Raw genomic sequence first — 1,094,376 nt, 5'->3', positions numbered from 1 at the left:
ATGTGCAGAAGAACAGTCTAGAGATCACCGGCATTTTGTTCGCATGGTTAAAAAGCACAGAGTGTTAGTGCTTCAAAGAGCTGCCAGTAGATATACCTTGCACATAAGAAACTGAGTTTCAGTGCAAAAGAAGAGGGATCTGAGTCCCGCAGCCCCCCAAAGGCACCTCTTCGGATGGCCTCCCGTAAGGCCCCGCCTCCTGAAGTTCTGCTGGCTCTATTAACATCTAAACTTTTACAATACAATATTTTCTGCACATTGTTAAATTTTTATCCATATGCCAAATAATAAAGATAGTATTACATTTACTTCAAAACGTTTTCATTTTCCATCACATTGAGGTCTTTAATTCACATGAAATTGATTTTTATATTCTATAAGGTAATGAGTCAATATCTTTTCTCCATATGGAGAACTTGAGTTGTTTTTTTTTTTTCATCATTTATTGAAGTCCATCTTTAACTCATTCATTGATCAATAAATGTGACCTCAATTATATGTCAGAGATCTTGGGACTTCCTGTTTTGTCCCTATACTGATATCTCAATTAACACGTCGGTAATAAGCCTTAAATATCTCATGCTTTGTTCTTCAAAATTGAATTGGAATTGTCCATTTGTTTTGATACTCACATGCATTTTGGAATTGGCTTATATAGAGCGCTATGAAGCATTCTTAATATTTAAAAAAACGTATTAAATTTATAATTTGTAGGACATTGTCCTTGGAAGATTGTTGAGTCAGCTTACCCATAAATGTGGAACAGAGACTGTTAATGTCTTTTTCCATGGCAGTCTTATACATGGCTATGAACTGTATTTGTATTTCTTCCCTCTGCACTTCATATTTTAATGCCTAGCCCTTAATATAATGGCCCCTGGAGGTAGAAAATTTGGAAGGTAATTTGGTCATGAGGGTGGAACCTTCATCCATGGGACCTACTCCTCTTTTTCTTCCTTTCTCATGATCTTATTTGGATGAGTGGTTCGCTTTATTTATTTACTTTTATTTTTATTTGTTTGCTTGTATATCTGTGCACCACAGGTGTGCAGTGCCTGGGGAGGCCAAAAGAGGGAGTCTGATCCCCTAGACAGGAGTTAGAACAGTTGTGAAGCTGCCATGTAGATGCTGGGAGTCAAATCGGGGAGTCAAATTAGTGCTCTTGACTGCTGAACCATCATCACCCCAGCCTCTGGGACTAGTACTCTTAGAATCAGGGATGCCCTAAGAATTATGTTTCTGGCAATGAAAGGTTACAATAAGATCAGCCCTCTAAACCAGCGAGAGGCCCATTTGCAGACATCCACTGTGTCTGTGCCCTGAATGGACTTCCCAGACTGTAGTACCATGGAAAATAAACGTGTGTCCTCTAAGCTGAGTGGCCTTTTGGTGCCTTGCTGGCAGCCTGGGCTGCTAGGATGCACACATGTGTCAGAAACAGTTCATGCCTTTCCACATCTGCTCTCTGTTTCTTGCCACATTCCCTCTGCTCTGGAAGGTCGTTCCACGTGCTCTTTCCTAGGGCTCCTACCTCCTGGTCTTGTTCAGCCCTTAGGAGGCTGCAGCAGCAGACTGGCCGGAACGGCTCCTACAGCCAAGGTTGCCTAACCTGGGTGCTGCTGCTTCTCTCAAAGAGGTTTGATGTTCTTTCACTCTGAGTTCCTGCCTTCACCCACTCTTTTGGACAAGAGATTATAACTTTTTAAAAAATATGGAATAAAGAATACAAGTCTGAGTATTGGACATTAAGGATTATTTAAGGGGTAGTCCTGGAGAAAATCCCAAGTGGGGCTATTTTATTTTTATTTTATTTTATTTTATTTTATTTTATTTTATTTTATTTTATTTTATTTTAGTGCTGATGGCATGCAGGCATCAGAAGCAAGAAAGACTGCAACAGCCTTTTAAGCAATTATAACTATGAAATTACTGTGCATAAGTGATGTGCCTTGCTCTATGCTGGGTGGGTTACTTCAGTCCTTTTATGAGACAGATTTTATTACAATTGTTTGCTTGTCTGGTGTGTGTGTGTGTGTTGTTTTTTGACACTGGCTGGGAACTCATATAGATGTACTCACAGAGATCCATCTGCCTGCCTCTGCCTCCTGAAGGATGTAATCAAAGATATATGCCTCCATGCCCAACCAAGATAGGTTTTGTTACCCAGATTTATTTCATAGCTAAGGTTAAAGATACTTTCTTAAGGTTGCAGAGATAGTTTGTAAGGAAGAACCAGAACTTTAATTCAGGTCCCCCTGATTCCAGAGCCCCGTTCTGTTCATTTCCTTGATGTTCTGCATACACGTTACCGTTCAACTAGTGCTTGGAGAACTGTGTCCTCTTAAGCTACAGTCTCAGTTAAGTGATAAAGATGACTTTTCAGAGGCTTTATCTGACTGGGTGACCTTGAGAGTTTAAGGAATAACGTAGGGAAGAAACCAAGGTGGCAGTGGGGAAGGCTTTGTAGTGAAAGGTTGGGGACAGATATAGTATTAATTGCTACAAAAGTCAGGTTTCGTTTTTCCACAGACTTTTTGTGTCACACAGAGCCTGACTTCTCATTGTGAGAAAACGCTCGGCTTGTCCTCTCTGAGGAGTTCCATCATCCTCATGAGATGAAAGAGCTGGACAGTGAGCCTCTGGGGACAGGGCAGCTTGTATTCCACTCACAGAGCCTGGCAAGCTTCCAGCTCCTCACTGTGATCTGGGCTCTACTCCCTCTGTCTTGCCGAGGGGCTTGTTTATCCTCATTAACATTAATACAGCAACTGTCTTCCAGGTCACCTTGCTCCCGCAAACAGGAAAAGATATTTATGTTGCCATCCTCCTGGCTTTTCTTCCTAATAGCTCTCCTACCTAATACGTAAGTACAGGCAGGTGCCATTTAACAGAACACTTGCAAGGAGGTGAGGGGAACAATCAGCTTTCACCTTGAAACATAACTCTCAGAAGAGAAATCATCGCTATCACAGCAAACCGGGAGCGTTTGTCTGCTGAAATGTGAAATGTAGGCGGCAGTGAATGTTCACCGCGAGCAGGTGACGGGCCAGGTAACTAGGAACTGTTTTCCTTCCTGTCCTAGATGAGCAGAGAGCAAGGAAAACTCAGGTCAACGGGCCTCACACTTAGGCACTGTCTTAAGTCGAAGACCCCTCCCCAAAGAAAGGCTCGGAACCCCAAAGAAAGACTCGGACCCCCCAAAGAAAGACTCGGACCCCCCAAAGAAAGACTTGGACCCCCTAAAGAAAGGAGCTCAGGTTTGTTGCCAAATCTCACTGCTTTCTTCTTTTCACTGAATTTTTAACTTCCTTTAATTCATAGATGTTTTACACCTTTAAAAAAAATCTTAGGCCAGGCGGTGGTGGCGCACACCTGTAATCCCAGCACTCGGGAGGCAGAGGCAGGTGGATCTCTGTGAGTTTGAGGCCAGCCTGGTCCACAGAGCTAGTCCAGGACAGGCTCCAAAGCTACAGAGAAACCCTGTCTTGAAAAAACAAACAAACAAACAAACAAACAAACAAACAAACAAACAAAAATCTTTCCTAACATCTTTTAAACAATTATTGGATCATAGGGTACAAAAATGTTATTCAAACAGTCAGGGAAAGTAAATATAAAAAGTAGGGCTGAAAAGACTGTAATACTAGACTTTAAGGGAAAAAAAAGCCACGTCACAGTCATCTAATAACAACAGATAGACTGCAAGTTGTATTTATGACACACTCGTATTAGTTACAGGAATGATGATTATAGGTTAAAGCTCTTGAGAACTGAAATAAATGAGAAGTCATAGAAGATTGCTAAGTATAGAACAAATATGACTTGAGTTTTGGAAATTAGGTTAGAAATTTAAAAACAGAGTGATCCCAGGTGGTGGCGGCCGGGGCGGCGGCGGTGGCGGCGGCGAGGGCAGGGGCGCACGCCTTTAATCCCAGCACTTGGGAGGCAGAGGCAGGAGGATCTCTGTGAGTTTGAGGCCGGCCTGGTCTACAGAGTGAGTTCCAGGAAAGGCGCAAAGCTACACAGAGAAACCCTGTCTTGAAAAAACAAAACAAAACAACAACAACAACAAACACAAACAAACAAAAACAGAGTGATATGCTTACTGTTTTGTTTCATTTTAGCCAACTATCCGACAGAAACAGCTTAGGGATGGAGGGCTTTCCTCCTCAGAGGACTGCAGTCCATGATGGCTGCAGAAAGAGTCCAAAGGTATGGCAGGCCTCATACATTGTTTTCCTGGCACATCTGGAAGTAGAGAGGGCAGGCTGGACTCAGGGAACCAGTAAGGCCGGCTCCTATGACCTACCTCTGCCAGCCAGTTCCATCCCCTGAAGGCTCCATACACTTCAAAATAGCTCTCCAAGCTCGGAAACTGAGTGCTCATAAATGGGCTTGTTGGGGGCATCTTAGTTTACATGATAACAATTAGCTTGCTGTGGTATGGCTGACAGAAAGTGACACTCTGAGGGACGGCTCTGCTTGCTCATTTCCATCTCTGTAGTCAGATGGCATGGTCCAATACCGCACTTAAAGGACATATCTGATTTAATTGACATGAGAGAGGATTTTTAAGATTCAGAAGCCTACGATAAAAACAAGGTGAAAGACAGTCAGGATGAATTTGGATGTTTTATGTTCTTGACAACACATAGAATGAATGTGTGCTGTTTTAAGTGTAGCCGAAAATTGCTCATACTTCATTTCTTAACCCAATTAGAGATTTCCACAAAGAAATGAAAAATTAGATACTTTGTACTCTATTTTGGTTTTGTAATATAAGTATTTCTTTCTTTCTTTCTTTTTTGTTCTTTCTTTTGAGACAGGGTCTCATATGCAGCCCTGGATACCCTGAAACACTATGTACATCAGGCTGTCTTTGAACTCATAGAGATCCGGCCGCCTCTGCCTCCTGAGTGCTGAGTGCTGAGATTAAAGGCATATCACCATGGCTGGCTTATAATTATTTCTTTCTAAGGAAGGTAGACTATCAAGTTTAGAGGAATTTTTTTTTTAAGAAAAAAAAAGAAGAAGAAAACTTGAAAGTTAATTCCATCTTATGAAAAGGGGGCTGGAGAGATGGCTCAGTAGTTAAGATTACATCCTACTCTTGCAGAGGACATGGATTGGATTTCCAGCATTCACGTCAGGTGGTTTCTTCCTACCTGTAACTGCAGTTCCAGAGAGATCCAACACCTCTGGCCTTTGAGGGCATCTGTACACACACACACACACACACACACACACACACACACACACACAGATGCACACAGACATAACTAAAAACAAAATAAATTTTACAAGGAAGCTATCAGTTGGTAAAATTTGCTTGTAAAGTTATTTAAATTAGTTAAATTGATTAAGGTTATTTAATTAATTTAACAATAAGTTGTTACAAGGTCTGGTCTAAGTAAACTTTGGTAGTACATTTTCCCTTAAAAGTCAATGGGTTCAACTAAAATGTTTGTGTCTTGACAATAAAATTTTGAATTATGATAATAGATCCCACAAAATTAGCATAAAATGGTGAGGAAAGTGGGTTTACACTTTATAATATTCTGTATTGACCTCATCTGATCTGATTGGAAAGCTTGGTAAGGCAAAGCTGAAATAGATCTCTAGTCCAGGATGGACTAGAATAATATATCTAATTTGTTTAGCAGGTCATTACCCACCTGAAAATAAAAACATATCAGATATACAGTGCCGCAATGAAAACAAATGGCTGTATTATTCCAAGCTCAATACCACGAAAATACTCCCATTTATACATTTATGTCCCCTTTTGCAGACATTGGAGCCGTTAGCATCTCATAAATCCTGGCTGATTACATGTCAAAAGAAAAGGTTAATGATAATTTTAATATGCCTCCCCTTTCTAGCTAATGAATCAACAGCACACCTGGAGAAGGCCAGAGGTGTGGAGCAGAAGGGATGCACTGAGGACTCTAGCTTCAGCAGGGGTGAATTTCTCACACGATGACCCTGCTCCATGGTGAACGCGGCGGCCTTGAGAGGAAAGGCATTGCTTGGCCTTCGGCTAGGTTCCTGATCCACTGCATCAGCTTCTGGGTTGTGTAGTGAGCCAATATGCACGAGACAACTCTGCGGCCTTCAAAGAGCTTACATCCCCGAGGTAAGGAATTTCTCTCTCTGGATGTGCTGCTCCTGTGTTTCTAGAAGACGTTTCTGGCACATGACCCTTCAGCGGCTGTCAAAGCAGCCCCCTGCTTCTTAACTGCTTCAATTACTGATCCCAGGGGCCCATCTTGCCGAAAAAAACCAAAAACCAAAAAACAAACAAACAAAAAAAACAACTTTTTTTTTCTTAAAAAAAGACTATTTCTAAGTACTATAAGATTTTGTCAATATATGATAATAAACCTCTATGCAATAAACATATAGAAAAGCCTTTAGTACAACGAGCTAATTTCAAGTTAGAATTTGAAAGATATAATGTTTCTTCATTGGTGGTCCCTAAATCAACAGACTGTTTTGCTGTCAAAACTAGCAGCACTGGGCTGACTCAGTGGATAACAGTGCTTGCGGCACACCACTGGCAACCTGAGTTCAATCCCTGAAACCACATAGAAGTGGAAGGAGAGAACCAACTCCTCAAAGTTATTCTCTGACCTTCACAAACATGCCATGGTAGGTTCACTAATTCTGCCAACCATATTCTCTATTAAGCTATGCTACTGTAGAAACATCGACCTATTGTTCATGTTCTTATTGGCTACATTGAAAAGATTATAACATCATTTCCCAGCTCTTCAATGCACTGTGCATTTTGCACTATTCTGACATGCACGGTATGCATCAACTCTCAAATATGAACTCTATCTCTGTGTCTCACTCCAGAAAATTTTGTTTATAACGGGGAGAATCCCGCACATCTTTGGGGGGTGGGGGAGTTTTAGTTTTACCTGTTTGGCATTACACAATGCACAGCAAACAGCAGGAAGGCAGTACATGACACCACAGTGGGGTTAATGTCTCCTGAGATTGAAAGAACCTAAGAGACAGCCAGTCTACTGCCTAGTTCTTTGTAAGACAACTTCTCGTGTAAGATAGCTTGGCTGTGCAGTGTCCTGACACACGTTCTCACTGCCCTTCCTAATAATTGCCTAAAACAAGCTTGGAATTCTTCATTCTGCAGAGCACAGTTAATCTCAAAGATAGGTTAGACCACCTTGCGCTGGAGACAAAGGCAGCCAGAGCGAGAGTCTGATATAGATCACTGTCAATTCTGATTTTCTCTTCCCAGAAATTTTTTCCTCTACCATGAAACATTATACATTCACATTGTCCACAGAACCTAGAGATGGAGAGCCAGGACAGACAGGAAAATCCAGCTCAAGTGACCCACTAGTCTCTTCATAAAGTTTCACAAGAGCATACTTCACCAAGACAACAAGCATCTCCCAGGTCCAGTGTGACCCGAAGTAAACTGATAGCCATGTCACGGACAGAGCACAAGGACCCTGATGAGAACCACACTGTCATTGTCACTTAAGCATACTTCATTAAAGCAACCACAAGACGTTGATGCTGTTTGGACGTCACTGACTATAGAAAATCGGTGTTCTTTAATTTTAGAGTGTTTAAGGTTTTTAGAGAAGCCTTTGGGGAGGTCAAGGGGACAACAAATGGTGACTCCCCCAACAGAAGCCCCCTCACACCCTCATGGAAGTCTCCAGGCTCGTGGGCTCTGGAACTTTGAGAAAATACATCTCTACTATTCGAAGCGACAGTATTTGTGGTCATTTATTCCAGTAACTCAAAGAAACAACTACAATGTGTTACATAAATACAGTAAGACAGCAAAAATATTTCCGCTATAATCTCAACTATATGAAAAACATGTGGAAAATTTTCAAAGAAATTTATTATGTTGGTAATGACTGCCTACAGGTGATAAGATTCTAACAACCTTACTTGCTTACTTCTCAGTTCTGTAGTATCTAACTTTTTTAGGATGAGTATGATCTTTTCTTTTAAGATTTATTTACTTATTACATATACAGTGTTCTGTTTGCATGTGTCCCTGCAGGCCAGAAGAGAGAGCCAGATCTAATTACAGATGGTTGTGAGCCACCATGTGGGTGCTGGGAACTGAACTCAGGACCTCTGGAAGAACAGCCAGTGCTCTTAACCTCTGAGCCATCTCTCCAGCCCCCTAAGTATGATCTTTACATTAAATGTATCCTTTGAGTATGGAAAGCATATGGGTTAGTATGGTAACTATTGTACAGATTACGACTAAAAATGGAAGCAATCTAATTATGTAATCTTTGATAGTGTTTAATTTTTTTTCTGATGGAGTTAATCTGCTATAATCATGACTATAGGGTCACAATGAAAGAACAGCCTTAGGACAATGAAGAGACGAGACAGTTGGGCACTGGGACCAGACTGACTCCATGTAAAAGGACCTGCTTCTTACTAGCTATACATCTTGATAATCCCATTGCTTTTCATTGGAGATGTAATATAACTGATTGAAAGGCTATTTGAGGAGCAAGAGAATAGTACTGCGGCTGGGTATTGGTGGCGCACACCCGTAATCCCAGCACTAGGGAGGCATGAGCCAGGCGGATCTCTGTGAGTTCGAGGCCAGCCTGGTCCACAGAGCTAGTCCAGGACAGGCTCCAAAGCTACAGAGAAACCCTGTCTCGGAAAAAAAAGAAAAAAGAAAAAAGAAAAAAAAAAAGAAAGAAAGAATAGTACTGCATTTTCACATAGGCTAAGGTCAACTGGTTTTCAACTTTAAGGAACTCTGGCGTTGGCCTGTGAAGTGATTGGTGGCATTCGGCTGCTCTTACACAGGTGCTGCTGTCTCTGCCCATACACTTGGTTGTCTTACGAACTGAATCACCTGCATCGTGATGCTACATAATTTGAATTGAATTTCCATTTATAATCCTTTTGAAATTCCTTTGTGATTCAGCACAGAAACAGAAGTTCCAGGTGTAGGTGTAGAGAAACTCAGAAGGAGAGCAGAAGAGCTTCATTGTAACCACTGATGAAAACCGTATTGGTGGGCTGGGCTGCAGAGATGGCTCGCTGGGTCAGAGTCCTTGCTGCTCTTGAGGAACAGCAAGTGTGGTTCCCAGCACTCACACTGGACAGCTTACTTACTACCTATAACTGCATTTTCCAGAGATCTGACTCGATCTTAAGGTTTCCAAGGGCACCTGCACTACACACACACACATACACACACACACACACACACACACACAATTAAAAATTAAAATGTAAAATCCCACCAAGACTGCAGTTGCATATAGTCATGTAGAGCTACCCCAGATAGGATGCCAATTACACTGGGTGACTGGGAATGCCTGTCATTCACCAGCCAGCGCAAAGGAACCTGAAATGCCTTGGAAGAGTGAAAGACTTTCCTAAGTAATGACAGGCTGCTGTGACCAAGTCGTGCTTTGTGAAGAGACATCATTAAGGTGTCAATCACCAACGCGTCATAAATTTCCTGTTGACGTTAGGTAGAAGTCGCTCAGCTTCCAGAGACACGTGACTCAACCCGAAAACAAAACAAAAGCCGCACAGAGTTTCTGTGGCTTGGGTTACACTTGGTGGGCAGGTTTTAGGGTTTTACTTTTTCATTAACGCTATGTAATACTATGCCTTAGAGTAAATAGCACCTTCGTTCCAATGAAAGATGATTTGAAGAATTTCTAAGACTATGCCCTGTGAACTGAAAGTCAGAAGTAAAAAAGGTTATAATGCTGGGCATGGTGGTGCGCACATTTAATCTCAACACTCAGGAGCCTGAGGCAGGTAGATCTCTGAGTCCCAGGCCAGCTGGGGCTAAAGTTAAAATGTATAAAAAGATAAATGATAAGGTGATGTTTTAACTCATGTAGTTTATTATTATAGTGTATGTATGTGTGTAAGTCTGAGGACAACTTTTTGGGAGCTCTCACCTACTGTGGTCTCTGAGAATCGAACTCAGGATGTTAAGTTTGCGAGGTGAACACTTTTTTCTGCTGAGCCATCTCACCAACCCAGTTCAATATGTTGTTATGTGTTTAAATTATTATGGAAATTTGTATTTTTCTATAGTCAAAATTCTTATATTGGAGAACATGTATTTTCCAAAAAAAACGAAAAGGAAGAAAGCATGTATTTCATGAAAATGATTTTTAAAAATCCAGTTTAAGAGATACATGCTTAAAACGTAAGTCTCTCTCTTAGACCCCACTTTGGGTTTCCTAGAAATAAATATTGACTTTTTTTAAAAAACCATAACCTTCTATGATTTCTCTGTGTATAAATAATCACAAGTTATCATACATACTTTATTCTTTCCTTCTTCCAAGTATTACTCTAGTGCTATAAACTTGAATGTTGCTCCAAAGCCCATACAGCTCTAAATTATTCTTGACATCCACATAGAATTCAGAGTAGGAAAAAGACACCATTAAGCATTAGATAGGAAGGATTTAAAGCAGGAAACCAGGTACTCACAAAACGATTGGATGGAGTCAAGGAACAGAAGACAAGGATCTGCCTGGTGGTGTGGATTTCAAGGACAAACACTGTAACACAGAGGTCAGAAAACTGCTGCTGTTCCCACAGGTGCCTGGCTTCTGCTGTGCCTGGTGACTAGACACTGACACCGAATGCTCCTCCTGGGCTACGAGGAAGCTGATAACTAGACAGTGGAATGCCAAGTCCATGTGCAAGCACCAGTGAGCCATCAGCTCACCATGAAAGAGGCTTCGATGAATTTCCAGTCCCTGGTGGAAGCAAGCTCTCATCCAGAACCCTAGATGTAAGCCATTTCATCCCATGGGCAAGAACACAGTAAGGTAGAAATGGGTACTGTGTGGTAATTCACCATAAACACACACTGTTGTGTTCACAACATAAACCAGTTGTGAATTTATTAACTGGTTCTCAGTTGTAGGGCAGCGTGTGTATGATATGAAGGCCTATTGCAGAATTTTATTATTACAATATGCCCTTCAGTGTCCATGAGAGAATAACCCATTCTAGGAATTGACATTATAAATTGTCTGTAAAACTTTACATAAGTAGCCAGGTGGTGGTGCACGCCTTTAATCCCAGCGCTCGGGAGGCAGAGGCAGGTGGATCTCAGTGAGTTCCAGGCCAGGCTCGTCTACAAAGGGAGTTCCCGGATAGCTAGGGCTACACAAAGAAACCCTGTCTTGAAAAAAACTAAAGAGAGAGAGAGAGAGAGAGAGAGAGAGAGAGAGAGAGAGAGAGAAAGGGAGGAAGAAAGAAAAAAAAAAACTTTACATAAGTAACAAAACTCATCCCACCCCTGGATGAAACACAAATTGGCACTAGTAGTGCATACATGCCCCAGTGGATATATTTAAAAGCCATTAAAATGTCAATCACGAACATTTTCATCATACAGAAGTGTTCCACGCCCCCACTTAATTTCTTATCTCTGTGATATCTACAAATGCTTGAGAAACGCTTCATTTTTCTGTCTTAAAACTTAAATTAGTAGCAGGTTCACAGTTTTATGCTCGCTGTCCAAATGCCCAGCTCTTTGTGGTGTCATTGTTTAACCCTGCCTTAAGGACATAACAAGAAGGGGTGTGGCCAACAGTGCAGAGCAAAATTAACTGGGGCAACAAGAACCAAACGGATGAGCTCATGGAGGAGCAGCATTCTTACAAGCCTGAGCGGGAGTAACAATGATTAGCATTCTCAGAGTGCTTGCCAGAGGCCAGACATTTAATTCTCTGGTCTCCAGTTCACTCTGGGATGGAGCAGAGACCATTCTGACCCTCTGAGAAGCAATCCTCAAAAGGCAGGAACTTATCAAGGTCACGGGCTTGTGTTTAGTAAGTGCCACAGAGCTAGGTCTCTCCGATCTTGTCTTTTTCTTTTGTGAAATAGGGTCTTTTCTGGGCTGGCCTTGAACTTACTCTATACCCAAGAAGGGCTTGAACTTGCAATCTCTCTGCCTTAATCTCCCCAGTAGGTAGGATCGATCACAGGCCTACACACACCAGGTCCACCTCAGGAGGTTGGATCTGATTTTCAACTATCTATTGCTGAGGCCGCCTTTGACATGCCCCTAGAATGCGAATTTGCTCTGTCACCACTAAGCTGGATTCATAGCATCTGAGATGAGGGAGCTCTGTATCTGGAAGAATCAAACAAGATAGTAACTCAACCCCAGTGAACAAGGATGTTCTAAAGCCACAGACTCCTCTATGTGTCCGTGTTTGTAGATGCAAACAAGCAACCACTGAGAAAGCAAGGCATAGTGCTTGTACACTCATTCAGTCAACTGGCCAATGCTTTACTCATTGACTTGAACTCTGTGGAGACTAAGAAAGTAAATTACAGTCTGCCTGATGCCCCAAAGGAAATTTCAATCCCTTGGATACAATAAACATAAACCAATCATTTGAAAAACAACTGTAAGAGTGTATGATAGCACACTATCTTTGTAGCGTTCCTCGTGAATTTTAAAAGTTGTTCAGTTCAACCACAGCTGTAACTCTATGACTTTATATATGTGGGTCATGTTATAGGAAAAAAATTTTATAAAGGGGCACTGACCTACTATGTCAAGATTATAGAACTATCCTAACTACCAATTTATCATGATGGCCCCATTCAATCTTCAACTCCACATAAGTTAACTTGCTCTAATTTCTACTAAAGACAACAATTTCATAAAAAAACACTCCAGTATAAAGTTCCCTTTACTGAAAAAAATAATAAGAAGAAGAAGCCTCTGCCACACATGATAGAAGCTCCTCTATGGCTAATACATGTGGGGTTGGGAGCAGGGGGAGATGTATGACTTAGTCTTGGCTAAGTAAATGTCCCTATGTGAGTGAGGGTCAGCGATAGCCTAAGCTGTTACCTCATGGTAGCCAATGTTTATAAAGATAAGGTCCTGGTTGGGTGTCAAGTCCAGTGGCAGCAGCAGCAAATGGTTACTGTGATGTCACTGGGACTATGGATTTGCCCATTGGTCCTATCGTCTGTTGGGTAGTTCCTGTCTGTTTTCTAAGCCTGGATTCCAACTGCCCTTCTAGCTCACTGTGCTACCAATAACCTAGCAATCATCTGTGGTGTATGTTCATCTAAATTAGCCACACTCGATGGCTTTCTTTAGATGCTAAGAGTCTCCAGGACTAGAAGCCTTGGGGAACTTTGAGGGCTCTGGGGCAGAGGTATCTGTAGTGGGTAACAGTAGCATCCCAAACCATTCTGGAGTTGCTGCTATGAGCAAGGGACAAGAGGCCCCCATGATGGCTCTACATGGGTCTTTGACTTCATCTGTTATAAAGTGTTATGAGGAGGTATAAGAACACCAAAGGCCAAGAGGACCAGAGTGAAACAATGTCTTCTGCATGTGACAGGTCCACTGCATTCATGAACTCACAGCTGTTGTTGGCTGAACAAAGTTTGCATAAGATCAAGCCAGTCAATGTTCTAGTATGAGCCCTGACTCCAAGTAAAGGGGCTATTGACAATTGGTGGCTTGGGGGGTAAGTAGAGATATTTTTTAATGGTATGGCCTCTGGTAGGTTGACATACTATCATGGATGGTCTCATTCCTAGAAGTATATGGCCAGCATAAATTGGCCTTATGCTATTATTAAAAACAAAACAAAACAAAACAGAAAAGTAAGATGGAAGGGCTGGGGAGGTAGGGATGAATTAGCTTTCCTGATCCTGAAATATAGTTCAGAAGAAAAAATAATTTCTATATTGCTTTGTGAATTTAGTCTTATATACTTGTATTTATGAAGTTACAATAACTTCAACCATCAGTAAACATGTTCTTTTAAAATATTTTCATGCTATGTGTATGGTTGGTTTACCTGCATATAGTCTGTGAACCACGTGTATTCATGGTGCCAAAGGAGTCAGAAGAGGACATTAAATCTTCTTGAACTGAAATTACAGATACCTATGAGTCACCACATGGTGCTGGGAATCAAACCCGAGTCCTCTGAAAGAGTAGGAAATGCTCCTAACCATGAGCCATCTCTCCAGTTCAAATAAATGTACTTTTAAATGCCATCCATAGATTGTTTTTATTCTTCTATTTTTTTTTCTATTTTTTCTTTGTTTTTTAAAATTTTGTTATTTTGTTTGTTTGTGTGTTTGTTTGTTTTTGAGATAGGATCTCTCTATGTAGCCTTGGCTATCCTCACTATGTAGACCAGGCTGGCCATGAACTCAGACATCTGCCTGCCTCTGCCTTCCGAGTGCTGGGATTAAAGGCATACACCACCACTGTCTGGCTTATTGTTCCATTTCTTAATACTGAATTTTGGATATATATAATTTTATGATGATCTTATGAGTCATATTTCTTCTAAGAAAGAATCAATAGCATGTGTGTGTATGCATATATATGTGGAGATGGGAGAAAGAGATTTACAAAATGGGCTTTTTAATTGCAGAGTAGCCTGGTGGGCTGGAGGCCAGAGGAGAGCTGCAGTTCAAGTCCACAGGCAGCCTGAGGGCAGAGTTCCTTCTCCTTCTAGGTAAAGTTGGTCTTTTTGATTTTCAGTTAATAATTAGGTAAGGGTAAAACCTTTGTTCAAGGTCTGACTATTTTTATGCTAATATCATAATTTTAAAAATACCTAGGATACTACTTGACCGTGTATCTGACTTACCTGAGCCACCACAAAGGTCTTGCATGGCGTCACGTGTTAAAGAGAGTCCTGTGGCTAGACCACTGTAGGAAAGGAAAGCCAACGTAGCTTGAGTGGCCGGGGGAGGCTTCTTGAGAATCCTGGGGCTTCTGCTGCAACTATGGAAAGGTACCATGGAGACAGTGAATGGCAAACATCAGAAAGTTGACAGTGACAGGAAGTTTCTTCGGTCTTTCTTGATCTATTGTTCTCAGTAACTGGCTGCTTACCCTCCCACCCCGTGAGCCTATATGAAGCCTAATCACGTTAGATGAATTTAGCTGCAGTAAAAGTATTTTATAACAGCAACAACAACAAAAAGTCTTTTATAACAGAGAGCTATGAAACCGAGTAACTGCAGCTGGTATTGTTTCCTATTAGACTCTCTCTGGTAAGAGCAGGACACTGAATTGGGCAGTGTGTCAAGTGTATTGTCTAATATACCAGACACAACTTCAATAGGTGGTGTTTCAACCCCTGCTCTGTAGAAGAGGGAAAGTCAGAAAAGTTAAATCACTCACTCCAAGTTCTCAGCTGATTAGCCAGGAAGCCAGGCATGAAATACACACCTGATTAATGATTTTAACTTCCAGACTTGACATAAAACATAAAAAGATAAAAAACAAACAAACAAACAAAAACCCAAACCAAACAAAAACAAAACCCAAAAACTCTAAGATAAGAAAAATTGCTAATGCTTTAAAGTATCTTAGTTTAAATCCTCCCTAAGCCCGCCAAAAGCAATCCAGAGACAAGGTTTTTCATATAGTTAAGCTCTTCTGAGAGCAGATCCTGGGAACTTCAGTGGGACTGGGAGGCTGTACAAAAGGATTTGCTAATAAAGAGTGAATTAGTGAATTCATTACTGTGGAGTTCAGGTGTCTGGGGTCTTTGTTAGTGATTGTGTAGAACACACCTCAGAACTGACCTGCCAGGAGCCAGGCAGCCCTGTACTTACTTACCAATGTCTGCTGACTGTTGTTTTTTTAAAGATGCTTACATACTGGAACTTCCGGCTTGCAACACACTTGGCCTGAGAAGGAGATATGGGTGCTTCAGGAAGGAAGTCCTTGGTATGTTTGGGAATCATCCAGTCAAGTTACAGGTGCCCTACCAGTGGGCTCCATGAGGTATGGATGGGCATTGACAGACTCGGTTATGAGAACTGAATTCATTCAAAGCAACAATTACAATCTGTATTAGATTAGGATAATTTATTTCTATTAAATAAAGGAGTTTCTGTGAAATTGTGCCATAGAATAGGTTTTAGTCTTTAAATTCCCAGTCTGAGGAATGGTGGGAATATTAACAAAACAAACTGAAATACCCAATCCCTAACACACTAGAATCAATTATAGATTATTGTATTAAATGACATCCTTAGTGAGGCCAACCCAGCATCTTCTGGAGAGCCACCAACCCTTGTCAAAGAGTCTCTTCTGTTCACTGCTGTTCCTCACGCTGAGAACAGCCTGTGTATGACATGAATGACATCCCTGCAAATCTGAAAGGCTACAGCTCCACTCGAAAACACTTCCTTGTCCTTTTGCAGTGTCCCGGTGACTTTCTGAAATAAATTCTGAAAGTATTCTTGTGACCTAATTCACACACACACACACACACACACACACACACACACACACACACACGCCAAACACATTTTGCAAATGTGGTTAAAAAAAACCATCTGTTCAGCTCTTTTTCATGATGTAGCATTGAATACACAGAGACTCCATTTTATTTACAGGGGACCCCATTTTATTTTGAAAGGTAGCAAGCTGTATTTCAGAAATGGCATAACCTGATGTAGTGGACTGCCAAATTGCAATTTCCCCAAGGGAATGAGCGCAGGGTTATTTTAAGATGGCATACTTCTCCCCTTATTGTGGGACTCTAGTTTTCAATGGATTTAAATCCTGGTTTCTAGTAAATGTTTTCCACACACTCTTGGTAGCCAAGGAAGGAGCGGGCTAAGTCCATTCCTTTTAATTTTTGAATGCCATGTGTGATGAGTTTCTAAGTGGTGAGTTCTATAGAGGATTAAGGATTGCCAATTGAAGAGTAAAGCATTTGTTATGGAGCAAATGAGAAATTCATTACAGAATTCTTAGAACCATCTTCCAGAAATATGGAGAGATTCAGAAAAGAGGATATTGAGTGGAAGGGGGACAGGAGAGAGATGCCAGTTCATTATAATGGAGTTGACCTGAGGGTGCTCCTGGAGAGACTCAATTAAATTCATATCCTAGGCTAAAAGATCCTTTAGATTTTTAGCTTTGAGTTTATTTCCTATAAATACCCCAGCCACCAAGTTTATTTAGTAGAGGCTGTAGTTATTACCTCATAAAAGGAAAGCACCCCCATTTATCTCCTTAAGGAAAGAACTTGGTATTAAATCAGAGGTGAGACTTACAGGACTGAAACCCCCAGTGTGAAAAGTTGGAAACTGTGCCTGGGGAGAAAGTGCACATTCATGCTACAGAATCATCTTTAACTGTCCAATGCAATCTCCATGTGGTTTGGGTGTGATTTTTTATTCCATAGGTAGTTGTCAGGACAGCATTTTCTTGAAGTCTGTGGAAGTGCCTCTGAAGACAATGAGCATGAGCAACACACTGGGGACACAAAGTGAAGACCACATGAGCATGAGTAACACACTGGGGACACAAAGTGAAGACAATGAGCATGAGCAACACACTGGGGACACAAGGTGAAGAGCACATGAACATGAGCAACACACTGGGGACACAAGGTGAAGAGCACATGAACATGAGCAACACACTGGGGACACAAAGTGAAGACAATGAGCATGAGCAACACACTGGGGACACAAGGTGAAGAGCACATGAACATGAGCAACACACTGGGGACACAAGGTGAAGAGCACATGAACATGAGCAACACACTGGGGACACAAAGTGAAGACAATGAGCATGAGTAACACACTGGGGACACAAAGTGAAGACCACATGAGCATGAGTAACACACTGGGACACAAAGTGAAGACAATGAGCATGAGTAACACACTGGGGACACAAAGTGAAGAGCACGTTCTTTTTTTTTCAGAGTCAAAGCTGCAGTTCCCATTTAATGTTTAGAATTTGAAACCCCTAGACGGACGCTTCTTTGGGAGCTTACAGATTCTAATTGCAAGTTAGTTATTTCAAAACCCAATCTAAAATGGCCAGACTTTGGTTTTCCTTATCTTCTGTTGTGTCAGGGACCAAACCTGGGACTTTGCACGTGCTGAGCAAGTCCCCAAGTACTGATTGACATTCCCACCTGTCTTAGGTTTCTACTGTTGTCATGAAACGCCACAATGCAAAGCAGCTTGGAGAAGACAAGAGTTTATTTCATCTCTGCCCATTACTAAGGGAACCTAGGGCAGACACTCAGGTCAGAAACATGGGGAGGGGATTGGGGGGAACAGAAGCAGAAGCCGTGAAGAGTGCTGCTTGCTGGCTTGCTCCTCGTGACTTGCTCAGCCCATTTTCTTCTCCTTATACTACAATTTGAACATATTCTTTTTCCTCTCTCAATGCCTCCCAGATCCTTCCCATCACCCAACTTCATATTCTTTCTCTGTCTCCCAAAAACAAAAATCAAAATAAACAACAAACAAAAATCCATTAAGATTAAAAAAATAACAAAAGAAAACATAGAAACATAGACTCTATTTGTGTTGGCCAACTACTTCTGTCATGGGGCCTTCCCTAGAATGTGAGTAATATACCCCTAGAATGTGAGTGATATACCCAGTGACGATCCCTTGGAGAAAAATAAGTGTTCCTATCTCCACACATACCAATTGCAAATAGCTTCTTTGTTAGGTGTGGGACGTTGTGTGCTCTTCTCCGTCTCTGTCCTCAGATTTTGTCTGGTCTGAATTTGTGAAGGTCTTGAGCATGTCATCAACAGTCTCTGTAAGTTCATGTTTGTATCAGCCCTGTTGTGTCTGGGAGATGTTGTTTCCTTAGAGTCCCTCACCGCCTTTGGTCCTGGCAATCTTTCTACCTCCTCCTCTGCAGAGATAGAGTTTGGCCTTGAGTTTGATAAAGGAATCCCATTTAGGACTGAGTTCTCTGAAGTGTCTCACTCTCTGTATATTGTCCTATAGTAGACCTCTGTGTTAAATACCACCAACTGTAAGAAGAAACTTCTCTGATGGGGGTTGAGCAATGTTCTGATCTATGGGTATAGCCATATGTCATTAGGAGTAATTTTAATTGCTATATTCCTTTAGCAGAGTAATAGTAGTCATTTTCCTCTAGGGCCACTGACTTGTATAGTCTTAGGTTCTTGGCCACTTTCAGAGTGTCAGGTATGAGTTCTGTGCTGTGGAGTGAGTCTTAACTTCAACAATAACACCAAGGTGGTTGGGGTTATTCCTATAACTTCTGTGCCACTAATGCACCAGCAAATCACATAGGCAGATCACTGTTGTAGATCACAGGGTTTATGGTTGGGTGATACTGATTACTTTTCTTCTCTTCTGCTAGCAGGCAGAGGACCTTCCAGCACCATGAATGCTGGTCAGTAGGGTAGAGCTTCTGGTTGCATACCAGTTTTTAGCCTGTTTTCTTATACTATCTATGACCATGGATCCAGGGACAGTACCACTCCCCAGCAGGCTGGGCCTACCCACATCAATTTTTAATCAAGAATGTGCTCCATGTGCTTGTTTACAAGCTAATCTGGTAGGGGCATTTCCTCAGCTGAGGTTCTCTCTTCCTACATAACTCTTGCCTGTGTCAAGTTGACAAAAAACTAACCAGGACATTATCTTAACACTGTCAGAATTTGTACCTCAGGAATGTGAGTTTTCTTTTGAGAATTTCTATTATTTTCCTCCTTTTGTCTATTTCCAGATTTCAGCCGCAACTTTTTTTTTTTTCCCTGAGCTGAGGACCAAATGCAGGGCCTTGCATTTGCTAGGCAAGTGCTCTACCACTGAGCTAAATCCCCAACCCAGCTGCAACGTTTTAATAATCAGCTTGAGGTAGGCAGTGGAAACACAGAATGAGTCCTTCCCCTCCTTTGCAGCTGCCATCACCAGTCTCTTCACTGGACTTTAAACTTTTTAACTAAATAAATAAATCGTAATAAACTATTTTTTGTGCTGGGATAGACCCAAACACCTTGAACATGCCTAGCACATGTTCTACCACTGAGCTACACTTCTTGCTTCCTGTAGGATTATTTTACAATTGTCTATATTTCCAGAGAAATCTAAATATTTGAGATAAAAATGAAAAAAAAGTAATTAAAACGTCAGTAGAAAGAATAAAATGTGATTATTCTTAAAGCTTGATATAAAGACATTAAATCCTGAGGTGTTAAAGCAGCATGTAACAGGACGTAGTGGCACACGTTTTTAATCCCAGTCCTTAACAGGCAGAGGCTGAGGCAGGCAGATCTCTATGAATTCTAGAGCAGCCAGGCTACACAGTAAAAGTGGAATCTATGTCATTCATTTTTGTTGTTAAAAAGCCAAACCATGCGGCATAGGCTCAGGCAGTAGCTCCTTTTCCGGCTTCGCATCAGGGTCTGGTGAAGGAGCTGTCAGTAGGCGCCATGTCAGGCTGCGAAGGTGGCAAAAAGAAGCCCCTGAAACAGCCCAAGAAGCAGGCCAAGGAGATGGATGAGGAAGATAAGGCTTTCAAGCAGAAACAGAAAGAGGAGCAGAAGAAACTCGAGGAGCTAAAAGCCAAGGCCGCGGGCAAGGGACCCCTGGCCACAGGTGGAATTAAGAAATCTGGCAAAAAGTACGCTGTTCCTCATATTTGAAATGATGGTGACCCTCTTCCATTCCTATTTAAACATCTGGATTCCCTGCCATAACATCTTTGCCACCTACAGCTAGAATGAAGTGTTACCCTGGAGCCTGTTAAACATCTGGATTCCCTACTATAACATCTTTGCCACCTACAGCTAGAATGAAGTGTTATCCTGGAGCCTGTTGTACATTGTGATAAACTTTTGTAAAAAAAAAAAAAATTATAATAATAAATAATACAATGGCTCATTGTCTCTAGTGTTCAGCAATTCCTACCTCAGCTGTGAGTTTAAAGTAAACTCAGTCCGAAATCCTACCAAAGCTGTTTCATCTTTGTTGTACTCTGAATTCTGTATCACCTTGAATTAATTAAACCAACTCATTAAAAGGCTATCATTCTTTAAAAAGAAAAAAAAAAAAAAAGCCAAACCATAACTGCTCTGGAGTGGGCAAGAATCAGAACAACATTTCTTATCACACCATCATATGAGTATTAATGGAAAAGTATGTTCAGTATGTAGACTGTAAGTATATTTCAGTTTCATTGTGCTGTATTTCATAAATGCCAGCACAGAGACACTTTACAGTCTCAATTATGAACACTTATTTATAAATAACAAAATGATTACATGTTGCCTTAGTTAGGGTTCCTATTGCTCTGAAGATACACTGTGACCATGGCAATTCTTATAAAGGAAAACACTTTATTGAGGTGGCAGTGTACAGTTTCAGAGGTTCAGTCCATTATCATCATGGCAGGGAACATGGTGGTGTGCAGGTAGACATGATGCTGGAGAAGAAGCTGCTACATTTTGATATGTAGGCAACAGGAAGTAGTCTGTGACACTGGGAGTATCTTGAGCATAGGAGATCTCAAAGGCCACCCCATAGTGACATACTTCTTTCAACAAGGCCATATCTGCTCCAACAAAGCCACACTTCCTAATAGTGCCACTCCCTTTGTGGGCCATTTTCTTTCAAACACTGCATTCCACTCTCTGGCCCCCAAAGGCTTGTAGCCATATCATAATGCAAAAATGCATTCAGTCCAAAGTCCCTTATGTCTTTTCTGAGACACATGACAATCTTTTAACTGTAATCCTCTATAAAATTAAAATGAAAAAGCAGATCACATACTTCCAACATATAATGGCACAGGATATACATTACCATTCTAAAACATAGGGAAGGGAACACAGTAAGTAAATAATGGACCAAAGCAAGACCAAAAACCAGCTGGGAAAAACTCTAAACTCTGCATCTTATTGTCTGATGTCAAAGCTCTCTTCAGATCTCCAACTCTGTTCAGCTTTGTTGACCACAACACACTTCTTTTTTCTTGGGCTGGTTCCACTCCCAAGGATACCTCTCCTCAGCTGGTATTCCACAACTCTGGCATCTCTAACATCTTGGGGTCTCCAAGGCAATCCAGGCTTCAACTTCATAGCCTCACACAATGGCCTCTCACAGCCTCCATACAGGGACATCCCTGACATATGCCTGGCCTTGGTGGCTTTCCTTAAGCATGAAGGCAAATTCCATAACTTGTTTCTTCTATCAAAGGGAGACAAAGCCGACCACAGTGACAGTGGAGAGGTAGTGGGTTCTCTGCTTGGTGTGGTTTAATAATGCCACGGATTGGGCACCAGATGTAACATTTACCTAAATTGTGTTAGCATTACTAAAAAACTTGGGAATCAGAAATTGAGATTAAAAATCTGATAAATCCAAGGAACAGTGGAGGGGTGATTGGCTGACCCCACTCTCCATGTTCTCCAATCCCAAAGCCCTGGAAATCCCCCTCAGCCCCTCCTTCTCTCTCTCTGTCCCTCTCTATCTGACTTCCTCAGTCCTCCAACATATCTATGGCTAATCCCAATCAGCCAATCACTACTCCATCCTTTATTCAAGATGGCTTTATTGGCACCACTGAGGGGCAGTGAGAACAATTTTCCTGTAACAGCTTGCTGGGGCTGGAACATGGCCCCCTCATGCAAATACATCTTCACCAACTTTCTGTTTTGGGGTGTCACTTTCAATACCTCTAAGCTTGGCAGTCCTGGAACTGGATCTGGAGACCAGGCTGGGCTCAGACTCAGAGATCTGCCACTGTTTGCACCATCACACCCATCTCTAAGCTTTTCTTTCATTCCTTTTCACAAACTGGAAACTTGGCTGGGTGGACTCTTGCCCTGAGGTCACCACTCCCTTTATTCCATGTCTTAAACTGATTATGTCTTAATCTGTTTATCTCCTTGAACACAGGACTTAGCTCTGTTCCACTTCCTGATGCTCCATTTCTCAATCTGTACATTTTGTATTTTTATTTGCTCAGCTTGATCCTTTTCATTATAAATCTTCATCAGAGTTAACACTAATAACCACATGACAGAGTCTATACTAGGCTGTCTTGAGATTTTTCTTTGCCAGTGGAATTAATCCAATACTCTTCACTTTAGCGCCAGGCAGACTCTTTGGACAAGGGCAAAAGCAGCCACATTCTTCACCAAAATATCACAAGAACAATCTTTAAGCAACATACTGAAATTCTTCTCCTCTGAAACATCTTGAGCTAGCCCCTGACCACTGTCTTTCATGCTCCTACTAGTATGACCTATAAAGTATTCCACTGCTTTCCTGTTCCCAAGGTCCAAAGTCCAAATTCCTCCAAACAATAACATGGTCAGGCCTAACACAGCAATACCATGGTACCAACTTCTGTCTTAGTTAGGGTTTCTATTGCTGTGAAGAGACACCATGATCATGGCAACTCTTATAAAGGAAAACATTTCACTGGGGTGGCAGCTTACAGTTTCAGAAGTTTAGTCCATTATCATCATGGCAGGGAGCAGTGGCAGTGTGCAGACAGACATAGTATTGGAGACAGAGCTGCTACATGTTGATATGCAGGCAACAGGAAGTAGACTGTGACACTGGGTGGTGTCTTGACACACTTCCTCCAAGAAGGCCAAACCTACTCCAACAAGCCTTACCTCCTAAAAGTGCTGTGGTGATATTTTATTTGTGTCAAAATGTGGTGATACTTTATTTGTGCTTTAATAAATAAAACTTGCTTGGAGAGCAGAAGAAAAAAATAGCCATTTATAAGTAAACAAAGAAGTCAGGCAATAGTAGCACACGCCTTTAATCCTATCACTTGGCAGACAGGGATCTGTCTGGATCTCTGTGAGTTCAAGGCCACACTGGGAACAGAGCCAGGTGTGGTGGCACATGCCTTAAATTCCAACACTGGTTAACCATGGAGGTCTGGAGGTCTATACAGACAGACAGGAATTGACAGAGCTGGGCAGGAAGAGGAAGTAATGTAACTGAATGGAGAGAGCAAATCAGATGGCAGAACAGCAAGGCATATAGGCGTGGGTAGACAGGAAGTATCTCGCATTTGGAAGCTGCAGAGTTGGTGAGGTAAGGTTAGCTGTGGCTGTTCCTATTCCTGTGATCTCTCTCAGGCTTTAACCCCTATATCTGGCTCCATGTTTTTTATTTAAGAAGACCATTTAGACATTCCTCTACAAAGTGCCACTCCCCTTATGGGCCATTTTCTTTAAACCACCACACATGTCTACCTGCATTTGTTACTTTTCATGTTACTGTGACCAATACCTGACAGGAAGCGTGATAGGGGAGGAAGGATTTATTTTGGCTCAGGGTTCCATAGCTGGGGTCCTCATGGCAGGGAAGTGTCCCGAAGAAGGTGGGGCAGCAGGAGTGTGAGGCTGCTTGCCCATATCTTGGAGGACCAGGAAGCAGACACAGGACAGGAAACCTCTTGTGGATGTTAACCTCAAAGCCCTTCCTTATCCATCCATTTCCTTCAGTGGGACTATATCTCATGACTGTTTCACAACCTTCTCAAACAGCATTATTGAAGTAGAATAGGGTTTTAAAAAAAAAGACCAATTAATAGATGCTGATTTATTGATTTATTTCGAGACTTACTTCAAGTACTGCTTGGACTGTCTATTTGCCAAGCACGACTTCACTTACTACCTGGAACAGAATGACCTGGAGAAATAGGTGGAACAATGGATTCTTGCCTTAACAACCTGCTGACTGCCACATAAATCTTGCTTGCCTGCCTGCCCCACCTTGTAGTTTTAGAGTATAAACTGGAGAATGCAGACTGGACCTGGAACTGAGGCCTTCCAGGAGCTGTCCTGACTCCGTTCTATCAGTGACATCTCCTCTCTTCCACTCTGCCTTAGTTAGGTTTTCTATTGCTGTGACCAAATCCATGACCAAAAAGCAAGTTAGGTAGGACAGGGTTTATTTGGCTGCTCACATTGAAGGAAGTCAGGGCAAGAACTCAAACAGGGGAGAAGGCAGGAGCTGATGCAGAGGTCATGAAGGGGTGCTGCTTACTGGCTTGCTCACCATGGTTTGCTCAGCCTACTTTCTTACAGAACCCAGAATCACCAGTCCAGGGATGGCCCCACCCACAGTGGGCTGGACCCTCCCCCACTGATCACTAATTGAGAAAATGCCTTACAGCTGAATCTCAAGGAGGCATTTCCTCAGCTGAGGCTCCTTCCTCTGATGACTCTAGCTTGTGTCAAGTTGACACAAAACTAGCCAGTCCACACTCTCACTGGTGTGGGTCGGTGCTTCTTCCAGAATGATTCCCTCAATATTTCGGGAGCACCCCCTTTCCCTGCTCAACAAGATCCCCCTCACCAAGACTCCAGTGAGTCTGGAGGAACCGATGCTCCTGGGCCTCTCAGCCCACTGGGGGGGGGTGCCTGGAACCCAGGAGGCCTGTGCTCCTGCTGGAATTCTGGGGTTCCCTTCCAGTGGCCAAGGGGACTGTGAGACTCAGGACTGGAGCCTCCAAGTAGAAGAAGATGAGATTTAGCTAGATATCCAGACTAGGTAAGGACCCCTGGGGAAGAGCCGGTGAGCTTGGTCCCCAGACAGGCAATTGCATTTGAAGCCTCATTGGGTTACGGAGGTGCTATTGCTCTCCAAGGAAAAGCCTCCAAGGGACACTGAGGCACTGGTACTGGTCTCCAGAGAAATAGACTAGGAATTTAAAATGCAAATATGTAACTTCTGAGTGAGTGGTGAATGAGTGTGTGAATTCGTGCAATGGTCCCATGGTTCTGGGGATACAGGATCTGATAGGGTCCAACTCTCTGAGGGCTTTTCACCTGAATGAGCATTCAGTTTCAATAACAGGAGGTGACAGAGCATGGCGTTATGCTTGTGGCCCTAAGGTAAGACATCCTAGATGTTTGTGAGGCTGCCAGCCAGCCAGGCCATCTGCTTGAGGGAGAAGTGGTCTTCTCCACTCCACCCTACACACCACACAGCGTTAGGCACATATAAACTCTCCCAGCTCCTGATTAGGGAACTCTTCTCCTCATGGGGTCTGCACAGTCCTGATGTGCGTCCCCACATAGTCTGGTCAAGACTGTTAAGCCTGAAGACAACAAAGAAGTATACTCATTAGTGTCCTAGAGAATAAAATTTTGCCCATGATTTAGCCCTTGACAGGCTCCAATTGCCAGCACCACACTGTATGCCCAGGCAGTCACAGGACCTGATGCTGTCGTTTCAAAGGCATCTGCCCTGGGCAGTGCTCACCAGCCTCCACAGGTGGCCAGCTCACTAGACTCATTGGTTACATTCCAGGAATGAGCCCATTCCAGTGTGTCCACTAAGGGACATGCCAGGACCTCCCCTCATCCAAGAAGATGACAGAAATATTATTCAGCCATATACACACACGAAGAGGAGGGAAAACCCATTCATGATTGTGGATAAATTATAAACGAGATTTTTCTACTCATGGGTGGTCTTAAACGACAAGACCCAATTTAGGTATGCAACCTTTCACTGACAGGAACAGAAGCCTGCAACAGAGGGAATAGCTCATGTCAAGAGACTCAAAACAAAAATACGTCGAGAGAGAGAGAGAGAGAGAGAGAGAGAGAGAGAGAGAGAGCGAGCTTTCCTTAGAGGACAAAGAAATTAAGTAGAAGCCAAATCCTCCAGCTCCTAGAAGCTGTCTGGGCTGCTGACTGTGGTGGCAATACACTGCCAGATTCGCACAAAGAGTCAAGGTCAAGTAAGTTGGGCAAACCAACTGGCAGACCAGACAGCCAAATGGGTGCCCTTTGTGAAGACACAGTCCTGCAGCCCCCTCCATTACCCTCCAGAAGGTATGTTTACACTCAGGTGCTCTAAGATCTCTCCTCATATAAGCCAGGACAGGGAGAGACAAAGGGACAGACAGAGACAGAGAAAGGGGCTTCAGAAAATCAGGAGGACTGGCTGATTACTACATATAGGAAAATAATAAATTCAGAGATGACAGTTCCCAGTCTAGTCCAACAAGCTCATGAAGCAACCCATCTAGAAAAACTGCCCATCTAGAAAAACTGCCCTGTAAGAATTGTTGCAAGGATATTTTGGCAGTTCTGAAGCTGCCAACACTGACCCAACAAGCTAGCACAGCATGTCTACAATGTGCTCAGAACAATCCCAGGGAGGGACCGGAGGTTCCCACACTGACAGAAAAAGAAGGGTCCTACCCATCCAAACATCTAGAAGTGGACTTTCCTGACATTCAACCCAGCAAAGGGTACCAATATTTGCTGTCTATGCTGTGAGCTCTTCAGTGTAGGCGGAAGCTTCTCTACCTGCACAGAAGATTAGCGTTAACGTTGCACACAGAGTACCACCCCCCATAATCAGGCTGAGTTGTGAGAGTGAACAGAACCTTTATAACACTGGCCAAGCACTGCCAAGAAATGGCCTCCCTTGGCCAGAAAGTCTGCCTTTGTACTGTTTAGGGTGCACTGCACACACTGTACATGCAGTGACTCTCCTTTTAAGGTCACGCTGGGCTGCCCACCTCCATTGCCCCCCCCCAAAGACTCAGGACTTCCAAGAGTACGGACAGACCTGCCTCCCTCTAGCAGTTCTTGAAAGACTTGCCTGACACTGCACAAAAGAGACTGCTCAATCCTCACCACTCCCTCAGCTCTTAAAGGTGCAGGTGTCGCCAGAAGTTGTAGCATACACTGCGCCCACACCAAGGCTGCTGTGGATCCAGTAGGAGTCAACCATGAGAGTCCCAGACCCAGGCTAGCCTCTGAAACTGACCATCTCAAAAATGCCTCAGAATGGGAACAATGGCTCAGCTCCTACTCTGCCTCCCGATGTCCTCCCCAAGCGCATGGATGCCCACTGGAGCTAGTTCCTGTCACGTAAATTAGTCTGGAGAGCAACCTTGTCCCAGGGCCACTCCATTTCCTGGACACCCATCTCTATAGCAAACTGCTCCCCAGAGGGGTTCTGCCTTATCTCCATCCTTCTTGAGACTAGGCCAGCTCATCCCTTGGATCCCATCAGGGTGTACTAGAACCACCCACAGAGGACAGCAAACTGTCATTCTTCTTGGAGATGGCCCAAGCTAGTGACAGCCGATGGGAAGAAAGAGGTCAGAGGGCAAAAGAATGATTGTGGGGAAACCTATTGGTCTTGCCTTAAATACCGGTCTATAAGGACTTCACCACAAAAGGGGCCTAGAAGGGAGCTGCCCCAGAGGAACAAGGAGTTTAGGCCATAATAGGTCTTAAAGGAGAAAATGTGGGAAGAATAATGGGGAACTGAAAAATCCTTCATGGGAAGAAGCCATGACCTTGTGATGGGCTGGTCTGGCATAGGGACAAGAGACCCCCAGTGACCCCACAGTTACTACACTGGAATAACTGCACCAGTTGGCAGAGTTAACACCCCCAAGCCCTTGGGCCCCAGCACAGGACACAGGTAAACAAGACAAAGCCATCCAGCTGGATGATCCTGATGATCCCCTTCTAGAAAATGCTGGTTTTAGTAAATGCCAGTCACAAGCTCCTGAACCCAGGTCAGGACTGCGGGGTCTGCTTACCTGCAAGCTGGGTTACTTATGCTGGAGTAGGAATGAATAACCAACACAAAAGGGGAATGTTTAACTGGACCACCTAGGTGTTCAGGTCACAGGCAATGTACAGAAAATTAAAGCCAGGCAGTGGTAGCACACATCTTTAATCCCAGCACTCGGGAGGCAGAGGCAGTATGAGGCCAGGATGACCTTGAATTCTCTGTAGTCATCCTGGTCTACAGAAAGAGTTCCAGGACAGCCAGGGCTATACAGAGAGAGACCCTGTCTCGGAAAGTTTTTTTAAAAGGGCTGTACACAGAGAAAGCTTGTCTCAAAAAAACAAATAAAATAAATAAATAAATAATAAAAATAAATAAAAGGGCTATACCAGACTAGTTAAAAGAGCAGTAGCTGCTAATGGGGCATACTTTACCTGCTTCAGCAGACAGCCGCACACTGGTATTCTTGAGCCCCAAGGTAGATGTGCTCCCAGAAAGTGAGGTCCAGCAATGCTTACATCCCTTAGAGTCAAGAAATAATAATTTCTTCTATAAAGATTTTCAAATGAGGAAAAAAAAAACATCTTTCGTTATTCATGAAGCTTTTAGATCAGGATTGATGGAGGCGATGTGGAAATAAAAGAGAGCAGACAGGCATTTCTAGAAGCAGAATTGTTCTTTAATCAGAACAAATGAAGGCCGCAGTCTCTCTGCAGAAATGAAACTGTGAACATGGCATGGAGGGGCTTGGGGCTTCATGGGATGGAGAAGGGGGAACTTTGGGGATGGAAGAGTCCATGTGCAGGTCAGTTCCGCTGCAGTCTGGAGATGGCAGATGCCAGTGGGTTTGGTGCATGGAGGTCCTTATCAGAGACTCACAACGGGTCATCAGTCAATGTTCCTGTTTGAGTTTCTCAGGACTCCTGCGGCTTTTGGGCAAGTAACCCTTCAGCCACAATCTACCATCTCTGCTACTCCTCCTTTCTCTGTCTAGATCCAGGCTTCCATCTGATGATGCACACTCACTGGTGGGAGTGGGAGGGTTAGAGTTGCTAGAGATGGGTCAGGTGCCTGTCTCTTCCTGTGGCTAACCCGGCTCCCTCACAGCATGGCCTTGTGAGAACAGTCAGGTTGTCAGCTAGAAGACCCTAGGTGTTTTCTTTTTCTTTTCTTTCTTTCTTTTTTTTTTTATTGTCTAGCTCTGGAAGCATGCAACTTCATCCGGTACGTGTTATGAGTGAAAAGTGGAGCTGCACAGGCAGTCAGTCAGGAGTATGGTTTGTGGTTACGTGGATGAGGTGCATCTTTAAAGATAAGACACAACATTCTCCAGGGGCAATAAGGACTGTAAGGACTCTCAGGGAAGATATTTCATGGCCAAGATGGTGAACTACAAATAAGCTTTTGAAGATGGAGCTGGAGCCACCCCTAATGGAAGAAGAAGGCATTCCCGGCGAAATGAACATATCTTCTTGGTACCATCTAGAGGTGCAGGAACGGGCTTGTTTCCCTTGATGATTAAAGAATTTAAAGGCAGAAAAGCTGGCAAGTCGAGCAAAACCGAAGTTTATTCAAAGAGAAGAATGCTTTTGTTAGTGATTAAAAGACAAAACCGAAGGGTGGGCAAGCTGTAAATCTCAGCTGCTGCCTAACGGTGAAGAACTGAAAGGCGGGAAAAGCTATGCTGTTTTAGTTAAATCAGCATGGATGTCGGTCAGCTGTATGACAAGCGGCAGGGCAGGAAAGGAAGCTTCATAAAAAAGGGAAGAAAACTCTAAGTAACCCCGAAAAAGCCCATGTCAGCCCTGGCCATCATCAGAGAGAAAGACACAAACAGGAAGAAAGAAAGCAGGCTGGAGAGGTAGCTCAGTGGTTAACATCAAGTCCTGCTCTTCCAGAGGACCAGAGTTTGGGCACTAATACCCACAAAGGTTAACTAACAACCCCAGCTCTGGGTCTAGGAGGACATGGCACACCTCTGGCCTCCACAGGTACCTGAATGCACGGGAACGTCCCTCCCTCCCATATATACATAATTAAGAACAAAATTTAGGACCTGGAGAAATGAATCATGGGTTAAGAGCACTGGCTGCTCTTCCAGATAACATGGATTTAATTCTTAGCACTCACATGAAAGCTCATAATTACTTATACCTCTGGTCCCCAGGACCTAACATCCTCTTCTGGCTTCCTCAGGCAGGCAAAATACAGGCAGACAGAATACCCATTCAGATTTTTCTTTTTTAAGAAGAAGAAGAAAGACATAATTATGTCTTTCTGAGATAGGACTCAAAACAAAACAAAACAAAACAGGCAGACCTAGCTGAACCTCATGGAGGCACTTTGGGATGGTGCCACGGAGCAGGAATTCTGGGAAGGAAAGGTATATTATCTCATTAAAGGAATAATTACCCCACCTGTCTCTCTAGCATGACTAAAGGTAAACCGACCTTCTTAAGGGTGGCCCCCTGTTTGTAAGAGGTGGTCCCCTAGCCAGGTTATTGACCAGCCCCATTGGATTAAATTGTTTAAATGTTGGCTAGCTTTGAATGCTAGGCCTTCATCCAGGCCAGAGATTTAATCTTTTCGACCAGAGGAATTAATTCTTGGTTAGCAGGGCTTTAGTGTTGCTGTATCATTCTCAAGAGGATCTGGGTTTCAATCCTATTTCCTCTATTTATTGGGTTGAAACTGCATGACTTTCAACACACTCAAAACTTCTAGAAGGGCTCATACTGTATTACAGTGAAAGGAAGGAGATACAAAGGATCAAGCAACTTAAGATGGTGCAGGCCTTCATTTCGGGGTGGGATGGATCCTGCACAGTGAACTGGGTCTCTCCAAGAATCAGAGCCAGCCATCAGCTTACAAGATGGGGTAGTTACAGGGGGAAAGGGGATGAGAAAAAATGTTTCCCATATTTGTCATTGTTACAGGTAACTAAAGAGTGTGTGGGTAAAAAAGGAAGCCTTGAGTGAGTGAAGTCTTGAGCAAAGGTATATTTTAACATGGCCACCGCCTGTTGAAGCCTCAGAGACTAATTAGCCCATGGTAAATCGGCAAAGCCATTGCCTAGATGGGTAGGGCTCAAGAGAATTGGCAGTGCTTTCCTTGGGAGTCTGAGTGTTTGGGGACGATTGATCAGTGTTTGCAAAGACTAATGACTGGGGCTTCCTCCTCTGGCATGTCGACAGCCTGAGATTACTCACCTACAGAGACCTAACACCAAGACTGGCTAACACCCTCTCCTGTGCTGTACCTAATCAACAGGCTGAGGTTACCGATAGCTGAGCCCAGCCCAGCTTTACTGTGTGTGGGGTGTAGGGTGCGGGGTGTGTGTGTGTGTGTGTGTGTGTGTGTGTGTGTGTGTGTGTGTGTGTGGTGTGGTGTGTGTGGTGTGGGGTGCATGTGTGTGTGTGTGTGTGTCCTTTCTTCATTCCCTTGTACATCCCTAGTCGGGGTTCCAGAAGCTATGCACAGAGAGTTAAAGAATGGTAGGCAATCAATAAACATCTTTCCAGGACCACTGCCTGAGGTCCACCACTGTATCACTGATGAACTGTCATCAGCCAGAATGGAGAAGTCTACAGAATGGTGTGGCTCTAACAGAAAGGAGCTATTATTGTTAATACTCGTAAAAGGATGACATTTCAAGCTGTGTAAAAATGGGACCAGGAGTGAGTACAGACATTGTCAGGGGTCAAAATGGATTTGTTCCTCTGAGTGCAATGCATTCTGTCCCAGTGACCTTAAGATTTGTTCTTCAATATGTGGGTGTGGGTAAGGTTTTTTTTCAATCTATTTATTATGTGTACAGTACAGAACACCAGATCTCATTACAGATGGTTGTGAGCCACCACGTGGTTGCTGGGAATTGAACTCAGGACCTCTGGAAGAGCAGCCAGTGCTCTTAACCTCTGAGCCATCTTGCCAGCCCATTTTTTTTTTTTTAATCTTTTATTTTCATTGCTTTACCTACTACAGTGGCTTAAGGAGAGGGTTTGGGTGTCCAGTAAACAAGAGATGAGCCTTTGATGGTTAAACCTGATTGTTGACTTGATTCACTGAGGAAAATACTCAGGAGATTAGTAAAACAAGAATGTAGATGGGTGAGTGTGCTTCCAGAGAGGGTAGGCTGGGGAGGGGATCATTCCTGAATGTGGGTGGCACCATCTATAGGTGAGGTGAGGAGCTGAGTGGTGGTGGTGGGGGATGGGAATGTAGGGGTTGTCCACATAGGATGAAGGTAAAAAGAAGAGCCTGTTAGCATAGGCATTCCCTTTCTGTACATGAGGAAGCCAGGCAAATATCACGACAGGCTCCAAATAATTCAGTTAAGAATTAGGCCTCAGTTCCTACTTCTTGAAACTGGGCAGGCCATTTCTGAAGAAACCACAGACAAAGGATAATCAATCTTTAATGCCCTTGACAGCAGCTCAAATTATACTAGGCCTGAGCCAGGCCCCCCACAGCAGCTCAAGGTAATAACCAAATCAGGACAGAGCCTGGGCCTGGTCCAGGCCTGCCCCCAAAAGGAAAAGCTATATCCTTAACCAGCCCCTGCCAGCCCTAGCCAATTAGGAATGTACTAACATAATCGCCACTCTCCTAAGCCAATCTTAGATAAAATGACCTAACTGCCCTAGGAGCTCCCCTCAGCTGTGCTTAAAAGGAGCCTGCACGTCCCTCTTGGGGTGGTCGCCATTTTGTACAGGTGAACAACATGCTGGTGTAATAAATGCTCTTGCTGATTGCATGTGTGGGTGGTGGTCTTTTGTGGAACTTCTCCAGGACCCTATGATGGGAATTGCTGTGCTCCCTCATGGCCTCCCTACCAAGATGGGCTGAAAGAAACTACTGAAGGTCTGAAGTGGAGCACATCTTTTGCTTCAATTATTCATGTCAGGTCTTTTGTTACAAAGACTAGAAAAGCTAACTCCATGTTTTATTTTGAGATTATAATGTAAATACATTTCTCCTCTGCCTTTTCTCCCTCCAAACCCTCCCATATATCCCTCCCTGCTCTCCATCAAATTCATGGCCTCCTTTTACATTAATTCTAACTGCACATTTTGACAGGTTTTAAGTCTATAAGGGTAGAAGGTAAAATCCAGTCCTATCACTCTGTTATTGCCCAAGTATTTCAATGTTATTTAAAAATATTTTTTTTAAAAACCCATGTATTTATTTAATAAAGCAATGTGCAAGCACTTTACTATCACTTCCTTGGAGACCTCTCTTTTCCCTTCCTTTCATCCTCTTCATCTCCCCTTCCATTCCCTCCTTCTTTCTTTCTGTAGTACTAGGCATTGACCTCAGGCCTCATAAGAACTAGACAAGTACTCTATCACTGAGCTACACTACCAACCTCAGGAGTATTTAATAGAGTAACCACGTCAGTACAGACGTCTGCTGTCCTTAATTCTACAGTGCTCGTCTCCGTAGACCAGTCTCAACATGGACAGTCAGACAGTTTCCACTCTGAGAGGATTTAAAGTTTGTCTTACTACGAAGCTCACAATACCCACCCCCCCAACCACCCCCCACCCCCCCACCCCGCACTGCAATGCTGACTCTCTTAGCATCCTAACAGCTAAATGCGATGGCTAATTTCATGTGTCAGTTTGGCTGAGCCAGGGGATGCCCAGGCAGCTGTTAACATTTCTGAGTGTGTCTGGGACAGTGTTTCTGGAAGAGATTAATATTTGAATCTGTGGATTAAATAAAGAAAATTGTCTTTCCCGGTGTGGATGGGCATCATCCAAGCCAAGCCAGGATAAAGAAAAGGATGGAAGAAGGCAGAAATCTCTCTCTGGCTGAACGTGTGACCTGAGACATTAATCTTCTTATGCTTTCTGCCCTGCTGCTTCTCAAATCTTCAGATGCTCACTGGAATATACAGTGTGTGTGTGTGTGTGTGTGTGTGTGTGTGTGTGTGTGTGTGTGTGTGTGTACACATATACATACACTTTTTTCACACTCATACCTTCACAGAGCAGGACATACCTACTGTCTGCCTACACACATACATCCCAATGCTTATAACTCTCCCATTGGGTCTGTTTCTCTGGAAAATTCTAACTCATACACCAAGAGTATATTCCCGTATGTTCCTTTCTGTTCATTGGTGGCTCTATCTGCCATGACTATACTACAGCTAGTCCAATTATCAAGTAAAAATTGGGTGTAGGTATGTGGGAAAGTAGATAGCTAAGACAGTCAGACAGACAGATACAGATATCAATTTTTTTTAAAAAAATGAAGCTGATAAAAGGGACTCAGGAATACAGGAGTGGACTTTAGTTGCTAGAGTGCTTGCCTAGCATTTGTGAAACTCTGGTTCAATACTCAGCAGGGCGCTACATATATGTCAGCCTAGCCAGGCAGTGGTGGTGCACGCCTTTAATCCCAGCACTTGGGAGGCAGAGGCAGGAGGATCTCTGTGAGTTGGAGGCCAGCCTGGTCTACAGAGCGAGATCCAGGAAAGGTGCAAAGCTACACAGAGAAACTCTGTCTCGAAAAACAAAAACAAACAAGCTAAGGGGGGTGAAGGCGAAGGGAGGAGGTTCTGGAGTTCAAGGTCATCTATGGCCACATAATGAGTTTGAGGACAGTCTTAGGTACATAGACTCTGTCGAGAGAGAGAGAGAGAGAGAGAGAGAGAGAGAGAGAGAGAGAGAGAGAGAAGAGAAGAGAGAAGAGAGAAGAGAGAAGAGAGAATATGAATAAAAAATATACATAGCTAGACTACACCAAACAAACTGTAGTGTAGTGTTCTGAGGACTGAGGTGACCACACCCACAACCAGACAGAGAAGAATGTAGTATTATGTATAGTGAAAAGCCACTGAACACGGTCTGCATTTTTTTTCCTAATGCAAATTTTAATTTTAATTGATTTAAATAGTCACTTTCAGCTAGCAGCTACTGTATCAGCATGCTATTCCAATTTCTAATTCAGGCCCCTTTCTGATCTCCTGACTTTATGACTTTTGATGACCCTCTACCCTTCCCTTTTGCTAAGAGCAGCTTACAGATTTGCTACTCTTAAATTGCTACTCAGAACCTGGAATTGGGTTCTCCAGACAAATTGCTTTGTTTCCACATTGCTGATTATATTTCCTTCGCTGCCAACCAAACATGGCCGAGACCCACTGTTCCCCAGCATGGTCCCCTCTCTACCACTGTGCACTTCGGTTTCTGCTTCTCTCTCTGATCCTGGCACCTTGTCTAGTCCTTGTCCTCCTGGGCCACGACAGTCCTGTCCCTCAATCTTCAATGATTGTAGCCTTTCTGCCGGGCCTGTGAGTTAATCATTAGTAAAGCCCTTCTGACTCAAACATTGTTCGTTAGGATCTTGAGCTTCTGTCCTTCTGCCTGTGGGGGACAGTGGAACACATCTCACAAGTTGCTTCTATTGCTACTGCTACACACATGGCCAGACTCAAAGGTTATAAAGAATTTTTGTTGTTTGACATGAGGACTTTGGGGACAAGCAAGCTGCCTGTCGCACCTCCAGTCATGGGAGGAGACTGGCATTGAGGATCACGTGAGCACTGTTCACATCACCTCTTTTCTCTCAAGAGAGTACCTCACTAGTGCCTACCTCTATTAAAACATGTAATTGAACACAGAAATAATGGAGATTGAATTATACTGTTTTCCAGGACTGCAGGCACACTGAAAACTGGCACTTTTGGGATAAAAATGGACAAGTATTGCCTTATTGCCTTCTATATCTTGAGTATGTATTATTGTTATTGGAGTTCATTTGTAATTTTATACATGCACATTTCTCTCCAGCTGATTATAAATTTCCTAAGCATGACATAAAACAATGTTTTAGTGAAAGAGTATATGAGGGAAGTTATAGTGGGTCGTTAAGGCTATAGAGAGAAACCTAAATACAGCTGAGCAGGTCATAAAAGAAGCCTTAAAGTGAGCAGTTAGATAGTTTAGAGTCCTGACCATTGATATTAAGAGGTAGAAGGTTTCATGTGAGTTGAGATTGTAGTTGCTAAAGTCTTTCATGAATTTTCCCAAACTCCATAGATAGGAATACCTTTTAAGGAAGAGATATTTTTGTGTGAGTTTTAGGTTTTGTTTGTGTTTTATTATTATTATTTTTTTACTAAAGTGCCAACATCAACTGCTGTCTTGTAATACAATCTATCTTTCATTTACATCAGGATGACAATAAAATTAAAAATATTCAAGTTTTAAAGTGACTATTTAACTTTAAACATAGCCATATCCATGAACAGGAATACTAGCTATAAGTGGCTAACAAATGCTACACAGAACACACTCAACTTCTTTAACAAAAATGTGAATTGATGTCACATCACACAGAGCATCAGTGAAAAGTTAGGAGGGTGATACTTGGTGCTGGGTAAAGCCTACTGAGAGAGCCCTCATTTGTCATTGAGAATTAATTGATGAATCCATGCTCAGAATAAGCTTGACAACAGATGAAAAAACACAAACACATCCATATCCTTTGACCCAGGATTTCCCTCTACAATTATCTTGGGAAGTAGCCAGGGTGATGGATAAAGATTTATGAGCAAAGGCTGTCATAAGAGCAAAAATGAATAAAGTATTTTATCAGAATAATTTTAGCTGCAAGTACTGAGAACCTTGACACATCTGTCTTGCAGAGAACCGGTTTAGTTCATATAACAGGAAGCACAGGGGAGGAGGTGGGCTTCAGGGGTGGGATCCAGTGATCCGTCAAACATCATCAAAGGACTGCTCCATGCAGCTGCTGCTTCTAGAACAGTCAAGAAGTGGAAAGGTGATACATCCCAAGTTCACCATATCTAGAGGAAAGAGAGACCATCTCTTAGGTTCCTGTCTTAGACATGAGAGAGCTTCACTCAGATCTTCCTTTCGTGTCTTCTGATGGTCACATGTCATTTCTGAACCAGTCACCAGGGAAGAGAACTGTGATACTGTTAGACAGTCAAGTCCACTTGTGGGGCCCCCAGTGTCCTCCTTTCTCTTTGAGACTCATGATTCCACCACGGCTACTCGTATGGAGGAAGAGGACACTGCTGAACAAAATCACAATTCTTTTTGGAAAATAGGACAACAAAATGTGTGAGTTTGGAGGATTTCAGATAGAGATTTGGAAAACTAGATTATGGAGGATGTGTGTTCTGCTGGATGGTTATTATACATGTGTTCAAAGAGTGTTTAACATAGGGAAGTATTCAGAGTGTAGAAAATGCTACCTTAGTCTGTTTAAGGCTGCCACAGCAAAATGTCACAGGGTGGTGGGTTGAATGGATGAAGTTGATTTTGTTTTTGGGAAGCTGGGAAATCTAAGGTCAAGGGCTATTTTATTTAGTTCCTGGTGAGGCTGTCTTTGGAGCTTATGATGACGGTCCTCTCATAGCACTTTCAATGGGACAGAGAGACAGAGCTTGGTAGCCCTTTCTTAGAAGTACACTAATTCCATGATGAGCCCCCCCCCCCTCTGGTCTCCTGTAAACCTGATTACCTCCCCAAGGCCCATCTCTACATAGCATCATATTGAGTGGTAGCGCTTCAGCATATACATTTGCAGGGCTGAGAAAGTCAGGGACAAACGGACATCCAGTCCATTAACAAATGTTAAAAAAAAAAAAAACCAGAATAGAAAACTAAAGTGCTTTCCTATTATGTATAACCTACATATGTGTTAGTACACATATATCAAGAGAGGTACCAAGAAGAGGTGATAAGTGTTAACTATATACGTCTATGTCATTGGATGAGTTATGATTTTTATTCTTTACTTTCTATATTCTTCGTGTGCACATACATTTAAATATAAGTTATAAAAATCACATTCCCTTTAAGATAAATGGTAGCTCTATAATCAATTCTCCATTTCTAATTACTCACTGCATGGTCCATATTTAGAGCTGGGAGTACAAAACAAAATATGCTGCCTTATTTAGTCAAGTAGTCTCTCTCATTTGTGTATGAGTTGTTTTGAGTTAGGGGGTCTCATCTATCTCAGGATGACCTTTAACCCCTGATCTTTCTGCCTCTACCTCTGGAGTACTGGGATTGTAAATGTGTGCCATGTCGCCCAAGCCACCATGCTCAGCCAAGAAGACTTTAATGCAGCCGGGCAGTGGTGGCGCACACCTTTAACCCCAGCATTCGGGAGGCAGAGCCAGGCAGATCTCTATGAGTTTGAGGCCAGCCTGGTCTACAGAGCGCGATCCAGGACAAGCACCAAAACTACACAGAGAAACCCTGTCTCAAAAAAACAAAACACACACACACACACACACACACACACACACACACACACACACACAAGAGAGAGAGAGAGAGAGAGAGAGAGAGAGAGAGAGAGAGAGAGAGAGACTTTAGCACTACCTTTTGAACAGTTTTACACAGCAGTCAGTTGAATAGCTGGTGTTGGACTTTGTAAAGATGCAGCCGCCTTTGACACTAAGGGCCAGTGATACCTGTGATAAGCTTTTTTGAGTCGATGGTGGTAATACTGTTGGGATTTAGGGATATCTCTTTCTAAGAATATTGTTTGAGGATGTGCTGGGATGAATACTCCTTAACAAGGCTGTATTCAATGCTGCTGACTGCCACACTAACTTATTTGTGTAAGTGACACTCAGTCTCAGGTTGGAATGGACTCCTTCAGTTCTGTTGCCCATGTTCTAAAGAATATTAGAAGAGTTGGATAAGAAAAAAAAATCCGGGCTGGAGAGATGGCTTAGAGGTTAAAAGCACCCACTGCTCTTCCAGAGGTCCTGAGTTCAATTCCCAGCAGCCACATGGTGGCTCACAACCATCTGTAATGAGATCTGGCACCCTGTTCTGTATACATAATGAATAAATAAATTAAAAAAAAAAATCCAAGGGCCAGAGAAGAGGGCTTTTGGGATATCCTCTCTAATAGATAGGTAGGGTGACCAATTATCCCAGTTTGCCTGGAACTAAGAATTAAAGTAAACACGTTGGATGCTTTTGAAGAGCTTAAAATCAGAGGCCCCCAGGGGAGCTGGGGTGGGTGGGTCTCCTCAGTTGCAGTTCCCAAAGAACAAGATCTGGAACCACTGAAGCATGACTCAGAGGCCTGAAAACTACCCAACTGTTTTTTGTTTTCTTGGAGAACATCTCCTGGAGCATCCATGCTGTTTCTGCTGGGGAAAGGAATTGTTTCCCTCTTTTCAGCCAGTAGTCAAGAAGCAGAGGGCTGGGTGGGGAGCTGCATCAGGAAAGCCTTAGGAGGTGAAGAGACAGAAAAACCCAGAAGGGAGGGACTTCTTTTGTAGTCTAGAGGTATCTCCTGCAGAACCATTGCCACTGGAGAAAAAAAAAAATTAAACAACAACAACAAAAAAAAAACTAAAAAGGATTTGACCCTTTCACAGTCTAAATTTTTGTTCATCTTTATCCCTACTTTCTGTTTTAAAGAACCATTGTCATGACAACACCATGAATTGAGGTGCAACCTCCTTAGTGTTTGTTGGTCTTGCTATCTTATTTTAAACTGTGAGAGTTTCTTTCAAAAGTCTTGGTATTTTATCTCCCAGTCTCTTTAGAAATCACTGTATGGCTTTAGAGCGCCCATTTCTGATTTGAATACTGAAGCCACAGTCAACAAGAAAAGTTCTCTAAGAATTTTATCATATGCCTCACGTCTCAGGCGTAAAGATTACATGTGGAATTATACTATGTCTTTTCAGGAGTGCAACAACTGTATTCTGTAGGGTTCTTTTTTTAAATACACTGTTTCTATCCTTTTTCACTGGCTATGATTATCAAAAAGGTCAAGAAAAAAATTAAAACACGAAAATCCTCATATAGCTAATGATAAAACACAATCAGAAGTGTTTAAGAATCCAGAGGCTAAACAGCATATTTTAAAAATAAGACATTAATGCAGTTTCCGATCCTGAGTGTTCCTGAGAAAAATGTGTATTTAATATTTGAATTTTAGGTTCCAGTTCAGATAAACATATTGAATACCTTACAACCTACACTGAATAGACAGCCCAACTCAGACCCCAAAGCTTATGGGCTAATGAGATGTGTCTTTTATTTCCTTAATTAGCATGTGAATGCCGACCTCAGTATCTTAATGCTTTTGTGCTTGCTGAATGAATCGGTTATTCTTTAGTAGTTATTGCAGAGAATATACTTGAGAAGTTAGCTGGTATTATTTTTTCTTCTCCTTTCTTGCATTCCTTTTCTTCCATTTAGGCTACATTTTGGTTTGGTCAGAGGAAGAATGTGCCAGAAAGAAAACTATCTGAGATATTTAGGCTGACTAGTTCATAGGCCGCCTAGGAATGAATCACTACATCTTAAATATGGCATTGGAATAGCCAAGGGCCACGCTGGGACAGCTGAGGGTACAGCTGCTGTTCTGAGGGACCATCCTCTGGGCACCTGCAACTGCAGCTGCCTGAACTCCATGAGGCAGTCAGGGACTGGAATGGGTCCTAGAGTCAGGAAGAAAACTCACCCAAAAGACTACATTCTAGTTTTCTGAAAGTCAAGCCAAATGGGGACTGATATGGGCCAGTCTCAGCTCGACAAACTTCGAACGCGTTCCTCGTCATCACAGGCTTTCATTGCCTTCTAAGTAATTTCACCCCAAAGTTTGTAATTCTAATGTTTACATGACTTTTTCAAACCTCCACAACTCAGGAATGTCATTCTTAAGAACTGGGGAGACCTCCCTTTGAGGTGAATTTCTAGGACATCAGGGATCTCCTGTCTTAGCCTCTGTGGAAAGTAGGGACCGACTTGGTAAGTGACTTCCCCACCAACATCCTCCAGTATTTTCTCTACCAGTTCTCTGTCTTTTGTTCCAGTGGAGTTGGGTTCCAACTGTGCCTTCCTGCTCTACTGAGTCTCTCTCTCCATTGCAACAGTCTGGTGCTTTGGGTGTGAAGCGGCCTCCCCAGGACTCATACATTGAATTTTGGTTCCTGATGCAGAGTGGGTCCTTGAGGGACAACTGGATAATTTGGGGTTCACTGATTGACTTCACTGAGGACTTCACAGCTGCCTGGGCTATTAGGAGACGGGGCCTTGCTGGAGGAAGCAGTCACTGGAGACCATCTTGAGAGGACGTGTTCTGTCCCTTTCTGGACCTTTCTTTGTGTGCTGTCCACTTGGCATCACCTGCTCCTTGGCTTTAGAATCTCCTACAGATTTATCACAGAAACAGGAGGCCAAGCAGACCACTGACTGCAGTCCTTGGAACTCTGAGCTGTGATGCATCTTCCCTACTCTAAGTGGCTTCTTTGGGGATTTTGTCACACTGATGGAAAGCTGACTGAAGGGTCTTGAGTACAGTTTTCTTTGCTGGTTGAAATAGTCTAGTACAATCTACTTCCCCATGGGGCTCAAAAAAAAAATTCCATATAAAATGAAACATCTTTTATTTACCTCACAGCTCAGTCTGCAGCCTGAATTTGAACTTTTAAAGATAGAACTTTTCTGCTCTGAAGGTTGCTCCTGGAATCCCAGATATTCCACACGTCACAGTCAAGTTAAAAAAGAAACTATCTCCTTATAAGCCATTTTCCTTTATAAAGTAATCTTTCTTGTACTACTTATTATTATAGATGGCTACTGGGTTTTATCTCAAATTGGTCATGTGCTTTTCTTCTGTGACGTAAGCATTGGATCTGTACACCCATGTACCAGTTAGTTTCTGCCTGTTCGGAGTTACTAGGGAAGAGGGAAGCTCAGTTGAGAAGTTGCCTCCTGTGGGTATTTTCTTAATTGCTAATCGATGTAGGGGTGCCTAGTGCACTTGGAGTCAGTGCCGTGCTTAGGTGGGTGGGCCTGGGCTGTATAGGAAAAGTAGCCCAGCAAGCCAGTAAGCATCCTCCTCCTCCAAGGTCTCTGCCTCAAGTTCCCACCTTGGCACCCCTTGATAATGGATTGCAACCTGTAAGCCAAAGAATCCTCTCCTCCCCAAGCTGCTTTTAGTCAGTGTTTTATTACAGAAACCAAACTAGAACCGACTAGCATAGATCCTAACTCTAGACTGTCATTTGGTCTTTATTGGGAGAGAAACATTCTTCCATTAAAAGGCCAAATGTCAAACATTTAGTCCGTAAGTAAAAAGAGGGAAAGTCCTTAGTCGGGCGATGGTGGCACAAGCCTTTAATCCCAGCACTCGGGAGGCAGAGGCAGGTGGATCTCTGTGAGTTCGAGGCCAGCCTGGTTTCCAAAGTGAGTTTCAGGAAAGGCGCAAGGATACACAGAGAAACCCTGTCTCGACACCACCACCCCCCCAAAAAAAGGGAAAGTTCCAACTTTCAGACATCATTATTAGTATCTGCTTTTTTTTTTTTTCAGGGCCTCACTATGGAGTCCTGGATGACCTGGATGACCTGGAACTCTCTAGGAGGTGGAACAAGCTGGCTTTGAACTCAGAGATATCTGTCTGTCGCTGCTTCTCTAGTGCTGGGACTGAAGCAATACCATGCCGAAGCTTATTATTACCTATAGATTGAGGAGATATAGAACTTTCTCTTTCAATTTTAAATAACAAAAGGAGGAGGGGAAGGAGAAGGAGGAAGTGGAGGAGGAGGAGGGGAAGGAAGAGGAGGAGGAAGAGAAGGAGGAGGAAGAGAAGGAGAAAGAGGAAGAGGAGGAAAAGGAGAAGGAAGAGGAGGAGGAGGAAGAGAAGGAGGAAGAGGAGGAGGGAGAGCAGGAGGAGGAGGAGGAGCAGGAGGACGAGAAGGAGAAGGAGGAGGAGGAGGGGAAGGAGGAGGAAGAGGAGAAGGGGAAGAAGAACAAGAAGAAGGCGCCAAGCAAAAGAAAATAGCCCAAACTGTGAAGGCTTTGAATTCTACACACTAAGAATGGTAACCGTGCTGTTTACTGATGCTGCTGTAGACACTTAGCACAACCTAGTTCCGGGGGTCAGAAGGTGCTAGGCCGACCTGGGTAACCTACTATCTCTTCCTATTTTAGTCTAGAGTTTATCCTGTCATATAAAAATTAATATATTCATAGGAGTAGCAGGAGGCTGGGGTGGGGTAGTAGTGACAGCTATAGGGGCCCCAATACTGGGGATCACAGGTGGGCTTGCACCATTTTAGAGGAAAATGGACATATTTACTTCAAAAATAGTTTAACATTGTAGCTTAGAACTTAGTTATTCTATTACCTAGAAAACTCTTAACAGACCACAGCTACTTTTTTCCTGGAGTAGGATTTTGTGTTTTAGTAATGCAGGTGTCTTACTTGAGGTCTTTGGGTATGCAGAAAGATAGGAGAGATGCCTGTCACTCAAGAAGTTCAATGTGAGGACCATGTCCTTCCATCTGAGAGGCCAAGAAATGATGAATGAACCCAGCAGGAATTTGTGGGCACGGAGTGGACTTGTGGCGTGAACAGGATCAGAAAGAAGTGTGCCAAGAGGCCTTGATCTGAGATTTGGATTATGTGGACTAGGGAACCTGAGAAATGAAGAGTCAAGAGACAAGGCAGAGAAAATCTAGAAAGCTCTTCTCAGGGAGTGACAAGTAAGTGCACAACAGCACCAAGGCCTCTAGAAGTCCTTGACTGTCCAGTGTCTTTGCAATACATAACAGATAAGATAAAGCTGAGATACGTACACATTTGACGGATACAACCACACTACCTAGAATCCACCCCATAATTTCCTTCGGATATCGAAAAGTCATGTGTAGATTCTCCTTAAGTACATGGTGTATGTACATGTATTTTATTTTTCGAGTTCTTTCTTAAATAGGAGAAACCAACAAACAAAACCTCATGTGAAAACTCAGGTAGACACTTGATAAACCCAAACCAGAAAAGTCTTTGAAACACGGGATATTTTGAGTGTCTTCTGTTTCTTCTCAAAGACCCAATGATTCCGCGGAAACTAGAAATCGCGCATTCTACTCTCTGGTTCCTTCCAGCAGACTGAGGACCAGTTGTAGCGAGGAACAAGCCTGAACTGGTGATCTCAGTTTGAAAACCCGTAGGTCACAGTAAAAGAAACATATCGGTTTGGGTTCTCCTTGTTTCAGAGCAGCTGAAGCAGCTGCGCCTTCTAGCGTCCGCAGCGGATACTGCAAGGCCATTTCGGCTGTCTGCTTCAGCTCCTTCCTCAACTTTGGTACTTGAAGTCCAAAGTCATTCACAACATGTCACACACCCACAGAGCCCTCCAGGTGTGAGTAAAGCAATTAATCTCATTTTGGTGATAAACGTGCCTATTGGAGGCTCATTTTCTCTCTTAGTTATACAAGAAAAAATAATTAGGCTCATATTTTAAAAACTTTACATATTATAGAAAAAGTGGTCCCTAAAATATTGTGAAGAAGGTAGCTATCCATCATTTTCTAATAAAGGCACATGACTCAACTCATAATGATAAATTAGGGAAGCTGCCTGCCTGACCTTCATTAACCATCTGCTACTTAGGATACTGATTTTTAAAGAGCTATATTTTATACCATCGGAGCCATTTTGGCATTTCAAAACACATTGGTTTGATCTATTTCTCCTACTTCTTTGAGGAAACAAGTTGAAGCCTCTGAGGGTGAGTTTGTTTGTCTGTTTGTTCCTTTCATTCTTTTATGTCTTGCCAGAACGCACCTCACCTTGAAGAGAACTCCTTAGCAAGAGTATCAATGCCTGTGCTGCGGACTGCCTTTAGCAGGATATGCTTTTCTCCGGATGCTCAAATAGTGCATACTTTTGAACATGCTGACAGCATTCTGGACCAGTCTTCCTTACACTTTTGCCTCTGATTGGCTGTCAGGTTATTTAAATCCCTTTCTCCTTGATTGGATCATGGCTCATCAACTGTAGCACACAGCTAAAAGAGGAGAGGTATAGAAGAGATGTTAGTCGCTTTGAGTTTATTTCATGGACAAAACCAAATGGATGGTTTATTTTAGTGAGAGAGACCAAGGAAGGAAGAGGAAGCAACAATTAGGATTATATGCCTCCAGCAATCATTTTCTGGGTCTTTAAATGCAAACAGCTGATCTTATTTGATTAAAATTAAGGGCTGTTTGGAAATAAAATGGAAACAGCTGGAGATATTGTCGCTGGTATACAGAGAGAGGATTTGGTTAATACTAACATCTATGTGTGATTGAACCCTGTGACTCACAAATCTCCTGCATTTAATGTCGCCACCAGAGAGAACACATTCGTCAGCAAAGTCACCTTGGAGCGCTCAAAAACTCAGGCCATCTTGGGGCTTTGACAGTCTCAAGAATTTTAGAATTGGAGCGCTGGGTATGTTCTCAGTAGCAAGGGCAACTTGGCTCCCCAAGGCCCAGACAACTACCTTCCAATGATATCATTGTTCTTACAAATTCTCCTTTCTCACATTGCCTGAATCCCTCTTCAGTGAGAACTTCATTTGCCTCATGGATATCAAAGCCTCATGGGGATTCCAGAAACCTCTAGGATGTTAAAGTGATCATTTACAAGTGTGTGTGTGTGTGTGTGTGTGTGTGTGTGTGTGTGTGTGTGTAACTAGGTGGATTAATATAACAAGTTTTTATGGTAAGAAGGGATTTTATACATTTTTAAAAAGTCATGACCTGATGGAAAATTCAGTAGCAATTCATTGTTTTTTTCTTTCAGTTACAGGAATTGAATCCAAGGCTTTGCCCATGTTACACATATATTCTAAGTATTGTGGGAAATGTCAAATATGAGTCTTTTGCATCAAATACTATAAAACTTGTGTTTGGGGCAAGTAATTCAAATCTTTCTTTCAGCCCCCACATCTTGCAGGATTTTGATGTGGATGTTTTAAACCCCACCCCCCAAGTAGACAAAGATCTATTGCTGTATTCAGCCTGGGGCAGCGACCCCTTGCCTCTTCTTTCATTTCCTGTGTACCAATTCTTCTCAGACTAGCCAAACAAATTGAGGCTATGAGGCCAGACGCTGGCCAATGGGGAAGAGACATAGTCACTACCTGAGCCAGGATAAAAACCAACTCTGTGTGCTCGCTCTGGTGAGCACACCCTCTAGGTCAAGAGTAAGTTTGCATTGTCCAGACACTGCAGTTGGGGTGCTCTCTTTCTTTGCAACACAAAGTCATTTCTAACACCCCTGAGCTACACGCTAACCGTAGTCATGCCTATTATTACATAAAAATCATCTGAAGTAGCTTGTACATTCAGACAGTTCTTGGCTAGGTTGCATTGACATCCTTATCACTCACACTTCCACAGTAACTCTGCTGGCTGTGGTGCCTACCTCTGCATTTGAGGAACCCACTGAGAACTTGAAGTACTCTATTCTATAAAGTCCCAGGCACTCTGAGGTCAGCAACCAACAGTCTTTATAAGAGCTTTGTAACAGAGAGCACCACAAAAACACATCGCTCCTGTGCTTTTCCTAGTTTCTGAGTGGACCCCACCCAAACTCAGAGAGTGTGTGTGAGAAAGTGGGGGCTATGAAAAAAGTCAACAATGTTCCCCCGGAGCTGCAGATCTCCAGGGTGATGGCCCCTGTGTGAAGGCAAACTTAGGGGCTTCTGGTAGGGGAAGCTGCCTCGTTGAGGTTATCCTACACAACAACCTTTTCCAGATTTTCACAAGATAACACTAGTTATTTACTTTTCATTGACATATGGAAACTGACAGGATGCAGACAATTTTTACTTGAGGTCCCCATGTGTTAGGGGTGAAAAGGTAGTTGGGGTCATCTTGAAGGCTATGGTACCCCTATGTAGCTGGTGCCTGCACTGGGGTGAATTCTAACAGTGAGCTAGAGATTCTTCAGTGGGACTCCTCTGTGCCCCCTCTCCACACAGTCCCACCACTACCTTAGGAGGGGTGGACATAAAGGATCTGAGGAGAGGAGTGAGGACACCCTGAGGGGATCTCTGGCCTTTTCTGTCCCAGCCTCAGAAGTGACACACTGTCAGGGCCATTTTGTTGGTTGAGGTTGGCACAAAGATCTACTCAGTGCACGAGAGTATCAGTTGTCCATATCCTTTTGTGCACTGTAACTCAATTGGTTGAATAAAATGCTGATTGGCCAGTAGCCAGGCAGGAAGTATAGGCAGGGCAACCAAGCTAAGAATGCTGGGAAGAGGAAGTGTGGAGTCAGGAGTCACTAGCCAGATGCATAGAATGCCGTATTGAGAAAAGGTACCAAGCCATGTGGCTAAACATAGACAAGAACTATGGGTTGATTTAAGTGTAAGAGCTAGTTTGTAATAAGCCTGGGCTGCTGGCTGAGCATTTATAATTTTTAAAAAAATCTACTGAGGTTTAAGGAGAGGAGAGGGAGTATGGAAGGAGAATTTGTGGACATTTTCCCACCCACCATAAAACATTACTCATCTCTCATTGGGTTATCTTTTGTCCTTGTGATGTATTTAGAATGGCAAGGTTGCCATTGTTAGCTAGAGACTTCTCTGTCTCCTGCTCTTTCTTGTGGTTCCACTATTCCTAACCCTGATGATTCTTCCCTGCCTCACCACTTCAGGTTGCGTTCTCTTTCCCTCTGCTTACCCTTTGCAGTTCTGTGTGTCTGCATCCATGGAGAAATCACACTATCTCTACCCTGGCCAGGCTGCCAGGGGCCCTGGTCCTAGTCTGGGTAAAACTCGGCTCTGGTTTTCTGGAAGTAAGATTGGGGAAGTGTTAGGGACCTCAAGGTTTGAAAAGAGGTGGGTCAAAGTATACATTTGGAGATGACACTCTGTCAGCTGTTCTCTTGGACTTTCTGTTCTTTAAGTGATAGAAGGACAACTGTGCCTCTTATCTTGCTTTTGGAAGTGCTTGTGTGGTTCCCTTACAGAGTACTGACTACACTACTGTCCCATGTGGGCTACCACCAAGAAAACGAGCAGCTTCAAGAGCTAGGTATCATTGATGGAGATGATGCTTTGTGGCAGGTGCTTAGAGGCTAGATGTCTAAAGCTCCTACCACGTGATGGTTCTGGCCTGTCCCATGACACTGCTGTTTTGTTTGTTTGATTGATTTTGAGGCAGGGTTGCTATGCAGCCCAGGCTGGCCTCAATCTCATGATTTCCCTGCCTGAGCTTTCCAAGTTTTAGGATTCTATGTACACGCCATCATATCCAAGTAGTATGTTTTTTGGTTTTCTTCAGTTTATTTCTGTGTGTGTGTGTGTGTGTGTGTGTGTGTGTGTGTGTGTGTGTGTGTACATGTACCTGAGCAGGCCAGAAGATGGTGTCAGATCTCCTGGAACTGGAGCTATACATGGTTGTGAGCTGCCTGACGTGGGTGCCAGGGACTAAATTCCAGTCCTCTAGAAGAGCAGCAAGCACTCTTAACCACTGCAAAATCTCTTCAGCCCCACTTTTCTAACAAGGTGTCCCCTAAGTGCTGACCTACCCACTTACCGAATAAGTGGAGCCACAAACCCGTTTAACTGCGTGTTGCTTAGTAAGGTGCTGGCCATGCTGGTTGTGATCCAGGATCAGTTTATAGAGCAAATTCTTCCTGGCATTTTTCCACTGAGTTATTAGAAAAATTAGCAATTCCCCAAATCTAGAAGGTATGATTCATTTTAAATTTTTAATATTATCTTAATGAAGTTCTTGCTCCAGATAGAGCTTATTCATTACCAATAATTCAGTGAACTCTTTCATTTGGCTTCCATAGGAAAAACATCAGGAAAGTGATTGTAATAATAAAGTTCCATCCAGGATGAATCTCTCCACCTTTTTACTAGTTAACATATTAAAAAAAATAAATAAATTTCAACGCCAGCCTGAACTGGTTCTCAGATTTGCATGTGATACTGTGTGGTTAATAGTCGGGTCCCATATGTACACAGCATCAGCAGTTGAACATGGCACCCTGGGAAATCTGCTATAATTTTAAGCCATGTGCGCAGTCACATATGTCCATAAAATAAGCTCACCAGAATGGAGATGGGGACAGAGCAGCATCAAAATGGAGTATAAATTCTTTATTGCTGTCACTTGGAATGCCACCTTTTATTTGACTCCAATTATCTTTATCAGGATGATGGATGATGGCCCCCGAAATGGTGACCGGATCCCCAAGAGCAATCTCATTTGCACACTTTCTTAACATTCTTGTCAGTGTCCTTTGGTCACAGCCAAGCAATCTTCTTGGGTTCCTTTAAGAAAAACCTTCATGACCAAGCCGTCTGTGAGATGTACCAGGTAACGTGTAATGAAAAAAAAAAAAAAAAAAAAAAGGTAAAACACACAAATCCATGTAATAAGAGCAGGTGAACAGTTTATGTGCCACATGGACCCTCTTGTTGGACATAGAAAAAGGCATGCTCTACTGTTCAGGGTCTTGCATAGTCCATAACTTCTTTTTAAACTTATACATAAAACATCCCCAGAGTTTGTTAAAAGACAGAAAAAAATGGAATTAACTCTAACACTTTCCATGATTTTCTAAAAGTCAATGCAGTTACTACTGATGAATTCCAAGATGAGGCCGTGTAAATCATAGCCTGCCTTCTTAAACATTCCTAGAGGTAAGTATCAGATCTTAAGTGAACATGCATTCTTCAAAGGGAGTATGGAGAAATACTCATATGGGTCTCAGCATTCACATGGTGGCCTCTATCCTCATGCCAGACCTTAGCTGACCTCTTCCTCTCCCTGCTCCCCTCTCACAGGGAGGTTAACCTTCCCAAGTGCTGGAATTCCGGGCAGCAGCCGCCACATCTACTGTTAGAAGAGTCATTAACACACAAAAGCTAAGAGGAATCAGGTTCTTCAACCTCTTTTCAAATTCAGCAGGTGGTGTGTGTGTGTGTGTGTGTGTGTGTGTGTGGTATATGTATGTGGGGGGGGTATGTATGTGTGTAAGTGGTGTGTGTGTATGTGTGTGTATATGTGGTATATGTATGTGTATGTGGGGTGTGTGTGTGTGTAGGTGGTGTGTGTGTGTGTATGTGGTATGTGTGTGTATGTGGTGTATGTGTATATGGTGTGTGTATATGTAGTGTGTATGTGATGTGTGTGTGTAGCTAGTATGTGTGTATATGTGTAGGTGGTGTGTGTGTATATGGAGTGAGTATGTAAGTGGTGTGTGTGTATGTGTGTGTGTGTGTGTGTGTGTGTGTATGGAATGTGTGAGTATGTAGTATGCATGTGAGTAGGTGGTGTGTGTATATGTGTATGTGGTATATGTATGTGAGTGTGTGTGTAGGTGGTGTATCTGTATGTTAGTGTGTGTGTGTGTGTACAGGTGGTGTATATGTACATGTATATGTGCTGTGTTAGTCGTGGTAGTGGAGTGTGAAGGCTAGTCTTCACTGTCAGTTTGTCTAGGTTTGGCTTCACCTAGAAGACCACCTACCTCTAGGCATGTCCCTGATGGCTGTTTCAGAGAAGTTTAACTGAGGAGGAGGGCCACTCTGGATATGGGCGGCACCTGCCTGTGGGCTAGAGCTCTGAACAGAATAAAAGACAAATAAAACACACTAAGCAGAGCAACTGCATTTTTCTCTCTCTCCTGATGTGGATGCAATGTGACCAGTCACCTCATGTTTCCACTTCTGTGCATTTCCTCCATAATGGATTGTAGGCTTTCAAGCTGTGACTTATAACAAGCCCTCCTTCTTCAGGCTGTGAATCCTAACAAGCCTCCTTCTTTAGGTTGCTTCCATCAGGTATTTTTGTCATAGCATCAAGAAAAGAATGCAGAGTATATGAATAAATATGGTAACATAACATTTTCTGGTTTTCTATGGGTATATCCAATGCCAAAATGTAGCCTAAATCTCAACAGGGTATAGAATTATGTCAGACACAGTGAAGGAAAACATTCAATTGAAGTCATACTTTTGTAATGAAGTTAGTTGCGGTACCTTATGCAAAACTTTAGTTAATAAATAAATAAATAAATAAATATCATTATATAGAATTCCTTCATTAGCAAAGACCATTTATTATAAGAATGAAAATAGATTTTATTTCTGTTTGGGAAAATGAAAAGCTAAGGATACTTTAACATGTTTCTCAAAATTTCTTGGCGCCTACAGGACTTCATGGACAGAAAGATGTTTTCTTAGACTGCTATGAGATGAAGGAGTATGGGCAGTGAGCTTTTTTCTCCTTCAACTTGGACAGGTGAGTCTTTCCACTCTACCTCTGACGATGGAAAATCACTGCTTCAGTGAGCTGCCAGCACCTTCCTTTCATGACTACTACACTGCCCCAGCCCTTCCCTAGAGCCTGCCATTTCCTCATTCTGAATCCCACCCTGTCTAATGTTCCAGTTCTTCCCGGACACTCATCATGGATATTGAAAAAAGCCCTTGCCTGGAATGCTAGGCACGTGGCTCCAGCCTCAGATCAGCCCCTTCTTTCACTCAGTCTTACAGAGCAGAGGTATCCTTGTGTTGCTTACTCACACTAGGAGGAAGCTCACTCCCCCCATCCCCCAACTGCCCCCACTGCCCCACCCCCTACTTCCCCACTCCCCCAGGCCCCCACTTACCCCCCACCTCCCCACCCCTCCTCTAAGCCTGAGATAGTCCTCTCTCCCCATTCTCTGTATCCTCCCAGTAAATGAACTTGCCAACTATTCACACTAAGGGAGTGGTGCCCCCGAGGCGAGGGCTCAGCTTTCCACTTCCTGTTCCTACCCTTCCGTCTCCTTATGTTTCACTGATTTAATCATCTTTCTAATCTGCCTCTGAGCTTTTTCTTACTTTAAACTTATTTTCTTAAATTAGTATTAAAAGCAATGAGCTTAATTATGGCATTTCAATACATACATGGCATTAAGATTTTCCTTTTTTATCCACTTTTTCACAGCTTACATTATGACCAAGCCTCTCCAATCCAAAAACGGCCTTCTATCTGTTCTGTTTTTCCTCCAGCTAACATTAACCTCACCTCCCCTTTCCCAGCTAGTATTCCTGAAAAGGTATGCTTGACTCACCTGTCTAGTGGGTTTGACTCCTAGGACATGACTACTGTGAATAAGAGTGAGTGCATTGATCAGCCCATTTCCGATGGCTAATCAGTTCTGCAATAGGCACCCACTCTAGTTGCTATTAGTGTCTAACCAAATTCCTGAAAGATATGCTCCTGGCAACCTAACCCTCCCCAGAATGGTGTGGCTGCTGTGAAATGATTAGCTGCTTGCTCTGGCTTCTGTAAACTTGCTTATTGCCTTGTACGGGGGAAGTGAGACAGTTTTTCACATAGCTGGAAGGGGTAAGGCAGTTCCTCATGTAGCTGCAAATTTTGCAGAAATGAAGTAATTGTAGCCCTTTTCTCACCTGCTTGCATGGAACATAGAGGATAGAGGGATGTCAGTTCAGAACCTTGAGAAACAGTTACCAAGACAGGGTTAGATGTGAAAAAAGGAAGATCTATGGGGAATAAAGGACACGGAGGAAATAGAGCAAGGCAGGTATGTTGCTTGGGAAAGGAGAAAAGGGTTAATGGGCCATAGCACACAGCATAGATATACAAAAACAGTTGACTGGACTGACCTGACCCCGTGTAAAAACTGTCATTAGGGGAATCCAGTTGCTATATACTGAAAGTTTGTGTCCCCCATAAATTCAGATATCGCAAGTCTAACTCCCAAGGTGACAGGGTTAGAAAGTGGTGCCTTTGGCATGTTAGTGTGCACAAAATGAGGAGATCATGAGGACAGAGCCCTAATGAATGGGCGTAATGCTGTTATGAGACCTAGGAGTGTTACCTCCTCAGAAGCCAACACCTTGATCTGGGACTTCCAGCTTCCTCAACTGTGGGAGATAAACTCCCACTGCCATACAGTGAAAAGGAATTATGTTAGAGGAGCTTCTCACAGAGACAAAATGGGCACTGAAAAGTGGGGCTAAAACAGAAAGGGCTTTGGGAATGGACTGGAAGTACACGTTGGGAGGGGCAATGTTGCCATGAACAGACCTTTAAAGGCAATTCTAGCCAAGGCCCAGAGAGAAAAGAGATTTCTCAGAGTTAGAAGGCATCATCGCCTTTGAGAACACCTATGCAATCATGAAGAGAGAGTAGGTAGAAGTGCGGAGGAAGTTTGTGGAAGGCCATTCTGATGAGGTCTCAGCTAAAAGAAGGAACATGCCCCTGTACAATGGACGAAGAGGGTCCTTATTATAAAGTGGCAAAGACCCTGGCTGCTTCGCATTTGCATCTTTGCACTTTGTGCTCCTTAGAAGGCACAATTATCCTAAGGGTCCCTACATGTAGTCAGGATTATCTAGGGGGAAGGATTTGGATGCTACTATGGTGGACACCCAAGCTACCTGCTCATGTGGGTTATTTGCATTTTCTGCTCTTGTTTCTGGGCATAGGTATTAAGCAGAACTATCCAGTTTTGTCCTTTGTAATGCCTTGTTCTATTCATTTTCTCCAGAATTCCCTGGAGTCCAGCATCCTTGGCAGTCTCTCTGTCCTTTCTGGTTATTGTGATAATTGCGGCTTTCTGGCTATTAGTGGCTAAGTACCACTTAAAAATTAATTTTCTTTATGTATGTATGCCAACATATCTGTACATATGCTCCATGTGTGTTCAGGTGCCTCCAGAGACCAGAAAAGGGTGCTGGATCCCCCAGAACTGGAGTTGGAAGAGGTCAAGAAGTGTTGATGGATATGGGTGCTGGGAGCTGAATCCAGTCAGTCCCTCTACCAAAACAAAACAAACAAACAACAAACAAAAAAGTGATCCTAACCACTGGGCTATTTCTTCAGCCCTAAGGACCACCTCTTGGCTTCATTATTTCACTTCCCTGTCATGAGTCCAGCGCCAGGACGACCTCTCCTGCCGTTGTCCGTTGCCTACAGGGAAAACCAGCTTAGAATACTCAAGAACTGTTGCTGCTTCTGCCCAGCCCATCTCTGATAGCCACGGTCAATGGCATCTTCCCTAGGACCTTGTGTGTAATATAATCCTATAGGAGATTTTCTGGTCTCCTATAATGCACACACTTCAGCATCCCATCTCTGAAAGCCTCTTCCTTCCTTCCTTCCTCCCTCCCTCCCTCCCGCCCTTCCTTATTTCCTTCCTTCCTTCCTTTCAGTGTGCATATAAATGCAGGCATTTCTTCTTTGCCTCATATAGGGCATTATTATTTTTTTCCCGTACTTCAAAGATTGATCCTGGCTGGATGCTTATCCTGCGTCCTTGAGTCCTTGAGAGGGTGTTCAGTTCCATGATCTAAAGAAGTGTCACATGTTACTGAACTTTTTCTTATCTACTTTTATGTTTCAACATGGTTGATCAAGTGATCCAGCTCTGGGACAATTCTCTCAGCTTGTGTAGCTACACTGGCTAATGTTCAAAACTCCTTTGATACAAACTTGTTTTCTTTCTCAGGTCCAGCATGTCCCTCACCATAGGACTTTAACTTCCATTTCTATCAATCTATCAGCCAAGAGGAAAGGCAGGATTAGCTCCTGAGGGGGCTGCCTATTGTTTTATGGAAGAAATCCCTCCAAAGATTTCTCCCTCTTGGGCTACTAGCTCTTCCTTTGGAGAGAGGAAATTCAGGGATGTGTGGAATTAGCACTCCCAGGACCATATGCCTAGATGTCCACATCTCCGGTTCCAGAGCTCTGTGTTTTCCCAAGCTCAGCCCTTACCTTAGCAAGCAGAACTCCTTTGGCTAAGCTTAGTATTTAGCAACCTCCACTCTCAGCTCTTGATTTTGTCCCTCAGATGGGATGTTCTCACTGCAGCAAGTAGGGCCTCTTTGTAAACTACCAGTTGCTTTCACACTTAGCCTTTAACAGTTCATAAATTAATTAATGGCTCTGGGTTTCTCATTATCCCTCTGTAGGGTTTTAACACAACAGGAACAATCAGCTAACTCCACTGTACATGTGAACTCCATGTTTTCAAATATTTGAATCATTTCACTGACAAGAACACACCTTTTCACCAGTGGCTTCCTATGTCATCACCTGCTGTGGCGGTCTAAATGAGAAGGCTCCCATAGGTTCATATGTTTGAATGTTTGGTCCCCAGTTACTGGAACTGTTTGGGAAGGATGGCCTTGTTGGATGAGATATGTTACTAAGGGTGGATTTTGACGTTTCAAAAGCCCATGCCAGGCCTATTTATTTATTTATTTATTTATTTATTTATCTATCTATCTATCTATCTATCTATTTATTTATTTATTTATTTATTATTTCTGCAACTTGAAGATGAGATGTGAGATCTCAGCTACTGCTCCAGCACCATGCCAGCCTGCCACCACCATGCTCCCACCACAGTGGTCATGGATTCATCCTCTGAAACTGTAATCAAGCCCTCAATTAAATGCCTTCTTTTATAAGTTGCCTTGGTCATGGTGTCTCTTCACAGTGACAGAACAGTGACCAAGACACTTTCCTAACAGCATTCAAAGCTACCTTTCCAATCTTACCTCTTGTTTTCTTTCTCCCATAAGCACCTGAGGCTCACTCTTCTCCAAGCAACTTCTAGTACACCCAGCCTACATTTCCCACCCCTCTAGTCCATTGTTCAGGGACTCTTGGAAGAACTCTGTTATCATCTCTTGGAAGACTAAGTAGAGATTTGCAGTCCTGGGTCAGCCAGTTCTGGTTTGCAGTCCAGGCTTTATTGTTTATTTTGTAGGAGCCTGGAAGCTTTCTTGGGGTAGAAAGCCATCTGTCTGTTAGTGCTCCTGGTCAGATATCATGAGTCTCCTGGAAAAGCCTACAAAGCCAGGGTATAATGTAACGACTGATTAAAATGCACCCTTGGATTTCTCACAATCAAACTCCATCTACAGGCCTCAGGAAGTCTCCGCCAGTCCTCAGAGTTGGGATGATGATCGCAGTGGAGGTGAGGTAAGAAGCAGATGAACCGCTGGTTAATTCTTTTGGAGCCAGAATGGACATGGTTTCAAACTCTGGCTCTGCTCCTCAGCTGAACGACTGTGAGCATTTACTAAAACTTAGGTTTTCTCATGGAAAACTTAGATGCAGTAAACTTAGGTCACAGCATGATTCTGAGGATTGAATGAAGCCAGGTGTAGAGGTGCATGCCTTTAATCCCAACATTCAGGAGGCAAAGGAAGGTGGATCTCTATGAGTTTGAGGTCAGCCTGATCTACATAATGAATCCCAAGACAGCCAGAGCTACATAATAAGACCCTGTCTCAGAAAAAGAAAGAAAGAGAGGAAGAGAGGGAGGGAAGGAAGGAGGGAGGCAGAGAGGGATGAAGGAAGGAAAGAAGGAAAAGAGGAAGGAAGGAAATTTCCTGAGATTCCATTGTTTTTTGTTTTTGTTTTTGTTTGTTTGTTTTTTGGTTTTTCGAGACAGGGTTTCTCTGTGTAGCTTTGTGCCTTTCCTGGATCTCACTCCATAGACCAGGCTGGCCTTGAACTCACAAAGATCCGCCTGCCTCTGCCTCCCAAGTGCTGTGATTAAAGGCGTGCGCCACCACCACCCAGCCTGAGATTCCATTGTTATTCTGCTGAGGACATTTTAGGAACTGAATGAAATGTGAAAGTGACATATTCAATTGACGACCTCTGGAGGACCAAGGGTCTACCATACACGGTAGACGGGATCTCTGGGTTCCAAGCCGGAGGAGTCCTGTTTGCCTCCTTCATCTCTAATGGGCTTTCTCTCTCTTGTGTTTTTGGTGCTTGTCCCTCTGGGTGTCTAGTGCTCCAGTTCTGCCCAGTTTGCAGCCCACAATTCTCCGGCACTTCAGCTCTCACCTTTCCCTCACATTGATCTGTCCTGCTTCTCTTTGATTAGTGCCTTGCTGGGGACCCACCTAATCCATCTGGCAAAGCCACTGAGGGCAGGGCTTTAGTGGTTGTTAATGCTGCATTCCTCCTAGGGAACCTGCTATCCTTTCATAGGAGGCTCCTTTAGTGATGCAAAGGACTGACAACCTGCTCATTTCCGAACCCTGGCAAGGTTAACATCGCTGGGATGACAACCTGCATGAACTCTACTTGGGGGAGCAGGACCCCATTCTGTTCCTTTTAAAACCTGTTCCCTTTGCTTAATGAACAGTTGCCCCAAGGAATGTACCAAGCTGAACTATGCAGGAAGGTAGCCCAGACAGGTGTGTTCACCAGACAGGTGACCTAAGACAAGAGCCAGTGTCTTGGCTCAGGCCTTAGCTTCTCTTGTGGAATGGTGAAGAGGTCTCTTCTCCACTCTGCCTCCCTGAACCAGTGCCTCTCATCTTCCAAAGCAGCAGTGGAATGCTGCTGCTCTAGTTGGTGCTGTGGACCTGGCGGAGCGGGCTTAAAAATGAGGCAGACTAAAGTCTAATGCAATTGCCAACTTTATTCAGAACATCGGACAATTTATACTCTGAGTGTTAATTTATATGCTGAGTGTTAAAAAGAGTCACATGAGTGAGGTGGCTAATGACAAGGACAAGCTACACATGGGAAAAACATGTTTTCCCATAGAGGCATATAAACAAATAACAATAGCCAGTTGTAATGAACAGTCTGGAGTAAACTCACTCCTAGCCGCTACACCCAGGAAGGGCATGAAAGCACATTCCCAGAACAGCCATGTTATGGAGGAACAGAGGTGACAAGACTCTTGTCTTGTTTACTTGGAGTTTTCTTACAAGGTCTCAGAAATCTGACACAGCTTTGTTCCTGGACTGTGTTCCGACACTGGAAAACCTTTTTAAGATACCATTCTGGTGAGGTCACACCTTTGCTTTAAATGTTTCTTAGAACCCTATTACTTTCATGGTATACTGTGGCCTCCTCAGCCTGACACCCCTCCCCTCCTGCCTGGCCTGTGCTCTGGTCTCCAGGTTCCTACCACTCCCCTCCGCACACACCCCCTCCTGGCTGATCGACTCACCCTCCCTAATACCCTCCCTAGTATTCTCAGTTGCCAACACTGGCCACTCTCTCACTCCCCTTGAACAGACTCCCATCTCTCCACGGACTCCTCGTTTTCCAGGATCTTGGCTTGATAATGTCCTCACAGACCTTCTACCACCTCTTTACTCTGAAAAGCGACCCATCTCTTCTTTTGTTCTCTGCTATGACATTTCCACTTTAGAAAAGATTCTTTGATCCCACATCAGGTGAAACCTTTGAGCATTAAGAGCATAGCTCACTTCAATCCTCAACTCGAGTCAAGCTAATCAATAAATGTGTTCTGAGAGAAGTAAGTAGGATCACAAATGTCCAGAATTTAATTAGCACACTGTACTAACAATTTTATTGAACAATTAAATCAATTGTTCAGTAAAGCTCAGTGGCTTCCATTTTGGCAAACGTGACTGAAGTACCTACCTATGTGCATTTAAGTGAAGTGTTATAGACATAAAGCATCCTGCACCAGGCTGGACAGAAACACTTTCATACTGGACTGAATTGTTGACATAGAAATACATCTCAAGAATCAAGGAGAAATCAAGACTCTTTGGGGAAAGCAGTATTTGTGAGGGGTTGTCTGTGCCTCAAGCCTGTGACTGGCATTTTACATCTTATTTCCAAGGCCCTTTCTCAGGAGTTTGATTTTGATTATATGTAATTGTAGAGTAATAGTGATCAGTTACTCAATAAATATTTTAATTAAAATGAATTGAATAGAATCCTTCCTGTATTAAGTCATAGTCGAGGACCACTTATCCTTCTGTGTTGTCCCTGTCATTGAGTCAGATTTTTCTTGAACAACTACTCACATGCTGGCAGATTTGTATGCTGTTGTTTCTTGTTTGAGAATAGTCTTCAGACCAGGGTAAGTGTGTTTGATTCTCGTGTGTGTGTGTGTGTGTGTGTGTGTGTGTGTGTGTGTGTGTGTCCTAGTTAGGGTTACTATTGTTATGGTGAAACACCATGACCAAAGCAACCTGGAGAGGAAATGATTATTCAGTTTATGCTTCAACGTCACAGTTCAAAGGAAGTCAGGACAGGAACTCAAGCAGGGCAGGAACTGGAAGCAGAAGCTGATGCAGAGGCCATGGAGGATTGCTGCATACTGGCTTGCTCATCATGGCTTGCTCCTCATGGCTTGCTCAGCCTGCTTTCTTATAGAATCCAGGACCACCAGCCTGGGGATGGCACCACCCACAATGGGCTGGACCGTCCTATAACAATTACTAAGAAAATGCCCTTCAGGCTTTCCCATGGCCAGATCTCCTGGAGGCATTTTCTCAGGTGAGGTGAGGCCCCCTCTTCTCTGATGACTCTAGCTTGTATGAAGTTGGCATGACACTAACCAGTATAGTGGGGTTATGTCTGTGCACATGTTTGGGTGCATGTGCTCACCTATGCATGCACGCACGAAAGCCAACATTTGATGGTGGATGTCTTCCTCAATTGTTCTCCACCTTATCGTTTTGAGACAGAGCCTCTCATGGAACCTGGAGATCACCCTTTTAGATAGACTGCTGGACTGTGAGATTTGGGATCTGCCCATGTAGGACTCTCCAGTCGGCCAGGCTGGAGGAGAGCCGATGGGGGAGGGGTGATTCAGGTTCACAGGTGTGTTCTCTCTCTGCTTGTCATTTCCTCCTCAAGTTGCTTTGGTCATGGTGTTTTCCCATAACAATAGTAACCCTAAGTAGGACACACACACACATACACACAACAACCACAACAACAACAAATGGGAGTGAAACACACTTACCCTGGTCTGAAGTCTACACTCAAACACTTTCTGCCGTGTCCAGATTTTATATGTATTCTGGAGATGGAACCTCAGGTCCTCACGCTTGCAAGACACACTCTAGCCCTGTCTCTGGGTTTTGCCAGCCTGTGACTAGAATTCAGACAAATCAATCTTGGTTTTTGTTTTTGATTTTTGTTTTTTTGGACCATGAAAGAGTATTGTTTGAAAACATAGTTCCTGACATAGTTCTTAGCTGCTGTTTCATTACACTCTTGGTTGTGGCTGAAAATGTTACCTTTATCCTCAGTTTTATTCTTTCCAAACATGTCATGCTATGACAGGAAGGGGTATGTGTGTGTGTGTGTGTGTGTGTGTGTGTGTGTGTGTGTGTGTGTGTAAACGTATGGCCTGTAGTGTAAAAAGTATACAGAACATACAGCATGCTTTTCATTGGGTTGTACTTACCATGTCAGACCGAAAACCATCACGGTAAAGTAAATCCAAGAAAAGAGGCCATGTGCATTGTTCAAGGGCTGCAGCACCAAGGAAAGCCCTGGACTCAGCCAGCTCTCCGGATCATGGTGGATGACCAAACACTGCATCCGCAAGGGGAGGAAGGGAAGGCAAACCCCCTGGAGTTGGCCAGGCTGGAGGAGAGCGGATGGGGGAGGGGCTGTCATTCGGGTTCACAGGAGTGTTCTCTCTCAGGAAGGAAAATAGTAAATGTTGTGGGGAGGTGGGATCTTAGGAGCTGTTCACCACCCCACACCCAGTCCGGTTTTCCCTTTGGCATTCCTGGTGCTAAGAGGCCAAGGCTCACTCTTCAGGTGTTGGCCTGAAGGGGAGGGACCAAGAGTTTGGGTAGTGAGATCACCATCGCTCCCAGCTCCTTGTCAGCAGAAGAGGTCTGATCCAGTTTAAGAGCTCAGAGTATCTCAACTTCAAACTGATGCTTTCTCTATCGGTAACAAGTGGAGGGGCCGAGGGAGAAAAGACAGAAAAGGCATGTCGAGAGAGGAAGGAAGGGAGGTCAAGACACACACACACACACACACACACACACACACACACACACGGAGGGGGGGGGGGGGGGAGACAGAGACAGAGACAGAGAGACAGAGAGACAGAGAAATCTATACATTGGTGGTCACATTGGCAGGACAATATCTGCCACCTAAAACATACTATCCTGGAAAAGCATATTAGTTATGCCACACAATCAAGTGATTCTCACATATTCAAATTATGAATGAATACCAGTCCTTAAAAAGGTACTCAGGGCAAAAAAGCCAGGCGGTGGTGGCACACACCTTTAATACCAGCACTCAGGAGGCAGAGGCAGGCTGATCTCTGCGAGTTCAAGGCTAGCCTGGGCTACAGAGCAAGTTCCAGGACAGGTTCCAAATCTACACAGAGAAACCTTGTCTTGAAAAACAAACAAACAAAATGTACTCAGGTTGGCTGCGGGATGTCCCAGAGGAGTTTTGGTGAGGATCCAGTGATGATGTAACAGAAACTAGAGGTCTTGAACCAGATCAATAACTCACTGTAATGAACATTTGCTAGTTAAGCTGATTGGACCAAAGGGTCTACTGTGTGACACACCCCGGGCCCCCAATGAATGAATAAAGAGGTGTTGGAGAGGCAGGAAAGATGGAGAAGCATAGAGGGTTTTTTGTTTCATGCTTTGTTTTGTTTTGTTTTGATTTAAAAAAAAATTTCTTTTGGGAGTGAGGAGAAGATGAGGGACACTGGAAGGTGAGTGGAATTAGGGTGCATGATAGGAAATTCCCAAAGAATTAATAAAGAAATTATGTTTAAAAAATGTACTGTGAGCACAAATACAAGCAAATCTTTCACTATCCACCAGAAAATCTCTTAGATGAAAAAAAAAAAAAATGAAAGAACCCAGGTGGTGGCACCTTTAATCCCAGCTCTTGGGAGGCAGAGGCAGGCAGATCTCTGTGAATTCGAGGCCAGTCTGGTCTATAGAGTGAGTTCCAGGACAGTCAGGGCTACACAGAGAAACCCTGTCTTGAAAAGTCAAAGAGAGGGAGAGAGAGGAAAAAAAGAAAAAAAACAAAAACAAAAAAACTAGTGAAGGAAGCTGACAAAACATCATTTGGCTTTCTAAAAATCCAGCCTGTTAATATGTAGACAGGACTGTTCTAGTCTTCCATGTTATTACTTATCGCTTAAAGATCACCACCTCTACAGAAATGTACGGCCAACAGGTACATATAATTCTATTTTTCTGTTACTTAAGTTGAATATGCCTGTTTATAGTTTGTCAGTTTATAGAATGCAAGATAGGCTTAGGACACTGGAGACAGAGAACAATGTCCTCATGGCTTTTCCACTCTGAGAGCTGTAGCTGGGGTAGAGAGAGGATTCATTCTATCACCCAGATGAACAAGACCAATATCAGAGTGAAAGTTGCCATGCCCAGAAAACTGTCTTGACAGTGACCCCGGGTGGCTGTGCTGAGGGAACCGAAGGCAGGTGAGTGACTGGAATGGAGAGATGGGTAGAGTCGTGGGAGGGGATGAGGTAGCATGTTAGATCTGGAAAACCTATGTGCTCTACTTGAGTTTTATTGACAGTGCAATGGGGAGATCTTTGGAGAGAGTTTGGCCTCAGCAGTGACACATTCTAAAGGACATTTGGAAACGTGGCTGCAGAATGGTTTCGGTAGGTCGGGGTAGAAGTCAGATGTCAGAAGGTGTGGGTCTGGGTCTGCAAATATAAGTCAGTGGCATAGGCCAGGGAGACAGTTGTGTAGGAGTTGGTTAAAGTCCACACATATGATTCTACACATGATTATGTTCCCTGAATGTCCATGAAGGATTCTAAATAATTTTAGACGAGAGGGAGAAAAAATTCCAAAGTTTCCAAAGATGTGTCAGATGACCTAGAACGTCCTGGTCTTTTTGACAGTTAAATGTGCAAACAAGCTAAGCACTGGGACATGCACTTGAGCTCATTTGCCCTCATTGATACACTGTACACACACACACACACACACACACACACACACACACACACACATTTGAGACAGGGTTTAGCTGTGTAGCTGCGGCTGTCTAACTCACTCTGTAGACCATGGCCTTGAACTCACAGAGATCCATCTGCCTCTGCCTCTCAAGTGCTGGGATTAGAGGTGTGCACCACCACGCCTGGCTCCTCATTACACTCTTGTAAAGGAAAATACTGCATCATTCCTATTTCATGAGACAAGGAAACAGGCTGAGAAGCCCATAATCACACAGCTAGTGCAGGATGTAGTTAGAATTTGTAATCCAGATCTATTTTTATCAAAACCAGTGAATTGATCTACTAACCTACAGTGTTTTCTAAGAATGAAATGGGTAAGGGATATATCTAGGCCACTTTCTTCCCCTTAACTGTAATTTTTACTAAGGACCTTTGATACACTATGAACGTTAGCAGGGTCAGGAGCATATGACTTGAATTTATGGCCATGACTTTGGAATCAGGCATAGAAAAGAAGACGGGAAGGGGAGACGGGGGCCGGGGGGGAGTTGGAGAGATGGCTCTGTGGTTAAGAGCACTGGCTGCTCTTTCAGAGGACCTGGATTCAATCCCAGCACCCACATGGCAGATCACAACTGTCTGCAACTCCTCTTCCAGGGGATTTGACACCCTCACACAGATGTACATGCAGGCAAAACACCAACACACATAAAATAAAAATAAATTAAAAAATAGAAGAGGACGGAAGAATGATGGATGGATTGCAGCTTCCCCAGAAACTCTAGCCTGGCAGCAGGCACATGGCTAGGCACTATCAGCCTAGTCTTGAAGGGTACAAAGAAATTGAACAATCGAAACTTGTGCTTTTATTTATTTTGTTTTAGTGGAGATGAAGCCTAGGGCCTTGAATAAACGAGGCACGTGCTTTGTCACTGAGCTGTATCCCCAGCCCCTGGGCTCCGACTTTGAAATATTGTAGATTCCATTTCTGTGTTTTATAACCATACCTCTTCCAGGTCCCAGAATAAAACTACCAAGGGTGCTTTAAGTTTACAAAACTCCTTTACTTTATGTCCATCACTTCAGCTTCCTGTGCTGTGTGATCGATGTGACCGTATCTTACTGATTTGCCAATGCATGCTGCAGCCCACCCACTATTTTCATGCATTTGAAGCCAGACTGAAAGCACATGCTCTACTACAAGCTGCAGTTCCTGTTAGCCTGGCAGCAGCTCTGCCGTGTTCCTTCTGCTGACATTGCTTTGTCTCTGGTGCCATGAACGGAGCTGAGTCTTCTCAAGTGTCAGCTCTTCACTGACAGAACATGAGTCCTGGAAATTGCTTAAAAACCTTTCATCAACACCTTGGGTGTTTTTTTCTGTGACAAAATGTTTAGCGTATGTGGGCCTAGGGAAAAAACCAAACAACCACAAAACCACAGAAAGTGGAACACTCTTTAAAAAAAAAATGGTACCCATGCATCTGGGGCATAGAGGCTGATGTTGTGTAGGTGAAACATGGATATAGAGGACTCTGAATTAGTGATACAGAAGAACTGCCCATCAACTTGAAAATATTTTAGGACCGCTTTCATATAGAGATTCCCAAAGTTCCTTGATTCTAGAGTTTTGGGGGCTTGCTACCTTTTTCATATCCTTCCCAGGCCAAAAGAAATGCTTAACCATTTCATTTATCAAGATGTTAGGCCCAGCAATGTTAGTCGTTTGAAAAATATTCATCTCATTGTTAAACAACTATGTTACCTACCAATGGATGGCTATGCTTCTCAGGCACCAAACAACTTCCTAATCATAATAGACATTGCCATGCTTATATCTTCTTCCTTATTGTTGTTGTTGGTTTGATTTGATTTATTTGAGACAGGGTCCTACTTTGTAGCTTTGGCTGGCCTGGAACTCACTATGTAGACCAAACTGGCCTCAAACTCACAGAGATCCACCTGCCTCTGCCTCCTAGTACTGGAATTAAAGGCATGTGCCACACTATCCCTGGCATTATTTTTGATTGTAGCAAATGCTAATAAATTCACAAAAGACGACCCTATCAAGAACAATATAATATAACCTGCCTGACATTCTGTTGAAATGATGACTAACTTTGATCTAGATATTTGTACCATTACTAACACAAGCCAAATACCAGGGCATTTAAAAATTCAAGCTGTCCCATGGTACTCCAGTGGGTTTCTTGTAACTCTCTCAGGTGCTGTGGTATAGGACATGGGAATCATGGCTTTTGCCAATTCGTTTTTCTTATAGTCTACTTTTATGGATCCTCAAGAGTAATATGTAATAAAAAGCAATGTCTACATAACTATAAAAGAGGGATGTAATAGCTACAGAAATTTCAAAGTGATAAAAAAAAATCACTTTCTATGATTTTATTGACAGAAACTTTTCCTGGGGGTGGGGGTAGTGCAGAGTATATGTCAGTACATCTTATAAGAGAAGGCACCTTGGATTTGACCTCACAGATCTGAGTAAGGTATTGGAATCTGGCCCGATTTCTCTGCTTAGGGATCAGCTTCAGTCTGTCACAGTGAAGAAGGCTGGCAGCGTTCCTGGTGGCGGGAGCATGTGGTGGGGATGTTCCTCAAATTATCACAGATCAGGAAACAGAGGCTATACGAGGAAGATGAGATGCTTTATTGCCCTCAAGCTCCACCCCTAGCATCCTATATCCCCCACTTAGGCTCTACCCCCAAAGGTTCTCCCCAAATCAAAGCCGCCAGCTGGGGCAAAGCTTCAAAACCCTTGAGCCTATAGGACATTTCACAGTCAAAGTCTAGCAGGGCATAAAAAATTTATTTTTATTCAGGCAAAAGTAATTGAACCCTGTGCTGGATAGTTTTATGTCAACTTGACACAGAATCAAGTCGTCTGAGAGGCGGGAACCTTGATAAAGAAAATGCCTCCATAAGATCAGCTGTATACAAGCCTGAAGGGCATTTTTAAAATTAGTGATTGGTGTGGGAGGGCCCAGACCATTGTGGGTGGGGCCATCCCTGGGTTGCCCTGGGTTGCCCTGGGTTCTCGAAGAAAGCAGGCTGAGCAAGCCACGGAGAACAAGCCAGTAAGCAGCAGCACCCCTCCATGGGCCTCTGCATCAGCTCCTGTCTCCAGGTTCCTGCCCTGTGTGAGTTCCTGTCCTGAATTCCTTCAGTGATGAACAGTGATGTGGAAGTGTAAGCTGAATGAGCCCTTTCCTCCCTATCTTGCTTTTTGGTCACGGTGTTTCATCGCAGCAGAAGAAACCTAAGATAAACCCAGAGAAAGCAAACGCGACGTAGGAGCACCGCCGAGCATCCGGGTAACTTTAAACAAGCGTCAGATGTTTCAAGCCCCACTTTTAAGGGAGAATATTGTTCCAGATAAGAACGACCTGGTTAACTGAAGAGAGTCTGGAGGGAGGGAAACAGAGTATTCGGATTCTGTGCAAGGAAAAGGGAAGGGTGGCTCAGCAGAGATCTCACTAATGTGTGCCCCAAGTCATAAATAGAAGGTCAGTGCTGAAAAAATAGAACCAAAATATGAAACGTCCCAGGCAACGTCAGCAACGGATTAAAACCATCCCAAGAAAGAGCAGGAGAGAACAAAAGAAGAAAGTCAGTTCATATTTACTGTATAGATAAATATTATAAACACCGGCTACACTGGCCAAAAAAATCACCTCGGTACAGAACATATAAAATGTATGAAAACATAAAACATGGATTGTATTTCTTCTGCTAGGTATATTTAATTCCATCCATTAAAAAGGGTGTGAACTACAGAAGATTTAAAGAGCTGGACATAAGCACATGGAAGTTCTCTTGTCTTTGCTTCTAATGTAAAAGTCAACCAGAGATACAGTTCCTGATAGGGGCAGCTGAGGAGCAGGCAAGGGTCCGGGTTCAGCACTACAAAACAAAACAAAACAAAACAAAACAAAACAAAACAAAACCCAAAAAACTGTAAAAACATAAAACCAGACCAAATGATAAATAAACACAACGTAAACCTGTGTCTTCACTTTTATTTATGTGTATTTGCATTGTGCCTGTCCGTATGTGTACCACTTCCATGCAGTGCCTGAGGAGGGCCTTCAGGATGGAGTGACAGGTGTCTGTGAGCTGCCATGTGGATGCTAAGCAACAATCATGGGTCCTTTGCAAGAGCAGCAAGTGCTCTTAACCACTGAGCCATTTTTCCAGCCCCATAAATAATTTTAATGAACCCCCAGTGAGATATTTAAATGGAAATCCTTAGTGCAGAAGGGAATGTAATGATACAATAATTAAAAAGAATATATGTTGATTATAAAGTTAATTTGTGTAATTTTCTGGAATATAGCTTGGAAAATAGATCACAAGGGCTGGCAAGGTGGCACTTGCCACTAAACCTGATGACTTGAATTTATGCATGGAGCCCATGGGCCGGAAAGAGAGATACAACCCCCACCCCCCACCCCCTCACCCCTGCAAAGTTATCCCCTGGCCATCACACCCCAGAAATAAACCAATGTAAAAAAAATTAAGAAGAAAAGGAGACTATGAATCCTTAACATAGACACTTCCAGTAAATAGAGTATGAGAAAACCATAACATGTGTTAAAAATGTGTCTATAATATTTATCTATTAAATACAGCAAATTATTTGTAACATAAAGACTTGATATCTAAATACCCAATTATTACTAAAACTACTAATTGTCTATTAAGCATACAGTGCACTTGACACTGTCCTAAATGTTTTATAAGTCATATTTTAATCTCCTTTAGTACCATATTAGGTTGTATCATTACACCCTTCATCTGAGTATGTAGAATTTGTAACTCGTCTGGACTTACATAGTGAGGAAATGTAAGAGCAAAGGGGCACTGTAGTATGCATCTGTTGGGTACACAGTCGTCATAAGCATGTTCTGGGGAATGCTGTCTGATCAGCACCAAATATATGAGACAGAATGTATTATAAGTCCTAATATCACAAGCACACACATATGACGTTAACATAAAAATCAGGTTTGTACAATGGCTTATTTAGATACAAGGAAAAACATGGAGACATGACTAAGGTCTCACTCCAGACCCCCACGTGCCCAGTCCTTGACAAGGTGTATCACAGTGAGTGGCATCAGGTCAGTTTTCAAGTTTTTAACATTAGTTATATCACCTCCTTTAATTAAAATATGGGAGACTTTGCTATCGTCAATATAATCAAATTTGTGTCTCTTGAGGAGATACGTCATGCTCGCTTCTCTCCATCTAATGCACCTGCACCTGTGGTCACAGCCCATGCTCGGCAGAGCCAGAGACTCTCAGCTACCTCACTAACGAGCAGATCATTTCGCTATGTCTTGGTTTCCCACTTACAAATTGAGTCGTTGAGTAAGACCTATGGCTATTAAGCTATTTTGAAATTACTTTTATTTATTTGTGTGTTTGGCATTTGTGGAGGTCTAGGAGAAAGCAGCCTGAGCAAGCCGGTCAGCAGCACCCCTCCATGGTCTCTGCGTCAGCTCCTGCCTCCAGGTTCCTGCCCTGCATGAGTTCCTGTCCTGACTCCCTTGGATGATGAACAGTGATGTGGAGGTGTAAGCCCAATAAATCCTTCCCTCCCCAAGATTCTTTTTCATCAGATGAAAACTTGTGACAGTTGATTCCTTCAACCATGGGGGGCCCAGGGATCAATCTCAAGTTGTTAGTCTTGATGGCAAGCAACTTTACAGGCTGAGCATCCTGTGTGTGTGACTGTGTTTGTGTGTGTGTGTGTGACAATATGTGTGTGTGAGTGTTCGTACTTTAGTTGACTGTCCTTGTTCTCACTTACCTGGGCTCTTCTTGGCACTGTTTAGCATTGACTTCTAAGTCAGCCTTGGTGACAGCAGGCTATGTGACTACTTAAACTGCAATCTTAGGTGCAGGGCGTCACATCACCCAGCTTGTTGGAAATGTTGACTTTCAGGTCCTGTCTGTGCCAGTTCAATGAGACCATACATTAAGACACGATCCCTGCTGAAATGATTGGTGTCCATTCTGAAGTGTGAGAGGCCTTTGCCTAGATGCTACCAGACACGGACACTCTGTGACACCCCGTGATCCCCCTGCACAGACTCTGCAGGGCTGCCTCGCTGTCACTGGTGGTATGATTTCCATGGTGCTAATCTTGTTCTTTTCACCAGATCTCACCTGTTTGGCCACCTCCACATCCCCTCACCTGTACTACAGTGGTTGGCTGAAGTTCCATCTCTGTTTCTGTATCTTCCAGTTCTATGTCACTGCAGGCAAATTGATTTTTCAATCTAAATCAGTTTCCTCAACCATAAAATGGGGATTGTGCTATTCATTTTCTAGAGCTTTGGAACAGATTAAATGAGCTAGCAAATGCAAACTTCATGCCATAGTGCTTGGCATAATAGGCCCTTCACAGTGGCTGCTATTGTCCTGGCTGATTTGTACACGGTATATTTCTGTTCCTGTATAGGGAGTGACCCAGGGCCTTGAGCATGGCAAGTGTTGTACCACCCACTTAGTGTCTTCAGCCCTTGTCCTTCTTGCCACCGTGACACAGCAGTATATTTATTTTCTCATCACTGTAATCGAATGCCTGACAGGAACAACATTTGAGGAGGAAAGGTTTCCATTGGCTAATGGTTCCAAAGATGCTAGCCCATCATGGTGTAGAATGTGCAGTGGAGCACAGCAGGTCACATCATGGTGGCCAAAAGCAGAGAAAGATGGTACAGGAAGAGACCAGGGAGAGATGGACTCCCAAAGGACACACTCCCAGAGACCTATTCCCTCCAACTAGGCACAACCTCCTGCCCATTCACTAGCTCACAACATGCTGGCATATTATGAACGCATCAAGGGGACAGGTCACTCATTGTATCAGTGTCCTCCCAATCTGGTGCTCTGTGGGAACCCTGTCACAGAACTCCCTGAGGTTTCCTCTGTGAATCTCTTAGGTGTCTCTCAACTCAGTCAAATGACGATGAAGATTAACTGTCATAAACAGAATACCAAGCTGTCTAAATTCCCTGTCCTGCGGAGCTTCCGGGTGTGGGTGCTGTTAAACAAATGCTTGGTAAGTGTTCTCCACCTGCCATGCGGTTACTCAGAAGTCAGGGGTTTGAATGGCTACTAGAAAATGTTCTGTAATTCTTTTATGCTTTGATTATATTTGCCATATTGCAACTATGCCATGTTTTCTTACTAATCAAATTCTAAGTGCAGTACTTCTAGATAGAGCCCCCTGGCACTTGGTATGGAGCGGTATGCTTGGTGAACGAAAGCATTTTAAGAAGTCTGTCTGTCTTGGATACTTTCCTATTGCAGTGAAGAGACACCATGACCAAGTCAACTTATAGGAAAAACTAGAGTTTATTGGAGGATTTCTGTTCCAGAGGGTTAGTCCACGATCATCATGGTGGGGGAGCGCAGCAGCAGGCAGGCAGGTATGATGCTGGAACAGTAGCTGAGAGATTATATCTTAAGACACAACCATGAGGTACAGAGAGCCAGAGAGAATTAATTGGGAATCATGTAAGCATTTGAAGCTTCAAAGCCCACCCCACTGACCCACTTCCTTCAACAAAGCCACACATCCTAATTCTTCCCAGAGTTCTACCAACTAGGGATCAAGCATTCAAATATATGACCTATGGGGGTCTTTCTTCAACCACAGATTTCTTTATCTTTTAGCAGGAGACTGCTGTAGTGAGGGCTGATTGGGCATAGCTGGGACCAGGACATGTGTGTGTAGGAAAGACTGGACCAGGACATGTGTGTGTAGGAATGATTCTAATGGATTTTGTTCTCTAAGGAACCATTCAGCTATCAAGCTGACCCCCGATAAACAACTGTTCCAGTCTGAAACCTTGAACAAAGCCTTTCTCTTTGGCACTCCAATTATAGCTGGAGTTGGACATGCCTCAGAATACAGGGATTTGTGCAAGAAAAGTGACTGGCTGTAGGGCAGCAGGAAGATTTTCTTCTGCAAGATTTTCGGTCATGGCCCTTCCTGACCCTTCACCCTGGTGATGGGAATTTAAAAGTAAAGCAGATAACCTTTCCATGAGTTACTGAGTTTTCCTAGCCTGCTCTTAGCATGACTTGCTACTTGGGAGAACAAGAGGATTAAGGGTTCTGTTCGGTCAAATGTCTGAATTAATCATCTCTCCAAGCATCCTAGTTAAGGGTGTCATGTTTGAGGATGGAGAGGAGAGGGGCATCCTCAACAATAGCTGTGGCTTCATTGGGAATGCAAGAAGTGAAGACTAATATCGGTGCTGATGCTAAGACTCCGTCAGGAGGCGCTGACCCCAGGTGAAGTTAATTTTAAACTGATTCAGAGAACCTGCAGCCGTGGCTTTGAAGCTTCTCTGCTCATCCTTACATGGTCTCCGGAAACTGTTTCTCAAGAACATTCCCTAAGGTTTGGTAAGAAGATGGCCAACTGTCCTTACCTGAATTTGCCAAACAAATCTTGTAATTAATTTAAAAATAGTGAATATCAAAATAATTAAAGAAGAAAAATAATGAGTATCTATTATACCATGGCACAGACAAGGCAAAATAGAACCATAAGGCAGTTTTGATTTCCCTGAAATTATTGTAGACACATCTTTTATATTCAAACTAAAAGTTGCCAAGATCCTTTTTCTTGATAGTTGGTCTCATTCACTTTCTATCGCTGTGATAAATACCATGATCAAAAGCAACTTAAAAAGGAAAGGGTTTATTCGGTTGACACTTCCACATCGCAGTCCCTCACTGAGGGAAGTCAGGGCAAGAACTCAGGGCAGGAACCTGGGGGCAAGAGCTGAAGCAGAACCATGGAGGGGTGCTGCTCACTGGCTTGCTCCCTATGGCTTGCTCATCCTGCTTTCTTATAGAAACCCAGGACCACCTGCCCAGGGATGGCCCCACCCACAATGGGCTGGACCCTCGGCCCTCCCCCATCCATCATTAATCAATAAAATGTCCCACAGACTTTAGTACAGACCACTGTGAGGTTCCCTTTTCTCAGACAACTCCAGCTTGTGTCAAGTTGACAAAACAATAAAAACAAAGGGCATGGACAGCCACCACAGGTGACGCTGGGGAAGAGCCAGAGACATGGTACACAAGACTTTGCTTGTTACCACTTCTGCTTTTACTATAACCTGATGGCCAGACGGGTAGCTGGCTTCAGATAGGCAGAGGAAAACATCATATTTGGCTTTGGCAACCCTGGCCTGTGTTTAGCTTCCTCCAAGATGGCACTATTTTCTTTTCATTACCTGCTTTCTCAGCTTACTCCTACATCTTATAAGTCCTTGACATTCGGGATATGAGGTGTCCCCCCACCCCCAAAGACTCATGTGTTGGAGACTCGATTGCCAGATGATGGGCTTTGGGGAGTGATTGATCATGAGGCCTTTTCAGTGGACTAATCCCTTGTTGAGTTCATAATGGATTCATCACTGGGACACAGTGGGTGAATACTAGAGGACAGGACTTAGTTTGGAGAGAGTAGGTCATTGGAGATGCACCATGGGAGGGGATATCTTGTTCCAGGTCCCTTTCTCTTCCTGCTTTCTGGCTGCCATGATTGCTAAGCTGGATGCCTCCCACAATGTTCTTTCCTCACATTGGACAAAAAGTAGTACAGCCAGGGGACCATGGACCGGAACTTCTGAAACTGAGCCAAAGTAACTCTAGAGCTTTTGAAGGAAGCCTCTCTGAGAGTTGACTCTTTCCACTGGAAAGCTGAGCAGAGCTTTTCCATGTGACACTTGCAGGGTGAGAATGTATGCACCCACATTTTGTAAAATAAGAAGTTGAGGACGAGGCATGGCCATATTTGGCTAGCTATTCTCTACTCTCATAAGCATCATATACCTCACAGGGTTCCTGTGGCTGAGTCAGAATGAAGTTCACCTTATAGGACTTTTCTTTCCTTTTATTTTTTTAATCCCTCTCCAACCATGTTTCACATTCCCATGGAACATTTTTGTCTTTGGCCACCAGCAGGCATCTGCTATGGGCATCCAGACCAGAGCCCTGCAGCTTGCCAGGACCTTAGTGATACAAGGACATAAATTCTTCCTTCTTGGTTATAGCAACCACCCCCACAGTAACCTTTTGTTCAGATCAGTGATTCTGAAACCCAGGCATATAACAGAATTCACCTGACACCAACTCTGTTGCTGGCACCAGCTCCCAAGGGTGCTGATTCAAGGCAGAAAAGGTAGAACCCTTTTGTGCACTGACTACAAGTTCGGCTAAGAGTAAAAACACTGATGTCAGTACAATGAACTCATTATTCAGTATTTTCCTAAACATTCTAAGTCTTCTGTCTTGCCATATAACTTTTTAATAATCCATTTTAAAAATCGCTACAATAACTTTATAATGAAAAAAAAAAAAAACCTGTGTGATGGTTAGTTTTAACAGAAGCTCACTCAGGCTTCTCTTGCTGTGACTTCCTCCATGATGAACTGTAACCAGGAATGTATTGTGAGATAAAATAAAAACCAATTCTTCCCCAGACTGGCCACTTTTATGTCAACAGAAGCAAGAATCATTTTGGGAATGGCAGACTCAAAAGAAAATGCCCACCAGCCTGGCCCATGGGCAAGCCTGTGATAGATTTTCTTGACTGATGTGAGAGGGCCTAGCTTATCTTGAATAATGCCACCCCTGACTGGTGGTCCTGGGTGTTTTAAGAAAGCAGGCAGAGCAATCCAGGAGGAACAAGCCAGTAAGCAGCAAACAATCCCCAACACCACCTCATCCCCCACCCCACAGTCTCTGCTTCAGTTCCTGCCTCCAGATTCCTGCCTTGAGGTCCTGCCCTGACTTCCCTGGAGGATGGACTCAAGCTGTAAGATGAAGTAAGCCCTTTCCTCCTCAAGTTGCCTTTGGTCATGGTGCTTTATCACAGCAATAGAAACTCTGACTAAGACAGTCCCTAAGTTCCTTTTAGTCAGGGTATTTTTGTCATAGCAACAAACATAAAACAGGGATAGAAACTGATAACAGGGAAGTAAGGACACCAAGGGGATAAACCTGACCATGTGAACTTTATGTCTTGGAACTGTGAGAGGAATGTAGAAGCACTCCGTATACTAGGCTAGAAAAGCCACTGGATGCTGGAAACAGCTGAACGGGCTGTTCTTGTGGGAGATCAGAGGACAGGAATGAGGTCTGGCTCAGGAGACTTTAGAGAGGAACCAAGATTTTGATCAGAATTTGGGCTAGAATCAATCCTTGTGATGTGTTGGCCCTGAATCTGGCTTCATTCTGCCTGTGTCCTAAGAACTGGAGTGAAGTTTGACTTCAAGACAATGAACTGATTTGTCTGGCAGAGGAAATTGTAGACAAACAGAGCATCCAGGCAGGAGCCAAGAGAGCAGGGCAACACCACTGACATGAGATTTTTCTGTGCTACACCAAGACAAGAAGAATGACATCCTGGGGGCAAGACCCCACTTCTTGGAGGCTTCATCTTCTAGATATCTGAACTCATTGAAAGGAGTAAAGTCTGAGTTAAGAGGGTCCCCTGCTCCCTGAAAGCAGCTGTCTTGGGAGATGTTTCCTCACTGTTAGCACACAGGACTGGGTACAGCCCTGGTCCAAGGAGGTCAGGCTTCACAAGGAAATGGCAGTATCATAAGTGGAGTTCATGCAGCAACAATTTCTTTCTTTCTTTCTTTTTTGAGACAGAGTTTCTTTGTGTAGCTTTGGTGCCTGTCCTGGATCTCACTCTGTAGACCAGGCTGGCCTCAAACTCACAGAGATCCACGTGGCTCTGCCTCCTGAGTGCTGGGATTAAAGGCGTGTGCCACCACTACCCAGCATAGTAATGGTTTTGACGTCAGGGATGCAAGACCGAGAGGGCTATGAAGAGCTGCTGAGGCCTGACACCATGTGACACAGTGAGAGTCCCTGCAGAGAGTGCCTGACAGACCATTGCATGAAGCTGTGGTAGGGAGGCTAGCTGCAATGGAGACTCCAAGAAATTGGATACACTAGGACTGTGGGATTTCTACAAGGATGACCTAAGCCTAGGAGAGAAGTTCTATGTGCTGGAGGGGCAGGGCTACCCAAACCCTTGGAGTCCGGGAGATTTTTCTGACCCTAGATGATGACATTGGAGCAGTGTTTGGTGTTTCTGATACTGCATTTTGGCTTTACCTTGGTGTGACTGCTTTATGCCCGATATTCTTCCATTATTACAAGTGTGCGAGGTGTTTTTGTTTCTACAGGGACCCACAGTTCAGAGACTTTTTACTTTTAAAGATATTTTTGGGTACTTTAACAAAAATTGAACTTTATTTTATATTAAACATGAAACATTGGGGGCAAGAGATGGAAGGTTATGGATTGAAGTGGTATGTTGTGTGTTAAGTTGATAAGGAATGAAATTGTGTTTGTTAGTTTTAATTGTCAACTTGCTACAATCTAAAATTACCTGAGAAGACAGCCTGATTGAGGGATGGTCTAGAACAGGTTGGCCTGTGAACATGCCTGTGGAGGCTGTGAATTGATGTGGGAAGACTCAGCCCACTGCGGGTGGCACCATTCCCTGTGTTCAGGTCTGGTTTTATATATGAGTTTAGGAAATGAGTTGATCTCTGGGCATACATTGGTCCTCTCTCTGCTCCTTGTTGTGGATATGCCAGTTCCTTCACAATTATCTGTGGTGAGTTCCCTATGATGGACAGTAACCAGCAATTGTGAACTAGAATGAACTGGTTCTCAACTAAGTTGCCCTTTTTAGGGTTTTTTATCATAGCAACAGAAAAGATACTAGGGCACATTATTTTGGGTGACTGTAGGGATGTTGGTGTAGTGGAATTAGTGACTTGTCACTGCAGTGTTTAGGAAAGGGCTGCCTGGTAGAGACAAAGGAGTCTGATACCAGCCTTGGTCATGAGGCTGACCTCTCCTGACCTTATGGTCACCTCAGGTATTTTGCCCTGCTCCTGAAAAATGGCAGTCAAACATGGGAGAAAAGTTGTGTGTTCCTGCATTCCTCTCCACCCCACCCTTTCCTTTCAAAAGTCATTTCACCTGAAATACCTTAAGCAATAAATAATCTCAAAACCAGATTTACAAATAAAGCAGTATGTTACTTCAGCAACAGATTTCAACCAAAAGTCAGGATGCTGGGGAGTTTGGTATGGAGGAGGGTTTTTTTATGGAATAAAAAAAAAAAATCAAGAAAAAAAACATAACCCTCAAAATTTGAAAAAAAAAATCCAACAATCATCTTTCATGTATCATTTTCTGTTTCACAGAATTTAGCCAACAGCCAAATTTAATACAGTTTCTGAAGTGTCTCTTAAATCCATCACCTTTCACTCTTACCAGGGCCACAATTCCAGTGTGGAGCCTCATTTTCTTGTTACTAAGGCATCCAGTGCTGGGAATGAAACCCAGGGCCTCAACCATGCCAGTCAAGCACTCTAGCACCGGATCACAACCCTGCCTGAGACCCTCAGCTTCTTTTCAAACAATATTACTAGATCCTGTTCATTCTTTCCTCATTTTCAGTCATTTCTAATTCTTACCCATTCTTCATTTGGGGACAACATTGTGGAATGCTCTGGTTACACTACTTTTCCGCATGAAAGCATTCAACTGCCAGCCACTGGTTTTCTCTAAGAAAGCCATGTGCATTGTTTTTTTCAGATGTGCTTTAGAAACCCCCAAATTTGGCTCTGGAGAGGATTTGCTGTTTTTCTTACTCAGCAGACAGTTATTTGGGTAGGTCTTTCAGATACCTCATGGAGTTCCATCACATCCTTGGATATCCATATGGTTGTCCGGCTCTGGTCCTTCTTGGATCTGGGAATGGACACATGATCCACTCTCCAGACACGAAAACAGGTTCAGGGACAGTAGTCAGACATGATTGAAAGTGGGGGCAAGGGTGTCTCTTTTCTGGAGCTGTTGTCTGAACAGTTGGGAGGAAAAGCTCATTTTCTGTTGAGAAATAAACTGTGTGATGAAAGACCGAAGCTGCCGACCAGGTATACCAAGATCAGGGGGAGGCGCCATTCAAAGTGAGTGTGAGAATACTTGGATGCAGCTGTGTTACCAGGGCAATGGAACCTCCTGCCCCACAGCCTCCCGTCAAGTGGGCGATGCAAGCCTTTCTGACCTCAGCCCACGGTTTAGTGTCGTTTCTATTGCTGTGGAGAGTCAGCATGACCAAGGCAGCTTCTAGAAGAAAGAGTTTATTGGGCCTTGTTTACAGTTTCAGAGGGTGAGTCCATGGACATCGTGGCAGCAAGCAGGCAAGCATGGCGCTGGAGCAGTATCTGAAAGCTTACTTCTGATCCACAGGTTAGAGGCAGAGAGAGAGACGGGGAGGGGGGAGAGGAGAGGAGAGGAGAGGAGAGGAGAGGAGAGGAGAGGAGAGGAGAGGAGAGGGAGAGAGGGAGAGAGGGAGGGAGGGAGGGAGGGAGGGAGGGAGAGAGAGAGAGAGAGTGGGAAGAGGCGAGGGAGAGAGAGGGAGGTGGGGTGGCGACTGGGGCTGGCACAGGCTTTTGAAACCTCAAAGCCCACTCCCAGTGACATGCCTCCTCCAAAAAGGCCACACTTCCTAACCTTCCCCAAATTGTTCCACCAACTAGGGACCAAGCAGTCACATATCTGAGCTTCTGGGGGCCACTGTCATCCAAACTCACAGTCCCCCTGCCGTCTTTGCTGCAGCCTTCTCCAGCCTGAAGTGCTCTGCCGCACACAACTGTCTTCTCCCAGCCTTGCACGCTTTGCTGCACTCCCTAGTCCTGTCTCACATGCAGCCTCGTGCATGTGACCCTCTGCTTGTGCTGTTCTCCCCAAATCATCTGCAGCCATCTCCCGCAGCCCCGTCTTTTAAGGTCTTCTACATACTAACCTCTCACTTGACGCCTTTTTCTCTCCTTCCTGTCCTCATTCAAAAACCCCTCTGACTTACTGACATTCTTCTGGCTGTTAAATGGTTAACATTCTTCACTGGAGGCCCATAGCCGTGTTCAATAAACTAGTATGAATCGGATCAAATAAGAGGGAGATGAAGCTAGTGCTTGCTGGAGGCAATCAGTGTTAAACCCTCAGGAAAATAGCACGGAACAGCTTGTCATCCTTCCTGCGATGTACCTGGCTTCCATGTCCTCCCGAGGACAGGCTGGCATTTTCAGTGTTCCTTCCCTAATACACATGCCACTCGTAAGCTACAATTTAACAGCGTCAGAACACTTTCCTCTGAACCCATGGGAAATAGCCTTTCTGGTTACAGCAGGACATTTTGTTTTAATGCGGGCTGCTTCCTTCTGGGTATAAATTGAGTTAGTGTTGTTTCAGTGCTTGCTATTTTTCCAAAGTCAATATTACAGACTTATTTGACTCACAATTTCAGTATTTCTGAGCTTTTTTTTATATTGCATTCTTCTCTGGGGTACTGTAAATGCCTGGGGCCTTGTTGAAGTTTAATACGACACCGTTTGAAAGGAACGATCGGCTGTATGCAGTGTTTGCGTAACACCTGTCAGTTTATCCTGTAAGTGATTTCCAGCTCCTGTATGGAAAAACAAAGTAAGCACACAATAGTCTGGCAGGAGAGAGGCTTTTTCTCTAAATGTCAGCCTGGGTGGTTAAACAGGAAAAATGTAACTGAATACCTTGAGTCTGTATGACACCAAAGACCCACTTTCAACAGCTCTGTTAAACAGTTACTTTGTTGGCACATAAACACTACATATGGGATCTGATATTCAATTCAAAAGACATCCTAGGCCTGTGATCCAGCCCGCTCTTCCTTCTTTTCATAGAACACTGCTGTGAGATACATGCTCACACTGTGAACCCTGAGTTTGCATTTGCATTAATTAAATAAAATCAACCTTGAATCAGGATGTGGGGCCAGTGACCAGTTGACAGGAAGTAATCATAGAGAGTCAGAGGGAGTCTGGAAGACAGATAGAGAGACTCACAGGAAGTAGTAGGGAGGGGCTTTTGGTCCCTTTTGGATTGAAGCAGCAGAAAAGATGCTCCCTTTCTAAGAAGCCTGCAAAGAGGGAAGGTCAGCTAGTGGCTCCTCAGTGTCTCTGAGCTAGCAGGTTTTCACCCCAGCCTCTGACTCCCAAGCTTTTATTGATTAATAGAATGATAGAGATTTAAAGACTACATTTGGTGGCAGTACCAGTAGGCAGATCCAATAAGGACATAGAAGTCCCGCCAGACTGCTGCCTGAGAAGTGAGCCAATGACATCAGAGCCACAATTACTGGCTGAAACAGGTACAGCCACTGTGCTAGAGAGAAAACAATAGAATATATGTACTTTCAAGCTGTTTTCTAGTCCACAAGGTGATGTTTATCTAAAGTCTCTTGAAAGATGGACCCTAGATGGTCTCAGCTTTTTCCATGATGAAATAATAAAATGAATTTTTTTTTTCATATGAATAAAAAAGAAAAAGCATGAGAAACAGACAGACACACAGACACACTCCCACCCCAAGCCCATAAAAACACAAAATCAGAGACAATATACAAGTAAAAGCCCAGGAAGGTTAAAACAACAACAACAACAAAAGACCTCTCAAATAAAGCAATGAGATAAAAAGTGATAACCCCGAACTACCACTGTGTTTCATTCTGTGCTGACCTTCTACTGCTGAGCATGGGCTTTCCCTTAAGTGTGATTGAATGAGACTTCACTGGAGAAATACAATTTTTGCTTTTTAAGAGTTTGTCAATTGGAGACAGCTTCTCAGTTAAGGATGGGAGTTCATGTTCACTTCCTGCTCTTAGCACTGGGACTCCATATGGCTTGGACCTGTGCAGGCCTTGTGCATGCTGCCAGGATTTCTGTGAATGCATATGTGCATCAGTCTTGTTGAGTCTGGAAGCCCTTATTTCCTTAACGTCTTCCATCCCCTCTGGTGCTTACAATCTTTCAGTCTCTTCTGCATAGATCCCTGAGCCACAAAGAAGGGGGTTTGATGAAAACATCCCACTTTGGACTGAGCGTTCCAAGGTCTTTCTCAGCACACTGTCCAGTTGAAGATCTCTGTATTAGTTCAGATTTATTGCAGGAGGAAGTTTCTCTGGTGGCTGAGCAAGACACTGATCTGTGAGTAAATCAGGAGTCATTGTATTACTAGGTTCCCTTAGCACATCAGTAGTATTTGGTTTTCTTCTAGGTCAATGCCCTATCTATTCTCAGGTGCTTGGCTACCTAAGCAGTGGCAGGTATGGGTTGCATCTCAAGGAGAGGGCATTAAATCCAATCAGATGGTGGTTGGTCTCTCCCTCAATGTTTGTCCCTTTATTGCACCAGTGTGTCATACCGACAGATGGGTCACCATTGCAGATTGTAGATTGTAGATTGCAGATTGTAGATTGTAGATTGTAGATGATTGCAGATTACAGATTGAAGATTGTAGATTATAGATTGTAGATGATTGCAGATTGTAGATTGTAGATTGCAGATTGCAGATTGTAGATTGCAGATTGCAGATTGTATATTGTAGATTGAAGATTGTAGATTGCAGATTGTAGATTGAAGATTGTAGATTGTAGATTGCAGATTGCAGATTATAGATTAGCCTGTAGCTGGATTGGTGTTTATCCTTTTCCACTGCTAACATGCAACGCAACTTCCAATACTATGAACACTAGTCAGTAGGGCTGAAGGCCTTGACTTGGCTTTGCTCAATGAGATACGTGAGTGTTGTCTTCAGCAAGAGAACCTTACATTCAGTTTGTGGAGAGCAACCCATAGCCTTAGTTATTTAGGGATGCCACTGGGGCCCCCTTAGCCAACAATTTAATTAGATGTAACCAACTACTGGAGGTTTTACTTGGTGGCAAAAGATGTCTAGTTGGGGCTTTAGCTCCTTCATTATTTGGAGATTACATTTAGATTTCTTTCATATGTATATATTTTCAGAAGCCTTTACTGTTGCATATGACGCTTCAAATGATCCTCAGGGTTAGTTGTTGTGCGGCTCCTTCTTCCTTGGGGATCGTTGGTCACCAGTCCTCAAGGGAGGAGGGAGCAGAGATGGTTAGTAGAGTTCAGACAGCTGTGGGTATGGCAGATAAAGCTTTCCAGAGACAGTTTCAACGTTACAGCTCAGCTTTATTCCAGAGTAAGGGAGACATGTATAGGATGGAAATAATGGCTGGGGCATCACCTAATTTGCATTTGGCAGCAAAGTCCTACCACACAGTGGGAGCACAATACCTAATTTTCATATGGGCGGTAGGGGAAGAGCATCTACAGGATTTGTGTAAATGTCCTTAGTTGCAGTCATTGCTCACCAATAATAGGCTTTTGATCAGAAGACTCGGGTGTTTGAGTATGCTCAGGGGGAGGGAAGGGTTGAGATAGGCTCTCTCTTAGTAGCATAGGCTAGCCTGGAACTATGTAGACCAAGGTGGCATTGAACTCTCAATCCTCCTGCCTTGGCCTCCAACCACTGAACTGTTTTCATTTATCATCTAACCTTTAAAAATTCTTAGCTGGGCGGTGGTGGTGCATGCCTTTAATCCCAGCACTCGCGAGGCAGAGGCAGGCGGATCTCTGTGAGTTCGAGGCCAGCCTGGGCTAAAGAGTGAGTTCCAGGAAAAGTGCAAAGCTACACAGAGAAACCCTGTCTCGAAAAACCAAAAAAATAAAAAAATAAAAAAATAATAATAATAAAATAAAAATTCTTTATAATTTTCAACCTTTTATGACTTTGATCTATTTCTGAGTGATTTCTTTTACTTTATTCTTATGATTTTGCTATATATTTATTTTATATTTAGCAATTATGTTTTATATTTTTCTTTTATTACCCTTTATTACAGCAGCTGTTTGTATTTTGTGGGTGAGATATCCCACCTGACAAATGCAAACTAGAAACTCCTTCACAGCTCTTTCTTGAACTGTTTAGCTATTACTTTTGATCATTTTTTTCATTCTATTTATTTTTCTCTCATGACTAATGGTATTGGTTGTCTATTCAGCTACAGGAATTAGCACCTACTTAATCAATTAACAAGGAGAGCTGATACAGGTTTCTCTGCTGTGCTGTAGGGACATCCCTCACTTCAGCACTCCACTGTAACTTCTGAGTGTGAGGCCCACACCCACTTCTAGGTGTGGGTCCAGCATATAAGTAAGATGTCTCCTCACATCTCTCTCTATGACAAAATTTCCCAGTTGCATGCTGGGTCCATCATTTCTTTAAACTAGTCATAGAGCTAGCATGAGAGACAGAAATAAGCTTACCCATTCATTCTAAAGTGGAGAGCAGAGCTGAGGGGCCCACCCACAGAGGAGGGGACCACCCACAAGGCTCCTCTGAAGATGATGCTCCAGTGAGCTCAGCTGCTAGACTCACTGATCACCCTGCCTGGCTGTTAGGTGGGAGATCCTGCACAAGAGCACACGCCCCACCTCTGCTCTTGCCTACTTTGAGTACATTCCTTCTGGGCGATGGTTCTCTTAGCTTCAACATATTCATTAGTATTGTCTACAATTTCATCTTTTAAAGTCTGTCAAAAACTCTGGTTTGCTGAGGGCTGCTGTTTCCTGCTTACAGTATTACGATGGATCTACCAGAATCAGATCTCTTCCCTGTCTCTTCTGAAGAGGCCTAAGTATAGGTTTTCAGCGAACCTAACTAATAATTGTATGGTTGGTGGTCACCACAACATGAGGAACCATATTAAAGGATCATGGCATTAGGAAGGTTGAGAATCATTCCTCTAAGGACTTAAGTTTAGTATGTGTGCCTGTGTGTGACACTATGCATTTGCACCCATGTACACACAGTTACATACAAGCACACATGTACACATAAGTAAAAACAAAATAAAGCTCTTCCCTCTCCCAAGATTGGGCCTATTAGCATTTGACTGTGGATGGGAAGGAGCCTATGAAGACCCACCCCTCCTAGAAGGGCTATTGGTAATTAACAGTTGCTCAAGGATGTGATGGCATTTTCTGTAGTGGTATAGGCACAGATAAGTTGCATTTGCTCCACCAAATAAATGCCTGTTCATGTTCAGGCAAGAAACTTTTACTAAACTCAGTGGACCAAGAAAGAGGAAGACTTGATAAGAAAAAGCGCTGGTGAGGAGATAAAGAAAGGGACGAGGAAGTGAAAACTACCAAAATTCTTCATATTACTGTATGAAATACAGCTGGAGAGATGGCTCAGAGGTTAAGAGCACTGACTGTTCTTCCAGAGGTCCTGAGTTCAATTCCCAGCAACCACATGGTGGCTCACAACCATCTGTAATGAGATCTGGCGCCCTCTTCTGTATACATAATAAATAAATCTTTTTAAAAAATGCATGAAATTGTCAAACAACCAACAGTTTTAAAAAAGAGAGTTCTAATGCTTTATTTAATTTTCAAAGCAATAATAGTTAATATTTGTGTTTAATTTGAATTTTAGAAACTTAATATGATTCCTTGGTTCACTGAGAAGTAAACTTGATAAATAAATAAAATATCCTCACACAAAGAAAATCAAGAAATGTGGCATAAAAATGAGAAAAAAAGCAAAGGGCAGGCAATACAAATTTTGGTGAGGATTTGTTACTGGTAGAATGTAAAACGTTTCAGCCACAAAAGAAAGAGTACTGTTACCATTCAACCCAGCAAGCCTGTACCTTGATATTTACCTAAAGGAATGAAAAACCCTTGTCCATGCAAAATCCTTCACACAGGTGTTCAGCAGCTTTTCTCACAATTGCCAAGACTTGGAAACAACCAGTCCCAGTGGATACATTTACAAAACAACTTCCATATCTAAGGCTCAGGAGACATTGCAGAAGGGGTTCTGGAAGTTTGTAAAAGCCAGAGGATCATGGAGTTTGCGGTGAGATTGCATCTCTTAGTAATGTCAGAACTATATCCATAAAGTCTCATCAGCATGACTGCCTAAACATGAGCTGAACAAGGACAAGACCAGACATGCTAAAGTGGAAGGGGATAGCCCATGAGGCCTTAACCCTACAGGAAGATCTGCAGCAACTAAGGAATGCTGAGAGAGGATTAGTCTTCCCCAAGGAGGAGGACACTAATTAACTGGTTAGTCGGTGCTACATGCTCAGCCCTGAAAATACATGTACAAGTAACATTACACAGATTGAGCAGGTTGTATTTAGGAGCATGCACATATGTGTTTGTGTGTGTGTGTGTGTGTGTGTGTGTGTGTGTGTATGCATATGCATGTACCAACAATTAATGAAAAAAAAAAAAAAAGAGGCCATGAATTTGAATCTGAGAGAGCACAAAGAGGGGTATATGTGAGGGTTTGGCAAGGGAAAGAGAAAATGATGTAATATACCCTAATCTTGAAAAATAAAAGATGCAATAAAAAGCTGGGTGGTGGTGGAGCACGCCTTTAATCCCAGCACTTGGGAGGCAGAGGCAAGCAGATCTCTGTGAGTTCAAGGCCAGCCTGGTCTATAGAGCGAGATCCAGGAAAGACACAAAGCTACACAGAGAAACCTTGTCTCGGAAAACCCAAAAAAAAAAAAAAAAAGCAATAAAAAAGATTATTTTCTGTGATTGATAAACATACATCTATACAATAGACTATCATTCCATGCCAGAAAAAGTGAGCTACTAAACCAGAAAAAAACCATGGTGGAAATGTTGATGTACACTACAAAATCAAAGAAGCAATCCAAACAGCCGCATGCTGTATCATTCCAAGTGTATGACATTTTTGCAAAAGGGAAAGGCAATATAAGGGAGTCTGTAAAAAGATCACTGGTTGTCATAGGTTACTGGGGGAGAAGTATGAACAGATGGAGTATAGAGGACAAAATACAAAACAATTATGTATGTTGGCAACAATTGTGGATGAATGCAATTATACATGCAAACTTCATGAGTGAAGGCGGATGTAACTGTGCCTTGATGTGGTAATGGCAGGCAAGTATGTACTCTCCCACTTTAGCAATGTTGATCTTGAGGAAAGCTGTCTGTCAGGAGCAGGAATACATGGGAAATCTCTGTCCTTTGATTTTGTTGTGATCCTCAAATTGCTCGAAAGAAGACTTTAGAAATGAAGGGAAGGGGCATACCAGGGTAAGAAGGAAATAGAAGTTTAAACTGGAGGCTAGGAGGTGCCAGCAACAGTTTCTTGAGCAAGAAATGACACAGTAAGAACAATGGTTTGCTGGGCGGTGGTGGCGCATGCCTTTAATCTCAGCACTCGGGAGGCAGAGCCAGGTGGATCTCTGTGAGTTTGAGGCCAGCCTGGGCTACAGAGTGAGTTCCAGGAAAGGCACAAAGCTACACAGAGAAACACTGTATTGAAAAAAAAAATGGTTTAAGAATGCCTTCACCATGGTGGAGAGAGGGAAGAGAGCAAGACATCCAGAACAAGTTGATGAGGGGGAGGTCACAACTTTGGTGGAGAGCTGAGATTGGCCAGTATGATGGAAACCTTGGTGATTGACAGCTCAACATCTTGAGCCCCATGGCTTCCTTTTCATTATTCTGATAAGCCACAGGCAATGGTGAAGCCATCTAAAAAGGAAAGCCAAAGTGTGAAAGACTTGAATGTGCCTGGGGTTTTGAAAACCATTCTTCAGAATGAGGCTGTGCATGGGAAGCCTTTGGGTGCATAAAAAAGCTGCCTGGAGAATTATTGTAGAAATCTAATTTGCAAAGGCCACAGGCATTGCTTGGGTGCATTTGTAAATCAGGCAGTTGCTTAAGTCATCTTGAACAGCTAAAGCTATAATTTCCATGAAAAGCCTCAAAATACAAAAACATTAATTGAAAAAGAGTACTTTGAAAATCTTGTTTGCAGAGTTCATTCAGCTGGGTAGGATAGGGTCAGGCCAGTTTCTCATCTGCAGGAAAAGCTAAGGTTTTCTGGTTTTTTTCCTTTGTTTTGCATGATTGCCCTGGAAAACAAATCCTTTATATGGTAAATGAATGACTCCTTGGTTGGTTGGCTTTATTAAAGGCTACTGCGGTCCTTTTATTATTTATTATGCTCTCAGTTTCCACTCACCCTCAAACTTAAATATGAAATGTCCTGCATTATTTAATCTTCTAGCTATTGTTTATCCACTCTCATGGAACCAGGATCGGCAGACTGAAGCTTTTACTATAACGCCTGTAAAGTGTCTGTGGCATTGTGGAGAGAGCCATCCTGGCAGGGCAGGGATCGGCTGATCTCTGCTCTACTCCTGCAGGCTGGCAAATTGGGATAGTGGGCACAAAGGATCTCCTCCCCCACCAGGCCCTCCTGCTTAGCCTTAGATCACCGTTACAGAGCAGAAGGTAATTCAATATCAGCATTTCACACAAGCTAATCTTTCCTCTGAGGCAATTGACAGCCTCTGCTGGGAACTGGAGATGCTTAGCAGAGAGATCTGTCTCTGAAGGTCTTTGCTGATTTCAAGGTCAAGTATGTAATTCACATGCTATCTTAAGGAGAGCGAACACTAGAGACCCTGGGAGGAAATAGAAGGCAGACAAGGGAGGACTCAGCTTCTGGTCCTGGTACTTGGCATATATTATCGCATTTTATTCTCCTACCATCTTGTGATGAGGAACATTATTTCTCTCTCTTACAAGGAGAAAGATGAACACAAAGAGAAATAAATTAAGCCACAGGTGGGCATGCAAATACAAAGTTATTAGCAAGCACAGAACTTGGGGGCAGGGCTAAACCAAACCTGCCCGATTTAAGAGCTTGGCAGTCTGTAGTCCGTGGATTCTTGCCCAAGTGTGGCTCCTGAATCCTGTGTTTTCTTCCTGTGTGTTCCATTACTATATTAATTCTGATGTCCATGTTTGAACGGCAGAGCCAAATGGCTCTGCCTGGAAAGTTACTTCTCCATCCCTCCCACAGACACTGCGGGTCAGCTAGGAAATTTTCATTCTTCACACACACACACACACACACACACACACACACACACACACACACACTGAATTTTGTCAGTGTTAGGATTAATTTAGCTCATTAAGTACCTTCTCATTAGGCTTGTGGCTTAACTGAGGTGTCAAAATTTGATGTCTAATGTTTTATGAATTACTCTGATAAGCTACATCTTTGATCCCATTTCACAGTCCGTGTTATGACCATCTGGACACCTCTTTCTCTTGGAGTTCTTTGGGACAGCAGCCAAAGCAAGTACAGAATACTGAACAGATCAATATAGTTAAGCACATTACCATAATCCACAGACATTAAAACGTCAATAACTCACTCCCCTGACAAAGCTCATATCAAACAGAAGGCTCGATGGCACAGGAGACAGATTCATTAGGTACTCACCTCTGGGAATGGGATTCAACAGGCTGAGGGCACTAGCAAAGATGAGTTCCATAATCTTAACTATGACAACTTTTGTGTATTGGCATTTGGGCTCCCATCACCATCCAAGCAGGCTGACAGCCTTTCCTTGAGAAGGACTGTCCTCCCCATTTGTCTTAGCAAGCATACCATGTTGACATAAAAAAAACAGTGCTCTGCATGACCAGTATCATGTTCTAGTAAAACATTTACATCAAAACAATTCACAATAAGCACATCGGTATGAAGAACTGCAAACTGGTGTTTCTCAGGCACCTGCTAAGTGCCTGGCACTGTTGCAGGCTCTGGGGAGGCAGTGAGGTACTCAACATGCTCGAACGCAGTCTCACAGAGGTGTGTAGTATTGGGAGGCAAAGATAAGAATGTACGAGCCTAAGACAATTCCAAGCAGCCAGAGGCGTTATAAAGATGACGATGAACACTGAGTAACGCATTTACGATGGCTCCGAGGGGACAGCAGTGTAAGGTGAGGGCACGTGGGATAGACCATGAGAGGCCTGCTGAGTGTCCACTGTGCAAGAAAACAGCCCTGGCACAGTTCAGAGAAAGGTGTTCTGCCTAGAGAGAAGCAGCTGGCGTGAGGTGAGGAACAGAAGTCAAGTCACTGGGGCTGATAAATGAGAGAGATGACCTAATCTTCCTGAACCTGAGGGAATGAATGTCTGAGGAATTGCAGAAGCTTAAATTAGACAAGCGTCAGTATTGCTGTTTTGTCACGTCACTTTCCTCTGTTATGTGCATATTATTATTATTAATTATGACTCAATTAAAATGTGATTGTGCATAAAGTATATGAGTATGTGTGTGTTTGTGTACATGTATGTGTTTCCTCTGTGTGTGTGTGTGTGTGTGTGCACACGCGCACGCACGTCTATATATACAGGCATTTGTGCCAAGGTGCGTGTGTGGAGGCCAGGGAACAAGGACCTTCACTCAGTGGTCCTTGTCTTTCTGCTTTTGACTGAGCCAAGGTCTCTGGGCTGCTGTGTTAGCTGTCCCATGAGCGTCTAGAGATTTTTGTGTTGCTGCTTCCCATTCCTGTAGGCACCTTAGGATTATGGACAATTCTACTACTATGTGCAGCCTTTACATGCCTTCTGGGGATTTGTCAGCTTTCACAGCAAGCACTCTTATCCCCTGAGCACCCTCCCATGCCCCTCATTTTAAAAAGCAAAACTTGCTCTGGCTGTGGCGGCGATTCTCACTGGCTGGTGATTTTGCCTCTCAGGGATCGCCAGCCAACATCGGCAGGCATTTTTGTTTGAACCACTTTGGGGATGGGTGGTGCTGCTGGCGCCTAGTGGGTGGGTAGAAGCCAGAGATACTGTTAAGCACTCTACAGTGCTGAGACAAAAGCCCCCACAACAAAGAAGGAATCAACCTAGAATGTCAGCGGTCCTGTTGTTGTTGAAAAGCCCTGAGTGATGGCGCATAAAGGGGTTGGTGGGGGAGGAAGGGAGCAGGGGTGTGGGGGAGACACTCTGGAGAAGGAGGGGTTGTTTGGAGGAGAACAGCAGAAGTGCTAGTGGGGAGGGTGGAGACCTGGGGCTGAACTGGGGGTTAGAAATGAAGGGAAAGGAGCCAAGGACACTTGTTGGCCATGAAGTCATTTACAGTGATGGGACAGAGCAGGTGAGGATGAGATCGCTAAGACCAAGGGCAACGTGGAACGGACCCTTCCTAGTGGAGTTATTGAGTGAGCTTCTGGGCATAGGAACCTGAAACTAAATACAGGGCCCATTACTGTCGGCGTGTTGGCAATATCGGAGGCCACAGGCATATAGAAAGCCACCGAAGAAGAGATGATGGCTAGGAGGAGCAGGGGAGAGTGTGTCTTCTCTCCAATATGATTTAGGAGCCAAGCTGAGGAGGAAAGTCCACAGGGGAGACTGAGAAAGAACAGCTCGGGAGCCAAGTAGACAGGTAACGGCACCGTCCGGAAAGACACAAGGGTGGGGCAATGGTGCTGTCCTCCGTGGAGGACATTCTGAGAGCCAGTAAGATCACAGTAATAAGAACCCTGGACGCAGCTGGCTCACATGACCTCTAGGACTTACAGAATCTTTGTAGGTGTGGTTAGCATCATCTTCTCACTGAAGTGGTTGAAGAAAGCAAATATTTGGAGTAATCTGTAAGATGAATTGCTAAATGGTCTTATTAATAAAAAACAAAAACAAAAAAACCCAGAGCCAGATATTGGGATTAAAACTGAGAGATCAGAGGAACGGGACAAGCCACAGCCAACCTCACCTTACCGACTCCTCAGCCTCCACAGGGAGCTACTTCCTGTATACCCACAGTATATGCCTTTCTGTCCCTGCCATCTCACTTCCTCTCTCTGCCCAGCTATATCACTTCCTCTTTCTGCCCAGCTCTGTCACTTCCTGTCTGTCTGTACAGACCTTTATGGTTAACTAGTGTTGGAATTTAAGGCATGTGCCACCACACCTGGCTCTGTTCCTAGTGTGGCCTTGAACTCACAGAGATGTGGATGGATCTCTGCCTCCCAAATGCTAGGATTAAAGGCGTGTGCTACCATTGCCTACATCTATGTTTAATATAGTGGCTGGCTTTTCCCTCTGATCCTCAGATAAGCTTTATTGGGGTACACAGATAAAATATCACCATAGTAATCATAACCAAAGAATATGAACTGTAAGCTGGGTACACTGGTGTACATCTGTGGTTCTAGCTTTTTAAGAAGCTGAGGCAGGAGGATTATTTGAGCCCAGATGTACAAGACCAGCCTGGGAAACACAGTTTCTGCTCCATTTCAAAGAAGAAGCTTTATTATTTTTAAATAAATATTGTTTTACAGAGAAGCCAAGAAATGAGGCAAGAGCAGAATTCCAATACATCAAACAAACAAAAATCTCCAGAACCACTGAAAATTCACCCCAACCTTCAGTGGTTTTTAAGTACTTGTAAAACCACTATACAAAATGAGTTTGATTTTAACAGTAAGACACCATCAGTCAGTCAGGAGGACAATAAGATTTTTCAATCCACATGCCCTCTCTCGTGGCTTTTGAATTCTAGAAATCTCATCCCTGTCAGTCATTTTCAGCTCTTTGGCTTTGGGCAAGTTACTCAACCTCCTGACATCTAACAGTCACAGTGACACAACAGTTGAGGCTAGCTAGCGTCAACACTAAATAAAGTAACAGCCACAAACTGTGTACGTCATTCACTGTGGAATTTTCTGAAGTAGCCATGCCATGGATTTGTGCTGGGACATTACATCCAGCAGTGCTTGTCCTGTGGGAAGGTCGTACCTCTGTTTTTCTATTTCACTTGTGTTGTCTGCTTGCCACATATAGTACACAGCCCAGAGTATGATGGATTCTCAAACCATGAAGCTGTTGAAATTAGGCTGTGTCCTGCCCGAGGTTAGTACATGTTGTATGACATATTTTTCAGATGATGCCTTCCTTGGCCTGAAAGACTCCATTTATTTTTAGAGATTTATTTTTATTTTACAGACACATTGATCAATGGAATCAAATTGAAGACTCAGAGATAAATTCACACACCTATGGACACCTGATTTTTTTTATATATAAAGAAGCCAGAAATACACACTGTGTGTGTGGGGGGGGGGGGGGGAATAGCATCTTCAACAAATAGTGCTGGTCAAACTGGATGACAGACTGCATGTAGAAGAATGCAAATAGATCCATATTTATCACCCTGTTTAAAACTCAATTCCAGATGGATCAAAGATCTCAACATAAAACCAGATGTACTGAATCTGATAGAAGAGAAAGTGGGGAGCAGCCTTGAACTCATTGGCACAGGAGACAACTTCCTGAACAGAACACCAATAGTGCAGGCACTAAGATCAACAATTAATCAATGGAACTGCATGACACTGAAAAGCTTCTGCAGGGTAAAGGACACCAACATTTGGACAAAGCAGCAGCTTACAGAATGGGATTTTTTTTTTTTTTTTTTTTTTTACCAACTCCATATCTGATAGAGGACTAATATCCAAATTATATAAAAACTCAAGAAACTAGATAACAACCCCCCAAATAATCCAATTAAAAAATAGAGTATAGATCTAAACAGAGAATTCTAAATAGAGGAAACTCAAATGGCTGAAAAACACTTAGAGAAATATTCAATATCCTTAGCCCTAGGGGAAATGCAAATCAAAACTACTTTGAGATTCCATCTTACATCTGTCAGAATGGCTAAGATCAGTAACACAACTGACACCTCATGCTGGAAAGGATGTGGAGCAAGAGAACATGCCTCCATTGCTGGTGGGAGTGCAAACTTGTACAGACACTATGGAAATCAGTATGGTAGTTCCTCAGAAAGATGGGAATCAATCTACCTCAAGATTCAGCTGTACCATTCTTGTATATACCCAAAGGATGCTTCATCCTACCACAAGGACATTTGCTCAACCATGTTCATTGCTCATCTATTACCAATAGCCAGAAATTGGAAAAATCCTAGATGTCCCTCAACAGAAGAATGGATAGAGAAACCATGGTACAGTTACACAACAAAATATTATTATTCAGCTTTCTAAAAAGTGACATCATGAAATTTGTAAGCAAATGGATGGGACTAGAAAAAAAATTATCCTGAGTGAGATAACCCACACCCAGGAAGATAAATATGGTATGCATTTGCTTATAGGTGGACATGAACCATTAAGTAAATGATAAACACATTAAATCTGTAGATCCAGAGGGTTAAATATAGAGGAATGGACTATGAGGGACTCATGGATCTTTCTGGGAAGGGGAAATAGAATATGTTTTTATGGGTGGACAGGGGCAGGGAAGATGGGAACAAATTAATCAGGTGGAGAAGTGGGGGGGGGAAATGGGGTTGAAGGAGGGATGGAGAGGAGAGACAGCTAAAATTGAGGGTTATTTGAGGATGGTATGGAAATCTAGTCCAGTGAAGACATCCTAAAATGTAGATTTTAGTCCTGGGACTGGGTTACATTCAATTGAGCTGTTGGCCAAAGGGGTCTTCATAGACACCCCCAACAACCTAGGCTGTTGCCAAGATAATAGGTTGTTTTCCACAAACTGACAGCAAGTCCCCATTGCCGAAGGAAACACCCACACAATTCCCTGAACATGGAGAAGTTGAGCTGGTGCCCGCATAGAACCTTCATGTCCTGGTGTCTTTTGTCTTTATTGCAGGAAGGTACTCTTCAAGCTCCCAAAAGAGACACATAAACACCAACCCAGCCTCAGAACCTTTGACCTACAATCTGTTCTGTCTGCAAGATATGCTAGGGCAATGGTGCACAAAGCTTGTGGGTGTAACCAACCAACATCTGATTTCAGGCCCACTTCACTAGATGAAACTCAAACCTGACACAGCCTGAGTGACTAAGAACCAGAGACTAGATAGCCCAGAGACCTAGGGTAAAACCAAATACTTCTGGTCTAAAACTAAATAACAATAAAATGACTCCTAATGATAGTCTGCTATACTCATAGATTGATGCCTTGTTCAGCCATTATCAGAGAAGCTTCCTCCTGCAGCAGATGGGAACAAATACAGAGACCCACAGCCAGACATTACATAGAGAGACCTTGGGACACACATCCCTAAATGGGATGTCTCTATCAATTCCCTCCCCGTTGGAGCCCGCAGAAAGAGTGTGAGTGCTGGGGGTGGGGGTGGGGCTTGGAGGACACCAGGAGAGCAAGGCCCTCTGAGTCAACTGAGCGTGCTCACATGAACTCACAGAAGACTGAAGCAGCGAGCACAGGGCCCACAGGAGTCTGCACCAGGTCCTCTGTGTGTTTATTACAGCTGTTAGCCTAGTGTTTTTATTGGACTCCTGACCTTGAGAATGAGTGGATCTCTGATTCTTGTGTCATCTCTTGGAGCCATTTTCCTCCTGTCAGTTTGCCTTGTTCAACTTTGAGGTGATTTATTTTTAATCTTATATTTTATTTTGTCATGTTTTGTTATCTCTTAGAAGCCTGTTTTTCCTTTTTTATTTCATTCATTCACTCATTTCCTCCTCCTCCTCTTCCTCCTCTTCCTCCTCTTCCTCCTCTTCTTCTTCTTCTTCTCCTTCTTCCTTTTTTGTTTTTGTTTTTGAGGCATGGTTTCTCCATGTAGCCCTGGCTATCCTGCAACTCACTCTGTAGACCAGGTTGGCCTTGAACTCACAGAGATATACCTGCCTCTGCCTCTGAATGCTGGGACTTAAAGTGTGTACCACTATTGCCTGGCTGAAACCTGTTTTTTCTAACAAGAAACATAAAGGAAGTAGATCTGGATGGGAGGGGAGGTGGGGAGGAATTGGGAGGAGGGGAAACTGTAATCAGGATATACTGCATGGGAAAAGAATCTATTTTTAATAAAAGGGGGGAAAGAGTTAGATTTATATTTTTAATATATATTACTATTTTCCCTTTGTGTGTTTACATGTACCACATGCGTATCTGGTGCCCATCTGGTGCCCGCTTAGGTCATAAGAGGGCATCAGATCCTCTGGAACTGGAGTTATGCATGATTGTGAGCCACCCTGTGGGTGCTGGGAACTGAAACTGGGTCTCCTGTGAGGGCAGCAAGTGCTCTTGACTCTTGGGCCATCTCTCCAGCCCTGAAACTCTCCATTTTGTGATAGTCTTTGAGGATGGACAGTGACTGTGAACCTAGGTAGAAACATAAATGGTACCATCTGGCCAGTGGCACTCATCTGTATTCCTGGGAATAGGAAGGGTCCCAGTCTATAAATCTGTCAGGGAATATGAGCATGTGAGCATATTAAAACCACATCAAGAAAACATGCTCAAAACTTCCCGGGAAACGAGGCTGAGGAAAGAAGGACCTAATGCTTGGATAGCAGCGACCACCACCATGCTGTCTGTCATCTGACCACTCAGTATACTGGGCAAAGGGCTGGCAGGCTGAGAACTTTCTACTGTCCCAAGGGCTTCAGTTTGGCTTGGTCCCTGCTGTTGATGAGGCCTATTTGAATTCCCATCTCCTGACTGAGCCCATCATCCACCTATCCGCTGAGACCCAGGCCTGCCCTTCACTACACCTGCTTCTGGAGTTCACCTCTATCCCTGCAGCCTGACTCTGTGGCCAGCAGCCGGCACCTCTAGTAGCTTCTGCAGCTGCTTCTGCAGTTCAGTATGACATCTTTGGCCTTTCTGTCAGTTTCCCAGCTTTGGCCTTTCAGGCCTCTGTGAAACTCCTTGTTTTTTGTTTTTTTTTTTTTTAAGCCTTTGTGCCATTCTGTTATCTGTCTATCAACACATATACCCATACATATATATGTAATGTGACCTGAGAGTTAATATAAATAATTAAGGCTGGAATGAAAGGACGTTTTGGGGCTGGAGAGATGGCTCCTTGGTTAAGAGTGCTGAGTGGTTAAAGCACTTCTTCCAAAGGACCTGGGTTGTATTCTCAGAACCCACAAGGCAATTCACAACTGCTAGCCCAGGGGATCTGGCACCGTCTCTGGCCTCTGTAGGCACCATGCACGCTTGTGGTGCACATATACAAATTCAGGTAAAACACCCATAAACAGACAGACAGACAAACAAACAAAAAAAAATGGACAAACAAAAAAATGGAAACCATGTTGTTGCCTGGACCAGAGTTTTCCAGGAAATTAGGAATAACCTGGTAAATTGCTGGCAACAAAACTGTCATGCCTTGTCAATTTCTTGTTATTAAATAGATTCTGACATTGTGAAAATATGGAAACACATCTGCTTATGTTCTGGCACAGTATGCTCATGACAGAAGCGTCCACATAATGTCAGAACCAAGGTAAGGCTTGTTTCTGTGGCTTCTGGGTTCTAGCATATGATATAATGGAAAACCAAGTATGTAAGCTAGGACATCTTTGGAAATAGAACTCAACTAAATTTTTGGTTTAGGGCTTACATATTGCCAGGATCATAAAGGGTCCCCCAGTCTTCCAACCATAAGTGGAAGGTTTCACTAAGAAAAAAGAAAGAGACCAACAATTACATTTTAAGTGTTGGATGTTACTCCAAATACGAGTGAGCAGAAGTATTTCCAACCTTAAAGATGACTACTCCCCCAACACTGATTATGCTGCAATGAAGAGGCATCCTTGTTGATTTGTGTTTTCATTCTGGTAATAGGAGAGACAGAAGGAAGTTGCAATACTGAAATCTTTCTATATTTTAAGCAAAGTCATCAGCCCCAGAGCATGAAACTGCAGGCTTCCTGTCCTCAACAGTGTTGGAGAATGGCACTCTCACAATGCATTGTTAGGAGGGCTGGAGCTTTCTGGCTTTGTTTTTAATTTCTAGACATTTGTTGTGTTAACTTTTCCTGGGAGTGGTGAACAAATGGGTGTTCAGTGCAGGGCTCCAGTGATAGAGTAGAGCAGTGGTTATCCCCTGGGCTAGAGTTACAGGGTAGTGTCACCTGTGGGGGTCAAATGAACTTTTCACTGGGGTCACCTAAGGCCACCAGAGAACACAGATATTTACACTACAATCCATAATGGTAGCAAAATTACAGTTATGAAGTAGCAATGAGAATAATTTTATAGATGGGGAGGTCACCACAACGTGAGGAACATAAAGGGTCGCGGTGTTAGGAAGGTTGAGAACCACTGGACAATGATACAACCACAGTGAAATAGGTTTTCACACTTACAAGCAAAGATGAGGGACTACTTAGAGGACTGTGGGTGACCCCCACATAGCTGTATCACTTCAGGTTACCATCATGGACAATGCCTGCATGGCAGCCACGTCACGGGTCTCTCTTCCAACCTTCCTCCTACTTCCAAATAACCTAGCATCTCTGAAGATGACTTGGAACTTGGGAAGGGGAGGGAGAAGATGCTGTGACACCCCCCCCCCCCATCCTCCTATGTTTACTAAAGAGTGTCAGTAGTTCTGTTACCATGTTACTATGCAACTAACTCTATATTGTCCTATCAATTGGTGGTCATAGCTACTGGGATAAAGTAATTTCTGCTTCAAAATGCTGCAGGATAATGGATCACGTTATGTCCTAAGGAGGCAAAGTTGCATTGCAGCATGGGTGGGAAATAGTCACAAAGCAAGGTCTATCTTTCTTCCCACAAAGGGATGTTGACAGTGCACTCCAGTTCCTGGATTTCTTCTGACTGCAGCGATTGGAAATGGAACTTATTCCTGAGTCACCATCTCCCACTATCCATTTAGAGAATAAATTTAATATGAACTGAGTTTTTCTTCCTTTCTTTTGAGGCAAGATCGACTTGGAACGGCTATGTAAGATAGCTCTGGGTTTCTGATCCTCCTGCCTCCACCTCTGGAGCGTTGGGATTGATTGGCATGTGCCATCATATATGGTTTATGCTGTGTTGGGAGTCAAATCCAGGGCTTTGTGCCAGGCCAGCACTCATATGGACTGAGCTACACATCCTGTTAGAACCCTTAGGTGCTTCTGGGAAAAGACGCATGACACCCTGTGCAGTTCCTCTCCACTCACAACAGCCATAAGAGCTGAAGGGACAGATATACCCTGCGGCCTTTCTCCCCACATAACTTCCACCAAGAGTCAGTTCTCCACCTCTACCATTACCACTTAGGAACGAACCAAAGGCTGAGGTCACATAGCACATGTGACATAGTAACTGCCTCCTTGGGTTTCAGATCTCCCTTCCCTTGGAAACCCCTGAGATTAGACACCTTACTTTGTGTGGAAGGTCTAAAGGATTTTGACTTCAGAATCCCCTAGCTCCCACATCGGCTCTCCATTCCACTGCCTACTGAAGTAATGAATCTCTAGCCTGGAAGACAATCTGAATCAATGCCTCTCGTTCTCACATCTCCTCTCCGCCTCCTTCTTTGAACATAACATGTCCCAAAGCCCTCAGTAATGATGTTTAACTTATTCCCACACAATTCTCAAGTTCCCTCATGTTTTCAGCTGATTTACAAGAACAAATGACCTCATTCGCTATGAGTTAGGAGAAGGAGGCTTAGTGTGTAGCAGAGAAACACACACCCCCACCCCAGTGAGAATTCACTCCACACCCTCAGGACAATAAGGAAAAAGCTCCTTAATAATAGGGCAGTGTGTTCAGTTCTAGCTCATACCCAAAGATGAATGGGCCATAAATACAAAATTTCCTAATTTATATAGACCACAGACTTACACATTCCACACATGCTGTCACATTCAAATCTCTTTTAGGTCCTGGCCCCATGGGGCACTTTGAGCAAATTAGACAGAGGCAGGGGACTGCAAGTCTGGCCACTTGGACAGATGGGAGATTTGCACAGCAGAGATATCATCACAATTATTTCTTAAGTACACCAGTGCTCTTTTCAAACAGTTGTTACCCAGGGCCATCTTGCTCACATGGTGGAACTATGTTTTTCTTTTCTTTTTTTTTCTTCTTTGTTAAATTTTATTTTATTTTATTTTACATACCGACTAAAATTTCCCCTCCCTCCTCTCTTCTCATTCCCCACTCCAAACTCCTGCCTCCCATCTATCCTCCTCCCCATCCACTCCTCCTCCATCTCCATTCAGAAAGGGCAAGGCCTCCCATGGGCTTGAACAAAGCATGGTACATCAAGTGGAGGCGGACCAAGCTCTTCCCCTGCATCAAGGCTGGGCGAGGTAATCCAGCATCTCCTGTAATCAGACCAGTGACTATCCTCATTGTCATCAGAGAGCCTCTACCCAGTAACTGATGGAAGCAGAGCACTGGGCCGAGCACTGGGAGTCCTCCTGAAGAAAGGGAGGAGGGATTGCATGAGCCAGGGGGGGTCAAGGCCATAACGGAGGAACCCAGAGACAGCCAGTTGATCTAAGTTTGTGGGAGCTCACTGACTCTGGATCAACAGCTAGGGAGCCTGCATGATTGGGCCCTCTGCATGTGTATAACAGTTGTGTAGCTTGGTCTGTTTGTAAGGCTCCTAGCAGTGAGATCAGGACCTGTTCCTGGTGCTTAGCTGGAACTAGGTTTTTCTTAAGATGAGAACTGGAGGCTTTATGGTAGACCAGGACTTAACATGGTTGTCACCATGAGCTGCCAGTTCTCTGACAGAGAAGTGGACCTGATGGCTAGTTGTAAGTCAGAATTGTCTCCTTTGTTATGGGAATGGAGCCAAATGGCTGTTCACTCCTGGGGAGTAAACATTTACAGAAACATTATCCTCTTTGGAACAAGCCTGTTTAGTGTGTTGCTTATCTTTGAGGTATTTTGGAGGCAGCACCCCCTTAGCTAAATTCTACTTTGTGCAACTTAATGTCTCTTAAGCAAATTTATTAGTAACTTTACAACATCAATCCTATTACTTTGAGTTTCTTCTCCATCAACAGGACCATCTTTTCCTTACCTCAGCAGCATTCACAGCTACTCGACATCCATGAAACGTTATCCTCAGCAGACCTTGCTGGTCTCCATCTACTTAGGTGGCTGTCATTTCATTCAGGTACAAAAAGCCAAGCTAATTCCTACTTCTAGGCAGACATGGCACATGTGACACAATTTAGCTCTTCCTGGTAGATAGAGCAGGCTGGAGAAAGGTAGGGAATGGTGAGAAACTGGTTCCTCCCAGCCTGAGATGCCTAGGGGAATCCTCATTGTTTCCATAGTCTGATAGCCAGATTGAAAGACACAAATGACTCTTTAGAATATATCCATTTCTGCCGGGGGGATTACAAGCAGGACTTTAGACATAGGAATGGTTCTCCCAATTATACTGAGTTAATGACAGCAATTAGCTAGGATCTGGCTAGAGTTTCCTTCTTGTGAACTTCTTTTAATTAAATAGCCTTAGAAAAGCTTTTCAAGTACCTTTAGTCTCAAGTAGGACACAGAAGGTCTTCCACGTTATCAGCCTTTGTCCCAAAGATTTCTTCTTATCACAGAGAAACAAATTACCACAGTCCATTTCTAATACAAAAATTACTTGTCTGGACCTCTTGGATACCCTTCATTCAAACCAGCATGCTATGTGATGAAGGGCATGCACTGGAAGGGGAGGGGGGTAATAAGATGGAGGTGACATTCCGAAAAGATAGTTCCTCTGGGAGCACCCAGCCAAGGGTGAAGTGGGATGGGAGTGGGGAGCTGTAGTTGGGGTTCCAAGAGTGACTTTTTCCACACCTAACACACACACACCATTTGGTATGGGTTGAGGCTTGGTTTTGTACCCTCCTAAGGAGCTAGCCCCTTAATTCTACATCTGCTCAGAAGTTCACACCACTCCTTTACATGCTCCCTGTGTCCCACTCTGTGTAGCACTGACAACTTTTGTCCATTCCTTCCCCACTGGTAACATTTGGTTTTTCCTCGAATGCAAGCTAAAGCTTGTGGTTTAACTCCATTAGATCCCAAGTTAAATCCACGGAGATCTAGAGAGGAAAGGACAACAGTTGCTTCCTAGTCTTATTCCCAAACCAGAAATGGAAGGCCGAGGCAAACATGGTTACTCCAGACACAGGGGCTAGAACCACTGCCTTGTTGTTTTCTGGTCTGGTACGCCTGGCTACTGGGCTTGCATACTGAGCCCTGGCTGGTCTAAAAAGCTGCAGGATTCCCCAGTGTGACAGGTTGGGTCCTGCTTCTGATGCTTCATTCAGGAAACTTCCCTCACCCAGACTGTACCTACAGCCACCACCACAATGACGCTGCAGAAAGTGAGTTCATGCTCATGGTTTGGCTAGAGTAGTTAGTTCTTTTTACATCTTGAGACCCTTTCAAGTCAAGTAGACACACTGTGTATCTTGTACTCTGCTTGCTGAAACAGAAAATAATTTCAGTTATTCACAAATACTCAGTGCTTGCATTCCAATAGTGTTACCCATCACTTCTCACTTAATCCTTGCAATACACTCTGCATTGGATCTGGTTGTCTCTGCTTTAACAATAGGACAACTGAGGCTCAGAGTTGAGTTATTTGTAAGGAATTCCACAAGTGAAATAGATTCCCTCCCCATGGAGAGTCAAGAGCCACACATATAAGCGCTGTCCATGATGCTGTATGTCATACCCTTGTACAGCACATGGTATCTTGGACATGTGTGTGCTCATATCTGCACATGCCTTTTTGTGAAAGACACATTCAAAGGAAGGGCTTGGGTTTTATCATCCTTTTTTCCTTCATGCCTGTCTGGAAGCTTCTGTCAGATTATGTGCTCTCCCTGTTTGCTAACTAAATCAACGAATGCATGAGATAATCACTTTGCTTAAATGGCTCTTAAGATGGAGTCCCAAATCAGCCCTTGCACAATGACCATTTATAAGTGAGATGACAGGAACTGTGGTTTCTATGAACAGAAGATGACTTCCTTTGATGGACAATACAGATCACTGACAAAAGAATCTAAGAGAATATTAACCAAGCTAAACACTTCTGTCAGTTAGCAGAGATACTTCAGATCTGCGCTCTCCCCCCAACCCCTCTCTCTCCATCTCATTTCCTTTATTGCTAAGAAGAAATTAAGAACAAGAGAGGAAAGAGGAAATAGAAGACCAAACACTAGAGTAGTCTTTGGTAAGCTGGACCCAGGGCCTGTGCTGTAATCACTCGGCTCCCCATGAGACTCTGCCATGTGAGACTGTGTAAAAACAGCCCTTTCAGCTTCCATGCTGGGGAGTGCTTTTAAATGCTCTCTAAGGTCTTTCAAATGCAACAGTCTGTGGTTTTAAACTTTACCAGGTGGTCCGTAGGCTGATATGAAATGAAGGTCACATGAAAAAAAAAAGTCTGTTATTTTGGGCTTCTGAAAAGTATGCATGAATATACATACATATATATGTGCATATATATGACTGGCTACTAATGCACACATATGTTAGACCAGAAACTGGATTTAAAAAAAAAAAAAACTTTTAAAGAAATCAAACCTATGCTTCCTTTCCAGGGTTAAGTCTCTGAAGACCGTGCTGGGCGATAGTGGGACTAGAAGAGTTCTTGTGCACAACTGGTCTTTATCCAGAAAATGGGGAGATATTTTTAGCCTTTCTTGACCTCATCTGTCAAATGGAAGGGTGGGAGCTCATTAAGTTCTCTCTGAGACAAATATTCCGTGAGTTCATGAACTTCTGAAAGCAATTGCTCTCTCCCCACATCTGCACTGAGGGTGGCCCCAGAAGCCACACCTTCCTCCATTTTCTATTCAAGCTTTGGATCTGCTCACACTGGCCACCCTTCTGTGACTGAAGTCAGTTCAAAGCTTTCTTCCTCCTGTTATCTTCTTTCTACACTTTTATTGATATTTGTAAATGATCTCTTTAATTTGATATCTTCTAATTAGGGGTAACCCATCTCTTACAATAATGGAAATACAGTATGTGTTCCTTTAAAACACAATTTCATTTGGAAAGACTTTTAAAATTATCATTAGTATGTGTGCGCGTGTGTACATGCCACAGTGTAAGTGTGGAGGATAGAGGACAACTTGAGGGAATTGGTTCTCTTCCTCCACTAAATGGGACTCAGGGAACAAGCTTAGGCTGTCGCTTACTGGTAAGTGCCTTTATATGCTCAGCTATCTGGTCAGTCCAGAATATTATTATTTGTATGAAGAAATGTTTATTTGGTTAAAATTTAAATGACCATAATTTTTAATTTTTATGGTTTAAGGAAATATATTTTGCCTTAAAAACCACACGTAGCAAAAGTAATGAATTTTACCATACTATGATCACTATTTAATAAGGGGCTATTTGTTTTGTATTTTATTTATTTTAGCATGTAACGTATAAGTTCCCCACAGATACTTTTTAACAATTCATGTCAGTTGCTTGGAGTGCCATGAGCTCCTTTTTTTAAATCCTTTATCACTTTCTCCTTAAGTGTGTTACACATAGTTAAAATAGGCAGAGCTCCCCTACCAAGCTGTTCCAGTCTGCATTTCCCTCGATGACTACTGTGACACTCCAGCTAGGAAAGCCTTGAATTTTTCCATCTCAGTAAATCCTAACCTAGTTTTTTGCTTTGTTTTTGTGAATTGAGAAGCCTTGCAAAAACAGATAAGAAGGATGTAATGTCGGCATGTCTTCTTTCACAAGGTGGCCACATTTCCGAGATTTTGCAAAACGGCAGTTCATTCCCACTCCAGTAACTTCACTGTAATGGGAAGTCATGCAAGTGTTACCAGAATCAGTATTTTAACTTCTCATGTCTGTCGAAGACAGCGGGCTTCACGGCGATGATTCTGAGTGCCATGAGCTCCCATTTGAAAAACTCTTGAGTTTCTTATCGGTAGTAGGTTCCAAAATAGTGCGGTTCTGAGTCTGCCTTTCTGCTGAAGTGATGCATCGCTTTTGCCTTGTTTCTTAAGAGAATGCATTTTCTTCCCAGAACGTTGAGAAATGATTCTGTGTCTCTGCATTTGTACCAACAAGAAAGAAGCAATTACTCATTTCCATTTCTTCTTTGTCACACTAGTTGACAAGCTAATTTTCCATGGGCTTCAGTGGACATCCGTCTCTCAGTTATTTATAGCAAGTAATAATCATTCTTCAGGAACCCTTGTCTGTATTCCACATGTTAGCTGGCAAGAAGTTTCACTGTAGAAACCACTCAGATACTAGATTTGGGATTCTCAACACGTAGTGGTGGTGGGAAACAGGATATGGGAAATAATAATTTTGCCTTTGTTACCAGCAACAGATTGGGGATTTAGAGTAAGTGTAGGTACTTCCATGTGAATGGTGGTCCAGGTTCCTTCATGTAGACACTTGTCACCAACACATTGGGGATACTGGGAATGGAACCCAGGACCTCTAGAAGAGCAGCCAGTGGTCTTAACCAGTGAGCTATCTCTCCAGCACCATATCCCATTATTAAAGGATACTTTGCATTATGGAGGTTTTGCTCCATTAGATCATGAACCTGATTTGTTGCATCCTCTTGTCTTCAAATAGAAATCTTTTGTTCCTTACAGGTGGATGTATGAGGATACATGGTTGTTACTAAAAACAGAAGGTGGGGGTACCATAAAAGACTGCATTATCATGTTATCTTTTTCTTTATTGCCTGCCATGGGTTAAATTTTGTATGCTACAAATTTGTATATTGAAGTGCTGACCCCCATGTGGTGGCCCATAGAGGCTATCTTGTGAGATCTTACTCAAGGTCAGAGAATCTGAGCTTGCTTTACCCAGTAGGGTCGCATAATGGGATGATTTGGCCACAGGCATGGTTATCAGGTGTTTGGAAGGGTCTACACTTGTTGGTACTTTGTGCTTTGATTTGTAAAGGGGAGGTCTTTTGCCTCTCCCCTTGGCATATTATAAAAAGCTCCTTTGAATAAACAACTGGGCTGCTGGGTATTGACCCAGGGCCCTCCCAAAGCTATCCTGTGTCTCTGTCTTTCTTATCTCTATCTTTCTATCTAATATTTCCTCATTCCTCTCTCCTCCACCCAAGAACCCTTGGACAGGTCAGAGCTGGACCCTGGCAGACTCCAATAACCCCAGTATTTCATAATGTGACTGCCTTTGAAGAGGTAACTAATTTAAATGAGTTTATTTCAGTGCACCAAATCCTATTTGACTGGTGTCCACAACAGAAGAAAAGAATAGGACACAGATGAGAAAAGAAGAGGAACATCTCCAGGCAGAGAGAATCTGCAGAGGGAGAGCAACCCTGCCATCTTGATTTTGCACATCCACAGTTGTAAGGAAACATGTTTTGTTGTTGTTCTCTGATTGATTACAGCAGCTCTATCAAAGTCACCAATGGCCCTCTTCTTGGTATAAAAGTTAATGATTTAAAACTTTAAAAAAAAAGATTTATTTATTTTTATTTTATGTGCATGAGTGTTTTCCCCACACAGGAAATAAGTGCATGATGGGCATGCCCACAGATCCAGGAACGGGAGTTACAGTGGTAAGCTGCCATGGATGTGTTAGGAACTGAATCCGTAAGAGCAGCCGGTATTCTTAACCACAGAGCCATCTCTCTAGCCCCAAATACATCAAATTAAAGAAGAGCAAGTGTCCTTCAAGGGATGTTGGAATGAGTTGCCCCTATTTCCCCAGCACTAAAAGAAACACCCTGGAATTTAGAGACCTAGTTTTTATGAGAATATCTGCTTCTTCACTCCTTCCTACTTCTACGTGGGTCCTGTGGAAACCACTTGATAACTTTCAGTCCTTGTTACTTAGACCTTGTTACTCTATTTTTTTCTTGCTAGGGTATAGGGAAGCAGGCTATGGTTTCCTTGAATTCAAAACACAACCTTAAGAATGACTTTAAGTCTTGGAGTATTGCAAGCATAGATCTTGGTTGATTTAGAATGTTCAACACACATGTGCAGCTAAAAAGGAAACAAAAGAGGCCATTGAGAAGATAAAGTTAGAGTGGTACCCAGCCTTCTTCCAGGTGCAGTTCTAACTCCATGTCTGTGAAATGTGCAGGCATGTAAAAGATGGCCTGGGAAAGCCAGAAGAGGATACATCTTCCTTTTTAGAAGAAATTTTGAAAACAAGTTAAAGCAAAAATGTCAGGAGGAGGGAGGTTTGGAAAATATATCATAAGTAACTGAGATGTCATAGCAAATGATGTTAGATTGGGTGGTTCACATTCACAACTCTCTCCCAAGAGTGCCATCCTCTGGTACTTCACATGGAGTTCTGTTTCAAACAGCCTTTGCCATCACAACGCCTTTGTGAATTGGATGTCACGACTGAGTAGGGTCCAGACCTGATAGCACCTCGGCTGTGACAACCGATTAGGGACTGTGTTGTCTGCTGCTGCACTGCCTGCAGATGTGGACCTGCATCGTGGATACTAGCCCAACATGCATATGGCTGCTGGTGCGAGCAGGACATGCGGTGTCTCCAACAACCTGGTCTCACAAAGCTCCCTATTCACCCAAGTAGCTGCCCTGCTTTCAGATCTGTTCAAATGTCCAGCAGTCTGACCATGGGATGAATACAAGTTTGGACATTTGGCTGCTTCTATCCTCCTTTGCTGTAAACACTGGGTTGGAGCCAACTGAAGAGCTCAAATAGCCAAGGAAAAGAATTGTTATTCTGTGAACATGGTGCACCAAAGCAGGCAGATGCAAGTCTTCATCTTTTTCTTTGTTACTTCCTTTCATCCAGACCTTTCTCCTTTCTCCATAACCTATTTTGCATTCTGCTGGCACATCAGAATCCTCCTCCCCAAAGGAAGAAAGCTAAATTGTTTCTGGATAAAAGTGTCATTTGCCTCCCTCCAAATGGGAAATTCAATCATACAAATGACTGTGGAGGCTGATTCTCCATTTCCAAGATGATGTCACTTAGGATGAGATGTTCCTCGGCAGCTGTTGTGCATTATTGAGAGGCTCGTAGCCCAGTCAGAGCAGAGGACACCCAGAATTGCTGCCTCCCTGGACAAATCACTCCGGGCTCTCAAGTCTTAATTGTCAACAGCAACCAGGAGATCAGACAGGTTCAGGGCGTCCAATAGATCAGGTTCCACAGAGCCCAGAGACAGAAAGGAGGACCAGACAGACACCTGCTCTGTGAGTGGGTAGCAATGGGCACCTTTCCAAACACCACTGCTCCATGTGATTAACACATGGAGGAGCAGAGAGCTGTAAGAGGGGAAGAGGACTGTAGAGCCCAGCGCCCTGTAAGCTAAACCAGACGCCACCCTTTGCCAGAAGACTCTGGTCCTCAGACTACGGCTCTTGTCTGTTTAGAGCTGGCTCTTGAGGTAAAGGCTGAGTGTGTTTTTGAGATGTACACATTTTGGTTGACACAGTTCAAGTGCTTCAGTCTGTGAACCACTCATGTTCCCCAGCCACACAATTGAAGGGGAACGTGTTTGCTACAGAAGACACTTGGCACTCAGTGGGGATGTTCCGAAGTCATTCTAGTGTACTCAGATATGTTATCCCCCATAAGAGGTGAGGAATAAGTTCAGGAACAGTGGAGTCTTCCTTTTTTAACCATAACAATGACAAAAAGAAAGGCAATATTCACTGAGTGCCTATCCAGGGCCAGGCCTTAGTATAAGGGATTGTCACATATCTTATCTCAAAAATCATGTTATGTGGGAGTTATTATTTATATTTTTTAAAAGGAAGGATGTTGAGGCTGGAAATATTTAAATTGCCCCAAGTTTCTATGCAGACAAAATCAACTATGATTTAACCTGTCTCACTGTATGGTAAATTTTTTTCTTTTTCTTTTTTTTTAAATTTTAACTTTCACTTATTTTACATACTGACCACAATTTCCCCTCTCTCCTCTCCTCCCATATCCTCCCCTTCCCTCCTCCCTCCCCCACCCACCCATCCACTCCTCCCCCTTCTCTATTCAGAAAGAGGTAGTAGGCCTCCCATGGGAGTCAACAAAGCCTGGCACATCAAGTAGAGACAGGACCAAGCTTCTCCTCCTGCATCAAGGTTGGATGAGGCAACCCAGCATGGAATGGGTTCCCAAAAGCCAACTCAAGTGCCAGAGACAGGCCCTGATCCCACTGCTAGGAGCCCCACAAATAGACCAAGCTATACAACTGTCACATACAAGCAAAGGGCCTAGGTTGGTCCTATGCTGGCTCCCTAGTTATTGGTCTAGAGTCAGTGAGCTCCCATGAGCTCAGGTCAACTATCTATGGGCGTTCCCCTATCATGACCTCGACCCCCTGGCTCATATAATCTTTCTCTTCAACAGGGCTCCTGGAGCTCAGCCCAGTGCTTGGCTGTGGATCTCTGCATCTGCTTCCATCAGTTACTGGATAGAGTATCTCTGATGACAATTAGGATAGTCACCAATCTGATTACAGGAGAAGGCCAGTTCAGATACCCTCTCCACTATTGCCAGAGGTCTTAGCTGGGGTCATCCTTGTGAATTCCTGGAAGTTTTCCTGGTACCAGGTTTCTCCCTAACCCCAAAGTGCTCCACACCCCATCACTGTATTTCTTTCATTGTTCTTCCCGTCCATCCCACCTCCAACCCATTCAACCTGATCCTCCATGTTCCCAGACCTCCATCCACCCACCCAGGAGATCTCTTCTATTCCCCCTTCCCAGGGAAATCCATGTGTCTCTCTTTGGGCCCTCCTTGTTACCCAGCCTCTTTGGAGCTGTGGGTTGTAGAATGGTTATCCTTTATTTTACAGTTATTATCCACTTATGAGTGAGTACATACCATGTTTGTTTTTCTGAGTCTGGGTTGCCTCACTCAGGATGACATTGTCTAGTTCCATCCATTTGCCTGCAAATTTTATGATGTCATTGCTTTTTACTGCTGAGTAATACTCCATTGTTTAAATGTACCATTCTTCAGTTGAGGGCATCTAGGTTGTTTCCAAATTCTGGCTATTACAAATAACGCTGCTATGACTATAGTTGAGCAAGTGAGCATATACCCAAAGGATGCTCAATAATGTACCCATGTTTTGTTTGGTGGCATATGACTTTAAGAAAATGAATTGATGCTCCATCCTACCACAAGGATACTTACTCAACCATGTTCATAGCAACTTTATTCATATTAATCAGAAACTGGAAACAGTCTAGATGCCCCTCAACTGAAGAATAGATAAAAAAAAAATATGGTACATTTACACAATGGACTATTACTTGGCAGTTAAAAAAAATGACATCATAAAATTTGCAGGCAAATGGATGAAACGAGAAAAAAAAAATCACCTCAAGTGAGGTAACCCAGACCTAGAAAGACAAACATGGTAAGTACTCACTCATATGTGGACATTAGCTGTTAAGTAAAGGATGATCATGCTACAATTCACCCAGAGAGGCTAAGTAACAAGGAGGGCTCAAGGGGGGATACGTGGACTGGGGGTGGATGGAGATGGGAACTGGAGGGATGGGGCAATGAAGGAGAGAGAGAGGCAGGGGGAACGAGAACGAGATCTGGAATTGGGGACATTTGGGGGGCAGTGAGGAACCCTAGTACAGTGGGAATTCCCTGAAGTCTATGAGGGTGATTGTAGTGGGGAGGATCCAGATGTCATTTTCTGTAACCAGGCAAGGCTTCCAGTTGTGGGACTGGGACACCAACCCAGCCATAAAACCTTCGACCTTCAACTTGTCCTGCCTACAAATTGTGCTAGGTTAATGGTGGTACATAGCTTATGGGAGTGGTCAACCAATGACCAGTCCAATGTGAGGCCCATGCCACAAGAGGGAGCCCATGCCTGACATGGCCAGGATGGCCAAGAACTGGAGGCTGGATAGCTCAGAGACCTAGGATAGAACCAAATACAACTGGCCAAAAAAAAAAAAAAAAAAAAAGTCAGTGAAATGATTCCTACTGATATTCTGTTATACATATAGATCAATGCACAGCCCAATCATCATCAAAAAGGCATCCTCTGGCAGCAGATGGGAGCAGATGAAGAGAACCACTGCCAAGCACTAGTCCACAGAAGTAGGGGAGGAAGGACTGGAGGAGTCAAAGGGATTGAGGACACCAGGAGAACCAGCCCACAGAATCAACTAAGCAGGGCTCATAGGGGCTCACAGAGACTGAAGCATAAGTCACAGAGCCTGCATGGGTCTGTGTTAGGTCCTCTGCATGTACATTATGGTTGTGTAGCTTAGGATTTTTCTTGGACTCCTAAAGTGGGAGCGGGGGGTTATATCTGACTCTTTTGCCTGCTCTTGGGACCCTTTTCCTCCTCCTGGGTTGCCTCGTCCAGCCTTGAGATGAGGGCTTGTGCTAGCCTTATTGTATTTTGGTTATGCCATGTTCAGTTGATATCCCTGGGAGGCGTCCTCTTTTCTAAAGGGAAATTAATGGAGGAGCAGTGGATGTTGGGGAGAGGGGAGCTTGGGTGGAAGGGACTGGGAGGAGTGGAGGGAGGGGAAACTATAGTCAGGATGTATTGTATAAGAGAAGAATAAATTTAAAATATTTCATGAAAAGAAGTAAAGAATAAAAATATTAATGTTGAATTTTAATAAATGAGTTTTGAGGGCTGGGGTGATGGCTCATTTGGTAAAGTGCTTGTCATTCAAGCAAGCAGACTTGAGCTCAACACCCAACACCTGTGTAAAAAGCTAGACAGCTGTATCATGGTCCCAGCATCGGGAGGTGGAGCCAGGGGGATCCCTTGTCCAGAATTCTGGCCAGCCAGTTTAGGGACCTTTACGGTCCATATTCAGTAAGAAACTGTCTCAAATAACAAACAAAAATAGGTGTACAACAATTGAGGAGACCAGACATTGGCCTCCACATGCACATACATACACACACACACACACACACACACACACACACACACACACACACACTCTCGTGGATGCGTACCCCCAAACGAAGTATGTTTCAACAAACCTTTTATACTTTCAGCCTGCTTGATTTTTACAGTATGTAGTCTATGAAACTATCATGCCTTTAGAGGTAAATTACTTGATTTTTACAGTATGTAGTCTATGGAACTATCATGCCTTTAGAGGTAAATTACTCCCAACTCAACTAATAAGCGTTTCTCTTTGCCATTTCTTCCCCCATAACCCATTCCTCTTCTTCTTTTTTTTTTTTTTCCTTTTGTAGGAATAAAACAATTTGTAATAGAGGAAAAATAGCAGCACCAGGGAGGAAGATTGTGACCATACTCCTCAGAATACGGAAGTGCCAGTCTGGGCAATCCATATAATTCTTCTCTTTTTGAAAGCACTTCTTCCCCAAATTGAGGACAGGAAGATACCTGTACACATATCCACCTCAGAAAGTCTTGTGGCGCCTGCTTGAGCCAGAAAAATCGCTGGTCTCAGAGGTCATTGCGAGCTGAGGATTGCGTGTGGGAAGCATGCTTGTTTGTTGCCACTGCTCTGGCTGCTGCTGTGGATTTGAGCCTTTGATTAGGACAGCCTGGGGTCTTAATAGCTCAGGGACAGGACAAGCCAGCTTGCACTCTGCTGGAGAAGTTTGGGGAAAGCACGAAGAATCTAAGGCACGACTGAGTTTGAAAGTACAGCCGAGAGGTAGGAGTGCTGTAGGAGTGGAGATTTAGGTGAAAGACCAGGGAGAGGGCGAAGATGGTCACCGCGACCAGCCTCGGGCATCTGTAACTGTGTCTTCCTTTGGAACTCCTCGGCTTTTGGAGACTAGCGTGGGTGGAGTGGTTGGACGCCGTCAATGCCAGGAGACTCATGAAAATTTCCCACCGACTGTTTATGGGCTTCTTTTTCTTATTTTATTAGCCGATTGTTTCAGGTTGTTTCTCCACAATCCCTAAAGCTCCATTCTTTCTCCAGAGAAAACATTTCATTTTTGCTTCCCTCAATCTTGTCCTACCGGGCATCTTACTAATACAAGGGCACTGTTGTACTTCCGTCTTACATATCCTTTTACATCTCATTTCCTAATGATTGTACTATTTCGACTGTGAACTGCACGCTTTTGTGTTCTTTACTTAATTCTATAGGCATTTATCTGCCACCTTTCATGAAGTTTTCCCCCAAAAGTAAAGTCGATGGCGGCACTTGGCACATCAGCCTACAGATGGTCCTGTAACTGTGGAGCCCAGTGGGACTCTGCCTTCTCATACAAGCATGTCCCTTCAGTGTCACGCAAAGGCTCTGGCACATGAAGAGTCCCCTAGAAAACAAAATAAATACCACCCCAAGCATACTTTGTATAGCCATGGAAACCCCATTGCGATTCAACTTCAAATTATGAAACACTGAAGTACAAAACAATTGTTGGCCGGATGTTGTGCCTAAAACTCAAAAAGCAGTTGTTGCAACCCCACAGAGGGCTTGGGCTGTGCTGGGAATGCCAGGTGTTGCTCTTGATTCTTTCCTAGCCCAGAGGAATGGCTCTTAGGGGCATAGACTTTGGCCAATCTACACACATTTTGGCAAGAGGGAAAAAGTTTGCAAGTAAAATTTCCCTGAAAGCAATACCATGGAGGCAGAGGGCAGTCTGCCAACCCTGCTGTACCCTCTGGCCACACTTCAGAGAACCAGATAGCGTGGAGACTGGTTCTCTGAACCAGATAGCGTGGTTCGGCAAGCAGGTTGGTTTGAGCAAAGTAAAACCAGGGTTGGTATTTACTTTTTTCTCAGCCCTAGACTTGGCTGTCTTGGAATAGTTCAAGTCATTACAAAGTCAGTCAAGCTACAAGGTTCCGATGTGCCACAGAATGGGTTCACGTGTGGAGTCTTTTTTTTTTTTTTCTATTATAAAAGCCCCTGCAGTCTTTACTACACCATCCAAGTGGCTTAGTGGCTACATGTTGGGCAGGTTAAGTGTGAGTCTGAATACTTTGTCCATATTGTGTCTGACGAAGGCTGAAGGAATCTAACCTGGTGTTTTTTGTGTCTCATGTGGGCTGGAAATGGGAACACGCAGTTTCAATGCATGGGGGAGGTGGTGATTGTTCACATTTTCACAGAGTCTCTCCAGTCAAGGTCACGTATAAATCAAATAGACATCATTTCATAAACACCCCTCCACAACTGTATTTCATTATGAAAATGGGAAGCAGCGCTATTAATGGGTGTCTAAGGACTAAAATCAATTTAACTTACAGGCACTCGGCTGCTGCGACAGTTGTGAACATGTCTGAATTTTAATAAACACTGATTAGTATTAATATTATACAAGATTTTAAATGGGGCTGGCGAGAAATTCTCGATCTACTGGACAGAGAAGTCTGCTTACAAAGACTTACTCCTTCACTCAAAGGCTGAGGAGATTTTCCGAGGTTTGAAGGTATTACCGTCAGGTACGCATGGATGCGGTGGCACTTCTTCATTGCCAGAGACTATAACAATCTCATAAAGAGAAGAACGTTGACGCTCACTTGTCACTCAGAAACAACAGCAAAATGATGCCGAGCGAACCGGGGAGCAGCAGCTGGAGAATGTGAACAGTAAGAGCAAAAAAGGCTTGAAGACTCGCTTCTCCTGAGCCCCAGGGACAGCAGCCCGGGATCCAGGAAGAACATGAATGCTGAGACGAAGCTTGGAGAGTGAAGTCACCCCACAACACAAGTGCAAAGGACCAAGAGGGGAGTGGGGGTGGGGTGGGGGTGGGGGGTGGGAAGGTGGGGGTGGCTAGGATGGGGAGTGGGAGGGTGGGGGTGGCTAGGATGGGGAGTGGGAGGGTGGGGGTGGCTAGGATAGGGAGTGGGAAGGTGGGGGTGGCTAGGATGGGGAGTGGGAGGGTGGGGGAGGAGTGAGTGGGGTGAGATGTGGAAGGTGGGGCGTAGGGATTGGAGTTGCAGACGCTGACCAGGCAAGCTACCCACAGACTGACTCGGTTTCCTCCTCACTTGCCTTCACCAGCCTGTCTACCCAGTGACCGGATTCAGCTGAGGGTTAAGGTCAGAAAGACAAGCACCGCAGGATTCCACATCCTGTCTGGGCTCTCCCACAGTGAGACTCTGGGAACAGATAGGGTGGAGGTCAGCAGGGTCTGAAAGCTGGGGAAACGGCCGATGTCGATCAAGTGAAACAAAATTTCAGCTATGCAAAATGAGTCGGTTTGGGATTTCCAATGTGTAACAGAGCAACTGTGGCTAAGAAGAATGTGTTGGAGTCTCGAAGACTCCAAAGAACTGGTCTTCAGTTCTCACCACAACACAAGTATGTGAAGCAAAGTGGTACTAACATGCTTGAATTAGCTATTCCTTAATGAACACATATTTCAAACCATCACGTACAGGATTTAAGTTTATTTCCCAAATAAAATAGGAAATGGAGGGAGGCACAGAAGGAAGAGTATGAAATATTTGTCCCATTGTAGGATGACACTCTTTCTCACCTCCTACGTCTTATAAAGAAGGCAAAACCCAACACCATATTTTAATTGGGTGCCAGCAAAGCGAGATGCCTCAGAGAAGGAAGAGACGCTGGCTGCCAAGGCGGACAACCTGAGTTCAATCCCCAGGGCCTACAGGATGGAAGGAGAAAATCAGCTCCCACAAGTTGTCCTCTGATGGCCAAACCTGTGCACTGTTGTAGCACTTGTGCATGAGCTAACACAAACACAAATAAATAAACAAATGTAATGGAAAGGTTAAGATGGATGTATTCCCTATGGGGAGTGGAGGAAGCCCTGAGTGAGTGCAATCTGAGTGATTGTACGTTTTTGACAGGGGCACAGCCATGTCAAAGACCAGGAAACTTCAGACCCATGGGAAAATTACAAAGCCTCTGACCCAGGGTGAGGCTCAGAAGGGTGGCAAAGCCTTCTTCTGGTCCATTTACAGATATTATTATAGTGTGCAGAAAACGTTCACTGCAGCTTTCTCCCACTGGGTATTCACTGCCTGAAGATTGCTCCCCTATAGAAACTGCTCCTGCTGACATCAGCTAAACCTGCCTCCTTGATTCAGCTGTATGGAGTAACCCCATCTCCCTGTTCAACTGTACGCGATAAACTCGCTGAGCTTCTGGGTGCTGTGTCTTCTCCATCCGACAGCCCAGTTCACACATATCCAGTCCTGGCTTCTCTGTGTGTCTGTGGGTTTGTCTTTTCTTCATGCCTTCACTGCCCCAGTCACTTGTGTCCCTGGAGCCACACAAAGATGGGGCTTTCCCCAGTTAATATTCCTTCTGATGTGGGACTTGTCACAATGCCTGCTGATGGACCCTTTTGACTTCCTGGCAAGCTGCCCTCTGTCCCCAAGTGCCTTCTTCCTAGCACAGGCTTTTTCAAGCTTGCTTTGTGTTTCTCCCTGTTTCAGAAAAGGAATTGGCTATCTCTCTAAGGGTTTTGGTTTCTCTCCTTATGGAGCAGTTAGAATGAGACCGAATGCTATATGTGCTGATTATTGCTGTGGTGTCATTATTTCTGAGCCTTTAGTATACTTTTAAAAGCTACAAGTTGATAAAGTTATTATCTATTCCATTCACAATCACATTTCCTCTCTGTTTTCATTCATTTTATTTCCTGTCCTACAGTGAGAATTTTGGTGCCTGGCTGTCTTGTATTAACAACTCTCAGCCAGGGAAACAGACGGACTATCATCATGCCAGCAAGGCTGCCTTAAACACTCTGCAGATGCCTCGAGGAAGCCACACCACAATGACAGCTCCTTGCTGCCCACCAGCTCTCAATAGAGAAGGCCAGATCCCAGCTGTGACTACTTCAAAACACTCCACACCTTTTTGCCAAGGAGAGATCTTCTCCTGGTGGGCCAGTGGCAATCCTGCAATTGGTATAAATATGTATATTTATTTGCATGATGGATTGTGCCACGGTTTATGCAAACATGGGCCTTCATTTGCATAACAGACTTCTGCGGCTGATGCAAACACCCTGGGCACATCCCCTCTTTGGCTATGTGGGCGGCTTATCTCACTTTTCAGTCCTGTGGAGATACCCTGAGCAGATGATGCTGCAACATGAGGCTCAAAGGAAAGGCTTGCCTGCTATCACCTTTACTTGCAAGAGTGGAAAGAAAAATTGTAATTTCCCCCATGAAAACGGCAAGAGACTTTAGAGCTAAAATGTTTCTTGTAACTCCAATCTTTAAGCAGAGAATGCCATCCTCTTGCATCATTTTTGATTGTATAAAAGTTTGACAGTATAAAAGTAAATATCATTGTTATATAAGAACTGAGATAAACCTCAAGAGATTTCTGCCATGCTTTTCCATTTTCTTTCTATCTCCCTTTTCCTTTCTCTCTTCCCTACATGGATTCTGTGCAAATACCTATGCATAACACAGATGGAATTCCCTGCCTTGAACAAATCTCTCCTATTTTAGGAGACGGGCAGTGACTGAATCAAAAAAAAAAAAAAAAAAAAAAAGCCATGTGGAAAGACAAGTCTTTCCCCCACCTTACTGTTGGCTAACATCACCTGTTAAGGTCAAGGAATGGGCTCAATCATCGGAGTCACGTGAACATCTTATATCTATCTACTTGGCTCCTTTCCTGATTTCATGTGAGTTAGGAGCAAGGAGGGCACTTCCTTCCTTCCCTTTGTTTAACTGATCAAAATTTACTTTCCTATGACAAGCTGGAGATCGGCACACTGTTGATAAAGGCTGTCCAGTGGGAGCTACTTTGCAAATCAAGTTTGAACTGAGAGATCTGCTTGCTGGTGGAAGAGGGGTCACCTCCGCCCCTCTGCTGACAGATGGTGGTAGCAGGTGTGTGGTTATATTAGTCACAGGCACAGTGCTGTTTGTTAGCCCCATGGCAATTTTGCTACATTTGTGCTTTGTTTCCATATCTAACACAAAAGCATCAAAACCTCTAAGTTCAGAAGAATAGAACAAGCTGAGAAAAAGTCATCCCTGGCTGTGATGGAAGCCAAAATAATGCTAGCTTCACAAAGACTTCATACTTCGTTCATACATGGTATATTGGATTTAGAATCAGACTTTAGACTACAACACCAATACATAAATACAAGATAATCTGAACTTGAAAATATAGACAGCAGCAATCCTTCATCTTTTAGCTGTGTGCCCAAAAACATTTGATTCTAAAGTTACTCTTGTATGCCAAACATCCTCTGTAGTCACAATCTCTGGACATCCCTAAAACAATGTTATTTCCCTATAGCAATTCCAGTTTGAGGATGACTGAGCCTCTTCAAAAAGAAACAAAATCAAATTCCTGATGAAGATGTCTTGGCATTCAACTCTTTCACCTTTTAAGAAAACCATCAAATCTCAGACTGCACTGGGGTATGGATATGAATTCTTTGCTGCTTTTGCTTAAGTTTGTGTTGACTTCATGTTCTAAAGGCAGCGAACACTTGTGTATTTCTGTGTTGTTTTGAGGAACTAAAGGAATGTATACATCAAAATGTCTAGTCTGGGGATGTACATAGTTAGTTCTCAAAATGTAAACATAGTTGGTTTCAAGTTATAGTATGTTTGATCAGATCAGTCTGCCACTTGTCATGTGAAATGTGTATTTCTTATAACTATGTGGAGTTGTTGTCACACTTATGGATTTGGAAATTGGTTTAGAGCCCCCATCAAGGAGGCTTATACTCAAGTAGGGACAGGATTTTATTATTTGTTTTTCTATTTAAATTATTTTTATGTATACAAATGCTTTGCTTGTATGTGTTTCTGTGTGCCACAGCTGTGCTCTGCGCACATGGAAGAGGGTATTCAATACCACAGGACTACAGTAGCAGGTGAACCACCATGTTGGTGCTGGGAATTGAACCTGGGTTCTTTGGAAGGCTCTTAACTGTTCTGGGCTCCTCAGCCCTCAATAGATAACTTTAAAAAATAATAATAAATTTATTTACTTTATATCCTGGCTGCAGTTTTCCCTCCCCCCTCTCTTCCTAGTCCATACCCCCACCCTCCCTCAATTCCCATCCCCCATCCACTCCTCCTCTGTTTCTGTTTAGGAAAAAACAGGTTTCCCATGAGTATCAACCAAACATGGCATATCAAATTGCAGTAAAACTAAGCACCTCCCCATGTAGTAAGGCTGGGCAAGGAGACACAGTATACGGAGTAGGGGCCCAGAAGCCAGTAATTTATTTAATTTTTAATTTTTTTGTCTTAAAAACTTGTTTTTAAATTTTGTTTTGTTTTGTTTTTCAAGACAGGGTTTCTCTGTGTATCCCTGGCTGTCCTGGACTCACTCTGTAGACCTGGCTGGCCTCAAACTCACAGAGATCTGCCTGCCTCTGCCTGTGCTGGGATTAAATATGTGCACCACCATGCCTGACCCAAGAGATGGTTTTTAAATCAGTATAAACGAAATGCATTTTGACAACATAACTAAGTTCTGATGTCTTCTTGAATAGTCTCACCAGTCCCTAAGTCTCATCCCCGTCCCCAGAACCCAGGAGCTCTTGCTGTAGGCTCCTTGGCTCACGTCTCTAATACCTTCACCAGGAAGAATATGCGTGACTGAAGGGCCTTCTTGGTTTTTATTTTAATTATTTTAATTATCAGTAATGACATCGAAACTTAATAACACCTTTCTGAGTTTTACTCACCTGAGTATTCATCAATTTAACAGGTAATATGTATCTATTTCTGTACCCATGTCAGGGGTTTAATTAAAATTAACTGCTAAGAGGAAATATAACCTGTTTAGAGAAGGGCACATCTTTAAATATTTCATTGTCCAAGTTTCTAAGTAAGTTGCAAGTGTGTCCTTCATTTTAAAACAATGCAGAAGACCAAAGAGGGGAATGAACAGTCCTCACAAGCACCCAGACTTCCAGGCTAGAGACAGGCAGATGCCGTTACATGTATCCTTCCAAACCCTGATCATTTCATCAAGATGTCTGCACCTAGACAACACTGTGGAGCGTTGATTGTTTCACTTTAGTATAAAAACACTGTCCTTAGTGAACCAAGTATTGTCATTGCACTATTGACTTAACAATGTGTCCTAGCCATGACTCACCTTGACTCTCACAAAGCTGTTCCCGCCATCTTTTGTGGTAAAGCGCATCCTGTGTAACCCATTCAGCAATCATTTAATGGTGGATATTTCATTTTTGTCAGTCCATCATCATTTTAACTAATGTTTCAGAAGATGAATGTGCTCTCTCTCTCTCTCTTTCTATGTCTCTCTCCATGTCTCTTTGTCTCTCTCTTTCTGTCTCTGTCTCTGTCTCTCTCTCTGTCTCTTTCTCTCTCTCTCTGTGTGTGTGTGTGTATGTGTGTGTGTGTGTGTGTGTGTGTGTGTGTGTGTGTGTGTGTGTATTTTCAGGTTATCTGAGAATGAGTGTTCTAGGTAATAAATAAAAAATACTATTTTACTAGATAGTATAAAGCTTTGTTGTTAAATACTTGAGCCTTTCATGGACCTGACCTTCACATTTTGCTAATATGATAGAAACCAATTTATATGCATTTTAATATGTATGGCTTTTTATGTCTATTATAGGACATTTTGATATGTATTTATAAGCCATTTATATATTTTTCTTTTGGGTAGTGCTTTTTATGCATTTTAAAGTTGAAATGTTTTCCATTTCTTGTTTTATAAGAACTCATTATATACCTTTTTTAAAAAATTTGGAATAGGGTCTCATGTAGCACAGGTTGGCCTTGTCTTTCTTTGGACCCAAGGATGGCCTTGAACTCCTGATCCTCCTGCCTCCTGAGTGCTTGAATCACAGGTGTAAGCCACCTCTCTTGGCCTATAAGTTTCTTTTTAGACAGTGTCATTATGTAGATCTGTCTTGGAACTTGCTCTGTAGACCAGGCTGACTTCAAATTCACATAGATCCACCTGCTTCTGCCTCCTGAATGCTGAGATTAAAGGTGTGTGCCACTATATCCAGCTGGCCTATAATTTTTTATCTGTTGGTAACATACTTTAAAACTTGTTTTCTTGTGATGCTAAAGACTTATTACAACACATTTAGGTTTTTTTTTTTTAAGGGATTTGAAGTGTGTGTATGTGAGGGGGGAGCATGTGCACATGCTCAGCTCCTCATTTTTTTAAAATTTATAATTTTAGTTTTTAAAAAAATCTACATCAAGATTTTTGCAAAGCACTGTTCATTGTCCCTTTAGAAAATATAATCAATGTGCATATTGTGCCCCATTCCTTATACTACTTCCCAGGAGTCCTCAGCCAAGGAAACAACGAGATGGTGATGATCAAGGTTACACATCATGTTCCCTCCTGTGTTCATCTACTGTGAACAGAGTTGACTATGGTAGAAATTCTGGCGAAAATGAAGCTCTGAGATACTTCTTGATTCCCCCAGATCTAACTTTGCCTCTGTTGGCGCTTATATGACCTTGCAATGACCACGGCATGTCAACGGGGATTGTTGTTATTATTGAACATACAGTGGAAACAAGTTAACAGATATTCTCAGGGCATGTATGGAAGTGCTGGGAAAGGAGCCCAACCTCGCAGAGCTAATGAAGTTTCCCAAGTAAATAATGAAGTGCACAACGCCTTGAAAAGAGGGAGTATGGCATGAGCTAAGGCATGACTGGGGACGGGGTCTGGTCTTTAAAGAGTCACATATGAAAGGGTCACATATACATTTTAATCAATAGAGAAACACATACATTTGACTGTCTAACTCACAGAAAAGAGTAGTCCAATTTGAATTAAATGTATAGAAGATTGGATATATATATATATATATATATATATATATTATATATATTCAGGCATAAATTCAGATCCTGAGAGAATAATAATAACTGAGTACAGGACAAGAGAGCCATTTCACATGCTCTTTCAGTAGAAATATAGCAAAAATAACCAAAGGAAAAATGTTTTAGAGGAACCCAGGGCTTGCAAAATGGACCAGGTGCAATGAATATTAATTCTAATATACAAGGCAAGCATTCAAGAGTGAAGGACTAGAGACTGTAATCCATCCTTTTCTATGCCAGATGAGTGTCATCCATACCATGCCAGGAAATGTTTAACTTGGGGCCTTGAACTCAATGGAAAATTGAGTAACACCTATAAATTCTATTCACTCCCCTTTCCAGATCATTAAAGACATTAAACTAGACCAGACCTGACACAGACCCTTGCAACACCCTGCTACACATTGCCCCAGAGTTAATCATGCTGCTATCAATCATTGGCCGGATGTTCATAGCCACCCAAGCATCTTAAATGTAACTATAAATAGACTCTTCCACAAGCCTGTTTTTATTGATGTTGCAAACATGATTGGGAAGTCCCAGAGTCAGAGATTATCCCCTGCATTCATTAATTACACAGCATCTTCCTTCTTGAGATATCCCTGGTAGGAGATGTTCTTTCTACAGATGGATATTATACGTTAGGCATGCCTCCCCTGTGTTCCAGTTATTTGTAATTTTTTAAATAGCTGCATCATATCCTCTTAATCTATTGGCATAAGAACAAGTAGAATATAGTGTTCCCAATTCACACTTTGTAAAACAATGTAGTTTATTCCTTATTTACTGCTTTGTTCCTGTCTTGTCTTTGAGCAACATGACCTTTGTCCACTCCAGGCAAGTGGACAAGTTTCTTCAGCACAGTTTGAGACCATCTGGGCCTTGTTGTATGTCCTGTACATTGCCATTTGGATATAGTATATATTATTTTTAAGTTGCCTTATACTAAATTTTTAAAGGAATTAACTTCCTTATTTCTTTCTATAGGTGGTATTTATTTCATAGATTTGAAAAGCGTTCATGTCATCCCTTTAGAGTTATATATCTCTGATTTTACTGACTATTTTATTTTCCAGGACTGTATCATTTTCAACTCTTTATTTCTCTACTATTTAATAGTAAAACACACAGTGTGCATAGTTAAGGATCTAATCGAAATGAAAAAGAGTAGCCTTCTGTCCCTACTCCCCATCTCCTACGCCAAGAGACACAGATTTAAACTCTTGATAAACATTCTGTTCTTATCTCAATGACTAAAACGACGTGGTTGGATATCTGCCACTTGATACTTGACACTTTGTGCCACCCCATGTGAAAGACGAGGATTTTGTTCCTAACCCCATCTGTTCCTGTCACACATGCATTTCTTCTTCTTCCTCGTCCAGTGTGGTTGCATCATAATTGTTATTAGACTACTTTGAGGACTTATTTGGCTATAGTTATCTATAGTGCTATCTGGTAGTTAGACACATGCATATACACTATTTCTTGCATTTTTGAAATTTTAAGTATTTCTTGTTTGTTTTAAAATCATTCTTCTACAAGGCTATTAAAAGTTTAGCCCATTTTCAATTTCTAATGGTTTTCATTTTCACATTTTCTAATATGTCAAGTTTTATGCTATAATACAATGCCCAATAGATGTTTCAGTTTTTAATAGCATCTTGTATGATTTTATTTCTTCATCATTTTTTATCATAGAGGCTTATTTTCTCTAACATTTTATTATAGAAATTTTCGAACACATAAATGGTGATAGTCTGGTGAATCACCATACATATGCTTCCTAAACTTAATATTGCCATTTTACTATGATAGTTTTGTTTGTATATGCATATTTTTTTGCCAAACAACTTGGAAATCAGTTGTAGCCACCAGTTGTGATTTCTATTGCTAAATTCTTTATTATATGTGAGGTGATCAGCTCATGCTTGTTCACCTAGTGTTTTCCTGGACTTTAAGTCTTGTGTCATGAGAACTCAACCCCCACTTTGAGTCCCAGATATATATCAGGGTCATCCTAAGTGTATGGTTCAGAATAATGAGAATATTTTGTCAAAGTCTCAGTATCAGTACCATGTGTAAAATAATTAAGGCACCGGGCAGTGGTGGCGCACGCCTTTAATCCTAGCACTCAGAAGGTAGAGCCAGGCAGATCTCTGTGAGTTCGAGGCCAGCCTGGTCTACAGAGCAAGATCCAGAACAGATACCAAAACTACATAGAGGAAACCCTGTCTCAAAAACAACAACAACAAAACCCCCAAATAAATAATAATAATAATAGTTAAGGCTAGTGCCATATTATCATTTTAATTCTACTGTATATCTATATTTTATATTTACTTTTATAGCACATATATTTGTTGTTGTTTTGTTTTGTTTTTCGAGACAGGGTTTCTCTGTGTAGCTTTGCGCCTTTCCTGGAACTCACTCTGTAGCCCAGGCTGGCCTTGAACTCACAGAGATCCACCTGGCTCTGCCTCCTGAGTGCTGGGATTAAAGGCGTGCGCCACCACTGCCCGGCTATAGCACATATATTTGTATATGTAGATACATAGATGGATGTCTCTTTTCTCCAACACTAGAAGCAAAATCAATCATCTAATAAAGTGTTTTCAATATCATACATGGAATCTATTGATTATCTCATCTTGACATAATTTAGGTTACCACCGCATCAAAAGACCTTCATCAACTACATAATACCTTAAGTAGATAAGATTGAGGTTAAATATGTTTGATAAGTTCATTCAATTGGTTTGGCCCTGTACCTCAGAGTTCAACATAGCAAGAAACACAATTTCAGTGTTTCTAATTATTAATATCTTTTTTTAGTACAAAGTCTCACTATGTAGCCCTATCTGGTCTGGAGCTTAATATGTCAACCACACTGGCCTCAGATTTAGAGATTAGCTGCCTCTGCTGCTGAGTGCTGGGATTAAGGCATACTCCACCATACCCAGCCACTAGTAAGGATTTTTAAGTTTGAATTCTCAGGTCTGGTGATAATCTCCAGACCTTCCAGTAGAAATGAAATTTCCTTTTGTAATCAGCATAAATCAAAAGCTTTAAGAAAAGCTGAGAGATGCAGATGAGGTACCAGGCCAGTATTCCTCCTGTTGTCCACCTGGGGGAAAATGTGATCCTGCATCCAGTAGCTCCAGTGGGATGCAAGACATTGTTCTTGCCCACGAGGATTGATCCCTCAAATGATTTTCCAAACCATATGCCAAAAAGTAAAATGAAATGGTATCCCACTACCACTATTTTCCATTTTAACAATGACTCCCCATTTTTATGAAGAAGAAGCCAGCACTTCAGCTGGCTTGCCACATGCTCCTCTCCTCACTCCCATATCAGACTTCTTTAAAGCCTCATTGTTCTGAAACTGGCACTTTGCACAGGTTTCCCCTTGTTCCTGGAATGCTGCCACCCCCACTTGGCCCCATCCCTCTTACTGTTGTTTCTTGAGACACAGTATCACTGGTCTCCAAGTCCTGGGCACAGTCAGTCCTCCTACCTTCAAGTCTCAAGTTTCCAGAACGACTGGCATGGTAGTAGTCTAGCTTAGTACTTATTGTCAAGAGTCAAATCAGAAACACTAATATCTTGACACAATTCAAAACACCTTTTCTTCTAAAACCCTTTATTAGTTCTTCTCACAGGAAAGGTTTTGGTTTTTCAAGGAAGGGTTTCTCTGTATATCCCTGGTTGTCCGGGAACTCACTCTGCAGATCAGGTTGGCCTTGAACTCACAGAGATCTGCCTTCCTCTGCCTCCCAAGTGCTGGGATTAAAGGCATGGGCCACAAGATAGTTTTTAACCTTACAGACAGATACTAATTTTGAGTCTCATAGTATGAATGAATTTGGAGGTTTCTAGACGTGTTAAGTAAAACTTGGTTAATATGCCAGTTTTTCATTCCTTTGTCTTTCTTACCTGATTTTTTTAAAATCTCAGTATTTTTCATTCACAATTAACCCTTTGTTTCATAGTTAATGCCCTTGGCTTCTCCGGAATATTTACTAATGTGATTTGTAATGGGATGATGTTCTTTCGTTTTCCATGTTAGGTGGCTAATGACTGAAGAAAGGAACTATGTCCCGTTGCTGTGTGTCTGTCCTTCCACAACAGGGCTGAATCTGCTGAGGACGAAACACATTGTTGGAGCCTTCACCATCTTTACCATCTGCCTGGTTTTTCTACCAGGATGATTCTTTGTTGCTCGGCTGCTTTCATTTTCCTATTAGTTCAAAATTGTGAGTGGGATAGGTAGGCACTGTCTACTTGAGTAAGGCGTTCCCTTGCCAGGATAGACGTGTCGCCTGACCTTTTGTGAAAGCAAGAACAGGAGGTTGTTGGGCTTTGTTGTTATTTATGTTTTTGGGTTTTTTTTTTTTTTTAATGCTAGATTTTGAGTCTTGATGTCATTTCTCAATGGGAGTTATGACCCATAAGGAGAACGTTCTCAGCTGGGGATTTCCAGACTTACAGCGTTTGATGCCATTGTGAGTAACTTCGTTGAGTTTAATGACAAGTGGTGTAACACATTAAGTTCTTAGTCTGACCTAGACATTGTAGGCATGGGACACTGGGAGGCCGACGTAAGTCTGCCTTTGTTCATTCACTGTTGTAACAAATTGGAGACGGCTATGGTGATTTTCACATCACATTCATGGGATTCTGAGGTGGCCTATGTAATTATGGGAGAGCTTATTTGTTTGGAGGCCCTGGAGGATGAGCAAATGGTGGTATAAGGTCATAGATGGCTTATTTGCATTTCTTTTCAAAATGTTATCACTATTTGTGAAGCACAGGAGCAATTACCTCTTCTGTCTCCTCTGGAGCCCTGCATTCATCGCATTCCCCATGTATGCTTGAGGAGCCAGACAATTCTTAGTGTACACTATGTTAGTGCTACTTGCATCCACATGATTTTTCATATACTGGTAGTCATTTTTTCCACAAAACCTGTCATTTCACATGCAGACAACATGTGTTGGAGACACATAGTATATTAACGATCACACTGGCTTCCAGAAATCATGTCTCCATTTTTGTCGGGCACGAATCACTACTTTAAAATTTACAAAGAATTCAAAAGCTTTTGAATATACTCATAGGTTGAAAACAGCTCTGAAACATGATCCTTCCGCAAACGACACCTATCGGACAGTCTCCAGCACACACACTGCTCTTCAGTTCTTCTTTTGTATGCAAACAACTAGGAGCCTTGCTGGATCTTCTTCCAGTGTTGGTTGGTGCAGCTAACTTTCACTTTAGATTCGTGGTGGTCACTGCTCAGCCTTTCAGCCATTGTACCATTTTCACAACGGCCCTCTCAAAAGTGCACCCCACTTCTCAGCAGCCCACTTTGCTTTTACTAAAATAGATTACATTGTACAAGTCAAATCTTACGAAATATTACCTCATGTATGTACTTATATACATTAATTTTTAACCAATAATTGTTTTGGCAACAACTTGTACTTTTCCTTTTATACACCTATGATCTGCCATTTCTTCCAGGACCCCTGATTCCTGTTAGTAAGAAATAGTATAGGAACCAGAGTCTGCCTGGCATGGGGCTCATACCTGGAATTCCAGCCCTTGGGAGGCCAAAGCAAGAGGCTTGCCATGAATTCAAGGCCCACCCAGTCTGTACAGGAAGCTTCAGTGCTGTGGGATGTCTTTCTGTATGCTGTGAATATGTGCTGCTCCCATTGGTTAATAAAGAAGCTGCTTTGGCCTATGGCAAGGCAGCTTAGAGGCAGGCAGGAGATCCAAGGAGAGAGGCAGGAAAGAAACAGGAAGAGAGATGCCAGCCTGCCACCCAAGGAGCAACAAGATGCCAGCAGACCAGTAACACCATGGCCACATGGCAACATATAAATGAATAGAAATGAGTTCATTTAAGATGAGAGAGCTAGCTAGCAAGAAGCCTGAGCCATAGTTTGTAATTAATATAAGCCTCTGTGTGTTTACTTGGGACTGAGCAGCTGCAAGACTGAGTGGGACACTGGAAAACTTGGAACACATGGGCTGTAGAGTAAAAAACTATGTTGAACAACACGAATGGATCTGGGTCCTGGATATACTTAGTGCATTCATGGATACTAGCATCACATGGCTTCTTACTGAGTGCATCTACAACAAGCAGTCATATTTTTTTTAGATTTATTGATTTTTATTTTATGTGCATGGTGGTTTTGCCTGCATGTATGTCTGCCTTCCATGTGCATGCAGTACCTGCAGAGGCCAGAGACCACCACTGGATCCCCTGGAACTGGAATTATAGACAGTTGTGAACCACCGTGTTGTACTGGGAATTGAACCTGGGTCCTATGGAAGAACAATCAGTGTTCTTAACCACTTAGCCATCTTGCTATCATTAAATTCATTAAATGAATTCATTTAAAAAATATCTAACTCAAACCTAATACTATAATATTCTTTCCATAACCCCTCCAATGTCATATTTATGTCTCTTTTCCATTACACTAAAAATTCTGGTTTGGTGTGTGTTTGTGCACATTTGTGTTGGTGTAAATGGTTTCAGGGTTTAAGGACAAGTGTCACTTTTAACAGCAAAAAAAAAAAAAATATATGATTCTTTGCAGTTTTTTTGCCACCACCTAAGTATATATATTCAATTTTATGTACAAAAGTCACCTGAAGTAATTCTTTGTAGTTACCCATTTGGCATATAGTTGGGTCCATTTATTTCATTTATATTTAGGCTTGCTTCATTTAGGCCTTGCTTCTTTGCCTAATATTTTTGACTATGTAAAACATTCACTTAGTTCAAAAATTAAAAATAAGCAAGGTATTTTCAGAGAAATCTCATTTTAATGCTTCATCTGTCCTAGCCAGGAAGTTCCCAATAAGAAACATGGATTACTTTTGAATTCTTTGAGTTTTAAATCATTTAGCAAATATTCATGTAGTATGCCTTCCTTTCTTTTACAAAATCTATCATGGTATGCATGGTATGTTTTGCAACTGTTTTTGTTCAGCTGACAAACTGGGGATTTCTGCAATGGATGCACTGTAGTTCATTCAGTCCATCCCTAGTAATGGACATTTGAGTTGTTTCCAGTTTTAACGATTAAAATGAAGGCTGTAGTCAGTATGCTCATGCATTCATTCATTTTATGTTTGTAGAGACACAATTTTCTCTAAAGACTGTGGCATGTACACTCCTGCTTATGATGAGTGACTCTCGCTCTCAAGTCATTCCAAATAATCACAGAGAAGGGAAAATGCTATTTCCGTTTGAGTTCCTACTCAAAATTGCTTTAATAGCTCTTCCAACTTGAGGGCTTTTTTGCCCTCTTGCATAGGTCTTCAAGGGTATTGCTTCTTTTCCATTTTCAAGTTTTTGTGTCACATATGAATGGATATTCACCAACAATAAGATATATTAGTTCTTTGAGAATGGTAGAAAAATTTTCCCATAATTTTGATATCTGTGTTTTGACTTTGGATATAGTAAAAAAAAAAATTGATATTTTTAGAAGATTTATTGAGATCTTATTCACATGTGTCTTAGTCAATATTCTATTGCTGTGAAGAGACATCATGGCAACCCTTCCAACTGAAAGCATTTAATTGAGGTTGGTTTACAGTTCAGAGGTTTAGTTCATTATCATGGTGGGAAGCATAATGACCTGCAGGCAGACATGGTGCTGGAGAACAGTTGAGAGTCCTAAATCTGGATTCAAGGCAACAGGCAGAGAAAGACACTGGCCTGACTTGAGCATATGGAATTCCAAAGCCCACCCGCAGTGACTTCCTCTAATAAGGCCACATCCCCTAATTCCTATCAAGTAGCACCACTCTCTAATTCAAACATATGAGCTGATGGAGACTATTCTTAGTCAAACTGCCACAACATGTAATGCACTTGCATGAAGCACATAAATAATGAGCTTTATGGTTTTAGAGTTCATAACCATAACCTATTTAAGAACATACCATTACCCTACCCCATCTTTAATATCCCTAGCAACTATTATCTACTTCCTCTCTCTACAACTGTTGAGTAGTTTTAAATTCATCCTTAACTTCTTACTGTACACATTGGGTTCAGTTTTCTATATTTTAATTCCTAATTTACCAAGTAAATGGCCTAAGGTATGAATCTATTTCTCCTCCCCCAAAATGAGTAATTCTAACACTTACAAGAAAAGTCCTTCAGTTTCTGATTGTTGCTGTAATAAATTACAATTTTTAGTGACTTTTGAAACAAAACAAATTCATTATATTATAATTTTAGAGGTCAGATGTCCCATGACCCTTACTCCCTATAAAATCAATGTGTTGGCAGGCTGTATTCCTTCTTTGGGCTCTAGGAAATAGATGCCCTTTCCTTTTTCAGCTTCTAGGGGCTATCACATTATTTGGCTGAATGCCTTTATCATCTTGACTTCTGCTTACCTGTCGAATTTCCTCTTCCTCTTCTGACCTAGTTGTCTTCCTTTGATTAAAACTGTGACTACACTGGACACATCTAGGTAATAAAGGATAATTTCTTTCTTTCAAGATCTTTTAAAGTGATCATATCTGGAAAGTCCCCTTTACCATTTGAGATAGTGTATTCACACTTTAGGGTGAGGGTGTAGACATCATTAAACAGTGTATTCACACCTTAGGGTTAGGGTGTGGAATCATTAGACAGTGTATTCACACCTCAGGGGTGTGGACATCATTAGTGTATTCATACCTTAGAGGTAAGAGTGTGGGGTTGGGGATTTAGCTCAGTGGTAGAGCTCTTGCCTAGCAAGCACAAGACCCTGGGTTCAATCCTCAGCTCAAAAAAAAAAAGTGTGTGGACATCATTAGACAATGTATTCACACCTTAGGGGTTAGGGTGTGGACATCATTAGTGTATTCACACCTTAGGAGGTTAGGGTGTGGACATCATTAGAGGACCATTATTTAGCCTACCATGTCCCACCCCCAGTATTCTCAGGTAATATCTGTTAGATGTCACATTGCAACATTCATGGTGTCTACTGTTTGGAGCTTCTGTTTAGTTCGCTTGTCTATTTGGGAGCGACTGGCCCACGGTTCTAGTCGAAAGGACCTTATAATCTCGCATTCTCATCCTGGTGCTCTTCCTTTTAGAGAGCTTCTTGGTAATGTCTACTTGTTTGTTATTTCATATAAGTTCTAGAACCAACTTGCCCCCACCCAGTGGTTGGTATTTTGTCAGACTTGCTTTACATTTATATGTTAACTTATGGAAATCTGACATTTTTATGTTGCTCATTCATCCTATCTAAGAATGTAAAATACCTCCTATTCAGGTCAGCCAATTTCCATGCCCCTAGGGAGTATTTTATGCTTTCCTCATACAAGCTTTGCTCATTTCTTACAAAGTTTCTTTCTAGATACTTTCCTCTTTTCATTTTACTTGTAAAGAGGATCTTCCCTTTCACCAGCTCATAAGCTCAGTGTATAAGGGATTTCTGTGAATGAATTTATAACTTGGTGCTTTGCTGGTTTATCATTTGTTTTATTTTCTTGTTTAGCTATGCAAATGCTCTAAGTTATTTTTTTTAAAGATTTATTTTATGTGTATAGGTAATTTTTCTATACAGATGTCTGTGCATGTTTGGTACCAGATAAAAGTGTTGAATCCCTTGGGACTAGAGTAGCAGATGGGTGTGAGCTGCCATGTGGGTGCTGGGAATCGAACCTGGGGCCTCTGCAAGAACAGCCAGTATTATTAACCACTGAGCATCTCTAGTTCTATTTTAAAATATTTTAAGATATTTATACAACTGAACTCCTTAGCTATATTTTGTTCTTTTTTTTTGGCTTTTTATTTTGCCATGTTAGCCTAGGGCATCATGCCTACTAGACGAGAGCTTACCTACACCCCAGCTATTCCCCAGACCTTTTCTTCCAGACTTTTAATCATACAAGGTTATTCCTCTCCCCTAGTTGTAGGGAAATGCAACTCAATTTCCAGACATTATAAAAAAAAAAAAAATCAACCCCAAATCGAGCTATTCTTACGTCTTCCTTTTAAATTTTCCTACAATCACTTTCTCTTGTTTCACTGTGGTAGCCAATACCTCCTATATAACTTAAGTAGCCATGTAGGTCCTAGGAAACAGGCTTGTTCCCAATGAACAATAACTAACTCCTCTTGGATGCCCCTGAAGCAGGCACTCAGAACCAGGTTTTACTAAAAACGGTGACTGACTGGGACTCACAGGGCAACTGAATTCAGGATAAATGCCCAGACCTCTGTCTCCATCTTGTGCCTCTCACTTCCTTTACTTGGGGCCCTATTCCACTGCGGAAGTGGTGACATGAGATTTTACTAGCTACAGAACAAGAATAGTCATAAAGCAAAATATGCTGGTGGGGGCACAAGTCAGCAGGTCACAGCAAAACAGGGCAGACTCTTGCTAAGTGGTTTTAGATGTGATCTGATGGCACTCTTGGCTTTTGGATTGGTGGAAGTTAGTGGTGAGCTGCTATAGATACCTTTTAAAAGTTTCTTAACAGTAGTCACAAGAATGTTGGCTCGGACAAAGGGATTGATCATGCAGGCTTGAAGGGGACCAAAGGTAGCCCAAGATACCTTGACTTTTGCCTGCGACATTTGAGCTCTCTGTAATCTCGAGGCTTACTCTTTCGGCCATGCAGAAACATGAATATGGCTTTTCTTCTTTTCCCTCTGGGCACCCCAGTTCACACATCAAAGATAGTTTTTAACTTGTCTTTCAGGGTAACCTGAACCCATGTGTCCCACACCATGGTCACTCATGTTGGACTCAAGGATGAGTTATCTCTGTTCCTTTTGAGGTAAGAGCTGTGTTTTTGCATTGAGAGACAAAGCAGTTTGGATCTGTCTTTTCTAACTTCCCAGCCATCTTACCTCCTTTCTTCCTGAGGCCATCCAGGCCTCAAGAAAGACTTACTTTTTCTGCTAGTTATCCTTCAGTTTCTGTTTGCTGTTGATATGGTGTGCTCAATGGTCCAGGAAGAACATAATTTCACAGTACTGATGAGTCCCACATAAAGGCAGCTATCCATCAGGGAGAGGCTGCACTCTGGCGCAGAAATGAACATCTCCTGAGAAATATTTTGTCTCCTCAAGTAATAAGGATTCCTTTGGAACACCTTGCAGACCCACACTAGTGAGAAACCCTACCTCAAGGAATAAGCTAGAGAGCAATATGGGCAGAAACCTGACATTGATTTCCTCCATGAGCGTGTGCTTACCTATGCACAAATGCATGCACATTCATGCACATACACACATTCCTGCACATCAAGCACACATGTACACATGCACTCTCTCTCTCATACACACACCTAGGCATATTTCAGTTGTTCTCGTTAGGCAGCAGTCAAGGTATTGGCTAAGCTGCATTCTATTAAAATAACATTTTAGTTGGGCATGATGGTAATATATACCTGTCATCCCCACAATCCCAGCAGAGGCAGGAGTGTGAACATACCTGGGTAATAAAGTACCTCATAGGCCAGCCTGGGCTACACAAGGAGTCACTGTCTCAAAAAGCCAATCAACAAAATACATTCTAGCTTTGTTGTGTTATAACTAGGTATTGGCCATATTTGTTATACCTTGCAGGCCAAACTGACATTTTCTTTGTGACTCGATGTTTAAATATTTGAAAAGACAGTTGTTTTGTTTTGTTTTAATAATCAAGAGATTGCTATATTCCCCAAGTGTTTACTTTTATCATGCAATTATTTGTGTTTTCTGTATGTTTGGGTCCTTGACCTGTTACGAACAGAGAAAGTTCATTTCTTTTTATTAACTACTTCTAAATTTGCTCGCTGCAAAGGGAGGTAGGCACTTGAAAGGGAGACCTCTTACATTAATGTACCTTCAAAGCTGTCCTTTCTGTTTCAGCTAAGAGTCTTTGGAGGAACTGTGGCCAGCTGGCTAAGGTCACTGAGCCACTGGGATGAATTCCTTCAGGTGAGGTAGAGTATCTCTGGCTAACTGTAATGTGATGCTTGCCTGCCCCCTCTCCTCTTTGAAAATGCACACCATGACCTTGAATGGAGCATGCCCAGAGATTTTTATGCCTTCCATCTTTCCTTTTCAAATGGCTTGTGACCCTAACCTGAGCATACTCATCCTAACCTGCACATGCTGAGAAATCTGTCTGACCCTATGTGTGTTTTCCTATATGAACAGGTACAGCCTTTCCAATACAATGTCATGCTTCCTTTGGGGGAGGTCATTGCTTTCCAAGGACAACAATGCTTTACTTCCCCCCTCTCTCTCTCCTTCTTTCCTCCTTCCATTAGCCAGTTTCCTATAAGTCACATGCTTCTATTTCTTTCTTTTAGTCTGATTAGAGGAGGTCTGCACAATGTTATCTCAGAACACAAAGATTTTAGTGTAGATTTCTGTGTGTAGAGGCCATTTTAACTCCCTTGTTTACAGTGTTTCCTATTCTGGACATCTCCCTTTTAGTCTCTCAAAATAAGTTTGTCTCTTACGCAAAACAAAAACCAGGATCTAAGTGTTTCTTAGACACAGCCTCACCCAGTCCGTATTTGAATGACTCTGGAGAGCCCTCATCTTGACTGTTGGGAGCTAGTTCTGAGCCCCTTGGTGACTCTGTGCTGTGACTCAGCTTGTTTTCCGATGTTCCTTCCTGCTGGCTTCATATCTGCTTGGCTCCCAGCTGCCCTGACATTTAAGCCTTGGTCTGGGCTCTCTGGCTCCCCAAAGGCTCTTGCTATTTTGCTCTCAAACCATTCTCTTTGTCCCCACAGGTTTATGTATTTTTAATCACATGACTCGTTCTTGGCAGGGTCACTCTAGTGAAAAGAGTTTTCAAGATATTCAACCTTATCAGGGACCCCCCACCCCCGACCCCGACCCCCCCACCTGATCTGGGACTTTTCTCCAAGGTGTTTTTTTTTTTTTTTCCCACATTTTATTTTATTTTATTTTTTAATACGGATATTTGTGTTTCAATTTTACACATCAGCCATGAGTTCCCCTGCCTTCCCCCTCCCCCCATTCCCATCTCTTCCAGGGCTAAGACACACCTGGGGATTCAGCTCAACCTGGTGGATTCAGTACAGGCAGGTCCAGTCCCCTCTTTCCAGGCTGAGCATGTGTCCCTGTGAAAGCCCCAGGTTCCAAACAGCCAGCTCATGCAGTAAGGACAGGTCCGGGTCCCACAGCCTGGGTGCCTCCCAAACAGTTCAAGCTATTCAATTGTCTCACTTATCCAGAGGGCCTGATCCAGTTGGGGGCTCCACAGCCTTTGGTTCATAATTCATGTGTTTCCATTCGTTTGGCTATTTGTCCCTGTGCTTTTCCAATCTTGGTCTCAACAATTCTCACTCATACAATCCCTCCTCTTTCTCGCCAACTGGACTCCTGGAGCTCCACCTGGGGCCTTATCAGGAACATTCCCCCCACCAACCCCCCACTCCCTCCACCCCCCCACCCCGCCCCCGACCTGATCTGGGACTTTTCTCTCGAATTTTCTCTTTCTCGAATCAGTCAGCAATTCCCACATTAGCACTTGACTGGGCTCCCTTCAAACTCCACTTCCACTCCCCATGTCTATCCGACCAACACTGTCAGTCAAGGATTGTTGCTTTTCTGGACTGGTGTGGTGGCTAAGGGGGTAAAGGCTGCACTAGTTTGATCCACGGGAGCCACAGGGTGGGGGACAGAGGCCACCCTACCCCTGTCTCTGATCTCCACGGGTGTGCGGCGGCATGCGCGTAAGACTGTCTCTTTCTGCCATCTTTTCACCTCCTCCTCAGTTTGCATTTCTGGGATCTTCAGCACCCCATGTTGTTCTTCTGGGCATTGTATTGAAAACTCCTTGTCCATTTTATTTCTGAAGAGTCACTTTTAACTATTTCTGATATGTGACCGCTTAGAGGTATACACATCCTTTAACAATTAGGCCACATTTTATATCATGTACAGATTTCGTTCAATTCTCAACTCTGTGTAAAGCTTTATTCTCTGACTTCAGGACCGTGAGTCCTCTCCCTAACATGCTTTGTCTGGTGAAGGGATGTGCTATATGTTTACACATCTAGTGTGAGGACAAACTTCTACAACCAATTCAACTCTCATAGCTCTATTGTGGAATTAAAAATTAAATTCTGTGTGTATTCCCTCGTGTGAGTGCATGTGCACGTGTGTGCTCCCATGTGGAGGCCAGAGGTCAACCTCAGCTGTCATTTCTTAGGAGCTGCCTACCTTGTTTCTTTGATGCAGAGGCTCTCACTTCCCTGAAGCCCATCAGTTAAGATAAACGGATTGGCCAGCAAGCCCCAGGGACCTGCCTGGTTCTGGATTTCCCGTGCTAGGGTTATAAAATATGCCTCTGTGTTCAGCTTTCTCTGTGGACTCTGGGAAGCAAACTCAAGTCCACCTGTTTCTATAGCACGCAGTTTACTGACAGAGCCATTGCCATAGCCCACAAGTAGGATTTAAATGGCTAGTCATGGTTCAAGCAAAATTAGTTGAAAAAAAATGTGAGAAATGCCTTTTTATTCTAACTCCAGTGAAAATTAAACTTCTAGGTTCTATGCCAACTTTTATCCATGTACTTCAGTAAGTTTTTCATAGTTACCATAGTATAGAAATAATTCATATTCTGTTTTCCATTTGATTTTTATAATAGTTTTCCTTGGTATCAAATCTCTTAAGTTTTTAAAACTTGGAGCTATAGAGGGGTGGCTTCATGGTTAAGAGCAGTTGCTACTGTTCCAGAAGACCAGGGTTCAGGTGACCTCTTCTGGCCTCTACAGATAACCAGACATGCATGCACACAGTAAATACACACACACACACACACACACACACACACACACATACACACACACACACACGCGGAATAAAAGCAATTTTAAAAAACATTTAAATCTTAATGACTACTCAGTATCCCTCACAGGCCATGTTGAAAGGCATTGACAAGCTAGTATAGACAGAACAGGTTTCCCAATCATACCGATGTATACACAATGAGATATCTGGATAGAATTGCTTACAGAAAAACACATTATTGCTGTGTTTCTCAACCCAATGACTGGCCTACATTTAAGTCCCTAGTTTGATCCATCAAAACTCTAAACTCATCGTGACTATAAACATTTGTGATGGTTAATCTCTGCTGTCAACTTGCTTGTGAGGAGAAGTGCATAAGAAATTACTAAAGCAAAGTCCTGGTTGGCCTGTGAGGGTGTTTCCAGAGAGGGTAGGAGAGACGGCCTGCTCCCAACATGGGGAGCACACCTCAGAGTAGGAGCCTCACTGAAACGGGAGGGGAGCACCCACTGGCACAGAGCAGCCCTGCTTTCTGGTTGGTGTGAGCTGTCACTCAGCTCTACCATGCCCTCCTCATCCACGTGAACTGGAATCTCTGAAGTTGTGAGCCCAAAACAGAGGTGGAAAGCAGCTAAGGGGCTTTTGAGAAGGGAAGGTCTGTCTGCAGCTGTAGTTTATATTTAGATATTTAACTTTTATGCTTTTGCCCAAAATACTACATGGTTATAGTTTTTAAAAAAGATTAAGCACCCTGAAGAACTTGCAATGCTAAGAAACATCCGCCCAGACCCTCAGTGGATTCCCAGTACCCAGAAAAATCATTTTAATTTTTTCTACTTAGAATTCATTTATAATTCTGTTAGATACTGTATAGTCTTAAGTAGGATGCCAATTATAGTGTTTTGTTTATTTGATTGATACTGTTCAATACTATTCTTTAATTTCCTGCTGATAGATGGGCATTCATCTCACTTTAATTTTGTAGAAGAACTATTGTTTTGTTTCATCTATGGCAGCTTCACAATATGCTTTTAAAATGCATTTTAAAAATAACCATTCCTCTTTTATCCCCTCTCCTTGAATTTGGGCTGGAGATTCTGCTAAAAATGTGTTAGAAGTAATGATACGTGTCTTCTGCCTGGTTCCTCACAAGACGCTTGCCCTTAAAATGCAGCCGCCATGCTGTGAGCAATGCAGACTCTATGGAGAACTACAGTTGAGCATTCCGGCTCATAGCCCCAGACAGATCGTAGCCAATGGCAACAGCCAACTAACTCTTCAACATTTGAATGTTATCTTCAGGTTTTACACCTTTCCTCAAAACCTCCAGATATCATGGGGTGGAGAGAAGTCATCCCTAGCCACAGAAACCATTGGTGATGATGTTAGTGTAGTGTGAAAAGATCTTCAGTGAGTCTCCTGAAATAGACAATTGCTTCCCTTCCCCTTGGTAAATGTGCTCCAACTTCCTCAAACAGCGAGCTGACCTCCTTTCCAGAAATCAGGTAACGAACAACAAAATGCACTCACCGTTCCTAAAAATCCACACTGGCCATTCACAGCTTTCTAGGTTGCAAGTTTCAGGACATAAGTAGCTATGCAAATAAGAGAAATTGCTTCATGTACCTGAAAGGTCCAGTGTGGAGGAATCTGGCTTTCACCGTCTTCCCAAAGGGATTTATGTCCCTCAGCAGAGCAGCAGGAAGTTGGATTGCATGTCTTTGGCTCTAACTGGATGAGTGTCCATCTCTGAACCAGTTACTACATTTTAGGAGACAGGATGGATTAGCTCGTCTGGGTCACAGGAACTTCCTGGAAGCACAGGGATTAAAAATAGAAAATGTGATTTTGAGTAGTTTCTAAATTAAGATTTAGTAACTAAAGAAAATAGTTGGGATGATGAAAACCGCCACTGCAGAAAACCCAAGCGTTTCTCCCTCTCCCTGCCATGCATTCCTGACAGTTCCTCCAGCCTCTCGTCTAGCTTGCTCATAGTGGTGCCAATCAGTTAACAACGCCCTGCCAGGAACATAGATCTGGTTTTATGCTGTGTTGCCTTGTTTCATTCTCTGCCGTTTTCAGTGCCCTATCATTAACACAGTGGCTGTTCCTCAAGGCTTCACTGGACACCAAGCGAAACCCCAACTTCAGATAGAATATTACAATAGAAATCTCTAGGTCTCAGCCCACAGTTGTTTAGTTGGTTCTTAAAGTTCAGGCTGAATTCCAGAATCAACAGAATTAAGCTAGTCCCTATAGGGTACCCTAATCGGATTAGACCTAGTTATTCTGATAAAACCCACCCAACCAGACTTTTTGGTTTCTAAGATTTCTAACCTTAGGGGAGAGGATCAGAGAAATATCGAGTGTGAATTGTACATTTTTTTTTTTTCATTTTAACAAGAAAATGTAAATGAAGTCTGAGAATTCAAAATTTCTTACCTTTGTGGCTAAATTTTCATCTGTGATATTATGCAATTCAATTCACCAGAATGGAAATGGGAAGGAAAATTTCCAATTATAAAGGAATTTTCATGTTATAATAAAACTCCTATTTTTTCCTTTGAAGGCCTTTGTATATCAGTTCTGCTATGACATTTAACAATTAAAAACAGTTTTTGAGTTATAACTAAGAAGTACCTAAGTGGTTTTGTTACATAAACAGAGGCAGGGTTTCACACAGCAGCCTAGATGGGCTTGGGACTCAATGTGTTTTCCAGCCTCAGCTTCCCAAGTGCTGAGGTTACAAGATTATCCATTGTTTTCATTCTATCAATGTGGTCACAAAATTATAGTTTAAATACTTTCTATCTTTTGTAGATTTTAAATCTACATTTTCAGTAAGTTTTCTCTATAATTCTACAAATACTTTAATTATATAAAGTCGTTTTTGCAATCTATGAGAATGCTGTTCCTACATCTGTTTGTTATGTGCAGGACACATTATATTTTGGCAAGGCTACCAAAAGAAACATACATAAATATGTAGTGGTCAGTGATGTGATATGACCCATAAAAATATGAGGATTCATACTTTTACATCAGTAAAATCGAAGAAAAATTCAACACTTAATGGTACAAATTTAAATAGTTGAAAAATACAGCCACATTCCAGATATATTTATTATTATATTTACTCAGCACATTATGGATTAGTCCTTCCAGATTGGTGTCTGCCAGCTACCTCTTTATGAGCTCTGCATGTTGACCCTTCACAAAATGGGACATGTGAAACTTGTCCCCCATTCCCTGATGCTCATGATGTCCTTAGTTTTGCTGATGATTTTTCTACAGTATTGGAAATCTGGCACCTCTTTATTGATGAGTGAGTGAGTGTGTGTGTGTGTGTGTATGTGTGTACGCGCACATGCAATGGCACACACGTGGAGGTCAGGGGACAAGTTTGTGAAGTGAGTTCTCTCTTTCCATCATTCTGTGGATTCTGGAAATTGAACTTAGGTGCCCAGGTTTACACAGCAACAGCCTTTACCAATGGAGCCATCTCACCAGCCCAAATCCAGCAGCTCCTAAAGTTCCATGAGGAGTAACACCCAAGTCAGAGCGACTCATATCTATTCTCTCTCTAGGACTGGTACTTTATTTGATTGATCCAGAGACCCCGTAAATCTGTATTCGCTTAGACAGAGATCATGTATGTGTATCCTTCGGCCATCAACCATTTCTGCTACCGACAGAGGGGTTGTTTAACAGAGAAGAATGACCTCCAAAGGCTCTCCTGGGGGATTGGCATCTTTTCTTCTTCCATTTTGGTTAACATTGAAAACAGTTCTGCAGATGCTGCCAGTGGGCCCTCACATTTATCCTTCTTTCTTCCTCTTCATGAAACAATGTTAGCTTGGCACATCCAAGGATACATTTCTCGGCTTTCTTCTGTAGCCAAAGAGGATTCATCACACGAGCTTGCCCAGCAGCCTGGTCTTTGCATATGCGTGTGGATGAGTGACCATGTTGGTAACTGTATTTGGGTGTCTGTCTCTTTTCAATAGCACCTTAAGTGACCATTGGAACAGTTTATAAAACCATCGCTGCCATAAGAACCAGCATGATCAATACCATTTCATCATCTTAATGGCATAACAGTTATCGGTTTTATCACCTGATACATTTATTGATTAAACAAACTGCCCATGTCAAGATTATAATAAGAAGTTAATGGCATAACAAAAAAAAATAGGCTCCAGAAAACACATAATAAAGGCTACCATGATGATAGTGAGCATGCGCACATCTTAAATGGCATTTTTGTGCTGGAAGAAGGCCTGGGTAATGCGCATGTGGCGACATGGTATTTCATCACTAGAAACATGCAAGATGCCTACAGATACTTCAGGAAAGGCAAGAGTGAGACTGGGAAGGAAGAGCAATGACTAAAGCATGAAGCCACAGTGGCATCTCTGCCGGAGCCACTGGCTGCAAAGTAACTGCTGGGGAAATTTATGGCACTTTGAAACTGACGCAGACAGTGTCAGTGAAATTTTCACATAAATCTACCACCTGCAGAGTACAAAGGCAAGGTGGTAGCACATCCCATCCTGTTTGTGTCTTTGTGTAAAATCCACCACCTGCTCAGGCTGACTCTGCTGTGTCCCCTCTCTCCTTCCTTTAGTCTCTAGACTCAGGGCTGGCTGAGCAGAAACTCTGGGCCACGGCAGCCTGATGGGAATTCCTGGGGGCAATATTATTTGAATTCAAATACCCGAGGATTCGAGTTGATGCCACACTGGAATTTATTAGAATGTCTGTATAACTAACTAGTTCTACTTTAATCTGCATACGGAATTTTATTCTAGATTTGGAATGGTGATGCTGGGATGACCAGCTTCATTGACAAGTCTGTTCCTTTCTAGAATCTCAAAAGGAGGCTTCCTTTGGGGAAGAAAGTCTTCAGTACCCGAGACCCCCCTGACATGAATTTACCTCTCCTGAGGGTCACAAGTTTTTTCCTTACATTTATGACTATGTAAAGAGGACCCAGCCTTTCATGCCTGAATCCAGATTCACATTCTCCTGGAAAACCCCTGAAAAGTAGACTATCCCAGGAATGTACCTAAAAGCAGTCAGATAAGAACAGGCAAAATGACTTTAATTTCATAAAGCCTTGCATGCTGGGTGTCTCCTACCCATTGGTCTTGAGAAATAAGCTATTCATTTCAGCCCTCTCCCTTAGAATTCATGTTAGTGAAAATTACCATATTTCAGCACAGCCAGGGAGATAAATACTATGGAGATCTCTTTGTTGTGTACCCCATCAATCCTTCAATGAGTTAAGTCACTTTGGAGAGCAAGTCATTGCAGCAGGTCCCTGTGAGCTGAATGCCATCAACATCTACACCCTAAAATGAATTCTCACCACAGGCTAGGCTTGAGGTGAGCAGAAAAAAAAATGACAATTGGTTTGTATATGAGAGTTCCAAGATAGCTGAAAAGAAAGACACTAAGATAAAAAGTTTAACACTTTTCCAGAGATTTCAGAATGAAACACAATTAGCTGCTAAATAGAATGAGTAATTAAAAAAAGAAAAGAAAAAGAAAAATGCTTTAAAAAGGCATCTTAACGAATGCCTATCTGGGTCAAGGACTTTCCATGTTTTCTGTTGTCTAATGCCCCTACTGTCTTCCTCTGGCAAAGTGAGGTTTACAGAGGTGAAGCAATGGGGTTAAATTCAGGAGTGAATGAACTGTCTGGGATTAAAATCCAACCTGTCTTCTCCAACAGCCTGAGAAGAACGGGCCAATTAGACATTAAGGGCAAAGTGCCCTAGACTGAATGAATCATAAAGACTATTTAGCCAAGGGATGAGCCAGCTTCTTCCTTGTTAGGATATGAGTGGCTATGTTCTAACTATTTGTGTTTAGACATGCGACTGTCCTCAAAAATATATAATCCCAGCATTTGGCAGGATTGTGAGTATGAGGCGAATGTGGACTACATAGCAAGAACCTGACTCAAACAAGAACGAAACGGAAATCACACATGGAAACCTAATCTCAGCATTCAGAGCTGAGACCTTTGGGTGTTGATTATGTCCAGAGAGTGGAGTCTTCATGAATGGTTTGGTACCCTACAAGAGGCCAAGGAAGGCTAGTCTCTTTTTAGAGTGCCAGCACACAGCTGAAAGATACCACCTATAAAGCTGGGGATGGAGCCTCACCAGAAGTGTTGCCTGGTGCCGCCTTGATCTGGAACGTGTGAGAAGCCATTCCTGGTGGCATCACACACTCAGGTTACAGCATTTGTTCCAGCAGCCAAGACAGACTAAGAAAGAAGGACGGCAGGACTGGAAAGAAGCCTGCAGATGGCCTGTGTGAGGAGAAATGCTTTCCAGGTCAGGGTGTGACGACTTCTCCCTTTTGTCAGCCAGGTTGCCCATAGAACTAAATGCCAGGTCTCCTCTAGTACTCACTGTCTTTATATTTGCTTCTGTTTCATGGGTGGTCTAACTGTATAAATTGGTTTCTAAGGCATAAAACCTGCCAAAAATGTATATATGCCTTGAGTTTCTGTAAAAAGGTGTCTGGGTATCAGCATTTCCAATTGTGCCTAGGAGCCAAGAGGTAAGCCCATCAAAATGTTAGCTTTGTGTTTCATACTTGAACAGTATTTTGTGATAGAAACCACTCCAATTTGGGTTATGCTGCAAACGTTAAGTTCTGTGAAGCCTCTGGACCTGTAAAGGAGAGTCTGTTTTAAACCAGCTGGAGATGCAAGCTGGTATCTCCCAGGTTTCTAAGATACTGTTGACTCCAAATTGGCCCATTGTGTTGCACCCTCAGGCAGCGCTGCAGTGTGACAATTGTGTCTAATTAACCTCCCGCTAAACTCAGGATGTCAGAGAGGCAAATCACCAAGCAGGGAAGGAAGCTGTTGCTATCTCTGCCAAGGACGGAGCTAGCTGTTTTGGAGTTTGAGGCAACTCCTCTGAAATTTGGCATCTTATTCGTATTATTTGTGTTTCAAGGATGGGGCTGTATAGGTCTTTGATGAGGTCATATTTTAATCCTGGAGAAGGTGAAAGGCATAGAGATTATTTTCTGAATATGAATTCGGAGGAGGAAGTAAGATTTCAAAGCCAGGTTTTGGATCTGTGCAGTTAATGCTGACTTCATACTCCAGGTGACAGTGTTAGCAGGGTATTTTCTTCAGTAACTTTCTTCCAGGTGGCCAGAGCAGGTTTTGCCTTACATACAAGTCAGAACACACAAGTAGTCTTGAGTAACACAGATGCACTGTGGCTTTAAATACCCAAGTTTTATTTTCTCCTCATATCCGTGTCCCTTAGGTCAGCTGGGACCTGAGGGAGGGAGGCATCAATCACAGAGTTACAGAAGGGGTTTCTATTGTTGCTTCAAACCATCAACAACTTGAACATTTAGAACAATGTAGGCTTATGGCTTCTCAGGTTCTGTGGGCTGGGGCCAGACATGGCTCAGCTGGGTGATTTCATGGTCTATGAGGACACCACTACTGCGGTGTTGGGGATAGGGGTCTCTACCTAAGGGTCTGCTTCCAAGCTGGTGGTTGTAGCTAGGTTTTGGTTCTAGGTGGACAGAGAAGATACAAACAGGCAGGATTTGCAACCTTATGTAACAAGCAGCATTGCATTGGTTAGATATATTCTAGTGTATAGCAAGTCGTAGACCAGGCCATACTCAAGGGGAAGGGGTTAGGAATCATAGATAACCAGGGGCCACTTTAGAGTTCACCTACCACCAACGAAGGCAGAGAAAAGTGAATGTGTGAAGAGTCATGCATGGCTCTTAAAGACATCACATCATTTTCATTTATATTTAATTGGCCATGCCAACCCACATGATTGTATGGCGAATCTAATCTTGTGGGTGCGGTACATGTCTGGAAGAAGGAAAACCAGAACTTTCGTCTATAGCATCCATGACAACCACATTTTGTCTATGAAGTAAAATTCCTTTGGTCTCTGTAGAGGAACAAACCAATTACAAACAGATCAGCTTATAGAACAAGAGTCTAAACCTTAACCAATTGAACTGTTGTGTTCTGCCTTTCACTCAGAGGGGCTCCTTAGACACAGATCTGGAGACAGGAAAAGAGTTTCACAAACAGTGTGTCAGGGACATGATCACAGGGGAGTGCAAATGTGAGGAGGGAAGAATAGAAAACTAAAGAGAAGTGTGTGATGACAGTGACTGCAAACCCCTGGGACACCTGAAGTGACTCACATGTGACAGAAGGAAGGTAGTCTGTTTTCACCAACTCCCATCAGGCTGAGGGAGTTGCATCACATCACATCAGGCTGAGACTGTTGCATTAGTGGGACAGTTTCATCCCACACCCTAACTGGCTGAAGGAAGTACTTAGGCAAAGAGTTCCACATGCTTACAGTAGTACCTGGCTAAGTTCCCTGGCATGGTGAGTGATAAGAGATTTTACTGGTCAGACCTAGCAGCATCAGTCTTATATAATATTTAAGACTGGCCCTGTCTTATATTGGACTGAAGTAACTGGACTTTGGAACTGGGTTTTTCTTCTGTAATTGTTTTGAGAAGCACTCCCCTCCCCCTCAGATGATCACTCAGACATGGTTTAGAGCCAATTAAAAGTCTTTATTCCAGCTAGTTGGGACTACACTCAGGTATTAGGGCCCAAGTGTAGCCCTGAGTGCTTAGGGAAAGGGTTCTTAAAGGCAAAAACCACATCCTGGTATCTCGCTCAGCAGCTACAGGGTAAAGTTTTACACAAGCAAGCAGTTTAACAGAAGCTAAGATAAGCTGTTAGCTGGAGGGGCAGGTCTGCACAAGCAGGCAGTTTAACAGAAGCCAAGATAAATTAGCTAGGGTATCTTGACCTCAGTTTTCCAGAAGAGTTGACATGGGGCTTGTCATCTAGGAGATAAAAATCTAGTCAAGCCTAAATTCAACTGTCAGCAACATGGAGGAACTTCTGCATTGTCTTTCTCTGTCACACAATCATGCACTAAATAGCAGTGTTTTGGTCAACACAGTAAATCTCATATGACAGTAGCTTCACAAGATTACATGGAGCTAAAAAATTTCTGTGGCAAGTCAGGTGTAATTGTTAAAATACTGTAACATAACACATTACTGATATGTTAGTGGTGATACCAGAGAGAGTAAACACACCTACTAAATTAGTATAGCAATATAATATGTACAACATATATTTGATAATGAATATAATACTAACACACACCACAGCTTTGGTTTTAAGATAGGGTCTCACTCCCTAGACTAGGCTGGCCTTGAACACATAGAAATCTGTCTGCCTCTGCCTCTTGAGTGCTGAGATGAAAGGCATGTTCCACCACACTCACAGTAATTTTTTTTGTATGTCTGTACTGCAACAAAAAGTCTGTATTTATAACCAGTAAACCCTTCTGGTTTATAGTCATTGTTATTACCTTCATTTAATACATGTAGAGTGTGATGCTTCAGAAAGTCTCCACAAGCAAATATTTATGTGGGGCTGGGATTAATAAAGTGTTTGATTATCCCCAGGAGATATATAAATGTAGATATAGATATCCACCAACAGGGTCAAAGGCATCAGACCGTGGGGAGCTCTGGTTGAGGAAAAGGCCTGAGACACACAAGTAGAAGATAACTCCATGGCTTATAGTAACATCTGGCCATGTGTTACTATTCTAGGACTTTATATTGGCTGTAATTGTCAACTTGGCATAACCAAGAGTATGAGTCTCAACTGAGGGGATGTCTAAATCAGACTGGCCTGTGGCCATGTCTGTGGGGAATCATCTTGACTGTTGATGTGGGAGAGCACAGTCCACTGTGGGCAGTGCTATCTCTGGGCAGGTGGGCAGTGCTATCTCTGGGCAGGTGGCCATGGGTTATGCAGGAAAGCAGACGGAGTGTGAACCAGAGGAAGTGAGCCAGAAGCAGTACCCTCCAGTCTCTGCCTCAGCTGCCTCCACGTTCCTCCCTTGCATTCCTGCCCAGACTTTCCTCAGTGATGGACTGCTACTTGGAAGTATAAACCAAATACACCCAGGCTTTCCCAAGTTGTTGTTGGTAGAATATTTCATTACAGCAACAGAGAAGCAAAGTAGATCAAGATGTCATAATAAAGTGCTACCAATCAGGCAATTTATACAACTGTCTTGTCTCACAGTTGTGAAAGATAGAGGCCTGAGATAGGGAATCGGTGGATTATTCCTTCTGAAGAGTTTAAGGAAAAATTCATCCCTTGCATGCCCCTAACATCTGATGGCTTCCTGACAGTCTCCATCACCAATGGAAGCAGTACTCTGGCATCTATCTTCATCTCTGTATTGTATTATTTGTGTACAGCTTTGTGTTCAAATCCCTTGCTATGTTACTAGCCGGGCTTTAATTGAATAACTTCATCTAATTACTTATATCTACAAATGACCCTGTTTAGAAAATAAAAGCATGTTCTGAGGTACTGGAGGTTAAATACGTCAACATATGAATTTTGAGTAGACACAATTCAGTGAGTTAATACTATGCAATTCAAAATGATCTCTGCACTGATACAAAGACAAACCTGCCACCTAAATCCTAAAAAACACATGATGCGCATGTCTTTCTTTGTAGGTTTATAGATGTCTTCCTCCTGTCCATTTTAACAGATAGTTTGCTTTTCCCTAGTTGTTGTTGCTGGTGGTGTGTGTCCACAAAAGGATCTCCAAAGACTAGTAGAATCTGAAGTAGTGAAAAATCCCAGGTTCCTTTCTCACCTGTCAGGTTCCCCAGCCCTGTCTACATCCACAGAACTTTCATCTTGGGGCTTCAAAGTGTGAAACTCTGGATGTCCCTGAGCTCCTTGGAGTGACTTGGCTGTGGCTGTACTCTCAACCCAGTGCCTGGAAACCTGCAGTGTAGAGGTCCCCTTCCCACAGTCTTTGGTTGCTACTTGTCAAGTCTGTTATTTTTAATGTTTCTTTCCTTTTGTCTGGGGTAACATGGAATGCCATTTCTTAAAATTCCAAAGCTCCAGTTTGGCAGAGCTCCATCAGTGAGTATGTTTGGTGAATACTGAGTTGATTACAGTGAAATCAGTTTACTCAATTTACAGTAGGAATGCTACTATAATTCTATAGGATAATATACATCAGGAAGTAGGTGAGAGGTTCTACATGGCACCTTTTGGTCTTAGTCCACGGCAGAAACTTTTTTGCCTTTTCCAATAGTACTTCAAGGACCATTCCTGTGAAAAACATACTTAGGGAAACTAAACCTGGTGTCATTTCAGGAAGTCTGCCTTCCAGCTCCAACGCATTATTTGAAGAAGGTAAGAGCTCTTTGAATCTCATTTTCTTCATTTGTAAAATCGAGGAAGTTTGCTCCAAAATATTTTTACAACTTGTAAAAGCAATTTACGTATTTCAGAGTCACATATGGTGTGATGTTATTGAATATAAAATCTATTTCACTCTGTTTTTAAAGGTAAAGTTAATTTTTATTTCAGTATATCTTAATCTTGAAGTCAAGGAGAAATATTCAGTGAATGTCTAGAGAAAGTGAAGATACTGAGGAGAAATGGAAATCATTGAATCAAAAGATAAACCATTTGATCATTTATATGAACTACATTTTCCTTCATATACCAGAGATTATCTTCAGATATTTTAAGATGTCCTCATGTAGCAGGAATGAAGCTGGATAGATGGTAATGTGATTACATATTAAGCTACTTTATTATAAATTACCTCCCTTTATCTTTTTATTAACATTACTGCATTATATAGCTTATTCAAAATATATACGTAGCTAGGTTATGCCATCTTTGAAATTTATTTCAGGATGGTAAGAAGAGTCTGGGTGTGATAGGTCATTAGCCGCTATTGGAATAGAGTGTTTGGGACATTGGATTCTACCATGACAAAGAGAGGAACCCCTAGGAACAAAGAAAATGAACTTTGGCAGAAGAGTCAAAAAAAAAAAAAAAACCTAAGAAAAACTAAATATACTGCAACATCTCTGTCTTTTCCTGTCTTCCCTCTCTAAATCCCTCAGAGAAACAGACATTGGATTTTGACTGCTTTGAGGTTTTTTTTTTTAATGTAATTTTTCCCCTTAAGCTTTTGAAAACTAATTACATCATTGGATGCTGAATTTATTTCTTCGCATTAATCAAAGTTGTGTTTCAGGAATCCTGACAGATCATAAATAGAAAAGCAATTCAAGCCCTGAGGCTGCTTGTTATTTATTAATACCCACACTTCCATCAGCATGAGTAATGATAATGCTGATTAAGCTTTTAAAACAATCTCCTTCTGATTGAATACGTTGTCTTGCCAAGTAAAGGACAGACCTAGATCCGGAAGATATCCAAACAGAGTCATTATAGTTCACATTCTAGGCTATTAAGCAATTTGTCCGGCAGTTAACATTCTATATGACTCTTTGAACCACCGGTTTCACAGTACACAGCGCTTGGGTACCATCAATGATGTAGGTACTATGAGGCTGTCGTAGGAAATGGGGCAAAGATGAATGGAGGTAACTAAGAGAGATGGCAAGGAGGACAGCACAGGCCTGAGTGCTCTATCAATTGTGCAATAAAGTCCCCTCAAACGTGGTTTAAAACAACAGACAGCTTAACTAGATCTGGTAATAAGGGGGTCAAGGACTCAGGAAGGGTGCAGAGAAGCAATTCTATGGGGTCATCCAGGGGCGCCCATGGCGATTTCATTTAGATGCCCAATGTCTCGTCGAGGCTTGGGCAAGCTCCTTGTTCCCCGCGACACAATTCTCTACAGATAACTGGGCTGTTTATATGCTGGCTCAGGGCTGTATTTGCCGAGATGTGAAGTGAAAGCGGCTGGCTTCTCCTTGCTCAGAAACTAGTGACATACTGTTTCTGTTGCATCCTATTGGTTTACACAGCAGCAGGGTCAGAAGGAACAAAACCTGATCTCACCTTTTGATGGGGAAGAATCTCTGGCTATCTTTAACTGGCTGCAGCTTTAAAGAAAAAGACAGTAAGAAGGCTGATGGAGACACACTGGACCTTTCAAGAATGCAAAGTGCTGTGTCCATGTAGGCAAGAGAAAGAGGGGAAAGGCCCACTGAAAGATAAACACAACATCAAAAGGGCCCTTCCTCTATGATTCTCAAGAAGCCAAAAGATTTAAAGCTACAATGTTACATAACATGCTAGTTAATACAAAAATTTATAGTAGGCTAATATTTTTAGTGGTCATATATGATGCATATTTCTGAAGGATTTCTCAAAAAAAAAAAAAACCCTCTTTTCAGAGTGAAGAGAACATAAAACAGATGAAATAGTAAATGTCCCCACCTAGATTTCAAAATGGAATTTCTGAAGTCCATTTCATGCGAAAGTGAGAGGCAGGTTATTTACAGCAAGCAAAATTTACAGTTTTCATTGATCCCAAATCTGAAGAATCTAAGAATAGAGGTTACAAAACAAACTTCAGAGCAGAAAGAACAGAGGTGTGAGTGCTTTGTGGGGCACTGGAGGCTGTTGCCCAATTTGGACAGCTGTGCACTTTCTGTAGGGGATGCTGCAGAGATGTGAGGATCTGGGTTAGGAAACACTGTGCTCAATTGATACAACCGGACAGCGGTCAGGACAGGATTGCGGTGTGGGCTCTCAACACTAGCCCTGCAGGAGCTGGAATAAAAATGGATTCTTTTTACCTGGGTGCTAAGAGGCTTTTCATGTTCAGCAGGAAAATAATAGATTTCCTCCATCAGAACATTTGTGTTCTCCTTCCAAAATAAAAGGGGAAGCAGGATCAATTTTATGGCTTTTAGATGAAGATTGAAAGGGTCCTGGCTCCTCAAGCTGTTTGTGTTATAAAGGAAATCTGTCTGGAAGTCAAATACCTGAAGGCAGGAAGTCAGGCAACAGTGGAAACCATTCTGCTCCCCAGAAGACTGCCTCAGGCTGTGATGATTCATCATCCCTCTGCACCCCAACACAGAGAGCATGGGGGAGCCACAGGAAAAACTTTGAATTTTGAAAGGTTTTTGTATCCCCGGAAGCCTCTCTGCCGACTCAGCAATCCAAATCAGACCAAATTGGACCGAATTAGAAAAAGCCTGAGTTTAACGGGTAAAGCATTCCCGGCTGATTCTCCAGCCCCCCATAGAGGAGATGGGGAGGAGAGACTGGAAAACCACATGTCTGTGTGCTGGAATGTAGCTTACATACCCTATGGGAGTAGTCTTGAGCCCCTCTGGGAGAGGAGCTGTGTTTGACAGGCTTTGAAGGGGTGGGTGTGGAGAAAGAGATGGGGGAGGGGAGTTGAGGTGGATTTTCCATCAGAACATTCCAGACTCTCTGGGTATAGGGATGCCAGGGTACTAGGAGCTGAGCAGAGCTCTCACCAGAACAAACTTGAAATTGTGTGTCTATACATCCTGAACCTAATGAAGATAGCAAATCCTAAACTAGATAGGAACATATTTTTTTTAATCTGCAAAACTGACATTAATTTCCCCACCATCTGAAGAAATAGATGATAGAATGACGTGGGGTCAGAACTCTGGGTTTGAATGTGGATGTTACAAGCTACATTTCAGAATTCCTGACTAGTACACACATTCAAAATCCAGGTTCAGTAGATCATATTGGTATGGTGTAGCTCTTACTTTAACTTCTTTGGAGTGAGTGTGTATTTCTGATACCACAGTATTTCTCAGTACTTAGTCACCATTGGGAAATTTGTAGGGAATTCTTAGGAGGGAGGAGAAAAGAAGAGGATGAAAAGATAATTAGAAATATTTAAGATAGTTAAGAAAATAGTTAACTATTACTGACTCTACTGCCCCATGGGAAAAATTAAAACAAGAGTTGCTCATTATCTTCACATTTCATAACAAGTTTTGGAAGGTAAGCATTTTTATTTCCAATTTTGAATATTATAAAACAAGTAGTAAGGTAGATTTTATTTTAAGTATTTTTTTTTTTTTTACATGTGTGTGTTTGCCTGGGTATATGTAGGCGTACCTCATGCTTACAGGAGCCCAGTTAGATCAGAAGGAGGCTCAGAAGGTTATAAGCCATCATGTGGGTGCTGAGACCCAGACGTGGGTCCTCTGCAAGAACAGGAAGTTCTCAGCACTCCCCGAGTAAGGCACATGATGGAACCTTCCTGGGGTCTCAATGCTCAGGGCTCAGAGTGCAAGACCAGTGTAGGGAACAGTGCCAAGTAGGATGTTTTTCTCGATACTGTGTAACCTTGGAGATGTCCCGGCTGCATAGACCTACTTGGAACAGACTGTGTCCACTCTCACAAATCTTGTCAATACGAGAGTGAAGGGAGGTGGTCAGTGACAAGGAGTGGGGTTCAGCCCCTTCACTGTAGGTTCCTTATTCCCTACTCTTGCTAGAAAAGCAGTGGCTAAGGGTCCCCAGGCTGAGACCTGGGTTACTAATCTTCAAAATCTGAGCCCATGAGTAGACAGGATAGGCTAACAGTTTGTGGTAACAGCAAAATTATCTCTCAGTTCCGCAGAGATGAAGTCATCCTTCCCAGTGTAACAAACATGAGCTTTGTTGAGATTCATAACCATTTACAGATGTATCTGGGGTTTTTCCATTACATTCTTCGAGATACTCCCTCTCTCAACTTCATAACAAGTGATGTCACCACTAAGGGTCTCCAGGGAGTGGAGGGATTTCAAGTGTCTTAAATCTGTGTCCAGGTTACAATGGTGTAGTCATACTACACAGTACTTGAAAGATATGTGACTCGCTATTGTCTTCGGATCACTAATGCACAGCCATTTAAAAGGTCCAAATTGAAATTTTTTGGTTGTTTACCAGACTAGAACTGGTTACATCCAGAGTTCTATGAGTTCTTTCAGGAAGATAAGACCTGGTTTCATTCCACTCATAGGAAGAAAAGTAACCACGGATGATACCCTGTAGCTTGTACCCCCTATAGCAAGCTCCCTGTTTGTCCAAATTCCTAAGGATTGAAGAGTGAATAATCAGAGGACCTTGGGTGGGAAGGGGAGAACAGCAGGGCAGGATGGGAACCTTACTTCACCAGACAACTCAAATAAGGGGGGTTAGAAATGAATCTTCCAAATAGTTTTTAGCTTTTTGCACGTGATACAAATATAAGGAATGTGTTACTGGTATGTTTCATGAATTAGTGTAGGCCTTGTTGTCAGAGGTTCTTGACTGAAGTAAGAACATGCCTAATAATGTTCATTTATAGTGAGAAAATGTCATCTTCTGTGCTGTCCACCAGATCCAGAAAGTCATCCTGTGAGAAGGACCCCATACGACATGATCAAGGGCTGAATGTAAAATCATGGTGGAACAAGCCACAATGTTTAAGAGGGTTCAGCACACTTGACCTTGATCTGAACTCAATCAATCAAGCATGTGAAGCTTGTCAGCAAGGATTTCTGGAGTAGACTGAGGCAAACTATTGGGATGGACAATTCTCTAGCCAAGTGTTGCGATGGAACATGTGGGAACTAAGTCTAGCCTTCCAGCACGTGGAGTGAGAAAATCCAGGATTTGAGCACCAGAAGTAAAATTTAATTATTCGCCATTGTTAGGTTTTCAAGTTATTAGTCATTCCTAACAATGGGAAAATAGTCTTAAAATTTTAATATTACATTTATTTGTACATATGTATATGTTAGATGTGTGTGAGTGTGCACATATGCGGTGTATAGGTGGTCAGAGGAAAATTTATGGGGGTCCACTCTCCTTCCATAATGTGGGTTATGGGGATTTGAACTCAAGTCATCACCCTTGGCAGCAAGTGCTTAAACCCACTGAGCCATCATGCAGGCCCCAAAGTAGTGTTTTATTCTGGTGCCTGCACTCTACTTCCACTTCGACGACGATAATAAACTAGACCCTGAAGAGTTGTAACAGTCCACCCAGAAGATCATTTTCTAGCAGTTTGTTTGACCAACTTTTGAGGCCGTGATTGGGGTCAGCCACGATGAAAGAAAGCTGGAGCGGTGACCACTCGCTGTCTCTTCCTCAGAGAGCATAAAACAAGGGCAGCTACACCTGGAATAGGGAAGCAAGGCATCGGGGCTCTCTCTGCGGCCGGCAGAGAGCAAGTGAGCGCCCCCTGGAGTGGACTCTCTTAACTGCATTTTCATGATCCGCTTAGCTGCTTTTCAAAGACCCTGTGATGCTCACGCTGTGGTAAAGCTGCTGCAACAGGCCTGGTGAAATGTGCCGACAGGCAAAGGGTGAGTGGTGCATCTCACATCCTTTTTCCCTTAGAGAATTGAAAAGCACTTTGAAAATATATTTAGTGTCGTTGAACATTTCTGGGATCACTGTGGTTAGCATTTACAGAAGCCACATGGGAGTAGAGCAACCTCACGTTCAAATATCACACTGAGATGAAAGTAATGATCTCGATTTCCTGTCCCGTCCTGGTTGTGGCAAAGGATGATATGACACTGGATCCTAGGTGCCAGAAACCTAGGTCTCCCTGTTGAGGCCCCCCCACCTCCTTCTGCATCCCTTCCAAGCTACCACTAAGCCCTAGGCTAGGTTGCCTCCTAGCTCCAGTGATATCCAGCTTTCTCTCTCAGCAGAACTGCCCCCTTCCCATCTCCACAGCTTCCTCCCTCCCTCCCATTCCCCCTGCTCACAATACCCAGAAATCACTTCTTGTTCTTGTAGAGTATCTGCATGTTGGCTCACAATCACCTGGAACTCCAGTTCCAGGGAACCTGTGTTCTGCATGTATGTGGGACACATACATCATGCAGACAAAACAGTCATACACATAAAATAAAAAAACATCCTTTTAATTTTCAAAAGAAAGAAGTTGTGATAGAGGGTGTCTAAGCTACTTTTCTACTGCTGTACAAAACACCACGGCCAAGGCAACTTATAAGAGAAAGCATTTAATTTCAGCTTACACTTTCAGAGGATTAGAGTCCATGAGCATCATGGCCAGAGACGCAGCAGCAGGCAGACAGGCCTGGTGCTGGGGCGGTAGCTGAGAGCTTACATTTCAGTTTTGTTAAACAAGTACAAGGCAGAGAGCTAATTGGGAATGGTGTGGACTTTTGAGATCTCAAAGTCTAGCCTCAGTGACACACCTCCTCCAACAAGGCCACAGTTTCTAATCCTTCCCAAATAGTTCCACTGACAGGGGACCAAGTATTCAAATATATGATCCTACTGGGTTCCAATCTCATTCAAACCACCGGACTGGGATTGAACCTAGGGCCTTCCACATACTGGGCAAGCATTCTACTGCTGATTTATACTCTTAACTTTGTACTTTTTATGTTGAGATAGGGTTCCACTCAATTGTCCAGGCTGTCCTTGAATATATTCTGTGCCTAAGCAGGCCTTGAACTTGAGATCCTCCTGAATATCTTGGATTATGGGCCTGTGCCACCAGCTACACCTAGTATCTTACCCACTGTGTCCGGTAATAACTACCCCATAGCAGGTACTCAGTAAACATTTACTATCTGGAATGAGGTCAGTGCATGAAGGGATGACCTTGGATTGAGTTCCTAACTGTAAACTGCTGAGGTTCGAGTCCCAGCTGTTAGCATTACAGTATCTGGATTTCCTCCAGTTCAAGCCACCACAAGATACACTTCGCTATTATAGGCACTTTCTGTCCTGTTGTGTAGCTATTTCTTCTCAATTGGAGCATCGCCTCCTGGAGTGGGGAGGCAAGTACAGAAGGAAGCTTAAGAAAGTTTCGAAACTCACAAGGACCTTCCTGGAGGTCACGTGAGCTGCTAACACTCACTGGGGACAGCCACAGGAGATTCTCTGCTGGAGCTTTCTGTAGGCTGGGCAAGACGCTCCAGGAATGCAACTATGACTTTTGTGACACACGATGCTGGGGTGGGCTTTTCAGTGATGCAGCTGCCTTCCGGTCTCCTATGCTCCTGGATATAAGCCCTACACCCACTTTCTTGAAAGTAATTTGATAAACCTATTAACTCACCAAGGCCGACTTGGGTGGAACTCTTTGTCTGTTACTGGTGCCCTGTCTGGGGTTGAAAGGCATTTATTTGCTGTTTCTAGGAAGTCACGTGATACTTATTCAGCCTCCCCACACATGGTGGAGGATGGGATGATGTGGCAAATTAGACAATCACAAATTCACTGTCCTTCCTTTTATGTGTGTGTCTGAGAACACAGGTCCACTCCCTTTGAATCTGGGTGCTTCTCTGAGCAATGTACCTGATAGAGTACTATGTGAGAGTGCCATTACCTGGGTCAAGGTCTATCAGAGACCATTTTCTACCATGGGGAAGTCACTATGTTAGAATACTAAGCCACCATGAGAAAAGATCAATTATTCTTTGGTGACATGTGTCACCGGGAAAGGGCAGGAGCCCAGACATGAGCCAACCCAACTAAGATACCAGACACATGAGTGAACCCAACCTGAATAGCCATTGGCTGAATACTCCTTGAATATTGTGCTCATTAACTGACCAAATAAATGTTCCATAAGGCAGAAGAATTGCCTAGGAGAGCCCTGGCCAAATTCCTAACCCACAGATTTTTTTTTTTTAACTTAATGAATTGACTAGTGTTCTAAACATTGCTGGTTGATCTATTAACAATAGTTGAATAGATATACTTCTAAGAAACCCTGATTCTACTTCCTTCCTGTAGGGAGCTGCCATTCTAAGATGGCGCCGACTTCCTGACAGCTTAGCTGTAAACAACTCCATTATTTGGCTATGCTTGCTGGGCTGCAAGCCTTGAGGTTTGCGCATGCGTGTATATGGTAACTTGGCCTTATGTCCTCAGCCTATCCCATGGCTCCCCGTGCTTGCATTCTGGCGGGATCCAATCACAGATTGACCCGTTTGCTTGGTTCCCCATATAAGCAGCTGCCTTTTGGTTCTTGGGGCCCCTTACCTCCTGCTCTCCCTCAATCAAGAGGCGCTCCAATAAAGTGTGATCTGAGAAGAATCCTCGAATGGTGGTCGTTCTTCCTCGCTGGTCGAGGAGCTCGCCGCACCTTCCTCCTTTGAAAGAGAAGACTGTAATTGTTCAACACAGTAACATGTAATGAAACCATTCTCAATACTTAGGAGTGAGGTGACAGATGGCAGCTCCCCAGGTGTAACTGCTGGTTCTTAGCTGTTCTCTGAACATTTAATCTAAGCCTCAGTAATAGAAAGAATATCCCATCAGGCCCGCCCATGAATGAGGGTACTAGCAAATATTCAGTTTAGTTACAAACCAATGCTCCTTCCTCTGATAAGTCTATTGAGGCAGTGTGTGAGGTAGGGAGAAAGATGCACTTCATCAGATGCGGATTCAGCGGGAGGTCATGAATTCTAAGCTAACTTGAGGATGTAGAGCATTTTCAGAAAAGAATCCCAAAGAGTATTCTGGCATCCTCCACCATCTCCCAATCAGCTCCATTAACAGCCAAATGAGAGAAAAAACTCAGCAAATTTTCCCACAATGTAGAATTTTTTGATAATGTTTACATCTGACATGCTAGAATGCAGTTCAATCTGTTTTGATTAATTTTGTGTTCTCAGTGCACAAATCAAGGCCTAGGAGATAGTAGGTTCCCTTTAAAAATTATTTATAAGTTAAATTGTCACACTGTTGCATTGGTGTGTGTGTGCGTGTAGAGTGTGTGTGTGTGGAGGGCAGACTTTAGGCATGAGGTCACCCTACAGACCTAAGTTATATATAATATTAACATGTATTTTTAATTTGCATAATATCTATTAGAAAGAAAATGGAGAATACTGACTTTGAAGATTACTTCATGTTATTCCCTGATATCAGATAACCAGGTCTAGCTCAAAGCTTCAAGCTTTCTTAAATGCTGTTCACAAGATCACAATAAGCCACTTCATTTAAATGTTTTAAAGTTTATGATATAAAAATATTTAAAAAGTAAATAAAGACATCCACCCTCTGACACAGCCAGATCTCCCACCTCTTTCCCCAGGCTCTAACCCAGTGAGTCTCTCTGATCACCCCATCCACACCTTCTCCCCAACCCACTCTATCTACTCTGTGTCCTGTACCCAGTGCCCACAATTTAGCTGTTTATCTCTACCTGTGACATAACCAATCTCTGGGCTTCCTCCGGGATCCACACTACCTTCCAGTATCCACAGGCCCCTTCTTCATGGCATTCAACCTGTCTACCTAGCCATATCTCCCACATCCTTTTCCAATGTCCAGTCAAGGAATCTCCATGACTCTCCTCATCCATGCCTTCTCCCCAGGACAACATGTCGAGGCTAGATCCCACATCCAGTACCCTGGCCAAGTCTGACCACACCTCCCTGCACAGAAACTAATCTCTAGGTTTCTGTTAAAGTCACCCTTCCTACACCCCAACCCATCGGCCCTTCCCTCGTCACATCCAGCCTTCTGAGGCAAATCTAGCTCCAAACTCCATGACTGGATGAGGAGGCACATTCTATACACCAGCCCAATCCTGCCTGTACTCCTGACTTCATTGTGCCCAAGCCATTCCAACTTCTAGGCCCAAATTACTAGCACGTTCTCCCTCCTAACCCAAGCTGTTCTGTCCACAACAGACTTGGAACTCACAAAAGAAGTCCGAATATCGAGTTATCATTGCAAAAATATAAACAGATCAAACCAGTGTCTTCTCTCCCAAACCTACCAGTCCTGTAGAAATGTTTACCAATGAGGACTGCCTGGAGGAATCCTGGACACAGAATTTAAAATATCATAAACTTCATCAAAGAACTCAAGGAGATTAAAGAAGACACAAAGAAACAGCTCAATTAAATGAAGGAGAAAGAACTAAAGGAGAATAAGTACCTATGTGATCCCCAAGAAAACACAAACACAAGGCCAATAGAAACGAAGGGGAAAATCCAGGACTTGAGAATGGAATTCAGTGAGTAGAGAAATATTGAAGAGGAGTTAAGCTGAAATGAATATGGAATTGAAAACCCAATAACTACATAGAAAGCTCAAAGCCTTGCAGCGTGAAACAAACAAAAACAGAACATCAGCACTCGAGGATGAAGGAGAGGATATACATCAAGTCAACACAGAATGTAAAAAAAAAAAAATCTAAAAACACAGAAAAGGAACATACAGACAATGTGAGATACCATGAGAAAACCCAAACCTTTGAATTACAGGCATAGGTGAGGGGAAAAATATCACAAGTCAATGGAATAGACCAGATCTTCAATAAGATCATATAAACAAACTTCCCAAATTAAGGACAGGCACACTCTTACAGATACAAGAAGCACAAAGAACACCAAGTAGACAAGCCAGAAAAGAAAATCCCCAGGGCACATCACAGTTAAAGCATTAAATATACAAAACAGTGAACGTGTGTTGAAAGCTGAAAGAGAAAAATGCAAGTCGCATACAAAGAAGTCTCCTCAGGATAACATCTAATTTCTCAATGGAAATATTGAAAGCCAGAAAAGCCTGGAGCAATGCGTTTCAAGTACGGAAGGACTATGATGGGCAGCCTAGAATTACATACTCAGCAAAACTATTTGCCATAATTGAGTAAGAAATAAAACATTTCCACAATGTAATAGCCTAAAAAAGTTTGTACCCAACAAAGCAAACCTAAAGAAAATACAGAAGGCATTATTTCCAGCTGGAGAGAGGGATGAGCAGGCATAAAGATGATGGAAAGATATATGAAGCCATAATCATTAAAACTGAAATTACCACGGAGAATACAAGAAAAATCACTAACATGATAACTACAATTAACACACATATTTCAATAATAACTTCAAGTATCTGTGGCCTCAATTCTCCAATCAAAAGACTTAGGCTGATTGAATGGGACAGGAGACAAAATCCATTGTCTGTTGTCTATAAGAAACACACCTCAGTTTTAGAGAAAGACACTGGCTTAGAGTAAAAGGATGGACAAAAGTCCTCTAATCAAATGGGACCTGGAAGGAGGCAGGCATCACCATCCTAAGATCCAACAACACAGACTTTAAATTAAAACTAATCAGATGATGTTCGTTCTAATCCAAGGAATAGTTAACCTAAGCATATATGCTCCAAACTGAGCCACTGAATTTCATTTAAAAAAAATGTACTATTGGATTTAAAGACACAGATTAACATCAATGCATCAATAGTAGGTGTTTTCAATACTCCACTTTCTCCAATAAACAGGTCTTCTACACAAAAATAGAGAAACATCAGAATTGTTTGTCAATAACTGACATCCTGTATCAAATGATCTTAACAGATAGCTACAGAATATTGCACCCAAACACCCAAAAATACACATTCTATTAAGCAACACACAGAACCTTTTCTAAAACAAACCACACAAATCAAATCTTTATGAATGCAGAAAGATCGAAATCATTCCTTGTATTCCACCTGAACACAATGAAATAAAAATATACAAACTCATGGAGATTAATTGATTCCTCACTGAATGATGAATTGGTTCAAGAAGAAATAAAGAACAACATTTTTTAAAAATTCCTGGAACTAAATGAAAACAAAACCTCTGGGACATAGTGGAAGTAATCCTATGAGGGAAATGTATAGCTCTAAGTGCCTACGCTAAAAATTAGAAAAAGCACAATTAAACGTCTTAGGATAAAACTTAAATTTGAAAAACAAGACCAAACCAAATCCAAATGCAGTCAATTGCAAGAGGTAATAAAACCAGAGCAGAAATCAATGAATAAAAACAATGCAACAATATAGAGAATCAAAGCTGGTTCTTTAAGAAGGTAAGCAAGATGGTCAGACCCTTTGCCCAACTGACTGAAGGAAAGAAGAGAGGACCCAGATGAACAGAACTAGAAACAAACAAGGAAACATTGCAACAGACACCAGAGAATTTCCAACGATTGTGAGGAAATATTTTAAAAATCTGTATTCAATTAATTTGGAAAATCTAAAAGAATGGATGTATTTCTAGAGTCAACAAAACCACCAAAACTAAACCTAGAAGATGCCAACAACCTAAGTAGATACATTCCAAATAAGATTTTAAAAGTAACAAAATCATTCCAACTTAAAACAAAAACAAAAACAAAACAATACAAAACAAAAACAGTTTAAAGAGGGATTGGCTGGGAGAATTCTGCTGTCCACCAGTCTTTCAAAGATGACTTCCAGTCAATCCTTTTTTTTTTAAATTGACAAATTAAAACTATATTTAAACAATACCAAAATACACTGTGACAATTTGATACATAAATGCACTGTGGAGTGACTTAATCAATTTAATATGTACATCATATTACATATTTAATATTTTTGTTGTGAGAAATTTAAAAATCTATTAATTTTCTGGTCTTCAAAATATCATTGTTAACTATAATTAGCAGGTTGTACAACAGATTTCCTGAACCTATTAGCAAAGTCAAACTGAAACTTGGATTTACCAGTTGTTAATATTTTGTCTCATTTTTTAGTATGTATTTTTTATTCATATATTTATTTTACATCCCAGCTGCAGCTCCCCCTTCTTCCTTTCCCACTCCCTCCTCCCCATCTCTCCCTCACCCCCCATTTATCCCTCACCCCACTCCCACCACTTAACCCCTTCCTCTTCTGTCTCCATCCAGGAAAGGGCAGGCCTCCCATGAGTATCAACAAAGCATGGCATATCAAATTGCAGTAAGACTAAGCACCTCCCCTTGTATTATGGCTGGGCAAGGTGACCCAGCATGAGGAATAGGTTCCCAAAGGACAGTCCCTGTTCCCACTGTTAGGAGTCCTACAAGAGCAGTCAATCTTTCCACTGTCCTAAACATAGAAACAGAAGGAGCACCCCCAAATTCCACCTATGAAGTGAATGTCACTCCAATGTCTAACCCAAGTAAAGACAACAAAAAAATAAAACCACAGGCCAGTACCCTCATGGACAGACTCAAAAATAGTCCATAAAATACCTGCAAGTAGAATGTAGACATACTCAAAAAGATTATACACCATAACCAAGTTGGCTTTACCCTTGAAATGCAGGGATCATTGTGGGAGCTCACAATGACTCCAGTTTGTGGCTTGATTTCCATCTTGACTCAAGGTCAGAGAGCCCAAGTTTGTTGTGCTCTGCTCCGCCAAAGGCATGGTAACATGTGTCTTGAGAACTAAGGAGGTGTTTACACTTATTTGTGCCTTGAACCATGGTGTCCTTGAGGGGGGAGTTCTTTTGCCCCCCTTGCTTTGGGTATAAAAAGGCTGTGAGAAAAACTCAGGGCTGCTTTGGTATTGACTCAGAGCCCTCCTGAGGCTAGCCTGTGTTTCTGTCTTTTTCTTTTACATCTACATCTCTATTTTTCCTATCTATTATTCCTCAATCCTAACTCCCCTATTCAGGGACTGTTCAATAGGTCAGGCAGGACCCAGAAGATCATTCAATATATGCAAGTCAATGGACTTGAATGGACTTAAATACAAAAATCAAGTGATGATCTCAATAGATGTAGAAGCCTTCGACACTATCAATCTACCGTAACTTCATGATAAAAGTCCTAGAGAACATAGGGCTAGAGAGAATGCACCTCAACATAATAAAAGCCATAACCAACATCATCCTAAATGGAGAAAAGCTTGAAGCAATTCCACTGAAGTCAGAGAGGAGACAGGGACGTCCATTCTCCCTACTTCTGTTCAACATTGTGTTCAAAGTATTAGATAGATTAATAAGGCAAGAGAAGGAATCTAAAGGATAAAATAGGGAAGGAAGAAGTCAAACAGTCCCTTTGTGCAGATGATATAATATTAGAGATCCCAAAAATTCTTCCAGAAAACTTTAGAAACAATAACAAAAATTCAGCAGTATGTTTAGAGACAGAATGAACTTGCACAAATCAACGTCTTTTCTATTCACCACCAACAATCATACAGAAAAGGGAATCGTGGACACACTCCCATTCACAACAGCCTCAAAGAAAGGAATGTCTGGGAGTAAACCTAGCCAAGGAAATAAAGGACTTCTGCAATGAAAAATTTTAACTGTTGAAGAGAAATAACTAGAAAATGGAAAGAAATCCCACACTACTGGATTCGTAGAAGTAACACTGTGAAAATGCCCATTTTCACCAAAAGTTATTTACAAAGGCAATGCAATCTACCAAAAATCCCCATCTCATTCTTCACAAAAACAGAAAAATATATTCTAAGATTCATATGGAACCATAAAGGACCCCAATAGCTAAAACAATCCCAAACAAAAAGAGCAGTGCTGGAAAGTGAAATTGTAGTTTTCTCCGAGGGGGTCTTACTGGGGAAACTGACTACTCTAAAGCAGAGGCATCCTGCCCAGCAGTAATGGCCAACATAGGACAAATCCAAGGGCATCGATGGAGACTTCTTGTCTCATAAGATCATGTCGGGGCTTTTCTTTTAAATTCTATCTTATTTTTGTTTTTATTTTACTTATAGATTTCTCTCTCTCTCTTTTTACCCTGTAAGTCCTTGGCATATATATTATGGCATATGGTTTTTAGTGTTTTTATGGTACTCCTGAGTGTGTGGACAATGGAGTCTGTTTCTTGTGCCTTCTCTTGGGCTCTTTCCTTCCGTGTGTTTTGTCCAACTCTGGTGTATTAGTTTTGTTTTACTTTATCATATTTCATTTATTATTACCCTTAGGAGCCTGTTTTTTTTTTTTGTTTGTTTGTTTTGTTTTGTTTTGGTTTGGTTTTTGGTTTTTGTTTGTTTGTTTGGTTTGGTTTTTTGGTATGAGTGCTTTATCTGCATGTATGCCTGCATACCAGAAGAGGGCATCAGATCCCATTACAGATGGTTGTGAACCACCATGTGGTTGCTGGGAATTGAACTCAGGCCCTCAGGAAGAGCTACCAGTGCTGTTAACTGCTGAGCCATCTCTCCAGCTTGTTTGTTTTCTAATGAGACAGAAATGGGTGGATCTGGATGGGAGGAGAAGAGGGAGGGAAAACCATAATCAGGATATATTATGTGAGGGAAAAAAGCTTATTTTCAATAAAAGGGGGTGGGGAGGAAAATGATGGCGCGAATACTATTCTGATCTCAGGATACATTACAAAGTAACAACCACAATTTATTGGTGGTTATGGCACTACCACAAAAACAGACATGGAGACCAATAGAACAAAACTGAAGACCCAAACATGAGGACTTGCAACTTCAGCACTTAATGGTCGACAAAGATGTCAAAAAAATAAAAAACAATAAACTGTAGAAAAGAAAGCATCTTCAACAGATGCTGCTGGGAAAACTGGGTGTTCTCACACAGAAGGATGAAATTAGATCCTGTATCTGTCATCTCACACAACAACACACCCCAAATGGATCAATAAAAACCTAAATGTAAACCCTGAAACCATGAAGGTGCTAGAAGAAAACATCGTGATACTGGTGTAGGAAAAGGCTTTCTGAATAGGACACCATTTGCCCAAGAATTAAGACCAGTGATTGACTATGGGACTTCTTAAAGACGCAAAGTCTTCTGCAGAGCAAAAGAAATGATCATCTGGGAAAAGAGGAAGCCAAAAAAATAGGAGAAAACCTCTGTCAGCTGTACATCTATCTAGGTTGGGATTACTGTTGCTGTGATGCAACACCATGACCAAAGCAACCTGGGGAGGAGAGGGTTTATTCAGCATAAGCTTCCACATAATAGTTCAACATCAAAAGAACTCAGGACAGGAACTCAAGCAGATCAGGAACCTGGAGGCAGGAGCTGATATGGAGGCCATGGAAGGGTGCTGCTTATTGGCTTGCTTCCCCCTGGCTTGCTCAGGACCACCAGCCCAAGGATAGTCCCGCCCACAATGGGTTGGCCTCCCCCATAAATCACTAATTAAGTAAATGCCCTATGGGCTTGCCTGCAGCCTGATTTTATGCAATCATTTTCTCAGTTGAGGTTCCCTTCTCTCTGATGACTCTAGCTTGTGTCAAGTTGACATAAAACTAGCCAGCACAACTGATTCTTTGTCAACTTGACACACAAACACTTCACTTTTTAATTAGAACCTTTCCTGTATCATTTACTCTCCAGATGGCACCTTAATATTAATATCATGATGTAAAACATAAATAACTTTTAAAGTCCCATAGTCTTTACAAATATAAACACATTAAAACCTCAGTCTCTTTAAGATATCTAATGTCTTTGAAAAATTCTAAGTATGCTGAGCAGTGTTTGTGTATGCCTTTAATGCCAGCACTCTGAGACAGAGGCAGGTAGATCTCTGTGAATTCGAGGCCAGTTTGGTCTTCAGAGTGAGTTCCAAGACAGCCAGGACTGTTTCACAGAGAAACTCTTTGACTCGAAAAACCAAAAATTCAAAGTATTTCAGCTATGGGCTCCTATAAAAATCAAAATTAAGTTAAATGCCTTATCATTTCAAGAGGGAAGAACCAGGGCACAGTCACAATCTGAAAAAGCAAAGTCAAACTCCAACAGTATAAATAACTCAATAACCCATATTTGGGATTCACTCACCATCTTCCGGGCTCCTCCAAAGGGCTTGGGTGACTTCTCCAGCTCTGCCCTCTGCAGCACACACAGCTTGTCTTTTAGGCTCTGGCTGGCTCCTTCACTGCTGCTGCTGTTCTTGGTGGTCATCCCATGGTACTGGCATCTCTAAAATGTTGGGGTCTACTGCAATTGGGCTGCACTTTCACCCATAGCCTCTCATAGGCTCTCTTCATGGTGCCAACCCTCAACTTCTCTGCATGATTCCTTCAATCCTGGGCTTTCAACTGCCACTGAGGCTGCACCTTCACCAATGGCCACTTCTGGTCTCTCACAGTACTCAGCCTCAGCTGCTCTCCATGACCCCTTCATGCCTTCAAAACTTGTACCACCAAGGTGATGCTTACACTACCAAAGTACAACCTTGGCTGGCTCTGGAACACAGCTTCTGTGTCTTGACTCTCAGGAAACACTTCCCAGAAATTTTCACCTCAATGATGCTAGCCTCTTAATCACCACTAATTTCTCAGTTCCAGCTGATCAGCATCAAGTATCCCAGCAAAGCAAAGGTTTCGCTTTAGTAGTTCTGGTATCTTGTTAATCACAACTGATTCCTCAGCCCTAGCTGACCGGAAGCACAGGATCTTAATTCAAAATAACAAGTGGACTTGACAGAGTCTTTAAACTTCCCTCTGAAACTTCACAAGCCAGGCCTCCATTGTCAATATTGTCCTCAATATTCTCATCTTCCAAGCTCCTACAGAACAGCTCACCGAACATTGAACACTCAACAGCTTTTCTAGCCCAAAGTTCCTAAATCCTTCCACAGTCTTCCCCCAAACAACATGGTCAGGTCTGTCACAGCAATACCATACCACCCTGGTGCAAACTTATGTTAGTTAGGGTTGCTATTGCTGTGATAAAACACTGTGGCCTAAAGAAAGTTAGGGAGAAATGGGTTTGTTTAGCTTACACTTCCATATTACTGTTTGTCATCAAAGAAACCAGGACAGGAACTCAAGCAGGGCAGGAACCTGGAGGCAGAACCTGATGCAGAGGCCATGGAGGGGTGCTGTTTACTGGCTTGCTTCCCCCTGGCTTGCTCAGCCTGCTTTCTTATAGAACCCAGGACCACCAACCAAGGGATGGCCCCACCCATAAAGGGCTTGGACCTTCCTCACAAATCACTGATTAAGAAAATGCCCTACAGACTTGCCTACAGCCCAATCATATGGAAGTGTTTTCTCAATTGAGGTTTCCTTCTCTCTGATGACTCTAGCTTGTGACATGTTGACATAAAATTAGCCAGTACATCTGACAGAGAATTAATATACAAAATATACAAAGAGCTCAAGAAACTAATAGCAATAATAATAATAATAAATAACATCCATTCAAAAAAATGGGCCTGGGACCTGAAAATAGAAAGCTCAGAAGAAAAGAAAAGAAAAAGAAAAAAAATGAGAAATATTTTAAAAAAATATTCATCATCCCTAACAATTAGGAAAATGCAAATCAAAACAATTTTGAGATTTCATCTTACCCCAGTCAGCATGGCAAAGGTCAACAAAACAACCAACAGTGAATGTTGGAAACAATAAGGGAGAAAGGAAACTCTTACTCACTGTTAGTAGGATTGTAAACTAATAAAGTCACTATGGAAGCCAGTGTGGACAATTCTTAAAAAGCTTAAAAAAAATCTACTGTATAACCCAGCTATTCCTTGGTATACATCCAAAGGACTCATCATCTTATGCTCCAGATACTTGCTCAGCCATGTTCACGGTTGCTCTATTCACAATAGCTAGGAAATGGAAACAACCTTGTTGAATTTTCTTCTATATATATGCATATAACAACAATTAATGAAAAAGGAGGCCATGAATTTAAATGAGAAAAAAAAAAAGCTATATGAGAGGGTTTGGAGAAAGGAAAAGAGAGAAATAATGTAATTATATTATAATCTCAAAAATAAATGAAATCATTTAAAAAGTGAAAAAAGAATAACATAACCATTATGCATGTAGCACCACCTAGCCTAAGAGCCGATAAGCTGCCAGCAATATGAGATTGATTCCATGGATTCCTCCCAAGTGCCTTCCCTACCTCCTGAAATACAACCATTATATTGATCTAGTGTTTAGCAATCTTGTATTTCTTTCTAATTGTATTATTTATAACCACTTTAAGAGTGAATAGTAGTTGTTTTGGTTGCTTTCTTTTGCTGTGATAAAGCCCACAGTCAAAGTTAACTTACTGAGGAAAGATTTATTTCATATCACTGCTTAGAGACCATCATTGGAGGAAATCAGGGCAGGAGCTGAAGCAGAGGCCATGGAGGGGTGCTGCTTACTGGCAGCTCTGCTTGCTGTCTTTTCTCTTTGTTTTTTTTAAAGATTTACTTACTTATTATATATACAGTATTCTTCCTGCATGTGTCCCTGGAGGCCAGAAGAAGGCACCAGATCTCCTTACAGATGGTTAAGAGCCACCAAGTGGTTGCTGGGAATTGAACCCACCACCTCTGGAAGAGCAGCCAGTGTTCTTAACGCTGAGCCATCTCTCCAGCCCTCAGTTTGTTTTCTTATATACATCAAGACCTCCTGCCCAGTAAAGCACTATCCACATAGGATAGGACCGCCCATATCAATCATTAATCAAGCAAATGCCCGTAGACTTGCCTACAAGCAATCTGATAGGGGCATCTTCTCAACTGAGGCTTCCTCTCCCCAAATAACTCTAGCTTGTATCCAGTTGATTAAAAAATTAGCCAACACATAACACTTTACATGTTCTAAATCATATGGAGTATTTCACTGTATTAACCTTTCTATACTTTGCTTTATTCTGTATTTCTGCACATATCCTTCATAAGTTCTATATACATACTATATATGCTGTTTGTGGACTCATTCTTCTTGCAGCTTTTCATTAAAAACTTTTTCACAAGTACCAAACATAGTATTAAAAACCTAGTTAGAATATTTTAAGAAATTAGACATTGCACCCTAGGTATATCTTACTCCACTGCACTCAGTATCTGAGCACAATATGCAATATTAGTTTGCATTTCAAAAATAACTTCATAAAGCATTCTTTTCGGACAAAAAGAGAGAAATGCTGGCTTTTGTTGTAGAATATTATTTGAAGGTGTGTTACTTTTGTTTATGTTTCATTTGTTTAACTCTGTGAAGCTGTGTTACTGTGCCCGTGTTAGACACCTGATGGTCTAATAAAGAACTGAACGGCCAATAGCAAGGCAGGAGAAAGGATAGGCAGGGCTGGTAGGCAGAGAAAATATACAGAAGGAGAAATCTGAGGAGCAAAGGAAGGAGCCAGAGAAGGAGGAGGATGAAAGGGGCCAGCCACTCAGCTACATGGCCAGCCGCAGAGTAAGTGAAGGTTAGATATACAAAATTAACAAAAGGAGAAAGCACAGAGGCAAAAGGTAGATGGGATAATTAAAGATAAGAAAAGCTGGCAAGAAACAAGCCAAGCTAAGGCCAGACATTAATAATTAAGAATAAGCCTCCGTGTGTGATTTATTTGGGAGCTGGGTGGTAGGCCCCCCAAAAGAGCCAAAACGAACAACAGACTTTTGAAGGTCTAGGCTTTATATGGGGGCCTCACGGCCAGTTGCTCACTGTAGCCCCCATCGCCTGATCTGAAGGCCCCTCCACAGCTGCTCAAACCTCTGCAGCCTCTGGTGCCCAGGGCAGGCAGCCTGCGGGCAGTGCCCTCACTCCGGCCTTCCCCCTGCTCGTGTTTGAAGCCTGGGAATTTCCAGTGTTTTACAATGAGACGGTGCACTTTGAAAATGGTTTGTTCTACCTTTGGCGGTACTTTCAGGTGTCATGTGGGGGAGATTTTCAAGATGGCTAATCTGCCAACTTTCTAGAAATAACTATCTTAAAAGCATTCTAAATATTCTATATATAGGAAGCACAGTCATCTCCCAGGAGAACGTCCCAGTCTCAATAGCTGACATATTTATAAAACATCTGCTTCGTGTTTCTTTCGGAGGATGTCAACTTAATCTGAACAGCTCGCTGTGTGTCAGTGTTAAAGTTTTATATGACAGTTTCTATTTTCATGAATATTCTTTGTGGTTTTAAAATGGAGGATGACAGCATATGCCTCATGGGTTCAAAAAGAGAAACAACAGGGCAGTTTTCCCTTCATTAGAACAGAAAAGGAAGCTCTTTTGCAGGGAACAGCAAGGTGCTGAAGAAACAAAGGAGTGAGGTAGAGGAGTAAGCCCTAAATCGGTTAGGGCAGGCTTAGGAAGAAGGCACATGGTTCTGAATTTGGTTGACTAGTGCAGGACATGAGGAGGGATCGACTGCAGTAAAGTGGGGTTTTAATGGTGCAGGTACAAGCAAGTAGGAGCCTTATGTGCTGGGTAGTTTTATATCAACCTGACAGAAGCTAGAGTCGTCAGAGAGGAGAGAACCTCAATTGAGAAGATGCCTCCATAAAACCAGACTGTAGCAAGCCTGGAGAGAATTTTCTTAACTGATGCAATTGGCTGTAGGTGGTGTCACCCCTGGACCTGTGGTGCTCTAAGAAAGCAATCTGAGCCAGCCATGGGAAGCAAGCCAGTAAGCAGCACCCCTCCATGGCCTCTGCATCAGCTCCTGCCTCCAGGATCCTGCCTGCTTGAGTTTCCTGTCCTGAATTTATTCAGTGATAGACAGTGGGGTAGAAGTGTAAGCCAAATGAACTCTTTCTTCTCCAAGCTGCTTGATCAAGGTGTTTCATCAGAGCAATGGAAACCTTAACTGAGACGCTTAGTTACAGCCAGTCACTGAGTGTGAGTAACGAGGACGGAGGCTCTGCTCAGCCGTCCAAGTAGAAACTACCACACCCAGTGTTCAAAGTTTGTGGTTTCTTGCTTTTGGTTGGTTGTAGGTGGCTATTTTATTTTGCCTTGAATCTATATATTTCTGAATTTCTCTGCAGGTCTGAGCCCTGGAGACTGGGAAGATGGTCTCTTCTGCCTCCAACAGCTTGGTTAGTCACCGGAAGGTGCTGGGGTGGGAGGGAAGGATGGAATAAGTGAACTGTCTGTTAGATGAACAAGACTCAGTACTGATTTCCCTAACTCCTTCCCTGACAGGTCATCATGGCCACAGCTTCTGTTGGTTAACATTTGCACACAGCTGCCACCTCCTGGCCACCTTAACTCTTCCCTCTCACACACAGTCATTCAATGATCCTAGTGTCTCATTAACACTAGCCTGAATGCCATTAATACTAAGTTCTTTCTTCTCAAAACATTCACCTTGGTAATTCCATCTAATTCTCTGCTTTTTAAACATTCGCTTTTAATCACATATTTATATGTGTGAGGTGAGGGTGGGGGTATGTGCATGTGACTGCAGTACCTGTGGAGGCCAGAAGAAGGTGTCAGATCCCTTGGAGCTGGAGTTACTGGTGGTTGTGAGCTGCCCAATATGTGTGCTAGGAACCAAACTCAGGTCCTCTGGAAGAACAGTTCGTTCCTTTAATGATTGAACCCTTTCCAAGCAACCCCATCAAGTTCTTGCTGTAATTCTGGCTGATACAACCATAAGGGTCTTTTTGGTGTGAGGATCTAGGTAGTGGGACAATTATATTGAGGTGCTCAGCTATAATGTTTAAAACATTTATTCAGACTACAAAAGGGGAAAAATATGTTAAGGGAGGCAGAATAGTTGTGTGTGGGTGGGTCAGTTGCAAAACTTGGTCAGTTTCCCAGAAAAGACTAATACTATTTGTCATGAATTAGATGTGGACACTATGAAGATTGCTCCTGGATCTCCAGCTTGTAGAACAGGAAGAGGGAACATCTGCAGTGAGGAGAACACTGGAGAGAACCAGGGTTTCCAAGTGTAGGCAACACAGAGTGAGCAGTCCCTTTAGCTTGACTCCAGTTGACTCCAAGGATGTTTGATCTGAAAGCCTTTGGGAACACCAAGAGAAAGGGAAGTAGTTAGCTGGATTGATGTGTCTTAGAAGGATGCTTTGGAAGATTTGAAGTTTGTAAGATATGAATAACATCATCGCCCAATAAAAAGAGCCAGGGATGAAACTTGAGCAACCCCATTATTTTGTCACTGAATATAGAAGAGGTATGCAAATAAAAGCAAAAAATAAGAGCCCAAGAAAGCACGTGGAACCCAGCTGTTGAAATTGTGCTTTGTCTCACGTAAATATCTGGCAGATGGAGAGTGTTTTTCCAGCATCCAGCCTTGCCTCCCCAAGTGATGACGGTATATGGGTTCTCTCAGATTTTTTTTAGAAGCCACAGACACGGTGCAAATAGCACTGGATTTAGAGGACCTTGGTTTGTACCCTGACGTCACCTTCCATCTGTTACATGGGTTACATTGGGAAGTTGCTTAACCTCTCTTACTGGTAAAAAAATAGAGACAGAATTTTTACTTCTACCCTAAGGCTTTATGAAAATTAGACAAACTAATGTAAAGTGTGCAACCTAGTACATAGCATATAATAAGTGTTAGACACTTTGACTTTTCATGAAAAGATTAGGGAAGAGCACTGAGAGCAACACACAACAAAACATAACAGTGGATTCTATCTAATAAAGAAAGAGGACATACCTTAATTTGCCGAAATGAGCAAGTGAGGCAAACTCAGGCTTCTGGCTCAGTCAGTGTCCTGTTGCTGTGAAGAGACACCATGACCACAGCAAACTTAGATAAGAGAAAACATTAAGTTGGGGGCTTGCTTACAGCTTCAGAGTCTAGTCCATTACTGTCATGGTGGGGAGCATGGTGGCACATAGGCTGACGTGGTGTTGGAGAAGCAGGTGGGAGTTCCACTTCTGGATCTGCAGGTAGCAAGAAGAGTGACACTGGGCCTGGCTTGTGCTTTTGGAACTTCAAAGCCCACCCCCAGTGACACACTTCCTCCAACGAGGCCACGCCTCCTAATCCTTCTCAAGTAGTGCTGTTCCCAGATGACCAAGCATTCAAATATATGAGCCTCTGGGAGCCATTCTTATTCAAACCACCACGGTCAGGATGAGGACCACCAAGGAGTCTCAGTCCCTGAAACCTTGTTAGCTTTACATCCACCCTGATGCTCCTTGGTGCACCCAAGAAGGAAAGAAACGAGCAAGAAAGGAAGAAGCCACGCCTTCTCTAAACAGCACGATTAGGTCACATGACTAAGTGGTACAAGCTTTGTATTCTTCCTCGTTTTTCTTCACCAAATGCCATGCGGGCTTCGTGCATGACACAAGCTCTGTTATCTTCATGTTGCTGCAATAAAACACGTGACAGAAGGGACTGAGGGAGGAGAGGTTGTTTGGGGCTCACGGTTCTGGAAGGATCAGTCGGTCATGGTGAAGTCCGTCATGGTGAGGAAGACAAGGTACTGAGATGGCTTGGCTCAATTCGGCAGGAGCTCTTGCCTGCCGCTTCTTATACCTCAGTGGATCGGGAAGGAGATTTCTCAGGCCAGAACAAGAAGCAAATATTACCTCTAACGCTCTCCAGAGATCCACTTCTGTTAGCTATGCCACGGTGCCAAAGGCTCTGCAGCGTCCCACGGTGCAACCAGCAGAGGGCAAAGTGTTTAAACGTCAGAACCTGTGAGGACATTTCAGACCCAAACCATAGCAGAGTTGCTTATGATTACTAATATGTGTATTCACTTCCTTATTGCAGTCAATATAGAGTTATATGTGTTAGGAATACTGGTAAAAAGCTGCACAAACATCTTGGCCTCATGAAAGGGACACTGGAGTAAGAAAAGGTAAAAATGACCCTATCTGTTAAACGCATCTTTAAATAGGTTTGTGAAAGAAAGACCTATTTGACCACAAGGTGAGTTAAAAATCTCCACTGGTGTGTGGACAGATGCCTTATAAACTCCCTCCCTTCTCGGTCTCTGTGGTTTGAGAGCAGTTATTTTATCTCCCTGTGCCGTTGTTTTATTTGCTGTGAATAAACCAGGCTTATCATCACCTTAGCGAATGGTCACGAGGATCAGCCGGGACGGTTCACATGCAGAGCTTGGCTGCCCTGCACAGCACACTGTACATATGTATGAGCAGTGCCATTGGCTATGTCTAATAAAACCAGCACTTCGAGTTATTCGTTGAGGTCAGAGGAGAGGAGGGATCTGGGAACAGCCAGAGGCTTGTCTGCTGGGCAGTTAGGATGCTTTCTCCAGTTTGTACCACTTTCCCACACAGACAGTAGGTACAGGAATAACAATTCAGCCATGACATTGTTGTGAAGGAGAGACCAATACACAGAGAGCATTTAAAACAGCACTCGAGCATCCAGAAAACATGAAGAGGCCATGAGCTACGCTGTTTTCGAAGCCAGGGGCCATGTCGAAGAGGGAGTGAGCTACAGCTCTAACTTGGCTTAACCCTCAAAGAATCAGCAAGCAATAGCAGGAGGCCCCCAGACTGTTGTTTCTTTGGTATGGACTTGGGAGGAAGGAAAGAGCTGTTGATAAGCACAGTTGTTTGAATTCACTCATGGGAAAATAAAAACAGATAAGTGGAAATGAGTCACTCCCCAAGAAGGGCAATTTGGTATTTTACCAATAATGAATACTAAATTGTTCCAAAGCTTACTATTTCTCTGGCAGATTTTGTGAGTGTGTGTGTGTGTGTGTGTGTGTGTGTGTGTGTGTGTGTGTGTGTGTTAGTAACTGTCATGTGATTTATCTCCCATCAGCTCCAGGAGATGATGTATCTATCACTCCTAGAAACAGCATTGTGCATTGCACCAGCTGAGATGGCTGTAATCTCACTGGTACCTGGGAGCTAGGGCTATTACGATAGGGTAGGACCTGGACTACATCTTATTTTATTTCCCAAATAGCCCAGATTATCTCAGTCTGCAGCTGTGACTGAGAACTACTGTCTTAGAAGAGGCGATTTCAGAATCCCAATCAGTGGTCATCAAAACCCTTCCCTCACAGCTGCTGGCTGTGCACTAGCATGCTGAATAATGACTGAGTTTTTCTAACGTTTTTCTGAAAGCTGAGTTCGATTTCTTTTGCTCCCATCTAGCAAAGTGAAGGAAACAAGAAGAAAAAAAACCTTTTGTTTTGTACATCCACCAACATTTGATGAGCATCTGCTACAGGACAACGTTGTCTTTATTGAGAGGGCTGTGATGATGAGCTTCGTACTGTGGAGCGTGGCCTAGCAGTCATTTAAGTGATTGACATTTTCTGCATTTCAAGTTCAAAGAGCAACTTGTAGTTGTTTAAAATGAATTTCTGGATCTATTTCGTTTTTGAGAGATGAGCTCACTATGTTGCTCAGGTTTACATTTATAATCCTCTGGCCTCAGAAACCTGAATGTGTTACAGGCACGTACCACTAAGCCTGGAAGCTTGTGGATTCTCTAGATAAAATTGTTTTTTCAATTTTTTATTGTAGTAAAATACATACAGCAACTATGATCTTAGCACTTCTAAGTGCACTGAGGCATTCGTAGGAAAATTTCAATCCAAAGAGGTTAATCATACCCAAGAAAATACAAAGAACAAATAATCCCAGAACAGCAAATCAAAGCAGGAGGGAAGGGGGCCCATTTTTATTGACAAAATAGACTTCAAACTGAAACTTCTTAGAAGACATAGGGAAGGATACTACATGCACTACATACTCATCAGGGAAAATATCCACCAAGAGGATATTGCAATTCTAAATAGTTACGCATCAAACACAAGGGCACACAAGTTCATAAAAGAACCACTACACCAGTAAGAATCATATATTGACACTAACACAGTGATAATAGATGACTTCAATACCCCACTCTCACCAATAGACAGGTCATCCAGACAAAAACTAAAGAGAGAAATGCTGGGATTCAATAATGTCATAATCAAACGAAACTAGCAGATAATTACAGAACATTTCACCCTAACACAAAAACACTGTACTTTCTTCTCAGTAATTCACATAACTTTCTCCATAATTGACCACATACTTGGACTCAAAACAAGTCTCAACAGATCTAAGAAAACTGAAATAACACACGGTATCCTCTTCTATCTTATCACCATGGATGAAAGCTGGATACCTTCAACAGAAACAACAGAAAGCTTACGGACTCATGGTAACTACCAAAGGAAAACAGGACAAGACAGAATTAAGAAGGAAATTTACAGCTTCTTAGAAATGAATGAAGATGCAAACACAACATTCCTAAACCTATGAGACACAATGAAGGCAGTTCTAAGAGGCAAGTTCAGAGCACTATGTGCCTACAATTAAAAAAAAAAAAAAAAGATTTCATATTAGCAGCTTAACAGCACACCTGAAAGCTCTTAAACAAAAATAAGAAATAACACCCAAAAAGAGTAGACTGGAGGAAATAATAAAACTTAAGCCTAAAATCAATGAAATAGAAATACCACCACCACCAATAACAATAACAGCAGAAGCAAGGCAAAGTGTTAATGAAATGAAGGGTTGGTTTTTTTGAGAAAAATCAGCGAGATGAATAAACCCTTAATGCAATTAACTAAAAGATAAAGAGAGAAGATATAAATTAATAAAATTAGAGATGAGAAGGGGACATCACAGTGGGCACTAACCAATCCAGAAGATTGTAAGGGCATACTTTAAAAATCTGAACCCCACCAAACTGGAAAAAAGATGAATTTTTGTATAAATATGACATACTAATTAATGTTAATTCAAGGTCAGATGAGCAATTTAAACAGACTCATAACCCCTAGTAAAGTTAATGCAGTATCTAAAAGACTTCCAACCCAAAAGCACCCAGGGCCAGATATACTCAGCACAGAATTCTATAAGACAGTCAAAGAAAAATTAATACTAATACTCCGCAAAATAGAAACTATTTAATTAATTGAACTAGGATTAGCTAATTAATCCTCAAAATAGAAACTGGAAAAAAGATTTTCTAATTCTTTGAGGGCTCTCTTCTTCTGATACCTAAACCACATGAAGATATAGCAAATAAGAAAAACTATAAAGAAATATACCTTATGAACATAGATGTAAAAATTCTCAATAAAATACTTACAAAATGAATAAAAGAACGCATCAAAAATATATCATCCGCCATGATCAAGTAGTCTTTATCTCAGAGAAGCAAGGATGGTTCAATATATATGAATCAATAAATGTAACCCACCACATAAACAGAATGAGGGACAAAAACCATCCTCTCACTAGATACAGAAAAAAACCTCTGGCAAAAATCCAGTACCCCTTCGTGACAAAAATCCTGGAGACACTACGGATATATAGGACATACCTTGACACAAAAGGCGATCTACAGCATTCCCACAGTCAATTATCAACCTAGCCAAGAGAAACTCAAAGCATTTTCACTAAAATCAGCAAGAAGACAAGGCTGTTCACTCTCCCCATGTCTATAAATTCTGATACTTGAAGTCTTAGCTGGAGCAGTAAGACAACTAAGGGAGACCAAAGGGATTCAAGTTGGAGAGGAATAAATCAAGGTATCTCTGCAGATGGCATGATCTATACATAAACGACCCTAAAAACTCCACCAGGAAGTGTCTACAGCTGATAAGTACTTTCAGTAGTATAGCAGGATACAAAATTAAGACACAAAAACTTGTAGCCTTCCCACTACTGCCATACTAACGACCAATGGATCCAATGGATTGAGAATGGAACCAAGGAAACAACACCTTTGAACAAAAGATGCTGGGCAAACTGGATGGCTGCATGTAGAAAACCGCTAATAAATCCAGGTTCATCACCATAATTTGGGTAACAGAAGACCACAGAATGGGAAAAGATCTTTACCAATTACACAGCTGATAGAGATAATAAAGAAATTTTAAAAAAAATCAAGAAAACAAGTGGCCCAATTAAAAATGGGGTACAGAACTAAACAGAGAGTTCTCAAAAGATGAAACACATATCTGAGGAACACTAAGAAATGTTTAACATCTTTGTCATCAGGAGAATTCAAATCTAAACTACCTTGAGATGTCATCTTATAGCAGCCAGGATGGCCAATATTGATAAAATAAATGACAGCACATGCTGGTCAGGATGAAGGGTAAGGGGAACACTTACTCACTGCTGGTGGGAGTCCAAATTCATGTAGCCACTATGGAAATCCCTTTGATGGCTTCTTAAGAAACCATGAATTGGGGTTGGGGATTTAGCTCAGTGGTAGAGCGCTTGCCTAACAAGCTCTAGCAAAAAAAAAAAAAAAAAAAAAAAAAAAAAAAAAGCCATGAATCAATCTACCTGTGTAGGGCCCTGGCCCCCCATTTTGGGTAGCTGTTGCCTTGCTTGCTGACCTTGACCAGATGTCCTCCCTATGCTGATTCCCTGCCTGTTTCCTTCCTCCTGAATGCTCACTGAGGTTCTTTGTGTTTCCTGCATTTGATGTAAAGAGCTTAGATGCAAGAATGTAGACCATTGGTAGTGAACTTCTGCCCTCCAGGGATCCTCCATTGTGCTGTAAACCTGTATTTAAGGCCTCCTTCCTCCTTCAATAAATGGCATTCCGCATTCTGCTGAGACAAATGACCCACTGTCTCTTATCTCTGTTTTTGGATCCACAGCCCCTCACTCAGACATGGTGAACAGGTAGTGGTAGCGTGGGCATTACTGCTACATACCTGAAGATCCAACTATACTACTTTGGGGCATATACCTCAAGGATGTTTCATCCTACCACAGAGACACTTGCTCACCTGTGTTCATTGCCATTCTATTCATAATAACAGCCAGAAGTTGGAAACAGCCTAGATGTTCATCAACTGATGAATGGATAATAAAAATGTGGCACATTTACACAATGGGATAGTAGTCAGTCATTAAAAAACAAAACAAAACAAAAAAAAAACCCTAAAATTATGAAATTCAAAAGTACATGGTGAAGGACTCCATTTTAGGCTCTACCCCAGTAGAGAAATATATTTCTGCTTAGTGGAAAAATATTTCTGCTTAGCTCTTACAGAAGGCTTCCACATTGTAAAGCTAGCCCGTAGCTCTTGCAAAAATAAGCTGCTTGTGGCAGAACCACCTAAAAGCCACAAGATCCAGCCAGATGGCTGAACTCCGAGTGACCCTACTCCCCCACCCAACTCCGAGTGACCCCACTCCCCCACCCATCTCCGAGTGACCCCACTCCCCCCACCCATGTGAAACTGCCCTATAACAAGCCTGCGAGCTTGAGCTTCGGGGTCTTCAGTCCCAAGCCTGACTGATTGACCCGTGTGCACGCGTACAATAAACTGCTTCTGTGTGACCCGATATTGGAGTGAAGTTTCTGGTTTCGGCGCCGACTCTAACAATGGGTGGAGCTAGCAAAACATCCTGAGTGAGGTAACGTAGACTTCAAGAGGTATTGCATGTGTTCCTCTTCTATGTCTATATTAACTTTTAAGCCTTCAATAGGCATGCTCCAGCCCATATAACCACAGAGGATAGATATTAGGTAAGGAGGCACCGGGTGTGAGGGAAGACCCTCCCAAGGAAGGAAAACAGAATGAATAGTTATAGCTAGACAGTGGGGGTACTCAAGTGGGAGATCAGTGAGGAGGTGGGTGGGGATCCAGGTAAATGAGGGAATAAGGGGAGGGACAATTACCACTATGCACCAGTTGAGATGTCATATGGAAACAAAAACAAAACAAAACAAAACACAAAGACAAAAAAACCTGACAACCAAAACAAAACACAAACAAACTCAAACAAATATCCCTTCTGTGTTTCCTTCACCTTACTGCCTTTTCATGGTGGAACTAAGAGCAGGTGTTTTGAAAGTAAGGCCAAGGACTCTCAACTCTTTGTGAATTCAAAAAGTCCAGGAGAAGTTTAAGAGAAAAAAGCTGCCCTTGTATTTAGTGAGACCTAGGCCTTGATCAATTTCCACTAAGTAGGATGAGGTGGATATTGTAGAACACAGAACCAGCCTTTAAAAAGTCAATATTTACTCCATCCCTACTGAAGTTTGCAAGATGCTCTGAGCTGTTTGGAGCACTCAGGCAGACTATGCATTTGAATATCGACCAGGAGGATAATGCTCTCCTTGTCCTTGGGACAAACAGAGTTTCTGGCTTCTGTTCTTCCCCTTCTGCTCCTTATCAGACACAGAGAGGTGAAATCTCTCCCAGCTGGGGAAGCTCTTCCCTTTGGCAGTAGAAATTGACACAGACAGGTTGCTGTCTAGTTCGTCTATTACTCTTTGTGCACTTGACTTTCTGGTTTTACATTTTGGTGAAGACAGTAGAAAAGGACACAGGATGACATTTAATGCCATAAACTTGCAGATTTCATACATTCCTTACAGGATCGGCCGAGTTTAGGCTGTGCATTACTGTTTTCACTGTGATGACCGACTAGCTGATAAAAGAATTCAAGAGGAGAAGAATTGGGGGCTCAGTTCAGAGTGCTCAGTCCATGGCTACTTGGATCCATGCCTTTGGGAATAATGCCTGTGCATGAGTCCCCCTCCCCAAGACCGCCAAGGAGCCAACTTCCGATGTCAGAACAAAAGGTTTCATTTATTCTGGCCTAGGCAGGGACCTCCCTCACTCCACTTTACAGTAGGTGAAAAGAGGGAAGGTCCCAAGAACTCACTTTAAGGGGTTTGTATAAGAAAGGTTCACATGCAGAATGTTACATATCTCAGGACTGGACAAGTGGGGCTAGGAGTGAGGTAGTTCTTTGAAGTTACTGGTTGATCTATAAGCATAAGGTTACTAAAGGCTAACAGGATTCAGGGTATCTATAAAGATATAGAGTTGAACCTGGGATGTACACATTCAGATTTGTTATTGCCATCCTGCTCTCCCCTGAGTTCAACTTCTGGTCAACTGAGCCCATTACTTCTCATATCTTGTTTTGCCAAGCCCAGGATACATAGATTTATTGTCCCAGTCTTACCTTTCCCATAGGTTCAACTTCTGGTCAGTTCAAAAACCACTGGCCAGCAAATACCTCTAGAGGAAGAGGAAGGGGAAGGAATGTCTCTCAAGATTTCTCCCTTTTATGGGCAGCAAGCCACAGAGGCAACACCACAAGGTAGAGACTCTTCTTGATGGACAGGATGTAGAGAGAGGGAATATAGGCCTGCTGCGCATGCCTGCTTTTCCCTTTTCTTTTCCCCAGGTTCCCAGGAACTGCCGGGCTGCTCACATTCTCCCTCAGTTTATCCTCTTTGGAAACTCCCTCAGAGACATACCAAATTGTGTCTCCTCAGTTTCCCATGTGATCTTTGTTTGTTCCCCCAAGAAAGTCCTTTTCCTAAGGGCAGGCATCTAGACAACCCCCTCCCCCTTCTCTCAGAGGCTTGAAGAAAGTTCTTGAAAAAAAAATAAAGGAATCATTCTTATCTTAGAAAGAGGAACGTCTGGCCCTTCCATTAACAAATGACTGTGGTGCCTATTAACTTGTCAACACTAGCCTCTAGGCTCCCTCCATCCCTGCCCTCAAGCCCCAACCCAGCTCACAAGCCCCTCATCTCTCCTTCCCATTTAACCCAGAGAATATTTCCCCTGTCCCTTCGCCTTGTTTTCCCCAGGGAGACAGTCTTGGCAATTTGGAATAAACTTTTTCCTTTTTCAGCCACAGAGTGCCTATTTTGGTTTCTTTACTGTGCCCATTTTCATTCAATCCTAAATCCAGTCAAGGATTGGATTTGAAGGAAGTGGAGATGAAACACCACATGTTAGAACATTCTACTTGGACTGCCTGGCTTTGGAGCTTGTGTGAGATTTTTCTGCTATAAATTTAGAAACTTCAAATCTGAGTGGGTATAAAGTTTCCCATCAAAAAATGAAATCACGATACCAGGCATGATGGTGTACACCTTTAATTCCAGCACTCAGGAGGCAGAGGCAGGCATATCTCTGTGAGTTCAAGGTCAGCCTGGTCTACAGAGTGAATTAATGGCTAGGCAGGGATACATAGAAAGGCTGTGTCAAAAATAAAAGCTAAAAAGTTGCACATGCTTAGCCAGTAAGAAAATGTTAATTAAAAGTTCTCTGAGATTCCCTGTCCCTTCTCCTTGCTTTTCCTTGTTATTAAAAGTACTCTAAGATTAGTCAGAATGGCTATCACAAGAAAATAAATGACAGAAATGTTAACAAGGATGTGAGAGGAAAAGGAGCACCTTTACACACTGCTAGTGATAGTGTAAACTATTGCAGCCCCCCCCCCTCAGCTGAGAAAGCTCCATTCCTGCCTCCCCAAATTCCGCCCTTTCAGAGAAACCCTCAAAAGTAGAGTTCCATCTTGTGGAGGACTTATCATTGTCCTGCAACTACAGCTCACCCCACTCCTCCTTCGGCAAACCCCGTCCCCTCAGAAAGACCACCCAAAGTCCAGGCTCCTCCCTGAAGCTCAAGACCACATGGACAGGGTATTTAAGTCCAGGTCCCTAGACCTGCCATGTGATTTCTCTCCTGCTCCCTTTCCTGAGAGTCACCCGGGAAGGCTTTGCTCAGAGTAACCTGATCCTTTACTTTTTAATTCTGCTCGATTTGGCTTACTGCTTTGGCAAAGAAACCTACTACTGGGGATACAAAAATACCTATCAGGAATCATGGAGGTTCCTGAAAGAAATAAAAACAAACAGAAAAACAAACCCTAAAACTCCCATATAACCCACTATACCACTCATGAATATTTGCCCAAAGGAATCTAAGTCACATACAGAGACCCTTACCATGTTGCTGCACTGTTCACATTAGCCAAGAATTCCTTCAGCACATGAATAAAGAAACCATGGTATGTACGCAATGGTGTTATTCAGCTGTAAAGAATGAAATCATGGCATTTGTAGGAAAGTGGGTGGACCCGAAGATCTACATATTAAATTAAAGCCAGACTCAGAAAGGCAAACGCTGTGTGTTTTCCTACAAGCAGAATTTAGATTAGTATGAAGTACGAATGACGTGAGAGTAGAAAGGGTCTATGCAGGAAGAAGAGGAAGGCCGAAGGAAGGAGGGACGCGAAGACGAGCCGAGTACGACGATACACGTGTATAAATTGTCGTGATGAAACCCGTTATTTTTTATGCTAAAGTATTTATAAGCATGAAGCTGTAGAAAGGAAAAAGCAATACGACTGACCTCATTATGAATACATGTTTATTCAAGGATGATTTGTTATTTTGAACAAATAGTAGCTACTGTGTGGGGCTGAACTTCCTTCCTAGCTTTTTAAACCAAGATACTTAAAAAAACATTTTTGGATGCGGTGTGTTCAGCCTTGAAATTATTTCCTAGCATACTGCTGCCGAAAGCCCTCAGTGCTGAATTTGAAGGGACGTTTCAATGGACAACCATTTAGAATACTCAGAGGAAATGGACATTTGAATGAATCATTGACCCAAACAAGAAAAGTGTCCACATTATTTTAAGTGCATCAGTAATCAGCAGCGGATTAGGGGACAGGGGAACATCCCCAGATCTTTGCTCCCACAGCAGAATGAATCACTTTTCTGAGCCCCATCTGAAAATTAACATTCCACAAGGCTCCCTTCCTATCATTCAAAGGAGAATATGAATAAGTCGATGTAAAATATACAATCTAGCCTTCCCCAATCATGTTAGTTTCCTGTTCCTGTATAAAAAGAGCTTTTGAGATCACCATTCAAAAACCATTCCACTAAATAATACGAATTAACAAAAATTTAAATGTTAACTGTCCAGAGTCTCTAATACATCAAAAAGGATTCACCTTTTTGAAGGACCTTATTTTGCACTACTTGTGAGTAAAACGTGAGTATTAAACATTTTGATGTATGTGGTGCTATGTGAGGATCTCCTCTTTGTAAACAACCAACTTAATTATGTTTTGTATATATGCTACATCTCAATAAAATGTACTGTTAAAATAATATATAAGGAAGCACATAATAATTAACATGGAAAATATTTACATGTTAGATCACAAGCCAAAAAATGAATTTTCCTAATAATATATAGAGCTTGTAAAATAAAAATTGAAAGGATCCACAACACTAGAAAAAAATATGCAAAGAACATGAACTTCTTTGCAGTGAGCTAGCTCAGCATGTAAAGGCATTTCTGTGGCTGCCATGACTGATGACCTGAGTTTGATCCGTGAAACCCACATGGCAGGGGAAGAGAATTGACTCCCACAAGCTGTCCTCTGACCTCCACATGCACATTAATACTTTACGGGGAGGGGGGAGAGATGAGCCACAAACATGTAAGAGAATGGTCAATCTTGTTTAAAAAGAGAAATACACATAAAATTTGATTGGAATAGCTTTCTTTGTTCTACCAAATTGCTGAAAAGATGGAAAGGCCAAGATCAACAGACACATTTGTATGATATGGTGGGATAAACTGATATTACATTTACTGAAGACAATCTCCTGGTAACTATCACAGGTACAAATGGACTTTCTTTGATCTAGTGATCGGGGGTCTAAAAGTTGAAGTATTTGCAAATTGACACAAGTACCTGGATATTTATGGTAGCAATGCTTGCAAGTACTTATGATGGAAAACCACCTAAGTCTAACAGTGATGAACTGTTAGGTAATGGCACATTCCCAAAATTCAATCAACTGTAAAAAGAATGGGATGTTCTCATGAACTGATAAGAAATTATCTTCAAGGTATATTGTTGGCTGAAAATAGTAACAGGGGACAATGGCAGTACATAGAATTAACTATCGTCTATAAAAGACAGGTGAAATATGTCATATTTGCTGTTTACACACACAATGTCCTTGAAAAAATATCCCAGAAATTCACTACCATGCACTTCTCCAGAAAGGGAAGTGGTTGGTGTGGGAGCCAAGGTTCAATGTAGGGCTTTTCTTTAAAATGCCTCTGTACCTTCTGAATATTAAACCAAGTGAGTTTATTTATAAAAAGAGAGTTTTGTTTTGTTTTATTAAAATATACCCCTGAGTTTTCATCCTCTCAAATGAGTCTGGGATGCTTTCCAGATTGGAAAAAATCTGAAGCACAGTGGATATACAGGCCCAGGGGTTGAGGGCTGGATTTCTCTTGTCTTAAGGGCCCAGCAAAATGGAGAAGTGAGTTCATAGGGCACATTTTGGTGAAAACCCCCAAGATTCTGTTCTATTTTGTCTGTACAGTATGCTAATTTTTACAGCTCATGTTTCTAATGAGTTGCCTCTATCCCTAAAACTTAAACAAACAAAACCCAGACTGCTAAAGGACCCTGTTAAGTATTTATAGGGAATTGGATCATTTCTTGCAATATTAATTTCGTTAAAGAATCCCAGGAATCAGTTAAAAAATGTGGTTGTTCAGACTCAATCTCGTATTCATTAGGATTTTGCTCATCTTTCTGAAGAATGCTTTTTCTTGAATGCTTCTATTTATAGCACACAGAAGACAGTTTTTATATTAAGACAAATTAGCTTGCTGGGTTTGTGTCATGTCTTATTTAGGGTGTTCAGTATCTAGTTTCTAACCCTCTGAAAATTATCAAAACTGGGTTTGGCAGTTAATTATGAAATGGCCAGTCTGGACTGCCAATTAGATGGCTTCTAACACACACTATTAAAGCACTGAATTAAAAATTAGACCTCGTGAGCAATGGCCTTAAGTATGTCCCAGTGCTAAGATACTTAATCAAGGAAATGACTCATCTTTTCAGTAGGGTAGAATGGTCATTCTTCAATCCTTTGGGCTTTACATGAAAGACGAAGCAGACAATTTTCAGTTGCTATTCTTCCCATTACAGAGAACAAGACACTTAGTAAGGGAAGACACTCTGCATCAGAAACTTTAGCTGAATGAGTTTTATAACTGTACCCAAGGGGGGGACAAACAGAAATTACAGAATGGAGAAATGGGCAATACTGGGCCAGGTCATCAATAGTAACTTCATCAATCAGCAACTAATGCGTATTTCTTGCTTTCCAGTGATTTATTCTATGAAAAATACAACTGCATTTTCTTATGGACTGTTTTGGCTAAGAATACAAATCTGATTCTTTACCATCAGGTGTTGACTTGGAATTGTTTGAATCTTTGCTAGAGGAGCTCTCAATCTGTGGTGTTTGGGTCTTTGCTTCTTCTTTTGAAAATAGAGATAATTAAACCAACCTAGACAGCCATAATTGGCAGCCCAGCCTTGCCATTTCATAATTAACTCACAAACCCAGTTTTGTGAATTTTCAGAGGTTTAGAAACTCGATGCTGAACACCCTAACAACATTCATAGATCCAGACCGTTTACAGGGGAGAGTATCAGGCAGGAAGTCCTACGTCAGGAGTTATAAACCGTGAGGACCATCCTGGAATTCTGCCACTGACACAATAGATATCTAGAGAAAAGCTTACAAAAATATCATTGTGTGTGTGTGTGTGTGTGTGTGTGTGTGTCTGTCTGTGTGTCTGTGTGTCTGTGTCTGTGTGTCTGTGTGTCTGAAGTTACACTTGAGTGGTGCCAGGAGTTTTAACTTGAACCAGGTTTGACAAATACACACCTGTGCTACCGTTACTGACTTTTTGTCTGTGGACTTACCAGATCTAAGCCATAGCTTAGTAGGAAAGAGGCTACTCACACTCAGACAAACTTCCTTCTGTAATGTTGGCCACTTGCAGCCTTTGAAGAGAAGTTAGCATTCTCAATTTGTAATATAATCTGCCATTTCAGAAAAAGGGAACTAACTCACGTTTAAAAGATATTGTATAAGCCAAAGGATGTATAGTTTGGGCTGGAATTCATACTGCAGTATCTCACTTTATAGAACTATCCTGAAGTGACCCTCAAGCTGTATAAATAAATTCTCTAAGTTGCCCATGAATCACTGAAGTTCATTCCAGGATTTCAACTAGCCCACGGTACCTAGCGTGTCCTTTACCTAAGTATCCATCAACTTGTTTCACTGTATGCATCCAAATAATCCTCTTGAGATTACAGTATTTAAAATAAGTTAATAATTTCTCAAGACATTTATTTTCAAAACTTAAAAAATGAATAATATCTTCTTTATTATGAAATCAGTTGCCATGGGGCAGGTGGTTTTTATTCCTGGTTTCTCTATTAACATGAGGGGTAATTAATCAAGTTTTAGTAATATTTGATATGTTGGTTTTGAAAAAACAAATCTGCCAAGAAATTAGTGATGTGATACCCAGAGAAACAGCTGCCAGCATGAAGAAAAGCAAAGGATCTGCCACATGAACTTGTACTACATTAGACATTGATGTCAGGTGAGTACTTTATGAGGTTTGACATCAGGACAAATATAATAATAAATGTATCTCTCAGGACCATTGTGTAATATAAGAAATTACTGCCTGAACCATGCTTAGCATGTAGAAATTGGTTTGTAAATCTTAAGTACTATTTATAATTAATAACCTTGAATGTCTTTGACATTAATCAAATATGATCTAATTTGATATGAATCAAAGTTGTCCATGATCAAAGTGGTATAAATGTAGAATATCACACTCAATGATTCTAAACAAATATACATATATTTGTGTGTATATATCCTATTTATATTTCCTATACACACACACACACACACACACACACACACACACACACACATATATATATATGAAATAGATACAAATCTTTGTGAAAGAAATGAACATAAATCCATAATAAATTTTAAAATCCTATGGGAAAAAATGTGCAGGGTAATAGTAAAATTGTGATGAACACAATAGAACTGGCACTTGAATATTGCTTAGAATTAAAGGTAGGTTCCTTTGTGTTGCAGAATTAGCCATTTCAATTGCTCTAAAAACCCTAAAAGAAGTCATCATGGTGTTGCACCATGGTAATCCTAACACTTAGGAATCCTAGGCATGAGGATTATGAGTTCAAGACCAACTTGGATTAAATAGAAACTTTGAAGTCAGCGTGTGCCTGGGACGGCATATAAGATGACTGACATGCTGTCAGCAGTGATGGGAGGTGAGGGACCCGTGATTGTGGACCATCAACCCTCCATGCATTCCCCTCCAGATCTTCTGCTTAGCATTCCTCTAGAGGGCCAAGGCAGAAATGCCTACGTGTCCCAAAAAGTAATGCTTTATGGCACGCACATGTCATCTTTTCCTCCATATAATTACTTCTTGTAATGCTAGTCTTTTTCTTCTATCTGATCTTCATGTTCTGTGCTCCTATATCAATGGTGATGTCTGTGATACAGGAAAGGAGTGAAGTAAATTTCATAGGAAATTATATAGAGACTATCACCCAGGCTGGAGTTAAGGCAGTTATGCAGGTCATGGGAAAGAACCTGCAGCTTGGGGAAGCTTTTCAGGCTTGGATAAACTGTACCAAATGTGTGGTCAACTATAGCACACGGTATGATGTGTATCAACACACTGGACTTAAATTGGTCATGATGAATAATTCAGTTTCTGAGGATATTCCAAGGACATTGTGTAAATCTTGAGACCCTAAGGGGTGCTGGCTGAAGACTGTGAATGGAGTAACATATAGATGGGATGACAAACTAGAAGTGTGGGAACCTAGAATAGGAGGAGAATAGTGGCCTCCACCAGGAAGGGAGATGGCAACTTTAATCAAGATATTTTGATTCCTCCTGTAGGAGTTTGGAGACAATGTGGCAACTGATGGAGCTACAAGCTTTATTGGGTTCGTAGAATGAAAAGAACTGCCAGGAAAGGTGAGCTTCCTTTCATAGAAGCTCTGAAAATTGGATTATGTCTTCCTTAAAATTTTTGGGATAGAGAAGGACAAAAGTTGCTGACTTGCAGGGGCAAATTTCTTGTCTGAGGTCATTGTGGCCCACCAGTCATGGGACTTGGTGTTTGCAGAGGGCTGAGGAGGAACTGAGGCAGCTGCAGGGGTCTTGAGGCCGGAACAGGCTGTGTAAGAAGGAAATAACTGTCTGGTATATTAACCACTGTTTTTTGTGAAATTGCATAGCCTCTGGGTCAAGTGCTCAGAAGATTGTATAATCATTAATAATAAAAATAGATTATGCTTGCTTTGGTGTTAAGTCTGGGATAGTTCCTGTGTTTAGTAAAAGATGATGAAGAATATATTGGTGATTTTCTAAGAATAACCTTTGGAATCATGAGAACATTTTGTATTGGGTGATTTCCCCTTTTTCTTTCTGTTCCCCCTTGCTTATGATAATAAAAGACTGAGGTCACCAGGGCAAAAGCAGAAGCTAAAGAAGCTGTAGCAAGAAGCTACTCAGCAACTTCAGAAGCCTGAAGTGACCTGTCAGCTTGCAGGAGCACTGTCTCTGAGTGTTACTGCACCTTCCAGGTATCCCATCCTTTGGACTTCCAAAGCTGCTGAGGCTGGTCCCCGGCAAGCATGAGCTATAGGAAAAAATTTAAAAGTCTTAAAGGAACTAATGAATATCTGCAAATCTTCACAGTCCTACAAGATTCATACAAGTTTCCCAGGGCATATTCAGGTAGCTTGTATTTCACTGGGATGAAGAGAAGCTGCTTTGAAAATGCTTGCTAGTTATCTTGGTGTTAAAACTATCTCTGCTAGACCCTTTACAGTTCAATAAGAACATGACAAGCCAATTAAAAACTGGACAAAAGAACAGAATATCTATGCTTGCAAAGAAAGCACTCAGTGACCCTATCATAAGTAAATGGAAGGATATTCAAAATCATCAGGTGAAGGATGGATAGATGGAGTGCCCACTGTGATGGCTAGACTCCAAAGTCATCAGGAGGCTTGACAAGATGGTTTAGCCAGTAAGGACACTTCCGTCCAAGCCTGATGACCTAAATTCAACCCCAGGACTCACATGGTGAAGAGAAAGAAGTTGTCCTCTGACCTCTGTGTGCCATTGTGTCACAAACAATAAATATATACAAAAATAAATACACATAAAAAAGTTTTCAAATTGTTGGAGAAGAAAGGTCATTGAGCTGGCAGTGGGTCTCGGTGGTAAAGCACTTGCTCTGTGTGTGTGTGGAGCGGGGGCGGCCCTGGCTTCAGGATCTAGTACCACACATATCACAAAAGCTTTAGACATGATATTAAGAAGTCAAAAGTCTCATGCATTACATAGTCCATAATTTTCTTCAAAAGGTAGACACAGAGATCACTTCACATCTACTAGGATGATAATAGTTTTTTTCTAAGTTAAACTAAGCATTGGTTGAAATGCAAATGGAACTGTATAATGGAGGTATACTAATTTAGTAGTTTCTCAGAGTATAGAAATAGAATAGTCATATGACCCAGATATATAGGTATAACCCAGAAACTAGAAGGAAGATATATATTATGCAAATACCCATTGTAGAATTAGTTTGAATAGCAAAAAAAAGTAGAAGAAACCAAATGTTTACCCACAGGTTTCACAAAGTACACAACTCATGCCCAATACAAATATTATCATCTATAGAGAGGAATGACCTTCTAATACATTACAGTATTAAATAAACCCTGTAAGCATTAGCTACATGAAATAATTCAGACATAAAAACACACTTATTATATGATCATTTATATGAGATGCCTAGAGAGGCGAATGCACAGTCAGAAAGCAGTTACTATGCTTTATAGGTGAGAGGGATGAGAAGTTGCCCCTCACAGGCTGGGGGTTCTATTTGGAGTAAGGTTGGGGACAGCAATGATGACATTGTGAGTGAGATCAGTAACATTAAATCATATACTTAAGAACAGCTCATCCAGGCATGGTGGTATACACCTACAGTAACCCCAGCTCTTGAAAGGCAGCAGCAAGGAGGACCAAAGTCATTCTAGCCACATACCAAATTCTAAGCTAGTCTGAACTACACAGATCCTGTCTTCAAAAGATAAAAAGACAAAATCAAAAATTTAATTGTTATATTTTATGTTTCATATATTTTGAAACATAATTTTAAAAATCATATAGCACATAAAAATACCCATTAAATTGTTTGCCTTAAATTGGGGAATTATATCATCCGTGAATTGTATATGCATCAATAAAGCATTATTAAAAGAATGAATGTTGAAGTTCAAAATATCTCTTAAATATTACTTACCCAGATACATACAAATACATGTCTTTGTGGATTGCATGTGTTCTCAAGCAAGCTTTCTTAAATATCTCTAGCTCCATTGGGGATAATCCTATCCACACTTTTCCTTCCAAGTATTATCATGGTTGAAATTTTCTCCCTTTGCTAGCACCACAAAAGCAGGTGCTGTGTTTGCTTTTAATTCACTATCATTTCATGGTATCTGGCAAAGTGACACACAATTGGTACTACATGGATGGATGGATGGATGGATGGATGGATGGATGGATGGATGGGTAGGTGGGTGGATGGATGGATGGATGGATGGATGAATAGATGGGTGGATGGATGGGTGGATGGATGGATGGGTGGGTGGATGGATGGATGGGTGGGTGAGTAGATGGGTAGATTGATGGATGGGTGGATGGATGGATGGATGGATGGATGGATGGATGGATGGATGGATGGGTACATGGGTGGATGGATGGATGGGTAGGTGGATGGATGGATAGATGGGTGAATAGATGGGTGGGTAGATGGATAGATGGGTAGATGGGTGGGTGGGAGGTGGGTGGTTGGATGCATAAATGGGTGGATGGGTGGATGGATAGATGGATGGATGGATGAATAGGTGGATGGGTTGGTAGATGGAAGGGTGGGTGAATGGATGATATATGGATGGAGATTGGGCCTAGAGTTTTTATGAATTTTTTTGGGTCTTATTAGTTGATAATATAAAATATTGGTGAAATTATTAAGGCCACTCCACGTAGTTAAAAGGGAGGTTTATTTTGTGGGGTAACTTACAAGTGAAGGGGTAGGTTGCAGGGTCTGGAAAAGGTATAGCGCAGTCCGGTGGTGTTCTCTGGAGAACTCTGCTCAGTCTACCTCCAGCATCCAGGGTCCCAGAACCAAGAGAGAGCCCTCCTCTCGATCCTCCGTCTTCCGCTCCCTCCTTTGCCCCGCTTCATTACCGAAGCCTCAATGGGGGTTGGAACTTCCAGGCCAATGCTGGGATGGCTATCCACTACAATAAAATGTATAGATAAAAGATTTTAAACAAGCTAGCAACAAGTTATGATTCTTGGTATTGTCTTTAGAACACACCCCAAGGGAAGGACCCATAGCCATTCTAACAGTGTGCACATTGTTAGGAAAGACTCATCCAGCTGTGCTGAAGGATGATACAAAGGATTTTGAAAGGCCAGGGGGCTATTTTGTAGTTGGAGAAAAGATTTGCTTATATATTATATGAAAATTGAGTTCTGGAGGTAAAATGATGAGATCAACCTTGCATTCTGAGGGGAAAGGGTGTTTATCTGAGAGGGAAACTCTCAACAGGTAGCAAGTAGACACGGGTTGTTTAGATTACAAAGACAGTTCCAGGTAGAAAAGCACTTTAAAGAGTATCTAACTTGGGAGAGAAATAGACTTCTATTGAAGAAGTCTAAAGAACAGTAAAACAAGGGCAAAGAGCAGATGCAAACTGAAATTGGGGAAATATTCTTGGAGCTAATTACAGTCAGAAAGTAGAACCATTTCCCTAAAGAGGTAATTATCATGAACTCAGTTGTGACATTCAAATGAAAATGGGAGTTTTCTGAGATGTAGGGCTTATTTTTCTGGATCCAGGAAGTTCTACGGCAGCCTCGGAATTCATTACCATCTCCCATCCTTTATTCTTGGCCTCCTGTGAAGTTTTCCATTTATCTGAGATTGGGTCTGCAGAGAGCTTTACAATTGGGTGCCTCATTGGTGTTCTGTATTTTACTGGATGCATTCACTGGAATGTCTGACTTAAAACTGCACCCAAGACTAGGCCAGCAGTAGTTATGTAATATGGTTTTTCATCTTGAGTTCAATACAAGAAAGGCTGAAATTCCTATTTAAATTTTATTTCTTTCCCAAAGTTTCACTTACCCCAGGCTGTGGCCTCAACTCACCAACTGTGGATGACATGAACTTCCGATCCTGTTTTCACCACCAACACATGGGTACTACAGGCATGTGCCACCATACTTGGCTTATATGTGCAGGAACTCAAACCCAGAAAACACACTACCAATGGAGCTACATCCTCAGCTCCTGAAATTTCCAAAGAACATTATAGATTAGTGAAAATTCAGACTTTCTCAAACTATTAGGCAGTTAACATTCTGCAAAAATTCAGTCCATTTATATATTATAAGATTCCTGTATCCAGTAGTCATTTTTCAACAAATGATTAATTCTTCTTTTTCTCCCTAAATTCCAATAAGACAGTAGTAAATGAATAAATAGCACATATTACATCAGTGATGGAAATGTTTTGAGAAATTTCTAGAGAATCAAGAAGGAGGAAAGCCTACCGACAGTTTAAAGAACTGAACACAAGACAACTGATACTGTGGGTGTGAGAAGAGTTTGCTGATATTTCTGGAACAATCTTTGGGGAGGCGGGTGCTATGTGAAGGTAGATGTGTAAAGGGGACCGGAGAGGAAAAGGCTTAGACTAGGTATCCCTGAATGGCTTCTCTGGGTAGTGTTCTCTCTTCCCTTCTCTTCTGGGAATGTTATTCTCTTGCATAAAAGGGCAGAGGGCTCTTCTATTAAGATCTAGTATCTGCCTAGGAGCACTGGAGTGGTTAGGGTAGGTGTCTGCAGCCATTAGCATTTTGATGTTTGGAGGCCACCTCTGCTTGAGAGAGACCTCCTCCGTTTTGTCCTCTCTCCACAGATGCAGATCTCCTGTTGAGCAGTGTGATGATGCTGGACAACCATTGAGAATAAAAGCAGGACACCTGCTTGGAACACTCAGATCACTACAGCAAGGTCAACTTATGAAGGAAGCCCCTGGAACGGGAGGGTGAGAAAAGATACTAAAGAGATAGAATGAAATCTCATGAAAACAAAATGGTAGAAAAGAGAATGGGCTCAAGACAGTAAACAGCAGAGGGGAAAAGACGGGGCTTGGGAGACACTGGGAGAAAGCAAATGCTTCTCCTTGGCAGGGTTCAAATGAACAAACACAGTGTGGTCATACTTGGGTGAAAATCACAAAATGAGAACTCATACAGCATCGCAGAATCAGCTTCCCAGCAGCCTAGAGGACACAACATGGAGACCCAGAAGAGCAGTGTGCTGTTCCACAGACACAGTCTACAGGATGCTATTGAGTATTCCGATCCAGGGGGAGCAGAAGGGAAATAAGCCTCATCAAATAAGCAAGCATTTGAAAAGAGGACTAGGAAGAGGATATTAAATATTCAAATGTTTAGTTCTCCCAACAGGAGAACTAAAATCCTAACTTCCAAAATGTACAAGACACAGGAACTGATTTAGAAAAAAACTGTGATGTAAGCCTCCTCTTTCGAGGCAGGAAGTGGCTTAATTGAGCAAATAAGAAAAGAGTGCTTGAGCATGTTGACTGCATGCAGACAGTCACCCCAAACCAGAGATGCTTAGCTGGCCGCTTCCGTGGGACTCAGAAGCTGCTGCTCTTCCTTGGGAGCCCTCCTGCGCCCTTCTTCTGTGGCTATGTACATGTGTTAGCTTGATTTAAAAAAAAAAAAAAAAAAAAGTTAAAACTAAAATTATTTTTCTCAAAGCAAGAGAGGAAATACAAGATTTGAATAATCATCTCCTCATTTAGGTAATTAATCTGGGTGAAAAGAAAACGATATGGCAGCATGGCAATTGAGCCTGTCCCTAAACACCAAGAGAACTGTCAGTTAAAGTTTCCATTGCTGTGATAAAACACTATGTCCAAAAGAGCGACTCAGGAAGGAAAGAGTTAACTTCACCTCACCAATGACATCCTGTCACTGAGAGAAGTCAGGGCAGTAACTCAAGCAGGGTAGCAACCTATACACAGGCACTGTATTAGCTAGTTCAAATTGACATAAGCTAGAGGCATCAGAAAGAAGGGAGCCTACACTGAGAGAATGCCTCCTGTAAGGCATTTTCTTAATTAAGGATTAATGGGGGAGGGCCCAGCCCATAGTGGGTGGTACCATCCCTGGGCCGCTGGTCCTGGGTCCTATAAGAATGCGGGCTGAGCAAGCCATGATGAGCAAGCCAGTAAGCAGCGCCCCTCTATGGCCTTTGCATCAGCTCCTGCCTCCAGACTCCTGTGCTGTTTGAGTTCCTGCCCTCATTGCTTTTGATGATGAACTGTTCTATGGAACTGTGAGCTAAATAAACCCTTTCCTCCCAAGCAATAGTACCCTAACTAAGAATGAAACTTAGGCAGAGGCCATGGAGAAATACTGCTTACTGGCTTGCTCTTCATGGCTTGCTCAGCCTGCTTTCTCACAGCACACAGGATCACCAACCCAAGGGTGACACTGTTAACAGTGATAGGGGCTCCCCCACATCAATCATCCATCAAGAAAATGTACTACAACAGGCTTACCTACAGGCCAATCTGGTGGGGGCAGTTTCTCAAATGCGGTTCCCTTGTCTAAAAGGACTCTAGTGTATGTCAAGTTGACATAAAACCAGCCAGCACAAGGACCAAACACAACCTTAGAACTTGAGGAAGTATTAAAAATAAACTGTTCATCACCATCCCAGCACAACTTCCGTGGTTAGAGAGAAACAATCTCTGTCTTAGAACAAGGCCAGTGCCATTGCTGGCCAAATAACATTGGGGAAGGAAGGCAGCAGCCATCACAGATGGAAGAATTATTAAGGAACCAAATACGTAGTGTTCCCTACCTCGGGACATCACAGGCAGAGAAGGAGAAAGTCCTTGCACTGGAAAGAAGAGTAGAAAGCGATGGGAAGGGCTGCCATGTTAGACTGCATGCTCCAGAAGCCACCTCAGGTAAGCTGATGTCAAAACAGAGACAAGAGGAAGAGGGAACAGGCCATGCAAACAACTGGAGGAAGGAAGTTCCAGACATGGAATCGGCAGGTAAAAATGCTCACCTATGCCCAGTGTGAGATATTTCCTTCAGTGTCTCGAAGGTGTTTCTAATTCAGTATTTTCTAAACCAGACTGTTTATGTTTCCCTCAGGCCATCTTTCTAGTATTCTTTACCTTAGCTCACGGCACAAGCATGCAGCCACTGGCCCAGGTCAGGAGGCCAGAGGTCCCCCTTGATCAGATCCTCTTCTCTGTAGAGCTAAGCAGCATGCTCATCACTTGCATGGACTCCTGTAGCCCCTACTCCACTGTCTTCAGCATCTATTCACACCGAACTCTCTACCCTGTAACATTTAACATGTAAACCAAAGCATGCCCATTGATTATTAAATTACAGCCATTCAGTAACTCTCCAGTGTTCTTAGTATGAAGATCAAAATAACCAGCTTGGGCTAAGATGTCTTGCCTGATCTGTCCTGCAAACCTCTCTTCTCTGTAGACCTGTCACCTTCTGAACACTCCATCTTTGCTCTCATCATTCCATTTACAATGGCTTTCTTTAAGGCTGAAGACACCAATCTTAGCCCTTACATTTCACTGACCCTCATTTCAAATTCTACTTCTATGGTAAAAGCTAGCCATTTGGGCAAAGAAACTGCCCTGCCTCAATTGCTGACCATACACTGTCCAAACCGGATCAGCATGATGCCAAAAAGGCCACTGCCAAACTTTGCCAAGATAAGGTAGGACTGTCCTTCAAAATTCCCTGCTTCTCCAAAATCTCTGTCAGATACCCTAGGTCTGTGGGTCGAAGTTGGATGCCCCAGTGTTATAGAGGAACCTAGAGTGACCATCCAGGCAGTCAGATGTCCCTATCATTAGATAACATTTTACCCTTCTGGGGTCTTAGACTGAGTTGAAGACTAGGTAGTCATAATTAAAGTTATCCTTTGTTATGATAAAAGATAAATTAGGTATAATCACAAAGATAAGATAAATGTTTAGAGTATTTTCTCTAAATTTCACAAATACAAATGAACTGGAAATTGTAACTATAATTCTTACTTAATAACTGTTTTGTTTTATGTAATCTTACTATGTTAAAGTTGAAATAATCCTTTTTAATTAGACAAAAAGGGCAAAATGTAGAGTATTCCTTTACACTGTGTGAATACATGTCTCTGTGATTGGTTTAATAAACAAGCTGACTGGCCATTAGCTGGACAGGATGAGGTTAGAAGTAGAGCCAGACTGAGAACGCTGGGAGGAAGAAGGGCAGAGTCAGGAGTCAGGAGAAGACGCAGAGAGAAGCAAGGTGAGCATGCCATACTGAGAAAAGGTACCAAGCCATTGTGGCAAAGCATATATAAAATAAGGGTTAATGGAAAAATGTAAGCGTTGGCTAGGAACAAGCCTGAGCTATTGGCTGAGCATTTACAATTAATATTAAGCCTCTGTGTGGCTACTTGGGAGTGACCTGTAGGACAGAAACTTCCACCTACACACTTCATCAGGGAGAATCTCCTGATTTAGCCTGACCTCAGTGTCCTGATGGCTTTGTTTGCTTGGTTTTTGTCAAGGTAGGGTCATCTGAGAAGAGGGAACCTCAAAAAAGAAAATGTTTCTGTGCTAATCTTGGTTGTCAACTTGACCACATCTAGAATCAACTAAAACCCAAGCCCTGCTAATAAATTCTCTTTAAATATAAAGTGATATAATATAGTATATATTCATTCTATCATTTCTAAGAACCCTGACTATTACAGCCTCCATAAGATTGGCCTGTAGGTAAGTCTGTTGGTACATTTTCTTGACTGATAATTAATGTAGATGGGTCCAATACAATGTGTGTGTGTGGGGACCTAGGATGTATAAGAAAACCAACAGAGCAAGCCAGGAGGAGTGAGCCACTAAGCAGTATTTCTCCAAGGCTCTGCTTCAGGTTCCTTCCTTGAGTTCTTACCTTGACTTCCTCAGTGATGAGTATGACCTCAGAGTTGTAAGGTGAAATAAACCCTGCCCTCCCCAAGTTGCCTTTGGTCATAGTGTTTATCTTAGTAATAGAAACCCTACAACACCCAGGGAGAACATCCTGATTTTGCCTGCCTTGGTTATCATTTCTTGTGCTGCTCCTTTCTTGCCAAGTCTTTTTTATTCTCTGAGAAAAGGACAGTACCTACTGTGCTGTATTGCCAGCACTTACAAGCACCACCTAGCATGTAATCTGTCTCCAGTCAAATAGACTATCACCCCAAGTCCTCGTCCCTACATTAGTATCCCTAATAGCCTTCCTCCAGGGCCTCTAGTTTTCTTTTTAACCCAAGGGACATGGTATGACAAGTAGCACCAGACTTCTCCACTGCTAGATAAAGAACGGTCACCATTTGTTAGAGTCAAGGTGCAGAGGAATGAGTTTGCTTCTGCTATGTTCAACCCAGGCTCCTCTTATCACAAAGAGAACATTCAGTGTGGGTGAGCAAGTCCCAGACGCAGATGCCCAATATCCCCAGCTCACAATCCAAGGAAGAAAACAGATAAAATAACGACTTCCAAACTCAGGGCAGCTCGTATCTCTTGTAGAATAGAGGTAATGGATATCAGAGACCTCTCCTATAGCTTCAGTCTCTTAATTAAATACCGGCTGTTCTTACTATATTTTATTTGGTGTGGGGTGAGCTACACAGGTACCATGGCATGCTTATAGAGGTCAAAGGGTAACTTGTAGGAGTTTTTCTCTTCCTCCACCATGTGGATATTGGAGATTTAACTTGGGTCACCAGGCTTGTCAACAAGAACCTTTACCCATTAGCCATCTCACCATAGCCAGAAGCCTCTTGGGTGACTGCAACAATAGTACATATTTATTTGGGATATCAGATAAATGCTGAGTCAAGCATTTGAAAGGTGTTGCCTGTTTAATCCTAGCATCAGTTATGGGCTACAAACTATTATTTTACCCATTCTTACAAATGAGGAGACACACTTAGAGAAAGCTCGGTTACTTGGCTCTACCTCACTGCTAAGTAAGGAAGTCTCCAGGGAAAACTGCTTTGCCTTATTGTGTTGGCAACATGGCCTTGGGGTGATGAATGAAGTGGGAATGACTATGATGTGTCAATGCCAGACCTGGAACTAGTCAGTCTGGACCCCACCTGGTAAGTTTTCAAGAAACTTCTACAAACTGACTGGCCTCAAACTAACCATGTATCTGAGGATGACTTTGAACTCTTGATCTGCCTGCCTCCACCTTCCCAGAGCTGCAACTATGCAATGGCTCACCATGCCCAGATTATATGGTGCAGGTCTCATGGTTGCTACAAAATGACTCTAACTGAACAACATCCCTAGCCCCAACTTTTTAAAAAAGATATGTGTTGCCAGATATTGGTTTAGCTTATATTCTTCTCATGAAAATATTATTTCTTTATTCTCATTTATTGAAGAAACTTTCTCTTCTCCAATATGTGTTCTTATTGTCCTTGGTGAAAATCATGTGGCTGTAGATATATAGATTTCTTATCAGCTTCTCTATTATGTCTCATGGGCTCTGCCTATTTTAAAGCTAGTGCCATGGTGTATGGTTAACAGAGTTTTGAAGTAGGCTTGAAGTAAGGTACTAGAATGTCTCCAGGTTTGTTCCCTTTTCCTCAGAACTGTTTGGCTCTGCAGGTTCTTCTGTGGTTCCATACAATTCTTTCAATGTCCAAGAAGGGGTTGGGGATATAGCTCAGTGGTTCATCGATTCCCTAGCAAGTGCAAGGCCCTGGGTTCAGTCCTCAGCTCTGAAAAAAAAAAGACAAAATAACAATGTTCAAGAATAATGTCATTGTTGTTTTGGTAGGAATTATACTTAATGTATAGATCCCTCTGGGCAGTGGCAATATGAGTTTCTCCAATTCACACATCTATTTATTATAACATTTATGTTTCTTTAATTTATTTCATCAGTGTGTTAGAGTTTGTGATGCAGAGATGTTTTACTTTCTGGATTAAATTTTACCCAGAAAAAAAGTTTTAAGACTGACTGATTCTTGCCACATGGGCTTTTGGTAACCACTGCTGAAATGAAAACAATTCATCTTTATAGACAACGGGGCAAAAAGCCAAAACCACTGTGCAAAGACCAACATGCATTTCCAAGGCTTTGGACCTGGTAGGTCACCTTAAAAACTGTCTCTGTCATTTACTGACTTAGTGACAATGGAAATGTGTCTAAGTCACACATTGAATAAAATAGGTCACATCCATGACTTATTTCATAGAGCACACTGCATGGGCTAAATGGAATATCATGGTTACATAATACACCTAACACATTCCCTGCCCAGATATATTCTGTAAATGGAACCCCTGTGGGTCACAGTGGTGGTGACATTACTTCCAAATATCTTTGATTATTCACTCCTCAGTAAAAAAAAAGCTGATGGTATATGTAGTTTAAATTCTATCCATATGCCACAATGTCTTAAATATGATACAAACCGAAGTATATAAGGAGTAAAACAACATAAGTATAAATAAAACTTTTTCTACTGTCTTCCCACGTCCTATGAATTGTCTTATGCAACTCCTTGTAAGCATGCCCCTTACTACCAAGACTTTTGATGCCAAAGCTCCAAGTGAAGGGCATTTCCCAAAAGGTCTAGGTTTCAGCCTAAGCTCATCATTCTCCAAATCACCTGCCACCAGCCCCATGAAAGCTGTGCCTTTCACAGATGCAAACTAACCCTACTAACTAGCTAGTTAACTAGCTAACCCTATAGACGAGTATGAAGAACTTTCTTTCTGCCTCCCTCCTGGGCCACAGTCACTATGTATCTGAGGGCCACGCTCATGTCCCATCTCCTCCAGGAGGCCTCTGACGCACGAGCCCCCAAGTTAGTACTGAGTATCATCAGCCTCACAGTGCCATCAGCTGTCTATTTAGTACCCAGGTCTATGCACTTGCCTCTCCATCAAGGCTGCAAGGTAAAGACAAGCCCACATCAACTGACTGGTGACTCTCTGGTGCCCAGATTACCTTGATCCCCATTACTTGGAAATGTGAGATCTTCAAAATATGCCCATCAAAATCAATTTAAGAAATGTTTCTTTTTCGATTTTTTGTTTAGCAAACAAAGTAATGAATTTCATGATGACATTTTCATAAACATGTATCATACTTTTTGCTCATTTTCAGCCCCCATTACCCTCCATCATGCTTCCCCTCTAGCCATCCTCTTCTCCCTTCAAATTGTCCCCTTCTGCATTCATGTCCCACACATGTACACATACAGGCATGTATAGATTTACATACAGATTCCGTATTTATGAAAACGTATTTGATATTTTATCTTTCTTATTCCCATTACTCTCTTATTCATATTTTTAAAAAAATATCCTGCTGCTTCTGGGCATGGTGGCACAGGCCTTTAATCCCAGCACTTGGGAGGCAAAGCCAGTTGGATTGTTAGGGTCGACGTACAAAACAGAGAGCTTCACTCCAATATCGGGTCACAAATGAAGCTTTACTTTAACACGAGCTCGTGGGGCACCAGCGCGAGGACAAGCTGGTGACCCCGAGTTTGAGGCTCACAGGCCTTTTATGAGGCAGTTCTACCAGGGCAGGGGAGTGGAGTCACCCCGAGTGCAGACACCTGGACGCCAGATGTCTCTGCAGTCTTTCTCAGAGTCTGGGTAGGTAAACGAATTCCAAGCTTATCTAGCAAGGGGTTATTTGGCAAGCATTCTTCCCAAGTGATTTATCTTGCAAACATAACCCCAGGGGTCATCCTGCAAGCATCCTGTTAGCTTAGCCTGATGGGCTAACTTTTCTGATATGGGGCGTGGGGGCAGAGTGCAGTATTTTCCCACTGAATCTGCAATTAGCAGAGCTGGAGGGGGGGGCTTGTTTCCCTTACAATGGCCCTTTCAGGATCTCTGTGAGTTTGAGGCCAGCCTGGGCTACAGAGTGAATTCCAGGACAGCCAGGTCTTTTACACAAAAAACCCTGTCTCAAAACCCAAACAAACTATGCTGACTTTGTTGTCTAAATGGTTGTTCTACCACAGTTTTAACCATAAAAACAGAAGCCCTTGACACAGATTATGCAAATAAATTTCTTAAAATCAAACAATTATAGCAATAAAAAGAGCATCTTTATTTAGAAATAGAGACTAGGATATAGTGGGATTAATTAAATGCACTTTTTTTTTTTTTAAATTCTGGGGCTGGAGGAGATGGCTCGGCCATTAAAAGCCCTTGCTTTTCTTGCAGAGGACTCTAGTTTGCTACCTACTACCCACCCTGGGTGGTCATAGCCACCTGTAACTTCAGTTCTGGGGGATCTGATGACCTTTATGAATACACATGGTACACATACTCTCAGGCACACACTCCTACAGAGAGAGTAAAAACTACAATAAATATTTAAAAATGAGTTTCCAAAAACGTTAAGGCAATTCTTAATTCACTAGAATAAAAATAGTTGTAAAGGGCAAGGAGAGAATTTTGACATTCCTTTCAAATGACATTGATCCTTTAGGTCAAGAAAACCTTTGTCCTTCTTATCTTTGCTCTAAATTTGCTTACAGCTCTAGGTGTTCTTTGGAGTTGTACAAAAGCGCTAAGCTTTTAAAGTCTTCCAGCACCTCCCAAAAGAAACCACAACTCATTCTTGTTATGTAGTGAGGCTTGAGAATTGAACATAAACAGTGCTAGGCTGGTGGGTGACCTGATTATAGGATGAAGACTAGGCAATAGAGAAGTTAATCACCCTCCCCATCTCCAGAAAGAGCCCTGTAAGCAACCAGTCCAGACTACACGTAGTTCATTACTTGGTAGCCTTTTCCAAGGCAGGCAGTCCAGAAGCTGACAAAGCAGCCTGAAGTCACTCACTCAAAGGTCACTTCCTCTGGCCTTTTCAACTGGAAATACAATAGTGACCCTAAGGCATCAGTTTTTGAAAGGCTTTAATTTGTGCTTCAAAAACTAAGCACAGACCTGTGATATTTGCGTTTTATGGTTAGTGGTAACAACTCATTGCTATGGTTAGCAGAGTGGCTTTGATGGAGAAGTGGAAGCCAAGTGGTGAAGAAATAAATTATATGGCTCTGTGTACAAAATCCGTAAGAAAATTCACACTCAACTCTCTTCAGAAAGGAAAGAGGTAGTGTTTGGAATTGGGTTTCTTTTGCTTCTAAGCATCCCTGGGAATGGATGGGAAGACTAGGGGTGCTGCCATGGAGAGGGTCACCAAGCAGACAGGAGGGATGCCCTAGACAAGTGAGGAGCCCACTGGGAACAACTGGTGAGACCTGAGTCACCCTCGCTGGGAAGAAAGGCAAAGGCCGTAGACACAGTTCCCCAAAGCTGTGCAGGAAATCCAAGCAAATCTTGAATGGGGAGGCGAAAGCCCCACGACTCAGAATGAAGTATCTTCTATGTCTGACTTTACTGAGAGTATCAGCACTGTTAGCCATTTAGTCCTATCCAGACAGCGTTGACTTGGATTTGGCTCATTCAGAGAAAATGAGTTCCCAACTGAATAAGGCTGATTATTACCTATAAAATACCTTTGCTAACCATGCCTGTGGTGTTATCTCTTTATGAATGAATCTGTGCTTTCATAATAGCTGCTTAAATGTGTCTATGACAACAGTGGATTTTCCCAACCATTCAAAACTGAATATAGATTAGATGGGCATGGTGGTGCTTACATGTATTGTGTTCCCTAATAAACTTGCCTGAGGATCAGAGGACAGAGCCAGCCACTAGATATAGCCACTGACATAGAGGTCAGGCAGTGGTGGCACACACCTTTAATCCCAGTACTGGGAAGTATACACACCTTTAGTCCCAGGAAGTGATGTCTGGGCAGAGAAAGGTATATAAGGTATGAGGAAACAGGAACTCACTCTCTCTTTAGACTGAGGATTTCATAGAGGTAAGAACTAGTGGCTTCCCAGCAATATCACTCTTGGGCATATATCCAAGGAATGCTCAATCATACCACAAGGGCACGTCCTCAACTATGTTCATAGCAACATTATTTATAATACCCAGAACCTGGAAACAACCTAGGTGCCCCTCAACTGAAGAATGGATAAAGAAAATATGACACATATACACAATGGAGTACTACTCAGCAGTAAAAAACAATGATATCATGAATTTTGCAGGCAAATGGATGGAACTAGAAAATATCATCCTGAGTGAGGTAACCCAGGCTTAGAAGGACAAACACGGTATATACTCACTCATAAGTGGATACTAGTTTTAAAGCAAAGGATAACCAGACTACAACCCACAGCTCCAGAGAAGCTGGCTAACAAGGAGGACCCTAAGAGGGACACATGGATTGCCCTGGGAAGGTGAAATAGATGAGCTCTCCATGAATAAACTGGGGGTGGGAGGGCAATCGAGAGTAAGGGATGGGGGGGTGCCAACATAAGGGAAAGGGATGGTCGAGCTGGAACAGGGACGGAGTGAGAGAGCAATGAAGGAGATACCATGATAAAGACAGACATCATGGGGATAGGGAGAGACCAGGTGCTAGGGAAGTTCCCAGGAATCCACAAGGATGACCCCACCTTAGACTACTAGCAATAGTGGAGAGGGTGCCTGAACTGGTCTACTCCAGTAATCAGATTGGCAAATACCCTAACTGTCATAACAGAGCCTTCATCCAGTAACTGATGAAAGCAGATGCAGAGATCCATAGCCAAGCACCAAGCCAAGCTCTGGGAGTCGAGTCAAAGAGAGAGAAGAGGGATTCTATGAGCATCAAGCTCATGATGGGGAAACACACAGAGACAAACAAACCAAGCTAGTGAGAACTCATGAACTATGGACCAACAGCTGTGGAGCCTCCATGGGACTGGACTAGGCCCTCTGCATAAGTGAGACAGTTGTGCAGCTTGATCTGCTTAAGGGCCCCCCTGGCAGTAGGATCAGGATCCATCTCTGGTGCATGAGCTGGCTTTTTGGAGCGCACTACGTGTGGTGGGACACTTTGCACAGCCTTGGTGCAGGGGGAGGGGCTTGGACCTGCCACAACTGAGTATGTCAGGCTCTACTGACTCCTCACTGAGAGGCCTTGCCTTGGAGGAGATAGGAATGGGGATAGGTTTGGCGGGGAAGACCGGGGGGTGGGAGGGGGAAGGGGGGAAGACTGGAGGTTGGGAGGAGGGAGGGGAGGGGTATCTGTGGTTGATATGTAAAACAAATAGACATTTTCTTAATGAAAAAAATGAACTAGTGACTGGCTGTTCTGCTTCTCTGATCTTTCAGCTTTCACCCTGATATCTGGCGCTCCATTTTTGTTTTTTATTGAAAGACCATCTAAGATTCGAACAACACCCTGTGTAGGCTGAGGCAGTATGATGGAGAGGACCAGTTCAGCTTGGACTGCATGGTGAAAGGGTGGAGTTATCATACTGACTATTCATTCATAATTGGCTCATGCTACTTGTGGAGAGAAGTTACTCAGCCCAAGATGTTTTGAAACCCATCCACCGGCTTGTTATTCAATCTGCCCAGTAACACTTCTAGTTTGTCTTGACTATGTCAATGCACCTCAGAAGTGAGTGGTTGACAATGGCTTGACTTTGTGTCCTGATCATGAACTGAAAGGGAAAAATCAGTAGCCATCTTGAGAGATGCTTCCCCTTCCCCTCCTCCAAAGGTATTTGCTGGCCAGCAGTTTTAGAAGTAACCAGAAGTTGAACTTATGAGTCTGGGACAATAAAACTATGTATCCTGGACTTGGCAAAACAAGATATGGGGAATAATGGGCTTATGACCAGAAATGGAACTTACTAAAACAATAAATCTGAATGTGTCTCCTGGGTTCAGCAAAAGCAGGACATAGGGAGTAAAAAACGTATGTTTCTGTAGATATCCTGAATCCTGTTAGCCATCAGTAACCTCATGCATATGGTTCAGCCAGTAACTTCAAAGAACTACCTCACCCCTACCCGCCTTGTCCAATCCCAAACTGCATGAAAACCTTTCCTATATAAACCCCTTCAAGTGAGTACTCGGGGCATCCTCCTCAATCCACTGTGTCAAATGTTCAATGCGCACCAAGCCCAAGCTTACTATCAATAAACCCCTTTGTGTTTTGCATCGGATATTGGCTCTGTGCTGGTCCTGCTTGGGAGTCTTGCAACACGGGCACAACAGAGCTAACCATTGGTCATTGGTTTTTCAATCAGACTCTGCGTATCTCACACTGCAGCTATGTAGCTTTGCCTTGGGGCAATCACCACTGAAATCCCCAACTTAGAGGTTCCGCATTCCAGGCTGTTTCCGAATCATGTCAAGTTGCCCTGCTAAGAACTCCATGAAGACAATGAGCTACCGAATTTGGAGCTGATTAAAGGGATGAGGCATCAGTTTTGCTTCCAGGAGAACTGATGCATCCACAACAATGACAAATTAATGAAACCTTAGGTTGGGTGGGAAATTGCCATAAAATGACAGTGGGTTTATACCTGTCATGAAAATCGATAAGAAAAGCAACAAGACAAATGAAGTACAAAGTTCAGGAGATAATCTTTCAAAGAGTAAATGTAGCTAGTAAAGAAACCTGGAGAAATGTTCAATTCTACCAGTGGTACAACAAATATGAAATTGAAAACGAAGACTTTATTTCATCCTTCAAACTAGCATGTAATTAAACTAATTGACAATACCCAAAATAATGGAGTATCGCTGGCACTCTGACCAAGGCTGCCAAATACTTTTTAATTGGCTCACCCCGTCAAAAAACCTTTTGTCAATAAGCACTAAGAACATTTGAAAACATGCATGCTTTAGGGGCTGCAGAGACAGCTCACTGGCTAATAGCACTTGCTGTTCTTACAGAGGACTGGAGTTCAGTTCCAGCACCCACACAGTGGCTTACAGACCCATGGGATTTGACACCCTCTTCTGGTCTCTGTGTGCCCATGCCGGAAGCCCTCTCCCCCTACACACACACATATGCCCCCTACACATGTACACACAAATACTAAAAATAAGTTCTTTAAAATAATTAATGCTTTTGGTTCAGTAGTTAGTGATGAAATAATTTCTAATGTATATAAAACATCATAGATAATTACCTTTGCTGGGGGAATGGTCTGTCCTGGGAAACTTCGGTTGTTTGCGGGTAGTTTTTATCTATTGTAAATTGTAAATTGATGTTTCCTGTTGTTCCAGGAAAACGTGACTGATGGGTGAGGACAACACTAAAGACTTTCACATTCCTTTCATGGGTGTGAACTAGGACAGTGCTAAAGCCCACCAAAAGATGCTTACTGGAGAATAACAGAAAATGAAGACAGGTGCCAAGCTTTGGCGCTGCCTTTGGATACACTGTGGGCTCACATGAGCCAATGCAGCTCTAAGTACCTGCATGATTTATCACAGAGTTATTCACATGAGATTTAAAAAAAAAAACAACTTCAATTGTCAAAAAGGGAAATATAAGCTGGGCTTGGTGGTACACACCTATAATCACTGAACTTTGGAAGTAGAGGCAGGAGCTCAAGGAATTTCGTCATTCTTGGTTATATAGCAGCTTAAACCATCCTGGGTTATGTGAGATCTTCTTTCAGAAAACAGACAAACAAAAAAACAAACAAACAAAAGACAGAAAATGTTAAGCAAGTGGCCAATTACATAACCACAAAGTGAATGAGTATTTAATATGCACAACTGAGAGCTTTATATAATTTCTGGTCAGCATGACAGTTTGTGATGTGTGAGAGATTCCTCCTCTACCTTAGATGTATTAAATTTTCCCTCAAGATTTAACTTATTATCCAACTTGAACTCCAGATAAAGAGTAGACATACAAGGGGACATATATATATACACACACATATTTAAAGTAATTGCTGAAAATTCCCCAACAGGCATCAAGAAACTTCTAGAAGTGACAGAAATTTTCTGTTTTGGTGATGTACTATAGTTTCATAGGTATACACATTCACCAAACTCATATAATTGTGAAGACTTAAATCATGCTTTATTGTACATAACTTACATGTTCATAAAATTGTTTTTAAGGGTAAAAATGTACAATTTAAAAACATTAACTCTGTAAGTCATGCACACTGCTAGTTTGCTTTCTGTTGCTATGTTAAAACACTGGCCAAAAGCAACTTGAGGAGGAAAGAGTTTATTTCAGTGTTCTCAGATGCAGGAAAATAAGGCTCAAACCAGTGGCCAAGGCATGCTCATAACATACTTCCTTATGAGCCAACCTGGAATCTGTCTGAAGGCCTAGCAACAGGTGCTGTCAGTGATCCTGATAGTGACCAGTCAATGAGGCACAACCATGCATTGTCACCAGATCGCTGTCAGAGGCCCTGATTGTGCCTAGCCAATGAGGGGTGACCACACAATGTCACCAGATCGGGATGCAGCTTGGGTGCTGGGAGGAGGGTATATAAGGTTTCCCCATTACTGAATAAAGGAGTCTACTATTTGACTTTTACCTGACTCTCAGTGTCTATGTCTTCTCACCCCCTCCCCAAGAGAGTTGTTAGGACCCAGCAACATTCAGTCTTCCTATTGCTGTGACCTTTTAATACAGTTCCTCATGCTGTGGGGACCCCCAACCATAAAATTACATTTGTTGCTACTTCATAACTGTAATTTTGCTACTGCTATGAATCATAATATAAAATTTTGATAGGCAGGATATCTGATATGAGACCAAGGGGTCATGACCTACAGGTTGAAAACCACTGATTTATTTCATCTTATATTTCTAAATAATAGTCCATCATCTAAGGAGGGCAAGGCAGGAAGTCAAGCAGGAATGTGAAGGTAAAAACTAGCAGAAACCTCAGAGGAAAGCAGCTCACTGGCTTGCACTTTGTGGTTTACCCAACTTGATTTTGTTTGTTTGTATGCTCTCTTGTTTTAAAAAAATTTTTTTAATTGAAGTAGGATTAAATCACTGTAAATTCAAAACAGAATTATTGACTTGTGTGGTAGGTCTAGAACAGGGCCTATCCATGCACAACCCCGTTTCCCTGAGAATGTCTATAGTACCTTGAGTTGTATATAAAATATACAAATCAAACATCAACTGACAACAGATCACAATAAAATTTATTTTTAAATCATTTTGGTATGCATGTATTTTTGTAGTTAATGAGATGAATATGCTGACTGTATTTTGATGTAAAGAATTAACTATTCACTGAAAAATTGGTATTACAAGATATAGCTGATCTGTAATTAGTTTTTCAGAGTTGATAAGTATTTGGATTTCATAATCCTCATTGTTGAGGACATAAATTTAAAGTAAAATTAGAAGAATTGTTGCTGAGGGTGTCTTTCTGTATGCTGTGAATGTGTTGCTCTGATTTGGTTGATAAATAAAACACTGATTGGCCAGTAGCCAGGCAGGAAGTATACTGTAGGCAGGATAAGAGAGAGGAGAATGCTGGGAAGAGGAAGGCTGAGTCAGGAGATGCTGCCAGCTGCTGCAACCATGAAAAACAAGATGTAAAGATACTGGTAAGCTATGTGCCACGTGGCAAGGTATAGATTTATAGAAATGGGTTAATTTAAGATATAAGATCTAGCTAGCAAAAAGCCTGAGCCATTAGGCCATCCAGTTTTAATTAATATAAGCCTCTGTGTGTTTATTTGGATCTGAGCATCTGCGGGCCCAGACAGGACTGGATAAAACTCCAGCTACAAATTGTGTTGTATTTTAATTTGTCAATTTTTGAGACATGCTTTCATGTAGCTAAGCTACTCTTGAACTTCTAATCCTTTTGCCTTTTCCTCTGGAGAGCTCAGATGACAGAGGTGTGATGCCAGGCCAGGCTGGGACTTCCTGAGGGATTTTTTGTTGTTGTTGTTCCTTTGTGACTATTCTGTTTTGGAAAGGAATCTAGTGTTCTAAAGCAATTTTTAAACTTAAACATTCTAATGAAATCTAATCCAAAGATTATTTGTTCCTTATGTGCTTAAGAATGATAGCAGGAAAATATTATAAGTCTTTGTTTTTTGTAATAAAATCATTGTATGCAGAAAATTTTGTGTGAACATTAAAAAAACAAAACAGTGTAACCCATAATAGATGATAATCCTGACTCTGACCTGAAGTGTTTTAGACTGTGTTTGTTGGGGTTTTGCTTGACAATATGCACAGTACACAGAATATGTATGTTCTGAGCCAAGGCCCTAGTAAAGTCATGTGATGACATATAAAGAATCATGGACACAAGAGGCTTGGGTGGATCATTATACATTTGAATTTAAATTAATTTTTGTCACTGAATGTTCAGAAACCTCACTGTTGTCATTTTCTGCGTGTGACCCCCATAGCCATTGCGAAGGGTCTTGATCTACACTTGAGGAGGCCATGACTAAGAAAACCCACTGGGGATAGCAAAGTAAGATAAAAGGACAGAAACATTAAGTGAGGTGTAACAGATATGGGGGCTAGAGAAAAGCAGACCCAGTCTGAAGTTCCTGAAATTCAGAATATAGAAAATGGGGGGATACCATCATAGTAAAACTGGGACCATCAGAGTCACAGTGAAGAGCCTAAAAGTTCTAGAGAAAAAAGGCAATTACAGCCTGTGTCAGCCACCTCTGAGGGGAATGATGAAACAAAATCACAAAGATGTTACTTGGAATGTTGTGGCCTCTACTGCTGCATATTGGAGCTCATTGCTACGAGGTATATACTTTTCTATTTACTGTCTTGCCAAATTCTCTAGATGTTTAGGTTTTCCAACTGACTGTCTTGTGTTTTCTATGCTCATTGTTAAGTCACCCAGAAGTAGTATTTTTACTTCTCTTTTCTCAATTTTTACTCATTAAATGCACCTGTTATTTCTAACTACACTAACAGTTTTCCACAGAAATTTCCATACTGAGTAATAGGAAACTTTGTCTTGACCATTTATGAGGCCACTTCTAGGATACAACCTTAAATTAACATGATCCCATCTTTAACCAGAAGTGAGTATTTACCATGATGCATATCTGTTTATTACTACTACATTTTTTTTTGTTTTTTTTATGAAGAATAGAGAGTGAGCCCTATGTTCATTTTTTAAGGAAGGCTTTTTGTGATATATATATGAAGAATTTTATGAGTTCTTCCCTTCTACCAGATTTTGGCTCCTGGGTCAATGTGTTCTCATTATATGAACAGAATGTGGAAGCTGTCCTTCTGTCCTTCTGCCCTGTGGTAGCTTACACAGGGCTGGAATTTCCTTACCTTCAGTGACTAAAGAAAAGCATCCAGTGAGAACAGTTGCATTGCATATTGGCTCCTTCTCACAATGCGCTCTTTTGGTTCTCTGTTAATTTCTTTAATTGTGTTTTTAGATATCTTCTTATGTCATTTTTTGATACATAATGTTTTCCTATGAAATACATTCTCAGCAAGATAGTTGTTTTTGTTGTTGGTGGTGGTTTGTTTTGGTTTTTGGGTTTTGGGTTTTTTTTGGTTTTGGGTTTTTGGTTTTTGTTTGGTTTTCAAGACAGGGTTTCTCTGTGTAGTCCTGGCTGTCCTGGAACTCACTCTGTAGGCCAGGCTGGCCTCAAACTCACTGAGATCCGCCAGTCTCTGCCTCCCAAGTGCTGAGATTAAAGGCGTGCGCCACCACTGCCTAGCTAAGATAGTTTTATATACACACTTACATATGAAACTTAGAAAAAATACAAATATAGAGTTTCTTCCTGAACTGTTTGAGAGTGACTGGACCTATTGCACTATTATGCCTGTCTATTCCTAAGTTTTCTTACAAACAGGGAAAGTCTTTTTATTCATGCTCTTATTTCTCTTTCTGAGCAGTTAGATTAATTCCTTTTAAAAATGTGACTTCGTTTTTTCATTTACATAGAAGTCTTCATAAGAGGAATATTAGTATGGTCTCTTGATTACAGTTTTCATTTTAAACACTTCAATTAATGCACAACAATGAGTTTCACCTTGTCTTTTTCATACATTGAAAACCCTCAATAATCCTTTGTGAGTCTCCCATCCTCCTTCCTCTGCTCTGACGGTTTCACCTCTACTTTCATGGCATCTCCTTCCCCTCCAAGACTCCACATGTGAGAGAAAAATCCTCTTATAATCAAAACACAAGCGCCAAATGCAGGAAATTCACATTGACATGTCACTACTTGTAATTTTCAAACCCATTTACATTTATAAATGGGGCTAATAATGTCCTTTAGAGCAAAAAGATCAAGTTCAGGATCATTTAGTTATCATATCCCTTTAGTCTCTCTCCATCAGGGTGGAAGACACACTCTTTCAGTGATGTTTATGCATTACACTTTAAAACATTTATGGTCCAACTATTTTGTAGAATGTTCCCTGGTTAATATTTGTCTAATGTGTCTTTATGATTCAATGCTGATTATTTTGGAAGAGAATATCACAGAAGCGGTAGAGGAATTTTTATTTTATGTAGTTAAATTTATCAGTATAAAAGAACATGTCTAGACTTCTGTGTCACAGGAGATAAGCTGTTCCCATGCTAAGATTAAGGAGGTATTTGCTCTTGGTCTTTACGTTGTTAGAACTTCGTATTTGGATTTCTGAAGACTCTGAAGTTTCCTCTTGTGTAGATGTGAGGTTCTTTACATTTTCCCTAATGGTTGCACAAGTGCATCTTTGGTTCAGCGACTTGAGATGACCCTCACCGCATGCTGAGCTTCTGAGCGAACTCAGTCTCTATCTGAGTTTTCTGGTCCACTCCAGTTCATCTGGGTGTTTTGGTGCCTTGTATCAGACTATTTTATTTAGACAGTGTGACTGTTTTAATGCCTACTAAGAGCTGTCTTCTGTCATGTTTTTCAGTTTTGGTGTTTTAGTTTATTTTTTTACTTGCAATTCTTTCTTTCTTTGTCTTTCTTTGTTTCTTTCTTTGTCTTTCTTTCTTTGTTTCTTTCTTTGTCTTTCTTTCTTTGTTTCTTTCTTTGTTTCTTTCTTTCTTTGTTTCTTTCTTTGTTTCTTTCTTTCTTTGTTTCTTTCTTTCTTTGTTTCTTTCTTTCTTTGTTTCTTTCTTTCTTTGTTTCTTTCTTTCTTTGTTTCTTTCTTTCTTTCTTTCTTTCTTTCTTTCTTTCTTTCTTTCTTTCTTTCTTTTCTTTTTCCAGACAGGGTTTCTCTGTGTAGCTTTGCACCTTTCCTGGAACTCACTTGGTATCCCAGGCTGGCCTCGAACTCACAGAGATCCACCTGCCTCTGCCTTCTGAGTGCTGGGATTAAATTTTTTTATATAAGCACTGTTACTAACTGATCTACCTCTAGATCAAAACTTGCTGGTGTCTGTATTGTGATTAAATGAACTTATGTAGGAAACATGCTGTGTACTTTCTAGTTTGAATATAGAATATCTCCTTTGTACTTGTTCAGGTCTGTTGTTGTGTTCTTTGGGGGTGTTTTAAATTTCATCTCATATGGCCTGTTAACTTTAATTTTAAATAACTCTTGCCCTTATAAACGGTCTTATTTCTATCATTACACAGAGGACTTTATGTTAAACTAGACACAATTGCCTTGCTTCTTACAGCAATTGCTTTTCTTGTGACAAATTAACTGTCAAGAAGGAACTTAAGGGAGGAAGGAAAACTCCCTCAGATGTGTGTGTCTCCTAGGTGGCTCTAGATCCTGTCAAGTTGACAATCTATCTTACTCATCATACTCCAATAGCTGTCCCTTTATTCTTTGCAATAATTTATTGACTTTATTAACTGCCTCTCTAAATGTTCATCCATTCAAATATTTTTCAGCAAGTTGGAACTTTGCTGAGTACCACCATGTATAGTCTTCATAGGTGGTATGCTGCCCCGTGATGGAGCACATCATTCTTACTGTAGTTATAACCCTATGCAGAGGCCCTGGCAGCACACATAGAGCATCATCTCTGATGGGCCTGCAGAAAGGACATGGAGAGACCCCCTAAGTGTTGCTATAGAATTGGATTTTGGCAATGTCTGACAAACATTAATCACTTTATTTTCTGAACAGCTTGCATATTATTATGCTTAACACAGTCATTACCATCTAGAATTATAAGTATTTGACTCCATGTTTACCTTCCTTCATCTGTGTTCCACCTTCAGGGGTAACATGTTGATTATTTAATGTATTCATAATGCTTGGCTTGTATTAGAATCTCAATGAATGTCCATTCAGTTAGAATGAATGAATCACATCCATTGCAGAGTCCATTTTACTCAGGGCATGGGAGTTGATGCTTCTTGTTATTTTGTTTTCTGTCCCCAACATTCAAGCATTTGAGAACATTTTCTCAGACTTACGACCTCTTTTTTTTCCTTAATGTATTTATTCATTTTACACCCCAACCACAGTCTCCCCTCCCTCCCTACTCCTGCCCTCTGCCTCCCTTCAATCCACCCCTCCTCAGCAATTGCTCAGAAAGGGCCTCTCATTGGCCTCAGCAAAGCATGACCCATCAAGCTGCTATAAGACCAAGAACTTCCCTCTGCATCCAGGCTAGGCAGGCAAGCCAGCATGGAGAATAGGTTCCCAAGAGACAATCAAAGCACTAGGGACAGCCCCCGCTTCCATTGCCACAAGTCCCACATACAGACAAGGCCACACAACTGTCATACACATGCAGAGTGCATAGGTCGGTCCCATGTAGACTCCCTGGCTTTTGGCCTGGACTCTGTGAGTTGGTTCCCATGAGCCAGGCCAGTGGTCTTTGTAGGCCTTCCTGTGATATTCCTGACTCCCCTGTTTCCCACATCCCTCCTCCCTCTCCCTGGCAGGACTCCAAATCTGCCTCCATCAGTCACTGGATGAAGGCTCTCCTACAACAACCCAGGCAGTCACCAATTCAATCACAGGGGATGGCCGGTCCAAGCTATGCATCCACTGCAGCCGGGAGTCTTAGCTGGGGCCATCCCTGCAGACTCCCAGAAATTTCCCATGCATCAGGCTTCTACCTGACTCTGTAAAGCCCCCCTTTCCAGTCATCTTTCTCAATACTCTTCCTTCCACCCCCCAACCTGATCCTCAAGTTCCTATGTCCACCCATGCCCAGTCCAACTAGGAGATCTCTTTTATTGCCCTTTACCAGGATATCCATGCCTCCCCCCACCTTAGGCCCTCTGTGTTACCCAGCCTCTCTGGGTTTGTGGATTGACATCCCTTACTTCATAGTTAATATCTACCTATGAGTGAATGCATACCATGTTTGTCTTTCTGGGTCTGGCTTACCTCACTCAGGATGATTTCTTTTTCTTTTTTCTTTTTTTTTTTTTTTTTTGTAGTTCCATCCATTTGCCTTGAAAAGTTCTTGAGATCTCCCAAACTCATAGATTGGTAGGATTAACATAGTAAAAATGGCTATCTTACCAAAAGCAATCTACAGATTCAAAGAAATCTCCATCACAATTCTTTACAGACCTTGAAAGAACAACACTCAACTTTATATGGGAAACACAAAGAACCCAGGATAGCTAAAATAATCCTGTACAATAAAATAACTTCCAGAGGTATCACCATACCTGATCTCAAGCTCTACTACAGAGCTATAGTAATAAAAACAGCATGGTATTGATATAAAAATAAACAGGTGATCAATGGAATCCAATCAAAGACTCAGAAATAAATCCACACATCTATGGACACTCGGTTTTTGACAAAGAAGCCAAAACTATACAATGGAGAAAAGAAAGCATCTTTAACAAATGGTGCTGTCATAACTGCATGTCAGCATGTAGAAGAATACAAATAGATCCATGTCTATTGCCATGCACAAAATTCAAGTCCAAGTGGATCAAAGACCTCAACAGAAATCCAGTTACACAGAACCTGATAGAAGAGAAATTGGGGAATAGCCTTGAATACATTGGCACAGGAGACAACTTCCTGAAAGGAATGCCAGTAGCATAGACACTAAGATGGACAATTAACAAATGGGACGTCATGAAACTGAAAAGCTTCTGTAAGGCAATAGGACAAAATGGCAGCCTACAGAATGGGAAAACATCTTCACCAATCCCACATCCAACAGAGGGCTGATCTGTTAAATTTAGAGAGGACTCAAGAAACTAGGCATCAAACAAAACAAAACAAAACAAAACAAAAAACAAAAACAAAAAACAAATAATTCAATTAAAAAGGGGGGTAATGACCTAAACAGAGAATTCTCAAATGGCAGAGAAACACTTAAAGAAATCATCAACATTCTGATCCATCAGGAAATGCAAATCAAAATGACTGAGATCCATCTTACACCTGTCAGAATGGCTAAGATAAAAAATACAAATGACAGCTTATGCTGGAGAAGATATATAGCAAGGGGAACACTCCTCCATTGCTGGTTAAAGTACAAACTTGTATAGCCCCTTTGGAAACTAATATGGTGGTTTCTCAGAAAATTGGGAATCAATCTCCCTCAAGACCCAGCAATACCACTCTTGGGCATATACCCAAAGGATGTTCAATCATACCACAAGGACACTTGCTCAACTATGTTCATGGCAGCTTTATTTGTAATAACCAGAACCTGGAAAAAAACCAGGATGCCCCTCAACGGTAGAATAGATAAAGAAAATGTGATACATCTATACAATGGAGTATTACTTAGCTGTTAAAAAACAACATCAGGCATCCATTGGATGGCAAATGGATGGAACTAGAAGAAAATCATCCTGAGTGAGGTAACCCAGACCCAGAAAGACAAACACGATAAGTACTCCCTCATAAGTGGATATTAACTCTAAAGTAAAGGATAACTATGCTATAATCCACATACCCAGAGAGGCTGGGTAACAAGGGTCCAAGGAAGGGGACCCATGAATCCCCCTGGGAAGGGGAAACAGAAGAGATCTAGTGGGACTAGGGATTGTGTGGGCATGGGAACTTGAGGATCAGGTTGGGGAGGGGGCAGAAGAGGGCAGATCTGAGAGAGATGAATGGAAAGGGGGCTTCACAGAATTGGGTAGAAGCCTGATGCAAGGGAACCTTCTGGGAGTCTGCAGGGATGGCCCCAGCTAAGACTCCTGGCAGCAGTGGATGCATAGCCCTAACTGGCCATGCCCTGTGATCGAATTGGCGGCTGCCTGGGTTGTCATTGGAGAGCCTTCATTCAGTGACTGGTGGAGGCAGATTGAGAGACCCATGACCAAACACTGAGCTGTGCTGGGGGAATCCTGAAGAAAGAGGAGGGATTATAGGAACCAGAGGGGTCAGGGACATGGGAGGAAAACCTACAGAAATGGCTAGCCTGGCTCATGGGAACTCACAGAGTCTGAACCAACAGTTAAAAAGCCTGCGTGGAAACGGCCTAGGCCCTCTGCAAATATGTGACAGTTGTGTAGCTTGGTCTATTTGTGGGACTCCCGGCAATGGGAGCAGGGCTGTCCCTGGTGCTTTGACTGGCTCTTGGGAACCTATTCCTCATGCTGGATTGACTTGTCTAGCCTGAATACAAGGGGAGGTGCTTGGTCTTATGGCAGCTTGATATGCCGTGATTTGCTGATGTCCATGGCGGGAGAGGGGGCCTGGCCCTTTCTGAGTGTATGTGGAGGAGGGGTGGATGGGGGGGGTCAGTGGAGAGGAAGTAGTGGGAGGGATTGGGAAGACAGGAGGGAGGGGAGTCTGTAATCAGGATGTAAAGTAAATAAATAATTTAAGTTTAAAAATTGTTATTAAAAAAAAAATGAGAGTGACCCATGAGCTGAAGGAAGACAATAGACATAATAAAGCATACAAGACTTCAACCCTAAGCAAAGATCTACAGGCAACTAAGGATTTCTGGGAGTGGGAGAAACAGTCTTCCCAGGGAAGAGCACACCTATTGGCGGGCCAATGGCAAATTGTCAGCCCTGAAAATATATACACATAACATGATACAGACTAAGCGGCTTATATTATATATTATACATTATATAGTATATTATATGTTATATATTATATATGGATATAACAACAATTAATGAAAAAGGAGGCCATAAATTTGAAAGAGAACAAGGAGGGTATATGGGAGGGTTTGGGGGGAAGAAAGAAAAAGGGGAAATGATATGATGCTATTAATCTCAAAAACAAGGAAATATATATATATTTTAAAGTGAGGTTTCTTAAGCAGTTTATAGACACATAGGCCCTCTTTCACAGATTGTCAGGCCCTCTCAGAGCCTTGCCTAATCAGACACCTAATGATACTGAAGTCACTAGACACACCTGGAGTACTAAGCACATTTTTACATATGACCATCTGTAGACATTTTTGTCCCTATCAAAATTCTTCTGGCTAAGAAAGATTTTTTTTCTCTGTATCTACTAAGGAAAAAAAAAGATATTTTAAAGTTAATGAGTGAAACCCACTGCACATGGCCACCTTCTCTCTCCTAGGTTTTAAGCTACTCTGGAGCCTTAATGGAACTCATAGTATAGTTCTGCAGGTTCAGGAGAGCAGAGTACTTGCAAACTTTTCTGTTGTCTTTCCAGGCAGTGAGTTGCTCATATTACTCTAAGTTATCTAATTTGGTAAGCTTCTCTCACAAACACCAGAGAGAAGCCAGGCATTTCAGGGTGTGACTTTGACCCCAGTACTTGGGAGACAGAAGCAGGCAGGTCTGTATGAAGCCAGCCTGATCCACAGAGAGCTGAAGCTTCATAGCATGACTTTGCCTTAAAAACAAAACAAAACAAAACAAACAAACAAACAAAAAACAGAAACAAAAGATAAAAATACAACAAATACTAGAAAGAAATGTCTCATATTTTTTACAAACATGTGGCTCTTTTTTTCCAAGAGTCAACATGTAGTATGCAAATAGCACACTATTATTTACATGACTACTAAGAGGAAGCAAATGTTCCAACAGAAACAAAACACAGGACAGATGAAGAAAAAGTCAGTCTGATGGGTCTGATCACTCAAGTGAGTACCCTGTCATTTCAGTAGTAACTGGAGGTCCCTCTTGTTCTGATGAGATGGGATGTTCAGTGGGGGTGGGAACAGGGAAGAGGTAGATGGATTGTGACTCAGCTCATTTGTGGAGGTAGTAATAACGAAGGACTTTAATTTTGATGGTTGGGTAAACTATCACCTCTCATAGAAACATATGGAAGGGATATTACCATGGCAACAGTGGAGGAGGACAAAGAAGACAGTCTTTCACTTTATCCACTCAAAGTGTCAAGGACACAAAGAGAGTAGACTTGCCACTAGAGGCCAGACACATGCTGAAGGCAGGGAAAATGTAGTGCTTAGGCAGTCTTGACCCTAAAACATATAGGTTGTTGACTCCTGCACTGTACATAAATGGGCTTTCAAGAAATGTTGATTGGCATAGTTTGTGAAGATATGCTCCATTTGTTTGTTTATTTTGTTTTTTTTTTTTTTTCAAGACAGGGTTTCTCTGTGTAGTTTTGGTGCCTGCCCTGGATCTCACTCTGTAGACCAGGCTGGCCTTGAACTCACAGAGATCCTCCAGGCTCTGTTTCCTGAGTGCTGGGAATAAAGGCATGTATCAACACCACTTGGCGATATGCTCCTTTTTGTATGGTAAGTACTATCATGTCATGGCTATTATCTTTCAATGTTAGGATCTGAGTCTCCTATTCATTTGGGGGGAAATAGTACACAATTGTAGGTGATCCCAGCATGAGTGGCATGTGCTTGTGTATACGATTATTTCTATAACACTGCTTGAACTAAATATACCTTTTCAGTTTAAAGTGTACAATATCAATAAGAAAATATGAGCATTTTCTACAAGCTAAGATAAACATTTTATATTGAAAAATGTGTCAGCTTTTCTTCAGATCCAGGCTACCACAAGAACTTGTAAACACACACAGACACACAGACACAGACACACACATGCACACACACACAATGAGATTCAGAAGTGAATGGGCATTTGGAAGTATTTTTATTCTGATTTTATATTCTTTGATTATATACATTAATACAAATAGTGAGATTCCATGTCCTCGTCATTAAAATTCATGTGCATTACATATAACTAAAGCCCTTTCATTATGGTGGATAGATAACAGTGGGCTGTTTCAAAACAGCTAGGGGTTTTGAATGCTAAAAAGACAAGAAGATAACAAATGTCCAAAGTGATAGATGTGCCAATTCCAGTTGGCATATCTATAATTACCTATCACTATCATGTGTTAAAATGTGACACTGTACCCCATAAATACATAGAATTACTGGGTATGTCAACGAAAAATAAAAATATATATTTTTAAAGTGTCTAAAGATCTTTAATTTTTTAAGGGTTTTAAAAATTTTTATTTAGTGTTTGTCTGTCTTTTCTGAGACTAAAACCCAGAAGCTCCATACATACAAGGCAAATGCTCCCCGCACTGCATTTTAGCTCATGTTGTTTTTTGAGTACATATCTAGGCATCAGACACGGTGGTATACAACTGTGATCCCAGAACTCAGGAGGCAGGGATTGGAGGATCACTCGAGTTCAAGGCCAGCCAACAATGCACAGGGAGACCCTGCTGTTAATCCCACTGAACATGACTACAGACCATTACCCAAATTATTTACTCAAATTATGCAAGCTTTGTTTTCTGTCAGGCAGGGCTATCCAAAGCAAGGTTTGAGAAAATAATATTGAACACAGGAGAAGGTAGGGTTTATATAGCCCCCACAAATTGCAAGGTTAGGGGTTCCCAAGGGTTGGGAGATTTCCAGAGGAATTTTGGTTACATAGGAACTTGGCTGAACATTTTAAAATTACTTAATAGAACATCTTATCAGGGTGTGTTCAAGCTATGAGTCGAACTCCATCAGGTGGGGAGCACTGTCAAATTCCAGAAACAGGTTAAAAGTACTTTGTCAATTCGAATTTTACAGCAAACAGAAATGAACTTGTTCTGACCTTGTAACAAAATGGCTTCCATTGTTAAGATGAGATCAGGCTGCTCCATCACTGCCTCAACAAACAAGCCCCCCTCAAAAAAAATCCACCCCAAACTTTGGTGCATACATATTTAGCACCTTGTGTCTTAAGTCATTCTTTAGCATCTATTACCTCATGTGACTCTGTGGAATAATTCTTGTTCCAGGACCGCTTTCATGCTAATATCAGAGTTTTAATGCTCAGCTGCTGCTGACACTGAAAAACAGCTCACCTAGTTGACTTTTAAATGGTTGCAGCCTTTCCTTCTGGGAGCATTAGAAGTTATATGCTGCCACTGGTGGATGAGTCAAAAGAGGAATTTTCTGAGATTCCTGATCCCTTCAGGACTGCATCACTGTGATCAACAACCTATAAATGAAACTACGTCAGGGTAAACGAAAGTGCCAAGAGTTGGAAACCACAAACGTACTTCCCTGTATTGTTTACATGAGTAGAGTCCATAAGATACTCGAAAGTCCTGCATTCAAAACTACTGGTCACTCAGAATCCAGCGGGGCCTCCATAGCTAACTCCGTGTGCCTATGATAAACTATTCAGACATGAAATGGTTTCTGTTTTGCTCACCATAGCTAAACTATTTTGCTAACTTTCAGGGTTGAACTTACGACTTAAATTTAACTGTCACTACACAGTACCTCGCCCATCAACGCAGAAAACAGACATCTTCCCTTGCAGTAAGCATTAGCAAATGGTGTGCATGTTTCTGTGCTGCAGACAACTACGTCACTGTAATGTAATTTTTGTTCCAAGATTATTCATCTCCAGTTTGGCATCAGAGACAAAAATTACTTTATTTGATTAACCATGAGGACTGGGAAGTAGTCTTCCATATATCTTAATATTCAACTTTAATACATTCATTAGAGAAAAATGATCATATAACCTCAAGTAAATTGTCTGAAATTGGAATGGTCAAAACAAAAATGTTAATATCCAAAGAGAATTTAGTGTATTACATAAGCACGTGCAATCATCTAAAATGAAAACTAATCACTCTGTATCAGAAGAGTAATAAAAGCCAAACTTCTGCCTAGCTGTCTTCCAGTGAAGGATGAATAATTCATGACTCAGGTAAGATTTCCATCTCCCCTGCATCTTCCATAAGATTTTACCAATTTCATTATTCAAATCGTTTCTCTTTGGAGCACTTTAGCCATGCTGAAACCGAAATGATGTTAGACATCAAACCTCCTGATGTTATTTGTACATCTGTCCCCGGTAGCAAGCACAGTGTGACAAAGCCTTATGGGAAAATGCACGATCTGCGGGCCTGGAGCTGTGGCTTCAGAGCTTGACACCCCTCAGGGGTCTGACCTGCTTTTTCTCCTGATTTCCTTACACTCTCCCTGTAAGCAGATCTTTTCTTACTCAGAAGTATTTGGTCTCATTAATTTTTTTCCATAGAGTAGAACATTTAAATTATCCTTTTCCAGCTAACACCTTCTTCTATTAGTGCTTTTTATCTCATAATAAATGCCCCATCAATAGTGTCATCATATTCATCATCCAGTTCTATATTTAATCAGTCAACATTTGCTGAGGTTTCAAGTGGGAGTATTGTGCTAAAAATGGAGGGCAGGGAGAATCTTGAACTCTGCCTCCCAGGAGGTAACAGATGCAGTGGGCTGGATGTTAGGATGCCCTGCAATGCTACTCCACACAGACAGGTGATGCCCGGGCTTACAGTGGAGGGAAGGTTCCCTGCTTCTTAAGGATGAGGAGTGTCTGAGGCAAGAGCAAGGAGACCTGTAGAAGGAGAGCATGACCATCTCTGAAGGTGGAGAAGGTGAGAAAGCAAAAGGGCTTCAGGAGAGGAGTTGCCAACTCTAGTGTCTCCAGGGGTCAGGGTCTCCGTGTGGATGACAACATGCAGCTGAGCGCAGGGCAGTAGAAAGCAGAAGGCTGACTAGAGAGGAGGGCTCGCACACAGAGGCCCTGGCTTAAATAAATAGCTACATGGAAGTCGGACAGTCCTTATTTCTCAAGAGAAGCCAGAAATACGGGCTTTGTGTAGTACCCAAACTTCTTACTGTTAGCCACTAAGATGTTTTTAAAGTACTATTCTGTAGATGAAGTGAACATATCTACTCCGAAAAAAAAGAAAACAGACCTGGAGGATAGACTACTTTAAACAGAAGAGGGACAGAATTCCTAAAGACTGGCTTAGTAAAGCACAACCAGACCCAGTATGTTGGTTGGAAAGCTGTTGCAGAAATAACAGCAGTCCTAAAAGTCAGGACCAAGTCAATGGAGGTGTGGTGTAAAGGCTGATCAGATATTGAAGTCTGAACTGGCAAGATGTGGGAACTAGTTCAATACTGGGAGAGAGGGGAATGGAAAGTCCCAGATATGCCTCCAGTTTGAACTGGCCAAAGTTAGGTAGGAAAAGGATGTTTGGGAAATAAGGTGAGTTTTGTGTTGGACAGGTTATGTTTACAGCTCTAATGGGATGTCAAAATGGAGATGTTCAGTTATCACATGTTCTTGAATTTAGCTGGAGTTTTATGGCACAACTAAGAGATTTTTGTCAATGGTCACTGTATTAAAGCCAGGGCTTTTGAAGTACCTTGTAGAGATAGTCCATGGGGAAGGGAAGGGAAGGGAAGTGAAGGGGAGGGAAGGGAAGGGAAGGGGAGGGGAGGGGAGGGGAGGGGAGGGGAGGGGAGGGGAGGGGAGGGGAGGGGAAGAGAAGGGAGGGAGAGGGAGGGGAGGGGGAGCATAGGCTCAAGGTAAGTATCCTTCGAGAAGAGAATAAACAGAGAAGGAGACAGTGAAGAAGAGGAAAGCAGACAAGCAGAGATGAAGGAAGATCCATCAGGAGAGCTTATTGCAGAAATGTGAGGCACAGAAATTAGCAAAGACGAGAGTGCAGTAGTGAGTGTCAGGCACTACAGACTTTATACAATGGAAATTGGCTCAGCAACTATGGCTACTTCAGGAATAAAGTGCTACTTGTAAGACACATTTCAGTGGTAGTGAAAGGCCATGGACAGCTGTTGGGCACAAACCAGACTACAGTTGAAAGAACATAAAAGGTGGGTATATAACACGAATGAACAGAGGTGTAGGGGTTAGCGCTGGACCTGGGCTGATTGAAGTTGTTGGTGTCTTGGGGTAACTTGTGTGAAGCCAGAGTTTAAATCCTTTCTCAAAAGTAATGGTAGTTTGAAAGGCGTGAGGAGAAGAACTATTAGGTCGCCAAGTGATGGAGAAAGACAGCTGACTGGAGAACCATGATCAACTCCTGGCATCACAAGAGGTCAGCATATACTAGAGGCCCTGAATTTGTGTCAACCCAAGCTATTGTCCTCCCTGGCTATTACAGTAAAAAAACAACACTCCAAAAAAGTAAGAGTGTTGGTGCGTCATGGATCTCTTCCAGAAGGAAGGAAGTAAAGGTGGGAAATGGGAAGCCAAGGACAGGGTGCTGGGAATAAAAGAACCCAAATGATAGACCATAAGAGAATCTGTTCTAGATAGACTGTTCCAATTTTAGAGCCACACTTACATCTCTATTTAGGCATTGGGGTGTCTAGATGGGAGTAGATAGAAATCCTTAGAGCCAAGGACAGTATGAATCCCAGTGTGATGATGCAAGTCTATGTTTGTATATGGAGATAACCTTTGTTATAGTTTGATTATGGAATATGCCACAGACTCATGCATTGAGTACTTACTCCTAACTGGTAACACTATTTTAGGAAGGGCTAGAAATTTGGGGATGTAGGGTCCATAAGGAAGAAGTAGATCACCAAGGATGTACCATTGAAGGCTATTCTGGCCCCTTTCCCTCACTCTGTTTCTGGTCCACTATGAAGTAGGAAACAACCTCTTCCACACAGTTCCTTAACCATGATGTTCTGCCAAAGCACATGGCACCAAGCAACAGGGGAGTATATGTAGATGTGCATGCACGTGTGTGTGTGCGCGTGTGTGTGTGTGTGTGTGTGTGTGTGTGTGTGTGTGTGCGTGTGCGTGTGTGTGTGTGGTTCGAAGACATGCGTGTTCCCAGACACTCAAGGAGATTAAAGAACAAGTCTATGGAGCCAGTTATCCACCTTTACATGGGTTCCAGGGACAGAATGCCAGTCATCAGGCTTGCAGACCAATTCACTTAATCCTCTGATTTATCTATCTCCTGGGTACTCATTTATCTTTAATATATTCCTACAATATGCCATGTGCCTCCCTTCTCACTAACAAATACTTGTGTTCACTGCCCCATTTTTGCCTTGTGACCTCCTCACCTAGAGTGATTTTTACCAAAGAAAGTCATCCTTATTGGCCACTCTAGATGAAGGTGCACTGCTGACATGGAGTCCTTTCCTTGGCCATTGCTGAATCACTTGACTACACAAAATTGTCCTATCTTCTAATATTCTCTAGCTATTCATGTGCTTGTCTTCTCAAACAACACCCCTGAGGACTTCAGACACCTAGCCACAGTGCTTTGTAGAATCACAGTGCACTGTACTTGCAAGGCCAACTAATACAGTTGAAAATGCTGGAATCAAGACATCTCATACTTCTATTTTACTTCCAGCTTTGTCCCTGGAGTTGAATTCTCTTATATGTGTATTCAAAAGCCCATTTTCACATACTGAAATCGCTTTTAGCAGAACTAAATAAAAAAAAAAAATTCTGGAACTACATGAAAATGAAACAATACAACAAAACCTCTAGAACATATTGAACAGTCCTACAAAATAGACCACATCCTAGAATACAAATAACACCATTACAGATTCAAGAAGTTTGAAATCATTCCTTGTATCCTAGCTGACCATAATCCAATAAAATTGAAAGTTGCAATAAATTTTAAATTCTCTAGTAAATACACAAACTTGTGGAGTTTAAAGAACTCATTACTAAATAGAGGATGAGTCCAAGAAACAATCAAGAACTAAATTTTTAAAAAAAATTCTGGAACTAGGTAAAAATGAAACACAATACAACAAAACTTCTGAAACATATTAAACACAGTTCTACAAGGGAAATTTATCTCTCTAAGTGCCTACATTAAAAAAAAAAAATCAGGGGCTGAAGAGATGGCTCAGAGGTTGAGAGCACTGACTGCTCTTCCAGAGGTCCTGAGTTCAATTCCATGTGGTGGCTCACAACCATCTGTAATGAGATCTGGCGCCCTCTCCTGGCCTGCAGGGATGCATGCTGTATACATAATAAATAAATCTTAAAAAAAAAATCAGAACAAACACAGATGAATGGCTTAAGAAATCTTTTTTAAAAAGAGAGACAAATGTTGATTGTCCCTAGCAGTTTGGGAAATGCCAATCAAGACAACTTTGGTATTTCGTCCTACCCTCGTCAGAATGGCAAAGATCAACAGAACAGCCAGGAACAAACACAGGAGGGAGAGAATGAAGAGTGGAGACAAGCAGAAAAGAATTGGCCAGCATAGACTCTTCATTTCTCAGATATTAGAGTGCTGCATTAAAATAACTGAAGATTTTTGAAACAGATTTCATACTAAAGCCCAGGTTGGCTTGGAATCTCTGGGGATACTTCACTCTCAGCATCCTAAATGCATGCTTATAGGCTTTAGTCAGCTCATATGACTATATTTTTAAAAAAAAGAAGAAGAACTAAGAGCAATAGGATATCTAAGTTTGCTGGTAGCTTATTCTTATGCAAATACCTGTTTTCTCACAAGGCATATGAATCTTCTTTGAGAGTTCTGATTAATACATGCACACTAAAAACTGCTATTGCAATAAAACTTTGTCTTCTTAATAACGGTCGAACCATAGTGCTCCAGAAACAGAATAAATGGGTAATACTGGGGGAGTAGAAGGCATGCACACAGATCATCTTAATGCTGTAGTTAAAAACAGTTATGATGTAACAGTCACCTAAGGAATGGCAGGATCCCAAAAGGTGCTTGCAAGTGTGATAGGTTTAAAATTGGATTGTTTTTCAAAATGACCCCACTACATAACATTTTCCTTTGAAACTTAAAAATCTCCGAGAACCCAGGAAGTTACATATTGCACATGAGAAAGTGGTAGCAGATAAAGTTACCTGGCGGCTAGACCTTTGTGACATCCTTCCTCTGGACGTATTTTTAATAAAAAATGCAGCAACTACTAATCATTTGCCCCTTTGAGTCATGAAATTTAAGTGTTTAGATGTAACAAGCGTGTTATCTGTGGGAGTTTACTTAATTCATATTCAGCCTTTGGGCTGAAACAGGTGGATAGAGTCCCGGATACAGCCTCAGGATGATCCATTAGAATCAGACCTGTTATTAGCCACCTTCAGGTATTATCACTTACTGTTCATAGAATTGCAGCTGAGAAGACGGCTTTCTGTCAATGAAAAGCTTTTAAATGCTACACATGCCAGCTTTGTATGATTAGTTGGATCTGTAATTAATGCCTCTTTATAATAAGCTTGGGGAGGATGTGGGATGTGGGCAATGAAATCATGGCAGACAGGTGTTCTCTGGCATTTTGTACTCTGCTTAGTTACCAGGGGGGGAAAAAGGTTCCAGGTCAGCTTAAAATTGAACACAAAATTATCTTCCATTCCTGAGAGTATTTGGAAATAAATAGATAACTGTGGCTTGTCAGGCAATGACCCTCCATTTATAGAAATGTGAGCCCTTCACTCTGGAATCTGCCTCATAGCGTTGAAGCCATTTTCCCTCCTTCTGCTGAAGCAAGCAGATCACAGAACCATGCGCCTAGCTGGACAGTAGGTGGAATGTACATGTAAAGGAGACATTTCCTCAGCATGGAACTAATTTAATGATGCTGAAATGACGCTTCTAAGGGCTGCATCATTAGCATCCCATTTTAACCAAAATACTCAGGTACCTTTGACTCCTGTGTCATAGTCTGTGAGTTATTAGTAGAGACACTGCTGTTAGATCTCATTAAGGATACACAGTTTATTTGGGGGAAGGATTTTTATTAATTTCTGATCATTTTAAGCAGGTTGTGAGATTTTAAAAAAACATGAAAGTACTTGAAATTTAGCTCAAGAAAACCCAAGGGGTGTATGTAATTCATTAAGAGTGTGAAATCACTTTCATCTGGAATACACACATCCAAACAATGAGTTTCCTGTTATAATACTTACAGAGGAAAAAAAAACACTGAAATAGAGTCCTTTTAACAAAGCTTAAAAACCAGGATGGGAATAACAGAACTGTAAAAACATGTTCTTCTGAACTTGAAAATCAAAGGCTCCCAGTTAGAAAGCTGTATTATCACATATCTGGACAGAATCTCCAAGATAAGAATGTGTCTGCCTGAAAAAAAATGACTGAAACCATTTAATATTTAGGCGTGGAGTTGTTATTTTATATCTTGTGCATGTTACTGAGAATCTGAGCTGTGTTTCCTTTAATTCCTTGCATAGATGTACATTAGTGGTGGATATATCATGCCTTCCTGAATACTCCAATATAACCTGACAATGTCCGGACATATTTACACACAAAAGGCTTGTCTGAGAGAAACAAAGACAGACACAAGGTTGAGCAACCAGTTTTGCTTAAGTCATTAACCCTTCTGTCATTAAGTGTGCAGTCACTTTCCTACCAGACATAATAAAAGAAGACAGGACAGTATAAAGGGAGTATTAATAATATTATTTTTCCATAGCTTGAGAAAGAGAGATGTATATCCTCAGAGCAGATGATAGCGTGTTTAGAAACAATGATCTTATGCACTGCAGAATATAGAACAGTAAGTAGTAGCATTTGGCCAGCTTTCCAATACTCTGGGAAGATTGTGTGGTGATATGCATTAGAATGGAGAGAGATTTACACAATCTAGATTTTGAGTCATAGACACATTAACACATGAAATGACTTAGAAGCCTTAAGAACATTGAGAGTGCTTGGAAAAATGTGTCTTAACTCAACTCAGTAGTTTTAAAAGATTTCATTTGGACAAGAGTAAAGCAAGACAGAGTAAAAAAAAAAAAATAGCTATAAAGCCTGTCTGGGCTGCTGTTCTAGTGTTGTGAAAAAACACCATGACTGAGGCAACTTACAAAGCAGGAATTTCATTGGGGTTTGCTTACAATTTCATGAGTTCATGGCCATCATGGCAGGGAGCAAGGCCACAAGCACAAAGGCATGGGGCTAGAGCAGTAGGTGAGAGCTCACATCTTATCTAAAAGTCAGAGGCAGAGAGAAAAGGACTAGACCTGATACAGCTCTTCAAGCCTCCAAGCTGACCCACTCACCTCCTCCAACAAGGCCACACCTCCTAACCCTTCCCCAGACTGTTCTACCAAGTAAGAACCAAGCATTCAAATACACGAGCCTATAGGGGCCATCTCATGGAGACAGACCACCACAAAGCCAGTGATTATCTTCAGTTGGCTAGGAAGTGGACAGGGCAAGTTTGGAACAGTTCCAATACAAAATACAGAACTTCAGTTTTCTTCTGCTGTCATTAAAATAAAATCCACAGGTAGATCATGAGCAATCGAGAATTAAACATGAGTACAAATTCCAGCTACATTAAAAGTCCATGGAAATTTTGTTGCAAAAGTACCACCCAAAGGTCATCCTCATGTAGATGTGCTTGAAAACAAAACAAAACAAAACAAAAAACCTCAGAAGAAAACATCGGTCTTGGATTGCATAGAACAAAGTCACAACCTTTATTCTAAAATCACCCAATCCACCTTAGGAAACTCCGACTCTATCAAAGCCTGTTTCTGTTTACATTTGTTCTGGAGCAAATTCAATTTCTCTCTCTACTGTGGAGGAGAAGCAAGACAATAAAAAGGGGGCAGCTTCTAAACTCAGACACTCTAGCAGCTGTACAGGAAATAACAAGCCATCTGACAGCAGGAAGGGAGAAAGGCAATAAAAGCCCCATAAATTGAGAGACATTGAGAGACATGTACAACTATTTACTTTAAGCTATGGTTAATTACCTTAATATAAAAAAAAAATTTTAATTACTTAACGCTTTATTTGCATTCTCTAGTGGTTTTCCTTTAACACAAGCCTACATTGTACAAAACTACTCAAAAGAGAATAGCTTTAAATTTTACCAGAAAGGTCAATCTTTCTCTGATTTTCTCACTAAGCTTAGATTTACATCTTTCCTCTTAGTTCCTCAATGTAACATGTGGTTATACTTACACAGGATGCATAATACTTGCTTCAAAGGAGCTGAATGAAGGGTATTGTACAACTAACAATATCTTCCTTGTAGTACTGTAATCACATCTTTGTAGAGAAATAACAAAATTCTGAGTAATAATGTTTAAAGGCATATGCGGTCTAAGAAAATGTCTTCTTTAAAAGGAAGACGTCTCTTCTCACTGATTTCATATCTTACAAACTGCTCCAAGTAAGCATACAAAAATGGAAATTGCTTCAGGGTTGAACATGACTCTGACAGAGCAGTTGTATTCTGTCATCTCCCTGTATTAACCATTAAGTCACAAGAACATAAGGTGTAAAGATCTAAAGTCCTGCTTGTACACTGAGCCACCAGATGTGCATCCAAACGTGGCCAGAGAAGCAGATGACAACAGCAGCATTCTGTGAGGCTTCTGGGTGCCTTTCCAAGCCTGGGTGTTTTGATGTCTAAAGCTGATGAGGAATAAATATTATAATGCATTTGTGAGTACTAATTATTCACAGGCAATGTGCTAAGCTTGTTTCCTAAACTAACCTGTTTGATTTTTGATCTGAGAGTCCTACTAGACTCTATTACTCCTATTCTAACTCTGAGGAACCGTGGCAGGCTGAGAAATTAAGTAGTTGACCACAGTCTCAAAAGCAGAAAGTAGAAAAGCCAGGATGATGTAACCCTAGATTTCACTAACCACTCTTCTCTGCTGGTTTCCTACTGTGCTAGTCAAGATTTTTATTGCTGCTGTTGTGATGGATGAAAGAAAGTCAAGTAACTTGAGTTAATGTAGTTCACAATGTTGACAGTTTCTGGCTTCAGGGAAAGCTAGATTTATGTGCTCAAACAATATACTTTTCTTATTCAAAATAGTTTATGAGCAGTCTTAGACTTAGACCCTGGAATGGAGGGTGTGCTTCCTTTTCCCAGCAGTTCTGGCAGAAGGTCTTAGCCTGATGTCCATAGCTGTCACTGGCCTTCTTTGAACTGGCTGGGATCATGGACCATGATGACTGGTTTTTATCAACTTGAAACAAACCTAGACATGTCTGGAAAGAGAATCTTGAGAAAATGCCTTCATAAAATTGACCTGTAGGCAAGTCTGCTTGGCATTTTATTGTTTAATAGTTGATGTGGGAGGGTTTAGCCCACTGTGGGTGGTGCCACCCTTAGGCAGACAGTCGTGGTTTGCATAAGAAAGCAGGCTGAGCAAGTCACGGGGAACAGCAGCAAGCAGCACTCCTCCATGGCCTCTGCATTAGCTCTGCTTCTGTCTGATTCCTGACTTGAGTTTCTGGCCTGACTTCCTTCAACAATAGCTTCTAATGTAGAAGCATAAAAGGAAATAAACCTTTTCCTCCCCAAATTGCTTTTGGCCACGGTGTTTTAAACAGCAATAGATATACTAAGAGAAGGGTATGACTCTCAATTGTTGTATACCAACCATTAGCTTCAGAACATAATTCAGACCCTTGTTCCTTCCCCACACCCCAAGCATAGATATAAATGAGCCAGCGGTAGAAGATGGTTCCCTAAAAGACATATTATAGAGGAATGGATGCTGAGCAGATATGAATTACAGATGTCTATTATAATCCATCTTGCTATACTAGAAAAATAAATTGTGGTCTTGTTATATAACTGAGGAGATTTTAGTTGCTGCCTCAAAAAAGCTCTCCTATGATGAACTACCCTGTGTTAAGTCAAGGCAAGAAGTAGTCTGTGGAATCTGAATGAGAATGATCCCCATAGGATCATAGGTTGGAACACTTGGTCTCCAGTAGGTGGAACTGTTTGGGAAGGATTAGGAGGCATGGCCTTGTTGGGGAAGGTATGTCACTTGGGGATGGGCTTTGAGGTTTAAAAGCCCAATTCATTCTCAGTTAGATATCTCTCTCTCTCTCTCTCTCTCTCTCTCTCTCTCTCTCTCTCTCTTTCTACTTTTTGCTTGTGGGTCAGGATATAAGCTCCCAGCTACTGTTCTACCTGCCCACCTGCCTGCTGCCATGACCCCTGACATAAAGATCATGGACTCACATGCTGAAAAGGTCAGCCCCTTTGTCTTTATACTCTCTAATATACTCTTTCTTCTCTGAGTTGCCTTGGTCATAATGTCTTTACAGCAATAGAAAAGTAACAAGACACAGCTAAAGAAAAATCAATGAGATCGCATTGGAAAAGTAACAAGACAGGTGAGCCTCAGATTTTGTGTCTGTTCAAATAAATATGCTGTTATGGGCAATGGTAGTTTCACATGCCACAGTAGTTTATGGAAATAAAGCATGAGGGAGCTCCAGTGCTCTCCTGCACAGACAATTTATGCTAATTTGACTCAATTTGCCATGCTATACAGGTTTTCCTTCTTTAGAAGTTATAGCCACCGGGGAGCTGGGTATGCAATTTGGTACAGTATTTGCCTGCCATGCATGAAGCCCTGGGTTGCATTCCCAGCATCACATAAAACTGAGCAAAGTGGTACATGCTTGTAATCCCAGCACTTATATTTGAGGCCAACCTAGGTTACAAGACTCCTGTAGTCTAAAATACAACAAAAGGCAGGGGCGGGGGGGGGGGGGGGTGAGGACATGTGGTCATCAAGTTCAGACATTCTTCACCTTCACCACTCTAAGAAACTTTATTTGTATTTGGTGAACAGTTACAGTCATTTTCCCACTGAAAAACTATTACGAAGATAACTGGGTTCCAAGATCTGGCATGGAGCTTAGGACATTATAAACATGTAGCAGAATAAAGCTGCTATTATTTTATAAGTATGAACAAAATAATCAAAACTATTTTAAAATAAGAATTAAGGTGTTGGTCACTTAGAAAAATAAGAGGAATACTCCATGAGATACTATGAAAAATTAAGTCCTTGATTCCACTTCAAAGCAGATATTTAATATAATTCAGCTTGGAAATTTTTTCTTAATACCAAGGAAGAAGTTAAGGAATTACTTAAATATACTTTATAATAGAATATTTTATTACAACTTTAATTAGTGAATTCATATACTGTGATTATAGCTATATCCATTCAAATGGAAATAGTATTTAATGAACTTCTTTTTAGTTAGTAGAACTTTTCAGACTTCATCTTTGCACATGCCCATATGGGATACAATTCCACTCACAAAGTGAGGGCACAGTGTGTCAGCAGTACCAGAAACAGAGCTGTGATTGGGACGCAGCCTAAGTGAACTCACATCTTAATTACTTATACCCTTCTCTCTCCAGCCTGCATATTCCATGCCTGAGAGCAGTTTCAAGGACAAAATATCATCCAGAATTAGTAATGCAGATTGTCTCTCAACATTGGTGACAAGCTCTTTTAGGGACTTATGAAAGTTCTCAGTGAAATTACTTTCCTTTAAGAATAAATTCTGGGCTTGGCAGTCATGGAGCACACCTCCAGAAGAAACAGGAGGATTTCTGTGAGTTCGAGGCCAGCCTGGTCTACAAAGTGAGTTCTAGGATAGCCAGAGCCCTTACATAGAGAAACCCTATCTTGGAAAAAAAAAAAAAAAAAAAAAAAAAAGAATTAATTCCATAGATCTCTTATGGAATAATTTGATGCTGATTCTACTTTTAATTATATAAATGCTAAAGATAAAGTATCTAGCTGCTATAATTTATACAATCACTAGAAACTTTAGGGGGAGCTTTTAATTAATTTTTTTGAGAATTTCATGCCTAAGTACTGTATTTATATGATTTTTACCCCCTCTGCATCCTCCTCCAGCTCCTGACACCACCTCTCCACTCCCTTCTCAATTCACAGCCTCTTTTTTTAGTTATTGTTACACACACATAATGATGAGACCAGTTCAGGTTGTTTCTTTGCATGTATGTTTGGGGATAACAGTTGGGAGTAGACAACCTATCAGGTACCTCATTGTAGTCAAGAACAATTCTCCCCACTCAATAGCCAAAGTCCGTAGCTTTTCATCTGTGGGTAGGGCCTTATAGAATTTCTTGTGGCAGTTTTGAGTCAAATGTATGCTTAGGAAATAATAAATAGCTGGTGTGGCGGTGCATCTCACTAATCCCAGCAGAGACAGGCTGATCTCCATGAGTTTGAGGCCAATCTGATATACATAGTGAGTTCTGGGACATCCAAGGAGAGAGAGAGAGAGAGAGAGAGAGAGAGAGAGAGAGAGAGAGAGAGAGAAATAGTAAAAAAAAATGTAGAAAATGGTATCAATGACTTACTGACAATAATGCTATCTCAATAGTTTGGGATTCTATTTTCCAAGTATCTGCCACATGATGTATCAAAAGAGATGCAATGGGGGTTTAAGTTGACTGAACTTTGCTTCATTCTTTCATTCAATCAATAAACTCATTATTGAGCACCTAGTATGTGGTATGTATCAGTCATTTTCATAGATTAAAGGAAGACAGAAGGAAACAACACAAAGCCCCAATTTTCCATGGAATTTCTATTCTGCTTGGTAAACACACTAAGAAACTGTTAGGTATTTTTCATTCTTTCAATGTGGGGTGATAAAGATATAACGAGGAGATATAGTGTAGTCATAAGGGGTAGTGATCTGGGAAGAACTCCTATGGTGATATTTTATTTGTACTGAAATGTGATTTTAATTGTATATTAATAAAGTTGCCTTGGGGTCAGAGCAAGCCATAGCAGAAGTGGTGCACGCCTTTAATCCCAGCACTTGGGAGGCAGAGCCAGGCAGATCTCTGTGTGTTCAAGGATACAGCCAGCATGGCGACACACACCTTTAATCTCAATACCAACCATAGAAGACCTGGAGGTCTGAACAGACAGGCAGTGATGAGGGGTTCATGTGGCTGGGTTTACAGCCAATGAGAAGGCAGAACAGAAAGTCTATATAAAAGACAGGACACAGGAAGTAGGTCTCTTGCGGAGAGGAAGGACAGAGCAGCAGTGAAGGGTAAGGTTTTCAGCTCTCAGCTATTGCTCTGACCTCTTGGCTTTTAACTCTGCAATTGGCTCTGTGTTTCTTATTTAACAAGACGGTTACATCTACAAACTCCCAGGAAAGTGATAGCTGAAAGGAGACCTGACTGGGTGAGTGAGCCACACAAACCCCAGAGTGCTGGGAAGTGCAAAGATCCTGCTGGGGAACAAACACATCATTGTTCAAAGGCATGGTGGCCACAGCCAAGTGACTGAGGGGCTCTGAGAAGATGGGGAGCAGATTGCTCAGGACCCTGTGTGGTGAGTCACCTCAGGCATCTAACACTGACTGCAGTTGTGAGCAGAAGCCTTGGGATGTTGGGAATAGAACAGTGTGCAGAGGAGACTCTATAGTGGGGGTCCCAACTTGTGGGTCATGACCTCTTTTGGGGTCAATTGACCTTTTCACATGGTTGCATAGCAGATATCCTGCATGCCAGATATTCTGATTACTAACAGTAGCAAAATTGCAGTTATGAAGTAGCAACAAAATAACTTTATGGTTGGGGGTCACCACAACATGAGAAACTATTAAAGGACCCAGCATTAGGAAAGTTGAGACCCACTGCTCCACAGAGACCAGTTAGCAGTTAACAAGAGCTGCATAATTGTAATGCTGACTATCACTGCCTAGTTCAAAGTATGAAAAATAAAAAATTGTTTCTGTACAAATGGTGTGTTGAGAACAACAACAATCAGCTTTTTAAGCAGAGTGCTACAAATAAATCCCTGTTCCTATTATGATTGTAGGAGAACTACCTATGTGAGCTGCCAGCTTAGGGATGTTCTTTGTGGATGTTCTGAGTAGAGTATAAAAGTTCAGGATATTCTGAAACGTGTCTACCACCTCGGCTCCCATCTCCTCCCCCTGTACACAGCCTGACTCTTGGGTACTGCAGAGAACAGAAAAGCAGAGCTGAACCTCCAGCCTCTTCTTCCACAGGAACATGCTGCCATCTGGAGGCTTCCAGAGGAAAAAAAAATAAAATAGAAAAAAAGGAACCCGGGCCCTGGTTCCATATCTGTTCATTTCTATATGCAACCTATTTTCTCTGGAGAAAATTATAAAGTCGTTAATTTAAAAGCAATCAAAAGGCATGTGACCAGCTTCACCCCATTGCTTTGACGGGCCTGCTGTATTAAATGGAAGCCCCAGCAGCTGGTTTTATAAACCTTATTTTTCCTGTGGGCTGTCCATTCATTACCAGGGTAGAGTGGATGTCATTTTCCCCTTATAGTTACTGTACCAGGTCCCATCCCCTTTCAGATGGCAAATCTTCTCCATTTCCTCCATGATTATGGACCAATTCAGGCTTTCTCTGTGTTCAGTTTTGATGGCTTATTTTTTTTAGATAAACATTAATTCTTTTAAAATTTCAAATATATTTCCATAGTTATATGTAATATTCTTCCCTAAAATTTTTGTTCTCTCATTTGCCTATAGTTAGATACGATGTGTAATGTTCATATTATCCTTTTACTTCTCTTTTATGTAGAATTTTTTTTTTTTTTTTGATGCTGCAATGTTGGAATGGGGTTCAGGGCCTCATACATACTAGGCAAGTGCTGTCCTACTGAGTTGCATATACAGTCCTATTATGGGATATTTGAGCAGTAGAATGACATATTTAGAGTGTGTTTTACCCTGGAAGCATTGCTATAAGCTACTGTGTTGACAGAGATGTGGTGATATTTTGTTTGTGACCTAACAAAAAAGAATTGCCTGAAGATCAGAGTAGGGAGCTAAGACACTAGTTAGCCATAGAGGCCAGGCAGTGGCGGCACACACGTTTAATCCCAGCACTTGGGAGGCAGAAGCAGACCAATCTCTGGGAGTTCAAGGCCACCCTGGGCTACACAAGACTGATCCAGTCTGAAAGAGAAACAGAGCAATGCAGTGGTGGCACACACATTTGATCCCAGCACTTGGGGTCTCACACCTTTAAGCCCAGCACTAGGGAGGTGGAGACAGGAAGTGATATGGCTGGGCAGAGAGAGGAATATAAGGTGAAAGGAGACAGGAGCTCACTCTCTTTCAGGCTGAGGAGTTAGCGAGGTAAAAGGTGGTGACTGTGGCTGGCTCATTTGTCTCTCTGATCTTTCAGTTTTTACCCCTATATCTGACTCCCAGTTTTTATTATTAAGATCAATTAGGATTTGTGCTACAGAGATAAGACTCAGGAACATTGTTAGAGGGCAACTTCAGCATCTCAAATTAGCAGTGACTAGCAACTGAACTATACAAAGGACAATTTAAAACTCTGGCTGGGTGGTGGTGGTGCACGCCTTTAATCCCAGCACTCGGGAGGCAGAGGCAGGTGGAGCTCTGTGAGTTTGAGGGCAGCCTGGTCTACAGAGCGAGATCCAGGAAAGGCGCAAAGCTACACAGAGAAACCTTGTCTCAAAAAACCAAAAATAAAAATAAAAATAAATAAAACTCTGTACAATAAAATTAGCAGAAACCTGTGACTATTCACATGGGAGAAAAGAGTTCCCCACCTCTGGAAATGGGGATGCCCTTAGTGGATAAACATTGTTTTCTTTAAGAACATTTGAGTTTGAAATGATGGAATGGGTGCCATGTAAAAATGCCCAGTAAGTCTGTTATATAAATACAAGTCCATAGTAGAAGTGGTGGGAGGGGCCGCGAGGTCATCTGGGGAAGAGAAAGGGAGAAAAGACCCAGAGAAAGGAGGGAAGGAGGGGACAAGGGAGAAGAGGAGAGGAGAGCAGAAGAAAGGAGGGAAGGGACAGAGGTCATTGAGACAGAATGTGTTTAAATATTAATAATTAGAGATCTGTCAGACCTATGCTTTGAGGCAGCTGAACAAAAGCAAAGAGCAAATTGCAAAAGTCAAATGAGAAAATAATTCTCTAAAGGTTTAGGGAAAGCATAGCACAAAATGGACAGCCAATGAAAGAATAACAAATTGGCTACACAAAAAATATGAAACAGAAGTACCACAAATAGGAAAATCTTTCTAATAAATATGATAACCATAGACTAATTTCCTTAATATGTGTTTCTGCCAACTTGATAAAAATTAAATTCACCTGGGAATAGGGAACCTCAACTGAGGAATTGTATCCATCAGATTGGCTTGTAGGCATGTCTGTGTGGCTGGCATTTTCTCAACTGTGGATTGATGTGGGAGGTCCCCACCTGCTGTGGTCAGTGCCGTCCTGGAGCAGGTGGTCCTGGGTTGTCTATGAATGTAAGCTGAGCAAGCCATACGGAAAAGCCAGGAAGTGGTGTTCCTCCATCCGCCACAGCATCTACTGCAGTTCCTGCCTCCAGGTTCCTGCTCTGAGTCCCTGCTGAGGCTTTCGTTGGTGATGTAACTGTGAACCAAATAAACCCTTTCCTCCCTGAAGATGTTTCTGATCAGTGTTTTATCACAGCAACAGAACACGAGCGAGGGTAATATGCAAGCACTTAAAGTCAATAAAAAGATCATTTAAAAATTAGAGAAAACTGCTAAGCTGAATTTTACCAAAACTGAAACATTTCCTCTGTGAAAGACCCTGGTTAGATGAAAGGACAAGGTACCAGCAGGAGAAACTGTATAAATCTCATACAGGGACAAAAACCCCAAAAGTAAAGATGGAGGAAGAAACAGAGGAGGGAGAAAAACTATATCCACCTAAAACATGTTTAAAGAAATGAGACGTTGTATCAAGGCTGGGGTAAAAACAGAAAACAAGTACAATAAAAGATTGTCAGTGTTAGAGAAATGCAAAGTAAAACCAGTGTGCTCATCACAGGACTGCTAGAATAGCTAAAGAAAAAGATGATGGCAGTACCCGATGCCCCCCAGCAGGGGAAGATGACAAAATTCATACAAAGTTGTAAAAATGATACAACTTTGAGAAATAATTTGGTAGTCTCTTCAGAAACCAAACATGTATCTGCCATATAACCCAGTTGTCAGACTTTTGGGCATTTCTCCCAGAGAAATGAAATTTTATACTTATACAAAAAACCTGTATAGAATATTCACAGAGATTTTTTTCATTTTCAACACCAAAAGAGAGGGGGCAGTCTAATGTCCTTCAACAGATGAGTCGTTGAACTCTGGACCATACATGGGATGTGCCACCCTTGAGCAATAAGAAAGAGTGAACCTGTGTAACAGCCAGGATGGATTGCAGGGTAATTACACTGAGTTGAAAAGCTAGCCTCCAGTGGTTAACTACTGTACAGCTGCACTCACATACCATTCTTAAAAGGACACAGTTACACAGATATAGAACAGACTGATGTCTTGCTTCTTGGTGACAGGGGTTGGGCTGGTGCAAATACAAACTCGTGTTCCCTGAATAAATAAAGTGGTCCTACATCTTGGGAGTGATAGTTACACAAATCTACACGTGGAACAAAGTCACATAGAATTTTACATGTAGGAGGATAAAAAATATACGAACTATATAACGTGTTACTACTGGAGAAACTGGATGAAGGTGTATTAGGATCCATGTATTCCTCAAGTTCCTATAAGTCAATATTACTTAAACACTGTAGGTTAATGAGGAAGCATGTTATGGCTTAGAAATAGGTTTAAATATTTAATTTATTTAATTATATTTAAACATTAAGTATTAATTTATATATTCTTGATGTCTTAGGGTTACCATTGCTCTGATGAAACACCATGACCAAAGCCACTTGGAAAGGAAAGGGTTTATTTGGCTTACACTTCCACACTGTAATCTATCACTGAAGGAAGTCAGGACAGGAACTCAAACAGGACAGGTACCTGATGCAGGAGCTGATGCAGAGACCATGGAGGAGTACTGTTTACTGGTTTGCTCCTCATGGCTTGCACAGCCTGCTTTCTTATAAGACCAGTAAGTAGCCCAGGGATGGCCCCATCCACAATGGGCTGGGACCTCTCCCATCAATCACTAATTTAGAAAATTCCCGACAGCTGGATCTTATGGAGGCACTTTCTCAACTGAGGGTCCCTCCTTTTAGATAATTTCATCCTGTTCCAAGTTGACCCAAACCAGCTAGCACACAAACATGTCACCATTAAGCCACAACTCTTTTCTTTCCTTCCCAAGATCACACATTAACAGAAACATTCCAAACTTTTAAAATCCCACAGTCTTTAAAAAATTCAAATGATTAAAAATTCAGCCTTTTTTTAACTCCAAAGTCTTTTAAAATTCAAAGTCTCTCAACTCTGGGCTCTTGTAAAACCAAAAATAAATTAAATACTTCTTACTTCAAGAGAAAAGAATCAGGTCACAGTTACAATCTAAATAAAGCAAAACTAAACTTGAAAAGTATAAATAACTCAATATCTGATTATCTGGGATTTACTCACCATTTTCTGAGCTCCTCCAATGGGCTTGGGTCACTTCTCTGGCTCTGCCTTCTGCAGCACACACAACTTTTTGGTGGTGGTCCCACGATACTAGCATCTCCAACATGCTGGGGTCCCTTGCTGTCACTGGGCTACACTTTTTACAAATAGCTTCTCCGAGGCTCTCTTCAGGGACTCCAGTCCTGCTACACAGTGCCAGGCCTCAGCTGCTCTCCATGACCTCTTCATGCCTTCAAAACCAGTACCACCTGGGTGACTCTTACACTACCAAGTTCAGCTGCCAGCTCTTGGCTCTCTCTAGAACACAGCTTCTGTGTGCTGAGCCTGAGGAAACACTTCCCAAAAGACCTTACCTCAGGGATGCTGGCATCTTCTAACTCACAAATGATCCTTCAGCCCCAGCTGTCCAGCATCCATCATCCCAGGAAAGCAAAGGTTTTACTTTGGTGGTTCTGGTCTCTTGTAAGTCACAGCCAGTTCTCCAGCTCCAGCTGACCAGACACCACAGATTCTTCACACAAATGGCCTAGTAGCATCTTTGCTTCCCTTATGAAACTTCACAAAGCAGGCCTCCATCTTCTGCACTGATCTCAACATTCTTATCTTCCAAGCTCCCACAGAGCAGCTCACTGAGCTCTCAACACTCAATGGCTTTTCTAGACCAAAGTTCCAAAGTCCTTCCACAGTCCTCCCTAAAGCAACATGGTCAGGTCTGTCACAGCAGTACCCCACTCTCCTGGTACCAATTAGTCTTAGTTACAGTTACTATTGCTGCAATGAAACACTATGACCAAAGTAACTTGGATAAGAAAGGGTTTGTTTGGCTTATACTTCCACACTGTAATCCATCATTGAAGGAAGTCAGGACAGGAACTCAAACAGGGCAGGAACCTGGAGACAAAAGCTGATGCAGAGGCCATGGAGGAGTGCTGCTTACTGGATTCTTCTTATCTTGCTCAGCCTATGTTCTTATAGAACCCAGGACCACCAGCCCAATGATGGCACTACTCATAAGGAGCTGGGCCCTATCCCCTCAATCACTAATTAAGAAATGCCTTATAGCCATATGTTCTGGAGGCACTTTCTCTGAGTTTAAGACCAACTTATTCTAAATAGCAAGTTTCTGGTCAGGCAAGAAGACTCTCAAAAAAATGCAAAAAGAATGTATCTAATAAGTTCACTCACAGAAATCTTCAAAGATGTATATCCACAATCATCCCTGTATTATCATTATAATACAATTATCAGAAATATTGCTATAATATTGTCTATTAATGTTGTGTAGCTTAAAGTTAGGATATAGCTATACAACAAAATAGAAGTAATTTAATTAGTGCTAACTACTTACCAGATCTTTGTCCTAATTGTTTTCTAAACATTAACTTAGATAATTAACCCAACATTCCTGTGGAGCAGAAACTGTCATTATCCCCACTGTTCAGAGGGGAAAGAAAAGTGAGGCTTAAGGAGTTGAAGCAACCCAAACAAGGTACTCGGCTAAATACAGGCAGTCCATGCTTCTGATGCAGGGGTGCTGGATCAGAAAGGTGTGCTAAACAGGGTAAGTTGGCCTTCATAATCAATGAGAGAATTGCGGTTTTAAAAACCTACCCAAGCATTAGGGTTACTGGTCAGTGATAAATTGCCTACTTAGCATGCACAAAGTTCTTGGTTCGATCCCCAGCACCTCAAAAACAAAGCCAGAAACTCTGTCGAAAGATTGAACAATTTTATGTTTGTATCCAGGGATGTGAAATGGAAAGACGGCAGCTAGTGAAGGGGTTTTCTTCTGGAGGGAAGTTGAGCACCTCTCCAAACGCTCATAGAACATCTGTCCTATGAACACCTATTCTATTCCTTTCAACTGTGGCTCATCTTCCACTCCTGGACCCTTGTGCCTTTGGTGTTATGATACATACGTGAGAGATTTTGTAGAGTGAAGGCTTTGCCGCTGCCCCTTTCTCTAGGGCATCATTTTTTTTTTCATCATGGTCACCTTCCTGTACATTGCTTTGTCTTTGCCAGATAATTCTGATTATGGATATTTGTAAAATGTCTCCCAGGTATACCAATGGTAGACAAAGAAGTGCCACGGCATGCTTTTGCTGTCTGTGTATGACCTGACCAGCAGAATCCAGAAGAATTGATGCTCTGGTCACTGACCATGATGCACAATTGCTATTTATGTGGTGATCTGTGTCCTAAAGAGCTAAAGGCAACATTTGTTCTTTACACAATTCCAATTAGAATGCTATGGGTACAATTAGCAGACTAGTGTTATTTAATTGAAATATAGCAACTGATGTATTTTGTTATTGAAAAATATGTTTTCATACAACATTTTCTAATCATGGTTTAAACAATCTCATCTCCTCCCAGGTCTAACTGCATACCTCCTTTGTCTCTGTCTTTAGAAAAAAAAGCAAAACACCAGAATAGAACAAAACAGAGAAAGAGAAAAAGCACTAAGGAAAAGCATTAGAACCACAGAAGTGAGGGGAAGGGAGAGAACCAATAAAAACATAAAATTGGAAACCACAATACATAAACAAAAGACCAGTATGGTAATAAATGCCCATAGCATTATGAGATTTAAAAAAATTCTATGGAGTTCATTTTGTGTTGGGTATCTACTGCTAGGCATGGGCCTGCCCTTAACTGTGGTTTGTATATCCAGGGAGACTCCCTTGGAGAAAACCAATTTTTCCTTTGCAAGCAGCTGTCAATTGGAGACAGCTTCTTGGCTAGGGTTGAGAGATCATGTCCACTTCCCCCTCTTAGTGCTGGGACCCCATCTGGTTTGGATCTGTGAAGGCGCTGTTCATGCTGCCACAGTCTCTATGAGATCATAAATGTGTCAGTCTTGTTGTGTCTAGAATGCCTTGTTTCCTTGGTGCTGTCCATCCCTACTGGTTCTTACAAACTTTCTGTCCCCTTTTCTGTAAAGTTACCTGAGCCCTGAGGGGAGAAGTTTGATAGAGATGTCCCATTTAGGACTGTCACTCATTGCACATTGCCTAGTTGTGGGTCTTTGTATTTGCTCCTGTCTACTGCAGGAGGAGGCTTCTCTGATGATGGCTGAACAGGTCATTGATCTTTGGGCATAGCAGAATGCCAATAGGAATCATTATATTGCTACATTTCTTTGGCAGAACAGTAGTGTTTGGTTTTCCCCAGGTTCTTGGCTGCCCGTGCAGTGTCAGACATGGCTTTAATCTCATGGAGTGAGCCTTCAATACAATCAGATAGCAGTTGGTTACTACCACAGTTTTTGTGCCATTATTATACTGATCTTGTAGATCAGCTACTGTTATAGATTGAAGGGCTTACAGCTAGGTTGTGTTTGCCTTTATCCTCTGGTAACAGGCAGGGTACCTTCCAGTATGGTAAAACTATTCAGTAGGGGGCGAAATTTCTAGTTAGGCATCAGCTTGACTTCCCTGTGTTAAATGATGCATGTAGTTGTTATCTTCATCAATTTATGAAGAGTTATAAGTAGCCTTGGCAAAAGTCCGAATTGTTTGGGAGATTCCATGGGGTCCCCATAGCCAACAACTTAATTAGATAGATGTAACCCATTCCTGGAACTGGAAGTTTCATTTGATGATGAGAGTTATTTAGTTGGAGCTTTATATCATTTAGTGATAATATATATATCTTTATGTCATATGTATACAAAGCTGGGCAGTGGTGGCTCATGCCTTTAATTCCAGTCCTAGGGAGGCAGATAGGAAGATATCTGAATTCAAAGTCAGCCTGGTATGCAGAGTGAATTTCAGGATGGCCAGGGCTACACAGAGAAATTTTGTCTCTAAAAACAAAAACAAAAACAAAAAGAAGGGAAGGAAGGAAGGAGGGAGGGAGTGAAGGAAGAAAGAAAGAAACAAACAAACAAAGAGGAAGGAAGGAAGGGAGGAAGGGAGGGAGGGAGGGAGGGAGGGAGGGAGGGAGGGAGGAGGGAAGGCAGGAAGGAAGGGAGATCTCTACTGTAGCACTATGACCCCTTAAATGTCCTTAGTGTTAGCTGTTCCTCCTTGTATTCCTTCCCTTATCCTTGTCCCTCTCCCTCTTCATTTAATCATCCTGCTTTTGTCTATCCAACCCCATCCCTCTATTCCTAAATATTCTATTTCCCCTTCCTTGGGAAAAATCCTTCCTTCCCCCTAGTCCCTTACTCTGTATGGAACCTTTGTGCTTACATGGATTGTAGCCTATTTAGCAAAGACTTAATAGCTAACATCCACATATAAACAAATACACACTGTATTTGACTTTTAAGGACTGGATTACCCCATACAGGATGATTTTTTTGTCCTAACTCCATCCACTTACTGTAAATTTCATGATTTCATTCTTTTAACGGCTGAATAATATTCCATTGTGAAACGGCACCGTATTTTCATTATCCATTCATTCATTGATGGACATAAAGTCTGTTTCCAATTTCTGCCTATTATGAGTACAGCAGCAATGAGCATGCATGAGCAGGTGTCTCTGTGGTAGAGTGCAGAGTCCTTTGGGTAAGTGATCAATAGTGGCACAGCTGGAGCTTGAGGTAGATCTATTCCCAGCCTCCTGATGGCCCACTGCACTGGTTTTCACGGTGGCTGCTCAAGCTTGCACTCCCACCAGCAAGGGAGGAGTGCTCCCCTCACCAGCACAAGCTGTCTTTGTTTGTTTGTTTGTTTTTTAATCTTGGCCATGCTGACAGGTATAACATGCAATTTCAAAGGGTTTTTGTAGCAAGTCTTTTTTGGATTGCCAGCTCCTGAGTAACAACATGGAGACGCTTTATTCATTATGAAAGCTTGGCCTTAGCTTAGGCTTTTCCCCCAACTAGCTCTTAAGACTTAAATTAACTCATATATATGAATCTACATTTTGCCATGTGGCTTGTTAACTGTCCTCAGTACCGTCTGTCCAAATTCCTCTACTTCTGCTGGCAAATTTCCTGCACCAGATTCTTTCCCAGAGTTTCTATCTCTGCCTGGAAGTCCTGCCTATCTTCTTCCTGCCTAGCTATTGGCCATTCAGCTCTTTATTAAACCAATCAGAAGATGCTTTAGGCAAGTGAGTAAGGACAGTGATAACATCTTACAAAAAGATTATCCCAACAGATTTTGGGTTGAATTTTCCTGAGGACTAAGGATGTTAAATATTTGTTTCTCAGCCATTTGTGTTGTCTCTTTTAATAACTCTGTTTAGATCTGTACCATCTTTTTTAATTGGATTATTTATTTGTTTTCATTATATCCAGTTGATTTTTAGTTCTTTATATATTTTAGATATTAGCTTTCTATTGGATGTGGAGTTGGCAAAAATCTTTTTCTATTCTGTAGCCTGTCAGTTTCTCCAAATCATGGTGTCCTTTGCCATGAAGAAGATTTTCAGTTTCATCAGGTCCCATTTATTATTTGTTGATCTTAGTGACTGTGTTAATGATGCTCTGTTCAGAAAGTCTTTTCCTGTGCCAATAAGTTCAAGGCTATTCCCCACTTTCTGTTCTAAAAAGGTCAATATATCTGGGTTTAAATTTAGGTCTTTGAACCATTTATAGATGAGTTTTGTGCAGGGTGATAAAATAAGAATCTATTTGTGTTCTTCTACATGACAATATCCAGTGGCCCCAGCATCATTTGTTAAAGATGCTGTCTCTTTTTTAGTGTGCATTTTTTGCTTCTTTGTCAAAAATCAGATGTTCAAAGGTATGTGAATTTATGCCTGGGTCTGCAATTTGAATTCATTGATCAAACTGTCTTTTTTATGCCAATATTATGCTGGTTTTTTTGTACTATAGCTCTGTAGTACAACTGGAAATTGGGGATGGTGATACATCTAGCAGTTATTTTATTATTCAGGATTGTTTTAGATATTCTGGTGTTGGCTTGTGTGTGTGTGTTTCCATATGAATCCAAAAATTGTTCTTTCAAGTTCTGTGAATAATTGTGCTGGAATTTTGATGGGGATTGATTGAATTTATAGGTTGCTTTTGGTAGGAGGATTATTTTCACTATATTAATCCTACTAATTCATGAGCATGGGAGATCTTTCCATCTTCTGATATCTTCTTCAATTTCTTAAAGTTTTTATTATACAAATCTTTCATTTGCTTGGTTGGAGTTACTCTAAGATATGTTTTAGAGGTTACTGTGAAAGGTATTGTTTTCTTGATTTCTTTCTCAGGCCATTTGCCTTTTGTAGATAAGAAAAGTACTGATTTTATATCCTGCTACTTTGCTGAAAGCAGTTATCAGCAGTAGAAGTTTCCTGGGTCAGTTATGTATACTATCATATCATTTGCAAATAAAGGTACTTTGACTTCTGTTTTTCTATATATCTCATTGATCTCGTTCTAGAGAAGACTTCATGTACTACAATGAAATAGGTATAGAGAAAGGGGACAACCTTGTCTTGTTCCTGGTTTTAATGAAAATGCTTTGAGTTTCTCTCTGTTTAGGTTGATATTGGCTTTGGGCTTACTGTAAATCACCTTTATTATATGAGGTATGTCCATTGTATCCCTGTTCTCTCCAGGACTTTTATCATGAAGTGGTGCTGGATTTTGTCAATGGCCTTTTCAGCATCTAATAAAATGATCATGTAGTTTTTGCCTTTCAGTCTATTATGCGGTGGATCACATTTATCAATTTAGATATGTTGAACTATGCCTACATCTAGAAGGAAGCCTACTTGATTATGGTGGGAGATTATTTTTATGTTTTTCTGGATTTGGTTTGCAAGTATTGTATTGAGAATTTTTCCATCATGTTCATAAGAGAAATTGGGCTGTCATTCTCTTTATGTTTTTGGAATTTTGTGTAGTTTAGGTATCAGGATAATCACAGCCTTGAAAAAAATTAGGTAATGTTCCTTGTGTTTCTATTTTGTGAAGTATTGGCATTTGAGGAGTATTGGCATTAATTCTTTGAAGATCTGCTAGAATTCTGAGCTAAATCCATCTGGCCCTTGGCATTTCTTAGTTGAAAGACTTTTAATGACTGCTTCAATCTCACTAGGGATTATGGGCAACTGACATTTGCCTATAACAAGACTGTAAAAAGAGAGGATTGGCTATAGTAGCTTGTCCAGGTTTGAAAGCAGGCTAACTGTACTACAATGCTGTCTTATAACTAGTAAGCAATACTGTGTCTTGGGATAGATTTGTTAAATATACTAAAACCTATACATGTATTATTACAATGAGAAAATCAATTACTGAGATATTATAATAATTTGATAGTTATAAAAACAAATTATTGCAAAAATGTAATAGTTATATTCATAGAAAAAAATATTCAGCAAGAGTCACTAAACTCTTTACAACAGTGTCTATCTCAGAGATAGAATGTAGATTCTGAGACCTTCATCTTGTGCATTACATTACCTTCTTTCTACATTGAGTAATCCTGATCTACTACATTAGTATAAGGAGATTCCAAGACCTTCATCTTGTGCATTACATTACCTTCTTTCTACACTAAGCAATCCTGATCTGAACACACCACACAAGCAGGATACAAACTGACACTGAGAACACACAACACAGGCAGGACACACCACGTAAGCAGGACACAGCCTGTGACACCAAGAATGCTCCTTTACATGCTCTCTCTATCTCCATCATTCCAATTCTTCCTATTTCAAGCTCTCTTCCCCTTTTCTCTGTAGTGCTGAAGATTCTTCCTCTCCACTCCTTTGGTCCTCTCACCTCTTTCCTGTTCCTGAGATGTGTTCCCAGTATTTGTCTGTTGTGGAACTCACTCACCATATAGCTATGTCAACCTTCCAACTTACAATCATTCTGCTTCCTGCTCCTGAGTGCTAGGATTGCAGACATGCAGCACTTCATTAGGTGTCTATCAATATTCTGTGTGTGTATGTCTCTCTGTGTCTCTGCTTGCCACCAGTAAGTTCTATAACAACAGAGATGCTTAAAAAATGAATATTTGATGATTTATGAGTCTACTTGAAGTCCAGATCCAGAAAATACCAGTTTACCAAAGTACCAAATTATAAGAATTTGATAAGACATTTACTACTACGCACACAATGAATGCCAGTCTTTTCAGGGACCTTCTCGTACCATATGGAAGGTACATCAGAACCATCTCATCAGTGAGTGGAGAAACTGAGCTCTCTGCTCTCCTGTATTTCACTGGTGGAAGATATTCCAGAGGCATTTACTGTCCCTTTATGACCAGATCTAGAAAACAGACTGGGCAGAGGGACTTGAGAAACTATGATCATGAATACAGACTGAGTGCCAGCAAGTGTTGGTGGGGATGCTGGGTATCAGATAGGGGCTGGGTAAAGGCAGCATCATTACATTGGAACATACTCTGCAAACAACTGCCAAACAAATGCAATGTTGACAAGTAAACTAAAGAACTGAATTCTATCACCAGGGAAGATTGGTTTTCTGTTGGCCTCTACTGTGATCCGGAGACTTTCACAAGCTCTTTCCTGTCACCTGCTCCCCTCCTACTGTGACTTTGGCTACTGCTTCCCACCCCTTACTCACCAGGACCATTTCCTCCTTCTCACCATTCTTGGGGAAAAGTTTCAGATGAACATAATCCCTCTAACTTTTATGAGGCAAAACACCACCAGGTTTCATGGAAATAAATATAGCATTACTTGCTGATCCGATTTTTCCTGACGTATGAGTTATTGCCTATAAATTAGTTGGCCAACTTTTAGAAGTTGCATTAATTCTTTTGGGGCCAATTGAGTACCCTTTAGTGCACAAACAGCAATAGAAGTCAGATTTACAACCCTGAAGACTGGAACCATTAATCCAGATCAAAGCCTTCCAGGGACCACTTCCTTCTCGCCTCCTTTTTATATAGTTTTCATCTGGGTTATGAATAAGACATCTTATTCTGAGAAAAGAAGTATTGCGTCTTTGGGACACTTAAATTCTTGATTAATAATACTAAAAATCTTTAAACCTTCAATGCATGTGCTGATGTGCACGTTCTCTTTGTTCCTCCCACTCCTGGAGCTCTTGACTCACAGAAGGTTGGTTTAATTTTATTACATAGCAGTAATCCATGAGAATTAGCTCCTTTTTTATAAACTGTGAAAATGATAAGAATGAAATTGAGGTTATTAAACTTGCCTGGCTTGATTTGTAGTTGTTTTCTATAGATCCTTTTCTCTTGACTGTCATTCACAGTAACTTTCTCTGACTTCTAAGTGTCTTGCTGTTATAGTGTATATTATATGTATTAGAGTGGGGAGTAAATTTACTTTTTCTAGAAGGGGTTACCCAAATAATACTATTTTATCTTAAAATTAGTTTTATATGTAACTCTTCTTTTTGGTTCCTATAATGGCTAATTTTATGTATTAAATTGGATAGGGCACGGTGGCCCAGTTTTTGGCCCAACACCACACTGGGTGTTTCTGTGCAGATACTGTGTAGATGTGATAATAAACTTCGATAAGGTGAATCGCTTTTCTTAATGTAGGTTGACCTTGACCATCCAGTTGAAAGTGCTAAGGAAAAAGACTGATATTTTTGGAGATATTTGGTGGAATCCTGCCTCCAGGTAGCCCTTGGACTGTAGAGTCCCATCAACATTTCTGTATATAAAGTGTGGCCTTGAAGAAGCACTGCTCCCTTTGTGTCAAAGAAGGTATTATGAAGAGCATTGCAGAGTGATGCGTCTCTGTATCCCCCACAAGTTCACATGGAGGCCGCACCATCCAGCTGTTCTTTGCTAATGTCTTGCTAACATGAGGTGCCAAATAAATAAACTATTGTTACACAAATCTTAAAGAGTCTTATTAATAAAAACAAACCTGGAGCCAGGTATTGGGGTGAACACTGGAAGATCAGAGAAGCAGACAAGCCACAGCCACCTCACCGCGCCAATTTCTCAGCTGATCCTGTTTCCTCAGACTGGAAGCCTCTGAGTCCTTATCCAAATGGATCTCAGCTGAACTGCTGCTAACAGCCTAAAAGCTTCACCAGCTCTAGTTCCTGGTACTCATGCCTTAAATACCTTTCTGCTTTCTGCCATCACTTCCTGGGAGTAAAGGCTCACTTCCTGGGATTAAAGGTGCAAGTCACCATGCCTGGCTGTTTCCAGTGTGGCTTTGAACTCACAGAGATCCAGATGGATCTCTGCCTCCAAAGTGATAGGATTAAATGCGTGTGTGCCACCATTTTCTGGTCTCTATGTCTAACTGGTGACTGTTCTGTCCTCTGACCCCAGATAAGTTTATTAGAATACGCAATATTGTGGGGAACACAATACCACCACAAACTATGATTTCTAAGCCTCACCCCTAAAATGTTTCTTAATTTGTTCTTAGTCTTCACATGCCAGTATCAGATGCAAGAACTCAAGCATCCTCCTGGAAGCGAGAAGCTGTGTGTGGAGACCATGACCCGGCCAATGGCTGGTAGCGACCACTAGACCTATGAGGAACATCTTCAACTTTCTCATTCTAGTCAAATGGCCAGGCAATTTGTAATTGTGAAAACACTCACAGATGAAACTTTTAGAGGAAGCTCTTGGCTAAGTACAACTCACATTGTTAACCTGTGGAACAATGAGCATGTCAAATTTTTGCTATAATAAGCCATCAGATTTTGGAGCAGTGTGCTAAGTAGCAGTAGGGAATTGGTGCATGCCTTGCATAGAACTACACAGTGACTGAAAATGTAAAAACAGAGTTGCAGACACCACCAAAGTGAAAGTTTGCCTCTCTACATTGATATCATACAAAAGAGATTTAAAGACAAAAATGTTGTTAGAGTTAAATGGGGTTAATACACATCTAATATATATCTGATAAAATAGTCTTAAAACATGTAAAGTAGAAAAAGAGAAAGAGAATCAAAAAGCAAACTCAAAATCAACAAAACAGTATATGATCAAGTTAAGTCAAGCAAGAGGTCAGGAAGGGTGTTGGGGTCTCAGTAGCACTCTGAGACCAATGCTGCTTCCAGCCATCACCAGAGATGTTTCTTTCGGACATGTGTGGTGGTTCCAGGAAAACAAGGAAGAGGGGTTAGGACTCTAACACACACACACACACACACACACACACACACACACACACACACACACATCGACAGGGCTCAGAGAGCAACGAGGAGGAGGGGTGAAAGAATGTAAGAGTTAGAGGTTAGAGAGGAGAATTTTGGGACAGGACAGACGGCAATCACAAACTCACCACAGTTGTGGTTACCCGCACAAGACTGACTCATTTCGTTGTGTACGAAGGAGGGCCTCATAAGACCACCTTCCTCACTAGGGGTCCAATGTTCAAAAATAATAATAAAAAGAGGCAAGTCAATGTAGAAGATTGTTGAGAAAAAGAAGGGTTTCAGCAGGATGGGAGTAAGAGAAGGCATCAAAGCACCGATGCTTAGTACATGCATGTGTGAAAGTGTCGAAGCAGCTTGTGCTGGCGAGGATGTGGTGTCAGGGGAACGCACATTCATTGCTGGTGGGAGTGCAAACATGCACAGCCACTATGAAAATCTGTGTAGGTTCCAATAAGATAGAAACAGATCCACCTCAAACTCTAGCTACACCCCTCTTAGGCACATAACCAAAGGATTCTACACCCTACACCAGAGGCATCTGGTCTATACGTCCATTGCTGCTCTGTTCATAATAGTCAGAAACTGGAAACAATATAGATGCCTGTCAACAGATGAGTGGATAAAAAATGTGTTATATTTACATGATATAATATTACTCAGCTTTTTAAAAAAAATGAAATCATGAAATTTACAGGTAAATTTTCAAAATCATGCTGGAAATAAAAAAAAAAAAAAAAATCATCGTGACCCAAAAGGTGATCCAGACCCAAAAGGACAAATTTGCCTGGAGGTTAGCTGTTAAGTGTTTGATGAGCAGGCTACATTTCACAGAACCACAGAGGCCAGGTACAGAGTAAGAAACTAGGGAGAAGATTGGATACTCTAGGAGAGGAAATGGGATAGTTATAGATGGATGGTGTGTTTGGGGGGGGTGACTGGAATGGGCGGATCAAATAGGGAGGGAGCTGTGGGATGTTCTATATGTTAAATGTGTTGCTCTGATTGGTTAATGAATAAAACACTGATTGGCCAGTAGCCAGGCAGGAAGTATAGGCAGGACAAACTGAGAAGAGAATTCTGGGAAGAGGAAGGCTGAGTCAGAAGACGCTGCCAGCCACTGCCATGAATACCAACATGTAAGACACTGGTAAGCCACGAGCCATGTGGCAAAGTATAGACTTATAGAAATGGGTTAATTTAATATCGAAGAACTAGATCACAAGAAGCCTGCCACGGCCATACAGTTTGTAAGCAATATAAGACTCTGTGTGTTTACTCAGTTGGATCTGAGCAGCTGCGGGACTGGCAGGTGAGAGGGATTTGTCCTGACGGTGGGCCAGGCAGGCCTGGAGAAAACTCCAGCTGCAGGAGGGTGCTGGAAGAGGGGGATAGTAGGAGGGGCTATGAGGAGGGACAGCTAAAACTGAGGGTCTTTTGAGGGGTTATATGGAACCCTAATACAGTAGAAACTTCCTAAAATATATACATATTTGAAGGTGACCTAAATGGAATTGCCAAATAATGAGGGAGATGGAGTCCCAGTTCATTTAGCAACAAGAGATGACCTGGTAACTCATTGCAATGAACATTTGCTAGTAAAGCTAATAGGACAAAGGGTATACTATATGACACAGAATGGCCCCCAATGCCACCAGAATGAAGGAAGAGGTGTTGGAGAGGTGGGTGTAAGAGTGATAAGTGGTGCTGGTTACCACACGGGAAGGTCACAGCCACCACAAAACCCAGTATCAATATCAGAGCTTTATTAGGAGGAAGATGGATGTGGGTGAGGGACAAGAGAACCAGGCCTAGGGAAGGAGCATGTGCAGAGAGAGAGAGAGAGATGGTGGGGGAGAGAGAGGACAGAACAGAGAGAGAGGGTGGGATCTGTGTCCTGCTCTCTAAGGTGCAGGTGAGCTTACAGAGCTATATCACACATGTGCAGATTGTGTGACCACACCACATGTGTGGTGATATTGTGTCCCCCAATATATTGTACACCCTAATAAACTTATCTGTGATCAGAGAAGATATAGAACAGCCACTAGATACAGAGGCCAGAAAATAGTGGCACACACACATTTAATCCTATCACTTGTGAGGCAAAGATCCATCTGAATCTCTGTAAATTTAAAGCCACACTGGAAACAGCTAAACATGGTGACTCATGCCTTTAATCCCAGGAAGTGATGGCAAAAAGCAGAAAGGTATATAAGGCGTGAGGACCAGGAACTAGAGCTGGTTAAGCTTTTAGGCTTTTAGCAGCAGTTCAGCTTGAGATCCATTTGGATGAGAACACAGAGGTTTCCAGTCTGAGGAAACAGGATCAGCTGAGGAATTGGCGAGGTGACATAGCTGTGGCTTGTTCTGCTTCTCTGATCTTCCAGCTTTAACTCAATACCTGGCTCCAGGTTTGATTTTATTAATAAGACCTTTTAAGATTCGTGCTACACACATGTATGTAAACATCATTGCATATTGATAATGTAAGATGCAAAACTCCTCCTCTAGCTACTGAACTGCGCATCTGCAGTCATGCAGCTGGAGTGTGGCAGAATCCCAACATTCTAGACTTTTTGCTTATTATAAAAAAGCAAGAGAGCAGGAATAGGGGCATCATTTCCCCTGAAAAAATGCTTCCAGCTGATTTGGTAGGCATCAGTTGACTCTTGGAGGGTAGGGAAGGGGACTTCCAAGGTAGACAGGAGTCCTGGGATGGTGGGCTGTGGTCTGCTGCCTCAGAGCTGTCCATCTTTCTTGGCTTGGCACTCTAGCTGTTTTTGTGTTTGACAGGATGCTGGTGAGACAGAAAAGGTTAGGAACAAAGAATCATTTTTTTCTTATTTTTTCCTTTGGGGGGTTTCCAGGGTAATAGGGGGGTCCCAGGACCAGGAAGGTTTGAGTTTGGCACTTATCTTGAAGCAGATCCGACCTGTCCAGATGGATTTAAGCTGGTTTCTGGAGCTTGGAAAAAATTTTGAACATATTAAGGAGCAACCATGAGAAAATTAAAATCCTGGACTAGCAACCATTTTATTGTTTAGTTTTTGTTTAATTTTTACCTGAGATAAGCTTTATTAGACACAGATTATTTTAAGGCACCTAGAGGTCATTGTTTGATGCTCCCATGCCCCTAGGTGCATGGAGGCAGTCAGCTGACCAGTTCTCTCTCTAGCTGGCACTTTGAACAAGGCTCAGTTGATGGCCTGGCAGGGCACGCACTAGTCCACGTGGCCTTCTTTCATGCACTTAAAACAGGAATCCAGCAGCTTTCAGGAGCTGGTCAAATAGTGTGTGCCAGCATTTTGTTCATGGCTTTCTCATTTCTCCCATGGTACACTGTAACAGGCCACAGCTGAAACTTCCATCTGTGGGGTCAGGAGCCTTGCTCTCCAGATGCTTAAGTTGTAGCCCTAAGGTCAGGGAGCTCTGGGAAACAAGAGACAGATTTTATTTCGTGTCTTGAATTTTTTTTTTTTTTTTTTTTTTTTTTTTTTTTTTTTTTTTTTATTTTTGATAGTTAGCTGGCTTGAGGACAGCTTTAGGAAGACCCACCAGGAGGCAGGCTGTAAACTGATCTCTGGCCAAAGAGCCATCTGGATTACTGTGATCCCCATGTGGGTCCTGATTGTAAACTTATTTGCATGCATCCTAGCCTGTTTCAGACCTGTCTGTGCTTCTCAGGGCAGCTTGAGAACAAGTTAAGAGGAAGAGAGTTAAGGTGGGAGCCAGAGTTGGGCAGAAGCAGCCCACCAGATACTGGAGAGCAGAGCAGAAGTCAGATAGGCGCAAGTGGTTGCACATGGCAGAGAAAGAATCAGAAACAGGGAGGGAGGAGGGTTCAGAGCTTAGGTAAAAGGCTTGGGGATGAGGTAACTCTTTTCATTTGCCCGTTTGCTGGCAGAAGTTAGATAATTCCTGTGACATATCGGGGTTGAAGCAGCCATTATGCAGCCCTATTTACTGGTGTATTTAAGGAATTTCTCAGAGGAAGAGTGAGACCAAGAGGAGGAAGCCTTATGTCCCATGACTGCAGTGCTGAGAATAACAATTAAAATAGAGAAATGGAATCAGACTCCAATCCCAGGCATCCCCAAGATTGGAGAAGAATCTATGAATCAGCACAAGGTTACCCCACCCTATGTCAAGAGGGGGGTAAGGGCTGGGAGCATACACAGCCCAAGGACCCCCAGGGATCTAGCAGTGAGAAGTATATCTCAGGCTACAGTCGATGAGGACGGGAAAAACTCACCAATCTGGTTAGCAGATGTGGTGTGTGGAGCGGTCTGGTCCAGTGGCTGAGCAAATGAATGAAGCAGAGTGGGCAGTCATACAATAAACCACGGTACAGATTTCCAGATGCTGAGCCCTGGACACAGAGCGCAGGGAGAGCCTGTCTGGTCATGGCACCAGTGGGAAAGAAGGAGAATTGATTTTTTTGGCGTGGGGGGGGGGGGGGGGGGGGGGGGGTTGGTTTGTTCTTATTTTTGTTTGTTTGCTTGCTTGCTTGCTTCTTGCTTGCTTTGTTCTGTTTTCTTTTGTGGTAGAATGCTGCAGGGGTGAAGGGAGGGCATAGGAGGACTGGGAGATGAGCAGAATTGGATGCATGATATGAAACTTCCTAAGAATCAATAAAGAAGTTAAATTAAAAAAAAAAAAAAGACAAGAGGCTCTCTATGTAGCTCTGGATGTGCTGGAATTCTCTATGTAGATCAGGGCTGGCCTCAAACTCATAGAGATCTTTTTGCCTCTGCTTTCCCAGTGCTGAGATTAAAGGTGTGGACCACCACACCTGGATGCAGATTTATTTATTGTCATTTGTGTGTATGTATGTGTGCCTGTGTGAATTTACATGCACCACATGAGTGTAGGTGCCCATGGAGGTCCGAGAGCATCAGCTCCTCTGGAACTAGAGTTACGGGTGGTTGTAAGCTACCTGATGTGGGCCCTGGGAACTAGACCCAAGTCCTCTGCAAGAGCAGTAATTAGCCTTAACTGCTGAGCCATCTCTACAGCTTCCAAAGACTCTTTAAATAGAATAGAAACAGGCTGAGATGTTACTGATTAGCAAGAATAAATTTTGTTTTGTTTTTCTACTGTTTAAGAAATGTGGTTTGTGAGGCATATTTCCATACCTGAGAGGATCATGAGTCTGGATGTTTTAAGATATCACATAACCTTTTCAAAACTCATTCATGCCAGGTGGTGGTGATGGCGGCGGCGCATGCCTTTAATCCCAGCACTTGGAAGGCAGAGCCAAGTGGATCTCTGTTGGAGACCAGACTGGTCTACAGAGTGAGATCCAAGACAGGCACCAAAACTACGCAGAGAAACCCTGTCTTGAAAAACCAAAAACAAACAAACAAACAAAACAAACAAACAAAAAAAACCCACTCATTCATAAAAGGTTTTAAGATTTGTAAGACTCCATCTCATGGTATGTGTTCTCTTGTTTTCAGGAGTGGTCTTTCTGAAAGGCCTCTCTCTATTTTCTGTCTTTCATAATATGGAATCCATATGTACAGTTGTTGTCTCTGTAACAGATTAATCAGATTGTATCATAGGGATTTGTTGTCCCTACAGTGTGGTCTTCCAAATGCTGGAAGCAGTCCTGATCATCTCTACATCCCTAGGATCCATGCCCTGGCACAATCAACTGTTTGTGGCAAGAATGGTAGATGAATGAATAAATAAATGAACAGGGATCCTGGCAGAAAATCATCCCAGCAACACATTAACATAACAATAACAAAAGTAATGAAATCAGAATATGAACATGGGACACCTCATCAAGGTCTGCTCCTCTGTGTTGTGACATACAAGCAACAGTGTCCTCTGCTCAAGGACACTCAGCAACCCGAGATTCTAGAAGCTCAGTGTTTGAAAAGGCATTAGTTTCTTTCATTTTTAATTAGATAACCAGTGATTACATTCTTATTGCTAGACACAGGCAGAGTAAGATGTCACTCACAGGCATTTGTCCTCTTCAGAGGGCTGTCACACTGGTCTGTTTATACAATGACAGCTTCCCGGCTGGGACCTCTGCTCTCTGCTTCTGTCATCTCTGGCAAGAAATAGTGTTCCCTCCCTGCTTGAGACTTCAGTATATTTCCCAACCAATCTTTTAGAAGAAACTTGTATTGGAAAATCTTAGAAATGGAACTCTACCCTAAGGGAAGTTGCTGAGGCTTCTCCTCTCCTTGCCAGCCCTTCCTTAAGATGGCAGATGTAGGGAAGGGTGAGAAGAAAGGTGGGGGGGTAACATTTTTACAAGGGAGACAGCATAGAGGATAAAGATGGGAAGCTGAGGATGTGTGGAAGGTGTCTTCTAAATAGTGGTGAACCTACAAACAAAAACGACTTAAAACTGGAACAATCCTGAGCTGCAAGAACGTCTTATTTTTAATATTTTTCATTTTAACAACCTTTTGAGGCTCATTGCATTTCTCCATTTTCATATAAACAGTTGATTATATTCAAAACATGAAATATTAAGAGAGAGAATTCTACTTTTGATGATTTCAGATTAGTGAGGCCTCAGCTATTTTCTAAATGGAATGCTATTAATCAGTTCCCAAATTGAATCATAAGAGGAAAAATGAAAAACACCAACTTCAAGTACAGCTCTCAAAATAGCCAAAAAGTATAAGACAAGCTAACTCATTTGGATCAAGTGTTTTATATTAAAGTCTGTGCAAAATAAGAAAAATTGGTTTATAAAGTATTGCCAGGTACAATCTTCTGGAGCTGTGTAATGAGTTTCTCTCAAGTAGGTGAAATATTTTTTCACACATTTTATCTAAATCGTTGTTTGGTAAATCTGTTTTGTTCATGATTACACTCAGGATGGTATCCAAATTGTGGGAGTCCACCATGAGCTAAAGAGGCCTATGGAGGTGAGTTCAAGCTCAGAAGATCTGCAAATACAATTGCATCTTAGAGACAGACAGCAGAAAGGTGCAGTGGTACCAGACACTGATCTTGCTCTCACAAGCCTGCCATTTGGATTGTGTGGTAGAGGTGGGCCTTGATGATCAACTTCCAAAACCATCCACTTATTTGGTCAGAAAGTTGGAATTAGCTGTTGCCTAGAACCCTAGATGGAAGTCTGAGTAGAGGTCAACTTTCTCCACAGGACTGGGTGGGCTTCTGTCCAGCATGACAAAAAGGAGTAAGAGCGAGCATCTGGGACTTGAGTAGAAACTACAAACTCCATTAAAATCCTGAAATGTCATATCAGCTGCATTCTACTACCAAGCCAGTCTCTGAAACAAGCTTAGATCCAAGGAGAGAAAACTGCCGAGCTTGGAGTGAGGGGCCAGCTTTTGTAGGCATTGTATGCAAACACTACCTACTTGCAGACAGAGATCTTAGCATGTATAGCCCCCAGTCCACAGAGGGAGGAGTTTCTGATCCCATGGGAAACTGAACCCAAATCCTGCGGGAAACTGAATCCACTTGATCTCTCCCCAAGGAAGGTGCTAAGATGAGGTCTCAGCCTGCTTACCAATCTCTGCCTCTTTTCATGCATTCTTCTGGGCTCACTCAGTATTTTCTGCTTTGCTGTCTCTTTGCTCTTTGTCCCAGACATATTTGGATATTGAATTTCCTGGACTAGTCTTCTGACACTGATATATTTTATTACTGTTTTTCATCTTTTTACATATTCTGCTAATGGGCGACTACCTCAGTGTCATCTTCTAATTGTCTATTGAAGTTTCTGCTCCTGTTACAGCTTTTAATCTCACTGCTCTGTTCTTTATACAGTTAAGAATCCTATTCTTATTTCATAATCACAATATTTTATTTCTAAGAGGATATTTAAAAGTAGCATTTCTTTGTTGTAGGGGGTATTGGTTCAAGTTTTATTCTGCCTGGGTAGCTCTGTTTCCTACAGGTTGCTGTTTATCATTATTTTTGTCTTCATGTTCTGTAGTGTATTTCCCACACACATCCAATAATATGTAGCCTCATGCCTTTATTTAATGTGGGTCACTATAACACTAATTAGAAGTGCCTGGCAAGCATATGAGGTCTATCAACTTAGAAACTCCTGCTTATTTGTCTGGATAGGCCATTTTTGTCCAAAGCCCTAGTGCTGATGTTTTGGATAATTCCTCTCACCTGGTGGCACCATTTTCTGACGTTCTGACTAGGATGTGAGAGTCTGTTCGATGCTGAATGTTCCTTGCTCTCCAAGGTAGGAATACGAGGTGGCAGCAGAACCCTCAAGGGGTAGGGAAGACAGGAGGTTTGCAAGTCATCGGGAGTGTTCCCCTGAAGGGAAAAACCACACTCTAGACCCTTTGTTTGTCTTTCTTTTGTATTATGGTCACAAGGTGACCATTTCTGCTCTGCCACATAGTTCTCTCCATGTGTTACCTAGCCACAGGTTCAGGCTGCAGCTACATGCAGCTGGAATCTCCACCCTACCTGGGCCGGAGTCCCTATCCTGCTGGCTAAGTTTTTGTCGCAGCCTCTCTACAGCAAACTCCATAGATTTAGCCACTTTCACACACTTCCCCCATGTAGACACTGGATCTTTTGCTTTTTTTCCTCTCCAGGTAGGTTTTGGCTTTCTCTTGTCTGAGTAAACACAACAGCCTCCAATCTAATTTCCTTCGTACGATGGGAGACCTTGTCTTCCAGTGACATGGGTGGCTCAGGCTCTAAACATGCCAGAATTAGCTGCTTTTGCACATTCCCCCATGAAGACAGCTGGCTTTCTAGTTTCTTCCCTTTGGCTTTCTCTGGGCCCTGTCCTCGGGCTGCTGCCATACTGTCATCTGAATTGTCATTGTTAGCAGATTTGGTGAGTCAATTGGGATTTCTTAAAGGGAGGAATCAGAGATTTTTTCCCCACATTCAAAGATGGGAAACATTAATATAATGGAAGGTGTTTGGTCTCTGTTTGATAACAAATTAGGTGGCCTGAAAATGGAACAATTAAATGAGAGGATAATGTTGATGGGATTTATGTAATGTCAACTATAAATAATATTTGTTTGATCTTTAAAAAATTGGTTAATATGAGTGCCAAGATAAAAGTTTTGGAAAAACCTGTTAAAACAGATCATAGAGATATTCAGACCCAGACAGAAGAATTTAAAGGAGAACCAATCTCAACATTGCCTTATAAAGTTGGAGAGAAATAGGCTAAGACTTTCAAACGGTCAACCTTATTCAATCCAGTAACCTTACAGGAACATACAGATGATAGGTATCCTCAAAGCTGTGTAAGAGCTGACTGGACTTGTGTGCAAATGTTAAATTTGAGGACATTCAAAGAAGTATTAGTCCCATGTGGCATCCACTCATCTTTCATGGAAGCTGATGTTCAACTCGTGATCAACTTGTAGTAGAATTATCCCTTAAGACTGGAGAGATTTGGTTACAGCAGTCTTAGAGGCTGGTCCCCAATTACAATGAGGACCTTATGGAAGGATGAGGCTAAGACCATTGAACAACGAAGTAGAGCTAGAGGTATAGAAATGTTCCAAGATCAACTTCTTGGAGAAGGTGATCATGCTGACACACAAAGACAATCTTTATATGATGACAACACCCTAACTTTATGCCACATGGCAGCCTTGAATGCTTGGGACAGAATTGAAGAAGTAGGAAAAAATTGAGTCATTAACTAAAGTTATGCAGGACCCCAAAGAAACCTTCACTGATTTCTTAAAAAGATTGACTTCAGCAATGAATAGAATGATACCAAATTCAGAAGCTAGACAGATAATTGAATCTCTGGCTTTTGAAAATGCTAATGCACAATGCAAAGGGGTAATTAGGCCATTAAAGGTAAGATCAGCACCCTTGGCAGAATGGATCCAAGATATAATAAATATTGAATCTCATGATCATGATGATGCTTGGATAGGAGAGGTGATTTCCAGAGGTTTGAAGAAAAAAAATAATGTCAAATGTTTCAATTGTGATAAACAAGGTCACCTTAAAAGGACTGTAAATAGAACACTTATAGAAACAATGTTCTTGCTAGGAATAATCCCAATAGAATACCACTCTCTTCTGGATTATGTAGAAAGTGTAGGCAAGGCAGACATTGGACTAATGAATGTAGATCAACAAGGCACAGTCAAGTTAATCTTTCACTATCAGTAAACTCCCTGAGGGTCCCCTTACAGGCCTCCATGTCAAATTCCATTCACTGCTCTCCTGTCATCATGGAAGAAACTCCTTTCCAGAGCAACTAAAGAACCTAATACCTATTATAAAAAACCATTCTGCTCTGGATGATAGAACAGCTATAGAAGAGAGAAAAAAATGAAGAGAAACCATAAATCAAAATTGATAGAGATTAGATTTGGAAACTCCCCTAAGTTAGGATGGGGAAAGGGCTTTGTTTTTATTTTCCTAAGAAAATAAAAACAACCATCTTGAGAAATTTAAAAATCTTTGGAAAAATAAACATCTGAAGAAGAAGAGACAACTACCTGGAAAAAATTACCAAGAAAAGGAATAATCTGACCAAATGAAATCTTTGAAGTCTCCAAAAAGATGATGGGACCCCACAATAGCGATTCCATCAGAATGATAATATCACCAAGCTCAAAAACATTGCCCAAAGATTGGCTTTGGACCACAAACTGCTCAGAACAATACTGAAATGGCTAGCTGATATGATACAGCCTCACAGACTACTCCAATCAGGATTTGACCTTAATCCTAAATTTTCTTTGTGTCCCCATAAGACTACCAGCACCCTCAATCAGTAGGAAGTAGCCTAGAAAACTACACTCATGTTCCCCAAAAATGGATTATGAATGTTTGTTTTTGTTTAGGGGTTGATTAAAAATTGTTGTTGGTCATAGTTCAATCTCTTTCTAAAAGAAGAAAGGGGGTATGATATAGAAATGTATTATATAGAAATGATAGGACAAAAGGATAGATTATTAAATCTACTCCAAAAACAAAAAAGGGAGGATATGATAAGATAAAAAGGAAGATTACTGAATCTACTTTTAAAAAGCAACTACTAGTTTCAAATACATTACATTGGATTGGATTTTTGTATATTGTATACAAATTTTGTATATTGATACAAATTTGAGATTGTTTTTGTTAGAACACACTGGAAATACATTTTTAATCTTGTTCAAGGTATTATACCTATACCAACTCACTTAACAATGTAATGTAATTTTCTAGTTCTTCAAAGGTATTACTACAAACTATTTAGGATAATAAAGAAATGCAGGTTAGTAATTAGTCACTTATTACAATGGAACTTGTCAGGTTAGGTATGTCTTCAAAGTCAAACAGATATATTTTAGATAGATAGGTCATCTTCAAATACTTTGGAGATCTACAGAATATGGCATTTAAGGTGTTTTAATAACATAGATTTTTTTATGACTATGAGACATGTCAGCTCTTGGCAGCACTCTCTTCAGAGAAGATGATGGGCATTGAAGAAACTTCTTATGGAGTTGACTTTCTTTGTGGCAAAAGTTAGCCACTGGGCAAAAAGGTGCCCTTACCTCTACTGCTGACAGTACGCTGTCCAGATGGATAAGCAAGACACAAAAGAAAGAACTGCTAGACCTTGCCAAGACAAGGTAGCAAGGCCCTTCAGAATATCCTGCTTCACAGATAAGTCTGTAAGATATACTAAGCCTATAGGCTACAGATGGATGCCCCAACGTTGCAGAGGAACCTCAGATGATTGCCCAGGAAGCTAGCTGTTTCTGTCATTTCTCATATTTTTTAGAAGTTGGTTATTTGCACTTTCTGCTTACTCAGTTAGTATTATTTCCTTCTCAGGTCTCTGAGTGAGTTGAAGATTAGATAATTATAGTTTTCCTTGTTAAACAAACTCAGAAAAGAAACTCACTAAAGAAGTGTAAAGTATATAGGTTTGAAAGACATGAAAAAAGATGGTTTGGGGTTGGTAATACAAGTTAGAATAGAAAGTGAATTAGGTACAATACTTTGGACTTATCAAAATAGGATAAATAATGGAGTATTTTCTCTAAATCTGTCAAATGTTAATGGACTGGACAATGTTAATGTAATTCCTGAGTGTATATATTGTATATACTTATTGTATACAGTTTTTATTACATTAGTTATAACATTTTATTATTTTAGAAAAAAAAAAGGGGGGAAATGTGGTGATATATTGTATGCTGTAATAAAATTTGCCTGAAGATCAGAGGACAGAACAATCCACTAGATTAAACCATAAAGGCCAGGCAGTAGTGGCACATACCTTTAATCTTAGCACTTGGGAGGCAGAGATCCATCTGGATCTCTGTAAATTCAAAGCCACACTGGATTACATGAGATTGACTCGGTCTTGGAGAGAAACAGAGCCAGGCAGCAGTGGCACACATCTTTCATTGCTACTTGGGAAGTACACATGCCTTTAATGGCTGGGCAGAGAAAGGTATACAAGGCATGAGGAGACAGGAACTTAAGACTTTTTCAGCTAGAGCCTTTTGGATAAGGATTCAAAGGATTTCAATCAGAGGACTCGTAGAGTTGGCAAGGTGAAACGTGAGAGTAGCTTGTTCTTTGGCTCATTGATCTTTCAGCATTTACCCCAAAATCAGGCACTGGGTTTTTATTAAAAGACCTTTAGAAATTCAAGCAACATGGAACATTTTGATTTATAACCAACTTTGCAAAACTACTCTAAAATTGCTAAGTGACTTTATATTCTATGGATGCTTGGTCTTTACAATTTTTGCAAAATTTACTTGGCATACAGAAGTTTATTGGATGGTGCGGCACTTCACGTTGTGGAAAACTATAAATAGTGTAGTTGGAGTCCTAAGACTCCATTCTTCTAGAGCAGAAGTGCTAGGAATTCACATTTCTCAGAAAGAACTGGCTAACTATGACATATGGAAGTATTTGAAGCAGTGGGTGGAGTCTGGTAAGTACTCAATAAGGGCTAGAAATTAAAATTGAAATTCAATTTGGCATACTAAGTATTTCAAGTAAAAATACTTAAGCTATTTTTGAATTGTATTCAAAAATTAGTAACACTAATATAGTAAACACTATTGCTTTATATATGATTGAGAAAATGTAAACTAAAAAAGTTAACACTTGTTTTTGTTTTGTAGGAAAACTTAAAGTGATTTACAACAATTTCTAATTTATGTTTACTTACCTTTAATTTTATCAGTTCTGACAAAACCAATGAGAAAGCAATACTTCAAATTTCCATCATAAATGGGATTTTTATAAATTAAAGTTATGAAGCAACCACTGTGTATGGGCATTTAATAAAGCCAGAATATTATTAGCAAAATGGTAAGTTCCATGCAATAATTCCTTCATTCTTGACAACCCATGTTTTAGACAATTACCATATCTTTTTATACTTAGAGCTAATCAAGCAGGAGTTTTTGCTTTCCTACTATCAAAATTCCATTTTATGTCTTATTGCTTAATTACAAGATATAAATCTTCCCTGCTGATAAAGATGTTTCATCATGTGAAGACCTGCATTGCAGTCTTTCTTTTCCATTTTCTAACTAAGCCTGAAGCAAGAGTGACACCTGGTGGTAAATGGGTTTAGCACATGCAACTGTGTCCTTAGAATTATTTCTTGTTTTAAGGTTCTTTTCTATTAAAAACAACAACAACAAGCATTTAAGGTTATATTTAGGTAAACCATATGAAAGTTATAGAAATAACAAAGTGTGTGTTATGCAATTAAATATTCTCAGAAGAAATTTTGAATATGAAAAACATAAAATGACAGATTTATCTTGTTTTATTGCTAGAAGAGATAAAAAGCTGAGTCTCCACAATAAAAAGGCATATTTGTTTTGTGAAAATACAGATGCTTTACAGATGATTCTTCCTACTAATCATTTTTTGAAAATAATAGCAACAAAGAAAGTGAAGTATTAAGATAGTACTGTCAATACTGAACTAAAGGGATGAGCTTGAACTTTTCTACAAGTTGTAGAAAGCATCAGTAAAGAGAATTCAGTACTGACCTAAGCGAAGGTAAATAAGTGCAAGCAGTAAAAAGAGAATTTCTTTGTGTAGGGTCAAGGCCTTATGGGCTTGTCTCAGTCAAGTAAAAACTGAGAAAGCTGGGAGCAGGAGAGGTGGCCCTCCCTAGTGGGGAGAAAACCAATTGGTTGTTCAGTGCTAAATGGTCAGCTCTAAAAACATACAGTGTGGGAGAACAGCCCCTACCTTTTCCCCCAGGGTACTCTTGAGGAGTGAGGGATCAGAGATTCAGATAGAAGGACAGAAGGGAGAGAAAAAGTCAGAAGCACAGGGCAGCCTTGGGAGAGCCTGGATCCTTATCCACCAGCCCAGAACTTTATTCCAAAGTTTAATAACCATGCCAAGGGTAGACCGTTTCAAACACCTAGTACCCAAGGCCTGTGGTCCAATCATCCTCTTGTGTAGCCTTGCTGGCAAAGCAAGCTCAGATCTCACAAGGAAACCTCTGTAGGCTCCCACAGGTCCCTCTTCTTAATATTTAAAAAAGCTCCCCATTAAGAGCTTGCAATTAACTGTAACAACCACAGCAATCACCATTGCTGCCACACCTCCCAGTGAATGAATAGAGGATGATAAAAATGCAATGTCCTTTTTGCGTGGTTCTAAGATGTAGTCTTGGCTGTACCAAGCCCTTTTTTAAATCAATAAACTCTTGATGCAACTGCATCAAATAAATCAAACTCTGGATGCAACTGCATCAAACTTAAAGACTCCCTTAGGTTCATCAAACATTAATAGTTTAACATAATTCAAACATAAATATTACTATACATAATTACAATTCCCCCAAACTTACATCCAAAAGCAAACTCTTAATAGAACCATTAACACTTTAAAAACTTTAGTACACTTTAAAGCAATCTCTTAATAGGACCATTTGCATTTTTTGCTAACAAAACATATGATAAACTTCTAATGCATCCACATAAGATTTAAATACTCCCTTAGCTTCAGCAAACCATGGTGCATTAATATCAACAGGTTAGCATAATAACACTAACATAAATAGTACTATATATAATTATAATTCCTACAAACCTACGCCCAAAAGCAATACTCTCAACATAACCATTAACACTTTAAAAAAAAAAAAAAAAAAACTTTAGCAAGCATCCAAAAGCAATTTCTTAATAGAACTATATAAAACATAGGGTACATTAACATTAACATTAATCCACTCAAGTAACAAGAATAAAAATTTTAAATTAAATAAACTGAGGAATATTAACTTCCTCTTTTCTTTATAAATTTTTAAGCTGCATATTGAGCTTGAGAAAAAAAAAACAAAGTTCTCCATTTCTACATAAAGCTTTTATTTTTATACAAAACAGCTCTATTTCTATACAACGGTTCCATAAAACAGTAACATTTTAAACACAAAACAGTTTGTAAGTAGAGTCTATATGCAGAAGTAAATTCAAAACTATCCCATTGCAATTAAATAACTCCTGTCCATCTCATTTCTTAAGTACAAAAAGTTCAAAAAATAAATTCTGGTACCAGTCTTCCAAATACAAGAAAACTCATAACCAAAAACTCTTTGCAGTTAACAATTCTAGTTCAAACAAGTATCTCTGAAGCTTTTGCTCTCAGCCACAGAGGCACCTTCAGTTACATCACTATGTTATGGCAGTCTTTCCCTAGGAACCTTGCCTCAGGATGAAGTAACTGCCATAGTTTAACTGAGCTGCTATGAGCTATTCAGAAAAGCTCTCTGTGAAGCCCAACAAACAGAAACTGAGTAACTTTAGCTACCGGCTCCATTCCATTGCAGCTTTTACAATCCCAGTCCTGAGGGCTCGCAACTGCCTCTCACCACACAGGCTCAAGTTTCCTCCTACTACTCTGAGTTGCAGCTTGCATATAGCAACCCTGGCTCCAGGAGGGAAACCACTCACAACCAGTGGTGGCTACTGCACACCCGACTCTATTACCTGCTCTGTTGGGAGTACTCCTCTGAGAGTGCTGCCCTGTTTGCAAGACTGAACGCTGCCCCCAGGGCAACTCCAGGGTTCCAGCCTTACCTACCACTGCTGGGAGCTCAGGCTGGCCTAGGTACCAGCATCTCTGCCGTTCTGCCAGAAGCATAGCTCTCGCTTCCACAGCTCATTGGGCTCCAGCACATCTCAGCTGCTTGCCTGGCTGCTGACATTGCTTCTCTGCCTGAAGCAGCAGCATCCTCTGCTGTGCAGTGTCTCTGCTCCTCGGTGCAGCTTCCTCTCAGCAGAAAGCTTGCAGAACACCACTGCTCACATTCTCTCACAGATGTCTGCCACCTGCACTGTGCTGATGGCCCTCAGCTGCTGATGTTTGGCTGCTGCTTGAGCTGGCTCTTGGTGTCTGCTGCTTGAGAAGCTATGATGTCCCATGGATTTCATTTGCCAATACCTGGCTGCTGCCACATGTGTTGGCCCTGGCATCTGCTGTTGTTAGCAGCTTCTGGAGTTACTGAAGCCACTAAGACTACCAAGTTCAAAGTCTGCTATGGACCCCACTTTCTGTGTTCCAGGTCAGGGAAAACCTACTCTATTCTAAATTACTTTTTTTTATTAAACCTTCACCATATCCCTAAGCTCAAAGCTTATATTCTCCAACCTTCACCAAAACTTTTCTACAACTTGAGAGAGAGAGAGAGACAGACAGACAGACAGACAGAGATAGATACAGAAACAGAGAGAGATACAGAGAGAAATACTAGCTGCAACCTAACTTTTTAACTTTGGCATTCTTCTGCCTAACTTGACTCCTGAGAATAAAATATCATCATTTTTATCAATTCCTTATCAGCATGCCTTACACCCACAATGCTCCCTGATACCCCTTTTGCCAAGTCCCTGGGTCCCTGTTCCTGGTGCCATTTGTGGAGGACATGCCCCCACCTTTTCCCTCAGGGTACTCTTGAGGAGTGAGAGATAAGAGATTTAGATAGAAATATAGAGGGGAGAGAGAGAGAGATAGAAACACAAGATAGCCTTGAGATGGCCTGCATTCTTATCCACTAGCCCAGAACTTTAGTCCAAAGGGCTTTTTATAACAATGCCAAGGGGTGAGGCAAAAGACCTCCCCCTTGCTAGATACAAACAAGTGTAGACCCTTCCAAATACTTGGTACCCAGGCCTGTGGTCCAATCATCCTCTTATGCAGCCCTGCTGGTAAAGAAAGCTCAGGTCTCATAAACCTCTGTGGGCTCCCACAACACAGACATGTAGCATTATATAGACTGAACAGGTCATATTTAGAAATATATATCTATACGCATATACATATATGCATGCAATAACAATTAATGAAAAAGAGGCCATGAACTTGAAGGAAAGCAGGGATGGGTACATAGGAGAGTTTGGAGGGTAGGAAGAGAAGGGAGAATTTATTAAAAGTAGAATTTTGTATTTCCTATAGAGGTCAAGGTATTGTGGCAAGACCCTGAATAGAAACTTAGCTGCTACTCTGTAAAGTACTAGGATCCATGACAATAACATACTAGAAAAAGTAGATGGAATGTATCCTGAGAACTTTAGCAATGAAGGAGGAGATAGAAGGGATATCAAATGGTAGAGGTTTTCTCCTTGACCTACCACAAAGTATAATAGAGAAGGGGGTCATTCCTGGTAATTACCTTACTGATATCAACAAGTAAGAGTAAGTGAGGACATGTGAGCATAGATATATTTGCATAGCCACACAAAAGTAGATGGGTAATTCATCCTGAAGAACAAAACATGTTGTGGATACTAGGATCAGGAAACACCACTGACTCAGTCCAAGACATAGAGAATAGGGTTAGGAAGTATCACTGAGTCAACCTGAGAAAAGGTTTAGCATAAAGAAAAGGAGTAGGGGTTGGAGAGATGGCTCAGTGGTTAAGAGCACTGGTTGTTCTTCCAGAGGTCCTGAGTTCAATTTCCAACAACCACATGGTGGCTCACAACCATCTTTAATGAGATCTGGTACCCTCTTCTGGCCTGCAAGCATATATGCAGGCAGAATACATAATAAATAAATCTTTAAAAAAAGAAAGAAATGAAGGAAGGAAGGAAGGAAGGAAGGAAGGAAGGAAGGAAAGGAAGGAAGGAAGAAGAAAGGAAAGGAATAATGAACAGTGGCACTCAAAGTTCAATTCAAACTCCAGAAGTTTACTCTGGCAAATAGGGAACAAGTGCTTGCTAATATTAGAGTAAATATGATGCCAGGAATAAAATAAGAACCACATAGGTAGAGGAAAACATTTTAGGAATAAGGTAATTGATTAGTAAGCCTAACATTCTGTAGGAATAAAACCCAACCCTCAGAAAAGGGCATCTATGATATCATGCCATAACTAAGGACACCCAAGAAAGACAAGGAAAAGTGACAGATACTGATAACTTAGAAGATGAATAACAGAAGTGAGAATAGCAGTTTAAATTCAGATCTGGAGCCCATGAAACAAAATCAAAGATGCAGTGGTGTCACTTGCATTAAGGAATCTCTGATGTCGTTGGTTATCTTTACCTTTTTTCTCTTTGGGGGCCCACCATCCAGCTCCCAAATAAATTACACACAGAGACTTATTCTTAATTATAAATGCCCAACCTTAGCTTGGTTTGTTTCTTGCCAGCTTTTCTTAACTTTAATTTATCCCATTGACCTTTTGCCTCTGGGCTTTTCCCATCTCTTACTTTTGTAACTCTTTCCTTCTTACTCTGTGGCTGGCTGAGTGACTGGATGGCTGGCCGCTAACACCCTCCTCCCCTCTCTCAATTCTTCTCTTTCCTCCCAGATTTCTCCTTCTATATATCCTCTCTGCCTGCCAGCCCTGCCTATCCTTTCTCCTGCCTTGCTACTGGTCATTCAGCTCTTTATCAGCCCATCAGGTGTTTTAGACAGGCACAGTAACACAGCTTCACAGAGTTAAACAAATGCAACATAAAAGAATGCAACACATCTTTGCACCATTAAACAAATGTGAAACATTTGTTCCACAGCATAAATAATGTTCTACAAAGCACTATCTCCCAGATAAAAAAAACCTATGCAATCCTAACAAGCTGTCCACAGCATCATGTGTAAACATGCTACTGTTGCACTTCTTTCATTTAATTTCTCAGTTCCCTAAGTGCCTTATTAACAGGAAGTTTAGTCTCTCCAATCAGAAACACCATCTTTCAGATCAGTCATAGGTCTTATGACTATCACAATTTCCAAAGGAGCAGAAAGAAGGAACATCATCTATTACATCTGCAGAAAAAGAGCTGTATCACATCAACCTGTTCCCAATTAGTGCAGCGGAACACGTCACTGACATCAGTTCAGCAGGCAAGCAACACAGTAATAACGTGACATACAAGGATCATCAGTGGATGCAAAGAAGGTATGTGGACAAAAGGATAGTCTTTTCAAGATGTTTATCAATTAAAAAGAAATGTGGGGGCTGGAGAGATGGCTCAGAGGTTAAGAGCACTGGATGTTCTTCCAGAGGTCCTGAGATCAAGTCCCAGCAACCACATGGGGGACTCACAACCATCTAATGAGATCTGGTGCCCTCTTCTGGTGTGTAGACATACATGCAGGCATAAATCTTAGAAGAAGAAGGAGGAGAAAGAGGAGGAGCAGGAGGAGGAGGAGAACTGTAATGCTTTATGTATTTGAAGTTTTTTATAATAAAGTTTACAAAATTAAAAATAAATAAAAAGATACTCGATCATTAGACATTTTTACATAGCTCTAGAGATCGAAACCAGGTCCTTATGCATGCCTCACAAGCACTTTCACCTGCTGAGCCACCTAGCTTTCCCAGTACTGCGTTTTAGATGTAAATTTCACTGTGTATTAATTGTATCTGTATACAATTAGAGTGAATCTCAGTGAGTTCGAGACTAGCCTGGTCTATAAAGTGAGTTCCAAGACAGCAGATCTGTTACACAAAAAAATCAAAAAAGAGAAAAGGAAGGAAGGAAGGAAGGAAGGAAGGAAGGAAGGAAGGAAGAAAAAAAGAAAAAACAAGAGGGACTGGAGAGGTGGCTCAGCGGTTAAGGGCACTGACTGATCTTCCACAGGTCATGAGTTCAATTTCCAGCACCCACATGGCAGCTAACAACTCAACTGTCTGTAACTATAAGATCTGACACCCTCACACGGACATGCATGCAGAATACCAATGCACATAAAATAAAAATAAATAAATTATCTTTAAAAAAAAAAAAACAAGAAAGAAAAGCAAATTGACTCTTTTGTGTTGATGTTGCATCCTGTGATCCTGCTATCACCACTTTCAGTTTCTGAAGCTTTTTAAAATTCTTTGTCATCTGTTAAGGTACTCTGTAGCTGTTTCCTTTGGATTCAAACACTTCCTCCTGGTAGGAGTCTCTTTAAGACTTAGCAAACAAGTAAACTCAGAAGTCTTAGGAAGATCCTGAAATTTATGAGATTCACAGATAATGCTCCTATGGATAAACCATACAAACCCTGGGGAGATGAGACTGTCACCAGCAGAGTAGTTAAGCTGCCTAAAGTTGTGCAGGGATCTCATTGAGATGTGCCCCCCCTTGCTGCGCTCAGCTTTTTGGTGATGCAGTTGCTTTGGAATCATTCATACTCCTACAAATAACCTCTGAGTCATGCTCCTGTGAGTCACCCCAGTGTCCCCTTGTTCACTAAGTTAGACTTGGGTGGCTGCTTTCTTTGCTCTGCCATTGGTACCCAACTTGAGTAAATGGACATTTGTTCATGTCTCCCAGGAAAAGTCAATCAATGGAAGTGTTTACATTTTTTCCACATAGTACATATTATTTATTCTTGTATATGTTTAATCCACTTACCACTTATTTTATAGAATGAGAATACAAATATGAAAGAAAAAAATCATTGCCCCAGTAAATCTCTTTACAAGGTAAAATATACAGTTAAATCTTTTGTCTAACCCATGCTTTCTTTCTCTTGGAAAAAAAAATAATCCTTAGTTGACAACCAGGTTGTGTTCTATTTCAGTGTCTGTTTTCAAGGGGGGGCTTCCAGTTGGGACAAAAACTTAGTTACAGTTAGAAATAATGAAATGAACATGATGTCTCTTTAAGAAAACTTGCTGATTACTCTTGACCACTTTACTTTAGGGACTTTTTCTTGCCTTGCTGAGTATAACTCAACTTGCTAACATCTCTTCAACTGTCATGTTCTGTCAGACAAGACCAACTGAAAGTACAAGACAGACCAAACCAAGCTTAAAGTGGCTGTGAAAACAGCACAACACTGAGGCCACAAGGGAAGCCAGAAATTTCCCAGCCCTCTGTGTATAAATCACCTCAACTCTAGCCAACAGAGTTAGCTAGGGATCAACAGAGTCTGGAGCTGCACATGATTTTGCTGGATTAGCCCTACATTGGAGTCTGAGAAATGACATCTGCTATTATCCAGTGACTACAAGAGGACATGCAAGGCCGAGAATTTCCTGAAAGATTGCAGACAATGGCCTACTACTGTGGTTAGAGTAGCTGGAGGAGGAGGACAGAAGGGATATGGAAAGCAGAGCAGAAGATGTAACCATCACTTTCTGAAGGCTGCTGATGTGAGAGACAGAGAGTCTCTGGGTACACTCTTCCCAGTTGCTGACTGTGTAGACCAGGAAAAGAAATCAGCATCAGGGTTGGGGATTTAGCTCAGTGGTAGAGTGTTTGCCTAGCAATCGCAAGGCCCTGGGTTCGATCCTCAGCTCAATAAATAAATAAATAAATAAATAAATAAATAAATAAATAAATAAATGGAAAAAATAGAAATCATCATCAAATGTTGCACTGTGAATGCACAAGTATTAGCCAACCAAATGGAGCAATGTTCCGTAGACTTTGACACAAGCTCTTCAGGGTCCATTAGAGCATCAGAGAGTCAGTTTTTCCTTAAGCTCTTACTTGTCCATTTGAGTCAGTATACTGGAATAACTGATCCTTTCAAAATTCTCGAACTTCTTTTTAAAGGATTTCATTTACCCAACTCTTCTCCCAACCGTAAACTGTCCGATTCTTAAAATAAAGCTTTATTCCATATATTCTAGGTGGTTGTGTATGGTTAATATTGGCTGTCAACTTGAGAGATTTTAGGATATAACCTTGGAGACAAAACTCTTGCAGTGTCTGTGATGAGGTTTACAGAGAAGTTCAACTGGGTGAGAAGATCCACTTTACATATAGGTAGCACCATTTCACTGCTGACAGACTGGATAAAAAGTAACGGAGCAAGTGGTGGGGGTACAAACATCCCTCTGCCCGACTTTCTGTCTGGGGATCAGTATAACTTTTGCTTCATGGCCCTGCCACGATGATGGACTTCGCTGCCATGATGGACTGAATCGAAAATAAATCCTCTGTTCCTCCACCCTCACTCCCTCGGTCCTTCCTTCCTTCTATACTTTGTTCCTTTGCTTTTGTTTTGTTTTGTTTTGTTTTGTTTTCTGAGACAGGGTTTCTCTGTGGAGCTTTGTGCCTTTTTCCTGGAACTCACTTGGTAGCCTAGGCTGGCCTCGAACTCAGAGATCTGCCTGGCTCTGCCTCCCAAGTGCTGGGATTAAAGGCATGTGCCACCACCGCCCCACTCCTTGCATTATTTTTTTAATCAGGTATTTAGGCATAGTAATGAGAAAACTAATTAAAGCATTGTATTTCCCTGAGTAAATTTTTATAAAACATCCCTCCACAATAATCTGTGATAAGTAAACACAGGTACCTACTTGCCTGTTCCCCTATACTACTAAGTTCCAGTTAAAAAACAAACAAACAAACAGAGGTGAGTGGCTTGTCTCCTGGCTGGACAGCCATGCTCTCTAGGCCCTAGGTCCCAAGGCACATCCCAGGCCCCATCCACCCACCCAGTGCAGCCCCAGCAGCCTAGACTACTATACCCAACAAACTTTCAATCATCATAGATGGAGAAAACAAGATATTCCATGACAAAACCAGATTTAAACAATACCTAACCACAAATCCAGCCATACAGAAAGTACTAGAAGGAAAGCTCCAACCCAAGGAAGTTTGCTGCACCCACAAAAACACAGATGATTTCACTCCAGCAAATCCCAAAGAAGGGACACACACACACACACACACACACACACACATACACACACACACACAACCACCAACAAAAGCCAAAAAGATAATAAGAATTAACAATCATTGGTCATTAATATCTCAATATGAATAGACTCAATTCACCTATAAAAAGACACAGACTAACAGAATGGACAAGAAAACAGGATCCATCCTTCTGCAGCATATAAGAAACACACCTCAACTTCAAAGTCAGGCATTAACTCAGAGAAAAAGGTGGGGAAAAGATTTTCCAATTAAATGGACCTAAGAAACTAGCTAGTGCAGCTATCTTAATATCTAATAAAATAGACTTCAAACTAAAATCCATCAAAAGAGATGGAGAAGGACATTTCATATTCATCACAGGAAAAGTAAACCAATATGAAGTCTCAAGTCTGAACATTTATGCCCCAAATTTAAAAAAAAAAAATTGTAAAAGATATATTACTAAAGCTTAAATCACACATCAAACCCCACACACTAATAGTGGGAGACTTCAACACCCCACTCTAACCAACAGACAGGTCAGACAGACAGAAACTTAACAGAGAAATAAGGGAACTGACAGATGTTAAGACTCAAATGGACCTAACAGACATCTATAGAGCATTCTACCCACACACAGTAGAATATACCTTCTTCTCAGCACCCCATGGAATCTTCTCTTAAAACTGACCACATACTCAGGCACAAAGCAAATCTCCACAGATACAAAAATTTGGAATAACCCCCGTATTGTATTGGATCACTATGGTTTAAAGTTAGAATTCAACACCACAAATTCAGAAAGTCTACAATTTCATGGAAATTGAACAATGCTCAACTGAATCACTACTGGGCCAAGGAAGAAATAAAGAAATTAAAGACTTCCTAGAATTCAATGAATATAAAGGCACAATATACCCCAAACTTATGGGACACTATGAAAGCAGTGCTAAGAGGAAAGTTTGTAACACAAAGTGCCTACATAAAGAATTTGGAGAAATCAAATACCACTGACTTGACAGCACACCTGAAAGCTCTAGAACAAAAAGAAGCAAACTCACCCAGGAGGAATAGACACCAGGAAATAATCACCAGGGCTGAAATCAATAAAATAGAAACAAAGAGAACAATACAAAGAATCAATGAAACAAATAGTTAGTTCTTTGAGAAAATCAACAAGATAGATAAACCCTTATCCAAACTAACCAAAAGGCAGAGAGAGAATATCCAAATGAACAAAATCAGAAATGAAAAGTGAGACATAATAACAGACACTGAGGAAATCCAGAGAATCATTAGGTCATACTTCAAAAACCTATACTCCACAAAATTGGAAAATCTAAAAGAAATGGACAATTTTCTGGATAGGTATCACATACCAAAACTAAATCAAGACCAGATAAACAACTTAAAGAGACCTATAACTCCCAAAGAAATAGAAGCAGTCATTAAAAGTCTCCCAACCAAAAAAAAAAAAAAAAAAAAAAAAAAAGCCCCTGGCTAGAAGGTTTCAGTGCAATGTACAGTTTGGACTTCTTTGTCAAAAATCAGGTGTTCACAGGTATGTGCATTAATGTCAGGGTCTTCAATTCTATTCCATTAATCCATGTGTCTGTTTTTATGCTAATGCCAAGCTGTCTTTATTACTATAGCACAACAGTAGAACTTGAAGTCAGAGGTGGTGATGAATCTGGAGGTTCCTTTATTGTGCAGGACTGTTTTGGCTATCTGGGTTTTTTTGTTTTTCCATATGAAGTTGAGTATTGTTCTTTTGAGGTCTATAAAGAATTATGTTGAGATTTTCATGAGGTTACATTGAATCTGTAGATTGCTCTTGGTAAGATTGCAATTTTTACTATGTTGATCCTGTGTATCCAAGAGCATAGGAGATGTTTCCATTTTCTGATATCTTCTTTGATTTCTTTCCTCAAAGACTGTACAATAGAAAAAAAAGAATGCATCTTCAACAAATGGTGCTGGCATAACTGGATATCAGTATGTAGATTGCAAATAGATCTATATCTATTGCCATGCACAAAATTTAAGTCCAGGTGGATCAAAGACCTCAACAGAAATTCAGTTACACTGAACCTGATAGAAGAGAAAGTGGGGAGTAGCCTTGAATACAGTGGACAGGAGATCACTTCATAAATATAGCACCAGTAGCACAGACACTGAGAGCAACAATTAATAAATGGGACCTCCTAGAACTGAGAAGCTTCTGTAAAGGCAAAGACATGGTCAATAAGACAAAATGGCAGCCTACAGAATGGGAAAAGATCTTCACCAACCTCACATCTGATAGAGGGCTGATCTCCAAAATATCTAAAGAACTCAAGAACCTAGAAATCAGCTGGGCAGTGGTGGCATATGCCTTTAATCCTAGCACTCAGGAGGCAGAGGCAGATGGGTCTCTGTGAGTTCAAGGCCAGCCTGGTCTACAGAGCGAGTTCCAGGACAAGCTCCAAAGCTACACAGAGAAGCGATGTCTGAAAAAAAAAAAAAAAAAAAAAAAAGGAAGGAAGGATGAAAGAAAGAAACTAGACATCAAAATACCAAATAATCCAATTTAAAAAAAAAAATAGGGTACAGATCTAACCAGAAAATTCTCAACAGAAGAATCTCAAATGGCCCAAAGACATTTAAGGAACTGCTCAACATCCTTAGTCATCAGAGAAATACAAATCAAATGACTCTGAGATACCATCTTACACCTGACAGAATGGCTAAGATCAAAAACACTGATGACAGCTTATGTTGGCAAGGATGTGGAGTAAGGGGAATATTCCTCCACTGCCTGTGGGAGTGCAAACTTGTGCAGCCACTCTGGAAATCAACATGGTGGTTTCTCAGAAAATTGGGAATCAATCTACCTCAATCCAGCAAAACCACTCTTGGGCATATACTAAAAGGATGCACAATTATACCACAAGGACACTTGCTCAACTATGTTCACAGTAGCATTAATCATAATAGCCAGAACCTGGAAACAACCTAGATGTCCCTCAACCGAAGAACAGATAAAGAAAATATGATACATTTACACAATGGAGTACTACTCAAGGGTAAAAAAAAAAAAAAAAGGCATTATGAAATTTGCAGGCAAATGGATGGAACTAGAAAAAAACATCCTGAGTGAGGTAACCCAGACCCAGAAACACAAAAACATGGTATGTACTCACTCATAAGTGAATACTAGATATAAAGCTAAGGATAACCAGGCTATAATTCACAACCCCAGAGAAGCTAGGTAACAAGGAGGACCCTAAGAGGGACATGCATGAATTGCCATAGGAAGGGAAAAGAGATAAGATCTCCTGGATAAACTGGGAGTGCACCAGGAGGGGGGTGGATATGAGAACATGAAGGAATGGGATGGTCATCTTGGGGGAGAGACAGAGAGGGAGAGCAAGGAAAGAGATATCTTGATAGAGGGAGCCATTGTAGGGTTAGGGAGAAACCTGGTGTTAGGGAATTTCCCAGAAATCCACAAAGATGACCCCAGTTAAGACTCCAAGCAACAGTGGAGAGGATGCCTGAACTAGCCTTCTGTAATCAGATTGATGACTACCCTAACTGTCATCATAGAACCTTCATCCAGTAACTGATGGAAGCAGATTGATGGAAGCAGATGCAGAGATCCACAGCTAAGCACTGGAGTCCACCTTTTTTTTTTTTTTTTTTTTCCAGCCCCAGAAGTCTACTGTCTCCAGCTTTCCAAAGCTAGGATTATAAGAACATACATGCCATGCCATCATTCTTTTTTTTTTTTTTTTCATGGATGCTGGGATTCAAACTCAGGTTCCCATGCTTAAACAGCTCATGACTGAGCCAACTCTTCAACTCCCTGAAGGACATATTTCCCATAAGTACTGCAGAGTACCTGACTGTGTTGGCTACCTGGGATATCACAGAGAATTAACCAGAGTCCTATGAACACTGCTCACAGTCTGGTTGAGGAGACAGACATTTGAAATTAATACAAGATGGCGACAGTGTCTGCATAGGGAAGCACTGGTGTCTAGGGAAGACCAACTCTCAACGGTTGGAGAATAACAATAAGAGATGTCCAGGTGGATTTAAGGTGCAGTAGCTGGAAGGGCATTCCTGAAGATGGAAAAGAGTGTGTAAGTGCATAGGATTCAAAGGCTCAGTCAGCTGAGTGCTGTTGATCTGGAGACTTAAGTAATGGGTGGTACACAACTAGACTGGATCCAGTTCCTGCAGTGTCCCATGAACCCTGTTACAAAAAATAGTCCTACCAGGTGCTTAGAATTAGGAATTAGCAGACTGGTTTATGTTTTAAGTGGCTAATAAAGCCTATGTTTTTATCTTTATTAATTAATTAGCTAATCAATTAATTAATATGCTGCAGATGCAACCAAGGCTTTTTGTGTGCTAAGCATACATTTTAGCTCTTAGCTAGACCCTCAGGCTCCGAATTTGTTGTTTTCAGAGACAGGGTCCCTCGGAACCCTGGCTGGCTGCTAACTTGCTGTGTGCCAAGGATGACCTTAAATGTGTGTTCCTTCTGCTTTCACCTCCTGTATTTTGAGATTAAAGCATGCACCAGTGTTCCAGGCTCATGCAGCGCTAGAGATTGAATCCATAGCTCTGCGCATGCTTTGCCTCCAACCCTTTCCTTCTTCCACAGAGGTCTATCACACAAGGTTCTGTGACTTGGAACTGTGGAAGCCATCTTGAATTTAGTAGGACAGCAGAAGGGAGAGGAAAGAAGATCCTGTGATTCCATTTGAATTGTTGAACTGCAAACTGGTCCTCAACTTCCTACATACAGTTTCTAGTTCTATGAGATGATTAAATGTCTTCATCATTTAAGCCAAAAATCAAAACAAAAACAAACTCGAGAGTATTGGTGAAATTATTAAGGCCACTCCACCTAGTTAAAAGGGAGGTTTATTCTGTGGGGTAACTTACAAATGAAGGGGTAGGTTGCAGGGTCTGGCAAAGGTATAGCACAGTCCGGCGGTGTTCTCTGGAGAACTCTGCTCGGTCTACCTCCAGCGCCCAGGGTCCCGGAACCAAGAGCAACCTCCTCTTGATCCTCGGTCTTCCACTTCCTCCTTTGCCCTGCCTTGTGGGCGTGACCATTACCGAAGCCTCAATGGGGCTTGGAACTTCCAGGCCAATGCTGGGATGGCTATCCACTACACGAGAGGTCCTCGATTGGGAGAATCTAATTTGCATAGTATTCTAACAAATAATGTATGATCTGAGAGAAGTGTGGTCTTTACTGTTAAATATTAAAACATGGAGATGGTGTTTCTATAGGTCAGGTGCTTCCTTATTTATTCATTTTTAATGAGTATGAGTGTTTTGTCTACACATGTGTATGCACCACATGGAGACCAGAAGAGGGAGCCCCTGAAACTGCAGTCCCAGACAGTTGTGAGCTACCATGTGGGTGCTGGCACCTGAACCTCTGAAATATCAGCAAGTGCTCTTCCCTGCTGAGCATCCTCCTCTGCCCCATCAGTCGGGATCTTGTCTGGAACACCTAATAGCCATAACTGGGTAATGTCATAGTTTAAGGTATGCAGATCTTATTTTGTAAAAGTCATAGGGGGAATAGCTTACTATACACCTTACTCCACAATTGGCAGTATAAAGGTAATAATCTCAGGATAAATAGAAGAACGAACAGAGGACAACACAGTCAGAGATAGAGGAAAGAGGGGCTATTCTAAAGGGACATGAGGCTTCCATAGAGAACATGGCCAACTAAGTGTGACCTCCGGCTATGAAGATTTTGGCCACTTTCTCTTCCTGTATTGTAGACCTCCTTTGGCATTCCTTAGGTGATGGCTTACCTCAGCAGGTGTGGCAAAGCCGGTTGTTAACCTTCATGCCCTTCCCCAGTAGGCAGACTTGCTTTCCCCTCTCTATTACTTGAAAAGACTAAAGGAAGAATGGAGGCCACTGTCCACTTCTTAGGCCCACTGTCCACTTCTTAGGCCACTGTCCACTTCTTAGCCCACTGTCCACTTCTTAGGCCACTGTCCACTTCTTAGCCCACTGTCCACTTCTTAGGCCACTGTCCACTTCTTAGCCCACTGTCCACTTCTTAGGCCACTGTCCACTTCTTAGCCCACTGTCCACTTCTTAGGCCACTGTCCACTTCTTAGCCTAAGCAAATTCTAGCAACCCACCTGCAGGTCTTGGCCTGACACTATGGTAGTAGGGTTTTGTGCTTCTGGGTTCCATCCTCTTTGCTCAAATGTAAGGTTCTAGATTGTAATTCTCTACCTCCCCTAAGTACTGGCTACTATCTCCTTCAGTGGCTCAGCTGAGGCTGGTGAGGGAAGCCTCACCATCTTGTCCTCTCCAGGAAGCGACATGCAAAGCAGGCAGTGTGCTCTCTCATCTGACTTCCTCATCTGTCATGGGGTAGTTTGGTCCCCAAACAGCTTCTTGACATAATACGCCTGTGGAGAGACCACCACCGAGGAGCGTGGTTGTCTCTTCTTCTACTTCCCATTGGAAGTTTCTTTATCCATAGTCTCAGGTTTTTTGTTTGTTTGTTTGTTTGTTTTGAGAAAATGCCAGGAGAGGGGAACACAAGTTGCTTGTAGTCATGAACAAAATATGAAACAAAACAACCCAAACTACAGTCTAGAAGCACGCCAAGACAGAACATTACTGCAGGACAAGTTTTATCAAAGTGATAAAGGACGCTTGGAAACAAGCAGATAAAGGGAGCTGAATCCCTCTCCCAATGATACTGCCTTATTTGTAATGAGGTTTTTTGTTTTGTTTTGTTTTGTTTTTTGTTTTTTAACCCCACTATTAAAGACAACAGAGGGCTGGGGAGATGACTGAGGGTGGAGGTACTTGTCAAGCATGGTGACCTGCATTGGGTCCTACTTTGAAAAGAGAGAACCAATCCCCACAAGCTGCCCTCTGACAGCCACACACCGGTGATGCTCTTATATGTGCACATATATACACAATAGACAAATAACAAATAAAAGCACCAGAAAAAAAGCCAGACAGTGGTAGCGTATATTTTTAATCCCAGCACTCGGGAGGCAGAGGCAGGTGGATCTTTGTGAGTTCGAGGCCAGCCTAGTCTACAAAGTGAGTTCTAGGACAGCTAGAGCTGTTACACAGAGAAACCCTCCCTGTCTTGGAAAACAAAACAGAAAACATCAGAAACTTTACCTCCACTATGGTGTGTTAGCACTTGCATGGACTGCACTGCACCTAATGTCCTTGTCTCAGTTGCTTTGCAGAAGGTGGAGGGAGGAGTGTGGATGGAGGACACCCACTGATCCCACAGAGCTCACTCAGCTGTCTAAGGGAGAGTGGACTCCATGAGGAACTCCTTCCAATTATGGAGTCCCTGTGACGTCCACTAGCTCCTTTCCTACCACACAGTCCACATACCCTTGCTAAACTAGCAGCCACCCGGAGCTACCTTAGATACCAACTTTGTGGAGACTTCTCAGTAACTGGCAGGAATGCCCATTCCCCACCCCATGTCTGTGTTACACAAAACAAGTTTTAAATGTAAGAAACGATGGCTGTTTATCCTTTGACATTAACGGAAGACCAATGAGCCTCATTAGAAACCACTAGAAACTGCAAAAGCACATGAAAGGGTGCTGGTGTACTTCACCTGGTCTGAGTTACAGGGAGGAAATGTGGGAGCAGGTCCCCCACACTTGCTCACTCATTGCATCTCTTATTCTGGTCAAATTTTACTTCTGTAAGCCATCTCCCACCATAACATTCTGTTTTCTAGAAGGTAAACCTATGAGAAGCAGACATTTTGAGAGTTTAGTATACGCTATATTTTTGAGGAATCTAATTTAAATTATAATATTTTGGATAAGTGAACATGATCTTCTGAAATGCATTAGTGAGAGGTACCACATCAGACCTGAAACACTGTGCAAGCTGCACGAACAAGATTACTGCATGGGTCTACTACTCGCCTTGGCTAATGAAAAGATTGAAGGAGTAGGGGAAGTGAGTAACCCATTTGGGAAATGTGGGGGAAAAATCAAAATTAGTTTAGGAGACCAAACACTGTTAGCTAGGATGCTGAAGCCATAGTGAAAGAAAGAGCCACCACTTCTGTGGGTTTACCATTTCAGAGAGTTAGAGAGTCCATGGTGGTAAAGCCAGAACATGGTGGCAGGATCAGCTGAGAAGTTACATCTTGATCTGGAGGAGGTAGAGAGAAAGAGACACACTGGGAATGGCAAGAATCTTTTGAAACCTCAAAGCCTGCCCCCAGTTACACAGTTCCTCTAACAAGGCCACGCCTCCTGATCCTTTCCAAACAGTTCCAGCAGATAGATGAGCATCTGGGGGGTATTCTCATTCAAATCACCCCATGTTCTAAAGAAATAGAAGGCATCCCTAGATCTTTTAGGAGATAATGACCTTCATTTCCAATAACTGCAGCCCTCTAGTGCAGCCCCTGTGAGCTCCCAGGAGGTTTTGTTGGGTCTATTCACCTTTTCAGAAAGGCATCACTCATCTATGTATGGCTATACCACCCTGATCTTGTTTGATCCTGAAAGCTAAGTAGGGTCAGATCTCATTTGTGCTTGGATGAGAGAAAGGTGTAAATTCTCCTCTTTGTTCTTTTTCTGTCTTTTTCCTTTGGATGCTGCTCAGAGCCTTTATGCTTTATCTGGTACTTGGACTTCCTTAATCTTTCTCTAACCACTCCCTCCGCCCCCTGCCATTTAACTGCTTATGTATCCTATGGCTTGCCCTCCATACCAACTTGCCTCCCTCCACTGGGCAATCTGAGTTTACAGCTTGCCTTCAGGAAAGTTTGTCTTTTTAATGTCAAATAAAGTTGATCTTGAGCTTCCATTTGAGTCTGTTCTTAAATTCTTTTATTAATGAAACTAAGAACCCCAAGAAGGGACCTTGTTATCCCAGGTATCAAAATCAAACAAAATGTGATGCACATATATACATGAGTACGTCAGTTTGTGTGTGTGTGTGTGTATGTGTATGTGTATGTATGTGTGTGTATGTGTGTGTGTGTGTGTGTGTGTGTGTGTGTGCAATTAAAACAGATGTAAGTTGAACTCAAGCAATACCAGTTTACCATGCTATCTCATTTCCCCCATATCTAGTTTGTTTTGTTGTTGTTGTTGTTGTTGTTGTTTGTTTTTTGTTTTGTTTTGTTTTGTTTTGGAGCTGAGGATCGAACCCAGGGCCTTGAGCTTGCTAGGCAAGTGCTCTACCACTGAGCTAAATCCCCAACCCCCTATTTTGTTTGTTTGTTTGTTTGTTTGTTTTGTTTTGTTTTTTTCCTCCCAAGTACAGGGAAATGCTCTCTCACTCTACACTTATTTCTAGGGTCACTTTCTTATTTTAAGAATGGGTTTTCCTAAGTTGTTTGGGATGACCTTGAAATCCCTCTGTAGCCCAGTCAGGTCTTCAGCTTGTGACACTTTCTCCTCAACCTCCCTGAGTATCTGGGAGGACAGGTCTAAACCACCTCGAAGGTCCTGCTCTGGAGTCGGCTTTCTTACACAGACAGTGAAATCGACCAGAAAAGAGGTGATATAACTTAATTTTTGCTTTCCTATGTAACCAAGTGAGTAGTTTCTATAGGTAATAATATCGTCAAATAGAAACACAATGCATTGGTACTGCTTTGAGAAATGAAAGTATCCTTGATTTGCTGGAATTTTTCAAAGGAGAAAATGTGGACAAAGCTTTTCCTAAACAGTTCTTAAGAAACTTTGCCCAGGAAGGTAATTGGTATTTTAGGAATTCGTCTTAAATTAAAAGTTAGCCTGGAGAAAGAAATCAAATGGAAGAAATTGGGGCAAGTTTGAAGGGCTGATTCTTGGTAATGTTGTTACTATTACAATAATATAATAATAATAGTGTTACCAATACCACTTGCATCTTTATAACTGCTCTGGAGGAGGAGGTCCTAGCAGAGAATTGTTGGGCTTAAATGGATTTGTTCTCTGTGTAACAGGAAGGATTTACCTCTTAAGACTGCAGTCAGTACTTTGCTCATGACTCATTTCTCTCCCACAGAGATTTAGATTTGGGGCCAATTAAAGGCCCCATCCAAAAGAGGGAAAGGGACCCTGGGGGTGGGGAATGGGAGAATGGGAGAGGGAAAGTAAATAAAGGTAGAATCAACTGGGAACGTGTAGAAATCTCAGGGTCAGAGCTTTCCTGGGGGGAGGGGGGAGAGGGTCAATGAGACTCCTCCCTCCCGAAAATTCCAGAGTAGAGTAACAACACCAGAAAACCCTCCCTTTATTCTGTAAATGTACATGGGGACTGGGCACAGGGGAGCATTTGTAATTCTATGCTAAGGCCCCAGGACTGAAGGTGACTGAAGGAAATCCCATGGTGAGAATGAGAAAGACCAGCCCCAGGACCGTGAGCACAGGGTAAATCTATGCGGTCCTATTTCCTGGGCCTTGTTTTCCTCTCACTGTAGCATTGCCTATCGGCAGGGGAGAGAGAGAGAGAGAGAGAGAGAGAGAGAGAGAGAGAGAGAGAGAGAGAGAGAGAGAGAGAGAGAGAATTTTTCTTGGTTGGCCAAAACTGTAAGCAATTTTCCTTTTGCATTTTTATACATACTGTGTTATTTTCCTTTAATGTGGGCAAGTGTTTGGAGTGGGAGCCAGGTTTTCTCAGGCAGGATTTCTTTGTGTTCTTAGTTTTTCCAAGATAAGAACTGGAGACAAGTTGGAAAGGATCAATTCAAGGAAAGAACCCCCAAAATGAACTTTGGGCGGGGGGAGCTGGTAATGTCCTTGTTTCCTCCTTTGGCTCAGTTTTGTACCTGCCTAGGGATCAATGTGTGAAAAGTGTTTAAATCAAAGGTTTGTAGGCACAAGCCTGGGACCCCAGCTAGTCAGGGGGCGGAGGCCAGAAGATTCCAAACTCAAGACATGCTTGAGCTATGGAGTGTGTTCAAGGCCAGCCTAGGTAACTTTGTGAGATTTGTTTCAAATAATTCAACAATGCAAATTTTGGGCTGCTGGTTAGAGGCCTGGTTTACCTCTCTTTTTCTCTCTTCCCTTGAGTGAGCATTCTTTGCTGGAAACTGTATGCTGTAACCAAAAACAAGAGGCTCTTGGCCCTTTGTGAATGGGCCAAGTGTGTTGACCAGTTCACCCTCCCTCCATAGCACTGTCCAGTAAAGCTTATTAACTCCAATGCGTTGACTCTCCGTGACATCCAATTCCTAGGAAACTGGTCCCACATTACAGTAGCTCTGCTATCTCTCTTCCCTGTAAGCCCCTATCTAAGAATATTCTACAACAAAGGACTTCTAAAATTCATTTTTTTCTGTTCTAATGAGGAGATGCTAGATTCTGCCAGGTTGACAGTTAATACACCAGACTTTATGGTTGAGAGTCCTGGGAAGAATGTCTACCACATAGGAGGCTGAGGAAGGAGTGTTAGAATTCCTGGCCACTCCCTCAGCTACACAACCACACATGTGCTGTCCAAGTAGCCAGGCAAGATATTTAGTCGTCCTGGGGCCTTATTTCCTGCATCATCTGTGAGCTGCATGATCACGTAATCTATGTGCATGCAGGGTGTAGCTACGTAAACCCATATGTGCATGTGCAAGGAGCGGAGGACGACCTATAAAAGCGGATTCCACCTATTCTTTCCCCCTCTTCCTGCACAGTCTCTCCATAGGCCTATGCACAACCCTTCTATTCCCTTTCCTTAATAAACTCTTAGAGTGGGTTTCATTGTGTCTCGTGGCTTCTCTCATATGGTAAACAGCGCCCCTTAATAAATAACAAGGAGGATTGCAAGTACAAGGACAGCCTGGTGTACATAACCACCAGGAGGGTACAGGAAAGCAGGGTGGAAGCTTGGCTTCTGAGTCTTCATATTGCACATCTCTTTTATTGCCTCAAGCTTTGGTCCAAATGCCTGATCAATTCTATACATTCTATGATTTAAGGAATGCTCATCTAAAACTGGTCATATAAGAAGGATCATTAGCCCTAAATTTACCTAACTTTTCCTGTTCCTCTTCAAAGTATTGTCATTTCCCCCCACCCCCAACACCCCAGAGAAACTAGGAGATTGTCAAGATTCCTGTGACATGGAGCCTTGTATATATATCATCACCCCTTGTCCAGAACTGAGGCTAGTGCCCGTGCAGAATCAATTACTTCATGACAGGCACCAACTGCTTCCCCATGTCCCTCAAAGTAATGATTTCTCAAGGGTCAGTCGGACTCCAAGGAACAAGACACACGCTGCTCCTATGACCAGTCTGAGCAGAATTTGAAAATGCACCCTTGTCTTCAGCTCTTGTCCTTCCCTACATAATCTTACAGTTACTATCAGTACTTCAAAGACAGACCAGTATGTCTACAGCGAGGAAAGTTCCTTCATGTTTTGCCACTGCCATGATTGGAGTCTTGGTTTGGCAGGTTAGTGAATCTGGTGTGTGAGGAATCCTAGAATCAGGTCTCTGGCCCAGTATTCCAATAACAGTGATATGTTAGAATAGTGTGTATTTTTGATGGTTACTTGAGAAAAAGTTAGGTTGTTGAACGGCAGGCAGCTAAATTCATGGGAAGCATGTGGTCACTGCTTGTAAGTATTGGCAGCATGGAAATACCAGCTTGAGAAGAACGGAGTATAGGGTATATGGGGCAGAAAATAGTGCTTTTTGTCGAGTAGATTTTCTAGTCCATAGCTGCTAAGATTTGTATATCTACCGCTGGGACATAGAGTATCATTCAAGAGAATACATATTTCAAATTCAGTCCCTCCATCTCTACAACCTCAGATCACAGCCATGCAGAATGGAAGAGCTTGTAATTAACCAAGGTTGATTATTGTCATTATCCTTGTCATCCTTTAAAACATGCATCCTTCCTAAATTTCCCCTTCTGCCTTTGTAGGACACCCCGGTCTTTTCCCTGCTTTTCTGAAGCACCTTATCACCAGTCTTTCCCCACCATGTCCCTTAACTTGCTTCCCTTCAGAGTAAATTGTCTACACCACAGACTGTGATCACTGTCAAGTGAGGAATCTTGATATAGTTAGATCCACATCTTATGTGCATCACCACAAGAGTTCCACCACATCCACAGAAGTCAAATGGTGGTTTTGTTTTTTTCCTGAGATATAACTGATTTTTAAAAGTGAGATTTAAAGAATAGTTAGAAGAAGCAGAGCATGCTGTATGTATGACTTCATGACAGAGGCAGCATGAGTCATCAGCTCCGTCAGAGGAACCACCAGACCTCTGATAGTTCCTGAGACCTGCAGAGAGTAAAGAAAACTGGAAGGCATTTGCTTAGCTGTGTGGAGACCAATGATGAGAAACTGTGCCAGACTTCATTATCTTAGAAAACAGCAAAGTGGGAAGGTCACTGTCACTTTCCCCATATGCCTGTCCCCTGAAGCAGGTCATAGAACCATGGAAAGATTTATGTGCTCATCCCCTGTGGAAGGGTCACAGGACCATCATGTTGAAAGGTGCCCTCCCCAGACATGAAAACAGGGAAAAACCCTGATGAGCACCACACTGAAAGAACTTTCTCAAGCAGCTTTGTGTGAGTACAGAAACGTGTGATTTGTGTTCAGATGTATAAGCTGTATGGAAAGGCTCCTGGACTCTTGTTTTATGGATACTTTTACTCAATGTATGTGTGTGTGAGATTTTCCCTATCAATCACACAGCTCCTGTCAAACTGCACCTGTTCTCAACAGCAATGGACGTTTCCCCACAGAAGACTGATGAGTGTCTTGGAATAAATCAACAAACACAGTCTGCTCAGTCTTAGCTCCCAGGCCCCAGCCTTCTTTCGAACACAAACTTAAATCTATTTCTGGTTTTTTTTTTTTTATCTTTTTTATTTGAAAATAATTTTTCCATACAATATATTCTGATCATGGTTTTCCATCATCTCCCCCCCAGATCTTGCCCAACTTCCCACCTTCCCCAATCTGACTCCATGCCTCTTTTCTCCCCCTTTTAAAATCAACAGGCAAACCAACAGACAAAGAAACAAACCAGAATAAAAAGAAACACAGACACGCAGACACACACACACACACACACACAAACACACATGCTCACAAAACAAAACACAAGATCTGTTTCCCAAGTTTTGAATCCTAAAATACCCAATAGGCCCTGTCACTCCAGAAATTTACGAGCTTGGATTGGTCAACAGTAGAAGACAGGAACATTCCAGCCAGTGAAGATGATTGTACATAAAGAGGAATCTAAACAAACTGGTTTTCCTAAGTTTCTCCTAACTCCTTACCATTAGCCCACGCACACTGTCCTCTTACTGTATTGCTCATTAGTGCTCTTCAAAATAATTCAGATGTAAATATTTCTCTGGGTCTTTATCTCCCGAGTCACATGAGTCACATGAAGCAATATACCTGTATGATTCTTCTTCTGTCAATCAGTCTTTTCTTATAGAGCTTAAGTGTGCATAGAGACAAATAATACTTTTTCTTCTTTAGTAGATGCTGAGAAAAAGCTATCCTGAAACTTTCTATAATCGTGTGGAGAAGAGTTTATTTAAGACTATTACTATTACTATTATTAGGGTGTAGATGAAATTCTAAATGGTCTTAGTACATAAGAAACACAGAGCCAAATACAGAGTTAAAGCCTAAGAGATCAGAGCGAGAGCCACTACTCCCTTTAACTTACCACTCGCTGTCATCCTTCCCCTGAGAGAGAGAGAGACCTTCTTCCTGTGTCCTGTCTTTTTAATTGCCTTTCTGTTCTGCCTTCTCATTGGCTCTAAACCCAACCACATGACTTCCTCTTTACTGCCTGTCAAAACAGACCTCCAGGTCTCTATGGTTGGTACTGAGATTAAAGGTGTGAATCACCATGCTTGGTTGTGTCCTTGAACACACAGAGACTCTGCCTGCCATGTGATCAGATTAAGGGTGTATGCTACCACTGCCAGACTTCTGCTTAATGGCTATGACCTCTGATCTCCAGGCAACTTTACTTATTAACATACAAATAAAATCACATTTCAGCACAAATAAAATATCACCATAATAGGGGTAATATGCTAGGAAAGTGAGGTCAGGGTCAACTCCACATATGGCAAAGATGTCTGGGGATTTATGAGCTGAGTAAGGAATCCCTGGATAGAAATAGTAACAGGAAACACAGAGAGATTCTGACAAAGCTGACCTAAATGGAGTCTAACTACAAGCAAGTGATGAGAAACTTGACCAAACAGGCAGGATGATAGTAATTAGCACAGTGGTTCTCTCTTACACATACACACATACACACACACACACACACACACACACACACACACACTCAAACTCACACACAAAACATCTTTACTGTTGATGTTACCATTGGCATATCAGTCCATTTGAGTAAATGAATCTAATTGGTCTGATAATTTCTTAAAAATAGTTTTACTCCTAACTGGGTGTAGTGGTACACGCCTTTCATCCCAGCACTTGGGAGGCAGAGGCAGGTAGAGTTTGAGGCCAGCTTGGTCCACACAGTGAATTCCAGGGCAGCTGGAGCTACATAGTAAGACTGTTTGGAAAAATAAAACAAAAAGAGTTTTACTCCTTTGTTTTTTTTTTTCTTTCTTCTGAATACTAGCTTAGATAAACTGCACTAGCATTAGGAGCAGAGGAGGACTGGAAATGAGGGAGGGTGAAGAGCAAAGGACAGGTATTGGTTAAATTATTAAGGCCACTCCACGTAGTTAAAAGGGAGGTTTATTTTGTGGGGTAACTTACAAATGAAGGGGTAGGTTACAGGGGTCTGGCAAGGGTATAGCGCAGTCCGGTCATGTTCTCTGGAGAACTCTGCTCGGTCTACCTCCAGCGTCCAGAGTCCGGGAACCCAGAGACAGAGCTCTTCCCGATCCTTCCTCTTCCGCTTCCTCCTCTGCCCCGCCTTGTGGGTGTGACCATTACCGAAGCCTCAGTGGGGGTTGGAACTTCCAGGCCAATGCTGGGATGGCTACCCACTACAGACAGGCCCGTGTTCTCTAGGCTGAGGGAGGGGTTGAAGATGGTGGAACACAGAAAGAAGGAGAAGAAAATAGTGTCAGGGAAAACTCCGAACAACTTTGTGAAGTTGGAGGAAACGTGTTCCGTGGACTGTCAGCTGCTGTCTAGCTCAAGCTTCCTGGTTATCTATCTCTTGTCTTGTTGCTTCCTTACCATTCAGGTGCATGAAGCAAATAAAGAGAAAAATACAAACACTCCTGTGGGTCAGTGCTCATATGAATTGACTGTAGCCCTGTGGATAGTGGCCGGTTTTGCATCTATTAAATTCGTTTCAACACCTGAGTGCCTTTCTCTTCCTTTGTTCTTTGATTTTCTTTCACTTTGTTTTTAAAATCCTGGTTTCCTTATTAACAAATCTTTAAAATCCTTGACATGTTTTCCTTTTATATGTAATGGAGTTATAATTTCCCTTTAAAAACTTCCCGCTTCACAAATCATTCTTGCTTTCTGCCCAGATGGTACCCAAAGTGAACAAGGACCCTCGTGCCCAACAATGAAGCTGAAGCCAGGAACAAGGTATTGAAAGCTAAGATGGCAGCGCTGAGATGACCCGGCCTGAGAGCCACTCACCTTCCAGCCCTCAAGACACTGCAGCCCTGGAGGCCGGAACACCCAGCAAATGTGCTGAGAAGAAACCAGCTCAACCACTACACCGAGTTCTCCTGACCACTGGATCAATCACAAAGAGGAAAGAAGACGAGACACTTGGGTTCATTGTGGAAGTCAAAGCCAACAAGCCCCAGATTAAACAGGATGTGCAAAGATGCTACTCCTGTGATGCGGCCCAAGTCAATGCCCTGATAAGGAGTGACAGACACAAGAAGGCATATGTATGTTTCGCTGCCTGATTATGAGGCTCTGGTGTTGTCAACAAAATTGGTATCAAAACTGAGTTTTATTTTTCCAAACAGTCTTACTATGTAGGTCCAGCTCCCCTGGCATTCACTGTGTGTATTTAATTCTAAATACACGTGTTTTCACGATGAAAAAGAAATCATCATTGAGGATGCTGAAGATGCTTATCAGAGCTTGGCAATCCACTACCAGAGATGTGCACCTCACAGGCCGCCCAGCACATCTGTCGTGACGCCCACAGGTGACATACACCTCACAGGCCGCCCAGCACATCTGTTGTGACACCCACAGGTGACATACACCTCACAGGCCGCCCAGCACATCTGTTGTGACGCCCACAGGTGACATACACCTCACAGGCCGCCCAGCACATCTGTTGCGACGCCCACAGGTGACATACACCTCACAGGCCGCCCAGCACATCTGTTGCGACGCCCACAGGTGACATACACCTCACAGGCTGCCCAGCACATCTGTTGTGATGCCCACAGGGGACTGCAAAGCAACAACATAGCTTTGACACCATGGACTAATGTTTTTTGTGTTTCCTTCTCTCCACTGCTTGTGTGTGAGTGTGTTTCTTACTTTTTCCTTGTGTGCGTTTCTGTTTAAGTCCAATGCATGACTGCAGCTGCCAAACTGAGATCACACTCACTATGTTCCTGATTTTCCTAATTCAGAAAAACATTTACCTCTCATTTTGTAACTGTAAAGTTTTTCTCTCTTTCGTGAAGATACTAATTATATGATATGCTGTTAATTTAATAGTCTCTTAAAAGAACTTTATTCTGAATGGTTCATAAAATACTGCATTAATTTTGTCCAATTAAACTGAGTCAATATTCTAGTAAACTTTTCCTTTCAATAGTAAAGCAATTAAATCAGCTTAAAATAATTTACAAGATTCTTTTCTCTTTAACTTAGAACCTTGGACCTTTATTAACAGATAATAAGCATTGAGTACTGCACTATGCATTAAGAAGCACAGTTTGAAATGTATCTACTTTTGTGTCTTGTTTTATCTCTTACATAGAGGTTAGTCTTTTATTCCAGTTAATATGTTCATTTTTGCTACCTGTTTAGATAAAAATATGCATTGCTATAGAAAGTTATGTTTTGTGTATTAACATGGGACTTTGCTCAGATGCGTGTGTATGGTGAAGAATTCAACAGTCTTTTCCTCTTGGGAAGAAATGTTTTCGCTTTTCTACTTATCTCACTGTGACTAGGGTCTGAAACTTAGCAGACAGTAGACAGATGATCAGGGGGAAAATGACAGACTGTTATGTCTGCAGATTGATAGCTACTAAGTCCCTAATCCTACCAGACACAATGATTTATATACAAACTTCACAGTATCAACAAAATGGTAGATTTTAGGGATTTACCAGAAAGCCTGGAAATGTTGAGGATCCAACCCACAGGTCTCTCACATGACAAACTCTCAGCCCCTGGGATTTTTGATACTAATGGGTATCTAAATATTTGGTGGTAAGGGTGATTCTTCCTAATAAAAAACCTTCCTGAAAGCAGAGTGAGATGGTGGCAGCACCAGTGTTCTCCTCACAGACCTAATTTACCCAACTGTTTATGTACTGCTGCAGGCAAGGAAGCCAGATGGAGGATGACGGTGCTTAGATTTAGTAGAGTACTAAGAAAAGATACATTGAGGAAGGCAGCAGGAGGGACATCCCCACATACCCCTCTCCTAATGCCGAGCAGCCTGGAGAGAGAAGAGAATCCAAGGTTTGGACTTGACTCTCAGTACCAGGCCTACCACAGCAAAATTCGGTGCGAGGCACATAACTCCTGTCTCCAGGGTAGCATGTATGAAATGAACTGATAGAATTGTGTTAGCCAGGAGATAGGTCTTTTTTCCTGGTGCTGGGCAGCAGGGCACTGGGGATAGGCCATCTTCATTCTCAGTATTGTATGTCCCGTAGGAAGCTGGGTCTTATTGTAAAGGACTGGTCTGTACCACTCTTCTCTGAGTCTTTGGTAACACAGCTATCCCAGTGCTGCTGCTTAGAGACAGGGCCACTCTATTTGTCCCAGGTCCAGCTAGACACTGTACTCTAGTGTAACCAAATGTAACGGGATCCCCTCTCTGTGAATGCAAATTCCAAGAACACAAGCTGAAGACAAAAGAGTAGAGGAAGAGCTAACAAATAAAACAAATAAGGAAAGCATCAGGGTTATCTGCAGTCAATGCCCTCCCTGCACAGGGAAGGCATGGGTAGGGATTTCTCTTACGTTCATGTGGGATGGTACATGTGGGGACGCAAGCATTTCTGAATATGTTTAGATTCAGGTCATACATCAAATATTTAGAAAGGAAAGATAGAGGACACAAGACTGTTTCTAGATACATTCAGTTCAAGGGCATAGAGCATTTACTCAAAAAGGAGATAGATGTGAATATTTCTGAGCATGCTCAGTTTAGTATTATAATGACCCACGCTTATACTCCATCACCTAAAAAATGAGTTAGAGAGGCTGAATGACTTGCTCCTAGAAGTTTCTCTGAAGAGTTACAGTGGAAACAGAAAGAGATCAACCCTGAAGGTAGAGAAGGAGTTTTTAGAGGAATAGCAGCTGTGGCATGGACCTTGGCACATTCCTGACATAGAGCAGATCCTTGTGGTGTAACCTAGCTTAGTGCCAACTCTTGTGACTTAGCGGTAGCTTTCTAACAACCAGATGCAGGGTAGTGTGGAGAAAGACTCCATTCGCTGGAGGTAGAATAGGGTAGTATGCACAAAACTTTGCCTTGGAATACAGAGTTGGGTTAGTGAAATCTATTTTTTTTTTAGATTTATTTATTATGTATACAGTGTTCAGCCTGCATTTATGCCTGCAATGCAGGCCAGAAGAGTGCACCTGAATGCATTATAGATGACTGTGAGCTACCATGTGATTTCAGGGAATTGAACTCATGACCTCTGGAAGAACAGCTAGTGCTCTTAACCTCTAAGCCAATTCTCCAGCCCCAGGTTAGTGAAATCTAACACTGGAAGAATCCAATGGCTCCCAAACCCAGCCCAATGGGGCCAGAAACAGCAGTCCTCTATGGATATCAATGTCTCCAAAGGCTAGCAGATTAACCCCTGTATGACTATTCTTTGTCTATATTTCTTGGTTTTGCTTGGTTTTGTTTTTGTTTTGTTTTTGAGCCAGGGTCTTATGTAGCCCAGGCTGGTCTTAAATTTCCAATGTACCTGAGGCATGCCTCATAGTTTTGACCTTCCAAAGACCATCTTTATTATTATTATTATTTAAATGTTAAATTTATTTATTTATTTTTGTGCATGTGAGTGCATGCATGCTCACGTGTGTATGTGTGTGTGTGTGTGTGTGTGTGTGTGTGTGTGTGTGTGTGTGTGCAGGCATACCATGGTGAGTGTGGCAGCCAGAAGACAACTTGCAGGAGCCAGTTCTTTGCTTCAACCATGTGGATCTTGGAGATGGGACTTGGTTTGTCAGGCTCAGCTTTAAGGCTGATGCTCCTGGAACCTTTATTTACTCACCTGGGAGCACTCAGGAAGGGAATGAAAGTGCACATGCAACCTTGATCAACAGTGACTGCAGCCAATGAGAACGCTAAAGCCTGTAAGCTACAGCCAGTAAGATGGCCAAGGAAGTGACATCAAGAGAACTGTGGCACCTGGTTGGATAAACTCCCAGAGGACCAAAGTGAACTGCTTCTTCACTTGTGCAAGGGACAGGAAGCAAAGATGTTGGAATGGAAAGTTTAAACAAATACTACCCACCTGACTTCGACCCCATCAAGGATCCCAAGTCCTGAAACTCAAGCTACCCAAGGATGGCTGATGCGTGGTTCAGCCCTTCAACATGAGGTGTAAGAAAGACATGTGGAGAATACATCTACATAGGGAAGAAGTTCAATGCATTCAAGGAATCAGTCTAGAATGAAGCCTGCCTTGGCCTGCCTGTCTTCTGCTTCTGCATACACTGCTTGGCCAAGATCACCTTCAAGACAGACCTAGAGAACACCAACTACACCATGGAGCATGGGGCCACGTGCAACTTCTAGGCCGGGAAGCTCCTGGAGGAGGAGGAGGAGGAGGAGGAGGAGGAGGAGGAGGAGGAGAAGAAGCATGTGCAAAAGGAGCAGGAGGATGAGGAGCTGAATTGAAAGGGAAAAATCAGTAGCCCTCTTGAGAGATGCTACCCCTTGCCCTCCCTCCCAAAAAAATGTATTTGCTGACCAGAGATTGAACTCATGGGAAAATAAGACTGGAAAATAAATCTGAATATATATATCCTGGGCTCAGCAAAAACAGGATATAGGGAGTAAAAAAAAAAATGTATGTTACTGTAGATACCTTGAATCCTGTTAGCCATGAGTAACCTCATGCTTATAGTTCAGCCAGTAACTTCAAAGAACTACCTCACCCTTAGCCCCCTCGTCTAATCCCAAGATATGTTACCTTCCGCACATAAACCTTTCCTATATAAACCCCTTGAAGTGAGTGCTCGGTGCTGTCCTCCTCCACCCGTTGTGTTGAGTGTTGGACATGGACCAAGCCCAGGCTTGCTTTGCTATTAATAAACCCAAACCCCTGTGTGCTTGCATCGGCTCTGTGGTGGTCTTGCTCAGGGGTCTTGCTACACGGGCACAACAGAACAACTCCATAAAGGTCCTGGAGAACTACATGAAGGACTCGGAGCTGGAGCTGGAGGTGCTGGAAAATCTGCAGGAGCTGAAGGACCTGAACTGTGGGCAGGCATATGTGGACTTCAAGGCCATGCTGCTGCAACACTGCCTGTTGCAAGAGCAGGCGCGAGATTGCAGCCTTATTGGAGGAGGCTCACCACTGTAGGCTTCTGGAAGATTCTGACTCAGAAGATGAACACCCCCCCCCACACACACACACACAATTCATCAGCAAGACCTAACCACATACATAGCCTGAAGGCTAAGAAGAAGACAGAGGCAGTGGGCAGCAGAGCACAGCTGGCTGGCTTGGTTGTGCCAAAGAAGGTGAAGGCAGGTGGAAGCCAATGATGGCTCAGAGCAGGCAGGGATGCCCACCACAGGTGCCCCCTGCCAGGGCAGAAAGACGGCCAACCTTGCACCCCAGACACCCGGGGCCTCCTCCCTGAGCCAGCTGGGTACATATGGAGACAGTGACAGCTGAGCCCCCACTGTAGCATCCCAGACCCAAGAAGCCAGAGGAGGAGATGGGAGCTAGGAAAGCAGGGGAGTGCAGGAGAGCACAGGGCAGCTATACACAGAAGAAACCAAATTCAAGCCATTTCCCCCCACCAATCTAGCTTTTCAGAAGACACTAGAAGGAAATTTTCATTCTGAAGAGGTTAACCGTTGATCCCCTCAAATGAGAATGGAAACTATCATGCAAATTAAAGACAATTAAGCAAGCTTTATTTACTACGCATAGCATAGGACTGACAGTGTGGGTTAACTTTTCAGGCCTCCTCTCATAGGGAGAAAGTGTAAACTGTGGATTTTTTGACATAAGGATTTTTCAAGCAAACTTTATAGAAGCAGATAGCAGATTAGGTTACCTGACAGACCATCTTGTCAGAACTTCCCAAGATTCCTTGGCAAAACACTTTATCTTATCAGGGTAGAGCATGTGTGAATCAATCTTGAGTTTTGTAGTTAATATAAACAACTTGTTCTGGCCTTATAACAAAATGGCTAACCCAAGAAGATACAAGGAATAAATAATCCCAGATGAATCAAAAGGAGGGGGGGAGCCCACACTATAACAGAAAATAACAGGAATCAATAAACACTGCTCACTGAGAACTCTTAGTATTAATGGTCTCAATTCCCCCAATAAAAGACACAGAAACAGATTGCATCAATAAACAGGATCCATCCTTCTGCTGCATCCCAGAAATGCACCTCACCATTAAAGACAGACATATCCTCAGGATAAAAGGATAGAAAAACGTATTCCAAGCAAATGACCCCAAGAAGAGAGCCCATGTAACCACTTTATTATCTGACAAAATAGACTTCAAACCAACACTAGTCAGAAGAGATAGAGAAGATGACTATATACTCATTAAGAAAAAAAAATCCAAGAGGATATTATACTTCTAAACATCTCTGCACCAAACACAAGGCACTCAAGTTCATAAAAGAAACATTACTGTAACACTAAACTTAAAGGGTCTTATTAATAAAAAAAACTTGGGAGCCAGATATTGGGGTGAACACTGAAAGATCAGAGAAACATAACAAGCCAGAGCCAACCTCACCTCGCCCATTCCTCAGCTGATCTTGTTTCCTCAATCTGAAAGTTTCTGAGTCCTTACCCGAATGGATCTCAGCTATACTGCTGCTCAAAAGCCTAAAAGCTTAACCAGCTCTAGTTCCTGGTCTTTATATCCCTTTCTGCTTCCTGCCATCACTTCCTGGGATTAAAAACATATGTCACCATTCCTGGCTGTTTCCAGTGTGGCTTTGAACTCACAGGGATCAAGACAGATCTCTGCCTCCAGAATGCTAGGATTAAAGCCACTGTTTTCTGGCCTCTATGTCTATCTAGTGGCTGTTCTGTTCTCTGGCCCCAGATAAGTTGATTAGGGTGCACAATATATTGGGGACCACAATATATCACCACAGATTACTACAGTTAAAAACACAGTTTGATAATCACAGAGTGATAGTGGGTGATTTTAATACCCCACTCTCACCAACAGACAGGTCATTCAGAGAAAAATGCTGAGTTAAATAACATCAGAAATCAAATGGACCTGGCACATATCTACAGATCAGTTTACCCAAACACAAAAGAATATATTTTCTTCCTTGCAACTCATGGGATTTTTCTCCAAAATTGACTACATACTTTGACACAAAACAAGTCCCAACAGATATAAGAAAACTGCAATAAATAATAAGTAAATAAACAACAAGCTTTATCCTATCTGACCACCACAGATTAAACTGGATATCATCAACAACAAAAAGCAACAACAACAGCAGTATATAAACTCATGGAAACTGAAAGCTAACTACTGAAAGAAAAATGGGCCAAGACAGAAATCAAGAAGGAAATTTAAAACATTTTATAATTGAACGAAAATGAAAACACAACATATCCAAACACTGGGACACAAGGCAAGCAGTTATAAGAGGCAAGTTCATAGTACTAAATGCTTACATTGAAAAGTTGGAGATATCATATTAGTAACTTAGCAACACACCTGAAAGCTATAGAATAACCACCACCACGACAACAAAAATAACACCTCAAAGTAGTAGATGGCAAGAATTTATTGTTGTTTCTGCTTTTTTGGTGGGTCTGCCACCCTGTTACCAAATAAACACATGGAGGCTTATTCTTACTTATGAATAACTTGGCTTAGTTTCTAGCCAGCTTTTCTTAACTTCAGATCATCCTGTCTACCTTTTGCCGCAGGACTTTTCCCATTCTCTTTCTTCTGTAAATCTTAGCCTTACTCCTTGGCTTGCTGTGTAGCTGGGTGGCTGGCTCCTGGTGTACTTCTTCTCTGGTTCCTAGATCTTCTATCTCTTCTCCCAGTTTTCTCCTTCTATATATTTTCTCTGCCTGCCAGCCCTGCCTATCCTTTCTCCTGCCTTGCTATTGGCCATTCAGTTCTTTATTAGACCATCAGGTGTTTTACTCAGGCACAGTAACATAGTTTCACAGAGTTAAACAAATGCAACATGAACAAAACATGGAAAAAAAAACACACCTTAAAAATTCTACTACAAGAAATAACCAAACTCGGGGTTGAAATCAATGAAATAGAAACAACCACAACAAAACAATACAAAGAATCATTGAAAGGAAGTTTTTTTCTTTGAGAAAAATCAATAATAATGACAAAACTTTACTCAAATTAAAGACAAAGAAAGAAGATCCAAATTAATAAAGTTAGAGATGAAGAGGGTGACAATTACAACAGACACCAAGGAAATCCCTACAATATTAAGGATATACTTTTAAATCTTCGTTCTCCACCAAACTGGAAAGCCTAAAAGAAATGAAGGAATTTTTGATAACATATGACCTACCAACATTAAAACAAGGTGAAATGATATACACAGAGCCATAGCTGCTAGTGACGCAGGAACAATAATCAAGTTTCCCAATTAAAAAAAAAAAAAGCCCAGGCAGGGCAGAGGTGGTGCATGCCTGTAATCCCAGCACTCGGGAGGCAGAGGCAGGTGGATCTCTGTGAGTTTGAGGCCAGCCTGGTCTACAAAGCGAGTTCCAGGACAGCCTCCAAAGCTACAGAGAAACCCGGTCTCGAAAAACAAAACAAAACAAAACAACAACAACAAATGCCCAGGGCCAGATGTATTTTGCTAAGCTTTCAAAGAAGAACTAGTACTAATACTTCCCAAATCATTCCACAAAACAGAAACCGAAAGAACATGTCCTAATTCTCTCTGAGGACACTAGTCCCCTGATACCTTAACCACATAAAGACCCAACCAAAAAAGAAAATTATAAACCAGTATCTCTATGAGCATAGATACAAAGCTTCTTAAAAAAAAAAAAAAAAAAACCTTGCAAATAGAACCCAGGAAAACATCAAGAGGATTATCCACCATGATCAAGTGGGCTTCATCCCAGAGATGCAGGGATGATTCAACATTTGTAAATTGATAAATGCAGTCTACCTTATAAACAGACTGAAAGACAAAAAAAGCCCCACATGATCATCTCATTAGATCAGGAAAGGCAAGACATGCTAGGACAATGGTGTCAGAGTTTGAAGGAATGATCAACTGATTAGACTTAAGGCCTACTCAATAAGATGAAACCCATACCCAACACTGCTTGGGTGATCAAGAACCTGAGATTAGATAGCCCAGGGACCTAGGATAAAACCAAATAACTAATATTGGTCTAAAAAGATTTTTAAAATGTAATGATAAAATGGCTCCTAATGACATTCTGCTCTACTCACAGATCAGTGCCTTGCTCAGCCATCATAACATGAGCTTCTTCCTGCAGCAGACGGGAGCAAATATAGAGACCCACAGCCAGACGTTATGCAGAAAGAGAGAGACCTTGGAACACTCAGCCCTAAATGGGATGCCTGCATCAAATCCCTCCCCCTCATAGCTCAGAGAGTCCCACAGAACAGGAGGCAGAGAGAGTGTAAGGGCTAGAGGGAATGGAGGACACCAAAAACAAAACAAAAACAAGGCCCTCCAAATCAACACCAGCGATATGAAGCTCTTATGAACTCCCAGACTGAGGCTGCATGCACAGGCCCTGCCTGCATGGGTCTGCACCAGGTCCTCTGCCTATATATTATGGCTTCTAGTTGAGTGTTTTTATGGGATACTTGAGTGTGTGAACAAGTGGGTCTCTGATTCTTGTGCCTTCTCTTGGGCTCTTTTCCTTTTGCTGGTTTGTCTTGTTCAACTTTGATGTTTTCTATTGTATTTTATTTTGTTGCATTAAAAAATGCATAGGCCTCCTGCTGGGGAGTAGTTGACTAACAAATAACAGACTCCAAACTTTTGTGGAGTCTTTTTTTGGTGTGTGCTTTTTTTTTTTTTTTTCCAAATGTTTTATCTTTATTTTATGTACATTGGTGTTTTACCTGCAAGTATGTCTGTATGATGGTGTCTAATCCCCTGCAACTGGAGTTATTGTTGTGAGCTGCCATATGGGTGCCGAGAATTGAACCAGAGAGGAGGAGAGGATCTGTTAAGGACTTGGGGAAAGGAAAGAACTTGGTAAAAATATAGTTAAATTAAAAAATGTTTTCAATAATAAAAAAATACAATAAAAAAAAGAAAACGTAAGATTGAGCTAGGTGAACTGAGCTAGCATCCCTCTTACCCACAGACAATGATTTTTTACAAAGTTATAACTATACAGGTACAAACTCGAGGTCCATCATTGATCTGAATGCATATTTACTTTCATATTTGTAATTAAAGCAAAATTTCTGTTTTTTTTTTTTTAAATGGCCCAAATAAGGAAAGTTGTAGAGATTTATGGAAAAGTTTATATACTGAGTACTTAAAAGTGTAGATACTGAAGGAAAACAAAAGATGGCTCTTCTGAAGTTGCATCACTCCAATAACTTTTAAATTCTATCCATCCAATCAACTCAGAACTTACAGCGTTCTTTTAGTCCAGAAAAATGGCTCTAATGAGAGCTTGGCTCTGCATGCTAAAATAAAATATTTTGCATGTATCTTATTTTTTCCTGACTAATTAGCATTTAGGAATCTATATGTGTAGAGAGCCGCGTGTAGCCGCACCCTAAAGATGGCTCTGGCTTCTACCCTCTGCCTTCCCGATGGCAAACACTCTTTAGGGTAAACAGCTCCTTATTTGGCTGTGGCTGGATTCGTGTGTTGCTGGCATATGCGTGAACCTGTGGACAGTGCCCACGTGGCTGCTTGGGGTTGGCAGCCCAGCCCTACTTAGGTGCTGGGAGAGGCTTGCCCCAGTGAGAGAGACACAATGTAACTAATCAAAGGTCTGATTAAACTGTAATGAGAAGGATCCCGGTGTCGCGTCTTCCTTGCTGGTCGAGGCGGGCGCGACAAGTGGTGGCCTCCTACGGGGACAATTACCACGGCTCTCTCCGGATTCAGAACTCATTTACAGTCAGGCGGTACCGGTAAGTCCTCAGAAAAAACTGGGGATCGGCGACAAAAGCGGGTAACGCTCACCTGTAGAAGGGAGAGCGGGATAGCAGAGCCGCGACTAGAGCGGACGGATAATTCAATTGGGCCGCGACTAGAGCGGACGGGTAATTAAAATAACAAAGTCAACAGGTGGAACCTGTTCTGCGACTACAGCAGACGGGTAATTTGCATAACAAAACCCGCGGGTAAAACAAACCAGCAGGTAAAACAAAACAAGCAGGAGCCCGGAGGGCTGGAGCAATTCTGCAAAGGCTCTGAGAAACCTCCGAGAAACTTTTCAAATTGAGAAAAGAAAAAAAAAGTATACTAACATGGGCGCCTCCTCCTCGCACCCAATTTTTTTGGCTCTTAACGAGCTGCTTCTCTCTAAGAAACTGAAAATTAAAAAACGCACCTTAGAACGATTTTTACAACAGTGTGATATAATTGTTTCTTGGTTTGCAATTTCTGGAAGCCTCATAGTGCCTTCCTGGGAGAAATTGGGAAGAGAACTAGATTTGGATTGCAGGTGCAGATCGCAGTATCATAGCTAGCAAAGATTGGCCTTGAGGTTGGCCTATACAGGCTTCCTCACAAACATTGCAGGGACTGGGTTATGCCAGTGTTCCAAATGTTAGTGCAAATTTGTTAAACTGGCAAGATTCCGAAGGTCACTCTGGCATTATGCAACCCTATGTCCTTGAGCTTCCAGTATCCCTCTGGGGGAGGGATCTTATGAAATCCATGGGCTTTCAGTTAAGTAATGAATACTCCAAAGAATCTAAAAATATTATGAAAAACATGGGGTGTCATCCTGATTTTGGCCTGGGAAAATTTTTACAAGGCAAAAAGGAGCCAATACAAACAGTACCTAGGAAACTCAAACAAGGGTTGGGTTTTTTCTAGGGGCTGCTGAGGAGGGCATTCCCATAACCTGGGTAACAGAGGAGCCAATTTGGGTTCCTCAGTGGCCACTCTCCTCTGAGAAATTACATGCTGCATATCAATTAGTGAAAGAGCAATTAGAGAAAGGGCACATTAAACCCTCTCTTTCTCCCTGGAATACACCCATATTTGTCATCAAGAAGAAATCAGGAAAATGGAGATTGTTACATGATCTTAGAGCTATAAATGAACAAATGAGAATTATGGGACCTGTACATCGTGGTCTTCCATTGCTATCAGCCTTGCCTGAAAATTGGCCTATTATTGTGGTAGATATTAAGGACTGCTTCTTTTCCATTCCACTGAATAGCAAAGACAGTGAGAGATTCGCTTTCACTTTACCGTCCACTAATCATGAGGAACCTGATAAAAGATATCAGTGGGTTGTATTGCCACAAGGCATGGCCAATAGCCCTACAATGTGTCAATTATTTGTAGCAACTGCTTTAGAACCTTTGAGAGCACGTTTTCCAGGCTTAAAATGCCTCCATTATATGGATGATATACTGTTAGCAGCTAAAGAAGAGAGCATTCTTCAAGAAGCATATAGCTCACTTGTAGAACTGCTAAAGCAAAAGGTACTCTGTATTGCCCCTGAGAAGGTGCAACAGAGCAAAGTTGTCTATTATCTTGGCTCTAAAATAACTAATCATCATATCATGCCACAAAAGGTAGAGTTAAGGAAGGATCATCTTTGCACATTGAATGATTTTCAAAAATTATTAGGAGATATAAATTGGATAAGAGGAAGTTTAGGAATGGCCAATTATGAGTTAAAACCATTATATGATATTTTAATTGGAGATGCAGCCTTGGATTCACCGAGGCAATTAACCAATGCAGCCCGAGAAGCCTTAACAAAATTAGAAGATAAACTACAAAGAGCTTTTCTTCAAAGAGTACAAAATAATGAGGATATTACCCTGTGCATTCTGCCTACCCAGTTGCAACCTACGGGAATTTTATGGCAGAAAGGACCCTTGTTATGGATTTATACTAAAATCTCACCTACAAAATCAATTGAGTATTATCCTACTGCTGTGGCATTACTTACGCAACAGGGTATTCAACAATGTTTACAATATTTTGGGACATCACCACAAACGCTAGTTGTTCCTTATGATTCTACTCAAGTCAAGGTATTATGTGCTGCCATAGATGATTGGGCAATTCTGCGTTGTACCTATCCAGGACACATAGATTGCCATTATCCTAAACATCCACTATTAACTTTCTTTAAAGAACATCCTGTAGTTTTCCCTAAAGTAACTGCTTCAAAGCCCATTCCAGGAGCAAGTGTTATATTTACAGATGGGTCTAAGACAGGCTGTGGTGCTTATATGGTGGATTCTAATGAACCTGTAAAGCATCAATTCTTGCCAGGTGCACCTCAACAGGTGGAGCTTTCAATAGTTCTTGAAGTTTTCAAGGCTTGTCCATTTGCATTTAATTTAGTGTCAGATTCTAGTTATGTTGTTAATGCTTTGAAAAGCCTTGAATGTGCAGGGCCCATCAAATCTTCTAGCCCGGTTAGCTCATTGTTTGGACAATTACAGAAACTGATCTGGCAACGTAAAAATCCCTTTTTTGTGCAACACATCCGTGCACATACTAGTCTGCCAGGTCCATTGGCTAAAGGCAATGATATAGTAGATCAGTGTACTAGACAGGAATGGATGTTTGTGGCTTCTGCCATACAACGAGCACATGATTTCCACAAAGAATTTCATGTTAATGCAAGGACATTACAACAAAAGTTTTCTATCTCACGTGCAGAGGCACGAAAGGTGGTACTAGATTGTTCCCAATGTGTCATTTTTCATCATCCTTCTAGCTTAGGAGTTAACCCTCATGGTTTGCTCCCCCTAAAAATATGGCAAATGGATGTTACACACATCTCTGAATTTGGACGTGTCAAATATGTACATGTATCTGTTGATACCTGTTCTGGAATCATTCATGCCACCCCAATGGCAGGAGAAAAAGCCTGTCATGTCATTGCTCATTGCTTAGAAGCTTGGGCAGCATGGGTAAGCCTCAACAGTTAAAGACAGACAATGGTCCTGCATATACTGGACAGAAGTTCACTTCCTTCTGTCAACAGATGAATGTGCAACTTGTACATGGCCTACCATATAATCCACAAGGTCAAGGCATTGTGGAGCGTGCTCATCGCTCCTTGAAGGAATTGCTTCAAAAACAAAAAGGGGGAATAGGCTATGGCCGTACCCCTAAGGACAGACTTTCTCTTGCATTATTTACTCTGAATTTTTTGAATTTGGATGCTTCCAATTGTTATGCTACAGATTTATCTAAAAAGTTGTCTAGTTATCTTTTAGGCAATTGGACTGGAGAGTTCGATAACCTGATGGACCAGCTGAGAGTGGCTATTGTCACGGTGAATTCGACTCCAGTGGATACCGGACTGGTGGAGGGATTGTCTTCCTGGATTGCTACAGCCATGGGCCACATGAAGGAGTGGGCGGGAATAGGAGCCCTAGTAGGTTTACTGGTGCTCACCTCCCTAGTATGCTTGTGGTGCATTTGTCGCATTAGGATCTCACAGCGTCGCCATGCAGCCATGATTGTCCAAGCCTTTATGGCCATTGATGCAGGACAGTCTCCCCAAGCCTGGTTGGCTACTTTAAAAGATATTTAGGCACAGGATGCGAGGCCTGCGCACTGCACTTGAGGTTATGATACGCTGACCTCAAGAAGAGCAAGTCTGATTGCATGTGGGTTGGTACCCTAACTCCCACCTCTGTGAAAAGGGTATCGGACGGGTCTAGTGTTCTCTGGGTGGACGACGCCTGGACAAACATTAGTACATGTTCCATTTTAGCAGAGATCAGACCTCTACTCTTGCCTGTTGCTTTGTAAAACAAAAAGGGGGAAACTGTAGAGAGCCGCGTGTAGCCGCACCCTAAAGATGGCTCTGGCTTCTACCCTCTGCCTTCCCGATGGCAAACACTCCTTATGGTAAACAGCTCCTTATTTGGCTGTGGCTGGATTCGTGTGTTGCTGGTATATGCGTGAACCTGTGGACAGTGCCCACGTGGCTGCTTGGGGTTGGCAGCCCAGCCCTACTTAGGTGCTGGGAGAGGCTTGCCCCAGCGAGAGAGACACAATGTAACTAATCAAAGGTCTGATTAAACTGTAATGAGAAGGATCCCGGTGTCGCGTCTTCCTTGCTGGTCGAGGCGGGTGCGACATATATGATCTCATTTTCTTAAAAATTACTTTGACTTCAACCTGAAGGTATCTGTGGAGACTGGAGAGATGACTCAGCAATTAAGAGCATCTGGCTGCTCTTCCAGAGGTCCTGAGTTCAATTCCCAGCACCCACATGGTGGCTCACAACCATCAGTAATGAGATCTGGTGCCCTTTTCTGGCCTGCAGGGACACATGCAGACAGAACACTGTATACATAATAAATAAATAAATAAATCTTAAAAAAAAAAAAGAAGGTATTTGCCTAGATACCATTCAATGATTGAGTAAATGTGTAACTAAGGCCTTCCACAGAGTGTGTTTTGAGAATGTCACTTAAATTTTTTTCTATTGAATTTTTATTCATATATTCTGTTTTAATCATGTTTCTCCCTCCCCAAACTTCTTCCAGATCCTTCCAATCTCCCACTGTGCTTTTTAATCAGATATGGCTGGTCACTTGTGTGGAGAACACCCAGAAGACAAAGCTTAGAGACCTAGGCTGTAAGAAGATGACAGAAAGCAGACCAGGAGACTGTTAATTTTGAAGCCCTACAAAGGAGAAAAATTCACCAAAACATTTAGATATGGCAATTATTTGTTTGTTTGTTTGTTTGTTTGTTTGTTGTTTATTTATTTTAAGACACATTCTCAATATTTTAGCCATGGCTGACCTGGAACTTTCTGTGTAGGTGAGGTTGGCCTAGAACTCAGGGATCTGGTCATCTCTGCTTCTGCCTCGAGTACAGGGATCTAAGGTGTGAGCCACCAACCATTAGAGTCATAGGATAGAGATTTACCATTGATTTCTTAGCCTCAATTTGGCAAATGAGGAAGCTTTTAGGATTACAGTCCAAGATTCCTTACAAGCCTTCCACATACCCATCCCACCCACCCACCCCCCTCTAATTCTGAAGTTCATTTTGTGATGTCAACATTTATTGCTAATGTTGGAATAGCAAATCAGAGAAGCCCTGTGTGGCTCATTAACACTGGTACTCACAAATTTTTCTATAAATGAGTAGTTTTTTGTTTGTTTGTTTGTTTGGTTGGTTGGTTTTGTGAGACAGAGTTTCCCTGTGTTGCACCAGCTGTCCTGGAACTCTCTGTAGACCAGGCTAGCCTCAAACTCACAGAGATCCACTTGCCTCTGCCTCCCAAATGCTGGGCTTAAAGTGTACACCACCACCACCTGGCTAAAAGACTGTTATTTTAAGCTGGTCAATACCAAGGTAAGATATAGCTGTGACTTGCCAAGCCTTGCACCAAACAGGAGGGAATATATCTTTTCTTTACCCTTCTAAGACCCATGGCTTAGGCTCCAATAACAGAGAACACATTAATAATAATGATAAAAAAAGCTCATTCAAATACTTATATGTATGTTTTAATTGACAAGAGAGGCTTTGTAAGCAAAACAAAGTGCTGTTCCCCATCTAAAACAACCAGAGCAAACTTTAAGCTCTGAGCACTGTCACACGAGGAAGTTCCATAAGGAGGGGCTGGTGATGAAGTATAATGATCTGATGGTAACAAATCAGGGAAGCTTAGCTAGGCCTCTTTGTCCTGATTCTTGAAGTTTCTGTCTTTGGAGAGCAGGCTATTTCTTCTTTGCAGTTAGAGAGCCTCATACCTCACTCTGGCCTTGAGATCTGCTCTGGGTGAGAAGGGCCTGAGGAGGGTCAGAGTGACCATCTATCTTCTATCTTTTTCTCAGATTCTTTTCATTTATAATATTCAACATACTAAGGTATTACATTTGAGGGTGGCATGTTCTGAATCTCATCAAGAAACAAAGACAAAGAAGAAACCAACTAACACTATTATGCTCATCTTGGTTTAATTTGCTGACGCTTGCTCACATTCTTTTCTTTCCTTTTGATCTTAAGATATATAGATGGTACCCAATATCCAGGGGGTTGGCATCTGGTGTAGGGGATTTGTTTTTGTTTTGTTTTGTTTTGTTTTGGGGGTGGGCTGGCAGTCAGCAACTCCTACTGATCTTCCTGTCTCTGTCCTTAAAGCACTGATGTTATAGGTGTGAATGAGACCATCTACAGCTTGTTTATGCACATACTGGGAGTTGCATCTTTTTATAAGCTAAACACAACATTTGATATCTTATTATAAAACAAGTCTTGTGTAAGTAATTAGGGAAAATCTAATAAAGCTAGCCTTTTTGTGTGATCAAGAATAGTTTGATACTTGTTTTTGTGATTGGGTTTCATATAGCCCATTGCAGTTTTAAACAAAACTTTGTTTTTGGAGACAGGGTTTCTCTGTGTAGCTTTGCACCTTTCCTGGAACTCGATTTGTAGACCAGGCTGGCCTCGAACTCACAGAGATCAGACTGCCTCTGCCTCCCAAGTGCTGGGATTAAAGGCGTGCACCACCACCACTTGGGGAAGACAACTTTCAGAGCCAGTTCTGTACTCCCACTATTAATTCTGGGGATTGGTTTGCTCAGGAAATGCTTTTACCCACTGAGTCTTAGTCTTGAATTTGCTGTGTGGCCAAGGATGACCTTGAACTTCTGATCTTCCTGCTTTCACTTCCAAGTGATTTACAGGTACCCACCACCACATCTGGTTTTATGCTATGTAGGGGACCAAACCCATGGCCTAGTGCATGCTAGGCAAGTACTCCACCAACTGAGCCACATCATACTCCAAGTTTGAACCTTCTATTCCTGGTGACCAAGATGGAGGGAGCGTTATGAAGTATTCGAAATGACAACAAAAGGAAGGAACACTGAGACTTCTGAATGCTAGGCCTTGTGGGTCTCCCCTTCCTCATTACCGGTGCCTCGCTGCGTTAGCACTCTATTAGCTGTGCTAAGCTGCTCGTAATGTAATTGTTTGTGCTGATGACGATGAAATTGAGTATTTCCCTTTGGAGTTTGACTAATTTTGCATTTAAATTCATTTCAGCACTCCTACTAACCTCTATTGTGTTTTGCCTTTGAATCTCCTTGAGCTGGCTTTCTATTCCATTCTAATTCCTGTTCCTGAAAAAATTAAAATGTTCTTTTCATATCTTTATTTTTGTACTATATACATGTTATTTTTTTTTCCAAAAAGGTTGTATGTGCTGTATATGTATATGGTATGCGGTGTGTGTGTGTGTGTGTGTGTGTGTGTGTGTGTGTGTGTGTGTGTGATGTTACAAAATTCCAGGTCCTTTACTGGAAAGTGAGGCTAGTTCCTACGGATTATTCTCTCCACATTTAGTGGACATCAGCTATTTAGCAGGCATTGGAAATACAGTCATGAATAAGAAGATGCTTTTTATGACCCAGAGACCTTTCTTTTCTATTAAGTTGTCTACTGACTCATTTTCTCACTATAAACATTATATGTAACAGATCCACCGTTAGGATTGTTACTTGGTATAGTTGGACTGAATAGTTTTTCCAGCCCGACCTTTAGGCCTTTCAGACAATTTAACAATGCTGCTCTGGGAAAATACTTTTTGCATTCTGAAGAACTTTCTGTTGACTAAACAGAAACCATAGTAACTTTGCCTCAGCTTTTCAAATAACTTCTGGCTATGACAAGGTTAGAACTAACCTGCAAAAGAATCTTTAATTACTGTTACTGTACTAAGCTGCTGGTAATGTAATTGCCCACTGAGTCTTAGCCTTGAATTTGCTGTGTGGCCAAAGCTACACAGAGAAACCCTGTCTCCAAAATGTACTGCCCACATTACCCATAGAATCCACTTATCTTTCCAGTGATACCATCACTGTTGAGAATGTTTTTATTCATTGAGATTGCCTTCAAAGGTAAAAGAACATTTAATAATACTTGAATGCAGATTTTCATCCATTTAAGGAGGATGTGAATTTAGAAAGAATGTGTCTTGTTGTACAGATATGAGATTATGGGTTAAATATGATGTTTTAGATGCTTTTTCAACTTTGTCAAGTTTTTTACCAAAGGAGGGAAATTTGTTTCAAGGTCTTTAGCACTGTGATGTAATACAAAGTGTTATGCATAAAAAGCTGAATAGTATTGCTATTCCTGATCCTCTGCCTCATGCCAGATGGTTGCTGCTGTTGGTGATATGAAGTGTATTAGCATCAATATGTAACTATATGCCTCAAATTGTTTAAAGATAGGTCTGAATGTGTGTACAGATTTTTAAAATTTACAATCCTGCATATACCTGAATTTTCATTTCATATATAACTATTTAGCAGAGGTCATCTTTGATGCAGAAAGAGTCCCCATCAGTAGGGGTGCAGTCTCTAGTTAGGGACCAGCTTCACTTCTCTGTGTTTGGTAAGAGATGTGTTCTCTTCACAACAGGGCATTACTGTCACTTTGTGGAGAGTAACTAGCAACAGCCCGCGATGTATGAAGGTTTCTAGTTAGGTCTGACGGAAACTAAAAGTGTTGAACATCTCTTAAGTGTTTCTCAGACATCTAGGGTTCACCTTTTGGGTACTGTGTTTAGTTCTGCACTCTGTTTTCTAATTGTGTTACTTGTTTGCTTGATGTCCAGTTTTTGTATTGTTTCTTTTCTTTTTCTTTTTTAGTAATTTATATATTTTAGAAATTAATTCTCTATTGAATGTGTAATTGCTAAAGATCTTTTCCCATTCTGTAGCCTGCTAGTCTGTAGGCTGCTGCTTTGCCAAAATGATGGTGCCCTGCCATACAGAAGCTTTTCAGTTTCATGAGGTCTCATTTATTAATTGTTGATCTTAGTGCCTGTGCTGTTAGTGTTCTGTTCAAAAAGGCTTTTCCTGTGCTATTGGGTTCAAGGCTGTCCCCCACTTTCCCTTCTACCAAATTCAGTGTGTCTGTCCTGAGGTTGAGGTCCACCATCCATTTGAAGTTGAGTTTGGTGTAAGGTGATAAATATGGATCTATTTACCTTCTTCTACCTGCAGCTATCCAATTTGACCAGTACCATTTTTTGAGGATGGTTTTTTCCCCCCTAAGTGTGTATTTTTGGATCTTTGTCAAAAATCAGGTGTTTGGCTTGGCGGTGGTGGCACACGCCTGTAATCCCAGCACTCAGGAGGCAGAGGCAGGTGGATCTCTGTGAGTTCAAGGCCAGCCTGGTCTATAGAGCTAGTCCATGACAGGCTCCAAAACTATAGAGAAACCCTGTCTCGAAAAACAAACAAACAAAAAATCAGGTGTTTGTAGGTATATGGACTTACGCCTGAGTGTGCAATTTAATTCCATTGGTCAAGGTGTCTGTTGTTATGTTAATGCCATGCTGTTTTTATTATTATAGTTCTGTAGTACAACTTGAGTTTGGGGGTGGTGATCCCTCCATCAGTTCTTTTATTATTCAGGAGTGTTTTAGTTATCTTGGGCTTCTTGTGTTTCCACATGATGATGAAAATTGTCCTTTCAAAATGTTTTCCTTTTGTTGTTGCGTGTATGTGTGTGTGTGTGTGTGTGTGTGTGTGTGTGTGTGTGTTGTACTCTTCCCTGGAGATGATTTCTCCTACTCTCAGCATCCCTTAACTGCCTCTGGTTCTTTATTTAGGGTCCAGGCCTTGTGAGCTTTCTCCTTTCCACATTAGCATGTCTATTAACAGCATCCTTGTTCAGATCACGTTTAGGCAGTCATGGTAGTGAGACTTCATGCTTCTGACATTCCTAGGAAACACAATCTCACATAAAACTCATTTCTCTAGCTCTTAACTCTTTCCGTCACCTCTTCCACAATACCCTGTGCCTAGACCAGACTCAGGGGTTGTTTGGAAGATGTATCCACCGGACCTGGGCTCTACTACTGAATTTTGATTGGCTGTGGGTTTCGGAAATGTTATATTCTATTCTAAAGCCTTTTTGGTCTAGGTATGACATCTGTTCTCTCCTAGTCTTGTAAATTGTTCACATGGCACTAACTACACAAAAATGAGTATTTCTATGTGAATAAATATGTGACTTTCCTCAGCATAAATTTATAGTTCTTTGTATTACTTAGGAATGCTTTTGTTTCTCGGGAAAACCAATAAAATAATAACTACTGCTTAAAAAGGATTAAAATCTTCTCCATCCCCTTAATAAAAATGAGAAATCTTATAAACTGTAGTAGAATATTTTAAGGTGTGTTATTTTTGTTCATGTTAATTTGTTTAACTCTGTGAAGCTGTGTTACTGTGCCTGTGTAAAACACCTAATGGTGTAATAAAATACTGGCCAATTGCAATGCAGGAGAAAGGTTAGGAGGGGCTGGCAGGCAGAGAGAATATATAGAGGGAGAAATCTCGGAGAAGAGACCTAGCAGCCAGAGAAGGAGGAGGACACAGGGGCCAGCCACCCAGCTACACAACCAGCAAGCCACAGAGTACAAGTAAGATTTACGGAAGTAAGAGAACAGGAAAGGCCCAGAGGCAAAAGGTAGACAGGATAATTTAAAGTTAAGGAAAGCTGGCTAGAAACTAAGCCAAACTAAGGCCAGGCATTCATAATTAACAATAAGCCTCCATGTGTGATTTATTTGGGAATTGGATGGCAGGCCCCCTCAAAAGAGCAAAAACCTCTAAAAACAATAAACCACTCTGGAGATGGTGTCAGGGAACAGTGTCTGCTTTATTGCATGTAAACAGCTACATAGTAGGAGCCTATTGACTGTGATTGGTGAGCACATTACCTCAGATTGGACAGGGAGTGTTCACACCACCAGGGTCTCTATAAAGATGTACGGAAAAGGAGATGTGGAGAGTGCAGACTCATCTGCAGGCCAGCTACTGGCTACTCACGCTACTTCAGAATTCAGTGTTCTGACTTCAGGAGCATGGTGTGCCATGCTTCTTATTTAGAAGTGCAGTATGCCAAGTAGGCTGGCTGCCAGGTCATGCCTGATTTTCTCCTACAGAAATATAATATTATTAGATTTATTATCTCAAAACATAATACACTCCAGGTTCATCCATTTGTGTTTTCTCCCTTTTTTTTCTCTCTGTCTCTTTTTTAATTAAGAAAAATTTTTCATTCATTTTACACACCAATCAAAGATTCCCCTCTTCCCTCCTCCAACCCCCCCAGCCTCCCCCTGCCAACCTACCCCCCCTCTCCCACCACAATATTTTTTCTTTTTATAACATAATTCTCTATTGATTCTCTAGGAATGCCACACCATGCACCCGCCCACCCCTAGTCCCTCCACATCTGCCCCCTACCCCTGCAGTGTCCTCCCAAAACAAAAAAAAACCTCACCTTGCTCCTCTGTCTTTCCCACCCCCCAGCACCTCCTCATTCACCCCAGTGGCATTGGGAACTGCTGTGTGTCAAGCAGTACACCCTTTTGTCCAATCAGCCTACATTTGGTATTTTATTTCTGCTCTCTCCCTGGATTCAGTTCAAATAGTCTACTCTTTTATTTTCTTGACACTGAAGTTAAAAAAATGTTATTTTAGTGTGTGTGTGTGTGTGTGTGTGTGTGTGTGTGTGTGTGCATGCAGATGGAATTCTGATGCCAACTTGTGGTCAGTTCTCTTTCCAACATGTAGGTTCCTAGAGGGATCAAGCATTGAAACATAAGAGCCTATGGGGTTATTTTCATTCAGACTATCATTTTAGGCTTGTAGCCAAAGCATAATGCAAAATGCATTCAGTCCAACTTTAAAAGTCCTATAGTCTTTCACAGTCTTAATATTGTTTAAAAGCCCAGCATTTCTTCTGAGACTGGAGGCAATCTCTTAACTGTTGCTCCCTATAAAATAAAAAAGCCGCAATGGCACAGAATGTACATCATCATTCCAAAGGGGGGCACAATGAGGAAATACCATATAAATCAAAGCTGAAACTCAGCAGGGAAACTCCAAATTCTCTCTCTATTCCTGATTTCCAAGGGCTTATAAGATGGCTCTTTAGGTCTTCCATTCCTTCAGCTTTCCTGACTGCAGTACACTTCTTTCTCTTGGGCTGGTTCCATACCTGTCAGCAACTCTCCTTGGAACATATCTCATGGCTTTAGCACCTCCAACATGTTGGGGTTTCCAAGGCAATCCAGGCTTCATCTTCATAGCTTCACACATGGTCTCTCAGGGCCTCCTTGTCACATGCCTGATCTCAGAGATATTCCTTAACCATCAAGAAAGGTCCCATAACCCGAAAGATCCCATAACCCCTTTCTTGTATCCTTCTTGACTCTAAATCCAAAACCATGTGACTGAAGCTGCCAAGTTCTGCTGCCTGTTAGGGCTAAAACCTGGCCCTCTCTGTGACTTCCATGTGCATAAGCTTTAAAAGAATAGTTGAGGGGGCTGGAGAGATGGCTCAGAGGTTAAGAGCACTGCTTGTTCTTCCAAAGGTCCTGAGTTCAATTCCCAGCAACCACATGGTGGCTCACAACCATCTGTAATGAGATCTGGTGCCCTCTTCTGGCTGCAGAGATATGTGCAGACAGAACACAATCATAATAAATAAATAAATCTTTAAAAAAAATGACTAGTTGATGTCCTTTGCTGCGCAGACTTTCCTTTTCACAAGCTGCAGGATTAGCTGGGTGTGTTGTCCTGAGTGTTGTACCACTCCCTTTATTTCAGTTAGCATCAGGCTTTCCTTCAAGCTCCTCACCCCTTAAGAAGGACTTGGTGTTCCTTTTTTTCCTCAAACTGTACATTTTGTCTATTTTTCCCTCTTGCTCCTTCTGCTGTAATTCCACATAAAAGGCTGTCTGGAAATCTCCTCCCCCAGTGACATTAGCTCAGGACTCTTCAATTTAGCCTCAGGCAGACTTTTAGAGCAAGGGCAAAACACAGCTCCGTTCTTTGACAAAATATCCTAGGAATGGTCTTTTGGCCACTCGCTGGAATTCTTCCCTTCTGAAACCTTTTAAGCTGGGCTGACACAGTCCACATGGCTCTCACCATTATTGTTTTCTAAGCTCCTACCAATGTTAGGTTCAAAGCAGCACCCCAAAGGTAAACTAGCTAGAGCAAGGGCATCTAGAACCCATCAACCTGAACAGCCAGCATCAGCTCAAAGATCCAACCCTGTTGACTGTGAAAGGGCCCCAAAACAGCTTGACCACACCGCAGCCATGACAGGCTTAAGGGCCTAGACACAGCTTTTGTGACAGGCTTACTGGACAGGCAACACCCAGATCCAGAAAAAGCCTCAAGCTGATACCACCCAGGGATCTAGCCAGGGGTGAGGAAGTACCTGACATTTCAAACATTCCAACCATTAGATAAGGTGGCCAGATGTCCTTGAGTCTAGCACACACCTATTTTTTGTTTTATAGACACCCCTAGACAATTGTCAGCCAATCAGGGTCCTGGACCCTGGAAGTGCCCTCACCCCAACCTCTATGATAGAAACTCTACCCCACCTGAGCTCAGGGCTCTCTCCTCTCACCACTGCATCAGACAGACAGAGGGACCAAGCTCTGGAGCTTGAAATAAAGGCTCTTTGCTTTTACATAAGGGATTTGGTCTCCGTGGTGGTCTTTGGGGAGGCCCTGCGATCTGGGCATCACAATGACTTATGTGAAGTCTGCTGGCTTTCCCACCATTTCTCCCTCCCACCCTGAGACAGCTTTGGCAGTCTGAACGCCCAACAAACTTTCTTTCTATTCAGTGGTCTCAAGGTACCTTCACTTACAACTAGGATGGCCCACCAAGCCCCACTTCAAGTGTGCAGCCACTTTTTAGAACCCTAAAGTCTTCCACAATTCCCCAGCAAACAGCATGGTCATTCTTGCTGCAGCAAGGGATCCCCAAAAACCCACCACAGAGACTGAATCCCATATGTAAAAGCAAAGAGCTTTTATTATCTTCCGGCTCCAGGGTTTGGTCTGTCTGTCTGTCCCATGCAGCAGTGAGAGCTGAGAGCTCTGAGCTTAGGTAGGGTGGGGTTTGTATCATAGCAAAGGTTAGGTGAGGGGGTTTCCAGGGTTCAGGACCCTGATTGGCTGACTTTTGTCTAGGGGGTAGAGGGAATGTCTGGAATGTCAGGTATTTCCCCTTTTATGCAGGCCCTCCTTGGGTGGAGTCTGTTTATGGCTTTCCTGGGTCCTCTAAGCCTGTCATGGCAGCTGTGTGGTCAAGCTGTTTCGGGGTCCCTCCACAACTCTACTCCTTGGTACCAACTTCTGTCTTTGTTACTGTTCTATTCCTGTGAGGAAACACCACAATGAAGGCAAGTTTTAAAAGAAAGTATTTGACTGGGGCTTGCTTATGGTTTTAGAGGTTAGTCCATCATCATCATGGCAGGAGTGTGGTGGCAGATATGGTACTAGAGCAGTAGAAGATAACTCACAAGATCCACAAACTGTAGAGAGAGACGGGGAGAGAGGGAGAGAGAGACAGAGACCTAGAAAGACAGACACTGGACCTGGCACAGGATTTTCAGTGAAAATGGCCTCCATGGGCTCATGTATTTCAACACTTGGTCCCTAGTGGAACTATTTGGGAAGGATTAGGTGTTAGTTATTTATTTTGGCGCTCTTACCCTGCAAGGAACACGTCCCGAATATGACAAATCCACAGAAGAGCTGTTTATTAATATAGGATAGGCAGAGATGTGACAGGCCTGTGTGAAGCACACACGTGAGTGAGGAGAGGAGAGAAGAAGAGGAGAGAAGAGAGGAGGAGAGGAGGGGAGGAGAGGAGAGGAGAGGAGAGGAGGGGAGGAGAGGAGGGGAGGAGAGGAAGGGAGGGGAGGTGAGGAGGGGAGGAGAGGAGGGGAGGAGGGGAGGGGAGGTGAGGAGGGGAGGAGGGGAGGGAGGGGGGAGAGGAGGAGGAGGAGGAGAGGAGAGGAGGGGAGGAGGGAGGAGAGGAGAGGAGGGGAGGAGAGGAGAGGAGAGGAGAGGAGGGGAGGAGAGGAGAGGAGAGGAGGAGAGGAGAGGAGGAGAGGGGAGAGGAGAGGAGAGGAGGAGAGGAGAGGGGAGGAGAGACCTGTGCAAAATGGCACTAGCTTTTTAAAGAGTGGGCCGCGCGTGTGTACAGGACCGCATGTGGCTACTCCATGCATGCGCGTAGATTACATGGCCGCGCGCTTTACACAACCATGTAAAGCCACGGAGTCCTAGCTACGAAAGATGTTCTGACCTGGAAATGGCTATTTTGAACCGGAAATAATTAGGTGGTCCGCCGGGCAAGCCCAACCGTGTGGACATGTTGTGATTTCCTATCATTAGGAGGAGCAGAATTTGAGGCTTCAGAAGCTCACACCATTCCCAGGTGGCTCTCTCTACCTTGTGGTTGTCTCAAGTTGTAAATGCTCCGCCACTGCTCTAGCACCATGCCGCCTGTCTGCTACCATGTTCTCTTCCCATCATGATGGTTGTGATGCCCAGATCACAGGGACCTCCGAAAGTCCACCACGGAGACCGAATCCCTTATGTAAAAGCAAAGAGCCTTTATTTCAAGCTCCAGAGCTTGGTCCCTCTGTCTGTCCGACGCAGAGGTGAGAGCCCTGAGCTCAGGTGGGGCAGAGTTTTTATCATAGAGGTTGGGGTGAGGGCACTTCCAGGTTCCAGGACCCCGATTAGCAGACAATTGTCTAGGGGTGTCTATAAAACAGAAAATAGGTGTGTGCTAGACTCAAGGACATCTGGCCACCTTATCTAATGGTTGGAATGTTTAGGATGTCTGGTACTTCCTCATCCTGGGTGGACCCCTGGGTGGTGTCAGTTTAAGGCTTTTTCTGGATCTGGTTGTTGCTTGCCAGTAAGCCTGTCACAGAAGCTGTGTCTAGGCCCCTAAGCCTGTCATGGCTGCTGTGTGGTCAAGCTATTTTGGGGCCCCCTTCACAATGGTCATACATTTACTGAAACTGAAAGCCCCCAATAAATTATTCTATACTTTGCCTCAGTCATGGTGTCTCTTCACAGTGAAAGAAAAGTAGCCACAACTCAAGGTGAAAAATATTCTCTGAAAACATGCCACCCTGCATCATTGACTATGTCCCCTCTTTGCCTCCCTACAGATTCTGGCAACCTCTGCTGTTCTGTCTCTCCAAATTTGCCTTTTTAGGAAAACAATATAAACCAAATCATGGAGTAAGCAAGAAACCAATATATGTGGGCACACAGAGCATATTACTGCTTCTTAATGGAGATGGACCCACTACATGGATACCTCCCTGTTCACTTCCAGTGTCAGGTAGCTTAACAGTGCCTGCAAATGTGTGCATAAAAACTTGTGTGTGTTGGGGGAGAGGGGGAGCAAAACACCTGACCACACAGCTGCCAAGACAGGCTTACTGACAGGCAACACCTGGATCCAGGAAAAGCCATAAACTAACCCCACCCAGGGATGGGTCAGCATCTAAAGAGAAGTACCTGACATCCCAAACATTCCAACCATTAGATAAGATTAGATAAGATGTCCCTGAGCCTAGCATACACCTATTTTCCTTTTACAGATACCTCTAGACAAATGTCAGCCAATCAGGGTCCTGACCCCTAGAAATCCCCTCACCCCAGCCTCTGCAATGATAAAAACACTACCCTGCCTGGGCCCGGGGCTCTCTGCTCACATTGCTCTTTCCAACGAAGAGACCAAGCTCAGAGCTTGAAATAAAGGCTCTTTGCTTTTACATATGGGATTCGATCTCCATGGTGGTCTTTTTGGGGTCCCCTAGATCTGGGCACACCAGTGTGAACATCTATTTCTTTTCTCTTGTGCAAACAAGATAGAGATTAAGAGAACAAATGGTACTATTTATTAAACAAAATTAAATTATATGGCTTTTTGAGGCAGAATTTCCCTCTGTAACTCAGATTGGCCTTCATCCTCCTGGAGCCTTAAGGTTTTGAAGTGCTCTGATTATAGGGGTAAGCCACCACACCTGGCAGATTTCTTAAGAAATTAGCAACTGTTTCCCAAGGCAATTGTACCTTTTAGTATTTCCATCAGTGGTAATTTTAATTCTCCCATACCCTTGCTATCTCAATAACTATTGTTATTGTAATAGGTTTTTCTGGAAGCTCATTATGGGCTCAATTTACATTACTCTAATGGATAATGACATAGAGTTAAATGTTCCTGGGACAGGAAGGGATCTTTCAAAGCTGAGTGAGATTAGAAAGAATCTTGCCAAGTAGAACATGAATTTGTCTTTCCTTTAGGTTTCCTGGTTTCCAGCTTATTCTATGGTTGAGCGGCTGTCTTATTCTCCTCAGAAATCACCAGAATTTCCCTGTTTAGATTCAATTTTACTTCAAAGGAAAATACAAGCTACAGCTATGATTCATTTGGGTTTTCTTAAAATTATTGTGGCAGACATGAGGAGCTTTACATTTCTGCCTTTCACCCTGTCTCTCATATATATGTATTTGTATGAGTTGGTTTTCCAGAAAATGTCTTCCATGCTCATGTTTTATTCCAGATACTATTATTCCCCCATTAATCCTCTCTTCAATGTTTCTCAGAGCAATTATCCTCCAACTTGATCTTAGCAAATATTCTAATGTGCCTGAAAAGGATTAATATTCTTCACAGACTGTTTCCCAGAACTAAATCCATAAGAAGATACTATGAAGCATATCTTAATATCATTAGGAGGTAGAAAGTAATAGAAAGACAGCTAGAAATGAGGTTATTTCAGGGGTGAGAGGAGGCTGGTTGATAATGAAGTAGATGAAACAGTATGGAATAAGCAATGCAATTGAAAGTTGGTTTTAGGGTATGTTCCAGAATTAAAGTTCCTTTAGTAATAATGAATTTTCTCTGTCTAATGACTGTGCTCCATAAAATTTCATCAGTGAAGATTTTGATCATTTAGCACCCTTACACTTTCAAAGTAAGTTCTATTCTTTTATTTAAAAAATGTATAATAATGTTCAATGTTGGTGATGCGAGAATATTATTTCTCCATCCATGGTTGATATGGAAAATGGAGAAACTCAGTTTGGAAAGTGTTCCTCTGTATCAATGGCCTGTGAAAACAATACCTACCATGGTCTGTGTTTGTGTGGCATATCACTAACTCAACAGAGATCACATCTCATGTATAGTGCAAGAAAGATGCAAATTATTGAAAAAAATCTAACTCAGTAATGCTGTGGGCTGCTGATTTTTAACATGTTTTTATTTTATTGTGTATTATTACCATGTGTGTGTGACAAGTGTGAGGATGGGTCCAGGCGTGTCATGCTTGGCAAGTGGATGTTAGACAATTTTTAGGGTTGGTTCTCTCTTTCCACCTTTACATTGGTTCTGGGGATCGAACTCAGGCCCTGTGGTACTGAGCCATGTTACTGGCCCTGGGCTGTCAACTTGTACATACGTTGAAGAAAAGAGAGATAAAATATACTTAGGTCAGGGAAGTCACTTTCTCCCTGTCACACACGCAGCAAGCCTGAAATGAAGGCATGAAAAGAAGCTACATAGGACACTGTGTTACCCAAGACAACAGTTCTTTCAGTAATTCCCTTCCAAGAAGACCCTGCTGTAGGGCCCTGGACCCCCAATTTGGGTAGCTGTTGCCTTGCTTGCCGACCTAGAGCAGATTGTCCTCCCTATGCTGATTTCCTGTGGGTTTCCTTCTTCCTGAACACTCACTGGAGGTTCTGTGTTTGTGTAATCTGCATTTGGTGTAAACAGCTTAGATGCAAGAATGTAGAACTTTGGGTAGAGAACTTCTGCCCTCTGGGGTTCCCCCATTGTGCTGTAAGCCTGTATGTAAGGCCTCCTCCCTCCTCCTGAATGACCTGCTGTCTCTTGTCTCTGTTTTTTTGATCCCCCAGCCCCTCGCTAGGACATGGTAAACCAGTGGTGGTAGCGCGGGCGTTACCGCAACACCCTGCAACTGACTTCACTCACCCAGAGTGTTCAGTTGCAGCAGGAGAGGTAACTCTTCCGTTTACTGAACCACCAAATTGAGGGGCTTATTCTCTCATCGACTCTACTAGTTGTGTTACAGACCGCATTTAAAAATTTGCACCCTCGGGAGGAGGAGGAGGAGGAGAAGAACTCATCCTCCCTGACTCAGGGACCGTCTCAGAAGGGGGGTGGGCAGGGCGGGCAGGGGGATCAAGTGTAAGAGCAGAAAGATGGGGAAGAAGGCTGTGAGGTGCTGTCCTCTGGACTTGACAGGGCCGTTGCAGGCATAAACTCAAGGCAGCTGTGGCTACCTACAGAAAACCCGGACAAGATCAAGCTAGTCAGAAATTCAAGCATGGAATGGAGAGGGGCCCCTGAGGGCCCACCTGGTGAGGAGCCTTTGGCAACTGACGGTGCTAAGGATGGATAGCCTCTTTCCTTCAAGCCGTGGGTAGATTCCTATGCCCTGGCAGATGACCCCACACCCATGCACATATGGGTAGCATGCACACTGGGACTCTGTGGGTTAGATAAATAAGTTTAAAAAGGAAGATATAGGACTGTAAGAGAAATGGGAGAGACGGGAGTTCTTGGGGGAGTTACAAGGGTGAATTAGAAGGTATGATCAATATACATTGTGTGTACATGTGCGAAATTTTCAGAGTAAATAAAAGTAAGAAAAAAAAAATGTGTACTCCCATCTTAACAGAGAGTAAGAGTGGATTCTGAATAGGGATGACCCAGTTGCATTGTTACATAGTGTTGGTATGGCTAGGCAGCACACATACACACACATACACACACACGAAACTACATTTAACATAGTAACAATAACCAATATTATGTATTAGAAAAGTCACAAGTAGAGCAGAATAAAAACTCAAGGCTACACAAGACAGCATTGCTGATGTGCCAACGCTAAGCGTCTTCCTAAAGGTCAGGGGAGCTAATGCAATTTACCAGGTCAGAAGAGAACATATCATCAAGTCATTTCTTCCCTTTTGTTTTTCAAACTTAAGTATGATTCTTGTTTTTATTTTTAGAGAGGAAAGCCCCAACTAGCCTTTATTATAGCCACAAACAATTACCCATTCCCAAAGACCGATATCCCACCATTTAAACACAAGGAAAAAGTTCTGTACTCCAGGGACTATAAAGCCAGCAGGATCAAAGAGGACCAAGGAGAGGTGAAGGCTGTAGTTGGTGGTCTGTGCTGAGTGGGAGTCCTGACACCCTTCCCTTGTCCCCTGCTTGCACCTGTCACAGAAGGGCTTGCACACCCAGCTGACACAGTTTCTCAGTATGTGCATCCTCCTTCTGTTTTATCTCTAGGTATTTGAAATGAGTTAAGAAGGGGCAATCTACTCATCACATTCAAGGCAGAGCAAGCAGATTCTGAACACAGATTTTTGGTTGATTATTAGAAGAATACCACAAATTGTCAGCATATGGTGGTGGGAAAGTAGCTTGCTATCTTTTTTCCTATTAAAGCATGTTTTTACTTTCTTTCTATTTATTCTGTGTCTTATGTCATGTATCCCATTCATTTCCCCATCCCTTCACATCTGCCTTCCACCCCTGCACCCCTCAAAATAAAACAAGATTTAAGAGTAAAAAGGGGGAAGAATTAAAAATCTTGTTGTGGAAGAAACTGTGGTGTGACACGGCGAGTCCCACAGTAAACCCCTTTGTCCATACATCTTTACTTGCAAGTGTTCATTGCCGAGAGTCATTGCTCTGGTTTGAGGTCTCTGGTTTCTACTATATTATTGATGCTGGGCCCTCACTGGAACTCTGCTCGGATATCCTGGCTGTGTTGTGGAGATCCTGCAGCTTTGGGTCTGTGAGTCATGTCCCTTCATGTGCTCCAGCAGATCATAGATGTTGGTAGATGTTGGTGCAGGCCAAGTCATAACTGGTTCTGAGCGTAGGTAGGGTTGGTCTGTTTGCCAGTTCTCCCATGTCCTCATCACCAGGCTGAGCTCTCCAGCACTGCTGCGGCAAATTCACCTCTTGAAGCAATGAGAAAAGGGTGGGGACAGTTCTCCTGCTTTCACACCTTCATAGGCAGCTCTCCCACACTGATACCAGCAAAGCTAGCTCTATTGTGTTACCCAGGCAAGGAAGAGGGGTCACTCTCCCAAGTGTTGCAGCTGGTGAGGGGGAGGGACAGTCTTCCTGCTCTTATTATCCCAGGGCCAGCTCCTCCACCTGTTTCAGGCATTGATGGGCAGGGGTGTGGGTGGCGGTGAGGCCACCTCTCCCTTGCTCATGCCACCACATGTCAGTAATGGGGACAGCTCTCCCTTGCCCACAACATTGGGGCTGAGTCACCCTCATTTCTGACCAGCTCTGCTGTGCTGCCTAGGCAAGGAAAAGGGCCTGCTTTCCTGAGTGCTGCAGTTGGTAAGGGAGAGGGTCTGCTCCCCCCCCCCCTTTGCAGGCAGTAAGGGGTGAGGGGTAAGGGGGGCATCTCTCTTCCTCCCACACTACTTCATGACATTACAACATTGGGGCTGGCTCACTTATAACTCTGCCAATAGGGTTGGCTCTCTTGTTGCCCAGGTGAGGTGCAGGGCCTGCTCTCCCAAGTGCTGGAGCTGGTGAAAGGCAGGGATGGTGGCTCTCCTGCTCTTGTGACCTCAGGGCCAGCTCTCCTATCTGCCTTTGGTGTTGGTTGATGGGTGAGTGGGGAGGGGGAGGGGGCAATTCTCCCCCACTCAAGCATAGCTTGCTATTTTTGAGTCACTGAAATAGTTTTAATTATCTGGCCTTGGGTTACTGTTAGCAATCTAAAAGCTGTGTAATGAGAAACCCAAATGTTATTAAATTCTGGGAGAAAATGAATGAAGTTGGTTAGGGAAGCCTAGATAGATTAATTTGCAACATTTGAAAATGAGAAAATAAAATGATAAGACTTAGCTGGACACTGACGAGGGAACAGAAGTAGTAGATCTTTGTGTTGTTTTTATTTCATTTAAGAAAAAGATCAATATGGATCTTGAGCAAATAAAGTACAATAAACCTCCACATTTGCCTTAATTATCCCAATAACATATGTAACATTTGGAGAACAATAAATCATTTATATTAAGTCCTACTTAGTTGTTTTCTTTTATACAAAGGATAATTATTTGCTTTCTCCTATTAAAACTATGTTTTGGATTCCACAGGACTATTTGGACATGTTTTCTGTTACTGCAAAAAACAAGTCCTAGAGACGAAGGGATTTAAGCAATACCAGGGTACTGCTTGTAGATCTGCTAGTCAGGAGCCCTGCCCTGGGTTCAGCTGTGTTCTCTGTTCAGCTTTTTATCAGGCTGAGCTCCAGGGGTCAGTCAGCTAGAGGCTCATCTGTCTCCAGAGGCCACCTGCAGTTTCTTGCCACACAATCCTTTCAAGGCCAACAGGAAAGCCTCTGCAGCTTGCTTTGAACCTCCCTAACTTCACCATGATTCACTTCTGGATCTCTTTTTATGTAGTTCACCTAGTTAGATCAGACTCATGGGAGATATGCAACCTTTAAAATCTGGCCGATTAACAATCATAGGCACTGATTATTCTGAAGTAAACAAAGCAGGGTTTAATTCATTAACTAAAACAGAAACCACAACTGCAGGGGATGGTGTGAAGGAGTTCTACAGAGCAGTTCAGCAGAGCAACTAAGAGGAGGTCCTGTGAAAGGGACATCTGGGCTGAGACCAGAAATAGGTGAAGGAAGAACAGTCTGGGTGGCAGTAGTGTCTGAAACAAACTCAAGAATAGGTTGTGTTGTAGAGTGTTAGTTTAAGATGAGTTACATTTGTTTATGCTGTGGCACATTTGTTTAATGATGCAATGATGTGTTGCATTCTTTTATGTTGCATTTGTTTAACTCTGTGAAGCTGATGGTCTAATGAAGAGCTGAACAGCAAATAGTGAGGCAGGAGAGAGAAATAGTCAGGACTGGCAGGCAAAGAGAATAAACAGAAGGAGAAATCTGGGAAAAAGAAGAAAGAGCAAGACAACAAGGAGAGGTGGACATCGGGGCCAGTCACACAGCCACACAGCCTGCTGCAGAGTATGAAGTGAAGAAAGGTATACAGGAATAGAGAAAGATAAAAAGCGCAGAGACAAAAGGTAGATGGGATAATTTAAAGTTAAGAAAAGCTGGCTAGAAACAAGCCAAGGTAAGGCTGGGCATTTATAATTAAGAATAAGTCTCCATGTGTGATTTATTTGGGAACTGGGTGGCAGTCCCCCCACAAATAGCAAAAACAACCAACAACAAGGTTGTCTTCCTAAAGAGAATTCTTTTAAAATCTATTTGTTCTAACATTTCAGGATACCTGGTGTGTTCCATGAGTTCCAGATGCCAAAGCTATTTTCTTTTACCTTCTCCAAGGGCCCCCCTAGCCCTCCATCCCCTCAACCACAATCGGTAGGGTTAATGACACATGAAATATGCTCTTGTATCATTGATATGATGTTTGAGCAGGGCATCACAATCATTACCCAACTGCATGCACTAAAAAGCCTTTTTATGCATGGGTAAGTTTACAGGCAAATGTGAACTTAAAAGTCAGTATATTTTAGACAAGGGAGGAAAGGCTATTTGTTATTGTCTTTTGACACAGAGTCTTGCTATTACAGGTGCATGTCACCATGCCCAATTTAAGGCTTTAATTTCAAAGTGGTTTCCTCTGAAGTTTACTTCAGTGCACATCCTACTCTGCTGTAAAAGAAGTCTACCCTAGGTTGGGATATTGCTCACATTCGCAAAAATTTCAATACACTGAGTTTCACTGAAAGAAAGCCAGGAACATGGAAGTTGTAATTTTGGTGTTCATTTCCTTCCTATCCATCATTTTCTTCCTTCCACTCAATTAAGAAATAATTCAGAAATACCTGAAAATCCACATCAGACATGTTGCTCAACCCCATCTTCATTGTCCCCAGGATGCCTTTCTTCATTCAAAGCTTTTCCTCTGATCCCTTGAATAATCTTTGCTGGTCTTCCTACTAATTACCTGTTCTCATTCTCTACTTCTTCTACATAGTTGCCAAATTACCTTCTGAGAATTGAAAAAAAAATAAATCTCATTTTTAATTCCTGTTGTACTTTACATTCTAGTGGGACAGAATTGGCCAAGAACAAACAAACACCAAACTTAGAAAACCAACTGCCAAACTTCCAGACAGACATGTGACAAGGAATCAAAAAGAAAAGGAAAAAAAAAAAAAAAAGGCAGGGTAATAAGTACAGTAGAGGAAGTGATTTTAGATACACGGTGACGTAAGTGCTATTACCCCCAGCTAAAGACATACCCAGTCAAACGCAGTTGAGATTAATGTCTTGTTGCAAATAGGCAACCAGAACATGAGATACTGCAGCAACTCTTACTAAGAGAGCATAGGAAAGACTACGGAATCTGGTTTTGCAGGTTATTCTGAGGGCGTCAGAGGATCTCGGAGAGCAGATGAGCTCTAGGAATGGATATTTTGACGTGTGTTATCCAGAAGACGTGAAGAACAGATCAAAGCTGTCATTCTAAGTGGCCAGAAAACAGGAGTCACTTACAACAGCGACAGGTTCGGCTCTGTGGTTTAAGAAACCCAAATAGTAGAATTTGTTATGTCTGTCACCAGAGAGGCCAACGAGCGGTTAGGAATTAAACATTTAAGCTGCACTTTGTTGAGATCCAGTCCCCTGATAGGGCAGCAGACCACTACTTTAAAAGAAATACTGCTGAATCTTCTCTCCAGCCAGCTGATTACACAGGGAGCTGCCGAGGATGGGCACATAGCCTTCATTTAGGAATCTTGTTTTTTCCCTCATGACGCAGATTTATGAACTTTTTTTTTTTGGTTTTTCAAGACAGGGGTTTCTCTGTGTAGCTTTGCGCCTTTCCTGGATCTCGCTTGGTTGACCAGGCTGGCCTCGAACTCACTAAGATCTGCTGGGCTCTGCCTCCCTAGTGCTGGGATTAAAGGCGTGCGCCACCACTGCCTGGCTGATTTATGAACTTTGTGATGTCTGTCTCTCATCATCAACCCTTCATGTTCCTCTCTCATTTTATGGGCATCTGGCTCCAGGCACTTCTTGAAATGCTCAATCTTATATGTCTTGGATATCAACCTTATACTCCTCTACAGGTCTCTGGACTGGGGGCAGGGATTAACTCAGAACAAGCCATTTGCAGTGCCTAAAAAGCTATTAAAAGCATGTATGTGCAAACTCCTTTCTACAGTATTAGGTACAAATGTGCCTTTACAACACAGAATACAAAGGTGTCTCTAGTCATCCCTCCTCCCCACTGTAAGTATGGAGGATGTTCTTGTGTTTGATGTATTCAGACATGATTGTGGGTTTTTTCCTTACACTGTTTATACTATGGCCACAGTGGTCTATGTGCTATTGATGTCTGGTGATTGTTTATGCTCAAGAGACCTGTGATTTAGCTGACAATACCAGGCCAGATGCTGGCAGGACAACCAAGGGTTAGCTGCAAGGACCAGTCTAGTCTCTGTTTATGCAGGGTTATGGGGTTTATTAGTTTTTCCTTAATATTCAACCGCCAAAACGGTCTCTAATTGCAATGTATTAACTTCTGCTCATGGTTTTATTTCCTGTGTTACTCTTTAGGGCACCGAGTTCCTGCAGTTCCGGTGACTGTTAGTTACTTCTCCATTGCTTTGATAAAAAAACGCCATGACCAATGCATCTCATCAAAGAGTGTGTTTTGGTTTACAGTCTCAGGATTAGTCCTTGAGGGCAAAGTGTGGGCATGGCCCTGAAGCAGGAAGCTAAGGGCTTACATTCTGAAGGACAGGCTGGAAGCAGAGTGTAAACTGGGAGTGTTGTGAAGTTCTGAAGCCTCAAAGCCTGCCCCCTACCTTTCCATCAAGCTTCCACCCCCTAAACTTACCCCAACAGCACCAGCTGGAGTCCAAGTATTCAAAGTCTGAGACTATGGGAGGCATTTATCATTCAAACCACAATGACCAACTTTACTCCTTCCCTGTAAATGTCTGTAGCCCAGGCAAGCCTTGAACTTTGACCTCCTCAGTGCTGGGATTTCAGGTGTGAACCCCTAGACTGAGAGCTCCAGTATAGTGAAGAGTTAAGTGGTAATGCTAAACTGAGGAATTTCTTTTTCCTTTCAAGATCTAAGTGGGTGAAGGGAGGGGGTGAGAGCACAGAGATTTCTTAACTGTCCAACATAGATGTCACTTCTCATGAAGGCAGAGAGCAACCAGGAGACCAAAGACAGTATGTTCATTGCTGACTGGCTCAGGAATTGTAATAAAGTAGCTACTGTAAATTTCAGAAACTTCTAACTCAGATTTATCTGCTCAACTCATTTTTAAAAATAGGAATCTGGAGTTAAGAGTACATATGTAGCTCTGATGGGCCTGCATGGTGCCAGGCTCTCTATAAAGAAAACAGCTAAAATCAGGAAGACACTCTTGTATTCTAACTCCACAATCTGATTCAACACACATTTATGAGATTCATTCATATTCTATTTTATTTTTAATTCATGAGTAGTGTTGCACTGGATGAATGTTCCAACTTACTCATTCTCCCACTGAGGGACATCTGGGCTTCTTGAGGATTTTGCTATCCTAAGTACAATTGCAATGAGCATTTTTGTACAAGTCTCTTTGTAGATATAGGGTTTCATTTCTCTTGGCTAATACAAGATGTGGGACTGATGTGTCAGTTTGACTCACATGAAACTGATGGGGGCCATACTTTCCAACAGTTGTAGAACAGCCTTTTTTTGTTCAAAGAATATCCAAGAGGAGACGGCAAAGGATCTATAAGGTCTTAACTCTGCCTGTCACTTGTGAAGGTCTGGAGCCCTGGAAGACTCCCCCTCCTCCCCCGTACCCACTATGGCCACATGGGTAATATCTAGAGGAAAAAGGAGTTTAGGCAGCACATTCGATTGCAACAGGTATGTGAATCTCTCTGACAAATCTGTTTCTTGAAATTCCATTTCATTATGATCAAGCCCTGGAAGTGGGATTTCTGAATATGAAGATTTAAAAGGGTGGTTTCTGAAAAAAGAGACCACTGTTAGCAAAAATCTGATGGTATGTCTGGGTGGAGCCGCATGCCCAACGTTCTTCTTGGTGGCTTTTAAAGACACCCACTACTCTTCTTCAGTAGGCAGTGGGCCTTCATTTAACAGAAAGTAGAAACTGCCAAACAGGATGTACCCTATTTCTTTCCAAACTTGGTTTCTTTTCCTCCTTCCTCCAGTCACAAGGAAGACGTTCTTCCTTTTCCTCTTCATTTACTTTCCTCCGCTTTAGAACCGGTACCGTGGTTTGAAAGTCCCCTCCAAAACTCACACTGAAATCTGCCATTAAAAACATTAAGAGTCGGGCCCTTTAAGAGTTGATGAGGACATTGGAGTCCTGTCCTCTGGATTGGATTGCCACCACAAGAATGGGTTCCTCATAAAAACGACGACGGATTGTCTTCTGCCCCACCACTTAGCTGACACTGCCCGACGTTATTCCCCTTTCCAAAGCACCCCCAGAACCAAGAGGCAGATAAACTACTGTTTATAATTTAACCAGTCTATAGTATCGTTATAGCAGCTGAAGAGACTAAGACAGCCATTCCTACCGTCTCCCTTGTGAAAGCTAACCGCTCCATACCAGGGAACCTGTTACTACCGTATCTGCCAGCATCAGTGTAACTAAAATTTCTAAAGCGTCAGCTGCAAGCTCACTTTCCCATCTTGGTCACCAAAGCCTGACGTGTGGGCACCGCACGGGCCTCAACAGAGTGGACAGTGGACTGGGATTTCCAAGGTGTCAACAGTAACACTGATCCTGAAGCCTGGAATGTTGGATTGATTACTCCTAGTGTTTGAGAAACTACCTTGCAGTGTGCATGGGCAATCCCATACGTGCACACTCACCTTGCAACTGTGTGCAAAGGCGGCAGCAGTGTGCAACAGGTACCCAGACAAATGAGCACCATCAGTGGTGTCGCACAACTAACGGGTCCTCCCTGGACTGTCACCCATCACCCAAGGGCGGCGCATCTGTCACTCCCTCCGGCGGGCTCTCCACCGCCTTTCCGGGAGAACTGGCTCTTGGGTTCCCCAACCGGCCTCAGTGGCCGAGTCCTGGGGCTGAAGGTGGGGTGGGAAGTGAAGGGGCAGAGCCAAGCCGCGCCTGGCCAATGGCAGCTCTTGAACTTACACCTCCAGACGCCAGTGCGGCGGTGGTGGAAACGGATGTCACACAGCCGGCTCGGAAGCGTCTCCCGCCCGCCTCCGGAGAGGGGCGTGCACCCCGAGGCCTCCGAGCACCCTCGGCGCGCGCGCGCGCGCGCGGCCGCGAGGGGCCCGGCTCCCCGTCCTCCCCCGCTGCCTGCGCGAACTCTCCCACCCCCCGCCCGCGCGCGCCCCCCCGCCCTGGGCGCGCCCCCGCGGCCGGCTCCGCCCCCCTCACCGGAGCGGGCGGCGCGCTCCTGCGGCGGCGGCGAGTCGTGTCGCGGGCGCGCGCCGCGCCGCCGCCGCCGCCGCCGCCGGCCGAGCCGCAGTTAACATGGTCCGAGCCGGGGCCGGCGTCGCCCCCGCCGCGGCACTGACTTGACTGACTGAACCGGCTGGCCCAGCCGGCAGCCTCGCCTCCCTGCCTCCCTCCCTCCGCGTCCCCGCAGCTCGCGCCCATCGTTCTCCCGGCTCCCGGGAGACCCAAGCATGTAGCCCGCGTCCGGCACCCGGGCGGCCCGCAGCCGACGCTCGCCCACCCCCTCCCTGTCCCCCCGCCCGCCCGCCCGCCCCGCCGTCGCGTGTGCCGGGTGCGCAGCGCGGGCGACCCCGCGGCGGGCAGAGGCCCGGCCAGCCAAGCGGCCTGCCCTGCCGCCGCCGCCGGAGCCCGCCCCTCGGGCCTCCCCTCCCGCCCCGTCCCCGCTCGCCCTCCTCGGGGGCCTTTCTATATGGGCCACCTTCTCTCGAAGGAGCCGCGTAACCGCCCGAGCCAGAAGAGGCCTCGCTGCTGCAGCTGGTGCCGCCGCCGGCGCCCTCTCCTTAGCCTGCCCCGCCGGACTCCGGCCAAGGCGTCCCCGCAAGCCGCGGCGGCGCCCCGGAGCCGGGACTGCTTTTTCCGCGGGCCCTGCATGCTCTGCTTCATCGTGCACAGCCCCGGCGCGCCCGCCCCCGCCGGCCTAGAGGAGGAGCCGCCGCTCTCGCCGCTGCCGCCGCTGCCGCCGCCGCGGGACGGGGCCTACGCCGCCGCCGCCGTCTCCTCGCAGCACCTGGCGCGGCGCTACGCGGCCCTGGCCGCCGAGGACTGCGCCGCCGCTGCCCGCCGTTTCCTGCTGTCCTCGGCCGCCGCTGCAGCCGCCGCCGCCGCCGCCGCTTCGGCCTCGTCGCCCGCGTCCTGCTGCAAGGAGCTGGGGCTGGCCGCGGCCGCCGCCTGGGAGCAGCAGGGCCCGAGCCTCTTCCTGGCCAGCGTGGGGCCCGTGCGCTTCCTGGGACCGCCGGCCGCCGTGCAGCTCTTCCGGGGGCCGCCGCCGCCCCCGCCTCCGCCCCCGCCGCCGCCGCCGCCGCCGCAGGCCGAGTCCCCTACGGTCCTCGAGATGGTTTGCAAGCGGAAGGGGGCCGGGGTCCCCGCCTGCACCCCCTGCAAGCAGCCCCGCTGCGGCGGCGACGGCGGCGGGGGCTGCGGCGGGGGCGGCGGCGGCGGGGGAGGAGGAGGAGGAGGGCCGGCGGGGGGAGGTGCCTCGCCGCCGCGGCCGCCCGATGCCGGCTGCTGCCAGGCCCCGGAGCAGCCCCCGCCGCCGCCGCCGCTCTGCCCCGCGCCCGCCTCTCCCGCCTCCGAGTGTGCCCCGATCCAGGCCGCCGGGGATGCTGTCCGAGCTGGGGGCGCCGCCCCCTCCTCGTCCACCCAGCAGCAGCCGCAGCAGCAGCAGCAGCAGCAGCCAGAAAGCGGCGACGCGGACTGTCAGGGGGCCCCCGAAACCCCCTGCGACTGTCACAGGGAGCCGCCCCCCGAAATCCCAGACATCAACCAACTGCCGCCGTCCATCCTGCTTAAGGTGGGTCTGGGCGAGCGGCGCAGGGATGCTCGATGTCCCCGAACCCGCCCCCCCCCTCCAGGCTTGCTCGCACGGGCGCTCTCCCTCCCTCTCTCCCCTCCCTCCCCTCCCCCTGTGCGCGGAGGAGGGGGGTTCCTTGACAGCCGGGGGACGCCGGAAGGGGAGACTAGAAAGCCAGTGGGTCCTGAGCCTTGAGCCTGGCTTTGAAGTGGGAAAAAAAGTTGGGAGTTTGCCAAATGCCTTGTCTTGCTTATGCCTGTTCTCTACAACTCGGGGTTCCTGTTTTGCATTAGCAGCCCCCGATGTAGAAACTACTAGATTTCTGGGTGGATGCAGTGTGTACAGAGTGGCTCTTGACTTGGCATCCTGGTGTTTGAAAGTTTTCAAGTTCGATAGCTGCTGCTCGGAAGTGGCTGTAACTTCTTTCCGTTAAGCGCTTACGGTGATCAGTCACTGTATCCGAGGTTGCTAGACTGCAGCTCTCCAGTTGATTCCTCCAGTTGATGCTGAGATAAAGTTCTGTTAATGCGTACTGTATGCAAAAAGGAACGGACATTTCAGTGTTTTGGGGGCAGATGACATGGATTGGTTAGCCTGGAAGAGGAGGAGTTTTGATTCTCTTGTGCAGCTAACAGTCGGGCTTGAAGTGGTTGAATGGTTCGTTCAAGGTCACACCCATAAACTAAAGGGCACACTTGGGTCGTGAACTAGGGAGTTTTGGCTAGCTTGACTTGAACCAAAGCCAGCCCAACCACCCTGTTGTGGACGCTGGTTTTCCTTCCTGTGTCTTTACCTTCATATACAAACGCGGATTATTGCCACATGTCCGAAGTCCTTTTTTCTTGGGGGTTGAGTGAGTGCAGTGTTGAAGTGCCTGGTGGGAACTTCATGTCCCATTAAATTACCAAGTCAAAGTTCCAGTTTGGTCAGGACAAACTCGGTGATAGGAGAGTTTGTATTATGTTATTAATTTCTCCCCCCCCCCCCCCCCTTGTTTTCTGCCTTTGTTAGCACACCTCTCTCAGTGTGGATGCTATTTAAATAAGGCTAGCCAGAAATAACCTTCAGGAGAATTTGGCTACTTTTATTGTTACTGAGGTCACTGTCACGAATTACAATTATTCCTGTCCTTGCAGTGTGCCGTATTTGATGAGACTTTTTGTATATTTATGCTTCTGTGTTTGGGTCTCTCTCACCGTGGCGTCGATGTTCTTGTGAACAACACAGCGAAAGAGCGGGCAAGTTTACCTTTTCCTTGTGTCAGGCTTTGATGGTTCAGTTCTGCAGGTGTGTGCAGGGGATGCATTTGAGGGCAGAGGAAACTTTCTCACGTCCTTTCAATCCCCGGATGACATGGATAGATAGGGCGCCAGCAAACATTTGGTAGAAGTTTCATAGCTGTCTTATTTGACATGTCAGACCTGTGGAAGCAAACTGAGACCAACTAGGCACTTCGCTCATTTTGCCTAAGCCCTTATATCACGAAGAAAAGGGCACTGTTTATTATCTCTTCTGGTTGCTTGTGACAGAGTCTCACTGTGCAGCTCAGGCTGGCCTCCACATTCTTGTTTCTCTGCTTCAGCAGTTTGAGTGCTGGGATTACAGGTGCACCCTACCATGCCAGTGTAGCAGACGTCAAAAAGAAGGGGCGGTATCTCACAATAAAGGGAAACTCTAAAGGGGAAACTATGTTCGAATCCCCCCCCCCCCCCAAGAATTGTTGAAAATTTGGTCCTGGAGACATTTAGGACTTGCTTGTTGTGTTGGAGTATTTGGACATGGTACATAGATTCCTGTTCTTTGTGCTAGAAGCTTGACTAAAGAGTCTCAGTCTGAGCATCAGGTCCTAGTGGTATTCCACATGAAGTGAGTTGCGCCAGGATGAATTGGAGGGATTTTCAGAGTCTGCCAACCCACGTAGAACTTGTAAAACAGCTGCTTTGTGAATACATATGTCTTGTTCATTGGTCTAGGTCCACGCTACATACACTGTCGTAGTTCTGAATGAGGGAGTGAGTGAGTGAGGGATCGATCAGAGTCTGGGTTGGGATTCATTGTGCATGCGTGTGCTGTGCCGCCAAGGGAAGGTTATGGCTGACATAAGTTAGAGCCGCAGGAAGATGGAGGTGTTCTGACTCTGGTAAGGACCTGAGGTGTTTGCTTTGGGGAGGAACCCCGGAAGCCATGGCAACTTTTCCCCTCCCTGTGTTAGGCAGGTTATGTCTGGAGAGGCACAGATTCCATCTCCCTGAGAGTGGGTTAGTCATTGTATTGCTGCTGCTGCTTCTCCCTCTTCTTCCTCCTCTTTCATCTCCTCCTCCTCCTCTTCCTCCTTTGTAAATTGTTAAAAAAATGGAGGTTAAGGGAAGAGTTTAGGGAGGAAATAGGATTTAAAGGAAATTTTGGGGGAAAAGCCACCATGCTTGCCCAGTTTCTTCCAAGTAGAGCAAAGTCACAAACTCTGCTGCTTGGGACTCTCTTAATTTAGTGCTAAATGCGCCTTTCCTGGAAGTGCTCCAGCATTGCCAACCAAGTCAGAGTTGGCTTTGCTTTAGCTGTACCCGGCCATTTCATCTTGTCTCCCAGAGCTGGAATAACCACTGTTAACAGTTGAGCTTCTTCCTCTAGATCCACACCATCTAGTGTGTTAGCCACTAGCTAATGTGTTTACATTTACAACAGTTAAATACAACTTAAAATTCAGGTTTTCAATGATCCGAGTCAGATTTCAGAAACCCATAGTCACATGTCCTTAGTGCCACCTCTACTGGACTGTGCTGTGTAGGACACTTCCTTCATTGCCGAAAGAGCTGTGTACACTTAAACTCCCCCCCCCCCCCCATGCTCATGGCATCAAATTGTCCACGTGCTGTAATTGTGGCTAATGTGATTTGGAAGTCTTTTTTTTCCTGTACTGTTTCCTTCATTTAAAACCACTGATTGCAAGCTGGGCGTTGGTGGTGCACGACTTTAATCCCAGCACTCGGGAGGCAGAGCCAGGCAGATCTCTGTGAGTTCGAGGCTGGTCTACAAAGCTAGTTTCAGGAAAGGCGCAAAGCTACACAGAAACCCTGTCTCGAAAAACAAAACAATACCAACAACAAAAAACCACTAATTACTATCCCATAGTATTATATTGCCTTCTGTTAAGAGATATTTCCCGTTTTATTTTTGCTACTAGAACTATGTATGCAGAGGTTGTTGATACACCCATGGTAATAACTTCAGGGCTAGGGATTAGGGAAGTGGAATTCTGGGTTGAAGAGTATGTGCTTGGCAGTTTAGAAGCCTTTGGTAACAATTGGTCCTCTAAAAATGGAACTTCTTTCTTGAAATAGTAAGCATTCCTGGAAATCGTAATTACGTAACTCAAGAACAGGAAGTGATGGTTGAGACCCTCTAGTTGCTCCCACCCCTTAATAAATACAAAAATAGAGAAGAAATGTCCATTCAAAGACATTTTAGTGAATGGCAGACCCTGGGTTGGATCCCAGTGTGTTTTCAGCTATACACATTCTTTGAATATACTGTTAAGAAGACTCGAATACTCTCTCAGGGAGTTTATGAAAGGCATTCCTGAATGGGGGAAGTTGTTTGCTTACTGCGGAGACCTTGTAAGCCATTGAATTCTTACAGTGTGGGTCTGCAGTGTGGTCTTTATTAGAAGTGTGAGGAGCAGAGCCTGGCTCTTCTAAGGTCAGCTCTGGGAATAGCATTTTTGTTAAGTACTTAAGCTTGTTATGTTAGTGCTTTGGTTACTGGGTTGTTTTAGTCAAACTAGCCTTGGATTTTGCTACTTGTTGCCTTTACAACTTTAAGCCATTCTGGGTACTGATTAAGAAGCACCTCGAGTTAGCATAATGGAATCTAAAGAAACTGCTCAACCTTCCCAGGCATCCTCTGTTTTAATCACCCACCTGTTACATTCCTTTTCACATTGATAAGCAAAACTAACCTAGATCCCCATGAATTAGTCAGTGCTGTGTGGATCAAAAGTGCCGTTTATAAGAGAGAACAGCGGAGAAGTACCAGACTGTGAGCATGCAAACAGCAGATCAGTGTAGATGTAACCGTCTTGTTAAATAAGAAACACGGAGCCACTTGCAGAGTTAAAAACCAAGAGGTCAGAGCAATAGCTGAGAGCATTACCCTTCACTGCTTCTGCTGTCTTTCCTCTCTGCAAGAGACCTACTTCTGTGTCCTGTCTTTTTTATAGACTTTCTGTTCTGTTTTCTCATTGGTTGTAAACCCAGCCACATGACCTCCTCGTCACTGCCTGTCTGTCAGACTTCCAGGTCTTGTATGGTTGGTGTTGAGATTAAAGGCGTGTGTCTGCCATGCTGGCTGTATCCTTGAACACACAGAGATCCTGCCTAGCTCTGCCTCCCAAGTGCTGGGATTAAAGGCGTGCACCACTACCACCCAGCTTCTGCTCTGGCTTGCTCTGACCTCAGGGCAACTTTATTAACATACAAATAAAGTCACATTTCAATACAAATAAAATATCACTATAGATCAGTCCTTTAAAACTATAGAGTCAGGGCCACTGAGAGGCTCAGCCGGTGAAGGCTGGTGATGATCTGAGTTCAGTTTTTGCGACCCGTGGTAGAAGGAAAAAAAGGACACCTGCAAGTTGTCCTCTGACCTCCCATGTCTGTGTCTGTCTGTCTGTCTATCTCTCTCTCTCTCACACACACACATATACACACTTGTGCACACATATATCTTATGCATGTGCACACACATACCTTGTGTGTGTGTGTGTGTGTGTGTGTGTGTGTGTGCATACATACATTCTTGTGGGTATTCACCCCACACACAAATAAATGAAATGTAAAAACAAAACATCCAACCCTTTAAAAGGCTACACAAATGACTCAGTCTCCTTGGATGTTTATTTTCTCATCTGTAAAGTTAGGGGGATGAGCATAAACTATCCATATAACTTGGAGTGATTAGAGGGACAGGACAAGTTTAGTGCACCCTTTCCAAAGAAGAACCAATTGTCCCAACTATTTGGCTTTCAAATGTAATGGGAGGGATTTGTTTTTAGGAAACTCTTGTCAGAGTCAGTAAGACTAGGATAGTGCTCCTGCTGTGATTTACCCAGAGGTCTGAATTAGTTTGGAACAGTAAGTAGAAACCATTTGCCAGTTAAAGGCAGAGGATTTGGTGGGAAACAACCAAATGCACACCAAGGGAAACTCACATCATGCTGTCTTGAAGATGGAGTTCCACTTGCAGGAGTGGGAAAGGGGCCAGAAATGGACAGGTAGAGCGTGGAGGTGAGAGAAGCATGCAGGCATAAGCTTTCCACACGTCCTGACTTCCTTTAAAACTGTGCCCGTACGAGGGGCTGGCGGAAAGGACTGCTCAAGGTGAATTGAGGAACTGGCTAAGCTAATTAGTCCAGGAATTCTCGCACTTAGGGCCAGAGGCCAAAGGATTACAGGTTGGAGACCGACCCTGTCTCAAATAAGGAAACAAAAGACAACCTTGGCTGAGCCTTGAACATCCATTGCTAGCACATACACAGATGGAGAGGCAGGTTAGAGAGTGGTGAACAAACTTTCCAAGACACTGAAACAGCTGTCCAGACACGGGGATTTCCCAGAAGCCATGCTACAGGACAGCAGCGGCCCAGACTCCTGCACTATAGAGAACAGAGATTCCAGAAGGAGCAGACAAGTTGAAGACAAAAAGGCTCAAAGTCTGGTCCTGTTACTTTTACCGGATTACCTGAAGTACTTAGTTTTGAATAGTTTTGAGATATGTAGAGAGTATAAAGAATGTGAGTCAGACTGAGGGAAAGAAAGCAGGTAGGAGAAACTGACTCTCAGTGGCTCCAAATAGACCCTGCAAAGACTCAAAAGGACCCTTGTAAGCAATGGATACAATAGGATAATGCAGATAAATAAAAGAACGAAAGGAAATGTTCAGATAATTAGGAGAATATTGGCACATTGACTTAACCGGTAGAAAATCTCAGTAATGAAAGAGAAGTTATGAAATCTTACTCTTTGATGTAAATAGAAATTGTTTAATTTATCTTTAGAATACTAATATTAAAAGTACGTGGTTACTAGCCCAAATTTTACTTTTAGATTTTCTTTGATTTATTGTATTTAACATCATGGCATCTGGATTAAATGACCTTTTTTAACTTCTGTTTTATTTATGTGTCTCTGTGTGTGCCATGTGTGTGCAGGTGCCTGTGGAGGTCAGAAAAGGGTCTTGGGTCTACCAGAGCTGGAAACTGAACCCTGGTCCTCTGGAGGAGCAGCAAGGGCTGGTCCTCTCCAGCCTCCGAATATTTTATTCCCTTGCAGAACAGATAGTTTTAGTTCTTTTCCTTGCTTCGTTTGGCCCGACCAGAAGCTCCTGTGGAATGTTTCATAGAAGTGGTAATGTCCATCCTTGTCTTGTTCCTGGTCTCTGGGAACAGTCTTCAGCTCAGATGTTACATTGCTTTATGGGTGGGGTGTGGTGATGTACAGCTCATTTCAAGTTGAAAAAGCACTCTTATTTCTAGATTGTAGACTCTTTTAATCAAGAAATGGTGTTATTTTGCTAAGTCTTTTCTTGCATCAGTTGGGACAATTACTTTCTTTTAAACTTCGATCTTATTGGTCTGGCATGTTACATGGATCTTTTTCTCTCATGTTGGCCCATCCTTACTTTCTTCCAATAAATCTCACTTGCCCATGGTCTGTATGATCTTTTTACTCTGTTGCTGGATTTAATTTTTAAAATCAGTCTTTATTTATTTATTTTCAGTGTATGGGTGTTTTGTTTCCATGCATGTCTGTATCACATGCATGTCTGGAGCGCTCATAGTCCATGGACCGGAGTTATATATAGATGGTTGTGAACTGCCATGGAGGTGTTACGAATTAAACCTGGCCTCCATTGGGAGAACACTAGATCTTAACTCTTGAACCACCTCCTCCAGCCCCATAGTTCGTTACTTTTTGAAAAGATTCTTTTTCACCTATATTCACTTTAGTCTATACATCTTAGTCAATACATTTTTCCAAAAAAAAATTATTGTTTTTCATTTGTCTTTGGTATCATAATGCTGGCCTCATTGAATGAGTTAGGAAGTCTTCTGTTACTCTATTTATAGAAGAATTTAAGAAAGGTCTTTTAAATCAGCTTTTCAGCCTACTATCTCTGAAGTCATTTAGTTACTCTGACTCAAATGTCCTTTGTTATCAACATGTCACAGACCCTACAAAGCCAACAGTAGGCTCTAAATGGTTACCTTTTTATCTGGCCTCTTTGAAGGGGTTGTGTTTGTAACGAGTTTGAATTTCATCCTGAGTGAATCTGAGCTATTAAGTCCCCGTGCAGGAGTGCAGGAGTGCACGGCTCCTTTTCTCTCTCCTGTCAGCTATGGTGTGACTCAGTCCCAGATTTCCTTCTGTTTCTGTGATTTCTACTTTTTATGAACATTCGCTGATGACACATCTCTGGGTTCATTAACTTTCGTCCTTTTTCTCTTTTTACCGTGCTGAGTCTTCAACTCTGGGCTTCACATATACTAGGCCTGTGTTGTGTTTAACTACCTAGGCTCATCCCAAGCTCTTTGTTCATGGTTTTTCTGGCTCTTGGGGTATATATACTTTGGTTGTTGATGTGTCTTCAGCTCCTTCATGTGCAGTTTCCCATGACTTTTTTGTTGATGGGTCTTCCTGTCTGTGTCTCATTTATGAACACAAATATTTTCACCTAGCTTATATTTGACTGTGTGTTAGTTACATTTGAAGTTGGCAGTGTGACTATTGCAGTGTGGCAGTTCTGAGAATTAGATTTTCTCCCTTTTAGGATACATTGTTGCTGCTTGTGCCTGCCATTTTTGTTTGTTTGTTTTTGTTTTTGTGGTTTTTTTTTTTTTTTTTTTTTCCCAGATATGGTTTCTTTATGTAGCTTTAGAGGCCTGTCCTGGATGTCGCTCTGTAGACCAGGCTGGCCTGAACTCACAGAGATCCACCTGTCTCTGCCTCCTGAGTGCTGGGATTAAAGGCGTGAGCCACCACTACCTGGCCTATTGTGGACTTTTCCAAACTAGTTCTCGAGATCACTGTTTCGTGTTGTGTGTAGCCCCTGAAGGCCTCTGCTCAGGTAGTCATTTAGTAGTCATTTGACAGAGATGCCTTCATGTTGAAACTTGGCTACCTCCTTTTCTTGGTTAAAATGAACCACTTTCTAGTTTATAAAATTTTAATAGAATTGATGCTGACAGTTTTGTCAGTTTTTTTGAGGGAATAGACTTTTGGATTGAACTTTTCTGACATATTTTTGCTAACAGTCTTGTGTGTCTGAATAACCATTCATCAAGGAAGACATCACAGAAATATTGGAAATATTGGGAATTGAAGGAAATGAAAACCAGTGCAGAAAACATTATGGGATATAGCTAAAGTAGATTAGAAGGGATTTATAGCCTTAAGTGTATGAGTGTTATAACGTGGGTTTCATGAACATTGCCTGGGGCCAGGCAAATCTGCTGCCAGGTTTTATAAAATTGTGTTGGCATGCAACCTTAGAAAATGTGTGTGCAGGGCTCTGTGCCAGTGAAGCTTTCTTTTGTGGATTGGAGATGGAGTTTCTGCCAGAGACGTAGATCTGGGCTGCTGTGTAGTTTTGTGTGGCTGAGATTATGTTCATGATGAATTTTGTTTTAAACAGTGGCTCCACAGGATCTTTGGTTAGAAACATGTTCCTTTTGGAGGTTCAGGATTCTGCATAGCTGAAGCTCCAGCACAGAGGCAGCATGTGGGACTGAGCAGTAGGGATACAGGAGAAGAGAGAAAGAAAAGCAAGGGATAAACGCACACTTTCTGGCAGAGGCACATTTCTGAGTCCCCTGGCTGGAAAGAGGATGGCCTTTTCAGCATTGTGTTCTGTGCAGGTCTGCACAGAAACCACTCTCCTCTCCATGCAGGAGAATAGAAGGTGCCGGCAGAGACGACAAACAAGCCGAAAACTTGTCCCAGTTTCTGGTCCTTCTTATAGTTCTGCTTCCCTCTGCACTCTGCCCATTACTAACTTTTAGTCTTGAGGAAATTACTCTTACTATGCTATCAACAGGTTTTGTGTGTGTTTTTTCCCTAGTCACATATGCTTTTATTTTTTCTCTTTTTCCTTTTCATTTTTCTTTATTAAGAAAACTTCTACTCACTCCAATGTTATCCACAGACCCCCCTCCTCCCTCCTCCCACCCCCCAGCCCTCTTTCCCAAGCCACCCTGCATCCCTACATCCCCCAAATTGAGGTCTCCCATGGGGAGTCAGCAGAGCCCAGCACACTGAGCCTAGGCAGGTCCAAGCCCCTTCTCACTGCACCAAGGCTGTGCAAGGTGTTACACCACAGGCACCGGATTCCAGAAGCCTGCTCATAGACCAGGGGCAGATCCCTATCCCCCTGCCTGGGTGCCCCCAAACAGTTTGAGTCAAACAACCGTCTTCCATATCCAGAGGGCCTAGTCCAGTCCCATGGGGGCTCCACAGCCACCAGTCCACAGTTCATGGGCTTCCACTAGTGTGGCTTTTCATTTCTGTACATCCTCCCATCATGATCTCGGCGTCCCTCACCTGCAGTATCTCTCCTCTGTCTAAGCAATTGGATTCCTAGAGCTCAGCCTGGTCCCTGGCTGTGGATCTCTGCATCTGCCTCTATCAGTCACTGGACAAAGGCTCTATGATGACAGCTAGGTTATTTGCTAGACCATTCACCAGCGTAGACCAGTCCAGGCACCCTCTGGACCACTGCCAGCCGACCAAGGTGGGGTCAGTCTTGTGGATTCCTGAGAGCCTCCCAAGTACCCTACCTCTTCCTATTCCCATGATGTCCTCATCTATCATGGTATCTTCCTCCCTGCCCTCCCACTCTGTCCCTGTTCCAGCTTGACCCTCCCATTTCCCTATGTTCTCATCCCCCACTCCTCACCCTCTGCCCTCCTCCCCCAGCCCACTAATGTAGATCTCATCCACTTCTCCTTCACAGGATCATCCATGTGTCCCTCCTAGGGTCTTTCCCTGTTAGCTAGCCTCTCTGGAGTTATGGATTGCAGTCTGGCTATCCCTTCTCTCCCATTTAGTATCCACTTATGAGTGAGTACATACTATGTTTGTCCTTCTGAGTCTGGGTTATCTCACTCAAGATGATATTTTCTAGATCCATCCATTTGCCTGAAAATTTCATGATATCATTGTTTTTTTCTGCTGAGTAGTACTCCATTGTGTATATGTGGCATATTTTCTTTATCCATTCTTCAGTTGAGGGGCATCTGGGTTGTTTCCAGGTTCTTGCTATTATGAATAGTGCTGATATGAACATAGTTGAGCATGTGTCCTTGTGGTAAGATTGAACATTCCAGCCGGGCAGTGGTGGCGCACGCCTGTAATCCCAGCACTCAGGAGGCAGAGGGAGGTTGATCTCTATGAGTTCAAGGCCAGCTTGATCTACAGAGCTAGTCCAGGACAGGCTCCAAAGGTACAGAGAAACCCTATCTCGAAAAACAAAACAAAAACAAACAAACAAAAAGATTGAGCTTTCCTTGGGTAATGCCCAAGAGTGGTATAACTGGGTCTTGAGGGAGACTTATTCCCAATTTTCTGAGAAAGCACCATACTGATTTCCAGAGTGGCTGTACAAGCTTGCATTCCCACCAGTAGTGGAGGAGAGTTCCCCTTTCTCCACATCCTCTCCACCATAAGCTGTCTCCAGTGTTTTTGATCTTAGCCTTTCTGACAGGTGTAAGATGGTATCTCAGAGTTGTTTTGATTTGCATTTCCCTGATGACTAAGGACGTTGAGCAGTTCCTTAAATGCCTTTCAGCCATTTGAGATTCTTCTGTTGAGAATTCTCTGTTAAGCTCTGTAGCCCATTTTTTAATTGGATTGTTTAGTATTTTGATGTCTAGCTTTTTGAGTTCTTTGTATATTTTGGAGATCTCTGTCAGATGTGGGGTTGCTGAAGATCTTTTCTCATTCTGTAGGCTGTCATTTTGTCTTGTTGACCGTGTCCTTTGCTCTACAAAAACTTCTCAGTTTAAGGAGGTCCCATTTATTAATTGTTGTTTACAGTGTCTGTGCTACTGGTGTTATATTTAGGAAGTGGTCTCCTCAACAGGTTTTATTAACAATCTTGTGCCTCTGACTTCATCAAGGAAGACATCACAGGAATACTGGAAATATTTTGATTTGAGGGAAATGAAAACCAATACAGAAAACATTATGGGATATGATAAAGCAGATTAGAAGGAATTTAGTTTGTCAGTACATTTTTACTTTTAAGTAGCAAAGGCAAGAGCCTAGCTTACTCCACTTTGTTAGTATTGGAGGAGGCACATTCATCAGATCCTTTTATGCATATATTTGTGCTTTCCATTACACCTTTTGTGGAACACACAATGCTTGTTACAGCTACAGTAGTGATTTTCCCCAGGCTCAAGGTTTAGATGTAGTAGTATAGCTTGGAGACTACAACTCTTGGTTGCAGAGAGGTAAGTTAATGAGACAGAGCTATGGCAGAAACAGTATATTAACTTCTTACCCTGTTTCAGACAACAGTGTGTAAATTGCCTGTGCTTTCCAATTCTCACAATTAGCCTCCTAGATAAATGTTATATTATTCCCATTTTAAGAATGAGGTACAAAGAGGTTAGGTAGTTTGCCTAAGGCTATATCCATAATAAATGATTCAAGCCTAAAGATAAGGGACGTGTGTTAAAAGTTTGTGCAACAACATTCACTTCTGTGAAAATGTTTACATATGAGCCAAAGTGGAGATCAGTGAGACAAACCCTTTAGATAGTGCTCACTCAGGCTCCAACAATATTATGCTTTGTTTGTTTCAACTTTCCAACTTTAAAAAAAGTTTCAATGAACATAAAAGCATATTTTAGATAGATTTCTCATAAGTACCAGAATAAAAAAGACAATGAAACTATCAATATAATCATAATATAAAAAGTAAAAACTAATTTCCTTTATATGTCTAACATCTGTTCGGGTGTCCATTTTTCTCGATTGTCTCAGAAGTGTTTCTCATAATTGGTTCAGCTCAATTACCTCCATACCTTTATTTCTTGATGGGTCTCCACATCTTCAAAGATCTTCCTGGATCCTAACCCTGGCTCCAGCAGTCCTTGCCCGATATAACGTTAACTTCTTTTAAAGTAAGTTTGCAATTTGAAGTAGTTGTGTGTGTGGTTTTTTTTTTTTTTTGAGCTGAGAACAGAACCCAGGGCCTTGCGCTTTCTAGGCAAGCGCTCTACCACTGAGCTGAATCCCCAGCCCTGTATTTTTATTACAGTATTTAGGATGTACAGTGTGTATTATATGGAATGGTTTTAGATTTATAGAAAAAGTACGAAGGTAGTACAGAGGTCCCTCTCCACTCTGTACCCAGTTTGTCTCCCTTGACTTCATTGTTTGATTCCTGAAGTACATTTGTCAAGACTGTGGTGCCAGCATTGGTGTATTGCTAGTAATTGCAAATGTTTATTTTGATTTGATCAGTTTCTTTGCTAATCTTCTCTGTTTTTTTGTCCAGAATCCAGTTCAGGATTTACACTTGTAGTTGTTTCTGCTTGAACTTTTCTGGACTATAATAGTTTCTCAGTCATTCCTTGTTTTTTCATGACCTTGAAGTTTTGAAGTCTCAAGCAGGTATTTTGTGGAATGTTCAGCATTAGCTGTATCTCTCAGCATTAGACAGGCGTTGGGAGTCTCTAGGAGGTACCACAAGGTACAGTTCATCCGTTATGGTTTATTTCTGTTTTCTTTAAATTGTGTCCAAAAGTTCCTATGCTCCCAAGGTCAGGCAAAAACTTCAGAGGACTCTTCCTAGTCTTTCCTGTTCTGTAAGGTTAGGCATTTTTCCCTAGGTTGTTGATTTATCCTTGTAATGTTTTACTCTAAGGAAACCGAAAGATACAGACTCTTGAATCATTCTGTTTTCTTCCCTTCCTCTCCTTCCTGACAGATAGCGCCAGTTCCTGGCCCTGTGTCATTACCCTTTTGCTCTGCAGGACAGTCTCTGACTGACTTTGGTGGTGTCCACTTGTATTCAGTATTCATCCATATTGGCCTTAAGCCTGTAAGTTTGTCCTATTGCTATTCCTTGGAAAACATTTAGCACATGCATGGTTGCTTTTGTAATCCACAGATATTTTCCAATCTGTCCCTGGATGAACGTTGCCTTTCTGCATCATTGGTCTGCAAGTACTGGCGTGACCTTTGTTTGGATTTCCAGTTCTGGAAGCAGCTGGATCTTAGCAGTCGTCAGCAGGTATGGAATTGAATTCTATTAAGAGCCTTATTTGCCCTACTCAGTTGAATAAACATCTTTATTCTCTTTTCAAATGACTGCAGTCTACAGTGGTTTGCTTTCTTTTTAAAAAAAAAGTTCTAAAAAACTTAATCTCACACACACACACACACACACATACACACACACACACGGTGTGTAGATAAGTTCAAGCGAAAGCTACATTCTGTGGTGTAAAAGATAGTTTCTAACGCAGACTGGTAGCTGTGAGCCTTCTCTCTGTCGTAATCGTTTGCATCTCCCTTTATGATCATCATTTCAAAGCTGTGAACCTTTTCACTTAGGGAGGTCACATCTGAATAGTGTAATGGTAGAGAGTGTTGGCACACAGGCATCTGCCCCAGTGCCGTGTGCTGGTCCACAGCTTTAGACAGAAGAATCCATCCCTCTCTCCTCAACTTGAGCAGGAGACACTGAGATTCCATGTTTTATGGATAAAGAAACGGAAGTAAACTGGGCTAAAGTAACTCTTTGAAAACAAACAAACAAACAAACAACTGTTGGCAGTTTTCCAAGTTTCCAATTGTTCAGTTGCTCAGTATACTTACATGGTGGCCTAGATTAAGAAAACAGATGGAATTTATCGTGCTGATTGCAGACAGTTTATTAGAGTTCTTGGGTTCATTCTGTAAATGGTAGTTGGTATTTGGCATTAGAAATGTATGAAAACATCCAATAAAGATATGATCTTATTGGAATCATAAACTGCTCTAAATCTCTCATGATATTTACCATTGGTGCACTGGGAAGTATCTGATGACAGGTTTCCTTAAAAAAGAAGCGGATCTGTAACATTTGCTAATTATGAGGGTATGAATAACCCTACCATGCCTTATTTCAGGCTGCTCCTGTCTGCTGTCAAGTGCAGATTACGAGGATGTGCACGTAGTAGGCTTTTGTGAGTTGGTCTAAGAAAGTGCTGACACACCACTGGTAGTTTGTTTATGAACCACACTTTCTAAGCAGATTTAAGCAAGTTCCAGAGCTTTCATAATAAGCCTTTCTGTCTTTCCTCCTCGCTGATAGGAGGCTACAGAGCTAGTTGGTTCCTTGCTTGGGTTCTGAACTGTGTGTACAGCAGGAGTGCTGCTCTTCTCTCCAGGCTCACACTGAGTGCTTCCACACGGCTTCCAGCAGACACACACAGAGCTCTCCCTCACAGCGCACTCAGTGTTTAGTCTACTCTGTCTCGTTTTCTCTTTCCTTATTTTTATCGAAAGACCTTGAATAACAGTAACTCTGATTGCTCTTTAAATGTGGTGATTGGGCTGGGAACATGCATAGTTGGCATTTTATTTTATATATATATAGCCATGTGAGTTTTTTTGCCAGATGAGTTATGTTTACTTGTATTTAGTATTGAATCTTATGAGTCAAGTTTTTTTTGTTTTTGTTTTTGTTTTTCTGTGTAGTTTTGGAGCCTTTCCTGGATCTTGCTCTGTAGCCCAGGCTGGCCTCAAACTCACAGAGATCCACCTGCCTCTGCCTCCCCAGTGCTGGGATTAAAGGTGTGTGCCACCACCACCCGGCATGAGTCAAGTTTTTTTGGACAAAGACAGCTTTATAGCCTTTGATGTTTTGCTACACAGTGATGCATTTTCTCATCTGTGAATTTATTACCCTGAGTTGGTATTCTGCTAGCAGTAAACTTGCATTTTATATACTGTACTACCATCTGATATCAAGTGTAAACATTCAGTTCATGGGGCTGGGAATGTAGCTCACTGGTAGAGTGCTTGCCTACTATGTGCAAGGACCTATGGTCAGTTCTTAGCACCAAAACAAAACAAAACAAACCCCTTAAAACACACCAAACTAAACCAGAAACCAGTATGTGTATCATACTGATTTATATGTAATAATTGCTTAGTTATAAAACCTTTAAAATCTCAGTGTAGATTTGTCTGTAGATTTTGGTGAGCTTGAAGGTTTAATTAAAGTGAGCCCTCCAAATGATTGATTTTTAGGGTTTTAATGAAAAGTACCATGCATATTCTCCTTGTGTTCTGATACTGCTCCTAGAACCAAATCCATGGAGATCATTGCACACTAACAGCCAGTTACTATAGACCTCTTGTGCCCAGGAGCTAGTGCAGACCTCTTAGGTTAAGGTCCTGTAACCCTGCCTCCCTCACATGCCACTTGCAGACACTAGGAGTCAGTCACTCTACAGTAAACAGGTGCAAGCTCAGGTGCCCCATCTATCACCTCGGCCTTGGTAAGTACCTGCAACTGTCCAGTGAGCTCAGGAAAAGATTCTACTTATATTTTCTAATTTATAATTAAGGATACAACCAGGAAGGTTACAAGTCGCCATAGGGATAGTTGGTCTTAAGCACTTCTGTGTTGATTATTAACTCTATGCTGAAGAGTTCTTACAACCTCATCTCCAGCAAACCTTTCTTGCCCTCCTCGGGGCTAGAGGGATGGCAGATCTACTCTCTGGTCACCTATTTAGTGTTTGTTTTTCTCACTGGAGTTTGAACCCAGGGCTTCTTTCATGCCAGGGGAGCATTCTCCACTGAACTATGTCTCTAGCGCTACCCGGTAGTCTTTATGGTCACCACACTTGGCCTGGAAGCTGCCAAGGATCTCCACTCTCAGTCACCTCTTCACTGTGTTCAGGAAGAGCAAGTGACCCCGACACTCAGAAAGTCCCAAGGGTTTTAGGAAATTGTACCAGAAACTGGGAACAAAGGAAAAGTTCGTGTGTGTGTGTGTGTGTGTGTGTGTGTGTGTGTGTGTGTGTGTGTAATTTATTATTATTATTAATATCATTATTATTCCATAATTCTTGATAAACTTTAAAAGAAAGTTTTTCTTTTAATTGTGTTTTTCATGCTATAATACAATTATTACTGACTGGTATAAATTGTACAGAGTAGCTTTCCACTTTCAGCAAAGTTTAATTTTATTATATCTTTTTCTCTCATAGGTTACTGATGAATTATTGGAAAAAATTGCATCCAGAAGTCAGAATATAATTGAAATCAACATTTCTGATTGTCGCAGTATGTCTGATACTGGCGTATGTGTTTTAGCATTTAAGTGTCCTGGACTTCTTAGGTATACAGCCTACAGGTGTAAACAGCTTTCTGACACCTCTATTATTGCCGTTGCCTCCCACTGTCCTTTACTGCAGAAAGTCCATGTAGGCAACCAGGACAAACTTACTGATGAAGGACTCAAGCAGGTAAATACATGGCATTTGCTGAGCGCGTTCACGCACTAAGTCAACAACTGGCAGCCACAGCTGGAAAGGTTGTAGCATGACAAATGGTGACTCTTTGAGATACAGTGAGCCATCTTTTCTATGTAGGCAGGAAGAGACAGTCAGATGTGTTAATTTTGTTGTGTTTTACACCCAGTGCCTGATGTCTGTGACCAGCCATTTTATTAGCTCCTTTTTAAAATTTAATTTTTAAATTAAAAAAAAAATATTAATTTTTCTTTTTTTTTTAATTTATTTTTAAGTTGGTCTATACCAGATTTTGCTTTAAGTTACAATATTCAGTTTGGGTCTGAATAAGTTTTTAAAAGTTAACTTTTAATTTCCCTTTTATGTTATCAGATGGCATATTTTAAACTTGGTTTAAAATGCCAGTGTACCATAAATGGAAGATCAAATTGAAGAGTATAAAATAAGACAAAAATGGTAACTACATATATTTGGCTTAATAATTGGAATTAAATCAGCTCAGTATTACACTTCCTTCTTATACTGTTCCTTTTGGAATAGCAGTTAACATTTCTTGACAGAGTGGCTTACTCATTCACAAGGAAGCTCCTTAAGTTGAAGTCTTATATGTGATTGTTTTGAGAGTTGAGTATGAGGAGAACTTTGGAAGACTGGAGTCTACTGAGTGTGACCACTCACTGTGTTTATCAAGGATGTCACCAGCTTATAGGGAGCCTGTGTCATGTTATGAAGCAACACCTTTCCTTATTTTAATATTTTCTGATTCCTTTCTACTCTGGAAAGGTGAAGCATTTTATAGCATTCCTTCAATTATATTCATCTTTTCTGGAGAAATATACATTTTTATGGATGTAGTGTGATTTAGTGTTTAGCGGATTTTTTTCAGCGTTTCATATTTCACAGTGAAACATTTTTTAAAGGTCAGTGTATTAACAGCTGGATGATCTTCACGTATTTAAGTGTCATGAAACACAACAGGAGTCACATTTGTAGTCCACTGGGGATGCACTGAGTAATACTTGTGCAAAAGAATAAAATCATAGTTGTGGTTGCAGCAGAGGGGGATTGGCAAGTTTTGAAGGGGCAGAATATATTGTGACGATCAAATATTACAAACTTTACAGCTCTGAAACTGAGTATGTAATTCTACTCCATTATGTGAGTCATTTTATGAGTCTGTTAAGTTATGTTACTATTTGTTTTAGCTTTTTATGGTTTTTGAATTATGAAGAAGCATCATACAAGGCAGTATTCTGATTGAAATAGGAAAGCTGTTTGACTGTTTCCTCCATGCTTGTTCTTCCGTAGTCACATAGTGTTCTCATTGTAGTGTAGAGCACCATTTCCCCTCTTTAAAAACAGATTTATTTATTTATTATAAGTTCTGTCTGCGTGTGTGCCGCAGGCCAGAAGAGGGCGCCAGATCTCATTATACGTGGTTGTGAGCCTCCATGTGGTTGCTAGGAATTGAACTCAGGACCCCCGGAAGAACAGCCAGTGCTCTTAACTGCTGAGCTGTCTCTCCAGCCCGTTTTCCCAATCTTAACTGTGCTGTAGCAAGGTGTAGCAAATGTTGGGCTGTTTATTCGATTGCTGTGACTGGCAGAGTGCTGTTACTGGTAAAGTAGAAAGAGAATGGATTTTATGTATACATAAACAATTAAGATTTGATGTGCAGTGTACATTTGTTTCCTGTTTTATTCTATATTACTTTGTTAAATAAATGTTGCCCTTGACCCACCTAGTGAATTAATTTTATAACCTACTGATATTTGATAATTGTGCTGTGAAGTGTATTATGGTTTTAGTAAACCAGTACTTTTATAATGAGCTATTCATGATTAACGGTTTTCTGTGATTATTGTTCTTTGAACTCAGTAATTTAGCAGTTAATTGATTCTGTTGATTCACCCCTCACCCCCACTTCTGACAATAAACTGACAAGTGGTTCAGAAATGTACACATGCTTTTTATTGATAATGTCTTTGAATTGTCTTTCCTTCCTAAGTGCTACAATTTTGACTGGTTTCAGCAAACATGGAATGTATATACTTTCTGAGTTATTATTATTTTTTTTTTACAAGCACTTACTTAAAGCATTTCAATTTAAAGCTCTAACAGATCAAGACTAAGATATTTAAAGTATTGAATTCTGCTTGATAATGTTTCTCAGAGTATAGTGATGTACTTACAGTTTGGCTGTCCAGGAAAAAGTTTTCTTCTTTCATGTGTGTGCATGTGCGTGCATGTGTGCGTGTGTGTGCGTGTGTGTGTGTGTCTGTGTGTGTGCATGTGTGCACGTGTCGTGCCACAGTTTACATGTGGAGTCTAGAGGACACCTTGGAGTAGTTAGTTCTTTTTTTTTTTTTTTTAAAGATTTATTTATTTATTATGTATACAACATTCTGTGTGCATGTACACCCGCAGATCAGAAGGCAGCAGACCTTATTACAGATGGTTGTGAGCCACCATGTGGTTGCTGGGAATTGAACTCAGGACCTCTGGAAGAACAAAGCAGTGCTCTTAACTGCTGAGCCATCTCTCCAGCCCAGTTCTTTCTTTCTACCATGTTGGTGTAAGGGTTCAAACTCAGGTAGTCTGGTTAGTGGCTGGTGCCTGTACCCACTGGGTCATCTCACTTCCCTCCCCCTGCTTAAATTAATTTGTGTGTGTGTGTGTGTGTGTGTGTGTGTGTGCGCGCGCGCGCGCGCGCGCATGCGCGTGTGCACAAGCCATGGTGCACAGCTGGAGGTAAGAGGACACATTGTAGGAGTCAGCTCTAACCTTCTCTCTCATGGGTGCCAGAGATTGAATTTGGGCCCCCAGGCTGGCGGCGAGCGCCTTTACCTGCTGAGTTATCTTGCCAACACAAGTTGGGCTGTTTTGACTAAACGTTATCTTCTTTATAAAATATTATCTTTTGAATGTTGATATTTATATCTCCATAGAAGTCATGCCATATAATCTTATCAGTGGAACAATTTTACCAATATATTCTTTCTATCCTACTTGTAAGACTGTACTCATGAAACGGGGGGGGGGGGGAGAGGGGGAAAGAGCAATTTAATTAAGAGTAATAGGATATTTTAGTTTTCCTACTATTTTATCATATAGAATTTGTTTTTAAGGAAGTGATTGTTAATAGTCAAGTCATTAAATAAGTTTAAGAAATTATATCCATTGTTACTATCTTATGTGACAGTCACAACCTGGTTTGAGTTCATAGAACTCAGATATTTCTGAAAATAAGCCAGTGTAGATTTTCTACAAATTAAATCATCAGTAAATTTCAATCTGGTTGTGCTATGAATTTTTTAGTTTTCAAAAAATAGATATTTAGGCTAGAGATACAGCTCAGTGGTATGCTTAGGCTACACAAGGCCCTGGTTTTAGTCTCCAGCACTGCCCAAACAAACAAACAAACAAACAGAAACAATAAAAAAACCCACCAAAACCAATGCATGAGCAAAATATTTGGGCAGGCAGCTCTACATCTCTGTGGAAATGTCTAAAAACTGCCGGAGATGGCAGATGACCTAGGTCCCCATTGGAAACAAAAGAACCTCAGCAGTATGGGGGGATACATGGTCAGGAAACAACACATGCTAGTCTAGTCTGCAGAGTGAGCTCCAAGTCTGCCAGAACTACATCAGAAACAAAACCAATACCTCAAAAACAGAAACACAAAAAGGACAACTAAGAGTAGAAGGAATACAGCATTGTGGCTTAAAACACAACACAACACAACACAACACAACACAACACAACACAACACAAACAAAACAAAACAAAACAAAACAAAACCAATTTGTGTCCCAGTTTTTTTCTTGGCTGGCAATAGTCCTAAAGATAGCAATGCATTCCCAGTGTGTGTGGCACAGGTCCCTGGTCCAGAGGGGGTAGTGTAGATCTTACTTGCAAGTTACTCTGTGTGTGTGTGTGTGTGTGTGTGTGTGTGTGTAAGAGACAGAGACAGAGAGGTGTGTGTATGTGAGGGAGGGAGAGGGAGAGGGAGAGTGAGTGTGTTAGTTTTGCTTTTAAACGCGTTATTTCTGGAAACCTCTTTTGAAATCCTGGTTGCCAAAGCGGTAGATCCCAGGGACTGAAGGAGAGTCTACCTTCCCAAGTCACCATATTGTGTTATTCTACCTAATATTTGCTTATTGTTATTTCACGTGTGTGTGTGTGTGTGTGTGTGTGTGTGTGTGTGTTTCTGTCTGTCTGTCTGTCTGTCTGTCTGAGTGGGGGGTATACATGCATCACTGTGGAGACCAGAAGAGGGCGTTGGATCCCAGAACTGGATTTACTGGTGCCTGTGAGCTGTTTGCCATGGATGCTCATATCTGAACCCAAGGTCTCTACAGCAGTAGCAACTGATCTTAACCACTGAGCCATCTTTCTAACCCTTCTAATACCCAGTTTTGGACTAAAGTCACAAGACATGCAAGAATAAAAAATATGGTACCCTGAAAGATCTTAAAAAATGGACAGACTCTGTCCTTGAGGAAACCTGAGCAATGGACTTCTGAGATTAACTTTTAAAATCGGTTTTGTTTTTTTAAAATAGACACAAAAAGCTGAAGAAAATCACAAAGAACTAAAGGAAAACAAAAACTGTAAATAATAAGAAAATGGAAGAATACATATCTGTATATACACATGGCATCATAAATAGACTGTCTTTTAACAAGCTTAAAAATACTGAATTTTACAAAGTAGTTTCTGGCACCATGATGGAATGAATTGGAAACCTCACAGGAACGTTGTAAAATTGTCAAATATTTGGAAATTGAACAATATGCCCAGTGGCTCATAGGGGAAATCACAAAGGAATTTAGAAAGTACTGTGGAATGAGTGAGAGTAAACTACTGCACAGACAGATGTCCGAGAGTCGACACGTGCTCTACTACGAGGCTGGTGTACAGTTTCAGAGCTTACAGCCAACAGCGGCAGACCTCCAGTCATTAACCTCTGTGTCTAGCTGAAAGCACTTGTGAGTGGAGAGCACGCTTTCCCCAAGGCCAGCCAAAGGAAGAGAACAGCAATAATCAGTCATAAAACCAAGAACGAGACTATAGAAAAGCAAAACCCAAGCAAATTCTTTTCAATAAGCCATCAACTTGACAGAAATGGGTTGAGTAAGGGGCGGGGAGGGGCCAAGGAAGAGACTCAGATTACTAAATCCTAAGTAAAAGCGGCCATTGCTAGTGAACTACATAAAACGCAGTACAGGGAAAAAAAAGAGTGACTTCACAATCAACTTAGTCAGAAATGGAAAAATGCCCAGGAATAGAACTACAAACTGACTCAAGAACTAGAAAGTCTGCAGCCTTAAAATAAGTCATGAGATGGAATTGTTGGAGAATCAACTTTAACATTTAAAGGAAAATTAACACTAACCTCTTTTGATTCTTCCAAAAAGCTCGAGGCAGCTTATTCGTACATGTAACTAGCCAGCCATTTTTAACTAGTTAGTGGTCACAAAAACAACCGAAGAGCTGTCTAACGAGTTTGTAGCCGTCCTTAGCAAGGTTTCAGCAGAATCCAGCGGACTTTCCAAAAAGATCCTGTTATAAGCAAGTGTGATTGATCCCAGGAATCCAAGCATGATTCAGCATGGAAAAATGCATTAACATGAAAAGAAACGCTGCCTCTGTTTGCTGGTGACATGCTTTTGTGTTTAACCAAATTTTGGGTGGAGTACCAGGATTGAAATCTTGAAGGGAACCCAGACACTCTTCACAGTAGCGTCCACACCGTGCATCTCCTCTTTAACAAATGCTTTGGGTCTGTTCTGTAAAATTTGACGTGTTGGACTTTCACTTAGTTGAGAATATTTTCAAGTGATTCTTTCAAGTGTGGCTTTTTTCTTCTTTCCCTCCCTCCCCTCCCTCCCTCCCCCATGTGTTATTTAAAGAAACATTGCTTAATTTGTAAATATTTGGAAAATTCAAGGATGTTTCTGTTACTAGTTTTTAGTTTAATTGTGGTCTCACAACTGTGTAATTGCTTGTTTTTTTTTTTTTTTTTTTAAGCTTTGTTAAGCTGGCTTTTATGATCCAGAATTTAGTCTGTCTTGCTGAATAATCCTTGTGAACTTTCTAAGAATCTGTATTCTTGTCTTAAAATGATGAGATGGTCTATAGTAATCCATCTTACCCAGTCAAGTGATGATGTAGTTGAATTCAGTTCAGCTGTACCCTTGCTGTTTTTATTTTTTTGGGGTTTGTCTCGTCTGGTAGATCTGTTAATTTGGGACAGAAGGATGTTAATATTCCATAACCACCATATTGGATTTGTTTGTTTTTTCCTGTAGCTAGCTTTGGCTTCACACACTCTCACATTTCATGACTGGTTACATACTCTGTTGTTGATTATTGTGGCATCTTGATGTATTTGTCCCCTTTGTCATTATGTGTTTCCCGTGTCATTCCTGGTTAACTTCTTAAACTGAAGTTTGTACTGTCTGAAGTTATAGTTATTCCAAGTTTTGTTTTAAGTTTTAGTTGTGTTGTTTTTCTTACATTTCTGAATCATTACTTTGAAGTACTTCCTTTTTATCTCAACTTAAAATTCTCAGTATACAGTTTTTGCCTACTCAAGTCCTTTTAAAATTAATTGAAAATCTAATATGCTTCTAAGTTTTGTGAATGTACTATGCACATCTTAATAAATTTATTTGTTAACTTATTTATGTGTGTGCATAGAAGCATGAGTGTGGCCTCCTTCAGCTCCCGCCCACTATGTGGGTCCCAGGGATCAAACTCTGGTGGTGGGGTTTCATTGCAAATACCCTTCCCGAGCCATCTCTTTGGTCCCTATGTAAGTTTATAAAGAAGACCTTTAAAAGGAGCAGTTTTATAGTCAAAGCAAAGCTGTGAGGAATATGCAGAGATATCCTGCTTCCGTCCATCTGTGATGTCCTTCATTGCCCCTCACTGGGTTATTTATTAGAAGTGCTAAGCTGTCACTAACAATCATTGCTCTGCATCCAGACTCTGTGTTAGGGTTTACTGTTGTTACATAGTCTGAGCTTAGATACATGCTGTGCATTTTAAGATTATAATAACATTGTCACTGTTCTAAAAATCCTTATTGCTCTGCCTCTTCATTCTACATTACACTTCTGCCCTTGGCCTCCACTTTTCTTTCTATTTTCTTCCTAATTTTAACTGTCTAGACTGTCTTTATTCCATCTGAAGTTATGCAGTGTGTAGCTTTTTCAAATTTGATTTCTTTCACTTAGTCATACATGTTTATAGTTTAAATCTTTTTATAGCTCATTTATCTTTAGCACTTAATAATTTCGACATTCACTTTATTTCTCCATTCAACTCCAGTAGGTAGGGTATCTTAGTTTTTACCCAACTTAGGCAATTATGAGTAAAATTGTTAATAGTTTTTTTTTTAAAGATTTATTATGCATACAGATGTATTCTGCATATCAGAAGAGGGCACCAGACCTCATTATAGATAGATGGTTGTGAGCCACCATGTGGTTGCTGGGACTTGAACTCAGGACCTCTGGAAGAGCAGCCAGTGCTCTTAACTTCTGAGCCATCTCTCTAGCCCTGTCTATGCCTTTTAATTGGTGCTTTTTTGTCATCCAACTTTAAACTTTGCACTCTGTTCTCTTTCATAGTTTATGAGAGGTTTTGTGGAGAGAGGATGTCTTTATCATTTGCCTTCCTACAAGGGTTTTTTATTTCACCTTTTTTTTTTTTGTTTGTTTTTTGGTTTTTCGAGACAGGGTTTCTCTGTGTAGCTTTGCGCCTTTCCTGGAACTCACTCTGTAGACCAGGCTGGCCTTGAACTCACAGAGATCTGCCTGGCTCTGCCTCCGGAGTGCTGGGATTAAAGGTGTGCGCCACCATCGCCCGGCTTTATTTCACCTTTGATTTGCTGTAGTTTGATAATCCCTTGTGGTATTTTTGAGCTTCTTAGGTTGGGATGTGGTGTCTGATCTGGGGAAGCTAAGGCCCAACTGCTTCAAATGCTGCTGTTCCTTCCTTCCGGTATTCTGTAGTCCCTTTTCTGTTAGGCTATGCTTCTGTAGTGGCCAGAGGGCGCTTGGCTGTTCCCTTACACCTCTTCAGTCTTTTCTGTTTGCTTTCAGTTTTGGAAGTTAACTGTTTTCATGCAGCCACCCCCCTCTGCTCCCACCACACTCCACAAAGCTCTGTCGAGTTTATTTCTAGCTTTGATTACTTTTTTGAATTTCTCCCTCTCATTCATCTGTTCTTTCATGCTGCCTATATTTTCCATTACAATCCTCAGTACATTAGACAGAGTTACAAACAGTCCTGGTCTAATAATTCAGTATTCTGGCTCTGTCAGACTCTGGTTCTAATGATTCCTAATTCTCTTTTACCTGTCTATGTATTTATCTGTACCCTTTAATATACTTTGTGATATTATATTTTGACAAATGGCACTTCTGTCTAGAGTGTGGGAAGGGTTGTGGATGGTAGGGAGTCTTCTGCAGGCCTGTGATGAGGGCTGTTGACTTTCGGGGAGTGTGCACCTGCAGTGTTAAAATCCCCGGGCGCCTCTATTTTTTATTCTGCCTTAGGTGGGATAGGATGAGCACAGGAGACCGAAGTTAGGTATGTCCCAAGGCAAAGGACTTCCCGGGGGTAGGGGTTAGGCTCTGACAAAACTCCAGCATGTGAGGCTCTGGTAAATGGTTTCTCCCGAGGACCAGCCCTGTTAAGGACAGAATGTAGCTGGGCATGTGGCACACAGCTCTAACTCCAGGACTTGGTTTTCTGTGAGATCTCTAGGCCAGGGTCACAAGGTGGGACCTTGTCCTCGCAGAATACAATAGAACAAAACAACCCAGAAGTTTCTGGTGTATTCGGAATACTCTCTCCCACGGTCAGAATGGTGAAGTGATTTCTCTGATACAGCTGTGAAGACCGAAACTTCTGTCAGTGAAGCTTGTACAGTGTGAGGGTCTTAGAGCCACACCTCCCGTGGGTCCCATCCTCAGAGCGGCGTCCAGAGCCTCCCGCAGGTTGTTTATTTCAGCTCAGGCCTTCCTGTTTTCCCGCCGCTTCTCCCAGGGGGTCTGGGTTCTGTGAAATGTGACCATCTGTAGCCGTTTGCCCTGCGTCCTTGCTCCTCAGATGGAGGAGAACAGTGCCGACTGCTCAGTTTGCTTGGCTTTTTAAATGCTGTTAGGACACGGGAGATGAGAACGCAGACATTGTTTCCTTAATAGATACAGTGATTCCCGAGTGATCAACTTTATCTCTCATGTGCTCAATCTTCTGCTCATTGTGGTGGCTCTCTGGAAAGTTCACAGTGTTTCCCAGATCTTTCTTTCTACTGAATGGTCTTGATAAACCTTCTTGTAGGAGCTGTGCTGGCTAGCTTTATGTCAACTTGACACAAGTAATACCCATTGGAGAGGAGGGGACCTCCTTTGAGAATATGCTCCAGATGATAGGGCCATACGCAGGTCATACTGGGAGACATGGTCTTAATTTATTTTACTTTTTGTCCTTTTTTTTTTTTTTCAGAGCTGAGGACTGAACCCAGGGCCTTGTGCTTGCTAGGCAAGCGCTCTACCACTGAGCTAAATCCCCAACCCGAAACATGTTCTTAATTACTGACCATTGTGGGGAGGGTCTATCCCACTGTAGATGGGTACACCCCTAGGCTGGTGGTCCTGCATTCTATAACAAAACAGGCTGAGTAAGCCATGAGGAAAAAGCCAGTAAGCAGCACTCCTCTATGGCCTCTGTATCAGCTCCTGCCTCCAAGTTCCTGCCCTGTTTGAGTTTTTGTCCTGACTTCCTTTGGAAGTATAAGCCAAATAAACCCTTTCCTCCCCAAGGTGCCTTGGTTATGGTGTTTCTTTATAGCAAGAATGGTGACTAAGACAGATATATCTTATTTTCAAGGTACCACCTTTGTGTGGGTCTCACCTGCTTGGCAGGGATCTGATGGAGATCTGTCCACTGGCAGGGTCGGAGCTCCAATGTCTTTAGTGTGGTCTTCATTGATAGAGAATCCCAAGTTTAGAAGACTTGTGTGCCATTTCTGTGATGTGAGACTTGGGAAAACTTACAGAGAAAGGTACAGGGCATGGTTGGTACTCTGTGAATGTTTTACTGTGGTACATGAACAGATTTTTACAACATTGAGAGACTGGAAAGACATCAGCAAAATTTACTGATTTGACACTGCCTGGAGAGTCTAGAACTTGGGACATTTATGGATGAAATAATGGTAATTAGTTCAGTCAGGATTTATCTACTTTGTTGGGGAAATTGTCTAAAACAGGACTGTAAATGACATGGCATTAACTGGTGTTTTTTCCTTTGGTAGTGAGTCATAATGGCTTGCTTCCTGAGACTTCTCTAACAACTGGCTTGAACTGAAATAATGAGACTATCTGTGGCAATTGTCTGCTTGGTCCTTTCCTTGCCATGATGTCATTTCCTTGTAGATAAAACCATCAAAATCACTTGTAAATGTTAGTGTACCATGCAAGCAACTGAAATATCTTGTCTGAGTCTGAAGTTTCACCAGCTTGTCATCACACAGTGATGTGTAAGACTCCACCAAAGCCCCAGTCATGACATATGTGTAAACCATTTTCTTGTCAGTGTTCTTCCTGATACACTAATTGCTGAGGTCACAGGGAGCTCTGGTCTTTGTGGCCCAGAATCCAAATGGATGGAGACTAAAACCAACAATGCTGGAATAAAATAGATCAGATTTATTACTCAGAAACTTTTAAGTAAAGGATATTGCTTCTACTAGAGCCAAATGGGCTTGTTAACATGACTCTGGCATTTGGCCATCTGACTTCAAGCTGGATAAAACAAACCAGCAGAGGAGTCTCAGTCAGAGGAGTCAAGAGTGCTTGCTTCTTGGTAGCAGTCTGTTCCTAAGGGAAAGGAGTGTGGAGATGCAATGAACATGTCTCCTTTATTAGTTATAGAGGGATCAGTGTACCCATGAGGAGTGCAGCTACTTGGACTTTCTACAGAAGGAGGAAGCCTTTGCTCTACCTAGCCTATCTGCTTTTTATAGTTAATCTATTCCAGCCAGACAGCTGCTTCCTTTCCCCCAGAATTCAGCCCTTTCACACATCTTCCTCTGGCCCTTATCCTTTCATCCTGTGACAGAATTTCTGTAGTTTTTGCTTTGATTAGAATTAGTGTCTTTCTACCTTCTTTAGTTTTTATATTCATCATTAGTGGACTCCAAGATTTCCCTGTTGCGTTAGTACATCGATATATTGCTACTGAACAGAATTACCTTCTTAAACGTAGCTAGGACACTCTGAAGAATCTATCTTGGACGTCTTGTATAAGGGCTGTTGCAGTAATGTAACTTAATGTCTTCGGTGTAGTCCATTAGTTCTTTCCTTCTTGATGTTGGATTCGATTTCCTATTACCTAGTTGTTTATCTTCTTTCTTTGATATATTACTATGTTTGGTAGAGTACTTAAAGAAAATACCATTCTTTTTAAAATACATGTGAGATAGTTTTTTTGGAACTTAAATGTCTGGAAACAAACAAAGAAACAAAACACTCCCCAAAAATCAAACCTCTAATTGTACTTTCAGTTTAATTGAAGTCTTGAGTGCAGAGTTCTACTCTAGAAGTACAGTTATCCAGGATTTGATGGCACTGCTCTGGTGTTTTATAATAGCACTTTTAAGAAGTTTGAGGCATTCTTAATTCATTCCTTCTTGTACATCTAAATTTTGTTGGAAGCCTGGAGAATCTTCTTCTTTGCTAGAATTGTGAAATTGTATGATGATTTGCATAAGTCTGTTTTGATCATCTGTGCTAGACATGTGGATGAACCCTTTTAGTTTGGAACATTTAATAGGTTTTTAAAAGTTTCTTCAGTTCTACAAGTATGAACTTTCATGTAATCTCAGCTTTATCAGCAATGTGCCTCTGTTCTTAGTGCCAGAATTCAAATGCTGTGTTCTACTCCCAAATACCCCAGCCCTGGACTTGACTCTAGCCTGAGAACAGCAGTCTTCTGCCATTGTGGACTAGGAGCAAGGTCCACGTAGAAAGTGATGGAGAGGTGGTTGAGGGTTAAAGTGGTACTCAGCAGACTTTGAATCGTCCTGTTTTTATCCTCTGTCAGACACATGTGAGCCATTTCAGACTTCTGAATATTGGTTTGGGTTCAGTTTTCTTAGTGTAAGCTCTAGAAATATACTTGCCTTTTTTGATGAATTAAATGGGATTTGACAGCTGATACTAATGCGTATGATGAATAATAATGGAAGTTCTATTTCTAGGCATTTGCAATAACAGTAAAGTCTCAAATTATGTTCAAATTATATTATGTACAAAACCACCAGTTTAGCTACTGTACTGTAGTGGTGTTACAGTCACCATGGTGTTTTGCTTATAATGTGAAGGAAAGATTAAAGCTTAGGTAGACAGTTTTATGAAAATGAATTCATGTTCTTGTTTTCTACTCTTCTGGTAACTATATATTGTCTAGTTTTGAAATCTGGAGTTAACTATGACAGAATTATAAAGCAACAATCATGGCTCCTTACGTTTGTCCATTTTAAAGCAAGCCCTTTTGGCAAGGAAGAGGTTGAGTGGTAGAGTGCTTGTGTAGTGCACACAGCTCCTGGGTGAAACCTTCCACACTGAAAAAAAAGAAGTATTCAAGAGAGCTTTGCATGTACTACTTGATCAGTATTTTCGTTCGTTCAGAAATACTTACGTACAAGTAAGGACAAGGACTGAAAGCACCTATCTCCACATCCTCAGAAGAGCATTGGACAGCTTAGCTTGCCTTCTTGGTGAAAGTCCTGGAGAAATTAGGAGTAGTAGGAACATGCCATAAAGGCTGTATCCAGCAAATAGCCAACATTATACCCAATGGGAAAAAACTTTCTCTAAGATCCGTAATGAGAAGGATTTCCCTCTTGCCACTCTTCTGGAGAATGTTGATGCTTTAACCAGAGCAGTAAGACATAACACAGATGGACAGACATAGGGAAAGAAATCAGGTTATCTTTGTTCATAGACAGTATGGTTCTATACTTAAAGGACCCTTTAGACTCCACCTCAAAACTCCTAGATCTAGGAAACCTTTTCAGTAAAGTTGCAGGATCAAAATCTACATACAAAAGTCAGTGACTTTCTTATAGACTAATAACAAACTCTTGAAGAATGGAGTTGAGGAAATATTCTTTAAAAGTATCCAGGAGTAAACATAACCAAAGGAGCGAAAGACTTCTAAAATGAAAACTTGAAGACACTGAAAAAAGAAACCAAAGAAGATACCAGAAAATGGCAAGATCTTCCATGCTTCTGGATTGGAAATATTGTTATGAAGATGGTTGTATTATTGAAATTAATATACAGATTTAATACAATCACCATTAAAATTCCATTGGCATTCTTCATGGAACTGGGAAACATGATCCAAAGGTTCATATCAAGCATATAAAGCCAGTAATAGCCAGTGACTTTCTAAGGAGAAAGAACACAGCTGAAGGTATTCTGATACCTGACCTCAAAATTCTACTACCCACCTATAGTGTCAAGATCCCAAAATACTTTCAGAAAAATAAGATATGTAAACCAATGGGACAGAACAGAGGATCCTGAAATAAACTGACACAGCCCTGAATGTGTAAGGTTCAACAAACGAATAAAGTTAGGATCCACCTCTTTTGCACTGTAAATAAATAAATAAATAAATAAATAAAATTCAAAGTAGATAAGGACCTTAATGAAAAACCTGAGATTTCTAGAAGGAAACGGGGAATACACTTAACGGTAGATAGGAACCTTCTGAACAGGAAATAACCCCAAAATTAACAAATGAGACTACACACAATTAAAAGTGTCAGCTGAATGTACAGGATCTTACAAAAGAGGATTAAGTCTTTGCCAGCTATACTTCAGACAAGAGCCAATATCTAGAATTTATGAAGAAGTGCAAAAATTAAATAGTCCCTCCAAAATGAAAGGAAATGAATTAATGAAACAGACAATTCTCAGAAGAAACACAAACAGCCAATAAATATTTACAGAAGTGTTCAGTGTCCCTAGCCATCAGGGAAATGCAAATGAAAATAACTTGGAGATTCTGTCTCTTCCCAGTGAGAAGAGCTGTCATCAGAAGTGATGGCAATAAGTCATGGTGAGGATGTGTGGAAAGAGGAGCCTTGTTCACGGCTGATGGGAGTATAAACTAGTGTGGCCTTTATGGGAGTCAGTATGGAGGCTTTCCGGAGAAATAAAACCAGGTCTACCATACGACCTGGCCATACCACTTCTGAGCATGCATTCATAGGACTCCATGCTAGCGTAGAGATATTTGTGCGTTCATATTTCCTGCTGCTTTAGTCATCATAACAAGGACATGAAACCAACTTAGATGTCCATTAGTAGATGATTGGATAATAAAAATACGATACACAGTGGAAATTTGCATAGCTGTAAAGAAAATGAAATTGTGCAACTTGCAGGAATAATACATGGACCTTAAAATTTCTTTTAAGCAAATTGACACACATATAGAAAAACAAACACTGCATGTTCTGTCTCATGAATTTCAGCTTTTAACACACACACACACACACACACACACACACACACAGGAAAGAGAGAGACAAGAGACAGACAGATAGGGGAGAGGAGTATGGGCAAAGATTGAGAAATTAGGAGATCAAGAGAGGACAATTTTTCCGAGGGAGGACAATGGAGTCCATGTGATATGAAAGCATAAATGAGATGGAAAATGAAGGGGTCTGGGGGGTGTGGGGGGAGGGAGCTATGGGGAATGGGAGTGTGGGGGGAGGAGAATCAACCAAAACATTTTCTTGAAAATAGCATAATGCAACAGTACACTGTGCTAATTTAAAGAGTAAGTAATAAGAAGCATAGATAGTCAAAGGGATAAACCTATGCAGTCATTAATTAAAACTAATTGTCTACATGTTGGTATGTATTTTAGTCTGTTTTTGTATGTGTGCATGTTAATTTAAATGTACATATTACACATTAAAAGTGCATATATTTTCATATTTTTACTTTTCTGATACTCCAGTTTTTAATGGCTATATAATACTGATTTTTATGACTATACTGTAATTTGTCTATTTAGGTTTTTCCACCATCTGCATACTCTATTAAGTTTAAGAGAAATAAAAGCATGAACTGAAACTCTTAAGGAATTTATGTACTTTGGTGTCCTATAATGTAGTTGAAACAGGCATGTTAGAAGGTAAATGGTTTCTAAAATACTGTTTTAAGTCCCTAGTAGCCTTTATTAGTTTGTGTTATTTTAAATGTAACTTATAAATCATTCTTTAACTTTGGTATGGCTGCTTTAGAATACTGCACACTAGAAATACGCTATCTGTGTCATTTTTTGAGCATTGAGCCAAATGTCTTTGTTTGCAGCTGGGCTCCAAATGCAGAGAACTCAAAGACATTCACTTTGGCCAGTGCTACAAGATCTCAGATGAGGGCATGATTGTCATAGCTAAGGGCTGCCTGAAGTTACAGAGAATATACATGCAGGAGAACAAACTGGTAAGTGCTGTTTGCATTCATGCTGTCAGCTTGGTTCCCTGTGAGTCTCTTGTATTTTGTTTACAGATTGTCTTCTGGTTGTCAAGGGGCAAATCCTACTCATTGAAAAGCAGAGATCTCCTCCAAACTGTTTTCTAGTGTGGCCATCTCAGCGAATAGATGCTTGTCTGTAATGCTGGGTTATTAAATATTCTTCACTAATGTGCTGTTTGTGTTAATTTCGACAGTGAATTAACCCAGGTAAACTGGAATAGATAAAACTTGTTAGCAAAACATGTCCATTGTTGGAGTTTCTGTGGTCCCTCTAGGAATTAGAATAATTCTAGACTAAGACTATTTTAATGCTCATTATATAACACATTATATAGTGTATAAATTATGATACATTTATAAATAAAATTTTTACTTTGAATGGTGAAAAGATAGGACCTAGTAAATTTGGGCAAATAATCTTGATAATTACATAAGTTTTATATTTGAAGCACATGTGTGTGTGTCTCACAGTGTATTAATGCACTACTCAATTCTCTTTTATTGAGATATAATTACATAAGATTCATTTTTTTTTATTGTATCCATAAACTATGCAGTCATCACCAATATCTAATTGTATAACATTTCTTAATCCTATCAGACCCTGAGCATTAACCACTGTTCCATTTTCTTTTTCTAGCACCTGATAACTACAATTTATTTCCTGTTTTTATGAATTAGCCTATTTTATATGTTTTGTAGTATGTGATCCTTTGTGTCTTTTTTAGGTTCATCCATGCTGTAGCTTGTATCCAAATTTCAGTCCTATTTATGGCTGAATGAAATGCAAAGCCATTTAATTTTAACTGATAGAGATATCATCAGTTACCAGAAGCTGTTATCACTGGGGAGGAACTAGTGGGGACTTCCAGTGTTGAAAATAATGTATTTATAAAGAAGACTTGTTTTTAAATTTGCACCTCAAAATTAGACATTCGTGTTGCTATTTTCAGTTTTTAAAATTCTAAAATTTTTAAGAATTTTGAGATTATAATAAGTTACATTTTTCCCTTGCCTCTATCCAGACCCTCCTGTAGATCCTTCCCCGCTCTCTTCAGATCCCTAGCCTTTTTTCTCTAGTAGTTATTGCTTACATCTGTATTCCCAAACCTAACTTGTTCACTTTGTATAGTTCTTTGTATGTGTGTTTTCAGGGCTGCCCACTTGGTATTGGCTATCCAGTCAGTGTGCTCTTCCCCGGGGAAGACAAGACCACTTCTCCCACTCCTGGCTTTCTTCAGTTGTCTGTGGTTCTTTGTGTAGGGTTGAAGCCTCGTGGGTCTCTCCAGTTTGGCATGCCTTTTGGTGTCATCATTGTTCAGCTCATGTTTGGGGGTCACTTTGGTAAGACTGTATGGGTGTAGTCTCACAGCAAGCTCCCTGGTCCTCTGGCTCTCACATTCTTTCGGCCTCCTACTCTGCAGTGTTCCCTGAGCATTAGGTGAGAGAGTGTTTTGTAGATGTCTCTACTGGGACTGGTGTTCACAATTGCTTTGTGGTTATTGGGGTTTTCTGTAGTGGTTTCTGTTTATTGCATGGAGAAGTTTGTAGTGGTGTTTGCTCCACCCATGACTTTGTACATGACCTCTTATAAGGAGTTGAAGGGTCACATGCCCCTCCTTCCTGCTCCTGCCCACTAACTGGATTCACTCCTGGTCAGATCAGACAGCTGTCAACTCCATTCTGTATTCGTGAGTGTATTTCCTCAATTTATATCTTAATAAATTCTGTTACCCATTTAATAAACTCACGTGGATTGATCATAATAGAAGTTTCCTTGATGAAGAGTTTAGATCACTAATTTGTGGGTCTAAGGGCAAATGTTTATAGATTGTTGTTAGGGATTTTGCTGTATTAGTAAATTAGTGGTTGTAGGCTTTCCTCAGTAACGATGATTTCACTTACACTGAGTATTTAAGTAGATTTCCAGTACCAGACATGGTTGGTCTTCCTCTTATTGATCAGATTTTAATGGGGCTACCACTAAGGTATTTGTGCCACTAATGGACCCTTAGGGTTATCACGCCGAGCTGGTGGTTTATGTGGTTCAGAGGTGTCATAAGTGGGTAGAACTGTTGGTTGCTTCCTTCTTTTGGAAGCTTTCTTAGTGCTTCCTGGTCCATGAATGCTAGTCCTCAAGAGGACCCATTCATTTTTAAAATGCAGTGAAAGGCCTTACATGTATGGACTTCGGCTGTGGAATGGGTTTTGAAGTATCATCCCTTCTATTGAGATGACACTGTTTAAAAGTTATTTTAAAATACAAGCACTATGAACTAAATTAAGTGCTTTTATTTCCTCAAAATACGGTTTTCCCTTGAAAATACACAATAAAAAGTACCTCACAGTTCTTTTTAAAGCTAATATAAATATAACCACTTGAGGGTGTATGAGTTAATAGAGTTAGGTTTTCTGTGTTAGATAGACTGACGTTTTGTTTCTCACTTGTGTTGTGACCCAGCAGAAATTGTTGAAGCCCATTAAACCTCATTTAATGTTAATGGTGTTATATTGATATTTGTCTTTCAGGTTATAGTTGAAGATTAAATGGCGTAATAAATACTCTCAAATTTCTGACCCATAAGATACACTAGAAGCCTAAGGTAGTTCGTACTTGATCGTAGTGATTTATCAAGCTTTCGTTTTCATGGTCCACAGCATAATTAAGGATCATGACCCTGTCTCTCACATTCTAGTCTTTACTAGGATAGTTGTTGATTTGGCCAACACTTGTCCGCCAGCACAGAGAAGTACTTCTGTTCCCACCTGGCTCAGGAGGCGCTCGCTATTCGTGGGGGAGGTTCTACTTCATTTCTTGCTTTTTGGGTCCATGTTGTCTTACATTGGAAATGTGACATATACTTAAGTCCAAATGAAAGAAGGTCTGGATTTAGTTCTTCTTAAATCCATGGGGGATTTAAAGTGCTGCGATAAACCTTAAAGAGAAGCCAATGTGATTCTCACTGAGGTTCTTAAAAGGAAATTCAGAACACATTGAGCTCTGCTGGACAGTTGAATCACGGATAACTAACTTCCCACAGGACTTTAAACGTATTTATGTAATCAAGTGAAATATGTAAGTAGTCAACTGTTTTTGTTTTGACAAGTATTATTGGTCTTTGCCAGTTACATCAGCTACTAATAGAGTAACTTAAGAAAGAACACTATGCCAGAAAGGATGCTATCGAACTTGACTTGTGCTTTGATCAGTATTCAAATGAACTCTGTTATTCCGCTCTCTTAATAAACTGAATCTTCTCCAAAAGACAATTGGAGCTGCTGCGCAGTCGGGAATGGCCGCAGTTGATTGCATGCACCTTTCATGTTGAGCCTTGGCCTTTAGATGGCAGCATTGTCTTGGTTTATGTTTCACTGATGGAGCATTTCCATCCTTGATGCAGCTATAAAGATGTAAGACTTAGTTTCTGCTGATGTGAGGCTTCATTTCAAATTTGTCTTTCAGGTGGCATTAATGGGGACATTTCTTTTTTGTGTCTTAGGATACTAATTCCATGATGACGCTACAAGTTGAATTGCCTTTGTATGTGAAGCAGAGGGAGGCTTGAATACTCTTATATTCAAGGAGGGTGGGTGATGGGAAGAAGGAAGGGAGGGATGCAAAATACAGAAGAGTGGTTAATCTGTGCCCACCACCAGACGTTGTCAATATTCTGTTAAATTGTCTGATGCTTTTTGAAGTAAGAAAGCAAGGCAGCTTCAGAATCTGCCACTTTGCGGATTTCTTCTCTTGTTTTCTCTTTCCAAAGGGAGCAATAATAATATCGCCTTCTAAAAGGTAACTTAATGGCCACGTGAAGAGCATGGTGTTTAATCGTCTTCACATGGAATTTATGTCTCTTGTGATGTAGTTAAGTATCTCGTCTCATAGTGCATGTTCAGCCTGTACTTGGTATTTAGTTTAATTGTTGAGGTCTAACCACAGAAACTATGGTTTTTTTTTTTTTTTGAGACAGGGTTTCTCTGTAGTTTTGGTGCCTGTCCTGGATCTCGCTCTGTAGATCAGGCTGGCTTTAAACTCACAGAGATCCACCTCTGCCTCGAGTGATGGAATGTCCCACTGCCGCCCGGTCTCGTAGTAATTCATTATTTTTAACTCCTACTAATGTCATGTTTCCTGCTTATCCATTTCTAACTGAAGGCACTTACATTGTGCCTGGCATTTTGTTGTCCTAGGCTATATTGCAGTAAAGTCTGCTTGTAAGTCTACTGTGCTTACTTGAAAGGATTTCAGTATGTATAGTCAAAGGTACGAAGACAAGTTCAGGTTCAATTTATTTCTACTAAAGGCTAGGTCACTCTCATTAGTTGAAGTGGTTTAGATGTGCTTCGTGCTAATGGCTTATCATTTTTTTTGAGGGCAGGGAGTATCTAGTTACCTTTTTGCCCTTCCCTTTCCAAGTGTAGACATAAAACAGAGATTCAGTAACTATTGGTTTAGTGATATATGGGTGACTTCTGAATTGAACAGGCTATATTAAAATGGATTTCTTTGAATACTTTGGGAATGTATTTTTAAAAAGAAGATATGTTTGAACAAGTAAATAATAGCGTTATTGTTTAAAGATGCAGAATCAACAGTTTTTGGATTAAAAAAAATAAGTAAATTTCTTGTAATGTAGTTCCCGTACCAATGATGTAATTTTGGGGTGCTGTTATCTGACCAGCGAAGTTGGTCAGTGAAGTTGGGGAGTACTCCGGCAACATATGTAGTTCTAACCAGATAGACTGTAGAATTCTTGTTAGAATTTTGCTGGCTTGTGTGGTTTGTTATTGGATTGGCTTTATTTTGTTGAAGTAGTATTTGAAAGGTGAATATAATTAAAAGTAGAAATTATTTAGCAGGATATCAGTCTACTTCTATGTTCTTTACTGGGTCTTGTCATTCTCTTTTCAATTTATTGATATCTTTCTCTAAGTGTATCTTTGATGTACCAGATATCTTATGAACATAAATACATATAGTCTATCATTTTAAATGCATAGAAAAACAAGAATGAATGTGTATATTTCTACCTATCCTGTGTGCCAGTGTGTTTATAGGGCAGGCAGTGGCTTGGATAATATCTAAATAACTTTTCTTGGTAGTGCATTAATTTTTTGCCCTGCAGATTCACTTGCCTAATTATATTTGTTTAGTAATATTAAAATTAGTTGATAAACGCCAGGATCTCACCAGCTAATGATGGTAAATGCCCAGATGCTAGCAGAACCTCTGAGGAATTTAGCTTAGTGTTAGAAGTGCTGATAGAGAAAGCCCAGCTTGGAAAATGCAGGGTGGACTATGCTGAAATTAGGATGCTACAAATGCTATTTTTATATTCTTTTTCTAAAATAATTTTTGTGTCAAATTTTAGCTTCCTCCCTTGAGCTTAACATCTCCAGTTAAGGAGGGGATTCCTGTTTGTTGGGGGTCTCCACTGTGTCTCTTCCTGGTTTTTGATGCGTAATTTAAACATTTTTACATTCTCAGGGTTGCATATTTTCAGAAATTAGAAAGATATGAGCAAATTGAATTATCTCTCAGATTCAAGAGTGTAAGTGCTGTCTCGGCTTTGTGCTCGATGCTGGCACCAGGAGATAGTGTGTTAAAGCATCACATTATTAGGCTTGGCAAATAGAGATTTATAAGGCTGGGTGCCAGAGGGATGCTGGGAGTACATTCAGCTGTCATTTCTGAGTACTTGTTTCTTTCCCCACAGCCTGCCAGTCAGCAAATGGGAGGTGTTATTTGATCTGGGTGGAAGTTTGGATAGTGTTTTCTTTATTCACAGGAATGAGGTGCTAAGGTTTTGAGGTTGTTGGAGACTTAATTTCATTTTTTATTTCAGTGGTTAGGCTTAGATGAAAGAATCGGGGAATTAATTTTTTCCCTTTTTCTTTTTTCCATCCTTTCTCCCCTTTCTATCCTTTGAACTTACCTCTCTGAAAATATAGTTTACAAACTATATTTTAACCTGGTTTACAGATTCATCGTTCACAGCTTTTCCATTGTTTTATTATCATTATTTAAAAGATGCACAATTGTGAGCATTCTCTGACACTTGGGCTTTTGACAAACTTGGTCTTCTGCCGAAACCTGTACAAGTTATGTTCTGGTGTAAACATGTGTGGGTGGTACTGTTGCCGTGGGTGCTGCAAATTTACCTATTCATGTTATGAAGATTGTCTACATTGCTCTTTTTGGAAATCTTTGCCTTTTAAAATAAAAATTACTTTGTCATCATACATTTAGGTTTAGGCAGCCATTCAAACAAACACTGTCCCAGTCCAAAATCTGTTTTATTGAACTTCTGTACAATTAGAATAGCCATTCTGAAGTCATGGGAGTCTGAAGTCATTCTGAAGTCTTAGTTTAATGGAGATTTGCAAACTTCCCATCAATTTCATTTTTATGGACTTACTTAGCTGAAGTATTCCTCGTCCCACCTGGCTCCCACAGTGGCAAACCAAGTAAAGACACAGACACTTATATTAATTAAAACTGTTTGGCCATTAGCTCAGGCTTATTACTGACTAGCTCTTCCACTTAAATTAACCCATAATTTGTATCTATATATAGCCATGTGGCTAGTTCCTTTTCTCAGTTCTGCCTTCACATCTTGCTTCCTCTGTGTCTAGCTGGTGACTCTTGATTTAGCCTTCCTCTTCCCAGAATTCTCCTTGTCTGTTTATCCCACCTATATTTCCTGCCTGGTTATTGGCCAATCAGCATTTTATTTTATTAACCAATGGGAACAACACATTCACAGCATGCAGAGCACCATCACCCATCATTTCCCCTTTTCTTTCTATTTAAAAGGAAATTTTAACTTTAACATAGTAAAATTACATATAATAAAACAGTTGTCAAGCAAGAATTATAGTTATATTTATTCTATTTGTATTTGGTAAAAATCAAAGAAGATATCCTATCCTATATTTTTGAGTCCAAGGTTCCATATCTACCTTATCTCCTATCAAAACCAAGGAAAACCATAATTATAACTATCTAGTCTTCAACTGCATCAAAGAACTCAGAAGGATATATTACCTAAGTAAACAGGAAGAGCATTGTAAGCAATTTCCAAAAATCTAGAATGACAGAGACAGCTGCCTGCCTGGACAGTCATCTAAAGTTCTTCTTTAAAGTTGGGGCATCCATCTTCAGCCTATAGGCCTCAAGTCTCTCAGTCACTTTCTCTGTGTCCTGTAGACTGTCTGGCAGTTTCCTCTATGAAGCAGGAACCTGAAGGACCAATTTGCCTTGCAAAGTTCAGTGGTCACCATCCTGTGGGTCCTGCATGTCCCGTAGGTGCAACATTTTGTCCAGCAGTCCAGGCAAGAACAGTTTCTTGCCCAAATGGCTGTTTTTACCAAGAAGAAGATAATCTCCATACAGAGTGTCTTCAATGCCCATCCTCCTCTCTGATGTAAATTGGTGCTGCCAGGAGCAGACGTGTCTCACTGTCCAGAAAGTCTTAGTTTTTAAAACATTTTAAATGCCATATTCTGTAGGTCTTTGAAGGGTTTGAAGAATACCTAACTAATTGAATTATATCTATGTATACCTAAAAAACTTAACATGACTATAAGTTTGACTATCATAGAAGACTAGTTATTAATCTGTGTTTCTTAATTATCCATTACAATCTTGGGTCTCTGAATGAGTTGAAGATTAGATAATTATAGTTTTCCTTGTTAAGAATTTCAGAAAAGAAAGTCACTAAAGAGGTGTAAAGTATATAAACTTGAAAGACATTATAATATAGTTCTGTTAGTAATATAAGTTAGGATAGAAAGTGAACCAGGTGCATTTTGGACTTAACCAAAATAGGATAGATAATGGAATATTTTCTCTGAGTTTGTCAAATGCAAATGGACTAGACATTGTTGAGGTATTTATTGCTTGTATATATTGTATACAGTTTTTGTACTTAATTGTATGTAGTTTTTCTTATGTTAGTTATAATCTTTTTTTTTTTAGAATAAAAGGGAAATGTGGTGATATTTTATTTGTGCTGAAATATGAATATTTTATTTGTGTGTTAGTAAAGTTTGCCTGGAGATCAGAGGTCAAAGCGAGTCATAAACAGAAGTCAGGTAGTCGTAGCACACGTCCTTAATCTGATCACATGGCAGGCAGAGGCTCTGTGTGGTCAAGGACACAGCCAAGTGTGGTGACACACGTCTTTAATCCTAGTACCAACCATAGGAAACCTGGAGGTCTGTATAGACAGGCAGTGACGAGGAAGTCATGTGGCTGGGCTTAGAGCCAATGAGAAGGCAGAACAGGAAGGCAATAAAAGCTCAGATTAGACAGGAAGGAGCTTTCTCTGGGGAAGCTACAGCATGGTGGTAAGCTAAGGCTAGTCATGGCTATTCGCTGTTTCTCTGATCTCTTTGGCTATTACCCCTGTGTTTGGCTCTGTGTTTTTTGTTTAATAAGACTGTTTAGACATTCGTCTACAGACTTACCTATGACAAAGCAAAAAGACCACAGCAGAGTTGAAATTCTGTCTTTTATGGCTCATGTTCTTTTTTCAGCATTTCACCCATCATCACCCAATATTACCTGTTTTTAGTCTTCTCAATATATACTATATTATACCCATAATTACAGCTGTTTACATGTATGCATGTATACTTTATAGGCTAAGATCTGCATATGAAGGAGAATGTGATTTTTATCATTCTGAGATTGAGTAACCTCACTTAATTATATAGTTTATATTTATTCTCCTTAATACATATTATATTATGCCCATAATTCCAGCTGTTTGCATATATGCACATTTACATTATAGGTTAAGATTGGCATATGCAGGAGAACATGGGATCTATTTTCTTTCTGACATTTGGTGAACTCATTTAATAGTATACATTATAAGGCCACCACAAATTTGCTGGTTTTCTTTTAGAGTTTAATTATATTCCCTTTTCTGTGTATGTCAGATTTTTATTATTTGTTCCTCTGTTGGGCTTCTGGGTTGTTTCTATTTCCTTGCTGTTTTGAATAAAGCAGATAAACCCAGATGTCCTTGTCTCTGAACAGAGGTGCAGAAATTCTCCACAAAATAGTTGCAAACCATGTTCAGGAACACATTAAGAATGTCATGCATTATAACCAAGTGGGCTTCATCCTCGAGAGGCAAGATTGGGTCTACATATGTGAGTTAATAAATGGAATATACTGTTTAAGTAAACTTCTACAAAGCCACCAGATTAATACTGAAAGGTATCTGAACTCAGCATGCCTTTGTGAGAAAAGTCCTCCAGATATTAGGAATAGATGGAACAGATCTCCAGATAACAACAGTTGTATACAACAGACTGTTTACAGCAAACCCTTAGCCAGCATTATGTTAGAGACAAACTGTAGCATTTTCTCTAAAATCAGGAGTGAGACAAGGATGCCCATGGTTCCCTCTTATTCACTGTAGTGTTTGAAGTATTACCTATAACAATTAGACAAGTGAACTAAATAAGAGAGGTAAACATAGGAAAAGAAAAAGTCACACTGTAAGGATTTGCATATGATATGAATTTATACTTGAGACCTTAATAGAACTTACTGGAAAAGTAAGTAGATCTAATGAACACATGAAATTGTAGGGTACAGAATCTATATAAAAATGTAATAGCCTTCATTTATTTTAGCAATGCATTCTTAGGGAAATAAGTTAGGGAAACTGCCTCATTTATAATAGTTTAAAAACAACAATAACAACAATAGCAATAAAAAAACAGACTGATGATGGCACACCTAGGAATACATTTACAACAACAGGAAACAGAACAGACCGACCACACACCTAGGGATACATCTACAACTACAGGAAACAGAACAGACCGACCACACACCTAGGGATACATCTACAACTACAGGAAACAAAACAGAAGGACGACACACCTAGGAATATACCCAGCGAAAGAAAAGAAAGATCTCTGTGATGAAGACTTGAAGACTGAAGAAAGAAGTGAGAGACTATACTAGAGGATGGAAAGACCTCCCATTGCTCCTAGATGAACAGAATTAATAGTGTGAAAATAGCTGTACTACCAAGTTATTTACTGATTTAATGTAGCACATATACCTTAGCCAGGGTTACTATTGCTGTGATGAAACACCATGACAAAAACAACCTGGGGAAGAAAGGGTTTGTTTTCCACATCACAGTTCATCATGAAAGTGAGTCAGGACAGGAACTCAGACAGGGCAGGAACCTGGAGGCAGGAGCTGATGCAGAGGCCATGGAGGGGTGCTGCTTACTGGCTTGCTCAGCCTGCAGCCCAGTCTTCTGGAGGCATGTCCACATTTGGGCTTCCCTTCTTTCAGATGATTCTAGCATGTGTCAAGTTGACATAAAATTAGCTACCAGAACATATTAGAGTTCTGATGTTGTATTTCACAGATCTAGATTTCAAAAAAAAAAAAAAAAATCCAAGAATTTAATGGACTCATAAAGCCCACAAATAGCCAAAGCAATACTAAGAAGTAAGAACAGTTACACCCCAGAGCTATAGTGGTAAAAACAGCCCAGTACTGGCATAAAAAACAGACAGGGAGGCCAGTGGAACAGAGCAGACGATCTGGAAACAAACCATCAAAGTTATGGACACCTTACTTTTGATAAAGATGGAAAAACATGCAGTGGGAAAAATGGATGGCATATTCAACAAATGGTGCATTAGATACCTACCTGCAGAAAAATGAAACTGTATTTCACCTTTGTACAAATATGAATTCAAAGTGGATCAAAGACTTTAAAACCCTAAACACTGAAATTAACTGGACAAAAACATAGGGAGCGCTTTCAAAGACATCGGGGTAGGCAAGAACTTTCTGAACGTAACTGAGAAGCACAGCAGCCGGCCCAGGTACCAGTGGATGGGACTCCGCACCATGAGAGCATTTCTACACAGCCAAGGAGTCAGCAGAGGCGGCCCACCGAGTGGGGCGAGTCTTTGCTAGCTGAGAAATGAAGAAATTAAATACTATGGGAATAAGCTGCCAATCCACAAATGAGCTGATGAATTGCAGTTTTCAAAAGAAGGGACACAAAAGGCCAGTGACTATTTTTAAAAATGTTCAGTTTCCCTAGTCATTGGGGAAACTCACATTATAACTATGCTGAGATACCACTTTATCCGAGTCAGCATATTCTTCCAAATATTTGAAAGAAATTAAAAAATATTTTTAGATTTATTATTACTACTGTTTTGGTGTGTGTGTGTGTGTGTGTGTGTGTGTGTGTGTGTGTGTGTGTGTGTGTGTGTGTGTGTGTGTGTTTTGCCCAGGTATCTGTCTTTAACCAAGTATGTGCGTATTTTGCCCACATGTGTATCTGTAACCAAACATATGCCTGGTGTGTGAGAAGGCCAGTATAGCACACTATATACCCTGGATTTAGAGTGAAAGATGATGGTAAGCCTCCATGTAGGTGCTGGGAATTGAACCTGGGTCCTGTGGCAGCACGGCCACACCTTCACTGCTGTGCCCTCTCTAGTCCCATTCCTTGTAATTTAAAAACTTTATTATGATTTCCTCCTCCTTATTTACTCTAATAGGTTTGTAGAATCAATTATTTGGGAATGAACGACCCAGACAACACATAAACAGATATTTTGTGTAGAATAATGTTTGATTCTTTTTTCCCTTCCCTCCCTCCCTCCCTCCCTCCCTCCTTCCCACCTTCCCTCCCTCCCTCTCTCCCTCCTTCCCTCCCTCCCTCCCTCCTTCCCTCTCTCCCTTCTTTCTTTCTGTTTTGATTGTAAAGTGACATTTGGATAACTTGGGAAAATTCTTGAGAAATTATTGATTCTGGCTTACTGTACTGTTTCTCCTTTAATTAATTGAGTTACATGGTGAAGTGATAGTCTTTCCATAGCATTGTTATAGTTAGTCCAAGTGTATGAGTCATCTTTTTTGTATTTTAAGATCCAGTGAAAATGATCACATTTTATTAATGTGCTATGTGTTACACTTATGTGCTAATGTACACTAGTTCTCATATACTAATGTACTAATGAGTTACAATGTTTTTAGAATGTTTATGAGGTTAATAATGCTAATTGTTGATAGTATAAAAATGGGTATTTACATGTAGTCCTCTATATAATAAATAGCTTTTAGTTTCTTGGTGCATTTTCCTAATTTCTTCAGTTAACTTTTTAGACCTGCGTACCTTCTCCTTTCTGTAAATTCTCATATCTTTCTTTCACTGTTGTAGACAGTAACTTTGCCCATTTATCAGAATCAAAAGTACTTCAGTGCTCATCCTCCCATCCCAGGATTCCTCATTGTGTATGTATAATGTTAATTATTCACTGTGTTCATTATAGTACTCTTCTACATTGACACTGAATTTGCTTATTTATTGTTGGTCATGCACTGCCTCCCACTTTTTAAAGTTAAGAAAATCTCTATTTCTTCATCAAGAAGAAAAGCGATGGTGTTTTGACTTTGTATGACTTTAGAAGATCTTTAAACTTCCTACACTTCCCTTTAGTGCATACCTGTCTGTGTGTGTGTGTGTGTGTGTGTGTGTGTGTGTGTGTATGTGTGTACACATGTGTGCATGTGTGTGTGTTAGAGGAGGGAGAAAATTTATATTTAAGAACTTATAAAATGTGTTAATGGAAGTTGAAGAATGACCAGTAAAATGTTATCAAAATGATGATTTTCCTTACTGCTCGATTTTAAAGAAATGATTGTTAGTGGTGTCTTAAAGAAGCCTTTACTCAAAGCATTCTTTAAATAAGACTGCTGGAATTTATTTTCAGCCCTCATCTATTCTCACACCAAAACAGTAGGAGAGTGTGTACTTTAACGGTCAGATCGGTTTCCTCTTGTGAATGGATGCATTGTTTTAGAAGGTGCTTCTGTTCTTTGGCCATGAAGGCAATATGCACTAAAACCCTAAAAATTGGGTGATTTTGTTTGCTACTAATGTGCTGTTTGACAGCTGTCTTAAGTTCACATGAGGGTTTGAAACTTTCCTTTACCGTTTAGAGTTGAAATACAATACATTGTATCCCTTGTTTTGTCCTGGAAAGGGATTTAAACAAACTTTCTTTTGCACTTGTTGAATCTGTATTTCATAGTAAACACCATGAAGTTTGCAGCAGTTAAGAAGATGAAGAATCAAAGAGAACAGATACACATTCAAGGAGGCTTGGTCTCACAGTGGCGCATAATCCTTTCTGCTGTCACTGGTGCCCAAGCCCTGGACCTACCAGAACAAAAGAAACTGAATTGAAAATTGTGGGAGCCGGGGCACATTCTGTTGGCAGCACGTCGCATGGCCCATAGGCGTTGTCAGGCCTCAGTTTGATGCCCTTTATTCTTCCTGACAGATGTGAGGTAGGGCCTGTGAGGGGGAAGTCATTACTAGAGAGAGGGCAGTGTCAGATCAAAAGTAACCAGTGATCAAACAAGGTAAAGGCTGTGGAAAATAAGCTCTCTCCCTGGCCTCCACACCTGCCTGATCACTGAAGGGAATAGTCCTTCCGTGTCAGGGCGAGGTGATTTTCTTTGATGTACAGTGAATTACAAGTCAGAGGGGAAGCTTAACTGTAGTACACAACGTCTTTCCTCCTAGTTCTTGGGCAGTCTTTGGGTGTTTCAGTTTTTTATTTCTATTACCTCGATGTATGTAGAAGTCATTCTCTGTTGGACAGCACCACAGTGAAGCTCTAGCTGCTCACTCTGTTGTTGCTGGGTGCTCAGTGATAGCATGGTCAAGTAAGTCTCAACACAGTGTAGTCAGACTCTGCATGTCCCCGAACTCTCCACCTCTGAAGTACCTAATTGTAATTGTAGTTAAACCATTTCTGTGATTTTAATGGTGGACATAAAGGAATGTACTAGTGAGGTTTGGTACCCAGTGGATCCCCTCCTCATGGAGCTCGGAACGCTGTTTCACTCGATGATTTAAAACATAAGTGCGTCTAAGAACTCACGTCTTTGTTTAGAATAACCGGCCCCATCATGTTAGTTGTGAGTGTATGGAGCTCTTACCAGTGGGGTTTATATGTATGCTGTAACTTTGCCATTGCCCACTCCCCACAGTCCAGACCTGCAGTGCAGCAAATGCACATGGGGCAGGTTCCAAGTATCCCAGTTAAGTGTGTCCTCGTTGGGCTCTCCATCTTCAGACTGTGATAGAAATCTTCTGTACTGCATCTCAGGCCTCTGGATGCCTGTGTCATTTAGTCATCAAGTCATGACAGGGAATTTGTTTGAAATTGCTTATTTTTTTAAGACGGGAGAATAGTCTCAAGTGCCTCATTACCTTAAAAAGTAACATTGGCCTAGTAATTTGTTTCTATGTTCATCACTGTTTGAAGTTATGTGTTTGGTTTCGACATATTTAGATATCAAATTCTTTACATATGTAGAAATACAAATAAAAATTATTATCTTCCCATTAACTGATGTTTGGTTAAGTATAAATTTGTTATATACTTCAAAATTAGATACTGAATTTATTGATATTTTATGTCTGATTCATATAAAAATAGCTTATAAAATAACTGTTTAGGCCTAGTTTGACTTGGAGGGACATATATTGAGTTAGATGTACTCCAACTTTAAGAATTTCATTGGTGTAAATGTATGAAATGAGGCGTGTGTCAGTGTGTAAACATTATGATGTAGCTGGTTGACTGCAGCTCTCCGCATCCTCTCATGCGGTTCACTTACCTCACTCCATGTGAAGGGCTGAGAGCCAGCCGCGGCCACTGCTGTTCCATGGTTCCTTACCTCTGACTGTCTACCAGGATAATAAACGTTGAGTGTTTTTCTTGTGTGTGATCAGAAGTTTAAGATCAGTAATGGTTGGTAAATGTGATGTTTTAGAGAGTATGTCAGTATTTAAGAAGGTTAAAATTTAATGAATTAAGGAAAGCATGTTTTTGGAGTTTAATTTGAGAATGATTTAAACCTAACTCTTAGTGTACTCTTTAATATATTCTTGTGCTGCTGTTCAGATGTTTAGATTGAGATTGCTAGTCCCTTGAGTTTCTCATCTTCCATTTGTAGATTATGTTTTGTAATGAGGCCTTTGTTCTAGTGTTTTGATTTTCTGCAACTCTAGCAATACCTGTGACTTAATGTCTAGCTTAGAAAAGTTATATTTTTTCAGGATATACATTAGCTGATCAGTAGTCTAACCAATTACTAGTGTAGCATGGGGGTAACTAAATTCAAACTTACCAAATTAATTTTGTGAAAGTTTACCCCCTAGCTTATATTGTTGCCAGTAACTGAATAAACATAGCCAATATCATTTTTCATAAAGATAAATTAATTTTATTAATTTCCTTTAGTAAACAGGTCTTCAGAGAGAAAAATGAAAAAGTACTGTAAATACTTGGTCTTCCTCCAATTTTAAAACCACCCATTTTCAGAAAAATAGTATTTTTTTCTATCTTAGTTACCTAAATTGGTCAATACTTGTCTAATATACAGTTGTGGTGAAATCAAACCTAACAAAAGCACAGTCATTTACTGCATAGCGATGTTTAGTCAACAGCTGATCACTTGCATTCCAGTGATCCAGTAAGACTGCATATAGCCTTGTGATGTCATAGGTTTTGTGTATACCCATTGTGGACACGGTACAACAAACGTCAGAGCGCACTTATACAGACCTGGATGGTACAGGTCAGTTAGTCAAGCTGTGGCGTGATGTGTTTGAAACTGCTGCTCATTTTGTAGTAGACTTTTTATAATCAGATGGAGTACATTTGAAAATAAAGGTGAAAGTATTAATAAGAAGGTGAACCAGCACCATATTCACTTGTTACCCAGTACTCTGTTATGCTTAGTCTGTCATTTTATGTGCGTATTCTGTGCATTATTATATCAACCCAAAGAAGTGGTGGATGCCAACACTTAATTTGCTACATTTAGGTCTTCAAGTACCTATGGAATACGCCGACCCATATATATGTATGTGTGCTGGTTGTTTACGTTCCCCTAGACATATCCTGGTGAGATTCCATGTAAGTGATTGATACAGTTGGTATAGAATTTGGCAGTGTATTCTGTGAACCTTTACACAGTTCATTGCATCGAAGGTTATTCAGTATTTCTAATGTGAGACAGACTTGGAAGTATAAAGCAATAAACCCTTGTGTGATTTTTAAAATGTCAGAAAGTTTCATAAATATAAAATGATAAAATTCTTTGGTTTTCTTAGTGTAGATCAACTAATGGGAAAATTTAATGGGCAAAAGTTATTTTGTGGTTTAACAGCATTCATTGATTTGTGATCATTGATTTTTGATATTTGGGAGAACAGATCCTAAGAATAGGTTGAAAATTAGCGAGTAGTGTGATATTTTGTGCCCTAAAGACTATGTATTCAAAACTTGGAAGTAAATTGATGCCAGTTACAGGCTCGATAATCCTGTAAAACAGATGGTCTTTTGCTCTTTTGTGGTCATTAGGTCTATGAATAAATTAACTTTTCTAAGCCCAATCTCCTCTTGTTAACTAACTTATAAGCATTTGTTGAGTGCTAATCACAGTGAGATAACTGACTTCAGATCCTTTGCATAGGTGTCCACAGCCCACCTTACTGTTACGCTAAGTCATAGGGTAATTTCCTTCTTGTACTTCCCTGTCAAGTGTCTGCTAGAGAGGACTGTTTTTGCAGAAACTTTGTAAAGGCTTTGTAGCATCTTGAGCTACGCATAGCACTTCTTGGGCACTCCATGGATAATGGGACTTGAAGGATTAATTACAGTAAATTGAGTTTTGATATTACTTACTGGTTGGTGTTACCTTTATTTTTAGAATTCTGTCATCCATTATGTCCTATAAATTTCCCTCTTATGGGAACACTTAAGTAGAAACCAGATTTCTAAAGCAATTGATTTCCTTTATTACAGTAATACTACTAATTTTATAAAGGAGATAAAGAGTTCTTTTTGCTTTTTTCTTTGGTATTTTAGAATCCACAAAACCCCAAGATAATCCATTTAGGAAAAAAAACCCAAGTAATTTACATAAACCTGGTAGTTACATATTAAATGATCTGTATAGTTTTTCTTTTAGATGATTACTCATAAAGATGCTGATAATATTGAATATACCTGGAATTAAAAATATATTTATACATATATTTGGAACAATACAGTATATTGAGAAATGAAAGAAAGAGGCCTAACTAACTTCTTCCCATAAAAATAAATATGATAGCTAAAAATGTTCTTATAGTATAGAAAAGTAGGATGTGAATTAAAATGCTTTTTTTTTACCAATTTCCCTGGTTATTATATTCAGAAAACTTTTAATGCAAATGCTAAGATATCTGTGTCTCTTTAAAATTATACTAAATATTCCCATGTGTAATGTTCCAATATTGATACACACTTTGGTTCCTCTTCTTTTTTTTTTTGTCATAACAAATTATTCCATAAGCTCCATTGTTTTCTATTAGATTATATTTTGTGTCCTTTTTCTTTGTTAACTTGTTTGTCAACTATGTTTCCAGTATTTTTTTAAATTATTAAGGACATTTCTTGCTGTAGTTTTTGAAACTGTCAAATATTTTCAACATGTGGAGGGAAGGATAAAAATGAAGAAATAAGAAGAAATGACTCAGAAGAGCACTGGCTGCTCTTCCAGAGGCCCTGGGTTCAATTCCCAGCACCCACAGGCAGCTCACAACAGTCTGTAACTCCAGTTCCAGGGGATCTGACACCCTCACATAGACAAATGTGCATATAAAATAAAAATACACCAATTATGTGTGTATATATATATATACACACATACATACACACATACATACATACACACATACATACATACACACACACACACACACACACACACACACACACACACACATATATATATATATATATTTGGTTTTTCGAGACAGGGTTTCTCTGTGTAGCTTTGCGCCTTTTCCTGGAACTCACTCTGTAGCTCAGGCTGGCCTCGAACTCACAGAGATCTGCCTGGCTCTGCCTCCCCAGTGCTGGGATTAAAGGTGTGCGCCACCACCGCCCAGCCAATAAAATATTTTTAAAAATGAAGAAATGATGAAAATGCTTCTAAAATTCTTGGTGCTGTATGTCTTACCACCACAGGGAATATATATTCTTGTAGCCATTTTATTTATTTATTTATTTCTTCTTCGTCGTCGTCTTCCTCCTCCTCTTCCTTCTCTTCCTCCCTTACCTCTGTCTCCATCTCCCCGCTCCTTCTGTCTCTCCCTTTTCATGTCTCCCCCTCTCCCTGTGTCTCCCCTCTCCTCTCTCCCCCTCCCTCTGTGCCCCCATCACCCCTCCCCCATCACTCCTCCTGTCTCATCCCCCACCTCCCCTACCCCCTGTTTCCCTTCCCTTCCTATAGCTCACCTCTCATCCTCTTTCTTCTTCCGGTCTCCTCCCCAGGCTGTCCTTGAACTGACAGAGATCTACCTGCCTCTGCCTCCCTAGTGCTGGGATTAAAGCATGGGATGCAAAGCCTGGCTTATATCTTCTCATGAGAAATACCTGTCAAAACTTTGTCCATTTTGAAGTTGGGCATTTCGGTTACTGTTGTTGAGTCGTAGGAACACACTATATACTCTATTCTTCATATGAACTTTTTTCCAGGTACACTCTCTGTAATATTTTCCTCCACCCTGTAGGTTGTCTCTTCATTCCAGTTGTGTCCTTTGACGCTCAGAAGTGTTGACTTTGTATAGTCTTAATATATCTCTTCTTCACTTCAGTTATCACATCCTGTTAATTGATACTGAATCCAGTATTCTGACATGTTTGCAGATTCATTCATTGCTTCCTCTCCTCCTCATTCTCTCCCCTTCTGTGCTGGGGTTGAACATGGAGGCTTGTACATGCTGAGAAAGCCCTATCATGTTGAGCCCTTCCCTCCATCCTCTCAGGCGGGCTCCCTCTGCTTGGTGAAAGGCTTTTCCCACTGAAAGCTCTTTGAAATCCATGGTCAAAATAACTTAATGCCATGTTCGAGAACTTACTTCTAGATTCTTTTTGCTGTCTTTTTGCTCAGTGTTTGCCGGTGTGCCAGTACTTTCCTGTTTTTACTCGTACACTTCTGCAATAAGTTATCGATGGAAAAAGTGGTAGGTTTCCAAATTAGTTGTCAGTATTGCTTTATCTACTTGATTGAGAGTCTGTGAACTGTAGGGTATAGTTTTCTTTTTCTGCAGAACTCTGACTTTGGGGTTTTTATAGGGATTTAATTGAACTTACATGTTGCTTTGTGTAGAAATGTCATTTTAACAATGCTAGGTCTTGTATGGACACGATCTTCTTTAATTTCTTTTAGCAATATTTTGCAATTTTCACTATGGAAGTCTTTCGCTTCCATGGTTAAATTTTCCCTCAACTATTGTGCTTCTTTGGATACTCTTGTAAATATAATTGTTTTCAGTGTTTATCTTTCTGGTTGTTTATTGTTGTTGTTGTTTAGAAGTGCAACAGATTATTATAGTTTAATGTCTTATAATGTTGTTTTAGCAGCTGTGTGTGTGTGTGTGTGTGTGTGTGTGAGAGAGAGAGAGAGAGAGAGAGAGAGGGAAGAGAATTACTTTCTTCCTACTTTACCCCTCTTCTTCCTGTCTTCTTTTTTCCTTCTGTATCTCCTCTTTTGTCTTTTCTCCCCCCCCTCCTCCCCTCACTCCACTCTGCTCTGTCCCCCCCTCCTCCCCTCACTCCACTCTTCTCTCCCCCTCCTCCCCTCACTCCACTCTTCTCTCCCCCCCACCTCCTCCCCTCACTCCACTCTGCTCTGTCCCCCCCCTCCTCCCCTGGCACTCCCACTCTTCTCTTCCCCTCTCCCCTCCTCCCTCTGCTCCCCTCCTCCGGCCCTCACGCCACTCTTCTCTCCCCCCTCCTCCTTCCCCTCACTCCACTCTTTCCTCTCCCCCTCCTCCTCCCCTCACTCCACTCTCTCCCCCCTCTCCCTCACTCCACTGCTTCTCCCCCTCCTCCTCCCCTCACTCCACTCTTCTCTCCCCCCTTCCTCCCCTCACTCCACTCTCTCTCCCCCCCTCCTCCTCCCCTCACTCCCACTCTCTCTCCCCCCACCTCCGCCCCTCACTCTACTCTGCTCTGTCCCCCTCCTCCTCCCCTCACTCCACTCTTCTCTCCCCCCCTCCTCCCCTCACTCCACTCTCTCTTCCCCTCCTCTTCCCTCACTTCACTCTTCTCCCCCCTCCCCTCACTCCACTCTTCTTCCCCCCCTCCTCCCCTCATTCCACTCTTCTCTGTCCCCCCCTCCTCCCTCACTCCACTCTTCTCTTCCCCCCTCCTCCCCTCACTCCACTCTTCTCTGTCCCCCCTCCTCCCCTCACTCCACTCTTCTCTCCCCCCCTCCTCCCCTCACTCACTCTTCTCTCCCCCCCCTCCTCCCCTCACCCACCTTCTCCCCCTCCTCCCCTCACTCCACTCTTCTCTCCCCCTTCCTCCCCTCACTCTACTCTTCTCTCCCCTCCTCCCCTCACTCCACTCTTCTCTCCCCTCCTCCCCTCACTCCACTCTTCTCTCCCCCCCTCCTCCCCTCACTCTATCTTCTCTCCCCCCTCCTCCTCCCCTCACTCCACTCTGCTCTCCCCCTCCTCCCCTCACTCCACTCTGCTCTCCCCCTCCTCCCCTCACTCCACTCTTTTCTCCCCTCCTCCCCTCACTCCACTCTTCTCTCCCCCTCCTCCCCTCACTCCACTCTGCTGTCCTCCTCCCCTCACTCCACTCTTCTCTTCCCCTCACTCCACTCTTCTCTCCCCCTCCTCCCCTCACTCCACTCTGCTCTGTCCTCCTCCCCTCACTCCACTCTTCTCCTCTCCCTCCTCCCCTCACTCCACTCTTCTCTCTCCCCCCTCCTCCCCTCACTCCACTCTTCTCTCCCCCTCCTCCCCTCACTCCACTCTTCTCTCCCCCCTCCTCCCCTCACTCCACTCTTCTCCCCCCTCCTCCCCTCACTCCACTCTTCTCTCCCCCCTCCTCCCCTCACTCTATCTTCTCCCCCCCTCCTCCCCTCACTCCACTCTTCTCTCTCCCCCCTCCTCCCCTCACTCCACTCTTCTCCCCCCCTCCTCCCCTCACTCCACTCTTCTCTCCCCCCTCCTCCCCTCACTCCACTCTTTCCCCCCCTCTTCTGTTGGGGACTGCAGCCAGGGCCCCATGCTGGTTCACCCTGGCACTGGGCCACTAGGAGTGTTCTAATTCTAAGATGACAACAGAAACATGTTTTCCCTTTCCAAGTAGGACGTGCTCTATTTGTTTCCTGCCCTGTGTGTGCTAGTTAGGACTTTGATAGCACTATTCTTTTTTTTAAAGTTATTTATTTATTTATTATGTATACAGCATGTTTTGCCTGCTGGCCAGACGAGGGCACCAGATCTCATTACAGGTGGTTGTGAGCCGCCATGTGGTTGCTGGGAATTGAACTCAGGACCTCTGGAAGAGCATTTGGTGCTCTTAACCTCTGAGCCATCTCTCCAGCCCGATAGTACTATTCTTAATATAAGTGCTTGAGCTAAAATTCGTGTGGTCTGTCTTACGTTAGGGGAAGGTTTTTGGTCTTTTGTCATTGAAAACAAAACTGTGGACCTTTTATATCATAATTATTTGTTTGTGTATTCATTTTTTGAGTCAGTGTCTTTATGTAATTCAAGCTGGCATTGAACTAGTATGTAGCAAAGGGTAGCTTCACACTTGTAATTTTCCTTCCTCTGCCCCTCTTTTGAGTGCTGAATTACTGCTGTGTGCCATTAGTCCATTGTGCTCGGTGGTTCTGCAGCAGCACGGTGCAGATGTGGTGCACATAGCATGCATTTCCTAGCTACAAGGTGACAAGTGCTTTGATACTAGTCTCTTTCTTCCTCCGGAGACTTAGGCATGATGACTTTGTAACATCTCCAGTGGCAGTAAAGCCACTGACAGGGCACTAGGTAACTCCCCATCCTGCTTGAGCACATTCACCAAGCAGTTGTTGGAGAAATCCGAAGTGACTTTGGAATTAGGGAAGTAATGGATTACCACCACTGTCTTGTGACATCAGTACTTTTCTATGTTTTGGAAGATTTTGTGGTTCACAATTGTAATTCCAGTGTTATAATAGAAGTTCTCTAATGTGTGAAACACAATGTAGTTATCTTTTATAAAACCTTGATAGTATTTACACAAAGATAATTATGTTATTGTTCAAATCAGAAAATTTGTTTTTATTTTTTGAAATTTTATATTTTAAAACATTGCTTTTTGTATTTACTTTTTAAAACTTTGCACTTTTCTGTTTTTTAATCTTAACACATTTCTACTAATGGGCCCATATATTGCTCCTTTGTTTTCATTTTCTGAAATGTAATATGGTAGTCTGTTCTCTGGAATTAACATGAGTTTGGGTGTACTCAGCTGCTTGTACACTTGGGTTGCAGCTTTTATGTTTTGTGGATTGTTGGTTTATTTGTATATGCATTATTATAATTTCATGTAAGTTTTTGTACATATTTTAGTGTATTTGTTGGAGAGAGTCTCAGAAAGGGACTGCCAATTCCTAGAGTGCAAGCCTGTATAATTTTGATACATAGTGTCAGGTTCTCTTTCTGAAGAATGATGCTATCAGAGCCAGGCGGATCTCTGTGAGTTCAAGACCAGCCTGGTCTACAGAGTGAGTACCAGGATAGTCAGGGATACACAGGAAACCCTGTCTCCAGAAATCAACAGCACAAAACAAAAGAATAATGCTATTTTGCATTCCCATAAGCCAAAAGTGGTTGTCTCCTACACCTGTCAGTGTACTGTTAAAACTATTCAGTTCCTGCTATTCAGTAGATGAGAAATGGTGTCTGAGCTAGTTGTACTTGGCCTTCCGTTATGAATAGGACTTGTGTTGAAAGCCACTTGTATTCTTCTGTGTCTCTTCAGCCTTGGCCTGCCCTCCTGTGGAGTTCCTAATGTGTACTTCAGTACTTTCTTTGTCGTGTGTTTCATAGACTAGTTCCTTGTGTGTGATGAGAATGGTCATCTTTCCCTTACCTACTGTGTCATTTACTTTGAGCCATGGCCTATGGCAACTTTTTTTCTTTTTTAATTTGTTTGTTTTCGGTGGTTATCTCTTTTTCCTGTTTTTGCTTTTTAACTTGGAAAGGCAGAGGCCGAAGCAGATCTTTTGAATGAACATGAAACCCCGTCCACCTCCCACCCCCTGCCCAGTAATAACAGTTGTAACCTAAATCTCACAGCTTGCTGTATGGCAGGGGCAGTGTAGATGAAGTCACAGGGCAGCTTCCAACACTGTTGGTCTGTGTCTGTAAGTGCTTCTTCTTCTGCACTGTCTCTAAAGACAGTGCCAGGCAGCCCAGGAGGAACTAAAACTCTTCCATGAAGCAGGCCACTTGCTTACTTGGCACAGTTCCCAGCTGCCATTTCTAAAATAGAGAAAGAGCCGATGTCCTTTTAGATGGTCTTGGGCAGCACTGATTTGGTCAGGTCTTAGGCAGCAGCCACTTTATTTATCACCATAGAAGTGGCAATATAAGTATCTTGAAGTTGTGCATATATCTCTAACTATTGTTTTGTGATATTTTGTTTCTTTTCATCTTGGTGTTTCAATATTTTTGCATGTTCAGTAATTAGAACTTTTAAATGTGATTGTTACTATAGATTATTACAGGATTTTTACAGTAAGATGAACATCTTAAAAGAATATATTTAATCAGTATCAGCTGTGAAGTAGCAAGGCAGTAATTGTTACTAGGTGCCTTGGTGAATGCATACTGGTAGGAGCTTCTGCCTCAGCATGGCCAGCCGGTGATCAGTTATCTGCAGACATTTAGTGTAAAGTTTTGTTTGCTGATAGACATTAATCTTGTGCTTAAAAAAATTTGCTTTCTTTTTGGTGTGGTGAAAATTGGCACTAGCCAATTCATTAAAAAGTCAAAGAACAATTGAATCAAATAGGATGACATCCAGGAAGTCAGTTTCTTAAAATCTTATTAAATTACTTGTTTTTCCCTATCCCTGTGATTATATATTTAGTAACTAATATTTTTATCAATCAGAGCAAACATTGTAAGAAGCATAAAACTGTTTAGTCTGACTTCAGATTTAAATATTTAAATGAAGCTAAAATGGTCAAAAGTTCTAGATTACAAAGATTTCGTTATTTTTTTCATGTTCAATAGATTTGCTAAGGAGATTGCATTATTATAGCTCAATTATTTTTTTAGTTCTGTTTCCTAGACAGAAGAGAAGAGTTTAAAAAAAAAAACAAAAACTTGGATGCTTTCCAAGAGCTCAGTGTGTGTGTGTGAAGTTATAATCAGTGATTCCAGTCTGAGTTTTATTGGTCAAGCTTGCCTGATGCCTAAAACTCCCCTCGTCTCCAAGATGATAGCTGGCTTAATTTTGCCCCTAAAAGAGGGAGAACGTATTTCTCCATAGCTGTATCAGGCCTGGTGACATGGGCCATTTTGGTTCTGTGCCGCTGGATAAAGGATGGACGAATGAAATAGGAAAAAGCACAGAGGAGGCCAGGATGGCAAAGGTAAGGGCAAGGCCACAGGCGAAGGGCAGGAAGAGTGAGCTCTGAGCGCTCAGTCTGAAGTCAGCACAGGTAGCCAGGACAGGAAGGCCGTGGTGACATGTTTTCTCATCTGTCATCTTAGAAAGGGCTGTTTTAGGTAAGACAATAGATATTTTTAAGAAGACATCAAAATTGAGAATTTTTCAAATGGAAATAATAGACCAGTAGGTCAGTTTTGGACTTTAGTAAACATTTGAGCCTATGTTGATAAACTTATTTTTACTGCATACATCTCAAGTACACATATTTGAGAAAAATACTACTGCTGTCTTTTGAGAGGTATGTATTGTGGTAGGAATAATTACCTTAAATACTGGAGTAGTAATAGAGATTACTAACAGTACAGTTTTAAGCTGAAAAGCTGAAGGTAATCTATTATTTCAAAAAATGTATTTTTTCCCTGAGAGATAATCAAAGCAATTACTGCTTTTTTTCTGATTATTTTTAGGAGTGCATGTAACTTTCAAATTTAGTTTTCATTTAGCTAAAATAAATGACTAATTTCAGTTTTATTTGAGAAATATCTCTGCAAAGAAATCAGTAAAGTCTTCACATTCTATTAGATGTATTGTTGAGTAAAGTCTGCTGAAAATACATTGTAGTTGTTTCATTTATTGGTACATTTTGCATTGGAATGTACAGTGCAAATTTATTAGGTTTGTAATAGATGGCTGTTGCTTCTCCGAGTAAATTGTAGATGTTTTCATTAAGAAGGGAAACACTTGGCTTCTGTTGTATAATGCCATACTAACAATTTCCATATTTAGAAAAATTTCAAAGACGGTACATGTTTAAAATGCCTTAGTGAAGATATGTGTTATGTTTTCTTATCGCTATATTTCCCTTTTTGCACTTAAAGGACTAGACTGATTTTATAATTTTAGAGCTTTTACACAGCACAAAGATGAATAAGTGGCTTATTTAAAATGCTTTTTTTTTGGATGTTGTATGCAAGCTCTAATGAAGTTGGGAGCCATTGGAAGGTGGAGCTGTGTCTCTGCCATGCACTTTCAGGGAGTGTAGACAAAGTAGAATGTGCCAGCTGTGTGAACAGTCAGGGCTGATTGAAGGTGGGTTTGGCCTGGATTTGGGGATGTGCTATGACTTATTTTTAAAATAATTTTAAACTTCCCATGTGATTTTTAAAATGTGAGATTAAAAAGTACTTCCCAAACTACTACTCTTGGAGTTTCCCTGTCGTAAATACAATGACGCATAAGGAATTGTTTAATCACTGTCCACTGTTTGGCTTGTAATCTGAATGCCTTAGACAGGAAGAGCAAACGTTTCATTTTTAAAAAGATCGCATGTAGCTTTATTTTGTGGGCTGTTTTGTATACTTATATTTCAAGCTTCTGAAGGCTGCACAACTGTTTTCCTATTTATAATTACATTATCAGAAAAATTAAGTATAAAATTTTGTTGGAGAGTCAAATGTTCTATATTATGATATCATATGTAAATAGTAAAATAAACTAAATGATACAAAATAGTTTTTAAAGCCATTCACTTTTCACTTTACTTCAGAATTCAGGAATTTTTGTGCACATTGATTTTGAGGGACCTTTTTTCCCCCATGTACCTATTTTAAAACAATATTTGGCTATTTTGTATTCTTAAAAATCAAAATTATCAAGCTACCTAGGACTACATCGTGAGATTGTCTCAAAAATATTAAAATTATATCATAGAATTAGGCATATATGAACAGGGGACACAGTGTAAGATGTAAAGGTTAATAAGTTCTGTTCGGTTAATGTTTGTGTATGATCCTGACTGCTTCAGCATGCTGTTTGTAGCAAGAGGAGACCCTAGTGTAGTAAGCTTTAGTAGCTCAATATTGTTTGTTATCGAGTATGACACGATACACTGAGCATGTAGCTTATTATCAGTTTTTACTGAATTAAGTTACAAATACTAAGGCATAACAGACATCTTTGTTTTGTAAGTGGGCTTGTTCCCCCCCCCCCCCCCTTCTCCCACCTAGGAAGCCTAATGGTCTTTCCTTTGGAAGGGAAAATGTTCACAGTCTTTACAGCTTTCCATTAGCACATTACTTTACAGGCACTGAAGTGATTTCTGAACTGTTTAGTATAAGCTACTTTGGGTCAAGAGCATGTACAATTTTATAGTTAATATTCTGTCACATTTTGTGTTGATAAATGTGCATTCTAATATGAACAGTTAAATCTCTTGGGGTTTTTCTTTGTAGGTGTCTCTATAGGAAGAATGTATAACTTTTGTGTTAGATTTGTAAGGCATACCCTTTTATACTTAGTATAAATTTAATATAATCCAGTGTAATCTATTCCATGTCATTAGCAGCTATAAGTTTATGTAGTTCTTATATAGATCTTTTAAATAATATTTTAACATAACTATAAGTGTTGTGTGCTTATCTTATTTCTTTATTAATCTAGCAGACTAAAATATTTGGAGATTTTTTTTTTTTTATTCTACTCCAGGTAACCAACCTTTGGTATAACTGATTTTCATCTTTTAACCATAGTACAGGGCGTTATTTTATAGTAGATTATTAGTTTGTAGAAAAGCTGCTGTCATTTAAAGTGTTTTTTATAGCAGCTTTTAAGCTTATGCCCAAAGTTCTAGATACATTATTTCAACCAACAAATGAATGTATATAGTCTTAGCTTTTGGAAAATTACTACTATGTTAATATTTTGCTGGGTATTGAACTTTGAGTCTTACAGTAGAAAATATATTGCAGAAAAATGTGACATTTAACTTTGTCCTTGTTTAATTACTTTCTGATTGTATTTGCTAGACATACAACATAGGACTAGAAATTGACTCTCTTATATGCACTTTCCTCCTAAGTGTATTTTGAAATTATCATAAATAACTTAACATGATAGGATATAGACAAGTAATGCTTTAAAAAAGCTTAAGAAGTAGAAAGTTTTTTGGCCCCAAGTTAAAACTGATTATTAATAAGTTAATTTGGTTTAGAGTAATTTTGTTTTCTGATAGTTTAATAATTTTTTATAATTTAATGACTATAAATCTTAAGAATCAGTAGCCTAATTTCTTAGAGAGTAGAATCTTTTTAATGCTCTTTTATAATTTTTGAGTTGTTCATTTTATTTATGTTATTATACTGTTTAAATATGACTACTTGATTAACAAGGTAAAACCATCTACTGTAGTTTGCCTAATAATTAGTAAGTATCATTAAAGAGGAAGTAAGCTGTGTTTTCTCCACCCTTTGTCCTATTTAATAGTTAAAATGTATAGTTCATATTCAAAGATAGCTATCATGTATATACCTACTTATATGTTCATATGACGCACTAGAATTTTGAATGATAGGCTCTCGTTCATCACATATTAAGTGGTCTGAGGTTTAATTACTAACTTAGAAAAAAAGTCTGTTTCATGGGTTATTTCTTCAGATACTTGAATTTAACCGTACTTTTTCCATTGTTATCTTTTAAAAACATACTTGTTTGGCAAATAGTTTAAGAACAGGATTTCGATATTTCCCTCCGGTCCTTTAAAGTTTTTCATCGCCTGGTAAGTGAAGAGGCTTTACTTGACCTTTCACAAGGACGGCGCTTCAGGGGATCCTAATACTTATTTTCGTGAGTCATGATACCAAGTGTTCAAAGGCAGTCTGGGCAGACCTCGTTTAGAGTTCCATACTCTGGAGCCGGACGCTGCGGCAGCCTCCCGAGCAGTGCTGATGCCGGCCAGGCAGCAGAGCTGTCAGACGCCAGGGACGTTGTTTTGCTCATTTGGGCGGGGTGCGGAGGAGGGGGTGGGATGAGCACATCCTTAGAGTTCATTGTCTAGTTCAAAGACGATGCTTCCAAAATTTCAGTTCTGAAGTAATTTGGATGACCAGCTCATGCATCTTTAAATAGTCTCTGTATTTTAAGCATCTGTGAAATGTTTGGTTTATATCCTAATTGAATTATGAAGTGGTAGAGGTCAGCTAGCATGCCTTCCGGGAATTCTTTGGGCTTTATGAGACCGACTGCTGCAGTTCAGTGAGCACATGACTGGTGTTTTATTGTGAAGTTCATAGGAAAGAGAAAATAAAGGTCCTGGTTATATTATAAATGAAAGAGAAATACTGAAGGAAGATACTTCTGTATACGGATGAGATTTTGAGTTTTGAGGTAAATTATAGTGCTATTTTAGCTTCTCATCTTAGAAATATTTTGAGAGATAGTGTATTCATTTGTAGTATAATAACATGATGTATTTACTCAGTGTTACTAAGCTTATACATATGGTACCCATTTCTACCTCCTATGAAAAAGCACAAAATATTAAATTATACATGAGAGATTTTTGTGGTCTTACTGGGATATTTTCTGTTTTAAACAACAAAACCTGAGCAGAGCCGAGCTAGGGATAGATTGTCAGCTGCTTCTTTTCCATTTCGGCTGCATTTCATGGACCCAAGGCAGCCTGAAAAGACACAAGAGGACTGTTGCTTCTCCTGAGTGTGGTTTTTATTTTTCACTTCATTAGGAAAGTGGGCCAATAAACACGTTGTTTTCCTGCATTTTGATTCTTTCCTCTCCAATTAGCAGTGCTTTTGTAAGCCTCTTGATTGATGCATTCTAAAATTATTGATCTGTTATTTTTAATTGCTCTCTAGGATATGTTCTGAGTGAATTGCCTGGCATTTTGTTGTTGTTCAAAAACCTTTAAAAATGGGGAAAACCCCTTTTCTTTTTAATTTTTACTGTTTGTTCTTTAACAATTTCAAACATGTGTAAAGTGGTTCTGATGATCACACACTCTGCTCTCCCTTCTTTCCTTACCTGCCTAACTAACTCTCCAGAGTGGTTTTGATAGCGTGTAGATAGAAAACTTACTGCATCATTGACGTTGCACCATTTACCTAGTGTACAGTGTTTGGTGAGACTAGAATAAGATTACAGACTTTAAAGTGCTTCATAAAGCTTGAAAATACATAAAAAGGAGTTTGAGAATTGCAGGAATTTAGAGATATGATGAAATAAGCATGTCACTCCCATAAATATTCTGCATTTTGCTCAGTTTTGCTGATTATTCTTTTTATTGGCTTAATTAGTAGGTGCTATGTACAGGTTTTGTATTAGTTTGAATTCAGTTTCTAATATGGAAGAAGGTTTTCAAGCTATGAACTAGATTTTGGATTATGTGTTTAATACAGTGTGGAATCCAGCTTGCACCAGCCATGTGATTGGAATGTTAAATTGCATCTGGTTTTCTCATGGATGTTTATAAACTTGCTCATGAGAAGGTCTTAAGGATTTTTATAATATAGAGGATCCATTTTTTTTTCTTGTAAGTCTAATGTTTATAAATAAAATTAAAGCTCCTTGATTATGCTATTGTAATGTTGGCAGACAACATAAAGACTATTTTTGAGAGCTTAATTGAATTTCTTTGTTTTAAATTACAGTTCAGGAGAACATTTATTCAGAAGAATATGAGAGAATGTTAGCATTTAAGTATTCCTAATTTCCTATAAATATTTTGTGTACCAAAGAAAATGGTGTAAATGGTCTCTTGCTTTTATTTTGTTTAATGTTTATTAATTTTGCAATAATTTCAATATAGAAGTATTCAGAAAACTATAAAATTTACTCGTTTATTCTTTATACAAATGTCCTAATGCTTAAATACTTTTTTTTTTAACCTCCAGACATTATTTTTCAGCTTCTGTTTTAGTGGTGAAAGCATCCTTTATCTTTTTCTTTTCCAGGCAGGGTCTCATTTATCCTAGAGTGGCTTCCAACTCATTGTATAGCTGATGATGGCACTGGAGTCTTGATCCTAGCCACCAATGCTGTGATTAAAGGTGTGTGCTACTGAACTCAGTATGTAGCTTGGGATTTGAGTCAAGGGTCCCACACATGCCAGACAAGCACTGCACTGAATTACAACCCCAGCATGGTTTTTTTTTTTTTTTTTTTGTTTTTTTTAAACCTTAAAACCTAGTTACTAATTGTTCATATTAGTTAAAATTTTTGCTTGGTTTTGCTATATAGCCATGGCCGGCCTTGAACAGGTCTGTGGTCCAGACTGATTGACTGAGCAACAGCCCTTCTGCTTTTGTGTCCTGAGTCAGAGGAGTGTAGGGTGTGCCACCCCTGTACTAAGAATTTTATTTCTAGAATTAGAAAAATCAAGAATCCTTCAGCTGAGTTGTGTAAAACTTTCATTATGTGGAAAATAAAGTGAATATTTTCATTGAATCTTCAAAAGTGATTCTTAGATGCATTTTGGGACTAGAACTAATCATTATTAGGTGATTAAAATGTAGTGTTAGATGGTATGTGTGCCTGTGGGCATATGTGTGCAATTCATCATGTCAGGCAGGAGAAGAACAATAGAAAACACAATGACTTCGTATAGCAGTAGGTAATTGAAAGGCAGCCTTCAAGCTTGCCATCACCTGTGAAATAAACCCCTGTTCTTAACTGAGAAGTTAAAAGAGTGGAAAAGTTTGGTGGGGTTTGTTTTGAAAGCGCTTCTAAAGGCTTAGTTAGCAGTTGTTGGCTTGGTAGAAGTGACTGAGAGAGCTAGGTCTGATTTCTTCCACACCAACACCGTGGCATCAGGCAGAGCCAGATTGAAATGGCTGTAAGCCTTTGCTTTTCACAAATCCTGACCTGCCATTTTCAGATGAAATAACTGTTTCCCAAGGATGCGTATGTAGCACAGCTGGTCTTCTCCAGATGTGAGCGTAAGTGGTGGGAGGACATGGGGAGACAGAAGCCAGACGCCTCTGTGGTCAGGGAGCCTGTCTCTGCCAGGCAAGGGTGCTCTTCAGCTGGAGTTTGACCAGGGACTCATTCTAACAGCGTGGTTTTCTACTGTATCCTCACGTCTTCTAATTACCTTTCTCAGTAATAAACAGTGGAGAGCTGAGTGCAGCAGCTGGAGGGCCAACAGAGCTGCATGAGTATTGGGCAGTACAGAGAGTAAGGGAGAGTCCAGTCTGGCGTTTTCCCATCACAAAGCCTTAGAAATTGTCATTTGGGATCTTTTTTTTTTTTTTTTTTTAAATAAAGATCACTTTATTATATACTGAACTTATGAAATCATCACACAGGCAGATTGAAGTAGCCACTGTTTATATTAAATTCAAGTATTATTTCACAGTAATCATTATTCTGAGAAGTAGGAACTTAGTCTCTGCCAGCCATTTATTAACCCTTTCTGATGAAATGAAGGAACAATGTGTCTTAACTGTTAAAATGACTGTAGTCTTAGAAATGGCCAACAGTAGAGCACTGTAATTAGAGGGCCTGGAGAAAGAATAAATGCTTGTGAATATATCATGTAGATGAATAAGCTGACATGCAGGTAGTTTGAATAAGAATCATGTCCGTTTCCTTAACATGAAAACTCTTAAATAGTTGTATTTACAAGGATAGAATTTTTTTTTTTAAGTACAGGATTACCATACCTTGAACTAACTAATTCAGCATTAGAGTATTTCAGACATTTTCATTAAATTTAAGGTTTCCTTGAGTGGAACTTAGTTTTGTAAAAGTTTTTTGCTCATACTTTGCTGTGTGGGCACTGTCATAACATGCCAGTGCTTATATCGAATGCTTACCTACTACAGGGCTGCCTTCAGCAATGGATTGTACTGTCAAAGGCAGCCAGCCTGCTACTCAGGATAATATAGATTTACAAAAAGAAGAAGCATTTGTGCCTTTTCCTCCACTTTTTTCCTAAAAAAAAAAAAAAAAAAAAAAAATGAAAATTCTTTACATGGAAATGTTGACAATTATTTATGTAATTAATATCTATAATTGTAGATCCTCATGAAATGCAGGTGAACAGTGCACACAGAAGAAGGACCGGAACACTTACTCTTTGTAGGTGTGTTTGGTGTAAACAGGTCCTTACTCTAGTCTAGTCTCCAGTAGCCCTCTAAGTGGTCCATGGTGCTTGAGGTCCTGTGAGACCCGGACACCATTTATAAGAAAGAAGGACCCAAACAAACCACCACCACCACCACCAACAACAACAACTCTTAAAGTTGACTGGGAAGGGATGGGAGAGCTGGGAAGCTGGAAAGAGGAGGAAGTAAGAGGGTGAACATGTTCAAACCCTATTGTATGAAACTCAAAGAATTAATAAAGATAATTAAAATATTTCTATTAAAACTGTGTTCATGACACTAGTGTAATATGTCCGAAGGATATACATGTGTGTCTTCTGATGGTAGTTGCACAGACACTCCATTGATTTGATCCAGAGGCCACAGGAGTGTGTGTATCAGGGTCTGGTTTGTACACTAAAGGGACTGGGCAGCACTCAGCTTTAATACCTGGAGCTTCAGTACTGGCCTAGCTGGACCATGGTCTTCTCTGCTGTAGGCTGAGTTTTAGCCACCATCATCACATAGCCTGTTGTCTGTCTGTCTGTCTTCAGTTAGAAAACACAGGACAGCATTAGCATACTTTCTTTCTTGCCACAGAACATGTCCTGCTTTTGACGTTCTCTACACATTTTATACAAGTACTGAATGGAGACTTGAGAAGGAGTGAATGATTCCCAGGAGAAGCCTGGAGTCGGACAGTCATTTATTGTACATTTGGAAGGACGCCCAGGCTTTAGCAGGGCATAGTTAGAGGAGACAGCTTGTAGAAAAGTTGTGATGAAGCAGTATGAAGGCATGGGTGAGTGTGTTGACTTTTCAGAGGTGGACTGAAGCGAGAAGGATGGGGTTTCTGGGTGCTCTCCTCTCCTCTCCCCGTTCTGGAGCTCCCACACACGTTGTTTGGGTCAGCCTGCTCTCCCAGCACCAGGAGTGGGGGTGCTTGCAACTGTCCGAAGGTCCCCAGCAGTTGTGAAAGAGAAGGGTCAAGTTGTAGCGGGGACGGGGACGAGCCACAGGCCAGGCAAAGGAGAGCTGGGTCGAGACATTCCTAGGTGTGGTGCCTGCAGGGCGGCGGTGCCTTGTGCTCCAACTCCAGACTGTACAGCCCAAGAGAGGTTTTTCTCAGGCAGCAGTGGGAGAAGAGCCCTGCAGTTTGAACAAGTGTCACAGCCCACAGCTTATTCATTGTTAACTGTTGTCTTTAAATTAGTGTCTGAGACATTCCAGAAATATTTTAAAGTTGTAATGGAAAGTAATTGTAGTGTAAGACATTTACTAAAATATTTCAAATGATATACATCATGACATCAACTGGTTTGTTTGTTAAACTACATAGTTGATATGAGCAAATTTTTTGGCATAACTATTTTGGGATATAGATAACTTGACAGAATTGTCACAGAGATAATGGCCAATTTGGGTACTGGATGTCCCAGAGGCCGAGCGTCTCAAGGCTGTTTGTTTCATAATAGGGAATACTTCCACATTAAAGGAGTTGTTACTAGATAGGCTGGTAAGCAGAGCATGTGCCATGCTCCTTTCTAATCCCATCATCCTTTTGCAGCTGCAGGACCTCACAGTTCCAGAACTGTGGTTGTACATAGGAAATCTTACACTAGAGCATCCCTCAGAAACCTTGGGTTAACCTCAAACAATAATTTAATGGTAGTCTTTTTTTGTTTTTTTGAGACAGGGTTTCTCTGTGTAGTTTTGATGCCTGTCTCGCTCTGTAGACCAGGCTGGCCTCGAACTCACAGAGATCCACCTGGCTCTGCCTCCCGAGTGCTGGGATTAAAGGTGTGTGCCACTGCTGCCTGGCTTAATGGTAGTCTTAATGCACTAGAATCTACTGGTCTTTAAAAAGAACGTTAAATATTTTATTTTTAGAATGACAATTCTGTGCATTTTAAGGTTATATTTTATCTTATGTGTAAGTGTGTTTTGCCTACATATATGTCTAGAAGAGGATGCTAACACCCCTGGAACTGGAGTTATAGAAAGTTGTGAACTGAGCCTGGGTCCTCTCTAAGAATAAATGCTTTAGCCCCTGAACCACCTCTCCAGATGGGTATATGTGGTATTTTTATTTATTTTTTTATTTTATAAAAACATGCTGATAGGTGGTGGCTCACACCTTTAACCCCAGCACTTGGGATGCAGAGGCAGGTGGATCTCTGAGTTTGTGACCAGCCTGGTCTACAGAACAAGTTTCAGGACAGGTACCAAAACTATACAGAGAAACTCTATCTCGAAAACAAAAACAAACAAACAAAATGTAATGACCTTGGGCCAGTTCTCTTATTTTATATCATATCCTTTTCCTTTATAAAGTATTAGACATAAAATCATTCATGTCTCAAATGAATAGTAGATAAGGGTAGAGATTCCTTCTATTTATTTACTTTTAGAAATTACAGAAACGTAAGTCCTCATGAAAGAAGTCTTGGAAGACATAGGGAAGCACAAAGGGTAGAAATCACAAGGTCCCTCGAACCCAGTGCTCCAAGAGGAATCAGTTCTGCTTTATACCAAGTCAATAGTTGTTTTTCTGTATAAATATATTATAGTTTATAAAAATGTTATGCTTTACATGTGACACCATTTAATCTGTTGTGCACATTATCTTGAGACAATAAATCATCTGCTGTACCATGCAAGTTTTCTATGGGTGGGGAGGATATATATCTGTACCTGTATCAGTTTATCTGCTCCTGAAGTATTGCTGTGATTTTGCTTTTTCTGTTATGCTTTAATGAATATTCACATGCATCTAATAGGTTCTTTGATTATTTCCTCGGACTCTGAGAAATGAAAGTCATCTCTTTTCCTATGTGTAAATGTGAGTGTGTGTGTGTACATAGTATATATATAAATAACTGAAAGGTGTTTGTTAAAATGTAGAGTTTTGGGGTTTTCTGATATATAACACACTGTTAAATGGTCAATTTTATTTTATATTTGTTAATAAGCAAATGAATCTGTTTTAATTCTAAAATGACCCCTATGAAGTGTTTTGCTTTTTCATACTATCTCATACATATTATTTTGTGTCAGTCATTATGGATTATTGCTTTTTTTTTAATTTTGAGAAGGGCCCCTGGTTGTTTGGAACTTGCTATATAGACCACAGGGATATATATGTTGATCCACAGCGATCTTCATTAAAATAAAAATTATGCCCTTTAAGTTATGTACAATATATGAAGGGAAAAACAGCTGGTATCTAAGGCTATAGTAGTAGGTAATTTGATTTAAATTTTGTATATGCATGCATCTATTGACTATACAATATAGCAGATTCATCAAAGTGGTGTGTGTGTTCTGCATACATTAGATGGGTAGGGTATACACAAAATTTCTCATATATTGGTGGATGAATATTGCTTCCAGTATTCATTGAAGTCCATGCTTGACCTAACAGCAGTGTTTCCAGATATTTGGTTTTTATAATGAAAATCACCCTTTTTCCTATTTATACAGACACACAAACAGACACACATATCAGCTGCTAGGACTGGAACCATATGTGGTAAATATATAATAAAATATACTACAAAAGTGTTGGCACTCATAACTTGCCATATCTCAGTTAAATTAATATTTTTCTTAAAGGCAAGTTTTTAACTTTAGTTTAATAGTATAGCACTCTAGTTTAATACAGATTTTCTTAGTGACTCAAGTTCATCAGTGTAAATGCCAATAACAGTAGTGTGGAATACAGTGTTAACACTGAGGAGCAGCTGGGAGGTGTCAGAGTGTGTGCTGGGCCTGGGCAGTGTTTCCAGATATTGCCATTTAGTTTTTCTAGTGAACACAGGAAAATAATATATCACTTAAAATATAGAGGGTACGAGGACCAATTAATGGCAGAGACTGAGCAACACAGACTCATACACTGATTACAGTAAATTAACACATGTAATTGTATGCTAATTACAACTCTCAGTATTTACAGATACCCGTGCATCGACATGCTTACAAACAAGCGAATTATAGAAAAGAGAAGTGTGACGACTCAAGTTCTTTTTTACATAATACCTTCAAATTCTATCCAATGAAAAATACCACAACTCAGTGCTCTGTAGATAGTTTGAAAAATAGTAGTCCTGTTCCTCGAACTAAGAATGAGTGAAAAGGACTTGTCATACTGCCTGGTGGACTCTTGTCTTCACTAGGAGGAAGGAAGCTTCAGGGAAGTCATAGTCACAGTTGACACTTGAACTTGGTGCTTTTCTAGCAAGTGTAAGTCTCCTGCTCTCCTGTGGGATGGGGAACGGCCTCTTTATCTTGCAGATGGGGAAGCTGGAAGCATGGAAAGATGATGACTAGTCAGTTTCAGACCCAAGGTTAAAATCGGGGTGGGATGGCGTACGGATTCTTAGTCTTAACACTGACTCTGAACCTCTTTTCTTGTAGCAAATCGGTCAGTCTGATGTTTTAGATTAAAATAAAGGAAAAGCTGCTTTTGGAGATCTATATTCCTTAATACCTACTTTATGTTCCTTACCTAGTGGCTTTACATCTAAAGATTCAGCCAACTATGGATTAAAAAGACTCCAAAAAGGGCTGGAGAGAAGTTCAGTGGTTAAGAGCACTGACTGCTCTTCCAGAGGATCCAGGTGCAATTCCCAGCAGCCACATGGTGGCTCACAACAGTAACTCCAAGATCTGACACCCTCACACAGACATCCATGCAGGCAAAGCATCAGTGTTTGCACTGAACATCTACAGATTCCCCCCCCCCCTTGTCACCATACCTTAAACAGTATAGTATGACAGTTGTGTGTATAACATTTGCATTGTCTTGGGTATCATAAGTCATCTTAAATGTATGAGAGAGTATTTGCAAATATTGTGTCACTTGACAGAAAGATGAGTACTTGGTGGGTCTTGGTATCTGTAGGGGTCCTGAAAACAGTGGTCTCTTTGTTAACAGTGGGCAGACTGTAACTTACACACATTTCTCGAAGTCTTTAGGTTGCTTAAGACACTGAGAAGTGTGTTTTCATGTGTATCAAATACTCAAAGAAAAAAAAAAAAACATCCATTTATCCATTTCCCCATACTCCCCAAATAAGAACTTTACCCTCAAAGTAAAACAGACCCACAAATACACAGATCTTACATCTTTCCTACTATATAAATACATAGGATTTGAAGATCCATGTCAGAGCTCTTGGGCATTGGAACTTGCACAGATTGCTTCAATAATAGTACCCTATCTATGTCTTGTAGTATTCTGTAGATATTAAATCCACTAATGAATTTTACATACATTTATTCAACTCAGTATTTTAAAAAGGGAATGAAAGCTTGTGGATGAATTACATGACAGTAAATACATAGGAAATGTTGGTTGGAGGGCTGGCTAGATAAAACAGGTGAGTGTTTGCTGCTGTCAAGATGGGTTAAATGGTTTGAGAGGAGCACCTGACAGCCGCTGAGCTCTGAGTGTCACTGTCCCCTCTGCTGAGATTGTTGAGTGAGTCTCCTCATCTTTTCTCTAGGTGTCACCTAAACTCAGTGGACCGGATTCCTATAATCTGTCCCTGCACTCAGTGTATTTATTTTTCTCCTGTGTTATTTACTGGTGAAATCCTTCAGTGCTGTTCTTTCCTCCAAGCAAGGTAGCACATGGCCTGACTTCTACATTCCTGCCTTGCCCTAACAAACCCATCCTGTGTTAGCTAAATCTGCATGCTTTCCCAGGCTCAATTCTTCCCACTTCCCATTTCCCAAGTTCTTCATCAGATTCATTGTTTATACCTTGTTAATTTATGAGGTAGGTCCATCTCCCTGCTTCCCAGATGAAAAGGTGCAAATTCACATGCACAAGAATCATGTGGTGGGATTCCATTACATACTCAGAGGTTGAGAGTGGATGATACATGACATCTTTGTATTAGCATTAAATTTATTTGGACTTGTAGTAACCTGGATAGGCTGGTAATTTATGGGTCACCCTTGAAAAGCCCTGCACTTTTACTTTAAACCTCTTTAAACGGGAGAACCTATTAGCTGAAGTAAATATTGTCTTCAGAACACATGGATATTTTCTATGGCAGTTTAGCAAATTTATTGCTCTTGAATTCAGAATTATTTACCAGAGTATAAGACCACAATTTAAATTTACATTTTTGTCTTAAATAAGAAGACAAAAATATGGAAGAACAAGAGTAGATGTTGAGATAGACAGATAGACAAAGTATTTTGGGGAAATGAACTGGTTGCTTACAGTTGAGCTGAGACTAGAAATATATTCTAGGTGGCTTTCAAGTCAAGTTCATATTTGATGGTGGTAATGGGTTCATTTTGTTGGTTTGCCCATGCATTTCATGGCTTACCATGTAACTTATTTGATGCCAATACCCGGTAATGGAGAGGCCTTGGTTGATACAGGGGCTGTTTTTGTTGTTGTTGTTGTTTTTTGTTTTTTGTTTTTTTTAAACACATTTTTATGTATGAGAGAGTCTCAGGATCTTTGAGTTTTAGGAAACGTTTCTATTAAGAATGATTTTTTTTTTTTTTTTTGTTACTAGCAGCATTTGGTTTGAACTAATGAAGTAATGGTGAAGCTGTGTAATTCCTTGTGTAGTTGTTATCTTACAGTGGTAGTGCTTGCAGCTTTGTGGTAGGAACAGAATGAATACAGGCTGGGGTGTGGCTCAGTTGGTAGAACACCTGCCTTGTGTACATGAGCCCTATCCTGACAAAAGTAAAAGGGAAGCCAAATATAAATAACCTTTACACACTAATATTAGTGACTTCTGACGTTTAATGAAATGAAAAATTATTCATTGTTATTATTGTATCTTCCCATGTAAGTTTTTCTTAAAATAGCTATTTGTGAATCCCATTGATACTATAGTAAATGCATTATTGATAAAGGATATATACAAATGCTGAACAAACAATATTTAAATAACCACCCAAATGGTTAAATAATCACCAAACTAAATATGTTTCGTCAGCAGTTTAATTAAACTTAAGGTTCATCAGGAAGTTTAATTACAGTTTTTGGTTACAAGAATTTTTTTTCTTGGGTTTTGTATGTGGAAACACGTGTGATTGATTTTTCTTAGGTTTTCCCCGTGCCTGCTTGAAAATTAAAGCTAATCCTCTCTTTAAAAATTGGTTAATTTAAAAGTGATTATTTTTTCAGACTAAAATTTCAAGTGGAAAGATGTCTAAGTAAACACTTAAGGGCATAGAATTAGGAAACTATGTTACCAGCGTTATTTGGGGGTGATGTATGGTCTAAGTATTCTGTGGACTGGAGGTGAGCCTTCCCTGCGACCATTTCTTCATTGTTATTGTAGTGTTTTCCCCTGCTGATGACTTTGTTTCTGGATGGATAGTGACTACACTACATTTCTCCATATTTTAGGGTCCAGTTTTGTTTTTATTTGAGGTATCCATATGGTTACAATGCATGACAGCTGTATTTTCAGGTCAGTTAGCCTCACCCTCATTTATTGATCCAAATTTATGGCATGTTTTTCAGAAAGACACGTGAAGGTCTGACTCTCAGAAATGTTCCAATCAAGACACAAGTGGCGGGGTTGCCTGTCTACTAGGAGGTGTTCTTAAATGAGTTATCACGCTCTGACCGTGGAGAACATGTGGCTAGGTTGTGGTGCTCTCATAGTTCAATATGTAGAATTAGTATTATAGGAAATAATGTGCCAGACTTTTGAGGATTCCAAGTCTTTTAGGAAATCCTGCCTTTTGTGGATAATTAGCATATTCTGGTTTTGGTAATAACTTACAAATTTTCCAGAAATGATGACATTTCATCATTTACATGTGAAAAATAAGCTAATTCTCCAATGAGTTTTTTTTTTTGATTTTGAGATTATGTCTATGATACTGCAACTTAAAATAAAAAACAACTTAATCATAGTTCATGTCCATTATGTTCAAATAAGTAGTTACCATAGTATTTATACTTTTACTTATTAGAAATCAAAGGTTCAAGTGCAGCATAAGATAGATGTAAGAATCTCTCCCTTATAAAAACATACATTAAAAGGAACTTCACAAAATTAATATTATATTATTGTAAAAATCAAATACCAGCAGTCCTGCTTGAAAATGGACTTGCTTTGTTCTTAAATCTTTCTTTTATTTCTGCACTTTTAAAGTTTGCAACTCAGCTTTGATTTTTGTCAGTTTCTCCAGGCGTGTGTGTGTGTGTGTGTGTGTGTGTGTGTGTGTGTGTCTGTGTCTGTGTCCCCATCCGTCCGTCCGTCCGTCCATGTCCCTGGTCCCTGATAATAGAAAATAGCAACAAAATGAATACCATTCCTAGAAGTAAAAAGTGGAGGGAATAGCAGAAAGCAAGGTCCTTTTCTGTGTGGTTTTAGTAGATGACAGAAGTGTGTCCAGAGGTATAGTTACAAGGCTGTAGTGTTACCATTCTGTGGGTCAGCATTCATAGAAAGATCTCTAGGTAGGTTTGTTGGGTTTTATGTTGTATGTGGATATATGTCTCTTACTCTTTCACTCTCTGAACTAATAGAGTGTATTTTATTCTGTTTTCACACTTTGAAAGAACATATACACACTTTCTTACTGTGGTTTTAATTATGAAGTATTTGATCAGTTTGTATTAGAACAGCAGAACTTTATTCAGATGTAAAACAATGTCATCTAGACCTTCATGATATAAAATTAGCACTTTATACAAATGCAGGTCTCTATTTGGGTCTTTGTTTCCCCACTGGTTGAGGTGCTTTTTGTGTGTTCATGTAAAGTAGCACAGATCATTCATTCTAGTGACTAATCATTGGGTCTACAGCTGCCTCTGGGTGTCCTTAGATTGCCGACCATAGCAGAAGAGACGTGAGCGAAAACAGAACACGGTGAACCATTTCCTCCTGTGTGGAGATGTTCACAGTAAGACTTCAGAGGGAGACAGTGGCAGAGTAGGAAAGGAGCATCTTCTATAGTCTTTGTTTTAAAACGACGATCAGTTGATACTGCAGATAATTGTAGCCACACCTTGATGGTAGAAATCAAGTGTTTTTATAGATGAAACAGTCTCCAGTTCACATCCTTAATATAGTTGAATGTTAAAGGCATCTGTGTTTTCCCTTCTATTTTAATCAACTAAAAGGAATTCTGCAGGAATAATTGAATGAAAGTTTAAAAAAATTAATGGCCTAGTTCCTAATTTTTAGAATCCAGGATGCCTGTACTAAATCATCCAGTTGTTAGCACAAGCTTTTAAAATCTCTAGAGATGCTAATGTAAGACCATCTACTTCTGCTTTCAGTGAGTATCGATTATGCAAACTGACAATTGGAGTTCTCTTTAGAATGGGCGAATTCTTTCTAAACATTAGAAAGTGAATTGTCTGGAGCCTTTAAATGGAAGACTTACATGTCAACATTTAGGTTCATTTACCCGTTGCTTCAGATGTTCTGGGAAGAAGTTTTCTATGACGTCTGTTGGATTCTCAGCTGATGGTTATCGCGTTTCTGTGTCGAGGCTCTTTAGTTCTGGAGCCTTCGGAGTTCCATAGGGCTGCAGGGTCAGTCCTTGCAGAGGGAGAGCTTACCTGGGACCTAAGCCTCGGCACAGCAGCCAGGACCAGGGCCAAGCTGCCTTGTGTATTTCATACTGACATTTGTAGGGTAGGCGTTCACGGGAGAGCTTTCCTGGGAAGTGAAAGCTGGTGTGTTCCAGACTCACCCAGCCTCCTGTGTAAGGGAGGGATGACCAGGCAGCTGCCATTGTGACTCAAGCAGTCTCCGCTGTTCCGCCATAGCTTTGGGTTGTGGTCCATATTTTGTAATCCTAACCTTCTTTGGCAGATTGATAACAGTCTGAAACGATTTGTGTTTTTTCTAAGTATACTTTGGTGGTTTTTGGAGGAAGCACTGTGAAAACTTCAGGCTTAATATCGAATGCAAGACAGACTTGCCCAAGAAGCTTCAGCCCGGCTGTACACAGTTCTTTCTGCCTGTCACAAGGTAGAAAAGACCAGATCCTCTCTTAAGACAGGACTGTTACAGATCTGAAGTCATTTTTAACAGTTTAAAAAAAAAACGAAGGAATTTGGATATCAGACTTTAAAGGAGGAACAACGAGAATTTAGAGCTGGTTTTTCAAATGTGTACTAGTTTAAAATTGTTGATATGATAGATGAAATATAAGTGATAAAAATATTTTATCTTTATTAAATATTGATATATAAAACTAAAAGTTACTTTTTAATACTTAATACAGCAAAATTAAATGTGAATGCAGAAGAAAAAACTTGTTATAAACTTCAGTAATAAATACATATTTAAATGATTAAGTATTAGGGTTTTTTCATTAAAAAAGCGATAAATGAGTTAGGTTTTTGTTTAATTATTACATGAATCTACATGGGTTCAAAAGTGAAATGACTACAGTGAATTAGAAGTTGCAGGACTTTCATGCTTCTGTTTACTGTCCTGTGGGAGGGAGGTGGTTTCCAGTGATGAATTCTGTTTCGTACTGACTTTGTTATTAAAAATAGCATTCCTGCTTGCTAGGATTAGAATTCTGTCTCCACTCTCAGATCGAGTCCCGTCTCTTCTTGGTGCCATTGGGCAGAGTGGTGTCATTTATCTCAGCTGAGGGACAGCACAGGGCTCACCCAGCGCCTCTGGCAGAGCTCCCCGACACTGTCCGGCCTGCTCTGCCCTTCTGTGCCCGCGGGACCAGAAACAGCTTTCCTGAGCAGATTTAGAACGCAGCTCTGTCTTAGCCTTTCTGTCCGTCCTGCGGCCTCTAGAAGAAAAATAATACAGTGTACTCTTATCTTTAACAACCAGGAACACTGCTGTTTGAGTAGACTTAAACGTTATTGCTGACATTTTTTTTTTAATCCTGTGCACTTACATTTCAAGAATTTCAGTGGTTCTTTGCATTTTTTTTCTCCAAAGGTGAGAAAAAAAAAACAATAAAATTCTATTACATAAGCCCTACTTGTATTTTTGTGGGAATTTGGGAGTAAAATTTATATTATTCTGAGAAAAAGCAATAATAGTATTGCCTTTGGTGAGAGGAGATCACATTTGGAATTCATTCAGACAGTTGAGTGAGAAACTGCTTTTACTAGTGGGTAACACGTGCTATATGGCAGTTTGAAATTTCAGAAATGTATGTGTGCCAAGTTCGAGCTTAGTTTCTGTGTTTTAAAACTGCGTCTTGTCAGGGGATTAGGATGTTAGGTACTTAGAATTCTAAAGCATGAGTTAAGTTGGAATAAAGTGGCTTAACCTAGTCTACAACTTACTGTTAACAATGGCCCAGTTTTAGGGAATTCATTTCTGAGTCGCTTACCATTGGTTTTTGCAGTACTGACATTAGGATTCAGAGATAAAGTTCAGCTTTTAAGAGTGTTAGGTTAAACAGTGCCACCTTGAGATTCCTTTAGAAGATAGGTAGGTGAAATTATTTCCTCTAGAAGACAAGAAACAGCTAATTTGATATTATCTGTTGGTTTTCTGGTGTGAGCCTTTAAATTGGTGCCTGGTCTGAAATGTCTTGTGTTGGAAATGCTGGGAGGTCCTTTCTTTACAAATGGAGACTCAGCACCACCTATGGGTCAGCCTGAGGTAGTTTGACTTGTGGGCCCCCAAAAGGAATGTGTTTTAGATTGGCTGTCATCTTTTCTATAGTTCTGTCCCAGGAGTTATTGTGTCTATACTGTATTTATGATCAGATTCACGAGGCTGTCCCTGTGGGAAACATAAAATGATTCATGCTTATTCTCCTTTCTACTTGTTTTCCTGTTTTACATGGTTGAGTGTTAAAACAGCCTATGAGCAGGTGTCCCAAAGCCACTTGGAGCTGCTTGTTTGCATGTGTGATCATCAATCAAGACCAGCTAGGTAGTTACTGTCTTATCATCTCTGCATTACCTGAACAGTTAGAATTTGTGAGAGAATGTGATAGCTTTTTACTTTGTCTTCTTTAGTATCAAGTCAAACAGCAAATTACATGATTTTGAACAAGAATGAATTTTTGTATTAAAAAGAATTAGTTTTATTATAACTGTATAATTTTGAGCTTCTGTATTATTTTATTTTAAATACTTATAACTCAAGTAGATACTAATAAAACATTTAAAATAGTAATTTCAGTAATATACATTAATGAATATGTTAATTCTTATTAAGATAATATTAACTTCTTTTCTAGAACTATATCATTTTTCATTGTTTAATGGTCCAAAGAAGATAAGACTCCAAGGTGTGGAAGGCAACCAGTGTGTCTTTCAGTTCTGACATCAAAGCGAGTTCTGGAGCTTATCAAAGTGTTAACCCTCATACATTAGTAATGCACAGTAAATAAATCAGTGCTCTGGGGCTTGGGGAGGTCGGTCTTTTTATTTTAGGTCTTATTCCTGAGTATGAATTGCTCAATGGTTGTTAACAGAATTCTTTTTATTAAGGGTATTATACATAAGGCAAAGAAACAAGCTTGGGAAACTCATATTGGTATTTTTATATTTCATAACAGAAAGTTACCGAGTTTTTAATATAAAAAGACACTCAGCTATACTGGTTTAGATTATACTCACATCTTGATTTTCTTGAATACTCTTTTTTTTTTTTTTTTTTAAACCATTTAATGCTACTACTTCTTAGTATTTTAAGCTGGACAATTGAGACTTCCTAAGACTTCCCCTTGATTTTTTTTCCCTCTCTCTCACTTTTTCTCTCAAAATTCAAATTTTATGCTTTAGAAGTGACTCTTCATCCTTCCATTCTCCTAAGTACAGCCTGCATCTCTCTTCAGTGTTCCTGTCGTTTGTCTTTACCATTCTGTCCTGTCTTCACTAGTACCTGAAATGTAACTCCCTGCCTGCCTTCCTCCCTTCCTCCTCTACCTCCCTCCCTAACTCCCTCCTTCCCTTCCCTCCCTCCCTCTTTTAGGAGATCCTATCCTACTATGTAGGCCTGCTTGGCCTAGAACTGCCTATGTAGACCAGGCTGGCCTTGAACTTGAAGATCTGTCAGCCTTGGCCTCCGGGGTGTACCCTCACACCCTGCCTTTAAAAATTTAGATTCCTGATGTGTTGCTCTGTTTTTCTACTGAAGCATGTGGGCGGCCATATTAAAGATTCTCCTTTGGCTCTCCATTGTTTATCACACAAATAAGCTCGGGACCGAGCTCCGTGGACCATACAGGCTGGCTCCAGCCTACCCTTCTAGCCTTCTTTGCCCTTTCTTCTTCCCATCCTAGAGGTCTTATGTATAGGCCAAATGAGAAGTTATTTTAGGAATTAATCATACTGGCTTGTTATCTGCTACCAACGAGACATTATCAGATCTCATCATCAGAAGATTCTTTAGATAGATAGATACAGATATAGATACATAGATATAGATAGAGATAGAGACAGATAGAGATAGAGGTGTATATATATATATATATATATATATATATATATATATATATATACACACACACACACACACACACACACACACACACAGATATAGATATAGAGGTATAGATATATAGATATAGATATAGATATAGATAGATACAGGTATCTAGGGACTTCTTGTCAGTATTAACAGCTTAGTTTTTGTTTGTCTGCTTAGTCTGTACCTTCCAGTTCCCAGGATTATCTATTACATGCACATGGTTGCTTAATTTTCTAAGTAAAGAGCTTGGACTCTGGAGCAAGATTTTCTGTGTTCAGATCTCATCTCTTTGTGTTCTGTCCTCAGACAACTTACTAATTCCTCCGATCCTCAGTGTGTTTTTCAGTAAAATGCTGATTATAATAGTACCTACTTTGAGGGTTTTGAAAATTAAATGTACTTGTATATGTAATGTGTTTACAACATCGTTAATGTTATATTTTAAAAGCAACAAAGCAGTAATTTAAGAGATGCTGTGTTACATGTTTTAGGACATTTAAACATGGCACAAAGTTCTAAAGGTTATGTTTCTCTTCTGGTAATGCATCATACCTGCTTGTATAAAAATCATCTTATTTAAACATAGAATTGAGTTGCCAAAGGATATGGTGTTGTGTCAACTAGCAAAGATGTGTTACATTTGTTTTTGCTGCAGAGTATTACTTTAACTGTGTAAAGGTATGTTACTTTTGTTTGTGCTGAATTTGTTTTACATGTAAACGTGTGTGTTCAGTTATGTAAAGATGTGCTGCATTTGTTTCACATTCCCTGCCGAAGGCAACTGATTGGTCTAATAAAGAACTGAATGGCCAATAACTAAGCAGAGAAAGGATAAGCAGGGCTGGCAGGCAGAGAGACTAACTAGGAGGAGAAAAGAAGAACTAGGCTCAAAAAGAAGAACCAGGAGGAGGAAGGAGAGGAGAGAGTGAGGGAGATGCCGAGGGCCAGAAGCCAGGCAGTCACTGCCAGCCAGGCATAGAGACAGCAAGAAAGTAAGAAAAGGTAAAAAGCCCTAAGACAAACGTAGATAAAGAGAAACAGGTTAAGTTAGAAGAGCTAGCTAGAAATGAGCTAAGCTAAGATCGAGCATTCAGAATTAGTAAATCTGTGTCATGATTTGGGGGTTGGTTGGTGGCCCCAAAGAAAAAGCCTGGCACAGTATGGCCAACTCTTACTTGGCTTAAGAGTAAACTGTCCCTTCCGTCTTTGATGTGAGAGCTGTCACATCACTGACCTACCCCACCTCCCACAACATGGGCTAACTGTTACGATAAAGCAAGTGTTAAAAGCCAACTGTGAGGTAGCTGAAGTAAGTCATCCTGAATGAGGCACACTGCAAAAGCAGAGTTGCTTGTGGCTAGTACTGTGGTGCTTTCTCATAGCAGCGTGGCACAACCTTATAGCAGTGTGGCGCTCCCCCACTGCAGTGTGGCTCTCCCCCATTGCAGTGTGGCTCTCCCCCATTGCAGTGTGGCTCTCCCCCATTGCAGTGTGGAGCTCCCCCACTGCAGTGTGGAGCTCTCCCATAGCATTTGGCGCTCCCATAGCATTTGGCGCTCCCCCATTGCAGTGTGGCTCTCCCCCATTGCAGTGTGGCTCTCCCCCATTGCAGTGTGGCACTCCTTCATTGCTCATGCCCAGTTCATGTTTTCTGTGTCTCATTATTTAACACTAGTGACTTCCTTTAGGTTATTGGACTTGCTGACACACAGTTGCTCTGATAGTCTCCGTGACCCTTTGCACCTCTGTCCCAGTCATGAATGTTACCTTTCTTATGTGTGACTTTGTTGCAGTCTTATTTCTTTTCAAAATAACTTCTGATGTTTATTTTTCTTCTGCTCTGACCTTTGCTTTTTCTTTTCCTTTTATAATTTTTTTTTGAGATAAGTAAGTACATCATTTCGCCTCTTACTTTCCTCTTTTCAAATCCTACCATATAGCCCTCCTCGATTTCTTTTAAACTCAAGGCTCCGCTTTTCATTAATTCCCATCACGCACATGTGTGCACACACGTATGTATGTTTGTATGTATGTATGTATGTGTGTGTATATGTGTATGTATATATTCCTGAGTACATAAATATACCCCACTCAGGCGCTATCACGTTTTCCCCCCTTCTACTTAACACTACAGCGACTTAATGAGCGGTTTTATTTTGTTCTTGCTTTCCCATTTCCTCAAGGTACAACCCATGGTATTTATTTGAAATCTTTGACATTTTTGTGAAGGTGGGCAATATTGCTGTAATTTTTCCTTTTTATGCACTTTTGATCGTATCCTACGGGTTTTGGTTGATTTTTCAAGTTCATTTGCTCCTGGGCAATTTAAATTGTCCCTTTCACTTGGTTGATTGACTCATTGTGAGTCAAGAGCGTGTTGTTGAGTTTTCTCTTCTTTTTATTTGCAATTATTAGTCTTTTTGTGTTGATTTCTAGTCTTAGTCTGTTGTGGTTAGTGATGACCTGCACTATGAGACTTATTTTGGGACCTAACCTGTCACTTCCTCTGTTAGGAAAGACGTTGCATGTGGTGGTGAGAAGGATGCATTTCTGTAGCTGTTAGAGCAGATGTCCTGTGAATGCTGTAGACCTCTTTGCTGTGGAGCCTAGTTCAGCTCTGCTGTCTCCATGTGACTTCTGTGCAGATGCTTTGTCCCTTACAGCAGTGGATGTTGACATTGCATTAGTTACTTTTGTCATTGCCTTGAGAAAGTACCTGACCACAGCAACTTACAGAAGGTTTCTTTTGGGCTCATGGTTTGAGTCTACAGTCAGTCCACCATGGAGGGAGTTGCTGTGGGATGTTCATGTATGTCAAATGTGTTCTCTGATTGGTTAAAATAAAACACTGATTGGCTATTAGCCAGGCAGGAAGTATATAGGTGGGACAAGCAGAGAAGAGAATTCTGGGAAGTGGAAGGCGGAGGTGGAGAGAGCTGCCAGCCACCGTCATGACAAGCGAGATGTAAGGTATAGGTAAGCCACGAGCCATGTGGCAAGTTATAGATTAATAGAAATGGGTTCATTTTTTTTTAAAAAAGATTTATTTATTTATTATGTATACAGCATGTATGACCAGAAGAAGGCACCAGATCTCATTACAGATGGTTATGAGCCACCATGTGGGTGCTGGGAATTGAACTCAGGACCTCTGGAAGAGCAGTCAGTGCTCTTAACCTCTAAGCCATTTCTCCAGCCCGAAATGGGTTAATTTAAGATAGAAGAAGTAGATAGCAAGAAGCCTGCCACAGCCATACAATTTGTAAGTAATATAAGCGTCTGAGTGGTTATTTTATATGTGGGTTGTGGGACCGCGGGGGCTTGGTGGCACCTGGGAGAAGCTCTCCAGCTACAGGGAGTCATGGCTGCAGGCGCTTGAGACGGCTGCTCACATTCCTTTTAGCCAGGCAGCAGAGAGTAAATGTTTGTGCTCAGCTCCTCTCTACTGTTTCTTCAGTCTGGTACTCCAGCTCATGAAATGTTGCTGCCCAGAGGGTAGGTCTTGCCACATCAGTTACCTGACACTAGATAACGCAGCCTGGACATACAGGCATGTCCAGCCACTTTTCTCATAGGTGATTCTAGATTCCATCAATTAGCTTGTTTGTGTCCCTTGAGAGGTGAGTGTTGTTGGCTTTCTGTTGTGCATACTTCACCATTGGGTGCATTTGTATATATGATTGTTATTTCCTTCTTGCTCTTTCTGAAAACGGTCCTCTGCTGGGGACACCGCAGCACCCTGGAAGCTCGTTCAAGGTGTCTGTTATTCAGTTGAACAAGGAGGCAGGGATATTGCAGACAGCCAAGCAGGGAGGCAGGCTTATTACATACGGATAAACAAGCATGCTGGGATTATCGTATACAGCTGCATCAAGGAGACAGGTTCAGCTAGTGTTGGTAGGAACTATCTCTGCAGGGGACCCATCTTCAGGCTGTAAACGTCCAGTAGGTAGAAAGGCATGATGGATGTGTTCTGTACACATTGTCAACCCTGGTACTCAGTTGCCAAGTCAACACTCAGTCAACTTAGGTACTCAGGAAGGCTTTGCCATACCTCTGAACCTCACCCCAGCGGGGGACATTCTTCCGTGGGTCTGAGTCTCTGGAGTCTTTGACAAGCTAGCTCATGTGAGTACACACATTCACTCAGGACTTTCTTTGTTCTTTCTACAGAGAGAGCTTCTCTGTCTCTTGCTGTCTCTGATTTTGAGTCTGAATTACCTGTTTAAATAGTTAATTGAGCTTACTTTTGGTTTACGTGTATGTGGCAATACCCTTTTCCATCCCTTGACTTTCAATCCATCCTTTCTTTACTGGTAAAATGAATTTCTTACAGGCATCATTGTTTAGTCTTACTTTAAAAAAATATTTTATTTATTATGTATACAGTGTTCTGCTTGCATGTATGCCCACATGCCATAGAGGGCATCAGATCTCATTATAGATGGCTGTGAGCCATCATGTGGTTGCTGGGTATTGAACTTGGGACCTCTGGAAGAGCAGCCAGTGCTCTTAACCTCTGAGCCATCTCTCCAGCCCTGTTGGTCTTACTTTTTTCTTTTTCCTTTTAGCCAATCTGTCTTTACAGTGACGAATCTAGTCTGTTTACACTCATGATTATTATAGGTGAGACTTCCAGGCCTGGGGAGGTGATTAGTGGGTGAGGTCTGTGGCACAGGCATGGGACCTGTGCTTGTGTCTTGAAGCACTCAAAAGTCAGGTGTGAGTATGTTTGTGACCCCCAGAGCTGAGGGGCTAAGGTGGCTCCTACTGGCTGTCCAGCCCAGCTGAAATGAAGAGCTGTAGGTCCAGTGAGAGAATCTCTCTCAAACAGTGTGGTAGAGAGCAATGGAAGAAGACACTGAATGTCCCATTCCACATGTCCACGCCTGGGTGAGCATACCTACAGACAACCCCTCCCTACATACCCTTTTCTAGGTGTGTTGTATATCTGTGTTACTTTCTGTGCCTAATGTTGTTCATTGTGGATTTCTTTATTGCGAGGGATTGATTCTCTCTCTTTTGTGTCTCTCTGCTCTACTGTTGAAATTTTGTATTGTGTATTTTTGTGATGGTAATTATCATCCTTTTCTTTCTATTTTTTTGAGACAGAGTTTCTCTGTGTAGCTTTGCGCTTTTCCTGGAACCCGATTTGGAGACTAGGCTGGCCTTGAACTCACAGAGATCCGCCTGCCTCTGCCTCCCGAGAGCTGGGATTACAGGCGTGCGCCACCACCGCCCGGCCGTCCTTTTATTTCTGACGAAGGGGGACTTTTTTCACTTTTCTTAGGTCCAGTTTGATAGTGATATGTTGATGGACTTGGTTTGTTTTGGGGTTTTAATTTTCCCACTTATAAAGGATAGATTTGCTGAGATGAGTGTCCTTAGTGTGCCTTTTTCCCCTTCCTGGACTGTGTATGCTCTTCCTTCTGGGCTTGTGTGTGAGGCTTGTGCTGTTAGTAAGGTTTCCTTTGTAAGTCGCTCTCTTCTCTTGCTGGATTGTGAACGCCTTTTGCTGTTTCCTGTTGATACTCATTACTCTGTGCCCTAAAACAGTGTTTTTTGGTCACATCCATTAGGTGACCTTTGATCTTGCTAAACTTGTGTTTCTCTTTCCCACCATTTGGACAATGAACTGTTTCAGCATTGAATTCATTGCCTATACTTCCTGTGCCTTCCCATCCTGTTTTGAACTCCTGTGGTCAGAGTGTTTGCTCGCTTAACAGTGTCCTGTACTCCTTACAGAGTTTTTTTTTAATTATTCATTTTTATTTTTTAATCATCTGACAATATTATTTCAAATGACCTCTCTGAAAGCCCAGATTCTTCTGTTTGATCAATCATGCTGTTTCTTCATTTTATTTATTGATTTTTTTTTTTTTTTTAAGCTTTAGTATTCCTGATGGGTTCTACTTCATCATCTTTGTCTTTTTACTGAATATTTCTATGTCATTGAATTATCTGAGTATGTTCTTTTGTCTGTCAGTAAATTCCTTAAATACTGTTCTTTTTTTTGTTTGTTTGTTTTTGCTTGTTGAGACAGGGTTTCTCTGTGCAGTTTTGGTGCCTGTCCTGGATCTCGCTCTGTAGACCAGGCTAGCCTCGAACTCACAGAGATCCTGCCTGGCTCTGTCTCCCCAGTGCTGGGGTTAAAGGCATGCACCACCACTGCCTGGCCCAAATACTATTCTTTTGAATTGGCAGTTTTCAGTTTCCTTTGTGGTGTATAGATTTGCTGTCATTAACTTAGAGGTATGTACTTAAAATGATTTATAAGTTTCTTGTGTCTCCGTGTTGATATTTGTGAACTGGCAGGTAGGGTACCACCACCATTCCTAGCAGGCAGCATTCATAATGAAAGACTTTCTGTTGGAGATATATCATAAGTTATTGGTTGTATATATGCTACTTATGAATTTTGTATTATACATTATATTGACCCTTATTCCCTAAAAGTTATCTGTTTAAAGAAGGGCATTAAACTGTAGATAAATCACAGTATATGGATGGATAGAAGTAGCACAGTAAATTATATTAATCTGTATGATTTTATGTCAACTATAATAAAAATAAAGAACAGAATCTGTAAGCACATCAGCTTAAATATAAATTGTGAATACTTCAGTATTTCTCTCTCTGTATCATTGTAGGTAATAATAGTCCCCACTGATGTATGAATGTATATGCATATATATGCTGTTTACTTTCTAGGACTTGGTGAATGTATTCTGCTAGATGCAAGTACTCCATAATGAAATACTCTTTAGGAGGAGTTGAGGAGTACTTAACTGTGACCCTCTAACTGAGGTGGTGAGCATGATTCAGAGGCAGTGACATGGCTTTATTTAGTCTTCCTGGAAGTCCAGAGAAGATCCCAATCTTCAGCTTTTGTGTGAAGAATCAGCACATAGCCCAAGTGAGAAGCAGAGAGGGAGCGGGCACTGCAGTTATGGAGGCTTTAGAGAGCGTGTGTGCAAACAGACAGAGCAGACCGCTGGCTGAGGATATCGGCTGGGAAAGGGCTTGGATATTGTGTTAAGAATTTTCTTTTTCAAGCATGAGGAGGCATTCTGAACATGTGTGCCCTGATGCCAGTGAAGGAATGGACTTGGGAGAGAGAGAGAGGTGGGGGAGTGGGGGGAGAGAGGGAGGGAGGGAGCAGGCAAAGAGAGAGCTTTCTCTTTCCATGTCCTGTATACAGGCTGCCAGAAGAAGGTGTGACCCAGATTACAGGTCAGTCTTTCCACCTCAGAATATCCAGATCCCACTTCCAGGGATTTAATTAAGAAAAAAAAGCTTTTGCAGGTTACCCGGCCACTTGGATTTCATTAATACCAGATGTAGTCAAGTTGACACTCAGTAACAACCATCACACTGAGTAACATCTGAAGTTTTTAATAATAACCTTTTTTTTTTGTAAATTATATTTGCATCGGGCTGGAGAGGTGGCTCAGCGGTTAAGAGCAGTGGCTGCTCTTCCAAAGGTCCTGAGTTCAATTCCCAGCAACCACGTGTGGCTCACAACCATCTGTAATGAGGTCTGGTGCCCTCTTCTGGCCTGCAGGCATACATGCAGGCAAACACTGTATACATAAATAAATAAATCTTTAAAAAAATGATTTTTGCGTCATTTACCCCTTCTTCCCTTTCCTCCCTCCATGTACCCCCCTCACTCCCTGGGTGTCAAATTCATGGTTTCTGCCTTTAAAATTGGCATGAACGGTGTCAGCAGTGAGGTGGAGGACATTATACAGCTTTCGTTTCATTTTTGTTTTTAAGTTTTAAAGTTAGGATTCACTTTTAAACATCCGGCCTCCGTCAGTTCTGCATTTGGCTTGAAGAACAGCCGTGTGTGGTTCTGAAAGGCTGAAGGGAGAGTGGACCCTCTGTCCATCGCCGGTCCTCTCTGACAGGTGCTCTGCCCACACCCTGGTTGCCTTTTCTCCTCTTGCTGCCCACCCCACACTGGGCGTCTCTGTCTTTAAACTTCAGCACCCGACATGAAGGGACTGGGCAGTCTTCTTCCTCTCCACTGCTGTTTGGTCTTGTTTTTCTTTTCCATATTCCTAAGGCATGTAGAGTAGACATCTGCGGACATTACACATTTGCGCAGAGTTTCGTAATGTATTCTGTTGTGTTTTCTTCCTCGTGGTGACTTGGTTTGTTTATGGGGAGAGGAAACCAGTCAGTCTGTCTGTCTGTCTGTCTGTCTGTCTATCTATCTATCTGTCTATCTATCTCCCTTCCTTTGACTTTCCTGGTGCTAATTACTTATTTTTATTCCTAACTCTAACCGAACTCTATACTCTTTTTTTTTTTTTTTTTTAACGATGGCCGTTCTAGTAACAGTTTATTTTTCCTGGTGATATTCCTCTGGAGACTTGAGACTTCTTATTTCTCTTTTCAGTGTGATGTCCCTGTGTGTCCTGCCTGGTGTTTGTGGTCAGTGTTGATGAGTGATGCCCCTCCCTGGCTTTACAGGAAACTGACAAGGCTGTGGGAGTTAATTCTCCTGTAAATTGAATCAAGTCTTTCTTTCCCCCGTAATACCTACTATTAACAGATTACTTCCTTTTTGTTCCCTAAGTAAGTGGTTGGGGGAAGAGTATGAGGAATGGCTCCTTAGTGAAAGATTCCCTTGAAGTTAGTGCTAGCCAAGATTTCAGATGAGTGGAGTTTGCTCCGTGATGAAATATGCAGATTTAGGGAAGTTGTAGTTAATGTAGTTTCTTCATAGAAGAGGCAAAGTCAGTTGTAAAGGAGAGTCACAGCTGCTTTTATTCACTTGGTGGCATTTATTCTAAGTAATGTTGATTTAAATGAAAATATCTAAATTGTAGTGTTTTAAAGCCAGCATAATGACATTCTTACATAAATATGTCTAAGGTACAATCTAAATACCTATTAAATGAGGAAAAGTCTTTTCTAATTGCCTATGCAAAAAATAATTCCTAGGGTATGCATATTGGCTTGCATAGCTTGTAAATGAAAGCTTTCTGGTTCTGACATTGTAGAAAAGTCTTTTTACATAAATAACATCCCATAAATCATTTTAAAATGTCTGAGATTCTGAGTAATTTTTTTCTTGAGCAGTCTGCAAATGACATCTCAGTCATTAACTACTTCAGGATAAAAGCATTTTGCTAACATTAAGCTTCACTCAAAATTCTTAACTTGTTTAGATTGGCATATGCTGTTTATAGTGTTGTATTCGACTTGTTAGATGTCTATTTTTTTCTCTCCTTGGTAAGAAATTTTACTGCTAGTTAGCTTGTCAGAAATGATTATAAATATGGGGATAAAATTCCTGGTGGTAGATTGTAGTGTTTTATTCTAAGCATTATTGATCCGTAAAGACTTCCAATCTATTATTCTAAGGTTGTCATTGCTAGAAAGGACTGAGGAAGGATTAAGAAACCACATTGACAAAAGTCATCATTTTAATGACAGGCAATTTAGTTTGAGGTAAGTGAAGCAAGGAAAAATGCAATCAATCATCACAGCTAGGATTTTCACAAATGTTTATCAGTCTGTAATGAACGCTGTGCAGATCATCAAGGTCATTTCATAGCTCCTCCAGAAAGTAATGTTTTTATATTGTAGCAAAGCAAGTATTTAAGATTATTGTATACCTCCTCAAGTTTTGGAAATTTAAAGGATTAAAAAGTTAGGAAATGTAAGAAAAAATTCCATCTAATTTATGTAACATTTCATTTCATGCACAGAATTAAGTAATTATCCCCACCTGAGATGACTGACTCAGTATCTGGTACAAGGCTGTATGTGGAAGACAACTTGCCTATCTGATAGAATTTACTTTCTTGTTTTTGAGTGCAGTGATGAAAATGTTCTGCAGACTTAGCTTCTCTGCATAGTGCTTTCTCTTGTTCTGTATATGCAGTGCATGAATTCTTCTCTACCCAGGTCTTCCTCCATCAGCCTTGTCTCTGGGATCATGAGTAGAGAGGAATGCTGGGAGATTGATGTTAGCCGAGAAAGGGAGAGTATGTGTTTGCAGAGAGTAGCGGAACATGGACTTGAACCCCTGGTTGAATAATCTTTAGAGCTGCTCTTGATTTCAAACTTAGACTCTGTTGCTGGATAATGTATGTTTTGTCAAGATGTTAGTTCCTGTCTCTACTTCCTTATCTATAAAATTGGAGCAGTAATATTATAACAACCCATATAGTGGTTGTAAGGATTAATTTCATAAAATTGGTAAGGGGTTGTGGTGGTTTTAAAGAAAATGGCCCCTAAAGGGAGTGGCACTATTAGGAGGTATGGCTTTTTTGGAGTAGGTTTGGTCTTGTTGGAGGAAATACATTCACTGTGGTGGCAGGTTTTAAGGTCTCATATATGCTCAAGCCATGCCTAGTGAGATTTCACTTCCTGTTCCCTGTGAGTCAAAATGTAAGGACTCTTCAGCTCCTGCTCCAGCACCATGTCAGCCTGCATGCCACCATGTCACACCATGATGATTATGGACTAAATCTCTGAAAATGTAAGACATCCCTGTAGACTGAAGTTTCTCGGTCCCACCTGGTCCAGCCCAGGCAGCAGCTGTTTTTATAAAATAATCACGTAGAAGGTTAATATTAATTACAAACTGTTTGTTTGTTCTATGGCTCAGGCTTATTGCTGGATAGCTCTGACATTTTAAATCAACCCATTTCTATTAATCTATATTTTGCCACATGGCTGTGGCTTAACCTATGTTCTAGCATCTTGTTTCTTGGGCACCTGGATGGCCTCTGCCCTGACTCCACCCTTCTTCTCCCTGTCTCTGCTTGAATTTCTCACCTGGCTCTTATCCTGCCTTACCACAGGCCAAAACAGCTTTATTTGTTAACTAACAGGAGCTACATATATTCACAACATATGGAAAGACCATCCCACAGCATTTCCTTTTTTCTGTATAATCAAAAAGGAAGGTTTTCATTTTAACACAGTAAAATTATATATAATAAACATTTATCAAATAAGAATTACAGTTATAATATCTAGTCTATTTGTATTTGGCAAAATTAAAGAAAATGTTCTATTATCTACCTTATCTTTGTAAGTCTAAAATTTTATATCTTATTTAACTTTTATCATAATTAAGGAAAACTGTAATTATAATTATCTAGTCTTCAACTTCATCAAAGACCCCAGAAGGATGTATTACCTAAGTAGACAAGAAGTACATTGTAAGCAACTTCCAAAATTCTCGAAATGACAGAGACGTCTCTTTACTTCGACAGTCACCCAAAGTTTTTCTGTATTGTTGGGGCAACTGTCTTCAGCCTACAGGCCTAGAGTCTCTGGCATACTTTTCAGTGAAGCAGGAAATTTGAAGGACTGTTCTTTCTCATGGCAAAATTCATTAGTTGCTTTCCTCTATGTCCTGTAGAATATCTGGCTGTTTCTTCTGTAAAGCAGCAACCTGAATGACCACCCCACTTTGTTTTGTCCAAGTTCAGTGGTCACTTTCTATGGGTCCTGCATGTCCAGTTTATACAATGGTTCAGGCAAGAGCAGTTTCTTGCCCAAATGGCTAGCCTTTTTTGTATTGTAAGCCAACTCCATAACCAGTTTCTTCAATGCTCATCATCCTCTTTGAAGTAACTGGTACTGCCAGCAGCAGACGTGTCTCATTGTCTAGAAAAGTCTAAGTTCTTAAAACATTTTAAATGCCATATTCTGTAGGTCTTTGAAGTGTTTGAAGATAATCTAATGCAAATATATCTCTGTATACCTAAAAAACCCAAATAACATGACTATAAGTTTGATTGTCATCGATGACTATTAATTTATATTTCTTAATGATATATTACAATTTTAAGTGAGATGCATAAACATAATATCTTAAACAAGAGTAGAAATATACAGTGTATCAAAATTGACCTTAAATTTATATTAATAAACCAAAATGCATATCAATGTAAAGTATTTTGAGATTGGCAGTTGTTTTTTGGATTAAAGTGGATTTAATAATCTACTTCTTTTCATCATTTCTGTATCATATCCTCCTCTAAATAAAATCAAACATTCATAAACAATATTTTGGGAATTTAGGCATAGCTTTCTAAACTACTTCCTGTTGATTGGGGCACTGGCAATCTTATGGGGATCCTGAGAAGATTAAGGATTATGGTCAAGTCCTGACTGAAGTAGTCTGTGACACTGTATTCTCTGAGCCAGTTGCCTTGAAACTGTTCTGGATGTTGGATCATCTGGAGACCTCTCATGGGATCTTTCTTGATGGAACCATATTAACCTGGAAGGGATCCACAGCTTTCTCATCTTCTGTGGAAACAAAAGCAGAACCTCTTTTTCAAAGCAACATATCCTTAGACCCAAATTTTGAAATCAAGATACCTTTAAGATTATATATATATTTAACTTAGTAGCCTCCAAAATCAAATGTCTCTCTGCAGTTAAAAATCCCAAAGACAACACCATAATATATAGTATCCAGACTCTGTGACTTTTCCATCTTTATGTTGCTTTTTAAAAAAATTCTCTCTCTAAGAACTTTCTCTATCCTTTTCCTTTTCTCCCAAGCCTATGTATATTTTTCAACACAGTGTAACCCGTTCAGAGTTTTTTTTTTTTTCCCATCTGAATCTGTTTTATTGTATATCTGTAATCCTTTTCTGACCCAGAGCATTTTTAAACTGCTAAAGTTGCATTTCTAGGATGGAAGTGGTGACTTTGGCTACTGGTTCCACCCTGCTCAGCTTTTCAACATGGTTCAGGTACCAATGAGTCACACTTACCTCCCCAACTCCGGGAAGCAGTATTAAATAGCATGCCTGTGATTTTAAGCTGTGGCTGTGCTCCCAAGTCCACAGGCAGCAGCTGGGAGAAGCCTCTTTGTATTGTGGCCTGTGAGAGACCACAGGAGTCTGACTTGTTGCTGCTGAAGCCTGCCATGACCAGGGGACGCATCTCTGTATCATGGCCAGTAATGAGACGTGGACGAGGAAGCTGTTCTTGGCTGTCTTTTAGAGCCTTTTTTTTAAGCTCTCAGGTTATATGTGGAAATTCTTGCCAGATTGGTTTGGGCACCAATTATAAGAGTTGCTGTGGTAATGGTGTCTCTTCACAGTAATAGAAACCCTAAGACAGGGGCCTTTTTATTTCTTGGTACTAATTGATACTTTAGAAATGTTAGTTCATTACTCACCCTGATTCTTCTATGTGATTGCAAAGAGAATAGAACCTTGGATCATTTTAGTGATGAGAGTGATTGATTGAAGATATTCAAAACTGCTATTTTATTTATTAACATTTTGGGAGATTTAGTTTTAATTTATGTGTATGCATGTTTGCCCGAATATGTCTGAGGACCATGTGCATACAATGCTGTCAGAAACCTGAAGATGGCATTGGAAACCCTGATACTGGACTTAACAAATGGTTAACTCCACCACCATGTGGATGCTGGGAACGAACCTGGGTCCTCTGGAGGAGCAGCCAGTGTTCTTAACTCTTTAGATATTGCTCTAGGCCCTGGTTTCAGTTTTATATTTCAGTGGAAGATTGTTTAAGATATCGAGTGTTAACCTGAGACCAAAGTGGCATGCCTACAAGTAAAATTGTAGCATTTAAAAACTGTCTCAATAAATTCATGTAACTATTTTGCCTTAACATGTTAAAGAAAATCCTGAGGCTAATGGGATGGGAAGGCACAAAGAGGTAGGGATGGGAGAGAATAAGAGGAGAAGAGAAACAGCAAAACCAAATTTGATCTGAAAATTTGCATAATGAAACCTGATTTAAAAAAACAAAAACCTGTTCAATTATCTATTTGAGTGAGTAGTTGTTGGAGTCTTTTGTTCCAGGCCCTCTTAGCTGTGGAAATTCACTGTGTCTCAGATGAAGGAAATTTCCCTGTATAACTATGAGTTCAACATTTGTTTTCTCATCACTGTTCATGTTAAATTATAGGTCATTAACTGTGCACATGTAAGTTGAAATTTGAATTGATAGTTACTAGTGTGGGCAGCATATATACTGATTTGGAGCTCTGGTTTAAGGTTTATGTAGATTTGCCCTTATATTCCTACTTAGTTGTCTTTGTTCATGAAAATTTGAGCAGTTAATGGATCTCTCTGCTCTTCCTTTTCCATATTAGTATAATTCGGATAGAATAATATGCATATTTGGGTTTCTCTATGCAGTGAAATACTATAATCTATGTGCTTAATGTTAACTATTAACTATGGTTTCATTTTCATAACCCCTTGTGGATTACAACATGTCTTTTTTCAGTTAGGTTACTGCCTGTAGGGGGGTAGGCTTCTGAGAGGAGATCCGAGGGCTTTGCTTCCATTTTCACATTTTCAGATTCTGTTATTGGGTAAGGATGTGTTTTGTTACAAAGCCATGGCTAATGCTGAAGCTCCACACTTGGTACCACTATAGCGTTTATTTAGTCATCACCATGACCTTATTAAGTCTGTACTGATGAAGAGAATGAAGCCGAGAGACTGATTTGCTCAAGGTCTTGCGGAGAGTGAGAAATCCCTGCTCTGGGCGTCTTTGAAGAGTTAGGACTTGCACTTCCTGTCTGTTCTTTCGCTAAGTAGAAGGGTATCTTTCTTCCTTTCTGAGTGAAAGGAAATAAGCTATTAAGATATCACTGATAGATACACAGAGGAACCTTGCAGTTGCATCTGGGTCTCTCTGACATGCTACCCTGAGCGTTGTTTTCTAGTTTGTGATGTATTGTCAGGTGTCTCCCAACTCATAAACTATGTCATGAATACTCTCACACAGTTGGCTGTAATGGTGGTCTCTTTCATGGCTGAGGCCCATCCTTTGTAGTGTAGGCCTCTAGAACCTCCTTATTAGTCATCTAGAGCTTTGTTTCTCCGTCTGCTTGAACAACTAACCCTTTCACAGGGGTCACTTTAGATCATCAGAAAACACAGATTACAACTCATTAAAGTAGGAAAATTACAGTTATGAAGTACAGCAAAAATAATTTTATGGTTGGGGGGGTCATCACAGCATGAGGAACTGTATTAAATGGTCATAGTGTTAGGAAGGTTGAGAACCACTGCTCTGGAGTGTTTGTGTAGTAATGAATAAAGAGAAGTCTTAAGCTTTGCAATGTTTGGATATTCATAAGCTGTCTTGATCAACCATTGTGTGTGTGTGTGTGTGTGTGTGTGTGTGTGTGTGTGTGTGTGTGTGTGTCAGAGAGAGAGAGAGAGAGAGAGAGAGAGAGAGAGAGAGAAGAGAGAGAGAGAGAAGAGAAGAGAAGAGAAGAGAAGAGAAAGACTGTTCTCTTAATTTCCTGCTAGATTATTGAATGGGCGGAACAAGCGTCGGAAGAGCCCGAGAGCCCTGTGACTACTTCATAGATGACCTCTAGTCTCTTCAGGTCTCCTTCCCTCATGGTTGATCCTTTTCATGACAAACTGAGGGCTTGAAACTCAGAATGGGATTACTCAGTGTGTGGTGACTAAACATAAACGGTGGTGAAAGCTCTTTAGTTTGTAATGTTCTTAATTCATCAAAAATCTGTGCGGAGTTGTGAAGGGTGGAGGGGAAGAAAGTCCCACATGAATTCAATTTGGACATGGACGTTTAGTAGAGAAGCCAGCCAGCCCTTCAAGAGAGAAAATGCAGGGGGCTCTGGTTTTGAGGTTTACTTTAATAATTGGTTTTGGAGAATTTTTTTTCATTTTTAAGGTATAGGTTATAATTTCATAACCATAATTCTCTGCTGTTACTGTCTCATTATTTATGTCTTTATATATTAAGTCATTTGTCTTAATCATTTCTGTTCTCTCTTTATTGTGATTGTCAGAAGTGGAGATACATTGTATGTACACATGGGGTTAAGGGGATGAGGGAAGGGAGAAAGGAAGAGATGGGGGAATGTTTGTTGTTAATAAATAAATAGACTTTTGGGGGTGAATTTCAGTAATATCTTAGTATTCAATTTTTGTGACTTCCTCAATGTTATGAAGAAAAAACATTAGATAAATTTTTGAGTAACATAGAACTTTATAAAAATTTTATGCTGAGACAGAAGATGTTAGATGCTCTACTTTTTGATCTTACTAGATATATTTCCTCAAAAAAATGTATTCTTGAAATTAATGTAAAGCTCCATTCCTTTTCATTGTAGTGTGTGCTAAATGTGTAATGTAGTTGTGTTTGCACATGAGTGAAGGAAGCAGCCTTTTCCCATCCTCACAGTGTAATGAGCTGCACGGAGACCATTCCACCCATTCCCGTCCTGTAGGGTTGACAGGATGTCTCCAGATTCAGGGCTTTCGTTCTTAGGAACAGCCAGTGTTCTCATGGAATGTGACTGCATGTCATGGTAGTGTGCGTGGCATTCCCCTTGAGCCTGTCATGTTTGTTTTCCACATGGGTCTCTTCTCTCGGGCTTGAACACACGCTTAAAACTTCAGTGTTTTCTCTCTCCCCCATTCTCCTTAACTCCGTCTGCTCTGCACTGAGGGGAGTCTGCGACATGGCCTTCTGCTGACACTTGTCCCAACAGTACATGAAAGCACACTCGATTGTAGTCACTATGCTTTATATGGTATTTCCATTAAAGAAAAAAGGCCTTGGGAAAGGTAGAACCCTTGGGAAACATTTCCACTAACATAATTATTGGAATGTTTTGTGGCAGCACTATCGTAGATGCCAGTGGTTTCAAAATCAGTAATTCACAGCCCTAAAGTCTGTCTTGGTGTTGGGAGAGGGCAGAGAGGACAATACTCTACCCATATTACAATGTTGTTGCTGAGTCTAAGGTTTATGAAAAGTTTGGGCCCTGAGAATTCTTTTGTGAACCAATTTTATAATCACATGGAGCCAGTGATGTAATAAAAAAAGAAATACTGTGAGGAAGTTCTACATTTCTTGTCAGTGTCCCTCATTGCTAAGCTCTGGTGGGTTTGTAACTGTGCATCTCCCTAAGTTCTCGAGGCTCTGTCTTTCCTGTGTCTCAGGAGATGATGGTCTCCAAGCCTTTGCCTTGACTGTCACTCTCACCTCAGGTTAAAAACCGGCCAGGAGACTGAGGGGATGAAGGCTGGAGTTGAACACTTGAAGAATGCCGCTTTTACCTAGCCACTACTTTGAGTTAAAGGCACTTGAAGAAGATCATTGGGGGGTTTCCCTTCTTCTTGAGAGCAGAAAGTGAAAGTAAATTTACTTATTTATTTATTTTTAAGACAGGGTTTCTCTTTCAGGTAAGCCAGGTAGTCGTGGCTACCCTGGAACTCTTGTAGGCCAGGCTGGTCTTGAACTCACAGAGATCTGCTTGCCTCTGCCTCCCAAGTGCTGGGGTTTAAAGGTGAGTGCCTCTGCTGCTTAGCTAGAAAGTTAAACTCTTACAGCAAATATGTCATCTGGGTATCAGAAGGAAAGTATGGCTTTATTCAGGATAGGAATGAGAGACTGAGGGGAATCTGCAGTCAAACACCCTTATCAGACTGTCTTTATCTTCCCAGTCACTTCATTACCTCCTTGTGTTAGATGAAGCCCCTTTGCCTCGTGTCCTGTTGCCATAGTTTTTCTACTTCTGTAGTGTGAATTCTAAGTGGAAGAAGTGTATTTGGCTCATGGTCCTCAAGGTTAGCAAGCCTGAGAGCACATTGCCGACACCTGATATGGGTCTTTGTGCTGTACTGCAGTGTGTACATGCAGATGTACATGGTGGTGTGCATAGGTGGAGGGGGGTGGTCACGGGGACCCCTCTACTGATGGCATCATTCCATTTGTAAGCACAGAGCACGCATGACTTCATCATCTCTTAAAACCCTAATTCTTAGTACTTCTGTGATAATGGAAGCAGGGTGTGTGGGGAGGGGATGGTTTTCAATACTAGCATTATTTGTTTCTAATTACATCATCACTGAACTCTGTGTCCGTGTATTTTCATTGAGAAGGTTCCTACTCTGCTGTGAATTTATGATTGTAACGGTCTAGTCATGCTAGACTGTTTTGTTATTGTTCTCCTTCACATCTTAACATCTTTCCACTCCCTTTCCTACAGTGGTCTTTGAGCCCTGTAAAAAAGGGATGTGGTAGACCCACAGGTCCTTATTCTTTGCACTTTGACCAGTTAGGAAGCTTCTTCCCTGTTACCTAAATTATTTATATATATATATATGGAGAGAGAGAGAGAGAGAGAGAGAGAGGGGGAGAGGAGAGCGGGAGAGGGGGAGAGAGAGATATTATCCACATATTGAAGAACTCCTAAGGGAGTGCAAAGCTGTGCCTCTCCTAAAATACACTGTAAGATAACTTAATCATATAATAAATCCTAATGCCCTCTAATGAAGACTCCCTAAAAATGTCACGGTGTGAGAAAACTGGGTTAGTGTCTCAGTAGTATGTGTGTATTTTTAAAATGTGTTTCCCTTTTCAGGGTTGGAATTCTAGCCCCCACTCTCTAACCAGACACTCTATTGGGCATAGTTCTGATTGGACAGTTTGCTAGAGAAGGAGTGAAGATCGGGCATTTGTGGTCTGCCACATAGCTGATGCATCTCAGAATCGCACACCAGCGTTTCTATACGTAGGTTTCTGCTCCTTTCCTGGTTTTGAACCACTGCCACTTGTCAGCAGTTTGCCTGCAGGGCCTGCACTCTGACAGCAAGAGAGGGAAGAAGCATTAGTGAAGGGAATGAATGGAAGCTGTGCTATCCAAACATAAAGACTGAAACTGGACATTAATAAAACATATGACCTAGTACAGCTCTGAAGAGAGCATTCCCAAAAACTCGAATGGACGAGAAACACTTAAATCTTCAACGTCCTTACTATCAGGGAAGTGCAAATCAAAACCACCTTCAGATTTCATCTTATAGCCATCAGAATGGCTAAGATAGATAAAACAGTGACAGCTTGGAGTGGTGAGAATGTGGAGTAATGGGAACATTCACTCATTGCTTGTGGGAGTATTAACTTGTACAGCCACTGTGGAAACCAGTGTGCTGGCTCCTCAGGAAGATGGGAATCTGTCCACCTCAAGATGCAGCATGTACCCAAAGGACACATCATTCTACCACAGAGACACTTGCTCAGTCGTGGTAGTCCTGCTCTATTCATAATAGCCAGAAAGTGGAAATAATCTAGATGTCTCTCAACAGAAAAATAAAATGTGGTACATTTACACAGTGGAGTATTACTCAATTGTTAAAAAAATGAAATAGTGAAATTCACAGGTAAATGGATGGAACAAGAACAAAATCACCCTGGGTGAGGTATCCCAGACCTAGAAAGGCAAATATGGTTTATATTCACTTACATGTGGATATTAGCTGTTAAAGTCAATGATAAGCTATCCAATCCATAGAACCACAGAGGTTAGTATAGAGAGTCAGGGACTACAGGGACAGATAAACTCCCAAGGACGGGGAAATAGAATAGGTAGTTATGGATGGATGGGGGAGTGACTGGGTTGGGAAGGTCAGATAGGGAGGGGGTGGAAGGGGGAGCAACGAGGAATATTGAGAGAGACAGTTAAAATTAAGGGCCACTTTTAAGGGGTATTATGAAACCTAATCCAGTAGAAGTTTCCTGAAATATGTACATCTATAAGAGCCAGGCAAATAAAATTGCCAAATAATGAGGAGACAAAGCCACCATCTCTTGTCACCAAATGAAGCTTCCAGTAGCGGAAATGGGTTATATCTAAATGAGTTGTGCATCAAAGAGGTCCCATGCAAGCTCAGACAACCCAGGCTGTTGATGGCAAGGCTTAAGATAAGCCTACACAACTCATTGAACATGAAGTCAGGCTGGTGCCCACATAGAACCTTCACCCCTATGGGATAGTGTTCTTGGTACTGGAAGGTACTCTGCAGGCTGCCAAAGGAGAAACGTAAACACCAAACCAGCTACAAATCCTTTAATCTACAGTGCTTTTCTGCCTGCAGGATATGCTAGGGCAATAGTGGCACAAAGCTTGTGGGAGTAACCAATATCTGATTTAAGGCCCACTCCATGAGGTGGGACCCATACCTGATGGTGCCTGGGTGACCAAGAACCAGAGACTAGATGGCCCAGAGCTTAGGGTTAAGCCAAATACTACCTTCTACTAGAGGAGTGTAGCAATAAAATGACACCTAATGAAATTCTGCTATACTAGTAGATCAGTGCCATGCTTGGCCATCGTCAGCATATGGGAGCAAATACAGAAACCTCTAGCCAGACAATGTGCAGAGAGTGAGAGACCACGGAACAATAAGTTCTAAATGGATGTCTCCATCAAATTCCTCCTCTTAGGGTGTGGGGAGCCCTGCAGAAGTGGAGGTGGAAAGAGCCAGGGGGGCTAGAAGACACCAGGGAGACAGGGTGTTCTAAAGCTAACAGAACCACACACACAGGGACTCATAGAGCCTGAGGCAGCATGCACAGAGCCTGTACGGGTCTACACCAGATGATGGGGTTCTTACAGCTGAAAGAAGTGGACACATGTCCCCATCCCTAACCCAGAAGCTATCTCCAATTAATTGCCACTTGCAGATGAAAATTTAGCTCCTCCAAGGGAGCCTCATGGGGGTACCAGATGTATTTTAAAGGTAGACTGCATGCCCAGTAGTAAATGGCCAACAGAAAGTGAACACTGCAGCATCTTTGGAGGTCAGGGCTCGTTCTTTCTGTTTGTTTTGTCCTATTTCGATTTGTTGATGTATTTGTTTTTGTTTTACCTTACATTTTATTTTATTATTAACCATTAGAAGCCTGTTCGTTTTCTAAGTAGAGACAGAGAGTGGGTGGGTTTGGATGGGAGGGGAGTTAAGCAGGAACTGGGAAGAGTAGAGTGAGGGGAAACCAAATTATATATTACAGGATTAAAATACCCATTTTCAGTAAAAGGGGGAAAACATGGCACAAATGCAGGCTTGTGGGTATGTGGACATGTCTCCCTTCCCTCATTAAAATGGTCACCTCTTTGAAGTAAAACTAGAATAGAAATGCCATTTACTTCTGCTTAATTTGTGGGCTGACTCTCTCCTCTAGATTCTAGTGTATGGATCTGTCAGGTCCCAAAGAAACTGGCTGGCTGGCTGGCTGTGGTACCTATTAGCACATCAAAGCACATGCTGGCCTCCTGCCTCCACCAGTATCACCAGTACCTGTCCACGCTGGCATCCTGTCTCAGCTCTTCTCACCCCACCCTCTATCCTAAACTTCCCCAGCCCTGCCCCACCCCCCAGCTCCTCATTCTCCCACTGGCCAGACACTATTTCAGTGATCTGCTCTCTCTCCCCTCTGTTCTCTCCTTCCCTTTGTCTTCCTCTCTTCTTCTTCCCGCTTCTCTCTCCTCTCTTGGCCTGGTCCAGTCTGCTGAGCATGTTCAGTCTACTACTATCTCTCTGTGCTGTGGACTCTTCCCTGTGGCTCTGGCTGCTCTCTCCCTCATAGCAACAGCAAAAACCTTCCACTACCCATCCTCAATGTGGTCATGTCCTCAGTCTGTACACGATGAACCAGATTTTTAATTTCTCCTTATTTTCCTGCTCTTGGGTTTTCTCCATTAACAGCCTTTTTTGTAAGTTGTTTTTTCCTTCCTACCAACTGTACTAGAGGGTGAGGCATGCAGAGAATGCACAGTGATTGAAATTATCACCTTTGTTCTTTGCTAGCAGTTACTAAACTAAGGACCAGAAGAACCTGGAAATTATGTTTGGCACTTAGTTGTAATGCCGTCTCTGCTTATCATTATTACAGATAAATGAATATTGATTTTTTTAAGGAGATGACTTAGACAATGTATTTGAACCAAGACAGACAGTGTCATTAATTTTTTAAAATAACATTCTAAAGACAGGTCTCGACTAAAATGTCTTTTCTAAAGAGAAGCCTTCCCTAGTCTTCCCATTCCATATAGCAGCTGCAGCCATTTTATTATCTTTTTTTTTTTTTTCTCAAAGATTTATTTATTTAGTTTATAGAAGAGGATGCCAGATCTCATTACAGATGGTTGTGAGCCACCATGTGGTTGCTGGGAATTGAACTCAGGACCTCTGGAAGAACAGTCAGTGTTCTTAACCTCTGAGCCATCTCTCCAGCCCCCATTTTATTATCTTAACCTACTGTAACTGACTTCTCAGTACTTAACTCTGCTCATTCATCACCTCTCTGTCCACCTTTATGTATTAATTAATTTTGATTTTGGATGTTTTGGTTTGGATGGTAGGGGTTGGAATGGGTAGCCCCAACATATTTGTTGAATAAAAGTCAGGGAGGGGAAACTCACTTCATTGTATAGAAATAAGAGATTCATACTTGAAAACATAACTTACCTTTGTGACATTAATAATGAGTAGGAGGAGTCGGGTGTGGTGGTGCATAATCCCAGCAGAGGTGGGTAGATCTCTGTGAGTTCCAGGACACCCAGGAATATGTAGAGAGATCCTGTCTCAAAAAAAACCAAAACCAAACAACAGCAATAGAATGTGTTGGACGCACATATAGTCATCTTAAAATGCATGTCTTGAACATTGACAAATTGTACAATTAAGAATTCATAACTACGTAAATTTGTTTATATCTATATATAAGGTAGAAGTTGAATATTTTGTGATTAGGTATCATTTCATGGAGAGAGAGAGAGAGAGAGAGAGAAAGAAAGAGAAAGAGAAAGAGAAAGAGAAAGAGAGAAAGGAGTTCTTTATTTTTAGTCCAGTAGTAAAAACCTGGTCTACTTTATATATATATGTTCCAAAACATGTTCTTGAAATATTGCCTTGGCTATATTTAGAGAATTCCACAGTTAGCTGTTTTACAAGTGTTAGATTTTCTGTTGTACAGAAATACTTGGAAATTTAGATTTGCTTCTGTAAAGTTAGAAACATTGAAATAACAGTAAGGTAAACAGCTTTGACAATAATTCTCAAACCCAAGTACTTTCAAGGCTGCATTTGCCAGTGTAGTCTACTGAGCTCATAGCCTATCCAGTCCAACAGAATGAGTTTATTTGCATACATTATGTGTGATTTTTCTGGAATTGCTTTGAATACCTGCAAATGAACACTTGTAAATATTAAGGCAATAAGCAATATAAAGGTTTATAAAACCTTATTTTTTTCTAAATCCAAGTTTTCATTCTTTTAAAACAAGGAAGCTGGTTCTTAACTGCCAACTAGATTTTTAATAATATTGTAAATTTTTTCCTGATTACCTATTACTGGATAATCATGAATATATTATGCTAGTTTTTATGACTTTTACCGATACCTAGATGTTAAATATATTTAATAGTTAAAAGAATGTTTGAATAATTTTGTGGGGACCTTATTTATAACTCACTCTGTAAAATAAATATTAAAACTCAATAACCATTAGTCATTAAAATTATTTCTCATTATTCCAAATTTTAAATTAGTAGTATAATCTCGGCAAGTTATTGGTTCTTAATTAAAGGGCTGTTTTAAATCTTGAAAAAATTCTTATGTGTATTTTAAAGATTTGCTCCCGCTTGGTCACGTTTTAAAGTTCAGAGGTGTGAATAATCTGGAGTGCATGCTGAATAATAGCTCAAGTGAGTAATGCCTCCCACATCTGTGTTTTCATATTTTAATAGCTTCAGTTATGATCCCTACTAGTCTGAAAATGTAAATGGAGTTCCAGAGATAAGCAAGCTTGAGATTGCTTGCTTCAGTGAATACTCTGATGAAATCGTGTGCAATTCCTGTTTCTTTCCCATGTAATCTTAATGATTCCTTCTCCAGAATGTCTAAATGATTCCCTCCCTGTACTGTTCCTCACATTTTATACATGTGGCAGCTGCCTTGGTCATCAGATGTGCTGTGGTAATATCACACTGTCTTGGTATGTAGTAGCATAATGCCACATCACTACTTCTGCATTATTTGCCTCATTTCTGAACATGCCATTTCTCATCACAAAAGAGCAAGCACATAAAATTTATAGTAACATTTCGAGTTCTTTTTTATTGTTAATCTCTTACTCTCCATAGTTTATGAATTAAACTTGCCTTAAATATGTGTGTGGTGACAAAAACATAGTGTATATAAGGTGAGATCCTACCCAGATGTTCAGGCATCAACTGACAACTCACAGTCTTAGTGTATGTACCTTGTGAAATTTTTCTATCTGTGTTTGCATGTTGACTGGTGTGGTCATTATGCTGGTCAACTATGTTGTTGATATTTCATGGGTACAACTTCTCTGTCATGGGTACAACTTCTCTGTCATGTCTAGAAGACATTTTCTTGCAGCAGGCATTCTGGTTTTCTGTCTCTTAGAATTTTACTGCTCTTTTCCCCCGTGATGATTACTGAGTCTTAGGTAAAGAGACTGAGTTATAGAAGCAAGAGTTGAGCTGGCCCTTCCATGGCCACTTACTCTCTACATTGCAGATGTTGACCTCTGTAGCAGCTTCCATCTGTTGTAAAAAGAAACTTCTTTGATAAGGGATGAGGGGTTATGCTTAGTTGTGGATAAAAGGATACATATTTAGAATACTTTTGGGGATTATATTGGTTTAGTAAACATCGGTCTTAGGCTCTCCTCTAGAATTTATGAACTCTTGTATGAGTGGTTGACTAGGTTTATAGTTCCAGGCTTGCATTCTTACCCGTTGAGTGGGCCTTAAGTCTAATGAGGCAGCTGGTGGTTACCCACAAGATAAAAGTGCCACTATTGCATCTTTTGGAATATCTTGGTGGTTGGTCATTAGGATTTCTGATTGTTTTTATTATTTAGCATCTTGCCATGACAATAGCCTCTATTTAGGTTTTGGAAGTCTCTTGGACCCCCTGACTAACAACTTGAAAGGGAGGTTTCTAGTGCCTGGCACTGGGGTTTTTGTTAGATAGTCTGTAGCTCTTGGGTAGAGCATTGTCACCCTTTGTCACATAACTCAATTTAAACTATATGTGTACATATATACACACACAAATATTAAACACACATATATATTGTATGTATTTTTCAAGTAAGCTTTTAAGATGATGTTTCCCTTTGGCTTTTCCAAACATCCTCAGTGTTATTTATCTCTCCTTCCTACCTTTCTCTGTATTACCTTCTCACTCTCTTCCTCAGTTAATGCACCCCGCCCCCTTTCTCCCTTCATAGTACTTGTATGCTACTGTCCCTGTCTCTAGAGAGTCTTCTCTCTCTCTCCCATATGGTGCCTTCCTACTTTGCTGGCTGTTGCAGCTGCTTCAGGTTATACAGTCCATCTAAAGATGTAGAGCTAGGTTCTTAGAGCTCAGATATACAGTAAGAGAGAACCTGCAGTGTCTGCTTAGAGCTTGGATCTACAGTAAGAGAGAACCTGCAGTGTCTGCTTAGAGCTAGGGTCTACAGTAAGAGAGAACCTGCAGTGTCTGCTTAGAGCTTGGATCTACAGTAAGAGAGAACCTGCAGTGTCTGCTTAGACCTAGGGTCTACAGTAAGAGAGAACCTGAAGTGTCTGTCTTAGACCTAGGGTCTACAGTAAGAGAGAACCTGCAGTGTCTGTCTTAGACCTAGGGTCTACAGTAAGAGAGAACCTACAGTGTCTGTCTTAGAGCTCGTATCTACAGTAAGAGAGAACCTGCAGTGTCTGTCTTTTTAGGTTTGTGTTACCAGACCAGATTTTACCTGAAAATTTTCATGATTTTATTTTTCCTTTTTTTTTTTTTTTTTTAGCTGAAGATCGAACCCAGGGCCTTGTGCTTGCTAAGCAAGCGCTCTACCACTGAGCTAAACCCCCAACGATTTTATTTTTCCTTTACAGCCAAGTGGAATTCCATTGTGTATGTGTATCATATTTTCAGTATTCATTTATCAGTTGAAGGACATTTTAGGTTGTGTCCATTTCTTAGCTATCATGATAGCATGGCAGTGAACATGGCAGAGCAATTATGTTTGTAATAGGAAATCAAGTATTTAGGCTTCGTGTTTAGGCAGTATGTGGTTGCGTTGTGTTCATGTGTGTGAGGGGCGTGTTTCTTGGTCAGTGTTTAGTTGCTGTGAAGAGACACCATGATTATGGCAGCTCTTACAGTGTTTAATTGGCTTGCTTACACTTTTAGAGGTTTAGTCCACTTTCATCATGGTGGGGAGCATGGCAGCATGCAGACAGACATGGTGCTGGAAAAGTAGCTGAGAGTTATATATATATCCTGATTCACAGGCAGCAGGAAAAGAGAGCCACTGGGATTGGCTTGGGCTTTTGAAATGTCAAAGCCCACCCCCTGTGACACACTTCCTCCAATAAGGCCACATCTCCAAACAAGGCCACACCCAATCCCCCCATGACTAAATATTCCTGTGTTGGAGCCTGTGGGGGCCATTCCTGTGCCATTCCTGTCTGTTTTTCTTTCATCTACTTTGTAAGTGAAGTGGATCCATATTTTCCTCCCTTGTATTATCGGGTTTTAGAATCAAGATTGTGTTGACCTAAACAAACTGGGCAATTTTGTTGCCTTCCAGTTTGCTGGCTGAGGCTGTTTTAGAGAATTATTAACATCTTTTAATATTACAACCCACGTATCACTGTGTGGACCTTGACTTTTAGGTTTGGAGAAGGATGCTTTGGCTAACATTACAAATTATTCCATGTTTATTCAAGATATTTATGTTAATTTTGTCATGTTTTATTCTGAACTGTTTTTCTGTTCATTTAGATTTTTGAATTAGATTGTTTTTAAAATCTCATATTTATAAACAACTTAACATTTCATACTCCCACTTTAATTCAGTATTTTGATTTTTAAAAAAATCCCATATCCACACCTCACTGTATTTTTGAGTCTTGAGACTTGTTTGTAAATATTATTTCATATTCTTAGTCTTCAGAAAAGCAACTTTGGTCAGGTTCTTCTGTCAGTTGTTTTTCTGAAACTTCACTGGTTTATGTTGCTTCCTCCCTTCTCATTTTTATTAATATGGTATAGAAATTTTGCTTTTCAGTTTTTTCTCCCCATTGTGCCTTGTTTTGGTTCTGAAGTAGTAACAGGTGAAACACTTGATAACTCTTATCTAATGTATTGGTGCCCTCTTCTTGACCCCTCCTCATCCAGTTTTTTAAAATTTATTTTTAAGTATTCGTCTCTGTGTTGGTTAATGAAGTGCCCTCAGAGCCACTGGAACCAGAGTTACATACCTTGTGAGCTGCCATGTGGGTGCAGGGAATTGAACCTGGGTCCTCTGCTAGAACAGCCAGTGCTCTTAACCACTGAGCCATCTCTCCACCCACTTGTCCTCTCCTCTCCTCAGTCTGTTTTTAATTTGAATACTTTTTCCACAGATGTTTTCAGTTTGGGTGTCTGTTTAGATAAACTTCCTGTAGTCTTGGATATCAAGGAATTTAGATTTGCTTGCCCAGCTCACTGCCTCCTTTTCCTCCCTCCCTTCTGTGTTTGATTTAGACAGGATCTCATTCTGTAGCCTAGGCTGGTCTTGAACTTATTCTGTCCTAACCTGACATCATGGCAATCTTCCTACCTCAGCTGTGTGAGTCCTAGAATTCCAGCCATGGGTCATCACACCCAGCTTCTTCTGTGCTTTAAAAGGTTGCATGTGAAAGTTATTCAAAGCTTTCTCTGAAAGCTTTAGGGAATTGAATCCTTTTGCTCTAAAAGTAATGTCATGTGGTTCCAGATACTTTGCTGCTTCCTTTATCTGGTCGTTCTTTTCACACATGGATCTTTGGTCTTTCTGTAGCTCTGGGAGTTTATTTTGATAATTGTATCTAGAGTTTATGCTGCTCTCCCTGACTTCCTGACCTCTCCATTTCCCCCCAGGATGCTTAACTGTTCACACAACTTTTTTTACATTTTGTTATAAGTGGTCCTTTCCTATTGCCTTTTAGGAAAGATCCTATCCTGATTCTTGAAAGCAGTGATCTGCCCTTTAGCTATATTTATTCGCTATTATTTTTAAAAAGTCCTTTCTGTTGCCGTAGATATATTTTAAAGTATTAGTACCTGTGTCACATAGTCTGCAGTGGACAGCCATGAGCACCTACAATTTTCAGTTACGGAAAGTACAAGAACACGACAAGGTGACTGGAGCAAATGTCGGTGGTAGACCAGCTAGGGGCTTGGCTGGTTTGTCCTAGAAACAAATTGGTCCAGGCCCCGGGCATGGTTTGGTGCCATCTAGTGGTCATTTAGCCTCTGGCTTTAATTTCCATGAACAAAATTGAGTTTTCATTGATGAGCTCAGGAGATCAGCAGCAGCTTTAGACACTGTCATTGTCTCTGGTTTTGTGAGCCTGATTGGAGCAGCTGACTGGGAGAAATGCAGTCATAGGAGGACCCCCCCACCTCTTTTTAAAGATGGCGTGGTTCTGCTGCTGTCTGCCCTTTCCTCATTCCTGCCAGAAGGGGATGCCAATGTTACGTGTTTAGGTTTAAACATCTCTGATGAAGGGATGTTTTCATAGTTGATTTTTAGATCAGTTCAGATTGCCGTGGTCTAGGCACTCTGTAGGGGATGTGACTTGGAAAGGGCAGGACCCTGTAGTCACTGCTGGTCTACTGAACAGGCAGACACCTGACGTGGTCCTCTATTACCTGCTGATGTTTGGACCTTTGCTGTTCGCTGTACTGTGATGACTTATCTTCAGGAGATGTAAGAGCAGAAACCTCTCTCAAAACACATTTCTCACAAAAGTAGGCCTCAGCACCCCAACTCCAACATACTGCAGTTTTTTCCTTTTAATTTTTTGCTTTTTCTTTCATTTATTATTATTTTTTATTCTTATGTTTTTGGGTACTAAACAGGAGAACCTTGTACATAGAAAGTACATTCTGAATCTCTGAGCTAAAACTGAATATTAGGAATTTTAACATACTTGCTTTGTACATGATAACTTCTTGAAGTCTCAGAAAGCTGTATTTGTGGTTTATTTTTTCTGATTCAAATTCTGCTAATATCAAAAGAGCCCATAACAGCAGAAATCCATCAAGTCACAGGGTGTGTATAAGTGCTTTCATTATGATGTGCTCCAAACTGCTTGGAATTATGTGGGTTCTGAATATTACCTTGTGTGTGTGTGGGGCTACCTACCACCCCCACATTTCCCCAGAGTGCTCTTGAGTGGGAGCAGCAGGAAATATTAGAAGGATTTATATTGCAGAGATAAACAGATAGAAAATACAGGATAGCCTTGAGAGGTCCTGGAACCTTTTCCAAGGGACCCTGACTGTCTCTGCCTCAGGGTATTTATAGAGACGCCAAGGGGTGGAGTAAAAGACCTCCCCCAGCACAGCCAAGTGCAGACCATCTCAGACACCTGCACTCAGGCCCGTGGGCCAATCATCCTCTATGCACACCTGCTGGGTAACGCCACTAGGAACCTGAAAATGGGCTCCCACACTACCCATCACATTTTTTATTCTATTTAGTTTCTTTTTTATTGTTTACTAGAATTTAATTTATGTCAGGAGACTTGTTTTAAATTCGGTGTGCTCTTCCTTCAGGATTATCCTGGGCAGTGATTCTGTTGTGCCTTCTTCCAGCAGCTAAATGGGCTCCTGGTGTGTTTTGCAAAAGACAAGTTAAAGACAAGCTCCTGGACTTCTTGGTTATGTATGGAGAAGCTGAAAGGTTAAACGATTGGGACAAGGACCTGAGTCTTCCCAGAGCTAGACTTTCTCACCCCAACTGTGGTTCTTAATTCAGTGGATGACAAACCGCACAATAATCTTTTTATTTTTAATTTTTGAAGCCAAGTTCTCTCTATGTAGCCCTGGTTGTCCTAGAGCTTGCTATGTAGAGCAGGCTGGTCTCCAACTCAGAGATCCTGCTGCCTCTGCCTCCCAAGTCCTGGATTTAAAAGCATGGGCAAGCATGACTGGCTCTGTACCAGCCTTTAATCTCTCTCTTTTAAATAGTGTGTTTCATTAATACCTAGAAAGAGAACTAAACTCAAAATCCCTTCTAGTTTATGCTCTGTTGTCTTGCTCTGGCCGTTGTAAGATGATAGTATACACTGGTGACTAAACAGTGATCTGTATCTCATAACAGTTTGGGGGAGAGCGTGCAGTGCCTGGAAGCATTGGCTTTCTGATGAGGGCTCTCCTCTTCTCACACAGCAGAGATGACTTACAGAGTCCTGGTCTTTTGAGATATGGCATATGACCTCCATTAAACTTATTTCTTAAGGACATATCTCCAGGGAGAGTAATTTGGGGGGGGGGGGCTAGCCTTCAGAATATGAATTGGAGGGAGACCCAGCTCACTCCATTCTGTGGCACCTGTGTAGTAACTTTTGATATGAATGACATTCCTCATGGCTAGTCTCACCTCACTCCGGGGTTAGACCACGAGACAGTGTCCGACTGGTCCCCCGAGAGTCTGGCTGATACAGTGTGCCTTCTTCTGCCGCCTCCGACAGCATCCAGCCCTCATGCTTGTTGCCGTGGCTGTCCTCCAGGTTCTCATCACCCTGCGTCCCGTCCTCCCTCCCTTTCTCACCTTTCTGTCCGTGTTTGAGACTATATCACCTGTGGCTCACACTGGCCTCAGTCTCACAGCAAGAACGGGGGCTATTGGTGAAATTATTACGGCCACTCCACGTAGTTAAAAGGAGGTTTATTTTGTGGGGTAACTTACAAATGAAGGGGTAGGTTGCAGGGTCTGGCAAAGGTATGGCGCAGTCCGGCGGTGTTCTCTGGAGAACTCTGCTCAGTCTACCTCCAGTGTCCAGGGTCCCAGAACCAAGAGAGAGCCCGCCTCCCGATCCTGGGTCTTCCGCTTCCTCCTCCGCCCCGCCTTGTGGGCGTGACCATCACCGAAGCCTCAATGGGGGTTGGAACTTCCCGGCCGATGCTGGGATGGCTATCCACTACAGGGGTCACTGGCATATACCAGTCGTCTTTTCTTTTAAAGTTACATTTTCCATGCAAGCAGTTTAAATCACTTTCTATTCAAGTGATCGTGGCAGGCATTATTAGAATTCTTGGGTTGAATCTTGGTTTTGCCAAGTGGTACCTGTGAGTGTAGATATATTAATTGCCTCAGTTTCTCATTAGTGAATTAGATATATTCCTGACAGTTGCTGATATTGAATATTACCTGACAAAGCCCCATTGAAACAAATATTCAGGGGCTGGAGAGATGGCTTAGTGGTTAAGAGCACCCGACTGCTCTTCCAGAGGTCCTGAGTTTAATTCCCAGCAACCACATGATGGCTCACAACCACTTGTAATGAGATCTGGTGCCCTCTTCTGGCCTGCAAGGGCACATGCAGTCAGAATATTGTATATATAATAAATAAGTAAGTTTTAAAAAAAGAAAAAAATATTCAGTTAATGATTATCATCATCTAAACTTACTGTTTTGAGGGAAATTTATGATCTAAATGTTTCTAACATCTGTCTTCTAAGTACCATCTCTCAGGAATTTGCTTCCTCTTATTTAGGACCTTGCAGACCTTAGTCATTCTGTGCCCTTTCTTGGCAGGTGTGTGCCTATAAAGGGTTTTATATAGGTCTTACTATTCTTAAATGATTCCATGAGATATTGATCAGAAATCCATCTGTGGTTGTCCAGCAGTTCCTCTTTGTCAGCTAAGGAACTGATTGTCAGGAAAACTGAAGGCAGAATGCTGTGACAACTGGCTTCATGGATCCTTTCCTTTCATCGTGGCACATCAGAGTCAGCTATCACCATTTGTTTTAATTTGTGAGCCTTCTCCCCCGCCGTATGCTGGGGTCTCAGGTATCATGTCTCTCTCTTTGTTAGGTTTTCACTTTTGTTTTTATTTATTTCATCAGTGGGTATCCAGATATTCCAGATGAACACACAACCCAGCCAGCCTCACACTGAATAAATCCTGAGGTTGGTAAATGAGACACTGTTAAAAACAGTTTAAGTTTCTCCTTAAAATGACAAAATGACACAGATATAATGCACAGCCAAACTTATGAGGTATTACCTAGAAAAGACATTGGTGTGCAATTCCTCTTACACACTTAGACAACTAAACTAGGAAAACACAAAGCAACAAAATATAACCCCCAAAAACTTATTGACTTATATAAACAGAAGTTGTGCTTAGAAAGAAGTAATCGGAGTTCATGACATGGCTGAGATCTGAACTGATTATATAGTTGTCAGCATGTGACTATTAGATAAGAATCCAACTTAAATCACCATGGAATATGTCAAGGAGTCTGTGTATGCTGGATCTAAGTAGGACTGACAGAGTTCAGGTCTGACTGTCCCATGTGGAAAAATGATTCAAACTTGATGCTGGAAACTGGCAATGCCGGCATGGCATTTGGAAATATGGAAGTGTATTCTGGATTAATCTTCTGATGGAACTTAAAATGTTTACCTCTGGGAAGGAAGATAAATGGTGGGATGATGGGGGAAGACTAGTTTGCTATGTTACTAAATAAGCTTGTAGTTATTTGATGATTGAACCCATGTGCACACATAGTCTATAAAATGAAAGCTGGGTTGGGGATTTAGCTCAGTGGTAGAGCGCTTGCCTAGCAAGCTCAAGGCCCTGGGTTCGATCCTCAGCTCAAAAAATAAATAAATAAATAAATAGATAGATAAATAAATAAATAAAAATAAAAGAATAAAAGTAAAAAAAATAATAAAATGAAAGCTAAAGAACAAATTTGCCTAATGATAAATATTTTGACTTTAACTCAAGCTGATGCTTTGCTCGAATGTCAAGCACTGATTTTCTTGAGAAGGCATCATACTTAATTAATTTGCCGAATATTAAATGAATGTGTGCTGTATGTAGCAGGGGATGAAAATGTAAACGAGATAATAATCCTTGCCTCCAGGAAAGCCATGATCCTGTTAGGAGATGATATATGCAAATAACCTTCCTGGAAGTTATTACACAGGACCTGGCGGGAGAGCAGGCATTCCTGAAGCGCCCTGACTCTGAGCTTTGCCTCAGCCCTTGGGTTCGTAGCTCAAAGCCTATTTGCAGAGGTTGCGGTTTTGCTGCTTTGGTTACATTCAGGTGTTAATCTGTTCCTTGTCCTGGCCTGCTCATGTCAGTTACTTGCCAAGTTTGAGATACTCAGTAGGTAGGAACAGAACTCCCTCATTGGTAGTTCCACTTTTAACCCAGTTTTCTTCTTTCTCAAGTCAGAACAAATGCTTCTTGATTTGTTGACATTTTACTTTGAGAACCTACCATGGGGCAAAGATGGTACAGCATGTCTTCTAGACTTGAACTTCAAACCAGAGACTCTTTCACGTGGATGGGTTAGAATCCAGGAGTCCAATTTTATATATGAAAATGAACCTATATAGGTAGAATGGTTTATCTGAAGGCCACCTTCAGAATCAACATGGAAGCCAGTATTTCAAGCTTTCATTAGTTTGTGCATGCTTATCAGGATTGCGGAGGTGGCTAACTACCTCTTCCTAGTTCCTCACTTCGTCACCATGGGAACTTTATTTCTTATCTTCAATGTCCCAATGTTAGATTTTGGAATATTTCATATTCTAGATCTTTGGATTAGTGATGATTAAGGATCCCCTAAATCAAAGGCCTTCTGAAATCCAAAGCCTTCTTGTCCTAAGGATTTTATATAAAGGATAGTCAACCATTATTTCTTCCCATTTCTCACAGCTAGATAAAAATGTTAGACTCTGTTTGTAGATACACTCAAAGCTCCACTTTCCTGAGTGATTATCTAAAGTTGTCTTGCTAGAAACAGTTCTAAGAAGTGTCACTTATAAAAATCTTGGAAGGATTTACATTATTTGAGGTTTTAAGATCTCCATCTGGTTCCCAATCAGTGTAAAGCATGTGGAAGTAGACTCAGAGTTTGATGAATGATGTGCCTCACGTGTGAGGAACGTTGTCCTGCCTTCTCTGCATTCTGGGAGGTGGAATGGAACATGCATGGAGCCAAGTCAGATTTTCCATGGACACAATCCTGAAGAATTCTAGGACTGAGTTTAGACTTTTAACAACATTCTTCTAAATACCCACAACCAGGAAAACCTATTTCTAATAAGCAAAAAATAAATTACTGTATTGTTTTAAAAACAAAAGCAACCAGAGAACGTATGCTTTCTTTTTTTATGAATTTACTTTTGAATCTACAAACAGGTAGCAATTGATGAAGAAACATAAAACAGTGTATTAGTTCTAGAATCAAGGTTTTGTAAAATACAACTTTCAAAAGATCATATGAACAAACAAATGAATAAGGTTATTGATTTTATACTATGTGTGAATTAAAGTAGGCTGTGTGTTACATAAGCTTTTGGTCACTCTTATTTTTAGAATAAATGTGTTCTGCCACGATTATTTTTCATCTTAATGTTCTTAAGGAATTGAGGAAAATGATTTCATTTATGAAAGGATAAACCATAGATATGCATTATGATATATATTTCACTTTTTCAGTATTAATTGAATAATCTCTTTGAAGGAGATAATACTGTTTTCCAGATAGTGTCAGCCCTCAGAACATTCACTAAAGCCATGATAAACGGATTGTAATTTAATATAGAGGCATATAAAGCAGTGGGTTAATGTACAGATTACATGGTTTTCTATTGCAGTAAGTTGTGACCCAATAGCCTGTGTATATTGCCTAATAGGAAGGGGATGCAAAGATGGCCTGTCTGCAGAGTCTCCTGCTGTGCTGTGGGCAGCAAAGACAGAGTCATCCCTTGTCCCTTTATCATTACTACATATCTTACCTCTGTGGAGGAAGTGTGTTTTTATGAAATTAAGGCTTTCTAGAAATCATTTTATATTATTTTGAAAATGTAACATAGGCTCTTTGGAAGGTAATTAAATAGGAGTCTATTGTTCTTCAACATTATAGAGCTGGAGAAACTGGTTGGGGAATAGTACATTCTTGATTTCATTTTTAGTCAGAACTCAGTTTGAACCTTGGGACTAAGTAATGTGTGCATTGTGTCCTGAGGACCACTTTGGATTCACCAGCCAACAGTTTTGGGAGACTAAGGACTTGGAGTGTAGAGGTGGTATTTTAGCTTCAACAAATAGGAAAGCATTGTTGGTGGTGTAAAGATTTAGGGTCAGTGAGTGAGATGGCTCTTTGGGTAACAGCTGCTTGCTATGCAAGCTTGGTGACCTGAGTTCAGTCCCTGGAACCTATGTAGACGTTGAGGGAGAGAACTGATTTTACAAAGTTGTGTTCTGACGTGTCCCCATATGCACAATATGGTGTCCATGCCCATACACTCACTGCAGTAATAAATATGAAAATTTGAATTAGTAGATTAGCAGATTTGAATCATTTGGAGGCAGTCCTCAGAGGGCCATTTCGTGTGTGTAAATACCAGAACTTCACTTTCAGAACACTTGCAGAGGCACAGAATGGGTATTTTAAAGAAAACAAAACAAACAGGGAAAGCTAATCCTTCCTGTAATTCATAGAACCAGATTCTGGAGGAAAATGGCCCAGGACAGCCTGAAAAAACTTCTGCAGCAGCTTTCCAGTTCTTTTGATCACAGTCAAGTTTTGAGGTTTTTCCTCCTTGAATACTTCATTGAATTGGTCATCTGCACCTGCTTGCCGAGCCCACTTTCTCAGATCCTTGATAGAATTCCAAGCACTTCTTTATGTAAGATACAGGAGTGCTCTCTAAGCAGGGCCTCAGAAGACACGCTCACCATTGATGTCTTCTCCAGAAGTAACTGTGGTGGATTCATCTGGATGGTGGTCCTGTCAGTAGCCAGTGACACAGCTCAACACTGCTTGCTGAGCATCCTCAGGAGTTGCTGGAGATCTCCATTTAGGTGAAGCCAGATTCGTCATCCTCCTCCTGACACTAATTCATGTCGAGTGGGTGTGAAGCAGAGTTGGAGTTCATTAGGAAGAAATTTTAACAAACCTAAGTGCGCAGCTAATAAAAGAGACACTATGGAGAAAAGAATAATTCCTACTCAAGTGTGAATGTGCGTTTTTTCAAGGGAAAGTCACATGTTACATTCTTACAGCAGCCAAAAATGCTATTTTGGTGGATTCTGGTTACATGTCAGAGTGTTGCTAAGGAACTTTCTCTTTTTAAAAACCTGATAAATGAGATCATAGGATGATTCCTGGGATGCAATGGTTAGGATTACAACAGATAAGGGAAAATATAGGTCACAAGAGTTGCTCAAGGGAATCAAGACACTGCCATATCCCCAACTCCATAAAAAAAAAAAAAGTTATAGCTTGTTTTTTTGATTCAAATTACAGGAAAAGAAAATTACAGGTTTGAATTTGGGAAAGGAACAAGGCTGTATATGCTTAGGGCTCAAGCATGGTTCATTGCTATTTTGAAATTCTTATTTGAGATATCTCTGTGTAAAAAGAAAATTGTCTCCTTATCGGGATCTTCACAGTATGTTTTCATAATTGTGCTGGATCTTTTGACTCAGCTGGTGAGAGCTGCAGCCAGACTCTAGAGTGAAGGTCTCCTTTCCTTTCCCATATTCTTCTAATTTTCCATTCCTTTCTAGCCTGCCTCAGTCCAGATTTGCCATGCACAATGATAATTTGGGAGTTTTTAAATGATGGAACAGTTCTTGGTTCTCTGTGGTCAGGACAACTTTATGTCTATAACACTGCCTTCTGTTCTAGAGTGGCTTATGTGACCTTTAACCTTTGAGTTAAAGTCAGGTGTGGTCTTATGTATGCATCATGTGTTTTTCTCTATGTGGTAGATTATATTTAAAGTGCTACTGAATCCTCAGGCGTGTCTGTACATTGTCAACTTTCAGAAAATAATTGGCTGCTGCGTCCACACTAAATATCTTACTATGCTTGTACTTGGTTTTATTCATTTCATGTTTTAGAGATACTATAGAGGAAACTAAATAATGATCCTTTAGTATTCTGGTTTGTCAAAATTGATTCCCGTAACCATAGTACCTTATTAACAAAGCTATTGCTGCTTTGATTTGGCGCTTTGGATGCTCTGTGGTCACGAGTACAATTGTAGGTCCCGTGCTCCTGGTACACTCTACCTCAGCCATTTTTATACTTGATACCACAACAGTTTATCCCCGGATAAATAACAAGAGCAAAGAGGGCTTTGGGAGGAGGAAGATCAGATGTCTTCACTGCCACATCACTGTCCTAAGTGCCCATGACAGTTTGTGTTCAGACAGCTTTTCCTCTGTCCTTTCCAAAGCTTAACCTTCACAACTCCACTTTGTAGGTGTGTGCAAACATACATATTTTATAGAGAGTGCTCAATGTCTTCAAACAGATGCAAGGTTATACCCATGCATTGCAACTGTGTAAAATACACCACAAAGCTAGTAAGTAAGGTACTATGTGATATTTTGGAAGCAGTTAAAATTTATGAAAATGTGCTTACATCTTGTCCACATGATGTCAGACAAAAAGATAAAATAAGATGGTTTGCAACCCAAATATGTGAAGAAGAAGAAGAAGAAGAAGAAGAAGAAGAAGAAGAAGAAGAAGAAGAAGAAGAAGAAGAAGAAGAAGAAGAAGAAGAAGGAGAAGAAAAAGAAAAAGAAGGAGAGCAGCAGCAGTCTAGAAAACATAGAAAGGTATTGATAGAACTGTTCAGTTTTATAAAACTTTCTAGCATGTGGAGATATGTATATTAGGTAGAACACCATAGAAAATTGTCTGGGATTGTGCCTCTAGGAGACTGACTCCGTGCTGTGCTCATGGTGTGTGACTTGCTCGCCCTGTGCTGTTGCCAGCTTCTTTTGGCTCAGTTTCAGGAATCCTGTGACTGTTGTAAAGCAGCATTAGAGTTTGTCATAATAACACAGTCTGTCTGAGCAACAGTTCAATCTAGTAATCTGTTGTTTGATTCATTTACTCGAGACAGGTGTTAAGTTTGTAGCTGTTGTGTGCCAGGCCCTGCATAAATGAAGCAGACTTGATTTTTCTATGGTAACTAAATAGGAAAATCAGAGTACATTTAAAAACCATTTCTGAGCAAAGACATCAGAGTTTTACTCTGTTATCAGTAACGAAACAGCTTCATGTGTGAGCATTTTCGACACGTTTCCCTGTACGTGGTTCTGGGCATTGCCAAGGAGTTTCTGTCTCTAGTGCCTGTCCCAGTCACTCCAATCATAGTCTTACAAAATGTTACTAAAAGCCAGTGTCCTCTTGCACAAGTCAGACTACAGAGAATTATTGTAGTTATCTGGTATCCTCTTTACAAAAGTTGTTTCCCAGGGTGTCCACAGGAGCATTGCTTGCGATATAAGTACAAAATAAACAATACAAATGATAGATGACTGAAATAGGCCTCAACATAGGAGTAATTAAGTAAATTTCTACTTTCAGAGTAGAATACTGTGCAGCTATTAAGTAAATAAGATAAACTAGGCATGTTATAGTGGAAGGGACTCGACACACTGTAAGTGAAGAACCAGTTTCAAACAACATGTCAAGTATAAATCTGTTGCATAAAATCAGAAGGAAACTAAACAGATAAATATACTATGCGAAGCGTCTTCACTGAACATTTTGAGGGCCTTTGAGAATGAAAATGATGGTCTTTAGTTTTCATCCTGCATCTTTTAGTGCCCTATTGTCTACCCCAGTACATGTCTCACTAGTATTTTATACTGCTTAGTGCCAACAGAGCTCATCTCAGATTTTCAGTCTCCTGACCCTCCGCCCTATTTCCATTTTAATGATCAAATACCAGCAGCTGCAAGGAGAAAACAAGTGAAAATCAGCAACTGACTGAGTGATTATATGAACACAAAACAGTTATGTGTTCAGCAAGCATAGATGGTCACTGAAAACCACTCTTCCAAATAGATCATTATTAATAGTTGTTTATTGTCTTGTATTTTAAAACATGTTGTAAAGGTCAGGACAGCAACGGTTAGAGCCAATTGGTCATTAACTGGCAATCATTGACCTTAAAAGGAGAATTGGTCTTCAGAATGCTTTTCTGAAGTTGTTAATAACTGTATCTGAAGATTAGCAGTCATATTGTGATGGTGACAAGCGTGCCAAGAGACATTGGCTCCATTCAGATGAAAAATTATGTTTCCAGTGTGTAATTTGCAATAGCATTCATCAAAATTATGCATTCTTTCTAGAAGGAAAAAAATTGATTGGTAGCAATTGCAGTGCCAAGGTTAGCCTTAATGGTGCTGAAACATCTAAATTCCCTGGCTTTTAAACCTTTAAAAAAAAACCTTTGAAGAGATTTATATGGGCTCTTGGATATGAAACAGTTCTTAAAAAATAATAAGGTCATTCCCTGCTTGCATGCCAAAAACATGCTTTGTAAACGTAGCAGGGAAGTGCCAGCTCGTTCCTCTTAACAGCTGTACAGTGCCTTCATTCACTGTTTACTTCTCTGCCCTAATGCAGTGGTCCCCAATGGGGCCTTGTCTGCATTTGTATTTTATTAGTAAAACATGAATAATGGTGACTTGCAGGCTCCTGACAGCATGCTCATGAGACTAAGGTCACATTTCTCTTATTCTCAGAATTACAGTGTTCCTCATGGCCTCTTGCTTGGAATTTTGGACTATGGACTGCAGCTAGATAACATCCCTGAGTCTATACTCAGGAGGCACAAAGAGGTGCAGAGTCCTGTCACTGGCCGTAGAGCAAGACTTACTATAAAGTCTGCATGGTCTTGTATGGAACACTGACTACAGTTGTGTATAGACACGTTGACATGAATAGAGAAGTTTGTTCAGTTGTGTTTGGCCAGATCATAACGAACTTTCTTTTGAACCATCTCTTGCTCCATGATTAAAACTCATATGCAGAGGTGGATTATCTAGATGCATTCTTAGCAGCTCCTTTATCCACCCCACCGGCAGAAGGCACTAAAACCCCCCTTATTAAAGCTGTAGCGGGATAAGGGATGTCTAATCAATGTAGCGCATGGTCAGAGGCATTGGAGAGGTCTCTGGGCCGAGGCACCATTTCTTTGGCCACCCGCTGGCTGAAAAAAGAAGGAAATGGGTAAAGGAGCTTGAACTACCACTCACATCTAGCTTTGCATGTCTTACCCTGCTCTTGGCTTGCATGTTTGGAAGAACCTGCAGGTAGAATTAGAGCCCATTGTGTCCCCCCCCCCCCCACACACACATTGCCTGTTGCTCCTTCTGAGTTTCCCCGAGAGCCTTCCTTGTCCTTTCCTCTGTTAAGAACTTCCCTTTGTTCTTTTCTGGCAGGCAGGCAGGCTGGCTAAGAAATTCGGTAAGTTATACTTCATCAGTATACATCTTGATTTCCTATTTATTCCTCAAGTGTATTTTTGCTAGATTTAGAATTTTGGCTTGAAAATTTAAATTGCTTTAATACTTTCAAAGTATTTCAAAGTACCACCCTACTCTCATGATGCTGACAAAAATGTCATTCAAATTATCCTTCTCATTAGCAGAGAAATATTAGTGCTTTCAGGATGTTTTAGTTTTAGTTTTTGGGAACACATTATGTGATATCTTAGTGTGTATTTCTGTGGGTCTGCCCTTTTGGGAGCTACTGATCTAATTTCCAGGTTCATATCATTTATCAAATGGGAAAATTTCTGCTGTTGTTTCTTTGAATATCGATTTAGCTATTGTATTCATTCTAGAATTCTCATGGTAAGAATTGAAAGCTTCTATCATAGCACTGTGTGTACTAGGGCTATGTTTGGGTCTCTATCATCCATGGTTTTTTCCCTCTGAATTGCCTTCATTGTCACGACCCTCTGGGGACTGACATACCCTTTCATAGGGGTTGCATAAGACCATCAGGAAACATAGATATTTACATTATAATTCACAATGGTAGCAAAACTGCAGTTATGAAGTAGCAACTAGAATAATTGTATGGTTGGCGGTCACCACACATGAGGAACTATATTAAAAGGTTGCAGCATTAGGAAGGTTGAGAACCACCAGTTTAGAACAACCAGTGACTTCCATTTTGGTTATTGATTATTCTTTTCTTAGCCTAAAGTTTCTATTGGTTTTTCTGTTAATATGCATTGCTTTACTGAGGACATTTATTTTTCCATTACCTCAAGCATGTCTGTACCTGTTTGCTGAGTATTTTATACAGTGGTGCTTTAAAAATTTTATCAGATCATTCCAATACCTGTGATACGTAGGTGTTGATGTCTCTTGATTGTCTTTTCTCAACCATAATGGGAAGCCCCACAGGAGCTGCTGCCCATTCTCTGGCTAGGTTTTGTTACTTGAGAAGGCACAGTCTGCACACACAAATGAGCCCAGAAATGGCCCCCAGGAAATGCTGCTCAATCTAGCTAGGGGTCAGAATCAGCATTTTATAAATAATAATGCCACGGCATTTAACGTTACTCAGGACAGTAGAACAGTACTTCTTGTCTTGGATCTGCAAGTGCCATTTGGATGATAATCCTGATAATAGTTGGGACACTGGCATCAGGAAGATTCATGCTGTCTACCCTAAAAGCCAGGAAGTTTAAAAGTCAATAAAAGTGCTTCAAGCAAAAGTGGAAATCTCTCAAATATTGTTAATTAAGCTTGAGTATCAAGTTTTGATTTATAAATTTAAAAGCATCATGCTTAGCGCTCCTGTACAATTGACACATTTGCTCCCTTGGAAGTGTCTGACTGTTTTGGTTTTTTTTCCATGCTCTTACTATCCCTCCAAGCTTGGGTTGATCTTTCTAAGTCTCTGTTTCTGTAACTTTCTAAGTCTCTGTTTCTGTAACTTGGGACTACCCTCTGATTGGCCACAACTAAACAAACAAGAAATGCACACACAAAGACCCCCCCCCCCCAAAAAAAAAAAAAACACAAGAACAAAAACCAGAAATCAAAATGAATAAGCAAAAGACCAAGAAGATAGAAGTGTGCGAACAAAGCAAACTATAACGACGTCTACGAAATGCCGTTGTGTTTGTTTTGTGCTGGTCACCTACTCCCGTACAGGGCCTGCTCTCACATGTGTTTGTTCTACCCAGTGACACTCAGTGGAGAAAACTGCCTTCCCTTTGTCAGGAGGTAGCTCTTTGCTTAGTCGTATGGGACCCGGTCTGGCCTACTTCTGTGAGTTCCTGTGTGCCCCAGTCTGGTTGCAGTAGGATGTCACCCTGTGACCGTGGGGTAGTTCTGAGAGACAGAAAAAGACATGGAGTGGCTTTGGTGTTACAGTCGATGGCATCCTGGAACCGGAGCAAGTAGAAGATAGCAACCAAAAGATGGACACTGAGCAGGAGTAAGGTGGTACCTCAGAAATGACTGGAAGGAGTTTAGAGATGTGGTCTCATGGAGACAGGGTAATGGGGAATCTGGTTTCCTGATTGGGTCACTAGACAGAAGTCAGTGGGTCGGGGGGATATCTGATGTGTGTTATCTTCAGCCTGGGCATGGATATGCAGCTGTGCAGTGCAAGCATGTTCTCACCGTGCCATTGAGGGAGGTGCTCAGTTCAATGTCTCGTATTCATACACCCGGAAATACCTTTTAATAACAGGTTCTAACTAGATGACTGTGTTTTGCATCCCACCTATGTGTATTCATATTTTTATTTCAAACTAGCAAATTAATTCAACATGCCATTATTCTTATTCCTTAATTTTAAAGAAAAACTTTATAGTTTTTCAATATTTATGAAATAAAAGATTTTTTAAAAAATGGTTTTTGTTCGTTTTTTGGTAGGTTTTTTTTGTGACTTGTTACTGATACAGAATTCACATGTACTGCTTTTTAATAATGTTCTTTCTCTGTGGTTTATAGAAGCTTTTTTATTTTAAAGAATAAAAACCAGGTACTGATTTTTTATTTAGTATTTAGAGCCTGAATAAACTCTTAATTTATAAAACATTTCCATTTTATTTTGTAAGGCTTGATAGAAATTATTCAGGCTACAAGAGGAGATAAATTTGAAAATGTTTTCTGCCATGCATTTTTTCTTTTTAGTTGTTTTCTGTGACTGTAAGTGCAAAAGCTGATGCAAGTGTGTAATCATGGCTACTTTGATGCTGAAACAGGAGGATTACAAGTTGAAGGCCTTTCTTAGCTAGAGTGAGTTCAAGGCCAGCCTAAGAAAGAGAGTTGAGACTCTGTCCAAAATGAAATGTCAGAAGAGGGCTGGGTTGGCTTCTCTGTAGAGTGTGTGCCTTTCATGTATAAGGGTCTTGATTTCCATCCGGAACCTCCAGAGAGGAGGCAGGCGTTAACCACTACTGCAGAGCTCTGTGGAACAGGAGCAGAAGGCAAGCAGGAAGATGGAGCAGCTCCCACTGCGAAGGATTTTTAATATTCCACCTGACGAATGGAACCCTGTTCATACACCTTTTGATTTCATGTCTGAGGTTTAAGTTGCATTTGTTTTTTGCATGTCAATAAATGTTTTTAGTAAATAGCCTTTTGGCCACATACACCATTGTTTGGCTATATCCTGTTTCAAAGCATTGTTACTGTAAGTCATATTGCAGTGAACATTGCGATGTGCAAATCTCTGCTGCTTTGCTTAGCATACTCCCTAGGAGTCGCTAAACATCCTTCTGTGTCAAAGTGTGTATAGTTCTTTAAGTTGGGTTGGGGATTTAGCTCAGTGGTAGAGTGTTTGCTTAGCAAGCACAAGGCTCTGGGTTCGATCCTCAGCTCAAAAAAAAAAAAAAGAAAAAAGAAAAAAGACTGCTACACTGTTGTATAAGTAAACATACTTGAATAGTATCTAGCACCATGCCTGACAAGCAGGCACCTAAATCCTCAATTTTTCTTAATGGCATTAATTCTGAGTTGCATTAGTCTGTTTGGTTCCCGTGATACAGTGTTTCCATTGACTGCTTTGCCTGGAATGATTCATTCCTTTGCATTTTCACTAAATGTTTATGGAGTTCGTATTGTTTGCTAGACCTGTGCTACCAGTCCCTGTGTAGTTGGACTTGGGAGCAGTCTCATAAGGAAGCTGTAAATCTTTGCCTCCCAACCCAGAGATGTGGATATCATGAGCTTTGTCCATCTCGGGTCTCTAATACTTAAAATGTGAGAAGATTGCACAATACTTTGTTTTGTTTTGGTCAGATGAACAAAAACTCCTCCCTTTTTCTATAGTTGGCTTCCTTGCAGGAGGGAGGGTGTATATGCTGATAATACTGGTTTGGGCAAAACCTCTGTCTCTTATTGTTGACACCTTACTTAAAGTAGGTAAGATTTCATAAGCTGTTTAAAATGTACGAAAGAACTTTTAGTGAGCTGTGAATGTATTTGTCTGACATGATGAAAAATGAATAACCTAATTTAAATTTTGTTTTTGATGATGGGTTTTCTTGTTTAAAGAATGTTAACATGAATATGTAAGAAATGTTCTATATTCATACACCAGATTGTGTGTATTTTTTTTAAGCAGGTGATTATTGCCTTTCATTTATGATTAAAACATAGATTATTAGGGCTTTATACCTCAGTTAGATTTCATCCATCCTGGGCCGCACTTTTCCCTGCTAAAATATTAACGTCTACTCTAGATATTGTCATAGCTCAGCCGACTCTTGAAGGTTGTTCTCCTGCATTTCCCTTGGGATACTTCCTGTCAGACTTCCTGGGATGGGCGTGCCCTTTGCTGTTATGGAATATTGTACATGCAGATCATCTTAACATACATGTCAACTGAACACGTTAGTGCAATCCTGCCTTGCATAATTCCCTCACAAATAAGAAAATTTGTTTAAAGCCATCAGAGAGCCTCATTTGGGGGCTTTCTCACCCTTTTATGGAAAAGTACATGCCATTGTGTTACATACAGTTAAACTTGCTAGTGATATTTTATTGACTGTAAGTTCTACGTATCACCCTAGTCTCCTTATGTATAAAATCAGGCTGAGAACAGAACAAAAAGTGGTGTCATTTCTACTTTTACTAGTGTGGGAGGCGGTATGGCATTATATGATATAACACATTTTTATTAACTGCTTATCTGTGTTCTCCTGAGTACAATAGTAGGAGTAAGGTAGCGTTGTATGATTATGTCCACAGTACCATCTCCACAGAAATAGGAAAGGGAAGAAGCATCTGCACACTGAGTAGTGGCGAACCTTCATGGGGCACCTTGTGGACTGTGATCCCTTTGTTTTTTTCTTGTTGTTGCTTTTGTTTTTTGTTTGTTTGTTTTTTTGAGCTGAGGATCGAACCCAGGGCCTTGTGCTTGCTAGGCAAGCTCTCTACCACTGAGCTAAATCCCCAACCCCCCTTTTGGTTTTATATCTCAGCTTTACACTTTTTTCCCAGATACTGAATAACTTCCCTAAGGGTCCATCGATAGTAAGAGTTGGGGCTGGATTATAACCTATGCAGTCTGATTCCAGAAATGTTGCTAAAGTCATATAATCTTTTTTTTTTTCTTTGAGACAGAGTTTCTCTGTTGTAGTTTTGCACCTTTCCTGGATCTCACTCTGTAGCCCAGGCTGGCCTCGAACTCACAGAGATCCACCTGCCTCTGCCTCCCGAGTGCTGGGATTAAGGGCGTGCGCCACCACCGCCTGGCTAAAGTCATATAATCTTAAGTTTATTTTTGAGATAAGTAGGTTTGTCACTATTTTATTTATTTATAATTAAAACTTTATTGTGAAATGCCAGTATTTTCAATTAATAACAGACTACTTTTAAAAAGGATTTCTTTTCTGTTTCATGAACAGTCAGTTAAAGAAGAGTGTATAGTGGGCAGAAGGGTTTGCGAGAACCACATGGAGTAGCCAAGCCCTGGGGAAGGACATGGTGACTGAAGGAAGCGGGGAGGGGACAGGGTCAGGGAAGGTGGAGAGGGAAAGGTCGGCTGCAGAGGCCAGGGTAGGGTGGAGATTGTAGGCTCATGGTCAAGAAATTTAGCTCAGTGGTAGAGTGCTTGCCTAGCAAGCGCAAGGCCCTGGGTTCTATCCCCAGCTCAAAAAAAAAAAAGAAATGAAGCGTGGACAGCTGGGCAGTCCAGAACACTGCCCGCCTTTCGCTGCCTGAATTCTAGCTTCCCTGTAGAAGTCCTCACTAGCTCTGCTGACCATCAGATGGCTTGGCTTGTGCTTCGGCCTTCCCTCTGTGATTTAGGAACAAGATTATTCAGAGGTGGATGATGCAGAGTTCAAGTTTTATGGACCACATTTCCTGTTTTCTTACCAACAGCCCAGCTTTGTAAGTGACCTGCATGGTGGATTTAATTTAACGTTCCGCCATGCTCATGAGTTTTTTCTTTTCTAAATGATTTCTCTGGGTGTATCTGTTAACTTAAAGGTTTTATTTAAAAATGAAATACAGTTCTACAGAGTAGAAAAAGAGTCCTTTGCTTTCGCATAATTCAAGCATGTTTCTGCGATGTACCACAGGACTATTTGCAGTTACTTGAGCTTTTGGCTTATTCATATCAAATGGAACTTGTCCCTGCCTTTTGATTTCCAAGGCTAGTGTACGAGTGTACATGTCTGCTTTCAAGAACTTGTAATTCTTCCTGCTGGGTACCTGATGGCTGCATTCATAGATTATATTTCAGACTGCCCATTTCAGGAGTTAGAGTTGGAACACACCCAGAATAATCTAGCTCTCTGTTTCATTTATGTCATACAAGTTACTAACTTTTGGTTAACTAAAACAGTGTTAGTCAAAGATACTTAAGAAACGAAAGAAAGTGGTTCAGTTCCATTCATGGTAAAGATTTTTTTAAATCAGGGCAGATAGATTCCCTACGCCGTTAGAAAGACACCAGAGTCTTCACTTTTAGAATTCTTTAACGTGGAATTTATAGGCTTTTAAAAGTCAGCCAACCCAACTTTTCAGTGGAGAGACTAACAATTAAATAAGATAGAATGAGTTAAAATATCAAGGTCAAATAAACAGTCATGTTTTCATTGGACAGTAATGAAATTCTAAACTTTTAGTAAGTGATTTATTATGAATTCCAGTGCCCTTGTTAAGGGGTCCTTTTTAAAATTTTGGTAAATTTTAAATGAGATTTATTAATCACTGTGTTAGATTATTTCCCTCAAAATTGAACATAGGTCATATTATCTCATATGGATGTTGTTGCCAAATTAGTGTCGCTATGATAAGAGATATGTACAGATAAATGATATTTTGTACATGTATGAGGGCTGTGTGTGAAATAGATTGCCTCCAAATTAATGATTACCAAAGTTAGAAGATTAGTAAATGGAGGTGCATTTGTAATTTTGTTTACTTTTATACATTCAAAATTTTAAATTAAATTAAAAGGTAAAATTTCACTGTTTTATGATTTTTTATTTGCTTGATGAAATAATTGCATAGCATTAATTTAAAAATTATATTAGGGAATATGTTAAAAGGTCTTTGATTTTTCATGCTATGGAAAAGTGACACTTATGATAGCTCTTCTCTGAAGTGTTATCGTTTGTACAATTAAAATATTTGAGAGGAACAATGTGTATGATTTTAGTCATGATCTTGACTCTTTCTGCACCCACTACATAATTATGGGAGATGAAGAAATCACTGAATCACTGACTACTGAAATGGTGATCTTAGTGTAGTGGGGATACCACGCCAGGAATGAGTGCTTAATGTTTTCCTCCATGCTTTGTCCTGCTCACGACATATGAATAGCACCTGACACCTATAGCAGGAAATGCTTTGCTCTCAATCGTGGCGTAGGAGAAATCTGCTTCTATTAAATTATTTACAAAATAATTTTTCTGTTTTCTTTCTTTTTTTGGGGAGGGGGGTTATTTTGAGATAGGGTCTTTTCTCTATAGCCCTGGCTGTCCTAGAACTCATGCTGTAGTCCAGGCTGGCCTTGAACTCCGAGATCCGCTTGTGACTGCCTCCTGAGTGCTGGGATCAAAGGCGTGCATGGAGGATAGAGTAGTGAATAGTATAGATGTGATGTATAGACTCAGAGGTAGGATGCTGGGTTAAAATGAGGAAGAAAAGTCAGGGAGGAGTCAAACTATTTGGATTTTATTCTAAGAGCAATTGGTGACACTGGAAGATTTTCAAGTGGATTGATTTGATTTGTGGTTTTGAAAGATCACTGGGGCTTGATTCTTGAAGGTTAAATTGGTAGGCCCATGAGTTCCAGTACGGGGTCCTGTATGTAGGCTGTTGAAGGTGTTCAGAGGAGGGGGGTGGTATATTTTAGATTACATTGGGTGCAGTAGAGAGGACAGAGATAATCCCAGTATAGACTCAAGGGCATCCTTCAGTGTTCGTATTCAGTATTAATATCTAGTTAAACATATCTGTTTGATTCATTCATGGGATTGTGTTTACATTGCCTCAATAATTATAATTTGGAGAACTTCCAGAATCGTGTATCTGGACTGAAATTGTAGGAGGAGGGTGAGGTCTCCTAAGTACTGTTTTTAGTTTTTCTCATCAAGAAACACTGTTTATTATGTGGTTCCCTCATTTAGGATTTTGCAAAGTAACTCTTGACAGCTATATATAAATGTCTAAAGATTTTCCCAATTTTTTAGAGTTATTACTTATGGTTTGAATGAGAAGGTTCCCTGTATGCTCAGGTGTTTGAACGCTTGGCACCTGATTGATGGTCCTGTGTGGGGAGATTCAGGAGATGTAGCCTTGCTTGCATTGGGTGTGGGCTTTGCGAGTTCATAGCCTCACATCCGGTTTGTTCTCTCTCTTCATATTTTCTGTTGAAGATGTGACATCTCAGTGTCCTACACATGCTGCCATGCCTGCTGCCTGCTGTTTCTTGCCGTGTTGGGCTTTTGTAACCATAAGACAAAATAAACTCTTTTTTCCAAAGCCACTTTGGTCATTGTGTTTTAACACAGCGTCAGAAAAGTCACTAATGCAACCACAGCTTGTTTTTCTTTGCGGGTATGCGATAACTCAGAAGTCATTTTATGATCTTGAGCCTTTTTAGATAACAGCACTTTCCTCAGAGTCCACTTTCTGCTTTCCTGTTTTGTTTTATAATTTACTGCATATTCCGCTTCCCTATTCCTTTGGATTATACCACACCAGCCCTCTACTAAGCATCCTGCCTGTGTGGGGGAAGACGTGGTTGCTGAAGAATATACAAGCATCACAGAATCTGTAACACATCTGTGTCCTCTGCATGGGTTATAAAGGATAACTAAAGGATAGAGCATCTCTGGAAATTTCCTTAGCATGCTGACCCACCATACTTTGATCCCGGACACTCAGCTTCTGGGTTAGATGGCCCAGGGTAGGCGAGGTGGGGCTTGAATTCATTCACAGTCTTGAGTGAGGTTAACCCTATGAATGGGATCACATATTAATTTATATCTGAACAGATTCTGACTTCAGCACTCAAAAGACTGTTTAAAGCTATCTCTTGGGAGGGCTGAGAGCTTAGCTTCTGGTGAGATGCTAGTCTCCCGTGTGTGGGTCTCATCCTGAGCTCCCACACAGACCAGAAGACATGCTTTGCCTCTACTAGTCTAGATGTTTTGTCGGGAAGTCAGTTGCTAATTTAGGCTTGTTTTCATCGCCTTCTGACTGGGGGAATAACTGCTGCCCGAGGCTATAATCAGGATCCTAGATGATTCGGAAAGGACACTTGGCTTGGCATACATTGAGCCTCAGTAAATATAGCTGTTTGTGTCTACTATATCTTTTAACCCACTGGCTTTGAGCGTCCCAAACCACAACTGAGTGTGAGCTGTGACCAGAAACCGAATCTCTAAGTTTAGAAGCAGTCTACGATTTAAGATCACGTTGGCGGAATTAGTGACCCTCCCCACTGCATGCCAGGGAAATTTTAGTCACATGAGGCCATTTCTGCCACACTGGCTAGTCTAGTTGTCTCCTCGAGATTATGTAAACCCATTACTTTTGTCTTCTGATGGGGCTTCCCCACAGCAGCCGAGATTTCAGACCAAACTCACAAAAACCATCCTCAGAGAGATAGCCTTAAGAATTCATGAAAATCATCACTGTCTTCCTTTGCTCACACTAACCCTGCATTTCTGGTTTCAAGGTTAGCAGTCAGACAAAGTCTTTTTAGGGTTCTGAACTAAAGCCCTGTCAGTGTCTTTGAATATGGTTCTATTTGTTCACGGTCCTCTTGACTCAGGAGGGCACAGCAGACATTGTTAGCAGCAGCACCTTCCTGATGGAGACCTAATGAACCCTTGTCCTTTTTGCTTACTTGGTTAGCATGTCTGGTTAAGGAGGCCAGTCATGTTCTCCCTGTGTTCCGTGAATCATGCTGAGTCTGGCATCGTCCCCCTTGTTTTCACAGTAGCTTTGACTAAAGCTCGGCATCTGATTTGCAAACTGACGTCGTTCTTCCACAACCCAGAGTCATTTCTGTGTTTATACACTAATTCTCACTCTCCACCTTGGTTTTCCATAGTCTGTCTTCTCCAGATAAATAAATTACAGGCTGGAAACTTAAAATTCCTTAGTGATGTGTAGTGATTTTGACAAAGGATGCTGAGAAAATTGGATATACTTATATTAAAAGTGAACCCTTATCTTTACTGCACACCAGGCATAAATATTAATGCAAAGAATTCCATGGACCTTGATATTAGAGATACCATCATTAAGAAAATGAAAAGATAGGGCATAGCTTAGAAATGATTGGTATATAGAACATGTAAACTCTCCTTCAACTTAGTAAGACAATCTAATTCTTAACTGAGAATTAGACATGCACTGAGTTATCAGTTCTACTCAGAGACATTTACTCAAATAAAAATATAGTTCCATACAAAGACTTTTATGTAAGGGACAGCATCTTTCAAAATCCTAAGTTAGAAAAGATTTCACATATTTATCACCTGGTCAGATGCACTGTATAAAGTGGCATTCTATACAGCATCGACAATTCTATTGAAATACAGATGTATATACACACACATATGGATAAATCTCAATAACATTTTAATAGGAAACCAGTTACACAAAAGGCTACTTAGGATGGACTCATAGGAAGGTTTCTAGATGAAGCAGAGGTCTAAAGATAGAAAATGTGTTGGGAGTACTTGCCAGAGTATGGGCCTGGAGCAGAGCTTGACCTGTATGGGCACAAAAGAGTAAAGAGGATTGCCTGCATAATGGTGTTATCTCGTTAAAATGATAGGACCTATACTTAGTTATACAGTTTTATCTTTTAAAACAAGTGCATTTATTTAGCACAATGATGCATTTTGGAACTATACAGTGAAGAAAAAAAAAGTAAGTTTCTTGGTGTTTTCATGCCAGGAATTTACTTTTAAAATGGGGAAATTGCACCTCAATATGTTATTTTAAAAATCCACTGTCTTCTTGCATTAGGACATAGTTAGCTATTCAGTCTTTTGTCTTCTAAGCCCCAAAGATAATCTTCATCCCTTGGGCAGTTTTTCTCAAGGTGTAAGGTACATGACAGTCTCCTGAAGATTGGATTAAGTGCATAATGGGATTTAGCATGTAGTTAGCAGGACCCAGGTTCCGCAGTCTGAGGAAATTCCAAGATGAGGATGACACAATGAGGCTGGTCAGAAGAACTAGACTTTGTTGAAGGTCCGTTCGACCTTGTTAACCAGAACCTGAGCATCAGACTCTCTGGAGGTTCTTTTAAAATAAAGCGGTGCAGGTCTCTAGCTAGAGATCACCAGGAGTTCCCTCAGAGTCTGATGTGTTGCTGAGTTGACAGCAGTAGAATTTTTACTTGTCTCCATCACTGTTACCTCCCAGTTCCCCTTGTAATCTAGTGTTTCCAGACGGAAACTGGGATCTCCAGAGAGTGGAGGAATAAAGTAGCATCCTTTAGTTCTGCTGGTTTTGAATTATTGCTCCTCAGTTCTGGCTGTGAATCACAAGACAGAAGAAATGTGATCAGGAGTGATGCATGCTAGTTAACAGCTAATGAGAAATTACGATTTCTCATGCTTCAGAGCGTTTTACTTGCATTGTCTTTGTGCTCATACTTTTCTCCGTGAAGTAGGTACCATTGTTTTCTCTGTCCTAGAGATAGGCATAATACAGAGAGGTGACCACAAAGGGATGCGACACCATGTGAGATTTAAAGCTAAGCACCCAGACTCCAGGGACCCAGAGAAGCTGAGACCCAAGAATACTTCCCTTCCTCTAATCTATACTTGGGTTTATACCAGAACTTCTGCGTCAGGCCACTCACTGACTGTGAGTTAGGGTTTCTGTTGCTGTGATGAAACACTATGATCAAAAAGCAAGTCGGGGAGGAAAGGGTTTATTAGGCTTCCACTTCAGCATTGCTGTTCATCACTGAAGGAAGTCAGGACAGGAACTCACACAGGGCAGGATCCTGGAGGCAGGAGTGATGCCAAGGCCATGGAGTGGGGCTGCTGCTTACTGGCTTGCTCCACATTCCTTGCACAACCTGCTTTCGTTTTTCTTTTTTTTCTTTTTTTTTTTTTTTGTGGCGGGGGGGGGGGGGGTGGGGTGGGGTGGGGGGATGGGGTGGAGTGGGGTAAGGGTTATAGAACCCAGAACCACCATCCCAGGATAGCACCACCCACCATGGGCTGGTCACTACTCTCTTGATCACTAATTGAGAAAATGCCTTACAGCTGGATCTCATGTAGGCATTTCCTCAACCAAGGCGCCTTCCTCTGATGACTCTAGCTTGTGTCAAGTCCACACACAAAACCAGCCAATGACCCCTTGTCAGCTTGACACACAAGTACACCACTATTAAGCCACTTCCCTTCCCTTCTTATTCATCCCCAAGATCTCACATTAAAAAATCATAAATAATTTTACAAATCTTTACAAAATTCGAGCACAATAGAATTTCAGACCCTTTAAAATATCCAATGTCTTTTAAAATCCAGCCGTTTAAAATTCGAAGTCTCTCACCTGTGGACTTTAGTAAAATGCTTTCTTATTTCAAGAGGAAAAAAAAATCAGGGCACAGTCACAATCAAATAAAATCAAAACCAGATTCCAGCTGCCCAATGGCTGGGATCCACTCACCATCTCTGGACTCCTCCAAAGGGGTTGGGTCACTTCTCACTGCTCTCAATCTTTTTTTTTTTTTTTTTTTTTTTTGGACAGGGTTTCTCTGTGGTGTTTTGGTGCCTGTCCTGGATCTCGCTTGGTAGACCAGGCTGGCCTCGAACTCACAGAGATCCGCCTGCCTCTGCCTCCCGGGTGCTGGGATTAAAGGCGTTCGCCACCACACTCAGCATTGCTCTCAATATTTTTATCTTTCAATCTCTCACCGAACATTTCACAGAACTCTTAACACTCAATGGCTCTTCTAGTCCCAAAATTCCAAAGTCCTTCCACAACCCTCCCAGAAGCATGGTCAGATCTGTCACAGCAACACCATACCGCTGGTTTTGTGTGTCAACTTGACATAAACTAGAGTCGTCAGAGGAAGGAGCCTCAGCTGAGGAAATTCCTCCATGAGATCCAGCTGTAAAAGGGTTCTGGGGTCTGAGTTCTTGAGTCGTCTTCTTTATCCTTATCTGAGTTCCCTTCCCTTTCCAACCTCTTCATAAAAAGACTCGATGCCAGTCTAAGGTTGAGCAGAACATTTAACTTGCTGGCCATGTACTTAACCCCTGTAACCTTGCTTTTTGGTTTTTAATTAAAGGTTGTGTTTCATTGATGCTTCCAGCGATTTTAGCGCCTTATGTATTCCATGTTGACATGATGTATTTAGAAAGCTGAGTAAGGCAAGTCCATTTTTAATTTATCAATGGCACCCTTAGTCTTATTATGCTTAAGCATGCTTTACTTTTGATGGCAGAATTAATCTTTTATCAGACTTGCCATGGATGCTGTTGATGTCTTTACTTTAGGGAAATGTTTCTGTGATTATTTTAGAGTTAATGCTGTTCACATTCTTCTATTTCCCCCTGTCTGTAGCACATAAAGAAGATGCAAATAAGAGTCACTCATACTAGAACTAATGTTAAAACAATGGATATTGTTGTCTGAAATCTAACAAAACATGTTTGGTTTCATTTTGGATGAAGAAATTGAAGTTAGAGGACTCATGTGTTTGGACTTTTTTTTTTTTTTTATAAGTTGAACTTTAAAGAGAAAGTTCACATAATTACAGAAAGATAATTTTTATATGTGGAGAAAAGTTTTCAAGATGATTGAGACAGAAATGGAGTTTCATTCTGCATTTGATTTTTAAAGCAAAACTAGTTAGAAATATTCAGAACTAATACTGTAAGTCTTTGCATCAGAGGGGCCTCTGACTTTTGAATGACTTGAGAGTCACTTGGGGCTTATTAAAAATACAGACTGTAGGGTTCCATCCCTTTTACTTGTAAGTTTGCAATAATCTCCTCAGAGGATTTCAGTGTACACTGCATTGGGGCTCTCCAGAGAAATAAGACTATTAGGAGATTTTCTTTTTTTCACCAAGGAAGTCTTACAGGATGTACATTATTCTGAAACTGAGAAGTTCAAAGCTCTATAGTTGGTATTTTGGGGACCCAGGAGAGCATATGGTATAGTAAAAGTAAGTCTGAAGGCAGTGATCCAAAGGAGGACATAGGAATAAATGTGTGGAATTGGGTATTGATGATCCTGCCCAGCTTTATAAATACATTACTAATCACTGAGCTGAACCTCTAACGGGTGAATTTTATAGCATGAAATAGTGTCAATAAAAATGTGAAGAGAAGAGAGGAAGAGACAGAGGACAAGAATCAGAGTAGCTGTTGTCAATGTATCTTTTGTTTCTCTAAAGAAGTATGAAAAGATGAGGGATAAGGGATGTAAGGTCAAGGAAGTCATTCTTAGTCACACAGATGACATTGCAGCATGTGTGTGTGTGCTGCTGATTCAGATGACCCATTGGAAAGGTTAAGGAGCCACTGTGAAGCAGACTTTGATAGGTTTCAGTCAGATCATGGGTTCATGTGATACAATCTCAAGTAACTTCCTTCATGTGTTTTTCCTAGGTGACAGACCAGTCAGTGAAGGCATTTGCCGAGCACTGCCCTGAACTCCAGTATGTCGGCTTCATGGGTTGTTCAGTTACTTCCAAAGGAGTCATTCACCTCACCAAAGTAAGTACCACAGCTCCATGTGTTTTCCACGTGTTTCTGAGTATCATGAAGGTAACTGCCACCATCAGCCATCCTCCCTTTTCTAGGCAGGCACTCCAAACACTGAGCTATATCCCAGGCCATCTTTCTGCTTCTTGTGTAGTGGCACGGCTGGACTTGAACTGAATGAGTAGCTCAGGAAGCCCTTGAACTTGCGCCCCCCCTGCATTAGCCATTGAATGGCAGGAATACAGACCTGTTACATTATGTTTAGTTCATTGTTTTGAAGCCCTGTCTTCTGTTGCCCAGCTGCTCTTGACATCATAGGCTCTGGATCTGCCTCATTCTCCTGAGTGGCTGGGCTTATGGGCATTTTCCAGTTGTGCCTGGCTCTCTGGTATTACTAAATGTAGTTGATAAGGAAAAGTTGAATTACTACAGAAGTCAGCTAGTATTTGATAAACTAAAAACCAGTTTTAGAAAACAATCTACTTTTTTTGAAACTGAATCCTTATTTTAAAATATAAACTTTGAAAAGTTTGTTTTACATTTTCATTGCTAATACTTATGAAAACATGAGTTAATGAAACTGATACGTGACAAGAATCATTTAAATTTTAAATGATGATGCTTTGTGTTTCATCTCCTCTTTTCTCACCATGTCCTAGGAGTATTTGCTTTACAAAGGGAGTGTGATCATTACGTTGACTAATCTGAATGTATAAAGTGAAAACAGACTATATGTCACAAATTTGCCTTAGAGCTCACTTGTAACCAAACATACATTTTAGAAATGATGAAGGTCTTAGCTTATTTGAAGTAGCTTTTCATTTCTCCTCCGGTGATAGGTAGGCACTAATTCTTACATCCATGTGATGGAGACAGAGGTTACCGTAAATACCTGAGTGCTGCCTTTCTTGCATGTGGTATAGCTTTAACTTATGCCACATTACTTGGGAAAGGAGAGCTGGTGTTACCTTTTGACTTGACAGCAGAATTGTGGTCCTTCCACTTTCTCATACTGATTACTAAGCCGTTGCATGGCAGCCCAGTGATGAAATAAATAGAGAAGATCGAAGCTCTCTTTATGCTTCATCTGTTTGGGTCTTTTCAAGGTTCCTGCTTAGTGAGTCACGTTTCTTTCATTTCAGGAAAATGAACAATTGTTTCTGAATTACTTAAGACTGTGCTGGTCAGGGCAGCGAATAGGCACCAGGGCTCCTTCATCACCTCCATTTTGGTCCTTGGCTCTGGCACTTATTAACTTAAGTAGGCCAATTACTTTTCAGTTTATTAACTAAGGCAATATTTGGCCAGTGCTTTCCTCAGTATTGAGACCACAGTAGGAGTGAAGTAAACGGTCATTGTTCCTATCGAAGCAAATTCTACTCTACGCAAATTGCTAGAAAATTAGTGCAAACTTTGGTTCAAAAAATTCAAATCACAGTTCTTATTTAGTGTATCTTAAAGAAAGAGAGCCTGTGGGTATATTGTGTCTGAAATGACTGATGAGGCTTAATTGTGTTCTGAGGACCAGAGCCGAAATCTAGAGGGAAGGATATGGGCTTGTATTTTCAATTATCAATCTACCAGAACATCTAGTATAACCGAGACCATATGTAACCACATATTTTTATTCATTTCCTGTAACCTTGGCCTGGAAATCTTAAGATGAATGTTTTTCTAGTCCCTTCTAATGCTGAATGTGGAAATGCCATGGGATGGACAGATTGTGCACAACTGTTACAACAACCATTTGTGGGTTTTTACGATCACTCAACGTTGTGCTCGCTAAAGACAAGACAAGATTACCAGATGACTTCGTCCTCTCTGGGTGTTTGGGATGTCTCCAAATTCTGGCATGGTGGTATTGAAAAGAGTTACTATCTGTGATAGAATAAAAGCTACAGTGAGTGCATGGCTGGAAAGCTGCTTTTGCTGGGAAGGTTCTTCTCAAGTTTGTAGCGAGGGCTTTTGGCGTGGCCTGCTAACAGGTGGAAACTTCTGGACTCCTATTAAAGCTAGTCCACGGAGTTCCCCGCACAGCGTACACTTAGATGGAAAGTGACTTGGGGTTTAGTGATGGTTAAGTGCGAGCCAAGCGGTGTTGTGTTGTGAGCATGCCGCTCTTCTGTAAAGCTGTGGAAGTCTAGTTTTATGAAACTCAGGCTTTAGGCTTAACATCTTTGCCTTCTGCTAGTGTTTTTAAGCAGTTACTAATATATTCATAAGACGTTGGTAAATATATCCAGTGCTCCTTAAAATTGTGTTTTCTTTGTTATAATATGTAATTTTTAATGAAATGATTCAGGACATATAAAAGACAATGTTGAGAGAAGTCACCTTAAATATGTTTACTTTTGATATGCTTTTAAAAAATCTCTTTTAACATATGGTTTTTGCATTTTACAAATTAAGGTCAATGGCATAAAATTGCTATACATTAATTTCTGTATAGGAAGACACACACTTGGATTAAATGATCTATCCTTAGATTAAGAATTTCTTGTACTTTAAAGAATCAAAGGATTTAGAAGTTGTTGGGGTGGGGAGACTGAAGTTACTCAGCAAAACTAAGAAATGTCAAAGATGTTAGGACATCAGTCAAGAAATTTGGGCCAGAGGGCCAGAGATTGGGGCTAAACGGAAGACTGCTGTTATCCTACTACCTCATCACCTTGGCTCAGTACCACTTTGAAATTTCAGTCTTAACTGAGCTCTCAACTTCCTTTGTGATGATTCTTGTTTCCACAAATCGGGGGAGTCTGCTAACATCAAACAGGACAGAAGTTTAGGAAACTGTCTTCCTAAACTTCTTTATCATGTCAGTGTGAGTCAGATGGAGAAAGGCAGGTCCACTGGACTGTGTTTGCAAATGTCCAGTTAGGTAAGCTAAAAGCCAAGGCTCCATGTAAACCTTGAGTGCCAGCAACTCTCCCGCAGCAGAACTGGCCTCTGCGGCAAAGTCGTTGGGTTTGTCACTTGTAAATACGAAGTTTCTTTCTCTTGCTCCCTTTAAAAACAAATTCAGGAAATGAAAGTGTACAGTTAACCCCTCCTGCTCAGATCCAGTGCTTCCGTGTATCACTTGTTGCTATAGCAGCTCCCGGGAACATGGCAGAGCACTCAGAATTCACATAAAGTGACTGCTACTGGTTTAAGTTCAAATGCTTAGAGTAAGAAAAAGAGAATTCACTGAAAGGGATTAAAACACATCAAGAATGTAAACACTGTGGGTTTATAATGACACAAACAGCCCTTGATCCTTCCAGCTAAAGTATCATAGCTGGGACCAACCCTTCAACAGACAGGGTACAGGAAAAACACTTCAAGAGCCTCACGTTGGAACGCGCCTTCAATTCTTACTCTCAGGAGGCAGAGGAGGTGAGTTTGAGACCATGCTGGTCTACATAGAACCAGGACAGTCAGGGCTAAGTAGAAAGACCTGTCCTTTTCTTTTTTTCGTTCTGGATACCAGAGAACAGTGATCCCTGAGATTTGAGAAACTAACAGAAACCCGCCGCGATTGTCTCAGAGGACTTGACTGAAGGATTTCCGGATGGCCGCCCAGGGGAGGGGAGCATCCAAAGAGCAGTAAACTGTGAGGTGACAGAACAAGGCGTCCAGGGGGTCAGTGGATTTCAGGAGGGAGTGCTGGTGTGGAGAGAACTCCAGGGAGAATGCCCTCTGCTCACCCGGCCTCCCACAGTCCCTGAGTAAGGAGCTGGACTGAAATAAAATCACGTATTTCAGATGTCGTCTGATGCTGCTAACTCTTTACTTAGGTAAAATGAGCAGAACTAAATGCCTGCGTAAGAAAAGAAGAATGCTCCCTAATCAGTGAGCTCAGTTTCCATTTAATGAAATGAGAAGGAACAGCAGACTGGAATCCCAAGTATGCCGAAGAAAGAAAGCAGTACAAATGCAAGTAGATTTAGCAACAGAGAAAACCAGTAACGAAACCTGTACTGGCTGGTTTGGTGACACAAGCTAGTGTCACCAGAGGAAGGAGCCTCAGCTGAGGAAATGCCTAGATGAGATCCAGCTTAAGGCATTTTCTTACATTAGCCCATGGTGGGTGGTCCCATCCCTGTTCTGTTGGACCTGGGTTCTCTAAGGAGATGGGTGAAGCAAGCCATGGGAAGCAAGCCAGCAAGCATCTCCCTTCCACGGCCTCTGCATCAGCTCTTGCTTCCTGGGATCCTGCCCTGTTTGAGGTCCTGTCCTGACTTCCTTCAGTGATGAACAGCAATGCTCAAGTGTAAGCCTAATAAACCCTTTTTTCCCCAACTTGCTCTTTGGTCATGGTATTCCCGTGCAGCAATAGGAATCCTTTAGGAACTTGGAAGACAAGAATGTTGAGAGAAGTGCAGAAGATGGAGGCCTGGCTTGTGATGTTTCAGAGGGAAGTTTAAAGACTCTATCTTTAGGGCCATTTGTTATTTTGAATTAGGACCCCGTGGTTCTGGTTAGCTGGGGCTGAAGAATCAGCTGTCATCATTAACGAGATACCAGAACTACTAAAGCAAAATTTCACTTTGCTAGGATACTTGATGCTGATCAGCTGGCACTAAGAAATTATCAGTGATTAAGAAGAGACCAGCATCACTGAGGTGAAATCTTCTGGAAAGTGTTTCCTGAGAGCACAGAGGAGCTGTGTTCCAGAGGCAGCCAAGGTTGTACCTCGTGCTGACATCTGGACTTAGGAAAAGCTAATGTTTTGATTACAGAGATGTAATCTAGTCTGTTTGATTGAAAAGGGAAAGATGATGAAAGTAACAATATCAGGACCTGTAGCAAGTGGAACAGACCGCAAAGGAATGGGAGGAGTGGTATTAGGAATAAACGTGTGCATGTGAATGGGGCAGAGTGGAGGAAAACTTTATATGGAATCACAAAGTAGCAAAACTCAGTTGGGAAGCACATCCAGCATGAGCTGGCAGCCCTATGGGTCAATGAGACAGAGGATCATTAGAGCCCAGGAATTGAGTGCCAGCTGGTCAACAAGGCAAGGCTATCGTTCCTGTCAAGGAGAAAAAACGGGGCCATAGATGACCAAAAGTTCTTTGTAAAGGAAGTTGCATTTTTTGCTTAAAAACCTTGTGCTAAGAGTATTCTGAGTGCAGGTGGGTTCAGTACTGAATTCTACCAAGGATTTAAAAGAGAAGAAACCAGTTCAGTAGAAGTGAGTCTGCCATTCTCTTCTCAGGAAAATCTCATAAAGATTTTACAAGGTAAGAATGTTACATGTCACTGTCTGTCATGAGTAGAGGTTCAGCCAGGTCTCGTGGCACACACCTTTAATCCCAACACCCAGGAGACAGAGACAGGGGAGTCCAGAGTTTGAGTCCAGCCTGATCTACGGAGAGAGTTCCAGGGCAGCCAGGGCTAAAAAACCCTGTCTCAAAAAACATTCAAACATACAAAAAAATGAATTGGAAAAATACCTACTATACATTTAGTAGTGATTAATACCAAAATTTATAAAAACTGAAAAATAAGAAAAGGATTAGCCTAATTTTTAAAGCTGGTAAAGTACTTGAGTGAATATTAAAATATTAAAAGAGGACGCATAAATGGCCAAAGGCTTAATATTTATCATTAATAATCATCAGAGAAATGTGTGTTAAAGTTGTAATGAGATATTACCCTATACTTGCCAGAATGGTTATTATGTTGAAGTTAAAAGATAACAAGGGTTAGTAAGATACATACTGGACAGAAGTGAACTTTATATACAACTGATGGGAATTTATATTAGGATAGCATTACATAAAAGAGTATGGAGGCTTCTCAAGGAAATATCAAAATTACCATGTGATCAGTTATCCAGAAACTGAATTCAGTATGCTGAAGAGATCTTCTCACTCCCATACCCATAGAATTATTCACAGTACCAAAATATGGAATCCACATGAGTATTAACAGATGGAAGGATAAAGATCATGAAGTCCACACCGCCTTGCCCCGTACCCAGACTTCCCGGGTCCTCCTCCAGGTTTTAATGTGTTCTCATCACAGGAATGCCAACACAGGACCAAGCTGGCATCTTCCCTGCCAGTCCTGTAGAAATGCTTGCCCATGAGAGTTACCTAAATTAAAACAACAATCATAATTAAAATTAAAACACAGGAAACGTTATGTCAAAGAATTCAAGGAGTTTAAAGAAGACACAAAGAAACAGTTCAGTGGAACCAAGAAGAACGAGTATAAGGAGAATAAATGCCTGATTGATGCCCAAGAAAACACAAAGTCTGAGGGAAACGACAAAGATGACACAGCCCGAGAAAGTGGAACTCAGTGAAGAGCAACATTGAAGGGGACTCAACCCGAAATAAAGATTGAATTGAAAAGCCCAATAGCTCACCTAGAAATTCCAAAGGAAAGCCTTAAAAGTGAATGCAGCAGGAAGATGGAATGTTGGGTCTTGAAGGTTAACTGGAGGATCTAGACCAAATAAGCAAGGAACATGAACAATTAAACAACAAAACCACACACACAGGAAAGGAACACACACAGGAACTATGGGACATTGTGAAACAACAAACAAAAACCAGAAACCCAAACCTTCCAATTACAGGCTTGGAAGAGGGAGAAGAATCTCAAGTCAGTGGCAGAGGCCAGGTCTTCAAGAGAATTATAGAAGAAAACTCCCCCAAACTAAGGAGAAAGACACACCCATAAAGATGCAAGAAGCACACAGAATACCTAATAGACAAAACCAGAAAGAAAATCCCCACAGCATATTATAGTTAAAGCACTAGCTATATGTAACAAAGATAGTGTATTGAAAGCTCTGAAAATAACATGTCACATATACAGGAAAACCCATCAGAATAACAGATGACTTCTTAAAGGAAACTGAAAACCAGAGAGCCTGGAGCATTCTGAGTCCTAAAGGACAGCCAATCTAAAATAATATATCCAGCAAAATTATCTGCCCATGATTGAAGGAGAAAGGCACTTTTTCCATGACATAAACAGCCTAAGAAATCTGTATCCAACAGACCAAACCTAAGAAAACTAGAGGAAATATTATGTGGAAGAAATGTGCATAGCAGAGAAACTGTGGGAAGAAATATGAAGCCATAGTTATGAAAACAGAATGCCACTGAGAAGACAACACCCAAAATCAACAACACAGTAACCACAAAACGCACATTTCAATAATAACTTCAAATATCAGTGGCCTCAATTCTCCAGTCGAAAAACGCAGACTGACTGAATAGATCAGAAAACAGAACATCTATCGGCTGCCTTCATGAAACGGTATAGTTTTTTTAAAAAAGGATTTCTTTATTTTATGTATATGAGCACTCTATCTGCATGTCTGAGTTTATGCCAGCAGCAGGCACCAGATTGCACTGTAGATGGTTGTGAGCCACCATGTGATTGCTGGGAATTGAATTCAGGACCTCTGGAAGAGCAACAGGTGCTCTTAACCGCTGCCCCAAACAGCATAATTGTAAAGATAGGCACTGTTTGAGAGTAGAAGAATGGGTAAACGTTCTGTAGTCAAATGACATCATTTAGGAAGCACGCATCATTATCCTAACAGGACAAAATAGACTTCAAACTACAACTAATCAGAAGAGAATAAGAATGACATTTCATTCTGATCAAAGGAACAGCTAATCAAGAAGACATTCCTATCCTAAACATATATGCATCAAACTAAGGAATGCCCAAATTCATTAAAATCTAGTACTGGAATTAAAGCACAGATTAACACTAATCTGTTAATAGGCGTTTACTGCTCTAATTGGTGCTGTGAACGTAGGAGAGAGAAATCTAAAACTGAGGCAGATTAAAGTCTCGTGCATGGCTAACTATATTAAGAGCATCAGACAATTTATACTCTGAGGATTAAGAGTCACATGAGAAAAGTGTCCAATCAAAAGGACAAGCTGCACAAACAAATAACAGTAGCTAGTTGTGATAAATAATTGAAAGCAAACTCACTCCTGCCTGCTGTACCTGGCATGGGCATGAAACCTCATTCTGAGAACAATTCCATGATTTTGAAAACAACTGAGATCACAGGACTCGTCTTGTCTTGTTTTCTTGGAAATTTCTCCCAAACACACACAATTCCCCTTGCTGACTCTGTTCTTGGATTATGTTCCAACAGTGACTTCATTACCTCACATTGTTTAATAGACAAGTCATCTGGACAGAAAACAAATAACTCAGAATTCACTGACACCATACAACATATGGACTTAGCAGAATAGTCTATCCAAACACCAAAGAATACAAATTCTGCTCAGTACCACATGGGAGCTCTTCTGAAATAGATAACACCATAGAACCCAAAGCAAATCTTTACAGATTCAGAAGGATTGAAAGCACTTCTTGTGTCTGATGTGACCACAATGCAGTAAAGCTTAGTTTGCAGCAAATAAGTTCCTTGTAACTACACAAACTCAGGGAGATTAAGCAACTCATTACTAAGTAGTGGATAGGTCAAACAAGAAATCAAGAAAGAAATAAAAACTTCTGGAACTATGAAAATGAAAGCACAACCTCTGGGACACATTGAAAGAAAGAACACAAGGGAAATGTTTACTTCTAAATGCCTACATTAAAAAATAAACCCATGCACAAATAAATGAGTATTCCTAGAAGCTGGGAAGAATATGCAAGAAATGGATGATTTTCTAGATTCAGCTAAACAACCAAAATTAATGAAGAGAAATTCAACAGCTTAAACAGACACAAGTGAGGAGATTGAGATAATAGGAAAAAGAAAAGTCTAGGACCAGGACTAGATGGATTTATAGCAGAGTTTTCCTAGGCATTTAAAAAATTATAGTCATTCCTTCTTAAACCCTTAAAAGTAAAAGAAACAGAAGAAACACCCCAAACTCTTTCTATAAAGCCAGTATCACTTTAATATTCAAACTAATTACACACAGAGAGAGACAGAGAGACAGAGAGACAGAGACAGATGACAGAGACAGACAGACAGGGAAAATAATACAGGCTAATATTTTCAGTGAACATAGACTTAGAAATACTCAATAAAACACATGGAGCCAGAATACAGACAGACATATATCAAGATTATCCACATGACAAAATTGTCATTAGCTCTGAAATTCAGGGCTGGTTCAGCATACACAAGTCAATACATGGAATAAACCACACAAATGGACTTGAGACAAAAATTACTTTATCACCCCCAATAAATGCAGAAAAAGCCATTGATAAAACCCAACATGCCTTTATGATAAAAGTCTTAGAGAATGTTGGACAAGAGGGCACATACCTTAATATAATAAAAGCTGTACAATAGAAACCCACAGCCAATATCATCCTAAATGGGGAAAAGCTTGAAACAATCCGACTGAGGTCAGGAACTCGACAGGGACGGTCACTGTCTGCACTCGTTTTCAACATTGCTCTCAAAGTACTAGATGGAGCAATGATGCAAGAGAAGGAAACTAGAGCGCTACAACTAGGGGAAGACAATGTCAGACTGTCCCTATTTGCAGATAATAGATATCACAAAAATGTTACCAGAAAACTTCTAGAAATGATAAAGTCAATAATGTAGCAGGATAAAAAATCAACAGTTTTTCAATACATCAACAACAAACATACAGAGAAGGAGGTTATGGACAAATTCTTATTCACGGTAGCCTCAAAGAAAATAAAACATCTAGAGGTAAATCTAACCAAGGAAGTGAAGGAACTCCATGATGAAAACTTGAACCCTCAGAAGAAACAGATAAAGACAGTAGAAATAGAAAGACATCTCTCGATCATTGGTTGGTAGAATTAACATTGTAAAATTGACCATTCTACCAAATGCAGATTCAGTGCAATCTCAATAAAATCTGTGTCTCATTCTTCCCAGAAATAGAAGAAAACAATCCTAAATTTCATTTGGAACCACAAAAGACCCCAATAGCCAAAACAATCTTGAGTGTGGGGAAATGCTGGAAGAATTATAATTCCAGATCTTAAGATATATTACAAAGCCATAGTAATAAAAACAGTGTGGTGTTTTCATAAACACAGACATGTAGACCAGTGGAACAAAACCAAAGATCCAAATGTGAGCACACATAACTATAAAACATTTAATACTTGAGAAAGATGTCAACAGTATAAAAGAGGCTTCAATAAATAGTGGTGTGGAAACTGGATGTCCTCATGCAGAAGAATGATAATAGACCCGTATCAGACACTTTGCACCGAAACTCTCTCCAAATTGATCATAAACCTAAATGTGAAAAGCTGAAACCGGAAGACTGGAACAGCTGGAAGAAAATATAGGCATTACCCTACATGATATATATGTAGGGAAGGACTTAGAACAGAACTCCATTTACCCAAGAATTAATGCCAGAGATTGACATTTGTATGTTCACAAAACTACAAAGATTCTGTGTAACAAAAGAAACGATTGGATGAAGAGGAAGCTGAGAGAGTGGGAGAGAACCTTTGACAGCTAGACATCTCACAGAAGCTTAATATCCATGATATACAATGAATTCAAAAACAAAAGTCAACACACACTAACAACCCCCCCTCCCAAACAAATGACCTATTATTATTATTATTTTTTTAAAAAGGAGCTGAGTGGTGGTGGCACATGCCTTTAATCCCAGCACTGGGGAGGCAGAGCCAAGCAGATCTCTGTGAGTTTGAGGCCAGCCTGGTGTACAAAGTGAAATCTAGGACAGCCAAAACTACACAGAGAAGCCCTGTCTCAAAAAAAGGGACCTGTTGAGAGAGTTCTCAAAAGAGGAAAAAAGAATGGCTAAAAAATATCTAAAAAAAGTGTATGTTCCCTAGCAACTAGGGAAATGCAAATGAAAACAACTTTGAGAATTTTTCTTACTCCAGTCAGAATGGCAGAGATCTAGAATACAACAGTAAATGCTGGAGGGGAAGTGGAGCACAGGGAACCCTTACTCACTTCTGGTGGGATTGCAGACTGGTGCAGCTACTATGGAAATCAGTGTGGAAAGTCTTCATAAAGCTAGAAATAAATCCGTCATCCGACCCAGGTATTCCTCTCCTTGGCATTCGCCTGAAGGACCTGACATAATATTCCACAGATACTGCTCTGCTGTGTACATTGCTGTTGTATTCACAGTAGCTCCAAAGTGGAAACAACCCAAATGTTCTACAACTGATGAATGGATAAGGTAAATGTGGTACAAATGTACCGTGGGATACTATTAAGCAGCGAAGTAAAATGAAATCATTAGCTTTACAGGTAAATGGGTTGAACTAGAAAAGAGTATATCGAGGGAGGTAACCTAGACCAAGAAAGACAAATGCTACATCTCACTTATTGGAGGCTTCTACTTCCACATCTTTAGATGTGAGTACATAGCTTGCAGTAAGGACAGAGCTCAGGAAAGTAAAATGAAACCTTTGCCAGGACAGAGGGATTGAGGAACAGTAGAGAGATGATTAAGAGTATAAGAGGTCTGATAAAGGAAATTGGAAAAAGGGGGTCTCCTTAAGGAGTAGGGGGGAGATAACTGAGAACAACAGGATACAAGTAATCTGATTGGGGAAAGGGATAAAGGAAGGGCTCCTTAGAGAGGAGGTGTTGCTGGCGCATGGCAGTGGTCTCGCTGGCCCTGATACCTGGAGGCAGTGGGTGAGAGCATGCAGAGGCAAGGACACAGACTCGTTTATCAGACAAAAGGCTGGGTATGTATGTGGGGCTGTTGGCGGGCTTTTGCTTTTAGCTGCCATGGTGTTTCTTGGTTGGCCCTGGGCTGCACATCATCATTTTTCGGTTTGGAGCTTATTGGTCAGGTTTCCTCTGGCCAGAGCGCTTGTTTTGCATGTCACAGCTCATTGTTTGCTGAAGGCATTGCCCAGTGATTCTGGGAGAGAGGTAAATACAGGAGGAGGGAGGTCTATAAAATAACAATATGGATGTTTGAAAAAGCCACAGTTTCACACCACCAACTGTTTACCTAAAAACAAACAAACAAACAACTCACACACATAAATAAATAAAACCCCCCTGAAATTTAAAACACACATAATTTGGTGTATAAACATGTTTTAATGAACTTTTCTCCTATGGCCTGATGGCACTCGAGTACCAGATATGAGGTGCCCTCTTTTTAGTTTTTGGTCAGGGCTGTCTCAGAGACTTCCAAAACATACAGCCTATTGAAGTTCCCTTGGTTACCCGCCAAGAGGTGGAAGGTAATTCCCTATTGCTGAAGACAGTGTACTTCACCACCAGGGCCCAGAAGTTCCTGCGCTGGTACTGACCTGAATGTCACCTCCCTGAGGACTAACTTTTATGGTACTAGAAGGCGCCATGCAAGATCCAAAGAAGGAAGTAAACAACAATCTCACACAGCTGTCACACCTTTGAAATATATTGATGACTAGTATGGCATAACACCCCTATAGGTACAGTAGTGGTACACATGCCTTGGTGGCAACCAATGGCTCTCTAATTGAACTGAAGCCTGGCACAGCAAGACGGAGACCAGGCCTTGAAATTTAGGTAACTACTCAGTGCTAATGAAATCATGGTTGTTGAGGGAAATCTACAACCACTAATTTACAAAGCTTACATATCCCTAACAACAGTCCTTACACACACATATAATTGTAGTCTTTTCTACTCTTCAAGGAAATTTTGCTTTGCAACAGATGGAGGCTACTATAGAAAACCACAATCAGTCAATACTCAGAGTTGTGGAGCCCAGTCCCAATGAATCCATATACAAAACATTACTGCACCCAAGGCTCAGGGAACATTGAAAAAGAAAGGGTGGAAAGACAGAGGAAGAGGATTGTGGTTGCTGAGATATTGTGTCTCCCTAGTAATATAAGAAGATATTGTGTCTCCTAGTAATATAAGAAGCTATGCCCATAAAGTGCACACATAGCATTATAAATACTCAACAGGTTATATTTGTGTGTGTGTATGTATATATGTACATACACAAAGCCAGCATATCCCTAACAATAATCTATGAACACTTGTCCTTATAACCACAGATAATTGTATTCACTACTCAGTACGTACACACACACACACACACACACACACACACACACACACACACACTCACGCACGCACACGCACACACGCGCACACACATATGTATGCAATAGGACTTGATAGAAAAGAAGGCTGTGAATTTGAAAGAAGGTATGGAGGTATGTATGAGAGGGTTTGGAGGAATAAAAGGGAAGGGAGAAGTGATGTGATTTAATGATGCGATCTGAACTAATAAATTAGGGAGTAGATTGCGCATACCAGAGTTTAGGGATATCAGGCAGATGCTGGCCAAAGAATCCAAAAGATTGAATGAATTATTTGGAGAAGACTTAGGACAGAGCAGCTGTATTATTTGGATCTTCTTGAAGTAGAATGACTTTGAAAATATGTATCGGAGTTTCCTGAGAAAACTCAGATGTTATCTGTCCATTGGATATTAGGAGAACAGTGTTAACTTTGTGATTGTCCCATTTCTTTTACAATTAAAACTCTTAATGATAAGAGGTGCACACTTGGGTATTAGTGAAATGACACAAAATTAGGAAATTACCTATAAGGAGATTAGGAAGAAAGAAGTGGATAGGCATATATGGAAATAAATATGATAAAGTAGTGATAATTCAGCTAGGTTAAATAACATTGACTGTTACTTATTTGTTTATGGTATGCTGTTTTTATTTGAAAAAACCTATAGTAAAATAAATTGTAGGGATGATAAAATTAAAACTTCAGGTGATAATCTAAAATTAAAGAATTATACTAATCAAGATTATACTTTTAATGACAATATAATGACATGAAAATGTGTAGGATAATGATTAAAGTAGGTATAATATACAGATTAAGTTAAAAATTAATTGAATATCCCGATAGAGTCTGACATGTCAATGTGTGCCTGGAGTACAACTTGGGACCCTGGACTCCAGAGTGTGTGTCACAGATCTGTAGTGAAACTGTTAGTCCACACCAACTCACAGATGACTTTAGCCAGTTGTTGACATGAAGTGGGCATTAAGGAAGATATTGAAGAATTTTGTCCAAAGGTTATTGTTATAACATTGGTATATGAAAATTATACATTCTCTATGAGTAAGAAGTAGGAATTTATTTTCTTCTTACATTGTGAATATGTATTAGAGTTGGAAGACTGATTAGTAGTGTTTGGTTATTACATTTTGTCTTACTGTTCTTTTTTTCAGTTATTCAGTTTATTAATAAATTTGTTTAATTTTGTGGAATTTTTCTAAATACAGGTTGAGTTGAGTTTGGGTTTAAAAACCAGCTTTCCTTTGGAAGAGATCCAAAACCTAAAGAAAACACCCAAACTTCTGATATTTTCTTTGACCACAGTCACATTTAAAGAAGTTGAAAAATAAGTTAGGAATAAAACTTATTTTTAAAAGTGCTTAGGGTTGAAAATATGAACTGTTTCTTAAAGGAAAACAAAATTGATTTTTTTTTCAGTCGATTTAACATAAGTAACGGAAAAAATGATCATTCATGCAGCTAACTCAATTTTTGTCTTCCTTTTCTTGTTTATTCAGAGACCAGAAATGAAAGATGAACTTTCTTGCCTTTTTAAGTTTCCAAACAACTGGTCACTTTTAGTGTCTTATTTTAATAATAGAATGTACTGCTTCAGTACTTAGAGGGTGACTATCTGTTAGTCATAGATGATTATTTCATTTGTTTCTGGGAAGTTATATGTGCCTGGATGATGTTTTGAGATGTAGAAAATATGCTCTTAAATGTCTTTGAAGTATGCCCTCGTGCGTGTCGCCCAGCAAGCACGAGGAAGGGCGTCTGCTGGCTGGGCATGTTTTCCATTCTAAGACAAAAGCTGAGCTTGAGACAGTAGGGTGGTTCTCTAGACCTGATAAGAGCTCTTAATTGACTTTTTTCTTAAAGTTTGCAGAGCGCAACAAACTTATTTATCATTGTCATCTAAGCTAATGGTATGGCTGCCGATTAGCTGCATCTCATCTGTCTGCCTTGCTTTCCTCAAGGTGCTGATGACAATGCCGTTCATCTACTTTACATTATGTCAGGAAGGATGCTTAGCATTTATGTGAAGACTTGAAAAACTGGATAAAGTGAAAGAATTTTATAATGACCAACAAAAGTTTCTTAGCTCTCTACTTCTAGCTATTTCATGAAAAGAGTAAAATAACTTTTCAGACAAACATTATTAAAACGTTAAGCCTCATTTTCTGCCCAGTGTCACTGCTGAGTGTTAAGATTCATAAGCACGTTGCTCCTCATTGCTATATTCTTTCCTTTCCCTGCTCATCCCTTCAGGATCTGTAATGATTTAAGTTAACACAGCGCAAAGAACCAAACAGCTGAGATAGTAATTTAAAATGAGTTGCCCAGTAGTGATATACAAACAGGGGATTTACTGTTCTAGCTTCTTAGTATTTCCCAAATTAGTGACTGATTTTTATTTCTTCCAGGAAGGTGTAGTAATTGTCACAACTGTGAAAATTGTTTTCACTTTGCTAAGTGGGTACACCTGCTCTGTGGTACTACTCTTCACATTTTATAACTCTGTTACTTATACTCCAGCTATAATATATTTATTTGTTTGTGCTACATTTTCATTTCAGCCACAGAGATGTGTCACTGTGACACCAATAAAATAAATGACCTCATCTTTCAAATGACTGACCTAGTCAAGTCCTAACAAATCCAATGAAGAAATGAGCTGTGTGGCCCCTCCTCTTTGATACAATTGTTAGTTCAGGATTAACAGAAATGTATAAACGTAGAGTGAGGAGAGCTGATAGGACTGTTTGGCAGGGCTGTGCTGAACTCTGGGCATTATACATTATATATTACTTTACTGTGCTTGTATTGCCTACCATTCACTCTTTGGAATTTCATCACACACTTGTTATGAATTGTGAATTTTGTTGCAAATGGCTTTATAAGGAGGATTTCAGCATTACTTCATTAAATCTCAAACACATGAGGTCAGTCTTTATCCAAGAATATATTGTGAGATGTTATCTCCAACCAGTTTTTATTTTTTAAGATTCATCCATATTGTTGTAGTGGAGATTTTGTTTGAGGACCAATGTGATTCTGCTGTACTTCTCTTGTGACTTATAAAGTAGTGGTGTTGAAACGCATGAAGTCCCATTTATAAGTCAGTAGACTATCAGTGCCTGCATGAAGAAGTCAGACTTGGGGCTCATTGATAACGACCTAGTAACATAGTCAGGAAGTGTACTATTGAGAAAAGGGCGAATACATTTGTTACTTTGAAGTAAACATTATGAAGTATTGAATTAAAAAGAATCTACTTATTTTAAAACATGATTTATTTTAAAACATTGACAATTAGTCACTTGATAGTTTGGATGATTTGTCTTAGTATTCTGTTTGTAATTGACTGTCTCAGTTTTAAGTAATACATTAATTATCTGGGGTAATTTTTTTATCAAATATCTGGTAACTAATAACCAAAAATGCACATAAGTAGCTTACAATAGTCAACTTAATTAGCTGGTTTTCTTACACTTGCTTCTGTAGACTGACATTACAGGTTCCGGCAATAAGAAACATTTCAAGTGTGTTATTACTAGGAATGTCAGGTCTAGTGATAACAGCTGCAGGGAAGATCCTGTCTGTGTACTTGCTGCATATGCACTCATAAAAGTATTCACAATACACTCCAAAGGATCATGTGTTTCTTATAATTGTAACACTATGTTCAGTTTATAATGATTGTCTAGAGTATACGCCAAGATCTGAAAGAGTTCCTGGATACTGAAAAGAATAGTTACCTTGTGTCTCTTTTGTTCTTTGAAGATGAGAATTACCTTTCTTTGATGTCTCCATGTGAGTCAGAATTTAACTTATATACGAGAGTAGGATGTTCAGACATTTATATGTGAAGCCTCAACATTGAACCAGATTCTGGCCTCTGAATCATTATTTATTATCTTCCACGGATGTTTGGGTTTGCCTTTGGTTCTGAGCACCCTGTTTGTTAGACTCACCAAGAAATGGAGGCCACTAAAGAAACCCTGTAGGGTAGCTGTGCTTCTTGAATTGCTTTGCAGCCAAGAGGTGCCTCGGTTGTTTACACAGAAGCTGGTCATCAGCATATTTACAACCTTTAGGAACATTGGCCTTCCACAATTATACACTTCTTTTCAACTGCTTTGTAGCCCAGGGAGTGATTGGCAGTCCACATCCCTCCTGCCTACCCAAGGAGCAGCTTCCCAATGTGGCTTGAGGAAATGCTTGGTTATTGTTTTGATCAGAGGTATTTGTTTCAGTATGAAATCGTCATCCAGTCTTGGATCTTAACAGTGGTGCAGGTACCCCTGTGTCTGAGGAAGCTGCTCGAGTTGGAACTCACACTTTCTTCAGGCTCAAAGAAGAAAACAGACATGGTTACGCTGTGGGGTCTTAGGCAGGATACAGTAATATCCTTGCAATTATTCCTGCTTCTGGGTTGCTAAGGACTTCCATTAGATAGACTACATCATTTTTGTTGGTGGTGCCAAACCCACCCTTCCTTCCCCTTTGCTTTGTGCTGTCTGAGACCTGTCTGCCTTTCAGAATCTGCCTTTCAAATTGTAGGAGCCAAAGGACCAGCACATCTGCTTTAAGATTGTGTACACCATGAAATCTCAACAATATTGTATCCTAAACAAGACCTGGACAATGATAATACTAGTTGACCTGCCAGTGTGGATGGGTAAAATCTGGCATGCCACCTAGGTGAAAAACTACAGGCAATTCATAAGTCTTCTCCTTTAATCAACAATTTCCCCTTAATTGGTGATCGACTGTGGGATGCCTTTCTGTATGCTGTGAATATATGCTGTTCCCATTGGTTAGTAAATAAGTCTGCACTGGCCTATGGCAGCGCAGGATGGATCCAGGTGGGAAATCCAGGAGAGACAGTGAGAGAAGAAAGGTGGGGAGACACCGAACTGCCCTCCGAGAAGCAACATGTGATGGGAAGCAGGTAAAGCCACGGAGCATGTGGCAGTGCATGGATAACTACAAATGGGTTCATTTAAGATGAAAGAGCTAGCTAGCAAGAAGCCTGCCATAGGCCATACGTAAGCCTCCGAATGATTATTTTATAAGTAGCTATGGGACCTTGGGGCAGGTGGGACCGGAGAAACTTCTGCTGCAGTGATCCAGTACCAGGTGGTCAGCCCTAAAATCATACACATACAAGCAACACTCCACAGACTCAGCAGGCTGTATTCACATATTTATATGCATGTTACTCATGAATTAATAATAAAAAGAAAAAGAGGTGGGTTAGATTTGGGAGGAGTTAGGAGGAAGAGTGGATTGAGGTGAATGTGATCAAAATTTATGTATAAAGTTCTTAAAAAATATTGTGCATGCACATACACACAAGAATCCTTTCTAAGCATGTGGTTTTAGACCCGTGGGTTGTATAGGACTTCACTCTGCAGTGTATATTTAATGGGGAAAAAAAAGAAAGAAAAAAGAAAAACAAAACGAAACAAAAACCCCCGAACAGAGAGGGAGGCTATGACATTTGTCTGCTTTCCACTGTCTGCAGTAGTGATACTGGTGCCAGCCCACCTCTGTGGTTGTACCCCTGGAGAGCTCTAACTTGTTATGGGTTACAGTGGCCTGTGGGCTCCAGGGATGCTGACTCTCCCTTCTGTGTGTGGCTTTGCAGCGGTTGGGCTTTCTCGCTGTGGTTAATCCTCAGCCATATGCTGCCTTGTCCTGTTTGTTCAGCTCCCTTTCTCTAGAACACCCCTTTCCTTTACTGATGCCCTCTCATGTAACGTGACCTTCTTAGCAATTCTTTTTCTGGTGAAACTCTGACTGATATTTCTACATCCTTCTAGGTTTCTTGTATGAGAGCTCATAACAACTGTGCTAATTTTTGTTTTCTTCGGGAATAGAGGATTGGATGTAGGATTTAAATCAGACTTGACACTGCTCTGTACTACCACTACCTGTAGTGCTGCGGGAATCTAGTCAGACTGTGCTGGAGAGCTAAGGGCAGACCAGTTCACATGACAGCTAAGGATAATGAAGCTATGGAATTCTAGGGGGTCTCAAGTATAGGTTTCAGTGAGGATGCTTCATTGTGTATAGAAGCATAGTTTTAACACACGTTCCTAATAATAACACACGTGAAATGTTTCTTATTGCTGGAACCTGTAATGTCAGTCTACAGAAGCAAATGGAAGAAAACCAGCTAATTAAGTTGACTATTGTAATCTACTTCTGTGCATTTTTGGTTATTACCAGGTATTTGATATTGTATCTTGGATTATTTTGATTGGAAAATAGAATAGACTATATTATTTCAGTACTTCTGTTTGTCTCTTTTCAAAAATTATTTTTTTACTGAGATGAGGAAAGGTATGAATGGCTCAACATGTCAAGGTAAGCCATAGATGTGGTGAAGTTTTACTGTAGGTGTGATCTAGATACCATCCTTTTCAGTTCCGTTTTCTCTAGTTGAATGTTTAGGAGTCACAGTGGACAAAATTGGTTGAGAAAAGAAGATTTCAGGTGAACAATTTTCTATCAGATAGTAGTTTTTGTACAATGTTATACATTTCCCCAGTTCATTTAGAAACTTTGTTACTTACTTTAATGATAACATAGTTCATTATTTTATGTTTGCATCATATAAAATTACATAAAGACCTTCTGGCTGCCTTGGTTTTTGAATAACTGAGTTCCTACTCCCCACACAGCCATTATGCTGGAGTTTTGGCTCTTTGCTTCCAGCTTTTAACATTAGTATGATGAGTAGAGTCACGTAAAAACTTCAACCAATTCTACATTTAAAAACTTTGTGAACCTAACATTTCTGCTTCTTGGTCGTGCTTGTAGAAGAGGGTGGAGCTAAGTAAACAGGGCTGAGTCAGTGTCGAGAGTTCCTGATTGGTTTGGAGTATGACTTCTCACATACCATCTTAACATTTGGCTCTTCTACGATGTTGTTTTAAAAACCTGGACGCGTTCATTGCTTACGTTTGCATGGCGAGGTGACGGGGCATACGCTAAGAGTGCTAATGTTTTACTCAAACACAGTGTCAAGGCTGTGAAGACATAGTGTATCTACATCTACACTGAAATTTCTTCGGGCCAGGCGCTGACTCCTTGCTCATTTACATATGTGGTCTCATACTCCAGGGTTAGGTAATACCAGATTTGTCACTTTCTTTGTGGATTGTGGAAAAGGGTAGAAATAAGAAATTTTACACACACACACACACACACACACACACACACACACACACAGAGTTTGGAATGTTTATTGCAATAAAAGTGACCTATTGCTTATAAAGAAACATTTTGCAGTATGCCTTGGTGATCTGGCTGTAGTGGGTTCTAGACCTCCGGTGAAGTGAAGCTGTGGGTACCTGTTGACAGGGCCTCCCATATTGTGAAATCCTTTTGGTGATGGTAAAGGGGGTGTGTGGCTCTACTAGCTGTTAGGTTCTGTGCACCAAGGCTTTAAGATGAACGGGTGGAGCTTCCCTTCTGCCCTGTGACATAGTGTGCAGTCCTAGATGGGACAGTTCATTTCGGAAAGAAGTGGTGGCTCTGTCTTCCTTTGGGCCCATGAGCGAGATGGGAGGCTAAGACATTTTTTGGCGTCAAGTGAGTTCTAGGTGTCTATTCTGAACCAGGAATAAAAAATAGATGTTTAATCTGATTTACTTAAATTTTATGATGCTGAGGATTGAACCTAGACCTTGTATGTGCTAAACCTACGCTCTGTCCCTGAGCGACATTTTATTGCAGACACTGACGTCTCTGTTGCACTCTTAGAATGCCCCAAATAAAACTGTCTGCCAGAATAGTCTTTTCAGTTCAAGATCACTAATTTCCTTCCTTTGATTTTCAGCTTAACAAATTTAGAAATAGAGTAAAATGGTTTGAGGTCTTGGCTTTAGTAGGCGGTACAAGACCCAGCAGATTATGCACAAGCCGTAGTTCTGGGAGTGACCAGTGTTTGTCTCTGGCAGTGGCGCTTTTGTGATTTTACTACGATAAAAAGTCAGAATATAAACTTGTCCTTTAGAATATATTTGGAAAACTTTTACCCTATTGAAGTGTGACTCATGACTGAAGTTGGTTCAAAATTTCATGAACTATGTCTTCCTTCCTTAATATTTCTCTGAGCCTGGCAAAAGGAATGAGAGAAGAATACAAATGTCTGATTAGAAGATGCAATCTCTCCTTGGTGTATCTGACTCAGTGTGCCCTTCATTTGCGTTCCTTATTGTTAGTGAACAGAGCTGTGTGAACATGTTCTTCTTTAATTGAGGAGCAATCCTGACTCTTGGTCCCTGCTATGTGAAGAGTGACGGGGTTGCTTTGCACTTCTGTCAGTGCTGATTGTAGCTCATCCTGAGCTCTAGAAACCCCGTGTGGAGGGAAGAAAAGGCCTAGAAGAAGTCAATTATGACTGTACCGTCTGCCAGACGGAAAGGAGCAGCACAACTATTTTGAATCGTACACTGAGCAGAGACCCAGTTAACAAATTCACATTCTGCAGCAGGAGGCTGTGATTATGATTTTGGGGAAGAACTCAGAATCCTTACCACATATACCAAAATCCTGACAGCATACAGAGGCTTTTTTTCCCCCTAATGATTTGCATTAAGAACAAATATGTAAATAGAGAATTCATTATACTCCTTCTCAGATGGCTGTTAATTGTGTGGCTTGATAATGTTGTTTTGACTATTTACTGTTAACTTATTAGTAATGCCTGTTTTAAAACTTCTAAAGACATGGAGCACCACATCTGCCTTCTAGACACTTAAAATAGAAGTTATCCTTAAAGTGGGTTTTTGTTTTTTGTTTTTTTTTTTTTTTGCAGTTTATATCACTTTTTATTTGAATTGCTTTCCAGTTACTGTGTGGAACCCTTTAAAATGACATGAAAGTCGGTCATTTTCAGGACGGAATTTGAGGTTTCTAGAGTTTTAATCCTGATTCCTCATTTAAGCAGATGTGTATTAGTGCGTTGTCTGATGCTGCTGTGTCAAGTGTGGGGGAGGACATCACGGTGGTGCTCAGTGTTGACCTACAGCAGCTTCTGTCTTCCTGTGCCTCGGGAACGATGCTGTACTAGATAAGAATGTAGAGCAGTGTGGTCAACACTGCTGCAGGAATGAGACTTTCCCTGGGTTTGCATAGAGCAAGGCTCCTATGCAGAGTTCTGCCTCCAAGGGGGTGTGCTAGCCGAAAAGGCTGGGCTAGCTGGGCAGGCCAAGGAGGGGAGGCGTGAAGGTGGCCCTGTGTACCTGTCCCAGATAGCTGGGCATCATTGCTACTGTTTTTGTAGTAAAACAGTTGAGCCGTGCCCTTCCATTACTTATGTTGCTTGTTGGTGTGACAGAAGCAACTTTAATAAGAATGGGTTCATTTTGGCTCAAGTCTCGGTCAGGTCCATCTAGTGGTGAGGGTGGGACTGCACACTTGAAGCAGCTGGGCCTAGTGTGTTCGAAGTCAGGAAGCGGGTGTGAGAGCTGCTGCTCAGTTTGTTTGCCCGTTTTATTCAGTGTGGGACCCTATCCCATCACAGATCTACTCTGAGACTTGTCTACTAGGTGATTTTACACCCTGTCACGTTGTCAATCACTCCTATCCATCACAGATGCATTTGTTTTGTTTTATTACTGTAAGCATGCATTTCAGGGTATCAGCTTTATACATTTTATCCACTATAAATTCTAAGCCAGTGTTTTCACCAAACTCATTTAGTCACTTACACACACACACACACACACACACACACACACACACACGACTTATACAGTTACATGTTAAGTTTAGAAATATAAACATTTTATATACTAATGACACCTAAATTTATCCAGTGTGTTCTTTAAATATCTAGGCATTCAGACATAAAATGTTCGAATACCTTTATTACCTTGCCTCAGTCTGTCTTTTAAAAATACAATATGCTTATTCTTTGAGAATTTCATAATTTTATACATTTTTTTCAAATTGCAGTATCGTCATGTCACTCCCCTTTTCTTTCCTTTTTCCAAATCCTCCCGAATACCCTTCCTTTTTCTCTTTTAAATTCATGCCCTCCTTTTTATTAATTGTTGTTGCATACTTACATGTATGTTTTGTTCATATTTATTTGTAAGGAAGGGTCTGATTATATGACTGTTTTTAAAGCTTTCCACATGCTCCTAATGTATAACCAAGGTTCAGCCAGATGTTTAAAGAACACTACTGTTAGTGAAGTGAGTGGAGAAACACCATAACTATGGTACTAGAGCTGGATCTAGGTGGCTGTAGTGGTTTTTACTCTTGGACTCTTATTCTTTGGGGGTCTGCCACCCAACTCCCAAATAAATGCACAGTGGCTTACAATTCTTTCTTATAAATGCCCAGCCTTAGCTTTGCTTGGTTTTAGCCAGCTTTTCTTAAATTATACCTCTGGACTTTTATCATTTTCTATTTCTATAATCTTTACTCTAACTCTGTGGCTTGCAGTGTAGCTGGGTGGCTGGCCCCTGGAGTCCTCCTCCCCTTCTTTTCTTGCTTCTCAATCTTCTCTTCTCAGATTTCTCCTCCTGTTTATTCTCTCTGCCTGCCAGCCCTGCCTATCCTCTCTCCTGCCCCGCTATTGGCTGCTCAGTTGTTTATGAGACCAATCAGGCGTTTTAGGCAGGTAACATAACAGATTCACAGAGTTCAACAACGCAACATAAAAGAATGTAATATTATGTTTGCATCCTTAAACAAATATTCTACAGCATAAACACATGTAACACATCTTCAGTTAATATTCTTCAACAGTCTAAGAGCTGAGCTTAGATTTCAGATGTGTGGGATGAGAAATTGGGAAGAGCATCACTGGGGCTGGAGGGGAGGAAGAGGATGGAGAAGGGATGGTTGTAGAGTTGAAACATGTCAACCAATTTTTTCCTTCTACAGGGCATAAATGTACTAGAAATTGCTCATTTTAGGATTTTAGGATTTGCATTAAGGCAAGTATATTTTCAGAGAACATTTTTTCTTCTCCCTAAAGTAACCAAGAAGAACTTACAGAGAAGATGAGATCTGTCCTGGGTAATTAAATAATGGGAAAGAAAGAAGCAACATTTTCAACTTATCCCGAATGAGTCCCATGAGACCAGCCTGAAGTAATGACCACAGTTGACTAGACACAGTGACAAGCACGCAAGTTTGGGGGAAAAGTTTGAGTTAGTTTATTTGATTCTAGAAAGTGGTAGGCATAGACAATAAAAAGCCTTGATACAAAAAGGCAGAAGCTTTTTTTTTTTCTCTAGAGGCTTTGGTTATGATGAGAGATACGAATCAAATGATTCAAGGAAGTTGAGTGTAGATAGTAAGATAAAAGAAAGAGTCAAAGGGGACAGCTCAGAGGAGAAGCAGGGTGGTAAAGTATTCTAAAAAGCAAGCCAGAGTGCTGAATAAAAAGAGAGATCTCAGATATGGTAGGAGAATGGCAGAATCCAACCTGCAAGGAGACAGGAGGTCATGGTGACTAAGAAGATAATTGCTAATTGGTGTGTTTTTCCCTGGGGAAGACTATTAACCCCAATCCTAGGATGTGAAAGTACCAGTAAGCTACAAAGCCATGTGGCAATGCATAGATTAATAGAAGTGAACTAAGTTAATTTTAAAGAGCTAGATATTGAGAAGCCTGAGCCATTAGGCCATACAGTTAGTAAATGGTATAAGCCTCTGTGTGTTTGCTTGGGTCCAAGCAGCTGTGGGACACCTCCAACTGCAGCCTTCCTCTAGCCCTCTCTGCCTGTGCCTTTGGTTTCACCCTGGTTTCCATCTGTGTGTGTGATCTCTGAAGTTCCAGTAGCAATGCCATTAGTGGGACAACCAGTCTTAGTTGATTTTATTTCCCAGGGATTATAACTGATTGCATAGAAACATACTCCTAATCTAATATTGACAAAGCCTCTAGAAGTTATTTGTGTACTAATTGTCATTTAAACATGTTTATCCTTACAGATGTTTTTATTCTTTTCAAAAATTATCACCTCCAATTGGTCTTAGATTATTCTTTGTAGCTGTTGTAGTTACTTTTCTATCTCTGTGATGAAATACAATGACCAAGACAACTCATAGAAGGCAGGATTTATTTTGGGGTTTGATATTCCAGAGGGGTGGGAGTCCATCACTATCATGGCAAAGAGCATGGCAGCATGGAGCAAGAGTTGAGAGCTCATATCCTGATACAGAAACAGGAAGTAGAGCGCACACTAAAATGGCACCAGTCTTTTGAAACTTTAAGCCTGTTTCCAATGGCACACCTTCAATAGGATTGTTCAAACCTTCTAAAACCCGCCCCCCCACCCCCACCCCGTAACAGTTCCACCTACTGAGGACCAATTATTGAAAGATGGGGATTTCTAGGGGGACATTCTGGCTTAAACCACTGAATTAGCCAGTGGCTATCCATTTGGCTTTGCAATAGTGGTCCGAGTTTACCAGTGTCATTCACTGTAGTCAACTTACACAATGTGGCCAGCTCGTGTCCCCCATTCTCCCTCTCTCTCCCCGCATTTTCCTTCTCAGGTATGTATTTTGACCCTCCTATCTGGGTCTCTCCCCTTTTTTCCTTATTCCCTTTCTTCTTTTCTTGGTCTTAAGAAAAATTTGAAGTCATTGTAGACATCTTTATAGTCTTCATAATTCCATATTTCCTAGGTAATGATTGAGTATCTCATTTTATGTTTAAGTACAGACTTGTCCATACCTATCATTGACTAATTTGAGTCTTTTATGTGAATGGCTACAAGTTAATTTTTTCCCCGTCAATGCAGTATTAAATTGAAAAGTGATTACTGACATTCCACACTGTGGCTTAGGTTTCTTTTAAATACCTTGCTACGTGTCTGAGAATGAGAGTGAGGCTTTCAGAAGCTCCTGGTAGAAAGACTTTACTTACTCAAATCCTTTGTGATTTGTATCACCCAAGACTACCGGTGAATTGTAAGGAAAGCATGTTTAATTAAAATGTCAGTTTTCTAGATGTAATTATCTGTTTCAGACTATGAGGGATTATTTCAGGTACCTTTTTATGAAACACTGGAGGGCACTGTTATAATATTCCCTAGCAAGAAAATGAATGTGATGAATTTGACAGGGCTGTTTTTGGAGTTTTGAATAAAAATGCCATATCCTGTAGAGATGTTGGGTCTGTGTCTTGTGATGATCTACTGAGACTTAGCTTCCTGCAGCTGACTCTGAATGCTGTCATATTTCTACTAGTGGTGGTCAAAATGCTCATCAGGAAGGCCACAGGAAAAATGCCAGTCAGGAACTCCTACCTCACACACACAAACACACACACAAAGCCTTAATGAATCAAGTATTTTCTATGCTGTCCTGCAAAGCCCTGGCATATGAGCTTGTTAACTTGTAACATCAGGATTGTAAACATTGAGCAGTGACAGACACATGGCCTAATGTGATGATCTGGACCTGGAGAATTCAAAAGTCAATCAAAGAAGAGTTTTGTTACTCATAGCTCAGCCCTGGCATTACTTTTTCCTGCTGTGGGTTAGTTCCATGGGATGTCTGGATTTTCACAAGTCTACAACATAGGTTGTCTTTATTAATGTCTTTCTCCCCATTATCCACCTTCACCAGTCGCTCAAACCTTTGTGGTCCTCAGTGTCTTTCTTGATATGAGGGACTGAACTGGAACTAGCAGCTGGGTATTTTCTTCCTTTCCTTTTGCACAATTTTTATGTGCATATTCAGTATCTTCCTTTTTGAAAATGGCTTATTTTGATAAAATATGCTTTACCAAAAAATTTAAAAGAACTTACTAATTTAATCATTTTAAATGCATATTTCTTTGGCATTAACTACATTCATTTAGGTATTCAACTCTGGCTTCTCTTCAAATAGTTTCCACTGTAGCCTTTGTGCAGGAATCTTCTATTGTTGTATGATGAATAACCTCTAATTGAGCAGCTTGAAAAAGGAATGGGTGCCACCTGACTATTTACAGGTTTCTAGAGTCCTCCTGTAGCCTAAGTCCATCTTCTGTCTACGCAGAGCTGCATTTCTTTATAGAGCTTGGGTTTACTTGAGTAGACACACTGGAAGGAGTCAGCTTTTAGCAGTATAGGACTCTATGCCCACTTTCCTGCTGGCCATAGCCAGGAGCTGATCTTAGCTTTAGGGGACCCTTTAAGGATGCAGAGGGTTCTCTCTGCCATCAGGTAAGTGTTGTGCTGAGCAGGTCAGTCCTCCCCAGGCTGCTTTCCCTTTTCACTCACGGGGTTGAGGATGACAGCTGCAGAACCCTTTCACCTGTGCTTTCTCAGGAGAACCCCTCCTCTGTGCAGTTACTGCCTGTGTGTGAGAGCAAGCGGATTTACCAGGCACTGGGGCTAGAGACTGCTTCCTGCACCTGCTCAGTTTCCAAGTGTGCTCTGACTGAGAATTAGGGCCCGGATCCTCTTCGTTGTCCATAGTTTCTCATAAACCATCACTGTGCTACTTTTCAAAAGATGATAAGCAGTTTATTAAGAAAACTCTGGAACTTGACGCTTTGCCTCTTTGCCATTACTGTCCTCTCTGGTTTTATTGCAATCTTCTGATGTCCGCTTGTCATCAAGGTAGTGGCACTCACCACAGCCTTGCCCTTTGGAAGTCTGGGAAGTCTGTTGCTGCAGGCTACTTTAATTTCCATTTACCACACGGAGAGACGTCAGGTAGTGGGAGGGATGCAAACATTGCAGGAATAGAGTGTGAGCCCTTTGGATTTTTACTGAACTTCAACAAAATTTATAGGTTCTGGAATTTATCTGGTTATTTATATTGTATTTTATAGTTTTTAAAAATTCTTTTTAGTTCCCTTAGGGGCTTGAAAATGTTCAGTTTGTTTTGTTTACTATCCAGCAGTGTAAGCTGCAGAGAGGTAAAGGTTGGGGATCAAAGGGTTAGAACTTTGGAGGTGAAACTGTGGGCTCTGTGCACAGTGCGTTGGTTGCTATGGTTATAGTGAGGCATCCCTAGAAGAAAGAGACACTGAAGAAGCTAGATGGCATTTGACTGGTCAGCAGCCTGAGATGTTTAGACAGCCTAAAGGACTTTTGTTCTTGTTTTGGTGTTGTTTTGTTTGCCAGACAGGGTCTCAGTGTGCAGCCCTGGCTGGTCTCACAGAGCTTGCCTGCTTCTGCCTCTCCAGTGCAGGGATTAAAGGCATGTGCCATCATACTTGACCCAGCAGAAGTTTGTTTTTAGTAAGCGTGAGTCTATTCTCTCGCAATGTGCTCCTGGTAGTGAGGCCCTAAGTCTCTGCTGACCAGATGAGGAACTATCAGAAATCCTTTCGTTCCTGCTCTTGCTTTCTCTCTGGAGTTTTGGTGTTCCTGGGTCCGGTGCTGTACTGGATTCAACATCATTGAGCATCTGACCTGACAGGCAGATTGCAGAGAGGCTTCTTAAGAGCGTTTCTCTACAGAGGAGACATTATGGCCCTTAGAAACTTCATGCCTCTCGAGTGAACCTTTGGCATCCCTTTTTTCTCTTTTCCTTTCTCCCCACAACCATGTAGCATGCTCCAGAGAGCAGAGCCATGATGTGTCAACTCTGTGTAGCTTCTCCCTTGTGATCTGAGGTACAAAGGGAGTTTGAGAGCTCACTAGCTGACTCCTCCCAACTCCTTCATGACTCTTCATTCTCTAGAACTGTGGCCAATACAGTAGCCATGAACTGCGCACAGATGTAAAATCAAAATACAAATGAATTGAAGACCTAGCCTCGGCACCCTGGTTGCCTTTGAATTGCTCAGCAGTTGCCCATGCGTTACCATGGATTTGCGTGTCTGCTTCTGGGGGATTTAAGCTGAACTGACTTAGATGAGACTTGTCTGCTCTGAGGCCTTTGGCAGTTGGGTCAGACCTACAGTTCTGCTTCCTATAGGGATAACCTTCCCCAAAGAGGGATTTGATGGTGGTCTAGAGAAGACAGACTAGTCCTAGGGGAGCTCCCTCAAGTTGCTGTAAGTGCTGTGTCCTCATCTCTAAGTGCTGTTGTGACAGATGTTCACATACTTAGCTCCAGCTGCACAAGTTTATTATCTCACTGTTGTCTGAATAAGATATCTGTCTGTCTGGGTCCTTCTAGGTACCTCAGGGTACAGACTGCTTGTGTTTCTTTGTGGAAGTTCAAGGGCAGAGTCAACTCCTTTAGGGCTGTAGGTTTTCGTCCTTCCTTCCTCCTGGCTGTCAGCCCAGAGCTGTGGCTGTCCCCAGAATTGAGTCTCTCACAGGCTGCGGCTCCTGGCCCCTCTCTCTGTTTCCACTGTTTGGGCAAGGCAGGTTGGCGCTGTCTCATGATTCAGATGGCTGGTGTACTTTCCATCACATCTCCGACTAGCCAGAGAAGATTCTCCACTTAGAGGATGTCTGTCGGTTAAATTGTACCTGCTGAGTAATCTGGCGTGATTTCTCCATCTCAGGATCAGTCACTGTAGTCACATCTGTCACACTCTTGCCTTATAGAATGGCATATTAAGACGTATATGTGACACACACATTAGATACACACACACACATGCTTCTAGATTAATTCTTTTTTCTGGTACTAAGCAAAAAAATGTTACTTATTTGAAAATATACCTTACTTGAGGAGGGTATTCAACATCCTGCTACTTTTATGTAAATGTTATTAATTTGCCTTTCGAGACTGTACATCAGGAAAAACCAGGAATTATCAAAAAGGAATGAGAGAAATGAAGAAATAGGGTTGGAGTGGTACAGTAAAACACGTGCCTCTGATAGTCCCAGTTTGGGGAATATTCATCTCTGAATTGATTATATTTACTAGATGAACATGAGAGAGCTGGTACACAAGGGATGTTTTAGTTTTGAAGATAAACATCTGAAATTGAGCCCTGTATGAACTTACCAACTGCAGATACTTTCTGCAATGTGTTTGGCAGTGTCTTTCCTTTATAGGTTACTAGTTCTTTATTTTAGTGGTGCTCCAGTAAAATCTTTTTTATATTTTCCCATTCATATATTCATCATAGATTCCAATGCTTATTTAAAATATTCTCTGTAAAATACTTTGATATTTAATTTAATGTCTAGACTATCTCATGTACATTAATTCTTGTACAGTGGTGCTACTCCTACTATAAGGTAAATGATAGTGTAATTTTTGAGAATTAACTTGGCACTTATTTTTTTTTTTTTTTGTCTTTCATTTTATTTATGTCATTAGCTAAGAAATCTTTCCAGCTTGGACCTCCGTCATATCACTGAACTGGATAATGAAACTGTGATGGAAATCGTCAAGAGGTGCAAAAATCTTAGCTCTCTGAACCTCTGTCTGAACTGGATCATAAACGACAGGTAACTATCGTAGCATCTTAGACACGTGTGTCCAGAGGAAAGCCTGGCACATACAGATTACCACTCTAATAAGACATGGCAGCATCAGGAGAGCTACATGCAGCTGTCTCCCAATGGCTCTGCTGCAGCTTGCAGCGGGATCTAGATGCATACTTTGATGCATTGCTGTTTACAGCTGCAGCAGGGTTTCGTGCGCTGCAGCGCTGGTGTTTGCTTGAGCAGTTACAGCAGTGTTAACTTGTTCCTTGTTACTCATGAAGCATATATAGTTTGTCTTTCTAAGGATTTGAGGTTTTTGTGGTTGATTGTTATGGTTTGCCTTATCAATGATTCTGAGGAGTTATCTCAAACGTTTTGCATTTAGACCTCTTCTTGATGATGATTTCATTTCTTATAGCTTACATTTCTTTTTCATTCTTTCCATTTTTGGGTTTTTTTTTTTTTTTGTGTGTGTGTGTGTGTGTGTGTGTGTGTGTGTTTTGTTTTTGTTTTTGTTTTTTTTCCGAAATAGGATTTCTCTGTAACAGCCTTGGCTGTCCTGGAACTTGCTTTGTGGTCCTGACTGGCCTTGAACTCACAGAGATCCCTCTACCTCCCAAGTGCTGGGTTTAAAGGCGTGTGTCACCACCGTCCAGCGTACAACTTACATTTATAAGAAATGTAAGTTGGTTTTAAATAGAATCATGTGATTCGCAATTTAATACATAATATACAATGTGTTAAAAGGGAGATCTTTTCCTTTAAATAATCATATGCCTATTTTTCTCTGAAATATCACATTGATAAAAGTATACCTCTTGCAAGTAGACTTTGATAATGCAGACAAGTGCTTGATGGTCCCATCATTGCCAAAGAGGCAGGCATGAGACTAGAGCCTGGCCCTCCACATATTAGAATACGTCTTTGTTGTTGTTGTTGTTGTTATTGTTTGTTTTTTCTTGTTATTCAAGACAGGGTTTCTTTGTGTAGCAAGATAGGCCATTACAGAGAGTTTGCTTTCAAAATAAAACATACTGTTCCATATAAAATTAACGACTGTTTAGATAGCAATGTTTTACAAGTAGGAGAAATAGTATTGTTTAATCTAACAGTGGTTTAAACTTAAGACTTTTCTGGAGTTGGTTTTCTTTACTCTTTTGGCTGTTTGTTCTTTCTTTACTCTTTGGGGGCCCACCACTCCGCTCCCAAATAATTACACGGAGTCTTACTGTTACTTTTAAATGCCAAGCCTTAGCTTGGCTTATATCTAGCCAGCTTTTCTTAACTTAATTATCCTGTCTACTTTTTGCCTCTGGGCTTTTACATTTGTCTGTGTCTTTACTCTTACTCTGGCTTGCTGTAGCTGGGTGGCTGGTCCCTGGAGTCCTCCTCTCCTCTTTTTCGCTCCTAGATCTTCCAGACTTCTCCTTCTCTCCGCCTGCCAGCCCTGCCTATCTTTTCTCCTGCCTTGCTATTGGCCATTCAGCTCTTTATTAGACTATTAGCTGTTTTAGACAGGCAAAGAATCACAGCTTCACAGAGTTAAACAAATGCAACATAAAGAAATGCAACACATCTTTGCATCGTTAAACAAATGTATAATCCACAGCATAAACAAATGTAACACTCCCCATCCTCCTATTTTTTTTTTACAATTTCTTTTTATACTTTTTAAAAAAGTGATATAGATTCCATTTTTTCCAATTTTAGCAAGTTATAGTAATCAATTTTAGATTGCTTTAAATTTTTCTTTTTAAATTATATGATAGTTTTCATGTGATTTTTAGTAAAATTTTTGTAGTAATTTTTGTTTCGTTTTTTGGTATTTAAAAATTTTAACTGATACATAAAAGTTACAACCGAATTTATTTATTGGTTCTCATGTAAAGCTTCAGTGCATATTTAACTGATACAGTGTTTAAGGCTAAGCAAATTTGTCTCCTGAAGCACATATCTATTTGTTATTTAAAAAAAAAAGACAAAACTCCAACAAACTCCGTTCTTCTTGCCATTTAAAAATATACAGTGCGATATTGGTGTCTGTGGTTAGTGTCTTGAGCGTTGGACTCTTGTGTAATTAATGGCTAGCTACCATGGTTCTCTCAATTTCCAGAGGTCCAGTTCTTGCATACCCCTCTAATGGTGAGAGCAGACAGCACTTGTCCTTCTTGCTTGGCTTACTTTACTTAACATGACGTCCAGTTCTGTTTATGTTGTCATATGACAGGATCTCAAAGGCACAGTGAGGTGCATTTCAGTTCCCTTTCTATGAAAGGTCATACCCTGTCTCGTTATGCTGATTAAGCAGTGTATCACTGACCTATATCCCCAGCCCAATTCGGGGAGAATTTGGCGGCGAGTGGGAAAGGGAGTGATCAAGATGTCATTGTAATAATGTACTGTCCTTTAAAAGCTTAAAGATTTTTATCCATTCATGAGTCGATGGACACAGAGATTGTTTCCTTTTTGGAATATAACAAATATGTTGAGCGCATATGTCTTTTGATTTCCTGGTTTCATTGGATGGATGTCCAGTAGTCCATTCACTGGAGCCTGTGGGTGCCATGTTTTCAAGTTTGTCGGTAGCGTCCACACTGCTTGTCCTAACTTTTATACTCACACTTCACTATCCATGCACAGAGGTCATATGTTTTCTGTAATTTTGCCAGCGATTATCTTTTCATTTTCTTTTTTCTTAGTAGCCCTTCTTGCTAAGTGAGTGACATAGGGAGTTTGTTTCCCACTGAACAAGAACTCCTAAATCCTGCCCACTGCTAAGATTACAGGCATACCTCATGATGTCTAGCTCTCTCTGGAGTTGACAATTAGTGATGCTTAAGTTTATCTGCTTTTCGTGTGTCTTTAAAAGGTCTGTTGCTTGTTTTTAAAATCAGGCTATTTGGTTTTTGCTGTTGAGTTACATGTATTTAGGTTGTTTTCCTGATGTGACATGACAGTTTTCTAGTATTCTCTCTAATTCTATGAATTTCTTGATGTTTCCTTGGCTGTGTGGAGTCCTCCAGTTTGGTGCAATCTTCCTGGTCTGGCTTGCTTTGTTGCCTGCACTTTCGGGGTCTGACCAAATGCTTCCTAGTGCAGCATCACAAAGCACCTCTCCATTTTCTTACTGCTGTGTTACACGTTTATTTTTGTCCAAATTTCATTTAAAAATCTAATGGACTGTTAAAGAATTAGACAATTAAATGACAACATGCTTTTTAATAGCTTTTCATAGCAAGTAGTACAGTCAAAGATATAAACATTTGTGTTTCTGTCTTCTTAATATTTAGAGACATTTCTCAGTAGTATATTGAATTAAAAGAGGGAGAAGCCATCCTGCAGCAATGTGATTACACTCCACAGTTTTCTGTACACATGACCTACGAGTCCTGTGTAACAGGAGAATCAGTAATCAGAGAATGCTGTAACTAGTAATGGTATGAAATCTGGGAATGATGCATGAGCACTTCGCATAGGTTCGCACAGGGATCCTAATCCTCCGGCTCTTCAAACACTTGCTTAGCCCAAACTGGGGGACTTAGGATGGAAAGTGAGCAGCCTTTCCTGTGCCTTTTCTTCCTTTGTTGGCCTGGTGGGTGCAACTTCTTGTTCCCTATCACTTTCCTTTGTACTTATCTGTAATGGCTATTTCGTGTTTGATTCTAAATATAATAAGTACCATGGAGATTGATTTCTAAGGAATGAAAGTGTATTTTTATGTTTTTAATGGAAAAGTTTGGATTAATTGAGAAAACATGCATTTTAATGAGCCAAGCAGTAGAGTTATGAAGATCAGACTCTTTAGTTTTAATTACACTACTTGCACTTATCCTGTGTACTGTAATAGAAGTTTCAGACATTAAAACCCACTTTGCAGTATCATCTAAATTACTCATCTCATTGTTCTTGCCGTACTGTATTACTAAGCTAAGTAATATTTGTAATTATATTGGTATAAATCTAGGACTTCCCATCAGACTTAATTATGATTTCAGCACTTAGCCAGATGGGTTGGTAACCTTTCACAGAGAGAGCACTGGAAAGTACTAATGCAGTTAGCCTATCAATTAGCTTCTGCGTTACATTTGTTCATTATGACTATCCTTCAGTAAGTCAGGAAACAGTGCTGAGTACTTGGTACTATGTCTCAGAAAGTGGGGCACTGAGTCCCTGCTGCTGTAAGGGCCATCCATCTCTTCAGGTGACATTAAGATTTAACGTTAATAACAAGCTCAATAAGGATAGAGCAGAAGAATGCAGCTTTTATTGCGCAGGTGATTAATAGACAGTTTACACATATTCTCATTTAAGCTTTTCAACACCTTTTGTTCAGTGAAAGGTCAAGTTATTACTATTAAATTTAGATCATTTGATTTTTTTTTAGATGGATGTGTTTTCTTTCTTTTTTTTTCAAACATTTATTTATGTATACACCATATGTGACTGCAGGCCAGAAGAGGGCACCAGATCTCATTACAGATGGTTGTGAGCCACCATGTGGTTGCTGGGAATTGAACTCAGGACCTCTGGAAGAACAGTTGGTGTTCTTAACCTCTGAGCCATCTTTCTAGCCCAGATGGATGGGTTTTCTATAATTGCTACTATGAAAACTGAGTGAGGACAAACAAGAAAATGTTAATGAATGATCAGTCAATTTTCTAGTTCGTAGATGGAATTTATCCATTATTAATATATGGAAAATTCTTAGATTTGTGTTTTTGGTAAGAAGTCATTATTTTCTTTGGTCTAGAACAGTGGTTCTCAAACTGAGGGTTGTGACCCCTCTGGGGTCACACACATATCAGGTATCCTACATATCAGGTATCTTGCATGTCAGATGTTCACAGTTCATAACGGTAGTAAAATTGCAGTTATGAAGTAACAATGAAATAATTTCATGGTTGGGGGTCACCGCAGCATGAACAACTGCCTCTACATTCAAGGTTCTTGTCCGTGGGAACTTTTTTTTAAAAAAAGCTAAACATTTAAAACTGTGTAGTGATGATATGCTGTTCTCGTTATGATCCTGGTATTTGTTTTGCTGTTTGCTGTTTGTTGTTGGGTTGGGTTTTCATGGGGGTGGAATCAAATCCGGAGCTTCACAGGAGCTACGTTAAAGTCTTGCCACTGAGCTCCATTCTCAGGCTTGAAAGTGATCTGTAGGACTAAGCCCTGCTGTTCTCCTCCTTTGTTTCCTAAAAGCACTTTTTGTGTCAAAAGGATTGCACAGCATGGTATTTCCTTGTATTCAGAAGGATGGCCCAATAGTTATTTGACATTTATCATGGCTTTTAAATACAAATACAATGCAAGTCTCTGAAAAGAGACTATGGATGCTTGTAGCTGTGATTTAAATTAAACATCTGGTTATTATGTCTTCTCTATTTCTGACTCCAAACTTACTGAAATATTTATCTGTATTTGATATAAATCTTTTGTTATTTTATGTTCAATTTGGTCTTTAGAATTTTGTGTAACTCATGCAGAATCAAAAAGCCGCACATTTAGGTAAAAAAGTGTGATATGTAAAATTGAATGGTTCGAGCTTTTTCATAACAATATGATTATAATAGTTCTTTGTTTTCTTATCAATAAGAATTAAAAGAAATTGCCTTGATTTAAATATTTAAATTCATTGTTAAAAATGTAGTTTTTCTGTTTTAAATTTGTAACAGTGGAAAAACAGAAAAAAAAAGTTAGTTTTGTTCCTGTGATCTGTATTTTCATTAGCAAATGACCCTTTGGTTGTCAGCTCATCATGTTGCTCATGAAAACATTGTAAAGTAATAATGTGAAAGAAATGAAAGATTTTCTAGGAGCCACTAGCTAATGTTACAAAGCACAGCAAAAGCCAGGCTCTACCCTTGGGATAAGAGTACTCTCTACTGAATAGCGTGTACTAAAAAGAGGTTTATTTAGTTTGCGGTTTTTGAGGTCGAAAGTCTAATGTAGAATGGCTCATGTGCTTTACTTCAGATGGATGCCTAAAAATGGCAGGAAGGGATCACATGGTGAGACAGGAAGTCAGAGAAGGATTGAAGGCCAGGCAAGAACTACCATGATCCTTCAAGAGTCTCTGTGTCTTAAAGGGCCCACTGATTCAACACAGGCACAGGGAGAACTCAGCTGCTAACATGGATGACACTCTCAGTCATATCTGGATCTCAGCAGTGGTTGTTGAGCAATCTATCATTGCCGTAAACTGCTGGATTACTCTTTTATTTCCATAACAAGCTTTACTCTAAAATACCGAGACTTTAAATCTTTTCTTTTATGTCTACATAAGTAAGGTTATACAGTAGGGTTTTTGTTTTGTTTTTCTTTTCTTTTTTGGTTTTGGTTTTTCGAGACAGGGTTTCCCTGTGTAGCTTTGGTGCCTTTCCTGGATCTCACTTGGTAGACCAGGCTGGCCTCAAACTCACAGAGATCCACCTGGCTCTTCCTCCCGAGTGCTGGGATTACAGGTGTGCGCCACCACCGCCTGGCTTTTTTTTTTTTAAATTACGATAATTTACATGAAAATTCTGAACTCAAGTCTTGTAAAAGTTTTGGATTAGCCTATCTTTTTTTTGTCAGCAATATTTCCACGAGAATGAGCTATTTATTGTCTTGGGCTGTTGGCCAGTTTCTCCTTCAACAGACATGATCCATATTTTTGTTTTTCTCTCATGAAGCATAGAAACTGAATTCTTCTCCATTAAAATATAGAATATTGGGGCCAATGGGATGGCTCAATGGTTCAGAACATTTCTTGCTCTTCTAGAGGAACTGAGTTTTGTTCCCTGTAATTCCAGCTTCAGAGGATCCAGTGTCCTGTGGGTATCTACATGAAGGTAACATATAGTTCCATAGACATAGACAAACATACTCTCAAAAATATACATTTAACTGTAAAGATTCTTGTTTCATACATTAAATCAAATAGTTCTTTGCAAGTTGAGTTTAATAAAGACATTAACAGATAGTGTAGTTAATTATTTTTACCTGGTGTAGTTCTTCTTCTTGTTTCTGTCATTTCTGACATTAGGACTTCTCTCAACAGGTGGAGGGTACAGAGGGTGATCCAGTCGGCTCTGATAGGTCAAGCTTTTGTTTTCCTTAGCAGATTCCAATAATGAAAGCAATCAGGTCTGCTTTAAAACAGTTATTGGATTGTTAGCACAGATCAACTAGTTTTCTAAACTCTGTCCAGCTTCAAAGCTATGAGTTAGTTATTTATTTATTTTGGTGCTGGGATTAAACCCATTGTCTAATGTGTTCTGGGCATGTACTCTGCTACTGAGCTACATCTTTTATTTAGAGTCATTTTGGGTGTTTTTTAGAGAATTCATAAGTATTGATTAGATTTGATTCATGATTCCTTCGTTTGAAGTGTTAAGAGAAATCCTAACTCGCTTTTTCTCTTTTCTCTGTCTCTTTATTCTCCTACAGAAACAAAAAAAATCCTTTTGTAGTGCTTTTGGGTTTATGTGAGTTCAAATTGTAGATTGGCAGAAGCAACACCACACCTCTCAGTGAGACTGACAGCACCCCAGCTCATGTAAAACTCAATGAGGTTTTATAGAAAGATTTTTCTAACTCCCTTGATCATCTCTGGATGTTTATTCTGTTTCTTCTTTCAAATTTCCGTTGATTCAATAAAAAGCAGTGATATTTAGAATGAAAGTTCAGAGAGGATTTGAGCAGGTGTTGGTGATATAAAATATTTGCTGAGTGTCCATTGTGTTTTATTTCCAAGAATTGTTTTGTGAGCATATGCTATATATTGTATTTATAAGTGCTCAAGGACTGAGTGGGTAATCTACCATCTTCCAGTGAATGTCATGTCACAGTGGACTTAGACCTTTATTTCATTTCAATCCCCTAATATTACTTAATTCTCATAGAGACTGAGGTTTAAAGGTTGCCCAAGGGGACAAACCTAGCCATTAAATCCAGCAGCATAGTTGAATTTGAGCTTGAGGATATTTTACTTTCTACTAATGTAAAATGGTTTGGAGGAGTGGATGCTTTTCACTTGGAATATTGTGAATTTGGGGCATTTTTTTTTTTTTCTCTACCAGCCTGGAAACTCAGAAATAAAAAGGAGATAAAAATACATCATTGATGTGTGTAGTGCCATAACCTGTAGTGCCCATGTCTTGGGAAGATGAGCCCAAGAGTCTCCCACCAGCCTAGGAAGCAGCCAGTTCCATCTCTTAGGAAACCAGTTACTGATGCTAACCGCCGAGGCATCCCCATGGCAGTGTTTGTGCTAGTGCTTTTCTTCCCCTAAGATGTGGAGGAGTTTGGACACCAGTGTGTCTTACTTTTCTATCCTTTATGACAGAGCGCCATGACAAAGGCAATTTTAAAGGGCTCCTGGTTCCAGAGATTAGGAGAGTCCATAGAGTCCACGACCATCCTGTGTAACATGACCGCTAGTAGGCCCACAATGACATTGGAGCAGTAGCTGAAAGCTGATTATCACAAGGGGGGGAGAAAGGGTAGGAGGAAGAGGGAGAACTGGAATGGCATGGGCTTTTGAAACATCAACACTCATGCTCAGTGATAACCTTTCAACAAGGCCACACCTCCTAATCTTTCCCAAACAGCTCCACCATTCAAACATAAGGGCCCATGGGGGCTCATTCAAACTGCCACATGATGTCTCATAATGTGGTAGGATGGTTTAATGGAGCAATTTTAAAATTCTGTCATAAACTACTTATATAATCCACTGAATCGTTTTGTATATGTTAGATAATTGTATTTTTGAAAAAAGAATATATTTTATTGCAATAGTTATTTGTAAGATAATCTCTAGAAAGGTAATTTCTTTTTGTGTGTGTATGCATGTGTGTGTGTGTTTGTGTGTGTGTGGGCGTGCACACGCGTGCGCGCATGTACATGCATGCAGTTGGGGGTGAATGTACCCATGCAAGCAAATACAGAGACCCAAGGTTGATGTTTGATGGTTTCCTCAATTGTTTCTTCATTTATTTTTTGTGACGGGGGACTCTCACTGAATTTTAGCTTACCATTTTTGCTGTACAGCCTAGCCATGATCCCCTGGGGTTCACCTGGCTCTGATTCTCAGCACCTGGGTCACAGACACATGCCATGCCTTTCTTTTTAGATAGTGGTAGATGGGGATCTAAATTCAGGTCTTAATGTTTACATAACAAGCATTTTACTCATGGGTAAAGAAGGGTAGTTCTATTTAATCATGTCATGAATGTTTTTGAATGTGCTATTGTTATTCAGTTTCTTGTTTTAATGTTTTCAAGCTTTAGAAGGATGACTAAATATACAAAATAGGCATTTAGTCTGTGAAATTTACCCTTTTTTAGGATATTTGCTGGGTATTGAACCCATGCCTTTACTCATAATAAACATGCACTCTGTCACTGACCACTGAACTATTACCCAGTCTAATTTGTGGTATAAAAAATGTTTTCCATGTTAAGAAATCAGTTTATGATCATATCATGGGAAAGAGAAGGAATGATACATTTTAAATGATGATAATGCATTACCATAAGCCTGTGATTTGGTGGTTTCCTACCTCATGCCTGTTTTAAAATTGCTAACAAAGTAGAAAATCTTGATTTATTCATGAAAGTGATAGTTTATTGGTTGCTCAGATGAATTTCTCTATATTTCCCACTCCCATGTCCCCTAGGAATGGTCTTATTCTTAGTCACTCAAACTTGAAATAGCAATTAAAATAACTCACTGTTGTCAAAATCTAAAGTGTATGATAAATGAAGCCCAGTAAATAGCGAAAATATGGGAAAGGTGATTAAATCTGACAATTTCCCTGTAAAAGACTTGAGATGATAAATATCTCCTGTGATTAGTTATTAATTTAGTGCAGGGGATTTTCCTTCAGCCTAAAATGTTTTATGAACAGTGGCATAAAGAAATACTTTAGAAGATAGGTACACACATGTTTAACCAGAGAGGAAATTGCTGTAACTTGATTGGTAGTAATTAAAAATGGCAGACCTGACAATGCACATGCCTGGGCTATTTTCTGTGTGACAGTTCTTTCAGAAATGAAGAAAGGGAGGTGTTTCCTGAAGACATGAAAATGACAGAACACTTGAACCTTTCTCTGCGGGAAAATGGAAAGGTTTCATACATACCATTCCTCAGCTGATAAAATATTTTAAGACAGTATGAACTTAGTCTTCAGCTACTGAAGCTAAAAAGAAAACACGCAGACTCATTACATTAACAATTGTACTTGTAGTGGCACTAATAATTTCTCTTCAAATGGTTGAGAATGCTTTTATAGTTAAGACAGGATGGAGTGACCCAGAGAAGCACTGCATCCTACTCCTGTGCATCAGGATACAGGGAGCATCCCTGCTGGTGGCCTTGAGTGTGGGGCTGTGTGCTGTTTAGTTTATGAGTCTCTCTCCAGGAAGTCCTGGCCTCTTCATTCTTGGGCCTCTAACTTTGTCTTCTGCCACCTTTAAATTGTTACATTGCCCAGAGAAGTCATTTAATCCATGTGTGTTAAGAGCATCAGGAATATTGATTTTATTTTAGGTTGAATAAACGTACTTCCAAATTTGGCTCAAACATGGGAAACAATCAGGCAGCTGGTTCCACGGCCCTCTTCCTTCCCGACTTACTTATGTCTGAGTAAGATTGATACTTAAATGATTTAATGTTATTGTCTAAATTCAGATCAAGCTTTATGTATTGCATACTGATATTTGAAAGTCATAGTCTCTTTTATTAAAAAAGAACTTTTAGTGCTCAGTTGTTGAGGATTGCCTTTTTTTCATTTTGGGGATATTTTTATGTGAAGAACCGTTAATTCACTTGTATTTTGGCCCATAGTGATAGCCAGTATTAGCTGAGAAAAGGGCAAGAAAGGTAGCTCCCGTGTTCCCTCTGCTTCTTGGTGAGAGCAAGCAGTATGGCTGTATGGGGGAAAACGATGCATTTCCTCTTGCTCTCTTGTGCCGCTCTTCCATGCATATTTAATATTTGGTTAATTGCTAATATGTATCTAAACATACTGATGAAGGCCAGGCTCACATTTCAGCAGTTATCATCAGAACATCAGGCTGTGAAAACAGCAGCAGAATTGTCAAGGCCACCAAGCATGCCTGCTGCATAGCGCATCAGCAGAGCAATTAATTTAGGCTAATTGCTTTTCTGTTTGTTCAAGGTGCACTTTGGAACTGTCTTTTGAGATCCCAGCATATAAGAAGAGTAAGTGAGATAATTTAAAAATGTTAGACTAGTTACTGTGCTTGGTAACTATGTAGTTTATCTACCAGACTGTAAGACTTTGGAGGTTATTTTAAACACAGACACAGTTTTTACCATCATCTGAGAAGCAGATCACCTGTTCCTGGACTAACCCTGAATAATCACCTAGAATTGTCTAATTTCTGGAAATCATGCCAAACTGCTCTGGAAGAAAAATAACAGGTGACTTGTTTAGTGGCATTTTCTCTAGATGAGCATTATTTGGCCTCTTATAACATAATAAAAACATTAAAGTGGCTTAAAAAATTAGATTAGCATGTGCACATCAGTGAAATGCTCCTCGTCACTGCGCATTATAACCTTGCCAGCACCAGCTTGTCTGAAATTTAGAGCTCCTTGTGCATCCAGCTCCGTCTGTCTGAAGCAGCTCTGTAACAGATCCTCAGCTGAAAATAACTGCAGTTCTAGGATCAGCTCCTCACTGGAAGTTGTAGACATGCCATTGGTGGGGACTTAGCTCTTCTTCACACTGCTCCTGGGTCACCATATTGTGAAACAGCAAGTAGCGATTTCCTCTCCCTCCTCCCATAAGGAATGGTTCTGATTATGTCGTGTGTTCTGTGGCATATTTTACCCTTTGAAATTGTCCAAAGCAGACATACCACAGTGCTCTGCCACTATAGAGATGAGTCTGTTAGAGATGAACATGTTCAATGAAGTCTAGGTAGCAATGATCATTTTATGACATTCTGTGTTTCTCTGGGTATTTCAGAAATATATTCAGTGAAATGAGATTTCATGAAATAAAAGTTTCATCTTTGTTTGTTTTTTTTGTTTTAAACTGAGGATCGAACCCAGGATCTTGTGCTTGCTAGGCAAGCGCTCTACCACTGAGCTAAATCCCCAGTCCCTAAAAGTTTCATCTTTTTAATCAACATTCTTATTTGTTAGTAGACACAAAAACTAGTGTAATAAATTTGAACTCTTCATAATTCAGTATGTATAGATTTCCAGGTCAGCTAGTTAATTACAATATAAATGAGAAAATTTTCCATAGGTCATCTTCATACAAATGAATAGTACAAGTATATGTAATTTTTACAATGGTGTGTTTTCCTTCTCTTATGAGTTTTGTAACTTCCTGAAGTGCTGCACATATAACCTGGATTTCTTGTGTTGATGCTGCTTATTGTAGAATGTTCAATTTGAACGCTTGCTTGTCAAAAGTAAAAATATCAGGGGTGCCGGGAGTGATGGTTCAGGGGATAAAAGCACATGCTGCTCTGCCAGAGAACCCAGATTTGATTCTCAGCACCCATGTGGCAGTTTATAACCATCTGTAACAACTCCAGTGCAGAGAATCTGATGCCTTTTTCTGGCTTCATCGGTCACCAGACACACAAGTGGTGAGCAGACATATGTGGAGGTAAAACACCCATCTACATAAAAAAGGGAAAATATCAAACACAAGCATATTATTTATGAGATTAAATGTAAAAAGTTAAAGACTTTTATGACATGAAAGCAGCCACCACCTACAGAACCAATCAACCCCAACAATAGTCTCAGCCATTGGTTCCATATTGTGCTTCTGTTTTGAAATTCATCAGTGTAGCATCCAAGTAGTGTAGTAAGTCCCTATGGCAGAAGATGAAAGTTAACACTTCCATTTCCTCTTCAACACTAAAACCCTGCAGTTATTGATCACAGGCAGCTCTAAAGAGAGAGATAATACAGGAAGAGCCATCAAAGCTCACCTGTATTCTGCAGACTGTAACCCCAGACTCTTCCCACCTGTATGTACACTTTGAAGTGCCAAGTGACATGACCTGCTTCCCCATTAAGAAGTCTTTACCCCTTTAGGATTTGCACCAACTCCAGTGGAACTCATGTTGTGGGGCTTTCAGCATTTGGCTTCTGGAATTCTTAGAACTTCTGTGCTCACCTCTCTGGAGTCCTGCCATTAACATGTGTGTAGAAAGACAAGCGGTTCTCAACCTGTGGGTCAAATACCCTACATATCAGATCTTTACATCATGATTCATAACAGTAACAAAATTGCAGTTAGGAAGTAGCAATGAAAATACTTTTATGGTTGGGGTCACCACAACATGAGGAACTGTATTAAAGGGTCGCAGCGTTAGGAAGGTTGAGGACCACTGGCGTAGACCACTTTCTCTGATCATGAGAGACCTCATTAAGAAGGAAGACTATCCAACATTTACAGCCAGCTGTCAACTTTGTAACTGAAGCTAAATCAGATCATGTGGTCTCAGCCTTCAGACTCCTGCAGTCTCATAATGGAAAGTGGCAGAATGTCAGATGAGCCCCCATTCAGCTGCCTGGCCTGCAGAGTTGTGAACAAATGTTAAATTTTATTGAAGCTCCACAGTTTCGGTGTGTTTTGTTACACGGCATTCATGGTAAAGATACTTTCTGGTTGTCCTATGCTGAAAAGTTTATACTGCAAGAAGAAAGTCTCGAGGAGTTTATCCCTCATTATCTTCTTTAAGGATCACCTTAGGTCTTGTCTGGGGTCACTGTGCCCTGTTATTGGTTAGGTACGGAGAGCGCTAGTTTCCAGCTGATGCCTGGCCAAACGCACTGTTTAATGTTTGACCTCACGGCTTCTGCACTTTCCTCCTCTAACAGCCTATTCTGAATTTCGAAATTGCTGCAATAAACAGTCCATAAGTAAATATCATTGTAATATAATGACAATAAAGTGAATATCACAGTAAAAGAAAATCCACTTGTGGTTTCTGAGTTTTTACTCTGAAGTAGTCAGGTAAAGAGACTAGAAAAAAGGGCAGGTCTCTTGCTCCTACAGGCCCGAGTCTGCAAGAGGTAGCGTGAATATATAAAAATGAAATATATTTATATATAAACCTATTGGTGGAAGTTTTAAGTTTTCACGTGGTGAAAAGGGAGGTTTACTTGGGGGTTTTACTTACAGCAAGTAAAGAGATAGGTTACAGGGTCCGGGAGAGGTGAAGCGTAGTCCAGCGGTGTTCTCTGGAGAACTCTGCTCCGTCCACATCCAGCATCAAGGGTCACCAGGAACCGAGAGAGCCGGCACATTTGGATCGTAGGTCTTAAGGGCTCCCATCTCGACCCCACCTCAGGGGCAGGCCATAGGTAGGCGTGAGAGTTACCGGAAGCCTCATTGGGGTAGTACATCCAGGTCAAAGCTGGAACAGCTACCCACTACATAAACCCTTGAATTTATATATAGTAAAACCAGTTTTGTGCTCCATAGTACTAAATATTTGTCCTTCGTGTTAGGACGAGATGAAGAGAATAAGGGAGTCCCATACATGGGGTAATGGTGGCTGAGGTTTCCTGACCATTTTAATTTTGTTTTCATCAACTATGCAGAGATAGAACATTGATGGTCTATAGGTACTGATAGTATTAATGGCTGCCAAAATCTGGAGAAGTGAAAATCGTTTTACTTCTAAAGTGCTTTCACTTTCAATTTTAATCACATTTCCACTTGTTAATAAGCAAGGAGAAAGTGGGCAGGTGACACTGGCCTGTGTACCATTGCTTCTCTTACTTAGCATTTCCTAAGTGACAAATGAGTCCAGCCCCCCGTTACAGGAGGAACAGCCTTCCTGTTACACATAGGAACATTTCCTATATAATTTTTTCAAATTGTGGAAACTTTTATGTATTTATTTAGTTTATTTAGGAAATACTGTTTCCAGGATGGGTTTTTTCTTTTAAGGTGGAAATTAGTTTTCACTAATAAATTACCGATGTTTTCAGTATTTTATTACATTGTATATATGCACATATAAGAATACTTTGCTGAGAATGCAAATAGATTTTGAGACTCTTCATTTGGGGCTGTGGAGATAGCTCAGTGGGTAAAAGCACTCACGGTACAAACAAAAGGACCTGAATCCTCAGAACCCATAGAAAGCTCCAGAAGGTAACATTAGCATCTGTGATCCCAGCATTCCTGTGGGAGAGGCTGAGCTGAGAATCCCTGGCAGCCCATGAGCTGCTGACCTGGGCTGTGTGCCTCAAACAAGGTTGAAATGAGAACTGACATCTGGGCTGCCTTCTGATACCCTGGTTCCTTCCCCACACCCCTTGGCAAGCATGCACATACATTTACACACATAAATACACATGCATACACACTAATAGTTAATTAGTGAAATGAATAAGTAAATAAAATATTCTTTTTATTTTTGAAGGAAAGGAAGAGAGTAAATATATATTCTTTCTTTTAGTTTTAATTTTTACAGAAATGGATTTGAGTTTCATATACTATCATATAGATGACAGCATTAGAATTAATCTGTGGACAATAATTGTGACTCTTCCAAAGCCTCAAACATTTAGCTGAAATCTCAGAAACTGCTTCCTGATTGATGATTGATTGATTGATTGATTGATTGGTTGGTTGATTGATTAATTGGCTTGCAAACCTAGTGAGCATAAACTTGTGTTCAAGGTAAGGAAGGAAATAAAGAACTACTCATGTTGGACCTGAAATACAGGATGTTAAAATAAGATGAGCAAAATAGTTAATTTGAAGGGTGCCCTTTAAGTGCTCTGCAGTCAAAAATAGAAGAATTAAAGAGTCGGCCTGGGAGGTCTCCGAGATAGAATGGTGGCTTATGTGAGGGAAACAAATAACAATTTTATCCTGACAATATGTTACCCCTACTGATTTTTTTCCTGTCACATTTTATTCTCCAGCCATTAAATGTTTGTGATATGATTATCTTTGAATAAATCCATATTATCATGTAGTTAATATCTTGAATATTGTGATCTCATCAGAACTACAAATGAGAAGTTGTTTATATTTTTAAGCTGATGGCTGTCATCTTTTTGTGTATGAGATTCTCTTTCACAAGTTTATTCACAGTACACAGACCTCGTTAATGCTATAGAAGAGCTTTTGGGGGGTTCTCTCTTGGCAGTTGTTCTCCAAGAGGACATAACACAGAAGCTTGGTAGCAGGAGAAGAGTGTAATGTGTCACCATGCCATCCACACAGACATCATCGGTACTTGATGATCCTCTCCCATTTGTGAAAAATGTCTGTTTTTGAAAAGGGGCGAGGCCAGAGAAGCTTTACCATTGTGAACTACTGTTGTTTATCACATGCACAGATGTTTGGCTTGTGATTCTTTCCCCACTGACGGAATGTTTCTAATGTTCAATTTGAATAGTTGTTGCTTTGTCTTAATGATTTGTCACTGTTGATTTTGTACTGTATCTCAGTTCTCTGAGTTGATTCTCTGTGCTCACTTTAAGAGTGTGAGATGGTCCATAAAGATCTCAGCTTGGGATGTGTGTTGAACATACTATAGAATAATAATTCAAAGGTAAGGAGTCCTAAAGTGCAACTGGTGTATTTATGCTTATCTTAGCATTGATTTCCCTCCAAGTCACTTTTGGAAGGATGCTATCCTTTGAGCATTTAGGTAGAACATCCTGGTCTAGACTCAATGTGAACTGTGGTTAACCCTCAGACAACTTTGAGATAGCTTACAGATGTTTTACTTTCAAGGTTCTATTAAAGCCCTTATTTAGAATGTCTCAGTCACACACAGATAAAAATTCTAGAATATAAAAACTACATTTTCTGAGTAATGAATCACAGTCACATATTTCAGTAACAACATTGACAATCAAGGTCCATTTTGAATAAAGACCCCAAGACCTGGTATACAAGTCTTTTTCTCAGTGAGATCATATTTTTTTTTCTTTAAATTTCAAAAGAATGGCTATATCTGGCTGGGTTCTTTGAAGTATTGGTACAAGTGAAACTTTCTGAAACTGCACAGTAGGAAAATCAACATCTTTTGACTTTCTCTTTTAAGGGCAGCAGTAAGTAACTTTTATTCAATTTCTATTTAATTTTCTGTAACTACTTTTGACATTCACAAATTATATCACTCATTTTGACATGCAAATGAGAAAATGAATAACTTTGGGATTCAAATGTGAGGAGCCCTCCTAGGTGCTTAGACATGTTACCTCCTTCCCCTCAATCCCTTTCCCACCTCCTTCCTCCCATCCCTTTCCCAGGAACAACAACAGTCTAATCTCTTAAAGAGAGTCCTTTTCCTGAAGACAAGCTTTTGTAAAAACAGCCTTTCTTCTCCTAATTCAGTAAAAAGCCTTTGCTTCTTGGCTGATCGTACCTCCCCTTTAAGCTGTCTTCTCTTTTTTAAAGCTATATTCAGTTGACTTTTTTGTTGATGTCCACTGATGACATTTTCTCTGGTAATTTTCTTCCATTAATTTGGATCTTCTTCTCTTTCTGTGGACTGTTTTCTTTCATTGTCAGTATCGCTGATGACATTTTCATCTGATCCATGACATATTCATTTCAGAAAACACAGCATTGTAAGGCAGTTTTTGGTCAGTGACATTTTGGCAAACACTTGCCAGTGGCCACCAGAGAAGGTCACATACACTTGGTTCAAGGAAATAGATTACCCAGAAAGTCTTCCTTGAATGCTAATGAATTGAGCCTACAGTGAGAGTTGAGAGAGGAGATCCTTTGTGTTTCTGGTTCTTTGTTGCAGTTTTTTTATATTTGGTCATTTACTGTCTGACCTTGGTAAGCTTACTTGAGTTATTTTTAATGACTGGGATAATGGGAACCCACCGCAGTGAAATGTTTGGAGGCTCAGTCATGTTTCGGGAGCACCTTGAGCGTGAATCATTAGTTCCCTCTGAGAGTAGAGGCTTGTGTGGCTTCACCCATCAGGGCTTTCTCGCCAGCCTAGCCTGGTGGTTACCTGAAGACGTACGGGGGACATGATGGCCTTATATCACACTTCGTAAAGACACCAGCAGGTTCTTGAAGGTTACTTACTACTTAACGTATGGTAATATGAAATGTTCATAATTATCTTAGGAAGATATGATGATTACAGTATGTTCGTTATGTTTCTGTAAGCATCTCTTTGTCTTCAAATTAAATAGACAAAAATGAATTCGATTCATGAATAAAGATTTACAAATGAGGAATGTTCTTTATATTTTAAGTTCATGTTGAATAAAACCTTTTTATATATAGTAACATACTTTGTAAATGCTTTTCACATGGGTTTTTCATAGGAATATATTTTAATGAATTTTGGTTTTAAAAAATACACTTTGGTTCTCCATGTATACGTATACACACAGTCATGATGAATTAATAGAACAGGAATGTTCCAGGAAGCTCAATTTTTTTTAACTTCCAGTTTGGTTGAGAAAATGAGCTAATTAACTATTTACTTTGCTTCTGTGTAAATTTGAGCTTGACATATGTCAAACATCCTGGGATCTGGTCAGCATGATATTATGGAGTAGCTTATTTCTCCATTGTCCTCCAAGTGCCTGGCGCTGCGATTACTGTGTGGGCTCAGCTTACACTTTGTTTTCACTTCCCACCAGCTCTCTTCATCTGTCATCTGGGTCCAGTTTGCTAACATATTCAATCACATTCTGACTCCAAATGCTTCTTATAACCACAGATCAGCACTTTCTTAAAGTAGTTTGAAAATTAGGTTACCTATTCTCAGCTTTTTTTTTTTTTTCCAAGAAAAAGACCCCATCATACCCTCTAGACAGAGCATGGAGAGGTCTTTGAGAGAATTTAAAATACAGAGGCGTCTCCCTGGAGTGGTGCAGGGCAGGGGCTGGCAGGACACAGCGGGCTGCCAGAGGGCAAATGGCTAGAGGTGAGACTGGCATATGCTGATTTCCCTTTGCTCTGTCTTGCTGTTTTTCCTGCCCTGTGGCTTGCAGGTTTATTAAAATGCTAATGATGTTTATTCTATTTTTATTGGCAGCTCCCCAGATTTGATTATTGATATATCTGAATAACAGTGGAATGCAATATCAAAGTCTCCCTTGGCACTTTCCTTGGATTTTTGTCAGGAGAAATAGAAATACCACAATGTCAGATAGATCATATGCATTTTTTTTTTTTAAATCTGTGTAAAGTGAAATGTTGTAAGGGAACTATCAGCTCTTTGGAACTGAACTCTTCATGGGTCAGTGATGTGCCTCACATGGGTGGGTACCTTCCTTAGTGTGATGTGTCATCCCTCTGTTGAACGCGAACTGTGGCTGCGGTGACTAGTATTTGGGGTTTCCTTTGCTGTACCCATTTGCTGGACTTTTATCTTCTAATCCCACAGAAACTGAATGACATGTGGGCTGATAGACCTCAGGAATAATCTTGTACGATTGGCAGAGGATGAAGTTGTTGCTATGTCCCTGTCTATTCCTTCTCAAAATTGTCCCTACGGACTCCTAGAATTGTAAAGAACCTCTGAGAACAGTCATTGTGTCTGCCTCTTTCGTCTTCCAGTTTTGAAACTCAGACTCAGATGTAATTTGGTGGCTCCTCCTTTCTCTGGCTGCTGGATCGTGCTAACAATGGAGCCTGAGTGGTGGTGTCCTGTGTGTGCTCCCAGCCCCCGTGCACACAAGCTGTGAGCTTGCAAGTTCTACTTGGTTCAGCTCTGCCATCTCTTATTTTCTGTCTTGAACTGGAATTGACTGCAGTCTTCCTGGATTATGGGTTCTGGTGTTTCTTTCATGCTCTTTGAGTGGCAAAAACTCCACACACCTTGTGAGTAGTTTGAAAAGGAAGACTGGAACTGTATAGAACACCACTGGAGATTTCCACTGTTGGTGCTTTGCAGTGTCTTTCCTGATTGTGCACCCACACAGGTGGGGCTTTCCCATCTCCTGGTCCACCTGCACTGTATGTAAAGAGCTGCAGTCCAAGTCCATTGCTTAGTAACATGTCACAGAGTCCTTTCTGTTTCAGTAGCTACAGACCTGCGACATTCATATTAGCACATTGTTCTTAACTGTTCTGTCATTGGTGGGCATTCTATTTATTTCCAATTTTTAATCCTGGCAGTGGCCATGTGAGGAACATTGTTAATCCGTATCTTTGTAGAGTTTAATTGTTGGGTTTTTTGGCTCTTTTTTGGGGGCCCCACCCCCCAGCTCCCAAATAAATCACACACAGAGGTTTGTTCTTACTTATAAATGCCCGGCCTTAGCTTGGCTTAGTTTCTGGCATTACTTAAATTATCCCCATCTACCGTTGGCCTCTGGACTTTTCCCATTCTATTACTTTTGTCAATCTTACTCTTACTCCGTGGCTGGCTGTGTAGCTGGGTGCCTGGCCCCTGGAGTCCTCCTCCTTCTCTGGCTATTTTTTTCCTTCCTCCCAGATTTCTCCTTCCATTTATTCTCTCTGCCTGCCAGCCCCACCTATCTCTTCTCCTGCCTCACTATTGGCCATTCAGTTCTTTATTAGACCATCAGGTGTTTTAGACAGGCACAGTAACACAGCTTCACAGAGTTAAACAAATGCAACATAAACAAAAGTAACACACTTTAAAATAATAATCTACTACATTTAATCTCTTAACAATTAAATTCTTTAAAAAATATTTATGTGTCTAAGAACCTGCTTGTCTAAAACATTTGCACATCTTGCTTAATTTCCTCAAGGAAAGACCATGATAGTCCTTTTGCATCATTACAGAAGAATGTCTGTCTCCATGCCCCTGCCAATGCTAGATGCTATTTTGGAGCATTTGAAATGGGCATCAAATCTGGGAGTGTTGTGCTCTTAGCATGTGGGAGGTCTTAGGGTCATTCTCAGAAATGGAAGGACAGCAAATGATTACCACTGAAGAACTGACATCAACGTGCAGTCAATTCCCCAGGCCCATGGATGTCCATGAAGAGACAGTAGAGGTCAGCAGATTGAGCACAGCCACTGAAGTTAGCTCTGCCATCTCTTAGTTGTTTGTTGTAGGCAAGCTGCTGTCCCTGTGTCTCATTTTGTTATCTGTAAAATGGGACAGCAGTGGTCCTACTTTTAAAATATTTATTTTATTTTTTGTTTCTTTTGGAATTTTCTTTTTTTAATTGAAAGTACTTTTCACATCTAAAATGTTCCAATCACTGTTTTACCTCCCTCATCTCCCAGATTCTTCCCATCTCCCCACCCATCCAACTCCACACCTTCTAGGCACACTGCAATCCCTATAACCACAGAGGTTAGTTATAGAGTAAGCCTAGGGCACAGGGAGGCTCTCCCAAGGAAGGGGAAATGGATGTATAGTTACAGAGACAGCGGGAGACTGGAGTGGCAACCTGCTGCTGATGCATGTCTATCAGAGACATCTTTTGCCGTGAGGAGCAACCTCCAGTGCCAGGAATGGGCTGCATATAACTGAGTTGCTGGGCCTTGCTTCTTAATGCCGCTGTGTGGTTTAACTGTGACTGTGCATAGAAGTTCTTGGAGTGATCCTTGGCGTGTAGTGAACAACGCCATACCTGATACTCCAGCATCAATAGTAGTCAGCAGGTTTGGGATCCTGCTCGCCTCTCATATATTTAGGGGATTTCTGAAAATTGCATAATACTTTAGCCACTTTTCTCCTTTATCCCTTCTATTTACCTTTTTAGATCTTGCTATTCTAGCATCAGTGGTCTCTAGTTTGCATTTCTGGGCAGTTTTTAATTGCAGTGTGCTATGTTTTTGTATAACATGGGTTTTCATGAGTAATTCCCCAACAAGCCTTTTATATGTGTGATTTTCATACTCTAACTGATAAAAGATAGTCTTTGGCTGTCATTTAGATTTTCTGACTTTTAGTGATTAACATGTATTTACTATTTAACTATAATTGCTATTATAATCATATTTCCTTTTACATATAGAAAAACGAATAAGCTCTTATTATGCTAACAAGAAAATAGTACTGGATCCTGCATTGAGTTATGATTACTCAGTGCTATTATTATTATTATCACCTTCAAAGTACTGCAGTGGGTGGAGAGACAGTGAGTGAACTCTGCAGTGGTCTAGGATGTCAGTGGGTAGTATTTGCAATGAGAAAACGGACCTAAGATTGACCTTGTGTTGGTCTTTCTTTTCCTATGCCTTTTTTCTTTCCCAAGGGTGTCTTCAGCATGCCATCACGTAGGCACACTTTTGGCTGCTGTAGAAGCAATCCCCATTAACTCTCTTTCCTCCCGGGGTATCAGTATTACCAGGCTTGGTGACTGAATGGCCTGGTGACTCCTTCTGGCCCAAGGCAGGGTGGAGAGATGGCTAGAGTTCTCAGGGTCCTCACAGTTTGGTGATTTTCCAGGGATGTCTGGAAGCCGTCTCTTCTCTATTGCCTTACACAGATTCCAACCTTCTGTGGGCCCCAGGCAGGTGTGCTTCCATGCAGCACTGTTAGGGATTTATAGTTACCAGTATTTAATCTGTTGAAGTAAAACATCTCTCCCTTTCCCTACAGCTGTTCAAACAACTGATTTCTTTTCTCTTCTGGACTTTTAAGCTCATATCTATCTAGTTTTCTAGGAACTGCCTCTGCCTTCCTTTGGGATTCTGGTCTGTGGTTGGATAGTCAACCAAATATATATATATATATATGTTTTTTTTCTCATTGGTAACTCATTTGGCCCCAGTTTTATATTCTCAAAGCTAATGACTGAGAGCTTCTTCCCCTACTTGCTAAGTATTGCTTTGTCTAATTACTGTACTGTAGAGTTATGGTGAAAGGTCAGTCTAGTCATTGCCAATTAGAGTAGGGAAAAGCTACATTTATAACCACTTGGATCCATTATGTCAAATTAATGCTGTTCATCAGTGTGTAACTGTTTTCTAGGATGTGTAAGTCTGATCTTGGTATTGCAGTGCACTCAATCTACTACAGACCATTGGTGCCGCATGAAGAGGTTATTGCAGGCAGCTTAGATCAGTGGTGCAGCCTTTGACTGATCGTGATTCTTCCTTTGTGGTAGGAATAAGCACACCTAATTGCTGGGTCGTTCTTCTTTTCGTAGGCAGGTGACAAAGTGAGAGGGCTTGTTGAGATTGACAACTATAAAATGTTTTTGTTTTCTAGTAGGCACATGCTAAGAGTCCAAGAGTCTCTTTGTTGTGATGTTTCTTCTATGTGAGAAGGTATAAAGGTATACACTTTTACTGTCCTCGTGGAGAAAGTAATCCCAGAACCTAAGCTGATTTATCATTGCTTTTTTCACATTTATAGCTTCATGTATTAACAGACTTTTGTTCTTAAAAAGACATGGATGTAGTGCATTAAGATATAATGGAAAAGCCAGGTGGTGGTGGTGCACATCTTTAATTCCAGCACTCAGGAGGCAGAGCCAGGTGGATCTCTGTGAGTTCGAGGCCAGCCTGGTCTACAGAGTGAGATCCAGGACAGGAACCAAAACTACACAGAGAAACCTTGTCTTGAAAATTCAAGAAAAATAATTCTATTTTCCATTATATCTTTTTTTTTTTTCAATCTTTAGGAAAAGTTTGTCTCAACTTCTTTTAGCATACAGTATCTTTATATGCTATTTTAGTTCATTTGGGTTCCAGTAACAGAGTGCCAGATGCTAGGTGTCCTGTGCACTAGAAATTTCTTACAGTTCTGGAGGAAAGTCAAAGATCAGAGTGCTGGCCAGGGGTTCCCATCCTCATTAAGACCATGATGCTGTTCTGGTCTCTGCTTGTGTGAACTGCTGTTCCCAGATGGTGGTAGAGGACCACAAATATGCAGACCAAAGCAACGCTGAGATTGATATGTCTTATCTCAGTAGATTCTTAGAAATATGAATTGTTATCCTCTCACATCATCTTTGGCTTTAGTATTTCCTTTTCACACCAAATTTAATCGTCTTTTGAATCAAACAAAAGGTGTGTGGAGGGAGTTGAGTTCAGCCTAAATGGGAGGGACATGAGAGTAGACTTTCAACTTGACAGTAGGCTGTAGATATTCTGTTCAGGGTCATAGTTGGCTGTCTTGGGTGGAGGACGTGCTGATCTTTATTCTCTGCTAGCATCATGAATCTGAAGTTACTTATTCAAACACCACCACTTATTTGCCAGGCCCTGCCTTATTTTCCTGGTTCCTGTTCCTTGATTCAATAAGTCAGTCTACAGACTCATTGCTAATAAGCCTCTATTGTCAATAAGACTACAGACTAGTAAACTCTATCCCTCTGTCTGCCTCCTCTATTGCTGTCTACACTCAAGAAACCATAAAACTGAAATCAGTTACCAAGGCTTTCTCAGCTTGGCTTCCAGATGCCTCTGTCTTAATTCTCTAATCCAAGTGTTTCAGACTTGATTACCCAAAGCTCACTGTGAGCCTGATGCACTCTTAAGTCTAATTGGGTCTTAGACTTTGCACCAGTGACGTGAATGATCCCTGACATCCTGTGTCCATCACCGAAATAGTCTTGGGCTGGGCCTGTCTACCACCTCTCTGGCACTCAGCAGACCCGAAAAGCACGTTTGTGCACATGCATATGCCTTACTATGTTAGTGTTTTCGGTTTGAGTTTTATTGTGGAAATTTAGCATGATTAAAATATTGGAAGACATAGAATTCATATTTTCTTAAGCTCTTCTTTTTTAAGGTTGATATTTCCTTTTTTTTATTAAAAGCTCTATATAATTGATGTTAAATTTATTTTAGGCTTGTAATAATTTTATCTATATTACAAATGGCTCGGTAATTTCTAATTGGTTGCTGATAAATGACTATGCTTTCTATACATTTAAATATAATTGTGAATGTTAACTTCATACTTGGCTTGTTCTCTGAAATTACATTGATTTTGATAATTGTATAGATAATTATCTAGGATTTTAAAGTTAGAAATTCATATCACACCATCTGAAATCCATTCTGTTTTGGGAGTTATGCCTTTATTTATTTAATATATTTAATTGTATTTCTAGAACTTTAAGGGAGTTTTTTTTTTTCCTTAAAGCTACTTTGTGATTTTATTACAAACTCTCCCCTTTTTATTTTTTAACCTTTATTTTAAAGCAAGTATATTAAGTTCAGTATAACAGCAGTGATTATTAATGAAAGTTACCTGCCTGTAATTAGGGTCAGAAGGTCTTATGTAGAAATAATTGGTCCATTTGTTCTGCCTAACACTGAGCCTTGACATGCTAAACTGAACTAGGTTTAGTTTTTTTCTTATGATCACAAATAAATCGTTGCTTTCAGAGTTTTGTCTTTTATCCTTTCTTTGTTAAATAGCTAGTATTAAAATAAGGTACTTCTTAAATATGAATTTATTTTTTATTATGATATGCTGAAACTAGTGATTCATTATTGCTTTTAATTTTTATTTCAATGAAAAATGAAAACTAAATTCATTCTTCCTTGAGTCTTCATAGACTGTTCTTAAAACTCTTCATAAAGCAGAGCAGACATGATTTTTTTTTCCCCACAAATAAGTGTTTTTCTTCTGGGTTTTGTATTTTCCTCCAGAAAACCAGAGCCAAGTTGTAATGTCACCTTGGCATATTCTTATGACCAGATCTATGTAAGATATGCTTCATTGTAATTTAGAATGTTAAAATATTTCTCAACGGAATTATAGTAGTACCCCTGCAGCCAAACAAACTTATGTATTTGGAATGGAAAAGACTTTTGGACAGAAACTACCCCCCCCCCCCACACACACACTTCCAATGATCTTTTAAAAAAAGATTTCCCTAATTATAGCACATTTGAACATTGTCTTCAGCCCATTCTCTTTCCCAGCTTGCTCGGTGCCATGCATAGGAGAGCATGAACTGGGAAATGGAATGCAGGGTGATGCATGCTATCAGATGTGGGCATTTGCATATCTATCAGTGAGGTCTGACTCTTGTTTTTATATTCATTAAATAACAGTCTTTATTGAAATTCAATCTTAATTTAGATAATCTAGATCATTTAAATGATTGGAAGTGTAAGTATATAACATCATCTTAACAGACTTGGTTTAGTTCTTTCAATCATTCTGTTGTCCTGCACTATGTTGTTTTAAGTTTTCAGTGTCTATTTGCCATGCAAAATAGCTAACATATTTGCATTAGAAACAAATTATTATTCTTGGAACTTCAGATTAGAGCAGGATTTTAATTGCTGCTATCATTTTTTTGTGTTTTGTTCTTTATTTGATATGTAAAGCTAGAAGTATATTTTAAGAAAAGCTCATTTTAGATAGAATTATAAAATGAATCTTAAAACATGTTTTTATGAAAGTGTATGAAAACTGGTCGATACTAAGTTTCATAGGAACACAGTTATAATTACTTTAAGAGAATTAGAGGCAGGGAGTACATTGATTTCAGGCAGAATGTAATTCTTCATAAGCTTCAACACTTCTTTAGAGTAGAAAATTTTAAATTTCAAGTTAGGTAAAAGACTTTTTTCCCTTGAATGGATCAAAGATACACAAATAGATATTGAGCTATACGCATTACATTAGTACAGAAATTTTAAACTCATACTAAAGATACATATTTTGTATTTGATGTAAACATGTTTCTATTTTCCCTCTGATCAAAGGATTTTTTTTCTTTCCAGTTAACTTTGTGAACTCAAATAGAGACACACAGCAAACTCCCAAGTAACGTGACCCCGATAAATCCCAGCTCTACATGTACTAGCCACTAGTGTGGTCATTTGGCCGAGTTTGCTCATCGCCACCAGTAAAGGAAAGAGAAAAAGAAAAGTCCATAAACTTCTTATAACCTCATGGCTGCTTTAATAGCTGTTCGTTACAAGAAGTAAAAATACCAGTTTAATAATACTAACCTATTAAATACCAAATATTTATACCATGTTTTAATCTTATAAACTTTTCTAACTCATTCTATGGATTATCCTTGTTAGATTGAAGTTTAATTTCAGCTAATTCCTACCTTACTTACTGTCCTTTCAATTACAATCTACAGGAAATGCCTGAATACCAGGTAATTTTAATACACTATGAATTAAATTCAGAAAACAGAATGCAGACAAAGAATGATAATAAATACCATGAAAAAACCAGAAAGTGAAAAGTTCATAGTTTTTAGGAACTTTTATTTTTCTTTTAAATCATAAAGTATTCTGGTGCCAGTTAATACCCGAGTCTGGCAGAATAATTTTTCTTCATTTACAAATGATCAGTTTATGGATGAAGAGCTGGGATATTAGAAAGTTGTACTTGCAGGCTCACCTAAAACCTCAAACTTCTTCCTGATTTTAGTCTTTTCTTCACTGTGCAGATGCAGACAAGGCTGCTTAACTGAAGGCTAATTGTAGAACAAAGACTAAACTTTGTTTCTGTCTCTAGCTGGAAACCATAGCAGCTGTACCAACCTGCTTTATTTGTTTTAGGGATTTTAGGGTGGTGGATTGTTTTTGTTTTCTGAGAAAGTTCACAGGAAAGCTCCTTTAGAATATGTTATCACTGGGTATCTGTGAGGGCTGATTCCAGGACGTCAGACTTTGTAGTGCTTATATGAAGTCTATGTCGTCAGACCTCCTGGGGATTTGAAAACGTTGCTAGTTTACCAACAAATACAATGTAGTTGATGCGAATGGTTATTGTGCTGTGTTGCTTAAAAAAATAAGGAAAAGAAAAGGGATCTATATGTACATGTTCAGTAGTAGCAATTACCTTTTTTCAAATGTGTTTGATCACTGTTTGTTGGATCTACAGTGAAGATGATTGGTGTCGGTCTCCTCCTTCCTTGAAGATTGCTGACCACTAGTCCTCGACGGGGGAAGAAGCAGAAGAGGGGAGCAACTTTCTGGGGACTTGTGGGTACAGCTTGTGGATACTACAGAAAGCTTTCTGGGGGAGACGGCGGCGTCAGGGTAACAGCTCAGTTTTATTCCAGAATGAGGGGAGATGTAGAGGGTGAGATCAGCAGCTGCCGCATCACCTAATTTGCATTTGGGAGCATGCAAATCCTGCAGCTGGAGCGTGGTACCTCGTTGTCATATGTGGCAGCCTGGTCCTACCATAGACCTGGAGCACAGTAGCAAATTCTCACATGGGGGCAGGAGGAGAGCATCTGCAGGGATCTGTGTCAGAGGTCACGCTTGAGATAGGCTTAGGGACAGTTTCCAGATCAGGTCAGGCCTGCAGGCCTTAGATAGAGACTCTGTCCAGGGAGGGAGGGAACCCTGCTGAAAAGGGAGTCTCCATTTGGTGCTGAGCTCAGAGAGCTGCCCAGACATGGTAGACTGCAACCTTAAGTGCAAGGTACTCTAACAGACTGGTTGACTGCTTGCGTACGTATTGCAGAGAGAGAGAGTGTGTTTGTGTTTCTCTACTTCCAAAAAGATTTGGCTCATATCGATATAATTAATAGTAATAGATTAACTATTAGAGGAAAGTAGCAAATTCAGGTTGTTTCTTTCCTCAATCTTAAGGGAGATCTGCTTTCTGTTAGTCTCTGGTTTATTATTGGCATTGTGGAAATCTTATTTATTATCTTGTCTCCAGGCTTCCTGCTGTCAAAGCAGCCTGCAGAGACTAGGTTTTACCTGGTTTCTGGACATCATGGGTGTGCTAGATAGTTTTATGTCAACTTGACACAAGCTAAAGTCTTCTGAAAGGAGGGAACCTCAATTAAGGAAATTCCTATGTAGTATCCAGCTGTAGGGCATTTTCTTAATTAGTGATTGATGGGGAGGGCCCAGCACATTGTGGGCGGTGCTGTTCCTAGGCTGGTGGTCCTGGATTCTGTAAGAAAGCAGGCTGAGCAAGACGTGGAGCAAGCCGGTAAGCAGCACCCTCCATGGTTTCTGCATCAGCTCCTGCCTCCAGGTTCCTGTCATGTTTGAGTTCCTGTCCTGACTTCCTTGGCTGATGAACAGTGATGTGGTAGTGTAAGCCAGATAAACCCTTCCCACCTCAAGTTCCTTTTGCTCATGTAGCATCCCTAATCCAGCGGGTCTGCCCAGGGATGATTGACTGCCTCTCCCTTTAACCCTTTCCTTAAACCCTTTCATGCATTGTTTTCATATTTCCTTTCATTGCTGAACCTGTCTTGTTGCATCTTTGACATTATTTCCAACCCTTTTCATGGTATTTCCTTTTTTCCTTTGTTGGATTTACCTACTTCTTTCTACTCTCTCATTCTAGTAGTTTGAAGATAATCCTGTCTTACAACATTCAAATCAAATGTTTTTGCCTCTGATGTTTCATGGAAAGTGGCAACAACTGAGTAATTTACATGTTATTGTTGTTGCAGCTGTCAAAATACCCCCCAAACTTAAAGAGTTACTAATATTGGTTGCCAAAAAGTACAAAAACACATAAAGATTGACCTGGTACAGTCTCTTGAACAGTAACCCTTACATCCTTCTAAACGGCTGACTTGAAAGCCTGATGGGATGGGAGCCTACAGATCATTTATATTTTATTCTCAAAGATTATAGGTGGGTGGTGGTGAAACAGCCTGCCATTGTTTCAAATTTGGGTATTTTTCACCATGGAATTTTGCATATTTAAAAATATTTGTAAATTATTAATATTTTAATTTTGGAATGTTTTATTACCTGCTTAAATTGTATACTTTGGAGTTCAGTCTTCTGGGGGCGCTTATGGAGTTGTCTTCTTATGTTTTTTTGTTTTTGTTTGTTTTTGTTTTTTTTGAGACAGGGTTTCTCTGTGTAGTTTTGCGCTTTTCCTGGATCTCACTCTGTAGACCAGGCTGGCCTCCAACTCACAGAGATCCTCCTGGCTCAGCCTCCTGAGTGCTGGGATTAAAGGCATGCATCGCCACCACCTGTTGTCCATTTATGTTTTTATGTCTTAGTCATCTGTGTGTTCATTCAGATTCATAGATAACTCTGAATTTAGAATCCTGAGAATTCATCGGTTCCTTTTCCATTGCTTAGAGGGCAAAACTGGTCAGAATTCCTTGCTCATTGTGACTACAATGGACATTCAATCTTTCCTGTTAAAGAATGTATCATTTACCGTCCCTCCCCTTTTTTTTTTCACCTTGAAATCAAGGTTCCTGAGACACATGTCACTGAAGCCATCTGTGTTCATTATTGAGTGCATTAATGCATATTGGTCTTCCCTAGGTCACTCAGTCAAGAAGCCTGCCAATCTCTGTACAAAAGAAACTGAGTAATTTTTGAGCCTAGGTCACAGTGACTCTCTTTGGACGTTCCTCTCATAATGATTTGTCGTAGCCAAGTTTCTTCTAGTGTCTGCAGATGGCTCTACTCCTCCTTGACTGCCCTCTTGACTGCCGATTTGGGAATTAGGATTTTGATCGAAACCTTATTTCACCTTCTTATGTAGTTTGCTTCATTAGAGCTGATGAAGTAAGATTTGCCACAAATGAAGAAACTAGAGATGTGACAGGCAACCTGGTACAGATCTTGTAGGAGACAAGTTGAGAGTTTGATTGACAGATTTCCCTCTAATTTTGTGAAGCAAAGAGAATTTTCTTTATTAGCAAGCGAGACAGATGGGCTCAAGTTTCATGGGCTTAGTATATTCTTGCTTCTGTTTGGATTTTCCCCCCTTTCTTTTTATAGAAAGTAAGGCATGCAATACCAAAATGTGTGCTAGGGAAGTCAGGCGGTATCCATTTTATGTAAAATAATATATAATGTCATATATCTCATATATATAATTTTTTTAGATCGGGACTCATATAACTCAGACTGCCCTCCCACTTGCTATTGTAGCTAAGGCTGGTCTTGAATTTCTGATCCTTCTCCCCCTACTTCCCAAGTGCTGAGATTCCCATCATGTACCCATAGCTGGTATAACAGTACTTTTTCAGTAGAGACATCTAGCGTGCATCACCTTGATCCGATATTCAGACATCACCACCACATGGACATGTGTACCATCAGAGGCAGGCCTGTGGCAAGCGCAGCTCCTGCTCCATCCTTCTTCCACAAAGTGGTTGGTCTGCATTGAGTCTTAGGAGCGCAGTGGGACTAGTCATGACTGGAGGTATCCTGCGGGACAACTGGAGGGGACTTCAGGATTGTCAGTGTGATGAAAGGCAAGAACAGCAGTCTAAGAAATGTGACAGCCACTTGCAGTGAGTAATTATTCATTGCTTTTTGGATCGAAACAGAACTACGAAAAATGTGATAAGGAGAAGTGGAAATACACATATATGTAAAAATGATCCTATCAGAGTTATTTTCTTGGCCATGACTGTGATATATAACGCACCTCAATAAGAGAATGTTTTGAGTAGGTAAATGCTGAGTGTGTAGGCAGGATGTTGGAAATTTATTTTCCTGTGGGACTGTAGAGAAACATACACATTGAGAAAACGGTGACGCAGAGGCTGTGAAACAGTAGCAACTGATGTATTTCAGTGAGAGATCCATGGGTATATATTACAAACCTCCTTCCTGCGTGTTTGAAATGTTTCCTAATTAAAATTAAAAAGCAAAGCAGCAAGCATCAGATCTCTAATCACATGAGATCAAAAACTGAAAGACCCAGACTCAAGGGAAATATTGAAGGCCTATTAGCTAACATTGAACATTGATTGAAGCCCCAAAGTATTCAAGGCCAAAAGGAATATTTAAAAGAAATATAAACCATGTACAAAAGCAGTTAGGTGATGTAGGATATCTTCAAATTAGGGATTCTTCTCCATTCCTATTAAATTAATGGATAATTAACTTTATCTTAGCATAAGCAGGAAGGGTGTGACTCGTAAAAGGTAAAAGTAGTGAGTGTGGATTGTGTTGTTGGAGTTGGTATGGAAGCTGAGGCTGCTAAAGGAAGTCACTCTCATGGGCTATCTGAAGACTCACCCATCAACGGCCATAAAAGCCGGGCTCTTTGTGCTTACCAGATGTGTGGTGCTCTTCACAGTTGAGCCTAAGGAAGGTTAAGAGTTAGATCAGCTCAGGTGGTGAGGCAACAGAGGATGAGGAACCTGAACATCAGCAGCAGCTCTGGTCCAAGGGGAATGTTTACTTCTGTGACAGTTCTTCCCATGCGGTACTGTATTTCTATGTTTATCTGTAGCGATGCTAGTTAACCAGCTATTTAGTGGCTGTTTCATCTATTTAATAAAATTATCCTCCTCTATAAAAGCATACCAATATAAATTACTAGTTGGCTTTTCTCAAGGTACAGATTGGCTGTGTATTACAGTGACAGGGTGAGATTTGAGCCTGGACTGCTTAACCTGCATTCCCTTATTTTAGGATATCTCTTATTTAATACTCTAATCCATAAATGGAGTTATCAAGAAATGAGTGTTTATATATAAAGCACTTGTAATAGGATATTTAATTTAAGGAATAAAAAAATGGTAAATGAGATATAGATCCCATCCTCAGGCATCTATATACTGTTAAATTGATATAGATGTCTGTAAGTCATTGTCAGTGTATATGAAACACTGTGTAAATGGCGCAGCGCAATGATGGGAAGAGAATAATTAGAACCCTTAATTATAGTAACTGAGTTTTGGTTTTATTATTAGCAAAGGGAGAAACTCTTGCTTTGCCTCAGTCATGGAAAAGTCATTATGTTCAAAGAAGGACAGTGGCAGGCACTTACTTAGCATTTAAGAGATTATGTCAACAGGAGAGTTAATATTGTGACCTCCTATTTCATAGTTCACAATGCTCTATCTTATCCAGAACCTGCACCACATCTGCCACCTTGTGGCAGCCTTAAGAATTACATAGATTAATGTAGAAGATGAAATTGATGTGTGTGTGTGTGTGTGTGTGTGTGTCCGTCCGTCCTTTGAGATTTCCAGGAGACACTACTCTGTATCCTTAGGATGTGAATTTCAGATTGTCACAATCTACCTTACCACAAACATTCTGGTATATTTTATTACATATTTTTATCACCTATAGATGTAATTCTCTATAATACAATTTGTCTTTGTTTACATAGAGGAATCATACTTCATCTGCTCTTTGACCTGTTTTACTTGATAAAATATATACTAAGGTTTATTAAACATTGAAGAAATCCTTCCAATCAGGCCGCCTTGGTGTTTGTTCTGTGGGTGGGAGGTGGAACCCAGAAAGAAATCCAAAGTAGAATGTGGCCATAGCCTCGTTTGCTTTGGTGTAGTGAGTCCCCAGCTAAGACTCATTGTCAGTGTCTGTGTGCTTGGTTGAAATTGTTCACACCACCAAGTGGAGAAGGAAATTTCATCTGAATTTTAATTTTTATTTTCTGAGTTGACTTGAAGTGCTTCCATTTATTTAGCGCTGGCCCCCTCTCCCTCTCTCTCCCTCTCCCTCTCTCTCCCTCTCTCTCCCTCTCCCTCCCTCTCCCTCCCTCTCCCTCTCTCTCCCTCTCCCTTCCTCCCTCTCATCCTCCTTCCCTCCCATCCTCCCTCCCTCCCATCCTCCCTCCCTCCCTCCCTCCCTCCCTCCCTGTCTTTCTCTCACAGTTTAATTTTAGCGAGATAGTTCAACCCGTTTGCATTTAGATGACTTCTAATACATGAGACTTCCAATACATCAGTTTTACTTTTGTGAAGTTATTATTCATGTTCTAATTGATTTAACTGTTATGACATTAAATGTTAGACCATTTCCCTCTGGCTAGACACCATTTCCAGTCTCCTCTGTCCTTCCAGCAGCTGCTGTCCTTAAGTCTGTCTGCATATTTGGTAGCATAGAGCAAATACAGTGTGCTTCGTCACACTGAACACTTTTCGCCAGTAGGAATTAATGTTTTACACAGTTGGTGTTTATTTCTGTCCATGTACTTGCCCAAACTTGCACGTATAATGTCTTCTAGCATCCCTGCCCCCGCCCTGTGGACCATGACAGGAGGCAGCCAGCCTCTCCTTTTCTTCATTTTTCTGGTAGGGAAAGTGGAGAGTTGAGGGCGAAAGGAATGGCTGATCCCTCAAGAGTCTTGGGGCTCCTTGAGTGGGCATAGTTAAATTTTAGTCTTTAGCACTTCTGAAATGTAAACATCAGGTTGTTTTAACACAAAAATCTGAGTTCCTGAAATTCGAGGACTTTAATTATTGCCTCCCTATGATTGCTTCTCTGAGACAGCGGATTGGATTGCTCTGGCCACTTGGGCAAGAGAAGGCAGAGAATTCCTAAAACTGAATGAGGTGGGGAACACTTGCCTTAAAGAGAGTGTATGCTAGTGCGATTGCAATAGAAAGATAGCAGAGTTATCTTAGGGGCCATGAATTAAATTAACCTTCATCTGAGGATTTACAGACCCCCGACCTTCACCCTTTCTGTGCACCAAGGAGGTGACAGCGTGGTGGTGATTTGAAGATTTGTGACACAACTCCGGTGATCAGAGCTCAGTCTTCCTTTCCCTAGAGCAGGCTGCCTGGGAGGAGTGTAAGTATTCTAAAGGGACTCAACTCACCCACCCACCCACCCCTTTAGACTACTAAAGTGATGGGTCCCAGGAAATGGATAGCTCCCTAGGAAACTTCCCCAGGGAGAAGAAGAGCTCAGAGCCCTGAGGAAGCAGAGATGGAACTGGGCTCCTGGAGCAAGATGGACAGTGTGCCAGTCCACTGTAGGGAAACTGATCTTGTAGGCAGCCTTGGAACTAAAGCAGTGATGGGAAGGGCTGCCTCCTGGCCTCCTGACTGCACTGGGTGCTTAATTATGCATAGCTGTTAGCCTTTCCCTCATGGTAGAGCCCTGGAGATGGACTCAGGGCTCCTGGAACTCCTCTGCTCTCCTCCCTCTGCCGTGTTGCGTAAGTCTCCATTTTCTGCTTTTCACTGGCAGTTTAATTGGCTTCTTGAGGACAGGAGGCCAAACATAGCTTGCTGGGGCCCAGGCTCTGGCTTGAGTCTGGAAGCAGCACTACCACAACTGTGTGCTTCTCTCTTGAGGTTGCTAGTGATTGCTTCTAAATGGTGAAGAGCTGCTTGTTTATTTTAGGCAGTGGCGGCTTTAATGTCGTGTCTCCATGAGTCATGCAGTTCCTCTGCACACTAATAATGGAGGCACCTCCGATTCTGATTTCAGACAGCTCTTGAAGTCTAGCTAACTCCTTGTCCCTACTTTTTCTACAGTCAGTAATGTAAGGCACTACCACTTCTGTGTGCTCACAAATGAAAGGGAGATAGCGAAGGGCCAGCTACAACTGTTAAACCCTGCTGTGGGTTAATGAACTTGAGGCTCTGTCTGGCTCTAACATTCGGGAGAGTTGAGTGTTCTAAGACAGTTGCTCCAAGAATGAACTTCTCTTTGTCACCATGGGACCATTACTTGGATTCAGTAAGCTGTTCTGCATCACATTTGTCTGACAGCAATGTGTTCTCACTTTCTCCCTCCTCTTCCTCACCCTCTGTCTCGCAGGGATTGAACCTGGAATCTTCATGTTAGCTACATAAGCATTCTGCCACTGAGCTACAGTGCTCAGCCCAAACCTTCCACACTTCGGGTACATTTTACAAATCGCAAATAATAGACTTGAATGCATCATTGACAAGCATGAGTAATTAGAATATTCCAGTTTACAGAAAATTGGGTCTTATTTTACTATTTAATTAAGAATGCCTCTGAAACTCTGTTAATTGAACAGCTATTTTCTTTGGTGCCATTATTTCTTGGTGCCACTGAGTTTGAATTAAAACTGCACGACTTTGGAACAATGCGTTTAAAGTGTTACTCTTTACTACCACATTTGCTTTTTAAATATACACACATTCACAGTGATCTGTGTGAAAGTCTTAACTAATTTACTTGAATTGTTAATTCGTGTTATTTTCCTTACATGTGAAGGTAGGTCAGGGGCTTCAGTTTTCTGGGCTCTCAAGGTAAAATAGACAACTAAATTTTTTTTTCTCAATGTCAGTCATATTTAGAATTTATTTATTTAGAGAATTTCAGTAGATTATCTGCATTATAGACATTTCTTCTAAGAGAGAGTGCAGAGTCTCTTAGACATAGTGTTTAAGCAGTGTGTATGGAATGGTTTAAAATATGTCGCCAGGACAGGGTTAATGGGAACAGTTTTCTTGCCTCCAGCAGTTGACTGTGAATTAGAAATGTTGGAATGCTTGGTTTTATCTTTGAAAGAGAAATGTGCAGAAGTCTGCATCTACCTTTGGCAAGTTACCAAACCCATGCATTGTGCCCTCTTAATGTAATTTTATTCTTATATCAGACTCAAAAATATTTTTAGCTGTGGAAAATTGCTTCCTGTGATTGACAAAATGATTTAACGAGGGTGTTTTACTGTTAGCACACCCCCAACCCGTGGTGTATGTTTGTGGGGTGTGTGTGTGCCCGCGCATCCATGACCTGAGTCCATTTATCATATCATCTTGAGTCTATATAGAATTACTGTGTTAAGCAACTTACAAGCATTGCCCTCCCCAGGAGCAGGTGTGTTAACTCTCTGAGCGGCCTTAGAGTGTACAATGGAAAGAAACAGTTTTCTCCTGATTTGAAAAGCGCTCAAACTGAAAGCCCTTTCATTTTGCTTTTGGTTCTTAATGTGGTTTGTTACAAATGCCAAAGAAAACAAGACAAAGAGCCATTCCGAAGTGCCACAACTCTGTGTGTCTGCCTGTGTTTTCAGAACCGCAAGGCCTGTTTCCTAAAAGCTGTAGGTCAGGCGATTCTGTAATGTCTTTCTGTGATTTTTCAATCTGAAGTTATTTCCATTAATTGGGGATTTTGTTATTCCCCCCTCCCTCCACATCTTTACTGTCTTTTGAGGATTTAAATTAAAGTTTTTGTGCTGTTTTCTGCCTGAAATTCACATGGAGACAACTTGCAAAAGCAACCGTAGAAAGGATGAGTCTGGGCCTGAGAAAGCAGCATTGTGCCTTTCTGCCCATCTGCCCACCTGCCCACCTGCCCATCTGCTCACCTCCTCACCTCACCTGACCACCTGCCCACCTGCTCACCTCCTCATCTGCTCACCTGCTCACCTGTCCACCTGCTCACCTCCCCACCTCACCTGGTCACCTGCCCACTTACTCACCTGGTCACCTGGTCACCTGCTCACCTCCTCCCCTGCTTACCTGCCCACCTGCCCACTTGCTCACCTGGTCACCTGCTCACCTCCTCCCCTGCTTACCTGCCCACCTGCCCACTTGCTCACCTGCTCACCTGCTCACCTCCTCCCCTGCTTACCTGCCCACCTGCCCACTTGCTCACCTGCTCACCTGCTCACCTCCTCCCCTACCTATCTGCCCACCTGCCCACTTGCTCACCTGCTCACCTCCTCCCCTGCCTACCTGCCCACCTGCCCACTTGCTCACCTGCTCACCTCCTCCCCTGCCCACCTGCCTCATGTTGGAAAGCAAGTTCACAAACATGGCGAGTGAAGGAAGTGCCTTTGCTTCACTTAGCTCGGGGGATTCCTGGCTGGGACTGTTGAGGGTATCTAGGCTTCAAAATATACTTAAATATTTAAAGTGAAGTGGGGAATTTTGGTCTAGATATTGGTAAAAATATGTGAAAAGATCATCATATAATCAGAAGGGTGGCCGATTTACTCTGTCTAAACGAGTATTTGAGGGGGGCTGGCCTTGAGATATTGGGGTTACACTGCTTATTCTCTAGAATGCACTGCTGCCGGCGAACAGATCTATTGATTGCGTGTTCTTTGTGTGTATATATGAACACTGTTGTGATGAAACATTCACTGGAGAATGTGTCTAGAATCTCAGTGATTCTTTGTGGTGGTATCTGCAATGTCGTGTTTTCTTCAGTGGGCAATGGAATTCATTTTACAGGGGTTTTTAACTTTAAACGAAATCCTCTCCACTTCACCAACATTTCCCCCTGTGATTTCCCTTGTTTCCAGTTAGTTTTAAATGCAATGATGGGTTTTAGTCATTACTGCTACTTACAAAAACTTCAGGGGAAAATGAGTTCACAAACTGCTGTTTACTAGAAACAGAGGGCATCTTTGTACCAAGGAAAGAAGGCCTGTGATGCAGAGTGGCACTGCTGGGCGCTGAGTTACGAAGAAGACGGATGGATAATAGGGAGCGTCTGGACGCGCAGGCCCGGCTGATCCTCCGTGCACATCACTTTGTGTCTGGGCAGATTCAGCCCATTAAACACCTTTTAAGAGCCTCCTTTTGCTGCAAGGAAAGTGGGGAAAAATTCCCTAAACAGCCTTTGAAAAATTACTGTTTGCAACAAAAAAGATTACAGGGGAAGCAAAACATGGAATTCAAAATAATTATAATTCGAGGGTAGCCTTTTTAGTTCCTAAAGTGCCGGTGAAATGGTAAGAATGGAGGGAGGTATTTCGAGTGCAGGTAAATGAATGCCAGTTGGAAGAAGACTGTTTGTATTTTGTGTTGGTGTGTGATTATCCCCTTGCTCATCCTACTGGCACTTGAACGTCTAAGCGCCCGTGTTTTCAGGATAAATATAGCAGCCTCTGTTCTGAGAAGCCGGGATTCTAATAGGAGAAACACATTCTTAACAAATAATGCAACTCCGGAGGCTTTGCAACTCATAGGATACGCTGGGAACTGCCAGGAGGCAGCTTCATCAACAACCTGGGGGGGGGGGGGGAGTGCTGAGGTCAGACCCTTCAGAGGGGAGGGTTAGCAGCAGCAGCTTTCAGGACTGTTTCCCCCTGTGCATTGTGGGAATGCAGACCCAGGGGTGCATACTTGGAGGCAGAAAGCAGCGTAGACCCTGTTGGTTTTGCAGTCTCTGGTTGGAGGGTGAGTAGGAGAAAGTGACTGGAGAGGGGAGTAGAGGCAGCTGTGGTTTCGAGGTGCTGAGAAGTTCCCTCAAAGACTGTTCCTGGCTTCAGATTCATTGATGAAATGACCTGAACCAGTCTATTTTGGATCGGAACTCATGTCTATGTGTGGGACAGCTATTGGAAAGGAAATGGGCGAATGCTTTATTTTATTTTTCATCAAAACAAAATATTGATTCTTTCCAACAGTGACTTGGGCAAGGTTTGAAACTCTGGAGTCATAGAGCAAAGACTATCTTTTTTTGCCACGCTTTCAGGATTTTAGGGAAACGGATGTTTCCGGAAGTCTGTAGAGTCTATCATTAGTAGCCATTCTGACAGAAGCTAAAGGAATGTGTCAAGGTCTGTCTGTGTGTGCTGGGACAAGCTAAGGGTGCGTCACCCAGCAGGGAAGAACTCTAGGCCCTGGGCTAGGAGGCCAAGTAGAATCTTTCCACGTCGTCGATTACCTGTCCTGCTGGGTTGAGGTAGTGCTCTGGAAGATGGACCGAGGAGAGGATACATTCTAGGAAGAACCAAGCTCATTGTTATGAGGGCTGACGCAGGAGAGAGAGACATTAGCCAGTCCACAGACAGTGCTGAGCAGAGGAGTGACGTCAGGTTCGGACAGGTGGGAGAGGTTCATGACAAAGGTTTAGGAAAGGTGGCGGAGGGTCACGGTCCAGGTACGAGGTGAAGTGTTTAAGTTGAAGGCAGAACTAGAGAACGCTGCGGGTGGGAGCTGATGGATTTCACAGAAGACACAGTTAATGATTTGCTCTTGGATGGCAGAGGGTCAACTGGAGTTTCTCATACATATCGCTGAGTGCTTGTCACACTGAATAAGATGGGGACAGACTTACCTTTGAGGTTTTTTTTTGTTTGTTTGTTTTTAAGATTTTTGTTTTACTATTATGTATAGAGCAGGTATGACTGTAGGCCAGGAGAGGGCATCAGCTCTCATTACAGATGATTGTGAGCCACCATGTGGTTGCTGGGAATTGAACTCAGGACCTCTGGAAGAACAGCCAGTGCTCTTAACCTCTGAGCTGTAGCATGAATCTTAAAGGTACTTGTTAATAAAACTCAAACCCGAGGCCAGTTATTGGGGTGATTACTGGAAGATCAGAGACACAGAACAAGCCACAGCTATCTCACTTGCTCCAAAGCCTGAACGCTTAACCAACCAAATGTTTAACTAACTACATGCTTTTTTCTCCCCTAATTCCTGGACCTCACGCCTTATATACTTTTCTCTTTCTGCCCCCACTCTCTGGGATTAAAGGCGTGGGTCACCATGCTTAGCTGTTTCTAAAGTGGCCTTGAACTCAGAGATCCAGCTAGCTCTGCCTCCCAAGTGCTGGGATTAAAGGTGTGTACCACCACCACCCAACTTCTGCTATAGTTTACTCTTCCCATTTTCTAGCCACCATTTCTGGCTCTGTTCTAGTGGCTGTCTGTTCTCTGACCCCAGATATGTTTATTTCGGGGAACACACAATATTTCAGGGAACACAATACCCACCACACTGAGCCATCTCTCCAGCCCCTACCTTTGAGTTTTTATCTGCTTTGCTACTCAGTTTTAGGGTTTGAAATTGAGAGATAAATTTGAGCCGGACATTAGGGCAATGCCGGTACATCGTTGTACATACTTGGTTGGATGTGCTCAGGATCAAGGTGCTAGAGGGCTTAGACGAAACCCTAAGAAGCATGCTGATGTGTGGGCAGAGGAAGTAGACATAATGAAGAAAATGGAAGTGTTCCAAACTCAAGGCAGACTCCCGTGACTTGAAACTGGGAAGAGAACATTTCAAGAAGGTGCCGGAATCAACAGAGATAACCCTGAGGTGGAGGACCCAGACAAGTACTTTGGACTTAGCATTCTGCCACCTAAAGTGGGAGACACATGCCAGGCTGCTGCGACCTGAGTTTTGCTTTGTTTTTACTATTTTGAGAGGGAGAGGTGTGAAGGTGTTCAGAGGCTGAGGAGAGGTGAAAATGAGAGAGAGATACTCAAGTAAGGAGAAGGGGACACTGGGGGCGGTGGAATTGGGAGGCATGCTTAGGAACAAGGGAACGTCAGGAAGAATTAGCCGGATGGAGGAGATGTTCTCATGCTCAGATGGCGGGTGGGCGCTGATTAAGCATCAGAAGTTTGTGGAGAGCAGGAAGCTGAGAGAGTCCAGGCCTGATGGCCCTTAATTATTCTTTGAAGCTAATCAAGTTCCAAGTTAAAAGCCTGAGGCAGAGAAGGACTTGTTTGGGGCCCTCATGTCGGGAGCTACAATTCGGAAGCCCTCTGGGAAGTGGCAGAAGGAGCTGAGGGGCAGAATGGAGAATTGCTGAGTGGTTTTGCGAGCTTGGAAGGCAGAAATCTGATGTGGCACCAGTCCACATTACTGTTGTGTTTCCTCCAGCAGAGCTCAGCAGCTCCTTGGGAGAACTCAGGCAATGTTGATTGAAGCTGAAACTGAAGGTGCCATGAATCAGGATGCTATGAGACAGCTATCAAATCCCATGAATGCAAATTTGTGGGTGACAGAATATATGGACTAATTCTACACGAGGCAGAGGCTGTATCTCTAAGTGGACATGACTTGTTTACAATTCAGGAGCATTCCTAGGTACTTCAGTATTGTAGACCATAGGCACCTGCTTCTCCCCTACCACACCATGTGCCCTAGGTGTGCTATTTCAACTGCACCCCATCAGTACATGGGTGCCTGCCTCTCTCCTACCACACACATACACCCAATGCGTGATGTGTTCTTAAATCTCCCAGTGCCTGGTTTATGCCTGGAAACGTCTTTGTTTCCATTCTATCATCTCATTTAAGTATAAAAGATCTCTCAGTCGGAAAGGAGATGATGCTCATTCCTCGTAAGTTGATAAATCTGAGGCAATTCTTCCATCCCTGGCTGCTGCTGTTGGCAGTTTTGGTTTTTTTTTTTTTTTTTTTTTTTTACTCTTGGGTCTTTGTTCTTTTAGGGTTCTGCCACCCATCTTTCAAATAAATCACACATGGAGTCCATTCTTACTTATAAATGCCCTGCCTTAGCTTGGCTGTTGCTAGCCAGCTTTCCTTAAATTATTCCCATCTATCTTTAGCCTCTGGGCTTTTACCTTTCTCTGTTTCTGTATACCTTTTCTTTCCTTCTTACTCCGTGTCTGGCTATGTAGCTGGGTGGTTGGGTAGCTAGCCCCTGGCATCCTCCTCTCCTTGTTCTCTTGCTCTTTTTTTTAGATTTCTTCTGAAATCTATTCTCTCTGCCTGCCTTGCTATTGGTCACTCAGCTCTTTATTAGACCATGAGATATTTTAGACAGGCATGGAAACACAGCTTCACAGAGTTAAACAAACGCAACATAAACAAAAGTAACACAAATAAAATGATAATTCTACAACAGTCTGCTGCTTATATAACCTACTCTATAGAAACTTGTGTTGAACTTTTTTCCCCGCTTTTGAATGGTCAACTTGATGTTTTCTGTCTGTTTGTTATTGTAGCTTTTTGTAGACTTTGCACATATCACAGTTATCACAATGGTTTGTGCTTCTATGTGATGACTTTTGGGTTCCATCAGGACAAGCAATGAGTTCTAGTCATTCTTTTTTTAAATTTTTTTTCATCCTCTTGTCTGATGCAAATTATAACCAAATGTGTGGTAGGTAGAACTAGAGTGACTTATTGCAAACATAAAGAAATTCGAAAATGACTTCTGAATCTCAAGGCCATGGGTGCAGAAGTAGGTTCCTATTGATCGGCCAAAAAGTTGACACCTTTAAATTCTGTTTTTAAAAATATTTTTAGGAATTAAATATTCCTTAAAAGGGACAGAAAATTTTTGTAAACATTCATGATTTAAGCCAGGTTTAGTGGTACACAATTGTAGTCCCAGCATTAGAGAGGCAGAGACTAGAGGATTACTGCAGATTCTAGGCCAGCCTGGTCTACATAGTGAGTTTCAGGCCAGCTAGTGCAACACAGTGAGATCCTGTCTCACAAAAACAAAACAAACATGTATATGTACATATTCTTAACTTGTAGTTTAGTTTTTAATCAAAGCATACCATAGTTGTTAAATAACCGTAACCAAGTCAGTGGCCATAGTGCCAGGTGAGAATCTTTTTGTCAACGTAAGGTTGCCCACACCAGAGGAGTGAGGTATAACTGGGAAGTAACTGAGTTTCCACAAACCACCAGTCACTTTACTTGAAGGGAGAAAATAGAACGCATGGAACAGGTGATAATAAAAGACAACTTTATACTAAAATTATAGCCATCACTTTTTAGCTTATGTATGTGCTTATCTTTATTACCCAGTCACAGTTTGCCTCCCTCAACAGAACATGGCGGTGAGATACCCTGGCTGTTGGTGCTTACTTGTTACTTAGAGATACAGAAGTTAGGTCATTTTAGCACTTCCATTTGGTTTGTATATCTAGTTGTCAACCACTGATAGCATTTTGTTGTTCTAAAATGAAGCATTGCTTAGTACATTTTTTAGTGTCACACTGACTGATTTTTGAACCTTCCAAGATATACAGATTTTTATATTTTAGGTATAGTATTAATATTTGCTCATGTTCTCTAAACACCATACAAAATATGATTAATTCATCCTGCAGAACAATTCTTTAGGTTCTGTAGGCAGTCTGTGTTTGAATTCACATGACAGCCAGTGAAGGATCAGCCAGACTTGGGCAAGAATGGACGTGGATTATGTTGGCCTGAGACAAATCCACTGGACCTGACCTCACTAAACTCTTGCTTGCTGCATGCTGTCCCTCATTTAGCTAACTTCAGAAACATTACTCAACCATCTAGTTAGTTTGTTTGTTTGCTTGAGACAGGGTTTCTCTGTGTAACAGCTCTGGCTGTCCTAGAAATCACTCTGTAGACCAGGCTGGCCTCAAACTCATAGAGATCTGCCTGCTTCTGCCTCTGGAGTGCTGGGAATAAAGACGTGTGCCACCACCGCCCGGCAACTGAACAATATCTTATCCCACTAACAGATCTATCTTTCTGAGCTAGTGTCTTTAAATTAACTTTTTCATTTATAAAGATCAACACTTTGTAAACTCTTTTGGGATATTATATAAAGGAACCACAAATATTCTAGGATTAATAATAATATAGGGTTAACTTAAAATTTATGTAATGAGCAATCAAAGTTGTAAAAACAGATTTTGTGCATGTGCATGACTGTGGGTAGGTGGATATATCTATGTGCATGTGTGTAAGTAGGTGTGCAATTCATGTGCATGAGTGTGAAGTCCAAAGGAGAATTTGGGGTGTTGTACTGGATGGTTTTATGTCACTTTGACACAAACTAGAGTCATCCGAGAGGAGGGGACCTCACCTGAGAAAATGCCTTCTAAGACCAGACTGTAGGCAGGCATGTAGGGCATTTTCTTAATTAGTGATTGATGGGGGAGGATCCAGCCCACTGTGGGTGGAACCACCCTTGGACTGGTGGTCCTGAGTTCTATAAGAACACAGGCTGAGCAAGCCATGATTTGTAAACCAGTAAGCAGCACCCCTCCATGGCCTCTGCATCAGCTCCTGCCTCCAGGTTCCTGCCCAGTTCTAGTTCCTGCCTTGGCATCCATCAGTGGACTGTGACTCGGGATATGTTGGCCAAATAAATCCTTTTCTTACCAGGTTACTTTGGTCTTGGTGTTTCATCACACCAATAGAAACATAACTAAGAGTGACTGGCATCATCACTGAACCTGGTGCAGTTAACAAGCCACAGCGATCCTTTTCCTTTGCACTCTCTAGTTCTGGACCTGAGGTATGTGTGGCTGTGACCAGCTTTTTATGTGGGTTCTTGGAATCCCAACTCACTCTTGCACAGCAACACTTTTATTCCCCAGGACATTTCCCCAGCCCCATCGTTTATTTTCTGTGTGTGACTATAATAGAATTACAACGTTTCCTTCTTCCCTTTCTTCCCTCCAAGATGTCTCATACACCCTACCTCATTCTCCTTCACATTCATGGCCTCTGTTTTCACCAATTTCTAGTGTGTGTGTGTGTGTGTGTGTGTGTGTGTATACTGTTACGTGTGTGTGTTTTCAGGGCTGACTATTTGGCACTAGATAACCAGTTGGTACGCTCTTCTCTGGGGAGACCACCTCTCCTGCTTACAGCTTCCTCAGTTTTCCATTCTAGAAGAGGAGGGTGGAAAGATTTTAAGAACCAGAGGATCAGGGAGTTTGCTATGAGACTGTGCAGTGATGCTTTAGATTGCGTAGTAATCTAGTAACATCAGAATCTACACTTAGGAAGTCTCAGCAACATGACTGCCCAAATGTGAGCTGAACAAGGACAACACCATAAATAGTTTTAATAGTGTCTGGGTTTTTATCTTGGAAATGTCTTACTTGGCTTATCAGTGGTCTAGGCACAGGTAGTTCTACCTATTTCCAATTCTCACTGGGCCAGAGTTAATGTGATGTTCTTCTTCTCCCCAAGTCTGACACTTCATTTTATCTGAAGGATTTATATGAAATAAATGGATATGTGGATATACTGAAGTATTTATTGGGAGGACAAAGTGCACTACTGAAATGCCTGTCTGGAAATTTTGTCTTCAAATGACTTCAGGACTTCCGTGTACAGTGTAGACTTTACAAGTACTGTGTGTTATCTGAAGCAGATCATTGTCGGGCAGCAATCAGCTCTGGAATGATTAATCTCATCAGTGTGCCGTTGGTATCTATGGCATCTCTCTCCAAGTGGCATGCCACTGTCCTCTCATGCTTGGTCACCAGCAGTGATGGTGCGAGTCTGTAAAAGTCCATGTGTCTGATGATAGTGTGGTAGTGAAGAGAAAAGAACAGCATGGTACCACATGGAGGCCCAGTGCATGGAGGAGGCTCTTCCGTGTTTGCAGAAGAGAATACTGGCCGCTCCTCAGACTCTATCACTGTGAAAAATCCAGCCTCAGGTTGTCAACACCTACCATACACCACACACACACACACACACACACACACACACACACACACACACACACACACACACACACACACACACAACCATTTTCCATAGAATAAAACTAAGGGTTTTTGGAAGAAATCACCCTGAAACTAATTATCCTCCTTTAAAAATGAAAAGACATTTCAAGAGTTGTCTTGACTAACCTTGTATTTGGTCTGTAGAAAATTCAAGTTGAGGTAACTTTACAATACTGTAGGTATGTTTGTGATCACTCTGGTTTTTTGCTCTTGTTACTTTTAGTTTAAAAGATTAGGTGGTATTATTTCGTATCAAAATTAGTTTCTTGGGATATTAGCTGAATGTTACCCTCTCTCCCTGCCTATTCCCATCTACTTCTCTGTATACCAGATAGGTAAGACATTGGCAGACCGAAGACAGGATTTCTAGCCCAGGCTAGCCTGGTGAACAGAAGGTTGTTTATAGAAGCATGGGTGACGTACTGTCAAACTGCACCAAGCTCAAGTCCCCTAGGCAACGTACACACAGGTCCACCACTGGACAGTCCCACCTGCATGAGGACAAGCCATGAGCTGCACACTGAAAATTCCCCAAGGGGGACATATTGGCAGCTACACTTCCAGAGTCCTCCTACCCCAGTTAGGTGTTTCCCTCTTACATGACCTTGGGGAAGGAAGGAACCTGCTGGTCTCCAAGCCTCTGTTCCTGCTATGAGGGCAGATCTTGTAAGGGTTTCCTGCCTTGAACACAGCTACTCTAATTCAAGATGAAAATGGCCATATCAGACCCAAAGGAACCAGCTCCATGGCTTAATTTCAGCCATACTTTCAGAGTAATTAACAGATTCAAATCTGGTTTCAGAATAATATCAACAGTATCCTAGACTTATTAAGCACTATTCTTTATTATTGTGTTAGGAATACAGAATGATGGAATCAGTTCTTCATGCTAACTTAGGAACATGAGTTTCTCTGTGCCCCTAGACCACATTCCTAACAGTAACCGCTCGTAGAAGTTTCATAGTGGAGCTATTTACAAGACCTGATAAACCTCTTTATTTTTTATTCCTTATTCTAAGGAATCAGTTTTAGGCGCTAGCATAAATATTGTGGGGGTGGGGAGTGACAAAACCTCCACTGAATAGCATTTAAATGGTGTTTTATAGGAAGTAATCATTTGCTTACACTTGGTACTTCTTTGGTTAATACTGGCCAGGGCTCACAAAGAACTATGCTGGAGGCATTGATTTCTGGAAGTTGTGAGAGGAAGTGATTAATACTTTAGAATTTACTTCTTTACCACTATGGTAATATTTCCTAAAACATTTATCTGAACACTCATTTTTGTGGAAGATCAGAGATATGTCATTTATTATAAAAATTAGAGCAATTGATTGAAAGAGGAAATAGAGCTGTTTGACCTTATTCTTCTAAACTCACCACCCAAATCTAGTATTTGGGGAAGAAAGGGATGGGAGATGCAAATTTTACCATTTGGAAGAAAGGATTTTTATCTGTATGTTGCCCCCTGCCCCCAAACCCCCACATATAGCCTAGGTTTGCTTGAGTTCTCATTGTCTGCACCGTGTGATAATTGTGAAAGAAGGTAGATGCTGGAGGCATCTGGATCTGTTCCCTTCTTTGCTGGTAAGAACTTAAGATCTTTAGGGGTGCACTAAACCTCTTCCAACATGGCTTGAGTTCCAAGGGCGTTAAGTCAAGGCAGTTTTTCAGGGTCCAGGTGCTCGCTGCATCATTGTCCTTGTAAACGTAAAGGTTAAAGACCCAGAAATGAAAACAGTACATTGCACATCAGTTCCCCAGGTTCCCTTGTAGAATTCCTTCTACCTCTCCTCATGAAATAATCTCTTTTAATTTATTTCAAATGTGAAAAAAACAGACTGGTCCAATGTCCTCAAAACCACACCCTGTTTCCCCCTTCCAAACCTGTGCTAAATTCACAGTCGGCATGTCAGCACTATGAGCCAGCTGTGTCAGCACAGCATCGAGAGGCTCACCGTTGGCCCCTGGTCCCATCTGTAATCATACTCGAGACTGTCACTGGATATATAGATCCATTACCCCTCTGAGTTTGTATGTTCATAGTCACAGAGCATTGTTTCATCCCAGGAAAATAGCAGCAGTGCTTTCTGTTTAAACATAAGATGACAAAGATCTGCTTAGATGATGATATTACTATTAAAATGTAAACACATTATACATGACTGAGTCCCTGGCTTTTTGTGGGGAGGGTCAGGCAAGAGGGGCCTGCAGGAGGAGTTGAGTGTGTAGCCGAAGCACAGGACAGGGCGTTGTGACCCAAGGACCCCACAAAAGGAGCTGTAGAACCCAGGGTGACTTCAGGAGCTAGGAGGCTGTTGGAACTGTGACAGGGTATCAGCAAATGCATCAGTGTAGTGAACACCCCGCACTTCTGCACGGCTTTCATGCACTCTGGCACGCACGGCTTTGGGAGTTTCCTCCTGCCGCTTTGTTCGTTCCCTGTGGCGACTGCTGGCATGGTTGTGCTGTTCTTCCCTTGGCCGTGCTGTGCCTGATGTTCCCTGGAGAGGGAACTCCAGCTATCAGTTCAGTTCCGTAGTTTGAGGAGAAAATGAGTTGCATTTTTAATGTGTCATTTCTGAAATTGTATCTACATGTTGTTTTAAAACATGAGTAGACACATAAGTAAGCTGACAAGATGCCCTGGATTTATTCCCCTGTAGTATTAGAAATGATTTTCATATTGTTTAAGATGCTAGATTTATCATACCTGGATATCCAGAATGGTCTTCATGTAAGATGTATATAAAACAATTCTTCTTGAGAAGACACATAATCAACCCTGTAGGAGAATACTAGATTCAGTGTGATTGTACATGAAACTTCATATGTCAGTTACTCTTAAAAATTAAAAAGATTTCTTGAAAGATTCATGTGGTATAGCCTTTATTTAGATAAATTTTAGAAATCATGAGAGAAAACCAGAAGTTGTAATGAGATCATAATTATTGCAGTCATATAAAAATTAACATTCATGATATAACACATATTGTAAAAATTATTTCTCACTAACCGTTACTCTAAATTCCCTCTGTGGTGAAGATTTATATTTTGATAAGAATGTAGGTGATTGCTGCTCAGAGAGTACAAGGGGATTCACAGTAGTCATTCGTTTGTAAGAAATACGTCTGCCTTCATTGTTTCCTAATGGAATGCTTTATTAGGATGTCCCATCAAAGGTCTGTGGTCTACTATTAAAACCAATAACATACATACAAGTTGCAATTCCATACATTCATCCTTCTCACTTCAATTCTAACCCATTTATACTCATTATCGAGGACTGTGCGTCTGTTCATGTGGAATTTTAGCAGCTGAATTCTTCGGCAACTTACAAATCTGTGGCAAATCACTCTTAAAACAAAATATTGTAACCTAACCATCGTGTTTGTTAAGACCAGGATTTGCAACCTGCACTGATGGGCAGGCCGGGGAACAGTTATCCTCTAAGAGCACCGTTTAGTGGAACCAGGAAGTAATTTACTGGCATGAGAATAACTTCAATCAAGAACTTTCTGTTAGAACAAACATAAAATAGTGGAGTCGTGATAGGAGTAGATCTTAACCTGGAAAATTGTTCCTCTTCCTGTTCCTATTTGAAACACATTATCTCAGAAGCAAAGTGAAGAATTACATAGAGATTTTTCTGGATCACTTGTCTCTTGAGTTTTATAGTTTTTCTAAAATTTGAAGGTTTAGAAAGATTGGTGCTATCTGGAGTAATGAAAAAGATTATTTTTTTGTTTTTCAGAAACAAAAAAAATGAGAAATATGTTAAAGTAAGGACTGACCTTAAAGTTAGGTCACCACAGTATTAAGCTATTAATTTCATTTGTAAACGTTCTCCTCATCTCTGCCCACCTGGCTAATGTGACCGTGCCATCTCTGAGCCTGTAAATTGTACTGTGCAGTCAGAACACAATTGACAACCTGTATGAATATTTTTAACTGAGTGGAAAAGCAGAGTTCTTTCATACTTATGAATATAGACATTAATAAATGTCCCTGCATGATAGCATTGGAAAGAAATATTGAGAAATATTTAACATACAGAAAAAGTCTTCATGAGTGAACTTGGTTTTGCCCCACCCCAATCCCTCCGTGTGTGTGTGTGTGTGTGTGTGTGTGTGTGTGTGTGTGTGTGTGTGTATACACGTATGTTCGTATATGTGTGTGTTTGTCCCCACGTGCATGCACACATAGTTTACTACTTGGTTTAAATCTTAAACAGATTATCTTTTTGTTTTCATTCATTTTGAAATATATGCATTCAGATCTTGGCATGTCACCAGAGCCTGATGGTCATTCCATTACAGTTTTAGGTCATCTCCACAAATTGTATGATTGTATGCAAATACTGGTTTTTTTTTTTTTTTTATGTTCTGCTTCTAAAAAAAGCTCCTTAATTATGAAGATATATGGGATTTTGTTGTTGTTTGTTTTGATTGTTTTAGTGCTTATGATTCTGAGGTTAGAATGTATTTCTTGTGTGTATATGATAAGAGTTTTTAAATTCCTTTCATGTGTTTCCAAATTAAAATCTCATTTTTGGCACCACCAAAACCTTTTTAATGTTTTTTATTCGACATAATAAAATCATAAGTTAACAGCAAGTCATGTTTATCATGTGCATGTCTATATAAAAATAAAGGACAGAGCTTTAAAGCTCTGAAATGAACATGAAAATAAACAGCTTATATATATGAGTATACTTCCTTTGAAACAGAAATTTCTCTTGTAGTAATATTTTTTTTAATAAGCAGCCACAATAATGGGCTTTCTATGTGAACTTACCAGAACTTGTACTGACTCATTTTGGTCAGTTTTATTAAGTTATTGAGTAAATATGGTTAGCAGAGATGTGCAACACTCTCAGGAAAGACCTATTTAAAAACTGTAACAAGGTTATTTTATGTATAAAAGATGAGAATGTACCACTCAATCATTACTTTCATTTATTTTGAAAACCTTTGTTGTATTCTGGGTTTGGAAAAGGTTTAGCAATCTATCATGGTAATGAATTAGTACTTCAAGGAATGCTGTTCATTAAACTCTCGGGGGTTATATAACTACCATGACATATTTCCACTCAGTAATTTTCTTCTCAGTAGAGACATATTTAAATAAGTAATGTTATTTGGAACTATTTCTGAAGTCTTTTGACTCCTTTTCACTGTATAGAAAATATTAAAGTTAAAGCTGCAAGTGATTGAAGCTAAATGGGAACATACTTGATTATAAAAGAAAATGAGACTCAATTAGACAGTTTCGTACCTGCGAGAGCATTCAACAGATAGTGGTAGGTTGTCTATTTTAAGACCATAAGTCAGACTGCAAATGGGTTCCTTAGAAATACGTGTGTGCAACTCTACTTGAGGATACGTTCTCTTAGCTTATAGCAGTATCACTCTGTGAGTGACAGCTGGTGAAGACACTGTGCTGATATCTTAGTACTTGACAGCCTCTACAACCCCAGAACAAATTGGTGAAATCCTAATCCATGAAAAAATGGTGCTGGGAGAGTCTTTCTTAGCTCATGTGCTCCATCAGGGTGCAATAAAGGAAGATTGAGTGCTTAGAGTTGAAAGAATATACTTAAACCAAAATTTTCTGCTAACAGCAATCACGATTGCTGAGTGAGTTTTTCAAGTTAATCTTTCGATGCAGGACTCTGAGAATGCAGTTTTTGTAGCCCCAGTTGCATACACTTAAAAATTGCATCAACTAGGAAATTCCATTTAGTCAGATAGGAGAAGAATCCCCATATACTGTGACCATAAAAGTAATCATTGAATTTGGTTGAGTGTGTTCTAATATTGCAGGTATTTTAGTACCCCGGTGTTCCTGTTGAAATTATGTGTACTATCACGGGCTCCTTCCCCGTAGTTGGCACATAGAAGTAGACATTGGTAGCTACAGTCCCTTGTGTTTTACAGTTGCTTTCTGTAGCAACTGTTGAGTGATCTATATCTCATTAAAAATTAAAACTGCCGCAAATAAAATTGTAGTATAGCTTTCCACATAATTTGTAACTGTGCTTGTTGATTTTTACTATTTGAAGCTATTATCATGGCAAACCCTCAGAAGTGTTGTTGGGGCAAGTGTTGCTGGGGGTGACAAATGATTGTCAACATATTAACCCTTTCACTTTTAATCTGTTTCATGTGTACGTGTGTATGTGTATGTATGCATGTGTGTGCGTGCATGTATGTGTTAGCTGCGAGGCTGCTTCAAGTGACTGTTGTATTAGAGGAAACAGTGTCTCCAATGAAGAGCATAAAACATGGCTTCCTTTTATAGCGGGAACCTCAGTGGAAACAAAGAATCGTAGATGGATGGTTACAGGTTTGGGGTAATCAAGCTTTAAAGAGAAATTCTTAATAACCGGTAAGCAGCGAAAAGTAAAAGCGTTGTTTTATGAAAACTGGTGACTCTTGAAAGCCTGCAGGATGGCTCTTAATACAAATGCGTCTCATGTGAGCATGCTTTTAGACGTAGCATATTTTTAAAAATCATTTTAATTCCTCTTTTTTATTAGCTTGATTTTGTTAAAATAAATTGGTTTTAAGATGTTAAAACCTACATTTCTTAATTCACGTATTTCCTGCATTTTCAAAAGTAGAATGTTAAGTATCAGTCACGTTTTTCCACAATACTGTCTGTGGAAATCCTCTCTTTAATTCCCAACAGGTCCTGAGTGTTCCTTTCTTACCTCCTTCAGGACTCTGAGAGTCTCTTTCCCCAAGGCAATAAGCATTAGCCCTCACTGAAACCCATACCTTGGAAGCTGGTCCTGTTCTGCATTCGCTCACCTGTGTAAGAAGGAGTTGGACTTTGCTGTCCTCTTGTGCCAGCACAGCTCTTCTAGCCATTACTGTCTGGACGCTATGATGGCAGCACTTTGGGAACAGTCTGGTTATCACTGTAGACCTTGGGTAACAGAGCTTATCAGAGGTCTCATTGTAGCCCAGCTTGACAGAGAGGATGCAGCCTGACAGCTACCACTTCATATTTGCTTTTTCTTCTTCTTCATCTATTAGTGTAAGCAAGTTAGCAAGGAAACAAAACACATGTACACAGTAATAGCAAGCCTGATACAGTTGGTAAGATGGAAATTACATTGTTTGGAAGATGTTGGCACTCAAAGACTTCTTGTGAACTCAACTGGTTTCCTTGAACATCTATGACATCACATCTTTAAACACTTAAGATGTTTTATTTTATTACTGTTAGTTGTTGAATAGCTCTTTCAGTGAGCTGAAGACCATACTAACCCTGGTAATGGATAATTCTGTGCCTTGACTGTAGAGCATGCAACCCTGTTCATCCATCTTAGGAAATATGCCTATAGTCGGCCCACTGCTATAGATAACAATCAGTCATGTACAGGCACATAGAAAATTACCCATGACTGTTGGCATAATACAAACCAGCAGTTTCTTCTAGCCACCTAGAAAGTTGTTAAAAATCACTTTTCATCTGAAGTAATATAGTCTGATTTAAATTGTATGAAGATTCCAGGTTTATTCCTTTATGAGCTACATTTTAAAGACTATGTAATAGTATATATACATGCAGGAGACTGAATCTTGAAAGTGGAGACATAAATGAATCTTACCTTGTTTCACCCTACAGAACACCCAAATAGTTTCTAAGTAAATTTGCCCTTGGGCTGATGTCTCATATACCAAGTGGTAGCCTAGGGCCCAAGGTACCCCCCTCGACCTGATTTTTAAGCTGATCAAATTAGAAGCTAAATTATGCTCTGTGCTGTAGTCAAGCCATGTTCCATTAGCACAGCACCCTAGTACTATCTCTGGTCCACAGCTGGGCAGAAGCTGCTTGCCTCTGCATGTCTTGTAACTGACCATGATTGCTGTGGGGAAATTCTCAGAATCCCATTCCATCAGAGCAATCTAAAATTAGGGAGTTGAGAAATAGGAATTTTGGCTTGTGGGCTTTCAGAATTTCTGTTGACTCTTTAGACCTTTTGGACTGTGAAGACTTACAGGTGTTGTGTTTCCTTTGGGTTCATGCCTCGGGGACACAGAGGATAGTGTTTGGACAAAGGAAACCTAATTTCTGGTTCCTGGGCTTTGGGTGTCCTTTGAATGATAGTGTATTGTATCATAAATCTCTACTCACCCAGTTTACAGAGGATCCTCCCACACATTTAAATTTTAACCAAGCTGTAGCTACATTAATGAATGTTAAATGCAAATATCAACCAGAATGTCTTAGTGTAGCCTACCAAAGCTACCTCTATCACTTGAGTCACAACTGCCTGCCATTGGAAAAGGTCTCATCCAGCTGCATTACTGTCTACAGTCCTTACTCCACCAGTGACTACTGGAGTTCCATATAAACTCTCAACAGCACATCTAGAGCATTTTTGTTTCTAAGTTAAATTCCAATTAGTATGTGCTATTGGTTTTGTGATTTCCTTTTATTGATTCTTCAAGAACTATTACAAACTTTCAGTTTATTTTTTAAATATAGATTTAGCTCCTCTTTCTCTCTAGTCCAGGCAGGAAATATCCCCAGGAGTTAAGATCACTTATGCATCTTGTGTTACATTTTATTTTTCTTATTGTTTGTAGATTTGTGATTTGAAATGTAGTTTTAAGAAAATAAAATACAGGATTTGCATCTTCTAGTACCCAGGAATCTAGAAGGGAATGATTGTTAATTTGTTCTCATTCCATTGTCCTTGTCCTTAGGTGACAAGCTGGGTAATTACAGGTACAGGTTAGGTGGATGTGGACATTACAGTCCACCTAAGCTATTACCCTAGTTGCTCCTTTTTTTTTTTTTTTTCCTCAAAAAGATGATATTTGATTGCAGCTAAATTGTGGAGTTCTAAAGCAATGTTAGCTAAATTTTTTACCATGTCAGCAAGCAGAATATTGTTTGCACTTCTTTGCTTTTTAAATGCTGCTCAGGGAGCTGCGTAAGTTATAATTGATGCACAGAAGAGATTTCAAATTTTATATGCCTATAAATTGGCACTGCTACATAGACTAGAAAGATGAGATTGGAGAAGTTATTTTCCCGTGAGAATGATACAAATTACTGTCAAACTGTTTATGCTTGCTGTAAAAATATTTTCAGTGTACAGGTATTTGCTTGGTAGCTGGCTAGCATTCTTAGTAAAGTGCAGCATTTTGAAGCGAAGTGAAATGGTTTTCAGTCGCATTACTTATTGTAGTATGCCATTTTAGTCACTGCAGCACCTAAATACCTGTAATGAGTGTGTTCTTGAACGCTCGACTACATTTACTCAAGGGTAGGGTTCTCAGTGTTGCAGAACTGTACTTTCTACGGTCTGCCTTCTTCTTTTACATGGGAAGAACTTGAAGCTGGGAGGAATTAAGTAATAAGTGAAGGTCAAAGACCTCCAAATTAGCATGTTTAGAACTGAAACTAAATTTTTCTGCTCCTTTACTACTTTTCTCAACAACCTCGTATCTGTCCAAGCTGGTGGACTGGGGAAGGCGGGGGACGGGAGGAGGGAGGACAGGGGAATCCACGGCTGATACGTAACATTAGATTAGATTAAATTAAATTAAATTCTAAAATAAAAATCCCTGTAAAATAAACAAACAAACAAAAACAGTGAACAAATACTTTGTCTTTGTTAAGCCCATTTAGTGATGTCAGCACCAGGAATGTGAAATGATTCTTTACTCCACGTAAACAGACTGCCCTGCCTCTGCCTTGGTTCATCCTTTAATGTGGTTCAGACGGGAGCTGATTAGCATGTGCTGTGTAGGCTAGCCCCAGGAAGAAGCACACAAAGACAGTAACATGGTGTGTTCTGTGTATGAAGACTGACTTGGAGCACTGTAGGAACATAGGTTCTCGTAGCACCCCTCACCCCAAGAAAATACTGGAAAGTAGTGTGTTTACACTCGAGTCACCAAATGAGCATGTTTTAGTGATCTAGAGATGTGCATTTTTAAATTTGTGGGTGGATGAGACATCACTGCCGACCTGAAGGTAGGCCACCTTGCCTTCCTCAGCTGTCGATTATGTTATTCTTTGTAGCTTTGCCTGTGTGGGAGGGAAGGGAGGCTATTTGAACATAGCTGAGTATTAGCAATTCCTAGAACCCTCCCCCTTTTAACAGTATTAGTCTTGGCTCTCCTGCAGAAGGATTTCTAGAGACTGTAAAGAGGCAATTACAACCTGAAATTCTTACCAAACACATGCACGCAAGAGCCACAACCACCACAGGAAGTCTTTCCTAAGTGATGCAGTGTGGTGAAGAAGGGGATTTTACAGTCACTGAGAAGAGGGTAAAGTAGGACTGGAAGGTAAGGAGCAATGAGGCATGCGCCTCCCAGCCCCGACCTTTGGCCACAAAGGAAGGTCATGTGTTGGGAGTGCCGGAAGCAGGTGCTGGAAGGGGATGTTAAGCTAATGAGTGTGATTGCTCAGCCAGCACCTGGAGGTTGCTGTTAGCAGCACACTTCCTTCCATGAGCTTTCTGCTGTGCTCTGAGTGAGAGTGAGCCCTAAGAGCTGCAGAGGCGGTGTGTTCTGGGCAGCTCTGTGGGCATTTTTTGTAACACCTTCTGGGTTGGGCATCCTGAAAAATGTTACTTGCATTTGCCTCAGTGACTTTGCATGTATGTTACTGTAATGTCTTTGTGTGTGTGTGTGTGTGTGTGTGTGGTGTGTACTGATATCATAGAAAACTGTGATCTATGATGATGATATGTACTATTTAGTGTGGTACTTACTGCATAAGAAGTTGATTTAAGAGCTTGCTATTGATGCTGTTGGTGTTTTCATCCTACAGCACTGATATGTTTTCCAAGTATGGTTTTGGGATTCAGAGAATAATATTTCATTGCCTTTCAAGGATGATCTTAGTATTTACTGATTTGACTGTGTCCTTCTAGTGGGTGGGATTGGAGCTATGCAGATGTAAAAGTTTGAGATTAGAGTAGATATAAAATTACAGAGCAGTAAAGTACTATTATTCAGCATCTTAAGATAAATTGAAGAGCTGGGCATGGAGGCACATTCCTGTAATCCTAGAACTCTGGAGGAATATGCAGGAGTTCACTGGTTCAAGGCTGGCATGCTGGCAGAGAGAGACCCTTTCTCAGCAAAGGAGGAAGGGAGGTTGAGAGGGCAGAGGAGAAAGAAGACTTTCAGGTTGTAAACACATTTTTAATCTACTACGTCATGTCACCATTTTGCTTTTTATACAGTAAGTCTTACTAAAATCTCCATGAACTCCCTGTATACAACTTAGAAAGCTAGTTCTTCATGATTTCCATTGCTTTCAAATCTCTGTGTGTGAGGCACAGTACGTGTCTTCTTCATCAACGTCTCATCTATCTGCAAAGTACATTGAAACGGTCTTCTTTTGTGGTACAGGGCGTTAAATCCAGGTCAGTGCAAATGATAGAAAGGACTGTACTTCAGTGCTATATCCCCACCCCCAAGCATCCTCCTAATGTGCTGCATTCATTTAGAAACTGTAACAATTAACAGCTGAATTTAAATCCTTTAATCTTTTAAACTTTAGGGTTTGTTTTTTGTAATGGTTTATGTTCTCACTTAAAAAAAAAAAGTTGTGGTTTTTCTAGATTTATTCTTTCATTTAGTTGAATGTTCTTATGCCCCCAGATCCTCTCCTAGACATTAAGGAAGTATTGAGGAAACTTTTGAATGAAATAGTTAGCTTAGAAGTTTATTTTTCCTCTTTGTTATTTTTTGTTTCGGGGATTTCATGGTCATAATTTTTTGATTGTGCTGAAGATTAAACCCAGAGCCTTGTGCATGCTGGGCAAATACTCCACCAACTGAGCTACATTCCCAGTTGATTAATTGTTAATAAAGCCAAAGCACGAGTGCACAGGCTGTTATTTATGTTATGTCTTTAAAATATTTTTATTCTCTTCCAGGAAGTAAATAGTTATTAAATGCCGTGGTCACATTTGAAGCCTAGTTTACAAAGGTGATTAAGCACATGGACTTACATGACTTCCCCCTTGTTGTCACCCACCTTGAATGATCAGGGATGTTTTAGCACCTGAACTAAGCTTGGCTTATTCAAGCTTTGTATTAATCTTTGGGGGTGATTTTCCCCCCCTCTGTAATCAAAACCTGACCCCCACGGAGGTCGTTGCTGTATTCCTTACAGAATCAGACCTACACACATTAGTAGAAGGACTAAGCTTACTAAATTGGTGGTAATACTGTTCTTTTTGAGGAAACACGAATTCAGAAAGCCGTGAAGGTCATGGATGTGTTGCTCTCCATGGCATGAACAAGCTTCTGCTGACCTTTTGTCCTGTAGGCTGGCACAGCACTGCTGATCAGCCTCTTTGTTCCAAAAGGCTAAGGAACTGGAACAGGGCACTTGGTAGCCGCCGCTGCCCGTCGGAAGCCTTAAGGTGCTGTTCTCCAGTCGGTTGCCCTCCTGTCCCCCATCGCTTTTGGAATGAGATGAAGGATACGTGAATGTTAATCGTGAAACCAGCACAGACAGCGCAGTGCAGCATATGCCGACAATGCAGAGGCTTAATGCGGAGTGCACAACTAGAAGAACACTAATGCCAGCACCCGAGCAAGCCACGCTTGGAGCCAATGGCTGCCTCTGCAGAGCTCTGTTTCCTGGACAGTAATACCATGGAAACAAAATCAGGGGATAATTTTTAGTAAATTTTGGTCCCTAGAATTACTTGAAAAATATAGTGATATGATAAGGAATTGCTTTTATTGTTACAGTGGAAGGGATCAATTAATTTCAAAATAATTAGACTGTGTTGGCTACACTTTGTTACATAGAACTTTCTTACAATGCTTAATTCAAGAAACAACCTAGTAGACAGACAACTCTTCTTCATTATAGTAGTAGGTGTTTTTATTTAATTGTCTGACAGAAATATGAATGATGCAATTTCATTAATCCTGGTAGGTCTGTATTCCAGAACTTTCTGCATTTAGTCTTTGGCAAGAGGGAAATAAACTCTTTCTGAAGTTGAGGGTCCTGATTTTCTCAGTATTAACAATGGGCCCTATTATACGGCTTCCAACTGTGAAAGGCTAGGAAGAACTTCACAGCTGGCTGGACACCTGACATGCCCAAGGCAGGTACTGTGATGTGTTCATAGAGCTCTGGTTCCTCCTGGGGAGAAGAGCAGTTTCCATTCCCCTAAGTGCTTAATTTATTCCAGACTCTGACTAGAATATGCTTGGTGGGCTGGGACTGGTGGCATTCCCCTTATACAACCTCAGGCCATGATTATCCACACCAGGGTCAGGCGGGCTCTTCCCATTTGACCTCGCAGAGTTTTCACCCTGGGCACTTAACAAGAGCGGTAGGGTTGGCTGGAATGTCATATTTTCTTGAATGTATGTATACGTATGTCTTCCTTTGCATCTGAGAGCCTTGCCTCATAGAAATCCATTAACTCAGTGTGTTGTTGAAGATAGTGATACATGAATCAGGAAAATCATAGTCTTAGTTTTCTTTCAGTGTTCTTTGAATTCATAACATATGCAGAATACATATGCAACGTAGAAATAAAACAGGAAACAGTAGCTTGCTCCTAAGGCAGGAAAAACCTGGAAACATGGAAGAATTGAGACACAAGCGGAAGTGAACGAATGAACACGATCATAAGGTTTCCTTAAATGCAGAGAATGAGTGGCAGAGAGGTGTGGGGGAGGAGAGCACGCGATTAGGATCTTATTGTATAGGTAGCAACTGCCCCACATTGTAGAGTGACTGAACACATTGGAAACTTGATGGCAGGACCACTCTCTGCCAGGCAGTCAAAACTGTGTCTTGTCTGGACAGGCTTCTGTTGAGCGGTTGCTGGGTAGATCCGTGTTGAGTGTGGTCGGTTTTCTTTGTAGGGAAGGAAGACTGAATTACTGGCCCTGCCAGCAGAAAGCATCCCATGGCCTTCAGATCCTCCCAGGCCTTAGGCTTGTGGACTCGTGACTAAGAGACAAGACACATACTGTAATTAGACATTTGAAACTTGGATCAATGTAGAAAAGATTGAATGGCTTCCCCTAGAATTCACTATTAAGAAGAGGGCGAAAGGTAAAGGGTTTGGGGGTAGGAAAAGAAGAAACTCCGGTGAGAAAATAGATGAGGATACACACTTGTGAGAGAAAATGAAACAAGAAAGAAGCAGTCAAAAGGCTAACAGTGCTCACAATGATTCGGAATCATTGTTTCACCTAGGGACTGTGCTAGATACTCAAATGCTTTTAATTTAGTAAACCCCTGTGCCGCCCACTCTTGGTGATTGAAGCAACAATGGTTACAGTTTGAAGTGTGTAGAAAGAAAATTGAGTAAGAAGAGAAGTGTGCGGAGGGATGGTCTCCAGAGGAAGGTGTGAGGAGTTGCCTTGGAAGAAGAGAGTAACAACGACATTCAAACAGGGAAAACATACTTTAAAGATAGATCTGGAAGATCCTTGCATTCTAGAAAGGGCAGGAAGTTGGATGTGTTTGGACCACAGCTTCAACTCTAGAGATAGAAGTAAGGACCAGAGCAAGGGACCTCAGCTAGGATGTAAAGGAATTATCCAAAGGGAAACCCTCTGGTTTCTAATAGACAGTTTAAAAAAATTCACCATGTCCAAAGGATTGTGGGAGATATCAGAGCCAGGGCATCCTGCTATAGGTGGTTGCAGTATTTCAGAGAAAAATGGTATATTGAATGCCAATAATAAACAGCAGAATGAAAAGAAAAGCATGAATTCAAGGACCATTAAGCATGATTTTTAGTATTAGTGGTGTGAGACCTGAGTACTTGAGATTCTAGAATTTAACTCTAGTTTTTGGCTTAAGCAGCTGAATAAATGGAACTTTGTAAGGAAGTTGGAGAGTAGCTTTTTTTTTTTTTTTTTTTTTTTTGGATAGAAGAGAATGAACTCAGCTCTGGATGTTGAGTTTGAAGTTCATGTTCAATGAGGCAGTGACAAACTGGAATTGGTGACAAGGATTTGGGAGCTTCAGGAGTTTAGGAATGAGTGGAGCCCATGTGTATGCCTCGGGTTTTAAGAGGAAAGGCTGTGGCATGTTTATGAGACCCTGGAAATGTCACAGGGCAGAGCATCTCATCTTGTTAAGGTAGCCTTTGTCAAGTGTTACGTGCTACACCAAGTAATGGGAATTTCTGTCATCTGTAACCATGTTTTAAATTATGAGACTTCTTACAAATCTTTAGTACTGTATGTGGTTATATTTCTGTGGGGGCCATATTTGCTAGCTTTTAAAATTTTTCTTCCAGATTACATACATCCCCTCATGGAAAATATTAATATCTCTGGCTTGTTCGATGATTATTTTTCAAAAGTGCTTGCCTTTTGAATTGTGCTCATCTCTTGATTGGAGAAATTAGTGGTTTCACAGAGTCATTTGAACTTTTAATCTTTAAGGATCTTTGATATGTGAGATAAGTAACATTTCCAATATCATAATTAATAATCTTTTTTGAATAGTCTTAAATCTTAAAGCTGGATATCTATAAGCCTTTAAGCTGAATTTACAAAGCTTATTTATTGTTGCTTTGTTTTGGGAAATATATTTATTGGAGTTATATTTAAAACATTTTTATTTCTTCCAGGGTGATTAAATCATTTTATACCATTTACACTTGAAATCCTCTATTTCATACCATTTTCATATTGAATAAATTCATTTCTATTTCAAACTAAACCTTACCAATATGTTAATTTTCCCAAACACATTTAACCCCTCCTTAAGCAGCCTTACGTGTTGAACCGAGGTCTCCCCAAGCACTCAGGTACTACAGTGGACTGAAAAGGCATCAGTCTTGCTTTACCTGAGGATTATCCAACATTGCTTACTCAAAAAACTGCCCTTAAATATTTCAAATTAAAATTTCAAGATTACCAGTAGTCAGCTTATTTCAATTATTTTAAATAAAAAAATGAAAGTATCAGATTTCCTGGGTCAGATTCCTCTTAAATGTTTCATACATCACAAATTTCAGACAAAATATCCCTAGCTTTCTCAAAAACTTGAAAAATATTATTTTGGTCCACATCTTGATCTTGTGTATTTTCCTTCTCTGAGGTTGCAGGGTTGCTCCCCTGGTGTGGACTGAGAGTTGTCGTGACAGCCAAGCTAAAGACACGGGTGCAGGGTTGGCACTTACTTGAGATGAAGTGGCTTGATGCATTCCACAGTGGCTCCACTGCAGTGCTGCTTAGCGCATAGTGTCCTTTCATTGCCGTAGCTTTTTCTGGAAAACTGGCTCCTGCATCCCTTGTTTCATTACTTGTTGTCTTAACCTTTTGAAGCTCTAATTGTCCAGTTTGGGTTTGTGGAGTTCTCTGTCCCTAAAGGAGTACCCACCTTGGTTCTCCACTCATTTGGAATGTTGCTCTCCTGGCTTTCTCTGGGTCTCCATCACCTTCTTTCTTAACTTTGCTGTTTGCTCCTGCTCGAGTTGACTTCTCATCTCCTTCTGTCCCTCCTTCCTGCCCTCCCTCTCTCCCTCCCTTCTTCCTTCCCTCCTTCCCTTCTTTTTTTTTTCTTTTGTGAAACATTTTTTCTAGACCAGTTTCATTCACTGTCATCTTTATTTTAAATTTGATTTCTGTCTTTCCATCTCTCCTCCCCTCAAGCCATGCCTTATTCGTTAAAATGTAAGCTAATGTTTATTTATTTGGCTTAAAAATGAACCAAAACAATCCTGGAAATTTTGCTGTGCCCTTTAATGTGTGTGTGTGTGTGTGTGTGTGTGTGTGTGTGTGTGTGTGTGTGTGTAGCTTACTTTATTCTTTGCAGTGGATGGTGTAGCTTTTAAATTAGTCAGATACTGTATCTGGATGTCTAGCTGCAGCAGGCCACCAATGTAATGGGGCTACCAATGCAACAGACCACCAATGCAGCAGCCCATGTGAGAAGGGACAGTAGAAGCCTCTCCTGCGCCTCTGATAGCTTCAGTTCTTCCTTTTCATCTTACTCAGTTGTGTTTTTACTGTTGTCATCTATAAACCTGGGTCATTCTGTAGAATTGCTCAAGAAATCATTTTCTGCCGTGGAATAATCCTCCTGTACACTGTAAAGATTCATCACTTGAATTGGTTTAATAAAACACTGATTGATCAGTAGCCAAGCAGGAAGTATAGTCTGGTGACCAAACTAAGGATGATGGGAAGGAGAAGGGCGGATCCAGCAGTTGCTAGCAGACACAGAGGGAGCAGGAGATGAACATGCCATGCTAGTAAAAGTACCGCCATGTGGCAGAGTGTAAATAAAGAATATGGATTAACTTAAAATGTAAGAGTGAGTTAGTAATAAGCCTGAGCTATTGGCTGAATATTTGTAATTAATATAAGCCTCTGTGTGGTAATTTGGGAAGTGGCTGCTGGGTATTTGGGAGTTGCTGGCCTACTATTTTCAATGTCTAATTAATGCTAAAAATATATAACCTGAGATTTTACTCTTTTCTTTTTTCCTTAAAAATAGAAAGGTGGATGAAAAATTATATCTTATGCCAACTTTTCTCTAACAACTTGAGCTGAGCTAAGTCTGGATGGGTCTGTTTTTTCCCATTCTTCCTAGTTCACACTTGTATGTAATGACTCCTTGTGAGTTATACATAGAAACAGTGAATCCAGTGTGATTGTATAGATGTTACTTGAAGTAATTAAATAAAAAATCAAAATTATTATAAATGTATATCAACATATACAACTATCAGATTTTGAAAACAACTTGGATTTAAAATTCAGTGAATAACACCCCTGTTTCTCCTAGATTTCTCTCCCCTATTGTGCAAACTTTCATGTTGTACTCTTGGTGTGAGGAAGGGGCAACTACTTTGCTTATGTAACTTGAGTGCTTCTCGTCCTATCAAGGCTGCACCTGGATACTGTAGCTAGCCTCAAACACTCTCTAGTAGTTACTCCCAGCTCTTTCTCACACATTTTGACTTGACCAATTATCAGGTGATTGATGCAGTCATTTAAAAAATTGCTTAGGGATTATGATTTCATTTACCCTAAACAAGTACATACTAGGTTAAAATGGCTACCTTTTTTTTTTTCAGTATCTCTGTATAAGATTAGAGGCGCTCTTTTAATTTTCCAGATAAAAAAAGAAATCTGCAGCGTGTTTGTCATTTTCTGTGGTTCTCTAGGCTTAGGACATGAAATTCTATCCAACAGCTTGAGAGTAATATTAAAAAATGATGTAGTATCGAAGTCAATGATAAATACGTTTCCTGTAAGAATTTAAATGTGGTGAGTAGTTGCAGTGGGGGGATTAGCATTCAGTAGCTTACCTCTGCTTTCCTTTTCAGGCACATCAGAGCTAACCAAGCCTGAAACATTTGCAATGTGCCAAGCGTCTGTGTGCTCCACCCAGTCTCGGGAAGAATTTTGCACCTTTGAATGTATTTCTGATATACACAATTTGAAAAACAAATGTCCATATAAGATTATAAAAGTCACTTAGCATCCTGCACCATCAGAAACAGCATGAGGCCAGTGAACGTACAGCTTTATTTCTCATTATTGGCTATAATATGGTATTTTTGCCTAGTTTATTTCAGTCAGACACTAGTGATGTGTACCTAATTGCCTTTCAATAACAACATTCAGCTAATATAAATGATGATTTGTGCTTGATGTCATACTGAATTTATAATAATTTGGAAACTAGAGAAAGTGAAATTTAAGGCACTCACTCAGGCATAGAAAGAAGAGAAAACAGATCCTCACTACTCACAATAAATCCATAATTGATCATGAAATTGGGGAATTGTGAAATGAGCACATTTTATTTTCACAAAATGGAGAAGAGACTTTGGGGAGGTGGTGTGTGTGTGTGTGTGTGTGTGTGTGTGTGTGTGTGTGTGTGTGTTTTACTGAGAGCAACAATGAAGGCGAGCTCTTGACTCTCACGTATATTACACAGGGTTGCTCTTGGAAATGCGTCCTGTCACCACAACTGTGTCTCTGTAGCTGGAAAGACATGCGGATGGGCATTTTATTGAAGGGACTGCGGATAATAAGAATTATAAATGTCTTTTATTTGCAAAAGCTCTGAAATCACAAACCAAAATTTATTACTTTGTTTATTAGTCAGTTTGGTTGTACTTTTTCTTTAGAAAAATGAATTTTCTGAAAGCAGCTATGTACAGCCTCATTTCTGGATTGGATACACTGTTGTTTTATACAGGGTTGGTTGAGAGAGAGGTAATACTGAATAGAATGACTTGGATAAACACTGTGCAGGTTTAGAAGAGACAAAGAGTTAAACCTTTAATGTGATGAGTGTTTCATTCTATGGGATTAGTCCTCAGGGCGACAGTTTAGCCTTGAAAGGCTGACTCAGCACCCTTGGGGGTTCCTCAGTAGTTGTCTTGCTCCTGAGGATGACATTTCATTTTGGAACTACATCGGTCTTTCCCGTCTCTATTTCTTATCCACTTTACTGGACTGACTTCCGCTTTTACTTCCATTCATGTTCACTCCCACCCTCCATACATTGCACATAAAACTTAAGAAACTACAGTTATCTAGAAGGATTATTCTTCAATTCTATGCAGTGATTGAATTTGTTATATATCCACAGAGTGTAAGCTTAAGCATCTTAAAGCTACTGTAGCAAATATTCTTATCCTCTCAGCTGAGGCCCAGTGGGCTCTGAGATCTCTCCTTTGCAGTATCTGCAGCCTCCTCGAGTCGGTGTTTTACTTCTGCGAAGGGTGCGCTCATCTGTTTCCCTCTCTGAGATCTCCTTTGGTTCACTGTCTGACCACAGGTTTATGCTACAGTGTTAATGGGAGGCACGCAGTGGGTCTACACACACTGCCCTAATGTCTGTACTCACAAGGGCCATGTTTGAGTTATGAAGTTCTTGACAGATACTGCTTGAGAATTGACCTCGTGATCACCTTTTGCTGGTCACTGGAAATAGTGATGGGTGGAGGGTGGTGCCAGAGTTAGTGAGGACTTTTGCTGGTCACTGGAGATAGTGATGGGTGGAGGGTGGTGCCAGAGTTAGTGAGGACTTTTGCTGGTCACTGGGAATAGTAATGGGTGGAGGGTGGTGCCAGAGTTAGTTAGTGAGGACACTAGTGTGTACATTTTTATATACTGGGAGACTGTGAAAAATGGAAACACTGATGAGGGATCAGAAAGGTTTAGAAAGGTTGTTGTTTTCAAAATTTGGCATATAATTGAATTTTGTACACAAAAAGTAGTCACTAAAACTCTGGATAAAGTATCCTTCAGTAATTTGTCAGTATATTCTATTCAGAAATGCCAGCAACACGTTTTACTTACTCAAGAAAAGGCAGTTTATATACGTGCACATTCAGAATGCTATGCTGTCTGTATACTCTGCATTTACATGAACTTTCATGTGTATATTTACAAACAGTTCCAAAGTACCTTACCTGTAGCGTTGATACCTATGTTATACAGTCTTGCTTATTTCCCCATTATCATATCAAAAAGTTTAAAATGCTGACTTAATCAAACCCTAACAATATATTCCTTAACCTTTCATCCTCCTTTTCTTTCCCTTTATCTGTCTTCTTTATTTTCATTTTTTTTTGGCTTATTCCTGTTCATATTTTGAAACACAGTGTCTGCAGATAGTTATTTATATGTATGAATTCACTGGTTCATTCTAGTGCGAAATAGGTCATTCTGGAACAGTGAGAAATGTGATTGCTGAATTTCAAGCAGTTTTTGCTGCTCAGCTGGATCTGAAGCAAAAGGGAAGGGGTCAGGACAGCACTTGTTGAAGTGTTCTGTCGCCATTGTCCAAGTGAGAGACTCACTGGGCACTGCTGATGGTGGGATCTTCACTCTGTTTGAAAAGAAGGGAAAGGTGCGGGCTAAGAGCAGCGGCCACATTGTGCTAACCACTCTCTGATAACAGAAAACATAAAGGATCATCTTCATTAAGATGCAGGAGGATTTTTTTCCCTTAAATGATTAAGTATACTTAATCAGTAGTGGTACTACCAAGTATCTTAGGCACAAACTTGCTACTTTTAGTGGATAAAATACTATAAAAGGGTAGAAAATAGATAGAGGATTGATGAGTGATGATTCTCATAAAAAATGACAAATCCTTTAACAAGAAAATGAACAATACTTTGGAAAAAACATTATTCGGATTTTGAAAAGTAAATTATTTAACCCTGTACATCCCTATCCTGTGTGGAAATGAACATGCTGAACAGGAAACCACATTTAAGCAAACTCAGTAAAGGGCCCATTAATTAAAATTAAATTCTCATTATCAAGCAGTTACAAATGCATGCATTAATTCATAGGTTTCATTGTGCTAATAACAGCTCTAATAAACTATAATTATTTTTATTAGTACCTATTTGAGAAATTTCAGAAGTTTTCTATTTGGAAATCTTCTGTTTCAAGCCTCTATCAATTATTAATACACATACATTTTCTGCATTTAAAAACAAAAACAAATATCATGTATTATTGAAGAATTTATTTCAAATTGAACTCAAAGAAAGGACCATATAAGAGATTAATTCAAAGGTGTGCTTCAGGGTCTGGCTGGGTGTTCTTGAATCAAGAGGCTTTTCTCATATGAATTTTAAAGCAAGTGAGTGGAAATGAGCTGATGGAGCAGCAGGCGAGCTCTGCTTGGCTGGCCAGGGAGCCAGCCTTAACTAGGGCCTCAATGTCAGAGCTGGTGGAAACAGTCTCCCCTTCATTCCTGGGACCCATGATGCTTTATTGCTTCATTGACCTGGAAGTCAGAAGAAAGTAAAGGCATTAAATCTGTCACACGAGAGTCCATTAGACAAAAATCTTTGCTGTAAGACCAGAAATCCTTTTTTCTGTTTTCAACAGACTGGGTATATTCTTTCCCCAGCTCATATGGGTTTAATGACCTCAATATTATTAAAGTGATTCCTATAAAAGTAGAGCATTATCAAAGGTAAGGCAAAACATTTCAGTCATACATTATTCCTGTGTTTATATCATTTGTTTTATTCAGTGTGTACAGAAATTCAATTGACTAGCCATGCATGCCTGAGAAACTTCCAAGTGAGATACTCACAAGTATTCTACTTCATAGGGGAAATAAAGTTTTCCTTCCCTGTCCATCACAGTGTTTGTAGCTGAGGAGCTTGTGACGAGAGAGAGGTTAGCAAGTGTTCTCTGTCTTCTGCGCATAGCAGCCTTTGAAATGAAGACCTAATGGGAATGGAAAAGCAGTGTGTCCTTTTCATGCTAGGTTTGATGAAGAAGGTAGTCAGAGTTGGGTGGAAAGGAGGTATGGCCATCACTTACCAACTTGGGGGGATTTGTCAAAACCTATTTGTTCAGAATCTTCTTGGTGTCTCTGCATCTTCAGAGATAAGACTTCCTGCACTCTGGAGCGAGAGAGGGTTTTCTCACATCAGTCAGGACAGCTCAGGGGAAGGACAGAGCAGCTCTTCCCAGGCTTTGTGATCCACTTCTGAGCAGAGGAGGCTGAGGAAATGGAGAGGCACCATCTGTTCCTGGTGTGTGCTCAGATATGCAGGCACCATATTTGGGGAAAGGCATTCTGATGCCCTCCTGTTAGTTGCCCCGGTGTTCTCTGCCCATTGTTTCAGAGGTGCTGTTAACCTCCCTTTTCTCCCTTTTGGGATGTGTCTTTAGTTTTGTGGGGAACCAGACAGCATGATAGGACTTCCTATAAGTTGCCTGAGTTCAAGACACCGTCCCAGGATTTGCAGGGAGCCCTCCACTCAGGGGATGAAAGCAGAAATTACAGTAGGAAAACTTCAGTGATGTTTTAAGCTTTCCCTAGCCTTTCCTCGTGGCTTTGTTTAAACATTGAGATGTAGTTCTTATCTGAAAATGTAATGGCTACACTTATTCTTCAATTCATTTGTCGCCCTTCAGACATTTTATATACTCAACTCCAGGCTACACAAATGACTGTGGTCCAAAGAACTTGTACTTACTTCCTAGTTTCTGAGAACTTTCACTGAAGTTCATCAGAATATTTACACATTTATTCAGCAGATACTTTGTGATCTTTCTAACCGTAGCCCTGGAGATATCCCAATAAGCAAATAGAGACCCTGCCTCTGGGGAGCCACGGTCCAGTGGATGGACGAAAGTGAACAAGTGAGGACTTTTCAGGTACTAGGCAGCCGTAAGAAAAGGCCATCAGGTTGAGTGGCTGTAAGGGACAGGGTGTGGAGCTGAAGAGTGTAGTTTCTCAATCCTTCCAAAGGATGGTGAGACTGCCTTCCTGCAAGAGATGGCCCTGGGTGAAGGCCAAGAGTGAGTCATGTAAAGGAGGAACCAGCACGGGCTAACTACATGCTTCAAACAGGAGCACACTGACGAGAAAGAGAGAAGCCCGTACCCAGCCCGAGCAGGGCTAGTGAAGAAACCGGGGCAAATAACGTTTCAGTCCTGCCTGAGGGGCAGGTCATCCTGGAGTTCGTGGGTCATATGAAAATGTATGGACTCTATTCTAGCTGTGACGAGAAGTTGTTGGAAGGTTTTGAATGGAACATGGCATAATCTGATGTATACCTGGCAAGAATTATTTAGGGTTATCATTAGGATATATCACTTAGGATACATGCTCACCATGTCTCATTTAGGCTAGACGGTGAGCAGCTAGTATTGGGCAAATGATAGAAGCAAAGAAATTGGGGGGGTGTTGAAGTAGTGTGAGCGCTAGTGGTAGTGTGGATTTGGGTGGTTGGATTTGATGTTTTGAGGATGCAGCCATGTACTGCTAACTCAGTGTGGGGATCAATGAGAGGAGTCAGATGAAGCTACCTGTCTTGGTACATACTCCATTCCTGAGCTGCTTCTCACCCCAGCACAGAAGCAGTGGAGGTGTGGTGCTAAGTACTTTTCCAAGCTTCTTTTGTTTCAGAAACTAGATACGATACATTTTGTGAAATTTTTCTGGCTCATTTCTTTTTTGCTGTTTCCTTATTAAGAAAAAATGAGTACAGGGCAATGCTCTCTATAGCAGAATTCGGAATATAAAGAGAATTTACTATTTTGTCACTATATGGACTATAGGAAAGTTCTCTGTTGCTTTTGTTTTGAAGACATGCACTCAAAATTTTAGATCAACTCTTAAAATATTTCTTTTCCATAGCATTGAGCCTTTAGAAAGTAGGACAGTGGTGAGTGATTGACAGTTCCATGTCAGTGGGAGAAAGGACCACTTGAAGAAGGACTTGTATAAACCAGAGGTGGAATATAAAAGAGCGGGAAATTGAGAGTTCAGAAGAATTCCATTTAGTTGTGGGTTATCTCTGATGCCTATTGTTCTCTCCATGAGGATGACCTCACCATTCCTTTTCCCAGCAAGGAAGAGGGGGTTGGGATTTAGCCCAGTGGTAGAAAACTTGCTAGGTACATCAGTTCAGTTTTCAGCTTAACCCCCCACCCCCCACAAAAAAAACAAAACAAAACCCAAGGTTATTAACCAGAGGGGCAGAGGACGATTTGAATGGGTTCAGTGCAGCAGGCAAAGTAGATAAAAAGCCAACAGCCCAGCTCCTGCTGCTGTTCTCTGGGTGCCCCGCACAGTTAAGGCTGACCCTAGTTGAAGTGTATTCCAAAGTTTGCTCTGGTATATATTATAGTTGGGTTCTTAGTGGCCCTTCTTCCTTTGTGGCTGCTAGGTAACATCGGAAGTGGCTGTGTCAGCAGAAAGAGTGAAAAGTAAGCTTGTACTCTGCCCTATCCCTTTGTGCAGGGATTTACAGCTCATCTAGGAGGAGCAATGAGGTAGAGACTGTATTTCACAGACACTTGGGTTAAACAGAGCTCTTCAGTTTCTAGTGTTGAAAAGCCCTTTCCCACATTCTTCCTGTTTATACTTAGAACTTGGGTGTGCATCCAAGGAAAGCAGTGTTTTCTCCTGTGCCTTCTTTGTAGTGAGAGGCAACTCTGAGAACATATGCAAGGTCCAATGTCATAATAACAGCATAGCATCAAAGCCCTTGCCAGTGCATGACAGCCAGACTTTCCTACCACAGCTTTGCACGATTGTGATTCATCCTTCGAAGCCAAGCTGACATGGTTACAGTCTTTCAAAGGCACCAGCCACATTCTTCCACCTGTTTTGTGCTTTCTGAGCCACCATCCTGTCCTGTTACTCTCTCCCTAGGGTTCAAGGTCCATTCCAATCTGCCCTATGAAATGAGATTTCTCTCCATTCTTTTTACTTACTGTTACTTTTCATTATAAATAACAGCAACAAAATGAATGGATCCAAACTCCATGGAGAGATTAGTTCTTTCTGCTCCACACAGATTGGTAGTATATGGCTGCATACGCCACTCACACACACAGGACCCTGCAAGGTGCACTGCCACAGGACGGCAGATCCTCATGTACTGAACTCAGTGGATGCTGTTTCTCACATCTGTTGTCTTTGTTCCCTTAACTTTGTGTGTGTGTTAGTCTTCTAGTGAAGATAAGCTTCCTGGAAGGCACAGACTGTGTCTTAAGCTCTTCAGCTTTATCAGAGATGTGCAGAGGCCAGTTGTGTGGGAGACACTCAGTAAGCATTGCACAGTTAATTGGACATTTTGAGCCTGTAGCTTAGATTGGTGTTCTACAGATGCAGAAGTCTTAGAAGATTGATTAATTTCTTTATTTTAAACATGGGTCGTCTTTCTAATGAAAGTGACATTGAGCAATACAATTACATGTAAATTAATATCTGGAGTGGAGGGAGTGGATCCAGTTGATGGAAATATGAGAAGGCCTATTATAGGCATCATGGCTTACACGGTTTACTTTGTGAAATGCAGGAGGACATCAGAGAAGGGAAACAAAAAGAAAATCAACAGAAAAATAAAAATAACTTGGCCAGAGAGCAAGAGGAAAGTGGAGTGAATGGAAACTTTCTGAGAGGTAAAATACAAATAGCCAGTGCAGAACTACCAAAGGCTGTATTAGCCTCTTAACTATAATAAAAGCCACAATAACTTCCAAAACACCTCTGTCAAAGAGAGAGAAAAGCATTGTGGGAAATAAGAGAGAAAATATCTTCTTTGTCCTGAAACAGTTGAAACATTTTGCTGCAAAATTGATAAAGTATATGGCTTGACATAAAAGCTAGAAGTTATTTTTCTCACCAGATTTGTTTACTTTTGATTTTAATTGTTTTTTCTTAAATCATATCATAGTAGTATTTTATAGTAAAGATTCACATTGAAGATATTGAGTCACAGATTATTTGTTAAAAAAAAATAATTTGAACAAGAACAGCAATGAATACATTGTTTTTAAACAGAGACCAAGTCTTGGCTTTCTGTGTTTTCAAATGAAAGGTGTTTGGATTTTGAAGTCCTTTGCCACTGAAAAGTGGAAAGCTTGAAGCTTCAAACTGTAAACTGCGGGAAGTCGCCTGGAGTTTTAGGAAGTGAACTGCTAAGTACAGGTTCCCGTCAGCACACTCGTGTAAAACTGATGAAATGGGTCTCTTTGCTCTGATTGCTTCCAAATTCCACCCAGGTGAATTCACAGCTGATGGGTTTAAGCAAAGCGCGGACAGATTAACCGGCTCACATAAAATAAAACCGTTAGAAACAGAAAAAATGAAGTAGTTACCCATCTTCACAACATGTTATCCACATTTACGAAGTACTCAGTAATTCTGAAGGCAAATATCCCCCTCCATCTTCATCGACAACATGCGTTACAGCTCCCAATTAGCAAATGTTAGGACTTTTGTTTACTCCCTCAAGTGGGCATTACAATCTTTATATCATTGACAGGGAAAAAAGTCCTGAGAAAATTGCTTTGACATAGATTTTTCTATCTTATAAAAGGTGTTATTTACATATTTCTTCTGCTGTGCATTCTTTAGACAGTTAAACATCAGTGACACCCAGAGAAAATTTATTCCTGAGTGTTGTTCTGCCCGAAATACATTCTCAGGAAGGTTTTTTAATCTTCTGAGTTCTGCTGTTGGTAGAATACAGCAGCAGTCTGGGCCGTGGTGAGCTTGAGTAGATCGGTACCCAGGGCAAGAACCTTCCCCAGCGGCTGAGATGGGAAGACACCTCACCCTTCACCATACACACTTCAAATTTAAAGCAACAATGTAGGCATTCTTCTCTTTTTATAGCTGTGGGATCTGTGGCTCAGACAGATCTTGACTGAGGTCCTAGTGAGTGGTAAACCGAAGATAAGACTCCAGACTCTCTGATTGGAAAGCTATTTCTTTACTTTCCACATTCTGGATTTTGTTGCCTTGATTCTAAAAATGGGAGAAATAGAGCTATTTTAGTCAAATGAAATTAAGCTTGTAATAACTTATTTTCCTAATTTGAAACAGGAAATGATTTGAGACTCACAATTTTAGTATTTAAAAATGGTCCACGTTCCTTCTGAGTTTGTGTGCTTGGGGACGGGGCTGTCTAATACTGTCATGAAGCTTTTCATGTTCCTCCCAGCTCCTCAAACCTCAGTCGTTAAGAACAGATGCTTCCGTTTGTAATGGCACCTCTCAAAGAAAAATAAGCTAAAAAACTGCTGTGTTTAATCCTTGTTTACAATACAGTCCATTCTGCCCAAACGGATTTACCTCATCTCACTGGAGCCCCAGCAACTTGTGTGGCAGTCTGTCCCACTGAGTGCTGCATCCCTGGAGTGTATCTGGAGTCTTGGGAGCCCATCCACAGATTTCTTTTATATGTGCCTTTCCCCCAGGGGTGCTTAATTTTCTGTCTGTTTTGAAATTTGTGGGGTGTGTGTGTGTGTGTGTGTGTGTGTGTGTCCACTGCATTTCTCCTGGCATTTAAGTGGCATGCACAGTAAACCCCAATTCTGTATTGTTAGTAGCTTTGGTGATTTTTCCCTTAGTTGAAATAGAAGCCACAGGTTGGTGTAGGCGGAGGGAAGAAGTTGATGCTTTCACTCTACTCCTTTCCTCATCTCATGTACAGCTGAGAAGCCTGGGAACAGCACGTGTGGAAAACTGTCATCACAAGCGTAATTGAAGATGACTAGCCATAAACACTGTCCGCCCTTTTCTACCAGTTAATGTTGAAGTACAGCAAAGGGTGACTCAGTTTAGTTCAGAAGCCGTTTTCTAAGTGAGAGGAGTTGGCTGGGAACCGTTACACTAATAGTCACTGCCAGGAGCTGGTTCTGCACACAAAACACTTGTTCATGCTTTCCTTGACCCCCTTTGTCTGTGCCCAGTGCTAACTTTGTACTGAATGGGTTTGGTCTGGTCTTTGGCAGGCATCATTTGGAGTAATGAGTAGTATAACATCCAAAGGCTTAAATGCCCTGGCACAGGCCCTGTGTCAGTATGCTGAGCTAACCATGGCATTGTTCAAAAAGAAGGCCCTGTGTCTCTTTGAAAATAAAATCTTGGCTCATGGACAGAGGTCTGTGTACACATTGGACTTCTCCGTCTTCTTGCTATGGTTTTTCATTCACAAGGAGACCTTTAAAGCAAAGGTCTGAAGAGTTCTTGAATGCCTCCTGTCAGAGTCTACCCAGAAACAAGTAGCTGATGTAAAAATGGCATCGCCTATATCTTTATTTAGTAGCTCTCTGAAATTCACATAAAGACTTTAAGAACAAACTCTCTAAACTGGAGCGCAGCGTTGACACTTACTGTTTCTCCCTCCAAATGTCTGCCCTGAAAGCTGTGGGAATCACGGATTTGCTGTGGAACTTCTGATGTTCCGATTTTTTATGTTTACAGTTCCATCTGTATTTGTAGTGAAAGGTCTAAATTTGTCTCAGTGCATCTCAATTCCAAGAATGAGTTGATCTTATGAGCAGTTCCCCCTTGAATGCAAAGAAATGAAGGAAATTTTCAGCTCACAAGGCTGGTTCAATGTGACATTATAACTTGCTTTCTTTTCTGATTCTCATTTTTGAAAAGTGGAATGTAAATGTCATAGTTAGGGCAGAAAGAGCCTGAAGAACCCAGGCACACTTCCATCATAGGAAGTCTGTAATATTGACCTGTAAATGATCAAGAAGGGTGCATCTAAAATATTTTCAACTTCTGTTTTAAAACGGAATCCTGACAGGGTACAAATAGTTAGATAGAACCATGAAAAACCTTCATTATTGAAATCTTTACCAGTTTGCTCTTTCAGAAGTTCATGTTGAAATAGAAACATAAAGAAATAATGATTGCTGTTTGTTTACAGTTTGGTGGAGAGGGAAGCAGGTCAACCAAAATTAGTCGTAAATTAATTGACCTGATTGATACACACAGCCACTCCATAGTGTTTCCTCTACTGTTTAGAAGTTCGAAATTCTTCAGAGTAAAATGTTTCAAAGTATTTGCTGGCTTGTTAAAAAAAAAAAAAATTACAGTTCCATAAGATGAAATATTTTCCAGCTAGAGAAGTAAAGTCTGAAAATCTGAAATGCTTTAATAGTTTTAAATTATGCTCTGCAGGTAAGGCTACAAATGTACATGCTCAGTTTTTTACTTGTAAGATGTCCTGTAGAATACTTGCTATAATGGGCTACAGAGTGAGTTCCAAGACAGGCTCCAAAGCTACACAGAGAAACCCTGTCTTGAAAAACAAAATCATGCTATCAATAACTGAAATGTTTAGGCCATTAAAATAATTAGAATGTCTTAATCGCTGATAGATTATTCACAGAAAATGTCAGTGTGTTGAAATGTATACCAGTAAACCAGTATCAGACATAAGAAAGGTCTCTGTAAAGTGACCAGGAAAGTGGTTGAGTTCTCATGTTTAGTGTATCAGATCATTGTAGAAATGTTTGATTATTGTAGCACCAAGGGAAGGAAAAATGTTGGCATTAGAAACTTATCATCCCCAAATACACAGCCTGGAATTTTAACTAATTTGAGTTTAAAGGAACTAGTAAAATTGTAGGTACAAGAAGTTATAGCTAGCTTCCCTTCCTGGTATTTAGATAAGAGATGAATTCCTGTGCAAAACAGGTCCAGAAGGGAAGTAGCAGTCTCACTAAGGATGAGAAGTCAAGGCCAAGAGCAGTGTGTTTAAAGTTGTCAGACTGGAGGCTGGAGGATAGCTCAGCAGATAAAAGTCTCTGCCACCAAGCCTCAAGACCTGAGTTTGAGCCGTACATCCTCACATCCCCAGCCTATTCTCCACCCTGCCACATACACACTCCCAAACCATGTGGCAGGAGAGAAGCAAACTCCAGGTAGTTGTTCCCTTACTTGTACCATGGTACCACACCACCCCATGCATCATTCCCTTAGTGTATATGAAAATCAACACTTGATTCTGTGACAGGTTGACTCAGAAAATTAACAGGAAGTGAATCCCCGGAGGCCAAAACCTCCTTTGAAAACTGACCTACTGTAGGATGGGCTGGGTGGCTCCATGGGCCATGAACAGCCTCAGCACCCCCAGGAGACAAGGGGAACTCACTGCAGTGATTGTCCTCTGACCTCCACAAGTACAGTGTGGCATGTGCATGAGACACACACACGAAATAAAATGTAAAACAATTTTAAATTCTACTCTAAGTTCATAGATGTCTATAGATACAAAAATGGGGTCTGTAATACATAGTAGCCTGTAGTAAATTTCTAGTCTTTTCAGAATATAAATAGTAATTTCATTTTTATTGAAAAGCTATGGAGTTGCAGTGTTTCCATCTATCTCTCCAGACAGGTGTCCACATACTTATTCAACACATAATTATTTAGTGTTTCTGTGAGTTTAAGAGACCATGTGGTGAATAAGATAGTAAATGCCTTGTCATACATTCTAGGTTCCATGGGAAGATAAAATCCTATTGGCAGTTTAGCATGTATTAAAAAGTTGTAGTAGCATGTTGTGACGGGACGTGTTAAATTCGAATATGCAGAAAGACTTGATCGTGCAAAGATGAGTGTGTTAGACTGTTTAGTAGAAACTATAATCTTTAAGATATTCCTAGTGTTGAAAGAATTGTATCCATATTATCCAATCTCTCTCTCTCTCTCTCTCTCTCTCTCTCTCTCTCTCTCTCTCTCTCTCTCTCACACACACACACACACACACACACACACACACACACACACACACGACATGTAAATATGATTCTATAGGACTAGGTAATCTCTAGAAATGTCTGTTAATCCAGTCTGTTCCTCTTTTCCTTCATTCACCAATACACTTTAGGCTGGCATTCTGTCTCCTACACAATGCACTGTAACTCCCTGGCAAAACTTGAAACAGTGCTGGTGTGGACTTCTCTTGGCCTTTCAGCGATTGCGAGGCCGATTTCTCTTGCCCAGAACTTCATGCTATTGGTTGCTCAGGTAGGTCCTTGCTTCCCGATTATCTTTCCAAAATGATGAGCCACCCATCTCACTCCCTTTTGCCTGCAACCCCCACTCTCCAGTAAGACATAAAGCTTTCTCTGCCTTCCAGGGCCAAAATACACATTCTCCTGGGGCTAACCCTGATCTAATCTGGTATTCTGGGTCTGGGCATGGAACTTGGCAGTCTTCTCCCCTGTCTCCTCCTGTGCTGGCCTCTCTCTGTTAACTTCTTACCAGTGACCATAAGCATGTTTTTATAGTCTTTTTTGAAAATTTCCATATGCCATGGTAATTTTGAACAGTCACCAAAGATATTTTAGGGGCAAATGGGCTTTGTAACACTAAGGTTCTCCTGTGTGGGTGCTTGGCTAAATTAAGATCTGTTGCACACTTTTGAATAAAGCTGTTTTTCCCTCTTTGTACATGGTAGGTATTACTGATAGCAAATTAATATTCTCTTTCTGAGCTGCGTCACGTGTGGACTCCTCATGCTTAAGTGAATCAGTGCTTCAGTGCATATGTAAGAGGCAGAGAACATATATGAATCAAATCACATGCAGTGCTTTGTGTTTTGGTAATTGCTGGTGGTTTTTGTGTTGTTTTTGTTTTCCTGTCCTGTTGTTTGGACTCCTTCACTTTCTGGAATTGCTGGCAAGGGTAACAGTTTTAAGCCAGTGACTGGATTGATGTGGTCATCATGCCATTCATACAGTTTTAGAGCAGTTCAACTCCTTGGATTTAAATTCTTTTCAAAAACAAAATTGTCTATATTTTTGAAGTCACTTTTGGTTTGGAGGCTTCGTCCATCTTGGGCATTGATTTTTACCTGTCCAGGAAATTGACTTATCAGTTTTCCTTGTTTGTAAAAAGACAGTTCACTTCATCCATTCCCCCAGTGCTTTTCCAGCAATTGAAGTCCTGTCATTTTATTCTGGCATCTGACCTAACAGGTGAAAACTCTATGAATGGTACCATTTATCATCACATCAGCTCTTATTGTGAATAAAATACAGCTTAGAATCGCTATTGATTAGCTCGGCCTTCATAAAACCAGGCTGAATTGTATTGGAGAAGTTTCTAACATATTATATGTTCCTAAGATTGAAATAACACAAAAATTATCAGAAAATTATTATGACAATTGCTAGATAACATTTTGTTTAGTTCATTAGCTACAATTTTATCTGTACTCTGTGAGACGGAGGATTAGGACTGGGCGAGACTTCTCTACCGTCTTTGTGAATTGTTTACTAAAATAATGTACTTAAATTTCATGTAGCTTGAATTTCCCCATATAATGGGCATAAATGCCATTTCTTTTCTTTTTAACAGTGTAGACAATGTTACATAAATGTCATGTATTGTCATAGAAAACTTGCCACACTCTGAGTTCTGAGTGCTTTTTCATATAGACAGCAACTTTGCTGTCTTACTATGTAGCATTATTTGGAGATCTTCAAAAGTAGGGTCTGGTAAACACTCTGAAAACATTGATGTGAAAAGCACTCGCCTCGCCCAGTGTGGACATGTGATGTAAGGATTTTTGTTTATGTTTTTGTTCTAAGTTTTTGAGACAGATTGAACTTTCACGGTCAGCTGTCTTGGAGTTTGGGACGCTCCTGCTTCAGCCTGATGGGTGCTGGGATTACAGATATGAGCTATCGTAATTGGCTGACATAATTTTCAAATGAAGCCCTGTGTGTCAGCTAAACTGACCTTGAGCTTTGGATCCTTCTGCCGCCACTACCCAGTTCCATATTCCAGCAAGCATCAGCATTTACTTTTAACTGGCACTAGCTTGCCTGTGCTGTCGCAAAGCTGGACGTATATCACATCGTATTTGGCCAGAGAAGGCTGAGCTTTTGTTTTTCCGCCCTGTGACATGTGGCAGAGCTATTTTTTTAGTAGCTCTCAAATGTTCTGAAAAGTCCTGAAAACGCAGTGTGCGGAAACAATGCGAGGCGATTCTTCACGGGTTATCAGACCCCTTCCATCCTTACTTCGGTCTGGTTCGATAGGAAGTTTAACATTTTGAGCTTTTAGATTCGTGCAGGTGGTCAGCAGTAGCACGCTGCAGCCTTGTGCTCTGAACCGTGGCCCATTTTTCCCTTTAAAGAGGAACTTCTGAATGTTGTCCTTCTGAGTAAGGGGGACATTTAGAGATGGTTTCCATGGTCATTAAAGAAGCACAGGAGGGAGGTGAAGCCACAGCAGAAACTCCCTTTTCTCTTTCTTTAGACAGCGCTTACTGCACACACAGCTGTGTGCTCGTCCAGCAGACCCCCTCCCTCCCCTGCAGGCTGGATGAGGTAACAGTTTCTCTCCCTTGCATTTTATTCTTTTAATCAGAAAGATGACAACTGGTTTCGTAGAATGGATTTCCAGTGGTGACTTACTTCTTGGTTAGCTTACTGGCCACCGTGAGCTCAATTCGTACAGGGCTGTGATTGACAAGAGCACCTGCCCTCTAGGGAGTTAACCTGTCAGAAATTAGGAACCCAGAGCTGAACTGTGCCACCTCCAGAGAACACAGAAGCAAGTCCAGATCTTGATTTTTAAACCGTAGACTTTTTAGGCTTACATTTCAGAACAGCAAGTGACCAAGACTTCAAAGTGACGTGTGTGTACCTAAATCAAGGACTATGGAACTAGCTTCCTGAATTCGAGGTTTTCAAAGTACTGGGTGTCTTTTAAAAACCAGACATTGACAGTAGATTTTAAAATGAAGAATTAAACAGCAACAGCCCACTGAGTTAACGATTTCAAATCTTGTTGTATTTTATTTTACTTACTCTAAGATCCACCCACTTAATTCTTGAGGTCTGCACATAATCTTTACAAATATAAATGTAACAAAATGAGTGAAAAAAAGATTTAAAAACAGGCAGTGTAAATTTGTGAGCCTGAAGGTAGGAGAAGAAATTCTCTCAAGCTACCAAACATGATGAAATGTTCTTGTTTTCTCACTGGCCACCCTTGGGGAGTGTGTAGAGGGCAGGATAAGCTGCCTCTTGAGATTTTTCACAGGGATCCTGACTGGGAGCCCAAAGAAAACCTTCAGTCATTGTTTGAGCGCTCCCGTCCATCCATGCCTTGGCCTTGCTTCTCTTATGCCTAGCTTCTCCATCACAAAGAAGCCAGGAAGGGGCTGCACCACATCTCTGTAGAGCTCTGGGGTTGGTCACTCAGTAGAACTGACTAGTCCACTCATTCACAAAACTTCATTTCTTTCAAAGATAGAGTGAGGTTTTAAATAGTAACAGCATTGTAAGAGTTGACTATAGAATCTGAAATAATGAAAATTTGAAATATTTAAGAATTTTGTCAACAAACTGTCAAAATTGAATTTCAACATACCTTCTTTGAAGGAATACTTAGACTTATGCATGATGAGTTTATGTAGAGTTAGTAAAGAGATCTGTATATGACTAAGGATAGTTTTTTAATTATTAATAATTTATTATTTATCTAACTATATTGTTTAGGAATGTCCCTATTAAATTCTATTGCTGTTTCTCTGAATAAGTATCTTGCATTACTTGTATCTTTATATAATTTGGAGATAAAATAAATGATACTATAGTCAGTGCTTTAATTAATAGTTCTTTCTTATTTGATAACAAGAATAATCAAATTCTTCAAAAGATACATCCTACATCCTAACAATATGTACACCAATAGTTACTCCTCATTTTCATTGTGTTCCTTGGAAAATATTCATCTGTGGATACATACTTGAAAAGGTCTTTTAATGAGACTTGTCAGTGATAATTGGAAGTAGAAAGAGAAGTTTTATAGTTATGTAAATACAGAGTCACCCCTTCGTTGGGGAGTGTGCTGTTAGCACCTCTGTGTGCATCCCCTTCCCCTGCCTCATTAAAGTCCTCAGGCACATCAAAGATGGGGATTGCTGCAGATATATCAGGGGAAACCTTCGTGGAGTTTGTCTTTTCTTTAATCACAAGAAATAGACTGTAATTTTAAACAGAACTAACCCTAGATGGAAGTAAGTTTGCAGCTGTAAAGACACATGGGACTGAACCACCGCATCTGAAGCCCCCGTTTGTCTCAGTTAGCAGATGGTAAAGCAGCCAGAGCCCGTGCCATCATCCGAACAGAGGGCAGACGCCCATCTCTTAGGCAGAGAGAGGTGTGTAGTGTTGAAGGTAACAAACACAAATATGTTGTTGTACATTATTTTTATTCTTGCTAAAATAAGTATTTTATTTTGCTGACCATACATTTAAACTACACAATATTACTGTACTGAAGACATTAAAAAATTACAAGAATTTTTACATAGTTCCCAGTTGATCAGAAACACACTTAATCAGATGGCACAAGGAGAGGATTCCTCGACCTCTGTTGCCAGTGGACCATTTCCTAGGACTCACTGTGCTAATCCAGTTTCATCAGAGTGAACAGTGTGCATGTTTTGTGTATAAGGTATAGGGCTAAGCCATGATACCTGATCCCGTCCTCCAGGGGCATATTTAACAACTTGTTAGAGAATAAGGAAGGTTTACATGAAACAAATAGCAGTGAGGCAGAGAATAACAAGAAACATGCAGTAAGGTCTGCAAGTGGGAGGTGTGTTAAAGGAAACAGAAAACCAAAGCGGACCTCCCCTTCCAATTGAATTGCACGCGAAGAGAAATGAGCCTTTTATTGCTGTAATTTTGCCCTTCACGTTAAAATGTATGTAGCATTTACTCAAGAGTTTGTTCAAGAAAGAGGCCGTTTCAAGGAGTAGCAAACTGGCTGCTGTATGTTTTTGATAAGGCCCCAATAAACGGTAACTACTGTTGTTACTGTTAGTCCTTGTATGTGGTGAGTGCTAGATGGCAGTTGCTATGCAGTATGAGCCTTGGCTTTCAGAAGTGGGTTTTTCTTGTTGTTGTTTTGTTTTGTTTTCTTCCTTTTATTTTGTCTAGGTTATACTTTGCAGGGTGAAAAATGTGTGCTTTGCCTTAGATAAGTAGTTGTAGGTGGTAAGACTTCTACATTAAAATTTAATTGTTTTTATCAGCTTTCTTCTCCAATTTACATTGTGAAAATTTGCAGTGAACTCCATAAATTGTTTGTTTTAAATGTTCCTCCACTATATGAAAACAAAAAGCAAAACTTGGGAGACACAGTTAATTCACTATTATTTTAGTTTATGGATAAAACATAAATATGTGGTATTGTATTCTTGCTTAACAGCCTACAAAATAAAATCAGGGTATTTGAAAACTCCAGATATAGAATACCCCTGATGTAATAAAACTGCAAGGCAATGTGCCTCCGCTGTAGAGGTAGTAGGAGCTAAAGGCTCATGCAGTAGCCATCTTCATTCAGAGCCTCCAATAATGTGTACTCTGAGGGTTGAGAGGTCACTTGAGTAATGTTCTCATGAGTTCAAGCTGTGTACAGTCACAAGAACTAGCCACAAAACACAGAGGCATATAAACATTTCATTGAATCCACCACACCTGGGAGGAGCCTGGAAACACATTCCAAGAACAATTCTGTGTTTTGAAGACACTGAGGTCACAAGACTCTCGTCTTGATATATTTTCCACTTATTTATTTATCTATCTATTTATTTATTTATTTATTTGTCTGTCTGTCTGTCTGTCTGTCTATCTATCTACTTATTTATTGGAGTGTTCTCACAAACCTTCAGAATTCTCCTCACAGGACTCCATTCTTGGACTGTGTTCTGTCAGGAGCGCACTTGAAGTATCCCCGTTGTGTTAGGCATCGTGGAGCCAGACTCCAGTACCTAAGCCAGATCTGGGCAACCACCCATTCTGGTGTGGTCAGTGCTAAAACTGGCTTTGACATTTCAGGAGTTAAAATATTTTAAAGAGAAACTTTCATGACAAATAAATACTGTGAAATTTGAACTTATTGTCTGTGTGTTCACAGACAATAAATAAATGAGCTTTATTAAGTTTGTTTGGATGCAGCAGTGTTCATTCAGCTCCTTGTCTGGAATGCTTTCATGTCTTAGTGGCAGTTTATAATGGAGAGCGTTTGAGCCATAAAACCTAAACTGTTTATTAGTAGACCCTTAGAGAAAATGTTTACCAACCTCTGTTGTAAGAAATACTTTGTTTGAAAAGGAGGGGGACCATGGAGTGCCAAAGTTAGGAAGGACTCATAGAAGAGTTGGTCTTAATCCAGGCTGTGTGGTTAGACTTAGGAATTTCCATGCATGAAAGACAATATAAAGAAGATTGGAGGAGGGGTGAATGACTCTGATTTAGTGTGCCATAATCAAACATTAAAACGTGGAATAATTGTAAGATGCAGTGCCTTCTATGTATGAGGTACTGTATAAAGAATTGTAGGTGTAATGATGACCAAAGCCAAATTAAACAAATAGTTTATGAAGATGAAGGAAATTGCTTAAGCAATTGTAAGCAGAAACAGAGGTACCATAGTAAAGCTTTTAATTGACATGAAAGATCTGAGCATATAAAAGGAGGGTAATTGCAGAAGCAGATCCAGGGAGGAAACATGAGTTGCCCTGGTGAGTTCTGGATTCGAGAGGAGATGCGGGTCCTAGCAGCTGTTGAGGCAGTAGTGGTCATGGACAACCAAGGAAGAGCACAGTGTGGTTTGAGAAAAAGGAATGCAGCAGAACATTGATGATCTTTGTAGCCATAGTAAGATATAACCCAGGAGCAGTGGTTTCCCTGAAAAGTTTTTTGATATTGGGAATGGGTTGTGAATTGTGAGCAAGAATCAGGCCGGCAGGTCCAGCTGGTTAGGGGAGTATTGGAGTCTAAAGGAGAGAGAGCATTTTGGATGGTTTCTAGCAGGAAGGATTGAAAAGGGGTGGAATTCAAGAAATACTGTGGAGGCAGAGGCAGCGGGACTTGACAGAGATGGATTGAGGAAGATGGAGGAGAGGGAAGTGTCAGCTCAGACTCTTTCTTAGGTTTGGGTTTTTTATAATGAGTAACAGTGCCACACATCAGAAGCAGGAAACTTGAGAGAGGCCTTTTAGAGGTTCAGTTTTCCAAGAGAGAAATGAGGTCCCTCGAGGCAGTCCTGCTACCAGAAAGATCTGTGTACACCTTGCACAGCTGCGATGAGGAACTGCATATTCATAGGGTACAGCAAGGCACTGCTCCCGAGTCCTGAGGAGGGCTGGGAGTTCAGGAAGCTGCTCAAGGAGCGAGGAGGGGCACGGGATAGAAGAGACAGGACTAAGTCTGGCCGTCGGCAGAGAGGAGGGAAAGAATTCTCAGCGGTCAAAGTCAAAGACGGGAATGTTTGGGAGAGGCCAACAAAGATGAGGGTCTCTGGGTTCTGTGATGTGAATGTCTCTGCCGACGAGAGCAGGAAAGGTCCTAATGAGATGAGGACGGTAGAAAGCATGCGTTATTGTTTCATCAAAATGACTTCTATCTTTAACTGTATTTAAAAAAACTGACATTCCTAGCATAGAAGTGGATTACCATCTTTACTATACCATTTTCAAACAGAGCTCACTTAAAAGAAAATTGCATCACAGCAAATTTTGGTTTAAAAAACCTTATCACCAAAACTTCTTCCCTAGACTACACATGTAGTCTCCTTTAATGTGAAAGAATAAAGAACTGTTCATTGCTACATTTAAAATTACATTTGCAAAACTGGTGACTTATGAAAACCATCCTACTTCTCACAGCCTAGTCTATTTTTAGGATGTTCTCAGCAACTATTATTGCTAAATAGTGCATTTCCATCTCGAGTACTATTAAAGGATGGTTGAGAGAGCTGAGGCAGAAAGCAGTTACACATTTGGTTACAGGAGTTTAGTGAGGGTTTTTCTTCTCTGGTTTCTCTTATGTTTAAGAGACTTATGTGAAAACGGAAAGAGACTGTGTCTGTTGAAGTTTGTTGACTAGAAAGTATTATTAGGAATCAGTGGTTATGAGAGTAATCTCACAAGTACAGAAGTAAAATTCAAAATGATAGAGGCACGGAAATTCCTTATTGTGGTTTTAATATGAAATATCACCCCAAGAGGCTTATATATATTGAAGGCTTGTTCTGAGCTCATGGTGCCATCAAGAGATTATTTGACTGCAAGGGGGCTGTAGCATCAGTGGTAATCCCCACTGACGGCACTCTTGGGTTGTGCATAGTGGGAGGAGAGGCCAGGGTAGGAAATGGGCCTCTGAGTTCTGCATCTCGTCTCTGGTGCCTTCCTATCACTCCTACTGTCTCCTGACTGTCGTGGTTGGCACCACCATACCCTTTCAACATGTTTCTGCCTTGTCACCCATGGACTAGATGGTTTTCTACTTGATTTGATTTACTTTAGGCATTTTGTCATAGGTAACTAACATAGTAGGCCAAACCAGGCAGGAGTCTGGAGCAGGTTTTGTCTGTTAGAGTATTCTTCCTGGCAAAATAGACTTCCTTTTACTTTCCCTTGGCTCCATCACTGCTTTAGGCTACTGCTGGGTAAGGTGGCTCTCTGCAGACAAGGTTGACCCTGAAGGAGTCATCAGCTAACTCAGTGAGTAGGAAATCTTTGCTCAAAGGGAGAATGCATGTCTGTCTCCATCCCAGTGCATTGTAATCCTATACATAATTGATTGAATGCCTTTCATATTTTGACTTTGATTATCTGTATTATAAGCAACAAAAAACAACTCACATTCTGTCTAGGACTTAACTAGCTCTTGTGAACAAAATCTCACAAATTGAGTGGGTTTCAGATTTGTCTTATCTTTGCAATTCCAGCTGCATCCTCTGGAGTTTGCTTGACTTAATTCTCTTTAGTAGATAGGCCTTATTCTCTGGTGTTATCAGGAGCAATGGTTCTCCATCTGCATACCATGTGGTCTGTAGCAAGACAGAGCCCCTGTTGTTAGGCAGTCTTTTATATAAACTCAGCCTTGATGGAGGTCGGTACCACAGCAGGAGAAGAAAAAGGGCTAAGGGCTAAGCCTGGGTCCTGCCTCTACTCTTGGGTCTAGGATTGACTCATCTTCAACTAGGTCCCCATGGCCTGCAGATAGATGCCAGGGGTTGTGGAATAGGAGAAGGAAGACACCGAGAACGCTGAGACTGAGGGTTGATGATAAACGCCTCTGGCTGTGCGGCTGCTGTCTCTAGTAATTGGTTCTCCTTGTTCTGTGAGCTGTTGCTTGGGGGGTAAACTTAAAGTTGTTAGCTGTAATGCTGTCGAAGAGTTGGGCATCCACTGCCAGGAGACAGGACCCAGGACCGGGACAAGACTGGTAATCCAAATTTGAAATTGATATGTCTGACTTCTGTCTTGTCCTTTCTGTGCTGGGTCACCTCCGGGTGGAGATAATAATGAGGAAAAGGTGAGGAATCAAGGCCTTTTAGAGAACTCAAAATGTAGGCACGGATTAAGTCCTGAAAGCTGACTTTTGGGTCAGTTTGCAACTCAGAGGAGAGAAGAAAGACGAACACAATGTGCACATCCAGAGCTGCATTAGGTAAGATGTTTACCCACTGTAGCAAGGCTGGGCTCCTCCTGGGCACCTGCTGGACTGATGGGAACTAGACCCCATGACACTTTCGCTTTCTGGGGAGATTCTATTTTACTTCATTTTTATAAGCCGACAGCACTTGATTGCCATGCCTTTACTAAATGGTTAAGATTGCAGACTGACACTTATTAATTATACCAGATTTCTAGTTTTAATTAGAGACTCTCTTCTGAGACTAAACCTTTTTACCATTAGACTGTTTGAAACCTGTGAGATAAAAAGGGAGAGTTCTTTCAGAAAATTATTTACATGATTTTAATTAATGATTATAATCTCCATGGTCATTTTTGCAAAAGAGCATTTGCTCCCTTAACCACTTTTCATGATTTGCATTTTGCAAAAAACATGTCGGCCCTGCAGGCTTACTATCTCTCAGAGTTGTGTGTGTGTGTGTGTGTGTGTGTGTGTGTGTGTGTGTGTGTGTGTGTTTTAACGTGAAAATTATTTTAGGCAAGTTTTATTTTGCTTCTACCCACAGCCCCATTTCATACCTTAACACCTGTTTCTCATGCAGAGCAAACCGATTGGTAGAAAGGTAAAATTTGCTTCCTTTTGCCAAGACAGAACATAGCCCTTGGCAAGGTTACCTTTGAAAACAGTTTTTTCCTGCAGAGCCCCTGTACAGGCAGCATCGCTCTGGCCAAGAACCGCTTCCTAATGAAGGGTTGGAGAGATGGCTTGTTCCTTTTCATTGCTCGAGGCACGTATATGTAGCGTTTCTTCTGAGAAAAGGCACCAGCTTTTCAAACAGGAGTTAGCAGTTTAACCTTCCAGGAAGAAGGTCAGCGTTAGTTTTTATTGATAATACAGAAGAAAGCCACTTTATAAGACTATGAAAGATAAATTCTTTGCTAAGTAGAAATGATTAAACAGAGAATTTTACACTTTAATGAGAATAATCCAAAACTCTTTTATGTTTCCAAGTTGCTTTCCCCTGTCCCCTTGCATAGGGGTGGGCTCCTTTACCGACCACATGAAAGTGTGGTGGAGACTAGGCAAAGAATCCACTTGTACAACGATGTATTTTCCATCAGAGCATCTGCATATCTAGCATACTTGTGAAAGATATCTGGATTTTTAATGTTTTCATAAATCCTGAGACTGATGTTTCGCAAGTTGGAAAATCATAGAGAGCAGAAAGAATGGAGAAACTCTTCCTGTCTTAATACCTATGTTTTCTGAGCAGAGGGAGCGGGCAAACCATTTCCCTCAATGTGAGGTGATGCTTTCCATATTAAAGACTTTTCAGATTTTATACCTACTTAATCTTGTCTTCATCCATTCTGTCATGAACAAGGAAAAACTAATGGATCACTTATAAAACCTGGAGCATTTATTGCTGTGTAGAACCTTGCCTTTCAAAACAAAGGTGAGAATAGCTAATTGTTATTTCCCGAGAGAGCCTTCCTCCATGGCTTTGCACTGTGTAAATGGCAGAGCGTAGTGAGAGGCATTCTCCCAAGACCCTTGTCCATCTCTCTTACTCTTCAGTTTTTATCACAGATGGGATCTCTTCTTACACCCCCTCTGCCTTGAGATGCTGCCTGTGTTAGCCAGGGCTCTCTAAAGGAACAGAACATGTAGAATATGTATATAAAGGAACTTTATTAGAATGGCTTACAGGCTGTGGTTCAGTTCAAGAGGCTGGCTCTTTGAGCTGGTCTTCAGTCTACATGCCAGAATGCTGAAGAAGTAGGCTCTGATGGCAGCGGAAAGAATGGACTTGCCAGCAAGAGCTAGATCAAGCAGGAAAAGAGAGCAAGTGTCCTCCTTCCATGTCCTGTGTATAGGCTGCCAGCAGAAGGGTTGGCCAAGATGGCAGGTGGATCTTCCCACCTCAGAGATCCAAATTAGAAGTGGATCTTCCCACTTCAAATGATTTAATTAAGGAAAAATCCCTCACAGGTGTACCCAGTCATTTGGGTTTTAGTTAATTCCTGATATAGTCAAGTTGACAACCAAGAATAACCATCACAGCTACCATCACAAGGCTTTTGCCAAAGCTGAACTGGTACCAGTGCCATGCTCTAGAACCTACAGAACTGAGGGAGAAGTAAACCTTTTTGTTTACTTTTGTAACTGTTTGGAATATGGATTGATGTAGCCATATTTGCAGCTACATTCTTCTCCTCTTTAGATTGCTAGTTTAGCACAAATAACATTCTTTTTTTTTTTTCTCCAATACCTCATAACTTCTCACACATCTTAACTCCCTAGCAGGTGAATTGCTTTCCATATTGTTTCTAGTTTTAATTACCATATTTTAATTAGAATTTTTGATTAATAAAAACCTCTGTGGGGATTATGTGACTATATGAGTTAGATAACAGTGAATGGTGGGACTATATTGATTATAGAGTGCCTAGCATTTTTTTTAATCAAAAGTATTGAGCATTATGAACTATCTCATATTAGCAGTGACCACTTTACAAAAATTGTGTGGCTCCTCAAATTTTAATATTATTAACATCCAAATCAATGTAATTTCTATGTGTCTGGGAAAACCACACTGTCAAAGCATTTAAACCTAAGATAGTTTTCAGTGATTAATGTTGCATTACTTAATAAGAAATAAACTGAATACCTTACTTAAGATTTCATTTTCTTTTTCTTTTCTTTCTTTTTCTTTTTCTTTTTTTTGGTTTTTTGAGACAGGGTTTCTCTGTAGCTTTGGAGGCTGTCCTGGAACTCTCTTTGTAGGCCAGGCTGGCCTCGAACTCACAGAGATCCACCTGCCTCTGCCTCCCGAGTGCTGGGATTAAAGGCATGTGCCACCACCGCCCGGCCCATTTTCTATGATAATACACTGTAACAAAAGCAATTTGAGGAGAAAAGGGTTTATTTGGCTTAAGCTTCTAAATTACATTTGGTCCCTCATCTAAGGAAGTCAGGGCCAAAACTCAAAGCAGGAACCAAAGACAGGAACTAAAGCAGAAGCCACAGAAGAATGCTGCTTCCCGGCCTATTCCTCGTGGCTTGTCATTCCTTTCTTACATAACCCTGGACCACCTCCCAGGGAGGCACCATCCACAGTGTGCCCTTCCACTCAATCATTAATAAAGAAAATGCCCTCACAATCCTGCCTGCAGTCCAAATTTATGGAAGCATTTTCTCAACTGTAATTTCTTCTTTCCAGATAGGAATGATTTTTTTTTTGTTAAGTTGACAAAAAAAAAAATCAACCAGGATATCACATATTTAATAAATATTTGCCATAAGTTTCAGTTTCAAGTTAAATGATATTTCTAAAAAAAAATTCCAAGCTGGGTGGTGGTGGCAAATGCCTTTAATGCCAGCACTTGGGAGGCAGAGGCAAGTGAATCTCTGTGAGTTCCAGGTCAGCCTGGTCTACAGAGTGAGTTCTAAGAGAAACCCTGTCTCAACACCCCCACCCCCCACAAAAAAATTCCAAAGCACATATTTATAAACTTAGTTACTAGTGGAAGATCACCTATGAACTTGTACTATATTTAACATTCACTTCATCCACTTTTGTTTGGTTTTGTTTGTTTGTTTGTTTGTTTTGCCAGAGCTGAGGACCGAACCCAGGGCCTTGCCCTTGCTAGGCAAGGGCTCTACCACTGAGCTAAATCCCCAACCCCACTTCATCCATTTTTATAGTTATACTTGAATCACTCATGAAAATTTCCATGAGAAATGAAACAAAACCAGCCACTGATTGTCAACAAATAAGGCCATAATCAAAGGAGGAAAGAAACATTCTAGGACAGGCAGCTGTAGTCGAAGGCGGAGTTCTTGGCTCTGTGGCAATCAGGCATCCCATGTTTACCTTGCCCGTGGGCCTCTGAGAGCAGAGCTGAAACTCAAAGGGAAGTGGGACAGGTTTGTCAGACTTCCCCAGTGCTACCTTGTTTCATGTCCAGTGTAGTGTATCCTCTTGAATTCTCATTCTCTCTGTCTCTGTCTCTGTCTCTGTCTCTGTCTCTCTCTCTCTCTGTCTGTGTGTGTGTGTGTGTGTGTGTGTGTGTGTGTGTGTGTAGTGGGTTTCTTGTACAGCTCTTACATGCGTAAAAATGTTGCATGTGTCTCTCTGTGGCTTTGACTATGAAATCCCCTAACTGGCTGAGCCTCCTGAGTGCTCAAGGAAAACACTGAAGAAGATGGAACTCGAATCCCTGTGAACTCCTCTGCAACTACAGGCTCCTTTGAACTGCCCTCAGTCAGAACTGCAGCTCTTTCCTGTGACTCCTCAGGAAGACTGTTGTCCTTTGTAATTCTTCTTATACCTGAAGTTTTCCTGTGTCCTGCCTGGTCTGCAGCTGCTCAGACCCAAGTAAACACACAGAAGCTTATATTAATTAAAACTGCTTGGGCATTAGCTCAGGCCTACCACTGGCTAGCTCTTACACTTAAACTCAGCCCATTTATGTTAATCTATATGTCACCACATGTTCCATGGCTTTACTTGTGTGCCATTACACGCTGCTCCCTGGATGGTGGGCTGGCATCTCCTGACTCAGCCTTCCTCTTCCCAGAATTCTCCTTATCTGCTTATCCCTCCTATACTTCTTTCTGCCTTGCTACTGGCCAATCAGTGTTTTATTAAACCAGTGCACAAAAGTATTAGCCCACTGCATCTTCTTTTTTTTTTTAATTTGAAAAAATCTTTTTCATAAGGTATAGTTTGATTGAGTTTTCCTTTCTCGTAGCTCTTCACAGACCCTCTCCTCCTTAGTCCCCATCACACTGTGTTCTCTTTCTCTCTTTCTTTCAAAAAAGAAAGAAAGAAAACCATAAACACAAAAAAGTGAAAATTAGAACAAAAAGACCAATAAGACCAAAACAAAGCAAAATGAAATAAAAAGTCCTCAAACACACCAACAAAACAAAACAGAAAACCCCAAAGCAAACAAACAGAAAACAACATTGAGTTTGTTACTTGTGTTGGTCAAATACTCCTGGACATGGACCTACCCTGGAGTGAGACTCCATTAGAAAAAACTGAATTTCCCCCTGACAGTAGATATTAATTGCAGATAATTTCTTAGTTAGGGGTGAGAGCCTGTGTCTCCTTTTCCCTACACAGTGCCAGGACCCTTTCTGGCTTGAACCTGTGTACATCTCATGCATACTGCCCCAGTCTCTGTGGGCTCCTGTGGGCTCAGTCAGCCCTGTTGGGTTTAGAAGGCACTAATTCCTTGGCGTCACCTATCCTCTCTGGCTCTTACAGCCTTTTTGCCTCCCCTTCTCCATAGATCCCTGGGCAGAGTTTGCTGGAGACATCCCATTTAGGACCGAGTATTCCAAAGTCTTTCAGTCTCTGCACACTGTCCAATTGAGGTCTCTGTGTCCGTTAGCATCTACTGCAAGAAGCTTCTCTGATGTGGGTTGAGAAAATACATCAATCTGCATCTCAGCCCATTGTGAGCACTGGGGGTCCCTGCTAGAAAGAGTTTGTGCAGATTAGCAGCTGACACAAAGGAATGAAGGAGTAAGGAGGAGGGTCAGTGGGAAGCAGGGAGAGGCCTTGAATCCCTGCCCAGAGTGGAGTGGGCAGGGAATGGAGGCAGGTGGGGACGGGGTGTAGACTCCTACAGTCAGGCAGTAGTGTGGAAAGTCAGCATGGAGAAACAGATCTACTGTATTTCTACAGGAAAATAATACTTGAACTATAGTTGGGCCTTTTTTAAAGCCTCCTGTATTTAACCAGTAGTTACATTTATCTACTTTGAGTTTTTCTCTACTATGCTTGCTTGAAATCTTGTTTATTATTTGCATTGGCCACATCCCTGTGTCACAGAGGTATAATTGAATGACTCAGGTGCCTGCAGACAGTAGGTGGTGGTGTTCAGTTCTCTACAAAAGTGCTGTGCACTATAGAAATACCAGGCTTAATATCTGCCTCCCTACCTTCTTTTTTAATTGGATCTGTGCTCTAGGGGGCATTAGGTTGAAGTGAACAACAATGTGTGGACAACACAATGTTCATGGAATCCAGTCAATTAATCACACAACACATTTCAAAGGAATTACTTCTAAGTAATTGTTGTATAAATTAGGCCCATTGTGGTTGCTGGATAGTAAACAAGACACAAGCTTGGTTTCTACAGCCTGAAACACTACTACACAGGTTTGCTGCTTCTAACCCCCTGTGAGATAATCTTTAAAACCCCATTGCTGGCACCCACAAATAACTATGCATCTTTCAAAATAATCACACTGGTTGTTGTTTTCCCCAGACAGCCTATAATTACACATTTAACTTTTCAAGCAGAGGTTAATAATGACGGGATTTTTGAGTTTGAAGGTATTTTATTCTTTAATGACCTTTTCTGGTCCTTGTATGATACTGAGGTAATAGAAAAATGAGTACAGAATTCTTCCCAGTTACTTGAATTAAAGCTCCACTGAGTGGTTTTCATCACATGAGATAACATTAATTCTGTCTTTGTTTTTAACTGGGAGCCAGCAGTTATATATTGAATTGTCTGTATCATAGGAACATGACCAACTTTCTGAAAAGGACTTATGTGGAAGATGTGTTAGAATCACTGGGCCTCATCATTATCTGGATTCTTTTTCCACAATGTGGTCAGAGTTCCCAATAGAGAGCCCACTGGTCTCATAGAGGAACTGTTGAGATTTCAAGTAAGCATGCTCAGTAAGTTAGCTCCTGTTGGATTGTGTCTAACTGTGTATGTTCTTTTGTTCATGTTTCACCATTCACTCAGATATCAAAGGTGTTGAACCTCGGGGAGTCTGTAAGGTAATATTCCTGAGATGGCTCATGTTTTAGCTACATTTCTACTGCCATGACCAAAAACAACCACCACCACCACCACCACTACCACCACCACCACCACCACCACCACCACCACCACCACCACAACAACAACAACAACAACAACAAAAACTATGATGAAGGCAACTTATAAAAGAAAGCATTTAATTTGGAACTCATTATTCCATTAGGTACCTGACTATCCTGGTGGGAAGCATAGCAACAGGCAAACATGGCCTGTGGCAATAGCCAGGAGCTTCTGTTTTAGACCACAAACTTCAGGCAGAGAGAGCTTCCTGGGAATGGCATGGGCTTTTGAACCGTCAAAGCCTGCTTTAGTGACAGACTTCCTCCAACAAGTCCACACCTCCTAATCCTTCCCAAACAGTTCCACCAACATATAAGCCCATGGAGGCTATTCTTATTCAAATCACTACAGCTCATTAATGATTGTGTAATACAGATTGAGCTAAGAAGTCTAGATGAAGACAAGATCATAGGAATGTAGAGAACCTGCATGGTTCCAGGTGGTGGTAAACAGTTTGTAGGGCTAGAAAGATGAAGGAAGAAAGTAGGGTTCAGGTTCCCTGCTTCCAATTTCTCTGAATGCATTTTCCTTTTTGTTGAAACCAATTCATTGGCACTAATTCAGGGTTAGTTCAACTGGGGTTTCTTTCACTGGCTTAGTTATCTCCTTGCTTTTCTATAGTACTCAACCCTACAGAATTCCCAGTTGACCATTGCTTGATACTTATCTCCGTAGAGAGAAGTCCTGGCTTCCCTGTTTCTGGACACAGTCTGGCAATTAGTGGGTGTGTCAGCTACCTTTTCTATTGTGAAAAACACTACAACCAGAGCAACTTATGGAAGAGTTTATTAGGGCTTCTGGTTCCAAGTGGTCAGGGTTCATGACGGTGGAACAGAGTCAGTGGGAGGCAGGCATGGCAGCTGGAACAGAAGCTGAGACCTCACATCTTAAACCGTAAGCATGAAGCAGAAACAGTGAGTTAGGAAATGACTCGAGACTTACGCAGCCTGCCCCTAGGGACATACTTCCTCCAGCAAGACCACGCATCCTAAACCTGCCCAAACAGCACCACTACCTGGGAATCAACTATTCAATCCTCCAAGATACAGGGGACACCTCATTCAAACTACCACAGTAGGCAAATGCCAAACAAAGAACGAGTAAATAGGCAGCCACATGTTAGTGTCCCACTCTGTTTCTAAAGTGAGGATTTCTTTATTACAATCTCTTGGAACATTTCGGCAGTTTGCAACTTGAGACTTTCATTATCTTGCTCTTGCTCATACTCAAGTTTCTAACAATTGTCTTATTCAAACATTATATTGTAAGAGTTTCAGGGATTTTATAAGAAGCTTCTATGGTAATTGTAATTCTTTATATTTTGCCAAATGATCTTTTTAAAACTATGCTGCATAAAACTAAATTCGTGGAGGAAATGATAAAGACGTTGGCTTTTAAACACATGGAATTCAAGTGAAAACTAAAGCGCATGGAAACAAACAACCATGAAGAAAAAGGTCATCACTCAGGATGCATTTGGGCATCACCCTGGTAGCAGGACACCCTAACACCGTGCTAGGATGGCACAAGCAATCATGGAGTCAGCCTGAGGCTGCTAGAGGGAAATAGGACTTGGTGTAGGAGAAACCTGGCAAATTAAGATTCTGCAGAAGTTGTGTAGGATGAAAGCCCAAACTATGCCTTTAATTTAAGAAATCCTGTTAGGCAACTTTAGTGGAGTTACACTCTAAAATGTAGGATATAGAATTGATCTCTCTCTCTCTCTCTCTCTCTGAGCTGAGGACTGAACCCAGGGCCTTGTGCTTGCTAGGCAAGCGCTCTACCACTGAGCTAAATCCCCAACCCCTGATGTATATCTCTTAAAAATTTAGATTATTATTTTGTGTGTGTGAGAGAGAGAGAGAGGGAAAGGAAGAGGGAGAGGGAGAGGGAGAGGGAGAGGGAGAGGGAGGGAGAGAGAGGGAGAGGGAGAGGGAGAGGGAGAGGGAGAGAGTAAGAGTGTTTTCCCCGTGTCTCTGTGTGTGCAAAACATGTGTGCCTGGTGCCCATGGTAGTCAGGGTCAAATCTGCAACTGAGTTATGAATGGTTGTGAGCCACTGTGCCAGTGTTGGGAACTGAAACTGGGACCTCTTCGGGAACATAAAGTGCTCTGAGCCACTAGGCCATCTCTCTAGCCCCCCAAATTTGATTTTTAATGTACTGATTGAATAAATAAAAGGCAGGAAAGAAAAGGCAGCAAGCTGAATGTCTTAGTTTATAGTCATAAATGCATGAACTAATTTGAGGAGAGTTTCTCTTAGGATTTAGGAAGCAAGTTTTTTTGTTTCTTTTATTTATCTTTGAGACTATTATTTAATTACAACATTTTTCCCTTCCCTTTCCTCCTTCCAGACTCTCCCATGTACCCCTGTCCACTCTCCATCAAAGTCATGGTCTCTTTCTTCAGCACTTATTGCCTATTGCGTGCATGTGTGTATTATATGCCTGTATACATACACACACAGATATACTCCCAGATATACCTGTTACATCTGGATAATGTTACTTGTATGTATGTTTTCAAAAGCTGACTGTTAGCACTGGACATCCAATTGGTGTGTTCTTTCCTGGAGAGGACCACTCCTCCTGTTCCCCACTTCACTGAATTTTCTGTAGTTCTTTGTACAGGGTGGAGGCCTCGTGGCCTGCTCTCCATCCAGTTGGGCATGTTCGTTGGTGTCGTTGTTCAGCTCTCCTTTAGGGGGTCATGTTGGTGAGAACGTGGGAGTAGCTTCTGACGTCACTAGAAGGCATAGCCTCACAGCAAAGCCCCTGGTCCTCTGGCTGTCAGGACCTCTCCGCCCCTCTCTGCAGTGTTCCTGAGGCTTAGGCATGGGAGTGTTTCATGGGTGTGTCCCCTGGGACTTGGCTGTATAACTCTGCATTTTGGTTGTGGTTATTTGTAGTGGTCTCCTAATGCCAAGAAAAATTTAGGAAGTAAGTTTTGAGAACAAAAGAGTAAAAGAAGGGGGAAGAGGTAAAAGGGGAAGAAAGAAGAGGAGGGGGAAGAAAAGGAAGGGGTACGTTGGAATCAAAGTGGTATCAATTTGATCTGATAGAGATTGGTTAGATAGCATGCCCACCACAAAATTCCGTGTTCTATCTAATTTGAAACATGTTCGCACGTGGAGTTTTGAGTTTTAGTTGTGTTCTGAAATGAGAAGGAAGGAAAGCTAAAGCTTTCCTCTCAGGACTTCATGCCTCCGAGCATGGTAAGGAAGGGGAAGACACAGTGAGCTGGACTACATCTTCAGACCTGCATTCCTCTTTGGAAGCACACTGGAAGGCCCCATGTGTGGGCAGTCAGGTCACAGGCCACACTTGCAGATGCGCTGAGGTAGCCCTGAGATCACCGTAGTGCGGCTGGGTCTCAGTAGCACAATTCTGTCATCTTTGTACTGTTGTAAGCCTAGGTGTTTGAGGTTCTATTCAACCGAGACAGCTTCTTCACTATTAAGAAACCTTAACTGCTTGGTTTGTTAAATAAAATCTTTCAGACATTCTTATCTTTTTTTTTTCAGCAAAATTATGGAATTTAAAGAATTCATAGAACTGATTGTTTTCTTTAAGGATTGCTTTTTAGGTTCATGAAGGTGTTTCCTTAAAGCCGTACTCAAATTAAATTACAATATCCAGTGGTGTTACAGGCTGTAGGTGTCTGCGTTGGACCTCTATTTTGGAAGCCTTTATGGTCTGCTCACACTAGAAGTAGTCAGCCTTAAATTATCCCAGTCTCACTCTTCCAGATAATAAGGACCAGGGTTAGGAAACTGTCTAAAGCAAACTCTCTGCTTTTCATTAAGTGACGTTAATTTGGATATATCTCTGTTTTCAGAAGTGCTGAGATCTGAGCAATTGAGGTTTGGTATGCCCTAATGGGTTTATCCTAATGAGTTCTGTTTGATTGACTCAGTAGCTATAACAGGGGCATGGGCACATACTTCTTGTGTGATGTCTTCTGAGCGATTGTAGTGATGTGGTTTATCTTGATTAAGTAAACTCCATTGACTTGAAAACTGTATAATTTTTCCATTTTCATTTTATAGAATTTTCTTTCTATATGCATTCATGAAAAGGTCTCTGGATTTCCCAGCATGAAAAATAAAATCTTAGGTAATATAGACAATCTGTTAGATACCTTTTAAGAATGAATGCTTCTGAACATTGTGGCATTCTTAAGAGCTTTGTACACTTCTTAGAGATGAATACTCACAAAAACCAGCAGTAACCTAATGGAAGCTTTATTGCACATGTTATTGAATCTTTTAGCATAATTTAGCTTTGCAGGACCTAATTTTATAAAATGGAATGGCATAGTGAACATGTTATTTTCTGATGAGGTGGTTTTTACTTATTATTATTATTATTATTATTATTATTATTATTATTAGTGTGTGTGTATGTGCATGTGTGTGTGTATGTGCATGTGTGTGTGTATGTGCGTGTGCGTGCGTGCGTGCGCGTGCGTGCGTGTGTGCGTGCGTGCGTGTGTGTGTGTGTGTGTGTGTGATTTCCATTTGGTGCCAGAGATTCTACCATGGTCCTCATGTATATTGGTAAAGTGATTTACCACTGAGCTGTATACAGCCATGGTCTTCTGAAAATATTGATAGATTCATTTGTAAATCAACACACTGAGGAAATGCTTTTACTTAAAATGCTGCAAATACATGCCATGTATTCAACCAAATAGCTTAGGACAGTGTGGAGATTTGAATCAGAATGGCCCCCAGAGGCTCATATATTTGAGTTCTTAGTCATCAGAGAGTAGCACCATTTAAGAAGGATTAGGAGATGTGGCCTTGTTGGAGTAAGTGGTGGGCTGTAAGGCAGCAGGCCCTGTCTGTCTGTCTGTCTCTCCCTTCTCCTCCTCCCTCTCTATGTTTCTCTCTCTCTGGATCAGGATGTAGAGCTCTATGTCTGCTTATGTGCCACCATGCTCCCTGCCATGAGGATAAAGGACTAAATCTCTGAAACTGTAAGTAAGCCCCAATGCTTCTCTTTATAAGAGTTGCAAGGCCATGGTGTTTCTTCACAATAATAGAACACTGATTAAGACAGACACCAACAACAGAATGAAGCCACTAACTTAGATGGGCAAATCTCTGTGTGAGATGGTTTCTACAGACTAGCCTTATTTGACCAAGAGAATGTTATCTATCTTCAAAAGGACTCTAGGTACCGGTTAGGAATATGAGGTGAGAAACTCTCCTCCTCTGCACTGTAGACCTTGGTTGGCTTTAGGCATATCTGCATGTGGGAAGTTTTGAAATGAGCACGAGCAACATCAGTAGTCATCAGCTCTCATTTCTTCTTCCCCTAGCTGTGAGGGACATGGCATGTTTGGAAACCAAGGGGGAAAAGAGATGTCTGCTTTACCAGCTGTAACCTTTGCTCCCCAGGGGCAAATCTCTGACCTGAATTGCAGTTGCTACAGTCTAGCTTTCTAATGAGAAGGATTCCCTTTGTTACTTTTGCCTGTGGGTTTGTATTTCCTCTTCATGTGTACTGTGGCACAAAACATACATATACAAGTTTATTAATAGATGTAACAAAAAATAGCCTTTAAGAATTGTTTCTTCCAAAAATTAAAAAGTCCCCTTGTTTCTTGCAAATATATATATATATATTTCATTCATTCCTCACTGTCTTCTTTGACTTAAATAAGATGTGCCTTTCAAGTTCCTATTTTCAAAATAAAATATGTCTTCTTCAATAGCCTAGACATAAACATATGCTAACTTGCTAAATTAACTCTAGGTCTCCTAATAATTTTTCTGCTTATAGAAATAAAAATTTTATTAATGTGTATTTTGAAGAATACACATTAAAAGAAAAATAGTTCATAACATTTCAAAGTTCATTTAGATGACAAAGGATGGTTGGTGATAGTTCTAATCCTCCCCCCCCCCCATTTTATTTAAAATCATACTTTTGGCCTTGAATGCCACTAATTGTCTATAATCCAGGCATGTTCATCCTATAACAGGAAAAGATAGATTTTAGAGTCATCTACCTATGGCAAGGTTTTTTCCCTCAATTTTTCTTTTACTGAAAATAGATTTTTTTCATGTAATATATTCTGATATGGTTGTCTTCTCCAACTTCTCCAAGTTTCTCCCCACCTTTCCTCCCATCAGAATCCACACCCTTTCTTTCTGTCTCTCCTTAGGAAACAAACAGGCACCTAAATGACAATAGTTAAATAAAATAAGATTAAAAACAAAACAAAGAAAAAAAAGAGAATAGAACAAAACAGAATAAACAAAAAAGAGCCACAGGAAAAACACAAGAAACAAATGTAAGCACGTATAATGCATGGAAATCAGAGACATACGTGTTCACATACACATAGGAATCCCATAAAATCACAAAACCCAAAGCAAGGATCTATGCACAAAGGACCTGTGAGGTTGTTATTAAAACAAACAAACAAACAAACCTGACAAAACATTATGGAACAAGAAACTCCAAAGAGGCCATTCATTGAGTTTGCTTTGGGTTGACGTCTATTGCTGGGCATGGGGCCTATGCCTAAGAATGGCTTGCTTCCCCACTGAGACTCCCTTGGAGAAAACTAAGTTTTCATGTTCAGTGTTATCAACTGGACATAGCTTCTGGGTTAGGGATCTGGTCATATGTCCTCTCAGAGCTGGGACCCCATCTGGTGCAGACTTTTGCAGGCCTCTGCATGCTGCCACAGTCTCTGTGAGTTCATGTTTATCATTGGTGCTGTGTTTAGAAGGCCTTGTTTTCTTGATTTCCTCCTTCCTTTCTGGCTCTCACACTCTTTCTGCCTTTGCTTACACAAGGTCTCCTGAGCCCTGAGGGGAAGGATTTGATGGAGACGTCCTATTTAGGACTAAGTGTTCCAAAATCTCCCATTCTCTGTATGTTGTCTAGCTGTGGGTCTCTGTGTTTGTTGCCATCTACTGCAGGAGGAAGCTTCTCTGATGATGACTGATAAAGACACTGAGCTGTGAATCTACCAGAATGTTGTAAGGAGTCGTTTTATGTCTATGTTCTTAGAGCACAACAGTAGTAGTAGTATTTGGTTTTCCTAAGTCCCTGTCTGCTCTGAGGTTCTTAGTCACCCGAGCAGTGTCAGGGATGGTTCCCACGAAGTGGGCCTTAAATCTAATCACACATTGCTTGGTTACTCCCACAACCTTTGTTCCAATAATACTCCAGTTCACCTTGATGCTTAGTTATTGTAGATGGAAGAACTTGTAGCTTGGTCGATCTTCACTTTTCTCCTTTATTAGCGTGTGGAGTGAGTAGTTTTCAGTACCATGAACACTAGCCCTTGGGGTGAAGGCTCTTGGTAGGCACCAGCTCGACTTCCAATTCTTATCTACATTTAAAACAAACAAAATGTAGGTGTTGAGGATTGAATGTTAAGTAAGCATTCTACTACAAAGCTGCATTCCAAAGCCCCTAATATCACCTAAGATAGTCACTTATTCAATGCAGATACACCATCACATAAAAAAGCAGAAACAAGTAACATCTAGTAAAATTAGTATTTTACCAAAATTGATTTGAGTGTAGTTTTTCCTATCTCTCATAGCTTTGCCTCTAAAGTTTAAGAACATAGAAAGCTAAACTATATATGTAGTGGCTGTTTATGTATATGCAGGTACTGGTTCGGGCAGAGTCTGCTAAAAATATCTGTGATCAGATGTCCTTAAAGTCTTCTGATGCTAAGAGCACTCCTACTGTCCCATTAGCTACCGGTGCCCAAGGTTGGTATTTTTTCCTAATTTTGTTTTGGACCATGCCTATATTTCTGTAAATGCTATCTTCCAGTCATCCATTACTCACATAAGCATAAACCTTCATTTGGGTTAAGACTTATCAGAAAATGTCTGTTAACATTTAGGACTATTTATATTTTATAGGTGTTAAAAAGAAAAACTTCATTTTGCTAGCTTTAACACAAACATCTCTGACTTTAAAGTGTTTCAAGATAATTGACTTTTCTTTTTTTTTGAGCTGAGGATCGAACCCAGGGCTGTAGTTAGAGTTTTCCTGCCCTGGCCCAGTCAGGACAAATCTCTCTTACCCGCCAGTCCCACAGTCGCTCAGACCCAACCAAGGAAGCACACAGAAACTTACATTGTTTAAAAACTGTATGGCCGTGGCAGGCTTCTTGTTATCTACTTCTTCTATCTTAAATTAACCCATTTCTGTTAGTCTATATGTTGCCACATGGCGTGTGGCTTACCAGTGTCTTTACATGTTGCTTCTCATGGCGGCGGCTGGCGGTGTCTCCCTCCAGTCTTCTACTTCCCAGAATTCTCTTCTCTCTTGTCCCGCCTATACTTCCTGCCTGGCCACTGGCCAATCAGAACTTTATTTACACAGAGCTATATCCATAGCACAGGGCCTTGCGCTCACTAGGCAAGCGCTCTACCACTGAGCTAAATCCCCAAACGATAATTGACTTTTTATAGTTTACTAGAATGAATATGTCAAAATATTTAATTGAAAATCAAATGTTCTATGTATACTTTAATTATGCACATTTTTTAAGTGAACATGTTAGATCATCTAGCCAAAAATCAACAATTTTGTGATATTTTAGCATGGTGAATAAAATGTAAAGAATTTACAAAATGCAATCCAGTTTGTCTCCTCGCACCCCCAGTTCCTTAGTCTGTCTGAGAGTATGAGTGAATGTGAAATGTGATCTCACAAAGTCAAGGCAACATCATGTAGCAGTTGCTGTCAGAAGGTGACCAGGCGTGATCAATAGAAGAGGAAACCCCATTGAAGAACACCCTCTGATGTGTAACTGGGCACTCACTACGTAATTTGTTAGATTACAGAGTGTTCTTCAGAACCATGTGCTTAGTGTATAGCTTACCAATGACCTGATTTATGTTTCCCACAAGTGACAGATTTACCATTGTAAAGCAGTTTTTTTTTTCTTTTTTAAAAAATTTTATTATATTTGTGTTTTAATTTTACACATCAGCCATGGGTTCCCCTGTCCTACCCTCTCCTGCCCCCACCCCCACCTTCCCCCCCAGCCCCTCCCCTCCATTCCCATCTCCTCCAGGATCAAGGCACCCCTGGGGATTCATTTAAACCTGGTGGATTCAGTACAGGCAGGTCCAGTCCCCTCCTTCCAGGCTGAGCAAAGTGTCCCTGTGTAAGCTCAAGGTTCCAAACAGCCAGCTCATGCACTAAGGACAAGTCCCGGTCCCACAGCCTGGGTGCCTCCCAAACAGTTCAAGCTATTCAATTGTCTCACTTATCCAGAGGGCCTGATCCAGCTGGGGGCTCCACAGCCTTTGGTTCATAATTCATGTGCTTCCAATCGTTTGGCTATTTGTCCCTGTGCTTTTCCAATCTTGGTCTCAGCAATTCACACTCTTACAGTCCCTCCTCTTTCTTGACAATTGGACTCCTGGAGCTCCACCTGGGGCCTGGCTGAGGATCTCTGCATCCACTTCCATCAGTTATTGGATGAGAGTTCCAGCATGACATCTGATCACCATACTAGGTCAGATCAGGCTTTCTCTCGACCATTGCCAGCAGTCTACAGAGGATATATCATTGTGGATTTCTGGGGACCTCTCCAGCACTCTGCCTATTCCTGTTCTCATGTGGTCTTCATTTACCATGGTCCGTTATTCCTTGTTCTCCCTTTCTGTTCTTGATCCAGCTGGGATCTCCTGCTCCCCTAAGCTTTCTTTCCCTTGAAACTTGCCCTTCATTACTCCCACTGTCGTCCAGGTTGTTCATGTAGATCTCATCCATTTCTCTGTCATTGGGCGATCCCTGTGTCTTTCCTAGGGTCCTGATTTCTAGGTAGCCTCCCTAGGGTCCTGATTTCTAGGTAGCCTCCCTGGAGTTGTGTATCAATCTAGTCATCTTTGTTTTACATCTAGTATCCCACTATGAGTGAGTACATACCATGTTTGTCCTTCAGAGTCTGGGTTACCTCACTCAGGATGATTTTTTTCTAGATCCATCCATTTGCCTGCAAACCTCATGATGTCATATGGCGCTTCCTTGGAAATCAATATGTAAAGCAGTTTTAACTCTCATGGAGAGGTCTGCTTACTGTATTAAGAAATGCAGAGGAGTTGCCGGGCGGTGGGGTGCACGCCTGTAATCCCAGCACTCAGGAGGCAGAGGCAGGCAGATCTCTGTGAGTTCGAGGCCAGCCTGGTCTACCAAGCGAGATCCAGGACAGGAACCAAAATGACACGAGAAAGAAAAGAAACTAGAAAAAAGAAATGCAGAGGAGCAAATCTACGTATTGAGGCCTATAACTTGCTACACTTACCCTCTCTCTATCCTTAAGAAATTAAGGATACAATTACAAACAGGAAATTTAGTTCTAAATGAAGTTTTTAAGTAGTTGGAATATAACAGTTTATGAACTTTTTTGACCAAGTGAGTAAGTTCTGGAAACATGGCTGGGAATACATTCTAGAATTAGAGTGCTTGCTGGCATGAGGGCCTAAGGTCAGCTTCCCAGTTTTTCTGAGAGACACAGTAAGAACAGAGAAACTAGAGAAGTAAATTATCCCTTTACATTTCTCCCCATTCTTGCATAGGAGTGAATTTAAAACTTTTTTTCACTGCCTTTAGGAATGTTTTCACGTGTGTCTATTCATCCAGTAATGTTTGAACTCAGACTGTGTATGGAAGGATCCACTAATAGAAGTAATATTATTTCTGCTCCAAGACAGGAGGGAGAAGAAATATGCATAGGATACTAAGATGGGGTATTTATTAACTGTTCCACCTGTTGCTCAAGACAAGTTCTGCCTTGGTTACCACACTGACCTGGAACTTGGGCTCCAGTGACCCCCTGTGCCAGTCTGGGGGCATACACATGCACCATTGCCCCCATCCAAGGGAACCCTTTGAAAAACAAAAGTTGAAATATTTTGATGTTGGGTACTTTATGTGTTTCTTCTTTCTCATTTGTTTATTTAGGAATATATTCCCTATGATGGTCTTGTTTCCTAGGAATCTGTAATTAATCACATACTTTGAATTATTAGAGTAATTATTAGAATAGAATGGAAATTAGAAAAAATTGTTTATTCTGAAAAATTCATAGTAAATCATGATGCATTCATAATATGCTATACATTAATTGATATTTTGTTTTAAATTATAAATTTAGCATTCAGAAATTATATAAAACAATTTGGCAGTATTTTTTCAGGTTAAAAAGTGTAGATACCCTTTGACACAAAATTTCACTTGTAGATACTTATTTAATGGATGGGCTTATTTTTATGTAACTGGAAGAACATACAGTATATGTTATTTTCAATATGTCTTGGAAAAGGTTCCCTTCTTTTTAGAGTCTGAGGATTAAGCCCAGGACCTTACATGTGCTAAGTAAGCATGTATGACATGCTGTAACTTATATGAAAGCAAATGTATTTCTGCATGCACACATTCATATCTGTCATGCATAGATGTATACATATGCATTTGTTTATAAATTTACAGATTATCCTTAAAAGTGTCTTCAAGAAATTGCTAATAGCGTTAGCTCCATGCGAGAAATCCTATGTAGAGGCGACAGGGGAGACTGTTTGCTTTGCCTACTGTGGTAGCTTCTGTATAACAGTTACTTAAATAGCAGAACTAAAATTAAGTTTAAATAGTTAAAATTAAATGAAAAGGCTCAGATGATAGAGTCAAGGAAGTTACGAGAACATTCTCTGAACTGCTTGGTAAAGAACTGAGATTATTATCAATCTCTTGAGGTGAGGGATAGTGTCCTCCCACGCTGGCCACTGTACTGCCAATTTCTGCATGTCACGCTCTCATTACAATAATGTGTCCTAAATTAGTCAACTAGCATTAACTAGGAGTTTGGCCTTCATGGATTTTTCTCCACTCTGTATAATAAAATTGTTTCTGGATGGCAGAGGTGAGGAATGCAACCTTATTGGAGATCCCACTGAAGCATGGCCCTCGGGAGATCCTGCTAAGACACTCTGTAGAATGTCAGGTGACATCTCGGCTCCATCGCTGTGGGTTCATCTGTGTGGGTTTTATTTCTTAGGAGAAACTCTAAGGCTGGGAGACTGCAGGGCTAATGGAAACATGCTGTATGTTGCTAAGGCCAAGTTCTAAGAGCAGTGGAGAGCAGTGCTCAGTACCTACGTCACAAATCGGGGGAGGGGGGTTATTCCTCAGGAAAGTGAAACTTCATGGACTCATAAAAGAAAATTGTCCTTACGCAGCATTATTCAGGGTGGATATGAAGCATAATGAGTGATTGATCGACATCAATATAGGTGTGCCCACAATATGCATTAATAAAGGGGCATGATACTAAGGGAGCAGAAGCAATTTATTTTATTTTCAAAATACCAAGTGAGAGTTATTTCCACAATTATGAATATTTAAACCGTATTATAGCTTCTCAGTATATAACACATGCAAACACACCCCATCATTTTTATTACCAAAAAGGAAAAAATAATTAAAACTATAAAAAGCTGCTTTTAGTGTCATTGTAATGTGTGTGTTATTGCCATTTATCTCCAAGAGATAATATGAAAAAGAAATTGAGGAATAATGCATCATTACTTGATAAATTTTATTCATAGCAAACTGATTTTTAAAAATAAAGTCATATTTGCTTTTCACCCAAGGAAACCGTGAGAACATAAGACAGCCTTTTCTATTATAAAGGTCCATTTATATTTACATAATTTTAAAAGGAAGTGTTTGCCCCCCACACTTTAGATTTCATTTAGTATACTGTTTGTATGATTTTCACTTACCTAATTTTTAAAAACATAAGTGACATTTTAATTTATTTTAATAGTCACATTTATGAGTGACTTCTTTTCTCTCTAGTACACACTCTGTATTCTGATATAGGCCCTTCCTTTGGACTGTGGCAGAATAGGAGGCACAGCTTAAAGACTGTCTCTCGTCTCCTTGCTCACTGAGGATTGTTGGCTGAGGGAACTGGAGCACGGAGAGGGTCTGCAATGGAGAGAAGTGGACAGCTCGCCTTTAGAGCGGAACAGGGGCAAGATCGCCAACTAGCTTTCAGGTTATTCTTACTCACACCACAGTCTTCTAGCAATGGAGTCCAGGGCTAAAATCTTAGGTACCTGACCTGGAGAAGTCTGAGTCAGTCCCTCAGGCGCTGCAGTGTGTCCTTTGCTGCTCCATTTTTCACCCCTTTTGGAAACAGCCAGTAGGACAAGGACAGAGTTCTTGCTTCCACAGAGCCGCCTCTTCGTACATTAAGTCATGGCAGCTTTCTGTTGTGAGAGGTTAAAGCCATTGTTTGGAGAGTGGAGGAAAAAGACCTTTAAATGGACAAGGAAAATGCACCCCGTTTAAGATACTCTTGATATCCAGCTGAAAAGAGCATGATGGAGCATTGTGTCTCTCTGGTCTAACAATGAATGAGATAAAAAGAAGAAGTCACGAGAGAAAGGAAAGTAAAAAAGGACAGGAAGGAGATGATACATAAGATATATAAGATACATAAGATATATAAGATACATAAGATATATAAGATACATAAGATATATAAGATACATAAGATATATAAGATACATAAGATATATAAGATACATAAGATATATAAGATTCATAAGATATATAAGATTCATAAGATATATAAGATACATAAGATATATAAGATACATAAGATATATAAGTGCACCAAACTCAGAGCATCATTTTCCAGTTTTTCATTTTTCTTAATTCTATGTTTCTTTTTTTATGAACTTGTTCTGCTTACACACGGTGAGATGAGAGGGAAACCTGGCCTTTGGAATTTGATAATTTTATGTCAGATGCTTTTGCAATTCTTTGTGCACTCTCTTAACACTGTACATCTCCCTATTGTGTATTTTTAAGTGATAGGAAAATAAACAATTATTTTTGAGAAATTAATAAATGGCTGATTTCAAAACGATTATGAAAACTGTTTTATTATTTTAATTTCTGGACTGAGAATGTTTCATTGCACTAGGCCAGGGAGTTTATCTGTTTAATTGTTTTCTGTCACGTGAAACTGAGCTTCTCCCAGCACCTGAATGTTTTGTGATTAGTATTTGTGGCTTCCTTTAGGGAGTCGCTCCTCCTCGCCTCCTTTTCCATACCCAAGGAAATAATTGACGGTAATTGTTATTAGAAGGCCTTGTGTTCATTTTAATTGATACTTACCTTATTAAAATATGAATACATACGGATGGATTTCTAGCTTTGTATTACCTAGCCATCATATCCACGGGCATAGAAGCTTGATGTCTGTATGCTAATATGCTTACTTAATCTTTAATACATTATATTTTAATAATATAGGAATGCCAGGCTACGGAAGAGCAAATGAAAAGGTCATTTTTTATTCATGTACTACTGAATGTACCTTCTGCTTGTAGCTCATTATACATGCAGTTGAGCTCAATTTTTTAAAAGTGGAAAGCATACCAAATTAAACCACCAGTTTCGTAACTGATGTTTCTTTTGTAAAAGTACTGTTCCCCTTCTTTTCGATTTTATTTGTTCTGACGGCTTGTTGCTCATTTGTGGCCCCTCTTCCCTGTTGTGGTCCGAATCTCTAATCTCATCTCTAGCAAAAGGCTGCCACTTTCCATCAGCAAAGAGGCAATAAATACACATCACACTCACATGTGGGCTTTCATCTGGGGAGCTCAAAGTGTTTTATGCATAAGGAGCATTTCCCGTGGCTTTTAAAGAGGAAACATGAAGCCCAGAGAGCTTAGATGACTCAGGGCGGCCCACACCTGCATCATCCAAAGCCTGGACTTTAATTAAATGTGTGTCTGTGGACATACTCTATTTCTGGACCTGGATTTCAAGTTCTAAGCTCTGCTTGAAGAGTAACAGAGTTGTGGACAATCAGAAATGATTCTATTCTAGCACAGTCTTATTCTAGCCTTGTTAGGGAAATCGTAGCAGCAAGACTCAACTCTGCAGGATTTTATGAATCTCACTTCATTTAGTGCCTCTCACCATGAAAGGTAGCAAAATAACTCAACTGGGGATTTAAAACACAAGTTTTAGGGTCAGTGTTTTAGGAGTCCTGTGACTATAAATGAGCAGACCAGAGAAAGGGGACCTGATGGATGGCACTGGGTCAGGGCTCCCAGAAAAGCTGGCTGTAGGAATGAGGCTTGCCATCCTCCACCTTGTTCTCTCTGCTCAGGGTAAGCCATCTTAATGTAATGTAAGTAAATTAACTGTGGATAAGTAGTTGTAAAAGCATGAGTAACGAGGCTGGAGTGATGGCTCAGTGGTTAAGAGCACTGACTTAGCACTGACTGTTTTTCCAAGGACCCATGTTCAATTCCCAGCACCCACATGGCAGCTCACAACTGTCTGTAACTCCCTGTCCAGGGAATCTGACTCCCTCATACAGACACATATGCAGGCAAAACACCAATGCACATGAAATAAAAAAGTAAATATTTTTTTAAAAAAGTGTAAGAGATTAACAAATAAAATTCCAATGTAAGAAAACACATTATCCTGAAGTTGTATGAATATAGGTGTGTAGTTTCCTACCTGCCTTTCATGGTGTCAATGGGAAATTCTTCCAGGAATTATAAAGCTAGTATGGGCACTCTGAAAGTCTGTATCTCATATTCATTTTTATTATAGACTCATCCAGTGAATGTGTGCGGAAGTATGAAAGGACTGTTTAAATATGACTTCCGCTGAAGAAGTAAGTGTTATAAGTGATAGGACGGTGAATAAGATGAAAACCAGGGACACCTGAGTCCGAGCGAGTGCAGTGGGAGAATGGAGAGGTTGGGATGGCAAGTGGAGAGGATGTGGCTTCCTGTGAATAGGGCCTGTAGAATACAGGCTAATGAGAAGGATTTTTTTTTTTTTAAGTATATAACTGGACGGTTACAGACATGATTGCAATACAATCCTAACAGGCAGAAGATTACCAAATACATTGGCGTGGAACACTTTTAGCCTGGTGAAAAGGGTATTATCCCATGCAGTCATGAGCACTGGGCAGCTGAGAACAAATGAAATCAAGTGCTAGTTTGAACGGTAGAAGGATGTGCACATAATTACACTATGTATTACTATTTAACATCCAAACACAACGCTTAGTAAAATTGCTGAGTCAGCACTACGAAACTTGCTTTTCTATTTAAATGAAGTTAATCAGAATTAACTAGTACCAATCAATGTATTTTTACTCATATCTATAAACACCTATATGAATATTGATGTGTTTAGGTAACATGTGAATATATACTTAGTATATATTTAGAAACTGGATTTCCTACCAAGTCTCCATATACACACAGACTTTGGAATAGGTCTTTATGTAGGGATGATGAGAATTTTTTTGCTTTTTCCCTCAATTTTCCTTGTTAAATTTAGACATACCCCTAGATGTTTTATGTATCTATCTATACAATAGTTTTATGGGAAGTTGTGAGTGTATTTGCTCAGAGATGTGAACATTTCAGGATACCAAATACCTGTATGTCGTTCTGTTACAAACATTTCATGTTCAAAATTGCATCCTGACCATGATGTTTTTTTTAGATGTTTCTCTTTGGAAGAGAGACATAGCAAAGGAAGTGGGCAGACTGATAGTGTTCTGAGATAGTATTCTTCACTTGTTAGTATGGTCCCAGTAGCCTGGGACCAGACCAGCAGAGACTCCCCCTCTGTAGGATGGGACACTTCTGAACTTCCATCCCCAAATCACCCTGAGGTCAGATGCTGTCACTCGTTCCCGATTCCTGAGGTCTTGGCATTATGGATCCAATTTGCAGTTCCTGTCTATTTTCAGTGACTTCTGAAATGTCCAGATTTCTTCCAGGAAATGCCAATGTGTCTACCCTTGGAAAACACTGGGTCAAACCAAGTGAACCAGGCTTTTGTCCCTCAGTACCGTTCATAGCTTTCTTTATGTTTATTCACACATTTTTATGGCCCCAAATCTGCGAGTTCCACAGTAGCTGTGTTTTTTCAAGTGACTTTATTGTGTCAAAACGCTCTCCAGTTATGGAAGTGGCATTTTTGACTGTTCTCAACCTATTCACAATATAGTTGGCTAAGGAGTCGACACATATACTGAACACTGCATTTGTAGCTTACTTCAGCTTCCAGAGGCAGTGTCTATAATAAAGTCTGTGTTAAGGGTACATATAGGAATAGCTGAGGGCATTGCAGACCCTGCCTAAATTAGTAGGTAGTGTTTAGCACCCCACCCTCACCCTCCACACCCTCCTCCTCCTCCTCCTTCTTCTTTCTCCTCCTCTTCTTCCTTGCTTATATAAAAAGACAAGAGTATGGACAAATTACGGGAAAGGGTGCATCTGTTAGCCTTTGAATTATTCCTAGCTTGAAGTTGTTTTACTCAGGAGAAGTCCGTACACTTTAGTGAATGGAAGACCTGGGCCCATTACAGAGACAAGCCTGGCCACTATCAGATCAGGCTGTGTCCATGATTGTGAAAGAGAAGATGGAAAAGCAAGCCAGGAAAACTCACAGTTAGATAAACAAACACCTCCCAAGTTGAGGAGCATCTGTGTCAGTGGCAGGTCGCTGCTTCCACTGGTCCAGCAGGTACCACCGAATCCAGGCAATGAGGTGTTGGTTCTCATCTCTTGGCAGCACATCACTAACTACTAGCATACATACTAACATAAATCATTCGTTCACCTTCGGACCAAATCTCTGTTTAACTTAAATCAACTGTTTACCAAATACAGATAAAACCACCTGGGTGGGGCTATAGAATAAACTGACTACCAGATATGTGGCTAACTTTGAGAGATTGAAACAATATCAGCTGACTGTACTTACTATGACCAGGAGCCAAGTTATTACTCATATCCATGCTACAGCAGAACTTACTGTTCCCAGTTACCTATCTGTCAGAATGGGTTTGCTGAAACATGGTATTTTTAGCATAATCCCTTAGCATGGGCTTGAGAAGGCACCCAAAGCCTCCTGGTTTCCCCCTGATGGGAGGTTAGCATGCATCTAAATGCTTGGACACAAGTTCTTTCATCTCTAACTGCACAACTGTAGAAGAGTCACAGCTTTTAGATTTTTAGTTGAGTTGTATAAAGATCAAATTCATGCCTCAGAAGTGCTCTGGGAAGAGTTTGTAAGGCTTGGGAGCAGAGTTAAACATTTATAAACCTTTGCAATCCTTCAATGGGAGAGGTGAAACTGGTTTTTTTAAGAGGCTTACAGCCTACACTTCAAAATGCTGGGGAACTCCTGGCCCTTTGGGGTACTGAACTTTTTTTCTATCACATTTGAAGTCTATCATTATTAAGCTTATCTCATAATGCAAAGGTACTATTAATGGTAGCATTTCGCTAAAATTAGAGTCTTGTGGAATTTTAAAAGTTTAACACAAAAAAATATTAAAATTATAGGCATTTTGTTTTTTAGGCAGTATCTCAATTTATAGTCCACTAGTCAGGAATTCACTACATAGCCCAGGCTAGTCTCACTGTCATGATCTTCCTGCCTTAACCTTATAAGTGCTGGCATCGCTGGTGTATGCCACTGTGCTCAGCATTAAACTCTTTTGTAAGCTACAATTTTTATGTCGAAACACACTGTATTTATTTTTTATGTCAAATGTATTTTGTCCAAGATTTTCATTTATATTTTCTTCTTGAAACAGACTAATAGTTTTTGAAAGCATGTTCAGAATGGTGCTGTAATGTCTGCAGTTTACATGTCTCTTTGTTCAGCATCCTGTTACTGAGCAGACATACAGAGAGAGCTATGCCATGCGCATACCATGCTACATACCATGTACCTTTAAAGTCCAACTTCTTCTTCTGTTATAGATGTCTGTTGTTTGTGTTCCACGTGAGGACAGTTAAATGGAGATTTATGATTTTCTGCAGGGATTTTTTATCTAGATGGAAAAAGCCTTAGAATGAAAGGAAAAACTTCTTTCCAAGCATATATTAAATGTGCTCACATTGATGACATAGCAGGGGATCGGTGTCCATGTTCAGGTCATGAGTGATGGTATTGGATCTTCAGATGGTTTTCTAGAAGAATATTTTGAGGTTCTAAACTAAGTTCTGTTTCTAGGCAAACACCATCCCGGTCTCATAACTGCCTACATCTCAGTGAGAAAGGTCTCTTATGTGCTCCAGTGTTAGGCTTGCCTACTTATCATGTGTTGACTATAGTTTATTCAGCCACATTTCCACTGATCATACCAAGGGTCACGTTAGGAATTGGTAATGTGCAGATAAGCAGAGCAGAAAGGAAGGAGAGCTAATGACAGAATATTTGCTTTGTACTCAGCGGAATATGAAACCTGAGATTGTCAGTTTAGTGCAGTTGTGCACTGTCCTCAAATAATCTACAGCTCTTGAAAGTTAAATCTCTGGCCAAAGGCTCTGGCCGTTCTTCCATGGACAGTTTCCAGGAAAGGGTGGAGCATCGGCATGCTGAAGAAATAAAGAAAACCCTCACAGTTTCCACGTGGAACAGATCTGCACTGGCTTTTACCATTGTGCGTGAGCAGTGCGTGTGCGTGCTGGTGAGTCGTGAGAGTTCCCATGTGCTCTACAGATGTTCTATCCCTGAGCTATGTCTCTAACCTCAGGAACTTTTTAATGCGTTTTTATTTTGTATTGGACCGTCATTCATTTTGGAAAATAAATAATTTTAGAAAGCTTCAAGGGTCATAGCCAGAGAAATAAAGGCATATCACTCTCAGTAGGGCTTGGGTTCCTGATCATCATGGACTTTATCTTATTATAAATTGTTACTTTAAACTAAGGCCAACAATGAGATTAGTGCAAGACTAAATTGAAACAAACATGTATCATGGCCCCACCCCCCACAAAGAGATCAGAGAATCTATGAAAATCTTTTAAAAAGTGGGAGTGCTTACTAAGGTCTATCTGATTCCTCCAAGAAAAGATAATGACGCAGACTTTTAAGCCTGCTTGTCCACATCTACAGTTTTCATTTACTTAGTAACGCTGATTTTTGTTGCCTGATCCATGCTGAGGAAACATTCTGCACTTGACTGCAACAAACCCAGCCCCAGGCCTAAATTTTAAAATGCATCTTTCATTGCAGACCACGTGGCTCTTAAAAAAAATACTTTAAGATGTATTTATTTTACGTATATGGTGCTCTGTCTGTATGTACACCTACATGCCAGAAGAGGGCACCAGATCTCATTACAGGTGGTTGTGAGCCACCATGTGGTTGCTGGGAATTGAACTCAGGACTCTGGAAGAGCTGCCAGTGCTCTTAACCTCTGAGCCATCTCTCCAGCCCCAGACTTTTTTTTTTAAACTCATGTTAAATACAACTTTTTTTTTTGTTTTGTTTTTATGTCATTTCTTTTCTCTTTCTTTCATTCAGAATCTAGCTCATTAAAAAAATCAGGTGACATAGCTTGAATTTTAAAAATAATTTTTGGGGTAGGTTAATCTTATAATAATGCAATAACATATTGATTATTAATAAGTGTATGTCCTCTTTTAGAGAAAAGGGGGCAGTTATTTATTTTCTAATAGTTAATAACTTAAACAGGTCTATTGCAGGCTTCTACATCCCGAGAGACAGAAGAGACACGCTTTCCCTGTTCCTTTTCATTGTTGTTTGTTTGCTTGCTTGTTTGTGGGGCATAAGACGTCACCGTTTAACACTAACTGGCCTGGAATTCAGTATGTAGACGAGGCTCACAGAGATCTCACTGCTTTCGAGGACTTGGATTAAAGGTGTACACCACCATGCACTGGCTCCTAACCCCCTTTTAAAGAAGAGTTTATGTTCCATGTGCTAAGATATTGCATACGAAACATTCACAAAAAGGTGCTAAAGGTTGGAGAAAAGAGAAACCTGGCTAGAGTCCCTGGGACCTGGGAAACAATGTTGGTATTTTCCTGAGGTTTTCCTTTTATCTATCTCAGACTTTGAGCTATGAAAACTGGTACTCTGGAAGTAACAGTGAGTGAGCGCATACAGAAGGTCTCCAAGGTGCACAAATTAAAAAGGAGGGAAAAAAAAACCACAGCTATTTGCTGTTGGCTTGATTATATATGTATAACATATTCTTAGAATTAATAATCAAGATTTCAGAATGCAAAACAGATATGTAAAAATCAATTGTATTTCTACAAAGCAGTAGTGAACATACAGATACCAAAATTAAAATCACAGATCATTTACATTCACCACAAAGGATACAAAGGAAGAAATTCGTAAATGTAAAGCTAACAAAACATGCCTAAGAATCATGTCCCCAGTACTCCACAATCCTTAAAAAAACAAAAAAACAAAAAAAAAAAACAAACCTGGGTGAGCCATCCACAGCGGTAGAGCACTTCCCAGCATGTAAGGAGGCCTGATTTTAGCCAGCACTGGGAAAAAACCAAAACAAAATGAACAACCACCCCCACCCCCAAATACAGAGAAATGTCCTGTGTAATAACTAGAGTAAAGTCAGTGTCGTAAAGATGACAGTTTCTTCAAAACTAATGAGTTTAACAAAATTCCTTTATAAAAACTCTTGATTAGTTCTCTTGTACATATAGGCAGTTACCCTAAAACATACATGGCAAGCCAGGGGAGCTCAAATGGCTAAAAGGGATAAAAGAAAATAGTAAAGTGGCCTCCATTCCTGGATTTTAAAAGTAAAGTAGCTGCAAGTTAGACTGTGTCATTGGTGCGGCATTAGGCAGAGAGACCAGAGCCAGGGATGGGCTCACAAGGGTGTTTTCAGTTTGTGCCTGGTGCCAGAGAGGGAATGTATGTAAAGTGTGGGGGTCAGGTGTCTCCTTCCCCAGGTGAGTCCCAGAGATCAAGCTCAGGCTTTCAGCTTGCACCACCTCACCAGCCCTCACAACCGATTTTTTACAAAATATTTGCACACTGGTTCATTTCCTATGCTAGGATCAAACTCAGGCTTGTGCATGCCAGACAGGTACTCTGATCTACATTCCCTGCCTCAAAGTAATTTTTCACAAAACTGAAAGCAATTCAGTAGGGAAATAGTGGCCTTTTCAGTGACAAGTGTAGGAAAACCTGAGCATCACAGGCAGAAACCACGAGCCTCAACTTAAATCATGTATTTTGTATAATAATTAGTTAAATGTGAATCACAGACTTAACTATCAAACAAGTCTCTAATATGAAAATAGATATCATGGGCTATGCATATAATTCTTAGCTCTGACAGTAAGAAACAAAAACATGTCCAAAAAAGGAAAACTGATACACATTCATCAAAATTAAATTTCTTTTTATAGCTAAGATTTAAAAAACAAACAACAACCAAAAAAACAAAAAACAAAACAAAACCCTGAGGATCTCACTCATACTGGGCAAACACTTTACCACTGATATGTTTATAACACACACACACACACACACATATATATATATATATATAATCTATATATAATATAGATATATTATCTATATTATCTATATAGCCAATCCCATGTAACAAGAACTATGAGAGTGAAAAAGACATGGTAGCAGTATACAAAAATCAGAAACACAGTCTTAAATACTGGATCCCCAGCGCTGAAATTTCCCCAGGACTAACCATAAAGATCCTGGTCTCCGTCCCCAGATTCCAAAGTCCCCAGTGTAGGGACATCAAAATCATACTCTCTCTCTCACACACACACAGAAATAAATAAATAAACCTTTCTGTTTGAGAAGAAAAGTTGTGAAACACAGAGACTTCTCGGTTAGTAGTGCCCAGGACAGGTGTGTGTCTTTAGTAGTGCCCAGGATAGGTGTGTATCTTTAGTAGTGCCCAGGATAGGTGTGTATCTTTAGTAGAACCCAGGATAGGTGTGTGTCTTTAGTAGAACCCAGGATAGGTGTGTGTCTTTAGTAGAACCCAGGATAGGTGTGTGTCTTTAGTAGAGCCCAGGATAGGTGTGTGTCTTTAGTAGAACCCAGGATAGGTGTGTGTCTTTAGTAGAACCCAGGATAGGTGTGTATCTTTAGTAGAGCCCAGGATAGGTGTGTATCTTTAGTAGAACCCAGGATAGGTGTGTGTCTTTAGTAGAACCCAGGATAGGTGTGTGTCTTTAGTAGAGCCCAGGATAGGTGTGTATCTTTAGTAGAGCCCAGGATAGGTGTGTGTCTTTAGTAGAGCCCAGGATAGGTGTGTATCTTTAGTAGAACCCAGGATAGGTGTGTGTCTTTAGTAGTGCCCAGGACAGGTGTGTATCTTTAGTAGAGCCCAGGATAGGTGTGTGTCTTTAGTAGAACCCAGGATAGGTGTGTGTCTTTAGTAGAGCCCAGGATAGGTGTGTGTCTTTAGTAGAGCCCAGGATAGGTGTGTGTCTTTAGTAGAGCCCAGGATAGGTGTGTGTCTTTAGTAGTGCCCAGGATAGGTGTGTGTCTTTAGTAGAACCCAGGATAGGTGTCATGTTAGGTACAAAGGAAACCTCAAAGCCTTGAATGTTGTGTGTGCAGAGGAGCTGAGTGTGTGAGCTGAGTCTCTGTGGGTACAGGGAAGATCTGCCATGTGTTAGAAAGTGAAAGGAACTATATTCCCTGAGGAGAGCTAGATCCCAAAATAAAAATTTAAAAAAAAAGGTAGTTTTATCAACAGGCGAGACTTCAAATTGTAGTTAATGATCGTGAAAGTAGGCCCGCTCTTAGAGACTACCTCAGTGTAATTGCTTTGCCTTCTCTCTGTGATACACTTTCTTATATGTCAAGGTATTTTTCTCATGGTTGTCTTTTACCCAGTTGTTTTCTATAATTCCCCATGATACATATTTTTTCTTAGTTCCATAGCTTGTACTAGAGCTGTATATGAACAGTATAAAGATTTTTAGAAAACTCTAATTTCTGTTACACATTTTGCAGACTAGATTCCTTGAAAACTCATTATTACAATACCACCTTGTATATAAACATTGTACATAAACAAACAAACAAAAAATATTAGGCCTTGGCCAGTCAAGTGGCTCAGCAGACAAGGGCCTTGCAGCCCAGCCTGATAGCATGAGTTTGATTCCCAAAACTCACGTGGTGAAGAAAGAGAAGGAGCTTCCACAAGTTGGGCTCTGACCACCTAACAGACTGCACACTCCAGCACACATAAAGACGTACAAAATCAATCAATAATCAAATGTAAAACAGGAAAAGAAGGAAACAAAATTTCCTCAGTAAAACAGAGATGTCTGTTTTGAGTATTTGCCTTCGTGAAGTGTAGAACATCTCTAAGAACGTGCCCTTTACTTGTATACCTTCCCTTTTCTGTTGTTGCAATAAAACGCTATGACCAGGGCAAAGGGAGAGTCTGTTTTGGCATGTGGTCACAGAGGGCTAGATGTCCATGATGATGGTGGAAAGAGCGGGGTGCTGAGAGATCGTATCTCAACTATACACAGAGGAGGCAGAGAGAGTGAGCATTCAGAGCCTGCCCCAGTCACATAGCTGCTCCAGCAAGGCTCCATATCCTCCCAAAACAGTGCCACCAACTGGGTAAAAGCATTCAGACATGTGTGGATGGGGGACATTTTTTTTTTTTTTTTAATCAAAAGCATCATAGTAGCAATGGGGTGTACATTGGGATTGATGATATTCAAGGACATATGTAGTTAGTCATGGTAAGCATATGACCACAGTTCCAAAGTCGAGTGCACACAGCTGCCAATCAACTTACCTCTTTATCTGTGTGTTTCACTTTTAATACAACTGTGTACACATACATACAGAGATAATGCATATTATTGTTGCCTGCTTTGTTCTGTAAAGTGACTTGTGAAGCTGTTTGTTGTTTTATTGTTTTCACTTTTCATAAAATTTAAATTAATTTATTTTAATACTTCTTAATTTTCTTTCTAAAGAATTTGATCTTTTAGAATTTTAGACTTAAGAACTTTGGTCCTTCGTGATTTCAATGTTCAGTCTTGGGATAATGTCTTTGGGAATTTTGATCCAAATACCCTTGGGTCATGTGTGGTGGTGCAGAAGTATATAAATTTAGGAAGGAATAATAGACCATGTTCTACACTGGTTTTGTTGATACATGCTATCTTAACATGTCTTTCCAGATCCCTCCCACAACAACTGTTTGCAGTGGAGCTACAAAATGATCACAGACTTTTGTCGGTGACCCTATGTTTGGGGTTGCACCCAAATAGCAGCTGTGACATTTGTCTAAGCCCTCTTAGTATGTAGGTGTCTTAGTGATTGTCCTGCTGTGGGAAACACAGTGACCAAGGCAACTCTTATAAAAGAAAGCCACAAAATTAGGGGCTTGTTTATAGTTTTAAAGAGTTAGTCCATTTCCATCTTGGTGGAAAGCAGACAGGCCTGGTGCTGGACCAGTAGCTGAGAACTTTACATCTTTATTAGCAGGCAGATGAGAGAGATGCTGAGCCTGACTAGGGCTTTTGAAACCTCAGAGCTTACTCCCAGTGAGTGACACACCTCCTCCAGCAAGGCCACACCTCTTATTCCTTTCCAGACAATTCCAGTAACTGAAGACTAAGCATGCAAACAGATGAGCCTATGAGGCCCATTCTCATTCACACCACCACAGCAAAATTTTATTTTTATACTTTATATTTAGCTCTTAAAATTTAGGAAGTTTGGTGTGGAGGAACTATAATACAACACACACACAGGCCCTTTCATCATCGAGATGAGATGGAAGAGTTCATTTGTTGATCCATGCTGTCTCTTGAGGACTGGCACTGTCCCTTCTTTTGCATGCCATTCGTGTGTTAAAGAGCATGGATCATTAGTTTGACGAGAAAATTTACATTCTGGATTCAGCTAATTGTCTTCTTATGCTGCCACTCAGTATGTCCTGCTATTCATCTTTTTATTTCCTTAAAATAGATCAGTAAATTTGAGATGATTAATAGTAGGTTCCAGAAATTGGAGGAAAGTACTACATAAATTATGCTGGTTGTCTTTCCTTGTTTCTTCTCTCCCTCTTCTTTCGGTACCTCGGCCTCCTGAGCGTTGGCAGTATAGTGCTGAAACACCATGCCCTGGTATGTCTTACTGTAGTAAGTTCGGAGGTGCAAAATGTCTAAAAATAGAAATATTAAGTTATCATAGCCAAAGCATATACTAATAGACTCAGATAGACAAATTCTTGTAATCTATACAAAGACCTGAAGTAGGTTCATAAACATAAATGAGGAAGACGAGGCCCAGGGAGGGTGTCAGGGGTTCCCCACACTGGCTCGACCCGTGCATGGGAACCTTGGTGCCTGTGGAGTTCTGTGGCGGCCATTCGACCTCGAGAAGGCAGGGTGTTCCTGAACCCCAGGCTAGTCATGGTCCAAGTCACTCCAGTCGAAATACTGTCTTGACTCTTCCGGGAAAGAGTTGTTAAAGTAATACAAATTAAAGTACTTGTGAATTATAAATTTTACCCCATCTACCTTCTTTGAAAGAGATACCTTTTAAAACTTGGGTTTTTTTGTTTTGTTTTTTCCTGTCATCTTTACTGTCACATTCACAAATTGTGTATTTCCCTTTACCTGCATTGGAATATTTTATGGAAAGTAAATTTATTTTCCTTTAAATCATTTCCATTTAAACAGAAATGTTTCTCTTTTTTTGTGTTTTTTTTTTTGTTGTTGTTTGTTTGTTTGTTTTTTGAGACAGGGTTTCTCTGTGTATCTTTGTGTCTTTCCTGGAACTCACTCGGTAGTCCAGGAGGCCTTGAACTCACAGAGATCTGCCTGCCTCAGCCTCCTGGTGCTGGGATTGCAGACGTGCGCAACCACCGCCCGGCTCAAAATGTTTCTTTTTTTATATGAAGACGTTTAAAAGTGAACTTCTTGAAACTAATGGCAATTTGTAAATTTTCAGCAGCCTTAGGATTTTCAAAAACTACATTTTAGGGTTTGGTGTCTCTTCCACTAGTAAATGTTGACAGGGCCAGTGTAGAAGGAGTTTTTACTGAGTGAAATTTTGTTGTTACTGGTATTTTACTCTTTTGTGGGGACCCACCACCCAGCTCCCAAATAAATCACACATGGAGGCTTATTCTTACTTATGAATGCCCGGCCTTAGCTTGGCTTGCTTCCTTAACTTTAAATTAGCCCCATGCACCTTCTGCCTCTGGGCTGTTCCTGTTCTTTTAATCCTGTCAATCCTACTCTTTCTTACTTGGTGGCTTGCTGTGTAGCTGGGTGGCTGGCCCCTGGAGACCTCCTCCTCCTCTGGCTGCTCGATCTCCTCACTCCTCCATCTCTTTTTTTTCCTCCTCCCAGATTTTTCCTTCTATATATCCTCTCTCCCTGCCTGCCCTGTCTTTCCTTTCTCCTGCTTTGCTATTGGCCAGTACTTTATTAGAACATCAGGTGTTTTAGACAGGCACAGTAACACAGCTTCACAGAGTTCAACAAATGCAACATAAACAAAAGTAACACAGCTTAAAATAATATTCCACAACAAAATTTAGAACAGTTCATGTGTGTCCAATCTATATATTCTTATACTCTTGTCCTACTTACGTGTTTATCCCTGGAGGTCTTCACATAGGATTTTCTTCTTTCTGCTTTTAAAATCCTGTATATTTTGTTGCTGTGTACTTTAATTCTCATTATTATTAAAAGGGTTTTACATGGGTATTTGTCTTGTTATCTACATGTAGTTTAGTTCTCCTTCAAAAAATAATGTCCTACTAGCCAAAATATTCCCAGTGAAAAGTGATACAAATTTGTGGGGGTTTCCAAATGTTAATTTTATAAAGTGGCATGACTTGTCTTATTAGCATGTGATATTCCTTCTATCATTCATTCATCAAACCTATCTTGACCATATCATCAATTATGAGCAAACATTCTGGGCAGAACTTGAACTCAGGTTAGCATGGTGACACACTCCTGCTGTGGTCAAAGCAGGGAGAGAATTCTGAAGACGACAGTCATTCTAAAAAGATAGGTAGACGTGCTTAGACCTTAGTGAGCTTAACACGAAAGTGTATAAACATGTAAAATGCATTGCCCGGGGATGGTGCAGACTGACAGCCAGAGGTCTGCTTGCAAGATGAACCCTGTGCGGGAGTTCTCACGGACACCCCAGCCATGTCATTGTGTCAGTGTGACAGAGATAGAACTCTCCATGGAAGAGCGGAGACTTCATATTTCCTTTGCCAATCCTACAGTTTACTGTTTTATGGTTGGTAATTAAATTGTAGATGAGAGGGGAAAGATTTTTCCGTGGGACTTGTGGCTTCTACCCACCTGCTGTCTGTGGCCTGGATCACACAGCAAAATAGCAGATTCCAAGCTGCAGAGAGTAGTGTTGAGCTGAGATCCAGACTCCAGATGATTGGACACAGGCATCAAAAGCCAGGCTCACTAATGGCCAGCCAGCCACTCCCTGTCTTCTAGTCATGTGGAAGGGTTTCTGCCAAGCAAAGCTGCACGTCTTGCTCTTTTGACATGGATTATGCTTATGTGGGACGTTTTCACACTCACATTTGGTTTATTAATTTATGCAGTAAGTGGGCACTTAATCTTAGTGTCTTTGTAGACTTGTTTTTACAGTTAGTTTTAGAAGGAGGTGTAAATGTAAGTATCCTCAGATGCATTTTTATTTTTTTAAATTTTTCTTTTTTACTTAAAAGTGAAAAGTAAGCTTGGCTCCCTTTGTGTGCCTCTTTCACAGGGTGGAAGGTAGTGTACTTGGAAGAGCACACCCAAAAATAGCTTTTTCATTGCTTAGACATGCCAAATCCTATAAAGCTCTGAAAGAAGGCAGAGTGACCTCCTGATTAACAAGGCCTGCGTTAAGACAGATACTAAGTGTACTTTTAAAACAATTAGCTTTAATGGTTTGAAATTTGCATGTCTTCATTGAGTAATATAAAAGTACAAATTGCTTTCATAAGTCAATAATTTTGTAATTGTTCCCAATGGTTTTCATTTTTAAATATTAATCTTGTGAAAAAAATAGTGTCTCATAGAATTTTTACACAGCTGAGAAACAATGGTGTATCTTTTCTTCTATCTTTACTAGAATTTGGAAATATGATGTGTATAGTAATGTGCCAAATATTTTCTCCATATTTTTATTCTATACTAAAATGATCTTTCGTACATAGCAGGAATTCTCAGATACAAAACCCTGTGGTGTGCTCGGCTCTTTTCATTTTATTTGTTTGCCACTTTGTACATCTGTGGCCAAACCTAGATGCGTCTTTAAAAAGGAGACAGGCAGGAAATCAGTCAGGCTTGTGCATGACTATACTCCTGGCACCTGGGGGGCTAGTGCACGCAAGTCAGCAAGTTTGAGGCAAGGCTGGGCTGTATAGTACCTGAGTTACTGAGATAAAGAAGGAAGGGGGTAGGGAGAAGAGGGGAGGAAGTGAAGGAGACAGGGAGGAAGGAAAGAAGGATAAACTTTAAAAATGGAAATAGCAAGCCTCTCACTCAAGAGTGACTACCTAAGATGCAATACCGTCTTGAACAGGCTGTTAGGACAACAAGGGCATTTCTAAAGTAGTTGACTGTGTCAGTGGGATGGGATTGATGGGCATTGACTCGGGGTGTGTCAGATCTCACTGGGTGCTAAGCTTCAGTAGCAGCTCAAGGTAGACATACAAGCATTTGTCAAAACTAATAGCATTTGATTTATACATTGAACAATAGGTAAATCTCACTTTACTAAAAAAAGGTCCATTAACAAACTTTGAACTCTGATTAGTGATGTATGCTACAGTGTTTAGGAGTGAAGTACGTTAATTTTCACTTACGTTATGGTGCATAAAAATAAGATAAATCCATGAATACATACAAGTATGGACAGAGAAAGCTGAACACATCTGATATGGAGAAAATCAAGTAAAATGTCACTTGCAGAATTAAATGGTGGGTAGTGGGATTATCCCTGCAGAATTCTTTCAGCTTTTGAAATTTTCTGTATAAAATTGTTGACAATAATGAGTGTTTATCCTAAAAAGTATAGAAGACTTACTTTTTGGAATTTATTTTGATTCAGACTGAAAATATGAGTTTTTCTGTTTTTTTTTTCCTGTCACAGCTTAAAAATTTGTAGTATCTAATACATCTTTCATGCCGCTATGTTGTTACCTTTATAAATAAAAAATAAACTCCATACATGCAATCCATTGATTAATAACATTTTTAATGCTCCATGGAAGTTTCCTGTCACTCACTGCTATATAGCAAATTATTACCAATTTGTTGCTTAAAACAAAAGTAAAATTTATTATCTCACAGTTGTGGACAATAGATGTAGACAAGTCATTTTCACAGGGCTGAAGTAAAGGTGGTAGCCTACCTCCAAAGGTTTCCTCTTGCTTCTGGTGGCCGCTGGCAAGCGTGATGGCATGTCTGTATCCCTGCAGGCCGCCTCCAAGTGACGAGGCTTTCTCTGTGTTATGCTGATGCCATCCAAATTTTACCCTTCCTTCTTTTGACAATTAAGGCCCACCTACATAATATAGGATATATTTTCATTGAAGATATCATTTATAGGCTTTGTGAATTTTGACCTGACATATGGGAGCCATTATTTAGCCTACTGAAGATACTGTGTGTGTGTGCGTGTGTGTGTGTGTGCGTGTGCGTGTGCGCGCATGTGCATGCATATTCTTATAACTGAGATGATGTGCTGTTCAAGGACCTAAATAGTATTTAACATTTAACTGCATACTGTCTTCTAGGTATTGCTATATATGTGCTGTATATATTTTACTTATTTTTTTTAACCGAGAGAAAATGGGCATAATTTATATAAACTTACTAGACCGTGCCTTTCTTTCCTGTGTATGGCAACTATTAATGCTTCGAAGTGATCACAAAAATAAATGGAAGGGGGAGGGCCCCATGTTCATGCTCTGAGAAAAGTGTTTAGAAATTCCACTCTGTTGTCAATAACGCCACCTTGTTCACGCGGGGCATGTGGAAACCGACAAGGTTATGAGTTCCTCTGGAAAGAGATTCATTCATCTTTGTATTGGCATATTGCATGGAGACTGTGGCATTTGGACATGCTTGTTACATGAGTAAAAGCATCTTTTTGAACATGAAATGCAGCCTTAAAGGAGGTTGATGTTGTGAATTCTGCCTTAGAGAGGAATCTTCTGGAAGCTGAATTACATCTCGATTTCAGAACTGTGTTGTCATGTGCACACCGACACGGAGAGTTTATAGTTGAACACTGGAAACATGTCTATTATCCATAACCAGAGGATTTTCAGAGCAAATTTTACAGGTCTGTTTATATTGTGTAGTGTGGGGAGCTGGCGGCTTGTATGGTGTGTGTGTGTGTGTGTGTGTGTGTGTGTGTGTGTGTGTGTGTGTGTAAGTGTGTAAGGCAGAGGGCCGCTCTCAGGAGCAGCTTTTCTCCTACACTGTGTGTGTCCCAGGATCAAGCTCAGGTACCTGCCTCATGGCAAATATTTTTACTCACTGTACTGTCCATCCCTCTGGCTCTTAGATTTTCTATATGAAACATTAAAAATCTATAAAATTCTGGTGCCATTAAATATCTGTTTTATTACTATGTGTTATTTCAGAGTCGTCTTCCCCACTCCCTAACTTTTCTTGGAGGTCAGTTTCTCACAGATCTAGGACACAGTTGTATTAAGAGATGGGAGACAATTTTGTGAACGACAAGAATATTTTGGTACTTTTTAAAGCGGTAGCCTTTCCTTAGGAACGCCTTAAGCACACCTGCTGTCTGTGCAGCGTATCCTGAGTATCAGGTCTTGTTACAAGTGCACCTGCATGGCGAATCTTAGGAATGCTCACGCTCCTTCTCTCCTGTGCTTCCTTGAAAGCTTATTCCAGAGACTCATGCCACAGGCGGGAGCTGAATTACATAACTGCATTTCCCCCTGCATTTTAAACTTACACGGCCCTCTATCTAAAATACGTCTCTTTCCGACGTTTTAGAATATGACTGGATATAAATAGACAGATATCAGTAGCTGTTGAGTCTGTGAATGTGTTGTCCCTCTTCTTTACACAGTCTTTCCAGGAGTTTAAATTGAACCAGTATTCAAGCTAGTGTATGCTTTAAATAATAACTTTTCATAGATTCCCCTTTTCTGGACGGTGGCGTGGTTTTGAATCACTATTGCTATTTCCGATGTCTCTAAAGTTGTCAAATGTCCTATGTGTATTGTGTATCTGATAAGCTTTGTTTACATTTCAGCACAAGAGTACCAAAAACAAAACCAACCAACCAAACAAAACAGCAATAAGAAATAACTGTGATTTTTTTCTTTTTCAGCATTCCTGGGGTATAAATTGTGTAATTCCTTCAGGATTCTTAGAAGCACAAAACTGACCCCAAGCACACTTACCGGATGTCCTTGTTCTTGCCTGCCTTTGCTGCCACGTCCTCTCTCCACTAGTCACTTTGGAAAGTGACAGTTTCCCCTGATCCCTCCAGCTTGCTCAGAGTTCCTGAACATGTCCATTTATGTTGTTAGGTCTTGAGAGAAGCGTGTTCCTATGGAGCAGAAGTCTGAATCCTATGGTTCTACTCTGTCTCATGGCTGTGGATGTAGACAGAGAGTAATAGTAGTCACCAGGAGTGGGCGATAGGGAAGTCCGTTGGAAGGTGCTTTCTTTGTCATTTGTAAACTACAGAGTGCTGTCCTGGGAGGGTCGCGTGCTGCTCCTGTGCCTCCAGCATGCTGTTTCCAGCAGAACCCCACTGCCTTGAAACAGTGGAATGTTCCCTCTCCCTTCCCCATGCTTCTTCACTGCCTTGTCTCTGCAAGTTGCTGTAAGGGTCACATCCCCACATCTCGCTCTGGTTCCCACCGTTGTTAAGAGCTAGTTTCATTACCTTGTGAAGCTCCCCTGTGATCAAGGAGGTGTTTCTCCCCTCATGGGGAGTACTTCAATGTCTAGTCCAGGCCGAGCCAGATGAATTTTTGTGATTATGGTATTTCAGTTGCTAAATTCCTTGGTCTAGTGCACTTCCACAGTTAGGATTTGTTAGTTTAGTGATGGTGTTAGCTATGGACACATACATTTATTAAGAATTATATTTAACTGGGTGGTAGTGGTAGCACACGCCTTTAATCCCAGCACTGGGGAGGCAGAGCCAGGAAGATTTCTTTGAGTATGAGGCCAGCCTGACCTATAAAGCAAGTTCCAGGACAGCCAGGGCTACATAGAGAAACCCTGTCTCGAAAGCTCTCCCCGCTAAAGAAAAAAGAAGAAAATGGTATTTATAGTATACATAATATAAGTACCAGATATAATACTTATTCCTCTAAATTGTAATGTGTAATTTATAATCAAGTCTTTGCATTGTTGAATAAATTAAAAGTTTGGAGCAAAATCTTAAATGGATTCTATTGGCCAGTGGAGTTTTACATGTGAGGGATTGTTTTGCCACCATCATAGCCAGAGAAGAGAATATTCAAGAAACTTTCCTGGCATTTCTAAACCCTACCCTTCTGCACCGACTGGATGTTAAGAACAAGAGGGCTTTGTACTCCTTCCTTCAGACAAATGCACATCAAATTAAATCAACTCTTCTTGGTATTTAAAAATTGCAAACTATATCACCGTCACTAGAAATTCTATTATTGTCACTTACAGAAGTATATGAACAGTTATTATAAGTGTAATTGTTACTTCTCTTAAGTAAAATGTTTTCTGGTTGTGTAAATATAGTGGCTAAAACAACTAAATTTGACCTACTGCCTTTCTTTCCTATAAATATTAGAACAGAGATGATTCATCTCTGACAGGAACATTAGACTGTGACCATGCAGGGCCAGGGAGCAGAGCTATGGCAGTCCGCAGCCTAGGATGCAAGTCTGTGCATTCAGCAGTGACAGTCATTGAGCCTCAGAGGGCTGAGAGTTCAATCTGACAGTTTGAGTCAGGGGACATTTGTGACATCATGCGTCCTCTTTCTCCTTCCTCTTTCTGAAAGCATGTGCCCATGGGTCCCTGATGGCTGGTCTAGACAGCCTTCCTATTGCTTCTGTTCCAGAGCATGACTTGACTTTCATGGTCTCCTAATGGCAGGATTCATTACTTGTATATAATCTCAACTTAGAATCTCTTCTAAGTATTCTTCCGCTAGTCTTTTGGACAGGCCTGAAGGATACTCAGGCTTAAAAGCTACTGATCAAGTCTCAGCTTCCTGAGGATGAGCAGTAAGTACCTGAGCAGGTGGGAAGTGTGTGGAGTGGAAGCACTGGCCCACTTTCTGTTGGGTTTGATTGGAGCTATCTAATTACAAGCTTCCAAGAACGTCTAATTACTGTTCTCTTCATTTCACTTGAAAACTACTAAATTATTTTTTCATATCACTCAAACAAAATCTCTTGCATAGTGTTTTGGGATGTTTAGAACTATTGTTAGCTGAAGTGGGGAACCATTTCTTCCCTCACATTTAGTTTTTACCTCCTGTGCTCTGTAGTCTTCTGAGAGTCTCTGCCTTCCCAAACGAGAAGGAAGCCCTTTGTCAGTGTGTTGTCCCAGTTGCCTCATTGATTACACAGGGTCAAGGGAGGTCTGTGTTGGAACATCAGTCTTTGGCTGCTTCACAAAACTCCTGTGGAGGGTGGGCCAACTCCCAGAGAGTGGCGTAAAGAGGCAATTAGTCACTGCAAAGCAGAGTTGTGGCTGTCTTGGGGTGAGGACACTCTTTCTTAAGTGAGACCTGAAATCTCATCTCCTGAATCATCTACTAAAATAACGTAGTCAGCCATTTCAAATTAAAGATGAGTCAAATAAAAACCTGTTTGATGTACAGTGTGGACGAGACTTTGATTCAGCATTTGCAGCAGTTTGGGTAAAGGAGGAGAGTGAGAGGGAGGCTGCCCTCAGGTCTTTGTACTCTGCTTCTGCATAGATTTCGTAGTTTTTCTTTTGTCAGGTCAGAAGCCTGACAAATATCTTTAAAATATTCCTGGTGTTACTGTAGTTGTTATTACTCACCATCAGTGGTAGGAATGGTGAGCACAGGCCAGGGTTACCCTTGACTGACTCTTTGACGGGAAGATGTGGTCTCTGAGAGACTACAGCTCACCACAGTGGATCCCAGTGCTCATGTTTACACTACAGCTCACCACAGTGGATCCCAGTGCTCATGTTTACACTGCAGCTCACCACAGTGGATCCCAGTGCTCATGTTTACACTACAGCTCACCACAGTGGATCCCAGTGCTCATGTTTACACTACAGCTCACCACAGTGGATCCCAGTGCTCATGCTTACACCGCAGCTCACCACAGTGGATCCCAGTGCTCATGTTTACACTACAGCTCACCACAGTGGATCCCAGTGCTCATGTTTACACTGCAGCTCACTACAGTGGATCCCAGTGCTCATGTTTACACTGCAGCTCACCACAGTGGATCCCAGTGCTCATGTTTACACTGCAGCTCACCACAGTGGATCCCAGTGCTCATGCTTACACTGCAACTCACCATAGTGGATCCCAGTGCTCATGCTTACACTGCAGCTCACCACAGTGGATCCCAGTGCTCATGTTTACACTACAGATCACCACAGTGGATCCCAGTGCTCATGCTTACACTGCAGCTCACCACAGTGGATCCCAGTGCTCATGTTTACACTGCAGATCACCACAGTGGATCCCAGTGCTCATGCTTACACTGCAGATCACCACAGTGGATCCCAGTGCTCATGTTTACACTGCAGCTCACCACAGTGGATCCCAGTGCTCATGCTTACACTGCAGCTCACCACAGTGGATCCCAGTGCTCATGCTTACACTGCAGCTCACCACAGTGGATCCCAGTGCTCATGCTTACACTGCAGCTCACCACAGTGGATCCCAGTGCTCATGTTTACACTGCAGATCACCACAGTGGATCAGAGCACTGTTTTCAAATGTCTCTTTTACAAGTGCCTGGGCTTTTGCTTCGTGCAGTAAATTAGTGTCACATGTAGACGATGAGATCTTTTCATCTGCCCTCTGTATTAAACTGTCAGGATACCAAAGGATGGCACCAGTGGTAGCTTCATCCACATTGTACAGTGTCTGGACTCCCTTCCAGTCGTTGAAGAGGAACTGATGGTGCCACCCCCCCAACAACAAAACCACAGAAGGTTTTGACACTCACTATTGCCAAACTACTCTGTTTCTCTCCCAGTGAAAAAACTTAATAAACTAGAAGATCTTTATTAGAGGATCTTTCTCCTTTAATTTTTTTTCTTACCCTTTTTTATAGTGTTTCCATTCACCCTGGAAATGACTACCTTTATTTGATTTTAGTAATTCTGAAGGTAGTTACAGTTCTCTATTCATGGTTATAAATACTAATATTAATAACAAAAGTAAATAGTATTTGATCCTTCACAATTACAATTATTAGGTTCATCATTATATAATAATGTACCTTGATCATACCTTACATTTGATAAAATGTTGATTTTAAAGAAATAGAAGTTACTATCTTCTTGCTTGCTTTATGGAATACTTCCCAAAAGTTAGCTCAGTTTGTTAATAGACTTGTGGTAAAAAGGACAGAGCACTGGCTAAATTAAAAATAAGATTTAATGCCAGAGTCAATTTTTTTTAATTTTTAATTTTTTTTGTTTGTTTGTTTTTCAAGACGGGGTTTCTCAGTGCAGTTTTGGTGCCTGTCGTGGATCTTGCTTTGTAGACCAGGCTGGCCTTGAACTCACAGAGATCCGCCTGCCTCTGCCTCCTGAGTGCTGGGATTAAAGGTGTGTGCCACTGCCACCTATCTCATGTATTATAAAACTCTTCGTTCAAGTCTCCTTTTCTACCTCTTAGAAAAACTTCAGCAATTTTGTTTCTTGGTAGTTCAAAGGAATGTTCCATTTACATATAGGCCTTACTCTGCCTGAAGAATATTTTAAGTATTCTATTAAACATTTAAATTCAATTAAAGCATGTTTGGAGACATGGGTAGAGACAACCCTTTCCCACCTGAGTTGTCCATGGTGACATTTATAAACATATTGGCAAACTGTTTTACTGCCCTATTGTTTTTTCCTTGCTGAGATCCGGGACTCTCCAGAAGAAACCTACCTGATGTTGAGAGTCCTTCAGAGTGGGTGACCATGCTTGGGAAGAAGCAGCAGTTACCCATGAGCTCAGCCTTCTCTTTCTCAGAAGTCTCTACCCCTTAGGAAGGGCACGAACCCAAGGACCAGGAGCCTCACCTACTTGTACGTGATTTTCATACAAGATGCTTCTCTTGTATGAAAACCACAGGAACAAGTTTCTACATTGGTCATTGTCTAGCCTTCCTCTACCTTTCTATGGGACAGAATGGCATGAGTCTGCCACTGTTTAAGTTGGAAATGTCTACCTAAATAGATCTCAGATTTACTAGTCAGTTACTGGCTTTCTAGAGAATGACATTTGGTAAGTGAGAACTTAATTGGTGTCCCAAGATAATTGTTGCTAACTGGTGGAGCTGGTGACATTTTGCATGTCACTCCTAGTTTCTACCCCTGTGGTATATTAAGAATGTTCTTTGAGCAAATGAGTTAGCATTTTAATTGCAAATCAATCTTTTAAAAAATCAGCTTATATATCTTCTATGAAAATATCTTCACAAGTGTTCATAGAAGTTAGACATGAGTTTGTATTTGGTACTCTGCAGTTAATGGTGTTGCATAGACGAGCATTTATGAGAAAGGATATGGAGGAATACCAAGCGCTCTCAGTATATCATCTTGGTGACATCTGCCAAATTCCTGAAATGATCTTATGTTTGTTCGTCAAGTTCAACTTGTTAACCTGAGGACAAAAATACCTACATTACTCTGTTTCTATAAGGTTGAGCTATCCCCTTACTAGAAAAAGTACCTACAAATTTAGTGCCCATAAATGAGGCTTTATTCAAATAAAGGAAATACACTAGTCATAAATTCTTGAATTAACACAAATATTTTGGTAAATTTTCCTTTCTTTGAACCTTGTGATCTTTCACATGTTCTGAAAGCATGGCACACTTGTAAATCATGTCCACTACAATTAGATTGTTCTTCAGCATAACTTGATTTCAGACTTAAAAAAAAAATCAATCAGCTGTCATTATGCTTTTCGTCAGATGCCAGATTATGTTCTGGCAACCTCTGGGATGACTTAAGTAGCCCATCTGTGAGTTAGCACAGCAGCCTCCATCAGCGCGTGGGACCTCACTTCCTCCTTGCTACTCTGTTGAGAACGTGTAAACCCTCGATTCCTTTTTCAGATGTGTGTGTTTGTGTGTGTGTGTGTGTGTGTGTGTGTGTGTGTGTGTGTGTACACTCAGGTGCACTGCAGTTTGTCTGTCTACAGTCCATACAATGTAGGGTTACTTAGTAGCTGGCTTACTTTTAGAAAGGATGAAAATCCATGACTATTTCTAGAACTTCACATAGATCACTTTTATGGTGTCTTTTGAGTTGTGAGATTTCAGCTACATGTTTATTCAACCTTAAACACATTGAGCTTTGTCTGTATTTACCAACTTCTTTCTAGTACTCTCTATACATTTTCTTCTTTTTAATCTGGGGTTGTTTTTGTCTTGTTGCAGTTTCCTGTCTTTAAAGATATGTCTGCTATTCAAATAGGAGTGAGGCTTAGGAGAGAACGTCCCAAAGTGTCTTTAGAACTCCACCAAGCCCTGTACTAATGCGTCTCTATGTACCACCCTGTACTAATGCGTCTCTAATGGGGATATTTCTTTTCACACCTCGAAGGTAATTGAGCCTGTCCTTTAAAGTAAGATTTGCAAACCAGTGCCTGGCAGCTCCACTTAGCTTCTTTGTGGTTTCCAGCACATCACAAACAGTAACAAGGTCTCCCAGGACACTCCTCTTGCAAACAGTGGAGTCATATTTCCTCATTAGTTCTTTTCAGTTGTCACTAATGCCACGTGCTGGCTTTTGAGCAAGAGACTGAATAAATAAATAAATAAAAATAAAATAAAAATTTGGTATGTATGTAGAATGGGTCATTGTTTTCCATAATTCAAGGCTCTTTTGAATTCCTTTGATAATGTTGAAGCTTACACAGCTTACTTCATTAACCTTTAACCTTCACATAAATCAAGTGATTAGGAATCTGTTACTAAGAATAGATTTTTTTCCCTCTATCAAACTTGAAAAATGCTTTCCTAAAAAAAAAAAAAAAAAAAGAAAAGAAAAGAAAAGGAAAAAAATGCACCTTATATATCTCAGGAAATAACCTTTCAGTTTTTAAATTTTACAAAATGTTTCAGGTGTATTTTAGAACATTCTTAAAGGCAAGTGAGTGTACAATTATCAAAAATAATTTTGGACTCTGTCACAGAGCAGGTTTTCTGGCACTTTTCTCTATTCTAAAAGAGAAAGAAAAAAAATATATATATATAATATATATATATATTCATTCTTAACAACTGTTACTCAGTAATTTACAATAGTAAGACTTTAAAATTTTTTTCTTCACACCCTTGCTGAAGCATAAGAGCAAAAAAAAAAAAAAAAATCTAAAGGCAGACAATTCAGAATAAACTAAAGAGTATCTAAATGAACCCAAGACATTTGATCTAGAAGAAAATGTTTACAGGGAGCCTCATTTTGAAGCAAATGATGTAGGATGTAGGGTCTCCAAGGAAGGTAGGCGTCTGGGCCTGGGTTCCTCACAGGTGTGGCTGGGACTGTGTCTTGGATTCTTTCCTTCCAATTGCTAAGGACAAGCCTCCCTGTGAGCTCTCAGAGCTCAGGAGGAGCAGCGGGGCAGCATGGCCTAGCTGGGTGTGGTTGCATGGGATGCTTTAACAGTTTCTGGTATTTTTTGGCCTCTTTTTATTGTGCCTTTTTTTCTGTGTTCTGCATTTGCCCTTTATAATCTCACTGCTTCCCCCTAAGTAGTTTTTTGTCTGTCTGTCTGTCTGTCTATCTGCCTGCCTCTCTCTCTCTGTCTCTCTGTCTCTCTGTCTCTCTGTCTCTCTGTCTCTCTGTCTCTCTCTCTCTCTCTCTCTCCCTCCTCCCCCCCCCTATATTGTCATGGAACTCCTGGATCTATGTAGAATGTTTGCCATGCAATATCAGAGGTATGTCCTTTGCAGTGATGGGACAAAGTGTAGAAAGGGTGGGGACATTTTAAGTTCTAGATTCTGATTGTAGGTGCTCATGCCCTGCCTATGGACTGATGTAATTTCTACCAGGTTGGGTAGAGTGTTATCTTGTGCAGTATGTATGAACAGAGCAGGAGTGGAGACATACAGGTTCTAAGTGTCATTTATGTTCTGGTCACAGTTCTCAGGATCATCAAAGATTATCACTTTGAAAACATTTTTCTCTTTTAAAAGTGTTTGAAAATTCCCCTTAAAGTTTTCGTAAGTACCTATCATGAAAATGTCTATCATTTCTATTATTTGCCATTTTTTACTATACAATGAGGTGAGTATGCTCATACCAAGAGTCCGTAAAGCAGGGCAGATGTGCTTCGTAGACGTGTTCTCTGTAGTGCTTCCTCTAAATGTACTCTGGAATGGACTTGAACAATTTGAGGAGAAGAGGTTAGTCACTCCCCTGGTCTCCATCTAGACCTGTCGCCAATGCTGCCCGAGGAGCTACACTTGGCAGAACCGCAGGTCTTCAGAAGCCAGCCAAGGATGTGTGTGCTGTGTATTTTCATCCGTTTGCAACAGTGGGGTAATGCAAACCAACTCCATTTTCAGATCTCAAACAGCTACTCATTTTCACTACTCTGTGTTTGTTTTAAAATTGTTTTAAGAATTTGTCTCATCTGGAGGTGAGTGGTGGTACACGCCTTTAGTCCCAGCACTTGGGAGGCAGAAGCAAGTGGATCTCTGTGAGTTTGAGACCAGCCTGGTCTACATAGTGAGTTCCAACCAAAGCTACACAGAGAAACCCTGTCTTGAACAACACCCAAAAGGGAGAATTTTAGTCTAGATTCATAGAACTTGAAAATTCTGTCATCAAATATCATATCAATGGCCAATTTAAAATTAAATTCTTGCTCTAAACCCTTCAGGAATAGTTGTTTTTTGCCAATGTAGTACCTCTTGAGCAAACTACATAGTTTTGCATATCTACTCACCTCCATTTCTCTGTCATCTGGCTGCGGGGAGGGGACTTAATGCTTCTTGTCATTCAGCTGTTTGGAGGCAGTCGGCATCCAGTGGTTGTCTTGTTTTAAATACCTGCTGGTTTTGTTGTCATGAAGCAGAGTTTGATTCCCTGGTGTCACAGAATTCTTTCCGTTATCTGCTACCTCCAGGCCTCTCTGTGAATCTGTAATGTTCATATGTGTTTGTGGCGTATCCAGTATAGATTGAAGGTGAGTAGGTAGAATGAGAGACTGCATTTACTTAGCGTCTTTCACAATCAAATATAAATCACGCATTTTGAACTATTTGTATGAAGCAAGAGAACAAAATACAATTACTTCTGCTTTCATAGTTGCCACAGCATATTGAATTGACTTTTTTAATCCAATAAGGGTTGTAAAATATGGATCTTTGATATTGCGCTAAGTGTTCAGGAAATTTTAAATCATTAGAATTCTGTAACAATCTATGGCTTTTATTTTTTTATTTGTAGCATGAAAAAATTCACTGTAAGTCATATGTAGTATGTGGGCTTTGCTTGAAGTGTTTCATTTCTTCTTTTAGCATTTTTTATGAACTTATTAAAATGCTGCATTAAAGCCAAATGATATGAAATTAGGTTTAAAGTTTCAATCATAATTGTATTGTGTTTTAAGTTGTCTGTGTGGTTATGGAAAAGCATATCTGTTTTAAGCATAAATCTTTTTAGATAAAATAGCCAAAGAAGCATGTTTGCCTGGCTGTCTTAGGAAACGTGAATGTTTATCATTCCATTAGGACAAAATTCTATAAAAGTACTTTAAAAGAAAAATGTCTTTCTTACTAATTTAACCTTCAGTAATGAATTATATGGGATAAAATTATATAAAATTCCCTGACATTTTATGAAGATACCTACAAATAAGCCAGGCAGCAAATGAAATATCTGAAAGACAGAGATGGATGCCAAGTGACTTTTGATAGATTATACACACAGGTATCAAAGTGCTTGATCCTTACTTCCTAGAAAAGGTTAATGACTCTTTTGCTTTTTACCCTTTTGTGTAACTGCTATTTATACAGATGAAAACCAGGAGTGCATTGAAGGCCACCCATGCCTGATGTCAGTCTGAGAGTACAGCTTTCTGATATTAGAGAACTGAACGATGAATTAGGGAGCATGGTTAATCATTATTTTTAAAATTCATTAAATTCTCTACTATAGTTCTGCTAAGGCTGTATTGAAAAATCTTTGAACCTCAATGAAAATCAAAAAAGATTTTTAAAATATATGACTGTGTATAATGAAAATAGTCTGTATAACAGTTCATTTAAAATGTTAAAAATGAAACTTTTTAAAGTGAAAGCTTTATTGTTCTTGTATATTCTGGCTTTTATGTCCTTTATCAGTTATAGATTTTTACAACTTTGGATTTTATATTGAATAAAATTCCCTCAAATGTGCACTTAATAATATCAAAGTTCAGAATTAAAAATTGGATAATAAATAATTATCCTTCTTTGAAATAAATATCCACCTATATACTGCAATTTTGGTTAATTATTTTCTATCATTTTATATGTGATACATTCATTATAGAACCTGGGTTTATCAGCTTTTTGTACCCAGATTTACAATGGTCTTAAAGGAATACCTCCTTCCCATCTCCTGTGTTTTAAAGGACACTGGTCAGCCAAGGATTTAATGAAACTGTTTAGGAAGAGAGCAGAGACTGTGGAAGCAGAGAATGTAAGACTCCTGGAGACACCTTGAATGAGGTGTGGAAAGCAGAGGACTGGGCCATGTGTGCAAAGCTGACCTCTTCTTCTGGATCCGTGGTCTGACTCTTGCTAATTAAATGGGATGTGGTAGTGTAACCCCACTGCTCCATGTGTTTCAGGTGTGTGGAGGTCATCGCAAAGGAGGGGCAGAACCTGAAAGAGCTCTACCTGGTGTCCTGCAAAATCACCGATTATGGTATGTACCGAGAGCCTTGTCCTAACTCCTTACCCTTCAGTCAATATTTAAAGAGAAATCAAGAATGGTCTTAGAGAGACAGTTTGTGTTCATTTATGCTAATTCTCCTGAAACAAAAATAAAGAAAAAAGAAATCATAGTCTAAAAACCACAGTAGAATGAATGTATGCATGAGTTCAGAGTGGTGCACAGTCTCATATATGCACCTAGCACACAGGATTAAAGAATGTGGATTGGAGAGGAAGGAAATGAAAATAATTTTCAGGTCAATTAAAGTTCTGATCTCATAAACATGAAGAATAAAATCAGTGCACTGAGTTCACTTGTTCACATTAGTACTGTGTAAAATATATGTCTGGTACTCTAAAGGCAAGCCTTGTTGATGCTAGAGAGGCTCTAAGGCAGCAGAGTATCCACAGTTAGAGAGATATGAAGTGGCAGTGTCCATTTGCATCAACACTGTAAGTTACTGAGTGTTAATACCCTCTGTAAACAGCGAGACCATGTTGTCGTATAGTGTGGCTCGCCCTGTTGAAATAAGCCTTGCTTACCTTGTTCTGTTTTTCATCCTGTTCTTATCTGCATGCGTTTGACCTATATACAGTTTTAGCCAGATATTTGTCATTCTATGGGGAGACATTGTTTCCTTTTTTCTGACTGTTTAAATTGTTCATTGGAATCTGAAATTTTTCCATCTTGAGAGAAATTAATAACCCATTAAGACTTTTCATTGTTAGCTTTTATATCTGTTATGACTCACTCCAATCCTTGAATGTCATGCTGACCTGCTGTGGGGAGGAGATAAGTACCTTGTCACATCCCAAGTTTGCCATTTAGAAAAACTAATAAAGTCAAAACAGGGCAACATAGGGTCTAGGGATGTAGCTAATTGACATATTGTTTGCCTTGCATGTATGAAGCTGTGTGTTTAATTTATAGCTCAAAAACAATAAGAAATATTCAGATTGCATATATGTGTGTGTGTGTTTGTGGTGTGTGTGTGTGTGTGTGTGTGTGTGTGTGTGTGTGTATTTAAATGCTGTTTCCATGTTGTTTTCTTTTCCTAACTAAACCCTGTAAAGATGTTTTACTTCCTTTTCCTGTTGTAGTCTCTTGTTTCTCTCTTGGCATGTTAAACTGACACTTACATGCCTGTTAAGATTCTCTTGAAGCCCCCGATTGTCCAAGCCCTGGAGAATCTCCTGCTCAGCACATGCACATGGAGAGAGAATACATGTGCTCAGCACATGCACGTGGAGGATACATATGCTCAGCAGATCTGTTGTTTACGATCCTCTGCTCTTCTTCAGTCATGTGGAATGTCCCCTTCCTCCAAGCTCTGCCAGTTGTCACATTACTAATAGCCAAGAGCTACGGATTTAATTTCTTCTCCTCTTTGAGGACTCTTCTGGAGCTGTGGGGTTGGGAATGTCACTAAAATTGCTCTATGTTTTGGAGGCTTCTTTTGTTTTAACAACAAAGCTCCTGTCCAGCTTGTTAACTTGGCAAGTGCAGAGAATGTTCCAGAAGTTTTAGAGAAGAGAAAAGATGTTGGGCTTGAGACAATTCTAGGATTAAATTTTTCATTTGTTCTTTGATCTTAAGGAAGTACCTTCACATATTAGAGACTCAGTTATTCATTCGTAAAGTAGAGAATTAATTCCTCTGTGAGTGAGTCTCCTAGTGTACACTGCTTCAGAGCGCTGCTTTCCTATTGGAGGATAGGTAGAGGCAAGGCTTGCTGGAGACATTCCCACTACTTTCCTGTCCTAGGTCCTGCGAGCTTTTCTTCTGTTTGTTACAATTCCTATTATGTTGTGACATTGTCCTTTTTGTGTATTTCAGGTTTTGGTAATATTTGTCTCCTAGTGTGGTGACAGTCCCCAAAACCTTGCTGCCACAGCTTGGTTTACTTGTGTTTCTGAATTATGTAGGTAAGGTTCTCAGTCAGTCCCCTCTGCATACTAGAATACCTGTAGAGTTTTGAAAGCCAAGAATGTGTGAGCCATGTTCAAGACCAGCAAGCAGAACTTCTAGGTAGTGGGATTGGAGCAGAGAGTCTGTACATAAATGATGATTATATACAACCAAACTGGAACAGCTGATCTAATCATTTACTATTGAAGACAGTTTTAAATTAGACGTTTTTATGTACCCCTTATTCCTCAGGGGTGTAATTCTTTTGGTGACTACGTATTTCTGCTTTATGCATCTTCAAATTGGTCAGTTTCCTCCCTTCCTCCTCTTTCTGTGTTACTTGGTATGGGCCTGCTTTGGGTAGGGAAAGATGATACTTTGAACAGCGTTGTAGGATGCATCGACTCACAAACAGCAGCTCACTGGCACATCGTTTATGAGTTTTGTCAAGATCCTCACAGGTGTTGAATGTGGTTATAGTGCTCAGCGACACCTACCCAGGCTGTTACAAAGTTATGTTCATTTAAATTGATATATGATACAGTTGTCATGCAGAAAGCCATCATACTAATATGCTCCTGACTCCTCAAATTAAACAAATCTTTATGGTAAAAGATGGCAATTTATAAACAAATCGGTGAGTCAGAAACGTCTAAATGGAAAACACAGCCTTGGGAAATTGCTCCCCGAAGAAAAATCAAATACTGCCACTCCTCCCTCAGTAAACAACTGTTGCACTAAGTATCGGGGTGGGAGGGTAGGAGGGGAGGAAGCGTAGCAAGGTGGGTTATGTTCTACTTTTGTCTTTTCCTCGTCACCCTCAAGCATGTTCCTTAATCTCTTAGTTTTGCCATCTGTTCAGCCACATAGCATGTTCTGCATGGCGATATTGAAAACGAATAAACAAATACCTGTGTGGTACCCGCTGGTACACTGGACACTCATGAATGGTTCGTTCTTAGAAATTGCCCTCACCATGCACACAGCGTACTTCTCTTCTACAAGTGTGGCTTCCTGCTGGTGGGAAACAGCAGTCACATCGCACTTGTGTTAGTGGCCTACCTCGATGACTCCCAGACGTGCGCCATTAGGGAAGAGAAAGAACGGTCCAGCAGGATCCCAGCATATTTAAGTCACATCCCTTTCTTGGCTTTTTTAATCCTTTCTTCTCTGTATTTCTTCCTGAAAACTCTCTCCTGGTTTCTTGTATGTCTTTCTATATTTCTAGAATAGTTTGTCAGCTAATATCTTTTTGCTCTCTTTTAAAGACTGCTTTTGAAAATTCTCATTCAGAAAAGTGTCTAATGAAATTAAGAAGGGAACAAGGAGTAGGGATCCCTCCATATCATCCAGGCTTACAGTGGTCAGGAGCACAGGACGTCATACGACACAGTGAATGGAATGTATAAGGAAAGCTCTTATCTCCATTGGTGTCTCCATACTCAGTTTTTCCTATGTGACCCTTATGTCAGGGGGCAGTTGTAAAAAGGACCCAGGTTTCCTGAGAGTTGTTATCAAGTTTCTTTTTTCTTTAGCACTCTGGAGGACCCTTAGATGTATACTCTGGAGATATCTTCTTGTTTCCATTCTCCAACTGTCAAGTAACCTTTGAAGAGGACTGTAAACACTTACCTACAAGGTCCCTACCACCAGCAGGGGCGCTGTGCTTTGTCGTATTTTTTTTTCAGTGCTGAAGTCAAGCCCCAGGGTTTGACTACTGGTGAACGCATTCCCAGCCTGGTTAGAGTCACCCGGTGCCACTCCACAGGCTCCTCTGTTGCTCTCAGAAGCCCAGGAGTGCTCTCCTGAGCTGCCTCTTCCCTGCTAAATATCACTCTTGGTCACGTGACTTCTCTGATTTGGGACATTTTAACTTGACAGCAAGTCATGCCACAGACTTTTGGATTGCTCAGGCATTGTTATCCTGGGAGCTGTCACTTGAGTTGACCTAACAGTTACAGGCCTGAGACGTGTTCATTCTTTCAAAACAGAAAGTCAGCATCCACAGTGTGCAGGCACTGTTCTGTGTGTGGGAGAGGTGTGGGTTCTCTATCCCTGATGATATCACGGAAGGACGGAGAGGCCAGGGCTGCCCTGCGTGGCTTGAGACTGGGGTAGTAATACAGCTCTTTCTCCGAGGAAAAAAGAATGGTGGAGTGGTCTGCCACGATTAATCTTTGCTTTGGTATAACCCATGCTTCACCTTTGTCATGTTGACCTTCTACCACTATTGAAAGATTAATGAGCTGTACCTTCTCAGCCATTCTCGGGATCTTGGATCTTTTTTGCTCTTAGTCCATTCAAATTAGGATCTGAGATGCATCATCTAAACAGCAATGATTGAGAGACAAAAGAAATCCAAACAAGGACTGCAAGACCCACAGCCAAAATGCTTCTCTTTCCTTAAGTCTTATACCAAAAATCAATGTATTCTTATTGTATCATCTTATTTTTCATATTATTAAGTATGTGTTACCTGCAGTGATGTTCCATTTAAAATAAATTCCTAGCTTTTCTTTTTGTTTCACTTGAAATTATATTTTAAACTGCTCTGAGATTGCTGGGTAAGAGTCACCTCTTTTTTGTCAGCAGGGACTAACTCTAATAGCTGTAAAGTGACAGAAGAGCTATAGAACGTGTATTTGCAAGTCAAAAATGCTTTATTGCTTACCGTTATTATTCTCATTTCCATTCTATTATCTAAATATAAATAACGTTCATTGTTGCTTGCAGAATGGTACTGTTTTTCAAATTCCCATTTTTATATGTCTATTTAAAAATTTCTATTTCTACTTTATTCTTCATTCTGCTGCATTTAGACGATAACATGATCTCTTTTCTTCTAAATAATGGGTCTGATTCCTCACCTGAAATTTGGTGTATGTTACATTTATTTATTTGAAAGAGATACAGGGAGAGAGTGAGGGAAAATGAATGAATGAGAATTTACTTGTGTGTGTGTGTGTGTGTGTGTGTGTGTGTGTGTGTGTGTGTGTGTGTGTGTGTGTGTGTGTGTGTGTGTGTGTGTGTGTGTGTGTGTGTGTGTGTGTGTGTGTGTGTGCTACAGTGTACAAGGCACAATTGTGGGAGTCATTTCTCTTCTCTCACCATGTGAGTCCACAGGACCAAACTCTTGCAAAGACTTTACCCACGGAGGCATTTTTGATGCCCTGAAATATTTAAGTATACACTATCTAAATAATTTTGGTTGCTAGAGCAAGTTGACTTTATTTCCTGGTTACTAGTCAACACAAGATTGTAGCTGGGTCCCCTTGAAGTAAAAGATTGAACAATGATAGTGTTTATGCAATTTGCTGTGAAAAGCTACAAAATTCAGATGTAGTAAGACGAATTTTTAAAAATACTTCTTCAAATAATACTACTGTTGAATGGATAACCGTCATATTAACAGTATTAAGAATTCTATTACATATATATATATATATATATATATATATATATAGTACTTATTTTATTTATATCAGCAATGCTTTATAGTTTTCAGTTAAATTCATCTTTGTATATCATATGCATTTGTTATTATTTTAAATGCATTCAAAATTTGTTTCAATAGATTTTTCTCATGCACAGAAAGGTAATATTTGTATATTGACTCAGTATTTTTCTGTCTTGGTAAATTACTTATTAAATCTTTTAGCTTTTAAAATAAAAAAATTTAAACTTTCTCTATGAAAAAAAAATTACTACCATAACCAACTGAACTTTAACTCTGCCTTTAGTAGAGTTTTTAAGTTAAGAAATAGCCTAACCTATATTTTCAAGATACATAAACCTGTTTATATAATTATAGCACATGAATGGTCTCACACCCCCAAGCACATACATGCATGCATGCATACATACATACATACATACATACATACATACATACATATATACATACATACAATTGTTCTCAGTTAACTTTGTAACTGAATGCTATAATTCTACATTTAACATAGCCATTATCTAAAATACGAACTTTGCAACGTTCCTTGTCTATATTACTTTTGTAGTTTGGAAGTGCCATGTTTCATTTTAACTAGCTGTTTCTAACATCACACTCACTGAAGGGGTCTCCCTTTACAGATGAGGAAAACTTACCCTGAATCACGGGGTCCTTTTTGCCACAGGTCCACTTTTCCACTCTACAGACTGAGCAACGTGGTTGTTGTTGTGTGTTGTAAGCGTGAGCACACATAAGTTCGTGACTGTTCCTCATCAGTGAAGTGTCACGGATGAGTGGTTGTAAGTGGCACTGTGGCACCTTCACTGAACACGGTAGTGACAAGACCTCTCGCTTTGTAGGAGTCAGTAAACTTCGTGGAAATGCGTTTCTTAATGAGTTCTCTACTGAAAGATCTGTGCAGGCAGAGAAAATCTCTTGAGGAAGAGGTAGGAAGATGGACTCCTGGGAAGACACCTGTCCTATATGATCTTTAAATCCTTTTCTAATCCTAGGCTTTATTCTGCACTGTTTCATTGAGCAAAGTTTTACTCTTAAGTTTGCGCACTGCTGGTGGGATGTTATGGAAAATCCAAAAATAGAGATGCAGATAAGAAGTAATAGCCATATATTAATATGCTTTCCATCCTTTTAAGCAATACAATGGTGTCAGTTTAGAAGGTATGTCTGTGAGATGTAGGGGCATATGAGAAGACGGAATCATCATGGACTGCCCTAGTTGGGGAATGATTTGTGGGAGAGGCCGCAATAGAGGGCATCTGAGGTAGATGCCATGGTGAAGACTTGGAGCATGAACAGGTGTCTGAATGGATGAGTTTGTACGCATTGACTAATCTAAAGAAAGGACAGAAATCATCCAGAATGATGACGTGCACACACAGGCAAATGTTGAAGAAACGTCATGAAAATATTCTATTTGAAAATGCAAAATAAGTTCCAATTTTTGTTGCAATTTATCCTATCTAATTCATTCATTCCCATGGCAACAACTTTGCTTAACATATATTATTATATAGAGGGAAACATTGTGTTGGATAATTACTACTAATAAAATATATAGTTCTACTGAGAACAAATGTAAACTTTCGTCATAATAATGATAGAATAATTGCAGTATATTTGATATTTTCTGTAGGCATTACTTATTTCCTTAGCTATTCCATTTTAAGAGTTACTGCTAATACTTGAGACTACAGATGTGGAAACTGAGATCTCTTTTTTTTTTTTTTTTGAGCTGAGGATTGAACCCAGGGCCTTGTGCTTGCTAGGCAAGTGCTCTACCACTGAGCTAAATCCCCAACCAAAACTGAGATCTTGTGTGGTATAACTTCACCATAGTTTATGAACTATGGTATTACATCCATTCAGTATTAAAGTAACTTCTTATATATAACTACTTACAGGTCAATGATGTACCCAGGAGTATTATTTCTTAAAAATACTCTATGTTCAGTACTCATTAATGTATTAAATATTTCCCTTTTTCTCTTTTAGACAGGGTCTCTAGCTTAGGCTTCCCCAAAACTCACTATGTGTTTGAAGATGTCCTTGAACTTCTGATCCTCCTGCCTGCACTTCCATAGTGTTGAGATTATAGCTGTGTGTACTGTGTCCAGTATGTTTGGTGCCAGGAATCAAATCCAGATGCCCATGCCTGTAGGCAGGCATCCTACAACTGAGCTACATCCTCAGCCCAACTATTTTCGGAATTTGAATTTTTGTATAATTTTTTTCAAATTAAGTTTTCTGGAGCCTGTGACATGTGTCATTAGGTAAAGGCTCTTGCCTAAAGCCCAAGGGCCTGATTCCAGTCTCCAGGACTGCCTTGTACCAGTTGTAGCAGGTTGTTCTCTGACCTTTACACATGTGACACAGCATGCATGAGCAGGTGGGCATGTGTGAGCAGGTGGGCATGTGTGAGCAGGTGGACATGCATGCATGGGCACGCACACACACACACACACACACACACACACATAAATAAATAAATAAAATGTAGTAAAATCTTAGTGAATGAATTAATTTTTAATTCCCTTTTATAGAATATTTCAGTGAATTTGTAAAGGACCTAGAAACCATTATGCCTTCTCAGTAGATGCACAAACTGAGCCCAGACAGATCTTAGTCAGCACAACCACCCTGCTGCCTCCAACAGCACGTGACTTTTCAGATTTTTTTAGGCTTTTCAGGCAGGTATTATTTCTTCATTTAAATGGTTATTTTAAACCAACTTCCAATAACACAGGATAACAGATCATGTTTTTAGGATGTATACCTATCTGGAAATCCGTAACTGTGCCATGAAAAATAGCATGGTTAATTGTTCTCTTAACATATTTCTCCGGTGTGAAACTCACAGGCTCTTAGGCCTGAGTATTACCACTTGCCTCAATTTCCACTAATGAACAATCTTTAAAAGGCAAAATCAAACTCTTCATGGGTGTGGCTCTGCCTTCTCCTTTTTCTTTGTCTTTAGTGCCCTCATTTGCGGAAATAAGAGTGTGAGGAGAGGGGTGGAGCTCCTGGGTTCCCTCCTTGGAGAGCATCAGGCCTCTGCCTCCCTCCGCGTGCTCTCTTGTCTTTGTGGAGAAAAGGTCAGAGGAATCACGATCACTTCTCTTTAGCAGTTTTCAAAATCCTGAGTTGTTTATTTCATCTTTCAAATCTGACTAATAAGTTATTGTTCACTATCATTTTAAGCTAGGCCGTTATTTTTTTCTTACTGACATCCCAACACTCCTGCCTTTGGTAATGGAACCTTTTTCATGTCTATTCTTCTGTAAAGACTTGCCTGACTTGTAGGAATCACTTCGAGATTCACACATGGATGGACCTTTTTTTTTTTCCCTCTAAAATCCATGGTGTATTTAGAGGACTTCTTAAGTCTAATTGTCCCTTGAATTGTCTATTGTTGGTTTTGGCTTAGGAAGTCCAGCCTAAACCCTATTGTGTTCCTCAGAGAGGCACAGCCTCTGTAACTCAGCAGAGTCCAGTTTAAAGCATCATCATCTGGGAATACCCAGCACCTCTCCCTATCCATAGCTCAGTCCCTGCTGCTGGAGGATGGATGGCACTTAAAAAGGAAAGGTAGAGCTGGGTGCATCGTGTGTGTGTGTGTGTGTGTGTGTGTGTGTGTGTGTGTGTGTGTGTGTGTGCGCGCGCGCGCGCAAAAAAACGAACAAAAGAAGGAGAGATGCTTTTATGCTTTTGCTACTCCATTAACTCTCTGATTACTTTCAGATTTTGCTTGGAACTTTTGGATCCAACCACTGGGAAATAAGTATAAAGTTATTCAAGTTATGTAGTCTTACATACTCTCCCACACAGCCCTTCAAATTCCTTGTCCTGCAATAACTATGACTCAATAAATGTACTCATCCAAAGAACCACTGCTTTGTAAAACACTTGTACATTTCTACTTTCTCCAAGTATAGATGACACGCTGGGCCTGTCAGTAAATGACCTGCTCCAGGGTAGGAAACCAGTCCATTACAGTGGGATCACCTGCAGAATGTCTTGAGGTAGATGGTCTCACCCATTTCAGCCTCATCAACTGTGCTGATTTTGTTATCTACAGAACAAGAAGGAATAATCTATCTACCTCATATCTTCCAAAGACACAGAACCTCTTGATGATTTCTCTGTAGTGTGGATGTTAAACAGAACTTCCTCACGTGCAGAAAGGCTGGCTTATTAATTTACTTTATTAAATAAATCAAACTTATTTCTAACTCTGGTATTCAACTGTTCTTTTTAACCCTTATTCTAAAACATTCTTTTAAGACTCAGTCACCTAGAATTTATCTGTCATATGTGTTTCTCTTCAAGGGTTTATCGCATGACATTTAATAAATAGTTTGAACGTTTCAACTCTTCTAACAGTTGAGTTGAGTTGGCGTGGCTGGTTCAGCCTCTGTGCCATGTGCCATGTATTTCATACTGAAAGTGACTGGCTGTCGCTGAATGTGACTGTGAGCACGCAGAGAAAAGGAGACTTTTAAAGACTGAAAAGGGGAATAAACAAAACGAAACTCACACTATCTTTAAGAGTGTCTGATGCTTCTCTCTCTCTCTCTCTCTCTCTCTCTCTCTCTCTCTCTCTCTCTGTTGTAGTATACAGCTATCCTTGTCAAATGAATTATATTCACTGATATAATTTAATTATTACAGATCATGGTGTTTTCACGTGGTAAATAATTCTTTGGTGCAGAAGAAGAATGTGTAGAAAGCTAGTTATGTTCATTCTTTTTGATGATTGATGCTGGCGGATTATAAACACCCTAATACTTAGGTTCACTTCTCCCTTGCTCCCCACGACGTGTTTCTCTTTCCTTCCACTATCTCCTCTTTGCTCACATATGGCTTTAGGAGCTTCTCCAGGAAAACAGTTTGGCTTTGAAGATATTTTATTTCCTCCCATAAAGATTCTTCTGTTCTACTTTTAGATTTGAAAATTCACAATAATCCCCTAATAGGATCCAGCTCCTTCCTTGACCTCTGTATTTTTAGAAATTCCTCTGCAGTCAGTCCTGGAAAGCTGCTTTTGAGAATCAGAGTCCCAGAGATGCTGTTCTAGAGTGCGGAGCAGACACTCCGTAGGGGACAGGTCATGGCCAGGCGTCGTCTGCAAGGACACCCTGAACTTGCATGAGGAGCAAATATTCAATATTCTAAGTTATTTCGATTCTGTAGTGCGAACTACCTGTTAAGTGAAAAAATAATAGTGATATATGTCCTAGATAATCATGTTATAGTAACATGCATATCACACACACACACACACACACACACACACACACACACACACACGATTCTCACTGCCCATCTTGAACAACAAAAAGGAACTTAATTTTTAGCTCTATAAAATAAGTGAAAAGCTTGAAATTCAATCAGTCTTATTTTATGTGAGGCAAATGTACTTGGCTTTTTTGAGAATCCTGCCGTCTGCTCTGGTTTACATAAGAAATTGGGCAAAATCCTCAGTGTTCATTTTCAACTTTGCCTTTCCAACACACCTTGCAATCAAAGCTTGCAAATGATTCAGTTTCTAAAATACTATAAATTAGTATAGATTCAGATATCTTTCCCTCTCATATTCTAATTAAAATATTTTCCTAAATGTCAAGAGGCGAGTTTATCAAGCTTGCTGACATTCACACGTGGTTTTTGCTTTCCTTCATGTTAGAGGTTTGAGTCCCTAGTACTTACCACTGTAAATGATTATCGGTTGCTTACGTATGACCTCTACCATTGGAAAGCCGCCCGCCGTGCCCCAAATATATGAATCCCTAGACTGCTGTCAACATTCATTTACTTTGATAGCATTTGCGACAAAAACAAATTCCCGAAATAGGCTATACATACATGGTTAGCCCGTACATTCATGTTCCTACATCCTACGTCCATCCTAGTTATTTCTTTGTCTGCGCAAAGACAGTCTGCTAAGCCCCTTCAGAATGGGGAGCGCCAAGTGTACAAGTGAAGAGAGAACTCCCCCCCAGTGTAGATGTGTGGAAGGGTCTACATAACTGTGCCACTTTTTGCACAAAATTGCATCTCTTTTGCTTGATAGATTGATTTGTAATCGGTTCTTAATTTATGAAAAATACAAATTTTTAATTTCTATTCATGAAAGTGGCTTTCATTTTAATATCATATGCTATTAGATCAGTTGCTTTATGACAGTATTTAAATTAGAAAGCTAATTTCTAAGTAAGTTCTCGTGGATTCTTTTAAATGTGTTTTACATGTGATAGATTCTACAGATTTTTGTTGTTGTTTTGTTTTTTGTTTGTTTTTGTTGTTGTTGTTTTGGGCCTTTTTGGCTATCAGAAATCTGTTAGCAATCATAGAATTATACTTTGGAGCTCTGTAGTATATTTTCTACTATTATAAATCTATATGAATCTATAACCTGCTAGGAATGATGGAATCTCTTCCAGCCTGTGATTGTAATAAATGGTTTCTGTGAACTCTGGTCTGTCTCACAAATGCGTTTAATATCTTCTGAACTGAGCTTCTGTTGCATGTCAGGCATGTTTCTAACTGTGCATGTTCAGGCTGTCGATTGCCTAAGAACCAAGTCATTCTCATTAACACATACTCAGTCCCAACTACTACAGAAAAGATGGGCTCTGGGGCCAGAGTTTGTCCCTCACTCACAAAGCTTGCTTTCTGCTGGTAGTGACACTTGTAGTGAATGAAAATTCAGTGACCTATATTCTCCAGTTTAAATCCTTGAAAATTTAAATTAAAACTTTGTCAACAGTAATTCTAACCATACTGAGGCAAAAAGAGCGTTCTCTACAATCTGGCTGCACTAAATGTAATTCATAACTATCAAAAATCCGTTTTCTCTGCATAACTTTTAAGAACGCTCCTGATGTCTTGAAAATTCCATGCAATTTTCTCTAAAAGTTGGTTTGGAATGCCACTGTGCATTCTGAAGCCCACATACAGTGAGTTAAATTACAGCAATAGCATATTTCTCAAGCACCATATAGCTGCAAATCCTTTATCCTGAAGTACATAGCAGCAGATTTTCTCCTTGAACAGTGAAGAAAGTTGAACTTGGGGGGCTGTTTCAGTTTAACACATGATGTGCTGCATGTTCACGCTGCCGCCTGCCTTGCCTAGTGTCTCTTCCTGATTCATCCTTGCTTCCTGTCAAAGGAATTAAGTATGTAATGCCCATTATAAACCTGGATCCATAGTACCACACTTTTCAAAGCCTCACTTCCTTGTACTGGCTTCTGGTAAGTGTTTTCTTTTCAATGGGTTAATCTAAACGCAGAATAGAATGTTTGCTTTCAGCATTTTCTAGAGTTTTTACAGCTATTACTGGTCTTGAAATGCTTCAGGATTCATGGTGTTCCCCAGCTAACGCTTGGGTATGCTCGATGTGTCGCTTTCCTTCATACCTCTCATTGCCACCATGACCAAGCCTGGCTAGATCTGATCACAAAATATATCTTCAATGAATTTGTCTGTTGAAAATCCATCGGGCATCCAACTCTAGTCTCTGTTTCTTTGATCCTGCCGTTCTTCTTAGATAGCCAGACTGGAATGTAGCAGCTGTCCCATGCCCAGCCCAGCACAGTGCACTCTTCGGAAAGGAAAAAAAGTCAGGATTGCAAATGTTTACTTAAACCCAGCAGAGTTGTTAATGGAGGGTGTATGGATTGGAAACATCCTACCTAATGTAGGCAGCATTGGGGGAGTACTTTCCACAGAACAGCTATAATGAACATTCTAAAAATGTTTTGCAGTTGAATAAATAACATATTTCCAATTGTTCATGCCTTTAGAAATATGTTGTTTTAAGCTAGTTATCACAATATATACCTATAGTCTCCATGCTGGAGAGCTGGAGGCAGGAGGATGCCAGGTTTGAAGCCAGACAAGTGTTTACATAGTAAGCCTTTATTTTTAAAAACAATTAAAGACAGAAGAGAAGGACAAGAAAGGAATTGTTTGTCCTGGCTTTTGAAGCCCCCAACCAAAAGAAATGTTAAAAATTAAACCTTCCGGTGTCTCAACTACCCTCAGGCATTGTGAGTCATCTCAGGTTGCCCTCGGAACAATTCACTCAGGACTAGAAGGCTGGAGTCAGCCTACTAGAGGCCATTGTCCTTTGACTAGAGCCTGCAAGGTCCATGCCTCAGCTTACCCAGTGGTCAGAGATGCCTGTTTGCTCACCTGCCTGAAGAAGGGAGGCTTGTTCACAAGGCAGTACAGAGCTTCTTGTTTCCAGGGAGAAAACATCAGCCCTGAGGACTTGATGGAGTGGTGTCCTCAGTGACACTTCAGCTGCTTTCCAGCCAGGCAAGGCCTTTGTCTCGCTGAGCCGTGTGAGCAGTGTTGCTCAGGGACATGGTCAGTACACTCCTGTCCTCTTCATGGGAACAGATCTGGGGAGTTAGCCAGAAGACAGATTCTACTGCAGAAAGGTTTCGTAGCTCTTTGCCCACGAAGGGAAGCTTCCAGTCAACTTCAGATTTAACTTTAAAACAGTTTTGTGGTTATTGGAAGATGGATATTTACCCGCATTCCACATCCATCCTTCCCATGCCTAGTTCTTTACTTTTGAGACGTAGGCTTGTTTCCCTGTGACAGAGGACACAGATGTAACAGGATGGCTCAGCTGACCCCGAGCCCTCTGCTGCAGCCCATGATGCTAGTGGGATTGGCAGGACCACGCCTCTTTAGTTTTCCTTCATTTTATTTTACGATGTGGGAGGACAGAAAAACCCGCACCAGGCAGTTGGATCGCTGAGAACACATTTCTGCCTGTTGTATCAGTCTGGTCTCTAAAATGGAAAGAGAGAAAAGTCATTGACAGTTTACATCATAGCTCTGCCGACACTGGGTAGCCTGGCAGAACACTGACCAGCATCCCCCAAAGAAGCATAGAACACGTCTAGACAAAAAGTGTTCAGTTCAGCAAACACGTAAGCCTCTGTGTGGTACCTGAGCTCTTAGAGCCGGCACGAGGAGTCAGAATCAAATCTTTCTAGCTAGTAAGAGTAATAGTGGAAACTTGTAAGAATGCCACATGATCAGCTGCAGATCCTACCAGGATGCATGTCTCACTAGCTTGGCTCCCAGTTCTGAGATCACAGAGGACAGAAATTTTGGTGGCATCAGACAAGGTTGGGCTGGAAGGTTTTCCAGTCTCACTAGCTCTTAGAAAATGCTGGATCCTCTGAGGCCCCAATTTTCTATATGCAGAAACTGGCACACAGCTCCCTCACAGTGCCCTCTTTTCCTGACTGAGAGACTGGTCCCTGCCCCCCATCCTCCTATCCCCCTCCTAGTCACGCTTTTTTTTTTTTTTTTTTGGTGAAACTATCCAGACTTGAAAGGGTGGAAACATGCTTATTGTGCAGGTAAGCTTTGTTATGTGATAATATTCTGTAATTTCATTTCCATGATGTAATGGATTTTAATAAACAAGACAAGTTAAAACCAAATCTCTAAAATGAAATTAATTTCAAATTAAATGACTCATCATTACAGAATTTTAAGTCAATTCTCATTACAATAGTAAATGTAGATTTTTAGTAGTGTAGATGTAAATATTTGACTAAGTGAAGAATATATTTCTTTTAACATAACTTTTTAGCTGGGACATCCATACAAACTGTCTTTGTTTCATAACCAATCATTTTATTTTCTCTAAATTGGATACCAACTAGTAAATTCTTAATAGTTGTTATAAAAACAAAATTACAAAACTAGCTAAATCTGCCATTCCATGTGAAGAGAATTCTTCTGCCTTTTATCCTTAGGGGGTGTGTAGGGATTTGAGATCAACACTGTAATGCTGTTAGCTGCCTGGAGATTTTAATTTGCAAATTAGTTTAATGAAAATATGTACAACAAATTCATAATTTCATACTCTTAAAATTAGTGGAGGTGGGCACTTATATGTTTAAGTGGGAGAATCATTCTGTGTTATATTTTCCATTGCTATAAAATGCATTAAAATAATTTATTGTACTGTTTTTTCAAGGCAAATCATTTTTGGAGGATAGTTTTAATAAGGTGTTAGTTTCATTCATAGAACATTTTAGGAATAGAGGGCTTATTTAAATGCTTTAACCAGTCTCTAAACATCAGCACGGTAAAGCAACATGGAGAATCTGAAACTGAGGTCAGCATGTGGTACGTAATACCTCTCTTTTACTGTCTTGAGTCAGTACATAGTGGAAGATACTTTATTCAGTGGGATGATTCTCTTTGTAAATGATGCTACATTTCCACCAAATACATAATGATAAATTTCAACCATAGTCAGGTGTCTTTGTTATTCGTTAAATACTGTTTTAGCTTCTGAGTGAGTGTCTACATGAAGGAGAGATATAGTTTCCTTGATAGAGTAGCTGAGGCAAACTGAAAGGTCTCTGTACTCACAGGCAAATGAATTCCTGTCCAGTCTCCTTGGCCTTGTATAGTTCCCACTGCCAAGTGTAACCACTTCACATTGTACCCTACCTGCTAAAGCTCAGTGCCAAGTGGATGGCAAAATTCTGGTAAATTCAGAAGTCAACCTTCCCTCAATGCCAGCAAGGTGGTGCTACTTTAATGTTCTTTGCATATGCTGAATAGTAACAATTTTGAGAGCATGAAAGACAGCAGATCTGGATGTAGAGAACATTAGATCCACTTTACAGATAAGAAAACTGAGACACTAAAAGGGCGAGTTACTTACCCAAGATCACTGAGCTAGAATGTGAACATAGGTTGTTGGATTCTAGATTTATCCATGTGGTATTTGTGTCAAGTGTATGCTGACATTTGACTGTGTGAGATTTCTCTGTGCTGCCCACATGTCCTGTCTATCACCATCTCCTCCTACCTTGGACTCAGTTGGGATGCTATTGTAGTTCTTCGCTTGGGCTCTTCAGCAGTTCACATTCAAGTCCCAAAGAACATGTAGAGCATGTGTGTCACTTAACCACTCTCAAAGGTATGTTTGTTGCATAGTTATTATGAGTAAATCCTTGAGAACAAGAATTTAGATGTCATGGAAGTAAAATAGCCTGCGTCCTTTTGTTTATATCTTCATGTGGAGAGAGCTAGGGAGGGATGAAGGGAGATGGAGAATGTGTGTAGTTTAGCGAAATAACATACATACATACATACATACATACATATGTATTTTAAAAGCATTTCACCTGTGTTGGAACATACCACTTGCTTTGAAAACATGAGTCTTCCACACCCAACCATGGTGGAGTTAGGATAATCCGGCAGAAGAGGAGGAGAAAGGATTGTAGGAGCCAGAGGGGTCAAGGGCACCACGAGAAATCAGCTCACCCGGGCTCATAGGGCTCACAGAGACTGAACCGACAACCAGGGAGCTGCATGGGCCCTCTGCGTACATGTTACAGTTGTGTAGGGTAGGACTCCTAACGGTGGGAACAGGGGCTGTCTCCGACTCATTTAAAGGCTTTTGGGACCCCGTTCCTCATCCTGGGTCACTTTCCCCAGCCTTAATGCACAGGGAATTGCTTAGTCTTACTGCACTTGATAAGACAGGTTTTGTTGATACTCACGGGAGACCTGCCCTTTCCCAAGTAGAAATGGAGGAGGAGTAGATTTGGGGGTCCAAATGGGGGGTAGGAGGAAGAGACTGAGAGGAGAGGGAAAGGCAAAACTGTGGCTAGGATATAAACTAAATAAATACGTAAATTTAAATAAATAAATGTAATTTGGGAGAAAAGGGGAGAGAAAACATAGGTCTTGTATCTAGTACCTAAGAGACCGTCAAGGGTGGTGGAGGGTGGTGACAGTTTCTTTCATTAATTAATTAATTAATTAATTAATTAATTTGTTTATCTGTTTGTTTGTTTGTTTATTGGTGAAATAGAATTATATCACGTTCCCCTGTCCTTTTCTTTGCTCTAGCTACCCCCAGATTCCCTCCCTTGGTCCCTCCTGTGATCCCCACATCTTCAAGTTGATAGCCTCTTGCTCTTTATGATTGTTGTGACAACTATCTCTTGAAGAGGCAGTATATGCCTGTCCCTGCACCAAAGGCCAACAATACCCAGAACAAATGTTTGTTCTTAATTTTATCCTACTAACTTGCTCTCAAAATACTCTCCAGTAGGTTGTAGACATTTACGATATAATATGAGTGGGATCTGTGATTATATCTATCAGCTACCTGGATAGTGTAGAGAAGTCCATCCCTAGATCACTAGCCTACATGCAATGCAGGCAAGCAGGGGTCGCGGAGCTGTGAGCAAGCCCCCTCCCAGGGGCAGGCATTCACTGGCGGAACTTACAATGGATCTTGACAAGTTCAAGAGTGGAGGGTACAGGTAATTTACAATGCAGCGTTAAAAGCTTTGCTGGAGTTAGACTTTGTGCTACAAATGCTGGAATTACTGACAGTGCAGGCAGAAAGGGGAAAGACAAGTTTACCTTCCAAAGACGAAGTCAGCAGTGGTGTAGGAGTCGTGTCGCTGAGGAGAGATTAGCAAGCCAAGCCAGGGTGACATTGGGATTGTTTGGAGGAAGGGTTCCTGGGTGTGCATCTACATGTTGTACTTTGCTGTTCTATTGATATCTAGCTACTGTGATATGTTACTTAGGATTTATATTTCGAGGTCAAAATCTCTCAGAGTTATGAAACTCTTAGAATGAGGAATTATATTAAAAATTTGTACAATTTTATTTAGAATTAAGGTGTATCCCGTGTCCACCTCCCCCCACTACCACACACACACACATACATGTACACACACAAATCCTGTAGTGCCTGCATGTTTAGAAGCTAGCAGTATACTGCAAACATCTTTCTCCGTCATTCTCCACCTTAGTTTTTGAGACAGGGTCTCTCATCGAACCTGGGGCTTGCTTTTCTGCTTACACCATCTGCGGAGTCACCCATTCTCTCCCGCACCGGGCTGGTATTACAGACACAGGCTCCCATGCCAGGCTTTCTGAGGGTTCTGGGATCCTAACTCGGGCCCTCGTGGTTTGCACAGAGAGTACATTATCCACTGAGCCATCTCCCCAGCCCCTAGAATTCAATTCTTTAAATTGCATATCTGTGGACATTGATATTAAAAGGTAAAAATGGTTAATGTAGCTCTCTAACATGCTAATTACATTCTGCTTAGCGTCACATAAACATCTGTTTCTCAATTACAATTTGCCAGTGGAATTCTTAATGACATCCAGCCCTTCGTGTTTTAAATTGAAGAGAGTAATTGTTATGTATTGCTATTTGTGTGCAGTATGTTTAATTCTTACAGTAAGCTAGCCCCGTCCTGCAGAAGCATAATGCAGATCACAGATGAGAGCTTCAGAAGTCATTCTATTTTTCTAGACATCACATTGAAAAAATAGGAACAGACACCGGTGAAATCCATTTAAATAATATTTAATGCAATATAATGAAAATACTGTCACTCTAGCCAATAGTCAACTTATATTACTTACGGAATTTTTCTCATCCTGTCTTGGAAGCATGGTGCATATTTTACATTTACAGCACTTCTTGTTTTAGACTGTCCATGTTTCAAGTGCTCCTTTTGTCTCCTGTGCTGGGCAGGGAGCTCTAGATTCACCACCTTCATTCTAAATTTAGTAAGATGGGAGAATGACTGAGTTTCTTTATTTGTGGCAAATATGAAACCAGTGACTAAAACTAGGTTTTATCTCTTTCACTGTGGTGGTAACTGGAGTATTCCTTTGTTTACCTTCAAGTAACTGACTTGAAGGTATCGCCTACCTCACCCTCTAAGATTTTCTTTTCTTTCTTTTTTCTTTTTTTAATAATCTCCTCCTTTTGTTCTCAGCTGTACAGTCGTTTATAAATACAGCAGATTGTTCACCTAATCCCTTAGAGGAAAGGGGCATCCTAAGTTTTCCCACTTGTCCAGTGATTCCTGTGGTATTTGGATGACAATGAATTCTTGATGTTGTTTTCAGGATGTAATTGACAGGATACTCTTAAAAGTGATGGATAGCAGAGTACTGTCCCTCTCTGAGATGCTTAGAGAGGCCACAGTTGCTGAGCATTAGATGCACTATGAAGGACTTGGCTTTATGATGAACCTGTTTGTGGACTGATGGAGGATAATTAGAATATAGAATTTCAGGATTACATATAAATTAGTCGTGAGGGGAACCAGGAGGCTAGTTTTGAGTATGATCTTGGTGAGTTTAGCATTCATTGGCTCATTTAATCCTAATTATAGATTTTCTTTTTAAAAATTTATTTGTTTTATGTGTATGGGTTTTTCTTTTGGTGTGTGTGTGTGTGTGTACCAGATATGTGCTCCATGTGAATGCCTGGTGCGATAGAGCCCCTGGAAGTGGAGTTCCAGACAGTTGTGAGCTGCTATGTAGGTGCAGAGAATTGAACTCAGATCCTCTGGAAGAACAGCCAGTGCTCTGAACCACTGAGCCATCTCTCTAGCCCTGTAGAATTTCGATATTTGTTATTACTGTTACACTGAAACAGAATTATACCCTCTGTTGCTTAAGGATAAAAAAGTAATTAGCAGGAGCATGATGTAAATTTCCCTGTACCTTTGACACCTCACAATGCTGTGCTATCAGCTTAGTCACCAGAAGCTCTGAGCTTCAGTTTTCAGTGAGGCTTGGAGCAAAGCTCCCAGGCTCCTGGGAGGCGGTTTCTAGTCCCAGCTCTGGCCAGTAACCAGGAATGTAAACATGTGACAGTGTGAGCATGTCCCCATGATTTTCAGGCGATAGGATAGGATCATAGCCTTCTCCAAATTCATGTGGCCTTGAGGGCACGGGCTTTAATTGCTTTGGAGTAAGTCAGGTTCTGTTGCTAAATATGCGTATAAAGGTAAGCTAACCGTTTCTACTGTATAAAGATACGACAGGAAAATGCAGTAGTTGTAATTTACCCTTTACTTACTTATTCCATCAAACAAGAATGAAAGCTGAACTTGTAACACAATCTCCCACTAAAGTTATCTTTCTAATATCATAGCAGTTCTGAAAAGGAAAATTAAGTGAGAGCTGGGGCGTGATCAGGACATTTCAGAAAGAATGAAGATTTTTAGGTGGGTGTAGTGAAGGGGGCCTGGATTTGGATAGGGATGCTTCATAGTTCAGACTGGCAATATGTGATGAAAGATGTGCTGGGCCATGGCGCATGTGACAACCTGCCATTCCTCATGACCTATGGGCATCTCTACACAATGACCTCTCATTTCTCATGACCTGTGGGCATCTGTACACAATGGCCTCTCGTTCCTCATGGCCTGTGGGCATCTGTACACAATGGCCTCTCATTCCTCATGGCCTGTGGGCATCTGTACACAACTAGGTTGTGGAGGTTTGGGCCATGGCAGGTCACAAAGAGAAGAGCTTCCTCTGTCTCTGCACATCTGCCTGCAGTTGGAAGGGTGATTCTGTAATGGACCATCATGTACAAACTAGGGTCTGCAATGGACTTCATCAGCCTTGTGTTCAAGTTATTTTTAGCCTTTGAGTGCCTCCTTTTTCCATATCTTCACTTTTCCATATTCTGACTCCTGAACTTTTACTTTGTTTAAGAACAGAAGTTTTGACTGTTTTTTTGCCTTTTTTTATTTAATTTAATAGTATTTATTTTTATTTGATAATATTATTACATTAAACTTTAAATGAGACCAGATCAGTTAAACTTCTTAGTATGAAACTCATATCATTTTTCAAAAGTAAGTGTTTTAAAGATCTTGAATAATTTATTAAAGCCTTCAGAAATTTCAGTAGGTTTTAGTTACATTGATACACACACATTCTCCAGGGACATTTGGTTTTCAAGAAAGGAGAATTTGGTCTTCTCTCAAATAAAGCATACTGGAATTGATCCACCCAGGGTTTTTGATCATATGTTCACCTGATAGTTTAAATGTCCCATAGGAAACAGTTCATGTAGCCATACCTAAGTCTTATGGAAGCCATGCAGTGTTATTCCTAATTCTTTCACAGGAACATGTATTTAAACACACCAGATTAAGTGTGAAATAATTACCTTGTACTACACTGACAAGATCCACCTCTATATTTTATGTATATATATAAATATGACAGTATTGTTTTAATTTATAAAATACAGCAAGAGCAGAATATTCTAAGTAATATATGCAATGGTCTAAGATTAATTTTATTTTTTAACTTTTCAAAAGTTGTTATTGGTATATGGTATATAATGGAGAAAATGTACACTTATTAGACACACAACTTTATAAACTGAACATAGCCCAAGAACCAGCACCCAGATCCACAGACATTTCAGATTTGCTGCAGTCCTCCTGACCTTGCTCTCTGCTACCTATCCCAGGGGGCAGTATTTAATTTTGCCTTTTCTACTTATTTTTAAACATTTAACAGTATAGACATATCTGTGTATATTTTGTGGTAGATTATTGATTATTATGTTGACTGTTTGAAATATATAATTAGTGCTGGGGATGTAATTTGGTAACAGAATGTTTGCCTTCCATACCCAAGGCTGAGTTCAGTCCTCAGCACCACTTGAAAATATAACTCTAGTAGCAATTTTAACCTGAAGTGCAGGAGACTGATAACACACACATACACACATGAACATACATCTTCCACTGTCCATTCAAAGGGAGAGCAGAGGGTGACCTCAAACACACATGCATATACACGCGTGAACATACACACCTCCATAAATACACAACATAAAAAGATTTAGGCCTACGAAAAATTTTATAACTCAAAAGTCATATATTAATAGAGAAAAATATATTTTTGAATTAAAAAACCATTTGTTATTTGACATCCAAGTGGAGGATTTGTGATGATCTCTGACATCTAATGGAATGAATCACTCTGTGGTAGTCAGAAGAAACAGTCTAGCTATGTCAATCTCTGCTGTGTTTTATAGGCCTTCTTCATTAATGAGTCACACTCTTACCATGAGAATGTATTTCAAATATGTATAATTAATTGTATCTTTAGTATGATTTTAACATACTTTTGAACATACTATTGTTAAACCTATGTACCAGGACCCCGGCGAGGGTGCTGAAGGGAACACGTATTCTTGAAAGGATGTTAGTCTAAGGTTGATTGATTGAGTAGGATAAACATGTCGGTGAGACTGATCCAGTATGACATTATCAGATAGAAATTTTGGCTCACCACATTCTTTTGTTTTCGAGTTGTTATATTTTATGTTAGTTAGCACCATGAAATAACAAATTGTGATTTGACCAGAAGATTTCTGAGTAAAGACAATAAACCATGCACCGTCCGTCCTTTTCAGTATTGTATGAGCTCTTCTCTTGTTGCTGCCACAAAAAGCCTCACAGAAGGAAGCATAAGGAAAGCAGGTTATTGTACTTTATACTATACTATACAAGTACTTTATAGTCCTTGGCATGCAGCCGCTTGTGGCGGGGAAGCCACAGCCACAGAAGCCTTCGGGAAGCAGGGTCAGTTCCTGGTGGTGCCCAGCTTACCAGCTCCTTTTCCTGCAATCCAGGACCCCATGACATTAGGGTGGGATTTCCCGCCTCCTTCAACCCAGCCTATAAATCCCCCACAGGCTTCCCCAGATGTTCATCTCCAGGGTGATTCCAGATCCTGTCAAGTTGACAATCAATATTAGCCATCTCAGAGGTAAGTATTGTATTTTTTAAACCATGTAAAAATGAAAAATTCTAGGGGAAAATGACTATAATAGATTATTAGGGAAAATGTAAGAAATGTTCTCATTTCTGTGCGCCCTGGTTTTTAGATGCACCAGAAACATGCCTGTGCCCGTTAACAAAGCCAGGCTTGCCTTTCATCTGGTGCTCTGTTTAACAAGAGCACCTCAGGACACACACACTGATGACGACAGTCTGGCACCATCTACCTCATGCCTAAGAGAACCTCTTCCCACCTTCTAGCAGGCTTATGCATGGATTAAAATGTGGGGAAAAAATGGGAATGAGGAAAATATAAGAGATCTTAAAACAGAAAAATATTAGTTTGTCAGATGCAAGCTAATGGCTTGATGAAATGCTGGCCAGTGTTAAATGGCATGCTCTTAGTCATTGCTTTGAAGCAACTGTAACAATGTGCCGTAATGCAGGTGCGTGGGAGGGGGCCTTTACCAAGTAAGGCTAAGGTTAATTACCGAAATCAGTTTGGCCAGATAATAGCTACCTAAAAGTTACTGCTATTTTCTTACTCCTTGCATTTTTGTATTTTGGAATTTTATCTGCCGAAACACACTCTGAACTGACGTACACAATTCTTCCTGTTCCTGTCGAGCTGATTAACTTCTTCATTGTAGAGGAACAAGGGGAGTCTGCGTGGTAGTGGGAAGATTCTCACCTATTAAATTAATCATGAGAGGAATTGGAAATGGCGTAGCCCCCTTTGATAAACCATATTAGAAAATTAGAAAAACTTGTTTTGTTCTATATTTAACACTGTCCTTTGCATATGCATCCAGGGTATTTGGTGATACTTCATGCTTTCATACAGAAAATGACTTCCATCATCATGTAACATTATAGTTGAAGAGAGAGAATTTTTACCCAATTCTTACTCGTTAGGAGAAAAATCTCAAAATTCAATGGCCTGTAGACCTGTCCCAGTATATTATTTTTAAAATCCTCACAGGTGGAGAGGTTGTCATTATATATGTCTATATTTGTATGTGTGTGTATAATTTTCATTTCAGTATTTTTAGGAAATTGGTTGGCTTTTTAACTTATTTTTTGAAACAAGGGCATGTATAGTCCCAGGCTGGCCTCAATATTACTATGTAGCCAAGGACATTTTGAAGAGGTAAAATCATATTTCATCTGTCCTCTGACTTCATTTAAAAGAAATTCTGATATTCCGAGTCCAGCAGATTCTATTTCACTAAGCATTAGATTAAATCTGCCAACCTAAAGCAATGGAATGATACACTTATGTGTGGTAAAAGTAGGTTTTATCCACAGTATCCCTGAAAGTAAGTCACATTGACTCCTCATTTTCCAAGCTGAGGAAAGAATATTATAAAATAACTGATAAACAGTTCAGAGATTATTTTCTTCTCCCAAAATAAATAGTTTCTAACTGCCGAAGACAGAGAGAGATAAACTAGAAGGAAAAACAGATCTGAAGAAGCGAGTTAACTCTGGGGAACTGGAGAGGTAAATATAGCCAGGCTGCCTGTAATGGCTGCCTCCTCTTCTATATATTACAGCCTCACCCAGGCAAGAACACAGTAAACTGCCAAGACCAACACAGTCATCTTCCCTGACTCCCGGAAGCATACTCAGCTGTGAATTTATTGGGAAGGAAACTGTATCAGTCATGAACAAGCAGGGAAAAGCCATAGAAAGTGCTCTGCGACATTGCTGTGGCTCCTAGGACTGACGGTCTCCATTTGCAAATCAAGAGGATTTACCAGACTGTCCAAGCCTGTCAGCAAGTGTGAAACTGAAAGCCCTGCGCACTAATGCAGTGGTCTAGGAATCAGGTCCCGAGGCCTGTGTGCTTCCTCTCCAGGGTAACTACCGCAGCAGGATCTGCTCAGTTCCTCTCAGAACCCTCACCCAATGGGAGCCTCTGAAGCCTCTGCCACTTCTCCCGTCTGTGCGCGTTTCCAGAGAGGTGCTCCACTGCAAGTAGCTGTCACCTGTGGGGCTGGCATCAGCTTAGTCCTTCCAGTCCTGCTTCTGTCTGGGTTCTATGAACAAGGGCTGAGGGTATTTGGCTTGCACATGTGGCACCCCGATCCCGGCATGTGGGAAGTAGGGGGGACGACTAAGAGGTGTCCCCAGTTGTACCTGAAGAGACTGAAGAGGTAACCTCTCACCAGCCTAGGTTTAGAGAAGTCCAGATTTGTTCCCTGACTCCCCTGTCTCTCAGATGATTCAGTACAAATGGCAGCCTCACCTCTCTGTCCTCTTCAGCCCTGTCATCCCGTGAGAGTGATGTGTAGCTGACACAGTCATCACATGGAATTTTGCATGAACTTTCTGAAAGTATCATATGTAATTCGTTGTTATCCATTACTGCTTATATACCCCAAGTTATGTGTATGCCTCTACTCAGTGCTGAACTTTACTGGGAATAACAATGGAATGTGCTATTTCTTTTGAAGTACAGAGATCAGACAAATTAATAAATTGTTTAACAAGAATGTCCTTAACTAAAACCTGTATTTTCCAATGCAGGCTGCATTTTAGAAATATTTATATATGTTCTGTGAAAAAAACAGTATATGAAGTGGTGTATTTAATTAGCTTGACCTAAAGGTAAATATACTAAATAACATTTTTATTAAAATGCAATATGTATATTAGAAATACATTTCAATTAGAAAACAAACAATAAGCCACCTCCAGGTCCTATGCCGGAATGGTGAAGTCTGTGTCAGTGGGGGCTGGGACTATGTAGTAGCTAAAGATTGGATCACCGCCGTGGCACTCAATGGTTTCAGAACTCTAATATGCAGTGGGTTTGACAAACAGCATATAGGGGTTATCACCTCTACATCAGACCTACTAAATCTGTCATGGCAGGCAGAAGGGAGGGCACACTAGCCTTGAGGAGGAGTTGGCCCAGACCTCTATGGTATTTTCTAAATGTTTTTCATTGTTCCTCTGGTGGCTTTTATAATTGGTTAGATTTAGGTATCACTAATCAAGATAAGGTAGCTTCTTAAAAATCATGGCTCTCTCCCTCCCTCCCTCCCTCCCTCCCTCCCTCCCTCCCTCCCTCCCTCCCTCTCTCTCTCTCTCTCTCTCTCTCTCTCTCTCTCCATGACATTGCTGAGGCCTTCAATAATAGAGAAGCTTCAGCCATACACTTGGAACCCAGCTGTTACACCACCGTTTCTCCTTTCAGAAGGATTAGTGGTGTGCTCCACCTCCTCCCTGCCCACACTGTCTGCTGTTCACTATGTAGTCATGTTGGACAAACCAGAGACTAAGATAAAGTGAGATGCTACACTTGAACAGAACACAGGAAGAGCTAAGAGAAAAGCCAGCTCTTTCATGCTATTGGCATCCAGTCATGTGCAGCCATATTCTAATTCATGTTCTGGAATTCATATTCCTGAAACCCCTTGCTAATAAGCCAGACTCAAAGCATAACATTACTTACAACATGAACTCTTTAGACAAAATCAGGAGATTTAGCCAGTGAGCCTTAAATGTAGACCTTTTGAGTGTTAATGTTAATTTTATGGTAAGAATTCACCATTATTGTGACATTTCACATCAGAATTCTTGGCAGAAACAAAACCTAGCAGTTCTAAGAAGATGCATGAGTAAGATACCAAAAGACAGTCTTTGGGAACCAGGGATCTTCATCTTCCTTGTTTACATTGCCCTTTCAGTTGTTTACCTGCTGGCTACAGAAACTAGAAAACTTACATTCAATAATAATAGAAATTCTATTCACTAAGCACCTACTACTATATGCCTGCCTTGATTTAAGAAGGCTTCATGTGTGTGAACTCAGTCCTCATAACCTGCTGATAGAATTATTGTTTCTGTTTCATAGATCAGGAAGCTAAGGCACAGAGGGCTGACATGCAGTCATCCCAGTGTATAGAGACTGACTCCAGAGAGTTCTCCTTCAGTCACTCTATACCCCACAACTATTCATTCTTAAGTTATGGAGAGCGCATATGGCCCGGAACCAAATAAGAACTCTGCAGCTGGAGTTTTCTCCAGTCCTGCCTGGCCCACGGTCAGGACAAATCTCTCTCACCAGCCAGTTCCGCAGCCGCTTAGACCCAACCAAGTAAACACACAGAGACTTATATTGCTTACAAGCTGTATGGCCATGGCAGGCTTCTAACTATCTAGTTCTTACATCTTAAATTAACCCATTTCTATTAATCTATAAGTTGCCACATGGCTTGTGGCTTACTGGTATTTTTACATGTTGCTTGTCATGGCTGCAGCTGGCAAAGTCTCTGTCACTCAGCCTTCCTGTTCCCAGAATTCTCTTCTCTGCTTGTCCCGCCTATACTTCCTGCCTGGCTACTGGCCAATCAGCATTTTATGTATATAGAACGATATCCACAGCAGAACTCCAACTTTTAGAAGTGACATGAAATGAAATGCTCTTTTTGTCTTGACCTCAGGTTCCGATGGGTTCCTAGCCAAACACAATTAGTAACCAAGTCAGAGTGAGGAGTCATACCCATTGGTGTCTGTTAAGCTAAAGAGAAAGGGATTACTAGAATGGTCCTGAGCAGGTCTTCACGTTGCCTTCCTCCTCTCCTCCAGGAGAAAAGATGCATTCCAGAGCTAAAGAAAAGCTCTTGGAAATTTCATGGAAAGTACATGGGCTTTCCTACAATTCTGGAATCCACAGACTGTCTTCTATAGGAAAATGCAAAGGAATTAGGAGAGAGCTTCCAAGCCTTCTTCTATGGCCAAGAGTGATGGTCTGTTCTCATTAGAGACCCAGGAACACAGTTCCAGTAGAGGAAACCTGGTGCATATAGTAGCCACTTTCTCCCTTACCTCGGAGTTTCTAGGAACAGTATGAACTCCAAATGGGCCCTTCCCCTGGGGTTCTAGGAAGACAGCCCGTGTACATGTAGACACGTGGTGCTGTCCTTCTGTCATACCTGTGTACATGTAGACATGTGGTGCTGCCCTCACTGTCATACCCATGTACATGTAGACACGTGGTGCTGTCCTTCTCACTATCATGGAATCAGGAGTTAACTTCATGACACAAATGCTGGTTAGTTTCATTCTTGGCTGTTGGAAACTTTAATCCTGCTGTTAAATTCCAGCATGAACAGTTCCCTTCATTAAGCTAAACAAATATGGGATTGTCATGATAAGATTGATTTTATTTTTATTCGTGTATATGATTGTGTCTCTGGGTTTGTGCATGTAACTGCAGGTGCATGCAGTACAGAAGAGGACATAAGATTCCTTGCAGCTGGCATTATAGACAGCCGTGAGCCACCCAGTAGGTGTGCTGAGAGCTGAACTTAGGTTGTGTGAAAGCTCCAATCACTGACCCATCTTTCTAGCACGTTATCTTCATTTTAATCAGTTAAAAGTCAGATATAGTACTATATCTAGATGAATAATTTAATTCTCCTAATTCTTATAAGTAACACTCACATTTAGAAAACAAGGCATCCAAATTTTCTCTATTATTGATAGCATTCATTTCTTGTTTGCATGGTATTTCATTCATATGTAACCTTTAAATACATTCTGATGTTTTAAGAGAAGTCTCCTAAAACTAAACTTAGAAAAAAGACTATTTCTATCAGCCTATTGGTTCAACTCGTATTAATTTTTCATTTCTTCGAAGGTGTTGATCCAGTCACAAAACTGAGTTTGCTGTGACTGTTTTACCAACAGGGCATATTATGAAGATCACTTCTAAATATTTTGTCATCTGATCCTTTTAATATTACTTTTCTTAAATAATGAAAGATGCATTGAAATTGTCCCTGTGTTTAAGAAAAACCCTATTATTGGGCTGGAGAGATGGCTCAGCAGTTAAGAGCACTGGGCTCTTCTTCCAGAGGACCTGGGTTCAATTCCCAGCACCCACATGGCAGCTCACAAGTGTCTGTAACTCCATTTCCAGGGGATCTGACACCCTCACACCAATGCACATAAAATAAAGTTAAGTAAATTTTTTTTTAAAAAAGAAAAACTCTGTTATTCCTATTTTTATTGATGATCTTAAGGTAGCACTGGTAGATTTTTATGTGCTTATTTTGAAACATGTATATATAAATTAAAATAAATCTAATGCTTTACTCTTGTAAACAAAGTATAGTAATTATCAAAGTAATCCCTCAGCTATCAGCAGCTGTCCAGTTTCTTCTAATATGGTGGGTGATGAGTTGAACACTGTGCCGGTGTTACTTTTTATCATTTTATCGTAGAATAGCTGTCACTGTCTGGCCTCCTCAGAGCTTCCTGGTTAAGTCCAGGGCCTCCGAGGCTCATTTCTCTTTTTCCCAGACATGGATTGCAGGGCATCTACTTAAGATCTGCTAACGTTCACTGAATTTCTTGTCTTTAAGTGTCTTCACCCTAAAACCATGACGAAAAACAGTAGACAAGATCATAATTCAAAGAGAGGTTCTGTTTTCTGGGTACACAGTGTGCAAGCAGAATGAACAGAGAACAGGTCATGCTACCAGGGCGCATTAGATTATGTTCTGAGATACTTAAGCTATCCATCCTCTCTATAGCAGTGGTTCTCAACCTTCCTACTGTTAGGAATTGTAATGGAAATAGCTGTGTTTTCTGAAGGTTTTAGCAAACCAGGGAATGAGTCATTCAAGTACCAAGGGAACTGTGACCCACAGATTGAGAACCACTGATCTAAACCATTGAAATACTTAGGAGGGAGTATATGAAGGATTTTACACAAAGCACCTTAACTTCCTAACATTTCTTTTATTTGAAAATAGTTTTCTTTTTTCTTATTATAGGTTTTGGTATTGAGGGAAACTCTCCCACTTACATGATTATATATCTGTTTTTGTTTTGTTTGTTATTATTCCTATCAGAATAATACACATAACACAGGAATATTTTAAAAGTTTAGGAAAGCAATCTTTGTAATGCTGGCACACTAATTACTAAACATTGTAGCACTAATACTAATTGGTCTTATTGATAAAAACCCAGAGTCAGATACCAGGGTGGAAGCTGAAAGATCAGAGAAGCTGAGCAGCCAGCCACTAGTTCTTAACCTCTGTGAAATCCTCAGCTGAAAGAGCTCTCAGCTCCTGTCTCCTTCTGCCTTATATTCCTCTCTCTACCCAGCTCTATCACTTCCTGTCTCCACCTCCCAAGTGCTGTGATCAAAGGTGTGTGCCACAACTGCCTGGCCTCTGTTGCTAACTGGTGGCTTAGCTCAGCACTCTGACCTTCAAGCAAGCTTTATTTGTTGGATCAGAAACAAAATATTACACAAAACGTGCCTATAAGAAATCTCTCTTAAAACCATTGTCTGTTTCTTACATTGTCTTTGTCAAATCTGCTTTGCTGATGCAAGAGAATTTCTTAGTCCATGTCCAAGCATTGATCTGTATTAGACCCTGAAATATTTACTTCAGCTATGGGTATATTTTTTCTCACACATCTATTCCAGTCTCTTTGTGGAGTGGACAGCACAGTGATAAGGGTGCAGATTATATTTCTGATCAGAAATACAACATCGTTTAATCATGTTAGGCATTACCATAACCTTCCAAAGTTATCAGTTTTATGTTTTCAAGTCTCCACAAAAAGCAATAAAGTCTGCTGTCCCCATTTTGAACAGTGGGCTCCAAGTATTTCATCTGTACCTGCCTCCACTCTCCTCACAGACACTACTGTATTGTTCCAGAGCAAGTCCCCCAAAGATGGCGATTCATTTATGATTAGCAACTTGTATCATATGTGATCATTTAATTAACAGCTTTGGAGCTGTGTTTGACATTTAGCCTTTTTTCCTCAGCTTTTTGCAGATCTCTAGCTGGTTGCCTCTTGCACAGTGGTGTTGTTTCACACATGGGGAAATGTTAAAAGTTCCCTTTGGAATTAGTCATCCTGCTTCACCATTCTGATGTGTGTAAGTAATAGTAAGGTGGAAAAGCTATGTAGGCATCGATGCCTGACAGTCCCCTGTGGGGTGTTATGTTTATCAGAAGCATGATGAAAATGAAGGAAACAAGGGACCAGTTTAAGAAGGGCCCCTAGAGCAGTCTGGAGACACAGCACAGGCACAAAGGGAGTAGATCTCAAACTGATGAGCTCTCAACAGAAAAGCCAGAATCTTCTCCGAAGTAGTTCTGGAAGAGCTCCATGGTCTGCACCACCTCCACTGAACTCTTAGCTTTCTCTCGAGACCCTTGGCAACACGCCATATCAGCTCGATGCCAGCCGCACAGGACTAATCATCTTTCGACATGGCATGCATGCTCTGAAGCTGCACCAAATTCTCTCAAAACCTGAAATGGGATCACAGGACTGAGGCATCTATTTCCAGTTAATTTGGTCACAGGAGTTTATCTGTCATCTTGGTTCTGTCACAGCAGCTTGTGGTATACCTGCCTCACGTGGATTACCAAGTATTAACAACAGTGGCTTGCAGAATTTCCCCCAGTCAATTCCTATTTTGTCACTTTCGGTTTAAAGTAGATGAAACTAGCCATGGGTTTGAAAATGAACTTGACATTTTCAGGCTTCCGTGAAAGGGAATTGGTCAGACTCCTGGCACGATGGCATAGCAGGTTATTGTATGTGCCATGCTAATTCATTCTGATTTTCTACAAAAGGCTGGGGTAAAGTTTTTACTCTAGGAAAAGTACATACAATTTCAGCAGAAAAATACTTCTCTTTGCCCCTAAATCCACATTTGATAAAGTTACGCATATGCCTTTATTGTATGCTGAAGTGAATAGTTTAATGCTAAATGATCTTTCTCATTACTTAACTATTTTTTTTTAATCTACCTTTAAGGCAAAATATAACTCCATTGTAGAGCAGGTAGGAACTTGGATGGCATGATAGCCATTTTAGTTTTTAATTGACTTTGACTCAACTGCTATGTAGGCTCTCTTGCTTGCAAGAGACAGTCATTCCTGAAGGATAGCCAATAAAGGGAAGAAGGTTTGTTTGCAAATAAAGGATGTTGTTGGTGTGCAATAAAGTAGATGGGACCCAGGAGCCCATGGTACCTGAGAACTGGAGTTGTCCAGCTGGCTTCCTGTGTCCTGGAACTGAACACAGCAGAGCTCTGAAGATCTATCAACATTGCTGTTTCAACAGTCTGCCCTCATTTGTCAGTAGCACACAGTGTGCAAGCATTATAAACAAAAATAATGTGCTGCATTGATGTAACGAATTCATAAGATGTAATAGCTTGAAAATTAAGAAATAGAAACTGAGCTCTGACACTTTGAAAGTGTTTTCAACTCCTAACTCAACCCTCAGAACAGCTGTGGGACACTGATAACCGCCCTGTGTAACAACTTCCCTGTACCTTCTCTACTGTGATGCAGCTGGTTCAGATTGGGAAAGCTGGGAATTGAAAGCCTTACTTACACAAATCACTAAGACTGTACTTGCTTACTGGACACTCTGATGGAAATAACAAGACTTACAAAGAGCACTCATACTGGAGGATCAGAAAGGGCTCTCATTTCTTCTCTTTGTGATCCAAATTCACTTTCTTAAACCAATCCAGAGCCTGCCCCAACCACCTCCCTCCTTTCTCATTGTGTCAATTCTTTCCTCTCTTTTCCATGTACCTGTTAGTCTACACCACACCCCATTCTTTGTTCCACTCCTGGTGTGGACTAGTGTGGGTAGACTATGGCACATCCCTGCCAAATGACTCAGGAAATAGGGCAAAGTATCATCCTGGCTAGACTCTGCCCTCCTTTTCTGGGTTGGATGTTGCTGTGTTCTTACAAGGGAGCCTCTGGGATGCTCTCCAGAAGTTACTAGTTCGTCCCATGAATTTTCTGGAGGACTTGACCATTTGTTTTGTGGAGAGGTGTTCACGGTTTCCAATATCTTCATTCTCTTTGCCCTTTTGGTAATGATTTTATTTATGAAGTTAGTTCATTGTTTTTAAATTTTTTAAAAAAATCGATATCATGCATGTCCAAGACAGGCAGGTCCCACCTGGAAGAAGCAGTGTGCCAACACCACATCCAGGTAGAAACAGCATCAGGAGCCGACTGAAGGAACAGCAAAGCCAGGAGAAGAAAGAGACAGTAGAAATGGATTGCCAGTGGAAAAAGCCAACATTTCATGGGGGTCTTGAGGTTTTGCTTTGTTTGTTTTGCTTTTTAGACAAACTGTCAGTGGCTCCCCATGGCCTGGAATGTCATTGGGGCACTACCGTTGTCAAGGCCAAGGCACATGGAGACGATCCCTTTTGTTTGCTCTCTGGGGTCCTGATTATAATGGAAATGCTGCCAGACCCTTAATTATGAAGGTACAACAGGACATTAATAGAACCTATCACCTGTTTGAAAGAGCACTTGTGGACTGTTTACTAGAAATCTATTAAATATGTCATGAAGACAGATTGCCTTCCATTTCTTAATGTGATGTTGTAGTCAGGATATATGTTCAGTAGAAGGTATATGGGAACTGTGTCTGTGTGTTCTGTCAATTAACCTAAACGCTGCGTAAATGAAGTACAGCCAGGCAGCACTTGGAGCAAATGGGTGTGTTTACCTCTGTTCTCAGCAGCTGAAAGGTTCATTTTGAACTCTGGTTGTTTTTACAGCAAGTTCATTGCCGCAGAGTGTACCTATCAAAGCAGTGAGTGAAAAGGTGTCAGCGCAGAGTACTCACTTGATACTTACATTATTGATGTTGGAGGATTTGTATTTTTATGAACCTGCTACATTTCCATGACATCCTAATATAAAAGTCTTTTGTATAGAAAAGGCATTGATGGCACAGTACAATAATCCTGTAAAGTATGCCCTGGTGTACCTTAACATACAAACATCCCCTTAACTTTCTGTTGCAAATGAAAGAAAATCCATTTTCATATTATCCACCTACTAGTGAAAATACTTCTCTCTCTTCTCTCTCTCTCTCTCTCTCTCTCTCTCTCTCTCTCTCTCTCTCTCTCTCTCTGACATTAAGTGGAGAGCACTATATATTCAAATATGCTTATCTCTTTATCACGAAGTTCATCTTTGCATTTTATTTATTTTTCCCAAAGAACATTATATGAAACTCTCCTCGTTCAGTTACAATTATAGTTGGGTCTCTACACTCGGTTACCCTGAAAACATTGCAGAAAGCTAGCAGTCACGTAAAACATCTTTCATAGTCGGCCTTAGTTTCGAAAATCATGTTGTACATTTTGTCTAATAAAGTTAACCTCAAGCATAGATTTCCCGGTAAGGAGGCATGTTTCAGCTGTAATGAGGATGGAGTGGGGAGCTGGAAGAGACTGCAGGAGACTCTGCATGAACCTATGCTCATACTATTTATTCACTGGTGTTTCTTCCCTTCCCAAGGGGCCAGAACAGCAAGGATGCTTTTCTTTGACAATGTTCCTGTCCGTGTGCCATAGTTTGCTAGGCTATAAGAGAGAAGTTAATGCTGTCACCTGAGATCTTCAGGGCAGAGGGACAGAGTCCTTTACACCAGTGGGACACTTGGAGTCCAGTGGAGTGGGTGGACATGACTTCCTTACCCTTGCCTCCTGCCCACAAATACCTTTCCCATAGAAGCAGATGAACACTGTGCCTCAGTTGGAGCTCACACCTGGTAACAACATCCTCTTATCATTGTTCATGAGAAGATTTTCAGTATTTTGGGAGCCCTCCCATTCTACTTTGGTTGTAGTTTTCTGAATTTTTCAGAATAAAACTGGAACACACACACACACACACACACACACACGCACGCACGCACGCACGCACGCATGCACGCACACACGCACACACACCCCGCATATTTTTTTTCCTCATGCTACAGCTTAAGATTCATTTGACGGCTCCATCTTGCTGTTGCTTCATAACTGAGCTGTGTCAATTGATTGACATCTCTTGGTCTGCTTCAAATAAGACTATCCTCCAGGGCCCCCGGAAAAGGATTAAATTTAAGGATTGTCAGAGCATGCAAGATGCATTTGCATTTAATGCTGTTCTTGTTGAAGATTATTTATTCTCTAAAGCTCTTTGCTTTTCTGCATAAATCTTAAAGAAAAGCAAACAATTGTATTTCTTGAAATAAAAAAAAAATTTTGAAAAAAAGAAAAACCACCTCATTTTTTCCCTCTGTTGTGCCACATACACGTAAAATTGGTGTTCTTCGAAGCATAGCTATGTTCATGAGAAATACTTGTTAACAATGAAAGTAGCTAGCTGTTGTCTTCAAAATAGAAATGATTATTATCAATAATCTAGCCCCAGCCATGGATTGACACTTTGTCTGTTTACTACCCCTTTTCTCGAAGGGGCTGTGTGAGAATCAGGGCCTTGAGTCTCAGCTGTCAAATCCTCCTCCCCACAGGGGAGACTGGGCCGGAAAAACGGCTTTCCAAAGGGTCAAGGAAGCAGAAACTGATTTCTCACACACTATTACACAGCTTAACTAACGTAACAAATGCCAAATAATTGCTGGCACTAATGTGTAGGTGGGTGTTTATTTTGTGTGGTTACCATGGATTCCCTTAATATTGGTGTGCCGACCGTGATTGAATCACTGCCAGCTTAAGGAGATATTAATGATATTATTAGCTTGACTCAATAATTCATCTGAAAGACAGCTAAAACTGCATTATATCCAACTTGCCTTGATATTATCCTACCCTGTGAGAATTGTTTCTATACATGTAATTCCATTTAATCCAAAGAGAACCGTGTATACCTTATGTATAAAAGGTCCTTGAGTTTTTAAGTTTACTGACTCACGATGAGAGCCGTCTAAAGAGCTGTTAATACATGTTAGGCACCAGACTAATCACTTCACATACGTTGTCCTGTGTAGTATTCACAGGACATAATCACCTCCATCTTCTCAATTAGAAACTGGGGGCAGGGAGAGGTTAATCAGTTAGCCATCCCACACTTGGTAAGACCTAGGATTTAAACCCCAGTGGGCCACAAACTTTCTCACACGCAGTCTCCACTGCAGCAGCACTGCTTGGAAATGGGGAGATGCAAATATTGGGCCACTGCGCAGTGCAGAAAGTCAGAGACTGTGGGATTAGGGGCCAGTGATTGTTTTCTCCAGCCCCGGGTGATTCTGCTAGCCAGGCGTTCTGAGGTTGAGCCTCACTGTTTCCCAGTCTGTGTCTGCATGAGGACCTACAGCCCCTTCCTCTCACCACCCATCACCTAAGCCCCTCCTTTAGTCACCTTTCTGTATTTAGTGAATCTAAACTTTCAAGAAATACTTAACAAGCTCCGGATGCTAGGATTCCCTTTGGAACAAACATTTTCAATATTATCCAGTGAGAGTTGCGGTCAGGGTGTGCATCCCTGTGGAATGTGTTTATCTGGAGCCAGTCCCTTGGATAGCTATACTCTCCCAGTGAGGACTGTCAGTTAACTCCTGTTAAGAAATACCAGGATTGTCCCAGGTTCACAAATACCCCTCACAGGCGTACACAAGTAAGACAAACCTGAGCCTCAATGGTTTGTTTTTGGTTTTCCTGAAAATGAGGGTTAGATGATAATAACCACTCACCTTGCATGATTGTTGAAAATTTACCTGTAGTAAAAGTTCCTAGCATTGCATCTGGATACTCTTAAAAAGTGTGTGTGTGTATCCATCCGTCCGTCCGTACATACGTCCGTCTGTCCCTCCGTCCATCCATGCGTGCATTGTGGGGGACCAGACCCCACCTTTTCCTGGGTACTCTTGAGGAATGAGGGATAAGAGACTGAGATAGAAGGACAGGGGGAGAGAGACAGACAGAAACACAGAATAGCCTCGGGAGGGCATGGGTTCACCGGCTCAGAACTTTATTCAAAAGGGCTTTTTAAAACAATGCCGAGGGTCAAGGCAAAAGATCTCCCCCTTGCTAGATACAGCCAAGTGTAGACCATTGCAAACACCTGGTACCCAGGTCCGTGGTCCAATCATCCTCTTATGCAGCTCTGCTGGTAAAGCAAGCTCAGATCTCACTAGGACACCGCTGTGGGCTCCAGTAGTGCATGCGTGTATGCAAGCTTGCAGATTCACATGCCCTTTGTCATTTTGAAATTACAAAGGAAATTAATAATAACTCACTAATAAAATAACTCAAAGATAGCAATAGTTGCTTCTTACCTAAATACAAGTATGAAACATGGATAGATTACTGACTCCTGCCTTTCCTAAAGAGCTCTCTTCCAAAACCCTCTTGGAAAGTTGATCACCTGTGACTAGTAAGACATACACTTTTCCTTCCCTCACACAACTAGAGATTCTTGTCCCTTGGTGTACTAAGGGGTATTTTTGCTGTCTCACCCTTTCCATTGCCAACCCCCTCCTCCAGTGAATTCCAGAACCATCCCAGTCACGCCTGAGACCGGGGATAGGGAGAGAGTGAATGTGAAGAGAATTTGGAACGTTTCTTAACGTCCTAGTATATTCTAAAATGTATATATGTATAATGCTCTCTTCCTGCATGCATGCATGCATACACAACTCACTGCCCCCCTCTCCCCTTCTCCCCTTCTTTCCCTCTCCCCCATCTCTCCCCCTCTCCCCTTCTCCCCCTCTCTCTCTTTCCCCCTCTCCCCATTTCCCCCTCTCCCCCTCTCCCCCCTCTCTCCCTCTCAAGACTAAAATCAGCTCTTTTTCTGGCTAGTGTGGCTTGCGAGCCCAGTATAAATACTTACTCATGTTGAATTCTGTTCCATGATACCTTTTGTCTTTTGTTTTTCTCCAAATGGTTGTCATATCATGACATGTTCCAAAAAGCAATAGAGGAAAAATGCCATGAACGCATTTTTTGAAGAAACAAATCATTTTTTTCTGCTCATGTCTTATGATAGTTTCTTTCTGAAATAGGTATTTCCAGATAGTCAGAGCAAAAGCCTAAAGTAAATACTCCTAGAAAATCCTGAACAATCACCTGCCCTTAGTTAGCATAATGACTCCTGAGATGGGGCTGCTGGTCCCTTTCTGTCTTCATTTATTCATAGTAAGTAATACTTCATACAATTAACAAAGTCATTTGATAACTCCTGGCTGATCAATTAATATACTAGTTTCAAGTAGGCACAATAGTTCAAACAGTATCTTTTTTTCCTTGTGTTGAAATTGGGAGGAAATTCATCAATGAGTAGAGAAATCTAAGACAAGGGGTTCTAGATCATTCTGCTTTCTTTTTTTTTTTTTTATATGTGGCGCTGAGGATCGAACCCAGGGCCTTGCGCTTCCTAGGCAAGTGCTCTACCACTGAGCTAAATCCCCAACCTCTCATTCTGCTTTCTTAATACCTAACATGTTCTTTGTACTTCATGTTACTAGTAGAGATGAGATGGACTTTTAAAATAAAGTCATGATTCTTCCCAGTGTCCATATGTCAGCCACAGAGATGTGAGCATACATCATATATAACATCTGGAAATTTATGTTCCCTTGGAGAATACTAACAGATCATCCAATCTCAGAATTGCATTTGACTTTAAAGGTTTATATGTTAACAGTTTTTAATCTGTAAAAGTGGACATCTATTTGTAGCATAATGGCTGAAAGATTTAGAAATAGTAGATAAAACTCACAAATTCCAAATTGTTGTCATTCTATTCTCTTGGTTAAAATTACTGCTTCTGAGTCCTTGTTCACTGCATTAAGACAAAAGTTTTTAGCATACTAACATTTATATTCATTCTGATAATACCAACTGCTTTACAGTTAAGTATTAAGCGTTTCATCAATAAAACTTGATGTTAACCATATTTGTTGATCAACCATATTTAAGTTTCTCTTAAAAAAAAAATCAGACTTGGGAGAATCAAAGCAAGGGGTAAAAGCAAGATTCCTCATTGGACCTACAGAACAAAAGCTTTGATATTAACGGTAGGCCTATTATTTCAAAACTTCAGTTACAATAACAAAAATGAACTGTTAACATTTAGATTAACTTAGATTCTCTAACTCATAATTCCTTTTCATTTCCAGAATTCTGTCTTACACAAAAACACAGGAAACTCATCTTGTCCATTTCAGTTCATAAGTCATATTCCACAATCCTAAATCCCTAAATGAAAGCCATCATATAATAAAAAACATCAAAATCCCAGGCAATGACATATAAAGGTTTTCTTTAATATGTGGTGGTGAAACAAACGTGTGTGTGTGTGTGTGTGTGTGTGTGTGTGTGTGTGTGTATACTTTTATCTTCATCTTTAATCTTGAATATTACATAGAATAAAAAAAACAAGTATTAGATGTTATTTAGTAGGAATAGATTATGAAATGATGGTAGATTTGAATTGAAAATTAATATTTCTCTACAGAAGCTGATTTAATCTTATTAAGCATTTTGCAAGCAACAATTATAATGAAAAATCAAATTTCTGTAAGAAGGTACGTTTCCCAAATTTTATAGGAAGCCTCGTCGTTGACTGGTGATGTGTGTCAGTCCCCTTCACCCTCTGGGAGGTGTTAGGGCACGGTCAGAGACAATACTTACAGAACGGGGAGGAGGAGGTGCAGATTTGAGCATATTTATAGGCAACTCATGGCTCAATGACTAGAAGCAGAATATTGGAGCATGAATTCATAGACTAGCATATTTAGGAATGAGACCTTTCTCAGGTCCCTTACTCTCGGAACAAAGACTGCCACCCTCGTGTATTTTTAGGACTCTCGTCTAGGGCAGGCTTTTGATATAAATAAATGATGCATTAACATTATGTGCAGACAGAACTGTCTATGCCAGCAGAAAACTAAATGGGAAAGAAATGTGTGTTTATACAATTCCAAGGTCAGCTCACTAACTCTGCTGAACATCAGAGCTCAATTTTTCTCTTTTTCTTTTGATATAGGCTCCCTTTTCTGTTGGAGTATATCCCAAATTGTCAAACTTCCAATAAATCTGAGTCAATTGGAATAAACTGTCATAATTCTCCCTGGAGTCGTTTGTGTGTAGCTTAGGAAATACATAACAAGCAGTGGCATGGTGTAACGTGGTAGTCTGAAATACCTGAACCTGGAGCAGAAGGAAATTTTAAAGGAATCGAGTAGGAAACTCTAAAGCAGATGGACTTTGAATCAATAAATACTGCTGATTGACTAAATGCTCTAAAGGACATGGCATCCACCTTCCAGAGATGTGGAGCCTAGTACTTCTTAGTACTGCAGCACCCACGACCGAGTGTCTGACAGAAACTGATCAGGGTCAGATCTGTTTCAATGAAACTTCAGCTCACTTTTCTAGTTTAAAAGTGCCAGTGAAGACAGACCCCCACGATTAAGATGACATTTCTGTACTCTTTTCTAACTCTGTAATACAATGTGTAGTGTGAGATGTACAAAGTAAAGGCATCTACTGAAGGTGTGTGAGTGTGTGTGTGTGTGTGTGTGTGTGTGTGTGCGTGTGCGCACGCGCATTGGCATGTGAACACCAGAAGACAACCTGAGTGCAGTCCTCAGGACTGCTGCCCACCTTATAAACTGTATGGCTGTGGGAGGCTTCTTGCTAGCTGTTTTTAGATCTTAAATTAACCCATTTCTATTAACCTATAAGTTGCCACATAGCTCTTGGCTTACCAGTATCTTTTTTTTTTTTTTTTTTTTGTGAGCTGAGGATCGAACCCAGGGCCTTGCGCTTGCTAGGCAAGCGCTCTACCACTGAGCTAAATCCACAAATCCTGGCTACCGGCATGTTAACATGTTGCTTCTCATCATGGCTGGCAGCTTCTCTACCTCAGCCTTCCACTCCACAGAATTCTCCTCTCTCTTTGTCCCACCTATACTTCCTGCCTGGCTACTGGCCAATCAGCATTTTATTTATCAATCAATCAGAGTAACACATTCACAGCATAGAGAACATTCCACAGCAATGACCCTAAGACAGTCAGAAAGCACAGGAGCCTGCTGATTGGAGACCACCAGGATTCGGTCCTAGGGCTTCTGATGGCTTCTGTTCTGCATGTTCATTAGTGGGCAGGTGACAGAATTAAAGCCATACTTACAAATTTTGGACACTACACTAACAGAAGCCACAAACACTTGGACAGCTAGAACTGGAATTCAGAATTGTGGTGTTAAATTATATAAATCACATTTGAGCAATAAGGAACAAAGTCAAGGTTATATTCTGCGAGCTCATGCCAGTTGTACAGAACACTTGGAGAACAGACACGACCAGAAAAAGACCATGAATTTGGGGTAGGTGGGAATAGTGTAGCCCTTTGAAAATGGCTTCCTGAGTAGTTTCACTTTGCAGTGGGTACACATAGGTCCTTGTGAGATCCACTGGGAAGTAGGACAGGGGGCAGCCTGAAGGGTCTCTGGGTCCAAAGGTCCACTGTTGCATCTCTACACTGCTCTGTGAGCCATTGTCCAGAGAGAGAGAGGACGAAGCCCCTCCAGCACCAAATGTTCAGGGAACACGTGAAGCAGGCACAGAGAAGTGGCCGGGGCTTGCTGGCTTTGAGCAAAGCCTGCTGTAAAACTCATGCGATACTAGGATTTAGGGAATTAGGAAATAATTCTTTGTTATGTTTGGCATTAGATAAGCACTTATTAAACTATTTGTTTGACTTTCAGTTCTACATTTAAGAGAAAGCATGAAAATTGGAAAAGGTCTGTAAAAGAAAAGCAGAAATGTTTTGGAATGTAAAAGGTCACATGGGGAAAGATTTTTAAAACAAGAAAGTGAAGAGACAATTTAAGACTATTAATAGTAAACAGAAGCTGCTTGCCATTCCAGTATTGACCAGTTCTCCATCCACATAGTATAGAAAAGGGAGAATTAATAGGAAATAGCAAGGAAGAGCTTATTTTTACATTGAAGGTATTTCTTGGTTATAAAATACTAAGTATTTTCTCTACCTACCTGGAGACATAATCTTTGAAGGTGTTCAAAATGGAGTAGATGAGAGCCTTGATAGAAGACATAGGAGTTGACCTGCTGAATCAGAGAATCTCTGCTGGAATTAACAGTGCCGTCCTCATTATACACCAGCCCGGTCATCTTCCCTCCTACATCTGTAGGATCCACATTGTGCTATTTAGGCAAGGACTTGAACATTTCAAGACATAACATTGCGTGCTGTCTTCTTTCTCCCTAAGGCACTGTTTTTCTGTTTTCTTCACCCAAGAAGTGCCCTTGCAGGACCGGTTCTGTGCAAAGCACTATACTCAAGCTGAGTGGTCATGGGCAGAAATGGTATTCCTTTGTTCTGCCTTCTGTTTCTGGGTACCTCCCTTGTTTGGGGCAGTATGCCACACATTCAGAATCTTAACCCATGTACAAAGAAGGTTCTGAATTGCTCAGAATACAGCAGATGAGGATTGTAAATAAAGAGAATTGCTGTGCGGAGTGATGAGCCCCGTGCCGAAGATGGGGAGTAGACGGGACACAAGGGCATGGCTGCAGCAGTAGATTTGGGACAAATTTGGGAGAGAGGACATGTGAGTGTCAGGGGTGTGGGTGGGATGGTGGCCTAAAGCACCAAGCTATACGAACTGATTATCTTTACCCACAAGATGCATGCTAGCAGGAAGTGTATACAAACATTTGTCTCACTTGTCCACTAAAATGCTATTGACTCTGTCCGCTGCCCTTTCTTTGATCTTTAATACAACAATGAAATGTTATTTATAGTGACCTCTGTTATGAGGTGACATACATGCTTCTCAAAATTTTCATTACATTGTTTTCACTGTGTGGGGGTGGGGCACGCCGTAATGCACATGTGAAGATGAGAGGGCAACTGGGTGGAGTCGGGGGGCGGGGGGTCATTTTTTTCCTTCCACTATGTGGCTCCTGGGGTTCGCACTCTTGCCATCATGCTTGACAGCAGGTTCTTACCTGCTGAGCCGCTCATCGGTCCAGCACACTTGTTTTCTAAAACTCATGGTACTACACACACAGTTGTCTCTCATGAGAAAATAGAACCAGGAGACAGTGCTCAAGCCTCTGCAGGTCTGCATGCTTCAGATGCTTAAGAATTACATAATAACACCACTCTATATCTCGACAAGACAACAGGTTTATTTGTGGGAGCTAACATCAGAAAGTTGTGTTTGAAATGCAATGAAATTTCATTTAGCCATCGACTAATACAGTTATGAAAATTTCAGGCCAATTGGTGGAACTTGAAAATATACCATAAGTTAACCCAGGCTCAGAAAGACAAGAAGCATCATCTCTCCCATATGTGGATGCCAGCTTCTGATTGTGTGTGTGTGTGTGTGTGTGTGTGTGTGTGTGTGTGTGTGTGTGTGTGTGTTGGGGAGAGAGTGTGGGTACAGCTCATGAAACTATAGGGGCAGATGACGAGGGAAAGGGGTTTAAAGGAAGTAGCAGGGTGTAATAAAAGATGCAACATGAAAGGGGAAAGAGAATACACTGGGGGCAGGAAGCTCCAAGTGAGAAGTGGGAGAGGGGAGGATCATCTGAAAACAAAATATGGAAACATGTTACTTTGTGTGCTAATTAACAATAAAAGATTATGGCGATAGACAAGAGGGTTGTCTGGAATCAGACAGAAAGATGATCCCCCAGTCATGCCACACAGGTGGAGTGCAGTAGCATTTCAGATTTGTGCTTTCATATACCGTGTGAAGTTCCAGCTCCCTTGATTTGTTACAGTACAATTTTCTGTGGTCATCTAGGGAGTGTCCACAATGAACTTGGTATATGTAAACACATTAACAATCATGATAATATTCCCCCCCACCTTTAAAAAAATGTATGTGATTGTTCACAATGAACTTGGTATATGTAAACACATTTACATCATGCTCATATTGCGCCCCCCTCACTTTTAAAAAAAGATGTATTTCTATTTATGAGTGTATCTGTGAGTATATGCCACACAAGCGCAGTTCCCTTCAAAGGCCAGAAGAGGGAGTCTGATCACTCTAGAGCTGGAGTGACAAGCAGTTGTGAGCTGCCTGACCCCGGTGCTGGGAACTAAACAGCCCTCTGCAAGAGCAGCATGTGCTCTTAACTGCTGGGCTCATCTCTCCAGCCCCTTGGATAGTTCTTTACCATGTCAATCCTTTTCTAATAAGCTTGTGATTTGGAAACAAGCTTTATAATAGGACTGACTAAATATTTTTACAAAAAAATTCATTTTCCTCTCCCTCACCTCCTTTTCCTTCTCCCCTTCCTCCCCCTCCATGTCTTTTCAGCACTGGAAATTGAATCTAACAACTGAAAAGTGGTAGGCAAGCTCTACCACTGAGCTACTTACCCAGCCTTTCATTATTTAAGTTTTACTTTATCTCCTGAAATTTGCAGTATACTATTATCCGGATTCCATTGGGCATATCAGAAGTCTTTGTGAATCCTGTTTTCTGCCTAACTAATCCTTACAGCTTCCATTTTTCTATAACAACATCTCACATTGGGCTTTCCTGTCAGGGCAGCATCTCCAGGGACTTGGCCAGATATCTGAGTACTGTACACAGCAATGTATGCATGTATGTATGCATGTATGTATGTATGTATATGTATATGTATGTATATATGTAGGTAGGTATGTATGTATGTATGTGTGTGTGTGTCTCTTGGTAGGGAAAGTTTCTGTGTGTGCAATAATCTTTGTCAAGGACTGGTAAAGAGAGCTGTGGTCTGTTTGCACTCTGTCGAGATAAATGACCAAGGCTGAAAAGGAAATTCACAGTAGAGTATGTCCATGTCCATGGGTTAGCTTTCTCTACCAAGTACACAATTCATGTTGCCCTTTAGGAAGGAGCCAAGCGGTCCTATGAACTGCCCTGTTGGCTCCACTAGAGGAAATTTTGGACAGAAAAGGGTAGTAGCCGAGGAGCCAGATTTCTGGGCACCTATCCTTTTAAATATTCCTTCACAGAAACATGAGGGTTTTTTGGTATATATGCATTGCAGTGGAAATCCTTAAGCCCTAATTCACGTATTCTGGGAAAAGGCAATCTTCCTACAGAAAAGGAGAAGAGGATCTAGGGTTGACGTTACAATGGTCATCACTGCACTCCCAGGCAGACTTTGGTTGGTTGATTGTTTTGTTTGGGGCAGGTCTCACTGTGTAGTCCAGACTGGCTCAGAACTCAGGATCCTCCTGCCTGCATGTGGCGATTACAAGCGGCATAGCCTGGCTTCTAGATGTGCTCTTAAAATGACCTGAGTCCTCCCTTTGAAGTCTTCACCCTGAAACAAAAGGATGCTACTTCCACCTGCCCAAGTTTCCGATTGGACAGCCTTTTCATATGAGAGAGAGACAGACAGACAGACAGAGAGAGAGAGAGAGCTCACTGAAGGGTTAAATTATGCCAGATGACGGAATCCTTACATAGCCTCAAGCAAACATTCAGCTGACAGAAATGTTATTGTATGTTCTCTCTTGAAAGCCTTAAAATATGCTTGGGTTAATTAGATTTCCAAATATGCAAATATTCCTTAGCAAGATTTTTCTGAAATGCAGCATTTAAAATTAGGTAGCGTGGCATTAGTGTTCAAAATACTGAGTTGTAGAAGTGAGTCTGAATGGCTTACTAACATATCATATAAATTCATAATTGATCAAACCCATTTATTCCCCACTGTCCATATTATACTGCTCAAATTGGGTTAGAAGGTTTTATGGAAATTCGATTCTCTAGCATGCTTTGGGGGAAGATCAAGGAGCAGTTTAAATTACAGCAGTATTCTGCAGACATGCTGGCTCACTTGCCTGGGATCAGTTTTTCCAGCGAGCTCAGTGTAGGGAGCACAAACCTCCTACAGGCCCAAGACAGGCTCACCTGAAGGAAATCAGACCACAAACTTTGATCTTAAAGGAAAAAGTATTTTAGCAAGGGCATCTGAAATGACTTAACTTGATTCATCTGCTTGTGCCAATGAATAATTTTAAGATCTCAACTTCTGAATATTCTTTTGGCAATATTAGGAAGAAATGCCATTTCTTTCAGTGTTCTGTAAATGGGTTTCTGCTTAGATGAAATGCTTATAATTAATTATTCCTGGAAAGTGTGTGTGTGTGTGTGTGTGTGTGTGTGTGTGTGTGTGTGTGTGTGTGTGTGCGCGCACATGCACGCTTAGCTGTGTGTGTATAGGCCAGAGGTCAACATCAATGTCCTCCTCAGCCAGTTCTAGGTAATTTTCAGAGACAAGGTCCTCACTGAAACTGGAGCTTGTTGATCAGCTTGGAGTTTGTCTTACACCTTTCTGTTTACTGCTCTGTGTTTTGCACTGTTGGTGGGCAGCACTGCCTAGTTTACCAGAGTCACGGGCTCCCACCTGAGAGCTTTGCTTTCTGATGCAAAGGCTTACTGTGCATTCACTGTGGCCTGCCTTCTCCATGTTTGCTCACAGGTCATTTTTAGTTATTTCTGAGTTATTGAACAAATTGCAGACATATCAAGTAAGTTTTGTGTCAAGACAAGTTTGTTGTGGTTCAATAAATTTTTGTAATGATTCATCACATTCATTTAAAATCAAGAACAAATTTTTCATCTACTTTTTCATGGGCCTGGTATAGTGTGACTCGTCCAGTGTTTTCCATATTTATGAATAGTTTATCAAGAGTAACAGATGTGTCTACTCTAAAAGAAGCAACTAAATTGCCTTTTCAGATGAGAAGAAATTGCCCTGCCCTCCTTTGCCATGATCAGTAGTACTGTAATTTTTGTGCTTACTCCTCGGTTTACTTTGTTCCTGTAAGTCAACTTGGTTTTGAGTTTTCAGGAGCTCCTTAGTCTACACACACAGCTTAGTTGCTGAAAGCACAGGATGTGAGTTCATGTTGTGGCTCTGTCTCCTGTAGCTGTGCTGTTACCAGGCTTCACCAACTTTCTGAGTCCCAGCCTTTTTCTCCACAAAACAGAGACACAAGGACACCTGCCTGAGATGCCCTTTCTTGATTCTGATTATTGATGTAAGAGGCCCTAATTATTCCTCTTCTTTGCTATCGCCTTAAACCCAAGACATCTGATCATTATAGATTTCAAACCTAACATTCAATTAAAACATTATCTGATGTGTATTCAGATTTTACACTTAAATTTAATTCAATAAACAGGAAAAGTGTTAATAAAAAGACCTAATGTGCTGTTTAAGTATACTGTCTTGTAGAGACCCTTTTCCTTTCAGTTCATTGTTGAAGCACATAATACCTGAAAGTTTATGTAATAATAGGTGGCTACATGATACAAGGAATACAGGGACTTAGAATTACCACCAAAAGTGATTTCTAGTAGAAGGAAACATAGATACTTTGTCATCATACTTTTAAATATCTACAGTATTATTTCCACTGTGTTTGGAAAGCATGTTAGTTAAGGTATGACTGGTGTAGTACATGGGTCCTAAAGTAGGGACTGCAGGCTCATCTGTAAAGGGATATAAACTTAGTTATCTCCATTGTTCAGCATGTTCTTCAGTGCTGACATAGCCAACTGCCAGTGACTGAGGTCTAGTCTTCAGTTTCTAGTTACTGTCACCACATAACTAAAAAAGGTCTCAGGCCTGTCCCTAATCCCCACTTGTCAAACTGCTGGTATTATAATAACATCTAAAGTATCGCCCGCCTCTTAAGCATGTATAACTATGCGTAGAAGGGAGAGAAGATGAGCGAATAATCAAGGGAAATGCAAACTCACAAGGACCCAGGAAGGACATGAGAAGTGTAGATGAGGAATAGACAAGGCAGACTGGTTCCTACATTTGTCATGATGCCAAGAACACATTACTTAGCCATTCTTCTTTTTGGTTTGTTTTGTTTTGTTTTTTGGTTTTTCAAGACAGGGTTTCCCTGTGTAGCTTTGCACTTTTTCCTGGAGCTCACTTGGTAGCCCAGGCTGGCCTCGAACTCACAGAGATCCACCTGGCTCTGCCTTCCGAGTGCTGGGATTAAAGGCGTGTGCCACCACCGCCACTTAGCCATTCTTGACAACAGTTGTTTTCAGAGGATGAGACATGAGTTGGACTGTGATTCAGTAACAAACCGCACCCTTCTTTGGGAAATCACTCCCATTCAAGGAAAAGAGAAACATGTACAGTTAAGTTGTAGATCATTACAGTCCTAAAACAACCTGTGACCAGAAAATCGATAAAGACGGGCAGTGAGGAAGTTTGCAAGTGAACAGTGATGGTGGTTGAAACAGTAGGAATTCCACTACATTGATTGTGCACTTAAAAACAGTTTAAATATGGCCGGGCAGTGGTGGCGCATGCCTGTAATCCCAGCACTCGGGAGGCAGAGGCAGGTGGATCTCTGTGAGTTCGAGGCCATCCTGGGCTACAGAGCTAGTCCAGAACAGGCTCCAAAGCTACATAGAGAAACCCTGTCTCTAAAAACAAAACAAAACAAAACAAAACAAAACAAAAAAACAAAAAAAGACAGTTTAAATAGTAAATTTTTATTATATATATTTTCTGAGAAAGAAATTTAAAGAAAGCACAAACAACTTAATAGAGGATAGTGAAGTCACACAATGCTTTCAGGTTGGAGACACCAAAGAACAGCTAGCCATTTTCCCCCCAGCAGGTCTCATAAATTGGAGGCTGGGTGTCTCAGTCACTGTTCTACTGTTGTGAAGAGACACCAAGACCAAGGCAACTCTGATAAGAGAAAACATTTAATTAGGGATTTGCTTACACTTTCAGAGGTTAGTCCATTATTATCATGGCAGGGAGCATGGCGGCACACACTGAGCTGGAGCAGTAGCTAAGAGCTTTAGATCTAGAAGCAGCAGACAGAGAGGAGAGAGTGGGTCTGGTGTGGGCTTCTCCCAACAAGGTCACACCTCTTCCACAAGGACACACCTCCTAGTCCTTATAATCCTTTCAAACATTTCCATTTCCTGGTGACTAAGCATTCACATATATGACCCTGTGGGGACCGTTCTTATTCACACCACCATACTGGGTAATAAAAGAAGGTGATATTGACGAAGACAAGGCTGATTGCAAATGTGACCCCACCTCCCAAGCTCCACTGCTTCTAAATGCCCACTGACCCTGATCAGGTCACCTCATCACATCCATCCTGGCTGGAAGTGATGTTAATGAAAGATAAATCTGAGCAAATTAGCTGTGGAGACTACAGAGCCTGAAGAGGGCAAGGTACCATATCCAACCATGGTGAACATCTGGGCCGAACATAAGGTACCAGCTCCTCTCCTGACGAGCTCTGAAATATAGTCAGCCAAGGCTTATCACTCTTCGCCAGTTAACCAGGGAGTCTTAGCTGCTTGAAACCTGTGAAGAGGAGGAGACAGCGACTAAAAGAAGAGGGGATCCCTCTAAAGTAAACTCTGGGAGAAGCATCACAGTTCTTCATCACTGTTTGATTTTCAAGTATATGGATGCGATACATTGGTTTAAAATGATTCCATGAATCTAAAGAAGCATAAAATTAGGGGTATTTCTAACTGTTCACCCCACCTTTTGTTTATTTTAGTCACATTTAACCATATTCTTCTTTGTAAAAATATTGTTTCTCACCTCCTTTTTTTTCCTCAACGGAAAATATATCTGTTTCTCAGGGTGCTAATTGATGCTTTTGCATTTCCTGTGTAACGTATGTTCTTAGATATATTTTTTCCTGTAATAATTGTATGTCTGGACACACTAGACTACTACTTCAGATCACTAAATCAGCCCTAATTCAGTGTCTGGTGTCAGTGTCTCATGGACTGTGCTGAGCTCTATTTGTGTTACTTTTTTTTTTTCAATGAAGAAATCATTTGCTAAACAGTGGGTTGGGGTATATTTAAAACTGTCTGAGGGAGAAATTTCCCATCCAGCACCCAGCTGCTTTGCATTTGCATAGAAACTGCCTGCTAATTTCAAAGGATCTTATCTGTGCCTTAGTAGGGGCCTGGGAGTTTATATTTTGCAGCATCCCATTTCCATGTAGAGATATCTTATTGGGCTACACACTCATTGGCCTATATTTTAATTCATTTTTGTGAATCCCAACAATGAGTTGATTTAACAGATATTGTTATACTAGGCTTTTTTTTAAATCAGACTTCTGCAGTTGCTTTGAGCAGTTCTTTGTTTATTCCCATGAAAAGACCATTTTCTTCTTTTGTTTTTATTTTCGCAACATCCAAGGGTCACTGAACCTCTCTAGAGCCTGCCTTTGAATAGTCATTCTTTGTGTAGAAAAACTACAGTATATTCCTTAAATGAAATTCAGTCAACTCCGTTTGTGGTAACTGGGCTTAAAGACCTCACTGAAAATACCCCCACAAGCTCTTCCGATCAAGGCATTTGTTTCAGCTGACTTTCGTATGTACTTACCCATTGTGCATCAAATGATGAGCAGAATAGCCAGGCTTCTAATAAGCAAGTACAATATAGACAAAAGAGAACACTGATTTAAGGTCCTTGTGTCAAATGCAGTAAAACACTCTGTTTATAGCAGGTCAGGCTTCGGTTTACAATTAGCACTAATTACTGAGAAAAAAATCAAAACCGCAGCTTTAAGGAAGGACACTTTTCACTGTGAGATCAAAGCCTGTCTCTGTAGAATAGGGAAGTCTCTAGCACTTAATTGCACTGAAGTGCTAATTGGATTGTAAGGTGCTTTCATGAGTCCCTCCAATTAGCCAGCCATCCCTGACCAAATCCACAAAGAAGAGATTATGAGTTCTTAGAGCCTTTGTCTATATGGCTGTGATTTGTATACCTGAGTGAATGTAGCCTTGCCTCCTTTTTATGTAAATTGAGGTCTTTGGGGGTCTCAGTTATTAGCAGCCTATAAACAGCTTTGGAGATAAAGCTATCCATTCTATATAAAGTATTAACTGTGTTCTAATGATAATGACACAGCATTAAATGGAAATTCATTTTATTAAGATTCTTAGTTTAAAATATGGGAGTTGGGCAGGTGCAGCTCTGGGCTCAGCATTATCATCTCATGTGGTTAGGATGCAAGTAGGGTGTTTGTATTACATTTCATTACTCTTCACTTTGAGTAATTTTCTGAAAAGGACAGATAATCAGTAATTTCATGGTGTTTATTCTCTAAGTAATAATATTTACCCCTGAGCATAATTCAGAGCTATAAATGCTTTGCCCATGCACTCTATCCCCTGTGCCTTTTTACTGTGGCTGTTTCATCATAGAAAACTCACCACATAAAAGCTCATAGGACAAAATGATTTCTTTGGACAAAATTATCCATTCAAATAAAGCAAGTGGGAACCTTTGCATGGCGCCTGGTTGACCCTATACAGGGGAAATAAAAAGTCGGCAGCTGTGTGCTGAGTCCACGTGTCTGTGAGGGTGAAATCACAATCAGTCTTTAAATGCTTCTCCAGACATCAAAGTTATTCTCAGACATTACTCTTCATCCCCCTCCAGCCTTGTTTGGACATTTGCCTCAGTGGTGAGTGTGCACCTTTGTAATGGGAAAGAAGACCATATTTTTTCCTGGATTTTTAGATGTCGTGAATTACCCAATGATGTTCTTTAATTATTAGAAGGACTCTCTCCCCCTCTACAATTTTCTTTTTATTATAAAAAGCCTAGATGGAATTTCCAAAGAATAAAATTGTTGACTTTTTTTGTGCTGAGTTTGAATATGACCTAGGGTGTAGTAAAGACATAACTTGAAATCCATGATCCTGGGCTAAACATGCTTCCTGCTAGGTGTTTATACTTTAAAGAGGACTATTGTAGTGATAACAGCATCTACTTTAATGTGATTTATACTGTATGTGTACTTCACACACACACACACACACACACACACACACACACACACACACACAGGCATGCATGCACATGTGCACTTTTTTTTTTTTTAACTTTTGGTTTTCATTTAACTTTTTGTTCCCATTTTGGACAAAGGGCATGTGTGTTTCCCATCAGTGCCGAACAAAGCCTACTTACAATTACTTACAATAGGTCCTTAATAGGTAGATGGATGGGATGGGTATGCCCATACCACAGCCCAAAAGCCTGCTAACTCCAAAGAGAATCCTTTAAATATTCAGGTAAAGCTCATGTTCATTGGTAAAAATATATGTATATTAATAAAAGATCAGGACTCAGGTGTCTTAGAAATAAGAATATAGTTTCTTCTTTGGTAGTTCAGCTCTTGCTTTCCCAAATATTTTACGTTTTCTTTCTTTCTGGTTCTGTCTGAGTTTTGTTGTTGTCTTTTGGGTTTTGTCTTTTCCTCACCATGAACTTGTAACTTACACCTTCAGATGGTGAGTCTCCTAACAGTTTATGGATGTTGTGTTCAGATCAGCCCAGCATGGTGGTTCACAGCATGGCAATCCCAACGCTACAGGGACTGACTCAGGAGTACTGACAGGATGTTGAGGCCAGCCTGGGATACAAATATAGTGAGTTCTAGGCTAGCCCGAATATATAGTACACCTGTGTCTCAAAAATGGACAGAGAAAAGAAGAAATCACTCATACAGTTTTCATAGTTTAAAATAATGATCATGAGACAGGGAGTGTGGTGTGGTGAATGTGTGCCTGCCTGCATACACAAGGCCCTGGGTGTATAATAATGTATAATAAATAAATAATACATCCTGGGAGTGTAATAAATAAAATAACCATCTCACATGTTAAGTGTTAAACTTACATGTAAGTGTGTGTGGTGCATGTAAGTGAATGTGGGCACACATGTGGATATTGGAGGACATCTATTGGGAGCCTCTTTTCTTCCTTCGTGGATGCCAGGAATAAACTCAGGTTAGCAGAGCAGGTGTTTTACCTGCTGAGCCATCACACTAGCCTAGCAAAGTTGTTTTTAAGAAATAAATTTCTAATATGTCCCATTGTTTTAATTCTAGAGAGACAAATCCATAGATATCATAAATGTATTTAATGATGTAAGAAACAAGGTAAAATACCAGAGTAATAGCAATAACCTTGTGTAATGGTCTTCCAGTCTTTGCTTATAAGTGGTATTTCTCCTCCTGTTAGTTAGTATTCCTTTCTTTAAAGTGAGAATGTCCCCAGTGTTGCAGGCTATGTGTGCATAATTGGCTCCACTCAGGACAGTCTGTCATTGGTCGCAGCACATGCAATGGGATGTTGGCACTCAGAGTGAAAACACAGGTCACCAAATGTTATTAATGCTTTTGCTCTACATAAAAAAACAAAAACAAACAAACAAAAAAAAAAAACTGTCTTATAAATTGTACTTTTTGGCTATCTTTTTTACTTTGATAAAAATATGTGCATCATTTCCCACTATAGACATTTGAAGTATACAGTCTACTGGCATTAATATATTTGCAGTGTTGTTCAAGTATCACCACTATATCTAGAAAATTTTTATCAGCCCAAGTAGAAACTGCTTAATTTTAAGATGATTACCTCCTTTTGAAAAGTGAACACCAATTTACTTAAAATATTTATAGTGTGTATAATATTGCCATTTATAAACCTAAAGGCATTTCACTATCTAATGAGTCATATTTACTACATGGGATTAATAAATAAAACAAAGATGTTCATTCTTGCTTCTCAGAGTCCCAAGAGCCCTTATTGTCCACATGTACTTATACCCCAGCCTGTGAGTATATGGAATGAGAGAGCTAAGTGAGAAAACTTTACAAGTATGAAATGGCTTTTACATATCCAATTCTAAGCATTTTTAAATCTGGAATGTTAAAAAAAAATGAAATATTTACAGGAGAAAAATCTTTTGCACTAGTTCCATGGTGTTCACACCACGCCAAGGTTGGATTCATGTTGCTTTAGCCAGGAGTCTGAATCACCAATGGCTACTTCCTCTGCCCTTGCCAGCCCTTGGTGCCTGCTCCCTCCCTCTGTGTAGTTCCTCAGATCTTGTGTCTGTGTCTCTTGTGTGAATCGTTTATTATGTGGTAAGTGTTCTTGGACTGGCACTTCTCACTGTTTAGAAAGCAGACTGACTGACAGCCAGCCTTCCCTCTCTCCATACAGCCTCCTGGGGGAGACCTGCTCACACCGTGCATCACACTGCTGGGTGTGGTCCTGTGGGTCTTTCCCTTTGGATTTGGAATTCCTTAAGGCATGGATTATAACATAGTTGTATCTGTTTCCTAGCACAGTGTCTGACCAAGAGAAGGAGGCTGTCAGTCACTAAATATTGTGAGATAGGAGCTATGTATTCAGATCTCTCTGGTTATTGTCAGCCTGCCAGACCCAAGCAACTTGCAGTCCTAGATTTATACTTTTGTTTATTCAGTGGACTTGGATATTACTCTGGAGAAGAAACTAGGGGGATAAACAGCTGTATACATGAGGTGACTTACTAAGGTTGAGTTGTACTCTAGAACCATGGGCAAAAAAAATGAACTGTCCTGCACACATGAAAATTCCCGAGTCTAGAAAAGATGGGCTGAGAGCAGCAGCAGGTACCAAGTTCTTCATCTGGGCCTCCCTGACCATGCCAGTCCTGGCTTTGATTAATCTAAATATCAATTTCTGCAACAGAATAAGGCTCAGGGACTTGTCTATGAAATGGGAAGAAAGGCTCATAGATTAATTTTAGTTATTGCGTTAGATCTACTGAAACACTCCCTGCAGTAAGTCTGAATTTTATGCAAAATGCTGAGTAAACCTCTGATAGCCTTCCTTGCTGTTAAAAAACCATGTTAGTCCAGAAATGAATCAGCAATATATGTAGAGCAGGGAGCTCAGAGCACATTTCTAGCCACAATTTCAGCAAATTACTGTTCACTCTGCCCTGTTTTAGTCATCACTAGGTTGAAAGGACCTCAAAACTGGAGTTATTTGAGTAATAAATGATTTAGTCCTTTAGACTTAGTCCTCATATGGTAAGACTTACTATAAAACTTTGTACCATGGGGATACGAACTTTTTGGCATGATCCAAGTGTTATTTTAAAATATAAGCCAAGATGGGGTGTTTAACGAGCTTCTTACACTGTGGTTGTTGATGTAAATCAAGCAAACACTGGTGAGTTTGGTGAGTGAGGGAAAGAGGGCCTGAGGTTGGTGAAAGCAAGGTGAGACCTATCAGAGTCTGTGCACAGAAATCCATCTTTTGTTTTGGGACAAGTTTTCCGCTTGTAGACCCAGCTGGCCTGGAACTTGCTACATAGCCAGGCTGGCCTCAAACCCACGGAGATCTGCCTGCCTCTGCCTCTCAAGTACTGGGATTAGAGGTGTGGGCCAGCATATTTGGCACAAAATTTATCTTAATGGTTAAGTTCCCCCCATCCCCCATGTGAGTGTGTGTGTGTCTGTATGGGTGTGTTTTTATGTTTGTGTGACAGCCCTATATGGTCATTGCCATTACATGGTGATGTAATGATCATGATGTCTCAAAACACTAGTTTTCTATGTAACTTGACTAAAACGTTGAGAATGCATGAGGTATTTCTAAATACTTCTAAGTATACCTCTTTCTAGAAAGTACTTTTTGTACTCTGCCAGCACCAAGACTATGGGTGATAATTTCACCTATCAGCATCTTACATGAAATTTAAAGATGAGCCCAGGCTGCGGAAGGCCCCCTGTGTAGGGGAGCGATTGGATGGCCCAAGCTCTCATCAGAACTGTGATGGCATTTATGTGAGGAAGAGGTGGCTCTTTGATGTAAGCACCAATGCTGTTGCCATGGAGACTACGTGAGTCAACTCACTTCCTGATGCTGAAGCACCTGATGTTCATGTCTCCACTAATTTCCACAGGACCTTGACCAGAGTTGACATTTTCAACTCTAATGTGCCCGACATTAAGAAGAGTCATCTGTTGTTATTATTATTCATAAATTAAACGTACCAATTTTTGAAAATTGGAATAATCCATACAGATATAAATGATGATGAAAATTCTCCTTTTTAAAAATTCTTTTAGTATTAAGGCAGGCTTATTTTACATGTCATTTCTAATGTTGTTCTTTAAGTTCAGACATTTCTGAAAAAAAAATGCTACCTTGCCTAAAATACATGTGAGACATAGCACAACACAGGTACTTAAAATGGGTTGTGGAGAGTTAGCTGGCAGCCATATTATCTGCTGAAAGGTAAGGGCTGTTAGGGGACATGCCAGGAGCACCTGGACACGTACTCTTTAGGGCCGGTGCACTGTCCCTTAAGGAACCGACTCCATGGGACAGGGGCACACATGAAAGCCGTCTGTAGATCAAACAGCTAACTGACTGGTGTGGCGCTTTGAAAGACAACCAGTAGCTGGCATAGTTATAGAAGGAAAGATAATTTAGGATTTTCTTTTTTCACGGGAAAATGTTTGATGTTGGCTCTCCACTCTTGTGAGTTGGCAGCTCACTGCATTGTCCATTACAGTGCGTCTTCAGTCCTGAAAGTAGAGATTTTCACATTAGTGCAGAGGGTGCTCAAGGTAGAGAGGGGAAATGGCCATGAAGGAGGAGACAGGCAGACATACAGCAGCGGTCTTAGAGCTCTGTGTGCCTGGCGCCACCTAACAGAATCTGCTGGCTTTCCCCTCTTCATTTTACTGACTTACATTGTTTTGTAAGACTCCATCTCTGTATAACTTGACTGCGTCATAGCCATGAGGGGAAAATTATGCCCTCCATGTTTATTTCCTGACGTTTGAACTGTTGCAGCTTGGACCCTTACCTCATCTATAGTTAGAATGTATTACGTGGATACAAAGTCTCCCTCTGTATACAGTATGCTTGAGACACAAATTGCTGTTGAAGGATACTTTCCATATTTGATGATTACCCTCCCACCCATGGGAATGATAGATCATCTTTAAAATGTTCCATGAATATGGACAACAGAAATTCATTTTCAATCTTTCAGGTTTTTTCTCAAAAAACTTATTAAATAGAAAGTTCTTAATCACCATTCATATATACTTATATATACACATATATACAAATCCACATATATGTATATGTCCATATTTGGATTATATGATGTGTGTGAGTATACATGTATGCATCTTTGCATGTGTGAACATGCAGTTGTGTGTACACATGCATGTCAAGGCCCAAAGTTGACACAGGGCTTCTGCCTCAGTCATGCTCCACTTTATTTATTGAGAGAGAATTTCTCACTGAACTCAGAGCTTGCCATTTCAGCTAGTGGCTGCATTGCCTTGGGGCTCTCCTGTCTCTGCCTCTTGAGTAGCTGCAAGTGTTACAAGTGGTCGCCAGTCCTCACACTTGTGTGGCAAGGGTTTTGCCCCCTGAGCCATCCCTTCAGCTCACCAAGGTGTTTTAAACATACAGTTAGTTGTACAGTGCAGTCAAAGGACAATCCAGAGTGCTTCTTTGTGTGTGGTATAGGAAAAGTATGTAAGTGTGTGTGTGTGTGTGTGTGTGTGTGTGTGTGTGTGTGTGAGAGAGAGAGAGAGAGAGAGAGAGAGAGAGAGACTTTATTGTGCACTCATGTGGAGTTTGGCCATAAAAGCAGTTCAGCTTGAACCTGGAGGGATCTGATGAGAGAGATGTCTAGTTCTGCTAGGTAGAAAACTGCCATGTGCCCCTTTAGGGATTGTGTGTCACCAGTGAACACAGCCATGGAAGATGGTGTATGTGTCTTTCTCCTCACGTCATACTTCTAAATCCTGCAGAATAATTAAGGCTTCTCTTCTTCCTGAGTTAGATTTATAATTTAGCCGAAAGCCAGTTTTTCCAACCAATGAGGGGACAGGTTTCATCTCTTTCCTATTCCAGTGTTAGAGCTGTTTATTAGTCTGTTACTTCCTGATAGCACTAATTGGCTGAGTATGGTGAACAGTCTGCGGAAGCAGATGATGTTCACACCCTCTCACCTGCATTAGAAGTGAGCCAGGCCTCTTTACATACAGGCTGTCTTCCATCGTGCTGGTGTAAGAAGTCTTAATCATTGACACTGGAAAGTTGAGAAAACGCAAAGGGAAAAAGAAATAATAGGGAAGTGACTGCATTAAGCAAGCAGTCAAACCATGTGAACTTAAATGTAAGTAATTGTGAAAGTTGCATATCATGTCCTAATTGTGAAATCTATGCAAATTCACTTAGCACTTCCTCACACTGTCCCTGCCTGGAGTTGATTACTCATACAAACCAAATTTTTGTCTTGGAGTCAATTACTTTCCTTGCTTTTCTTAATTTGTTTTTCTAAATTATCTAGTAAACAGAAAATCCGGCCCACCCCAACCAAATAGATTCTGTATGGCTTTGGTAGGACTGCCCGGGCCTTCATCACCTCACCTTCTCTTGTTGCTAAGAGCTCACGATTCCAGAGTCATTTATTCCTTTTACTAGCTGTATGTGAGATAATTTCTGTGGATCGGCTACAGAACAAGCTAATTTTCACTGTGGGGAATGAACTAATTATACTATCTTTGAGAACATTCTGGGTGCCAGACTCTCCAGAGCACCTGTATAAAGTGTTATAATCTCTATTTTCAGATAAAGAAACCAAGGTTTGAATTTAAATAGCATGCCCATGGTTGGATTGCCAAAGGCAGAGCCACATTTAATATTTAGTGTCTGGCTTCTAACCCCTACACCTATTCCTTTGGAAAGAAAGCCAGGTGTCACCAGCACCATGCTGTGTGCACAGGAAGGACTGCCCTTCCGTGGTGAGAGCTTGGAAACCTCACTGTATAAGTGATCAACAGGGAAGCACAGAATTGCAGATTCTCGTGGTACCCTCAGGGATTCCAGGAACTTGAACTTTTAACAAATGCACTAAGGAATTCTGAAATAAAATTTTACTTAATTAGTTTCTAACGGTATAAATATCGTTTCCATCTTCAATTCATTCATCCATTTTTATAGTATCTCGGAGAGTTTTCAAAATAACTTTTTCTTGATGAACAAAAATGATTTATCTTACTGCTGGCTGGTCATGTTTTTGATAGTTTTATGTCCATCCACTTATTTTTAAGTATTTCTCTGTCCACTATCTTCATCCCAAAAATAAAAAAAAAAAATAAGAGTTGAATTTGCTTTCTTGAGATTAGTTTGAGAGATCATTCACTGACACACTCCTCTCTCTCTCCCTCTCCCTCTCTCCCTCTCTCCTTCTCTCCCCCTCCCTCCCTCCCTCCCTCCCTCCCTTTCTCTGTATGTGTGTGTGTTTGTGTATGTATGTATGTATGTGTGTGTGAAGTTAATTCAAGTATTGTTAAAGTTGTTCTCACTTTAATGGGATCAGAATTTAAGATTGATACCTGTCAGTGAATGTCTTGAAGAACCTTTCTTTTGACTTAGCCCTAAGTGTTGATTTTAATTAACAGAGTCAAATTCTTGAAGAGGTTGACTGTTCTGAAACCAGCAATATAATAGGTTACTTTGGGAGTCTATGTCTCAGAAGTAATCGTGAATTGGAGTAGTATAATATGTGGGGCAAGACTTTTAAGATACAATTTTTAGTTAATGAAATGAGATCTTTCATAAGTTGGTGCATTTTTTGTTGAAAAGGGCTGTTGGTATCACTAAAGTGCTGCCACGTTTGGCACATTTTAAAAGGTCTGCTTCAGGTGAGTTTTGCAATCAATGGGATGATCTCATTATCTCCTTTGGACCCTCGTGTCAGGGTCAACTACAATAGCCCTGGAGCTGCCAACAGGGTGATTGCAAAACCCACCTCTAGGAGGGTTTCAGAGTCAGAGTGTAGTCAAGTGGAGGGTGTTTGTGATCTTTCAAGTAGTCCCTTTTTGAAAGTGAAACACCTTCATAGCATTCATTCTTTGTTACTTGTTTTGATTTTTAAAAATTCCAACATGTGGTTCTGATATTATCCATGTAACAACTCAAAATTTTTTTTCCCTAAGACAATGTGTTCAGGTAGGAAGAGTACCTTGTAGTCTGTATTGAATGATTAGTTCTTTTGCCCTGAATTTCTTCCCAATCAGTGCATTAATTTCACTCATATAAAGTATTCTACGTGTTTGTTGCAGACTATTCCAATATCAGGGACTATCAAAAGGTGAAATCCTTTACAGTCTACTGGTTTTGCAGTGTAGAGGGTGGTTTTAAAGAGACAGCTCTCCAGATGCATCATGTGCTCCACAGGTCACCTTCTCAAGAGTGTCAGGAATTGATGAGTGGATTCACTCGAGCTTCAGAGTAAAGCTCTGTCTTGAAAGTCTTCTATTGGATCAGAGCAGAAATTATGCAATCTGTAATTCTCGAGCCTAAAGTTATGGATGATAAAACTGTGAAATTCAGTTTTCCTATAATTAACCTCCTGTTTCTCTCCTGCTTTTCATGTTATTAGTCTTTTTCTAGCCATTTCATCCTTCTAATATGGGTTTATCTCAACTTCCCTTTACTCTGAGTCATCGATGATCAAAAACATTTTCTCTCCATCTGCTATCTTTTCATTCATCTCTCCCTTTTAAATGTCTTCTCCCCTGTAGACTCATGAATATGCCATGCTATGCCAACTTTCTTTGTCTAATTAGGAGAGAGATTCTTGACTTTAGAGATTGTCATTCTCTCTGCGTACCAGTCTAAACAATTAAAATCAGCTGTCTTTGCCTACTAATGAGTCCTCAAATTGGATGGCAGGAATTGAAATAGAATATTTGCCTCTTCACAACCCTGCATTCTGAAACAGCTCTTCCTCCACAACTTCCAAGCCCTCTGCCTATGATTCATTTGTGATTCAGCCTAGTTTCTGAACTGGTATTTCCTAATGTGACAGTCCCTTACAGCCATTCCTAGTTTAAATTGTGTGTGTGTCTGTGAGTCAAGCATGTGCCAGAAAAAAGTATTTAAATAGCCCCATTTCATAAAGTATGTAATACTTTGTAGTTATTTTATATCTGTCTTATTGTGATTTGTGTGTTTGTGTATGTGCAGGTACACATGTTTGTGTTGTTTTTGTTTATTTGAGACACTGTTTTGTTGGCCTGGAATATACCAAGTAGTCTAGGCTATCTAGCCAAAAAGCAGGAGGAATCCACCTGTCCCTCCATGCAATAGAATTATTAGTACATGGCCCCTGCCCAGCTGTTTTACTGTGGGTTCTGGGGCTCTGTCCCAGGTCCTCATGCTTGCAAGGCAAGCTGTCACCCACAACCCCCATTTTATTTTGGATATCACTAGTATTTACCTTCCTTCTTACTTAGAAATAGTATATTGGATAAAATGTCTTAAAGGCATACTTATTCAGAACTTAGTTTTCTTGCTTTTAGTGTTTGAAATACAAAAGTGACAACCATCTCACTCATTTTCAGAGATATGCCAGTAACAAGTTACATAGAAACGATCAAAATAATGAGAACTTAAATAGAGTTCATATGTATGTATGCATAGGAAAGCTCTTAGAGTTTGGTCATTAGTAAAAATATAATATATATGATTAAGTATCAGAATAATTGATGAACCCAGTCAATGCTCTATTATTTCAGAAGAAAGAGAAATCAATATGAATTAACTATTTTGAAAAGCTTCATTGAAGATCTGGTGTTTGCACTTGTCCTTGAAAGATAGGCACAATTTCAATATATTTGCCACACCAAAAACCTCTATTGATTTAATATAGATGCTGAAAAAGAAGCCAAAGATTCTTTTCAGGTTTCATGCAAGGATAACCTGGGGGATGAGGTGTCACTGGGGGAGAAAGATGTCATGCAAGCTGGCTTGAGAGAGGAAGTAAAGAACCTAGTGTGGGCTTTTGGAAATGTGATGTTTGTCACTGTGGTGGGAGCTGGGAGAGAGGAGTCTAAAAGTGAGGCGGACTAAAGTCTCATCCAGTAGCCCACCTATATTCAGAACATTGGACAGTTATGCTCTGGGGGTTAAGAAGGACCACCTGAGTAAAGTTCTCACGCGTTCAAGCTGTCTACAATCACAAGGCCAAGATACACGTGGCAAAAACATGTTTTCTCACAGAGGTACATAAAGGATAGTTTCAATATTTAATTGAACAGTCTTGTTTGTGGGCTCCTATCCACTGTACCCAGGAGGGGCATAAAAATACATTCCAAGAACATTTCCTTGTTTTTGAAGAAACTGAGGTGTCTTGTTTTCTGGGAGTTTTCTCACAAGCTCCCAGAATTCTCCTCACAGGGCTCCATTCTTAGACCATGTTCTGGCAATGTCCAACAAGAAGGTAACGGTACTGAAGACAAGCTGAGGCATGAGGGCTAGAAATGAAAACAGTTGAACAGACTTGTGGAGTCTTAGTTTCCTTCCATAACACAACTAGATGGATAAATTTAGGCATCGTGCTTCCAGCTTCCGTTTTCTTTCATACACAGTGGAATCTGTGAGGTTGTATTCTGAGGCTGTGGCTCTGTGACAGAACCTTGCCGACCTGTACGGGTGCTTCAGCTCAGTTCAGAACCGCCTCCGTGGGGGCACCAGAAGGACTGGACACTGCCCTCCACAGTCCTTGAGGAAGCCTTTCAGAAGTTTTCCATGCATAAGCAACCACTGAATTTGCAGAGGTTTATCTGGCTTCTGAGAAGGGAGGAATATTTAGTGGGAATACAGAAGCAGGGGCTGAACCTTGAGGAACCTTGTAGTTTCAAACTGGAAGGAGACAGAAGAGATGGAATACGGGGTGGATAGATGTTAGTTTCAAGGAGAGGTAACCAGCGTGACAGATGCTGGAATGATCACAGCAGAGCAGGCAGGAGGAGGGACTGAGGGGAGCCCAGGGTGTGTCTCCTGACACTTGTCAAGTGCGGTGTCTGGAGTTGGTTATCATCATGGTGTGTGTCTCACTGGAGCAGGGTTTCTCAAAAGTCACAAAACGTGTGTGTGTGTGTGTGTGTGTGTGTGTGTGTGTGTGTGTGTGTGTTACCTGACAGTGATTGTATTGACAAGTTATCTATTAAGCACTGGGACAGCAACATTAACTTCTTTACTATGCTAAGGAAAGCTGGACCCCTTTAAGTTCAATTACATTCACATACACAATGCAGTTCAGCTAGAATTGTGAATATTTTAATATACTGTTTGTGCTGTTTAAATAATTCAAAAGATTTTGCTTCTATGTCTGATTACCTATCCTAGATCTGCACTTTTAAATGATACCATTTAAAATAGAATCACTGCCCCCCTCAAATATATATATATATATTTGATCTGAGGTATTTGGTGATGTATTGAAAAAACAGTCTTGTTTGTGGGCCCTAAACTCAACAAGCATTGAAAGACCTTCACTTCGCAGAGGCCCTCAAAGCCTAACAGCATTCTCTTTTAAATTTAACCCTCTAGTCATCAGCGATTAGTCAAAATGCTCATTATTTCTAACAGTTCCATACCTAAAGTCTCCATGAAACAAATAAGGCTCATTGCCAAACACGATGCTGAGATAGTTTCAGTAATACTGAGTTCAAGTATGAAAATTATCAACACCTGAAAGTTATCTACTAGAATTTCAAGATTATTTAAAAAAAAACAGAGAAAAAAATGAATATTTTTTTTACCATTAAAAGAGATAGAAAGGTGATTATAAACAAATGTGAAAAGTTAGTGTAAAAATGTAACGTTTGAAGCAGAGGAACCATGGGAGACACAGCCTCTTTCTTCCCCAGCCCCTCTCTGCCTGCTCTGCTTGTGTCCTGCTCAGCACCCCAGAAAACCTGCCTACAGCATTCCTCAAGCCCCACCCCACCCCCAATAAATATCCCTACACATTTCTATATTTAAAATTGGAAAATATGTTAAAGCTTACGTTTATGGAGGGTCTGAAGGGGTATGAGACCGTGCCGCAAAACTGTTTGTCCAAAACCAACTTTTGTACAAGTATAAGCTGTAGCTGTCCTGCTTGCCACTCAGAAACTGTCGCCTCCACAATTGAGCTGTGATAAAATGGCTGTCTTGTACTGCATCTTCTCCGTACTCTAGTGAACTTTCAACACTAACCTCCATTTACTATCACAAGTGGCTATTTTTAGCACACCATGTTCTACCTGCAACATCATTATTTTTTGTCACAATAAGATTTTCATTTTTTTTTTAACAGAGATGAATTGAGACTTAAAGGACTAAGGTAGTTGCCCAGGTTTCACAGGCTGGTGAACGGCAGAGTCAGGACTCCGAGTCTGTTGACTTAGCTCTCTTAGCCTCCCTTATTTAATTGGCTGTCTAGGTGAGAGCACCATGCTCAGGGCTGGGGTGTAGTGATCAGCCAGCTCTCTTCCTGACCTCATAGGACTCTGTTGAGCAAGGTCCAGTTACTACCCATCCTCATGTGGCCAAACTGACTGAACCATGCCTGCCAGTAACTGCCCAAATAGATGCTTCCTCCATATCCAGAGACATGAGCTAAACACCTGATTTGCCAGAATCTTCAAGCTGTTTTCTGTCTTACTACCAATGTGATGGTTACTGAATGCACAGTCATCATGTCCACAAGGTGCTTTAATTATTGTGACCCTGCTACTGCTTTAGTCTTACTGGTTGAATCTTATTGTTTCTTTTGGCAGAAGACTAGATGAGGAATATAATATGAAAATTAAGCAAGAATATTTCCTATATTCATTGAAACTGTTTATGCAGCTTTGCTCAGAACCCTCAGGTACATCCAGGCCCTGAGCTGGAGCCAGTAATGAGTCTGACTTTTTTTTACAGCACCCTGTGACCTGCCACCTAGCCAGTCCATTATGACAGTGGCAGCAGCAACTGTGCTCTATGTATCACATGGTGACAGCCTTTCCAGTGTGTGCCTGCCATTTATTAGGACATTAATGGCCAGCCATTCTCCAGATGCCCAGCCGTGACTATCACACAAAGAAAACATTAGCTTTCTTGGACGTTGCTATTATAATTCGAAAATTAGTTTTGCCTTCATGGCTGCATCACATTTGGAATCTCTCTTTGATGTTGTTATTACTTTGCACTCATGGTGCTCATGATAACTGTCACACATTAATCACATCCATCATGTGATTCTTAATTTGCTCTATTATGACAAATGGATTTAGACACAAACTTGCAATTACCTATTTTGAGGTTAATAGCAGAGTTGGGGTTGTAATTGGTTCCCAAATATTCAATTATTTCTCACTCTTCTCTACAACATGCTCTAAATGAGCAAATTGTATTTTTTACTATCTCTGAAAAATTGTGCCAGATGAGACCATATGAGACACTGGAGCATAGTAATATGCCCATAAGTTTTTACTGGAATGAAATTTTTGTGCATTGTGGGGTAGAATTCTATCCTTTGCCTTTAACTTATTTATTTACCTCATTTACCTAGGATACAGTTATTCCAAAATATTTTGCTTTGTACACTGTCTATGGAGGGTCACATGATGACTACTGTGTGTTCAGGTTACAGGGTTTACTAACTTATTGCAAATAACTGTTTTAGTCAGCAGGTTGGGTTTAGTGGGTTAGAGTCCCAATCCTGGCATTTCAGAGACTGTAACAGGAGAATCTTGATTTCAGGGCTACCCTTGGTGAAACATAGCAATGTTTAGCTACCCTCTGTAGCAGGAATCTTAAAAGGTCTTATTAATAAAATCAAACCCGAGGCCAGTTATTGTGGTGAATGCTGGAAGATCAGAGAAGCAGAACAAGCCACAGCTACCTCACCTCGCTAATTCCTCAGCTGATTCTGTTTCCTCAGACTGGAAGCCTCTTGAGTCCTCATCCAAATGAATCTCAGCTGAACTGTGCTGCTCAAAAGCCTGAAAGCTTCTAATTTCTGGTCTTCACACCTTATATACCTTTCTGCTTTCAACCATCATTCCCTGGGATTAAAGGCGTGAGTCACCATGCTTGGCTGTATCCTTGAACACACAGAGATCCAGGTAGATCTCTGCCTCTGGAATGCTAGGATTAAAGGCGTGTGCTACCACTGCCTATCCTCTATGTTTAATAATGTGACTGTTCTCTTCTCTGACCCCAGATAAGTTTATTAGCATGCACACTATTTTGGGGAACACAATATCACCACAACTCTAGGCTGCATGGTGAGGGCCTACAAATTATTACACTTTTGAGAACTATTTTGTGTGTGTGTGTGTGTGTGTGTGTGTGTGTGCATGCGTGCGTGCGTGTGCACGCACGCGTGCGCTCAGGTGCATATGGAGGACAGAGGCCTCAGATCACCTACAACTAAAGCATTGGTGCAAGGAACCGAGTTCTGGTCCTCCATAAAAGCAGGATGTGATATTAACCTCTGAGCCATTGCTCTAACCCTAAACTAGAGATTTGTGACGTTCACTATGCTTTGTTTTATGTTTGTTTGTTTGTTTGTTTCTCTTGGGTCATGATTTCTGTATTTAAAATGGCGGTTGATCTGACGTGACCTCAGAAATCCTCTTTCTCGGGGAGCAGCTTGTTCTTACTGGGTCCTTTCTGGCTACAGCCACTCCTGTCTTTGCCTTGGAGGGGTTAGATTAATATTGCACTCACTCCTGCTCCAGTCACTGTCTCTTGTACATGTGAAATCTTAGCCATCACCAGGAAACCATGTCCATTCATTTATTGCAGAAAAGCCTTTTCTGACAAATCACAGTAGCAGGAAGTTACAGGCACACAGGATACTGGTCAGCATCAACTGGAAAGGGTTTGGAGATGTGCTAAGCTGGGAGTTAGAGGGAGGGTGGCACTCCAAGGGCCACTGGCAACTTTAGAAGCTGCATGGCATAGAGATGATGAGCTCACTCCCTCGACTCTGGGTCTAGTTTCAACTCTTGCTGGGCTGTGAGCAAGGCACTTAACTTGTGTCAATTTCTTTATCAGTAAAACCATGCTTCCTATTTGATGACATTGTTACGAGTTCTAAATGAGTAATTTTGTGAAGTTTTTAACACATTGTTAAGTGCTTAATAAATACTAGCCGCTATTATCTTGACCATCGAGTCTGTCCTATTAGCCAAAAGGAAATTCTTTCCCACAGTTCTTACTGGATGATCCTTCAGTCTAAACTTTAAAAACCCTCCCTTTAAAGGAGCATTGTTAGTGCCTCCAATAGTATTCTCCCAGTCAAGACCTCTGAGACTGAGAATCCAAGTCTTTCTCCTAACTAGTGACTTCTATAGTCTGGGTTCAGCCCTGCTCATTAAAACATAGTTTTCGTGGAAAGTGGTTTCAAATATTTGAAATATTTTAGCCTTCTATTTTCCTCAAAGCTAATTACCAGAGTTCTTTCAGCTGTTCCATATACAATGTTTCTGGGTCCAATACCTTCTTACTTCCTCTAAATTGGTAAATTACTCCATCAACATATGGAACCCACAATTAAACTTAATATTGCCTGACTAGTAGAATAAATTATATCCTCTTGTTTTGCAGGTTTGTGGTCTGTTGGATTAGGGGTTTGGAGGGGGGTTCTCTGGTATTCAGCTGTTCTCTGTACATGCATGGTCAAAAAGACACTATCAAGATGGCCCTGCTCAGGCACTTGCAGTTCACGGCACCCTTAAGGTCTTCACGGCACCCTTAAGGTCTTTTCACACTTGTGAAAATGCACTAAGCTATTTTTTTGATACTACTGGTATTTTAGCCCAAATAAAAGACCTTTTTAGTTAAATGTCATGATCCCTTTGTTACCAAGATAGTGATGCAAAAGGCGATATATATGGGGAGAAACATTTGTCAGTGTTTACTGATTTTTGTTTTGTTTTGATTTTAAGTGCCTATCTTAGTATGATACACAGATTGGATCCTCAGTGCAACTGTAGATATGTGAAGACTTAACACCCATTCACTACTTTTCTGAGTACTGAGAACTGTCTTTAGATTTTTTAAAATTCTCATAAAGATGATTATTGCACTTTCAAACAAAGTGTATTTTATATTTCAAACGAAGCATATTATTCTTCTCTACCCTTCATCCTTCAACCCCCTTGTGTATGTGTACCACATCCTCATTGTCCACTATTCTGTTGATGGACATCTAGGTTGGTCCCATTCCTTAGCGCTCATGAGTAGGGCAGCAATAAACATGTATGTGTACAAGTATCTCTATGGTAAGATATGGAGCCCTTTGGGTATGTGCTCAGGAGTGGTATGGCTGGATAACATAGTTCCGTTGTTAATTTCCTGAGAAGCCTCCATATTGATTTCCATGATGGTGGTACTAGTTTGCACACCCACCAGCAAGTGAATAAGGGTACCCCTTGTGCCACATTGTTGTCAGCATTTGTTGCTGTATTTATTGACAATAGCCATTATGACTTCATGGGGTTACTAGAGAAGTTACTCAGAGTAGCTTTAGTTTGTATTTCCTCAGTGACAAGGGATGCTGAACACTTTTAAATGTTTTTTGCCTTTTGTGCTTCTTTGGAGAACGACCTATTCATGCCATTAGCCCATTTGTTGGTTGGCAGTGTTGTTTTGTTTTGCTTTGCTTTGCTTTTTGAGGGGAGGGGTGTGTGTGTAGTGGGTAGCCATCCCAGCATTGGCCTGGAAGTTCCAACCCCCATTGAGGCTTCGGTGATGGTCACGCCCACAAGCTGGGCTGAGGGGGGAAGCGGAAGACCCAGGATCGAGAGGAGAGGTCTCTCTTGGTTCTGGGACCCTGGACGCTGGAGGTAGACCAAGCAGAGTTCTCCAGAGAACACCACCGGACTGCACCATACCTTTCCTAGAACCTGCAACCTATCCCTTCGTTTGTAAGTTACCCCACAAAATAAACCTCCCTTTTAACTACGTGGAGTGGCCTTAATAATTTCACCAATAGGTGTGCTCAATTTTAGTAGTTCATTGAAAACTCTTAGGTAATTTACAGGCAAGTTCTGGCTCTCAGCTGCTTTTTTTTTTTTTTTTTTTTTTTTTTTTGGTTTTTCGAGACAGGGTTTCTCTGTGTAGCTTTGTGCCTTTTCCTGGAACTCACTTGGTAGCCCAGGCTGGCCTCGAACTCACAGAGATCCACCTGGCTCTGCCTCCCAAGTGCTGGGATTAAAGGCATGCGCCACCACCGTCCGGCTCAGCTGCATTTTATAGCATAAGATTTATCATGTAACCTTCTCAAACTCACATAACTACTTAAGGTAGGCAGGAATGAAATTCTGTATTTTTGGATTGCCAGAAAAGTAGTGTGAATTTGATTTGAAACCTACTTTGAGTGACACAGCCAGGTGTATAAGCTAAAGACAATGACTGACAGTCTGTGGAGAGAACAGCTGTTATGCAGACAAAGATGCCATCACAAGGCTCTCAGAGCATTTAGGCAAAAAATGGTTTGCCAGGCAACACAGCAGTAGTGAAGTCCTGAGTTCAGGCTCTCATTATGCCTGGTGGTTGGGTGCATATAGTCAAGGAACGTAAAGAAACTAGGGTGACTCCAGTGACCGTGGCCTCGGTGCAGCTAAATAGAAATTAGTTAAGAAGTAGGTGGTCACTTGATTGTGATAGGCAGATGCTCAGACACTGGTTAGCAAGTGCATGGGAAGCACGTGTTAAAGTTCTGTCTTAAGATGGTTATGTTGCTTCCCTTGGTGAAATATGTCTTCTCTGTTTGTTGTAACCAAAATCCCTTGAAGACTTTTTAAAAGAAAATGACTTTTTCTAGGATGCAGTTGGGAAGCAGCAATTCCTATTTGTTTCTTTATGTTTCCAAGGCTTTGGGGTCTGTTCTAATATATGTCTAGGAGATAAATCATCAGTGCATGTTTCTAAGGGTATCTATCTCTTCTGTTAAGAGTTTGTTTAAAATGTTTAAGTGCAGAATGGACTAGAACTTGAAGTCTCACTGTGATGGGTAATACTACTCATCAACCTGACAGGATCTAGAATGAGCTAGGTGATAAACCTCTGGACATGTCTGTTCAGGAGTTTCTACGTTAGGTTCATTGAGATTGGAAGACCGACCCATCCTAATTATGGTCATGAGTCTTCTTTCATCCATTAAACCTTTCTTGAGACACACCCAGAGATGTGTTGTGGTGGTGATTCTGAATACAGTCATTTGCCCATAAAGATTAACTATGACACTTTTACATACAAAAAGAACCATAAAAGAAGTTACTGGTTATAATTTAAGGAACAAGGGGCTTTATACTTGATAGAAGTGCTCATTAGTTTAAAAGATATACAAATGAGTATTCACTATTGTAGGTCTGAGCAAATTAGGCCCGAGTGGGGGGAAGAGGGAAAGGGGGCCTTAGAATGGATGGATAACCCTGGTGAGCATCAACAGGCCATGAAGATCAGCCTCACTGAAGAAAGGATAATGAGAGCTAGTGAGCATCCAAGAGCCTAGATGTCAAGACAAGATGAGGTGAACTCAGATAGCCAGCATATTCTAGACACAGAAGAATGTAGGCACCTTCCAGGGTAAGGCAAGTCCAGCACCATGTCACCTGCCATAACGCAAAAACCCATATTCCAGGAGAAATGGGCTTCAAGCATTTCAAGCTGGGAGCTAACACCAGAGTTTTAGTATACTGAAGCTGAATCTTTAGACTGTCCTTCCATGGGAAAGCCAAGGCATTGGCCACCGTACAGTATCAGGTCATCATTCTCTGACTAGCTTAGGGAAGGCTTGCTTAGGTTTCACAAGAAGTTAGAAATGGAGTGCATTTGAAGAATGAGAACAATGATGCATTTTTTTCATAATAAAGGTAGATCGATGGCTCTTTTAGGGACTTCCCTTTTAATTAATGAAACATTTACATAATTCAAACGATAAAAATTGAAAAGAACACAGAGTGAATAGCCACTCTGAGCTATGAGGGGACCCTCCCAGTCGGTACCCATCTCTACTCACAGCTGTCCACTTTTCTTAACCACTCCATGGATATTTTTCTGTCTATTCAAGCCAAAAATACAGTATTTCTGATGTCTTTCATTCTTTTCATCAAGCATACTCTATTATACACAGTTATGTGACTCACCATTTTCACCAAATAGCTATTATGATGAATGAATGAGAGTGAATGAATGAATTGAAGAGCTCTTCATTACACAGTCATCTCAAGGCCAAAACTGATGCAGGGTTTCTATCTCTGACACAAGTTGTACGCCGTGTGCTCTGAGTAAAGATTAGGTGAGGTGTGGTTCAGAGAAAGCATGCTAAGATTTGGGGTACTGCTTCAAAGGCCTGTGTGGTTCTACCTTTGTCTGTGGTTAGAGCACATGGGTCCTAACTTTAAAATTCACCCAGCTGACAGTTCTAAGGAGTTGAGGGATGGGAATAGCTTCTGTTTCCTGCTTTGTAGACAGGAGCATATTGAATAGCTAAGCTTGAAGACAGATTCTAATCCTCAAATGGGTAGCACTTTGGAGTGGTATAAAATCTGTCTTAAGCAACTGGGAAAAATCTCATATCAGATTATCCTTACATGGGGCATGCTTTTTTTGTTTGTTTGTTTTACTGTTTCCTCTAAAAATAATTGTTTTTTATACTGGTTGACTTTTTTACTTGTAAAACTATCAGGTATTCTGAAAAGCATAAGAATGGTATTCATGTCATGTATATTAGCTTAAAACAAAATAAATGTTTACAAAGACATTATAAGTTCTCTCTCTCTTCCAAAAAAAGTAACCACCCTCCTGACTTGGGGAGTTACCAGTCCTGGACCCTCTCTACACTCTGCTTCATCTGATTATATCTCTGAATAATAGATATGATTCCTTTGTGAGTTTCAAAATTTCATATAAATGTTATAATGTGGTGTACCCTACTCTTTGGATCTTGGTTTTTTCATTGTTACCAACATTCTGTTCTTGAAATATAGCCAACTGCATATGGTCCTAATTTATTCTTTATATATGACACATTCTAAGTAACTACTCTGACTGAAGTTTCATTCTCCCACCAATGAACTTAGCTTTTTTTCTGTTTCCATGTTTCTAACAGTGCTGTAATGAATGTCTTATTGAATGTTCTCTGTCTAAGGATAAATATAGGATTAATCATAAACTTTACTAGATCTCACAACTTGCCCTCCAAAATAAGTTTTGCTAATTTGGAATCCCATCAGGTATAAGTTTAATCAACATCTTTGCCAGTGGTTGATTGATATTGCCGTGTGTGTGTGTGTGTGTGTGTGTGTGTGTGTGTGTGTGTGCGCGCGCGCGCGTGCGAATCTACTGACATAGAATGATATAACTGGTTTTAATTTATAGTTAATTGAGTCTGATAAGATAGAGCATGTTATGGTCTGCTTGTTGGACCTCCAGATGTCACTGTATTTATATTGCCCATGTATCCATACCTTTTCAGGAGATTGATTTTCTCCTCTTGACATGTAGTCATTTGTAGACAATCAGCATGCTGTTCATTTGTCAGTTATAAGCTCTGCAAATATTCTCTGTGCACTTTTGTTTTTCACACTATCTTCAAGAACAAATTTTTCGCTTTAATATAGTTGAAGTTAACTTTCACTTCATTTCATTCCCTCAGTTTGGTCGATTGGAGCCATTCTTTATCCAAAATTTATAAAGATAATTTTCCCTTAATGGTGTTCTTTTTATATTACATCTTTTGTTCATCTATATCCAGCTGCCTTTTTAAAAATGTGACTATCTGCTTAATGAGTGAGTGGTCCGTGTTCCTTCCCAGCGACAGTGAATAAATTGTTCCCTTCAGACCATGCAGTAAGCCCATCCATCTATTGTCCTGACTGTTCTTAGGTCAGTAGGCTAACAAAGGTGGACATCTGTTTCAAGATGGCCACCATAACTCTAAATACATATTTTTTATTCTCATTTTAAGAGTTGTATTTAGAGCCTGTTCTACATTATTTATCAATGATCATCAGTGGCAGAGTTCTTCTGTTAAAAGCAAATGTGGTACTTGGAAAGGATTAAAACTTCTTGAGATTGTGCTTGCTGAGAAAATTAAAAAATAACTTTAGGGTTTAATTTACAGTAATGTATAATGGTGATAGTGGCATTTCTTTCCTAATATAAGGTGACCCTAAAAGTAGGCACATTAAGAAAATTCCCAAACTAGCTTATAATAACAGTGTCTTCAATTGTGCATAAGGGCATAAAACTCCATTGTTTTCATTTAAATATTGAATGTTCTGTATTTAAGTTGGGTCTTCATGATTGAGCAAAGCAACAAATATGTAAATAGATGAAGGGAAAAACCAAATAGTAATACATGCAAGACAGACAGGTGTATAAATCCTATTTAAATGTGTGTGTGTGTGAAGGACGTGACTCTTGAGAAGGAGTCAAAAGAAGGCTCCAAGGTGATGCCATTGAATCGAGCCTGACAGGCTGCCTAGAAATTCATCATTTAAAGGACATGATATACAGAACACACAGCCAAAAAGTACAAAAGGGCAAAGTTGGCATCGACATGCAAGGTACCTTCAGGATAAAAGGGTTGACTCCATGCAACAGAAACCCTGGCATTGGCAGACACTGTTTCCCTGCCTCCAAACATAACTACCAGTTTAATGTGTAAACACAATGGGCTAAGATCTGTATTTTCAATCGGGATTATCCTGGAAATAACAGAAGCAGCAAGCATGTTCTCTAGAGAGCCAGGTAGTTCGTGTTTTAGGTTTTATTTGCCACCACCACAGTATAAAAGCAATCATATACATATGTGAGTGGACAGAGGTGGAGGATTTTGTTACTTTGTTTCATTGTTTTGAGACAGACTCTCATTTCATCATATAGGTTAGACTGGCCTCCAACCATCAATCCTCCTACCTTAGCCTCCCAAGGGCTGGCATTACAGGCCTGCAATGCACACCAGTCCTTAAACAGTGTTCTCATAATCCTTCCATAGCAAAGCTGTATGCAGGATATGAATTTGGTAGAGGCTAGGTTATAGGGAATCTGTAAGGGGGCTCAGAGGGTTAACTGGACTTGTTGTCCTAGATTAGGGAGAACAGCGAGGTTCCAAACAAGTTCTGTGAAACTAGGTTGGGGGGCAGGAGGGATCACTAGGCAATGCTTCAGAGTTACATGCCCCTGACCATACTCCTCAGGCATGGTGCTGGCTGGTAGACAGAGAAGGGAAGATGTCATGAGCTGCTGGGAGGAAAGCTCCCCATAAAGCCTTTGGGCCCCTGAATGCTGAAAAGCTTTTCTTATCTTTTGAAGTATGAGTGCTAACTTGAGCACATGGAAGAGTGTAACATGGAATCAGGATTGTATCCATTGTATCCAGCCTCAGCCACCAAAGCTTGTGTGGAAGGAACTGAAGCACCCCGGGGCAGCATCCCAAACCAAGCGTGGAAGACTGCACCAGAACCTCACCTGAAGTGTCTATAAAATCCATGCTCATAGCCCAGTCTGCAAAACAGTGGCTACTGCCATTCTACCCAAGGGCTGGAATACCTTTCAGCCATTACTAATTCCACTAAAATGCTGTGCAGTTGTCCTGGGCACAGTTCAGACAAGATTTTATGGGATAAAGTAAAGATGCTCTGATTTTTACCTATCATACCCAAGATGCACTGGTGGATGTTTGTGGTGCTTGAGGAAAAAGAAAACCTCTTGGAGATAGTGATGGGTTTCCCTACCGCATTAAATGCCACAGGGTTTTCACATTGTTTTACCCTCTGGTTCTGTAACAATGCCCAACATTCCATCACAGTCTAGCCAGAAAGCCTTTAACCTTTGACATATAATCAAAAGCAAAATGTGGTTGTTATTATAGTTTTAATTCATTCAGCACTAGGAGTTTTTGTTGGTTGGTTGGTTTTGGTTTGTATTTATACAAAGCTGAGAATCACATTTTTGGTAAAATCTGATTTGCAAATTTGGGTGGCATGTTTAATAGTTTTATTCTTTCATGAAGCAGGTAGTAGAAGCCATGGTGTTCGGCTTAGATTGCTTGTTTGAATTACCCAGGGAACTTGTAAATGGAGTGGTGCCCAAGTCCTCCCTCAGACTAACAGAATTAGATTCTTTGGGGATGGGGTCAAGTTCTCCATATAGCTGCAAAAGCTCTCCAGGTGATTCTAATGTGCAACCAGCTTTGAAAACCCCTGCCTCTTAAAATGCAGCTCTGGCTGTGTGTGTGTCCCCACTTAGAACCCTTCGTCCACAGAAAACAGACCAGCTCACCGGCAGAGTATTTAAAGTCCCCCAGAAAGGCTCTGTGCACTTTTCCTTAAGGTTTATGATACTTTCTTGTATCCAGTCACCTTCTAAAGACATGTCCTAAAACAGGCATGTGCCTGTGCGTGCGTGCGTGCATGCATGAGTGCGTGCGTGCGTGCATGTGTGTGTAGGGGGTGGTATTTGCTCTTGAGTTAGAGGTGATGCAGCCACCCGAAGCTGGGGTGAGCTGATTGTGAGCTGCCTGATGTAAGTTCTGGGGACCAACTGCGTGCTCTGGAAGAACAGCAGACCATTTCTCTGTCCTCTGCTCCCATTGCTCCTGTTTCCTCTTCATTATTCACTTCTACCCAAATGGAACTATAGGTCTTTTCTGTGACATAGATAGAGTGTCAAAGTCAGTCAACAAAATGTGTACAAGTTTGATCTGGATCAGTTGATCTCCTGTTCCAGGGTCTTACTGGCAAGCCTTGAACATGTTCACACTCAAATCAATAGACTGGAAGACAGTATTCTGCTTTTGAAAGGGGACTATCTCAAGGGAGTGAAAAAACATGTATTTTTGTGAATGATATCATTCTATATCATTTTACTAATTTAGAAATAGAAAATACAAGAATTGGCAAGCCCCCAATTATGACAAGAAATTATGAGACCCTGCAAAGGATAAAGAGAAACATTATAAGTCCTGCTGTAATAGCAGCCTGGCGATGAAAAGGGATATATACTAACATTTAAGGGCTAGATTCACCCATCAAAAGACAGATGTTAATGGAAACCAGGCTACATGGTTCTCAGTCCTGCTCTGAGTCAGCTGACATTCTGCTCGATAAAAAGGAGAGAAATGGTAACTCTGAAGATGGAAACTAAGCAAAGGACCCCTGTCCCTTACTTTCCCACTCTCTGCACTCTGAAAGCACTAGATTGTCACTTCCCAGTGTGCAAAAACCCCTGTTAGAAATGATAGCATGATAGCAAATTGGAGCTGGAACCTAGTGACCACGAGCATTGTTACATTTGTTTAGACCTCTTATTTATGGGAAAAATAAAACCTGAGGGACTTTGAGTAGACTCAGTGGCAGAGTGCATGCCTGCTAGCCTAGCACATCAGAAGCCTAGGTTTGTTCCCTCACACTGAAAAAAAAAAAAAAAAAAAAAAAAAAAAAAAAGCATGGGGTGGGGGCAGAGATAGGCTGTGTCCTCCAGCATAATGTCCTCAATAGCCACAAACCACAAAATGTTAATGTTATAGATGATAGTAATTACTGATGAGGATTGTTCATGACTCATTCACCAATTGGGGAGCGTTTACTTCTAGAGCGTATTTATGAACCTAAGTTTGCATGATGAACTAAAGTTCATGTTAAATTCTCTTTGATCAAAATGTGTATGTCAGTATATCTTGACTTTGGGGCTTGACAATTTTAAAATCTAAAACAAGTTCCTTGTTCCAAGAAAGAAAACATTGCATATAACTGGGCTTATATTCATATGATCTGAAAAATAATTATTTCCATAAATATTTACACATCACAGCAAAGATAGTGAACAAAAAGACTCAGAGAAGGCTGCCATTCTTTAGGTATGAAAGAGATGCATATGGCTGTTTTCAAGAAGAAATGTTTAGATAATATAACATATGCGTACCATATGGAGGAAGTCGGGTTGGACGCCCTCTGGAGATCTGACTAATACATCAGTGCTAAGCAGCTGTAAATTGCAACGCCTTAGTCACCTACCGACTGCCTCTCTTAGCAATTAACAGAGCTTTTACAGTGCCTGAAAGTGAGTGGGCATGTATTTACAGAGTGTATTCGTTTTTATCCTTATTATTTCAAAGTAGTGTTCTGGCTCTCGCAACCATTTGTGACAAGTGATGTGACTAAAAAGCAGAAAAGTGACAAATGACCTTCCACCCTGGGGTCACAGAAACCAGAGTCTTTGGTCCCTAGAATCATGTTCCCCACGTAGGTTTTCTCAGCATGAGCTGCCCCAGCTCTTGATTGCTGATAAGCAGGCTGATGTCAGCTTCTCTGTTTTGCAAGACTTTTTTTTCCCCCTCTTTAAAGCAGCTTGGCTGTATCATTTTTGAATGGCCCTTCACCGGGTTCTTTACAGCATTTCTAACACTCATCCGGCTTATGTTAATCCCATTTCAGGTCACCATAAAGCAGTTGTTTTCATGTCTAATCGGCAGGCTTGCATAATCCACCAGAAGCCTGTTGTCAAGTGCATTTCTCTAGCCTGGGAAATCTGCCTCATTCTAGGGTTGCTGTTTGCGCCTCTCTTTGTTTGCCAGGATCCAAGGTATGACTCACCTGTGATGCTGATGAAATCCTGCAGATAATCAGAAGTGGTCAGTTCAGGTCTCTAGCCATGTCCTAGAGGGTTGGACATTCGTCACTTTGATCTTGACCTTGTTGCTACAGTGAATGCACACCCTGCCCACCAACTCAAAGGTCATGCCGGCTTTCTTGATTTGATTTTCTACTCTGTCAGTCAGCACACCATTAGGCAGAGTGCTGCCAGGGACCCTGTAATCTCAGTATTGCCGGTAAGAGGTGTGTAGGGTCCTGTTGATGGGGGCAAGTACGTGATCTCCTGCTGTGAATCAGCTCAGCTCCTATTGTACACCTGCCATGTGCCCAGAAATACACAACATGCCACAAGATAGAGAGAAAGCATACTTTGTGCCTTCCAGAAGCTTCCAGTGTTACCGTGGAATGATGAAAGTCCGTCTCATGATTAGATGGGACACACAGCAAGTACCATTGGAGGTTGGGATACCAGCATTTGGCCACTGGTTGTATTCAGCAGAGTCTGTAATCATGGTCTGTCTTTCTCTGTGTGTGCATTTTAAAAGCTCCCCGGGCTGCCTACAGCAGCAGCCCTTGAATGAGAGTCTCACAGGCTTTTAATGATATTCAGAGCTGTTAAGTGGAGTTTCCCAGAGGACAAAAATCACAGTCTAACACTGGCTTCAGAGTCCTTTATTCCACCCGCAGAGAATTGCTGCACAGAATAGATTGAATAAGACTGGCCTGATTTGCATCCCTTACCCTCCAATTGGTGACTGAGCTTCTTAGCTTTTTCATGCTTAGATGACTATTGGGTGTTTCACACACATTGTAGAATCTTTTTGTCTCTAAAATAATTCATACCCTATTCTGTTTATATGCGAGATTATAGAACTTTTTCTTAATAATGGGACTTGTCACCCTGGCTTTTTATTAATTTAAGGCACAGTTTTCCATGCTAACATTGAACACTTTTTTTTTCTCATCTTTTGCTTATCCATAGTTACTTTCAGTGATGAATTGATTCATTTTTGTTTTCTTTTGATTTTCTTTATATAAAGAAACTTCTACTGACCAGTTGGGACAGTGCAGAAAGCATGCTTGTGGTGTGGAAAGTTGTTGATCGTATTTCTGTTTTAAGTTATAACCTGAAGAGGTTACCATTGTGAATATTTAGTAGACCAGTCCTGCTACCCAGCCTCATGCTTACACATGGGATTTGCTAGTGCAGTGCTGGGTCAAACGGCAGTATGAAACAGAGATAGGGCTCTAATGCCATGTTCCTTCAGGAAATGCCATAAGCAGATCTGTAGAAATGAGGGGCTGCTTAGCACATCCCTTGTCCACCTGCACAGGAGTCATTGCTAACACATCCAACAGTCTAAGGTAACACCACTGATACCTCCAATTCAAGAGAAGCAAGACAAAGACATGTGCCCCGGGAGGGGTGGGGTGGGGGCTACCCAGAAGCCAGAGACAAGCAACACGCTTCAGAGAGTCTCAGCCCTGGGAAGAATGTTAGGAAAAGCAAATAGTACATTACATGATTCACAGGCTTCTTTGCCCTCCCTCCACATCAACTCTGATAACCGCGTCTCGTGAAGTAAGGATCTACAGAGAGGATTGATGGTTCGAAGTTTTGAACTATTAAGATATACCAGGCAGTAAGATATAAGCTGTAACAGGTTCAACCAGACTTTTCAATAATTTTATTTAGGTACAATATTTTAAGAGTATAGGCAGACATATCAATATCGAAGTTAAGTGATATCCTAGTGAGAGATTATAAAATACTACATTTGAAGTTCACTTCCAAACTTTCCCAGACTTGCAACTGAACACACATGAAAAGAAGAAACCTACCATTGCAGCTTTAATAAATGACTATCATAGTAATAACAGGAAAAAAGACTTCTTATAAGAAATAGAGCAAAGTGGCCAATATAAACTATAGTAACATTACTATGTAGATGTTGACAACATGAGTGCTTTAAGTTGAAAAGAGATTCCAATTAAGGCTTTCTGTTTCTGACTCTAGAGCTGTCCTCAGATCCTCCAGGAGTTTCTTCAGCTTACAAATAGTTCTCCTAATTGATTAGCAGGTGGCATGCAGAGCCTCACCCCCCCCCTTGGGTTGCTATGGAGATACAGTCTCCCTTTCCTTCCACCACTTCCCTGTTGTGTCTGTTCTATAGAATGAGGTCTTGTGAACCTATTGGACATACGGCCGCTGGCATTTCTATTCATGTGTATCAATCCCACCCACCTGTTTGGCTTATTAAGTGAAATGTGTCCCTTTACACTCACTCACACACTTATGTCTTACAACACTATCAATTTTTTTAATGAGATAATTCTTTTTGCTCTACTGCCTTACACTGCTACTTCTAAAGTACCAGTGTGTTAATGCTCTTAAGGAAAACCTTGAAAGTATGCCTATTTTCTTAAAGATTCTAGGTGCCACTGCAAATGTATGTAAGTAAGTATTCTGTTACCACAGACAACACTTACCCTTTTTAAATATTAAGTACAGTATTTTGAGATGAGTACACACACACACACACACACACACACACACACGCGCGCGTGCGCGCGCGCGCGCATCTACCTCTTTATATTTTTCCAGAAAAGCTGAAATAAATCAGTTGTTTTTTGGACCTTTGTTATTGTCTTTTACCAATGTAAAAAGCGCAGCAGTGACTTTCAGATCAGTTTCTAAGGGTCATTTCTAAAGACTTCCGTTTACACATAACAACCAGTGAGGCTAACCTATGCAAATTCTGTGCCTTCAGTAAAGAATAGACACTTAATGCATAAAACATACCAGTTTTTATTTTTTTAATCTATTATTTATTTGTGTAGGTGGGTATCTTATCTGGATGTATTTTTGTGCAACACCTATGTGCCTAATGTCATGGAGGTCAGGCAAGCATGTCAGATCCCCTGGGACTATAGTTACAGAGGGGTGTGAGCTGGGAACTGACCGTGGATCCTCTCTCTGAAAGAGCAGCTAGTCCTCTCTAACTGCTAAGCCTTCTCTCCAGCCCTCCAGCTTGTATTTAAATAGCAGCTTTTGTACATAAAGGAATCCAAACATCATCATGTCCATCACCTCTAGCTACAGACAAAGGGCAACACTGACCATAAACAGCTCCTTTACACACATTTGCCTGCTTTGATGATGAGGAGATGGTTTCAGGACAGGATTTGGAATCTGTTTATAACATGACCTTACACTTTACAAAATACCTTAATCCATGTGATAAAGTTCATATAACTAGGGAAGCAATTTAAAATGTGATACCATACTTTTACAGGAAATACAACACATGGTCAGGAATTGCACGTCTTAGAACTCATGGTGCCGGGGCTTCTGTGAAATGCTTTCGTGGCAGTTGATGAGTCCTCCTCTCTACTTTCACCAAGAGCCGCACAGGCGACCTTTCAAATCTTATAACTAGAGTGACTCTGAAAAGTAGAGTGCTTAGTGAAAGAATTAGGGAAATTAGGAAAGCAAAACACAGAAGCTTGAGCCAACCTTGAACATTGCTCATGTGCTACCTACCAGCTTTGGAAAAAAGAAAAAAAGCAACTTTGATGAAGTCATACTGCTTCACACAAATAACAGGTTCAACCATACTTTTCAATGATTTTATCCAGGTGCAATAATTTTAAGGTATATTTACTATCAAAATACCATGTATGCTTATTCTGTTACTGACTATTCTGAAAACAAAATGAATCACCTCATTTATATGAAGTACTCGCATAATATATTGAATCAGAAAAAAACTGATTTTAAATAAAATTGTTCTCTTTGAAATCTGAAATGCATTATATAGTTAAATAACATTTGGGGGGTAACAATTTGGCTCACAGTTCACTATTAGATTAATATAATTCCCTGGTGGAAACAATTCCTCCCGATCCAAGAGTTCATCATAGGAATAAAGAGGTAGAGTGCTTATGAGTGGATGGTAAATGAGTGTAGCACCTTTGAGAATATTAAAAGATAACCAGTGCTTAGCCTCCTGAGTCCACATGCTGACATCCAAGAGGAGCTACAGGCCTTCCTCAGCTTTAGGAGTTAGAATTTATCTTTTCAGAATGAGTTCACGTCCTCTCTAAAACTCAGACTTCATTTTGTTCTTTTGGAATTGTCTAATGAAAGCGTAATGTAATGTTGAAAGCAAACAGGAAAAGGCGTTTCCTATAATAAACAGATTTTTAACCTTTGACACTACATCACACTCTGCAAGAGTTGAGTCAAGGTGAAAATGCACAAGCAGGATCCAAAGCAATCAGTGAAAGACGTGGGATGGGCTGCATCCTGGGACTAGCTTTGGGCCATTCATGGGGTAGTTACTGTTTCAAGTGTCTATATTTACTATAAGTTCCTTCCATATTTGAAATAATCAGAAAACAGACATTTAGATTCTGTTCCTCTTCCTTCCGGCTCACTTGATAGAAACAGCACTTGGGAAGGCTATTTCTGTTTCCCTAACAACCTTTTACTTACTGGATTGTTTGTAAATCTTACAGTAAAATGATCCTCTACAACAAAGGGAGGGTGGTAACGGTTGCCATGCTGGACAGCCCCTGAAAGTGCATTGGAAAGATTGGAGGTGGATTTAAACACAAAAATAAAACTGGCGAACATCAGTATCTCCCCGGTGTGATCTCGCCCTTTGCCTATTGATCCCATGCTGGTACGTCATCATCTCTAGCATTCCCAGAGTCAGCCATTTCCAAGGCCCTTCACACAGATCTGGCATGCCCTCAGAGTAAGCCAGCGAGAAATCCCTCAGATAACTGCCCCTTTCCTGATCTTCACTATACAAAGGGGGAGATTGGAACTGTGGTTTGGTGAAGGTCACATTGCTGGATCTCAACCTTGTATCTTTTTGTTCTAAATCATATGCTTTGTTTACTGTTGCTCTGGCCCTCCTCAGATACCATTTGTTCCTCTCTGAAACCATGGGGCCTCCTTCTCCCCTTTCCTAACAGCTATCACGTTGGATCCAGTTCCTACATTCTCTAAATTTGTGTCCACCAGCCACACTGACTGGACATCTTGCCCATCCCGCAGCTGGCTTGTTGCTTTCTGGAAGTGATAGATTTTACAGGCTTTGAGTAATTTGGATATTAAACACTATTTTAGAGGAAACCCATGGGTCCTTTCTTTCTCTCTCTCTCTCTCTCTCTCTCTCTCTCTCTCTCTCCCCCCCCCAACCTTTCCAGTTCCTTTTTTTTTTAAAACAGGTAATTTTATTTTGAAAACTATTATGTTCAAATCTACCTTTTTAAGATTATCTTTGATTCTTTAACATACACACAATTATTGTATACTAAAGGAAGAAAAAAAAATTCTAGCTCAGTAACCTCTTTTTATGCTTTAAAGACAGATTAAATTTGTTTTATTAGGTCTATTTTTATTCCGAGTCCAGAAGACAGCGATCTTCACCCAATAGAATTAATAGGATAAAGCAGATGGTAAAGAGGACTTCTCTGTTCTTCACAGTAATTCCTGCTGCCAACAAAGCAGTGGCTACTAAAACATCAAGCTTCAGTTCATTCATACAAAGTTTTAAACATAAACATTCTTAAATGTGTTCCCTTTAAACTGAAGTAGTAGGAAGTGATAGCACTATTCAGAAGATAAACCAATGAGAATATACTACCAGTTCATAAAATTACAAGTAAAGACAAATTTTCTGGACATATGACTAGTCCATTTAGAGAAAAAGTGTCATGTCAATAATTTCCAAAATGCTGAAGTGGACACTGAAAAGAGCTAGATGAAATCCTTCTGGAAGATTGTAGAGTCAGCCAGTGTCTTCCTGAGTATATGCCTTTCCACTGATGTGTGCATGATCTGCTGAACTCGTTATTAGGGGAGACTCTCGGACTTCAGCCAAGACATGCTGAGTGAATCGTAATCCAGAGGAGGGAGCCAGGCACCCTGATTTACGTCATCCAGAATCTGAGGCGTACTGATTGTAGAGATGTTTGTGTATCGTTGAGACCGACACAAAGCAAAAGAACAACACTGAGCTGTCATTGTTCTGATAAAATCAAGATAGACAAATAACCTAAATTCATACGTTTCCAATGAATGTGAACATATGGCTATAACTAGAGGCCAGAGTGAGTTCATGGATAAATGCCTTTGAATTTTAACAGACATTAAATATGTTTTTCTAGAAATTCCTTTTTGAACTAGGAATGTCAAAGTAAAGTCATGTTTGTAAAGAGTTGCAGTAAATTATCATGCGATGAAGTAGAAAGATGCTTATAAACTACTCAGTTAAAAAATGTGTTCGCACGAACAGCAACAAAAATACTAAAGACATACTGGCTTCTTCCACATGTTTTAGAAAAGTGTCAGGTTGCTCCTGGGGAGGCCATCAAGGGGCCACTTGTTCCGTGGACAGTCTCTGAAATATCAGTGGCTTGAATTTCATTGTTCTGCCCACTTAGGGCAGTTTGGTTAGCTCAGTCAGTGGCAGTTGATGTCACCTAGGGCACAGTGCCTGTGTTTGCTTTTGTTGTGCAACACCACAAATGGTAAATTGAGCTAACTTTCAGAAGATGCTCAGACAATAGAAAATACTGATGTGCTGGTGTGTGTGTGGTGGAGGTGGGGGGGTGGGTAGGGGTGGGGAGGTGGCAAAACAGCTTGACCACACAGCTGCCATGGAAGGCTTAGAGGCCCAGACATGGCTTCTGGACCCATAAGCTGACCCCACCCAGTGGGGCCTTCATCTAAGGGGAAGTACCTGACATTCCAAACATTCCCTGTACCCCTAGACAAATGTCAGCCAATCAGGGTCCTGAACCCCGGAAATCCCCTCACCCCACCCCTGCTATGATAAAAAACAAAACAAAACAAAACAAAACAAAAAAACAACAACCCACCCTGCCTGGACTTTAGGTCCTCTGCTCTCACTGCTGCTTAGGACAGACAGAGAGTCCAAGCTTCAAGCTCGAAAATAAAGGCTCTTTGCCTTACATATGGGATTCAGTCTCTATGGTGATCTTTTTTTTTGGGGGGGGGGCTCAAATCTGGACAGAACAGTATAAGTATAAGCAAAACTTTTTCTAAAGTTGAGTGCCACTTTACAGTATTTTTAAGGAGGTGGTAATCCTAGGAAATCTTTCAACTTCATCAGTACACTTGCAGTCTGTATAGTAGATCCTAAATGTAAATAAACAGCTAGCAAAGCAAACTGAATCATTAAAAAATCCTCTGTGCCCACCCCCCATTTCTTTCCTGTGTGCCTTTTAGTTAATTATACTCATTATGTACAAGGGCTGATGTCTGGAGTAAGCATGCTCATTCCCTAAAAGTAAACAAACCAAATAATGACATGATGGCTGAGGGAATTGACAAGATTTTATGGCAGAGAACAACAGAATACAATTTGAATTGCATACAGTATTATTAGAGGAAGTTCCACTTCAAAAGAGATCTCTGTGCCCGGCCCTAAAGATGAGGAGATTGCCCAGTGACTACAAGGACTGGGCAGAGGAAAGAATTCGTTGAGTTGAGTGACAGGGATTAGATACTCAGATGGGGCATGACTCGGACTGTAGAGATGTTACCGCTTCTTATTCTGAATTCAGTGGGAAGCCATTGAAAGGTATTATGCATAGAAATGACCAGCATTACTGTTTAGATTTTTTTGTTGTTGTTGGATTGCCTGGTATGGAAAGAATGGTTGTTGGGGTTGGGAGGTGGGAATCACCATTTTTGGGTCTTTTGCTCCGGTACATGGAGATACAGCCCTGGCAGTGGACAAAAGCGAATTTTGAAAGCTCCTCTGGGTTGTAGAATGAACAGACTATGGTGGTCTGGTGGATTACATTTCCTTCTGGGATGTACGTGGAGTTGTTCAGGGCATTTTTAAGATTACGTAAATGCACAGTTTATAGCTGTAGGGAGTGTAGGAAGGTGTACATGCCTTCTCCCATTCCCCCCTCCATGTCCTGCTGCCCACTCAGTCCCGGAATAAGACACTCCCCAACAAGCTTCTCCTTGTAATTCACAGGACAGGCTCCTGCAGTGACAACCACAGCAGGATTTATTGTTTCGTTGGTATCTGATTCCAACCCTAATTTTTGTCTTTCATACCAGTTCATCTTTCCAATAAACAGAAATGTTTAAATTGGGAGTAAAACCCAAGGAAGCTTTTAGAAGCTCTAAATATTTTGTGTATCTTTAAAATGTTGTCTTTTGTGTTATTTATTGCATGGTGCATATACCATGTCGTATAAGTCAAGCATTGTCTTATCATAATTTAATATGTTTTCCCACTAAGCAACAGTAAAAGAAATTTCAGAGCATTAAGGTTACTTTATCAGACTTAATAATGCCAAACAAATGTGGCTCATTTCAAGTAGAAAGACTAAAATAGCAAAAAGTAACATCAGGAGAAATCAAAACCCGCAGAATAATTAGATTAGGCTTTCAAAAGAACTGGGCCCACAGCCGCCAGCCACTCTCCCAGCAAAGAAATGGAAGGACAGGCCACTGAGAATGAGTTCTTCACCAAAGACTTTGTCTGCTCTGTCATTGTCCTGGCATAGTTTTCAGTATTAACAAGGAGTTTCTTCTCAGTCCTTTGAGGTAGAGAGATTTCCCCTTTCATTGTCTCCCGTTATTTCCCACTACGGACCCGTGTAAGGAAAAATAAATGGTAAAATGGTAACACACAGGACACACTGTTCACTCCTGCATAGGGAGATTGTTTTCTCCTGTCAGATTTTAGGTGGGGAAAATGCTTTTCTAACAAGGAATTCTTCTAGGGAGGCAATTAGGGTGTACATAACTATTGTTTTAAGAACAGCTTTTTCTACAAATGGGTGCATGCTGTGCAGTGTTGACTATAATTGTGGACAGACCCACAGACAGATAAAGACCCTTCCCCTGTAAGAGTCAGGATACATGCCTTCTGCTGTTTACAATAAGTAATATGGCAAGTATCAATCACACTAAGATGTTTACGTCTTTATTTTCAAACTGTGCCTGCCCTATGGGATAGCATGCTGAAGATATTCATAAGCAAAGTAAAACTACCTGCCTCTTCTCAAATCCAAGCATAAAATAATAGTGAGTTTCTGTAGGTAAGTATGATTGTAGCGTTATTCCAAATGCCATATAGCTTCTATAAAAACGAAGCTCTAGTGAGGGTAGGGGAGTCATGTTTGCTGACTTAAAAAGGAGTCAAGGTAGCTCTTTGTGTATTGTTTTGAATCCAATAGTCAAACTTTCTTAACTAAATAAAGGTTTAAAAGAATAAATATTTCACAGTCAATGGTGTGGTAAATTGCCACTGTATATGTATTTCTTTCAAACCTAGTCAGAAGCCCTTTGCTCACTAGTGCTGTAATCTTAGTGGAAGAGCCCAGAGGAGGCCTGTTTTCTCTTGTGTGTTTTCCATGCTGCTTCTGTTGAACAGGTTTTGAGATGTATTCACATTTCCCATACCTCTGTTCAAAGAACAACTCTATTTTCCCATATCAATTGTTATTTAGACTTTCCTCTGTGATTATCCAAGAAGCAACCTTTTCCAGGGCAGCCTTAAGATTTCTGCAAAGTTTTGTAGATGGCAAGAAAATTCAATCACTTTTTATATCATTTATACCATTCCATCCTTAAAGTACTTGGGTATTTATGAATCAAATGCCAAGTGAGGTCAGGTATATGAGCAGGTGAAATCAAAAGAATAATTGTTTACTGTTTTTTTAGTCACATGCAACCTCCCTCATTCTTAATTTCTTGGAACACATGAGGAATCCAGTGTACTTTTGATAACAAAGAAGATGAGTTATATTGATATTTTCTCTCTATAAAGAATGCAGCTTTAAAATTAAAGAATCTTCTCTGAAGAAAATCAGTTAATGAAATATATAATCTTGTGAAAAATAATATTCCCTTTTACATCAACTTTATTTATTAAAGAATCTGTATGTGTTTATAAAGACTTATGAGAACTCACTGACTGTAAAAATTCTTTTCTAAGTTTTGTTTTTTGCACTTGACTAAAAAAAATCCTTTTTTAAAAGCAAGTGATTGTTGACAATGGTTGTTCACAGGGCCCACTCAAGAATTAAAGACTTTAAAGCCCTTTAAAGAGTCTTAAGTACTTACTTGCCCATCCACAAAATCTACTTCATGGATAGAGTCACTGGAGAGTTGGGGTAACCATTGCACTTTCCTGACATAGTTTAATTGCCTGAACCATCACATCAGCATGACTCTGAGCCATTATTTACATAATGTTGTTATGTAATGTAGTTACAGTTCTCATTATTGGAGGCCATTTATTATTTACAACATGTCACTTTGTCATAGCTAGTTCACCAAAATAGATTAACCTTTGCCATTTATAATATTTAGAAGAAATTGAATTAGTAGTTATTCTGTATTTAGTGTTTTTATTAAAAGTCATAGGGCTTTGGGGGTATCATTTTAATACCCACTGAAACCTACTCTGTAGATGGTTTAGAATATGGCTTTTTTAACTGTTCATTCACCTGTGCAATTTTCACTATGATTTTTAGATACCACCTTTATTGCTTTTTTTAAAAAAATGTTTAACCAGCTATTTTATTGTGCCTTATTTTCAAATAAAATTCAAATCTACATTCCAGTAAAAATAAATAAGTTTTCAATGATGGGTTGGCCAAATCATTAATTTATAAGAAAAATCAAGTGTATTCAATACATATAACTAACTGGAAAATATTTTATTAAATACTATGTTTCCTTAATTTATTTTGAACCAGAAAATAAAATTTTTATTAACACCCCCTCTACCTTTCTCTACCTATATTGGTTTTTAATGGAGAAGGGAAGATGTTTGCTCCTTTACCTATCATAGAGAGATTATGACACATGCCCATCACTAACCATTTGCAAGGGTGAGCACATGAACTTACCTGTTCAGGACATGTATGGAAAAGAGAAGAAAGGATGAAGTCAGGCAAAAAGGACATCTAGTGCAATCAGTGAGTGTGCGATAAGTGCACTGAGTATATCTGTGTGCGTGTGCTTATATGTGTGCATGTGTGTGTATATGCCTGTTGGGGGGGGGGTGAGGGTGTATGTATGTGAAACATTAGACACTCTGCATGTCATTTATGTGCCTGTGAGCCACATTAGTATTAATCAAGGAGACTCCCTGTTCCTTTGCTTTAAGTATATTGTCCTCAGTCCAGTGTGAGATTAAAACTGGGACTCTAACCTGGGCCCTTCCATTTTTATCTGTAGAAGCACCCGCAAGTTCCTTACTTCCTCAGCCATTACTGCATCACTTACAAACTGAGGCTCAGCCATTACAGTTGGGTGTGTCTGATATGAGTAGGTATTTCTCTCGGAGCTGGAGTTCAGCAGTGAACTAATATAACGTTAGTTGACATCGAGTACTATTTAGTGCACTGAGGCGATGGAGCAGGCAATCAACTCTTGAGGAGAGAACACGGTGGTTACTCCAACTTTATGTTTACTTTAACCAGGATGTAGCTTTTGGGGGAGGACAAGTAAAATAAGTCTTCAGCCATTTCTACACCATAAGGCTGTTGGAGGAGTCGATAGAGGGTAAAATGTAGTGCAGTGGCCAGCACAGTGTATGTGCTCAGAATGTCAGATATTTTCTTTTTTTACTCTCAAGCCACATTTAATACAGACTGCATGTTTTACATTCCAACTTTCAGTAGCCTCTGAAGCAGGATTTTAAAACCTGTGGTATATCTGTGAACACCGGTAAGGAGTTGGGTGTGGAGAGAGCCCCAGAAGAGTCACTGTTAGGCACACACATGAGCGCAGTGCTACTGCAGAAACCCATGACCCCTTCCCTGCTGCAGGAGCCCTGGAGAGTCAGAAGCACCTGGCATACGCTCTTCCTCCTGCAGAGCATATTTTCACCATCCTCTTTCTTTCTTTGGCCAAAGGCTACACGTTGGAGCTCACTTCCGTGGCATTCCGAGCCGTACTGTAGAGTCAGAGGACTCTTCACAAAGGAACAGGAGCCTCCAACAGCAAACGCTCAACCTTTTTAGAGACATCTGTGACGTATCTGGGGAGACCAACACCAGGCAATGTACAGTAGATGAGAGCTGTAGAAATAGGAGAGGAAGGAAGCAAACACTGGCTTCATGATTCTTTTGAAAGAACTGCAGGAAAAGACTGATGTGGAAGTTGCAGTATGGAAGTAGGCTTGGGAGTTTTTCTTTCTAGAAGCATTGCACCTCAAGTCACCGACCCTGGGGAGCATTTCAGGAAGATTACCACTTCTTGTTTAGTGCCTTTGTCAAGTTAAACTTGGTCACATAGTATTCAAATGAAAACTTCCAACTTTTGTCATAATTATTCTAACCATTGATTCTCCAAAGAACACTGAATCTTTTCATCAATTTTAGGAAAAGAAGGCTGTGAAGTCTTTGTCCTTAAGAGTCAACTGTACAGGGTCAACGCAATTCTTTCCTAGTATGTCGCCATCATAGCCATGAGAAAGTAAAAAGATTTCAGGGGGGCTCAGCTCCCTGCATTCTCCTCTTCTGTTGACCCCACAGCCAAGCACGGGTATTATTAGGCATATGAAATTTTGTTGAATTTTTAAATTGATCTCAGTAATTTTGTGAGGGATGGTTTGCCCAATTTAAAACAGATCATCTGCTGAAATTGCTTTTCAGTTAAAAGAGAGATTCTTCAGAATCCTTTCAGGGCAGATCTTTTCAATGACCTGGTTAAGTCCAGAATGGCTGACCTGTTGGGTAGGAAGACACTGGGTGCGTTGTAATACATAGGAGAAAAAGAGAATCGAGTAGTATCTATGCTAAACCTTGTTAGCTTGACATTTTTCCAGATTTGCACTCACCTGACCACTTTATCTTTTTCAACGCAGCATATTTTGAATAATCTGAACCTCAATTAATGATTATTAATTTGATACAGAGCTCTCTGCAGATGCCCAAATACCATCTGGAGAATGCTAGCAAATTACACAGAATAAATGTTTCTCTACTATGACTCTTTGTACCCAATTAGAAATGCATGTGGCTTTCTGCCATGAAGCTAAGTTTTTAGGGAATCGAAACTGCACAAGTGCAGACAGATAAGATCTACCACACATTCCCTTCCCAGCCCTAATGAAGGCAGCAAACCCATCTCAGGAATGCTCTCAAAGAGTCATTTCTCACAGAGCTCAGAGCCACCTAGGACTTTATAACACTGCCAGCCAAATCTGAGGTTGCCGACCCCCACTCTCCTCCTTCATCTGGCTCCTGATCAGGTCTGTTTTCTTCAGCACTCAGCACTCCCCAGTTCTGCTCCTTTATCTGTTCTTAGTCTGGCTCCTCCTACCAGGGAGTCACAGCCTTCCAGAAAGGGAACCTCTACCCCTCAGTCCTCCGTGGAGAGCAGTGGTTCTTTCTGTAGCTAGTGCCCAATAAATCTTTGTTGAACAGATGCTAAGAACCCTATGTCCTTGAGAATAAATGTAGCATATCAAGCACCATGGTATTTTAGGGAAGAATCTTAACTCTTTGTGGTTAAAAAGAGAATGAATTTTCATTTTATCTCACTGCAGTAGGATATACAAGTTCAAAAGGGAGTCAGTCTTCCAGGGACAGAAAGACAGATTGTGGGACCAGGGAGCAGAGGCTGAGGGACTGGCCAGGATGAGAAGATGTTGACCAGTATGGAAGCAGCTCTACAGCTGTGTTCAGGAAGAATCCAGGAATTCAAACTCTGTTCATCGGTACAGATACAGTAGTTATCAAAGGTTCTGTAAATTCCAGCTTTCTTATAACTAAAACACACCGTCAATTTCAAGGTTACAGACTCCACTTACCTAGACCAGGAATACAAGCTGAGTGCATTTGAAACAAGCACCATGGGACTCCAGAACAATTTGTCCTGAAAAAAAGAGTCCACTTGTTCTAACAGACTCTCACTGAGTGCCATATGTGAGCTAGCACCGCTTAGACCTTGGCCTCACCCCTTCCTCCTCTTCCTACCCACAAGCCACTGGCATGCCAAGCGCTGGAGTCACTCTGCCTTTGAGCTTATTGTTAGTCTTTCTGGAACCCTTCCTTTGGAAGCCTTCTGCCGCTAGGACAAGCTGGACAGTCCTCCGCTGCACACACACCTCATTAAACACCGATAGGAAGTGCTCTGAGCGCTTGGCAGAAACACCTGCCTCAGGAACACTGCGTGACAGAAAACATGGCCATGCTGTATGTCCGTCTGCAGCACTTCCTTGTGCCTGCCCTGGAGTTAGGAATCTTAGACCTTACTCTTTCCAGCATACCCCTCTGTGGACTCCTGCTTCTTCAAAAGTGGCAGGTGACCCTACGCCTTTTGGGTAACTGAGATAGAAAGTTGGGCTATGGCTGCTAAGGTAAATTGAACCTCGTTTCTTTGATTCAACATGAAGAAGCTGGGCTTTTAGGATTCCTTCTGTTATATTTCCCAAGATGAACGTGTGACAAGAAATCCTATTTTAAAACAAACTGTGATCCATGTACTAACTGACAGAAGATATTGGCTTAAAAAAAAAAAAAAAAAAAAAGGACTATGTCAGTCTTAAAGAAATTGGGCACGGCTGTCCTGTTAATCAGACCGGCCAGTTGCTGAACATGCCCTCATTCCTGGCTCTCAGGGACCCTACTGCACTTTCAAAGTCTGTACTGTCTTTTGCCCACTGGGCCATTACCCTGTGGGATGAGGCTAGTCAAGACCTTTGAAAACAACTCATATTGCCTTTTGAATCTGTTTGAAAGGGAAAGTATTTTTAGAAAGAAGAAAAGAGATAATTGAAAAGCTCTGTATTCATCTTTCTCTGCCCTAGGACATTGATTTTTCAGATGTTGTAATGTATTGCATGGAGAAATGGTCCCCTGGACTTTCATACATATTAGTGACTCTAGTGCCCACAGCACTTTCTGCAAGCCATTCACATTCCAAGATTCAGTGTGCCTTCTGGTATTTCTGTCTGACCTCAATCTATTTCAGAATTATGTTTCATGTGCTAAAGGGGAAGAAAGCAGGACTTACTGGTCTCTCACTGGCTCCCCCAGCTTCCCTTGGTACCCATGTAGAGGAGGCAGCTGTAAGCATCATTGTTCTCAGTGTGGTTGGTAATACCCTGGCCTCTGTTCCTAGCTTTAGGGTCCATGTTTCAATCTGCTGGCTCCAGCAATACTACCTTACCTGGTGCATGGAGGAAATGTAAGCTTCATATTCAGAAAATGCTCCACAGACATCAAAATTAAATCAGTGTTCAGTAAAGCTGGGCCAAATCATGTTCCCAGCTTCCTCGGTGGAGAAAGGAGCACCTAGCAGTCTAGGAAGAAGAGCCGTTCAGGGTGAAGCGCAGGTCTTGGACTATTCAAACTGGGCACCTGTCTGTGCTCCTTCCCACCATCTAGCAAGCAAAGTAATAGCTGGCGTAGGTTCAATTCCATACCTGGTATGTGGAGAAATGTTTTGTTTGATGTTACCATGTATTTCCTGTTATGTACATTCTTCTGTGTGAGCAGCCCCCTCCCCTGAGCCACGCTTCCCGCCCTTGGCCATATTACTTTCTGCATCTCCATCCCATTGCCTTCAGCTGCGACAGATCTATTAGAAGAGCTATCAAACCATAGAGGGTCTTATGCCTCTGATGCTTTAATACTGTATTGAGTGAAAATTTGTAGAATATGTGGAAATGCATCCATCCAGTAATTACCCTCCGTATCTTATTTGGTACACAAAATAGAGGTGGGTGTCTAATTTAAAAGATGTTCTGAAGAAGTTTCATGGGCTGTAATATGTCATATGTAAGTATGCTCCTAGTATGCAAATAAATTAACCTTTCAACTGGATTGGAGACAAACAGTCGGTTACCTTGCACATAGGAAACCTTCTGTTCAATAGATAGGTTTAACAGTGTTATGGCATTTTGCTCCAGTTGCTGTAGCCAAGCTGTGTTAGTTTTTAAATAGTTTTCCCTTTGAATGTTCTTACAACTGTATCTTGTGGCCTCGTAATATATGTATGATATCACATTTTTCCAAAAAGCTATAAACAAGGAAGTTCAATGAAAATTAAAAACCTTTTTAAACCATGATTTTGACAAGAGCAGCGTAGTTCCTGTGGGTAGCTTTTATAGCTTTCAGGCAAGGTGGTGACAGATTATACCGTGGAGACCTCTGACACACTTAACCTTGGTGCACATCAAGTCTGTCTCTTCAACAGGTTTATTGCAGGATAAGGTACGTCTTGCAGAAGAATCACTGCCTTTGGCGTTGCTGTAAATTTGGCTTCTCCTAGATTTATATAAGGTGTTGTACAGAAGTCATTCAATTTTCTCAAAAGTTCAGTTCAGAATTTGGTGTGTGAATCTGTTTGTATGACAGATGTCATCACTCCATTGTCCCGTCAGTTTGGCCATTGATGAAGCCTCAGGTTTGTGTTAAGCTTAAGTGCCTCCTCACCTTGTGACTAATGGTCACCAAGTTTCAGTGACTAGGTGATAAATCCACTATCAGGAAGACTTACAGATTGTGTGTTGATATTCACTCCTGCAGTTTAAACAAGAATCTGACAGTTTTGGCCCCTTCTGTCATCAATTTGTAAAATTTTTACATAAGGAACAATATGTCATTTTAAACGTTTAATTGCTAAATACATTAAGTGACTTCACTGAAAACGCCCAAGTTCAAGCATGCATCTTGCAGCTGCGGCCGGAAGGTAGATCTTAGGTGACTGCAGGGTCCTGCTGATGAGCCCTGCTCCCTTATCCTGGATTTAGTGCCTGTCCTGCTTGCTACAGTGAGGAATGCAGGTTAAAGTACTTTTCCACAGCTCACTTCCATCCTAGTAAAGGAGGAACATCAACTGATACATGAGGTGGAGAAAAGCAAAGCAGTGCGCCATGTGGGAGAGTGAAGGTGAGGATCTATTGTCAGGGAAGGTTTACACGAGAGAGGAAACTTCTAAAGGGAAGACCCCCTCCCACCAAAAGAAGTGGCACCTGAGCCATGAAAGCTCACTGAGAAGCACAGAGCAATCTGGGTGAAGTCACTTGTGGAACAGTGATGGGCATGTGGCTTTAGAAGAGGGTGAGGAGACCCAAAGGTATTCTGTCTTTATGGCGTGACTCTGAAGGAAGAATTCATAAGCTGTTTGTGACTAGAAGGATGAGGGAAGAATCCGTGAGCTTCCCATGACTATAGATTGCGTGCATACAAATGACCAGGTCATCAGGAATCAAGGCTTGGGCCCTACTGAGAGCAGGGCAGTGCAGAGAAGCCGTTTGATAGGGTGCAAAGTGAGGCCAACAGACTTGTTAAAGGACCAAAGACAACTGAGAGGAAAGGCGTGCAGAGGATGCCAGTGGTGTTACCCCAGTTCTCTTGTTAGATGTGCAGAAATCCAGTCTCCATTTAACCAGCAGCCTGCATACTTGTTTCCTTTCTGATGCAGTGAGAATATTTGTCTGTACGGTGAGCATGGCCTGAGTAGCATCATATTTACAGATGTCAACAAAGCTTACAACGGTCTAACATAAATAGGGACACTGTTTCAATAATATTAACAAATATTACTGAAGCTAAGCTGCCAAATGGGCAGGTTCTGTAGCATGATGCCTTCCCGGAAGTGCAGTTCCCATGTAATGCAATCAGGGAGGATCGAGGGACGGAATAAACAGAAGAAAACAAGAGCTTGTACAGGACTTCGCTGGACTACAAAACAAAATCTAAGGAGAAACACAATCAGCAAGACAGCCACTGGGAATCCAAAGAAATATGATGCATAGCACCCTCTTTTTTTTAAGACATTAAAGTTTCATGAAAGCACTTTGCCTAACATACCTCAGAGGGCTACTAGGAATTTACTTCTGCCCTTTATTGAGGGTTTTCAGTAGTGCTACTCGTTCAAATATAGATGTAGATGTCCGTATATCAAATGCAGAAACAAAGATGGCTATCTCTGTGTGTTTTTATGTGTGTTTTTACATAGACAAACAGCACAGGTATGTGAAGATAAACACCCATACCCTCATCTCAATTTTAAATATTTGGCTACTGTAATTAATAAGAGCAGTGACAAGCTGAGAGCTCAAAGAAGCTACTTAAGTTCTTTGTCCACATGAAGTTGAAATTCAATTTGCAGGTTTTTTGTCCAAATTAATGATAAGATACTAACCAAGATGTCATGAAAAAGTTTTACATTGAGTTACGGAATAGGTTCAAGTTGTAGATCTACCAGAATTCTCCAGTGGCCCTGGGTGGGACAACAGCTATCCTAAGAAGGTTGGGAATAACTGTAGATCTTGAATCACTTCTGTCTCTGCCACCATCGGGCTCTTGCCTGGGCCTCCCAGGGAGATCAGCTCCCTGCCAGAGCAGGCCAGCCTTCTGTGGCAGAGACACCTCCTGGGGCCTTTGCATTTGCCTGTACCCTACGGAAGGAAAGGCAACCTCAGTGAGAAAAGAGGAGGTCCGTCACACCAGCACACAAAAGTGAGGTGGGCCGAAGGTCTGCTGGTGGCCACTGCTGATATTCCTGTGCCCTCTGCTAAATAGAAACACACCATTGAGCCATTAGCATCCTGTCTGCCCGATGGAAGATAAATTCAGTAATCAGCTCGTTTCTGAGATGATCTTAAGCCAGTGTTACTGTTAACTCATAAGATTTCCTGAGGTGTCCTCCCCACCCCCATCCTAATTCTCAGCTTCCTTTAACTCATTTTGGAATAAGCCAAAAAAAAAAAAAAATCATAAATTCTAAATCAAGAACTAAAAATGGAGCTGAAGTTCATTGATTAAATATGAAAGTGAGCGTCTTCAGCAAAACGAAGGCCAAGCTTTGAAATCTTCACTGAACACTGGTTAATCTTAAACTGCCTTGGCACTGGTCTCTTCATACAGTTTTGCATATCAAGTGTTTACAGACTAAATAGTACATGAGCTTCAAGTACACTGTGTCATTTAATGTCAGTGAGCTAACCCTGTTTATTCGGCGGTGAGCTTAGCAATTGAAATCATTTGCATGAAAGTGCTCAGTATGCTACAATTAAGAAGCAGAAGTTCAGCTTTTAAAAAGACCATCTGTTTCTTGGTATGTTCCTTGCACAGGTTTGCCTTTCATCTCTCACCTTCTCCGAGAAGATGCACAGCTTCATAAAGCTTTGATACTATTTCATTCTTGGGCTTTAGAGAATGCTCACTCTCTGGATTTTCAGCTCTGCTCTTAGCAGCATCCTTGCAAGATCATTTTAAACCCTCAGTAATCCTAGAAATTAGAATAGGAAATGGGGAGCCTTCTCCCTCCCCATATTTGTTCTCTTCCAGGGAACTGTCAGTCACTGCTGGCAGCCAGTGGCAATATCTGTAGTGGCCAGCTAGCAACCTATTAGTATTTACAGTTAGCAACCTATTAGTATTTACAGTTAGCAACCTATTAGTATTTACAGTTAGCAACCTATTAGTATTTACAGTTAGCAGGGCTATCGTCAAGGTTTAGAAAGTGACCATTTACACATTTCTGCAAAGTAGTCTTAGGAAAGCATAGAGATGCCATGCAAGATGCCATGCAAGGCTGTGAAATAGGAAATCCTGCATAGGATTATTAACCTCAAAGTTGCTATGTGTGTGTCTTAGTCATCAGCACACCTTTGATTATACTCAAAGACTAAATTTTTAGCATGTTAGTGGAAAAACAACTCCATATTCTGATTATTTTTAACTTAGAAAACAATTTTTTTTCTTTCTCATTTTGTTTCTTGTTTGTTTTTTTCAAGACATAGTTTCTCTGTATAACCTTGGATGTCCTAAAGCTCTCTTTGTAGACCAAGAGGGCCTTGAACTCACAGAGATCCACCAGCCTCTGCCTCTTGAAGCTAGGATTAGAGGTGTGCACCACCACTGCCCAGCCAGAAAAGAAACATTTTAATCCTGTGTGTTTGAGACATTTCCTCATTCAATCTGCTCAAAAGATAAACTTATTTGGTGAAAGATCACTAGGATAAAGGAAAGAGGCAAAGGGTTCTGTAGTAAAACAGCGTGTTTGATGCCTAGGAGCCACCAAATAGTGGAACAGCTTACTTAAGACGTTTATTTTCTTACATAAAAATGAAGGATGATGATGTTTGTATAACATGAGTTCTGGAATAAAAATAGAAAATTTTAGACTTGACTTCATTTGAAATGATTAAACAGAATACCTATTTATTGTTGGATGTCTTGGAGGAGAGAACATCCTTTTTTGGAAATTGCATATTCCAAGATCACATTACTCAGTGTCATTTTTATCATGAAGCTACATTTGAAAGGTAGGCAGAAGATGATACAGTTGAGAGGAAATTACAGTAGAAAAGAGATTGGAGTGAGTGAGGCAACCTTCACACACACACACATACACACACACACACACACACACACACACACACACATACACACACTGTGCTCACACGAAATACGGATCTGGGTGGGTTCTTGTAGAGATTTTAGTTTTAACAAGGCACCTTCCCAACCTCTGTTGAAAATTTCATTTTATACTTTAAAAAGCATGACATTAAAACATGTTTAGGTTTATATATAGTTCATCAAGTCTTGGGAAAACAAGAGGTTGATTATTATAGTCCCAAACCATCTAGTCTTTATTAACTAAATATGAATATGACAACTGGGACTGGACTTGGTGTTTCCTGCCCTGTCCACACCCCAGACATGGATTCCGTGAGGTCTGCACTGATCTTCATCAGTTTCAATTTGTACCAGACTGCCCTTCTGACAAAGCAAAAGGCTCCAGAGTTCATAGCACTAATGTTCTTGCAGAGGACCAGGGTCAGATCCCACCACACACGTGACTAACAGCCCTCAGTAACTCCAGTTCCAGGAGGTCCAGTACCCTCTTCTGGGCCCCCAAAAATCAGTCATACACACAATGCATATACAGACATGAGGTCAAAACACTCATATACATAAAATAAAAATATTTCCCCAAAAAGAAACAAAATACCATATTGTCTAGAACAAGAAAGTATGAAGTTGGCCTTTACATAGTGAGATGCATTATCTGCTGAAAGCTGAAGAGCTTAGACATGCAGATGATGACGGTGGAGATGTGGTACCACATTTCCTTCCTTTGTCTCATGTCATATGTGTAGAATTTTTTGAGCTAAGAGATGTCAGCCTGATTGAAAGTGGACTGGATGGAGACAGCAGGAAGTAGCAATGATGATGAAATGTTTGGGAAGTCAAGTTTCAGTTGAGGTCTTCGGAGCTGAACAAGTCAACAGATAAGGCCAATGTAAACATGGCCCTCTTGCTTATCTGCTGATAAGTAAGTACCCAAATTACTTCTATTTCTCCATGCAAAACTGCATGTGTGTTCCAAAATCATGACCCAGGATTAAATTCCACAAGAACAATATGGTTCACTGAAAATGTCCCAGAAGCTAAGAGGAAAATCTCATTACTTTCCTAAGTTCTTCCAGAAAATATTTTTCCATGCTACTTGTGGAAATTTTGCTTCACATACAAAGAATAAACCATTCCTCCCAATAAGCTAACCAGTGTGGGGACTTGTCCTCATTAGTGAGTGCCGTCCTCTACACCCGCCAAAGACATGAGAGCTAGGGGTGTCTGTCTGTCTGTCTGCCTCCCTCTCTCCCTCCCTCCCCCTCTCTCTCTTTCTTTCTTTCTTTCTTTCTTTCTTTCTTTCTTTCTTTCTTTCTTTTTTTATTGTTGGCATTGAATACAAATCAACACTAAATCTGAGACCATTTTTAGTGTTAGATTCCCAGATCTAAAATAGGGTATACAAATAAAAATTGGCAAAAAGGGTTTTACTTATGTTTTATACTGCTTGTAATGGTTGAGAATTCTTCATTTAGAATTAAAACACCCCCCTCCAGAATCCACATGGAATATATTTTAGGGAATGCCAAAAATAATGAAAAGATGCTTGGGTCTAAGCAAATAATATATTTAATTTTTTTTGTTGTTGTTTTCAAAACGGGGTTTCTCTGTGTATTTTTGGTGCAGGTCCTGGATCTCACTCTGTAGACCAGGCTGGCCTTGAACTCACAGAGATCCGCCTAGCTCTGCCTCCTGAGTGCTGGGATTAAAGGCGTGCACCACCACCCAGCCTAAAAATTTTATAATAGAAGCTAGTTTTTAATCTACACAAAATGTATCCTATTATTATTCTTCATTAAGTACAAAATACAGTTCAGTGTGGCCATGTTCATTTTTTAAACCATTAACCAAATAAATAGAGTATTGTCAATTAGGACTCTTTTGATCACAATTAATATAAGCTTTACCTCATTTGATTAAAAAAAATTTAGAGGAGGGTAACTGTGAATGCAGACCAACACAAAATCATAAAGTCACTTAAACCTTACAAAAGTATTTTGCAACTTTAAAAGTAACTCAGTTGTGGGGTTCTGGAGCATGATGGAGATGGGCTATAGTAGCTCTGGATATAATGATTCATAAACATCATGGGAACCGTGGGAAGAGAATGGGCGCACAGGTACCACCACCAAAAGTAATGGGGGAACTGGACCAAGTCAAATGCCTGCAAATCGCTGGCCGTGTGGATGAGATACACAGCAGTGCTTGGGCCCATTAGGGCCTAACCTCAGTGCTGAGTGTGCCTTCATCCCACGTAAATGCAGATAGAAAAGCTGGCAGTGATCTGATTCTGGAAGGAAAATCTCACTGCTTTTAGGACAAGGGAAAATGAATAGTAGCTGAAAATTAGGAGAGTCAGCAACTATCATCACTTATACCTGTGTGTCTCAAAGTCACAGGTCCCCAGCTGGAGGTGAGGGATGTTAATCTTGCTCATTATTTTCTTGAATTTTCAACAGTCCCATCATTTGGGTCTCTTCAGGTAGAAGAAGTGAAGTGAGTGTAGTCATCAGACATGAGGGATCTGCTCCCAGACCTTGTCAACCCCATTTGAATTGACTATACTGTCTGCTGTAAAACATCACCCCAGTTCTAGAGAACTCTTTACAGGGTTTAGATAAAAGCTGGATACTACAGGAAACATTTTTTATCACTTGCATTTAGAGTTCCTTTTGATGAATCTATAAGGAATATCCCTGTTGTAGAATGCAATTGTCATGTGATATGCTGGTAGTTGTACTTCATACTTAAATTGTGTGCCTCAGTATCAAAACAAACAGGCTCAAAGATCATAAAAGAGGAGTTTGAAGTTTTTCTCCTCTTTTTTTTTTTTTTCCTGTCTCCACATGTGATTATCCAACCAAGAAATTTCAGTCCTGTCTAGCATGTGTCTGTGTGCTGTCTTCAACGGTGCTAAAATTCTCACATTTTGTCCATTACTTGGATTTGAACTTTCACCCACAACTGGCACTATTTACAGAATGAGCAGACTCACTGTTAGGAAGTTCAGTCTTGAACGTTGCCCTGGGCATGAGGATTAGAGTGTGTCATTTCACGCCTTCACCTTGGACCTGCAGTCTTCGGGCTACTGGGCATCAGAAGTGGATGGCCGGCCGGCTCCACTCACGGTTTCAATATTTTCACAGAGGAACTCCACATGCTCTGTGCCTAAATAGAGCTCTTCGCAGCCCAGGGGACTGGAAGGTGATGATGTGATGGTCATGAGCACATGACCATCCCTCCAGGCTCCTCTCCTTCCCTCCAATGTTCCAGATCAGAAGGAATGTTGCTTCTTTAACCCAGCAGTTTCTCTGTCTCCATGGCTCAGCACACCCTTCTCCACAGCCAACACAGCACAGAGAATCCAGCAGTAGGTCAGCCCGTCTGTCAGAGCTGTCAATCACCACCTTCTCTTTGCTATTCCTGACAGTTCTGCTGGCTGTAAGTCAAGCGGTCCGCTGCCTTCCCCTGTCTTCCTCAGAGGCATCTCTACCCTCCAGAAATCTCTTAACAGTTTCCTAAGTGTTTATGGAGTGTCTCTTGAGAAAGTGCATCACTGGAAAGATACAATATAAGTGAAATATGACCACTTTGTTTATGATAAATAAACAAATAATTATTTATTTATCTGTTGTTTGTTTGTTTGTTTTTTTTTTCTAAGACATGTAACACTGGCTGTCCTAGAACTCACTCTGTAGACTAGGCTGGCCTCCAACTCACAGAGATCCACCTGCACCTGCCTTCTAAATGCTGGGATTAAAGGCGTGCACCACTGCACCCAGTATGACTACTTCCTTTAAAAGTCACGGACTCTTACATTGCCTGCTCTCAATCATAACCAAATCAAACCACTGGTGCCCATTCCGAAGGGTTCTCGATGTCTGCCTCTACTTCAGGCCTTTCTTAAGTCCTTCTGTAACCTTCTCGGAGCCTGAGATTCCTTGGCCAAGAAATGAGTGGCAAGACTAGAACCGGAACCCACCCATGGGGGCTCCATACTGTGCACTGCCTTCAGCATTTCTGTTTTACCATGTGTGTGTGTGTGTGGTGGTTGTGCCTGTGCATACGTGTGTTCAAAGGTATGGGCACACATGTGCGCCTACAGAAGCCTAAGGTTTATAACAGATGTCATCCTAAATCCCTCTCCACCTTCACTAATGTCAGTTCCTATGGCTAGCCAGCTTGCTCAGGGAGTCCCCTTTCTCTGGTGCACTGGGAGGGCAGTCCAAGGATTTGGGGACTCTCAACTCTGGTCATACGTGATTGCTGTGTCCACTGAGCCTCTCCTCGGTCCTGCGCTCCCTCCTTTCCTAGTGGTCACTCTTGTAGACTATTATAGGTATTCACGTGAATGTGTCTATGAGATTATCTGATTTTGATTTATTTTCTGTGAATGAAATCATAATGCATATATCTTCCAACAGCATGCCTTCATTCACTTAGCAATATTCCTTTGAGATTCATTTATATCGATTCCTATACATCTAGTTTATTCTTTTAACCAAATTATGGCTAAAACACATTTGTTCATTGCCCATGAAATGAATATACCATATTTCATATATATATTATGCATGTGTGTATCAATATTTATCAACATTATGCTTTTTCATTTTTCTGTATTGCAAATGATCACTTCATTGAATTTCCCTGAGTACAAAGAAGCAATATATCTTGCTGGTTACTTTCCAGTTCTCAGCTCACTAGCTTACCTTAGACCTTAGACAAGTTATGTAAATAATCTAAATTTCATTCTTCTTACTATATAGCCATGATGAGAATTAAACGAAATCAATATATTGGGTGTTGAGGTTTGGCACATAGCAGGTGCTGCATAGAAAGTGAACTGTTGTTCTTGTAAATGTCTACATCCTGGGCTGTGCTTGTTTTCATTTTAATTGGTGCTTCCAAATTGCCCTCTAGGATGGCCACATGGATTTATGCTTTTCTCAGCAGTGTAGGAGGGTGTCTGCTTTCCTAATTCTTGCCCACACCTTTATTAGCAAACCTTTTCATTTGCTGCTCTGCTCAATGAGAAATGTCTTCTAGGCAACATTTTAATTTGCATCTCCCTGATTACTAGTGAAGGTGAATAGTCTTTATATATTCATTGGCCAGTTTTATTTCTTCTCTAAATTATTTATTCGAATTGCCAATTTTTCTATTTTTGTAAACTTTGGTCAAATATATATTCTTGAAACTGATTTTTTTTTGTTATGTTCTACAAATGTTTTTTCATACCATACAACTTAAATTTACTGTGGCTTCAAATACCCTTATCTTTTTTGAATGTAACTTTGGAGACCACACTTATCAAGCTGTTTCTTAAGTGCCTTCAGTCTTAAGGGTTGAAATTTGAATCCCACCTCTGCCAGTTCCTGATCTAAGACATTAGACAACTTAATGTGGCCTCTTGGTGCCTTCATTTCCTTGGCTATAAAATGAGAGTAAGGAGTGTCTACTTCCTAGGTTTATGTAAGTGTAGGAATCAACGTGTGCAAAGCCCTTGGCACTAGGCAACACTGTAGGGGTGATTTCCCTTATTAAGTAACCCCTCTGCACCCTGGAGTAAAAAAGATCTTCTGTAGTGTCCCAGTTATGTTATTTTACTTTTCTTTCAATGCTTGAGTCCTTAATATACTTGAAATTCATTTTTATATGTGAACTTGGGATCTGTGTATTTTAATATAGGACCATGATTATCTCTACATCTCTTCAAATCTAATTTTCCATCTGACTTGATGTAATACTTCTCTCATAGATAAAGTTTCATATATTTATAGGCCCGTGTCTAGGATTTCTTCAGTCTGCCAGTCTATTTCGGCACTAATCTGAGGATATTTGAAAGGCTGCTACTTTCTATCAGCTGGTTATCTTGGAGAGCCATCTCTGGCTCCACCTCCTTATTCCTTTTTTTTTTTTTTTTTGGCATTAATGCACTTATTTTTGCATAATAAAAACAATAAATGTCTTAAACTTAAGAACTGTTGGTCTCTTGAGGAGACTACAAGAATGTATAGATTTTGTTGAAGAGAAATGTCATATCACAGTGTGTTTTCCATAAATGACTACCGTTCATTTTAGAGCTCCCTTTACAGCCTGCTAATAGATTTTTGTAATTTTCTCCACAAAGCTGTCTCATATTCTGTTACATCTGTTCCTACTTAACACTATATAATCTCATTGTTGCTGGCAGTGTGATTTTCTTTCCTTATCTCGTTCATTCTGAGTGACTCTTGCTCATATTTGGGACACAGTTGATTTTATGGCTCTTGATGTTGACTCGCCACATTTTGCTAGTGTCTTGAGTAGCTTATTTCAGTGTCTGTTTTTATATTTTTTTGGTTTTGTTTTTAATAAAGCAAGCATATTCTTTGAAATCCGGATCACTTTGACTCCTTGTTTACTCTTTCTCTTGGTTACTGACATTATCTAGGGCCCTGAGTGAAGAACATACTGGACGCTGAGGTGCTCTGGCCTGTCCTTGCTTGGCCTCCATGGACACTTACACTCTTGCATCATCAAATTGGACTCTTGCTATAGGATTCAGATGGTGTCTACTACACCATGCCATTTCTTATTTTGGACTTCTTAAAATCAGCCCAATTATCTGTAAAAGTCTATGTCAACCTTCTGTATTTATGAACCTCTTACTTTATATTTTTTTCACTGATTAAATTTGAAGTGTAGGCTTCGCATTTACTTCATTTGCTTCTTTCTTAGCTTTAAAAAGCCTCGGGCCCAATTCTGTTATTTCTTTTTGTCCTTTAACAGGCTCTTTTCTTGAATTCCTTGAATAGATTGTCCCTTAATCCCCCATGGCCAGCCCTTCACTTTCCTGTAACCTCCCTCCCCACAGCTACATCCCACACTGCAAGCAAATAACTGCGGAGACTCTGAGAAGCATTCATTTGAGCAGCTTATAGTGAGGTCACTTTAGTTCAGTGTACTATGTAACTCTCCAGGAATGATTTAGTGACTTGACTTTTCTTAGACCAAAACCAATGTATATCCAATATATTAACCATTTAAGCAGCAAGATGAGTGCAAATAGAAAAAGACCTGTTTGTCTTCCTTGGGTGTAACTTTTATCTCTGAAATGTTTGCCTTCCTTTGGACATGGACAGTACTTCTGCTTTGGTCCCTGTGCCTCCAGCCGAATGTTGGTGGGATTCTGAATGGGATTCCTTGGGGAAGCCTCCCCCATCACTGCACTGGGCCCTTCTGCTTGCCTCTCTTGTCTCTGTATTTGAGCTTTATATTTTATTTAGAGCTTCAGAATTCACTGGCGAGGATGTAAAGAGATACTGATATTTGTAATGTGTGTTCTTGGGAAATCCCTGAGGCAGAAAGTCTTTAATTAGTGAGGAAAGTAAGGGTGTGCTACTTAAGCTCCTGATGCAAGGTGTGCTGGAGAAATGTTTGCATTCAGGGGAAGCTGTTTCAGAGGCCCCTGGAACTAATAGCCAGCCATTCCTTGTATTTCCATCATTCTTATTGTTACTTAAGGATTTCAGAACTATTTCATTCAACCACTTTCTGAAAGTTCCTTGTGCTCATTAGGCAAGGCAGCTAATTATGGCTTAAAGCTCTGTTAGTCTGAGGAGTGTGCGAGTTTTGTGTAACACTGAGTAATAAACATTGCCTGCATACAGTAGGCATCATTATTTGAGGCTAATTTGACAGGCCTGAAACACTGTGCACAAATTGTGGTTCATTCCACAGAAACTTGGCTCAATTGTTCTTTGTGAAGGTCTCGGGATCCACTTAAAGGAGTTAATAATGAGTCTTCAGAATGCCCTGGCTGGGAGTGTCCATCCTCCATGCTTTTATTCAATCTGTATTGATCCACATTATAGAATTCTGTTGAACTTTGCCCATTTTCCCCTAGAACCGCACTATAGATTGCTTTAAATATCTATTTATGTTCATTAAAGTCCATAAGCAAAGCCTTCACAGGTTCCGTTTATCATAGTTCAGATCAGAGCAGGATCTCTCCTGAGAGCCGCTTGGTGTACTACAGCCAGCAAAGTCACCAGTGGCTCAGCAGAAAGCCCTGATTCACTTCAGATCCTGCTTTCGGATCCCGGGGTGAGGCTCTGGGGTTTTATATGCATTCCTGCTTCCCAAACTGATGTTGAACACTCTCCAGAAGACCCGGCTGCTGTTTCTCACCACAGGTTTTGTGCTTCCTGATCTGCCTGCTGAACTCTTTTCCTGGACTTCTCCAAACCCGTGTCCGGATGCTCTCCGCCCTTTTGTGCTGCACAGCTTAGCTCACAGCCACACCCTAAAGTCTTCTTTTTCCCAGCAAGTGCTGGTTTTTCTGCGCTTTTGAAATCAAAGCTCTTCAGAGAGGGTTTGTATGCAGATTTTGGTCACACATCTCCGTTTTGATACATGGATTCCTTAAGTTGGAATAAGTGGACTTTTTTTTTTTTTTACTTGAAAACCTGGTATACTTTTTAATGTATCCTGCCCAACCCTTTTCTTTATATTCCAGCATTCAAGAATTGTGTCTGAGACACAGTAGATATTTACAACCACTTGCTGAATAAGAAAATTAATTCTTCTACATGTGGGTTGCAGTATGTGAGTTTTCATGAAATAGTGAATAATTTAACTATTACTAAGTAACCAAAACATGTGAGAATGAGTTCTTTGCATATTGCCCTGGAGTGTGGTATTCCATGTTAGTTATTTGTCTGGTTTGTTTGCTTGGTCTTGCTTTGAAGAGTTTGTGGTCTGCATCTGTCCCAACCCAGGGACTGTGGTGACATTCTGCAGGTGTTGCACGTGTTGAGCCAAGGTACACACATTGTGGATACTACATAATTTCATTTACAGTGCAAAGAGACAGCTATAAAGTGACATGAGTGATGGTTAGCCAACACCCTAGTACTCCTCTATTCCGATCATGGCCATGGCTTTCAAATTAGTCATCTTTTGAAACCCTTCCTATTCATTATGCTGTAGTCAGACTTCAGAGCACTTTGCAATGGAACATGTGTGATGTGTAAATGGATGGCCTTGCTCAAGGAAAGGTAGAGGAGGGCAGGGTGCAGAGGTGCAACTTGGCTGTTAATATTTTGGTCCATTCATCAAAGAGTTATTGCATATGTCGTGAGATTTTTATCTGTTTTGCTAAGATATTTCTATTCAAACATTGGACCATATTTTTAAGTCTGACTAGGAAATGTCTGCCCTTGCATTTCAGTATTGCCTTGCTTACCATGGAGAGTGAGAACTGCTGGCAAGATGTACCTAAGTGCAAATGATTCAGTTTAACGTAACAGTGGGATGAGAAACCGCCTCAGTGTTGCAGAATGCTTATGAGGATGTGCAGTAGTGCTTTGTCTTGTTCAGACTCTTCAAATGAAACACAAGTCTACACTTCAGGAGCTTTTGAATCTCTGTGGTCACTTTTGTTTATCTTAAGAGAAAACTCACATTTTGTTAGCCATGTTCCTAGACAGGTTCCTTAACCCTTTTTACTTTCTTGTCTCTGTGAGTTTTATTTTATTCTCTACTGAAGTGAAGTGAAATGTTGGAGTCTAGAACAGTCAGACAGACTTGAACTTGGATCCTGCCCATGGTTATTGACCTTGGTGCTTCAGGTCCTCAGCATCATCTCCTCCTTTATATGGAACAGATAGCCTCTGTGTTACCAGAGTGGGATTGGAGCTAATTGTGTATATGTAGGGCAAGGCAATTAGCAGTGTCTGCTGCAGAGAGAGTGTCCACAGCAGCCTTCCTTGGTTGCTGTCCTTGGTTCACAGCAGTAGATGCTGTGTAACTTGGACCTGTATAAAATGGGTTTTGTCCCTTTTGTTTTGTATATGATGCTTATGATGGTAATGCTGTATATAGATTAATTTACACTTAGCAAGCACTTGTAAATATAGTACCTCTTGAATCCCTGTGATGTTTAGGTAGCATACTTTCCAAAGTCATGTATTAGTAGAAATTATTCTGACTACTAGACTAGCCTGTCATCTAGTTTCCATGAAAAGGTCAAAATATACATTTCGATCCTCAGAATTTAACCTGATTTGTTAAACTCCTTGAGAACAAAAAAGAAAAAAAAAAAAAAAGGTTTGCTCTAGGCAAGCAGTCTGCCTCTCTTCCTTTCGACTCCTTTGGGCATAATGTGAGATTGCTTCCCAGTGCGGCCATGCCCTTATACTCCTGCTGAGTTTGACTGCAGTCCCCTGTTTCATTCCCAAGCAGTGTTGCCCAGAGGCACATATGCACAAAGGTAGACACACACACAAATTACCACAGGAGGCTGCAGCTGCTTGAGGCAGGTGAGGCCCAGAGAAAACACGAAACATACAGAATTTATTAAAAGGCAAGTCTCCACCCCCAAAGTATGATAGGAAATTCTATTACAAAAATAATTCCAGATGCATGATTGAAAATGATCTTTTAATGTGGGTGAGTTATAGCCTTATCTATATATATATATATATCCAAAAAGATCAGATGCATAAACACGTGAATATATGCTAAGGATATTTTCACGTGTACATATCTGTACTGGTGCATTGTAAAGTGTCATTTTCAAGGAGCATAATAAATATATATTTTTCCAGAAACAGTGGACAAATAGTAGCATATTATCATGGAAATCTAATGGGATATTCTACTGTTTTAAAGTTACCTTGCTTAGGAAACAGAAATAGATCATTCAAGAAATAAAAAATAAAAAAAAAAGAAATCAAATAAAACATACTACAGATTGCTGTTGAATAAAATACTGAGTTTGAAATAAATACTTTTAAAAATATGCAGCGTATTTCATAAACAGATTTTTTTTTTTAATTTCACTTTTGCTGTGTTAACCTAGGCAGGCCTTGAACTTGCTATCTTCCTGCCTCTCAGCCTTCGGTTGCTACAGTTACAGTTGCGAATCAACAAGTCAGGCCTCAATAGCGCATCTCAGCCAGAATAGACTGTTCCATATGTATGAAAGAATTCAGTTTGTGTTGATTATTTAGGTAAAATCTATTTTTACCATACGCACTCAGTTAGGTGCTATACACTGAACTGGGATCTTTTCACCCACTCTAAATTTTCTGGACAATAAAGCAGTCATTTTTAAGCTGCTGTTTTAAGCATCATTTCCCTTTGGCAATTAACTTCACTGAAGGGCCATGATGTATATAGAAATATGTAGATTTGAGCTGCCCTGAGTGGGAAGCAGGAACTAGGAATCCCGTTTAAGTAGGATTTGGGGTAGCCCTCATCCTCCCTCAGCTTTCCCTCTGTATCCTCCTTCTCACACTCCAGATTTGGTAGACTAGGATGTAGTTCAGAAAATCGTGATCTTAATCATTGTGCTAGAGTATCCCTCCTGCAGTGAAAGCCTAGCACAGAATCAGCGCAGGCATATTTGTCCAAAGCAGCACTATATAAGCAATTAGATCGTTTTCAACTAGACATTTGAACCTTTGTATATGGGAAAATGTACATTTGCATTTAGTTAGTATACACGATTATTACGTGGGGAACTATTGTACTAAGGGCCCAAGTGTTCAGGTTGAATCTGTTTGTCAGTAGCTGTTACCAACCAAAAACTGAATTGTGTTTATGATGTTTGAGTTTAAGCCCAAAACTAAGGAAAGAAGGGCATTTTCATCTTTGACATGTGCTTGTTATGGCTAAAAACTAGAAAAGAAGCTTCCTAGGAAGGCTAAATTAGAGCAGGCCAAGAATAGAAGCCGAAAACCAATTAGACTGGATCATTGATCAGCAGAAAAGGATGAGGATTCAAATTGGAGCAGAGGTCTTGGGAATGGAGGGCCTGGGGGTGACTGAAGAGCTGTTTAGAGCGGAAATCAATGATAAGGTACTAATTGGACAAGGAACTTGGTCTGGATATTCTTGGGGACAAGTAGCATGAAGGGTGACTTCGCTAATGCTGGCCAACTTAGTATAGTGCCGTCACCTGGGAAGGAGGAGCCAACAGGATGGTTCCTGGGTACAGTGCATGCTGCCTCCCTGAACTCTTGAATGTCCAGCACCTACATGGTAGAAAGAGAGAACAGATTTCTATAAATTGTCCTCTGACTTTTATATACACACACACACACACACACACACACACACACGCTTTTTTTTTTTTTTTTTTTAAATGAAGGACAGAGGTGTAATAGACTTTAGTGTTTAATGCCAAGTTTATCTGTGGACATTTGTATTTGAGTGCCTCTTCATTTAGGTAAAGCCTGGGGAGGGTGGATGGGGAATGTTGTGTGGGCTGTAAAACCAGAATATAAACTTGGAGTCTTTTTTTAAAAAAATAAGAAAGTTTTGCTTTGTACTGAATTATAATGATATTGTCTTAAAACCTTATTCCTTTAACTAGATGACTATACATGTTACAGAAACATGCCCACGTCATGTTTGTGTCATGTGACCAAGGCTTCTTTGTCTCCTGCCAATATATGTATGCATGGTACTCAGAGGGCACAAAAAGAGCCAGAGGGAATAGGAATAATCTCAAATCCTGGTGTGAAGACAGATGTATTTATATTATGCTAGTGTCTACATTTGATGTGTTTTTCTGTTGTTATTATTTCCACAAGTGAATTACAAACCTCTTGTGATTAAGGGACTCTCACTTTTACCCTTTGCTCTGTTTTGATCGCCCTCCGCCATGTTGATGCTGGAGAAGTAGAGCTTGGAAGAGGTGGGTCTGGAGCCCCTACTGCTGCAATACCTACAGCATCCTTAGTCTGAGCTTCTGTTTAATAAAAGCTATGATTGTGTTACCTACTAAGTTAAATGATAAAGCTGATGGAATTCAGGCTAAGAAAAAAAAAAACACAACACCTAATATTTTGCACTGTTATAGCAAGGATGAGATTGTTTGTTTCAAGTGCCTTGAAAATGCTCAATAAATACATGTTTCAATAGCCATTATATTCCTGACTACTGTTACCACCATATGCCTCAATTAATTCTTTGCAATGATAATTTCTCTTAAAGAAATTACTATCAAAGAATCTATTGATATCAAGAAAAGGTATAAATATCAAGGAAAGTAAACATTTAAATTAAATTAAAAATGTAAAGCAAGCAAGCATTATAAAATATAAGATATTTCCCAGTAACATGTTGCTTATTTCTGGTTTAAGATTACATTACAAAATATTATAATCATAAAGACAAAATTAAGATGATTTAGTAGTTTTCATTTTTATCATGTAGATGCCAATAAAGTATCCAAGGAAAATTCTTCAGTTTGATAAGTTAATACCTAACACGGAACATAAAATTTCTCTTTATATTCAGACTATGTGATGAATGACTTTTTATTAAACAAATACAGTAAAATTTCAATTGTCTGGAGATCAATTATCAACCAACTTCAACTAGAACACAAACCAAAAGCCTTAAAGTTATTAAAATACTTTGTGCAATTAAAATAGATACCACAAAGTTCATGCATAAATTTCTTTTGTTCTTAAATTTACATTATAAGAACTTAAAAAAAAAAAAAAACAACTAACAGTATCAGATTGGAAGAACAGACTAAGGAATATTGTTGATGTTCTCCCAAAGCATGCCATCTTCAGATCACTGCTCTGCCTTTCTGAGGTACTATGCTCTGCTGAGACTCCGAGGCAGCTGCTAACAGGTGGTGCTTGGGATAAGAACTGGCCCCTTAGGCTCGGGCATTTGAATATTTGAATATCTGCTCTCTAGCTCTACTGTTAGAAGGTGCAGTCTTGCGGTGGGGTACATTCCTGGAGACAGGCCTTGGGAGTTCCTAGCCTTGCCTGCTTCCAGTCAAAGATTTGGTCTCTCATCTTCCTGCTCTGACCAGCATGCAAGTTTGCTGCCACACCTCCCCACCATGATGAGCTGCTAGCTCCTGAACTGTAATCCAAAACAAACCCTTCCTTAAATTGTGTTTGGCCGTGATATTTTAGCACAGCTACAGAAAACTAACTAATAAACCTCGCTTCTTGAAATCTTACAGTATTGGCGGTTTTGATCACAACTCCTACCCTAGAAAAGATGCTTGTGATAGGTGACCATGCATTGTAGCTATGCCTCCTGTCCCGTAGCAGCGCTGCTGGCTGCTTAGTCACATGCCAGTGATATCACAGTAACCGCATTCTTAAACATACACCTGAACTTGTACTGGACTCTGCAATTTAAAATATTTTAAAGAAATCTCTTGTCCTTTGTAATATATACATGCCACTGTCTCCTGAGCGCTGGGATTAAAGGCATGTGCCACCCTACAAAGCTTAAGACATTTGTTTTGGAGGCTAGTGTTCCTGCAATATGTCCATTACCCCGTTCACAGCATGGCCCCATCCTTTCCCATTATCTCCCCAACACTGAGGCTCCACATTGGTTGTCATTTATCATTGTTTATTTATTTTAAGGTAGGTTTGTTTATCTATCTGTCTGTCTGTCTGTCTATCTATCTATCTATCTATCTATCTATCTATCTATCTATTATGTACAAAGTATTCTGCCTGCAAGCCAGAAGAGGGCGCCAGATCTCATTATAGATGGTTGTGAGGCACCATGTGGTTGCTGGGAATTGAACTCAGGACCTCTGGAAGAGCAGCTAGTACTCTTAACCTCTAAGCCATCTCTCTAGCCTGTCATTGTTTATTTTTAAGACCAATCTAGCTACGAAGAAATTGTATAAAATATTGTTATACCTGAGTTGCTATTTAAAAAAAAAAAAAAAAAGCAATAGGAAACTGGGCCTAAAAAAGCTGAATCATGTAGAAAGGAGAATGTGTTTTTGTTTTATGGAGGAAAATATTCCTGTGGATAACATGAAACCAGGCATACCTGTGTAAATAATGCAATCAAGCATCTTCCCCTATTTCCTTTCCACTTATGGGCCTGTTAGACATTTGTCTTTCCTAGGAACCCTCTGCAGTGGTTAGTCAACTTAGTACAGCAGATTAAACTGTAGCCAAGGGAAAGTATGACTGGATGTAGTCAATGCTGCTTCAAAGAAATAAAAGAATATGCAAGTTTTGAGAAATATTTCTCCCCTAAATAGTTAAAATAGGAAACGTAGACAATTCCTGAATAACTTTGAGCTGATAAAATTATTTATGTTGTATAATAGTACACACCTTCAGTCACAGCATCTGGGATGTGGAGGCAGGCGGGTCTCTGTGAGTTTGAAGCCAGCCTGGTCTACAGAAGAAGTTCCAGACTTATGCTCTGGACAGTAAGTAAGGCCATGCTGAGAGGGAATGGGGGAGGTGGAGGGAGGCGAGAAGGAAGGAGTGAAAGGGAGCAAAGCACTGCTTTAGTGTTTATTATTTATCAAACCCTGCATTGCACCAGTGTCTTGGTGTCCTCCTCTGGAGTCCCATCTTCACCACCCCACCAAATGAGTGAGAAAGCTTCATCCCACTTCGTACAATTCCCATACGCAGAAAATAGCTGTAAATATTATGTAAATCTCAAAAAGCAATTAAAGCACACAACGCCATGCTTCATTACACCCGAAATATAGCTTATGTTCATGCATGTGATAATATACTCTCGGTGAAGTAATTGAAAATATTTGGGGGTTGATAAGCCCATCATTATGAGCAGATAGCAGCTATATAAACTCTCTAATCTCCTGAGATGCTGTGCCGTCTCCAGAGAGACTTGCTTTAGTTGACATGTAATAAAATATGTTCTTAAAATTAACTACATTGCACTGTGTTAGTTCTTCATATGTACACCCTGGGGCTATTATAGAGCTCTCTTTGAAAAGAGAGTGTCTGGGCCATGGTGAAACCATTACTTTGTATAATAACTTAAATAATTAATTTTTGAAAAAATATCCTAGGAATACAGACGATTTGTTAAATGAAAAGGTAACTTTTTTTTTTTCAAGATGGGGTTTCTCTGTGTAGCTTTGGAGTCTTTCCTGGAACTCACTCTGTAGCCCAGGCTGGCCTCGAACTCACAGAGATCCGCCTGCCTCTGCCTCCCGAGTGCTGGGATTTTTATGGTCATGTTTATTGACATTTGTTGAACATCTACCATAAGCTAAGTTGTTTCTAAGTGAGCAGCTTGTGTTGTTATATCATTTACTGTTTGGAGCAGAGAGCTGCAAGTCAGTGTGAGCTAACCTAGGGTTAGGACAAGAATGTGTTCTCTCTCTCTCTCTCTCTCTCTCTCTCTCTCTCTCTCTCTCACACACACACACACACACACACACACACACACACACACACACACAAACCATTTATATGTCATATGATTCAGGATATCTGATCCCCCTACCTTCTCCCCCTGACTGCTGGGATTACAGGTGTGGGGGTCTCTGTGCCTAGTGCGTGTAATGCTAAGAATGAAACCCCGCCCACCGAGCATGCTAGACAAGCAGCCTGCCACTTGAGTGGCAACAGCAGCTCCCTGAGTATATCTTTTTAGCGGTATTTGAAGTTTCCACCTGGTAAAGCGTTCGACCATGCAGTACACTACTGTCCAGTACAGTAGCAGCAGACGGCCATGGCCACATGGGGCTGCTGAGCACCGTAATGTAGCTGATCCCAGATTAGAAGTGCATCATGTGTAAGCCATGTACTAGATTTATTTTTCACCCAAAATATACAAAAAGAATGTAAAAGACCATGTGTGACTTGCGTTGCTTACATATTGAAATAATATTTTGATTTACTGAGCTAGATGCATTATTGTAATTTTTAAGCTTCAATGGATTCATAGTTCTCACACAGTCGCTTTGGGGAGTGGGAGTTTCACTTAGAACCTTTAGTTTCTTACTGTCTGAACAGTTCTTCCACATACTGTGTGTAATGCAGATAACTTTCCGGCGCAGTGGCGGCCTTGTGTTGTGTGTCCATGTGCTGGAACAGTGAGGGGGAAGAAAATCACCTGATGCCTTCGGCTGGGGAAGTTGGGTTTTTCTGCAAACGTAGCATTTCTGAGAATTAAAATGGTTACAGCCTGCTTTCTTTTTTCTTTTTTTTTTTTAACTTTCAAAGCTATTATCACCAAGGATAAGTTGTATTTCTCATACTAATAATAGTGTGTTTATAACTGTATATATAAATATTTATGATATTACTGATTTGAGGACACTGTCAATCACAGTCACTTCTCTTGAAGGAGTTTCTCCCTGGCCCTGAGAAGTCGTTGGCTGATTCATGCCCGTTACATATATTGTGAGTAGATGATGGGCAAGCACGTGGAAGCAGAAGACTGGTTCATAAAAGTTTATTACATTTAAGCCAAACTGAACTCACCCAATAAAATGCGAAGAAAGTAAGTCCTGGTAAGACATTTAGTTTTTACAAAAATAGTCTCTTCACCACAAATTCCTTCCTTCATATAATACCAGGTGTTTTCTTGTTTGTTTCCAAATATCTTAAATAAAGGTATTTAGCATATGCAAGGTGTTAGGTAAACAATTCGTACTTCAAATATGGTATGAAGGAACAATTTAAATTACAGAAACTATTGAAAATGATTGAGGATGTGTGGGGACTTTTCTAGCAAATCGATTTCAGTTCCAGTATTTTTTATTCACTAACAAAAACATTGCACTGGTTGACAAAATAGCAAAATACACCCAGTTGCATAAAATTTACATTTTAAAAATTGTGCATTCTTCCAAGCACTGTTGTAAATCTCGGAGCCAAGATCAGCAGACTAACTGGGAAGTGTGGTTCGTTACTTGTTCTCCTTGCATTTACTTCCCAGAGTGCACTGCTCAGCCCCATGCCAGGCTGTTCTCCCCTTTCATTTCTTGTTGCTTTTGACGAACAGTACATACCCATGTTCCATTCAGCTTCACAGGAAGCAAGTCCTAACTCCTAAAACGAGACAATCAGGAAAGGCCATCTATTTCGTGACCTCTTCTTTCTTACCAATTAAAAGTGGTTGTGGACACATAGATTTATATAAGACAATTTTTAACATTTTTTAAAATTTAATTAATTAATTTATTTTACATTCTGATCACAGTTTCCCCTCCTCCCTCTCCTCCCAGTCCCTCCTCCCTCCACCCTGCCCCTCTTCTCCCCTCCACCCGCATCTACTCCCCCTCTGTTTCTATTCAGAAAGGGGCAGGCCTCCCATGGGTATCAACAAAGCGTGGGATATCAAGTTGCAGAAAGACCAAGCTGGGCAGGGCAGCCCAGTATGAGGAATGGGTTCCCAAGAGCCAGCCAGAACACTAGGAACAGCCCCTGCTAGGAGTCCCACATTGTCAGGAGTCCCACAAGAGGCCCAAGCTATACAACTGTCACGTCTCTGTAGAGGACTTAGGTCAGTCCTAATCAGGCTCCCTGGTTGTTAGTTCAGGCTCTGTAAGTTCCTATGAGTCAGATTAATGGTTTCTGTGGGTTTTCTTGTGATGTCCTTGAGCCCTCTGGCTCCTCATCTCCTCTCTTCAGCAGGATTCTGCATCTGTTTCCATCAGTTACTGGATGAAGACTGTCTGTGACAAACGGGGTAGTCACCAATCTGATCGCAGGAGAGGGTCAGTTCAGGCTACATGTCTACTCTTGCTGAGTCCTAGCTGCGGTTGTAGATTCGTGGGAATTTCCCTTGAATCAGGTTTCTACCTGACCTGGACATGCACTCCTCATTTCCAGTCATCTCCTTCATTATTCTCCCCTCCATTAAGGTGTGTGTGTGTGTGTGTGTGTGTGTGTGTGTGTGTGTGTGTGTGTGTGTGGACTTCCTGCAGCTGTAGTTCCAGGTGGTTGTGAGCCACTCTCTGTGTGTGTTAGGAATTGAACTCAGGTCTTTTGCAAGTGAGCCATCTCTGCAAACGATGTAAGAGAAATGTTTTAAAGGCAAAATGATAGGGAAAGGGATAGAGAGATTATAGGATGGTAGCACATTTTTAGAGAACATCTGGAGACATGGTAACTGTTGGAGCAGAACTGGGTTCACTATCAAAGCTGTCGTGAAAGGCTTTGGATCCACTTGGAACTCTGGGTGGTAAGGTAAAAATATCTTTAGGTAACTGGTCATTTGACAAAAAAAAAAAAAAAAGTCCATAAAAGAGATATGAAAACAAACAGATAAAAATGAAGCCAAGAGGAAACAGTGACAGAGTTGATGGCAGTCAATAAATAAATCATCATTAGTGTTATTTACATAGATAAAAAGAAATTGCATCCTTGAAGAAGAAGGAAAAAAAGAAAGAAAACCACTTTCAGTTGAATGGGTCTCAAAATGCCCAGCTCTGTGTATGATTATAAATCTGTGTGCAGGTGCCTCCTTCTGACATTTCAGATCAAGAATGAAATGCAGATTCTCAAGCTGCCTATGGAAGAATCCTAATTCTCGTGCAGATCTGAGAAGAGAGGGGTACAGGTTCTGAAACCATCAGCGAGGGAAATCGGGAGACTGGGAAACAGCACCTTCCACACTCTGAAGAAATGGTTCACCCTGAAATTCTGTACACTCCTCAGCTGCTCACTGTGCAAGTGAAGCAAATATGCTTTGAGATCTTTAGGGACTCAGATTTGATTACCCTAATACTTTAGAAGATGTTTAGCATGAGAGGAGATAAGCCTCAATGGGGTAAGACAAGGTATGTGTAAAAGCTAGGAAGCAAAACGTAATAGATTATCTGGGGGAGTGTTTACCAGCACAAATAAGACAGGAGTCAAAACCACCTAAAATTGAGAAATGGAGGTTCCTTATAGCATACTGTAGTTCCTTATAGCATAGCCAAGTAGTGAACAGTGTTTAATAGTCATTATTTTTTTGTCCTACTGAAAGTGAGGGCAAAGACTATTTTATTCATCTTTTTTACCCCATGTTAATGTCATATGCAGTACTCATGCAATAAATATTATTAAATTTAACACAAAGATCAATAATTTCCAATAATTTCAACTTTATTTAACTTTGTGAGCAGAAATACCTTGGGAAATATTTGTAGTTAACATAAAAAAAATGGGTATCCCCACACAGAAAAGTATATCCAACAATTCTTTGATTAGAGTCTTGAATCTGAAGAGATAGGAATACCCATTTGGGTCCCACTTTCACAACCCATAAATATTATAGAAAAGAGCTTCTGCAGAAGGCAGACTATGTTGAGAAGCCATCTATATCATCTGCTACCTTCAGTTGGGGGAGATGTCCAGAATTGATGTGGATAAAAGACAAAAGACAAGAAAGTTCCAGAATTCAACTCAGAATGACCCCAGTAGTTCAGATGTTAAGTGTCACGTAACTTCTTGAACAGAGAAACCTGAGAGCATGTGCCAGGAAAAATAAAATAGACCTTTGCCAAAGACACCAGACAGAGGACTTTCCTAGCAGCCACTGTGGTCAGCTCTAGCTCACTGATTTCCTCACGCCATGATTACCACAGACAACCATTTCCAGTCAGTCAAAGAAGAAACATGTTGAATGGAACTATCACAGTATCCTTTAACGTGTCTGTGACCCAGCATTCATGTGAAAGCATCATTACTGGGGGTGTGAGGAGGAGGAGGAGGAGGGGCCTCAGAGCAACAGAGAGAGGGAAGCCCAGGGATCCTGTAGCTCAAGAGTTCTGAATACATTTTTTTTAAAAAATTAAATCCTGCAAAGTTCCAGGAAAATAAATCACTACAGAATTATGAAGACATATTTTGATAAAGATATTGATCCTGAGATACAAAGGAAAAGCCATATGGCTTCCAGACATTAAAAGCAAGACACATATGGAGGGGAAGAAATCAGGTCAGACATATGCTTCTGCACATAACACAGGGTACCTGTTTATAAAGCTCTGGAGATAAAAATAGGCGTGACTCCCAAATGCAATATTTAGCCATGTTATTGCTTAAGCATAAGGGTAACAGTCTTTCTCACACATGCAGGAACTTAGGGAGTATATGTGGAGCCTTGCTTTAGAACAAATCTTTAAATGATATCATCTAGCTACCCAAGGGATTAATCAAAATACATATCCCTGGACTAAAGTTGTGGGCAAACTTATGGTAAGTATTCAGTATTTAGTCCACTCAAATGTGGAACCAGAGAAAAACAGGCATAGGAATTATGATTACAAAAGCAGACAGGAAAATCAAAACCCAACAATTTACAACTGATAATATAGCTGACAAATATGGGGAAGGGGGAAAGCCGGTTGGCTTCCCCACCCTTCCTGAAGAGGCATCATGAAGTCTGTCTGAAGTTCACATGAAGGATGCTTACAGTCATTCCAAGTGTTTAATATTTTCCTTAACCTTTTAATTTATGTGGGCTTCTTTCTTTCTTTTCTTTTTAGACAGATTATTATGTAGCTTAGGCTGAGGAGCCTCTTGCCTCTGCCTACCATGTGATGGGGATTTATAGGAATGTACCACTAGTCCAGAACTAATTCTGTAGGTTTTTACAAAATATTACCTCTCATTGTAAATTCTAGAATTCTTTCTCTTGTGGTTCAGTTTCATTGTTTTGGTTAAATACAAAGCAAAAATTGGTCATGTATTTTTTTAAAGGCACATGTAATCATAATGAGTGGGGTTATGTTTGTTGTTTGAGTTGTCTGTGTGGATAAGGTGCTGAGAAAATGCTGGGGGTGGATTCTGCTTTTGTAAAAAATGACTGAGGTGTCTGAAGTCATTGAACTGTGGGCACACTTGATCTACTCTGACTTCCGAAGCTAAGCAGGGGCAATTTCAAGTGTTCCATGATTTCCTACAAATACTATCGTGCCTTGAGAGTGAACAACACCCTACTTAAGAAATGCAATATAGAACCAGAACGAAGAAATATATTGACAAAAATGAGGAAACACCCTGCATCAGTCACTGTTGTACCGCTGTGAAGAGACACCATGAAAGAAGAATGCTTCTTATGAAAGGAGGCATTCAACTGTGGGCTCACTCACAGTTTCAGAGGTTTAGTCCATTATCGCGATGGTGGAGAGCATGGAGGCAGGCATGGCAGGGGCCGGAGTAGTAGCTAAGAGCTCTGTACCCTGATCTGTAAACAGACACACACACACACACACACACACACACACACACACACACGCACGCGCACGCGCACGCACACACGCACACACACAGGGCCTGGCATGGGCTCTCCAGTGACACACTTCCTCTAACAAGGGATACCTCCTAATCCTTCTAATCCTCTCAAATAGTGTCACTCCTTGGTGACTAAGCATTCAAATATATGAGCCTGTAGGGGGCCATTCTTATTCAAACCACCACACCCCCAGAATAAAAATTTTAAACTAACATGGTAAGCTTTGAAAAGGACAAAAACATAGGATCTCCAGGTTACCAAGACAGTCTCTTTAGGGAACTCCCTCCAGAGCAGGTGGACTTCGAAATTCAAGTGAGACTTAGATGTCTGTGCCTGCTCCTGGAAACTCGGGTTTGGGGCACATGCAGGGAACCAGATGGCAGCCCGCCTGCACCCAAGCAAGGGAAACTGAGGTTTGGGTTTTTTGGTTGTTGTTGTTGTTGTTTTTAACCAGAAAGTAGCAATGGATCCCAGGCAGGTAAAAACTGCCAGTGTCCATCACCTCCACCTTCCTTTAAACTCCTGGCCAGTCAACCCCTCTCCTGCTCAGTGTGCCACAGGAGGAATTAGCTGACGTAGTCTCTTTATCAGATCTCTTCCTTCCTTCCTTTCAGAATAATTACAGCCTGCTTCTTTGCTATCTCATGATACTGATCATTAGCTAAAGCTAATTCATCAGCTGGATATAGGTGAGACACCTTTCTCTGTCTTTCAGGAAAAGCTTAGTAAATTATTTGTCATTCTCCAGCCGGAGAAATGTTCTCCCTGTAAGTTAGAGTTTATTAGATACCGTGAGAGGTCCTCAGGTTCAGCCATTTTCTGTCCCAGCTATAATTAGAAAGCTAGACAAATTATATCAACTCTGTGGGTAAAAATCCACACAGATACTCTTTTTAATAAATCCAATTTACTCTATTTGCTTGGTATTAGCAACTGTTAATGTTCTGCCCAAATTCCTTTCCTTCCTTGTTGAAGAGAACTGTATTGGTACAGCCAGTCCATACAAATGGATAGTTAATTACCCAGCACAGAGGGCTATGTGATTCATCACTGCAGCGTGGAAGTAAATGTTGCCAATTGTCAGCGTTCCCAAACTACATAGCGTTATATAGTTTATGTCCCAATCAATGGTGGCAAAGTAGCACAAAGGAAATACTGCCTAGAAGTTGGGGACTCATTAAACAGATCAGTCAGAACTCTTCTTCTCAGTGATTTCTAAACCTGGCTGTGCACCACAATCATTTGATGATACAGAAAAACAGTGAAAAGACACAGCACCTCTTCTCTAACCACAGAGTCAGACTATTACAGGCCAGGGAATGAGGCAAGGTTTGGCAGACCCTGGAGTTTGTTGGATTTTGGAATGTCCCCTACAAGAGTAACCCTAGGGTGTCTCACTCTTCCACATTTAGGAAAATATATTACTGTGTAGGTACACCTCTGGGACCCAGGCCTGGGAGTGCAAAGTGCAGTTCCAAAGGTCACTGCGTGGCTTAGTACTCACGGAGAAGCATGTGTTTGTGTATCTTTCCTGTGATCCTCATATGTGAACACACTGTTGTGAGCAGATCCAGGACTGGGATGCTGTCCTGTGATACCTGCACTGATATTCTCTGCACTTGGTCTTTCTTTCCTTCCTGTATCGTTTGGATACATGACCATGACGAAGTACCTGCCATTAGCGACCCAACGGGAGGAAAAGCAGTGTGGGCTCATGGCTTCGGGCCTTTCAGCCACAGACATTCAGCCGCCTTTCTGGGCCTGTGGGGAAGGAGAGCGTTGGGCAGACGGAGCTGCTACCTGAGTGGGTCCAGGCAAAGGCAGCCCCCAGCAAGGCACCGCATTGGCCTATCTCCTCCAAGTAGGCCCCGCCTCCTGATGTTTGCCGAACGTCCAAACCGGGGCCACCAGCTGGGGACGAAGCCTTCCATGAAGGAGACAAGTGACTTCTCGTCGGTGCTTACTGTTTATTCTTTTCCAACCTCTTACTCCTTGAATGTCAACTCTTGTTTTTAAACTTACAGTTCGGTTCCCAACAATGGTATGCATAGACTCCACTTGTGGACTGGAGGGTTACTGATAGACGAACAGACGTATTAGAATGTAAACCGGCAGGAAATGGGAATATTCCAAAGAAAATCGGGAACACAGATACTACAGAAAATGTAATACTCGCTGTTTTCTCAGGTTCTCCACCAGACCACAAAATCTCAAGTTGAAATGCCTTGAATTTATTTATTTTTTAAATTTTCTAATGGCAGAGACATCATACCCATAAGGAAAAATTACCAAGAAAATTGACACTCCAGGGGAGCCCCGTCACGGATGCTATGGTTGCAGTGAGCTACACTTCCATGCTCAGTTTTCATTGATTTGCAACTGTGTTTTTACCACGAGAAATTCTCTCTTTTTTTTTTCTTGCTTTAATTTTTTTTCATTTTTCTTTAATTAAGAGATTTTTCTACTCACTCTACATACCACCCACAGATTCCCCCCTCCTCCTTCCTCCCACCCTTCAACCCTCCTTCCCAAGCCACCCCGCATCCCCACATCCCCCCAGATGGAGGTCTCCCATGAGGAGTCAGCATAGGCCAGCACACTGAGCCTAGGCAGGTCCCAGCCCCTCCCCACTGCACCAAGGCTGTGTAAGGCGTCACACCGTAGGCATTGGGCTCCCAACAGCCTGCCCATGCACCAGAGATGGATCCCCCCACATCCCCCTGCCTGGTTCGAGCCAAACAACCATCTTCCATATCCAGAGGGCCTAGTCCAGTCCCATGGGGGCTCCACAGCCACCAGTCCACAGTTCATGGGCTTCCACTAGTGTGGCCCATGATTCCCAATGGTTTGAGAGGTTGGATGTGAGCACCAGTAAGTAAATGCGGTTGTCTGGAGCACTCTAGTCAACAGAGGTCTTTGTTTTGTGTTCTAGTACAACTGCTCAGCTGCAGCCCTGGAAGCTGCTCTGCCCTTCACTTTGTTTCTGTTTTTCAGAAAAGCCTAATTCAGTTGAGTGTTTTATGTATTACCCTGTAATCTCCCCAAAGGCATCTCCAGTCATCCTACTGGCTGACATACTAAAGCTGCCCAGTTAGGATTTAAAATAGAAGAGTGAATACCGACTCTGCAGGATAGCAAAACCCCTGCTGGGTACATGTAATTGCGATGTACATTTTTAAATAAACAGGTTATAGAATGCTAACAAACAAAGTCTTTATGTGGTTCCGTGAGGGACTGATGTAACTGAGCCTGTTCTCACTCCGTTGTTCATAGGCAGTAGAAGGAACCAGTGTCTTCTCAGCAACACAGAGACAATTAGACACAACACGAAGAACAGCTTGGTAAAAATCCATGTAAGAATTTTTTTTGTCTAAGTGCTATGGTTTTGTTTTTGTTTTTGTTTTTGTTTTTTGCCATTTTAAAAATGTATTTAGCAGTACTGTAGATTAATACAGGGCCCTGAACCTGCTAAGCAAACACCACACAGCACTGGGCTACTCCCACAACCCTGTGCTTTTATTTTGAGACAGGATCTCACCAGGTTGGCCATACTGGCTTCAAGCTCACTGTGTAGCCCAGGCTGCCTCAAACTCATGATTCTCCTGACTTTACTTCCAGAAGAGTTGAGATTAAAAGTATATGCCATCATACCCAGCTCTTTTGACATTCTTAAAAACCCCTTTTCTCCTCCCACCCAGCCCCTCCCCACATGCAGTCTACCAGCACATGTCCCTTCTTACCCTTGAAGACTATTCAGAAGTCAGCCCTCCCCTCCCTCTCTCTGCTATGCAGCCCATCCAGTCTCACTTCCTGCCTGGAAAATGGCAGTGGCCTCCTCCTCAGTACTCTGCTTCTCTTCTTACCCCAGCCCTGAATCCAGAGCAGCCTTTTAGAATTTGGGTTAATTACATCTGCCCTCTGCCACATGTATTCCAATGGATTTCTATTTCCTTTAGAGCCAGAGTCAATACTGTTAAGTGACCTGAAAGATGATTTTTCCCACTCTTTTGTCTTTTCATTAACTTGGTGATCTCATCACAACTATTCTCCTTCTCTCTAGAACAGACTTCCTCTCATCTTATGGGCTTACTTTGAGGTCTGACCTGCATGGATGCCTTTCTCTTAAATATCTGTAAGGCTCCTCTTTCAGGCTTTGCTCAGATATCAATTTCTTTGTGAGGCATTGGAGCACTCCCACCTTGGTTCCTTTTTTATTCCCCCAAACAGAATCACCACATGACAAATGATGTGTTCTAGTTAATTCAATGGAAGCTTTAGTAAGGCAAGAAATTGACCCCTTATTCTTAGCCCCTAAAACAATATCTGGCACATAGTAGGCACTCAGAATCCATTGAAAGAAACAAGAGAGTGTGTCCACTCTGCTTTTCCCTTGCCTCTGCTTCAGGAAACCATTAGTGTTGGCTGGCTTGCCTGACGTGTGTGTCTGCACCAGCCTCTGTGCCTCCTCATCCTATGCTGCTTACATGGGGTCACACAGATGTTTGTAGCCTATGTCCACTGCCTTTAGGATCAGTCTGGAAAAGTCAGTTCAGGAAGGTAAGCAGACATTAATGTTCTTCTCCACATTAGTGAATTAACATACTCTAAGCCTTAATTCACTTCTCATAAAGTGAGGAAATCTCATATAATGTCAAGATTTTGAAAAGAATATGTAGTAATTCTTTGATATATGTATTTATGCAGAATTATTGAACCAGGGATGATTTTATAGTCTCTGCTATGTTAGAGTGGGAACACTTCCTCCTCCTCCTCCTCCTCCTCCTCCTCCTCCTCCTCCTCCTTCTTCATCTTGAATTCTAAAATGTAATAGGATTGTCAGGGGAGCTGAGAGATCCTCTCCAAGGTTGATTGTACAAGACATGCCACCACTGGAACTCAAAGCAGGGTGTCAGGTTGGCTCTAACTACACCCCTCTCTTAGTCCATTCTGGGAGTCAGGTCTATAGGAATAGTTTTTACATGTGCAGCCATATTTGTATGTTTCTGCCTGGGAAACAATGTATGTATGTGAGTTAAAATACAGCACTTATCCTTGGTCTCATGCATTAAACAACTTTCTTTTTTAAAGAAAAATCTTCACTTGAACTTATTCTCTTTACCAACTTGTTTACCTGAAAGGAAAGAAAGTAGATGCAATCTATCAATAATGCTTGCATCTCCATCTCAGGATGTGAAGGGCAGGAGAATACCTTGCCAGAGAAGTCAGAGGTCACAGCAGGCTTGCCCCATGTGATCCAGGCTTGCATGTTGCTACTCTGAACTCCGTACACAGCTTTGTAAAATTGATGGCCCAAGGTGCAGCATCGTTAAAGTAGGGGACAATTCTGTTTTCAGATTCTAGTGTTAGCCACAATTGTCAGGCAGTTTGTCTTATTATACAGATTTTGTACTTGATTTGCAAAGATCTCGGGTCCCTAACTAAAGCATATTGCACAGCTCTGGAGTGTTCTCTGCATCCTTTATCACCCACCTCTTTAACTTGCATGTTTTAAGATTCCTGTTTTTGAAAGCAGAAAAAGTCTATTTACCAGCAATTTCATTACATTGAAAATTATTTCTTCCTTAGAAGATTATTCTTTTGTATAGCCTAATAATTTAAAAGTTACCATCTACCTTCCCTTTTTATTTAACCTAATTGATACCCATGTGTATTTATTACAGGATTTAAAAACAAAAATGTACGATATCATGAAAAGATGCATAAAATCGTTCCTCCCAGGGAAATGACAATTAAAACCCATCCCCACCGCATGTCCACTGGAATGCTATAGTCAGGCACATTTATTAAGTAGTATCAACAGTGTGAAGAAACCTTTACACATACTGGCGGGAATGTAAAGTGGTGTGGCAACACTGGAAGCCATTTAGCTAGAGATTCCATCCCTATGTATATGCATTTCCCAAGTGAAGTGAAAATGTATGTCCTCCACAGAAAAACATAAATGCTGGTGTTCACAGCCACACTGCCCATAATAGCCCCGCCAACTGTAAATCACCTGAATGGAGTACCATACAGCACTGGGAATGAACATGTCCTCTTACCAGCATACACAACTATGTGAATGTACCTCACGAATATAATGAACAGCTAAAAAGCCAGAATGCTCTCTGTTGTCTAATCCTGTTTATATAAATTCTTTAAGTGGCCAGTCCATGATTGGAAGTCAGGATGAACCTTTTCCCTGCTGGAAAGAGAAACTGACAAGCTGGGGTTTGATGGGTAGGGCTGCCATGCTGTTTCTCGTGTGCAACTTCCTACATTTGCTTTATAGCTATGAAAAAAATAATTTAAGTTTAAAATTTTTCTTTTTAGAGATTCAGAGTTCCCAAGTAAGGGTGTAGTCAAAATTCAATGCCCCAAAGTGTTCACAACTTACTTAAGGGAGAAAGGTGCATTGATATGCACTTGTAAGATGCAGAAAACCCTGCTACGTGCTGTGTTTGAAAGTAAATGCAAGGAAGTGAGAAATACATATATTTACAAAAACAGAATCAGGAAAACTTGTCATAGTGTGCAGTCAGCGTCTGCTAAACTACATTATACTAAGACGACAGTGGTGCATCAAATGGACAAGGCACAAGGATATTAGAAAGTGTTGTTCATAAGCAAGTAGCTGCTGTGTGTGTGAGGACACATTGTTTTAATGTGTCAGAACATGGGTGCTATTTATAGCCGTCAAAGTGAGCGCTTTCTTTTAGTAGACTGACTTTGCCAGAATTGTAGGTCAATCCTCGAAGTGGCTCTCAGCCCTCAGCTGCATACCAGGACCCAAGGAGTTGTTAACAACTTCTAAATGGACCCTCCAGGGGTGGCACTTGGGCATCTGTGCTTTGAGTCGGAGCACGTGATGCTCCTGTGCAGAGCAGCCAGGGTGAAGTGTAGTCCCTGTGGGTGGGGGAGTCTTCTCAGGGACCGTCAACACAACAAATGTCTCTGAAAGTGTCATTTCTTTGTTTTTGTAGCCTGTGTTGCTTCTACAGAGACGGACACTCTCTCATATTTATCTCTTTGTAAGTGTGCCAAGAAATTTCTTTACAAATGGCTTTCATCCAAGTATTACATGAAAGACGTTAATCTTGCTGTTAAATTTTAACCCCTATCCTTTCAAGCATGAGGGCATTTCTGATTTTATTAGAAGCGCCCAGCTCTGTGGCAGGAGAGAGAGCTAAGGAGGATATGTAGCATCTGCAGGGTCCTCGTTAACGTGCTGATATGACTCATCCTCCTCCCATTTTTAGTCCTAACATTTATATACCAGATCGTTTCACTTAGAAAATTTTAGTTCTCAGCTTAGTTCATTCATTTATCATCCTTTGTGCATTTGTCCATGCTTTAAGTTGTTATTTTGAAACAAATGCTAATTTTGCAAAAACCTTAAAAACAATAGTAGAAATCCCATGCTGTATTCACCCAGATATCCCTAATGTTGGCAACAGATATGGCTCCAATAAAATTATCAAAACTGGAGAATTAATGTTGAAGAAATAGTATTAACTAAACTTATCTAAATGTTACTGGTTGGTTTTTTTTTAATGATTTATTTATCTTTATTTTATGGTATTGGTGTTTTCCCTGTACGTATGTCTGTGTGAGGGTGTCAGGTACCTGGAGCTGTAGCTATGGACAGTTGTGAGCTGCCGTGTGGGTGCTGAGAATCAAACCCCTGTCCTTAGGAAGAACAACCAGCACTCTTAACTACTGAGCCATCTCTCTAGCCACAGTCTTGCTATTTTTAAAGCTAATCTCCATGTCTGGCCCAGGATCCAGCCTCCTATTCTGCATTATATTTAGTTGTCATATTATCTTGAGTCTCCTCTGGTTTGTGGCCAGGCGCTCATTTTTGTTGTTTTTTTGTTTGGATTTTATTTCTACCGCCCTGACCCTTTAGACGAGTACTGGTGAGTTAATTTGTAAAATGTTTCTCATTTGGGCTTCTCTGAATGTGATGTTTACTCCTGTTGTTGATTTCATTATTATTGTTGCTGTGTGAGGTGTGTGTGGATGTGCATCCACAGCACACATGTGGATGGAGGAGGGTAACTGTGTGGGGTTGGTTCTTTTCTGTCACCTTTCCATGGCTTCTAGGAATGAAATTCAGATCTCCAGGATCACAAAGCAAGCACCTTGGCTTGCTGAGCTATCTTCCCCGGTCCACGGTGTGATATCTGCTTATGATGAGATGGAGATTGATTAGGTTATCAGGAATACTGCAGAAATGACCAGGAGACATGTGTGTAACACTGATCAGGATCTACCCACTGCAAAGTTAGTTTTTTCCGTTTGTAAATGAAGACCACCTTTGTCACTATTCCAGTATTTTTCCTTTTATAGTGTAACAACTAACTGGTTTGTGCATCTATTGGTCTATCATGCCTATGATTATTGCTGTAGTCTTTGCCTAACAATATTTCTTTACTTCTCTCATCGATTTTCATTATTTAAATGCAGTTCTTCTGTATGGACGGCCTGTTCGTCCATACCTATTTATTTATCTGTTTGCATCTGTATGGGTTTATAGATATACTTTGTACAAAGTGTTAGTCAACACTGTTGTATTTATTTTTGTGGTCAGCTTGTTCAAACTTTGACCATTGGCATTCTCTCTAATTAGATCCTTTATCCTTTTGATGTACCTCCATTCTTTTCTAAACTCCATTTTTTTCTGACGTCATAAGATGTTCCACACTTGGTTTTCTCTAATTCTTTTTATTTTATTTTTTGTTTGTTTGTTTTTCAAGACAGGGTTTCTCTGAATAGCTTTGCGCCTTTCCTGGAACTCACTCTGTAGCCCAGGCGGGCCTCGAACTCACAGAGATCCACCTGGCTCTGCCTCCCGAGTGCTGGGATTAAAGGTGTGCGCCACTACCACCTGGCTTCTAGTTCCTTTTATAAGAAATCACTTCTCTAGGAAGCAGATTCCCTTTATTGACGGATGGTATTTAGACAATAGCAACTGCTCCTAATCCCTCTCAGCAAGAAGTGCCAAGAATATGTGCATGTTTGCTAAACCAGGCAGACCCATGCGCCATGTTTATTATCTTTTCTGAAAATCTGAGTTCATTCTAAAAACTCAGCCTCCTCTACACTACAAGGAGGTTCATCATAAACATCCTCCAGCTGTCCTTATTTGTAACTCCTTTAACAGTGAAAAGACTGCCTGTCATAATGTACAGCCCTAGATCACGCAAAAGTAGTTACTGAATTAGCGCATAGTCTTAATATCCAGTCAAAATGTTGTTTCCAAAGCAAATTATTTCTTAACGTTCCCATTTATTATAGCTGTGTGATTCACCTGGTTATGCTGTTCATTTCGGTACAGTTGGATTCATTTATGATGATATTCCTCTCTGAGTTCTCCATATAGATGTTTATTTTGGAAATGATGTAAAACACTACAATAATTCAGAAAATCAAAGCAACAAAGAGAGGTAATTGCCAGGCAGTGGTGGTGTACGCCTTTAATCCCAGCACTCGGGAGGCAGAGGCAGGTGGATCTCTGTGAGTTTGAGGCCAGCCTGGGCTACAGAGTGAGATCCAGAACAGCCAGGGCTACTACACAGAGAAACCCTGTTTGGAAAAAAAACAAAAGCAAAAAATAAAAAAAAAAAGGCAGTGGCTTTCCTGCCTCATCCCCACCCTACATCTCAGCTTCTTCTCACGATAACCATCACTTGTCACGTTTGCACAAATCAACAGATGTCTGTGTTTTCTTTCCTTTTCTAGTGTATGAAAGATGGAGATATATCTGTGGGGTATCACTTTCTTCCATCACTTTCTCTATATGAGCACTTAGGTTGTTTCCTGTTTTTAAGTTCCAGTCAGTACACCAGTAAATAAATTCATATGTAGTTTGATATTATTATTAGAACTGTATTTTCAAGGTAAAACCGTCAAAGTGGAATTTTTGGTCAGAAGTAAGTGCATATGTCCTTCGGTCTTGCAGACCTCTCTGCTCTCTCTGTGCCTCTGGAAGTGTCTCCTGGTAGGCTCATGTCTCGTCTTAACATGGAAAATTACTGAACATGTCTCTTTCATTTGTGTAAAGTTCTTTAGACTGTACCTTTTTTCATTAATTGCATTCAGTACATTAAAAACGTATATCGAATTTTCCTTAGAATTAGCAGTTGGTGTTGCATATTTTTTCAAGGTTCATAAATACCGTTATAGTATGTCACCAGCCCCGATGTAAATAGCAGTCACATATTTACAGTTACAGGCCTATGAACACAGGATGTGCAAGTTACACATCCATGGTCAACAGTGGAGAGTGTGCAGTTCAAGGACTTTGTGATGATGAAGTGCCTGGACACTCACACAGTGCCCTCAGAGCTGTTCCTTTGTCTAACCTCTTGAAGTTGTTTTATTTTGTGGTACAGGGAGATAGAACCCAGAGCCTCATTCATGCCAGGCAAGTGTGTTGTCACTGAGCTATAGCCCCAACCTTTCCAGGTTTGAGATAGACTCTTCTGAAGTTGTCCAGGCTAGCCCTGGACCATGTAGCCAGGCCAGTTTAGCTTATGACCTTCCTGTCTAAGCCTTGCAGGTAGCTTGCATTTCAGACTTGCACCAGCAAGTCTTGGTCAGGCCTTTCTATTTTGTATCAACTGCTCCCTAGTGTGGTTTTCGGAAACGCCAAACAAACTATGACATTTATATAGCAAAAAGTCCCTTACATGTATTATCTCATTTGAACCTGTGAAGTGGGTGAGACATACAGTCAATATCCCTATTATCTGGATGAAGAAGCTGTGTCTCACAAAAGTTAACTATCACCCTGAGGTCAGGCATCTACTAAATAGAGTGGCTAGAGGTGAAGCCAACGTTATATTAGATTACATTTTCACAGCTAGCTCAGGAACAACAATGAAGAAGTTGCCAAAGGCGCCATAGATTTCAAAGAGGTAAATTATTTTATATATGTTTCGTAATCAAAATTTCCCATTAAGCCAGTGCCATCAACTCAGACTAAATACTTGGCCATCCACAAGCTATAATATTTAGGTCTTGAATAGAGTCGAAGAGAGCAGGCTCAGTCTCCATCCCATCCAGATGTAACTGACCTCAGCCTGGGAAGCAGTTGTACCCCTTTGTTGGAGCTGGCCTTTGTGAATTTCTGAGCATGAGTTCTTTCCCTCTAAACTGCTCGTTGTTTTGCAAGGCTGCAAGAGGGATTAAGGAGGATTCCATTAGGAACCTCTTAGGTCCAGCTGGTACCCAATCACACATGCATCCTATTGTGATCAGTCTGCTCCCTGGAGAACACTTGTCACAGTTTAGAATGAGATTGACTTCCACATTTGTTTAAACTATAGCTTCTAGACTAGCTGTGTGCTGCTGAGGACTCTGCTCTGTGTGCTTTGTGTCTTGCCCCAGCGTCCACCAATATGCATGGAATGTTTCTTCAGTGACTCTTGCTACTTCTCTGAGTTTGTTTACGTGTCCCTTTTCATCTCTCAACCTTGGAATAGGCTGTGTCCCCATCCAACAGACTTGCCCTTGCGCCTGCCTTTGCTTCTCTGGAGAATTCTGGGTAGCCCTTCAAGACTGGGCTTACCTCTTCTCTGAAGGCTTCTTTGTCATCCCCCCACAAGGAGGGCAGGGGCAGTGGTCACTTGCATGTTTATAGCATGTGTAAGAACCCACTCTGTACCAGGCTGGGTACCAGACATACTTCCCTCATAGCAAGCCACTACTCTAAGGTGAGACATAGGCCGTTGAAGAAGTAAATGCTATTCCCAGGTGGAATAAATGGCTGGGTGATGATTCTGATCACCTGAGATCTGGAAACCGAGAAGGAAGCGGGATAGAAAGAGACGGAGAATTAGCATGATTTGTGACTGCTTGCTTACTTACCTGGCTGCTCTTTTCTACTCAGCCTCACCCTCTCATCCATTCAAGCAGCCTTGAGCTCAGTAAATGTCTGTATCCCCAGCTCCTCGGCTCAGTATGTCACATAGTAATTCCTCCACCATTCTGACAGGATGTAGCCTGTTAGCATGCTGCCATGCCTGTGGTTCTAATGTGTAGATCTGATTAGCAGACAGGCCTAGGTGCTGGCTTCGATCTTAAAATCCTGTTCCCACCTTTACTGTTTTTCAACGTTATGATGAAAGCTATTCAATCTCTATGTGACTTGGTTTGCTGGTCTTTGAGGCGGTAATAAGAGACTCCACAGGCTTATTGTGAAGGTTACATCAGATACTTAGCCATAAATCCTTAGTCCAGAACCTGACTTATGGAAAGTAGCCTATCAGTTGTGGGTAGAAATGCTTTAGCATTCATGAGTTTCCCTGAAGAAATGAGCTTTTGTCTGAATAATAAAGTCGAAGCCTGCCTTCAGTAAACAGAGCAAGACCCAAGCCCAAACTAAATGCCCCTATTGGCCTGCAGTTGCTGCCATTGTTCTCTAATTTAATTTGGACAGGGGAGATAAAGCAGAACTCCAGACACCAGTGACTCTGGAACCAGGTCCTCAGCTACTGTTGTGCCTGCATTTGCCTGCATGGCGGCCCGGAAAAGTGCCTCCTCGTGCCATTTGAGTTAACCTTTCTCTGGACAGTTCAGGACTCCGGTGCTCTAGCCTTAAGTCTCCAGCTGCTCACAGTCTGCCGCCCTTGGGCATCCCTGCAACTTCTGCATTTTCATTGTCTAAACACCACAGTCGGAACCCTTCGTAGTGGAAGGGATTTCGTTCATGCATCTCCTATTTCCTTTACCGTAGGAGATCTTCAGGATATTGTTAACCGATGAGAGAGAGGCCAATACCAGAGGAAAGAACAGTTTTCTTTCTTTTTTTAAATTCTTCTATTGATTCTTTGTGGATTTCACATCATGCATTCCGATCCCATTTATCTCCCCATCCCCTTGCATCTGCCTTCTGCCCTTGCAACTTCCCCCCTCCCCCAAAAAAACAAAACTTAAAAGAAAAACCAGACCAAACATAATAAACAAAACAAACAAAATTTAAAAAGAGAGAGAGGAATCTCCATGTGGAAGCTGTAGTGTTTGCCATTGAGTCACACAGTTGACCCTTTAATCCATTCATCTTTACTTTCAAGTGTTCATTTCCGGGAGTCATTGGCGACACTGGTCTGGCTGGAGGCCTCTGGCTTCTGCTATAGGACTCTCAGCGGGCTCTCACTGGGGCTCCTCTTGGACCTCCAGTTGTTGTCCTGTGTCGTGGAGATCCTGCTGTTTGGGATCTGTAGGCTCATCCCCTTCACATGCTCCAGCAGTTCCTTGATGGGGTAGATGTTGGAGTGGGACAACTCATAGCCCTGTTTCTAGACCTGGGTGGTAGATGGGTTGGTCAGCCCGCCAGCTTTCCCTCATCATCACTACCTGGGTGAGCTCTCCAGCACTGCCTCAGCTAGCTCAGCCAATGCAGCCTGCAGCAAGGAGCAGGGTCAGCTTTCCTGCTCTCAGATCCTCAGATCCGGGTCACCCACACTCACATCACTAGGGCCAGTTCTACTATTTTGCCCAGGAGAGGTGCAGAGCCCTCCAATTCCTGTAGGGGCATGCGAGGTTGGGGTCAGCTCTGTTGCTCTCAGGGATGGCTCGCCTGGGCTCCCAACAACCAGAGTTAGCTCTAGTGTGCTGCCAATGTGGGGTGCTGTAGCTGGTGTGGGGCAGGGTGAGTTCTCATTCTGGTGACCCTCGGGCCAGATCTCTCTCGCCTGCCATAGGTAGCAGGAGGCAGAGTGGGGAGCATGGAGGGGTCAACAATCTGCTCTCACACCCTCAGACCTGTGTCCCTAACCACAGGGTCAGTCAACTCTAATGTGCTGCCTAGATGAGATACACACTTGTGGTGAGGGGTGGACCATCTTTCCTAAGTGCAGGGTGGGTGGGTGATCACAGCTTTCCCCTGAGCAGCGCTGCCAGCTATTCCAGGGCCAGTGAAAGGCGGGGCTTGCTCAGCACAGCCTGGTTCCAGTGACTCCCTGTGGGACCATGGCCCATGCTGGAACAGTTTTTTTTAAGTCGGAGACAGCAGTGGGAATAACTTGGGATATTGTTTCTACTACTACTACTGTTACATGCATGCAAACCGTTTGAAAGTGTTAATGAATACTGGTGTTATGAGGAACGTAAGAAAAATCTCTATGGTATTTTTAATTGAAAACACTGGGATCATGATTGTTGTTCTGTGAACTTTGGCTTCCTCTGAGTACTTTATTGCAGGATCCCTGGGGTATGAGTATAATAGTTTTTGTTTTTGTTTTTTTAAATCACTGAGATGGTTTTCAGAGTTTTGCCAAGTGGTGTTTCCCGGGTTGTATTTATTTACATGAGAAATTTATTCTGCCTTTCTAAATGTAGTCAGCACAGTTTAGAGAATACCTCCCACCTGCATGGTTCCAGAAATCAAACCACGTCATCAGAATAAGGAAACAACCGCCGCCAGGGTTGTCGTTCACAGATAATGCATCCTAACATCATTCTGGCTGCAGGTATTAAAATCTGGTTTTTAGTTAGAGCCGTGCTCACCTATCCAACCTCACACCAGTCAGTCCCTGGAGAAGAGCCCTGTTTGCTGATTGGTGGCTCCAGCAGGATGATGGCTTGGAGAGCTTTGCAGGGTCGACTAAAGTACATCTGAGACTCTAGCATGGGCATCAGCATTTAGTAGTGGTGCAGTGATAAAGAATCAAGAACGTCAGAGATAATGGCATAGTTTTCAGGTGGCAGGCTCTTTTTATATATTAATAGAAAGATTTCTGATATGGAAAGGAAATTTGCCATAACAAATACATTCCCATTACTGTACTCTAGCCTGGCACCAATTAAATTAAACTGTATGTATAATGTACTCTTAATTTCCAACAGCCCCAAGAAGAACTAATGTGAAAAGTATTATATGCTCTTACATTTTACAGGTCATGAACAGATGGAAAAAATTATACTGATTCATAAAGAAATTTGCATGTAATATAACACACCTCAAAATGGTGTTTATGTGGTGTGTGTGTGTGTGTGTGTGTGTGTGTGTGTGTGTGTTCTTTTAAAAAGTATTAGAGTTACCTTGAATACAATTTCGATAGCACCTGGGTCTTTATAGTTCTCCATCTATAATTTACTGGTATTTATTTCTCCTGCAAATATGAATGCTTGAAGTATAGGTAACCTTGAAGTGAGTAAACTGATAAAAGATTGTGTTCCATGAAAGGGAAATTATGGATTGATTATTCACTGCACACAAGGCTTTGTCATAGGACAAGCTTTCCTAAAGCATTTCAAATTTAATTTCATTTATAAAACATTCATTTTCACACAGCATTTCAGGAACAAGTTCAGTGAGGAGATGAGCCCAGCAGGTATCATTGGCTGGGGCTAGGCCCCTTCCACTGCGCACATAACACTCTCTCTCTCTCTCTTCCCCCCGGCAGCCCTGATCGCCATTGGGCGGTACAGCGTGACCATAGAGACGGTGGATGTTGGATGGTGTAAAGAAATCACAGATCAAGGAGCCACCCTGATTGCACAGAGCAGCAAATCCCTGAGATACCTGGGGCTGATGAGATGTGATAAAGTAAGATGGACTTGTTTGCTTTCTGCATGTAGTTGCTATAGTAACTAGCTTAATGCCACATTCTCTCCTCCATGCCCATGCACACCGCTAGCCATGCATTTTTTGCCCTGGTTTGCTAAAGTAATCTGGAATTATTTTTGTATTTCTGATTAATAATGGATTTTTGTACTTAAAAAGGGGGAGAAGGCAATCACACAATGTCATCATAGAATTTAGCTTTCTCTTCCTAAATCCATAGAGCAGAATTTAAAAGGCTGTATGCAAACTGCAATTCGTACAGTTTAACAAATAAAATTCTAGATATTAAATTTCCTGCAACAGTAAAGTGTCAAATTGGCTTTTCATAAGTGTTCGTTCCTTCTCCACATGTATGTGTTCTGGCTATTGGAGGCAAGAAAGAACCAGTTGTGTCTCCCTGCACATCAAATTGTCTCTCCTATCACACGCTGTGAAATAGCCCGGAGGCCCAGCCAGAGTTCCTCGGAGCCATCCATTGCCAGGGCTTGAGCATGAGTTTAAGAATGGTACTGTACTTAACATCTGAAGACTGAGAAGGAAATGGAGAACATCTGTCCAGACACTGAGCCCTGAGCAGATAGTGTCCCCTTTACAGCTCCCATGAATCCCCTCCAACAAGTCAGAGAGTTAGTTCTGTATTTGCATTGCCGAAGTGAGAGGATGGAGGCTGAGAAATCTCAGACACCTGCAGAAGGTACTCACCCAAAGTCTCTGAAGTCTGATTCCGACATTTCGAACATGCCATAGGCAGCCTTTGGCCAGGAGGCTGCTTGCTTTGGAAAGGTGTGCCTCAAGGTGTGCTTACTATGTAAACCACGGTTTACATGGTCTGTGCCACTTCCGCAATGATGACTAGGAAGAAATCTATCACAAGAATTGAATCCACACTAGCATGTTGCTCAAAGGGCGTGTAGGTGTCTACATTTAAACATCCGGGGTAAAAATAACAAAGGCCCAAAACCCTTGTATGCTTTGTCATTTTTGACAATAGATCTAGTTGATGTTTCCAAGGTTTTAAAGCCTCAGCTGCTCTAGACCTTTGCCAGGCGTGTTCTAGAGACTGGGTTGTCTCTTAGCCCAGTGCGGAAAGCTACTGCTTTGTATCTTAGCAACAGTGCTGGGACCCCACATGAGTAAGTCTCCCTCAACACTCATCACCAGCTAAGAGAATGCGGCCGCTAACCTTGTCCCTTTACAGTTAAAGGGTCTGCAGTGGGCAGAGGATTCTGGGGGCAAAAAGCAGTAACAGGCAAGCTCCTCAGCCTCCACCAGAAAGCCATGCCACGTATGCGCTCTCAGCCAAGGACTCCAAAGTGAACGAATTCAAACCACTCCGTGTAGCCCACCCTTTTCATACTTTCTACATTGAAGATCTGCTTCCCCTTCAGATACAAATGATAACCATTTATGTTCTTGTTTCTCAGTGTGGAAGACTATTCCACACCTGAGCAACATTCTGCTGATTCTAAGTTAAAGAATTCTGGACTTCAGAAAAAAAAACAAAAAAAAAAAACACAAATTAGTGCAAAATGAGACAGAGAGGTGGTTCCAATTCCTGGTGTCCCTAAGGGTTGCAGTCTATTCTGTGTCGAGAGGACTGCTCTGAGAGTGTGTTGCCTCCAACCCAGTGCCATCTGGCCATACCCGGCTGCAGTTCAGCCCAGCCCAAGGAGATCAGCCTTGCTGTCTGGCTTCCTGAGACTCAAGTCAGCACAGAGCCAAACATGAGGGCTTCCATGAGAACAGAAGACATTTCCAAGCCACAGACAAAGTGCAAGCAAAGCCTTGAACAGAAAGTTGGATGGAAAATGCAAACTAAAGTAGCTTTTCAGATTTCATAAAATTTCATTTGATGTCATCCATCTTTAAATTCTTAAGACCCGAAGAAAGATTTGCACAGAGAAGAAAATAAGTTCATAATAATGATAATAATAATAATAATAATAATAGGCATGCCCTCTGTGGCCAGAGCTTGGGTTCAAATACGGCCTTACACACTTAATAGTAGAGTAATCCTGAGCAAAGCTTCTTGCAGCACTTGTGAAATGGGGATTATCCTAGTTCCCATCTTGTAGAATTGTGAGCATTTAAATAAATTAATGCATATAAAAATGCTTAGGATAATGTCAATCATATATAAATACCCTGAATTACTGTTCTTTTCAATGTTATAGTAACTTGTACTATAGTGTGGTATGTGGATTTCCAAATACAACACACACACACACACACACACACACACACACACACACACACACACACCAGATTTTGGAAGCGGATTTAAAGGGAAAATACAATAGACGCAGACTGTAGAAGATACCTTGGTGGTTTTTCCTCATCAAAACTTGAATGTTTTATGTTCTATAGAAAGATATCAATAATCATACTTTTCTGCACATTTCACTGATAAAAACAAATGTCTCTATGGAACACTGTGCATTTGAATAAAGTTCCCAACCCATCTGCTCAGGCACAAAGGTGAAGAAAGGATGAATATGAGACTTCTGACATGGGTAGGGAAAGTGGCAAGAAGACAGAAAGGCAAAAGGAGTAGACATAAGAAACAGGAAAGGCGGGGCCGGGGTGTGGAGACCTGCCGCGTGCCCCAAGCATTGGGCATCTTGCCCATGAGACTACCCAAGTGAGCCTTACCACTGTCTCGCTGTAGCTCAACCAGACCTGCTAACTGCTAACAAAGTTCGTTAGTTAGAGCTTCCCCACCTCCTTAGGCACACCATCTGGAGCCAGCCAAGGGCCAAGAGACTTCATCATCTACACAATTAGCCACCTGGCCAGTAATGTGGGCAGCAGGATCCCTGAGCTGGGTAGACATGTCTCTGTGTTTGTATGTTTCTCCAGTCATGTTCTGGAGTTCTCTGGTTCTTAGAAACCACGAAGTCAGCTGGGTGTGGGGGTGAATTTCTTTAATCCCAGAACGAGGGGGGGGGGCGCAGGGCGGAGAAAGACACAGACTCTGGTTCCAGGCAATCCAGGGATACATAGTGAGACTCTGTCTCAAGAAAAGAAAGATGTGGTAGAGTCTAGTCGCATTTTCTTTCACATGTAAGTTTCTTTTGGGGCTACTTATATTTAATTTGGAGGCTGTATTTTTACCAAACTGGTACTTTTCCCCACTTCGGCTTCAAAGAAGTTACAAGCATAATAACAAAATGCCTTTTATTTGTTGTAGGAAAATCTCAATCTCTCTCTGTGTCTGTCTCCTCCCCTACCCCCAGATGCAAAACATTAAACATAGTCTTTGCAGCTGAAAAAGCATGTACAAGGATTATCAATGTCTAAGTAAATCTGCAGTAAATTTGTTTGACTGCAGCGTTGCTGAGTCCTGGGGAGGAGTCCTGCAGCCCCCCCAACACACACATACACAACTGGAGCCTTCCCCACGCAGCTGTAAAGTTAGGAAGTGCATTAAGAAGTCTCTGAGAAGCTTTTCCGATGGCTGGCTGGATAAGCATGTTAAAAGGGTTTGAAGCTGACGCCACATAATCTCCTAAACTTTAATGCATTGTAAAAACCAAGAGAAGGAAATGCTGTGTGAGGCTGCTTTGATGAATTGGGGGGAGCTTATGCTCTTAGACACTGTTCAAAGGCTTACTTGACCTTGGGAATTAGAGTTGACCTGAAATCACCTATCACTTTGACTCACGTTTATTTAGTGGCTTAGTTAAAATACTTAGATAGTCAATGGGACTGTAATAGAAGGCAATGTGTTTACTCTAGCTTCCACAACTACAGGCAGTGGTGACATTGTTCGTAGAACTTGCTTTCCCGACTTCAGTGAATTCTAGACGTTCTAGATCTGTTTCTTAGGATATTTTCCTCAATTCTTACAAGGCAATTTGGATAGAAAACAAGACTGAAAGAGAAAACGCATGAAAAAGCTGTAGGGTAAATGGAAATGCAGTGTTCAAGGTTAATGAAAAAGGTTTGGGGTAACAAGGTTGATGAGAAGAGAGGGGGCAGAATGGAATGGCATTGGCTGGGAAAGGAGACCTCGCCAGAGGCAACTTGGCTAGCTTGGGAAACCTCTGCAGTGTATGTTAATACCAAAGTTTGGAGACACAGGCCTGAATTATGAGCAGTGAATAACATCATAAACGTAGCAATTCTCAAATGCCAAACCCTTGTGAAAAGCAGTTGGATGGAGAAATGCTGGAGCTTTTAAAAGCTCCCTTTCACTTTCTATTTTTTTTTTAACTTCATGCAGAACTAATTTTACACACTGTTCATTTGATTTGAAAATGCCAGCGTCTGGGGTATCATTAAAGAGCGTTATTGAGGGAGCCAGTCTTGGCAAAGCCTTCACTTAAAATGCTTAGTTCTTATGTTCCTGCAGAGTTATGAACTAGGAGAAAACGCACCCCAGTTTATACCTTAGGGCCGCACTGCCTTGCCCTCCACCCATTAAGCGGGGAGCTGCCTTCTCCTTGGCCAGTGGAGGTGTGTTTGGAAGGCTCTGTGGGCCCTGCTCTTCAAGGACTAGACATAAATAGATTGTGAAAGGTCCACTCCAGTGTCCTGTGACCAAAGCCTCTTGGAATCTCTTTGATTTCTGGTTGACATAAATTAGAGTTACACACGCGTGAAGAGTCCACCAAGAAAAGATCAGAGGCTGCTGGGGGAGGAGAGCTGCCTTTGTGGGATCTATTGATTACCCAGCTGCCTTCAGGCCAGGGGCCCAGTGGAGGCTGGCTGTTATTGGTCCACAGCGTGAAAATAATCAGAGTAATTCATTTCTTATCAACGTTCACTTCCTAAGACTGTCTTCCTCATCTGCCACAATTCTTGAAATTAGAAGAGCAGAATGAGTGGTTTATTGCAATAAAGGTTGCTGGCTATAATATGTTCTCTAGGAAGTAAGAAAGTCTGGTTCTCACACGGCATTCGTATTTAAATGGCAAAGAGATGGTTAATGTGGAAAACAAGTTATGGGAAGCAGTCAGCCAGAACTCTGCTTTACAACATTAAGATACCAAGGGCCCAGTCTGTGTGCCCAATTTAATGTAAAAATATTCAGGAAAATCTGACCACTGAACTGCTTTTCTCAGAAGGTAATTATGGGAAGAGAAGGCCTCAACAACCAAAATATTTCTGTGGGAAAAAAAATGGGGTTTTTAGTAGCTTGTTTAGGAATTGTGAGCAGGAAAGCCCTATGGGGAAAATAATAGACGGTTCTGTAACTAATACATAGAACTAACTGGAAAAATCAGTTTAAGGGAAAAATAATTTGTGAGGACTGTGTCCAGGATTGTTTTGGTAGCAATTCAGCCATGAAACAAAGTTGACTACCTGCAGGGCTCCCCTAATCCCCCCACAGATGCACAGCTGGTTTCGGGTCGCCCTTAGCCAAAATTTAAAATTTAAAATTAATGCCCTGTTGAAAAAAAAAATACATTGAAAAAAATTCACTTTCTGTGCCACGAAGGAAGGAGCGGTCTGACTGACCTCAGCTGTGTAACCTGTGTCTTGAGAGACCTGTCACTGCACAGCCAGCCTTGTGAGAAGAAAGGGGAGACAAGAGGTGGCGGAGGCAGTGGGCAACAGGGGCCCCAAGCTCTGAGCACAGCCTTCCCTGGAAGCATCAGCGCCTTCCTTCTGCTGATGAAACAGTTCTGCAGGTGATTTTCGCCTAGACGCACTTTAGAACACGTTCTTACAGCCCTCTCCCCATCAGCCCTGGTAATTGAACAGTGAGAAGCCATCGGCTGCAATTGGGAGTTACCTCTCAGCCTCATTTTTGTCAAGTGTCCTATCTCCATTTCTTCCCCTCCTATTTACCTCTGCTGCCGGATGTAACTGATACTCCTGCCCAGAGTTCAGCTATTAAATCCGGAAACACTGGTGTGGCCCCCCATGGAACGGGCAGAATTGATCAGCACCATGCCATTGCTGCTGGCTTTTTACCACCTCTAGGACCTTTCAGAACTTAATCTCAAACCTTGGACTCACCTGAGAGTGACCTGAAACAGGACGATAATAATAACTTGTGCCCCAGGGGGTCATCCCAAGAGTAATTGAAATGAGCAAACCACTGAGCACAAAGTCAGGTTCACTATAAACACTCAATAATGTTTGCTTTGGTTATCATTAGTTCATTATTGTTCTTATTTTTAATGTGCATTACTTTGGAACCTTTTATCTAACAAATTCATCACCTGCCCTAGCAGGGTCACAATTTTCTAGCTCTGAATAAAAATTTACATACTAAAATTTTTTGTTTGTTTGTTTTTTGAGACAGAGTTTCTCTATGTAGCCCTGGCTGTCCTGGAACTCATTCTGTAGACCAGGCTAGTCTTGAACTCCAGAACTCGGAGATCCTCCTGCCTCTGCCTCCTGAGTTCTGGGACTAAAGGCGTGCATGGCTACTTGCTAAGATCTGATAAAAGGAAAACCAATCTCCCGAGATACATGCAGCAGTATTTTTGACATAATAGAATTTGTTTGCAGTCGTCAGGATTCTGTTTCATTAAAAGGAAACAGGAAGGCAGAACCTCGAGGACCGACCACTTGGTTTTATATTTGCTGGGCTTTGTTTTGAGCAGGGTAAAGACCCGCCAATCAAAAGCCAGTTGGGATCCAGAATAAGACTAGGGTTTGCTTCTTGAGGAAGATCGACTTCTGGTAGGAACTTATAAGATGAGCTGCGAGTAGCAGCTTGCTAGGGCTTGCTATATCATGAAAATGTTAGCTTACTTTCCAGGAGCTGTGAAGGAGAGTCTGCAGCCCCTCACCCCGCCCCCCAAATGCTGTATGGTCAGGAGATGCTGTGTTATGTTTGCCTGAAGGCATCCCACAGCGTCATGGCTTCTCAGTCAATATTCACCTTGGAGCTTCGATTGGGCTTCAGTAATAATACGAAAGAATGAAGCCCTAGCATTGTGATTTTTATATTTCGTTGTAGAGAGGGCAATGGCAGTTGGCTAACACTTGACCAAGCACGAACAGAGCTGACTTCCCTGGGCTGTGAGACTGAGGGCCCCCTGCAGTTGGGAAGGAAATGGTCTAGCCTAAGCATGAGGTCCCAGCACTCAGTGGCAAGCTGTCTGCTCCTGCCCTGCTGTAACCCCTGAGAATCTTGCTGCCTTTATTCATAAGGTTTTCAGAGAGCACAGCCTTTCTCCTTCCAACTCTATATGTTCTTCATCTGTTCAATAAATGTCTGTTGAGTGGCTCATTCCATACTACAGTCACTGGTAGGAAAAACCGTGAAGAAATAGTTCCTAGGCCCCCGGAGCCTGCAGCTCCTGACAAAGATTGGCAACTTGAATGTTGTAAGCTTGAGTGTTGTGCAGCTTCTTGTTCACTTGTTTTAAGAGGAAATCCTGGGTGATTCTTCTGAATCAAAACGCTTATACTGGTCCAGTGTCCGCCCAGCTGCTGTCACCCTCTACTCCCTCCATCCCCTGCCATCCCCCTCCATCCCCCCCCCCCCCCCGCCACCCCCCCCCCCCATCCCCTTCCCTGTGTTCTGGCACTCCAATGTTAAACCTCCTGAAAGGGTTGTCTGGGATCAGTTCCCCTAGCTTTCTCTTTGCTTTCTGATCCCCCCTCACCGTGGCTCTGATGTGGGTCTTTCAAAGGCGTCCACTTCCCTCTCTCCAACTTTGTCGTGTCCTGTAGCTGCATCCAAATGATAGCCACTCCGCAGTCTGCAAGGTGCCTTCCCGTCTTCCCCTTCTCCCCTCCCTGTCCCTCGGCGTCTCTATTCCTGGATGACAGGAAGAGGACAGTTTGTATAATGCCCTCACTTGAAGTGAACAGATCTTAGCTCTCACTGTTGGGGTGGGAGAGCTCTCTCTTCTCATCCTCATTACTCAGAAAGTTCTCGTTCTTTGAAACCAGGACCTACAACAGCGTCAGGCACACGTTCCTTGCCACACAGTTCTGTAGTAGAAACTCAGGGGACGGCTGGGTGGGTGGATTACGTTGTGTTTATCATCTGTGTTCTCTTCAGCCATAGCAGCTCTTTGTTTCTGTCTATATTCAAAATCTCCCAAGATTTAGCTTACAAAAGTGCTATATACTAGAAACAAGTTTGAAAGCATTTAGAACCCACTGCCTCTTAACCATTTGATGGATGAGGGGGGGGGTATCTAGACTGAAGGAAATAACTGAATAAAAAAGGTGCTATCTTAGCTTTAACACCCATTTCTTGTAGCTGGGGGATTCTGGGAGTGGCTGAAAGGACAGCCAGTCAGAGCTCAGACACTGCTATGGTGTTTTACTTGAACTCCTTAAGAGTCCAGCCCTGGAATTCTCTGATTTCTATACAGTTCTGCTTCTGAAAAACAAAACCAAACTAAAGACATTTTATTTCCAGATACCAGATTTTTAATGTACAGACTTACTGATCATATTCATGCAGAATATATTTTTGCTGATAATGAACTGGGGAAGCAGATCAGATCCATAAATCCCACCTGGGAGAGACTACAGTTTTAGGAAGGTAGCATTTCTTCAGGTGCTTGCTTGGTGCTCGCCACTAAGTCCTGAGCCTTTGTACGTGAAAATAAAAACTGAAAACTGAAAAGCACAAGAAATAAAAACCATTAGGCACAAAAGAAAACTTTTTTAGTGTAGAGAGTTTCCCTCCCTCAATTATGTTTTCAACTTAACTTGAGTAGGAGTTTAATTTAGAAACACCCAGATGTGTTCCATAAATATATTGTGCTTGCCACTCTGGCTATATTAATTATCTTATTAGGGCCCAGGTTTTTCAAATAGCTGTGCTTTTGCTGAAGCATTGGGAACAGCACAGATGACAACTTTAGCTCTCCCCGTGCCCTGTCTCCATGCTTGGTTTCCATGTGTACCGCATGTGCAGATGCATAGGTTGGAGCATCGATCAAGCCCATGATCACACCTAAAAGCCTGGATTGGAAGCTTACCCTCAGCTTGAAACATCCTTCACGGTGGAAGATTGCTTGGTGATACCAGGAGTGAAAATGTCACTAACTTTTTCTCTGACAGTCGGGTTATTGGACTTCCTGTCACACTAATCTCTAATTAGAGGCTTCAGGTTTGCGACCCCCAACTCTCATTTAACACTGCTGGCGTTTCTGTGATTCCCATCTCCTGGGCTCTTCACTGCTTTCTCACTGTGCTAATTCAAGTGAATAGAAGCAGTGCTAGTGTTAACAGGCAGCCTGCATTTCACCAGAAAGAGACAGCATGATGCCAGGCCGATTGCAATATTGACAGAGCATAGCACTTCCAATCATTGCCGATTCCGAAATGGAATGACTGCGTTTGACCAAGTTAACTGGATTTTCAAGGCTGCCCATGTCAGGTTCACTGCATTCTCCATGTCTCTGTCTCTTCCTATCCCATGCTTTGGGATTTTTAGATGAGATTTTGGTTGGTTTGTTGCAACAGCGGAGTTATATGTTTGTGTTCTCTCTTTCTCTCACTCTGTCCTCTGGCTCCTTCTCCTCTCATACCCTCCTTCCATTCCCTCTCCCCATCCCACCCTCTCCCCTACACATGCACATTACAGTCTTAAGATATCAGCCGGGCGGTGGTGGCGCATGCCTTTAATCCCAGCACTCGGGAGGCAGAGGCAGGAGGATCTTTGTGAGTTTGAGGCCAGCCTGGTCTACTGAGCGAGATCCAGAAAAGGCGCAAAGCTACACAGAGAAACCTTGTCTTGGAAAACCAAAAAAAAAAAAAGATATTTAGGACCCAAGTTTTGTCTTTGTATCTTTAAACAGCTCAAGCTGCGAGCAGAGATTTGTGTGTGAAACATACTGCATCACGTGTGCTCCATGATCAGCTGAGCCCATGTTAACAAGTGGCATTGAAGATGCCAATGAGATGTACAGTTTTTCTTCTTTTAGATATACTGAACAGTCTTCGGTGGCTTTTCTCACACCCTGAGTAGTTTCTTGAGGAAGCACAACGTCCGTAAGAGAACTGGGTTTCCAGGCTCTGTTTGTTTCCCATTAGCTGCTGGGGAAAGTCATTGATGACCAGTTAGAGACCCGAGGCTAGGCATGGAAAGAGGACATCCATGCATGTTTAACACACTCAAAGAACAAACCTTTTGTGTGATGCATCAATGAATATTTGAAAAAGATGACTGTAGCCCACAAGAACAAGTTCCTTTCTCCAGCTCCCATAGTCAGTGCAGTGAGGAGGGTGTCACTGGAAGGGATGAGGATTTGTTGCTTTTATTTCTTGCTTTCAGGTGCCAGTGGCAGGGATCAGCTGTTTTCCCCCACCTGTGCCATGCATCTGAATCTCTTGAGGGCCTCCAAATACTGATCCCTTACAAAGACTGATACAGTTGCCTTGGAGATGGCCTGGGCACCAGGACTTTAAAGAGATCCCCTGGTTGTTCTGATATTCAGTGGGGATGGCAACCACTCTGTTCTTGTCTGTTCCTGATGGCAGACACAGTTTAATTCACCCCACATCGGGAAGCATGTATCATATATTTGTTATGTATGCATCACTGTGGGGCTCCTGGCAGAAGCCTTGGATAAAATGAGAAAGGAGAAGCCGCTAACACAACAGAGCTAGGGAACAGGGCTCTAAGTCTTGCCTCGCTGTTGAACAAAAGAGATGCAAGTGGTATTGAATTCCTGGTTTCCTGTTTTGCCCATCGGGAAACCACAGCAAACAGTGGCTTGTCACTAAACCAACGACATGAAGAACCCTGCCTCAAGGAGCAGGAAACCGATTCATTAAGATCTATGGAGTTCCTTAGAGAGCCGGCGCATGGTGTTAGCTCTGGCAGGTCCTGGGAAAAATCAATCCATCAGCTGGTGTTTCACTCTCTGCTAAGGGCTGATGGTAAATCTCCATGGTGGATCACTTGCCCAGCTGCCCCAGTGTGTCCTGGTTCAACCACCAGCACCAAGGGGGCAAACAGTATCTTGTTGTCCTGCATAAATCATCTTAAACTGCACTTCGCTGGCCCATCACCTCACATGCAGATTTCGGGTAGCACTTAACTTCCTATAACTATTCACCATTTTCAGTATGTGTCCATCTTGCAGCCGCTAGGAACTAGCTGAAAGAGCACTAGGGTGAGTGTAAAGAGACTCGCTGGCACCCAGTGAATACCATGGATATCCAGTATCATTTCCCAGAGATGCAGCAAACAGAAGCAGACTCCAAGGTCTATTGCCCCAGAGACAACACTCTGCCACTGGGCCGCCTGGAGTTAGCCCCTAGGGCTGTTAGCATTGAGTGACATTGCCCAGGGAGTCTGTGAACAGTGACATGCCAGCGTCAGGACAGGAGTCCTGAATTAGGAGGCAAGCCCTGAGTATGCTGTTTGCAGCATCTTCACAGATGCACTGTGAGCATTTTCTACCTGCACAGAGGGATTGTTTCCTTCCCCTTCCACCTCCTCGGAGCACAGCGACCCGGAACAAGAGGCACACTGCAATTTACAAAGTGGAAAACAGGCTGTTGTATTATAATAACTCTTAGACTCCCTTCTTATCTGCACAACACATATGCATACGTTTAGTGCCTGTGACACAGACTGACGCCTTGTTTTTCAAAGTCCACGCGAACGTTCTGTCTTTTGGGAGGCATTTCCCAACACCACTGGAGTGCCTGCTGTGGACTTCCTTCTGTGACAACTTACATTTCTGCTGAAAATTCCTCTCAGCTTTTGCTGCTGCTGCTGCTGCTGCAGTAATTACCTGTCTCCCTGCTGTGTTATAAGCTCCAAGAGACCACAGCCCATATCCATCTTGCTGACCATTCTCTCTGTGGAGCTTGAGGAAACATTCCTAGCAAAGACGATGGGAGAGAAGGCCATGCCAGTTCTGGGGTGACCCTAGTTGCCTTTGTCAGAAGGGCCCTTGCTATAGCCCCAAGCTTCACCCTGTTTTAACCTCGCCGGATGGTCTCTTGTAACCACAGCTCCACAGCAGTCTCTGCAGGCCAGTGGTATCCATCGTTCATCAGAGCAGCTCCGTGGAAGAGACTGTCAAGTCCTTGGAAATGTACTTATATCCCAACTGGACTCATTGCTTTTAATGTTAGAAAGTGAATGCTAAAAAAGTCAAGCCTCACTGATAGTTCATGGGCAATGCTGTGACCCAGGTGCCAGGGTCCATTCAATCCAGAGAGCACTGTGTATTAAGAGCCTGAGTTCAAATCCTAGCTACCACTTGTAGCTGGCTCACTCTGAACTACTGGTTCTGACTGTAGCACACATCATCCAAGGCATGCCGTGTTAGCATGCACACAACTGGAAAGTGGCTGATGTTCATTACATTACTCCGTGCCAGTCCTTAGAGGTCACCTTCTCTCCAACATCACTAGGTACCTCTGCAGAAGCACCCTCCTGGTTTAGTGATTGCGCAGTCCTAATGGTGGTGGAGAAACTGTTGCTGGGCACAACAAAACTATACTTTTGTTCTGTTATTGCTCATTAGGGTGAAAAGATTAAAGCAAACTTTTAAATATTTTTTGCCATGGTGAACCCTAAAGAGCTTACTTCTGTCTTCTCCCACCACATGAAATCTGATCTGAAGTGAGGATGTGGGGCAGTTAGGGTTTGTAATTTCTGGATGCCTCAGACTGCACTGTCTGCTGTGTGGTTCCTGTTTTGCAAACACCATGATGTCAACAGAACCAAGGATAACAACTAAAGAAAGTGACTCTATTCTATTACACCATGGAGGAGTGAAGCCATAGCAGTTTCTGAAGCATCCTCCTCCCCCAAGAGAAAAGGTACGGGCGGCTTTGCTTTGTTCTCTCTGCCACCAAATAGCCATGATATCAGAAGAGACCTTTGATGTCTTGAAATTTTCAGACTTTCCTTCAGGCCTTCTTGAGTCAACCACCTTAAGGAAGCCACCAATGCTGCACGCTAAACCATCAAGTCTTCTGAGCTGTAGGGTTTGTGAAGGATTGGAAACCTGCTGATATCCAAGATCATCAACCTGTCTCCCCTTGCGTGTGTGTAACTGATGATGAAGGAGGGCTGCCCTCAGTCAACCCAAAGTACAGTTCAGTCATTGCATGGAGCTGCCCGACAGCCTTGTAGCCAGCGACAATTTCTCTACCACCATTGAGTGCAAAGCCGCTCAATTCCTGGGGAGGTGTTTCTGAAAGGAGGTACTTAGTGGTGTTGGAGAGAAAACAATAAAATCCAAGAGTCAGGATGAGCAGGAGTGTTGTTAAAGGACTTTGGGACTGAGGTCAGGTCAAGACTTTAGGTACCCCCATCATAAATGACAATCTGGTAACAGAGTTAACCTCGACTTGACACAGTACCCACATGTTCCCTTTTTATTTGCTCAGAACAAATTCTCCTAGTAACTCCTGGATTCACTGAGCCAGCAAATATGCACTGAGTATCTACTGCCTAGTAGGCACGGGCCACAGGCTGCAGATCTGCCAGGGTCTGGAAACAACACATGACTGCCTTGTCGAACCTGCATCTTAGGTGGATGAGAATAGCAGACAGTGTGTGTTGGGTGGAAGCAGTGTTGGCCCAAGGACTCCTTGTCGTCAAGGAGCTTATTGTTAGGGTATAAAGTAATACATGCTATTATCATTATCGCAGACTGGACCAGAACTTTCTCCACTGAAGAGAAAACAACTTTGGGCTGAAGATATAGATAGGTCAGTGAGTAAAAGCACTGGCCCTGCATGCATGAAGACATGGGTTCAAATCACCAGCATCCAGGGCTTCCCGTGTATGTCGGTAACCCTAGTGTTGGGGGATGGAGATGAGCAGATGCCAGAGGCTTATTGGCCAGCCAGCTAGCCAACATGGCAAGTTCCTGTTCAGTGAGAAACCCTGTCTCAAAGCAATGAGGCAGAGATTGATAGAGAAAAGCACCCAGTGTCCTCTCTGACCTCCACACGGGGCCACCCATGCACACGTATTTGCATGTATCACATGCATGCATCACACACACACACACACACACACACACACACACACACACACAAAAGTTTTTCAAAAAATATTCAAAGAACCAGTCACTTGGAGTAGTTTCTTCTTGTTGGCCGACTGTGCTCCAGTATCATGGTGCTTGCCTCGACAAGCATTTCTTGTGGTGTGATGAGGGATGTTTTTGGTTTCTTCAGCATATTTTATCAGATCTTCTGTTTTTTGGAATAGTTGATTCTAGCCTAGGTTTGTACTGCCCAGGAACTTCTTGTTGATGGTGTTGATGAGACCATGATGAGAAGGAAAGGCAGGGTGGGCTGTGGAAACTGGATCTCTGCAACTCTGAGGTTCTCTCCTCAGCCCTCTGTAGCAGCATCAGCAGCAGCAATATACTGAAACTATGGTACAATTTACCTTAATTAGCATAGCAAATTGCCTCACATTTTCAAAAAGTGCTAATAGATGTTAACTCAAAATAGATTAAAATACCAGACAAATTGTACTACCTTAAAAAGAGTTATAATAATCTTGAAAATGTAGATCATAGTTATACTGTCTTTGGAGCGAATGATAAAATCTAATCTTTCTTGTATACTTTTTAAAAACCTGGGGCATATGCTTTTTTTCCCTTTTAATCACAGTAATTTCTTCAAATAACATTTCTGAGTTTTTTCTTTAGGAAGACACTTCATTTTCCAAATTTCATGTGAAATAAATTCATTACCATTGATAGTTTAAAAAAAAAGGAAGAAAAGGAAACTGAATTTTAAGGAAAGATGTTATGAGGGATTTTGTTTAAAAATGTTTATTTCCCCATTTATATTACATACTTTTTGTAAGTTAGATAACGTTCCTTCACTTTAGCAAGTGAAATGGCACTTGGCAAAATTCTTCAGGCATGTGCGTGTCAGCATAAGATCAAAGATGATTTGGTTTCTCCTGGTACTTACACCAAGCTCAAGCTCTCCTACTGTACCAGAGCAAGTAAAGCATCATACGTACTTCTGAGGAGCCAGTGAACATAAAGTCAATAAAATCCACCATCACACCACCAGGAGACATTCTAAGTAAAAAATAGAATCTTCCCTCTTGGGAGCATACGCCGCATTCCCCTTGTGTAGCGTCTCCCTAGCAAAGGTCTAAAATAGGATGTTTGCATGTTCTTCTCTGCTTTGGCCTCCGGAACTTACAGGGCACAGTTACCAAAGGGTCACTTAGAAGACATGAATTGTCTACTGAGGGCCACCATTACCATTTCATACACAGCTACACAAAGTCAACTTGTTGCTTGTTCTTACCCATATCCTATGAAAGCCAGAGAATTCCCATGACATCACTATTCTTAAATACAGGTGTACCTTTCTTCATGAAAAAGAGATAGATAAATTGAACTCTGTTAAATAAAAGAAAGTGTATTAGGGGAGCTGATGAAATAAATTAACCCTCCCATGAAAGGCTTTACTAATGTGAAAAAATATTACCTAATTTATATACTTCATAAATCCATGTCTCTGTGCATCGAGTTTGCTTAAGGTGAATCATATACCTCTTTCTGGAGAAGTTATGCACTGGTATTTTTTCCTTTTTAAAAATTGATTCTCTCGAAGAAATACCTGTCAGCCCTATGCACAAAACTGGCCTTGGCCATGTGTGGATTAGAAAAAGAGCTGTAAGTGCGCTCTGCCTCACCTTTCTTGGCTGGTTTTAGTTGGTTCCTTCCTGCTAAGTGCCGTGGACTGCGTGGGCTTGTCCCCCTTTTCCCAGGGTTCTCTCTGACTCACATGGCTTCTGTGCTCTCTTAGAGAAGCCTGCTTTCATCCAAGTGTGTGAGGAACACAGTCCCCTGATGCAGAGATCTTAAACCTGCAAGGCTTGTAGAACAGACCTTTACAAACCCTAGCCACTCACAGCTCTTTTCGTCACACAGGATGTTACATTACCCTGAGCGTATATGTTAATAAAGTAGGTCTACATCTCAACTCTGATTTACTGATCAGAGGCCACAGAGAAATTCATTTGAAAATAATACTTTGGCATACAAATAATTTTAATGCTTTTTAAAAGATGAAAGCAAGTTTCTCCCTGATGAGGTGGGTGTGCTTGTTGTGAGAATTAAATCTTGGCTGAGTGTTTGCTACTGTGTGTCATAGAACATCTTCAGTATTTTTGATTGACTGAGACTTAGATTTTTATGGTTGTCTATGATAGAGACATAAATACATATCTGTAGTTCAAAATGGCAGAAATATGTCCAGAGCCATTTTAGAAATTATTGGAGGTTGTCCTAATCCCATACCAAAATTCATTTATGATTTCTAAAAATGAAACTCAGACAACAGTTCTTAAAAAAATCAAACATTCTGACATAACACAATACAAATATATACTAATTTGACACTTACATGCTAAGGGTTGGTGGTAGAAAAATAGAACAAAGGTCTTTGTAGTAATTAAACCATTATGTAGCTATAAGAGCAGAAAACCTTGAGCGTGCAGTACAAATAACTGCAGCTCATAGCAGAGTAGTCTCAGCTCTGCGACTGTGTGTTTCAGGCAGCCTTCCTCACTGGCATACACAGTACGAAGTTCAAATGTTGTGGGTTCAGGACCCAGGGCCTCCATGAACTCACACTACACAATACGGACAAGCGCTGCCAGAAACCTCTCCAATCCAATTAGCATTTAATTTTAAATCACTATTCAGCCCTTGAATGCTCAGAAGCCATCTGCTGCCAGACTTTAAAACTCACATTTAGCTATACAACTCTTTTGGGGGTCACAGTCCCCAATTCTGGAAGCTGGGCTGCCGGCTCTAGAGATCGTCAAGTAGGACGGTCTTCTTGCCTGTGAAGTATGTCCTAAAGGTTACTCTTGCAGTGGTTGCTATCTTGAGAGTATTGTGACCACCATTATGAAGATGTACTTCAGATACATCTCGGAATGGAATGATACTGATTAGCATTGCGAGAACAGGGTTATCTCATACATCCCTAGTTAACTCTTACATTCAGTAACACTCCATTGAGTACTTGCTTCAATAACCAGAGCTGCCATTTACGGGGCTCTTATGTCAATCATGGTGCTTGGCATAAGATTATGTCTCAGCCTTACAACAGTCTATAGTGTATCCCTTTATCTTATTTTCATAGCTGAGGAATCCAATTATAAATTTAAAAAAAAAAGAAAGTGGAATATGACCAAGCACATCATAACTAGAGAAGTTTCCTGATAGCTAGGCATGGTAGCATATATCTATAATACCAGCTCTTAGAATTAGCATCTTGTGCTTGATGCCAGCCTATATAGCATGACCCTGTCTTAAACGCTCCAAGGAAGATAGTGTCATCAGCACAATGTGAACATAGCAATTCTCAGTATCAAACAAAAATCACAGCCTACCTAACTTTCGAATCACCTATTTAGAAAAGTGCAGATAGGCAAACTTCATGGTCATGATTCTTCTAAGCATACCTTCAAGGCAAACAACAAGGGCTTCTAGGATTGTTCAGGTTTAGGGGTTTTGTTTTGCTTTTCTTGTCGTGGTGATAATTTTCAATAATGAACATCAAGAGGGGTGCTCAAAAATGTTTACCACAAATATCTGCAGACTTAACTCAGTATCGCTTACACAGTACAAATGAAATATTGATGCATTCGAAAATGCCCAAGTGTTCAATAAAGATTTTAAATAAAGCTACCTATAAGTTGTGGTTCTTAGGTTAATCATTTATTTATCTAAAGGATGAAGGAAGCTGTCTACTTCTGTGATATGAACTGCAATCAGCTTAAAAATAATTGACAAATTAATCCCTTCACAGCACAGCAATTGTAAAGGTGTTAGTTTTAATTAGGCCTGTCTGATTGCCTTGTCTAATCAAGAATCAAGGTGGATTCTTTGATGGCTAAGGTCTGTTGGGGCCATCCCTGACCTGACAGCCATGTATGTTTTAATTATTGATTCCTCACATTTCAGCCCTTCTCACAAAGGGACTTGAGGTTTGTGATGTCTTAACATTTAAAGGGAAGAAAAATAAACATTTTCCCTCGAACTTCTATCTAGAATCCAGTGTATCTCCCCGTCATTGTAAAGTGTTCATCCTAAAAAGGCTCTCCTGTGGGTGAGGAAGCCAAAGGTACATGAAAATGCTACCTTACTGTTTCCTTCTTCCCATGCTCTGTGTTTCTAATGGTCGTTGTTGAGGTCTTGGCAGATCACAATCAGTTAGTCATTTATGTTTAGCAGGTACATTTGATTTCATGACATCATGTTTAATTACAAATCCATAGGAGCAGGTGCAGTGCTGAGAAATCAGAGATGTCAGACTAAAGGAAAACATATGTGTCCAGCAAACCCTTCCTCACGTTGCTAAGCGGAAAGGAAAGGGAGAGACCATACCCAGAGTTTTTCTCTCCAGGTCTCACCAAGCCCTGGCAGTCCTGTAGCCCACTTATAAAATAAACACACAGACACTTATATTATTTAAAATGCTCAACCATTAGCTCAGGCCTACCATTGTCTAGCTCTTACTCTCATACTCAACCCATTTCTGTTAATCTATATGTCGCCACGTGTTCCATAGCTTTACCTGCTGCCTTTACATGATGCTCCCTGGCTGGCAGCCTCTTCTCCTCTTACCCTTCCCGTTCTCTCAATTTTCCTCTCTGCTAGTCCCGCGTATACTTCTTGCCTGGCTACTGGCCAATCAGTGTTTTATTTATCTAAATCAATCATCCACAGCACTTCCTTTATAATTTAAAAAAACAAAAACAGAAAAGGGGAAGTGCTGTGGGATGTCCTGTATGTTGTGAATAAATAAAACTCTGATTGCCCAGTAGCCAGGCAGGAAGGATAAGGTGGGCAGGATAAGGAGGAGAAGAATTCTTGGAGGTAGAAGGCTGAGGCAGAGAGGTGTAAGGTACAGGTAAGCCATGAGCCATGTGGCAACTTATAGATTTAATAGAAATGGGTTAACTTAAGGTATAAGAACTAGATAACAAGAAGCCTGCTGCAGCCATACAGTTTGTAAGCAATATAAGTCTCTGTGTGTTTACTTGGGTGGGTGAGAGATTTGTCCTGACTGTGGGCCAGGCAGGACCAGAAAAACTCAATAGCTACAAGAGACCAGGATTCCTTGTTCATTGCCCGTCACCACAGTACCCTGGTGAGCCCCGGCGGCGGCGGCGGCATGGTGCTGGTGATCTCTGTGTATGACCATGGTTCTTCTTTGCTCACAGGTCAATGAAGTGACAGTGGAGCAGCTGGTGCAGCAGTATCCCCACATCACCTTCAGCACTGTTCTGCAGGATTGCAAGAGGACCTTGGAGAGAGCCTACCAGATGGGTTGGACCCCCAATATGTCTGCCGCCTCCTCCTAACACTCTTGCCCATGCCTGGGCCTACTCAGGTTGTCGAGCAGGGCAAAGAAATGGGGGCAGGGCGGGGCTGGGATAGGGAATCTTTTGGAAAGGTTTTAACCACCACCTGTCTGTGTCTATACCCGTGTTCTGTTTGTGTCTTGTTTGCATACTGCATAGCATAAGTGCACTTGTTACGTCCCCAGGTGAGCGGGCTTGTTTTCCTAAAAGTGGAAGATTATGAAAACCACAAAAAAGTAATTCAAAAGTTTATTTCTCTAAAAAAAGACTTTGTGAAATCTCAAGTCAGAAAACTGGGTGTATTATTTTGAGCTTCTAAGTTCTGCCACATCTTGGAGATGCTTGGCCAAAGGCTTTCTTTTGTGATGGAATACACTGTTCACTCCTGATAAGGCCAGAAAAGAAGTGATGTTGTTCCAACTGGAAGCCTGGAGACCAGGACCCTTCAAATCCCAGAACACACACGTGCAATTCCACTCTCACGTATCCTCATGCCTGTGCACACATGCTAAGTGAATTTCTTAACAAGTTATTTCCTGGCAGAGGGACCTTCCTGAAGGCCAGCCATTGGCAGGAGCATGCCATTCCCCATGGCAATGCCCGAGTCACTGGGCCCACAGGTGGTCAACTTGCTGTCTTGTAGGTAACTTAGGAACTAGAGAGAATAAAGCCTTTTGTAAATTTGTATATGGAGGCAACAATCTGATGTCCCCTGGCCAGCTCACAAAAGTTAATTATTCATTATTCTGTAAATGCATTCTATTGAGTAATAAATATTTTAGTTGGTTTTACATTAACACTGTGTTAGCTTTTACTTTGTGGGTAGTTACTGGTCAGGGTATATTTTAGTGACATTTGGGGCTAATCTTAACATTATCCACATTGAAGCCACGAATGTAATTAATGGTGTGCAGTTATTTTAAAAATTTTACAGATCATTTCATTATTTTGGTAATCTTGGTAATTATGAAAATATATTCTAAGGTGGAGTAGTCACATTGATAGAAGATTAATGAATGAGATGTAAGTAGACAATCTTCCTATTGAATATTTCCTTTTGCTTTGGGATTTAGAACAGATTTTTTGGATATATGCATGTTATAATTTTGAATAGTTCTTACACTACTGCAAAGATCTACTGTTAGCTAATGTATGAGTTAAGGAGAGATTTTGAAAATCTGTTCATTAAGATTCTGTTTACACTTGCCAGAAATAAGTATTTTAGTTTAATTAAATATTATCAGCATTTAGTTATCTCTGTACCTATCAGAAAATGAGTATATGTTTTGATTTCACACATCTTTACAGTTAATTCATTGTAGGGACTCAGGCTCCAATAACCTCTCCTGTGTCTAGATCTGTAATCAGGCTGCAGGGAGCCTTTTTAAGCTAAAGAGTGATTATCTTTCATAGTAGGAGAAGCAAAACCTTGACTTTTGAACTTGCTATTTATTCTCCCCTTATGTGGTCTTTGGTCTTTTAACGATTATAATGAGGTTTGACTTTATTTCCTATAAATTCCAATGCTGCTGAAGAGATCCGAGCCATAAGAAGCCGAAAGCAGCCTTACATTGGAATGCCATTCACATAATGTATGAGTACTTTTCTGTAGAAAATGTTTGTTTCCTTCGAGTATGTCAACATGCTTCTGATGTGGCTTTTTTTTTTTTTTTTGCTTTAATTCTAATCAATTAACAATAAATATACTGAGGAAGTACCAGGAATATTTTTTTCACAACCAAACAGGTTGCTAGTTTAATTTGAAGGGAATGAAATTTGTCTAAGAAAAAAACTGTTTACCATTAGAAAACTGCATTTCTTCTTATACATTGAACTATATCATTTTATACCCATTTCTCCACTACTAAAAAATGTTATTTCATAATATTTTAACTGTTTTTTAACCCAAAACTAATTTATAAGACTGTATGTATAGTAATAGTGATTTGAGTGAAGAAGCAAAAGTTTAATTTTTATATATGTCACACTATATTTTAAATAGTTACAAAAAGGCAAAAGAAGGGAAAGTCATCTTTGATATAGATGGTACAATTTCAGTTCAAAGTTGTAATAATCTCTGGAGTTTGCAGTTGTCACTGGTTTCAGAGTGTATAATTGATTCTGTAAATGTTGCATTATTTGATGCTGAAATCCAGCACTATAACATGCTTTAGCTTGGGGGGGGGGGGGCTACATTTACTCTCTAAGATGCTGACTAATACAGAAAGCCTGATGCAACAGAACCTGGAAAACTGCTTTGGTTCATTTATAGAAACCTAGAATATCATATCCAGCCTCAAAGTATTAATCTCATTTAAAAAAAAAAAAAAACAGCCAAGAAAAGCATCACCTCGAGTGATCCTTGGAGGTTGTTGAATGTGCTCTCATTAGACACTTTGAAATGAGGCTTAAAATACTTTTTCTGGGCAATATAGTTCCGTTTTTTGCTTAGACTGTCATAAATACATGTGAACACATTTAATGCAGGGCTTTTTATCCTCTCCAAATGTCAACAGTATTTTCAGAATAAAGCCTATGAAATATATTGCTGTAGTGGAAAGTCTGGTCCTTTGTATTTAATGTCCTTTTGAGTGGATAAAGAAAATTCACCCAGTTTGTAGTTTCTATATTTCTGTGAATCTTTTGACCTTGCAATGGGTTGCAATAAAAGAGAAACAAAACTCCGTGTCTTTTGTTTTATTTCAGACACTAAATGAGCTCCCTGTGGTTGGGTGGGTGTGATGCACATAGTCATCTGTGTCCTTGTGTGTTTCACTACAGACTTGCATAGCTTTGGCTAATCTGGAATGATAAACCCAGTTCAGAAACAAGACTAAAACCTCATCAATGTAAGCAAGTGAATTGTTTAAAATCTCATTTTATATGTGGTTACTCATTTGCTTAGTCATCTATTCATTTTCCCCCAAAGGCAAGTAAATAAATATAATACTTAGTGACTAGCAGCTATGTGAAAGGTACAAGGGATTCAAAGATGAATGAAATTCATCCCCAGCTTCAAGTTGCTCATACTGAATAAGGCAGCAGCCTGAAAAACAAGCAGTGAAGTAGAGTATGGCATCGATAATAATGGGTAGAATTATGAGAGAGACTGTTGAAGTTCAGTCATAGAGGGATTGGTGTCGAGAGACCCAAGTGACTATGTTAAGTAAGTGCCTGGAGACAGAGAGAGGGATGTTCCAGGGGTTGTCATCAGAACACCAGCCTGTCTAAAGCCACCGTTTACTATTGAGGTGGGAAAAAGAAAGAGTATAAGTGAGTATTGTGGTTTTGAACACTCCAAAGATAGGAAGACTGAGAGAAAAGGAGACCCAGTGAAGGAAAGCAGAAAAACACCCCTGTGAGAGGAGGAAAGACAAGTCTGAAGTTCGTGCTGGAACCCCTCACAGTTACCAGGCCTCGTGCCGCTATAGAGTAATATTAGTGTGATAGTTGACCATGGGGGCTGGCAAGATGGCTCAATAGATAAAGACTGGTCTCCAAGCCTGACCACCTGGGTTTAATCCCTAACACCCACACGGTGGGAAGAAAGATGACTTCTCTCCTGTTCTCTGGCCTTCATACATGCTTTGTGGCTCAGGAACCCAGACACACACACACACACACACACACACACACACACACACACACAAATAAATAAGTAATATTAATTGAATGGTAAATATTGGGAGTTTTAATAGAGGACAAAGCCTTACTGGAGTGAGTAATTTGTATGAGGTAAGTCTAACTTAAATATCAAAACCACACAATTATAGATAAAAGTCTATATGCCAGTGAAGTCCTAAATACATTTTAGCAGTTAAACTGCTTTAACATTGCTTCTTCTAAAAAAAAAAATAGATTCACCAATTAAACAACAGAAGTTATTCTTTATAGTTCTGGAGGTTAGGATGCTGTACAAGCAACTTTGGTGACTGTGGAAACCCAGTGTTTGCTTCCCAGAAGGCACCTCAACCACCATGACCTCAACTGACAGAAGGTGACGGGGAAGAAAAAGGACTGTTTCGGTCCTACCTGAGAAGGTGTTGGTGTTATTACCCCTGGGGGGAACATGCTGTCTTGCTGTCACATCCTAGTGGTCACTCAATAGTCTTGCCTTTGGGGTCAACTTCCAACATTATCTCTGGGAAAGACACAGACATTTAAATTGCAATCTGAATTAACATCAAATAAGAAAAATATGAGTGTTTTTTAATAGAGCAATAAAAATGTTCAAGAAAATTCATTTTTATTTCCATTACAAAAATCTAAGGAGACTCATACAAATAGGGTGCATCCTTAACCAAAACCCTAGACAAACCTTCGGTCTGCAGTGAAACGTAAGGATCATTTTTTCTGGACCCAAGAGGACTGTTTACTGGTATTCCTGCTTCCATTTAGCATATAAAGTGATGAGCATTGATAGCATAAAATGATTCTTCTAGAATGGGAGAAACAACTTCTGAGTTAGGTATGTCTAGTAAGAGTATCTGCCCAGACAATCAAAAAGCTCAAAGGAATGCACACATTAAAATTAATAAAATAATCTGTTAGTTGGCCATGGTGTTAAAATAGAGTGTCCACATACATCTTTAGATCAATGGTGAAGTATAAAGATACGACTTTTATTGTTTGTGTATTCGAGACAGGGTTTCTCTATGTAGCTTTGGAGCTTCTCCTGGAACTCGCTTTGTAGACTAGGCTGGCCTCGAACTCACAGAGATCTGCTTGCCTCTGCTTCCTGAGTGCTGGGATTAAAGGCATGCGCCTCTACTGCCCAACAGGAACAATCAAATAATAATAAGATGGTGGAATTTGCGTTAGTTATAACAACTCTACTAAGGAGAGATGTCTCAGTAGGTAAAGACACTTGCTGCCATGCTGCTATGCTTGACAAGTTATTTGATCCCTGAGGCACACTACATGGTAGGAGGGGAGAAACTGACAAAGTTGTCCGCTTGCCTCACATATGCTTGTGTGCGCGCACGTGCACACACACACACACACACACACACACACACACACACGTGTAATTTTTTTAAGGAAAATAATTTAAAACCATCATAACTACTCATAGTTAAAACCATGTAGTAAATAAAGGCAAATGGAACAAATTAGATATTCTTGAAAAATGTCTAAACTATATCACAGAAGTAACAGTTTAAGTGAATGGGAAAAAATGAATACTCTTAAAAAATTAGGGCTAGCTGTGGGCTGAAAGGATGGCTGAGAGGCTAAGAGCACTTGCTGCTCTTGCAGAGGACCTGGGTTCAGTTCTCAGCACCCACAAGACAGCTCACAACTGTCTATATCTCCATTCACAGAGAAAAGGACACCTTCTGGCCCCTGCATGCACTGCACACACATGAGGCAAATACAAACATGCAGGAGAAACACTCACATACATAAAATAAAAATAAACATATAAAATATCAGAGCAGTTAAACTGGTTATATTACTGTAAAAAAAAGGAAAAGAGCTTATTATAGATGGAATAAACATTATCAAAAGGCCAAAATCAAGATTCAAGTAATATAGCATAAAATCTTAGTGATATTATGGACTTAATTTTAATGATCTCAGAAACAAAAGTGAAAAGTCCTGCTTATAAAGGCAAAGATTTGAGCATCTTCTTTATATTAAAATGAGTCACTCCTGCTCTTCAGAAGGCTAAGATCAGAAGCTAACATGAAATATCTGCAACACAAAACTGCCAATGAACGAACAGTATCCAGAGTATGCTAAGATCTTCGGTGTATGGTTAAATGTGGATAAAAGATGTGAATAGACACTTAGCAAAAAGGAAACTATAGATGTCCAAATAATCATGTAAAACATACTCAAATTTATTTGTGCTCACATAAATGCAGAGCCCAAAATACAAAGTTCATGACCAGTGGCAAGGCCTTGCATGACTAAGTATGGAAAAAAATAGCAATGGAAATACTTCTCATGCTTGGTTGGCTCTTACCTTACAAAGGTGACCACACGTGCAGCCTTTCCCTCACAGGTGTACCACAGAGAAAACATACACCTAAGCATGCAGCAGGACATACATAAGAATGACATTCATAAGCAATAATTAATAAGGGTTTTGTTTTTATTTGTCTTAGAGACAGACAGGGTCTCTACATAGCTCTGGCTGTCCTGGAACTCACTCTGTAAACCAGGCTGGCCTCAAACTCACAGAGATCCTCCTGCCTCTGCCTCCCAAGTGCTGGGATTAAAGGTGTGTGCACCATGCCTGGCAACTAATAGTTTTTATTAAGTGAAACAAAATAGTAAAAATAAATTCCAGCTCTATAAAATCTTTTTAAAAAAGATTTATTTATTTATTTATTTATTTATTTATTTATTATGTTCTGCCTGCCTGCATGTCAGAAGAGGACACCAGATTCCCTTATAGGTGGTTGTGAGCCACCATGTGGTTGCTGGGAATTGAACTCGGGACCTCTAAAAGAACAGCCAGTGCTCTTAATCTCTGAGCCATCTCTCCAGCCCTTGGATACATCTTAGAGATGCTTGAATGAAGAAAGCCAGTCATCACAGAAATGTTTAAAGTTGTACACCACCTTTTAAAATGCAAAAACAATCAAAATTAAATAATATGTCCTTTGATACACACATGTGTTTAGAGAAGAGGGGAAAAGGTGATGGCAAATGTCCATGCATTTGGCAGAGGGCAGTGAAATGAGAACATAGGACTGAAAATGAGATAATATAAGATGTTTTCCACAATATTTGCTCGTGTACCATAAGACAGTGTTCTTGGAATATGTATGTCTAGCACTGCGTTTTGTCTAATACAGCTCTGACTATGCATACAACAGAGTTGTGTAACAGCTTCATTTTCTTCAAATACTAAGTTGTTAAATGATGGAAAAGGCTTGTGTCTGCTTTCAGCTGATTCACTGAATGGCAAGAATTGCTAAACCTGCTAGCAAGTTCCCCTCCACACAGTAGTAGACATTAGTTGCGTGACAAACAGGCCTTACATTGGTCGTCTCCTATCTAAGCAGGTGGCAAGATGGAGCAGTCTTGTGGTCCTCCTGTGCTCTCAGCACACCACTGGTTAACTTCTGTCTGTCCAGTCTCAAGTGGACACCTGTCTATGAGGCGCTGAGAAGGATTCATGGGACATATGTATTACATCATTAGCACAGGAACCAAAGTGTCACTACACTGATATTATTTTCTCTTCATTTTAATTGAGTGATAAACATGTAGCAAAGCCAGCTGGCAATATGATAGTCATTGAAATGGAGAGTCAGTTGGAGTCAGGCTACCCCTTTCATCTTATGAGTAAACCACAATTTAGCCACGAGACCCTCAGTGACGAGAAGGTTCTTCCTAGTGGGCAGTCTGCTAAGGAGATTAATCCTGCTTTCCTGAGATGTTTAGTAGACACATTGCAGCTATCCAGGACTCTTCAGTCACCAAAATGCAACCCTCTGCAGGAAAGTTTTCTGAAACTAAAACCGTATCTAAGAAGTAACCCTTCAGCACGAAGCCCTGTGAGCTTCCTTGGCTGATAGTTGTAAGGATGCCAATGGCCAGTGAAGAGAGAGGAACTTCCAAAAGAGCTGCCATTGTTTGGCTCAGCTGTTTAGTCACAACAGGATGGAGAGACAGTCATGCATTTCTGAAACATTTTCCACAGTTTGGCGTCACTTGAAAGATCTGGAGATGAGAGGCATTGATGGAAACTGGCCTGGGGACACTCAAGCAGGCTCATGGTGCCGGCTAACTTCTCTCTAGCTTGAGATCTTCCCATTTTGTGCCTTGTGGGGGGAGGGGGAGAGTGTGCACCACACATGCATGCTCACATGCCCAAATGCACCATTCAGTCATAAAAGATGCCTACAGAATATCATCTGTTCAACTTTCTGTGATTAACATAATAGAAAATGAAAAATAAGTCACTAAATAAAAGCTTTTTCAACAGAACAGTCTCATAAATAGATGTTGCCCCTAATGAGTCTGAGTGGCTACAGACAATGCTAATTTAAAATAAAAGAAAGAAAGAAATCATACCAAACGAATGGTATTTTTTAAAAAGAAAGCCCAGGAATCTTGATTTTGTTGATAGAAATGTCTTTGTTGTGTTTTTAAGCAGCATCTTGCAACTGAGTCACTTACTAATGGGTAGGGATAAAACATCTTGCTAATTATATTCAAATGAAGCTTTTATTAAACTGTTTCATCAATTCTAAATCAAAGATTGGATTACAATACAGGATTCATGGCTGCGGAGAGACAGGTACTGGGAGGCACACTTGGAGATAACAAATAATTGAGCTGAATGTGAAAATTAAGGTACTAGATAATTCAGGTGACTGGGTGGGTTCTAAAGCAAACTGTGAACCAGGAGGAAAACTTGTCTTGGGATAAATCTATACTAATGAATATGACGTAGTCCACTTCTATTCCTTTCTTCATGGTGACTGTTGAATGTTACCCGCCCTGCCTCTTGGTCAACGTCACTTTTGAATCAGCCAGAGGCTGGAGTTAGAGACACATCTACAGATGGTCTCAGACACACTTTGACAGGTGAGAGGTAGTGGTGTCAGGGGGCTACAAATGAATTATGTGAAAAAAACAACATTTTGAAACATTTTTGCCTTGAAAAATATCACAGAGAAAGGTGTATTTGTGTGTGTGTGTGTGTGTGTGTGTGTGTGTGTGTGTGTGTGTGTGTGTGTGGTGGGGGGAAGGGGTACAATTCTAATACCAGGTATTGCCAGCACCCTACAGTCCATACCTCCCATAACAAGAGACAGGCATCTTCCTTGTTCTAAATGGAGCCTCCTTTCTCGCTCCATGAAAATAGCTTCCTCCTTCATTTGCTCGTGTGTCCTTAGCAAAGTAGTTCAGTTCTGCTGGTTCTGGAACATTCCATGAAAGGGTCCTACTACATGTTTTAGTTTTTGATCATTTTCCTTTGTTTGACCAAAGACAAACAAACAAACAATGCCTTATAAACAATGGACAAACATTTCTAACAGCTTTGGAGGCTGGGAAGCCAAAGATCCACACATCTGGTGAAAGCTTTCTGAACCACAGACCACAGTGTGCTCTTACTGTGTCTTCATGTGATGGAGGAGCAGTCAAGCTCTCTGGTACCTCTGGTCCCTGCACATTTTCTAAAAATATTGCCTTGGTAGTAAGGATTTCAATACATTAAATACTCATGCCAAGGGGGTTGACAAAAATCTTCATGTCACTACTTATCCACGGTACCACTGTAACGCATCTTTGAGGATCTAATATGGGATAATTACAGACTCTGCTGCAAAGAATACTCTTGCTTATATGTCTTCATGTAACCAAGCACATGTATCTCTAGGTCACATGTGTAAGAGAAGAACTGCTAATATTTGCACATCCTTAATTTTATTACAGGGTGTCACAGCATCTTCCAAGGGAGTTGAACCAATTCAATTTTCACCAAAAGGTTATGGAAGCTCCCAGTGGCCTCCTATGTCATTCTCTTTGCCCTATAGTGACATTTTATCATGGTTTGAGTCTGTGCTGTTCTTTAAAATATTTAAAAAGCTGAATACAGTTCCATATTTTTATTGACCACATAGGAAATCATGTTTGTAAAAGACACGTTTAAGTCACTGTTTCCCTCTACGTTTCAGAGGAAGGAAAGGACACTCAGGGAAGGGTAAAAGCCACAACCTCACAGTGGATTCAAGCTGTGAAGTGAAAACTATGGCTAGAGAATGAAGGAGGAGAGAGACCGGCAAGAGATTTACAAATCAAGACGCCAATGCCTTCTCCCCTGTATCCTTCTTGTGGGTTTATCTGGCCTTGTGTGGAAGGGTGTCATTGTCCTGCACTCAAACAAGAAGTTACATGATCTGGGTAAAGCACATGAATGCCTGTTGCGATGTCACAGTTTAACAGAACTGCACTCAGCCCAGTTCGATCAGAATGGTAAAGAGAGCGCCATCATTCCTCAGCTGTGGAGACAGAGCTGAAGTCTTTGGAAATTCAGATGGAAGGTGTGAGGAAGCAAAAAGTATAATCTGTCAATTTAGTCACAGAGCACAGAGGATGTAAAATGTGGGAACACTAAAATGAAAATCCTAGAAGGATTTTTATATTTAGATTGCTTCAAAATGCATTTGATTTCTGTGTCTTAAGGAAATCTGGATTAGACATCATAGATCATATTTTGTGGGGATAGTATATGAGAGTGGCAGTGTATAACATAAATCAAAGGAAAATGCCGCCTGGACCACACATCCAAAGAACAGTGGCATGTGTGCGCACACACACACACACACACACACACACACACACACACACACACACAAAGAGAGAGAGAGAGAGAGAGAGATTTATTGAACACTAAAATAGAAAAAGCATTTATTTGCATATATGTCCTTTCAATGTTTGACTCAACTTTTCCAATTAAATACCCAACTAGCTAATGTGGCCATGCTGAAGAGGTTTTCCCTCAACCCACTCAGACCAAAGCAGATACCCAGCTCACGGGAATGACTTTCTGGACATCTTTCCTCAAAATAACCCTCTTTTAAAATTGTGGTAGAATTTGCCTACAGCAAAATATACACCTGACTGTCTGGATTTTAAAGAATGTTTGCTTCAACACATGTCCTGCAAGAGCTATGTCATATGTAAAAGTTCATGGTGTGTGTGTGTGTGTGTGTGTATGTGTGTGTGTGTGTGTGTGTGTGTGTGCGCACGCGCATGCACGTGCGCACACGTGTGCTATCCCAGAAAGACAAGGGCTATTTTAAATGCCATTATATATTTATCATGCCTGTTACTTAACACTTCATGAATGAAATCAGATAATATGTATTATTGACATAATTTTCCCCCAGATGACTTTTTGAGATTCATCTATGGTACTGGCTAGTTTTATGTCACTTTGATGCAAGCTATACAATTCTGAGAGGAGGGAACCTCAACTTAGAAATTGCCTCCATAGGACTAGGCTATAGGCAAGCCTATAAGGCATTTTCACAATGAGTGATTGATGTGGCAGGGCCCAGCCCATTGTGGGTTTTATAAGAAAGCAGGCTGAGCAAGCCACGAGGAGCAAACCAGTAAGCAGCACCCCTCCATGGTCTCTGCATCAGCTCCTGCCTCCAGGTTCCTGCCTTGTTTGAGTTCTTGTCCTGTCTTCCTCCAGTGATGAACAGTCATGAACTACAATGTGCAAGTGTAAGCCAAATACACCCTTTCCTCTTCAACTTGCTTTTGGTCATGGTGTTTCCTGGTGACAATACTAACCCTATGACACCAATTGTTTCTGAGCGGCTTGCCATTGAATAACTCTAGCACTACATAGTCCCTCTATTAATGGACATCTGGGTTATTACCCAGTTTGAGTCATAAATATGCTAATTTTAAAAGCAAGTGAACACACACACACACACACACACACACACACACAGAGAGAGAGAGAGAGAGAGAGAGAGAGAGAGAGAGAGAGAGAGAGAGCATTAAAGCTTAAAAACAAAAAACCAATTGCTTATTTGAAACCGGGGCCCAAAATCAGGTAAACATTTTTGCATAACCCTTTTAGCAGGTTATCCATTTTCTGTTTTCTTGAAAACACACATAAAGGTAGAATTCCAGAGTCAAGCGTCTGATATTATATGGATGTGGAAGTTTCCAAACTCTCCTAAGTCGGTGTGGCCTTATTATGTCCTAGCTCCAAAGAATGAGAGCTCAAATTACCCCACCTTCTCACTGGCATTTAATATCAGTCTTTTAAACCTAGCTCTTCACAAAGCTATAAGTGGTGGTACCTTGTGCTTTTAATTGCTTTTCCTGAATGACTAAAGATGTCAAGGATATTTTCATGTACACATAGTCCTTGCCTGGTCTCCTTTTGTGAAGTTTGTCTTTGAGCTACACTAAAGTGCAGTTGGTCTTAATACATGTTTCCTCATTTAACTGTGTTAACATTTTGTAATAAATAATTGACAGCATATGTGTGACATTTTCTATCATGTTATGCTCATCTATTCATCTGTCCTAGAGCAATACCACAATGCTATATGGCTTTGAATGCCATACTTTTCTAGTAAACCTTTACATCAGCAGCATGTTTTCCAACTGTATTCTCTTTTGATATTTATTTTACAATCATATTGTCAACTTCTAAAACAAACTTAATAAAACCTTGCTGAGATCTGTCCCAGTGACTGCATTAATCTGTAGGTAACTGGCACCTTGGTCTTATTGACTCTTTTCTGCTTGTGGCCTTGTCTGTTTATCCAAGTCTCCATGCTCTACACTGTCCCACAGACGTCAGAGTAGAGGTCACACACTGTTTCTGTCAGGTCATCCCTAGATGCTTTATGCTTTTGGTGCTACTATGAAAGGAAGTGAAGACGTTTCTCTTGTAGGCGGATTGCTCTAGTACATGGAAGTACAATTTGTTGGCATTGTTATTTAATCCACTGACCTTGCTAAGGTCACTTCCTTTTCAGATTCATGTGATTTTTTTTAATCAAAGAAATCATGCCACATACAAATAAAAACAGTATTATTTCTTTCCAATATTTGTGTCTTGTGTTTCTTTTAGGTGGTGTACTGCACTAGCTATGATGTTGAATGCAATATTGGAGTCCTTGTGCCTGACCTTACATAAGAAGCTCTCAGCGTTCATGAACTGGGACTGTCTTGGAGGTAGCTTTTGTACACGCCCTTCACAAAGTTGAAACATTCACATGCTCCCTACTTCTTTTTTGTTGTTATAAGTCAGTAGTAAATTCAGTCAAATGTTTTTATCCCTTTTCAACCATATTTAACATTTCTGGTTCTCTTTGTTATATCATATTTATATAAGTTTCTTCTGATGTTTTTCTTTATCCTCAAAAACTTCCGGCTGGTAATTCTGGAAGATGGATCAGTATAATAGTAGAAATTCCATCACATTTTTGTTATAGTTATAATATTATATTATAGTTATTATATATAGCTATATATACTTATTATTATAGCAATATTATAATACTATATAGTAGTTATAATATTCTATTTCTTAAAATAATTGATGTAAGATTAAAATAATTTTTTAAGCATTTGAAGGAATTCTGAAGTCACATGACCTAGACTTTCTGTACAGGGAAAAGTCCTGGGTTTTGTGGCTGCATCAGTGTTTCTTTGCTTTTGAGTTACGGAAGTTGTTGACATGAACTTTATCACTATCCCTTATTATCTTGTTAATGTTTGTAGAGTCTGGAACATTGCTCCTTTCCTGTCTTGGGGTTGGTCATTCATGGTTTATCTGTAACAAAGCAGAAAACCCAAGCCTCCACAAACTAAAGGTTATCAGCCAATAACTTCCTGAGGTTAAAAAAAATGTTAAAGAAGAGAAATATAACAGAAATCTTAATCTCCAAAGTGCATGGTGTCCGAAGTCCTCCGCACACCTTTAAACAGCAATGAGATGCTTGAAAGAGGAGGCAACGCTGACCCACGTGCAGGAAACAAAGTCAGCCAATTGAAGTCGGTGCATGTGAATTAGATGGTGGTATTACAATGATAAATTTAAGTTCTGAGTGGGGGTGGGGGGTGGTCATAACGAGTGAGCAGATGGGGGATCTCAGCAGTGAAATGGGAACTAAGTAAAAAATAGAAATTCTAGAACTGAAAAGTACAATATCTGAAATAGAAAATTCATTGAATATGGGCTTAGGAGCAAATTTGAGTTGGCAGAAGAAAGTGACAAAGGATGTGAATAGATATCGATAGAAACTATCCAATCCGAAGAACGGGGAGAGAAGAGGCTGAGGGAGGCGGCGAGCGCTTTCACTTGCTGCGGTACCTGGCAAGTGGTCTAACGCATGTGCAGTCAGAATCCAAAGATAAGAAAAGAACAGGAGAGAAAAACATGTGCGATATAACAGTCGATTCCCAAAACTTGAAGGGATTTAAATTCCTAGCCCTTTCTTGCCAGTGTCAGCTGCGCTGAAGAATTGTTTTAATCTCTTTAGTCCTCCAATCCTTGCTTCCACAGGGCTCTTTTTCTTTTTTTTCCCCCACACATGGAAAGAATTTAGCAAAAGATATGCAGAATGTATGTGCAGATTCTGAGGGGCCTCTTTACTTTCCAGGATTTTCCTCACTCCATTTCCAGTATCCTGAGCAGCCTTCAAAGCCATTCTTTTGACCTTCAATTCTCTAAGACAATAGCTTTCTGCTCTGTGGCAAGCTGCAGACTGGGGAGAGGCTCTCTCACAAGAAAGCCATACAGAGATGGAACCCACACAGTGCTGCTGCTGCTGCTGCTGCTGCCGCCTCTGTCTCTCGCTGTCTCAGTCTCTGTCTCTCTTCTTTCCTCTGTCTCTGTCTCTGTCTCTTTCCTCTGTCTGTGTTTCTCTGTCTCTCTCTTTCCTCTGTCTCTGTCTCTCTGTGTCTCTCTGTCTCTCTCTTCTCACCTCCATGCTGACGCTCTACGCACACTTACATACGCGCATGGAGTCAAGAGATAAATATCAAATACCTTCCTCAATGGCTTTCCACCTTTCTGTTGTAGTTTTATTTTATTTTGTACATATGAGTGGATGCCAGCAAGTGTGCCCAGCAAGTATGTCCTGGAACTGGAATTACAGATAGTGGAGAGCCACCATGTAGGTGCTAGGAACCAAACCCAGGTTCTCTGCAAGGACAGCAAGTGCTCCTAACCACTGAGCTAGTCCTCCAGCTTTCTTCCACCTTATATTATTTATTTATTTATTTGTTTATTTAATTATTTAATTATTTATTTATTTAAGACAGGATCTCTCACTCACCCTGGAGCTCACCAATTCAGCTATGCTGGCTTGCTAGTGAGCTCCAGGGCTCTGCCTCTCTCCACTCCCACCAGCACTGGGATTACAGACTGTCTATGTGGGCGCTGGAGAGCTGAACTCAGGCAGTACTTGCCTGGCAGGCATCATATTAATCAAGCCATTTCCCTAGCCCCATGGTTCCTTTCTTTAAATGGTTGAAGCCCCTGTAATAACTTCTAACTTCCTTTTTAATCTCAAGGATCTCTCATCATAAAAAATAAAAAACTGATGGTTGTGTGTATTAGTCTGGTGCAAGCTTGTCTGTCATTACCAAAACCATGTTCCTGAGGTATTATTCCAAAGAGGGCAAATTTAGATAGCCCAGCATTTTCAGAATGGTGTCTATGGTGTCCAGTATCTCCTACTTCCCATACTCCCTTTCTTCCTAAGCGACAGAAGCCCACTTTGATATGAAGCGACTTTGGATACGACCCACTTCTCCCTTATGGCAATGTAAGTTCTAGCTGGTGAGTAAAGAGTAGATATCATTAGAAGCTTTGTCGGTCTCTTTTAAAGAGAACTACACACCAGAAGGAAGACCTCTGCTGCCTTTCTTCCCATCTCCCATCACACAGTGTGGGTAACGTGATTAGAACTCCCCATCCATCTTTGATCACCTGACCCCATGTTTCTTTTTTAATGAATCAGATATCATCTCCTCTCCGGTTGCTGATGCTAATTCTGATATAAACAAAAGGAGGCCTCCCACAAATCAATAATGCACCAATAAAAACAAGTGTATTCCTCAAGCAGGACTCTTACCAGAGAGGAAAGTAGGCAAGGCCGAAGAGTCCATTATCCTGCCGACAGGGAGCTCTCAATTCCAGCCCTTCCTCTTCCAATCTATTTCTGGGGCTGCAGTCTTCTCTGCTGTGAAGATGTTAAGTAAAACAATCCGAATACCCTCTCTCTACGCCAATGGACCTCTCCATACTGTAGATAATAATTAGTTTTTGCTAATTCTAAAGATTTATGGAGACTTTATGTTTATATGAAACTTGTTTATGAAATCATGAGTTAATAAGCAAACCTCCCTTTTCCCTTAATTCCTAGGAACATTATAGAAAATCTTATTGTCCCCCTCCCCATATCTCACAGACCTCAGTCTGTTCACAAAGAAGAATAGAAATACAAAGAATAAATTTTTAGGGTACTACCTTGCTTTCAAATGTTTCCCTGATTTTTAAGAGGCTAGAACCAGTCACAGATACGAGTAAAACACATTTTTTCCCCCAATGCTGAGTCTGAGATTGTGAATTGAAACAGGGAAATGGTTTTCTTTTCTAGATGACTATTTTTCAAACTAGAAATATGTTTTGCATCAGTGATGTGTTAAGGTCAAGTCAAGGAAAGAGACAATATGTCCCATGTCACGGAGACCAGGATAATGAGAGTGTTCTCTGGGAGCTGGCTCACAGGCTGTTCATTTCACCGGCAAAAGGTTAGAGCAGACAGATTGTTTCTCATTTGATGTCTTAAATTAAACCGCTGACATGGCCTGCCTCAAAGTAAGAAGCATGTGTTTTCGCCAAACAGACCCTAAAGAAAAATCCGTATTTGACAGAGTTGGGCTCTCTAGCTGCTGCCTTTGAGGCTTTTCTGTTTTCAAGCCTTGCTTAGGAATTCAAACAGGTTTGCAACTGCTGGGCAGCTCCTAATGTGGTCATGAGGGGGGCCTGGTGGATCTGAGGCTTGATGGTTTGTTACAGTGCTGGGGGATAGAAGCAAGACAAATGTTTTCTGAGTAAGATTTAGAAACATTCACATACAAGATGTACATGTGTTCCAACAGGAAATTGCTTCGGATGGAAGGAATCCACCTATTTGAGGTGTGTTTTAGTCATTCCCTTTGTTTTAGCCCTGCCTTGCCCTCCTCCATGGCCATTTCGCCCACCTCTGACACCAAGAGAAGATCAAATGTTATGGTGAGTGCCCAGCAGACCTCTCCAGCATGGCAGGTGCCAGCCCAGACACCGGATTTGCATCTGAACCCCGATCCCAAATGGCTGAGGAGTCCTATATCACAGATCGTAGAAAGGTGATATGCCAGACACAAGTCTAGGTTTGGGGGACACAGCAGTAAACATCTCAGGCAAGGCCTGCTTACAGGGCACTTTTGTGGAGATGGGGAAGGGAAAACATATAATAAATAAGCAGACAATTGGGAGCATTAAGGATTAGGGCAGGGAAACAGAGCTTGATGAGGTGGGGTGAAGGATACTGCTATATATAGTGATCAAGGAAAACCAGCTAGAAAACTGGTTCTCTAGTGTAAACTTAACAGGTACAGAGGAAATAAGGTACAAATTAGTGGGTCATTGGTCAGAAAATGTAAATTCTCACCCCAGGTCTCCCCTTCTGTGTATACCACCTTATGCAAACTACTGAAACTTACCGATGCTCCATCTCCTCATCTGCCAAGTAGGAATTTAAAAACTCATGACTAATTCACGGGTGATGGGTAGGAATTCCGTGTGATATGTGTATGCATGTAGTGTGGGAAGCCCTAACCACCAGGCTCTGGGCTCCTGACCTCTGTTTCTGACTCACAAGGGGTCAACAATGGCATGAGTTAGACATACAAAGGGAAGTATCAAGAGTTGAGTTTTGCTTTCTGAATCTACAGCTTCCCTAAGCACCAGACACAAACCTGGCTTCAGTTCCCACATCAGAATCTCCCAACCCTACAGGGATCTTTCCCCACTACTGACCAACCTGGACACACTTCCCCAGAGCTGACCAACCTGGACACACTTCCCCAGAGCTGACCAACCTGGACACACTTCCCCAGGGCTGACCAACCTAGACACACTTCCCCAGAGCTGACCAACCTGGACACACTTCCCCAGAGCTGACCAACCTGGACGTGCTTCTCCAGGGCTGACCAGACTTGACACGCTTTCCCAGGGCTGATCAGCCTGGACACGCTTCCCCAGAGCAGGCCAAACTTGACACGCTTCCCCAGGGCTGATCAGCCTGGACACGCTTCCCCAGAGCAGGCCAACCTGGACACGCTTCCCCAGGGCTAACCAGCCTGGACATGCTTCCCTATCACCCTCTTGCACATTCTCTGGGTGACCTGGACCCCTACAAACCACTGCCTCTAACATCTCTCCATCATCTTTTCCTTAGGCTATGGGTCTTCCTATAGTCCCACAGTCTCCTCAGCTTTCTCACTCTCAACTTAGTAACTGTTTTCTGCTTTGCACATGAGATTCGTCTCTTTGTGCCCATTCATTTTAGGCCATACAGTGTACAGAGTGTCACCTTTGTTATATCTGAAGCTGAAATTTGAGACTTTTTTTTAGAACCTTTAGAGTGTTTGGGTCCTCTGTCCTGATTACTGGGTCAGCAGATAACAGTGTCCTACCCGTGTGATGTGTTCTGGAAGAGACCCCAAGCATGCCTGTACTGCATTTCAGGTTATGCCCTTTATTCCTCATTCACAACAAATGCTTTCTGGTTAATTTGAGAATGTCTGTATTTGGTGTTTCTGTAATTTTATTTTGTGTTTCAGTTGAGTAAGTGTTGCTGAATATCTGTAGAATGTGTGATAATTTTTGTAAAAAAAACTCAATAAAAGAAACATTACCATAGAAAAATATTTTATGTTGTGTAAAACACTTGGCCGAGGAAATGTTTTAATGTATTATATCAAAATTCCACAGTCTTAGCAGTTAGAATACAGGAAAGAGCTCCATTTGGCACCAAAGGGGACCCAACTAAGTATTGCCAGGCTTGCAGAAGGGCACTGGGGGAGCCTGGATCAGAAAGATAGGTTAACTTTCAGGAGCTTCTCTTCAGTAAGACCCCCACTGTCCAGCACTTTCTGCGCTATGCATTGTTCTCAGTTCCTTGGGAGACACACTGATAAGATATACATCTAACCTGCCTTCCCGTGGCTTCCAGGCTAGCGAAGGACTGGGGATGAACATCAGTTTATTCGGACATCTAAATGAGGGTTGCCATGAGCAAGGCACTATGCAGGATGACAGGAATAAAGCAAAACCAGACGTGAACTCTGCCCTCAGTTCCGGTAGGGGTGAGAAGACGTGTTCACAAGAAGCCATGAAATAGCATCAACTATGGTGAGTGGCACCTTTTGACATTCACGATTTTTATATCGTATTTCTAACCCAGCGCCGCACAGCACTTCCCAGCTCTGTTTGATGGACTTTCAAAGCTGGAATATGAGGGTAGCAGAGGTCAGGCCTCTCCTCTGCTGCTCATGCTGCCAACTGTACTGCCATCCCCGTCTCAGCCCTGGCCTCCTTCTCTTCAGCCGACCTCACGGGCATCTCCCACAGTAAATGGTCAATAAACGTTTGCGCAGGGAATGAGCTGGACATGCTCTCTGCCGGATGCATTTTCGGCTGGGGTCCCTCTCCATTTAAGATTTGCTGACCTTAATCACCACTTGAGCCGCCTGTCAACCCCACTCTGGAAAGAAGTTTAAATAGCACCCCCTCTACCTGGATGGGCAAATTTCTCTATCTTCAACTACATCTCAAAGTCTCAAGCCTTCCTCTTGGATGGTACAAACTGGCTGGATCTAGACCACAGACCACAGACACCAGACACGTTCTGTGAACACATTTGGTTATGAAAGGTTACTTGTCTTCTCTCTTCTTTCTTTCTTGTCTAGCCCTTCCCTTCTTTGGCCTGACTGTGACCGGAGACACTGATCCGTCCGTCTGAGAGAGCCAGTGATCCATGCTGAGACAGAGTCTGTGGCTTATGGCCCGAGACCTCTCTCAGTTCCGACCAGTCCTACAGCATGGAACTGAACATCACAGCAAAGCCTGGGCTCAGATCACTGCGGGGGTGGGGGGGGGGAGCAGACCAGGTTAGCCCTATTCTGAAAGGCTGACTGATGATCCCCTAGCCTGCACAAATACAACAGCCACCAAGGCAATGCTGGGAGAAATATCACAGGAGAGCCCTAGGATATTAGAGTCGTAATATGCTCCAACAGAGGCTTTAAGAAAAACGTTCTAGGACTTAAAAGCATTGGTTTTTGCTCATTTTTTTTTTTTGCACAAAAATAACCTAACAGTGGAGTAAAAGAAATAGGAAGTATATCAATTTTTAATAAATACAAGCCACAAAATAAATTTAATAAATTATAAATGATAAAATTATTGAAAAATTAAATATTAAACATTCCCACATAAAAATGTAGAACATTTATTAATTAGGGACTTTTTCAGAGTAATCCTTGTACTTTAAGTGCTCCTAGCTTTTGAAAACATGCAGTGTTGTAGACCTGGAGAGAGGGTGCTGCTGGATTTTCATGGTTTGTCACATAAGAAGGAGGATGCTGTTGGTCATCTCTCCACAGAGTGGTCAGTATGGAGTGGGCCCGATGTGGCTAGGGGAGAGGACTTTTGGAGAAACTGGAAGATCCAAATAGATATGGCTGGTTATTTTCAATGATGTGTTAAGTAAATTCTAAAGCCAAATTGTTTTTTGTTTTTTGTTTTTTTGCTTTTTCCAGAGCTGAGGACCGAACCCAGGGCCTTGCGCTTACTAGGCAAGCGCTCTACCACTGAGCTAAATCCCCAACCCCTTGGCCAAGTATTTTTATTCTGGGACTTGATCTGAAAAACACGAGTGTAGCAGGCTATCTTTTGGGCCACCAACCAGCTCCCGAAACATGACACAGAGACTTGTTATTATGGATGCTCAGCCTAGCTTAGGCTTGTTTCTTGCTAGCTCTTACAACTTAACCTGTTTTTCTTCATCTACACTTCGCCTCCTAGCTTTCTACCTTTCTTTCCTTCTGTATGTCCTACTCTGTCTAGCTGGCTGGCAGTTGCCTGGCTGGCCCAGGACGTCTCCTTTTCTCTCTGCCTAGTTCTCTTCTCCCCTCTCATGCTCTTCTCTCCTCTTTATTCTCTCTGCCCACCTGCCCCACCCATCCCTCTACCTCCTAGCTGTTTGCCATTCAGCTTTTTATTAGACCAATCAGGTGCCTTAGGCAGACAAGGTGCAACAGCAATCTGTCTTTACATCATTAGACAAATGTAACACATATTTGCCTAGTTAAACAAATGCAGCATAAACCAATGTAACACACCTTTACATAGTTAGAGTAATATTCTGGACCATAAACAAATGCAACACACCTTTACACAGTTAAAGCAATATTCCACAACACACGAGTGTTGAGAAAAAGGAGGTGGGAACCAAGGAAGAGGGGTTAAACGTCCATGCTGCTGCTCTTTAGACGGCCATGGTACCTCCTCTATTTACTTCTAAACTTGAAAGATTATTCTTTTACCCTTCTGCTGCCTTCCGCCTCACCCTGTGCTGGGAAATATTTGGCTTAATCTATGGTTTGGGCTGTAGTTCCCTTGATGCCACCGTGGCTTTATGAGGTCCCTTAAGTCATTGGATGAGGCAGGTGGTAGTTAACGTGTACTTCAGAGATCCCTGCTGGGAGGAGCCTGTGGACCAGTTGGTTGCAGCATTGGTCTCAGCTGTGGAAACCACGTCACACGCTACCAGCACCACATTCCTTCAGGGAAGTCCAACGACACACTGATAGGCAATATCCATTCTAGAGCACCCCACGTAGTAGGGCATGGCTTTGCTGAGCCTCTATCATAGACCAATTTCTTGTGCTCCATGTTTTCTTGACCCACCCCCTCTTGCCTTTGTAAGGATGAATCTGTAAGAAATATCGGTTAGCCATTGCTTCTGCCTTCTGAAGAGGCGACAGGTGGTTCTGAGAGGGTTGAGAAAACAGGCGGTGAGAAGTCAGAGTGCTGAAGCTGACTCACTTGCTTTCTGGCTGGCAATTAGCACCTGTTTTCTGGTAACAGAGCACAAATAACCTCCACAGTGTGCGGCCCTATTGTTAAAACTTTCCATCAGCTGTGAATCGGAATGGTAGATTGGTACAAGGGAAGAAGCCAGTCAAATAAACTGTAGGGTACCTTAAACCCGTGAAGGTGTAGCTGTGGAGACGCTGGGGCTAGAAGGTTTATTGCTAAGTGTCACAGACAGTCTACATAAAAAGAACATAAATAGCTAATTGGAGTCACAGGCAACAGAAAGCCAGAGATGTGTAGGCCCAAAATGATGTTCTCATTTTCAACAGAAAGCCAGATCCAACCTCAAGATTTTAAGTCAGGATAGCTAGACAAGCCAAGATAGGACTGCTAACCTAAGGTCAGGCCCCTGGGTAGGAAAACGTGGGAAGTGAATGCGCTGAATATGAACATCTGAGTGGATAACCCAAAGGCTTGTGCAAATTCCTCACTGGAGAACACGTTCACAAACTCCTGAAGTTTTGCAGCAAAGCCTGTTACCTTTGGAAAAGTGTGCCCTCTCCAAAATACAACTCCTGCCATGTCAACTAGGCCCCGTTAGCGACAAACTATGTGAAATCTAGACACAACGTTGGGGAACAGTAGCTTGATATCAGCTGTGGGCCCCCAAATCACCTCCTCTGATCAGGTACTCAGAGGAGGGATGTAATTAAGGCACAGCAAGCCTGGAATTCCTCTTCTGTGGACACACAAAAGGTAAGTCAAGCAGCCCAAAGGGATGATACACACTCAGTGGCCAAGCACACAGGGGACAAGTCACTCCCTTGTTAGCTTTCTTAAGAGCTCCTCCAGCTGCAGAGGACTGCCTCGTGTGACATCACACTCTTTGCAGGGAAGCTCTCACTTGGTGCCTGGGTTGGAACACAGGGAGCATGTCAACATACCACAGAATACTCTGATGACCGATATTCGCTGCATAGCACTCTGAGTTGGCCGAGGTTAACTGGCTCTACATCATAGCTCAACTCCCAGTTCTGCCTCGGCCTGCTTTCTCTGCCTTACCTGGGGTAATACTTCCTCTTCATATTCTTCAGGATTATTTTTAAATGCTTTTATCTCTTCTTCTTCTCCTTCTCCTTCTCCTTCTTCTTCCTCTTCTCCTCCTCCTCCTTCTTCTGTGCGTGTGTGTGTGTGTGTGTGTGTGTGTGTGTGTGTGTGTGTGTGTGAGAGAGAGAGAGAGAGAGAGAGAGAGATGCCTATACCCATGCTTGTTTGTGGGTGCAGGTGTGTGCAGGTAGACGTGTAAACATTCTAACACATGTAGAGACCCACAGTTGATGCCCCAAATCTTCCTTTGGTTGTTTTTCTACCTTGGGCTTTTGAGGCAAGTTCTCTTGATCAAACCCAGAACTTGTTGATATGTCTCAATGGCCAGTTTGTTCCAGGGATCCCCTGTCTCTGCTTCCGAGGCTGGGATTATGGATGGGCCACTATATCAGCCCAGCATTTATGTAGGTTCTGGGGATCTGAACTCTGGTCCTCTTGTTAGCATAGCACACACGGCTGAGCCATCTCCCCATCTTTAAGGCAAATCTTACAAACCGAAACCAGTCTAAGCTTCTACTTCTAGATAACACATTCCATCTGAAGCTCTGGAAGATCTTTGGCCCTAGAATGAGGTACCAAGGAAAGGTTATACGGGTCGTTTTCCAGTCCTTGTGATGAATACCTTGGAAGTCACCCCGCAGGGAAAGGACTGTTTTGTATCAGTCTTTGGTAGAGGTGGTCAGAGAAACACACCACCACGTGGCAGAGTGCAGGGTTTGAGAAATGCTTCTAATCAATCTCGAAGCACCCTTGGAGGGTTAAGTCACTACCAGGATTGGTAGCTTGGTGGTAAATCACTGAGCACATGGAACAGGTGCAGCCTGCTAGCATGGACCGCAGGCCGTGGCCTTGATGGGCAGACGATGTTCAGAAGATAATGTGGTAACCATTGGTGGGGGATCTGCAGAGCACAGTGGTAGACACAGGTGGCCGTTAATTGGTCTGTCTTGCTTCCCTGCCAAAGCACTCCCGTCCCTTCTTTGACGACAATTATGTGATAGTCCCTGTGGTTATTGCAGTGTCTGGCATAGAAAACACACTTGTCAGCGGACTAAATTTGGAAAAAGTGAAAGGACTGGAGAAATGGAGATTTACAGCTCAGAGAGTTCCTGGACCCCTGGTTGTAGTAAGAGTGGTACCAGCATACACCAGAGACCAAGCGGAACCAGAGTTCCAGGAAATATGTGTGGTTTTGTTACAATTCGGAACTTGTCTCCACTCCCACCCCGACCAGTGCAGGAAATGCCCCTGCACCTAAGGCTTGGTCCCCAGCCGCCAGTGTGACTGGGTCAGGAGGTACCGACTTTATCAATGCTTCATTGAGGTCAGAGATGAATGGGCTCTGAGGAGGCAGAGCCTACCTAGAGAATGTAGTTGCCAGAGACACGCCTTTGAAGAGTCCGTCTTGTCCCTGCCCCTTCCTCTCTGCCTCTTTGCATCCAAGTACCAGGACAGAAGCGGACTCCTCTACCATCACAGTGCTCTGCCCAACCCAGGCCCCAGGGGGTGGGGTGGGGGTGGGGTGGGGCCAGCTGGCCTCGGTCCACAAAGACTTTACCTTTTAGAATTTTTTTTTTTTTTAGTATTTTGTCACCACAACAGAGAAACACAATGAGATTTTTTTTTATTACCTCACATATAAAAACTAGTGACAGACTTTCCCAGGCTTAATCCAGAGGCCCTGTTATCAAGAGTCCTGTTTGGCACTTTTGTATGGGTTGGTAGCCTCCTCTCATTTACAAGTATGCATCTTGGGTTATGTAGAATCCAGGGTCAAAAAGGTGGTCATTATTTTGATATCTTATACCTGTTTTTTTGTTTTGTTTTGTTTTTTGTTTTTGTTTCTATTTTTTTATTTTTTATTTTTATTTTTTGATTTGTTTTCCGAGACAGGGTTTCTCTGTGTAGTTTTGATGCCTGTCCTGGATCTCACTCTGTAGCCCAGGCTGGCCTCGAACTCACAGAGATCCGCCTGGCTCTGCCTCTCGAATGCTGGGATTAAAGGCGTGTGCCGCCACCGCCGCCGCCACCACCACCCAGCTGTTTTTTGTTTGTTTGATTTTTTTTTTTTTTTATTTAAGGAAGAAATGTTGTATAGAATAGTTTATGTAGTAACAAATAGCCCCAAATCTTTCTGACTTAAAACAATGTAAGTGCATTGCTTGCTTGAGTTCCATCACACAAAGATTCTCTGGCTCGAAATGGATCTAGATTCAGTGAAGCTCTCGTCTAAAGAAGAACTGCAAATTTCATTGTGGACAGAGAGGACTTTTAGGCTAACCCTGCCATTAAGTCTGCTGCCCTGAGGTGACACGAAGAACATCCTCTTCACCATTTCTCTGCCCGAATTCAAAGGAGTGGGCAGTCACAGGATCACCATGTACCTTCAGGTAGAGAGAACCAGACATCGGGGAACACTAGCAAAGCTTTCTAAAACAGCCCGTGTAGATGTCCCTAGCCACTGGTATCCTCTTAGCCAGAATCACAGGATCACAACTAAACAAAAGCCCTCTGCAGGTGGAATTGATCCATATCTCCTCAGCCAAGGAAACACCTGTGCCTTCGAGTGAGGCGGTTTGGAGGATGTAGAGTAGGCAGCCGACACTGTCTGGCATCTGCTCTGAAAGGACTTGGTTAGCAGTTCCTTTGTGTCCGCCAAACAGGTCCTTCACTGGAGGATTTCCTTCAAATATAGAAATAATGGCTTCTGCAGGTTAGCACCTTAGACGTTGGCAGTTCCTTAATCACAGTGAGAGGAGGCGGTCAAACCCATCCCACAGGGGAAACTTGGAAGGATCTGCTTTCATCCTCAAAGGGTTTTGGAGGAAGAGATGAACTGTAGAGAAGCAAGGAAAGCTCCAGATTGCTAGTTGACCAAATAATAATCGAATTTGAAAGATGCCTATCCCTTCTTCCTGCAGAGCTGACCAGGGGCAGCTGAGGTTAGAAGAGCCCTTGAGTGCATTTCTTCCCACCTTTCTCTCAACCCATCTCATCTTTTCATAAAACAAAGTGATGTAACTAGCATGCCAGTGCCCTTTTTGCTGTGGTTTGGGATGTCAGATGTTTGTAATTTTGTGGCAGCGACGGGGGCACTTTAGGTGAATGGTTGGGAGGGGAGAGGAGAATTGCAGCAGATGGTTGAAATTCCAGGAAACTGCCCAGGCTAAGCCAGCCTCAACATGAAAATTGCTCTATTTCTGGGTGGGTATAAACCTGTAAGCTTTTCACCTATAGTCCCCTTGAAAGAAAAAAAAGAAAGGGATTGGAGGCGCCCAAAGTCTGATTACAGACCCATTCCAACCACCAAACAGGAATGGTGTGTGTGTGTGTGTGTGTGTGTGTGTGTGTGTGTGTGTGTGTCATATGGCAATTTGAAACAGTTAAACATATGAAGAATGTTTTTCCTTCACAGATGGCAAAAAAAAAAAAAGGCATTTTTTTTTTTTCATATAACACATTCCCAGCTTTGGGAGCCAACAGCCTCAAGGGTGGCTCACAAATCTACTCCGTGCCCTCGAAGACTTGAGTTTATGTTTGAAGGTTTGCTTCAGCTAAAGGAGGAGTAAAAATGTGGTTATTTCAGACAGCTCCCTGTTGGCTACAGGGTTCTAGGGGCACTGGATATTTCAACAGGCTATATGAAAAAGTCCAATTTGTAACATTTGCTTCAGATGGGCCCACCTGTCTGAGACAGCCAAAATTTATCCACTGGACTAAATACTTCCCTTGACACTTAGCTGGTGGTTGGTGCCACAGCTCTTCCATGAGGGCTTTTGGGGCCAGAGTGAGAATGGAATCAGGCTTCTGATAGAAAATATTTTTTCCTTCTCTCCAGTGAATATAGCCTTGTCCATCAGTCTCTCCTGCTACTACATGAACAAACTGGTACAGAGTGCCCAAGCAGAACAGTACTGCTTAGCACGACTTGCAAAGACTATAATTTCACTGGGGGCTTCTGATAGCAGGAAGGGAGAGTTAATTAAATCTCATTGTAAAATTAAGTAGCATAACTATACATTTTGGGAACCAACCAATGCAATTATGCTTATCATGAAGTGTTGTAAATCTTTGCAATTGCAATGCATTGTTATCAGAACTTTTCATGGATTTCTAGAACCAAAAGTGTGTGAGGGATCACATAGAGGAGCAACTTTATACTGTGAAGACAAAACAAATCCTGGAGGTTATATGACAGACCAACCCCCTCAATGAGCTTCCCTACTCAAAATCTAGGACTCCCGACCATTCGTGGATTTGTATTTTGAATGAAACTGATGTCTACAACAGGTAAAAATAGCAAATGGTCAAAGAGCCTGGTAAATCACTTTGCTATATATAGGTACACATGTGCCAGCAAGTCACAGCCAGGTTTACCTTTAGAGCCAAAGCCATGGGTAATTCTCAAGCTATGTGCTAGAAAAGGTAGTAGTTGTGGTATAGGGGGCACCATCATGTGGAAGATGGTATCTAAAGTCAAGAATCAACCCAGGTGCCTCTAAAGAGGCTCCCAGAACTGACATCAACTTTTGGAGTGTTCTTAGACAAGACTTGGGAGAATTCTGACCTGCAAAGTTCCCTCTGGGCTTTCATGTCACTGGTACTTTGCTCTGAGAATCCCACTCTCTCTTGCTTCCCTGAATTTTGAAGTTTTTTTTAATGCTTCTGTGCTGTTTGGAACCCCCTTCTTGGACTCTAGCCTAGAAATTCTTTCTAGGCAGCAGGCTGGGGTGACTGTAGGCTCATCTTGTTCATTTCTCTGCTGTCACTCTCATGGTTATATTAGGGAAGAATATGTCCAAAAGGAATCAATATAACCATCAGAAAGAAGCTTAAGGAATCTGGCCATACAATTATGGAAGGCCTTGCTTGTCTGCAGTGGACAAGCTGGAGTCTTAGGAGCATTGAGTGATGTGCAGGTGAGCAGTCTCCACACTCAGGTAAAGTAGATTGCCAGTTACTGTCCAAAGGTAAGATAAACCCACAGTATCCAAGCTTGAAGACAGTATGCCCAAAGTCAGGTGGGGTAGGGCAGAGAGGTTGAGAGACTGAGACTCAGTTTCTTACCTTTCTTATTTTATTCACATCTTCAAGTGATTGGATAAGGCCCACTCGCTTTAAGGAAGGCAACCTGCTGTATTCAGCCCACCAGTTCAAAGGTCGACCTCGTTCAGAAACACTCTACCAGCACATGCTAATGCTCGTTCAGGTGTCTTGACTGGTGGCCCAGTCAAGTTGACACATCTAATTAACAAGTTGTCCCATGCTATATGCTATTCAATGGCTCTAGATTTCCATCTCAAATATTTGTGTTTCATCCTTCTAAAAATTGTCACTGTTATTTAGAGCGAGAGATCATCAGTGTGTTTTTGTTTTGCTCCTTTGTGGCTGACGGTGAAAACATGGTAGCTGCATTAATTTGAAGGTCACTGTCAAGTTACCTCTTGCAGGGAGTTATCCTGACCAGCGGGGAATGAGAGACCTACTCTTCCAGCCTCACCATTGGAATTTGTCGTCCAATGTTTGGACTGAGTCTTTCAGGGAGAAGTCCTTTCCGTGTGGTTTTAATTGATTGAGCTCATCACGAGCAACAATGATAATCCTGACAAACGGTTGGCTTCATGTTTCTTTTTCTACGAAGCATTTGCTCCTATCATTTGTTCATTTTTTTAATTTGGTTTGTTAGCCTTTTTCTCTTTTCTAGAAGTTCTTTAAATAGAGAAATTAGCACTGTATGGGAGCTGCAATCCTCTCTCTTCTTGTGACTTTTTTTTTTGACTACATTTGTGTGGAGAGGGTGCACACGTTTTAATATAGTCAAATTTTATCAATCTTTTCCTTATGGATTCTAAATTTTTGGCACAGATAGAAAGACCTTTCCTAAGCCAAAATCCAAAAGAATTGTCTGTGTGTTTTCTTTATGCTTATGACTGTGTTTAAGACACTGGTCGTGTGGTACAGGGACAAGCACAGCTCCAATTTAATTCTTTACCACATGATACTCAGTTGTTTCAACACCCTGTCCAAAAGGCCCAGTTTTGTGTCATGAACTATACACCGTGTAAATCAGATTCATTTCCTGTATTTCTGTGTTTTCCAGTGGTTGGTTTGAATGGCAGACCCACAGAGTATGAATCTTGAGAATTTTTATTATATCTTCACATCTGCTAAAGAGCATCTCTAACACCCTCACCCTTTCCAATTGTCCTTCAGAAATTTCCAGGCTATTTTGCCTGTTTTTCTATTTAAACTTTAAAACCAGCTTGTGTAGGTCCAGACTATGTTTGCTGGTACTTTTATGGGGATCATGTTGAATTCATAATGAAGAGAGACCAGCCCCATCTATTCTGATCTTGGCTAAGAACATGTTGCCAAAGGTCTAGGCAGGGTGAGTCAAACAATTTCTGACCACAGTCCTGTAAAATCAGCCTTGAGTTCTCTTGAGCAGGTTTGGGTTATTTTCCTTGAATGCTGCATAACCCAGAAAGACAGCTGGAAACAGCTCAATGTTTTTAGGTGTTTTCTTTGGAGTTTTGTTAGTGGCATGGTTAATAATATATATATGTATATCTCAACGCAGTAGGTTATTATGAATGACACTTCCGTGCAACTCAGCAAAGCCATTTCATTATTTTAGAAAATGAAAATGCAAAAAAAAGAAAAAAAGAAAAAGAAAACCCAAAAACTGAACTGACCAATTTTGGCAATTTCTTTCTTTCCATTTTCTGTCACCCCTCAATATGGCATCTCCTTCCTTTCTCTGAAGCCTACTTCAGCTACCAAGACTAACTTCATGACCTATTGCATGTTCCTTTAATCAAAACCTAGCTCTGGAAAGCAGCCTGCTGTTATCAGCCATTGACACCTTAATACGAGAATCCTTTTGACAGGGAGGGGAAAAGTGTGTTTATTTAAGGAGAGTTTTGAGCACCTGGGAGCAATTAGAACCCAGGGGGAGAAGGCAGCCAGGTGCCTGAAACCTGGTAAGGTAGAGCTGCAGGCCCCTAATTTCAGGTTTAAGAGGACCTTGCAAACCCTGGACGATGCGTTTGTCTCCCCCCCCCCCCCACACTCAGAGAAGAATCCCAAGACAAGACGAGTGATTTCATTGTAACCACAAATGAATGGGATGCTCTCCAGAGTGCATCCATTTCCCGCGTCTGCCGAGGCTTGGCCGTGAGCACCTGGGATCAGCGTCCACGGCACATGCCAGGCATGGTGTGATTAGAAGCCAAACTATGAAGTACATTGCACACAACTTCACTCATACCACATGCAAAGCAGTCAATCTTAACTTCTGGAACCATACCAGGGCGGCTGCGTCTCCCTTTTTATTTGCTGATTTGCCCCTGGACAGCATTCAATGTATTTGTTTTTGTCATTATAAGGGTTTTGTTTATAATCCAGCTCGTTTGACCTCCTTCCTGGGATATAGATGGCTCATCTCTGCCTCTCTCAATATTGGTGGACAACTCCCACGCCATATTGTATGCTATAAAGCTCACATTATTCTGATTTAGTGAGAGGATCTCTCTGGCTCTGCTTTTCAACGTTTTAAAGAGCAGGGAGAACACCATTTAGAGCCGGGTTCTTTTTGGCTCCATTTGAAGAGTCTGAGTTCCCCAGCTCTTCAGAAGCCACCTTCTGGGAGACCCCCCAACACTGCTCCAAACCTGCCAAGAAACCCTTGATGTGCCCCAGGCTCCATTCTCGCGGCTCCCACCTTGGAACGGAAGCTTTGTACCTGTCTACAAACACTGCCTTGAACACTTGAAAAAGGCAGCGCTCCCCTCAGGTGTAACACGAGTCTTTGGAGAGGATGTGAAAGGAATTGATTACTGAAGTTCCTGAATGGGAGGCGCCGAGAGCCAAGTGCGGGACTTCATTACCGAACGAACGCCTTTGCAGAGTAACTGCCTCAAGACCGCGGCAGTGCGCGGTTATGAGAGGCCCCAATTCCTCTGCCACTGCTCCTTTGCCCCCCAGCTTCCAAACTTCAAGAGACCTGTGGAGGAGACTTGGGATGACCAAAGGGAGGTTGCCATTCTGACAGTGGGAGCTATTCTTGCCCAGTCTTAGCCCTCTCTCAAGCAGGCTAGCCGGATTCATCTCTGTATGCTTCATTATGCCTGGCTGTATGAGCACCACTAAATCAGGTATGAAATAATTCTGGAAGTTAATTCTTATTTGGCACTGGTGGATTTTATACTAAACCCCGAGTCTGACCCTCACTTTTCTCTGGGGTGGTATTTTGCAGTGCAGGGCCTTAACAGGGGCACAGATGAGTGTTGAAGGAGGTGGCAGGATGGGGTGTTGACAGTAGTCTATCAGCCTTGAACGTTTGTTCCTCTTCAATGGGTCTCCCAAAGTCAACGTCTCTCTCAGCTTCCTGAAGTCACGCTCAATGTACACCACGTGCCATGCCAAAGCCTGACCATCTCCACAAGCCGTCCAGGGTCCTTCCTGTCTGCATAGAGTCATTGGGTAAGCACTTCATTCTGTGGGAAAAGAGTGCTCTGCGCTCAGACTTTGGAAATAGTTTTCAGTTTGCCTGCTTCTTGCGGCCTCTGCTGGGAGTCAGAGTCACCCAACAGTCTGCCTGACCTCCCGTACGCTGTCTGTTCTCACAAACGCTTCCCCACTCTCTTCGTGTAGATGAATTTCTAAATGGTCTTATTAGATAAAAAAACACGGAGCCAAATATAGGGATGAAAGTCTTAGGGAGATCAGGGAAATAGGGAAAGCCCCCAGCCAACCTTACCTCACCAACTCTGCAGCTTCCAAATGCGAGTTACTTCCTGTCTACCCACGTCTATATGCCTTGCTGTTCTGCCATCTGATTTGCTCTCTCTGTCCAACTACGTCACTTCCTCTTCCTACGCAGCTCTGTCACTTCCTGTCTGTACAGATCTCCAGGTCTCTATGGTTGGAACTGAGATTAAAGGCGTGTGTCGCCATGCTTGGCTCTGTTTCCAGGGTGGCCTTGAACTCACAGAGATCCTGCCTGCTAAGTGATAGGATTAAGGGTGTGTACTACCTTTGCCTGACTTCTTCGATTACTTATAATGGCTGGTCTTTTCCCTCTGATATCCAGGCAAGCTTTATTTATTAAAGCACAAACAAAATATCACTACATTTCAGCACAAATAAAATATCACCACACTTCCGAGTTCCCCAGCACAGGAAGCATGCTCTAGTACGAGGAGTTAAGGAGGGAGAAGAATATGTGTTTGATCTACTCCACTCAAATTTGTGATTCCCACACCTTCTTCAAGAGACAAAGGGCCTAAGCTTTGGGGCTTTGCTGTTGATAATTTCCGGTGTACATGCTTAAGGGTTACAGTGTGCTAATTAGATATGCACATACAAAGTTTATTGATGCAATTAGAGGGGTTAACACTTTAATCTGCTTGAATATTTACTTTGTTTTATTGGTGTATAGTAAATGTGTTGGCTCATAAGGCACACTGTGTGTTTCACGACGTGTGTATGAAGCACAGTGATCAAATAAGAAGAACTGGTACTTCTGTCTCATCACTGTTCATTTGGACTCCCTAAGCTCCTCTCTTCTGGTTATCTACAGACTATAAGATATATAACTATGTAACTGGCTGTTTGAGCTATGAACCCCCACCCTGACTGCACTGTACAAAACTTGAATTGTTCCTGCTATGGACTGTGTTTTGGCACCCATTATCCAGTCTGCCTCTATTCATCCTTCCTCCCGCTGTGCTACATGCAGATCAGATTTTTACTCTTTCATGTATGAGTGAAAACATGCAGTGTCTGCCTCTCTGGGTCTGACCTAGTTCACTGTTGTGGAATATTATTTTAATTATGTAAAGATGTATTATATTTGTTTATGCTGTGGAATATTACTTTAACTGTGTCAAGGTGTGTTATTTTTGTTTCTGCTGCATTTGTTTAATGATGTAAGGATGTGTTGCATCTGTTTCACCTTGCCTGCTTAAGGCACCTGATTGGTCTAATAAAGAGCTGAATGGCCAATAGCTAGGCAGGATAAAGAATAGACAGGGCAGGGAGGGAGACAGAATTAATAAGAGGAGAAATTTAGGCTTGAGAAGAACAGAAGAATGAGAGAAGGAGGAGGAGAGAAAGATGGAGACACCGGGTGCAAGAAGCCAGGCAGCCACCAGCCAGCAGACAGAAGCAGTGAAAGTAAGATACACAGAAGGAAAGAAAATTAAAAGCCCAGATGCAAAAGGTAGATAAAGAGAAGCAAGTTAATTCAAGTTAAAAGAGCTAGCCAGAAACGAGCCTAAGCTAGGCTGAGTATTTATAACTAAAAAGTCTCTGTGTCATGATTTGGGAGCAGGTTGATGGCCCCCAAAGAAAAAGCCTGGTAGAGTTCACTTCCCAAACATCCTCTAATCCCATCCATTTTGTTGCAGTTTACAGAATTTCAATCTTTTTTTTTTTGTGTTGCAATAAACGTGTACATACCTATATTTTCTTTGTCCCTTTCTCTGTTGGTGTTAGCCCAGGCTTTGGGGAGACAAAAGCCAGGATCACAGTTTTGCTTTCCACCCTGCCAAAAGTGTTCTCCTACTGAAATGTATCTTAAAGTAAATGAATATAAAATTGAGTAGTATTTTGAAAATAGGTGTTGTCTTACCATAAAAAGAAAAGCTTACTAGCCACTGCCTGCTTGCTAAAGTGGGGAGACATAGCAGAAGTGAGTAAGGAACCCGAGAAAACTCTGAATTTGAACACTAATTTCAGATAAGCCTGGTTGTAGACATATTTGTGTTTGTGCTTTCTGAATCATTGTGTTTAAGCAGTGGACTAGCTTAATCACTAGCTTAAGCAGAGGACTGCAGACATTCTGCAAGGACATGTCACCACGCTTGACCTCGGGACTCTCATTACCAGAGTCTGTTCTCCGATGCTCTTGGTCTTCTTGGCATATTCAGAGAGCAAAATGTATATGTTAGCAGAACCATTTTTACAAAACTGTGTGGTCCTCAGTAAGATTTTGCTACCATTCTTTAACACATCTTTTGAAAATATTTTCTTTTTAATTTTTACCATTTAGAATTCTATTGTTTTGTTTGATATGAGAATGAATTTTAAATTACACATTTTTATATTCTTTTTTTCCAGGCATATGGTCATTCATCTATATTTTTCCTTTTAATTACAAGTCTCTTTTATATATTTTGGGGTCAAAATTCTTATTATAAAGAAAATATTCATATTAATTCCACAAATTAGAAATATAGTTGTTCAAAATATTCAATATAAATAATGTAAAAATGTTATTTTGAAATTTGTAAAGGCAATCACCCCAAATATCATTACTGGGCTGTAGTGTAAATTCTAATTGTTTTTTAATAATAAAAACCTAGAGTCAGATATAGGGGTAAATGCTGAAAGATCAGAGAGACAAAAGAGCCAGCCACAGCCACTTCTTACCTCCTCAACTCCTCAGCCTCAAAGGAGGCTGAGCTCCTGTCTTCTCCTGCCTTATATTCTTCTCTCCACCCAGCCATATCATTTCCTGTCTCCACCCCCATGGTGCTGGGAGTAAAGGCCTCTGCCTCCCAAGTACTGGGATCAAAGGCTTGAGATCCCAAGTGCTGGGATTAAAGGTGTGTTCCTCTACCACCCAGCTCTGTTTCTCTTTTAGACTGGATCAATCTCTTGTAGCCCAGGGTGGCTTTGAACTCCTGATCTTCCTGTTTCCTCCTCCCAAATGCTGGGATTAAAGGTGTATACCACCACTGCCTGGCCTCTATGGTTAACTAGTGGCTAGCTCTGCCCTCTAATCTTCAGGCAAGCTTTATTTGTTAGAGCACAAAGTATCACACCCTGGGCTGAAAATTTAGTGGTCTAAAGTCACATGAACATGCAAGTTTCTAGACATGTGCGCACATGCGCCAATGACAGCTTACTTATGGAGCAGAAAAGGGAATGGTGACCAGAGAGAACAAAACAAAATGAACATATTTAGCTTTAAAAGACATTACTGCTAAGTGCTTAGTATTTCTCAAGCCAGCCATGTAGACGTTACTAACTCCATCTGCACAGAGAAGAACAAAGGCCCAGAAGGACTAGGCAGCTTACCCAAGGCTGCCTTTATATTTAGCAACACAGCTTGACCTAGAATCCAAATGAGAAGTTCTCTCCAGTCCCTTCTTTTCACAGTAAGTCTTAATGGTGGTCAGTTCCATGCCCACAGCACAGCAGTATCAGTATTTAGGCATCCTTACTTTGAATTGTTTTCTTTTTATGTGCTTATAAAAAGCCATGCCAAGGGCTTATCTCAAAGGCATAAAATGGAAGAATATAGCCAACTACACACTCCGAAATGTATTATATCCATTTCACATATTGAAACCAGACTGGCTATAAGCGATCTTGTTTAAGAGATTCTGATTGGTTCATGCAATCTTTCAAGATATGATCCAGGTCTTTAGCAAGAACTAAACTATTTTTTGCAACCCATTGAGTGGTGACAGAAGTTCATTTCACACTGCCACAAATTTCTCAGGAGAGCTAACACAAGCTTGCAGCTTGGTAACATGTGGGAAGTGCAATATTCTACCCACAAAGTTAAAGTAGTGGACCACACTAATAAACCATGTGTGTTTGCAGGTGGGACGGAGCTAGGCAGAAAGGGCAAGGGTGAGTCTTCACACAGAGGATATATGTATGAGCCTAGACATAGCTAGAGATGCTGCGTTTAGGCAGCCAGTCACAAATGGATCCACTTCTGACACTCAGATTAGCAACTAGCAGTACAAACGTCTCTATCTGGAATCCAAGCATTTAAATTTAAAATTAATTTTTTTTTTGTTTTTTGTTTTTGTTGCAAATTCTGCCCATTTGTTAACAATTTTGGTTCTTAGAGCCTCATTTGGTCTCTCTTAGGAAAAAAAAAGAAACTCCTACTTTGGTCTAATTTTCTTGAGTATTTAAGCTTTTGCTTAAAATGCTCAGTGAAATATGTAAGGCTTGCATAACTAATGCCTTAATAAAGTGGTCTGGAATATTTGCTCCTTCTTTTAAAGCACAAAACAGGCAGACAAAAAGCTCTCAGGTGACTGGGATACAAATGAAGCAGGGTCAGTCTTTAGAAACTTCTTTGTTTTTGGGTTTTTGTTGTTGTTGTTGTTGTTGTTGTTTTTTTAAAGCAGTTTCTTAGTTTCCTTTTTTTCTAACTAATCAGTATGTTGAGTTTCTAACCTGAAAACTGAAGAGAAATTCTTTTAAAGATGGTCATAGAAATAGAGTTAAAAAAAAAAAAAAAAAAAAAAGAAATTAAGAGTTAAGAACTAACCAGTCTGGTAATAATGCTTAACCACCAACTCACCCCTGCCGAAGGATCGACTGTGGAGAAGTGAAGCCCGTCCACGGCACACTTAAAAGAAGAAAGCAACTATTTTAAGAAAACTAGAAAGTTCTAGGTGAACATTTTAGTTACAACTTCACATAAAATTCAGTGCCTTGCTGTGACTGTGTCTGTTACCCGAGAGACATTTCTGGGACAGTCTTAGAATAGCCCGGAAAGAAGAGCATGCGCTCTCAGGCCAGGAGCCCAGGTTCCAGACCTGGACCTGCTCCTTCTTAACTAGTGTATCCTTAGGCAGTGGCTTCGTGCTTGATCTCACCACACTTTATTTCTTAATTTATAAAAATTAAGACAAGCCTCGTGTGGCCAAGCAAGGTAATGTTTGAAAATATTCCCCATGCTCTGAAAGTTGGTACAGAGTAACTCATATCTGAAATGCTCCATATTTACGACAGTGTAGTTTCTGTCCATCACACTTTTCTATGACACTGTAAAGGATTTCAACCACATTAGGCATTAAATAAGCTTTCAGCTGTAACCCTGTAACCACTAGCACCGCTGTGAACATTTGCTTCCGTAGGGAAAAATGAGTTGATTTGCCATCAGATCTTCAGCACCCCCCCCAACTTTGTCAAGTACAGCCCACTTACTTCTTAGAACACAGTAAGGTGCATGAAAGGGGTCATTAATCCATGAACTTTTAGAAAGCAACGTCAATCTTTGCATCTTTAACACCACCACAAACAGTGAAAGTTTATTGGGACCCAGCTATTGAACTGCATGGAATTGAAATATATACCTTATGATAAAGGGGTGGGGGAGGTGCTGTTGGATATGATTTTAACCTCCTTGGCCTGGAAAGCGCCTGCTCAAGGTTCTATCACCCTGGAAGAGGAAGCCAGTGTTTGGGGCAGGTCTGTACACAGAGGCAGAAGGCAGCTCTGCTGCTCCGTGATGCTCGCTGTGCACTCCGGCTTGTGTAAGCGTGTAGCTCCGTGACGTTAAGAGACAATATAGGTCAGATTTAGGTGGAGGGCTGCTGCCCAACTCTATCTATGACATTTTAGGAAGATTCTCTAAAATCGCAAAAATTCTTTTTAAAATGAAACCAAGAACTTCTTTGATTTGTCTCCATTCTGAGTTCCTGAACCAAAACTTTGTCTTATTTACTGTATCATCATGCCGTAGCTCAAGCATGTTTCAAAATGGAAGTAAGACAAGAGAAAAGAAAAAAATCAGTGTGTTGTGAATACATTAGTGTGCTTCACTCAGGTGCCTCCTGCCCGGAATTAGGCTCTAATGTATGCTGGTTTCATGGGGGGGGGGGGGGGAAGATGTCAGTTTTAATTCCGAGTTGCGGTATCCTTAAACAATGTATCAAGCATGGAAATGTTGAAAATATCTTTCCTTCTGTTGGATTTCACTTTAGTCAATCCAAATTTGGCATCACTGCTTTCTGAAATATTTTTAATTGTTGAGCAGTTGGTGATTTTAATAATTGAGTGTAGAGGAAAGAAGAGAAAGAAATCAGAATTTAAAACACAATGGCAAAAAAAAAAAAAAAAAAAAAGTTAGGCCAGGCGGTGGTGGCACACGCCTTTAATCCCAGCATTTGGGAGGTAGAGCCAGGCGGATCTCTGTGAGTTCGAGGCCAGCCTGGGCTACAGAGTGACTTCCAGGGAAGGCGCAAAGCTACACAGAGAAACCCTGTCTCGAAAAACCCCAAAAACAATGACAAAAAAAAGTTAAGTTGATGTGTGACTTTTGAAAACACGCAGTGCTGTCATGTAATTGAACAGGTTAACGGAGATGACAGGACTTCTGGGAGGTCTCTGGGGTTACACAAGCTTGTCAATTTTCCATCAGATTGATTTTTCTCACTGGTCTGAAGGCCTTGTCTTGTTTCACCTTTTTCCACTAGCAGGTAGACATCCACATGCTTCTTTCTATCCAACATGGTGACGAGTGCATTTGGTCTCTAGAGGATAATCTAAGTCTGGTGCCGGGGCCTTGTGTATGCAAACAATGTTAGTCTTTTTGCATTTGTTCTTTTCCTGTATCTGAATGTGTACCTTTGGTTACCTGTGGTTCCCAGAAGCAGTCCTTCTATTTTCCACCCAGATATCTGCTTAGAACAAAGGTTTAAGCTCGGCTGGGTTGCCCCTTCTAAGACAGGTTGTTAACACAATTATGAGGATGTGTAACACTGGTCTTCAGGAGCCAATGTACCTGCCTCCTGGCATCTGCAAGGATTCAAGCTCCAAGTGAAGAAGCCGCCTCCTGCCTTGCAGCCTAGTTCCCTCATGCTAAATACTGGATCCTTTTTTTTTTTTTAGTGTTCTTTTAGCTCCAAAAATGAAAAATCTTTTCTACTCCAAAAAGAAAAAAAAAAGTTCCTTAAAATGACTTTTTAGTCTTATGACTTCCTTTAGAATCTTTTGGAAAGCTTTTAAGAAAAACACCACATTTACATAAGCAGACTCAATTATAGCTCCCATTGCTGTCCTCACACGTGCTTGGCTACTTCTTAGTTCAATAGGAAGCCGCAGAAATATACACAGCATGCATTTCTGTTTTCCTCAACTTTCAAATATTGTCTTCACATGCATTATCTCTGTTGTTGCCTCAGCCGTGGCCATGAATCAGGGAGACTGGGCATGTCCAGCCCACCCCCTCTGAACAGATGGCACCCATGTGTCCTGCCTGCCTAAGGCTCACACAGCAGCCAGTACAGAGTTGGATCCCCAGCCAGATCACTGAGTTGCTCAGCCTGTGCCTCTCCCACTGCATCCCACAGCTGGAAAGAGCCTGTCAAACACTACAGACCTCACATGTGTTTCCTGGCAAGTGGTTTTTTTTTTTTTTTTTTTTTTTTTTCCTTCCAGAAAAATGGAAATATCTTCTGCACCCTCAAGACTACAATTACTCCATCACATTAATATTTATCTTTACTTTGGAGGAAACCTCCTCATTTTCAGACTCCTGACAAATGGTACAGAGAACAAATGAACTCTGTACTCCCCTACCTGCTAACATATTAGTTATTTTAATATTAATAATACTAACCACTCAGGGTTAGTTTTTGGAGGAGGCAAAGCTCGGATGTCTGAAATTCTGCTTTTACTTCTGTATGTAACTTCCCCCCAGTGAATGCTCAAACCATCACGAGAGAATCACAAGACACTGAATGAAATTTCAAGTGTGCTCACCCTTGTAGTTTCAGATGCAATTAGTGATAAAAAAAATCATGTATCGAACCTAGCGCTGGGAGGCCGAGCACTGAACTCTTCTCACGTACCCCTCGTCACTGAACCTACTGCCGTGGTTTTAAGAAACAGTTGTTATTATTCTACTTTTACTGACTAGAAGACTGAGATTTCAATGGATGGATATGTGCAAGATCTCCAGCTGACCAAGGTGGGCTTAGGGTTTGGAGCCCAGTCAGGTTGGCCCCACTTGGCTCACATTCTGAGAAGCCCTTTGCCCGCCTACAGGAAGGAGACGGTGGCTGAGGTGGGGAGAGCATGGTAAAAAGAGAACTGACTGAGAACTGTAGGTTCGGCTTTGCCTGTCACAGAGGGGGCAGCAGAGAGAAGATGCCCTGGCCTGTGTCTTGATGGCTGTTGGGCAACAGTTCTGGAGAGTGAGCAGTGAGGCTGCTGAGCAGTCGAAGTCTAGATAGAAGGACTGCGGAGCACATCGAGGGAGATTAAGAACATGTGGTGTAATTGGAAACTGCAGGTGGATGGTGTAGTTGTGGGGGGAAAAACTACATTAAAAAGATGTTGTTAAAATGTCCGATTACCCAGAACCCAGGAGGGTCTGTACTTGTTTTTTGGGGGGGTTTGTTTTGTTTTTGTTTGGTTTAGAACACAAAAGAACCATACACTCCCCATTTTAAAATAAGGGGGGTATGGTTGGATTTTGGTGAGCAGCGGTACAGTGTAGCAGGAAGTACAGCATTCACCAGATTGTTAAAACTGAAGAAAACAGAAGCAATGTTCTGAAATGTTCTGGAACATACTGCCCCCAAAATGAGCTTGAAACTCTAGGCATTCATTGTCTTGTGGTTCTGTGGGTCAGGAAGCCAGGCACAGTTGCCTAAGTGTCTCTCTCAAAGGCTCCCACGGGCTAACTCAAGGTGTCAGTCAGGGGTGCAGTAACCCTAAGGTTTGACTTTCAGAAGCCAATAGCTAGCTCACACGGCTCAGACATGCGGCTCTTGTCAGGTCCCAGGTGCCTGCTGGTCATTCGCTAAGACGTTAACGTCTTGTCTCTTGGAACTCTTTCTGGAGTCACCCATATCGCAGCTGGTTTGCCTCAGACACAAAACACCATGAGAGAAGGCTTGAGGGCCAAGTAAACAAGGGATCTCAAGGGGCTAAAAGGCAAAAGTCAACAGGCAGGGCACTCCAGGGCCTCTGGGAATCTAAGCTCAGAATTATCCCCTTCCTTTTGGCATGAGCTGCCTTTTAGAAGCGAGTTCAGTGACTCACTCAGGTTTAGCCTACTCTAGAGGAAGGGGTGAGCACAGAGTATGGAGTTCCAGGGGCAAAATTCTTGGAGGTCATTTTAGCATTTGCCTACTACACTGGCCTTGTAGCGGCCAATAGAACTCAAGGTACTGATGGCAATTGATAGTTTAAAGTATGAACTTGGAGCAGAGTGTCCCACACCCTTGATCTCAGCACTCAGGAAGCAGAGGCAGGCAGATCTCTTTGAGTTTAAGGCAAACCTTGTCTATAGAGTGAGTTCCAAGACAGCCAGGGCTATGCAGAGAGACCCTGTCTCAAAAAAGCAAACAAACAAAAAATATGAATTTGGAGGCCTGGGGTAATGGCTCTGTAGTTAAGAGCACTTTCTGTTCTTGTAGAAGACCTGGGTTCAGTTCTTAGCACCCACATATTGGATCACAACCATCAAAATACTTATACACATAAAAGTAAATACATATTTTAAAAATAAGATAAAATATAAGTTTGAAATGAGAAAGGAAATCAGCAACAAACTATACTCTTGCAGGAAGCAATTGCTTTAGAAAGCTCTACCATAGTTGTGTTTGAGAATGGAGCATGCCTTAAGTGGCTTCCACTTTATGTAGTAAATATCTAGGACCCTGTAGGCATTAGACACCATGGTAGGCTCTTGGATAATATTTCTGTGTTTTAATTCTATTTCTTAATGGTATTCAACATATCATGGCCTTGTGATATTAAAGCTTTTGTAAGAGTATAAGAATATAAGGCTGCAAACCTCCATGTCCTCTTGTAGTGCCTAGCATGGCCAGAGGAAGGGCCAGGGTTTGGGACAGAGCTGCCTATTATATACCACACAGGAAATGCGAGGACAAGACAGGGCAGCTCTCAGATGGAAATCTTATAGTACCCCACCATGCACAAGCTGATCCAAGCAAAGTACCTGTGATACAAATAGACTAGGATGGGAATCCTAACATACTGATGCTTTCATCCAAGGAAACTCAGAACCCATTGCTTTATAAGAACCATGTTGTTTTGTTGTTGTTGTTTTGTTTTGTTTTGAAGAAAACTCAAGTTTACTAAGAAACCTTCTAAGGTATGTTCGAACACTTAAGGGACAAAGATGTTTAGGAAAAGTGTGGTATCTACCCACGGCAAGGATGCAAGTTTCTCAAGAGAGTTGTACACAATGAAGTGTCTTAACAATGGCCATATATACAATTTTGATAGCGTCTGAGTTAGATTGTTCAGAGGCTTTTCAGATAATATAACCTTGAATAAAAACCACATTTTGGCAGTGATAGGGTTCATGATAAATATATTACCAGTATAGACATTTTCTACTTACCTTTTTTCAAGGTGGATTATTACTTTAAAAAATACAATTTTCATTTGAAGTGTTTAAATGGAATTAGCTGACACAGAGGTATAATGCTTCTCCTAGATGTCATAGACTGTCAAACGGTAGTCCCACATCAGGTATCAGTTACCTCTCTGGAAGGTGTTGGCCAGGGAAGAGAATGTCCCATAGGTCACCACTCGACATACAGGCTATCACTATACTCCTGTTTACCCATCAGAACTTGAAAGTAGGTCCTGTCACTGAAGACAACATCTACTTGAACTGTATATGAAGAAATCAAGCTGGTACCAACCCTGGAAGCTTCCTCTGTACTAGTTAGCTTTTGTAGGACCATAATGGGTATTCAGTTTGCTAAGGGAGAAAAAGTCATCAACTGATTGCTACAATAACAATCAGCCTAGCAAGATATGCCCACTGTTGCCATAGTGCCATGAATATTATGAGAGCAACCAACTACTTTACATTTGGATTTAAAGTCCACTCCACAAAACAGAACTCAGGTCTGCTTCTGTTTCAAGAGTTCATGGCGGAATAGGTCCTAGGCCTTAGGAAAGGATCTACTTCTATTAGTTTGCTAAATAAACATAGTATTAAACTGCCCTCTGAATATTTATCTTTAACTGGTAGGTTAGTACAGCTCTCAACCATCATCAGAGAAGCTTCTTACAGAGTGTAATTGTGGTTAGTAGAGATACTTAAAACTTGTCAGAATGTAGAGAATAAGAGAATGTGGGGTGTTCAGCTTCAAATGGGACACAGATGTCATATTCGCTTTTTCCCAAGCTCAGGGATTATCATAGGAGAAGGTTGTCAGAGCCAGTGGATTCTCCAGACATGATAGGGCTGGCACTTAAGAACAACAGTGGTGGCCGCATACACAAAATCCGTACAAGAGCAGCCAGTAAAAATTCCAGCATGGAAGAAGTGGTTGAGGAAATACTGACAGTTGGTGGCTACTGGGGTGAGAGAGTCAGTTTTTTTTAAGGACATGACCCCTGGTAGGTTGGCCACACTTCTGCGGATGGGCCTACTCCCATGCATGTACTGACAGCATTGAATGGACTTGGTGAGTCAAAAACAAGACATGAAGTTAGGAGAAAGAGGTGCGGGATGGGACCAGGTGGAGGGGAGAGAGTGGGAGTAGATTTGATCAAAGCACATTGTACAGCTGTATTAGATTATCAAACAATAAATTTAAAAACAAAGTTTTCATTTAAAGCAATTTTTAGGTAATTTAAGCCCATTAAATCTATTTATACTGTACATTGTTACAATGGTAACAACTTACATATCAGAGATCTATGCCCTAACAATGATTCACTTCTTTCAAACAGTACTCAAGACCCAAAATAATTAGGACGTCAGCTCAAGGTTTGTGGAAATGAGATTTTACACAAATCCAGATAATTAAGATGACTCGGTAGTTTTCCCGAAATCTCCAGACAGTTGCTTTCTTTATCCTCTTGGAGTGTATGTGAATAACTGAATTCTCATGGGACCTACGGAAGAGTCCCCGATGTCTCCGAGAAGCTGCGAGTACTTCATACTTTGGTACAGAATCAAGTTCATTACTTAAGAAACCTGAAAGTACAGCAGTCCTCAGATAATTAAATGCCCATCCTGTCAACACCCACTGTGATAAACGTTAACACATGAGAAGTTACAGTGCATTACAGCCTTTGAGAGAAATATATGTCAAGCTTTGCCGGGGGAGGGGTGTTGGAATATTACCAGAGCTGGGGAAATAATATCACTCTTTGACCTAAATATGACTCAGATTCCTCCATGCTGCTAATTTATTTAGTATTTTGCCAAGTTGTTCTTTGTTTCCTACCCAAGACCATTGTGGTGTTTGGCATGAATGGGGTCACAACTTCCCTAATGAAGCAGAAGCCCTCCCTCTCAATGGAGTGCTCGTGACTATACTCATTCCACAACTCCAAAGAACCTTCTAGATGCCTGACCTGGCTTCTTTATCTTGCTCCAGTCTGATCTTCCTTCATTTTGCCCTTCTTACAGCTTGACTTGCAACATGCTAATGGGTGATGATATCTTAGGGTATCTGACACTGGGTCTCATAAAATGCCAGCAAGTGGTTGAAGCTGGTGCCCTCTAATCTCAGCAGATTTACACTACTGTGTTTGAAATCTGCACCGAACTCCACCATGTTGTAATCGTATCGTAGACTCACAAAGCCCATTCTATTTTTCTAAATCTCTGGCTGTCTATAAATTTTATTTTCGTTCACATGCAAGGCCAGTATTAGTGTACTGATATTTTCAATGAAGGAAGGAACTTTTATTTCTTATCTAAGATTCAAGCACATTTGGCAACAGGACAATAATATATTAGCTGTTCCATGGAAGCTGGTGAAAGTGAATTTTCAGTTCCTCTCTCTGTCTTCATCAGTTAGTTCAGCCACATAAGCCACCTAGTACATGTATTCCAAAGAAACTCGGACCCTCACATCTTCCTTAACTGTTTCATGTCCCAGGGAGATTGTTTTTCTCTTGCTCCTGACCCATCTCCCTGATCTCCACTCAACTCCGCCCCATCAAAGCTTCCACTCTGCTGCCTGGAGGTGCCGAATATTCCAGTAAATCAGGGCTGTCACTCGTTTCCCCAGAGTGCTCTCTTAGTTCTTCCCTTTAATTGACACCTGGGTCTTCCCCAATGACTTTAAATCCCCGGCAGCCCTTTCAAGTCTGACTGTTTATTCTCTGTCATCCAATATGCCCCATGGCTGCCAGGAGGGGTCAGACTCCTCTTTGCTTCCTGCTGCTACTCCTTGATTGTAACAACCCCACTTTCCTTCTCTATGAGTCACCTCCATTGTGAAGGAAACCTTCCCCTGCGCCACCCTGCCTATTCCCACTGCTCTCTTTCCTGACCTGTGGGGTCCCGCATGTCATGTCTCTTCAATTGTCTTCTTATCCAGAGTAGACTCCTCGACTTGTCTTTTCAAAAGTGCGTTCTTTTGAAGTGCCCTTGACTCTCCAACACCTGTATGTTTTGCTTTTTGAGCCATCCACAACCATCTGAGCCCATAGACACTGTTTGGCACAGAACTCCCATACCAGCCATCATCAATACGGTTAAGACCACCACCAGTACCATGACTACTTGCACTGGGACCATTAAACTACTCCTACATGGATCATCACCATCATCTAGTGTAACACGAATATTAAAAAGGTTTTTCAGTAAAAAACCCAGAGCCAGATATTGGGGTAAAAGCTGAAAGATCAGAGAAGCAGAGCAAGCCACAACCACCACCTCTTACGTCATCAACTCCTCAGCCAGAAAGAGCTTCAGCCAATAGGCCTCTAGCAAATGAGCTTCCTCGGCTGAAAAGGCTTCTGGTTCCTGTCTCCTCACGCCTTACATAACTTTCTCCACCCAGACATTAAAGGCATGTGTGCTTCCTAGTACTGGGATTAAAGGTGTGTGCCTCCAGTGCCTGGCTCTGTTTCTCTCTTAAACTGAGTCAGTCTCATGTAGTCCAGGGTGGCTTTGAACTCACAGAGATCAAAACCAATCTTTGTGTTCTGATTGCTAGGATTAAAGGTGTGTGCTACCACTGCCTGGCATCTATGTTTAATCTAGTGGGTTTTTTTCTGTTCTCTGATCTTCAGGCAAATATTATTAGGGTACATAATATTTCCCCCTTTTTTGTCCAAAATAATAAAAGAAGGTTATAACTAGTATAAGAAAAACTATGTATGATAAGTACAATAAGTATATACAATGTATACAGTCAAGAATTACATTAACAATGTTCAGTCCATAAACATTTGACAAATTCAGACAAAACACTCCATTATCTATCCTATTTTGGTGAGTCCAAAATGTACCTAATTCACTTTCTATCCTAACTTGTGTTACCAACCAAAAACTATCTTTTGATGTCTTTCAAACTTAAACACTTTTGGCTCAGATCGAAGTCCGTGACAGTCTGTGTTAAGCACTTCATATATTGACCTTTCTCACCTTCACAACCCTGCAAAGTAGATCCCATTATTATCTCCATATTAAAAATCACTTCTGAGATTCAAAAAGACTTAATATTTGGAACTCTTAGTATGCACCTACATGAGCTTTAGAAGTGTTCCCAAACAAAAAGGGCACTTGCCTTATGGGGAGCCTGTGTCTTATCCAGCTTTGCCCTCCTGATCCTAGAACCTGGCTCACACACCATAGCTTGGTTAGTTGTTACTGATGAAGGTGACTTTTGTTATATTCAGTGTATTTCTTTGAAGGTCAATTATGCACCAGGATTGTACCCAGCACTGGAGATACAATGATAAACAAAACAAATAATTGACTTTCCAAAAATTTATGCTAACACAATGAAGAGAGATAATTACATATTCAGTTACAACCAGGCATGCTTATATTTTGGGGACCAGGACAAGAGTACAAATAGAGGCCCACATACCATATGCCTAAGTGCTTAAAGCTAATAAACTGTCAAACAAAATATGTTCTGTTTTCCTTCCTTGACAATCATATTTCATAGAGACAAAAATTGAAAAATATGAGTAAAATTTTGGCCTTTCTATGACTTTAAGTTGGCAAAATGACAAAAATGACTGAATTAATTGTTATTGCATATGTCTGGGTATTCTGCTGAAAGAGCTGAAGGTGAGTAATAAAGACATGCATAATTCATAAACTATCATAGATTCCACAATTTTCTCACTCTAACAAAATCACCAGTTTAATATAACTAGAAGTTCATATAATGGGTATTTTACAGAGCTTGGTATCTCAAGGGTTAAAATATTAAGATAAAATTACATTTAAATGTTGGCAAATTTTGAATTTATTTTCATGAGAATGGAAATTAAAGCTTAAAATGAAAGAAAGATTAAATTGTCTAATATTTTCAAAAACATTTGTTTTTTAGTAGAAAGTATAATTGAAGGGATGGGGAAAGAGGAGAAATTATTGTCAAAGGGGATAGTATTTCAGTTTTGCACAATGAAAAGTTTCTAGAGGCCTTTTGCCTAGAAACTAGGTACATTTAACTAACGCTACTATAGCGCACAGTTATACACACTTACAAATTACTAAGATGGTAGATTTTGAGGTTCTGTCATTACAATAACAGATACTTGAGCTTGGGAGATTGCTCAGTCAGTAGTGCTGCTGTGTACACCTGAGGACCTGAGTTTGTATCCCTAATTCCCATGCAAACTCTGGAGACAGCAAGATCACGTGAGCTCATTGTGCAGCTAACCTAATTAACTCAACTGAGCCAAGGTTCACTGATAGATCCTGTCTCAAAAAGTAAGGCGGAGAGTGACTGAGGGCAAAACTCATCATTAACCTCTGTCCTCTACATGCATGTGCAACACACATGTACACGCACCCACAAAAACACAACACATATATCACACATGCACAAAATGTTTTAAAGGTGTATATTTACTTCAAAAATGTTCAAGATGACATTGTAAGATTAAGAGGTAAAATACAATTTTTTTTTTCTGGTTTTTCGAGACAGGGTTTCTCTTTGTAGCTTTGCGCCTTTCCTGGATCTCACTCTGTAGACCAGACAGGTTAAAAATTTTAAAGATCGAAAATTTAAAGAAAAACTATTGACATGAAGCCTAGATAGTTTTTTTGTTGTTGTTGTTGTTTTTGCAAAGCGTTCATCACACATTTTATCACATAAACTGTTTACCCTTCTAGTGCTGAATTTCTGTAGAGCTGCCTATAAAGAATAGCACCAAGCATGGAGACAATATACTGACACTTATGAAGATGCACATTTCAAGCCGTACCCATTAGCAACTGTGTGTCATGTTATGATTGCCTTGCTAATGTGGGAGTGCCTTTAGAATCCCCACCTGGAGAAAGAAAAGCAGCAATAAGTGGACACTTGGCACCACTGGGATATGGCATTTTGATATCCATGCATTCATGCTTTGTGAGAGGAAGAATTTGACAAGGTAATTAATTTGTCTTGCTCTGCCTAAGTGGTTCTGCTGATGAAATTCTCCCAGTTCTGAGTGGGGTTTGCCTCCTGCACACCCCCCCCCCATTATAGAGGATGACATTTCATAGACCTTCAGGGCATTTGGATGTGCTCATCACTTTTTAAATTTACTTTAGGAACTAAAACAAGAAGCGTAACAAGTGTTTAAACATATCTTTCAGGAGATGGGAGTTTAACCATGTGCTAACATTGACTGTAAGATACATGGGAAGGTAAGAAGAGAGGAGACATGGGAAGGGTTGGAGGGAGGAATTGAGATAATTGTATTTTAATTAAAAATAACTCAAGTAAATAAAAAATTGCAAAAGGGGCCTACCAAAACTCTAGGTAAATGTGTAGTAGGAATCTTAAAGAGTTTTGTTAATAAAACTCAAACCCGAGGCCAGTTATTGGGGTGATTGCTGGAAGATCAGAGAAGCAGAACAAGCCACAGCTATCTCACCTTGCTAGTTCCTCAGGTGATCCTGTTTCCTCAGGCTGGAAGCTTCTGAGTCCTCCTCCACATGAATCTCAGCTGAACTGTGTTGCTCCAAAGCTTAAACTAACTACATGCTTTTTCCTCTTTAGTTCCTGGTCCTCACGCCTTATATACCTTTTTCTTTCTGCCCCCACTCCCTGGGATTAAAGGCGTGAGTCACCATGCTTAGCTGTTTCTAAAGTGGCCTTGAACTCAGAGATCTGGCTAGCTCTGTCTCCCAAGTGCTGGGATTAAAGGTGTGTACCACCACCGCCCAACTTCTGTTATGGCTTACTCTTCCCATTTTCTAGCCACCATTTCTGGCTCTGTTCTAGTGGCTGTCTGTTCTCTGACCCCAGATATGTTTATTTCGGGGAACACACAATATTTCAGGGAACACAATACCCACCACATTTCCCCTGTTTTTGTCTAAAATTTAAAAAAGGTTATAACTAATACAAGAAAAATCATATCCAATAAGTATATACAATATACACAGTCAAGATTACATTAATGATGTCTAGTCCATTAACATTTGACAGATTCAGGTGAAAAACTCCATTATCTATAATAATGTCCAGTCCAGTAACATTTGATAAACTCAGACAAAAATTTTTCATTACTTATCCTATCTTTTCTTTTCATAATAGATTCAGTAGTCTACCTTTTGTCATTTTTATATCTTCTTTTTCTTTTTAGAGTAGATTCAGTGATCTACCCATTTATCCTATTATTTCTTTATCTTTTTTCTCAGGGTAGATTCAATTATCTACCTCATATCTATTTTCTCTTTTTCTTTTTCTTTTTTTAACAAAACCTCTGAATCTAATCTTCATGTTCAGCTTTTTCCCTGACCATTAACAATTAACAACTTGTAACCAATTATCATAAACAATGACAAATATCCAAAACTCATTAAACGACCGAAAACCTCCCATCCCACTTTTTGGGGATGTGGGCGTCATCTTCTTAAAATTACTTCCATCTTTAGAGGATCCTGAAAAGAAAATTTTTGGGTTAATTGTCAAGTCCTGTATCATTTGTCCCACCGCTGCATAGTGAGAAAGTGCAGGGCTTGTTTCAAGTCCTTGTTCAGGTAGTCTGTCAGGCTGTATCATCTCAGCCAGTCATCTCAAAATTGTCCTGAGCAGTTTGTAGTCCAGAGTCGAGCTTTCCATGGTGTTAATGGCTTTACCATAGTCCATGTGGCATCATAGTCCATTGTGGAGTCCCATCATCCTTTTGAAGATTTCAAAGTCACTGTTAGGCATGATCATGGTTCCCTTTAGATTTTTTTTTTTTTTTTTTTTTTTTGTGGTGCTTCCTCTGTGGTTTGGAGCAATCACAATCTCATGTCTGTCTGTCTTTTGGAACCATGAACATTCTTCCCTAGAAGAGAAAATCTTCACAGAAATTTCTCCCCAGCATTTCTCTTGCCAACCTTTTCCAAACTGACCCTTGCCGATGCTTTCTTCTAACATGCTGGTCCTGGCAATTCTTCTCTGAACAAGCAGCAGTACATTCTTTGTTCCAGGTAGCAGCATCACTGCAGTCACCAACATGATGAAAAGCAGCTGGCAACTCGGACCAGCAGTCACTGCCTCCATGGTCATTTCATAGACCTTCAGGGCATTTGGATGTGCTCATCACTTTTTAAATTTACTTTAGGAACTAAAACAAGAAGCGTAACAAGTGTTTAAACATATCTTTCAGGAGATGGGAGTTTAACCATGTGCTAACATTGACTGTAAGATACATGGGAAGGTAAGAAGAGAGGAGACATGGGAAGGGTTGGAGGGAGGAATTGAGATAATTGTATTTTAATTAAAAATAACTCAAGTAAATAAAAAATTGCAAAAGGGGCCTACCAAAACTCTAGGTAAATGAGCATTAGCACTCCCTGTTCATGGAGCTCCTTCTTGGGGCCTCACTCACTAGCATTTCAAAGCTTCTCAATGACAGCCTACTGTGGCAACCTCTCTTGCTAAGGTCACATGCTCCTTTCTGTTTCTTTCTTTTCCTTTGCTCTTTCTCTGCTGTGGAATTTCTCTGACTTCTGGTGCACAATTTGTACTTCAACTGTGATCTGCTCTCTCATGAGGAATGGAATAAATACCCCTTCCCTGGGAGGAAAACTGAGCAGAGCTATTCCTAAATTACTTTAAGTTTTGTTGTCCTTTCTGGATCCAACATCTTTTTCTTCCAGAAGACCAATTCTAATCCAAGACTTTAAGCAGGGAAGATATTTGGGGACAAATATGATAGATGTTAGCATCTCCAAAGTATTCATTATGAATGTGTCACAGTTGTGAATTTGTTTAGTTCAGTATGATAACTCTTCTCTTCAGTTAGCTAATTCCACTCTATCAACCAAATCCTCCATTGCTTTTGGTCTTATTGCAGTCTAATTTTCTAGGGTGATAATATTTAGAAATAGTTAAACCAGAAGTAATAGCACACATCAGTAATCTTGCCACTCATCAAGTCTAGGCAGGAGGATCAGGAGTGAATTCAAGGCCAGCCATAGGTACTGTGAGTCCAAAGTCAGACTGGGAGTCATGAAACCCTAGCTCACAAAACCAAGGCGTAGTAGAAGAGGTTAAAGAGTTAGATCTTTAATAAGCCTTTATATCACATGTAACATGTTCTTTAAAGTCAGGTGTTATATAAAGAGCCCCACTTTAGATGCTAGTAACCTTTCCTGAAAGCAATTAGGGACTGCTGAAAACATTTCCTAAGGAAGGCAAGAAAACTAGAATCCTTACAAAAGATAATGAAAGTTAATTTCCATAGGCGCTTTTCAAAATTAAATAGTTGAGACACCTTACATTTTTCTCATAATTCTAAAAATAATTAGATCACAATGTGGATTAATTTCTTGTCACATTTCATTTTTAGACAAAAGCTGTTGTTCAATTATAAGCACACACACATATACAAATACACACATACACACACACACACACACACACACACACACAACCCATACACACACAAACACACAGACACAGACATGCACACCCTAAGTAAAACTCTTCAGTGTTATTTCCCATTTTTTTCTGTGCATCACTTTTTAAAGAGGTAAAGATTAAGCGCTCCAGAATTAGGACTGCAGAAAAACATGGGGTTGTTATACTTGTTTCTAATTTTTCTAATGAGACTAAGGTCATGATATAATTATGTGGTTAAGAAAGAAATCCTTACATTAACCTCTGAAGTAATGGGCCATACTGTCAAAAAAAAAAAAATCTCATTTCCAAACCCTACAGTGGAAAAAGTTCTACATATTGTATCCTCTACAGTGGGCTACTGCTCTGGGATACTTTGCTTGCTAAGGTCTTGGACTCTATGGTCTGATTCCAGATCCTTGGTTCATTCATCCTCCAGGTGACGTCAAGTAAGTGCCTTCTGCCCTGTGATCCTGGTCTCCTCCTCTGTCATTAGAGGCTGTGAAGACAGAATAAGAGAGTGCAGGAAGAGCGATGAACGTGGATCCTTTGGTGCATTTTAGAAAACACACTGAAGAAGCCATCTTGATTTTCAAAACATCATGATGTACTTTCCAGCTGGTATGGAGTGAAGACTTACAGACAGTAATGCTGCTGTAAGGAGAAGCATCAACTCACAGACAGTCATCTCAACCACTGTGCATTTCCGATCTAAGCAAGTAGGGACTGGTCTTGCCTTGTTTGAGGAACTAGGTGAGCTTTGAACTCTCACCCTTCTATTTTGGAGCATCTCCCAAGATCAGAGCCCGGGGTCAGGGTGGCAGCAGGAAGCTGTGAGGACTCTGGGATGATATTAAAGGAGGATAGGATTCCCAATTTGAATTGGTCAGGAAACAGCTGGAGAGGCCAGCCCCAAGCGGGTGGCTAGCATCTTCTCTGGGTAGCCAGCTTTATTCAAGTTTTAAAATACTCCCCCCAACAGCTGAAGTGGAGGCGATCTTGTGGTGGATCCAGAAATCTATCTCCCTTGAGCTTAAATAGGGGAAAGGATCTCCCCCAAACCCACATTCGCCACTTTCTCAGCTTCCCTTGTTCTAATTCTCTTGGCTTTCCCATTCTACCCCTTGGTCCGATCACATGACCTTGTCTGCCCATGCAAGGCGGGAGAGCACAAGATCTCGCAAATCTTCCTGAAGGTCTTTTGGTCAGCATTACCTCCAATATCTCTCTATCCTTCCACAAGGCTCTTTCCCGAAAGCAAGCTGACTTTTGCACCTTCTATGACATTCACTTATCTGGCTCACTCACCAGAACAGGGCCTGATTGAGCCAGGAAATAAATATCCTTGTTCACCCTATGTGTAGCACATAGTGAACACTCAATGAATTCTTGTAAAATTTGTTGATTCTCAATATCACTGAAGCTCTGATACATGGGAGCAAGACCCTCTCTTTTTCATAGAAGTCAACGGTAATTTTGGAAGAGAACACCGCTTCTATTTTGTGTGTTCCTTATTAAATATTGGCTTCCAAATCTTTGACTCTTTGTATATACTGTTCTTATCCAAGACCCTATCCTTATTTTAGCTTTGAACATATACTTCCAACTTTGTAAAAGTTAATAATAATGCATTTCTATTACATGTGTTTGCCAAGAAAGAGAGAGAGAGAGAGAGAGAGAGAGAGAGAGAGAGAGAGAGAGAGAGAGAGAGAGAGACTGAGACTCCATGGATATTTATAATATTTGACTCACTCCAGAATGATTCTGGGATTTTGTTGGGTCAGCCATCTGGCCCCTGTACTACAGGCTGTCTGGTGTCTGACTGCAATATCTCCCAACCTTCTTCTATCCCCTTATTTAATTGGGTGACAGCTTTGCTTTGGTGGTCAAATCCAGCCCCCAACCTGCTTGACCCTTTCTCTCATGGAAGCCAATCCTGAAATGGTTACATTGGACATTGCCAAGGGAGTGGTTGCATGCCAGAGGTGGAGGATGGAGAGGGGAGAAAGAGGAAGAGGGGGAGATCCCAGCTGCATGACTGTCAGGGGCTTCTGGTGGGAGAAGCTGACAGAGTCAGGAGGAGAGAGGAAAAGCAGCTGCTTAGCAGCTATTTATAAGACTGTCATATGGGGAAGTGTGTCTGGCCGGCAGAAGCAAAGTGGGGGGGTGGCGGTGGACTAAACTGGCTCCTTATTTAGCTTGATGACACACATGCAGCCAAACTGTGAGAACCCACTCTGTGTAGAGACACCTGGTCAAGTCTGCCTCCGCCAGACTGCAAAGAACATTGACATTTCTCAATGAATTGAAAAATGGTACTGCAAATGGATTTGAGGCAAGAACAATCCAGTTTTTCGATCTTCTTACCCACCCCTGTTCAAATTCTTGGACCTCCCACATCAAAGAGGCTGGTATCACCCCAGTCCCTGCACCCTGGCGGCCAAGTAGACTTGATGAGGAGAGAAGAGGCATGGAGGTTGTCTTCTCAAACTGGGCAGGAGCAGTCAACAGCGGCAAATTTTTGCAGAACCAGCTAAGCAGCAAGAAACAGTGTCTGATGGTCTCCTGCAGTAGAGAGAGGTTAATAGCATGGTGCATTTGGGGTCTGTTTGGGGACCAATAGTATTTAATGTGTTTATTATTGATTTGGAGGAACCGGTGGATACTAAGTTAGTGAAGGCTGTGGAGGGCACTAAGTTATTTCACTTAGTAAACACCACAGAGATTTGTGGAGAATTCAAGATGGATTTTCTATGGAGTTAAAGAAATTAGAAATGAAAATGTCTTGTAAGAAGATGTACTCTGTCCCAGCAGGCCATCATAGAATTGTTGCCGACAATAGGAAATATATCCTAGAGTTTAATTCAACCTTAATTTTTAAATGCCTTAAATGTGTTCACCTTCCCCTGGGAATAGGGAAGTTCTGGCTCATCCCTAATACCTGTCTCAAGTTTTTCTCTTTAAATTCTTCCTATTTCACCTCCAGTTATGCCATGGGGATAAGAGTGAGTGAGTGTGTGTGTGTGTGTGTGTGTGTGTGTGTGTCACTTTCTGTACAACACAACAAAGTCTGACAATTAACATCCCCCCAGCCAGTCCTTCTCTGAAGCAACACTTTCGTCTTTTCTTAAATTTCTTCGCCACTGCAGACTCTTTCTAGTCCCCAGGTCCTAGTGGCTTTTAGGTTTCATCAGTCAACTGATTCCCAGTCCTGACAGATTGTCCTTGAAAGGTTCATCTCCAATTCCAGAGGGAAGAGGGGGGAATAATATGACCATGTTATGCAAATATATATTCACACAAATAGTCCTTTGAATATTTGGCCAGCCAAATGGCCCATGGTTTAACAGTTGTTTTAACAGTTTTAACAGCTGTTTTCCTAGTGAGTAGATTGAAGATACATTTCTCCCTGGTTAAGCAAGCTTACTGCGGGTGCCCAGAAGCCCACCTGTACTTGTGCTCGGGCTTACTATCCTCCAGTAAACTCAGCTGCTCTTGCAGTTCCCAGAACAGAGTTCTAGGTTTTCTGGAATGTTGTGTTTCAATGTTCTTGAACATGCCTAAGGATGGAGTGGCTTCATCAGAGGTGGCTCCCTTTGAATAAACATAAAATGGAAAAGGCAATTGAGATTTCTTACCCAAGGTTTTTGAGGGAAACAGAAGCACAAAACAGTATTTGGAGAATAAAATGGCTGGGATAATAGAGAAGGACCCCCAAATGTGCTACTCAATCTGTAGTCCTTTTTCTGCCTGTTGCTACTACCTTCTTTGTAGTCTTTCAGCCATTGTGTGGAAGGAACCCTTTGACCTCCTTACAGAGTCTCCACAAGGACAAAAGGAGAAAATGGAGAACAAATGTCTCCTTCCAACAGCGTAGTCCATTGGCAGAGCTATGTAACACATCCGTTCTAATAGGCTAGCCTTTTATTTAGACATCTCCCTGCATCACTATTCTTAATTGCAAGGAAGTCTGGTTCTCCTCACTCAAAATAGTAGGCTTGAGGAATCATAGAACCACAGAGCCAGAGGAACCATGCAAGCTGCTTACTACGTTAACTCCTTCATTTCTGGATGTGGGACTGGAGATGTACAGGGTTTAAGCTCTTTGTCTGAATGCACAAAACATCTCATCCTTGAGTGGAAAGATCAAGAAGAATATTTAGCAAATGCAAAACAAGGAATGGTCACTTTTTTTCATTGTGGAAGTTGATAGGAAGTGGAACCTCTCAGTTTTTATTTATTTATTAATTTTTAGAAAAAAAAATAATGTCTTCTCTCCCTCATCTCCTGTGCAAGTTTAGGAGAGGACATACTGTTTAGGAGAGACTTAGGGGAAGAATGGAATTTTGGGTGTCCAATCAGCTCTGGAACTCACTGTGTGACCAACAATGAAAACAAGATTATTTTTATAACAAAAATGAATAATACTCAAAAGTTCTTATCAAGAACATACTTATTTATGGGTTAGGGCAAGAAAATGAATAGTTTCTTATCTTTTGGAGTATTTCCAACCTGCATTTAAAACTTATGTAGGACACTGTGACGTATAGTGTGGGATGTCACTTACATGACCCTATTGGAGAGAGGCCTTTGCTCTCTAGCTTCCAGGAACTGGCGTGGAGGTGGTGAATGGTAACTGTCATCCATCAGCTCCCTACAAATGAGGCTAAGGCTGGACAGCATTGCTTTCCTCCAAGTCACACCCTCTCTTGGAAACAGGCATTGGCTGACTAGCATATCCCCAACTGGTTTTATCCTGAGATCATGCCTGGGTAAGCTTCCTAATCTTTCTTCTCAGAGACTCCTTCCTGGGGACTCTGCCTTATGACAGAAATACAGAGCAGGCATTTTTCACAAGAGCAGAGGGAGGGAAGCTCAGAGAAAACCCCTCCTTCCTACCACTTGCCATATTTTATCCTTTAATTATGACTCACTTTCCCCCAGTCAGAGTCCACCTGAATAGCCCAAACACGTTCCCAAAATGGGATCCAGGCAGATGAGTTTTGAAACTTCTCTGGAGACCCTGAAGCACGTCTGTCTAGAATCCTGTTGGGGGAAAGAGTCTAGTCTTTCTTGAGTCATTGTTCTACCTCTCACATCTCAGACAATTCATGGAATATAGATGGTAACATGCCAAAAATGTTGACTGAAGGAATCAGTTTTCTATGGTCATAGGAACAGTTTTCACAACAGAGCCCCAGAACTCTGCTTCCTTTGCTTTCGACACCGGCATTGCTGGAGGCATCTCAAAGGCACACGCCAGAAAACAAAACCAACTGTCTTAGCAATATCTTAATTATCACTCCTTTGGCAATTGTTTATTTAACCTCTTAAAATTCCTCTCTGTGATGGCAACGAAAATAAAACCACCCAAACCTGCACACTAATGGGTTCTCTTAGTGATTTCACCAGCGGTGTCTAGCTCAGTCTCCCCTGCCATCCTGCACTTCAGCGTTCCCTGTGCAGGGAAAGATGATGGATTCGCATATTAGTCTCTGGTTGTAATGAACACATCCATTATAAAAGCAATAGTAACTGCAAGGGGAATTATGTGCTTGGTGAAAACATCCCCAGTGCCTTGTAAACACCTCAGCCTTCTGGCAGCCCCCCTGTGGACCTATTTACTGCTTCTACTATGCAAGGTAGCTACTGTCTAATTATACACAACTGGCTTGGTTAATCCTGTACAATAATAATTAAAAACAATTCATATTTTTTTTCTTTTACTCTCTTTATTAACTTTAAACTTTTAAAAGCTTCCGCGGTCCCTACAGAATCAAAAGCTTATTAAAAATATCAAGACGTGTGAGCCTTTTTTAAGTGCATATTATTACATTTGTTTTTGTTAACATGACAAGGCCCAGAAGAAACTCAGCAGAGCTGGGCAGATCAAAACAAAGGCATTGTAAGAGAATCTGGATGGCCTGTGCAATGTCACCCACGGTTGTAAAGAAAACAGCGGGCTCCCTTGGCAGCAGCCCAGATGGGAAGAACAACACTAGGGAGATAGAAGGCAGCCTGGGATTCATTCAACCTTGACTGCTTGGAGCCTGTGGCCTTCCCGCTCTCCTCAGGGGGGTCCACCTGGGCTCTGGGGTTTGGGGTTTCCTTGGTTACGTGGCCTGTGGAGCCTGGTGCCAGCTGCAGCCTGTAAGACACTATCCGGAGAGTGGAGAGCAGGAAAGAGGAGGCATTCTTCTAGGCTTCTGGAAGACTCAGAGAAAAAACAAGTGAAGGAGAGATGCTTGGCTTGTAGGGAAATACAATTGTAAATCTCACTTCCATAAAGCCATGTGTCCGTTCTGAGGACACAGATAGAAGGGAATTCGCATCCCTCCAAAGGCCACAAGTGGCAGAGCAAACCCTCTGGCTGCCTCCTATGTGTTCAACCTCCCCATGCTTTCTGAAAAAAAATTTATTTTCTTCATTGCACCTCTTTCTAAACTTGGGAGTTGGGACTGAGTTGTATACATGGTTTGTCTGGGCTGCTGACTTCCCTGAGGGGTCTTCGTGTCCTCAAGGCCCTTGGGTCAGCCCAGGTAAAATTTCTCACTAAATCCCGAATGGGTCCTGTCTAGTTCCCTGATCAAGAAGGAAATCCACGTGTTCTATGGAGCATCATAGCAATAAACTCATGGTTGAAACTGGAGAAAGAGAAGATTCCCTTGCTTACCCATTCTGACTAATGAGCATTAAGTAATTTTAATTGGTCTCAAGAAGCCAAGGAGAGTGTAAATCCATGTAGGCCGCACAGAGGCAATTACTATGCTGAGCAAGAAGCTACATATTGAGGGCTGCTGGGGTCAGGCGCTGGGCTAGGTGTTTTACAAATATGTAATCTCCTACTTGAGCTGGGGAACTATCTGTTACTCTAATTCAAGTCCCTGGCACAGAGACCACATTTAGTACATACTTATTAAATGGATTAACTCGTTTATAATCCCTATAGTAACCTCATGTGAACATTAATATTCCTGTTTAGCAGATATAGAAAGTGAAGAGTGGAAACCTGCCCAAGTTCGCTCTTCAGGCATTTTCCCCTTGGCTTGAGGGGATCACACACTGTCCTGAGCTCTGTATGACTCGCCCCTCAACCCCTTTCTTGGTTACTCCTTTTGGAGAGAGGGCCTATCCCTCTAAATTTACCATCTTGCTGATTACATTAAATCCCATGGCATTAAATATTGGCAACACTCCCCTTTACATTCCAGCCCCAGCCATCTCTCTCACACTCCAGATCTGTACATCCAACTGCTGTCCAGCGTCTCTCATCTCTTTGGACTGCTATTGGAGATTTCAGTCTCGGTATGTTGCAAAATTAAACTCTGGATATTTCATAATCAGGCCTCCCTCACAGGCTGTGTTCCCCAACTCAGCAACAGCAACCCTCCCTTCCTGTCACACTGGCTCAAAACCGTGGCATCTGTCTGTCATCCTTGACCTTTCTCTTGAACATTGTCCACCTGCAGTATCAAAAATGCATCTGACTGTGGGTCTCTTGGCAGCCTCGCAGTATTGGACACTTTTGTCTGTACCTCTGCAGGCTGCTTGCCTGGATAGCTGCAGTTGTTAGATAGCCACTCTGCCTCTATTCCAGGTTCCCAAAATATAGCTGGAATATAGCACTCCCTCTCTATTGTCTCACAGGGAACCCCCTCCCATTTCACTCAAATATAAAACCTTGAACATCCTAGAGACATGACTCACCACTGTCCCTCACCAGAACCACCATAAACCCCACACCGACTATTTCCACATCTGAAACTTATCCCTTCACAAGGTCATGAGGCTTACTTTGCATGGATCATAATTTCCCAATGAAGCCACTAAAAGAGTTTTACTTAGCCATCAAGCTAAAGACAGAAATTGGAAGTGTGGGGGCTAAAGAGATGGCTAGTGTTCAAGAGTATTGGCTGCTCCTTGGTTTGGTTCCCAGTACTTATGTGGTAACTCATAACTGCCTGTCACTCCAGTTTTAGGGGATCCAACACTCTCTCTGGCCTCTACAGTAGCAGACATGCATGTGATACATAAACAAACACATAAACAAATGACTTTATATGTACATATGGAAACTTGAGTAGCAATTTGTTCCCAACATCGTTTTGTGTTGTCTCTTGACCAGACATAGAACAGGCAGGCCAGAACTGTGTTCACTGGAACTGTGAGCAAGTCAACCACGGACTGGAACAATTAAAAAATTGACTCCTTAACCGAGTGAATCTGAGATCTAACGTGCAGCGAGCACATAGGTGTTGGGGGGAATTGTTCAGTTTACAGCCAGGACATGGGACTGAATTCTCCCCATGGTCTTCAGTAGGCCTGACACTTCCGCGCTCCTGTAAGCTCATCTTATTTTTCTATTTTTTTCCCCTCCTTTTTTTCCCAGGACCCTTACTCTTTTCCCTCTAGTTATTTGTGATCCACTTCGTTAGCTTGAAGAGGGCAAAGCTCTGTAGAGCTACAGAGGCAAGAACGCAGCTGCCGATCCTGACAGCTGCCGCCCCTGTTTCTGAAACTGGGAATTAACAGAATTGAAGAGATTGGATGGAATTAGCAAGCTGTTGGACAGACCCTCTGGGAACTGACTCCTGTGGAGCTCGTACAGATGGGGCTCTGGGGGAGAGGTGGGGAGGAGCCTCTTGAAGACCGCATGGGTGACTACTTGTCCTGGATCATCAGGAGCCGCAATCAGCTGTCCTTGGAGCTCAGGGGGCCTAGTTTTCCCGGCTTTGCTCCGTTGTAGAATCATTTCTGACCTCCTCCTACAGTAGACATGTTCCCTCTTTTCTATCACCTGTGGGAGAGTAGTTATCTTGATCAGGGAAGCATGAAGGGCTCTGACATTTTAATTATCATCTGTCTTCTTGAACCACAAGAATAAGAGGAAAAACAAACCCCTAAGAGCTACCTGCTGGAGGGTTTTGCCACGTCTCACTTTACCCCCACCTCTCACTGTAGAGTTAAGCAGGTCTGGGAGTTACAGGGAGGAAAAAGGCTACAGAAATGTACAGCTGTGGGAGACCAGACAACAGCGAGAAGCTAGGATTAACTGCCAGGGCTGGGGAAGGTCGGGGAGGGCGGCACTACCTTGGTACGCCTGTGGATCCCAGGGAAGCAGAACAACTTCTTTTCCTTGCCTTCTTCCAATCTGAAAATAGAACTAATATAAACATTACCAGTTTGAGGACTTACTGTGTGCATAAAATGTATAAACGGCCCTCAGTTTAGACTCGGGTATCTAATAAGGGCTCAGTCAGTAGGCAGTGGTAGCAGGTGCCTTGTTATGTTTTGGGGAGTTTTACCAATTTACCATCCATTTTTCCTGCCCTTTCCTTTCTGTCTTGGTGTGTTAGTCAGGATAATGCCCTTCCAAAGATGCCCACAAACCTATCCCTGCAACCTGTGAATATATATCATGCAGCATGGTAAAGGGGATTCAGGTTTCCTCTGGCTAATCAGACAACTTTGTGTGGACTATTCAGAAAGGGCCAATCTAACTGCAAGATCATTCAAAACTTGAGCAGGGAAGCAGAAGACAGGATGAGAGGTCCAAACAGTGGCTGCTTTGAGGATGGAGAGAGAGGGCCACAAGGCACGGCACATGGGCAGCCTGCAGACAGGGGCAAAGGTGAGGAAATGCCTTACTTTCCAAGCCTAGAAAGGAAGAAGCCCTGCCAACACCTCTGTTCCAGCTGCAATGGGAAAGGAAATCATTGTCACCTGCCTGATGCTTATACTTCTGCGCGGATGCATGGTTCTTACTTGATGGTCACTGTAGGCAGCACATACTCCACTATGTGTTGTTCTCAGGTCTCAGGGAGACCAGAAGGAATGTGAGGCACAACCAGGTCTTGCTACCCAACCCTAACTGGAGTATAGGTACACACGTGTGGCATTTATGACTCCAGTGGTTTGAAAGCTATGGAAAGCCTGGCAAGGTGGTGCATGCCTAGAATCCAGCACTCAGGGACAGAGTTAAAGGCCAGCCTGGGCTACCTTGTGAGACTTTGACTCAGACAAAGACTAACAAATCTGTCTCCCCTCACCGCCCCTCCTACAAAGGCTGTTGAGAAGAGGTTTGGCGTTCATTGTGGGTGTGGATTTGAGGGTTTTGTTGAGACCTGGATGATTATAGCCTTGAAATTCATATGCAATAGTTATATGTGCTTTGTGATCTACATAAAAAATGTAGCCAGTGTGACTCTGTGCCTGTGTGACTGGTGGGCAGGTAACAGAGTGACTGAGGACATGTCCTAACTCTATTGCTTCTCACCTAATACCCCTCAGGATACATCACTCCACCCTCTTCACATACAAAACAAGAAAAGCAATGAGAAGAATTTTATAAGGATTAAATGAGACATGGCCAATGGATTCAGTATATAGGAACTTGGTAAGCTATCTAGGATTCAGAAAAGCAATATTTTCCATCTGATCTCTTTTGCAAAAATTGGTATCCCATACCCAACTGCCACCCTCGATAGCCTAAGAGTTAATGTAAGCACCCGCTGGCTTAGTTCAGAGACCACAAGGCAAAGCTCAGGATCATTTTCAGGACTCTGTTAATCATAAACAAGTAGCTTCCCCTGTAATGTAGACATTTCTGTAAAATCCAGAAGAGGGCAGCTTCTAGAAAGACACTTTTAGGGACAGAAGCCATTGCTCAGGATCACAGGCTAAGCAACATGCAGCAGTGGTGGGAAGAAGCAAGATCTGTGTGGTTATGGCTAGAAGAAACTTCACAAATGCTGGGGAACTGTATTTAGTGTCCACAAAAGCTCAAAGGGTGTAAGTCTGTACCAGAGAATTAAATCCTTAGCATTGGTCTTGACAAGTACAGTAAAAAAAAAAAAAAAAAAAGCTCAGGCTAGACCCCAAGGCAGTGTCTAAGCACAATACCATTTCTGTTTCTTAACTGGTCTAAGAAAGCTTCATGAAGTCCCATTGGCTAGTAGTTACCCTGGGACTACCCACGCCTACTCTACAAGGCCATCAGACACAGCACAGGAGTTGGAACCTGAGTCTGACAGACTGCAGACCAGTGGTTCTCAACCTTCCTAATGCTGTGACCCTTTAATATAGTTCCTCATGTTGTGGTGACTCCCACAACCATGAAATGATTTCATTGCTACTTCATAACTGTGATTTTGCTACCGTGACTCTTTTGATTTTGGTTTTGTTTTTAATTTTTCATAGAGTTTCATGTTTCAGGCCAGCCACAAATTCAGTTTGTAGCTGAGGATGACCTTGAACTTCAGATCCTCCTGCCTCCGCCTCGGTAGTGCTGGGATTATGGCTGTGCAGCCCCACTACAAGTGGATGCAGTGCCGGAAATGAGCCCAGGGCTTTGTGCTTGCTGGAAAACACTCTACCAACTGAGCTATTCCTCCGTCACAATGTGTGTCTTTTGTTCTTTTTTCCTCTAATCTCTTTCCATGTCTTTGGAAGATACGCCTATCACAGTATCTTGTCATGGCCTGGTGGAAAGCCAATGCCATCATATTAAAGTATACAACCCTCTGTGTTTCAAACACGCTAAGAGAAGATTGTGTGGCGATGTGGAGAGCACCATGATGCAGAAGTGTGCAAGATCCTCCGGAAATAAGGGTCCCAGATTCATGTCAAAAAACAAAACAAAACAAAACAAAAACAAAAAAACAAACAAACAAACAAACAAGACAAACAAACAGGGAAGGTTTTGAAGCCATGAAGACTCCGAAGACAGCTTTGCCAGCTGAAGACACTTCCTGCCATTGCAGATCTGCTTCAACTCTTCCATCTGTTCCCACCTAAGTTAGTGGTTGGAGTCATCTGAAGAATGTCAAGAAGGGGAGTCAAGTGAGTAGATAGGCAAGATGGGAGACAAGCTGGGGACCAAGAGGACAGACCGTTACCTTTGCTCTCTCAAGAATTTGGGCTCCTCCCTTCCACCCCACCCCAGTGCTTCTGCTTCCAGGTGGGAACACACATGCTGTGTTATCAGGTTGTCTCATTGCATAGGAAGAGCAGAAGTTCTGTTTTTTTAAGGGAAAGCCTCCTGAGTTTTAAAAGCAAGTCCCTTATTCACCTCTTAAAATAATTGTTCAGAAGCTTAATTAACTCCTGGGCACCAGCTGGTGAATGCTCTCCCAGCTTTCCTAAGGGTTTTGTGGTTTTTTTTTTTTTTTTCAGACTAGTGCTCAATGACATCCAGCTGGGGTCTCTTGCACCTGGTCACTGTAAGCCTCCCCCAACCCCCATTACTCCAGCAAGGACTCTACCTAGGCTTGTTGGGTGGAGTGATGGGCTTCATTACAGAGTCCTGGAGGACCGACTTTTATTACAAGAACTTGGGAAAGGAAATTGATTTCAAAGCCAAAAGATCATGAGAAGTCCAATTCTCCTTACCACTCTATGCTTATTTCTTGATTATGATAAATCATAAAGTTTTGTAATCTGATAGATGCAGGAGTAATATGTACACTTAATTTTAATACCATGAACTCTAAAACCAAGGTTATATTAGGAGAATTCTTTACCAAGCAACACTTGTGTACTAAAAGGTGGTACTATTACCAAACTTAAAGCCAGCACTATTGATAAGGTAAAATAAGTCAATTTAGCACCTTTTGTTAGGTTTGCTTTTAAACCAAATTTTAGAGGAAATAAAATTTGATCTAAAATGTATCTTGCTTTCAGGAGATGTACATGCACACAACACACTCACACTTCACACACATATACACATACACACACTCACACTTCACACACATACACACATATACACACTCACACACACACACATACATATGTTCACAAAGTTGTACTGGACATGAGCAGACAGATGAAGATGTTTGCCTGAGAATTTTTCTTCTATTACTTTGACTTTTCTTGAGATTAAGAAAACAATGCATTGTGCATCTTAAACAAATCCTTAAAACTCTTCATAATAGAGTATATTCACATTGCTTGTGAATATAAATAAAATAGGAGTTTGAAAGCTTTTGCATAAAAAGGTTACATGAAGATGTCTATCCCTGTGAACATGTGGAATTATGTTTATTGAAATATCTGTCAGGACCCATCGAAGACATACAGAAATAAAAGTTGCTTTAAATTCAGGTCTATTTATTCTTCTTAGCTAAGCTTGTTTTCTGCAGAAAATGCTACTGAAATATAAGGTGAAATAGGCCACCTTGCTCTGTAAAAATTAATAAGAACCCAGAATGCTCTTCTTCGTGGATTGTATTCCTGTTTCTAGAATGTTCACTGGTGACCTCATCCACTGTTGCATCACATGCTCATGTGTAGGGTTTAACTTCCTGAAGGCTTCTCCTCAGCAGCTATGCTCTGTGTTGGTGAGGTTCTCTCCTTGTATAATGGCTTTGAACTAGTTAAATCTTACCTGACGATGAACAATTTCAATTGAAAGGGAGAAGGAATTACACATGGAAGCTGTGTTTATTTCTCTCTCATTCTGAAAGACTTTTCAGCTTTGTAAGTAAAGAGAATTAGCAAAAACATATTTAAGGCTGAAAATGGAGTAAAAGTGAAATAATAATCCCTGCATTTGGCTTTCTTCTCCACGGATGAAAACTCTCCCACATGGTAGCTGTCTGAGCCTTTTTCTTCCCTACTCAAATCCTTTCCTGATTCCTGGAGAAATGGAATTTGTTTTCTTGTTGTTGGTTTTGAGATGACAAGGAATCATCTCTGACAGAGGCAATGCATTCCTCAGATACCTCCTAGGCCAGGTCTCCAGAGGTCCAGGATCCGTTGCATGTACAGACTGCCTCTTATCCTTTGCATGTTGGGGTCCAAAATTTTCCTCAGCTTTCCAAGGAGTTAGGGGGAGAGAGTTCTGTGGTTGTGGACAGCAACACGTGTGTCTGCGCACAAATGAGACAAAGCCATCCTAGGGCCACTCTGGGTCAGACTGACCACTGAATTATGCATCAGCTGTTTCTTCTTTAGGCTTAGAAAAATGGACATGCCATGTTGGAGTCCAGCTCCAGCCTATCAAAGGGTTTCTTGAGGGGAGGAGAGAGGAATGAGAAAGTATTAGATGGAAATATAGACATAGATGACGAGAAAGACAGAGGCACAGGATAGCTTTGGGAGGGCCCTGGGTCAATACCCAGTCACGTTAAGATTTATTCTAATGGGCTTTTGATATACTACCAGGGGGAGAGGCTAAAGACTTCCCTCTTTCAAGATCAAAGCACAAATGTACAGCCAAGTGTAGACCCTTCAAAACACATGGTAACCACACCCTTTGTCAAATCATCCTACTATGCAGCTGTACTGGGTAATGCAAGCTCAGATTCTCTGACCTTGAGTAAGGCCTTCCTATGGAGCCCCTGCGGGCATCCACAATGGCACATGAGCCACAGCTCACATGAACTTGGAGACAGTGAGTTTATCACGGCTGGGCACCAGGCTCATATTAAAACCTGCTAAGGGGCATCTGTGACCCATATAAAATACACTAGTCTAACATTGGGAATGTCAGGCAAGCTCCTTATTTATCACAATAAAGAATGAATGCATTAGATAGACCAAAGCCTTGTAACTCCAAATATTAGTTCCTATCTAAGAGCAGAGATCATCTCTGGTTCCTGTTTCCTTGGCTCACTCTAAACTCAGGTTCAGTCCCTGAATCACAAAGCAAGCTACTTGAATGCTTTACTTCTCTGGTTTCTGTTCGTGTTACCTACTAACTTTTCTGGATACTTGGTTGACTTCTATCCACAGTGTTTGCCAGTGCTCTTAGACTTTTGTTCTCCCTTTCAATATTTAAAGCCATTCTAGGGAACGAATTAGAGCTACCAGTCATTCCTACCTTAGCAAGAAGCAGAATGCATATACTACTTCTTTCAAATGTATGTATGTATTTATTTATTTGTGGCATGAATTAAACACACTAAGGAAAACACTGAAGACAGGAAGTTCACATAGGGCTTGAATAAACTTAGATGTATCAAGTATATTTTAATCTTTTCCCTTATGCATCCTCAGTTGCAACCCTGACATCTTCCCTGGGTAGAACAGCCTTGAGTGGCTAGCCATTACCATGATGTCTCTGATGCTCTATGGAACTAACCCTTTAGAATCTCTCTGTAACTTCCCACATCTCTTGGTAGGAATCCTTTGTGTATGCAGCATGTGTGCTTCAAAAGTGCAGAACAGGACAATAGTAAAAGGCCTGAAGGTCGAGGAGTTAGCATAGGAGTCACACATTTTTGTGTCTTGCCTTTATAAGATGAGGGTTGCCATGGTGATAAGAGGAAAAGATGGGGCTGTTTCATGAGACGTTTGTGAATGTTTCCCCTCTGTCTCTAGCCTAGACTTCCTGGATGTTGCCTGATTCTCATCACGTGGTGAAGGATGGTCAGTGGTCTGCTGCCACTGCTATCTCGAGATCTTAAATGAACAGTGCTTCCAGAGCCTTAGCCTTTTGTGGAGACCTACAGAGGTTTCCTAGTGAGACCTTACTCAGGGTCAGAGAATCTGGGCTTGCTTTACCCAGAAGGGCTGCATAATGGGCTAATTTGGTCATGGGCATGTTTACCAGGTGTTTGGAAGGGTCTGCACTTGGCTGTACCATGTGCTTTGATCTGGCAAGAGGGAGGTCTTTTGCCTCTCCCCTTGACATATTATAAAAAGCCCTTTTCTATAAAGATCAGGGCTGTTGGGTATTGCTCCAGGCCCTCCCGAAGGTATCCTGTGTTTCTGTCTTTCTTCTCATCATCTAGGTCTCTCTTTCTATCTATCATTTCTTAATTCCTCTCTCCTCCACCTAAGAACACTTCAAAAGGTGGGAGCTGGAATCCCACAGCCTTTTGTTTGCATTATAAATCTTATTTCTAACTTTGGAAAGGAAGAGGTTAGAATTGCAAGCATCATCAAGTGTGGGGGTTGGGTGGTTTTGGTAAAGGCCATAGCAGAAATGTTACTCTTGAGAATGTAACCATAAGTCACTACACAGGTGCTGCAGGTTTCTTCCTCAAAATCTGTAACAAGGGCAGAGGAGGCCAAGGGGGTGTCTTTCCTTCTGTTTTCCTAGTGAGTAAAGAACTTTTGGACTATCTCTAGTCACCAAGTACACTTAGTTGAGGACTAACAGTCCTTAAGAGATGGCTGTTTCCTTCATCACCAGCTCTTAGGCTATTTGTAGGCACTGCAGAGTCACACAGGAAACCCTAAACAAATGCATTATTTTTAACCTAGAGGAATTTGGTTCATGGAGCACCTGGCTCTGGAGTGCTAGGGTATAGGGTAAGGGTCAAAAGTGACTTTGGTTCCTCAGGCCCAAGATTTATGGATTCTGTCTGGCGGTTGGACCCTCATGCAAGTGTTGGAAATGTTGGTCCTGATAGTCAGAAGGCAGGCAATGGTGACTACATAGTAATCTTCTCCCCAAAGTCCTGAGAACATGGCTTCTTCCAGTCTTCATACACTCTAGAACTGTTTAACTCACTGTAGTACCTGCGTGGTTCAATGAAGTGACGCCAACATGGGAAGGGGGTAGAAAAGGGAATGTGAGGAAATTGATGGCACAGTGGAAGACTGTCAGGAGAAAATGTAGAACCATAGTCCAGTTCAGAGACTAGCTCACTGTAGGGAAAAGGGACTGGTTAAAGAAACTCACCCTGATCTTGAGGCCCAGAACCAGGGAAAGAAACACAGCCTGATCCAGAGAAAGGAACCACTTTATCCCCAAACCCAGAACCAAGGAAACATGCCCTGACTCTGAAACCAGTATCAAAGAAACACTCTTGGTCCTTAGAATCAGAGCCAGTGAAAGAATGGCTTTAGAATTAGAGTAAAAAAGCTAAGAAAGGCCAGGGAAAGAAACATAGTTTGGCTCTGAAATCAGGGCCATCTCTGCTCCTAGCCCACAAAACTGAGCAATCCCCGAGCAGAAAAAAACTAACCAATCCCTGGTTGACTTTGCCCGCAAGATATCCTATAAAAAACCACCCTGTCGGGTCAGTTGTGGGCTGTTCTTTCCACCCTGATAGAGGCAGCCACTCTCCTGGACTCCTCCTTCCCAAGTAAACCTCTTTCTCAAAAGGGTTTTGGGTGTGAAGATCTTCATTCACTGGTGCAGAGAAAAACCTTGCTGAGACATCCCATAGTGGACAGAGCAAGGGGAAGCTGAACAGAAAATCTTTGCAGAGACGTCCCTGATGAGGCTGAGCAAGGAGGAAGCTGAAAAAGTAACACTTTTCTCCAGAGCCAGAGGAGACTGCTACATTTCTGCAAGGGTGAAGCAAAAGAAGCAACATCTTAGTCCAGAGAAGAAGCAGACCTCTGCTAGGAAGCCCCTTTAAGTAGGGGCTGAGCAAAGCTCAGCTGTATCCGCTCTCCAGGAGAGGAGCAAGATTGCTGTATCTTGTGGGGAGACCATGCCCCACCACATCAGGTATAGCCTGACTCCTGAGCAGGATACTCTTCCCTGCTGAGCTGTCCTAGCAGCTCCAGGCATCCAGGATACCTCACCCTCCAGGGCTGTCTCATTGCAGCTCCAGTTGTCAGCTTAAGGTGTTGCCTGACTCCCCAAGTAGTCAGGATACCTTTCCCCAGAGTTGCAAAACTCACATTTTGGTGCTGAAACCTGGGATCAAACCCACAGAATTGCAACACAGTTACTTACACTCATTTCACACACACACACACACACACACACACACACACACACACACACACACAGAGAGAGAGAGAGAGGGGGGGGGGTTGTGTCCAAGATGCCGACTTTTAATGTCAAGCTACCAATTTTGCACTAAAGCCTTAGACACTGAAACAACATTTTCCAAGGATGCTCTGAATGAGTATGTAATGATCTAGAAGAGTTGGAACAAGTACTGAATATAGTGGAGGTGATGCAGAAACTCAGCTGCAGGAAGAGGTCAGTCTGAAGAACTCTTTCTAGAATTCAACTGCTTCCTCCTACTTCAGCTAATGCCCCCAGTTCCCAGGATCTCTTGTGTGGAGAATGTCTGTGGCCCTGTGTCGTCTCCTGTATTTGGGATTACTGCACAGGTGGTTCTCTTGGCCCTGCAGCTGGAGTCAGTGTATCTAATCATGTCTCTTAGCTCCTTCCCATCCAGCCATGGCTTCCATTTTGCCTAGGGGCAAAGACAAGGTTAAGACCAAGGCCTTTTACATTCTCTGTGTCTATTCTTCCTTGACCTTGTTTCCTGTTCCTTCCTCCTTTACTCAGTCTGTGAATGAACTTTTCAACTCTCTCTTTGCACTGGCCATCTCCACCATCTTGAATATTCTTCCTGAAGGAATACACATTTTCAACCTCCTTAAATGAGGAGGTCCACCCTCATCATTGTACATTCTCCTTCACTATAATATCTCCTTTGCACCATTGCAGTTTTTCTTGAAACCAGAATGCACAGCCTTTCAGCAAAATATATAATTGGCATATCCATTGTTCACTGATTTCCAAATACACTGGAATACTGATTCTGATGGTGGAATTATTGTCCGATTTGCTTATTGATCAAACTTCAGTGCAGAGACTAGTGTGTGCACAAAATACAGCAGGAAAACTCAATGATGAGGGAATGGATGTGTGGAATTCTGCATGAAAGCCCCATGCTCCAACAATGATCTCACTGTGCTGCATATCTGAATTCAACCTGGAGATCCAGTATCTGTTTAGCAGCCTGCAGGATATCCTCCAGTTTTGCCTTTGTGACAGTTTCAAGGGCACGCAAACTGAACCTGGAAATGGCTGGTCTGAAAGAGGAGCAAAGCCACGCACTTCCACTGCTTCTCTGAAATCTGGTCTAGAATGACATCTCCTTGGCAAAAGTTCTGTCTCCGCAGCCCTGACTAATGTTGCGTTAAGACCTTGAGGTAGCAAAACCATTTCTCCCAGGAGTTTGCATTGAGCCCTGGCAGAAAGACAGGCAATCCATCCCTATGCTCTCTCTGGCAATCGTCTCAACATCTGTTCCTTCGTTTTTTTCCTCTTACCACACACATGCCAATTAAATTTAACTCCATTAGAGTTCACATTCTGCCACACCATCTATCTCCCTTGCTCCCTTGCTTCAGAGTGATCTTTCCTCATACCCACCCACATCAGTGGGAAGGTCCTCAAGGCATGATCCATGTGAACTTTGTGAGGAAGTAGAGGTGTCAGAGCAGCCTTATTTTAGCCCCAGCCTGCTACACACTTTTAGTGAAAACTGCATGCAATAAGACAGTTCATAGTTTATGGATGAAGTTTTAGCTTGAAAACATGAGTTGCTTACCATATCAAAGAGTCTCCTCTACCATCATTTACTCAACATAGCTTGGCTCAGAGAAAGCCTAGGATTTATGACTGGGGAGAGGAGGGCCTGAAAGCCAGCCGGAGGCCAAAAATCTAGTGAAAGTGGTTTACAGGGAGCTGTCATCTAAGAACTGTGGAGTTTCATTTGTTGCCCCAACAGATGAAGCCTAAAAGGACAACACTCAGCTCTGGAGTCTCTGAGTTCGGACAGGAACCAGACGAAATGTCTTAGTGGCCTCTGGGAAATGAGGCCAAGAGCTTCTTGGCTGCCCTGGGTTGGGTCTTTCAGTTGGGTTGGCTTCATGCTCCCCATAATATTGGTCACATTTACTCCTCTCTCCCAGCCTCTGTTCCCTTTATACTTCTACCTCCTATCACACTTATATCCATCATAAAGGGAAATGCTAACCCTTCCTCTTTTAGGGATCCTCCTGCGGACCCTAGTGCAGTAACTCCAACATCTTGATGGCCTTGACTCCTTGAAGACATAGCTTGACGTTCCATGGCTTTGAGTTATCTCATTCAGACAGGCTCTTTTACCTATTTGCCTTATTGAATCATATTTTCTAAAGCACAATGCTGATACAGCAATGATATACTAGTGATGACCCAGGGGAAGTGCAATGAATTCCAGGTTATTCAAAATAGGGTGCCAGTAAGGAATTAGGTGTGGTTATCATGTGGAGAAAAATGATACCCACCCTGGAGGTGCATTCCTTTGAGGAATTTCACAGATGATCAGTATTAGATGTTATAAAGATAAGATATCCTTAGAATTTCTATTTCTGTTTATTTTTAATTTCATCCTCGGGATTTACACTGAGAGCATACAATTTATTAGACACACATTATACAAGCATAGCAGTACAAGTGCACATATTTCATCAATTAGCAATTGTGTGGAAAAGGCATAGTTTAGATAGGTGTGCAATTAAAAAGGCTTTATCATTATGAGAATAGAAATCCAAACAGAAACATCTTGATTTTTCTACATATTCTTGAATTATAAAAGTAGCAATTTGATTTTCAGAGGAAATGGTACGATAAATATATCATAGATTGTAAACCTAACCATTATCATTTCTCATTATTAAAACCTTTTGAAGGGTTTTGGTACTGAGTTTCCAAAATATGGGTGAAGAGTTGGTTGATATTTATTGATGATGGGATAAGAGGTTGTTAGCATTGTGCTCTGGACAGCTGTGCTGAGGCTGGTTGGGTCCTTCAAATGCTGAAATGCTAAGTGGGACCTTTCTGACTCTGAGGATGGGGTGAAGTGGGTAACTGAGTTCCTCCCAAAAAACAGGCTCAAGCAATAGACACCAGCTTCATCTGATAGGACTGTACAATAAAGAGATAACCTACTGTTCTGAGCCACACAAACCCTCCAGATTCCAAGCAAAGACTGACTGACCCTACTGGCTCTCAGAAGATGACTTCTAAGTCTTTGAAATATTCTGCCTATTGCAAATGCTTTTGTCCACCTGGGGCTGGGTCGGGCCCTATCCCAGATGTTCCTAAGGGAGACCGGGCATTGCTGAGAAGAATAATCTACAGTTTCCACAGGGAGATGGCAAATCAAAACTCCCAGTCTCCCCTGGATTCTCCCTATAGCTTTTCCCACTATTGATTATAATATATATCTCTTCTTATAATAAACTATTGCCTTAGGCAAAAACATATTTTTTTTTTTCTATTCTGTGAGTCCTTGGGAAATTCTGGAACCAGAAGATGGTCTTGGGGTGATTCCACAGAACAGTGATGAGTATGACGGGTGATGTCATGTGATCTTGTTGCATGGAATATGAAGCATAGAGATCTGTGAATTGCCTGACTGGACAGATGGGAACAACTGAGTCAAACACCCTTGCGGAGCTGCATGATACTAAGACAAATATTGACTTTCACTTACCGGCTAAGTGACTCTCTCCAAATTATTTCACACTTCTATGTCTTTAACTGCTTCCTCTGTGAGTCAAAGATGATAAAATAGTTAACTCCTCTGTAAAACAGACCTGATAAAAATAGCTTCACAAGGCTGTTGCAGTTGTGAGGATTTTAATGATGTAGTACATGGAAAGACGGTTAGAAGAGCACATGGCATACAGTAACACTCAGCAATTATTAGTTAACATAACTGTCCTACTGGAAGCAGTGATTAAGACTCAAATTATTCCGAACTTAAAGACACAGAGACTAGGTATATAACTAAGGGTGCACACATGTGTGTGTACATATGAACATTTATCGGTCATTCCAAAACTTTATTCCTGCTGTCCCACTACATAGCCATCTGTTTTACATACGGCTGATCCAGCATGACCCCATTAAACTCAAGAGAAAGGTCTGGACTCTATATTCTCACTCTCTTCTGTTGGATACAGTTTCCATGGCAAATGGGGAACCATCTTTGTCATAGACCAAAGCTGATGCGGCTGAAAGGGTGGGAGAAGAAAAGAACCTCAGATTCATTGTTGTTGTTGTTGTGTGCCCGTGTGACATATGTGGCATAGGTGCCACAGTGCACATGTGAAGGTCAGGGGACGACTTTGGAAGTTGGTCCCCTTCTTTCCCTTTTATGTGGGCTCTGGGGATCAAACCGAGGCTATCTGGCTAGCACGGCTGAGCATCTCTTTGTCTCAAACCTCTGTTCTTGATACTTGGGAGCGACAGAGGTCTTGGAGTCTTTCTTTGAGGCTTCCAGCTATGAAATACAGCACATCTGGTTGTTTAAGTCACTTTGAGCAGAGTGCATTTTTGGGACTTGCAACCAAGTGAATCTCAGTAAACACAACTGAACTCTCTTGGTTGACTTTCAATTTGGCTACACTATGTCTTGGAAAGACTAAAGGCAGTGAAGTCTTTTTCTTCCTTTCATTCATGTAGCACACTCAGGAAGGAGAAAACTAACTTTACCACAGAACTAAGACTCCCGACCTTCATGTGCGATTCAGGCATGGCATGACCAGCTCTAGTTCTGTCTCTCTGAGTGTCCAGTTCTCTGTGTCAGCCTCCTCCTCAGGCTGGCCTTGTAACACAGGTAATTAATAGGCACTTTCTTTTGTGTTGCCAAATACTGGCTCTTCCTCAAGTGGCATGGCCCACTTGCCATATCAAAACAGAATGCCATTTACTGAGTAGCACATATAAAACAGGAATTCAGGCCAGGCATAGTGGTACACACCTTTAATCCAGCATCTTGGAGGCAGAGGCAGGTGGATCTCTTTGAGTTCAAGGCCAACTTGATCTACAGAAAGAGTTCAGGGATAGCCAAAGGCAACACAGAAAAACTCTGTTTCAATAAATAACGAAATGAATGAATAAATGAAGAGAGAGAGAATTCAGGGCCACCACACTTTTTACTCTAGCACTTGAGAGGCAGGGCAGATGGATCTCTTTGAGTTCCAGGGCAGCCAGAGCTGCATAGTTAGACCCCGTCTCAATAAAACCAAAAGCAGAAATTCATTTCTTACTTTTCTAGAGACTAGGAAGTTCCAGACAATGTGTCAGTGTCTTGCAGTGATTGGAATGAGAATGCGCCCCCCCCCATGCCCTGCCAGACTCATAATGTTTGATATTTGTTTCCCCAGCTGGTAGAACTGTTTGGGAAGGATTAGGAGGTGTGGCTTTATTGGAGAAGGTATGTCATAGGGTGTGGGCTTTGAGGTTTCAAAAGACTTGTGCCATTACTAGTTGTGACAATTCTCTGATAAGTATTAGAAAAATTTCTAGTAGTAGGTAATTCTGCTGATGCAGTAAGCCAAATAAAACTGAACTAAAAGTCCAGATTTAATGAGCCAAGCACTCCTGGGTGTTCTTAGGGGAAGAGGAGAAACCACAAGGCTGCTCCCAGGGAGAGGGCATTAAATGTCCTGTAGGTATGGTTTGAGGGGGGTCCAAGGGAGGAGCTGCTGCTTGGCGGGCTTTCTTTGAGCAGGGTCTGGAATGGGAGGAGTGGGGTCATCTGGGCAGGGTTTGGAATAAGGCCCAAGCTGAAGATTCTCCACATCTTTTGCCCCTCCTTCCAGCTCAGAATGTAAGCTTTTGCCTTTTTCTGCTGCCATGTTTTCCCTCCATCATTGTGGACTGTAACCCTTTGAAGCCATAAGACAAATTAAACACTTAAAAAAAGAAAGCAGCCCTTGGTCAGCAAGAGAAAAGTAAATACAGCATTTAATGAAGTTCTACTTTCTGGTTTATGGATAACATCTTCTTGATGTCTTCTCACATGTGAAATGGACCAAGGAGATCTCTAGAGTCTCATTATAAGGTAGTGTTCTCATACACGAGTATTCTACCATTGTATCCTAATCAATTCTCCCAAAGCCTGGTCTCCTAAGCCAACAACTTGGTTGCTAAGATTTTAATATTTGAATTAGAAAGGGGATATAGTCAATCTATAACATTTTGTGCTTGCCTCCCAAACATACCTCTTAAAAGCAACTTCCCCCAAACAGCCCCAAAGGTCTTACCACTAAAGTGTGGAATTAAAAGCCAAAAGTCTAAAGTCTCATGAAAATGTCATCTAAATCATATTTGGGTAAACCTTAAAGTATAATTCATTAAAAGGCAATTATTCTATAGCTGTGAACCTATGAAGTAAAACACATCATAACTTTCCAAAACACAACAATGAGAGGCAAGGATCAACACTTCATTCCAAAAGGGAGATATTATAAGGAAGGAGGAACAGAATAATAGGAACCCAGTAAGCCTGAAAGTCAACAGGGAAATTCCTTTCAACCTTACGACTAAGGATGGCCATCTCTAGCTCAAGACTTCATCTTTTAGGCCCACTGTCCTGTCTTGTACTACCTTCAGAATCCACTAAAGTAGTGGTCCTGCCCCTAACTTTTGTTGAACAGGGGTTCAACTCCAGAGAGTCAAAACCACATGCTGGTGCTGGGTACCAACCATGCTAGGCTGGGCTTTATTCCTGAACCTGAGACACCCAAGGAATGGGATGTTGGTATGTGGAGTGTGAGCCTACCTTGTTGAGAGGACATGGACCACACTTGACCAAACATACTACTCTCAAGTTCCACCCTCAGCAGTCCCCTATCCTCCACTCCTCATATTTATTTCTTTTTTAAAAAAAAGTTATTTTATGTGTGTGCAGTGTGCATGTTCATGTGTTTATGGGTGCACATACATGTGCATCTCTCTCTAATTGAACTCAGTGTCTATTAATTGAATTGAATTCAACAATATAGGCTAGTCTAGCTAGACAGCTTTTACTGAGAACTCCTGATTCATCTCTGAGTACTGGAGTTACAGGCAGGCTTTCCTGGCCACCTAGCATAGCTGGGAGTGCCAAGGGTCTGAATTCTGGCCATCACTCTTACACCTCAAGTACTCTATTCACCGAACCCTATCCCCATCACCCTCCTGTTCATTCTTCATAGATACATTTTTTGATAAATGTCAAACACAGCTAATTCTTTCACTGAATCTGCTCCTCAGTGGCTTGGTCAACAGCATCTATGGCACAGCTCACTTGTGCGTTCGACTCACCTTGGTAATGTCCTGAGCACTTCAATTCTGCAACCTGAGGAATCTCTCGCCTCTTTAATCTAGTGATGTATATCCCCGTGACATAATATATTACCTTTTGTGGGCCGTATGGTCTCTGCCACACTGAACTACTTAACTCTGTCATCATTAAGTGAGAGCAACGTAAACAATGCATGGCAAGTGTCTGTGTTCCTATAAAACTTCATTGAGACATCCAGGTTGCGTTCTAATACCACTTGTGGACCACGGTTCTCTGACTCCTAATAGAAATGACTGATTGTAGGTGAAGAGAAAGTTGATTCAAGTAGGCAGTTCTAAGGGGAAGTAACTGCAAGTTGATCACAGCAGATAACATGAATGAAAATTTTTACTTTGGTTATACTATAAAATTAATATAACATTAATTATTAAAAAGTGAAAATTATGGGAAAAGGTAAGGATGAAAGGAATAGCTAGCTATGGTGTCTAAACTAGCAGAAAGTCACTCCCAAGTCCTGTGAGTGTTTCTTTCAGGAATTATCTATTATCCGCAGTTACATTGTTCCTTCTCATGAGTAACACATCTACCCACCATTAGAATCTCTTTAGTGGGCTGTGCTTAACAGCTGTGCAGTAGTCCATGTGGCAGTCATCTGACTTGCTCAGTTGTTCCCTAACTGATATCTTTAGGACTGTTCTAGGATTGAGTCAGAAAGAGAACTTGGAGATGAACCTGGCAAGACCTATTTTCTTTCCTTCTTTCTTTTTCTTCTCGCTTTAAAGAAAAAAAAAATGTATATCTAAATGATTTCATGGCCTCCAACGTCGGGGGAGAAGTTGGAGTTCATGGCCTTTTCCAAAAGTCACAGTGCACAGTGGTACATGAAAAGCCCTAACAACCCTGTCAGGAAGAGTGGAGACGTTGGCTTCACTACGATCCAGATACACATGCTTCTGCCTCCTTTCTTTGTTCTGGCTCTTCTGACTTCTTCCCAGCAGGAGGACTCTTACCCTCCAGGAGCCACTGCAAAATGGCTGCCACAGCCTTTACTGTTAGAAAAGGGAGCCAGCAGAAAATAGTTCGGCAGAACTCTGAGGGACATCGTGGTTTCCGCAAGAAACGAGTGTCACTTGTTTGTTTTCATTGTGATGACAGGACCTTTTCCAGAAAGTAGGGAGGAAACCACAGGTACATCAGGATAAGATTGTAGATGGTCACTGAGATGAAGACGGGAACTGCAGTATCAGTTGTACCACAACAGTGGTCAGAAAGAGTGTGAGGCTTAGATCGCACGTGGCTAAGGGTTGTAGATTTCTATAGTAAGAAAGGAATAGTAAATGGTGAGGAAAGGTAGGGTAACTTCAGACCTGAAGATAAAACTGAATATTATTGATATTTTATGACAGAGCAAGGGTCTCACAGTGTTAAAATTTCATCTCAAAATATAAATCTAAAGACATATTCATCTGTATCTGCATTTCTGAAATAGAGCTAGCCTCAGCTGAGACAGATCATTGATGCTCACGTTTTCTTTATTTGATACTCTTACCACCTTATAGAAAAACAAAAGCAAATAAATAGTTTCTATTTTCCTTCCTTCCTTCCTTCCTTCCTTTCTTCCTTCCTTCCTTCCTTCCTTCCTTCTTTCTCTCTCTCTCTCTCTCTTTTTTCCCTAATGAACTCACATTAGCAAGAATCTATTGAATAGTTTCTGTGATTGAATAGGTGCAGTGATCTCAGCAGGTATCCAAAGGGAGTTGTTGTCTATCCTATGGCAAAAATGAGATTTCTAGATACAAGGAAACCATATAAAATACCTCAGTGCCAATAGGAGGAGCAAACTGTAGGCTTTATCATATTTAATCAACTTTCAAAGACTGCCATGTTAGGAAGTTGAAGGAAATTTTACGAAGAGTCTAAATTAAATGTCATCTGCCTTGCAAATGGAACCAAATAGATCATAGAACATCTTTATTTTTAAAATTAATCTCTTTTATCATAAAAAGATCAAAAGGAAAAATAAATAAATACAATAGGAGAACTACTTGGTTTTGCCTTAGACATTGTACTTGCCTTAGACTGGTGGGCATGATGAGCATGGAAATCATGACTGTGTTTTACAAATAACAAACCGTTCAGGCATTTATATATGTATGCATATATGTACCAGTTTGGTTGATACTTGAATAAAAATGTCTATGCAAAACATTTTTCCTGGCACCTCCTAAGTCCCAGCCGTAAACTCTGTCTTGATCTCAGCTCAGTCTGGAATAGTCGGCAACAGTCAAATCCACTGAAATATTCATTCCTGCTGCCGCCCTTCCTAACTGTGGACCTCCTCTCTTCTTTTAAGATTGACCTTCAAGTCCATCCACATTCTTATTAGTGATGAGTTGGGGTCAACCATACAACACTTTGCATTTACAACTTCAATTTACTGGTTTTTTTGTTTTTTTTTTTTTTCTGGGTCATGTTTTCCAGATATATCCTTTCTATGCAAACCACATTCAGCTCTCCTTCCTCCAACTGGATCAGACTAGCGTGTCGAAAAGTCTCCAAGTTCACAAAAGGAAGTTTTGCATTTGTGATAGAAATAGGAACTATAGACTTTCTATTTTTTCTTAAGGAAAAAAAATAAATTCTCATGCCAAAAGCCATATCCTGGTTCCCTTTTGTTTTTGTTTCTTCCAATACTTGTGCTTGAGCTGGATGCCATGCCACACAGGCCCTTGTGTTTTGACCCTCGGTCCTTGGCTGCTGGCCCTGTTTTAGAAGCTAGAGCCTTACTGGAGGAATGGATCACAGAGTGATCCTTGAGGATGACTTCCTGTCTGCTCTCTGCTTCCTGTCTGTCAGTACAATGTGATCGCCCAGTCTTCTGCTCCTGGCTCTTTGCCTTTTGAGCCATAGTGGACTGTTGAAGCTGTGAGCCAAATAAACTCTTGTGCCTCCAAGTAGCTTTTCACATGGTGTTTGGCCACACCAATGAGATGGGTAGCTAATTCACCATCTACCAATGGGTATAGGATGTTGGTCCCTAGCCCTTCCCTTTGAGAAAAGCACATCATCTCTTCATGAGAAGTGAAGAGACTTTTCAATGTCATATGCTCATCTTATCAGGCTGGGACTATAATCTCCTTAAGGAAAGATTACTTTCCCATGAGTCACAGCCGTGGGAAGATGGACCACTTCTGAGTGGTAGAGCATATCCCAGATACACAAAGTTGATGGCACATTGGTTTTGAGGGTTAAAGTGATGTTACTGTAGACTCCTGGTATGAACCAGAGCAGTGTTAAGTCAGCATTTCCTACATCTGGGAGCAACGAAGTCAACAAGGAAAACACTGTAAACATCATTTCCAGTGAAGAGGTAGGGATGAATATAATCTACATCCTAGAGCACATGTAAGGGTTATAACGCTTCCAAAGAAAACATGTTAAAATACCATGTGACATCATGGCAAATGGAGGATTTCTTAGGCAGAACACATAAAGCACTACCTACAGAAGAAAATAATGACGAATCAGACTGTTAGGAACTGAAACTTAAAAAAAAAAAAAAGAGAGAGAATTGAAACTCTTGCTTGTCAAATTCCACTATTAAAAAAAAAAAGGCAAACCACACAGAGAAAATATTTGTCATATACATCACACACACACACACACACACACACACACACACACACACACACACACACATTGAAAAGAGTGCTTATATTCAGACTACATATGTGATATCTACAGGTTTGGGATTGTTATGTATTGTTTTGTTTTTGTTTATTTATTTGTTTGATTTTTCCAGACAGGGTTTTTTCATGTAGCTCTGGCTGTCCTGGAACTCACTCTGTAGACCAGCTGGCCTCAAACTTAGACATCCACCTGCCTCCACCTCCTGAGTGCTGGGATTAAAGATGTGCACCACCACGCCTGGCTGTATCTACAGTTCGTTTTAAAAATCTCACTAGGACTGATCTAAATGGCAGAGTCTGAAGGCATAGTCACACACATAGCCACCTTGATTTCTAACAGCCAGCTTCAAGTTTGGGGATTTCCCAAATCACCATGAGGTTTGATAATTTGCTAGAAGTACTCGATGACAGCTATCATCCTCAAAGCGTGGTGAATTATAGGAAAGATGCAGAATATCAATAGAGAGAGGAGACACAGAAGGCAGTGTCTGGGTGTGCTCCAAACACACAAAGCCTCCATCATCCTCAGGATGCACCCCCATTGAGGTGTGACAACACACGCGAAGCCCTGCCAATCTGGAGAGCACATGGCAAAGGTGTGAAGTCACCTATATATGGAAAAATTAGCCTGGCTTTGGAGCTTCCAAAGAAGTTTTCAGCTCCTCAACAATTTAAGATGCTTAAGGAAAGAAAAGTGTAAGCCAATGATTTTATATTCAGCCAACCTTTTTATTTCCAGCAAGTGTAAAGACGGCAGACAAAAGTTTTGAACATGTAAAACTCAGGAAATAAGAGAAGTTCTTTTAAATTGGCAGGGTAAGGACATTCAGAAATCTGGTCTGTATAAAAGCAACAAAAACCTGGCAAAAGTTGTCAAAACCAACTTTTTCTGTGCTCTGGAAATTAACCAAAGGCTTGCAACAATCAGAGAAGCCTTTGTAAAATGAATGGCTGGACTTTGATAAGAGTAGTAGACAGTGTATGTGTGTATGTGTGTGTTGGGGGGTTGGTTCTTCTTTGTTTTATTGTTGCTGTTTTTGGTTTTTTGAGACAGGGTTTCTCTGTGTAGCCTTGGCTGTCCTAGATCTTGCTCTGTAGACCAGGCTGGCCTTTAACTCAGAGATCTGCCTGCCTCTGCCTCCTGAGTGCTGGCATTGGTCTATATAGAGCTCCAGGCTAGCCAGAGTTACATAGTGAGACTTCCATCTCAGATAAATAAACAAACAAACAAATTAATTAATAAATTAATTAATTAAACAAAATTAAAAGCTCCATTCAGCATACCGAGACAATTTAAAGGAATTGGCATAATGAACAGGTCTTAGTGTTTTAGAGGAGATTTAACAAATTCTGAGAATCCCAGAGACAATGGCGTACAGGGCTCTTTGGGTGACCAGGAATGAAGTTCTACACAATCAGAAGCCTAAGTCAGAGCTAAACATTTACCAAGTGTTGAAGGTGTGCCTCAGTACACACACACACACACACACACACACACACACACACACACACACACAAGCAAATACTGAGAGAAAGTGGCTTGGGAATTTAAGAAACTGTCCCTGCTGTTATCACCTGGCCGCTAAGCAAGCCATGCAGAAGCTACAAATGTAGCATGTGAAAAAGAATGCCAATGGTAAAGAATATTCCAGAAGCTGTTTGTTGTGATCTCCACCTGTAATCCCAGCACTTGGGAGAAGGCAAGAGGACCACAGGTTCCATCCTGGCCTGTACCGTACAGCATGACTCTGTCTCTAGCAGTCACAACAAAACCACTACTCTAAAAATATTATTTTTCAAATGACAGTGATCCCCCATGGAAAGAACTACTGTACTCAGGAGAGAGAGCACATGAGAGGGAACGAAAGAACTAATATGGAATTAGCCTCGACTATTATGAAGGGCCCATTTCCCAGCCTCTCCACCAACAAGCCAGAGGCTCAGCAAAGATGCTGGTATCATCCTCTTCTGAAGTCTGAAGACCCAGGATGAGCCAATATTTCAGGGCAAGTCTAGAGGCTAGAACAAAACCTGTTCCAGACCAAAGGTGGTCAGGCAAGCAGGACAGCTCCTCCCACTCCTGGAAGGCCACTCCTTCTTCCTCTTCAACCATTGGATGTTAGAGTTGCAGGTTTTTTTTTTTTTTTTTCCATAAAAACAATGAAGTTTTATCCATTTAAAATGACATGCCAAAGTGGATGGGGGAAAGACCATGAAGATTCAGCCCTACACAAAGAACTAGAGACAACTAGAGAATGCCGAGTGTGGGAAAAACAGCCTTCCCCAGGGAAGAGCATACCCATTGGTTATTCAATACCAAATGGTCAGCCCTGAAAACATACATACATGTAACATTTTATAGACTGAGTAGGTTATATTTAAAAACATCCATGTCTACACATATATGCATGTAACAATCAATTTTAAAAAAGAGGCCATGAATTTGAAAGATGGCAAGAAAGAGTATATGGAAGGCTTCAAAGTGAGAAAAGGGAGGGAAGAAATGATGTCATTATATTATAATCTCAAAAAGAAAAGAAAAGAGACAAAAGGAAGGGGCGTGTAGTTACGATGATCAAGACATGTTTGAGGTGCTCTGGGGAAGTTGGAAGGATGGAATGGGAGTGGATATGATCAATTTACATTATATGAGTGTATGTGTGTGTGTGTGTGTGTGTGTGTGTGAAATCTTCAAAGAATAAAAAATTTTAAAACAAAAACATTTAAAATGAAAAAAATCTACTTAATGTTTGATTTAAACATTTGGTAAAAAATGTATTGATTTTTCCTAAACTTGAGTTTTAAAATAGAAAAAATTTATGAGAATCATAATTATTAACAATATAATTTTGCTTATAGATCCCAGAGACTGCAAACAACAACAACAACAACAACAACAACAACAACAACAAAGTAGGCACTAAATGCTTGAAACATAGGTTTGTTTGGGTTTTTTGTTTTTGTTTTTCTGGAGCCATGAAAATGTTCTGTAGTGATAGATCCAGTGATGACAGAACATTGTACCTATACTCAGTACCACTAAACTCATCTCTTCATATTTAGGGTACTTTAACCTCCTAAGTTTAAAAAATTTTAAACACATATATAATTTTGAACCATAAAGTCCAGGGGAAAGGCTTCAGGAATAAGTGTTTTCTCTGACAATACCTGAGATGACTAACTTAAAAGAAAGATTTTCTTTGGCTCACACTTCTGGAAATTCCAGTCCTTCGTTATCTGCTCTGTTCCTTCTGGTCCTGGGACAGAACATCATGGTGGAGGGAACATGCCGAGGAGGAAGCTATTGGCCTCAGGGCCAACAGGAAGAAGGCTAAAGGACTAGATGGGGGATGAAGTAAAACCTCTCAGGGCATGCCATCAGTGACACACTTTGTCCAAGGAGGTTCCAGCTCCAAAAGTTTCCACTGCTTCCTAAAATAGTATCATCAGCTGGTGGCCAAATGTTCAACACATGAGTCTATGAGGGACATTTCATATTCAAACCCTAACCTTCTGCTCCTGGGCCCCTAAAGGCTCATGCCCTGCTCATAATGCACATCTGCATGACCTACTATAGTCCTAATAGTTCCAACATTGTTTAGAAATCCAAGCCCAAGTCTCCTTTGAAACTTAAGAAAGACTCTTAGCCTTGAAAAAGAAAAAGGACTGTTCTTATTTCTAAGACACAGTCACCAAGTAAACATTTCCATTCTAAAAGAGAGATGTTGGGGTATAAGAAGGAGGGATGAGACTAAAGTGATACTAAAACATAGCAGGACAATTGTTAAATCATTTAGCTTCATGTTCAGGATGAAACACATATGGTCTTGTGTAGGGAGCCGCCATTCTAAGATGGCGCCGACTTCCTGACAGCTTTGCTGTAAACAACTCCATATTTGGCTGTGCTTGCTGGGCTGCGCACCTCAAGGTTTGCGCATGCGCGTATATGGTAATTTGGCCTTATGTCCTCAGCCTATCCCGTGGCTCCCCGTGCTTGCATTCTGGCGGGATCCAATCATAGATTGACCCGTTCGCTTGGTTCCCTATATAAGCAGCTGCCTTTTAGTTCTTGGGGCCCCTCACCTCCCGCTCTCCCTCAATCAAGAGGCATTCCAATAAAGTGTGATCTGAGAAGAATCCTCGAATGGTGGTCGTTCTTCCTCGCTGGTCGAGGAGCTCGCCGCAGTCTTGGGCAGCCCTACCCTGATGACCTTTCCATTTGCACCTCACATGGCTTCTCTTTGGGACTGTCTCTATTTATTGCCTATACTGTAGTGGATAGCCATCCCAGCATTGGCATGGAAGTTCCAACCCCCCTTGGGTTTCCACAGCAGCTCAGGTTGCACCCTCATGGCATGGCATAGTGCCTTCTCAGGGGCTGCCAGAAAGGATTCTGTTCCTTCTACACATATTTTGGCTTCCTGTGCCATTCTTTGAATCCTGGGTAAAAGTCTCATGACCATAAGATCCTTATTTATATTCTGCATGCCCATATGCTGGCATCACACAAATGACATGAAGATCTACGGCCAGTCTGAGCAGTAGCCAGCCCTCCTTGGACCATGGTTGCACTCTTCTTAAAGCAAAAGATTTTCAGTAAGTAAAGGCCTTATGCCCTGTATCATCATGTGATGGGGGAGGCCCAACCAATTCCTTGAAATTTGTCCAAGTCCTCTTTCCCATTGGCCTGACGCAAAGTATTTTTCTTTTCCTCTCTTTATTCTTTCTTTTGGTTGAGACGTGGTCACACTCTGTAGCCCAGGCTGGCCTCATGGCTGTCGAGCCTCTTACCTCAGACCCCTGGCTGCTGAGATAATGAGCGTGAGCCAAAATACTCTGCTAGATTTCTTTTCAGCTGTGTGAATATTTCCAACATCCATGCTCTATTTTGTATTGAACCGTACACCCCCCAACACACACACACACACACACTCATATGTCCATTACTTTTAAATTCAGCCTCACTCCAAGTTTCTGGACACAGACTCTTTGCTGGAACGTGACATGACTGGTTTCTGGTCAGAGTCCCAGTATAGTCCTTATTTCCACTTGGGAGCTTTTGAGCCTGACTTTGCTTCGTTGTCTGAATTCCTATCAGCATTCTGGTCTCCTGGGCTCACACTGGAACCTCTCATTAAGTTGAGCTTACAGCATTTAGAGCGTCTCTGTTCCACTTCCCGGCTTCCTCCCAGAAACCTTTTCCAGAGGTTTAGCAACCACATAGCCAGGTTTAATCACAGCAGTGGACCTTCTCTGACACCGATACTCTGCTTTACTTAGTCCCCTGATCCTTGAAGCTTTAAGGACTTACTTTGGCTCACAGTTCTAGGAATTTCTGTCTGTAGTCCTCGGCTGTATTGATCCTGGGTCCCCAGTGAGGCAGAGGACCACAGTGGGTGGCAGGGTCATGCCGACAAGTTTGTTCATCTGATGGTAGACAGGCAGCAAAGAGTGAGGGCACTGGGAAGGAGGTGTAGCTTTCTTCCACTTCTCCCAGCTAGGCCTTACCTCCTAGAGTCTCTACCGCTTCCCCAAATGGAACTACCAAGGGAGAACCAAAGGTTTAACACTTGAGCTGTGGGAGACATTTCATATTCAAACTATTACAAATATATATTGTTAGGCAAAGGGACCCTGTGGAAATGTGCAAACAACTCAGGCTATTGCCAAGGCTATGGGTTGCTCTCCACAAACTGATGGTAAGGTTCTGTTGCTGAAGATAATACTCATGTATCTCATGGAACATGAATAAGTCGAGCTGATACCTAACAAGAGCCTTCTTCCCTACTGCCCAGTGTTCACAATACTGAAAGGTACTCTACACACTACCAGAGAAGTAACCACAAACCCAGCTACACATCCTACAGTCTACAATGGTGACTTGAAAGAATGATGTGCTGGTGCAACAGTGGTATATACACTGTAGGAGTAACCAACCACTCTCTGGTTGGATTTAAGGTCTACTCCAAAAGATGAAACCAATGCCTGACACTGCTCAGGTTGCCAACAACCTGAGATTAGGTAGGACATGGTCCTAGGCAAAAACCAACTGCTATTGTTCTGCTAAAGGACAGAGCAATGAAATGATTCCTAATGACATTCTACTATACCTATTGATCATTCTCTTACTCAGCCATCACCAGAGAAGCTTCCTCTTGCAGTACATGGGAACTCATAAAGAAACCCACAGATGAACATGTGTAGAGAGTGAGACTTTGGAACACTGAGTCCTAAATGGGATCTCTTCATCAAATCCCTATCCACAGGGTTCAGGGGGCTTTGTAGAAGAGGCAGAAAGATTGTCAGAGCCAGGTAGGTAACAACTCCAAGGAAACAGAGTCTACCAGACACAACAGGACTAATGCACATATGAACTCACAGACACCGTGGCAGCACCCACAAGCCCTGGACAGGTTTAAGCCAGACAGGTCCCCAGTCCTGAGAGGGAGATGTGGACACAGTCTCCTAAGCCTGACCATGAAGTTATCTCCTATTGACAACCTCTTACAAAAAGAAAATCAGTTTTCTCCAGTGGAGTCTCACTGGATTCATAAGTCGCACTGAAGGGCAAGCCCCATACCTAGAAGGAGATGGCCAACCCAAAATGAACTTAATAGTAGTTTTGTAGGTTTTTTTTTTTTTTTTTTTTTTAATGTCTCACATTGCTTTGTTTGGGCATTTTTTTTTTTATCTCGCTGGACTTTTAAAAGTATATTATTATTTCTGATTTTGTGTTTTTATGGGGTTTGTATGTCTGTGTGTTTCTTGTGCCTTTTCCCTGTTCTATTCATTTATGAATTATTCTGGTTTGTCTGCTTTTTATTTGCCTGTTTGTTTTCTAAAGAGAGAAAGAATGCATAGAGTTGGATGGGTGGGAAGGTGGGGAGCATCTTGGAGATGAGGGGAACCGTGATCAGAACATGTTGTATGAATTTTCAACCAAAAAAGAAAACAACAACAAATATGTATCACTCCATTTTGATCTGATCCAGGCAGAAGAAAACATTTTAGTTTTAATGTACGATTTCTACCATTTTATATATAACTTAGTATTTTGGCATGTGTTTACCCTTGTGTGTGGAGAGGGGCTTACCTGTAGCATATAATGCACAAAAACATAATGAAAGGGCCAGTTTGGGGGCAGTTCTTGGAACCAAATGATGTGTGGAGAATGTCAGAAACACTTACTGAGTACTATTTTGGAGTAAATGATGGAGTTCTCTACTTTGGATTAATTTCTCAACCTGATTTCCATATGTTTCATCTTCATGATTCATTTAGTGATATTTCAAAAGACAATTTATGTATGGAGCGAGACAAGAAGTTTGTTACACCAGCAACATCATTCCAAAGGACTTTGCCAACCTCACAAAAACACACATTAAAATGTACATTGTGATAAGTTCTAATCTGAATGTCAGTGTTGAAAACAGACCATTGTTTATCCATCAGTGAATTTCTTAAACATATCCAGTAAAGTATAGTGCAATACTATATGAGAAAATTCCAAAGGAGAGCTTCCTTATAGTGCAGCTACATGCCTAAGTTAATAAGCACGACACCACTAAGACCTACATATTATTAGGTAGCCATTGAAAGACTTAGTGATTGCCAAGGAAATTTCATCTAGAGTTGTCAAGCTATTTAGATCTCTACCTTGCAATGGCATTGGTCAAAACGACTCCTCTTCTTGAGTCCTTGTACCCAGTTCTACCATCAGGAAATAATTCCAGGCACATGACAAACATCCTCTGATAGTCCTATCTGTGAAATAATTGTTCTTCTCAGTTCTTCACAAAAATTTGGAGTCTGAAGACATTATAAAGGTCAGAGAAGTGACCTGCATCACTTTTATAGAAAGAAAGCCCTCTCAGTGTGCTTGACTTCGGCTGTACCAAGGGCTGATGTCACATTACAATTCTAGCCGTGTTTGATTGACGGCACTGCATGATAGCCCATCCAAAAAATTAATCTGTGTTGGAAACAGTGAGACACCCTGGAGACACTCAGTCAGGTGGCTCTTTTTCACTTTTTCTTCGAGATTTTAAGGATTATACTGGCTCCCCTGTCCTTGAAAAAGAAACATTGCAGGCACCGGAAGAGCACCAGGTGTCTGTGTTTTCAGCAGGTCAGCTATCAGATCTGGGAGCTTTAATTTTCTTCACAATCATACGGAAATGTCAGTTTTGTCAGAAGATAGCATCATACCCATGCCAAATACCTGGGTGGTGGGGCCACGTTGGGCTCTGGAGACACTATCGCTTGAGAGGGGATCACAGGCATCGTGGATCTGTCCCTTTGTCAGCCCGTCACAAACCCCTTAGTAGCCACGGAGTTTGAAATCATCTTTCATGTGAAAGCATTTCAAAATGTCACATTACAATTGCTATTCTTCCAGCTAATGTTGAGTTTTAATGGGGCCAAAAGAGCAGAGAGGAGAAGAAGAGCTTTGGAATGTAAACCCTCAGATGGCAGGGGCTAGTTCTTCCTCTTATCTGATGGCTATTTTTGTTCTCAAAGATACAGAAAGATTTGAGCGTTGGCATGAAATAACTTTGAAGTTCACATATACTAAAAAGGTGGAAAGGCCTGAAAGCTAAAGCGTCGCCACAAACCCTCATGCCAGCTATTTATTTTCGAGCTGTTTACCCTAAGAGTCTACTGTCTCTGGTCTTTGACTTAATCAATGACCTTTGTAGTCAAAGCATAAGCCGGGTCTCTCCTAACACCAAAGTCACAACCCCACGGTTCTACCTCTGACCCTCTCGCTGACTCTGAGGCCTCTGAGAGTGGCAATCTTGCCTTGGTTTGTTTCTTATAAAATACACAAGAAAACACCTTTGCAACGAGGAAAGAAAAATCAACATGGAGATAGATTGAAAAGGGCTCCCATGGGTTTCTCTCTCCCCTAAACCATCAGAAAAAAATGACAGAAAACACAGTCACTTTGGGTTACAAGGCCAACTGTGAACTCTGGCATCGGAGTTATGCCCTGTGTTGAAGGAAAAGATCACAGCTATTTTATTTAACAAGAGATAAAAATACCATGCGCAGAACAGCCAGGCCTGAGAGCTATCATTTCCCCACTAACTTGTGCTTGCTGTAGCCTGCTAATAGATGTTATGGTTGACCGACCCTCAAAAATAGGCACTGTGATGGTGATATATTGTGGCCCTTGAAGAATTTAATTGTCAAATTGACATTTATCAAAAGCTTTAGTGAATTTAAAAGATAAATTGTGCAAGTTTGGTGCAGATCAAAGGGCCCTTGTCCTTCTCCATTCATAGCTCAGACTGGGCTTCAGCAGACAAGTCATGTGTGAAAAATGATCCCCTTCCACTCCTGGCTCCTTTAACTACTGCACTAGTGACAGATAATCAGAAATTTAAATGTTAGTCTCTTCTTCAGAAAGTTCTTAAAATAATGGAGGACCCATTGAGACCATTTGTATTTGAAAAGAATACTAAATAATTTAGTGTTCTGAAGCAGGATGTGCTGTGCTGGGCAGATAAATGATGAGGCCTCAGCACAGGCTCTCTTCAGCAGTGGCCACACTAATTACAGATCAATTACTTCCCAGTTGTTTGCAACCTTATCAAAGGATGGTAAATTTACCAAGAGCAAAGTGTGATAAGATGACTTTTCATTATTACAGTAGATTTGTTGAAACAGCTTCGACACTGAGATTAATAAGAACTCTCCCAGGGGTAATAAGATCCGTGCACATATAGGAAAATGTTTAAGAGCTGAAAACCGGATGCTAGGCATATCATAAAAATCCTTCCTCTTCTTAATCGTTATCACCGAGTGTGTTCGTAATGTGGGGAAATGACCCATTTGCTGAAAATTGCCTAAAACAATGTAGCTCTTTACTCACAGGCGCGCTAAAAATCAAAGGACAGGAAAGTATTTTGGTCTGGAAGCCAGAGAAGAATTTATTTCGGGAAAGATGAGGAGGAAGCATGTGGCAGCGGGGTCACACGCATGCACATGGGAGTTGAGACTGTGTAGGGCACAGCTGAATTGCATTCTTATTGGGATCATAACAAGAGGTGGTCTGCCCCATGCCTCTATAAAGAGACTTTCAAAGCTTTTGAGGGTGATGCTTACGAATCACTTTAGAATGGAAACCAATCAAGATTTGGGGTGACTGGTGGGGTACACCATCAATTCCTCCTGAAAAGCAAAGGTCTAGGAGGGAAACTAAGAATCCATAGAGGCCAACAAATCTAAATTGGGCAGACAACACGCAATATTCTTCTGTTGTTGTCTTAAGCAGGGATTCTTGGCATGTAGCCCTCACTCTGTAGAGCAGGCTGGCTCACACTCAGGCCAATCTTCTTGCCTGAGCCTCCAAAGTGTAGGCACTATAGGCATGATCCATCATTCCCAGTTCTGTATGTGATGTTTTTAACAACATGTGTAGTTATGGAACCCTATTTTTGTTTAAAAAAAAAATCTTATTGAGGAATGCTTACATTGAGTTAATATTATAAATATTAAATCTGCTAACCATTTTTGTCAACCAAGGCTCTGTACATGCTAAGCAGAAGGAGGTCCTTCTTCCTCAACCTTCCACAGGCAAGTTTGTCTCTCCCGTTCACACCAAATTTGGGTGGGTAGTGGGATAGCTGGGAAGCTGTTTAATTCAAAATTGCAAGCAAAGTTCCTATTTCACTGTTTCTGGTCTTGGCAAAACTATCTGTGGGAGAGGAAGGAAACACTCCAGGTTGACATGGGGAACTGCATTACAGTTTAAAGTTCCCATGAAATCAAATGGAACCTACAGGCAAGAAGAGCCAGCCTCTGAGCAGTGGACACAGCTTCATAAGACAGTTCAGTAGGTCGCTGATACTTTTTCCTGATTTGTAAAGGAAATAAATAACTACAGGACAAAAATCTCAGGTCTCTGTGGCCTGAGAATGGTTAGAAAAGGGAAGGGGAAGGGAGCCCGGGATGGGCATAGGTAGGAGAGTCACTGCTGGTCTTGCATGAACTGAATGCAGATTTCTATGCGTCATCTTGAACTTCCTAATTCTAGTCTGTTTGGATCTCTGTGAGTGTCCTTATTTTAAAAGCACCGTCAAGTAAATAGAACAATGCCTAAAGACCGAACAATTCCTCCTGCAGGTCCTCGAGCAGGTTTACCTCTGTCTGGGTTATGCAGTGGGACTCTGCCTCAGATACCCCAAGGGAAGAATGCAAACCATTCTAGATTGCTTCCAGAAACAAAGCAAAGCCTCTCGGTAGATATTTACCCCCCATGACTCTGTCCCTTTCAAGGTAAGCTGTGGTAAACTCTTGATGTAACTTAACAAATTGGAAAAGAGGCAAGGAAAGTCATTCAATATTTAATTTGGCCAAAAAAAAAAAAAAATTGGAAAGATGATAATTTGGTTGGGGAAAATAATACTAATTTCTTACTTAAAAGTTCGTTCATATGCATTCCAATTTAGTTAACATACACCTTTGTGGAAGGACCTTGGGAATAACCATTAACTAATTAACATTTTTTTCTCAATAGGAGCCAGGGACACCAAGAAAACCAATGTAAAAATGTGCCAATCCGGCATCCGTAGGAATACTTTGATCGTCATTTTGCCACTCAGAAGAAACAGAAGGAACAACTGCACAGTAATTCCAGAATACCTTATTTTGAAAAGCAAGAGAAACGCCAAGAGCAAACATCCACAAGTGATTCTTAGTGAGCCCAACCAAGCCAACAAGTCAGGCTATTTGTAAGGCGAAGGAGAAGGCTCAGAAAAGGCTTTGAAAAGTGAGACAATGGAGGGCCAGCCCTCAGCCAGTCTCTGCTCCCTAGGCCAGGTCCTCACCAAACTCTCCTCTGACTTCTCAGGGGGATTCAACGGTGAGTAGTCCTCAGCAGCATAGCACTTTACACCTTATTCTCCTTTATTTTTTAAAACCAGACCAGAAAACCAGTGTGTGTGTGTGTGTGTGTGTGTGTGTGTGTGTGTGTGTGTGTGTGTGTCACAAAAAGGAAGAAGACTGGAAGGAGCTTGCTTGCCTTATGTATGAACCACACATACGGAGACTATTTCACATGGACTGTCTTGAAGCAGATGTGTTTGATGTATTCAAACACGTGCATATCCACAAAACCACAAGAGGTGTTAGGAGAGAGGATCAGTTCTCTCCACACATCCTGCCCAGAGTGCTAGTATAAAGGGCCGCTTGATGAGATAGAAGGGCTAAGATTTATGGAGGGCGGAAGTGGAAAATGAAAGGAAACTCCACTTCACATTACGTTCATTCAACCTTCTGAATCTGACTCCATAGAAATCCTAATTTGATGCTGTAGGTGGATTTTAATAAGGTTAATTTTCTGACTGATTGTACCACTTCTACCAGATTTAGCTGAGATTATGATAAAAATAACAAAAACCTCATTTCTGGATTGTAAACCATCCCTGGAATGATTAATTTGATTTCTGTTCAGAGTGTTGGCAAAGTCATCGGAGGGAGGATTTGGATTTGCTTCCCTTCCTCTGAGGCTGTGCTTTTGGATCATTGTGGGATCAGAGGAAACTTTTGCTTTAGAAAATCTTATTCAAGACAACATGAAACCCACTTCGTCCTCGAGGAGACGGCTTCATTCAGAGTGTTAACTGCCATCTTCTGAAGCCTTTGTGTTGAAGCCTCATCTTAAGAATTTTCATTATAAAGTAATACATGCTCACTTAAGAAAATGTCATCAATTAAGGGAACAGGGGAAACTGGTATAGCTCAAACACAAAGCTACTGTTAACTTTTCAGTAAATTCCCCCCGCCCCTTAATCTTCTATTTCCTGCACCAGCTTGCTGGCTGGCATATAAAATATAATCATGCCTATTTAGAATTTTGTGTCTTGATTTTTCTGACAACATCTTAAGTATTTTTGATGGTATTGCATAATCTTGATACTCTTTGCAATAGTTGTATAACATTTCCCTGAGAACATAAACTGTGCTTTGCTTAGCATTCCGCTATTATTGAATATTTAACTTGTTTTCATTTTTATTTCTGCTGTTGTTTAGAATTCTTTCCTTGGAACAAATTCATACGAGCGGTGTGTTACCAAGTTGAAGGGTATGAATATTTAAAATGATCTCACTGATTTGAAATGCAAATGACTAGCAGAAGAAGATTGATGGGTTTGTTTGATTTTATACTTCAACATTCAAATAGAAAGGCTCTTCACTAGGTGTAGGGGATGAGGGATAGAGGTAACAAAGACATGAGTTGTAAGCCATTTTGAGTAAGTTGATGCCTGTTTCATCATAAACATGACCTGAGGTCCCTTCTGGGTTCTAGTGTCCTCTAATAGCATCCATGCCATGATAAGTGACCATCATTTTTATGGGACATCAGCTTCCAAACTGGTTTGTTGACTCTTGCTAGCAACCTTTTGTCATTTTTACATAGCAGACTCTCAAATTCCCCTTGTGGAAAACATCCACAATTGCTGCCCTGAAGCTGCTTGACAATATTTTCCTTTCTCTGCTTATGGAAAATTGAATTTGCTCTTTTTTCGCCTCTTAGGAGAGAGAGTAAACTCACTCAGGGACACTCAAGGGCAAATTTGCTAGCATAAATAAGGACTGGATTACAGCAAGAGTACTTGAGAATAAGGAAATGTTTTAGAGTATATTAAGTGGATTTTAAAGAAAAGCTAATTATGTCATATTCAGATCTCTTACCCATGCCTGCTCTGACTCTGCCCTCGTGGTACCATTTGTGGAGACTGTAGTTCTGTACCTGAGGTCCTGGGATTGGGTAGGGGATGTTGTGTTATCATAGCAACACATCTAGGAAGTTGAAACACCACCCAAGAGTGGGACAGTCACCATAGTCTTGCCTCAAGACCCTGCTCCCTTTTAGCCTGGATATGCTTAAACTGGTGGCGTGATGCCAAATCTGCCCCAGCCAGGTCTGCCTGTAGGCATCTCACTGAGAAAAAGAAGGTAGAAAAGCAGGTGCTTCTTAGGCTCACTGAGGCTTCAGGAAATGGTGGTCCTTGACCAGGGAGCTTCTGTGTGAGGAAAAATAAGGTCAAGCTCTGAGGCAGCCTACAAACAAGGGTTTTCTTTCAAGGTAGTTAAAATATTTTAAATAAACTCCCATGTTTTAGAAACAGAAAAAAAGATTGATAGGGAACTTCTGCTCTGTTCTTTCTCACTTAAAAAAAAATGTAGGGTACCTGTAGTTTGCATTTCTGTAAGATTCTAGTCCTAGAAGGTTTCCTCTGTCATTAAACATTCTTTTCTAGACACTCTCTTCCCACTATTCCCTATTCATTTTTTCACTCCTTCCAACCTCAGTCACTTTCATTTCATAGCCAAGAAGGCATCTGAATTTGTGACCTTCAAGATGTAAGAGCATGCCTAGGAGGATTTCTGGGATGCAGCATCTTATATCAAATATGATTGTACCTTGCCTTGTCTGTCTCCTGGATGCTACATGCCTATATTGCTAACTAGTCTTACTCCCCTGACCATAACAATGCTCTGCAGGGCTGTTTGCTTTTAACTTAACTATACAAACCCTTGGTTGTTTGCCTGAACAAATCACACAAAAGATTCTGTTCGCATTGACAATGGGCTTGACTTCACATTTTCTTAGAAGTCCAGAGTGCAGACTTTTCCTGTTTCATGAACCAGAACTCTGTGGGATCTTTTGCTGATCGCACTAGTGTGCTGTTCATTCGGGAAAGAAACATATTTCAGTCACTAAAAATTGGTATCTGTGAGAAACCATCAGCCTTGGCTTCTCAGCTCTGTTGAATGAGCCTGAGGTTTTTTTTTTTTTTTTTTTCTTCACTACATAAAAGGTGCAATTTTCATTTATACCAACCTAATGTTATTTTTCAAATAACATGATGATAGAACAGATTTGCTTTTAAAAAGTGAGAGTATGCTGTATATGTAGCTCAGTTAGTAGAGTGTTTCCCTCATATGCACAAAGCTCTGGACTTAAAGGCAAAGCATAAAATGGTGTTGTGGTACATACCTACTTGGGAGATAGAGGCAGGAGAATTAGAAGGTCAAGAATGTGCTGGAATACATAAGACCTGTCTCCAAAGAGGAGAAAAAAAAGGAAGTCAAAATATAATAATATGTGTTGTGTGATATTTTGATTGTGTTCTGACACATAAAGCTTACTTGGAGTCAGAGGGCGGAGCTAGCCACTAGCTGACCATGGAGGTTTGGAGGACTGTACAGAGAGGAGACAGGAAGTAGTAAGGCATGGCTGAGAGAGGATTTCTGCCCTTTTGGACAGAGGAACGAAAGAGGTAGGAAGTAACTGTTGGCTGCTCCCTGTTCTCTGATCTTTCAGGTTCTTACCCCAACATTTGACTCCTGATTTTTTATTGATAAAAATTATTTAGGTTAATGCTTCAATTATGAATACAATATTTTAATTTTATAAAAACAAAATGTGCATATTAAACATTTGTGGCTTTTGTTTCCTGCCTGTGTAAGCCATCATTCTTTCATTTTCCCAGGCAATGAGGTCTCAGAGGGGCCTAGGCTTCAAGAAATTAAATTATCTACAAGACTAGACCATCCTTTAAAATCCTTTTTTGTTAAGAGACAGTTTGATTGAAAGTTTTCCTGTGTCCTGCCCAGTCCACAGCCACTCAGACACAAGTAAACACAAAGAGGCTTATGTTAGTTAAAGCTGCTTGGCCATTCACTCAGGCCTACCACTGACTAGCTCTTACACTTAAACTCATCTGATTTCTGTTAATCTATATATGGCCACGTGTTCCATGGCTTTACCTGTGTGCCATTACATGCTGCTCCCTGGACGGTGGGCTGGTGTCTCCTGACTCAGCCTTCCTCTTCTCAGAATTCTCCTTGTCTGCTTATCTCACCTATACTTCCTGCCTGGCTACTGGCCAATCAGCATTTTATTAAACCAGTGTATAAAAGCATTATCCCACAGGAGAAAGTCCTGACTCTCAAATACACCAGACCTGCAGGCATACACCAGTCCATGGTAGAGTATAGTACAGGGGGCTGAGGAAGCTAGCAGATGAGGAGTTTCTTCATGCACAAAGGGCTGGGCCCTTCTCCATCAATCACTAATTAAGAAAATGTCCTACAGGCTTGACTCTAGCCAGATCTTATGGAGGTATTTTCTCAACTGAGGCTTCCTTCCTCTTGGATAACTCTAGCTTGCATCAAGTAGACATAAAACTAGACAGCACAGATAGAGATCTCAAAATAATAATTTTAACCGTGCTCACAGACACAAACAGCTATATGAAATAAGTAAGGTGATGATGGATGATATGAAAGGAATTCAATAAATACTAAAGAAAAATGATCTAAAGAGCTGGAAACAAACAAACCTAAGTCAACTGAAAGCTCCTTGGAAAGACTCAATGACAGGCTGGATCAAAGAAAGCACAGAATATCTGAGCAACTACAACAATCTAACAAGGATGAGGAGCAAATAAGAAGGTACCAGGGAAAATTCCAAGATACAGGTAACTCTCTGAAAAGACCAACTCTATTAGTCATGAGCACCAAGGACAGAGGTATATTCTAAAAGCGTAGAAAATATTTATAAAAAAAAAAAAAAGTAACAGACATTTTCACATAGTTGAGAAAAGAAATGCTAATCTAGATACAGGAAAAATGAATGACACTTGATGAGGAGAAAAGAACCTGCATCACATTGTAATTAAAACATTATTGAAAGTGGTGAGAGAGAAGCAGCAAGTGACATAGGAAGGCATGTACCTCAGAACAACACCAGATTATTCAACTAAAACTTTAAAAACCAATGGAGACTGGAAAGGTATAGTTCGTCTTGAAAGTCACCAACTATCAATTCAGACTATACATGCTACAAAACCATCTGTCATATTGAATGGAAAATGAAAACGTTCCACGATTCAAAAACAAAAAACAAAACAAAACAAAACAAAAAACCAACCAACCAACCAACCAAACAAACAAACAAACAAAAAACGTTTTAAGGAATCCACGACCACTAAGTCCATTCTGCAGAAATCACTTGAAGGAGTTCTTCAGACTGGAGAGAAAAATAAGTCTACCCAAAAGACACAGGAAAGAATGAACCATGAGGCTGAAAAGGGGGCTCCGTGGTTAAGAGTGTTTGCTGCTCTTACAGAGGACCCAATTGTGATTCCTAGGACCTATGTCAATTATTACAAGATACCAACACAAAACAAGAAACAGACACAAAAACCTACATCCCACTAAACTGGAAAATCTAAATCTAACTTTCTAGATGGTATGACCTACAAAAGTTAAAGCAAGGGGAGAGAAACAACTAAAACACATCTTTAACAGGCAGTGTAATTGAAGCAATAATTAAAAATCTCCTGCCAAAAGGATCCAGGCCCAGATGGATTCACCGGTGAATTTAACCAGACCACTCAAAGAAGGGCCGACACCAATGCTTCTCAAACTATTACATGAAATACAAAAGGAAGGGCCATTACAAAACTTATTTTATGAACCACTACTCTGATATGAAAACTAGCAAAGATGCAAAAACAACAGAAAGAAAATTATAGACAAATCTCCTGATGAACATAGACACAAAAATTCTTAATGAAACATTTGCCAACCAAATTCAAGAACACATTAAAAAGTCACTCATGAACAAATTGGATTTTTTTCCAGAGATATAGGAGTGATTCAACATATGTAAATCGGTAAATGTTAACACACACTAATAATGTAAAAAAAAAAAAAAAAAAAGGTAAAAATAAATAAAACCGTTTGAATGGAGTTCATTTGCAAAAAATGAATGAAGAGTGGACAATGCTTCTTCCAGCATTGTTAAAAGCCTCACATCTCAATGCCGGGTATGGGATGGCTTCTTAAAAGTTATTGGTCAGGGAGTTTCCTGAGACACTCAAAACAACACAAGTTATTACCATAATTCTTAATCGCCCTTTATAACTAGATAATAATACTCTGCTGCTGAAGATAACACATACTTTGGTTTTAGGACAGAGAATCCAAGCCGGAACCAATTAGGTGTTGGAGCACATTTAGGTTTCCTAGTGGCTTTATCCAGCAGCTCTGCATAAAGAGGATGATTGGATCACAGGCCTGAGTACCAGGTGCTTGGAAGGGTCTACACTTGGCTGTACCTAGCAAGGGGGGAGGTGTCCTTTGCTCCTCCCCTTGGCATTGTCATAAAAAGCCCTTTGGACTAAAACTCTGGGCCGATGGATTGGGATCCAGGCCTTCCTGAGGCTACCCTGTGTTTCTGTCTTTCCTCTTAGTATCTCTTTCTAATATTTCTCATTTCTCCCTACTCAAGAGTTCTCCACAATGAGGAAACCTCATTCCTGCTGTCTAAGATATCCACTATGCCAGAAGGCTACTAGGGGAGAAAGACATCTGTGGTCTTGCTGTACACTGCCTGCTACAGTACTGACATGTGGAGCAAAAATTTCTCACTGGTGCAATAGCGGCGTCATGTCATGGTGCAACCAGATGCTGTTTGACTGGATATGAGGTTTGTTCCACACAACATGATTCATGCCTGGTGTCGTAAACTGGGTCCAAAGCCCATGGCTAGGAAAGTCATAAACCCTAGCAGGGACTGTGTGATGGTTGTGTTTTCTAAATGGTCATGTTGTCAAACTACCTTCTAAATATTTATAACTATAGATTTGTATGCTTTCAACCTTAGTCAGAGGAGGTGGGCTGTTTGTTTTCTTTGTAGTAGGCAGTGGTTAATTCATAGACTCATAACTGGTCACAGTGATAAGAATAAGTGGTTCTGAGTCATCAGCTCTTACTGGGACATCCACATCGATCTCCCTCCTCCCAAGACTCAGGGAACATTGTGGAAGAGGGGGCAGAAAGAACGTAGAAACTAGAAGATGGGGTGCAGTGTGGTGATATATTGTGTACCCTAATAAAATCTGCCTGAAGACCAAAGGACAGAACAAGCCACTAAATTAAACATAAAGGCCAGGCAATGGTGGCACACACCTTTAGTCCTAGCACTTGGGAGGCAGAGATCCAATTGGAGCTCTGTGAGTTCAAAGCCACCTTGGACTGCATGAGATTGACTCAGTCTAGGAGAGAAAGAGATCCAGGCAGTGATGGCACACACTTTTAATCCCAATGTTTGGGGTGCGCACACGCCTTTAATCCCAGTACTAAGAAGGCTGGATGGAGAAAGGAAGCAAAGGCATTTCAGGTTGAGGAGTCCTAGAGGTGAGACACAACAGTGGCTTGTTCATTCATCTCTCTGATCTTTCAGCATTTACCCCAATATCTGGCCCAGGGGTTTTTATTAAGAAGACCAAATTAGATTTCGTGTTACAGTGGAGTGCTGTGAAATACTGTCTTCTAGACGTGACATGGTCATTGCTCTCATGAGCGCACAGCAGCTGTGGACACTTGGACACCATCTGTAGGAGATTAAGCCAGTCAAAATCCCACTGTGGATGGGGAGGAGCTCATGAGGCCCCACCCTTGCTGCAGAGGCACTGGAAATTGAAGGCTGCTGAGGAGGAGAGCCATTTTTCTGTAGGGTACATTACAGAATGGAGATAGCATTGGGTGAAGTCCCGAGTGAATGTGTGCTTTTGACATGGCCACAGCCTTGTCAAAGACCCTGGCCTCAGACCCATGGGGAAATGGCAGAGGCTTCCCTCCTGCTCTGGAAGTGAATGTGGATTGTGTGTGCAGAAAATGTCCACCATAGCTGCCTCCCCTTGGGTGTTCACTGCCTAGAGACCGCGCCCCTATGAGACTGCTCCTATTGAGATTAGTTAAACCTGCCTCCTTGGCCTAGCTGTAGACCATAAACCCCACCTCCTTGTTTATCTGTATGTAATGACCCCGCCTCCTTGTTCATCTGTAGCCCATAAACCCCGCCTCCTTGTTTATCTGTATTTAATAACCCCGCCTCCTTGTTCACCTGTAGGCCCAAACCCCACCTCCCTGTTCAACTACAAATAGACATGCTGAGTTTCTGAGGTGCTGCAGCTTCTGTATCAGTGAGAACGGTCCACACAAGCCCAGCTTTCTCTCTCTGTATGTGTCTGTCTGTAATTTCTTTATCCCCTCACCTGACCTAGTCAAATCTGCCCCTACAGCCGTGCAAGGATGCAGTGGGCATATGGCCCCAGAACCACACACATATTGACAGCTCTAACTGAACTCGGTAGGTGCTAGAAGACAAAGAGGAAGAGAAGGAGGACAGAGAGGGGGAGGGTGGGGGGGGGGAGGGGGAAAAAGAGGACGTTGAAGTTGAGAGGGAGATGTGTTGGGATGTCAGGAGAGTTAAAGATGGGAGTGTAGGTGGTTATGTTAAAAAGACATTGCACACATGTATAAATTTAAAATATTAAAAATTAAGACTGTTGTCATTATATTTAAAAATCATATTAAAAATATTTAATTTCAAAATGTGACTAATGAGTTTGAGGTGTATTTTTACCTGTATGTATTTGTGTATGTCGGAATGAATGTGTGCCGCATGTGTGTGGGTACCTGGGGAGGTCAGGCAAGGGCATCATAAGCTGGAATTAGAGGTGGTGGTGAGACATGAGTCCTGAGATCTGAACTCAGGTCCTCTGGAAAAGCAGAAAACAACTGAGCCATCTCTCCAGGCCCTAATTAGTTTATCTGAAACCCTCTTTCTTTGGCTGCCCTGTTATATATATCCAGTCTTCTTAAAGTACATTTTCGTTATCATTGGGGTGTTGAGGGGGGAGCTGGGCTAATTCACAGAACAATGTTTTATCGATTCCTATTGGCAGTTATCCATTTTGGAACAGTATTCCAAAATCTTTCTTTAAAAAGATACCTCTTGTTCTAATGAGACGTGGCCCAGGATAAAATTCAAGGCTAAGAGCGAACAATCAAGCGTCTCTTTATGGCAGGAATCACACTCTCCTTCCAGTGTCTGTCAGATAGGAGAGCAGCCCATTTCAAAGACAGCACAACTGAGGACATGCCAGGGAACAGGAACAAAAGCAGGACACCATGTATCTGATATTTATAAGCCTGTGGCACTTTTCATCCGAGTGGTAATTCTCCTTCGCCCTTCCTTTCTACTCTCTAGGAACCACAGCAGAAGCAGTTGGATGTGGCTGTTGAGGCCCTGGAAGGTGAACGCCAGCTCCTCAGGCTTTGTAACTGAGTAGTTCTAATGGTGAAACTAACAGCTGGTTACTGGGAAGACATCAGAGTGTGAGTACATGGAACACTTTTATGTTTTACTTTCTGGGGGAAAGAGGTATTGTATTAATAAGCCTTTTTTTTTTTTTTTCATTTTAAATTTCTGTAGGTATTATTTCCTAACAGGACAAGCAGAATCCAGTTTTTAAAAGTAAACACCACACTCTAATAACAATGGTGATATTTCAGTTTTTTATTCAAGGGGGAGAAAGAAGACCTCAAAGGGGAATGTGCCCAGAGCCTTTCAGTGCTTTGTTTACTTAACTAGGAAAAAGCCCTGTATTGGATCAGTTAGGCTAATCATGAGATGTACTTAGATAGCCCTGAACAGGGTTGGGGGCTTTCTCAACATCTCCCTTATTCTTGTCTGGAGGTTGTAATGTACTAATGCATTGCTCCCCCTGAATCACTGAGAAAGTCTGAACTATGGAACTTTCCTTCCTTGGGTGTCCTGATGCTTACCGGGCTCTGTGTACCCGCTTAGCCCCGTTGGTTCTCTTCCTGGCTTCGCGTCTTTCTCAACCCCTCCTTCAGAAGCAGGTGACAGAGGCCGTTCTCTCGGGCGTGTGTTTTAGCTGCACCGCTCACATTCTTCTCCTCCTCATTTTGTAATCTGGGGAAATGGGGTTAAAGCTCCTTGCCAAAATCATGCCTTTGTGCTGCAGAAGAAGCCACCAAGATATCCTCCCTCCCTCTCTCTCTCTCTCTCTCTCTCTCTCTCTCTCTCTCTCTCTCTCCCTCCCTCCCTCTCCCTCCCTCTCCCTCCCTCTCCCTCCCTCTCTCTCTCTGAAAACTTTGTGTTTTCTGCTTTGATGCATCCATGGATGGGCACCCCAGAAATACACAATTGTTTTAAGCAAGTGGGTAGAAAGTGAGAATTCGGTGTCTCCAGCCCCTCTCTAATGGAAAAGGTGACGGTGCCTGTGAAGTGTCTGTCTGTCTCTCTGCTGTAGAACCCCGGGGTAACCTGGAGATAGAAGCTGACTCGTTCCTTTGTTAATTCAGTGACCATGAAAAGCACGACACGGTCCTTTGGTTCACTGTTTTCAATCCCCCTGTCCTCTTTGACCACGGAACAACTTTTAACTCTCCCTCAATAATTAGTATGCCTTGGACAGCTAAAAATTAAGTCCCTCTCACAGGTGCTAAAACATTTTAGGGGGTTTTGACTAAAGCCATTAGTCTATGCCACTGTTAAAAGCCTCTGAAATCATTTCTTTCTTTCTTTATATAGAATCCCTTTTTTGAAAATTCTTTTACTCTGAATTTGAGAAAACTGAACCTGGGCAGAGTACTGAATACTTAATGCCTTATTCCTAATCCACTCCTGCCAACTAAGTTCTCCAGCCTACCAGGAACCCTCCAACAACAACAGAATTCCCAGACCATGACTCTCAGTACTTCCTCCTAAGTATCTACTGGTCTCAGGCAGAAGGCCAGTTACCATAACAAAAACCTGGGAACAGGTTAGTGGTCAAGTATAGCTTAGGTCCTAGCATCTGATGGCCCATTTGCCCTGAAGGCGAAGGCTGGCTCCCCACTCAATAAGCTACCTGTGCTTTGGCTGTCCACATGTAACACAGCTGAACTTCAAACTCATACCAGGCCAGCTTGGGAGAAAGTTTAGGAAGTCGTTATCCCACAAGGGTTTCTCTCCTCCTGCATTACTCCAGGTTCCCCGCAGGAACAGAATTGGTTGAATAAATAGATATATGTTAAAAGGGGGTTTATTAGTATGGCTTCCAGGTTGTGGTCTGACTAGTCCAACAGTGGCTATCTCCTGATGGGAAGTTCAAGAGTCCAACAGTTGTTCAGTCTGTGAGGCTAAATGTCTTATTAGCTCACCTTCAACTCCCAAAGAATTAGGTTCTAATACTATTGGAGAAGTGTCTCAGAAGCAGGCTACATGAACCTCAGTAGTATTAGTGAGGGCAAACAGGCAAACAGCAATTTCCTCCTTCCATATCCTTTTATAGAGGTTGCTACCAGAAGGTGTGTCCCAGAGTTATACCAGATCTTCCTACTTCCAAAGATGTGGATTTAGGGACAGGTCTTTCCATCCCAAAAGATGCAATCAAGAAAACCTCCTAACAGGCGTGTCCTAGGTTATAGTTGATCACAGATACCATCACGTTGACAACCTGGATTAACTGACACAGGGTCAAGTGTGATGGCACACACCTTTAATCCCAGCACTTGGGAGGCAGAGGCCGGTAGATCTCTGTGAGTTTGAAGCCAACCTGGTCTATATTGTGAGTTCCAGGACAGCCAGACTATGTAGAGGGACCCTCTCTCAAGAAGACAAAAAGGAAAAGAAAGAAAAAGTAAAAAGATGAGCTGTCACACCTCCTCCATTCTTTTTTAAAAGTTCCTGGTAAAGCTTTTGCCACACACTCAGGAAGACCCGAGTTTAAACCTGGTGCCCATACACAAAGTCACCCATGGTGCTATATTCCTGTAATCCCAGTGCTGAGGTAGAGGGTGGTGGTATCATAAAAGGATGATCTTTGGGGCTCACTGGCCAGTCAGTGTGGCTGAATCAGTGAGCCCCCAGGTCCAGTGAGAGACCCTGTTTCTAAACATGATGTAGAGAGCAAATGAGAAAGATGAGACCCAATGTTGAAGTCGGTCTTCTATATTCAGGTGTACCTATGTGCATGTTCATCCAAACAGATGGACGCACACATGATCATGGATGTGCATACATGAATACACACACACACACACACACACACACACACACACACACACACACACACCCTGCTCAACTCCTAAGTCGTCCCCCAAGCCAGCAGCACCCAGCACCCAATTTCATGAACTGTCTGACAATCCTTTACGTGAATAGGTCGATAGCTCCCTGCCCCAGACTCACTGTTTCTTCCCTGCTCGGATCACAGCCTTCCTCACATCTCCTGAAACTCGATGAAGATTTCTGCTGCTCTCCAGGTGAGGCTCCTGGTGCACACTCTGAACCTTAAAGACTAATTGTGACACGGGTCCTGGTGGAGAATTTGAGATGCACTGTTGTTTCTCTAGTCTTTCAGAGTCTCCGAGAGATGACACTCTCATCACATAATAAGCCCAGGCATTAGAAGGAAGCTGCTGATTGGTCTCCTGCTGGGGGTCTGGCTCTGCCCTTAAGTATGTGTGTAGAAACTGAATTGAAGTTAGTAAACCTTGTATTTACCCTGACCTAAAATTATTTGCTTGGAGCTCTTACTGATGCCTCTTTTCTGTCATGCTTTTTAAACACAATTCTCCAAACGTGTTCATGCTTTTTCTTCTCGCTGCTCGAGAGCCTCCTCGATGGCACTCAATGCTGCCCATGTGTTATGATCAGCTGTGAGATGGCATAAGAAATTTGTTGCCCGTGGTAGCTCCTCCGAAGCCTGCAAAGGACTTGCTTTTCTTCTTCAAGGAAGAGAGCTTCCATGGCTGGAACAACCACCTCAGTCTTGTTACCAGTAGAATAACCTGGCTGGGGACCCTGAAGGTTCGGGTCACGTGTGAAAACCATCTAGCACAGGGGCTATGAGGAAAGGTTGACACCATGGCAGCCATGGGTCAGCTCGTCACGTGCCAGGGGAATTACTGGATCTAAATGACTGCTACTTAATTAAACTCTGTACCCAGAGAAGCAAGGCAGATAATTCACAAGAAGGGGTAGGGCACAGTGAGCACTGAGTCCTAATACTGGGTTGTCAAGGGAAATGGCTGCTCTCCTCTGGCTAAATTACCACCATGGTACAAAGCAAGTTCATGTCACCAACTGCTGTGGGATGTCTGTCTGTATGCTGTGAATGTGTCTTGTTCCCATTGGTTAATCAATAAAGCTGCATTGGCTTATGGCAGGGCAGAATGGAGCCAGGCGGGAAATCCAAGAAGGAGATAGAGAGGGAAAGGCAGGGTCATGAGAGCCTCTGTGAGCCACTGCCAGGAAAAGCAACATGTGAGAGAACAAGTAATCCATGAGGCCATGTGGCAAAACGTAGATGAATGAAAATGGGCTGAGCTAAGTTATAAGAGCTAGTTAATAATGAGCCTGAGCCGTAGGCCATACAGTTTGTAATTAATACAAACCTCTGAGTAATTATGTTATAAGCGGCTGTGGGACCGCGGGTGGGAGAGATTCATCCAGACTCCTGGGCAAGGCAGGACCAGAGAAAATTCTGTCTACAACCAACATTTCCAGTTTCTTCAAAGATGCCAAGAACACAAATTTTACCACTTACTAACACGAGCGTGTAGGTAAAACATGGTGCCTAATTCCCAACGTATTAACCTCTGCTGAGGACTAATGATCTACAACCAGGCAGCTTGGTCAGCAGGCCATTTTAACTAGAGAGACTCAGTCGGAGTTCATTTAGTGTCCATAGATGAGTCAGATCTGGCGTCTGGCTGCAGGGGGCTGATAAGAGCGATGGAAAGCACCAAGGTTGGGTAAGGTTAGGCAAAAATGCAGAAAACACAAATTACCGTTTACTGGGAAAGCATGACTTACCCCAACACTTCTCCTCAACTTAGAAAAGTCTGTCACTTGGCCATCCCTAGCAGAAAACATCCCCCAACTGCTCTCCCTTCCCCAGAAATGCAAGAGCAGATGAAGGACTTTTAAATCAGAGCCACCACTGGTCTAGTCACGTGACTTGTCAACACCGCCTCACAATAAAGAAAGGTCGCAGTGGGCAACTTTTTACACACAATAGGGGTAGGCTTTTCCACACCACAGTTGCAAACCCTGCAACAGGATGGCCAGTGTGGCCAGCAGATTGTAGGATATGTGTTAGCCACCCCATTCCCACAGCCGGGCACCTTTTCCAGGACACAAGGCTCAGTTGCCAACTTGCTCAGTCCCTTACCAGGCTGTGTGAGCATCTCCACATGTGCTTTTTGTACCAGATAAAATGTAGACTGTGTTGAAAATTCTTTTTCCTGTAGTCTTCCTACCTGCCGTGTGGATGAAAATCAGGAGCCCTTGGGATATGGAGCTATTTAAAAATAAATGTGGCATATGTAACCATAGCGAGCGATTATATCCATTCTAAATGGACTTTGCCCTAAGAAAAATAAAAAGCCAAGCTTTGGGGTTTTATTTCATTTACCAGAACCCCAGTGAATTGAGCATGATTGAAGTGCCTGTGTTTGGCTGGGCTCCTCTATGTAATGCTGGCTTGTTGGACCAGCTTGAGTGGACCCAGCTGTAAAACTAAGAAGCCCCTCTGGACACAATCTCTTCCCAGATGCTGAAAATACCTCCTCTTTGAGAAGTTGGAGGGATAATTCTGCTCCAACAATAGGACATTCTTTCTTCTCGAAGGTTTTATTTTTACAGGGAATGGGAATGGAGCAAGAGGTTATTGTGTCCCACAAGGCAATGCCCAGAGCAGGGGCTGAGTCCTAACCTAGTTAGGAGACTGGGAATTTGATCCAGCACCCCGAAGAGAATATTGTTCTGTGTTTCTCATTAGACACAGCACCCTTGTCCCCATGCCACATCTACTGTGTGCGCGTGACTGCATGCACATGCATGCCTATATGGAGCAAGAATCCCTAAGATCCTTGGAACTTGTCTTTGTTTTTATTTCTGAGGGCACCTCATTCAAAACCCCAGAGCTGAAATAGTTCACACAGTACAACAGCAGGGCTTATGTTGTGTGTGTGTGTGGGGGGGGGGCGGGTTTCTTCTCTTCCTACACATTACTTTGTGGATGGCTTTGTAGTCATCACCTCTGGTGGGAACATTACCTTCTCTTTGTTTCCATTCAGGGTGTACTCAGTAGTTATCCCACATAACCTTGTAAAAAGACATCTCCCTTTTCTTTCTTTCTTTTTTTTTTTCCAGTTCTCTACTTAGTTTGAAAGTCTTGCTTCTTGATTCGGTGTGAGCAACCATGAGAGTTAAGATTGAAACAAAACAAACAAACAAACAAAAGCCTTACCTCCCTGTCTGATGTTGCCTTTCAAATTGTCCAGAAGGTTCCTGGGATTAAAGAGAAGATATGTGCTATCTTGGGAGGATAAGTTTTCCTTTCTTCTTAATAGAAAACTTCTGACTTAGACAAAGAGAATGAGAGAGTCTATTTAAAAAAATAAATCAGTATCTCCTGTGGTTTTTCCAATGGAAAACAAAAAAGATGCATAAGCCTCATACAGCATCTTATTCTAGGCAGGCCCTGACCACACACTTGGGAAGTTAGTGGTCATAACTCAGCCCACTAAGGATCTAAAGTAATTAAAGGGGTGTTGCAAAAACTCAACTCAAAATGGATTCAATCTCAATACACATTGGCTTCCTTGGGAGGGAGGCAAAAGTACACATTCTGATGGAGCGTAGGAAAGCAAGCATTCAGGGCCTGGGGTGGGTGTAGCTCACTAGCTGGGTGTTTGCCCAATGCACGAGGCCCTGGCTTCAATTGCAGCTTGGTCAAAAGACAATATTTTCAGTTTGATTCCATACCACTGTTTACTGTTTTCTGTCTGTCATATCTGAGCTTGCCTTCCTTATTCGCACAATAAAGAAGCAGGGGCTTGTGTTGAAGTTGTGAAGACCGTGGATACCTAGCCAAAGCAAGCCTGTCGTGATTTTTCTTAATTATTTTAGAAATGTCATCTCTAATGCCATCTGCTCTTTTGTAACTCTGAGGAGAAAATCGAATAAGCGCCCATTTCCCGAGAACCGCTTTAAAAAAGTTTGCAGTCGATTTTTTTTTATTTTCAGATGGCTATGAAACAATTCAATGATATGGGTAAGCCTGCAGGATGATAGGAGACCCATTACGTGTAATCAGGAAAAAAATATTATGGTGTACCCAGGCAGACTGCTTCACATAGTTCAGTTAGTTTAGGTTAAGAAATGTTTTCTCTCAGGAAATGCCTTTAAACCAGGGCTACATTTTATTTAATGATGTGGAAAAATTCCACAAAATATCCTTATGAGAAATGTATTTAATTTTCTCTTTTTTAAGCCAGTCAGCAAGTAAAGTGAGCTGCATATTGCTCGCATTACTAACACGGCCTGGCAGCGCATACTGAAATATGCCTGGTCATGCACATTCGGAGGCAATGTTAGTTGGGAGCCCTTGATATGGTTGCTTAGCACTTCCCAGAGACTGATTGACCTCAGCTGCTAAAATTTCTGCCTAGATATTGACAGATGTTGAAATCCGGAGTAAACTCCTTTTGCCTTTTTTCTGTCCCTGCATACAAAGGGATAACCCGAAGTGCATCTCGCCATCAGCAAACAAGATTCTTGCAGCTTTAATGACCTCACGGAAGAAAACATTTGCGCCCTGATGGAAAGGAGCAGCCCTCAACCTTAGCACCATCATGGTAGGCGGGGGAATGAGAAGCCGCAGGATATGGGACCATGCTGTCGGTGTGCACCTTACTTCCCTCCCACTCAGGCAGCTAGCCTAACTCAATTTATCTTTTTCAGGGTTTAATCATGAACAGGTCACACTGTGTCCTTCCCTGGGTCACTCAGTTTCTTTTCTGCCTTTGGTGGAGGCGGGCTTGCTCTTCTGTGCTCTACAAACACTGCAAGGCAGTAATGACATTCTCAAAATACGTGGGATTCACTTATGAAAACCACTGGGTGGACAGTGATAAAACAGTGTTCTAAATTATCTTTCCCCCTATATTTACAATTTGCAAACTCTAATTTTTACTCTAGTAGAAAAGTAAACTGGAGGGACTGGCTGATTTTTGATAGAGACAAGTGTGATAGAAAATTCTTGGTGCAAATGAAATGTATCTGATTTAGTTAAGATTTCCTTTCTCATTTGACCTCTATTCCTGTTCCCAGCTCAAGGCAACTTGTCTGAGCACTACAAAGAGAATATGTGTTTTCAGAAGTCAGATATGCAAAGGAAGGTTTCCATGAGCAGGGCTGCTTAGGCATTTTCATTTTATTAAAGCTGCTACAGGATTTTTTTTAAATAGCATCAACTTCTACAAACTTTGATCATGTACATTGAGAGGTATGATCACAATTAAATGGAAGTTCTTAACTGTAGCAAAGATACACATGGTGCTTATTTACCTACCCTAGAACGTTAATTGTTAGGAGTTGAGTTTTGGGTATGCCAATAGCTGCTGAACATCACGTGAGTTATCCCTCAAAATGAAATGTCCCTGCCCTGTAGGCAGAGTGTCTACTCTGTACACGCTATGAACGTTAGATCATAGGTAACTTGTGGGCATGTGACTGGGCAGCAGCTACTTAGGCCAAGTGCTTGACTTTGCTTTACTCCAATGAGAACAAAATAGTATTGTTCTGAAAGCATAGTATATCATCTCTCTGACCTGGAGACAAACATCTCATTCTCAATTAAGTTTATTTTATACACAGATTTGGGTTCCCCTGGAAATATACTGATCTTTTGGACCAGAGACTGGAACTTTCTCATAGGGAAAATCTTTTAAGAGTAAATACCTCCCATTGGTGGTCACATCTTGCATTTTCCAGGAATCTTGTTCCATTAGCAGCCAACAAATGATAATTCCAAGTTGGCATTGTCTGTAGTGCCTGTGGGTTCCAGTTGATGATACTGGGCAAGAAAAAAAATGAATGCTACCTTTTATATAAGTAATCAGCTAACACCTAGCTTCTTGATAACTTCACATTATTTATGAGAAGTTGATAGAATTTTTATTTTTATGGAGACAAATATTATAACTATTGGTTCCAAACAGAAGCCTCTCTGGTTTTCTGTTACCATCTTTGATGTGATCGTCTATATGTTTGCTTTGTGGGTGTTATGGTAGTCACCTTTTCAGGCAGACTTTTGTAGCTACTGGTTTCATACAGCGTTCCTTTTACTCTTTAGCACATAGTGGTTAGAATACGGAGCTACTGAGATTACACTGAGAGGAACCAATGAAGTCTCAAACCTTTTCTGTTGCAGAATAAAATAATGCAAAATGTAATAGTGCCATTTCAAACCACTCATCTTATGGTCTCTAGTTGGATCCTAACCTAGAGTGTGTTGGCTTAACTCTCATTATGCTTGCCTAGTCTACATCTTTTTGAGTAAAATCACATTATTAACCATAGCCCCTAAGATAAATGTTTTATTAAATGCTTTAAAATTGGTATATTATAATGCCTTGTTTCAAGCGTCTTTCCCAATTCTGGATGTCAGACATAGTTTTTGTAAAAAAAAAAAAAAAAAACCAAAAAAAAACCAAAAACAAATTGATTGCAAAAAGAAGCAAACATAAGACTCACTGTTTCAAAGTCATATTAAATCAGTCACTTTCTTTAGAAACAATTTAAAATGAATATTGATTTTATTTTTTAGCCTCAGAATATATCAAGATTGCAACCTGCATATTGATTCAATTAGGCTTGGGAGCAAGTGTCTGAGAATTCAAGAGGTTCAGAGTTTTTTAATTTTTTGAACCTCCTGAGAACAGAATGACTTTCTAATTTCCCCCGAACAATTCCCCTGGACTAGTAGATGATGAGACACAGCCCTCAAACCTTTATTCAAGGAAGCCTCCCAGCAGAACACTGGGCTTAGGTAAAGAGGCAGCATGAGGGCTGGATTTTCTGCCCTGACCCATACTATGGCCACTCACGTGCGAAGCCTTCTGGGGCCTCACAATGAATACCATCTGGCTTTGGAGATTTAAAATGCGTACATGTCTTAAGTGCTACGTAATGACTTCCTGGAAGATTTTCTTTTCCATCAGTATTGTATGAAAACTGATTGCAAGAGAAATGTTTGTTTTACCTCTAATTTCTTTTGTTGAAGCTGCATCTTTAAAATTATTGGCTTTGTGTCATATTCCTATATGTGTGTGTGTGCATGTGGTGTGTGTGTGTGTGTGTGTGTGTGTGTGTGTGCGTGCACATGTGTGTGTCCATGTGTATTTGTGTTTCTCTTGCTTTGTCCTTTCTTTTTGAATGCTGGTTGATTTGTTTTGTTTGCCTATTTGTTTTCTAAAGAGAGAGAGGACAAGAAGGCTTGAAGATGGGAGGGAGGGGCAGGAAGCATCTCAGATGAGATAAGGAGAGGAAACTGTGATCAGAAGATGTTGTATGAAAAAAAATTTTCCATGAAAAAGTATATGATTCCTCCTATGCAGTTTTCAGAAGAGTGCCCAACAGTCTATATTTTGTGGCCTTTGTTGATCGACTCCATCTGGTCTGAATTTAATACTGAGACTTAATAATTTAATGTCTATAATTATGTCTGGGTCAGCTTTAGTTTTTATTTTCTGTGCTATATTTTAGTTAGAGAATTTCTATTTTCTCTCTTTAGTACACATTACTCTGCTTTATCACATATGGATTGCTACTTCCTGCCCTTATGCCTTCCTTTTCAAAACTGTAGTGACCTGTGATACCTTTAACTTAAATGCTTCTACAACTTTAAGACTGGTTCTAGGCCACTGGGTTTTATTTATTTGGTCTCCTTTTTTTTTGGACTGAATTTCTCTCCTGGGATGCTGCTGGCTCCTATTCACCACGGGAAGAATGAACTAGAACTGTATACTCTATGTGCATTGGCTGCGTTTCTCATGACTGTGATAAAAGGTCTGACGGGAGTCACTTAAGAGATGAAGGTCTTTTGGGGCTCACAGCTTCAGGGGATTTCAGTACATCACGTCAAGGAAGGGGTGTTGGCAAGGACAGCTTAGTGGACAGGAAGATGAGGTGGCTGGTCACACCATGACAGGGAAGAAACAGACCTAGACTGGAGCTTCACGGGGTAGAGCCTATAAATGGTCACCTCTAGTAGCCAAATCCATCAGCTAGTCATGTCCCCCAAGTTCCATAACCTCCCCAGACAGTTGGACACCAAATGTTCAATCAAGCACATGAGCCTGTGGGAGGACAGTTCACATTCAAACCACAGACCTCAGTCTTGGAAGGTTTCAATAATGTTTATTTGGATTAGTGTTGATTAATACTTTGTGATTTCTTTCCCACAGTCTGCTCAAATTGTAAATTCCTGGAAGGCGGGGATATGACTCAGTAGTATTCATATAATTATGTCTAATGCCCATCACAGGGCCTAATAGATCTGCTAGATATGAATTATCTAATATGTATTAAATAGAAGAATGAATCTCTCTCTTTCCTTTATCATGATTTTAAATACTTTAAAAAGGCTTTCACTGGTTTATGTGATAATGCACAAACCATCCATGGAGAGTTATTAAAAATACAAAACTGACATATAAATGTTTCTGGGGATGGGGAAACCTTTATTGTATTGACTAATACAAAAATATTTTCATTTAGAAAGTAAGCATAGTTGTAATATGGTTAGAAGTGGAGGCAGAACTGGTGGACTAATATCAACCACACACCTTCTCTAATTCTGTGTCCGCACTGTCCTAACATTGCTGGTTCTTGTACCATGACTTCCTATGTGGTAAGTACACACTGCAGCTGGAACCGTTCCTTAGAAAGTACATGTCATCCCTCATGGCTGTCCTTTATCAACAGCGGCAATAGTGATAATAATTACCATAACTGCATTTATCGTGTTCTTAGTATGTGCCAGCCCATGTTTTGATAGTTTTAAGACCATTGAATCATTCTGTCTCACGGGAACGCAGTCAGCAAACATTATTCTTAGTGGCAGTTTTGCCGATTAGAAAACCAAGGCACTGACAGGGTTAAAGGTCACGAAGGGACTGGAGTTCAGACACTAGCAACCTCATTGTAAACTCTGCTCTTTGAGAGACTTCATTTTGTTCTAGAAAATTCCTTCTTATATTGTTTGGTTTGAAGCCTACTTCTGGCAGCATCTACTCATGATCTGAATTTCTGCTACTGCATCAAGTTGAACCTTTTCCTGGACAGACTTCCAAATCCTCCATGAGAACATCACACCACTCCTTGCTCAAGTTGTGTCCTAAGGTGGAGCATCATTGACTTTATTTTGTTTCATTTTTATCAGATAAGACTTCATGAAACTTGGCCCCTTGGCTCTTTGAATTGCTGTCCCCTAGGGACATGGCAAGTCTCACTATTATAAACTGAAGCTGATGTGACGAAAGAATAGAAGAGAGGATGGGTACAGCGACTGTGCCTCTCTAACGGTCCTGGAGTTGGATCCTTCACCTTCCTGTTGACTCACTGTCAACTGACCCACTTCACGTATATGTCATTTATAGGTCTGTAGATACTATCATGTAACTGACCTATCTTCACCCCATCTCTACTGTTTTTATACTTTGCTTTATGGAAACTATTTTTGCTGGGAGAGGAGTACCTCTCCAAATTACAGTCCGCCATCAATGAACTAGACAGCCTTCCCACCAAGGTCTTGGCCATGAGGCTGCATGGTCCCTGCTATTGATTAGTCTGATCCCTGCCCCTGCCTTTTGTGTTACTGTTGTGGGAACAGGGACAGCCCGGGACTTCTGTACCAACATCAGGGAGGCTTACGGTGTTAGGTTTTCACCTATGTTCCCCATATGTAGGTTTTGCTATTGCCACTGTAGACACCTCGAGACCCCTGTAATCTCAAGGTTTCTGATAAGTATGAAAAGTAGAACGTATCTACTCAAAGTTCAGGCATCCTAAACTTAACTGCTATAAAACAACTCCACCATTAAAAAAATAAAAAGCGACATTAAAACTCCCAATTAGTTCCAGTAGCAGACTGTATTTCTATATGTTGCAGACCTGGAGGTGAGATGAATTTGAAATAAACATAAAGTTAGCAGCTTGTTAGGAGAGGTCGTGGTACACTAGAGTCTCTACCAGGAGCTCTTACGAAAAGTGATATACCTGGCCACTGTCTGCTTGCTTATTTTATTGATCTAAACAATACTAGCTTGTCATGAAAGCAGAATGATAAACTGATGTAAATGTGGGTTTTTTTTTTTAGTGTCCAAACAACCAATAAATATTGTATTAGATTCTCTCAGCCCATTAATCTCCTCTAGCCAAGGGTCTCTCTGTGACAGCCAAGGATGGGGAGGAATTCCACAGTAGATATTTTTTTTGTATTTATGTCCCTGCAGTGTTCAAAACAGGAATCGTGGGATGCAGTGTGATCATGAGCCTGTTTTGTGAAGGAGAATTTCGCCTCAGAAACTTCCCAAATTTCTACAAGGTGAAGTTTAGTTAAGAAGACTCCATCTACCAAGGATGTCCAAAGGATGTGGTGGCCATCTACATCATCATCTGAAGGATGTATGTGGTGGTGGAGAGGAGAAGCACCTCTGTCTGGGAGGACCTGAGATGAGAAGCTGATTCTGGAAACTGTGTGACACCTTCCCTCCTCTACCCTAGAGTTTCTCAGTGTGGATGCCAGCCTGCTGTGTTCACGTCATCTGGTGTCATATTAGATATTGTCGCCATTCGGTTCTGCCCAGACTCATGCAGTTACATTTCTCATCTATCCCCCTAGTGCACTGGAAACTCTGGTGGGAGTACCTACATTCTGTGGTGCATCATGTCCTCCCGCTAATCCTAACTGGCCCTAAAGTGAAGAAGTAACAGTTTACATCAGGAAACCTCAGAGGCCATACTTTCCTAGGCCCCTGTCTACATACCACCTGTGTTATTATGTTAGCCAGGGTTCTGTAGATGAACAGGCAGATGTATGTGTAGGGGATTACTAGAATGGCTTACACAGTGCAGGATGGGGTGTCCAGCAATGGCTGGCAGCACACTGGAGAGCCTGAGGACCCACCCATTGCTGCTCAGGCAATGACACTGATCTTGAATCCAGTTTGGAAGGCTGAAGAAGCTAGAGTCCAGTATCAGAGGAGGAGAGCAGCATCACTGCCGCAGCCGTGGGAAAGACACACCCGGCAGCAAGGAGAAAAGGCAGGCAGCTAGGCAAGCAGAAATAGTTCCCTGTGGATCCTTTTATATCTGGACTGTCTGCCAGTTTCCACTCACTCTGAGGGAGGATCTTCTCTCCAGTTAATCCTTCTCTTGGAACACCTTCAAAGACCCCACACCCACCCCATAGGTGTGTCTTTCTGTTGGTTCCAGATCCCACCAAGCTGACAATGAAGATTACCCATCGCACCAACCATCTCAGATTTGTTGAGCAGTCACTTTGCTGACCTTAATCTAGCATCTAAAAGATGTAGCCCAAAGTTCCTGGAGCTCTTCTCAAAGCCTTGGGCCTCTCTCATTTTTCCTTTTCTTTTTATCTCCCTTGTTTGCTTGAAAAGACGCTTCATTTCCTCCATGAAAACATTGTCAATTTCACGCACCAACAACCCAGCTGTGACCTTTTTTCCCTGCACTCTTTGGAGAATGTTAAACATTGTCCTATGATCTCGCTTTTCTTTCTCAGTCACTTCCTAAGGGCTGGTGCCCTCAGGGGTGTTCCGCTAGTTCTCTCCTGGATTGCCATGACTTTTACCTGACACTTCCAAAGTCCATATCTCCATCATGGTCTTTTTCTCCGAATCCTAACGTGCCCATTGTTAATGTCACCTGGACAGATATCTTTACCTCTGGACACTCTAGTAAACCTCAAAGTCAGCATAACTGATAACCCAGCCTGATGATACTGTCTACACCTCTGCTTACAACTGGCCTTCAATACTTTAGGCACAGAGGTCATTCTCAAGTGTGAGGATAATAGCCCTGCCTGGTGTAAAACCTCCATAGCTAGCTGATCTGCATTTAAGAATAACCAAACTTACTTACCTGGGTGTTAACTGTTACATGCATCTTTCATTCTTTTTCTGGAATTTTATTATAAAAATAGTCAAACTTAGAAGTTGAAAGAATGCTCAGCTAGAAACTTTATATCCTGCCTACATTTTACTAAGCCTGCTTGGTTATAGAACAGTTCCATCCAATTATCCTTCTGCTTAGACATCTATCAGTTCATATGTGTTCATGGGTATGAAAGCAATATCCAATATTAGCACACTTTTCCCTAAAAGTGTTTATTTTTAATTAGGATTCAACGTTTGTTCCTAGTCTTTTGTTTTGTTTTTAATTTAAGGTAAAATTCATACACAATACAATGCACAGATCTTAAGGAAACATTAGGTAAGTTTGGCAAATGCGCACACTCATATAACTCAAACCCAACGCTCTAAAATGTTTCCTCATGCCTCTCGCCAGTCAACTGTAGCTCTTGCATCCGCCCACTGTTCTCACACCCATGACAATGTTTTGCTAGTTCTAGAAGAACTTTTACATGTAATAGCTTTGTGTGATGATTCTTTAGCCAAGTGTCATGTTTTTGAGATTCACCCATGTTATTGTATGGAATCACTGATTTCCCTTTTAATTGCTAGATTATGTCCCATTGATAACGAAAGCAGAGTTTAATTCCACACTACTCTACTGGTAGTTTTTTGTTCTTTTTGTTTGTTTTTTGGCTTTTAAATCTTATGAAAGCTCTGCAATAAACATTCTTTTTTTTAAAATTATTTGTTTTGTTTTGGTTTTTGTTTTTCGAGACAGGGTTTCACTGCGTAGTTTTGGTGCCTTTCCTGGATCTCACTCTGTAGAGTAGGCTGGCCTCGAACTCATCTGCCTGCCTCTGCCTCCCAAGTGCTAGGATTAAAGGCATGCGCCACCGTCACCCAGCCCCATTCTTTGAATATTATATACATTTTATGTACTTTTTTTCCCTTGGTCCTAGGGATCAAACCAAGAGTTTCATGCATACCAGCTATGGTGCTTTAAAAGAAAATGGGCCCCTATAGGGAGTGGCCCTATTAGGAGATATGGCCTTGTTGGAGGAAGTGTGTCACTGTGGGGGTGGGCTTTGCGGTCTCCTATGCTCAATCCAGTGTTACAGTTCACTTCCTGTTGCCTGCAGATCAAGATGTAGAACTCTCAGCTGTGTCTCCACCACCATGTCTGCCTGCATGCTACCATGCTTTCCACCATGATGATAACAGACTGAACCTCTGAACTGTAAGCCAGCCCCCAATGAAATGTTTTTCCTTTATAAGAGTTGCCATGGTCATGGTGTCTCTTCACAGCAATAGAAACACTGACTAAGACACCAGCCAAGCATATTACTAATGAATGGAAAATGCTACCCTATGGTGCACATCTGTAGACATATGGTCTAACTTCTCCCTGGTCAATAGCTATGAGTACAGTTTCGGGGTCATAAACTAAGTTGATATGATGAATAATGTGTAAGTATGTCTTGTTGGTTGTTTCTTTAGTCTTTTGCTCTTTTCCCTTTGGGGGGCCCACCACCCAGCTCCCAAATAAATAACACATGGAGGCTTATTCTTACTTATAAATGCCTTAGCTTGGCTATTGCTAGTCAGCTTTTCTGAAATTATCTAGTCTACTTTTTGCCTCTGGGTTTTTTCCTTTTCTTACTTCTGTATACCTTACTTTCATTCTTACTTTTGTGGGTGGCTGGCACCTAGCATCCTCCTCTCCTCCTTTTCTCATTCCTTCTTCCCCCTTCTCAGATTTCTCCTCTTATTTTTCCTCTGTCTGCCAGCAGCATCCATTCCTCTCTCCTGCCTAACTATTGGCTGTTCAGCTCTTTATCACACCGACCAGGTGTTTTACACAGGCAAAGTATCACAGCTTCATGGAGTTACATAAACAAGTGCAAAATAAAGAATGCAACACATCTTTGCATCATTTAAACAAATGTCCCAGAGCAAAAACAAATGTAACACATCTTAAAATAATATTCCACAACAAGTATCCTAATTACTCCTCATTCTTGCCAATTCTGGATTGTCAGCCTGTGTTGTGATGATTACAATGACTAGGGGGATGGGATGGGATTTCATCATGGCTTTAGTTTTCATTCCCCTGATGACTACCAATATTAACCATTGTTTCTTATGGTTCCTGGCCATTCATATATCCTCTTTTGCAAAGTTCCTACATCTTTTGCCCCATCTTCACTGACTTTGTGTCACTGAATTGGAAAAGCCTCCAATATGCTGGATTCTGGTCTCTTGTCAGGTAGATATTTATGAATAGTTCCTTCTTGTGTATGATTGACTTATTCATCTTGTCAGCAATATCTTTTGATGGAAGAATGTTTTCATTTGATGAAACTTAATTTATTGACCTTTTTCCCTCTGTATTTCCTCATTAAAAAAAAAAACTTGTCATAAAACTATAAAGATATTTGTTTTTTCCAATGTTCTATGGCTTTAGCTTTCATATTTATGTCTTTTATCCATCCACAGATGATTTTTGTGTATGCTGGTGAAGGCATCAAGGTTCACTTTCTTTTTATATGGATATCAACTTTAGTGATAGTATTTATTCTTTATTGTATTTGGGAAGGATTCATTTTCCTACTAGATTGCTTTGGCACCTTTGTCAAAATTCAAATGACTACATAAATGTGTGTTGTTTACTGTCCTCCCTGTTTCTGGTCCATTGATTTGTTAGTTTTACACTACCTTAATTACTATGATTTCACAGAATATTGAAATCAGGAACTTTAAGTCCTCAAGGTCAGCCTAGTTTACAAACCTAGTTCCAGGACAGCCAGAGCTGTTACATAGAGGAATCCTGACTTGAAAACAACAACAACAACAACAACAACAAAAAGAATCATGTTTCTCCTTCACACTTTCCACATTACAGAGAAGTATCCAGATATATCATCATATACCTGTCATTATAGAAAATTGTTTATTATATAGTTAATATAGAATTGTAACTCCCAAGTGCTGCAATTAAAGGCATGTGCCACCAGCACCTGGCAAGGGACTGATTCTTTATTGCATCACAAGACAACTGTTTCCTCTGAGGAGCTGCTTTTAACAGATAGCTAGCTAGCTAGATATACAGACAGATATATAAATATATAGCTAGGTGATAGATAGATGAAAATGGATGATAGATGATAGAGAGATAGATGGATAGAGGATAGGTAGATACAGATAGGTAGGTGATAGATAAATGATATATGGATGGTAAATAGATATAGATACAGATAAATATAGAGATATTAATGATATATGGATGGATAATATAGATAGGTAGATAGATCATAGATGGATATATGATAGATAGGTCACGGAAAGACTGATGATAGGTAGATAGATTGATGGTAGATAGATGATATATAGATGATATATGGGTGATAGGTAGGTAGGTAGATAGACAGACAGACAGTTGGACAAACAGATATATAGATAGACAGACAGACAGGTAGACAAATATAGAGTCTACCTGATCTTTATTTCCTATGTCCTCTTTTTACTGCCTTTTATCTTCATCACTATCAGTACCATAGCTGATGTTCTTCATTAGCCAAGGATTACATTCCTATATCATTTCACACGCTCGCATCTCATGTATTCATTATTTCCTCTCACTTTGTAGATGAGAAAATTAAATGTAGTGATGCCGAGGGCTTTTCCGAGGTCCAGGAGACAGGAATGATAACATTGAGACTCAGCTTCCATCTCCCTACTTTGAAGGTTGTCACTTTGAGCATCTTCTAGTCAAGAATCCAATGTGATAGTATTTACCAAATCTAATGCAGTACTATTTTCTTTACTCATTCTTGAATTATTTAAAACTTTCATCATCCCTAGTGCTGTTTCTTTCCAAAAGCACCAGCCATACCCTGAAATCATCTTCACATACTCAATATTCTACAAACAACAATGGCTGGCTCAGTTGGCTTTTGCATTACATGTGATTTTAGAGCCAAAGTAATTTAACCTTCTCTCTTTTCTCTTCACAGTGGTAAACTATTTTCATAGTGTCTAAGGATTTCTTTATACATCATGCATGTCTCATTCAAGTCCTAAGCTATCTTTATGTATAACTCAAACTGAAGATTGTCATGCTCCACTGATTTCTATCATCCAAACATGTTGTTGAAATTCCAATTATGATGACTTTCTCTGAGTCAGTCATATAAATTCAACCCTACAGGTTAGATTTTTAAATTTCCCTATTAGCATAGAGAGAGCTATTAGTGTATTTTGCATTGAGCTATATATAACACTTCATACTGAACTCTTTGTTTTGCTAGGAATAGTGCATATGCTTATTAGCCTTGCTCCTTGGCACCCTCACTTCCCCTTAAAGAAGGGGACACACACACACACACCACACACACACACACACACACACACACACACACAAATACACACACTGCATAGGGAACTTAGCAAGCTGTGCTTTTTAACTGCCTCTCAAATGGAGAATTGAAACCTTCCCGGGTATCTATATTGATATGCAATAACTGCTACCCAACTCAAAATGATGATCTCTCTACCAACATAAATAGAAGACTAAAAGATTCATGTCCTAGCACCCTTGAGAAAATGATTTTTTTCTGAAGGTAAACGGTGGAAGAAGAAAGCAGCCATCACCAACAGGAAAATATACTTTGTGTACCAACCACTGGCTACAAACCAACCCTCTATTACAAGTTCACCAGATGGCAAGAAATAGGTTATAGTTCACATTGAATATGAATGTATTTATTGACATTTGTATTATTTTGAAGATACGAAATTAAACACAAGGACTTTTTTTCTGATACTGCTCATTTAATTAAGCAGACACTGTATTTGTGAGCTTTATGGCTTTACTTAAAAGTGTAATGAAAAAAAGTACATTCTCAGTTTAATTTTATAGAGATCACATAATAATGGTGACAGGTGGAGCCACGTGGGGGTAGAGGCAAATTGGTCTTCCATCCCAGACGTCAAAGACATGCTACAGACATCAGGGAAATGTCTCGTGGTTGGGAAAGGTAAGGCGACTCAGCAGGCTGGGCTTTGATACCCAGGGCTTTCATTTTTAATTAAAGAATGTAACGCTGGTGAAAAGTCATTACATCGTCTTATTTTATACAGGGCTTGTATGATTGCTTTGTGAAGGAGAGAACTCTTGGCAACATGCCCAGCACAGTGCCTAGAAGGTGTTTCAAGTCCAGCAAATAACAAAAATGGACATTGATTGTGACTTAGTCACCACTCACAAAATCTCTATGAAGAAAGTACAAGAGAAAACTGATTCTTTGTGTCATTGAATGACTTATCTAGGGTCACACAGCTGGGAAGTAGTGATCCTAAAAAAGCCGTCTGTCTCTGTAGTTTCAATGACGACATCTACCCATGATGTCATCCATATTCTATAACCTTTTTTCCTTGAGTGTATATAGATGGCATCCTTACTATATGTAAGAAAGCTTACACTTTCGAAAAAAATAAAAATAAACTTAAAAAAAATCTTGCTCATATATGATGTAATAGATCAACTTCTCTACATAAGTGGCCTCATTCAAGCAGGTAAAACCCCTGAGCGAGCATTATCTTCAATACCATTTTCTTCTAAAGATGGTGCCATCCTGACCCTCCAGTGTAGACAGGCATCCCTCTGCCCTTTGATTGTCAACGTGTTAGCTTGCTCCACAATTAGACCGACTTCAGAGTCTGGAGACTGTTCCTAATGTCTCTTTGGAATACTCAGAGCATCTGTCCTCCTCTGAGTAGGAACATGAAACAGCTGCTCACTGTCACTTGTACAATAGCTTTTTTTAGATGCTTTTCTAGTTGCCAACATTTCCTGCCCTGGTCTTTTCTAAGGCAAAGATTCCAGTGCCAGCTCCCCATTCTTCCTCTTCCTCTTCTTCCTTCTTCACGTGGGAGTTACTTTGACAAAAGATCCATTTCAAGAATTATTAATCATTTTAGCTGCTGTCCTCCACCCCTCTGCAACTGGCTGCTGGGTGGATGTTATGGCCATCTTGCCACACAGGACTGAAATTAGGGCGTCTAGGGAAAAAATCTGTCAATGTCTACACAAGAATACTTTCTGTTGTTTTACAAATTACAGACAAAATATTAAAAGTATGGGGTAGCTGGAAGGTTTCTCACATCCTGCCTGGGCTGTGCAGTTGGGGTGAATCTCTCCCACCTGCATCCCGCAGCCGCTTGGTCCCAAATTATTTTCAAACTATATGGCTTAATGACTCAGGCTTCTCAGTAGCTAGCTCTTACATCTTAAATTAACCCATTTCTATAAATCTGCACTTTGCCGTGTGGCTTGTGACTTACTGGTTCTTTCACATCTTGCTTCTCCTGGCTGTGGCTAGCAGTGTCTGCCCCACCCTCCTTTCTTCACCTACTATCTCTCTTGGATTTTCCCTCCTGGCTCCATCCTGCCCTGCCATCGGCCAATGAAGATTTATTTATCAACCAATCAGAGCAACACATATTCACAGCATACAGAAAGACATCCCACAACAGTATGGCTTTTCCAAGTTCTCAGATGGTGTTTTGTCGGGAGAGAAAAGGTGGGATCTTGATATGGCTTTGATTGTGTTGGAAAATGACAGCTATTTTGGAAAGATGCTACAATAAGTTGATTCACATTTATTTATTTTATTATTACTCCACATAACCTGAGGTGTACTGAAAGCTGTAAGAATTCGGAGAAAAGGAAACCACAGTCATTTCAGGTGACCAGCAGGACTTCAGAGAAAAGAAATAACATTGTGATCTTAAGGCATCAGGACGATGCTTACGGACAGTGAAAGAAGAGAGAGCAGCTGGAGGAAACCACACCATCTTAGAGAAGCAGAGCTGGATTTCCCATCATCCACTTCGGCTGATGTGTTAATCAGTGAAGAGTGAAGCAGGAACTCAATATTGGGGCTACCTCATTTAAGATACTCAAGTGAAAGTTGAAGTTTCTTCAGAAGAGAAATCGTGCAGCTGGAGCACACAGTGAGCAAAGAGATTCCCAGTTGGGAGAACAGTCTCAAAGTGGATGCTGTTTTGTTGGCTGGGGTCAGATACACCAAGAACCTACCACATATGGCAGGGAGAATGAGGAATGTGAGTTTTATGTTTAAAAATAAAAATTACGCTTCCCAAAGTTTGGAAAATGAGATGGGGCTTTTGGGTTTGATGATTGGGTCATTAACTCGCTTCGAATAAGTAGTTACAGGGAGAAAAGGAAGGAGCAGAGGCGAAGACAGGGAAGCCAGCCCGGAGGCCAATAAGAGAGCAAGGAACTTAAGCAGTGGAAAGTCCGGAGGGGAATGGGATGACAAGATGGACACGTGGTATCGGCAAGTGTTGCTATTGTTTTCTGAGGTAATGCAAGAGTAAGAGTTGCAATCAGGCATGTGGTAAGGTAGAGAGGAATGTAACTGAAAAAGCTTCAGGATTGTCCAGTGATAATTTTTTTTTATTCTAATGTATTTGGAGTCATCAATAGGGGGCAGAAAACAATTGCTGTCCCCACTCTAAGGAGTGAGGAGGAGTTGGCATGAGATCCATGGAGAAACACTAAAGGTTAACGAAGTGGAAGCCATGAGTCACTAGCCTGGAAGGCCAGCTAACATAAAGTATGATGAGCACTTGCAGGGCATTTAAGGCAAGGACAGCAGAACTTCTCATGGGTCTTCATCTGCCTTGATATTTTATCTCTCAGATATAAGGGAACAGGCCAGGGAGTTTATGATCAATAAGAGGGGGGAACTGGCATGAATAAAGGGGACACTGATTATCTCATCGGGAAGTGCTAGTCTAATTATATAGATAGCCTCCCTATTAGGTAAGTAAATGTCTTTTAAGTTTCCAGAAGCTTAGCAACCCATGAATATGTAAGGGCAAAGTGGAATTTAGCCTTGATAGAGATGCAAAATTAATTCCGCACCCCAGCCCCCCCCACACACACCTAGGGTTTCTCTGTGTAGTCCTGGCTGTCCTGGAACTCACTCTGTAGACTGGCCTTGAACTCAGAGATCTACCTGCCTCTGCTTCCCCAGTGCTAGGGTTAAAGGCGTGCACCACCACTGCCCAGCACAAAAATCTATTGTTAAAATGGAGACAAACACCCAGCTAAGACTACGCTTGAGGAGATGTGACTTAGTAGGAGCTTCTGTGAAATGATTTAAGTTTAACAGCACATCCCTTACATAGGAGTATTGTAACATGCCCAACTTGGACTTGGACTATGTTGGTGGAAATGCTGTGTAGAACACAGCATAGACACCCAGCTGGGTAGAGTTTCTGGTTATAATGTTCAAATTGTTAAGTTCCATTTTTAATGTTGTAAAAGCAATGAAAAAGAACAAATTTTCTGTTACCTTAGATTCTTACCACATGCCCCCAAAGCCATGAATAATATAAAAGGTCTCAAGTCTGCATATACTCCAAGTAGGACTTCTAGATAAAATCTGAGGAGCAGACTTGTAAATTCTCTTTTGTCAGCATGAGCTCATATTACCCATCCTGTCTACTCCACTGGGTGAGAAATGCCTTTAAGATCATTTCTTGGGAGCTTGGTCCTTATTCCTGTTTTGGAGACAGACATTCACATCTACCTCTCCCTGAGAAAGATTGTCTGATCCAGTACTTCTGAGATATGCGGCGGTGAAGAAGAAGTAGAATATTAGGAGGGATTGCGTTGTCACAGGCTTTAGGAATCAAGTAGTATCTTGGGATTTGGTCCTTGGCTTTGCTCTGTAAGAGAACACAGGTTGGGCCATATCTTGTACACAGAAATGCAGGGTGTGACCAGGATTCTAAGAGGACAGCCAGAGAAAAAGCTGAGTTTAGATCAGTGACACCCAAACTTTACCCTGAATTAGAATTACTTAGTTTTGTTTTTGTTTTTGTTTGTTTGTTGTTAAAACACAGATTCCTGGGCTTTTGCATGGACTCCTTAGTTTCTGGGAAATGTTGAGAGTCCCTCTAGAGTTGCTGAAGCACTGAGGAAATCTCTTGTGACTCTTAGGCTGACTAATAAAAGAATGTAAGGGTGGACTCAAAAGGAAGCTCGAAGACAATTTTATTTGAGTTTACATTGAAAGGCTGTAGGGCAGGCAAGCTGTAAGTCTTGGCAGCTGCCTGCAGTGGGAAGATGGGGAAGAGAAAGAGAAAAGGCCATGCGTTTGAGTTAAGCTGACATGGAGCTCATCCACATGATGAACAGACAGCCACATGGTGGGCAGTGAGGCTGAAGAGAAAGAAAGCCCCAAGTACCAAAGGAAACATACGTAGGCTCTGCCGAAGAAAGAGGGGAAAGACAAAGAAAAGAGAGAGGAAAAGTTACTTCTTTTTTAGGACTCAGGTGAGCAGACACCACCAACGTTAAGGCGGCTCGTGGGGACAAAGCTGGGAACAGGAAATGTGTGTGTCCCATTAAACAGGGGACTGTCCTTCCTCTTCTCGTTAAGGCTGCTTCAGATATACAATACCAGACTTCTAAGGGGTGGACACTTGGCTAATTGATTGGCCAGCCCAACTAGGTTAACCCAACTGTGTCTCCACTCAGAGGTGAGTCCTTTCTTTCGGCTAGGAGGCAACAGCATTCCCTTAGCGGGCCTTCAATGCTGCCGAAACATTAGGTTTGAAGTGGAGTATACAAATGTGTAATTCTAACAGGCTTCTTGGTAACAACAAGCTTGTGACTTGTGAACTCTACTTTGAAAAGTTAAAATGCCATTAGTAAAATGTTTCGGAGGAACATGAAATAATATCTTAAGAAAGAATGAGTTTTGCATAACCGTCAGCCTAGAAGGCGCCGACAGGTCCCTGAGTCTTGTCTTCAGAGTCTAAAATAGTAGGAAAGAGCCTCTAGTGGGGGAGGGTGCTATGAAATTATAAAGTATAGAACCAAATTTTGTCCTCAACTCAAGGCTTCTGAGATCAGGTCCTGTCTACGGAGGAGGCAGCAGCCAGGCCTGCATTCAGAATTCTGAGAAAACTGGGCTGAAGTTAGATTTGAAATTGTACAGATCTAAATGCCCAAAGAAACATTCTTATTTTCCACATTAAAAAAGCAATTTTGGAGTTGGGGATTTAGCTCAGTGGTAGAGCGCTTGCCTAGCAAGCGCAAGGCCCTGGGTTCAGTCCTCAGCTCTGACAAAAAAAAAAAAAAAGAAAAGAAATTTTGTTGTTGTTTATTTGTTTGTTTCCAAACGTTGTACCTAGGTATGACAAGAACTGGTTTGAAGAGAAAGCTAAAACAGTGGAGTTGATTGAGCCCACACTGTTTAATGGGAGCAACATACATGTTGGGCTGGTGTTTTTAAAACTCTTCAGCAAGTCTGGTTACGTGCAGCCAGGGGAACAGAGTCCCGGAAAGCTCACCAGATAAGTGCCGATGCTTCCTTCCACCTGGAGAAGATAGTGAAGCCCTAATGGCCATCTGGTCAACAGAGGATTAGTCTTCTCTGCAGACACCACAATTAGCTTAGGCTAGAGGATGTTAGAGGAGTCTGCTAGGGTTTCATCTAAGAAGACATAACAATAAAAGTCATGATACCTAGTGATTGCCACTTGCCCAGGCTGTTGAAGAAGGCTTTAAACATGGTGGAGAGTATGTTTGAACGACTTCTGAGAGCGCACCAGTCTCTACAGCAGCCTAAAGGCAGTTATGCAGAAGGTGAGGGTTCCTCAGGCTGGGGGTTAGCTCCTAGCTGACTTCCTGCCCTTACATCCTTTCATGTACTTTAGCAGACTCCACCAACTCTATACAGTAATTCGGCATCCTTGAGGTCCAGAACTATTTCTGGTAGAACCTAGGGGCAATGGTTTAGTCCTACTAACTGAAATGTAGTAAATGGGCCTTTGTAATTGAGCTTTCTCTTTGCTATAGTTCTATGCATGGCTGCTGGGGATTGAACCCAGGGCCTTGCCTATGTTAGGAAAGTGCTCTGTCATTGATCCATATCTCCAACCCATCTGCCTTGTTCTTAACAGTCGTTCCTCCCCCCCCACTCCCACCCTGTCATTCCCTTCATGCCACCCCACCCCCACCCCCATCTCCAATCAGATACTATAGCAATTGCAATATTGAAAATGCTGACCGAGGCTGATGCTTTGATGGGAAGGCGGGGAAGTCAGAGACTGAGGAAGAAAGTCAAGAGAGTCCAAGTGCAGACAGGGAGACCTAAGGCATGCTACAGTATGGGAGGCTCTGCTTGTGACATCATGGAACAGTGACTAGGCACCTAGCCGGACCAACCCAAATCCCGAGCAGACAGAAAAGCATTGTGTCTCTAAGCTCAAACATTGCCACATAGTAATCTAATCGGGAATCAAGAAACTCTAATAGTCCACTGAAAATAGCTTCCAAATGTCCTCAGGGATGCAGACATATATTAGCAGGGTCAGGTGGCCACAGGATGGTGATTGTAACAGCTGCAAGTCTTCACATTTACTTAGTGAAACAATTGCCTTCAGACAGGCTCTCCAATCTGTTTTCAACATTGCAGCAAGAGTGTTCTTTTCAAAACACAAATCTCATCCTGTCACCAACCTGCTTAAAACCTTTCAATAGCTTCCCACTGTTCTTAGGATAAAGACCAAGTCTTTAACAAGGAGCTGCATGGCTCCCCACTGTGGGGGTTGAGAGTGGGTGTGGGGTCCCTCTTCCAAGACTCTTATAGGTCTGGAATGCTCCCCACTACACAGCTTTGGCAGTAGCTTTTGCTCAGTTTTGATCTTCAGATGTAAAGGTAGTCCACTTCCACAAATGCCTCCTTGGGTCTGCATTCCATCCCATCTAGCGTCCTCTGTGGCTTGCTTCTTCTAAGTCTCCATTCCCTTTTCTGTGGACTCTTATCTCAGTTTGTAATTATACATTCATTGGTGCCCTTATGTGTTTCCTTCTCTTCCCTAGCCCCACCCACTCCTCAGCCCCTTGAGAGTGAAAGCTATCTTTTGTTTACTGCCTTCCCATAGAGCCTAACATTGTGCCTGGCTCCTGGGAGGTCCTCTATGTCTTTTTCTTGAATGACTGAAGCCTGGGGAAATTGTGCTTTCCCTCAGAAAAATCTGAATTCTGTCAGAGACGAAAGTGTTAACCAGACATGAGGCTAAAATTCTTAGTTCTATTTCCTCTGTTCCCATGCAGTGATTTATTTTAAAACAGAGCTCCGCAAGCTCTAATCTCCCTTCATATTACATAGAAATCAGTTCATCAAAATAACCCTCTAACTGTACCTGGTATTCTCATTTATTCCCCATTTTCTCTGGAATGAATTTGAGTACTACTTCTTAGGGTTCATCTTCCTTTGGGGAATTTATATGAAAATATTTTAGGTTAATTCAATTGAGATTTCATTTAAAGGCACCCTAAGTTACAGACACTGGCAGGTAAATGTTTACAAAAAGATTATATAATGTGTGTGTGTGTGTGTGTGTGTGTGTGTGTGTGTATATATATATATATATATATATATATATACACACACATATATGTATTTATATCTTGTACGTGTGTCTATCAATCCATCTAAAAATATATATTTCCATGATTTAAAATAGAAAAATTGGAAGGCATTATAGTGAGGAAGCTTCCACCCCCAGACTCTTCCCTTCTTTAGCTAAATTCTTCGGGATTTAGTGGAATAAGCAGGCAGTCATGATTTCCTGATGAGCGACTGAAGGACATGCACTTCCCTCCTAATGAAATACTCAGTGAGTCATAATGCCAGAGGCGCTGTTCCCCAAGACTCCATCTTGCTTATTTCTAATCCAAATTCTGAAAAGAGCACACCTCCAGATCTAATGATGTAGAGCTCTGTGAGGGACTGAGTTGTACATTTCTTCCTCAACCTCCCTTTTCCTTGTATCTTCTGCAGCAAAACTGACAACCACAAGGCAGAAGTGGTCAACTCTATAACTAGACGCCTAAAGAAAACTAAGGAACCTGTTGTCATTGCTTGACTGAGCTCTGGTCCTGAATGTCTCTTTCCTATAGGCATTTTAATCATTTGCTGTGTCATGCTGAGGTGAGGCCAGATAATCTATGAATAACTTCTACTCTGCCTATCTACAGATAGTAAAATGCTACAGAAATCTGATTTCTCTCTCTCTCCCCCTCCCCACCTCTCTGTATCTGTCTCTGTCTTTGTCTCTCTCCTTAAAACAAATGGGATTATAATATAGTTACAACACTTCTTCCTTTCCTTTCCCACTCCAAACTGTCCCATGTGCCCATCTCTTCTTGCTGTTATTTGAATTCAGTTGTCTTTTCCACAGTTACTGTATTCATATATGTGTGTGTATATACATATATATGCTTAAACATAACCTGCTCAGTCAGTATATTACTTGTATGTACGGTTATTTCTTATGAGTAAAAATCCACTATTTTTACCCTTTGGAAAAGATACCTTTTTCAGGTCCAGGGACAGAGAAATCAATTTGATTATATTTTCCGATATTCTCTAGTTATATTTCTTATTTTTTCCCTCATAGCCGTGGGGGTTTTGTTTGTTTGTTTGTTTTGTTTTTTGTTTGTTTTTGTTTTTAAGAAAGGTGCGTGGGGGCAGGGGTGTGTGTCCTGAAGCCTGTTCCGTTGCCATCGCCATCCATTTCTCCTTGTAAAGGTCTGGGTTTTCAATCCCGGGAAACAGCTGTGTTACCGGAAGTGTCCTGGCAGAGCGCTCACTCCACAAACCTCTGAGCATCATCATCATGGGTTGCCTAGCTCAGCTTGAGGAGCTTGACTGCTCTCATCCCTCTGTCTTCCCCGGAGCTCATATCCCTGGCAGAAGCCGGGCCCAGGGCTTCCACTTCAGTGCTCTGTAGGGATGCTCTTCAGCGAACCCAGCCCCTGTAATTGAGCTGCCTATGCCCAAACACTCTGGCCCTGAGACACAACCTTACCATGTTTTTTTTTTTCTTTCCGACTCCCTTCTTCATCAGAGCTGTCATTCAACTTTACTTTTCCAGCTATTACCTATTTCCAGGAAATCCCCAAAGAGGCCGCCTTAGTTCGTTTATCTCTGGTGGTTCAATGAGGAAAATTTATCATTCTGATGAGTGTCTCTGAGACAGTCTGGTTAACACATCCACATCATTGCCTTGTGTGCTTCCCTTTCCCATTCCTGTATGTCAGCTTTCCCCCTCTCAGACACGTTCTCTGTGTCCTGTCAGTTTCTGAAGTCATTTTTATGCTCTCGAGTGTGTGACCTGCTTCCCTGTCCACTGACATCACTGATGCTCCAGCCCTTTCTACTGTATATCTGATTTGGGGTGATTAGTGTCTCTCTGGTTTCCCAAGAATTCCTTCCTTTACCACTTCAAAAGGCAAAACACTGTTTTCCTCATAGGAAAGCATCATTACCTTATTAAAAAAAATAAAATAAAAATTATTCTCATCTAGGTATGACAAGAAAACACTTGAAAAGTTATTTGGTAGAGGATTCTCGTTCAAAAAGATACATGTTGTGCTATTGTTTGAATATATATATATATATATATATATATATATATATATATATATATATATATATATATATATATCCCTTACAAAACTTGGGTATTTTCAGTGTGATTGTGTTTAGATGTTTGGCAGGGAGGGGATGTGCTTGAGGAGATGAAGTTGTGAGGGTGTCTTAGCTGATGAGTGGAATTCCACTTCTCCTTGGATTGATGTGCTTTTTACCAGAGGACTTCGCAAACATTCCCTCATCAGAATTCCCACAAGTACTGGTTCTTGAACTTCCTAGCCTCTAAAATATGAGAAACAAGTTTCTGTTCTTCACAAATTACTCAGATTGTGGTACATTATAAGAATAGCACCAAGAAGGTAAATTCTCCCTTCACCTTTTATGTGACCTGGGGCACAAAGACCAAGAACACTCTGCCCTCCAGTCAAGATAGGGAGAAGAAAATTCCTTCTTCCCTTCCCTTAGTATGCCTCTCACAGACCTTGGTCAAATCTTGTTTTTATATATTTCAAATATTATGTGTTTATCAGTGTTAAGTGTTCTTACAGGGATATAGTTTTATATCAGTTATTACTAAATTCATTTCTGTCACCCTCAATAGATTTAAGTCCCAAGAGCCTGGGGCCTGGTCTGTTTTTCTCAATCAACATTTGGAAGACGCAATTTCTTTGATGAAGTTTTGTTGTTGTTTTGTTTTTTTTTTTTTCAATGTAACTGTTGTCCGCAGTATTCTCCACAGTTCCAGCCCTAGTCACACAGACCCCCTTGATACCTTGTCAACATACAATATTCTGCATCTAAACTCTGGCTTGCGTTCCCTGACAACTGAATGTCAACCTCAAAGCCATACTCTCACCATCACTCTAGATGAACAGGTTGTTTTGTCTTGTATTTAAGTTATCCACTTTTCACTAAGTATCTTGTTTCTCCAGCTGGCTAACGAATAGGCTAACTAAATCGTTCTACGTACAACTTTTATATTAATTTCTTAGGTTAGCATACAAGTATTGGCTTTTGTGCTCAACTAGCAAGTTTCTGTCTCCATATGTCAGGGTGGGGAACTGTGCTGTAAGAGATGTTTTGAGGGCTGAGGCTGCATGGAAGTCCTAGTGATGCTTGTCGAATAAACAAATCCCAGCAAAGGTTTTTTTATGATTCTTGTTATACTCAATTCATGTTGACAAGTCAGTTCAGGCAATGTTTTTTGAGTGATTATCATAGGCAAGGGGCACTTTTAGGCATTTGGGGTAGCTCCAAAAATAAGAAAGGCCTTTCTGTTCCTCAGACTTACTACTTACTATCCAGTAGGAGAAAAACCCAGACTTATAAATACCACAAGTGTGAAATCCAAAAGTGTGTGGATTGTATAGGAGAAAAGGGAACATATAATACTGGGGTTGTAAGTCAGTGGTGGGGCATAGGCTCAGTCTATAGGTGACACTGGGTTCAATGCCCACACCATCCAAAAGGAAGACAAAGCATATAGTAAGTATTTGCTAAGACTTAACTTCTCCAGATCTAGCTTAGTTGTTATGACAGAAATGCAGGTTGTCAACCTTGGAGATGGTCTAGGTCAGGTCAGGTCTAAATTCCCTCTTACTCAAAGAGCTAAGCTCAAGGGCAGTGCTGAAAACATTGCATCCCTAGGATCAATTGACAAGGACAACCAGAAGATGGTATCATGAATTTTTAGTCATGGCTCAGTAATCTTAAACTTTTGACTGTGCTGATTAAAGTTAATATAACTATTTTTATTCAAGCAATAATTGTTGGGCAATACTTTTGAAAGCTGTAATGGGGGTAGACATCGCACTTAGCTTTTCTTTTATTTCACTATTATGTTGATAGCCATGCATGGGGAATGAATTAGTATAACCTTCAGTTTGTAGATAAGGAACCACAGAGTCTTTACATATGTGGTATGAGGCAACTTAAATGGTAAATGATGGTGTGGTGTTTTGGAGCCTACAGCCTAATGCCCTTAAGAGATCTGGAAATCAATGAATGGAAAATTTAAGTTCTAAGTCTCTGTATATAAAGAATAACCAAGGAAATTGCATAGATGGATACAACTAAAATGTTGTTTCCATATTGTTTCTCTCATGGAATGAAGAACATGGGATACAATAAAATGCTCAAAGGCAAAGGCATTTTCGCTATAGTAAAACCAGAGCCATAAAACAAATTATTAGCCAGACTCTTACAGTTTGCACTTACCCCGTGTATCCCAAGCACAGAGACCATTCTGTTGAAAATGTCATCACATAGTTCCAGGAAGTAGAAGGAACAGAAACTATATAGCCAACCAGAGAGTTTTCTTTTCCTAAGTGGAAACTATTGATTGTTGGCCCTTCATGGAATGAATGCTTTAAGGCAGCTCTCTGCTAAGCTTTGTTCATTTTTATTTGTGCCAAATGATAGATTTGCAAAAATGTTAATCTAAAATCTAGAAATATTTATTAGATATATATACACTAGTGTCAGAAATATTAAATCCAAAGGAAAATCATTTTTCATGCAATATGGAAAAAGAACAGCTCAATAAACAATAGTCAACTGTACTTGAATGAATTACTGATTCATGTTGGGTTTTCTCTCCCTACTCTTCATTAAGAATTTATTAATTTCTTAGAAGGAAAACCTACTATACAGTGACTCTGTATCAATATTTAATGTAATGGAGCCTGGAGCACTGGATTGACTTTCTTGTTGTGAAATGGGGAAAGGAAATTAAGATTGTGTCCTATTTTCTAATGGCAGAACCTTCGGATAAATTACAATTTTGTTGTTCTTTACATTGTAGGAGTGATAATGATCAAGTTCTTTGTGTCCATTGAGATGCTCTTGCTTGCTTCATTTTGTCAGGCCGAACTGCAGCATTTAATGTTATCGACCAGTCTGGAAAAGAGTTGGATGTCCTACATTCCTATGGGTATGTGGCTTGACTCTTTGTGTTTAAAAAAAGATAGTGGTTCATTGGCCTTGCTGTTAGTTTCCTAAATTATCCACTTCCTCTACTCCTACTCTGTTCTCTGTGAGTATACTCTTATGTGTATGTATATCTATATCTATATATCTATATACATAGATCTATATATCTGTATGTATGTATATATATATATGCTGTCTTTATATATCTTGATTGATATCTGCTTTCATTTTTATACCTAGGAAAGCTAAGGAAAGCTTAATAGTTTCCTAACAGTTGACAATATTCTTGCTTTTTCTATTGCCTGCCTATCTACTTTGCAGCCTGAGATGGGATGATTCTGTTGTTGTCAGATACATATTGTCTTTGATTAAAATTTAAATTCACCTAATACAAGAATCAGGTCATTTTGTAAAATAAAAAGATAAATGGGATAAATACTACTGAAGCTGAGGTATACTATGCCAATAAATGCATATAGTAACAGTTCAGGCCAAACCTGTGTTAGATTAATCGGGATGATCAAAGAGGGGAGTGTGGGTCCTGTCATTGGCGCTATTAGCTCTCCTTCTGGCATGTCTGATCTCTCAGAGACACAAAAACTGATCTCATCAGCAATAGGGGACATGTCTGCACATAGCCATTGAGTTCAGCCTCAGAGGATTGCAAATCAATTCTAATGGAAATTTCCTGAGACTTCTTCCTCCAAGTCATCTTCTCACAAGAGTTCCACAAGAGGTCTTTTACCCAGATCTTTCCTTGGCAAGGCTCTCACATGGTGACACCACTTTTTCCATGGACCTTCCTATATGTGACAGGAGCTGATGAAATTAATGTGTGGGAAAATGCACGGGTGACAAAACAATTAGACCATTAAGTGCATCTAAAGAATGAATCTATTTCTGAGCAATTCATTTCTAGGCCTCTTGGATTTCCTAGATTCTAGTAGTTGTATACTTAAAGCCAAAATATTGCTCTTGTTTGTCTTTTGACCCCAGCATTTCCTGTTGCTTAAGACCACTGTATTCTGGATTGACCATTACTATTAGCATCCCAATGAATCAGGACCAAGCAATCATTTCTTCTTTGCAGGACAGCTCAGACTGTAGACATGACAACCCCACCTCTTATCTATGGACAGCTTCTTATGCCCAGTGCTCTATGGAAAGTGGGTTTGAAATTAGTTGGCTGACTGCAGAATGGAAAACACTCAGTAGTCCTTACAGAAAGAAATGTCTAGTAACATGCTGCTTATGCAAACATTATATTTTGAACTGTATAATAACCAGAGATTTCATATGCAACTATATAGTGATTGGTTATATAATTGATGTGGTTTTCTTGAGTTAAAGATAAATATGTGGCTGAGCAGTGGTGGTGCATACCTTTAATCCCAGCACTTGGGAGACAGAGGCAGACAGACCTCTGTGAGTTCAAGGCCAGCCTGATCTACAAATCCAGTTCCAGGACAGCCAAAGCTATTACACAGAGAATCCATGTCTTGAAAAACCAAAACCCCAAAATCAACCAACCAATCAATCAATCAATCAATAAATGTATATAAATATGTTCAGGAGATAGTTTAGAGCCTCTGCTGAGAAAGCTGAAACATTTTTATTGAACACAGAACAGATCTATTCACTCTTCTACTTTCAGCTGCTATTCTTGCAGCTTTTTTAATTTATCAGCTTGTGGACAGAGCAATGTCCAGCCCTAGAGTTAAAGCTGGATGTATGGATCCAGTGTTGGCCACTAGATCATTCCATCTCCCCGAATTTGGTTTAGAGATGAGTTCACTAACTACTAAAAGACAATGACATTTGCTCTAACATGCAAGAGGAACTGTTGGGGAAACTAGCTGTCTCGATACAGGTAGCCATCTTGACTCAATGAGTAGAGAGATTACTCAATAAGAATGAAGCCCAACAGAGGGTGGAAGAAGCAGTGTTCTGATAGCACAGAATATACTGTCGGGTGAAATTATGGGTTATGTCTTTTGCTTACTCTAGTTTAAATTGGAATTCATCTGAAATTGAAGTAGCCTGAACAATACAGGTGTTTACTAACGGGATGGGCCAAGGAAATACTGCACACACAGTGTGTTAGTCCTTTAACAAAATACCTGACCTGACAGTATTGCCGACATCCTTGTGGATAACATGTAAAAATGTGAAATGGATGCAAGCACAGTCAGGTGACTCCATCAATAATTGAAGAGGCATGTCCAAGAATGCTAATTCCATGTCAAGCAGAAGGAAATTTTATAGTGGTGTGCCTCAGGGTTCTCCCTGGCCCTGTCCTTTTTGACATATGTATCAAAGGTTTGGGTGAACATACTGAGGGCATTCCTATCAAATTCTACAAACAGCAAGATGATTGGAGCACTGGATAGTATGCTGGATAACTAGGACCCATTTCTAACTCCCTTCCTAAGACAGAGTGCTAGAATAGAATTTTAAGAACCAACATAAAAAACAAAAAATCTTTGAATCGGATCCAAAAGTAATTATACAAATAACTGGGCAACACTGAGAGTTTAGTTAAGTATAATTTCAAAATGGATCAGCAATGTTTTACAGCTGCTTAAATAATTAAATAAGTAGAACCACATTACATTACATCCATAGGATAGAGCAGTGATGCAGGAAGATGCCACGTTGAACCAATCATGGGTAAGGCAGCTAGAGTAGCGGGCATAGATCCAAAGGAACTACGGTATTCAAAGAGTTCTACCTTAATATGTAATGATAGAGCCCAGACTTGCCAAATCCTGTAAACAGAAAGAATAAAAACTATCAGTTGGAATAGCCACAACGTCTCTCTGCTCCCACCTGCTACCTAGATCTTGTATTTTTCCTTCCCACGGAGAAAGGGTTGCTTCTTTATGGGAGACAAGTCGAGTTGTACTACAAAGTAAAATATCAGGTAGGTAAGGAGGATGAGTGAGAAAAAGAGAGAGGAAAGTCTTTGGGTCCATCAAGGAGGAGTTTTTGAGTATTTAAAGACAAAGGGGCTCTGGAGTGTTATTGAGACATGAAAGAATGGGGGAAGAAAAAAATGCAAGAGAATTTTATTTTGTTATAGCAACCACTCAAGTATAAATCCAAAGTGTGTATTCCCATAATTACCTGAGTTTCCATGCAATTAACCCCTAGATTTGTTTTATTGAAGACATTTTATGTATTTCCTTTCCAGCCAGGTTCTGTGCCCAGCCACTTCCCCAGCACCAGAGGTAAATAAAGTTTTATGGAAATACTACCAGTTCTTAACAAAGAGGGTATGGGGCTTCATTGTTAAAATATGATTGGGTTTAGAATTAGAAAATGTTGATCTGTTAGAATGTTACTAGGAGAAAATAGTAATAAAGACTTTGCCCAGGGAATGACACAATAAATTGAACTATTTGAAGACAAATGATGAAACTGCAATTGTGTGTTTACTATATAGTAATTTACATAAAGCATAGTAGAAATCCTAGAACTATTATTCTGCCAAAGAAACATACAATCCAGACCAAGTCCCAGCACTGGGAAGGGGGAAGTGGACATGTGCTCTCTACCCTAACCAAGAAGCTATCTGCAAGTGATACCCACTTGCAAAGGAGAAATTATGTTCTCCAATGGAGTCTCACTAGGTTAGCTATCCTCAGGGCAGGTGTCATGCCCATCATAAACTATCTCAGTAGTATTTTTGTAGACTTTTTTTTTTTTTTTTTGGTCTAAGTTTGCTTTGTTTGGGGCACTTTTATTTTTTGTCTTACTGGTATTTTTGCTTGTTTATTTTGATTTCTATTTTTGTGTTTTGTGGGGCATGGTTGTGTGATTCTTATTTTGTTTGTGGTTTCTTATGTTTTTAAAGACAGCTAGAGAAAGAACAAAGTTGGGAAGGTAGCAGGTGCAGAGGATCTGGGAAGAGTTAGGGGAGAGGAGAAGCTTGATTGAAATATATTTTATGAAAAAAAATTGATTAAAAGAAAAATAAAGACTTGGGCAGGTTGACCCCTTCAAATTCATTCAATTTCCATAAAAATCCCCAAAGAGTCATTTCAGGCACCTGGATCAACTCACTCTAAGATTGACACCGACCAACCAAGCCTATGCCGTACCAAGACAGTTTTTATTTTCTTTCTTCTTCTTTATTATTAAGAAATTTTCTATTCATTCCATATACCAACCATAATTCTCCCTCTCCTCTCTCCCCCTGCCCCCCCAGCCTTCTGCCCTCCAACCCATCCCCCACTCCCACCTCCTCCAAGGCAAGACCTCCCATGGGGAGTCATGTAGCAAGACAATTTTTCAAAGTGGAAAAAGCATTCATCCTAGCAGACATTAAGGAACAGCCCAAGTATGAAGAAAGCCCACGACAGTGAAGACAGCATGTTGCTAGTTAAAAAAAAAAAAAAAAGTAAATAAAATTAGAAAGTAAAACCATATGACAGAGCAGTGTAGAGTTGCTGGAGAATTCTAGAACTTCAGGATAGAGGAATGTGGCTTAAAATAAACGTCCTGGACTAAAAGTTGCCTCTGTGTGTCCCAATCAAGGAGAAGACTCGGTGTTAGAGAGAACAGACTGCATCCTGGGGAGAAAGGGCGAAAATCTCAGTAATTCACAGAGGCAGTGGCTGAAGCCCCGAGAAAAGGCACGCTGGGTGCAGGAGAAGGAACAAACCAAGGTTACCCCTGCTCCAGCTGTATCACTTCCTGGCAGGGGAAAGGGAAGCAGAAACCTGGTCCGAAAAGTAAGCCAGAGGTCTCAAGTGACATGAGCCAGGCAGTGCTATCCTCAGGACACTCCCAGTCCTTACAAGCCTCACGTCCAGCTCAGCATTTTGGTGAGCTGGTCATTCCTCCCTGGTCAGCAAAGGAAAGGAATCCCATTTGTCACCCTGTGCAACTCAGAGGGCAGTGACTGGGTGCCAGTTTAAGAGACAACCTACTGCTTAAAACAGAGCCTCCCCGGCTGACCTGAGAACAGGGAACAACCAGGGCTAGGGAAGCCTGAATTTAACCTGCTACATCTTCTGGGTCAGCCCTGGGAGGAATTTGTGCCCCACTAAGTGATGGGGGCAGACCACAGCTGAAATTCCAGGCTCTGAGAAGCTTAGCTCATGCAGTTAAGGCTTAGAGAAACGCTGTTCCACCTTTGGCACGACAGTTCTTATCAATTGATGGCCCGGAATCTGTGGTCACTGTGTGGATCAACATCTGCCTGTGTCCCCTTCGCCGCTACAGAGCCCAGGAGCTCTGAAGTGCGTCCCTCCAGCAGCGTGATTAATACATGGGAGACGCTGAAAGTATGATCTCAGGACTTTTACCACCTGGGTTGCGGAGTTTCCTTACCACACTCTCTTCAGCCAGAATAGCAGCCACCCAGGGTGTACAATTTGGGAAGTCTTAGGAGGAAGGGAAAATCTGCTTAGCCCTCAGACCGCAGAGCTAAGTGTGGCCAACAGAGGCCTCTGATAGGCAAAGAAGGGAAGCTATTACTGTGAGGACTCAACACCAACATAAACCACAGGAAGACGACGCTTCCTGTAGCCCTTCCTGCTCTGATTTCTGAGAGCCTGGAAGGTGCTTTAACGCATCATCTGTCATTTTTGTTCTTTGTGATTCCTTTTTCCTTTTCTTTTTATTGCACTTTTAGAAATAGTTTCACTTTATCGTGTTTTAACGTTGTGTATTTTTATTCCAGTTCACAAATTTATCATATTTTGTTTATATTTTTAAATTAGTAGGCAGTCTTCTTCTCTCCCTTTTGTCTTTTTCTTCCCTGTTTTCCCCTTTTCTGTTTCTGCTCTACTTTTAGTCGGGTTTTTTTTTTTTTTTTTTGTCTTTTTCTTTTTTCTTCTTTGAGAATCTATAACTTATGAATGAACTATGATCACACACATTCCCCGGTTCCCCTTCCAACTGTCCCTATATGCCTCCAACATTTCTGTCTCCCTTCTAACTTCACATTCTCCTCCTCTTCCTCCTCCTCCTGTTCTCCTGATAACCTGAGAAGTCCAGTGCTGCCCAGTTGAACATTGGTATGGAAAACCCTGGCCCCGATCCTGGGTCATCTCCAGTCCCGACGTTGGGTCCATAGCTTCTACTGAAGCTACTGTAGGGAGAGGCACTGTTAGCTTTGTTGGAGTAGGTGTGGCCTTGTTGGAGGAAGTGTGTCATTGTAGAGGCAGGCTTTGAGGTCTCGTATTTTCAAGCCACACCCAGTGTCTGAGAACACTTCTGTTGCCTATGAGTCAAGATGTAGGACTCTCGGCTGCTTCTCCAACACCTTGTAAGTCTGGATACCACCATGTCGCACTATGATGATAATGGACTAAACTTCTGAAAATGTAAGCCCTGCCTCCCCCCCCCCGCCCCCCCATTAAATGGCTTTCCTTGATAAGAGTTGCCATGGAGCCAGGTGGCGGTGGCACATGCCTTTAATCCCAGCACTTGGGAGGCAGAGGCGGGCGGATCTCTGTGAGTTCGCGGCCAGCCTGGTCTACAGAGCGAGATCCAGGACAAGCACCAAAACTACACAGAGAAACCCTGTCTCAGAAAAAAAAAAAAAAAAAAAAAGTGTTGCCATGGTCATGTGTCTTCACAGCAATCAAAACCCTAACAAATGTTTTCTTCTATAAGTCACTTTGGTCATGGTGTCCCTTCACAGCAGTAGGCCAGTAACTGAGACATCAACTCTTGCTCTTTCTCTCCTATTCCAAAGTGTTGTTCACTCCTTTTCTTCTTTTTCTCTAGCCTTGCTTCTTCTCTCTATCGCTTCCTTTCTCCCCCTCCTTCCTTTATTTCAATCATTTTCTTTTTTTTTCCTTTTCTTTTTCTTTTTTCTTTTTTTCTTTTTTTTCCGAGACAGGGTTTCTCTGTGTAGCTTTGCGCCTTTCCTGAAACTCACTTGGTAGCCCAGGCTGGCCTCAAACTCACAGAGGTCCACCTGCCTCTGCCTCCCAAGTGCTGGGATTAAAGGTGTGTGCCACCACCACCCGGCTTCAATCATTTTCTATTTCACCGTTCATCCTAAATAATTCTTCAAATTGTTTTTATTTGATTTGTTTCATTTTATTTTATGTGTGTTTTGCGTGCATGTATGCCAGTGCACTATATGGGTGCTCGTGCACACAGAGGTCAGAAGAACACATCAGATCCCTTGGAACTGGAGTTACAGATGGTTGAGAACTGCCATGTGGGTGCAGGGAATCAAATCCAGATCCTCTGTAAGAGCAATAGGTGCTCTTAAACGCAGAGCCATCTCTCCAGGCCCTTATCCTAAATAATTTTTAACTTACATGATATTCTAGATTTTTTTTTTGTGCCAGTTTCTATTTGTGGTTCCTAGTGATATATTAATGGGTTTCATCAATTTTAATTGTATTTCTATATCTTGTACTATTTCATATTAGTGTTATAATAGCTTGCTTCCTTTTCTCTGCGTGTTACTGTAGATTGAACTTGAGGAAGAATAGGCTGCCGCATAAAAGTCCCAAATAAAACTTGAAGAGATGCCTGAAATAACAGATGTACAAACTACAGTACAGAAACACAAAGATGTGGAAAAACAAGGGAGCATGATTCCTTCGAAGGATTTCTCAACTACTGAATTCAGAGGTTCAAAAATAGGCAAAGTGTTCGATACAGATACACAATAGAATATTTTCCAGCCATACAAAAAATTGAATTATTACATTTGCAAAAACATATGTGAAGCTAGATATCATTATGCTAAATTAAACCAGACTCAGAAAGACAAATATCACATTTTCCTTCATATGTAGAATCTAAGTATATTTAATTTATAAAAGTAAATTTTAATATAATGTGTAAATATATATAGTTGCTTGCATATATGGGTGCTAAAAGTAGACAAAAAGACCATAAGAGGTAGAGAAAGAGATATTGAGAGAGAGCAGAGTGGGGAAGAGGGGGGTAATGAAATATATTTGATATAAAAGCCATAGAAAGGACTATTTGAGAGGAGGAGAGGGATGAGGAAAAAGGAGAGATTTAAGCAATTGTTTGGAATTTTTCCAGTAGCTAATCCTCTTGTGTTCTATTAGGTCCTCCAGAGGCCCTGGGGGGGCTCTTTGTATCAAAACCACACATTAGAATTTTAAAAGTGCCCTAGATAATGATGAAAATGTTCATACTAATTGATCAGCATGATTGTTGGAATCATTTAGTTAGTAAAAATTGCTAACTTGTACACTTTAAAAGAGCAAATTTTATGATAATTTAGTTATATCACAACTGAAAATAATGTATAGATCAAGTAAAAAACTTTTGAAATTAGGCAGTGTTCCCTGGAGTTTTGAAAAGCACTGAAGCCTGGTCACGTGCATTGTGATACTGATAGGTCTGGGTCAAAATGTGAATGTCAGGAACTTTCAACCCTTCTGCATGACTATACTATGTGTCCAGGGTTGAAATCCTGGTTCAAAACCGTGGTCCTAATGTATGTTCCTCAGAAGAGCAGCATTGACATCACCTAGGACGCTGTTAGCCATGCAGGTACTCTGCCCTAAATGGTATCCCTTGAGAAGCACCACCTTACTGTGCAAGGAAATTGCATCCCAATCCTGCCATTATTCTCAAAGTTCTCTGGGCCCTAACCATTTGTAGAGGACCTGGTCAGGAAATAGAAAACATTTTTGTGCTTAGCACCAGGTGGGACCAAAGAGGCCAAAGGAGAGTGAGGTAGGTGGATCCAACGAACAGGAGACCAGGTGAGACACTGAGTCACAAAGGTTTCTGCAGAGAAGTCAGAGCAACAGTGTACATCCCTGTTTGTTACTCCCTTGGAGTCTCCATTGTCAATCCTCAAATGTGCTCCTTCACTTCCTTTCTTTCCTTAACCTTAACTAAGGTCCTTCGAGTCAGCATTTTCTTGGATTTAGCCAACAAACAGTTCTTTCCCTGAATGACTCTTGAGAGGCTGCCTGTGACATTTTAGAGACTATATATTGTTTAGAACTCGTAAATCAGATTTGCAACTATCTTGATTTTTCCTACCCACTGGCCCACAGTAGTTAAATGGTGACTGAGCATTAGTTATGGACTTGGTGGAGTGCCTTCCTGTAGATGCTAGCATCTGCGGGGATATACTTTAGCAACAGGACTTTAAAATGAGACCAGGAAGATGTGGCTGTGTATTACAGACTTGTATTACAGACTTTGATATAACTATGGCTTTAGTAATTAATTCTACTACCTCTCCCAACACGAATTATTTCCAAACTATGTCTACAGATAAAAGACCAAGAAACTAGTTTCCTTGAGTGTTGAGACACTGAAATACACCCACACACTCCTCCATGCTCACTAACATGAAGGTGACACAGTAGCATTTTCCAGGACTGAATGTTGGCTAAATTTCCACTTGAACGGAGAGATGAACTGCAAAGCCAAGATTTGTTTTCTTGAAATCATGAATTAAGTTCAGTTTCCAAGTCCTCACAGCACTGAAGAATCAGAACATAGTTTGTGTACTTTTATTTACCTCCTGTTCTCTTCCAAGGGAGAGCGCTTAAATCAGTGTTGCCAGGAGTATACCTCAGCCCTTGAGCTCCATCTCCTTCCTCAAAGGGCCCTGCTGTGGTTCCCTGTCACCATGGCGACATTCAGATATCCCTCCAGAGACCTGAGCACACAAGTCACAGCATAGAGCTCATTACCCGCACAGAACCAGAAGAACAATGAGCAGATAAGTAGTTGGAAATCATAGGAGAGAGGCAAAAAATAGTTATTGGGCCATTTACAGGAATTCTTTAGAGGACAGACAATCAGGTAAAACCAGAGAGAAATGGGGTTGGAAATAATTGGAGGTAAGGTCAGAGAATTTAGTGTGAAGGAAGGACTCACTGGCAGAAGGAAGGCAGGAGGGCTCAGATGGTCGTTCCCATGAATATATGGGCGTTACAAAAACAAACAAGCAAAAAACGCCACCTCAGTTTGGTAGAATCTTTCTACTTCAGAGAGCCTGCAAAGTCCTTTCAAATATGTTGACCTGCTTGTCCCCAGGACTTGCCCAGTCTGGAAAATCCATCTTGACTCATTGTTCACGGAATTATCTGTCCAAGTATCATTTTTAGAAATCACACCAAAGTACCTGATCCATTATCTTCTACTCATAACATACCAATAATCTCCCAAAGCAGACAATTATGTCGTTATTTGCAATGTGAACTCTGAATCAAGCAGGTGCAGTTGGAATGGGGGACAGACTTGTGTGACAGCCACAGATCTGCTCAGGGATCAGCATTAGAGAGAAAAATGTCTCATTCTTCCTAGACATCACCACCTGCAGATAATCAGATAGAGGCACCTGATAGCAGATATTACGCTGTTTCTCTTCTGGTTTCTGAGTTATTTCTTCTGAGATGAAAAAAAAAATGAAAAACTATTTTCTCAATATATAATTAATCTAAACACAATGTATCTTTTGTATTAGCACTAAAGTGAATTTGTATATGCCTTTATTTTTATGCTAGCTTAAATAAAATAGATATAAAATAACTCTTGGCCTATCAGCTTTTTAGAACCTCAATAGAAACATCTAGAAATTATATTTTAAGATTAGTAACAAAATTGATTCTAAACATGAGAAATGATGATTTAAACCTATGAAATTTAAATCATCAGTGTTAAAATGGAGAGTTATATACTATAACTCTCAAGTATAGACTCTTTGTGTATTCTTTCTGTGAAGGGAAGCATTGGTCCAGTGCTCAAAAAATAATCCTAAATGGTACTGATGACCTAAAGCAACTGAATAAAACCATCTGGGGTGCCAAGCTAGAGGGAACACTATGTATTCAAGACCAGTCTGGGCTACAGAGTAAATTCCAGGAAATGCTGGGCTACACAGTCAAACCCTATCTCAAACAAACCAAAAATTTCTCTCAACTTTCATGTACAGTTTAGTGAATTGAAGGAGAATTCTGAATATGGATTTGAAAATTGATTTGTTTGCTGAACCTATTTTTAGAGTTTAATATATATTTTAATTTATATATTATGTATTTATATGGTTTAATATATTTGTTTTATTTAATTTATATATATAAATTATATATATATAATATATAATATATAATTCCATTGTATATACATACTCACAAGTTTTGGGTTCAAGGAATACTGAGTGGAAACTTCAATATCCATGTACCACTCATTCTTACACACATCCAACTTGCCCTAATATTGAAATCTTGACCACAGAGACACATTTGCTACCATCAATAAACCTATGTTGACACACATAAGTATTCAAAATCTATTAGTTACAATAGAGCTGACTTTTGATGGTGTACATTGCAGAATTATATTTATCCATCAATATTCCACTGAAATGAATAACTCTGCTACTTGCTACACTTTGGATATGGTTTAAGTATTTCCCCAAAATGGTCCTATGTGGGAAGGTTGGCCACTAGGCTGCCAATGGAGGAGGCAATGGAAGGCATCTTTTGTGAGGGTAGTGCACAGCTTTAGGTCATTGCGGGTAGCTGCCCTTGGAAGGAATTAATGGACTTCTCATGGGACCCTGGCTAGTTTTTAGAAGAAGGCTTTTATGAAATAATAGGATTGACTGTGCTACTATTTGCTATGTTCTCCCTACAATATCTTCTGTGTGCTGACTTAGCCAAGAGGGGAGTCACCAGAGGTTGAATCAAGAAGTCTATCTGATTTCAGCTTTCATCCTCAAAAACTGTAGGCTAAATGAGCCTTTTTCTTTGTACTATATCCAGAATACAGTATTTTGTACTAGCATCAGAGAAGAGATTAATATGCTCTCCTAAAAGTCCTATGTGCTTTATTGTTCATCTCTGCCCCACTGACGATCAATCCATGGCAACACCAATCAATGTCTGCTCTGCTTTGCCTTCCCACAATGCCATATGTTTGGAAGCATGTGCTGTGTAGTCTTTCCAGGGAGTAGCTACTTTCACTCAGGAACGTGCATTTATATTTCCTCCATGTCTTTCTTGACTTCATAGATCTTTTCTTTTTAGTATTCAACAATATCCCATATTCTAGAAGCATCACAGTTTATTAATTAGTCCGCCAAAGAACATTTTGGTTGTTTCCAGAACTTGGCAATTATGAATAAAGCTGCTATAAACATTCATGTGCAGCTTTTTGTGTGGACATAAGTTTTCAATTAATTTGGGTAAACATGAAGGAGCACAATTGTTGAATCATATGTTAAGAGTGGTTTAGAGTTTTTAGTAACTGCCAAATTGTTCACCAAAATAGCTCTTCTATTTTGCATTTCCATCAGCAGTAAATAAGTACTCTCTCTTTTTCTTTCAAGGAATTGTTTACTTTGTGTGTGTGTGTGTGTGTGTGTGTGTGTATGTGTATAAGTGTGTATAAATATGCATGGAAGTGATTGAGGGTGCTGGACCCCTGAAGCTGGAGTTATAGGTGTTTGTGAGCCACTTAACATGAGTGCAGGAAATTGAACTTCGGTCCTCTGGAAGAACAGCCAGTGCTCTTCATGACTGAACCATCTCTGTAACCCCCTGGATAAGATTTCTTGTTGCTTTGCATGCTCACCAGTAATTAGTGTTGTTAAATTTTTGAATTATGGCTATTGGTATACAGTAGTATCTCTTTGTTACATATAGTTCACATCTGTCAATCTGTTTTGGTGAAATATCTGTTCAGATCTTCTCCCTATGTATAAATGAGTTGTTCACTTTATTGTTGTTAAGGGATTTCATTTTTTTTTTTTTTTTTTGTGAGATGCTGGGGACTGAATCATGAACTTGTCAAGGTCTCCTACAGCTAGGCAAGTGCTGTTCTTCTCCTACTAAGCTGTATTCCTAGTTCTTATTATCAAGTTTGAGTCCCTTCTGTATTTTACGCAACAGTCCTTTATCAAATGCATCATTTGCAAATATTTTCTCAGACTTGTCTTTTCATTATCTTGACATTCTCTTTCACAGAGTCTTTAATTTTAATGAAGCTCAGCTCATCAATTATTTATTTCATGAATCACACCATCAAAAAGTCGTCTCCATCCCCAAGGTCATCTGGGTTTTCTCTTAGGCTACCTTCTAGGAGTATAATAGCTCTGAGTTTCCCATGCAGGCCCGTGATCCATCTTGGAGTTAATTGTGTGTGTGTGTGTGTGTGTGTGTGTGTGTGTGTGTGTGTGTGTAGTGTTAGGTTTGCATCTCTGTGATTTTACATGTGGATTTCCAGCTTCCCTGGCTTCATTCATTTACTACCGATTAGTTAACTGTATTTATGTTGGTCTTTTTCCAGGTTCTTCATTTTGTTTTACTGGTCTAATTGTCTCCTGTCATTAATTTCACACTGATTTTATTACTGTAGACTTACAAATAAGTATTGAACTAGAATAATGTCAGATTTCCAACTTTATTCTTTTCATTCAGTCTTAAGTTGCTAATTCTGGATCTTTTGCCCCTCCATATAAACTTTAGAATTTGTACTGACTTACATAAAATAACTTGCTGAGATTTGATTAGAATTGCAATGAATTGGAATGAATCTATATATTAATTTATAGAAATCCAATATCTTAATGTATTGTCTTCCTATCCATGAACATAGACAATTCCAGCTTTTATTTAGTTCTTCTTTGACATATTTTATCAGTTTTGTGGTTATCTTCATATAACTCCTTTGTACATCTTCCTATATTTATACTTAAATATTTGATGTTGGGGGATGTTAGTATATGTGGTAATGAATTTTTAAATTCAGATGCCACTTGATAATTACTGGTATAGAGAAGGAAGGGTGCATAACTTTTGTATGTGAACGTTATACAATCCTGTAATTCTGTAACTCTCATCGGTTCAATGTATTTTTTGCTAATTCTGCTGGATTTTCTACACAAACAAAGACAGCTTGTGGTCACCTTCTTCATTAGTCCACCTGTTGTCCCCTTTCTTGTCTTATTGGCTAGGGATGTTGCATACAGTGTCACAGGAAGCAGCTTTGCCTTGTTCCGAATTTTAGTTAGAAAGCTCTTAGGTTTTCATTATCAATTATGATGTTAGCCATGGGGATTTCATTTACATTTGTTACTACTGCCTTTATTTTTGAGATTATGATATAATTTACATCACTCCACCTTCCCTTTCCTCCCTCTAAGTCCTCCCATATACCCCTCTTTGCTCACTCCCAAATTCATGGCCTCTTTTTCACTAATTGTTGCTATACATATATGTACATACATATATATTCCTAAATTTATATAATTTGCTCAGTCTATATAGTGTTACTTTTTTTGTTTGTTTTTTGAGACAGGGTTTCTCTGTGTAGCTTTAGAGCCTGTCTTGGAACTCACTTTGTAGACCAGGCTGGCCTCGAACTCACAGAAATCACCTGCCTCTGTCTCCCAAGTGTTGGGATTGAAGACATGTGCCACCACCACCCAGAGTATAATGTTACTTGCTTGCATGTTTTTAGTTCTGTCTATTTGGTATTGGATAACCAATTGATATGCTATTTCCTGAGTAAGACTAAGGCTCCTAGAATTCTGTAATTACCTGTAGTTCTTTGTGTAGGGCAGAGGCCTGCATAATCCCTAACTACATCTTAAATACTTGCCCTTATATCCACAGGTAAGTGTAATCTTTACCCCTCACCAAGGAAATTTCTCTTTGCAACAGATGTAGAACATTACAGAAAACTACAACCAATCAAAATTCAGAGTTGTGGAGCCCAGTCCCAAAGGATACATCTACAATACAATTCCTGCACCTAAGACCCAGGGAAAATTGCAGAAGATGGGATGGAAAAACTGCAAGAGCCAGAGGACCAGGGAGGGGAGTTTGTTGTGACACTGTGTCCTAATCCGAAGTTACACCCATAAAGCCTCATCAACATGACTGCCTGAACACAAGCTGAACAAGTATAACCATAGACATTTAGTATTTCTTGTTATTTGATCATAAGACACTTGAGGAAGTGCTCCTTTGGTCCTAGGTTGTTGGCAATTTTAGATTTTGAAGGAGCTCAGACATGTGCTAACTGCTTTGTCTGTGTGATCATGGGATTTTTCTTTTTCTTTTTTTTTCTTGTTTATGTGGTAGGTTACTAAAGTTGATTTTTGAAAATTATCCAGCTTTACATACCAGGTATAAATGCCATTTAATCATCTCTTGTATGATTCTTTTTATTTGTTGTGGGATTTGAGATGCTAATAATTTGTTAAGGATGTTTGCATCAATCATTATGGAATATTGTTCTGTGGCTTTCTGTTTCTGCAATGTTGGATCTGCCTTGGGCATTAAGGTGGTTCTGGCTAGGTTAGCATGGGTTTAGAAATATCCCTTCTGCTTCCAGCCTCTGAAAGAGTTCTGAAGAACTAATGTAATTTATCCCTAAAATCTTTTGGTAAAATTTGCCAGTGAATTTTGTAAGGAAGGGTATTAATAACTGATGTGATATATTCTAGAGATATAAGTATCTTTAAATGGTCCATTCCATTCTGTATAAGATTTGAAAAGTTGTTTCAAGGTAATGACCTCTAGCTTCTAGGATTTCTAGATGTGTGAACAAAGACTTGTTCATAATTTTCTTGGCTATTCATTAAATGCTTATGAAAATTATAATCATGACCATCTTGTTTCTGATATTAGTTATTTGTCCCTTTCTCTTCTTTCTTGGCTTCTGTAGAGTTTTATCAGGTTTACTGATCTTTCCCAAGAGACAACCTTTTGGTTTTCTCTTTTGACTTCCTGTTGACTTTTGGGGGGGGGGGTCTTTTTTATTCCTTCTCTTCTTTCTTTCTTTTTTTCTTCTTCCTTCCTCCCTCCCTCCCTTCCTTCCTTTCTTCTTCTGAAATGCTTTTTATTTTTTTTTTACAACGTAATATTTTTATTGACTATTTGGGGATTGCATATCATGCACCCCATTGCACTCATTTCCCAGTCCTCTGAGGGCTGCCCCCACTGCGAGTCTTGTGACCTCCCCCCAAAAAACAAGAAGAAGAAGAGGTAAAGGAAGAGGAAAGAGAAGGAGGAGTAAAAGAAGGAGGAGGAGGAGGAGGAGGAGGAGGAGGAAGAGGAGGAGAAGAAGGAGAAGAAGAAAGTCCAATTTGTGTCATCCATGTACTCACTGGAGCATGGTCAAACTCCCAGTGGCCAGGCCCTTAAAGAACAGAGTCCTTCCCCACCCGCATCCACACCAGAAGCCATCAATTGGGGAGAGCTACACTTCAGCATCTTTATCACAAGTTTAAAGAGTTCACTTAGATCGCTTCCTGTCTAGGATGTTATTTTGGGGGGGGGGCAATAAATAGGGGTTGTCACAGAAGCCTTCTGTGTCCCTCTTCCTCAACTGCACACCTGTGGTCATCGATAGCACTGTAAAAGTAACTCCCTTGCCCTTTACAGTCAGCAGGAGCATGGATCATAGACTTCCACATGGATTCTAGTGACAGCACAGACCAAGGACATCCACATGGTTTCTAGCATCAGTACCTGCCATAGACCTCAGCATGATCTCATGATCTCCAGTGGCAGTACAGACTACGGACATCAACACGATCCTCTGCCACAGCACAGACTACACACACCATCATAGCCCTTAGGGACAGCATAGGCCAACGACATCAACATGTTCTTCAGAGCAACATGGGCCATGAACACCCGTATGGTCCCTGGCTTCAACCCGGCCCATGGACATCAACACGGCGGGTAGCAGCATAGACCACAGATATTCACGTAGCCGTCAGTAGTAACGGGGGCCATGGACATCAACATGGCCCCTAGATGTAGTAGGACCATGGACATCAACATGGCCCCTAGATGTAGTAGGACCATGGACAGATACATGGCCCTTGGAGGCAGCACAAACTACGATCATTCTATTTTTCCTAACGTGTACACCACATGTTAGAATTTCTCTAATTAGTGCCTTTATTGAATCCCACAGAATTCCATAAGCTGTGTTTTCACTTCTTTTCATTCAAAATATTTTAAACTTCTCTTATTTAGTCTTCAACTGTGTTTATTTGAAAGTGTTTGTAGTCTAATTGCTTTACTGTCTAAGAGTAGAACTTTGTAATCTCTATTTTTGAAATATCATTGAGGTGTGTTTCATGTGACAAGTTTGGTCTTCCTTAGTGAATGCTCTATGTATGGTGGGGAATAGACACAATCTTATTTCCTTAAGGGAGATTTCAATTATATCTAGTTCACTGACTGTAGAATTGAGTTCATGTGTGCTTAATGACTCTTACCTGCTGGATCTGTCCAGTTCTGATAAGGTGCTGAAATATTTCACTGTAATACTACAATCATCTCTTTCTTTTTACAGCTTGACTTTTGTTTCACATTTGTCCTTAGGTTCATATGCATTCAAGATTGCTGTCTTTAGAACTATGGGACCTTTTATCATAATGCAATGCCCTGTTTATAATCAATGACGTCCCTTGCTCTTACTTCTGCACTTCTGAAATTAATGTAATTTTTTCTATTTTTTTGAGGATTGAAATTAGCAAAAGATACACCTTCTTCCATTCTTTATCTGGGGTCTTATGCATATTAGGCAAGCATTCTACCACTGAGGTGCATCTCAAACTTTCCTTTTGTACTTTCAACTGCACATTTTTATATTTTCATTTCTCTCATTTCTTAACATATTAATCATAGTTCTTCTTTTGTTTGCCATTGAAATTTATACTCTTCGTTCACATCTAACCCATGTCTGCTGACAAAAGATATTAGGCCATTTCCCAAGTAGACCTTATATTGACAACACTTCTCATTTGCTCTCTCAGTGCTTGGGTCATGGCTGTTATTCATTTCACATGTACATAAGTATACATATGTGTAGATAATCAAACATATTATTAGTTATTATTTTGAGTAATAAATTATCCATTAGATAACAAAGTGCAGGAAAAGCCTCTCACTTTACCCGTGTGTGTTCTCTGAGGACACATTCTTTCTTCCTCTACAGGCAAGGTTTTTAGCTATATTCTTCGTTTTTCAAGGAACTCCTCTTCCCATTTTTTTGCAAGGCAGGTCTGCTGGAAACAAGTTTTGTGATATTTGTTCCTCTGAGAATGTATTTTTACTTCCTTTATGAAGGGTAAATTCATAGAATACAAATTTCTAGGTTCTGTTTTTTTCTCACCGAGTATTTCATTCCACTCTCTTCTGGGTTGCATTATTTCTGAGGAGATTTATGATGTGATTCTTATCTTTCATCTTTCTATGGATAAGTTCTCTCTCTCTCATAATATATATATTCCCTCAGAACTTAAGGTTAAAGTCAGGGCCGCCACAAATGGTCTACCACTGAATTACAGTCTCCATCCCCTTAGGTAAGACTTTTTCCCCTTTTCTGGCTTGTTTTTCCCCCAAGGGTTTTCATTATATTTAATTTTGTGGAGTTTAAATATGATTTGGCTATAGACGGGTTTTTGCACATTGATCATGCTTGGTGTCCTAACCTGTGCTGAGCTGCCTGGCCCTGAGATCTGGTGTCTGGTGAAATCAGTAGTCACAATTGCTTAAAATATGATTCTGTTCTCCATTATTGTTGTTTCTCCCCTCCCCCATTCTGGTGTTCCCATTGCACATATTTACATGTTGAATTCGGTTCTCCTTTTTAAAGCTGTTCTTCCCTTTCCTCTTTAGTTTTAGAACTTAGTGCTGTTGAATCCTCACTCAGGCTTTGTCCTCTGTTGTCCGCAGCCTCCTGAAAAACCCATCTTTATTTATTCTGCAAGTTTTTGTAACAAGGAAATCAGAGCCCCCTCTTGGAGCTCCCAAGGATTGTTAATTAAAGAATTTAAGAATAGACTCTCGGGGAAGCTCAAGGACAACTTTATTTGAGTTTGAAGATAAACCCAGAGCAGGGAAGCTTGCTGTCTGCTCAGAGGAAGAAGAAGCGAAGAGAACAAAGCCATGCCCTTTGAGTTGAGCTGGCATGGAGGTCAGACACGTATAGGATAAACAACCACGTGGTAGAGCGGAGCTTGAGAGAAAATGAGTGAAAAGGCCCAAGTACCAGAGGAAGCACACTTACGCTCTGGTCGGCACTTGAAAGAAAAAGGGGAAGATACTCTTTTCTTAGTCAGGACTCAGAAGAGTGGACAGACCCAACAGAACGTCATATTGGCTCCTGAGTGACAGCCCTTGGGAGTCAGAATTCTGAGAAGCCACATTATCTCATTAAATGGTTGATAATTCCTCCTTCAGGTGGATCTAACTTCCTGAGGGGTGGTCCCTTCGCCAGGTGATTGATGTATCTAACTAGAGTGTTAGATCTCCATCAGGGCCAGACATCTGAGTTTCCTACTATCACATTTTTATTGTTACCATTTCTTCTTTACTATCTCATTATCTCTGCTGACATTTTTCATTTCTATTTGCAAGTTATGTTTTTCCATTAAATCTATGAGGGTATGGTAGCTCTTTGAAATACTGGTTTGTTAAATCTAACATTTTTTTTGTCATAATTGAGTCTGATTCTGATGCTTTTTGTTGTTGGTCTTTGTAGCAGGAATCTTAAAATGCTCTTACTAATAAAATCAAACCTGAGGCCAGGTATTGGGGTGAATGCTGGAAGATAAGAGAAACAGAACAAGCTACGGCTACCTCACCTGGCCAACTTCTCAGCTGATCCTGTTTCCTCAGCCTGGAAGCCTCTGAGTCCTCATCCAGAATGAATCTCAGCTGAACTGTGCTGCTCCAAAGCCTGAAAGCTTAACCAGCCAAATCCTTAACCAGCCAAATGCTTCTAGTTTCTGGTCTTCACGCCTTATATATCTTTCTACTTTCTGCCCTCACTCTCTGGGATTAAAGGCGTGGCTCACCATGCCTGGCTGTTTCCAGTGTGGCTTTGAACTCACAGAGATCCAGAGGGATTTCTGTCTCTGGAATGCTAGGGTTAAAGGCGTGTGTTACCACTGCCTATCCTCAGTGTTTAATATTGTGGCCATCCTGTTTTCTGACCCCAGAGAAGTTTATTAATGTGCACAATATTTCGGGGAACACAATACCACCACAGGTCTTATGCCTTTTGATATGCTTTATGGTTTGTGGTGGTTGTTGTTGCTGTTATTGTTATTATTATTAGTAGTATATGGCCCCAACATGTAGCCTAAGAAAAACCATAATAAACAGATCCTTTGAAAGAGACGAGTGGGCAAAGGGGAAGCAGTCTGTAGTCATACAGTAGGTTTTAAACTTTCTATGAGTCTATTCCCTGGATGTTAAGCCTCCCAAGCCTTCTCAGGTTTCTTCCTCTTTAGGTGGGACACAGATGGTAATAGTGAAGTAGAGTTCAGTGTTTCTCCCCTCTGGAGATGGGCCTGGGTCTTGTAGAATCCTGAATTCTAAGGTCTAGAGCATTTGCCTGGTGAAAGACTTCCTCCTGGTGCAGGCTTTGTTAAGAATAGAATGTTGTGATGTGCTTTCCTCTTCTACCCTCCAAAAAAGGGCCAGTTCATGAAGTTCATGAAGGGTTTCTCCCATGTAGAGCTTCGGAGTGTGAAACCCACAGCAGCGTGAAAGCCTCCCTGTGGATGAGCCTTCCTGGAATTTTTATCTTGCCGTCATGTCTGCATTGAGTCTCTAGATGTTGCCAATTTCACTTTAAGTGTGTGTGTGTGTGTGTGTGTGTGTGTGTGTGTGTGTGTGTGTGTGTATGCCCCAACATTCCTTCCACAGAGATCCCTGATTAGTTGAGCTGTGTCTGTAGCTGCCTGTCTTTCTGTCTGTCTCTCCTATTTAGGGCTTAGTGATTTGCTCTGTGATGAATTGAGTTGGATTTAAGTAGAGATGCTGATCTTTCAATTTGTTTAGCTTTTCATGTCTTGCCAGGACTGAGTGTCAACTTCTAAATATGCTAGACCAGAAGCCAGATGTCTGGACCCCCTTTTAAATGGAAATCTAAAGGACTGTCTACATAATGTTTACAAAAGTCATGTTTGTTTTATAGACAGTAGGTAAGGTAACTTTTTATAGTTTTGCATGCCTAATATAAAATGAGTACTTCCAAAGCTGCTAAAATTTGCATATGTCTTGATGGTCTAGTGAATGCAACAGTTAATGGTCTCTTCAATTCATCTACAGGTATAATAAAAGGACTTGTCATTGTACAAGGCAATTTTTTAAAATTTATTTTTATTTTTATGTACATTGGTGTTTTGCCTACATGTATGTCTGTGTGAGGGTGCCAGATCCCCTACAGCCGGAGTTAGGATCTGTCATGTGGGTGCTGGGAATTGAACCTGGGTCCTCTGGAAGAGCAGCCACTGTTCTAAACCTCTGAGGCATCTCTGCAGCCTCTGTACAAGGCAATTTCTAAACCTATTAATTTCCCCTTTCAATATACAGTTTTTGGATTTGCCTCATTAACAGACAAATTGGTATTTCAGTGTATTTTTGCTACTATGTGCATATTTTATGCAAAATTTTAATCAAATTTTGAAGTACATAGAAAAAAGTAAATGTACATCAAATAAATTTCACAGAGTGTGCTGGTTAGGTTTTTTTTTTTTTTTTTTTTTGTCAACTTAACATAAGCTAGAAAGGGGGAACTTTAATTGAGAAAAGGCCTCCATCAGATTGGCCTATGGGCAAGTCTGTTGGGTGTTTTCTTGATTAATGATTGATGTGAGTGGTGCCCTTTTTGGCAAGAGGTCCTGGGTGAAATGAGAAAGCAAACTTAGCAAGCTTTGGGGAGCAAGCCAGTAAGCAGCATTAATTCATGGTCTATGATTCAGTTCTTGCCTCCAGGATCCTGGCCTGTTTCAGTTTTTTGTGTTGGCTTCCATGTGATTTTTGTTTGTTTGTTGTGTTTTTTGAGATAGAGTTTCTCTGTGTAGCTTTGCACCTTTCCTGGATCTTACTCTGTAGACCAGGCTGGCCTCAAACTCACTAAGATCCGTCTGCCTCTGCCTCCCAAGTGCTGGGATTAAAGGTGTGCGTCACCACTGCCCGGCTCCATATGATTTTGATTGTAATATGTAAACCCAAATAAATCCTTTCCTCTCCAAGTTGCTTTTGGTCATGGTATTTTATCACAGCAATAGAAAGCAAACCAGGACAAACATAAGAATTTCAGCAGACCCCAGAAGCCATCTCTGTCTCTTTCTTTTCCAGTGTCCTCCATAGTATCCTCCATAAAAGTGACTACAATTTTGTCTCCTAGTATTTGGGATTGTCATAATAGATACCTGTTGTCTTTAACCTTTGTCTAGCTTCTTTTTCTCAGTATTAAATTTATGAGACACAACTATTTCATCATATATAGTTGTAGTTGGTTCATTTTCATTGTTTTTTTAAGAATCCATCAAAGTCTTCTTATTAGCCAAATGACAACTGGGCTGTCTCAAGTTTGGAGTCATTAAAGTGATGTGACCATGACATTAATTTAATAGATTCTTCTGGCTCAAAGCTCCTCATGAAACCAAAAATCTTTGGGTCATCTTTGGATACCTCCATTCCTATAATGTTGAGGAAGAATTGGAACCGAGGCCTGTCAATTTTTCCTTCTGAGTTAGTCTTTCTGCTTCTATCCATCCACACAGATCTGGAGTCATCTTAGAGTTGTTACAACAACTTCTCAACTCATCTTTCACCTCATCTTGCATACTGAAACCTATGAAGTCCTTAAAAACAAAACCCCACTGTTTACCTCACACCCCGACTTAAGGACTCTTTGATTGTGTTCCATTATCTTCAGGACAGTTTCCAACTCCCCCCTACCCCCAGAAAGGGCGTTTCCTGATTCAGTCCCATTTATCTTCCCCTCTCCTCTCATCCCATTTTTCAGTTCTCCATTTGGAAAAGTGGAAGGATGTCTTCCCAAGGGACACATAAGTTGAATTCCACAATGATATATCTCTTGCTTACAACTCCTTTCTCCTGAATTTCAGCCCATGCATCTTTATTTTGAGAAAGGAGTGAATAAATACCTGATGGATCAAATACATATATCCGCAATAATTGTGAAAACTAGATAACCAAGCATATTAGAAATGCATTTCAAGAGCAAGTAAGCACTGAATGAGAATATGAGGAGTTCTCCAGTAAAATAAATTTCCTGGTACACAATTTTTTTGTGAAGGACAATTTGGCTGCTAAGGATTATAATTTGCTTCCTTTCTGATGACTATCTGCATAGGATAAAATGTGAATAAGTAGATATTGTAATTTCAAAAATCATTTTTTATTTTTAACTAATTAGATACAAAGTTCCAAAATTAACTAGATTTCTGGGACGTTTTCCACTAGTTTTTCCCAATGGTGACATGTCATCATTTGATTTGCAATACAAGATCAAAAGCAGGAAACGTATGTTGGTACAGAACTGCACCACAGACTGCAGACTTCATTCAGTTTTTAATCAGTTTTGACATGCAGTCATGAGTGTATGCACATTGTTCCTTGCCATTTTATCTTGTGTATAGATTTCCATAACTACGACCATAACCAAGATACAGAACCAACAATACTGAGAAATTCTCCCCATGTGGCCAATTTATTAGTGACAACCACCTCCACCCCTGTTTCCTGACAAGTGAGAATATCCTCTCCATCTCCATAGCTTGTCATTTCAAGGGTGTTATGTAAATGGAATTGGAAAGTATATAACCTTTTGAGGTCAGCTTTTTCCACTTAGCATAACGCCCTTGAGAGCTATTCAAGTCATTGCATGTAATGCTATGTTCTTTACATCATAAAATGCAAAAGAGAGACAAATTGAGTTTCAAAATGTGGAAGAAACTTCTTTTATTTAAAATATATTGAGCTGAGTCTTTTAAAAAGCATTTGGATGTACTTATTCTAGTAAGTGGTTAAAAGTATATTTTAGTGCTCAGAAGAGATTAATTTTATATTGCTGGAAAAATATTAATGAAGGTTCGAGATCATTTGCAAAGATGTAAACTCAGATAATACAGTTTTGAAAGCATGCCCTGCAATTCAATATGTACTTTCAATACAAAAACCCACAAGGTAAACACGATTTGCTATTGCTACCCATTACCAAGGGCCAGTAGCTATTTTACTGACTTAGTTTTGTGGAAATAAAACTCTGTTGAGACTGATTTTTGTCTTTAAAGAAAGTTTTCTTGATTTCACTGTCTGAGAGTCTTTCTCTTGTCTGCCATAACCTTTTATTATCGTTACCTATCCAGAAAAATGCTATGATGCTTCTCTTATTCAAATACATTTTCAATTTTATTCATAGATTTTAGCTACTGACAGCTGTCAGTCTTGTGACAGGTAGTATTTATGATAATACACTCACAAATTGTTTGAAAGAGAAATGAGTGATTTATGTCTTGAGTTTAAGAGGTTAAATTTGATCTTATTGTAATAAGATACTTTGGGGTTGACTTAGTTTCACTACTGTGAGCCTGCAGGGGTTATTATACCATATTGAGGAAAAGCTTTCATCCATGTTTAGCCAAAAGACATATCCATTCTTAAAAAGAAAATTTTCATTGTCATTCCAAGAATTCACTCCTAAATTTTTAGGTGAGCCTGTATTCTGTTAATGCCTTCCTTGTGTAATGCAAATTTATACATAGAAGATGTTCCCAAATACATCTGAACCAGGAGAACAATTTTCTTCTTGATTTAAAAATGTCATCTTTAACTAGCGTTTTCAAACAGAGTCATACTTAAGGCAGTAGAAAGCTTTCTCCCAAGCCTTTGGACCTTTGTTCTTCAACGTGTCTGTCTTTTCACAAAGGCTCCTTCACATAGACAAATATGACAAGAGAGGAGAAGGTAAGTTGTCTTCATATCCTTAATTTATTAACATCTTTGTATACTGATGAGAAAAAGAAGAACACCATGATGGAAACTGGGTAAATTTGAATGTGCTCTCAACGGAAGATATGAAAATGACTGTCAGCCATTTTTTTCCTTTGTGGTAAAGTATCTGAAAAAAGCAACTTAAGAGAGGAAGTATAAATTTTGGCTCATGATTTCAAAGGCTGCAAGTGTATAGTTGACTGGATCCATTGCTTTTGGCCTGAGGCTAAGCAGAACAATGGCGAAGAGGGCCTTGTCAATCAGGGCAGCGCAATTGATGGCAACCAGGAAGCAGAAAGAGACAAGAAGCAGCCAGGGAGAAGTGATACTCTTCAAGACCATGCCCCCAGTTACTTACTTAAACCAGATCCCACCTTCTACTAGCCCATTCACAAGGAACTCATCCATGATGAAATTAGGACCCTTATGATCCAATCAGCCCTCAGTAGCAACATGGGAGTGCTGGTGGACATTTCTCTTATGAACCAATAGGCCAACAGAAGTATGAGAAAAGGCTGGGTTAGTAAAGTGCTTGCTACACAGACATGAGAACCTGAGTTTGATTCCAGAAGTATAGAAAAGAAAACTGAATAGAGTGGGTTCTTGCTCACCCGAGGTGGTGGAGACAGGCAGATCTTCGTGCCTTGCTGTCTGCTAGCCAGGGCTTATCTGGTGAGCTGCAGGTCAATGAGAGAGAGACCCTGTCTCAAAAAACAGGGTGGATAGCACCTGGAGAATGACATCTGTGGTTGGCCTCTGGCCTCCACAAATGTGTGCACTCCCGTGTACACACATCCCTCCCCCAGAAATATACACATACATATATACACATTCAACAGTCACACACACACACACACACACACACACACACACACACACACACACACACACACACCACTTATACATGCACACACATGAAAACCTCCAAACTTAAACTAATAAATTGCACTTTTTTATTGTTGAGGATTTTATGAAAATGATAATTTCCAGGTTTCTAGAGATCAGTGAAGAAGGTATTTCATATATCTCTTGCCATGAAGGTAAGTTCTCAAAATACTTCTAAAGTCAGTTTCACAATAAGAATCAAATACTTTATATACTTCAGATTATCATACTCTCTATCTCTTATAATCACTGTAAAATTGAAATAAATGCAATGTCTAATAGTAACATAATGGTATATAAATCTTAAACCATCTATATGGTTAAATGTTATGCAGTAAGCTTATTTTGGAAATCTGTACTAGCTACATAATGTGCCCACACTACATTATTGTATTAATCAGCTATTTTTTTTTTTTTGTTTCTGTGACAAAATATCTGCCATCATCAGTCTAAGGGTAGAAAGAACTGTTTTGAGTCACAGCTTCAGTTTATGGTTGGTTGCCTGTAGGCCCGTGGGTAAGGGAGAAGCATGTTGGCAGAAGAACATGGCAGAGGAGGGATGTTTACCCACATTGCAACCAGGAAGCAGAGAGGAAGGAACAGAAGGGAAAATGTCAAAGATAAGCCTTTTAAGGTGATATAATACTTCAGTGACCTCCTTCCTCTGGCTCTCACACATCCAGTCACCATGTGGTCAGTTCATTGATGAAGTCATGTTTCATGATTCAGTTCCTCTCAACACTACCGTAGGGCCAAGCCTTCAATACCTGAGCCGTTGGGTACATTCTATGTTGTAAACAGAACACTTACTGAGTGAAACAACACAACAACAACCCCCCTTTGCCATATTGATCTGATCTAATGTTTGGTCTTCCAAAATATATGTACAGTGGAAGAAGAAGATAGGTAACCATAAGACATTTATTCTACGTCCCAATAGTGGTCACCTCTGTTGGGTAATTGTGGTTGCTTTGCCTATTTTTCCTCTTCTTTGGTTACCCACATTTACTATAACACTCATGATTTCTGTAAGGTGATAGAAAAACAGTTAAGATTTTGAAGTGATAAAAATACGCAATATTTCAAAATAGATGGATACAGAATGTTCAGGGACAAAACACCCAATGACACATCACAAGCCCTGGCTGACCCATTAGTAATTTTGTATATGGTTTAAGATAGGATACAATGTTTCCTTTCTTTTCACATGTGTATACAGATAATATTTTTCTCAGAATCCCTTATTCTTTTGTGTCACCAAAAACTAATTTCTCTCTCTCTCTCTCTCTCTCTCTCTCTCTCTCTCTCTCTCTCTCTCTCTCACACACACACACACACACACACACACACACACACACACACACACACACTCAAAACTACAAGGGAAGCCAGCATATTATCAGGACCTGATGCAATCAAGCCTGATAGCAAGCCTTCTATATACAGAAGAGCCTTGTAGACAGGCACTACTGTGAGGGTATCAGGTGGTTTGTTGGCTGCTTTATAAAAAAACACAGCTTCAGTTTTTTTTTTTAAAGTACCCCCCCCCACACACACAAGAAGATTTAGTTTCTACTACACACAAAAAGCTTTCAATCCTCTGAATCACTTGGCATAGTAAAATAGAACTCAAATGTTTTCCCTAGCATCTTTCAACCAATTGCTCTTCCCTCCTCCACTCTTTCCACCATGGAGGGTCCTTCAACACTGACTCTTCCATAGGTTTAGAGGGCTACTTGACCTAGATGCTCCCCTCTGCCTGCTTGTTATGGACGATCCCCTCTGCATAGGGGCGAGTGTTGTGGACCAGTCCCACTGTAAAGCAACTTCCACACTAATATGTTGTGACTCAGATTCATTGTCTGATAAATGTGGGCAATGCATGTTGCGGTTAAGAGATTGCCAAATTAAACTGTGTCAAGCTTCAGTGCTAATATTTAGAAAACACTGAACACTCCAAGGTTGTTAGTTTTGATTAGCCTTTTCTGCTCATTCAGTTCTTCACTTCCTTTGCATTCATCTTCACCTCCTCACCGAAGTATATAGCCATGTTTTCAACTGTTATCTCTCGTCACAGTCTTTGTGTTTTAAATATTTCTTTGTTGGCATGTTTTTTGAGATTTCTGCAGGAGGATTAGTGCATATCTCAGTGACAAAGCACTTCTCCAGAACGCTGGGACAATCCCCAGAACCAGAAAAGAAAAAGAAAGATTTATAAAGGAATTTGACACAGAAACATGTTCAACACACACACACACACACACACACACACACACACACACACACACATTTAAGTAATGGACAAATTTAAAGTTTCAAGTTTTACACACAAGCTCTCTATTTTTTTCAGACCTTGACTACATAATCACTGAGTTATATGATTTTTTAAGATACATTCCAGCCTGAAAATTTTTATGAATTAGTGACATATAACATTCTCATACAAATGGTGAAGTCTATCATATATATATATATATATTCATTTATATTTTTCCTCCTTTTTTTCTAGTGCACTTTTCTTCCTACCTGATTGGACATTGACTCATTGATTGACAGGTGAAAAAATACATCAGGGAAGTTCTACTAAAGGAAGTGGAAAGCTATATAAGACCTTTGATTATCTTTAAATATCTTTAAGCAATTCCCATTAACTTTGGACACCCCTGCTGTTCTTCCAGCAGCCATTACTTACTCAAATCTTTAACTATTCTTATTGTAAGAATAATTCCACCCATAAAGAAAATATGAGTTAGTTTATTCAATGGATGTCAGAAAAGTTTTGAATTATGTATTATCTAGAAACATGTTTATAATATTAGTATTATGTTATTTATACCAAATAAGTTATTGTGGACATCATAGAAAAAGAATATTTTATTTGTGTGGAAGAAATATACCCACAAAGTAGAATATTTGTTTACATTTGTTGCTTTGTATCAGCTTTAAAGGAATTTGTTGTTGACTTTTGTAATTGTTCAATCAAAGAATTATATAAAAATCATGGGCCTTTATTTCTCACAAGAAAATGAACCAGTATAATATTTTCAGATTGTGTATATTATACGTGTGTATTATGTATGTATGTTTATTGGCTACATAATCACGTGTCTAAATATATATGGTAGGGTACATGAAAGAATAAGAGTATGAGAGACAAGTTAACCCACAGATAAAGACTCAGACTCAGCTGAGTTTAATCATTTTAATGTAGACTATAATCACTTAAAATTAAATTCAAATAATTTGAAGATGGATTGGGGAAATACAAAACAGAATACTAGAAATAAGGCAAAGAAAAAAATGCAGGCAATGCCATAGCAGTTAGCTGGTCTTGACTGTTAAGTGATATCCCAGGAGAAGAGAGGACGGTCCATCACTTGAATCATTTAAAATTGGACTGGACTGGGCTCGGAAGAATAGACCACTGGGAGTGATCATGCTTTGACAAAGACTGAAAGATCTTTTCCAATTCTAATTGCCATGATCCTGTATAATTCAATTTGAAATGCCCTCGCTGTTCTAATTCACAATGATCCTATTTTTACTAACTCTTTTTCATAATCCTGCTTCTGATATCACTTCTCCTTTAAAAAAGAGAAAGCCTCGAGCTTGGTTCCCAAGGATTCATTGAATTACACTCGTTATTCTTTCTCGCCCCCCTCCAGACGGGCTGTTCTGGAGACACAGGCAGCATACTCAGGACCTGGCAGACAGACAGTGATTATCATCACCCCCTGCTTTCATCCATTAGCACCGGGTGTGAGCAGGTAAGGGAGAGGGCTGACAAAGACGTCTGCAAAGCTGGTCAGCATAAGTGCTTCCAGGAGGGCAATTCAGGATAATCTATTGAAATATGTATAGGAAATATTGCCAGCCCAGGCCGAATACTTCTATCTATTGCATTTAAGCCAAAGCAATAGAATGATTTCATGGGAGGGAGAAAAAAAAAAGACATAATGACATGTGGGGGATTGTCTGTTCACATGGTTTGGAGTTAATTTTGTGAAATAGTTGCCATTCTGTCTGGGCCTAGCGTCTGTCTCAGCTACTTTATTTGTTTTGAGATGCTTTAGGGGTAAGGTCCCTAGAGATCTAAGTGCTGGAGACATGGATTCCAGGAGCCAATTTGTGACAAGATCAAAGGTGTGTGGCATCCCAAGAGCCTGAGCTTTACTTTGGAATTTACTGGTATATCTCATTTTACACAGCCCTTGCAGGTTTGAAAAGCATTGGGAGATAAATTTCAGTAAATTAAATTTGATAATGCCATAAACATATTATGCCTTCTGTTGGTAGTGGCTCCCTGAGTCCAACTTTAATTTTTCCTTGTCTATCTAGTAATTAATCACCGAAATGGGAGTGGAGCCATGCGATGGAACTTTCCATAGCTGAAAGGCATTTGCTATGTCAATGCTTGATAGCAAGTTTTTTTTTTTTTTTTTCCCTCATGGAATTTGTATTCAACAATGTGAGAAACAGACAACAGAACCCAAACACAAATTCACAAAATGTGAAATAAAATTTCTCAATACTCCCCAAGCAATACACACAGATATTTAAAGTGATCAAAATTTATCCACTCTGCTTCCACACAATTCATTTATTTTAAAAATATCACACATGTACAGGAAATATAAATACTAATAGAAGAAGATTTCGTTACACACCATGCACAGTTTAGAACACAGATTTTGTTTACTGTTGGGAACGTAAATAGAAGCTGGTACACAGTGCCGAAGAACCCCTTCGGCTCCTCTCAGCTGCATTGTGTCTTCTTCCCGTCTCTAAAAATAGCTTCTCGTCTTACTTCAAAATATCACTTACTTCTTCTTAGTGCTTTGGAAATGCAAATTCTGACCTGAAAATCTAGTCACCTTACTTTCCATTGAGCTTCTTAGAACCACAAGCCTTTTGAAAATGGTGAAAGGGCCATTGCTCTGAACACCAGCAAGAACATCCTATTTATGCTCTCCCACCACAAACCTTAGGAGACAAGAGCTCACCTGGTTTCTCTCCACCAATGTGATGGTTCAGAACACTGACCTGCTCAGTGGAACCTGAATTCCTGCAGATCCAGGAGATGTGAGTTTGCCAACTCCTGTGACTCCTTACTGTGTATTTTATTTTATTTTATTTATTTGTTTATTTTTGGTTTTTCAAGACAGGGATTCTCTGTGCAGCTTTGTGCCTTTCCTGGAACTTGCTTTGTAGACCAGGCTGGCCTCGAACTCACAGAGATCCACCTGCCTCTGCCTCCTGAGTGCTGGGATTAAAGGCATGAGCCACCACCGCCCAGCCTTACTATGTCTCTAGGTGTGCCTTACGTTCAGCAGACTTTCTCGGAGTTGCTCTATGTACATTCTTTTCTGTTCTCATGGTAGGCTCTCGACCACCATCTAGATTAGTGGTTCTCAACCTGTGGGTCACAATCTCTTTCATAGGGGTCACCTAAGACCATTGGAAAACACACATACTTACATTATGATCCATAACAGTAGCAAAATCACAGTTAGGAAGTAGCAACATCACAGTTAGGAAGTAGCAATGAAAATAATGTTATGGTTGGGGGTTGCCACAACAGAGGAACTGTATTAAAGGGTCCCAGCATTAGGAAGGTTGAGAACCACTGCTCTAGCCTGTATCCTCTGAATGCATAATCATTTAAAGCTTTAGATCATTACACTCCCCTTAGTACATCTAGTATGTGCTGTGAGCCTTCCTCATCTGACTGATGAGGGTCTTAATGAGCCTGGAGATTCCCCTCTGACAACCAGCCAAGAAATTTCTTCCATTGTGGCAGAGATTAAAGCTAGGATCTATAGTCATTATGACAGGGTGAGCAGAATGTCTCAGAGAAAACAAATTTACTATATGTCAGCCTCACACTTTGTTTGCTATTGCAGAAAGACCAAGGAAAGGCTGTCTGATCCATCATGTTACTCTTTCTCTGGCTAGCACTAGATGCTGTAAATTAGACACACATTCTACCTATCATGTGTGATGCATTGTAAACAATTATGAGTGAACTTTCCTTCAAAAGTTATTTTGTAAGGAGAAAATACAAATGCTTGAGAAATCTCTGAGATGAAGAGAATGCAAAATATGTACATGTTGAGATCCACTATTTACAAAGTTCAAATTGAGTTTTCCAGGAGTTTAGGGAAAAATGCCTCATGGTCAGGCTTCTGTGAGGAGGTCTTGTCCCTTCTCTTCTTCATTTTGAGTACTGAATGAGAATAATTAGTGGTCGGATCAATCTTTCAGGGCCTTTAAAAAATACAGAGAGAATTTTAGCACTTGAAGTTCTTACTAGGATATTTACAAAGCATATTTTGTTGAATAGGATTATTTTAGGGCACTTGGTTTATATAGAGAGTGAATGGAAAGTACAGAAAATTCCACTCACAAACCCTTCCCAGAACTCACTGCTTCCCTGTTATTAATATCTTCTATTAGTATGGTGCATTTATTGTAACTGATGGAATGGCACTGAAACTTTATTGCTAATGGAAGCCCCTAATGAACCTTGAGTTGACTTCTGTTGGAGATTTTATGTGTTTGACAAGAGTCTAATGACAGGCATCCACCATTACCAATGCCATCAAAACAGATTTTAAGTTTATAATATGCCATGTAAAGAAGCCTAGAAGAGTCATTTTGAAATATTTAACTGTTCTGAAACAAGTTAAATAACCCAAAACTCAACCAAAATCTTAGTGGTTGTGTTCCTTATAGCTCCTTCCAGAGAAGCAATACAAGAAACATTAAGTAGTCTTGCCTTGGAAAACTGCAGTTGTTTTGATAAAGAGTTCTGTCTAAACTGCAAATGCACACAACACAGCTTCTAGTTCATTCCCTTGTGTGCACTGCTCTCAAGGCTTGGTATGAAGACTTCATAGTACATCTTCCCCTGAGGCTCACACAGCCATTTAATTTCTGTTCTGACATGGAGAGGGTTGTGTTTATGAGGTCTATTGAGAAATAGAATTAATGATTTCTTCTATAACCAAAAGGAAAAAATTGAGAGTTACTGGTTTCAAATCACTATTAAGACCTTTGAAACTTTCCTGGAAACATGTTTTGACTTGACAACGATGGGTAAAACAGAGGACTCCCTGTTTACTATCTAGCTTCCGAACCATCCCATCTCTCCGGATGCTGAGATTCACCTCTAATTTGGCTTAATCAGAATGAGGAGGGTTGAATTTTTAGATCTTGAATTTGGAATCTACTAGATAGTATCAGCTGGCTTCATCTCTATCAATTCCTAGCTGTTGAGGTATTTCTGACAATGGCAAAGGTAGACTTCCCCTTTGGGGCCTTTCCTAACCCTGCTACCCACAGAATCGTGGCTCACCACATGCCAGTCAGTGATCTTGTCTCCCTCTCTCCACTCCACAGTGCAACTTGAAGGAAAGCCATCGTGTTGTTTCTTTTAATAGCTCTCTTTTGATGTGAATTACCATTTCAAGACTCTCTCTCTCTCTCTCTCTCTCTCTCTCTCTCTCTCTCTCTCTCTGTGTGTGTGTGTGTGTGTGTGTGTGTGTGTGTGTGAGAGAGAGAGAGAGAGAGAGAATCCAAGTTGCCATGTACAATTCCCCTGGAGCAAAGGTTTTCAATGGAGAGCAGAGTTACATCCCAAGAAATATTTGGTGGCACCTAGAGATGCTATTATTAGGTGTTACCAATGGCCTGGGGAGGTTATCATTGGTATTTAGTAGGCAGAGGCCAGGATGGTTGCTGAAGAGTCTGTAGCACACCAGGCAGACTCCCACCTTCAAACATTATCTGTCTCATACGTCAATAGTATTCAGGTTGAAAAACTGTCCCAGAATTTTAGTCAATTGGCCATTCTTGCCAACCTATGTTGAAATATATTTTTATTTAAAGCATTACATTTTCTTCCTTTTTTTTCAAGATAATGTCCAGTAGTAGTGAAAATGATGTATTTTCCTTTCACCTTGTTTGTGCATAAAGCTACAAGATTTGTAAATAGATAGCCCTAGTTGTCATTCAAAATGTAAACTGTCATAAGGGATATGAAAACTGATTTCACTGCCAACTTTTACAGCTTCCTCAATATCCTTGCTGACAAAGACATTTTAAAGTAGAAGACAATTAGAGGCTTTTGTTTATGAAAAATGAGGTGTTCAGACACAAAAGAATGCACAGTGGACCTCTTATAGGATGTTTAAAATATCCTTTCATTAAAAGATTTTCTTAAGTGGCTGTTTGCCATTTAATAGGCATTGCTGTAGCTGCTACTGCTGTTTTCATGCATAAATACCAGCAACTGTAGATTTCCAGGCTGTTCTTTAGGATTTTGTACTACTTGACTTCATGTTGGGTTGCCTCAGATGATTTCTCAACCTTCAAATCATACTGTATAAAGGCTTGTCTGCAAACACACTTCTAAGAGCCACTGGGAACAGCAGACCAGAAAACAAGATCCTGCTCACAGACAAGGTGGATTTAGCCAGTATGGAGTCTGTAAACATTAGTCAACATTTCTTTAAAAACTAATAGATTAAAAATTTAGTAGACTGTTTATAAGAATCCTGGCTTCTTTTTTTTGTTTGGAAAAGGTGGAAAGCTCTAGTGTTGGTCACTAGTGCTCCTCTATGCCTGCAGTCTAGTGTTGCATGCTCGAAATGCAGCAGGTGCATGGCAGCTTGCCCCATTTCCCACCCAGCCCATCAAGCAGCTGTCTGTCTGCCTCTCTGGTCATCTGCGTTTGCATCCTCTGCTTTGTTGAACTGAGTTTTGCAACCCCGAAGCTTGGTGTTTAACAGTACCCAACCTTTGGCTCGGGAACAAATTTAGCAGCTTGTATTGGATGGCGCTGAGGCCGCCCATGAGGACTGTAGAGAAGACCCTGAAGCTGGATGGAAGGGAAGGAGTCAAGGAAAAAAGCCCCAGCACCAAGTGAAAACAGATGGAGAGGTTCCAGTTGGTTCCCGTCATCACTCTCCACAGAGAAGCCCAGACTTCATGAGAATAGGGCAGACCAGGCAGTAGCAAAGGAGCAGGCTACGTTTATGGCCATGGCAAAGGGTTCTGTCCCCGAATTGGCCGGGGTGGGGGGTCATCCCTATTTGGAGGTGGTTTCCTAAGTGCTATCGCGTGTTCTTGGAGAATCACCACCATCACAAATGGAAGCTGGGAAGAGCCCCATGAGGAGGAGTCAGCGCAAGGCGAGGAGATCATCATGTCTGAGACTTAGGATGCAAGGCAAAGGTGGGGGAAAAGCAAGCCTAGAACTTTAAGCATAGTACATCAAACACAGACACTGGAGTGAAAGGTCAGAGCCTGGTCAGGTAGATGTGGAACAGGGCAGAAGAGTAAAGGCTGTTTCTGGCCTCTGCGTTTCTCTGTGTGAAGCCTGCATTGGGTTTACTATCTAGAAGACCCAAGGGCCAGCATGGCCCTCTGTAGAGCTCTAAGGTTTATCACTGATCAGCGTGTACAGGTCCATCTGAAGGGGCCTGCCTGTCATTCCTTATAGCTTATTTCCTTTAGACATTGTACTTTGTAGACTATTTCTCTAGTCATCCAAGGTTGGAGAAATCCCAGGAAGGTCCTCTCCCACATAGCTTATGGACGTGTTTCCCTCCTTTCCCACCCACAAAACAGGACAAATGAGAGAATGTCTTCAGGTTGCAGCCTCTGCAGAGGAGTGGAGAAACTATTCTGGAGTTTAGAGAGGGGTGGGTGTGACAGAGTAGGTTCTCTGGAGGACACTTTAAGCCTCATCAGATACATAGAAAAAGACATTTCAAAAAGAGGGTATTTGAATTGTTACTGAAAGGAATCCCAGGAAAATACTGAGACTTGGTTTTTCTAGTTTCTGTGCACAAAGGGACCCTTTAAATTACTATATATTCTTTTAAGAGTGAAAGCAATAGCTAGTAATACTTTTCCCAAGATAATGTCATGATCTGGGGATGACCAGGTCAAAGCAGAACAGTTGGTCCCCCTAGTGAGGGTCAAAGTAAGTGAACCTCCTTTGGGAGCCTTAGGCAAGTAACCACATTATAGGCCTGTTAGCTTGGTTAGCAATCAAATACATGGTGTAGGAAGTGAACACACAGGGTGCTTAGGACTCTTAAATATTGGGACTGCCCAGGGACTTTTGAAGTTGTAGATGCTCAGGAATTCAAATGGAATCATTCAGACTTGGACTTGAATAGGGGTCTAAAACAAACAACATGACCATGTAGTGTTTCTCGTTGTGACCTCTGTGACTGGACAGCTTCTCCAGGGCAGGTCTCTTGGAGGCCTTCCCTTCCCCTTCCTGCTCCTTGTCTTGCGCTGACAGGCCAGAGCATGGGCCTCAAGCTAAGCAACTTCCACTTACAGTTTTGAGGGAGAAGGGGAGCGGACTTTAGTACAGTGACCTAGTGTATTTAAACCGAGACTGTGTGTTTCCTACTGAGAAAAATCAGTCAATTTTTTAATAAACATTTTATTACCTCTTTGAAAAATTTGCACAATGTATTTTGATTGTATTCACCCCTAGCATCAAACCCTCCTCTTAACTCCTACCAGGCCTACCTCCATCTCCCACCCTCCACTTCATTTACCTTTTTCCCCCAGTAACCCATTGACTCCAGTTTGTGCTGTCCATTTACTTATGGGTATGGGGCCATTCACTGGAGCAAGACTAACCTATCAGGAGTCAGGCCCTTAAAGAGTGACTTTCCCTCTAGCAGAAACCACTAACTATTTATAGCCCTCACTTAGATGTGGGGCTCATGAACAGCTCTCCACTGCGTGTTAGAACATTGACTGGCCAGATCTTGTGCAGGCAATCATAGAGAGTGGCTTTGAGTGCATGGGTTGGGTTATGCCGTGTCCAGAAGACAGCCTTTCACTTTGGTTCTCTTACAATCTTTCTACCCCCTCTTCCAAGATGCTCCATAAGCCTTAAGGAATGGCAGGATATAGATTGGCCACTGTGGCTGAGCCCTCCACAGTCATCTCCTGTCTGCACTTACAGTTGTGATTTTCTGTGTTAACCACCATCCACTGAACAAAGGAACTTCTATGATGAGGAAGAAAATGAGCAAAGCCTCCCTTTAGATGTATAACAGCTGTTTGTATCATGACCATGAAGATTTGGGAATGGCAAGTTGGTTCTTTACCACCACCTAGAACCACAAGGACACATTTGTTAAACCTGATACTGTACCTGTTTCGTGTTCAAAGATATCGACACTAAATATTTCTCTTAACCGTGGGATTTTTAATTCTGCGAATACTTACAGATTGCTAGGGTCAAGGTGCAAGGGTCTGCTACAGACTACAGGACCCTGGGACAGTCTTCAGTCAAGACTGACTGGACCCAAGAAGTAGCCCCAGAGTGGGCTCTTAGCGACTGCTCAGCACCTGGGGCCTCTCTCACTAGTGTCAAGTCAGGAAACCACTGGCACATAGTACATGTTAAAGAAAAGCTTTTAAAATCCTCATTAAAACCTCCCAGGAAGTCACCGAAAGAGGATATGACCCCCAGCAAGTCTTCTTAGATCTTCTATCCACGGATCTCCTTGCTTTCCCTCTCTTCAGAATCTGGGCATGTCTCAACCCTTCTCAATACCCACTTCACCTCAAACCTCAGTGTCCCCAACAGTTTGCCATGGCTCCTGTTGGCCATTTCTCTTTCCACCCCTTCAAAATGACACTTAACTCTGCCTGCTGCAAGACTTTCCTTCTCTTTCCTCCAGGGTTAGGATTCTATTTCCTTTAAGATGTAAATCTGCAATGAAATGCTTCATATCCTATCAGCTCAGACTCCTAACAAAAGACTAGTCCTGTATGCCCAAGCAGGAGCCTGCTTCCTAAAAGGTGGAAGAGGAGGGAAAATGTTAAGGGTCAACCAGAAACACACTTGCTGCCTCACTCATGCACGCATGTATACATACATAAATGTATGTGTGCATATATATATGTAGAGGTTCATATACTGGACTTCATAAAGGACTCAGGATTCAACAATGCTCTTTCATAAGAATGATATATACATATCATATATACATATATAAATATCACAGAATATCATAGTTACTGGGTGAGTGTATCTAAGTTAATGTTTATTATTGATCACCTTTGTAGCATATTAGCAAGTGAATTTTTTTTTTTTTTTTTTGCTAAAGAAAGTATAATTACCCTTCATTATATGGCTCCTGTTAGTTTTTCCGTATTACAACATAAGCTGTTGGCTATTGCTTTAATCAGAGTCAGATAGGAAACTATACACAAGGTCTTAGAAAATCAAAAGTTAACATAGCTTAGGTCCACAAAAGCAATAAAACATACAAAATATAAAAGTTTACAAAACTTTGTCTTGCTTGTATTTCTTTTTAGATTGGCACCTAGCTAGGGCAGACTAGGTTGTTTATTCATTGTTGTGGTGCTAAGACCTACTACAGTGAGTTTGAGAAAACGTCATTGAACCAACATGCAGTAAAGCTGATATTAACTGAGTGTGTGCAAGTACCCCACACTGTATTTAACCACACTCTTGGTGTTCTACCATTGGCTGCCTATGCAGAAAGGAAGATCTCTAAGCTTAGCTTTCTGGTTCTTGAAAACTCTTCTGTTGCTCCTTTACCCTCCTTCTTCCCTGTCTTCTTCCCTGTTTTTCTCCCTGCCTTTCTTGTATTTAAATGTTTCCATCACCACTTCCCAATGGAAGTGCAGTGCCAGCCGTAAATGTGATCCACAGAACCGTAATTTCCCTAATAGCCACATTTACTAGGCAGAAAAAAATAAATGAATTCATTAAAATATTTTATTAATAGTACATATAAAATATTACCCAGTATATGTCTCATATTACTATCTCAACTTGTGGTCAATATGAAAAAAAAAGTCTTTATGAGAGATTTTGCCGTTTTTCTTCTGAGATTTTAAAGGTTCTATGTGGCTTTTACATTGTTAAGATATCTTCCATCTCCATGTTTCAGATGTTCAATAATTGCAAAAGGCTGTTGTTGAGGGTTGAATGAGAAATGTTGTGCACTAGCTGGATATTTGACTGTTTGATCCCCTGGGGGTGGTATTGTTCTGTAAGGTTTAAGACTGGTCTAGCCTGGCAGAGGCAGGTCTCCCAGGGAGAGCATATTCACATACGCCCACCACTACTTCCTAAAGTATCACAAGCTCTCACAGCCACAGGCAGAGCCTCCCCAGCAGCCATGCCTCCCTTACCATGATGGAATACATATACAGCCTCTATACAGGAGATTAATGGAGTGTGAATGTTGGTCAGACCAAATGATATACTTGAATGAAATGTCATTATGAAACCTGTCACTTTAAACTATGAATATGCTAATAAAATGTTTTTTAAAGTGTAGGAATCGGAATGAAATAAAATGAGACGTTCATATATTTATATACATATATGTATATATATATTGAAATCTTATACACATGCATAGCATTCAGTATATTGGCAAGAATGAATGACAGAATGACATGATTAATTTAAAAGGATAAGATATAAAAGAGATGGGGGGTGGCAAGACTTAATGTTGTTAATAAATTAAAACAGAATCCAGCATGTTCTATATCTGACATTAGACCAGGTATAATATTTGATAGGAACAATTTCATATAGCAAATTTTACAAGACTGATAGGATAAGCTTCATGCATACAAAAGAAATGATAACTCGTAACAATGGGTTAGCATCATAGTAGATTGCAAAGCCACCTTTAAAACTGCCTTTGTCTGATGCTGGATGGAAATTGTCACGTCACATGGTCTTTCTAAGATACGACTGTAAAGCTAAGAACCAGACAAATTTATGCTACCAAGTGAGAGAAAGGACTGTTGCTTTCTGTAGTTGATAAATTTTCCCTCGTTCTCAGGGAGCACACATTTTCTTCCATCGTTCCCACACATTTGCAATTTTGTTCCAGAACATTAATGAAAAAAAAAGTTAGAAAATTGTTTTATAGGGAAAAGGGAGGGCATATAATCTATACTGATATTCAAAGTGAAAACCATAAATGGTTAGATCACTTCATAAAGATTACAGCAACACAACTAAGAGACTGCCATTATTATGTTCGTCTTCTGAACTTCCAGCCACCAAAAAGTCCTTGACAGAGAGAGGTTACAAAGCAGGATGCTAAATTAGGTAGCTCTCTTCTTTACACACTGTGAGGTAGGCTGACTGCTAAAAGTCAGAAAATAATGCATTCCTGTGCATATGTAATTGTATAGATAATTGCCTCTATCACTTAAAAATATCATTTGCCAAAATGGTGTCTATGATTAATTATGTACATTTATCATTGAGTTGACTCAGATGCATTATAAAATCCTTTCCTGAGGCTCATGCATATTTCCTCCTTCCTGGTTTCTTTCAATGTTAGGCATTTATTAATTCAAAATCTTTATTGTTCCCAAAGCCATACCCCACCTGCATAGGAACCATGCTTCTCTTTGGCTGGTTATAACATGAAGAACCATGCTCCTATTTCAACCCTCCCCACTTCTTTCATGGCCAGTTCTAAAGGAAAGATGATTTGTCGATAGCCACGTGTCTTTAATACCATTTTCTCATCTTCAAATGACATGCTGTAGTAGCAACAGATGACAATGAAAGGAGAGTCAATGAGTTAAAAATATGAACATATGTAGACATCCTTCAATCTTCACATGTCGTTCCCAAGCAGGATTGTGATGCAGTACTGTACATCAGCAGCCCCTGGAGAACAGGCTGCCTTTAACCCTGGTGGTTTGCATCATTCCTGCGCTGGAGTCTCGGAAGTCCTGCCCACCGTGACCTTGCTAAACCCAAATCCTAGCTTCACCCCGAGCCTTCTACTCTTTCCCCTTTCTTTCTGACTTAACACGTCCATTTTGCAAAGGTTTATAGTACCCGAAAGATCTGCTTATTGCCACTCTCGGGTTTTTAATCTTCATTGCATATCCCTTCACTATCTTGCTGTTGTTGGGATAAGACACCATGACTGAGGCAACTTGTGAAAGAGAGCGTTTGACTGGGTTTATGGTTTCAGGGGATTGGAGTCCATGGCAGTGGAACAAAGGCATGGTGGCAGGGACAGCTGGGAGCAGCTGCTGAGAGATCACATCTTGATCCACAAGTAGGAGTGAGGGAGGGAGGGTGGGAGGGAGGGAGTGAGGGAGGGAGGGTGGGAGGAAGGGAGGGAGGGAGGGAGAGACACAGAGAGACACAGAGACACAGAGAGAGAGAGACAGACAGAGAGAGAATACTGGGAAGAGTATGAGTCTTTTGAAACCTAGAAGCCTGCCCCTCTAACACACCTCCTCAGTCAAGGCTACACCTCCTAATCCTCCCCAAACAGTTCCACCAACTGGGGACCAAGTGTTCAAACATGGGAGCCCATGGGAGCTATTCTCATTTAAACTGCTGCCACCGCTGCCACCACCACATACACACAAAAAGCAAGCAAGCAAGCAAGCAAGCAAGCAAGCAAGCAAGCAAGCAAGCAAGGACTTCAATTAGGCCTAGGTTATAAGCATTTCCCAAGACAGTTTCTTAATCCCTGTTGAGGTTCCTTGTATGGATATTTGCTGCTCAAACCTCCTGTAAGAAGTCCTTCTCCAAACTTTTGAGAGGCACTGCACTGTCCTTCCAACATCTCCTGCCTTTCATATAACCCGACATCTAGTTCCCAATTAAAAAAACAAAAACAAAAACAAACAAACAAAAAAAAAACTGCAAAAACAAGTTGATGTAAAAACCTGGCAGCTCCATCCATCTGTTACTGCAAACATGTAGAGAATGTCTACTCCACCCTTTGCAACATGCTAAGCATGGGTAAGTCATCCAGATCAACTGTACTAAAAGGGAGGGGATGGACCACACTAATACACAACTTTATCCAGTATGCAGGGGATATGAAGGAAGGGAACTCACTGTCGTGTGGTTATTTGAAGGGGTTTTGATCCATCCTATGGGGGCGGAGGAGACTAAGCAAAGAAAGTAGCAGTCGGGTGGAGATTTGAAGGAAGATCACAAGCTGGCCAGGAGAGGGCTTAAATGTGGTAGGCAGATGGGTACCACACAAGCAAAAGACAGAAAGGTGTGCTTCTGTGAGGGCACATTAGATGGCCAGAGAGGTTGCAGTTACTGAGTGTGGGGAAGATTTTACTGGGTGGTGTTGGAGCAGAAGGTGAAGAGCAACTTGGGAAGGTATTGGTAGCCAAAATATTCTAATTCATTCTAAATAAATAATTCTGTTTATTTTGAGTAATAGCAGACATTATTTAAACAGTGGAAAGTAACACCAGAAGTTCCCATTGGAATGTATTATTCCAGCCACAAATTGGATTAGAAGTTAGACAGGGGGCAGGAGAGAATGGCTGAACTATTCTTAGGAGGTAACCTAGTATAGAAGTGGGAATTTTGGAAATTAAATTCTGCCTTCCTCAACTGAGTCCTTTACTGAGCCTGACAGCTGTGAGTTGTCATCTGAGAACTACAGGGGAACTTCTGGATTTTGGTGTACTGGAGAAGGGCAGCTGCAGAGGGTGTGGCTGGGTCTACAGGAGTAGACAAACTTTTTGAGCTTGTTCCTTCTGAAGTGTCAGAGTATAGTGACATGGAAAAGTCAGTGAGAAGGCTGGGAAGGAGGTGTGATGGTGGTACGATGCCCATCCTAGGTAAAAGCCGCTAAGTAACTTTAGTGGGAGCTGTGCATACACCTGCAAAGAGTATCAGGCCAGTAAAGAAAGAAGAGAGGCCTGAAGCAAATATCTGCGTCAGGGGTGGGCATTATGAATGTCTTCATTTCACAAATACCTATTTGGCATTGGGGTTGCAGAAGAAGCGAGTCAAAGATGTCAGAGAAACTTCCAGTGTTAAATAATGCGCATGAAATGAGGAGTTTTAAGAGGGGAGAATGGGTGGTGGTTCTGTTAATGCAAAGGAGGCAAGCAGAAGGAACACTACAAGGACAACTTTGACCATGGGTGAGACGAGATGCTGGATGGCAGACACTGGAAACTCAGGTTAGGAAGCAGGCTAGTAAACAAACCATGGGATTTAAACCCTCTTCATATTGTAAAGCCTGAAATCATAGGGAGATAGGACTGGCTATATATCTTATTATCACACCTCATTTCCTTGAAACACACCTCTTCAGTCTCCAAAAGGAGAGCCGAGCCATCTGGGGACTGCCATGACTGTCAGCCAAGAGTAGAGATGTTGTAATTTGAAGTTGACGGCAAGATGACCCTTGTAGGGTCACTAGAGTTTCTGTCTGGTGTCAAATCTTCCTGCTGAAATATGGAGGTGCCATGATGTTAAATCAATAGCGGTGAGTGATGTGGAGGCTAGAGATGAAGCTAAACACAGCTTCCTTTGATTTCATTATTTCATTTTTCTTGCAGGGCATTACTTTGGAAGAAGAATCTCCTCTGGATAAATCAACTGCTCAGGTTTGCTATTCTAACGAAATGACATGATCCAAAGAGGACTAGGAAGGCCCAAGTGTCAGTTATATTCATTTGTTGAAGCCAAAGGCTCCCTGTGAAATTTGTAACCATTTATGTTACACATATTCAGAAATTGCTAATTGTAGATACAACATCAGTAACTCAGTTATGAAGAGGACTCATGAAAGAATAACAATTGAATGGAGTAATATTCAAAGTTTCATTTTTAATAATTTGAGAAGCTATTTATGAAACTTTTGGTGAATAGCACAGCGCCCCAAAATGTACTATCTTGAAAGAAGAACCATCCATTCAGCCCCGGATACTTTGGGTTCACAGTTCAGGAGGGACTCAGCCATACAGTTCTATTCTCCATTGGCTTCTTTAGCCACCTTCAGTAGCTGCCAATCAATTCGGTAGCTCTGCTTCTGGGACTTGGGTGGGAAGACACAGGGTCACTGTGTTGCTTCCTTCTCAGGAACCTGAAGGCTAACTAGGCTGGTGTTTGTGTCCTTGGCAACTGGGCGGGGCTTCGAGAAAGAGCACTGAAGCCTGAATACATAAGGCGAGGCTCAGAGTTAGTACATTGCTTTTGCCACACTCTCAGTTAGAAAAAAAAAAAAAGTCTTGAGATCAGGTCAAAGTCAAGAGGTGGAAAATAGGCTGGGCCTGTTTATCAAGAGGGACTGACTACAAAGGTGCACCTTAAAGGAACCATTTTGTATGGTTGCTATTGACCGTAGAAGATGCCTCATTTTATTCCGTTTGACACACATGTGGGGAAAAGGGTCCCTTACCCTCCTTCTCTCCAGTCTCCTCCATTCCCCCATTCCCCTTCCTCTCCTCCCTGCTAAGGAAGAAACCCAGGATCCTGTCCTTGCCAGGCAAGTGTTCTACCACCTAGCTATCTACTCCTAGCCTACGAATGTAGAGTATTTACACACCAGTCTCCCCGTCCCCACCCTGTCTCCTCCCTCTTTCTCTTCTATGGTACTAGGGATGGACCCAGAGTCTTACACATGCTTACACTCTACCACTGAGCTACATGGCCAGCTGTAAGCCATAAGAAGGGAAAACATGTTTATTCTTTTCTTTGTAATACTTTAAAAGCAGGTTCTTGCTTAGCACCACCAAGATGAGATGGTCTTGATGGAATGTTCTCTGTCCTCATCCCTCCCTGTAACTGTGAGTAGAGTCCTCATGTTGCTGTCGGTCAAAGTCTATGTGACATTACCCATCAGAGACAAAATAATTTCTGCTGCTCTGGTAATCTTGTAAAAGATGGATCCTAGGCTGGGTGGCAGTGGCTCACGCCTTTAATCCCAGCACTCGGGAGGCAGAGCCAGGTGGATCTCTGTGAGTTTGAGGCCAGCCTGGTCTACAGAGCGAGATCCAGGACAGGCACCAAAACTACACAGAGGAACCCTGCCTTAAAAAGCCAAACCAAACCACACCGAAACAAAAAAAAAATGGATCCTAGAATCTGACATTGTAAAGAAGGTATTCTTTTGATATATGGTGTTATTGTCTTTTTGTCCATTTTTAAAACACTTACTAAAATGGAAAATTCAGGCCTTAGAATGTATTAAACAAATAAATATGTACCTGAAAGATATACTTTTCACCACCCTACTTTGTAGAAAGTAGACTATTTGGATGCAAGTACATTTCAGAGAAAGGGAGTTTTTTTTTTTTTTTTTTTTTTTTTTTTTTAATATTTTTGTATGTGTATGGAGAAAATCAAACTTTTTGATGTCTTGGCTCGAAACTGAAGAGGATCTCACTTAGCAGCCCATGTAGAACTTTAAGATGGTTTATTATTATGCTAATACTGTAGTGTAATATACCTTAAGCATTGGAAGTGTGCAGAATACTAGATAGTCCACATAAAAGATCTTGATGGATTTGAAGGGAAGGGCTAAGAAGTGCGTTCTCCTAATCCACAGGAAAATAGGGTAATTCAGAATCTGGTTGAACCAATAAATCCTATTTAATTTAGCATACATCTCATGCCTAGAAAAGGGAGAGTGGTGGGAATGGAGAGGGATAATCTCTGATTAGAGGACAGTCAGACTAAGAGCACACTTTCCTTCACAGAATTGAGTTTAAAAAGACTCCATTTAGCAAAGTATTTCTCATTAAAAAAAGTTTTGGTCTATAATCCTATGTATTATAATCTGCCATTCAGAGATCATAGTGGCTTCTAGACCAGGTTTACAACTGTTATTCCAAACTGCAAGTGGGATGATTTAAAAAATTATACCCTCAAGATATCTTTTAATTTATTAGTATAAAACTCACACTGTTGACAAAGGTATTTGGAGGGCTGGAGCTAAAGCTCCAAGGACAACTTTTTAAAACATTACTATTGTATTTATTGTGTGGCTATATATATATATTACATAAATAAAACAATAAATAGTCAAGAATTGAAAAATACAAAGATCCAGTCCCCCCACCAAAGAAGCTTTTCATCTGAAAAAAATGCACATAATTTAAGAAAAGAATATCTTAGTTTGCCTTAATTCTACATTTACTTTGCTTTGCCAGTTTTGAACCGAGGGGAAAAAAGTAAAGCCAAAGCTAAAAAGGGCTTGGAAACAGCCTTTCCCATTTTATATAATCATGCTTATTGACTAGAGGTTGTATCCCCTGCTCATCTTTAAATAGAATTCTTGCAGAAGTAGATGAAAATCTCTGGTGAAAAATTGATTGAGAATAAGTTCTCCCTACCTACCTCTGTTCTTGCACTGTTATAGATTCTCATATAAGAATTTCATGTCTACATGTGTGTATGGATGGGATGGTAGCACCGGCAGGCAGTTTTTACAGAGATGCATTGGCTTTTGTGGAGCCTCAAATCGAGAAAAAGAATTTTAAAAATGCACACTGCGTGCCCTCTGGGTGGTGATAGATGAAACTGGCAGGAGAGACTTATCATAATCACTAGTTTGAATGCGGAAAAATGTATCAATTAAGTTTATTTCTGTAATGGCTACATATATTCTTTTTATTTTTTAAAAAGGCATGTTATAGATGTCTCTGATTGTAAAATGCAGACACAGACTTGTGTTATTAATATACATTTGTGGTAATATATTGTTTTAAGCAAGGATTCTAGTATATTATTTAATAATTCACAGAAGACAGTATTGGATATTACACTTTATACTAATTAATTAGATTTGTAAATGTAGATAATTTTCATTCATAGAATTTCACTTAAAAATTTGAAGAGGGAAATATAGAGTGAAACAATTAATATACATGCTCAAGAAGCAAGACAGACTAGGAAAGTTGCTTTCGGAATAAATTAATTTGTGTTTAGTGGCTGGTGACACAACCCCTGTGGTATATATCCTAAAATCTGCATAAGAAAATGTGTCGTGGAGATTGGTTGAGACAAAACTTCTTGCTTGCTTTCAGAATTACATATGGACACACACTTTTGTAATGCAAGAAACACACACACAGTTATACCTTATTATGAGATTTAGGTGTTTATCAAAATGACTGCTAACACGTCTGTGTGTTTGGAGAATTTGCTACAGTGGTATTATTTAAAACGCATTTTGAAATGGGGAAAATAACACATAGACCAATAGTTCAGAGATGGAACATTTTTAAATGCCTCTTGTAGAATATTGCAGCAACTTGCAAAACTGTTTCTATCTTTTGTTTGTTTGTTTTTAGACTGTCAAAGAGAGGATGCTGAAATCAACTACAGGAAGTCCCTGGACAGAAAGAGGAGCCAGAGAAAGAAGGTCAAGGTGACCAGATTAAAGGTAGAGATGCGTTACTCTCTAAGCGAGGACAGAAATTGAAAATGAATGTTTCCTCTCTCTTCAGGATGTCTGAGGAGAAAAAAAAGGCAGCAAAGTTATTATGTCTACATGTCCTGAGAAACTTCTTACAAAGGGGGATAAATAGTGGGGCAGAGCTTCATTAGCAATTTCAATCTGTGGGCAGGGCAGCTGATGATTGACAGCTCAGTGGCAGGGGGCCGACTTACTGGGGCTTTAGAATAAACACTTAAAAGCTCTACAGAAACAGAAGGATTGGCTTAAATACTATGCTAGTCATCCTTTAGAATTTTTTTCTTAATTATAATTTCTTTAACCTTTGCTCTAGAGTTTATTTCCTTTATTATTTCTGTTGGATACACATTCCAATTTAACATCTTAATATCTAGTTAAATTTAATTTTGCTAAATTAAGAGTTGCTTCATCTGTGAACTATGGGGTCTGATTCACCAGCTTATTTAATTCATTTATTTGGACACTTGACATTATAGAACTCTACAAAACTAATTCCAGTAAGCCAAAAAGAAAGATTTGCCCATATCCAAAAGTAAGCATCACCCGCAGAGCCGCATCTTGGAGATGGCACTCGTAAATAATTGTGTGTGGCATGGAAAATTGTTCAAAAGCCTATTTCAGCTTAGTAGGCAGGATCAAGAAACTCTGCCTCGCTGGTGAACTGGGGTACTTCTCCTGATAAATAAGAGTGGGACTTATTTTCCTGAAAGATTGAAGTAATTAAGGCAAAAATAATTTACCTGGATCTGTGGTTCTCAATCCTCTGTGCTCATTAGAATTCTCCATAGATTTTTTATTTTTATTTATTTTATTTTATATTTATTTATTTTTGGATATGAGGTTTCTCTGTTGTAGCCCTGCCTGTCCTGGAACTCACTCTGTAGACCAGGCTAGCCTCAAACTCACAGAGCTCTACCTACCTCTGGGATTAAAGGTGTGTGCCACCACCACCTGGCATCCACAGAGCTTTAAAAATTACAGATCCAGGGCCATCCCTAAAGAGCCATGGGCTCAGGCACCATCCTTCTACAGACTGCTCCCCTCAGTGAGTCTAATTCATAGCTAAGATTAGAACACAGATTGCAGTTAAAAGCAAAAATATTAAATCAATACATTAGAGTCGGTTCATGTTTTGAGGCAGATATGGTATTGCCTCCATGTCGCTTGTTTTAAATCCACCAGCATATTTGGTTGCTGGTACCTTTAAATGCAAAAATTTTCAGAATAGTCAAGCCCCTTCATAGACCATTACCAACCTACTTTTCAGGTGCTACACTGTCTTCATCTTGTGGAAATTAAGGCCTTCAACAATTCCCTGCATTTTTATTCCTTTACTTTTGATGGTTCTTGTCTTCTTTTGATCAGACAAGAACTTCCTGCCTTGGCTGAAGAAAAGCCACTTACTGTGGAAAGCCCTGATTGGTTACATGAGGTTAAGCATCTTATCTTACATGAAACGTAGATTTAAAGTGTGTGTTTTCCGGCAGAGATCATCACATTATCTGGTAACACATGTAGAGTTAATATATGCCTCTCTTCAAATTGTATCTACTTAAGCATTTAAGGGTCATATTGCTTAATAAGTCCAATGTCAACACTTGGCCCTGGAGGAGACATTTAATTGAGAATTATTTCTCATAGATCTCTGAGTTTTGTTTTGAACCATTTCAAATTCCAGTATCTTATTCCAACCACAAGAATCATTTTAAGGAAGATCATAACATACTATATTTTTTTCTATTAAAATAGAGCCATTTTAAATAAACTAGAGATGTTTAAGGTACTAAAATATGCTTGTTCTTCTGATATGCCACTTTTCCCATTTGTATACATTTCCAAGGGAGAAATAAGGTGGTTTTTGTTTTTTGTTTTTTTTGACACTCTCCAATGTAATGTCTCAGGAAGCTAGCTGGCTAGCTCCATGATACTTGATCACTCTTTAAGACAACTCTTCCTGAGGCTCAGCATTTTTCTCCAGACAGGAGTGGTGAATTCTCTTCTTCCTAAAGACACACATATACTTTACAAGGGGCTAGAATATTTCCTGCAAAGCTGCCTTTGTCATATGATTGCCTATTACCGCTATAGGTTGGGGGAAGAAACCTATCCTTCCAGAGCAGGGAAACAAAACAAAACCATCAACAAAAAACCAAAAGAGCCCTCAATTTGAGCATCAGCAAGATTATAAACAGGCCAGAGGGAGAGTGCCATTTTAAATTAAGAACATTGATTTTAAAAATAAAATCTTATCCTATGGTTTAAGTCTCCGTCTTTCTTGATGCTGATATGTGGTGAAATAAGCCGAGGAGGGCTTGAGCGAGTATTCTGAGTTTCAATTCCTTTATAAATTATGAGGGTGATTTGTCTCTCAGGTGGTTGGTCCTGCAGTCTAATAATACAGTTGTAATTTACATTTGGTCACTCAACATTAACGTTCCTTCAGGATAATTAGGGAAAATCTCCATCATGTCCAGTAACTCCGAGCCTGTGGGAACTGGTTCTCTTCTCTGAAGTCCTCACTCATCCCGACCTTAGGTTTTTGCTCTTAGGTTCAAGCTCTATCTGGGCCCAGGCTGCTGGCAATGCCCCTGCTGGGTGCGGACTGCAGGCCTACCACTGGAGGGCGTCTGGACGCTTCCAAATTTCTTCGAAGCTCCTGGAAACCCAGGGCTCGAGGTTTGGAAGGCGCAGGACAGATAATGATATTCGATTTTATTTGTCTGATATGTAAAAGGAAAAAGACGCAGTGTTGAGAGAGAAAGAAAAAATAATAATAAAAAAACTGCATTCACCCCTTGGGTTCGGTCTTCTTATTAGGCTGTATACACTAGAGAACAAAATGAAAACCCTGGGCTGCAGGTCCCGCAGCTCCGGGTGTGGGGCTCGCTGCCAGGGCTCAGGACCACAGGGGACCCGTCCCGAGGCGCCCGAGCCGCCTCGCTTCCAGGAGGTCCAGCTTGGCTGGCCTCAAAAGGCCGGGGCGAGGCAACCTCCGACCAGACCAGGAATTTGTGGCCTTTTTCAGAAATAAAGGCGTTTCCTTCCCTGTTTCCCTCCCTTTCTTCTCGTTAGGAGTTTTAGTTCAAGATATTTATGTGGGGTGTGCATGTGCGTAGCAAATCAGCCCCAGGATCTGCATGGAAAAGGTGTAAAGTACTGATGGGCTCTCGCGCTGCATTATCTCCTTCCAGGTGAAGGTTCGCCCTGAATTGTAATCACTTTTAACCGAGATTTTTTTTTTACCCCCCTCGTCCTTTCAAAACGCGCATTCAGATCATCACTTTAAAGAAAAAGTCCCATTTCCTGCCCCGCAAGCCTTTAAATCTCGGGTAGGAAGAGGGCGTTGAAAGGCACGAGAGAGATGCTCAGATTTCCAGATGAGCCAGCGCCGGGCAATGTGCGGCGTGAAGAAGCGAGCTGAGGTTTATCCGAACCCCGATTCACTTAAGGCTGCTCCAGCCTGTCGGTGCAGACTTCATGTCACCTGAGCTGTCCCAGAGGCAGTTTTCGGCTCTCCTTTTGGAGCGGGAGCCAGTTTCTTTTCCATTGAAAGACACCCCCCCCAACCCCCCAATTCCCCAATAAAAAAGATGCCAAATCACTCTGGAGTCCAGACGCACTTCAGCAACCAAAGGGTTACACGTGCTGCCGGGCTGGGCCAAGGAGAGGGTGCCTCGGCACTCTCTGTAATTCAATTAGTCAGGTTTCAGGAAGGTGGGGCGGGGGTGGGGGTGGAGGCGTGGGGAGGGAGGAGATTAGGAAAACGCCTCTTTCTCGTGGAGCAAACCAATCCGGTTAGAGAAAAGAGAGAGGGAAAAAAAAAAAAAAACCGATCTGTAAGCAAACAGCAGGCCTCTCCCTGACTGGTTACTCCAATCACCACCACCTCCCTCCCCCCCCCCACCTTCGCAAGTAAACTGCTTGGAAGGAGGGGGGGGGGGGGGACGAGGAAAAAAAAAAAAAGCAGCCCACATGACCTGGGCCGCGGAGGCAGCAGCGCTGGCGGCGCCACCCCCCTGCTCGGTCCGGAGCTCACACCCGCGCTCGCACCGCCTGCCAGCCCAGCGCCCCGCGCAACACGCCCGGGCGGAGCCCCCACCCCCGCCCACGTCCACGTTCACGCGCGCGGCCTCGCGCTGTGCTGAGGCTGCTGCCACTTGGGCCGCCGCGGCAGTCGGCTTTACACGCAGGTCATTAACGAGGGGGCGTGCCCGAGTAGATTTTTTTTTTTTTTCCCATAAAGCATTTTTTCTTTCCTTTTTTTTTTCCCTCCTCTTTTGCAAAACTGACTTTTACCCCTTTCTACTTCTCGCCAGTCTTCCAGCCTCTCCAGGCTGCTCGCGCTGCTGCACTCAAGTTTATTTTCCCGCCTGGGCAGAGGCTGTAGGATTCAGTTGGTGGCTTTCACCTCTCGTTACTGCTGTGCTCGAGGAGGGAAAAGAGGAGGCAGCTTCGGATCGGGAAGGTTTTCTGATGTAGTCACCGGGGAGGTGCCAGCAGCTCGTGCCGCGCTCCGTCTCCCTTTTCCCGGTTTCAAACTGATTGATGAATCTCTACAAGTTGCTGGGTTTGGAGCCGGACCCGTCGGAGTCACAGGGACACTTTTGAGAGCTCAGCCGGGGCTCTTGGCACGCGGTGTGGGGGGCTCAGCCTCGCTCCCGGAAGGCGATCGGAGACTGACATCAGCCCATCCCGGACTCGGAGGGCTCCGTCTGAAAGTGATTGTTTCCCTCCTCGCTTTCCAGCATTAGCAGTTGGGTTGGTGTCGCCCTGCAGGTCTGGGCATCCCAGCCCCGCCTGGCTGGCTGGTTCACAACCTCTGCTCTTCATTCACTGCTTCACCCACACCCGGCCAAGAAAAGCAAGCAGGAGAAATCCCCGACTCAGCCAGCGCCCGGGGGTGCCATCTCTCTTTGCCTCTGCGGTCGGACTCCTCTGGGGACCTGCTGGAAGACGTGAAGAGCCAAACTTTTCTTTGAGGTTTTTCGAGGCAAGACCGCTCCTCCTCTCCTCGCTTGAGCAGCTGCGGCTTTAGGCTGTTCCAGGACGCCGACGGAGCTGGGCTTGCGGATCCGGATTCCCCACCCTTCTCTGCGCACCTCCGGGTACCGCAGTACCTAGGACTCCTGCGAGGCTCGCGTAGGTCGCCGGGCCAAGACAGAGAGGGAGGCTGCGGACAGCTTCCAGCCTCCTGGGGCCGCCACGAGCGTGAAGACCCCCCACCCCACCCCTCGCGCCCCGAGCCACACAGCGCCCTCCTCCCGCAGTTTCTCTCCGGCCGCCAAAGTAACTTGGAGCAAAGCGGGGCGCACAGCGAGGGCCCAGGGCAGCCGAGGAACCCTGCGCAGACCCGCGGCGCCGACGCTGAGCCGGGCCCGGCGGGCCGGTGTATGTCTCCCCGCGGCCGCGGCGCTCAACTCCCGGTGACTGTGCAGCGTGCGCCGCCGCCCGCCCCGACCCGCGCTGCCGCCGCTCGGCCCCGCACGCACCTCCCTCTCCCGGGGTGACCGGCCTGCAGCCGCCGCCCGAGACACAGCTCTGCACCCCTTCCCCCGCCCTCGCCGCCGCCACCGCACACACGCACGCGTCTCTCCGTCTTGTGATTCTTCTCCCCTCCCGAGCCCTTCAGTGGGGGTGCGAGTTTGTGTGCCCCCCCCCCGCCCCAACCCACTGCCTTCTTTTCTTCTCGCTCTCCTCCTCCTCCTCCCGCGCTCGCCGCGCTCCTCTCGCTCCTTCGTTTTATTTATTCATATTTATTTGGCGTCCGGTCTCTTCTTTCCGCCCCTCTCCCTCCCTCCCCCTGGATCCCCGCTCTCTCCCCGGAGTGGCGCGTCGGGGGCTCCGCCGCTGGCCAGGCGTGATGTTGCACGTGGAGATGTTGACGCTGCTGTTTCTGGTGCTCTGGATGTGTGTGTTCAGCCAGGACCCGGGCTCCAAAGTCGTCGCCGACCGCTACGCTGTCTACTGGAACAGCAGCAACCCCAGGTAAGGTGGCCGGGGTGGGGGCGCCGAGAGCTCGGGCTCCGCGGGCCTGGGCCGGGAGCAGGGAGCCAGCGGCGGCCCGGGAGCCGCGCGCACCAGCCGCAGGCAGCGCGCGCCCTCGGAGCCTGCGTCGCCAGACGCTGCTGGCTGCCGGGCGCCGGCGGGAAGCGCTCGCTCCGCGCCGCTCTTTGTTAAGCTGCGGCGGCAGGACCGGCTAGCTGGCTGCTCGGAAGCCCCAGGGCTGCGCGGAGCCGCTGCCTCCGAGGGGGTGCGGGGAAGGCTCGGAAATGGGCGGGAGCCGGGGACCAGGGACTTCGCTTGCCAGCCGGGGAGACTAGCTCGCACCTCCGGATCCCGGCTCAGCGCTTGGGTCTGGGAAAAGCTCTGGGTGCGTACCGCCGTGAGTTCGCTCCTGGAGCCTGGGGGCGCAAGACTAGGGCCGAGAACCTGCAAAACATCAAAGTCTTTTTTTTTTTTTTTTTAAATTTAAACATAATTCCTTCTTTTACCCCTGTGAGCGCAGAGAGCGCACGGGTTAGGGGAAGCGGTGTGTGTGTGTGTGTGTGTGTGTGTGTGTGTGTGTATGAGAAACGGAAGCTTTAGGTTTTAATGTTCTTTTTAACTGCCAGAAAACTGTGCGGCGCCCCCCCCCCCCCCCCAAACACACACACACACCAGGCGGCTCAGGCCCAGCGCGCTTGGCGGTGGAAAGGATTCTCCTAGCTCGGGCACCCTCCTTTCCCCCAGTGGGCTTAAGGTGCCAGAAAGTTTGATCGAATGCCGGGTTACGTCACGAGTGCAGAGCAAGCTGCTGGAGTTGGCGAGCCGGAAGGTGGGAGCTTTCGCCCCGGGGCCTGGCGCTGCGCAGCTGGAGGGACGCGCGCGGATACCTGGAACTGTGTGCCCGCGACCCCGCAGCCCGCCGGTTATGCGGGAGGCTGGAGGCGGGTTCCGGGGACTGCCCTAGCGCACTTGCTGGGCCCCAGCCAGCCGCAGCCACCCTGAGTTTCTGGACCCTGGAGAAGGGAGGAGGGTCGTCCCCAGCACCAGGCAGACCTTTTCGGATCCGGAGAATTCCCAAACGTTACTTTCTCCCGGATCTGGACCGGGCAGTCGGGCCCGCTGGGCCCACATCGCTCTGCTTCCAGCTGTGGGCTGGTACTGGTGCTGTCCTGGGAGGGAAGCAGTATGGTTTGTACCTAGGATGATAGGTTTTTTTCTCCGAGCCGAAGGGGAAGTTACGAGGAAAAGAGGCGGGAGGCCGAGGACTAAGCCTGTGGTTGTGGCGCATCTTCTGCTCTGGGCTAGGGGGCCAGCAGACGCCTCCGATTCAGTTTCCCACCAGCCCTTTCTAGCGGCTCCAGCTTTCCCTCGGTCTGAATTCGTGAGGATTCCCTGCTTGACTGGGGTCAGCTGGGATGAAGAGCAGATGTCTCCAGGAACGCTCTAAGGGATGCCCAGCCTAGGGAGAATTCGCCCCGCCCTGTTACTCCGGCCCAGTCACACCCAGGTAGCCGAAAGTCCTAAGTGCCTGCCTAGCTAGCACAAGTGGAGACATCCCTGAAAGTTTGCCTTTTTAAGAAAAGGGGTGTTATGAGGAATTAGAATGGAAAACTATTTCCTCCCTGACATGCCACTAACCACTATTAGGAAAAGAGAAAGAGACGACACTCCGCCAGAGAATATGCCTTTTATTAAAGCTGACAAGACAAACGGAGCAAGCTTTCCAGTTGCGATGGTGTTAAAAGCAAGTCTACGTTGCCTGGCGTAGACTTCTTTGAACCTTGTTGGGCAACCTGTATGGAACATCAGCTAATATTTTTAAACTTAAGGGCTTTATCCAGTAGAGTCCGTTATTTGAATTTGAGACATTTTTGGTCTTGTTTTCACTGAAAAATTCCGTGGAGTCTATTTGTCCTGGTATTCATTCATTAGAAAGGTGGGTGCCCCAGGTTGGCCTGGGTTTTAGCAGAAAACGGCCTGACCTACCCCCACCCCCTTCACCTGTCAAGCTAGGCTCACTAAGTTGCAGGGTATTTTTTTTTTTATCTCTGTTTTATGTTTTTGATACCGTTGTTTAGTTTGAGATTAGCAGATTGATTTTTGTCATAGGTCATGGTTTTTAATAGATCTGCCCTGCCTAAAGACAAACTCTTTCTCAGGATGCCACGGTAGTTTTGAACCTGCTTGAAGTTAGAATTTGCAGACTTTTAGAATACCAAGAGTAGGTCTTAAGCCAGTATGCTAACGGGAAGGCTGTGGAAAATACCTCACTACTTGATTATTAGCAGTTTGATGACCTACCAAAGAAAGAGCCAGGGACCTTTCTCAGACCCAACATTTAATATTCTTAGGGGTTTAGGGAGGCATTTATGATGGTATGTTGTCACATTAAAACTTACTTTAAAAAGTAGGTAGTTTTAATTCAGATTTATTAAGTGAAATGCACTTTTTTATGTTTGATATAACCCAAAGGGGCATTTGAAAATCAAGTAATTTCGAAGTAAAAACCGACACTTTGTCACAGGGATAGGAAACATTTCATAGAATTTGCGTGGGTTTATTCCGTATTACAAATTAAATGTATATTTTTCATATACATTATGATTTTGTGAAGTACGTTAACCCTGACTTTTGGTCTTCTACAGATGTGTCAAGATTTTGCTAAATCAATAAAGTAATAAACAGACTTCAGCCTTTGGAAAAATAAGTAGACAATATTACTTGGAACTTAAATTCCTTTTTTTTTTTTTTTTTTAGAAGTTTAGTGAACACATTAAACTGATGAGAATGGATAGTTTCCGTAGACAAAGTAAATGTATTTTAACTTATACAAGTAGATTCTTCTTGAAATTGTGCTTACTTAGGTTGAAATAAAATTAAATATATCTTGGTCATAAGCATTAGGCAGCTCACTCTGAAATGTTCTTGAAGTAACTTCTGTGGCAGATAGAATTTTGTCTACTTTATGGAGTATCCTTGCTGGCTTTGCATGCATGCTCTAAGTATTTGTAAGTCTGTTATTATAGGAAAATATAAACTCATGCCCTGTCAGAATAGGTCTCCAGTTAGAGCCCTTCTCCTTGCTGGTCACTTCTGGGAAATGGATATTCAGCTTTTAAATGTTGCTAACTTTTTAAATGCCAGTATTTATTAGGCAGTGAACCCAATTGATTTTATGCATCAAATTGGCACAAATCTGTGAAATAGCAACTAAGAGGCAACAGTCTGAATAGAAATACTGTATCACATTTACCTAACTGCATCCTCCACATTTCTCAAGTTTGAAGCCTTGCTGGAGTTTTACCTAAAAGTGTGGACAGCCCTCTTACTGTTACACTGCATTCTAGCTGGACTGCAAGGGAATCATTTGCCCAATGAAAATCTTACTCAAAAAGAGTATAACTATTTGCTTTAGCTTAAAACCATAGAAAGATTTTAAGGAACTTTCGAAGATAACTTAAAATAATAAAACTTTATTTGCATTCCCCCTTGGTAGCCACGTTTATACAAATAGACATGACTTGGTATTAAGAACACGTCCATTAACCTGAAGACTACTGTAAACAATTCGAAGCTTGCAACAAATATTCTCTTAAAAGCTGTGTGTTTAGTGAAAGTTACTCTTCAGTTTCTGTATTTGCTACAGTGATGCTGGAGTCATTAAATATATCTTTTGATTTGTATTGTAGGTAAGGGAGTTTTAAAAAAAAAAAAAAAAAAAGGCGGTTGTAAATATAAGGAATCCAGCCCTCCTTAGTCTGTGATTTGCTTCTGTTGAGGTTTGAATGTCACCAGTTTAAGAGTTTATTCTCTTCTAAGAACAACCAAGTTGTTGTTGTTGTTGTTGTTTTTTCATTCCTTTATTTCTTTAGGAACTACAAGCATCTCACACACGAATAGTAGCTCACTCGCATGATCTGGTTGTGTTCTCATCTGGAGTTCTGAAAGTGATCAGAATTGTGGGCTAGCAGTCCCGAGTGTTTCTGAATGTTAGGGACCTGTGCACATAACTAAGTAGAGAGGACTGCTAATATTTCTCTAAGACTATTCCCATGAGTATTTTTCTTTCAAAACCCCGTGGTTCATTTTAAAAACATCTGGGTCATCATCAGTTTGATTATGTGTGCCAGAACACTGGCACTATGCCTTTTTCATTGACAAATAAGTGAAACCATCGAGGTTTAAATCCAGGAACTAGTTGTGAGTGGGAAGGAGAGATTTCTTTCCTTGGTTTCCAGTGGGGTCTCTGACTGAATTTGTAAAGGATTCCTTTATTTCTGAAGTTTCAGATTTTTAAAGTAATGTCTTTATATGTTCAAAACACAATTTAAAAAAATAAATGGCATCATGTGAGATTTAACTCTATGCCATATAATGTATCATTTTATTAGCTCTATTGGGATAATTTTATCATTTTGATATTTATATCAGAGTTATGTAAGCACTCTACATTAGGTGGATATCCCATGTCCTTATGTGTGTCCATGTGTAGGAGATTTGCAGTCCATACTACCCTCCCTCCCCGCCTCTCTCCTTCAAATATAGACATTTGTAGAATTAGTCCTTTTCTAGAGTTTGGCCCATCTTTCCTGGCGTTTTACAGAGCAAAATTAGCTACTGAGTTTATTATTTCACAGCCATTATGGGTATTATTTTATTGTCATAGTAAACTAGCAGAAAACATATGCTGGCTGTTGTCAAGATGACTGACACATCAGTGCTCTGTGAGGTAGCTGTGTAGGCTCACTCAGCATTTCCAATGCAAAACCAATAGCAATAAAATGTGAGTGATCAAAGGTATCAGAGTTAGTCTCACAGTTAGGAATTCACTTCTTCAGATGTGTGACTTGAGTGGTATTAACCGGGTTGATTTTGTGGCTGATACCCAATAGCTTTGGGGCTTCCCTGTGACTACAGGGACATGGTTAGGTGGAACAACACTTAACTATTTGGGCAAATTAACTTCCTGGATTTTCTGCTGTTTAATCTTGCAAAATACCTTCTGAACAGGCATTTCATTGCAGTCTCCCCACTGGCCTGGTTTCCTGTTGGATAGGGAAAGATAAAGATGGCACCTCCTTCTCTCCTGTTGCTATGAAAGGAGCTAGGTACCAGCTTCATGCTGGGCCAAGAGAGTGAATGAATACAATTAGTCCTTCAGGAGTCCTGGGCTTTGCTAGCTTGGGAAAAGAAGATGCCAAGATAATTTGCAGAGAGAGAGGGAGGTTGGAGGGAGAGTGAGCCACAAGACCTAAGAATATGTTTAAAAGACAATTTTATGTATATAGTGTGGTACAGTGTTTAGTTTATTTTTCAACAGAAATTATTTGCTTAATTTTTGAAAAAGACTCCATTCCTTTTCTGGTTATTTTGGATAACTTCCTTGGCTATAAGGATTTTAAAAGGTGTGATCTGTTCAGTAATACAGCACTCTGTGTTGAGTCGGTCCATATTATTGATTTTCTCTTCAGAAGTAGTATATAAACTATTAAAATAACAGCATAACTACAACATCTATGTTGAAAAGGAAGCCTCTGTTCCTCTAAGCACAGTGGGGAAGGCAGTCTTTACCTCTTGCCCAGGACAACATATTCAGATCAGTCTTCTGAGGGGAAAAATTGTCTTTTGATCAGTTGTGACAAATAACACCTTCATATTCAGGCATAAAAACTTCAAAGAGGAGTATGAGGAATGAGTTATTAATACTCACTTTTAATAATTTGTCTTTCCATAGTGGTCTTGGCCAAACGTCAATAAATTACTGTCTCTTTGAAGGGGCTGATTTATATTTTTCCATTTATATGTTAGTCTGCTTTTCAACCCATGTCCTGAGATGTTTTGTAGAAAAGTTTCTTGTGATTAATGTGAACCTCCAGTGTTTCTGAAGAGGAGATTACTCAATACTAGGAAGTCTGCTTTTCCCCCCCCTCTTAAATTTTGTTTGCATTTTATGTTTTCAAAATGTAGCCGGTCACGAACAAGTCAGCACAATGACACAGAACCACTTGGTTTAAAATTAACATTAATAATGTAAACTTTCTATCCTAAAATTATCGTACAGGCTTCTTGGAGAGGAGAAATCCATGCATTTTGGCCTTCTTGATAGTCTGTAGTTCTTATTGCGTTCTCTAAGGGATTATTGTGGAGCTTCTAAAATCTGTGTACCATTTGCTCTTAGAAAATTTGCATGGATACAAACTCTTGATTTTTGAGTTTTCTGGGTCTAGTTTTCAAACAGTGAACCATATGTTTCCATAAAACATTACTTTAAAATATTGAAAACTCCTAGTGAAGTTACCTAGCTGCTGAGCGGCCGCGGCTCACTTGCGCTGGTTCTCTCAGCTTTCATTCAGGTGGATTCTATCATTTTCAATAAGGAAAAATAACCCTTTGTCATCTTTAGAAACATCCTTCATACAGCTGACAGTTGACAGGTTGAAGAAAATGTTACTGTCAGGTCTTATTTTCCACTCAAGTGAGGAATAAAAATAGGTTTAGATGATTTTAAAAAAAAAAAAAGTTTACTTAAAAGTTATTTCAAGATGTGGGGTAATATTTTTAATTTTTATATGGAAGTCATAAAATTAATCTGCACTTACTTCAGGGAAGGTCAGTGAAGTTCCTTCCAAGGAGAGATTCTGAACAGTTTATTTCCAGTGCTTTAACTGTAAGAAGTCAAATGCAGTTGAATTGATTGTGTATTACAGGGTCTTTTTATGCAGGATTCTTAAGAGGTATGAGTTGATATTAGTGCTATTGTGATGTAGCCAGTGACCTGATTTTCACGATTGATGATTGTGATTTAGTGTGAAACAAAAGTGAGAACTTACCCATTTGCGGTGCATCTGTATCATTGCGCACATGCGTGTGGGCATTGGACAGTCCCGCAGTGCACATGAAGATTGGCGAGAAAAGGCTTCGTTACTCATACTTTTAAGATTTTGTACATTGTAACCGATGTCTTCCCAGGTAGAAGCCTATCAAGACACAGAAATTAGAATAAGACAAAAGTCAGATTTCTGCCTTTAGAAAGGCTGGTTTTTGGCTTCCAGGATTCCCCCCCCCCCCCTTTCAAAGCAGCCATCTTGTTTTAAGGCCGATTTCATTTTTCTCGTGAAAATTGTCTGGAAATGAATATGGATATAGAAACGGACTAAACCACCAAGTAAGCATTTTGGTGGGATTCTGTCTCAAAGTTCTATCTTTAATTTACAAAGTCACAAACATGCTATGCATCTCCCTGTAGTTAGTTGGCAAAAGGATGTTTTAAATAGTGTTAACCTCTTCGCCGAGGCTTAATGTTGGATGCTAGGCTGTACCATGTTTCTGTATGGGCTCTTCTCTTGAAGCTTACAATTTGTTGCTGATTTCAGAGTGACAGCTCGACAGTGCCCACCCTCTAGACTGATGTCATTATGCTGACCTAACTAAGTAGTTTGGACATTAGTGCCACTGTCCCCTGCCCCCAGCAGACACACAGAACTGATGAGCATTACTGGGTATCTTTATGCAGTAAGAGGCTGGCATTTTTATGCTCTGAGAAGCATCCTGTGTAGTCAGAACCTAGGTGCCCCTGAAAAACAGCTTCTCATTTTTTCCTCCTCTTCCTCCTCCTCTTCAAAAAATAGTAATAGTAATAATAATAATAATGATGATGATGATAAAACAGTCTTTTGAGGGTACTACAAAAGAATCATTTTAGAGGCGAACACATTTGTCACTGAAGCTTGTAAGATCCTATCAGCTGAATCTGTTCTGTATTTCTGGGTACATTTGGAAGAACATGTGGCCTAGTAAACTTTACCAAAAGTTTACACTACACTTCTTGGTGCTGCATCTGTCTGACGATGTCTGGAAACATCATTATCATGTATTTCAGTAAAAACAAGGCTTCCTGAAGATTAATTTTTAAAGTAGCCGCACTCAGTCTGTCTAATTTAAACTGGGCACTGATGAGCCCTCCGTCTGTTTCAGGTTGCTTAAGTACAAGAGGGGCTGGCGTGGTTATGGATTCAGGGTAGAGCTGGTAAATAAGATGCATCTTTAAAGAACAGAGAGACATCTTATGGCTCAAGTCAAGGTCTGAGTGGCAGAGGCCTTTGCACCAAGCTTGCCTCTGAGGTCCATCATCTGCTCTCCTTTGACAGGCTGGTGGGGAAGATTGAAATAAGTGAATGTTCAAAGCCACCTTTTAGTTTTCAGTGAACTCACAAATATCTCTTTTTTATTTTTTTTTTTAAATGTTGTTTCCCAGCTGTCAGAGTTTCCATTTTAAGTTTTATTAGTGACTTATTTATATAGGTAAAAACTATAATTAACAATTAGCTCTTGCCTCTTACTATGAAAACATGTATGATGAAAGCGTTTTCCTAAAGAAAATGTGGTCTTGTGGTTGGAGTGAAATTAAGTTACGGTTTAGTGCAGTCATTAATTGTCGTACAAATTGTAACCCAGGTTTTGATGATGGGGGACGACATGATATTTGATGTTTCTGAGATGTCAGAGGGATTACCATTTTGTTGCATTTCCTGAGCTTAATATATAGGAGACTTAACCTTCTGAATGAAGTTTTTATAGTGTTTAGTTTAATGGAGACAAGTGAGAATGGGAAGGAAGGTTAAAGGAACTCTCAATATGGGGAAATGGTCTTTTGTGTTTAACAATTAGGTTAAACAAAGTGGGAGCAAATGGACCCAGGCCCCCCTTCTATTGTTTCAGAGCAAGAAAATTCAGACAGATGTCGGAATGTGGATGCAGTGACCTCTGACTCGCTCAGCATGGCCACTGCCCTGGCACATAAGTGTCCTGAGCCACCATCGTAGCAGGGGCCTGTTTGGAGTGACTGACACTTTGAGGTGGAGCCCCTGAAGCCGATGCTGTAGCTGTGTGCAGCTTTCCAGAGCTGCTCAGCTTTGGTTTAAGGGCCCCCCCCTCCCCTTTATGAAGAATATTTCTCTGGTTCAGAGCTGGGTGACTTCTGGATGTGCTCTCCCTCTGTGGAGTGGCTATCAATCTTTACTTTTCCTCATCCAGTTGGAATAACGCAGAAGGATGAAGGAGGCTCAGATGTACCTTTCTGCTGCAGGAAAGCTCTTGCCTGGTCTATTTAGCAAATACTTTTTTTTTTTTTTTCCTAATGACAGATGAAAGAGGTGGTTTTGTTAAAGGCCTTTTCTTTTAGTTCCAGGTCTGCAATCTTGCCAATAACCTCTGGGTTCAGACAGACCATTAATGTTTTAGATACTGTGGCATTCAGTGTTTTCTTCCTATATTTTGTTTACTGTTCCCGCCTCAATAAACTTTCATGCCTATTTCTGTAGTTTTTTTGGCAGGAGCTCCATTTATTAGCATTTAGTGACCCAGCACTAAAGAGGGGTGCAGTTCAAATAGTGGTGCTTCTGACGGGGTTTTGTGTCAGACTAGAGCAAATAATAGGGAAATGAAAGCTGCCAAAATGTGTCTCCCAATTACTAATTAATCAGAAGAGAAAGGACCTCAGTGGCAGATCTCATGTCCACCATGGCAGCAACTAGGGGATGCTTCATTTTAAACACCGTATAAAAGAAATTAAAGGAAGCCTTAGGAAATGTAGCACCCAGAGAGAAGATACAAGTGTTAATGTTTTTTAAGTCTGTGAAAAGTGAGACCCAAAACCACAATTTAAACTGAATCTCTGTGCTCTTCACAGCTCTTCTCAAAATATAAAGCTATTCTAAAAGTATTTCCCTTATTAATAAGCAATGCCTTTATTCTTATTAATATTTTAGTGTAGGCATTACACTGTTCTTGGTTTTAGTTTTGGTGTAGCACTTAGACATACTTGATTGTCGAGAGACCTGGGGCATTAGAACTTTTTCCCTCCTTTCATGCCGGTCATCAATATGTGGAGATTATTGGAACTGGAGAATGAACCTCCCTCCCCTCAAAAATTAAAATATGCTTTTAGACAGACTGTTTCTTTCTGGCCTTGTTTCCTCTATGGTGGCTGGGCCCATAATTAAATGCCTGTTATTAATGTATTTTTTCCATAGCATTTACAACATAAAAAGGAAAAGGTCTTGTGTGGAACTGTAGCCGTCAGGGGAATGATGAAAACTAATTACACACTCAGCTATCACCATTGTTGACTATCCTCTTGGGAAGACAACAGCATGATATTGTGTGTGTGTGTGTCCCATATACATACACATAGGGTCAGCCATACCTTTTGGTTCATTTTTGAGCTAAACGTTTTCTGGATCTAAATGAACCATTGGTAACAAAATGTACATAAGCTATCTAATTCAGCTAATTAGGTTCAAGAATGACAGGTCCTTGATGGGCAGCCGCCCGCTTTAGTGCCCTTTCTTCATAATATACATGGAATCAGTCAATTTATGCCTCTGAGTATCTCATTAATTTAAATATTATTTGGGCATTGTCTTGTAATCAATGCACACATGTTGTTAATTATCTGATTATTTCTTGAAAATTGTTATTTCCTTTCCTAAATGTTTGTGTCGATATCTGGATGATCAGTTTATTCCATAGAGTTCTTTGGTGCTGTTTCATTGCCCTGGTCACTATTATATGTATTTAAGGAAGAAAATAAAACAAAAAAAATAGTATTTTTTTTCCAAACTTCAACAGCTTTGGTATGTTAGGTAACAAGCCTTTAAAGTTATTAAATATCAGGGTGTTTCTGAACCAGGCCTGAGTCGCAATCACATCACACTCTGCTAATGTGAAGAATTCTGCATGGAATCAGACTGTGTCTTATATAAATGTTTTACATGAACACTTCTCATTCTTTGAGCAAATTCTCTCTGTTTGAAGAGAATGTATTTCTTGTATCTCATACTAGAACCAAATGGGGGAATTCAGGAGTTTTATAGTGATTCGAACATACTTCCAAAAGAAATTCACATTAAAGAAATGTTATTGGTATTACTAATAATATATTCTATTAGTAATACTATATTCATGTGTTGGATACTTAGAAGTTATGATTGATAAAATATTTATTGAGTGATAACATGTGTAGAACACCAAGAGGCATTACCAAAGCCTCAGAGGGAAGGCGGGCAATGTCTGTGCCCATACGGAATTCAAGAGTTTGGTTCAGAGTGAAGAATTTTGTGGCTGTGATGACAGTACAGGGTAGAAAGTACTAGAAAAAATCTTCACACCATTTCACTTACAGGTACCTACCTATAAGTGTCTACTGTGGCCAGTTATTGTTCTGAGAGCTGGCAATGTCGTATTGTAGACACTGTGCCAGCCACCAGGAAACGTTCATCTAGTGCTTTCTAGGTCCCTTTATCTCACCCCTAGGGTACACTTGGAGAGATTGGGGAATCTGCTGAAATGTAGATTTTAATTGGGTAGACCTGGGTAGAGGCCCAGTGTCTCACATTTTTGACAAGTTCCCAGGGGAGACTGCCATGTACAGTGATGCCGAGTCCCCTGGCTGTGAACTAGTTTGGACCTGGGTGTTCTATGTATATACTGTGGGAGAGTTAGATTCTCTCTGGCTGAGGACTTGAGGTGGTGTTTGCCCCAAGCTTTCTATGTAACCATCTCTCTGGTTTCTAAAATGGCTCCATATTTGCACAAGTGAAATTATTTGTCATTTAAAAGACCCGAAAGGCCCAGCAGTCTTCATTTCTAGCTGTTTCCACCGAATTGCAGACATATAAAATAAAATTGTACATTGAGGTTTATGCTTCATTAAAGATGTACCATTAACAAGGTGAAGGCTGGGGATTTGGTTGTAAGACCCCTCCGTAGACAAACCCTACTGCAGAGAAAACGTTGTCTTGGTCCAAGAAGTTTGAAGAGAACCCTGCTATGGATTTTAAGGGTATTTACGTGCAGACCTTCCCCGAAGGTACTGTAAGTAGCAGTTCCAGAATGACATCTCAGAAACAGATTTTTAACACTCTCTAATTTAACTCCATGTGGTCCAATGAGCTCAAAATGTTTCTTTTATATTCAGCATAGAAGATGTCTACTGACAGTTTTTCTGTTTGCACTGGCCGAGTTACCTGTGGGTAGCTTTCAGGAGCCTCTACTACCAGCAGAGTTTTAAAGACTTGGGGGGGGGGGAAGGCTTTCCTGCTCTAAATTTCTATGATTTCAGTGTCCTTAGAGAGAAATTGCCCCTGTAGAGTCTATAGATACGTTTCTGTGCCCTACACTTCACAGTCAATGCATTGCTTTCTTCTGGGCCGCGAAGAGCGTGTAGTGTTTTTATTAACAAGCAGTAGCGGGGCTGGCTGGACTTTGGTTACTCTGCCTTCTTTTGTTTATTGTTTTGTCCTTATTCTCTTGCTGTGAACACGGTATGACACGGTATTACCAACCTACGTGAGCCCTAAGTCTGTGAAAGTGTCATTCAGTAGACTTGGTACTGTTATGAAAAGAAAGATAAAACCCGTTGTCTATCAGGTACTTAGGAAAACAAAGAAGATAGTGAGCATTTCACTTAGCTGTGCTTTTATTTATTTTATGATTATTGTTGTTGTTATTGTTGTTGTGACAGTCTTGCTTTGCAGCTTTGGTTGGCCTAGAATTCACTCTGTAGACCAGGCTGGCCTTGAACTCACAGAGATCAGCCTGCCTCTGCCTCCTGAGTGCTGGGATGAAAGGCGTGTGCCGCCTGGCTTGCCCTTATTTTACAACAGTGTTTGCCAACACTTTCTTGTAGTTAATTATAAAGTAGAAGCAAATATCCTCCTTGTTAAATTCTTGATATAATGAATTTAATTAAGATTCTGGGCAGCAGTTTGTAAGAACAATGAACATTATTAAGAATAGTAATTCAGCATAGGGCTGTTTGTTCATTTGTAAGGGTATGTTTGTGATTCCTCTGGCATAAATGAGGGCCGTTCTCAATAGGAACTTTGAGGGGGGACACTCACTGTTTCTGGAGTTTATAATTCCCCTAGATTAAGAATCTTGAGATGCTTCTGTGACTGTGTGGGAGCTGAAGTGGCTCTTACAAGGGAAGTGCACTATGGACATGGAAGACTTAAATTTAGGAATAGGCTCTGTTTACTGAAGAAATTGAAGCCATTTGCTTGTCTGTAAGGAATGGCTTCGTTCAGAATAGGATCATGTACCTAAATCTCATGGTCATTGACAGGCTTAGCGTAGAAGATGCCCAATAGTTCTAACCAGTATTTTGTGTGTCCCCCCCCCCCCCCTTAACTTATTTTTTCAAGACAGGGTTTCTCTGTGTAGCCCTGCATGTCCTGGAGTTCACTCTGTAGACAGGCTGGCCTCAAACTCACAGACATCGGCTTTCCTCTGCCTCCTGAGTGCGAGTGCTGGGATTAAAAGTGTGCGCCACCACCACCTGGCTTTGTTCCCCCATGGGAAAAAATACAAAATAAATATATTGAATATTTAAAAATATATCTCAAAGTTATTAAAAGTATTTTTTTGCCTATCAAATTAATAGATTGTAATTGAGTTTTTAGGCATACCTGATTGATTTTTTTGTTTATTTTTTGATGTATGTGTATGTAAGTTGTTTTGGTAGCATTAAGGAGGAAAAATACTAAATCATCTATTTTTAAAAATTTGAGTTTCAAAATCACAGATGTTTAGGACAAAACTTTTTTTGTGTTTTGAGCAATATAGAGGTACAAGGGCTTAGAGAACAAGATATTTAAAAATATATCAAGAGGCTGGGCAGTGGTGGCACCTGCCTTTAATTCCAGCACTCGGGAGGCAGAGCCAGGCAGATCTCTGTGAGTTCAAGGACAGCCTGGTGTACAGAGCAAGATCCTGGACAGGCACCAAAAATTATATATATATATATATATATATATATATATCAAGGGTCTGGAGAGATCTCTCAGTGGTTAAGAGCACTTTCTGCTCTTACAGAGGACCAGGTTCAGTTCACAGCACCCACATGTCAGTTCACAAACATCTGTAACTGTAGGTCCAGAGATCTGATGTCCTTGTCTGACCTCTGTGGGAACCAAGCATTCATGGGATTCACACACATACATACAGGAAAAACAACTCTTACACATAGAATAAGTAAATAAAAAAGCCCAAATCTTATTAAATTGACTTTGCCAATCATCTTTTTGTTATTTTTGTCATTTTTTTTGTTACTAAATTTTAGATCTAGCTAAATTTTACTGTTGGTTGAATTATAAGTTCCGCTCATAGTGGCACATAGGAACTTCAATTTTTTTCATCCTAATAAATACATAGGTACAATAAAAGTAATATCTCCCTTCTGTGAAAATTTAAAGGGAAGTGTATATAGGAGACCTTAAAATTGCTATAAAGCTGTTTCATAAGATGGATAGAGTACATCAGCATTAGCGCACAGCCTACATGGCCTTAACTGATTAGGAGCCCGGGCTATGCTTTCCTCTTTAGCCTGGAGTGCAGACTCCACTCAAGACACCTGCTTCTAAGGCCGGGGAAACAGAAGGATTAAGAGTTTAATGCGTTCTTGCTATTATGAATAATGCTGATATGAACATAGTTGAGCATGTGTCCTTGTGGTAAGAATGAGCATTCCTTGGGTATATGCCCAAGAGTGGTATAGCTGGGTCTTGAGGAAGACTTATTCCCAATTTTCTGAGAAACCGCCATACTGATTTCCAGAGTGGCTGTACCAGTTTGCATTCCCACCAACAGTGGAGGAGTGTTCCCCTTGCTCCACATCCTCTCCAGCATAAGCTGTCTACAGTGTTTTTGATCTTAGCCATTCTGACAGGTGTAAGATGGTATCTCAGAGTTGTTTTGATTTGCATTTCCCTGATGATTAGGGATGTTGAGCAGTTCCTTAAATGTCTTTCAGCCATTGAGATTCTGCTGTTGAGAATTCTCTGTTAAGCTTTGTAGCCCATTTTTAAAATTGGATTGTTCAGTATTTTGATGTATAGCTTTTTGAGTTCTTTTATATATTTTGGAAGTCAGCCCTCTGTCAGATATGGGGTTGGAGAAGATCTTTTCCCATTCTGTAGGCTGTCGTTTGGTCTTCTTGACTGTATCCTTTGCTCTACAAAAGCTTCCCAGTTTCAGGAGGTCCTTGGACCTGCCTAGGCTCAGTGTGATGGGCTCTGCTGACTCCCCATGGGAGACCTCGATTTGGGGGATGTGGGAATGCGAGGTGGCTAGGGAAAGAGGGCTAAGGGGTAGGAGGAGGGAGGAGAGGGGTCTGTGGATAACACAAGGAGTGAGTAAAAATTTCTTAATAAAGAAAAATAAAATTAAAAAAAGTGTTTAATGGGACATGTGTACGTCATGCAGGTGACACTCACTTTATAAAATCCAACATACCTTATAGATTGCAGATGAGAATGTTCTTAAAGTGGGGATGGTGGCTCATGCCTGTGGACCCAGCTGGCACTTGGGAGGCTGAGGCAGAAGAAGTGAGTTCAAAGCCAGCCTGTGCTGCATAGTGACCTTCTTCTATTTCAACACAAACAACACTAGAAAACCAAAACAACCAGTGAGAAACTCCATTCTCAGAAATAAAATCTTACCTTCAAAGCATCTTGGAAGTATTATCATTCTAAAAGAGAGGTTTATCTCTCTACGTGTGCTGTTGTATCCAGAAGCTGTGAATCTTGCATTTGCATTGCGTTTTTTGTTTGTTTGTTTTTGTGTATTTGTTTTTTGTTTTAAAGAAGTTCTCATTACGATCTAGCCTTTGATTTCTACTAAAGGAGAAATGTGTGAGAAGCAGCACTTAGGACATGTCTCCAAGGCCTTCCTCACAGAGATGAGTTCTGGATCTCCTTTTTCAGTGTGGTCGTTTATTTTGATGTCCTCTTGTCTCTTGGTTCCTTGTCTGTGTTGCTTTCTCTCCTTTGGTCTTCATAGGTATAATGAGATATCTCTTTCTCAAAGGCGAAATTAATGAATACCGACACCCTCCTGGAGAATGCTTGTATTTCCAATGAAGAGCTTGTTGAAACAAATCAATTCCTGTCCAGGGCTGCTCTTGTGGGCAGCCAGGCTAGCCCCGAGATCTTGGAGTTTTCTGAATCTAAGCCCCACCGCTCTGGCAGTAAGTCTCTTGATGCCTTTCTGCTGCAGAACTCTTGGTATTGATGGCCTTAAAGCGTACTACATATTAATTCTGCACACCTTAACGGAAGGAGCTCACATAGATCATAGCATCCAGCTGAATTTGTCAGGGAACACATATTTAATCCAGTGAAACCCGAGTAACCTCACTGGCAGAGGACAGCTTCCTTGGAGAGCTGTCTGGCAGTTATTGAAAGCAGATTTTGCTTCGTATGTTTGTAGTTAGTTAGGTGAATAGCAAATGAGCTCACCACTTGTTCTAAAATAGCATTCATGTCCTTACATCATTATTTGAGAATACCCTTTTACTCTTAGTTATTAACCGCCCCCCCCCCCAGGAAAAAATGTACTTCTGAAGGGAAATTACCAGTGATTCATATGTGCGACACCCAGACATTTAAGGCCACTTGGCCAGTGGTAGTATGCCTACTGAGTGTATCATTAAGAGCACTGAAATTGTTTGAGTGAGCACCGCTTGCTTGGCAGAACAGATTTCCCTTAGAAGCACAGTGCTTTAATATTTAAAATTGTCTGCTCATGGGACCCTTGGACTTCCTTGTATTTGTTCTTTTATCATTACATATCAAAGCTCTCACTTCCTAAATTGGAAATTAAAGTTTTCAATGACTTTCATTTTTGTCTAATTTTCCTTATGATTCTGTGGAGTGGCTATAGTTGTTTCCATTCTGTGATTTTTTTTTTTCTTTAAAAAAAAAAAGTTTATTCATTTTTTAAATGTATGCATATGTGTGCATGTCTGTGTGTTTATATGCACATATATGTGCGAATCCCTGCAGAGGCCAGAAGAGGGTGTCAGAACCCCTGGAATTGGAGATACAGGTAGGTGTTAGCTGTCTATAGTAGATGCTGGGAACTGAGGTCTGGGACCTGGAAGAGTAGCTATTGCTCTTACTTATTACTTATTACTTCTGAGCCATCTCTCTAGCCTCTCCACACACCCCCAAGCTTATGTTCTTTGTGAAAGAATAGTTAAGAAGTTTGACTTATTAACAGGCTGTGTTATGAAAAAATAAATTCTTAAATTCTTGCATATTGGTCTTAAAGCACCAGCCAAAAATTTTACCTGAGCCAGGCTTGCTCAGTAGTTTCTTTCCATGAGAGTGTGTTGTTGATCAAATTGGATGTATACCAATCTAGCCATTGCTTTAGAAGTTGAAACCATTGGGTTGAATTACCTTGTAATTGTTTGCTTTTTATTAATACAGTAAATAGTGTTGTAAAGATTATAGCCAGTGCAGCTCATGACTTTAGAGAATTGTAACAGAATAGGCAGTTCTGTTGTATCTTCTGTGCATATGTTTTGGAGGGAAGGATGGTTTGAATGTTTTTGTTTTTTCTTTGCAAAGGCCCAGTTGTGTCACAGGGTTTTACATGTTTAGCATTTGGAAGATGATGACTTGCCCCTTAATTCAAAATTGTCATAAATGAAAACTCTGGCCAGTTGCAGGTCTTCTTATATGTACCGTTGAACTGTTTAGATTCTTCTCCATCCTTCTAGAAGTTTTATAACATGGGGGTGGGATATGTGATTAGGTTATAAAAACAGCACAATTCACTTATTAATTTGGGTAGAATGGTAAGCATTGCACTTGGCTATAGCAGACAACTCTGAATTATTTGAGGTACACTAATGGACATCTGTAATAGTCTCATAATTTTTAGTAAGATTTCCCAACCTCTTGTGGGCTAAGGCTGTGAGAATTGACTCTGTTTAAAAGTTTAAAAGGCATTAAACCAGCTGAGCAATTAGACATATTTACACTTAGTTTGCTTTTAATAAGCAGAGTTTCCTCACATTATCAAAACAACATTGACTCCACTATAGTATGGTGGCCAACAGTTCCCTCTTCTCTGCCGTTCCTTAGAGAGCCACCTCCAACTGTGGGAAAGGAGTGCCTATGACCTTCTAGCTACTCTCTTTAGCATCCTGATCAACCTTCTCCATCTATTGCCAAGACAGAAGGCATGGTCAGCACTTTTACTGCGGCATACTCTTCATTCATGGGGTTTGGTTAATCACAACTTTACTTTAGGACCTACTTGAATTGACAGTGTGTAGATGATCTGGGTAGAAAATGAGTTATGGAGGCTAGATTAAGGGCACCCAGGGTCCTGCAGTGCCATTCTGGCACCACAGGCAAACCTTGGCAAGCTCCAGGTTTATAGGATCAGAGCTCTGCTCACAGATAAACAGGGGTCACAGTAAATGGATTTGCAGTGCAGGCTGATTTGGAGTTTTAAGACTACACTAATCAGTGTTGGAAGACGATTGGTTTTTCTTGTTATAAATTGCTAATTAGTATTGAAAGTCTAACCTGTTGTGTGGAAATCCTCCCTTATTTTCTCTGAGAAAGTGACTTGGACAGTAATCTATTTACTCATCTCTACACCTACCTCTCTTCCCTCTTGTTAAAATAAAATCTCAAAACCTCTGGGGACTCCCCGCTGTTGAGTTCTGCTTGGAAGGGACTTTAAAACAGTGGCTTCACCCTGGAGTAAATATTGACTGGGGCCTGGCCTGAGCCTTCTTCAAAGACTCCCATTGTCCCCCTTAGTCAGCACTCCAGCACGGCCTGGAGTATGCATGTGTTAGGGAGAAAAAGGCTGCTGCAGAGGGAAGTGAACAGGCCCACAGCTGAACTCGTAAATGCACCACCACACAGCGGAAAGAGAAGCTGGTTACAAAGCCGGCCAGGGCTAATGTGGGGTTGCAGAGAATTGAGGAGCCCCAAGTGCAGAAACACTGGCTGTCTTGTCTGTGGCAGAGAAGTCCAGCAGACACGGAAGCTGCTTGTCTGGGTGGGTCCAGCTGGTCTCCGAGCACAGCCTCCTTGGTGGTGATGATGCCTTTTCAGGACAATACTCAGTGTAGCTTCTGGGTGAACTCGAAAGAGAAATGGATAAATCTGAATTCCAGAGTTAACAGTTCTCCCTTCCTGATGCCTGTGCTGAGGCCCTGTCAGCCTTCCGGCCTTTAGAGGTCATGTTGAATTACACACTCTCCCAGGTCTCCTAAGTGCCAGAGCATCCCTAAGGTATCTGATGGATGGGGGAGAGTCATATGCCAATTGAAAGGGAAGTTCTGAAGTTCTGGAGAGTTGTTCTTATCATATGAGAAATTTGAACTTTTTCTTAAGATATCACTTCAACAGTACAGATCCTCTGTTTTAAAGTGGAGTTCTCTGAGTAAAAGCTAAGTATTTTTTTTTTTAAATCTTTTAATTCAAGAACCCAAACAAACAGCTGGCTGACTTATATTTTAACGAAAACCATCCTGATACTTTTACTAACTGGAAAAGTAGACATTCTTTAAAAAGGAATCCTCATGTGTTTTGAATATGAGGTAATTTTTAATAAACACCCCGTGAAAAACCAGTGACATGTTTGGAGTTTTCGTCTACACTGATATTTAAGGATCACTGTAAAAGCATACATAGTCTTTTGTGATGTTTGATGTGAACACACTAGTGTTGAAGGCCACATGCAGGCAAATACCAGGATGATTAGAATATTCATTAATTGCTAAGACAATCACCAAACTGTTCTGCTCTGATAGCATGTTAGGACAAATAATGTCACACTAAGGCCTGGAATGTTGTGTACACTAGGAGAAACCGCATCTGTCCGGGGGCACTGGGAAGTACTTCCTGGAAGGGAAATAATTTAGTCTAGATCCTGAATAAACAGGCATGGTTTTAATAGTCAAGATGGAAATAGTAGAAGAATATTCCAGGGACCTTTAGCCACAGGAGCAAAGTCTGCAGGCTGTGGCCTTGTATTTGGAACTAGAAGGAAAGCCTTTTATTCTGGGAGATTATCTGAGGCATGTGTGGGAGAGGGGGGTTAGCCATGTTGTAGACTATGAATGTAAGGCTATGTTTTCTGCTTTGGAAAAAAAAAAAGAGAGGTGATTGTTGTTGGTTTTGCTTTTTAGAACATTTTAGGTTCACACACAATTGAAAGAAGACACAGAAATATCCCGTATACCCTGTTTCCTCATGAGTCAGCATTTGTTGTATCACTACAAATATGAAGGAGGCAGGTTTCTACAATTTATTTCTTTACATATAAGCCGGTACTGGTGAATGCTGAAGCTCTTCAAACTAGCCTTGGCTTATCAGTGGTTAGGTGGGGAAGGAGCAAAGCCGTCGGCTTTGGTGTTTCCATGTGACACCTGGGAGGGTCTGATCTATTAGAATACTTTTTATTCCTGTCATGGATTAAGCTGCTGTCTTCACACTCATTTTCTTTTTTGTTTTTGTTTTTTTTAAAACAAAATAAAATAAGAATTAAGAGGCCTCATTGTTGCCCAGAACCACCAGTGGAAAGTTTAATGTATAAAACAGATCAAACATCACGAAACACCAGGCTGTCTTTCAGGGGTTTAGAGGCTACCTACCTCTGTTTCTAGGCTTCTAAGATGTGTGAAGGGGCTCCTAGGTTTATGAATTCCATCTTTAGATCCTCTTAAGTTACGGAACAGGCTTGGCATTCCTTGTGGGTACCTCGGAGTTCTGGTGTGGAAGAGATTTACTTTTGCTTGTATGACCGTGGCAGAGCCGGGTTCTCCTGCGGTTAACACTGGACCAGCGACCATCTATTGTTGCTTACTGTGTACCAGTGCCCAGTGCCTTGGGACCTCACACTTGTTATCATTTATTTGGTCCTGATGAGAGAGCTCTTGTGAGAGTGGCATTATAATGATTTTTGCTTTACAGATGAGCAAACTGGGTTTTGCATATTTCAAACTAGCCCAAGGCCTCTTAGCCGTAAGTGGCCCTTAACCACTCAGCTGGGCTGTGTAGAGTTGACGTCCTTAGTTTAATAGAACTTAGTGAAATGTTGAAGCGTGACCTTGGGGCAAAATTTCTGAGGGCCGACAGTGTCAAATGAGAGGGAATCTATGCTAATATGAAGGGAGTATTAGAAGCGCACACTTGGAGTCCCGCTTATTGAGTGTTTAATGGCCTGAAGTAGCAAGCAAAACTGTTGTACCGGTCGGCACATAATTAGTTCAGAGCGCCACTGTTTTGTGGACTTGATCTTTGAAGCTGTAAGGTTGTTTTGTGTGTGTAGAGAGAGGATAGTCCCGTGTATAGTCTGGAAGGAATAGGCCAACTTCTGGCTCTTGAATAAAAAAGTTCTCTTACGTTAAGAATCATGTACTCAGGACGTTTTCCTAAACATTTAATCTAAGGTCCTACACTTAGGGCCGGTCTTGGTAAACATGATAATCCGGATTCACTGAAACATTTTTTTTTTCCCCTATCCAAAACGGCATTCTCTGTGTAGCTCTGGCTGTCCTGGAACTCACTCTGTTGACCAGGCTGGCCTTGAACTCACAGAGATCCATCTGCCTCTGCCTCCCTAGGGGAGTTAAACTTTTAGTGTGTTTTGCTTACTTTGCAGTACACACACGTGCCAAGCATGAAATATTAGTTTGTGGGGAGGAGTGGGAGGGAGAAAAGGGAAGGGGAAATGATGTAATTATAATTTCAAACAACTAATTTTTTAAGTGAAAAAGTAATAGGGAGTCGCCCATGTTTGCTTGGACTGACTTTGTTCCTGTGGCCCAGATTCCTCCTCCATCCACATCTTTTGTCCCTTCCTGTCTTTCCTTCAGAGTTTCCGCTCTGTATCCTCGAAGCCAGTAAATTACTCCCGATTAGTCATGAGGTAAATTAATCCTGATTAGTCATAAGGACAAGACTCCTGATAGGCGCTGAGTGGATCAGGTTCCCCCTCAAGCCTCCAGAAGTACATAGCAGAGGAGGGAAGGGCTTTGTACTCCCTTCATCCACTCTTTAAGTCTCCTTTGCCAGACAGCCAGATCTGTTCGCAGAGTGAGTGGAGACATTAGGGACTTCGTCCCTCCTTTCCTGAAGTTGCAGTTGTCACACCCTGTCTGGCCAGAGGTGCTGATATGAATAAGTTAAAGATATGTGTAATGCAACAGTTAATGTGCACGCTTGGTGCTGCCATGTCTTCTGTTCTAGACTGTGTGATGCTTGAGGTCAGAGATTGTCGTTTGCATGCCAAAGCACTGTCCACTGAGCTGGCTTGGGATGCCTAAGAGTTTATGGTGGGTTCTGGGTATAGATCTATACTTCCTCACTGGGTATTTGCTGAGGCCCAGGAAAAGTGAACCTTTCCATGTTTCAGTTTCCTGTCTACAAAAAGAAATAATCATATTCTCATCCAGTGGAATTACTTTCACAGTTAAATGATGTATTTTTACATATAAAAACCTATAATAACCTTTATATGCTATAGTAGGCAGTACCTATTAGGTGTTTATAAGTAGATTTAAATGAATTTCTATATTTTTATATTTTTTTTGCTCAAAATGTCTAACAGTAATAGACATGTGTCAATACTGCCCTCATCTAAGTTTGCAGCTGGTTTTACTGACCTCAGTCTTCACTTATATAGTGGGGAGGATGTGCTATTTGAAACATCAGTATGACTCAGTGAGAAAGTGAACGTGTGTAATATTTCTTCAGTGAAATCCAGGGATCATCATTATTATGATTCAGTCACTTAGAGAATTAATCACTGGAGTATTACCATAACAATTGCCTGCATATTGTTTTTTTCTTGGCTGCTAATATAGCTGCATGCTCTGAGAATCTAGCTGAAGTCAAGTGCCAATTATAAGGAAATTCTGATTTGGACCCTTTGAAAGATGAAGTGGTGTCTTTTCCAAAACTACCAAAGCCTGGAGTCAGGTTGGGTGTTTATTTTTCTTTTCTTTTTCTGCTTTCCTTCCCTCCCTCCCTCCCTCCTTTCCTTTCTTTCCAACTAGACAGTTTAACCTTACCCAGGTCTCCACATACCCTGGAACTCTCCTTTTCATTTTTGCAAGATGATTGAATTGGTTGGTGTTTCAGGTGACACCATCTGATTCATTAGATCTGGAATGTGTCAGAGCCCTGACACTGTTAATTGCTTGACTTTGGGTAAGTCATTTAACCCAGGTCAAGTTGAGGCTCCTCATCTGTGAAGAGAGGAGATTGTCCTCTGCCAGGTTTGACTGCTGAATCTATTAGCCTTTTAAATCGACTTGGTTGAAACATATAATTTACACACACACACACACACACACACACACACACACACACCCCTTTTGTGAGTGCAAGAAAATTCATTCATATACCTACAGCAAATGTAAACTTTGGAAGTGAACACACATTTTTTTCTTTAATTTCAAATATGACACTAAATATATTGACAACCCATTTCTTCCTGTTTTTTCAGACATGGCTTTTTAAGAATTTGCAAATGGAAAACTAAACAAAAATTATAGTTAGTGAAGTAGTGACCGTAATATATCACACGTATTCAATGACAAAAGACTCAAGCTGCCTGCCCTCTTGAATTTTGATGAGTCAAATCTGGAAATTCGCCCACGTGGGGAGATCTCAACTGAGCTGTGTCTGATTAAACTCCAAATTTAGATTATAAAAATTAAGGATAGTTAAAAAAAAAAAAAACAACCTTATGTGCTTCAAGAGAACAAAATAAGAATCTAGGATAAAATAAAATGTTCACTTACAGCTACATACTATGGGGTCTAAGTTGATTTCTTGAACTGGCTTGCTTCCATTTGTTTTCTCCCTTGCCTTTGGGAGGTAGTAGGAGGCAGAGCAAGGAAGCCCTCTAAACAATTGCCTAAATATGTAAAACACCAGAATTCAGCACAAGAGTGCTCAGTGGTAGCCCCTCTCCGAGTTGTATAAACACAATTCCACAGCCATGTTTCTAATCACAGATTCCCATTAGCTAGCACTGTTCTTGTTAGGCACATTTCTTTTCCAAATGTGATCATTAAACAATACACATAACATTATAGCAAACAATATAAAGTGGATGTTTCAAAATGTGTTTTAATAGCCCGCAAAAACCTGAGAAAACAAGACACTGCTGAATCTTTAAGTTCCAAGATGTCAGCTCACTATGCAAGATGGAATGACTTCAGTCATAAAATCAGTTACGTTTTAAAGTCAGTTACTAAGTGCGTTTGCATCAGCCTGCTGAGAAGTGTAGAGATAGATGTATAAATAGCAACGACTAGTTACTACCCACTTCACCTGTTCTATGATCTTTCGCGCGTTGGATTGTCTTGTTTACCAAGTCATTTACTTGGCGATTCCTGGCCCACATTAGGGTCTGTTTTCTCTGCCATTTCTAGTCAAATGACTCCTAATCCCCTTCATGGGTAGGCTGCACTGGATTCACACCATTTCCTGTGCCGGTGTGGGTTTGGTCACAGAGCGGGAAGATGTGTCCGTGTCCACTTAGAGGTCCTGTTCTCATGCAAGTAGATTGATTTGTGAGTAGCAGCCATTACCGACAGTAGAACGTGTGCTTGGCTGTGTTTCTGCAATTTGTTGTCTGTGAGCTTAGTGTTTCTTGTTTCCTGGGTATTCCAGTAAAAAGAATGAACAGTATTGGATTGAAGAACCTAAGCTTAGCTTATATAGAATTGTTTTCCCCAGAAACCTATAAATTTGTAATGTTGACTGTTTTGGTTATCAGAGTGAGTATTAATATAGATTTCACTAATGTTTATTCTCAGTTACCAGGTAATTGTTTCCACTAAAGACATTTTAAGAAAAAGAGCTTTTAATAACAGTGCTAATTATGGGACTATAATTTTAAGATATATTTTTATAAATATTTAATCTTGATCTGTTACAGATGATTGTACCCATAATGTTATTTAGGAGGAGAAGGATGAAAATGTATATAGTACACCCCCCCCCAAAAAAAAAAAATCTGTGTCTGGTTTCTTAAGTTTTCAGAATTGTATAAGAGTAATGTGTTGATATTAGGCAAGATGTAAAAGAAATTATTTTATTTGAAGACATGTAAGCACACATCATTTTATATTGCATTGCTTTCTGAAGGTCCCAGGACAAATATCATAAAGATGATATAGTTGAAAAAGAGACAAATAATAGGAGTCTTATGAACATCACAACTGTCTTTTATATTTTGTTTAAACAAGATTATTAGTTGCTTACAATGTGTTCATCATTCAAAAGTCCAGATTCTAATGGAGTTATATATTCTATTATACTATTCCTAGAGGATCTGGGAGAATGAGGCATGAGAGTTTATACATTACATAGAACCTACCTCATGATTGAAGATTTTTCAATAGTTTTTAAAATTTTTCTCATTTCTTTGGAATCAATGGGATACCATTATAGGAATCACTTACCCTGACCTGGGTGGCAGTACCTCTCCAACTATAAGTTCCAATTTTGGAAGCACATTAATACTCTTTTAATCTGTGTACCATATGATTGGATGTGTGTGTGCTTCCTGCCTGTGTTGGACAAGGAGAGCCCTGAACTTGGGCAGATTAGTACAGTGAAGAGCTTGTAATAACTCACTGATTCAGTGTCCTTTAGATGCTCCATCCGAATCCCCTCTCACTTCAGGGAAGTTGTCATATAAGGATGTATCTATTTCCCTCAGGCTCAAGGTCAAGACCCTTCACTCTTGGTGTTCGTGACGGTTAACTAGTTAGTGGGCACATTGTAAAATTTTCAAATGATGAAAATGATCATGTTTTTACAAGGTGTCCATTAGATCTTCAGACATACTTCATCTTATATCATTCCATCCTGTGTCCTGTGACCTACTTGTTAATAGCAGACACTAAGTCCCAGGATTTATGTAGATTCTATTTACTCCTTTCCTAGAAAAGGAGCTGTCTTTTAGTGACCGCTATTTTATAATTTGCTAATTAAGAAGACAGCTAACTAGGATTAGTTTTCTCAGGATTGTAAATAGACCCATTTCTTTTGTTTTCCCTCAGCTGCATTGATTGGACAGAGCTCTTCGATATTTGAAAAGATAGATTGATAATGGCAAAATGGGCCACACAAGGAATGTGAGGTCCGTGCTCTCGGTTTCTGATAGTGCTGAGTCCTCCATATTTATCCGGAGCAAATGGTAATAGCTAACTATATTGGTCAGGGTTTAGAGGGAGCTTTGGTAGTGGTAGTTGTTTTTGTCTCAGGGAGTCAAGATTGCCTCTGTAAAATGCCTTCCACTGAAGGAAATGGGTGATCCTCTCTAAAGACTTTAAGTGTATGAAATATCAATGAGATTTAAATTTTACCTACCAAGTTTTTGGAATTACAGTCAGACAAAGCTATTTATTTGATCTGGTATCTTAGGGTAAATTTGGTGGTGGAATCAGATTCCCCATAAAACCTGATTCAATATAGTGTGGACAGATTGGTTAAAATGGCACCCAAACCACTGTTGTATACAAATAAAGACCTGACAGATATAAATTCAGAAGGGTTATTAACATACCCACAGTGAATGCCACTTAGGGGACTTTTAAGTACAACATAATGAAGTCCAAATGTAATTCAGTCATCTGGGAAAATATCTAAAAATATTAGATAAAATTCAGATGAACTCTTTATTGTCTTGCAGGTTTGACAGTTGCTGGGAAAATGCTCCATGCCCACTACAGATATGTTCATTTTTAGCCTCTCGTACAAAGTTTTTCACATAATAGATATTGTATACATTTTTCCAAGTGAATTCAGTGTGTGCCTGAACTCCTAAAAACCTTTGCTATTCACAGCATTATGTAATTGACATTTTTTTTTTTTCATCTTCAGAAGAAAAACCACAATCATTTAAAGTTTGTGGTGTGGAAGAAATTATTAACTCTTACTTAGGTATCTACTGTGTGCCAGGTACTTATTGGGCAATTCACTGAAGATGTTTCCAGGTGGCAAAATAAATAGTTATTCATGAAAGGAAGAAGTATAATGTTTTGTTTGTGCGTGAGATTTCTTTGAATAAAATTGCCTTTTCTCTAATGAATCTTCCTGTAGTCTGTGTATTGTTACTAATTGGAGCAATCTGAGTGAATAATTCTTTTGAAATGAAGTAAAATGTTCTCACTATGTGTTGTCTCTAAATGTTTTTCTTTTTCTCCTTTTAATTTTCAAATGAGCACTGTTTTTTGGGGGGTGGGGTGGGGGAGGGGGTACTAGAAGAGAGTAAAGTAGCAGTGCAGTGTTTGAGGCATCAGAGCAAGGTGACTGTCTCTAACGGAGGATGACAAGGATGGGTTTAAGAAGTGACCCCCCTATTGTCTCCAGGACAAAACCCTTCCGCTGGCATCTTCCAGCCTGTAAGGCCACTTCTAAAGGATCCATGAGCAAACTGCTGCATTTTTATTAATCAGCTTAACTTAATGGGATGAAAAGACCTTTGAAAAGCATGCAGGAGGGGAGAGGGAGACCGGAGTTGCTGCTTTAATTCTTTCCTCCCAGTAACAGTTTCTCTTTCCTGGTTTCCTAGGGAAGATATCTGGTTATTTCCAGGTGATTCACCCGGCTCGTCTCTCTAATTTTTATACACTTAGAGAGTTCCCCTCATCTTGTGCCGCCTTCAGCTATAAAGAAGAATTAATGGGAATTGAGGGGAGAAATGCTTTTTGAAAGGAGGCAGGAGAGCTTAAGCTGATAAAACATGACTCTGTGTGTCTTGATGGGGGCTCTGTTTGGATAACTTGCCCTTGTCCAAATTCTTCTCTCCTCTAGTCCTTCCTGCCCCACGGCTCTCCCTGTCTCCCATGTAGCCTTCTTCATAAACGGTAGCAGCTGGAGGTCTTTTAGGAACATTCAGGGATTACTTCCCTTTGGGGTTTTAATAAGCCCTGATGCCTGTGACAGTGTGAAGGCCATACTGGAGACAATTGCATTGGGGGTGGGGTGTTTGGGGGAGAATCAGATGCATGGGCTCAGGCAGCACCCCGAAACAGGGGTCCACAGGCTCAAAGATGAACCAGAAGTATGCCAGCTTAAGAGGTGAATTTCTGTTGCAGTCTGGAGAGAGTGCCCCCTGCCGCTTCTTAAACACGCATGGTTCATCCTGGCTTAAATGGCCGAGGTGACCAGCCGGAACTGCCACTACTAAAGTCACATGACCCTGTGCCTACCTGTGCCTGTGATGAGGACCCCGACACAGTGGTTACTCCTACATTGCAGGGTGTTGAACGATGGCCTCTTGTTGGAGCTAGTGAGTGCTATATAAGGGTTTAATCCTATTGGATGCTGTTAGGTGCTGTGTGCTAGGTGCTAGGGTAATGTGGGTTAAAAGGAATGTGGCATTGTTTCCTCATTTTGGTTGGAAATTTATTTACAATGACAAAAGTGCCATTTACGAAAAGAAAAATACTATGACCATATGAAATCATATGTAAAATAATTACCTTACATGAAAAGAAGAAGAAAAACAGGAAATGGGAACAGATATTTAAACTCCATTAAATCGAAACATTCAGTTCTCCTGGATTGGTGTCTTAGTCAGTGTGAAATATCCTGGGTGGTGGTTCTATTTATCCCGAGCAGAAATAGTAGTCATTTCATTGTTGTTGTTTGTTTAATTATTGCTTACAGATAGTTTTTTTTAATTATTAAATATGTAAATACTTTAAAATTCTTTTAAAGGGCACTGATGTTTCAAAAGATGGCAATTACGTATATATGCTTCAGAAAATAAATTTGACAATGAAATTCTAAAAGAATCTTCTAGGAGTAGTTATGTATTACTTGGTACTTTGTTCCAACATGTAACTTTCCAAGTTTAGTTTTGGGAATCAGGGAAACTGTAATGAGGACAGCATCGCATTGTGGGATGTATGTGTGTGTCTTCAGAATCTCTTAGATAAGGTTTTGTGTGTTTCTCAGATGGAAATGTACACGATGAGATTTTAGCGGAGAGAGCCCATGTGTGTCTCTCATGAAATTCTTGGTTTAAAATGTTCCTGAAAGGGTTCCTAGGAAACCTCAATGTTCGAAGGCGCTTCCCCAACTGCCATGGCCACTGCTCACATACTTAATGTTTCTTTTCATTTTGCAAATGTGGTGGTTTTTTTTTTTTTTTTAATTTTTCCATAAGTTCTGCTTCCTGTCCTTCAGGAAAGCCGAAGCATATATATTTCAGAGATTCTCTTAGCTGTCCAGTTAGATGGCATTTCTCATGTCTGTGATTTTTCTGTAGATATCCTATGTGTTTCACAGTGGGAATCCTTGAGTTCAAGATTCTCAGACTGCTCTTCTTCTGTCAAGTAAAAAAAAAAAATAAATAAAAGCACATTATGATGTGTAACATGATGTTTGATACATGTATTAAATATTTAGGGGTTAAACCAAACTAAATGAAACACTATTCACACGTGTGTGTGTGTGTGTGTGTGTGTGTGTGTGTGTGTGTGCGCGCGCGTGCGCGTGTGTACTCAAAACCTTAAAATTTATACCCAGCAATCTCTGGTTGCTGCCATACAGTGTTATTAAGTTCAGACCCAATGATGTCCAGTGCATCCTTGAAATTGATTCGTCCTGTTTAGTTGAAGTTTTATGTTCTTAACACAAATGGGTAAATTATTTCACTAGTAGAATTCTGGACACATGACCTACAATTGATTATGATTCTCTTAATTGCTGAGGGATGGTGGTCGAAGGTGTTTTTTGCAGTACGATCTGCCTTGTCTCTGCTTGATACGGCCGGCCCGTGCTTTCTAGAAAGTGTCCTTCCTTGACAGGGTTTTACCGGGAGACAATAGTGAGGGCCATGCTAGTCTCATCATCAGATGGAGCATGGACTCAATGTGGGGCTGGAGTATCCGGAAACAGCTGCTCTTTGTCTGGGTGGACAGTCATTGATTTTTAAATACTTGGGCCTCCTGATGGCATAAAAACCCATTTGTGCCTCTTTAGATTAAGGTTATTTTTTGTGGTAGTGAGTGCAGACGGATTGAACAGATGCTGCGTACGCACTGTGGCCTTTCTACACATTCCTTGTTCTTAAAAATGAAATTGAGTTAAACATCAAGTGCATTATTAGGTCATAAAAAGAAAAGGGGGATCCTTAAATTGAATACATTGCATCAAATGAAACCTTGTCTTGGTAAACCTGGGGAGAGGAGGCTTTTAAAGTGGACTGTCACTTGGTTGCTGGGTGTGCTCACACCCTGGCATGTTTATTAGGTAACATGTCCCTGAGGCGACAGTAATGTAAAAAAACGATGTTTATTTATTTTCTCAACATAGTGAAAATGTGTATTCAAAGCGTTTATGAATTTTAACACACCTACACGCACACATGTGTACATAGATATTGTATTGTAACACACACAGGTGCACACACACGTGTACGTACCTATTGTATATCCACATATATTCCAAGTTGCTGAATCTAGACTTGTCACAAGAACTGAGGGGTGTGGTTTGTTCAAGTGGGTCCACCCGTCCCCAGAGGGTCTCTGGGGAAGAGGCACCCAGGATGTGTGAAGGTTGCGACCGGCCTAGCATTCTCTTCCATGTAGTGGTTTCCTGCGTGGTTGAGAACTCCTCTGTAGCTCCGAGTTGGAATGATGGAAGACAGTCTGCTCACCTGCAGATAATATTTCATTAGCCTTTTCCAAACTGCCAGGGCCGGCTACTTCTGTGTCTTCCTCTGGTGAAGCTGTGTGATTGTTCTGTTAGTTTTCTACTTTCTTGTTCCAGGTCACTTTCTGTAACGGAGTCTCCCCTCAGGCCAGATAAACAAGCCTCCAAATCAGGAAGACTGGAGGTGGCACTTCCTATCACGAAGCCACATGGCTTCTATCGTTACCGTGAACTTATTTTTACTGTAGAAGTACTGTCACATTGTAGGAACGTGCACACGTAATTCCACAACTCACGTTGGGACATTTCCCTTTGAGCTTCTCATATGCTTGGCAGTTAATTAATGGAATCTAGCCTTTTTCTTCCCCCACTTAATGTATTTCTCCCCCCTCCTCCCCTTACTGTGGGAAGCAGACAGCAATACTGAAAATTCTTTGTTGATGACTTCATGTATTTGCATGGAGGAGATTAACCATTCCCTACTTAACTTTCCCATCCAGTGGCATGGCGCTGAACCTCAGTGGGGTTACAGATGGGAAGTGTCCGCTAGCAAATGTGTTTGGGAAATGAGGAATTAAAGAAAGGATGTCTCTGAGCCCCTCAGTATTTTTACTGTGTAAGTAACTGACAAGCCTGGATGGAGAAATCTAGTTGTCTGTGGGGCATATCCTAAAACCACTTATTTTTAAGATACCAGCCTGCTATTCCTCATTGCTAGACATCTATTTAGTTTTTGATAATGTAGATGATCTATAAGCAACTTCAGTGTTTTTTCTTAAAACTTTTCTCATTGTGTGGTTCTCATTTAGGATAGAATATTAGTAGTGGGGAGTCAAACAGTTTAATCTTAAATAGTTTTTGGTAATGCTGATGTATTGCTTTATAGTTTCATTATACTCTGTTGGCAGTGTTCCTTCCTTCCTTCCTTCCTTCTTTCCTTCCTTCCTTCCTTCCTTCCTTCCTTCCTTCCTTCCTTCCTTTCTTCCCTTTCTCTCTCTTTCTTTGTTTGTTTTGTTTTTCAAGACAGATTTCTTTGTGTATCCTTGACTGTCCTGGAACTCGTTCTGTAGCCCAGGCTGGCCTCCCAACTCAGAGATCCACCTGCCTCTGCCTCCCGAGTGCTGGGATTAAAGGTGTGCGCCACTGCCGCCCGACTGGCAGTGGAAATTCTTCATAAGATCTCACTTAGATATTATTTTCATATACATTTCTTTGATCATCAGTGCAGCGAGGAGCTTCCTGTTTGTTTGCTAGCTGTGGAGATGCTAAGAGGGGATCCATCTCACTCTTACTGCCCTCTGCCATTAAAGTGAAAATATTCCTGGTTCCCATGCTGCTGAGTGAGGACTGTGCAGAAGGGCTAGCTAGCCCTGCCACTGGTGTGCCCAAGCAGATGTCAGAGGTAACAAAATGGTGTCACCTGTGCCTGTGAGTCTCTTGTAAGCATTGTGTATATGTGAAGTCATTATTTGTGTAATGCCCTAGTGTGTAGGCTCTGTTATGGACAACTTCATTTTGCCGACGAGGAAGCAAGGTGTAGAGTCTAGGTGTGTCTCTACACCATTAGAAAGTGGCAGAATTGGGAATAAAACCCTCGCCCATCTATGCCCTTGGCCCTTGTGCCTTGCCACCTCTGCCCTTGGCCCTTGTGCCTTGCCACCTCTGCTACCAAGGCTGTGAAAGCAGGCTCATTATTAAGTTTGCCAAGTCAGCATTGTTTTTCATTGGCCTTCCCAACTGCTACCATCTTCAAAGTAACGGTAGTCAGGAAAATGTGAATTCTGACACTTTTTTTTTTTTTTTTTTTGAGACAGGGTTTCTCTGTAGCTTTGGAGCCTGTCCTGGAACTCGCTCTGTAGACCAGGCTGGCCTCGCACTCACAGAGATCCACCTGCCTCTGCCTCCCGAATGCTGGGATTACAGGCGTGGGCCACCAACGCCCGGCTTCTGACACCATTTTAATCAATACCATGAGGTTCATTTTCTGTGTTCATGAGGCTTGGCATGGAGGTAAGTGGGAAATGCTCAGGTTCATGTTTTTTAGATGAAAGACCGAACCCTGAGTGGGTGACGAGTTCTTATTAGAGGGAGGAAATTGAAGGGGGAAATGTAATTATATTTTAATGTCAAAAAATAAAAAATATTTACACAGTAATCAGTACAGTCAGGATGCTTCTTTACCCTCTGCTGCGTGTAGCTCTCTCTCTTCTTTTGCTAATTTTTCAGCATGTATTTTTAATGGGATGCACATATTGCATACGCTTATATTGTATAGCATCGTGTTTTAAAGTGTGTACTTCGTGGAATGGCCACACCATGCTATTGACCGTGAACGTGACTTAACATCTTTTGTGTGGTTATCAGTTTTCAATATATTGGCTAGTTATCTTGAGATTCTTGCCCCCGAATTGAAATTTTGAGTCTTGACTGAAGCCTTGCTGTCGCCCGTGGCCTCTGAGATCTGCCTTCTTCCTCTCTGTTGCCCTGAACCCTGCAGGTTTACGCCCCGGGTGTAGGTGGGCTCGTGAGATAGAGTGCTGTGTTTGATAAAAATCTCTCGTGTGAATTGGAAAGCAGAAACCATGAAAAGTGGTTTTATAGGGCTGGAGAGATGGCTCAGCGGTTAAGAGCACCGGCTGCTCTTCCAGAGGACCTGGGTTCAATTCCCAGCACCCACATGACAGCTAGCAACTGTTTGTAACTCCAGTTTCAGGGGATCCAACACCCTCACCCAGACATACACTCAGGTAAAACATCAATGCACATAAAGTAAATAATCTTAAATAAAAAAAAAGAGGTGGTTTTTACATTTAAAGGTGTTGAATGTAAACCTAAAATTATAACTTACTAGTTTAGGTTTTAAAACTGAGGTTTTCCCCATTTTTAACTGATTTTGTACATGCATACAATAATGTGTGAATAATATAATTATATGTGTGAGTACATAAATAATGACATTTGTTTGTTTTTGGTGTATTTTTTTAATGAAAAAGAAAACCTCTTCCATATGTAATTTTGATTCGGTGACTTTTGTTTTGAGCACACAGAATGAGAGCCCCCTCCAGCACTCTGCCTCTGGTATTACGCCTTTGTGATAATGCTCCTTTTCCGTCTGAAGTGTTCTTCATCTCCTGTTAGCATTCTCCCACAAATTAAGAGTGAAGACTGTGGTTTGCTTGACAGATGCTGGAGGCAGTCTGGAGTCATAGGACCTCTTATCATAGCAAATTTTATAGATGGGGAAGACTTTATTTTAACCAAAGCCCTTTTTGGGGAGTAGATTAAAGATTGGAGTGCTTATGGCCATAATCTTATTTTTTCCTCAGACTTTTGATTCTTTTTAAATTCTATAAAGATTGTAGTTTTTGGTTACAGTTTATCAAGAAGAAAGTGACCAATAATGAACCCATTTACTGCCATTGGCTTTGCAGAAGAAATTCAAGCTCCTCACACACAATTTAGGGGAAGAATCTTTGCTTAGTTCAGCATTAAGACATTTGTCCTGGTCATTATTGGCCCGAGTAAAATAAAATAAACGAAAAGCAGGCAAATTTTAGAAAGATTTATAGCAGGATGTTCTTAGAAAACCAAAAAGTTTAAAATCTGGTTGATTTAAACCAGAAATGCTTGCTTTGCTCTCAAATATTTATAAAGCGCTAAATACTTTGTGTGCCCTTTTCTGATGGCTCACAGATTATTGCTCTGGATTGCCCTGCCACTCCCCTGACACAGGACCCCTCCATCCTTCACAGCTGGTTCCTGGGGGACTAGGTTGCTGGTTTTCTTATGCTTAGTGGGATTAACTCCATGGAGGAAGTGCTGTTGTTCAAGATTCGAGGCTGTTACCATCCATATTCACGAGCATGATCTGCTCTTTTTGAGAAAAATTGAGTAAGATATTCAAAGTTACTTTAGATGTAATAAATAATGTAATGGGATATGTCAACCCTTCTGGAAAACAAATATTTTTAAAGTAAGGAGATTAATCAAATCAACCCTTTATTTAAATATGATTTTTCCATTTTGCTTACAGCTTGAGGGTGTCTAGAAGGAACTTTACATGTCATTTGGTTAGAACTTGGCATAGTTTTCCGAAGTTTTTCACTGTTTTAGATTATTAATCTATAAGGAAAGAGGGAAAGCATTTTCCTGTATCAAATTTAAACACGTTGTGCTTTTGGGTTCTATAAAATATTCAGTTCTAGTTGCCACCTTTGCAGGCAAACTAGGCAAGGAAAGTTTCTGTGAACCTGCTTGGATAGGGAAAATATTGAGGTTATGTCATCTTGGTGCAAGTAATTTCTTATTTTCTTTAACAGTAGTGTTATTTGTAATGTCTTGAGAGGGAGTCTTAAGAGTGAGTCATAGGTGTATGGAAAATACTCATACATGCACATGCCTGCTCTTCTACCGCCACACACCTGAAACATGTTTTCATGATAGTTTCACTGGTAGCATTAGTCAAGAACTAGAGGTTGCTTTTTGTCACACTATGATACAGCATCATTTATAGCATGCAGGGTATTCAACATGGTAGCTTAAGTGACTCATCTAAACAAAAAAAAATCATACAGAGTTAGAAAGGAGAAAATAGTATTTTAAACATTGGTGCTTTTAATATTTCCAACCATTGTCCCTGAGAAGTTTCATTTGCTCAACTCTGGGGGCACGAGCATGACCTTGCCGTAGGTGGGCTCACTCCTGAGACCGACCGTCTATCTTGGGGATGGATGCTTTTCCTAACCTGGGGTTTGCTGTCAAGTGTGTCTGCACAGGGCTCAATTGATACATCTCCATTTCTTAATGAGGAGTTTGGTCTTAAATGTAGTGAACCTTCTCACTGTGAGGCTGTTACCTAAGGCTCAAAATCCATCATAATTACCATTTCTCTTAAACACCCATCATTAAGGAGCACACAGAACGCTTGCCTTAAAAGGATTGTTTCATGGAGATTGCTTCTTGGGTATATGTCAGCACAAAATGAAATCCCCAGAGTTAAGAAAAACGCAGCACTTACACACTGAAGTGTGGTGAAAAATCTCCACATTCAAATCCAGCTGACTGAAAGGCAGCTAACGGGTTGCATGTTGGTACAACCACAGAGGCAGCTGGCTCTGTGCCCTGCTGATCTTTGGGGGAGATTTCTTCCTCTGGTCATGTGTTACCACTGAGAAGCAGGAACCCATTATGAGAGAAGTAGCTCATTTTGCCCAGACGTGGATACACATCTAACTCTGGGCTAAAAATTTTAAGGAGTTGGCTTGAAGCAAAAAAAAAAAAAAAAAAAAAAAAAAAAAAAACCCTAAAAAAAAAAAAACCCCAACACCCTAAAAGAAATAAATAAAATGAAAGCAGTCATACATTAAAATAAAAACCCTGAATCATGATTTATTGACTTTGGCTGTATCAATTTGCTAAATCCCATGGATGTGATTTAGGAAGAATCCTGTTTTAAGAAGCTCCGCTCCCTTTAATTTGACATGACTAAACCTGAAGCCTTCTGGAAACCACAGTTCAGAATTTTTTTTCTCCCCCTACAGTTTTCGTCCTTTTGCATTTAGAAGTGTAACATTAGCTCTCGTGGAGACTAAGGACTAATTTTGGAGTATTTCTAGATAATGAAAGCCTCGTACCAGAAGCAACGCGAGTATCCTTTGCCTCGGATTAAGTGCGGTCCTTCTGGATTCCATGGTTGGAGGCCCACGATGATGGACCTGCAGCTCTTTAGAGCTTTCGGCCTTCTCATTTGCTCTTCTGTAGATGACTGGGGCTGTTTTACCTTCAGGCATTAGACATGTCGTGTTGCAGCTTCCCAAATAAAAGAATTGAGGACATTTTCTAGGATTTTTTTTCAGTCTGGAATGCCATTTGTTTCTAGCTTGGGTGGTGTAGGCTGCTAAAGACCCGATTTAAAATTTCCTTGCCCCGTACAGGTGGGAAGCAGCCCCCTCCTGCATTCTGAGACACCCGTGTTGCTCCATGTTCGAACTTCCTTGGGTCTTTACACGGGGGGATACTTCTTGTCTTTGTAGTTGTGGCTGGACCTCTCCATTGTAAATTTTCAAATCTCGATTGAAAAGTTAGGACACTAAAGAAACCCGAGGCATTTCCAAATTTCAAATCGATAGTGTGTGCAGCACTGTTCAAGGGGGAACTGACCTGGGCCTCCCGTCTATAGTCCCTCACCAGTTGCCATTTGTATTTTATCCTTAAATGAATGTGTATGTATACTGTGTGGCAAAGGGTCATTTCTTAAAATTTTAATGACCTTGCATGGAAACAGTTCTCCTATATCAGTTTTTACTGAAAGTTATAAAATGATACCCAGTGCTGAAATTATTGGAGTGACTTTAGAAGGAGTGACTGGAGGCTGTTTGGATGTGAGGTCTTTGTTCCCCAGTTTGGGAAGGCTGAGTTCACGTGACTTGTGCCTTTTCACACTAGGGGACGAATGGGAAGTTTCAGGGTGAGTGTGCTGTCTACACTCCCCAGGCTCCGCATTCTGGGACAGTTGGACCTTCTGTGTGCATCATGTTCTCTGGGCCTCCTATCACTGGTTAAAAGAACATGGCACGCAGGTGTTTAAATTATTCATCGTCATAATTGGCCTTTATGTTCCAGTGCCTGGCCAGACCCTGTTATTCTAGTGCATAATTGATGGTGCTCAGAAGCGGAAAAGTTAGAAAAGCAGAAGTAATATGACATAGCAGTGCAGCGAGGTGGGGCTATATCAGCAGGGCTGTGGGGGACCTGGACCCCAGCTAGCGGCAGAGGACGCCTCACTCCAGATCTGCAGCTTTATGTGTCTCTTGTCAGGATATTTCCCCCTGCTACTTACTTTGTCTATGCAAAAAGGGACAGGAAAGGGGGACCGAGCCAGCAGTTCATCAGATCTGTTGCCGCCAAAGTTCATGTCTGAACCTGGCTCCCAGTAGAACTGGTTTTGTGTAGTTTGTAGTTTTTGGAGGAGCAGCTCACTTATAGAAAAGGACCCTGAATCTTGGTTTGAGGATCATGAATGAAAGCAAAGAGAAACATTTAAGAGCCAGAGTGTGCTTTACAAAGTAAACTTAATGTAAAGCATGGAAGGACTTTGCTTTAGATCTCTGTGTGCCATTTCTTGGAGAGAAAGACATGAAAAATATTCGGCCATGTACATAAAAGTGCACTTGTGTTGAGAATGAGTTTAGAGAAGATTAAATGCATAGGAAGAAGAATTACTGAATTATGAAGTGATTTCTAAAATGTAATCTTGGCCAAGTTATTTTGAAAGAATAATTTTAACCTAATTTAAATAAAATATTCTGGGCACATGAGTAGATTAGGAAAATATTTTCAAAGAATAGCTTCCACAACCATAACAGACATCTGTGATGGTTAAGAAGTTATTATTTCCATCCTTGGAGGGTGTTTATTTAGAAAACACCCTCTCAGTTTTCTGTTACAAGCTTGCTAAGGAAAGGGTAAAGGATGGAAGAGAGATATCCATCCCAGGATAAAAATTAGTCAGGGTTTTGCTTTGTTGTGTTTTTAAATACTGGCGGGAAAGCTTGTGGAAGACTAGCTTGAAGCATCTTCTTGAATTTGAATAATAAAGACCATGGGAACCCAAAGAAGAGGGAGAGAGGATGCCGGAGTGGAGAATAAGAAGGTGGAGAGAGTGTGTCAGAAGGACCAGGAGAGTTGGCAGGGCAGGGGTTGGAAGTCTAGTGTTGAGAACAATGAAGGTGCCAGGCTTTGCCAGCCTGTTCAAGTGACATTTTCCCTGCTGGGGTTTTTGCCCAAGTGTTACAGTTCTTTGTGTATTGTGCTTTTCTTTTCTTTTTTCTTTTCTTTTCTTTTCTTTTCTTTTCTTTTCTTTTCTTTTCTTTTCTTTTCTTTTCTTTTCTTTTCTTTTCTTTTCTTATACAGAAGGATATAATATACAAAGAAGTGAAGCAGGCCAGCAAAGGGAAGAAATAGAGACAAGAAAATAGTGGAGGGCAAGTGAGAAAAGGAAGAGATGGGAAGGGCCACGAGACACAGAAGTTAAAGTAAGGATGGAGAAAATAAGGTGGTTGGAAGGAGGACGTGATGGGAAAGGGCAGGGCGGGGTGCGAGAGGGTGAGATGGGGTGGTTCTCCCCCACATAGCTCTTCCTTGTTGTGAGCATTGCTCTGTCACTGCTCACTGTAAGGCCCTGCAGCTTGGCTGGCTTCACATCCTGTGTCCCAGGAGTTCCCAGAGAGATGGGGAAGGGATTCTTTTCCATTGGTTGGGCTGTCTGCTTTGCTGAAGAGCCAGTGTTCATCCTGGTAAGCCTCAGTGAATAAAAACAGATGGAACCTGAAAAAAATTTCAAGCAACTCTCAGCTATTCAAATGCACAGTTTGTGTTGTGAAAATGGACCACAACTGAAACCTTCATGAACTTTTGGTGACTTTGCCCACCGCCATTTTCCTGCTATAAGGAAATTAATACTCAGTGTCAGCTAATGTTTTTCAAATGTGGCCAAATATTTTGTCTGTAGAGATAATTTAAGAGAGTTAAACATATTTTATTAGGAATTTCTACATGTGTAGCTCTCCATATTATGCTTCTTCACTATGAAATGTTTTGATAGCAGTTACTTATTTCACATCCATCTGCAATCTAAGAGAAAAATTATTATTTGGTGTCTAGAAAAATCAGTTGCCATGTGGGTGTCTATAAATATAAATGCTTTTAGTTTGCTATGGGAAATTTTATGTGTATATAAAAGATACATGTGAGACTACACACATGAACTAAAATGCATGAGCATATATATTATTATATACCCTATATACATGTACATGAAAAAGACAGGGCAAAGTATATTTAATAGAACATACTTTTCAGGGCAGATTTAAGTTCAAGTGAAATTGAATAGATATAGAGATTACCATATGCTCCTTGTCCCATACAATGACTCTCCCAGTACATTTGTTATATTATGATAAACTTACACTGAGACACCATTAGCACTCAAAGTTCATAGTTTTTATTTAGGTTCACTCTCTGTGTTCTGCCATGTATGGATTTGGAGAGCTATGTGCTGGTATGTATTGCCTAGTATTGCATCCTGCATAGTAACTATCTGCTCTAAAACACCATGCATATTCATTCCATGTATGTATACAGATAATGTACCACATGACATTTTAATCAGTGGCAGACATCTTCTACCGCAGTGGCCCTGTAGCATGATGTTATTTAGTGAGGTTCCATCTGTCTTATTCCAGGAAAATACACTCTATGTTCTCACAATGACAAAACTGTCTAATGATTAATTTGTCAAGCATATTCCTGTTATTGAGTGAGTCATAATTGTATATAAAAATGACACAGCTTAATGCATTTAAAACATAGCTTCCTCTTTCTTCTTGACTTATTACTTTAGATAAAGAACATTCAGAGTTATTAACCACGTGTTAACATTTAAGATAACATTAAGTAGGATGCTAAATATGATTTTGGTGAATATTGACAGCTATAAAATCTTGGTTTTATTAAAATGATAGCATGTACACATAGAAAATTTCAGAACATACATAACATCTAAGAATTCCAAAACTTTGTAAACACCCCCTTCCCATCATTTTTCCTTAAGGTGCCTAGAAACTGCATTTTATTTACATGCAGACATGGAAACGGTTATACAAGACAGTTTGTCCAGGCTTTATGTGCATTGTTTGTACATGATTTTGTCTTAACACTGTAATACTAATAAATGATGTCATTGTCTTTACTTAATCTTAAAAATGCTGCCTTATTTGTCCTAAAGGCGACATTATCTTTATGGAACTCAAATGACTGAGTGAGAGACAGTTTGCATGGGACTCACGTCTGCCTTATTTTAGTTTTAACATTTCTTCATTGGGTTACATTCTGGTTTATTGCTCAGGGGCTAGTACTCATTGGCTGTGTAGTATTTAGTATTTACCAGAGGTTCTCTGGGTACAATATGGTGTGGCATTTTCAGTACTAGATAGATTAGTTGCCTTCATAGACCATGAATAGCTTGTAGTCTCAAGAAACAAGAGATGCTTAGATGTTCCATATGCTCAGTGACAAATTTTCATAATGAATGGACTGGGGAAAATGAAGCAAGAGATAGCTACTCAGTTCATGCAAAACATTTACTCTAGGTGTCTTGTGTTTTGAGTTTCATTTTTATATGCTAATAACATTTTTGAGTACGTCTAGCGTGCTACATTGTGCATCACTTAATGGGCCTATTACTTCATTTTTTTTAAAGTTAAACTTTCTCTAGGTGCTGGTAATCTGCTGCATTCGATTCCAGAGAGACTTAGGCATCACAACATAACTGGCTTACTTGAGAATTTAGAGCACACGTTCCAGAATCCAAAGCCAATCACTGGCTTTGTACTTGTAGACAAGTTCTTCAGCTTCTCAAATCGTCACAGCCGCCTGTGAAGCAGAAATGCCAACGGGACCAGCTGTTCCCAGGTGTCATTTCACAGGTGGCATTAGTAAGTGTGGACGCCATGCACAGAGTGTGTAGCTCCATGCACTGGCATGCCACGTCTGCATTCTCGTTTGAATGATGGATTGTGGAAGTAATGTCTGGATCATGCTAATGATCCTAAAAATTCATTCTCATTGAGCAATTACATATTTTAAAGCTAAATATTGTACCTCCCTGATGGTGCAAGCAAACGTATAATAGTGCTCAAGATTAAGACTTACGTTCCTGGAGTGTAAACAAATCTTCGTGACTTGTGTAAACACGATCTAACATTTACAATGGAGATCTGTCATAATATAAAACACCTGATTCAAAAAAGAAACATTACGATTGCATGTGTATCAGTGCGTTATGGTTGAGAATTGATGCCCCGTGACACAGAAACAGTGGCTGAGTGCTCTTTAATTGCCAATGTCTTCTCATCCTCAGTAGCACCCTCAGTTAGTCTTGGAGTGTTAGAAATGACCAGGCCCCGTTGAATGAAGCTTTGACGAGCGTTTTGTTGAATGAAAACGTAAGCTCTGATAAAGGCATCTGCATGCTAAGCTCTCCCGCAGTGACGATCCGACATTGATTATTATATTTATGTGAAGAATGTGGAAGTTGTATCACTACTGCTGTAAAGAGGAATGTGGGAAAGCTCATCAAATCACTCAGGCACTCTGGTGTTGGTAGTCTAGGGTAATAGTTTTAGATTAACTTCGCCAAAGTTAACAGAAAAAAATAAACCACAGGAAACAACTCACTCAACTAAAGCTATGTCAAGAAGACCAGGCATTTAAAAAAAATGAGTGTTTTTTTTTATTTTATTTTATTTTTTGGTTTTTGTTTTTGAGATTATAATATAATTACGTCATCTCTCCCTTCCCTTCCTCCCTTCAAACTCTCCTATGTCTCCTGCATTTCTCTCCTTCAAATTCATGGCCATGTTTTCTTTAATTGTTGTTACTTATATGTGCATATATATATTCCTAAATATACAAATGGAACAAGGGCGATACTACTGATAGACTGTACATTGTTTAAGACAGAAACAAAGCAACAGTTAATGAAGTAACAGGGTTCATTGCAGCATATAAAATCTGTTATTAGGCATGAGGATGTTCTCACCACCACAAATTACATCCACATAAGGACAGCTTTGAGGTTAGTGCTAAACCAGGGAGGTAGGAAAATGGTTTAGAAGGGGTCTCAGGGTGCTTTTTTTCCCTTTCTCTCTTAATCCCAGCCCCACCTACAGCCTCTGCCAACTGTAGTTGTGAAGAAAAAGCTAAGCTTTTTTTTTCCTTCCAAATTGAAAATTCAAAACCAAATCCAAATCTGACTAAATTGCAAACACTGCTGAGATATTTAGGCTTTGTCTAACAAAGGTATTTCTGAAGCGGGTGTTTATGAAGCAACAGGAGAGAAGTTTCATGAGGACAAAGTCCCCGATAGTCTGTGCTCCACAGTGTGTCTATATCTTATTAGCAAATACGTAGCATGTGCAGCTCTGGGATTTCTAGGACAAGGAACTGTATTAACTTGCTGGTTTGTTTTCACTAAAGCTGTTCTTCATCATTTACATACGGTGACATATTTTAATTGGTCCAGGGCTTCTGTTTCCTTCCAAAACCTTGTTACCATCACTATCTAGTTAAATAGCACTGCTCACCAGTTCCTAAGCTTCCTACCTCCATGGAAGATGATTTTCAGTGGGCCTGTGAAGACGTGTGGGATGCGTCACTTTAGCAATTGTCTTCAAGTGGCAGAGAACTTGGCGGCCAGTATGGTGTGTGAGGCCGTGGTAGTGGCTCTTTGCCGAACCTGTTTCTGACCTCCTGTGTTGTAATTTAAGAAAGCTAACTTGGTTGTGTAGCACTGAGGTGTGCCTTTTGTTAAAATTTGAAAAACCCGGTTAAGATGATGAATATTTCCGAGTTAATAATCAATAAGACTAATTTAATTTAGGGGCAGCTGAGGAGAAAGACAAAAATGAAGTGCTGTAGGTTGAATTATGGAAAGTGTCACATTTAATTTCACAATTGGTTCTGGTGTGTTTGGGGATTTAGAATAATTTTATACCTTAACATTCAATCTTTATTTTACAGTGAATAAGCTAATTTTAGATGACTGCTCAACCTGCCTCTTCTGGCTATGATAGAATATTAGCTTCAGAATAATCTACTAATTCTTACTTAGCACCAATTAATAAGGAATTAGAATTATAATTTTAAAGTGGATAAATCACTTCATATTATAATATGTTATGAAGTGTATACAAATTGGCATTAGTGATAGGAAAAAATAAGAAAGGCGTTCAGTCTGGTGATAGGTTTATTTCATTTTTCCTGCCTCTTCTTTGCACATATGTTGGAAGAAAGTGATTACTTGTGGCTTTAATAATCTTGCCAACTTTTTGGTGGTTGCTAACTACAAACCTGCCTAGGAGAGAATTAAACTTCACCTTTTAAGGAGTGTGGACCAGCCAGCTACCTAAACTAATTTCAGACAATTGAGCCCAACAACAGGCTGCGCAGGAATAAGGATAAGAAAGTGTTCTAGTTAGAGATTCTATTGCTGTGAAGAGACATCATGGTCATTGAAACTCTTATAAAGGAAAACATTTCATTGGGGCTAGCTTAGAGTTCAGAGGTTTAGTCCATTATCATCATGGTGGGAAACATGGTGGCATGCAGGCAGACATGGTACTTGAGAAAGGAACAGAGAGTTCTATGTCTTGATCTGCAGGCAATAGGAAGTAGTCTGTCTCACTGAGCATGGCTTGAGCATATATGAGACCTCAAAGCCCACCTCCACAGTGACACACTTCCTCCAACATGGTCATATCTAATCTAACAAGGCCACACCTCCTAATAGTGCCACTCCCTATGGGGGCCATTTTTCTTCAGACCACCACAGAAGGCTTCCATGTTTAAAAGATCTGTGTAGGATTTTTATTTTATCTTATTTTTTATAATGAAAAATATTTTATGTATATGGTCTTTTGTCTGCATGTGTGTTTGTGCATTGTATGTCTGCTATGCCTTTGGTGGCCAGAAGAGGGTGCTGGATTCCCCTGGAACTGGACTTTCAGATAATTGTGAACTACCATATGGTTGCTGGGAATTGGACAACAGTCCTACAAAAGAGCAGTCAGTGCTCTTAACCACTGAGCCATCTCTCTGGCACCTGAATAGAATTTTAAAAAACTAGTTGTCACAACAGAAGCTTAGGGGAATTTATGTTTTTTTGTTTTGGTTTGGTTTTTTGGTGACTTTTTCTTCTCTTGACCTATTAATAAATCAGCCAAAGTAGATGTAGATGAAAATATGGAGATATTCACTTTTGAGTTGTGTAAGAATTAATGTTAATATATGCCAGGTTTAAAAAAAAAAAAAAAAAAGGAAACATAAAACAGGCAAATGCTATGGCTCAGTGTGTAAAGGTGCTTGTTGCCAAGCATAATGACCTGAGTTCCATCCATGTAACCTACCTGATGGAAGGAGAGAACCAATTCTCATAAGCTTGTCCTTGGGCCTCCACATGCATGCCATGGCATTTATGCACCCGTATACAAAACACACACACACACACAAACAAATAAACAAATGTAAAAGCAACCACCCAAATTTGTGGACATAAATTAACCCAGTTAAAGAAATCACTGAAACTAATTTTGGACTCTTTGGTTGAAACTATATTAAATAGTGAGTTGAATGCTTACTTGCAAAAATATAATGTTTGTGAAAATCATGTTTCATATTAAATGACATTCAAAAAGTTCTAAAGTCAGTACCCCCTTGCACATAGCAGGCACTAACTTTTCAGGAGTTGCACACATGTTCTTCATGAATAAGAACACTGCATTGAGTTAGCTGAGGCCCCTGTGACTTTGTTGAATTCATTTTCGACATGGCTGCCCTTTGGAGGTAATGTTAATCCTGTGACTTCACTTTTATTTCTGGAAAGCTGTTGCTGCTGCAGACATTCACTACCAAGTTGTTGAAGTTTATGGGGGGAATATTTTTAGTCAGGAAACCAGTAAAAGTGAAGTGGGGAATTTGGCAAAGGAATGTAGACACACCTGTGCTGGTCCAGAGGGAGAGAGAAGGTTAAATAAATAAATAAATAAATGTTTAAAGCAAGTCCTAAGCCAAATAAGTGATCTGCTTCATGGTTAAAGTTATGTTGTCAGCATAATTATCATGTGTAGTGTACCGATAGTTAAGAGTTTTATGTTCTGTTAAGCCTACAGTGGAAGGCTGGAAACAATGAATGTTTCAGGCTGGCTGTGGCCAAGCTACTGGGTTGTGGTAGACAATGGACGTGACGGCTGCTTCCTATGTAGAGAAGGCCAAACTTGGACTGCTCACTTTTGTCGTGGTAACTTAGTCATGCATGCTTTGAGAGAACTCACACATCCCCCCTTATTGCTCCAATTGTCGGCTTCCCGACTTGACTAGTTAAAGTGGAATGGATGCCCCCACAGAGCTTTACTAGGACTCATGTTGAAGGAAGTCTTGCTTCTGACCTCCGCATATCTGGAACAAAAGACATTCCACCTGAGGGTGTGAGTTGGCCAAAATAGGAGGCACCCTACCTGTGTATTGAGAGAAAAATTTCACAGATTTTGGGTTTATTTTCCTGAGTGATCTTTGGAATTTGGGGAGGAGATGAGTTGGGAAGAATATAGCCCTGTGATAAAAATCCTATAATGCTATTTGCCACAAAATATCTTTCTTGTCATTTTGGGGTGACCGGGAAAAGAATTAGTCATTCTTAGAATCATTAGAGATTTTTCTGCCCGTCCAGTTTATAGTATTGGCAAATAATGAAGCACACATACACACACACACACACACACACACACACACACACACACACACACATATATATGTATGTATATACACACATATACATATATATGAAACAGACTCTCCCCCATCTTTGAAAATGTTTTTGGACGTAATAAGACAAAATTACTAACAATAAATTATGTGGCCATGGCTGTTCACCAGGCTGCCCACCATTGCTACTTCCCAGTGCTTTGTGGAGAGTTATGTTTAATGCCCCTTAATGAGTCCTCAGAACTGGTGTGCTCTCAGACACTTTGATGGGCTGTTAAATTCACAAATGTTCTAAGGCTATAAATCATCATTAAACATTGGGAAAGAAAGAGGAGTTTTTCTGTGCATCTCACTTGATTTATTTCAGCTTCTAAACCAGGAAGCTGGAACTAGGTGAGGAACTGCCGCTCTGCACATACTTTTTCTCGTGTTGATCTGCACATGCTCACTCCCTTCCTTGATCCAGAGCAGAGAGAACATAGCATGGAAACAAGTGCAGACTCTAAAGTTAGCCCCTCAAGATGGTCAAGACGACGTGGCTTTCTCTTAGGCCCATTGTTGGAAGAGGAAACCCTAGGACCTAAAAAGTAAGGTTGACTGGAAGCTAACCAGAGCGGGTGTTAGCAGTGAGCGTCTCTGTCTCCTTGCTGCCCCAGCTGTCTGCTCACTAGCACCTTCAGGGTGGTACTTCTACATAAAATGAAAGCCATAAGACGCAGCTGGAGAGGCGATGCTCTGCAGTGATGAGGAGAACTGCTTTCGTTTTCGGTAATTCTGGGTTTTAAAATTAACTGGGACACCTCAAGGGCCACTAATGAAGTTCAGTCCACCTCAGTTTTCCAAGACTTGAAAACAACCATAATATTGACACAGCACTTTGTTGGAAGGATTGAGTTAGAGAATGAAGTAATTGATTTGTAAAGATCTCACCTACCATAGTGGTATAATGGGAATAGTCAATAAATGGTTGGTATTATTATTGTTTTAACATTAGTTGTACCATCCTAAAAAAATTCTTGACGAAGACACTTAGAGTTGAGAATCTATGACCTACCCTTGCATTGTATTACTTTAGTCACTTAAAATATATTTTACGTTTAATTACTTAATGGCGCACACAAGTGCAACAGAGTGCACGTGGAGGTCATAGACAACTTGCGTGGGGGTCAGTGCTCTCCTTTCTAACATGTGGATTCCAGGGATTGAACTTAGATTGTGAGTCTTGGTGGTAGGCACCTTTACCCACTGAGCTATCACAGTGACCTACTTATATAAGTAATTATTTTATTTTCACGAGAGAAGGTATCACCAAAGAGTCCAGGCTCATTTTCGACCTTGTGATCCTCTGACATGAACCTGGAGCACTTAGGAAGTTAAGGCAGAAAGATTGTAACCTCAAGACCAGCCTTGACTAGGTAACGAGTCCCCTTCCTGCAACAAGGGTATCAAAGCATATAATAGAATGATAGTTATGAGTTTAAGTTAATGGGTTCTCTAGCTTCCTATTTTTATTTATCTGGGAAGATGCTAATACTTATACCTGAAGATGAAGGCGTTGATTGCAGCAGTGGAGAGTATTTGAGGAAGAGGCATGAACATGTTCTTAAAAGCTTCCCGAGTGGTTCTCTGCAGGCCAGGGCTGTAGCAGAGTTCCTTGGCCATTCCTAAGATGTGGCCTTTGCCCTCGTGGTTCATGGAGCATGCTAAGGCTCCAGTCCTGCTTCACAGCAAAATGACAAAAGGAAGGAAAGGAAGCATGGTCTTCTGTAGTAGGTTCATTTACGGGTTTCCACATACTGATTTCTGCTTCTGTCGTATTGGTTAATACTATTACCTAGCTGCTGTAAAGAGGCATAGGCTATAAAAATGGAACTCTACCTTTCAATCCCAAGGATCTGACCACATCTTCTGTGTGCTTACAATTCTTCGAGGCTCCTTAAGCTAAAGGAGACATTTTGCCAGCTCACAATTCCTTATATTGATTGCCCCAACCCTTCATTCCTTTTGAGGCATATCAAATTGCTTGTTTCCTTGAGGAGGTTTTATGCATTCTCAAACTCTTTTCATACAAGGGAACTCCCACCTAGAGAATGCTCTTAAATCCCTTGGCAGTTAAACAGTTCCTGGTCATTCTTCAGTTCTCAGGCCACATGGTCACTCCTTCTTCTTCCACATGGCTAAAATTTTGCACAGGAAACTATTGAACTAAGCATTAGGAGTTATAACTATTTGCCTTTCTTTCTCCTTAAGTTAATATTAGGGACATTCTAGTACTGTTTTTCTCTACTGTGTTTCCTTAACCAAGCATGATGGGGGCACAAGTTCACGCTCAATAAATATTCACTGAAGAGTACATATCCAGAAATGATTAACTCTTGGAATAAGGGTCTCTAGTAGGGATGCCTTATATTGTGTTATATTTGCCCAATATAGTGGGGGGGAAAATGACTTTTCTCCTTTGTAAAAGGAAAAGATTGTGAAGCCATGCTAAAATAAAGAGCTAATATTAACTCATAAAAAATTATTTTTTTAAAATGAAACCTCGTAATTGATTTAGTAGTTATGCCATCTGGGAGACTGGATGTATACACTTAGGCAGTAAAAAAAAAAAATGGTTTTTAACTTTTAGTGTATAATATTCATAAATATGCAAATCCATAATTAATTTGCAATAAGTAATTTAGAGTATTTGGTAATTTATCGCACCAATATTGACAGATTGCTGCTGAATTGGTGGTGAAAGCAAATGAAGCGTGGCTCGCACCATGAGGAGTTGCCCGAATGGGGACCTGGCTTTTGTTTGCGTAGCGAATGAGAAATGCCAAGTGCTAACAAAGATTTGATCACTATTCTTTATCGTTGCAGATTTGTGCAACTTCACTTATAAATGAAAATGGGATGAAGGTTGACAGCCCTGGAGGTGGGGAGGCACTTGGGGGCCATGTGTCTGAACAAGGCACGCTGCCTGGCCTCTCTGAGGAGCTTGGGCTTGTCATTTTGCAGTGCCCATGCAGAGACCCATTGCCATTTGGTGCCCTCCGGCTGATTTCTTTTGGAGATCTATTTACAAATAGAGAATTGGAGGAGTCAGAATTTTCTAGCCAGAGGTAGAAATGTAGATCTTGGCTCTCTGTGTGCTTCCTGGAGGACTGATTAAGCTGTTTGTTCTGTAGGATAGGACTGGATGAGTGTGTACAGGGGACGGGGTGGAGTGGGTAAGAGAAGAAAATAGGGGAAAGTCTGGGTTGTGTAGAGTCTGGAAGGGAGCCTAATATAGACTTGAGTTTGCCTTCTTGTGTATTAATTTGCCTTGTGTTAGAAAGACAATGATTTAGAAGGGCTGACGGGCACACAAGGCCCAGCACATGCGTGCTATGTAACGTATTCACCTGAGTTTTCAGTTTCTCAACAATGCTGGAGGATGCTGTCAGTCCAGTCACTTCATTTGACACACGCTTATTAAATTATCTGCTGCCTTTATGCTTGCTGAGAATGTGAAAGGCCTGTCGAGATTGCCCACAGCCTTGGAGCACAGGTAGCGGGATTTTCATAAGCAGAGACGCATGATCTTCATGGACCTTTTCCTGGTTGTGTGTTTCACTGATGTGGCAGCCAGGCATTTTGAACATCTTTGTCAGAGGCTCAGTGGCTCCTCCTACGTCTCCTCTTGGTTGTGTGTAGTTTCCTCCGAAATCGAAGACAAGAGCGGATACCCGGTGAGCACGTTCACCGCCCCCCCTCCACTCTTCCCGCTAGCTCTAACTTGGCTTCTGAAACTTGAGTGTTCCGAAACTGTCAGGAAAACTGCCTATCCTGATGTCGCCAAACCTGGCGTCTCTGAAGGTGATGCCAAGTGTACTTCCTGACACATTTTACCTAATGCAAGCTGGTGCCTCTTGCCTTCTGATTTGTCAGTGTCCTGGCCTGGGGAATATAGCTATCTACCCCCGGGACAGAAGTACCATCACTGAAAGTTCTGTCACTCAGTGTTTGGGAACGTTGTAAAGAGCCAGCACGCGAGAGTCACAAGTCTGTTTAATGAATTTAGTTTAAAAGGAATCTCACACACGCCTTTCCTTACCAGCCTAGAGGAACGGGGATGCCTGAAGAATTTATTATCGAATTAGCACCAGAAGCCTCACGTTTTCTTTCTCTGGCTTCCCTTGTTCACAAGAAGTCGAAGAGAATGGCTGATCAGGACAGAAGATGGAATCTTTGTGTTGCATATTTATATATTGTGTACTATGTACATTAAGACGCCGGCTCAGGAGTGGGTTTGTCACATACCAGGAATGCCACAAAGCTTTAAACGAGTGAGTGAAATACTGGAGGTAGTGTGCTGGTGGAAGATATCTTTTTTTTTTTTCCTTTTCTCCTTGAAACCCACAGCTTTTAATCTAAATATTTCATAGGTTGACCTACTTTAGATGGGTACTTTCTGTAAGGCAAAAAAAAAAAAAATCCCCAAAAGATAAATACAAATTAAACTATATTTCCCTTTCATTTCTGTTTGAAGGTTTGGGCCTCTGCAGAGAGGTTCCGTTCATACACTGCATGGCAAGATATGCCATGTATATCTTGCCATGTATCTCCGCCCACAGCAAAAGGGAAAGAGCACTAAGTAGCGGTTCTTGGTACTCCTCACTGCAGATAAACAAATGGAGTGTGTGTGTGTGTGGGGGGGGGGGTAGACGTGCCTCTCAGTCTGTCTTTCTGTCTCTCCCCACCCTCCCTGCCAGGTCTAAAGCTGTAGGACCAACCAAGCCAGCTATAAACAGTAGGGAACCCTGCTCCTTCAGGTGGAAGTCAACTGCCCCACAACAGCTGGGAAGAGGCAAGCCTGGTGTAGCATTTTTCCATCACTGCCAGTTTTACTGCTGTTTTCCTTTGTAATAATAATAGTTCCCCAAAGTAACAGTTGAAGGAATCAATGAATGTCATTCGGCTCCATTTCCTCCTGTGTATTGGGAAAGCATACTATGTGAGGTTTGTGTGTGTGTGTGTGTGTGTGTGTGTGTGTGTGTGTGTGTGTGTGTGTCTATATGTGTTTGTGTATGTCCTATGTTTCCCTTTTTCTGGATTGAAATTTAAAATGGTAAGATGGTAGACGAGAACTTGTATCTCCTGAATCACGGTGAATGTTCTCTGGGTCAAAGAGAAAAGAGAGCGTAAAAGAGCCTTTGGACTGGGTTTTTGGTGATCCTTCTGTGGATGTACGTTAGAGGTGGGCCAGCGTTTCTGTCGTAGGATCCCCATGTGTCTTCTGTACTTACACCGTATCATCACATATTGATGACATTTGATTCTCTTAATTGGTAGTTGAAAGAAGATGAAAATGTTAAGTAAGATTTATTCAAATGTGGTGAAAAGTATCCAAAGTAGTATGTATGTGTGTGTATATATATTTTGAAATGTCACATTTTTGTTAAATAAATGTCCTAAGTGTCCTCAGTGGCATTTTCTTAGCGTATAACTTGTAGTGACTATAACTGAAGTCTTTATTGATATAACTTTCTTTCAACATGCCTATGGCTCAGATATTCTTTAATTGGCAAGATGCCATTCATTACCAATTGAGGTGAACTTTGCTTCCTTTAAAGAACCCCCCCCCACCCACACACACACACACTGAAGCATTTTAAAAATACACATGACGCATCTATATGGCCTTGGCTCTGTTTCCCACATGCAGCTTATTCAGCCTTGGGATTTATCTGCAGAAAAAATTCAATTCCCGGGCTGCTCTCTGCTACCTTATTTGTATGAATTATGTTAGTGTTGTCAGTGTGTGCTGCCATATTGTAGTCTAAACTAAGTATAACTGGGAAGGCCAACGGCTCACCCCATTCACACTAGAGTCTAAAACAAAAATATTTGTCATTTTCTGCTAATCTTTTCTTTGGAATAACCTTACCCATTTCTTAACATTGTTGACTGTGAATGTTTATTTATACACACACACACACACACACACACACACACACACACCACACAATTATATTATTTGTACTCTGGTTAACAATAAAGCACCTATACCACATAATACTGCACAATTCATCCACATTCTCCATATTTTATTAGTGACATTAAATCCTTTTGACGGTTGAAATGCTACTCTGGAGCGTTTGATTGAAGTTGGGTTTCTATATAATACTTTATGAAAGCCAAACATAGTTGTTTGTTTTTTTTTTTTTTTTTTTCTGATTACTTCTCATCCTAAGCTTAAATGAAATACTAGACAATGGGATGAAGTGTAATTTGAAGAACAGAAAAAGAAACTCATTCTTTGCTGTTTGGGAGCTCACCTGATTTGTGCTTTCCCGTGCTCTTCTGCCTTTTGTATCTTATGTAAATAAGATAAAATTCATCAGCTTCCAACCCACTTAGTGTAAAACACCACTTTTGCCATCAGGGAAGAAAAGATGGCAGGGGCCCGCCCTCCTCTGCTGAGCAGCTCTCTGATCATATCTCTAGTGGACCGAGGTTCCTGATCTTAGTGAAAAGAGTGATTAGTCAGTTTTCAAGTGAAGGCAGTTTACAGCGTGCGTGAGATATATAGGTATTTTTTCTGGTCTTTTTTTTTTTTTTTTTTTTGTTTGCTCTCTGGAAACACGAGAGGAAAGGATGCATAATGGGATGCTGTACTTGTGCATTTCGTCAAAGATCTAATCTTTGTGAGTTCATTGCTTGTGAGTTATTATTTCTAATCATACGCTTGATTGACTCCAGCTAAATGACGTTCTGACTGCAGAGGGAGGGGTGGTAAATCCAAAACTGTAAGTGCGCATTTTAAGTGAAAATAGGGATCATCATGGAGTACCTTCTCAATCAGTATTACCTGACACCCCCACCCCCACCCCCCCCCCCCCACCCCCGCCGCCATGTATTTTTAAATAGAAATTCTCTCATCATGTAGGAACAGAGCATCACAGAGTATGATTGAGCTCCAAGAGAGAAGATTGAAACCCTGGAGGGGATATCAAAATGATAAAAACTGGGGCTCCCATGGTGCCACAATGAATGTAGTTAATATGCTACTTTAGTCTGACAAGCCAGTCAGGTACCCCTTAAAACTCCAATTTAAGATTACCTTGTCGCTCTAAAGATTTTGAACAAAAAGGATGGAAGATCTGAGAGGGCAGTGGTAATATTTTTTTAGAAGCAGGACACGGCAATTCTCTTTATGCTTTTTTGTATGAAAATCCACTCCAGTACCTGTTGTCTCTCGGGCAGGCACTTTCCAGCAAAACACAATGGGTCCTGAGTAGTTTGAAATAAGGTAAAGGAAAAGCCCATGTCCAAAGAGCCGAGCTGACACGAGATTTTACGGCCTCTTTTTTTTTTTTTTTTAAAGGAAGTTGTAAGGAGTTTGAACATTTAAATATATTGTTATGTTACAACTTCCTAATGAAATCTGCTTGTTAGATCTTTTGGATTTTTGCCTTTCCTGCTTTAATACCACATAAATATTCAAAAGTTCCTTTTGGGTTTTTTTTTTTTTTTTTTTTTTTTGAGAAATGAGTGTTTACCCAGCGCTGTGCCTTACAAGGAAATTTCTGTGACTATGTCTATGTTAGGGAAATAACCATTGACTTAGAAGACCCTTATCTAGCGGTAGCTTCAGGCACTCAAAGATTGTGTGTGTGCTGCGTATGTATATAGGGAGAATTTTAAATGGACGCGTGATAAATATCTAAGTACCTCCACTTGGGAGAAATACATTGGCAAGCAAGTGGTTTTTCTTACTCACCTATCCTCTTTTTTTTTTTTTTTTTAAATTGATATGTTTCAGTGTTAATTAAAAAGTTGCTCGTTTTGCATTAGGTAATACGCCTGTATGTGCGATTTGAGATGTTTCAAAGTGCTGCTTAACTTTGTCAAGCCACCTGAAATTTAAACATTGTCACAAGTATTGAGCATTCGGTGTACTGTGGTTTGAAAGTAAAATTTTAATTTTTATCTCACCAAGTGTCTTTCTTGAAGACTACTTTAATTCAGTCTCATCCCTGGAAAAGTGAATGATGTTGGCTGTGAACCAATTCTAGCAAGAAGCATTAGTGCAGCCATGTTATGGTAGGGGGCGTGGATTATGTGTGTAAACTATACAGGGTATGTGAGTTGGGCACTAATCTTTTTATGAAGGTCACTGGATGGTGCTTACGGACAGGTGCTACGGCAACCCTGAGCTCTCCCAAGACCAAAAGGTTGGATAAGCTACTTTTAGGATTTATGCAGGGTAGTGATTTTCATGTCAGTTTAATTATCCTTATGTTTTACAAGACTGTCAATCAGGGTGCCCAGAAATCTTATGGAATTGTAGGCTCTGAAAACTTTTGAATCTTTTCTGATTGGGTCTATTTGATAATCATTTTCACGATGACCTTAGCTGAAATGAAGAGAGTTAGAACTACTGCATTGGTGTCAGAAAATTTAATCAGGAGTCTATCATCCAGTGAGAAAAATGCCTTTCATTCTCCTTCCATTTATTTGAAATTACTTAGTGATTCAGGCATTTCTTATTGGGGCCATTACTTTGATTTTTAACTTAGCAATGTAACTCTTGAAATACGTTATGTAAATGATCTCCTTCAAGGTGTACTGTGTTTAAAAAGCTATCAATCGGTTGAAAATTGTTTTTAATTTACTTCATTCTAGACACATGACCTATCAGAAAGAACTGGATGGAGAACAGAAATTCATACAGCAAGGGCCATGCTGGGCCATTTCACATTTGAACAGATTTCTGGTGGTTTTGTTCCTTCTCCAAATACTTGCAACATCCTGAAGATTATGTTTGCTGTAATCTGGTGGTAGTGATTACATTGGCCACATTACAGTTAATAACTTGCACGTCATTTTTTATCCCCAGAGGCATGAAAATAAAAAGAGACTTATATATGATATTAAAAATACTTTCAGCAATTTTCCAGGCCCGTTACTTTTATAAAACACTTGAGATTTTATTTTTATTAGTGTAAGACACTTGGAAATGACTAACTACTAAGTGAACCTAGTGACATAATTCAGGTTTATATTGCTTGGTTAATAAAATGAATAAACTCACAGTGTTTCCCAAGGTTTTCTCCATCATTTTTATTATTACTATTTTTTTTTTATCACAAAAGGAAATTGTTGAAGTCATTCTTCAAGATGTTCAGGGAATCATCTTTTGTTGTTTGTGTAGCTTTATTACTGTTTGTAGATGCTTAAGCAAATTTGTGGGTTTTGCTAAATTAAGGACTCTTTGAGAAAAAAAAAATTGAAACTATTTTATTTCTTATTTTGCTACCAAGTTTTTGTGTCTGGAAGATTATTTCCTTTAAGTTTTATTCATCTGAAAGGATTCTGGGATCTTCCTGCAGATTTTACAGTGTGATAAACACAAAATGTATTCTCACAGTGGCTTGGCTGTTCTCGGCAGTTCATTAAGTAGACTTGCATGTTTTAATACGAGGACTGCCTGAGTAGAACATCTGAGCCCAGCCTTTTGTGAAAGACTGATACCTGCCTTGTTCTACTTCCCTGGACAATGCTGAGGTTCTCCAGCATTGTCATCCTCCATAACCAAGCAGTATGTTTTCCCCTGAAACTTTTGTGAGCCAATTCTGTATGGGCTTGACAGTTAAACATGGGGTCCAATCAACGGAGGTATTTTGGATGCACTTTTTAAAATTTTTAATCATATTTTAATTTATATTTTTAAAAGAGTATGTTTACTTACCATCTTTTTTTTTTTTGCTTGTGTGGGCTCTTGGTGATTGGCCATTTTAATAACAACTGGGCTTTTCTGGTTGGTCAAGGTCCACAGATAGATGGCTTTGTTCAACAATCTTCAGTGTCATGTGCTTTTCTGATTCTGAAGAATTGTGTTATGCTACCATAATGTGACTCAGTATATAAGACAGAATATATAATCAACTATGCAAATATGTGATCTGTAAAATTTACCACCTAGGAAACATCAAAATGAATAAGGTAAATGTAAACATAATACAAAACCTCACAACAGTTTTCCTACATATGCATATGCATAATGTCCATAAGCAAATAAGCAGACATTTCCTACCAATTGCTAACACTGGAGAAATATAGAGTGCGTCTTAAAATTCCTTGTTGGCTTCTGAGTAGAGCAGATCCATTTGAAGGATATATATTAGTCGTCGGCAATGCCCACGTTTTATTATGTCACTGTTAATGTCAGAATTGCTGCATAGCTGGGGATAAAAGCAGCTACTCGTTTGGTTTTTTAGTACGGAATCCAGTAAAGAAAATGATTTGAAGTAACTACTCTATGTACATTTATTCATTCATTGCCACAAAAGTGCTCTTTGCTACTAATCAACTCAAGGACTTGGGTTTAGGCTACATTAGACTAGCTAATTGGATTCCTTATCAAGGATAGAAATGCCTGTCAGAGCCCTGGTCTGCTCTCTCACCAACGTTTATGGTTGAGACTGATTGAAAGGTCAGTGTGCTTACAGTAGCTCAAACATGTATCCATCCTTCCTGCCCCCCACCAAAAAAAAAAAAAACAACAACTAAACAAACTCATATTCTATGCCATGTCAAAACATATATGCAATTAGAAACTAAAATTCTTAAAGGTTTAAAAAAAGTCTAAGGGAGAATTAACCTTCTTGACATTTCTGTTCACGAACTAGACTAAAGAAAGCTTGATAGTACCCTACGCCAGTGATTCTCAACCTTCCAGCTGCAGCCCTTTAATACAGTTCCTCTGTTGTGTTGACCCCCAACCATAAGATTATTTTCATTGCTACTTCATAACTATAATTTTGCTACTGTTAGGAATGTAAATCTGTGTTTTCCGATGGTCCTAGGCGACCCCCGTAAAAGGGTTGTCTGAACTCAGAGGGCTACCCACAGGTTGGGGACCACTGACTTAGACGGTTTGAATGATCCCTGAAATATGAATTATTATATCAAGGGCCAAACTAAGTCAAGACTTGAACATGTTGTTTGATTTCCTTTTGCATGGAATTTTTTATAAGCATAGGTCTTTATGACTAATACATTATTTTCCATAAAAACACACACAGACACAGCATTTGGTTCATTGTGAAGAAAATACGTAGTAACTTTCATTTGTACTTATTGAAATGAAGCTATTTTAAGCATTCACTTCTGTGGTATGTTTTGTTTGTCTGTTTGTTTTGTAGCTTTTTTTCTTAAACTGTAGTATTTTCAGTAGGGTCTTTATGTCATTATTTTTTCCCCTGGACTCTGGTCTCATCTGCGTGGTGGAGTGATAAAGCTGTGTTGCTAGGCAGAGTTCTTCCAGGCAGCTCATGCTGGGCTTCATATCTGTCATTGCCCCCCTTTCATGTTACTATGAGGATGGAAATGATTTGAGACAGAATATCATTGGGAATAGGCTCATAGTTAAGTGCCCGGGTCTCCTGATTCTCCATTGAGCCATCAGGAGCGTCTCTGAACAGCACCAGTGGTATTCTTGGCACGCTAGGCTCAGCGGGAATAACACTGAAATAGCAAAGATCGAAACCTACATTGCTAGAAAATTCTCCGCTTGCTATATGACCTGTTTTGTCTTCCATTTTTGAATGTGTACAGGGCCACTATGGGAGGCTGAGGGCTGCCATGGCGATGCCAGGGAGAAGCCAGGAGATGAGAATGAAATTAGCTGGTGACACAATTGGATCATTAAAAGAAAGGAAAAAATGTTCATGGAATTGTATCAGCAACTAGGGACTTTGACATTAACCAAAACATCAAAAGTAATTCTAGGGTTTTTTTTAATCACAAAATTAAAGAAAAACATTTTTAATATGAGACGTTTTCTGGGACAATTCAATGACACCATGCCGACTTTAGGGAAAGAACGGAGTGGCCCCAGGGTGTCTGTGTGCACAAAGATGAGGCATCGTGTGGGGTCTCAGTAGTGGACAGAAGCGAGGATGTTTTTCATTTTTACAGAACGTGTTTGGCTGCGTACGGACGTGAATTAGCAGGATCCTGCAAGTGAGATGCTATGTGTTCATTAGGCATTTCAAAATGTCTGCCGGGCTGTGGACCTCATAAAGGGAGGCGGGTGCGGCGCCAGCCTCGTCTGCCCAGCGCTTCTGTAAATGCTCCTCTCATGATATGCCTGAAAACCTCCAATATTACAATAATGCTAATAAAAATGGAAAACTCTGAATTCTTTATAGATGCATAAAGAAGTGTAATTTCTCTGTGACCTGAATAACTCTTTGAATTGCTGCCCTGGCCCTTTGAAAGGAGGCGGCTCTACTCTACTGCTTTGTGTGCCTTTGAACATACTGCTATCTGACTATTTTAAGAACGGAAATAATAGACGGGAATTTAACTCAGGGTTATACTTTGAAGGGCAGGTGGGATTCCCTTCCACACCTTCCTGCGGTTTTCTTTCCTTCCCATCCTATTGAACAGTGCTATCTAGCCGAGCTTCTTAAGTGAGAGGTGATCTTGTTGATGAATAAAATTAAACGATAATACAGTTTTTCACTGATTCAGACGCTGCCACCTTTTGGTTTTTGTCCCTTTGAGAATGGTAAATTGGATTTGTTATCGCGACCTTTCAAGGGGCACCATTCAGTCGACTTATTTTAGTTGGCAGCAGGCAAGGCCAAGGGTGGTTTGGAGAGTTGTAGGGAAGGCTGAAGGACTGTGCCTTTGGAATGCTTTGGCCTTGGAAAGCGGGGAAAGTAAGTACGGCACGGGTAAATTTGGAGAGAGATAATTCCAACAGCCACCTCCGGCAAACACTCTCGATGGCAGCTACCGGGCCAGGCACCTGAGCTATGCCGCAGGTCCCCCCTCCCCCCCAACATGGTCTGGGGGATGGTTTTGCTTCCTGTGAATCAGCTTCTGGAACATTTGCCGTGTGTAAACCCTCTTCTGCTTGAGGATTATTTTTCTCATTTTGATGTGGATCTGCTATTACTCTTGCCTACTGATGTCAAGATCCGGAGGAACAGGATGAATGAAGGCCAAGTCCTGGGAAGACAGGAAGGTGGCCAGGGCTGGTGGCAGCTAGTCTCAACTACCCAGTTTGTACATGATATTAGTAATGACAGAGTTTGGTTCTTGCTGAAGTGAATGGAATGACTGATAATAAATTTCCATTTCTCTGGTTGCTTTGAGTTTGGATGCTGGTATAATTTCTATACCCAGTCTGCAGGATAGCAGTTGAGTGCATTTTATTAGAGATGCAAAGATTACACTGTGTGGTTTCAGTTTCTGAGGTTAACTGCCACTTAATTGTTTAATAGTTTTTTATGTATTATAGCTATAGATATTTTATGTATGGGATGTAAACATGCATCTTTCACAGGGAGAAATATGACCCTCAGAATTCGGTGCATGAAGAGAGGGAACAGCACATGTGTGATGTCTCCATTTAATACACATATTATAATTAGGAGTTAAATTAGGAGCCCCGGAACCCTCCCTGTTCTGAATAAATTGTTCCACTGACTGAGAGTTATGAAGTTGTAGAAACAGATCATGGTGAGTAAGCTGAGCCTTGGGGACAACTTACCTGGGGGCATCCTTAGCACCAGCGCGGATGAAGGCGGTAGGCACGGCCTAAAGGGCTGTGCTACTGCTCTGTGGAGGTGAGCCCAGCTGTGGAATGGAGCCAGTGGCATGTCTAGTGGTGAATCACAGCGTCATCATGGGTTGCACAGCCATGCGTACCCATTTCCTGCCCGACGGTGTCTCTGCCCTGGGAAGTTGTGATCCTTCTAATCATGGCCGCCCCACATCGTGGCATGAAGGGAACAAAAAGAACGTTTTGGAAAGAGCATATTCAGCTGAAGTAGGCTTTCAGAAGTGTCGTGCCTGCATGGAACATAACATTTGAGAGCATGCCCGTGTGATCCAGGGGGAAGCCTAGGGTTTTTAGTCTCTTCCTAAGATGGATAAGACTTAACATGATTCTGGCCTCAGAACCAGAATCAGGCCTCTGTGTCTTGATCAAGTCTCTTAATATAGTTGCCTGAGACAATATGACATGAATTGCCAAATGGCTTTAGAAAATACAGAGCTGTTTGGGGACCCAGAAGCAGGAATTCTCAGTGGCAAACAAGGCACCTAGAAGCTAAATCCATCACTGAATTTTTGAAACCATTGCTGCAGGGGAAGTTACATGATTATTTAAGAACTGCTCCTGCTTCAAAATTAACTGGAGAAGTGGTGATGTAACATTGCCAGCCCTCCTTGGAGCGCAAGTTGGGCTGTTTTTGTCTTGACGTGGCTGAGCGTCGCTTTCCTTCTCCTCCGTGGTGAATTTTAAACACTCTCTGAGATTTTTCGAGCAGATGGAGAGAGTAGACTGCTTGGACTACCAGGCACTGGCAGCTTCTCTGCATTTTGTTATGAGGGTTGCAGCTTTGGGAGGGAAGAGGGTAGGAGGGGGGGATGCTGAGCCATATTAGGAGTGTGGTTGGTCTAGGTCTTTTTATAGACACGGGCCACACACAACAGCCTTTTGACATTGAAGATTTATGTTTTTTATTTTATGAAATTGCAGCACCCCCCTCCCCATGCCTCTTCCCACCTCGTGTCACCTGCAAAATAAACTTTTTTTGAGAGATGGAGGACGACGAGGCCGAGGCACAGGTGGAGAAAGAAGAGGAGTGAGCTTTTAGGGGAAAAATTCAAGTTGAGCTACCAGATGCCATCGGTGTCACGATGATTTAAAATGTAGAGCAGATTGTTCTTGTTGTCTGTAGTACAGGTTAGTGGAATTGAAACATTTGGAGTCATTAGTTTTAAAAGTTTGTACATTCAGTCGTTGGAAAGTGAAATGGCAGTGTTGTCCTAAGTGATGTTTGTAAGGCGCCATTAGCTGGGCTTAGGCTCAACTGGAGACCTTTGGAATGAGCAGTGAGCAGAGCTCTCTTCAGAGGGCAGAGGGGCAGCTATCTCTCTGCTTTCTGTATGTGTGTGAGCCTCTTCCTGGAGAGGGGAAGAAGGCTCACACACCCCTTTCTCTCATCTTTTAACCCGATGGGTTGACATCCGTTATTAGTCACAGTGGTGTGGTTAGAAGGGTTTTCTTTTGTATTCTACACTATAAATTTCATATTGGCTTTCATGGAATTGGGAAATTTAAAACATTGCTCATGAGAAGGTGGTACTAATTTTTATCATTATATTAGACCTCTTTAAAAAAAAAAATAAAGCCATGGAGAAAGATTGGATAGAAAAACAACCCATGTAAGATAGAAAACCGTACTTATGAGAGAAGGGTTAAGAAATATCTAAAGAAACTGATAATGGGGAGGCAAACGCTGCTATTTACAGCATGGGCAGACTTTGGAACAAACAATCTCCCATTCATATTTAAAGGAGAGTGATGCTATGCTCGAGGAGGGCAGAGAATATTCACTACTGTACAGAGTGTACTTGGTGGCTGTGCCGTTATTTGGTAGCTTTATGAGACAACAGTTATCATCTTGATTTTATGGAAGAGGAAGATGAGTCTTTGGAGGTGTTATACAACTTGCCAAGGGTATTTACCAAGGATGTAGTTCAGGTGAGAATTCTACCAGACTAGCAGGAGCCTGAACTGCACAGCCATCAAAAGCAGAACAGGTAGATGGATAGATGGATGAATGAAGTGAAAGAGGACAGAATTGTTTGTGAATTAAGTGAGTTCATTGGCTCATCTCCAGGGAAGAAAAGAGCTGAGAGTGAAGGCCAGTGCTACCCCAGTCTTTACTCCGCTTTAGAAATGCAGGCGCAAGCAGGTCATCAGGGAGAAAGAATCGGTTGTGACCTTCCTTGTGTTACGGGTGATCATACCCGAGTTTGAGAAGGGGTTTCTTAAAATGTGTTCTGTTAGAGATCTGTGGCCTCTGCGAGTCTGAGCATATGGAGTTGCTTGGTTCATGGTATATTGGTGGTGTCAGGGCTGGTGCATTCTGGGGCTGCATTGATTTGCAGTACATCGCCTGTGTTGAGTCCGACCCTCAAGTCTGTTTCTGATCATCTTCTCACCTTGAAGTGACCTGAGTGATGCTATATAGGAAGCAGGAATTTTATTAAAATGGGAGTGCGATTCTATCCTTTAGAAAACTGTTTTATTCAGTGCCAAGAGCAATAGACACACTTCCCTTCCCCCTGCTTCCTCTCAGTGCCCCATACTGGCTTTACAAGGAGGGAAGAAAGCCCGTTATTGAGGACAATATTGAAGGGAAGAGAGGTCAGGGCAGGCAGGGAAAGGGAAACGCTTGTCTGAACAATACATTCTCTGTGTTATTTAAAATAGTATGTGACTTTAATTCTCGGTTAAAGCCCAAAGCCCAGCCTACTGAAATATGTATAGAACAGCAGAACTACTTTTATACCCAAGAAAGGACGAAGGTGCTGGCAGTGAGCCACACTGAAGTCTTGGGATGGGAGTTGGAAGGTGGAATTTGCAGGGTGGAGGGCGGAGGTCACAGAGGCAACAGGATGTACCATTTGCAGCTGGTAGGTCAGCTTTAAACCCCCAGCTAGTTTGAGTTTACTGCTGCTGTGGGCTTCTCTCAGTTATCCTGACTAGTATCTGCTAACTGTGCAATTTTCTGTTGGATAAGTGTATTGAGATGAAAAAGACTTGAAGAAAATGATCAAATAAAGGTTTATAGCCGTTTACCTCATTCTCCTGGCCGGTAACTTTGTCTCCAACATGCTGAGTTACCGTCTCAGCCTTCTGTCGGTTCAGGAGAACGGATCCACTGTGTCTTACATGCACTTTCCTTCCTAACACCCCTAAGAGGCTTTGGGGGTGGGGAAGGGGAGAATAATAAATACAGAAACCACATCCCAGCAGCTGCCTCCAGTTAGCTCTGCCCCCTCCCCCCTACAGCTTGGAAACTTTACTTACAGGGGCGCCTAATCTGTCCCACATGCTCTCCTCCCAGTGTAGCCATGGCCCCTCCTACTGTTGCCCTATGGGATGGAAAGCTCATCGGAAGAACTAACTAGCTTGACTCGTTCAGGTCACTATCAACAGGGCACCCGTTTGCAAGAGTCTGTGAGTGGGAAAGAGTCAGGGTAGTCGCTTGTAGTCTGAGAGAGATGAATAGGCCCATCTTCGAGGCAATGCTGTTAGCTCTCTCAAGGTAACCTCCAATAAAGTCCTCCATGAAATGGTCAGCAAATGAGACTGTAAGCCGTTGACAAGACAACCATGCTCTGATAAGTGACTGGTTTGACCTGTGGCTTCATAACCCACAATTGAGGGGGTTACAGGTTCAAAGCACACCAGCTCCTCTTTTTTTATGTCCTACCTCTGTTTCCACAATCCTGGGAATGGCAAGTACGGCAGTGCCAATCTGCACCCCACTGTGGCTTCAGCAGACACGAGTGGTCACGTGTTCTGTTGTTTTTCATTTTTTTAAAGTTCATATGTCTTCTTGCACACGCTACTCATGCCATCATTATCCTTCCTGTGTGATTTATTAATTAGTTTGTTTATTTTGATACACCAAGGCCAAAGAGGACGCACGGGGCAGACACAAGACTAAATTATGTTATTTTCTTGGCAGAGACTGGAGTACTGTTTCTCAAAGCTGTTTGTTTCTTATCGTTGCTGAGAAGTAAGACATGAAATCCACAGACAACATTGTAATCTTGTGACTTTTACTATATGAAATTAGTTCAGTTTAAGCAGAAAGAAAAAAAAATCAAGACTAAGATTAGTGAGAAGGAACAGCTCTTACAGATGTGTAGCTCTCAATTTATCATTCAAGAGCTATTGATTGTCTAGATTTCATTGCATATATGTGCAATACCATTGGTCCGTATCCTTTAGGATTTGAGAAATGTCTGCCCTTCACCTTGAGAAAGGAATGGTTGAATTAGTCCTTACAAAATCGCCTTGCCTTGACAATGCTGCTTTAGAACTGATAGTCTTTGTGAGGTAAGGAATCAGCCTATCACAGCCTGCTTTAAAAGGTCACTGTCTCTTGCGAAGTAGATTAGCTCACTCTGTTCTGTGGGCAGGAACCACTCTGCAGTTCTGTAAAACTCAATGCAGGATGTAAATTTCGGCTGTTGTCTTGGCTTGCACTTGTAAAAGAAATTTCATGCCCACCAGTTTTCACTTCCTAATGTAAGTCACAACTTCTCACGGATAGAGGGACAGGGTAGGTGAGAACAATAAATAATAAACAGCTTACCAAACAGGAGGAGAAACATGTATGGAAAGGCTAATGATGAAGCTGGTGATGAAATACCTTTTAGGTTTTGGGGTACCAGTAAGTAGGTGAGCCACCGTGGTGATTGAAATGAACTGTTGTTTGATGGAGTGAATGGGCGACCTTTCCTTTGGCGCATGTGTCTTTCAGAATGAGGGGTCTGTTCTCCTAAAGCCTGTTAATCTCTGTCATGTATAAATCTTCCTGTATCAGAGTGATTTCCCATGTCATCTAGATGGGCCTTCAAATTTGTAGGAAACTGAGAAATAAAAAGTTTCCTGATACGTTCTTGAAGAACTATATCTTAATTCCATGTATTTTATCTATTCTAAGCAAAGATAAACAATAACCTCCCTTGCAGGAACTAATTCTTCTTGAGTGTCTAAGAAAGGGGAAATTCTGGTTCAATCTACATAATCCTTTACACAATGAAACAGTTATAAATGCTTTCATTGCAAATGGTTATGAAATGCCGCAGTCGTTACCAGACCAGGTCTGCTAGAGTATGGTGAGTTTTCTCCATGAACCAGGACCCTCTTTAACAATACCAGCTACATAGCTCTTTGGCAAGGCTGGGATGCACTTGGGAGTCTTCAAGTCTGTAGGTTTATCTGACTTCTATTTTATGACTTACCCCAGAGGATTGGTTCTCCTGCCTCTTGCCAGTATTGAGGGTCTCCCCTCCCCAAAGCCCAGAGCCTCTAGGCATTGTCATCTTGTAATTAGCTTTTTTCTTTCTTTCTTTCTTTCTTTCTTTCTTTCTTTCTTTCTTTCTTTCTTTCTTTCTTTCTTTCTTTCTTTCTTTCTTTCTTTCTTTCTGCTTCCTTGTGACTGTTCCTGTTCTCTGCCAATTTTTGACCTCTGGAAGCTTGCTCTAGAATACCGGACCATCTCTCCCCTTTCTTCTGTGTAGCCTAGAACCAGCCTGAGACTTCTGGTAGGATCTAGATTAGTAACCTAACTTAATCACAAAGTGAGGCCTCTTTTATCCCAACCAGGAGTGTTTGGTTGAGGACAACTGACTCCATTGCTTTACAGTTAAGAAAAGTGCAAGTACTAACTAACTGCTGTTCGCATTTTACCCAAATATTCTTTTGTTGCTTCCTGTTATTTGAGGTTCCTAAGTGTTGACTAGGAAAAGAAGGACCATCAATTCTACTTCCTCTTCTCAAGGTAAACAACAGATTATTTCCATGGGTGATCCAAGGTCCAGTGAGATTTATTTCTTTTCTTGACATGACTGTTTTGTTGATAGTATATATCCACACACATTGACAGACCTATTTGGAGTCAATGACATTCCAAACCTTGCCTACTACCCCTTAGTAATACTCAGTATTAGGAACATTTTGTAAATAGTAGCAATTTAGATAATAGAGAGTGAGGTGACTGTCAATATTCCATATTTAGCTCTCATGTTCAAGTGAGATAGTGGAGGGGTACTTACTGAATGTGTTTTTGCTCTGTGCCCTGTAAGTAATGTGCACATTTCCGTAGCAATCATAAATTCCTATTCTTTCTTTGCCTCCTGTGTGAACTCACATCTCTTTCTCAAGATTAACGAGGGGGTTAAATTCGATGTAATGCTCATTACTGGTGTTCAGTAACTTCAGGAAAATTTAAATACATGCATTAGGGCTGGACAGGGAAAATAATTGATTCCTGGAAAGCTCCAGCTTACTCTCTGCAAAAGCACAGGGTTTGAGAAGACATCTGGTGTTTAATGAGCGTGCTGCCATGCAGTCTACCATCTCTGCCAGTCTCCCTTGTGTAGTCAGCCTCACAGGACTCCAGGTTAGACCCCCAGATTATCTCATTCCTACATAAATGTCAACCAAAAACACACAGAGAAAGCACAGGTTAATGTACAGCGCCTAGGACAGCATCTGGTTACTACTCAGTGTCCTGCCACTAAGGCACTTCTCTTACGATCTGTTTTCAATGCCTTTGCTTTGTTTTGCTTTCTGAGTTTTTATTTGATTTTGAAACTAAGTCTTGCTGTGTGGCCCAGGCTGGCCTAGAACACATGATCCTCCTGCCTCAGCCTCTCAAGCACTGGTATTGTATTATGAATGTACCGAGTTTGGTTTTTTTTTTATTTGTTTTGTTTTTTAAGAAGATCATTGACTTATCTTTTAATTGACTGTTTTTTTTTTTTTATTAATTTTCTGCCCTACTTCTTAGCCTTGTTTGCTCCCGTCCACTTGGTTTATTTGAGCTGCCTTTTCACAATAGCATTTATTTCTCTGGCCTTGGAATAATTGTGCGTTTCAAAGCAATTATCAGTGGAGACTGAGAATGAATTACCTTGCCCTTCCTGATGCTCTGCTTTATGGCTGACACAAATTCTCTAGTCATCTCTACAGTAGATGTAAGAGCCAAGGTTAAGGGGGAATTTATGAGGAGGTATATGCTCTCCAACTGGTTGGGCCCCCAAATTGAGAAAAGCCAAGGATCCCTTCTTCCCCTCCCTGGGAAGATAGTACAAAGGGACCTTTTGAAATATTAATAATGTAATATGAATGTACTTACTACAAAACAATCTAAACCTTTTTAAAAGTTACTTTGGAATTCTGTCTGCATCTCTCTAGGGTAAAGAGCTTTCTAAGTTTGTTACATACTAAATATAAAGCCTCCTATCTTTAATACTTTGCATCTACTTGTTTGAGGGCATTGCTGGCTTGGAGTCACCCTTCTCAGCTTGCATTAGTCTAGACAAAAGGAGGCATTTTTGTGGTCTTTTATATTTTTATTTTTTTGAGATTATAGTACAGTCACATCATTTCCCTCCTTCCTCCCTTCAACTTGTCCTTTGTACCCCTTGCTTTCTCTCAGATTCATAGCTTTTTATTGTTATATATGTAGGTATGTAAGTATATAAATATGTAAGTAAATATGTAAGTATAACCTGTTCAGTCTGTATAATGTTACTTGTATGTTTATGCTTTTGGTACTAACCATCTGGCGTTGGATAACCAGTTGGTATGGTCTTCCTTGGGAAGACTATTCCTCCTGCTCTCAGCTCCTCAGTTGCCCATGGTTCTTTGTGTATGGTTGTGACCTCTTGGGGCTTTCCTCATCCACTTGAGCATGTCTGTTGGTGTCATCTTAACTTAGATCTTGTTTAAGCAGCCATGTTTGTTGAGACTTCATGGGGGTTCCTTCTCTGATGTTACTCAGAGACACAAACTCCCCGACCCTCTGGTTTGTGCAATCTTTCTGCCCCCTCTTCTGCAGTGTGCTCTGAGCCTTTGGTGTGGGAGCGTGTTGTAGATGTATCTGTCCCACAACTTTTCATTTTGATCGGTTGTGGTTTTCTGTAATGGTCTCCATCTCTTAGTGAGAACCACGCTTCTCTGCAGGTCTAAAGATGAATACCGAGAATTTGTCTTTGTAGCTCCTGGAGCCTTTCCCTGTCTTGATCAGTATAGTTTCTCTTCTCTGGACTCTCTTTGGCCCTTCAGAGGGTAGGGATCAGCTTTCAGATGGAATACCAGGTGCAAGCATACTTTGTATTCGAGAATTAAAAGGGAAACATTTCAAATAACCTCACCAATTAACTTCAACTTATTGTTGGTGTTTGGACCACAGCAATATATGGTTGTCATCTTCAGGGAATAGTCATCAGTGGCCAGCAGTTCCTCTTCTGAGGTTGTAACTGTCATCTCGAAGCCCATTGATCCTCCTCCGAGTGTCATTTATATTCATCTCCCCTACATGTGTGCCATTACAGTTGCCCACATGCCAGCTTCCAGGCCCCTGTCTATTTGCGTAGCCCCGCGAGATCTTACTGTCACCCTTCCTTGATCAACTTGGCATCCATCTCTCTTTTGTCACCTCCAAACCTCGGCTGACGTTCACTCCCTCTGGGAAGTAGCCTGTGATTAACCCTGACTTGGCACTGAGCATTCATGTTTGACATCAGGATGGCATCAGAGAAACTTCAGCCTCCACGGTCTTCTGGGCCATAATGGTCATTCTGGAGTCTGAGTTATTCTTTCACTGGACCTGGGAGGTCTCATACAGACGGGGAAAGCCCTTCCAAGGGCCTGCTGCCGTGGCCTGTGGCTGACACATTCAGTTCTGTCCATGCCCCTTCCTAGCGGCAGCCTCTTCCCAAGTGTGTACCAGGCGCCTGCTCAGAGGTGCATTTCCAAAGACAAGGCTGTCACTGGTGTCTCTATAGTAGTGTCACCATGGTATGATTTCTATAGTGGTGTCACTGGGATTAAGATTTTACTAGAAATGTATTTTAGCAATTACGTTTTTTTTTCTTTCCTCATTAAATCTTTCAAGTTTCGTCACTTCCTTCTTAAGTATTTTCTTTCTGTAAAATATTTAATAAATCTTTCTAGACTGCAGTGGTAGTCATTGCTACGTGCTACGAAAGGTTGTGTATTGGGTTCTAGTTGGCTCCAGTCTGATTTACTTTACTTGATTAATAGTTAGAAGTTCCAAAAGTGAACATGATATAAAAGAAACATATCAAGAAGCCTTGTTTCCACCCTGCCTCTGTTAGTCTATTACTGCACCACACGCCAAGGAGAACCAACTCGTCTGCTTCTTGAGTATCCTACATTTGTGCAAACACATACTCATAATAGTGTTATGACCCTGGCTTTCTTACCAAGAGATGATCATACTCAGAGTATATGATTTCCTATTGTGTATTGTTTTTTTAAAATTGGAGATCTTTCCCTCTCAACGGTTGGAAGGGCTCTGTCTTTATTCATCATAACTTCATGCTGTCTTACCGTGTGGTTGTCTTAGGGTTCAAGTACTCCTCCGTGGTGGACTCACGTAGCATTTTGCTATATAATGATGCTGTAGGGAATGACCTTGTACACACGTCATATCAACTTTATGTCTTCTAGTCTTTATATTCTGTTCCCCTGCCCTTTTCCATGTAGTCCTTTCAGGCCACAGGAAAATGCTGTATGCATATTATTATATCCTTAATATATTCACGGTGACCTTCCAACTAGAGAAACAAGGCCTTGAGGATGCTCCAAGTCTGAACTGTCAGTGTTTCCTATGAGTCTCAATCCTGCACTCCTCCTTGGGCAGCTGAACTAAGTGACTGAGCTGAGAGAGACTGCACAGAATTTAGAGGAAACACCCTACTGTCAGTTATAAATAGTTAAACTATGTGGAGTTTTACTAGTGAAATATTTTTAAAATGTACTTACGTTATTGGTTACTTTAAAACAAAGAATGAAAGTATTATATTGCTATTTAAAAGTAGAAATTTTTAAATAAAAGTAGTTGCGCATCAAATTCATGTCATAGAATCTTGTTTTGGGTCCATAACTATTCTGAACCCTGACCTGAAAGAACCAGCTATATATTGGTCTATATGTATTTGTGGGTGCAGAAGTTGCCTTGTGGGCACAGTTGCCACACACAGCATTCCAAAGGAAAGCTTGTAAATATTTTTAGTATAAATTTTATTGGCATGTATTTATTGTATAGAGTGATGAGTTTAATAAGGGATTTTTGTACAAGTATGTCATGTACTTTGGTCATATTCAACTGTATCATCTTCCTCCCTTGTTATTCCCATTAATTCACCTAAATAATATTATTCCTAATTTCATCTATAAACAATGTGAAATTTTCAAGTGAATAATTCTATTTCATTAAGTTTTTCTTTTCTTTTGTAGTTCCTACCATGTCTCATTTTATATAGTGTGTTGTCCACTTTGGACCTTGAATAATCCCTTTCTTCCTTCCTTCCTTCCTTCCTTCCTCCCTCCCTCCCTCCCTTCCTTCCTTCTTCTTCCCTCCCTCCCTTCCTCCCTCCCTCCCTTCTTTTCCTGAGATAGGGTCTCATGTAATGCAGACTGGCCTTGCACTTCCTGTGTATGGCTGCAAATGACCTTGAACATCCGATCTTCCTGCCTTTACTGCCCAAGTTCTGGGATTACAGGCCTGTACCATCATACCTGGCAACTTTGATTTTCCAGAAATTACACAGAACTAGTCTTTTCATAGAATTTAATTTATTCTGTTCATAAATAAATTCAGTTTATTTTTACCTCTGCTTCATGTGTTCACTTTATATTGTACACATACATTGCTATGGATAAATTGTTCAAAATAGTGCCAAACCCAGTCGAGTGCTTCTTCTGTAGGGCAAATCCTTGACTCATCAGATTCCTGATTCGTAAAACGAAGGTGATAATGTCATGTCTTCCCCTGGATGTTATTGACAGATGCTGTGGGGATGTGCTGTGCCTATCATGGTATTTAATTGTGGTAAATCCCCAGTAAACAGAAGTTCTGTACATTCTTTCCAGTATAATATATTGCCTTATGATTTTCTTTTGCATTTGGGGATGTTGAAGGGTTGTTGTAAATGGTTAAATTATTCAAATGATATTGAACGATCATCTCATGCAATGCTAGAGAAGTGACTCTTGAGGGGTGGTCTGCGCCCTGTGGTCACTCATGAGTGTTTAGTGTCTGTTCATCACCTCCCCACTTTTCTGGCAGTCCATTAGGAATTCTGTAGAGAATCCACTTCTATCAGCACATTATCAGGAGCTGCAGAATTTTCAGTTTTCTGCTCACTCGGTGCTTGTAAAAATTGAATATATATCGCTTTCCCTTTATCATGTTCAAAATCTCCAGTTCACGGTCCGTTGAAATTCATCTTGTTATATTCAAAATGCGTCTCCAGGAAGCAGCGACAGGACACGAGGCCGGAGTCCACTAACTTCTCCGGGTTTTTGTTGCAATTCCTTTTCTACACTCTTACTTGGAGATATTTTGTTTTAATCTCCCATTCCTTTCCTCCAGCCAAGTTTTTTGTTTGTGAAAAGTAATATTTTTTCCAAGCTATATTCTGCGTGATACAATATGGCTGTGTTTCAAGATGTTCCCTCAGCTTTTGCATCCAGCTACTAATTCAGTGCTATGAAAAAAACAACAACAACAACAAAAAAAAACCTAGCTGATGTTTGTGGTGATGGGTCAGTGCCAGTAGAAGGAAATAATTTTGAGGAAGATGAATCCATTTCCAAGTAATGTTGGCTGAGTCAGAGCTTACATTGGAATTTGTGAAGTTGTCTGATAGAAACCGAATTTGACCAAGAGAGGACTGTGTGTGCAATCTGTCTTTGCCTACTCGCATATATCTTATGGTGTGTGGGTGTGTAGAATATAGTTTTACTCTAATAGTTAATTTTAGTTAATCCTTTAGAAGAATTAAGATGTATTTTTCATTGTTCTGGCTGGGACAATTTTTTTTTTTTCCAGTTTGATCTTTTAAACAACAGCCCTAGACCAACTTAAAAATAACATACTATTTCCTAAATTATCTTCTCTGGGCTTGGCAGGCAGTTTGTCTGCTTTGTCTACTTTCATCACTGTTCCAGCACTGAAGGAAGTGAGGGTTATTAACCCCAATGTACAGGTAAAGAAATAAACCCAGGAAAGTTGAGTGCCTTGCTCATGGCCACACAGTTATTAGGTGCCAGAGTTGATGTTGAGTCTTGAGTTATACACAATTCAACATTTTATTGAGTTTCTGATTTATTTGTGGAGGTTCCAGCGAGATTTTTGCCTTGTGACTGTTACTTTACATTTCCTTCTCCTCTCAGAGGATGATGTTTCAGTAGTGACAACCATGCCACTATTATTAATTTCTCCTAGTCTGCATTGGACAAGGATGGGCAGGAGAATCTGGTAAAAATCCCGCCAGTTCCACACATCTCCTGTTGCTGGGAGACCAAAATTTCAATTTTGTGACTTAAATCACTTTTAAACATTTTGAGACCAAAGACAGGTTTGGGCTTCTTTCCAAACTATTATAATTAATAATGACAAATTATTATAATTACTTTTGATAAATTACTGGAAAAAATGGAAGACATCTGTTATCACCTTCTACACGGAAAATGAGCGCTCACGTGCTGACTGCTACGTTAACTGTAGAACTCAAAGAGAGGGACCCTTGTCTAAGTGACTAGGCATTGAAAATGTGACATAAATAAATGTGGGATATTATTTAGCCATTTTGCTTAGTGAGGCAACCCAACCACAAAAGAGATACTGATTCTAGGTAGGGCGTGGTAATTTCAGGGCCTCCAGTGGGGCTGTGTATACACACACACACACACACACACACACACACACACACACACACACACACACACACATATACTGTAGTACTGCATGCTTACAAAGGATTAAAATGGTAAGTTTAATGTTTTGACACAATAAAAATTTTATTCTTCCAACAAAGTGGTTTTAAGTATAACATTTTAGCTTTACTGCTTTTGACTTTTATTTCTCAATCATGTTTTGACTAGGAAAAAGGAAACATTGTTTTCCCAGACAGCCTTAGAAAAATAAGAAGTAGGGTGTTTGATTTATCACCTTAGGATGCCTTTGCTTGCTTCTGTATGTGAATATGTCTGCCTTTATTTCGTTTATTTTTTGACTTCACCCCCTAGGAGTGTGTTACCATGTTCTGTTATGTGCCAGACACTTGATGTACATATCTTATACCTATTTCAGAAATTGGGATATGGACAGTTTAACTTGCTGATGTCACCCAGATGGCAGATGGCTGGGACTGAGCACTCTGATTTTGAGGCTCTTGCTTCTGATCCCTGGTTTTGGCACCTGTGGGGTGTGGTTGTGACTTCTGCTTTGTGGGAAGGCTACCCAGATGGGAGCCCTTCTCAATATAAGATGTATGATTTCTGAGAAATTATAAAGTCGAGTTCCTAGTAAATTAATTTTATCTTTCCATCCCCAGCTTCCCCAAAATGAATTATGGCTTCTTTTTCTGTAAAGAATATTTATTAAATAATGAATTTTAGCTGGTACATGATGATATATAACAGCTGAGTTCATGTTAATAGCATATTTAAGCTCTATGTGATAGGATAAAGTGATTTTAATTCTTGGGGCTTGGGACAGGCTTGTATCAAACATATCTGTTTCATAATGAGCCCCCAGTTGTATGCTGAGACCTGCCTTTATTAAATTGTACAGAGAAATCCCTTTGTAAAGACTGACTGACTTTTTCCTCCTTGTAGGAAGACAGATTAATAATATTTCACTATTAATTAGGTCCCATCTGCTCATCCTGCTTCCCATTCTAAAGGTTATACTTATTACCATATTCACAAACCAACCCAACTGTGTAATCTAAGTTAAAAAATTTTTTTTAAAGGTTTAATCTTGGTTTTTATAGTGTAGTTGTCTTTTGGCTACTATAGAGGGGGGAACCACTGACTCCACTGCCTTCTTTTTCCTTATTTTCTTTGATTCCGTGTTCTTTCTTCTTGTAACACAGCCATATGCCACAAATTGCCCCAAATCAAATTCTCTGATATGAGACACAGTAATAAAAGAAGTGGTAACACCCACTTAGCTGCCGTCTTGGCCCAAAGCTTGCTTCAGGATCTGGGTCGCAGAAGTGACCAATGGAGAAATGCATTGAATCTGGCTCTTGAATCTGAGGTAGTGATCTTCTGTCCTCCCTCCCTCCTTCCCTCCCTCCCTCCTTCCCTCCCTCCCTCCTCTCCATCCCTGCCCTCCCCTCCCTCCCTCCCTCTCTGCACTCCCCTCCCTTCTTCCCTCCCCACTTTCTCTTTCTGATTTCCAGTGGAGCACCTCAGTGTCCACAGCATGACAAAAGAGGACCCCCACTTGCCCAGGCCCTTAGGACATGCCTTCCGAATGCTCTGCAAGAGGATGAGAAAATGGAAGAGAGCAGGCCCTGACTTCGTAGCTAAAAATATGAAGAAATGAAGTCCATACCACAAATTGAGTCAAGTTTGATGATAGGGGATTACTGGAACATTTTATTAAGTTGGGTTTTGCTTAAAAAAAAAATTAAGTTTTGAAAAAAAATTGAATCCCTGAGCTTGTGTGTCAGGGCTTGGCTTGTGGATGGCGGTCATTATAGCAACTGGCACAGTTCTCCAGACCCTCTTACAGCCACACCCTTCAGGGACAGGGCTCCTTCTTTGCTTGCCTCGCCTCTTCCTGCCCTGTCATGATAGATGTCATTTACCTTCCTGCTTCCTTCTCATGGCCCCACACCCTTCTGTCCCAGGACCAGACAGAGCAGCCTCCTAGTCTTCCTTCCGAGCTTTCCTACCTCATCCGTTTGCAACCCTACTTCGAAAGTGATTATGTACAATGACCCGGATATGTCATCTTCCATGTCTGTCTTTCTTTCCAGGATGTCCTTTTCACTACGGTCACGGGCCCTGGTGGCATTTTCTGTACTGACGAAGTAGTCTGCATTGGTGAGGGAGTTACACTCGGGCCTAGGGTAATATTTCAAACAAGATGCACTTGGCTTCCTTTATGTTTAGTTCCTTGACAAGCTAATGGTAAAGGAGGATGGGAAGACAAGCACATACCTCTGTTTGTCTTTCCTCTTTTTCGAACCAAATAACCATATGATGAGAAGCATCTCTCTCCAGAAGGTGGAATGTAATTCTAGCTTAAACATTATAGCCAAGAAGAATTTTCAGGTGGAAAGGGGTGATAGCTAGCTTGGGGGAGAAATTAAATCTGCCCTGTCCTAGGGAGTCTAGGGTAAGTTTACAGTGATGTGGTAATGATGGGAGTCCTTGGATGTCAGCAGTCTTCCCCTTCACTTTCCAGTTCATACTTCCTCAGATCTTCCTAGACCCTCACTTCATCAACTTACACTTTAGAATCACCTTGGGCAAGTATGAAGCCAAGTTGCTTTCCCTAGAGTCAGCTTGAATTTGAGTCAGGGGAGGCCAGAGCAATTTTAAAATTGCTCCCCAGGGCGGTCTAATGTGCGGTGTGAGGTGAGCAACCCCCCCCCCCCCCCCCCCCCCCCCCCCCCCCCCGCTCCAGCGGTTTACAAGTTTCTTAAGGAACTGGGAGTTGCTTTAGGATCCTCCTGGTCAGTGGGATTTACAAGCCACATTCCCCACTGTAGCCTAGGCTTTAGTCAGCACAGTAGAGTAATCAGAGTTTGGCCGGAAGTCTCCTTTCTTTCCAGCAAGAGTGTATTTGTCTTCCTGGCGCACCGTCATGAGTGCCTTGCTGTCAAGTCCAGTCCTGTGCTGTGAAGGCGCTGCCTCCTAGAAACCATCTGGCCTTGTTTTGACGGTCTGGATGGGTGATTGACAGCGAGGAGTGCACATAATGGCCAGTATCTGTGTCTTAGGAGTATTTTCTCCCAACCATGGGCTCTCTCAGCTGCTCTCAACGCTAGTTTAGAACAGGTGCTAATGTACGTCCACGGACAGCAAGGACTCAACAGACACTGTGTAAGTAGGGCTGTGGGTGAAGGATCACAGGCCCCAGCCCCTTCTCAAGGTCAGCTATTCCCATCCTCCTGCTCTTGGGAAACATTAAATCTGACAGATTTTTGTCCCATTGGTCCTTCTACAAGACTACTCAGGAAAATTAGGCAGTAGATAGTGTGGGTTTTTGCTTGTTTCTCCTGTCTCCGTTATAGCTTATGGGCTGGAGTGTGCAGGCGGGGACATGGCAATGGGCTCCCTGGTTTGTCATTTGGGTGGAGGCTTTAGGGAGGGTGATGGCGTGCTCTCATCACAGATTCACCTCACCTCCCCGCCACATCCAGTTTTACAGTACGCTCTGCACCGATCTGCCGCTGAGGCCCCACCCCAGCTCCGTGCTCTTCCTTGTGAGGTCTGTCGCTACAGCTAGTCCAGAGTGTGGCTTTTGGCAAGTCTCTGGTACCCCTCTAACTTGTATAAAGTAAATGAAAACTTACTGAAGGAAATCACATTGTTGGTCTGCCTCACATCTCTTACACAAGGAGTGGGTTTTTAAAAAAAAAATTTTTTTTTTAAGCAGCTGAGAGGAGTCAAGTTAATAATATTTAAGACAAAAAAAGGGGGGCAGGGGGAGAGTATTCACAAGGTATTTAAAGCATATCCATGCTATGAATAATCATGGGGCATCCAGCTCAGATTTGCATTGAGGATGAGAGGTGTTTGTGTGTTCCTTTGTACCCATGGTCACTTTTGTGTATCACATGGTACTGTTGTTTTGTGGAAGCTGAACATGGATGTAAACAAACCTTACACCGACTGTGTTTTGAGTGTTAGAAATCCTTTGGAAGGGCCAGGAAGATGGCTCAACTGAATGATGGCTTGCCTTGCAAACCCGGATGTGAGATTGACCCCGGGAACCCACGTAACGGTGGAAGGAGAGATCCCACTCCACAGTGGTCTGTCCTTTGACCTCCACACACTCACTGTGGCTCGTGAACCCCCTCACACATTCAAATAATAAGAATCTATTTGGAAATATATTTTGTACTTCTATGGAGTTGACAATACAAAAAGCAAACCCTTTTGGGAAACAGATGGGAAGAGATTTTGGGCTTGTCTAAGATATTTTTTAAAATTAGTTGACCCTTCATTGATTCATTCATTCAGTTGATCTTTTTAAAGTATGTACCATGTGTCAATCTCCTTGATCTATATGTAAATATAACAGGGTCTCACAAAGGTTAACGTCTTCCAAGAAAGTTACATACATAAGTAAAGAGTTAGGGTGCTCTAGAAAGAATAAAGAGAGAAGGGGAGCATTGTCAAACAGAGAGTAGAGATCCCACTTAAGGTGTTCTGTGGGTCAGCTGGATGCCTGGACAGGAATATTAATAACAGTGTTGTCAGGTGTGACCATGTTTTATGAGAAGCAAGCAATCTAAATATTGAGGTCATCTGCACACTGGCTTTTAGATGCCAGCTCAGTTAAAAAAAAAAAAAACAACAAAAAACAAAATAAAATCTGTACCAGCCGAGAAAAATGTATGTAGACTGAAGACTGGCGTTGACCCATGAGTCTCTCTTTCCCTCTTTCCATCCTATGCTACTCCATCCCCAATGCATGGAAACCCTTTAGTCAGGGTCGCTGCTTTAGAGCCTTCCTTCAAAATAGAGCACAGCACTGAGAATTTCATGTTAAGTGATTAAAAATTATTGAAAGAACAGATGGTAGTAAAATGTGTACAGTGATGGCTTCATTTCACATACACACTCCCCTCTTGACCCACCCACACAACTGTTAAAGTTTTTTGCATTAAGATCCAAACTGGCTACAAGCGTCTCTGATTATTGGTGTGGAAAATCCTCATAAATACAGGCGCATAAACTGTCCAAATGACTAAACAAGTTATGGCCACATTATTCCTCAGAATAATGTGTAAATGCAGTTGTGGTTTCAGAGAGTCTGATCCAGCCTCATGGCTGTGAAACGCATATAAGACTCTTGCCTTATGTGTATAGTCGGTTGCCTTTGAGATAAAATCATGTTCATGACTAGAGGCCCCAATTTACTGACATTTGACAGAGATCTACAGACTCCTCTCTCCCTAGGTGGAATTCATTTGGAAGCATTTCAAGAATGCCATTCTTCCTAAGGTTTCTGTTTGGAGGGCAGCATTTAGACTGCAGGAAAGAAGTAATGGCCGGAAATGAGTTATTCCGTATTCTTCAGCATTTTACAAAGCCCTGGAAATCTACCTTTCTCTACCTGTATTTAGCCCCTTCACTGCTTTGATAAGAGGCATAAGCCTGTTGCCCCTCTAGTACAAGTCAGAAACCAAGGTAGAGACATGACTTGTCTTCCAAATCAGTCTTCAGTTAGATCCATGGAGAATAAGTATCTGCATTCTCTGGTTTTATGGAAGTATTTTGTGGGACGTGTATTTACATAAGACAAGGAACCATAACTGGCCATTGTGAAGAGTAGGCAGGCACACTGAGGGATTCTTGGTCTGGCAGGATTTCAAGAAGGGGATACTTTGGGATTAAGCTCTATAAACAAAAGCAGCAAAACTCAGGTCATTTACGTTTGCTTAGCAAGGAGTAAATCTCCAACACACAGATGCTGTAGAAGTGATTGCTTTTTGGGAAAGCCCCTCTCCTCCTTGGGGGACCCCATCAGTAATTAGGGTGGAAGGTAAACAAAGAATGTTTAAAGAACTTCTTTCCTGGAATTTTTCTTTAAATGGTGATGAGAAAGCAAAGAGATAGGCAGTGACCTCACGTCCCTTCAGGTCTCATTGTTGAGCTATGGGGAAGACGGTTGGTTGACGCTTCCTGAGCTGATGTCCCTCTGTGAAAGTGTCTACCATCATGCATTTCTGCTTCACTCTGCACATTTTACGTGGTTACTGTGTTGAAGAGTGTTTATACTCTTCATTGGCCTGTGTTCATATGCACATGGTGCTTTTAGGGTTTGGGGGGTTGTTTGCATCTTAGCAAGGGCATTGACGCTGTCTTTTTTCTACACTTGTTTTGGGTATCTTAGTCACTTTGTTTTTATGATCCGACTGTGAAGAGGTATAACAATTAAACTTGACTGGCTCTGGTTCTCTAAGCAATTTTGAGGTAGGTCTGTGAACAAGTTAAATCTGTTGTTAAATTAGAGTTTGTAGTTATCGTAATCCAGCTATCCTGGTTTTCCTTGTCAAGCATAATTCACTTGGATTTACATAACAAACTCCATGTCCATTTGTGTAATGTCTGAGTTTCTTCTCTTTACTGCACTTTGCAAGTCTCTAGGCTGGGTTCACTCTCACCCTGCTGCGTGGTTGGTAGGGGCTCTACTTACGTGCCCATAATGGCAGTGCCAGGATGTGCTGGAGTCTTTTTTAGAGCACACCAAGGGCCCCTGGTACCTTTTCTCAGAGGCAGAGTAGTGTGCATGCTTTCACGTCACACTGCAGCCAGAACACCTGTTCAGTGAGAGGCATCAGCTAAATTACTAGACATAATTGATGTTTGTGCAAAACATAGAACATTTGTTTTTCTCTCCTTGTGGTTAGTGCTCAGCTTGATAATTTAAATGAGACCTTTTCCTCTCTCTTCCCATCTCTCTCTACATTCTATTACACACAGTTTTTCCCCTTAGCCTTGTCTCCTGGGTACTAACAGTTGCTAAGTGCTTCTTATGGAGGATAATATATTTAGGAAACAAGTTTCATTCAAGATGGTAATGTTACCTGGCCCCTTTACACAACCAAGGCAGAGAAATGCCGATATGATATGGTTATCTTTCCCGAGTAGAGTCATTTGAAAGTAGGTGCACGTAACATATAGTTTTTAATAATCTTTCTGCTCTGGAGCATAAACTGGTCTGTGAGCAGGATGGCCTGATGGAACTCACTTCCCTGTAAACATGGCTCGAGCAGAGTCAGCCAATTTCAAGGCAGATTAGTGTCAGTGCAGAGACCAGGATAAATAGGTGGTGAACATCACTTGAAGAAAAGAAGAATCACGAGAAGATTCTCCTAGGACCTGAGAGTACAATGGGGTGGCTAGAGGGAGCCCCTCTCCCCCTGTTATAAATCTTGAGTACAGGACAATATGCCAAAAGACCTGGTAGCTACCTTTTGTTTATTCTCCCCTCCATTTCCCCCCCCAAAAAACCTAGAAATTTAGCTATTAAAAAACAATCAGACCATTTAAGCTAAGTGTAGAATTTGAACACTCTCCCTAGGAAGTGTTTGGTGTGTGTGGCTAATTTCTTGCCCATCCGTATTTTTAAGTGAGTTAGTTAGCACCAGGGAGTCGTTGTGAATTTTCAGCTTCATCCTTGCACATAGGAAATGATGGAGATCTCTCCACCTGTCTGCCTTTCATTCCTTACTCTTGAGGGTGTCGCTCTGCAGCCCAGCTGTTGGCATCTTGGGGCCTCCAGATGTTCGCATGATGTCCACTTGGCTTCCTTCAGTGTCTCCTGCTGTGGGAGTGTTTTCCTGGTGCTAGGGAGTGGTGACCCCAGGAGAGCGAACAGTCACCCTAGCTTAAAATTCTGGATGACAGAGAAGACCAGAAGGTGGCCTCTGACATCATCTTAGAAGGCGATTGTTGTGACGCATACAGTTTCGGCTTGGTTTTCACAGCCTTTAAAACCCTAAATCTAATTTCTGGCCCTTCTCCTCTTTTTCCCCTCTGCATGTAAGTAGGTGAAGAAGTCTTCTGAGAGATCTGAAATAACTTTCAGGTTTCTGTGGAGGCCAAGAGGCTTCCACATTTCCTACTGTCCCAATTTTCCATCAAAAGAGGAGGCAGGAAGGCAGGCGTGTTTTTTGTGTGTTGTCTAAGTGACGTGCCGAGAATATTATCATTTTCTTAAGACACTTAACCTTGTTACCTTGCTTTGTTCATTTTTTTTTTTTTCTGAGATATAGGTGAAAACCAATGTGATCTCTAATGTGGTATATTCTTTTAATCTTCATTGACAGGTTGGGACGTTCTCATGAGACGTAACCGAGTTGATCCTCTGTGTTTGTGTAAGATTGCCCCTAGTTATATCTGAGAGAGTGCTTTCAATGTTTCGGTTTATTTGTCTAATATTGTGCTCTTCAGTAAGACATCAATATGCTCAAAAGATAGTAGTGATTGAGGATAAATTATCTCTAATTTTTAATCTACATTTTTTTTCTTTCTAAATATTTCATTTTAAGATTTGGTGCATTTGGGGGCTGGTGAGGCGGCTCAGCAGTTTTGAGCCCAGGCTGTTCATACAGAGGACCTGGGTTCAATTCCCAGCACCTACATGGCAGCTCACAACCATCAGTAATTCCAGTTCTTTGGAATCTGATGCCCTGTTCTGACTGCCTCAGACATCAGGCACACATGTGATCCACAGATGCACATGCAGGCAAAACACTTATACATATAAAATAAAACAACCTGAAACAAAACAAAATCTTGGTGCATTTTGGTAAGTGTAATGTTATCGGAGCTATTTTCCCAATTACTAGTATTGAAAAAACACGTTTAAACACTCTTTGATTTTAGGTGTCTACATTGATAGAAAGTATTATTTGGTTAGAGAGGTAGGTACAGAAGACAGTTATAAAAAGAACCCTGTGAGGATGCCTGGAGGACGGCAGCAGAGTTCATTCTCTTGGGTGTGTGGAAAGAGCAGTGTGTCCTGCAGCTTCGCCCCCTGTTCATGGTTGTGTGTCCGCCTGTTCATGGTTGTGTGTCCGCCTGTTCATGGTTGTGTGTCCACCTGTTCATGGTTGTGTGTCCGCCTGCTCATGGTTGTGTGTCCGCCTGTTCATGGTTGTGTGTCCGCCTGTTCATGGTTGTGTGTCCGCCTGCTCATGGTTGTGTGTCCGCCTGCTCATGGTTGTGTGTCCGCCTGCTCATGGTTGTGTGTCCGCCTGCTCATGGTTGTGTGTCCGCCTGCTCATGGCTGCGTGTCCGCCTCAACCTCATTCATTCTTTGAGCAGGTTTCTATGGGACCATTGTGTTGTTTTACTCAGTAGTCCTAATTTGAGCTGGAAATGTGTTTTATCATCTTTTGTCAAGTTCTCTGTGAGGAAACCCTGCTTACTTCTGGTTCCTAGGTATGAGGTGCCTTTAAAAACCATTACTGTGAAAAAAAAAATTACTCCAAGCAATTATTCTCATAATTGCAGATCTTTATGCGGTGAGTTTTATTTAAAGGTGAGCTGTATTCTTAATTGTGCATGATTGAACCAAACACAAATACCTACATTTAAGCCATCCCCTTGAGTCAACCAAAGACTTCAGAAACAAAAGAAAGACAATGGAAACATAGTATTTTGTTTGTATGTTTGTTTGTTTGCTTTTCAGACCAGTGGCATGAGAAGTCATATTGGAAAAAATGCTGCTCCTCCAGTGTTGGGGTGATGGGGATTTTGATGTCAGTCTGATTTTTCTCCCTGAGTGATTTGCTCTGTGTGGCGGTCTTCACGTCAGTGTCAGTAGCTTTGCTCACTGTGCTACCCAAAGCATGAAGTACGCTAGTGAACTAATGAACTGTCCCCCACATGGAATTTCTTTTATACCATCTAATATCTTCCACCGATTTATCATCACCCAGCTGTTCTTATGTAACTTCTAACCACAGTTCTGAGACATGCAGGGCTAATTTCTGCTATGGCAACATGTCAGTTTCTCTCGTGGAAAGAAAATTATCTTTTCCATATTTAGTCATCGACTTGATTTTAAAGGATTCATGAATTTAATAATCTTCTCTCCTTCTACCCTTGTTTTTATATAGCTGCTTTCACCTGCCATAGATAATGGGAATAGTATAGGCCTCACTGCTTGATTCATCCCAGGTTTATTATGAAAACTGCTCATTCATTTGTACTTTCAGGTCAGAAGTAGAGCGATTCCTAAGGTTTCTATTCCTGTGTACGATGATTTTCTGTTTATCACCACCCCAACTCAGCTATCATTCTCTGTTAGGAAGAATTTATCTGTCTAGATCGCCAAACTGTTTCCTGGCTTGCCTCAAACTGGCTGCTGTTGCAAATAGAAATGGATAAGAATTGAGGGTCTGAGGAGCAGCCTTTTTCCTCTTGAGCTACAACAGGAATAAGTCATCTCCTGGGGCTCTTGTGAGAAGATTCATTGGCACTCCTATTATATAGAAGACAACTCAAGAATTTCCATTTGCTATCTCTGATTATAAGCAAGGAGCAGGAGATTGTACACACTCCCAATTACGTGGATATTTCATAAAACTTTCTTTTTCAGATCCCATCTGGCTTTTAGCCACACTTCTTAGAGGGATGGAGTTGGTTCCCAGTGTAGATTTTTCACACCATTTGTAGCCCAGAGGGATTGCCTCTGTGCATTCATGATCCTCACTAGTGCCGTCATGTCAGGAAATGTCTTTTTCTCATGACCAGTGAATAGTCCCTATAAAATATGCATTTCTCACCAGTACGAAAAGTCACTGTTCCTGTGACTGCTGTGACTTTTCTCCCCATCTATGCAGTTTCTAATTTTGCTTCAGAAGTATAGAATGGGCAGGTTAAATATGTTCTTATATTCCTTCCGTGAGGTCTGTATTAGACTACAGCAACTCATTTTGTCTGTCTGTTCACTCATTTTTCACACATATTTACTGAGTCTCTACTAACTACTAGCAAGGGCTCCAGAGCTAGCAACAGGGAGACATGATAGCAAGTATCTCATCAAAAATAATTGTGAGTAAACGTTGCCACTTGGGAAGAAAAATAAACCAGAGAAATTAATGATGTCCATTAAAATTTTTAATGGTTGAGTTGTGTATAAGTGAAGAAAGGCTGGTCATATTTAAAAGGTGATGAGAAATCTAGGTAATATTTTAAACAGGAATGTTCAGGTATTGCATCTAATTGTTATTCATGCCTAAATAATACATTTAGGAAATCAAATCTTAGAGAATACAACAGCTGGCCACATGGATGCTGCCTTGACTGCATTTTCCTGAAAGGACTAAATATTGGATTCCCACTTTCATTATAAGAACACCAAAGTGTGGAGTGTGATTTATCATTGGAGAGCTTGGTTTCCTCACATTTAGAAGCAACCAATTTAAGCAAATATGGTCTTTGATGGATTCTAGTCCTGATGAAAGTTTCAAGTTGCTTCAGAGAATAATTCACTCTGTAATTTTGGCTTCCTGCCTGATTGCTTTGTCTCTTAAGGGCAGAGCTCTCCCTTTGTAGATTTCCTAGAGGGATTCTGATTGGATGTTTTGGGAACTGCTTTTATACTCCAGAGCCTCCTGGACCTTGTTAGTATCTCCCTGGAGCTAATTGAACCTTTGGGAATGTTAGCATGTGGGTTTTCCCTAAGGCTGTATAAACTCTCCTGGACATTGATGCTCCCTAGGTCCACAGTGGATCTTCTGTGAAACAGGGGTCCTTCATCTTCGCTATGAAGTGTAAATGAAGTGTACAGGTCAATGGGCATCATATAACCTACCTGTGTCTAATTTGCTGTGAGTGTCTTCAGGGTTAGTGGCAGAGAGAATGAAAATACTGTCACATGATCAAATAGTGGACATGATTCTCTTCTGGTTGGATGAGAGCTATCTTCTGGAAAATTTCTTATTAGAAATTATTAGAAGACAGTTTCCATGGCTGCCTTCTAGAACACAGACTGATCTTAGCATTGCTAGGGTTCCTTTTTATCTCTCTTTCTCTCTGTGTGTGTCCTCTTTGCCTTTGTTTCTCAGGTGTGGTAGGACCCAAGGCATGCTTCTCTAGGTTAAGCCCAGTTCTTCAGCGTTCCTTCTCTGTTCTTCCCAAGCAGCCGACATTTCCACCAAAACCGTCACTCATCTGGAAGGTCTTTGAAAGAGTAGGAATTATTGCCCACTATTTTCCCATTGCTTTGGTGCCAGGCTTCCCATGAATAGCTGACGTTTTCATAGTCAGATGATCACTGTTCTGTTATGATCTCTTATTTTCCTATTAAAAATACTTCCATCCAAATCAGAATTTTTGCCTGAATAATTTATTTCCACTATATTTTGAGTTGCTTTGAAGGCCAAGTCTATGTAGGCATTTTCTGTGAAGGTTATATTTCTGAGAGAGGGTCACCCTTAGGACATGGGCGATTAATTGATTAAAATGCCTTTCCTCACACCGAATCCTCAGAAAATATTGTGAGTCTCTTGGATGTCTGTGTGCCTAAATCGTATTGGATTAAAATTCTTTATACTGATTCTTTATCATATATGTAATGTTAGGCACATGACCTATTTTGATCTTTAGTGGACACCCTGGTGTTCCCCTATAGGAGGGAATTAAAGTTTTTGATCAGGGAAATTTAGAACTCCTGTTGTTATAACCTCTCGAGCTGTAAAGGAACCCTACTAACTAGATTATAGTTATTTACAGCAGTTTCCCCGAAAAGCTAATCTTCTGTTCATCTTGTGTTTGGGAGGGGATGTGCAATTATTGCTGTCAGCCTGGCCAGCGAGGAGAAGTGAGAGAGGCAAAGAATGAGGGAAAAGCAGCTGTTTGCGTTCATTTTTAATCTTTAATTTTTAAACAGTGTTTTCATGTATTCCTTAGAAGTTTTGTGCTTAGATTCATTCTGAGCCATTTACTTTTGGGGGGCTGGCTGGCTGAAAGTAAAATAACATTTGAAAATGAGCTCAAAAATACCATCTGAACAATGTTGGATTGTCGCGTTGCTGCTCCAGCATCTTTCCCTCTGGGACCTGTGTCAGGACTCAGGGAGACGTGGCATTTATAGGCCTTTAATGTCCTCAGACTACTAGTCTTCTGAGCTCCGTTGGCTAAGCCATTTACCCTGTGTTGTATTCTGCTTTATACTTGTTCAAATGAATGAAGCATAGTGGTACCCCAAACGAACTTAAGTTCCTAAGCAGATCTGTGAAAATACAAATATAAACTGAGCCTCTCTCCTCCAAAATATCCAAAATGTGTTATGCTCCCAAATGGAAACGATTTACGCATCAACTCGATACCACACACAATGCATTCCTGCTGTTCAACCTACTATAGTATCGTTATATTAATTCTCAGCAGAAGAAAACCATTGCTTATTTGTAGCATATACATTCAGAACAAGGACAACCTCACTGCTGGCTGCAAGAGCTACCAGTTTGCTTTCTAAAAGACCATCTATACAACTTTGGTTCATGCACAACATTATGAAAAATTCTTGTGTAAAATTATCTTTAGGGGATATGTGTCCAAAACATAAGTGAATTTCCTGTTGAGAGCTAGAAATATACATGTATAAATATTTTTAAAAGACAGGGGGAGAATCCTCAGTCAGAAACACTTCTAGTTGCAAGCATTTCTGACAGGGGATACTCAACATGGAGCTTAAAGTACCTGTTAGGGCCTGAGGAGGATGGGCCAGTGGACAGAGTGCTTGTCACCACACAGGTACTGAGGAGTGCAGTTCAGACCCCCAGCACCCTTGTAAAGCTGGACACGAAACTACACACTTACAATTATAGTGCACCTGCCTTGATATGGGACGTGGAGAATTCCTATAAGTCCCAGGACCCAGCTAGCCTTACATATACAGTGATTGTCAGCAAGTGACCATGCTTCAAACAAGGAGGAAGGCAAGGACACAAGGTTGCCTCCACATGGGCACCCTGTCATACACACATGAACACTCACACACATGAGCATGCATACCTATGTATAGTAAATACTCATGTTACACATACACATAAGAACATCTGTGAGTTTTGTCAATATCTACTGAGTACCCACTATAAATCAGGCTATGCACTCGGTAGATACCCTGACATATATCAAAAATAGTATGAGTGCACTGATTAAAAGTGAACACGAACTTACAAGTAATGTGTCATTTTATCAGAGGTATCAGTCCATTTTCATTCACTTATCTTCATTTGTACATGATCGATTTGTACACTTGAGCTTAGATTGTGCCTTTAAGCCATCGTATGGAGATTTGCTGTCCAGGAAACACTGACATCAAGTCTTTTGCCTCTCTCTGCTTTTCTTGGTAGTGATAGGATTTGAGGTGTCTTCTTTGCTGATTCCCTTCCAAGTCTATAGCTTGGAGTAACCCCATAATATGCCAGATTCCTACATATCAAGCACAGATGTTTTGGCTGCTACAATGACACAGGACTGTGGGATCTCAAGGGGCCCAGAATGGTGAGCTTGTTAAGGTGTACAAGGACCTGTGGCCCTAGACTCCTCTCTGTTCTCATTGCCACACTCGGGCAGGCAGCTGGACAAGGGCAACTTGAGTCTGAATCACAGGGTGTTACAGCACATGAAACTTGAATGTGGCCTCTGATACTGTGTGCAGTAGTGAACTGTCTGGGGAAATCCAATCCCTGTTGTAGGTCTGGCGATGAAGCCTTCAGGAACCCTTGGTCACCAGCATGGATAGCTTCAGAACTGATTTTGGACGCTTCTCGTTGGAGCTGATGTCTGATTCCAGCCCGTGGCTTCCTCAGATATTCAAGGTGCCCTAGACCAGTGGAATTTTTCACCGGTTGGGGCTGCTAACATCCCCAAAGGCACAGTGTGTCTCTGCTGCTCTTTGTTGTTTTTTTATATGTCTCAGGGGTGCAGGACCATGATAATGAAAGATCTCTGAGGACCAGATCACAGGAGGAATGAGACGTTAGCACTCGTGGAAGGAGGCAGCTTCAGTGATTTCTGTTTCCCCTTGCAGTGCCGCACGTATGAAGCAGTTGAACCTGTGTGAGTGTGTGCTGAGGGGAAACATGTGATGCTTCTGGAGGTTATTAATGCATTTTGGCAACGGAGCGAGCTGGGGATGAGGGAACGAGATCTAAATTGTACAAGTTGGCTGGCGGTGTTGTGTAACAGCCGGGATTGCTCAATTGCAGTGATGTCTTGCTGCAACTGTTTATTTTCGATAGACTCACACATCACAAAATTTCCCTTTTCTATGTCCTTTTTTCTAGTTTTATCCAGATTATAAATGTATAGTAGGAACTCCTGGAGCTTTTTTCCCCCCTTAAGATCACACTAACTTAAGTTCAGAGGTTCCAACAGGTTGGAGAACAACATGTTGACCAACACAGCCAAACTGTTGTATGGATTCAGAGTGGTTCGGAAGCATGTGTTTGCCTACACTTATTTGTAGCTATTTTTTCTTTCTCCTTGTCTCTCTCCTTCCTGCCCCGTCTCTCTCTCTCTGTCTTTTTCTTTCTGTGCCCTCCTTTCTTCCTTTCTTCCTTTCTTTTTGCTTTTCTTGTTCTTCTTCTTTAATGACGGTGTCTTGGTAGTGTCTCCTTTATGACTTCAGTTGCTCACCGTTCAGAGAACTCTTCAATAGCACGATGTATACGGCAGGACCCACAGAAAAGTTTGACCAAATAGAAACTCTGCTCCCATGCAAGGATTCTTAACTTTTGAATTCAGGTTTGGAGTTCAGTGTATGATCAGTACTGTCTCCAAATGGAGCATTCTTCGTATTGCTCAGAGTCTTGCTAGAGATTTCATGCTTAGTATTAGGTTTCCAAATTTGTGATAGAGTTTGATAATGTACAAGGAGCTCTTTTAAATTGAAATATGTATGCCATCGTGGATACTTGCCAATTTGCCTTTAAAACCAGATCCTTGTTGGCACCTTCGTATATATGGGTGAGCATACACCAGCAGCCTTGAAGGTCCAGGAAGAGCTACAGGCTAGGGTGAGCTGTTAAAAGACTTCTAGATTACACGATAACAACAACAACAGCAACGTTCATGATCAATATTCTGAGTTGTAGTGAATTAGCATTCTGCAGCTCCCTTACCTAGTTGAAATATTGTAAACATCTGGGGAGAGTTTGTTAGTAAGTGAAATTCCCAAATGAAAGGTCAGGAGTGCAGCTGTGTGGCCGGCAGTGCTGAGGTAGGGTAGAGGGAAGTTCTGCTGGAAGTGAGCCAAGGGTACAGCCTTGGGTGGACGGGGCATTTTTCACCAAGTGGTGAACTCACCACGCATGCTTGTGTTAAATTACCGAGTCACACTGCTGATGTCGGGGGCTTGGAGGACAAGCCAAGGCGCCACTCACTGTGACTTTAAATTTTTTCCACCAGGCACAGTGCAGTTTATCAAGGATAACTCCCCCCCCCCCCCACATTCTTGTCTTCGGAAAGACAGGCTTGAATAACTGTGAGAGTCTTGCAGTCTCTTGGACACCATGCAGGTCTAAAGAAGAGAAACACTGTGGCCAAAGGTCGCAAACCTGAGTTGGAATACTGGCTCAGCCTCCACAGCTGTTTAACCTTGATAATAACTATATACTATAACTAATAACTATAGCAATAGCCACTGTTTTCTCCTATTATGTGCTGGCTCTTTGTATACATTTTACTTAATTCTCATACTTTGATTAATATCAAGTATTAAAAATCAAGTAAAAAGAAAAACCCTTAAATGTCACACTTTGCTCAGTATTCCATAGTTAGCTAATAGGGAAGCCAAAATTCCAGTCCAGGCGTGGTTATGCATTCTGTCTTCTGCATTATAGTTCTGTAAGTTCTTTTGCCATCTCATCCACATAGAGAAAGTGAGGACAGAGTTAGTTCTTAACATCTGGAGTTGTTGGAAGGAATAGAGCAGGTTCGGAACTGCACGTGCTCAGTAGGCACACAGAAATTGGTAGGTCTGATCAGGATCATGGTGTGATTGGCTTGTACTTTTGTTTGTGGCCCCCTTGCTTAAAACACACACACACACACACACACACACACACACACACACACACACACACACACACACACACACACACACACACACACAAAACAAAACAAAACAAACAAACAAAAACCCAAAACACATATTCATGACTCTGTTGGAAGACAGACACGCATACTCCAGCCTGGATTTTACTGATTTTTGCCTCCCTTTTGGGTTTTAGAAGAAATTGAAAACATTGTATTGGGCCTGGGTAGTGAGGTTTCGGTGCCCCACATAGAAGTCAGCTCAAATCACTGAAGGCTCATTTTTAGCTTCCGAGAAGGGGGCTTTTCCTTTTGTGAATCAAGTCGGTATTAAGGCCCTCTCTTCGGACATAAGAATGTGTTCATCAAACGTCCGTGGGTGTGAATGTGTGTGCTGGGGATGAGCAAAAATCCTGTCACCCTTGATTGGTGTTGGCTAGATGAGTGTATCTGTAAGAATGGCGATTTCCTCGTTACTCTGACTTACCATGTTCTATCGTTTCTCATGGCATTCTGTGACACATATTGCCACGTTAGACCTCTCCTGTTCATCTTGAAGACACATTCCTCCTTGTTTGCCTCCTTCTGATTAGAACAGACAAGTTTTTTGTCAGCTCATGGGTCTCTTAAAGCCACAACCTCATACTGATTATCATAAATATTTCTCAACTTTGAGAAGGAAACCTCACGGTTACCTCAGACTTCATGGATTTTGGCCTGGTCTACATGCATAACTCGTTTAATTGGCTCATAACTAGTCTAATTAGTTGGTGTTCTACCTGGCTGAGATTGCGTGCTTCTCTGGGAACTGCTTTCTTCTCAACACCTAAGCATTTAGTAAATTCCTGTCAGCTGAATGATGGAATGACTTCTGGCCGAAACCCAGGGAGTTATGTAAAAAGTGCCAATAGGATTGTGTTTAGACTCAAGCCATTAACAACTCAGCTGTTTGGGGAAGAGAGCAGGGCTCTGGCCAAAAGTTTAGAATTGGAGAGAAACCTTTTAGAATCTCATCAGGATCCAGGCTGTGTTCTTTGATCAGTTAAGGAAAAAAATAGCAATTGTCAGGCATAACCTGAGAATTTGTGGAAATCCTCCCCTGTGATGCCCGAACCCCAGCACTCCAATGAAGGTTTTTCTCCCTCCTGTGGTTGAGAGACAATATGCTTGCCGATGCGGCCGGTGATATAATTAAACTTTTGACCACATGCATGACTCTTGAGCAAAACAGTGGCTAAAGCCCTGTGTCTAACGTGATTGAAGGGTGGAAGCCAATGCTGAGGCTCTTCCAACTAATCTCTCCTTTCAGAGTTCTCTAGAAGCAGGCCTTCTAGGGGTCCAAAGTTTACAATAAAACTCTTTTATACTTAAAATGTCATCAAAATGCTAAGGCTAGCTCTTCCTGAAACACGAAGGGGCAAGCCTGTCCTTTTTTTCCTCTTGACATTTCGTCTTTTTCTATCTCAGATAAGTGGGTCTTGGATGTAATCCAGCCAGAATGGGGCACCCTTAAGTTTCTCGGTTTCCATGAGCTTTCTGTATCAGAAAGGGGCACATCATTCCTCTGCTTGGAGCCTGCAGAAGGAATACCTGATATTTAGAGTTCTTAGAAACTATGAAATGTTTGTCAGCACAACAGCCCAGCTGAGAAACTGACTTCATTTGGGAATGGTAAATTTCCCACTTTCCCAGACTGCTTTCTCAAGCAAGGTTGGGGTTTTGTGTTCACAGTGGACTTATTTCAGAGCACCCAGGTGGTGGGGTGCCTCTGAAAGCTCCCTCAGGCCTGGAGGAAATTCGCATTGGCATTTATGTTAGTCATTTTGCAGGTGAAAGGTATTCTGATTTACATTTCACAATCTGATCTTGCTACCAGCCAAGGGTGAAAATCTGGTGTGATTGGCCACTGGATCTTTTCAAAAGAAGAGTGAAATGCAGATAATAACTCCTTAGCCGAAAGTCTCTGACCCAGGCTAAACTAGGTAGGCAGGTTGGAACAGGTGTCTGTGTTTTGGACAGGAGATAACCCTGGAATGTGGGGCGTGGTGGGGGAGGGGCACAGGGCAGTTTGTTAGAATATAGGTTGGACAGGATTTTATGCCACCTCAATACTCCCTTACCACAGCAGCTCTTTTCCTGGGATTTGAAAGGAAGGAGGCTCAGTATTGGAGGAGTTATCTGGATATGTTCTCTCTTCCCCCTGAAGGAAGGAATTTGGGAGTTAGAGTTTATTAGTCTTTATAAACAGCAACTATATTTTCCTCTCATGAGCCTGTTTGTTCCAGGTATGCGAGCGAGACAGTATAAATTGGTCAAGTCATGCTCTATAGTCTTTATTTTCATTGGTCAATTTATGGCCAGAAAAGCGCTTGAATCAGTCTTTTCTAAGACAGTTGGAAGCAAAGTCAACATGGCTCCTGGTGATGGGTTTTTAAATGTAATTGTTTAGTATTTAGCATGTTTCAAAATTGATTTTATGAACAAGGTTGCAGATTAACCTTTCCGTAACAGGCTGGAAAAATGACCACTTGAAAACATGGTGCCCCTAACAGCATTCTTTGTAGCAATCAGGGATAATCTGCTTGTGGGCCTTCATGTTATTAGCTCATTTCCTTAAGCTGTTGCGGAAACTCGTTATCTGATTGACGTGATGGTCCCAGCTATTGGGTTGGAGAATAGCTCCATAACTAGATGTAACTTCTTTTTTTTTTTTTTTTTTTTGCTTGCTTAAAATGACTGTGATAATGGTAATGAAAAAGACATTTCTGTGAAAACACAGTAGTGAGACCACAAGACAAGAAAATATCCTTTGGAATAACTCAGTTTTGAACTATGCCAATGTGTTTAGAGACCTACATGCTTTGCCTAGATGAGTTCTGGGCTGTTACCATTAATGGCATCCTTGGGTGAGTGTTTTATATAACCATTAAGTTACTGTTTGTCTGGCATTTCCTCCTTTAGGAAATGAGGTGGTGTACAGAAAAGAAATGAAATAAATTCTTTTTTTTCTTTTTTATGACCTTTATGGTTTCCATGAAAACTTTTATTTCTGGGGACCTCAGAGTATGTTTGCTGTAGGTAAATGCTAATGTTCTCCTAACTAAATGATTTTAGGAGCTGACAGGAGGTGGGCCTGCTAAATAAATAAGAAGTGCTTTGTAATCTCTTCCTTCCCAATATCTTGAATCATTTCTAGACTTTTTCATTTCTCTGGTGCAATGTTTACCGGGAGGATGCAAATTTCTTGGAAAGAGGGATCTTACATTACACTATTTGTTTTTACTGTGCGTGGTGTTTGTGCAGTAGATTATTTTGTAGACCAACTTTTCAGCAAAGAAAAATAAAAAGCAATGTCAGGCAAACCCCTCCCCCTTTTTTTTTTCATTTTCATTTGTGAAGAGTTTGATGGAAATACTAAAAAGTAACAAGAGTATCTAACATGTCTTTTACATTAATCATACAAGAATCAGTATTAAGAAGTAGTTTGCATATGTTCAAATGGTTCCTAGGAAAGAGTCTTCAGTGAATGTAACTTCCTCCTTCAGGTGGGTGGCCTGTGTTCTGCTGACTACAGAACAATCCACCTACCTGCCTAGGTTTCCAGTGTAGCTGCAAGCTCTTAAAAGTTTTACCAGGGTCAGTCTGTTTATAAAATATGCTGTTTTCCTGAATTATTCAAAGATCCCTTCCTATCTGATATGGGAAGGACTTTTTTTTTCTCATGTTAAGAAGTAGTTCTCATCTCTCAAATCTCTTTGATTAGCCACCTGTTATGGTTATACCTTCAGAAGAAAACTAAAGAAAAGTTCAATTATGTTATTCTGCATTACACTTGAAGATTTAGGGTAAGGGGACATTGTGTGATGTCAGGAAACGGTTCTCCTCCGTGTCAGCGTCAGCAGAGCAGAGTAATTGCCCTCTGCTGTGGCTTTGTACCCCGTGATGCAGAGTGCCCTTCCACAGCCTCAGCAATGATGGGCATAAAACAAATTGCTAACCGTGGTGTGTAGTGAATTTAGTGCCACTGCATTTTTTAATGTGTAAGTAGGCTTAGGTTTTTATCTCCCTTATCTTAAGCCCCCGTCAAGATCAAACTCAAGCAAGCATTCATATCCACAATTGAATCTCACCAGCCCTTTTCTTTAAGTTAACATTAGTTCAAACTCTCCCTACTGCCTCTGTCAATAGAGCTTTTAAAGGCAGGCATTAGAGTTACGTTTGCCTTGGTCTGTTCCCCCACACTGCAGAACTTCAAGCCCAAGGGCTTCCTTCCTTTAATAGGCATTAGTTGAGGCCGAGAATTGGGTAGACATTTGTGAAGGAGACTTGAAGTTTGGAACAGAGTTGGTCTTTATAGTTTTTCCATGGGGGGAAAATCTTCTTAGGAGAATAAAGGCTGCCTACTAATCTGCTACCATCTGGAGAATGAAGAAGCCAGAGGTTGTTAGCACCAGGTCACATCCCTTATGTAAACTGTCAAATTCTTTTCATATTAATGGCACATTGAGTCTAATCGGGGGGTACCAGGCAGAACTTATTTATTGATTCTCTCTCCCTTTCTCTCTGCAGGCGAGGTCTCTTAGCATTGTTTCAATACGAGAGAAGGACACAGTGTAGCCAACTAAAAAAGAGCTTTGGTTTGTGAAAGATGTCCCCTTGTGCTCCCACGTTGCTTACTGTTTGGTGATGTTTGAAGCAGGAGTAAACTTCTCCAAGGTTCTTCTAAACAAGCTCTTAAATGTCTGATTTGATTAAAGACAGTTGGACTACTTCTTCCAGTTGGTTTGAAATAGAGTGATCCCATTCTGGCTTTCCTAGAGAGTGAATACACATGCATGGGAGTGTCAACATAGATGTGTGGTTTGGAGCCTTTGGACATGTAGAACACCCCAAGTCTCCTGAGTCCTCTAAGTGTTAACCAGTCAAAATCCTTTGCGTTTAAAGCATTCTTAGGAAAACCTTTGGCCTCCCGTAGACACAGGGCCAGGTACACTGCACAAGTCTTGATAGCTCTATCCAGAGTAGAATTATTCCCCACACGGGTGCAGATTGACTTTGTTCATTCTAAAATTGCTGAGCTCTTCCCTCTAATAAATAAAAATAGACCCATGTTCTCATTCTCACAGTCTTCGGTAGGTAAATGTTGCCCTCTCTAAGCCACAGAGTGGAAACCTAATTATGATATTCCCAGGGACGCTCGCCTACGGTACAAGCTACAGGAAGCAGTGAAAAGAACACACTGTTGAATTAAATATTGTCCACCTAGGACGTGTGGGCAAAAACACGTCTGACATTCAGCAAGTGTTCTTTGAACAAAATAAATAAATAAAAGAATGACTATAAACTGTTTTATCCGGATAGTCTTTCAGTTGCAGAAGAAACACAAAGAGACGAAACCTAAAAATTTCAGCCACCTGAATTAAATAAAAGAGCAAACGCATAAAGTTCCAATGTATGGAAATTACTTAAAAATTCTGAAATGAGAGATTTTTTCCTTGGGTCCTATATTCCATGGGTGTTTTTCTGTTTTTTTTTTTTTTCTGTTTTTTTTTTTTCCTTTACCCCTTGGTTTCATATGTAAAGTAGAAAATGAAAACCAGACCCAATGACCCGAAGGGGATGAAGCCTGTTTGTTTTGCCCATTATATTTCTCTGCTCACATCTAGATGCCTTGCTTCTCTGTCCCCTGTGTTTGAAGTTGAGAGCTGGGAACAGACAAGAGATTGAGGTCCCAGAGAGAAGCCAAGTTCAGCCTGAGCTGGTGAACTCCCCGGGACTAAGGGCATATGACTTGAGCTAAAGACACTCAAGTACGACATTTCTGTCAGGAGTGCAGAGACCCACTGTGCCTTTACAAACAGATTTCTTTTGGGTAGGCTCCGTGCATGGCACCGGCTGAAGGTCGTACCAGTTTTCCTTAAGTAACTGGCTCCAGTGGACAACAGTGAGCTTACACACACTCCCCAGGTGACAAAGCATTTTTCACCCATGGCATTTTGCTGGAATGTGGAGGGGATCCATCGTGGGAGACAGTGTGATGATATTGCGCAATGTCAGGATGATTCTGGAAGAGGTCAACAGCAAGGAAAGTAGATGGTAGGAAGGTGGAGACTCGGGAAAGAGAGCGCATGAGAAATGTCTGTGTGTCTGGTAGCTCACACAGATTGGGGGTGGTGGTGGTATTGGAATGCGAGGCTGATTCTAGGACTGAGTTTTGTTGGCAGCATGTTCTGCCCTGATGTTTGAATGCGTTTTAATCCTAGGCTGCAGTATCCTGTGCTAGGGACCTTAAGTAATTACTATTAAGAATGTCACAATAAACTGGAGCCATTAGAAGGATAGTCGAGATTTACTCCAGCAGTCAAGCACTATAAATATGTGAGTAATTTAGGAATCCTTTCTGTGGCTGGGCCCCATAAAATGGCCTCTTTCCTCCCAGGCTTTCAACTTCTCACCTGCAAAGCAGCAATCAGAGTTATTCATTCTTTTCAGCCAGCTTGTAATTTATCTGACTGCAGAGAACCGTGACCGGACAAAGATTGTGGTTGGGGCGGCGCCCGCACCTTTTGCTCTTTTTGTGTGCTTTGCAAGGGACTCGCCCACCTAGCTCTGCCCCTTTCTCAGCGCTGACATGCAGTTCTGCTTGCTCTGGAGAGAGACCGAGAGGCGGAGTTCAGAGTGGCGGCCAGCAGGGGGTGCCCTTGCCAGATAAGAACAGATTTTTCAATGCCAGCACGGCTCAAGTCACATCCACTGCCATCCTGGCCTTTTAAAATTAATTTGGCTCAAGATACGACCCCAGAAACATTTTATTTTGTGCTCCCAGGTCCCGGGCCACACCTTTCTAATCGTTCTGTCCAACATCACATTCAGTTTCTTTTTTTGTTGTTAACGGTAGACTCTGCCTTAGCTGCCTTCTGGTCACCTTTTACTTAGAAACTAGACAGGGGTTTGCTTTCTCTCTCTCTGTATCATGGGTCAAGCTGAAGGGCACAGTCACCTGCAGGGAACAGAACCGAGTGTGTTCACCGAGCATTTTGCTGTTTTACATGACCTCACCATAAAGGAATGTCTCTACAGGAAAGGAAAAACCTGTTTCGGGAGGCAGCCCAAAGCTTTGTTTTCTCCTCGTCAGGGTGACAGCCCTTTGGTTCCTGCCAGTGGGTATGCACTGGGAAGGTGGGAAGCGATCCTGAGAATTCCTCGGGTGGGCGAGTGTTCATTCTTTAGCCTTCTAGCCGGGTGGACAGTGTCTGGTTCCCAGGGTGGTTCAGTACAGTAATTCAAACAGCCCAAACCCATGTGATTAGTATATTGGAGTATATTGGACTCTCTTTCTCTCTCCCCCCCCCCCCCCCCCCCCGTGTGTGTGTGTGTGTGTGTGTGTGTGTGTGTGTGTGTGTGTGTTCTCACATGAGTGGGGGCTGATCGTCTGGTGGGGTGTATGTGTGTGTGTGTGTGTGTGTGTGTGTGTGTGACTGGATGAAGCATTTTGTTTCTTAAAGCATGGATTCTATGAACTTGTTGCCTGGACTTGGTTGGGTAGAGCTCTCCCAGCCAGCCATCTGTGCAGGAAGAGTTCTCGGCGCGCACCCGGCCTTGTTACCATAATGTAATGCTTTATTAGGCAAGCCTTTTCTTGAATGCCTGAGCCATTAGGTTCCTGTGCCCTCTACCCTGACGCTGGAGGGTTTCCCACTCTGGCTGGGGCAGGTGCTGCTGGGCACTGCTTCAGGACGCTGAGCCCTCCTCTGCACCCCTGCCCTCTGCCCCTGGCTCCCTGTTCTTGGTTCATCCTTAGGCAGCCATGGGTACTGAATGGTTGCTTGCTGTTACAAATAAGAGAGAAAAAGGAAAAGAGCCGTACAACAGGTCCTGCCTAGGTTGCAATGTGAAATCATCGAGTTAGAATCCTGGATGGCTTTCAGAATTCCTTGTGCAGTGAGTTTACTTGGATGTTTTGGTAGTTGCCGGCCATTCAGGGACGTGAGGTTTCCTTGTTTTTGAATGGCTTACCAGCCACTCTGCTCTTTCAGGTATCTACAGACACAGTCACAACTCTCTGGTATCTGTTGGCTCTGTTTGGCTCACATACATGGGCCTGGTTAATCCAGTCACGTGCAAATTAATGTCCCCAAATTAATTTTTTTTAAAAAAAAATGACATTTATTTTCTCTTCTTCAATCCTAGTGTTAACAGAGTCATCTCACACCTGCCCCTCCAACTCATTTTCATTTTAGAAGTCATCTTTAGGCGACGTGTTTCCCTAAGCTTCATTGTTCATGAATTATATTGTGAATCCATTTGGACACCGACCAGGAACTTGGTATAATTGCTCACATGCAAGTAAAAGCTTTCTCTGTGTATTAATTAGTTGATACAAGGGATTAAGATGGTTACGGGAGAGACATTGCTGCTTCCCTCTGATTAGTCAGGTGGGTGCCAAGGCTCCATCTGACCCCATTTGCTCAGCACGTCCCCTTGATAAAGGCACAGAAGTTGGAGAGCAGCAAGGCTTCCTGAGGCAGAAGAACACAGGATCATTTGGATACCCTGTTTCTGTTGATGTGAAATGTGGGATATTAATCAAGGCTAATTATAAGCACTGAGTTTAGAGCAAACTAAAGGCCAGATTAGGGCATGGTTCTTTCTGTAATTATGGACTTTAAGGTACCAGGGTAATTACTAGAAATTAGAGGTCCTTCATTTTGGGGTCTTCTCAAAATATGGAAACAGTTTCTCTCCCCATTCGGGGCCTGCCCTCTGCTCTGAACTTGTGTTAAACAGATACAACAAGCGTTTCAATGTGCCTTAGATGCGCCGTGTTGTAATTCAGGAGTTCTAGAAAGAATCCAGATAGTTCTGGCTTACCTTTTCCTCATTTGGAATCTTCTAGTATTTGAATTTCAAATAAAAGTTGTCATATACATGCTTAGGGCAGAATTTAATAGTTCACGGCCCTTTCCTCAAAGACTGTTTCTTGGAATACTATGTTCTTTAAAAAGAAAAACCTAGAATCTTTTCTATAAGTAAATTTTCTATCACACCTTTTGCTTGAAAGACAGTAGCCTGTTCTTTCACAGTGTATGTTTCAGAGTACAGCTGCTTTTCTGTGGTGACCCTTGTTTGTGTTTTTAGGGGAGACCGCTAAAAAGCTGCCACCGTAAGACTCCAGAGGGGAGAGGAGGAGAGAGGAAGGGACGGGCTCACCTCCTGTGCAGAAAGCCCCAAGGTCAGCGTCTGGTGGCCTGCAGTCTCTTGTAGCCAGGGTGCAGGTCTGTGTTCTCACCTTACCGTGCTATAACGTCTTTGCTTAGGGAAGAAACATAAAGATCTTGGCAGTGACCCCATCTCTGCTCATCACAGACAGGGCCACTGTCTCCTGTGGCTACAGTCTTATGTTCAGGACGGTTGCTTCCTAACTTGCTAGGAGATTTTTACGAGAAGATGGGCTTTTCTAAAGGAAATGTCAGTTCTGTTTAAGTTCAGTAGAGTTGGCTTCGGCTCTGAACAGTCGGAGATCTGACTTACACATGCACCGTCCTGTGTGTTTGTGCCTATCTTGGCATTAAATTGGTGAGTGGAGACTTAATGTACATATGTACCATCCTCATGCTTTTATGAATCACGGTTGCATGCTTTGTGAGTGTGTGTGTGTATGTGTGTGCGTGTATGTGAACATGTGAGTATGAGTGTGTATCTGTGTGTGTCTGTGTGTATGTATATGTGTGTCTATGTGAGAATGTGAGTGTGTGTGTCTGTTTCTATGTGTGAGTATGTGAGTGTGTCTTTGTGTGTGTCTGTGTATGTTTACTTATGTGTATGTATATGTGTGAGTGTATGTGTGTGTTTATGTGAGTGTGTGTATTTATGTGTGTGTCTGTGTGTCTATATGTGTATGTGTCTATGTGTGGGATGTTTCTGTGTGAGTGTGTGGGTGTCTGTATATCTATGTGTGTGTGTGTAATGTATGTGTAAATATGTGTGAGTGTGTCTATGTGTGTCTATATGTATATGTGTCTATGTGTAGATATGTTTCTGTGTGTGAGTTCCTGGTATGAGTGTGTTTCTGTAAGTGAGTGAGTGTGTGTGTGGGGGTGGGGGTGGGTGGGTGTGCGCACGCGTGTGTGTGCTTTGTGTGATTAGGCTTAGAGAAGGGACTTAGGTAGGTCACATGCTGCAATGAATTGTTGTAGAATTGGCAATTTTTATGTTACACTCTTTTGTCCTGACTTGCCACTTCTAAGAATTTTTAGCACCAGTTCCCATTGTCGATATATTACCACTAAATCTAGAAACAGGTGGATTTGTAAAAATACAAAGGGCTTATACTGATTTTATGAAAATGAAGTGTAATTTTACATCTAAGATATGTTATTGACTTACTTATTTACTTATTATTTGTAGTGCTGCAGATTAAACCCAGGCTCTTCAGCTTGCTTTGCAGATATTCTGTCTCTTAGCTAGGCTCCCAGCCTATATGATCAAATTGTAAGTACCTCTGAGGAAGCTGATTTCATCATCACATCGGCTCAGACCTCTAATAAATTCAGAAGTTTTATTCATGTTGGTATGTGATTCTTTTACATCTCATGATTCTCCACATGTTCCCCAGGGCCCATGTCTAGCCATGCTGAGAGGTGCCTATGCTTCTGCTGGCCTGACTTCATGGAGCATCCCTGAGAGAAGATGCTGCATTTCACAGGCACACACTGATGACAGCTGGTGGGCTCTGTGGCTTCCTTATGTCCTTATGGTTTTGTTCTTTTACCATTTTGTAACTTAAGTGCTAATATAGTACTCTTCTAATTGCTCTCTCCTGGCTTTTTCGTGGGTTACTTCTTCATCACAATCTTTACCTGCCCTGTTGCTTTCCCTATTAACACACACACACACACACACACACACACACACACACACACACTGTATGCTGGAGATGCACTCTTATTTCAAATCACATGCCAAGTCCCCGGCACCCCAATTTCTTAGTGTACCCTAAAAATGACACACTAATCTCTACTTTGGGTTCCTTTCTGTACCTGGGTATTGATATTTTCAGGTTAGTAGCCGCTTTGTTCTTAGAAAGCCGAATGTCACTAGAACCCTGTGGATGATGTCTGCTATTTCCTGGGAGCTGCAGGCAGCTTGGTTTCAGACATCACAGCCTAAGATCTGAATCTGTGTGTGTACTTTGTTCCAAACTCCCATTTACCTGGTGCTGTAATTTCTCACTTTTCCAGAATATACAGATACAGAGACGACTTTTGGTCAAGTGCCAAAGCCCCTGGAAATGTACACATTGGTTCATCCTTCCCCTTCCTCCCGGTTCTACCAGGAGGGTAAACCCAAGGTCACTGAAGTAAATCAGAAAAACTGGAAACCAAGTTGTTGATTCTTTACCTGTTCCTTACAGGCTCCCCATATATTCTGGAAGAACTCATACACATTTTTTTCCCCTCCTCTACATTATAAAGATTTATTTCGTCTCTGGCTCCACAAAAAGGAAGTAGAACTTGGTCTCCAGGGGCTCTTTAAAATACAGAGTACCAGTAACATCATGGGATGACCAGAATCCTGCTTTTTATTAAAGGATACATGGAACCCAGTGTAACATATAGGACGAGTCTTTCTTACCCTCTTTCTTGCAAATAATTTATCTACAGTTTTAAGCTCTTTGAGATGTTTTGTAAAAGTTGAAGGGCCATGAAATGGACATTATTCTGGAGTTTAAAAAGTAAATATCAACTTTTAAAATTTAAACACTGACATGGGGGACAGTAAGGAGGTTACTTGACCTTCTCTGACCTTGCTGTCATTCTTGGAGGATTAACCGGGATCAGTTGAAGGGGTGGTAATGAATTGTTTTAGAGGCAAATTTGAAAATATTTATTAAGTAGTAAGAAAAGAGAACGCTATTCTGTTGCCTGATACGGTCACACTTTTGCAAACATGCCTGGAGTAGACCCAAAGCTTAAAGCCCAAGTGATACTGCAGATAGTGCTTATCGTCTTCTGCTTCCCCTATGGTTGATAAAAGTTGAATGATGGGATTTGAAAGGAAGCCAGGAGCCCTTGTCTACATGTGTGTGATGTCTACGGCTGCAGTAATTTCAGGCACTCCTTCTTGTGAAGATGTAGGTATGTGTTGACGAGGGACGAAGCTTTCCAGGGTTTTCCTACATGCTTTAACGTATCACTAACAAAACCATTGGCAGCGATGGCAGCATTTTTTTTTAATTTTAAGCTAGACTCTAACTGTCTTTCTAAGCTTCTTTTAGCAAGCCGGAAACCATCTCCACCAACAACCATTTGATTTCCATTTGAACTTTCCTGGCAGAAATGCCCTGTCGATACAGTCCAAGTTAGTTCATCCCCTTTGTGTGTAGAGAATTAGACACATGAATGCTGCAAATTAATCAAATATGAGGCCATAATAGAAAGCCCTCACACACAAACATGACATTGAAAGCTGTTTTGAATAGCAAGGGAGAAGCCTATCAAATAGACATGAAAATCAGTGGCTTGTGAAGGCCCTGGAGTTGTTGGGGTTGACCAGACCTGTGTGCCACCACTTACTGGGGGGCAAGAGCACAGGGTGGGAGTGGGGACCACCAGCCTGAAAGGAGGGGTCTCTTTTCAACGGCTGTCTTCCATTGAGAGGAACTTCTGGGACTATCAATGAGCCCCCTTGCTGAGGCAGGGTTAGAGGTCAAAGTGCAGAGCCTGCTGCCAGCCTTCCCTGGAGGACAATAGTAAAGCCCTTCTGTACACATGACAAAGGGTGTTCCGAAGCAGTGTTCTCAGACACGGAGTGAAAGAGCAGTTAAGTTAAAATTATGCAGCGTCATGTAAACTTGACTTTTCTCCGCACCCTTCTTTCCCAGAGTTGAAACTTGACAGACTCAGCTATTTATTTATTTACTTATTTAATTTCCTCTGCCAGTTTATTAATTTATAGAGCCTTTTAACCATTTAGCTCTTTGTTAAAAAATGTTATGTATCATAAAGGAAAAAGTTACTGGCTGATTAATATACCCAGCCCTCTATGAACTGGAAAAAAAATACCCACGCACTTCTAAGTAGGCATAAAGCACACAACAGATATAGCTAGTTTTCCTGTGCAAATGACAGACGCATAATTCAGCAACGTACTAATGTAGTTGAATTAAATTTATACGCTTAGGTGTTATTTCCCAGAGAAACATGAAAAAAAACTAGAGTTTAAGTCCTACGAAAATATTAACAGGAATCACTCAAGTATTTATATTGAGATACTCTGTAGCTGGGTTTGATAGAATACAATTTATTAAACATAAACAGATGAAATAAGAGAAGCCCTCATGTAAACGTAAAACAAAATGAAAACTTGGCACATAAGTAGACAGCACAGTATGCATATTTTCCTGACTCTGTCTTGATAAAGTTGAAAGTTACCCATAAAAATACTATTCTGTGGTCTTTCTGTTCATATTTTTTGTTTCTGGCATGGTTTAAATTTCCAAATGTGTTTATTTTTCTTCCATTTCGTTTACAATGGCAGGGTGAGGATTCTATCAGGTTTTGGTTGTTGCCCATTAGTTCTGGGGTAGACTTCCTTTGTGGCTTTCATTTGGAGTGATATCATATTATTGGCCTTTACATTTGCCAGAGTACTTCAAACTTTCTATTCTCTATCACCAAATCCCCGCAATAGTGACGTAAAGCTTTTGCCTCTTGGCCAAGTACCCACGCTGAGAGGCATGTGGGTTCTTGGGAGGAAGGCTGTGGGGTGGGAAGTTTGGACTCTTCATGCTCAATGCTTGGAGTCTGGATTTATGTAACACTTCCACTGTTTACATACTTCTGAGATCAGATAATGAGGAACTGGAGGAACTGGATGTGTGTTACTGTGTACTCTTAGCAAGTTAATAATTCTAAATGTGAAAAAACACAGAGTAAAACAGAAGACCAGCATAGGTGGGAGGGATCTCACAAAGACTGTAGCATATTCCTGATGATGCTGTTAGGAAATGCATATTCTAATGAAGGTTACCATGTCAAAAAGACTAATGCAAACTAGGACTAAAATATCCTAACTGTAGTTTCTACTTTCTCCAATATCGTAGTATTTGGCAGACCTTCACTGGTGCCTGTGGTGGACTTGGGTGATTTGGGGAGTTCTGTGCCATTTACATCCTGATGTCGGAAACAGGGCAAGTACACTAGTGACTGATGTTAGTGACAGCAAGACCTATACATACAAGCCGTAGCATCAAACAGTTATCAGCTGTTGTTGGGATTTAAGGACCAAGGAAGTCACACATGATGGAGGGGTCTAGAAGGATCTTGTAGGCTAGACGGGTGTGAAATGTTAGACTTTTGAAAATGTGGAATGGAGGGAAGGTCAGGAGGCCAAGATAGAGACACCAGAGTTCAACTTCTGACAGTAATTTGTCAGGCCATTTTGCCTGCAGCATCTTCCCAGAAAATGATTTATGCTGGACACTTGAGTAAGCAGACCCAGCTGCTCAGACTGGGAAGCAGTACCCCTCTTCTACCCAGCTCAGTAACCCCCACCACTTACCACCACACACCCCCAGTCCTGGCCCTGTTCCTTCTATGAAGGAATAGATACTTCTCTACAGGGTGTCTTCCAGATCACATTCTCTGAGACCCTCTGGATGGAGCCTTTTGGATGTAAACAGGAGATCCTCCTGGGAAGTTTTTAAATCAGAAAGAAGCTAAGAAGCTCTATGTACCAGGAAGGTAGAGAGGGGCCACAGTTGACTCTGGAGCAGGATGATTCTGAACTATGCCTTAGAGGGGGAGCCTTCCATGGGGAGAGAAAGCCCTGTCTGTCATTGCTAGAGGCCCAAGTGTGCTAACTAGTTTTGTCAGCTTGGTGCAAGCTATAGTTGCCCGAGAGGAGGGAACCTCATCTGAGAAATTGCCTCCATAGCACTAGGATGTAGTTGAGCTTGTAGAACCTTTTTCTTAATTAGTGATTGATGTGGGAGGGCCTAGTCCATTGTGAGTGAGACACCCCCCCCCCCCCGGGCTGGTGGTCCTGGGTTCCATAAAAAAGCAGACTGAGCAAGCCAAAAAGCAGAACTTCTCCATGGCCTCTGCATCAGATCCTGCCTCCAAGTTGAGGTGCAGTTTGAGTTTGTGTCTTGGTTTCCCTCAGTAGACCGGGAGTTGGGATATGTAAGCCCAATAAACTTTCCTTTCCAAGTTGATCATGAGTTTTCATCACAGTAATATTAACCCTAACTAAGGCCACAGGTAAGAGGGCTATAAGTATCAAACATGAAGGCTTCCAGAGAAGAAGGGAAAGTCATATTGAGTGTTTGGGAGAGAAAAACATCTGACCATGAGAAAGGACACAGAAGCATCAAGGGGGTGACACTCAGTTTCTCAGAAAAGGGACAGAGTAAGCCTGGGGCTTGGAAAAGTCAAGCTTGACTTTGGGTAGGGATGGGGTGTGGCCTGTTAGTGTAGAATTATTCAGAATTAGCAAGGACAAGGGTGGTCCTTTGTTAAAGGTCTGATCAATAAAGAGAATGAACTGCTAATTGAACTTTGCTCTTTCGAAAGGAGTTTAAATCTGTTTTCTCGGAGTTGGGCATGGATTTAAGAAAACATTTGCATCTGCCTTGTGCCGTCATCTGGAGGTTTGCAAAACCAGCAGCTGATTATGGATTTAATCCCACTTGCTTTCATGTTGGTTTGTGAACCCACTGAAAAACTAGGCCCTTCCCCTCACATTTTACAACACAAGCATTCAGCTCCATAATTTAATGCTGGTTCTTCCAATATAAATATTATATTATGAGTATAATTTCCCATTATTACCACAAAAAATTATCTGGATGCTAAGAATAATTCAGCTTTATATGGTCGTCCACCCATATATTCTTTTTAGGCCCAAATATAAAAAAGGAGAGAGAGAGAGAGAGAGAGAGAGAGAGAGAGAGAGAGAGAGAGAGAGAGAGAGAGAGAGAGAAAGAAAGAAACACACAACAACTTCCCTTCTAGCATTATTCCTTGCCCTCGATTAAGAGTGCTGTGATGGCAGAGTCAGAAGTGGGTGTTCCAGAAATGTTACTTATGGTGGTTAGCTGAGGTCACTGTGGTCTGCTGGCTTTGTCACAGATTTTGGAAACGTTGACATTGACAAATAACGTAGATGTTCCTCACCTGTCTGGTTCTTCAGCGCTTCAAGTCCAGCTCCAGTGTAGCAGGATCTTAAGGCCCCACGACAGCACACCCTCGCCTAGATTTGAATGTTATCTCACTTTAAAATTTACTAGAGGGTCAAGCATGGTGGCACATGCCTTTAGTCTCAGCACTCCTGAGGCAGATGCAGGAGGATCTCTGAGTTCCATGCTAGCCTCGTCTACAAAGTAAGTCTAGGACAGCCAGGACTACCCAGAGAAACCCTGTCAGGAAAAACAAAAACCAAAAATAATTGTGCTAGAGAAATATTATCTGTGTAAGCAAGTAGCAACTTCCAAATAGTATGCACATACACAGACACACACACACACACACACACACACACACACACACACACACTCACACTCACACAGTAGATTAAAAAAAATGTAGCTTCAAAACTGTGTGTCTGTGGGAAGGGTATATGTAGGAGGGGCAGAGGAAGAGCTAGGTAGAGTGATAAATGAAAATATAAAGGGGGGCTTTATTTCATTTGGTAAATTATGCATAATTTATTAGAGCTTGTGCACATTGTGACAGTCTTTTTTGCTGTCAGTAATGAATTGCTACATCATTAATTTTGTCAAGGGATCAAGAAACATTACTGAGCTGAAAGAAAAATTCTGAATGAATATGGTTGGGCCTGAGTTGCTGATGGGGGTTAATGTAATTCTGTCACATGGAATTTCCTTGATGTGGGAAACCTTTCCTTGTGAGTGGCTTGGCCATAGCCCACAGGGATAGTGAGGTTGCATTTGCCTAATGAGGAGTGGGCTATGTAGATGCCTTGCGTTGAGTTCCATGGGTGTCCTTGTGACATCTTCCTGGCCCGCGTGGCCTTTGTTTTCATGTTGGAGAGTGAACCAATGAGGTGCTCATATATAACTCATATATTCACCTACTTTGAAGTACATTGAAAGGTCAGGCAGGAGATGTTTTGAAACGTCACTTGAAATAGTGGATAAAAAAAAAAAAAAAGGCTTAAAAAAACTCTTTAGATGGAAATATTTAAGACAGCACTTGGGAGATGGCCTCAGAACTTCTGTTCAAGCACTAGCTTTAGCTTTTAGTTTCCTGGTGGCTGTGGAAAGAGAAACCTGATCATTCAGATAGTTTTCATTTTTTTTTTTTTTCATGAAAGAAGCCACCCAGGGTGGGGTGGGGGGGAAGGTGACATGACATATTTGTCATGTGGCTCATGATGTAAGTGGTGCCACCCGGGGTGTCAGTCTTTATTTGAGATTGTAGGTTATGGTTTATTGGCTTGTTAATAACCCTCTAAAGACCAAATTCACACCTTTGAACCGGAACTTGAAGAAGACAACATTACAGCAGGAGCTGTGGGTTGTGGTATGGATATCCAGGTGTGCTTAATTTGATTACCTGCCTTGGACAGTAGCAGAGTTTGGGGATCCTGAAGCTGGAGTGGGAATTGTAGCTTTGCTGCTGAATCTAGCTTCCCTATGGCACTTCACCTATTCCTGAACGGGGAGTTTATGACAACTAAGACCCCAAGATTTTTCAAATTAGTTATCGTCTATTAGCTGAAAGAAAGATCATATGGTCTTCCTGTAGAGCACTGATAGAAAGGTAGCGTCCACCTTGCAGAATCACCCCCAAGATCCCATCCACAGTGAGTGCTGATCCCAGGGAGACTTTGGATAGGCATAGTCTAAGCATGTAGCAGCATCCCATCATGGTGGATGGGATGTGGGCATGCAGGGTTAAACCAAGGGGCTGGGAGAAAGGGAGGAAGAGTCCTGCTGTATATCATCCTCTGGACAGATGAAGAATCTGCTATCCAGGGACATCAAGTCCCTTGTCCATGTCTCCCAACTCAGCAATACCATGTGTGACAGCAGAAGACAGGAGAGCAAATGGATGACTTCTGTCTGTGTCCATATAAAAGGGGAGGTCACTCCAACTTAGGTGGGAAATGACTTGAAAGAAAGTAGGACAGACAGATGACACTTCCATTCCACTAACCAAATAGGAGAACAGAATATCTTCACCAGTGCTTTTACACACAGCCAGATTTGTCTGTTGATCACGAGTAAGGCTGTGCTCCCAACCCCTGTGATGGTTAACCTCCATCATCAACGTGACTAGATTTTAGAATTACCTAGACACGTGTCTCTGAGCATGTCTCTGAGGGTAGTTCCAAAGAGGTGTAACTGAGGAGAGAAGACCCATCCTGAGTGTGGATGGTACTACCCCATGGGTGAGCATCACAGACTGAATCACACGGGGAAGGGAGGAAGATGGCTGAGTACCAGCATGTATCTCCCTCTGCTTCCTGACTGTGGATGCTCAGGACCAGCCGCCTCACCTTCTCCCTGCTCCAGCTGGAGCCATCCCCACTGCCATAGCTTCCCCACCCTGAGGGTCTGCACACTAATTATGAGCTCAGATGAACTCTTCTTCCCTTCCATTGGCTTCAGTGAGAAAAGTAGCTAACACGATGCTTGAGCAGGAACGGCTGTCTCACCTGCCAGCGAGTTACCAGATACCAGACTCCGCTGGCCCCCTCACCATTTTATAGTATCTGAACAGCTTTCACTGGGCCATTCTGTCGGATAATATAGCCAATATTTTTTTTTTTATAAAAATTGAAAATCTTCATATGCTGTAGATATTTACATAAATATATAAAATTGAAGCTGAAAGCAATTCATTCTTCGCTTTTTCAATGTGAAAGCAATCTTAAAAAATAAATTCTCAGCATCAGAGGCACAAATTGTCAGTGTTCCAGCCTTTGAGAAAACAGAATAAATCTAGTTTTAACATAACTACTCTAATACTCTTAGAATACCAAAGTGTTTTACAGTAACAAGTTGGAGATAGGATCCAATATGAAGATATTATCCTCTCTGCTAGCTGTCCCTTCGGTCAATTTCAGAGCACACATTATGCAAAGCAATATGTATATACCCAGTCCTTTTTTCAAAGTATATTTATGTTCTCAGATTTGGAATAGAAAAGCATTCAGCAGGAAGTCTTTTTTTTCTTTTCTTTTCTTTTTTTTTTTGTAGTTTTCATTTGTTTGTTTGTTTGTTTGTTTGAAATCAACTCCTCAGGATAACTGGTCTTCTGGGAGCATCTATATTCCACTAACTGTCTTTGCAGAGGCGGGGGGGGGGGCATTTCTGTTTCCTTTGAGTAACTGCACACCTAACTCCAGGTTGGGTATGGAAAATTTCCCTTTACAGGTGTAATAAGCAACTTTTAAATAGCTCTAAGATCATATTTTCCTTCAGTTAGAGTATAAATATTCTTTGGATTGCACCTCTTAAAGTTTTATATATGAAATGAAGTGAACTTAAGTAGGTGTAATCACATTTTTGATAAAAATGTAAAGTTAGCATTCTGCTATGAATTATACTGTAGGAGAGGGAAATTATGAGGGAACTCTTGGGAAGTTATCTATATAAACATCATTACTATCGAGGAATTCATTTATTTCCACTTCTTGTCAGTAAGCACTTATTGCTCATGTGGGTCCACAACTATCCTATATCCCAGTAGGGTTGCCAATAAATAAGAAATAATCAAGAAATACATATTTGGGGGATGTTAGGATTTTGGGTTTTTTTTTTTGTTTTGTTTTGTTTTTGTTTTTCTTTTTGTTTGTTTGTTTTTTTGGTGTGGCAGACATTTGTGAAAGAGTTAAATGGTAGGTAGAAGAGTCACAAAGAATGATCAGGAAATACGGCCTCAGACCGCCAAAGTACAGTGAAGAACGGCTGTGGAGGAGGACATGGGACCATGGTGGACTGGGAGGGGACCAGTGCAGAACACCGTGTCGCTGGGGTTAAGGGTAAGGGACACAGCAGTCATGCATGCCAAGGTCTTTGAAATCCTCCTGATTTCTAGACCCCTTTGCTGTCTGTGTGGATTCCTACCGACATCAGTGTACCTCCTAGAACACTTCCGATTCCGTGGCCTAACTGCCCATCTTAGCCAGGAAATCCCCTTCCTCTCTGGCTCCAGCATTTTCCTTAGCCGTGAAAGTAGCAGACCGCATTTAAGAAAGGAAAAACACAAAGGCAGCCTCAGATGAGCTAAGGCTCCTTTGTCCCTTTCAAATTCAGATGGGTTCTTTTTGCTGCAATAAATATTCCCCTTTTGGAAAGTGAGTACAGGGCAGGAAAACGATATGTTTAAACATATATGGCTTTTATTGTTGCATAATTACTAAGCCAGTCCAAATTGGATGGGTCTCATTAATAAAAGGATAAGAAAGTAAGTCAAGACATAATTAGGTCACAGCATTTGACCTTCCCTTTTGCCTTTATCTGCCAAAGCTTTGGCCTTAATATGGACAAAGAGCAATTTAAGTCTCTTTCTGTTCCTATCCTTTTTCTCAGAGCTGCTTCAGATCTAAAGCTCTAATAAAGAAAGGGATAATAAAATAGCAAGGAAAGTATAATGGAAATTATATTGACTCTCAAGAAGTTTGGGAAGAGAAATATAATATCATCCCCCTCCCCCACCCCCAGTTCTGTAATAACATAATCATAGTGTGATTTCTACTTTGCTAGACGAGGGACTATTTTGGAAATCTTTAATGAATATAATCAGGTAATAAGCATTTAAAAATTACTATTTCTTGAAAGCCAGGAAATTCTTGTTCACTGTAATGTGAAAAAGAAAAGAAGGGAAATGCCAGCTGCATTTTTAACAGCATAATCTGTGTGGCATACTGAAACTGGGAACGAAGCTCCAGACGGATTCTGGGCTTGGTGGAAGCCTGAGTGAGTCATTGAAGATCTTTGCGGTTCAGATTTTTCCCTTTTATTTCAAAATAACAATAATAGCAAATATTTGTGTTGGCTGCGTGCCAGCCACTGTCCTAAGTCCTTTATATTTAACCAGCTAATCCTCCTACCACACCATAGGATAAGTACTACCATATGACTGAAGGGTGGTTTTTGCTTAACTTCACTTGACTTGTTAGAAAGATAATTTAAAAACGTATTGTTTGAATCCAGAATCCATGCTGCTGACCACCATGTTTGACTCAGTGGTTGCGAGAGGTTAAATAATTAGATGATTCAGTCATGAAAGCAATTCTAAATAGAGAAGCGACAAAACTTTGTACATTTGAACCGTTTGTTTTGAAAGAAACTCTGGAAAAGGTCATTTATCACTGTGGTCATTGAACAAAATCTCTCAGTTTACTAAAAAGGAAGAAGCTCTTTTAAAAATCCCATTGTACAGATAGCTCCACACTCAGGGGAAAGTCCAGCAGAATGTAGGAGAATGCCCTCTTAACCTAGACCAAATGCCCTTCTCCGGATGGCGGTTGGCAGCCTTCATTGTTTAGACATTACAAAGCAAGAGATGCTTCTGTACACGAACGTAACACATGTCCCTTTATGTGCAAAAATCTAGAAGGCAAACAGGGGTGAGGTGAAAGGGCAGGGGAATTATTTGAGAAACAGGGGATGAGAGGAGGGAGAAGAGAGGTAAATGCAGGGTGGAGATAATTAAAGTGTGTTATATATATTCATGAAAATGTCACCATGAAACCCATTATTTTTAATTAATAATCACTAATAAAAATAATAGGCAAATAGCTCTCATTGTTTTGTCCGAGCCTATGGTTTTCTGACAACTTGAACGTGGGGCACGGGCTATGGGACAGCCTAGTCTTGAGGTTGCACATTATGGTACTGCATGCCAGGATGCCTCCTGCTGGTCCCAGCCCTGTGCCTTTCTTCCTTCATCCTTTAACTGATAATAACTGAACTCCTACCATGTGTCCTTCATTGTGCTGGATGTTAACTGAGCACCATGTGGCATTCATTGTGCTGGAGACTGGGATGAAGATGTAACTCCTAACAGACATAGCTGCTGTAAAATTTGGGACAGTTTTGTGTCCTATAAGGAAATGAGAACACAAAAGGACTCAAAATATAGGTATGCTAAGATCAATACAGGATATATAAGGAGCATATTGAGAGATTTAGGACAAGAACTTAGAGAGTTTGGTTCAGATAATGATACTTCATTTCTTCCCATGGTTTAACTTTATTGAGACCAGTTCTCACATAATAGATAATTTAGGGCCAATGAAATGTACTAGAAGTAGCCAATCATAGTGGTACACATTTGTCGTCCCAACATTTGGGAGTCTGAGGCAGGGATTTCCGCTCATCCTCAGCCAGGTAGCAAGTTCAGGGCCAGCCTGGGCTATATTAAACTATGTCTCTAGAAAGGAAAATCTGGGGAGATGGTTCAGTAGGTAGAAGGCTAAGAAGAACCCCAAGTAGATAAGGTGCCATGCATGATAGGGCTAGCCAGCCTTGACGGAGCTATGGGATTCCCACAAATGCAGTTCAGGAAGCACCAGCCTTGACGGAGCTATGGGATTCCCACAAATGCAGTTCAGGATGCACGTGGAGCAGAGACAAGCAAAGGTTTTGACTCTGTGACCCAGAAGGCAGCGGTTGTTGGTGTAAGGGATGAGGAGGTAAATATGCTATATGGGGAAGGGAAAGGAAGCAGCCAAGAGTAAGTACAGTTTGCCTCCAATGCCTGGTCCTCTTGCCTTCGCTCTACCTTGATTACCAGGAGGACTGCCTGTAAGCCAGATAGAAGGCACCAGGAGGTTTTATGTTGTACTCCAAGAGAAGCCTTTTTGTTCCTGATTGGGCTTCCAAATGGAGGATGAAAAAAGTGGAATGAACGCTCCCTTTGCTATGTGATTTAAATGGCGCCTTGCACTGAGTTTGTATCTTACAAAGTTGCTTTTCATTAGGGTTAGCCTGAGACTAAATGATCAGTTACAGTAAAATCAGGTTAGCTGTTTAGAAGAATGTGTGGGTCCGACATTTAACTTGAAGGCGTTACCCATTCTCTGCGTTCCTTTCTTCGGTCACAGGGTAATTAAACTCAGGTTGTGGTCAGCACTGGCTTTACATGGCAGAGTGTGTAATATTCAGTTTTAAATGGCCTGTGAGAAAGAAAGGAGTAGAAATCTCTTTAAGTTAATGACTTTTTTAAGCCTTATTTGTTGTTCAGTAATAAATATAATAGAATTATATGTAATATTATGTATATAATGTATATATATTAATGTATATATATATAGTAAAATGACAACTATCCTTCAGTAATACATAAGACAGCACATAAAAATGGACCTGAAAATATTAAGAAAATACTGAACACTGGCAGCCACATAAATAGGATTACAAAGCTGCACACTGACGACCAAAGAGATTAATAGGTGATGTCTATCTGGCTATCTCAGGGCTTTGAAGGTGTACCAGAGCAAGATAATGAAATTGCCTGTCAGGTAATCTGATTTGAGAATTCCAGTCATCTGTGAACTGGTGTGTGGGCTAATAATCCCGGCGTTTGCCAAGCCTGGCTGTTCTTAAGGTTCTGCTCCCCACATCTGTCTCTGTGGGATATGTTAAGCAAAGTGCCCCCTCATGGAGCAAGAGGTGAAGGACCTCTGCAAGCGCTCAGGTTCGAGAACCTCGCTGAGGCACAGTTTCTGACTGAGCTAAACATTTCTCAGTTGTTCGGAGAGCGGCTGGCGATACACACAGCTGCTGGGCCAACAGCATGGTGACCTCTAGACCTGGTCCAAAGAAGATGCTGCCACGGGTCTGAGAGAGTGTGTTCCTCCAAAAGCATGCAGAGTGGGCATTTGAGGCTTGGCTCTGGCATTTCTTAGCACTTGAACCTTGACCAAAACTGAGACTCAGTTTTCCTAACTCACAGAATAGTTGATATGGTTAAGGTCGACCACATAGCATTTGGCACATCAGTAATTTGTGGGCATAACCAAAGGATTAAATAGAGACCCTCTGCATCTTATTAATATTTCTCTTTCTCCGTCACTTTTTCACATTCTTCTTTGCCTGGAATCTTGTCATTGTTTCCCCTCTCTCTGACTTAATGTTTCTATGAGCATAAGTAGACAATTATTTGTTAGCATGTTTTGTTCTATTAGAAACCTTGCATGTATTATGCAAATATTAATTGTCCCTATATCAGTGGCACAGAAAAATGACCAACAGTAACACCTCCTTTATTTTTGGGCACAAGATTGAATTGGAACATTGGAATGGGAGGACTTTTTAAAAAGATCCTTAAAGCTTTAATCAGTTTTCTTTCTATGATGAAGTCATGTGCTTTTAATATACATCTGTTTATACTCTGGAGCAATTAATTTCCCACTCCTTTTAATTTGCTAGCCTTGAAATATTTTATGGGAAACAATGTCCCATTAAATGGACCGCTATTATCGCTACCATGCGAATTAGAATGATGACATGTAATAGGGTGATCAGCTAGCTTTCTGAACATCAATTGCAATTTGTCTGTTCACGAAAGAAACTTAAAAAGAATTCTATATACTGTATTAAGCACAAAAGCATTTAACTTTTGAAAGGAATCATTTCAGAACTCTGATAATTTCCCTTCATAAAGAATAACAGTAGACATACTCACATTCCAGGTTAAAAGGTAATGTTTTTAAAAGCCCTGCACAGACAGATAGGAGGGTGAAGTGTGGAAGAATGTTCTGCATGGAATCCCTTTCCACTGACTTATGACAAATGACCTCCTGAAGTTGATTATCACTCATTTAGACAAAATTTCAATATTCAATATGCTTCAGTTATGAAAGGAAATCATAAAGGAAATGACCCCTTTTTTCTTCTTCGCTTCTTCATTTGAAAAGTGACCCCTTTTGACAAATTCCAGTGGAAATGGAAGGCAGCCCCAGGCCCCGGGTAAACGAATCTACTGAGAACTCATTTTCTCAAAAGTATCCTCTCTGATCTGACCACAGGTATAGCGTGCAATATTGTGTCAAGGGAAACCACAAGTGTCAGCTTACAGAATTGTCATTCCTAATCTGTCCATTGACTTCTATAGAACTCCCGTTGAATACACTGATGCCAGTAGCAATGGCCACAAAAAATGTAGTGTCTTTTCAGAGAGGCCACACTGTGTTAGACCAAGTTGGTCTGTTCAAGATCAAAGCCTTCTGGTGGTAAAAGAACGTTGCTTACAGAAACATGAAATGGAGATGATGTCTGCCTTTTAGAGATAACAATCTAGTGGGTAGGCTTATCTTCCTTAGGGTACTGTGGCTTGACCTTCTAGAATAGAACATTCTCACCAAGCTGGGAAAGCAGAAACAGCGAGACAGTAGTGGATACGATAAGATCTTTTCTGTCTTCCAACATTTCCCTGTGTCATACATATCCCTTCTTCCCAACGCTTCCATAGCCTGGCCCATGCGAGAACGCTAGCTACTGCAGAGCAGGCGTTTAATACTTGTCCAGTTGTTAGTGTGGCTGCAGCCTGTCTGTGTGGTTTAATAAGATCTCTGGGGAAACCCAAGTAAATACCGTAAGTTCTGGGGTGTTCAGTTGAATTGGATCAGTGGTATTCCTTTCCTCTCCCCATTACTCTTTCCCAGTGTCTTTATGTTGCCTTGCGTTAAGATTTAACCTCTGGAAGAAAAGTTATATCTCAATCTAATTCCTTAGAGAAGACATCAACAGTCAAATCTCAACTTGCATTTTATTTGTTCTTTTGCAGTTTACGAACTACGGTTTTACACATTGTCTCATTTATTCCCCCAGACTAACTCTCACAAGTTGTTCATATTGTTTCCATGTTGTATAGGTTGTAGAAGTCATTCATAGTGGCAGACCCTGGAACTGGACCCAGGGATTCCCTTGCACGACATAGGTAGTCTTTTCTACTTCACGGTGCCATACGTGGCTATAGACAGTGTCTGGGGCATGAGAAAGCATCAAAACATTCTTGTGTAGATTTAAAAATATAAATAAATAAAGCCTTCAAACTCTTATTAGGTGTATCCTTTTCCCATAAGCTAGCTCTGTCTGCAAATGGGTAAATTACAGTCGCTTTATGTATCAGCCTCAATTACATTTGTAAAGGTCCTTTGCTCTAGGTAGATATCAGCTATTGCTTGTTGATGGGTCCTTGAGAAAGAGTAACAGAGATGTGGAAGCCTGTAGTCAAAGTGAGTCAGTTTCTCCCAGCCTCCTCCACTCCTATGCTTCTTTCCTTGCCTGTTAAATGGAATGATGGAATAGTGCTTCTCTCAGGAATGCTCAAGCATCAGATGAGTGGATCTGCCACGCTGAGAACAATGCTGAGCAGAAAGCTCCCAGTTAATGTTAGCGGGTGGTATTCCTTGTCTCTGGCTCATAGTCTTCCCTCGCCTTTGCCATTCTCCTTTTCCTATAAAGTGAGCCTATGGAAGACTCTCCTCCTTTCCCTGCTTTCTGCAGAGAGACCAGGAACCTGTTATGCCCTGTTGTGGGCTGTAGTGAGCAGCCAGGATTCCATAATTCTGCTGAAAAAAAAAAATCATTTATACATATATATGACAACATTTTGAAAGATTCAAGTCTCTATAAAAATGAATTGAGAGAATGATTGTCATAAAAGTCCACTTTTAGCTGAAAGTGTGGGCCATTAGTGGTAGGTAGTAGGGTTTTCAACTTCGTAAAATTTAACAGCCTTTCCCCTTTTGAAACATGGGCATCTCGCTTGTTTTATGTAAGTTAAAGGATATGGCATGCAGTTTTTCCTTGATTAATTACTGAGAAGATTAAGATTGGTGGGGGCCCCTTTATCTTTAAAAGTCATAGCATTTTTGGTCAATTTTAACTGTTAATCAGAAAGGAAAGCAAAGAATTCTTGTTATGGCAGTCAAGTATATTTGGGGTTATCGTTGGGTTTGCAGTAACAGTACCCCAAGATATGTCAAGGATATAATAAAGGAATGAGGTTATTGGCAAACTGTGGGCAAACTGTTTGCTTCCCTCAAGCTTAACTGTATAAGAAAGAGGCGTCATCTTGTAAAAATATATGTTCAGCAACAACAAACAGTAAAGTGTATGGCACTATAAATGTCCTGTTTCCTTGTGTATAAACTGTGTAGTTGTACCACAGAAGGGCTCGGGGCCCATCTTCACCTCTGGCATAAATTCTCCAGGAGACCTTCACTTGGCTAGGCTTGCACTGGATTCCATGATCATAGCTGAACTTGGTAGCACACTGGTCCTATCACATCATCCTAAAACGTCAGTACCAGCTTGATTGACGGCTTCCTATAGATGAGGAAGCTGGCTGGGTTCATGCTCTGAACATCTGGGCCTAAAACAAAGAACTGATTCAATAGTTACTCAGCCCCAGTCAGTCTCTTTACCTCTACTAGACAACATCTGCTCACAGCTCACATCAGCTGTGCAGTTCAGCTCCATCTTATTCATGTCTTTAGACTATCTATATAACAGGAATTTCCCAGGTTTCAACTTTACTGTTGATCCTCTTAGTAAAAGTGATCTGAAGATTACGTACTACATTCCTTTATTTTCAATTGTTGCCCTTCTAAAAATCATTTCATCTATGAGACAAAATTCCAATGGAAAATATTTTCCTTAATAATAGGACCAAGAAGCCGGGCAGTGATGTTGTATGCCTTTAATCCCAGCACTCGGGAGGCAGAGGCAGAAGGATCTCTGAGTTGTAGGCCAGCCTGGTCTATAGAGTGATGTCTGTCTGTGAAGCCCTGGCTAGCCTGGAATTCTCTAGGTAGATCAAGCTGTCCTTGAACTTACCATCATCCTCCCTCCTCTTCCAGAGAGCTAGAATATACTACCATACCTAGGTCAAAAGTTTTAGTATAATACAATTTCTGGGGGAAAAAAAGCATAATTACACAATCTCAAAAAGTCTGCCCTTGTAGACATCCACAGTTAATATATACTGTCACAGAAGCAAAAATGTTCTTTTTAATGTCTGTCACAGGAGACTTAATAGAGATACATAATCTACTTAATGTCTTTCTTAATGCTCCGCAGCTGACGCAACCCAAACTGTCTTGCTGAGGGTTGGTGCTAATCAGATTTTCGGTTGCACAGCCTGTACCAGTCTGGTGAGGTAGGCTTGTATGTCTTTGAAAAGTGAGGGTGTGTTGCTGTACCATTTCAGGCTTACACCTAAAACCACTATCCAGGAGAACATCGATGCTTGGAGGCTTGGAGGGTCCTGTGTGACGTCACAGCACTCATGTTGTGGCCCTGGAGGGAGGTCTCGGTTGTAGGGGAGGGCGTTGAAGGCGAGCTACAGACCTACTGAGCCTGCTGTTAGGACGATGGGCCTCTTGGGATGTGAAGTCTGTGTTTCCAGTTCTGCCATGTTCGAGAGAACACCTTGCTGAAAAGACGACCTTTCTCAGGGGCCTGGAGGAAGTTACAGCTCCTGCTTTTTCTGCTGCATTCTAGTGTTCAGCCCCGTGCTACAGCATGTTCATGAGCTAGGTATGTGCACAGTAGGAGGATGAAGCTATAGTAAGTAACACACACAAAAAAAACTACCACTTCTCTGGCTTGATTGAAACAGTCTACTTGCCAGCCGCTAGCATGTCAGCTTGTCCCTTTCTCTGGGAGTCCTTTGCTGCTCCTCACTTCTATCCATCATTGTGGAGCACACAGAAGATGGAATTTATGTAGTACCCTGTGCCTGCTTAGGCCTCAGCAAATACCAATTCATCACTAACTTGGCCCTACAAGGGACCATTCATTGGCATGTTAGAACATTACAATTTACCCAGTGTTCCCTGCTACGGAAGGAGTCACATGACCGGATCTCAAAACAAAAAGAATCCCACAATATGTTCTTGGAGTTATTAATAAAAATAACTGCTGGTTGACAGGAAAGGCATATGGTAGATTTAAGATGCATGGCCACAGTCACGGTATTTCTTTCTTTCTTTCTTTCTTTCTTTTTTTAATCCCACTTCAGAGCAAGAGGAGAAAGACAGGCTTCAGAAAAACCTTCAACCTGAGAAGCCATTTGATGAGGTGTGCCTTCCACAGCTTCCTGTTAGCCTTGCCTGCCACTGAGCCCTTGTAATACCACGGTGACTAAATGTAATCAGAGCAATTGGCTGCTTGAGGTCTTTTTAATGCACAGCTTCGGACACAGTACATATGCTGTGCAAATAAATACAAAATTAGCGTTCCCGTTTGGAAGCGGTTGGTGAGAATGAGTGATTTGTCTTGCTTATGAAAGGTGCATACATTTCCACTCATAGCTGCTTATCAGTCGGCTTCTTTCTGCTTGTGGATTCAGCGATGGAATACATCATTTGTCAGTGCCCGAGCAGATGTGCCGGAGACGGCTGGATTGATCCGCGAGGGTCTGCCGAGCAGCCGAGCAGCACTCAGAGCAGACCCCTACAAATTGTATTATCTTTGGAGGCTGCTGCTGTCTCCTGGCTTTTTTCTATGCTGCAGGAGAAGGGAAAGCTGCCTTTTCTACTTTTCACTTCTGTATTAGGGGGAAAAAAAAGTGACCACTTTTGGTACAGCTAAATGGAAATAGAAAACAGCCCAATCTCGCTGGGTAGTGAAATTTACTAAAACCACATTTTTTTTTTCTCCTCCAAAGGTCCACACGCTCTCTCTTCTGATTGCAAGTTTATTTGATGTTGGATTTCAATTAGAAACAAAACACTAATGGTAGGGTCGCAGGAGTGCCATTTTCTCTGTTGTCAAACTGCTACCGACAAAATTTTCTCCTGGTTCATAGAAATAATCCCCACTAGGGCATTAGAAGGCAAGAGACAGTGTTTCACTCGGGGGGAAACTAATGGCTTTCTGAGTTTGACTTGCTTTCAGTCTGCACGAAAGGCCTGTTGAAGCCAAGTTGATCACAGAGCCATCAAAGCCCTTCTTTCCAACAAAACTCCTTTGCACTTGTGTCCAGTTGAAAATTACTGTCTGATGCCCGGGAGATTGAGAAGCTAAACTCCAGCTCCCGAGGACCTTCCACATAGCTTTTCCCACCACAGGTTTTTGACCCTGGCCTGAAGTAATTAACCATCTAGGAGCCACATCGCTCTCTAAGGGCACCGGGAGAAAGAAACAGATTGCCACCCTTAGGTGATGAATGGATGCCAGTGCGGAAGCAGACCAGCTTGCCTCAAAGCAGGTCTGGGGCTGTCGGCTCAACTCTCTGTGCTCTCGTAGCCTCTGCCTTGCTTCTGCGGTCCTCCATGAATATTTTCCTCCAGGTGACTTCTTTTTAATCAAATTGGTAGAAAGACAATTTCATCCTCAGTATACCTAACCTATACATCGCCAGAAGTACTGCATATGTTTGTGAAAACGTGGCCTCCTGCTCTGGTCTCAGCTGGCTTACAGCTGACAGTAGTGAACCAACCCTGATGATGGCATACAGCAAGTGAAGGTTCCGTGTGTGACTTTAATTTCCGCAGGTAGCTGAGGTCCAGGCAGGGTTTTAGAACACATTTGACTGTCAGTTACCTTTTAGACATTTCCCAGTTCTGTGTCTCATCAGTGGCCTTTTGAAAAGGAGTCACGTGGCACCAAAGACAGCACCCCACCCCATTATGGAGGTGTGGCCAGCGGTGACTACACTAATAGGTTAGATGTTTTATGAAATGAGCAGTGAGAGACAAATGGTCATCTTTTGTGCCTTTTCACAGATCTGAGACTGTTCTTCTGTTTGGGTTTAGACCAAGCTTTCTGGCCATTCAGATGCCTCAGCTTTCATGCTACAAATTTAGAGTAACATTTAAATAAGACAGCGCTGGCCCTGGTGACACGGGCCTGTAACCCTAGCCCTCCAGAGGCTGAAGCAGGAAGATCCTAAGCCCAAGGCCTGCTAGGACCACATAGTGAGTTTAAGGCAAGCTTGGGGAAACTTAGGAAGAGCCTGTTGAAAAAGAAAAAGGATGCATCTCAGTAAAAAGGAGACTTGAACAAGTGGCGTATGCTGGGCTCTAGGCTCAATCTGAGTGCAAGGGAGAAAAAGGAAAAAAAATAAGATGTTACAGCTGCTGTTCTCAAGACCTCAGGGCGACATGCAGATAGACGATTACATGTGACATGGTGAGTGTCGGCACAGCTAGACCAGTTCAAGATCGCTTTGGACGAGTGGCTATTCCAGACCAGCCTGCCCTGCTTATGTCTCTTCACATTGTTCAAGTCAGGGAGGCACTGGAGATAAGTTTTTAGGGCTCACAAAGCTTCCATGGCGGCCTTTTCTAAGTACTGCTGTTGAGTAATGTGATGTTCAGGGTCCTATTTGTATTCCTGGACAGAGCAGCTCTTGGTTAGTATTACTTCTCATCCACGAGTCACACTGTGTTTGGTACCCCAGCGGTCAGAAGTCCTTGTTTTACCTGATTCTCAGGTGCTCGAGGACACCAGGTAATGCTGGGTGACAGCTCCGGGTGCTTTGAGCAGGGCTCTACAAGAGATTTGAAAGCTCTGTTGTGGGGCAGAGCATTAAGTAGCACGGGCTACACCTCCCTTCTCGGGGAGCTGTCTGTCTAAGAACTGATTTAGCTCCAGGAAGTGCTCTCTAGGAGGGAGCGCCTTATTGCCCATTTTCTCTGTTTCCTAAATGATCTTAATTGCTTGAGGACAGGCATCTATTCTAAACTTCCCTCCCACCATGGGCGATTCACACAGGCATCCAGGTTTAGATTACCCCAGTATCAGGACCCCCACAGATATAATGGGCTTCTCCTCAAGGGGCACCTGACAAACCTCTCTCTCTCTCTCTCTCATATACCTTTACTGCCCAGAAGCCCAACCACTTGGATGAGACTCCAGCTGACTGCCCCAGAAGTGAGCAGAGCGTCAGGGCAGGAGCTCTGTATCCTTTGATTTGACATTTTAAAATCTCAGAAGCTGTAAGATGTGTGGGATGCTCCTATTTAGGTATTCTTTGTCCCATATTAAAACATTAAATATTAAAATAGGTACAGGGCAGTGTCGCCAAGATTGATATTTAGGATTATCACAGATAGAATTGTAATTTACATTTTGGCTTAATGGAGTCTGGAAAAAAAAGGTTGTGGTTGGGGGGGGGGGTTGTGGTTTGGAATATTCCCGGCTTTGTTACTCTTTCTGCAACTCTTGGATTTCCTTTCCCTCTTGACGATTTTAGGAAATTGTATGTTCTCTTCCTAAAGTTTATTTAATCAGAGCACATCGGCCGCGATAGTAGTAAACAGAAAACAGCTAAATTAAAAAGAACAGAGAAAATAAAGCATTTAAATTGCTTGCCCTTGCAAGGCGTTCTCTCAGTGATTTTTTTTTTCCCCCAAGTGAAGAAAATAACTTCCCCCTCATTTCCATCAAGCCATGAGAAAAAGGTAGGGGTAGAATAGTATTGTCATATTTGAAAAAAGAAATGATTGACAGTGTCACTTAAATTCAAATGTCTCCTTAAAATAAATATAAAAAAGGCCTTTGAAGGAGTTGCTTTGAAAATTCCCCCCCCCCTCTTTTTTTCTTTTAAAACTTAGAGTCCTTAACTTCTCTTCCTTTCTGCCTTCTTCTTTGACGGCTGGCAGAGTTTAGCTCCCAACAGAGCGTGGAGGAGGCTCTTGGGGAGTGTACATCCCACCCCGGTGTACACTTCTGCTCAAAGCCCCACCCAAGTGGGGTCTGAAGCATGTGGGTGTTTCCACACTGGACCCCTTCTTCTTTCTGGGGACACTGAGTTGTGCTGCTGGGGTGTGTGTGTCGTAAGTGGGGCACGAGGCTATCATTTTTATTTTGGCTTGTGACTGTCCACATTCCTCCAGGTATTTCAGCCAGGAACAGACAAGCCTGCGCGCTGCTGGTTGAGGTGAGGCAAGCCTGTTCACTTCCTCTGTGGTGATAAAAATACTTCCCACAATTACGCTGATATTACAACCGAGATTACATGCTGCTCTTTCAAAGCCAGGCATTGTGAAAGTAGCCAGGGTTTCTTGGTACTTGGTGTTCTAAGGTGCCAGGAGACCTGCGTCAGGATGGCTGATAACCAGGTGAATGGTTTTCCCACCTCCCAGGATACACATGAGTCACATTGGCCTTCGGAGAAGGCATAAACCTCTTACCTCCCACGCCCACCTCCACCCTGTCCATATATGACACTGACTGCAGATATGACAAGCCCAGTGCGCACTCCATGAGCAGCCTCTGCTGCAGTGACCGGAAGTCTGAAGTCACTATTTGCAAAGGACAGATCTTGAGTCTATCCCTTCTTTCACTAATTGGACAATGGCTGTACTTCCTCTTTCCACAGGAAATCCTCACTGTGCCCACAGGAGCAGAGCAAATAGGGCTCTCATCAGAGTGGACTGCATGCTCTCTTGGGCAGTTTCCTCCAGTACAGTGTCGGGGAACTGAGGCCCCTCGTTTCTTATGCTCTGAGACTTTAACTTTTTTGTAAACAGCATTATAATACTAAGCATTTCAAAAACCAGACAAAGGTTTTTTGTCAAAAAAGACATAGGAAAACATGCTGTCACGTGTGTATTTTCCACCTTAAACTGGGGCCCATGTTAACTCTGGGCCCATCCAAAATAGCAGGGTTATGAATCATTAGAACTTTGCAGTATTTTCTTTTGAACTGAACATTTCTTAAATAATTTCCATGTTAACTTTTTCAATATAGCTTGCCCAATAACTTGTAGCATTTAAGAAAATATGTTTTCTACCAAACACTTAAACTATGTATACAATAATTTAGGTGTCTTAACTAACTATATTTGTATAACAAAGAAACTAATTAGGGTGGTGGCTAGCTTGTTTCCAGAGCTTGTCCATGAAAATTCCCACATGTAATTAGTTCAGTGAAGTTCTTTGTTGTTGTTGTTGTTGTTTTTGTTTGTGTTTTTGTTTTTCAAGACAGGGTTTCTCTGGCTGTCCTAGAACTCACTCTGTAGACTAGGCTGGCCTCGAACCTGGTCGTCTCTGCCTCCTGAGTGCTGGGATTAAAGGTGTGTGCCACCATCTGGCCAGTGAAGTTCGTAAAGTACAACTCTTTTCTTTCTCCAGCATCTTGTCAAGTGCAGTGTCCTTAGCATCTAAGGAAATTCTACCTTCTTCTTCTTGCAGTTGACTGGACCTGAAGGGGAAGTGTCTGTCTTATCCTGGGATTTGTGTGTGCACAAGCCCAAAGCCCCAAACTTGCCTGACAGGCAAAAAAGCCTCCTGCTTTCTGGGTTCCAGATAAAGTTTCATATCAGTGCCATACTAGGAACTGACAGCAGCTGTAACCTCGCTTATTTTGTATCACTCATAAATATGGTCGAGGTGTTACAATTTAATTGCTGCTCTTAGAGTTCTAGATGTCGATTACATTTTTCTGATCTTAAAATGTATTGTATGTAACCTATTTGTAGCATTGTAGTGTGTTAAAGGAAAACAAGGCCTCATGTGGTTGCTATTAGCACTTTCTTGCCTTGACTTTCAGTATTTTTCCATGTATATATGAGAGATCTGATTTGTTGCTTATCCCTTCTACAAGTGGTAATCCTACAACATCTACAGTATTTTTCTCACTTATTACAGTTATTTTTATACATAATTTGAAGTTCTTATAAAGTTAATACTTTAAAAATACATACCATGTGGACTGATTGTGCATGCCCATTATCCTAGCACTGGGGAGGTAGAGGCAGAAACACGAGAGGTTTGAAGTTATCTCGGCTGTGTTGTGACTTTGAAGCCAGCCTGGGCTATATGAGACCCTGATGAATATTTTTTAATGTATATTGAATAATTGCCGGAGAGAGGTGTAAGCCTCCCCAAGTTGGTTTTGGACATGGTGTTTCATCACAGCAATAGAAACCCCAATTAAGACAATGAGCATTTTACCTATGACAAATCAGTTAGAGTGATAGCCGAGAACTGGAATTAGGTAACAGCCATAATAACCAAGTTTCCAAATGCTTACCCCTAAATCCAAGAACAAACATCACACTAATTACTTGCAGTATGCAAAAGGATTAAACTTTGGTTCTGAGACCTCAAAGGAGGCTGAGAGATAGTTATGGAAGAAGGCCAGATATATACAAACAATTAGCATAGAATACACTCCAGTATCTGCAAATACTGTGTGATGGGCAGATAAGAGTTCCTATCTTCAGGATTGCAGATGAGGGTCAGATGGAGGTTAGAGAAGCAGGAAAAGGCTTTTATAACACGGTAGACCTTTGGCTGTGCCTTGAAAGATAGATAAGTAAGAAGATAGGCTGTAGAAATGCTACAGATAAGAGGGTCTCCTTACAGGCAATTCATAGCTTGCATTAAAAATAACCTACAAAGGATGCATGTTTAATTTTCATTTAGTGCACAATTTGAAGCCAAGAAAACTTTACCAATTCACTACGCCAACCTTATTCAGCATGCGGAATCACCTAGATCCTTTTCTCAGCTTTATCCATTCAAATTTGTTCTCTCAGAGAAAAGTTAACCATTCAAGCATGTCTGAGACTCTCTTCTAAGCAAGGCAGTATGGTCCCTGCTCTGGCAAGCGAAAAGGACTATGTATGGTCTCTCAGACTACAATCTCAATGGGCACAGATACAAAAATGTAACGCTCAAATTAAATATTATGTAACTAGGGAACATAAGGATGGTCTGAGCAGTTTGTGCAATGAATATCCAAAGAGAAGTAGCATGCAGATGCACAGGAAGTTGGGAGGGTAGTCTCTGCCGGTTCACAGCGGAAGCAGAGCCGGTATGGACAAAATGAGTAAACTGTATGCAGCAAACTGAGCCGACAGTTTGTGTAGTGTCTACATCAGAAAGCACGTAAGACACTGGAGATACAAATTTCACACCAGGAGAAAGGGGTTCAAGAAGCGACAGTTGCTCTATGTTCACAGTTTCGTGTTCCATCGGTAAAATCCAGACACTTTTGTAGTGACATCATAGGAACAGCTAGCTCTTCGGTCCAGGGGATGGGGAGGAATGTGCACCTTTCTATGGAATGAATGGTTCCCTTGAGGTGCCCGGCTTTTCTCTTTTGTGGAGGCCACATTGCTTTGATATGGTTTCTGTATTTCTAGCTTGTGCAATTGACAAACTGCATGCATTAAGAACAAAAACCACTGTCACAACATTCACAGTCTGCAAAGCAGAACACGAAGAATGTACACTATTACAGTCATGGAAGAGCAGATTTTAAATATCATTTATGCCCCAAGAAAGTTCAGACCACAGGCCACGGAGATAGCTCCCCCGAGAAAAACACCTGCTGTGTAACTAGGACAATTTTAAGTTTGAGCCCTGGATTGTATAGAAAGAGAGAACTGACACTCTACTGCTCTCCGTATGTACGTACACACACACACACACACACACACACACACACACAGAGAGATAATTAAAGAAAAAGTTCACACCACACCACCATGTCCTTGAGACTACCTGGGAGACACTGGTTTCTCTGTATGTAGTCTTGACCACAGTCTCAGAAAGCAAAATCATACCTTATATGCCTAGACTGTATAAGGCCACACACTCATCTGGTTTATGACACTAAGAAGGAAGACGGATACAACCTGTGAAGTGAATGGAACATGCAAGGCTTCTCCTAACTCACGGCACTCAAGGGATTCCGGTCTCCTTTTTGAACACAGGGAAAGAGGGCGCAGTGGGAAGTGCTCACCTGGAGCACGGCCGCTGATCGTGTTTTTAAGCTGTGACCAATGACTACCAGCATGAAGGCCATGCACATGGAAGAGAATTGTAAGAGGGGGGGGAGGGCATCGTTTGGCTTTGAACTCCGGCCAGTCATCATGCCACTGGAGGAAAAGTTGCTGGTGAGAAGGAAGAGGGAGGGAGACGAATCACTGGAGGATGAACTGATGCCATACCTAGATGTCAGAACGGGCTATTGAAACTGCACCTCACCCAGTGGCTTTGTATACCAGGTCCTACACAGGAATCAAGGTGAGAAGCCATCGGCTTTTCCTTGGCCCTGGACTCTTTGCTCTGGATGATTCTGAGAAAGTGAGGGCATGCCAACTCCTCACAGAGATGACCTGAGGAATGGTCCCAAGGGAGAACAAGGATCTACCCTGGAGGAGAGGAGGGAGGAGTTAAGAGTTAGGAGGCAGACGGGAAAACCAAAAGCGCATCTAGCTCTCAAGTTTCAGGAACTTACGTAAGGATGCCGTAAGTAACTGCACGGTCCAAAGAGAAACAGCACAAACAGCTTCTCAGAAGTATCGTCAGAACAAGACTAAGTCTGCACGGCAAAGCTGGTTTATGTACGTTTGCAAAGACTCAAAAGAGGATCACACAAAAAGAATGCTATTTATTCTTTCACGTACTCAGAAAGGGGGGGGGAATCTCATGGAAAGGAAGATAATATCATTGAAATGACTGACTATACATCGGAGGTCTACAATAATTCCATGAAAACAGTATTACAAAGAATATGAATAAACTGAAGACATATGAGATGTAATACAGACATGAAAATGTCCACTAATCAATGAGGTATAGAGGGCCGGTCACTGGTTACTGCAAATTATTAAAGCTAGTGACAAAATAACTTAGCATTTAAAAATGTTCAGCAATGAAAATCTGTAAGAACTTTGTCAAA

At 41.2% G+C, this 1,094,376-nt stretch overlaps 4 protein-coding genes and 1 pseudogene across 5 annotated transcripts in view; all 5 read left to right on the top strand.

Annotated features, from left to right (window-relative positions):
- Positions 1 to 20,220: 20,220 nt before the first annotated feature.
- Positions 20,221 to 20,672, top strand: LOC118573420 (translation machinery-associated protein 7). The gene has a single exon (XM_036173708.1). The coding sequence runs from the start codon at positions 20,250 to 20,252 to the stop codon at positions 20,460 to 20,462; it is 213 nt and encodes a 70-aa protein (XP_036029601.1). The 5' UTR covers positions 20,221 to 20,249; the 3' UTR covers positions 20,463 to 20,672.
- A 266,479-nt stretch (positions 20,673 to 287,151) lies between these two features.
- Positions 287,152 to 287,454, top strand: LOC118573401 (60S ribosomal protein L23a-like). The gene has a single exon (XM_036173694.1). The coding sequence runs from the start codon at positions 287,152 to 287,154 to the stop codon at positions 287,452 to 287,454; it is 303 nt and encodes a 100-aa protein (XP_036029587.1).
- Positions 287,455 to 291,203: 3,749 nt separating this feature from the next.
- LOC118573400 lies at positions 291,204 to 292,623 on the top strand (annotated as a pseudogene).
- Positions 292,624 to 326,445: 33,822 nt separating this feature from the next.
- Positions 326,446 to 784,586, top strand: Fbxl17 (F-box and leucine rich repeat protein 17). The gene is made up of 9 exons (XM_036173142.1): positions 326,446 to 328,043; positions 341,220 to 341,342; positions 344,317 to 344,574; positions 360,000 to 360,131; positions 460,750 to 460,857; positions 491,078 to 491,208; positions 627,457 to 627,533; positions 762,481 to 762,623; positions 781,762 to 784,586. Exons 1-9 carry the CDS (start codon positions 326,943 to 326,945, stop codon positions 781,900 to 781,902), a joined length of 2,214 nt encoding a protein of 737 aa, XP_036029035.1. The 5' UTR covers positions 326,446 to 326,942; the 3' UTR covers positions 781,903 to 784,586.
- Positions 784,587 to 967,168: 182,582 nt separating this feature from the next.
- The window catches only part of Efna5 (ephrin A5), a 267,121-nt gene continuing 139,913 nt past the window's right edge, over positions 967,169 to 1,094,376 (top strand). Inside the window, exon 1 of one of the 2 annotated variants that reach the window (XM_036173238.1) lies at positions 967,169 to 967,768. In XM_036173238.1, coding sequence (XP_036029131.1) covers positions 967,644 to 967,768 — 125 coding nt within the window. In that variant the 5' untranslated portion in view covers positions 967,169 to 967,643. The remainder of the gene's footprint in view (positions 967,769 to 1,094,376) is intronic. The other variant, XM_036173237.1, reaches the window with a different exon arrangement.

This window comes from Onychomys torridus, chromosome 23, assembly GCF_903995425.1.
Source record: "Onychomys torridus chromosome 23, mOncTor1.1, whole genome shotgun sequence".
In the NCBI taxonomy this organism is placed as follows: domain Eukaryota; kingdom Metazoa; phylum Chordata; class Mammalia; order Rodentia; family Cricetidae; genus Onychomys; species Onychomys torridus.
Note: the sequence above shows the minus strand (reverse complement) of the source record. Positions and strands in the feature narration are given on the sequence as shown.

Coding starts and splice junctions, on each gene's coding strand:
- LOC118573420 (XM_036173708.1), top strand. CDS start 20,250: ATGTCAGGCTGCGAAGGTGGCAAAAAGAAGCCCCTGAAACAGCCCAAG.
- LOC118573401 (XM_036173694.1), top strand. CDS start 287,152: ATGACCCGGCCTGAGAGCCACTCACCTTCCAGCCCTCAAGACACTGCA.
- Fbxl17 (XM_036173142.1), top strand. CDS start 326,943: ATGGGCCACCTTCTCTCGAAGGAGCCGCGTAACCGCCCGAGCCAGAAG. Junction 627,534..762,480: donor CTGCAAAATCACCGATTATG/GTATGTACCGAG, acceptor TCCCCCCGGCAG/CCCTGATCGCCATTGGGCGG. Junction 762,624..781,761: donor GGCTGATGAGATGTGATAAA/GTAAGATGGACT, acceptor CTTTGCTCACAG/GTCAATGAAGTGACAGTGGA.